The 902824-nt window shown below is 42.4% G+C and overlaps 4 protein-coding genes across 10 annotated transcripts; 1 reads left to right on the top strand and 3 right to left on the bottom strand.

The window, feature by feature from the left end:
* Positions 1 to 80331: 80331 nt before the first annotated feature.
* On the bottom strand, positions 80332 to 83458 carry LOC122939054. The gene is made up of 3 exons (XM_044294998.1): positions 82992 to 83458; positions 82373 to 82526; positions 80332 to 81115 (listed from the first exon to the last, which is right to left on the bottom strand). The coding sequence occupies exons 1-3, from the start codon at positions 83260 to 83262 to the stop codon at positions 80437 to 80439; spliced, it is 1104 nt and encodes a 367-aa protein (XP_044150933.1). The 5' UTR covers positions 83263 to 83458; the 3' UTR covers positions 80332 to 80436.
* Positions 83459 to 86127: 2669 nt separating this feature from the next.
* Positions 86128 to 592631, top strand: CREB5 (cAMP responsive element binding protein 5). 3 transcript variants are annotated; one of them, XM_044293078.1, is made up of 12 exons: positions 86128 to 86207; positions 210488 to 210559; positions 218063 to 218156; positions 225976 to 226091; positions 256573 to 256742; positions 462009 to 462135; positions 474498 to 474608; positions 535367 to 535693; positions 549989 to 550216; positions 570374 to 570482; positions 583304 to 583339; positions 587476 to 587577. In XM_044293078.1, exons 2-11 carry the CDS (start codon positions 210506 to 210508, stop codon positions 583306 to 583308), a joined length of 1341 nt encoding a protein of 446 aa, XP_044149013.1. In that variant the 5' UTR covers positions 86128 to 86207; positions 210488 to 210505; the 3' UTR covers positions 583309 to 583339; positions 587476 to 587577. The 3 variants fall into 3 exon arrangements, with proteins under 3 accessions (XP_044149013.1, XP_044149012.1, XP_044149014.1); XM_044293077.1 differs by lacking the exon at positions 583304 to 583339 and having other exon boundaries at positions 587476 to 592631; XM_044293079.1 differs by lacking the exons at positions 86128 to 86207; positions 210488 to 210559; positions 218063 to 218156; ... (1 more) ...; positions 256573 to 256742; positions 583304 to 583339 and adding an exon at positions 416412 to 416479 and having other exon boundaries at positions 587476 to 592631.
* Positions 592632 to 745405: 152774 nt separating this feature from the next.
* On the bottom strand, positions 745406 to 749608 carry TRIL (TLR4 interactor with leucine rich repeats). The gene has a single exon (XM_044295279.1). The coding sequence runs from the start codon at positions 749059 to 749061 to the stop codon at positions 746419 to 746421; it is 2643 nt and encodes an 880-aa protein (XP_044151214.1). The 5' UTR covers positions 749062 to 749608; the 3' UTR covers positions 745406 to 746418.
* Positions 749609 to 763217: 13609 nt separating this feature from the next.
* Positions 763218 to 876033, bottom strand: CPVL (carboxypeptidase vitellogenic like). Of its 5 annotated transcripts, XM_044294678.1 has the most exons (14): positions 875915 to 876033; positions 873120 to 873161; positions 847704 to 847890; positions 846423 to 846541; positions 842824 to 842938; positions 840891 to 840949; positions 838710 to 838789; positions 837572 to 837638; positions 830815 to 830937; positions 830408 to 830539; positions 819036 to 819134; positions 814836 to 815009; positions 791324 to 791506; positions 763218 to 763425 (listed from the first exon to the last, which is right to left on the bottom strand). In XM_044294678.1, exons 3-14 carry the CDS (start codon positions 847879 to 847881, stop codon positions 763309 to 763311), a joined length of 1446 nt encoding a protein of 481 aa, XP_044150613.1. In that variant the 5' UTR covers positions 847882 to 847890; positions 873120 to 873161; positions 875915 to 876033; the 3' UTR covers positions 763218 to 763308. The 5 variants fall into 5 exon arrangements, with proteins under 5 accessions (XP_044150613.1, XP_044150614.1, XP_044150615.1 ...); XM_044294679.1 differs by lacking the exon at positions 873120 to 873161; XM_044294680.1 differs by lacking the exons at positions 873120 to 873161; positions 875915 to 876033 and adding an exon at positions 871564 to 871594.
* Between the last annotated feature and the right edge of the window lie 26791 nt (positions 876034 to 902824).

Below are 902824 nucleotides of genomic sequence, written 5' to 3'. Positions count from 1 at the left end.
TTATCTGAATGCCCTATGTGCACCTTGAATATTATATACCCTTTTAGGGATACAGATTTCAAATAGCTCTGATATAGCAGAAACCACTAAATTATGAAATTGCTAAATTGGGAATTGTATTTCAACCCAGAACAAAAATGTGCTTTGGACGGACACTAATAACTTGCCCAGCCACAACAGGACAGCGGTAACGACAGATTTAGCGGGATATAAATTTGAGGCCTACTATTTAGGCGCTGGGTGACCGGTATGGATTTAGTGACAGAATTAGACTTGGAAATGCACAGTAGCGTGTGTGTGAAGTTATTCTGAATGACCCTATGTGCACCTTGAATATTATATACCCTTTTAGGGATAGATTTCAAATAGCTCTGATATAGCAGAAACCACTAAATTATGAAATTGCTAAATTGGGAATTGTATTTCAACCCAGAACAAAAAATGTGCTTTGACGGACACTAAATAACTTGCCCATCCACAACAGGACAGCGGTAACGACAGATTTAGCGGGATATAAATTTGAGGCCTAGCTATTTAGGCGCTGGGTGACCGGTATGGATTTAGTGACAGAATTAGACTTGGAAATGCACAGTAGCGTGTGTGTGAAGTTATTCTGAATGACCCTATGTGCACCTTGAATATTATATACCCTTTTAGGGATAGATTTCAAATAGCTCTGATATAGCAGAAACCACTAAATTATGAAATTGCTAAATTGGGAATTGTATTTCAACCCAGAACAAAAAATGTGCTTTGACGGACACTAAATAACTTGCCCAGCCACAACAGGACAGCGGTAACGACAGATTTAGCGGGATATAAATTTGAGGCCTAGCTATTTAGGCGCTGGGTGACCGGTATGGATTTAGTGACAGAATTAGACTTGGAAATGCACAGTAGCGTGTGTGTGAAGTTATTCTGAATGACCCTATGTGCACCTTGAATATTATATACCCTTTTAGGGATAGATTTCAAATAGCTCTGATATAGCAGAAACCACTAAATTATGAAATTGCTAAATTGGGAATTGTATTTCAACCCAGAACAAAAAATGTGCTTTGACGGACACTAAATAACTTGCCCATCCACAACAGGACAGCGGTAACGACAGATTTAGCGGGATATAAATTTGAGGCCTACTATTTAGGCGCTGGGTGACCGGTATGGATTTAGTGACAGAATTAGACTTGGAAATGCACAGTAGCGTGTGTGTGAAGTTATTCTGAATGACCCTATGTGCACCTTGAATATTATATACCCTTTTAGGGATAGATTTCAAATAGCTCTGATATAGCAGAAACCACTAAATTATGAAATTGCTAAATTGGGAATTGTATTTCAACCCAGAACAAAAAATGTGCTTTGACGGACACTAAATAACTTGCCCATCCACAACAGGACAGCGGTAACGACAGATTTAGCGGGATATAAATTTGAGGCCTAGTATTTAGGCGCTGGGTGACCGGTATGGATTTAGTGACAGAATTAGACTTGGAAATGCACAGTAGCGTGTGTGTGAAGTTATTCTGAATGACCCTATGTGCACCTTGAATATTATATACCCTTTTAGGGATAGATTTCAAATAGCTCTGATATAGCAGAAACCACTAAATTATGAAATTGCTAAATTGGGAATTGTATTTCAACCCAGAACAAAAAATGTGCTTTGACGGACACTAAATAACTTGCCCAGCCACAACAGGACAGCGGTAACGACAGATTTAGCGGGATATAAATTTGAGGCCTACTATTTAGGCGCTGGGTGACCGGTATGGATTTAGTGACAGAATTAGACTTGGAAATGCACAGTAGCGTGTGTGTGAAGTTATTCTGAATGACCCTATGTGCACCTTGAATATTATATACCCTTTTAGGGATAGATTTCAAATAGCTCTGATATAGCAGAAACCACTAAATTATGAAATTGCTAAATTGGGAATTGTATTTCAACCCAGAACAAAAAATGTGCTTTGACGGACACTAAATAACTTGCCCAGCCACAACAGGACAGCGGTAACGACAGATTTAGCGGGATATAAATTTGAGGCCTAGTATTTAGGCGCTGGGTGACCGGTATGGATTTAGTGACAGAATTAGACTTGGAAATGCACAGTAGCGTGTGTGTGAAGTTATTCTGAATGACCCTATGTGCACCTTGAATATTATATACCCTTTTAGGGATAGATTTCAAATAGCTCTGATATAGCAGAAACCACTAAATTATGAAATTGCTAAATTGGGAATTGTATTTCAACCCAGAACAAAAAATGTGCTTTGGACGGACACTAAATAACTTGCCCATCCACAACAGGACAGCGGTAACGACAGATGTAGCGGGATATAAATTTGAGGCCTAGTATTTAGGCGCTGGGTGACCGGTATGGATTTAGTGACAGAATTAGACTTGGAAATGCACAGTAGCGTGTGTGTGAAGTTATTCTGAATGACCCTATGTGCACCTTGAATATTATATACCCTTTTAGGGATAGATTTCAAATAGCTCTGATATAGCAGAAACCACTAAATTATGAAATTGCTAAATTGGGAATTGTATTTCAACCCAGAACAAAAAATGTGCTTTGACGGACACTAAATAACTTGCCCATCCACAACAGGACAGCGGTAACGACAGATTTAGCGGGATATAAATTTGAGGCCTACTATTTAGGCGCTGGGTGACCGGTATGGATTTAGTGACAGAATTAGACTTGGAAATGCACAGTAGCGTGTGTGTGAAGTTATTCTGAATGACCCTATGTGCACCTTGAATATTATATACCCTTTTAGGGATAGATTTCAAATAGCTCTGATATAGCAGAAACCACTAAATTATGAAATTGCTAAATTGGGAATTGTATTTCAACCCAGAACAAAAAATGTGCTTTGACGGACACTAAATAACTTGCCCATCCACAACAGGACAGCGGTAACGACAGATGTAGCGGGATATAAATTTGAGGCCTAGTATTTAGGCGCTGGGTGACCGGTATGGATTTAGTGACAGAATTAGACTTGGAAATGCACAGTAGCGTGTGTGTGAAGTTATTCTGAATGACCCTATGTGCACCTTGAATATTATATACCCTTTTAGGGATAGATTTCAAATAGCTCTGATATAGCAGAAACCACTAAATTATGAAATTGCTAAATTGGGAATTGTATTTCAACCCAGAACAAAAAATGTGCTTTGACGGACACTAAATAACTTGCCCAGCCACAACAGGACAGCGGTAACGACAGATTTAGCGGGATATAAATTTGAGGCCTAGTATTTAGGCGCTGGGTGACCGGTATGGATTTAGTGACAGAATTAGACTTGGAAATGCACAGTAGCGTGTGTGTGAAGTTATTCTGAATGACCCTATGTGCACCTTGAATATTATATACCCTTTTAGGGATAGATTTCAAATAGCTCTGATATAGCAGAAACCACTAAATTATGAAATTGCTAAATTGGGAATTGTATTTCAACCCAGAACAAAAAATGTGCTTTGACGGACACTAAATAACTTGCCCATCCACAACAGGACAGCGGTAACGACAGATTTAGCGGGATATAAATTTGAGGCCTACTATTTAGGCGCTGGGTGACCGGTATGGATTTAGTGACAGAATTAGACTTGGAAATGCACAGTAGCGTGTGTGTGAAGTTATTCTGAATGACCCTATGTGCACCTTGAATATTATATACCCTTTTAGGGATAGATTTCAAATAGCTCTGATATAGCAGAAACCACTAAATTATGAAATTGCTAAATTGGGAATTGTATTTCAACCCAGAACAAAAAATGTGCTTTGACGGACACTAAATAACTTGCCCAGCCACAACAGTACAGCGGTAACGACAGATGTAGCGGGATATAAATTTGAGGCCTAGTATTTAGGCGCTGGGTGACCGGTATGGATTTAGTGACAGAATTAGACTTGGAAATGCACAGTAGCGTGTGTGTGAAGTTATTCTGAATGACCCTATGTGCACCTTGAATATTATATACCCTTTTAGGGATAGATTTCAAATAGCTCTGATATAGCAGAAACCACTAAATTATGAAATTGCTAAATTGGGAATTGTATTTCAACCCAGAACAAAAAATGTGCTTTGACGGACACTAAATAACTTGCCCATCCACAACAGGACAGCGGTAACGACAGATGTAGCGGGATATAAATTTGAGGCCTAGTATTTAGGCGCTGGGTGACCGGTATGGATTTAGTGACAGAATTAGACTTGGAAATGCACAGTAGCGTGTGTGTGAAGTTATTCTGAATGACCCTATGTGCACCTTGAATATTATATACCCTTTTAGGGATAGATTTCAAATAGCTCTGATATAGCAGAAACCACTAAATTATGAAATTGCTAAATTGGGAATTGTATTTCAACCCAGAACAAAAAATGTGCTTTGACGGACACTAAATAACTTGCCCATCCACAACAGGACAGCGGTAACGACAGATTTAGCGGGATATAAATTTGAGGCCTACTATTTAGGCGCTGGGTGACCGGTATGGATTTAGTGACAGAATTAGACTTGGAAATGCACAGTAGCGTGTGTGTGAAGTTATTCTGAATGACCCTATGTGCACCTTGAATATTATATACCCTTTTAGGGATAGATTTCAAATAGCTCTGATATAGCAGAAACCACTAAATTATGAAATTGCTAAATTGGGAATTGTATTTCAACCCAGAACAAAAAATGTGCTTTGACGGACACTAAATAACTTGCCCAGCCACAACAGGACAGCGGTAACGACAGATGTAGCGGGATATAAATTTGAGGCCTAGTATTTAGGCGCTGGGTGACCGGTATGGATTTACTGACAGAATTAGACCTGGAAATGCACAGTAGCGTGTGTGTGAAGTTATTCTGAATGACCCTATGTGCACCTTGAATATTATATACCCTTTTAGGGATAGATTTCAAATAGCTCTGATATAGCAGAAACCACTAAATTATGAAATTGCTAAATTGGGAATTGTATTTCAACCCAGAACAAAAAATGTGCTTTGACGGACACTAAATAACTTGCCCATCCACAACAGGACAGCGGTAACGACAGATTTAGCGGGATATAAATTTGAGGCCTAGTATTTAGGCGCTGGGTGACCGGTATGGATTTAGTGACAGAATTAGACTTGGAAATGCACAGTAGCGTGTGTGTGAAGTTATTCTGAATGACCCTATGTGCACCTTGAATATTATATACCCTTTTAGGGATAGATTTCAAATAGCTCTGATATAGCAGAAACCACTAAATTATGAAATTGCTAAATTGGGAATTGTATTTCAACCCAGAACAAAAAATGTGCTTTGACGGACACTAAATAACTTGCCCATCCACAACAGGACAGCGGTAACGACAGATTTAGCGGGATATAAATTTGAGGCCTAGTATTTAGGCGCTGGGTGACCGGTATGGATTTAGTGACAGAATTAGACTTGGAAATGCACAGTAGCGTGTGTGTGAAGTTATTCTGAATGACCCTATGTGCACCTTGAATATTATATACCCTTTTAGGGATAGATTTCAAATAGCTCTGATATAGCAGAAACCACTAAATTATGAAATTGCTAAATTGGGAATTGTATTTCAACCCAGAACAAAAAATGTGCTTTGACGGACACTAAATAACTTGCCCAGCCACAACAGGACAGCGGTAACGACAGATTTAGCGGGATATAAATTTGAGGCCTAGTATTTAGGCGCTGGGTGACCGGTATGGATTTAGTGACAGAATTAGACTTGGAAATGCACAGTAGCGTGTGTGTGAAGTTATTCTGAATGACCCTATGTGCACCTTGAATATTATATACCCTTTTAGGGATAGATTTCAAATAGCTCTGATATAGCAGAAACCACTAAATTATGAAATTGCTAAATTGGGAATTGTATTTCAACCCAGAACAAAAAATGTGCTTTGACGGACACTAAATAACTTGCCCATCCACAACAGGACAGCGGTAACGACAGATTTAGCGGGATATAAATTTGAGGCCTAGTATTTAGGCGCTGGGTGACCGGTATGGATTTAGTGACAGAATTAGACTTGGAAATGCACAGTAGCGTGTGTGTGAAGTTATTCTGAATGACCCTATGTGCACCTTGAATATTATATACCCTTTTAGGGATAGATTTCAAATAGCTCTGATATAGCAGAAACCACTAAATTATGAAATTGCTAAATTGGGAATTGTATTTCAACCCAGAACAAAAAATGTGCTTTGACGGACACTAAATAACTTGCCCATCCACAACAGGACAGCGGTAACGACAGATTTAGCGGGATATAAATTTGAGGCCTAGTATTTAGGCGCTGGGTGACCGGTATGGATTTAGTGACAGAATTAGACTTGGAAATGCACAGTAGCGTGTGTGTGAAGTTATTCTGAATGACCCTATGTGCACCTTGAATATTATATACCCTTTTAGGGATAGATTTCAAATAGCTCTGATATAGCAGAAACCACTAAATTATGAAATTGCTAAATTGGGAATTGTATTTCAACCCAGAACAAAAAATGTGCTTTGACGGACACTAAATAACTTGCCCATCCACAACAGGACAGCGGTAACGACAGATTTAGCGGGATATAAATTTGAGGCCTAGTATTTAGGCGCTGGGTGACCGGTATGGATTTAGTGACAGAATTAGACTTGGAAATGCACAGTAGCGTGTGTGTGAAGTTATTCTGAATGACCCTATGTGCACCTTGAATATTATATACCCTTTTAGGGATAGATTTCAAATAGCTCTGATATAGCAGAAACCACTAAATTATGAAATTGCTAAATTGGGAATTGTATTTCAACCCAGAACAAAAAATGTGCTTTGACGGACACTAAATAACTTGCCCATCCACAACAGGACAGCGGTAACGACAGATTTAGCGGGATATAAATTTGAGGCCTAGTATTTAGGCGCTGGGTGACCGGTATGGATTTAGTGACAGAATTAGACTTGGAAATGCACAGTAGCGTGTGTGTGAAGTTATTCTGAATGACCCTATGTGCACCTTGAATATTATATACCCTTTTAGGGATAGATTTCAAATAGCTCTGATATAGCAGAAACCACTAAATTATGAAATTGCTAAATTGGGAATTGTATTTCAACCCAGAACAAAAAATGTGCTTTGACGGACACTAAATAACTTGCCCATCCACAACAGGACAGCGGTAACGACAGATTTAGCGGGATATAAATTTGAGGCCTAGTATTTAGGCGCTGGGTGACCGGTATGGATTTACTGACAGAATTAGACTTGGAAATGCACAGTAGCGTGTGTGTGAAGTTATTCTGAATGACCCTATGTGCACCTTGAATATTATATACCCTTTTAGGGATAGATTTCAAATAGCTCTGATATAGCAGAAACCACTAAATTATGAAATTGCTAAATTGGGAATTGTATTTCAACCCAGAACAAAAAATGTGCTTTGACGGACACTAAATAACTTGCCCATCCACAACAGGACAGCGGTAACGACAGATTTAGCGGGATATAAATTTGAGGCCTAGTATTTAGGCGCTGGGTGACCGGTATGGATTTAGTGACAGAATTAGACTTGGAAATGCACAGTAGCGTGTGTGTGAAGTTATTCTGAATGACCCTATGTGCACCTTGAATATTATATACCCTTTTAGGGATAGATTTCAAATAGCTCTGATATAGCAGAAACCACTAAATTATGAAATTGCTAAATTGGGAATTGTATTTCAACCCAGAACAAAAAATGTGCTTTGACGGACACTAAATAACTTGCCCAGCCACAACAGGACAGCGGTAACGACAGATTTAGCGGGATATAAATTTGAGGCCTAGTATTTAGGCGCTGGGTGACCGGTATGGATTTAGTGACAGAATTAGACTTGGAAATGCACAGTAGCGTGTGTGTGAAGTTATTCTGAATGACCCTATGTGCACCTTGAATATTATATACCCTTTTAGGGATAGATTTCAAATAGCTCTGATATAGCAGAAACCACTAAATTATGAAATTGCTAAATTGGGAATTGTATTTCAACCCAGAACAAAAAATGTGCTTTGACGGACACTAAATAACTTGCCCATCCACAACAGTACAGCGGTAACGACAGATTTAGCGGGATATAAATTTGAGGCCTAGTATTTAGGCGCTGGGTGACCGGTATGGATTTACTGACAGAATTAGACTTGGAAATGCACAGTAGCGTGTGTGTGAAGTTATTCTGAATGACCCTATGTGCACCTTGAATATTATATACCCTTTTAGGGATAGATTTCAAATAGCTCTGATATAGCAGAAACCACTAAATTATGAAATTGCTAAATTGGGAATTGTATTTCAACCCAGAACAAAAAATGTGCTTTGACGGACACTAAATAACTTGCCCAGCCACAACAGTACAGCGGTAACGACAGATGTAGCGGGATATAAATTTGAGGCCTAGTATTTAGGCGCTGGGTGACCGGTATGGATTTAGTGACAGAATTAGACTTGGAAATGCACAGTAGCGTGTGTGTGAAGTTATTCTGAATGACCCTATGTGCACCTTGAATATTATATACCCTTTTAGGGATAGATTTCAAATAGCTCTGATATAGCAGAAACCACTAAATTATGAAATTGCTAAATTGGGAATTGTATTTCAACCCAGAACAAAAAATGTGCTTTGACGGACACTAAATAACTTGCCCATCCACAACAGGACAGCGGTAACGACAGATGTAGCGGGATATAAATTTGAGGCCTAGTATTTAGGCGCTGGGTGACCGGTATGGATTTAGTGACAGAATTAGACTTGGAAATGCACAGTAGCGTGTGTGTGAAGTTATTCTGAATGACCCTATGTGCACCTTGAATATTATATACCCTTTTAGGGATAGATTTCAAATAGCTCTGATATAGCAGAAACCACTAAATTATGAAATTGCTAAATTGGGAATTGTATTTCAACCCAGAACAAAAAATGTGCTTTGACGGACACTAAATAACTTGCCCAGCCACAACAGTACAGCGGTAACGACAGATGTAGCGGGATATAAATTTGAGGCCTAGTATTTAGGCGCTGGGTGACCGGTATGGATTTACTGACAGAATTAGACTTGGAAATGCACAGTAGCGTGTGTGTGAAGTTATTCTGAATGACCCTATGTGCACCTTGAATATTATATACCCTTTTAGGGATAGATTTCAAATAGCTCTGATATAGCAGAAACCACTAAATTATGAAATTGCTAAATTGGGAATTGTATTTCAACCCAGAACAAAAAATGTGCTTTGACGGACACTAAATAACTTGCCCATCCACAACAGGACAGCGGTAACGACAGATTTAGCGGGATATAAATTTGAGGCCTAGTATTTAGGCGCTGGGTGACCGGTATGGATTTAGTGACAGAATTAGACTTGGAAATGCACAGTAGCGTGTGTGTGAAGTTATTCTGAATGACCCTATGTGCACCTTGAATATTATATACCCTTTTAGGGATAGATTTCAAATAGCTCTGATATAGCAGAAACCACTAAATTATGAAATTGCTAAATTGGGAATTGTATTTCAACCCAGAACAAAAAATGTGCTTTGACGGACACTAAATAACTTGCCCATCCACAACAGGACAGCGGTAACGACAGATTTAGCGGGATATAAATTTGAGGCCTAGTATTTAGGCGCTGGGTGACCGGTATGGATTTACTGACAGAATTAGACTTGGAAATGCACAGTAGCGTGTGTGTGAAGTTATTCTGAATGACCCTATGTGCACCTTGAATATTATATACCCTTTTAGGGATAGATTTCAAATAGCTCTGATATAGCAGAAACCACTAAATTATGAAATTGCTAAATTGGGAATTGTATTTCAACCCAGAACAAAAAATGTGCTTTGACGGACACTAAATAACTTGCCCATCCACAACAGGACAGCGGTAACGACAGATTTAGCGGGATATAAATTTGAGGCCTAGTATTTAGGCGCTGGGTGACCGGTATGGATTTAGTGACAGAATTAGACTTGGAAATGCACAGTAGCGTGTGTGTGAAGTTATTCTGAATGACCCTATGTGCACCTTGAATATTATATACCCTTTTAGGGATAGATTTCAAATAGCTCTGATATAGCAGAAACCACTAAATTATGAAATTGCTAAATTGGGAATTGTATTTCAACCCAGAACAAAAAATGTGCTTTGACGGACACTAAATAACTTGCCCATCCACAACAGGACAGCGGTAACGACAGATTTAGCGGGATATAAATTTGAGGCCTAGTATTTAGGCGCTGGGTGACCGGTATGGATTTAGTGACAGAATTAGACTTGGAAATGCACAGTAGCGTGTGTGTGAAGTTATTCTGAATGACCCTATGTGCACCTTGAATATTATATACCCTTTTAGGGATAGATTTCAAATAGCTCTGATATAGCAGAAACCACTAAATTATGAAATTGCTAAATTGGGAATTGTATTTCAACCCAGAACAAAAAATGTGCTTTGACGGACACTAAATAACTTGCCCAGCCACAACAGGACAGCGGTAACGACAGATGTAGCGGGATATAAATTTGAGGCCTAGTATTTAGGCGCTGGGTGACCGGTATGGATTTAGTGACAGAATTAGACTTGGAAATGCACAGTAGCGTGTGTGTGAAGTTATTCTGAATGACCCTATGTGCACCTTGAATATTATATACCCTTTTAGGGATAGATTTCAAATAGCTCTGATATAGCAGAAACCACTAAATTATGAAATTGCTAAATTGGGAATTGTATTTCAACCCAGAACAAAAAATGTGCTTTGACGGACACTAAATAACTTGCCCATCCACAACAGGACAGCGGTAACGACAGATTTAGCGGGATATAAATTTGAGGCCTAGTATTTAGGCGCTGGGTGACCGGTATGGATTTAGTGACAGAATTAGACTTGGAAATGCACAGTAGCGTGTGTGTGAAGTTATTCTGAATGACCCTATGTGCACCTTGAATATTATATACCCTTTTAGGGATAGATTTCAAATAGCTCTGATATAGCAGAAACCACTAAATTATGAAATTGCTAAATTGGGAATTGTATTTCAACCCAGAACAAAAAATGTGCTTTGACGGACACTAAATAACTTGCCCAGCCACAACAGTACAGCGGTAACGACAGATGTAGCGGGATATAAATTTGAGGCCTAGTATTTAGGCGCTGGGTGACCGGTATGGATTTAGTGACAGAATTAGACTTGGAAATGCACAGTAGCGTGTGTGTGAAGTTATTCTGAATGACCCTATGTGCACCTTGAATATTATATACCCTTTTAGGGATAGATTTCAAATAGCTCTGATATAGCAGAAACCACTAAATTATGAAATTGCTAAATTGGGAATTGTATTTCAACCCAGAACAAAAAATGTGCTTTGGCGGACACTAAATAACTTGCCCATCCACAACAGGACAGCGGTAACGACAGATTTAGCGGGATATAAATTTGAGGCCTACTATTTAGGCGCTGGGTGACCGGTATGGATTTAGTGACAGAATTAGACTTGGAAATGCACAGTAGCGTGTGTGTGAAGTTATTCTGAATGACCCTATGTGCACCTTGAATATTATATACCCTTTTAGGGATAGATTTCAAATAGCTCTGATATAGCAGAAACCACTAAATTATGAAATTGCTAAATTGGGAATTGTATTTCAACCCTGAACAAAAAATGTGCTTTGGCGGACACTAAATAACTTGCCCATCCACAACAGGACAGCGGTAACGACAGATTTAGCGGGATATAAATTTGAGGCCTACTATTTAGGCGCTGGGTGACCGGTATGGATTTAGTGACAGAATTAGACAGGGATATGGCCAAAAAATAACCACACTATTGCTGGTTAAATGCACTTGGTGTGACAGCTTGACCAACCACACTACTGAGGGTTAAATGCACTTGGTGACGGGCGCAGCTTGCCCCTGATGTAGTATATATATGGCCAAAAAATGAACAGACTATTGCTGGTTAAATGCACTTGGTGTGACAGCTTCACCCTGATGTAGGCTTTAGCCAAAAAACAACCACACCATTGAGGGTTAAATGCACTTGGTGACAGGCGCAGCTTGCCCCTGATGTAGTATATGGCCAAAAAATGAACAGACTATTGCTGGTTAAATGCACTTGGTGTGACAGCTTGACCAACCACACTACTGAGGGTTAAATGCACTTGGTGACGGGCGCAGCTTGCCCCTGATGTAGTATATGGCCAAAAAATGAACAGACTATTGCTGGTTAAATGCACTTGGTGTCACAGCTTGACCAACCACACTACTGAGGGTTAAATGCACTTGGTGACGGGCGCAGCTTGCCCCTGATGTAGTATATGGCCAAAAAATGAACAGACTATTGCTGGTTAAATGCACTTGGTGACGGGCGCAGCTTGCCCCTGATTTAGTATATGGCCAAAAAATGAACAGACTATTGCTGGTTAAATGCACTTGGTGTGACAGCTTCACCCTGATGTAGGCTTTAGCCAAAAAATAACCACACCATTGAGGGTTAAATGCACTTGGTGACAGGCGCAGCTTGCCCCTGATGTAGTATATGGCCAAAAAATAAACAGACTATTGCTGGTTAAATGCACTTGGTGTGACAGCTTCACCCTGATGTAGGCTTTAGCCAAAAAACAACCACACCATTGAGGGTTAAATGCACTTGGTCGCAGCTTGGATGCACTTGGTCGCAGCACCGCACAAGACACAAAATGGCCGCCGATCACCCCAGAAAAAAGTGACTGACAAACGATCTGGGCAGCCTAAAAACAGTGAGCATTTGAATTTCAGCAGCTCAATGATGCACAGCTGCAGATCGATCGATTAATCAAGTCCTTTGGAGGAGTTAATCTGCCTAATCTCACCCTACTGTCGCAGCCGCAACCTCTCCCTACGCTAATCAGAGCAGAGTGACGGGCGGCGCTATGTGACTCCAGCTTAAATAGAGGCTGGGTCACATGGTGCTCTGGCCAATCACAGCCATGCCAATAGTAGGCATGGCTGTGACGGCCTCTTGGGGCAAGTAGTATGACGCTTGTTGATTGGCTGCTTTGCAGCCTTTCAAAAAGCGCCAAGAAAGCGTCACAAAAGCGCCAAGAAAGCGACGAACACCGAACCCGGACTTTTACGAAAATGTCCGGGTTCGGGTCCGTGTCATGGACACCCCAAAATTCGGTACGAACCCGAACTATACAGTTCGAGTTCGCTCATCCCTAGTCAGCAGCAATGAAATACCACCAAATGAAAGCTCTATTAGTGAGAAGAAAAGGAGGTAAAATTCATTTGGGTGGTAAGTTGCATGACCGAGCAATAAACTGTGAAAGTAGTGTAGTGCAGAAGTGTAAAAAGTGGCCTGGTCATTAAGGGGGTTTCAGCTAGCGGGGTTGAAGTGGTTAACATATCCCAACATGGCACTGAATTAGACCAGGGGTTCCAAAGCTAGTGTAAGTCTTTTTGGCCTGGCTGTACTCATGGCTTTTCTGCCCAAAACCAGTCCTACACAGTCTTTTGTCCTGGAGACAATTGAGAAGTGTTCCACTTATCTCCCAGGGACAGAGGCCAGACTACATTAGCCACATGGTAGCAAAAGACAGCAAAATACCTGAACTTATATAACTATGCAGCTATTACATAAAACAGGTACATTCAACATAGGACCGTAATCACATGGTAAGAGGCATGCAAGTAGTCCTCTCCAAGTACTCGTGGCAAACTCAAAAGAGGGGAATTTGTCACATATCTTCCCTTTGGGGGTAAGACTAAACAGGTATCTGACCTCCTGTCGGTCAGTACCTAGATTAGTCGGGAAGCCCACCCATAAGGGACAGTGCTGGTCTGTAGGTCCCAGGTTGTGGTGAAACAGTTCAGCATCCTCAGTCTCCCTGGTGCAGCTAGGCAAACCGCTGGGGCTACTTGGGGGAAAGCGGTCAGCGGCGTTCTGCACTGATGCCAGCACTTCTGCTGGGGTGAGGGGGGTGCAAGCCAGCCCTGTAACAAGGGGGTCGGTGGAGCAGAGGCTAGTGGCTCTGCCCTGATGCCAGCTCTTCCGCTGGGAAGGGATCAGTGGGTATCGCAGGCTCATCCCCTGCCCCCAGAACTCGGTTGGGAAGTAGCTGGGAAGGGGAGAGCTCGCTTACCTCCTCCTCCTGGTATCCCTGCGGAGATGGTTGCGGATCTGGACCGACCGTCCAGCATCCCTGTAGGACTGGCACAGAGCCCGCGGTCTCATCTGCGCCCGTGTAGTGCGGTTTGTGTTCCCCTTTTCCCGGTATCTCCGGCTGCTGTTGGAAGGTGAAGCCGGTTGCCTCTCCTCCCCAGGACTCTGGTTGCTGTAGGGCAGAGGGACCCAGCATCTCCTCCCCCTGGAACTTAGGTTGCCGCTGGGGAGAGAGACCGGTTGTCTCCTCTCCCTGTGATATGCACTGCCGCTGGAGATCTGGGCAGGCGGCCCAGCATCCCTGTAGGGCCGGTAGAGAGACCTCGGTCCCATCTCCACCTGCCATCTGTGGGTCCTCCCAGGACAAGTCTATGAGGTTGCTCACCGCTGAGGTTGGGGAGGGATCAGTGGGTATCGCAGGCTCATCCCCTGGCCCCAGAACTCGGTTGGGAAGTAGCTGGGAACGGGAGGGCTCGCTTACCTCCCCCTCCTGGTATCCCTGCGGAGATGGTTGGGGATCTTGACCGACCGTCCAGCATCCCTATAGGACTGGCACAGAGCCTGCGGTCTCATCTGTGCCCGTGTAGTGGGGTTTGTGTTCTCCTTTTCCCGGTATCTCCGGCTGCTGTTGGAAGGTGAGGCCATTTGCCTCTCCTCCCCAGGACTCTGGTTTCTGTAGGGCAGAGGGACCCAGCATCTCCTCCCCCTGGAACTCAGGTTGCTGCTGGAGAGAGAGACCGGTTGTCTCCTCTCCCTGTGATCTGCACTGCCGCTGGAGATCTGGGCAGGCGGCCCAGCATCCGTGTAGGGCCAGTAGAGAGAGCTCAGTCCTATCTCCACCTGCCATCTGGGGGTCCTCCCAGGACCAGTCTATGAGGTTGCTCACCTCTGAGGTTGGTTGGGCAAAAGAGGGTATAATTTCCAGGCAATCCTCTGGGCTGAGGGATGGTGGTTGAGCTAGGTTGAACAGTTGACGGTAGCTCTGCTCCAGCTCCCACTCCACGGTGACTAGATGCATCAGGTCTGGCCCAAGGTCGTCTGCTTGGGGAAGGTTCTGCATGGTTTCCCTGATGTCGTGGATGTCCCAGAACCGACATTCTGTGGGGCATCCAAAGTCATCGCCCTCCTCAAAGGCTTCCCACAGTAAGCCCGGACCATTATAATCCTCTCCCTCCAGCAGATAGTGGTTAGTCATCCATGGGTTGCGCTGGGTGGAATACCACTTTAGTGCCCGGTACGCTTTGTCCAGCCACAACTCCTACCGAATCAAGTTCCATGGTTCCGTCACCCACTCAGCCAAGGGTTGTTTTCCTGCGGTCAGCAGGGCCACGAGTACCTGGAACCTCTGTTCCTCACTGGGAAGGCTCTCTCTCTGCCGCCGCTGTACCTCCTCTAAGGCCCCATACCACAGCCCCTTTCGAGTGGCATCTCTGTAGTCCAGTATGCCCTCCTCTGATAGAGGCCCATCCAGTTGGGCCAAGTTCTGCTGCAACCTCCAGTGAAGCTCCTCTACCATGTTGTTGTGGATAGGAACGCTGCCCGGTAGCTAGCTCTGTCCCTTGAGCTCCTTCAAAGCCAGGGTCGCTGCACGAGTGCCAGCGTTGCCCTCCATGCACCATACACTAGTGCCTTCCTTGAATCCTCTGAGCAGGGAACAAGAAGGGAAAATCCAGCTGCTTGACACCAGTTGTGACGGTATCATCCGTGTCACCGTCTAGTATTCCCTTCTTCCCTTGAAATAGCACAGCCAAATAATCCACAGAGCAATAAAACGCTATAATCGCTAGTATCGCTGGTATCGCCGGTATCGCTGGTATCGCCAAATAAGTCCATACATGAGCCAAAGCTGAATGCTGGAACAAGACTTTACTGGAAGCAACACAGGCATTCAGAACTACACTTTCTTTTATGCCCTGCTCCCATGCAAGGGAGACACCCACAACAAATATACATTAAGCAATAACACAGAGGTACAACCCACATAGAATCCTCCCCTCTGCCTGTGATATAATCATGGCACACAATGGTTAACATAATCATCACAGGCAGGAACATACACAATGTCCTCTGTCCTGGAGACAACCAAGGTGTAATTCAATTATCTCTCAGGACAGAGGGCAATCGCCAATACACACAGGGGGACAATAGGACAGACCTCACTACTCAACTTATACAATGCCCCACCCTTTACAATACACATAGACATTTAACATATCCCAACATGGCATGAATTAGACCAGGGGTTCCAAAGTTAGTGAAAGTCTTTTTGGCCTGCCTGTACTCATGAATTTTCTGCCGAAAACCAGTCCTACACAGTCTTTTGTCCTGGAGACAATTGAGAAGTGATCCACTTATCTCCCAGGGACAGAGGCCAGACTCCATTAGCTATATGGTAGCAAAAGACAGTAAAATACCTGAACTTATATAACTATGCAGCTATTACATAAAACAGGTACATTCAACATGGGACCGTAATCACATTGTAAGAGGCTGGCAAGTAGTCCTCTCCAAGTACTCGTGGCAAACTCAAAAGAGGGGAATTTGTCACAATGTCCTATTATTGTCTGCATTACAGACAAGGATAGTACTGTTCTATTAGGGGCCAGCTGTTCCGTTCTGCAAAATTCGGAATGCATATGGACGTCATCCGTATTTTTTGCGGACCTCAAAATACATACGGTCGTGTGAACAAGCTCTAAATGGGTTTTCCCATCAGAGAAACCTATGGCATATCATAGGAAAAGTCAATAAATTTCTCATCAGTGGAGGTCGACTGCTTAGAATCGATCTCGAGATTGAAACACTTCTTCCCCTTCACAGTTTTTGGTGCATATCTTAGACTACTTTCACACTTGCGTTGTTAATTCCGGTATTGAGATCCGGCAGAGGATCTCAATACCGGAATTAAACAGATCGATTTTGCACATAAGGATGCATCCACTCTGTTAGGATGCGGTTGTGTGAAAACAAAACAGAAAAAAAACGGATCCGTCACTAAATACAGTGGGATACGAAAGTTTGGGCAACCTTGTTAATCGTCATGATTTTCCTGTATAAATCGTTGGTTGTTACGATAAAAAATGTCAGTTAAATATATCATATAGGAGACACACAGCGATATTTGAGAAGTGAAATGAAGTTTATTGGATTTACAGAAAGTGTGCTATAATTGTTTAAACAAAATTAGGCAGGTGCATACATTTGGGCACTGTTGTCATGTTATTCCAAAACCTTTAGAACTAATTATTGGAACTCAAATTGGCTTGGTAAGCTCAGTGACCCCTGACCTACATACACAGGTGAATCCAATTATGAGAGAGTATTTAAGGGGGTCAATTGTAAGTTTCCCTCCTCTTCTAATTTTCTCTGAAGAGTAGCAACATGGGGGTCTCAAAACAACTCTCAAATGACCTGAAGACAAAGATTGTTCACCATCATGGTTTAGGGAAAGGATACAGAAAGCTGTCTCAGAGGATCTACTAAATATTGATTTCATTTCTTTTTTGTGGTGCCCAAATTTATGCCCCTGCCTAATTTTGTTTAAACAATTAAGCACACTTTCTGTAAATCCAATAAACTTCATTTCACTTCTCAAATATCACTGTGTGTGTCTCCTATGTGATATATTTAACTGACATTTTTTATCGTAACAACCAACGATTTATACAGGAAAATCATGACGATTAAGAAGGTTGCCCAAACTTTCGCATCCCACTGTAAATATGCTTTTTGTTGTAATCTCCGGATTGCCATTCCGATCTCCCTCTTTCCCCATTCATTCGCATCCTATCACATCCCCCCCTTTCCTTTCCTTTTCTCTTTTCTGTTTATCCCCTGCCTTTCTGTCATGGTCTTACCTTCGTTTGACATGTGCTGGCGGCCATCTTGGTTTCTGGGTTTCTTGTAGCCTCCCACCCTGCGGCTTCTCCTTCCCACTGGGAGGAGCTGGATGCCCAGCTCATATATATAGAAGGTCTGTGGCTTCAGTTCCTTGCTTGGTCCTCCTGTGTTCACATGGTTCTAAGACTGCTGCTGCTTCTGGTTCCTGATCCTGGCCTCGTCTGACTACCCCGTTGGTTCCTGATCCTGGCTTCGTCTGACTACCCCGTTGGTTCCTGATCCTGGCTTCGTCTGACTACCCCGTTGGTTCCTGATCCTGGCTTCGTCTGACCACCCTCCTGGTTCCTGACCTCTGTCTACGCAAGACCCTGCTTCGGTTTAGCCATCCGTTTGGACTTTTGCTACGGCTTGATTTCCAATAAAGCCTTCTTATTTCCACTCATCTCTGTTGTACGTCTGGTTCATGGTTCCTTGACATTAGGACCAAGCCATGAATTCTGACGGTACAGGGCCACCCTCGCTACCTACGCTGGTTGCCAGACTTGATCAGCAGGATCACCTGTTGGGTCGGTTCGCTGTGGCGTTGCAAACCCTGCTTGAACGCACGGCTCATTTCGCTTCCGTTGCCGATGGGTCGGTTGTCGCTCCTGGGCCCGCTCCTACTGCCGCTCCGGTTGTTGCGCCAGAGTCTACCCCGACACCTGTTGCTGCGCCTGCGGTGTCTCGGGGTATGACCGGTTCTGCCCCCCTTCCACAGCGCTTTGGGGGAGAGCCAACTCAGTGCCGAGGTTTCCTTAACCAGGTGGGCATTTATTTCGAGTTGCTGCCACATGCCTTTCCTACTGAGAGATCAAAGGTGGGCTTCTTGATCTCGCTGCTCTCAGGACAAGGCCTTGGCCTGGGCCAGCCCTTTATGGGAGAACAACAATCCGGTGGTTGCCGAGTTTTCCGGTTTTGTTGCTTCTCTTCGGAAGGTATTCGATGTGCCGGCTCGTGCTGCCTCTGCTGCGAAGCTCCTTATGTCCATCAGACAGGGTTCACGATCCGTAGCTGAATACGCCATTGAGTTTCGTACCCTGGCAGCAGAGGTGGGCTGGAATAATGAGGCTCTGGTCGCTGCTTTCTCTCATGGTCTCTCGGATGCCTTGAAGGATGAGGTTGCAGCTAAGGACCTACCAGTGGAGCTCGAGTCTCTTATTTCTTTCCTGATTTTGATTGACACCAGACTCAGGGAGAGACCTTCCTTTAAGGAGAGCCTGCGGAGGTCTCCTAACAGATTGGCGCCTACGTTTGCTGTCCCACCCGTGCCTCCCTCTCCTCCCACGCCTCCTGGGGATGACTTGTCTGGGGGTGAACCCATGCAGCGGGGGTTTGCTCGCCTGTCCGAGGGGGAGAGGGTACTCCGGAGACGCGAGGGCCGATGCATGTACTGTGGTCTCGGTGGGCATTTTCGGTTGGCATGTCCGAACCGTCCGGGAGAACGCTCGCACCTGAGGTCCTGTCGGGGGCAGATCTTGGGTGGAGTCTCCTCGTCCCCGGTTTCCCGTGTTGACAAACCACTGATCACGGTTGTCCTCTCCTGGGTCGGGGGCTCGGTGACGACCCAGGCGTTGGTGGACTCTGGTGCTGGTGGTTTGTTCATTGATAGAGTGTTCGTTGCCGCCAATTCCATTCCTCTGCAGCCTCGAGGTTCCCCACTGGCTCTTGAGGCGATAGACGGCAGACCCCTTCTGCCGCCACACGTGACGCATGAGACCCTTCCAGTGGGGATAGCCATTGGTGCCGTTCACAGGGAGTCGGTCTGTCTCCAGGTTATTTCGTCTCCACACTACTCGGTGGTCTTGGGGTACCCCTGGCTCCAGAAGCATAATCCGACTTTCGATTGGAGATCGGTCGAGATCCTCTCGTGGTCACCGCAGTGTGGGGCTAGTTGCATCCATGGGCCTGTCAAGTTGCTGTGTACTTCCTCGGACTCTCTGTTGCCTCCTGAATACGAGGAGTACCGGGATGTATTCGATAAGGTGCGCGCGGTTGCCCTACCTCCGCACCGCCCATACGATTGTGCCATAGAGTTACAATCTGGTGCCGTTCCTCCTCGTGGCAAAGTCTATCCACTGTCGGTAGCGGAGAATGAGGCCATGGAGGAGTACGTGAGGGAGGCGCTTTCACGCGGACACATTCGCAAATCCTCGTCCCCGGCAGGGGCTGGATTTTTCTTTGTGAAAAAGAAGGGCGGTGAGTTGAGGCCTTGCATCGATTACAGGGGTCTCAATCGCATCACGATCAAGAACGCTTACCCGATACCCTTGATTTCCGAGCTGTTCGATCGCCTCAAAGGGGCCACGGTCTTTACCAAACTCGACCTGAGGGCGGCATATAACCTGGTAAGGATCAAGGCGGGCGATGAGTGGAAGACCGCGTTTAACACCAGGACCGGTCATTATGAATCCTTGGTTATGCCCTTTGGGTTTTGCAATGCGCCCGCAGTCTTCCAGGAATTCATCAACGATGTTTTCCGTGACCTGTTGCAGCAGTGTGTGGTGGTCTATTTGGATGACATCTTGGTATATTCTGAATCCATGGAGGCCCACATTATGGATGTCAGACGAGTGTTGCAACGGTTACGAGAGAACAGGCTGTTCGGTAAGCTTGGGAAATGCGAATTTCACCGATCCCAGGTAACCTTCTTAGGTTACATCATTTCCGCTGAGGGGTTCTCCATGGATCCTGAGAAGGTTTCGGCTGTCTTACAGTGGCCCCAGCCCAGTGGTCTCCGTGCCCTGCAGCGCTTTTTGGGCTTCGCCAATTATTATCGGAAGTTCATCAGGGACTTTTCCATGCTAGCCAAGCCTCTCACGGATCTGACCAGGAAGGGCAGTAATTTCCAGGTCTGGCCGCTCGAGGCCATCCGAGCTTTTGAGGCTCTAAAGTCCGCCTTTGTGTCGGCTCCGATTCTGTCGCATCCCAACCCTGGGTTGCCCTTTGTCCTCGAGGTGGACGCGTCTGAGACGGGAGTAGGCGCCCTTCTGTCTCAGCGTAGAACACCAGAGGGTCCTCTGCTTCCCTGTGGGTTTTACTCCCGGAAACTGTCTTCCGCGGAGTGCAACTATCAGATTGGTGACAGGGAGTTATTGGCCATCGTGCAGGCCCTTAAAGAATGGAGGCACTTGCTCGAGGGTTCGGTGGTTCCGGTTCTCATCCTAACGGACCACAAGAATCTGACCTACCTTTCTGAGGCCAAGAGAGTGACACCACGTCAGGCCAGATGGGCTCTCTTCTTGTCACGTTTTAATTACGTGGTCTCCTACCTACCCGGTTCCAAGAACATCAGAGCGGATGCCTTATCACGGCAGTACTCCGAGCTGTCCGGGGAGGAGTCGATTCCGACTTCGGTCATACCTCCGAATCAGATCCTGGCCGCCATTCGCACCAGCCTGACCTCTCCCCTGGGTGAGCAGATTTTGGCGGCTCAATCTGGTGCTCCCTCTGGGAGACCCAACGGCAGGTGTTTTGTGCCTGAGGAGTTGCGCACTCGGTTGTTGCGAACCTACCATAACTCCAAGGCCGCGGGGCATCCTGGAAAGAATCAGCTGTCCTGGGCTGTTTCACGTCTGTTCTGGTGGCCCTCTCTACATTCCGACATCGCCGCATATGTAGCGGCATGCTCCGTTTGTGCCCAGAGTAAGTCCCCTCGGCACCTTCCGTTGGGCCTTTTGCAACCCATAGCCACCGGGGAGCGCCCATGGTCACACCTGGGGATAGATTTCATTGTGGACCTCCCTGCATCCCGAGGCCATACGGTCATTCTCATGATTGTGGACCGGTTTTCCAAAATGTGCCACTGTGTTCCTCTCAAGAGGTTACCCTCTGCACAAGAGTTGGCCACGATTTTCGCCAGGGAGGTCTTCCGGTTGCACGGTTTGCCCAAGGAGATTGTGTCGGATCGGGGGAGTCAGTTTGTGTCCAGGTTCTGGCGCGCCTTTTGCTCCCAGTTGGGGATTCATCTCTCTTTCTCCTCGGCCTACCACCCTCAGTCCAATGGGGCCGCAGAACGATCTAATCAGGCCTTGGAGCAATTCCTTCGTTGCTATGTCTCCGATCACCAAGACAATTGGGTTGACCTCCTGCCTTAGGCTGAGTTTGCCAGGAACACGGCGGTGAACTCTTCCTCTGGGACGTCTCCCTTCATGGCCAATTATGGGTTCCAACCTGCCGTGTTACCGGAGGTATTCTCTCCCCAGGATACTCCGGCTGTGGAGGATCACCTTTCCGTCCTACGTGCTTCTTGGGTACAGATCCAGAGGTCCCTTGAGGTCTCTGCGCAGCGCCAGAGACTCCAGGCTGATCGCAGACGAGCGCCCGCTCCTTCCTACCAGGTCGGAGACCGTGTATGGTTGTCCACCCGCAACCTCAACCTTCGAGTGCCCACTCCCAAGCTGGCGCCTCGCTTTGTTGGTCCCTTCCGAGTGCTTCGCAGGGTAAACCCGGTAGCCTATGCCCTTGCGCTTCCTCCTGGCATGCGGATCTCCAACGTGTTTCATGTCTCCCTGTTGAAGCCGTTGGTGTGTAATCATTTCACTTCCTCGGTTCCTCGGCCCCGTCCGGTCCAAGTGGGCAATCGTGAGGAATATGAGGTGAGCAATATCCTGGACTCACGCCTGGTCCGCGGTCGGTTGCAGTTTTTGGTCCATTGGCGTGGTTATGGTCCAGAGGAGCGTTCCTGGGTTCCCTCCGCAGATGTCCATGCTCCTGCTTTGCTCCGAGCCTTCCACGCACGCTTCCCTCAGAAACCGTTCCTTACTCCGCGGAGGAGGGGCCCTTGAGGGGGAGGTACTGTCATGGTCTTACCTTCGTTTGACATGTGCTGGCGGCCATCTTGGTTTCTGGGTTTCTTGTAGCCTCCCACCCTGCGGCTTCTCCTTCCCACTGGGAGGAGCTGGATGCCCAGCTCATATATATAGAAGGTCTGTGGCTTCAGTTCCTTGCTTGGTCCTCCTGTGTTCACATGGTTCTAAGACTGCTGCTGCTTCTGGTTCCTGATCCTGGCCTCGTCTGACTACCCCGTTGGTTCCTGATCCTGGCTTCGTCTGACTACCCCGTTGGTTCCTGATCCTGGCTTCGTCTGACTACCCCGTTGGTTCCTGATCCTGGCTTCGTCTGACCACCCTCCTGGTTCCTGACCTCTGTCTACGCAAGACCCTGCTTCGGTTTAGCCATCCGTTTGGACTTTTGCTACGGCTTGATTTCCAATAAAGCCTTCTTATTTCCACTCATCTCTGTTGTACGTCTGGTTCATGGTTCCTTGACACTTTCCCCCCTCCCTGTCCTTACACTCTTCTTTTAAAAAAAATGTATGATATAGTGTTCTTTGTCAGTATTTTAATTGACGTCACCTCCTGACGAAGCCGTAAGGTGAAACGCGCGTCGAGGTTGTGCGCCCAGGGTCCGACTGTCCACTCACCACCATGTCCTCAGGTACGTTCTGAATCAGTATCGCTTCACACCATTGATTGGGTCTCCTGCATATGTCCATAGTGAGTCCCTCACACATCCATGGTGCATATTGTTAATACCTTCTTTTTTGACTGAGATTCTTACTTTTATACTGAGTACTCGTCATGACTATGGTCTGTTTAATTGCTTAAGCACTGTGTTCGGTGTGAGAAAGCCCACTGTTTACCGGGTATGGTCATTTGCACGAATTGTGCATAGTCTTACTATGGTGACATTACAGCTTGGCCATCCTCGTTATCTCTGAGCTTTCATTATTATTAATAGATTGTACCTTTCTGTGTGTTATAACCCACAGTTGCATTGGTGTTTTGTGGCGTTAGTGACCCTGCGCTTCTCCATATCTTTGCATCATCTGTAGTTGTTCCATTCTTTATACTTTATAATAAATTTATATTTTTATACATTATTTCCACTTGTTCGTTTTGGTTTACCTTAGATGTTTTATGAGTGGTAATCATAGCTGTCTAGTTGACAGTTGGCCTTTTGTAGGTTAATAAGTTTAATTGATATTGGTCTTCACAACAATAAGTCAGTGAAAGTGATACACGTTCAGGTTGTGGACTTCACTGCATTTAGTTGGGTTAGTAGTTTTCAGCACCCTTCCATACGCAAGAGACAGACTGGCCAACTGTTAAAAGACTATACCCCACAGCTGGGCATTGTAGTGCTACTGAGATAGAGAGAGAGAATTTGCACTCCTTTGGCCAAATTGGGATGATTATATTGCTATCAGAAAAGGGACTTAGAGAAGACCTTAATATCACTTCATCTACCCTATACACATCTTTGGAAGAACTGTTTTATGCAATTCGAAGAGATTATGCCTACTCTTTGCAAGTGCATGTACCTAAGAACTGCTGAAATCTACAGTAAAACTGTTCAGTCCAGCTCCATCATTGTACTGTAATGCTGCAGCATTGCTTTGTGCTGTACTGGCAGGGATCCCTGCCTTGCACCCCATGATGCATCAACCCCAAAGCACCAAACCACCACCAGGAAGGAGCCTTTCACCAGAGTGTGCCCCAAAGGGAAAAAAGATTGCATCTCTCCCTTCACTGCTTGGCTGAGCAGAGCTCCGAAGTGAGGACCAACAACTACAACTACCAACTACAACTGAGAACAACAACTACCAACCTCCATATCTCCACCTCCTCTCCTGTCCTCTCGCTCTCCCCTCCAGGGCCTGCACTGTTCAGGAAAGCAAAATAAAATACTGTAATTTATTATGCTACAGTGACATTTTATACATTTTGATCGGTGGGGGTCTCAGCTGAGCAATGTGCTCCTTCATTCCTGATCAGCTCTGCTCTGGTCGAGATAAGTGAGCAATGTACAGACTTGTAGATTTTCTATGAGCCATACTTTCTATAAGTCTGTGCACTGCTTGCTCCGCTCTCCATGGGGAACTGAGCAGAGCTGATCAAAATAATACACGCGGAGATCAGCATTTTCTCCATATTTATGCATTTACTATTAATGTTCCCCTGGTTGAATTCCAAAACCAAGACCCCGGTGCTAACCACAGAGCCACTGTGAAGAACTCCCTATAAATGTGATTGTGGTTTTAACATACGTTTTCTCATGATTTTTTTTTCAATTGAACTCAATGGGGCATAACTGTAATATGAAAAACCTGAGCATGGGTCAGGCTGTGGATTAACAAAACGCAGCATGAGCTAATATCCAGCCATTTGTTTTTGTGGAATTGTGTGAACTAAAGTTTTGAAAATCCTGTTTACTACAACTACTACACAGACTGACCAAAAGCCACAAAAGATGTGAACAGACCTTTAACCCTTTAAGGACCATAAGATTACAGTCATCAATATAAAAATAATTATATATATTTTTTTCCCTTTAAGAATGTATTTGAACAATAAATAAAGCTAGATCCATTTGTTGATAAGAACTAATATTTTGACTCAAACCAAAAAAAAAAAAATTTGAAGTTCTACAGGCAATTAAAAACATACGACAAATACGTCTCTTCCTTGGTCCTCAAAGTGTTAACCCCTTAGTGACCAGCCTGTTTTACTGCGTTTACTGCTTGTGACCAAGCGTTTTTCTTCCTTTTTTTATTGTCGCATTCCAAGAGCTATAACTTTATTTTTTTCCGTCTATATAGCTTTATGAGGTTTTTGCGGGACAAGTTGTAGTTTTTAATGGAGCCATTTATGATAACTTTCTGATTAACTTTTATTCACATTCATTTTATGGGATTTTTTATTAAATAAATTAGGGTTTTTTAACTTTTTTTTTTTTACCACTTAATAGTCCCACAAGGGGACAGCTTTTTGATTGCTTTTAAAATGCAATGCACTATCCCTATAGCACATTGCATTTTAATGGCAATGCTATTCTGACATTGACCAGCAGGCTGTGCCAGAGAGGCGCAGCCTGCTGGAAATTACTCAAGGCTGGTCTGGGGCCTACATCAGACCCCAGGCAGCTTCACACACATCAGCATCCCACAATCGCATTCACGGGGTGCCGATGGGGGACAGAGGGAGTCCACTCCCTATGTCAGCACTTTACATGCGGCGGGCGCCATTCCCCTCAGCATGTAAAGTGTTAAAAAGCCCAGATTGGCACTTCGGCTGGTCCGGGCTGTTGGAGCAGGGCCGCGGCTCTCATGTGAGAGCCGGGTCCCCACTCCCCGCTGCACGGGGGACCCGTGCAGTGCTTAGATTGGGCCACCGTAAAAAAGCGGCGGCCAAGCCTAAGGCCCATTAGTGACCGCCGTAAAAACACATATGGGTGGTCACTAAGGGGTTAATACCTGACAACTCTGAGGGCATTAAACAACATTATTCCCCCTACAATTTATTTTTAGTACAGCTAGAACGTTAGTCCTTTTGTGACCAATGTCTCAATGCCATTTATATTGTAAGCTCTTATGGGCAAGGACCTCTCTCCTCTGTATCATCGTTTGTTAATTTGTAAAGTGCTGTGAAATATGTTGAAGCTATAAAAATAAAAAAAATTACATATGGAAAATGTTTACAAAGGGCAATGATCAGGAATAAGTAGTGGTATACTTACCCTGGAGACAGACCCAGGGTAAGATGGAACCTGGTGCTGAACTTCTGTCATTCTCAACCTATATCCATGACATTTTCCAGCAGCCACCACTAGAGGGAAGTCAGTGCAATGATATTTTTACAACTTCTATTTAGTTCAATGGTAACTGTATAAACGACTATGCACTGAACTCCACCTAGTGGTGGATGCAGGCTATCATTCTTATCGTGTCATGTTCTCAAGGGAAGCAGGAGATTTACAGTTGTAAAAGGGAGCTTTATGTATTTCTGGTAGTTGTCAGGTCAAAATATATGAATGAATATAGTGAGCAGACCCCCACCGATCAAAACCTTTGATATGTCTCTATGACATATCAAAAGTTTTATGAAAACTCAGTGATCCTTTCAGTACATTGCCCCATCTAAATGGACACACAACACTTCTTAAAATACTGTAGTTCGACAAGTCATGTATAATAACCCAGAAAATATATCTGCAATTGTTTATTATATATTGAAATGTCATATTATATTTATTGTAGCTGCCATATGCTTCAGAATGATTATCTGTTATGGTTGGCATTAGGAATGGAACTTACCATTCAATTCCTTCCCTCTTGGTGGGAGTGGGCTGGTCCTGCTTCCTGCCAGGAGGAGGAGCTCTAGTGCTAGGGAGAGTTAGCTTAGCAAGCCCAGAGTGAGGGAGCACATCCATTTGCTCTTGCTCCAGGGGCCTAGGGACTAAAGATACAGTTCTACTGTGAGGACCACTACTCCAGGGAGGCTGCCAAGTCCCAGGCCCGTGAAGATCTGAAACCTACACCATTTACAGACAGCAGAGTGATCATCCCTACAGCTATAAAGACTCCGCTGCAGGTGAAGGGATAAAAAGTTAAGACACCCAGTTCAGGACAGGCACATGCAAAAGCCTGCATTTCACAAGTGGACACCTATAGCCACAAGTGAAAGCTTATTGCTATTAGCAAAGGGAAATCAGGACAGAGAGAAGGACTACTCTAGAATTCTATTGACTGCCATCAAACCTACTACCATACCTCATCATCTGAGAATAAAGACATTGCACCTTGTACTGGATGTACTGTAACTCATCCTTTGCACTCATTGCAAAACATTTTTCTTTCACGTCTGCCTGATTCCTTCATATCACATTTTCACTACACTGAACCCCAGCGCCGGCCTTAGGAAGTACACCATGACACATCTCATCAAGGCCACTACCACTCCCATGCTCTGCATCGGTTTCTTAGGGGCTTAGCGCATATACATTCTATATTATACAGATAAAAAGAAACATCACTCCATAGGACAACTCCTTTGTATAGAGAACTAAAAAAGAGTGGCCCCAGGAGTTATACCCCCCTCAGTAGGGCTGCTCACCTTGCAGGGTTATGCTCAAGGTACAACACCTTTATGGGATTTAAGAATAATCCAGCTGCTGCCTGCCTTCATCTAGTATGCAGATTTAAGAAATAAAGAAAACAATGAATCTTTCTTGGTAGGGCTGGTTTCAGCAGAATTTCAGTGGACACACATACAGTCAGGTCCATAAATATTGGGACACCGACACAATGCAAACAGTTGTAATTCCTAAACCGTTCACCTGATTTGGATGTAAATACCCTGAAATTAAAGCTGACAGTCTGCAGTTAAAGCACATCTTGTTCATTTAATTTCAAATCCATTGTGGTGGTGTATAGAGCCAAAAATGTTAGAATTGTGTAGGTGTCCCAATATTTATGGACCTGGCTGTAAGTGGTGTATTACACGGATTATGCAGTTTTATAACCTACACAGTAATGTATTTTCACAGATTTGAGCAATATTCCAGATCCACTAGAATTCTTCTAAAAGCAGCATGACTGTAAAAAAAACTCTTCTTTTTCTTTAAGTCTTAAATGCACAGTTCATGTCAGCCACTTGAATTATATATACTGTATATATTAGCAGAAGGACCCGGCTTCGCTCGGGTATATTTAATCTATTTCCATTTAATGTTTCTGTATGTTGTTAAAATATATCGACACTATCCACTATAACAGTGACATCTACAGCACCCACCCCCTTAACAGTGATCTCCACAGATCCCACCCCTTAACACTGACCCCCCACAGTGCCCCATCCCTTAAAATGGGACCTCCACAGCAGCCTATCCCCTTAACTTTGACCTTTATAGCAACTTTCCCCTTTAACAGTGAGTTTCACACCCCCTTGATAGTGACCTCCACAGGGGCCTGTCTCCTTAACAGTGGCCTTTACAGCAATCTGCCCCTTAACACTGACCTCCATAGCAGACCATCCTCTTAACTGTGACCACCACAGCAGCCTGCCCCTAGGGTGGCCAGTGGTCCAGTTTTAGGGCGGGTTTTTTGCCTGGATGGACACAGGGATGTCCTTTGGAACAGCTCACTCAAAGACAGCAGCAGTGTGCTGTATGAGCGTGAGCTGCAGGGAGAAAATCACCCTCAGTCCCACCCCTGCAGCTGACAGAAGATGATTTGTAACTTCATTTTTTCAATCCCTGTCGGCTGAGGAGTGGGAGGGGGCATGGCCTAACCGGATCAGGGGTGTGTTCTTTTGAACAGTTCACTCTAAGACAGCAGCACTGTGCTGTCTGAGTGTGAGTTGCAGGGAGAAAGCCACCGTCACTTCCACTTCTGCAGCTGATGGAAGTTAATTTTTAACTTCATTTTTTCAATCCCTGTCGGCTGAGGAGTGGGAAGGAGCGTGGCCTAACCTGAACGGAGGCGTGGCTTACCGGGACCTAGAAGTTGATTTTTAACTTCATTTTTTCAATCCCTGTCGGCTGAGTGGGAGGGGGCTTGGCCTAACTGGATCGGGGGCATGTCCTTTTGAACAGTTCACTCTAAGACAGCAGCACTGTCTGAGTGTGAGCTGCAGGGAGAAAGACATTGTTTCATCCCATCTCTGCAGCTGACAGAAGTTGATTTTTAACTTAATTTTTTCAATTTCTGTCAGCTTAGTGGGGGCATGGCCTAACCGGATCATAGGCGTGGCTTAGCAGACCTGGGGTGGGGTTTTAAGTCCCTCTTTCGAGGGTGGCCTGAATGGACACCCTACCTGACCCCTGAACTGTAACCTCAACAGCACTGTGCTCCCTTAACAGTGTCATCCACAGTGACCTGTCTCTTTAAAGCTGACCTATAGAAGTGAATAAAAATGGCAGGGTTGTTATGGAAACCTGGTGTAAAACTGTGTCTATATGGAGATGAAAGACCTGTGAGCTTCAAAGGACCTGCAAGCTTCTATTGGCTGATAAGGGACATGTGACCGTGTGTATGGCAGTTAAAGACTTGCAGGCTTGTATTGGCTAATGTAGGTAATTTTGGGGGAATATCTCAGGAATGGTATGTCTTAGAGAGCTGAGACCTGGTCTAAAACCTTCCTGGACACCTGATGTACCTGTGTGCCAAATTTGGTGAATATCGGTCCAGACGTTTGGTCGCACATAAAGAACAGACAGACAGACCTCCAGACAGAGAAAAGCACATTTTTATATATATAAGATATATATATATATATATATATATAATCAAAGAATGAACCAGCAACTCCGGGTGGATAGCAGATGCAAGCTACCATGGCAATTATATCTTTAGAACTAAAAGTAGCAGCCCCCCACTATATGCACTAAGACACAAGTAAACTGTGAATATGTGAAAAAAGTTAAATGCATGACTGCTGTACTTACTATTCGACAAAGTAGAAGCTCTTAGCGCATATTATTGATAAAAAATCGGGCCAATCTACCAATCGACAAGGTGGTTTCTAACAGACGGGAACTACTCTAACACATGCTTGTATCCAGTGGCGTACCTATCATTTAGGCAGACCACGCAGCTGCTATGGGGCCCATGGCATAGGGGGGTCCTGGAGCGCATGGAAGGCCCCGCCCCCTACATCTGCAGTTTATCGGGCATTGAGGAGGCACGCCCACTTGTCCTCCGTTCAGTCCTGGCCGGGCCCTGCTTGCCCCCTCCGAACCTCCCCCGTCCCCCCCATTCTGTACTGTACACAATAGAGCACACTCTGCAGATGTCCCGACCCTCCATATCAGGCTCATGCAGACAGAACTTCACCTGCCACGCCCCCAACGCCAGTCGCAAAAAAATACTGAAGCAGTAAAGAATCTGAGGTAGGACACTAGCTGTCTGCCACCTCCCTCTATCCTGCTGTTACCTATTATCTCCCTCCTGGCCCCCACAGAACCTCTCTTGTATGCCCCTCTACTACTCCCCCCACAGGCCACAGAATAGCTGCAAGCCTGCATCCATCTGATTCTGTGGCCTTCCAGCCACTATCATCTGCTATGTTCCCTGAAGTCCCCAGAGACTCCTTGCCACCTTCTGTGACCAAAAGAACCTGTCCCAGTTTCTGTGCCCCCTTCTCATAACAGAGCCCCTGCCACTTTTTGTATTCATTGTCACCACCACCCACTCACAAAGCCCATGGAACCCTCTGGCCTTCTCCAATCTGTGTCTGTCCATCCATCAGTAACTGTGCCCCTATCACCTACTGGACTTGATGTGCCCAATCCCTAAGCACAAAGCCCTTGTCAACTTCTGCCCCATGATCTATCAGAGTCCATGCCACCTGCTTCTTTCCCCTTTCACATAAAAGAGCCCATGCCAGCTGCTGCTACCCTCCCTCTAATAACAGATCTACATCACCTTTTGTCTTTTATGTTCACTCTGTTCTGTCAGAATACTATTCCTTATTAAAATTCTATACCCTCGTCACTTCCGTTGACGTGGCCGCACCAGAAGTGACAAGAATCAACTGGAGGAGGTGGTGTGTGGCGCTGCGCAATCGCAGATCCACGGGTAAGTTAAAAGAAGAAGAGCCGCGGGAGAAGTGCCCACTTAATGCGCATGCGCGAAACCAGCCGGGACACACTGCGCCTGGAGCCACGGCTGGGTAGGAGATGGTGCGCACGTGCGGCTATATACTCCGGTCCAAATTTACCTACCCCTGAGTGCTATTTTTTTGTATATAACGTATGATGTTTACGCTTTTATTTCTTGTTATGACAGCAATATCAACTTATACTCAAGTCAATATTCATGATAAATGGCTATTTTTTTCTCATGGTAAACTAAGCATCAGCAGCAAGGAATTAAAGGGATTATCCAATCCCTATAATGCCCCCCAAAATGCCAGGGCACCTCATACAAGTAATACTTTGCCCGCTCCCGGCACCCACATCACTGATGCCCACATGACCACCACTGCATCCCCCTGTCACATGAATGAAAACATCCAGAGACGTGGGGGGCAGTCAATAGCAGGCCACAATGGGAACGAGCCTTCTTAGCATCATGGGTGACGCTAGGGAGGCTCATTTCCTTCACGGCCTGCTATTGGCTGCACCCCCCTGAGCATAAGTATTACCTGTATGCAGTGGCCAAGCATTTTGGGGGGCATAATAGGGGTTGGATAACCCCTTTAAGAGGATACCAGAGTTTTTTTTTTTCATTTTTCTTCCCTATCTTCCTTGAGCCATAACTTTTTTATTTTTCCGGTCACATATCCATATTAGGGCTTTTTTTTTCGGGACAAGTTGTACTTTCTAATGCCACTATTTAGTATGGCATACAATGTAGTGGGAAGCGGGCAAAAAATTCCAAATGGGGTAGAATTGAAAAAAAAAACCTAAATTCCTCCACCATTTTACGGGTTTTGTTCCTACAGCGTTCCCTTTGCAGCGAAACTGACCTGTGCCTTTTATTCTCTGGGTCAGTAGGAATACAATGGGGGTGTGGCAGGGAAGGAGCCAGGGTAGGTCATGGGATGGGCCAGGGGTGGGTAGTGGGCGAAGTTAGGGGGCCCAATTCAGATTCTTGCTATGGGGCCCAATGATTCCTATGTATGCCCCTGCTTGTATCCTACAAGAATTCAGGAATATCACAATAGCTGGGTGCTCCTTTGACCTTGAATCTTGTAGGATACAAGCATGTGTTAGAGTAGGTCCCGTCTGTTAGAAGCCACCTTGTCGATTGGTAGATTGCCTTACATATTTTTTATCAATAATATGCGCTTCAAGAGCTTCTACTGATAAATTCCAGAGAGACTTGGTAGATTTCCAGAATAATAAGGTTTATCGTTGGCATATGACAAGAAGCTGTACACGCAATATATCTCTCTCTCTCTCTGTCCACGTCTTCCACTAATAGCCAAGGATGTGGAGAGTCTTTTTTAGATGAGCGCAGGGGATCCGGCGAGGGGGGCGGCGAGGAAAACTGGACCTCCCGCCTAAGAACCCCATCCACCAAGCGAAAGACAAGGCAGAACTATTCCGTGGGGAAACGAGTAAAGAAATATTAAAGGTAATTAACCTGTCAGATATTACTCTTACACAGCCCCAATTATCAGTCTTGCGGAGGTGTCTGACTTTTTCACTGACAGGCAAATTTGATTTTTTTCCTGTCGGTGAAGGACTTGGAACTCTTCGCAAGAAAATTATGTTTTAAAAAATATTTTTGCAGGGGTGGAGATAATTCTGATCTCTCTCCTTTGGAGATACAGACCCTGAATGACCTCCAATCACTGCTAGATGAACAAGAACCAGATAAGTCTAGATTTCCCATACATTTGCACCGCCGGTCACAACATTGGCCCCCCACTTCATCTTGTCCAGCAGTTGATATTTTTGTAAAATTAGTCAAACAAGATCTGGAAAAATTATGCGACGCTAGATCTAACAACAATCTAAGTAAAGAGCTACGGCTTGCATTAAAATAAGAATATGAAGAATGTCGTTATTAAACCTGCAGATAAGGGGGGCAATGTAGTAATCTGGCCGGTGCGCATGTATGAGAAGGAGGAGTTCCGCCAATTGGGGGATGTGTCCTGTTACTGGAAATTGGACTCCAATCCCATGATACAATATAAAAGTGAATTGGATTGGATCCTTAAGAATGCATACGAGAGCGGTATCATTGGTAGTAAAATGTGGGAGGGCCTGTTCACTGAGTTCCTGGTACTTCCCACATTTTATTTACTCCCCAAAATACATAAAAATGCTAAAACACCACCAGGGAGACCCATAGTATCTGGGATTGGGGGTCTGTGCGAGACCATCTGCCGTTTTGTAGACTTTTATCTGCAGAAATGTGTAGAGACTTTGCCCTCGTTTGTATGCGACACCACCGATGTCCTTAAGAGACTTGGTGAGATGCATTTGGACAGTGAGATGCTTCTGGTCACGTGCGACGTCGAGTCCCTGTACACGTCTATCTGTCACGACCACGGGCTACGGGAGTCGCAATTCTTTTTGAATACTATCAATCTGGATAGTGACTTGGTCGAATTGGTCATGACACTGCTAGAATTTGCATTGAAACACAATGCATTCACATTCAAGGACCGCTATTTCCTACAGCTCCGGGGAACGGCGATGGGGGCGACTTGTGCGCCCTCGTATGCCAATTTGTTCCTGGGGCTGTGGGAGAGGGAGATTGTTATGAATGTGGAGGGTCTCGTGGTCGAGATATATAGATGACGTGTTGTTCATCTGGCAGGGCTCGACGTCGCACTTGGAGACGTTTTTGCAGGATCTCAACTCGAATGATCAAAACAATAAATGAACATGGACCTACAGTAGGGAACGTGTTGAGTTCCTGGACCTAGCTATTACTGTGGAGAAAGATGGCCTTTTGGGCTTTGACATACACAGGAAGCCCACAGCCACCAATTCCTTACTATTCTCCTCGTCCTCACATCACCCACAGGTCTCTAGGGCGATACCCATTGGCCAATTCTGTAGGGCCAGACGGATATGCTCTAGTGAAGCTAGCTTTGAACGAGACGCAGAAGATCTATCTAGGAGATTCCGGGAGGGGGGTTATAGTAGGAAAGTGATCAAGAAAGGTTATATTAGGGCTAAAAATTCCCCTAGGGTTAACCTATTAAACCCCCCTCCCCGAAAGAAAGAAAGTAACTATGGCTTCCCTAGATTTATTACGAACTTTAATGCCCAATGGAGACAATTACAGGATATTCTCCAGAGGCATTGGCAAGTTCTTCGAACAGATAGGGATCTCAAGAAGGTCATCTCTGAGAGACCACTGGTCACTTGGAAAAGAGCACAAAATCTGAGAGATATTGTGACTAGGAGCCACTATGTAGCCCCCAATAAAGGTGGAATATTTGGGGATAAAGGTCCACAGTGGGGATTTTTTCCATGTGGGGACTGCACTGCATGTAAATATATGATAAGAACAGACAAATTTACCAACACAGGTAGGGAGAAGGAGTACAAAATTGTACATCATATCTCTTGTAAAACAGAGGCAGTGAGGCCTTGATTTTCAAATCCTTTATTTAGGCTAGCGCATGTACTGAATTTTTTCAGTGATTTTAACTGCTTTTTATTTATTTAGTTTTCTGTGTGGTCATGTAAAGCGATATCTGAAGTGCTCTAAGGAGAGGGATGGTATTTATACAAGCTGTGGATGAGGAGTTGGATGCGAGACATACCACAAGTATGGAAGATGGACCACTTCGCTAATATTGGGATGGACCCCTGCACGTGGGACTTGTATCATATATACTGAATGACACTTATGTATTTTTGGTGTAATGCTATGATGGTGAATTGGATGTTTATGGCATTGCAGTCACTTGACAGCTGGTTTGACCTACTATATGGAGGCCTAGGTGCCTTGGTCATATTAGCTGATAATTATTCACGGTTTGTCAATGATTATAATGAATTTTTTTCTTTTATTATTTTATTGTATTTATTGAGCACTTTAAGAGCGGTGGTGTTCCTGATTATGTTTGGTGGACATAAACATATGTTGTGTCACCCTTGATAATGCAGGTATACTTACTGCTAATAATTATGGTTTATGGTTTCTGTCACCCTTGATAATGCAGGTATACGTACTACTTTGATAGTATTATTAAGTTTATTTATATCTGTGGGACACTATTAGGGATCATGATTACTATATGATTATATAATATAAATTGTGCACTTTGTTGATTCTTTTAATGTGTTGGTAATCATGTTTTGTATTCAGCATATATGATATTAAGTGTGTAGGGTAATTTATGTGATCATGTCTGATATCTATCTTATATGCATGGTGTTCCTATTGCGAGATATTTCCATGTTATGGTGTGTTATAATAGGGCACCAGTCTTGTAATATATGATGTCTATTTGTGATGCGTATCCTGATTGTGTTGTCATGTGGTGGGGCACGCAAATGTGACATTCACCATTGTGTGATCTCCATATTATTGATATTTTCATGACTATATATGATATTTTATGTGTTATAAACATGTTTTTTATCAATCTGTAGTATGTGTAATGGTGCTGTTGTGGTGATGTTGCAGATTGTGGTGTATTGTATGATGTGCGATATGCGCTTTGCCCCACCATGTGACAATATGATGTATGGGGTCGATATATATATCTCTTTGAAATGGTGTCCATTTGGGATGTGCCTTAATATATCCAGCCCCATATTCATTGTTAAATTATTCATTTTCCTCTCTTTCCTGCTAATGAAATATATACTGTATGTATTCAGATGTATTCAGCCTTTTTCCATTGCCCTTTTTTTTTACAATATCCCCTATGCGGACTCCATATACTGTGCTTTCTTATGTGAGTAATAGTGTTTAGCATGGTGGATGCGGCTCCGATACTGTTTTAGTTCCGACCTCCTCCTGCTCCGATTGGCTGATACAGAGCTGTGCTATGATGCGCTGTGTGCCGGGTCACGTGGGGACGCCGCTACATTTCCTTGGGAGGCGGGCTGGAACGCATGGCTTGCGTTCCACCCCTCCTCCTGATGAATGCGGCGCCGCCATGGTTGACTCGGTGTGCATCATCAAGCAGGAGCGCTCGATAGTAAGTACCAGCTGTTGTATTTAATTACATTATGCCCTGAAGCCACATGGGGGATATAAATGGGAGTCTATGGCCACAATTACATTACCTCCTGACGAAGCTGAGGCGAAACGCGCGCCAGGGTCTTTTGCCTGTCCCGTGCTTGCTGTCTCTGCCCTCCATCAATTTTCATGGTATGTTGTGACTTTCCATCAAGATATCCACGGATGACTTTTTGCTTACAGCTCTCATGAGGGTCTGATGTATGGGGTCTCATTTACTTATTTGTTTTGTATCCCATAGGGGCATTATCTTTTGCCTATGCTCTTATTTGCATATTAGGACCCAGCGCTTGAGTCTCATCTTGTGGATATGCACTTAGGTGATGATCAAAGTTAGAATAATTTTTCAGGGGTTTGTGTATGATATAACCCTCTTTTTTCTGTAAATCACCATATTGCATACTTTCTACACACCTGACATGTGTTCCATCTTTTGGTGGGTTGCAGAGACAGCGGCCGGGGGACTGCGGCATCCGGGGTTTTTCTGCTAACTCTTCAAATCTCTTTTTTGTTATCCTTAAAATTCCAAGAATTACGTTTTGTCTATTATTATTATTAAATAAAAAATATATATTTTTAATACATTGGGCATCCATTTGTTGTTTGTCGGACAACACTTTAGGTCTTTATAGTTGTTTTTCTTGTTTGCCCCCAATTATGGCATTATAAGTGAGGCCTTTGTCTTGTTTGGTTCTATAATAGTAAGTATAGCAGTCATGCATTTTACTTTTTTCACATATTCACCGTTTACTTGTGTCTTAGTGCATATTAGTGCATATAGTGGTATGCTGCTATATATATATATATTATAGTTATTGATGGCACATACTTTTCTCTCAGAATCCTGTCCTATATGGCTTAGGCTCCTGGGAGTACCCAGTTTGTAGTGGAAAACTCTCCTGAGGTGACTTTGTGGAAAAGCCGGTATAGGGCCTGGAATTTTGGATTGGGGAAGAGTTGGGCCGGTTCCCCAATCCGTAGTCCACAACAGGGAGAGGTCTAACCTGCTGCCTGGTTAGCTGTACCTGCAGCAGTTGCATGTAGAGAACCCAGGCAGAGATCTGGCTGATGTCTGGAAGTGCCAATACAATGCCTGTTAGTTCCTTGCTGTGGATCTTCAGTGCCGGCAGTATGGCACCTAGTACAGTTAGAGAACTACTGTCTAGTTAGAGCTCAGACGAGCAGGGTTTATTTTGTTATGTTTTGCCTGAAATGCAAAGACTATTTATTTATTGATGTTGAAACTTATGACTCTCAGACTATGGAAACACTAAAACATGATTTTTTTTGCTTAAAAAATGAAATCATTGTGTAAAACTTACATAAATAAATAAAAAAGTATACATATTAGGTATGGCAGCGTCTGTGAAAACCTGCTCTATAAAAATATCACATGATCTAACCTGTCAGACGAATGTTGTAAATAACAAAAAATAAAAACTGTGCCAAAACAGCTATTTCTTGTTACCTTGCCTCACAAAAAGTGTAATATAAAGCAACCAAAAATCATATGTACCCTAAACTAGTATCAGCAATACTGACACCCTATCACGTAGTTTCTAAAATGGGGTCACTTTTTGGGAGTTTCTACTCTAGGGGTGCATCAGGGGGGCTTTAAATGGGACATGGTGTAAAAAAAAAACAGTCCAGCAAAACCTGCCTTCCAAAAACCGTATGGCATTCAGTTCCTTCTGCGCCCTGCCGTGTGCCCGTACAGCGGTTTACGACCACATATGGGGTGTTGTTGTAAACTACAGAATCAGGGCCATAAATATTGAGTTTGGTTTGGCTGTTAACCCTTGCACTGTAACTGGAAAAAAATTATTAAAATAAAAAATCTGCCCAAAAAGTGAAATCTTTAAATTGTATCTCTATTTTCCATTAATTCTTGTGGAACACCTAAAGGGTTAACGACGTTTGTAAAATCAGTTTTCAATACCTTGAGAGGTGCAGTTTCTTAGATAGGGTCACTTTTATGGAATTTCTACTCTAGGGGTGCATCAGGGAGGCTTCAAATGGGACATGGTGTCAAAAAAAACAGTCCAGCAAAACCTGCCTTCCAAAAACCGTATGGCATTCTTTTCCTTCTGCGCCCTGCCATGTGCACATACAGCGGTTTACGACCACATATGGGGTGTTTCTGTAAACTACAGAATCACGGCCATAAATATTGAGTTTAGTTTTGCTGTTAACCCTTGCTTTGTAACAGGAAAAAAAATATTAAAATGGAAAATCTGCCAAAAAAGTAAAATTTTTAAATTGTATCTCTATTTTCCATTAATTCTTGTGGAACACCTAAAGGGTTAACAGCATTTGTAAAATCAGTTTTGAATACGTTGAGGGGTGTAGTTTCTTAGATGGGGTCACTTTTATGGAGTTTCTACTCTAGGGGTGCATCAGGGGGGCTTCAAATGGGACATGGTGTCAAAATAAACAGTCCAGCAAAACCTGCCTTCCAAAAACCGTATGGCATTCTTTTCCTTCTGCGCCCTGCCGTGTGCCCGTACAGCAGTTTACGGCCACATATGGGGTGTTTCTGTAAACTACAGAATCAGGGCCATAAATATTGAATTTGGTTTGGCTGTTAACCCTTGCTTTGTAACTGGAAAAAAAAAATTTAAATGGAAAATCTGCCAAATATGTGAAATTTTGAAATTGTATCTCGATTTTCCATTAATTCTTGTGGAACACCTAAAGGGTTAAAAAAGTTTGTAAAATAAGTTTTGAATACCTTGAGGGGTGTAGTTTATAGAATGGAGTCATTTTCGGGTGGTTTCTATTATGTAAGCCTCGCAAAGTGACTTCAGACCTGAACTGGTCCCTAAAAGTTGGGTTTTTGAAAATTTCTGAAAAATTTCAAGATTTGCTTCTAAACTTCTAAGCCTTGTAACATCCCCCAAAAATAAAATATCATTCTCAAAATGATCCAAACATGAAGTAGACATATGGGGAATGTAAAGTAATAACTATTTTTGGCGGTATTACTATGTATTATAGAAGTAGAAAAATTGAAACTTGGAAATTTGCAATTTTTTACAAATTTTTGGTACATTTGGTATTTTTTTATAAATAAAAATTATAATTTTTTTACTTCATTTTACCAGTGTCATGAAGTACAATATGTGACGAAAAAACTCTCTCAGAATGGCCTGGATACGTCAAAGCGTTTTAAAGTTATCAGCACTTAAAGTGACACTGGTCAGATTTGCAAAAAATGGCCAAGTCCTTAAGGTGAAACAGGGCTGAGTCCTTAAGGGGTTAAATACATTGTGGTGGTGTATAGAGCCAAAAATTTTAGAATTGTGTCGATGTCCCAATATTTATGGACCTGACTGTAATTTATAAAGTGTAAGTGATAATATGTAGAATAGTTCCTGTATTCTCTTCGCTCCTTGGATCCCCGGAGGCTTTAGGGGGGAGTGATGACAACGACAGGCTGTGATCTTTATTTCTAATGTCACTTGCAGTTTAATCACCTCCTACCCCTCTTTTACATACACGGAACCAGTAAGAAATACTTTTCATGCTGCTCCCTAACAACAAATGAGTGCGGTGGTTGAATATTGCACCTAGAGCTTTGATCCTGTACCATCTGAAAGCTAATATCTAGCCTTTATATTGTGGTCACGGAAAGTGTTTAAAGTCATGGCATATTACACGTGTCTATGGCAGTAAAATGGTTCAGTTTAAAAAAAACACCCTTTAAAAATTGTGTGTTTGCCCCTGCTGTTCCAGCTTTTTCTCTAAGTGAGACACCTCTAGTTTAGAGATGAAACAGGATACTTACACTATATGGACAAAAGTACACATTACACCTGTAAGAGCTTTTATGCCATTTCATTGTGAATACAAAGGCATTGATATGAAGTTGACAACCCCCTCCTCCCCTTAGCAGCTAAAACATCTTCTACTCTTCTGGGAAAGCTTTCTACAAGATTTTGGACTGTGTCTGTGGGAAGTTTTGCCCATTCATCCAGAAGAGCATTTATGAGGTCAGACACTGATGTTGGGTGTCAGAGCCTGGCTCCCAATCTCCATTCTAGTTCATCCCAAAGGTGTTGGATGGGGTTGAGGTCAGGACTCTCTGCAGGCCAGTCAAGTTCTTCCACACCAAACCCACCCACAACTATGCCTTTATGGACCTTGCTTTGTGCACTGTTGCACAGTTATGTTGGAACAGGAAAGTTACTTCCCCAAACTGTTCCCACAAAGTTGGAAGCATACAATTGTCTAAAATGGCTTGGTATGTTGAATAGCATGGCTGTGATTGGCCAGAGCAGCATGTGACCCAGCCTCTATATAATCTGGAGTCACGTAGCGCTGCACGTCACTCTGCTGTTACTAGTGCAGGGAGAGGATGCTGATGCTGTGAGGGAGAGAATAGGAAAGAAACTTTAATCAGAACTGCAATTGAACTTAGCAATCAACATAGACTCTGTTGTGTGGGTGCAGTGCACAATCTTTTTATGACTTAGGAAAGGAAGGTCTCGGAAGCAATGGAGATCCTCTAAAAGCTCTTCTTTATTGTTCATAAATAGACAGCGGACGCAGCCACTTGGTACACAGCATAAACGTTGACGCGTTTCGGGTTGGTACCCTTAGTCGTAACAAGTTACCCTGTGTGACCCCACTATTTAAAGGAGTTAGGTGCTCCTCCCTCCTAAATTCCCCCCGGAATTTAGGAGGGAGGAGCACCTAACTCCTTTAAATAGTGGGGTCACACAGGGTAACTTGTTACGACTAAGGGTACCAACCCGAAACGCGTCAACGTTTATGCTGTGTACCAAGTGGCTGCGTCCGCTGTCTATTTATGAACAATAAAGAAGAGCTTTTAAAGGATCTCCATTGCTTCCGAGACCTTCCTTTCCTAAGTCATTTGCAGTTGCAACGGGGACACACCCCTTGGGCCTCTGAAGCCGGGATTACATACCCAACCAGGAAGGTGAGCTGGATCAAAGTTTTTCTACACAATCTTTTTACCCTGCCCTGAGCCCAGTGACAGAGAAAAATAACTTTTATCCGTCTGTTAGTTAGGTGGGCGGCGGCGGCCATTTTATGCAAGCTCAGTGCACCAAGCTTGAAATACTGCAATAATAATCTGGGTTTAAAAAAAAACACCTATTTTTGGCAATATCCTACATTTGGTGCCTTTACAGCAATTGTCAGTGTGCAATTTAATCTAGAAATACAGCAATAATTTTCTGGGTTTTAAAAAACACCCTTTTTGGGCAAAATACTCCATTTTACAGCCCTTGCTGCATCTGCACGTGTGAAATTCAAGTGTTATATACTGCTGTCATATTCTGTTAGTAAGAAAAAAAACATTTTGAGCAAAGTACTTAATATTGCAGCCTTTGCTGCATCTGTGATTGTTAAAAACAAGCTTGAAATACTTCAATAATTTTCTGGCTTAAAAAAAAACACCCATTTTTGGCAATACCCTCCATCTGGGGCCTCTGCCGCATTAGTCAGTGTGCAATTTAAGCTAGAAATACAGCTATAATTTTTGGGCAAAATACTCAATTTTACAGCCCTTGCTGCATCTGTCAGTGTGAGATACACGCTTTAGATACTGCTGTCATATTCTGTTAGTAAAGAAAACACGCATTTTGGGCAAAGTACTTAACCACTTCCCTTCTGGGCCATTTGCCCCCGTCCTGACTAGGCCTAATTTAGCAAATCTGACATATCTCACTTTATGTGGTAATAACTTTGGAATAACTTTATTCCTTACGTGGGGAATTTTTTTTTTACGTGTGAAACTTTTTTTTATTTTTTAACACTTTTTTTTATTTTTTATTTTACACTTTTCGTTCCCCATAAGGTAGTACAAGACCTCTGGGGGACATTTAATTCACTTATTTATTTTTTTCACAGTTGATTTCTCCTGTAACTGGGGCTGACATAGTAGCCCCAGTTACAGGAGAAATAAACACCTCCCCAGAGAGGCTGTACAGCGCAATACAGCACTGAAAATACCTCACACAGCTCCTGCACTCTCCAGTCCCGGCAATCACATGACCGCCGGGCCGGAACAGGAAGCGCATAGCGCTTCCTGCTCTGCATACACAGCGCTCTGTGATTAGCGTGCAGCTGCAGTTTCTGAATGGACGTTCTGGAACGTCCATTCAGAAATAGAGAACCACCTCCTGGACGATTTTAGTCTATGGGCGGACCAGATGTGGTTAATATTGCAGCCTTTGCTGCATATGTGATTGTTAAAAACAAGCTTGAAATACTTCAATAATTTTCTGGGTTTTAAAAAACACCTATTTTTGGCAATACCCTCCATCTTGGGCCTCTGCCGCATTAGTCAGTGTGCAATTTAAGCTATAAATACAGCTTTAATTTTCTGGGTTTTAAAAAACACCCTTTTTGGGCAAAATACAAAATTTTACAGTCCTCGCTGCATCTGTACGTGTGAAATTCAAGCGTTGTATACTGCTGTCATATTCTGGTATTAAAAAAACACCCATTTTGGGCAAAATACTTAATTTGCAGCATTGTCTGCATCTGTCAGTGTGAAATTCAAGCGTTATGTACTGCTGTCATATTCTGTTATAAAAAAAACACCCTTTTAGGCCAAAGTACTTAATATTGCACTATTTGCTGCATCTGTTATTGTTAAAACAAGCTTGAAATACTTCAATAATTTTCTGGGTTTTAAAAAAACACCCAATTTTTTGCAATACCCTCCATCTGGGGCCTCTGCCGCATTAGTCAGTGTGCAATTTAAGCTAAAAATACAGCTATAATTTTCTGGGTTTTAAAAAACACCTATTTAGGGCAAAATACTTAATTTGCGGCCTTGTCTGCATCTGTCAGTGTGAGATACACGCTTTAGATACTGCTGTGCTATTCTGGTATTAAAAAAACACCCATTTTGGGCAAAAATCTTATTTTGCGGCCTTGTCTGCCTCTGTATGTGTGAGATACACATTTTAGATACTGCTGTGCTATTCTGGTATTAAAAAAACTGCCATTTAGGGCAAAAATCATAATTTTGCAGCCTTTGCTGCATATGTCATTGTGAGATACACCCTATAGATACAGTTGTTCTATTCTGCTATTAAAAAAACACCCATTTAGGGCACAAATCTTAATTTTGCAGCCTTTGCTGCATCTGTCATTGTGAGATACACGCGTCAGATACTGTTGTTCTATTCTGTTATTAAAAAAACACCCATTTTGGGCAAGATCCTAAATTTGAGAAATATGAGGAGAGCGCCAAATAAGGGACGTGACCCCGGTCGTGGTGCTGCTGGTGGAGCTCCTGTTGCAGGGAGAGGACGTGGTCGATCTGTGCCAGCTACACGCACAAGTGAAACACCTTCCTCAGGTGCGAGTAGGCGACAGAACCTTCAGCAGTATTTGGTCGGGCCTAATGCGGCTCTACGAATGGTGAGGCCAGAACAAGTACAGGTGATAGTAGATGGGGTTGCTGACAGTGCCTCCAATTCATTTACATTGTCTCCCACCCAGTCTCCTGCTCAAAGATCAGAGTTGGCACCTGCAGCCGATGTTAGGGATGAGCGAACTCGAACTGTATAGTTCGGGTTCGTACCGAATTTTGGGGTGTCCGTGACACGGACCCGAACCCGGACATTTTCGTAAAAGTCCGGGTTCGGGTTCGGTGTTCGTCGCTTTCTTGGCGCTTTTGTGACGCTTTCTTGGCGCTTTTTGAAAGGCTGCAAAGCAGCCAATCAACAAGCGTCATACTACTTGCCCCAAGAGGCCATCACAGCCATGCCTACTATTGGCATGGCTGTGATTGGCCAGAGCACCATGTGACCCAGCCTCTATTTAAGCTGGAGTCACATAGCGCCGCCCGTCACTCTGCTCTGATTAGCGTAGGGAGAGGTTGCGGCTGCGACAGTAGGGCGAGATTAGGCAGATTAACTCCTCCAAAGGACTTGATTAACTGATCGATCTGCAGCTGTGGATCATTGAGCTGCTGATCCTCAATTGCTCACTGTTTTTAGGCTGCACAGACCGTTTGTCAGTCTCATTTTTCTGGGGTGATCGGCGGCCATTTTGTGTCTTGTGGTGCGCCAGCACAAGCTGCGACCAAGTGCATTTAACCCTCAATGGTGTGGTTGTTTTTTGGCTAAAGCCTACATCAGGGTGAAGCTGTCACACCAAGTGCATTTAACCAGCAATAGTCTGTTCATTTTTTGGCCATATACAAAATCAGGGGCAAGCTGCGCCTGTCACCAAGTGCATTTAACCCTCAATGGTGTGGTTGTTTTTTGGCTAAAGCCTACATCAGGGTGAAGCTGTCACACCAAGTACATTTAACCAGCAATAGTCTGTTCATTTTTTGGCCATATACTAAATCAGGGGCAAGCTGCGCCTGTCACCAAGTGCATTTAACCCTCAATGGTGTGGTTGTTTTTTGGCTAAAGCCTACATCAGGGTGAAGCTGTCACACCAAGTGCATTTAACCAGCAATAGTCTGTTCATTTTTTGGCCATATACAAAATCAGGGGCAAGCTGCGCCTGTCACCAAGTGCATTTAACCCTCAATGGTGTGGTTGTTTTTTGGCTAAAGCCTACATCAGGGTGAAGCTGTCACACCAAGTGCATTTAACCAGCAATAGTCTGTTTATTTTTTGGCCATATCCCAGTCTAATTCTGTCACTAAATCCATACCGGTCACCCAGCGCCTAAATACTAGGCCTCAAATTTATATCCAGCTAAATCTGTCCCTAGTGCTGTAGCTGGGCGAGTTATTTAGTGTCCGTTCAAGCACATTTCTTGTTCTGGGTTGAAATACAATTCCCAATTTAGCAATTTCATAATTTAGTGGTTCCTGCTATATCAGAGCTATTTGAAATCTATCCCAAAAAGGGTATATAATATTGAAGGTGCACATTGGGTCATTCAGAATAACTTCACACACACCCGCTACTGTGTATTTCCAAGTCTAATTCTGTCACTAAACCCATACCTGTCACCCAGCGCCTAAATACTAGGCCTCAAATTTAAATCCCTCTAAATCTCTCGTTACCGCTGTACTGTTGTTGCTGGGCAAGATATTTAGTGTCCGTCAAAGCACATTTTTTGTTCTGGGTTGAAGTACAATTCCCAATTTAGCAATTTCATAATTTAGTGGTTCCTGCTATATCAGAGCTATTTGGAATCTATCCCTAAAAGGGTATATAATATTGAAGGTGCACATTGGGTCATTCAGAATAACTTCACACACACCCGCTACTGTGTATTTCCAAGTCTAATTCTGTCACTAAACCCATACCTGTCACCCAGCGCCTAAATACTAGGCCTCAAATTTAAATCCCTCTAAATCTCTCGTTACCGCTGTACTGTTGTTGCTGGGCAAGATATTTAGTGTCCGTCAAAGCACATTTTTTGTTCTGGGTTGAAGTACAATTCCCAATTTAGCAATTTCATAATTTAGTGGTTCCTGCTATATCAGAGCTATTTGGAATCTATCCCTAAAAGGGTATATAATATTGAAGGTGCACATTGGGTCATTCAGAATAACTTCACACACACCCGCTACTGTGTATTTCCAAGTCTAATTCTGTCACTAAACCCATACCTGTCACCCAGCGCCTAAATACTAGGCCTCAAATTTAAATCCCTCTAAATCTCTCGTTACCGCTGTACTGTTGTTGCTGGGCAAGATATTTAGTGTCCGTCAAAGCACATTTTTTGTTCTGGGTTGAAGTACAATTCCCAATTTAGCAATTTCATAATTTAGTGGTTTCTGCTATATCAGAGCTATTTGAAATCTATCCCTAAAAGGGTATATAATATTGAAGGTGCACATAGGGTCATTCAGAATAACTTCACACACACGCTTCTGTGCATTTCCAAGTCTAATTCTGTCACTAAATCCATACCGGTGACCCAGCGCCTAAATACTAGGCCTCAAATTTAAATCCCTCTAAATCTCTCGTTACCCACCGCTGTACTGTTGTTGCTGGGCAAGATATTTAGTGTCCGTCAAAGCACATTTTTTGTTCTGGGTTGAAGTACAATTCCCAATTTAGCAATTTCATAATTTAGTGGTTTCTGCTATATCAGAGCTATTTGAAATCTATCCCTAAAAGGGTATATAATATTGAAGGTGCACATAGGGTCATTCAGAATAACTTCACACACACGCTTCTGTGCATTTCCAAGTCTAATTCTGTCACTAAATCCATACCGGTGACCCAGCGCCTAAATACTAGGCCTCAAATTTAAATCCCTCTAAATCTCTCGTTACCCACCGCTGTACTGTTGTTGCTGGGCAAGATATTTAGTGTCCGTCAAAGCACATTTTTTGTTCTGGGTTGAAGTACAATTCCCAATTTAGCAATTTCATAATTTAGTGGTTTCTGCTATATCAGAGCTATTTGAAATCTATCCCTAAAAGGGTATATAATATTGAAGGTGCACATAGGGTCATTCAGAATAACTTCACACACACGCTTCTGTGCATTTCCAAGTCTAATTCTGTCACTAAATCCATACCGGTGACCCAGCGCCTAAATACTAGGCCTCAAATTTAAATCCCTCTAAATCTCTCGTTACCCACCGCTGTACTGTTGTTGCTGGGCAAGATATTTAGTGTCCGTCAAAGCACATTTTTTGTTCTGGGTTGAAGTACAATTCCCAATTTAGCAATTTCATAATTTAGTGGTTTCTGCTATATCAGAGCTATTTGAAATCTATCCCTAAAAGGGTATATAATATTGAAGGTGCACATAGGGTCATTCAGAATAACTTCACACACACGCTTCTGTGCATTTCCAAGTCTAATTCTGTCACTAAATCCATACCGGTGACCCAGCGCCTAAATACTAGGCCTCAAATTTAAATCCCTCTAAATCTCTCGTTACCCACCGCTGTACTGTTGTTGCTGGGCAAGATATTTAGTGTCCGTCAAAGCACATTTTTTGTTCTGGGTTGAAGTACAATTCCCAATTTAGCAATTTCATAATTTAGTGGTTTCTGCTATATCAGAGCTATTTGAAATCTATCCCTAAAAGGGTATATAATATTGAAGGTGCACATAGGGTCATTCAGAATAACTTCACACACACGCTTCTGTGCATTTCCAAGTCTAATTCTGTCACTAAATCCATACCGGTGACCCAGCGCCTAAATACTAGGCCTCAAATTTAAATCCCTCTAAATCTCTCGTTACCCACCGCTGTACTGTTGTTGCTGGGCAAGATATTTAGTGTCCGTCAAAGCACATTTTTTGTTCTGGGTTGAAGTACAATTCCCAATTTAGCAATTTCATAATTTAGTGGTTTCTGCTATATCAGAGCTATTTGAAATCTATCCCTAAAAGGGTATATAATATTGAAGGTGCACATAGGGTCATTCAGAATAACTTCACACACACGCTTCTGTGCATTTCCAAGTCTAATTCTGTCACTAAATCCATACCGGTGACCCAGCGCCTAAATACTAGGCCTCAAATTTAAATCCCTCTAAATCTCTCGTTACCCACCGCTGTACTGTTGTTGCTGGGCAAGATATTTAGTGTCCGTCAAAGCACATTTTTTGTTCTGGGTTGAAGTACAATTCCCAATTTAGCAATTTCATAATTTAGTGGTTTCTGCTATATCAGAGCTATTTGAAATCTATCCCTAAAAGGGTATATAATATTGAAGGTGCACATAGGGTCATTCAGAATAACTTCACACACACGCTTCTGTGCATTTCCAAGTCTAATTCTGTCACTAAATCCATACCGGTGACCCAGCGCCTAAATACTAGGCCTCAAATTTAAATCCCTCTAAATCTCTCGTTACCCACCGCTGTACTGTTGTTGCTGGGCAAGATATTTAGTGTCCGTCAAAGCACATTTTTTGTTCTGGGTTGAAGTACAATTCCCAATTTAGCAATTTCATAATTTAGTGGTTTCTGCTATATCAGAGCTATTTGAAATCTATCCCTAAAAGGGTATATAATATTGAAGGTGCACATAGGGTCATTCAGAATAACTTCACACACACGCTTCTGTGCATTTCCAAGTCTAATTCTGTCACTAAATCCATACCGGTGACCCAGCGCCTAAATACTAGGCCTCAAATTTAAATCCCTCTAAATCTCTCGTTACCCACCGCTGTACTGTTGTTGCTGGGCAAGATATTTAGTGTCCGTCAAAGCACATTTTTTGTTCTGGGTTGAAGTACAATTCCCAATTTAGCAATTTCATAATTTAGTGGTTTCTGCTATATCAGAGCTATTTGAAATCTATCCCTAAAAGGGTATATAATATTGAAGGTGCACATAGGGTCATTCAGAATAACTTCACACACACGCTTCTGTGCATTTCCAAGTCTAATTCTGTCACTAAATCCATACCGGTGACCCAGCGCCTAAATACTAGGCCTCAAATTTAAATCCCTCTAAATCTCTCGTTACCCACCGCTGTACTGTTGTTGCTGGGCAAGATATTTAGTGTCCGTCAAAGCACATTTTTTGTTCTGGGTTGAAGTACAATTCCCAATTTAGCAATTTCATAATTTAGTGGTTTCTGCTATATCAGAGCTATTTGAAATCTATCCCTAAAAGGGTATATAATATTGAAGGTGCACATAGGGTCATTCAGAATAACTTCACACACACGCTTCTGTGCATTTCCAAGTCTAATTCTGTCACTAAATCCATACCGGTGCACCCAGCGCCTAAATACTAGGCCTCAAATTTAAATCCCTCTAAATCTCTCGTTACCGCTGTCCTGTTGTAGCTGGGCAAGATTATTTAGTGTCCGTCAAAGCACATTTTTTGTTCTGGGTTGAAGTACAATTCCCAATTTAGCAATTTCATAATTTAGTGGTTCCTGCTATATCAGAGCTATTTGAAATCTATCCCAAAAAGGGTATATAATATTGAAGGTGCACATTGGGTCATTCAGAATAACTTCACACACACCCGCTACTGTGTATTTCCAAGTCTAATTCTGTCACTAAACCCATACCTGTCACCCAGCGCCTAAATACTAGGCCTCAAATTTAAATCCCTCTAAATCTCTCGTTACCGCTGTCCTGTTGTAGCTGGGAAAGTTATTTAGTGCCCGTCAAAGCACATTTTTTGTTCTGGGTTGAAGTACAATTCCCAATTTAGCAATTTCATAATTTAGTGGTTCCTGCTATATCAGAGCTATTTGAAATCTATCCCAAAAAGGGTATATAATATTCAAGGTGCACATTGGGTCATTCAGAATAACTTCACACACACGCTTCTGTGCATTTCCAAGTCTAATTCTGTCACTAAATCCATACCGGTCACCCAGCGCCTAAATACTAGGCCTCAAATTTATATCCCGCTGAATTTGAATACAATACATTGGGCCAAATAATATATTTGTTGTTGTGGTGAACCATAACAATGAGAAAAACATCTAGTAAGGGACGCGGACGTGGACATGGTCGTGGTGGTGTTAGTGGACCCTCTGGTGCTGGGAGAGGACGTGGCCGTTCTGCCACATCCACACGTCCTAGTGTACCAACTACCTCAGGTCCCAGTAGCCGCCAGAATTTACAGCGATATATGGTGGGGCCCAATGCCGTTCTAAGGATGGTAAGGCCTGAGCAGGTACAGGCATTAGTCAATTGGGTGGCCGACAGTGGATCCAGCACGTTCACATTATCTCCCACCCAGTCTTCTGCAGAAAGCGCACAGATGGCGCCTGAAAACCAACCCCATCAGTCTGTCACATCACCCCCATGCATACCAGGGAAACTGTCTCAGCCTCAAGTTATGCAGCAGTCTCTTATGCTGTTTGAAGACTCCGCTGGCAGGGTTTCCCAAGGGCATCCACCTAGCCCTTCCCCAGCGGTGAAAGACATAGAATGCACTGACGCACAACCACTTATGTTTCCTGATGATGAGGACATGGGAATACCACCTCAGCATGTCTCTGATGATGACGAAACACAGGTGCCAACTGCTGCGTCTTTCTGCAGTGTGCAGACTGAACAGGAGGTCAGGGATCAAGACTGGGTGGAAGACGATGCAGGGGACGATGAGGTCCTAGACCCCACATGGAATGAAGGTCGTGCCACTGACTTTCACAGTTCGGAGGAAGAGGCAGTGGTGAGACCGAGCCAACAGCGTAGCAAAAGAGGGAGCAGTGGGCAAAAGCAGAACACCCGCCGCCAAGAGACTCCGCCTGCTACTGACCGCCGCCATCTGGGACCGAGCACCCCAAAGGCAGCTTCAAGGAGTTCCCTGGCATGGCACTTCTTCAAACAATGTGCTGACGACAAGACCCGAGTGGTTTGCACGCTGTGCCATCAGAGCCTGAAGCGAGGCATTAACGTTCTGAACCTGAGCACAACCTGCATGACCAGGCACCTGCATGCAAAGCATGAACTGCAGTGGAGTAAACACCTTAAAACCAAGGAAGTCACTCAGGCTCCCCCTGCTACCTCTTCTGCTGCTGCCGCCTCGGCCTATTCTGCTGCTGCCGCCTCGGCCTCTTCCTCCGCCTCTGGAGGAACGTTGGCACCTGCCGCCCAGCAAACAGGGGATGTACCACCAACACCACCACCACCACCTCCGTCACCAAGCGTCTCAACCATGTCACACGCCAGCGTTCAGCTCTCCATCTCACAAACATTTGATAGAAAGCGTAAATTCCCACCTAGCCACCCTCGATCCCTGGCCCTGAATGCCAGCATTTCTAAACTACTGGCCTATGAAATGCTGTCATTTAGGCTGGTGGACACAGACAGCTTCAAACAGCTCATGTCGCTTGCTGTCCCACAGTATGTTGTTCCCAGCCGGCACTACTTCTCCAAGAGAGCCGTGCCTTCCCTGCACAACCAAGTATCCGATAAAATCAAGTGTGCACTGCGCAACGCCATCTGTAGCAAGGTCCACCTAACCACAGATACGTGGACCAGTAAGCACGGCCAGGGACGCTATATCTCCCTAACTGCACACTGGGTAAATGTAGTGGCAGCTGGGCCCCAGGCGGAGAGCTGTTTGGCGCACGTCCTGCCGCCGCCAAGGATCGCAGGGCAACATTCTTTGCCTCCTGTTGCCACCTCCTCCTTCTCGGCTTCCTCCTCCTCTTCTTCCACCTGCTCATCCAGTCAGCCACACACCTTCACCACCAACTTCAGCACAGCCCGGGGTAAACGTCAGCAGGCCATTCTGAAACTCATATGTTTGGGGGACAGGCCCCACACCGCACAGGAGTTGTGGCGGGGTATTGAACAACAGACCGACGAGTGGTTGCTGCCGGTGAGCCTCAAGCCCGGCCTGGTGGTGTGTGATAATGGGCGAAATCTCGTTGCAGCTCTGGGACTAGCCAATTTGACGCACATCCCTTGCTTGGCGCATGTGCTGAATTTGGTGGTGCAGAAGTTCATTCACAACTACCCCGACATGTCAGAGCTGCTGCATAAAGTGCGGGCCGTCTGTTCGCGCTTCCGGCGTTCACATCCTGCCGCTGCTCGCCTGTCTGCGCTACAGCGTAACTTCGGCCTTCCCGCTCACCGCCTCATATGCGACGTGCCCACCAGGTGGAACTCCACCTTGCACATGCTGGACAGACTGTGCGAGCAGCAGCAGGCCATAGTGGAGTTTCAGCTGCAGCACGCACGGGTCAGTCGCACTACAGAACAGCACCACTTCACCACCAATGACTGGGCCTCCATGCGAGACCTGTGTGCCCTGTTGCGCTGTTTCGAGTACTCCACCAACATGGCCAGTGGCGATGACACCGTTATCAGCGTTACAATACCACTTCTATGTCTCCTTGAGAAAACACTTAGGGCGATGATGGAACAGGAGGTGGCCCAGGAGGAGGAGGAGGAGGATGAGGAAGAGGGGTCATTTTTAGCACTTTCAGGCCAGTCTCTTCGAAGTGACTCAGAGGGAGGTTTTTTGCAACAGCAGAGGCCAGGTACAAATGTGGCCAGCCAGGGCCCACTACTGGAGGACGAGGAGGACGAGGATGAGGAGGAGGTGGAGGAGGATGAGGATGAAGCATGGTCACAGCGGGGTGGCACCCAACGCAGCTCGGGTCCATCACTGGTGCGTGGCTGGGGGGAAAGGCAGGACGATGACGATACGCCTCCCACAGAGGACAGCTTGTCCTTACCCCTGGGCAGCCTGGCACACATGAGCGACTACATGCTGCAGTGCCTGCGCAACGACAGCAGAGTTGCCCACATTTTAACCTGTGCGGACTACTGGGTTGCCACCCTGCTGGATCCACGCTACAAAGACAATGTGCCCACCTTACTTCCTGCACTGGAGCGTGATAGGAAGATGCGCGAGTACAAGCGCACGTTGGTAGACGCGCTACTGAGAGCATTCCCAAATGTCACAGGGGAACAAGTGGAAGCCCAAGGCCAAGGCAGAGGAGGAGCAAGAGGTCGCCAAGGCAGCTGTGTCACGGCCAGCTCCTCTGAGGGCAGGGTTAGCATGGCAGAGATGTGGAAAACTTTTGTCAACACGCCACAGCTAACTGCACCACCACCTGATACGCAACGTGTTAGCAGGAGGCAACATTTCACTAACATGGTGGAACAGTACGTGTGCACACCCCTCCACGTACTGACTGATGGTTCGGCCCCATTCAACTTCTGGGTCTCTAAATTGTCCACGTGGCCAGAGCTAGCCTTTTATGCCTTGGAGGTGCTGGCCTGCCCGGCAGCCAGCGTTTTGTCTGAACGTGTATTCAGCACGGCAGGGGGCGTCATTACAGACAAACGCAGCCGCCTGTCTACAGCCAATGTGGACAAGCTGACGTTCATAAAAATGAACCAGGCATGGATCCCACAGGACCTGTCCGTCCCTTGTCCAGATTAGACATTAACTACCTCCCCATAACCATATATTATTGGACTCCAGGGCACTTCCTCATTCAATCCTATTTTTATTTTCATTTTACCATTATATTGCGATGCTACCCAAAGTTGAATGAACCTCTCCTCTGCCTGTGTGCTAGGCCTAAATATATGCCAATGGACTGTTGCAGTGGTGGCTGACATGAAGCCTGATTCTCTGCTATGACATGCAGACTAATTCTCTGCTGACATGAAGCCAGATTGTCTGTTACGGGACCTCTCTCCTCTGCCTGGGTGCTGGGCCTAAATTTATGACAATGGACTGTTGCAGTGGTGGCTGACGTGAAGCCTGATTCTCTGCTATGACATGCAGACTGATTCTCTGCTGACATGAAGCCAGATCCTCTGTTACGGGACCTCTCTCCTCTGCCTGGGTGCTGGGCCTAAATTTATGACAATGGACTGTTGCAGTGGTGGCTGACGTGAAGCCTGATTCTCTGCTATGACATGCAGACTGATTCTCTGCTGACATGAAGCCAGATCCTCTGTTACGGGACCTCTCTCCTCTGCCTGGGTGCTGGGCCTGAATATATGCCAATGGACTGTTGCAGTGGTGGGTGACGTGAAGCCTCATTCTCTGCTATGACATGCAGACTAATTCTCTGCTGACATGAAGCCAGATTGTCTGTTACGGGACCTCTCTCCTCTGCCTGTGTGTGTGCTGGGCCTAAATATATGCCAATGGACTGTTGCAGTGGTGGCTGACGTGAAGCCTCATTCTCTGCTATGACATGCAGACTGATTCTCTGCTGACATGAAGCCAGATCCTCTGTTACGGGACCTCTCTCCTCTGCCTGGGTGCTGGGCCTAAATTTATGACAATGGACTGTTGCAGTGGTGGCTGACGTGAAGCCTGATTCTCTGCTATGACATGCAGACTGATTCTCTGCTGTCATGAAGCCAGATTGTCTGTTACGGGACCTTTCTCCTCTACCTGGGTTCTGGGCCTAAATTTATGAAAATTGACTCTTACAGTGGTGGGTGACGTGAAGCCTGATTCTCTGCTATGATATGAAGACTGATTCTCTGCTGACATGAAGCCAGATTGTCTGTTACGGGACCTTTCTCCTCTGCCTGGGTTCTGGGCCTAAATTTATGAAAATTGACTCTTACAGTGGTGGGTGACGTGAAGCCTGATTCTCTGCTATGATATGAAGACTGATTCTCTGCTGACATGAAGCCAGATTGTCTGTTACGGGACCTTTCTCCTCTGCCTGGGTTCTGGGCCTAAATTTATGAAAATTGACTCTTACAGTGGTGGGTGACGTGAAGCCTGATTCTCTGCTATGATATGAAGACTGATTCTCTGCTGACATGAAGCCAGATTGTCTGTTACGGGACCTTTCTCCTCTGCCTGGGTTCTGGGCCTAAATTTATGAAAATTGACTCTTACAGTGGTGGGTGACGTGAAGCCTGATTCTCTGCTATGATATGAAGACTGATTCTCTGCTGACATGAAGCCAGATTGTCTGTTACGGGACCTTTCTCCTCTGCCTGGGTTCTGGGCCTAAATTTATGAAAATTGACTCTTACAGTGGTGGGTGACGTGAAGCCTGATTCTCTGCTATGATATGAAGACTGATTCTCTGCTGACATGAAGCCAGATTCTCTGTTACGGGACCTCTCTCCTCTGCCTGGGTGCTGGGCCTAAATTTATGACAATGGACTGTTGCAGTGGTGGCTGACGTGAAGCCTGATTCTCTGCTATGACATGCAGACTGATTCTCTGCTGACATGAAGCCAGATTCTCTGTTACGGGACCTCTCTCCTCTGCCTGTGTGTGTGCTGGGCCTAAATATATGCCAATGGACTGTTGCAGTGGTGGCTGACGTGAAGCCTCATTCTCTGCTATGACATGCAGACTAATTCTCTGCTGACATGAAGACAGATTCTCTGTTACGGGACCTCTCTCCTCTGCCTGGGTGCCGGGGCCTAAATATCTGAGAATGGACTGTTCCAGTGGTGGGTGACGGGAAGCCAGATTCTCTGCTATGGAACCTCTCTCCAATTGATTTTGGTTAATTTTTATTTATTTAATTTTTATTTTAATTCATTTCCCTATCCACATTTGTTTGCAGGGGATTTACCTACATGTTGCTGCCTTTTGCAGCCCTCTAGCTCTTTCCTGGGCTGTTTTACAGCCTTTTTAGTGCCGAAAAGTTCGGGTCCCCATTGACTTCAATGGGGTTCGGGTTCGGGACGAAGTTCGGATCGGGTTCGGATCCCGAACCCGAACATTTCCGGGATGTTCGGCCGAACTTCTCGAACCCGAACATCCAGGTGTTCGCTCAACTCTAGCCGATGTCCATCAGTCCTCACCCCCTTACAAATCAGCCAAGCAGTCTGAGCCCCAAGTCATGCAGCAGTCTCTTCTGCTTTTTGATGACTCTGCTAGAAGGGTTTCCCAGGGCCATCCAGATAGCCCTGCCCCAGAAGTGGAAGAGATTGAGTGCACCGATGCCCAACAACTTATGTTTCAAGATGAGTACATGGGAGGACCATCACAGCACGTCTTGGATGATGATGAAACACAGGTGCCAACTGCTTTGGCTTTCGAAAGTGTGCAGACCGACAAGGAGGGCAGGGGTGAAGACTGGGTGGAAGATGATGTGGAGGACGATGAGGTCCTCGACCCCACATGGAATCAAGGTCATGCGAGTGACCTGTGTAGTTCAGAGGAATAGGCAATGGTCGCACAGAGCCACCAGCACAGCAGAAGAGGGAGCAGGGTGCTAAAGCGGAGCGGCCGTCCCCTAGACAGTACGCCTGCTACTGCCCACCGCAGCAAGGGACTGAGCACACCAAAGCCAGCTCCAAGGAGTTCCCTGGTGTGGCAGTTCTTCAGACAATGTGCTGACGACAAGACACGAGTGGTTTGCACGGTGTGCAATCAGAGCCTGAAGCGATGCATACACGTTCTCAACCTGAGCACAACCTGCATGACCAGGCATCTAAGTGCACAGCACGAGCTGCAGTGGAGTAGACACCTCAAAAACAAAGAAAGGTCTCTGGCTCCTCCTGCTTCCTCTTCTGCTGCAGTCTCGGCCCATTCATATACCTCTGGAGTGACAGTGCCACCTGCCACTGTGCAAACAGAAGATCTGCCAGTAACACCACCACCTGGGTCACCAAGAATCTCCACAATGTCCTACGGAGGCGTTCAGCTCTCCATCTCCCAAACACTGGAGAGGAAGAGGTAGTACCCCCCTACCCACCCGCGATCCCTGGCCCTGAATGCCAGCATTTCAAAATTACTGTCTTTTGAAATACTGTTATTCTGTCTGGTGGAGACGGAGAGTTTTAAAAGCCTTATGGCGGTGGCTGTCCCACAGTACGTCGTGCCCAGCCGCCACTACTTTTCCAGGTGTGCGATCCCTTCCCTGCACAACCAAGTGGGAGACAAAATCAGGTGTACACTGCGCAACGCCATCTGTGGCAAGGTCCACCTAACTACGGATATGTGGACCAGTAAGCACGGTCAGGGACGTTATATCTCCATAACAGCACACTGGGTAAATGCAGTGGCGGCTGGGCCTGAGGCAGATAGTAGTTTGGCGCATGTCCTTCCACCACCGAGGATTGCAGGGCACTTCAGTTTGCCTTCTGTTGCTTCCTCCTCCTACTCCACTTCCTTATCCTCTACCGCCTCCTCATCCGGTCAGCGTAACACCTTCACCACCAACTTCAGCACAGCCAGGGGTGAACGACAGCAGGCAGTTTTAAAACTTATCTGTTTGGGGGACAAACCCCACACCGCACAGGAGCTGTGGACGGGCCTTGAACAACAGACCAATGAGTGTTTGGTGCCAGTGAGCCTCAAGCCCGGCCTGGTGGTGTGCGATAATGGGCGAAATCTCACAGCAGCTCTGGGACTAGCCGGTTACACGCACAACTAGCCGGTTTCTCTTGCCTGGCACATGTGCTGAATTTGGTGGTGCAGAGGTTCCTTAAAAATTACCCTGATATGTCAGGGCTGCAGCCTAAAGTGCAGGCCATTTGTGCGTGCTTTCAGCGTTCTCACCCTGCTGCTGCTCACCTGTCAGTGCTGCAACGTAACTTCGGCCTTCCTGCTCACCGCCTCATATGCGACGTGCCCACCAGGTGGAACTCCACCTTGCACATGCTAGCCAGACTGTGTGAGCAGCAGCAGGCGATAGTGGAGTTTCAGCTGCAGCACGCACAGGTGAGTCGCCCTGCGGAACAGCACCACTTCACCACCAATGACTGGGCCTCCATGTCAGACCTGTGTTTTTTGTTGCTCTGTTTCGAGTACTCCACCAACATGGCCAGTGCCGATAACGCCGTTCTCAGCGTTACTATCCCACTTCTATGCCTCCTTGAAAAAACACTGCTGGCGATCATGGAAGAGGATGTGGCACAGGAGGAGGAGGAGGAAGAGGGATCATTTCATAGGGTATAAGGCCAGTCATTCACAAGTGGCTCAGAGAGTGGGTTTCTGCACCCACAAACCCAAGGTACACAATTGTCCAGCCAGGGCACAGTTCTGGAGGATGACGAGGTGGAGGATGAGGAGGAGGAACCATGTTCACAGCAGGGTGGCACCCAGACCAGCTCATGGCCATCACTGATGCATGGCTGGGGGGATACAGAGGACACAGACGATACACCTCCCACAGAGGACAGCTTTTCGTTGCCTCTGGGCAGCCTGGCACACATGAGCGATTACATGCTGCATTGTCTCTGCAATGACCGCCGAGTTGCCCACATTCTAACTTGTGCTGATTACTGGGTGGCCACGCTGCTGGATCCATGTTACAAGGACAACGTACCGTCCTTAATTCCCTCACTGGAGCGTGATCGTAAGATGCGCGAGTACAAGCATACGTTAGTAGACATGCTGCTGGTGGCATTCCCATCTGATAGCGGGGGCACAGTGGAAGCACAAGGCAAAGGCAGAAGAGGAGGAAGAGGTCGCCAACGCAGCTGGGGCACCGCCAGCACCTCAGAAGGCAGGGTTAGCATGGCCGAAATGTGGAAAAGCTTTGTCAGCATGCCACAACAACCAGCACCACCAGCTGATATGGAACGTCTTAGCAGGAGGCAGCATTTCACCAACATGATGGAGCAGTATGTGTGCACACTCCTACACGAACTGAATGATGGGTCTGCCCCCTTCAACTTCTGAGTCTCCAAATTGGACACATGGCCTGAGCTTGCCCTTTACGCCTTGGAGGTGCTGGCCTGTCCTGCAGCCAGTGTATTATCTGAACGTGTGTTTAGCATGGCTTCCACAGCTAAGCTGGACAAGCTCACGTTCATTAAAATAAACCAGGCATGGATCCCACAGGACTTGTCCGTACCTTGTGCAGAATATACATGTATAACGGCCTTAAGCATCCATTGTTATACTACAGCGCAATTGCTCATTCTTGTATTTTGGATATTTCACACTCTTTTGGAGTGTACCCTAATTAAAAAAAATTTTTATAAAAAACTAAAACCAAAAGCCACTGTTGGCTACCTCGTCCTCCTCCACCGCCACTTCCATCTACACCGCTACATCCACCGCCTCCTCAAACTCTTACTCCACCTCATAAATCTATTTTTTCTTCTTTTGTACGTATTTTATTTTATGTAATTTCAGTAATTTGTCTTTTTCATTTTCGGGTGAAACTTTTTTGGGGTGATATACCCATGCTCTACCTAGTATCAGGTAAAAAAAAAATCACTAATTTGTCTAATAAATTTTTGGGTGAAATTCACCAATTTTTGGGTGAAATTCACCAATTTTTGGGTGTGATATACCACTGCTCTATCTAGTAGACAGGTAAAAAAAAATCACTAATTTGTCTGTTACATTTTTGGGTGAAATTTACAAATTTTTATATCACTGCTCTACCTATAACCAAAGAAATTGCATAAAAATCTTTGCAAAGTAAATATAAATAAACTTTATTGACAATGTAAAATACATACCGTACATAAAGATAAAAAAAAGTCAGCACAAAGGTGGAACACAAGGGAGAGGAATAGGACCCAAGGAGGGGCTGGGAGGTCAGCACACCAGAAGTTAGGGAAAAATATATTAAGATAATGAGATGCTGGTTACCAAGACACATCAAGACAATAAGCCCCAAGCAATGGCAAATGGAGACAAATGTGAGGATAAACAGACTTGGTGATTAAGTGAAAAGGATAAGCATACCCTGAGTGGTGTGTCGATCTCTCAGCCACCTCCTGACCCAACGCCGTTTCGCCAGTCAATCTGGCTTCTTTTGGGGATATCACTGCTCTACCTAGTAGACAGGTAAAAAAAAATCACTAATTTGTCTGTTACATTTTCGGATGAAATTCACCAATTTTTGGGTGTGATATACCACTGCTATACCTATTAGACAGGTAAAAAAAATCACTAATTTGTCCGTTACATTTTCAGGTGAAATTCACCAATTTTTGGGTGTGATATACCACTGCTATACCTAGTAGACAGGTAAAAAAAATTCACTAATTTGGCCGTTACATTTTCGGGTGAAATTTACCAATTTTTGGCTGTGATATACCCGTGCTCTACATAGTTGACAGCTTAATAAATTTCACTAATTTTTCTGTTACATTTTCGGGAGACATTCAACAATTTGGGGCTGTGATATACCCCTGCTCTACCTAGTAGACAGGTTAATACATTTCACTAATTTTTCTGTTACATTCTTGGGAGACATTTTTAAATTTTTAGCCGTGAATAAATCCCTGCTCTGCATAGGTGACAGGAACCAACATTTTCAAAAATAATCTGTTCCATTGGTGGGTGACATTAACACATTTTTGGCGATGAAAAAACCCTGCTCTGCATAGGTGACAGTGACTTAAATTTGTAAAATTCGTCTTTAATTGGCCCTTTCATTCGATCCTTCTGCTTTAACAACTTGTCCCACATTTCCGCTCCATCCCATTGCAGCCATTGACCTCCCTTGGATGTGGTATCTCTTTCTCACACTCCCTCTCCAGCGTGGAACCCTGATTCGCCGATAACCGTGATCAACATGGTAGGCTCAGAAAAGAACATCATGAACTTCGGCCGCACCCATCGAACCCGAACATTCAGGTGTCTGCTCAACTCTAATGTTGAAGCATTAAGATTTCTCTTCACTGGAGCTAAGGGGTCTAGGCCAACCCCTGAAGTACTACCATAGATATAAACCTCCTCCACCAAACTTTACAATTGGCACATTGCAGTCAGGCAGGTGATATTCTCTTGGCATTTGCCAAACCCAGACTTGTCCCCCAGACTACTAGATAGAGAAATGTGATCCAACACACTTGGAATTGTCCTTGGTGATGTAAGGTTTGCATGCAGCTGCTCCACCGTGGAAACCCATGCCATGAAGCTCCTGGTGCATGGTTTTTATGCTAATAATAATGCCAGAGAAAGTTTGAAGCTCTGCAGTTATTCAGTCAGCAGAGCATTGGCAACTTTTGGGTACTATCCTCTCAGAACTTGATGACCCCCCTTTGTAACTTTAAGTGGTCTCCATTTTGAGTTGCTGTGGTTCTTAAACGCTTCCACTTTGCAATAATACCACTCATATCTGATTGTGGAATATCTAGGAGGAAGAAATTTGATGACCTGACTTGTTGCAATGGTGGCATCCAATTACAGTACCATGATGGAATACAGTGAGATCTTTAGAATGACCCATTCTTTCACAAATGTTTGTAAAGGCAGACTGCATGGCTGGGGGTTGGATTTTATACACCTGTGGCAATGAGGCTTAATGGAAAGAAGGGATGAAAATGAGCTCTTAGCAAGCTGCCTTACATCTGGTGGCATTAGAGGCAGAGCTTGCTAAGAACCCTTCTTCCTGGAATTCTAGAAGAGCATGTATGTATGGCCTATAAGCCTCCTCACACTGATTAAAGTGCTCTCCGTAAGGAGAGATAGTACCCCCCAAAACGAGACTGAATGAAACACCTGACATCAGTGATTATCAGGTGTGCCCCAATAACATACTCCATATAGTGTATCTGGTACCAGAACAGAGCTTTGCCTCCCTTGGGGGAAAATTTGTGTCTGTAAGACATCCAATGGAACATACTATAATAATTTTTTGTATGTCAGCATGCAGAATTCCATTTAAAAGTAACTGCACAAAATGTGGCATCACATATGGTAGGAAACCACCATAGGCTAACACATATAAACCAAATCAGATATCACAGAGTTACAAACTAATACACAATTCAAATGCTAGGATTGAGGGCCCTTCTCGCAAGAAGGATGACACAAAATGTAAAATTAATTTTTATATATTGGTCCGCCCATCTTTGTAGTACTGAATAGAGGTGTATGTGTTTGAGGATTACTGTTGGCTGAAGGCATCTGATTTTGAAGAATGAAGGGGAGGTGGGGGAGTTAACAATAAGGAGTTAGATTAGGGAATATGGTAATGGTGGGTTTACACAGCCGTTTGTTAGGCAGATTATTGGGGACGAATGTTCTTATGGAGTTGCAGGCGATCACCTAATGAACAAGCAAAATGCTCGTTCGTTGGGTGAAACTGTAATTCATGCAGGCAAGTAAATTATCATTTCTGGGCAGTAGATCGTGCCAACTAAACAGCACTCTGCTGCTCAGAAACAATGCAGCTGTATGAGGACAAGCGATAGCAGTAGCCATTGCTTGTTCTCATACTGTGGAGTTGATCGCTGCATGTAAATACACAGCTTCACCTCTGCTGAACGAGCATCGAGTGGTCAGGAAGGAATGCTTCCTGATAGACAATTTTTCCTCTGGCCATGTAAATCCACCATAAGTCTCTGCCTAAAAATATGTGTTTTCAAAGAACAATTAAAACTTGGGATTTAACCTGATTGTCTAGAATAGTAAGTCAGAGACAGGATAAGAAAAAAGAGAGGGTTAGTCACTGGGCCTTCAATACGATGGTCCAGGGATAACTGCGCAAGGCGCCAAAGGTTGGACAAAAATGAATATCCTTTAATTTCCCCTGAAATATTTGGGGGAAGAAAAAAATAATAAAATTGTGAAGTGAAAGTGATGGGACAGGTAAGGGCAGGCTGCCAAATGGTCTCAACCCACCTTGAGGGACTCACAGGTGGATGATTGGAAAGTAAGGAGCGGGGTAGCGTGGAGACGCTAAAAAAAAGGACCACGGAAGAGGCGCCAAAAACCCAAGTATCTAAAATTGTGGGGATATATAACCCATAAAAAAATAGCAATTTATGCCGCTAATAAAAATAAAAGCAATTGGTTAAAACAATATTAAATTGACATGTATAATATAAAATCAAAAATTTAAGTGACTCACTTCACCCAGGAGGGTAATGTGGGATAAAGCTCAAGACACCCACACTACACCTCCTGCGCCTGGATCGCCAGTAGAGTCTTAGAAATGGACAAAGATCACTCTCGAGTCCTTGTTCTTTTCTTTTAATCTTTTTATTCCAAAAGCCAGGGTAGGGGGAGTGAGCAGCTCAACGCGTTTCGGGGCCTCTTAATGGGTCCCCTTCATCAGGAGCATGTACATTCAATATACAATAAAATGGGGTTTAAATAGCATGTGGATTAGTCAAAAAGACCGCCAAAAAACGGCATTAAATTGTGTCACTTCCGGTTTTTTCATGCGTTCCACCGTGGAACGCACCGGAAATGACTACCTCAGTGCCTAAAAAGCATTGGTTCGATAGAGAAAACCGATCTCTAGTACATGGTGTCAATTATTAAGCAAGTGGGGTTAAAGGGGGTGACCTACATCCACCTTTGAATGTGAAAGAGGGTGTTCGTCTCCCTTTCTTCATTTCTTCATTGCGCCCACGGTGGAACGCAAACCGGACTTCCGGCATACTCCACCGTGGAACGCACCGGAAACGGAAGTACCGGGTGTTCCTATGAGTCTATGCAGAGTTCGAGGTGGACCGCATGCCCGACTTCCGGTGCGTCCCAGCGTGGAACGCACCAGAGCCGGAGACGCGCCTCCAAAGGGAGGTGTATATGTTGTAAGATCTAGAGGTTTGGAAACTAGGGGGGAGGTCCTTAATAATAATAATAATAGGTTTATGCTGTGCCTCAAGATGTTGATAAAAATCAGTTTTGCACAATGGTATCAATTGGTGTCAATGGGGTCGTTTTGATCCCTTGTTATGTGATAGGGATTTTTTAAGGGAATGGTTCCAGTTGGAGGGAAACTGTTAATACAAGAGACAATATTTTGGAAAATACAGCAGGTATCCATATTAGTGATAGTGGAAGGATCATGATTAAGTAGTAAATAGTCAGGGGTGACATTGATAATAAATATATACATAGATCTCCAGATCACATCTAGAAACAATTCATAATATATATGCCTCATAAAAACTCATAGAAAAAAAAAAAAAAAAAAAAGCTAAATAAAAAAGTCCTTTTCATAACATATAGATATGTTTGATATAAAACTATATAGAAATAAGACGTGCTGGATAAAAGTTGGGGTGGATAATTACATATATCAGTAAATAAATATTTTAAATCCGTATATGAATCAAGACGTATGGATGATGCTGTGATTGTAGGTGGCACATACAGGGTTTAGGTGGTGGTACTTTTTTAATAGTTGGAGTATTCTAGACATTCATTCAAACCGAAAGGGGATAGGGTGTTTAATGTAAATATCCAGAACATTTCCTTTCGGCATAGTTGTTGGTATGATGAGGTGATGGTTTCTAGGGGTGTGACTGTGAGACCGATTATGGAGCCCTCATGCTTTTCAGAGAAATGTTGTGATACGGTATGTGTCGGGACTTTACGTTTGATGTTGGACCTGTGTTCACACATTCTTTCTCTGAGGGTTTGTGTGGTCCTACCGATGTATTTTAAACCGCAGGGACATTTAAGGAGATATATGACGTTTCTGGTTCCGCAGTTTAGATCTTGTTTTATGATCCAGGGACCCGAGGGACCCCCTGTTTCAATGGTCTTGATGCCATGTGTAATCATTGCACAGCATTTGCACTTTTTGATGCCACATTTAAAACATCCTTTTTTTATTGGTAGTGGAACAATTGTATTTGGAGATGCTTTGAGTTTGGGACAGGATGGGGCAATGATGTTTTTAATGGTTTGTGCCCTTCTAAAAGTTATGGACGGCAATTGGGGTAGTATTTTTTTAAGGATGGGATCTTTCAGCAGGATATTCCAGTGCTTTGTGACTACCTTTCTAATGTTTTGGTGGTCTCTATTGTATCTGGTGATAAGATTGTATTGGTATACTTTCTCGTCCGTAGTTTTTGGGAGTGATGGTTTCAACGCTTCTTTTTGATCTATTTTAAGGATTCTCTGGGTCGACGCTTTGATTAGACTTTTGGGGTATCCTTTTTCCAGAAAACGATCTTTAAGGATTCCTAGTTGTATTTTTAGGGTCTTTTCGTTGGAACAGTTTCTCCGTACTCTTTTCATTTGCCGTAAGGTATATTTTTCTTCCACTTGGTGTGGTGGCAGCTGGAATATTCTAAGTAGCTGTTGGCGTCTACTTTTTTTAAAATGGGTACTGGTGGTGATCTTGTTATTGATAATTTCAATCTGTAAATCTAGAAATGTTGAGCTCTTGGAGTTGGATTCATGTGTAAATTGAAGACCCCAGTCGTTCTGATTGAACATTGATATAAATGGGGTTAGGTCTTCGGCGCTACCCCCCCAGATGAAGATGATGTCATCGATATATTGGCGGTAAAAAATGCACATCCTTATGGGATTGGAGACCTAGAGACTCTTCAAAGAGGCCTACGAACAAATTTGCGTATGAGGGTGCGAACTTCGTACCCATAGCGGTACCTCTTGTTTGTATGTAGAAGGAATCGTTAAAGGTGAAGAAATTATGTTCTAAAATGAATTGTATTGCCTTTAGAATGAATTCTTTCTGTGGGGAGGACATTTCTTGGTCCCGTTCCAGAAAATATCTGACTGCAAGAAACTGTTCCAACGAAAAGACCCTAAAAATACAACTAGGAATCCTTAAAGATCGTTTTCTGGAAAAAGGATACCCCAAAAGTCTAATCAAAGCGTCGACCCAGAGAATCCTTAAAATAGATCAAAAAGAAGCGTTGAAACCATCACTCCCAAAAACTACGGACGAGAAAGTATACCAATACAATCTTATCACCAGATACAATAGAGACCACCAAAACATTAGAAAGGTAGTCACAAAGCACTGGAATATCCTGCTGAAAGATCCCATCCTTAAAAAAATACTACCCCAATTGCCGTCCATAACTTTTAGAAGGGCACAAACCATTAAAAACATCATTGCCCCATCCTGTCCCAAACTCAAAGCATCTCCAAATACAATTGTTCCACTACCAATAAAAAAAGGATGTTTTAAATGTGGCATCAAAAAGTGCAAATGCTGCGCAATGATTACACATGGCATCAAGACCATTGAAACAGGGGGTCCCTCGGGTCCCTGGATCATAAAACAAGATCTAAACTGCGGAACCAGAAACGTCATATATCTCCTTAAATGTCCCTGCGGTTTAAAATACGTCGGTAGGACCACACAAACCCTCAGAGAAAGAATGTGTGAACACAGGTCCAACATCAAACGTAAAGTCCCGACACATACCGTATCACGACATTTCTCTGAAAAGCATGAGGGCTCCATAATCGGTCTCACAGTCACACCCCTAGAAACCATCACCTCATCATACCAACAACTATGCCGAAAGGAAATGTTCTGGATATTTACATTAAACACCCTATCCCCTTTCGGTTTGAATGAATGTCTAGAATACTCCAACTATTAAAAAAGTACCACCACCTAAACCCTGTATGTGCCACCTACAATCACAGCATCATCCATACGTCTTGATTCATATACGGATTTAAAATATTTATTTACTGATATATGTAATTATCCACCCCAACTTTTATCCAGCACGTCTTATTTCTATATAGTTTTATATCAATCATATCTATATGTTATGAAAAGGACTTTTTTATTTAGCTTTTTTTTTTTTTTTTTTTCTATGAGTTTTTATGAGGCATATATATTGTTTCTAGATGTGATCTGGAGATCTATGTATATATTAAATAAATATATGTATATATTTATTATCAATGTCACCCCTGACTATTTACTACTTAATCATGATCCTTCCACTATCACTAATATGGATACCTGCTGTATTTTCCAAAATATTGTCTCTTTCACATTCAAAGGTGGATGTAGGTCACCCCCTTTAACCCCACTTGCTTAATAATTGACACCATGTACTAGAGATCGGTTTTCTCTATCGAACCAATGCTTTTTAGGCACTGAGGTAGTCACTTCCGGTGCGTTCCACGGTGGAACGCATGAAAAAACCGGAAGTGACACAATTTAATGCCGTTTTTTGGCGGTCTTTTTGACTAATCCACATGCTATTTAAACCCCATTTTATTGTATATTGAATGTACATGCTCCTGATGAAGGGGACCCATTAAGAGGCCCCGAAACGCGTTGAGCTGCTCACTCCCCCTACCCTGGCTTTTGGAATAAAAAGATTAAAAGAAAAGAACAAGGACTCGAGAGTGATCTTTGTCCATTTCTAAGACTCTACTGGCGATCCAGGCGCAGGAGGTGTAGTGTGGGTGTCTTGAGCTTTATCCCACATTACCCTCCTGGGTGAAGTGAGTCACTTAAATTTTTGATTTTATATTATACATGTCAATTTAATATTGTTTTAACCAATTGCTTTTATTTTTATTAGCGGCATAAATTGCTATTTTTTTATGGGTTATATATCCCCACAATTTTAGATACTTGGGTTTTTGGCGCCTCTTCCGTGGTCCTTTTTTTTAGCGTCTCCACGCTACCCCACTCCTTACTGTCTAGAATAGGGCATTTCAGAGTGCCGATGCAGCTCCAGACAAGTCTTAAAGACGGGAATGGGAGGTTTTGAATTACAGATGATACCAATCTTAGATCATTGACAGAACATAGAGCATGTTTAGGGTGGTAGAAGAAATGTGGGGGATATGATGCTTTCAGAAAGCTTTCATGTCCTTTCACATTTTGTTAAGTTGAGGCCTTATGCTATAAGAAAGAAAAAAAACAAGTTTTCCCCTATCAATCTGCACTCAATACCCCATACTGAGAAAGAGAAAACAGAATTTTAGAATTGTTTGAAAACTTATTAAAAGGGAAAAACTAAAAAACTACTTGCATGGACAGTATTTAAACCCTTTGCTATGACACTTGATATTTAGCTCTGGGGGCCTCCCATTTCTCTTGATCATCTTTGAGATGAGCTCCAAAGATCTTGTGATGGGAGAAACTTCCAGAAGGTCAACCATCAATGCAGCACTCCAACAATTCTGGGCTTTATGGCAGAGTTGCTAGTACGAAGCTTCTTCTCAGTAAAATACACGAAAACTCACCTAGCATTTGCAAAAAAGCACCTAAAGGACACTCAGACTATGAGAAACAAGATTCTTTTGACGATACACCAGACAGTGTCATGTCTGAAGGAAACCATGCACTGCTCATCACCTGCCCAATATCATCCCTATATGAACCATGGTGGTGGTATGTGGTCTTTTTCAGTGGCTGGGAGAGGGAGACTGGTCAGGGTTGAGAGAAAGTTGAATGGAGAAAAGTACTGATATTTTAAAGAAAACCTCATCCAAAGTGATCAGGACTGGATCAAAAGTTCACATTCCAACAAGAAACAACTCTGTGAATGTCCATGAGTGGCTCAGCCAGTGTCCTGACTGGAAGCTGTAACAATGCCAAATGTGCTTCAAGTAAGTCCTGAGTAAAGGGTCTGAATACTTATGTCAATGCATGATTTTAGACTTTCCTTTACAATAAATTAGCCAAGGATTTCAAACAATCTGTTTTCACTTTGTCATTATGGGGGGCTGAGTTCATAATAATCAGGACAAAACATGATTTATTATTTTAGTACAGGGCCACAACATAATAAAATGTGAAATAAAGTGAAAGGGTCTGCATTTTATGTAGGGAGGTTCAGCATTGTGGAGAGCTCTGTGGGTGAGAATGAGAAGTTTGCATTGTATTCTGTGGGGAATGGGCAAACATTGGAGTGACTGGCACAGGAGGCATCGGTGTAGTGGTTAGCCAGATAGATGAGTACAGTGGGGGGCTTTTATATTCTCTCCCCTTCAGCTTTTCACCTCCATTATATTTTGTGTAATTATGTTTCAATAAAATATGTTGATATATTTTATATAGTATTTTCAGTTTATTTGAGTTTGGGCTATTAGTTTCTATGGTTCTATAGTTTTTTGTTTTTTTTAGCTATATTGCTAGGCCCTCTATTTGCTATTATTTGGCTGAGGTACTGGTTGGTTTAATAGCCAGATAGATGAGCCTGGATGCTGCATTTAGTATATATTGAAGGGGGGGGGGGTATAGTTATGGGAAGACAGCAGACATGCTGCATAGTAGATATGGTAGCACCACAGACTAAAATTGAAACAATCAAGTTTAGGTAGGTTAGTAGATGGCAGAAAGACAAAAAGTTCAGTTTTGAGAGATTAATTTACAGATAGGAGAGTGATGTTAGAGACAGCAATCACTGATGTTTTGTAGTAGCGCTGGGGTGATGTCACAGGATGAGGTATATAATTGGGTGTCACTAGAATAGAGTTTGTACTGAAAACTTTAATCTGCTGACAGTCTGTCCAATAGGGGTTGTGTAGAGAAAAGAGGAGAGGGCCTAGGACTGAAGCCTAAGGAACACCAACAATGAGAAGAACCAGCAAATGATACATTGAAGGAGCGGCCAAAGAGATAGGAAGAAAACCAAGAGAGAGAAATGTATTTTGGGCAAGTAGAGTGAAGCATTCTGAGTAGGAGTTGGTGGTATACAGTGTCAAATGATTCAGAGATCCAGAAGAATCAGTTATGAGTAGTTGCCGCTACTTTTTGCTGTCAGACCATAAGACACTTTAGTAAATACAAAAGCCCAGATTTACTAATGTTTCTGTACCAAAAATCTGTCAGAACTTGGTGTATCTTGGGTTTCTACACTTTTTTCCACCATGTCAGACAGAGGTGGGGCTTAACTGAAAGGTGTGCGGCTTTTCCAAAAGGGGCGTCATACAATATGCCATCTTGCCAAAATTTGGTGTAAAAATTTGTCTCAATGTAAACAAATAGTTGGCATTGAGTCAGAGAAAAGTGTTGATCAACATATTTATTATCCAGCCTGAGTCCCTGTGATAAATCTGGTGCAGGTCTAGATAGCCAGCCTAAGCTTATGCTATCTGTAGGATTAATAAATCTGGGCAGGTGTCTGAAACCAGATTGTAAAGCTGGATTTAGATGGCCCAATATTCAGGACAATTAAAGGGAACGACCGTTACTACGAACGCTTGTTCCCGATAATCTATTTATCTAAAGGTACTACAGAACACCCGATGATCGAGTGAAACGCTCGTTCATTGGGGTAAGTGATCACAGGTGCGAACAACTCAATCATTGTTCTCGAGCATCAGATTGTGCTGTCTAAACAGCACTCTGCTGCCCAGGAGCAATGATTTTGAATGGGGATGAGCGATAGCAGCAGTGATTGCTTGTCCTCATACTGTGGAGGTGTATCAATGCATGTAAATGCAGAGATTCACCTCCACTTAAAGAGCACCCGACTGTTGGGAACACTTCCTTCCCGACAATCTGCTGCTCATCTAATAGTCTAAGTGTGCCTCAAGGGATCGAGTCAGCAGAGAGGTAGCTTATTAGGCAATGCCCCAAGAGATAAAACTGACCTGTTCTGTTAATTCTCTGGTTCAGTGCGATTACAGTGATACCACATTGATAGAGTTTTATGGGTTTTGTCTTTACGGCATTCCCCATGAGATAAAACTGATCTGTTCTTTTGGGAAGGTGAAACGACAAAAAGCGATTTTGATGTTTTTTTCCATTATGCCATTCACCGACTGGGAAAAATATTTTAATTGTATGAGCGTTTTTGCATGACAGGTATGATGTTTATTTTAATTTTGGGAAAATAGTGTGATTTGAATTTATATAAAACATTTTTGGTGTTTTTTTTTTTTACTTTTTAGCCCCTTCAAGACGAAGCCAGCTTTCATCATAAGGACCAGGCCACATTTTGCAAATCTGACATATTTCACTTTATGTGGTAATAACTCTGGAACACTTTTACTTATCCAAGTGATTCTGAGATTGTTTTCTCATGCTAGGTGTAAATTTTTTATTTATAAAAAGAAAAAATACCCAATTTACGGAAATTTTTTAAAAAATTCACTATTTTCTAAATGTGAATTTCTTTGCTTTTAAGACGGATAGCAATAACTCATAAAGTAGTTATTACATAATATTTCCTGCAAATTTCAGATCTGCAAAAAACGGATACCGCCCGTGTAACTTCTGCAATTTGCGGAACAGAACATGCGGCCTATTATAGAAATGCCTATTCTTGTTTGTGGACAAGAATAGAACATGCTCTATATTTTTTGCAGGGCAGCGGAACGGAAAAACAGATGTGGATAGCACACGGTGGGCTGTCCGCATCTTTCGCAGCCCCATTAAAATAAATGGGTCCCCACCCATTCCGCAAAATTGCAGAATGGATGCGGACCCATTCAAACTTTCGTGTGAATGAGCCCTTAGGCCATTGTAGATGTCTGTGTCCATCACCATGCACAGCTACAAGCTCCTAGCAAACAGAAAAATGCCAGCATAGTTATTTAAAAAAACCAGCTAATTTAACCTCTTCAGGACACATGACGTACCGGTACGTCATGTTTTCCTGGCACTTAAGGACACATGACGTACCGGTACGTCATGTGTTGTTCCGATCACTGCCGCCCGGCCGGCAGTGATCGGAACAAGGTGCCTGCTCAAATCATTGAGCAGGCACCTCGGCTAAATGCGGTTTGATGCGCTTTCTGCAGTTTCTGATCCCCGCGGTCCCTGACCGCGGGGATCAGAAACATTAATATGCCTAAAAAATAGATTTTTCACCCCCCCCCCCTGCAGGCGGTGCGGGAGGCGGGATAGCGATCCCCCGCCCGCCTCCTCTTGAATAATCATTGGTGGCCAGTGGTTGTACCAGAGTGTCAGCACATTGGTATAAACGGCTGACATCTGTGATGCGATGTCAGACGTTTAACCCTTTCCATACCGCGGTAAGGTATGGAAGAGCAGAGGTTAACAGTCGGGAGCTCCCTCCCTCTCCCATCAGGGGGCTGCTGTGCCTTTGCAGCCCCCAGACAGGATGGTGTCACAGAGGGAGGGAGCCCCCCTCCGTACCCTTCCCCGTCTGCGCAGTTGTGACCACAACTGAGCAGACGGGGAAGGTTCCCATGGCAACAGGACGCCTTCTCAGGCATCCTGCTGTCCATGGTGCTGAACAGATCTGTGCTAAAGGCATAGATCTGTTCAGACAAAGTGTAAGTAAGATCTATAAAAACGGTTATATTACTTTACCCGAACGGTGAACGCCATAAAAATAAAAAACTATGATGAAATATAAATTTTGCCCACCTTACTTCCCAAAAAAGGTAAAAGTGATAAAAAAAAGTAGCATGTACGCCAAAATAGTACAAATCCAACCGTCATCTCATCCTGCAAAAATCATACCCTACCCAAGATAATCGCCCACAAACTGAAAAAACTATGGCTCTTAGACTATGGAAACACTAAAACATGATTTTTTTTGCTTCAAAAATGAAATCAGTGTGTAAAACTTACATAAATAACAAAAAAAAGTATACATATTAGGTATCTCCGCGTCCGTATTGACCGGCTCTATAAAAATATCACATGACCTAACCCCTCAGATGACCACCGTAAAAAAATAAAAATAAAAACGGTGTAAAAAAAGCCATCTTACGTCACAAAAAGTGTAATAGCAAGCGATCAAAAAGTCATATGCACCCCAAAATAGTGCCAATCAAACCGTCATCTCATCCCACAAAAAATTATACCCTACTTAAGATAATCGCCCAAAAACTGAAAAAACTATGGCTCTTAGACTATGGAGACACTAAAACATTTGTATAAATATGTATAAATAAAAAAATTGTGTACATATTAGATATCGCCGCATCCGTGACAACCTGCTCTATAAACTTACCACATGATCTAACCTGTCAGATGAATGTTGTAAATAACAAAAAAAAAAATGGGCCAAAAAATCTATTTCTTGTTACCTTGCCGCACAAAAAGTGTAATATAGAGCCAAAAATCATATGTACCCTAAACTAGTACCAACAAAACTGCCACCCTATCCCGTAGTTTCTAAAATGGGGTCACTTTTATGGAGTTTCTACTCTAGGGGTGCATCAGGGGGGCCTCAAATGGGACATGGTGTCAAAAAAAACAGTCCAGCAAAATCTGCCTTCCAAAAACCGTATAGCAGTAAACTACAGAATCAGGGCCATAAATAATGAATTTTGTTTGGCTGTTAACCCTTGCTTTGTAACTGGAAAAAAAAAAATTAAAATGGAAAATCTGCTAAAAAAGTTAAATTTTTAAATTGTATCACTATTTTCCATTAAATCTTGTGCAACACCTAAAGTTGACAAACAAAGTTTGTTTAACAAAGTTTGTAAAATCGGTTTTGAATAGCTTGAGGGGTGTAGTTACTTAGATGGGGTCACTTTATGGAGTTTCTACTCTAGGGGTGCATCAGGGGGGCTGCAAATGGGACATGGTGTCAAAAAAACAGTCCAGCAAAATCTGGCTTCCAAAAACCATACGGCACACCTTTCACTCTACGCCCTACTGTGTGCCCGTACAGTAGTTTACGGCCACATATGGGGTGTTTCTGCAAACTACAGAATCGGGGCAATAAATATAGCATTTTGTTTGGCTGCTAACCATTGCTTTGTTACTGGAAAAAATTGAAAATTTGCCAAAATTTTTTATCACCATTTGCAATTAACTCTGGTGGAACACCTAAAGGGTTAACGACATTTGTAAAATCAGTTTTGAATACCTTGAGGGGTGTAGTTTCTAGAATGGGGTTATTTTTGGGTGGTTTCTATTATGTGAGCCTCACAAAGTGACTTCAGACCTGAACTGGTCCCTAAAAAGTTTTTTTATTTTTTTTTATTTTTTTTATTTCTAAAAAATTTCAAGATTTGCTTCTAAACTTCTAAGCCTTGTAACATCCCCCAAAAATAAAATATCATTCCCAAATTGATCCAAACATGAAGTACACATATGGGGAATGTAAAGTAATAACTATTTCTGTAGGTATTACTATGTATTATAGAAGTAGAGAAATTGAAACTTGGAAATTTGCAATTTTTTTACAAATTTTTTTATAAATAAAAATTATTTTTTTTAACTTAATTTTACCATGTAGTACAATATGTGTCAAAAAAAAAAAAACAATCTCAGAATGGCCTGGATAAGTCAAAGCGTTTTAAAGTTATCACCACTTAAAGTGACACTGGTCAGATTTGCAAAAAATGGCCTGGTCCTTAAAGGGGTATTCCCATCTTGCTTTTTCAATCTTACCAGCAGTAGATGTCCTGTTAACTTCCTGGTTTGGCTCAGGCAGTTGAGTGAAGGCCGGCCACGCCTCCTCATGACTCACCCTGAGAGCTCAGTCCTTGCGTGCTCGTTCATGTGGATGCGTCATCAGTCTGGCAGCCTGCAGAGTATGTAAAGCCCATCCCCCTGCTGGGGAATCACTCAGTGACCACTGACCAATGCTAGTGAACTAATGTAGTAACTTGTGGCTGTCCTGCATTCTAATACACTTTTACACATAAAACCGGTGTTACAAACCCATTCTGTGCAGCAAAAACAATAAATCACTACAGCCCAAATGCATGTTAGCTAGTAGCCATATGATCTGTGCTAGATATAGATAGATATATTCACTGACTTATTACCCAGCTTTCCCGATGTCCAATACAATCGCAGACTTATTACCCAGCTTTCCCGATGTACAATATTATTACAGACTTATTACCCAGCTTTCCCGGTTTCTGATATTATCACAGACTTATTACCCAGCTTTCCTGGTGTCTGATATTATCACTGACTTATTACCCAGCTTTCCTGGTGTCTGATATTATCACAGACTTATTACCCAGCTTTCCCGGTCTCAGATATTATCACAGACTTATTACCCATCTTATGGGGGGATCTGTGGATGGCACTTATGGGGGGGGGCATCTGTGAATGGTACTTATGGGGTGGGGGGGCATCTGTGGATGGCACTTATGGGGGGGGCCCATTTGTGGATGGCACTTATGGGGTGGGGGGGCATCTGTGGATGGCACTTATGGGGGGGCATCTGTGAATGGCACTTATGGGGGGCATCTGTGAATGGCACTTATGGGGGGGCATCTGTGGATGGCACTTATGGGGGGGCATCTGTGAATGGCACTTATGGGGGGGCATCTGTGAATGGCACTTATGGGGTTGGGGGGCATCTGTGGGTGGTACTTATGGGGCGGGGGGCATCTGTGGATGGCACTTATGGGGGGGGCCCATTTGTGGATGGCACTTATGGGGTGGGGGGGCATCTGTGAATGGTACTTATGGGGTGGGGGGGCATCTGTGGATGGCACTTATGGGGTGGGGGGGCATCTGTGGATGGCACTTATGGGGTGGGGGGGCATCTGTGGATGGCACTTATGGGGTGGGGGGGCATCTGTGGATTGCCGCCTGGACTCCTTCTGGGCACCAGAGAGCACGGCGTCCTCGGTTGCTATGATGCCGTGCGCTCCCTCCTGCTGCCGGAAAACAGTAATACACTGCTATGATCTATAAGAGTGTATCACTGTATTCCGGCGGCAGGAGGGAGCGCACGGCGTCATAGCAACCGAGGACGCTGTGTGCTCCGGCGCCCAGAAGGAGTCGGCCCGGGACTAATAGGGGAGCATCTGCAGGATCTCTTTGGGCATGCACGGCCTCAGCTAGCGTGCGCGTTCTTGAGCGGCCGGCTGGGGAGAAGGTAGGACATTGTGCGCAGGCGCGGCCCATACAAGCCCCGCAAGTATGTGGCCGTATCCATGGGATACCAGCATAAACACAGGGGAGTGAAAGGAGCATTTTTATGCCAAATGGTATGTTGTTTTTTTAATTACATGTATAATAAGAAATGTTCAGTGGGGGGGCAATGATTTAATGTAACCCTATTTAATGAAGTGGGAATACCCTTTAAGGACAAATAAGGCTGTGTCCCTAAGGGGTTAAAAAAAATATATATAAATATATAAAAATAAACAGAAATATATAGAAAACATTTTTCAGTAGAAAATATATAAATAAATATCAGACACAGAGACATGATAATATTTTATTCAGTAAAACCATATAACAAAGTGTGGTCGCCCCATACAGATAGCAGCCTCTATGTTACATACAATGTGGTCGCCACGTACAGATAGCGGCCTGTATGTTACATATGATGTGGTCTCCCCATATAGATAGCAGCAGGTATGTCACATACAATGTAGTCGCCTCATACAGATAGCAGCTTGTATGTCACATACAATGTAGTCGCCTCATACAGATAGCAGCTTGTATGTTACATACAATGTGCTCGCCCCGTACAGATAGCAGCCTGTATGTTACATACTATGTGGTCGCCCCGTACAGCTAGCAGCCTCTATGTTACATACTATGTGGTCACCCCGTACAGATAGCAGCCTGTATGTTACATACGATGTGGTCGCCCCGTACAGCTAGCAGCCTCTATGTTACATACGATGTAGTCGCCTCATACAGATAGCAGCCGGTATGTCACATACAATGTGGTCGCCCCGTACAGATAGCAGCCTGTATGTTACATATGATGTGGTCGCCCCGTACAGATAGCAGCCTGTATGTTACATATGATGTGGTCGCCCCGTACAGATAGCAGCCGGTATGTCACATACAATGTGGTCGCCCCATACAGATAGCAGCATGTATGTTACATATGATGTGGTCGCCCCGTACAGATAGCAGCCTCTGTTACATACAATGTGGTCGCCCCATATAGATAGCAGCCTGTATGTCACATACAATGTGGTTGCCCCGTACAGATAGCAGCCGGTATGTTACATACAATGTGGTCGCCCCGTACAGACAGCAGCCTGTTACATACAATGTGGTCGCCCCGTACAGACAGCAGCCTCTGTTACATATGATGTGGTCGCCCCGTACAGATATCAGCCTGTATGTTACATATGATGTGGTCGCCCCGTACAGATAGCAGCCTGTATGTTACATATGATGTGGTCGCCCCGTACAGATAGCAGCCGGTATGTCACATACAATGTGGTCGCCCCGTACAGATAGCAGCCTGTATGTTACATACAATGTGGTCGCCCCGTACAGACAGCAGCCTCTGTTACATACAATGTGGTCGCCCCGTACAGATAGCAGCCGGTATGTTACATACAATGTGGTCGCCCCGTACAGATAGCAGCCTGTATGTTACATACAATGTGGTCGCCCCGTACAGACAGCAGCCTCTGTTACATACAATGTGGTCGCCCCGTACAGATAGCAGCCGGTATGTTACATACAATGTGGTCGCCCCGTACAGATAGCAGCCGGTATGTTACATACAATGTGGTCGCCCCGTACAGACAGCAGCCTCTGTTACATACAATGTGGTCGCCCCGTACAGACAGCAGCCTCTGTTACATACAATGTGGTCGCCCCGTACAGACAGCAGCCTCTGTTACATATGATGTGGTCGCCCCGTACAGATAGCAGCCTGTATGTTACATATGATGTGGTCGCCCCGTACAGATAGCAGCCTGTATGTTACATATGATGTGGTCGCCCCGTACAGATAGCAGCCGGTATGTCACATACAATGTGGTCGCCCCATACAGATAGCAGCCGGTATGTTACATACAATGTAACATACCGTCCGCATCAGGTGGCAGCACAGAAGTGGGAATGTAGCCTCACCCATAGTAAACTCACTACAGCACTGCAGGCACTTCACACTGATGCAGAGTACATCCAAAGTCACTTCATACAAAACTTTGGAATAATACTGTAGGGAGATCTGCCTCTGTACAGTATTAGAATGTATGGGCTCCGCTGAGCCGAAGTCAGTTATTCACGAAGTTGCACGAGACTTCATTGAATAACTTTAGTAATTGATTTTTAAAGCGGAAAAACACTTTAAAGCTTGAAACCAAACTCGGGCTCGGTTCTGACTGGTACCTCGGAGCCAAAGCAGAGTTCGATTTCAAGTTTTAAAGTGGTTATCCGCTGTAAAAATCAATTACCAACTTCACGAATAACTGACTTTGGCTCAGCGGAGCCCATACATTCTAATACTGTACAGAGAAATATCTGTACAGTATTAGGCCTCATGCACACGGACGTTTTTTTTCACGGTCCGCAAAACGGGGTTCCGTTGGTCCGTGACCGTTTTTGCTTCCGTTGTGCTTCCGTGTGTCCGTGTTCCCGTTTTTTTTGCGGACCGTCAGAAATCTAGGAATGGTAAAAAAAATGTAATTTTAATAACTCCACCCAGGATACTGGTATAAATCAGGGGCACCTGAGTATGGATTTGTGGCCATTTTCTGTAGTCTTTCCAGAGTACAGAGGTTATTTTGGCTGCTCTCTTTGCTGTATCACCATGTCTGATTCTGAGGACGAGGTCTTGCTGCATTGGCTGGTTTCTCGGCGTTGGGGACAGCGCACTCCTTTGGTGAATGAGGAACCGAGGAGAAGGCGACGATTTTGGGTCCATCCGATTGTTTACCAACGGCACCGGAAAGGACACTTCCATACGCTATACCAAGATCTTCGCCGCCATCCGGAGAAGTTCTATTCCTTCTGTCGGATGTCAGTGGGTACCTTTGACCGATTGCTGTCGTCTCTACGTACTGTCCTTACCTTTATGGACACCAATATGAGGCGCAGCATTACTCCTGAGGAAAGGCTCATCGTCACGTTGAGGTAAGCAGTATAGTACTTGTTAAGTTTCACCAGAAATGTGCACTGCTTGTGTTAGGAGTAACATGTGCTCCAAAATGGCTGCTGTGAGACATGTGCTACTGTTTGCTGAAGTAGCATTTCTTTGCCCTTTTTTTCTTTTGGGGGGGGGGGGGGGGGGAGTTTAATGGTTTGTTTCTTTACACATTAATCACAGTTACATGACCTAACATTTTTGGTGTTTTTTTTACCATTTGGATACTGTGCAAAACTTGTGTTCAGCTATCGTCCTCCAGACACTCCAAAAATACACTGCACTCGCCAGGCGTTTGCTAAAAATGGTGTTTAATACACTCAGTCCGGCGTGATTCAGCAGCTGTAACCTTCCTTTCAGAGTTATTAATCTGTCAACAATTTTCATCCTATACTGTCGAGTGCCGTGGTTTTTGATAGTGTCTGAATGAAATTGGTCCCTCTGTCAGGATCTCTCTCTGCGTGCACCACCTTGGTCCAAGTCGATGTACCGGTCTGGACCCTATTTGGGATGATTGTGCTGCTGGCAACCCACGAGATTTCCAGCTATCGTCCTCATCATGCATAATGTTCACATAATTGTGCACTTGCTCAGCATTTACTGCATTAAAAAGGGTCTAAACATAGTTGTTGTCACTTAGTTGTGGTAGTACTGCCCACACACAGGGCCTTGAGTGCCGACTATGGCACCCGTCCCATAGGTTCCCCACCACTAGACATATGGTGTTTTCAATCGTGGAGTGTATACAGCATTATACTAGAATCCTGAATCTGTTCTTACCTGCAATTTGTTGATGACTGGTTTTTTTTTTCCCCCTTTTTCCTACAGATTCCTTGCCACTGGGAACTCTTTTGCATCCCTGCATTTTGAGTTTCTTTTAGGGACCTCAACGATCTCGAGAATTGTACGACACACTTGCCATGTCATCTGGCAGCAAATCCGAGAGACGGTGATGCCACAGCCCAAGGTGGACGATTGGCTTCGGATCGCTGAGGGCTTCCAAAATTCTGCGCAGTTCTCAAACTGCATCGGGGCAATGGATGGCAAGCACATCCGTGTGAAGATGCCGCCACACTCAGGGAGCCGTTTCTTCAATTATAAACAGTTTTTCTCGGTAGTGCTGATGGCTGTTGCTGACAGTCATTACCGGTTTATAATGGTAGATATCGGGTCCTATGGAAGCACTGCGGATGCTCGCATCTTTAGTGCTTCTAGAATGGGTGAGCGGCTTCGTGCCAACCAGCTTGCCCTGCCCGAGTCCAGAAGACTGCCCGGATATGCAGGTCCGCCGGCTCCGTTTGTCATCGTGGCGGATGAAGGGTTTGCATTGACTCCACATGTTATGCGGCCCTTCCCAAAGCGTGGTTTGGATGTCAGGAGGCGTATCTTCAACTACCGGTTGACTCGTGCCCGTCGGTATGTGGAGTGCGCTTTCGGGATACTCTCTAGCAAGTGGAGGGTGTTTCTGTCATCCATACAGATGGATCCGGAGAATGCTACCCTGGTGATTCAAGCTTGTGTTGTTCTACACAACTTCACCAGGATTCACGAGGCTTCCTCTTCTCTTGACATGGAAGATCTTCCTACGTCATCAGATTTGGGTTTGGAAAGGACCCTGCATAGACGACCTGGGACTGCAGGCATTGCAGTTCGGGAACTCTTTGCAGACTACTTTATCAGCCCAGAGGGGTCTTTGCCATGGCAGAGGGACGCTATTCGTGGCAGTTTTTGAAATCTTCTGGGCTCTTTAGTTTTTTTTTTTTTCTAGCTAAATTACTAAAAATGATTGTGTTAGTTGAGTGTAGGGACTCGCAAGATAATGAGGACCCTTGACGTGGGCTTGCGGGCTGAGATTTTTTGGACATCACATATTTCAAAACAAAATATTAATGATGTTTCTGTCTAAATGGAATTTTTCAGAAACATCTTGATATTTTGCTCTTATGGTCCAAAAAGTTTTCTAATACCTCATCTGCACAGGAACCCTAAATAAAGATCTTTATCGTCCAAATAAAGTGTGGCTTTCTGAGATACAGTGTGTGTAGCTTTTGTTTTAGAATGCATTTTAAAATGTACATGTTGTGTGTAGTGTGCAAATAAAACAATAGTCAAATTTTTTGGGACCCAAACCAAACTTTAGTCAAAATAAGGGGTCACCCAAAACACTGGCAATGAAAAAAATCTTACAACACACAAATAACATAAAAATAAAGTGCTTAATATAAAACAACCCTCCCAAATTACAAATCTAGAAGGTCCCGCGTGAATGAGCCCGGTGCAAATGTGGACCGTGGCCTAACCTGGGCCTGTGTTGGGGCACCAGTTGGTAATTGGGGCTGGTAAAGGGGCTGGCCCCCAGGATGAATAGGCCCCTGAGGTGGAAGGTACTGGGGAAGGGGGGGGGCATAAGAAGGGCCTTGGGTGGGTTGGGGTGGGAATGAATATGGGGCAGGATTTGGCTGCTGGCCTGCATTTTCAACCTGGAGTTTCAATGCATGCAATGGCCCAATGAGGTCTCCATGGTTGGGGCAAGTAAACATTTTTATGACCATATTTAAGCAAGCCATGCAGTCTGGCTGCTCATTCGCAGGGACCTGCTGCAGTAGCGGCCCCAGTCCCCTCAACAGTTTCTCCTCCTTGCCATCACTCCTCCTCTGGGCCAGAAAATCGATGACTCGGGCATCAATTACTTCCCGACTCTCTGGCACAGAGGAAGAGGGAGGGACACGGCGGCGATGTCTGGGCTGGGGTTGAACTATCCGCGGTGGACTGGATAGTGGTTGGGGGCCTTGGCTCTGGGTGGAGTCCTCGGGGTCCTCAGCCGGCGTGGGAGCAGGACTTGTGGCGGGGGAGAAAACCGCAGGGGTCTCACTCCCAGACGTCTCGGAATCAGCCGAGGGATCCAGACTGTCCACAGTTCTGAAATGGAATTTCCAAAAAAAGTACATTACATTTTGGCCTGGATTACATTTATAAATACACAGACTATATATTAGTTAGAATCTGGCGTGTGTCTCCAAATTAGATACAGAGTGGTAGCATAGATCAGACATTTGATTTTAATTACTCACTACTAGCTTAGAGGTGAACAGTGCAAAATCGAGAAAAATAGTCATTTGACATGTAACGCCAGCAGAAGTCTTGGAAAGGCATAATGTTACTGAAAATGGCAAACATTGTTTGCCGTTTGGAGCTGTCCAACAACTGAAGAGGTTTCAACATTCAAGGGCCGAAACCAGTGCCAACGGCATCTCGTCAGGATGTGACCCGCTACCACCATCCAAAGTATCAAGCGGAAAATAGATTTGAGTATACGATCATTTACTAAGAATGTACATGTACCAGCCCTCTATTGACCATGGTGAGAGTATTACTTTTAATCCTGCTGGTCAACCGTAGTTGGAACATCATTATAATCCTTTTTCTATGGATCCGGTTTTTTGACATTTTCATAGTTTTCAGAAAGGAATCAATGTTGGCTTTGGTTCAGTACCATTTAAGCAATATAAATGACAATACCAATACCTAAGGAGTTTCATTTTCAAATACATACCAAAGTAAGGGAATCGGTCTATATTAAACCAAAGTGGCATTGTCCCAAAACTAAAATATGAAATACATATTCGGCCCTCCTATTCGGCCCTTCCAATTCTTGCAGGCAAACTAGATGATCTACTGTATGAGGAAATAAAGCGTGCAGTGTGCACGTGTCATCTGCCTTCTCCTATTTCTTGTTCATATTGCAAACATCTTAGTCCCTAGACGGACAATAAATGTATTGTACACCAAAAAAACAGAGAGGGGAGGCGCAATCTGCACACTACACGTGTCGTTTCAGCAAACAGATCATAAGCGGTGGGCCCCGGATTAACCACACCCCAAAAATAATGTAGACTAACAACACCAGGCATGTACAAACTGTTGCCCACCAGCTGATGCACAACTACAACTCCCAACCGGACAGGTAAGTTTACAGCTAGTCAGCTATGCTGCGAGTTTGCGTTGTTATACAGCTGGATGGAGTCAGTTATGACATGCCTGCACTAGAGAAAGTATAGATTAACAATACAAGAACACAACTGGATCCTTTAAATTCTGGTTCTGTTTTACCCGTCTACATACTACCGAAAGTGTGCCCTTTCAATACATTCATAGTAAAAACAGAAAACTACTTACGGCCTCAAATCCATTACTGGCCTTAAGAACTGCAGCTGGGCAGTGTATATGTAGGCCCGTTTTTTTGAGGTTCCTTCCCCACTCCGGCCTTTGTTGCTAACCTCTCGCCGGAATTGGTCGCGGCAACTCGCCCATCTTGTTTTGGTTTGCTTGACTGTTTAAAAATGAAATGAAAGACAATTGTGAGATCTACTTTTTTTTGGAAAAACTACATTTTTTCAAAAAAAAACAAAATAAAAAGGGAAAAGGAAAATGCGCAAAATAAGCAATAATGGAAAAAGCACATGATACAGTCCAGCAGGTGTGTGGATGCAAGCCATTAGGACTAATAAACGTTACAATATGTGAAGGAGACAACTGTAAGATGCTCAATTTCAAGGTAAAAAGTAGCCAGACGTTATTATACATGAGTACTGAATGCTGTCGCAAAGGGCAGGACAGCCATTTAAATATGGAAATGGAATTTAATACACGTCTCTATAATAAGCCAGGTACAGGGCTTTCGGAAAAATGAGGCGGTACAACAAAGAAAACACTATGGTGCCCTCTGGAAATTACAAACTACATATTTGGCCCACACAGAGGAAAATGACAGCACATCTACATTGCTATCACTTACCTAATTCAGCACGACCTCGGCTATCCGCTTTGGCCCATTCATGCTTGCGTAGGCTCCGGGCCACTTGTTCCCATGAGGCCTCCTTTTTAACCCGGTCGCAATACGAGTTGGCCCGGATGTCCCAAAGTTCGGGCCTCTCCTGGACCAGGGTTATCAACTTTTCTACATTAAACCTTGACATGGTGGCTGCTGAAAACTGGAAAAATGGCTGCCTCACCACACACCAGCTTGTCTGCACAGGAGGCTCGAAATTACCATATCCTGTGACCATATACTTCCTGTATCTATTTTTTTAAGAATTTATTGGCACAAGTTTTGGCAGACAATTTGACCATGTCAGAAGTATGAAATAAAACGGGCGCGGACACGGGCGCGGCCACGGATGACAAACGGGTGTGCAAACGCGTTTTTCACGGCCCCATTGACTTGAATGGGGCCGTGAACCGTTGGCCGTGAAAAAAATAGGACAGGTTATATTTTTTTCACGGCCTCGAAACACGGGTCACGGGCGCGGTGTAAAAACGGTGCACAAGCCGAGTTTTCAACGGCCCCATTGAAAGTCAATGGAGCCGCAGAAAAAAACGTCTAACGGCACAACGGCCACGGATGCACACAACGGTCGTGTGCATGAGGCCTTAATCTGAAGTTTTGAACAAAGCGACTTCTGATGTAACATCCAAAGCTCGCTTCACTCATCTGTAGTCCATGCCCCCACCTCCTGCATACAATATTACACGCCCCCCTCCTGCATACAATATTACATGCCCCCCCTCCTGCATACAATATTACATGCCCCCCCTCCTGCATACAATATTACATGCCCCCCCCTCCTGCATACAATATTACATGCCCCCCCCTCCTGCATACAATATTACATGCCCCCCTCCTGCATACAATATTACATGCCCCCTCCTCCTGCATACAATATTACATGCCCCCCCCTGCATACAATATTACATGCCCCCCCTGCATACAATATTACATGCCCCCCCCCACTGCATACAATATTACAGCCCCCCCTGCATACATATTACAGCCCCCCCTGCATACATTATTACACGCCCCCCCTGCATACATTATTACACGCCCCCCCCCTGCATACATTATTACACGCCCCCCCCCTGCATACAATATTACACGGCCCCCCCCCTGCATACTATATTACACGGCCCCCCCCTGCATACATATTACACGGCCCCCCCCTGCATACAATATTACACGGCCCCCCCCTGCATACAATATTACACGGCCCCCCCCCCCGCATACAATATTACACGCCCCCCCCCCCGCATACAATATTACACGCCCCCCCCTGCATACAATATTACACGGCCCCCCCTGCATACAATATTACACTGCCCCCCCCCTCCTGCATACAATATTACACTGCCCCCCCTCCTGCATACAATATTATACTGCCCCCTCCTGCATACAATATTACACTGCCCCCCTCCTGCATACAATATTACACTGCCCCCCTCCTGCATACAATATTACACGGCACCCCCATGCACATAATACATTACACAGCCCCTCCTCTGCATACAATACTACACAAGCCCGGGCATACAATATTACACGGCACCCCCCCCCCCCCCCCCCGCACATATTACACAGCCCCCCCTCTACATACACTATTACACGGCCCCCCCTCTGCATACAATATTACACAGCCCCCGCCTCTGCACACAATATTACATGGCACACCCCCTTCCATACAATATTACACAGCATCCCCCTCTATACAATATTACACGCCCCCCCCTTGCATACAATATTAGAACCCCCACTCCATACACTATTACACCCCTGCATACAATATTACACGCCCCCCTGCACACAATATTAGGATCCCCCTGCTCCATACAATATTACCCCCTCTTGCATACATTAGGACCCCCCTCCATACAATATTACACAGCCTCTGAATACAATGACATGCCCCCGCCTCTATATACACAGCCCCCGCCTCTGCACACAATATTACATTACACCCCCCCCTTGCATACAATATTAGGACCCCCCTCTCCATACAATTTTACACGCCCCTCCCCTTTGCATACAATATTAGGACCCCCTCCCCTTTGCATACAATATTACTCCCCCTTGCATACAATATTAGGACCCCCCTCCATACATTACACCCCCCCCTTGCCTACAATATTAGGACCCCCCTCTCCATACAATATTACACGCCCCCCCTTGCACACAATATTAGGACCCCCCCTCCATACAATATTAGGACCCCCCCATACAATATTACACGCCCCCCCTTGCACACAATATTAGGACCCCCCCTCCATACAATATTAGGACCCCCCCATACAATATTACACGCCCGCCCCCCCTGCATACAATATTACACGCCCCCGCACACAATATTACATGGCACCCCCCTTCCATACATTACACCCCCCCTTGCCTACAATATTAGGACCCCCCCATACAATATTACACGCCCGCCCCCCCTGCATACAATATTACACGCCCTCCCCAGTACACACTCGCACGTCTCCTGCGCTGACACTTTCTATCTCCCGCCGTCCCTCAGACCGACCCTTCTGCTCGGCACACAGCATATCTGTGCAGCACACCGGCTTCAGACCCAGGAATGTCACGTGCTGTTGTGACGTCAGCAGGTCCGTACCGTGCACGGACACTACCGTACAAAGCTCCGGAGCAGTACCAGCGGCTCCCTGGCTCAGCCCTGGTGTTACAGGCGGCCTCCCCTATCCCCGGTCCCACATGAGTCAGCCCCCAGCAGCTGAGCTACAGCTGAGCGGGCTCCACCAGCCTCCAGGGGGGCGTGCCGGCCAGCCCCCGGCCACACCCCCTCCGCTCCATGCTATGATTTAGAAGTTCAGGAATCCCACGTGACGTCACCAGGGGATGATGTAATGCTGCTCTAAATAGAACGTATTGTAATCTTCCCCCAGTCCAACGTGGTTCTTTTGTAGTACATGGCACTGTGTCTTTAAATGTGTGTGTGTGTATGTGTGATGCAGGGGGAAAGTCACTCCCCACTCCAGAAAGAAGCCCAGAGTCTTTAAGCAGCCTGTGAAGAGTTAGCTGCTGCTCCAAGTCTTTGCACTGTACATGCTGCAGCCAAATAAACTTCTAGCGCTATTTACCTGCTTCAGCCGCGGAGCCAAGTTCCTTCCATCTTACAGGACCCCACAGTCTCCTCACATAGCTGCTGATTTCTACACTTGCTGGGTAAGTGGACCCCACTGGATACATTGAAAAGTTGTCAATGAATTAGATGGTCATTCCATTTAAAGGGACAGTAGATCTAGACTTGAAACTTTGCATTCTAGATGCTAGTAATGTGTAGGATGTCAGATCTGTCACCTGCTGTCTGCAAAGTGTGCCGACAGTCCTCTGCCTGAAGGGGTTAAATCCACTTCCTAGCAGTTTCATTCAGGATGACAGTGACAGATTTTGGTGTTGTCAGTAGATCAGGTGAATGGAGGGGTGTGCTGCTTATCTCGCCCCAATACTTTACAACCTGCCCAGCCATCAGGACAGGGTGACCGCTGAAGCACCACTCACTTTTTAGCACTTTTCACCAACTTTAGTGGGAGTTGGAAAACTTTTATTTTTTTTTGTCTCAGCTGATCTGGGCAAACGGAGTCCAGTTAGGTCATCAGCAAGTCGTTAATATGCTGGTGCCATCCGCCACGTAGAAGACAATACATTTCACGGCCATCCCCATCGACTACAATACATAAGACACAGATAACTCCTGCATTGTTCAAGGGTTGTCAAGCCAACCGTGGACGAGGGGGGGGGGGGCGCTTATATTGGGATTGGACGCTGAGTCGTGTCGTGGCATACTTCGCTGGGAACTGGGGGACACTGTTCTCTCAGATACACAAATTGCATGAGAGTTATGTAATAATCTATAAAAATCCTAATCTGATTTTAGTATATCATTAGTCTATCAGCGATTCATTGAGTAATACTAAATATCGAGATGTAGCAGAGCTGAATTAGCTTTTTTGCCATACTGGGCGCACATGGGGATATGTACAGATTACGTAGGATGAGGACCAGTAGCCTCCGGCAGCGGCACTACTCCAGCTGTTCTGAAACTACAACTCCGAGAATCCTCCTTTCACTTCTACGGGAGTTGCAAGAACGGCCGAGTTAGTGCGCACGCTGGGAGTTGTAGTTTCCCAACAGCTGGAGTGTAGTCGATATACATGACAAACTCGGCTCTGCTACTTCTGTCCAACACCTGTTTTATTAATAAGGAGTTATTACCATGTATATGGGCTCATTCTTTTATTCTGCTCTTGACCGCCCCTGCTTCCTACGCTTTATGTGATGACGAGCTCTGCTGCCTGCGTTGGAGGGTGCTTTGTGCGTATTTGGTTGTTAGGTGTCAGTATTTGTATGTTTTCCTCGCAGACATCCCTGGGAATAATGCTGGACACGGGGTCATTACATCATTCCGCAGCCTAGGAAGAGGGTATGATTACCAGCTTCAGATAGCGAAGGGCTCAGGAGTTAGATCTGCTGACCGTGCAGTCTGCCTCCCAGATAAACACTGCTACACACACTGACATCTTTCTTTTGTGCAGTACCAGTTGTTTTAATGCGCTGTGCGTTGGTGGGAATCTGGACTCAGACATCTAGTCGGTGCTGTCACCAGACAAGCGCTGGTCCAACTGAACAGTCCCATTAGAAATGCCAGTACGTAATACATTTCACTCCATGATTGAATCTCTGAAGTTCCTGCCGGCTCCTTAAGGCCGTCCCTGCCAGGACAGCGTTCATTAAGACCCGTCATTCGGACGTTAAAATCACACCTTTTTATGTGTTCGTAAACTTTATGCGAAGTTCTTCTGTGTCTCCCCTTAACCGTGTAACCCCAAAAGTTAAAAGACAAGAGGTGCTTCATTAGGATAAAAAACTAACAAACCTGATTTCCCCCAAACCATTGATCTTCCCTTTTCCCTCTCCACCCACCTAATGTATGAATGGAGCAGAAAGCGTGAGAAGAAAAGGGGGGTACGTAAAGGTCTGGAGGGTCACTAGGATAGAAGGGAGATCAACCGAGACGGGCATTAATAACAGTAATGAGAACGAGCTAGCGGGAATAGTAGAGGAATTGTACGACTTGCAGGGAAGGCCCAAAAATGTTTAAAGTTTTTAAAACGTATCGTCAAGGCAATAGATGATTTGGAGTGTGTGTGTGTGTGTGTGTGTGTGTGTGTGTGGGTGGGGGGGGGGGTGATAAAATGGTAAAAATACAACTTATAAATGTACATGAATTTCTACTGAGTCTATATGAACAGTACAGTTTATCTATCTATCTACAGAGTATCTACTATGCATCTATCTACTGTTCTATCTATCTATCATCTAATCTATATCTAATTATCTATCATCTGTTTATCTATCGTCATCTAATATCTATCTAATTATCTATTTATCTGTCCGTCTGTCTATCTATCTATCCTTATTTCTCTAATACATAATATATTGCCGTCTTATAGCTATATAATACTACTGTACTGTAATGTTACTCTATGGCACGTGCAGCGTTGTGAGACCGTCATGTAAGCCATTTAGGTAGTAATCAGAGGTAATAAAGAGTTAAAGATGGATTCTACAAAACTGGAACTCCACACACTTGAAGCTCTTCTGGCTGGCTGCCGTGTGCTGAGTATTAGTATTATCTAAATATTAATTTGTCCTCATGCTCCCTGTTTGACGTGCGTCTGGAGTTTCCTAATTATTTAGATTTTATAGAATAAGAACTTTAAATTTGTCTTTGTTGTTTTTTTTAAATTAATTTGCAGATAATGTGAACTGAAAATGTCTGCATTTTAAGCAAAGTGATATGTATCCTGTGAAACCATAACTACAGGAGTATATTGTGGTGGAAATGTAAATGTGCTTTGAAAGACAACGGTAAAGTATAATAGTTTATTAAACAATGGTGCAAGTGCATCTTCATCCTCAGTCTGCAGTGGTTGTAGAAACCTTACATGTGCACACGGATAGATGTAGCTAGATCTGTGATGGATAGATAGACAGATAGACATATGATAGATGTAGCTAGATCTGTGATAGATAGATATTAGATGATAGATACATAGACATATGATAGATAGATGATAGATATTAGATAGATAAACAGTATAATTTATTCACTCGTGTTCAGTGCGACGTTTCACTCTCACATTGGGACTTGTTTCAGTCTTGAAAAAAGTCCCAATGTGGGACTGAAACGTCGCACTGAACACGAGTGAATAAATTGCTGAATTCTTAATGATATCCTGGAGTGATGCAATATTGTCTGGATATTGGCCATTTTACTCTGGATCAAGGCACAGATTATTGGCACCCACCATTGAATTTTCCAGAGTCATGCTGTGGCTCTTTTGCTTGGATAGATAGATAGATAGATAGATAGTCACTGCTTGAGAAAGGTCCCATTGAGAGGACTGAGACGTCGCTATCTGGGGAAATTACGCACATATTTCATTTGGAAGTGGCGTGGAATTCGTGTTTATTTTTTTGTAAAGTTGGTGGATCGCTTCTTCAGCCACTGGCACTCCACATTTATACGATTACTGCAGTGCTGCCCATTACATTTTCTATTTCTAGATAGATAGAGAGATAGATAGATGAGATATCTGGATAGAGAGATAGATATGAGATAGACGGATGGCTGTATATATATATATATATATATATATATACCGTAGATATAAGATAGATAGAGATAGATAGATATAGATATACAATAGATAGATAGATAGATAGATAGATAGAGAGATAGATATGAGATGGATTGATGGATATATACCGTATATATATATTTATATATGTATATAGATATAAGATAGCTAGAGATAGATAGATATAGATATACGATAGATGAATAGATAGATGGATAGAGAGATAGATATGAGATAGACGGATGGATGGATATAAGATAGATAGATATAAGATAGCTAGAGATAGATAGATATAGATATACGATAGATAAATAGAGAGATAGATGGATGGATATATAGATATATAATAAATGAATAGATAGATATGAGATAGCTGAATAGAGATCGATAGTTATTTATTTTATGTTATTTATTTTATGCACTTATATAGCGCTGACATATTCCGCAGCGCTTTACAGACATTAGCATCCGGCTGTCCCCAATAGGGCTCACAGTCTAAGGTCCCTATCAGTGTGTCTTTGGAGTGTGGGAGGAAACCTGAGTACCCGGAGGAAACCCACACAAACATGGGGAGAACATACAGACTCCATGCAGATGTTGTCCTTGGGCAGATTTGAACCTAGGACCCTGGTGCTGCTAGGCACCAGTGCTAACCACCGAGCCAATGTGCTCATGCGATAGATAGAGAGATAATGAGACAGATCTATAGATAGATGATATGAGACAGATAAGACGTCTATACTTGTGTGAGTCTTTGTGCTTTTCAGTCACTGCTCAATAACTATGATATATCTGCAGTCTGTGATGCAGAACGGTAGCTGTGTATTACATATAAAGCCTCAATGGAGCGTTTGATTAATGGCAAGTGATTAACCATATTATTTGAAGCCGTCCAGGGTAATGCTTCAGAGAATTTGCTCGCCCTCGTTACACTACAGGTCCTTAACCTTTTTTGGCCCAATCCTCTGACCGGACAGCTGATTCCAGGGCTGACGGTTTCACGCTAAAATGGACATTTGCTTCTCCCTAAATGATATACATAGGCTTATACAGGAGAACCAATGGCAGATATTCCAATTAACCCTTAAGAAATCACACATTCATTGACGCAAAAAAATATAAATAAAATGTAAATAAAACTAATAGCCTTTCATTCAAATAAATGCTTTTAATGCGAACAGGCCCAATACGTTTGCTATGAAATAATTCTAATCAACAGGAAAATTATACATAAGTTACTTTAGATTTGCTTATACGGCGAAAGTAAAAGTTATCATTTTAGGTGTATTGGGCTGATGCAGCAGTGCATTTGAGAAATGAGTATTTGAGAAAAATACTGCAGTTATAGTAAAAAAAAAAATATTAAAAAACCATGTAGGATATTTCACTATAGTAACAACCTCTTTGTAGTCTCTATCATGGAAGTCATAGGGGGGAGAGTTCCATTGAAAAACTGTGTTTGGACCAGATGTTCATAAATTCCCTTTCACTTACATTGTGTATTTAAATGAAATGTGGGGGGGGGGATAAATAATATATATATATTTATTTATTTTTATCTTGCGTTGTCTCTATTCCATAGTGAGTTATTATTCTTCTACCAGAAAATACAGTAATAAATAAGTGAATTTTCGGCAGGAGCACAGCTGTGTTCCTAGGTGGCGCAGTCTCATGGCTGGTGAAAGCTGCAGGGCTTTCGAGCCGCTCATATGAATGCTTGTTTGATATCCTTCACCTTCAGCACTCACAACAGAGCTGATTCTGTAGTAGGCCAAACTGTAAAAGGGGTTTTTAGCCGAATTTTCCATGTCTCTCCAACCTACCTGCTTATTGGTTAGTGGAAAATCTCGTATCATAACTTAACGTAAAACTGCAGTTACCTTCATATTTCCAGGTGGTTTCATGAGCGTACAGAACTGTCCAGTATAAGGGGCTGGAAACACACAAACCTATTGTGTATTGAATATGACTGCAGCTCATGGAGAACATGACTTTGTCAGATACTGAAGATTGGAATATGAAACATACACCTTAATTGGTTGCTGAATTACGTATTGTTTTCATCGTGCGTATCGTCTTTAGGCTGTAAGATTTATGGCTAAGACTCAATGGACGTATTAATAGGTGAATGCAGATTATTCGCACCTGTTTAATACGTCCCACGTATTACTGTTCAGATCCAAGTTGTTTTTTCATTTGAAGAAAACCGCTCGGAACGTATCACATGCATTTTACTTTTTAAAAAGTTTAATTTAATTTTATTTATTTATTTATTTTATTTTTGTCAATTATGAAAGCAACGCTTGTGTTCAGGACTGGTATGTATGAACACGGCGATGTAGTATATGTGGATTTTTGTGCGGTTTTCACTGTGATTCCGCATCAAATCAGCACCATAAGGCCTCTTGCACACAAAGGTTGTGTGCCCGTGGCCAAATTGCGGCCCGCATAGGGCGCGTCTGCAATACACGGCACCGGCCCGTGTGCATTCCGCATTACGGATGCGGACCCATTCACTTGAATGGGTCCGCAATCATGGAGATGCGGACGGAAGCATGGATCGGAACCCCATCCGTGCCTCCGCATCGCAAAAGAAAAATATAGAACTTGTTCTATTTTTTTGCAGTGCGGACGGATCACAGATCCATTCAAGTTGAATGGGTCTCGATCTGTTCCGGTCGGACGTTGCCCGTGCATTGGGGACCGCAAACTGCAGTCCCCAATGCACAGAACGGATGCACAACATTCGTGTGCAAGAGGCCTAATACGCATGGATTATTTGCTGATTTCGTGGCAGATTTGCCCCAGATCTCACCTGTTGCATTGCAAGGAGTGCACTGAAGCTTTGCACAAACAGCATATTGTGGATTGCAAAATCTGCGCTGCAACTCAATTCCTGTGTGGAAAATCTCATCTACTTACAGCAGGTACTGTATTCGCTGCGTATGCGCCACCTGTAAAATCCGGCTTCTAATAGGCACCTTGTGCATGCACCCGTAGGGTGCTGGCGTATAAAGAGAAAGACTGGGACTTTTTGGATCTGTTTATTCTGCTGATTAAGAACCTAGCTCTTTCTTGATAGAACAGGACTCCTCTGAAGCTCCGATTTGCGCCACATTTTTTGGCTACTTCATTTCTTCTGCGATGAGACTATTCTTGCTTTCACATGGCTTTTAACATGTTGTGAAAAAGGCCTTACTGTATTTACTGTATTGCATACCTCTTGATAGATTAGATATGTATATATATAATTTTTTGAAGAATTTGCACTTTTTTCAACACTTTTGAAGTGTGTACGTATATATATATATATATATGTGTGTGTGTGTATATATATACAAATATAAAGTATATACATATGTAGAATGAGATAGTATATACTGTGTGTGTGTGTATATATATATATATAAACACGGTATATATTTATAGATATAGTATATACATATATAGAATGAGATAGTATATACTGTATATATAGATAGTGTGTATATATATATATATATATATATATACCGTATATATATATATTATAGTTCTATTATACAGGAGGTAAAAACTGAGGACATACTTTTATACTGTAGTTTTATAGTGTCCTGAAATCCCAGGTTGCTCCGAAGTGTTTGGAGCTAGGGACTCTTGCTGATTCAGGCACATGCTGTAAGTGATACTGTGTCAGGCGATCATATGTCTCACCCAAGTACCGTTCTAGTGTATCCCAATAAATAATTCCTGTTGGTTAATGTTCAGGGGAGCGGTACATTTTATAAGAGCAGTCATTTGTATATGTCTTTCTTGGAAAAAGAATATACAAACAGGCCGGATAAGATAAAAGGTGTATATATTTACTATTGGAACCGATCACTGATTTTCTTCATGAATTGATTGCTCTACAAGGAGAAATGGCCCATGTAGTCTGGGCAGGGACGAGCACGTATTCACATGTGGTCTGTCTTTTCACTTTTAGAATGATTGCCCTATATGCTGGTTATTTATCCAGGGATCTCAGGTAAAAGGGTCTCATCAAATGTTTATATCATATATATTAGGCTTTGTGCACACGGCCGTTGCCGTCTTGTGGTCCACAAACCGCGGGTCGGCCAAATATGGACACTGGTTGTGTGCATCCCGGACTTTCCTCGGTCTCTTTTATAGAAACGCCTATTAGGACATGTTCTATAATTTGTGGAATGGGAACATGGATGCAGACAGCACTCACATCAGGATTAGGGCTTGTTCACACGATCGTGGCGTGTTTTGCGGTCTTGCAAATTGCAGATCCGCGAAACACAGATGCCGCCTGTGTGCCTTCCACAATTTGCGGAACAGAACAGGAGGCCCATGATAGAAATGCCTATTCTTGTCCGCAAAACGGACAATAATAGGACATGCCTCATAATAATTTTTGCGGGGCCACGGAACGCAGCAACGGATGGAGTGAATGGGTCCGCACGCGAGCCGCAAAAAATGCGGCTCGGATGCGGACCAAAACCACGTTCGTGTGAACGAGTCTTTAGGCTGATAACATCTGTGTGCTGTCTGCATTTTCTGAGGCCCCATAGAAATGAATGGGTGCGTACAATGTGCAAAAAATGCAGATCGGACGCGGGCCCAAAATCAGGGAAAATAAGCTGCCACCAGAGGTGCCTGGCAGTGGCTTTCTTCCTTCTACTTAGGGTCCATTCACACATCCGTGTGCGTTTTGCGGATCTGCAAAACACGGACACCGGCAATGTGCGTACCACATTTTGCCGGCACTAATAGAATATGCCTTTAATTGTTCGTTATCTATTTTTGGGGGGAACGGAAATGTGGACCCGAAAGTGCGGGTCCGCATTTCCGGATCGGGACCGCACATCGTGCGGCCTCATAGAAATGAATGGGTCTGCAATTCCGTTTCACAAAATGCGGGACGGAATTGCGGATGTGTGAATGGAGCCTTATTCAGAACACGTGCACACTCGCCCAAGCTGAGCTTTCACGTGTATACGGGGGTGTCAGGAGGGATATATATGGCCTAGCAAGCGATTGGCCAAGAGCTATCTATAGGTGTACTGTACAGATATGTGAGGCCTGACAGTCAGGCGGGATTTTTCAACAGTGTCCACCTGCACACATAAAAAAAAATGAAAAAGAAGGTCCCTTGGGCACAGCTGGAACATTGTGCACACGGGTGAATAAAGTTTCCATCTTCTCTCTATGTGGAGTGCTGCTAAATTTTGGCTTTTGTAATGTATGGCCACATGGTCAGCTCCCATGCTGTAGCTGTGCAGCACAGACGAGCCCTGGATTATTATGCATCCCTTTAAAGAATTTACAAGTTCTACGCAACTCGTGCAAACACGACCCCAAAACCGCTTTCCCAAGTCAATTGCAAGAATGTTTCCTATTAATTTGGTAAAATCTGATTGGGCCACATGGCAATATCGTTAATGCCTGTTCATGTTTTGAAATCTTTAACCCTATAATTAGCTCTTAACCCGTGCTGATTAAATTTATGTCTTCATGTGGTTTTTGGCTGTTTGTGTCTGGTTTGAGTTTTCTCTATGGCACTGATATAAAAGAAAGCTATAAAACTGCTCTCTCCTTTGCAAACGCTGATTCAATCTATCGTCCTTAGAATTAGGTCTGCTGTCTACGTGTCTTCGAAAGCCGCGCATTTGCCTATACCTTGACCATAGGGAGGATGAATCACCGAATGTAAGATACTTTTGTCGCTATTTCTCTGCAAAGAACGTCGCCTTTCGACGGTACACGGAAGTGGGTGGGTTAATGTGTGGCCTCGGTTGCTGTCACAACCAACATAATTTGGCTGTTTGTGGTATAATTTGTTACTGGGGCTCAGCACTGCATCGGTTGCAGTCTTTTAGGCTATAAATTAAGCAGCTTATTAGGTAAAGTCAGCCTCGTAAATCTGCCAGTTAACCTCTTCGCGGTCATAGAGGGTCGCACTCTGGAACTGAGAAAGTTTTACGTTTATGCAAAGCATAAGGAATAGCAGAAGAAATGAATCGCGTTGGAATGCATCACTTTAAATTGGGCTTAGCCTCATGGTAATGATCTTGCTCAATGGGATATTTTGTGCATTAGGGTATAAACAGCGCCATTCTACCTTCATCAATAATCTAATTGCCGTACATACTATTGAGATCAGGCTAACGTTTACCAGATGTAGAGGTTCTGATGGAGAGGTTTGAAAAAAAAAAAATAGCATTTTTTTTTATATATTTTTTTTTTTAACATTTTCCAACCAAGTGTACAAATATGGAGGGTGGGGTATTTAGGAACTCACTTTTTGGAAACCCCTTCCTATCTTTTGGTCCAACCAGGCAGAGTATTAGGACTGGGCCTACTTTTCTGTATGCATCGTTATTGGTGTTGCACAGTGGTCCCTGCACAGTGGGGGGTGTCCCTGCACAGTGGGGGGAGGGGGTGTGTGCTTGCACAGTAGGGGGTGTCCCTGCACAGTGGGGGGGTGGGGGGGGGGGTCCCTGCACAGTGTGACACTATCCAATCAGTGCTTCTGCAGCGGGCACCTCCCCCCAGGGCCCTTAAAGAGGAAAAGTACTTGTTTTCGTGACGCCTGTTGCAATGAAGTAACAAGGGCACAGGGCCTCTTTCAGTGATACTGTGGTTGATACCCAGGTGTAGGAATGCCAGAGTGATGTAGGGTGGCCTAAATATCTCTTAATGTTGGTGCACGTGTTGACTTGCTGTGCGGATCTGCAGCATGTCAATTGTTGTAGCATTTTTTTTGTATTGCTTATTTCACACTTTTCAATGGAAGGATGAGATCTGTGGAAAATCTGCATCAAATCTGCACCAAAACAGCAATAAATAGCAAGGATTTATGTGCGGTTTTTAGGCCCCTTTCACGTGAGCGAGTTTTCCGTGCGGGTGCAATGTGTGAGTTGAATGCATTGCACCCGCACTGAATCCAGACCCATTCATTTCTATGGGGCTGTGCAGCATGCTCTATTTTGTGCATTTTTCACGCAACGCAGGCCCCATAGAAGTAAATGGGGCTGCGTGAAAATCGCAAGCATCTGCAAGCAAGTGCGAATGCGGTGCGATTTTCACGCACAGTTGCTAGGAGACGATCGGGATGGGGACCTGATCTTTATTATTTCCCCTTATGACATGGTTATAAGGGAAAATAATAGCATTCTGAATACAGAATGCATAGTACAATAGGGCTGGAGGAGTTAAAAAAAATAAAAATTTATTTAACTCACCTTAATCCACTTGTTTGCGCAGCCGGCATCTCTAATGTCTTCTTCTTTGAGGCATAGGACCTTTGATAACGTCACTACGCTCATCACATGGTCCGTCACATGATCCATCACCATGGTAATGGATCATGTGACGGACCATGTGATAAGCGTAGTGACGTCATCAAAGGTCCTATTCCTGATGCGGGCTGCGCGAACAAGTGGATTAGGGTGAGTTTATTTTTTATTTTATTTTATTTTTTTAACCCCTCCAGCCCTATTGTACTATGCATTCTGTATTCAGAATGCTATTATTTTCCCTTATAACCAGGTTATAAGTGGAAATAATACAGTCTACACAACACCTAAACATGCCGTACCAAACATGCCGATTTTTCTCACGCGCGTGCAAAACGCATTATACAATGTTTTGCACTCGCGCGTAAAAATCGTGCATGTTTTTCGCAATGCACCCCCATCTTTTCCTGCAACGCCCTTGTGAAACTAGCCTAAAACCCACAAAAAATGCATCAAAACCACTATAAATAATATAATATATAATAAATAGTGGGGCTTTTTTTGTGTGTGGCGTTGGTGCAGATTTCATGCACATTTTCTGCACACAAATCTGCACCATGTGCAGGAACCCCTACAATACTGTACGTCTACACAGTGATTTTGGACCAACATCCATCGTACTACCAAAGATTGCAGTGTAGCTGGGCTGCCATAGGAATGAATGTGTCACAGCTCAACTCGCATGTTTGCTGTGACAAGTGACAGGCGAAACTCAAAAAAATCACATCTCGCGACTCACACAGCGGCCCATTCCTATAGCAGCCTGACTACACTGCAATCTTCAGTCGCGTGGCCAAAATCCTAGTCGTGTGGCCAAAATCAAAAGGAATGGCACAGCATAGAATCATAAGAACAGATGCTCCAGAATTGTTATTCCATGGGGAATGCAAGTAGTTACTAAGGTCCTTTCACACTATTTTTTTTTGCGGATCCGTCATGGATCTGCAAAAACGCTTCCGTTACAATAATACAACCGCATGCATCCGTCATGAACGGATCCGGTTGTATTATGTCTTATATAGCCATGACGGATCCATCATAAACACCATTGAAAGTTAATGGGGGACGGATCCGTTTTCTATTGCGTCTTGCTCCGCACCACATCACGGACAGAAAAACGCTGCTTGGCGATGGGGACGCAACCAAACAGAACGGAATGCATTCTCAGTTTTGTCCCCATTGACAATGAATGGGGACAACATGGAAGTGTTTTCCTCCGGTATTGAGATCCTATGATGAATTGAAAACACTAGTGTGAAAGTAGCCTAACACAGACATGTCAGGGGCAGTGACAGCAAGTCTTTACTGTGGGAGAGGAATTGATATCATTATGGCATAGCATTTTTTCACGCTGCGGCACACGGACTGCGTATACAGAAGACCCGATGGACGTATACAGTATGGAACTGCTCAGGATCCCTACTGCTCTCCTATGAATGGGGCCTACGGCCAGGTTTACTCACAGAGCAAACTTCAGCTGTGGAAATGGCTCTAAATCCACAACAAATCGACTTGTGTTACTCATTTGCGTACATTTTTCCACAGCTTGTAAATGAGGTTTTGTAAATCTTCACCTAAACAGATTTTACTGTACTTTATTGTGGGATTTTGGTGCCGTAACAAATACCCCGCTTGTAAACACAGCCTTATTAAATGCCCAGCTGACTAAAAACTTTCTATTGGGCCTTGTTCACACATAGGTTGGGTCAGGTGATAGTGCTGAGCCACTACACTACTCAAAGAAAAGCCCCTAAAGAGATTATAGGGTTGTCGTTTGTCATTGAACCCTTTAATAACCACCAAGGGTCCTTTTTTATGATTTCTAGAGCAGGTGCCCAGCTGTCCCTCTGAGCCCAGCTGTTTAACCGATTCATTGCCGCAGTCAAGTAGTGACCTGGTGACCCAATCAGGGACTGGGAAGCACGGGAAGCACGGAGTGCTATCCGCATCTTTTGCAGCCCCATTGAAGTGAATGGGTCCGGCTCGGATTGCGGACCAAAACAACGGCCGTGTGTATGAGGCCTAAGAGTAATAAATATTGAGTTTTGTTTGGCTGTTAACCCTTGCTTTTGTTACTGGAAAAAAAGAAATAAAAATGGAAAATATGCCAAAAAAGTGAAATTTCGTCTACATTTTTCTTTAATTCTTGTGGAACACCTAAAGGGTTAACAAAGGATTTGCTTCTAAACTTCTGAGCCTTCTAACGTCCCAAAAAAGAAAATTTGCAAAATGATCCAAACATGAAGTAGACATATGGGAAATGTAAAGTAATAACTATTTTTAGGATGTATCACTATCTGTTCTAAAAGCAGAGAAATGTAAATTACGAAAATTGTGAATTTTTCAAATTTTTGGGTAAATTTGGTATTTTTTTATGAATAAAAATGAAATATTTTGACTCAAATTTACCACTGTCATGAAGTACAATATGTGACGAGAAAACACTCTCAGAATGGCTTGGATAAGTAAAAGCGTTTTAAAGTTATTACCACATAAAGTGACACATGTCAGATTTGCAAAAAATGGCCTGGTCCTTAAGGTGAAAAATGGCAGGGTCCTGAAGGGGTTAAAGTACAGACAGATGCTACTTACACTTTCTTCACTTCAGTAACATATGTGAGGAATAATTGGCTAAAGCACAAAAAGAGTACGTTCCTTCTTGGTACGACACCATTATACAATCTCCCTCACCCAGACGAAAACTGCTCTCCCTATTCTACAAGTTACTAGTAGCTAAGAGGGTAGCGAAGCCCTCTTTCATCAGACAGTGGGAAACTGATCTCGGACTAAGCTTCACCGAATCGGAGGTAGATAGGATTCTCAGTCACTCACATGGCTTCTCCCGTTGTATAACAACTGAGGAAAATGCTTTTAAACTGTTTACTAAGTGGTACCGTACCCCAGACGTGTTGAGCAAAATGTTTCCCTCAGAATCTGAGAATTGTTGGAGGTGCCATACAAACAGGGGCAAGGCTCTGCACGTATGGTGGTCATGCCCTGGGATTCGTCTGTTTTGGAACGATGTGGCTAACGAGATTAAAAAGTTATGCCCAGCTGGCACAACTCTAACGCCCAGAGCTGTCCTCTTAAACCTACCAGATTCACACTGTCCCCTTAGCAAGCACTCATTACTCTCCCACCTGCGGCTAAACTGCTCATCCCTCTTAACTGGCTTTCTGAACGGGCTCCTACTTTTGCAGATGGGGAAAGATAAAGATAAAGTTCAGGAAATTTGTAGATTTGAGGAGTTAACCAGTTGGGAATCCTTGTCACACGACAAATATTCAGTCACTTAGGAGCCGTGGATGCAGAAGAACCAGAGGTGATCCCAAATCCCTAATCAATAATGATCTATACAACTCACCCATTCGACCGTTGTAGTAGCGATCATATTATGTTCATCTTGATGTAACAGGACCACTGTCCTATATATAATGCTGTTTATACCTTTATACATAAGTCTACTGCTCTAATGATCCTGGGGCATGTTGCCTCATTCTCTTATGTTTATTGTTTACCAATTAGGCCTCATGCACACAAAAGTGTTTTTTCACTGTCAGTGATTTGGCTTCAGTGGTCCGTGTCCGATTTTACTTCAGTTGTGTTTCCTTGTGTCTTCCTTTTTTTGTGTCTGATGGGAAAAAAAAGGAAGATTAATGAAAAGTGTAATTTTATTGCACCAAGGTCTTGTAGAAAAAAAACGGACACGGACACGGTTGACATACCAGTTGTGCATCAGTTTTTTTTTTCACAGCTCCATAGAAATGAATGGGACCTCCGCTAAGCTGTGAAAAATGACGGAACGGACGCGGATGCACACAACGGTCGTGTGTATGAGGTCTAACGCTGTAACCTCAATAAAAAGAAATTTGAAAGAAAGTACAGACAGATGCTAAAACATAATAGGGCAGCTTTCCTAATCCTGCAGAGCAGGGATCATTTTTTTCAGTTCTGTCAGAGATCTGTTACTTTTGAAGAGAGAAAAATTCTTCTTCACAGGACTTTTTCTCTAGTCAAAAATAACGGATCTTTGGCGAAACTGACAAAAACGGATGCAAAATAAGCACAATAAATGCTCAAAATAAAAGATTCATTTAGAAGAATGGAAAATTAAGTGGCCTTTTTACTTCTAATCCACACCCCATTTCCATTGAGTCTCACCCCTTTGTGAGCTATCCTCAAAGGATTTTGCCAAAACTAGATGCACCAAATTGCACCAAAAATGTGCCAAATTGCTCCAATTTTCATAAACCTTTGGTGCAGTTTATGACAATGTTTAAGTGCACTGACATTAGTAAATGTGGGCCTACATTTAAAATATACTTAATAAACAGTAATCCCTTAATGTGATAAAAAATGTATTAAAAAAATAAATAAGAAAACATCCCTAAAAAATTGATAACTTAGTATAAAAATAGTAAAGGCAAAAAAAACTACAATTGATTGGCTGCAGTGGTAACATGGCTTTACGTCACATCATCGCTGGCTGCTTGTAAACAATGACCAGCGGACAAACTTTCGGAAAGGGGCATGTCCTAATAAACAACATTTTGTGCCACAAATCCGTCTTAAACTCTGCCAAGTGATAGTTGGTATAGAGTTCAACAAAAGTGTCTCTCCCTGCACCACATTTATCCTCCAGCCTGAGCCGCTGTGATAAATCTGCTGCAAGTCTAGACGACCTGTCTAAGTTTATGCCATCTATAAGATTAGGAAATCTTCCCCTATCCAGTACTACTTCTCCTAGTAGGCAAATGGGGGTCATGTATTAGGCAGAAATATGCCTAAATTAGATGTATTTCTTGCGCCACAATCTGCGACGTTTCCCCCTGCTCACGCCAGGTCTAAAAAAGTGGGCGTAGAAAATGGTCTAAATGTAAGACAGCAAGGAAGCTGTCTTAGGGCTCATGCACACATGAGTATTATCTTTCTGTGTCCATTCCGTTTTTTTTGCAGACCATGTGCGAAACCATTTATTTCAATGGGTCTGCAAAAAAAACAGAAGTTACTCAGTGTGCATTCCGTTCCTGTATATCCGTTCCGCAAAAAAATAGAACATTTCCTATTATTGTCCTCATTACGGACAAGGATTAGGACTGTTCTATTAGGGGCCAGCTGTTCCGTAAAATACGGAAGTCACACCTACGTCATACGTTTGTGGATCCGTGTTTTGCAGACCGCAAAATATATATGGTCGTGTGAATGAGCCCTTACATTTAGAAGGGGTGGAGGATCCACGAAAGTTTTATAGAGGCCTATTCATAACTTCGTCGGATCGTGCTAGTGCAGGGCTTTATTAAGACCGGCGTCTAAAACACCGGTCTTAATAAATGTGCCCCAAGGAGTCTAATAGGCCATGCAATGCTTCTCTGGGAAAAAAAAGGTTTGTAAATTAGCTCTTTTCAAAAAGAAAATAAAGCGGAGTGCCTACATCTATACAAAATAGTACTTTATATACATTTTTACACAGTGGTTTATGTAGTTTTTATGCACTGTAAAATTAAAATCGCTGCACAATTGCCTAAATAATACACTGCTAAGAAAGCTCTGTGCACCCGACTTCTGCCCCAACGCTGGGTTCACACCTAGGCGTTTCTCAAACGCGCGTTTCTATGCGCGTTTTTGTCGCAGCGTTTTATGCGCGTTTTTTTTAATAGTGAACGCGCGTTTGACGCGCGTTTGGGTGACTGACAGCAGTGTTGTCCAAAGAGTCTATGGCCCAAACGCGCGTCAAACGCGCCAAAAAAAGCTCCTGTACTTGTTTGAGCGTCGGGCGTTTTACAGCGCGATCGTACGCGCTGTAAAACGCCCAGGTGTGAACCCTTCCCATAGGGAATCATTGGTTCTTGCCTGTTGTGCGTTTTACAGCGCGTAGGAACGCGCTGTAAAACGCTCAGGTGTGAACCCAGCGCAAAAGTGCTTCATGTGAACCTGGCCTTAGGCCATGTTCTCATCTGATCCTGCTGCCTCATCCAGCACAAATGAATGCAACAGTTTTTGACCAGTTGAAAACTGGCATTTATGCCGGAAAGCGGCAGGATCTGTAGAATGTGGCAGAAAAGCCTGTCAGAAACGTTCGCAGGGGATGTGATTGTGGCCTTAGATTTCATTTGTGTATGTTTTTTTCTATTGTACACTTAGCCACCATAGTGAACTAAAGCAGTAAACACCTGACAATGGCCTGTGTGAATCCATCCTTAGGCCCCTTTCACACGGGCGAGAATTCCGCGCGGGTGCAATGCGTCAGATGAACTCTTTGCACCCACACTGAATCCGGACCCATTCACTTTAATGAGGCTGTTCAGATAAGCGGTGATTTTCATGCATCACTTGTGCGTTGTGTGAAAATCGCAGTATGCTCTATATTGTGCGTTTTTGTACGCAACGCAGGCCCAATAGAAGTGAATGGGGCTGCGTGAAAATCGCAAGCATCCGCAAGCAAGTGCGGATGTGGTGCGATTTTCACGCATGGTTGCTAGGAGACGATCAGGATGGGGACCCGATCTTTATTATTTTCCCTTATAACATGGTTATAAAGGGAAATAATAGCATTCTTAATACAAAATGCTTAGTAAAATAGTGATGGAGGGGTTAAAAAATAAAAAACTATTAATAACCTCACCTTAATCCACTTAAACGCTCAGCCTGGCATATCTTCTTTCTTTTTTGATGAAAAGGACCTATGGTGAAATCACTGCGCTCATTACATGGTCCATCACATGATACATCACCATGGTGATAGACAATGTGATGGACCATGTGATGAGCACAGTGACGTCATCAAAGGTCCTTTAGCCAGTTCCTGAAGAAAGTAGAAAGAAGAGGAGATCCGCTACGCGATCAAGTGGATGGGGTGAGTTAAATTTGTTTATTATTTTTAACCCCTCAATGGACATTTTACTAAGCATTCTGTTTTAAAAATGCAATTATTTTCCCGTATAACCATGTTATAAGGAAAAATTATAAAATCTACACAACACAGATCCTAAACCTGAACTTCTGTGAAAAAAATCCAGGTTCGGGTCTGGGTACCAAAGATGCCGATTTTTCTCACACGGGTGCAAAACGCATTAAAATGCTTTGCACTCGCGCTGAAAAATCGTGCATTTTCCCGCAACGCACCCGCATCTTGTCCAGCCCTCACATGCGACACCCGTGTGAAAGAGGCCTTAAAGTCTTCTTGAAGAACAAAACACTGACATTCCTGTCCCACAGATTTAATGTGTTCATTAGCCAATTATGTTAACGCATATTTTATCCTGCAAAGTTTAATAAAACCTCCATCCAAGGCCTTACAATTTATTTTCAAAGCCATTGGATGTAAATTGATTAGATCTTCATCACAGTGTCAGCAGCCAGACACACATAAACCACCAATATTCATCTTTTTTATTATATGCTTTCAAGATGAAAATAATCTGGATGTTATTGTTATTATTGTAATAAATATTTCAAGATCAAATCTGAAAAGCAAATAAAATGCTGTATCTCCAAGGTAAAAGGTGGTGGCTGGGGCGCTCTAACTTCATCAGCACCAATGATTCTTTTCACCCATCCTTATGTCCATCTACGTTGTATAGTATACGATTGGTATATCATCGAGTACACAGGTAAGAGGACTAGTAAGTCAACTAAAACATTTGTGATCACCCTCAGGAGCTTTTAATCTACCCATTGTTAGTAACAGATGGGTGTGTTTTTGCATGGGTGTGTTATAGGTGGGGACCGCATAATGAACCTGGGCACACTTTCCCTTTGGATCCTCCTGCCATCTTGTGAGCTGACCTTCATATGCAGGTTCTGATACTATTATCTTATCTTATTACTGACTAATAGTTCCTCACGGAAACACTTTATCACTACTAGAGTGTTTTTTGTAAAATGTTATATTTTACTGTTATAAAATATGTGACTTGCTATACTGCATGCGCTGAACCCTGAAAGGGAGTCTTTCACCTAATCTGAGCGTTTTAGACCGCTCAGATCAGGTTATAGACTCTTTAACCCTCATTACGATCATACCTTTGTCTTATGTGTCCCTCGCCCAGATAATGAAAATAACACTTTTTAAACTTATGCAAATTACCTTCTGAAGGTGCCCAGGGGCGGCGTTACTGGGCGATGTGCCCAGAAAAACACACCTCCAGCCGGCGGACGTCACGAGCGGCACCAGAGGACAGAGGACGGCGGGCTGGGAACTGGCCCGCACCTGCGCACTGCTCTGCCCATTATTGGCAGATGAACAGCTTTTCATATTGCGCATGCGCCGGCCAACTAAAGACAGCCGTCCGGCGCATGCGCAATATGAAAGGATGTTCCTCTGCCCATAATGGGCAGAGCAGTGCGCAGGTGCGGGCCAGTTCCCAGCCTGCCGTCCTCTGGTGCCGCTCGTGACGTCCGCCGGCTGGAGGTGTGTTTTTCTGGGCACATCGCCCAGTAACGCTGCCCCTGGGCACCTTCAGAAGGTAATTTGCATAAGTTTAAAAAGTGTTATTTTCATTATCTGGGCGAGGGACACATAAGACAAAGGTATGATCGTAATGAGGGTTAAAGAGTCTATAACCTGATCTGAGCGGTCTAAAACGCTCAGATTAGGTGAAAGACTTCCTTGAAGTTGTTTGCATTTAACTGTTTACCTGTAGTGAATAATATAAGTTGTATTGTAAGCTTCTTGAAACTCTCATGAAACCTTCAATAAAGTTTTGCACTGGCCTAAGGCTGGGTTCACACCTGAGCGTTTTACAGCGCGTTCCTACGCGCTGTAAAACGCTCAACAAGGAGAAACCAATGATTCCCTATGGGAATGGTTCACACTTGGGCGTTTTACAGCGCGTACGATCGCGCTGTAAAACGCCCGACGCTCCAAAAAGTACATGAGCGACTTTTGGGGCGTTTGTGGCCATAGGACACTGTAGTGAATCACACAAACGCGCGTCAAACGCGCGTTTACTATTACAAAAACGCGCATAAAAATGCGCGTCAAAAACGCGCGTAAAACGCGCGTTTGCGCAACGCTCAAGTGTGAACCCAGCCTTAAAGAGTTGTCCTCCCAGTAATATTTAAAAAACAAAATAAGTGATACCTCTCCGATCCCTACTGCTCCCGTTCTGATGCTCCCCATGTCTTGCCAGTCTCTATATCTAATCACCAGCTGAGAAGAGTCAACACTATAGACGCAATTCACCGAGCATTCATTTCCTGTGTGTGTTGAGAAGGGTTAGGAAGTAGAGACCAGTAGGGACCCAGGTAACATCAGCACGGGAGAGACATGATATTGGTGAATTTTGTATGCCATTCTGACCCTTTAAATTTTGTTTGCGTTTTATGCAAATAAGGCTTCAGTGCACTGAGAGGCAGGGCCTAGCCCCTTGGTGCTCATTGAGGCATTTACATAAATAATATGTTTTTTTGGGTAGGGAGGGTCTGTAACACATTTTTCACAAGACATGCATTGTTTTAACCAGTAGAAACAACAATACCGGGCACTATACTTGGTTTAATAGAGTTGATCCTGCTGCCAAGTGCTGTTTAAAGGGGTTGTCCAGGATTAGAAAAACATGGCTGCTTGTTTTCAAAAACAGCCCCACACCTGCCCAGGGGTTGTGTCTGGTATTGCAGCTTAGCTCCATTGAAGTGAACGGGGCTGAGCTGTAAGGGTACATGCACACGTTCAGGATTCATGTGCGGAGAATACACACTGAAATCCTCAGGTGTTCGCAGGCAAATATGTGCGGTCAATCCGCATCAATTGGTGCGGATTTTCCGCATGCGGATTTTACTAAGTGAATGGAGAAAATCCGGTAAGGAAAAATCAGCATCGTGTGCATTGAAAAATTCAAATTCTCATAGAATACAATGTACATGACCTACGGTGCAGATTTTCCGCACGCAAATCTGCGTGGAAAATCCGCACACAGTCCTGATCGTGTGCATTTAGCCTAAGGGTACGACCATGTTGTGTTGCAGTCGTGGTCATGATGCGGTTAAGGAATGCATACCTTTGACTACATGTGGTTACCGTATCCATAATCATGCATTTAGGAAGCGTTTTTGTCTGCCACTGTTGTTTGAACTGTGAATTTTCCTGGTTCTTTAGATTTCTGATTAACTTCAAATAATAAACATATTCCGCCAGCGGCTACTCCACTGTACATCTCATGCAGGTGCAGTCATCACAATGTTGAAAGTGCCAGGTCTGTCTCAGAAACCTATTTTCCCGTTGACTTCTATTGGGAAATGAGATGCTGCTGTTCCAACCGTATCATGACCGCATCACCACCACGCCATGTGGTCGTACCGTAAGACATCTTTTTCTAGTCCTGGACAACCCCTTTAAGAGACTTTTGAACTATTAGAATGCAAAATAAAGTGTCCTGTACTGGCATTGTGCTAAGCTGTGGTCTAACCATATCTTGGATGTGGCTTAGTAACTACGCAGATTGAAGGATTTCACACAGTTTTCTCGCAAGGGCAGGTAGCTATTTCTTCAGAGTAGAAGATGTCTGCCAGTTATTGGCTTGTTTGACAAAGGACCAGGTAAGTGGTTACAATACGCTTGTCAACTTTCATGAACTGGTTGGAATTTTGTAACCTATAAATATTGTGAACACCAGGGAAACAAAAGACCCCCATTAATAGTGCCAGGGTACTCAGTAAGCGATGCTATTCAGAGAGTTCCTCCATAAATCATACCAGGGCCATGAATAGAGGCCAATATGTTCAGGTTGGTTCATTGTCCAGGAAGTGACATGTACGCAGCCAGTTAGTGGTCGTCTGCTTCTGCCGAGCAGACTCCTTGCTTTCATTGGGACTTTCGGACAAACAGGAAGGGTTGGCAAGTGTTATGTTACAGGCTGGAGACTGCCGGAGTTCCTTTTTAAGCAATTATTCTGACTTGAATATTCTACTAGACACATGTCACTTTCTGCTAGTAATGGACGATGCGGTCAGCACCCTGAAAAAGAGAGCACAGTATGAAGTCTCCCAAATTCTGTGAAAACACAGGAAATCCTACATCCATTTCTGCTAATATGGTATTTACTGAGACTTGTGTTCTAGAATTACTAATCCTTTAAGATGTGTCCCCTGTACAGTATCATGTTTTTGTCTTGGCCTTGTAAGACCGAGGAACGTTTTACCTCTGGACTTCTCCCCAAGCCGTGATTCATCTTATCAGCAAGTCTAGTTTGTCTCATTTTAATGTCCTTCTTTGTATACAGCGTAATGGGAAAAATAGAAAAGCTAGTTCAAAATTCTTGGAAGCATTTTATCCCAACAGACTCATAACGACATCACTCTGATATATAATATAGCAGCTAAATAACTACAGATACGTCGCAGGCCTTTTTACTCAGATCGTTGTGTTTCTCTGAGGGTTAGCTTCCAGGGATGATGATTCTGGTCAATGGTCTTAAACATGACTTGTCCATATGCCCGAAAACTCTATCCATCAGTAGATTATAAGCTCCAAAGTTTATTTGATTTCCAAAAGTTGATCATGTGGCCAGGGGCGTAGCTAAAAGCTCATGGGCCCTTGTGCAAGAGTTCAGCTTGGGCCCCCGTCCCTCAGTGTTGGCAAGGGGCAGGGGAGCACACAGCCTTCCTGCTGCCTGAGGCAAACATTGAAAGGGCACCCCCTCATCAGCTTTACAACCAAATGTATTTCTTGTATAAAATGAAAAAAAAAAAAAAAAATTACAGAAGTCTGCAATTGTCCCCAAGATAAAAATCACTTAATGCGATTAGAAGAAAGAATGAAAAAATAGTTGTAATGTGCATTACAAAAAAGCTAATTATATATTCATACATACAATAAAAACACAAAATACATTTAAAGGGGCTGTCCAGGTTTTTTTATTTTATTTTACGAAACTGATCTGGGTGCCTGGAATAATGATAAAAACCATACGTTTCCTTCCTGCGCCAGCATCGGGGAAAAGTACAAGAGTCTCCTCTTTTTTTGGATCCATTCCTAATTTGTACTGCACAAATTCTCATGCAAAGTTTTCAAAATGCAAAGCGTCACCTAGGCTTTGGGTAGGATCACACATGGTGGTTTTGCCTTGTTTTTCCTACAGATTTTTGCCATTTTTAATCATAAATCCTATTTACACTTTGAGAAAAAGTGTTTTACCTGTAGGACATATATACGTTAAGATTTTTCAAATTGACCTAATCTCAGTTTATTTTGCATGTAAATCTGCTTGCAAAAATGCCTGAGGGATGCACAATGCTTAGAAACACATAGATTTCTTGGAGATTTGTATCGCTAACTCTCTAAGGCCTCTTTCACACGACCATATGGCTTTTTCAGTGTTTTGTGGGCATTTTTTTCCGGATGCGTTCTTTCAGTTTTTTGTTTCCGTTGTGTTTCCATTTTGGTTCCGTTTTTCCGTTGTGTTTTTCCGTATTGCATATACAGTATACAGTAATTACATAGAAAAAATTGGGCTGGGCATAACATTTTCAATAGATGGTTCCGCAAAAACGGAACGGATACGGAAGACATACGGATGCATTTCGGTATGTGTTCCTTTTTTTTTTTGCGGACCTATTGACTTGAATGGAGCCACGAAACGTGATTTGCGGGCATTAATAGGACATGTTCTATCTTTTAACGGAAATACGGAAACAGAATGCATACGGAACACATTCAGTTTTTTTTGCGTAACCATTGAAATGAATGGTTTCGTATACGGACCGAATACGGACCGGAAAAAACGGGCTGTAAACAGAAAATAAAAACGGTTGTGTGAAAGAGGCCTAAGGCATAGGTCGCACAGTGAAAAACCTACAGACGAGAGGTCAGATGGAAATAACATAAATGCAGGCTCCAACTACAGGTTTTTTTTTGTCGTCAATAAAATTTTAGATATGTAGATCTACATAAAAGCGGTAGACTTAAAACTATAGGGGCCAGTTCATACTTAAAAAAATCAGCATGCAATTAGGGTTGCACCGGGTATCGAATTATTGATACCCAATCAATACTTTTGTACCGGTATCGATTCAATACCGGGATTTGCCTTTTACCGATTCTAGGCTGCGCTGCTCTCAGAGCACTCCATGTTCCCTCAGCAGCATGGGGAGAAGGAAGCAGTCTCTCCCTCCCCCTGTGCCGCTGCTGCCGCTGCCACCAATAAGAAGAGAAAGGCGGAGGAGGAGAGGGGCTGTGGCCACTGCGCCAACAATGAAGATAACTCACCCATTAATACAAATACAGGAGGCGGTGCCGGCGGCAGAATCACATAGCTGGCACCCTACCTCTATGACAGGCAGCTGCGATCAGCGGCAGTTAACCCCTCAGGTGCGCCACCTGTGGGGTTAACTGCCACTGATTGCAGCTCCCTGTCATAGAGGTCGGGTGCCGGCTATGTGATTCTGCCGCTGGCACCCGCCTCCTGTATTTGTATTAAACGTTAGTTATCTTCATTGATGGTGCAGTGCGCCTCCGCCTTCCCCCAGTATTAAAAACATTAGTGGCACGCCCCCCAACCCTCCAGTATTAAATCATTGGTGACAGTGGCCACAGGGTCCCCTTCCCTCCTCCTCATTGGTGGCAGTGGCAGTTCCGATCGGAGCCCCAGCAGTGTAATCGCGGGGCTCTGATCGGTTACCATGGCAGCCAGGACGCTACTGAAGCCCTGGCTGCCATAGTCAGCTCCCTGCTGCTGTGTGCACAAAGCCCAGGGCAGCAGGGATTGTGTGAGGTCCTATTCACTATAACAGAAATTAAGGTGAATAAGACAAGGAATTAAAAGATCCCAGTTTCTAGCCCCTAAGGGCGGAAATAGTTATTAAATAAAAAGTAAAAAAACACACCAAAATATTAAGTAGAAATAATCCCTTTCCCAATTTTACATATAAAAAATATAAACAATAAATAAACATATTACATATCTCCACGTTAGAAAAGTCCAAACTATTAAAATATTTAAAAAAAAATCTCCTATGCGGTGAACGCCTTAGCAGAAAAATAAATAAATATAAACTGTGCAATTCGCCATTTTTTTGTCACCTTGTCCCCGCAAAGCATAGGATAGGACTGTTCTATTATGGGCCGGACGTTCGATAAAATAAGGAATGCACGCGGCTTTTTTGGTATTTTTTTTTCCGCGTGGTATCGAGTATCACAATACATTTTTATAGTTGAATCAAAATTTTGGTATCGTGACAACCCTACAAGTGTGTTTTTTCAGCCAAAAAAAAGGTTCACTTCCATACAAAGCTGAATTTTCAGCTTAAGGTTTTTGAAGCAGATTTGAAGCAGATCTGCGCCAAAATCTCCCCACGGAAAAAGCAGAAAAAACGTATGACCTTTCACTGAGCTGTTTTTTCTTTTTTTTTACTTCCTATTTATTCCAATGGGAGATTCAGTGCTACATGTGTAAAAAAGAAGCAAGTGCTGCTTCCCATTGAAATGAATAGAGGCTGTTTTGAGAAGTTTTTGGATCTGATTTGAAGCTGATTTTGAGGCAGAAACTGTCCAAAATCAGCACCAAAAAACTTTGCATGACTTGGCCCTAAGATACAAAAAATAAAATAAGTGAAATGTTACTGCCTGAGACACCACCTAGCAGAAAGTATCTCAAAGAAATACAAGTGCCTCTCGGTGAAATTATGTTTCATCCTACTGTGTAGTTCATTTAATTTAAGTAAAATGCAAAGACTAGATCTTTTGTGCCATTCTAATGAATTGCACTACCCTTTCTTCCCTCCAGATGGCACCGTACATTTTGCTGTTTGCAGAAATAATTTAATTGATGGTTCTATACTTTTGTATGCATCAGTACCTGACAGTCCTTACAGTAATCTAAGAAACACATACTGAACCCAGTTGCTGAAAACAAAGCTAACAATCTAAACTAATATTCCTCTTCACATTTAATTATGTAAAATTTAGCTAGTAACTGGAAATGTGTAAACTATTCTTTGGGGAAAAACACCTTTTGCTACAAAAGAACACAGATTTGAGACTGTTGTTTTTTTTCTCACTTTTTAGGATTCAAAGGAAAGATAAGAAAAAACATAATTCACGGTATTTCTAATTTTGATGTGTCTGGAATAAAAATATAGATTAACATTCCTAAATGAAGATATTGTTGTGCCTTGTCCATGTGCAGGTCTCTAAGGTTTAATCTTAAAAGTAGATGCTTAAAGGGGTTATCCAGTGATTAATATAAAAAAAATGAAAACCAGACATAGAAACATAGAATGTGTCGGCAGATAAGAACCATTTGGCCCATCTAGTCTGCCCAATATACTGAATACTATGGATAGCCCCTGCCCTATCTTATATGAAGGATGGCCTTATGCCTATCCCATGCATGCTTAAACTCCTCCACTGTATTTGCAGCTACCACTTCTGCAGGAAGGCTATTCCATGCATCCACTACTCTCTCAGTAAAGTTATACTTCCTGATATTACTTTTAAACCTTTGCCCCTCTCATTTAAAACTATGTCCTCTTGTAGCAGTTTTTCTTCTTTTAAATATTCTCTCCTCTTTTACCTTGTTGATTCCCTTTATGTATTTAAGTTTCTTTCATATCCCCTCTGTCTCGTCTTTCTTCCACCTAGGCTGCAAAAAAGTGTCACACATGTGGTATCGCCGTACTCAGAAGAAGTAGGGCAATGTGTTTTGGGGTGTCTTTTTACATATACCCATGTTGTAAAATGACAACTTTGTATAAAAAAATTGGAAATGTTGTCTTTTACAGAGATATTTATCTCAGCCAGCATGGGTATATGTAAAAATACACCCCAAAACACATTGCCCTACTTCTTCTGAGTACGGCGATACCACATGTGTGACACTTTTTTGCAGCCTAGGTGAGCAAAGGGGCCCAAATTCCAATGAGTACTTTTAGGATTTCACAGGGCATTTTTACGCATTTGGATTCCAAACTACTTCTCACGCTTTAGGGCCCCTAAAATGCAAGGGCAGTATAAATACCCCACAAGTGACCCCATTTTGGAAAGAAGACACCCCAAGGTATTCCGTGAGGGGTATAGTGAGTTCATGTAAAATTTTATTTTTGGTCACAAGTTAGTGGAATATGAGACTTTGTAAGAAAAAAAATATATATATCATTTTCCGCTAACTTGTGACAAAAATTAAAAACTTCCATGAACTCACTATGCCCATCAGCGAATACCTTAGGGTGTCTACTTTCCGAAATGGGGTCATTTGTTGGGTGTTTCTACTGTCTGGGCATTGTAGAACCTCAGGAAACATGACAGGTGCTCAGAAAGTCAAAGTGCGTAAATTAATTTTTTTGCACCATAGTTTGTACATAGTTTTACACGCTATAACTTTTACCCAAACCAATAAATATACACTTATTGCATTTTTTTTTTATCACAGACATGTAGAACAATAAATTTAGAGAAAAAATTATATAGAAATGTAGTTTCATTTGAAATATTTTACAACAGAAAGTGAAAAATGTCATTTGTTTGCAAAAATTTGGGTCAATTTCGATTAATATAAAAAAATGTAAAAATGTCAGCAGCAATGAAATACCACCAAATGAAATCTCTATTAGTGAGAAGAAAAGGAGGTAAAATTCATTTGGGTGGTAAGTTGTATGACCGAGCAATAAACCGTGAAAGTAGTGTAGTGCAGAATTGTAAAAAGTGGTCTGGTCATTAAGGGGGTTTAAGCTAGAGGGGCTGAGGTGGTTAAGGAGAGCCTGTCAACAAATTTTCACCCATTAAACTATCAGCAATGGCCTGTAGAATGTTGCCCAAGCTTGTTAGATGTACCATTATGTTGTTTCTATCTGTAGTGTATGTCCTGGAAAAGCAGTTTTAAAGAGGTTCTGCAGTTTGTTTAAACTGATGATCTATCCTCTGGATAGATCATCAGCATCTAATCGGCGAGGGTCCGACACCCGGGACCGCAGCCGATCAGCTGTCTGAGAAGGCAGTGGCGCTCCAGTCTAAAGGGGCTAAGCTCCATTCAAGTGAACAGAGCTTAGCCCCGCCCAGGCCAGTTGATACTAGTCGTGACGTCACTGCACCTGGTGTCGGACCCCCACTGGTCAGATGCTGATGATCTATCCAGAGGATAGATCATCAGTTTAAACAAAGTGCAGAGCCCCTTTAATCTAAATCAAATCCAAAATACCCAGAGGGGCAGGCTTTGGTTTTCAAAGTTCCAAAGCCTGACACCCTTCCCCGCGCTGTGTACCTCCGTTAATCTAGAAAGGGTTCCTCCCAACATCATGTTGATGCAGTGCTTCCCTGCTGCTTGCTCCTTCCTTACACTGTGCCTAGCATCCTCGCCCTCTCCCTTGACATAGCGCATGCAGGCACATGCGCCTGCGTGAGATATGGCGGGGCATCTCCCAGATGTCAGGGGAAGAGAGGGAGGATGCCAGGCACAGCTTACAGGTGTTGCGGCAGGCCAAAGGTCAGCCACGTGATGATCGTTGCCTCGTGTTCAGGTGAATGACGTCGACGGAGGAAAATGACAGAAGTCTGAGTATAGTTCAAAACCTTGTCAGGACCCTAAAGTGAAAGTGTCCTGCACCCTTTATTTATACACAGTTCACAGGGTGTAACCCCTCAAAGTAAAACATGATTGGTTTACAGACATTTCAATAATGGCTTTTGAATCCATCTATTGATTGGTTAGTTATTTTTCAAGTTTCACTTTACAAAAAATGTGTTAACTAATGGGTTTAGAATTTTAAGCAAAAGAGGCAAAATTACAAGGAGTAGTACAAATGTTATCTTATCTTAACACACACAGTTCACTTCTTCTATAGTTTTCTTTTCAAATGTCAGCAAATTATATCATGTATACAGATAAAATGAAAATCACTTTTATATCCATAGTAGAAGCTGGATAATTTCCTTAACATTTCCCTCCTTTTTTTCATTTTTCTGTTCACGTGGTAGACGTTTTCTTCCTTCTGAAGGCTTCATTGTATCATGTGTGTCTTGCTAACTACTAACCTGCCTAAACAAACAAATGACCCCTTAGACAGCCCGTACTTCACAGAGTATACAGATAAGCTGCATAGACCATGCGATGCAAGCATCGATTCCAGCCTGTCTAGTAGTTGTCATTTGATTAAGCATACATTTTATTAAAACCACATACTACACACAAACACACTATCTAAGTGGATGACAACAGCAACTAGGGATACATCGCAGCACAGGAGCTTCAGACTGTCATCTCCAGGGCTGTTGTGTCATCTATTTTCAAGGGAGGGAATTTCCCCTACTGCAATGAGAAATACACAACATTAGTAATTTCCAAGCAATTAGCAGTATCAAAACCAGGCCTATCACTACCACTATGGGCTTCAGTAAATCAGAGATCATATTGTTGAACCAGACACCTATAGACCCCATCCAAGAGAAGGGGTTCCATCCTTCTTTAGCTATGTCTCTAGCTTTTTGTTGCAATTCCTTTACCTTATTCATGTGGGCCTCTATGGGATCATGTGAATCTTCAACCCAGGTGCAGCATTCTTCTCCTATGATAGCACAAGTCCCACCCTCTATAGCTAGGAGGTAGTCTAAGGCCATCCTATTTTGGAGAGCCACTTTCCTGACTTGTGCCAGTTCCTCATTAAGGGCATGGATTGAACTTGTGGTCTCATTAATAATTCCATCCATGATATTTGCATATTTGTTTAATTTATTTGCTAACTCAATTCCCCAACCTGTCCAAGAAGGGAACCACATCCAGGCTTTATCTGCTGATGTGAATAACTCTCGTTTGTTTCTAGTCATCCCAAGAAGAGTTTCAGGGGCATCAGTAAGTGAAATGTTTGTGCGTCGTCTGATGGCTGGGACAACTCTTCCTATGGTACAGTTGCCCCATGCCCCCATAGGGAGCCATGAGTAGGCTCTGTTACCACAAATGTAATATAGTCCTTGTTTCAGGACTTTGGGAATCATCCTGCCGTGATGTCCCAGCCATCCCTGAAACCATATCATATTATCATACAATTTCGTCTTACAAGTCCATTTGTCCTTGTCCTTCTTTTCTGGACAGGCACACCTTGGGGCACAAGAAACTTTCATAGTTGGACAGAAACACAAACTATTACAGTTAGTATTAACTATGTCACATGAAGTCTTCCTAAATTCCATATTGAATATCAGAGTAGCATTTCTACAATCTGTTTCCCCCACATATATCTGTGGTAAACTGACAAAACGGCCCTTTATCTTAGCTATATGGTTCACAAACATAGGCCCCAAACATATAGTGGGCGGAGAGATTATACCAGTAATCTCTAAGTATATCCCTTGATCAGAAACAGCATTATGTGAGGTGTGATCTACATCTATTTGAACATCATAGCTATAGTCTGTGAGATTCAAATCATTCATAGAGATTGGAACACCTATCAGAGGGATTCCCTTGTAGTTGGCAGGGATATGAGAGCATATCCAACAGTCAGTAGTATTCAGCTGCTTGGCAGTCTGTTGATGTAGTTGCCAAATGGAATTTGTATGTTTTCCTCCTTTCACCTGCGCACAAAAACATAGAATATAAAGAAACAGGCAAGGCATTGCATGCATTGTGATGGTCTACTGATCCACGTTATTCTCACAACTGGTTGGATTTACAACTGTAGGGCTGCTTTCCTGTTCGTGACTGTCTGTCTTCAGAACCTTTTTGCAGTGACTTGCATGGACCCAGACTGGTCTCCCGTTCAGCTTGACGGCGGTGGGTGTGGTCAGTTGCACCTGATATGGACCGTCAAACCTTGGCTCCAGGGTCTTTCTTACATGCCTCTTCAGGACTACCCAATCTCCAGGAACTAGAGAATGTGTACCTTCAAGAGAATTAGGATCTGGTATAGAAGAGAAAACACGTGAATGCACCTTTGACAGATGTTCATGCAATTCCACCAAATATGAAGTCAGGGTAGAGTAGTCTGCTTGCAGCTGCTGTGGAAAATATAACCCTGTCCTTGGTGCAGAACCAAACAAAATTTCAAACGGACTAAGCTTTTCTTGTCCAGTAGGAGTAGTGCGGATGGCATATAATACTACTGGCAAAGCTTCTACCCAGTTCATAGAACTGTGTGAGTCTAAATACTTTTGCAATTTTAATTTAATTGTCCCATTAAGTCTTTCCACCTTTCCGCTGCTTTCCGGGTGATAGGGAGTGTGCAGGGCTTGTGTGATCCCTAGGGTCTTCAGTATGTGTCCCATTATCTCCCCAGTGAAGTGGGTACCTCTGTCTGACTCTATTACCTCTGGAATCCCATATCTGCAGACTACCTCTGACAATATTTTCTTAGCAGTATTTTTGGCTGTAGCTGTAGTTACTGGCCAAGCTTCTGGCCAGCCTGAGAATACATCAATGGCTACAAGGACATACTCATATGTGCTCACCTTGGGTAGCTGGATGTAATCCACCTGCACTCTTTGAAACGGGTACAAGGGTTTGGGAGTGTGTTTCTTGGGGGTCTTTACAAACCTCCCAGGGTTATGTCTGGCACATGTAAGACAACCCTGAACAAACTTTTCAAAGAGGGTCTGAATTCCAGGTGCAAACCAATGTTCTAACACTAGTGCGCTCATAGCTCCTTTCGACAAATGAGTAGGGCCATGTGCTAAATTGGCCATCATCGGATACAAACTCCGAGGCAAACATGTTCTGCCATTTACCTGCCAGAGCTCTTCTGTCTTCGTAGCCCCCGCCTCCATCCATACCTTTTTGTCTTGAGGCGTTATCTGGGCCTGTAATTCCTGCAAGAGCGACAAATCTGGCATAGTTGGAAAAAACAATGTCAGGAGCGGCAGACCGGCTGCTTGTTTGGCTGCTTGGTCTGCTTGAGCATTTCCCACAGCCAGCGGATCATCTTGCTTCACATGGGCTGGCACTTTAACAATGGCTACCTCTGTGGGCAGCTCTAGAGCCTCTATGAGGCTCTGTACTGCTTCTGAATTTTTAATTGGTTTGCCCGAGGAAGTCAGAAATCCCCTAGTTTTCCAGATAACACCAAAATCATGTGCTACCCCGAAAGCATACCTGGAATCAGTGTAACAATTTATTCTCAGTCCCTTACCCATTGTACATGCGTCAGTGAGTGCCTTCAACTCCGCCTCCTGTGCAGACGCACAAGATGGGAGTGGTTTTTGTATGATTACCTTACCATCCTGGATTACCGCATACCCGGTGACAAAGTGTCCTTGTTCGTCATTCCACCATCTGGAGCCATCTACAAAATACTCAGCATCAGGATTAGTTAATGGTGTTTCAGTAACATTTGGTAACCCTTTTGTTTCTGCAATCATCAATTCATGACAGTTATGATTTGCAACTGGATCAGACATGTCTACTACTCCCACTCCCCCCTCCTCTTCTAAATCCACTGGCATCAAAGTAGCTGGATTTAGAACAGTACATCGCTGTAAGGTAATGTGGGGACTGAGGAGCGTCATCTCATATTTTGTGATCCTGGCTTGAGACAAATGTTTCAGTTTGGTGGAGTGTAGTAATTCAGCAACTGAATGTGGTGCTTGTAAGGTAAGAGGGTGTTGCAGTACCAAGTCTTCCGTCTTTAGCACCAATTCAGAGGCAGCAGCGACAGCTCTGAAACATGTGGGTAGTGCTCTGGCAATACAATCCAAACTGGTAGAATAGTATGCTATAGGCCGCATACGATCCCCATGTTTCTGCGTCAGTACACCTGAGGCAAATCCCCCTTGCTCATGACAATACAACGTGAAAGTTTGTTTGTAATTGGGGATGCCCAATGCTGGTGTCGTGGTGAGAGTGAGTTTTAATGTATGAAATGCACTCACAGCTCCTGGTGTGAGTTCAAAGGTCTCTCCTCTGAGGCAATCATATAGTGGCTGCATCATCTGAGAGCAATCCTTAATCCAGGGGCGACAGTAACTGACAAGTCCAATAAAGGCACGCAGAGCCCTTGGAGTACTTGGCAGGGGGTGCTGCCGGATAGCAGTAACCCTCTCAGTTGTGAGGTGTTTGGTACCTGGAGAAATACAGTGACCTAGGAAAATCACAGTAGATTTACAAAGTTGCAGCTTCTCCTTGGAGGCTTTACAACCATTTTCAGCAAGGAAAATAAGCAAAGATAAAGATTCTTCTTTACACTGTTCAGAGCTGTGGCAACAAAGCAACAGATCATCAATATATTGTAAAAGAACAGTGTCCGGATAGGCCGGCTGCCAGGACTGCAACACAGAGTGTAAAGCAGTGGAGAAAATATCAGGGGAATTGGCAGCCCCTTGTGGTAAAACGACCCATGCATACTGCTTGTGACGAAAAGTGAAAGCAAAGTAGGGCCAGCATTCTTCATCTAAAGGGACAGAGAAGAAAGCATTTGCAAGATCAATGACAGAAAAAGATGTGGCATCTATGGGCACTTGGTTTAACAGTGTGTGTGGATTGGGCACTTGTGGTGTATTTATGACAGTTACAGCATTCACTGCCCTTAAATCATGTACCATACGATAGACTGGAGGCTGACCCTTCACAGTCTGTTTCTTCTTTACAGGAAATAGGGGTGTATTAAAGGGGCTTTTTATAGGGATTATTAACCCTTTCCCCAACAGCTCTTCCAGATCATTTGCAATGGCATCTTCCTGTGAAGAATTTAATGGGTACTGACGCACACATGGCGGCTTAATGCCAGGTTTCAGCTGCACAACCACCGGAGTTACTGGTAGTCTGCCCACATCTGTCTTGGAAGTTGCCCACAAATGTGATGGCACTTCAGACAGCCAATCTGGGGGTGTATTCTGAGAGGCAGAGGGGGCACTAAATGTCATTAAGTACATAAGTGCACACAAAGTCTCTTCAGACACAGGGGCTGTAATTTGGGGTTTTCCTGAAGAGAAATCCACAGATGCCCTCATGGCACTGAGTACGTCAGTCCCCAGCAAATTGTATGGACTATCTGAGCTTACCAACACACGCGTGACAATAGATGCAGCATCATGAATATTAAGTTTTACAGGCTTTGTTAGTGGGAGTTTAACAGTTGTCCCCTCAACCCCTTGACAGTAGATGTAATCTGAAGAGATAAGCTCCTCAGGCACATATTTTTCTTGTATTAGGGTATGGGCTGCTCCTGTGTCTACCAAAAAGTCAATTGAATTCCCTGTGTCCTCACATGTGGATGTGATGATTAGTTGTGGACCTGGGATTGCGTCAAGGGGGTAGTTAACGTTGAGGGAACTCACAGGATTGCCGTCACTTCATTGAGAGGTCCGGGCAGTAGCCTGACCTCTCCGGGGACATTTGACTGAAAAATGCCCTTTTTTCCCACAATTCCAGCATGTTACTTGGTCCCAGTTACGTGGAGACTGATCCCCACCTGGTATTCTTTCGTGAAACCTGCCCTTAGGTTTAAAAGGTTGGTTAGCCATTATTGGCTTCTTTTTATTTTGTAAGTCTAGCTCAGCTCCCTTTGCTATGGCCACTAGGTCAGGGAACTGGCAGGTCCGCCAATCAGGGCGAGCCTTCTTCACCGCATCCTGTATGGGTGCTTTTAATCCAGACATGAATGTATGTTTTAGTAGTCTCATGTCCTTACTGTCTCCTGTCTCATACCCATAGTCAAGCCAGAGCTGTTCTAAAGCTGTGGCATAGTCAGCTACAGTCTGCTTAGCGTCTTGTGTTTGCATCATAAAAGTGTCAGTCTGATTGTCCTGTTGCTCTTTTACCCAGGGTTTAAGGGCCATGATAAATTCCTGGCCTGACTGGTCTGTGGCCTTATCCACTGGGACAGTACCAGGGGCTTTTGCCATCATTTGATTCTTAAGTACTTCCCCTCCTTTAGTCTCTAGAAGACTCTCCAGATCCGCCCAAGTGGCTTTATATGCGGTCTGGATACTTTCCAATTTACGAAGGAAAGTACTGGGGACAGTACGGGGGTCTGGCAAAGTATTACACATAGCCAGTAACTCACTAGGAGTCCATGGCCTATAGACCTCATAATCATGTGTTTCCAGTTGCCCAGCTTTCACTGTGGGGAGGGTCTTATTGACTAATGGGTATAAGCCCACACGAGAGTGTGGCTTGGACCCCCCACAGGCTGAGCATCTCACTCTTGTGTCTGGGTTCTGTTGTCCACAATTAGGACAAGTCCACCCCTCCGGGCTTTTATATGGAGGTGGTGCTGTGGGAGGGAGAGATTTTTGTGGGTTATGGGGGATAATACACCGTACTTCAGAAGGGATGTTTAATTCTTTTGTAGGCAATTTAATTTCATCCCATATTTCATACATAGTCCCTTTGTCAGTGTCTTTTGCCTTATGGGCAGTCAAAGTCATTCCCTGGGCTACATCATACCACATTGTGGCCTGGTCATATTTGTTATGGTCTTCCAACCACCCCTTAAAATTTGTAAGAAATTTCTGCCATACTGGTTCATCCAATGTTCCATTCACACCTGCTCCTAATTTCTTTAGCATTTGTCTACAGTCTTTGGTTGCTTCAGTGCCCTTTGCGCATTGCATAATATCAATTGCAGAGACCCATTTCTCTGCTCCCTTCTCAGAGGAACGCTTACTCTGTGTAGCCCCCATCCCGTGGGTGGCTCCTTGTAATTCACTATCCAGGTACTCACACACCTGGTGAATTACAACAGTGCTGTGGACACACTTCCGAGGCAGCACTATCAGTAGTGCCGTGGACACACTTCCGAGGCGGCACTACTATTGGTGCCGTGGACACACTTCCGAGGCGGCACCAATTTTCCTACCAGTGGTGCTGTGGGCACACTTCCGAGGCAGCACTATCCACTGGTCTGGCAATACTACAATATAGTCTTGCCCTCACACAGAGTAACTCATACGTCCTCTCTGGGGTTACTCGCTGGAAACCCCTTAAACCCCTCTTCGTTCTTTCTATGGCACAGGAAGCAAACAAATACTGCAATCCAAATGATTATAACTGCAACCACCCAATCCAAACTGGAATCATAATACCCACGCATGTATACACTGTACAGCACAGGAATTGGCAGCAATGCAGTAATTCTTCCTCACACAATATCAGCAGGCACTCAGTACATGTGAAACCACACAGTATGACATAACATTGGAACAACCCCTGACCTCAGGCGCCTTTTCAGGTACCAACAAGGAACTGCAGGGCCCCTATCCAAACTTACTGGACAGCTTTATACACTGCCACTTCTCACAGCCTCCTCCAGTATAGGTCTGTCAACCCTGTCTCCACCAGAACCAGAGGCCTCCAGAGACAGGGACCGGACAAGCCAGTCAGCGAGCTCTAGACTTTCAGCTTGGCTCAGGAGGAGCAGGGACAGACCCCTCCAAGATTCAGCTTATCTCAGCCACTCACACATTCGTGCATTCATACGCCTAAAGACAGTTTAGCACATATAGGGGAAATATTACATTCACCAGAACACGGTACAGGCACCACGTTCACACACCACACTGCAGAACAGCGAGCAGAGCTCAGGAGACAGGTAGTAACACAATGGGTTACTTACCGCGGTCTTCCTGGGTCCTGGTCTCCGTGTCGCGATCTGCAGCTAGGAGTGTTGTTATGGTGCCCGCAGTCTCCACCAGAAAATGTTGCGGCAGGCCAAAGGTCAGCCACGTGATGATCGTTGCCTCGTGTTCAGGTGAATGACGTCGACGGAGGAAAATGACAGAAGTCTGAGTATAGTTCAAAACCTTGTCAGGACCCTAAAGTGAAAGTGTCCTGCACCCTTTATTTATACACAGTTCACAGGGTGTAACCCCTCAAAGTAAAACATGATTGGTTTACAGACATTTCAATAATGGCTTTTGAATCCATCTATTGATTGGTTAGTTATTTTTCAAGTTTCACTTTACAAAAAATGTGTTAACTAATGGGTTTAGAATTTTAAGCAAAAGAGGCAAAATTACAAGGAGTAGTACAAATGTTATCTTATCTTAACACACACAGTTCACTTCTTCTATAGTTTTCTTTTCAAATGTCAGCAAATTATATCATGTATACAGATAAAATGAAAATCACTTTTATATCCATAGTAGAAGCTGGATAATTTCCTTAACACAGGAAAAGCAAGCAAAGGAGAAGCACTGCATCAGTGTGATGCTAGTGGAGGGGGAAGAAACCTTTGCTGCTTAGGGGCGGAAGGGAGATGGGCTTGGGTACTTTCACAACTATAGCCCACCCCCTTGGCACTTTGGAGCCATTTTCAATATGATTAAAACTACTTTTCCAGGACTTTCACTACAGACAGAAACAACATGTCTGGCAGGATTCAGCAACGTTCTACTGGCCATTGCTGATAATTTAATAAGTGAAAATTTGGTGACAGGTCCCCTATAACAGTGAAATGAAAAATGTAATTCTATCTATCTATCTATCTATCTATCTATCTATTTGTCTGTCTATCAATCTATCTATCTATCTATCTTGCTCTTAGAGGCAGGAATGGGTGGAGGCATAATTATTCTGGACCCACATTATTTTTGCCTGGTCATTTCTCTATCCACCACTCTATGAGCAATGGGTCAATTCTCCACCCCACTGCCAACTGTTTGCTAACTATGTTGTCCTTCTGCAGAGAGGAGTCTGGACTCTGTCCCCAAGGGCCCCCTATCAGCCACATAGGAAACCTACATGGTACATTCACTCTTGATTGCTTTGAATTTCATATTTTTCGCACAGTCATTCGTTGGCTCACTTGGAAAACAACAAGTTAGTTATTGTTTTAAAGTAATTTATTTTATGCACTTATATAGCGCTACTATATTCCACAGCACTTTACAGATATTAGCATCAAGGCGTCCCCAATGGGGCTCACATTCTAAGTTTTCACTAATTCAGACATAATCATAGCCCAGACTAAGATCACTTAATATTATTCTAAGTGCTTCCCATTTACAGGCTTAAGTATCTTGTGTGACCTTGGAGATAAACTGACTTTGCTTTATCTACCATCTACAGGGAAATAAACAATAGATCTGATCACCAAGCCAGCAGTAATATATAGGTTCAAATAGCCCTCATGCTTTATAGTCCTCTCCAGTGACCATTCATCACTGAAGGTATTGAATCACTAGTCGGGTTCTGTTGATTATGAATTAACATAGGATGGCTATTGGTTGGTGAAAATGGTTTAAGTGGAAATCTCAGAAAAAAAGGCTTTTAGCTGATTAAACGTATACAAAAAAAAAACACTAAATGCACTCAATAAATAACAGGAAAAATCTGCAGACCCTGAAGCTTCTGAAACCTCGAAGCAAATGCACAGTTTTCCTTCTGTGGCAGCAGTCAAGGTCCATAAAATCCTGAATCACTTAGAGATGAATGCCGTATTGTTTTACCGAAACAAACACAGCTATCAGGCTTAATAGACTAATTAGCACTTAGATCCCCTGACAAACCACTGCTGATGGTTAATATAAAATGCTTCACCGTAGGGGGGCTGCGTACTTTCCCATATTATACATTATACACTTATTTCTCACCATTAGAAGAGTGCTCCATCAGAATGAACAATTTCATTCAGCAAGAACCTTGTGTTAGGCTACTGTCACACTGGCGTTTTGGCTTTCCGTTTGTGAGATCCGTTCAGGGCTCTCACAAGCGGTCCAAAACGGATCAGTTTTGCCCTAATGCATTCTGAATGGAAAAGGATTCGCTCAGAATGCATCAGTTTGCCTCCGATCAGTCTCCATTCAACTTTGGAGGCAGAAGTTTTGGTGTCCGTCTGACGAAACTGAGCCAATGTAAGTCACACAATGTAAGTCAATGGGGACAGATCCGTTTTCACTGACACAATCTGGCACAATAGAAAACGGATCCGTACTCCATTGACTTTCAATGGTGTTCAAGACGGATCCGTTTGGCTATGTTAAAGATAATACAAACGGATCCGTTCTGAACGGATGCAGACGGTTGTATTATCTGAACGGAGCTGTCTGTACAGATCCATGACGGATCCGCACCAAACGCGAGTGTGAAAGTAGCCTTAGACTGGTACTATTATTGATATTTCAAATTTGACATTCTAAAATACTATTTGAAATGCTAATTAATAGAATTTCAAATATATCATTCTATTAAAAAATCTAATTAATAATATTTCAAATATATAATATTATTTAAAATGCTAGATTCTAAAAACCTTAAAATAATATTCCAATAGTTTACTGTGTACAAAGAGTGGAATTAAAGAAGCTTCTGGGGGATTTTTATTTATTTATTTTTGGGGTTGAATGGGTTAAAAATAGCAGGTAATCACTACTGCTCTCTCAGACAGTCACTAGCAGTGATTGGATGAGAGATTAGTCCAAGCTATTTCCTGTGTTTTGAACTGAAGGACAGGAAGTGGAGAGCAGCAGGGACCGGAGCAGAGTGCAATTGAGGGTAACGGAAAGTAATCATAATTTTTTTTTTAATCGAAAATCTCTCTAACAGAGACCTAACATGGTTTGAAATGACAAAATGTTATACAAATGACCACCCTTTGAGAAGACATCCCTTGACCCTGACCTGAACAAAAACAAATCAGTGACCAATATAGCCACCTTTCTTTGCAAGGACACTCAAAAGCCTGCCATCCATGGATTCTGTCAGTGTTTTGATCTGTTCACCATCAACATTGCGTGCAGCAGCAACCACAGCCTCCCAGACACTGTTCAGAGAGGTGTACTGTTTTCCCTCCTTGTAAATCTCACGTTTGATGATGGACCACAGGTTCTCAATGGGGTTCAGATCAGGTGAACAAGGAGGCCATGTCATTAGATTTTCTTCTTTTATACCCTTTCTTGCCAGCCACGCTGTGGAGTACTTGGACGCGTGTGATGGAGCATTGTCCTGCATGAAAATCATGTTTTTCTTGAAGGATGCAGACTTCTTCCTGTACCACTGCTTGAAGAAGGTGTCTTCCAGAAACTGGCAGTAGGACTGGGAGTTGAGCTTGACTCCATCCTCAACCCGAAAAGGCCCCACAAGCTCATCTTTGATGATACCAGCCCAAACCAGTACTCCACCTCCACCTTGCTGGCGTCTGAGTCGGACTGGAGCTCTCTGCCCTTTACCAATCCAGCCACGGGCCCATCCATCTGGCCCATCAAGACTCATTCTCATTTCATCAGCCCATAAAAACTGATATATTTCTTGGCCCAGTCTTGACGTTTCAGCTTGTGTGTCTTGTTCAGTGGTGGTCGTCTTTTAGCCTTTCTTACCTTGGCCATGTCTCTGAGTATTGCACACCTTCTGCTTTTGGGCACTCCAGTGATGTTGCAGCTCTGAAATATGGCCAAACTGGTGGCAAGTGGCATCTTGGCAGCTGCACGCTTGACTTTTCTCAGTTCATGGGCAGTTATTTTGCGCCTTGGTTTTTCCACACGCTTCTTGCGACCCTGTTGACTATTTTGAATGAAACGCTTGATTGTTCGATGATCACGCTTCAGAAGCTTTGCAATTTTAAGAGTGCTGCATCCCTCTGCAAGATATCTCACTATTTTTGACTTTTCTGAGCCTGTCAAGTCCTTCTTTTGACCCATTTTGCCAAAGGAAAGGAAGTTGCCTAATAATTATGCACACCTGATATAGGGTGTTGATGTCATTAGACCACACCCCTTCTCATTACAGAGATGCACATCACCTAATATGCTTAATTGGTAGTAGGCTTTCGAGCCTATACAGCTTGGAGTAAGACAACATGCATAAAGAGGATGATGTAGTCAAAATACTAATTTGCCTAATAATTCTGCACTCCCTGTAGTGATGCCTATGTAGTAACAAATAATTCTAATTAATGAAACAGTTTTGGGAATTTTAACTTGCAATATTGTTATGACTGCTGAGGAATTTACAAATTGTAACGAGAACTTTATCACGTACGAGGGCCTCGTTAGTATTCAGATGTTTCAAAAACTAACTTTACATGGAGAAAATAAATGACAGTTGTTAAGTAATTAATTTAATTTATTGCGTGTTAGAATATAAATGGTTTAAATAACCTTTACATGTTTAACAGTTTATAGTATACTTTTACATATATGAATACTGTGTAAGTGTAATACAAGTAAAGATACATAGATATGTCCAAAAGCAATTACTGGCATAGTGTAATCCGAATCAAATAAAATAAACAATATCATCATGGAGATAGCGGAATGTTAATCAGATGAGTATAAGTTATTCTAGTTTATTTGTGTAACTTTTTTGACTTCCATGAGCAATGCCGAAGCCATCTTCAGCCATACCGTTATAATTATCAAGTGTCCTGGGAGTTAATCAGGCTTCGTACCTTCTATTTCTCCTAGTTAATGGACAGAATGCCTGCACATCTGGTAACATTTATGAGCTAATGAATGCTAATAGGTTAATGATTAATAACTCTTCTCTTATTCAACTCTGGGCAGCTTCAGAAAGTCACACACACCATTGTAAAGATCATTGGAAATACATATATTCTCTAAACTTACATTTTTTTGAATTTTCTAAATGTACCCTGCATGATTATTGTGAACAATGCCGTGAGATGACTTGGTTGGAGCGAGGGGAGTTGGTTAAAGGGGTTGTCGTGTGATGAAGCTGGCAAAGCAATCATTTGATCACCAGGATCTCACTTCTCTAATCCACAGCCATTATTATGGCCGGTTATTGCAGGGGGGAATCGGATCTTTTCAAACATCCTGGCTGTAGGTCTTAAATGGCCTTCCATGCATTGCGTGAATACACTCGGTCCGGCCAGAGCAGGATCCATTTGGACTCATGGCTCTTCATTCTGATGCTTATAATTTTCCAAATAGAAAGATTAGCAGATGGAATTCCAATTATTATGGAAGTCATATTTCCAGCCCCTTTCCTCAGTGTGGCATTAGTAGCATACAGGTTCTATTAAAGGCCATTTTGCTTGTTCATCGGGTGATTAGCATCGGGCAGATTAACTGGAATGAACGTTTGTAGGAACATTCATCCCTAATAATCTGCCCAAATATCGGTCTGTGCGAACCTGCCATTAATATCCTATTGAATTGTGTTAATGAACCTTTGAATGTAGCAATGTGCTGATAAAGACTCTATCGTCTGGAATCTAGACCTATTTTAGCCATGTACAGTATCTCTATGTGATCTGAAGTTATTTTGGTGGCTGTGACGTGCCAAGAAAGTCCAAAACATATGAAATTAAAGGAGAAAACAAACAAATGTACAATTATTTTGTGATTTACTAAGTTTCCTTTTCCGTGGCTTCCCATTTAGAAAGTAGACCTGGTAAAGTTTTACAGTTTGGCATGGATCACAGTTGGTAACAAAGACAGTTAGTGTTGGTTCTGGCTGGTTTCATTTCAACGGTCTTTCAAAGGCTCTAATCTATTAATACATTGGAAATTTGCTGATCCACAAGTGAAAGCTTCTTTCATGGAGCCTTGGAATTAGAAATGCTGAAGATTTTTACAAGAGCAATATCCACTAGGAAGCGGAGAAATTCAAAAGCCCTTCCATATTTGACGATGGTGAGACACGCTTGAGTGTAGCTCATACCCATAAAAGTGGTTTACAAAAAAGATTTTAGGCATAAATCCCTATTAAAGTCAAATACATTTGCCTTATGGTGTCTCTTTCATCCGTTACACACTTAACTTAGCCTCACTTTACACTGCTTCGTTCAGAGCTTCTAACAGTAGTCTTGACAGATTGGGTGGGAACCATGACAAAAACCCGATCCCATTAAAGGTGAATGGGTCTGTCAGGCACCAGTGGTGTCCATTGTACAACAGATCGAGCAGAGCGCTGCAATGTATTTTATAAATGGAAAACACAATGATAGTGTGAACCTAGAATTACAATACAAGTGGGCCCTCAAGTTACACTATTAAAGGGGTTGTCAGGGTTCAGAGCTGAACCCGGACATACCTCCATTTTCACTCAGGCAGCCCCCCTGACTTGAGCATCGAGGCAGTTCATGCGCCGATGCTCTGCTTTGCCCTGCACTAAATCACGCTGGGCAAAGGCATTTTCAGGAGTTCCGGTGACGAACCAGGCTCTCCATGGGGCTGCCAGGAAGCCCGCTGACGTCACCGGCACTGATGGGCGATCTTTAGCGCTGCCCTAGCCATTAAACCGGCTAAAGCAGCGCTAAAGCACACCCATCAAAGGCCGGTGATGTCACCGAACACACTGCTGGGAGGAAGCAATGTGTTATTGTAAACAAAAGAGCCCTTGCCCTGTGCAATCTAGCGCAGGACAAGGGAGCGGATCGGAGCATGAGATGCTCCGATGCTAACATCAGGGGGGCTGCCTGGGTGAAAATATGGGTATGTCCGGGTTCAGCTCTGAACCCGGACAACCCCTTTAATTGGTTCCTGGATGACCATAAGCAGATAACTAAGACAGATAAAGCAAGTCCTTAAATAGGATTTCACTTTCTTTGATGAGGACAGGAGCTTCTTCAGGGTCTTGTAGAGCACCTGACATACAAATGAGCAGCTCATACTGGTACAGACAGAGGAAAGTACAGGGCATTTAATTATCCCTATTTCCCTAGATTAAAGGGGTTATCCAAGACTAAAAAAGACCTCTCAGGGTGGCCGACCTGTGGTGATGATCATACTTATCTGATCCCCACCACTGGGTTCGATGTCTGTCGCTCCTGGGTCGGCTCTTACTCTCCCGGCAGTACTGAAAACAAAATCCGTCGACAGGGGGACATGTGACTGCTGCAGTCAAACACAGTCCGCAGCGATGACCTGCTTACCTTGCATCATGACAACTGGTCACGTGACGCAAGGGGTGCTGGTCACCGCTGCAGTACGTGATTGGCTGTAGCAATCACATGTCACCTCATCAATAGATGTTGAGATATACCTCTCAACGTCTTATTGATGGTTAAGATGGCTATGCCAATGTATAAGTATACATCACTCATAGGGTTCCGTTTAAAAAACATACCGTGCGGTATATGCTTCTTTATTTGATGCCTCTGCATGGAATAGCATAGTGGACTAGGCTATATCTCGCACAGTAAAGAAAAGGTATGCCAGAGCAAACCTCTTGATATATGGCAAATACTTTTTTGGCATACACTGGTATAGCAAGCCCAGGAGGAACAGGAGCGATGGATGGGAGTAGTAGTGGCTGTGGCTGTTACAGTCAGTTACAGTGGCTGTCCTCACACTGTTGCTTCCTAGGGCCGTGCAGTGAAAAGATTGTATGGGTGCAAGGCAGGGCGTGTATAGCTCAATACTTGTTGTATGGCGCAGGAGTCAGTAACAAGGCCAGATTTAGCAAATTACTCTCTTTACTGAAGTGAAAAATAGGAGTTGCAGTAATCCAACAAAAGCAAAACATAGTTCCAACTGTACACAGTGCAATTCTTCCCAGATAACGATGTGTGGATTTAGGCAAGGATGGGAGTTATGACCTTCTTCCCTCTCTTATCTGTCTCAAGTCTCTTTCTGCAGAATCAATGGCGGGAAATTGTACTCTTGCAAAGGTGGCTGTCCACTGAGGGATACATAGTTTTAGAGATAAGACTGGCCAGGTTGTGTCCAGGTGTGAAGGGTGTCTTAAGAGTGTCTTTCAATGCAGTAAAGTCTTAACAGCTTTTGGTAGCAAGTTACCTTACTGACCCCAATACTTGGCCATGCAGACTCTAGGTTCCCTAGTGCTCTCCTGTATCTTACTCCTTCTCTACTTCTGTAGATCATGCAGAGATCAGGGAGTCTCTGTAGCTATTTGGGCCTAAGAAGAGGGAACACAAGTCACAACTTTATCTCTCTTCCAAACCTCAGTCTAGACTAAGCAGAGCTAGGGGTGGAGCCAGTCCACACCCAACCTCCTACAAGGGCTGAGCCAGGATTGTTAACCCCGACTGTGCCATCCATACATGGTTATACTGGGTGCTATACATAGCATGACATAATATAACATTATATATCATAAGGAAATTAATAATTTGCAGACACCCCCTTGCTCTGGGGTACTGCACTGGGACAATAGGATACAATTGCCATGTGAGCTGGGAGCTTTCCTGGCAAATACACCGAACATAGTGTTCAAACATGATTGTAGCTTAATTTTTTATAATGATTTTTAATCACTGGCTCATCCTAGATATGTTATTAACAGGCGGGGTGCCCATTTAACCGTTGCTGCCACTTTGGTGTATGCAATAATTATGTGAATAGCAAATGGCCAAGCACTGCATCTTTTTGGTTTGGTCAAAGATTTTCATTCAGTCACTGTTCTACAGCAAATGTCGCTCTTTTATACTGTAAATATACAAGGAAAATGGCAAAATATATTCCTGTTTTTAGTTGCCATATTCTTTTTAATGTCCTTCCTCAAATATTTAAAAAATCCTACATGTGTATTTAAAGCTCCCGGAGGAAAGCTTGAAAGAGGTTGTAAATATATTTCGTTCTTTTTACCAGACCAGACAGTAAACGCCTATGTTGTGGGAGGATGGCATAAAATTGCTTCTCTGTCCCTGCATTTAGTGAAAGGTTAAGTGACAGCCAACTTTGGCTGCAATCTCCAGACCACAGTCTGCTGGAAGTCACACACTAACCACTGGACTATCCAATTAAAGGAGGGGACTGTGATGTCAAAAGCGGAGGAATGCACAGAGAGAACTGCATTAGAGGACAATGCCGTCCTCTAGATCGCTCTCAGCTATTGGACAGCTCGCTTTATTCCTTGTATGTTTCCTATTGCATTGAAATGTAGACTTCAGGAAATTACTAAAGTTAATCGGGCAGAGTAGAGAACTTGTCCGCTGCCTGTCACCAGCATCTGGTATTCATCTCTCACATAGTAAAAGCTGCTTTGTGGGTTTCATTAAAATTTAGTTTACACTCTTACTTGAATAAGGATGGCTTTTCTGATACCGACATTTATGTCTTATCCGAATTGATAATTTTTATCCGCAAAACTGGGAAATGTCAAAAACCACTTTCAGTGCCCTTAAGTCCACACATCAGATGGATATTATGCACAGTCAAGGCTTCCACAAGCATGTTCTTTGTTTCCTGTGTAACTTCACCCAGCAAAATATCAGCCTTCACATATATTAATAATCCGATATCTAGTATCCAAAACAAATGACTATGATAAATTATGATTAGCTGCAATATGCATAGGTTTTAGTAGGTAGCTAAGCTTCAGAAACGTTTTCATAAATGGAAAGTTTCAGAAACATACATTATAATATATTATATATATCTATAGAAAATATATGTATTACATTTTATTGTATGTGTAGGTCTGTTTTTGTAATTAAATGATTTCTCTAACATACTGCGTTTATTGTATGCATTGTCACTTAGTACATAAGTCTAGCCATGGCTTGCCCAAATGTGTGGATTGATTTGGCTTCATCTGCCATGGTCCTATGGAAATAACCTCTGCTGATAGGTATCTGATGAGTGGATAAAACAGCAAAAACATACTATTGAAAGTACTTTGCGCCAGTGCTGTACCCAAGTGATGACAGCGCAATACAGCCTTGGGAAACACCAGAAAAGGTGGATTACTAGAGTTCATCTCATAGGGTCACATTGATACTACCACACATGCTATGAATGCTTTTATTTTCTCAAATGAGTGTCCCATATGCATTGGTTGTCCAGTGAGAACAGATGTCTCGGCATCTGTCAGTGGGAATTATTATGCCATCTATGCAGGGTGCAAAACTGCAGAGTGCAGAAATTTGGCCATATGTGCGTTGATCATTGTGAATGAATTATAACTGACCTTTTCAAAAGTGTTTGGATCATTTGTCAGTAATGTATTTTCTTGGTTGGTGGTTGCTGGAATATTGGGTATAGCCGAAGTGGCAGTTACCCTGGGGCTCTGCAACTTCCTTTTGTCCAGCACTTCCAGATATGTCAGCAGCTAGACAGGGGTAGTTTCAGCAATTTACGCAGCCAGACGTGGGACTTTCAGCAAGTTATCCCACCAATTAGCCTTAAAATGATAGGAAGAGCCGACACTGAACGATCAAAAAGTGGCGCCGCTTATGAACACAAGCCTCTTATCCCTGTGGTAACTTTTTTGACACCTCCTGCTTAAAACCCAAAAGGTCAGAAGGATTGTGAGCAGGGGCGGTCTGGCCATAGACCCTACAACAACCCAGTGGGCCAATGCCCAGGGGGCTGCCTGAGTCCTCCTCATAGCGGCCATTCAGGTAAATAATGATTTGACGATCCAAGAGTTTGGAGATTGGAGCCTCAAGTACTTATGTACCTCGCTGGCCATCCTGAGGCAACTGGAGTAGGAGGACAAATTAAAGCAGCTAGGGCGACTTCTGGGGAGGAATTTTTTGCTGCTGCAGTATTATTTTCTGCTGCACTGTGGTATTTAGCTCTGCTGGGTGGTATTTTGTGCTTCAATATGGTATTGCTGGCCCTTTACTTGAGTTTGCCCTGCCTTCTGTCAATTTTGAGCTGCCCAAAACATGGGACCACTTTTCCTTTTCTTTCCAAGGCCACTTTAAGGTTTGAGTCCATTCCTTTTTTTTAATTTTTTTTTATTAAGTTTTTATTTTCAGATAAGAAACATCCAACTTTTACAATAGTTCTGACACGCAGGTCAGATAAATAACATAAAGAAAAACAAGGAAAATAACATACGGTCTTGGTACATCTTGATGCCAGTCAGCGAATAATACTTCAAAAGGGACAGTCCACAACAGTGCACTAATTATTAACTTTGTGGACAAGTTAATTTGAAAAAACAATGGCAAAGTATAGGAGAGGTATACATATATGTCAATTGCCATCCTGATCAGTAGTGCCAGAAGAGGCGTCTCTATACCTCGTCCAGGGAAGCCACCTCTCAGACACAACAGTGAGATGTTTGGCAGATTTTGCCATAATACCCTCGTATGTCCTGTGCAAGTCCACACTATTGATAACTTCTCCCAACGTGGGGGGTTCAGAGGACTTCCACTTTGTAGCTATACACATTCTTGTGGCAGTGAGTATGTGAGATACTGTCAATCTAACATGGTGGGGAAGCTCAGATAACCCTTTGTGTAACAGAGCCACCGCTGGGTCCGGAAGCAGTTGGCTATGAGTATGTCACGGCCATGGTCATGGTCGTGACTCTTGAACCGCATGCTGTTGCCTGCGGTTTGTATGTAGGTGTTTAACCACAGGTGAGGGCCGCTAGTGTGCTGCCTCACTTGTGGTTGCCGCGGCAACAAGTTATGTTGTACTGTTGCAGCATAGCAGCCTGAGCTGTTGTTAGGCAGCTTGCTGTAAGTGCATGCGGCTGTACTATGCAACTTGGTTTGTATGTGTGCACTTTCCTTGTTTGGTGTGCACGGGGTCTGAGTGTGGGTGTGGCCGCTTGGGTTATTTAGCTTCCTGCTGGATGGCAGAAGCTTGGGGGGAGTTCTCCAGGCATGTTCCTGGAGTCGTCCTCCTGGTATCCTCTTACCATCCTTCCAGTAAGGGCCACCCTTCCCGTCATAAAATCCATATCCCTGATGTTTAGTTTATGTCCGTTACCTTTGGTTTTTATTGCAGCTATGGACGTCCTGGTTCCTGTGTGTTTTTATGTGTGTGCTGTTTGTCTATGTTTGTGCGGACAGCGTTTTCTGAGCACGGGTTCCAGTCAGCAAGGCTGTGGCAGGTTTGTGTGGAACTGTTTGGGTTCACCTGTCATGTTCATAGTTCTGTTCATGTTCTCCTTCTTTCATGCTGCTTGGCCAGTTAGACTTCTGCTCCTCCGTGCCTAGGAGGAGTAGGTTGTCTTACTCTGCTCCTTAGTTCAGGGCCATCCTGAGGGCTTGTAGGGACTATTTGGTTCCAGAGTATGAGCCCTCCTACCACCAGGGTCGGCTCATATGGACAGGAGACAGGGTCAGTGTTAGGGACGCAATAGGAGGTGACCTGCTCCCTAATTCTGTTGCCCTGGCCGGACATTTCTGAGCATCGCACGGCTGAGGGTTTTCCCCATCCTCAGCCGTGACAGAGTAATGTGAGAGATTAGTTGGAAGATTTCCCTCCAGAAAGGGAAAATAATGGGGCACATCCACCAAGTATGGAGTAAGGTGCCAAGACCAGAGCAGCTCTTCCAACATAAGTTTGAGTTGCAAGCTATACAATTGGCTAACCTATCTGGGGTAAGGTACCAACGCAAATGCACCTTCTTAATTTGCTCTATGTGATTAACACAAAGAGAAGTGCAAACGGACCACTTGCAGGCCTGTCTCCATTGCTCTGAAGGGAAGGTAGCTTGTAGATCTTGCTCCCATTTTTGCATAAAGGGGAGTTTCTCATCATCATAAAGCGACACAACAGAGAGAGGCCTCGGTAAGCCCGTTCTGATGTGTAAAAGGCTCTATACAGTGTCTGACCTGAGGCGGCCAGGTTTTTAACAGAGTTGGTAGTCAGAAAGTGCCTAATCTTTAGGTATTGGTAAAATAATAAGTGAGGAAAGTTAAATAAGGATCTAAGTTTTTCAAAGGTCAAAAGGGTTTCCTTTTCATATATTAAGTGTAGCATTTTTAATCCTCTGCTTTCCCATCCTATCAAGGATAGACCCGGTATATGCGGTTCTAGACATCTGGTAGAAAGTGATTCAAATGGTATAATCATCTTTTTTGAAGAAACAAGAAAACCTTTCCAGATGTTAAAGGAGTGAGACACAGTGACCAAAGGGCATGGAACCCACACAAGACCGAGATATGAAGCTTCAGCATATAATCTAAGAGGGGCCTCCTCAGTCAGGGCATTTTCAATTTGAACCCATTTATGCCATAAAGATAAGTTGAACCACTCTCTTACGGCATCGAGGGGGGCTGCCCTATAGTATGAGCTAATATTTGGTACACCCATCCCACTTTCTAAAAAGGGGTAGTATAACACCTTTCGGGCCACCCTAGGGTGTTTGTCCCCCTATATGAATTTCAACAGAAGATTATGCATTTCAATGAGGGAAGACCTACTCACAGGTAAGGGGATGCACTTGAGCAAGTACAGTATCCTTGGCAAGAACATCATCTTACATATATGTATGCGAGCAACCCAGGAAAGTTCCAGGCGCGATATCCTACTGATTTCAGGTTTAAGAGTATTAAGTAATAGTCGGATGTTATGAGACACCACCAATGTAACCGGAAAACACAATGTAATGCCTAGATATGGAAAACCATCTGGAGACCACACAAAGGGATATTTATCAGACAGGCGCTGAACAGAGGGGGGGTGAAGCATCAGGGACCTGGAGAAGTTGAGTTTGTAGTAGGACAATAGTGTGACTAGTGTTACCCACTGGGACTCCCATTATGTTAGGATGTAATCTTATAGCCTCCGCAAGGGGTTCCATCACAAGAGCAAAAATGACCGGCGATAGTAGGCAACCTTGCCTCGTACCATTGCTAATTCGAAAATGGGAGGACATAAAGCCTGAGGCAAGTACTCTAGCTGAGGGATTAGAGTATAAAGCCAAAATAGACTTCAATATGGGGCCTATGAAACCAAATTTATTAAGAACAGCCTCCAGGAACCCCCAGTGTACTCTGTCAAAGGCTTTTTCAGCATCTAGGGAAAGAAATACAGCAGGGCTCCTGGAGAGCTGCATAACCCGTAGGAGATTTAACATCCGTCTTGTGCCATCTCTAGTCTGCCTGCCCGCTACAAAGCCTACTTGATCTGCATTCACCAAGTCAGGTACAACTTGTTGAAGGCGAGAGGCTAGCATCTTAGCATATAGCTTAAGATTACAGTTTAACAGAGCTATAGGCCTAACATTTTTGGGTTTAGTGGGATGCTTACCTGTTTTGGGCAAAGTGGTTATTGTCGTGGAGAGATAGTTTGAGTCAATAGTACCAGCCATCTGCCATGCCTGAAACAAACGTAGCAGACATGGGGTTAGCTGACAAGAAAATAATTTAGAATAGTCACTAGAGAGACCATCCGGTCCAGGGGCCTTATGTTGGGGAGATGTTTTAATATTCTGACTAATTTCTTGGCTGTGAATGGGGCATTTAACGCGGACAGTTTCTCCTTCGACAGTTTAGGGAGGTTTATTGCAGCCAGAAAGAGTCAATAGAATCCCTTGTGGGGTGGGATACCGTGTCATCATTCTTTAAGTTGTATAATTTAGAGTAATAAGTCGCAAAGGCTTCAGCAATATCTCTAGGATCCGAGATCCGCTCACCTGGGCTCCTTTCTAAGTATGCAATTTTAGTCTTGGCCGCCATTTGTTTAACTCTACAGGACAGTAATGTGCTAGCTCTATCACCCATAGCATAATATTTCGCTCTACAACAAGTTAGGTTGTGCTCATATTTATATAGTAGAAGAGTGCGGAGCTGGTTCCTTGCCAGGAGGAGTTGGGATGAGAGTATGTGGGTTGGATGTAGTTTGTTCACAACCTCCAAATCCCTGATGCGGTCCATCGCCTCCTTAATCTCCTTCTCCCTTTTATGCTTAGCTACCGAAGCAGCTTGTAAAAACAGACCTCTAACAAACGCCTTGTGTGCTTCCCATAGGGCAACATCTGAGACTTCCAAGTTCTCATTGATTGAAAAATACCCCTGTAAAGCAGCAGAGATCTTATTAAGTACCTCCGGGGATTTCAACAGAAAAGGGCTGAGGCGCCAGGGGGGGCATGGGGGCCGGGGGTTCCGATTATCCAATACAATAGTGACCGGGGCATTGTCTGACCATGTTATAAGGCCAATGGAGGATTGTTTACAGGAAGGGAGAATAAGGCTATCAGCCAAGAAATAATCAATGCGAGAATACGAATTGAATCTAGGGGAGAAATCTTTCTCATTCGCATGTTGATATCTCCAAATATCATTGAAATCCTCCTCCTGTAGCAATGTATGTAGGTCATCCCTCTGTATAGCAGCCTCTAGTTGTTTAGAGACAGGGGCATTAAAGGCCCTGCATACCAACACCCCCCACCCCCCTTTGCCACCAGCATCACAGAGCGGACAAACGCACATGGCGAACGATTTGGTACATAAATGTTGACCAAAGTAAACAAAAAATCGTTAACAGTGCAAACCAAAATAATAAATCTCCCTCCTGGATCCACCTGCTCAGATATGACAGACAGAGCTAGTGAATTCTTGACAAGGATACAAATAGTCGCCGTGGCATGCTTCGTGTATGGAAAGTCTCTGTGTGATAATCGTGAGCAGTCCAGCGAAAGTAAATGAGTCTCCTGGATACAGGCAATATCATACTGAGACTTAACCAGATCCCTCCACAGCATGGACCTCTTATATGGCGCGTTCAAGCCCCTAACATTCAGGGACACAATCTTCACTACCATTTTAAAGTATATATGACATAGTAGTACATGGATAATGACCCAGTAAGGGCAAGACATGACTATAAGTGTACCAAGTGGCAAAATGCAATGACAAAAAGGGAACAGAAAGAAAAACTAGGGTTTAACAACAAAAAACAAAGCCAGTGAAATCACTAGCGATATCTGGGGGAACGTGTGCAGCAAAAAACATTAGAAGAGCTTGGGCTATCGTCCTGTTGGAACAATATGAGGAACCTGAAAAGCCGACTGCAGTCAGGCCGCAGACCAATCTTGCGTGATCTTCCCTGGCGGTCGAGTTAGCTGTAGGAGATCCGGGACCTCAGATACGAGATGCCATTTCCGCAGTAAGGCTTCTGCTTGGGTAGGAGTGAAGCAGGTCAAGGTGAACCCGTCTTTAGTAATCACAAGCTTCAGCTGGAATCCCCATCTATAAGGAATGGCTTTATTTCTTAGGACTTGGGTGACAGGTGCGAACTCGCTCCCCTTAGCCAGGGTAGCTGCTGACAGATCCGGGTATACCGCTAGCTCCTTATATGCATCTGAGAGAGCCGGTTTATGGCGTAGCTGAGAAAGGAAGGCCTCTTTGGTTCTGTAGAAATTAAGTCTGGCTAGGGTGTCACGTGATAAAGCAGGGCTGAGCTGCTTGGGCTTTGGCACCTGGTGGATTCTGTCCACTAAAAAGTCAATTTCAGGAAGAGCAGGCAAAACTTCCCTGAGGAATCCGGTGAGAAAGTCCCGTAGTTGAGAATCCTGAATGTTCTCCGGGATCCCCCTAATACGTATATTATTTCTCCTAGACCCGTCTTCAAGGTCATATAGCTTATTCTTCATACGGGAGACGTCTTCCTCTAGCTCATAATGAGCATCTATCAAGGCATTATGGGAGGTAGCATACTCCGCCATCTTGGTTTCAATGTGCGCAGTACGTTCACCCAGGTCTGATATTTCCCGTTTCAGATCGCTTAACATGGATTTAAAGTCCCCTAACAGAGAAGTGCGAAGGGGATTTAGCATAGATTGAATATTCTGCCTAGTAAGTAAGCACTCTGATATCTCACCCTCCGGCGTCTCAGAGAAGTGTTCTGCAAGGTCTCCACACGAGCAGAGGGAAGAGAAGGTATTTACTCACATGGTGATCGGCTTCCCGGGTCCATAGCGGGAGAAGAGCTTTTAACAAAAAACTCTGTGAGTTTAGCGGGGGGACCACGCATAACCACTTTACCGCGTGGCATCGTGATTGGGCTGTGAGTTAGCGATGACTCCAGCCCAGGTTATCGCTTTGAGCTGCTTAGGTATCTTTCCTCAGACGGAGCTCTCTCTTTACACAGCCGACACCATCAGCGGTCAGGCCATGCCCCAGGTTTCAGGCCGTTCCTGATCTTGAAGCCCAACTTTCACATTCATACTGAAGATTAAGCTAAAGCGAACTTTTGCCCTTCTACTCCACAGGAGATTTTCATCATCCCTAAGGCCTTTTAGCCTCAAGATAAGCCATTAATATTTGATGGGCGCAACTCTTGGCATTCCTGCTGATCAGCTGTATGTGAGGATTTTAATATTCATGTCCTTTCTTCAAGACACGCCATCAATATCTGCATGGCGGGGCACCGGCAGCCCACACATCTTCTTATCAGCTGTTTCAGAGTAGCTCTAGCCCTGGAAGTCAGTGCTCCCTCCTACATGTAGTATGGGATGTAGAACCTCTGTCAGTCAGATACAAGTCCTATTCTTCAGCAAAAAAAAAAGGATGCAACACAATCGTCATCTTAATTTTCCGGAACACAAAACGGATACAGTCGTGTGCATGAGGCCTAAAGAAGATGCAGTGTGTACCACCTGTTACGTCTCTATGGCTGTCTTTAGCATTTAGCTGAGACATGAGCCAGAGCTGCTTGTGTATTCTTTATCTTTCAGGCTACGTACATAACATTCTGGTATGCGCAGAGGCCCGTGCCACAAGCAGGAGCCTGTTTTACATATTTTCATGAATCATTGCTTCAGATTAACAGCATTAAGCAGCATTATCTCCTGCGAGATAACACAACCCGGTTTGATGAATATGCCCTTAAGTGGGTTAAGTGCTTTTTATCTACATCAAAAAGTTGTGTGTATGACACAAAGCCTTCCATAATTCACAATTTGCATGCAATCATGAGAACATGTTTAGATGCCTCTTCTAAGTCTCTTTCATCTGCCAGAAACACAAAGGAAGAATGCAGCTGAAGGGAAGTTTACAACTTAGGCACGTGGCAGGGAGCATTAAAAAATGTACCCTTGTGTTTAAAAGTAGTAGCTGTTTCATAAATCTTACAATAGAGAAGAGCCGAGACCGTCTACCTGTACGCATAATTGTATAGTTTAATCTGTATAGTTTAAAAGACCAAATCAGATATCTGGAAGGCTGAGAAAACATTGACGTTTAACTCTTTAAAGGGGTTGTCCCACAAACAAATATTTAACATTTTTTAAACCAGCACCTGGATCTGAATACTTTTGTAATTGCATGGAATTAAAAATGTATTATAGCTGCTGAGTTATTCTCTGGAATCTATCTGTATAGCGCCACCTGCTGTTTGCCCTTTTTCTAAATTCTCTGTCCAGCTCACTGAGGTGGACGCACATGCTCAGTTTCATCCTTCAACTGCCACCAGCTGCAGCAAAAAGGACATACCCCCTGACAAAGTGCATGCCCCCTGAGCTTAAAATAAATCTAGCAGAGCGATTGGAATAATAAATGGGGAGATTTCTGGATCCGTGGCTGGTTTTAAGTTTGTTAGAAAGAGATTTTCATGTACTCTATATGTGATTTTTATCTTTTTACAATACTTACGGGGGTAACCCTTTAATGACCAGACACTTTTTTGTGCACATGGTGGTCGGTTGTAAATGTTTTATTTGTTGGAATACCAAATTTTTGTGACATGATCTTTTTATTAATGTTTATAGCAATCTTAGTTCAGTTTTATTTGGGGAAAACTGTAAAAAATGTTTTTAAAATATTTTTTAGGCTATAGTTATGCATTCTTTAAAGGGGTTTTGTCACTTCAGCAGGCGGCATTTATCATTTAGGGAAAGTTAATACAGGGTGGTCATAACCATGGAAACGAACAGTGTATAATGTGATGAAATAACTAATCTAGCCAGCAAAGGAAAAAATATGGATAATGACAATACATTAGTAAGTGTCTTGTATTAACTTTCTCTACATGATATATCCCATTTGCTGAAGTCCCACATACAGACGTGGACAAAATTGTTGGTACCCTTTGGTCAATGAAAGAAAAAGTCACAATGGTCACAGAAATAACTTTAATCTGACAAAAGTAATAATAAATTAAAATTCTATAAATGTTAACCAATGAAAGTCAGACATTGTTTTTCAACCATGCTTCAACAGAATTATGTAAAAAAATAAACTCATGAAACAGGCATGGACAAAAATGATGGTACCCCTAGAAAACACAGAACATAATGTGACCAAAGGGACATGTTAATTCAAGGTGTGTCCACTAATTAGCATCACAGGTGTCTACAACCTTGTAATCAGCCATTGGGCCTATATATATGGCTCCAGGTAATCACTGTGTTGTTTGGTGATATGGTGTGTACCACACTCGACATGGACCAGAGGAAGCAAAGGAAAGAGCTGTCTCAAGAGATCAGAAAGAAAATTATAGACAAGCATGTTAAAGGTAAAGGCTATAAGACCATCTCCAAGCAACTAGATGTTCCTGTGAGTACAGTTGCACATATTATTCATAAGTTTAAGATCCATGGGACTGTAGCCAACCTCCCTGGACGTGGCCGCAGGAGGAAAATTGATGACAAATCTAAGAGACGGATAATCCGAATGGTAACAAAAGAGCCTAGAAAGACTTCTAAAGAGATTCAAGGTGAACTTCATGCTCAAGGAACATCAGTGTCAGATCGCACCATCCGTCGTTGTTTGAGCCAAAGTGGACTACATGGGAGACGACCAAGGAGGACACCATTGTTGAAAACGAATCATAAAAAAGCAAGACTGGAATATGCCAAACTACATGTTGACAAGCCACAAAGCTTCTGGGAGAATGTCCTGTGGACAGATGAGACAAAAATCGAAGTTTTTGCCAAGGCACATCAGCTGTATGTTCACAGACGAAAAAATGAAGCATATCAAGAAAAGAACACTGTCCCTACTGTGAAACATGGAGGAGGCTCTGTTATGTTCTGGGGCTGCTTTGCTGCGTCTGGCACAGGGTGTCTTGAATCTGTGCAGGGTACAATGAAATCTCAAGACTATCAAGGAATTCTAGAGAGAAATGTACTAGCCAGTGTCAGAAAGCTTGGTCTCAGTCGCAGGTCATGGGTCTTGCAACAGGACAATGACCCAAAACACACCGCTAAAAACACCCAAGAATGGCTAAGAGGAAAAAATTGGACTATTCTAAAGTGGCCTTCTATGAGCCCTGACCTCAATCCTATTGAGCATCTTTGGAAGGAGCTGAAACATGCAGTCTGGAAAAGGCACCCTTCAAACCGGACACAACTGGAGCAGTTTGCTCATGAGGAGTGGGCCAAAATACCTGCTGAGAGGTGCAGATGTCTCATTGACAGTTACAGGAAGCGTTTGATTGCAGTGATTGCCTCAAAAGGTTGCGCAACAAAATATTAAGTTAGGGGTACCATCATTTTTGTCCATGCCTGTTTCATGAGTTTATTTTTTTACATAATTCTGTTGAAGCATGGTTGAAAAACAATGTCTGACTTTCATTGGTTAACATTTATAGAATTTTAATTTATTATTACTTTTGTCAGATTAAAGTTATTTCTGTGACCATTGTGACTTTTTCTTTCATTGACCAAAGGGTACCAACAATTTTGTCCACGTCTGTAAATCTGCCAACTGACACCAAAATAAATTATTAAAATGGATTCCCTATTTTGTGTTAGTTGTTTTGATATTTAACATGTATAGTTTCACGTGAATCGGGAGCTAATGGCGCCGATTTAGGTTGGCGTGGGCGTTTTTATATTTTATTTGTATTTTATTGTAATTGAACTTTTTATTTTATTTATTTTTGATACATATTATGTCCTCCAATAGGTCATTAAAAGACCTCTTTGGGACAATGAGACCTTTGTTTTGCATTATCTCCACTGTAATTGGGGCACCCATTATACTAATCTTCTATGCCCAAGACACCCAGTGATCACTGGGTCCAATAGAGGAAGTGGCATAGCCAAGTGGATGATTTGTGATCATATATTCTGCTGCAGGGGAAATGGGGATGGGCTGGCAACTACCCTTGACAATACCTGCTGATAACAGCATGCTTTTTATGCATTGAATTCAATAAGAATACAGTATGCAGCAATCTATTAAACGGGTTGGCCACTTTCTGATTACTATTGACAAATTTGTTTATACGATGACTATGTGGTACTTACTAATATAGCCTTTTTCTATACTTTATAAGATATGCCCTCTTGTTTGCCAAGTATATTGTGTTGTCCACAGGGAGTTTTTTTTCCATAAAATGGCTGCAATCCAGCAGCGGTGGTGCTTGCACACTATAGGAAAAAGCACCAGCCTATGTGTACTCCCATGGTCTCAGCCACCAGAGAGGCTGGCACGAAAAACAAACAAGCATGACCAGACAATTTACATTTGCGTGTAATTGTAAAATATTATCCCATAATATTTCTTATTTATTTGCATTGTTACATTGGTAAATAATGTCATCAAGGGCACAGTTATCGCTGTGGCAGACGTTCAGCTGTCCAGGAAAGAACTCCAGTAATGTGCTGCCAAGGATCTTGTTTAGTCAGGACCTATTTACAATTTTGCTTTGGGACCTTATAGTTACTTGTTTGTGTCAGTCTGTAATTTCCCTCTTTAAAGGGAACCTGTCATCTGGATTTTGTGTATAGAGCTGAGGACATGGGTTGCTAGATGGCCACTAGCACATCCGCAATACCCAGTCCCCATAGCCCTGTGTGCTTTTATTGTGTATAAACACTGATTTGATACATATGCAAATTATCCTGAGATGAGTCAGAGCTTGAAAATATGACTCTTCTCTGGTCACACAAGTAAGATATGACTTTTTTTTGTTAATTTGCATATGTATCAAATCTTTTTTTTTTTACACAATAAAAGCACACAGAGCTATGGGGACTGGATATTGCAGATGTGCTAGCGGCCATCTAGCAACCCATGTCCTCGGCTCTATACCCAAAATCCAGGTTCCCTTTAAGGAATGCTTTAGATGTAACATTTTGTTGCAGAAGTTTGGCAGGCCATTATTTATCACTATGGTATATACACATGTATACATTTTATTAGATCTGGAGGGGGTACTGTTTCTCCTTGTGGAGAGTGCCAGAACTGGTGTAAGGAGACTTATAGGTCAGGCAGTACTTCCTGGGAACAGGATATGCAGATTAGTTCCCTGCCAGGAGAATGTCTCCTAAGTGCCACCTAGTGGAGGTAGTTACCTTATAATCAGTGTTCAGTCCCATTTCCCAATAAAGATGACCCGTCCTATTGGTGGGAGTCTGACTCGCGGCCACCATGCGAGTGCTGCGTCTTCTCCATTGTTTGTCTGCACAGGTCTACATTGTAGTGGCAGTGCAGGGTAATTACAGCTTTGTCCTGTTTATTTGAATGAGAGAGAAATCTGTAATTACGCTGTACCGCCACTGCAATGTAAACGGCATGCAGGTAAACACTGAAGAGGACACAGCACTCACACGACTAGCTTATTGGCATAGGTGCCTTGGCCAGACCACACCGATCTGATATTGACGACCTATCCTACGATAGATCATCAGCACTGTGAAACAAGAACAGACGTTGCAGCATGGCTAAGGATAATAGCCAAACCAAGAGACCTTAAGCCTTAAAAGTGATGTCCCATAAACACTACTCATTCCCTATGTACAAGATTGGAGATAAATGTCTGATCGGTGTGTGGTCCTACTGCTGGAGCCACCACCAACCATGAGAACTAATGCCCATGCTCTCTTTTTGAATGTTGTGGCAGATGTCCTCCGCTCCATTCAACTATATGGCACCGTTGGGGACAGATCACTACAAGTGCTCCGCTATCTCCAGCAGCTCCATAGAGTTGAATCGAGTGCAGCTCACATACTGCCCACATGACTGCCTCTCCATTCAAATGGGGGAGCACGGGCCCCCATTATTGTGATCAGTGGAGCACTAGTGGTTGGATCCCCATCGATCAGGTTCTACAGATCCGGTTGTTAACATTACAGTATGTGTTACCCGCTGAATCCCGATCCGGTGCTCTGTGTCACGGCCATGGTCATGGCCGTGACTCCTGAACCGCATGCGGTTGCCTGCGGTTTGGTTTGGTTGTTCAACCACAGGTGAGGGCCGCTAGTGTGTTGCCTCACTTGTGGTTGCCGCGGGCAACAAGTCGTTTGGTATTGTCGCAGTATAGCAGCCTGAGCTGGTGCTAGGCAGCTTGCGGCAATGTTCATGCGGTTGCACCTAGAACCTCTCTGTTAGGTGTGTGTGTGTGTATGTTATGCATTTTGTATGTGGTGGCAGTGTCTCGGCCTTCTGGCTGACTCCCAGGACATGGTTGCCACGCATGTCGTTGCCTGCGGTAACAGCTGCAGTGTGATCTTCGTTTGGACACTTCCCCTTTTAGTGGTTTCACCTCCCTGGTTAGTGTTGGCAGGGTTAATTCCCTCTCCTGTGTGTGTCTGTGTGGGTGTGGCCACTTTGGGCTATAAAGCCTCTTTGGAGATCTGAAGCTGAGGGGGTCTTCAGCCATGCTTTGCTCGAGACATCCTCCTGGTAATTCCATCTGCCAGTGGGAGCCACCCTTGTGGTCATAAACAAATTGTTATGTATTGTTATACACAATGTTTTGAGGATGTGTTTGTGTGTCATGTCTATTTATTGCAGTGTATGGTTTCCTGGCGTCCTGTGTGGTGTGTGTGCTCTGTCTATTGTGTTTGTGGACAGCAGCACTCATACTTGGGTCCCAGGCTCTGTGTCTGTGGCAGGTAGGTGTTAGTACTAGTTGCACTTACCTGCCATTGCCTTATGACTGTTTCTGTTTCCCCTGTCTTTATAGTTTGGCCATCTTTAGACTCCTATTTCTCTGTGTCCAGGAGGAACAGGTAGTCTACCCAGCTCCTAGCTTAGGGACCTGCGGAGGGTTAGCAGGGACCCGGGGTTCCAGAGCATGAGTCCTCCTACCTTCAAGGTCGGCTCATGTCGCTAGGAGTTAGGGTCAGATTAGGGAAGCAATAGGAGGTGACCTGCTCCCTAATTCTGTCTTCCTGGCCGAGTCGTGACTACCATCCTCTGTCATCGCACGGCTGAGGGTTTTCCCCATCCTCAGCCGTGACACTCTGGTGGCGGCAGCTGGAGATGAGCGCGTCCATTCCATAGTTTAGATAAAACAAGAGAGAAAAAAAGAGAGAAAAAACAGGAGGCAGCGCCTCGTGTGTAAAACCGTGTGGTATTTTTATAAAAACCACCAAAGCACTGATTGCGCTTACCGTGTATGGTTGTGAGAAGGCACAACTCCTCTGGATTGCTTTAGCTGGTAGTAGGCCCGTCCAGCTTGCGGGGGTGACTGCTGCTGCTGCCTAGGTCCTTGCCGGTAGCCGTGGGGTACGGTGTCCGGAATTGGATAGTGGTGGAAGGTGATAAAAAAATATATATATGTGCATATATATTGAACCTTAACGGCGCTGCTGCAGAAGACAGGACTCAGGTGCATAAAATAAAGTTGGTTCTTTATTTGATAAAAGTCTACGCGTTTCTGGGGCGGACTGCCCCCTTCATCAGGACAATGGGTCTGTTCTATGGGGGTTTACTGTGCTTTTTATTAGGGTTTTTTTGGCGCAAAAAACGGGATTCTGTGGGCGTTAGAGCGCCGGCGGGGGGCGTGTCTGCACGTGCTTTTGTTGTCAAACGTTGCTATGGCGCTTGCTGGCATATTATTGGCTATGTATGTATTACCAGTCGGTTGTTGTAGGACCTGGCGTGGGCGGGGTGGTGACGTCACACTCCTGGTTATCTGGGCTGGCTTAGTTATGCTGACGTTTTAAAGGAGGCGGTCGGACTGTAGTGCTTCTGCTTCTCTTATTGGTGTGTGGGCCGACTGTCCATGCGTCATCTGGGAGGGCTTAGATGACGTATTTTGTGGGCGGTGCGCTGGTTCTCGTGATGCTGTGTTAACGTCCTCGCTTGCTTGGTATGTCCGTCCTTGTGGTAGGCGTGGCTCGGGTAGCGCTGGTCTGCTGCGTTCTGTCTTATACAGAAGTGAGTGGTGTGGCTCAGGTGCTGTTTTAGGTTCTCCAGTGGTTTCATCTGTTAGACTTAAAAGTAGTTATTAGTATTCCCCCAGTATATGTGTGGTTTTTTGTTGAGATAATTAATGTGTGAGGGGTATACAAGATTGTTCAACGTTTCCGGCTTAGATTCATATGGATATATTACATGCCGCAGCATGTGTAGGCATATATAGGGGGGTTATTAGTGTAGCAGGGGTATGGGTTGGTCTTTCTGTATATACACCGCGTGTGGGCGGGGCGAGAGGTTTATAAAACAAATGGTCATAACAAGGGGAGATGAAATAAATCTCAAATGTGGGTACGCATGGGGGTAGTGTGAGTAGAGAAAAAAGATAGAAATAGTAGAAATAATAAAAATAAAGAAAAAATAAAACTAGTAAAAATTAAATTTAAAAAAAAAAAAAAAAAAATAAGATAAAAAATAGAATAAAAAATAATATATAATATAATAAAATAAAAATGAATATAAATAGATAAAAATAGATAAAAATACGTAAAGATACGAATAAATATGGAAGTGGGAATAAACATAATTATCTGTATATTGTGGGGGTAAATTGTAGGACTGTGTTTTCCCTATTGGCGGGGGCAAGAAAGAGGGTAGGGTGGTGAAGGTAACGGGTAAGTGTGGAATCTTGGAGTGGTCAATATTAATATATACCCATAAATGCGCTTGATATAAAATAAGCTACGTGGTTGGTGCGCGTGGGCGTACTGATGTGTGTCTGTAGGTATTGTAGGACAAGAGTGTAGTTTGGAATTACAAGATGGTTTCACTAATCTCATTTAATCCAAAGACCCTACACCAACAATAAAAATCTTTAATCTATCAACACACAAGCTCTCAGACTCAGAACATAGCCTCCTACAAAAGGGCCTCTCCTTTTGCCCATACAACAAGGTGAATCCCTTTGAACTATATCTGGACATACAAAAATTCCGCAAAAACCTCACAATAAAAAGACATTTTGAATATGAACAAAAAAAGAGCCAAATCACACAACCAACACAAAATACCAACCAGGAGGTGACACAAACATACAAGCACCAAGAAGTCCGCCCAAAATCAAATTTCTTCCCACTCCAAAGCCAAGGACACCTAATACCAGCCTTTTTCGAGCTAGTGGCAACAGATATAAAAAAGATCACAACAGGAAAAAACTCCACCACCAGTCGCCAAAATAAAACTAATCTAACCTACCCAGAAAAAACTGCACTTAAAAAACTCGGGAATAATAAAAATATTAAAATAAGCCCAGCAGATAAGGGAGGCGCAATAGTCCTACAAAACATAGAAGACTATGAAAAAGAAGCACTAAACATTTTAAACGATAAAAATTACTACCAGAAAATAACGGAAAATCCCTTCCCCAGTATAATAAAGAAATTAACCACCTTTATCAAAAATGCGCACGAGAACCAATACATTAACAAAAAAGAAAAAAATTTCCTGATCCCAAAATCACCGTCTAACCCTTACTTCTACCATCTCCCAAAAATACATAAAAACATCACAAATCCTCCAGGGAGACCCATAGTATCCAACACCAATTCAGCAACAAGCAACCTATCACATTACCTCGATCTATTCTTACAGCCCTATGTACGAACCCAAAACAGTTACCTACATGATTCCAGACAACTAATTCAGGAACTAGCAGACATCCCATGGAAGGATACATATGCCTTACTAACAATGGATGTAACCGCACTCTACTCCAACATACAACATGATTTAGGTATCAAATGTGTAGAACACACACTGAGAGAAGACCATACACTCAAACCACAACAGATCCAATTCTTGCTAGAAAGCCTCAGTTTTATTTTAGAAAACAATTTTTTCATCTACAATGATCAGACATACCATCAATGCCGGGGGACCGCGATGGGCACGAAAGTGGCACCGGCCTTTGCTAATATTTTTATGGGCCATTTTGAAAAAATACACGTCTATGAAAGCAATAGGAGAGAAATCATATATTACAAAAGATACATAGACGATATCTTCATTATCTGGGACGGAAACGAAGCTGCATCAATAGATTTTTGTCAAAACCTAAACAGAACCAACTGGGGGATTACCCTAACCCCAAATTTTAACAGAAGCCACATAGATTTTTTAGACATCTCAATCACCATCACTAACAACACCATCATCACAAAAACTTTCTTCAAACAGGTAGACACAAACAGCTACATACATTACAAAAGCTTCCACCACAAAAAATGGTTACAGAACGTTCCATATAGTCAATACAAACGAGTCAGACGCAACTGCACAGAGGACACAGATTTCAAAAAACAAGCTAAGATCCTACAAAAACGCTTCATTGAAAAAGGGTACCCAAAAAGTCTCGTTACAGACGCATATAAAAGAAGTATTGAAAATACGCAAAAAGATTGCCTGACCAAAAAAATGACAGAGGAAAACGTAACACAAACAGAACGACATCTCAACCTCATCACACAATACAATACATCCAATAATGACATACGCATAATATTAACAAAACATTGGCACATTCTGAAACAAGACCCTTATCTCAAAAAATACTTACCTAACAAACCAATTATTACATACAGAAGAGCCCCCACAATCAAAAGTACCGTGGCCCCAAACAAATTAAAACGAGACACGGGAGATAAAAAACATACAACACAGAAAATAACAGGCAGCTATAGATGTAACGAAAGACGCTGCCTCTGTTGTAATACCATCACACATAAAAGTACAACCTTCACATCAACAAAAAACGGTGCCACTTTCAAAATCAAACATAACCTCACCTGCAAAAGCAGCTATGTCATCTACCTGATCGAATGTCAATGCGGCCTCCAATATGTGGGCCGCACCACACAGCCATTACATTGTAGATTAAACCAACACAGATATAACATACGGAAACAGAGCATGAAACATAGCATCTCCAGACATTGCATGACCACAATAGAAAAAGACAAACACGCGATAAAAATCACACCCATTGACTACGTACCAGCAAACCCCTACAACAGATTCACCAGCCTACAGAGACGAGAAGTATTTTGGATATTTCAATTGGACACCCTAACCCCCTTTGGATTAAATGAGATTAGTGAAACCATCTTGTAATTCCAAACTACACTCTTGTCCTACAATACCTACAGACACACATCAGTACGCCCACGCGCACCAACCACGTAGCTTATTTTATATCAAGCGCATTTATGGGTATATATTAATATTGACCACTCCAAGATTCCACACTTACCCGTTACCTTCACCACCCTACCCTCTTTCTTGCCCCCGCCAATAGGGAAAACACAGTCCTACAATTTACCCCCACAATATACAGATAATTATGTTTATTCCCACTTCCATATTTATTCGTATCTTTACGTATTTTTATCTATTTTTATCTATTTATATTCATTTTTATTTTATTATATAATATATTATTTTTTATTCTATTTTTTATCTTATTTATTTATTTATTTTTTTTATTTTTATTTTTATTTATTTTTTTAATTTAATTTTTACTAGTTTTATTTTTTCTTTATTTTTATTATTTCTACTATTTCTATCTTTTTTCTCTACTCACACTACCCCCATGCGTACCCACATTTGAGATTTATTTCATCTCCCCTTGTTATGACCATTTGTTTTATAAACCTCTCGCCCCGCCCACACGCGGTGTATATACAGAAAGACCAACCCATACCCCTGCTACACTAATAACCCCCCTATATATGCCTACACATGCTGCGGCATGTAATATATCCATATGAATCTAAGCCGGAAACGTTGAACAATCTTGTATACCCCTCACACATTAATTATCTCAACAAAAAACCACACATATACTGGGGGAATACTAATAACTACTTTTAAGTCTAACAGATGAAACCACTGGAGAACCTAAAACAGCACCTGAGCCACACCACTCACTTCTGTATAAGACAGAACGCAGCAGACCAGCGCTACCCGAGCCACGCCTACCACAAGGACGGACATACCAAGCAAGCGAGGACGTTAACACAGCATCACGAGAACCAGCGCACCGCCCACAAAATACGTCATCTAAGCCCTCCCAGATGACGCATGGACAGTCGGCCCACACACCAATAAGAGAAGCAGAAGCACTACAGTCCGACCGCCTCCTTTAAAACGTCAGCATAACTAAGCCAGCCCAGATAACCAGGAGTGTGACGTCACCACCCCGCCCACGCCAGGTCCTACAACAACCGACTGGTAATACATACATAGCCAATAATATGCCAGCAAGCGCCATAGCAACGTTTGACAACAAAAGCACGTGCAGACACGCCCCCCGCCGGCGCTCTAACGCCCACAGAATCCCGTTTTTTGCGCCAAAAAAACCCTAATAAAAAGCACAGTAAACCCCCATAGAACAGACCCATTGTCCTGATGAAGGGGGCAGTCCGCCCCAGAAACGCGTAGACTTTTATCAAATAAAGAACCAACTTTATTTTATGCACCTGAGTCCTGTCTTCTGCAGCAGCGCCGTTAAGGTTCAATATATATGCACATATATATATTTTTTTATCACCTTCCACCACATTCCATAGTTTAGCTCCTTAGGCTTTTTAAAAGTTGGGTGGTATGTGTGTGTAGTGTATATATGGTGTATTTATGTACAGTACAGACCAAAAGTTTGGACACACCTTCTCATTCAAAGAGTTTTCTTTATTTTCATGACTATGAAAATTGTAGATTCACACTGAAGGCATCAAAACTATGAATTAACACATGTGGAATTATATACATAACAAAAAAGTGTGAAACAACTGAAAATATGTCATATTCTAGGTTCTTCAAAGTAGCCACCTTTTGCTTTGATTACTGCTTTGCACACTCTTGGCATTCTCTTGATGAGCTTCAAGAGGTAGTCACCTGAAATGGTCTTCCAACAGTCTTGAAGGAGTTCCCAGAGATGCTTAGCACTTGTTGGCCCTTTTGCCTTCACTCTGCGGTCCAGCTCACCCCAAACCATCTCGATTGGGTTCAGGTCCGGTGACTGTGGAGGCCAGGTCATCTGGCGCAGCACCCCATCACTCTCCTTCATGGTCAAATAGCCCTTACACAGCCTGGAGGTGTGTTTGGGGTCATTATCCTGTTGAAAAATAAATGATGGTCCAACTAAACGCAAACCGGATGGAATAGCATGCCGCTGCAAGATGCTGTGGTAGCCATGCTGGTTCAGTATGCCTTCAATTTTGAATAAATCCCCAACAGTGTCACCAGAAAAGCACCCCCACACCATCACACCTCCTCCTCCATGCTTCACGGTGGGAACCAGGCATGTAGAGCCCATTTGTTCACCTTTTCTGCATCGCACAAAGACACGGTGGTTGGAACCAAAGATCTAAAATTTGGACTCATCAGACCAAAGCACAGATTTCCACTGGTCTATTGTCCATTCCTTGTGTTCTTTAGCCCAAACAAGTCTCTTCTGCTTGTTGCCTGTCCTTAGCAGTGGTTTCCTAGCAGATATTCTACCATGAAGGCCTGATTCACACAGTCTCCTCTTAACAGTTGTTCTAGAGATGTGTCTGCTGCTAGAACTCTGTGTGGCATTGACCTGGTCTCTAATCTGAGCTGCTGTTAACCTGCGATTTCTGAGGCTGGTGACTCGGATGAACGTATCCTCCGCAGCAGAGGTGACTCTTGGTCTACCTTTCCTGGGGAGGTCCGCATGTGAGCCAGTTTCTTTGTAGCGCTTAATGGTTTTTGTGACTGCACTTGGGGACACTTTCAAAGTTTTCCCAATTTTTTGGACTGACTGACCTTCATTTCTTAAAGTAATGATGGCCACTCGTTTTTCTTTACTAAGCTGCTTTCTTCTTGCCATAATACAAATTCTAACAGTCTATTCAGTAGGACTATCAGTCGTGTATCCACCTGACTTCTCCCCAACGCAACTGATGGTCCCAACCCCAAGGCAAGAAATCCCACTTATTAAACCTGACAGGGCACACCTGTGAAGTGAAGACCATTTCAGGTGACTACCTCTCGAAGCTCATCAAGAGAATGCCAAGAGTGTGCAAAGCAGTAATCAAAGCAAAAGGTGGCTACTTTGAAGAACCTAGAATATGACATATTTTCAGTTGTTTCACACTTTTTTGTTATGTATATAATTCCACATGTGTTAATTCATAGTTTTGATGCCTTCAGTGTGAATCTACAATTTTCATAGTCATGAAAATAAAGAAAACTCTTTGAATGAGAAGGTGTGTCCAAACTTTTGGTCTGTACTGTATGTGTACAATGTATATGGTGTATTTATGTGTGTTGTATATATATGGTGTACATGTGTCGTGACGCCGCGTGTCCGCCGTTGAGTAGGGAACCTTTTGTTAAAAATTTAAATTCCACCCCTGGACAATCCTTTAAAGAGTTTTGTCATTGACTATAGGGTAGGTACCTCCACTAGGTGACTTTGGAAATAGCCTAATCTACGTAACATTTTATAATATAATTTATACAAAACAAAAAATGTTCCCGCTATGGGTGAAACAAAAATGAATTCTAATACAGCTATGGAACTAAAGGTGACCTGGTGAAGGGAATGGTCATAAACATGTAAAACCCCCTGTCTAAGCATTTTCCTTCATTCACCTAATGTATGTGCTAGAAGGTAAGTTTCTAACCTGTGGGTGACATTTATGACATATTCTGAGTAATCTGGGTATTGTGTATATGAGCTGCCGTGGTGGGTCAGTAAAAATCTGGCATCGGTGTCTTTCCCAGTCACATCGTTGAAGGCATTCACAGGTAATTAATTACGGGAGATCAGTCTGTAAAGCTCGTTCAGCTGTTGATGAAGGAAGTGGAAAACCGATAGGCTGTAGATGGAGTAACGCAGTCCTGACATCTAGTCACCGTGTACCCTGACCAGGGACACAGCTTCTCACTGCCAAACATCGAAGAGTGCCGTGATCATGACAGCATTGCTAATAATACTTCTATAAACTTGGCAGCCGCTCCGCTTGCATGCAGCGTCAGCACATTGATAGAGAGGATAGATAGCTTGCTTGTTTCAGGCAATAATAATGATAATTTGGCGGTATGTTCTTAATTGCAACCCTAAAAGATATTGTTGCCAGCCTGTAAATAGGATATTTGCACATTTTAAGGGCCTTTCAAGAGTTAAACATCCTATAGCCATAGTTCTTGTTTGGATGTAGGTTTATTCACAGGTCAAGATGAGGACAGTGGAAGCTTCTGAGATAAATGGCGTTTGCATGTTGTACTTACCATGATAAAGTTATAACATACGGATTCAATACTGGAGGTTAAAGGTACACAATTGACATTTTTATGACATAATTCTGTCTTCAAAGAGAATCTATAGCTTATAGGACACCGGTTCTTGGAAACAGACATTAATGGCACGGGACTGACTCCAGATGAAGATTTGCAGGCTGTTGTGTAAGCCCTACCACCATTTTGGATAAAGGTTTTGACCGTAGAGTAGAATGGGATGGCATGAATACACATGACTATGCAACATGTGGTTATTATATAACTGGTATTCCCCTATAGACCTTTCAGCCTTGAACATAATCAATGTTAAGCCGTCTTGAAATATTATGGGAATGAAGTATTGTTGGGTGGCAACCATGTGCTATTCTCTGAATTTACTTAGAAAACTTTAGACATTTACTAGTGACATGCCAAAAGTTGTCATTGATGGGGGTCTGTGAGCTGTGACTCCCACCAATAGATAAAATGAGTGGGCTCTTGTGGTCTCCTCCTTTTGCTTTGGTTGAATTCTCTCTGACATGGACGCAACCGTATGTGGTGTACAAACCGTGGAACTGCAAAATCTGGATACCAGGTGGCCAAGAACTGCGCTGCCAATTAGGCCACAGCTACCTGATATACAAATATAAGAATAAGCAGACCATTCGACATGTTCTATAATTTGAGCAACGACCACAAGGATCAGTGCTGTTTTATGGACCCATAGAAATGAATGGGTTTGTGTGCGATCCGCAGAAAATTATGTTTTGCCTGATCTAACAGACAAATGTTTTGATCTAATCCAGGGACTGCCCCTTTAAAGGAGTTCTCTGGGAATTAAGAAAATTCCTGTGTGATTAGGACAGGTTCTGTGTGTACTAATAGGACGGCAGCCATTTTATTTCTCCTAATGATTGCTCCGTAGACAAAACTAGCCATTATAACTAATGAAAGGTATTTGGGAATATATTTTTTAGAAAGTAATATTTAAGCGTTTTCATTTTCTTAATTCCCGGAGAACCCCTTTAAAGTAGGAGGCTTGAAATGGGTCTATCATGTGTATACATATGTAAAGTTCATGCATACATTTTTTATACAGTACTAAACACATGTACAACAATAAAACACCCGTATAATGGTAATTTAGTAGTAACTACTGTGCTAAATTTGACAGTGAATTCCGAGAGCCCCTCCGCTACATCGTCTATATCCAAGAAGTACTGAATCCTTATTCTTACTTAGAAAATTCTCCCTCGGAATAGTTCCTGACTGGCAATACAATAGCAAACTGCCTAGTAGACGACTCAGTGTCAGCAATGGGATATTATGACATTCTAATGATATGGTGATGTAAAGATGCTCGTGTATTTGGCCACAGATGGGCCAGGTTAAGGTGTGAGAACTTCACCCAAAACTAACTAGATATCAGCTAATTTCTTGAAAGTTGTTTTGGGTCCGATTCGCACAAATCAGTTGTCAGATTTAATTTATGTCAGAATAAATTTGCACTGAATCAAAAGTGCCCCAATAGCCCTGAAAAGTCATGTATGATCCTGTGAGGTCTTCTTGGACTGTATCCAACCCCTTTTAGCATAAGTAATGTCAAAATGACAGAAACCTATATGAGAACGGCACCTGGTGGTAAGAAACAGCCTGTTTAAGGGTACTTTCACACTAGCGTTATTCTTTTCCGGTATTGAAATGCGGTAAAGGGTCCCAATACCAGAAAAAAACACGCATCAGTTTTGTCCTAATGCATTCTGAATGGAAAGCAATCCGTTCAGTATGCATCAGGATGTCTTCCGTTCCATCCCTTGTACAGTATTTGACCGGACAAAATCCCGGAACAATACCGCACTTGCCAGATCCGGCATTAATTTCCATAGGGATGTATTAATGCCCGATCTGGTACCAAGTGTTCTGGAAATTGACGCATCGCCGGATCTGGTTTTCCGGTCTGCACATGCGCCAGGATATAGGAGGAGCTTTTGATCTTCCGTGTGAAACCGGATGAGACGGATCTGGTATATCACCGGATCCGTCTAATGGATCCATAAAAAAAAGATATCCGTTTGCATACAGTTTGCCGGATCCGGCAACGGAACTGCCTGCCGAATTCTAATAACGCTAGTGTTAAAGTACCCTAATAACATAATGCACTGTCAGATTATATTTGTTTAATTATAAAATGGTCCAAAAATGATCCATTTCTGGCTTCTGACCAGTGAAATGTTGGCTGCCATTTTGAGTGATTCATCCAAATGGATTGCAGAAGTTTCAGATTTGCTAAAATGCATTTTTTTTTTTTTTCAATTCAATTAGATTCAATCATCTTGTCTCTAGAACAAAGGATAGTTTTACGAGACTGTTTTGGATCCTTTATTCGGGCATCCATTGTATTTTTTGGATCTGTTTTATTCGGTTCTATCTGAGATCCATTATTCTTGACAGGAGAAAAAGTCCTTTTAGGAATCCTTTTTTCCCCCCATCTGAACTAATGGATCTTAGATGGAACTGACTAAAATGGATGAAAAAACCCACAATGGGTGCCCAAAATAAAGGATCCGTTTTTTAACAAATAATTCTGTTCTTCTGCCGGATCAGAGGAATGGAAAGCAAAACGGTGATGTTAACCTGTCCTTACAGATACTTTAGGCCTCATGCACACGACCGTTGTTGTGTCCCGTGTCCGTTGTTCCGTTTTCCGTGATTTTCTGCAGATCCATTGACTTTCAATGGGTCCGTGGAAAACTCGGCTAATGCACCGTTCATTATCCGCGTCCGTGATCCGTGTTTCCAGTCCGTGAAAAAAATATGACCTGTCCTATTTTTTTCACGGACAACGGTTTGCGGACCCATTCAAGTCAATGGGTCCGTGAAAAAACACGGATGCACACAAGATTGTCATCCGCGTCCGTGTCCGTTTTTTTCCTATCATTTGCATTGCAAACTAAACTTAGATTTTTTTTTACTTTCCTTCATGTTTGGAGATCATCCAAAAATAAAGGAAGACACACGGAAACAAAAACGGACACGGATCGCGGAACAACGGAACCCCTTTTTGCGGACCGCAGGCCTTACACAAATCCTTTCACTAGTACAATTCCTTAGAAATGATCCTCACTGAACTCTCCCTCTTATTTTTGTTGTATAAGGGGCATGAAATGCATTGTTTAGGTCTTGCTGTAAGGTGTACGGTGAAAGAGGATCCGTAATTTATCCCTGAAGTCAGAGTAAAGTGATCCTGCTGTATTATAATCAGACCTTGAAGGAGGAGAAGCAGCCAGCTTTTATTTCTTACCACAGCATATAATTTTGGCATTTAATTACCTTCTGCATAACTTTTCTATGGGAGTTTACAACAGTATTTCTATATCACAATGAATTATACCCTAATAGAAATAAGGACGGGCGCACTTTATATTTTATATACAAGAAAAGCAGATCACACTGAGTATTCTGTGGCAGTTTATTTGTAACTTTAATTTCATGTGTTTCTTTTGAGTGGCGTCTATTTGATTTTATTTTTTACATTTTGACATGTTTTTATATGTATTTTTCTGTCCTATAGAAAAGCTTGTGGAAAATGCCTGAAAAAGGTCACACTTTGACCCCAAAAATGCACCAAAACTATTTTTTTATTGACCTTCAACGCCAGTCTGGATATCCTATGTGCTGCTGGCGGATGCACGTAAAGGGGTGATGCAAGTTATAAAAAAAACTTCCCAGAGTGGTCGACCCATGGTGCCTTGTCATAAATTAAAGGGGTTGGCCACCCTAAGTATCAAAAATCCAAAGTGCCCTAGACAATAGCCCAAATCATGAAGTATTTCTATCATGTGACATGCACTGGTTATATACCATTTTTCTAACCTGTTCACCATGACGCGCTTCCCTGGAGGAGCTCCTCAGACCGGCTGTGTGGGCGGAGCAGCTGTAAAGTGAAAGTAAAAATACCAGCATGCATTGCAGCAAGCATGTTCAGAGGAGCAGTCACATGACATCCCCGCCTGGTGTTTCCATAGAGACAAGAGCCCCTCAGAAAATATCAATAACCCAGTCATCAGAGAATAACTGCTGTACAGACCTAGCAATAGGAAGTAGGCCCCAGTCCCAGCAGCACACAGGAATATGATGCTGATGTATCACACATATGTTACTGGGGGGGTGGGAGCGGGCCCTGTTCATAAACCTGCTGTAGGGCCTAGTCATTTCCAGTTGCACCATTGGTAGAGGGGGAAATTTGTCATTTGCCTTGTTTCTTAAAAGTGGCGCTAAAAAGTTGCAAACTATGTGTTTGCAACTTTTTAACTGTGCCTTAAAAAAAAAAAAAAAAAGTGGGGCATGACAATAACCGGGAGGGGGCGTTACCAGTCGCCCCAACAAATTTATGTTAATTTTCGCCAGTTTTCTGACTCAAATGAAGCCAGAAATGCACGGCAGCTCTGAGCTGTCATAGATTTCTGTTTAGGTGCATGCACTGCCATAGGCCATAGGAGGGGCCTCCTGTCTATCATCACACGACTAAGGCTACTTTCACACTAGCGTTAGCAGGGTCTGGAAGGCTGTTCCCCTGCCGGATCCGTGCTGACGCTAGCCCACGAGTGCCGGCAGAAGTCCACTTCAGCCCCCTTCACATTCACTGATGCCCAGCACGCTGCGTTTTCTGTCCAGCCGCCTTTCAGCATGTTTGCCGTGCTGTGGCCGCATCTCTGACCTGTTCCCATTAAAGTGAATGGGGCCGGAGCGGACTTCCGGCGGCACCAGTGGGCTACCGTTAGCACGGATCACTGTATACAGTGTACAGGGGGTCACGGATCTCTGTATGCAGTGGTGGGGGTCACATATCACCATATACAGTGTGCAGGAAGGAGAGGGCACACAATTATAGATGGTGAGACCAGTGACTGCTGCTGATATCACTGACCTCAGCCATACTGACAGCTCACAAGGGGTTAAAGCTCCTGAACTGTTGGTCTGCCTGTAATATCATGTCTGTGATAAGAACACAGAGCAGAGGGGCCGTAAACAGGACAGACGCTGGGATTGCTCAGTTTGTGGTCCACAGCACTTCCCTGGCTCTGCTACATCCTCACATGTTGGCAGGATCCTCTCAGTACAGGAGATGCAGAGGGGACAGAGCCTACAGTCAGATCAGCTTTTAACAAGTGTCCCTGCTAAGCCCCTGCCAGCCCTGCACAGAAGGAAAGCACCTCTGATACACGCAAGGTGCTTTAGGACCCAGACAGCAGCACACTCCTTCAGGCATGGACCAGGTTGCTCCTCCATGGCAGGTGCAGGGATGGACTAGACAGGCAGCTGTGAGAGCAGGACAGGAGGGGGCATGGCAGCCAATACAAGGAAACCCGGCAGATCTGCTTCAGAAGATATATTAGTAGCCTGTAGCTGGCGTAGACTTCAGTTTCTGGCGTGGCAGGGCAGAGGCCTAAGCCTCTTAACAAATCAGGCGCCTCTAACGCCATTGCCAGTAGATCAAGATTGGCAGATGGATCCGCCAGTCTTGATATATCTTACCCCCTGTGTTAAAACTTTTTCAAGATGTGGTATCATTGTAATTGTGCTTACCCATAGAATAAAGGGTACAGGTCAGTTTTACCTCATTGGGAATGTCATCAAAGCGAAACCCATAAAACTATGGTGGAATTGCGTTTATTTCCAATTCCACCCCATTTGGAATTTTCTCATCTTCCCACTACATCGTATGCGATATTCAATGGTGCCATTAGAAATCCCAACTTGTCCTGCAAAATACAAGCCTATGTGAATGAGAAAATGTAAAAGTTATGTTTCTAGGAAGGGTGGGTGTAAAAAATGGAAAAGGCAAAAATGTATATTTTTCCAGTCCTGATGGGGTTAAGACAAAAAAATTAGTAAAAAAAATAGTTTGCAATTGGCTTCATTTTATGTTTAGGGCAAAAGTTGCCTAAGTGTCAGGAGTTTTAAACTGTATTCATACAGACGTGCCCGTTTTGAGGGCCGCATCCTGCATCACAGTTTTGACTCATTGACTTCATGTCCTTCCTGTCTTTTGCTGCGTGGCTGCGTGGACCTGGAAGCACACAGAAGGGATTCTGTGTGATTCTAGGTCCATGCGGCTATGCTAAAAAAAGTTGGACATATGCTATCTCTTTAACCCGCAATATGCAAATTCGGACCCATTGAAGTCATACACCCTTATTGCACCTCTCCTTCCTTCATAGTCATCTTTCCTGGTCCTGTCAATCAGGAAGGAGGGGGACAGGCTGTCAGAGGAGGCAAGAGGAGCAGAAGTGCACAGAGCGTCTTGGGCCCGCCCTCGGTGCACTTAACTGCTCATTTGCATATGGATTAAAATTACTTTTTTCTCCAGAATGAAGCAAAGGATCCCTAAGTGAAAGGTGTGCTAGTCCTACAAGGCGTTGTGCCTGGGTTACAGGGGTTATCCTTTTAAAACTCTTTTACTCATTTATCTGGAGGACTTTACTTTCTGTGGGTGGGCAGCAGCTCATCAAGCACTTGCATCTAGCAGCATGCATTGCAGTTAGGTCTTTTTAACCCCTTCCTACCCTGCATGGAAATAGCCCCAGATATACGTATGGTATATAATGGCCCCACCATCTCCTTCTCCACTGTCTAGAGAGAGATATAGCGACAGTATATATTTCTACTTCACCTGTGAGATCACTACACCCGCACTGTGGGGAGAGCAAGGAAGGAAGCTACAGAACATGTTAGTCCACCACTGAATGCAGGAGAAGATGGACCAGAAGGAGAAACAGCAGGGGGCGCTACCAGAGAGGTACATTTAATGTATTTAAAAAAGTACAATATTTTAATTGCATGTATATTGCAATAATACTTCATTTGAAATAAATGCCCTATTCATTGCATAGTAATACTTTTCTTGGGATAAAACCTGGTGACAGATTCCCTTTAAAATTTCTGTTCCTGCCATAACTACAGAAAGAGTGATTTTCCTTTCAAAATACTGCAGGACCGTATTTATACACGGTAAGCTTCCAATACCAAGTAGCAGTCATGTCAGATTCTACATCAGATACCGTCCTGTGCCGTACACTTCATGGCAGGGTTTGGCCTCTTCTAGGGTGGTTGGAATAACATTTTATGCCTTTTCGTCTCTATTCTATTTTTCCACTCTTGTAAAAAATCGTTTTATTGTCCTCGTGATCATTGCTCTCAGTTATGCAGTGATCACAGACAGTAATTTGTGGCTAGTCAGTAACTGGGAACTGCTTTATTTTGATGAACTGCCTCCTTAATGGAGTCTGTATTCTTTTTTTAGGCCACAAAGGCAGCTTTTAAAAATCCATTTGACAATTTAGTTATCTTCTTTCTGGGCACGTTCTGAACTGTATTTTAGCCCTTAGGCATCATTTTTGTCCATCTGAGAGCTGAAATGCTGAACTGCCCCTTTAAATGCAGAGACGGTAGAAGACATTACCGCGACCATATGTCATGTTGGCACAGCAGATGTATGTTTGGCCAGTTTACAACATATTTATGTTGCAGCCTTATTTTTTACCAGTTTGTCGCTCTGTAAATACAAGCAGTATTTCTGAATAGCAGCCTGCCTGTATGGAAAGGGAAGAGCTGTACTATTTTAATATTTGTTAATAAAATGCTTAGCAATTAAGCAGAAATTACATTTTATTGAACTATAATTATATTTTATATAACTATTAAAGTATATCAGTAACATGGGCATTTGTTACATTCTCGTAGCAGCCATAAAGCCTTAAATCCTGCTCGTTGTGCAATAATCCATTGTGTGGTTTTCAGTGGGCACTAAAAATGTCGCTGTGTACAGGTGTGTTCACACATGGTGAAATTTTTGCAGATCAAGGCCTCCTGCACACGACCGCGGGGCCGCTGTGACCGTGTCGCAGCCTGCAAACCGCGGGGGAGGTCACAAAACTGGGGAACGGACTTCAATGCGTCCGCGATCCACAAGATGCGGCGAAAGTTAGGACACGTCTTATCTTATGCAGTGAGGAGGCACAGACATGGAATCCTACAGAAACACATGGACACCCTTCCATGGGCTTCCATGTCCATGCCTCTGCACCACAAAAGATAGGATATGTAAAGTGGATTCGCCACAGATTACATTGTAAATTGACATGTTGTGGACATAAAATCTGCACTGTAGGATGATATTTTTTTTTTAAATCTCCACTTGCTAATACTGTAAAACACTTTGGATAATGTAAAATGCAGATTCATGGTGGCAAAATTCTGCCTGTGTTGACATACCCTAAAAGGGCTCATGCACTCGACCGTGTGCCTGCCGGGCCCGTATTGTGGCCCACAAACAGCGGGTCCGCAATATACGGGCCCCAGCTGTTTGTGCACAGCATCACAGATGCGAACTCATTCACTTGAATGGGATCGCAATCCAGAAGGTGCGGTGAACAACGGAGGCGCGGAACCCCACGGAAGCACTACATGTTCAAATTTTTTTTTTTGCGCTGCGGACACATCAACTTGAATGGGTCTGCATCCGTCTACGGAAACCGCACGGTGTTGCCCGTGCATTAGGGACTGCAAATTGCGGTCTCCAATGCACGGAACGGCCAGGCAACGGCCGTGTGCATGAGCCCAAACATTGTAGTTGACTCCAGGGTTCCACATATAACTAGATAGTTTGCTGTAACAGTAAATTATATACTTCTTTATGCATAGACAATTAATGTATTAACTGAGAATTCACAACTAAGCACATTAATGATAATGGTATGATAATGATCCCTCTAGCTGTTGCTAAAGGGTGCAGCTGCTGATTTTAATGGAAGCCTGCTCTGACTTTATGATTTGAAGATTACTTTGAATGAGGCCAACAAGTTTAATTAAATTAACCCTAGATTCCATCGACTTCTTATGGCTCATATACACAGCCCAGCTGTCGTGCAGATTATCGGGAACAAATGTTCATACAAATGATCATTCCTATTAATCTACCTGTGTAAAGGTGCCACAGATCAACCAATGAATGAGCAAAACAGGGGTAGTGGGCTCCACATATCCTTTGGTAGGTGAAATTGCAGGGTTCAGATTGGTTGATACAACAGCCTGGGGCTCCCAGCACTGTCATAGTGAGCTGCCTGCAGAGCAATGCCTGAAGCACAGCCTGACAGGCAGCCTGTCAGAATTCCAAAGACTGCAATGTATTCTTGTAAAATTATTTTTATTAAAATTTTTAAAACAAATAAAACAAAACGTGCTTTTCCATGATACAAAGAAGATAACAAATATAGGAGTTCAGACTTGTTTACAGTCATATAGTGAACTTATATAAAAAAAATAATGATATATGAGTTAAATAGTAACACAGAAAAGTCTAACAAAAGTGTAAAAACAAATCAAACACATCAAAACAATGCAGGAACAGCCCTCAAGACTGAGAGCAATAATAGCTACTGTTCAACCACTCGTCCCATCTATAGTGAAATGTGTGAATTTTGTCCTGGACCCTTGCAATAGTTTGTTCGAACGAACAGGTGTTGTTCACAGCCTGCCAGACTTCTTTTATATGGGGAGTGTCTACTGATTTCCAGTGTCTCGTTATCACTAGTTTCGTAGCCATAACAATATGTGCCACTATTGACCTGAAGTTGTTTGCAAGATCGTCAAGTCCCAACAATAACAAAGCCAATTGTGGTGTTAGAGTAATATGTAGTTTCAATACAGAGCAGTCGATGTTACAAGAGTTCAGGAGATCCTATGTACAAGATTACTAAAAAGTACAGTAAAAAAAGGTAAACAAGTTTTTTTTGTAAATGTAAAAAAAAAAAAAAACACCACAAAAATAAGAAAAATTTTAATCACCTCCTTTTCCTGCTGCACCTGAAAATGTCCAAACTATTAAAATATAACAAACGTTTTCCTGCACGGTTAATGCCCTAATGGAAACAAAAAAAAAAAAAGGGCAGTTCGCTATTGTTTTGGTCACTTCCCACAGAAAATGTAATGTGGTCAAAAAGTCATATGTACCCCAAGTAGGCACCGATAAAGACTACAGCTCAGCCCTCAGAAAACAAGCTCTGTAGATACAAATATAACAGAAGGACCATGGGAGGGTCTGATGTCAGACGTTAAGCCCCGCCTCTCTCCCTCGCGGTCAGATATGGAGGCGGCAGGCCACGTGAGAATCTGAGCCTGCTGGAGACGCTGGAAATGCTGGGTGCATGGTATCCTGTTGCAGGGAGGAAGTTCAGTCCCGCCCAACCGCTTTGAAATTTGCTGCGCCGCTGCTGTGATAGCTCTGGATACGGGGTGAGCGACAAGATGAGATGGTCTGACTCAGCTGATGACGGTGAGCGGGTTAGTGTGGGTTGTTGGAGCTAGAGATGCTTGTTTTTGAAGAAGAAGAGGGTGTGAGTTGGAGAGAGCACATTCCTTTGGACCTGACTGGGAGAGAAGGGGTCGTGAACTGTTTTGTGGACGTTTTCCTCCCTTCCCCCCCTTTTCAACCATATCGCTCTCAGTGAGATTTTTCCCCCCCATGAAAGAATGAAGAAGCGGGGGTGTGAACTCCAGTTGTTGATATTATTAATTTACTCCCTTCTATATGAAACAAGCTAAACCGAAGGGTTTTTTCCTATAGAACTGAAGTGATAAAGGGGGTTTGGTTGCCCCATTAACTGTGCGTTTGCCTATAGGAACGAACCCGCTAACCTCGCTCCATCCTACTTTTCTCTGCTGAATGAGCTTTGATTCATTTCTGTAGTCACTAAAGTGTGATAAAAAACCTGACCTGGATTGAGACCCAACACTGTCCTTGTTTTTTAAAAATAATCTGATGGACTGTTTTGTTTTCTCTTATTAGTATACTAATCAACTATGTGGTCACTTAAGTATGGTGAAAAGCAGACCGGGATTGAGACCCATAACCACTAATCCTGTTCGTGTCTCTAAAAATGATCCGCTGGACTGTTTTGCCTTCTCTCATTAATATACAAAATTATCCTTGTGGTTATTAAAGTGTGGAAAAAAGTGGACTTGTATTGAGATTTATAACCATTAACTCTGCCCTTCTAAAAATTATCCGCTGGACTGTTTTACCTTCTCTTATTGATATACTAACTATCCTTGTGACTTTTGAAGAGTGGGGAAAAGTGGATCTGGATTTGTGGTTGTATTGATTAATAAGATGCCTCAGAAAAAAAGGGAAGAGCAGCAAGGGCCTAGCAATAGAAGATCGGGGAATGGATTGGAAACTAGGCAGAGGCAAAATGCCCTAAACAAGTATCTGGTCCCTACAACCCCCACATTGAGATCTATAGATTCAGAGAAGGAAGCAATGGAGGGATTAAACCCTAGGTCAAACGAAAGCATGCCTGTAAATGGTGTAGAGGGGCAAGAAATAAGTGACATAACAACTGAAATGAATGATAAAATGGTTAAAGATATTTTTCACACTGTTACTAGATTGGAAAATGTGTTGGGGAAATTAGTTACTCAGATTGGCTCGGTACAAACAGATGGGAGTTTGATCCGGGAGGATTTGGTAAAGGTGAGAGGCCGCTTGAATGAGATGGAGTGTAGAACAGTGGCGATGGAAGATGTAATAGCTAAATTAGAGAAGGATATAACATCTCTAAAACAACTAAAGTTGACTTTGGAGCATAAATTAATAGATATAGGACAAGAAGAACAAACCTTAGATGTATAGGAATACCAGACGGGGTTGAAGGCTCTAATTGCGTGGAGTATATGGAAAAATGGTTCAGTGAGAATTGTGCACATAGGGTTCCCAGTAAAAAAAAGAATACCAGGGGAATACCCAAGACCAATTATGGTAAAGTTTCTTCTCTCTAAAGATTGGGATGCCATTTTGTTGGTATCCAGATCTTCAGAGAAATTTCAGATTGAAGGGGCAAAAATAAGAATTTTTCCAGATTATTCAGATGCCACTTATGAAAGAAGGAAGAAATATGCAGATATAAAGTAGAGATTTAGGGTGGCTGGTTTGAAGTATAGTTTGCTTTTCCCAGCAAATCTAAGTGTGGAGTATCAGGATAGGACTGTTTTTTCAGTCTCCTGAACAAGCTAAGGATTGGGCAGATTCACAGGGCCTGTAAAAAATTATTTAGTATCAGTAAATGCGAGAAAGGGATATAGGGAGTGAAATGCTTAGGCCCCTTTCACACGAGCGAGTATTCCGCGCGGATGCGATGCGAGAGGTGAACGCATTGCACCCGCACTGAATACCGACCCATTCATTTCTATGGGGCTGTTCACATGAGCGGTGATTTTCACGCATCACTTATTCGTTGTGTGAAAATCGCAGCATGCTCCTCTTTGTGCATTGTGGTGCGATAATCCACACAACGCAGGCCCCATAGAAGTGAATGGGGTTGCGTGAAAATCGCAAGCATCCGCAAGCAAGTGCGGATGCGGTGCGATTTTCACACACGGTTGCTAGGAGATGATCGGGATGGAGACCCGATCATTATTATTTTCCCTTATAACATGGTTATAAGGGAAAATAATAGCATTCTGAATACAGAACGCATAGTCATAATTTTTTTTTAACTCACCTTAGTCCACTTGTTCGCGTAGCCCGGCATCTCCTTCTGTCTCCTTTGCTGAACAGGACCTGGGGTGAGCATTAATTACATGAACAGGACCTGTGATGATGTCACTCCGGTCATCACATGTTCCATCACATGATCCATCACCATGGTAAAAGATCATGTGACGGACCATGTGATGACCGGAGTGACGTCATCACAGGTCCTGTTCATGTAATGAATGCTCACCCCAGGTCCTGTTCAGCAAAGGAGACAGAAGGAGATGCCGGGCTACGCGAACAAGTGGACTAAGGTGAGTTAAAATATATATATATTTTTTTAACCCCTCCAGCGCTATTTGACTATGTATTCTGTATTCAGAAAGCTATTATTTTCCCTTATAACCATGTTATAAGGGGAAATAATACAATCTACAGAAAGTAGAAGAAGTTCGGGTTTGGGTACCAAACATGCGCAATTTTTTTCACGTGAGTGCAAAACGCATTATTATGTTTTGCACTCGCACAGAAAAATCGCGGGTGTTCCCGTAACGCACCGCACATTTTCACGCAACGCCCGTGTGAAAAGGGCCTTAGTGTTGGAGCTATCTCTCCTTTTCTTTGGAGGGGAGCTGTTTGGGGGTGGGATGGGGGAGAAAGCCTTTTGGAGAGAGAGATTGGGGAAGGAAATGTTTTTGTTTTTTATAATTTGAATGTTGAGAATAATTGAATTTAATGCATGGGAGTTGAGAGAAAAAATGAAGAGATTTGCTATTTTTGATTGGTTGAGGAGGTACTTGCCAGCCGTCATCTGCCTGCAGGAAACGCATTTGGATAGAGATTCTGTGAAATGGGTGGAGAAAAGATGGATTGAAGGGGGTTACCATTCTATATATACATCATATTCTAGAGGAGTGTCTATTTTAGTTCATAAAAAAATACATTTTGAATATGTGACATGCAAGGCAGATGACCGTGCCAGGTACCTCTTCCTATAGCTGATACAAAAATGGTTATAGCAAATATTTATATTCCTCCTTCATATAAACCTGATGTGTTATATGACTTACAAAAGTATATGTTAGATAAGCAAGAATGTATTTTGATAGTGGTAGGAGATTATAATGCGATATTGGATCCAATTAAAGATAGGATATCTGATGGTAAATCTAAATGTTACAATATGAACTTGGCTAATCTAATGGCTGAGTTTGATTGGGTAGATATCTAGTGATTATTGAACCCGGAGTAAAGAACTTATTCCTGCTATTTAAAAACACACCAAACTTGGTCAAGGATTGATATGACTAATGAAAATAAAAAATTATTTGAACAAAAAAAATAAAGAATAAAGTATGTTCCCATGGCCCTATCAGACCATTGTGCACTTATAATGGAGATTGAACTTTCTCCTAGGAAGGGCCCTTTATTGTTTACATTTTATCCCCATTGGTTAACTATATTAAAAGATAAGGTGGATATTAATGCAGAATTAAAGTTTTTTTTCAAGTAAATAAAGATTCAAGTAATAAGCAAGTAGTTTGGAATGCTGCAAAAGCGTTTTTAGGACGCATATTAATCAATAAGGTTAATTTTTGGAAGAAAAAATTAAAATTTAAAAAGATCAGAGGTTGGAAGAGGCAAGAAGAAGCTATATAACAGATCCCTCAGAAGATAATTTGAATAAATGGGAAGAGGAACAGGAGAACGTGAGAGATATTTATATGGAAAAATCACAAACAACTTTGTACTTTCAAGGGGTTACGTTTTTTTTCAGAGGGGGAGAAAGTAGGGAAGATCCTATCTACTATAGTGAAAAAACAATAGAAAAAATCATTGGTAGGAGCTATAAGAAATAATAGGGGCCATATTGTAAAAACCCCGGAAAAGATAAGTGACGTTTTTAGGACCTATTACCAGGAGTTACAGTATATAGCTCTAAAATATTCTATGAAAAGGATATTCTATGTCAATATTTGAATCATTTAAAAAACTGATGATGAACCAGAGAGATGATCTGGAAAGAGAGATTCAATTGTAAGAATTAGAAAGGGCATTGATATCTGTTAAGGATAAGAAAGCGCCAGAAGGAGATGGAATACCCTTTGAAATCTGTAAGGAATTTAGTCAGATAATATTACCAAAATTAAGGGAGACCCTGTGTGAGGCTCAGAATAAAGGAAAATTGCCAGACTCTATGGAAGAGGCCATCATTGTTTTGTTTCCCAAAGAGGGTAAAGACTTATTAATGCCAGAATTATACAGACCTATATCTCTGTTGAACACCGATATAAAACTGTTAACGAAGGTGTTAGCGGATGGATTTTCAAGAATAATTAAAATGTTAATTCATGAAGATCAAACAGATTTTATCCCCGGAAGATTGATTAACTTTAATATTAGGAGGGTGTTCTCTAATTTAGAGGCCAATAGACAAAATGCCCATGAAGAAGGTATACTGTCTTTGGATGCGATTAAAGCATTCGACTATGTTGAATGGGAGTATTTATGGGAGGTTCTTAAGTGTTTTGGTATAGGGGATCGGTTTATAAATTGGATTAAATTAATATACTCCCACCCTAGGGCAAGGGTAGTTGCAGATGGAGCTATGTCCCGGCCTTTTGCCTTTTCAAGGGGCACCAGGCAGGGATGTCCCCTGCTCCCACTGCTCTTTGAAATGGCAATAGAACCACTGGCTATTATAATTTGTGAGAGTATTGAGTTGAAGGGCCTCCAATATAGAAATAGTAATGAGAAAATAACACTATATGCTGATGATGTTTTGCTCTTTTTGAGTAATATTCAGGAAGATTTAAATAAAATTACTAGTATAATAGATTTTTTTTTTCGGGTTTAAGGATAATTGGGATAAATCATATTTAATGCAATTGGGGGATGTATACCTGAACAAGAATTTAAAGCTAAGAATAATTGATAAAGGAGGGAGTTTTAAATATTTGGAATTAAACATCTAAAGACATTTGGGGGATTATGTAGAATTAAATATAGTTCCATTGTTAAAGGGCTTAAGAAAAAAAATCATATTTGGAAAAGGTTAACATTGTTAATGATGGGACAAATTAATTTGCTAAAGATGTTTTTTCTCCCTAAGATTTTATATGTTATGCAAAATGCCTCAATTTGGATTCAAAATAAGTTATTTAAGGTATTAGATGGATTAATGGGGTATTTTTTTGGAATGGAGGAATATCTAGGATAAAAAAAATAAAAAAAAGCTTCAATTTCCTACTAGAGAAGGGGGTCTCTCTTTCCCAAATTGGTATTTATACTTTTTGGTAGCACAATTTGAACACATAAAAGCTGGTGAAGTAAGTCCTTTTTGGAGAGAGGAGATAATGATTAAAGGCCTTAACCACTTCACATCCGGGCCATTTCCCCCTTCCTGACCAGGCTTAATTTTGCAAATCTGACATGTGTCACGTTATGTGGTAATAACTTTGGAACGCTTTTACTCATCCAAGCCATTCTGAGTTTGTTTTTTCATGACACATTGTACTTCATGACAGTGGTAAATTTGAGTCGATATATTTTACCTTTATTTATAAAATAATCCCAAATTTACCCAACATTTTGAAAAATTTGCAATTTTCTTTGCTTTTCAAACAGAAAGTGATACCTCATAAAATGTTTATTACTTAACATTCCCCGTATGTCCACTTTATGTTGGCATCATTTTAGAAATGTCATTTTATTTTTTTAGGACTTTAGAAGGCTTAGAATTTTAGAAGCAAGAAAAGGAGCGCCGTATGGTTTTTGACAGATTTACCTGAACTGGTTTTTAGATGCCATGTCCCATTTGAAGCCCCCCTGATGCACCCTTACAGTAGAAACTCCCAAAAAGTGACCCCATTTTGGAAACTAGGGGATAAGGTGCTGTAATAAGGGAAGGAAAGATGGTCTTGAACATATATGGAACCAATGGTATTCTGGTATATAAGGTTTTTTGTTTTTCTCCCCCTCTCTCTCCTTATAGGTTGTGGGTGGGGTAGGGTGTTGGTTTGATAAAAATATGTATTGAAGCATTGTATTGCTTTTTTTCTGGATTTTTTATAATATATATGAAAATGAATAAAAACTTAAAAAAAAAATGCAAATATAAGAACATTATGGTTGTTGAAATATTGCAAAGAAAGAATGTTTTTTTCAAAGACTTTTTTTTTTACGATAGTAAAACATAATAAAAACTATATAAATTTGAGTGTAGTTGTACTGACCTGCAGAATAAAGTTGTCATGTCATTGTTGGCACACAGTGAACACTGTAAAAACAAAACTCAAAAACCTTTGTCGGAATTGCCATTTTGTTACAATTTCACAAACAGTTTTTTTTCCCACTTTCTAATTTAAGCTATGGTAAATTAAGTAGTGCCATTAAAAAATATGTGTCCCCCAAAATGCAAGTCCTCATATGGGTATGTGAACAGAAAACTAAAAAAATATGGCTCTTGGAAGGCGGGAAAGAAAAAACTAAAACATGTGACTTAAAAATGTGACTTGTGGCCGGGCTTAGTAGGCAGACTGCAGGATCCACATAGACAATAGTAAGTCTATAGTACATCAGTCTATAGTGTAAGTGATAGAACGATCACATTTTAAAGTCAAAAGGAAGAAAAGTGGCGCACTGGATTGGTGCTGAAACGGGAGGTGCTCTCAGTAAAAAGGAAATCACCCTTCCTTTAAACAAATGAAACAATAGTAGAAAGATACTGGGCACTCTCTGACTAATGGAACCTAATAGTTTAATTAAAATACATCATATACACTTCAATAAATTAAGATAAGCATAATATTACATACAATTACAATAAAAATAGATTCCTCAACCTATTGGTACCAATTTAGGTCAAATTGATTAAAATGAATAGCCTCTGGGTATTCAGGGTATGAAAAGTCCTTGAAAAAAAAAAAAAAATGTCCTTTAGGGAAGAAAAACCTTATAAAAAGATCTCCGCAGAACAAGTTGTTTCAATCGGATAGTGGTGCAGTGGTTTTATAGAGCGGCGTCCCGCTATTACTCACTGTTTCGCTGCAGCACTGAGCTCCGCTGCTGTATTGGTCCTTTGGTTTTCAGGGATTTCTCCGGCTGTCCGCGGTTCCCTGGCTGTCTTTCCGGCGCCGCTCCGTAGTTAAAAGAGCCGGCGCTTGGATAATTTTGCAGCCTCCTTTTCTCGCGCTGAGCTCGCTGTACAAATGAGCGTGTTCAGCTCTTACAGTCCGTTCTCAGAGAGTGCGCGTCGGGTCTGTTGAGACAGAAAAGGTTCCAATGCCAGCGGTATTTTAGTGCATAGCGTCCAAGTGTATCAGGGGGTCCTGGCACCAAACGCGTTTCGGGGTCTATTGTTACCCCTTCCTCAGTGGTAATGCCTCCCCCTTCTGAATCTCCTTATATAGTCTTTGGTGATTAGGTTACAATCATCAGCTGGGTGAAAAAAGAAACCAACCCACCCAGGACTTTTCATACCCTGAATACCCAGAGGCTATTCATTTTAATCAATTTGACCTAAATTGGTACCAATAGGTTGAGGAATCTATTTTTATTGTAATTGTATGTAATATTATGCTTATCTTAATTTATTGAAGTGTATATGATACATTTTAAAGTCCTCTAGGTGGACTAAAAAAAACTAAAAGCAATATTTAATTAAATTCACTGCATTTACCAATTTTACATATAAAAATAAACGTTACTGGTAGTTCACATCAAAATGGCTCGACTGTGAATTTATTTTTTGTCACCCCGCCTCCATGAAAAAAATTGGATAAAAAGTGATCAAAACATTGTATGTGCCCCAAAATAGTACAAATAAAACTACAGCTTGCCCTGGAAACAGACAGACGTATAATAAAGTTATGACAATGTAAATACATTTAGATTTGTTTTCTCATTTTTTTAAGTAGTAAAGCATGACAAATATGATATAAATTCAGTATCTTTGTAATCTTATTGATCCACAGAACAAGGTTGTCAGGTTGTCATGTCATTTTTAGTGTACACTGTACGCTGGAAAAACAAATCTCAAAAAGCAATGGTTAAATTCTGTTTTGTTTTTTTCAATTTTCCAATTTTCATCCCACAAAGAATTCTATTTCTTGTTTTCAGTGCAAGATACGATAGAATAAATGGCACCATTAAAAAATACAGCTTATCACACAAAAAATAAGCTATGTGAATAAAAATGAAAATAAAAAATAAAAATAGAATTGGCCTTGTCCTGAAGAGGTTAATGATCTTTCACGTTACAAGATTAGGCAAAAAGATACCAGTATAGTTCATGGTTTCTGGTTTTGGCTTTTTGTCCACTTTAAATAAAAGCCTTTTCTGGTATCCATTAGTGTGAATAAAACATTTTAATATTAGCTTAGTCCCATCTGATCATGGTCTGGAGCTCGCACAGTTGTTTATAGACACATACAGTTGCGGAATACAAATCCACGCTTCTGTCAACAAAGCCGGGCTCTGGGAGGAAGTAATAGGCTGTGAAAATGTTGTATTTTTAAGTGAACCACATATTTCTTTCCTTGGATAAACAGTTATTAATAGTTTGAGTCTGATTATGTTGGAAACCTCCATTAATGTTTGCAAATATGATTAAAAACACAGCCACAAGCAGGTTTTTATGACATTGGTTTTGGCTACAGGTCCAAAAAGTGCAATGTGACCTTTATTATACATCCTAGATATTCTGTTAGATTTCCTTCAGAATTTCGAACCCATTAATTAAAGGGGCTGGCCCACAAAAAATATTCTACATTTTTCAGACCAGCACCTGGATCTGAATAGTTTTGTAATAAAAAATGTAGTATAGTTATTGAATTACTCAATACAAATCTATCTGTATACCGCCACCTGCTGCTTGTTCTTTTCCTTATTTCTCTGTCCCCCACCTTAGTAATATCGCTGAGGTGGTCGCACATGCTCAGTTCCATCCTTCAACTGCCTCTAGCCATATCTACTGTTAGAAGCTATGACAGTTACAGGGAGAGAGCTTCAGCAGAAAGGTCATACCCCCTGCACTGTGATATGGAGAGAGCTGCAGTAGAAAGGAAATGCCCCCCATCCTAAGCTGCCAGCTTGAAATAAATCTAGCAGAGCACCTGGAGAAATGAATGGGGAGATGGATCCATGTAAGTTACAGAGCTGGTTCTACCTTTTTTACAAAGAGATTGTCATGCGCTATATAATGTCTGATTTTCATATTTTATATTAGTTTTCACAAAGTTTGTTGCTAAACTGCTTTTGGATTTTTGTTTGAGTTGTTTCTGTGATGTAGTGAAATATAATTACACGCACTTCATACGTTTCAAAGGCTTTTATCGACAATTACATGACATTTATGCAAAGAGTCAGTATTTGCAGTGTTGGCCCTTCTTTTTCAGGACCTCTGCAATTCGACTGGGCATGCTCTCAATCAAGTTCTAGGCCAATTCCTGACTGATAGCAACCCATTCTTTCATAATCACTTCTTGGAGTTTGTCAGAATTAGTGGGTTTTTGTTTGTCCACCCGCCTCTTGAGGATTGACCACAAGTTCTCAATGGGATTAAGATCTGGGGAGTTTCCAGGCCATGGACCCAAAATGTCAACGTTTTGGTCCCCGAGCCACTTAGTTATCACTTTTGCCTTATGGCACGGTGCTCCATCGTGCTGGAAAATGCATTGTTCTTCACCAAACTGTTGTTGGATTGTTGGAAGAAGTTGCTGTTGGAGGGTGTTTTGGTACCATTCTTTATTCATGGCTGTGTTTTTAGGCAAAATTGTGAGTGAGCCCACTCCCTTGGATGAGAAGCAGCTCCACATATGAATGGTCTCAGGATGCTTTACTGTTGGCATGACACAGGACTGATGGTAGCGCTCATCTTTTCTTCTCCGGACAAGCCTTTTTCCTGATGCCCCAAACAATCGGAAAGAGGCTTCATCGGAGAATATGACTTTGCCCCAGTCCTCAGCAATCCATTCACCATATTTTCTGAAGAAGATCAATCTGTCCCTGATGTTTTTTTTGGAGATAAATACACCTATACCGAAAATGAACTGAGACTAAACGGGTATATCATCAAAATATACATTCTTTATTAAATACAAATTACATATATAAAAAGAGAACATGATACATCAGATAAAAAATGGACTACACCTGAGGAGGTATAACAGCACGTACATATAGAGAAAAAAGAATCATCTAGTTCAATGCTGTGCATACATCTGTGTCCACAGTTGATGTGTATATATATAATTGGGGGTCTGGAAGTCTAATGGGGGTCAGATATGGGGATCTGGAGGTCTAATGGGGGTCTAGAGGTCTGATATGTGGGTCTGAAGGTCTAATGGGGGTCTTATATGAGGGTCTTATCTGGGGTCTGATATTGGGTCAGGGTCTTACATGGAGGTCTAATGGGGCTCTGATCTGAGGTTTAAAACTGGGGTCTTATATGGGGTCTGACATAGAGGTCTAAAGAGGGTTTGGTCTGAGATTGGGGGATCTCATTTAGGGTTTTATATGTGGGTCTGATCTGAAAGGAAGGTGTGTTTTTTTTTTTTTCTACACTGAGCCAAAAGGCATTATTACAATAAAGGGGGCACAATGGGCATTATTACTGTGAAGGGGCACAATGGGCATTATTACTGTGAAGGAGGCACAATGCAGATTTCTATTATGGAGGGGGCACAGAGAGCATTACTAGCACAGTGGGCATTATTACTGTGAATGGGGCACAATGGGCATTATTACTTTGAAGATGGCACAATGGGCATTATTACTGTGAAGGGGGCACAATGGGTATTTCTACTATGGAGGGGGCACAGAGGGCATTACTAGCACAGTGGGCATTAATACTGTGAAGGGGCACAATGGGCATTATTACTGTGAAGGGGCAAAATAGGGATTATTACTGTGAAAGGGGCACAGGAAGGGCATAACTACTGTGAGGGGGGCACAATGTGGGCATAACTACTGTGAGAGGGCACATTGTGGGCATAACTACTGTGAGGGGTCACACATCTGTACAAAACTGAGGGGTACAATTTTTTTTAAGTATTTGGAGGGCGGGTGCCAAAGAAAGGACCCCCCTGGGTGCCAAACACCCTAGGCATGCCACTGTCCACTTGGGGGACTTAACAAAAAGTAAAAAATCTAATAAAGTTTTGAAAATATAAAAAAATAACTAAAATCACCCACATTCCCCAAAATAAAAAGAAACAAAAAATAGCATTATGGGCATCACCGCATACAAAAACACCCATACTATTAAAATATTTTAAAAAGTTAGCCCATATGGTAAATGGCGTAACAATTCGCGTTGTTTCATCACTTTATCTCCCAAGAAAATTGAATAAAAAGTGGTCATACACCCTCCAGAATGGTATTGTCAAAAACGACAGATTGTGCCACAAAAAAATTAGCTACCACACATCTCCATAGACATAACTATAAAAAAGTGGAAGAAGGGGAACAATATCGCGATGAAAAGAATTTTCTTTTTTTTTTTTACGAAGTGAGTCCTGAGGCTTAGCTTGCAGCAGTGAGCAGGCCTATAAACGCCCTGAGCAGGGGTGCTGTTAGGGTTGCCACCTTTCCCAACAATAAATACTGGTTACACAAGTTAAAAAAGTTGGTGTCGGTTAATAAATATTTCATCATTATTTTATGATTTGCTCCATTTTTTCTTAATAAAATCAAACTTTTTACTGTTGGGGACACCCTGTGTATTTAAGTTTTATTTAGCCTCTATTTTTAAAATGTTTCTGTGGGGATTCAAACTCACAGCCTTCTACATTAAAGGCAAGAACCTTAACCACTGGGCTATAGAGCTAAATGCTAAGTCATTTCTGAAAAACCTCATAGAAGTTTCTCTTGTATTAAAAACATCATAGAAGTTTCTCTTGTATTATACAAGAGAAACGTCCTATGAGGTTTTTCAGCAATGACTTAGCATTGTGCTCTGTAACCAAGTGGTTAAGGTTCTTGCCTTTAATATAGATGGTTGTGAGTTTGAAAAATAGAGTGTAATATAGACTTATATACACAGGGTGTCCCCAAGCATAGTGACCATGCTTGGGAATACCCCTTTCATGTTCATAACACTGACTCCATATATGGACACATCTATATTAGTGATGAGCGGCAGAGGCAATACTGGCGTGGGTCACTTTTGCTACATTTTTTAAGCTGCTAGAAGTTTCCTGAGACTGGAGAAAATGGTTGGCACGGCAGAACATTACAATAGCTTTATATGCAGATAGAGTGCTCATATATATTTGTGATTGCGCAAATCAGTAATTAATTATGCGCATATTTTTGCGCAATACGTGCAACTTCACATTTTAGCAGGTCTGACTACATATTACTGATTGGTGCATTAAGTATTGTTGTGAACTTGTGATATCACAGCACTATGTATGTAGCATGTATGTATGGACAGCAGAATCAGCTACACTATATCAGGATATAACCTACACTGACTATCTCCCACTAACTATCTGTATTATATATATGAGCTAACTAACTATTTAATGTAATTGGATGAGGAATAGGATCCAGATGGAAGCACAGAGCACAGCAACGTCACTGCTGTCTCTCTCAGAACTGCAAAAAAAACTGCAGAAAATGTCTGCTGGGGCGGTTCCTATATAGTAAGGGGTAGGCAACTTTCCTATTGGTTGCTAGGGATGTTGCTAAGCTCAGACAAAGACATTGCAGCCTTCTCATTGGCCCAGAAGCAAGAAGCAGGGAGGGATCATGGTTTCTAGATATCGAGAATATTCGCGAATATGAATATATAGCACTATATTCTACATCTTCGCAAATTCTCAAAATGGCGATATTCGCGATTAAAATTAGCGATTCGAATATTCGCGATCAACACTAATCCATATATGAGTCTCGACTGTTCAATGTACAACGATCTGATCTGCCATCTGCCCGGACTGAAGCAGGGAGCCCATTACAGGACCGGGGCCCTGGGCAATTGTCCAGTTTGCCCCCCCCCCCCAATGCCGACCCTGCATAGGATAACCCCTTTATGGACAATAATTATGTAAGGTGGAATATGTCAGCGACAATATATGTTTTATATGCTTGCTCTTAAATAAACCTATGACGCTGAATAATTTTAATAGATTTATATTTTGAGTCTTGTGGACTGTTGTAATTATTGGATGTTTGTAATAGAAGAAGATAAAATGAACCCCAATACGTTGAAGAAAACACCATAACTTTTTTTCTAAATGCAGAGCTTTTCCGTCATGCTACCTTGTTTACCTGTTTAATTATTATTATTATTTTTTTAATTTTAGACATTTATGGCTTTTCCACAGGATATGCCATAAATGTCTGATATGATGTGAATCTCGCCTCTGGGACCCACCTGTACCATATCTGAAGAATGGGGTTCCCCAACACCTGTCCCACCTGGTGAGGCACTCGCTCCAGAGGTGGGAGCTGCATCTATCAGACATTTATGGCATATGCTGTGGGTATGTTTATAAAAGGCTAATTTGTTGCATAAATGTATGTCATTTTCTCATTCATCTAATCATAGTTGGCAGAAATCCATGCATAGGCGACACAATCAACCCTTTTTAAATGTATGGCAACAGAAGAAAAATCCTGCATATAGTGCTGTCTTCAGAAGGGTTTTTTCCCTGAAATGCGTTGTTGGACTACTTTTAATTGCCTAAAAGCCTTCGATTGTAGACAGTGCTGTTTCCAGGATTCTTCTTTTTTCATCCAATGCCTTACCCATGTCTGGTTACTTCATTGGAAAACTCATAGACGGCGATCCCTGTCCAGCAGCAGAAGGCTACGGAAGGCCCATTACGTTCTACACACTAGTACTGTTGATAGGGGGCACATTGCGGCTAACCACTGCAATGCAACGGCCACATGCCCACCTGTCAACAGGATGTTGACTTCAGCGCAGTAAGGAGATGAAGAGACCTGGGTCAGATAACCCAAACATATAGCATCACAGGGAACTGTGGCATCATAGCGATTTGCATCTGCAATACAGATGCTAAAATGTAACCCCTCTCTCATTATGGTCATTAGAGATGAGTGAAGTGTTGGAAAATTTCGATTTGGACTGCTTCACTGAATAAAATAAATAAATAGCTTTGTTACAAATTACTTCATCACGAAGCACATTTTTTTTAAGTAGCGTAAGAAGTGCCGCTCCCCATCATTGTATCCCTCAGATGCCGCATTCATACATAATCACGGCATCTGAGAGTAATAATTTGCATTAAAAATTAAATTATATTTACCGCCTCCATTTGCTTGCGATGGGCCGGCCACCACCATATTGCTTGAAGATCTCGGTTGAAATCTCGAGCGTCACCACGCTCAGGATTTTGGCCAAGATCTTCCATCAAGATTGCGCTAGCTGGTGCGTCGTGAGCGAATAGAGGAGGTAAATATGATTTTTTTGTTTTTTTTTACACTATTTCAAGTTAAATCGATACGCTGCCACGAAGCACGAGGATATTCGGCTTCGCTGCAAATTGAATTTATCCTGAAATTCAGATTGAATTAACTTCGTTGGAATCAATTTGCTTGTCTCTAATGGTTATGTAAATGAGGCCTTCAAGAAATTTGCCAAACCTGGATTTGCTCATCAAAATTTCAAACTCTCCTTACCTGTACTGGATTTCAAATTGGTTGCTAATGTTTGTGAACTGCTGTTTATCTGCAAACCCACGGCTCCACCACCCCTGGGCTTTGGCCATTTCACGTGTCTGTACCCTAAGGGTGGATTCTCACTTGGCAGAATTCTAGGACTGAATGGGGCTTGCAGAAATCCATGCACGTGCTGTAGAAAGAACCCCTTGCAGAATTGTGAAATGGATTTTCAGTCCCAGAAATTGAAACAAATCTTTCACTTTGCCCAGAGACATAGAAGACCAAACTAGAGAGGACTTGATTCTATGGCATCTATTTTGAAAAAAAATGTTCTGTAGTCATGTGAAAGAGACACTTAGCCTAAGAGGGACCTTTTAGAACCATCTTCAGGAGACCTTCAGTAACATAACCCTGTACACTTTATAACAGGATCAGGAATGGTATTTTTTGTAATATTCACTGTCTGGTTTTCTGCCAGGGAAATAATATGGGCTTTAAGTGTATATGATCAATGTTAGTGACAGCAGGAAACTATAAGGATGTTGCTTGGGAATTGAAGTCTGTGTTTGTTACCTTTTGTGTTTCATTCGTGAGACATCTGCTTTCCCACCCTTAATCTTGGCAGCAGTCTTTCCTCATTTGGGGAAATGTAATACATTTTAAACTTCACTCAAAGGTGTGTTTATTTTTCACTATTAATAAGGACTTTCTCTTCTGACACTGCTATAAATCTTACTGAAATTCACAATGTCATCAGACGTATTAATGGAGGTTTCCAAAGTTGATCTAGGTCTAAGACAGAGGTGTAGTTAAGGGTCCAGCAAAGTAAGAGGGTGAGACACATTTGAGGCCAAGTAATGCATGGATTGGCATTACTGTGGCCAAAACATGGCTGAGAATCACACTTCTAATTGATTGTGGTGACTATGGTTTTGCCAGAAAACAGCTGTTTCACATGCAAAACCACGCGGTCATTAACAATCAGTACTTCCATTATTCTCATGATTGTATGTGAGGTACATCGGGCGTTAATGTGAGGTACATGACGGAGTTACTTACAATGCATTCGGAAAGTCTTCAGACCCTTTCAATTTTTTCAGATTTTGTTATCTTGTGGCCTTGTGCTAGAATACAAAAATCAAGTTTTCCCCCATCAATCTTCACTCAGTACCCCATGCCACTTGACATTTAGTTATGGGGGTCCCCCATTTCTCTTTATCATTTTTAAGATGTTTCTACACTTTGATTGGAATCCACCTGTGGTTAATTCAGTTGACTGGACATGATTTAGCAAAAACACACCCTTGTCTATATAAGGTCTCAACTGACAATGCATATCAGAGCAAAAACCAAGCCACAAGAAGGAAGGAGCTGCCTCTAGAGCTCAGAGACAGGATTGTGTAAAGGGACCGATCTAGAGAAGTGAAAACATTTCTGCTGCTGTAAAAGTTTCCAAGAGCATAGTGACCTTGATAATTCTTAAATGGAAGATGTTTGAAACAACCAGGACTTTTCCTAGAGCTGGCCACCCTACCAAACTAAGTAATTGGGGAAGAGGTGACCAAGAGCCCAATGGCGACTCTGGCAAAGCTCCAAAGATCCTGTGTGCAGGTATGTGTGAGCTTCCAAAAGGTCATCCATCACTGCAGCTCTCCACCAACCTGAGCTTTATGGCATAGTGAAGCCGAAAGGTGGCCTTTCCTCAGTAAAAGACACATGAAAGCGCACATGGAGTTTGAAATAAAACACCTAAATGACCCTCAGACTGTGAGAAACAAGATTCTCTGATCTGATGAAACCAAGTTTGAACTTTTTGGCCTCAATTCCAAGCATCATATCTGAAGGAAACCACATACTGTTTATCACTTGTCCAATACCATCCCTACAGTGAAGCATGGTGGCAGCAGCAGTATACTTTGTTGGTGTTTTACAGTGGCTGAGACAGGGAGGCTGGTCAGGGTTGAGGGAAAGCTGTATGGAGCAAAGTACAGAGATATTCTTAATGAAAATCCAATCCATAGTGCTCTGAACCTCTGATTGGGCTGAAGGTTCACCTTCTAACAAGACAATGACCTCCTTGCTGACAGAGCGATTTTCTGTTTTTGCATTTAAATTTTTTACTCCCTGCCTTCTTGGAGCCATAGCTTTTTTATTTTTCCATTCACATAGCCGTATGAAGACTTTGTTTTTTAGTGGGACCAACTGTACTTTCTAATGGCACCATTTAATATTGGTTAAAATTTTATGGAAAACTGGAAAAAATGCTATCGGCGGCACATTTACACTGGCAGATTATCAATAACAAGCATTCGTACGAATTCCTGTCTGCGATAATCTGCCCGAACATCGGGCAGTGTAAATGGGCCTTTAATGAGCCCCCTTCCAGTCTACTGTGTCTATAACTCATGTGGCTGCTATAAATCTTCTCTCTAAATCCTATAAACAACAGCTCCGGCAAGACGGCTATACTCATATCATGTACAGAAAATTGAATTTAAAAAATCTGCAATCAGAAAATAAAACAGATTAAAAAAATATTTGTACTAACTGTGTTTAATTGGCAGAATTTTTTTTAGATGACACATTCCTTTTAAAGAGTTATCATAATGTCTTCAACGAGACAGCGCTGTAGTAGTGAGCTACCTCTGCTACAAAGTTGGCTAGACCAAATCTGTTGATCAGTGGCGGGGTGGTGAACCTCTTACCAATCAACAAGTGATGGTCTACCCCAGGGATGCTCAACCTGCAGCCCTCCAGCTGTTCTTAATCTACAACTCCCAGCATGCTCGAACAACCTACAGATATCATCCTACAGAAGGGCATGGTGGGAGTTGAAGTTTTACAACAGCTTGAGGGCCGCAGGTTGAGCATCCCTGGTCTATCCTGACCTGATTAAAGGCTGGGCTACCCCCTTAAAGGGCTGTCAAAAGTGAAGTCAAGAGTTAAATCATACAGATACTATATCTATATGTGTCTCTTTGTCTTATTACTCAGTAGAATATGGCACTAATAAATACGCACATACATCAAAGCACTGTTTTGCCCATGGCTGGACTTATTCAATGATATATGATAATGCAAACCTTTTGCATTACCTTAGGACAGAGCAGTCATTTTCATTTCAAGGATATTGACAGAGGGCACTCAAGGCCAATGACTTTTCTGACTGTGGCTATAAAGAACTTACTGAACTACAACTCCTAGTATGCTCTGGTATGTGGTAAATGGATAATGTAGGAGTTGTAGTTCAACAATGGTAGGACAGGTGGTGTGACCTGTGATGAGGTACTGACTGCTCGCCATACCGTACCCTGGGACTTCCTGGTCTTTGTGCTTCATATTGAGCTATTGGACCTCATCCAGTATTTCCACCTGGGTTCTAGCAAAAGCAGCATTCACGTTGGAAAGCGCAGGCTGCAGAAAGTTTTGTTGTTTTCTCCCTGCCTTCTCCATGGTGATCTTGGGTGTTGACTGAAAATTTATGCTGCTGTATTAAAACCAGATTCCCCAGAGAAATAAAAAAGAACTGGCCGGCACGTTTGTTTACTAATAGGTATAGCTGTCTGAGAATTGTGATGAATTGGTAGCTGATATTAACCAGGAAGATAAAGGCAACAATGGCCCATTACTATTTATTATTACTTAGCCCTCCGATGGTTGCTTTTACTTTGTAGCTGACGTTGCGCATATGGCTTTTTCAGCATTAGTTAGCTAAACCGTTCCTCAAGGCCTAGAAATCAGGGGTTTACATTTTGTACATCCGCTCTGTTAATCATGTGTTATTCATAAAATCTATTTAGCAATGAGTGTCATAACTTCCCATTTCAACGTTATTATGTCTGAAGTCTCACAAGAAAGACTTTGTACCAAGTTATGTCCTATTGATGGATGATCCCAGAACTGAATTTAGAATTTTTGCTGTTTTAGGGCATCGTAATTTATCATAATTCAGTTATTGTATACAGTACACTATGGGGTATGAAGTTGCTAGAAACTTAAAGGGAGCGTTTACCGTGACACAACCACCTTCTCCTTGACGCAGAGCAACACCTGTCCATTTGCTGTTCTTTAAAATGATTTAGAACTTTTTTTGGATGGAAGCAGCCATGTGTTTCTAAACCTGGATAATCCCTTCAAGGTCAAACTAGTAGGCATTATTACATCCAATAAATGCCTCTGCAAAGTGATGATTAGAAGGAGGAGGGGAGGAAAAACCTTTACAACTCACTACATATATCCATTAGTTTGCCATAGTAGTACCTTGGTAGTGTCCAGTAGTGTGCCTTAGCGTTGCTACGTTTCTGAGAGGATCACAACTTATGCTCTTTGTCATCATACAGTACATGTGTCAATTACCAGATCACACCTTCAAGGTGCCAATTATTGTGTTTAGCTGTACCTGCTAGTTTAAAAATATTAAAAGGGTTTTCTGGAATCAGCTAAATAAATAAATAAATAATTAATTGCCAAGGAGGAGAAATGTGTTAAAATAATAAAATAACCATTATGTACCAGTTAAATCCAGTGCTGTTTCATGCCCAGCTGCACTTTTGCAGCAAATTCAATTGTGCGTTGTCCGGTTTTGGGGTGACCCCAGCTGGTTCTCCCGAACACTGCCGAGATGTCACCACGTGTTGCTTCTCTCCGGAAGAGATGGTAAGGGGTGTTACACCCCAATTGAAAATAAGTCCAGAAAGTCAGAGTCTACAGTAAACCAGGGTGCTTCTTTACTGGAAGAACTCAAGTGCAAAGCAATACAGGACGAGGCACTGAGCTGGCTTCTCCAGTCTCCTCCCTGACAGAAGGAGGTTTTATGTTGGGAAAGGTGTGAACTAGCTGTGCCTCTCTCTCCGAAAGCTGGTACACTGGACAAAGGCTGGTGGCCCAGAGTCTGTGGCTCAGTCGTCCGGGTGGCTTCCTGGTCAAAGGTTGGTAACCCAAGGGTCTGTGGCTCAGCATCCCCATCTCACCGTCTTCTTCTGATCAGTCATGCAGTCTAGCAAAGACTCTCCTGCTAAGCACTGGTCCTTATCTGTAGACAACTAAGGGTTCTAACTGTACTGCACTAGCTTTCTAGTGGGAGGGGTGGAGTGGAAAAGCATCCCCTAAACAGAAACATTGTTACAATTTCTGTCTATCATAGACTTGTATAGAGCTTCAATGTAAGTCTATGGGAATGAAGCACACACAACAGCATAAATCATAATGCAAGTTAACCCTTAGAAATGCAATAAAGTAGTGAGTTGATGGCTTTGCCTAGTAGCAATGGGGGGGGGGGGGGAATGTCCATAAACATCCATTGTCCAAAGTATCCTTGCTCCGGGGCACTACAACAGCCTCCAGACCAGATGTGGCTGAAGTAGTATAAGGGCCACTACACACAATTTAGTCTGGCATTTTTTTCTCACTAAAAAAATATGTTGCTACTATAAGTAAAGTGAATAGCACCCATCCATGTCAATATATCACCTTGTGCCATATGTAAGCACCAGTTGTGTCCTTATAGAGCGAAATTTCTCACTTTATTTTGCTTTACCAGAAGATAATAAAACAGGTCAGTGCATTGCAATCTGACTGCTGTGTCACATACCGTTTGGGGACACCTAAATGTCAAGGCCAGTCATTAACTACAGTGTTGTACGTGACCCCATCCGTACCCCCTGGGTCAGCGGACCAGAAGATCACAAGGAGTGGCAGGGTGAATATGTGTAACAATGGTGGTTCATGGCCGCTGCTCTCCTGTGCACCTGGGAGTCGGCTGCCTGTGTGTTAATTGCTCATTGTAACTCACCTCTGCAGTACTGCAGAGATTAATCTTCTTTGGCTCTGCGTGTGCAACTGCTTGACTAATGAGCTTTTCTGCCCTCCTATGCTGGTCTCTGGTTCCATCCCTTGCTTGAGCTTTAGGTTCCTAGTTTGCTAGTTTAATCAGTGAAGGTGTGCTATTCTGATTGTCTGCCTATGTACTGAACTGCCTGTTAACCAACTCTATTACTCCACTGCCTGCCCTGACTTTAGTCTGTCTCTCATTCTGATCCTTTAATGACTGACCTGAGCTTGGACTAGTTTCACATAATTGTATGAACTCTGCCTGCCCTGACCTTTGCCTGCTTACCTCAGGCTTGGTGCATCTCACCGATGTCTCTGACTCCCGTAGGTCAGCTACCAACTACACTAAGACTATTACAAGAGGTAGTGGCCTTGTAGGTCCCCTATAGTGTATGCCAAATCCCTGTATAAATATCAAATGGTGAAAACCAGGCAATCCCAAGGTTAACGCTCTTTGGACTAACCCAAAGTCAAACCTATTAGGCAAGTTTCACACTAGCTCTAAACTGTCGGAGTCCATCGCATCAAGCATAGCTAGAAACTGCCAGAGCACTGCCATGCGCTCCAGCGGGGTTCCAGCCTGTGTTGAGATTCGGCTGGAAAATTACTGCTGCAAGCACTAATACTGGAAGCGGGCCAGTTCCCCACCAGGTCCCAATAAAGCACTCCAGCTGCGAAAGGCAGTATCTGGCTATGCCAGATACAATGAACTCCAGCAGGCTTTTCCTCAACCGTCACAGCCTGCTGGAACAATAATATGAAACTAGCCTTAGTTGGTACATGGTCTACAACCGCTACAACAGTACCACATGCCAGAGGGCATACTTAAAAAGGGATCAAATCTTAGAACACCCCTTTAATGTATTGATGCTCAGAAGAAAATCCTAAAATATATCATTTATATAAAAGACTATTTAAAAGTAATTATTTTACAATACAATCCAAAAAATTTTTTTTAAACAAACGGTCAAGCAGTCAGCCGACACACCTCAAACCTATTACAGTTATAGCAATCAATCTGATTTGCCGTCTAGGACCTGTTTTCTTTCTCGGCTGTCCACAAGAATGCTCTTCAGCCTGTGCTTTAATTTTTTATGTGAGCTTTGATTTGTTTCTTTATGCACTAAGTAAGCCGACCCACCCAGACACATCTCTAATTTATTACAACAAAGACTTGAATTTCTCCTGACATCATACTTTGCTGTGGATACGTAAATAATACTGCCAAACAATAAACAGCATTGCCTGGCGTTCCTCCACTGCATTTGGCCAATCAGTCTTTGGAAAATATGATAGATCAATGATAGGCTTAAAAAGAAATATTATCGAGCCATATCTTCATTTATTCTTCTTAAATAACAGCCAGAAATTCTATCTTAACACATATCTAGGAGACGTGACAGCTTTTCTATCCCTCTTCTGATATGTAACATGAGATGCGTGTTCAGAAAAAAAATATGTTATATTTCTTTGTATTAATAATTCAAAGCCTGAAAGTGCAGAACAAACAGACCTATATTCAACGGCTGCCTCAAAGTCTTTTTTAACCCTTCCTTTCTTCGTGTTGACATGTTTGAGGCATCACAAATGATATAACTTGGCTCGCTCACCTGCCCCAAAATTGGAACAGAGCAGTATAGTGTTACTATCACATTCTATGAGTATTATTCACACGTGGCAGAACATTTTCAGTTCATGCATCTGAGGCTAAGGGCTTGTTCACATCAGTGCTAAACATTTCTATTGTTCTGCTCCATTATGGTTGCAGAACAATAAAAATCACGGACGTGGCTGCACATAATTGAAACAAATGGAGCCGAACAGACGCATTTCACTAAAATGGGGTCTGTTCCATTCTCCGTTCAGGTGTCTGACGTTTTTTTAGCAGAAAAAGTCCTGCATGCAGGACTTTTTTGTCCGCTCCTCTTGGTGGAATCGGTTATAAAAGCCTTGAACGGCACCTCTAACGTATATATGTGAACAAGCCCTAATTTCACATCAGCATTATGGGAGAGATTTATCAAACTGGTGTAAAGTAGAACTAGGCTTAGTTGCCCATAGCTAACCAATCAGATTCCATCTTTTATTTTAGACAGCTCCCTTAGAAAATAGCTTAGTTGCTATGGGCAACTAAGCCAGTTCTACTTTACACCAGTTTGATAAATCTTTGCCTATGTTTTTCATATTTCTGTTACATCGAGGAACAGAAGAAAAAAATCATCCCTTTCATTTGAGCCTGAGTTTATGCCAGTTCCATGAGGTTTCGGAAATTTTTGACAGGAGAAAAAGTACAGCAAGCAGGACTTTTTCTCCCATCAAAAATAACCGAAGCCTGATGGGACTTACTCAAAGTGATGCAAAGTATGCAGAACCCATGCTCAAAATAACCCATTCAAACAAATGGGGATTGAAACAGATCTGATTTATCAGTTTTTCTGTTCCTCTGATGGGACAAAAAACACAACGCTGATGTGAACTTAGCCTTAAAGGGTTGTCTGACTTCTGCAAATTGTATTTATCATGTAGACATTAGTAAGTGCCTTGTATTAAACTTTTCTACATGATAAATGCCATTTGCTAAAGTGAGACAACCCTTTAATGGAATCGGTTCTACAGTAGGTACATTCATTTCTGCAAGACCCATTCATATCTGTGGAACAGTTGCTTACATTTTTCCAACAAATCTGCTGTGTATGGGACCATCCAAATCAGTGGAAGCTTAAGTGTAATTTATTAAACACTATATAAAATATGAACTTAACATATATGGTGTTTATGGAGGGGGGGAATCCAGAGGATAACTTGAAGCTTCTGGGCCCCAATGGAAAATCTATGCCCAGGCCCCCACCTATGATTTTCCCTGTGTAACATCTGTTGTCTTTCAGTGTTGCAGAGGAGGATTTGGGCCTCTCGGGTGCATTCGCAAACCTTAGAGCTCTACCCTACGGGGATTCTAATAGGAGAAATTCAACAGACCTTAACTAAGGTTCTGCCAATCCTAAAAAAAAGTTAACTGATTGTGAATCCCACAAAGATGGCAATTCTTTTACTACTTAAAAGGGTTGTGCGGTTTCAAGAGGAAATTGGACACCTCATGAGACCCACCTTTAATATAGAATAGATGAGTTGTCAGTTTTTAGAGGAAACAAGACAACTCGGGGATAACCCCTTTAACGCCTCTCGACCATTGAGAACACATAAATCCTGGCTGAACTAAGCATGCATGTGTATGGGGGGTTTGGGAGGAATAGCTGTCTGTTATTGAGGAGGTATGGCCACCTTAAGATAATTGGTAAATTGTTTATAAGACCTCATAGACTGATAGTTGACTCTTCTGTACATAAAGTACCAATGTCCACTGGAGTATAATGGCTTTTTCGCTGCAGGAGCATTTACTGGGGCAGTATCCCTATGTAAAGAAAATCTATTTCTGCTCCGGATCTTGTTTATTGGGATTATGGCAGCAAAACCATATTTGCTTTGTAGCACTTGTGCTCATTATTAAACCTTGTAATGTATTCCTTACCTGTTATGCATATACAGTATATCTTTATATCGTGCACTATGGTGAGGAGATTGTGTCCCTTAGGCTGGTCCTTCTATTATCTACTGTCATCACAATCTGCTTTTGCAAATGCAAAAACTTGCTAAGTATGGCTTTGATATATAGGAGGAAGCTTGAGTACCCAGCGAAAAGCCACATGTACACATAGAGATCATAATGTATGTACCCTGTGCAGTCATTGCCCTAGTCAGATCGAAGTTTTGTTGCAAGTTACTATACAGCCCATCAGATTATAGCATCATGAGCTGAAGCATGTCATTTTGATAAATGTCTTGGAAGACATGACTTCTACACATTTTGTGTAGGGCCCATAGCAAAAATCAAATGGGGCTTCTCATCATGGAAAGAAAGGCCTGGTTGGTGCCACCTGTAAATCCCTTCACCTCATTGCCACGACCCTTGAGCCATTTCCTCCCTAATTTGCTAACAATTCAGTTTCTCTGGGAGGTTGTCCTGCCCATGTTCTCACCAAATAAAGACCAACCAAGACTGGGTGGGCCTCATATAATCTGCAAGAGTTGCCTACAGAGCATACACCTTCTTTTAGGAGACCATCCGTCATTCTCTTAAAGACAAACAATTCTCTTTATCTACTGGACTTCAGGTAGAGTGCATGAGCATGGTAGATACTAGCATGATGTTCCTAGAGCCAGTGCCCACAATGATATCATACGTAGCGAGAGACTGCTGCTGTACTTGCATTTCAACTTGGGTTTCCCCCGGACTTTGAAATTTGGCTTGAATTTCAGAAATGCATCTGACACTGGTTTCTTGGCCAAACGTACAGATTTACCCTTCATCACCTCTACTTTACCCCATTCTGCAAGTGATCTAATCAAACATATACGTGCCTTGGCATCCCTTCTGGCAGCTTTGAAAATCTCTTCTGCAGACTAAGTAATGTTTTTTATTGACCTACGCTTGCAAGTGTAGTCAAAATAAGCAATTCAGATGGGCTTTAAAACCCACGGATTATTGTGAGTTGGGCACACGCTGTAAAAGAGTCGGATATTTCAAGATGAGTTTTCCTCTCAAAAAAACGGAGACATGAATCACCAGTCACAAATCACATTGTTCTCCTGCAGAAAATAAGCCACACGCCTGTCTGTTTTATTAGTTAAAGATCTATTCTTCCAGTATGTAAGAAAGATCACAAGGTATTCTTTTCTTATGTTACTCAAATAGTTGGAGAGTTGGTTCTAATTGTGGAGGAAATATTATCCCAGGATTCAAAGGATTCGTTCTCATGACTAGGTGGTCGTTTGGTGGAACCATAATGAGTATTGCCTTCCTCTGATGTGTAGAATGCACTCCACCCTCATTAAAGGGAATTTGTCATCAGAAAATTACGTATTGTCTAAGTCAGGTTTTTCTGCTAAATATATATTTTTTTAAAATCTTCCATGTGTTATTATCTATATTTAAAAAAATTCTGAAATCTTACAGATTTTACCCTCACCCCCGAGTCTGATGTGAGGCTGACATGTCCTGTTCTATTAAGATCACGTCTTAGTAATCGTCACATTAAAGCCCCTCTAATATAAAGCTGGAGGCAACACAAGATCCACCATTCACAATAGATCAGGGATCAGCAACCTCCGGCACTCCAGCTGTTGTGAAACTACGACTCCAGGCATGCTCCACTCACTTCTATGGGAGTTCTGAGAACAGCCAACAGCAAGTGTGCATGCTGGGAGTTGCAGTTTCACCACACCTGGAGTGCCGAAGGTTGCTGACCCCTGCAATAGATGATGGTCACAGCTAATCTCCTCCCCCTCCCTGCACAGTGACTTCTGCACATTTTCAGTTAACAATTGCCTGGGAAATAGAAACAAAGGGCTTGGCATATTGATTTATAATACACCTTTGAAAAGATATAATGCCCTTTCTCGTGGACAACAATTTGGATGTCTCTGAGCTGAAGAACAATGCTATAATAGGAATAAATGTGCCAGCTCTACTGACATAGTAGCGTTTTGGTGTCCGCATCCAGAGCGGAATGGAGGCTGAACGGAGCCAAACTGATGCATTCTGAGCGGATCCTTATCCATTCAGAATGCATTGGGGCTGAACTGATCCGTTTTGAACAGTTTGTGAGATCCCTGAAACGGATCTCACAAACGGAATTCCAAACGCCAGTGTGAAAGTAGCCTTAGAACTCTGTAGTATACCATTCCTCTATTATTCCTACTAGCAATTGGTGTAAGTCTGTACACAGTCTGACAATGGGTAATTGGTGAACAGTGTAAGCGAGCACTCTTACTATGGCATCAATTAAATGTATTTATTCGTTACGGATAAAATCCAATATCTCATAAAAATCAATCCCACATATAAAATTAATATAGCATAAAATACATATAACACATAAAAACCCTTAAAATTGGTCGGCCGACCCTAAATGACGGCAAGTATACAAAAACCACAGTATGGGTGTGTAGCAATACCAGCAATGGTGGTAGTAGGTAACAATAGCAGCAAACAGTAATCCTTAAAGTGCCTTCAAGTGGTGATCTACAAACTAGTCACATATAATAGTGCACAGTGCAATCAATAGTTAAAAATCTCTTTAAGATTAGTTTTAGCAAATGTCCAACAAAGCTTTGTGTACAGGTGTGTGACCTCTTGGTCATTTGGTGAAAATAACACTTTAAAAAATATAGTGCTTCAAAAAATAGTGATAGGACACCTGGTAGTTAGCTGCACATTGATAAATGCTGGAATCATTTTGTTTCCTTCAGTGTCTATTGGAATAAACCGCTTATGGAAAATCGTCCCGATCAATGTCAAATCCAAATGATCGATCTTACAGTGTATCCAGTGTAATTGACATTCGAATTTGCCACTGGTAGATATACAAATGGTCTATGACCTCGTGTTTGATGACGCACTTACATGAAAGATTTATGTCATCGGCATAGCATTTTCCTTTAGGTGTTTCAAGTAGATGATTAGAAAAGATCGCTCTTACCTCCTGTCGATCTTTATTCGGAAATACTTTCCTTATAGTAATCCAGGTGGTGAGCTGGAGACGCCACAACGCCCCCCCCGCCTCACTCCTCATGTGCTCTGATGATCGCACAAGGTATCGCAATATGATGAGTGAGACTTTCGTTCACTAAGTGCAATAACTTTAGCAGTAAGTCGATTCAATTTTCGAATGGATCCTATATTCGGATCATACGAATTTTCTGGTTTGCATGGCCATGCATATAAAATTCATTCCAGCGGAGGCATTTGTCGAAGTGTCCAATACACAAGACGCGTTTCGGGATGATTCCACACCCCTCTATAAACTATGGTGGTACGATCCAGAATTGGATTTCGATTTTCAACTTTCGCTTTAATGCGATTTTGATGCGATGTTTTTTTTCTATAGATGCGTTTTTTCGTCTAATCGATCCTTCACACTGCGCTATGTAGCTGTATGTCATAAAAACTTGATCCGATCTTTTAAATGTCATAAAATCGATATATTAAAAATGTATAGAACAAATTTAAGATACATGTGGGTCTTGGACAATACAAAATCATTTACATTCACATTCAGTCTCCTCGATATATATGGATACCTCTTGGATTGTGGAGTTCGCCGGGATAGGAGGAGGTCCCGAACCAGAGAGCGAGTCACAGTGCCGATAGACGGCCAGACATGCGACTCGCCATCGGGGACGGGACCTGATGGCGGAACGCATACGGACGCCATCTGTGTTTTGCGGATCCGCAATTTGCGGAACGCAAAACACACAACGGTTGTGTGCACGATGGAAACCACTGATCCGTCACTGTGTGAAAACAGCCTTAGGGCTCATGCACACCACCGTATGTATTTTACAGGTCTGCAAAACACAGATCCGCATAAAATACCGATGACGTCCGTATGACATCTGTATTGTACCTGTATTATTTTTTTTGCGGATTCATTGTAACAATGCCTATCCTTGTCCGCAAAATGGACAAGAATAGGACATCTATCTATTTCGCGGAACGGCCATGCGGCCATATGGAAACGGAATGCACACAGAGTCATTTCAGTTTTTTGCAGACCAATTGAAGTGAATGGTTCTGCATACGGGCTGCAAAAAAAAACCTAAAAACTAAATGGACAATGAAAATAGATTCATGTGCATGAGCCCTCATAGAGGAATCACCCAATCCAGAGTTCTAAGGCCTTATTCACACAGTGTTTGGTCAGTGTTTGATCAGTGATGGTGAGCGAGTCAAGGACACAGAACAGATGCAAATCTTCCCTCTGTAACCACTCAGCACTTCCCTGTAGAGAGAAGCAGCTGATGTAAAAGAGCCAGGGATTGTGAGTTTCAAAATAAATACATGGTGAGAGATGGATCCGGAGAGGAACAGTGGTGGACCCAACTTCCGATATATGGTATGGTAGAGGAGGTGTGAGTTTGTATAACCCTAAGTTCACACCTGAGCGTTTTACAGCGCTTTCAAACGCGCTGTAAAACGCTCAACACGTGAAAACCAATGCTTCTCTATGGCCCTGGTTCACACTTGAGCGTTTTACAGCGCGTTTGAACGCGCTGTAAAACGCCCGACGCATAAACAAGTTCTTGAGCTTTTTTTTGGGCATTTGTCGCGCGTTTTGGCCATAGACTCATTGGACAACACTGCAGTCAATCACACAAACGCGCGTCAAACGTGCAACAAATACGTGCGTAAAACGCGCGTTTCAGAAACGCTCAGGTGTGAACCCAGGGTAATAGTTCAGAGACTGATGGGATTCGGATACCCTGTCCTGGGCACCAAGAGGGCTATCTTTGCCTCTGGCTATGATCGTATGACTACTTTCACATTAGCATTAGCAGGGACCCTTGCCGGAACAGCTTGCTGGATCCGTACTAATGCTAGCCCATGTGTGCCGCCGGAAGTCCGCTCCAGCTCCATTCACTATAATTGTGGACGGGCCGGAGGTTCAGCCGCAGCACGGCAAACATGCCGAGAGGCGGCCGGACAAAAACTGCAAGCAACGGGGCCGGAGCAGCATGCAATTCCTGGACAGTAATTTTCTCTTAGAACTTATAGCTGTCATTGATTAAGTTGTGATTAATTGACTTAGGCCTTGTTCGCATTTCCATGTCCGTTGTACCCCCTATGAAGAAATCAGTCCGTGTGACATCCCGTGTTTGGTCTGTGTGTCCGTTTTTAATCCTTCGCGTGTCATCCATATTTCACTGATGCAGCTCAGCTTCAGTGGTCAGCGAAAAACGGATGCAACATGGATGATATTCGTGTTATGTCTGTGATTTTCCGTCAGCGTATTTTGTCCGCATCACAAACTAAAGTAGTACCCACAGTCAATAAAAAATACTGATACATTAAAATAAATGGGTACGTCTGCTGTCCGTGGAAAACGCGGACAGCACACGTCAGTGAAAAGCAGAAATGTGAACAACACAGACAGAACAGACAAACAGACAAACACATGCGGACAATACATGGCGTGCTGTCCTCATCTTTTCCGGCCCCATTGAAATGCATGGTTCTGCATCCGATCGTGTGCATGAGGCTTAATAGGTAAGACAGTCCTGCTACCTGTCCTGCTCCACTACACAGGGTACGGTGCCGCCACCCGTTCACCCCTGCGAGACTCTGAATGACAAATGATTTGTACAACTCATCGCTGTCTAGCACTGCCGCATGTCTGTAGCTGTTGCTGGCACTGGAACACTGGCTGTTTATCCAGCCTGTAGTCATAATAAATATGCCATAGCGTATGCAGGACGATTCATACAAATATTTTTCAAATCACTTAAAGTGAGTGGTACGCCGGGCCATCTGCTGCTCTGGTTATGATCCAAACCATGTGTGTTTCCCTTTTTTTTTTTTTTTATTCATATCAAAGTATACATGATTCAGATGCATTTGAAATGTGCTTGCAAGGTAAAGCGCTGTTTAGTTTAATATGTTACACATAGCAGGCCGAGGCAGTATGTAATTGACACAATATATATTCCTTCCAAGGTTAAAGGGGTTCTTTAGTTCTGTGTAAGCAATGCTTGATTAATAGCCTTACAATATACTTTGATTTTCACCCGCTAATGACTTTTTATATATCTGCTCCCTGCCAGTGACTGGAAGCATTCTTGCTTCCATCTTCGTTCTGCCCTGGTTATGTCCATTCAGCCTAGGTCTAGATACTTTTCTGTGAGATGAACACAACAGCAGCACAACTTGTGTGTTCTGTTCACTGAAAGGAGGCAGAGATCTTGAAAATGATTAAGAATTGACATGTTTGCAAGTTTTGCAAGTTTTTTGGGGGGACTACTGTGGTTTTTAACAGATATGCTCATGTGGTTGCTTATCTCAAGTACATTTTCCCATTTTATTTTTATTTATTTTTTATTTGGTCCCTCCTGACCTATTTTCACAATATAAACCAATCCCTCTGGTTTGTCTCCATCCTGTATGTAGAACTTCCTGTTGTTGTATCCAACCAAACCCATGGTGCACTTCTTCTTTCTCTGCCACACCTCCAGCACCGCCCCTAACAATGTCCATGTACTTTATAACTTTATAGCTCCTCCCACCTAGCTTGTTACATAGACACTCCCCTATCACTGCCCTATTATGTCGCCCATGGACATATCACAGTAGGAATGAGCAAATTGATTCTAATAAATCCATTCTCTCAATAGCAGGAGCTCTTCACCTGTGAGGGGCTGTCCCTGCAGGTGAAGAAGGGCCCACCTGCTTGTTGATTAACTGGGCCAGACATCTAGCCTGGCCTTGACAATCTGGGCCCCACGCCAAAGCTCAAAATTGGCTTCAGGAGCAGCAATCGAGCATGAACAGCTACACTTCCGTTTTAATAAGAAAAAAGGTACATGGTCATGTGACCACAGCCCAGAATGGAAGATAAGATCAATAAAGGTAAAAGAAGTGCATTGCAAAATTACAGCTACCTTCATGAATGATTATTTTAACACCAAGCTTCCTTTGAGAAAAAAAACTGTTTAGTCCAAGCAGAGATCAGGCAGCAGGGTGAGTGGAGGAGAGCTGCATTAATCTTTGATATCTCGGGCTCTGTAGGAGCTAGAGATATGGACCTGCTGATACATTTGGAATTTCTACTCTGGACACCTTGATTAAAAAATAAAACAGGTCACATCTCTGGTTGCGCTCAGAAAACTAGAAAACAACACACAGTGTAGGTAATAGCGTCTAGTGGGCACCAAATTTACCATACAGCCAGGGCTGCGATAAATCCAGGGCATTTCTAGACAGCCTCTGCATTTATAGGATTTGTAAATCTGTCCTATCCTGCTTGTATTACATATTGCGAGGGCCAGTGTTCAAAATAGGGGCCACTCAATTCTAGATATTTTTCTGGTAATATCAGTTCACATAATAATGCTATACCATCATATAGTGCCAAAAAAATACTGCCAGTATAACATACAGAATACCGCCATGTAATACCCAAATAAAACACAATATCTACCAGTAAATAATACTTCCACAATAATACCATTATGCATCAATAAATACGGTAAACACTGGGTGGTTTTAGTTTGTCCCCAGTGCCCCCTAGTAAATGGGTGCCCTGGGCAAATGGGCCCTGCCTTTTACTATACATGTATAAATGCTTTATACTGGCACAGTTAGGCTTCTCTCACACTTCCGTTCGTAGTTCACTGGCTCTGGCATTGCCGGATGTTACTGGAATGTCCGCCAGCCCCATTGACTATAATTGGATTGTGTATAGATCTGGCTGCTACCTAGCATTCAGTATTCAGCCAGTCAAAAACAGCTGCGTGCCATGCCAGATCCTGAGAGCTCTGGCAGACTGTTCTCTGCGGAACGGAAGTGTGGAACTAGCCTGAATCATATACCTGCTTAAAGGGAACCTGTCATCAACCTTATGCTGACCGTACTGAGGACAGTATAAAGTAGTGACAGAAATGCTGATGTCAGCGGTGTGTCACTCATCAGCTAATAGTAAGTGGTTGCCGAGAACCAGCATCATAATCATTGCAGCCCAGGCCTTGAAAAGAGTCAGATCTACCTGAGAAGAGTCCTGGTTATTCATGAATTCCTGCTCTCTCACCCATCTGCTGATGACTGACCGTCTTCTACCTAGTTTTCTCCCTTTCTCTCTAGGAGAGAACTGCCAATCATCAGCAGATGGGTGAGACAGCAGGAGACTATGAATAACCAGGACTCTTCTCAGGTAGATCTGACTCTTTTCAAGGCCTGGGCTGCAATGATTAAGATGATGGTTCTCGGCAACCACTTACTTTTAGCTGATGAGTGACACACCGCTGACATCAGCATTTCTGTCACTAATTTATATTGCCCTCAGTACAGTCAGCATAAAGTTGATGACAGGTTCCCTTTAACATTGAAAGTATCACTAATTAACCAGTGACATCACTGGATCATGCGTCACCCGGGTCACCAGTGGTACAGGAATAAATACATGCGATATTCTTCATGAACATGGCTGACTACAGGATATGCAGAGCATTGAAACCGTTCCATTTTGAGCTTCCTGTTAACTCCTCTCGCTAAGACAAGAGAAGCAAATTGTCATTTGAATGCAATGCTTGGCAGCATTTTTGATCTGAGGATGTAATACACGATGACAAATAGTTTTCCTCTAAATTCCAGGAGTTTGCTGGGCTGGAATCCTCTAGCGTTGATGTAATCACTCAACAATTACTCTCTGTGATGTAATCTCTGAATGGTTAATAAGCCTGTAATCGGTGGCTGCTCATAAAAAGCTGGCGTTCCTCCACTGGTGGAATTCAAATGAGTTTACCATTTGGAATTTGTGAAAACAAACATTGTTGCGAGGAGAAGGAAATACCAGCTATGGACGGGGAGAAATTGCTGTTCTAACTGCATTATCACAGTCGTAAAACCGAAGAACTTCATTTCTGCCACAGGCCAAAGTGTTTCGCAATGAAGAGAGAAAGAGTCGGAGACTTAGAACGATGATTCTTGTGCTGCTCCGGCACTCTGGTCTTGTAAGAGCCAAGGAAATTTAGACAGCAGTGTTTATATGACATCACGATGTCTCATCACAATAATCTCAGTCTGAGCCAGAAATGCTGAACCATTAACAAAAAATCATTAGCCGAGGGATCGCTCCCGATCATTGCCCCGTGTCAACATGCCCAGCGATCGAACAACATAAAGTATGATAAAACCCTCATTTGTCACTGCATCTTTTATGCACTAGCAAAAATTATCATTTGCTGGTAGCGGATCCGCTCTTGTAAATGGAATGTGCAGCTGACACTAGTGTGAACTTTGTGCGAGGAGGGGTAGTACAAATGAGCACACAAAGGATCATTTGTGCAAACCGTTCACGATAATGGCAACATGGACGTCTAACTCCCTATATCACCCATTGGCACTAATTATGGTTAGTTATTCTGACCAAGTAAAAGGACTTGAACTCTATTAGTGGACAGCTTCAGGTTTTGTGTGAGCAGTCTGTCTACACTGTAGGTGGTCCACTGAAGACCTACATTTTGTATATAGACTGCAAACATATAACCTGGAGCAGAAGACCTATAGGACCTCTCCAACAGAGGCTTAAAGGCGTTTTCCACCTACTACATATTGATGACCTATCCTCCAGGTAGGCCATCAATATCAGATCGGTCAGAGGGTACTAAATCCAGATACTGTAGAACTGCTTTAATTGCCCCTTGACCGTAAAACTGGCAGAATGGAAAAATTATACAGTAGTCACCACAGTCCGTCTGTCATTGACTCAGGCTAGTTTCACACTAGTGCATTGGCGGAAGCTTGAAAGTCTCCATCCGGCACAGAGGTTTTCTTCCGGACGATTCTCAGCATGTTTGCCGGATTGTGGCCAGATCTCCGCAGGTCCCCCATTATAGTTAATGGGACCAGACGGAGACTTTCAACAGCCTTCCGGATCCCAAGCACTAGTGTGAAACTAGACTGACAAATAATGGATCTTCAGAAGAAGAAACCAGAAATAGATGTTATTTGTTTCGACCTTGCAGGGCAAATATTGTATTTATTTAACCAGACATAGAAATACATTTTTGCCGCCATCTTCCCTCCATGTTCCTTATCTCCTCTGACATGGATAAAAAGTACATCCTCTCACATATAACATGCATGCATGCTCCAGCACATGCCCCTTTACCGTGTAAATCTAGACAGCTTAAAACTAGACCAGGCAGAAGATACACCTATTTTATCACAGTGCCTCATGCTGTGTGGTGCAACTTGACACATTTTGAACCATAACCCTTTTTCTAGATAATTTAAAAAAAAATCTATAACAAAGAATGGACACCAATTTATTTGGTGTAAATTTAGCCAGATTTCCTGCATATTTACTACATTTTCATCAGTATTTCAATAAATACCAGTCACAATGCCTCTAAGGCCCCTTTCACACGAGCAAGTTTGCCATCAGGGTGCGATGCGTGAAGTGAACGCATAGGACCTGCACTGAATCCTGACAAATTCATGTTAATGCGTCTGTGCACGAGTGTTGTTTTTTACGCATCATTTCTGCATTCAGGAAAAATTGCAGCATGTTCTATATTCTGCATTTTTCACACAGACCTGGCCCCATAGAAGTGAATGGGGCTTCAGTGAAACACATTGCATCCGGAAGGAATCTGGATGCAGTCCTGATGCAATGCATTTTCATCTAATGGTTGCTAGGAGATGTTGCTTGTAAATCTTCCGTTTTTTTTCACGCAAGTGAAAAATGCAACAAAACGGATTTCACCCACGTGGAGAAACCTTAAACACTGAACTCAATTGCAGACAAAACCGACTGAACTTGCTTGCAAAATGGTGCGAGTTTCACTGAACGCATCCTGACACAATCCGTATCGTTCATGTGAAAAGGCCTAAAGTAGTTATTTTTAGAGAAAACCTAACACACTATGCTCTGGCACTTTCAGGCTGCTCAGCCGTGATGGCATATTGTAGGCAGGATCGCATCATTACTACCTATTGTACAGCAGAATTCTTAGTAGTAAAGCAAGGCCCCAACCTCTCATCCTTAACCCCCCAGGCAATTCTGCAAGCGATGGCAACCAGTGCTGCTCACATTCTGGGACAGTTTGCTGGTGGCCATTTTCAAATCATTCCTAGAGAACCCCTTAAAAGTGGTTTTCCGAGAGTTCAATATTCATGGCCTATACTCAGGATAAGTTATCAATATCTGATCGATGGGGGTTTAAATCCCAGCCCTCTCGTCAATCAACTATTTGAAGAGGCAGTTCAGTCCCTTTCAAATGAATGTGCCTGGTCTGCAATACCAAGCACAGCTTCTATACAATGTATGGCGCTATACCTGAGCGCTGTGGCCTTTTCAAACAGCTGATAGGTGGGGGTGCTGGGAGATGGACCCCCACCGATTTAATTTTGATGACCTATCCCAAGGATAGGTCATCAATATGGAACTCCTGGAAAACTCTTTCATGAAGAATGAGAGCACTGCTTAGTTAGATTGTGGGGAAAAAAAACACCTGCTCCTCTCCCTATAGCACCCATTGAGCACCCTATGATCTCTCTTGTGGCCTTCTCTCTCCCTCACAGTTTTGGGCACCTATACATAGAGAGGGTGTCCTTACTGTGGCCATGTCTTATTCTGGGCACGTCCTGTGAAGGCTGACTTAGGGCACGTGGTGACATCACATAAAGTGACATCACTAGACCTGCTTGGATGGGAGAGATGCTGCTTCTTACACATCGGTCATGGAGTCTTTTAATCAGCATCTACTAGTATTTCATGCCGTATTTATATCCACTTAAGAGGACACCAGTCTTCTTGAATACTGGGCACAGGTGCACCTTTTAGTCATAGCTTGAGGTACAAATATAGCAGACCCGAGTTTTACATTTGGCCAGGTTTAGCTAGATATGTAGGCTATTTTGTGCATAGTTTATGAGAAAGATCAACATCTGAAACCGAATTACAATACTCGATGTTTTATTATTTGGACCTTGGGCCCATTAGAAATATTTTGAAGACTAACCCTGCACAAAGCTCATACGTCATATGTAGGAACCTAAAAATCACACAACACTGGTAAAAATCGTCTTTAAACATGAATAGGATTATGCACAATTTAGATAATAGACGCTTTTAAAGATTTTGGCCCGTAAAGGTTGAAATCATTGGGATTAGGGGATAAAGAATGATTTTAGTGGAAATCTGCTCATTGGCATTAGTGAGCTAAATGCGTCAAACCAGTGAGAGTTTTTGGCAAATCATTTTCACTTGTCATGAGGAATACAATCAGATAGCTGTCTCTCAGTCTATCAAAGTATTAGCTGCTACAATCCAAACCCTTAAAACCGAGCTTCTATTTCAATATTAGGGAGTGGACATAAATGCTAAAGGCAATCATATTTCTGCTCCTCCATTCCTTTCTTTATGATGTCTTACAGTAGTATATCTTGTTTAATCCTCCATTCGGATTCACGCTCTTTGAAGGAACAATGTGTTCTATTATTCATGTGTTTCTTAATGTAAGTTCAAGGAGGCACATTGGTAGAGGTTTCAGTATTTGAAGCAAGATTTAGCAATGCTCATAATTATACAGCCACACAGTGCCTCATGTACCTTCTTACGTCTTCACTCTGCTCGGCACATGAAGCTTTCTTAACAGGTCCATAGTTTGAGTTTAATGCGAAGTGAAGGACACAGCTTGATGTTTCCTTTTGACCAGGAGGGTAGATAGTGGTGGACATTTGGATACATTTCTAGATGTTGCACTGTGGACTTGATCTCAAGATACCGTGGACAATACATTGTGTATATGATTGGTGCTGTTTTATTTGTGTGAAAACTGGCACACATACCCAGAGGAATGGGCAAGACAACCATGTTGACCATGTTTGTGATGTAAAGGGATTATGCTAAGATTAATGTGAGAAACAAAAATTAGACATCATGTAGTACAGGGATGGCCAACCTGAGGCTCTCCAGCTGTTGCAAAACTACAACTCCCAGCATGCTCAGACTGCCTACAGCTATCAGTCTACAGCAGGGCATGGTGGGAGTTGTAGTTTTACAACAGCTTGGGAGCCGCAGGTTGGCCATGCCTGATATAGTATATAACAACCTCTTTCTTGCAAAGCTAGAACCAGCCCTGTACCTCACATGGATTTACAGATCTCCCTATTCATTGCTCCAATTGTTCTGCTACATTTCTTTTAGACTGGCAGCTCAGGGGAGGTGCCCTTCCTCAGGGGCTTTTTCTTTCTCCTCAAGTTCTCTCCCTGTAACTGCCACAGCTTCTAACAGAAGATATGGCTGGTGACAGTTCAAGTTAAAAAAATAAATACATGCGACCACCTCAGTGAGGTGGACAGAGAAATAAGGAAAATAACAAACAGCAGGTGGCGCTATACAGATACATTTTATTGAATAACTCACTGGCTGTACTACATTTTTAATTACATGCAATTACAAAAGTATTCAGATCCAGTGTCTGGTTTGAAAAATATAGAATATTTTTTGTGTCACAGCCCCTTTAACTGGATATTCCCACACTTACCTGCCTTTGGGTTTGGTACTATTATTCCTGTTGGGTAATTATTTAATTATATGTGGTTCTGGGAGATGCAATACTGAATTTTAATTAAGTGGAATAAAATGTCCAGTGCACAGAAAAATGGAAAATTCAATTGGTGGAACATCACCAAATTATGGACATTTTTGAAACATGTAGAAGTATAGTGCAACTTGAACTATTGGAGAATGTGGGGTATACTAATATAAGAGGACAATATTGTACTCTGATGTATAATAAAATGTTGCATAATGTAATATAATATATGCTGCTGTAAATTTTGAGCTTTGGTTAATTTTCTATTTTTAGGAAAATTCTATTGTGAACCATAACATTTTTTGCAAATAGATCCATGAAAAATAAAACTATGTCATTATAGGAGTCAGGGTTATCTGTAGAGAAGAGCAAATCAATTCTGAACTAATTGGATTCCACCAAAATTTGGTAAAAATTTGAAGGGAATCCAGTTTAATTCAGGTGAATTTTGGTGAGAGAGAGAGAGACAGGGAGGGATGGAGGGAGAGAGAGGGATTGGAGGTTGAGAGAAAAGGAGGGATGGGGCGAGAGAGGGAAGGAGGGGGGAGGGAGGAGGAGGAGAGAGAGGAAGGGAGGGACAGATAGAAAGGGAGGAAGGGGAAGAGTAGGTTTGTTATGATACCATTTTGATTAGATTTTGATACCAATAAAAAGTATTGCGATACTTGATACCATTTGATTCCACACGAAAAAAATGAAACACAAAAAAAGCCGCCTGCATTCCGCATTTTATGGAACGTCTGGCCCATGATAGAACAGTCCTATCCTATTTTTTGGGGGACAAGGTGACAAAAAAAATCTCAAATGGCGTGTTTTTTTTGTCCGTTCACTGCATAGGAGATATTTTTTAATATTTTAATAGTTCCGACTTTTTCAGATGTTGCGATACCTAATCTATTTAATTTTTTATTTTGTTTGTATTTTTATATGTAAAATTGGTAAAGGGGGTGATTTAAACTTAAATATATATATATATATACAGTACAGACCAAAAGTTTGGACACACCTTCTCATTCAAAGAGTTTTCTTTATTTTCATGACTATGAAAATTGTAGATTCACACTGAAGGCATCAAAACTATGAATTAACACATGTGGAATTATATACATAACAAAAAAGTGTGAAACAACTGAAAATATGTCATATTCTAGGTTCTTCAAAGTAGCCACCTTTTGCTTTGATTACTGCTTTGCACACTCTTGGCATTCTCTTGATGAGCTTCAAGAGGTAGACACCTGAAATGGTCTTCCAACAGTCTTGAAGGAGTTCCCAGAGATGCTTAGCACTTGTTGGCCCTTTTGCCTTCACTGTCCAGCTCAACCCAAACCATCTCGATTGGGTTCAGGTCCGGTGACTGTGGAGGCCAGGTCATCTGGCGCAGCACCCCATCACTCTCCTTCATGGTCAAATAGCCCTTACACAGCCTAGAGGTGTGTTTGGGGTCATTGTCCTGTTGAAAAATAAATGATGGTCCAACTAAATGCAAACTGGATGGAATAGCATGCCGCTGCAAGATGCTGTGGTAGCCATGCTGGTTCAGTATGCCTTCAATTTTGAATAAATCCCCAGCAGTGTCACTAGCAAAGCACCCCCACACCATCACACCTCCTCCTCCATGCTTCACGGTGGGAACCAGGCATGTAGAGTCCATCCGTTCACCTTTTCTGCATCGCACAAAGACACGGTGGTTGGAACCAAAGATCTCAAATTTGGACTCATCAGACCAAAGCACAGATTTCCACTGGTCTAATGTCCATTCCTTGTGTTCTTTAGCCCAAACAAGTCTCTTCTGCTTGTTGCCTGTCCTTAGCAGTGGTTTCCTAGCAGATATTCTACCATGAAGGCCTGATTCACACAGTCTCCTCTTAACAGTTGTTCTAGAGATGTGTCTGCTGCTAGAACTCTGTGTGGCATTCACCTGGTCTCTAATCTGAGCTGCTGTTAACCTGCGATTTCTGAGGCTGGTGACTCGGATGAACTTATTCTCCGCAGCAGAGGTGACTCTTGGTCTTCCTTTCCTGGGGCGGTCTGCATGTGAGCCAGTTTCTTTGTAGCGCTTGATGGTTTTTGTGACTGCACTTGGGGACACTTTCAAAGTTTTCCCAATTTTTTGGACTGACTGACCTTCATTTCTTAAAGTAATGATGGCCACTTGTTTTTCTTTACTTAGCTGCTTTTTTTTTTGCCATAATACAAATTCTAACAGTCTATTCAGTAGGACTATCAGCTGTGTATCCACCTGACTTCTCCACAACGCAACTGATGGTCCCAACCCCATTTATAAGGCAAGAAATCCCACTTATTAAACCTGACAGGGCACACCTGTGAAGTGAAACCCATTTCAGGTGACTACCTCTTGAAGCTCATCAAGAGAATGCCAAGAGAGTGAAAAGCAGTAATCAAAGCAAAAGGTGGCTACTTTGAAGAACCTAGAATATGACATATTTTCAGTTGTTTCATACTTTTTTGATAAGTATATAATTCCACATGTGTTAATTCATAGCTTTGATGCCTTCAGTGTGAATATACAATTTTCATAGTCATGAAAATAAAAAAAACTCTTTGAATGAGAAGGTGTGTCCAAACTTTTGGTCTGTACTGTATATATATATATATATATATATATTTATTTTTTTAAACTTTATCCACCTTATGAGGCTAGAACACTTGTCCTATTCACCCTAATAGAGATCTATTAGGGTGAATGGGACTTTACACTGTCCCTGCTGCCGTGTGCTTTGTGCACACAGCATCAGGGAGATTACCATGTCAGCCAGGGCTTCAGTAATATCCTTCCTGCCATGGTAACCGATTGAAGCCCCGCCATTTCACTGCTGCAGGTCTGCTCGGAAGCTGCCACTGCCACCAATGAACATACTGAGGAGGAGGGGAGGGAACCCTGTGACCACTGCCACCAATGAATATAATACTGGGGGGTGCCGCACCTGAGGGGTAAATTGCCACAGTTTGCGGGATCGCTGTGCCCCGTCATTGAGACCCGGTGCTGGGTATGTGATACGGCTGGCACCCACAGTCTACATTTGTATTTAGGGGTAAATTGTATTCATTGGTGGTGCAGTGGCCACAGCCCCTCCTCCTCAGTACTATCTCCTCATTGTTGGCAGTGGTGGCCGCATCACAGTGGGGAGGGAGAGACTCCCTCCTTCTCCGCTGTGCTGCTGATGAGAACATGGTTTGCGCTGAGAGCGGCGCGTGCCATGTTCTCTAACTTATACTAGGCTGCGCAGCAAATCCCGGTATCGGATCAATCCAGGTACAAAAGTATCGATTGAGTATCGAAAATCCAATACCCGATTCAACCCTATGTGTAGGTCTTTCTAACAAGAAATCTTGCAAATGGTTAGGAGTCAAAACACAAAGTCCCAGACAAAAATCTGTGAAAAATCTCTAAAAAAGTGGTGCAAATTGGCGCAATTTAGGGTTTCTGTTTTTTACACTTTTTTCTGACATGCTCGACAGGGACCGGAGCGGGCAGATTTAGTGCGAAAGGGGGAAGTTCCTAAGATGCGCCATTCTGGCTTAAAAATCTATCCCTGCACCAGAGAAAAGTGTCTATCCCTGCACCAGAGAAAAGTGTCTATCCCTGCACCAGAGAAAAGCGGCTATCCCTGCACCAGAGAAAAGCATCTATCCCTGCACCAGAAAAAAAGCGTCTATCCCTGCACCAGAGAAAAGCGTCTATCCCTGCACCAGAGAAAAGCGTCTATCCCTGCACCAGAGAAAAGCGTTTATCCCTGCACCAGAGAAAAGCGTCTATCCCTGCACCAGAGAAAAGCGTCTATCCCTGCACCAGAGAAAAGCGTTTATCCCTGCACCAGAGAAAAGCATCTATCCCTGCACCAGAGAAAAGTGTCTATCCCTGCACCAGATTTATCCTCCAATCTGACCCCCTGTGATAACTCTGGTGCAGGTTTAGACAGCCGGTCTAAGTTCATACCATCTATAGGATTAGTAAATCTGGGCCAAAGTTACAGAACTCATTATTATACAATTCTTAAACTTTATTTACTTGAAAAAAACCTTTCCCTCAAAGCTCTATAGTCAAAAGCTGTAGGTCAAACTGACAAGCTACCTGATATAAATCACTTGTACTAAACCTGCAAAAGAGCGTTGTGCTGTTCTATATGGTGTAGGTTTCAGGATTGTCCCACTTAACGCACAATTAGGTATTTAACTTGACTTACTTTATTGTTTACTTGCTTGCCGAGGTCCCTGAATATGTGGCTTCCAGTCACTCTTGAAAGTTTACTGTTTTCAGCTTTCCCATCCCTTCTAGCATGACCCATTTTATTCTGTACTCATCTGCAAGGTTTTCTCACATGTTATCTGTATAGAATGACTTACCTCTAAAGAAGTATAATTCTAGATAGGTTACAGTAGTAAAAATAAAGCCATCAATGGTATTGCATTGTACTAAACCCCAGAAGACTTAAAGGCAGGACTGGAGGGTGACTCTGGTAGCATAACCTAAGGAGTACCTGCCGTCTCTCTTGCAACGTCTGTTTTAGGAACTACACGCATTATGCATGCAATAAGAATTCTGGGGCATCTTCTCTTATAACTATATGTTGTGCCATCACTCTATTATTCCTGCTATAGGTTTATGAATAAAGTTACAACTGGGTGTTACCAGTTGGAGGTGGGTTCCTGCCCAATCTGATATTGGGAAAAAGTGATTGGATAGTGTGACACCACAAACTGGTACTCATAAACATATAGTAGGAATAATAGAGGAACGGCACAACACGAGCTCATAAGAATAAATGTTCAAAAATTTTCATTTTTTGTTGAATACAAATATTTAGTGGAGACCAATCTCCTTTAAGAGTTAAGAAAACACCCATTGGATATTGCATCTTCTGGGCACCAGTATTCAGGACGTCAGGAGTCACGTGCTAGATGAAAGACTTTTGGAATCAATGAGGGTTGCTTGCATCTGACCTTGGGATGTCACTTCCTGCGGAGAGGAAAAAAAAAAAAGTTGTGCGAGTAAACTTGCATGAAAGTCGCATAATAGTTGAACATTGAACACAAGTGCTATTTGTATGGAGGTGGACTAAGATTAAGAGCGGCCAGCCCGTTCAATTAATTTATCCCCTGGCCGCAGTCCGACAGTGACATAGACATGAGGTTGAATTCCTCTTACACTTGCCAATAAAGCCCATGTGCAGCACTGAAGACATTTCCAGACTGTGCAGACTTCACTGAGTCCTCTCTAGTTGATTCCATTTAACCATTTCAGACATTTAACACTTTCCTTTTGGGATGGATTGCTTAATTTTTGTAGAGCCCATTCTTCTGCCAAAAAGATTCTGGCAGCGTGTGACATTCAAAAAAATGTTTCTTTTTCAAATCGCTCATAGTTCGAAAGAACATATTCTATGTCAGTATTCCTGCCAGGATAATGCATTCCGTGTTTGGGAATTATCATTTTTTTTTTTTTAAACCATCATCCAAAAACCAGGAAAAACAAAGCCTCAGCTAGGGACTTTTTGGAACAGAACTCATTCATAATATCTACATATATTATAATAATTATATTATTATTATTATTATTGTTAATTTTGCACATCGCCTTCCTAGTTCATTTTCCTGGTTTATTCCTTGTGAACCCTTTGGCCATGATTTTATTAGGCCTTCACTCCAGAATGCTGACTTTAAGTTGCAAAATAGGGATTTTATGACTTTTTCATTCACTTGTGCAAAAATGTTGCAACTTTTTGCATTTTTACACCACTTGCTCCACTTTTGAAATGTTGGTGGAAAGTGGTTGTGGTTAGCTTTGTTAAAGGGGTATTCCCATCTATGTTAAAGAGGTATCTCCCATCTCTGATAGGTGCAGGTCCCACCTCTGAGACCCACACCTATACTTAGAACAGAGCCTGCAAAGTGCCAGAGGGCGCACCGCACATGTGCAGCCGCCCTCCATTTCTGAGGGAGCGCTAAAAAATTTCTGGTGCACTTCCCGATTGAAATGAATGTGAAGTGCACCACGCAAGCGCAGCCACCGCTTCATTCACTTCTATGAAGCTGGCGGAAATGGCTCTTGGCTATTTTCGGCTTTCCTATATGAATGAATGGAGGGTGGCCATGCATGTGCCAGGCTCCGTTCTAAGTATAAGTGTGGGACCTTCACCTATCAGACATGCCCCCAATGTCCAAGATGGGAACTTTCCTTTAATGAGTTTCACTCCAGATTTATCATTGAGACTTTTTTAAACAGTTGCAAGAAAGTCACAGTCTCACTCCAGTAGAAAGGTGGAGTAGATAAACTTTCTAGACTGAAGTGTTCAGACAAATTTATCAAACAATATGCGACCTTTGATAAATGTGGCATAAAGTATGATAACACAGACTCAAACAAAACTGACTTTACATATTCCCCTAGTGATAAATTCCCCCCTTTATGTTTAATTTCAAAAAGGTATTTATTGAGTTGATCCACTCGGTGGTGCCAGTGTCAACCCTGAGGCCGAGTTCACACGAACGTGTGTGACCCGTGACCGTGCTGCGGCCCGCAAATTGCGGCCTGCAATACACAGCCACAGTTCCGTGTGCATTCCGCATCACGGATGCGGACCCATTCACTTTAATGGGTCCGCAAAACTGGAATTGCGGAACGGCCGCACGGAACGGGACCCCTCGGAAGCACTACGAAGTGCTTCCGTGGGGTTGCGTCCCGTATTTCCGTTCCGCAAAAAAATAGAACATGTCCTATCTTTTTGCAGAACGGGCGGATCGCGGACCCATTAAAGTGAATGGGTCCGCGATCCGATGCGGCTGACCTACGGCCGGCGATCGTGCATTGCACGGTCACGGGTCACACACGTTCGTGTGAACTAGGCCTGACAGTGACCGTGCGGCCCAGATTTCTGCAAATCTCTTTGGTGCAAATTAGCCTGTGAGCTTTGTCTTGAACCTAATATGATGGCGCTTGTGGACTTGTTCTCTAAGGGCTTTGACCAATTAACTTGAATAAGAGGTCACCTTTCAGCATATACAGTGGGTGCCCAACTGAGTCTGGTCCGCGGACCATGTTGTTAGATTGCATGAGGCTGTCTGAACATGCTGGGGGTTGTAATTTTGGAGAGTCACAAGTTGAGGATTACTGATGTAAAGAAAATAATTACTTAAAAATCCAGATGAAATTCAGTAGGGTGGCAATGTAAGGTCGGTAAAGATTCCTCACAAAGATTTCTCACTCAACATTGGTACAAAATATCAGTCTATGCCAGGCATCCTCAAACTGCGGCCCTCCAGCTGTTGTAAAACTACAACTCCCACAATGCCCTGCTGTAGGCTGATACCTGTAGGCTGTTCGGGCATGCTGGGAGTTGTAGTTTTGCAACAGCTGGAGGGCCGCAGTTTGAGGATGTCTGGTCTACACCATGTGATAGATATTCCTGTTCTCTTCACTTTTATCTAACTGCTTATGATACCGTTATAATGTTTATTAAATAAAAAAATACGGATAAGACGCTAATGCTTGAGAAGTGAGAAGATTCCTCAGAAGCTCATTATCACCATTTCTCATTCTAGATATATGAAGAATAAGAGATGAATTTGGAGCAGGACCGGTCCTTTGTGTGCAATGCTCCTGGCTGCTCACAGGTAAGTGCCTGCGATTGTATCAGCAGCTAATGAAATCTGCAGTGGGCTTTGGGAAATATATATATATCTTTCTTGTAAAGCTAACTGCACCTGTAATCAAAGGCAAATTATATTGTTGAAAGGGGTTTCCACAAGAAATATTACTAATACTATACAATGATCGGGGCATGTAAAATGAAGTATTATTACAATATACATGCAACAACAATATTTTATGTTTTTTATGCACATTACGCTGAAATATTGGTCCAACTTCTCTTGCATTCAGCAGTAGACTCCTATGCTCAGTAGCTTCGCTCTACTCTTCCTCCTCTCAGTGCCAGGGCAGAGATCTCATAGAGAAGCAGGTGAAGCGGTCCAGATAACTTTCATTAATGAATTCCTTCTCCTAAATTCATAGAAATATCTAGCCCGGGGTGTAGGGCCCCATAATAAATATGGGCCCCATCCAGTTTTCTAGTACATATGCATTATACCCTCGCAGGCAATGTGGAACACAAAGTGTGACTCTCCAGCTTTCTGACAAATTTACATTTTGTTCTGTAAAATAGAAGACATTTAATTAAAGAAATGCAATAAAAAAGTAGAGTCCACTTTATCCAACTATATTGAAAAAAGGTACCGGTGCTTCATAAATATGGCACTCAATCTGAACAGCATATTTCTCAATGTATTGACATCAGACAACTGCCATAAATACATTGATCTTTCCATACAGCTCTAGCTCTGCGACTTCCCTTATACAGTGTTTTATAAAACTGTCAGCCTAAAGCCACCACTAAGGGGAGCTCAGTGCAATAGAATTTATAGTGCTAAAAATGTAAACATGTAAAAACCTCTTCAATGAGCTCCGCGGCCGCATGATGCAGTGTTTTTTTTGTCAGGAAAAGATGAAGGTGTTCAGTGGCGGCCTGCTTCCATGGAAGGTAGGACACTGTATATAGCTAGACAGTGAAGATGGAAATTGTAGGGCCATTCCATACTATACTGGTATTTTATTAGTATAATTGCTGGGCCTGTGTGTGAGGAGCTATTTTCTGTGCAGGGGAGAAAGACAGGGGAAAGGAGCTTCAGCAACTGTAGGAGCGGGGTTAACAAGAGCTGATTGCAGTGCGCTCCTGGGAGATGCAGGTTACTGATCGTCACATTTGATGAGCTGCTACCTGCCCACAGAAAGGGGCCTGACTAAAGCTGCAAAGGGATGTTGAGTAGCTAAAAAGGGAGAAAATTATACTGGAGAGCAGCATTTTTTTTGCATTGATATAGTTAAAATAACGGTGTTACTCCAGATATTTTTAATAATTTTAAATTTGTGGGACAACCCTTACATGTACAGGGTCTTTAAATATGGCGCCAGCTCAGGAGCGCAACAGGTGCCATAGCTGGCGGCTAATGTCTGCGACCGGCAATAATGCGGATCACAGACATTCAAGCATGTCCATGGCATAAATGCCGAAAACCTAGAAGAGTTTGCGTCCAGATTAATACCGGCTCCCCCGTGCGACAATCGGGGAAGCCAGTCCTTCATTCTAATACACTGAGTCTCGCTGAAGAGACCCAGTGTATTAGAGCTGCAGTTCCTATTGTGGCCTGCAGGTGGCAGGCTAATATAGGATAACAGCAAATTCAGCTTATACCGAAGTGCTGTGGAACTACAGTATATGCTATAAGAAATCTAATTATTAAATAGTGTAGCCTCTTAGAGGGGCTAAAAAAGTAAATATATAATTTAATTTATACTTTATATAAATTAAAAATTAAGTTTGTAAATATAAAAATACATATAACAATTTAAATCACCCCTCTTTCCCTAGAATAAAAGTACATAAACAATAAAAAAATAAACATCATGGGCACCACCGCTGTGGCCAGTGATTGGCTGCAGCGATCATGTGCCTCACATCAAACCAGATGTTGATGCAGGGCGACTTGGGATGTGCAGGGCCAATGGGGCAGCAATGGAGGCAGTACCCAGAGGCGGGGATCAGGTAACTATGATCACCACCATGGGTCCAGCCACTCTGTGGGGTCTGTAAAAAACATCACAATGGTGAACAAACCCTTTAAGGTCTATAGTCAGTTCTTGCACAGGGGCCCTTTGCTCTCAGTGTCTGCTGTTGCTGCTGCTGAAATTGATATATTCTTCCAACAAAACTGTCTGAGGGCAGTTTAAGTTGAAGAGCTGAAAAGATCTCATCTTCCTCCCGAGCACTGCCCTGTTGAGTGACTGTTCTTGCCTATTGTTTTCCAATCAATAGTGACCTCAGAGAACTGCCAAGTATGTGTATGGCCTCTTCTCTCCGTGATTTGTTGTGGTCATCAGGAGAAGGGATTAGCATTGCATAAACACTATTCAAAACAATTACTTTAAGCAGATGTGGCAGATTTATGCACAGAAACTCATTCTCGATGCCAAAAGTGTTCATTTATATTTTATGAGTCAGTGTTGATTGTTAGTGGTTGGTAATGTTCTAGGGATCATTGCTTTTGGCTTTCTAATGGTATATTTGTATGGATATATAGTGTATTACAAGGTACTTAAGTATATTGAAGGGATTAACCAGATTGCCGATCCCTCTGAGTACCGATATTACTGGGGGTTGGCGTTATTTTTGGGGAGACAGCAATGAATAGAGGAAATGCAATGTAAATGCTTTCTTCTCACGGGACGTCTATTGTAGTCAAGGAGTCTCCGTCCTTTTCAATGAGCACCCACCTATCCCTCAATTAGTGTTAGCTCTCAGAAAGAATCCCAACTGAGAGGTTAGTCCTTTGTTAGCTGAACATACTGTCAAGGGCATTGCCATTATCTGGCACCATAGACATGGCCCCTTGGTTCCTAGGCACAGTCACCACCGCATTCGATTAGACCTGTCGTCTCCCCTTCTTCTAGTATCTTCATAGTCTACCAGTACCCTGCATGCCCTAATATAGTGTATAATAAGGGGTTGCTTCTTGCAGAAACCCCTTTTAACTCCCACATCTAGATATAAAAAAACTGTTTTTGACAGCTTCATCCCGATTACAACAAACGGCCACCATTAGCCATTAAGCACTTTAAATGCCCTCACATCTAATAGTAAACTACTGAGCTGCAGTCTCTGGGGCTGACCTCAAAATGGTAGGTACTAAATAAGGCTCCCCATGGCTGTCCTTTGATTTTTCTGTTCCTGTTACAGCTTTCCTTACCTCTGAACCTCCAGAGCTGTTCTGTTTTACTCTGATCCTTGCAGGTGTATGGCAAGAAGGTGCCCACATCTCCTTGAAATGGTGCAGTATTGTTTTTGTCCACACCTTTGCTTGTCTCCTGACTGCACAGATTGCCTGACCCCTCTGTGCTTCATACTAGGTGTCTATGACTCTGCGGGTCAGCTAACAACCACACCAGGACTATGTCAAGAGGTAGCGGCCTGGTGGCTCCTCTGCAGCAAAGTCCAGATCCCTGTTTAGGGGTTAAAGGGTAAATACCAGAGGACTGCCAGGATAACGCCCTTAGAGTAAGCCCTAAGTCAAACTGTTGGTCGGTACAGTGGGTCCATACCCTGTCTGTAACAAATATAATCCTTTCTGGCGTAAATTTAAGCCATTTTCTACACCAAAAACTGGCGTAGAAAATGATAAATGCGACAGGCCTGCCGGCGCACCCGCTTGCACACCCACACCACGCCCACTTTTCTCAGTACTGCGGCGTAAAACGGGGAAAAGTTGCAGATTTTTCAGGAAAACACCTTTGCAACGAAATCTGCGCCTAATATACCCAAAAGTGTCTGTTAGAGTAGCTTCCTCTAATAAAAATGTCGAAGTTACATTAACATGGAGTATATTGGTTGATAAATGACCATTCATTTTATCCGTTTTAATGTTAAGTATATTTTTCATTTTCCATGTCACAAGAACAATGATAAAATCTTGCAGTTTTCACACTGACCACTAGCCCTAAAACATGTTAAAGGAAATGTGTCACCAAAAATGTTGTCTGCCAGTTAAAACCAGATAATAGCACACATCATTTTTTTTTATTAATATCTATTTTTATTTTCTGATTGTAGATTTTTTCATTCTATTTGCTGAACATGATTATGGGGGCGGCCATCTTGTCTGTGCTGTTCTTAGCAGCATTTAGAAAGCATTAATTAAATAGCTTTATGGCAGCCCTATGGTCCATAGACACATTGGTCAGGAGGGGACCGCAGTGACTTCTATGGAAGAGTTTTCTAGGCATGCTCTGTGACCTGTGCAGAGATCACTGTACAAGGGAAGAATAGATGAGCTCTGACAATCACCTATTGTGAATGGTGGATCCTGTCTTATCTGTCATTCTAATCCTGCCTGTAATGATATCACCTCTGTGTACAGATAAGGAGATAACTGCAGTAAAGTGATCTGTACAGACCAAGAAGTGGCGCCTATTATTAGGCTTAGTGGCCAGTGAAAAAACTGAAGGATTTTATGGGTTTTGTTTAATTATAGAAGTGACATGGAAGATTAAAAATAACATCATCAAAAATATGTTAAACATAAAAACATGATTTAAACAGTAGGTCATTTACTGATGACACATTTTTCTTTACTTGATTCATAAAACATTTTTGTAGGGGTTATCCCAATGATTAAAATACAAAAAATAAAAATTTGACATAGGGGTGATTTATAAAACTGGTATAAAGTAGAACTGGAGTAAATCAAAAATAGGGTCCGCTCACCTTTGTCCCCTCAGGGCAGGTGCTCTAGTCCAAAAATTGAGACACCCCTCAAAGCAAATTATTAATAGAAAAATAGGTTGGACTGGCACTCATATAAGGAATAACACGGTTTATTACGTATGAATAAAATGTGAAATGTAATTTTCTTCACCTGTCACAAATAAAATACGAATAAAATACAATGAATACACTATTCAAACCTAAAAGCTTATTAAATCACAAGAAAAAATAAAAATTATAAAAATTGCAGGAACCGCAGGCACCAACCGTTCACAGAATTCAATGGTTCTGGTTGTATATCCAATGATCAATGGTGCCACCGGTTACCGCAAACCCATATGGTATTAAAACAACAGTTTTGTTTCCATGTATTATTCCAACTTCAAAATTCCACAAGTTAGGAGATCTCAGATGCGCAAAGTTCAGAGCTTTCAATATATTGGTACTAGTATTTGAAAGGTATAGCAACTTTTCAATATAATAATGTGTCTTTATCCTCAATGTTGCAAGACAACGTTTAATAGTCAGTGTTTAAGATGAATCGATAGTTCCTGCACAGCAAATTTTCAGGAAGACAGTGTAGCAATTTCCACAGCTGGCACTGTTCAAACAAATTGTCCGCTGTTTATAGTTACCCGCAGAGATATTTTCTTTAGGTGGGAAGCTGTTATTTAATCCACTATATAATGCGGTTCTATTATTTTCTTGTATGGTAGCAGCGATGATCGCTGTGGTAAGTGTCACTTCAGTGAAAAGGTTGTAAGTTTTCCCACAGGTGTGGGCTTACCTCCGCCTGCGCTCTGCTTAAGGCCGCTCGGTGTGCCGGCGTCCCGGCTGCGGTATTCGCGTCCCTCGTGTCTCTTCACTGCTGCTTCTCACGTGGTGTACTTACGTGAGGTATGCAGTCGCTTGTTTCTGAGCGCTAGCGGGATGACGTAATCACTCTTTTACGATGCGTGTCCAGGAAATCTTTCTCTTTGTATAAGTGCACTTATTCTCCAAGATAGGATTCGGGGTCTTTTAGTCTGGGGTATTACCCAGATGCTCACCAAACGCGTTTCGGGGAGACGCTGTCCCCTTCCTCAGTAGAACTGGCTTAGAACTGGCTTAGTTGCCCATAGCAACCAATCAGATTCCTCCTGTAAAAAAAAAAAAAAAAAAAAAAGTGGAATCTGATTGGTTGCTAAGGGCAACACTAAGCCAGTTCTACTTCACACTAGTTTGATAAATCTCCCCCAAAGTATTTACCAAGTAACTGAAATGTTGTTAAAAGTAGAATTAGGCTTATTTCACCCTGCCGGCAGTAGTTCCGACAGGCTGCCAGAGCTATCTGGATCCGGCATTGCCAGATGTTACCGGAATGCCCATCGTCCCCTCTGACTATAATCGGTTGGAGATCCAGCCGCTACCCAGCAAATACAGTATACTGGGATTTGGCCGGACAAAAAACAATGCACGCCTCCGGAACTACTGCCAGCAGTGTGAAACAGGCTTTGTTTTATGAATTTATGGACGATTACAACATGGGGTTTGCTAAGATTTTGATACTCATGACCTATCCTCAGGACAGGGTAAAATGGTGCCTGAAAGCAGCAGCAATGACCTTGAAGATGTCAGCTCACCCTTGACCTCAGATCCATTCGGTCATTAGAATAGCATACAAAATCCAGATTGACGGCAGCACCTCCATACAAAAAGGTTCTTTATTCACAGTGGGTCCATGAAAAGCATGTGTACAAACGCACCAGTAAAAAATGCAACGTTTCGGCTTCATGGCAGCCTTTCTCAAGCATAACATGAAGTGAAATACAGAGGTTTAAATAGTGCTGGATTTTGTATGCTATCCTCAGGATAGGTCATCAGTATCTGATCGGTGGGGGCCCGACGCCCGGGACCCCCGCCTCCTGTGAGAACCACCGCCTTCTTGCAGATCGCCAAGCGCAGCACCGTATATTGTATAGCAGCTGTGCTTAGAATCGCACTCAACTCAGATACCAAGCACAGCCGCTATACAATGTACGCTGTTGGGCTTAGTGAGCATGGAGCTGGATCCATTCTTATTCAGCAGCTCTCCATTTTGGCTCACAAAGGGTTGTCCAAGCTGGACAGGGGTTATCTTTATGAAACCGCCTCTTTAATGCTGAACAGGTACTGGATGATTCCTACATTTTTCCCCAGACTGGCAGGTCAACTTCTTTACTGTTAGTATCCAACAAATAGGTGATCAGTTAGAGAACCTGCAATTTATCCTGTTTTGCAAACTATTTCTATCCTCCTTGTAATAACAATTCTGGAGCATCTATTCCTTTACTGTGTCGTAGCTCTATTATTCCTGCAAGAAGTTATGATTTGCTAGCAGTTTGGAATGAAGGTCCATCCGGGTGTTAGCAGTTGGGGTAACAGTCTGACCCTATACAATCAATGCTGCCAGGGGCAGACTGTGCAGGGAGACACCCACCAACTAGTAACACCCATCTGGACCTTCATTGCAAACTGCTAGTAATCTGTTCACTAAATAATGGAATGGCACAACATACAGTTATAAGAATAGATGCTCCAGAATTGTTATTACATGGGGAATGCAAGTAGTTACTAAAACAGACAAGTCAGGAGAGGGGACGGGTCCTCTTTAAGTAGGCATGTCATGTGAGCGAGCAGAGCCCCCATTGTAAGTAACGTCTAGTTACTTATTCATGCCCTAGATGTCTTAATGGATCCTGTTACCTTTACCGCTCGGTTTGTGTTGTATTGCTACTCTTTGCCAGGGATTTATTACACATTTATGTTTTGTGTGTTCCAGCGATTCCCCACAGAGGATCACCTGATGATTCACAGGCACAAGCACGAGATGACCTTGAAGTTTCCTTCAATAAAGAATGATAACCTGTTGTCAGGTAACATACAATCTTCTAGTCTCACATGTTCCAAAAATATCTTATGAAAAGTTCAAAAACCGAACCTTAAATAAAATAGAAACTTTGATGGTTAAGGCTGGGTTCACACATTACTGATTAGCTGCCGATTTTCTGCAGCATTTCTGCTTCTAAGGCTGGATTCACACGTCCGTGAAACACGGTCCGTGTGATACCGGCCTGGATTTCTTCTGAGTGCAGGAGCGCACGGCGTCATTGGTTGCTATGACGCCATGCGCTTCCTGCTGCCGCCGCAGTACAGTAGTACACTCGTATGATCTAATGACGCCGTGCGCTCCTGCACTCAGAAGAAATCCAGGCCGGTATCACATGGACCGTGTTTCACGGACGTGTGAATCCAGCCTAATTTGCCTCCGAAAAAAAAACACACCAAAGGGTGTGTGCACACTCTGCAGATTTAGCTGCAATAAAGCTTCAGATTGTACTCAGTGTCATTCTTTACATTGAAATCTGCTGTATAAATTGACATGCTGCAGATTTCAAATCTGCAATACCACAGCTTTTCTGCTGCTTTTTTTTTAACGCAGCATGTAGATGAGAGTTCTGAAATTTGGTCGTGTGCATGAGGCCTGAAAGAAAGTGCAATGTAATGTTGCCCAAGGACAGTGGCGGTCTTTACCACCATGCAAATGCCCACAGGCAGGTCAGACACAACTTTCAACTCCTAAGGACACAGATACAGTTGTGAACAGATAGGGAAGGCATAGGAAGAAGGCATGATAGGATTCAGGAGCCAGGCAGTAGTCATGTCAGGCCCCCTCCCGTATTCACTGAGGCCCCTATCACCTATGAAGCTGCAACCTGTAAAGCAGCTCAAACTCCGTCCCCTGTCCCAAGAGGCTCCACAGTGAGGAATCTTCATCTGGGCAGGTAACATCTACATCAACAGAGAGATCACTGTGTTATCAGTACTCAGAAACCTATCACTGTGATATCTGTAGTGCTACATGGGACTGCAGGTGATATGTACTACATTATCTGTACTCAGGAAGTTATCACTGTGTTATCCATGGTCTTACATAGGACTGCAGGTAACATCTACTACAATATCAGTACTTGTATATCTATTTTTATGTAGAGGCAGAATCTAAGTGTTTCCTGAATAGTGTCCCCAAAATGACTTTGATTACAGACATAACTTTGCTTGGGGCTTCAGAAATCCCAAGTCCGCCCCTGCTGGGGGGCAGCGCTATAGGGGATTCAGGGGTAAAATTCACACTAAGATCCTGGTGCTTGAAGGTGCCTAAAGTTCCCTCTGCCACATAAGCAGACACCAGTATTATAACATGACACATGGTAGGTCGGGTCTTTGTAGAGCCGGGTTCACATCAGCGTTATAGGTTCCATTATAACAGAGTTATAACGAAATATAAGAGAATTCTAGGATGGAATGCAAAATGGTAGCCTTTAAGAGGCATTTCGTTTTGCTCCGTCCTAATACATGTCTATGGGGTTGTTGACAGGACAATTTTCTCCGGCATGTATAACAGAAACAAACGGAATCGTTATGTGCCCCCATAGACATGTATTAGGACAGAGCTTTGTAGTCCATCCTAGAATTCTGTTATATTCCGTTCTACAGATGTAGCAGGGTTAACACACAAACTTTTAACTCAAATGTCTTAACTCATCGTGTTATCTTGAAACAAAAGCCATTGGAAAGCAATTGAAGGTGTTTGCTTAACGCATTTAGTTTAGATAACACGTCTCATAAAGCATGAGTGTTAACTCTACTACATCCATAACTCTGTTATAACTGGACCTATAACGGAAATCAATAACGCCAATGTGAACCCGCCCTTACAGATTTTGTTTTGGGGCTCAAGAGCTTCTAGTTAAACTTCTGATGATGCTCATGCACAGATAAATGTAATGCTAAAATTAGCGGAATTCACTGACAGTTCTATGTTTATGGCAGCATTCTGACTGTTCCCTCATGGCAGATATCACAGACATGCTAAATTTCAACATGCCACTCCATTAGTTCTGCTAGAAGATAAGTCAATTCCAGAGGTGTCTGACAGATACTTGTCTCCCCCTCCCTATTCTCCTCTGAGCAGAGCACACATTTAGGCTACATGCACACGAACATTGTTTGTTTGGTCGTCCATTCCGTTTTTTTTTGCAGATAGGATTAATTTCCCATTCATTTCAATGGGTCCGCCAAAAATGCGGACAGCACACAGTGTGCTGTCCGCATCAGTATGTCCGTTCTTTAGCCCCACAAAAAAAAAAAATAGAACATGTCCTATTCTTGTCCGTTTTAGGCTACATGCACACGACCGTTGTGTGTTTTGCGGTCCGCAAATCGCAGACCCGCAAAACACGGATGGCGTTCGTGTGCGTTCCGCAATTTGCGGAACGGCACGGGCAGCCTTTAATATAACTGCCTATTCTTGTCCGCAAAGCGCAGACAAGAATAGGACATGTTATATTTTTGTTGGGCGGATCCACGGAACGGAGCAACAGATGCGGACGCGCTGACCGCATCTTTTGTGGTCCCATTGAAGTGAATGTGTCCGCATCTGAGCCGCCAAAACTGCGGCTTGGATGCGGACCAAAACAACGGTCGTTTGCATGAGGCTTTAGGCATTGTTACAATGGATCTCCCCAATAAAAAAGGATGTCATCCGTTTTTTTTTGCGGATATGCAATTTTCGGACCGCAAAACACATAGGGTCGTGTGCATGTAGCCTGCCTTACATTCATGGAGCAGTCTGGGGAGGGCATGTTTTGTAAATGGCTTTCTATGCTTGTCAGTTGTATTACTGTGGTCACAGCATGCACCCTATGCACCCATTTCTAGACATTCCCTTCAGTGTACTTTCCTTATCCCTCTGTAATCAGCAGGTGAATCCACAGTGAAAAGTGAGTAACATGTAAGTATTTTATTTAATAGTCATGCCTTTTGTCCTACATAGGGGGCAGTATACGCAGTAGAATCAAAGTAGTTAACTCTCCAACCAGTATTATTTTAATTAAAATACTTGGAAAAACGCTCTTCTAACAACAGCATCGAGAAGATACTGTGCCACGCTGAGCCACTTTTCAATATTGTTATGAACAAGACACATATTTTAGTGCAAAATTCTTCTTATGTATGAGAGCCATGAGTTGATCGAAGGAAGAGAAGTGCGTCCAGCATGTTGTGACTTCAGCTAAATATATTAGGTAGCCTTTGTCATGCTGATAAATGTGGTGAGGCGTGAAGTACCAGCTGGGGTGCAAGAAAAAATGCAACATCTAATAATACACAGCTACATATCTAAATATGATATTATAGGGGCGCTTCAGCCCCTTAGGGACCTGCCTGTTTTGGGCCTTAGTGACCAAAATATTTATTTCTTTACATTTATTTATTTTTGCATTCCAAGAGCTATAACTTATTTACTTTTCCATAGATGTAGCTGTATGAGGGGCTGTTTTTTTGTAAGACAAGTTGTAGTTTTTAATGGAATCATTTTGGGGAACGCATAGCTTACTGATAAACTTGTATTGTCTCTTTTTGGGAGGATGGTAAAAAAAAGCAGTACCAGCAATGAGTTTTTTTGTTAAAAACTTTGCAGCATTCAGTTTCTTGGAGATGTTTTTTTTATCTAATACAACATTATGTAATTTTTTAACCATTTATAAGTCCCACAAGGGGACTTTGACAGATGATCTTGTGATCGCTTCTATAATACAATGTACTGCTTATGCAGTACAGTGTGTTATACTGTCACTGCTATACTAACAGGCACCATCAGACAGCATCAGAAAGGCCTAGCCTGATATGAATATACTGCAGGCAGGTGTGGGGCCTTCATTAGGCTCCAGGCTGGCATCTGTTGGGAGACAGAGGGTACCCTCTCTCTCTAAACCACTTAGATGCAACAGTTGCTATTGACCACTGCATTTAAGGGGTTAAATATCTCACATTGTTGCTTCTGTTGATCCAGTGTATTGGCGGTCACTAGCAGGTTAAAGGGATATTCCCATCATGATGAATGTAGGATAAGTGAAGTTCTCACCTCTTGTGATCCAGAAAGTGACTTAACATTAGTTTTTCCTTTACCTACATTTATTTTCCAGTGAAATGGTTCCATGATATTGTCCACAATTCCATGATTCCTTTTTAAGAACAGCACCTTTTATTTTGTCACTTTTTGCGTTTATTTTGCATATTTTGTTATCATTTATTTTCAGAGTAAAAAGCAACCTCACAGTCTTAGGCCTAGTTCACACAAACGGATGGCTTTTATAGTTTTTTTGCGGTCCATTTTTCACAGTTCCGTTGTGTTTCCGTTTCCTTTCCGTTTTTCTGTTCCGTTTTTCCGTATGCCATGTACAGTATACAGTAATTACATAGAAAAAATTGGGCTGGGCATAACGGATACGGAAGACATACGGATGCATTTCCGTATGTGTTCCGTTTTTTTTTGCGGACCCATTGACTTGAATGGAGCCACGGAACGTGATTTGCGGCCAAATATAGGACATGTTCTATCTTTCAACGGAACGGAAAAACGGAAATACGGAAACGGAATGCATACGGAGTATATTCCGTTTTTTTTTGCGGAACCATTGAAATGAATGGTTCCGTATACCGACCGTATACGGAACACAAAAAAACGGCCCGTACACTCGCAAAAAAAACTTTGATTTTAACCCTTTCGTTCAGGCAAAGTTAAGATGCTTAGCAATTTTTTTTATTCAAGGCTCTCTTAATAAGCAGACTCCATATCACAGTAGTGTCATGTTGCTGATTTCAATGCTCCAAGCTGCTTCATTACTTCAGGGTTTATGGTTGATCTGTATTGATTTGTATTGGTAAGACTGGGCAAATCAATCATGAATGCATAGTATCTACAGTATCTCCAAATTAAGTAAAAAAATAAAAAAAAACTAATTGAGTGATGGGCAAAATACTTTGTTAAAGAGGACATGTCACCTCTCCTGGCATGAAATAATTCTGGAGTGTTGTGCCCCTCCTATGTTATTCCTACTTTACATTTATCAATAAATTGCTAAGCAGGTGATGCCTGACACTGGCAGCAATGATTGGACAGTGTCTGACTATGCAGTGACACACTCCCTGCTGGTAAATCCCAGTTGTCAATGTATTCATTAACTTCTAGTAGGAATAACAGAGGGACAATTATAAGAAAAGATGTTCTAGAATAGTCATTTTCTGTGAAATACAAATATTGAATATAAAAGACATGTCAGTAGAGGTGAGAGGTCCTCTAATGAGAGGACATTGGAGAATGTCCAGAATGATTTAAAGGGAACCTGTCACCGGGATTTTGTGTATAGAGCTGAGGACGTGGGCTGCTAGATGGCCGCTAGCACATCCGCAATACCCAGTCCCCATAGCTCTGTGTGCTTTTATTGTGTAAAAAGAACCGATTTGATACATATGCAATTTAACCTGAGATGAGTCCTGTACATGAGATGAGTCAGGGACAGGAATCCTCTCAGGGTAATTTGCATATGTATCAAATCTGTTTTTTTACACAATAAAAGCACACCGAGCTATGGGGACTGGGTATTGCGGATGTGCTAGTGGCCATCTAGCAACCCATGTCCTCAGCTCTATACACAAAATCCCGGTGACAGGTTCCCTTTAAGCTGGCAAAAACAAACCAGTAGCTTATATGGGTTTTCATGAACAAGTTACTAGGTAATGTAATAAAATAATAAAAATAAACATTACTCATCTGATAAATCTTCCCCCTCCCCCCCTTTCTATAGTCACAGCTCCAGCGCTCCCTGCTGGTCTTTGCTCACAGTGCTACAGAGCTCGTCCATGATGGATACAAGCTCATCACATTTTTTAAGCTATATAGAGACCAGGGGGCACACTGAAATAAATTGGAGTGCCGGTCAATACTCCATATAACCAATAGAGCATAGCAAAAAAACTGGCCGCGCATCAAAAGTATTTAAAAAAAAATCAAACATTATTAAACACCACAAAGTTAAAATACTGTATACAATAGAACCTTACGTAGGACCAATATTCATACTTACATAAAAATTTGCAAAATAGTCCAAGAAAAGGACAATAATGTATGCCCAGGCACACTAACGTAAGCTAAATGGCATCACAGACTCTAATCAGACAAGATATACAATGCAAAATGTAGAGCAATAATACCCACGATGAAGCATATAGCGTCCAGGCTTTACAATGCACACATGACCACCCCCAATGAATGAGAGAGGACGGTGTAGATCCACTGCACCGCTGCTACAAGTTAGAGGGCGCAGCATTTGCACGAGCACCGCGACACCATTAAACAGCTGATCAGTGAGGGTGCCAGGAGTGAGACCCCCACCAATCAGATACCAAAGGCCATCAATGTCAAAATCCTGGGAGCCCCCTTTAAAGAGCATGTCAAATTCCCTTCTCATGAGGCATCTACTCTACTGCAGGCAACATGTAGTATGACCTGATCCCCCTTTAGTCAATGGATGGTCCTGAGAGGTGAAACCCTCTTCTATGTCTTCTATATCCTTTAAGAGAGCAGCATAAATAAAACAGATCCCATTTAACAATATGGAAAAAATAATTTCATGTGAACAATGAACATGGTAAAGCATCCTAATCCTCAGACAGACCCAGTGATGTCTATATCTATCGGTCTGATTTCATCTAGGTATGAACGTAACTGACATCAATATTCTTCATAAAATGCTTTGAGTAGAACTAACAGATCTTTTCATTGTTTTAATTGAGATATGTGAGTTTTTTTTTAAGCAATGATTTTGAAGATGTGAAATTGAAAAATACATTTTTGGTCTAGCACTGGTTTACAGGTGCAAATAACCCAACTCTAAACAATATGATAGATAGCACCTATCTGGAACAGGTGTAAATTGAATTATAGTTTTGTTGAATTTCATAAAATTCCAGAATTCACTTCTGCCGTCTTCATTCCTATTTTTGCTAATTTATTGTGAATGGTAATAAGTAAAACATTGACTTAATGACATATTCAAAACACAGCATTATCTTTTTTTTATCTTTTCTTTATCTTTTTTATTTATTTATTTTACACATGTAAATGCCCAGTAGGCACCCTAACACTGGCCACTGGCACCAGTCTGGTCTGTTATACTAAGTGACAATTGGGGTTTAGCACTTGGTGTTGGCCAGACTCTGGAAAACCTGGGGTCCTCCATCCTTAACTCTCCCTAATCCGTTCTTCTTGTAGGTGCGGGTCCCAGAGGTGGTACCCGCACCTATCAGACAATGGGGGCATATCCTAGCGATATGCCCCCATTGTATGTGATGGGAATACCCCTTAAAGACCCGCGTCTAGAACGCTGGTCTTAATAAATGTAAACCCAAGTGTCTAAAGAGAGATGAAACTTTTCAGAGCTACATGGATGAATCCAGTGATGCTCTTTAATGTAGACCTGGTGTCACCATTGATCTGTTTATGCACAAATCCTTTTTGAAGCTTTATTGTGTGACCATTTGCTGGAGTGGTGACAAATATCTATTCTATCAGTGATGACATCAAGAATATTAAATATAGGATAGAAAAAATTATGAACATTATGAAAAGTGATAGGGATAATGCTACTTTCATTTACAATAGATCCTTACTGGCCTTACTCAGGATCCATTCACACTGTGTCCATTGTATGTACCAAGAAGAACTCTCGACGTATTCGCCAAATGTGTCACCTCAGATAGACCGCTAGAGATAATTAGATTAATTGATTGGTGTTATATATTCAATAATTCATAATGTTGCATACACCCCATAATAAAAATATTGTTCCACAGACCAGACGCCGACTCCAACTCGTTTCTTGAAAAACTGTGAGGAAGTGGGGCTCTTCAATGACATTGACTTGGAGCATGAATTTCGAAGTGCGCAAGAAGAAGAAAACAGCAAAAGGGTAAGAGCCTGAAAGGGAATCTGTCACCTATCATTTTTCTCCTAATTAAAACCAAATTAGTTTATAATCTGTTTTAAACTTTTACTTTATAATCAGTTTTTATTTTTTTATTTTTAGATTTTTTGAATTATTTTACTCAACATTATTACGGGGAAGCCGTCTTGACTAAAATTTTGTTAACAATATTTAAAGATATGATAGCCGCGTGGGTCATAGCCTAGAGAGCGCTCATTGATTTCTGTGACCCAGTTCTCTAGGCATTCTCTGTAGCCTGTGCAGAAATCACTGCACAGGGAGGGGGAGTAGATAAGCTGTGAACATTACCTATTGTGACAGGTGGAACTTACATTCTGTATATATGGGTGTATCTATTGTGACTGTTGCATCCTATCTTATTTATGTATAGGTATTAGCTTTCTTTGTTATCCTGCCTGTGATGATAATCAGATAACCGATGAAGCATGATCTATAATCTACACAGTACAAGTAGCCTCGCCGACATATTATTAGGCTTTAGTGGCCTGTGCAAAAACTGCAGGATTTTAGGATTAAAAAATTTATATATATGTAGAAAGTGACTTGGAAAACGTGTAAAGAAAAATCACCAAAAATTCAAAAGAATGATGTATAGCATAAAAATTTGATTAAAATAATTGATTATTTTCTGATGACTAATTCCCTTTACTTTATTCATCTTAAAGCCATCTAACATAAGATTTTTTATCTTCATGCACCTTAAAGGGGTTGTCTGAGATAATACAAAAATCTCGGAAACCCATCTAATGTGTTAAATTTAAAAAAAGTCACATACTCACCCCTTACTCCACCGCTGTTCTCTGTGGTGCTTCTCCGGTATACCCCCACAGACAGTTTTTTTTTCCGCCAGCAGTGGTCACATACCAGTACTAACTGCTGTGGTATATACAGTTAGGCGCCTGGATTCGGCAGATCACTGTCCTAATCTGTAGACTGTTGAGGACAGTGATTGGCGGTCACGCACTGTATCCAGACACATCACCTGGGAGTCTCGGAGGAGCGCGGCAGAGAACCGCACAGAGGTAAGGGGTAAGTATATGATGATTTCTTATTTTGGAATGCCCATTTTATAGTCTGCACGGGAAGGAGACAATATCCACAGGGGTCAGAAAGCCAGAGCCAGCAGGCGGTGGGAACAACAGGTCATACAGTAAGTGTTTCAAAGTGTCAGGAGTTTGGAAAGCTTGAAGGTGGGAAACCCCTTTAATGTGAATGAGGAATGGCAAGAAGGATGAGCCTTGGTGAGGTGTGAAGAAGAGTGATACATTATATCAGCTGCTGTAGTAGATCAGGTTGGTAAAATTCAGATAGCATTGTGAAAACGAAGAACCTGCGCCTCGCCTAAGCTCACTCTGTGTGGAAAATGCAAAACATTGAGGGCTGAATACTGTGTTCACTTTGCTACAGGTGGTTAATATATGGCTCTTGTATGACTGCTGGAGATGAACATGAACACATGGATTGGTTTTCATTCATCCAAACCTTTGCATGCTTAAAGTAAGCCTGCAACTGGAACAGGTTACATGCTCCGTAATAAGAACCACATTTGTGTAAATGAACGAATGCGAGCCCAGTTTTATTATAATGTCAGCTATTCTTTCCCCAGACTATTATGCTCATTTTTGCTCTCACAGAACCATGGACACTGTATGGATGATTGAGCCCTGTTATAAATCATCACATTACATACAGTTTTAGTTGAGGATCTTTATTTCAGGAAAAAAGTAGAACAGATATAACATTTGTACAATTTTGCATTACAGAACACATAAGAATGATTTTATTTGTATCATGAAAAGGCATGCAATTTTCCAACCTCAGATACTCACGACTTTTCAGAATCTTTGCTCGCAGTCATCCAGTAGGTCCATCTATGGTTTATTCTAGGGGATAAACATGTGTCCTGATCATGTAATGGTCATACAGGTTCTGAATGAATAACTGCAACGTGCTGCCCCACTGGGCCGATCGTGTCCCAGGTTTTTGGGAATGCCGAGGGTTAGGCTCTGTAGAAATAAAGGGGAGAGTGATAGTTGGTGGCGTAAGAGTCCAAACTTGGTAACAGTTCAACAGCTTTACTTGAATAAACTTGCATCCAGACAACACTTGATCTTTCTCTTGGCTCCAGCATGTTTTGGGGTAAACTGGCAGGCAAACTTGGAAACCTTGCTTTATCTTTTTCTGCCATGCTAGACTCTGGCTTCGGTATGGTATCTGGACTTTCTTGTACCTTTGAGCGGGGTGCCTTTGGCTGTTGACCCCCCTCGTAATACTCTAGTCTATGAACTGTAATGAGTCAGGGTGATCTATGAGCTGCTTTCCTTAAGGAGAACCCCTTACTGCGACATGTCTGTTCTCCTTCCAATTCTCAACTTCACTTTCGACTATCGACTGACCATAGCTTCCTGCAACCCCTCCCTTGGTAGGTAACAGGACAAGCCCACTTCTTCCCAAAGAGGGGTGGGGGGGGGGGATATAAAGGTAAGTTCCAATCTATCTTAAGATCTGTCTATGCCTGATGCAATTACACTGCCACCTGCTGGTGAACCAAGCACAGTACATGTAATAACAATACATAAGTTACATAGCCATGTTATTAAGGCACTATATCAAAGGACCTGGAATCAACTACACGGGTTACATTATTTGTTAGCCCTTAGAGACAGTAGCAGGTAGAAAGAATGGTAGTGCCCGCTCTGGGGTACTCCATGACCACATGTAGAAAACTATGACACTGAAAGTATATTGAATGTATTTGTTTTATATGAAACAGTAAAAGCCGTGAATTTCCATGCAGATTTTGGTGTATATTCCACACCACAGTGGATTTTTCCAACGGGTTAATCTGGTGTCAGCCGTAACATAAGCTTCCACCCTGCTACAATGATCGGACGTATTTTTTTTTTTTTGCAGGACAGCCATATGACTGCACAAATGTGAACAGCGCACTGATGACGTATGCTGTCCGCCTTTTTTTTCCGCGGCCCCATAGAAATTAATGGTTCAGTGTGCAATATGAAAAAATGCAAATCAAAGGCAGACTGAAAATACAGTAGTGTGCATGAAGCCTTAAGGTGGATTTAGACACTTGTTCCCGACAATCTGCCCTTGTAAAGGTGGCACCGATCACCCTATCAATGAGTGAACCGCTCGTTCATTGGATTAAACTGTCATTCGTACTGGCACCTAAATTATCATTTCTGGGCATCAGATCATGCTGTCTAAACATCAATCTCCTTCCCAGAAATAATGCAGCTATATGAGGACGAGCGATGCCAATAGCGATCTCTCGTCTTCATACTGTGGAAGTGATCGCTGCATGTAAATACAGTGCTTCACCTCCGCTGAACGAGCAGCCAGTTGTTGGGATGGAACGCTTTCTTCCTGGCAATCTGCTGCTCATCGGCCCATCTAAATGCACCTTGGTTGACAGCCCAGTGCTCTCAGCTATGCACGGTAGCTCTATATGTCCATGATTTCACAAATATAGTGATTTATTGAGTAGATGTAATGAATACAAAGGGCCAGGAGAACAGGGTTACATTTTTTCTCCAGAAGACAGCTTCATGCACTACTTTTTTGCCGTGCGGGGGCACAGAGAGAAAACCCACGGAAGCACTCCATAGTGCTTCCGTGGGCTTCCGATCCGTGCCTTTGTTTCGTGCCGCATCTCCCAGACTGCGGACCTATTCAAGTGAATGAGTCCGCATCCGTGGTGCGGGGTGCACACGGCCGACGCCCGTGTTTTGCAGACCCGCTGTATGAGGGCCGCAATACGGCCACGGCCGGGCAACAGTCGTGTGCGTGAGCCCTTAGGCTTGTTTCACACCTCCGCTGTGAATCCCGACAGCCTGTTCCCGCAGACAGTGACGGGAATCAGCCAGACACAACTTGCAGCATGCAGCGGTTTGTATCCAGCCGATTCTCATTATTGTCATTCCGGCAGACAATAATGAGAATCGGCCGGATACAAACCGCTGTATAATGGGGTCCGGATCTACGCCGGACCCCATTATACTTAATGGGACCAGTCCTGAAATTTGTATCTGGCAGTGCTCTGCTGGAGAAGCCTGCCGGATTTTACACTGCAGGTGTGAAACTAGCCTTAGAGGGTCCTGGTACAGATATTGCATCTAATTTCAGTAGCTTCAAGCTTCACATCTTCTGAGGTTTACACACGAAAGGTTCCTTTAGGGCATGTTCACATGCAGCAGATTTGTTGCAGAAATTTCATCAAGTGAAAATCAGTTCCATTTCTCTGAATGGGGTTGTTTCAGGAGCAAGGACATGGATTTCTGCAAACCCTATTGCGATGAATGGGACAGTCGCAGAAATGTCTGTGCCACAAATCTACAGCTTGTCAATTCATCCTTTATTCAGAATCTCCTAAAACACCTGGACAGCACTCCTCCATCCATCATTCAGGTTTTTGACAACTACAGTATGAATAGATTTAGGATATGGCTATACGGGGCGGCTGTGCAGCGGCTGAGAAGCAGCCACGGTGCATCAATAACCACACGGCCCTGCATGTAACTTAAAGGGGTTGTCCCATGAATACTATTCTACAGTTTTCAAACCGGCACCTGGATCTGAATACTTTTGTAATTGCATGTAATTAAAAATGTATTATAGCTACTGAGTTATTCAATGAAATCTGTCTGTATAGTGCCACCTGCTGTTTGCTGTTTTTATAATTTCTCAGTCCCGCTCACTGAGATGGAAGCACAAACATCAGTTCCATCCTTCAGTTACCACTAGCTGCAGCAGACAGGACACGCTTTCTAAGAGAGGACATATCCCCTAGACTTCCAGCTTGAAATAAATCTAGCAGAACAATTTAAGCAATGAATGGGGAGATCTCTGCATCCATGTGAGGTACAGGGCTGGTTCTAGCTTTGCTAGATGTACTAGATTATGTATAATTTTCATTTTTTTAGATTAATAATGGATTAACCCATTTAAGTACAAGCTGAGTGTTTTGTCACTGGGCCTTGTTAATAGGTGCACTGTTTTGTAGGTTACCGAGCAGCCATTCCTTGGTTTGTAATAAGTTACATCAATACCTGTCCACCTTTTGGGGACGCTCAGTTCTCACTACACAATGAGCGCTGCGTAGCTGTGCCATGTGACCGCGCCCTACCGGTTCTCTCACAGTTCCGAGCCATTGCCACAGTGACGCCAAAAGCCATGGCTTGACCCCTTGCTGTTAATGGTTGTACGTTTCTTAGGAAAACTGTATGGCCATTAATAATAATAATAATAATAATGATCTTTATTTATATAGTGCCAACATATTACGCAGCGGCTAATAATTCAGGGGTTCATGTACAAACAGTCATAAATAACAGCAATAGACAAGTCGATTATTACAAGAGGAATGAGGGCCCTGCTCACAAGAGCTTACAATCTATGAGGGGATAGGGGTGACACAAAAGGTAGAAGTGCTTGTTAGGTACGATAGTCCAGCCATCTTGGGAGATTAGGGGAGCAGATATAAAGCCACATGAGCCGGTCAGCGGCCAATATACGAAGTGCATCTAGGTGCAGTGGAGGCTCAGCTTCAGGGAATCCTAAATGGGCTATGGGGGGTCAGATCAAGGGAGGTGATAGGCCACCCTGAAAAGATGTGTTTTTAGCGAACGCTTAAAACTGTGCATGTTGTGATTGAGCCTGATTTCTTGGGGTAGGGCATTCCAGAGAACCGGTGCAGCTCGGGAGAAATCTTGGAGCCGGGAGAGAGAGGTTTGGATTTTTGTGGAGGTCAGTCGTACGTCATTGGCTGAACGGAGAGCACGGGTAGGGTGGTAGAAAGAGATGTAGGGTGGTGCAGCATTGTTCATAACTTCGGATTAATACTGTATGGAAATCCGTGCCATTACCAAAGAGCTACACGTTTTTTCTTAGGCCTGGACCATAGAGGTGCATCTCAGTGAAGGCTGGGTCATATGATGGCCGAGCAGCAGCCACTGAATGTGACAACGCCCTAACATTTACCGATTTTTTATTTTAAAAAAATGTAGTCAATGTAGATGATTTGAAGACATTTTTGTGGTCACTGTGGATGTACTCATTTTTCCCATTTATATATTTAAGCATGCAGATTGCTATCGCATAGTCCTGGGAGGCGGTTAATTGTGAACCATGCTTATACAAACATGAACACCTCGCTCCTTGTGTATTTTCTTTAGCTCTTTATGGTGCTGATAGATTAAAGTCTCTGAAGAATCCAACGCACTGTGATTATGGAGCAGTGATCTTCCTGAGGAAAAATATGCTTCACACAGTGAGGAAATAAGCCAAGGCCATAGAATAGCATTGAATTTCCTCTCCTATTCACATTAGGAAACCTTGACTGTCCAATGTACTTGCCAGTTTTAAATCGGAAATGTTGTGGAAGGACAGCATTATTTCTCAGCAGAAAATCTAAAAGTACATTGATGAATGTGAAACATTCGCTTTAAGTTTGACTTTGTACCAATGACATCAAGGGGATTTTTTTCTGCTGGGCCAACCTCAGAAGCCATATTAATTTGCTTGTTATCAAAGAACTGAAATAGTTAAAAAAAAATCACCTGGAAAGATAAATGGAGCTGCCGTTAAAGGGAAGCATCAACGGTCATTTTAACTTGTAAACTTTTCTGCGGTTGCATGTGGAAGCGTCATGGCGAAGATAGCAGCAGTTTACTTTGGTTCAGTCATTGGCCCACAATAACCTGTTTATACCAATTTTTGCATAAATTGTGTAATTCTGTTGCACATTCATATTCAACTTTTGAAAAGTGTGCAATGTACATCAAAAACTGCCATAAATAGGATAATATACAGTATGTAGGCCAATGTATGCAAATGATGGGAGGAGCCAAGATTTTACTAGTTATGATCCTGGTCAGTAGCGTTCCCACCCCATATGTAATAAATAAAGTAAACTCCAGCTCCAAAGGTAATGCAATTGTAGTTTATTTGCTTATTGCTGCGGCTGCGATAGATTTTCTCAAAAAATGTGCCAATATTTGGAGCAGTGTAGTGCATTTTTTGGTGTAATGTGGTGCATCTATGTTGAGAAAAATCCATGTGACTTTACTCGCCAAGGGAGCATGGTTTAGCATGAAAATGTGTGGCTTAGTGGGAAAAGGGTGCGGCCTTAGATGTAACATTTTGTGCGAAAATTGCTCCAAAATTTTGGCAAAAAATTCTGTTGCACAGTAAGTCAACCAATAGGTGGTATAAAGACAAAAGTGTCTAGTCATGCACCACATCTATCATCCAGCCTGAGAGAGTTTAGACTGTTTAAAGGCTGTTTACATGGGCCAATACAGCAAGCAATTATCAGGACCAAATTGTTTGTTCCTGATAATTGCCTGCTTGTTAGAGGAGGTGAAAGCTGCATTTACATGCCATTATCTCATCCTTATGGGGACCACAGATCGCTCATGCCTATAGAGAATCATTACTTTTGAGCAGCAGATGGCTAATGGGACTGGATGATCTGCTGCCCAGAAACGATGATTTAGATGACAACATCAACAATGCTTTTCCCCGATGAATGAATGTTTGCTAGTTCATTGGGTGATCGCGGTGGCACCTTTACATAGGAATGATCCTTCCTGATAATAGCTCCAATCATTGGCCTATGTAAAGGGGCCTTTAGTTTACACTGTCTGCTGCAGGGATCAGCAACCTTAGGCACTCCAGCTGTTGTGAAACTACAATTCCCAGCATGCTCCATTCATTTCTATGATAGTTCTTAGAAGAGCAGAGCCAGTATGCATGCTGGGAGTTGTAGTTTCACAACAGCTGGTGTGCTGGAGGTTGCCTACCTCTGGTTTACAGGATTAGTAAATCAGTTTTTTACTTTTTTGCTCGCTGCACCTTTTGAAAAGTGATAAGAAAAGTGAATGTGTTCACCTCTGCAATGTCTGCTCATAGTACAATAGTTGCAAAAAGACTTTCTGACATTCACAGATTTCAAAATGTGCTAACTTGATTAAAAACTGTCCTCTCCACTTTTTGTACGGCAAAAAATATGCCATTTTTAATAAATATGGTCAATTAAAGGAACACTAAAATCTATGCTAAAAGTGAACAGAAGATAATACTCCCACACTGTTTGTTAGTCTTAAGAATGGGGGGTGTCCTGCTGCAGCCACTTGTTGTAAGCAGGCCATTCGCATTCAACAGTTTTAGGCCAAATGATCGATCAGCTATCTCTCCCTCGTCTCCCCCCTGGCTTCCCCATACACATACATGTTCAATAGTAGAGCGGAGAAAGTCGCTGCCAGACAGTTCTGGTGGTGGCTTATCTCCCAAGAGAACAAAAGGATTGGTTGAAAATACTGTATTTGTTTAGCCCAGGCATGCTCAACCTGTGGCCCGCCAGCTGTTGTAAAACTACAACTCCCACAATGCCCTGCTGTAGGCTGATAGTTGTAGGCTGTTCGGGCATGCTGGGAGTTGTAGTTTTGCAACAGCTGGAGAGCCGCAGGTTGAGCTTGCCTGGTTTAGCCCAATCCTTGTCTCTCCTGACATCATCTGTCGGGGCACAGTCAGAAGCTCCTCACACACATTAGTGTGTCGTCTGAACCCACTGTTCGCGAAAAGTATAATGTGTATGGATAGCTTTGCAGCCGGATACAGGACAATGAAGAGGAGGTGGTAAACAGCTGACATCCTGAGACACTCAGAAAAGATTTCTTTATGTATTTTTTCTCTTGATTGCATTGGATCAAAGGAAATGAGAGAATTAAGATGAAATTTGCTAGGATTGCCTTTTTATCCTATTTTTAATGTCAATTTTTTAACTATTTTTATCTAGAATTTAAACAAATGATAGATAATATAGTATATGAATAGCAATCTCAGAACTGAGTGCAGTTCAGAAAACGAGAATTGTACAATAGGGGATGAAGGGAAAGAACAAAAAGAACAAGAGCAGAATGAATGGCGGAAGATCTAAATAAATGAAAGCCATATGGTCTTTTAGTAGGTTAGACATAGAAAATTGAAGAATGTGTTAAAATATAAAACTGTGTAATAAATATAATAGTGCAGTAATGGAAAGCCAGGTCACAGCACTATGGACTTATCAACTGACCTTTATTATACTAGTAATGTAATAGCTGCTGTGCTGAAAGGAATGGATGCATTTAAGGAACGCCTGGTCAATGCTGGATGTAAAGCGAATGCAATGAGTACATCTGAACCATGTTATGGTATAATAAAAAATAAGACTTTTATAATTAGTGGGCAAGCTAAAATACTTACCGGGTCACTAACTTTTCAAAAAACTTTTGATAAATCATAGAGACATCTAAAAAAAAAAGGATCTGTAGAACAAAGACAGAGAAGCTCGCACATATTGATCTCTATGTCCCTGCTGCACAAGACAGGCTACATAGAAGTCTATAGGCCTGTCTTGATTACATCTTCAGCAGCGAGGAGAGAGCGAGAGCTATGTGTGTGCATCTATCCCCTTGTTCTAGGGATCGGTGAGGGTCTGAGCGCTCAGACCCCCACGATCTAAACTTTTGATATGTCTCTATGACTATTTAAATGTCTTTAAACTGAGCAGAGGTCAATCCTAATGCCAGGTCAATTCACAAATTTGAAGGGGTTATCCATTAATATAAAGTGTCCCACCTGCGATGCTAGGGAGGCTTGTCCCCGTCCCTGCCTGCCATTGGCTGCTCCCCCCCTGACACCAGATGTTTTCATCCGTGCACGGGGAGAAGCAGTAGCGGTGGTGCGGGGACCAGGAGCTCCGCGGGGAGCATGGTAAGTACCATATTTTTGCTTTATAAGACGCGCCCGATGATAAGATGCACCCCAGCTTTAAGAGGAGGAAAATAAGAATTTTAATTTTTTTCATCAGACCTCATATCAGATTCTTAGATCAGACCCCCATAAATATCAGGACATCAGATTAGACCCCCATAAATATCAGGACATCAGATCAGGCCATCATAAATATCAGAACATCAGATCAGGCCATTATATGAAGACATCACATCTGACCCCCTTATCAGGACATCACATTTGACCCCCCTATCAGGACATCACATCAGCCCTCCATGTCAGAACCCTATTAGACCTCAGATCAGCCCACATTGTCAAACCCCCATTAGACCTTATATCAGCCCACATTGTCAGACCCCCTCACGCACAAGAGGAAGTCAGCGGTACTCTGCTGAAACATGTTGCATGGATTGTCCTTATAACTTTTATTGTTAATAAATTGCTCTTCGGTAGGACCCCTGGTCGTTTATATTCCTTAAAGGGGTTGTTTCATCTGAGACAATGGGGGCATATCGCTAGGATATGCCCCCATTGTCTGATAGGTGCAGGTCTCGGACTCGCACCTATATCAAGAACAGAGCGGGCCAAAGTGATGGCTGAAGGACTCTGGTCCAGCCACCACCAATCACTCTTTCCATAGAAGTGAATGTTAGTGCACCGTGCATGAGGAACTATCGCTCCCATTCACTTCTAGGGGTCCGACGGCAATAGCCTAGCCAGCACTCAACTATTTTCGGCGGCCCCTTAGAAATGAATGGAGGGCAGCTGCACATGCGCACTGCACCCTACACTACTTTCTGGGCCCTGTTTAGGAGCTAGGTCCCAACGGTGGGACCCTCACCTATCAGACAATGGGGGCATATCCTAGCAATATGCCCCCATTGTCTCTAGTGAGACAACCCCTTTAAATTAAAGGGCATCTGTCAGCAGATTTGTACCTACGAAACTGGCTGACCTGTTACATGTGCGCTTGGCAACTGAAGGCATTTGTGTTGGCCCCATGTTCATATGTGCCTGCATTGCTGAGAAATATGATGTTTTAATATATGCAAATAAATTCCTAGGAGCAACGGGGGCGTTGCCGTTACCCCTAGAGTCTCATCACGCTCTGCAACTGCTGTGCCCTCTACACTTTGATTGACAGAACCAGGCAGTGATAATGTCATCTTCAGCAGTGTGGACACATATGAATATGGGACAAACACAGATGCCTTCAGCTGCCACACATGCAACAGGTCAGCCAGTGTCATAGGTGCAGATCTACTGACAGATGCTCTTTAATTAATCTGCCAGTTTCTTTGTTATGATTACACAAATTGAATAAGATCATCTCTAAGGCATCAAGCAAACTTGATTTTTCAAGCCTCTCATTATAAGAGAGGTCTTTCATCCCATGTAATGATCTAGTAAACCCTCTCTAACACTTCCACTCACTCAAAAGCACAATAGAGGGCGCTATAGAGAAGTAGTGAGCCATACTGATGTGAATAAAGCATTTGTGGTGAGATATAACACTTGCCATTACCTGCTACAGCTTTTGAGTGTGTCTCCCTATCAGTGTGTCTTTCACTGCAGCTCAATGTTTCTCCCTCCTCCTTTCTCCATAGATTGCTATGGGCAGCTGTAATCTGATCCTTCAGTGAGTTGACAGTCTGTCTTAGTGTTAAAGAATATATTTAGAAGAGAATTCAGTTAGTTAGTTTATGAAGAGGAGGAGAAGTGGCTGATAGGTGGAGAAAATATTTTTTTTCTCTAATAAATATTACAAAGTATCTTATATTCGCTTTTACTAGCCAAGTCTATGCAAAGTTTGTTGAAAGGTTTTTGACCATTTCATGTACAAAAGTATGCAATAAGCTCCTTAGGTCCCTCTAGTGGTGACTGCAGACAGTGACCATGTTATCTTATAAATATATATCTACACAGGGGATTTAGAACCCTGTATCAGGGAAACAGATCTATGACATCTAAATATATTACAAAATTAATCAGCACAGAATTTTGAATCCATTTAGATTTAAAACCACAACATAGTATGGGTGTGCATTGACAACAAGGTTTTCATGTTTGTCTTGAAAACGACACAGTCCTAGTAAAGATTTTGCCCAAACATTTAAACATAAAAGGGCTAGGCAAAATAAAGAAAGGTAGTGTAGACTGAACCCTTGAAATGGTTGCCGCCTGACTTTTTAGTAACACATATTTTAGGGTACCTTCACACTAGCGTTATTCTTTTCCGGCATAGAGTTCAGTCACAGGGGCTCTATACCAGAAAAGAACTGATCAGGCATATCCCCATGCATTCTGAATGGAGAGTAATCCGTTCAGGATGCATCAGGATGTCTTCAGTTCAGTCATTTTGACTGATAAGGCAAAAGATAAAACCGTAGCATGCTAAGGTTTTATCTCCGGCCAAAAAAACTGAAGACAGATCCGGCATTTTTCCCCATAGAAATTATTGCATTCAAAATACCGGAATGCCGGATTTGAAATGTGAAAAAAGATACAAGACGGATCCATCTGACAAGCGGAGAGACGGATCTGTTCTTGCAATGCATTTGTGAGATGGATCCGCATCCGGATGCGTCTCACAAATGTTTTCAGTCACATCCAGATCGGCAGATCCGGCAGGCAGTTCCGACAACAGAACTGCGTGCCGGATCACACTGCTGCAAGTGTGAAAGTAGCCTAAGTACTATATTTTCATGTTGACCAAAGGTCCAGTTATGTCGATTTCTCTTGGTAAATAATTGATATTAATACTTAACAAAATAACATGTAGCAATAACACTGTTCATTTCGAGTCTTTTCAGGGTGCTGACTTTAAGCTATAACTGAAGTAATTGAGGAAATGGTAGTAGATGTATGGGAACAGGACTTTATGGCACACTACAGATTATTTCATTTAGCAGTTTTGACCATTTTGCAAGTCACTATAATTGCTGCCGAGAAGTATTCAATAGATTAAGGAAGAGCAACAGCTATGACATAAGCGCATATTTTACTATAAAGATTTATGACAGTAAGTATTGCATAGTTATTACAAGCTCAACATGTTCCATAAAGTCTCTTCTTCAGGCTCAAAGGAACAATGGATTCTGCATCTCTGTTCGGATATCATTAAAGCCAAAAGGCTTCTTATTGAGTTTCACAGGTGTGATCAGGCTCTTATTTTCTTTCATATTCTAGTAATTGGCATCTTTATCTCAACTAAGAAATTTTTTTTTATTTTAATCTGCAGTCTGGTTTTTGCAGTTTAGGAGCTTAAACAAGTTGGTACGGTGGAGCCAAGGTCTACATTTAGGTCAGAGAACAATATGAATGGTGGCTTTGTGCTTATTCTTCCAGATCCTTGATCTGCCTTTCCCCCCCAAAGAAGAACAAACTGCATATCAATAGATGGCATAATACGTCTATTATGGCTGACCTTATAAAGGTCAGCCATACCAGAGGGAATACCCATTTCCCCTTGATGTTTTCAACCCAGCGGCACAAAGAGGTCTGGAATGAAGACAACGACATTGCTGGTTTGCCATGAGCAATGAAGTAGGCACTGCCTATATGACCAATTGCTGCAATACCTGCAGACAGTGTTCAGTCCTCTCAGTCCTCCCACTAAGGCTATAGACACTTTTGCACTGCATTTTTTGTTTATTTGCAAAATTTAGCAACACTCTAATTAGTCATAATTAAAAATTAGGGATCGACCGATTATCGGAATTGCCGATATTATCGGCCGATATTCATAATTTTGTAAGTTATCGGTATCGGCATCTAACCTTGCCGATTTACTGATAATGCGTCCACCGCGCGTGCGCCCGCCCAAAGTCTCAGAGTCTGCCATGTCTGTCAGCTGCCAGTGCCAACTATCGCGGGAGTACAGGAGAGACTACGCGTGTGGGCGTGCCTGCCTGGAACGTCCCCGAATAGGACTACGTAGGCGACGCTAGTCGATAGGACTGACGTCACCGATCTAGAGGCGGTAAAGTTGTCAGTGTAGGCCAGGGTACCAGAGAAACAAAGAGTGCCGAGACCGTATACACAGTGTGTGATATAGTAATAAATACGTGCGTCATAGTATTATAGATATACAGTGTGTTATATATTACCTACTACATCATACACACCTCATATACCTCATACTATTATATATAGTATGCTTGAGAAAGGCTCAATAGCAGAGCCGAAACGTTGCACCTGGGTGAATAAAGGTTCACTATTTCTTTATCATTGGAGTGCCTCTCGTCTTTCCGGATTTACTTAACGGGGTAAGAAGCCTATTCCCCTTGGGACGTGCACCCTACCTTTTGTAATTTTAAGCACCAGTGCCGCCATTTTTTCTTCAACTATATATATATATATATATATACAGTGTGTTATGTATTATATACCTCATACTACATCATACAGAGTCAGACATTATATAGTATGTATTGTGTGTATGATGTAGTTAGTATGAGGTATATACACACTGTATATGTATAATAGTATGAGGTATATAATGTAATGTGTGTATGTGATCTGAGGTATATAATATATAACACACAGTATATGTTATGTATACTATTATCCGATATTTAAGGACTCTAAGGAGTGTATGTATGATGTAGTATGAGCGAGGTATATAATATATAACACACTGTATATGTATAATATTATGAGGTATATAAGGAGTGTATGATGTAGTATGAGGTTTAACACACTGTATATGTATAATATTATGAGGTATATATTTATCATATGACTGCTCTCAGCAATACATCAGTAACAGCCAGGTACATATTTACCAATGAAAAAGAAAGATTTTCAAAAATAAGCTAAACATTGACAATAAACATGTTAATTTATCAGCAGATTTGTGTAGGAATTATTTTTTTTCTAAAATGAAAATGCACAGAATATAAGTTATCACTATTGGCCTGAAAGTTCACAGGTTATCGGTATCGGCTCTAAAAAATTTGGATCAATTCTCGTTGATATGTCCTATATTTATAATACAAATGCAGTAAATGCATCTCTAGTCTATATTTTCCCTAAATCCTCTTTTACACAGGTCAAAGTTCGGGACAGTTATCAGGCATGAGCGTTCATATAACTGACCAATGCAAAACACGTTTCTAATGCAGCACGTAAACTACAAACCATCATGTACTCTAGGGATGTGCTGCTGACAAACAAAACATTATCATAGGAACGATGGTTACACCCCATACTGAAGCGGTGATTGCCTGCATGTAAATGCAGCTAACATGGTGGCAATTATCAGGAACAAATGTTCATATTATTAACAATGATTTCTCGCACTCTTGGTCCCTGTAAAAGAACCATTAGATGTCATCACAACAAAAAAGATGACCTAGTGATGTGCTTCATAGCACGGAGATTAGTATATAAGAATGGTTGCAAGTTCCTTCCTAATGTTGACTTGTAATATATAAATAATCCTGATATATGTGCCTATTGGCTTCCATCTCTTTATTATCAAATTAAGACAAAGCTTTTGGACTTTGACAGAACAATACATTTAAAGGCATCAAGCCTTGACATTACCCAATTATTTCTGCAGAGATAAACGTTATAGTCAAGGTCAGAAGACCACTGGGTTACAGAAGCCCCTTTTACTTGGCTGATGCATGAGGAAATTCAGGAGTAAAAATAGTAATTCAATAATGTCATGAAATGAGGATGGAGCTTTGCAGGGATGAAATAGTGCATTTAGCTTTTTAGACAATGGAGATAACTCAATCAGAGCTAGGACTACTCTTCTAAACTTGCTGGTAAATGAGATTGACAGGGAAGGAGTTTCAGCCTGCCTGGAACAAGAAGGCATTGTTGAGTTGCTCCTCCAGGCAAGAGATAAACATGCAATTATGTTATTAGACCATACTAATACACGGGGCAGGCAGGGAGGTCATTTATCAAACACTCTTGGGGTCGAGATTGTTAAAAAAAAAACTTCTTGCTACCAGAAATATTCACATTGTATTGAGATGGACTTGTTTAATCTTGGGGATAAAGATGGATGAACAAGTAGACAATTTAGTGATTTTGCCATAAGGCAATCCAACATGAATTTGTGCTTGTCCTTTGGCCAAGGAGGGTCTATAATAGCTTTACTCTGTGTAGTAGACATAGTAATTTAAGATATGGAACGCTCAAAGATGGCTGAAGCCTTCATGCCTAATAATTTCTAAGCTCATAATGTTCCTGAATTAGATACAATTAGTCAGCTACCATCTGAAAATGAATGTCTGATTGAAATGGAAGAAGACTAGATGAACACCGGCTTATGGAGCTTTCCAAAGTCATAACTTATCGGACTGTATTTCTTATCCAGAAGCATTTATAAAAGTACAGTATATTGTTTCATTTATGAATTCACCTTCCTATCACATCAAGTATAGTAGGCGGTAGTAGGTAGTCTAAAACAATAATACAGTATTTTGTACTTAGCACCATTATTTTGAGGTGATGTACAAATCAAAGTAATACCAATGGTGGCGTTTAATAGAACATTGATAAGCTAGTGGCTTTATTCTCATGCCACATTTTTCAGGTAGATCCAGATAGACCATCACAAATGTGCTTATTTACTTGATTGCATTGGTCCAGGTTGGAGTGCCACGACGTAGTAAACCAAAGATGGTAATAGCATTTGCCGCTTTTTGTACTGGTGTCAGCTTCATGGACATGGTACGTTATGTGTGTTATAATGTTATATGCAGCTTGCTTGTCTGCATACCCACCATGGCCAAAATGCGGCTTAGCAGCTGTGTGTGGCTCATGGGCCTCTCTTATACAGGCCCGAATCCATCTACACCATGCTTCCTTAGTATTGCCACTAGGGATGAGCGAATCGACTTTGGGTGAAACATCCGAAGTCGATTCGCATAAAACTTCGTTCTCATACTGTACGGAGCAGGAGCTCCGTACAGTATTAGAATGTATTGGCTCCAATAAGCCGAAGTTATTGCTTTGCGAAGTCTCGTGGTACCTTGGAACTGAACCCGAGTTCGGGAAATGGTTTTTTACAGTCCAAATTAATTTATGAAGTTATTACGCGAAGTCTCGCGAGACTTTGCGAATCAATAACTTCGACTCCTCAGAGCCAATACATTCTAATACTGTACGAAACTTCTGCTGCGTACAGTATGAGAACAAAGTTTTATGCGAATCGACTTCGGATGTTTCATCCGAAGTCGATTCACTCATCCCTAATTGCCACCACTGTCTACACCTTTGCCCTGATAGCAATGATCAACCATCACATTTATTATTCCAAAACAAAATAATGTTAGTTACCTGTAAGGCCTAGTTCACATGAACGTATGGCTTTTATAGTTTTTTGCGGTCCGTTTTTCACGGATCTGTTGTTCAGTTTTTGAGTTCCGTTGTGTTTCCGTTTCTGTTCTGTTTTTCCGTTCCGTTTTTCCGTATGGCATATACAGTATACAGTAATTACATAGAAAAAATTGGGCTGGGCATAACATTTTCAATAGATGGTTCAGCAAAAACGGAACAGATACGGAAGACATACGGATGCATTTCCGTATGCGTTCAGGTTTTTTTGCGGACCCTTTGACTTGAATCGAGCCACGGAACGTGATTTGCACCTAAATATAGGACATGTTCTATCTTTCAACAGAACGGAAAAACAGAAATACGGAAACGGAATGCATACGGAACACATTCCGTTTCTTTTGCGGAACCATTGAAATGAATGGTTCCGTATACGGACCGTATACGGAACACAAAAAAACGGCCTGTACACTCGCAAAAAAAACGTTTGTGTGAACTAGACCTAACTCTGTATTCACAGAGGACCAGGGCAGGACCATGGTGGACATAAATATGCTATAGTATAGGGCACTGTGCCTTGTACACCAGCAGGGAGATTAGTAGTGTCACTGAATATTGCCATCCAGCTGTCTACAGCTTGTTTCCAAGGCAAGTTTTTGAAGAGTGACCGGTTTAATATATGGATTGAAATATATGGATTTTTTCTCATTTATCTGCTTATATAGATGACTTTCTTCACTTGATGTGGGCAGGCAGGAGCTCAAATAAAATAATCTAGCACCTGCCTTTTTCCAGGATGCATTGGCAAAATTTGTAAAGGGCTTATTCTGATAAATCTGTCAGTTACATGCTTAAAGGGGCATTCTGTAAATTAAAAACTTTTCACCCACTTATCGGCATATCTAGAGGACTTTCTTCCCTTGCTGTGGGCAAGCAGGAACTCAATGGTGACAGTCAAGCACCTGCATCTTCCAGGATGCATTGCAGTTAGTTCTTGTTAACCGCTTCATCTACTGCATAGAAAAACAGTCCCTCACATATACCCCAGAGATAGATATGGACTGTAATACTCCCACAATCTCCAGCTCCACTGTCTAGAGAAATATATGGCTATATATTCCTATGAATTTAGAAGTAGGGATGAATGAAAAGAAGGCGTCTCTATGAGATCACTATGCCAGCAGTGGGGGGAAGAAGAGAGCAGGGAAGCTGCTGAGCATGTTAGTCTACCACAGAATGCATGAGATGGTGGACCAGAAAGATGAACAGCAGGGGGCGCTACCAGAGAGGAAAATGTAATGTATATAAAAAGAACAATATTTGTATTGCATCTGTATTGCAATAATAATTTAAAATGCCCTCTTCATCACATAGTAATACTTTTCATGGGATACTCCTTTTATGGTACAGCGACACGTTCAGGTTTTCTGATGCAATATCAGGAGTGCATTATAAAAGGAGAGACAGTGTAAAGGACAGTACCGCTGCCCTATTTTCTAAATTCACTTTTCGTTTTGGCTTCCAAAACTGCATCAGGACACCTGAGTTTGTGGCTGCATCCTTAAGGCTCTTGAAGACCATCTAGTAACCTTCTGGGGCCTCAAAAGGAGTGTGTGTTTATTTGCACATTAGTTGCAGCTCCACATACACAGATCATCGGCCAAGTTGCATCCATGAAGATAGATGTGCCGAATTTAGAGTCTGTCTACACTGGAACATTTGAGCAATTCGGTCTATTAGCACCTCATCGGTACATGTGCTGTAAAACTATTTACTGCATTTCCCTCTGCTTCTGTGATGCCAACATATTCTGCAGCACTGTACAGAGAATGCAGTCTCTACCCTCATAATCTAATTTCCCTGTCTCAGACAGAAACAGTAGAGCCAATTTCATAGAAAGCCAGATAACCTATCAGTATTCTCTTGGGGTGTGGGGGGAAACCCCAAAATACAAACTCAATGCAGAAGTTATCTATGGTCAGATTTAAATCCAGGACTTCAGTGGTCCAAGGCAACAGTGCTGATTACTGAGCCTCTATATTAAAGTACCTTTATAGTAGAAGGCAAGCATCATTAGGCTATTTCTTTTTATAGTGCACATTTAATTATATTTTTCATGGATTTTAAGGCCATAAACTTTAAATCACTATTTTTGGAGGCACTGAACCTATGCTTGGATAACTCTCATTAAGTCCACATTTCTGAATACGAGTATAACTGCCTTTATGCCTGAAATGGGCAACACTGACTTCATATTAAGCATTGTCTATTATAGGTATAAAGCCGGTTAATGACACTCAGAGATATTATATAGAAAAGTTTGCAGGTCTAACTCTTGAAATTAAATACGTGATTCAGTTTAGGAGAGAAGTCTATTACAGAGACAGGTTTTATGAAGTTAGCAATATCTGGGAATATATATTCTATATACCAAGGTGAATTCTCCACAGAAACTGCAGTAACTGTTCAGTTCATTGCTGAGATTTGGTTGAAATAAAACATATAAAGTGTTTGGAACAAGGCCAATCTCAATATGTTGGCTGGTTTTTATTACATGAACTGTTTGCATTTCTCATGTAAAGCTGGGGCTTTGCAAAGTCTGCCATGAGTTAGATCATAAGCTCAGACAAAAAGAGTAAGAATCTAGAAGCAAGTGGCCGTAGTTTATCTGTAAACTGAATAAATGGAGTAGATGGACAGTATATATACACTCACCTAAAGAATTATTAGGAACACCTGTTCTATTTCTCATTAATGCAATTATCTAGTCAACCAATCACATGGCAGTTGCTTCAATGCATGTAGGGTTGTGGTCCTGGTCAAGACAATCTCCTGAACTCCAAACTGAATGTCAGAATGGGAAAGAAAGGTGGGCTACAACAGCTACAAATAGGAAAAAGAGGCTACAATTTGCACGAGCTCACCAAAATTGGACTGTTGAAGACTGGAAAAATGTTGCCTGGTCTGATGAGTCTCGATTTCTGTTGAGACATTCAAATGGTAGAGTCCGAATTTGGCGTAAACAGAATGAGAACATGTATCCATCATGCCTTGTTACCACTGTGCAGGCTGGTGGTGGTGGTGTAATGGTGTGGGGGATGTTTTCTGGGCACACTTTAGGCCCCTTAGTACCAATTGGCCATCGTTTAAATGCCATGGGCTACCTGAGCATTGTTTCTGACCATGTCCATCCCTTCATGACCACCATGTACCCATCCTCTGATGGCTACTTCCAGCAGGATAATGCACCATGTCACAAAGCTCAAATCATTTCAAATTGGTTTCTTGAACATGACAATGAGTTCACGGTACTAAAATGGCCCCCACAGTCACCAGATCTCAAACCAATAGAGCATATTTGGGATGTGGTGGAACGGGAGCTTCGTGCCCTGGATGTGCATCCCTCAAATCTCCATCAACTGCAAGATGCTATCCTATCAATATGGGCCAACATTTCTAAAGAATGCTATCAGCACCTTGTTGAATCAATGCCACGTAGAATTAAGGCAGTTCTGAAGGCAAAAGGGGGTCCAACACCGTATTAGTATGGTGTTCCTAATAATTCTTTAGGTGAGTGTATATATATATACACACAGGTAAAACTTGAAAAATTAGAATATCGTGCAAAGTTCATTTATTTCAGTAATGCAACTTAAAAGGTGACACTAACATATGAGATAGACTCATTACATGCAAAGCGAGATATTTCAAGCCTTTAGTTGGTATAATTTGGATGATTATGGCTCACAGCTTATGAAAACCCAAAGTCACAATTTTGAGGTACCCTTTGCTCAGGGGGTATGGATTAATTAGCTGACTAGAGTGTGACACTTTGAGCCTAGAATATTGAACCTTTTCAGAATATTCAAATTTTAAGCTGCATTAATGCAATTCCTTGTAATTTGCATTACTGAAATAAATGAACTTTTGCACGATATTCAAATTTTTCGAGTTTCACCAGTATATTTTAAAAGTTTTCAACCCTTAAAATAGCCGAAAGATTTGTTTGAGTTGCCCATGCTTGCACATCCTTCCATTTTTTTTTTATTGCAAACCAGTATTTGTCATGAAGTTTTAAACGCAAAATTCAAAAATGCATTATTTTCAGCAGATTTGTTTTTAAATTAAATTCAAATTGAAATATGCTCGTTCATATGTATTTAGTCCTGTTCTGTGGAAGCCCAAGGTTACACCGATGAAAGCTACTGTCCTAACAACAATGTGATATATGTAACATGGTCTCAAGCATTTCACTAGACATGCAGTGCAGTCTAGTAGCACCTCTCTGGTTTACCGTATGTACAGTTCTCTACCGCTCTCTACCTATGCTGGGATGAGCTGCTCCTTTTGCCACCAGGTGAGCGGCTCCATGTTGTTTTACTGGTGTACATAATCCTGAAGAAGCTCCTGTCCTCAATAAAGTTCTCAATAAGTGATTTACAACTTTCAGCAGCTGTGTCTGAGTTTTATATGTAAAAACTTCTTTCTTTTCTCTTTCTTTCTTTCTTTTCTCTTTCTTTCTTTCTCTTACAAGTTTGGACCTTGTTTCTATCCATACAAATAAATACAATTTTAATTGGAAAGGGTGGGGGGGAGCTGACTAAGTACTTCTACTGCATTTAAGGAAATGATGGGGTGAAAGTCAGATGATTCAATTCACAAAATCAGGTCATTATTGCCAGTAAATGTAAATGACATACTCCTTGGGCACATCATCTCTCTAGTGTGACATGTTGATCTGATATTGTAGTGCTAAGAATAACCACGGTGTTGTATCAATTGTGACATTTGGACAGCATATTTGGTTTAATATTGATGACCATGAATCTGCAATAGACTTCTGAAAATGTCGTAGGACACTTCATTCATTCATTCATTTTTTGCAACTTGAAATAGAAGTAACATATGCTCTAATAGCCTATGTCCATAGTTTATTTATTTATTTTTTAAACAGATAAGCTGAAGAGAAGGGGTGGCTCACCTAATATTGCAATATGTGAGGTGCTCTGGGTCTGAGCTGACTCACCCAGTCAGAAGGAATGAAATGCAAATGAAAGTAAAGACCGGCACTCAAATATCTGGAAAAAAACTGGATTTTAATGAGTGTTTCTTTCTGTGCAGATTTCTCAAACGCGTTTCAAAGTCTTGAGCTGACTTTGCGTTTTATTCTGTTTTTACTCAGATTTTACCCTAATTTTACCTTATCATAATACCATTTTATATGTATACCATCATACCGTGCGACTTTTAGTTTTCATTTGCACATTGCACCTACCCCCACTTCATTAAAATCCTGCTTTTTTCCATATATTTGAGTGTTGGTCTATACTTTCATTTATTTTTTAAACAGTTGTATTGTGACATTACTTTATATGAAGGCGTGTACAGAAAGGATGAGTGACATCATCTCATTCACTACTTTATTATAACTTCATTAAATCAATATAAAATACTGTGCCCACCACCACATTGGAAACCAGAAACTTTTGAACTCTCAATCATGTTATAGTGTTAGATAGCAGATGTTATGGGCGTACTCCTAGGATCTGTGGGGATCCGACCACAGTGGCTGCAGACAATCGCTACAATTTATTGGCATCAACACGACATGCTACATCATCTTCTGTTTGCTCTGCTCCAATCTTTTCTACCGGCTGCATGGTCAACCATTGATTGCTCTGCTGATCATGGGGGTTACAGATATCAGACCCCCACCGATCACACGACTTTCTAGTGTTGCTGCCTATACATTTTTTCTATCAGCAGCGGTCAGTGTGGTAGGATGACCCGCGAACAGACGTTGGGGACATCTCCAGTGATAAGCCACCACTGTCTACCCCGCACTCTTAAATAGCTACAGGAATAGCATAGCTAAATGTTACATTTTACTCAATGAGGCAACTCTATGAGGCATTGGTTTTATATTGTCATGTCTCCTAAACCTGATCATTCAGAGACTTCTCATAAGATAGTGATACATGAAAAAACACAAGTTGTAGGGTGAGGTGAAGAGCATTTTAAGTTGCCGCTTACTTAGTGGGGCAGATACAATCACATTTATGGTATCTAGCACATATTCTTATTTAGGTGTGTCAGTATAAGTGCATCTTATAAAGGGAAAAGTAAAGCGCTACTGGCATGGGGGGCATCGGTCACAGGCAGTGACGATGACGCCCCTTCAAAGCCAGCAAAAGATGCCACCTGAGGCGAGATTTTAATCTCGCCTCATGGTAAAGCGGGCCTGTGTGTCATTATGATTTGACATAAGGTGCCGATACACCTTCAACAGCTGTCAACCAAATGCTTGTTCAGCCAATAGGAGTGAGGAGAAAGCCACTGCCAGACACCTCAAGTGGGAGAACAGTAGGATGGGGCCCAGCCCTTCTCTTCCCAGAGGTCATCTATCAGGGGAGAGTCAGGAGCTCTTCTTACTCATTAGATGGATGGATGGTCCTACCTTTACTGTGTTCTGTGTCATGTTCTCTACCTACTAATTGTTTATAACACATCTTTTTGTCATGTATATTTTATGGTGACCATCTATAGTTTGTAAATTAGTAAAGAGATCAGAGATATATATTTTTTCTAATTACTACAGAGTTCTGTCTTGGCTTTGATCATAAGTCCCATTAGAAACTGCTGGGCTTGAAAATTATATTCATTTTGGGTTCCTTTGCACCTGTTTAATGATAATTTTGTAACTTTACCATATATCATCACAATCAGACCTTTGAAATCCTCCAATCAGACCTCCAGACCCCCCATATCAGGCCTCCAGACGTCCCATATTAGGCCTCAGATCCCCAATATCAGGCCTCAGACCCCCCCCCCCCATATCAGGCCTCAGAAGACCCCCAATATCAGACCTCAGATCAGACTTAAAAATAATAAATTAACTTACCTTTCCTGCTCCGCCGGTCCTCTACTGGTCCAGCGGTCTCCCGTTCTCTTCTCTTGGCCCGCGCTGTAGTCACCTGACTTCCTGCAGCGTCAGGTCTGTATGTCCTGATGCTCAAGGCAGCCAGGACAAGTGGTTCGGGACCTGAGAAGAACAAGCAGGAGGAGGGGTAAGTACAGTGCTCACAGCACTTCACTCCCCCACCTCCTACAAACATAATGGAAGCGCTCCCTAGTATTCCCTTTATAAGATGAAGTGCATCTTATAAAGGGAAAAGTAAAGCGCTACTGGCAAGGGGGGCATCGGTCACAGGCAGCGACAATGACACCCCTTCAAAGATTTTAATCTCGCCTCATGGCAAAAGCGGGCCTGTGTGTCATTATGATTTGACATAAGGTGCCGATACACCTTCAACAGCTGTCAACCAAATGCTTGTTCGGCCAATTGGAGTGAGGAGAAAGCCACTGCCAGACACCTCAAGTGGGAGAACAGTAGGATGGGGCCCAATCCTTCTCTTTCCAGAGGTCATCTATCAGGGGAGAGTTAGGAGCTCTTCTTACTCATTAGATGGATGGATGGTCCTACCTTTTACTGTGTCCTGTGTCATGTTCTCTACCTACTAATTGTTTTTAACACATCTTTTTGTCATGTATATTTTATGGTGACCATCTATAGTGTGTAAATTAGTAAAGAGATCAGAGATATATATTTTTTTCTAATTACTACAGAGTTCTGTCTTGGCTTTGATCATACAGTCATGTGAAAAAATTAGGACACCCTTTGAAAGCATGTGGTTTTTTGTAACATTTTTAATAAAAGGTTATTTCATCTCCGTTTCAACAATACAGAGAGATTAAAGTAATCCAACTAAACAAAGAAAACTGAAGAAAAGTCTTTTCAAGATCTTCTGTAAATGTCATTCTACAAAAATGCCTATTCTAACTGAGGAAAAAGATAGGACACCCTCACATGTATTCCCTCTTAAATTGGCTCAGATCTCACACAGGTATATCACACCAGGTGCACATAATTAGTAGATCGTTACTCTGCATGTTGAATGAGGCTTGCCCTATTTAAACCTCAGACATTTAGTTTGGTGTGCTCCTGACTGTTGAAGTGAGAGTGAGCACCATGGTGAGAGCAAAAGAGCTGTCAGAGGACTTCAGAAAAAAGATTGTAGCAGCCTATGAGTCTGGGAAGGGATTTAAAAAGATCTCAAAAGATTTTGAAATCAGCCATTCCACTGTCCGGAAGATAGTCTACAAGTGGAGGGCTTTCAAAACAACTGCCAACATGCCCAGGACTGGTCGCCCCAGCAAGTTCACCCCAAGAGCAGACCGCAAGATGCTAAAAGAGGTCTCCAAAAACCCTAAAGTGTCATCTCGAGAACTACAGCAGGCTCTGGCTACTGTTGATGTAGAAGTACATGCCTCTACAATCAGAAAGAGACTGTACAAGTTTAACTTGCATGGGAGGTGTGCAAGGAGGAAACCTTTGCTTTCCAAGAGAAACATCGAGGCCAGACTGACATTTGCCAGAGATAAAGTTGACAAAGACCAGGACTTCTGGAATAATGTTCTTTGGACAGATGAGTCCAAAATTGAATTATTTGGACACAACAGCAGAGGACATGTTTGGCGTAAACCAAACACAGCATTCCAAGAAAAGAACCTCATACCAACTGTGAAGCATGGAGGTGGAAGTGTCATGGTTTGGGGCTGCTTTGCTGCAGCAGGACCTGGTCAGCTCACCATCATAGAATCCACGATGAATTCTACTGTGTATCAGAAGGTGCTTGAAGAACATGTGAGACCATCAGTTAGAAAATTAAAGCTGAAGCGGAACTGGACCATGCAACATGACAATGACCCAAAACATACTAGTAAATCAACCAAAGATTGGCTGAAAAAGAAGAAATGGAGAGTCCTGGAATGGCCAAGTCAAAGTCCAGATTTGAATCCCATTGAGATGCTGTGGGGTGACTTGAAAAGGGCTGTACGTGCAAGAAACCCCTCAAACATCTCACAGCTGAAAAAGTTCTGCATTGAGGAGTGGGGTAAAATTTCCTCAGACCGATGTCGAAGACTGGTAGATGGCTACAAGAACCGTCTCACTGCAGTTATTTCAGCCAAAGGAGGTAACACTCGCTATTAGGGGCAAGGGTGTCCTATCTTTTTCCTCAGTTAGAATAGGCATTTTTGTAGAATGACATTTACAGAAGATCTTGAAAAGACTTTTCTTCAGTTTTCTTTGTTTAGTTGGATTACTTTAATCTCTCTGTATTGTTGAAACGGAGATGAAATAACCTTTTATTAAAAATGTTACAAAAAACCACATGCTTTCAAAGGGTGTCCTAATTTTTTCACATGACTGTAAGTCCCATTAGAAACTGCTGGGCTTGAAAATTATATTCATTTTGGGTTCCTTTACACCTGTTTAATGATAATTTTGTAACTTTACCATATATCATCACAATAATTTGGGGCCGAGATCATATGTGCCACTATACTGAATTAAGGCATCTTTGGCCTCAGCACAGCTGCCTGAGGTGTTTGGCCAGCCTTACCTTCAGTCCTATGTAAAACCACAGGTTAAATTGTGATATCAGGGTGATGTGTGGCAAATAACAAGCTTAGTTTTTTCTACATCAGACAAACTCTGCTGTTCAACATCTGTACCTAAATTCAAATATAATGCCATTGGCATTGAATAAATAGTATTAGTAATTAATTTGGTTAATATTACTTATAGCACTTGGTTAGGTATTGGGTTTTGGTGCTCCAGTAGAGGAGGACTGTTTTGAGAACACCTATGGAAAAAAAGATTTCATGAGACTCATGCAGTGTTCTCCGTAATGAGGTGTGTGGAGCTACCACTACTGCGGTTTACCATAACCAGGCTATTTTTGGTTCCGGTACTACATACAAGCTGCTCTATGTAAAGAACCGTCTACTGATTTTTTTTCCTGAGCCTATTAATACAGCACTTATAATTTTGAGACCTGCCATTTCTCATATTGTCACTTTGAACTTTCATTCCAAATACTCTTGTTTGAATCCAGCTCTGACAAAGCCATAAGACGTCCACACTGAAAGGCGTATTTATTTTTCTTTGTGCAACTGGTTTTATGCCATTCAGTTATAGCTTTGAGTCTTACTCCTTCAGAGGTGTTAAATACATCTTAAATCGTAAAACAAATGTTTGAAACTGTGGGGCTGGATATACAGCAGGCCGGCTTTTAATGGTTCCTTTATATTTATCAGAAATCCAGAATTTATTCACGCCTCCTCATCATTCTGCATGCTTCTAAGTTCTGGTAGAGCTTGAACCCTTTCTTTATGTTTAGCTCATGTAGTTATTTCAGAGATACAGTCGTGATCAAAAGTTTAAGACCACTTAAAAAGTGGCAAAAAATCATATTTAACATGGCTGGATTTTAACAAAGTTCCAAGTAGAGCTTCAATATGCAACAAAAAGAAATGGGAGTGAGACAAAACATTTTTTGAGCATTCAATTTAATGAAAACAACGAATCAACTGAAACAGGCTGTTTTTAAGCTGATAAAAAGTTTAGGACCACACCTCCAAAAAAAAAACTAAACCCCCCTCCAAAACAGAAATCCAACTTCCAAACATGAACTCAGTAATGAGTAGCTCCGCCGTTATTGTTTATCACTTCCAAAATTGGTTTCGGCATGCTTGATGCAAGCGTTTCCATGAGGTGAACATTTCTCCCAGTGGTGAAGACGGCCGCACGAAGGCCATCTACTGTCTGGAACTGTTGTCCATTTTTGTAAACTTCCCTTGCCATCCATCCCCAAAGGTTCTCAATTGGATTTAGATCACGGGAACATACAGGATGGGCCAAAAGAGTGATGTTATTCTCCTGGAAGAAGTCCCTTGTCCTGCGGGCATTGTGTACTACAGTACACAATGCCCGCAGGACAAGGGACTTCTTCCAGGAGAATAACATCACTCTTTTGTAGCGTTGTCCTGTTGAAAAACCCAGTTGTTACCACACAGACGAGGGCCCTCAGTCATGAGGAATGCTCTCTACAACATCTGGACATAGCCAGCGGCCGTTTGACGCCCCTGCATTTCCTTAAGCTCCACTATTCCACTGAAGGAAAAAGCACCCCAGACCATTATGGCGCCCCCGCACTGTGGCGCGTAGAAAACATCTCAGGTGGGATCTGCTTGTCATGCCAGTAACGTTGGAAACCATCAGGACCATCAAGGTAAAAAAAATTCTCATCAGAGAATAAAACTTTCTTTGAATGTCCCATGTTTGGTGCTCTCTTGCAAAGTCCAAATGAGCAGTTCTGTGGCGTTCAAGGAGACGAGGTCTTTGAAGACGTTTTTTGTTTTTGAAGCCCTTCAGTCTCAGATGCTGTCTGATGGTTATGGGGCTGCAGTCAGCACCAGTAAGGGCCTTATTTGGGTTGAGGATCGTCCAGTGTCTTGACGGACAGCCAATTGGATCCTCCGGCTCAGTGCTGATGAAATTATTTTAGGTATTCCACTTGACTTTTTTGTTCCATAACCCCCAGGATCATTTAAGAAATTCCAAATGACTGTCTTACTGCGTCCCACCTCTGCAGCGATGGCGCGCTGTGAGAGACCCTGCTTATGCAGTTCAACAACCCGACCACGTTCAAAAAGGGAGAGTTTTTTCACCTTTGCCATCACAACGTGTGACTACCTGACAGAAAATGACAATGAATACACATCTTTGCACAGATTTGGCCTTTTAAAGGCATGTGGTCCTAAAATTTGGATCAGCTGAAAAACATCCTGTTTCAGTTTAATTGTTATTTTCAATTAATTGAATGCTCAAAAAATGTTTTGTCTCACTCTCATTTCTTCTTGTTGCATGTTGAAGCTCTACTTGGAACCTTGTTAAGATCCAACAATGTAAAATATGTTTTTTTGCCATTTTTCAAGTGGTCTTAAACTTTTGATCAGGACTGTATTTCTTGTTGATTTAGAACATTGTTTACAGGTATTTTTCATCAGGTAGTTTTGGAGACAAAAAATGCAGTCTGCAGTATTATTCGTGCCATCAAGTTTCACCAGAATGCATGTCAAAATGTCTTTTATGGGCAAAAGCTTAGTTAACATTAATATGTTTTCTCCAGATTTGACCCAATCCCTTTTTCTAAAAACTCGACTGGTTCTCTTTTGCTGGTCATCTTTAAATCATGATATTTTAGGAGCCACATGTGTTTATGACCCAAAAAGTTGCATAATGTTTCTGCATGATGGTTGATGATGGTTGTTTTGATGATGGTTGATAAATTGACCCCGTTACTTCTCAGACTTCACGTACAGTGCAGTACAGTACTTCCCTAACTTCATGTATAGTGCACAGTACCTTATAGTGCCTCATCTTCCTGACTCCACCGCAGCACAAACTCATTGGAAGTCTCCTCATGTAATCAACTTCCATTAGCCCACCGTGTTGCACACCAGTGAAGCAAGGTTTGTGTCATTAGTATCTGCTTTCTCAGGTCAGTATACTGAGTAATGCTGAAAGAAAGTGTTCTTTACAGTAAGGGTCCATTCACACGTCCGTTGTTTCTTTCCTGATCTGTTCCGTTTTTTGCGGAACAGATCTGGACCAGATCTGGACCCGTTCATTTTCAATGGGTCCTGAAAAAAAATCAGACATTGTGCTGTCCGATTTTTTTCAGGACCCATTGAAAATGAATGGGTTCAGATCTGGTCCAGATCTGTTCAGCAAAAAACGGAACAGATCAGGAAAGAAACAACGGATGTGTGAATGGACCCTTAGAGTAGTCAAACTTTGGGACACACCTCTCCAAGAGGCAGTATTGGCAGATACTAAGCCAACATTCAAAACATCTAGGAGGAGACCTATTATTGACCGGTCTTTGAAATCTCCTGTGTTGTTGGAGGATGTGCCTAATTTATGACGAAGCGCTGCCCTCATCATAACTTGGTGCATCTTGCGACAGTCCATGCGCCAAAATAAAATCTATGGCAGCTTGGAGCTGCCGTAGATTTCTGTCTTAATTTGAGCCAGAAAAATTCAGTAAATTAAGATAAATATGCCGGGCCCACTGGCCACACCGCTTTCGGGAAAGTGGCGAGGGAGGAGCAGGAATATGCCAATCATGACAAAATTTGAAGCAAGAGGCGTTTAAAAAATCACCAAGACAAATGTTTTGACTTTTTTACACCAGAAAAGTTGCTCAGGGAGATGATAAGTCTCCCCATAGACTTTTATCTTACAATGTATGACACCAAGAATTGATGTTCCAGGAAAATTGTGTTCTGCCTTAAAGGATCAAGAGGGAATTTATTTTTTTCTCCAAGATGCAAAACTTAAGTATGTAATAATGACCTAAAAGGAATGACAATCATTTTGGTCTAGTGAAGTGCATAAACAAACAAGTAACAATAGGCCATTTCCTGTTTCTTCTTCTTGCAGAACATCACACTACATAACTCGGTTGGAGGCATGGCAGGACCTGCATCACACCAGCTATCAAATCCAAGACTGCCAAACCATGACACCAGTGTTGTAATACAACAGGCAATGCCATCTCCCCAGTCCAGCTCAGTCATCACACAAGCACCTTCTACAAATCGCCAGATTGGGTAGGACGACGTGTTTTATGTTCTTTGATAAAAGTTTCCCTTATGGTTTATTAAAATATTAGATGAATGTATCTATGTTTAGATATTTATGCCAAGTATAAAGAATATTTATCACTGCCATGTACTAGGATTGACACTTATCGTCTGGAAAATTTCTACATAATGCTATATGTTTCTTTTTATGGATTGTCCTTGCATTGAACAAGGTTTGTGTTATCTTTTTGGCACATGCTTAAAGATCTTTGACCTTTATTGAATTTCCTTTTACCAAAAAGAGACAAAAGCGCAGAATGAAAAGAATGTTTTGAACCATCAATTTATTGTTTCAATGTCAAAATGTCAACTTTCGAATTGTTTCTAACCATGTGGCTTTTATATGAAGTGGATGTAGTATATTATTTGAATTACGTTGGAATCCTACATGTCATCTTTGTATCCGTTTTTTATTGTGCAGTTTTTTAACTAAAGCTGGAAGAGAATGCAAAAAAGAGGATAAAATTCAAGCTAGAACACACATGCAGTTTTGAAACAAAAGAAAGGAAACATAAGAGAGGGACATTTATCAAGAATGATGTTACCATACACCAGTCTTGATCCCCTCTGCGTCGGTGTGAGATACTCCTAATTTATTAAGAGACAGATGTCTCTTAATAAATTAGCTGCATCTCTGTTAGTCCATACACCAGAAACTGAAGCTAGGACCTGGCATAGACTTCAGCTATAACTTACACCAGCTCCTCATTCTAGCTCCTCATTCTAAGCCCTGTCCCTTTATACTCTATAGGGATATTTATCAATGTCTTTACACCACTATAGTGGTGTAAAAAAAGGCATACATTATGGCGCGTGCCTTACATGCTCTATAATTTGCATTTTTTTTAGAGGTTCTTGCCACTTTTGTAAAGTGGCGAGAACCTCTAAAAGTTCCAAATTATGGAGGAAATATTAGGTGTGCCATAATTTTTATGCTGTAAAGACATCGATAAATTTCCCCCATAGAGTATAAAGGAAAGACTCTTGCATCTCTCCTTTGCATCCACTCCTGTGTTTAGCTCAAAATACCGCCACTCTGCTGTGATTTCTGCCGTAGGTTCTTTATAAGGAATATTATGTAAAAGCATCTAGAAGTTTTTTAGGACTACAAAACAACAAAAATGACCTCACACCATTTGAGTAACCTTAGGCTTCATTCACACTACCGCAAGTGTTGTCCGCACCCGTTCTGCAATTGTGTGGAACGGGTGCGGACCTATTCATTCTCTATGGGGACTGAATGGATGCGGAGAGCGCACTATGTGCTCTCCGCATCCGCCTTTCCAGAGCGCGGCCCCGATCTTCCAGTCCGCAGCTTCGGGAAAAAAAAGAGCATGTCCTATTCTTGTCCGCAATTGCGGACAAGAATAGGCATTTCTATAGGGGTGCCGACTGGGTGTATTGCGGATCCGCAATTCACTTAGGATGTCTGAATGGAGCCTTAGGCTTTATGCACACGGCCGTGCCGTTTTTTGCGGTCCGCAAAATACGGAAGCCATCCGTGTTGATTTCCGCAAATTTGCGGAACGGAACGGGCGCCGGCAATATAAATGCCTATTCTTGTCCGCAAAGCACGGACAAGAATAGGACATGTCATATTTTTTTAACGGGGCCGCGGAATGGAGCCACGGATGCAGACAGCACACGGAGTGCTGTCCGCATCTTTTGCGGCCCCACTGAAGTGAATGGGTCTGCATCCAAAACGGCGGCTCGGATGCAGACCCAAACAACGGTCGTGTGCATGAGGCCTTAGAGTGCATTTAGTGTAAGGCTAGTTGCACACTAGCATTTACCGATCGGGAACAGCCTGCTGGATCCCGCATTGCTAGACGCTGCCGGAATGCCGTCCGGCCCCATTAGTTGTAATGAGGTGTGGTGGTGATCCGCCCAAATTTTGGCAAATATGCCGAGAAACGGCCAGACAAATACAGCTACCTCATTTGCATATTAAGAAAAATTATTATAAAATAAAAACAGCATTTTGATCAGGTGAACCACAGCTATGTGTCTGTACAAACAGATGGCTAGGGATGTGGCTGATGACAGATTCCCTTTAGGGCAGTAAGTCCAAAATATAGAATAAAAAAATAATATACTGAATGCCAACTTGTTGTAACATGAGTTTGAAAAGCAAAATAATTTGGACCCAATATCTAGTTGGCACTGGAAACCAGTCTCTGCTTCCAAGTATGTCCATGCCAAGTAGAAAGAGACTACACAGAAATGGGTTTATAATAGATGCTGCTGGTGGTCCCTGAAGGAAGATACTATGGAAAAAATAAATATTAAATTGACAAATACCATGGACAAAGATGGTATGACAGGCTCTGCTGATGGTCCCTGAAAGAAGAAGGTCATGTCAATTCAAAGAGGTTTTAATACAGGTATAGCATGTTTCAGCCCTGTACATGAAGATGTTTCTTGAAACGTTGTTCTTTCAGGACCTTCGGCAGACCCTGTCATTTTCTCCATTCTATCTGTCTCCTTGATATCTACTTTAATCACATTGCCTGTTATTTGGGACCCACTTATTGGTCATATCATCAACAGGAACTAGTATATTTTTCTGATATAATCCAAAACAGTGGAAAACCAGTCAATGTTCTTTCTTTTGAGAGCTTCAGACAAAGTTGTTTACCGCTGACCCTTGTAGGCTTTAAAGGTTTTTTTCTGGTTTGCATCAACACCCTTTAAAACAGGGATGCTCAACCTGTGGCCCTCCAGCCGTTGCAAAACTACAACTCACAGCATGCTCTAATAGCTGTAGGCTATTAATGCATGCTGGGAGTTGTAGTTTTGCAAGAGCTAGAGGGCCGCAGGTTGGGCATCCCTGCTTTAAAATGATCATTTATAAAGGTAGCTGTAACTTCTATCTCCCGTTCCAGGCTGTGGTCACATTACCATGTCCATGCAGCTTTTTCTTATTTCCTGGGATATGTCCATGGACGTGCCAAAGCAGCAACAGGGGCAGTGATAGAGTCTATGTAACTAGCTGGGGGAGGGGAGAAGCTATAAACTAGATGGGCATTGTAAGGGGTGGTGCTGGAACTGTGGTAGTGAAAAAAGAAGTGCATCATGGGTTTGGTTGGATACAGGAAGTGCCACCTACAGGGTGAAAACAAACCAGAATGATTTGCGTACATGGGGGAAAAGGGGTTAGGAGAGTCCTAATGGGGAAGATGTACATGAGGTAAGCAATTACATGAACATATCTCTAGTAATCCTGGAAAACCCCTTTAATGCTAGTACCACCAGAGGAGCCTCAGGTCTTTTGGTAGGCCAGGTTAGCACTGGGCCTACTAGGCCACCAATGTTTTTCTATGTGATTACTGTATATTAAATGACATTTATAGAAATATATTAGAATATAATTTACAATTGTAGACAGATTTTATACAGTTCATCTTTAAACATCTGATATATTATTTCCACATGAGGATACAGGTATACGGGGGAGAGGGTACTGATGGGTATCAAAGTGTTTCTTGATAGCATCTGAACATATGATGTCAAATTTCCTTTATTTTCCCTCACCCTGTCTGAGCTGTTACAAACAGGATTATGAATCTGTGAGACTTATGAGTTTTCCTATTTGCCATAGGAGGATAAGCAAAAATAAAAAATGTGAGCCTTTTGAAAATGTATGCCTCGAACAGTTGTAACATGAGCATGAAAGGCAAAAGAACTTGGACGGACTCGCTTTCATTTCCATTCCCTCCCAAAACACATTAAAACCAAAACATTTGGGAATAAGTAGTATACTAATTTCAAATGTGAATTTCTTAGTGGTCTCCAGAGAATGGATCTTTTAACATACATTTCATATTAAGGATTGCACATTACGCTTTGTATAGCGCTATATTGTAGTAATATTCTGATTTTATCACGGCCTCAAATATTTAAGTGTCAAAGTATGGCCAAGCCACCTGCAAATGTTTGAGATGGCTTATTTCCAATCCAAACAGCCAACAGTAATGAAAGTCTTCTTTCAGGCTACGCGCTGAGCTCTGCTCCAGCAGGAGGCTGGGATCCACCTGTGCCCACGCAGAGCTCCATTCGTTGGGGAGTGGTGAAGTGTTCACAGATGGGGCTCTCCTGGGAATATCTTCGTCTTTCTCCTCCACTTTCCTTTTAATGTTATCCACATTTGTCTTCCTGTCCACTCACGCACATTCACTATTCAAGCATCTTTTCATTGATGCTTTGCCTTAGTAACCATAGACTGTATTAAATCAAAGGATCCTGGAAAATACCATAATATTAAGGGAAATTATGGGTAGGATTAGCTGGAAGCAACGCCTCTCTAAAATAAAACCTTGGGGCATTATAAAGCCACATACAGAGAGTAAAAAAAAAAGTTAAACTTCAGCCTGAAAGCTATGAAAAAGTCATTGCTTAGTTTAATAAGGTGTTTTCTTGTCAAAATGTGAAAAGCCTACAACTAAATCAAATCTAAAACAAATGGAAGCAAAGTCACACTCTGCAAAATACAAGACTGGAATGATTAGCATGGTGCACAATCTTTTTTTTGCCTTTTTTTTATATTTATATATATGATTTTTGAGTATTTTTTCTCTTAGTTACATAGTTGTTAAGGATGGAAAAAGACAAAAGCCCATTAAGTCTGTGCTTAATAAAAATTATATAGTAATAAAACTGTCTTTGTTGTCCAACTCCATAGCAACTAATCACAGCACAGCTTTAATTTTTCCAGAGCATTTTAATAAATGAAAGCTGTGCTGTGATTGGTTTTTGCTGCCTATAGCAACCATTCTTCTTAGGGTCCATTCAGACGTCCGTTTAATGGGTTCGTATCTGTTCCGCAATTATGCTGAACAGGTGCGGACCCATTCATTTTCAGTAGGGCCAGAAAAGATGAGAACAGGACACAGTGTACTGTCCGCATCCGCATTTCCAGTCCGCGGCCCCAAACCTCTGGTCCGCGGCTCCGGAAAAAAATAGAACATGTCCTATTCTTGTCCGCAGCTGCGGACAAGAATAGGAATTATCTGTTAAGTGCCAGCAATGTGCGGCGTCAGTGTTTTGCGGTCCGCAATTTGCGGACTGCAAAACACTATGGACCCTTATAGACAGTTCTCATAAATCTGCCACTGTGTGTTAGTTACCTTGGGCTGCTTACTTTTAGGGCAAAACCAGAAATGGGTTTATGTAAAAAAAAATATATATTTCTTTCTGTATCAGAAATAATTAATTCTGATCTATTTGAAGGGGGTTTGCATTTATGAGTGTTATTGTTGTGATTTACTATTATATAACTATATGTTTGACTACTTTTAGATTCATTTAATGTGCAAAAGTTATGTCTTATTTGCAATTCCATTTCTTTTATTGTGTCACGTATAGTTTTCTCTAAATTAGAGCATTATCTTTAGTGTGTTTTTCTAAATAGGTTGCATAATATAATGTTCTCTAGTTCATTGGGATCACTTAAAAAGCAATCATCCTTTCTTTTTCTTTTTGTTAGTTTTTTTTTCTCAGTTGATCCAATATTCTGTGCTGATTAAATTTTAAATATATTTTTATATTGGTTAGAGTTCTGATATTCTGGTACTGGGCTTTCCCTGCATAGCCATAGAGCTAAATGATAACATTCTGGCCACCTATAGCTATTATGAGAAGTAGTTTAGAAGTGGAATGCATATTTTACATCGTAAAAAGGCCACTTTCATGGTAAAAAGGACACTTTTAGTGCCTCTAAAATCTTAAAACCTTTATAAAGACTTAAAGGCTTTGGACACTTTGGGGCAAATTTTAATGATTGTGTTTTACTTATTTTGGGCTAAAAGTCATTTTTTCATTTTGCCTTTATTAAAAATGTTTAGCCATTTCAGAGAAATGTGGGTTAAAATTAGCTGTCACTTTCTGTTTTCCATTAATCCTATCAAAGGCTCATGTGGAACTCTTATCTCTGATCTCCTGACCTCAATTCTTATCAAACTGATAAGAATATCGCTTAAAGTACTTTTACACGAGCCAATTATCGTGTAAACTGCACAATTATCAAGCAGTGTAAAACCAATAAATGATAGAGCGACAATCGGTAGATTTCTTGTTGGTTCAATTGTTTGTGTGGGCACAAAAAGTATCGTTGGATGTTAACGATTTCATACGTATAAACAGGAATCGTTCGCTGCATGCACGATTACAGAATATTTATTTGTCCACAACATTATGCAACACAATGCAACAGTCTGGTTTATGAACAGTGGACTATGCAATCGAAATTATGACTTTGTGAATGATAATTGGCGCAACCAAAGGATCATTGTTGAAACGTTCACTACATCAAGAAATGACTTGTTCGTAACTCAATCATACCGATAATTTCTCATGTAACGGTACCTTTAAAGGGGTTGTCCAAGTAATTTTTTTGCTCTTTGTGTGTTTCTAACTAAGCAAATGTAACGGATTTTCAATTCACTTACTTCAAAGACAGTGGCCCTGTTCTCCGAGATAGCTGATCGTCATATGTCCTGTGATGTCAGCTTTTCTCCCTGCTCTGATGACATCCCGTGCACTAAACTAAGGGAGAAGGTCTGCCTCTGTGCACAGAGCATCATTATGAAGGCTGTGCTGGATGGAGTGATAAGCCATGCCCCCTGCACTGCCCAATCTGCTGTCTGTGCTGTCTACCCTGTGTCCCCCCCCCCCTCCACTGGATTCTTCTACCATCAGCAGTACAGACTTAGGGCTGGAGGCTCTGCCTCAGGTACTGAGCAGGTGCAGAGTTTCCTCTTCTCCAGGCACTGAAGAGATAAATACTGTGCACAGGATCTTCCCTCCATCCTCACCCTGCAGACACAGAGCTGGAAAAGACTAGAGGAGTTCTCTCCTCTGTACTCTTCTGCTGGCTGTGAAGAAGTGTCTGTAGAGCACTGCGCAAGAACAGGTAGGAGGGAAGATCCTGTGTGTATCAGCAATGTTATTGTACTGTACAGCCGTGGCTTTTAGTCACACACGGACAACACCAGTATCCCAGCAGTCAGACTGCAGGTAGAACAGCAATTTTATTCACCCCCTTTGCAGAGCAGGGGAAGGGGAAAGGCATTTTGAGGAAAACCTAAGATATTGTTGTTACATGACCCCACAGTTCTGCAACTGCATGTTAACAAAGGGCCAGAACAGAACTAGGGAAATGAGTAAATATAATTATTATTTTTTTGCCTAATACTTGCTTAGCCTGTATATATTGCTGACCATCAGATTTACAGTGCTTTATATACTGTGCTTTATAGTGCTTTTTTTTTTATACAACTCAAAAACTCCTTTTAATAAATGTTTATGAGGCCAAGGAGATCAGAGATAAGAGCTACACATAATCCGTGTATCTCAGAAGCAGCTGATCATTTTTAACGAAAAATCTATTTTTAGCTCTAAATGAATAAAATGTAAAAATGAAAAATGCCCCCGAAGGTATGCATAGTTTTTAAAGAGGATATTTGGGAATGAGATATTATTGGTATATCCTCAGGAGGGGCACTAACTCCCAGAACTCCCACTGATCTGCTTTCAGAAGGGGGTGAAGCACTTGGGCAAGTGGTACAACCTCATTCTCAGCCTGTGATGTCACGTTCTTTGGTCACATGGACTTTCTCCAGCTCAGTCCTATTCAAATCAAATGGATTGAATTGCAATACCAAACACAGCCGCCATCTATTGTATGAAACTGTGCTTGGTACAATCTGAATAGGCAGCACAGTTTCCGAGTGCTGTGGCCCCTTTAAACAGCTGATCGGGGGCAGTGCCAGGGTTTGGACCCTCACCCATCAGATATTGATGATCTTTCCTGAGACTAGCTCATCAATATTAACTTCCTGGGAAACCCCTTTAAATATGTTCTACCATTTTGTGTCTGGAGATCCTATAGAGACCTATGTCCCATCATGGTTAAAGACTATAAACAAACCTTAAGTCATCCACTTAGTGCACAAGTAAAGTGCCACGTACTATGCCACATATGAAAATAGGTAAATATAGCAGCTTTCCTCCCTTCATTGATCTTTCTTGGCTAGTGACAAACACTAAAATGGATCGCTTAGCTGCCAGATGTGCTAGAAACTTCCTGCTTCTTGAGTAGAGTAACAGATTCTCTTTAATATGTTAATCACACATAGAATCTTTTATTTCCCAGGAAACCTTGCCTGAAAGTCTCAGTGACTGGACTTGTTGTTTCGTCGCAGTATGAAGCATTTTAATGGTAATTCCTGTAGATTTCACCTTTGCAGCGCAAGTCTAATAATGTGATAGGGATTCACTGCATCCCATTGTGTATGATGTGCTAAACCCTCCACCCCTCCTCATGGAAGGCAACTAAAAACTGTAGTCTTAAAATGTAAATTTACTAATATTAATAAATCGGAGAGAAATAGACGCAGATCGTAACCCCCAAACAGACAGACACTGAATAAAACTAATATACATAGTAATTACATAAAAAGGCCTGTTGAGCCACATTTCAGAAAGGAGTATAAATCCCCTCATTATATTCTAAGCCGCTGCTGTCTAGTCGGTGCAGCCAATTTATGTCTACACGTTTGTATTAGTAGAACATTTTTTTACACTTTCTTCGCTGGCTCGTGAGGTCTGCAGAGAGGAAAAACAGATGGGACTTCATTGATTTTATGAGAGGTTCGATCTGGAGTCAGTCATTTCTGTTGATTGAAATCTGTCTTTCGTATTAGAGGTTGTTGTTTTTTTAATACTTGTGTATCATCAGTGAAAAGCATGTCGATTCATCCTTCTACTGTCAAGATCGTTTAGGGACGGAACTTTCTTGAACGGAACAGTATATTTTATGATTGTTATTATTGTAGATAGTATACTATTAGTATGATTAGTGTTATTCATCATTGCAGTATCAACAATAATAGTATCCTTGGATATGCCATATTCTGCTTATTCACGTAAGTATTCACATTGTAAAGATCTACTTCTACTTAGATCTTTACAATGTGAGGGTAGCTAGCTCAGAGCTGAGTCTCATGCATAGTGTTTCTATGCCGTCTGTAAAGCTACAGCACAATCCAAAGGGGTTTATATACTGTAGGTGGGAGCAAAGCAGGAAAGATAGGATCATTGTTTTCCTGATAAATACAGGTCCTAGTAGTAAGGGTATGTTCATGTAATAGATTTTAAAAATCTGCCTACAAAATTCAGAGCAGAATCCACACATGGTTTTTTCCAGCAAGTTTTTTTGCTTGTTTTTTTAAATGTTTTTTTTTATGCTTTTTTTCCTTACCCAACGAGTGTTTACTTCAATGCAAAACTGCATTTTCAGCTCATGTTTTATGGCGTGGATCTATGTGAAAAACTGCACCAAAAAAACGCATGGACACATACGGAACTGTTTTTTGATGCTTCTCATTGATTTCAATGGGAGATTTAGTGCAGATAGAGCATGTTGCCTCTTTTCTCCACATGGAAAAAAGAACAAGTGCTGCTTCTTATTGAAATGAATGGGAGGCTGTTTTGAAGTGGAAATGCTGCAAAATCAGCGCCAAAACGAAATGAAGGGGGTAATTTACAAACAGATATAAGCCACTTTTGTGGCGTATATATATCTGATGCATATTCAGTCGCATGCCATGTTGCAGCAGAATTTGCGACTTCTTCCCCGCTTGCGCAAGGTCTAAAAAAGGGCACTTGGCGTGGGCAGGGAAGGGGGTGGGGGAAGATGGTCCGTCTCATTCATCATTTTCTACGCCTGTTGTAGGTGTAGATAATGCTCTGGGGGCTCCAAGATGGCGCTCGGTCCGGATGTCTAGAAGCTCAAGTTCTTGCGAATCTCGCAAGTCTGTAGTTGGAATAGGCCTTAAAGCGCCTCTTCATTGTGCGTGCCCTAAATATCAGCACCCCCATCTCTACTTATTGGACCCTTGTCAGCAGGTCTCGGGGAGAAAAGGGGGTATTGGGGTTATATAGGTATTCCAGGAAGAAAGGGTTAAAAAATAAATAAACATTACCAACCTAACTAATCATCCAGTGCTGCTGTTCCCACCCTACTCCAGTCCCTACTGCTCTCCATTTCCTGTGTGTCTAGCCACATCCAGGAAGTAGAGAGCTGCGTGGGAACAGTAAGGTGAATATTGGTAATTCTTATTTTTAACCCTTTTTGTTTAATTATATATATATATTATTGCCATAAAAAAGGCCTTTAAATCCTGTTTTTGGTGTTGTAATTCATTTTAATAAATATATTTAAGTTAAAGTAGTCCACTAATATTTTAGTAACTGCTCAGTAGACTAGCTCAATCATTCATGTGTGAAACGCTATAGTAGATAAACATGCATCTCATACGTTCTGAAGATCATGACATTTATTTGAAACGTGATATTATAGTTTTAATTTACAACAATTTGTTGCTTTTGCCTTGTTTTACATCTTTATTTAGTCATCGAGTATATGCCTTGTAATTAAGTGAGCTTTTTACAGGTTTCGAAGAGGCAAAGCTTACATTTTGTTATTGCATCAAACCATCAAATGCCATTTTCATGTGAGCATTAACAGCAGATACGGGGCATGGTGCAGGTCAGCAGCAAGATTATGCTTTTTAAATACCATGGAGATGTGAACGCTTTTCCTAAATGTTCTGAATAAGGCACAATTGTGCAGCCATATTGGCGCGGGTAGTTCTTGAATTGTTACAATTCTTCAAGTATGTTATTTTTTACGCTTGACTAATAAAACATCTGTATAACCACTGAATTAGTGACTGGCCTTTTAAATCATAGGCTCAGCTTTAACTTAACATCAGGTTACAGTTAATCTTTATACAAAAATTGCAAAAAATAGTCTATTCAAAGCCTATTTTTCTACGCTGCCAGCTGTCTGCTGTCCATTCTATTGAGATTTCTAAAGGAACACTCAGAAGGGTATTGCGCCAACTTTATTTGTTGGAGGGACCCAGCTCCTATATCTCCACTGATACATGGTGCACAAATAGTTTGGTAATGTACTGTAGTCTTCATACCAAGAGTAGCTTCTTGTCGAATTGCACATACACTTTGGCAGTATCAGGCAGGCCAGATACATTTTTTTAAAATTAGGGTGTCTCTCTGTCCTTCACCCTTTTCCTAGTCTCTTGATAACACAGAAGTGCTCTGGAGGAGGAGGTTTGCCTTACTGGCCCCAGTCATCAATATATACTGCCTGTTGAACCCCCTTTAAGAGTTTTGGCAGGCAGGGTGTGGATGAAGTGGCTTGCGGATGGTGCAGGAGTCAGTGACCAGGCCAGTTGATATAAATAAATAAGTCTCTCTTTACTATAGTGCAGAATAGGAGTAGTAGTATATCCAAAAGTATCAAGGCACAATAAATCACAGTGCAATTCTTCCCCAATAGCAGTGTATGAATAGAAGCAGTGATGGGGGTTGTAGTACTCTTTCTCTCTCTCCAATTAGATTCCACCTTTCATTTTGGACAGCTCCAAAAGGAGGAATCTGACTGGTTGCTATAGGCAACTAAGCCAGTTCTAATTTACACCAGTTTGATAAACGATCCCCATCGTCCATAATCATATCCTCTGAAGCTGCTACTAAAGACTATGGGGGGCATTTATTATGGTATTTATGCCACTATTGTGGTGTAAAAATGTTGAACATTTTGGTGCATGCAATATTTTCCCCCCTTTTCACCACTTTCGGAAGTGGCGAGAAAAGGGGGCATTGTGATGGTGGGACCAGCAGATCCACCACATTTATCAGAATTTATGCCAGTTTTTTGGTGTGAATTAAGACAGAAATCGACGGCAGCTATTACCTGTCGAACAGCCAGTGGGAGGATGCACCAAATCTATGAGAAGCCTGCACCTCTGAATAGATTTGGTGCATCCGCCGGCTGTGCAGGGGAAGTCAAGACCGGCATTGAAAATGCCAGTCTTGATAAATGTCCCCCTATGTGTTTCATCCGAAATGCATGTCTTCCTGAAGATATGCACTTTTTGCTTTATATGAACGTGAAATAAATAGATGTTTTTTATTGAAGATGTTCTGGAGAACTAATTTATTGCTACATTATCAAGAAGTATGATTTAGATATGTAAAAGTGCTCTTATTATACATTGCTTGAAGGCAATACAGTATGTCACAAAAGTAAGTACACCCCTCACATTTTTGTAAATATTTTATTATATCTTTTCATGGGACAACACTGAAGATCTGACGCTTTGATACAATGTAAAGTAGTCAGTGTACGGCTTCTATAACAGTGTAAGTTTGGTGTGCCCTCAAAGTAACTCAGCACACAGCCATTAATGTCTAAACCGCTGGCAGCAAAAGTGAATACACCCCTAAGTGAAAATGGCTAAATTGTGCCCAATTAACCATTTTCCCTCCTCTGTGTCATGTGACTCGTTTATGTTACAAGGTCTCAGGTGTGAATGCAGAGAAGCTGTGTGAAATTTTGTGTTATCGCTCTGAGACACTCTCTCATACTGGTGACTGGAAGTTCAACATGGCACCTCATGACAAAGAAGTCTCTGAGGACCTGAAAAAAAGAATTATTGCTCTACATAAAGATAGCCTAGCCTATAAGAACATTGCCAACACCCTGAAACTGAGACGCAGCATGGTGGCCAAGACCATACAGCGGTTTAACAAGACAGGTTCCACTCATAACAAGCCTCACTATGGCCAACTAAAGAAGGCAACCAAGTAAATAGTACAAAGACACGTGTGTCTTGCCTACAGTCATTCATGGTGGTGGGAATGTCATGGCTCGGGACTGCCGACTGTGCGAGCTATAATTCTTTGAGGGAACCATCAATGCCAACATGTACTGTGACATACTGAAGCAGAGCATGATCCAATCCCTTTAGAAACTGGGGTGCAGGGCAGTATTCCAACATGATAATGATGCCAAATACACCTCCACTGCATTGCTAAAGAAACTGAGGGTAAAAGTGCTGGACTGGCTAATCATGTCTCCAGACCTAAACCCTTCTGAGCATCTGTGGGGCCTCCTCAAATGGAAGGTGGAGGAGTGCAAGGTCTCCGACATCCACAAGCTCCATGATGTCATCATGGAGGAGTGGAAGAGTATTCCAGTGACAACCTGCGAAGCTCTAGTGAACTCCATGCTCACGAGAGTTAAGGCAGTGCTGGAAAATAATGGTGGCCATACAAAACATTGACACTTTGGGCACAATTTGGCCATTTTCACTAAGGGGTGTACTAACTTTTGTTGCCAGCGGTTTAGACATTAATGGCTGTGTGTTGAGGTATTTTGAGGGCACACCAATCTGTACACTGATTACTTTACATACATAGAGTCATATCTTCAGTGTTGTCCCATGAAAAGATGTTATAAAATATTTACAAAAATCTGAAGGGTGTACTCACTTTTGTGAGATACTGTATATCCCTATGTAATATTATAAAATGGAATGTTATTAGGACTTTCACCCAGTCCTTTACGTTATTCCCACTTACAAGCTATACACAGTAATGCCATATGTACATAGGACACTGAGCATAGGTTTGTGTATCCTGTTTAGATATACATTATATGTGCGCCTTACAAGAACATAATCCACTTAATTTTTTGTCATTTGAAAAGTAGAACCTCAAAACCTTTCCACATCCTGTTCACGGAAACATAAGATACATTAAATGTCTATCAATGGTCGTCTGCGGCTACCTAAAGAGAGATCATTAGAGCTCATTTTATCAGTATGAATAGTTAATGAATTCACACTGTGGCCTTTTATTGTTTGGGTTGCTAAATACACCAGTTTAGTCTGGTCTTGGAATTTGTAACTGGTTCATTTTAACCATTTCGAAACATAAATTGGTACATTGTTACATCTTTATGCCACAACCATAATTTTTTATACATTGCTACAATGATTTAATGGTAGACATTTATGTGTTAATTAAATGCTTTGAGTAGTTCAATAGAAATACAGTATCACATAAGCTTCATAGGCAGATTTCCCTACAACAATCCCCCCCCCATTTAACCAATTCTATATATTTTTTATATCTGGTTCATGCACATGTTGCTAATTTACTTAAAGGTGTCCAGGATCTTTATATTGATGGCCTACCCTCAGGATAGACCATCAATATCTGATTGGTGGTGTTCTGGAACCCTGCACTCCCACCAATCCAATTCTGAAGTAGCTTGAAGTCAACACTAAATCTACACAGCTCTGTCCATTGGGTAGACAATGGAGCTGGTTACAACAGCCATTTGCTTCATTTAAAGTATATATAGTGATATGATAAATAAAATAAAAAACACCCAAAATTCTAAAAATATATATTTGTAGCTTAAAATTTTGATTTAAGCAATAAATAATTTTCTGATGCTGTTCTTTTAACGTTCCTCCTACTTGCTCTGTAGAAATTACTTGTAAACGTGTTTAGACTGTATGTGATGTGTTATGTGTGTTGTTACAGTACATTGTACACCCCAACAAGTTTGCACGGTTGGCAGATGAGTGGGATGTCAGTTCAGGGAGAGCACTGCTGCAGCCAGACACTTCCTCTGCCAGTCAGGGGAACGTCAGCTCCAGTACGCAGGGGACCAGGAGAGCAGGGCAGGCCAGACATGTGCTGGTAGTGGGAGACTCAATTATTAGGGGTACAGATAGGGCAATCTATCACAAAGACCGGGATCGTCGAATGGTGTGTTGTCTTCCTGGCACTCGAATTCGACACATCGTGGATCGGGTTGACAGATTACTGGGAGGGAATGGAGAAGATCCAGCAGACATGGTCCATATCGGAACCATTCACAAAGTTAGAGGTAGGCGGAGCGTCCTTAAAATGATTTTAGGGATTTAAGTCAAAAGCTTAGGGCAAGGACCTCAAAGGTAGTATTTTCTGAAATACTACCGGTACTACGAGCCACACAAGAAAGGCAGCGGGAGATTAGAGAGGTTAAGAAGCGGGTCAAGAACTGGTGTAGGAAGAAGGGGTTTGCTTTCCTGGAGAACTGGGCTGAGTTCTCTGTTGGCTACAGGCCCTATGGTAGGGATCGGCTGCACCTCAATGGGGAAGGGGGAGAAAATGGCTAGAGGAGTGTTTAAACTAGGGACTGGGGGGAGGGTAATTACGTTATAGGATGGGAAGATAGAGTGCAGATAGAGACCGGGGCAAGGTAATGGGACTGGGGGAGAAATAGAAGGAGGGAATAGATCAGTTCAGAAGGAAAGGTGTAGGGTAAAAAAATATACATAAACCTCTTAATTGCATGTATACTAATGCCAGAAGCCTGACTAATAAAACTGGTGAACTGGAATTAGTGATGTGTGAGGAGGACTATAACATAGTGGGAATAACTGAGACATAGCTGGATGATAGCTATGACTGGGCGTGTAATGTACAGGGTTACAATCTGTTTAGAAAGGATTGCCAAAACCAGAGAGGGGGAGGCGTCTGCCTTTATGTAAAGTCCTGTCTAAAGCTTACACTCTGGGAAGATATAAGTGAGGGACATAAACATGTGGAGTCACTGTAGGTAGAAATACATGGAGGCAAAAACAATAATAAATTACTAATAGGAGTTTATTATAAACCACCTAATATACCAGATTCCACAGAAAATCTGCTACTAAATGAGATAGACGAGGCAGAAAATCATAATGATGGGGTTATTATGGGGGACTTAAACTACCCAGATATAGACTGGGAAACTGAAAATTGTATATCTCATAAAGGAAACAGGTTCTTGGCGATAACCAAAGACAATTACCTTTCCCAACTGGTTCAGGACCCGACTAGAGGGACGGCCATACTGCACTTAGTATTAACCAATAGATCTGACAGAACAACAGATGTGCAGGTCAGGGGACACCTGGGAAATAGTGACCATAAAGTAATAACCTTCCAATTATCATTCAAAAGAGCATTTCTACAGGGAGGAACAAAAATACCAAACTTAAAAAAAGCTAATAGGCCATAGGCCTAACTAACTGGGACAAAGTCCTCAAAAATAAAAATATAGCCACAAAATTGGATATATTTAAAAGCATCCTAAAATCTAATTGTGAGAGGTACATACCTTATGGGAATAAAAGGCTAAGGAACAAGAAAAAAAAACAATGTAGATAAATAGAACTGTAAAGAAAGCAATAAATGACAAAAAGAAAGCATTTAAATCACTAAAACTGGGGGGTAGCGAGTAATTACTGAAAAACTATGAGGAAAAAAATTAAATATGTAAAAAACTAATAAAAGCAGCCAAACTAGAGACCGAGAGATTAATTGCCAAAGAGAGCAAAACTAACCCTAAAATGGTAAAAAGTATAAATCTGAAGGTGTCGGTCCTCTACAAAGTAATAAGGGGGGAGTAGCAGAGAGCGATGAAGAGAAAGCAAAGCTATTAAATATTTTTTTCTCCACTGTATTCACTAAAGAAACAGTCAGATGAAATGCAGAATGTAAAAGTCAATTCCCCATTAAAAGTGCTCTGTCTGACCCAGGAAAAAGTACAGCGGTGTGTTAAAAAGATTAAAATAGGCAAATCGCCAGGACCAGATGGCATACATCCCTGTATCCTAAGAGAATTAAGTAATGTCATAGCCAGACCCTTATTTCTGATATTTAAAGGGAACCTGTCACCAGGATTTTAGGTATAGAGCTGAGGACATGGGTTGCTAGAGGGCACTAGCACATCCGCAATATCCAGTCCCCATAGCTCTCTGTGCTTTTATTGTTTTAAAAAAACAACGATTTGATACATATGCAAATAAACATAAAAGAGTCATATCTTACTTGTGTGACCAGAGAAGAGTCATATTTTCAATCTCTGACTCATCTCAGGTTAATTTGCATATGTATCAAATCAGTTTTTTTTTTTACATAATAAAAGCACACAGAGCTATGGGGACTGGGTATTGTGGATGTGCTAGTGGCCCTCTAGCAACCCATGTCCTCAGCTCTATACCCAAAATCCTGGTGACAGGTTCCCTTTAACCCCTTAGGGACACAGCCTTTTTACACCTTAGGACCAGGCCATTTTTTGCAAATCTGACCAGTGTCACTTTAAGTGCTCATAACTTTAAAACGCTTTGACTTATCCAGGCCGTTCTGAGATTGTTTTTTCGTCACATATTGTACTTCATGACACTGGTGAAATGAAGTCAAAAAAATATTTTTTTTTGCACCAAAAAATACCTAATTTAACAAATTTTTGGAAAAATTAGCAAATTTCAAAGTTTCAGTTTCTCTACTTCTGTAATACATAGTAATACCCCCAAAAATTGTGATGACTTTACATTCCCCATATGTCTACTTTATGTTTGAATTGTTTTGGGAATGATATTTATTTTTTGGGGATGTTATAAGGCTTAGAAGTTTAGAAGCAAATCTTGAAATTTTTCAGCAATTTACAAAAACGACATTTTTAGGGACCAGTTCAGGTCTGAAGTCACTTTGCGAGGCTTACATAATAGAAACCACCCAAAAATGACCCCATCTAAGAAACTACACCCCTCAAGGTATTCAAAACTGATTTTACATACGTTGTTAACCCTTTAGGTGTTGCACAAGAGTTATTGGCAAATGGGGATGAAATTTGAGAATTTCTTTTTTTTGTCAAATTTTTTATTTTAACCCATTTTTTCCACTAACAAAGCAAGGGTTAACAGCCAAACAAGACTGTATCTTTATTACCCTGACTCTGCCGTTTACAGAAACACCCAATATGTGGCCGTAAACTACTGTACGGCCACACAGCGGGGCATAGAGTGAAAGGTGCGCCGTTTGGTTTTTGGAGGGCTGATTTTTATGGACTGGTTTATTTACACCATGTCCCATTTGAAGGACCCCTGATGCACCCCTAGAGTAGAAACTCCCTAAAAGTGACCCCATCTAAGAAACTACACCCCTCAAGGTATTCAAAACTGATTTTACATTCGTCGTTAACCCTTTAGGTGTTGCGCAAGAGTTATTGGCAAATGGGGATGAAATTTGCAAATTTCATTTTTTTGTCTAATTTTCCATTTTAACCCATTTTTTCCACTAACAAATCAAGGGTTAACAGCCAAACAAGACTGTATCTTTATTACCCTGACTCTGCCGTTTACAGAAACACCCAATATGTGGCCGTAAACTACTGTACGGCCACACAGCGGGGCATAGAGTGAAAGGTGCGCCGTTTGGTTTTTGGAGGGCTGATTTTTATGGACTGGTTTATTTACACCATGTCCCATTTGAAGACCCCTGATGCACCCCTAGAGTAGAAACTCCCTAAAAGTGACCCCATCTAAGAAACTACACCCCTCAAGGTATTCAAAACTGATTTTACATTCGTCGTTAACCCTTTAGGTGTTGCGCAAGAGTTATTGGCAAATGGGGATGAAATTTGCAAATTTCATTTTTTTGTCTAATTTTCCATTTTAACCCATTTTTTCCACTAACAAATCAAGGGTTAACAGCCAAACAAGACTGTATCTTTATTACCCTGACTCTGCCGTTTACAGAAACACCCAATATGTGGCCGTAAACTACTGTACGGCCACACAGCGGGGCAGTAGAGTGAAAGGTGCGCCGTTTGGTTTTTGGAGGGCTGATTTTTATGGACTGGTTTATTTACACCATGTCCCATTTGAAGACCCCTGATGCACCCCTAGAGTAGAAACTCCCTAAAAGTGACCCCATCTAAGAAACTACACCCCTCAAGGTATTCAAAACTGATTTTACATTCGTCGTTAACCCTTTAGGTGTTGCGCAAGAGTTATTGGCAAATGGGGATGAAATTGGAAAATTTCATTTTTTTGCCTTATTTTCCATTTTAACCCATGTTTTCTACTAACAAAGCAAGGGTTAACAGCCAAACAAGACTGTATCTTTATTACCCTGACTCTGCCGTTTACAGAAATACCCAATATGTGGCCGTACACTACTGTACGGCCACACAGCGGGGCGTAGAGTGAAAGGTGCGCCGTTTGGTTTTTGGAGGGCTGATTTTTATGGACCGGTTTATTTACACCGTGTCCTGTTTCAACCCCCCTGATGCACCCCTGGAGTCGAAACTCCCTAAAAGTGACCCCATTTTGGAAACTACGGGATAAGGTGGCATTTTTTGGGGGAGTATTTTTAGGGTAAATATAATTTTTGGTTGCTCTATATTACATTTTTGTGAGGTAAGGTTACCAAAAATTGAAATTCTGATATTTCATCTCCATTTGCCATTAACTGTTGAGGAACACCTAAAGGGTTAATAAAGTTTGTATAATCATTTTTGAATACCTTGAGGGGTGTAGTTTCTTAGATGGGGTCAATTTTAGGGAGTTTTTACTCTAGGGGGGCATCAGGGGGGCTTCAAAAGGGATATGGTGTCAATAAAAAAGGCCATCAAAATCGGCCTTCCAGAAACCATGTCGGTCCTTTCCTTTTGCAGCCTCCCTTTTACGGATACAGCAGTTTACGACCACAAATGTGGCGTTTCTGTAAACTGCAGTATCAGGGTAATAAATTTTAACTTTTGTTTGGTTGTTAACCCTTGTTTTCTTACCGGAAAAAACGGACTGAAATGGAAAAGTGCCAAAAATAGCGGTTTTGGCACCGTTTTTTTGTTTTTTTTTTAACCGTGTTAATCTGGGTAGTTAGGTCATGGGATATTGTTATAGAGGAGATTCTTACGGACGCGGCAATATCTAATAAGTCTACTTTTTTTTACAATTATTTAGGTTTTTGACTATATTATCTTTTTTGATACAACTTTTTTTTTGGGTATCTCTAAAGTCTAAGTGTCATTTTTTTAATTTTCTTTTAGCCAATTATCTTATGTGGGGGCTCATTTTTTGCGGGATGAGCGGACGGTTTTATTGGCACTATTTTGGGGGCTATATGACTTTTTGATCGCTTGCTATGAAACTTTTTGTTATGTAAGGTGACAAAAAAAAAATTTTTTGCACCTATTTTTTTTTTTTTTTTTTACTGTGTTAATCTGGGGGGTTGGGTCATAAGGGTATTTTTATAGAGGAGATTCTTACGGACGTGGCGATACCTAATAAGTCAACTTTTTTTTTACAATATTTAGGTTTTAGACTATATTATCCTTTTTGATACCCTAAAAAAAATTTTGTATCTCTAAAGTCTAAGAGTCATTTTCTAATTTTTTTTTTATCTGATTATCTTATGTGGGGGCTCATTTTTTGCGGGATGAGATGACGGTTGTATTGGCACTAATTTGGGGGCTATATGACTTTTTGATCGCTTGCTATTAAACTTTTTATTATGTAAGGTGACAAAAAAAAACTTTTTTTGCACCTTTTTTTTTTTTCTGGACCGTGTTAATCTGGGGGGTTAGGTCATGGGGCATTTTTATAGAGGAGATTATTACAGACGCGGCAATACCTATGTCTACTTTTAATAAATTATTTTAGTTTTTTTGGGTGTCTCAAGTCTGAGAACCATTTTTTTTTTATCCGATGTCAGTGCCTAAATTGGGATATAAATTTAGTACTCCATGGAAGTGTGATACTCCCTGAAGCAACCGTCAATGCAGAGGCCCGGATGATCGGGGCATGTGTCGCACTGAGTAGTCGTGTCCTTCCGTATCCCCCTCCTGCGACACACTCTTCACTTTTTTTGGGTTCGTCCCTTCTTTCCAGTATGGGGGACCACACCTGGAAAGTGTTGGCCAGGGACGATCCGGGCGCCTACAGTTCCCGAGGTACTCCGGCCTGCTCTTTCCCGGTCCGAAAAGATCAGGGCCTTGAGGACTGCCTCATAGAACTGGAGGAATGTCCCTGTGCTGCCAGCGCTTCGGGATAGTACAAAAGAGTTGTACATGGCAACCTGCACCAAGTAGACCGCAACTTTTTTGTACCATGCCCGGGTTTTGCGCATGGCGTTATATGGCTTGAGGACTTGATCCGAGAGATCAACTCCTCCCATATACCGATTGTAGGCGACGATACAATCGGGCTTGAGGACCGTTGCCGCGGTACCTCGCACAGGGACAGGGGTGATGCCGTTACCATGAATTGTGGACAGCATAAGGACATCCCTCTTGTCCTTATACCTGACCAGCAACAGGTTTCCAGTGGTAAGGGCACGGGTCTCACCCCTGGGGATAGGGTACCTGGAGGGGGTGGGCAGGGAGGCCGCGTTGATTTTTCCGCACGGTCCCACAAGCGGACGTGGATCTGGCGGCAAGGGACTGGAACAAGGGGATACTGGTATAAAAGTTATCCACGTACAAGTGGTAACCCTTATCCAGCAGTGGGTACATAAGGTCCCACACAAGTTTCCCGGTAACACCCAGAGTGGGGGGACATTCTGGTGGTTGAATCCGGGAATCTCGCCCCTCGTATACACGAAATTTGTAAGTGTACCCTGAGGTACTCTCACAAATTTTGTATAGCTTCACGCCATACCTCGCCCGCTTGGAAGGCACATACTGGCGGAAAATGAGTCTCCCCTTGAACGCAATGAGAGACTCATCAACCACGACCTCCCTTCCAGGTACATAGGCCTCCATGAATTTGGCCCCAAAGTGATCGATGACCGGCCGTATCTTGTACAGACGGTCATGGGCAGGATCACCTCGGGGTGGACATGCTGCATTATCGGAATAATGCAGACATTTCCTGATGGCCTCAAACCGGGAGCGTGTCATAACCGTACTGTAAAGTGGGGTCTGATATAGGACGTCCCCACTCCAGTACAGCCTGGCACTGGGTTTCTTGACCAGGCCCATATGCAGCACGAGGCCCCAAAATGTCCTCATTTCGGCTGCACTGACCGGCGTCCAGCCACCGGGCCTGGCCAAAAAGGAGCCCGGGTGTTGAGCGACGAACTGTTGGGCGTACAGATTCGTCTGCTCCACCATCAGATTTACCAGTGAGTCACTGAAAAAATGACAAAAAAAGTCATATTCAGTGTAGCCCACTGTGGAAATCTGGATTCCTGATTGGCCTACAAAATCAGGAATCACGGGCTCGTATCGCTCTGGGCTACACCAGACAAGTTCACCGGCAGGGTGCTCCGGTGGATTTAACTGGTGGGCCGGGAAACCAGTACGAGCCCCAGAGCTGCTCGTACTAGTGTGGGCCACAGGGTCCCTAACATGGCGGTCCCCTTGCTCCGCCTGGCGGCGTCTCCGCCGCCTTGGGGGCTCATCATCATCGCTAGATGATGAGGAGGATGCGGATGACAACAGGAATGTGGGGTCATCCTCATCCTCACTGGGACTCTCGGACTCGGAGGCAAGCTGGGCGTATGCCTCCTCGGCCGAGAACGTCCGGCGGGCCATAGGGGAGTGTGTGTCTGCGTGTATATGTGCGTGTGTGTAACTCTTTATTTGGTGTGCGTGTGTGAGGGGGCACGGGTGTTCACGAACTCACCCTAAAACTAACAGAAAAAAATAAATAAAACTAACTAAAAAAAGGGCAAAAAAGTGAGGAAAAAAAATTCAAAACTGCTGATCAACCGTCCGAAGTTGATCAGCGGTGGGGTGTGCGATGCGCTACAGTGGCCGGACGCTAAGTGCCGGTCACAGTCAGCGAACTCAAAAAAAAAAAAAAAAAAAAAAAAAAAGCACCCCAAAAAAGGTGGGGGGGGGGGGGCAAGTGGCAGGGGGAGGGGGGCAAGTGGCAGCACCCCTGGGGGGTCTAGGGTCACACAGCTGTGCTGTGGACCCCAGACACCCTAACTAGGGTGATGCAATAAAAAGTAAAAAAAAACTAACTTTCCCTTTTTTTTCCCTGCCTATCCCAAACTTTCCCTAGCTGTCCCTATGTACCTGATGGGGTGCTGGGGCACAGATCGGGTCCTGGGGGCACAGATCAGGGGTGCTGGCAGCGATGGTGGACACAAGGCAGGCAGCTCCTCTCTCCTCCGGCGCTGGAACACAAAAGGAGGAGGAGAGGGGCGCCTGCCTCTTTTGAATCTGCCGCCGCACCGCCCCCTGACCAATCAGAAAGCGATCCTGAGTGGTGATGTCACCATCACCACTCAGGATCGCTGGATGGTGATTGGTGGAGTGAAATCACACCACCATCACCATCCTGTTCCGGGTTATCGGGTCTTCAGGGACCCGAATAACCCGGAAACGCAGAAAACCGCAGGTCTGAATTGACCTGCGGTTTTTTGCGATCGCATACATGGGGGGGTCACCGGACCCCCCGACGCATTTGCCCCAAGTGCCTGCTCAATGATTTGAGCAGGCACGGGGTTCCGATCGCCGCCGGCCGCTCGGCGGTGATTGAAAATGCACAGGGCGTACATGTACGCCCTGTGTCCTTAAGTACCAGGGCACAAGGGCGTACCTGTACGCCCTGTGTCCTTAAGGGGTTAAGGACTCTATACTGACAGAAAGTGTTCAACATGATTGGCGCATAGCAAATGTAGTGCCAGTATTCAAAAGAGATGATATCTTGGAGTACCTCAAGGAAAATAAGCAAATAACGCCATATCCGCATGGCTTTATGAGGGATCGGTCATGTCAAACTAATTGAATCAGTTTCTATGAAGAGTTAAATTCTAGACTGGACAGAAGCGAATCAATGGATGTCGTATATCTGGACTTATCCAAAGCATTTGACACTGTACCGCATAAAAGGTTAGTATATAAAATGAGAATGCTTGGACTGGGAGAAAATGTCTGTATGTGGGTAAGTAACTGGCTCAGTGATAGAAAACAGAGGGTGGTTATTAACGGTACACACTCAGATTGGGTCACTGTCACTAGTGGAGTACCTCAGGGTCAGTATTGGGCCCTATTCTCTTCAATATATTTATTAATGATCTTGTAAAAGGCTTGCACAGTAAAATACCAATCTTTGCAGATGACACAAAACTGTGTAAAGTTATTGACACGGAAGAGGACAGTATACTGTGTATATATAATACAGAGGACAGTATACTACTACAGAGGGATCTGGATAGATTGGAGGCTTGGGCAGATAAGTGGCAGATGAGGTTTAACACTGACAAATGGAAGGTTATGCACATGGTAAGGAATAACGCAACTGACCCATTCATACTAAATAGTAAAACACTGGGTAACACTGACATGGAAAAGGACTTAGGAGTTCTAGTGAACAGTAAACTAAGCTGTAGAAACCAGTGTCAGGCAGCTGCTGCCAAGGCCAATAAGATAGTGGGTTGCATCAAAAGGGGCATAGATGCCGGTGATGAGAACATAGTCCTACCACTTTACAAATCACTAGTCAGACCACACATGGAGTACTGTGTACAGTTCTGGGCTCCTGTGAAAAAGGCAGACACAGCAGAGCTGGAGAGGGTACAGAGGAGGGCAACTAAAGTAATGACTGGAATGGGGGGACTACATTATCCTGAAAGATTATCAACATTAGGTTTATTCACTTTAGAAAAAAGACGACTGAGGAGAGATCTAATAACTATGTATAAATATATCAGGGGACAGTACAGAGATCTATCCCATCATCTATTTATCCCCAGGACTGTGACGAGGGGACATCCTCTGCGTCTGGAGGAAAGAAGGTTTGTACACAAACATAGAAGAGGATTCTTTACGGTAAGAGCAGTGAGACTGTGGAACTCTCTGCCTGAGGAGGTGGTGATGGTGAGTACAATAAAGGAATTCAAGAGGGGCCTGGATGTATTTCTGGAGTGTAATAATATTACAGGCTATAGCTACTAGAGAGGGGTCGTTGATCCAGGGAGTTATTCTGATTGCCCGATTGGAGTCGGGAAGGAATTGTTTTCCTCTTAAGTGGGGAAAATTGGCTTCTACCTCACAGGTTTTTTTTTTTGCCTTCCTTTGGATCAACTTGCAGGATAAGTGCTCTTTCACACTTGCGTTGTCCGGATCCGTCGTGTACTCCATTTGCCGGAATTACACGCCAGATCCGGAAAAACGCATAAGAACGCATAATTTTTTCTTTCCGGATGCGTCTTTCTGGCTTTTTTGGTAAGATACTGATCCGGAAATCCTGAAGACAACATAAACAATTTTTTTTCGGATCCGTCGCACAGATCCGGTATGGGGCCGGATCCGTACGACGGATCCGGAAAAAAACCGTTGATGTTGGCTTCAGGATTTCCGGATCAGTCTCTTTTCGCGCCAGCCAAGCCCTTCCTGCTTCCTGGCGCAGGCGCAGACGCAACTTCCGGATCCGTCGTTGCGTTGTAACAACTGAAGATGTTAGGTTGGATCCGGAATAATAAATTTCAATGGGCTATTATTCCGGATCCGTCGATGCGGCAAGTGTTCAGGATTTTTGACCGGAGCAAAAAGCGCAGCCTGCTGCGGTATTTTCTCCGGCCAAAAAACGTTCCGGTCCTGAACTGAAGACATCCTGATGCATCCTGAACGGATTTCTCTCCATTCAGAATGCATGGGGATAATCCTGATCAGGATTTTTCCGGCACAGAGCCCCGACGACGGAACTCTATACCGGAACAGAACAACGCAAGTGTGAAAGAGCCCTAACAGGCTGAACTGGATGGACAAATGTATTTTTTCGGCCTTATGTACTATGTTACTATTGTACCTTTACAGTCCAGCTCTTTTAATTGACTGTTGATAAGTTTGTATATCTCCTTTACTGACATTGTACATTTGCTAGGAGTACAGATACCAGGACACGTCCATGTTTCCAGAAATATGCGAGCATTGGTCTTCGGAAAGCAATGCAGATAAAAAAGCTGTAGTATCTCTGCACCAGACACTGGTGGACACAAAAGTATCTGCTTAATGAGTAGGGAGGACGAGTTGCTTTGAATTGTTTTATGTTTCTCTCAGTTAGTATATCACTCAGCAGTGTGAGAAGTTGTGTGTTCTGTAGGTGCACTTCTGGGATTGCAGGTGTTTTCCAAGCTCACAGCATAATACCTCCTGGCAATGAAATAACATTGAGAGATTAGCTGGAAACTGCTCTTATAGGGAAGCCTTTATTTTGAATTCCATGCTGAGTACAATCAGCTCATGGCAGGTCCCCAAACTGAATATGCAGCAAGAAAAAATAATGTGGTGTTCTTCTGGTGTCATGTATTCCTGCAGTACGATGTGGTCTTGTAGAATGTTTGCAGATATCATGAGACCTTGTTTCCTGGGACATTTGTAAAACAGATGAGAATTTATAAGTAGACAATAGAGATGAGTGAAACAGTTCTAAATGAATCAGAATCATCCTCAATTTCACAATAATTCCTCTTCCAAACGAATCCAAAGTTTTGGCGATTCATGAGGACGAGGGAAACAAGGCAGGAAGTATGAAGATGAAAAATCTATGACCCATGACGTGGCACCTGGCAGATTTGCCCACAATGCTTTGCAGTCAGCCTGACAACAGGAGGAAAGATGTTTGGTCTATCAGGCTCTACACTAGCTCTGAAGAAGAGACGCCATTGTGAGCTCGGACACTGATGTCTGTCCTATCTACAATAGACACAAAAGAAGACTAATTTTTGGCCTTGCAGGGACAGTGTATGGCTTGTGAAGAGGATAGATTTAGTTAGGTAGATTGAATTACTAAGTAGAAAGTCAGGTTTTATCATTAGGGAGATAATAGGGGCAGTTAGTATACTGTGTGTCTTACAGTCAGGTCAACTGCATATGTTCATAACTTTATGTGTTGCGCTGCACAAGATAAGGCACACACTTTTAAAGAGATAGTACTCTTGGTTTTCTTTGCATGAGCCAGCCTTTTTCTCCAAAACCATATTTTAGTGCTTCTACAGTTAAAAAGTGTGCAAAAGATATATTTCCCAGCATCAACAGAAGCAAATATTTTGATGCATACACTGCACAATCGCACCTTTTTCTTTCCAAAAACCTGTTGCAATTTTTCTACTGTTAGGTGCGCAAATATTCTTATTTTAGTGCATTAATAGCAGTGTATGGTTTGGTCGCAGCCAGTGGACATCTAATTGGGCATGTATTCTTTATTAAAAAAATCTGTTGAGGTTTATCTACCATATATAAGTGCACAATATATAGTATAGTATTGTACAGTTTGTCACAGCCAGGGGCTGTCCTATTGAGCCTCTATTTTTGTTACTGTGTGTTTTTTTTAGCCATGTGTGTATAAACAGGGACAGCCACCTGCCCTTGTTAAATCATAATTTTTGGACCACTTGTTTGGCACCATCATGTTTAATCATGTTTACCCATAACTATTTATGTCAATATCACGATGACATTATTTACTATTGCTGTCTTTACATTAAAGAACTTGAAAGGGGAAAGAGAGAGAGAAAGTTATTAAAAAGATAAGACAAGAGAAAAAATTGTCCCAGAAGAACCCAGTATCATACACCAATTTTCAGGCCAATTGGAGCACTTTTGATTTGTTTACCATCGATTTGAATTGAATTTTAAGACTGATTTGTTAGAATTGGACCCAAAACAAATTTCGAGAAATTCACTTACCTCTAGTAGAAAGTCATACACGTGCAATGTTTACTTGGTAACTGGATGTTGATTAGCATTTAGTAGGAATATTCATTATGACAACTAGTTCAACATCCAAAAAAGCTCACAATTCCTAGACTGTAGATTGAAGAATGCAGCACCGAAAGTCCATTGAGCCCATACAAGTATAACAGTGGCCTAGCTATAGGGAATGCAGTGGTGGCAGTGACCATTCAGTCCCTAATCTTGGTGGGCCTATAGTCTCCTAGTGAAGGATAAGAGAACAGCAGCTCTCTATATGAGTGTGTGAATGCACTATAGCTATTCCTAGCCTGACTGTGGGTCTTATAAACTGAAATGACAGCCTCATAGGGATCTACAGTATGATGAGGTCACTGTGTATCATTAGAAAAATGCGCTCATATTAAGATCATGTGGAGTATATGCACACAATGCGTATTGCATGCAATGTAATACCATAGCAGCTAGGCATACGAGATTTTCAAAATCTCTTGCACACGGTGAGGAAATTGACCTGTGGTGTGGATTTTGAAATCCACAGCATGTCAATTGTTTGTGTGGATTTTCAGTGTAGATTTCATTCTTTGCAATGCAAAGGGAGAGATCTGAGGAAAATCTGCATAAAAATTAAAAAAAAAATCCACAAGTACACTGCCATCTGCATATACCTTTGAAACTGGCCTAAAAAAAATGGTAAAAAAAAACAAACAAAAACAAAACAAAGCAGTAAGACTAAATTGTGTATTTATATACAGTGCCTTGCAAAAGTATTCACCCCCCTTGACTTTTTTTTTTTTGTGTTTTGGTGCCTCACAACCTGGAATTAACATGGATTGTTTGAGGATTTGCATCATTCAATTTACAGAACATGCCCACAACTTTGAAGAAGTTTGTGCTTGTGAACAGCAATCTTTAAGTCTGACCACAGATTTTCTATTGGATTGAGATCTGGGCTTTGACTAGGTCATTCGAACACATTTACATGTTTCCCCTTAAACCACTCAAGTGTTGCTTTAGCAGTGTGTTTGGGGTCATTGTCCTGCTGGAAGGTGAACCTCCGTCCTAGCTTCAAATCATGGACAGGGTGGTACAGGTTTTGCTCAAGAATATCCTTGTATTGAGCACCATCCATCTTTCCCTCAACTCTGACCAGTTTCCCAGTCCCAGCTGCTAAAAAACATACCCACAGCATGTTTCACTGTGGGGATGGTGTTCTTTGGGTGATGCGATGTGATGTGTTGGGTTTGCGCCAGACATAGCGTTTTCTTTGATGGCGGAAAAGTTAAATTTTAGTCTCATCAGACCAGAAGACCTTCCTCCACATGCCTTTTTGTTTTTTTGCTGAAAGTAATGGCTTTCTTCTGGCCTCTCTGCCATAATGCCCAGCTCTATGGAGCATACGGCCTCATTGTCGTCCTATGTACAGATACTCCATTCTCTGCTGTGGAACTCTGCAGCTCCTCCAGGGTTACCCTAGGTCTATGTGCTGCCTCTCTGATTAATGCCCTCCTTTTCCGGTCCATGAGTTTTGGTGGGCGGCTGTCTCTTGGCAGGTTTGCTGTTGTGCCATGTTATTTCTATTTGGTTATGATAGATTTGATGGTGCTCCTGGGGATCTTCAAAGATTTGGATATTTTTTTATAACCTAACCCTGACTTGTACTTCTCAACAACATTGTCCCTTACTTGTTTGGATAGTTCCTTGGTCTTCATGGAAGTGTTTGGTTAGTGATGTCTCTTGCTTAGGTGTTGCCTCTTGCTTAGGCCTCTGGGGCCTTTCGAAAAAGGTGTATATATGTAATGACAGATCATGTGACACTTAGATTGCACACAGGTGGACATCATTTCACTAATAATGTAACTTCTGAAGGTAATTGGTTGCACCAGAGCTTTTCATGGGCTTCCTAACAAAGGGGGTGAATACATACGCACATGCCAATTTTCTGTTTTCTATTTCTAAACAATAGTTTTATTTATTGATATTTCTCATTTCACTTCACCAACTTACTATTGTGTTCTGATCCATCACATAAAATTCAGATTAACAAAACATTGAACTTAAGGCTGTAATGAATAAAAACACGAAAAAAGTCAAGGGGGGTGAATACTTTTGCAAGGCACTGTATATTTATATATATATATATGAACACAGTATATAAAATATATATAATGACTACATATATATATATATATATATATATATATAAAGACTAACACAGATTAGTTTGCTCATGGGTGTTTTCATTTTGGCCCCAAATAACTTTTGGTATTTAATGTAGCGATTCTGGCAGGAACTTTGGCTGGAAAATGGTTAGTAATTTTCTTGGCAAAATGACTGACAAGTTCCAGGATTATTCAATATATAATCTTATGTTTGCATAATACAATACTGCAGTTCTTTCCACTATAAATAATATGCCAGCATTGTGGAATAATAGGGTCCTTGTGACAGTATTAAGGGTGGAATGCAATTAACTGGTTATGTCATTTGCTCATCATGCTTTCTCACAGCCGTCGTCCAGCAAATGGACCCATATACTGTTGTCCTGTATTTTAATTTTTAAATATGTATTCAATTTCTTAAATGCTCAAGAGTGAAAAATATCTCAATAAACGGTTACTTTAAAGAACATCTGTTAGCAGATTTGTGCCTATGAAACTGTCTGACCTGTTGCATGTGCGCTTGGCAGCTGAAGGCATCTGTGTTGGTCGCATGTTCATATGTGCCAACATTGCTGAGAAAAATGATGTTTTAAAATATACAAATGAGCCTCTAAGAGCAACGGGGGCATTGCCATTACTCCTAGAGGCTCAGCTCTCTCTTCAACTGATGAGTCATCAATATCATATCAGTGGGGGTTCGACATGCCATCGATTAGCTGTTTCAGGCGGCCATAGAGTAGGTGAATAACAGTATCCAAAGCTGAAGCAGAAGGCTCCTTACACGGTGTAGCTTCTGGCACCTCATACCAAAACCTAGCTCCTATCCCCCACAGCAACTCCACAGTAAAGCTGTCTGCCTCTGCCTACTCTCAGTGCTGCAGCAACCTGAAACACCTGATCGCCGGAATAGATGACTATTCTGGAGAATATAATAGGCCATCAATGTCTGTAGCTCAGAAAACCTATTTAAACAGATCTCATCTACTTGCTTTGTAAAGAATCTGTGCTGAATCTGTGCAAAAATAGACATTTGTTGTGAATTTTAACCCTGTCCAGACACAACCAGATTTCACCTTCCTTACCCTGCCTATAATTGCTAATCTGACGTGTCACTTTATGTAGTTATAACAACACATTGTTAGTGGTAAATCTGGGTCAATATGTTTGACCTTTATTCATTAAAACATCCAAAATATACAGCAAATTCTTTTATAAATTACAAATTTTTTAAAAATGTACTTGTCTGCACTTTTAGGATAGATAGTGTTGCTATACCTAAAAAAAAATATTAGTAATTAAGATTGCCTGTATGTATACTTTATGTTGCCATCTTTTTGTAAATGTCATTTTATTTTTTAGGAAGTTAGAAGTCTTAGAATTTTAGAAGCAATTTTTCAAATTTTCATGAAAATTTCCAAAACTGACTTTGAACAACTCAGTTTTGAAGTGACTTTGAGGGGCTAATATAAACCTCAGTAAATGACCCATTTTAGAAACTACACATCTCAAATTATCCAAAACTGATTTTAGAAACTTTGTTAACCCTTTAGGTGTTCCACAGCAGTTAAAGCAAAATAGAGAAGAAATTTAGCAATAACAATATGCATTATTCAGTTTACAGAAACACCCCATATGTGGTCATAAACTGCTTCATGGGCACACAGCAGAATTCAGAAGAGAAGGAACACCATATGGCTTTTGGAGGGCAGATTTTGCTGGAGAGGTTTTTGGGCTCCATGTTGCATTTAAAGAGACCCTGAGGTACCCCTACGGTGGAAACATCCAAAAAGTGACCCCACTTTGGAAACTTTACCCTTTAAGGAATTTATTGAGGGGTGTACTGAGTGTTTTGACCCCATAGACGTTTCATAGATTTTAGAAACACTTGGCTGAGAAATTTTTCCAATAAAATGCTGCTTTTGTCCCCCAAAAATTATTTCCACAAGGGGTAACAGGGGAAAAAGCATCCAGACTCTTGCTCCTTGCCAACACCATAGTTACAAAACAGACCCAGACTCCTGCTATACAGTCCCTCTGATAATTTTAGAGTTTTGTGGCCATGCTCATATTAATATAAAGCTGTGTTCACACATTGCAGCAATGAAGCATGCTTTGCAGAAACTGCTTGATTTCAGAAAATCATGGAAAAATCAGTAATGTAACTGAAAATATGAACAGATGTAGCATTAAAACAACATCAAACCCACTTACAGTTTTTAGAGGTAAAACAAGTTTAAAAAAGGCACAACAACTGGGGCAAAAACATATGCATTTTTCCAATACGCTTTTGAGTTGGTGTTAATGGGACTTCAATCACCATGTGTGAAAAACCCCTTAGGCCTCATTCACACATCTGTGTCCGTGATTGTGTGTTATCTATGTTTCACAGTCACTGCTAGGCTGAAAATTAGTTTCCAGAGCCTCTTCTAGCAGTGATCTGTGAAAACCACGGACCAAACATGGATGACATGCTTGTTACATCTGTGGTTTTCTTGGACCCATAGACTAAAAATTTCATGAGGGATTCGTAATCACGGGCAAAATAGTGCATGAACAGTCCATGAACCAATGGTCGGGGTGTGAATACACACATTAAAGTGAATGGATACATAAACAGTCCATGGGGAGCCAACGGAGTGCACATGTACGTAATCACTGACGTATTAAAGAGGCTTTATTCTAGGGAGATGGCTTGACTTTAAAGGGGTATTCTGGTTGTTAGAAGTTATACTCTATCCCCAGGACAGGGAATAACTATTAGATCGGTGGGGGGTCCTACAGCTGGGACCCGCCACCAATCATAAGAGTAGGGGCCCTGTACCCCCTGCAGTACCCTTGAAATTGACAGAGCGACTAGTGGCACATGCGCATGGCTGGTCCATTCATCTCTATGTGAATTCTGGAGCTAGCCGAGCTCTGTACTGCGGCCGTCACCGGAACTCCCACAGAAATGAATGGAGCGGCCATGCACATGTGACACTGGTCGCTCTGTTCGTTTCAAGGGTGCTACCAGGCCCCTGTTCTCGTGATCAGTGGGGGTCCCACCTGTAGGGCATCCACCGATCTAATAATTGTCCCCTATGCTGTGGATAGAGGATAACTTCTAACAACCAGAATACCCCTTTAAGCTTGATTCCTGTGTCTGAACCCCCTAGTTAGGAGAGGTGTACACTTACTTTTAGGCATGCAGTGTATGTATTTTTCAGTTAATACTTTGAAATAACACACACTGATAAGTGCACTATTGTTTGTAAGTAGGGGGCAGTGAGTGTTATATATTGCATTCAGCAGGTGTTTTAGTCAGATTGCCTGGCGGATAAAGAGAGTCTGTGTTTGGCAGGCTTCATATTCCAGTGGGGCTGCATTGAAAGACTGAGTTTTTCTTGGCCATTTTAACACGTTTGGCTGAGGATATGTTTAGAAGTATATTGTGTAAATTCCCAGCTATGTAGCAAAAAATGACACAGCATTAAATGTAGAATAAGTATATTCTAGTCAGTCACATTTATGAATATTATAGTAAAGAAAGGTGTGTCCAAGGCAGATCAGGAGACATTAAAGTGGACCTAAAGGATCTGACAAAAAAAAGTGGCAGTAGTATAAAATACTGCATTTTTCTCAAATATGTCATTAGAACATTAGATAATTTCTCTCATTGTTGGGGGGAAACAGGTTTTACTTTTAATTTATCAGGGAGAGGTCAAAATCTGGTGAGAGCTTGTACTTCTCTGGGGGGCACCAACTGTGGGGTGTGAATATCAGTAGAGCTTTGGGCTCAGATCTGGCGAGAATTCAAGGTGAGCAAATCATTTCACCTGTTTACACGTTTTGTCGCGTCGCTGGTCTACAGAATACAGTGATAGAATGATAGGATCCCGAAATTATATAGGGGGATCCTCATGGGATTATAATCATCCCATTAGCTTTTACATAGTTTTGTGGCGGGAAAATTTCCCGCCTAAAGTGTGTATGGGTTAGCTAAAAATAGATGGTTGCTGGGGGTCTGGGGCAGAGGTCAATCATTGGGTCAGTAAGTGACCTATGGGGTAGTGTTGCTGGGCAGGGAAGCCAGAAATGCCCAGCAACAGTTAGGACATTGGTGGGACAGTTTCAAGGCCCCCCCAGCTTAGGGCTATATAGTAGCGGTAGCGGGCAGTGTTAGGCTTTCATCCCAACAGCATCTGGAGGAAGTGCTGCCCCCGCTCGCCCTTCCCTGTTGAAAGTTTGTGTTGATTGTCACGGCTGCTTTATTAGAAGGAGGGTGTAAAGTCGCTCACTGAAATGGTGAGCGCACGAGTTAAGTCTAAAGTTTAGGCCGAGCTTATGGCTGGTCTAATTATTGTTTATGAAGTAATTGGTATATATTGATACAGTTTAATTTTGGATTAAGTTAATCTTTACTAAAGCTGGCCGTGGCCTAATTTATTCCACCAAAATACTTGTGTCCACGTGTTTTAATTTTTTATTTATAGAGTTAAATATGTGTAAGTAATCTTATGGTACATTCATATGATTTATAATCCCATGGACTCAATTCATCCCAGTGTGTGGCAAATCAGCCAAACGGAGATCCGGTGAAAAGTTTCTTCACCACCCACCAGGAGCTTGACATTTTTACAGAATATTGTTATTTATCTCCGTGTGTATTATGCAGTGAGTACAGCTAAACACAAAGGATACGGCTGCACCTAAAAACTTTATTACAACTGCTTGTAAAGGGTTAATCTACTAGAGTAGGACACAGCTGCTTATAAATGGTTAAAAGGGTTGACTCATCTCGCCATTACTAAGGTTAGATTAGACACAGTGTGGCCCAACAGCCGTCCAGGGAAAAGTGGAGGACACCGGCGCTCGCAGTTTTTAGCACCTCCGATTATGGTGCATGGGAGCTTCAGAAGCTGCATAGCACAGAAACCTATGCTGTTTCCAAGTTAGGCATTAAAATAATACCTAGGACAGTGATGGCTAACCTCCGGCACTCCAGCTGTGGTGAAACTATGACTCCCAGCATGCTCTATTCATTTCTATGGAGTTCTGAGAACAGCCAAGCAAGTGTCCATCTTGGGAGTTGTAGTTTTACCACAGCTGGAGTGCCAGAGGTTAGCCATCACAGACCTAGGATGTCAGGAAATGGGAGGTAATCTCTTCAGGAAGGCAGTGTAATGGTTAATTCCCTGACTTTGTGCTGCTATTAACAAAAGGAATCGATAAGGAGACATCAGAGCAGTCAGATGAGGAGATAAGTGAAGCCAGTATATGACTAAGTCTACTTTCACACTCGTGTTTTGGCTTTCCGTTCAGGGCTCTCACAAGCGGTCCAAAATGGATCAGTTTGTATTCTAATGCATTCTGAATGGAAAACGATCCGCTCAAAATGCATCAGTTTGCCTCCGATCCGTCTCCATTCCGCTTTGGAGACGGACACCAAAACACTGCTTGCAGCGTTTTGGTGTCCGTCTGATGAAACTGAGCCAAACTGACACAATCTGGCATAATAGAAAACGGATCCGTCCTCCATTGACTTTCAATGGTGTTCAAGACGGATCCATCTTGGCTATGTTAAAGATAATACAAACGGATCCGTTCTGAACGGATGCAGACGGTTGTATTATCCATACATGACGGATCCGTACAAAACGCGAGTGTGAAAGTAGCCTTTAATGTACATTCCCAACTAGCAGAGAGGACTTCTCTGCCTGTCACACTGCAAAACATTCTATAATCCACACAATGACACCAAAGGATAAGTATGATTACCACTGTGTGTCCAGAAAAGCTATACATGGTTTTATGCTTGTCTTACAAGTACCGTGCAAAGCAAGCTAAGGGTCATGCCTCCATATCCTGAGATTCTGCTGATCAGCTTCTAAAATATATTATACCAGTGCTAACCATATAGTGCCATAATGAGCCTTGGATGCCCATGGCCCTGTTGCCAGTTCATTGGTTGTCTTTCTTTGGGTCTCTACATACCAACAATACTCCACAAAACCTGCCAGTTTGGAGATACTTTGATCCAGTCGTCTAGTCATCACAATTTGACCTTTGTTAAAGTCGCTCAGATACTTATGCTTTATCATTTTTCCTGCTTCCAACACATTACCTTCAATGACTAACTGTCCACTTACTGCACACTTACCAGTTTTTGGTAATTGGATCTAGTTTTTTGGATTGGATCATAAAAGGAGAGAAATTATTAGGAACAGGTACAACTTTTCCTCTTTTTAGTCCACTTCTGGTTTAGGCTTCATAATCTGCATAAAAAAACCTGCACATGTGGCCATACCACAATATATGCCATCACTTGACAGGTGCCAATGTAATGAGATAATGAATATTATGCACTTCACCACAGTTGTCAAAAGTGCCTAATTTGCTGGTTACTGTGAGTCATTTTTTGTCTGTCAGACTGTCCAGGGCAAAAGAAGGGTTGGGGTTACATGTTTGGAATTTACCATGTACAATGTTGGTAAGTATGACTTTGCCTGTCAGTAGTTTTAGGCTGAGTTTTTCAAGTTCAGGGCTTTTTATGAAGCTTTTAAAGCCAAAGGCAGGTATGGCTTATACATGGAGGACACCTATAAAGGAAAGACTGAGCCCTCGCTTTGATAACCCACATCTGGAATTGGCTTCAAAAACTATATAAAAAACCTGCAGAGTGTGGAATGTTATTATTGATTTTTGTATTTAAAGGAGTTGTCAAAGTTGTCAACAAGTGATGGCCTACCCTTAGGATAGACCATCATTATATGATCATCAACAGTCGGACATTCTTTACCCCTGCCAATCAGCTGTTCTGTAGTATCTCTGGCACCGTCCACTATACAGTGAACACTCTGCAGTAGACAGAGGTGGTTACTGCAGTGCTGCTCCCATACTGCAGAACAGATGATCGGCGGCGATGCAGAGTGTCAGACCTCCACTGATCAGATAGTGGTGGCCTATCCTGAAGAAAGACCATCACTTGTAAGAGAGTGGATAAACCCTTTATAGGCACCAGAACTACAGGTCTGTCCCTTGAACATAGTGGACAGAGCAGGTTACTGCAGTGCTGCTTCCTTTAAGCAAACAATAAACGCTGTTGTCCAGTATTGGAGCTATGGCAGATCAGGTGATCTGTACTAATGCAGAGTGTTGTACCTCCTCTGATCAGATAATGATGGCCTATTCTGAGGATAGACCATCAGTAAAAAATGACCAGAGAATCCCTTTAACTGGAATGACTGAAATAGAGTTCATGCACATGGTAAGGCCAGATTACACAGACCCTGAACATGCTTTTGCATTACACACCCATAGGTACTCTGTGTACTGCTGTATAGTCCCCTAGAAGAAATGCATTATACGTATAATATGGCAAACAATGGAGAATGCCACAATTTGTTTTCTTCAAGGACTTTGTAAATATACCGATGGGCCCTACATATAAAAGCAGAGGTACAGTATAGATCCATAAGAGGTTTTGGGTGCTCTATTGCAGAAACGTGTAAACCTGATCTTAAATATGGTCATGGACATGAGGCTTTAGGCTTAGATGAGGCTTTTTATTTACGTAGATGCATTGCATTGATTTCTTTGCAGGTTCTTTTTCTTCGGAAAAGCTTATCTTGGATGTGATGAGCATAAAATAGTTGTATGGATTAATCATCAGTAATGTGATGTGCTAGAACCTGGAGTACATGGGTACAGTTAGTGCAGATCACATACTGATAAAAAAAGCCCAGCAGGAACCTATAATTCTCAGGGTGCACAATGCTGCCAAAAATACCACAGGTGGCTTTATAAAATAATTGCCCATGAATATGTGTTCTAACCCAGCCACAGGCAAAAATGACATTATCCATTTAGAGAAAAGGTTTATTCCAATTAAATTTTTCCAGAGGATTTGGAAACACGTAAAATCATTATTCTGTTAAATTATTCCTTAAAATGGTATTTCCAGTCAATGTTACCATTATAATATCCACTGTGCCAGGCAGAAGTGGTACAAGACAAACATCAAGAATTTATGATTTTGCCACAAGTTAAATCCCCTTGCGAATGAAATTTTATGTTCACATTTGGTTGTTTATTGTAAATTGCGCTATAAAATAACTCTGTTATGTCCGTCTAAAATAAAGTCCACAGTGTCACAGCCTTAGTACTTCTACATCGAATATATGTTCACGGCACAGCTCTAGAAAATGAAATTCATAAAAACTAGAGCAAATTTGGATCAATTTCCGCTATAATCTCTTGGGCAATAGAGTCAATTTCTGCTTGTTTCATGTGGTTTGTTTTCCTAGGGTTCATGGTACGGCACAGGTTTGAAATCCGTCCTTGACTGCACACATGTGGCCAGAGGGTTATGAAAAGAGAATGAACTCGCAATCAACTCGGGTTAAGTTCCTCTGTTTTGAAACTGTTGGTGATTTCTCACAGCTTAGGTCTGCGGGACTCTTAACAAAGCAACCAGCTCCTTATGTATACACTATATATATATATATATATATATATATATGGAGAGAGAGAGAGAGGGGTAGGGTTGAAATGTATGCTAAAATATGTGTGAAATGCAGTTAATTGATATAAGTTTACGTATTTAAAAAAATAGACGGGGAGAAATCTGATGATTTTAAGTTCTTTTTTTCCTTCTGCTGTTATTGTTTAGTTTTTGGATGCACAATTGATGTGAAAAAAAAAATGATTTTAACTTCTTATTTTTTCCTTCTGCTGTTGTTAATGTGGAGTTTTTGGATGCACATAATTCACAAAATTTCAGAGTGATTTACAATTCTACAGGGACCTTTAAAAGAAAATATCTAAAACGCTGCCCTGTACTTGCAAGAAAAAAAGTTGTAGGGGGTCAAGATGTTAAACTTGGATTTGTTTGGATACATCCCCACACTCCTTTGAAATTAAATAGAATATTGTGCCAAAACCTACACTACCATATTCCAAATGTTGTCATTGTGCAATGTCTGCCTCTGTTTTCCTCTCAAGCTTTATAGTAGTCGACAGGAGATTCCTTCCACATAGCAGGGGTTTGCCTGGAGGAGAGAGGGTTGTGAGTGAAAGTCCTTCACTCTATCTTTATGACAAAGCTAAACTTAAAAACAAGATCTTGCATTGCTGTAAAGGAAACTTGAACATGTTACTCAGTGTTAGGTCTCATACAAAATAATTTAAAAAAAAAGTGGTAATCAGAGAATAAGGTCTTAAGGTAAAGTTATATAAAGTTTTTTTTTTTTTTTTTTTTTTTTTTTAACTTGTCTAATGTACTTCTATGCAAGGTTTTACCATCTTGTGTTTCATTGCTGTCGGTGGATAAAATCATGACAGCTTGACTAAACATATATTCTCTCCTCTGGATTTTGCCAACAGAAACAGTATTCCCTTACGTGATATAAACTTAGCGTAGCTTCTGATGGTAACTTGGTTGCACCAAAAGGAGAGTAACATAGTAACATGGTAACATAGTACATAAGGCCGAAAAAATACATTTGTCCATCCAGTTCGGCCTGTCATCCTGCAAGTTGATCCAGAGGAAGGCAAAAAAAAACCTGTGAGGTAGAAGCCAATTTTCCTCACTTTAGGGGAATAAAAATTCCTTCCCGACTCCAATCAGGCAATCAGAATAACTCCCTGGATCAACGATATCTCTCTAGTAGCTATAGCCTGTAATATTATTACGCTCCAGAAATACATCCAGGCCCCTTTTGAATTCCTTTTTTGTACTCACCATCACCACCTCCTCAGGCAGAGAGTTCCATAGTCTCACTGCTCTTACCGTAAAGAATCCTCTACATTGGATATCTCTGCATATTCTCTATGTAGTTCTAAGACCTTAAAGGTAAGGTGTCATGAGAATCACAGTATCCAGCATTCACAATAGGTGATGTCACAGCGTATCTACTCCCTCCTGACCTCTGGATAGGTCACAAAGCAAAGAAAGATTTCCCATTGAAGTCAATAGGGTCTGTGGTCCATGTGGCTACTCTGAAAAAGTCTTGACATATTTTAGGTCTACTAGCCAGTGTGAAAAGTGCATTATTTTAGATTTTTTTTTATATAGATAAGGACATCGAAGAAAAAAAATCACTAACTGCTAAAAATATGTTTTACATATACAATTGATTTAAGCCAGGCATGTCCAAACTGCGGCCCTCCAGCTGTTGCAAAACTACAACTCCCAGCATGCCCTAATAGCTGTAAGCTATCCAGGCATGCTGGGAGTTGTAGTTTTGCAACAGCTGGAGGGCCGCAGTTTGGACATGCCTGATTTAAGCAATACGTCATTTTCCAGAAGGACATGTTAGACAATGTCTTTGACCTTGCTGTTTATTTTGTCATAACCTCTGTGACCTCATCACTGCAGTTACATCATCATAGTTGCAAATCACCACTGTGCCTAGGTTGTCTGGCAAAGATGCAGATCCTAGGACTTGGGGTTGTGCACAATGGGGGGCCTTTTGACCTGACCTCTCCATGTCACCAGAGCTACAGAGGGAAGCATACTTACCTTCTCCACACCACTGGGTTCTAACTCTTTTGGGGTTTTCCTGGCTCTGCATGTCAACATCCAGTTTGACAGAGACATATGTGCCACTGCAGCCAATGACTGTCCAGAGCAGTGATGTATTGTCCATGCGTCACGTCAGTAGTTCATGTGATGCAATGGGGGGACAGATCACTATCTGGCATGGCATGCTCACACCTGTGATGTCATCACACTTGACGCCGCCACCCAGTCTGTGGCTTTAAAGGGAACACATACGAAAATGTCACTGACAGCATTATCAGGGGTGCCATCACATGCATAGATTGACATGACAGGCCCATGACATTGTTCTGGTGATGCCATCATCTTCTTAATGTGACTTATACAGTCACAAAGCCACTGGCATTTCCCATTATGATATCACCTTCTTCTGATGTCATAAACTGTCATGTAGCCATCCCTATTAAATAACTTCAGCTGTGGTTTTAGCACATGCCTTTGTACTGTACAGAGGACCCTCCAGGTCTAGTCCCTGATAACAAGGAATGAAGCTTTCATCTCTAGCAACATCACCACAGCTTTATATTGAGGGTGTTTGTTTTTGGAGTTCCCCAATGATTCAAGGTATGGATGTAGATTTTATTGCCACAGCAAATCTTCCACCTTCCAAATCTTCTGAATTGATTGCCTTGCACCCTGCCAAACCATTTACCATCAAGAACATCCTAACTGCCACCAGGCAGGAGCCCCAATACCAGGGTGTGCCTTGAGGGAAGAAAGGAAGTACCCTCTAGTCACTGCATGGCCCCAGAAAGTGTCAGAGAGGAGATTGCCACTGTGAACTGTGAGTACTACTGCCACTATTGTAGCCACAGCCACCAGTCCCATCCTCCCTGCACTTTTTCTGGGTTACTGCCAAAATACATTAACAAATTACAACTACCTTCATAATAATTATTTTAAACTGGAATCCCCCCCCCCCTTCCTTAAGGAGATTTGTATGTGATAAAATAGTTTAACCTTGGAAACATTACATTTAAATGGCAATAAAACAAATGCCGTGATGCCGATCCTGATCATCACTTAGGGGGACTTGAAAAAGTGAAAAAAGTGAAAGTTTAAAAAAACATAAAAATTCAAATCAAACCCTTTCCCTACTTTACATACAGTGCCTTGAAAAGGTATTCATGCTCCTTGAACTTTTCCACATTTTTTCACATTACACCCACAAACTTAAATGTATTGTATTGGTATTTTATGTGATAGACCAACACAAAGTAGCAAGTTTGTGTGAAGTGAAAAGAAAATGATGCATAGTTCTCAAAGTTTTTAATAAATAAAAATCTAAAAAGAGTGGCGTGTATTTGTATTCAGTTATTCTGATTATTCTGATACCTTAAAATCCAGTGTGAACAATTGCCTTAAGAAGTTACCTAATTAGTAAATCAAGTCCACTTTTGTGTAATTTATTCTCTGTATAACTACAGTTGTTCTGTGAAGGCCTCAGAGGTTGGTTAGTGAACATAAGTGATCAAGCAGCATCATAGGAACCAAGGAACACATCAGACAGGTCAGTGATAAAGCTGTGGAGAAGTATAAAGTAGGTTTAGGTTATAAAAAAATATCCCAAGCTCTAAACATCTCACGGAGCACTGTTCAATCCATCATCCTAAAATGAAAGGAGTATGGCACAACTACAAATCTATCAAGACATGGCTGTCCACCTAAACTGACAGCCAAGGCAAGAGGAGCACTAATTAGAGACGCAGCCAAGAGGCCTATGGTCACTATGGGGAAGTTGCAGAGATCCACAGCTCGAGTTGTATACTCCACAAATCTGGACTTTATGGAATAATGGCAGAAGGAAGCCATTTTTGAAAGCAAGCCATAAAAAGTTCAGTTTGTAGTTTGTCAAATCTCTTGTCAACCAAAGTTGAACTTTTTGGCCTAAATACAAAATGCTCTGTGTGGCAGAAAACTAAGACTGAAACAGGTGGTGGCAGCATCATGCCGTGGGGATGCTTTTCTTCAGCAGGGACAGGGAAGCTGGTCAAAGTTGATGGAAAGATTGATGGAGATAAATAAAGGACAATCCTGGAAGAAAACCTGTGAGAGACTTGAAAAGACTTGAGACTGTGGCAGAGGTTCATCTTCCAGCAGGACAATGATCCTAAACATACATCCACAGCTACAATGGAGTGATTTAGATCAAAGCATATTTATGTGTTAGAATGGCCTAGTCCTTAAAAACAGACCCAAATCCCATTGAGACTCTGTGGCAAGGCTTGAAAATTGCTGTTCACAGATGCTCTCCATCCAATCTGACTGAGCATGAGCTATTTTGTAAAGAACAATGGACACAAATTTAAACCTGTGCAAAGCTGGTAAAGTGATGACCCAAAAAACTTACAGCTGTGATTGCAGCGAAAGGTGGTCCTACAAAGTATTGATTTTTTTTATTAAAAACATTGAAAACCATGTATCATTTACTTTTCACTTCACACATACTGTACTTGCGCTATTTTGTGTTGGTCTATCACATAACATCCCAATAAAATAAAGTTTGTGTGTGTAACGTGGAAAAATGTGAAAAAGTTCAAGGGGTATTAATGCTTTTCCAAGGCAGTATAAAAAATAAACAGTAAAAAATAAACATAATAAACATCCGAAGATTAAAATATAAGAATATTTTTGTGCTATCAGCACAGCAGTGGAAAAAAAATAAAAACGTGTGAATCACCTATTTTTGTTTTTGTCACCTAGTACATAAGGCCGAATAGTAACATAGTACATAAGGCCGAAAAAAGACATTTGTCCATCCAGTTCGGCCTGTTATCCCGCAAGTTGATCCAGAGGAAGACTCCTCTCTAGTAGCTATAGCCTGTAATATTATTACACTCCAGAAATACGTCCAGGGCCCTCTTGAATTCCTTTATTGTACTCACCATCACCACCTCCTCAGGCAGAGAGTTCCATAGTCTCACTGCTCTTACCGTAAAGAATCCTTTTCTATGTTTGTGTACAAACCTTCTTTCCTCCAGACGCAGAGGATGTCCCCTCGTCACAGTCACAGTCCTTGGGATAAATAGCTGATGGGAGAGATCTCTGTACTGACCCCTGATATATTTATACATATTAATTAGATCTCCCCTCAGTCGTCTTTTTTCTAAAGTGAATAACCCTAATTTTGATAATCTTTCAGGGTACTGTAGTTGCCCCATTCCAGTTATTACTTTAGATGCCCTCCTCTGGACCTTCTCCAGCTCTGCTATGTCTGCCTTGTTTACAGGAGCCCAGAACTGTACACAGTACTCCATGTGCGGTCTGACTAGCGATTTGTAAAGTGGTAGGACTATGTTCTTATCATGGGAATCTATGCCCCTTCTGATGCAACCCATTATCTTGTTGGCCTTGGCAGCAGCTGCCTGACACTGGTTTTTGCAGCTTACTTTGCTGTTTATTAAAATTCCTAGATCCTTTTCCATGTCAGTGTTACCGAGTGTTTTACCATTTAGTATGTACGGTTGACTTGCATTTTTCCTTCCCATGTGCATAACTTTACATTTATCAGTGTTAAACCCCATCTGCCACTTATCTGCCCAAGCCTCCAGTCTATCCAGATCCCTCTGTAGTAGTATACTGTCCTCATCAGTGTAAATTACTTTACACAGTTTAGTGTCATCTGCGAAAATTGATACTTTACTATGCAAGCCTTCTACAAGATCATTAATAAATATATTGAAGAGAATAGGGCCCAATACTGACCCCTGAGGTACTCCACTAGTGACAGTGACCCAATCTGAGTGTGTACCGTTAATAACCACCCTCTGTTTTCTATCACTGAGCCAGTTACTTACCCTATCGCCCCCAAAAATTGAATAGACCTGATCAAAAAGTTGTAGGTACCACAAAAATTGTACCAATAAAAGCTACAGATCTTTCTGCCAAAAACAAGCCCACATACAGCTATATAGAATGAAATATTTAAAAAGTTACAAATATGAAATTTTGTATCACCATAATTGTACTGACCTGCTGAATAAGGACGTCATCTCATTTTTAACGCACAGAGAATTATGTAATGTCAAAACCCCCAAAACCTTGGCAGAATTGTTTTTCTTTCCAGTTCCACCTCACAAAGAATGTTTTTCCTGTTTTCCCATACAAGCTATGGTAAAATAAACGGTAACATTAAAAAGTACATCTCGTCCTGCAAAACTAAGCCATTATGCTGCTATGTGAACAGAAAACAAAAAATACGGGGAAGAAAAAATTAAAGCGAAAAATTAAACATAGGCAATGCCCCAAAAGGGTTAAGGATCAAAATAGACTGGGTAGAAAAGGGATTCAATCAGACCATTAAATATTACTGTCACCATTCACCTGTGTGATAGCATTGCTGGCATACTGAGGGGCCAAATAGAAATTATTTTGGTCACTGTCTCTTTAAAGTTCAAGGCACTTCATTTGGAGATGTTGCAGGGAAACAGAGCAAATTACTGTACAAAGGGAAAAAATTGGCAAATCCAGTATCAGTTCTAATTCATACTTTATTGTTGCAGTGTTTCTGTGTTATTTGAGCTTTGTTCACTGCTGAAAGTGTTTCTGTGGTTCACGTGTTATATATTACAGATTACCAAATAAAAGCAGCACAGTCAACCAAATGTAACTTTCCTAAATATAAAACACATGATATTCATTTCTACATGGAAATTTGTTTCTTATGTTCTGGGGGCCTATGGAATTACCTGTGTCACTGGGTTCTGCCAGCCTGATTTAAGAGGAACAGAACGGGTGGCAGAGCCTTTCTCCTGTCACTTAACCTTTAAATGAATCTAGACTGTGAGCTAAAAAAATTGGGCCATAAATGATGAAACTATATTCATCATTACATGGGGTGACCTCACATTTGTTATATGTAGTTAAAGGGATAAAAAGGAAAGAGGAATAACTTGAATTCCAATGAGCAAACCAAGTCTCTGTTCATAATACTGTTGTGGCTTTTGTTTTATAAAAGGGTATTCCAGTGGCATCAATCACTTGATGATCGATTAATATGGCTGATTGCAGTCCTCTGCGATCAGCAGTGATGGCAGGTGACGTTATCTACATTACAGTAGTGGGTGTGTTACCACTGTGCCAACCAACCAGTTTGACTTTGGGCTATATCTACGGGTTTTCATCCTTAAACCCTTTTGCAGAGATGTGGACAGCTCTGCAGGGGGGCCACCAGGCCGCTATCTCTGTCAAGACCCACAGGGATCAGAGACACAAGAGCGTGGCACAGATGGATCAGGCAATACACGTAGTCAGGAAACAGGCAAAGGTCAGGGCTGGCAGAGTTCACGGTAATCTGTGAAACAATCCAAAGGACAGGATAGGTGGCTCAGGATCAGTACGGTCAACAGGCACAGGTCAGGAATCAGGCAGACAAACAAATAATAGCTATGTTAAATGCTCTAGAGACACCTAGTAAGATTTTTAGAGACCAATTGCTCAGGCAAAGACTGAAGAAAACAGCCAGGCATATATAGGAGTAGCTAATTTGCTGATCAGAAGAAGCAGCCGTGCAGCTATATGCAGAGCAAAGAGAGTAGGGGAGTGATATTGAAAGTGAAAATGGGAGTAGTAGTTGTTCAATGAGTAATTTTCCTAATAGACCCAGCAAGGCAGCGATGAGTGCAAGCCGCCGGACGTGTCACCTAGTTCACACTATCAGCAGTGTCAAGCACCTTGATCGTGATCCTTTAGACCAGGGATGGCCAATCTGTGGCCCTGCACAGTCTACAGCTATTAGGGGCATGGGAGTTGTAGTTTTGCAACAGCTGGAGGGCCGCAGGTTGAGCATCACTGCTTTAGACAACAGTTGTAACTTAATGATTAAAGGGATTATCCCATGAAAAGTATTACTCTGCAATAAATATAGCATTTCAAATGAAATGTTAATGTAATATACACACAGTACAAATAATGTTAGATTTTATTCTATTGCTGAAATTCTGGTCTGTAGCTTCCCTACATTCTTCCTCCTCTCAGTGCAGGGTAGTGATCTGATTGTGAAGGCATCCAGACAGGTCGGCTTTATTTGTCTCTACTTCTACATTGCTCTCTACACAGTGGAGAAAAACAATGTGTGTGTTTGAGCTGGGGAGGGGGTATTACATACCATAGTGCTATAGTGGAATCTCTGGTGCTGTGTATCAGGGGTTATTTTTGGGCAGGGGTGGAAGGGTTTAGCAGTTTGCAGTTTATTGCTAGGATATGTAGGTTCTTGATTGTATCATGTGATGAGCTACTGCCACCCACGCAAAGAAAAGACTAAAGGCCTCCACATAATGTTTATACGAAATTACACTGGAGAACAGAGTTTTTTGCCTTGATATAGTTAAAAAAAAATTGTTGTCATTACTCTAGATATTTGTTATTAAATTTGTGGGATAACTATTATCCCACATTAAAATGGGAAAATATCACATCAAAATGTCTCTGGGTAGCCTCAGTCTTATAGGATGCTGTCACACATAGTTTTTAGTGTATGTTTAAAAAAAAAAAAAAAGTGCTTGATTTGTGCTGCATTTTTTAAGGTTTTTAGGTGTTTGTTCAGTATTTATGTGGCATTTTTGGCCTAAGACCTCATTCACACTTCTGTGAATCAGAGACATGCACATGGAGCCATTGATTTCAATACATTATTGGTTTCCCACTGACCCACTGAGTGACCCACTTAAAGGAGTTTTTTGTAGACTTTTTTTTAAGTATATACCACCCTGTAATGTCACTTTATCTGTACAGCAATCTGAAAAAAAAATACCTTGGTAAAAATATGCAGTGCAAAAAAAGCCATTTGGTGTGTGATTTTTCAGGCAATGCCAAAAAAGAACGTAATGGATGTTTACGGGAAAAAAACACCAGGAAATGAGTTAAAAAAAAACATGCACAGATAATGCTGCTATTTAAAAACAAAAACAAAGTACTTTATCCAAAAAAAATGCACAAATGTAAAAATAAACAAAAAAAACGGCTGTTTGTGCTGCATTTAATTTAATGGACTTCCATGAAACATCTGGAGCTGGCTTTTTTGGCTTTTTACAGAAAATCTGTAGAAAATGCAACAAACACAGAGACTCCCTAAAAAAAAGTCTAAAAAGATTATGTGTGACACCACCCTGACTTTCAGCATCTCAGCACTGAAGGTTCCTCAGGTTTAGCAGAAACTTGATCTTAATCACATTGACATAATTTAATTTACCGTGAAACAAGTTAATTAAGTAAATACATTAAACTGTCCCCAGAAGTCCCTATCATAACAGATCTACTGATGATTGTGCACGTACCTTTGCAGCACTGTGCCAATGTACTCCCAGCAGCCTATAGAAAACCCAGCCCCCCATGTAACTAATTAGTTGCCGAATGTGATTGACCACCTTACTATTCAGCAGGTCACAGTTCCATAGTGCTTGTTTGCATTGTGGTAATTTGTAAGTAAGTAAAAGAAAGAAAATGGTTTATAGATAAGTAGATATTATGTATGTAATGCCCATACAGATTCGATGAATATGGGACAACATGCCAACTGTCTAATGTGTATGGTGGTGTCTCGACTATTCTCTGATTGCCGATGTTGGGGAAAAGAAGGGTTGGGCATGTTAAATTCAGATTCTTTATTCTCAAGAACTATAAATTGCTGCCAGAGGTGTCTGGCAGTGTATTAATCCCCACTGCCTATTGAGAATACATGGACGATTGGCTGAGCTGAGCATGAAAATGTATGGGGTTCAAGAGGAATAGCTGTGGACCGAATGAGAGGCCAGCCATAGACATTGAACGTCAGATTTTCCAGAATGGAGGCCTTAAAATATTACTAACTCAGGTCATCTAAAGTGTATTTCATGTACACATTGTCCCGGTTCTCTTACTTCTCTTATGGCCAGCCTTTAGTAAGTGATGGCCTATCCTCAGGATATACCATCTCTAGCTGATCAGCGGGGGCCCGACACAACGCACTCCACTGTTCAGTGTAGCTCTGTTGACAGAAGTCAGCGCTAGAGCTACACAGCACCGTGAACATTGTAGTTAAGAGAGCTCACTACTTCTGTGCTGCTCCCATTGACTTCAGTGAGAACTGCACTTTAGTAGAAAGCTTCTAAGATGGATAGATATATAGTTAGATGGATACTCTGCAGAACTCCTACAGTATGTCAGCTCTGTGTCTGCAGGATGAGGAGTGAAGATTCTGTGCCTAGCGTTTGTCTCTTTACTGCCTGGAGTTGCTCAGCAAAGCCTCCAGTCCTGAGTCTGTGCTGCTGATGGTAGAACGGGTTAAACTTTCCTTAAGAATCCAGTGGGAAGGGAGACACAGGAAAGACAGCAGTAGACGGCGGTGCAGGGGGCGTGGTCAGCACAGTGACGTCTCGTGCACAGACACACGTCTGTTCTCCAGGCTTGTGCACGAAACATCATCAGAGCAGGGAGAGAAGCTGATATCACAGGTCATGTGACCCTCAGTGAAAGCTGAGAAAGAAGCCACTGCAGATAAAGTAAGTGAATTGTAAACCCCTTACATTTGATTAGTTAGAAGCATACAAAGAACAAAAAAACTCGGACAACCCCTTTAATTTGTATGGGATACCCATACAAATGAATGGAGAGCACTCTGCGCAAGTGCTGTGCAGTCTTTTCTGCGCCAGTTCTGTGTCCGTTCTTGGAGATAGGTTCACGTCCTAGTGATATGCCACCAATGTCTTAGATGAGACAACCCCTTTAAGTATACATTATGAGCTGGAGAGGTCAAATTCTAAGCCAAAGAAGTAAAGTGCATGGACAACTTGCCACGTAGATGTCACGTGATGTCTGTGTTACTTTGTACGTGTTTGTACGTGTTCTTAATAGTTCATATTCGACTTTTTCTGAGATTACCCCAAATTAAATTTCATTCATTAATAAATTCATTCAGATTTGATCAAAACCTAAGAAATGTGAATGGTAATCGTGGACAGATCCATTCACTCAACTCTAATTACCATTACCCTTGCTATAATGAATGGGCTGTTATAATCGTGTTGAGTTAGAGCTGGACTGAACTGCTATTCATGTTCCATGGTTGAGAATTATTCTGTATTTAGTTAAATGTTTAAGTATATTTAATGTCATGTACCCCCCCTCCCCCACCGAACATTTGTTTCCAAAATGTAGAGATTAGACATATGGTAACTATTAAATTAGATATAAATTACTGTACGTTTCTTTGCCTTGATTGACATTGGGGAAATGTAGAACTTACCGCAAATGCATTTGTGAAGTGCTTTCATTGCCATTCAGAAAGGGAACATTAACCCCTTAATGGGCCTGCTCACAGCTGCATCAGGGGCACAGGAGCCGTAATTGCAGAAGGAATATCAAACTGCAGGCAGCAGAATATGTTTGTAACACACCTTACCTATGTTTTCATGTAGATCCTTATATGCATAATTTTGGAAGATATATTGTGAATCACTTGGAAAGATCATAATAAATGTGAATGTCCATCTTGTTTCTTTTTATGTATATCCCAAATTTTGTGCTTCAAAAACCCTGCATTAACATAGGATTAAATTATAAAATTCTGGCTGCCTTTAGCCACCATTAGAGGGAGCTTAGGAGCTGACTGTGTAATGTGTCTGCATTAAAGAGGTTGTCCAGCTTCTATCACAACTTAACTACCGCATGCCCTGGACACAACATGAAAAAGCCAGGATCCAGCATGTAAACTTCTGGACTGGCTCATGTAAGCCGCTGTGCCCAGTCAAGTCACTGGCCTCAGCTGTGACATGTTCCCAAAGCATCATGGCACTCCTGGCTGACACGTCGATTAGGGACACGCCAGTGATTGGCCACAGTGGCACACATGAACTCATCCGAAAGGAGCAAGATCAGACCCTTGGTGCTGAAATGAAGCAGTGGGCAGTGATTTTTTTATGTTACATACAGCACTATCCAGGACCCACATAAAACTTTGTAGAAGCTGTGCAACCCCTTTAAACTCAATATTAACACAGTAAGTCCTAAGCTCCCCCTAGTGTTGATTCAAGGTTACAATTTTATCTTTTTATTTTTACTCCATTCCTATGCTGAGGAATTAGAGCAATGTTTAAGAAATGCCTTGACCACTAATGGATATTATAAGGGTATAGTGATATTGCAAGAAATTAATTTGCACCAAATATACTTAATTGGTGAAAATTCACTTTAAAGCCCCGTTTTAATTAAAAGTGTATTAAATGAAATATATAAAGGAGGATTTGTCACTGTGAGTCACCTTCATTTAGTAATAAAATATGCCTTATTATGACCTGAAAACTTGCACTGCCCATGCTTAAAGGGGTTGTCCACGATGAGAAAAATATGGCTTCTTTCTTCCAAAACCAGCACCACCCCTGTCCACAGGTAGCGTGCGGTATTGCAGCCCTGCCCCATTGATTTCAATGGAGCTGAGCTGCAATACCAGATGCCATGGACAGGGGTGGTGCTGTTTTTGGAAGAAAGCTGCCATGCTTTTCCTAACCAGAACAACCCTGTGTTTTGGGAGGTGTCATCGCAGTTCTCCTAATTTTCTTTTTCATTTCCCTTTTCTTAAATATAAACATAAAAAAATATTTTTTGTTCATTTGACATAAGGATAACGTAAAGTAGAAAGAACATGGCTAAGGGCGCAGTAAAGGGTTAATACGACTTAAAAGGTGTTGTTTTTGCAGCACACTTTATGGTTGTGCGCTGGAGTGCAGTGGTGCTCTTTCTCTGACACCTACCCCATAGCCTTTCATTGCTGCGGAGATCTGCTCAGTTTCAAACCCTTTACATCTTTAGCACATAGACTGCTTAATATTTTTTTTGTGGTAACTGATGGAAGATTAGAAGCATTTTTCTGTGCCTTTGTAATCTAGTCGGCCCCAGGTGACTGACAAACTCAATGAAGTATATTTGCAGTTGTAAGAGATAAATTAACTAGCAATAGTTAAAAATGATTCAGTTAACCCTTTGTGGCCTGTTACTGCCGCCTAGTCGAAGTATTATGTTATGAAGAACTTGGACTTGCTGCAGAGAACATTAGGTGGTATGCCTAGGAAATCAGGGATCCTTGGCTGCCACCGAAATGATTCATTTGAATGTTTTGAACTTATCTCCTTTTGTTTTAGATCCTTCATAGTATCGATTTGGCCTTTACTAGCCCCAAAATTTTCTAGGGCAGGAGCTAGAGTAGATCTATTCTATAGCATCAAAATTCAACCAGAATCTTTCTAAGAAATTCGATTCTACAGCATGAGAATTTCTTGTGATTCGGGAGAATATTTGCAGATAGAGAGCAAGAGAGAGAAAGAGACTGTCATTCAATAGGGGCGGACTGGGAATTTAAAGTGGCCCTGAAAAAAACCTAAATGTGGCCCCCCATGTTGTAGGCGGGTCTAAATTGATAGAAAACATGGCAACAGCAGTAGACAGTGTCAGGGGAGCACCCAGGAATTTGGCTTAGTGGGGCCGGAGGAGAATGCTCAGCACATATAAGAGGAACGGGGAAGGAAGACGCCGCTCCCGAGCCCCAACGGAGCAATCAACTGTATTGCCTTCCCGGGGAAGGCATTATGGATGAATGTAGAGAGATGAGTGATTTCATAATGGAAGCATTCATTTCCACTGGCTCTGCTGCCACCTACCCCCACTTAACTCAGACCGCTTCTAGCAGGAGTCCTGACCCATTAGACCCACCCTGTGGGTGCGCCCCTGGGTAGTGTCAACACAAGTAGATAGGGGCGACACAAGTGGGCAGGGTCAGAAATACCATAGTGCAGCACTAGATACTGCCCCAAAAGTTGTTCCTCTGTGGTGGCCATCAGTAACTGCACGTTCTGTCCTCCTATAGTTGTCTCTAAGTAACATATGTAGCCATTGCTTCCCATGCCCTGCTGCAGTATTTAACTGTATCACCACCATGAGAACACCCATATAATTAAATTCAGGAGGGTAGCTGCAGCTGCTGGCCAGGTATACGAGTAGGAAACAAAGGGTAAACCCAAGGTGTCCCTAAGAAAAGGGGAGGGGCAAGAACACAGTGTTCACCCAATACACCCCTAATGGGGACACTCAAAAATGAAACTCGGCAAAAAGCTCCCGAGCTATAGACAGAAACAAAGGAAACGGAGCTCATGATACCAAAAAATAGTGTATAATTTATTGAAGCATGATAAAATGACATGGGTAAAACACATAAATAAATGATGCCATAAACGAGATTAGAAGCGGAGGACAGAAAAAAGAAGAGACGCCACCCTGGGGGCACAAGCACACGGATCCAGAAGACACGGTACAAAAAAACATAAGGTACATGAACATCAAATAAGGAGTCAATGCTCAAAGTCATGTACAGTGTGCAGCTGATATACAGTACCTGGTGAGCCACCTGTCAAACGCTAGAACACCTCTGTATGTGTAATATAATCTAGTCATTGGTGTGCAGACAGCCTGTGCAATATAGAGTTGTACTGCAGACCAATGAAACAAAAAGAAGGATGACAGTAATAACAATGGCCAGAGGGAAACAGCAGGAGACAGGAACTCACCAAAAATAGGAGCCGTGTGCCAGAACGACCAGGGTGGCGCTACCCCAACGCGCGTTTCGGCGTACCTTCGTCAGGGGGTAGCGCCGTCACTGTGAATTGAGCATAAAAAGGTTCCCACAGCCAATTGGAGAGCCAGTACTCACTTGTCCCCAGGTGTGTATGGGTACCGGCGCGCGCAAACCCGATCAATACCGAGTCCAGCCACCCCACGGCCGGCGTCCCGTCGGCACGCCCACATCACGTGATGAAATCACATGATCGGGCGGTTCCGACGTCAGGACGCACGGGCGTGAGGCGCCGGAGGCGGCCCTGGGTGACGCGCGCACACATCACACTAGGGGAGAGGAGTCAGAAGATCACCATGGAGACATGAGCGCAACGAAGAACGAGTGTTACAGTACCAGAAGTACGTCCATATACATGAGTGTAATACACTTTGCAAAAAGACCACATAGTGCATAAAACAAATAACAGATGAAAACATACCCTTATATTATGAGAGCATATATGTATATATCATATCATGCATACCGTAAACCCAAAGTTGGGTAAAATGGATAAATAAAAGAAAAGAAAGGAAAGGAATCAGAGCGAGGGGAAATGTGTGTACATGATTGAAGCCACCAAAATACAATTTAAACACAGTATAGAGAATCACAATAATCAATAACATAATTACAACAAGATGAAAGAAATTTATAAAAAGCAGTAGTATGAGTATGAATGAATAAATAAATAAATAATTATATCAGATAAGTATACATACAATAAGCGTATTCATACATAGTCATAAGGAATGCTGGTAATAATACTAAAAAGTAAAAAATGAATAAATGAAAAAAATGAAAAAATTCGGAAATAAAGAAATGAAAAAATGAATGGAATAATGGTGGGAAAAGAATCCAGGACTAGACACACAATGAACGAAATATATATGTGCATAAAAGAATAGTGAAGTGAAGAAATGACAAAGGGATGACGAATCCCTCAATAAATACATAAAACGACAATTCATATGATGGTGAAAAAATTAATTAATTAATATATATATACATGCACATGGATATATATACACATATATATATATGTACATATACACATGTGCATGCGTGTACACTTGGTGAGTAATGCGTGCTATAATGTGTATATACGACATTTTTTATATGCGTGAAAAGTTAAATGCTGCAATATATATTTACAGCGTTGATACTTAGAAGACGTAAAGTGCAAAGTGCGGAACAATGGAAAAGGGTATAAGAAAAAGAACAGGGGGGGGGGGAGAGAACACAGGGGGAGGGGGGGGGGAAGAAGGGGAAAGGTAAATATATATATAGACAATTCATGTGCACTAAAGGTCATATACACTGTATATACAAAAAATGTGCACTAATAATGTACACAACAATTGCGCATCCGTTGAGTCGAAATATGTGGAAAGAAGTCCCTTCATGATGAATCAAGAGAAGGAAGAAGCATGGCTCAGAGTCCCAAAAAAATAATAATGAAGGCTGGGGGAAAAAATAAAATGAAGAAAAATAGAATTAGAATAAACTATATAAACAATCTGTTAAAAGAAATACGGATAGAGATCCACAGTTGTGGATCCAGTGACTACAGAAAGGAAGAAAAACCCAAATTCTCATTGAGACCCTTTGGACGAAGAGTCCCAAGGGTCCAAATCCAGCGGCTCTCTTTTTGAGCCAGCCGTTTGGATGTATTACCTGCACGTAGGTCAACTTGTATACAGTCGATACCCCTGACTTTTAGACCTCTAGGATTACAGGAGTGGAATTCCCTGAAGTGTCTTGGAATTGGTTTAAAAGTCTCAACCTCCTTTGTATCCTGCGCTTTAAGAATTCTTAAAGCGCAGGATACAAAGGAGGTTGAGACTCTTAAACCAATTCCAAGACACTTCAGGGAATTCCACTCCTGTAATCCTAGAGGTCTAAAAGTCAGGGGTATCGACTGTATACAAGTTGACCTACGTGCAGGTAATACATCCAAACGGCTGGCTCAAAAAGAGAGCCGCTGGATTTGGACCCTTGGGACTCTTCGTCCAAAGGGTCTCAATGAGAATTTGGGTTTTTCTTCCTTTCTGTAGTCACTGGATCCACAACTGTGGATCTCTATCCGTATTTCTTTTAACAGATTGTTTATATAGTTTATTCTAATTCTATTTTTCTTCATTTTATTTTTTCCCCCAGCCTTCATTATTATTTTTTTGGGACTCTGAGCCATGCTTCTTCCTTCTCTTGATTCATCATGAAGGGACTTCTTTCCACATATTTCGACTCAACGGATGCGCAATTGTTGTGTACATTATTAGTGCACATTTTTTGTATATACAGTGTATATGACCTTTAGTGCACATGAATTGTCTATATATATATTTACCTTTCCCCTTCTTCCCCCCCCCCTCCCCCTGTGTTCTCTCCCCCCCCCCCTGTTCTTTTTCTTATACCCTTTTCCATTGTTCCGCACTTTGCACTTTACGTCTTCTAAGTATCAACGCTGTAAATATATATTGCAGCATTTAACTTTTCACGCATATAAAAAATGTTGTATATACACATTATAGCACGCATTACTCACCAAGTGTACACGCATGCACATGTGTATATGTACATATATATACAGACGTGGACAAAATTGTTGGTACCCTTTGGTCAATGAAAGAAAAAGTCACAATGGTCACAGAAATAACTTTAATCTGACAAAAGTAATAATAAATTAAAATTCTATAAATGTTAACCAATGAAAGTCAGACATTGTTTTTCAACCATGCTTCAACAGAATTATGTAAAAAAATAAACTCATGAAACAGGCATGGACAAAAATGATGGTACCCCTAGAAAACACAGAACATAATGTGACCAAAGGGACATGTTAATTCAAGGTGTGTCCACTAATTAGCATCACAGGTGTCTACAACCTTGTAATCAGCCATTGGGCCTATATATATGGCTCCAGGTAATCACTGTGTTGTTTGGTGATATGGTGTGTACCACACTCGACATGGACCAGAGGAAGCAAAGGAAAGAGCTGTCTCAAGAGATCAGAAAGAAAATTATAGACAAGCATGTTAAAGGTAAAGGCTATAAGACCATCTCCAAGCAACTAGATGTTCCTGTGAGTACAGTTGCACATATTATTCATAAGTTTAAGATCCATGGGACTGTAGCCAACCTCCCTGGACGTGGCCGCAGGAGGAAAATTGATGACAAATCTAAGAGACGGATAATCCGAATGGTAACAAAAGAGCCTAGAAAGACTTCTAAAGAGATTCAAGGTGAACTTCATGCTCAAGGAACATCAGTGTCAGATCGCACCATCCGTCGTTGTTTGAGCCAAAGTGGACTACATGGGAGACGACCAAGGAGGACACCATTGTTGAAAACGAATCATAAAAAAGCAAGACTGGAATATGCCAAACTACATGTTGACAAGCCACAAAGCTTCTGGGAGAATGTCCTGTGGACAGATGAGACAAAAATCGAAGTTTTTGCCAAGGCACATCAGCTGTATGTTCACAGACGAAAAAATGAAGCATATCAAGAAAAGAACACTGTCCCTACTGTGAAACATGGAGGAGGCTCTGTTATGTTCTGGGGCTGCTTTGCTGCGTCTGGCACAGGGTGTCTTGAATCTGTGCAGGGTACAATGAAATCTCAAGACTATCAAGGAATTCTAGAGAGAAATGTACTAGCCAGTGTCAGAAAGCTTGGTCTCAGTCGCAGGTCATGGGTCTTGCAACAGGACAATGACCCAAAACACACCGCTAAAAACACCCAAGAATGGCTAAGAGGAAAAAATTGGACTATTCTAAAGTGGCCTTCTATGAGCCCTGACCTCAATCCTATTGAGCATCTTTGGAAGGAGCTGAAACATGCAGTCTGGAAAAGGCACCCTTCAAACCGGACACAACTGGAGCAGTTTGCTCATGAGGAGTGGGCCAAAATACCTGCTGAGAGGTGCAGATGTCTCATTGACAGTTACAGGAAGCGTTTGATTGCAGTGATTGCCTCAAAAGGTTGCGCAACAAAATATTAAGTTAGGGGTACCATCATTTTTGTCCATGCCTGTTTCATGAGTTTATTTTTTTACATAATTCTGTTGAAGCATGGTTGAAAAACAATGTCTGACTTTCATTGGTTAACATTTATAGAATTTTAATTTATTATTACTTTTGTCAGATTAAAGTTATTTCTGTGACCATTGTGACTTTTTCTTTCATTGACCAAAGGGTACCAACAATTTTGTCCACGTCTGTATGTGTATATATATCCATGTGCATGTATATATATATTAATTAATTAATTTTTTCACCATCATATGAATTGTCGTTTTATGTATTTATTGAGGGATTCGTCATCCCTTTGTCATTTCTTCACTTCACTATTCTTTTATGCACATATATATTTCGTTCATTGTGTGTCTAGTCCTGGATTCTTTTCCCACCATTATTCCATTCATTTTTTCATTTCTTTATTTCCGAATTTTTTCATTTTTTTCATTTATTCATTTTTTACTTTTTAGTATTATTACCAGCATTCCTTATGACTATGTATGAATACGCTTATTGTATGTATACTTATCTGATATAATTATTTATTTATTTATTTATTCATTCATACTCATACTACTGCTTTTTATAAATTTCTTTCATCTTGTTGTAATTATGTTATTGATTATTGTGATTCTCTATACTGTGTTTAAATTGTATTTTGGTGGCTTCAATCATGTACACACATTTCCCCTCGCTCTGATTCCTTTCCTTTCTTTTCTTTTATTTATCCATTTTACCCAACTTTGGGTTTACGGTATGCATGATATGATATATACATATATGCTCTCATAATATAAGGGTATGTTTTCATCTGTTATTTGTTTTATGCACTATGTGGTCTTTTTGCAAAGTGTATTACACTCATGTATATGGACGTACTTCTGGTACTGTAACACTCGTTCTTCGTTGCGCTCATGTCTCCATGGTGATCTTCTGACTCCTCTCCCCTAGTGTGATGTGTGCGCGCGTCACCCAGGGCCGCCTCCGGCGCCTCACGCCCGTGCGTCCTGACGTCGGAACCGCCCGATCATGTGATTTCATCACGTGATGTGGGCGTGCAGACGGGACGCCGGCCGTGGGGTGGCTGGACTCGGTATTGATCGGGTTTGCGCGCGCCGGTACCCATACACACCTGGGGACAAGTGAGTACTGGCTCTCCGATTGGCTGTGGGAACCTTTTTATGCTCAATTCACAGTGACGGCGCTACCCCCTGACGAAGGTACGCCGAAACGCGCGTTGGGGTAGCGCCACCCTGGTCGTTCTGGCACACGGCTCCTATTTTTGGTGAGTTCCTGTCTCCTGCTGTTTCCCTCTGGCCATTGTTATTACTGTCATCCTTCTTTTTGTTTCATTGGTCTGCAGTACAACTCTATATTGCACAGGCTGTCTGCACACCAATGACTAGATTATATTACACATACAGAGGTGTTCTAGCGTTTGACAGGTGGCTCACCAGGTACTGTATATCAGCTGCACACTGTACATGACTTTGAGCATTGACTCCTTATTTGATGTTCATGTACCTTATGTTTTTTTGTACCGTGTCTTCTGGATCCGTGTGCTTGTGCCCCCAGGGTGGCGTCTCTTCTTTTTTCTGTCCTCCGCTTCTAATCTCGTTTATGGCATCATTTATTTATGTGTTTTACCCATGTCATTTTATCATGCTTCAATAAATTATACACTATTTTTTGGTATCATGAGCTCCGTTTCCTTTGTTTCCGAGTACCTGATGCTCCCAGTGTTAATTACCGCTGAGAGCACCAGATCATTATGTACTTGGTAGTAAGGAAGGCTTGGGCGGCCCCCTGGGAAATTTCTGTGTGGGGTCTATGGCCAGTCTATCCCTGTCATTCACAGTCTCTCAGGGAGATTGAAACACTTTCAATTTGGGTTGAATCATTCAGGACCGAATCTGATGTCTGATTCAAGCAAATCAGACCCAAATCGAACTTCTAAAATATAAATAGAATATATAATAGCAGGAGCAGAACCAATGCCTGCGAATTTGGTTTGTATATGTTTGCAATGCATAAGCAGCAGCAATCGATTTTTACTCCAAATGTAAGCTAAACACTAGGCCGCTAGATACTGTACAGAACACAATGGGGGAAAAAACTACACATTTGAAAATTAACGATTATCTCATTTAGGCTGGTTTCCGACATCTGTATTAAGGCTTTCATTATAATTTCTGCCACAGGACGTGGACTACATGCAATTCTGCTGAGCCAAACTAAGATCAGTTCTCTTATACATTAATTGCCCTTACTTTCTGTAACGTTTATTATATTTTTTTAGACTATTAAAAGCACTCAATGTGGGTATGATTTTTCTATTATTTAATCAGAAATGACCAATCTTACCTATAATAAGTGAGTTAAAATTGGCATAAAGGTAATTTCCATCAAGGCTATCTGACGTACTTATTTCTTTTTTCCATAATGATCATTATTATCCATACAGCTGAAGCTTATTACATTCACATGAAGAAAACCCACACTGAACAACACTGCATTGTACAGTATTATACTACAGTGCAGATTATATTTCCTATATAATTTTTCCCAATTAAACAATCAAGAATTCAGCCAGATAGGAACCATAATGTGTAATAATGTAATATAGTTAAAGCAAAAGTGATATTGTGACGCTATAGAGATGATAAAAGGCAACTCCTGTACTGTTTAGATTTCCTTTACTTGATACATTTACTTGATGATTTTTATATTGACGTCCTTACTTAAGGATACTGTCACAACCAGACAGCTGAGAAGCTCTGACAGAGGCCTTTCAGAACCTCCTCCTTGAGTTTTCTTTGTTGTGCTGTTCAGTTCCTCATCTCGTTAGCCTCTCTCAGCTGTCATGGAGTTGGACTGATTGCATCCCTTTAAATTCCGCCCCATAATGCATTACTGGGCGGCTTATACTACTTCCTGGAGTGTGTGTGCATGCTGATCTTGTTTTCCAGTCTGCTACAAAGTTAAGTGCTGAACATTTATCTGTTATTTTCTGTTTGCTGGATCCCAGGTGACCCTGACTCCCTCCGTGTCTGGTGTAGGGAGCCGGTGGTCGTGTCCCCTCACTATTGTAGGGTGTTCAGGGGTTATATAGTCGAGGTACGTGGATATGCAACCTTCCACCTTTCGGATCTTTGCATAGGCTGAGCAGCCAGGGAAAGTGCTAGGTCTTGTGCAGGGGTCTCCCTTTTGGTTCCTTAGCTTTGGATCCTCTCAGTCATATATGCATGTTGCTTTGTCTTGTTTCCTGTACACCGTCCGTGACAGATACACCATCAATATACGATTGGCCTGGGTTTGACACCCCTCGCCGCCACTTATTTGCTGGAACTACACAGCTCTGTCCATTGTGTAGGCCTAAAGTGGTCTGCTCCCATTGAAGTGATTTGGTGCAGTTGCTGCAGTAACCAGCTCTGTCCATTACACAATGGATGGAGGTCTGTAGTTCCGGCATCTACTTCTGACACCAGAGCTACTGCAGAACTGCTAATCAGTGGGGGTGCGCGGTGACGGACTCCCAATGATCAGATATTGATGGCCTGTCCTGAAGTTAGGCGATCAATATAACAATTCTGGACACCTTTAAGGCTGGACATGCACAAGAGATGACTGTCGATGAACTTGCTGAAGGGAATGTTCCCCAATAGCAGAGGTCATTGGAAAAAAGGTTTGGTGATGTTCCTGTGAGGCTCTGTTCAGATCACAGTAGAGTTTTCTTAAAATGTATACATCAGGACTGGGAGTATTGCCCGATGTACCTGTATACATCCAATGGAAGGCTGCAATGTATGCCACTGTAGAGGCATATATCATGTTGCCCGGAGATGTTCATGCAAAAAATTATACTTTGTTTGTGAGAGATAAAGAAATGTATACTTTACTTGTTAAATGGAGCCCTATAGATTCCTATAGGTTTAGTGCATATATGTAGCTAGCATTTCCCAGTGGTTTTGATAAATGCTGGGCTTAAGGTGATGTAAATAGGGCCTAACAGAAAAGCTTCTGATGGAAAGTTCTGGCAGTGACTTTTTCCCCCTTCTACTCATTGAAATAGAACTGTCTCACTAGTGCCACCTTCTGGAGGTGGCTCCCTATTAGTTCACACATTTTTCAGTATGGAGCAGGATTCTGGCTGGCTACAGAGATGTCTTGGATGCAGCTTAAGGAGACCAGCTGTTTATGGAGACTTAGTGCCAATGGTCTATGGGAAAATAATATGCAAGGAGGCATATCCCAGAGAAGGAGAACCATCTCACTAGATTATTTTACCATGTCATGCTCCAAGACTCGTTAAAAGTCAGGCAAGTCATAGCGAGAAGATGGAACTGGACACATGGTTAATGTTAATTTCCAAAAATTGCTCCCATCCTAACTGAAGTTAATCTAGTGTTGGAAATTTGAGTTTGCTGCATGTAAAAAGGTCAGACAGTGATCAGTGATGTAAGGCCTTATGCACATGACACAGTGTGTAAAAAAAATGGGGTGTGGGGCTATACTATACCTCATTGTGCCTTTGATATTATATGGAGGCACACATGCTTTATTGCTGGATCATCCTTCACAGAGACTTTGCTTCTTTGAGAGAAAATATTATCTTATGGAGGCATCATTCAGTTGCCAATGAAGTGCCTAAGGATCCACTAGTGTGCATTAGCTCTAAAGACATATTTAAGCATCATATCAAAAAATCACTACTAGGGATGATAGTTCATACATGTAGCTAGACGTTCATTTACCTGGTGCACAGATTCTGTTTGGTGACCGAGTCAGAATATCATGTTGGTGTCCCCCTTGAGCTCCACACCTGGGGGACATGCTTAATTAGTGCTCCTCCCAGCTATGCTCTTAAATATATTGAAAGTCCTCATTCTTCTCGGTTTAAGCCCCAAGCAAAAGTCATGTCATAATTGTAAATTCTAAAAATATTCAATACAGTGTCAAAAGAAATCTTTAGCTGATTTTTGTCAGCTTTTATACATAACAACTTAGACGCAATTAAATAGAAAACGTAATTAATTCATATTTTTGGTTATAATAATGAATTATGTGTCCTGTGTTTTTTCTACTTTATTTGACTGTCAATATTTGTGGTTTAATAACATTTTTCATTTGCAGTAAAACTGACCTTAACTGAAGCTAAAACCTCAAAGCAGACCAAAGTCAATGAGAAAAATATCAGAATGGCAGTCGAAAAAGCCAACTCATAATTACCTTTTCCTATCTTTCAGCAGTTTGAGGTTCCCAGTTTTGGTCAGATGGCACTTATACTTAATCTATTTTTTTGTAAATCAACACTGTTTTGTGAGTTAAATACCAGTGAAGTCATCATAAACAGCTGAATAGCCATAAAATAGAATTCCACTGGATTTGTAGTCCACAAAATATGTCTCAGGAATGCATCTTCTAAGCAGCCAGCGACACTGGAGCTCCCTCGAAACTCAAATAACTGCATTCCCTATGAAAGTATATAAATCATGGGAAGAAGTAGGTCAAAGAAAGTTAGAGAATTGGACTTTGCTGTTGTCACTGGCCACTCATTGTCGTAAATAGGTTGCGTGCAATAGTAGAATGAAAAAGGCTTACATAGGTAACTGTAATAGCTGCATTTTTCCAACTTTGCAGTACCCCAGATTAGGGTTCTTTTAAAACTGTTCTTGTGTAATGTTATTTAATATTTTAATGTGTGATGAACCAGAATAGTTTTGTATAGATTAATCAGGGTTAATAATCCTGACTCTGCCTCTGTTAGATGTTGGACTTAGATCTGCCCCAAGTCAGTCATTAGTATGCTAGTGGAGGAAGTGATCGGGAAGTACATGTGGTCAGTTCTCAGAGAACTAGTCCTTCATACCAGAGAACCACTATCTCTAAGAGATCCACAGAAAGGAAGGAAAGAACTAAAAGGTCCTGAATCTGCGTGGCCAAGCATTGGAGTTAGTTAGTGAGGTACAGTATTTGCTGTTTAAGGTTCATAGAGCCTTTACTGCAGTGGCAGGGACATTGCTAATATACCCTTCCACACTTGGACACGGTCTGGTCAACCGTATCTTAATCCTGTACCCCTCAACTGGGAATTAAAGCCACCATTGCAAGAATAATATTGTCGGCCTTAGATTCTGCGAAGAGTGACTTTGGAGAGAGTACTACAACCTCATCATTACTAATATCCATGCATCGTTATCTGGAAGGATTCGCACTGTGAACTGATTAGAACTGTGTCGAAGTCCCATTCTGCACTTTAGTAAAGAGAGAAAGACATTTCTGCAATTTATAAAGCTGGCCTGGTTACTGAATCCAGCACAATACGTCAGCCACTGCGCTTACATATCCTGCCTTGCACCTGCACTAAACCCACACCACCAAGAGCACCCCAACTACCATCAGGAAGGAGCCCCAACATCATGGTGTTCCCCGAGGGAAGAAAAGGTGTGCTTTGGTCCTAGGAAGAATCAATTTAAGGATTGCCACTGTGAATAATTGTTGTAGCCAGAAGCCAGAACCACTACTACTCCAGTTCCCGCTCCTCTTGCGGCTTGCGGCATATTCATAAAATACAAACCGAAAAATATACTGAAGACAGTTGGTCATAAATTATACTATTGGGCCTGCCAAAATTGTGAAATGAAGAATGGCTGCCCCTATGCTGTTAAGAATGTTTTTCATTTTACATATCCACAGCTCTATAATTTCCTTCCTTGACCGGAGCTGTGTTTACCACTTCTGTTGGCTGCTATCAAGCTACAATTTTGTTGCTTAATATTTTTTTCCTGCCATGCCACAGGACTTCTCATTAGCTCAGTATGCAGCATCAGCCCCCGCCGTTTTTAATATGTACAGGATAGTGAAGTTATTCTCTAGTACAGTATGGCTGCTTTGAATGTCTACTGACTGGTAACATTTTAAATAGTACTGTATGGTGGCATGATTTAGGTATACGGTTAGTGGCTGAGTACATTTTGGATGTTTGAATTTATTTGACGGTGGTAGGGGTAGGGGGAATGGAATAGATTTAATGGGATGATGGAGAGATCAACTTAGTCAGGAGCTTTAGATATGTGAACTTAGCCTGACTGTGCAAGAGGGTATGAACCCTGCAGTTTTCTAAGGAAGCATAAACCCACAAAACAGGACTCACTAATACCCACCTACCCACGTTCCCCTTTTATATTGTCTACTTCAGTGTATCCTATAGGTATTGTGAGTATTGACTAGATTTAATGGCATACCAACATGGAAACTATGTCCGCAGGCCCTTGTAAATTTTGTATTTTAGATCTAACCTGGAATGATTATTTCAGTAAATTGGTTACATAGAATTAAAATGACAAAATGTATTTGGAATATAATTTTTTAAATAAAAATAGTAACATTTACTAATGGAAATGTGCCCTATTTTTTATGTACAGGGAGTGCCGAATTATTAGGCAAGTTGTATTTTTGAGGATTAATTTTATTATTGAACAACAACCATGTTCTCAATGAACCCAAAAAACCCATTAATATCAAAGCTGAATATTTTTGGAAGTAGTTTTTAGTTTGTTTTTAGTTTTAGCTATTTTAGGGGGATATCTGTGTGTGCAGGTGACTATTACTGTGCATAATTATTAGGCAACTTAACAAAAAAACAAATATATACCCATTTCAATTATTTATTTTTACCAGTGAAACCAATATAACATCTCAACATTCACAAATATACATTTCTGACATTCAAAAACAAAACAAAAACAAATCAGTGACCAATATAGCCACCTTTCTTTGCAAGGACACTCAAAAGCCTGCCATCCATGGATTCTGTCAGTGTTTTGATCTGTTCACCATCAACATTGCGTGCAGCAGCAACCACAGCCTCCCAGACACTGTTCAGAGAGGTGTACTGTTTGCCCTCCTTGTAAATCTCACATTTGATGATGGACCACAGGTTCTCAATGGGGTTCAGATCAGGTGAACAAGGAGGCCATATCATTAGTTTTTCTTCTTTTATACCCTTTCTTGCCAGCCACGCTGTGGAGTACTTGGACGCGTGTGATGGAGCATTGTCCTGCATGAAAATCATGTTTTTCTTGAAGGATGCAGACTTCTTCCTGTACCACTGCTTGAAGAAGGTGTCTTCCAGAAACTGGCTGTAGGACTGGGAGTTGAGCTTGACTCCATCCTCAACCCGAAAAGGCCCCACAAGCTCATCTTTGATGATACCAGCCCAAACCAGTACTCCACCTCCACCTTGCTGGCGTCTGAGTCGGACTGGAGCTCTCTGCCCTTTACCAATCCAGCCACGGGCCCATCCATCTGGCCCATCAAGACTCACTCTCATTTCATCAGTCCATAAAACCTTAGAAAAATCAGTCTTGAGATATTTCTTGGCCCAGCTTGTGTGTCTTGTTCAGTGGTGGTCGTCTTTCAGCCTTTCTTACCTTGGCCATGTCTCTGCGTATTGCACACCTTGTGCTTTTGGGCACTCCAGTGATGTTGCAGCTCTGAAATATGGCCAAACTGGTGGCAAGTGGCATCTTGGCAGCTGCACGCTTGACTTTTCTCAGTTCATGGGCAGTTATTTTGCGCCTTGGTTTTTCCACACGCTTCTTGCGACCCTGTTGACTATTTTGAATGAAACGCTTGATTGTTCGATGATCACGCTTCAGAAGCTTTGCAATTTTAAGAGTGCTGCATCCCTCTGCAAGATATCTCACTATTTTTGACTTTTCTGAGCCTGTCAAGTCCTTCTTTTGACCCATTTTGCCAAAGGAAAGGAAGTTGCCTAATAATTATGCACACCTGATATAGGGTGTTGATTTTATTAGACCACACCCCTTCTCATTACAGAGATGCACATCACCTAATATGCTTAATTGGTAGTAGGCTTTCGAGCCTATACAGCTTGGAGTAAGACAACATGCATAAAGAGGATGATGTGGTCAAAATACTCATTTGCCTAATAATTCTGCACTCCCTGTATTTCTGGAGCAGATTCCGGTTATTTGTGCTGCAATCTGCCACTTTTCCCCACTCACGCCAGATTTAAAAAAGTGGACGTGGTGCGGGTAGGGAAGAGGACGAACCGGCAGGCTGGTCTCATTTATATTTTTTACGCCTTTTTTAAAGGGGTTGTCTGGGTTCAGAGCTGAACCCGGACATACCTCCATTTTCACCCAGGCAGCCCCCCTGACTTGCTCCGATGCTCTCCTTTGCTAAATCGCGCAGGGCAAAGGCATTTTCAGGAGTTCTGGTGACGAACCGTGCTCTCCATGGGGCTGCCAGGAAGCCCGGTGACGTCACAGGAACTGATGGGTGGGCTTTAGCGCTGCCCTAGCCAGTAAAACGGCTACGGCAGCGCTAAAGCACGCCCATCAGAGCCCTTGCCCTGCATGATCTAGCGTAGGGCAAGGGAGCGCATCAGAACATGAGATGCTTCGATGCTAACATCAGGGGGGCTGCCTGGGTGAAAATATGGGTATGTCCCGGTTCAGCTCTGAACCTGGACAACCACTTTAAGCCTAGCAAATGGTCTAAATATAAGCCAGCAAGGAAGCTTGCGTAGATTTAAACCGTCAGCGGATGCACCAAAGTTATGTAGAGGCCAACACCTCTTCATAACTTCGGCAGATTCACCATCAGCACACGGGGTTATTATGACTGGTCTCTAAAACACTGGTCTTAATAAATTACCCCCATAGTGCTTGACTTGATGTTATAAAATTGGGGTTGAGAGGAAAAGCGTGTGTTACTGACATCATTTCAATCTAGAATACAGAATTCTTGGATATCTTGCACAAAGAATAATTGTTCCATTTCCAAAAAATGTCCATGGCCATCACCTTTCTAGAGTGACCTTCTCCATGTTGTGTGGCAGAGTGTACTAAGAAGATAGTATAGGATTGCAGGATAAAACTTACCAGGAAAGATTAAAGGACCTTAATATGTATAGCTTGGAAGAAAGACGAGACAGAGGGGATATGATAGAAACTTTTAAATAGATAAAGGGAATCAACAAGGTAAAAGAGGAGAGAATATTTAAAAGAAGAAAAACTGCTACAAGAGGACATAGTTTTAAATTAGAGGGGCAAAGGTTTAAAAGTAATATCAGGAAGTATTACTTTACTGAGAGAGTAGTGGATGCATGGAATAGCCTTCCTGCAGAAGTGGTAGCTGCAAATACAGTGAAGGAGTTTAAGCATGCATGGGATAGGCATAAGGCCATCCTTCATATAAGATAGGGCCAGGGGCTATCCATAGTACTTAGTACATTGGGCAGACTAGATGGGCCAAATGGTTCTTATCTGCCGACACATTCTATAGTAGGACTTGGTGAAAAGACAAAGCAAAGAGGATTTTGTCGCTGTGTCTATTTGAAATCTTATCCAGGTCATTTGTGCTGTGTCTATGGCCCCTTCTATGCTGACCAGTTGGGGCAAGTTCTGGCATTCAGCATGTCCAATAACCTGATATGTGCCAGAATGTGCTTGTGTAAAGGTCATAAAATATTAATACATTTAGATATAGCCTGTATTTAATTTAAGTAGCTTGTAAAATAGAATAACTAAAGAGGTTTTCTCGGACTACGGTATTGAATGCAGTATCTGATCAGCGGGATTTCGACACTCGGCACCGCCACGATCAGAGAAGGGGTTGTGACACTCTGGTGAGCGCCACGGCCTCCTCACAGCTTACCAAGCACTATGCTGTACATTGTATAGTGGCTGTGTTTGGTATTGCAGCACAGGCTGATTCATTTCAATGGGACTGATCTGCACAGAGGAAGAGGCTGCAGTGCTCACCGGATCAGATATTGATGAGCTTTCCTGAGTATAGGTCATCAATATTCTACTATTGGAAAACAAACAGAATGCAATAGAAAAATGTTTCTAATTGCTTTTGTTGTAGATCACATTAATCATCAGCATGGCAGCCATGTTTGATAGGCAATTACTTTTGTGCAGTCATATCTCTGTACTGTAGCCATGCTTCAGTCCATAACACATATTACAGGAGCTAGGTCTTTTATTACACTTTGTTGTTGATTTTATCCCACAAGGCCCGTTAAATTGTATTTCTTTTTAATCAGCAGTTTTGAACAAGAAGTAAAGCGATCTATAGAAATGAACTCTCAAGGCCAGATTTATGGAGACATGAACGCAACTGCTTATTTCAGTGCCTAATGGAATGGATTATTGTGCTTATTTTTCCTAGTCGGCCAAGTAAATAAAACATTTTATTGCACATATGTGCTTCATATGAGTATAACACCATTTTTTCTCACACCCTTCAAAAGATCAGTTCATGCTTTAGACACCATCCGGTGTATGAATGGCTTTACTGTGTTTCTGACACTGTTTGTCATTGAGGGTATTATTATGCAACAGTTTGGTTATGGCTGAAAAACTGCAAGAGTTTGGGTCTCCATAATTTCTTTATGGCTGTAATTTTCACTTTTTACCATCATATTAATAAGCCATCCTAGAAATAGAATTTATTTTCACTGGTCTCGCTAGGGTACAGTCAAAATACATAGGCACGCGCGTGCACACACACACTAGAGATGAGCGAATTTCTTAAAATTTGATTCAGGTCTGATAATATTAAATTGCCCTTGTGACTCAAATCAGATATAAATCGATTCTATCTGAATCAAAAGATTCTATCTTGCTCCATCCAGCCCTCCCCCTCCACTGCAATGTCACAAACCTCCTTCAGCTCCGGCTGGCTGGTGAGCATTGTCCTTCACCGAAATCAACGGTTGGAGCTTGCGTATTGAATGCCCTGTGCCGGAGCTGAAAGAGGATTGTGACGTTGCTGTGGGGAGGGCGGACTGGATGGAACAAGGAGAGGTACAGGGAACAAGTAAAGAGGAGGGCTTGAGCTCCGGCAGAAGGCGTGCCAGGGTTCCTGTACAGTTATGCATACCCCACTGGGCACCTTGAGACCACATTTGCATATGAATAAAAGTTACTTTTCTGCACTTCGAAAATACATATAGTACTAAGACAGACAGGTATGTTTTGCATTGTGTCAGGTATCCCTAGACTGGGTTACATATAGTTAGATTTGCTGACAAATTTCCTTTAAGAGCACACAGATATATACACACTCAGACACTTGCCAGTCACAGTCAGTTTCCTAAAAGAAAAGCCTCCAGAAGAGTGTCAGTAAGAGGGCCACTGCCAGCATCAGTGCCATCCACATAGCCCATGAGCACTCCATCCACAATGTTTCCAAATTGAGATATCCATATAAATGGTGTCAGACACATTTTCCCATATTTGTGCTAGTCAGATGTCCCATATGTGCCTTGAGCTTCCCTTTCACCTGGAAACACAATGGTGAGAATGTGCAATAGGCACAATCTGTTTTGAAGGACAGTGGGTATAAGTATTGGTCTCTGCTACTTCTTCTTTGTGAGCAACCAATTTTTTTAGAACAGAAATGAACAGAGCTTGGCCTCTGTCATGGTAAGGAGAGCAAAGCCACTCTCATGGGCAGGAGAGCAAGGCCACTCTCTTGGTCTGAAGAAGGTCGCATGGTCTCCTTTAGAGATGAGCAAAATTATGATTTTGTGATTAGATTCAGGAAATTTTTGCAGAGAAGAGTGAGAGAGAAGGAGGGAGTGGAGAGAGAAAGAGAAAGTCACCCAAAACACCCTGTTTGTATAAAAGAAAGTGCCCTTGAGTTGATGTGATTGTAGAGGAAGTAACCTTCTCATGGTCTTGGTGACTCACTGCTTGTTTTCGACTGTTATCTTAGCCTTATTTAACTTGCATTAATGAGGTAAGTTTAATTACTGTTGCCTGTGCTTTTAATAACTCTTGAAGACAACATATTAATTCTGACTGCATCAATACCCTGTGGCAATTTCATATTTCAGTAAACCTATAATGAAATGTGTTCTTGCACTTTAAGGGAAAAACATTGAAAATCAATTTATAGAAGCTGCAAACCACTGCCAACAAAAAGCCTATAAATGGTAGATATAGAGTGTAAATAGCTGTTGGATGATTATCCTCTCCTGCTTCAACCTGGGTTCATGGCCTAAAGCATTTACAGCTAATGTGGTGTGTAAAAGCTGAAACAACACAGGACAGGCTCCACCTTTCCATCTACTCCCATACAGGTGCGCTGAATTACCTTGGCTCCATCTTAATGGCTCTGAGAAGAATATTTATTCATACATTCTATTTTATGCCAACATCTACAGTAAATGTATAGATTGTATACGGTTGTATCCACCCGGTCATATTCCATCTGCTTTGTGTTTGTCTATTATTGCCATGTAGATAGGGAGGTAGACATTGTTTGCCCTTTGTTAGTCTAGTTACCCTAGGAGCCATGATTAATAGCTGTATTAAAATTATTGTTTAGGTGCCTATACAGCCACCCGAGGATCTGTATGTGGATTACCACCAATTGCATTAACACAATGGCAAGTACAGGTAGAGCCTGGCAATTAGTGGTTATGGGCAAGCAGGTCCTATGGCTGGGCTTCTGTATGAACAGCCTTTGTTTTCATGCTGGAGCAGTGGACTAAATGGGAATTAAAACGTGTGGCTATAACCATGGAGTATGTAGTACCGTATTTTTCACCCTATAAGACGCACGCCCCCCCCCCCCCCAAAAGTGGGGGAAAATAGCACTGTATCTTATGGGGCAAATGCTGCAATTTTACATTGATACATGGGACTGGGGGCCGGCATCTTGTTTTGTAATGGCAGCGGGGTCCGGTGCAGTAACTGTATTCTACTACATTTGGCCCCACTCACTGTAGTAATCATTTAGGCAATGTTAATTGATCTCCAATCCAGGCTGTAGTACGGTACTTACTACTAACTTCCATAGCAGGCAGGAGGCCACTTTATAAGTGAAGCAGGCGGCGCAGGCGAGTGACGTAGTGAGTTACGCTGCCGCCTCCCACCCGGCCTCCTGCCTGCTATGGAAGTTAGTAGTAAGTACAGTACTACAGCCTGGATTGGAGATGAATTTACAGTTTAACATTGCCTATATGATTACTACATTGAGCAAAGCCCGGTGTAGTAGAATACAGTGACTGCACCGGGCCCCGCTGCCATTACAAAACAAGATGCCGACCCCCGCCCCCTGTATTGGGGGTGATTCACTACACAGGGACACTGTTGTGGGGGGATCTGTGGATGACACATAGCATAAGATTCTATGTGTCATCCACAGATCATCCCCATAGCAGTGTCATGCCATTCCCAGATGCCCCATAACAGTGCCATCCCCAGATGCCCCCATGATAGTGTCATCCCCAGAAGCCCCCATAATAGTGCCATCCCCAGATGCCCCCATAACAGTACCATCCCCAGATGCCCGCATAACAGTGCCATCCCCAGATGCCTCCATAACAGCGTCATCAACAGATGCCCCCATAACAAGGTCATCCACAGATGCCCCCATAACACTGTGTCATCCACAGACCCCCATAACAGTGCGTCATCCACAGATCCCCCATAATAGTGTCATCCACAGACCACCATTAGTTTAAAACCCACCAAAAGCACACCTTTTGGTTCAAAATATATTTTTTTGTTATTTTCCTCCTCAAAAACCTAGGTGCGTCTTATGGGCCTGTGCGTCTTATAGGGTGAAAAATATGGTAATTAGCGATAAGTGAAGTATTCAAAAATAAGATTTGGCTGTTTCACCGAATTCTACAAAAAAATTCACTTTGTGACAAATTACTTTGTCACGAAGCGCATTTCTTTGTAGTGGGTGCAAAGTACAATGAGAGGCCCGCCATTGTACCCCTCAGATGCCACATTCATAGCTGAATAGTGTAAAGTAAAAAAAAAATTATAATAAAATAATACCCTCATCCATTTGATCGTGAAAAGCTGGCTGACACCATCTTGATTGAAGATGTAGTGTGAAATCTTGCGCAGCCCGGGATGATGTCATCAAGTCGGCCGGCGTGGTGACATCATAGGTCACCGCACATAGGATTTTGCGCGAGATCTTCAATCAAGATGGCAGCAGCCAGCTCCTCACTCTCAAATGGAGGAGGTAAGTAACATAGTTTAGAAGGCTGAAGACATCTGTCCGTCTAGTTCAGCCTGTTATCCTGCAAGTTGATCGAGAGGAAGGCAAAAAAAAACATACGGTAGAAGCTAATTTTCCCCACTTTAGGGGAAAATAAATTCCTTCCCGACTCCAATCAGGCAATCAGAATAACTCCCTGGATCAGTGACCCCTCTCTAGTATTTATAGCCTGTAATATTATTACACTCCAGAAATACATCCAGGCCCCTCTTGAACTCTTTTAGTGCTTTCACCATCACCACCTCCTCAGGCAGAGAGTACCACAGGCTCACTGCTCTTACCGTAAAGAATCCTCTTCTATTCTAAGTATGATTTATTTATTTTTTCTATCGCCATTCAGGGAAAATCCATTCGCTACCACGAAGCACGAGGAAATTTAGCTTTGCTGTGAATCGAATTTTCACTAAAATTTTGATCAAATTCCACTTTATCACATTCAGTTTGCTCAACACTAGTAGCAATAATATGGTGTTTCATGTGTTTAGGAGCAACACATATATGGAGTTTGTATTCCCTCCCTATTTTGGTGGGATATTCTCTAGGTGCTTTCCAAGCAATCCAAGAAGGTACTGATAGATCAGTAAGTTTCTTATGAAATTACCCCTAGAGCAGTGATCGCTAACCTTGGCACTCCAGCTGTGGTAAAACTACAACTCCCTAGATGCCCCCCTTGCTTGGCTGCTCTCAGAACTCTATAGAAATAAATGGAGCATGCTGGGAGTCGTAGTTTCACCACAGCTGAAGTGCCAAGGTTAGCCATCACTGCCCTAGAGTGTGTTAGTTGGGAATTACAGATAACATATAACAAAAAAACAAATATAATCGTTTAAGAACATGGGGTTGTCTACCCTTTAAGCTTATGTTCTTAAATAATCATAATTTGAGATATTAACAAAAAGTCCTCACTAACATTTTTTGTTTAGATATAAGAATAATATAGATACCTATGGCACTGTTAATCGAACCTTTATTATTGCAGGATACTACATCCATACATATTGCTCTCAGTCTATTATTGGTCATGTCTTTTTCATTATGATTTCTGGACATACTTTTACTACTGGTGGGAAATCAATATTTGGATATATTACAGGTCAGACTGAACCTGAGAATGATATGGGCCATAAGTCAGGTACTTGTCATATCACTAGGTAAATGGAGCAGAGCCTGCAATCCATAGTGCTATTACGTCATTTATTAATTTGTATATTATTATGAGGAATGTTATTTGGTTTTAAATATTTGATGTGCAGACACATATTGATAAAAGTACAGTAGTACTACTGGGTATTATACTAGGAATTATGCATAAAAGGGTTTTCCGGGCTACAATAAGTATAGGTTATTAATTTTAATCTGTATAAAACTATCAGTTTGTAATATACAGTACTTTACTTGTGGTTTGTATCTGTAAATCAGATCTCCAGTCATTTGACCCCCTCCACTAAACAAGATGGTCCTTCTGCTGCTGTCACATCCACTGCTCTTTTCTTGTCTTGCGTTCCAGAGAGTTTAATAGTGTATTACCAACCACCATGGGCGGTCCATAGGTTGTGCAAGCCCAGAAACCTTCTGCCAGCCATAGCTATAGACCCCCGTATAGAGCACAAATGCCATGACCGCAGGAAGGATTCCAGCACCATGTACTGACCACCCATGGTGAGGACGTGCTGTCTCCAGACAGGAAGACTGGCAGAGGGATGTGACATTAGAAGAACCCCAGAACCATGTTGTGACTGTGGTTCCGATGTAGAGATGCATAAGACAAAGGTAAGGTAAGTAAAGTGAAGCACAAACTGACAGTTCCAAACACATTAATTATTGTAGCCTGGAAAACTTGTTTTTATCACAGTTGTTAATTAAATAACAAAAGGGTAATAGATACCACAAGACTTTTTCTTAAAATGAGCACCGGCCTCCTGACCTTTGTCTATCATGGGTTATGTGGTAATTCTACTTCCAGATAAAGTCCTGAGTGACTGGTTAAATGGTCACTAACTTTTGACGCAGCTTCATACATTTCAGTAATTTAATCTAAACAGGCAAATGTAAGAAACTTTGTAATATATCGTATTAAAGAAAAGTGCCTTGTTCTACAGTTATTTTCTTCCCTTCACCTTTTCTAAACTAACTCTCTTTCTGAATTTTTAGAGAAATCCATCTTGGTTAACAGGATGGGGTGCCTGCTCACTGAAGGATAAGATTACATCAGCCCATAGACGTTTATAGATAAAAGAGTGAGAGGGGAGAATAAGTGCAGAGAGAAAGAATTAGACAGAACAAGACATACATGTTTCAGCAGATTGAGCAGCTAATAGTGAGTGTCTCAACTTAAGTGCTTTATTCACTTGTATCATGTTCAGTATTTCTCTAGTATGTCTCATATGGTGCTTCTGGGTGATTCTGACTGAATGGGAGTGAGTTAGGGAGCAGACTCTCCTTTCTCTATGTGTATTCTATAGTCAGATATTGTTACCACTAGTCTCGATTTACCAGCTCAGAGACAACTAACAAGAAGAGATGCAGTATGCAGAAGTGAAAACAGCTAAAAAATGCTGGACAGACAGGCTTAGATTGGCTCACAGGGGAACAGGTCAATCCCCCAGTAGGCCCCTGAGGTTCAGGTAATATTTGCATGCAGCTATACAGTGACCCCCAGAAAGTACTTTACTGGTGGGCCTCGGACACCCCAGTCGGACATTGCAAATAGAAGTCACATAATGGTCAGATATAGTACTATCACTCATGTACGGTATACACACATGGCAGCTTATTCTGAAAAGTCATCTGAAAGTTTAGGTACTGTATGCTCTAACAGCATTCACCAAAATCAGTAAATTTAGGATGTTATATAACAACTACTTTAAGACATGTATGATCGTAGCCATAGATACTGTATATTAACAGCAAATTCCTCTACACATTTGGTACAGATATCGTTAATAGTGATGAGCGGCATAGGCAATATTCTTTTTTTTTGCTATATTTCGCTTATTTTTTGCATAATATTTGCAATAAATTCGCGATTTGGAGAATTTGTGATCTCTAGTCATTATTTTTGTGATTGCGCAAATCAGCACTAATGATGCGCATATTTGTTGTGCAGTACATGCAACTTCACATTTTATCAGGTCTGAGTAGATATTACTGATTGGTGCACTAAGTATTGTTGTGACATCACAGCACTATGTCTGTAGCATGTATGTATGGACAGCAGAGAAACAGTAATTCCTATCACACTACCTAACACCCTGCACTGGAACCTATCAGCTACACTATATCACTATCTAACCTACACTGACTATCTCCCACTAACTATCTGTATTATATACTGTATATGAACTATCTATCTAATGTAATTGGATGAGGAATAGGATCCAGATGAAAGCACAGAGCACAGCAATGTACACTGCTCTCTCTCTCAGAACTGCAAAAAAACTGCAGAAAATGGCTGCTGGGGCGGTTCTCATATAGTAAGGGGTAGGCAACGTTCCTATTGGTTGATAGGGATGTTGCTAAGCTCTGACAAAGACATTTCAGCCTTCTCATTGGCCCACAAGCAAGAAGGGAGGTTACTGATGAAAAAAAAAATCTAGAATATTCGCGATTACGAATATATAGCACTATATATATTCTATATTTTCGCGAATTCTCAAAGTGCCAATATTTTCAATAAAAATTTGTGATTAGAATATTCGCGATCAACACTAGTGGTTAATACCATTTGGTTACGCAGAGGCAGAAATGGCATCACCCAACAGAACACTTTACGCAAAATGAGGGTATCTTTGATTTTTTACTGAAGAACAACTTTTTTTAACCTTTGCTATACTACTTAATCCTGAAAAAATGAGATTGAACAACTGACAAATATTTATAAAGTATATTTCTATAACGTGTAAAGACATACACTCTTCACCAACATTCTACACTTCATTTTTCTGTTTTCTTTAATTATTACAAGAACCTTCCATACTTTTAGTACCCGGCAGGCAGCTGTTAATGGTGAGCAGTAAACCCAATGTATTTGTTGGCACTATCATAGCCCTCAACCTGTTGGTATATTGTTAGGGATTATAAGGTGGTCATAGGGAGAAGTGTATTATTCTGGCTGCCAAATCCAAAGATCTGTCATACACTAGGGATCTTTGACCTGAGTGACAGACGTGGCTGCTTATAGGGGCTAAATGTCAGCCTTGTTCTGGGCTAGTAGCTGGAGGTCTGCCAAAAGCCTTTTAAACTGTAGACTTTGGTCCTTTTTTCTTCCTTTTCTGCTTCACTTTTCTGTTGTAACTCATGTTGCCAATTACCAAATGTTGTCCCCTTTGGACCTCTCACATAAATCTTAAGGACTCAAATTTTCAGACCTGCAGAAATGTCTGCCTTTGTGTGATTAATTTCCTTGATGCAACCCATCAGCTTGGTAAGTGCTGAGGAGCGGTTAGTTTCATGTGACATGTCCTCAGAAATTAGCAAATGTTCTCATATTGGCTGATAAATTATCTGAATAATAGTTTGTTTTTAACCTTCATTCTATTTGCTTTCATTTTTCTATTGTGTATTTCAGTTTTGGTGAAATTGGAAATTGACCTGGATTAAGGGATGTGTTCTCTTCTGTTTTTACATTATTACATTTTTTATTTTTTTTGCTTAAAGGGGTTATCCAAGACTATTAAATGCCCCCCATATGCCGGGCCCCGCACACTGAATATACTTACCTGGCTCCCTGTTCCCTGCACTGCTCCTGGTCCCCGCACCACCGCTTCTGCTTCTCCCCATGCGTATCCGGTGTCGGGGAGGAGCACCCAATGGCAGGCAGGGACGGGGATGAGCCTCCCTAGCATCACCCGCAATTATATGGAGGCTTGTCCCAGGGAGCGATGTAAGTATATTCATTGTGAGGGACCCAGGTATATGGGGGACATTTAATAGTCTTGGATAACCCATTTAAGTACTTTTGGATTACAATACAGATCTGTGAGTGATAATGTGCATTTAGATCTTTGGAAGACGTGTAGTTTCAGTCAGCAAAGAAAATTCTCATCCTGTATGTCGTGGAAAACACGGTCACTTACTGTCATTCAGCCTCACCTTTTGACCTTGGCATTTAAACTATGGGGATCGCTCTAGACATTAACTGGTGGGTAGTGGTAAGCAAGCACAAAATCTGGAATAGAGGTTCTATCAAGAGTGCTGAGAACCCAACCAGAATTTTCAGTAAGCTTGTGCCTTAAAACAACAGTAGCAAGACCTATCATCTTGACAGTAGGGAAGGCAATCTGATTTCAGCCTTCTCGAAGATGCTTGGCAAAGTAGTCAGCATCTCAGCCAAATTCTAACATTGACAGAAATGTTGGTTAACTAGCCTACCCTTTCTCAGAGCTTCCTTGAGGCTGCAGTGGGATTAGGGGTTCACCTATAGTGGAAGAATTTTTCATAAGTTCCTTTGCAGGAACAGGATGGATAATCACTGGTCTATCTAATTTGAGGAATTCCCTGCCCACTTTGCCAGTCTCTGACAGGTACAACTGTGTGATTTAGAGATAAGAGGTTGAATGTGGAAGACTTCATAGGCGTATATTTGAGATCCACTTTTTTTGCATAAGCAGAAACAGATTCAATATTTGTCTAGAGTGACTTGGTTTATTTCTAAACACTGGTGAGCACATGCAGCAGCTTTGTAATATATTTCTTAGAGCTTCATGGTCTTCTCAGGTTTTTAGGCCTGAGCATCTGCTTCTTGTTTATGAAAACGTCTCCACAACACAATGAACCACGGATTACCTTAGGAAAGGTCATATTTTGAGAACTGTAACAAACATGTCTAGCAGACCTTTTACAGATAATAGCATGGCCCAGATGTTTCTATGAATTTATCAAAACAGGTCTCTCTGATCAAAAGTAAAAGCTAAAATGAGAAAGTTTCCTCTAAGTGACCTCAAAGAACTCTTGGCTCTTATGGAGACACACACAGATTTTATAGCACAAATATATTGCATATAGTTGCATCCTTTATAGTGGTGGTCTGCAACATGTGGTTCACTAGCTGTTGTGAAATCCCAGCATGCCTAACAACATTAGGGAGTTAGCTTCATAGCAGTTGGAGAGGCACGAGTTGAAGGCCACCCCTTTATAGAGATATTGTATCTTCTAGATGTCATTTCATTTTTAATGGTATACAATGATACAAATATTCTACCTTTTATGTAGAATGATGAAAGACTTTGGGTGTCGAGATGGACATGCCCATGGGTAAATTAGTTTTCCATTCTCCATCCTAAAGTTTCAGAACCTTGGACAGTGGATAGATGTTCAGTATGGTAGTCTTAAATATTAACGGTAGCCAAATGGTGGCAGAGCAGAAAAAAACAAGCTATTGCAATATTGTCAGTGTACACAAACAAAGCAAAAAGCAAAGTACAAGTACTAGTTTTGGAAAGAAATCTATAGACTTTAAGAAAAAAAAATTGCATAAAAATAAAGTATATAATGGAAAATGTATGTAACAGGAGACAAATGATAAATAGTTAGGAACAAATAATGTTCTATATAGGTAGAAGGCTTTTATACAATATGTTAATTTAAAGTGGGTGTCCAAATTTTGAAAAAGGCTAGTTCCCCAGAAATTGATCCATGTCTGATATTGCAGCTTTTCCCCTATGAAGTCAATAGGGCTGAAGTGCAATACCTGATACGGCCCATGGAGAAGATATAGCACATGGACGGGGTAGTGCCATTTTTGGAAAAAAGCACATCCATTTACCTATTAGGATTTTACTTGGCTTGACCCAAGCAATTCAGTTATTGACCAGTATGTTTACAAGTATATATTATTAGTGACATTGACCTTTATGTTGTGTATTTATGTAGGTTAGCCCAACATTTATATAGAAAAAAATGTACTGATTTGCATCGGAGCAGAACAGGCAACCACGCTTTGTTATTTTCTAGCCAAACGTAAGGGTAAACTCACATAAACTAATGACCAAGTATATACCTTTAGCCTAAGGATTTAAAATACATTTTGCATGTGGTGGCATGCCTGGATTTCATTATGTATGTCTGTTGAAATGACAGTATGTATTTTAGCTCATGAAACCTTTTTTTGTGAAAAGTAAAATGAACCAAGAATGAATCTGAACCTACAAGAAGCAGAAAAGCTGATGTTTTGACTAGTGGTTTGCTTGTCCACTGCTGCCAGGTCTACAATTGGATTTAATTGTAGCAAGGCTCCTTTGTAAGACATTTTATTTCAATTTATATCTTATGGATGCCTAAGGGTAATAGGTAATCCCGTCGACAAAAAGTAAGAAAAATATTTTACAACGGATGGAAGGGTCTTTTCAGATGAAACATTGTACGTACCCAAGTGCCCAAGGTATTAAAAGAGTAGGGGGAGTGTGGAGGGATTTGTATAATATGAAATACCACAGAAAGTGGTTTTCCAAGGAAAACACAAGGAAACCTTCAACGAGAATTTAATGTATGCTTAAGTTTTTAGAAGGAAACATTAATGGTGATATAAAATCTCCGAGGATAACCAAGCCATAAATTGAATGTCAGAGAATGACCTGTCATTGGGGTTATATCAAGCAATGGAGCATTCGACAGAAAAGAAATAATTATATGTTTATGGAAGAAGTTCAAAGACCTGTAGGCGGCCTATATTCTAATCCTTGGATACAACTCTACTTCCAGCAGAATTTTGTTTCGGATGTAAAAAAAACAGAGCAGTATTGTTTAATGAGATAAATGATGTGCTTAATATTTACTATGTTACCTTCAATCTTCAAAAATGTGACTTTATATTCTTTTATGAAGCAAGAGTGCTTAACCACATGCTGGGGCATTCAAGGGAAAGTCATGCTATGCAAGTTCTTCAGCTCCTTGTTGACTAAGCATGTAGCTGATAGGCGCCTAGACAACATTTACAAGCCATCCAAATCCCTGCAATCGAAATATAGTCCAGCATAGATCTTTTTATTAGATGTTAGGAGTATTCCATTTATATTTTTTCTATATGCTCCACCAGTATTTATCATGTAACGTGCAGTTACATGTTCTTCTTCATTTAGTGTCACAGAGTGTAAGTGTGCTGAGCATTTTACATGGAAATGTAAATAGGAGTTTTCAAGAGTATGGAGAACATAAAAAGAAGAGGTTTGGCCCAAAAAGCATATATTGTAAGAAGGAACTTGGCAGATGTAGCGGTGCTGAACTTGATATTTAACTGTTTGAGGCGGCACTGTTAAAGCACAGATTTGGCTAAGTCCCCAATATATAATACAATATTCCACAACAAACATGCTACAGTATGCTACAGGCAATACTGATTTCTACTTAACCCCTGAAGTACCAGTATTATGAATCTTAATGAGCAGTTTTGTACTTTTTGTGGTTAAACTACTTTTTTCTACTAAACCTACATTATTGTGACTTGTAAAAAAATATTTTTTTTACCATTTATATAGTAATAACATTTTCCTTTGCAAAAAATGTGCTAGTTATATTTTGATTTTCCTTAAGTTGCTGTAGTATTGGATTATAGTTGAATGTTTGGGGTGCAATATGGGTGCAGTCTTTGTTTGTCTTAGAATGGCTCTACCTCCAAGTAAATGGTACCGGTGCTCGTATTGTGACTTGTTGCCCTCTCAGTCACTATTAACTTAAACAACAAAATTACTTCTTGGATAGGCACTTGGACATCTAGAGTACATGCAGCATACGCAATTTTATTCTCAATAATAAAACAACGATCTATAAGAACAATTAAAATGATGAAATGAGATATGAATAAATATATAAATTAAATAAATAATAGATTACTCCATAAAATCTTTGTATATAGAATTAACTCCACCCTGGTATGAAAAGTATTTAGTCCATTGATATCAATCCTCTTACTATTCAGTGCTTCTCATTATCTAGTCCATCCACTTTAAAATCGATGAGGTAGTGCAGGTGTCATGAAGCCAAAGTTCCTGTCGGAGGAACTTTGGCTTCATGACACCTGCACTTAGCATGCGTTAGAATAAATGATACAAAATCAGCTGATTTAGTAGTTAGAACGATCAGTACACAATTTGAAATCCCCGCTTAGCCGGCAAGCAGGGAAAAAGAGACTCTCAATTGGCCGATTCCCATCACGTGACCGACTGGAGGAGGAGTCGATAACACGAGGGACACTGAATTCTGACTGAAAATATTGCTCACACAAGCATAGAAGTGATACTCAACGAAATAAGGTTGGAAGCGGAGGTAAGCAAGAAAGACCCACACTGAAGATTAAGTGTGACAACGCTCTTTGTACACATACCTCGCAGAGACCAACTGAACAGTGAGTACCTCTGGAATATAATCGTGTGATATTGAATATATGTATATCGCTAGATCGATACAATCCCAAAGCGTCTAAAGATTTAATACTATAATTTCGAGAGAAAAAGCTAAATGTCCCAATAATCGAAATAATATAACTAAGGAGAACTGTTCTAAAGAACTATTTGTCTTGAACTACCTCATTGATTTTAAAGTGGATGGACTAGATAATGAGAAGCACTGAATAGTAAGAGGATTGATATCAATAGACTAAATACTTTTAATACCAGGGTGGAGTTAATTCTATATACGAGTTTATGGAGTAATCTATTATTTTATTAATTTATATATTTATTTCAGTCTTTGTTGGTGTTGGCAGTTTGTGGTTTTTTTTCACTTGAGTGTGTTTGCTTATTCCTAATTTTGTTGTTTTTTTAAATTATTTATTTTAGCCTTCATGTTCTCCAAGCGGTTTAAAAAAATGTTGATAATATACAAATACTATATTTTTTGTTATAGAACAGTTCTCCACTGTAGCTTGGCCACACATTTGTTACAGGAAGAGATCTGTATCTGCTAAAATGCAGCATCTCTGCCATGCCAAGGGCACCCAGCAATCATGTGCTTAGCACTGGCATAGCCTCTATTCAATACCCAGTGCCTGTTGACCACATTGCGGGTGAAAACATTGAAGTGATAATAATCCAGTTCCCTTTTCTCTGTAGTCTTCAGTTGTCTCTTAAAACACCCAACCTATCCCTGCTCATTTGGATTTAAAGTCTAGGACCATGTGCTGCACAGTACATTCATGGTGTATGGTCAGTAAGTGATTAATCATAATGAGGCAAATTACAGATGAGCAAATTTCTGGTCTGAATCCACTGAATCACCCATGCTAATAAATTCGACCCAAATTTAGGCCTCTTTCAAACGACCGTATGGCTTTTTCAGTGTTTTGCGGTCCGTTTTAAACGGATCCGTTGTTCCGTTTTTTGTTTCCGTTCCGTTTTTCCGTATGGCATATACAGTATACAGTAATTTCATAGAAAAAATAGGGCTGGGCATAACATTTTCAATAGATGGGTCCGCAAAAAACGGAACGGATACGGAAGACATACGGATGCATTTCCGTATGTGTTCCGTTTTTTTGCGGATCCATTGACTTGAATGGAGCCATGGAACGTGATTTGCGGTCAATAATAGGACATGTTATATCTTTAAACGGAACGGAAAAACGGAAATACGGAAACGGAATGCACACGGAGTACATTTCTTTTTTTTGCGGAACCATTGAAATTAATGATTCCGTATACGGACCGCCAAAAACGGCCCGTAAAACGGAAAAAAAAACCGGTCGTGTGAAAGAGGGCTTAAAGTGATCGGATTGTCTGGAAAACACTCTCTCTCTCCCTCCCTCTCTCTGTTTCTTTCTCTCTCTTCCTCACTCTCTGACTTTCTCCATGATTCTTTCAAATTAAATTACGTAAAATTAGAATAAAAAAAAAAATTGGGGTCGAATTGTAGAGTCTATTTGTTCATCTTTATTGGCAATGGGTGTAAAATAATCTGGATAAAACAGTTAAATATTCTTTATCGTATATAGCGATCCTATTGAAAGTTGACATAGGGCTACACCTTCATGTCTTGCCTTTTCTCTCTTCCATTTTATTTCTATGAATGCATTCTGTTTATAGCAATCTGCTGAATGAAGACAGCTTGCTTGAGGATTTTGTTAATTTTTTTTAACCTGTGATGTAATCTCGTATACAATAGCCGCAAGCCAGATTACACATAGATGACATCATGGGCAAGCAGCTACAAGCACTAAAGTGCCCACACAGTACACGAGCAAGTACTTTATTTGGTTCTTTTGCAAGGTAAAGTTTTTTTTTTTTTTTAGCTTTATCTCACATAATTACTATGCAAGATACAATTTACTCATCCGTTCTTCTGTGATCTTATTCTGACAGCGATGATGTTTAGGACTGATAACTACATGTAGAACATGTTCAGTCTTTATATTTTTATTTCATTGCCTTTAAAACACCAAATCCCAGTGTTCAAGTAAATCTTGAAAATGAAAACCTTATTTTGCCGAGATGGAACCTTTAAAAATGTTTGGTCATGTAGAGATAAGCCAAACAGTCTCCATTTATCTGTGTTTTTCTGACAAGTCAGGGAGAATAGAAATAACATCCATATATCATTTGACTCAGATAAACCATCCAATCCCATATGTATGTTATAAAATTGCTTTTATCTTTAAATAAAAACTGGGACATATAAAAATAATATTACTCAGCCAACAATATCTAACCTTCTAGAGAACATATACTGAAACTGAAGTCACAGCTTTAGTGGAAATTAAATGGTTGGTGTCATCCACATGGCAGCTCCATGTCATAGAGCTTTATGATATAGATCCTCTGTAGGGAATGGAGATATTCTCCCGTAGAAGAAGTTCTTCTAGAGAAGAAGAATACTTCCTTAATACAGCCTCAAATAGAGCCTAAAACTAGTATTTGGTTTTAAGAACTTATCTTCTATCCACAAGTTGGAGGATAACTATTAAATTGTTGGGGTCTGACCACAGGGACCCCACTGATCATAAGAACAGAGGGCTCTGTCCTTCAAAATGAATGGAGTGTCTGGTCAAGCATGAACCCTGCTGCTCGATTCTTTCTCTTTGGAACTGCTGTAGATAGCTGACTACAATGTCATGCTTGAGTAGCTGTTCCATTAATTACAGAGTATTGAGCCCATATTCTCATGAATGGTCAGACCCTCACCAATTTTATAGTTATCGTCTATCCTGTTAATAGGGGATAACCTCTCATAACATAATACACTATAATATAGCCCCATAGACTACTACTGATCCTTATAGCTTATACAGAACCTTAACATGGCGATGTGCATGAGCCTCTAAGTGAAATTATAAAAAAAATGTATATAAAAGGTATATTTCATTTTTATTCTTAGCTAAATTGGATAGGCTTCAGGATTTTCCTCAGTTCCAGCCTACTGTATTAAGATTAATAAGCAGCTAATCAGAGAAAGTCCAGTTGGCGTAATTACTGCTCATAAAGTCTGGTAAGGATCAGCAGCTTGACTGGGGTCTTGTTCACTAAGCAGCACATTTTATTCATGGAAACTTTCAGTATTTTGTCAAAATATGCTTACAACTTAAAGTTTTCTAGATGTGAAGATAGTTCTTTGTTCTTAAAGAATTTTTTGTTTCATTATTTCTTTGAAAAAATTTACACATTTGAAGGACTGAGCCATAATTCTGTGCCATAATTGCTGTACTTATATTCATAGATTTATATAAACTTATACAGTGAGAATTTAATGAATAATCTAATATATAAAGCTGAGTGTATGTGTGTGTGTGTGTGTATGTATGTCCGCTAAAGGAATTCGCACCGTCACACTTACAATCACAAAATTTGGCACACAGGTACATCAGGAGTCTGGGAAGGTTTCTCAGCTCTCTAGGGCGTACCGTTCCTGAGATATTCCTAAAAAATGCATTAGCCGATAGAAGCCTGGACACATGACACTTATCAGCCAATAGAAGCTTGCAGGCCCTTAGTCTCCACATACACACAGTTTTACACCAGGTTTCTATAACAACCCAACCATTTTTTTTCACTGCTGTAGGTAAGCTTTAAAGGGGCAGGGCGCTGTGGATGACACTGTTAAGGGAGTGGAGTGCTGTAGCAGTGGCGTCTCTAGCTTTCAAAATTTGGGGGGGCACACTGGGGCCAGGACAAAAGTAGGGGGGGCAGCTATAACAACGATACATTTACACAAGTACGCTTCAAAATGCTGCGATACCTAAAACCGCAACAGGGAAGAAAAGTCCAGCTGTCTGTGGATGACACTTTTATAGAGAGGGGGATCTGTGGATAACACTGCTATGGGGGGGGGGGATCTGTGGATGCCACATACCGGGTATAGCATCTTATGCTATATGTGTCATCCACAGATCCACCCCATGACAGTGTCATCCCCATTTCCCCCTCCATAACAGTGTCATCCCCATTTCCCCCTCCATAACAGTGTCATCCACAGATCCCCCTCCCCGCCTCTCACAGAAGTGTACATTTGACATTTCTAAACCGTAATCCATATCCTGCAGTAACTTTAACTTTAAATCAGGATTCAGCAGCCGCTCATCTCTACTAGTACCTTAACCTTACACCACTCGGCTAGCTTCAGTAACAGGGCCAGGCTACAGCCTACAGGTACTGCCTGTTAGTTGTTATCGAGCGAGCGCTCATTTCTGCAGGTCAGAGGATACGGATTACAGTTTAGAAGAAATGTACACTCCTGTGAGCGGTCCAGACCAGTGGCGGATCCAGAGCCTGGTCTCGGGAGAGGCACTTCCAGATTATTTTCTGTCCGCCGCCACAGAACAAGGGTGCTTATAGAACAGACTTCACAGTGTAGCGGTATACTGTATACTGTGTGGCACAGTGTAGCGGTATATTGTATATCGTGGGGCACAGTGTAGAGGTATACTGTATATTGTGTGGCACAGTGTAGAGGTATACTGTATATTGTGGGGCACAGTGTAGCTGTATACTGTGTGGCACAGTGTAGCGGTATACTGTATATCGTGGGGCACAGTGTAGAGGTATACTGTATATCGTGGGGCACAGTGTAGAGGTATACGGTATACTGTGTGGCACAGTGTAGAGGTATACTGTGTGGCACAGTGTAGAGGTATACTGTGTGGCACAGTGTAGAGGTATACTGTGTGGCACAGTGTAGAGGTATACTGTGTGGCACAGTGTAGAGGTATACTGTGTGGCACAGTGTAGAGGTATACTGTGTGGCACAGTGTAGAGGTATAATGTGTGGCACAGTGTAGAGGTATACTGTGTGGCACAGTGTAGAGGTATACTGTATAGTGTGTGGCACAGTGTAGAGGTATACTGTATATTGTGTGGCACAGTGTAGAGGTATACTGTATATTGTGTGGCACAGTGTAGAGGTATACTGTATATTGTGTGGCACAGTGTAGGCTATATGTGTATAACATAAACATATTTCACATGAACACTTACAGTTACTTGGCTTGGCCCTTGGGGATCTCGGACGCCACTTCCACACTTTGTCCGGGGGCTCGGCGGAGCTGATGTGTTTTATCCTAATAAGAAAGATTTCATAATAAGGATTTGGAGAAGGGGCAGAGGGACAGCAGAGCAGGGAGAGGCCGGTGCTGCTACTAGGGGGTCATACCATGGGGGAGTAATAAAGCCCACCATTATGCCCCCCAGTAGAAATAATTCTCCTTATAATGTGACAGTGCAAAAAATACCCCCTTATGCCCCCAGTTGAGCTAATGTCCCCCATAATGTGCCAGTATAAAATACCCCTATATAGTGCCCCCAGTAAATGCCCCCATAGTGCTCCTCTCCCCCTTCCTCCTAGTGCCCCCCATAATGTACCAGTATAAAATGCCCCAGTAGATGCCCTCAGTGTCCCCCATAATTTTGCAAGTATAAATTACCCCTTGTTAGTGCCCCCGTAGATGACTCCATAGTACTCCTCTCCCCCCTTCCCCATAGTACCCACCATAATGTGTCCCAGTATAAAATGCTACTGTACAGAGCCCCCCATATAAAACACCCCTTCTTTGTGTTGCCTCAGTAGATGCCCCTATAGTGCCCACCAATAATGTGCCAGTAATAAGCCCCCCATTACGTGCCAGTAATAAGCCCCCCATCATGTGCCAGTAATAAGCCCCCCCATCATGTGCCAGTAATAAGCCCCCCATTACGTGCCAGTAATAAGCCCCCCATCATGTGCCAGTAATAAGCCCCCCCATCATGTGCCAGTAATAAGCCCCCCATTACGTGTCAGTAATAAGCCCCCCATTACATGCCAGTAATCATGTGCCATTATTAAGTCGCCCCCCATCATGTGCCATTATTAAGTCCCCCCCCCATCATGTGCCATTATTAAGTCCCCCCTCATCATGTGCCATTATTAAGTCCCCCCCCATCATGTGCCATTATTAAGTCCCCCCCATCATGTGCCATTATTAAGTCCCCCCCCCATCATGTGGCATTATTAAGTCCCCCCATCATGTGGCATTATTAAGTACCCCCCATCATGTGGCATTATTAAGTCCCCCCCATCATGTGGCATTATTAAGTCCCCCCCCCATCATGTGGCATTATTAAGTCCCCCCCATCATGTGGCATTATTAAGTCCCCCCCATCATGTGGCATTATTAAGTCCCCCCCATCAAGTGGAATTATTAAGTCCCCCCCATCATGTGGCATTATTAAGTCCCCCACCCCTTCAGTATCACTATTGTAAGAAAAAAATAAAGAATAAAGAACACTTATACTTACCTCAGTGGCAGCGATGCGATGCAGGCCTCTTCTGGTCTGTGTCCCACGCTGTATGGCTCAGGCAGCGCGATGACGTCATCGCGCCACCTGCGCCGGCCTCTGATAGGCTGCCGGCCCAGTGCCGGCAGCCTATCAGGGCAAGGGGAAGGGGCACGCCTCTCCCTCCCCTGCACCGCCGCTGGCACAGGCAGTAGTAAGGAGATGAGCGCAATGGAAGCGCTCATCTCCCTGTGCCCGGCGGCGGCGGCTCACTTTGGGGGGGGGGGCGCATTTTAGTTGGGGGGGCACATGGGGGGGCTGAGCATGATGTAGGGGGGGCCGTGGCCCCCTCTGGCCCCCCCCTGGCGATGCCACTGTGCTGTAGAGGTCACAGTTAAGGGGGCAGGTAGGGTGGCCATTAAGACCACCCTCAAAAGACGGACTTAAAAACCCTGCCCCCAAGGCCCATTAAGTCACACCCCCAACTCGGTTAGGCCCCTCCCCTCCCACTCATGTCAGCTGCAGGGGTGAAAGGGAGGGTGACTTTCTCCCTGCAGCTCATGCTCAGACAGTACAGTGCTGCTGTCTGAGAGTGAACTGTTCAAAAGGACATCCCTATGTCCGTCCAGGCTCTGTGCCGAACGGAGGACAGGGAGTCTGAAAGCCGGACTGTCCAGCCTAAAACTGGACCTCTGGCCACCCTAGGAGCTGGCTGCTGTGGAGGTCACAGTTAAGGGGACAGTCCTCTATGGAGGACAATGTTAAGGGGCACATTGCTGTAGAGGCCACTGTTAAGGGAACGGGGTGTTGTGGAAATCACTGTTAAGGAGATAGGGTACTGTGGAGGTCATTAATAAAGGGGCGTCTGCTGTGGAGGTCACTGTTAAAGGAACGGGCTGCTGTGGAAGTCACTGTTATGTGGGCGGGATGCTGTGGAGGTCACTGTTAAAGGGGCAGGCTGCTGTGGAGGTCACTGTTAAAGGGGAAGGCGCTGTGGAGGTCTCTGTTAAGGGGGTATGGAATGGTGGAGGTCACAGTTAAGGGGGCTGGGTGTTGTGGAGGTCACATTTTAAGGGAACAGAGCTCTTTATTGTGGAAATCACTGTTAACGAGACGGGGTACTGTGGAGGTCACTAGTAAAGGGGCGGATGCTGTGGAGGTCACTGTTAATGGGGAGGGTGCTGTTGATGTTACTGTTAAGGGGACAGGCCACTGTGGAGGTCACTGTTAAAGGGGCGGAATACTGTAGATGTCACTGTTATAGTTGATACTGTTGATATCTTTTAACGACACACACAAACATTAAATGAAATAGATTAAATATACCCGTGCAAAGCCAGATTCTTCTGCTAGTACATTATAAAGTTCAAATTTTATAATAAAATCCAGGAGCATCTTAGTGGAGGGGTGCACAGTGCTGAGTGGTCTTTCAGTACAAAGGCACCCTAAAGCTATGCACTACAGAGTTGTACACATTCAGGTTGCCTCTCATTGTATCCTTGGTGGGGCTCAATATTACAAGTTCCACGGTTCATAGTTCATAGGTCCATAATTCATAGTGACCAGTGGAACATGTCTTGGGCTAGATTGAAGGCACAGTATTATGGCATTGTGTAATGTGGAGGTAGCAATAAGACAACCACTTGGATGTAGTAAGAAGATATTTGAGGAGCCTTAACTTTTTCTATATGGAGTATTAAAAACAGAAGTCTTTGTTATGCATTTGTTCTGCATTTTTTAGCCATCCTTGCCAACTCTTCTTGATTGTCTGAGAGGCTTCTAGAAAAAGTAAAGCCCTCCCGGACTCCCAGAACAGTTGGCAAATTTCCTGGGCACAGTATGAAGGGCTGTTTTCTATTGGAAAGCAGCCCTCCATGGACTTGGTTATCAGACTCAGCCCTGGTACTCAAATACAGTCAGGTCCATAAATATTGGGACACCAACACAATTCCAACATTTCTGGCTCTATACACCACCGCAATGGATTTGAAATTAAACGAACAAGATGTGCTTTAACTGCAGACTGTCAGCTTTAATTTAAGGCTATTTACATCCAAATCAGGTGAACGGTGTAGGAATTACAACTGTTTGCATATGTGCCTCCCACTTGTTAAGGGACCAAAAGTAATGGGACAATTGGCTTCTCAGCTGTTCCATGGTCAGGTGTGTGTTATTCCTCATTATCCTAATTACAATGAGCAGATAAAAGGTCCAGTGTTCATATTAAGTGTGCTATTTGCATTTGGAATCTGTTGCTGTCAACTCTCAAGATGAGATCCAAAGAGCTGTCACTATCAGTGAAGCAAGCCATCATTAGGCTGAAAAAACACAACAAACCCATCAGAGAGATAGCAAAAACATTAGGTGTGGCCAAAACAACTGTTTGGAACATTCTTAAAAAGAAGGAACGCAACGATGAGGTCAGCAACACCAAAAGACCCGGAAGACCACGGAAAACAACTGTGGTGGATGACCAAAGAATTCTTTCCCTGGTGAAGAAAACACTCTTCAGAACAGTTGGCCAGATCAAGAAAAATCTCCAGGAGGTAGGTGTATGTGTGTCAAAGGCAACAATCAAGAGAAGACTTCACCAGAGTGAATACAGAGGTTTCACCACAAGATGTAAACCATTGGTCAGCCTCAAACACAGGAAGGCCAGTTTAGAGTTTGCCAAACGACATCTAAAAAGCCTTCACAGTTCTGGAACAACATCCTATGGACAGATGAGACCAAGATCAACTTATACCAGAGTGATGGGAAGAGAAGAGTATGGAGAAGGAAAGGAACTGCTCATGATCCTAAGCATACCACCTCATCAGTGAAGCATGGTGGTGGTAGTGTCATGGCGTGGGCATGTATGGCTGCCAATGGAACTGGTTCTCTTGTATTTATTGTTTATTGATGATGTGACTGCTGACAAAAGCAGCAGGATGAATTCTGAAGTATTTCGGGTAATATTATCTGCTCATATTCAGCAAAATGCTTCAGAACTCATTGGACCGCGCTTCACAGTGCAGATGGAGAATGACCCAAAGCATACTGCAAAAGCAACCAAAGAGTTTTTTAAGGGAAAGAAGTGGAATGTTATGCAATGGCCAAGTCAATCACCTGACCTGATTCCAATTGAGCATGCATTTCACTTGCTGAAGACAAAACTAAAGGGAAAATGCCCCAAGAACAAGCAGGAACTGAAGACAGTTGCAGTATAGGCCTGGCAGAGCATCACCAGGGATGAAACCCAGCATCTGGTGATGTCTATGCATTCCAGACTTCAGGCTGTAATTGACTGCAAAGGATTTGCAACCAAGTATTAAAAAGTGAAAGTTTGATTTATGATTATTATTCTGTACCATTACTTTTGGTCCCTTAACAAGTGGGAGGCACATATGCAAACTGTTGTAATTCCTACACCGTTCACCTGATTTGGATGTAAATACCCTCATATTAAAGCTGACAGTCTGCAGTTAAAGCACATCTTGTTTGTTTCCTTTTAAATCCATTGTGCTGGTGTATAGAGCCAAAAATGTTATAATTGTGTCAACGTCCCAATATTTATGGACCTGACTGTATGCTGTAAAGCATGGAGAAGGTGGACCCAAGTATAAATAAGATGTGGAGGCAGAGCTGTGGGTCAGAAAGAGGGCACTGTCAGTTGTAAGTTGGCCATGGTATGCAAAAACGCACATTGGGTATGTGTCATATGGATAAACCTCCTACAGGGTAACTTTTCCAAGTTGGTAAGTATGATTTTACCTAACATCAGGTTCTGAATTGTGATATAGACATGTCAGATGATATATTGGGGGCAGTCAAAAATTTGGCACCCCAAACAAATCCGAAAAAAAAGACTGTCATCATTTCTGACTTTCCATTGGGCATGGTGTTCATGTAACAAGGATGGTTGGTTCAAGGGCTAGAATGATATCTACAGAATATATGTAATTTTCAAAATTCTGATTTTGTAGTAAAATAACACTTCAAATAAGCCAACCCACTGGTCTGTTCAGGCAGTACAAATGGCTTAATAAACCTTTTAGATCATTGTAATCATGGAAGCAGTGCGATGAGTGTTGCAGGGAATACAACACTAGTTTAACCCATTTTCTCAGTTAGAAACTATTTACGTACTTTTTATATGGGTTCGGATCATATCTCTCTTGTTAAATCAGTTCCCTGTAGAGAGTTCAGGGATGTGATGACAAGTACTACAGGTTTATGAGTAAATTGTGACTAGAGATGGGTGGGTTTTCTGTGGGACTCAATCCTGCTCATAAATCATTATCCTAAATGTCATGCAAGAGATGTCTTTGGCCATTGTTCAAACACATAACTGAACCAGGTGCAAAAGTGTGTCCTATGGATCTTTTATTTAAAACGCAGGCTTTAAAAGACACAAAAACAGTATGTCGTTTCAGTAAAGGTATGTACACACACTGTAATTCATTTCACTTCTATAGTATCCCCTAAATTTCCATGGCAATATATATTTTTTTAGTTAACGGGGCCCACAGGTATAGTTCTTGCGTACAGTTCCGTAATATCGGGTTTTGAACGCTATATTAGAAAGGCCTAATGCACGAGTTTCCCTGGTAACAAGCAAGTTTGTTTGCTCTGCAGAACCTCGTAAACATCAAGCATTGCATAATTGGGGGTTTAGGAAAACAATTTATAGGGAAAAATGTGAATAAACAGCAGCTTCTTTGTCCACACTGCAACTGTAAAACCTCAGCCTGGTGCTTACCCGCGCCACGTACACTGCCTAATGTAATTGAATCAGCATTTCAAAGTCTAGTGGTCCTCATGTCTCAAAAAGTCAGGCCTTGACCATACCAGAGTTCATTGTCTAATGTACACTGGAATATTGAGGTGTGGCTTCCAAATTGGTTGATATGGGCGACAGCAGTTATTATTCCATAATAATGAGGAGATTTATAAAAAAAACTGGTCTTGTTCCCCATAGCAACCAATCAAAGCACGGCTTTCGCTTGTCCAAGAAGTTTATGACGTCAAAGCTGAGCTTTGATAGGTTACTGTGGACAATGAGGTCAGTGTTTTCTGTTAGAATAAACTAAATGTAACATTCATATCCTGTTTCTATCCAATTTAAGGTAAATGGCATGTTATCAACAATTCTAAGCCCTCCATTAGGATGGGGCCACACATGGCTCTCGTTTTTTACTTTAAATCTATTGATTTTGCATCAATTTGGTGAACTTTGAAGAAAAAGACTTTTGTGGATTCAGTCTTGTAGGATCAAGTTTGTAGTTAAAGGGATTGTCCCATTAAGACAATGTACAGTAGCACTATTTGCCGAATAGGGGATGTATCTGATTGGTGGAGCCCCCAACAATCACGAGAACAGGACCCACGCTTCCCTGTTGGAATGAAACATCAGTCCCTTATATATGGTGCCGTATTATTCAGCTCTGCGGAACTGCCAGAGATAGCTGAGTGCGTGTACTTAGCTATCTCTGACAGGCCCATAGAGGCCCATTGTCTTAATAGGATAACCCCTTTAATTACTGTACTAATGGACAAAATGTCTGATAACAGGTCTATATCCCATTTGACTACACATGAGATATCTCATTAGCAGATTAGATGTTCTTCTTACAAGCTGAAACATTTATAAACAATTCAAAGATGCATAATATAAATATTTGTAAGCCAGCAATAACAAGGAAAGCCACCATGTTTACTCTTCGGCTGCCTTCACACGTGATTTTGTTGCAGATTTTGTTCTCCAAGTGAAAAATCTTTTCCATTCACCTGAATGGGGTGTGCCGAAATCCATGTGCCGTCTAAACAAACCCATTCTGACTTGACAAGGGTACATAGGGGGCGGGAAAGGGAGAAGGTAAGGGGGAAGCGGGAGAGTAGACATGGAGACTGGTCAGAGTTGAGGGAAAGCTTAATGGAACAAAGCTGATCCAGAGTGCTCTGGACCTCAGACTGGGCCGAAGTTTCACCTTCCAACAAGACAGTGACTCTAGGCACCCAGCCTAAATGACACTGGAGTGGCTTAGAGACAACTCTGTGAATGTCCTTGAGTAGCCCAGCCAGGTCCCCATCGAGAGACCGGAAAATGGCTGTCCACAGATGGTCCCATCCAACCTGAAAGAGCGTGAGAGGATTTGCACAGAAGAATGGCAGAAAATCCCCAAATCCAGGTGTGCAAACCTTGTGACAACATACCCAAGAAGACTGGAGGCTGTAATCGCTGCCAAAGGTGCTTCAACTAAGTCCTGAGTAAAGGGTACAAATACTTGAATATGTCAATGCAAGATTTTAGTTTTTCCTTTCCAATAAATAAATTCTAACATTCTGTTTTCACTTTCTCATTATGGGGTATTGAGAATGATTGGGAATTTTTTAATTTTTTTATTTTAGCACAAGGCCGCAAAATAAGTAAAAGAGTAAAGAAGTCTGAAGACTTCTGTGTATATATTTTAATGCCACTATCTAGATTTCAAAATCCTTGCATTTTTCCCTTTGACCACTCATTGTCACAATAAATTGACACTTCCTTCTCTGTATAGATCACTTTTCATCAGTCATCTCATTTTTATGACAGACAGGATTACAATGAAAGGTAGCACCTATATATAGGTAACACAGGACTCAGTATTCACAATAGGTGATAGTCCCAGCTCGCCTCCTCCCCCTCCCTGCACAGGTCACAGAGCATGCCCACAATACTCATAGAAGTCAATGAACATATCCAGACTTTAGGTTTATGTGGTCAATGTGGCTGAATGATATTAATAGCAGCACAGGGAAGATTTCTGCCACCATTTTTATCTACAGAATCACTGATTTTCTTATTATATATTTCGAAGCTATTACGGAATACCATGTGACAAGCATACAGGCTTGGAGTGGCTGATAAGAAATAACTTCATAAATGAATATGTTGTGTGATATAATAATTTTTTACTCTCGCTTTCCTTTAATTGGGGTTTGAGCCTGCAGGAAAAAGTCGAGCTTGCACATGCTGTGGAGATTGCTTGCTGCTCTGTATATGACCTCAGTTACTTTGCACTCATCGTCTGAATTCACTATGAATACTATTTATTTCTCTTCTGCTTACTTTAAAAGCAGTTCAAAGCAAATTGCAAGCACTCACTAGTGGCATGATCAATTGCATTTAATTGCAGTGTGTATGAGCAGAAACTCTTTTCATCTAAAAAAAAAATATTCAATCTAAAAAAAAAAAATGCATGTGTAAGGAATCGGTAGTGTGTTGTTATTAAACTTCAAGGACTCAGTCTGCTTACCACAAACTTGTGACTCTGGAAAAGCACAAGCAGGAGATGCTAGAGGGCAAGGACGAGGTTTCAGAATGAGAAGCACTTCAGGGAATATGGGATACATATTGTTTTAAAACTTCTTCCCATGCTTTTCCCAGTAGAGACCAATACGTTGAGTTACATGTGTATGTCCCTTTCCACTTCTTTATGTGCTGATGTTTTTTTTTTGTTTTGTTTTGTCTTGCATGGACTCATATTTTATTCCTATTATTCACTGGATAGGGAGGAAGGGACTTTTGGTATTTATGGAAGAGAGTATGACATAATAATGTCCTTCTTCAGGTAGTTGGGTCATGTCTTGGCGGCGTCACCCTCAAATTGTAGGCTCTCACAGATGAGATCACTGAGTTTTAAAGGGGATTTCCACAATTTGCATAGTCATGGCTTATCCTCAGGATAGGTTATGAGATATGAGATTAGTAGGGGGGCCACTCCAGTCAACCCTGACGAACAGCTGTTTGAGGAGGCAGCGGCACTCACCACAGTTCTGGTGAGCACCACAGCTTCCTCACAGTTTACCAGTGAGAGCTCCATCCTCTGGATATTGGCTGTGCCTGGTATCGCAGCTCAGCCCCATCCACTGGAATGGAACTGATTTGGGCCTAGACCATGTGACCAACGAACATGATGTCATATAGCCTAGGAAGAGGCCTAATCACTGACTGAGAGATGTGACCTCTTCATACAGCTGATCGGCAGGGGTGCTGGGAGTCATCATTGATGACATATCCTGAGGATAGGCCATCAATATGAAAATTCAAGAAAACACTTTTAATGGGAAATCACTATTCATTATACCTTCTAAATTTTTTATTCTTTATTTTTTGTAAAATTTTTTGTTATCTTTACCAGAATAAAGCCTCTCTGGGGTACTCTGAACAAAAATCAAGACATTTAATGGAGAATTTCTGCGCCCTGCACTCCAGAATTCGGGCTTCAATAAGGTCGCTAAATAGGGCTTGTGCTTACTTGTGACATTTTGCATTCTTAAACCACTCACTTTAAAAACTAGGTTAGCCTGTCAAGCTGATTTAACCTAGCCTTTTCAACTGCTTTTTTTTTTTATTGTCTCCAAAATTTTCATAATCATACTCCAGTGAAGGGATGGCGTAACACAACACGACAGAAGTGTTACCCTTAAATCAATATATGTTCAAATTTTGCTATGAAATCTACAACCCATCCTGTAGAAAGTAAGCCCTCATACAGTTATGTAGAAAGAAAAATGCAAAAATTTTGATTATTTGATTAATTGTCCAGGATTTTGATATTGATGGCCAGTTCTCAGTTTCACATTAGCGGGGGTCTGATACTCTGCACCCCTGCTGATCAGCTGTTATCTTGTAGCTCCGGGATCAAAAGTTGGCTCCAGAATTACACAGGTCCACCAATTGTGTAGTGGATGGAACTGGTAACCGCCGCACTTCTCCCATTAAAGTGAATACTGGAGTAACCAGCTCCATCCACTGCATGATGGATGTAGCTGTGTAACTCTGGCACTGACTACCGACTCATCAGCGTATGGGCCCTGGTGCAAGAGTTCAGCTTGGGCCCCCCTTCCCTCAGTGCTTCGTGGCCAGGGGCAGGGAAGCACATATCTTTTGTGTTGCCTGAAGAAAAAATTGAAATGGCACCCCCCATGCCAAATTCTTGACCTAACCCCTTTCCTCCAGCCAGAGGGGTAACTTGACCAGCATGCACTTTCTATAATACCGGTGTCTTCTCATGTGACACTAGGGTCTTTGGGCCCCCTCAGGCTCCTGGGCCTGGGAGCGACTGCTACCTCTGCACCCCTATAGCTACGCCCCTGGATCTAATATTGATGGCCTGTCCTAGGGATCAGGCCATAATTATCAAAATCCTTGATGCACTAAATTAATTAAACATCGTGCAACATTTCATTTGGCAAAAATTACTGTAATGCAGATTCCTGCAAAACTGACTTTAAAAACTCCCCTCTTAATAACTCTTGCCCTTAATTTCTTTACCAAGTGCTACATTGCAGAGATGAATTAACGGATGCACATTGTAAAAGACCATTGGATCAGGGAGGGCTTAGAACTGAAACAGTGTTATCATCCTGTGTATCTGTACCAAAAGTACACATACTAACCATATAGAACTCTAAAACTTGATCGGAGAGTTTCTACACTAAGAATTGAAAAACATATTTGTTAAAAACACCTATTCTGGTTTACATCACCTGCCAATCAGCAGATGTCAAAACTTTACGTTTCCCTCACTTCCTGTCTAGGCACAGTGGGACACTGATACAGCGTGTTTCCTTGAGCTGACTGACAGGACGACATCCATATCTCCAGCTTTACATGGATTATCTTTCTCTAGCCTAATTGAGGAAATAGACTTGAAAACTTTGTTTTATTTTCCATCAAGTTGTTGCATAAAAACTGCTCATTGTGCTCAAGCTTCGGAACAATGTAATAAACTAATAATGTATTAAAATAATTGTTTCTACCGAGTTTGCAGTTCTACCTCCATCTGAACAACTGAAAACCTTTCAGATGGACTTTCTGCTTTGGACAATCCATAAATGTCTGAGTTCACATCACCATTTAGCTTTCCGTTTTTCTGATCCGTCAGAAGAACAGAAAAATAAAATAATATAAATAGTGAAAGCAAAAACTGATATCTGACGAAACTGACAAAAACTGATTTAAAACTAAGCACAACTGGTGCTCAAAATATCAGATCCATTTATTTTTATTTTTAATTTTATGTTCTTCTGACAGATCAGAAGTACAGAAGGCCTAACGGTGATGTGAATTCGGCTTTAGAAGGATTTCTTTGTCAATAAACCATTTGCAAAGTGTCACCCTGCTGTGACCCCCGACAATCAGCACAAATTTGCTGCAAAACCTGACAGTAAGTGCTCAGTTTCCCTGCAGCGCCACCACAAGTGGAGCTAAGCATTACACAATGACCACTAAGTGTCTGTGTGATGCAAGGCAGCACAGGTCGCCCATCACCTGAGGAGCTGCTCGGCACACTGGTCAAGAGACAAGTAATAGGGACCCCCCCATTCATTAGATTTTTCTAGTAGAGTATGAGAATAGGTTTTCTAAACTGGCCAACCACTATAACAGCTTTTTCAGATCGTGGTCTGCACTTTCTTTACTCCTTCAACCTTCTTAGTATCATTTTGTTGTTATTAGTTGGTATTTGAACTAAGAGTAGAAAAAGACTGTGGGGGAGATTTATCAAACTGGTGTAAATTAGAACTGGCCTAGTTGCCCATAGCAACCAATCAGATTCCACCTGTCATTTACCAAAGGAGCTGTCCAAAATGAAAGGAGGAATCTGATTGGTTGTTATGGGCAACTAGGCCAGTTCTACTTTACACCATGTATTATGGACCCATAGGCACTCAATGTGCTACCACTTTGTACAATAAGGCACCATATTCTCCCCTTGAAGTACCTTGAAATACCAGTTTGGACTCATAGCAGTCTATGAGCACTGTATAAGGCAGGCATGTCCAAACTGCGTCCCTCCAGCTGTTGCAAAACTACAACTCCCAGCATGCCTGGATAGCTTACAGCTATTAGGGCATGCTGGGAGTTGTAGTTTTGCAACAGCTGGAGGGCCGCAGTTTGGACATGCCTGGTATAGGGGATCTGTGCAATACAGCTCCATTATATGGCCATGTGTGTTATTTATGTATTGATGTCAATGTTACCATTGAGAAAATAGTTATTTGGGGGACAATTTAAACATAAAAAAAACATATACAGAAATAACAAACATCAACATTATTTTCCCCTTTAGAGCCCCCCTCCTAATCCGAGAGGAGACAAAAAATGCCCTTCAGTACAATAATTTTCTGATGAGCAGATGTTCGAGTGTTAGAGGTACGGAGATGACAGTGATCTTGTGGAAGGGGTTTCATATGGCTCCATATTATTTCAGCTCTTTTCTGTCACATGGGCCATTTAATCCCACTATTGAGTTCAACTGGCGGAACATAAAAATTGCTGTAAGGGTTTTAAAAGCAGCACGTTATCCATATTGTTAACTGACTGGAACCACATATGAATACCGGGACACCGAAGAGTCAAATGAGTTGTAAAGTCTTCAGTGTTGGCCCCTGTGCCAGTATAGTAAAGCTGATCATATGCATTATATGTATATTGGCTGGACCTGTGAATTTTGCTGGGTTGGGCTAAGCATCGTAAGCTAATTTCACTGTAATGTTTACAGGTCCGGCAGGCTGTTCCGGCTGCCGGATCCAGCACTCCCAGACGCTGCCAGAATGCCGTCCAGCCCCATGAACTATAATCGGGTCCCGCGGAGATCTGGCCGCAACCCGGCAAATATATGGAAGATCAGATGAACAAATATTGCTGTGCAGTGGTTTTTGTCCAACCAATTCCCAACATCCGATGCTGGATCAACTTCCCGGAAGGCTGTGTGAAACAGCCTGCGGGATCCGGCACTGCCAGAATACCATCCAGCCCCAATAACTATAATGGAGTCCGGTGGAGATCTGGCCACAACAAATGTACTGAGAATCAGATACTGCTGCGCATTGGATTTGTCCGGCAGATTCCCAGCCAGAAGGCTGTGCTGTTAGTATGAAACTAGCCTAATGTGTATGCTGGCCTCCCGACTCTCCAGTGATGGCTGATGTCAGTCATTTTCTCTCCTTTCTCTATTCATAGGAGCATCGGGAGAGATAGATGTCACCCGAATTATCTCATGTCTATGGCCAGCTTTAATGTAATCTTACATGGTTTGTAGACCTCGAATTGATGTGTCTAGTCATCCTACAGTGAAAGCATGGCATGGGATGGACAACATTAGGCAATCCAGCCTGTGTTCCTTAGACAAACCAGCCTATTCCTTCTGTGGCTTGTGTCTGATAACTCATGTTTGTTCTAGCGTCATTATCTTCCTTAAAGTTTATCATGCAATGCAGAGACCCTTACAGAACGGCAGACATCCCATTCTATGGCGCAGGATACAACTGATAGGAGCTCTAGGATTTCCTAGTAGTTATCATGAATTGATAATTTAGTAATTATAGTGTAGAAATGGGTGATGTTCTTCTGTAACATTGTCCTTTTCTACTGATGTTTTCTGCATTGATAGATGCATTGTTCACAATCGGAAGCAATATTTTCCAAGCAGTCTAGGTAGCTTTTTTTCATTTTCATACTAGTACATGACACAACCGATCATCGGTTATACTTGTATACTGTCTGTCCTGTATGAAGGAAATGATTAGAGATGAGCGAAGCGACTATATAACATCGGAAGCTTGCTTCACTCATCTCTAGAAATGATGAATTTACCCCAGTAGTGGCTGCTATCGTCAAGGTTTTTAATAGGAAAGAGTTGAGAACTGTATTGTGCAATAAAAATTAAATATAGCGTGAACCCGATATATAGAGAATTATTCTGCTAGTGTCGGCTGATTACTTTTTTCAGTTATCTATTCTGCCACCATCATGATTTGCATGTGGAACCTACAGTTTTGGAGAGTGTTCAGTATATATGTGTATCCCTTGTCATCATCAAATATGTGTTTTTCATTGTCATTTTTGTAAAAATTAGCTTTATTGGAGTCTTTTTTTCAACCTAAGCATCAACTGCAGACATATTCATGAGGATTGCACTAGTGTTTCATGTAAATGCTGGAGTTGCTGAAATAAGGCTGCTGCCTAAGGGCCCTTAAAGGAACCTGTTACCGGGATTTTGTGTATAGAGCTGAGGACATGGGTTGCTAGAGGGCCGCTAGCACATCCGGAATACCCAGTCCCCACAGCTCTATGTGCTTTTATTGTGTAAAAAATCCAACGATTTGATACACATGCAAATTAACCTGAGATGAGTCCTGTACGTGAAATGAGTCAGGGACAGGACTCATCTCAGGTTAATTTGCATATGTATCAAATTGTGTTTTTTTTTACACAATAAAAGCACACAGAGCTATGGGACTGGGTATTGCGGATGTACTAGCGGCCATCTAGCAGCCCATGTCCTCAGCTCTATACGCAAAATCCAGGTGACAGGTTACCTTTAACATGGGTTAAGGTTCTGAACAATGATTGCAAATAGATATGGTTGCATAAATGCTCGTTGCAGATAACTGCTCCGTGTCAGCCGACAAACGAGTAAGCGCTCATTTGTTGGGTGGTTGCATCTTTTATTCTGGTCCTGTCACGGCTGAGGATGGGGAAAATCCTCAGCCGTGCGATGCCAGAAGATGTTAATGGCTGCTTGGCCAGGACAAGAGAATTAGGGAGCAGGTCACCTCCTAACACATCCCTAATCCGTCCCTAACTCCTAGCTGCATGGGTCGACCTTGAAGGTAGGAGGGCCCATGCTCAGGAAACTCGGATCCCTACTCACCCTCCGATCGGTCCCTGAACTAGGAGTAGGGTAAGACGACCTGTTCCTTCTGGACACGGAGGAACAGGAGTCTCACTGGCCAAGCTGCAAGGAATGGGGGAACAAATACAACATACAGATATGACAGGCGAACTAAAGTAGTTCCAAACGTACCTGTCACAGCCACGCTGACTGGAACCCATGCATGACTACTGACGTCCACAAAACACTAAGGGACACAGCACACATATAACATATCATACAGGTAACCAGGACATCCATAGTTGCAATAAACAGATAGCAAAGGAAAACATCAGGTGAACATCAACATAAAACCTATGACCACAAGGGTGGCCCCCACTGGCAGGTGATATAATACAGGAGGCTACTCCAGCTAGCCATGGCTGAAGTACCCCTCAGACTGGAGATTAACACTGAGGCTTTATGGGCCCAAGTAGTCACACCCACACAGACACACCCAGTGATCACACACACAGAAGGGAATTAACCCTTCCAACACCAGGAAGTGTAGTGAGACCACATAAAGGGAAATACACACAAATACTCACTGCAGCTGTTACCGTTGACAACGACATGTGTGGCAAACGTGTCCTGGGAGCCGGCCAAAAGGCCGAGACACTGCCACCACCAGAGTGCACACCAAACATAAAACAGAGTGCACACCTGACATTCAGAGTGCATACATACACACACACAAACCAAAGGCAACCGCACACATACCTGTTGTTTGCGGCAACTGCACTTGAGGCAGACAGCAAAGTGCCCCCAGCTGCGGTTGACACAACAAACCAAATTGCGGGCAACTGTATGCGGCTACCAAGGAGTCACGGCCATAAACATGGTCGTGACAGGTCCTTTTTTGGCAGCACTTTGCGCTGTGTAAATAGGTTTGTGCTGATGACAGTATGCAAAATGAATGGATGGTGAATGATCATAACAGTGATAATTTGTTCTCCACACACTTTGCATTGGGCCATGTAAAAGGCCTTCTAAACAAAGACTGATTGACTTGTATATGGGCCATCTCCCTTTGTTTGGGGCTTTAATTGCCCCCATGTAAAAGGACCCTAAAAATGTGTCTTCCACACATGGCTTAACTACAGTGCAGCAAGGGAAGAAGAAGCAGTGTCAGGCCATGACCATGTTTAGCTTTCTGTCACAGGCCATTGTCCAGTACTCAAGTCTGGAGAGGCAGGTTTCTTGGTTTGTTGGGTGGCACATATTAGTATCTTCTTTTGGGTGATCAAAGCATTTAGAAACTTAAATTTCTCACTGATTATGCATTTTTAAATTGGATCGTTAGGGTGCATTTACATGACCGTAATTCTGGGTCCGCATCCATTCCGCAATTTTGCGAAACGAGTGCAGACCCATTGATTTCATGCGGATAGCATACTGTGTTCTATCTACATCCGTACTTCCGGTCGTATGAATGCACCCTTAGTCTGATAAAGGATGAACACAAACATAGGGAGAATGAATAAATTCCATGCAGATGTTGTCCTTTGTCAGATTCAAACCCTGGCTCCAGTGCTAACCACTGAGCCACCCCATGCTGCCTTACAGCCCATTATCTTATTTAGTGTAAGCGGACTAGTAAAAGGAGTCTCCTCTATGATGTCCTTACATCCTAAAAGGGCCCATGGACAGGGCTTCTCCTGACGAGACACCCCCAATAGGGACAGTAAATACTTGTTATTAACATTATATAAGAGTAAACAAAGAAATCCCCTTACAGTATAAATCTAGAATAAACAATCAATGCTGCGAAAACTATTGAATAAATGGACCTTTATCTGAGCAGATGGTAAAATGAGGCCGGTCCTTTCACACAATCAGTATTTCTTTACAAAAACAAGTGTGAGATTGTACTGTTGCAGAAAAAAACGGTATAGCCTCCTGTTTATTATTAAAAACATTTGTTTCAAGTTGTACGCTGGTTTTATGCAGCAAAAATCTGAAAACAATAACTCCAGCTCATTGACATAAACCGGCTGTCAGGTCCTTGTAGGATTTAGGTTGATCAAGAAACACAGAAGGGAGGGAAAAATGGTTTTATTTGCAAATTTAGAATTTTAGCCTGTGGAGTTTTCAGGTTTACCAGCAGTAAAGGTAGGTACACTTGTATTATAAGCTGTTAGGGGCACAGCACTGCCTCCTTTTTGTAGTCCCTAAGGACACAATTAAGAATTATAGAATGTGGAAAGCTGTTATTAACATAACTATTCAGCTGGATAGAATTCAACATGTATGGGACTTTTTTCTTCTCGAATTCAGGCTCTGGGCTAGCAGGCAATAAAGACCCAGCACACTGGTTATAGGGGCCACATTTTAATGGACATTTGCGCAGCTTGTGTTTGTTACTGAAAATCTAAGCACAGATTTAAGCATGCTGCATAAACCAGCCACTAGCTATTGTGGGAATCATGCTTACTTCGTGCAGCCTTCATCTGTACATGAAGAAGGGATGAATTTTTTTCACTGTGAGTCTGCATTCATTGTTAGACATAGTGTCACGGCACAGTGTGGTAAATACACTCCACACTGAACACAGAAGGGAAAGGGAAAAGGTATTAGGCCTGGAAACTAGGGAAAGGGAAATGGTCACTCCTAGTAAGTTACTACGCCGAGCCCTGACTGCTATAAGTATGAACATACCTTGATGGTAGGATTGTTCATACGCAGGAACCTAAGCCCAGTCTCACCCTAACAGGGCCCTGCAGATAGTGTCAGGAAACGGATGGCCTATTCCTTCCCAGATGAAGGAATAGGAGACCCCCTCAGGCCTAATATCAGCAGGTAGGGGAAAGCAAAAAACAATAAAAAAGATAAACTTAACTTCTAGAAGTATGCGGATGAACAGGAACACAGAGAGAACCAACACCAGCACTTCCACAAACAAGGAGCTATCAACCGCATAGCATGATGGGTGAGGTCAGACTAAATAGAGAAGAAGTAATGATCACTTAAGCTACACCTGAGAAAAGAGGTGTGGTCATCCCCAGCAACAACACAGAAAGTGAAACCAAACAGGCTGTCAATCACGTGAAGCCAGTCTCCTCGATCTTCTAGTCCCTGTCATAGGTGGGACTGTGACACATAGACAGTTGAGGGTCCCCATCTGCAGCATGCCCAGGAAGACCCAGAGGTTGAGAATAGGAGTGGTGGTGGCTGTGGCTGCTACAGTCACAGTGGCTTTCCTCACACCAGGGCAGTGTTAGGAGGGTGCACTCTTTCTTCCCTTGGGGCATACCCTGTAGGATGGTAGTTGGGGTGTCCATGATGTTGAATGTTTGTATGGGTGCAAGGCAGGCTGGGTAGAGTGCTATGGCCGGCAGATGGTGCAGGAGTCAGTAACCAGGCCAGATGTGGCAGAAAAAACGCATCTTTTTACTCAAATGGGAGTTGTGGTACATCCAACAATAGCAAAAACACAGTTCTGACAATATACAGTGCGAATCTCCCCAGATGGTTTTGTATGGATTTCAGCAAGGATAGAAATAATTGTCCTCTTTCCTTTCTATCTTTCTCAAGTCTTTTCCTGCTGAATCTATGGCTGGCAATCTCACTTTTGCAGTTGTGCCCATATTTTGCAACTGAGACATACAGGTTTTAGAGGTATGATCGTCCAAGTCATGTGCAAGTGTAAAAGGGTGTCTTTCCCCTCACTGCAGTAAAGTCAAAATAGCTTAGGTAGCAGGATACTTTACTAACTCCAGTGCTCAGTCATGCAGATTTCTGTACCTTCTTTCCTCTTTCATCTGTTCTGTAGATCATCTAGAGATCGATTAATCTCTGTAGCTTTAGTCCAGTCTTGTGAGAAATAGACCACATGGAGTTGCTTCCCCACTCTTCCTCTAATAGCAAACTCCAGGCTAGAAGTCTCTAGCCTAGCCTCACAACCAAACAAAAACAGGTATTATTCCATAATAAAATCACCATCTTTATTGATAATTCATATTAAAAGATAAGTTAAGCAACATAGAACACATATAAAAGACAATGGAGGGTGGGCCTGCAACTGTAATACAGGCAAGTGCCACATATAAAGTGCAAGTCTAAAATTCAGAGATACTGCAGCGAGGATCACCCACCACTCCCGATTGGCGTTTTGCGAACAGCTTCATCTGTTGATGGCCAGGCATGTAAGTATTTAAACGATCAGCACCCAATAAGAAATGGAGAGAATACTAGTGCTCCTGAGATACTGCAATTATATGTATATGTTCTATAATAAATGCTTGGGAAGATGGCACCTGAGGGATACCACATTGGTTTGGCCTGCATGCCACTACACTTGTGCAGTGAGACAACACGTAAAAAAAGGAGGAGGGGGAAAGGGAGGGAGAGGAAAAAGCAAGGACAAAACGAATATAAAAGAGGGGTAAAAAAAAAACTCAATGCGAAGTTAATTCCATTTAATAGGTAGAAAAGGCACCTTTTTCTTAAGAATAGATAGTACCCCCCAAAGCAGCTCTGGAGTAATATATATCCAAAAACAGTATATGAACCACTTGCTCTTATAATAATAGAGCACTTCTTTTACGTCTCTCTAGTAATTCGCCAGTAACTGGAGCTGCTTGGTTGCTTGCACGCAATCTCCTAAGACATTAGGTAGATACTTTTATTTGGCCACCATACATACTGGGTCAAGTTTACTAAACTTATAGATGGCGTAAACTTAGGCTGCCCCAAATGTATCACAGGGGCTCAGGGTGAATGATAATTGTAGTGCATGGCTAGACAATTTTGTATAACTTTATGCCAATTTTGAGAAAGAATTTTGCATCTTAGGCCATGTTCTTTTCCATGAAGTCTAACCTCTTCTAATGAGGCACATCCCCTTTTCAAGAAAGTTGGGAAAAGTTATAGAAACCTTAGTTGTGCCAGTTTGCGCCACTATTTAGACAGATTTTAGGAACAGATACATTAGTAAATCTGGGTTACTGTTTGTTCGGGTTGTTCATACGGTATGTCTGCCCCTGGTTGTATTATTTAGGCAATAGCATAACTCAGTAGTTGTACCTGAAGTTTTGTGTAAGCCCTCAATAAGAAACAGGGGCTACAGAGCCTCCCATGCAAGAACAGTATATGGTCCCTTGGTTTCCAAATACTTATTTGATGAATGTTGTGAGTAACAGTAGCTATCCAGAATTTCTCTCTTTGTTATCCATAAAATCCCTCACTGGTCTACTGGTCCACCAGCTCTTGCAAGCCGTGGACAGTTTCTTATGTGGACTCTAACAATTTTTAGGAGGATCTATTATATTTTTTTTTCAAGTATTACTGGGCTTCTTTGCCTACAGCTGCACAGATTACCTAAATGGTATATCTGCCCTCGGGACAGCACATTAGGATATTAAAGGAAACCTGTCACCAGGATTTTGCGCATAGAGCTGGGGACATGGGCTGCTAGATGGCCGCTAGCACATCTGCAGTACCCAGGTCCCATAGCTCTCTGCGCTTTTATTGTGTTAAAAAACTGTTTTGATCCATATGCAAATTACCTGATATGAGTCCTGTAGCCGGAGATGAGTCAAGCGGAAAGGAGCCCAGCACCGCCCCGCGTCCTCCGAATCTCCTCCTTGCTGGCTGACGTCACAGAGCTGGAGCGCCGAAATCTCGCGATGCGCGAGCTAGCGCATGCGCAGTGTCAGCATCATGTTCATTCCCTGTACTGGCATCAGCACAGGGAATGAACTACGCATGCGCTAGCTCGCGCATCGCAAGATTTCGGCGCTCCAGCTCTGTGACGTCAGCCAGCAAGGAGGAGATTTGGAGGACGCGGGGCGGTGCTGGGCTCCTTTCTGCTTGACTCATCTCCGGATACAGGACTCATATCAGGTCATTTGCATATCAAGCAAAACTGTTTTTTAACACAATAAAAGCGCAGAGAGCTATGGGACCTGGGTACTGCAGATGTGCTAGTGGCCATCTAGCAGCCCATGTCCCCAGCTCTAATCATGGTGACAGGTTTCCATTAAATCAATTGTACCAAACTCATATTCATTCACCTCTGTTGCCTTTGATAAACTCAACTCTGCTTCATTTCCCATCTGTTAGCTGACTGCTTGCTTACAATACTGTAGGTTACTTCCTCTGGATCAACTTGCAGGATAACAGGCCGAACTGGATGGACAAATGTCTTTTTTCGGCCTTATGTACTATGTTACTACTATGTTACTATGTTAAAAAGGACAAGCAATACTAGAGTGGGGCTGATGAGTTTTGTCTACATTTTTGGATGGTGCTTTTCACAATGCCTTGTAGGACTAGCCCAGCCGAATGTAATGATACCTTTCATCTACTGTAGAGATCTGTTGCGTCATTCTGGAGGAAAAGTACTTTAATTTAAATGCAAATGAGCAGTTAAATGCACTGAGGGCAGGACCCAAGCTGCTTTGTGCACCCCTGCCTCTCCTGCTTCCTCTGCCAGCCCTCCTCTCCTTCTTGATTGACACTACCAATGCCTAGTCATCCAACCTGGCCTTGTCAATCAGGAAGGAGAGGAAAGGGCTGGCAGTGGAAGTAGGAGGAGCACAGTGGTTTGGGTCCGCCCTCGATGCACTTAACTGCTTATTTGCATATGGATTAAAAGTACCTTTTTTAACAGAATAAAGCAGAGTCGCTCAGTGAAAGTTATCATTACATTCAGCTGAGCTAGCCCTAAAAGGCATTGCATCTGGTTTAACAGGGAATTTCCTGGTGACAGGTTACCTTTAAAATCAATGGACTGTCCATATTGAGTCCTCCGCACTCACGGCTTATAGGTGAAGATTATGAAAAGGGGAGACTTCTTTGTTTACCCAAAATAGGGTGTATGAAAACTAGACATCCCCTTTAATTTAGGCTACTTTCACATTTGCGTTTTTGCTGAATCCATCATGGATCAGCAAAAACACTTCCATTATGATAATACAACCGTCTGCAGCCATCATGTACAGATCTGTTTTCTTTTGTGTCCTAAAAAAAAATTCCGCCACCATTTACTTACATTATGTGTTATGACGGGTCAGTTTTTCTCCGCATACCAGGACGCACTCAGAAACGCTGCTTGTAGCACTTTTGTGTGCATCATGGGAATGCAACCAAATGGAATGGACTTCATTCTGGTGCACTCCGTTCCATTCAGTTCAGTTCTATCCCCATTGACATTGGATGGGGCCAAAACTGATGTGTTTTCCTCCGGTATTGAGATGACGGATCTCAGTAGGGGAAAGCGCAGACGTGAAAGTAGTCTAACGCACATTGGACACTATTGCATTGCACAGAAAGATCCATTTTTGTCAGGACTGTGTCTGTACTGATGATGATGGCTAATTATACGTGGAATCCATTCTAAAGTGATCTCAGAAGAGCCAGGATGATAAGGTAGTGATCTCAGAAGAGCCGGGATGATAAGGGAGTGATCTCAGAAGAGCCGGGATGATAAGGGAGTGATCTCAGAAGAGCCGGGATGATAAGGGAGTGATCTCAGAAGAGCCGGGATGATAAGGGAGTGATCTGAAAGAGCCGGGATGATAAGGGAGTGATCTCAGAAGAGCTGGGATGATAAGGGAGTGATCTCAGAAGAGCCGGGATGATACGGGAGTGATTTCAGAAGAGCCGGGATGATAAGGGAGTGATCTCAGAAGAGTCGGGATGATAAGGTAGTGATCTCAGAAGAGCCGGGATGATAAGGGAGTGATCTCAGAAGAGTCGAGATGATAAGGGAGTGATCTCAGAAGAGCTGGGATGATAAAGGAGTCATCTCAGAAGAGCCGAGATGATAAGGGAGTAATCTCAGAAGAGCTGGGATGATAAGGGAGTGATCTCAGAAGATCCAGGATAATAAGGGAGTGATCTCAGAAAAGCCGGGATGATAAGGGAGTGATCTCAGAAGAGCCGGGATGATAAGGGAGTAATCTCAGAAGAGCCGGGATGATAAGGGAGTGATCTCAGAAGAGTCGGGATGATAAGGGAGTGATCTCAGAAAAGCCGGGATGATAAGGGAGTGATCTCAGAAGAGCCAGGATGATAAGGGAGTGATCTCAGAAAAGCCAGGATGATAAGGGAGTGATCTCAGAAGAGTCGGGATGATAAGGGAGTGATCTCAGAAAAGCCGGGATGATAAGGGAGTGATCTCAGAAGAGCCAGGATGATAAGGGAGTGATCTCAGAAGAGTCGGGATGATAAGGGAGTGATCTCAGAAAAGCCGGGATGATAAGGGAGTGATCTCAGAAGAGCTGGGATGATAAGGGAGTGATCTCAGAAGAGCCAGGATGATAAGGGAGTGATCTCAGAAGAGCCAGGATGATAAGGGAGTGATCTCAGAAGAGCTGGGATGCTTCAGAAATGCTTTGTTGGTATAAGCGATCACAGCCGTTACTCTGCAATTGTTTCAATCAATAAGTGCACATTTCATCTCACTGGGGACCCCGGGCATAGATAATATCTCTGTGATGCTTTTGACAAAGGTTCACTAAAGCTCCTTTAAAGTTTAATGTACATAAACACAGCCAGAGGGTCTCAGATTGACATTCTGGCATGGGTCCAGGCTGCTCAGACCTCGCTTTATAAATGGCAGCTGCCACCACAAGAAAAAAAAAAAAAAAGGAATTTAGTGTTTCATGAGCTGTAGGTATAATGTGTACTCTCTGTGCACTCCTGACACTTTCTTGCAGCTCCTAATTTAGTTTTCCATAATACAGAGGTATTTGGTGTACCAGGCTTTATTTGAATAATGATTTGATGGTTGTCACATGGCAAACATTGGGTTTGGATCCGGACACCACAGCCCACAGTTTCCAGTCTGTGCTCTTTACTGCACCACATTACAAGCCAGTCCTTTTTTTTATTTTTTTTCATGTGGCTTATTTGACAGCTCTTGCCGTTTCCAGCAGCATCCACCTTTCTTTTTCATTGCTTTTCTTGTATGCACAGATGTCCGAAGACATCTTCTTTTTTATGGTTGTTTCCTGTAAATGTCAACTGAAAATGTTAGCCGTGTGGTCTATAAGAAGTGTTGTATCTGTATGTATTAGTGCAATGAGCAGTTACAGTGCCTTGCAAAAGTACTTATACCCCTTGAACTAGTCCACATTTTTCTCGATACACCCACAGATGTGTAAATGTATTTTATTGGGATTTTATGTGATAGACCAACACAAAGTAACAAGTGTGCATGAAGTGAAAAGAAAATGATACTTGGTTTTCAAAAATGTTTATAAATAAAAATCTGAAAAGTGTGGCGTGCATTTGTATTCAGCCCCCTGTACTCCGATTGCCCTAAATAAAATCCAGTGTGACCAATTGCCTTCAGAAGTCACCTAGTTAGTGAATAGAGTCCACCTGTGTGTAATTTATTCTCTGTATAACTACAGCTGTCCTGTGAAGGTCTTAGATGTTTGTTCGAGAACATTAGTGATCAAATAGCATCAGCAAAACCAGACAGATCAGGGATAAAGTTGTGGAGAAGTCTAAAGCATGGTTAGGTTATGAAAAAAATATACAAAGCTCTGAACATCTCACGGAGTGATGTTCAATCCATCATCCTAAAATGAAAGGAGTATGGCACAGCGGCAAACCAACCGAGACATGGCCGTCCGTCTAAACTGACAGCCAGGGCAAAGAAAGCACTAATTAGAGAAGCAGCCAAGAGGCCAATGGCAGAGATCTACAGCTCAGGTGGGAGAATCTGTCCATGGGACAACTATTAGTCGTGTACCCCACAAATCTGCCCCTTATGGAAGAGTGGCAAGAAGAAAGCCATTTTTGAAAGCAAGCCATAGGAAGTCCAGTTTACAGTTTGCCACAAGCCATGTAGAGGACACAGCAAACATGTGGTAGAAGGTGCTCCGGTCAGATGAGGCCAAAGTTGAACTTTTTGGCCTAAATGCAAAAAGCTATGTGTGGCGGAAAACTACCACTGCACATCATCCTGAACACACCATCCCCACTTTGGAACATGATGGTAACAACATCATGTTGTGGGGATGCTTTTCTTCAGCAGGGACAGGGAAGCTGGCCAGAGTTGATGGGAAGATGGGTAGAACAAAATACAGGAAAACCTGGTAGAGATTGCAAAAGACTTGAGACTGGGGTGGAGGTTCACTTTCCAGCACAATGACCCGAAACATACATCCAGAGCTATAATGGAATGGTTTAGATCAAAGCATTTTCATGTGTTACTTTGTGTTGGTCTATCAACATAAAATCCCAATAAAATACATTTATGTTTGTGGGTGTAATGTGAAAAAATTTGCAAATGTTCAAGGGGTGTGAATACTATTTCAAGACAATGTACACAGGAATATGCAAGATCTAAAATGCAGCATGCTACCATTCACTCAATGCACAGTTATGTAACAACCAACATTATTTCCTATGGGTTACAATGAACAATGAAAGCCCAGAATGAGCAGGTATTTAAATGATACAAGTTTTACTGACTCTTTTCCCACAAAACTATATATCAATCTGCTCAGCTCCTCCTGATCTATAAAGTATCACCTGCAGCTCATATACCATGTTCCATTGTGTCAGGTTCACTTTAAAAGTGGACATAACAGCAGTCAGTATTAAATGGACATTGTGACATTTGTTTCATATTTTGATTTACATACAGTACAGACCAAAAGTTTGGACACACCTTCTCATTCAAAGAGTTTTCTTTATTTTCATGACTATGAAAATTGTAGATTCACACTGAAGGCATCAAAACTATGAATTAACACGTGGAATAATATACATAACAAAAAAGTGTGAAACAACTGGAAATGTCATATTCTAGGTTCTTCAAAGTAGCCACCTTTTGCTTTGATTACTGCTTTGCACACTCTTGGCATTCTCTTGATGAGCTTCAAGAGGTAGTCACCTGAAATGGTTTTCACTTCACAGGTGTGCCCTGTCAGGTTTAATAAGTGGGATTTCTTGCCTTATAAATGGGGTTGGGACCATCAGTTGCGTTGTGGAGAAGTCAGGTGGATACACAGCTGATAGTCCTACTGAATAGACTATTAGAATTTGTATTATGGCAAGAAAAAAGCAGCTAAGTAAAGAAAAACGAGTGGCCATCATTACTTTAAGAAATGAAGGTAAGTCAGTCCGAAAAATTGGGAAAACTTTTAAAGTGTCCCCAAGTGCAGTCACAAAAACCATCAAGCACTACAAAAAAAACTGTCTCACATGCGGACCGCCCCAGGAAAGGAAGACCAAGAGTCACCTCTGCTGCGGAGGATAAGTTCATCCGAGTCACCAGCCTCAGAAATCGCAGGTTAACAGCAGCTCAGATTAGAGACCAGGTCAATGCCACACAGAGTTCTAGCAGCAGACACATCTCTAGAACAACTGTTAAGAGGAGACTGTGTGAATCAGGCCTTCATGGTAGAATATCTGCTAGGAAACCACTGCTAAGGACAGGCAACAAGCAGAAGAGACTGGTTTGGGCTAAAGAACACAAGGAATGGACATTAGACCAGTGGAAATCTGTGCTTTGGTCTGATGAGTCCAAATTTGAGATCTTTGGTTCCAACCACCATGTCTTTGTGCGACGCAGAAAAGGTGAACGGATGGACTCTACATGCCTTGTTCCCACCGTGAAGCATGGAGGAGGAGGTGTGATGGTGTGGGGTGCTTTGCTGGTGACACTGTTGGGGATTTATTCAAAATTGAAGGCATACTGAACCAGCATGGCTACCACAGCATCTTGCAGCGGCATGCTATTCCATCCGGTTTGCGTTTAGTTGGACCATCATTTATTTTTCAACAGGACAATGACCCCAAACACACCTCCAGGCTGTGTAAGGGCTATTTGACCATGAAGGAGAGTGATGGGGTGCTGCGCCAGATGACCTGGCCTCCACAGTCACCGGACCTGAACCCAATCGAGATGATTTGGGGTGAGCTGGACCGCAGAGTGAAGGCAAAAGGGGCAACAAGTGCTAAGCATCTCTGGGAACTCCTTCAAGACTGTTGGAAGACCATTTCAGGTGATTATCTCTTGAAGCTTATCAAGAGAATGCCAAGAGTGTGCAAAGCAGTAATCAAAGCAAAAGGTGGCTACTTTGAAGAACCTAGAATATGACATATTTTCAGTTGTTTCACACTTTTTTGTTATGTATATAATTCCACATGTGTTAATTCATAGTTTTGATGCCTTCAGTGTGAATCTACAATTTTCATAGTCATGAAAATAAACAAAACTCTTTGAATGAGAAGGTGTGTCCAAACTTTTGGTCTGTACTGTATATATTTTAGTTTTTTTACAGCACAGTTGAAATATTAGGAATCGTATTATAATACAGAGATTTCATTTGGACACAGAGGCAATTGAATGCGACATTTGTTTCATATATTTCATATTCTTTTTTCCTTTTTTTCTCCTTGTATTGTTTTTTATTATATGTGTTCGCTAATTAGTCACGTTATGTGACGTCAGTAATCACCTGTTGGGCGGGCTATTTAAATGTGATTGTATTGGTGTATTTTTACTGTTTGACAAAGGCACGGTGTGGTGTCGAAACGCGTCACAGTCATGTGGCAATATAGAAATCTTTTTGCATGAACATCAACATTGAGTGCCGGTCCTTTGTATAGTGCTGAGTTATTCAACAGAATATGTCTGTATAGCACCACCTGCTGGATGTTCTTTTGCTTATTTCTCTGTCCACCTTAGTAACATTGCTGACGTAGATGCACATGCTCATTTCCATTAATGAACTACTACCAGCTAAAGGAGAGAGCTTCAGAAGAAAGGACACATCCCCTGAGCTGTGATAGAAAGAGAGAGAGATGCAGCAGAAAATACATGCCCCCTGAACGGCCAGTTTGAGATCAATCTAGCAGAACAATCCATGAGACAATCTTTGGATCTATATGAGATGCAGGGCTGTGAGATTCCAGAAAGAGATTGTCATGTACTAGATCAGGCATGGCCAACCTGCGGCTCTCCAGCTGTTGTAAAACTACAACTCCCACCATGCCCTGCTGTAGGCTGTTAGCTGTAGACTGTCCGGGAATGATGGGAATTGTAGTTTTTCAACAGCTGGAGAGCCTCAGCTTGGCCATCCCTGTACTAGATGATGTCTGATTTTCATCTTTTACATTAATCGTGGGATAACCCCTTTAAGTCCCGGAGCAACCCTTTAAAAGGGGTTGTCTCACTTCAGTAAATGACATTTATCATGTAGACAAAGTTAATACCAGGCACTTACTAATGTATTGTGATTGTCCATATTGTCTCCTTTGCTGGCTGGATTTATTGGCCTGGACCATGTGCATAGGTTGGCAGCACTTTTCCTACAGTGTACAAGCACCGCCACCACTGCTGGATTGCAGTGTGGACGGTCACAATACATTAATAAGTGGCTTGTCTTAACTTTCTCTACATGATAAATGCTATTTGCGGAAGTGAGACGACCTCTCCAAAGGGTTGCTCCGGGACTTAATAAATACAATTTAGGGACCGTGACTGTGATACATTTTTTGGCATTATTACGTATATTTTATATATTTTATGTTGATGCATAATTGAATAAATGATTGAATGTTATTTTTGCTGTAAGCCAGTCATTTTTTTATGTATATCTTGTATTAACGTTGTCTACATGATAAATGCCATTTGCTGAAGGGAGACAACCCCTTTAAGCCTCACCAGGTACGAACAATATGTAGTCTTCAGACAAAAGGTGCATATTTGCTTTATATAAACTGCTTTCTAATTGGGGTTTTACCGGCAAACTAGCAGACTCTATCACCCTGGCTTTGCTAGGCAGCTGAGAATAAGTTGGGTTTCAAATAACATTTCAGAGAAGGTGTTGACCACAAAACATTCTTTTGAAGCAGATTTTTCATCTGGGTTTCAGTGTTTAGTCAGTCCTCACTTTTTAGTTTTCATCATATTTTTCACTGAAACTTTCCAGTAACAAAAAAATAATAAAATATAAGCTTAGATGCATTAGACATGCATTATGTTATGCATCTTTAGCTTGGGCTGACTTTTTAACTGTGTTCTTTTATTAATATACTGTGATTGGCACTTGTAGTATTTTTAAGCTGCAGCTCCACACAGACCCCCTCGGCCTCAGGTAAAGCGTCCATGTGCTAGAAGGAAACCAGCAGGAAGGAACATAAAATACTGCAGGTTTTAGCTTTTCATATCCATTTAATTTAAACACATTTAATATTCGCCCATATATTAATTTCCCCACAGACAGCTAGTTTGAAGTTAAATGGGTAAGTAACTGTGGGATAATGTTAAAGTGTCAAGTGCTAAAACTCACGTGGCCCCCATAGGATATTATAAAAAAAGGAAACCTGATCCTTGTAGCCTACAAAATTTGAAGTGAAAAACGCTATTATATTTCCACTGGTCAACCACGAACACGTTATAAGAAAGTGAGATGGGGTCATTTGATGTAGACAAATGTAGTCTGTTTAGTGTTGGGTCAAAGGCTGCTAATTAAATTAAGTTGACGATTTTCTTCTGCATGTAAAGCTTAGCAGCTAGCTCCGTTGTGATATAAGGACATCTATTTCCAGGAGGTAATGTTTGGCGAAGGAGAGTTTTTACGACTCAATGCAAGAGGTGACAGACTGAGATATTTAGGAAACAAAACTCTCTTAAAAGAGCAAAGTGAGGGAAATGTTTTCTGATTATACTTATGTTCCATATAAAGTTCCTCCAAGGCGGCTGCTTTACCTTGGCAAGATGCTGCTGCTGCTACATAATGATTTATTGGACAGAACATGAAATAGAACCAGTTTTATTTGTGAAGGCCCTGGTTTTACTTTTCATCGGTGTCATCTGTCCGTGTGTGCTACATGGCTCAACCAAAGAGAACACCAGCACCTGAACATAGATTGGGTATCTGCAGCTATTGCCACAACCTGAAGAAGAAATACCATAGAACTTACCAGAACCTTGAAGCAACCTCAAGGGAAAAAGTCAACAAAGCGTAGGACTCATATCCTGAAAGTACACTGTGACGTATTACAGTATAGAGTATTACAAGAATTTTATTTTTTTACTAAACTTTAAAATCTCATTATTTTTGTTAAATCTAATATATTATGCAGGTTTAATGTTTTATTTAATGTCGCTATAAAAAAAAAGTGCATTTTTTTGTAGGTTGTCTGAAAGTGCCTTCCATGAGTGGCAACACAGATAAGATTTTTTGTGAATAATTAGTGTTCGAGTGTGAGTGAATCGAAGTATCTGAAGTAGACCTTGATCCAACTTTCAGGAAAGATTTGATCTGCCACAAAGCCAAATTTCCTTGCTCTTTGTGGTAACAATTTTTTTCCCCCTGAAAAGGTGGTAAAAAATAAATAAATACATACTCACCTCATCCATTTGTGCGCAAAGAGGTCACTGCAGCCATCTTGATTGAAGATACTGCACAAAATCTTACACGCAGTGACGCAGTGACTATTCCTCTTGCAGTGTACATGTGTATTAAGGGGTTGAGAGAAATAGCAGTCGGCCAAGCAAGCAGCCGACTGACAGGCATCTAATGTGCATGGCCAGCTTAAAGGTATTATCCCATGACTAATGTAAAAAATGAAAATCAGACATCATATAGGACATGGCAATCTCTTTAAAAAAAAAAAGCTAGAACCAGCCCTGTACATCACATGGCTCCAGAGATCTCCCCATTCATTCCTCTGCTAGATTTCTATCAAACTGGCAGCTCAAGGGGAGTGTCTTTTCTGTTGCAGCTAAGGGGGCGTGTCCATGTCTCCCTATCACAGCCCAGGAGACAGTTAAAGGATAAAACTGAGCATGTGCGGCCTTCTCAGTGAGCAGGACAAAGAAATAAGAAAGAAACACAAACAGCAGGTGGCGCTATACAAATACATTTTATTGAATAACTCAGTGGCTATGCTAAATTTTTAATTACATGCAATTACAAAAGTATTCAGATCCAGGTGCTGGTTTGGAAAACTGTAGAACATTTTTCGTAAGACAATCCTTCTAAGTCGTAGTTCCTTCATATAAAGCGATGAAGGCTGAAATGAAATATGAATCTGTTTTTCAGCATTTGTCTTGTAGGCTTGATATATGGCTCTGTTACATTTCAGTATAATGTTGACAAATTATATTTTCAGATTTGCTTATCTCTAATCCCAATGTGTTTCTCAAGAATTACATTGCTCTTTGCCAACTTGCTAGAAAGCTGTCACGCTGGCTGGCATTGGAGACAACTTATAGAAGGATTCTGTATATTTAAATAGTGTATATGCGCTCGTTATCTTATTATACACTATTTTCTTCCATCTTTGTACCATATTTCCATGGGAGAGTCAAGACTACTTTACTTTTCCCTAAACATACTAGTTTACTGTATATGAAAAACTGTAGCCAGACGTATCCTGATTGTTCTATATATACGTATATGGTCTTGGCACTTCTCATAGTTATGCAGAGACTCCTGGCTCAAGAGCAGTAGTAATGCATCTGGAAAATGTTAGCATTGAATCTGGGGCCCTAGCTATGGCCAGTAAAATATTACATTTAGCACTCATTTAAATGAACCTTAAATATGCCTCTGTGAATGTGAAAATGTTGTGAGCTGTCAAAGCACATCCCGTGAATGATGTGAAATATTTTTCAGTAAATAATCACAGTCAGTTGCAGCATTAGAATTTTTCCTCCATTGATCACCAACTCTGACAAATTTCTGGAAGAGCTTTGAAGAGTATAGAGAAAAATGTAACTCCAGATCTCATGCTCAAAGTTTAAAGGGTTTTCCAGGATTTTAATATTGATGACCTATTGTCAGGATAGATCATTAATATCAGATCGGCGGGGGTCTGACAGCCAGGACTCCTGCTGATCAGCTGTATTAAGAGAAGGCACATGCCATGCGTGTGTGCCATCTCCTGTCTCTCCTGCCATAGACATAGCAGCAGCGAGCAGGAAGAGAGACAGGAGATGGCACGCACGCATGGCGCCTGCTTTCTCCTCATACAGCTGATCGACAGGGAGTACTGGGTGTTGGACCCCCGCTGATCAGATATTGATGACCTATCCTTAAAACTGGTGGCAGGAGACTCTGCAGGATGGACTGGATGCAGAGGCAAGCATCGGGCACCAAAGTGTCGCCGTCATAAGAGTTTTGAAGTAGAAGAGCCATCAAAGTAATAGATGTCTTTAGCTCAATATACCAATAAGAACAAATTACCAGAATTTACAGTAAGCTGTAAAATGATAATAGTTACCTCCAAAATCAAGTACCACCAGACTCAAAAAAATCACAGACACATTTTTTTTTTTCGTCGACACAAATAAAGTCACCTTTTATATGAAGTGTTCAGAAATTTCTGGAAGGTTGACAACCCTGACTTAAACACAGGGCTTTGGCAGCATACTACATCTTTGCCCTGGGTTGAGGAATGTTTGTATTCTGCTACCGGAAATTTCAGATTCCCAATTTTGCCAGATAGCCTATCAGCAAGCACACAGTATTTTAGGCAAAGCAGTTTGCAGGAGGTTGTGTGGTTGGACATAATGTGTTGCCATATGGTGGTCTTTTAGAAGCAATAGTTCTAGGGTATAATTCCTTCATAATAAGGCGTTAGATGAAGAAATGAAGATGAAACTTCAAATGTCAGATAGAAACATACTCTGACATTTAAAAAAAAAACACATTACTTGGCATGAAAGCGGCAGTAGGGCAGGGTAATGGGTCCCTTAAAAGTCTATATTTGCAGTACCACTACTTTGTATAACTGGGAGGTCTTTATACAATCACGTGTATGAACCCCTAATTGACAGTCTACAGACAGCACAATGCATATTTTTTTGGTCATTTCTGTCTAAAAGTTTTTAATAAGAAAGAGTATTGGATAAATAAACCTATTTCTCCAAGGGAACTGTATTAGAAACACAACGAGCACCCAACGAAGGCCATCTCCTAATTTATTATGTAAATTACAGGTAATTACACATAGTGATTTACATCTCGTTCACATTTTATACGTATTGGCTTGGATAAATATTTATTCCTTAAATCACATAGGCAGCGGAAAAAGTAATTATTTTACCTAGAAAAATATTGGTAGCGTTCTTCAGGCTGCTGGAAGGTTTCGTCAGCTTGCGTTGGTCATCCTGAACAGACATAAATATTTTCTGAACAGCGTGACATTTGCTGAGAAGATATTTATTCAGATGTAGAGCCAAATTAGGTGAAACCCATGTATCAGAAACCCCAAAATGTCACCAATGTTCATATTTCTTCTTTCTCCTAAAGTTAATATCGGACTTTGGTCTTGAACTAAGTCTTCATGGAGTAGGCTCACACGTAGTTTTTTTGGAGGAGGTTTTGAGGCAGATTTTCTTGCAGACATTATAACCAAAGCCAGAAGTGGATCAAGCAGGAAGAAGTATAAGTCCATCCTTTATATTTCCAATTCCCTTCTAATCCACTTCAGCCTTTGGCTGAAAAACCTGCAGGAAATTCTACCTAAAACCTCCTCCAAAAAATTTAGTGTGAACCTACACATAGGAGCATCAATGCCTCATCACGTACGAAGTGCATTTCCAGTATTCAGAGCATCAAGGACTCCTTTATTATATTTGTAAGTCTAATATAGAGGACATTAAGCAAAATGATCCTGAATTAAATTGCAGGAAAAAGTGAAGTGCATCAAATTTATTATGTGTTTTAGACACTTTTTGGTTAAACTTATATTTGACATGGAAAACATGGATGTATTGACACGTTTCAAATTTTTTGCAAATTTGGAACGCTTAAAGTCAGTGCCACACATCTGTATGGATCTGTTTCTGTAGCAAGCACGTGGATATCTTCAACCCCCATTCAGATAAATGGAACAGTCAGAGAGATTGCTGCGAGAAATCTGCCACATGTATACTGTATGTAGAATACAGTGCATTGCTCAAGGTACATAATCCAAAAGCACAAACAGCAGTACAAAATAAATGGAAACAGGAAACCAGTACTAGAATAAGAAAAGAGAGGAAAGAAGAAGGCGGCAATATCTGATTTTATGTTCGTTAGGTCCCTGGAGGGAAGGTAATTTTGGGAAAACATGAAAAAAAAAAAAACTAAAAATACTTTTGCATCTACCTTGACAGTTTTGAAAAGTATTTTGTAAAATGCACCAGATCTATTAAAAATACATGCCTTTTTTAGTGCAAGTAAATCAGTCATAAGAAGGTGTAAGGAATTAAAACATCTAGCAAGATGGTCTAAATTTATCTTGCTGTATAGACCATTTTGAACAATTTGGCACAGCTTGCACATTTTTTACAAAGTCATAAATTTATGTACCCTTCAATATTATCACTACATTTCCCCCATGGTGATTAGAAGTAAATATTGTAAGAAGGTAGAAGGAATCATCATTGATGATAGGTACGTGTCACCAAGGTTCCTGGCCTCGGTGGCGTAAGAGCCAGTTTTTATGTGTCAGCAGCAGTTAGTGTTTGACACCTTGGTACTCAGCATGGCTGTAATAGCTGATCCAGGACGGCTCTTACTGGGAGTAGTCAAAGTGCTGGGTGGGTGGTTTCTCCCCAAGTTCCAGGCCGGGTTTTGCCAGGCATAAAAACCAGCCAGCACTGCCAGGTGGAGAGGATTACCTCAGTCTGACAGTGGAGCTCAGGAGGTCTGTGTGCTGGGATCTGAGGCCTGTGCTGGGCTGGAGAGTGGAGACCCGTGTGTCAGGGGAACAGGCCGCCTAAAGCCTGTATTTGAACTTTCTGAGGTAGAACTGCCACCAAGGTGACTTTTGTTTTATTAACTTGCCATTGGGTGTGAAGTAACACCAATACTGCCAAAGTTAAGTTTTGTTTTTGGTATTATGTGTGAATAAACACTGAAGTTTAAATTACAAACTTGAATTTTGCCTCTGTACTGCGCCCGCTTATCCTAACTACCAGAGCGAATCTCCACAATATACATATTTTATGTATTGAGTGTGCTTCTCCCAATTATACCAACAATGCAATTACAGTAAAATCTGTGTAATATGGAATATAAAGTCCTGCGGTCAATTATTTTTCTAAGAACAAACTTGTATCAATTTAAAATGTTCTCAATATATCATTGTAGAGGTTGGAGCACAGTTTTAGTGATACAAAGCACCACGTCCCCAGCACAAACAGCTGACTACAACTGCCACTAGAGGGAGTTTGGTGGCATAGCATTTTGTTATAAACTTCAGTGTTTAGGTCATATGTAGCCATGTCCCCCTAGTGGTGGCTGCAGGCAGCTTGAATTTACTCTTTTAGATCTATGCAGGGTATTTGTAGCTCTGTATCAGAAAAACAGAGCACTGAAAATGTTATCCATATCCAGAGTCTTATATAAAACTTTTTGCAGAGTAGTTCAAAGTTTATGAAATTGAAAAAAAGAAAAACTATCAGCATTTTATTAAGTAAAATGGTGAAATATTTGGAAAAATTATATTATCAACCTCCTGTGGTTATCTATTGGTTCCTTAATTTCACAATTTTTAGTTTAGGAGTTGTACTGTATAATAAAAACAAGTTTTTATTAGATTAAATTATCTTAAACTTTTCAGAATCAAATACTACAAGATTCCAGCATGGTTGTTTTAGGGTAGGTTCCCATCACCATTTACTTTTCCATTCTTCTGATCCATCAGAACAGAAAACAAAAAAAAAATGGATCTTTTATTTTGAGCTTCCGTTATGCTCAGTTATGACCATTTTGCATCTGTTTTAGTCATTTCTGTACTGAAAATAAAGGATCCATTTTAGTTTTTTTTGTTTTCTGTTCTTCTGATGGATCTGATGTGAACGTATTCTAAGCCATATAGCTTGTATTATACTTTTTAGGTCTTTTTAGTTAACGTTTTGATATATGAATACATAAACACAATATTGATACAGTTAGTATAATCTTATATTTAACATATTAGAATTTGTGAAGAAAGCCGTTTGACATTGGTTCTGCAAATGTTAGACAAATAAATGAAAATGCAAAAACACAAATGCAATCACACTCTGCAAACCAGCACTCTGCCCTGCCTTTATGCTGGATGTTGAATAAGGCCCATAACAGGTAGGAACTAGTGTTAGGGACCACTCATGAAGGCGACCTTGACGTGGTGAGTGGCTTATTACGCTTTGGCCAAAATGTACACCAATGCCTTATTCAACATCCAGCATAGAGGCAGGGCAGAGTGCTGGTTGCAGAGTGCGATTGCATTTGTGTTTTTGCGTTTGTATCTGTATTTTGCCATAGCAATGAGCACCTGCATACAAGGTTGTGCGGGCTGAACCCCCCACATTTTTTTCTTTGAAATAAATGAAAATACTATAAATAAGTAGTTACATGTTGTAACAGCGGCTGCTGTCCGTCGTTGTTCCCCTGCTTACCACTGTAGTCCCAAGCGCCGCGCTCAGCGGTGATCTGTGGCCAGAGCTTCCCATTCACCGCTGCAGCACGGGGCTCTGTTTATGTAGGTTCTGTGGTTCTGAGGATCCGCTCCACAGTTTCATCTCAGCCCTGGCCACAGCATGCTTGCTGCTGTTTTCTTTGCAGCACTTCCTTAAGGGCCGGCGCGCGTCACTTCCTGGGTTTTATGGGTCAGGTCATGTGACCCCGCTGACCAATCCTAGCCCTCATGCGCATAAATAAGTGGCTCAGCCCCATTCCCAGATGCCTGTGTCAAGATCCTTGGGCTCTGCTAAGTCTCCTGATAACCACTTGTTTTCCTGTGTTCCTGACTCGTATTTGTGTTATTGGATTCTGCTACCTGTCTGATCCCTGCCTGCTAGCCTTGACTCTCCTGTTGCCGATCCGGATTGCCTGACCTGTACCTGTGCCGCCTGCCCTGACCTTTCGCCTGTCTGACTACGCCTCTGCCTCACCCTTTGGTCCTGCACTGTTGCTCCTGGTAACGACTCCGCCTGCCTGACTACGCCTGTACTTCTGGTACCTTTCCCTGGTACCTCCTGGTCCGCCTGGACCAGCTGCCTCGTGTGCCTATCCTCCTCAAGAGGTAGCAACCTGGTGTTCCCCTTGGGTAAGTCTATCCCCACCATCAGGGGTACTGTGAAGAATCGAGGGGTTCACTTAGACAACGCCCTTAGAAGAGGTAGGACATGTGGCACAGTGGGTTCACACCCGCTGGTTCGTGACACATGTATTGTCAATGACGCTTAGAGTTGGCCCTCGTCTTAATAGGGCTGCGTGAAACAGTCCATGAGCTAGTCCATCAAATATGTTAAGTCCTATTGATTATCTAGCAGCATGTTTTCTGTCTAAGGATTAGCAGACACAGGCGGTCATAAAACAGCTCGCGAGCTGACAATTAGAATTTTAGTTTTCTGTTTCTTCTTTACATGGTTGTCAGATCCTTGCCTTATAACCTAAATTATATTAAAAATAAATATATATTGGGGAATTGTTGTTCGCTACCTTAACATTAGAGTATCTTTGTAGTGCAGCTGTTAGACCCTTTTGCTTCTGACTTTTGTAACATGGATTTTTAAATACTGCATGTGACATCTTGTTCTGGGCTAGATTTTTCCCCCGCCCTGTGTCTCAGAATTTCCTGGCAGCATAGTGGCACACACTAATCACTTCGTTCTTCTGTATGACACATGGAGATAATAAGGACTTGTACTATGTACGGCATGGTTAGTGCTACTCGAGGTGTACCATGTGCCGAGAACACCACACATGTAGAGTTTCATTTGCCCCCCCCCCCATCCCGTGGTCACTATTTTCCTTTTATATGATCTGAAGACATATCAACATTTCACCTTTGTGATCGTTTTATTCTTGTGCAAGAACATACAATGCTGGAAAATACCCAGAAATTTCTGTAAACTCAATATAACTTGCTTTACAGGTGAGGTGTCTTGCCCCAACTTGTGATGGGTATTTTGGGACTTATACCTACACACCACCTTGTTTATGCTCTGTCTATGTGTAGTGATCACTATTAGATTACATGAGCGCACTTAGTAGATTGATTTTAGCAATACTACCATTGTTCCTACAATTCCCTTATATTAATGTAACAATTTCAAATATTTATAGTGGTGAACAATAAAGGCTACACTGGTCTAAAGAATACAGTATAAATAGGGATAATTCACTTATTTATAGTGCACCTGACATGAGACAGATGCACTTCAAACATGGGTTTGTAGAAGATATATATAGTGCCCAAAAGCAAAGATTATTTCCCTATACAGTGCTACAGCCTTCAGCCGTACACATTATAGCTGTCAGCTTAACGCTATTCCTCCCGACTCCCGATGCCAAGCATGTTTAATTTCTAATTGGGGAGAGGGGAGAAGTCGCTGCTGGACATGCCTGGCAACAGATTCTCTTGAGAGTAAATGGATAATTATGTTGAAAACAGTTTTATCTTTTTTCCCCCAACATCTGTTCTCAGGGGAAAGTCAGGAAACCCCCATACACATTAGGTTGTCAACCGGTCCTGCCAATATTGACTGTTCGGCCAACATTAGTCTAATGTTTGGGGCAAACTAAGTTAAGGTCAAACACTATGGACACTTCTGATATAGATCAGAATGTTTTTTTACAAATGTTAGTGGTCACCTTGAGTAAAACAAAAGTACACTAAGCATCTATTTTCACTCTTTTATACATTTTTAGACCTGCAGTTTACAATCTACTCCTAGTTTTAGAATTTTCTCATGTGTTGTGTAACTCTGAATAATACTTGCTGCTTATGAGGCCTGTGTGTCCAGGATGTTGCTGTCTTCTTTAGCTCTCGTGTATGAGCACAGCTGTAGTTCTGAACTGATTTCCCTTCCTGCAGCTCATGAGGGATCTTCTCCCACTTGTACTGACAGTCATTGATGCTGAAGAGTGTCTTATTCCCCCTCCCCATGCCATCTTTGTCTAGGTTGCTTTGGTTTCTCTATACCTTTGTACACTGCTGATGTGATGCCCCACCCCTCCAAAGTTTCCTTGTGTGTGCGTTCCCCCCTATTAACAGCCTGTATCAGCTGTCTTCCTTAGATGCTTTCCCCCTTTCCATCCACACTTGCTATGTACAAATGCTTTCCTCCTCCCTGCTCTCGAACACTGATAGAAGGGATGGGGAGAGCAGAGAGAGCTGCCAGAAACAGGAGCAATGTTCCGATTTACAGTATGTCAGATTCAGCACCAACTGCAATTAGGTGAAGGACTTACACACACTGTGCAGAAGCTAAACTATTTAGAAAGGTGATTGATTTTGCTTTTGGGAAGGAAATAATAAATAAATGGATCAGTACAAAGGGTATCCATAGGCTTTAAGCCCTTTGTGCAGAGCAGGAGAGATGAACCCTGTATATGAGTAGATCTTGACCTGTCTGTATTGCCATCAGTTTTTATGAACAGTATCAAACAACAGTATATATCTCCTGTGGAGAGGCGATAGATGTCCACTGTGGGAGAAAACAGTGGGGAGAGTTTATTATCACTGGCATTTCATACGCCTGTCTTAATCTCATTTGCACTGGAGTAAGACACATCAAATTTATTAAGACGTGTACATATATGTCAAGTTATTGGCTTCCTGGACATTCCAAAGTGAAATCAATGCCAGCATTGAAGAGGAGTAGATTTGCACTATATTTTATGCCAATTTTTGTCATAGTAAAGCTTTTGCTGCTAAATCCTATCCACTTGTGAGTTTTAAAAGAGTCAAAGGTAAAAAATTGCATTTTTTTTTTGCACAAAAATATCTAAATTTCTTATGCCAGAAAACTGGAACACGACCCATGATTAATTTCTCCTACTTAGTATTCAAAGTGTGTGGCCCTCAGATTACAATGGTTTGCATTTTTGAGATACTGTAGTATTAATTTCCTTATATAGCACCAACATATTTCTACAGTGTTGTATAGAGATTATCATCACTTACCTGAGACCCTCACCATCCAATGTCATACAAGACACAGAGATATTTTAATCAGGGGCGTAACTGCCATAGCGGCAGACCATGCGACTGCTATGGGGGCCCAGGACAAGAGGGGGCCCAGTCTTAGTTGGGATTATCCCCTCTTCTACTGGAGGTGAAAACTTGGTCATTGAAAACTTAGGCAGAAACCCTTCTGTCCTGTGTGGGGGGCCTGGTTTGATCCTTGCTATGGGGCCTGTACTTCTCTATGCATGCCACTGATTATAATAGATATGTAAGTAGAATGAAGAAGAATTAATTATATTTGGAGTATTTCATGGTGTCCTGTCAAACAGGTATTGTAAATACTTCTTTTTTTGACACCTTAAATTACAACATCTTGTGGTCTGCCCAAGAACAAGTACCTAGTGTTTTTTGGATGTCTCCCATATATGTATTCTGTTTTCCTATCCTCCCGTGTCCTCGGAGAAAACAGGGAGATTCTGTGGCAGTGCTGGATTTATTGCTCCCACTATCATTTATTGCAGTCACAGTGGACACACTCGCTATGAGAGGATGCAGCTGTTTGGTTCACTTCAGGTTCCTGTCTGGAAAGTAAAAAACCAAGGACCCTAAATGACCAGTGCACTTTCATCAATCAAATGTGTCAGTACATATTTTCCCAATTTTTTTATGTATGGCAGAATTTTTCAAAAAGTTTTTCTTGCAGGGTGTATATGCAGTCTGCAGTCTCTCTTGGTCCAGCTTATGGACCTAGGATATTTTAAAAGCATGAAAACATAACTTGCTGCCATAACAAGAATGTGTCTTTGTGTATCCACTAATAATGTTTGGGTGAAAATGTCATGGGTTACCATTTTCGTAGACTACTTTTCAAAAAAGCACTGTTGTGATTGCTCTTTTAAGGTTCTTTTACACGGGATGATGATCTGGCATATTGTCGGGAAGGAATTGTTCCTTCCCAACAATCTGCTGATCGTTAGTGGAGGAGACCAGTGCATTTACATGCAGCAATCTCCTCCAGCTCCTTTCGCTCGTTCATCGGGTAATCGGCAGTGCATTTACACTGACAGATCATCGTTAATGAGCATTACTAGTCTAAACAGTAACAACTGCTGCCCAGTAACAATGCAGCTGTATGAGGACGAGGTCTCCTTAATGAGCGAGCAGCCGACTGTCGGGAAGGACAATCAGCTGTACATGGCAGCGTGAAAAGTCTGTAGAGATCACTTTACTGCAGTTACCTGCTTATCTATCATTCTAATCCTGTCTGTAATGATATCACCTCTGTGTACAGATAAGACAGGCTCCACTATTCACAATAGGCGATTGTCAGAGCTTATCTATTCTTTTCTTGTACAATGACCTCTGCACAGGCCACAGAGCATGACTAGAAAACTGTCCCATAGAAGTCGATGAGGCCCCCTCCTGACCATTGTGTCTATGGACCATGGGGCTGCCATAAAGCAATGCTTTCTACTGCTTTCTAAATGCAGTTAAGAACAGCTGAGGCAAGATGGAAGATGGCCACCCCCATAATCATGTTCAGAAAATAGAATAAATAAATCTGCAATCAGAAAATAAAAACAGACTAAATGCAGCTTTAACAAGTGGGCAATGATCAAGAAAGAACAATTTGTTCGCTATCATTGTTCTGCCTCATGTTAATGGGTCCTAAAATTACAGTATATGCCATTCAATGGTCTATGGAAGGCAGGGTGACAAGTCTTAATTTGAAGCCCTACTCCTATCATGAACCAGTTATAATACTGTTGTCTTCTGTTTTTGGCAGATTGGCCTTTAGTACCCTTTGGTAGAGACTTCTATATATCTCTGCACCCCTATATCTACCCCCCTGCTTCAGGACCAGCAGAAGTGTGAAAGTATCCATGGCTCTGGATGGAGAAAATAAAATAACTCAAGCTAGTATTAAACAAACGGTTGCTCAACTTCTTCTATAGATTTTAATGTTGTTAAAAGCAGAAATGCGCTTCAGAAGTGGCTTTTAACTTGATAAGCTATTTTATAGCATGGGATGTTATTGCTAGATGCAAATTTAGGGATTTATTATATCGCCATAACTAGTGTCAAGAATTTATAGCAACATAAAGCAAGATTAGACTTGACTGTTTAGGGTATGTTTTCCCTTAAAGTGAATAAAGGCACATAATGTGCAAATGAATCCAAGCCAGCACATCTCATGTACTCCCGGGAAGGCAATAAAGCAGGGGGCATTAATGTACAGACTGTCAGGAGGGGGATTTTCACCTGTCACTCATCTCTGCGCTTTGAACTGTACGGAATAAACCATAACTGTTTAAATATTTTTCTGACATGATAGATGGTTTTCTGTCTGACAGCAGAAATATCCCTCACTCGTCTACACATGGAGGCAGCTGCTTCTTTGTTGACCGAAAAGGTGATTTTCTCATGCGCTGATCTCAGCCAAAACTATGATTATTTTCAAAAGATTCTGTGGCTATATGTTAAGATACTGCAGATCTTGGGTAGGATTGGGCAATCTGAGTGATTACTGAACTGCAGGTATATGCTCAACGAAAGGTCTGCATAGTAGTCACTCACTTAATCTAGTACATGACTACCTCTTTCTAACAAAGCTAGAACCAGCCCTGAACCTCACATGGATCCAGAGATCTCCACATTCATTGCTTCAATTGTTCTGCTCTATTTCTTCCAAGCTGTCAGCTTAGAGGGCATGTCCTTTCTCAGGGTGTGTGTCCTTTCTGCTGCATCTGGTGGCAGTTGAGGGATGAAAATGAGCATGTGCTTCCGTCTCAGTGAGCAGGACTGAGAAATTAGAAAAAGAGCAAACAGCAGGTGGCACTATACAGATAGATTTCATTGAATAACTTAGTAGCTATAATAAATGTTTAAATAATGGCACACGATCGATGAAGGGCTCTAAAGATTTTCCATTGAAGCCTAGTTGGATGTCAGAACGGCCTGTTCACACATCGCAAAAATGCATCCCATACATCTGACTGGTATTCTCAAAATCAGAACCAAATGCATGTTCCAGAACCAGCTGTTTGTAACAGCAGACATTTCTGCAGCAAATCTAATGCGTTACGCGTATGAACATGGCCTGATATTTATTTTATAGTTATTTATTATTAATTTTATGCACTTATATAGCTCTGACATACTCCGCAGCGCTTTACAGACATTACCATCAAGCTATCCCCAATGGGGATCACAATCTAAGGTCCCTAACAGTATGTCTTTGGAGTTTGGGAGGAAACCAGAGAACCCAGAGGAAACACAAGGAGAACATACAAACTCCATGCAGATGGTGACCTTGTCAGATTCAAACCTAAGACCCTGGTAATGTAAGGCACCGGTGATAACCACTGAGCCACTGTTGTAGATATAGCTTATGTCTCTTAGCATAACCCACTGTATATGGTGGCTCAATGGTTAGCACTGTTGCCTTGCATTGCTGAGGTCCTAGGATTGAGGCCCACCAACTACAACATCTGCACAAAGTTAGTATGTTCTCCCCATGTCTGTGTGGGTTTCCTCTGGGTACTCTGGTTTCCTCCCACACTCCAAAGACATACTGATAGGGAACTTAGATTGTGAGCCCTATTAGGGACAGCAAGTGATGATAATGTCTGTAAAGCGCTGTGGAATATAGCAGTTTTATATAAGTGCAAAAAATAAATAAATAAACCTCACTTTTTTCAACCCCTTCAGGACCATGCCATTTTTCACCCTAAAGGGCTTCTGTCACCCCCCCTAAAGTCATTTTTCATTTTTGGGCAACTTAAAAACCTTATACTGCGATTTATCAATATATAGTGCTCATACCCTTTTTCGTTCAGGAGCAAGTACCTCTCTACCAGCAAGTAGGGCGGCTACTCCTCCTTTCAAATAAACGCCCCCTCCTCCTCTTGATTGACAGGGCCAGCGACCGCTCTCGTCCCCTGGCTGGCCCTGTCTGCGTTCTAAATATCGCGCCTGCGCCGTACCGATCTTCAGTCGGCGCAGGCGCACTGAGAGGAGGACGCTCGCTCGGCCGCTCCTTACTCAATGCGCCTGCGCCGATGACGTCACATCTACGCCCGGCGCAGGCACACTGAGGAAGGAGCGGCTGAGCGAGCATCCTCCTCTCAGTGCGCCTGCGCCAACTGAAGACCAGTACGGCGCAGGCGCGAGATTTACAAGGCAGACAGGGCCAGCCAGGGGACGAGAGCGGTCGCTGGCCCTGTCAATCAACAGGATGAGGGGGAGTTTATTTAAAAGGAGGATGCGGCTGCTACCAGCAAGTAGCCTCCCTACTTGCTGGTAGAGAGGTAATTTACATATTATAAAAGTGCATTTTTTTAAGAAACTACTAAATGAAAAAGGGTATGAGCACTGTATATTAATAAATCGCCCAAAAATGAAAAATGACTTTAGGGGGGTGACAGAAGCCCTTTAAGGACCAGGTCAATTTTTGCAAATCTGACATGTGTCACTTTATGTGGTGATAACTTTAAAATGCTTTTACTTATCCGGGCAATTCTGAGATTTTTTTATCGTCACATATTGTACTTCATGACAGTGGTAAAATTGAGTCCAAATTTTATTTATTTTTTCCAAATTTCAATTTCTTTGCTTTTATAATAGATAGTAATACCTCCAAAAATTGTTATTACTTTACATTCCCCATATGTCTACTTCATGTTTGGATAATTTTGTGAATGCCATTTTATTTGTTGGGGACGTTAGAAGACTTAGAAGCTAATCTTGAAATTTTTCAGAAAATTTCCAAAACCCACGTTTTAAGGACCAGTTCAGGTCTGAGGACACTTTGTGAGGCTTACATAATAGAAACTACCCAAAAAATACCCTATTTTAGAAACTACACCCGTCTACGTATTCAAAACTGATTTTACAAACTTTGTTAACCCTTTAGGTGTTCACAAGAATTAAAGGAAAATGGAGATGAAATTTCAGAATTTAAAGTTTTTGGGCAGATTTTCAATTTTAGTCCATTTATGTTCCACTAACAAAGCAAGGGTTAACAGCCAAATAAAACTCAATATTTATTGTCCTGATACTGTAGTTTACAGAAACCCCCCATATGTGGTCGTAAACTGCTGTACAGGCACACGGTATTGCGCAGAAGGAAAGAAACGCCATATGGTTTTTGGAAAGCAGATTTCCCTGGGATAATTGTAAGCTGCCATGTCACATTTGAAGACCCCCTAATGCACCCCTAGAGTAGAAACTTCAAGAAAGTGACACCATTTTAGAAACTACACCCCTCAAGGTATACAAAACTGATTTTACAAACTTTGTTAACCCTTTAGGTGTTCCACAAGAATTAATAGAAAATAGAGATGAAATTTCAGAATTTCACTTTTTTGGAAGATTTTCCATTTTAATCAATTTTTTTCCACTAACAAAGGAAGGGTTAACAGCCAAACAAAACTTAATATTTATTGCCCTGATTCTGTAGTTTACAGAAACACCCCATATGTGGTCGTAAACTGCTGTACGGGCACACGGCATTGCGCAGAAGGAAAGGAACGCCATATGGTTTTTGGAAGGCAGATTTTGCTGGACTGGTTCTTTGACCCCATGCCATGTCCCATTTAAAGCCCCCCTGGTGCACCCCTAGAGTAGAAACTCCCAAAAAGTGACCCCATTTTGGAAACTACAGGATAAGATGGCAGTTTTTTGGGTACTATTTTAGGGTACATACAGTACAGACCAAAAGTTTGGACACACCTTCTCATTCAAAGAGTTTTCTTTATTTTCATGACTATGAAAATTGTAGATTCACACTGAAGGCATCAAAACTGTGAATTAACACATGTGGAATTATATACATAACAAAAAAGTGTGACACAACTGAAAATATGTAATATTCTAGGTTCTTCAAAGTAGCCACCTTTTGCTTTGATTACTGCTTTGCACACTCTTGGCATTCTCTTGATGAGCTTCAAATGGTAGTCACCTGAAAGGAGTTCCCAGAGATGCTTAGCACTTGTTGGCCCTTTTACCTTCACTCTGCGGTCCAGCTCACTCCAAACCATCTCGATTGGGTTCAGGTCCGGTGACTGTGGAGGCCGGGTCATCTGGCGCAGCACCGCATCACTCTCCTTCATGGTCAAATAGCCCTTACACAGCCCGGAGGTGTGTTTGGGGTCATTGTCCTGTTGAAAAATAAATGATGGTCCAACTAAACGCAAACCGGATGGAATAGCATGCCGCTGCAAGATGCTGTGGTAGCCATGCTGGTTCAGTATGCCTTCAATTTTTAATAAATCCCCAACCGTGTCACCAGCAAAGCACCCCTACACCATCACACCTCCTCCTCCATGCTTCACGGTGGGAACCAGGCATGTAGAGTCCATCCGTTCAACTTTTCTGCGTCGCACAAAGACACGGTGGTTGGAACCAAAGATTTCAAATTTTGACTCATCAGACCAAAGCACAGATTTCCACTGGTCTAATGTCCATTCCTTGTGTTCTTTAGCCCAAACAAGTCTCTTCTGCTTGTTGCCTGTCCTTAGCAGTGGTTTCCTAGCAGATATTCTACCATGAAGGCCTGATTCACACAGTCTCCTCTTAACAGTTGTTCTAGAGATGTGTCTGCTGCTAGAACTCTGTGTGGCATTGACCTGGTCTCTAATCTGAGCTGCTGTTAACCTGCGATTTCTGAGGCTGGTGACTCGGATGAACTTATCCTCCGCAGCAGAGGAGACTCTTGGTCTTCCTTTCCTGGGGCAGTCCACATGTGAGCCAGTTTCTTTGTAGCGCTTGATGGTTTTTGTGACTGCACTTGGGGACACTTTCAAAGTTTTCCCAATTTTTCGGACTGACATTTCTTAAAGTAATGATGGCCACTTGTTTTTCTTTACTTAGCTGCTTTTTTCTTGCCATAATACAAATTCTAACAGTCTATTCAGTAGGACTATCAGCTGTGTATCCACCTGACTTCTCCACAATGCAAATGATGGTCCCAACCCCATTTATAAGGCAAGAAATCCCACTTATTAAACCTGACAGGGCACACCTGTGAAGTGAAAACCATTTCAGGTGACTACCTCTTGAAGCTCATCAAGAGAATGCCAAGAGTGTGCAAAGCAGTAATCAAAGCAAAAGGTGGCTACTTTGAAGAACCTAGAATATGACATATTTTCAGTTGTTTCACACTTTTTTGTTATGTATATAATTCCACATGTGTTATTTCATAGTTTTGATGCCTTCAGTGCGAATCTACAATTTTCATAGTCATGAAAATAAAGAATACTCTTTGAATGAGAAGGTGTGTCCAAACTTTTGGCCTGTACTGTATGATTTTTGGTTGCTCTATATTACACTTTTTGTGAGGCAAGGTAACAAAAAATAGCGGTTTTGGCACATTTTTTATTTTTTTTTACAACGTTCATCTGACAGGTTAGATCAGTGATAGGCAAACTGCGGCTCTCCAGCTGTTGCAGAACTACAACTCCCAGAATGCAAAGACTGCCTACAACTTTAAGCCTACAGCAGGGCATGGTGGGAGTTGTAGTTTTGCAACAGCTGGAGAGCCGCAGTTTGTCTATCACTGGGTTAGATCATGTGGTATTTTTATAGAGCAGGTGACTTTTTTTGTTGTTTTTTTTTCAGTTTTACATAATAAAGCATTTTTGAAAGAAAAAGATTTTTTAGTGTCTCCATAGTCTGAGAGTTTTTTCAATTTTTTGGCGATTGTCTTAGGTAGGGTTTCATTTTTGCTTTATAAGATGATGGTTTGAGTGGCACTATTTTGGGGTGCATATGACTTTTTGATCGCTTGCTATTACACTTTTTGTGATGTAAGGTTAAAAAAAATGGCTTTTTTGACACCGTTTTTTTTACAGTGTTTACCTGAGGGGTATTGTAAAAATGTGGTATTTTTATAGAGCAGTTTCTTACGGACGCGGTGATACCTAATATGTCTACGTTTTTTATTTATGTAAGTTTTACACAATGATATCATTTTTTTAACAGAGAAAATTATGTTTTAATGTCTCCATAGTCTGAGAGCCATAGTTTTTTCAGTTTTTGGGTGATTGTCTTGTTTTTGGGTGATATGATTTTTGAGGGATGAGATGACGGTTTGATTGGCACTATTTTGGGGTGCATATGACTTTTTGATCGCTTGCTGTTACCCTTTTTATGATGTAAGGCAGGGATGTCAAACTCGTGGCCCTCCAGCTGTTGAAAAACTACAACTCCCATCATGCCTGGGCATACTACAGCTATCAGGGAATGATGGGAGTTGTAGTTTTGCAACATCTGGAGGGCCATGAGTTTGACATCCATGATGTAAGGTGACAAAAAATGGCTTTTTTTACACGGCTTTGATTTTTTTTTTTTTACGGTGTTTACCTGAGGGGTTAGGTTCATGTGGTATTTTTATAGAGCAGGTTTTTACAGATGCGGCGATACCTAATATGTATGTATACTTTTTTTATATACTTACGTTTTAAACAATAACAGCTTTTTTAAAACCTAAAAAATCATGTTTTATTGTCTCCATAGCCATAGTTTTTTTTTTTTTTTTGGTGATTGTCTTAGTTAGGGTATCATTTTTTGTGGGATGAGGTGACGGTTAGATTGGTACTATTTTGAGGGGCATATGCCTATTTGATCGCTTAGTGTTGCACTTTTAGTGATGTAAGGTGACAAAAAAATGTTTTTATAGCATAGTTTTTATTTAATTTTTTTGACGGTGTTCATTTGCGGGGTTAGGTCATGTGATGTTTTTTATAGAGCCAGTCGATACGAACTCGGAGATATCTAATTTATCTACTTTTCTTTTTTTCCCTATTTTAAACTTTTTATTTATTTTTTTTACTTTATTTTGGGAAAAGGACGCTTTTTTTTACTTGAAACTTTAAATTTTCTTTGTTAAACTTTTTTTTAACTTTTTTTACACTTTATTTTTTTGTCCAACTCTGGGACTTCAACTTTTGGGGGGTCTCATCCCCTTTACAATGTATCACAATACTTCTGTATTGTGATGCATTGGCTCTAAGTGTATTAGACACTGTAATACACTTACAGCCTGTTTGCCTGTGAGATCCAGGGGGCTGCCTTCCCTGCCATGGGGTCCCCGTCACAGCAGCACGGGGACCCGATGGAAGTTCCGATACCCGCAAGGACATCGCAGGTGCCGCGGTCAGCGCTGACTGCGGCACATCAAGGGTTAATGCGCCAGCATCAGTGATTTTACTGATGCCGGCGCATACAGCAGGGGTCCGGCTTCACAAGAATATTTATAGTCTTGCATAAGATGCATTTATGTTCACTGTATGTATGTTTGTTTTATTTGTGGCCAGCTGTAAATTGATGAACTGGACAAATCTAATTTCCAGTGCTTTCTTTACGGCTGGCTTTATTAGTCTTTGTACATCTGTTACTTTGGTATTTGCCATCTTTGGTCTGCAGTCATGTCACTTGGGCTTCTTTACACATAATATTCTTTTTTATTTGTGCTTTAAGGTACTTCAGGAAAGTGCAAAAATCAGATATCCGAGGTTCTAATAGCAAAGTTTCCTGGAGGTAGAAAACTTACATAGAACATATGTATAACGTAAAAAAAAAAAAAAAAATGTAATGCCTAAGTACATTTTTGTTGGAGCTGGAGTTTTCATACAGAAGCGTTTTCTGACAGAAGCCTTAAATGTTCTGCTCCACGAGTTGATAGGGTTACAGTTGGGCATTCTGTCTAAATATTAACTATAGGACCCACGCCTTGCCACCCACACATGTAGGTCACAAAATAAATCATCTGCATTGACTGAGTGCGACCAGAATCTCGGATGTTAACTGACACCCAAGAGTGGAACTTGTGAAATAATTTCCTACGAAAGCCCCAGCAGACAGGGCTGACATCATGAATCATGATATCCAATGAGCTTACAAAGCATTTACTTTAACAGTATGATCCCTGGATTGCAAGTTCAGAGATGTTAGACTGTTAGAAGTGGAGCCAGACAAAGGGTCTTCCTGCAAAACAAAAGGATGTGGTGCTCAAGTGACACTTTTTTTGACAGCTGACACCTCCAGAGCCATAAGGCGAAGTCTGTTCTGTATGAAGAACTTTTTAGAGCGGAGTTTTACATAGTTTACGGAGAGGCTTATCTAGAATGGTTTCTTTTATCTTTAAGAAAACAAATATTCTCTTCCATTTTCATTATCCTATGGAAAAAAAAATGTAAACAAAATTCATTATAAGAAAATCCATCTGTTTGTGGATTAGCAAATTCTGGGGCCCCAATCAGAGTTATGTCTGGGGGGGGGGGGGTCACACCACTAAGCTCCATCCCATTACTCTACAAAGCTCAGCAGCCCACTAAGCCCCACTCTCAGCTTTTCAGTACAGATGGGGCACTTCTGCTACTGCCCTACAACTAGGAAGGGTCCCGCTTCCCCCACTAAACCCCTGTGCAGCTGAACTGGTCTGAAGGAACTGACCTGAGGACTGTATGCCCTTGCCTATATAGTTGCATAAAGCTGCTATTCACTGCCATTATTATAACTATAGCTTGTATAGTTTCGTTATGTTTCATTATGTTTTTGTATACCGTTATATATCAAATAGCAGCCAACTGTGCATTTAATTAGGGCTCATTCTGACAAGGGAGGTTTATATCCAAGTGTAGAATGGACAGCCCCCACTGTCAGACCGATCAGAGAAAATCACAGCGTGCACCATCCACATCTGATTGTATTGCAATTGATAGATAGTGCATGGATACAATCCATGGGTGGTCCATTTGAAAACTCATCCATGTTCACTATCGGCAACACAGACAAGTTTAACGTGGCTCATATGAAAGGGGCCTAAGAGTTGGGTCTGGGGGATCACTAATCATACTTACTGAGTGTACCTAAAAAACGTGAAGTCAGCTTTGCTGGAGGCAGCGTTGCCGTTATTTTCTACAAATGTCACACAATGAAAATACATTTCTTGCATATTTAAATATGTTTAAGGATGTTTTTTCAGTTTTTACACCATCTACTGGAGTGAGATTGTACAAATATTTTGCGCCATTTAAAAAGTTGCAATTCATGATTAAATCCTGGTCAAGCAGCAAACCACAAACACTCTTCACACCACAGGTTAGCAGATTAGACATTATTTTGGAGTAAAATGCACCATAAAAAGGCTCAAATACATTAATAAATGTAGGTCATTGTTTTTGGCCATGGAAGTCTGAGGTTCCTCAGGTGTATATCATACACCACGCTTGTTGTGTGAATTGAGCCAAAATCACTTGATTTATACGTTTTTAGATCCCCTTTAAAATAATTGTCATATTCTTCTTGTTTCGGAGCAGACATTCTTTACATGTATGGCAAGCTATTGCCTCGAAGGCCACTCTTCAAGAGATATGACTCAACTTTGTGCTGTTAATTGTCTAAGCTTTTCATAACGTACCCTAGCTCCTACCTTTGGGTGCATAGTAGCTCTCTTGTTAAATCAAATAGCAATCATCTGAAATTCAAGTAGTTTGTGCAGTTAATCTGGAATATATAATGATCACAGAAGATGATTTCTCTACAAAGAGTACAAAGAGATGAAAAGCTCCTGTATAGAATATTTACCAGGAGAACAATGATGAACAGGAATGACAGCAAAAGGTGCACAGAAGCAAACCTCTGCATGGATGGCTCATCTGATTAGAAGATTGGTGCGTAGTGTTCAATTCTGTACTGCAAATGAAATTGGCTGTCACTTCCAAAGTCTCAGATGGCAAGCATGTCTACACAAACCAAGCCAGACGTCCAGCTACAGGTGTTCCATTGACTTAACACCGCCTCTTTCAAAGGCTGTCATGTTTTACAGCAAGACGGCAATGCTGGCTGGAACGGAGGTCTATCTCCTACAGCAATGAGTGCCGCTTTTGTCTCAGATAGCCGGAGATTGGTCTGAAAACCATGTAGGCAATGACATGAAGAGGCCTTCACAAAAGAATGTTACACCAGTCCTACCCCTGGGAGTATGGCGTGGGGTGGCATAATGTACATTAGTTAGATCCCTCTAGTCTTCATTTCAGGTGCTCTAACAGCTTGGCATTATTGATTTAGTTGTGGAACCAGTATGGCCATTTTTCTAAAGTGTCCCAGGAGCTGTTTTTCAACAGGACGCCAGGTCGCATGTTGCTCGTGCTACTATGAGTAGCCTACATGGCCTAAACATTCTACCTGGGCCTACACCATCTTCAGACTTGTCTCAGGCACATCTGGGACGCCATTGTTTGGCAGTTGCAAAGGGAGCTACCAGCATCAGATCTTGATGATTTGGCAGCAAGGTGGTTCAAGGACAACACGGTGGCTCAGTGTTTAGCACTGTTACGTAGCAGCAATGGGGTTCTGGGTTCAAGTACAGCTAAGGACAAAATCTGCAGATTGCATATTCTCCTCGTATGTGCAGGTTTCTTCCCACACTTCAAAAAAGACATACTAATAGGGAATTTAGACTTACCAGAGGGTGGCACGCACAGACACAGCGGACTGGAACTCTCAGGGCTGGGCTACCAAAAATGAAGTTTTGTTGTATGACAATAATGACACCTTTAACTCTTTCTATCTCTATATTTGCATGCCCAGGTGCATTCCACATGGCAGGACATTCCTCAGAAAACCATTAATTGCATTTTTTAAGTAAAGGCAAGTAGAGATGTAGCCGAGCTAAACTTAATGGTTAACGCGTTAAGTAAAGAATGTCAACAAAAAGTTTACAAATTTTTCAATGGATTTCAATGGCTTTTGTCACAAGATAACCGAGATAACACTGTGCCATGAGTCAATTTTAGCTTGGCTACATCTGTATAAGTATGACGAGCGATGTTCTCACATCCAGTTCTGTACTACATTGCCATAATAGGGAGGAACATCTTCATAATTCAGAATCTGGTGTTTTTTTCTCCTGGGGTTAGGCAAATATCTGAAACAAATCTGCAACACGTAGTTCATGTTCCAGACTTAAATAGTGCATACTTTTACTGCAGTAAGTGAATTATTATTTTTTTATAGCCCTATTCACTTGCATTGTACTGTACCTGGTTGTGGATTTTTAGTACAATAAAAGGTTTCGCTAAATTGTGGTCCTCAATGTATACCGTATGTCTATCTTATTATTTTTGGTTTAGCTTTTTTTGCAACCGAGAATATTAGTATATGAACTTGGAAATTAAAAAGTTATCAGGACTTACGTGATCTTTATTGACAATTTCAGCTTTAAACCTAATCAGTCAGTTGGAGAATTGATAAATGTTCGCTACCGGAAAACGTGTCACATAGGTAGCGCTAAGATTTTCAATGGAGTATTGTGCATTCTTCCCAGATGGACACATGCTTCTATCCTCACACCCTCCCTCACATTAAATAAAATCACCTCCCTCATGCCTCCCATGTAAAATAAATTAGTTCCCTCCTGACCTCCATAAAAAATTAAGTGCTCAGCTGCCTGACATGATCCTACAGACTTGCTGCTGGCAGAATCGGAACAAAAGCTGTATGTGCACAGTCTTCTCTCTTCACAGCGCACACAATTTTTTGTAATTTCACCTCACCAACAACTATTTAAAAACCTAATAAATTAACATAAAATGAATACATTAATAAAGCAAACAAATTCCCAACTTATTATTTCTCTGTGGGACAGGCAGCATGGATGCCAGCATTGAGCACACTAATTCTGTTAGTTCTGGGCTCTAGGCAAATTCCTATGCTGCTTATTGATCAAAGAATTTATTGGTTCTAAACTGCCAAAACCATGTATAAACAATGTGGATGGCATATCGTATGTATATTAAAATGCACAGAATATTTTCACCCAAGGGCATTATTATACCTGTTACATAAAATATGACTATGAAAATAAATAACTTATTATATCTTGTCATAAAAGATGGGGCATAAAAAACTGCAATCTTGATGTTAAATACTTTGATGACAGCTTTCTTTTCTGCTAGAAAGCTCATTTCATAAGAGAGAATATTTTGGTAAGATTGGTCCGTTGGCATTATAAAAAAAAAGAAAAAACTTTGACATATACTTATTTCCAATGGGGGAGGGCCTAACAGTCATCTTTCTTCAACCAATTTTGGGTGGGGCATGTCAACAAACTGCATCACCACTGCTTAGGTTGACTAGCATATGGTCAAACTGGTGTGTCATTAGTAGGGTTGAGCGAAGCGAAGCATCCGAAGTGGAATTTAGTCCAAATTTTAGGCAAAATTCAATTCTAAACGAAGCCGAAGTTATTCATGCTTCATGGTAACAAATAATTTTTCTTAAAATGGCGGCTGGAGAATGAAATAGAAAATAAAAAAAAAAAAACTTGTGCAGAGCCTATCTGCTCCTCTCTTGATTGAAAAAGACCCACCAAAGGACCTGCGCTAAGCGTCAGGCTCAGACTGGACCACCGGGGAGGCGGGGGATTCCTCGGTAGGACCCCAGTCTCCTGTGCCCCGGATATAAGACGGAGAAGTAATTATTTCCCTTGTTTCAGGAGAGATAATTATTGTAGCCACTAGGTGGCAGGATTGCACAGTAATGCAGCCTCCTACTCGTGTAAATTGTACAGGTAGCCCCGCAGTATCTTCTAAGCTTCCCGGGCTGCTGGCAGTGAAGGAGGAGAGAACATGTCTGGCCATCCTCCTGCCCTTCCTGCTGTCAGAAAACTGTGGTTGCTGGACAGAAGGACTCCTCTGTGGTGCTGGGCTGATTTCTCAGGTGTGTGACAGTAGTGAGCTGTAAGAGACTGTAAGGGGGGAAATAGGGGATTTGTTTATAGTAAACTCAGACCTGTGTATGTGTGCTGCTCTCTGCAGAGTTCAGAGTGGCATTGGGGGGATTCTGCCCTAGGTCCCCCCAATGCCTCTGCTTTAGGTGCGCCCCATTAGTGCCATAGCTCCAGATGCCCCCCAATGCCCCACTCTAAATGCACCTCTAATATTGCCTTTTCTCCCGTTGCCCCCCTAATACCTCTGCTCCAGGATCACCACTATTACCCTGCCTCAGGCGACCCTAATGTCTCTGCTTTAGGTGCACCCCCATAAATACCCCAGCTCCAGATGCCCCCACTCTAAATGCACCGCTAATATTGCCTCTTCTCCAGTTACCCCTGCTCCAGGATCCCCACTATTACCCTGCCTCAGGTGACCCTAATGCCCCTGTTTCAGTTATGACCCTCTGTTTGTGCCCTTTTATCACGTTGCTCCTCTAGCACCTTTGCTTGGGCTTTGTTAAAGGTTGTGTCCTGCAAAGGGGGTTGGACTTATGACTGAAAAATTCTGCACAGTGCGTCACATTCTCCACTTTTGACACGTTTGGTTTACATGGCAGAACTGATGATATTCCGTATTTACAGGCATCACTGCTGCCATGTGAAGAGATACTGGTGATGGAGTGGTGGAGGATTTAAAGGGGTTGTCCAGGTTTTCAAGTTATCCTCTCCACACAATAGGGCATAACTATATGATTAGTGGGGTCCAATTCTGCGACCCCCACTGATCCCAGGAACGGGTCCTGTTCCCCCTTTTTGATGGTGTGGCAGGCCACACATATGCCCTGCTGCTCTATTTATTCTCTTTGGGGCCACTGGAAATAGCCAGCGCTGTACTCTGCCATCTCCAGCGACCCCATAGAAATTAGATGGAGAGGCAGGGCATATGCTCAATCTGCCACTCAATCAAGAAGGGGATTAGTGGGGGCTCCAGCGTTCAGACCCCCACGGATCACTTAGTTATCCCCAATCCTGTGGATAGAGGATAACTAGAAAAGTGGACACAGGACCTTTAACAGGCGAGCATTTCTATTTTAGTTTGACACATATTTTGGGCCAGATCTTAATTTTTTTTACACCCAAAGAAAACCTTTAACGATAGGGAATGTGAAAAGGTTCAACAGCTATGACACGACAGGTGATAAGTGTCTGATGGGGGTCTGACTGCTGGGACCCCCATGATCAAGGGAACGTGGTCTTAAGACCCTTGTGTACATAGATTGGTGGTAATGTAATTGAATGTCTCAGGACCCCTTTTTTCATGATCAGTGGGTGTTCCAGCAGTCAGACCCCAGCAATCTGATATTTAGCACCTGTAGATAGGCAATAGGTCTTTATGGCAGGACAACCCTTTCAATTATAATGTAGATTATGTACAATATGAGGAGGTTAAGATTTGGTAAATTTCATGACAGACATTTATGCTTAAAGGGATTAAAGGGTTTGTCTCACTTCAGTAAGTGGCATTTATCATGCAGTTAATACAAGGCACTTACTAATGTATTGTGATTGTCCATATTGCCTCCTTTCCATCACATTATACACAGCACGTATCCGTGGTTATTACCACCGTGTAATCCAGCAGTGGTGGCCGTGCTTACACACTATAGGGAAAGGCTGGAAGTGCTCATAGGCCAACACCTTTACCTATAGTGTGCAAGCACGGCCACCGCTGCTGGATTGCAGAGTGGTCAAAACCATGGACACGAGCTGTGTATAATGTGATGGAAAAGAGTCAATATGGACAATCACAATACATTAGTAAGTACCTTGTATTAGCTTTCTCTACGTGATGAATGCCAATTGCTGAAGTGAGACAACCCCTTTAAGTGTGCTACACTTAATAGGGTTCGGCATAAATGTCTTGGTGTGTGCATTGTGTGTTTCCTATGTGTGATTGGTGTGTGCTATACATGTTCTATGTATCAATGGTGTATGTGCAGCATGTGACATATGCATCAGTGGCATGTGAGCCACGTATAAGTGTCTTGTGTGCCACATGTGTCCGATGAGTGATTGGTGTGCGCTGCATGTGTCTTGTTTCTGACTGACTTAGGTGCAGGATATCCATATATGTGTAAATCCTGCCGCATGTATGTTTGTGCATTTTGCTGTGAATGTCTGCCATCATACTTCATCTGTAATATTTCTGTTATCACTGTAAATGCTCATGAACACGACTGTTGGATGTTTTGCAGTCTGCAAATTGCGGATCCGCAAAACATGGATACCGGTTGTGTGTATTCCACATTATGCGGAACAGCCGACCCCTGATAGAACAGTCCTATGCTTGTCTGTAATGCCGACAATAGGAGATGTTCTATCATTTTGCAGAATGGCCATGCGGACATACAGACACGGAATGCACACGGAGTAATTTTTTTTTTTTTCCGTCCCCATTGAAGTGAATTGAACGGTACAGACATGGAAGAAAATAAGTTAGTGTGCAGGAGCCCTAAGGTGGGCCCCCAGAATCAGTTACACTGGTGGGCCCTAAGTACCCCAGTCCGACACTACTGAGCGTTATGACAACCACGCATGATCACTGGCTGACATCCTTGCGCTTGGAGCGAACAGTGACGTCATCACACTCAGCACAGATCCTTTGGTATGTCTTCTGTCTATACAGTCGTTAAAAATGGTCCCATCGATTGATAGGCTGAAAGCTGCCGAATCGCATTTTTCAAAACTTCACTTGATTTAGTGTGATCAATTCTGCCTTCAGAACCTGTTGTAAAGCAATATTTTAAACATGTTTGTACTAAATATTCCGAAGCTATTCTTAAGGTGCATTACGTGTGGCTTAGTAGATAAACTTGAATCCAACCAAGAACAACATCTGCTTGGAGTTTATATGTTAGTCTTATATTTGCATAGATTTCTCCCCAGATTCTGAAAAAAATATGTAGAGGTTGAATGATGTTGATACCTGGGCATGGAAATATAGTTTTATATTTGTTAGTGATTACCTTGACTTAAAAAAGTTTCAGGTTGTAAACTCTGTCCCTTCATCCAGTTTCAACCCCTCCCAAAGTTTGCTTTGCAACCTGCTCCTACTTTCAGACTTTTTTCTGATGTGTACATGTCCTGTCTATTAATGCATACTGGATGTGAGGTTTGTGTCCAGGATGATGCTGCCTTCACTAGTTTTCATGTATCAACCCAGCTTCATTCCTAGATTTCACCTTCAGCAGCTTATGAGGTACCTCTTCTCCCTTGTGCTGACACTGAGGAGTTTGCGATTTGTCCTCCCCTGCAGGGTTTGCCTTGGGTAATCTGCTCTCTCTCTCTCTACAGCCTATATGGATATCCTTCCTCCTCCTGCAAATTGTCTTGTCTGCTTTTCCTGGTAACTTGTATTATTTTCTCCCTCCCTCCCTCTCCATACTCTAATCTACCATGTCTAACCTTCTCCCCCTCCCTTCTGCTAAGGGCTCATGCACACAACTGTATGGATTTTGCAGTCCGCAAAAAAAGGATCCACAAAAAATACACGTGCATTCCGTATTTTGAGAAATGAACAAACGGAATGCACACGGAGTAACTTCTGTTTATTTTGAAGTTACATTGAAATGAATGGTTCCGCATACGGTCCACTAGAAAAACGGAATGGACACAGAAAGAAAATATGTTTGTGTACATGATCCCTAATACTGAGAGGATGGAGGGGACAAAGAAAGCTGACAGAGCCAAGAGAAGTGCTCTGTAAGATATATGTCATAGCCAGCAGGACATCCAGCTAGGTAAAGTAGTTACACAGTTAAGGAGCAAAACTACGTAAGCTGCTTAATGTTGCATTTAGGAAGAAAATTAATAAGTTAAAAAATGCAGGACTTGAATTATTATGACCATTTTTTGGCTTTGGTGTTAATAAATCTGTGTAAACATTTTAGGCTGTGACCACTTCTGTAAGCCACACCAACTTTTTTACCACTTTGAAAACATAGAATAAAAAGTCAAATTTTTATGCAATTTGAGACAAACAATGACCACAACGCTGTTGATTGTAAAGTGGTCCATTGCCTTTAATTGGCTTCCTATGAAACTGCTCTTTGTGAGTTTGAGAAGGAAATTGGATTGTCAGCTTTGTTATGCTTGGGACTGATGTGACTAATAAGGATCTCTTCTTACAGAGAAATAAAAAAATAGAACTGAATATTGTGACTGATTATCAAGCTATTTTATTTGCTGATACAATATGTCATTGCGCTGAAGAACAGCATGACCCAGGAAAACTGTGAATACAGGACATTGCTGTTCCTTCGCATACTGGACTTTGATCTTGACCGCTAATGATAATACTTAATAATAAAAGTTGTTTTCTCCTGTGGCCTTTCCTACGCAGTGAAAACCACATGAATATTTAATGTTCTTCACATTTTTAGAGGCACACGTAATTCATTGTGTTGACCATGTTCTACTCTCATTGTGTGGTGCTGGTAGAAATTTTCAAGCTGATGTCAGTATGTAAGAAGAAATTGAATTGTCCATCCCATACACAAATTTTGACTACGGGACATCCCATCTACAAAAACTGTAAAGTCTTTCTGAGGTAAACTACAGTAAACACCTGAATTGAAATGCAGTTACATAATTACATAGTTAAACACAAGTTCAAAAATGACACAGGTCCATCAAGTCTAATCTACAATCCTACAGTGTAGATCCAGAAGGAAAATCAATAGCATGGTTAACGTGCCATCAAACCTCTTCTTGTTCTTACCTCCTACCTCCTCCTCTTACCTTTTTACCAGTGCTAATCTGGCATGGCTGAAAGGTGGAGGCTGGTCCGAGAGGGTGAAACTTAAAGGGGTTATCCAGTATCTACAACAGCTCCCCCATGTGCCGGGCCTCTCCATGGGAATATACTTACCCCGCTCCCTGCGGCACTCCTGGTCCCCGCGCCGCCTTTGCTGCTTCTCCCCATACATGGATGAAAACATCTGGTGGGGGAGGGAGCAGCCAATGGCAGGCAGGGATGGGGAGGAGCCTCCCTAGCACCGCGGGTGACACTAGAGAGGCTAGTCCCCATCACCGCCTGCCATTGGCTGATCCCCCCCCAGACACCGGATGTTTTCATCCGTGTACAGGGAGAAGCAGCAGCGGCGGCGGCGCAGGGACCAGGAGCACCGCAGGAAGTGGGGAGTGGGGTAAGCATATTCCCACGGAGGGGCCCTGCACATAGGGGGGCTGTTGTAGATACTGGATAACCCCTTTAATGTTATTTATCTCATACCCCAGACAGAACAGTATTGGAAGGCTGCTTCTATAGCCAGCTGTCTCACTGCCAGGCAGAATATTGTGAGAAGTTAAAGGGGGAAAGATATGATCACCTGGGACACAGAAAATGTATTTATTTTACATTATGACTAAAAATATGATTCAAAGAAAAGAAGAGATTAGAGGAAGGATTGCTAGGATATTTTGACTGTTTTCTTTGTCTTATGTCTCTTTAATATAAAGAAACACAAAAGTATTATCCGTTAATTATTGAATATTAGTCATTGATGAATGTAGCAGACTTGTGTCCGACAATTCAGAAATTAGCTATCCAGTTAATTTGAGATGTAGCCATAATTATTTTACTTCAGTAATCATTAGTAGATATATTTTGCAGCCTACCTAGTAATGCTTCTGCTACCCACAGACTATTGTAGACATTTTCTAGTTCTAACTATAGAACTACAGTTGCTGTCTAAAGGAATTAATTGAGGCAGATTTATTAGGATACACCTGAATTATGGAGGATGTGGTATGTGCCACATTTATTACGTGTTTTAGACACTTTTTGCGCCTCGCTTGTCAAAGTGGGTGTGGTAAAAAACATGGTTTAGCAGAAAAGGAAGTGGGGCTTAAAGGGGATGTCTCATCTGGGACATTTACGGCTTATCCATAGGATATGCCATAAATGTCCAATAGATGAAGGTCATGACTCTGGGAACCATTCCTATGTCCAAAATGGGGTAGGAGGTAGCATTTTCAGGTATTTTCATAGAACTCCCATAGAAATGAATGGTGAGAACCACAAATTTGTGGCCATGTCTCTGTTCACAGTATTCATGAAAGGGGCTCCCTTCTTCAGATGTGGTTATGCCATAGATGTCCAGATGGGAATGCCTTTTTAAATGACATATATTATTGTTTGCTTTTACATTTCCATAGACACATTGTAGGCAACTTCTAAAGTACATACCTAAATGACATACAGATGATGCACCCCATGCTCATTGTGACAACAACACCGTACCTACTGGCTAATCATTTAGCAGCAGTCTAACTGTAATGTGTAACAATCCTCATGGTAAGGTTTTAGGTAAGGGAGGATTGCTCTTCTCTTTATGCTCTGGAAATATGGGACACCCAAGTTGATTGAGAACTGAATAAAAACATATGGGGTTTCAGTGGTCTGTAACCAGAGGGTTCGATGGAAACAATTTACAGAAATGTTTTTAAGAAGCCACCTGGATGGTCAATTTGGTTGAGATGTTTCTTTTTTGAATAAAAATGTAATAGTGAGCTCTTATTTCTTTGCATGTGAGAGTGATTAGGGTTTATTTAAGCCTGAAATCATCTCCCTGGCGTATTGCTGTTAGATTTCTTTTTCCTTGTGTCCTGAAAGGGCATGTGTATGATGCAAGTGAGTGACTACAGAGCTTACTGCACCTGCTGGCAGAATATTGTTAATAGGCAACCTCAAGAGGCACAAATCTGGGGTGGCAAAAACACCAATAACGCCAAATTGGTAAATGCAATAATATGTAAAATTAGTTTGACTATAACTGCATCTCTCAAAATCAAGGTTTCCAATAAGAAACATGCATGTATTATGCATACTGGGAATTTCAGTTAATGTAAACTAATGACCACTGGTTCTTGTGCAGTTATTACCAGTCAAGTTCTGTGCAGCTGGCAACTGACGATCCAAGGAAGCCCATTTACATTAGAGAGAGCAGGTTCTGCTTGACCACCCCTTGGCAGGCATTTTCTTCACACTTGTAGACAAGCAGAAGTAATGTCCCCTAAGAGCAAGAAAATGTGTCCTTGACCAAAATGCAGGGGGTCTTCAGGCTTAAAAGGAAATCAAGCAGTCATTTTAAGCTTGCTTGATTCCAGGCAGATACTTGTCTTCCATGTATAGGAAGTACAAGTCTACCTGAAGTGAGCAGGAGACACTTCTCTACCCAGGAGAACAAGTTCCATTAGAACATACATTTTGTTGATTTTTTCTTGTGCAGTGCATAGTGTACTATATAGTAAACCCAATACAATCATCAACCTAATGACAGTCCTGCTGTAAAAGTGGTAACTGCAGGGGTTGTGGGTTAAGGGGTGCTTGTTGGACTCTACAGTCCTCTCCTAATCCTACCTTCTGGCACTGACAGCGTTCTGCTCACCCATTGACAATTGGTTAATTGGCTGTAATTTACTTCTCAATGACTATCAAAAAGTGGAGAGGGGTTTTACTCCAATGCGCCTTGAATGTTTTGTGCGGCTACAATGGGAATCTCCAACGAGACATAAATTTAAAATTTGCTACACGACACTCGATATCAGAAGTTCATCTTTTGCAGTAAATGATAGGTTTAGAATCTTCAAGGGATGCTCAAAAAGTTCATGTTCTGGACCATATCTACCTAACATAGAGAGCTGACATTTTGGAGAAATATGTTGTGTACCTTTATAACTAGTGGGCCAAATTTTTAGGTAAATCCATAGATATATAGACATGTATCTGATACTTCAGAATGTGATTTTTTTAAAGGAACCCTTGTACTTCTGACCAAATATTTGCAGCTTTGTTCTGCAACTAGAGCTGAGTATATGCAAGGTCATGTGCATATGGGGGCACTACAGGTCATTTCTACAAAGTACTTATGGTGCCTCTGAATTATGCTATTTTATAGTGATATTTTGCCTTTAAGGCAATTTCTCTATAAAAAAAAAAGTAATCAAATATAAAAATGTTCTTCATTTACTAGCGATATAAGACAATGGTATTAATAGTAGACTGCAGTTCTGCCTGACATGACTGTACCATCACAGTCATACAGTACCATGTAGACACAACAAGCCTTTTAATTGACTAAAAGTTCCTTAAATGCAGGATATTGCTTATCATTAGCTGGTGACAGGAAGTAGATGGGGAAAGTATGTCTTCCTGAGTTGACATTGAATGGGCTTTTTTATTGTCTTTTGTTTTCTTTAAAACATTGCCTTGATTTTGCACGGTCACGGTTATGTTAGATTCTCAGTGTAATACACTACCTTGATTCCCTTTAATAATACCAATGTTTTGATCATTACGGTAGTTTTTTTTCACCAAAATAAGCTGCAAGCAATGAGATGAACTCCGCAATCTGCAGATGTATGCGGACAATATAGTACACTTGGCAGCCTCCCAGAGTTTATTCATAGCTGAGCATTTTCAAAACTTTTTAGAATTTTACATTGCAATATGCAGCCAATTGATCGTTATGTAAATTAGAAAAGCAGTAGCTTGAAAAAGACCCAACATAAGATTTTCTTGTGGCATTTTGGAAGTCTGTTGTAGATTCCTACTTTACAACCCCAAAAGTTGCATTTATACATAGCACAGACATCAGGAAAATCATTGTACATGTTCCACCATTTAAAAAGGCAAGTTTGATTATGGCGACAGATATTTTATTTTATATATTGACATTGAAAGTTACCAGTATTGCTAACTGCTGTTGATTGTATAATTTATATATGTGTGATCAATTTTAATCCATTTTATTTTTTAAACTTATGTATATTTAGACTACACAATAATCTGTGATATTGCCTGTAAACAAGTGAATCTTAAAAAGGACCTCTTATAACAATATAAGTACATGGCCCTGTAGGGCATTATTAGTAGATGTTATAGCTGTCATTTTCTTTTAGATTTGCTGCTTTGTTGCCCCGCTGTGTCCCCATTCTGGTTTCATGCCCTGTGTGCTAATAGATAGCATTGGTACAGGGGGGAGGAGATGCCAGCTTTTCTCAAGGGGGCGTCTCCTTCTCCCTGTCTGTGCTGCTCTCCGCTGTAATTGGACAGCTCACAGCCAGGGAGAAGGAGATGCCCCCTGAGAGAAGCTGTACCAATGTTATCTATTAGAATACAGGGCGTGAAACAAGAATGGGGGGCACAGTGGCGCAACAAAGCAGCCGATCTGAAAAAATGACAGTGATGACATCTACTAATGATGCCCTACAGTGCCAGGTACTTATATTGTAATGTCAGGACCAGTGAAATGTCCTCTTTAACTATTATTGATGATAAATGTGCCCTTGGAGTCTACAACTTTTATATTTATAGAGAACCTGTCACCATAAAATGCAGGGCAATCTGAAGGCAGCATGTTCTAGAGCAGGAGGAGCTGAGCAGATTGATATATATACACAGGTGAAACGCGAAAAATTTGAATATCGTGCAAAATTCATTTATTTCAGTAATGCAACTTAAAAGGTGAAACTATTATATGAGATAGACTCATTACATGCAAAGCGAAATATCTCAAGCCTTTATTTGTTATAATTTGGATGATTATGGCTTACAGCTTATGAAAACCCCAAAGTCACAATCTCAGGTACCCTCGGGGAGTATGGATTAATTCGCTGACTAAAGTGTGACACTTTGAGCCTGGAATATTGAACCTTTTCACAAAATTCTAATTTTAATTTGCATTACTGAAATAAATGAACTTTTGCACAATATTCCAATTTTTCGAGTTTCACCTGTAGGTATACATACTAATTCAAGAAGCCTGTGAATCACTGATAAGACTGCCCACATGGCAACTGAGCTCAGAAAGAACAGAGATTTTAAGTAATAAATGATAGGTTTTCCTGATTCTTTTCCCATAAAACTAATATATATATATAATTCTGCTCAGCTCCTCCTGCTCTATAACCTCACCAGGCATGCATTCATCATGTCATCTGGATAAAATAGATGCCCAGTCAGAGGGCCCCTGCCCCATGTCCTAATGTCCATGATACACCTTGTCCTCATTATGTACTTTCTATCTGATTTTATACTTACATCACCCCCCCCCCCCCCCACATGGGTGTCAGCTATGGGGAAAAGGCTTAAAAGCCTTAATGGAGTTGTTAGTTTCAGGAAAATTAGAGGATCATTGCTAAATATATTTGCAGTTGTGTATTATGTTGTATTATTTTTAATCCCTTTTGTGACATTTATTATAATTATTATCATTATAATGATATAACTTTTTCCTAACACATACTACTACTATTAATAATAATAATTTTATAAAAGTAAAAAAGAATCCATGCCCTACATAAAAATAAAAAATGGACTCCAAAAACAAAACATGTGTCAGGAAGTTCTCTAGGCCTAATTATGCACATTAACAAATGTAACTTATACTGTACTTTTTCTACACTAAATACTGAATCTGAATGGAATCTCACACTAGGTTACACATACATTTTGCTGGTTTTAGTGACCTGACTAGCAATAAAAGCTGAAAGTGGCTCTTCGGTTGTACTTTACTGAGTTAAAGTGCTAAATCCTCAAGAAAGGGGCTTTCTTGGAGTGAAATATTGGCTTCATAAATTACATTTAATAACCACAATGAAGGCGCCAAGTTTTGTCTTTGTTGTATAATTCAGCAACGAGTCAATGTTGACTTATATTCCTGATAAATTAAAGAAGGTCAGCGGGCAAGAGAAGATACAAATTAACTATTCTGACAGTGAGAACACCTGTACTGGGTAGAACAGGGCCAGAATGAAGTAGATGTGGATATTAACTGTTAAACTGCCAATATTTATGGCGAAATAATAAGACGTGGTTGTCCAGCCTGCAAAAGCGTTCACACAAAGCTAGCAGTTTTTATTGGAAATTTTGTACATAGGATCTTACTTTACCCTAGAATCTGCAAACTGCGCTTATAGTCATTTTGCCATGCAGAGAGCTAGATCTTTCATTTATTTATTTTTTCTGTTTCTGTAACATTTTATCATTTCAATAAAAAAGGGGGGAGCTTGCGTTGATCCTGCTTTTTCGGGTTGAACACTTAATGAAACTTCTTTATGGGGAGAGTGCCCCTAAACAGCTGTTTCCACTTGTGAGCAGCAGGGTCTTTTTGCAGGTTTGGGAGCTGTAGAATAAGAGCAGCCTTCACATTTTCAGTAAAAACACAATTTTATTATTATGTCAGAAATAAAGCCAATGAAGATGAGTGTTATGGCTTGACTTATCATGGATATTGATTCCATATGGAAAGGAAATATTCACTGGATCTATACCTTAGAATACTTATTAACTCAGGAGGAGTTGTCTATACTTTGCAGCCAAGAGGACTGAGATGGTTATTGTCCCCAGGCTAGGATTAGTCCAACTTGACTTAATATGAGAAGAACCATCAGTCACCAGTTGACTGTCTAAAGTTGTCAGTGGACCTGGAGGGTAATCCACTCTTCTTCCAGGGTCCTCTGTCTGCATAATGTGAAATGGGGTTGTATTGGACAACCAACCAGTCTACTCCTGCTGCTGCATACTGTATTCTTTTAATTGTCTTTCCACATGGGACTGAAAATTTTCCCTTGAGGATTTCCATGCAGCAAATTGGAAAAGATCTTAAGAAATCTGCAGCATACATTGACCTGCTGCATGTGGACTGCCACCATGGATTTTTTTACACTTTTGCAATGCACATGGTGAAGTCTGCGACAAATCCACTGCAGATCTGTTGCAGATTTTTCCATGACAAATTACATTCTGTGTAAACGTACTCTAATACTTCAACTAAAGTATGTTAAACCAATCTTTAATGGGAACCAGAGGTTCCCAGTGTGGTTATTTGGTACTGAGTTTTTTTTAAACCCCGACAGCCAAGGGGAGAAAGATGGCGGCTGGGATAGAGAGCTTGATTCTTCCAGCTTGATCCCTTTTTGTTAGAGAGCTGATGGGAAAGGAATCCTTACACAATCTCCACGTAATATAAAGAGGCCGCCACGTAACACATGGACATGACAGTTCCTGCAGAGCATTGAGATGCACGTTGAGCATTTCTCTGCTTTGGTTAATGAGGGTGCCAAATGTTAGACTTCCCTATTTTAGAGGGGTTACCTGGAAATTTATATTGACCTATCCTTAAGATAAGTCATCAGTATCAGATCGGTGAAGTCTGACACCCAGGGCCAACGTTGATCAGATATTAGAAGAGGCTGGTGCTCCATGAGCACCATGGTCTATTCCTAGACCATGTGACATCAACGTATATCAACTGGTGCTCCATGAGCACCATGATCTATTCCTCGACCATGTGACATCAACGTATATATATGGCTTAGTTACAGCTTAACCCCATTCAAGTCAATGGGGCTGGGCTGCAATACCAAGCACAGCCACTATACTATGTATACTCCCTGAAACAGCTAATCGGCAAGGGTGCTGGGAATCAGACCCCCGCCGATGTAATATCGATGACCGGTCCTGAGGAAGGGTCATCATTATTAATTTCTGGATAACTTAGAATGATCTAATAAGCTAGTTGAAGTGAGGAGTTAAGAGTAGTGTTGATCACGAATATTCGAATTGCAAATTTTAATCGCGAATATCGGCACTTCGAGAATTCGCGAATATTTCGAATTTCGCAAAATATATTCGTAATTGCGAATATTCAATTTTTGTGAAAATACCAGTTTATGCGAATTTTTATGCGAATTTTCGCAATCAAGAAAATAATGCCTGGAGAGCATGAATTCGCGAATTCTCGAATATATGGAAAATATTCGCCCAAATATTCGCGAAATATCGCGAATTCGAATATTGCCCCTGCCGCTCATCACTAGTTAAGAGTCTGGGAAAGGGAGTCCATGTTCCCTTGCTCAAGTTCTTCAATGAAACATGCTCACCATAAAAGAATTGTCTTTTTCTATGCTCTATTGCACTCGATTTTTTCCTATTGGTACACAATACATTTATAAATGATCAAAATTGCAAAAAACAGGTGAGAGATCACAAGATAATGCATTCATCTATCCCTGTATCTTCTGGTCTGGGCATATAATGACGTTATTCTTTTCATTAGACTTATAGTCTTAGGAAGTACATATTGGAAGTTAATTATTACATTTAATACCGATCACTTGATGAAAAAGTGGTCTACCCCACAGTGTTTAAGTCATCCAAGATACAACATAGAGCAGCGCCAGCAATAATTATGGCTGCTCACCCCTGCATTAATATGTCTCCCAACTAAATCAACTTGTGTGACAATTGCATCTGCTACTTATACTCACAAAAGGGGCATCACCTGGCAATAAAACTCATTTCTATATAGTGGAGTTGACTTTAGCAGGTTCTTACAATTTTCTAATTCAATTAAATCTGCCCTCGTAGGAAGACAAACCCATATATATTTTACATGTCGGGCTAGAAGAAATTATCTCCAGCCATTCATTCTCTGTTTTTTATGGCCTTGTCACTGTGTTGGAGCCTTAGACCATAAACAGACCTCACTTAATCACATCAATAAACTAGCAGAAAATGGAGATTTATCATTGTCCTGCAAGACAGCTGAAGAGCGTGATGACACATACTGTATGGTTAAATGCTTTTCTTGCCTGCCTTGCTAACCTATGTCCCTAAATATAATTATGATATTAAACCACTGTGTCTGCTACCATTGACCATCTTACTGTTATGCTACTGATACGGGTTATTTATTAATATATGGTTTGGGGATTTTTTTCAATATTGTGTGCCCTTACTGAATCTTATTTCTGTTTCATTAAGTTAGATTTTTTTATTTTTACTCTATTTTGCAATTTTGTTCCATTTTTCCTGTTAGCACAAGTGGTTCCCCCAGGTACTGCCCTCGATAAGCCAGAATTACTAAGAAGTAGTAATTCATCCTCTGGACGATGCAGGCAGTCCATGGATTATGGACAGCGAGTCTGCAATATACGGGCACCAGCCGTTTGTGCACTGCATCACAGATGTGGACCCATTCACTTGACATGTTTAGTGTTGGGCGCGAATATTCCAATAACGAATATTAATCGTGAATATCGGCACTTCGAAAATTCACGAATATTTAGAATATAGTGATATATATTTGTAATTTTGAATATTCTACTTTTTTTTTCATCAGTAACCACCCTTCTTGCTTCTGGGCCAATGAGAAGGCTGCAATGTCTTTGTCTGAGCTTAGCAACATCCCTAGCAACCAATAGGAAAGTTGCCTACCCCTTACTATATAAGAACCGCCCCAGCAGCCCTTGTATGCAGTATTTTGCAGATCTGAGAGAGACAGCAGTGTCATTACTGTGCTCTGTGCTTTCCTGTGTCATTACATTAGATAGTTAGTTAGCTTATATATATAATACAGATAGTTAGTGGGGGATAGTGAGTGTAGGTTAGATCCTGATATAGTGCAAGGTGTTAGGTAGTGTGATAGGTTCTGCTGTCTATACATACATGCTACATACATAGAGCTGTGATGTCACAAGTTGTCAACAATACTTAGTGCACCAATCACTAGTAAGTAGTCAGACCTGTTAAAATGTGAAGTTGCACATACTGCGCCAAAATATTTGTATCATTAGTGCCGATTTCGCAATCGCAAAAATATTTGAGCACTCTATCTGCATATAAAGCTATAGTAATGTTCTGCTGTGCCAACCATTTTCGCCAGTCTCAGGAAACTTCTAGCAGCTTGAAAAATGTAGCTATAGTGACCCCTCGCCTGTATTTTGCGTGCATTACGCAAATATTACATTGCTGATTTTTTCGCTAACAAGAAAATTATCTCGAATTTGCAAATATATGACGAATAATCTACCAAATATTCACGAAATATCGTGAATTCGAAAATCGCCCGTGATGCTCATCACTAGACATGTTCTATTTTTTGGCGGTGCGGAGGCTTGGACAGAAAACCATTGAAGCACTCCTTAGCGTTCCCGTGGGGTTCCATGCCTCTGTTCCGCACCGCAAAAAAAATAGAACATGTTCTATTGTTTTGAGATGCGGATGTATCATGGACCCATTCAAGTTGAAAGAGTCTGCATCTGTCTGCACGCAGCCACATGGATGATGCCTGTGCATTGCGGTGCATGAGCCCTCAGAAAGCTGTCTGTATAATGTGACCGGCAACAAAAATATGCACATTTCAGTGGGTGGGAGGAGAAAAGCCGCTGCCAGAACTGGTGGTAATGGACTCTGCTCTTCTTGAGTCTTGTGCATCTTTCTTAAAAGGGTTGGCCACCTTCTGGTTACTGCTAATTAATGTATATATAAGATGACTACAGGTGAAACTTGAAAAATTTGAATATCCTGCAAAAGTCCATTTATTTCAGTAATGCAAATTAAAAAGAATTGCATTAATGCAGCTTAAAATTAGAGTTTTGTGAAAAGGTTCAATGTTCTAGGCTGAAAGTGTCACACTCTAGTCAGCTAATTACTCCATAGGGTACCTCAAAATTGAGACTTTGGGGTTTCATAAGCTGTAAGCCATAATCATCCAAATTATACCAAATAAAGGCTTGAAATATCTCGCTTTGCATGTAATGAGTCTATCTCATATGTTAGTTTCACCTTTTAAGTTGCATTACTGAAATAAATGAACTTTGCACGATATTCTGATTTTTCGAGTTTCACCTGTATATGGGACTTACTAATGCAGCCTCTGATGCCATGTGCTATATTCTCTAAGTCATGTATATTAAATATTAGTCCTGTTGTTTAGGTTTTTTTGTGGCGTTTACCGTACAGGATAAATTACATGATAATTGTATTGGGCAGGTGGTTATGGATGCAGTGATGCCAAATATGTGGGGGGGATTTCATTCTAAGGTTTTTATAAGGGTGTATTTTTTTTTTTTACTTGGAGACACTTTTATTTTACTTTTTGGCACCATTTATTAGTCCCATAAGGCGATGGTAACAGACAATTTGCACAGCTTATCCAATGAATTCTCTGGATATTACATACAAGTCTTATCTGCCGTCCTGTGTAACACTACAAATAGCACAGGGATAACTCTCTAAGTACAGATAGTGTAGTAGATGTTACCTGCAGTCCTATGTAAAACCACAGATAACACTAGTGCTAATAATGTGGTAGTGTTACCTACGTCCTTCGGGTGTCTCTCTGTGCCTCTCCCATGGGACCCCATCCTGGCGGCGCTGCCTCCTCTTACTTCTTGTTCTTCTTGCCCCGCACAGAACGTCCTGATGCAGCTGCGTCAGGACCTAGGAACACTGTGGGCATGGTGATGGAGACACACACAAACAGGCAGACATAGGGACACACATACTCACAGGGACACATACACAGGGACACACCTGTTCTGAGTCCTGGGGCCACCCACCCCAGCAGTGCACACAGCTAAAATGTCATTGCTGGGGTAAGCTGCCCTAGAATCCAGAACAGGCAGTTAGTTGAAATCCAGGTCACGGGCTGCAGCCGTGAGCCTACAGAGGCCATGAACAGGGCACTATGGAATCTGCACGCCTGCGCAGCTTAATGGAAACACTGGTGAGCAGGTGTAGTTGCAACTAAGCAGTCCCAGTAAAGTGAATGGGACTGCTTCTTGTAGTTACACCTGCCCACCGCTGCTGTTGCGACTGTGAGCTGGTAAACAATGAAGAGAAGGCAGCGCTGGCACAGTGCGCAACTTCTCTTCAACCAGCTGATCGGAGGGGGTGTCGGGTGTCGGACTCCTGCTGATCTGATATTGATGACCTATCCTAAGGATAGTTTATCAATAACTTGGACAACCCCTTTAAAGGGAACCTGTCCCCGGGATTTTGTGTATAGAGCTGAGGACATGTGTTTCTAGATCACCGCTAGCACATCCGCAATATCCCTGAGATGAGTCCAGTGTGAAGGAGCCCAGCACCGCCCCGCATCCTCAGAATCTCCTCCTTGCTCCCCGACGTCAGAAAGCCAGAGCTCCGTAATCTCGTGATGCGCGAGCTAGTGCATGGGCTCCTTCACGCTGGACTTTCGGTTTTGCTCCCATTTTGCATGAACTGAACATTTTATACATACACAAAAGACCCATTACTCTCAAATATTGTTCACAAATCCGTCTAAATCTGTGTTAGTGAGCACTTCTCCTTTGCCGAGATAATCCATCCCACCTCACAGGTGTGGCCTATCAAGGTGCTGATTAGACAGCATGAATATTGCACAGGTGTGCCTTAGACTGCCCACAATAAAAGGACACTCGGAAATGTGCACAGTTTTGCCTTACAGGGGGTGGGTCAGAAAACCAGTCAGTATCTGGTGTGGCCACCATTTGCCTCACGCAGTGCAACACATCTCCGTCGCATAGCTTTATATATATAGTAAATAATGCAACTTGCACTACATCTTACTATATTTACTATACTATAAATTTTTTAACTCTTCACCCTTTTTAGCAAGCAGAGATCTTAAAAATTGTGAATCATTTATAAAAAAAAGTACATTATAGAAAGTCAGAGAAAAAAAGAAACTGCAGCGCCTCTGATGTATTATCGTTACTTATTTTCAGTCGACATGATGAAAAAAAGGTGCTGATCTTTTAGAGTTGTGATGAAGTCACAACACCTTATGCAGCTTGTATATATGCTTTCCTGCAGCCACGTCCTTATCCCGGGTGTACTCCAAGTGATGTCAGGGAGTCACAGTATTATGAAGAAGATAGATAATGAAAAAACAAAAAAGGGACTTGCTGCGCGGCTCTGGACAAACTCAAGGGATGATCAGGATGACTTGGAAGATCCTTGAACTCCTTTGTCAGGTCATATTAGAGATGGGCGGATTTGTTTTGTTTCTGATTTGCCAAATTAAAAATAAAAAACATTGAATCAAATATGCTCTAATTTACCTGAAAATTGGTACATAACACTCTAAGGTCTCCCAGGACTCTTTTCTCTCCCAAAAATCAGAGTAAAAAACATAAATTCTGAGAGGGAAAGAGAGAAACTTATAATCCAAATTTCTGGGGAAATTTGGAACGAATTCCGAATCTGTGGAATCAATTTGCCTATCTCTAATACATATTGATTGCCTACAACTTGGCGAACCCCTTTAGGCTACATGCACACGACCGTATGTGCTTTGCAGTCCGCAAATTGCGAACCCGCAAAAAAAAAAACTGATGACGTTCCGTATGGCATCTATTGTTTTTGCGTATCCGTTTTTTTTGCGGATCCATTGTAATAATGCCTATCCTTGTCCGCAAACTAGAAAAAAATAGGACATGCACTATTTTTATGTGCAGGGCAACGGAACGGACATACTGATGCGGACATCACACAGTGTGATTGAAATGAATGGGTCCGCATCCTATCCGCAAAAAAAAAACCGGAACGGAAACTAACATCGTTCGTGTGCATGTAGCCTTAAGCTTATTCACTACTACATTTTAAACTTATACACAGGTGTCTACAGACCTGGAGTCTCTTCAGCCATCATTTATATCATTCATTATGCTAAGTTTGTAGTAGAAATGAATTATATACCCAAAGACTTCACTGAAAAGTAAGCAAGCCCATGACATTGACTACAGTAGTCTCCATCAGGTGCCTGCTAGACGTTCTCCTTCTCGACCAGTGATCATTGTGAAGACCTTTTCAGTGTGATGCGTTTGACAACTGCTTGGCTTTTGTGGCACTGTTTCCCCTAATGTTTATCCTGTTGTCAATGGCAATTGCACCACCAAGTTTGGAACTTCGCCTTGGGCTGTTTTGGTTACGTTAAAGTTTTTTTCGTTGCAGCTCTGCCAGAATTAAATGGTGACTTCACCAGCACTGAGCTAAAATGAGAAGGAGGGGTTGGTGTGTGCACGGAGAGAGAGAGAGTGAGCTGAGAGGGCCAGAGCATTACATCACCATCTGGAGGGGAATCAAATGGGAAGGATATGACTCACACAGGCTAGTTAAGCTTTGGCTCTGGTTCTACATACACTCATTCCAGGGCTCTCGTGTTCTGCTCCTCAGCAGGGAATACAGAATCAGTGATGTCCATGAGGTTAGTTGCTCTTTTTTCCCAAAAATTTTTCAAGTTATGAATATTTCTTGTCTGTTTGAGAATATGCCTAGGTGTGCGCTGTATGACTCAAGTGACATTTCTGTGGGCACTTTGCTAGGAGTTTCTTTATTGTTGTTGAGGATGAGGAGCAGCAGGAGGAGGAGGTAGAGCCCTGACTGAGCAGCAGTGGAGACCTTGTGCATTCCAACCAAGAGATGAGTAGTCATTAGTGGGTTAATGAGAAGGGACCAATGCTACGTAAGTGATGTAATGTTGGCTCCGTAGCCCAGTTAAGTAATGTGAGAGTGAAAAGGGTCAGAGCTACAAAGTAGTTACCTGTCCTCCTGGGGGCCATAGTTTATTATCAGGATCATGAACATGAACTGGCTTTAGGCTGCCATCGCTAATTATTTGCAGACGCCTTCTTTTTATCTGTTATTAGGAAAAGCCATGTTATATTGTTGGTTTTGGGGTGAAAAAACAGCAAAAGATTGGGGATGTTATCACAGCTGCAAATTATTTACTGCAACCAATATGGAATAGTTAAGAAAGCCGTTCACCTTATCGGAACATCACGGAGGGGAGAAGGCGAAAGTTTAACTAGTTAATTAGAAAATGACCTTCCTGCAAAAGATTTAGCCATCATTTGTAGTTATTGGAAGGAGCCTCGATCCACCGGAGACATCCTGATCTCACAATGACAATGTGGTCTCGGGTTTCCACTCTCAGGCTGCTTTTAGTTCCCTGTTCTAATCCTGGAATTCAGTTTTTCACCGAGGAGAAACTTTTCTTCAGCTAAACAATGACTCACCTGAGTCGTAAGCGGCAGCCAGCATTACGCTCTGCACACCTCATTGACTGTGGTACGTGTGCGCAGTCTTGGTGCTAATTTGGTGGCTGGTGCTTAATGTATGCAGACGTAATTTGTCGTAATCCCAATCTGACGATGGAATCCATTATCGCTGCTAACGCCGTCCATCCCGTGATTGGAAATGATAGAAATGATTCGCTGTGTATCGAGAATGGGGAAGTTGTTTGGCGTTCTTAGTTGAGTTTGTCAGTAGGAACAACTCGTTGGGACGTTACCCGCTAGATGATCTGAATGTAGATGTTATCATCTGTAATGAAGCTCCAAAAATAATTTAGAAGTTTAGCCCTGGTAGATGTATGGAACTCGGTGCTACATAAAACCTGTTGTAACTGGCAGGAGGACAACCCTGCGTCTTGCTTCTTTCCCGTCGATCAGGTTCTTGATTTTTTTTACTTTGCTTCTTTTTTTTTTTCTGTACTTTTCAGCAGTTTGGTAGAAGGAAATCAGTGTAAAAATGTCACTCACATTGGCTCGCAGCAAATCAGGATAAAGCTGGGCTGTGTTGTGAATGCAATGAAGTGGTTTCTGCAGACAGTGGCTGAATTCCTCGAAGCTCATCTGCGAGATGTCTTGCTGGCCTGACAAGAGCACAGCTTGTAGAGAAGGAAGTGTATTGACAGATAGGCAAGAAACCCATTCATTGCTCATGATTCTGCAGCCAGGGTCCGTGTCATGACACCGTCTCCTGCAAGAAACTTGTTCAGACCCATCGGAAACAGCAGAGGTGTAAAGTGTAAAGTCGAAAGTCCTTGGACCAGTACACTTAAGTAAATCACAGTACTTGAATAGATATGCCTTAGGGGCTGGAAATTGTAAGTGCATATGATTATAAAGATCAGAACCAAGACTTGTTAAATCAAACTTTTCATTCTCGTGCTGCTCGTCTCCGCTCACAGTAATTCTGGAATAAATGTACTTTTTGTGAATATTCCGTTTTTGTAATACAGCTGTTCGTTCTAAACTGGCCTCTCTTAATGCAAGAAATGTGCAGGTATAAAAGTGGTATTCTTTACAAAAAGTATCGTGCCACATAAAAACATTTAAAAAGACATACATCAATGCAAACTTGCACTTATAACCTATGGAACATAAAGGGTAGAAGGACTATAGATTGTTTAGTTTATTGCATCTAATACTGATAAAAATTGATTGTATCTAAAAAAAAGATCAAGAAATGAATATAAGAATATAATACATTTTACTAAAAACAATAAAAAAATATGTAGGTTTAGCATATTAAATTCCCTTGGCAAACGCACCAAGGAAAAAAATTACGTATATTCTATTTGTTATAATGACGCTATGATTGTTTGCATGTTCTTATAGATGGGAGATTTGTTGCAGAAATTTCTGTGATTGTCCCCCTCATCTGAATGGTCTTCTCAAAAATCCATTCACAGGCGACAGAAACCACCTCACTGAGGTCCTGAATGTGTTCTCCATCACTGAAGCACTTCTGCCACTTGTGACTATACCCCTACATGTGTGATAGATGTAGTCTATATAGAGTTATATTTTATATTATTATAATAATAATAATAATAATAATTATTATTATTATTATATAGTAAAGAGTATTCCTGGCATATAACCGACAATCTGTTTTGCATTGAATATCTTCTACACACCGGAAAAATGTCTCTATAATATTCCTACGAGACCACACGCTGCATGTTGAATTTAAAAATTGTGCTGTATTGGCATATTACAATACAAATCTGCATTTGTATGTATGTTACACTGTAGGAAAACATAATATTTGGGACTTCCCTCAGATTTTCAAACTTTTTCATCCATCTAATAAAACCAATTAGTAAAAGTGGTGAATTACAGGATTACAGAATATTGTCCATGCAGTAGTTGCTAATGGACGTGTAATGTGCTAACATACACCGGTAAACGCTAAACACCTTCTATTGGTTCAACTTCTTATGTTAATAAAAATGGTGTATTGTGGGAGCAGAAGAGACCCCCTTTACCTTTCCCTTTGTATTCTATGCTGCAGTAAAGCCTGATCCTTCATGTCCGTACTGTACTTAAAATATTGCAGTCACTCGAAAATGTAAATTAATAATACAGTTCTGCTAAAATATTAACTTCTGGAAACTTTTCCAAGTTATCAGTGTAAGGCCATGTGCACACAGTACGTATTACAAGCACTGATTTATGTGTGGAAAATCCACAGTGTGAGGGCTCAAGCACACAAACGTATTTTCCTTTCCATGTCCGTTCCGGAATTTTTTTTGCGGTCCGCAAAAACTCAGAAGTTACTCCATGTGCATTCCTTTTCCGTATGTCCGTAGTTCCGTTTCGCAAAAAATTGAACATGTCCTATTATTGTCCGCATTACGGACAAGGATAGGACTGTTCTATTAGGGGCCAGCTGTTCCGTTCTGCAAAATACGGAATGCACAAGGACGTCTTCCGTATTTTTTGCGGATCCGTCTTTGCCCTAATACAGCACCAGCACGATCTGTTTAAGCGCATACATTGAACTGGTTTTAAAATCCGCAGCATATACATTTTTGTGCAGATTTTCAGTGCAAATTTTGCCATTTGCAACACAAAGAGTGAAATCTGGGCCAAATCTATGTCAAAATGGAGTAGTTTGGTGCAGACATTCGAAATGCTCACCAAAATCCACATAGAAAAATCCAGGTAAACTTAACTGCTGAGTGCATATAACCCTAAGGCTTGTTTCACATGGTTTGCTCCGTAAACGTCGCGTGTGCATTGCGGGAAAACTGCGCGAGTAGGCACGCAATTGCAGCGATGTTCAGTTTTTTCTGCGCAACTGCAATGCTTTTGCACGCGCTTGAGAAAAAACTACATGTGGTACCCAGGCCAGAACCCAGACTTTTTATAACATGGTTATAAGGGACAATAATAGCATTCTTAATACAGAATGCTTAGTAAAATGTTGCTTGAGGGGTTAAAAAAGAATAGTCTTCTTTCTTCTTCTTTCTGGACCTGCAAAAGGACCTTTTATGACGTAATCGCGCTCACCACGTGGTGAGCGTGGTGACATCATCAAAGGTCCTTTTGCAGGTCCTGAAAGAAGAAGAAAGAAGACGATGCCGGCTGCGCAATCAAGTGCATGAAAATCTACTGCATCTGCACTTGTTTGCGGATGCGATGCGATTTTCACGCAGAACCATTCTTTTCTATGGGGCCTGCGTTGCGTGAAAAACGCAGAATATAGAACATGCAGCGATTTTCACGCAATGCACAAGTGATGCGTGAAAATCACCGCTCATCTGCACAGCCCCATTGAAGTGAATGAGTCCGGATTCAGTGCGGGTGCAATGCGTTCACCTCACGCATTGCACCCGCGCGGAATTCTCGCCCGTGTGAAAGGGGCCTAAAGGTGCCTTCCCGCGCTACGGATTTTGTTGTAGAAATTTCCACAACTGTAAATCAGTTCCATTCACCTGAATGTGGTTTGCAGAAATCCATGGATCTGCCGCCCATTCCAATGAATGGAACTGATTTTCAGTAGCGGAGATTTCTGCAACAAAATACTAATGTAACTAAGGTAAGCCTGCCAGCACACAGCTGGATTTCTGTCCGTTTCCACCCCAAATCCGCATCCCCGTGTGACTTGCGTTTTTTGGTGCGGATTTGATTACGGTTTGCCTCAGATCTCACCCTTGCATTGGAAAGGGTTAAATCTGCTCAAAGAATTGACATGCTGCAGATATCAAAATCCACATGGCAGCTCAATTTCTGCACAGAAGGAAAAGATAGCGTGTACACGTGATTTGTCTAGTCTCACACACTTTGCTGGAACAATATTACGCCGTGAGAATCCGCAACATGTGCAGGTAGCCTAAAGGTGCATTCACACAGTGCGGGCAGATCATGCTTTTTTTCTGCTGTGATTACCATTATAGGAAAATGTCGCCGCCTCAAGCAGAAATGCGGCAGCATTTTCTTTGACCGCATGGTGTGATTATACCCACTTCCAATACTGTAAACTCTGTGTATCTATTGCAGTAAAAGTAGTGTGTAACTAGATGCTAGTTTATTGCATGTATGACATAGCCACAGGATAACCTCTGGTACCTCCAAAATCGCAGTCTCCTGACCCCCTCTTGCTGCAGCTTTGAATAGAGAGATGGTCCTGCATGTGTGGCTCTCTCCATTCACTTCTATGGAAGTTTCAAAAGTAGTCAAGCATACGGACCTGCTGCACCTATCAGACATACTGTATATGGCTGATTGGGACAAAAACTTCTTCTCAAAAAGTTACAAAACCGTTACAAAGTCGCGTATACAGTACTGATGTAGCAGAGTATAATTAGTCATATGTCCTGGAGCCAAGTTTGTCAAACCCCTAATGCTAGAGTATCACATCATCTTACTGTAAAAGTGCAGGCCTAATGAGTAAAAGGATAAACTCAGCTCTGCTACATCTGTTTTTATTTCATTTAGACTTTATTGTTTGTATGTAATTATATTGTTAAACTTCAACTTTTAATTGTGCATTTGTTTTTATTTACTTTGGTTTAACATAATATACATTTGCAAACTTTCCATATACCCTACATAAATTAGTTTTAATTAGTACTTTGTATTTAGTATACTGGAAATGTTCTTATATAAAACATGTTATTGCTCAATCACTGTATGATCAGCTCTTTCCAATTCACTATACAGAAGATGTGGATTATGTTTATTAATACTGAAACGACACCGACGTTATTTCAAGTGTTACTGTAAAACAAAGCTTTTGTTTGGATACCTTATCCGGGATTTCCAGTAGTAAAATACTTGGTTGCATTCAAGCAATACATAAAAACATTGAAGGTATGCGTGTGATGTGCACTGTACACACTATACATAGTAGGCCAGTCAGCTGAGGACACAAGCCGCTCTGAACACAATCATGTATGCACGCTTGTCTTTCTTTTTCTTACATTTCTTTATGTTTTTCCTTTTTTATTTTATAAAAGTTGATACAATGCCTTTTGTATCTCTGTTATGACATGACCTGTGATTGGTTGCTAGATAGCGTTAGATAGTTTGATCAATTTCCCCCTAAGTCCTCTCTAAATTCAATCCTCAATTAGGCTACTTTCACACTCGTGTTTTGGGCGGATCCGTCATGGATCTGCAAAAACGGATCCGTTACAATAATACAACTGCATGCATCCGTCATGAATGGATCCGGTTGTATTATCTGTAACATAGCCAAGACGGATCCGTCATGAACTCCATTGAAAGTCAATGGGAGACGGATCAGTTTTCTATTGTGACAGATTGTGTCTGAGAAAACGCATGCAGGCAGCGTCTGGTGTCCGCCTCCAGAGCAGAATAAAGACTGATCGGAGGCAAACTGATGCATTCTGAGCGGATCCTTTACCATTCAGAATGCATTAGGGCCAAACGTATCCGTTTTGGACCGCTTGTGAGATCCCTGAACGGATCTCACAAACGGAAAGCCAAAGCGCGAGTGTGAAAGTAGCCTTATCCTGACATATTTATCTGTTGCTTAAAAGCTGAGAGAACACCAATATGGCTGCCAATCATTCTTCTTGTCCCGTACAACATTTCCAGACTCCTGAATCAACTTTAAACGTCACTGTATATTATTAGTGGGTTACATTGTCATGTATACACGTACTCAAAATGTACCATGGCATCAGCCTTAGCAATTCCCCGGTCTCTAATTCATACATATTGTAGATGAAGCAACATACAGTCACGTTACACCAGTCTTAGGGCTCATCCACAAGACTGTATATATTTTGCAGTTCGTAAAAAACTGATCCGCTAAAAATATGTGGAACGGAACAGATGGCCCCAATTAAACATTCCTATCCTTGTCCGTAATGCAGACAATAATAGGACATGTTCTATTTTTTGGCAGAACGGACATACGGAAACGGAATGCACACGGAGTAGCTTTGCTCCTCTGACCAGAACTCACAGCATAAATATGACTTATAATGCTGTGAGTTCCTGCTTGACTATGGATCTACTGTACTGTGCTCCGGGCAGGTCAGGCACCTACCACACAGGACATGTTCTATTTTTTTGGCAGAACGGACATACGGAAACGGAATGCACACAGAGTAGCTTTGCTCCTCTGACCAGAACTCACAGCATAAATATGACTTACAATGCTGTGAGTTCCTGCTTGACCATGGATCTACTGTACTGTGCTCCGTTCAGGTCAGGCACCTACCACACAGGACATGTTTCCCAGACTGAACACACTTGTGTGATATTAGCCTTGCTCATGTGGCCAAGATGTGTTCAAGATGCATTGGAAAGCCATCAACAACAAGCAATCAATTTTTACCAATCTTTAAAAAAAACAGCTATAACCCCCATGACCGCCATATCACATCTGGTCCTAAGATACATGTCCTTGTGTGCTTTGAACAATCGCTTCTAGTTAGACGTATCCCCTAAAACTAGCTGATAACAGGTTTTCCTGCTCTGCTGTAACACCGCAGGGCAAATATAATATTACAATTTGGCCACTACAATGAAAAGGCCGCTTTTGTCGTGACCTTGGAGATATTTGGTCCTTCAGAGAGAGAGGGAGAGATTATTTGTTGCTGGCTACCTTTACCATTGAGTGAGGAAATGTGATCCCTACATTTATCTCTATGTCCTTTTGATCTTTTGACTTTTTCTTGTCTTTTTCACAGTCTTTACACTTCCTCTTCTTTAGCCACAGAAACATCTCCATGCCTCAAAGGCTCTTTTCACGGTGTAATTGGGTAACCCTTCACCATGTAAGAGTGAAGACGGGCCCATTTAGATAATGGGTGCCATAGTAATATTAGTTCTTGCTTCACTGGCTGGTAATTACACCCTTTCCAGCAGCCATCTTCTTCAGCAAACTGCTGAGGGCCTTAGATGATGGAGAGACATCTGTAATTACGCAATACCGTCACTTCTGTAGTATCAGAGGGGACCATGATAGTTTCAGTGGTCCAAGGGGGTCCCATAGTTTCCGACTGAATATATGCCATTGCATTATCCCAGGTCTGTGATGAGCTTGGTATGATCGGGCACCTCACCAGTCTATTTATACCAGTCAGAGTACCGTAGTGGTATGCTGCCCTCAAGTCAAAAGTTGTTGTTGCACCAGTGGAAACAATGGTAGTAATGTCTATTACTGCTCCATTAGATCATTAACAAGTATTCGTCACAGAAGTTGTGTAATCCAAAGCCTTTCAACATCCACTCACAGGCAGCTGAAAACAGAGGAAATAAACTGCTGATGTGCGCAGGTTCTAGCTGTGCATCAAATGATTTACGGCCTATTGTTTTTTTGCCAGGTTATGGATGTGCCTTTGAGACAGCTATGTAAAATTCACTTATGTGGATCTACACTGAAGGCCAATAATATGCACATGATATATTAAGAACATGTTGAACACATTATGTTTTTTACTAGAGGTGTAATTCTTCATTGTGTTCACCTTTTCTGTATGATGTCCATGATATAAAGCTGAAGCCTCATCTGTCGGGTTGAGTCTTAAACATTCTTCTTGGTCTCACATATACATACTGTATGCCTGGAATGTAAAATGCTGGTAATGCGTACATCTAGCCAATAGTTAGGAAATGCAAATATCTTTAAAGGATTTGTCCACTATTGATACCCTATACTCAGGATGGGCCATCAATATCTGATCGGCATGGAAGGGGCACCACTGCTGGAAGTCAGCACCAGAAATAAACAGATCCATCCATTGTGGAAAGTGGAAAGAGCTGGTTATTGCAGTGCTGCTCCCAGGGGTCCTGGAAAAAGCCTAAAAGCAGCACCATGTTGTAGGTTAGTCCAAACTGACAGTAGGTGGGGCAACACAAGTGCGTAAGTAGGGCCAACACATGTAGGCAGGGACAACAGAAGTAGGCAGGGCCAGCAAAACTGTAGTGGAAAACAAAATACCACCCCAGCAGAACCAAATACCACAGTACAGCACAAAATACAGACACCTGCTCCACAGTATGAAACCGTATCATCGTCCTGAGGACGGCAATACAGTTGAATTCAAGAGGGCCCCTGCAGCTGCTGGCCAGGTGCATAAGTACCTGGTGCTCCTACATTAATTAATGCTGAGGACATCAGATCTTTATATACCTGGCTGCTGGCCAAGAGGAGGGATTTGGTGGCCCTAGGGAAATTTTCCAGTAGGGTCTATGGCTAGTCCTCCCCTGGCTGCTCCCATTGAATGGAATGTGAGCAGCACTGCAGTAACCAGCTTGATCCACTATAAAGTGGATGGAGCTGTACAGTTCTAGGAGGGACCCACAAGCCACCCCACAACCGGTGATAGGCGGTTGTGTCATGTGCTAGACCCTTACTGATTATATATTAATGATTGATGACCTATCCTGAACATAGGCCATTAATAATACATTCTTGGGCAACCCCTTCAATGACACATATAAACAGGGCCTTTTTATAGGTAGACTAAACCTAATCATACACTTTAGATAGCTCTTGTGCCCCCCCCCCCCCCCCTCCCCTCCCCATTTACGTGCACGGTTAAAACATGTATATGTTGTCTATAAGCAGAGGGGAAAAAATCTAGACACTTTTGGAGGCAACTCCCTTGAGAGCTGCAAGATAGTTTAGTTGAAATCCAACTGCCCGATCCTTCTTTCCCTCAACGTCTGCTGTTGAAGGAGAGTTGGGACAGCACCATACACATTGATACAGTCAGTTGAAATGGTTGGCTGGTCGCTCATTGAGATGTTTGGCTGGTTGCACCCAAATATATATCTAGTATAAAACATGAGCATCATACTCAAAATCATATGTGGATATGACCATACAGACCAATACAGTTGTGCTAGTTAGCCTACAGAAGACTATGGCTGCCACTGTGGAGTGGGTACTATGTTAATATGGTATGGGCACTAGAGATTGGGATTAAGGAGATATATAAAATAGTACAGATTTTTTCGAAACATCAATTCAACTTTGATAAATCTACGTGTATATTTCTGGAATCACTTAAATGTGGAATTTCTACATTTGCTTCCCTGTAAGCCTACTTGATGCCTCAGTCTCCTGACGTACAAGTCTAATAATAAGTACAGTATAAAGAAAGGAGTTTTTGATTATACAGTTGGCTAGTTTAGATCCCATAAACATGACCCCAACAAAATGCAATGGATTTAATCTGCCAAATTATTTCTGTCTTCAGTACTTATAGAAACCTCACTTCTTTGGCCACATATAGACGTAATACCAAGGAAAGTCCAAATCTTGGAGCTTTATTTGACTTCCTCACGGTGTTGCATGACACACCTAGATATTCCACATCACGATTAACCCAGAAGATGTGAGTGTTCCTACCATGCACTGGACATTTGTCTGAAGCAGAGGTGGAATTCTATCCCCTGATAGCTACTGGAGATCAAATGAGTCAATGACATCCTTGCCCTGCCAGGCACGTAGCTCCTGGAACTGTGCTTCTGTGTGGAACAAGTTCCCTTTATATCCTCTCTTAAATATTTAGTGATTAGTTTAATGGTTTACTAACTGGTCTATCTATAGTCTAAAGGTCAACTCCGGAAGGGAAGGATTTTTTCCTTAAATGATGATTCTGGTTCAAAAATGTTGAAAGTTTGTGGATAAAGTAAGTGCAGTATTGAAGGGTGAGGTGTGGGTGTCTATATACAACTTTTACTGCCAGTTCCAGACTCAAAGGTGGCAAAGTACAACGGTAAGTGAAGAAGGTGCAGATTGTGACATAGAGGAAGGATGCCCTCTGCTCTATACACCCTCATTGCCCCTAGGAATTCACCCAGAGACTAGGTCATTGAAGTGGCTATGACTAGATATTATCATTTGCACCATGATAAGCTGTAAGGCTACTTTCATACTAGCGTTAAAGTTTTCCGGTATTGAGTTCCGTCACAGGGACTCAATACCAGAAAAAAAACGCTTCAGTTTTATCCTAATGCATTCTGAATGGAGAGTATTCCGTTCAGGATGCGTCAGTTCAGTCCCTCTTAAGTTTTTTGGCCGTAGAAAATACTGCAGCATGCTGCAGTTTTCTCTCCGGCCAAGAATCCTGAACACTTGCCACTGAAATCTATTAATGCGAGATCCGGTACCAAGTGTTCCGGAAAACTGGATCCGGCTTCCCGGTCTGCGCATGCGCAGACCTTTAAAAATGTGAAAATAAATAAATACTGGATCTGTTTTTCTGGATGACACTGGAGAGACAGATCCAGTATTGCAATGCATTTGTCAGCCGGATCCGCATCTGGATCCGGAAACAAATGCTATCCGTTTGCATACGGATTTTTGGATCTGGCAGGCAGTTCCGGTACCTGCCGGAATCCTCTAATGCAAGTCTCAGTCTATCCATTATGTGTCTAGCTATCTTTCTAACTATTTGTATCTATCTATCTATCTATCTATCTATCTATAGTATCTACAGATGTAGCAGAGGTAACAGTCACACTTGGTGAGTTATCACATCTAGTTAACATATTCTGACTGTTACTGTTAACCCTGCTACATCTGTATCTATCTCTATCCACATTCAGGCCTTCATCCCTTACTCACTTCTGTGTGCTCCTCTATGCCGTCCACCGTCATTGAACCCCTCAGATGCCGTATTCAACGCTGATCGCAGCATCTGACAGTCACATTGAGGCCTTTCAGGGGTTAATCAGGAGTTAGAAAAAATACATTCTCATCTCATCCATTTGCTCTTGGAGAAGCCATTGCAGCCATCTTTATTGAAGAAAACGCGCCAAATCTCTTGCGCTGACGTGATGACATCATCATGCCGGGCGTATGTGGTGACATCATCACTGATGACATCACCGTGCCTGGCCAGCATGATGACGTGGTGACTAGGGATGTCTTGCAAGACTTTCGTGAAAAACGTTGGTATTATATTTTGTAACTGAAAAACCATTTTAAACTTGGATCTGAACTTGGCCTTGGTTCCGACTGGTACCTCGGAGCTAAAGCCGAGTTTGGATCCAAGTTTTAAAATTATTTTTCAATATAAAAATCAAATACCTGACTTTGCCTCGTCGTACAGCATTAAACCGAAGTTTCGAGCGTAGCGACTTCGGATGTAGGATCCGAAGCTCACTTCGCCCATCCCCAGTGGTGACTTCACTCGTCAGCACGCGCACGATTTAGCTTGTTTTCTTAATATTTTAGAGGGAGCTCACCGTTTGTTCTGGAGCCCAGCCTACTGACCACCTCTCAGTATAACCCAAAATGATAATAATAATAAACAATAATGGCCGGCTCACAGTAATTTGCATATAATTACACCATGTAATAATCCATTAAAATACACCTATAGAAACTAAAACTCATAATTTCATAAAACATATAATTCAAAAGCACATGATTTAAAAATCACAATTCATCTAATCTAATTCATGAACCAAGTCCCTTTAAATGCGGAGCTCACGCATATAGTTAAAGGGGTATTCCCATATTAGACAATGGGGGCATATCGCTAGGCTATGCCCCTATTGTCTGATAGGTGCTGCTCCCACCTCTGGGACCTGCACCTACGAGAACAGGGCGGAGAAAATTGAGGAGGGCGCACTGCTCATGCGCAGCCGCCCTCCATTCATTTCTATGGAGCCGCCGAAAATAGCCGAGCGCTGGCATGTGCGGTGCACTCCCATTCACTTCAATGGGAGAGGCGCGGAGCTGTGCCTGGTGGTGGACGGACCCCGGGAAACCAGAGGTCCTCCAGCCACAACTCTCCCCGGCTCCGTCCTCCTTGTAGGTGTGGGTCCTAGAGGTGGGGCCCACACCTATCACACAATGGGGGCATATCCTAGCGATGGGATGACCCCTTTAAATGTGTACATAAAAAAATTATATAAAGCACAGTTTCCTTGTTGATTTCTTAACTCCAGACGTGTGTTTATTCTTTTTAGTCTTTTTAGTCGTTATTTATAACCAAATAAGGACTAAAAAGAAAAAAAAAACACAAGTCCGGAGTTAAGAAATCAACAAGAAAACTGTGCTTTATATCAATTATTTTTTACGTGCATATTTTTATCGAACTATATGCGTGAGCTCCGCATTCAAAGGGACTTGGTTCATGAATTAGATGAGATGAATTGTGCTTTTTAAATCATGCGCTTTGGAATTATATGTTTTATGAAATTATGTGTTTTAGTTTCTATAGGTGTATTTTAATAGATTATGAAATGGTGTAATTATATGCAAATTACTGTGAGCCGGCCATTATTGTTTATTATTATGTTTTTTGTTTTTTTTTTAACTGCAATTTCATGAAAAATGTATTTGTTACCACGGAGCGCGAGGAAGTTTGGATGAAAGTCAATTTGTTTAACTTCGATTCGCCCAACGCTACTGCTGACAGACACCTTTTAGCAATTGGAAATATCTGAATTCACTAAATGTTATCAGTCTAGCCTCATCAGTAATAAAAAAATGTAAGGAGATACACATAGAGACCGAATTCCCAACGCATCAACCTGCGTCTTTACATCATCCCCCTTGTTTATTTACCCGGCTTATGAAATGCATTATCATATTTCTTCCTAGCGCCAAGCCAAGTATGTAAAGTATGTTTCAAATAAAAGAGATAGGTGTAACTTAATAAAAATGTGGTGTTCATTTCCAGACAAAAAAAATAATACTCTGGCTCCAGACCAAAAGAAACCTAAACATTTTGCCAGCAGTTTGCAGTTTACGGTAATCCCAGCATATTTCCCTTATTTCTTCTATCTCTTCCTAAAACATATGCCGGTATCCTTAAACATAAGTCAGCAGAGAGCTGGCAGACAGCGAGATAAAGCATGGGGGTGAGAGGTTTATTGTTTCAGCAGAGCTGAGGTTTAGTCCTTCAAGATGCTGATAACTCTTGTTTGACTTACGCCAAGTGACACAGGCTGGAGTCCCGCATATTCCCAAAGCATTTTATTAATATTTCATACACATGGGTACAAATATAAAGAGATCTACATGTAAAATAAATCCATTCAAAAATGGCTGTATAGGTTTTATTGCCATAATAAAACGATGAAATCGGTAAAGAACTCCTGTCTGCAGGATCAACCCCATTAACCAGCCATATTGCACGGTAGGGCTGATCCAGGTGGTTAAAATGATACCTGTCTTGCTGTCTTGTGAAAATTGTTTACAGTGATCCTGAGAATAAAGACTTATTTCTTAACCCTTTTTTGACTGAAAGATGTTCCTGTTTTTTGTTTTTTTACTCCCAGCTCTCCCAAAGCCATAACTTTTTGATTTTTCTGTTCACATAGCTGTATGATGGCTTTTTTTATTTTTATTTTTTGGCGGCGCGAGATGCCCTTTCTAATGGTACTATTTACGGTTGCATAAAATGTGGTGGGAAGCGGAAATTTTATAAATAGGGTGAAATTGGAAGAAAAAAGGATTTCCACACAATTTTTAGTTTTTTTGTTTTTACTGCGTTCCCTATACCATAAAACGGACCCGAGTTTCCGGGTTTTCAGGATTCAGATGCTATGTTCAGGATTGACCACGGCGTCTGAATTTTTAAATGTCGGCATTGCCACCAGTTAATGAGCAGGATCAGCCCTATCAGGCAGTGTTAGTAGGGTTGATCCTGCTGACAGAGCCTCTTTAAAGGTTTCATTACTACTTGTGGAATACTCAATGCCTGTGTGCAGCTTATATGCTTCAAGTTAATCACTTTGTGATATTTTACTGACCCATAGTCTACTGATGACGACTAATTTTGGAATACTTGGGCCAGCCATTCACATGCGATACCGGTCACCACTTTTGTTTGGCCAACAGCTACCACTTCTGATCCTCCCATAGATATTTAGGATCATCATGTGTTCTTAGTAGGAAGAGGGGGAGAACGACGCTTATCTTCCTGAGAACAAGAAGGGGCACTTAGTTGAAATCCTGATCTCCCCAAATATCTGCCATCACGGGAAGAGTCGCACTTATTTCCATCAGTTATTGTGAGCCAAAACTCGGTGCGGGGCAAAAACACAGAATAGGAGGAAATCTTTACATTATACCTGATTTTATTACTGGTTTAGGCTCACAATAAGGGCTCATTCACACGAACATGTGCTGCCCATTACCGTATTGCGGACCGGGCACGGACACCACCGGTCGTGTGTATGAGCCCTAACTGATGGAAATAACTGACCAAGTAACTGAATTATGAAGTTAGCCTAATGTGGATGGCCAGCTTTAGACTCTATGTTCAGATGTGGTGAATGTGCAGCCGACAATGGGGGCTATTTACTAAGACCTGCGTTTCACACAACAGTCTTTAGTTAAAAGCCTGAAAGAGGACGAGTCAGCTCTTTTATTAGGAGGTGCACGCCTCTTAATAAAGTTGTCACATGTTCTGCTGTCTAGAGTAGATTTCTGATGTAATGTTAAGTGAGTTAGGCCATGGAGGTTCCCCCCCCCCCAAAGACCTACATCCTTTCACCAAAACCAAGCTCACTTTTTGGAAAAGAGGCAAGTACTGTATGTCAGAAAAAGCCCAAAAAATCTAATATGTTGCTGCAGACCAGTGCTTGAAACTAAATTAGTGAATTTTCTGTTGGCGTAGCCCTACATTAAATATCCCCCATTCTGTGCTGTGCTTTTTATAAGTAGACTTGCCACTGATATGCTATGGTTTCTCTAACATTTTTACCATAAGCTTTAGGGTACTTTCACACTGGCATTGTGAGGATCCGGCAGGCAGTTCCGTTGGATCTGGAAATCCGTATGCAAATGGATATCTTTTTTTCCCGGATCCGTTAGACTTATTCATTGAAATACCATATCCGTCTTTCCGGTATCATCGGGAATAACGGATCCAGTATTTATACTTATTAAAGCTAGAAAGAACTGCGCATGCGCAGACCGGAAAACCGATCCGGCATTAATACATATCAATGGAAATTAATGCCGTATCCGGCAAGTGCGGTAGTGTTCCCGGGATTTTAGCCGGAAAAAAATGTCAGGTACCGTACAGGTGACGGAACGCAAGACATCCTGATGCATACTGAACAGATTGCTTTCCATTCAGAATGCATTGGGACAAAACGGATGCGTTTTTTTTTTTTTCCGGTATTGAGAACCTTTACCGGATTTCAATACCGGAAAAGAATAACGCTAGTGTGAAAGTACCCTAAGAGTAGCATCTGTGACGTCACAGGACAGATGGACAAAATAATATTAAAGCAATAATGTCACAGTACAGGAATAAAATATGCACTGATGTCACAGAACAGGGATTATACATACAATTATGTCAGTACACGGATAATACACATAGTGATGTCACAGAACAGGGATTATACATACAATGATGTCAGTACACGGATAATACACATAGTGATGTCACAGAAAAGGGATTATACATACAATGATGTCAGTACATGGATAATACACATAGTGATGTCACAGAACAGGGATTATACATACAATGATGTCAGTACACGGATAATACACATAGTGATGTCACAGAACAGGGATTATACATACAATGATGTCAGTACATGGATAATACACATAGTGATGTCACAGAACAGGGATTATACATACAATGATGTCAGTACACGGATAATAAACATAGTGATGTCACAGAACAGGGATTATACATACAATGATGTCAGTACACGGATAATACACATAGTGATGTCACAGAACAGGGATTATACATACAGTGATGTCAGTACACGGATAATACACATAGTGATGTCACAGAACAGGGATTATACATACAGTGATGTCAGTACACGGATAATGCACATAGTGATGTCACAGAACAGGGATTATAAATACAATGATATCAGTACACGGATAACACACATAGTGATGTCACAGAACAGGGATTATACATACAATGATGTCACTGTACAGGGATAACAATACATCATGATTTAACAACACAGCCTAAATGCACACAGCCATGTCACAGGAGAGAGATGATGCTACAGATACTATACACACTGTCATGTCACAGTACAGTGATAATATACAAAATGATGTCATACTACAAGCACAATGCACAAAGTGATGTCACAATACAGAGAAGTACATAATGATTTTACACACAGTGATGTCTAACACTATAAAATCAGTCTGTACATAGTGAACAGAGCAATATCTCAATACAGGTGGGATACCAGACGGTGGGCAGTAGTCCTTGCCTTGCCCCATATGATTTTAACATTATTTTTTATATTTTTTTTGAGAAAACTTTCCTATATATTTTCTTCATAATTTCCAATAGAAAAAATACAAGTTAGAAAGCAGAATGCACTGCTATATGTGGACGAAGCTTAATAGTTTATTATTGTGTTTCTTTTTAACGTCAGATACGTTGGGAATGGCTTGCTGTGGTCATTAACACATTCACTATAGTTACTTGCAAGAAGCGGAGTCACTTTAAATAGAGTAACTCTTTTTTCATTACATGCTGGGACATTTTAAGCACTCACACAATGTCTTATGGATTTTCCCAGGTGACTGATATAATTTTAAGAGAAGTATTAACCTTTACATTAATCCTTCTCGGGTCTCATTTTAAGAGATTCAACAAAATTCACATCGTTTTAGTTAAAAAAGCTATTACGATTCCACTGTATGGTCACATTGTGCTATGCAGATGGAAGCAAGAGGTACTGTCATACTGGATTAATGTGCAGATGGTTTAAGGCCAGCACTTATATTTTATTGTATGATTATGCAACTTTATAAATCACTTCTGTTTTTGGCTTCGCTGAGTTGAGTCATAATTAAGTTTTTTGCTTTTAAATACTTTAATCTTACCCCCTTGTTGTCTTATGCTCTTCAGTATACTTAGTTATCCATATAACTCAATAAATATAAAGGGAATGCTTACAAATTTTACAATTTATTCTACTAAAGAGGACCTGTCACCATGAAATGCAGTGCAATCTGCAGGCAGCGTGTTATCGAGCAGGAGGAGCTGAGCAGAATGATATATACTGTAGTTTTGTGGGAAAATATTCAGTTAAACTTGTAATTTATACATTTAAATCTCAGCTTTTTCTGACTTCATCTGTACACGGGGCGGTGTTATCAGTGATTGCATTATCTGTGTAAGGGTCCTTTAAACGGGCCAAAATCCTAAAGATAACAGCTAATGAGCGTTCATAGGTCTCCTCAACCAGCGAGCAGCAGATTGTCAGGAAGGGACGCTTCCTTCCCGACAATCTGCTGCTCTGTCGTCCCAGGGGAGGTGTTATAAGTAGTTTACACTGCTAGATAATCGCTAACGAGAATGCCTATGAGTGCCTGTTAGCTATTATCGTTGGTATTCTCAGCCTGCGTAAAGGCCCCTTTCACACGAGCAAGTATTCCGCGTGGGTGCAATGAGTGATGCGAACGCATTGCGCCCGCACGGAATCCGGACCCATTCATTTCAATGGGTCTGTGTACATGAGCGTTGGTTTTCACGCATCACTTGTGCGTTGTGTGAAAATCGCAGCATGCTCTATAGGCCTCATGCACACGGCCGTTGTTTCGGTCGCATCCGAGCCGCCGTTTTGGGGGCTCGGATGCAGACCCATTCACTTCAATGGGGCCGCAAATGATGCTGACAGCACTCCGTGTGCTGTCCTGCATTCCGTTGCTCTATTCCGCGGCACCGCAAAAAAAAATATAACATGTCCTATTATTGTCCGCGAAACGGGCAAGAATAGGCAGTTATATCAATGGCCACCAGTTCCAGTTCTGCAAAAAACTGCACGGTCGTGTGCATGTAGCCATATTTTGTGATTTTCACGCAACGCAGGACCAAATAGAAATGAATGGGGATGCGTGAGAGTTTTTCACGGATGGTTGCTAAGAGATGTTGTTTGTATACCTTTAGTTTTTTATCAAGCGCGTGCAAAACGCATTAAATCATATTGCACCCGCGCGATAACAACTGAGCGCGATCGCATACTAAACTGAATGGACTTGCTTGCGAAATGGTGAGAGTTTTCCTGAACGCACCCTGAACGCATGCGGACCTAATCCGCTCACGCTCGTCTGCAAGGGGCCTTAGTGTGTATCGTCACTGATAGAAGTGAACGGGGGCGGACTTAAGTTCAGAAAAAAATTACATATAAATGTATATTTGATTTGCTGAATCTTTTCCCATAAAACTATATATGAATCTGCTCAGCTCCTCCTGCTCTATAACAAGCTGCCTGCAGATTGCACTGCAGTTTGTGGTGATAGGTTCCCTTTAAGAAATGATAGAGTTGATTTAGTTCTAGCCCATAACATGTAGACTACATGGGTTAGTGTAGGTGGGAGACCAGTTTGTTGGTTTGGTTATTTCTTTCACCCCAGATATGTAAAATCAAGCTTGCAGGAGAATAGCTTACCCTATAGGTGAGCCAATAGTGTAACACGAGCCAATGGTGAGGGCCGTGTGAAGGCAAGAACACACCACCTTGGGTCATATCTAGGGATGAGCGAACTCGAACTGTATAGTTCGGGTTCGTACCGAATTTTGGGGTGTCCGTGACACGGACCCGAACCCGGACATTTTCGTAAAAGTCCGGGTTCGGGTTCGGTGTTCGTCGCTTTCTTCGCGCTTTTGTGACGCTTTCTTGGCCCTTTTTGAAAGGCTGCAAAGCAGCCAATCAACAAGCGTCATACTACTTGCCCCAAGAGGCCATCACAGCCATGCCTTCTATTGGCATGGCTGTGATTGGCCAGAGCACCATGTGACCCAGCCTCTATTTAAGCTGGAGTCACATAGCGCCGCCCGTCACTCTGCTCTGATTAGCGTAGGGAGAGGTTGCGGCTGCGACAGTAGGGCGAGATTAGGCAGATTAACTCCTCCAAAGGACTTGATTAACTGATCGATCTGCAGCTGTGGATCATTGAGCTGCTGATCCTCAATTGCTCACTGTTTTTAGGCTGCCCAGACCGTTTGTCAGTCACATTTTTCTGGGGTGATCGGCGGCCATTTTGTGTCTTGTGGTGCGCCAGCACAAGCTGCGACCAAGTGCATTTAACCCTCAATGGTGTGGTTGTTTTTTGGCTAAAGCCTACATCAGGGTGAAGCTGTCACACCAAGTGCATTTAACCAGCAATAGTCTGTTTATTTTTTGGCCATATACTACATCAGGGGCAAGCTGCGCCTGTCACCAAGTGCATTTAACCCTCAATGGTGCGTTTGTTTTTTGGCTAAAGCCTACATCAGGGTGAAGCTGTCACACCAAGTGCATTTAACCAGCAATAGTCTGTTTATTTTTTGGCCATATACTACATCAGGGGCAAGCTGCGCCCGTCACCAAGTGCATTTAACCCTCAGTAGTGTGGTTGGTCAAGCTATCACACCAAGTGCATTTAACCAGCAATAGTCTGTTCATTTTTTGGCCATATACTAAATCAGGGGCAAGCTGCGCCCGTCACCAAGTGCATTTAACCAGCAATAGTCTGTTCATTTTTTGGCCATATACTACATCAGGGGCAAGCTGCGCCCGTCACCAAGTGCATTTAACCCTCAGTAGTGTGGTTGGTCAAGCTGTGACACCAAGTGCATTTAACCAGCAATAGTCTGTTCATTTTTTGGCCATATACTACATCAGGGGCAAGCTGCGCCCATCACCAAGTGCATTTAACCAGCAATAGTGTGGTTATTTTTTGGCCATATCCCAGTCTAATTCTGTCACTAAATCCATACCGGTCACCCAGCGCCTAAATACTAGGCCTCAAATTTATATCCCGCTAAATCTCTCGTTACCGCTGTCCTGTTGTGGCTGGGAAAGTTATTTAGTGTCCGTCAAAGCACATTTTTTGTTCTGGGTTGAAATACAATTCCCAATTTAGCAATTTAAAAATTTAGTGGTTTCTGCTGTATCAGAGCTATTTGAAATCTATCCCTAAAAGGGTATATAATATTCAAGGTGCACATAGGGTCATTCAGAATAACTTCACACACCCGCTACTGTGCATTTCCAAGTCTAATTCTGTCACTAAACCCATACCTGTCACCCAGCGCCTAAATACTAGGCCTCAAATTCATATCCAGCTAAATCTGTCGTTAGTGCTGTAGCTGGGCGAGTTATTTAGTGTCCGTTCAAGCACATTTCTTGTTCTGGGTTGAAATACAATTCCCAATTTAGCAATTTCATAATTTAGTGGTTTCTGCTATATCAGAGCTATTTGAAATCTATCCCTAAAAGGGTAGATCATATTGAAGGTGCACATAGGGACATTCAGAATAACTTCACACACCCGCTACTGTGCATTTCCAAGTCTAATTCTGTCACTAAACCCATACCTGTCACCCAGCGCCTAAATACTAGGCCTCAAATTTATATCCAGCTAAATCTGTCCTTAGTGCTGTAGCTGGGCGAGTTATTTAGTGTCCGTTCAAGCACATTTCTTGTTCTGGGTTGAAATACAATTCCCAATTTAGCAATTTCATAATTTAGTGGTTTCTGCTAAATCAGAGCTATTTGAAATCTATCCCTAAAAGGGTAGATCATATTGAAGGTGCACATAGGGACATTCAGAATAACTTCACACACCCGCTACTGTGCATTTCCAAGTCTAATTCTGTCACTAAACCCATACCTGTCACCCAGCGCCTAAATACTAGGCCTCAAATTTATATCCAGCTAAATCTGTCCTTAGTGCTGTAGCTGGGCGAGTTATTTAGTGTCCGTTCAAGCACATTTCTTGTTCTGGGTTGAAATACAATTCCCAATTTAGCAATTTCATAATTTAGTGGTTTCTGCTATATCAGAGCTATTTGAAATCTATCCCTAAAAGGGTATATAATATTCAAGGTGCACATTGGGTCATTCAGAATAACTTCACACACACCCGCTACTGTGTATTTCCAAGTCTAATTCTGTCACTAAACCCATACCTGTCACCCAGCGCCTAAATACTAGGCCTCAAATTCATATCCAGCTAAATCTGTCGTTAGTGCTGTAGCTGGGCGAGTTATTTAGTGTCCGTTCAAGCACATTTCTTGTTCTGGGTTGAAATACAATTCCCAATTTAGCAATTTCATAATTTAGTGGTTTCTGCTATATCAGAGCTATTTGAAATCTATCCCTAAAAGGGTATATAATATTCAAGGTGCACATTGGGTCATTCAGAATAACTTCACACACACCCGCTACTGTGTATTTCCAAGTCTAATTCTGTCACTAAACCCATACCTGTCACCCAGCGCCTAAATACTAGGCCTCAAATTTATATCCAGCTAAATCTGTCCTTAGTGCTGTAGCTGGGCGAGTTATTTAGTGTCCGTTCAAGCACATTTCTTGTTCTGGGTTGAAATACAATTCCCAATTTAGCAATTTCATAATTTAGTGGTTTCTGCTATATCAGAGCTATTTGAAATCTATCCCTAAAAGGGTAGATCATATTGAAGGTGCACATAGGGACATTCAGAATAACTTCACACACCCGCTACTGTGCATTTCCAAGTCTAATTCTGTCACTAAACCCATACCTGTCACCCAGCGCCTAAATACTAGGCCTCAAATTTATATCCAGCTAAATCTGTCCTTAGTGCTGTAGCTGGGCGAGTTATTTAGTGTCCGTTCAAGCACATTTCTTGTTCTGGGTTGAAATACAATTCCCAATTTAGCAATTTCATAATTTAGTGGTTTCTGCTATATCAGAGCTATTTGAAATCTATCCCTAAAAGGGTATATAATATTCAAGGTGCACATTGGGTCATTCAGAATAACTTCACACACACCCGCTACTGTGTATTTCCAAGTCTAATTCTGTCACTAAACCCATACCTGTCACCCAGCGCCTAAATACTAGGCCTCAAATTTATATCCTGCTAAATCTCTCGTTAACGCTGTCCTGTTGTGGCTGGGAAAGTTATTTAGTGTCCGTCAAAGCACATTTTTTGTTCTGGGTTGAAATACAATTCCCAATTTAGCAATTTCATAATTTAGTGGTTTCTGCTATATCAGAGCTATTTGAAATCTATCCCTAAAAGGGTATATAATATTCAAGGTGCACATTGGGTCATTCAGAATAACTTCACACACACCCGCTACTGTGTATTTCTAAGTCTAATTCTGTCACTAAACCCATACCTGTCACCCAGCGCCTAAATACTAGGCCTCAAATTTATATCCTGCTAAATCTCTCGTTAACGCTGTCCTGTTGTGGCTGGGAAAGTTATTTAGTGTCCGTCAAAGCACATTTTTTGTTCTGCGTTGAAATACAATTCCCAATTTAGCAATTTCATAATTTAGTGGTTTCTGCTATATCAGAGCTATTTGAAATCTATCCCTAAAAGGGTATATAATATTCAAGGTGCACATTGGGTCATTCAGAATAACTTCACACACACCCGCTACTGTGTATTTCTAAGTCTAATTCTGTCACTAAACCCATACCTGTCACCCAGCGCCTAAATACTAGGCCTCAAATTTATATCCTGCTAAATCTCTCGTTAGCGCTGTCCTGTTGTGGCTGGGAAAGTTATTTAGTGTCCGTCAAAGCACATTTTTTGTTCTGGGTTGAAATACAATTCCCAATTTAGCAATTTCATAATTTAGTGGTTTCTGCTATATCAGAGCTATTTGAAATCTATCCCTAAAAGGGTATATAATATTCAAGGTGCACATTGGGTCATTCAGAATAACTTCACACACACCCGCTACTGTGTATTTCCAAGTCTAATTCTGTCACTAAACCCATACCTGTCACCCAGCGCCTAAATACTAGGCCTCAAATTTATATCCTGCTAAATCTCTCGTTAACGCTGTCCTGTTGTGGCTGGGAAAGTTATTTAGTGTCCGTCAAAGCACATTTTTTGTTCTGGGTTGAAATACAATTCCCAATTTAGCAATTTCATAATTTAGTGGTTTCTGCTATATCAGAGCTATTTGAAATCTATCCCTAAAAGGGTATATAATATTCAAGGTGCACATTGGGTCATTCAGAATAACTTCACACACACCCGCTACTGTGTATTTCTAAGTCTAATTCTGTCACTAAACCCATACCTGTCACCCAGCGCCTAAATACTAGGCCTCAAATTTATATCCTGCTAAATCTCTCGTTAACGCTGTCCTGTTGTGGCTGGGAAAGTTATTTAGTGTCCGTCAAAGCACATTTTTTGTTCTGCGTTGAAATACAATTCCCAATTTAGCAATTTCATAATTTAGTGGTTTCTGCTATATCAGAGCTATTTGAAATCTATCCCTAAAAGGGTATATAATATTCAAGGTGCACATTGGGTCATTCAGAATAACTTCACACACACACGCTTCTGTGCATTTCCAAGTCTAATTCTGTCACTAAATCCATACCGGTCACCCAGCGCCTAAATACTAGGCCTCAAATTTATATCCTGCTAAATCTCTCGTTAACGCTGTCCTGTTGTGGCTGGGAAAGTTATTTAGTGTCCGTCAAAGCACATTTTTTGTTCTGGGTTGAAATACAATTCCCAATTTAGCAATTTCATAATTTAGTGGTTTCTGCTATATCAGAGCTATTTGAAATCTATCCCTAAAAGGGTATATAATATTCAAGGTGCACATTGGGTCATTCAGAATAACTTCACACACACACGCTTCTGTGCATTTCCAAGTCTAATTCTGTCACTAAATCCATACCGGTCACCCAGCGCCTAAATACTAGGCCTCAAATTTATATCCCGCTGAATTTGAATACAATACATTGGGCCAAATAATATATTTGTTGTTGTGGTGAACCATAACAATGAGAAAAACATCTAGTAAGGGACGCGGACGTGGACATGGTCGTGGTGGTGTTAGTGGACCCTCTGGTGCTGGGAGAGGACGTGGCCGTTCTGCCACATCCACACGTCCTAGTGTACCAACTACCTCAGGTCCCAGTAGCCGCCAGAATTTACAGCGATATATGGTGGGGCCCAATGCCGTTCTAAGGATGGTAAGGCCTGAGCAGGTACAGGCATTAGTCAATTGGGTGGCCGACAGTGGATCCAGCACGTTCACATTATCTCCCACCCAGTCTTCTGCAGAAAGCGCACAGATGGAGCCTGAAAACCAACCCCATCAGTCTGTCACATCACCCCCATGCATACCAGGGAAACTGTCTCAGCCTCAAGTTATGCAGCAGTCTCTTATGCTGTTTGAAGACTCCGCTGGCAGGGTTTCCCAAGGGCATCCACCTAGCCCTTCCCCAGCGGTGAAAGACATAGAATGCACTGACGCACAACCACTTATGTTTCCTGATGATGAGGACATGGGAATACCACCTCAGCATGTCTCTGATGATGACGAAACACAGGTGCCAACTGCTGCGTCTTTCTGCAGTGTGCAGACTGAACAGGAGGTCAGGGATCAAGACTGGGTGGAAGACGATGCAGGGGACGATGAGGTCCTAGACCCCACATGGAATGAAGGTCGTGCCACTGACTTTCACAGTTCGGAGGAAGAGGCAGTGGTGAGACCGAGCCAACAGCGTAGCAAAAGAGGGAGCAGTGGGCAAAAGCAGAACACCCGCCGCCAAGAGACTCCGCCTGCTACTGACCGCCGCCATCTGGGACCGAGCACCCCAAAGGCAGCTTCAAGGAGTTCCCTGGCATGGCACTTCTTCAAACAATGTGCTGACGACAAGACCCGAGTGGTTTGCACGCTGTGCCATCAGAGCCTGAAGCGAGGCATTAACGTTCTGAACCTGAGCACAACCTGCATGACCAGGCACCTGCATGCAAAGCATGAACTGCAGTGGAGTAAACACCTTAAAACCAAGGAAGTCACTCAGGCTCCCCCTGCTACCTCTTCTGCTGCTGCCGCCTCGGCCTATTCTGCTGCTGCCGCCTCGGCCTCTTCCTCCGCCTCTGGAGGAACGTTGGCACCTGCCGCCCAGCAAACAGGGGATGTACCACCAACACCACCACCACCACCTCCGTCACCAAGCGTCTCAACCATGTCACACGCCAGCGTTCAGCTCTCCATCTCACAAACATTTGATAGAAAGCGTAAATTCCCACCTAGCCACCCTCGATCCCTGGCCCTGAATGCCAGCATTTCTAAACTACTGGCCTATGAAATGCTGTCATTTAGGCTGGTGGACACAGACAGCTTCAAACAGCTCATGTCGCTTGCTGTCCCACAGTATGTTGTTCCCAGCCGGCACTACTTCTCCAAGAGAGCCGTGCCTTCCCTGCACAACCAAGTATCCGATAAAATCAAGTGTGCACTGCGCAACGCCATCTGTAGCAAGGTCCACCTAACCACAGATACGTGGACCAGTAAGCACGGCCAGGGACGCTATATCTCCCTAACTGCACACTGGGTAAATGTAGTGGCAGCTGGGCCCCAGGCGGAGAGCTGTTTGGCGCACGTCCTTCCGCCGCCAAGGATCGCAGGGCAACATTCTTTGCCTCCTGTTGCCACCTCCTCCTTCTCGGCTTCCTCCTCCTCTTCTTCCACCTGCTCATCCAGTCAGCCACACACCTTCACCACCAACTTCAGCACAGCCCGGGGTAAACGTCAGCAGGCCATTCTGAAACTCATATGTTTGGGGGACAGGCCCCACACCGCACAGGAGTTGTGGCGGGGTATTGAACAACAGACCGACGAGTGGTTGCTGCCGGTGAGCCTCAAGCCCGGCCTGGTGGTGTGTGATAATGGGCGAAATCTCGTTGCAGCTCTGGGACTAGCCAATTTGACGCACATCCCTTGCTTGGCGCATGTGCTGAATTTGGTGGTGCAGAAGTTCATTCACAACTACCCCGACATGTCAGAGCTGCTGCATAAAGTGCGGGCCGTCTGTTCGCGCTTCCGGCGTTCACATCCTGCTGCTGCTCGCCTGTCTGCGCTACAGCGTAACTTCGGCCTTCCCGCTCACCGCCTCATATGCGACGTGCCCACCAGGTGGAACTCCACCTTGCACATGCTGGACAGACTGTGCGAGCAGCAGCAGGCCATAGTGGAGTTTCAGCTGCAGCACGCACGGGTCAGTCGCACTACAGAACAGCACCACTTCACCACCAATGACTGGGCCTCCATGCGAGACCTGTGTGCCCTGTTGCGCTGTTTCGAGTACTCCACCAACATGGCCAGTGGCGATGACACCGTTATCAGCGTTACAATACCACTTCTATGTCTCCTTGAGAAAACACTTAGGGCGATGATGGAAGAGGAGGTGGCCCAGGAGGAGGAGGAGGAGGAGGAAGAGGGGTCATTTTTAGCACTTTCAGGCCAGTCTCTTCGAAGTGACTCAGAGGGAGGTTTTTGGCAACAGCAGAGGCCAGGTACAAATGTGGCCAGCCAGGGCCCACTACTGGAGGACGAGGAGGACGAGGATGAGGAGGAGGTGGAGGAGGATGAGGATGAAGCATGGTCACAGCGGGGTGGCACCCAACGCAGCTCGGGTCCATCACTGGTGCGTGGCTGGGGGGAAAGGCAGGACGATGACGATACGCCTCCCACAGAGGACAGCTTGTCCTTACCCCTGGGCAGCCTGGCACACATGAGCGACTACATGCTGCAGTGCCTGCGCAACGACAGCAGAGTTGCCCACATTTTAACCTGTGCGGACTACTGGGTTGCCACCCTGCTGGATCCACGCTACAAAGACAATGTGCCCACCTTACTTCCTGCACTGGAGCGTGATAGGAAGATGCGCGAGTACAAGCGCACGTTGGTAGACGCGCTACTGAGAGCATTCCCAAATGTCACAGGGGAACAAGTGGAAGCCCAAGGCCAAGGCAGAGGAGGAGCAAGAGGTCGCCAAGGCAGCTGTGTCACGGCCAGCTCCTCTGAGGGCAGGGTTAGCATGGCAGAGATGTGGAAAACTTTTGTCAACACGCCACAGCTAACTGCACCACCACCTGATACGCAACGTGTTAGCAGGAGGCAACATTTCACTAACATGGTGGAACAGTACGTGTGCACACCCCTCCACGTACTGACTGATGGTTCGGCCCCATTCAACTTCTGGGTCTCTAAATTGTCCACGTGGCCAGAGCTAGCCTTTTATGCCTTGGAGGTGCTGGCCTGCCCGGCAGCCAGCGTTTTGTCTGAACGTGTATTCAGCACGGCAGGGGGCGTCATTACAGACAAACGCAGCCGCCTGTCTACAGCCAATGTGGACAAGCTGACGTTCATAAAAATGAACCAGGCATGGATCCCACAGGACCTGTCCGTCCCTTGTCCAGATTAGACATTAACTACCTCCCCATAACCATATATTATTGGACTCCAGGGCACTTCCTCATTCAATCCTATTTTTATTTTCATTTTACCATTATATTGCGAGGCTACCCAAAGTTGAATGAACCTCTCCTCTGCCTGTGTGCTAGGCCTAAATATATGCCAATGGACTGTTGCAGTGGTGGCTGACATGAAGCCTGATTCTCTGCTATGACATGCAGACTAATTCTCTGCTGACATGAAGCCAGATTGTCTGTTACGGGACCTCTCTCCTCTGCCTGGGTGCTGGGCCTAAATTTATGACAATGGACTGTTGCAGTGGTGGCTGACGTGAAGCCTGATTCTCTGCTATGACATGCAGACTGATTCTCTGCTGACATGAAGCCAGATTGTCTGTTACGGGACCTCTCTGCTCTGCCTGTGTGCTAGGCCTAAATATATGCCAATGGACTGTTGCAGTGGTGGGTGACGTGAAGCCTCATTCTCTGCTATGACATGCAGACTGATTCTCTGCTGACATGAAGCCAGATCGTCTGTTACGGGACCTCTCTGCTCTGCCTGTGTGCTAGGCCTAAATATATGCCAATGGACTGTTGCAGTGGTGGGTGACGTGAAGCCTCATTCTCTGCTATGACATGCAGACTGATTCTCTGCTGACATGAAGCCAGATTGTCTGTTACGGGACCTCTCTCCTCTGCCTGTGTGCTAGGCCTAAATATATGCCAATGGACTGTTGCAGTGGTGGCTGACGTGAAGCCTCATTCTCTGCTATGACATGCAGACTGATTCTCTGCTGACATGAAGCCAGATCGTCTGTTACGGGACCTCTCTGCTCTGCCTGTGTGCTAGGCCTAAATATATGCCAATGGACTGTTGCAGTGGTGGGTGACGTGAAGCCTCATTCTCTGCTATGACATGCAGACTGATTCTCTGCTGTCATGAAGCCAGATTGTCTGTTACGGGACCTCTCTGCTCTGCCTGTGTGCTAGGCCTAAATATATGCCAATGGACTGTTGCAGTGGTGGGTGACGTGAAGCCTCATTCTCTGCTATGACATGCAGACTGATTCTCTGCTGACATGAAGCCAGATTGTCTGTTACGGGACCTCTCTCCTCTGCCTGTGTGCTAGGCCTAAATATATGCCAATGGACTGTTGCAGTGGTGGCTGACGTGAAGCCTCATTCTCTGCTATGACATGCAGACTAATTCTCTGCTGACATGAAGCCAGATTGTCTGTTACGGGACCTCTCTCCTCTGCCTGGGTGCTGGGCCTAAATTTATGACAATGGACTGTTGCAGTGGTGGCTGACGTGAAGCCTGATTCTCTGCTATGACATGCAGACTGATTCTCTGCTGACATGAAGCCAGATCCTCTGTTACGGGACCTCTCTCCTCTGCCTGGGTGCTGGGCCTAAATTTATGACAATGGACTGTTGCAGTGGTGGCTGACGTGAAGCCTGATTCTCTGCTATGACATGCAGACTGATTCTCTGCTGTCATGAAGCCAGATTGTCTGTTACGGGACCTCTCTGCTCTGCCTGTGTGCTAGGCCTAAATATATGCCAATGGACTGTTGCAGTGGTGGGTGACGTGAAGCCTCATTCTCTGCTATGACATGCAGACTGATTCTCTGCTGACATGAAGACAGATTCTCTGTTACGGGACCTCTCTCCTCTGCCTGTGTGTGTGCTGGGCCTAAATATATGCCAATGGACTGTTGCAGTGGTGGCTGACGTGAAGCCTCATTCTCTGCTATGACATGCAGACTGATTCTCTGCTGACATGAAGCCAGATTCTCTGTTACGGGACCTCTCTCCTCTGCCTGGGTGCCGGGGCCTAAATATCTGAGAATGGACTGTTCCAGTGGTGGGTGACGGGAAGCCAGATTCTCTGCTATGGAACCTCTCTCCAATTGATTTTGGTTAATTTTTATTTATTTAATTTTTATTTTAATTCATTTCCCTATCCACATTTGTTTGCAGGGGATTTACCTACATGTTGCTGCCTTTTGCAGCCCTCTAGCTCTTTCCTGGGCTGTTTTACAGCCTTTTTAGTGCCGAAAAGTTCGGGTCCCCATTGACTTCAATGGGGTTCGGGTTCGGGACGAAGTTCGGATCGGGTTCGGATCCCGAACCCGAACATTTCCGGGATGTTCGGCCGAACTTCTCGAACCCGAACATCCAGGTGTTCGCTCAACTCTAGTCATATCATGCTCTTTCTTCATCTTTCTTGTACTCTGATCTGAAAAATGTCTGACACCATTTTGAGAAATTCGATCGAATCAAATTGCCCAAAAAATTTGACTTACATTTTTTTTAAACTTTGTGTTGAATTTTATTCGTTTAGAATCGATTCGCTAGTGATAAACGTTTTTGTTCAATTGCCCCTTTTTCACAAGATATGTCAAATATATTGTTGCTATATATACAGAATGCAAAAGTGACTGTATAAAACTCTCAGAGTTGTTCTGAAAACCATGTCCAATTGAAGTTTCATAGCTGTCACTTCAAATGCTTGGAGAAGCTATTAGATGTACTTCTACTCTACTTTTTTATATGGTTGGTAATTTGATGTTGGTTTTTGGATAATCATTGAAGACAGAAAACTAAACTTTCACGTAAACATCTGCTTGTTCTGGCGGGACTCATGATAATTCCATCAACACACCCCTAGAGCGGTGAAGAGATGGTGATGTTATCTTCTAAAGCTCCTAGATTGTTTCATTAAGATTATCTGACACTGTGAAAAAAGCTTTATGGTTCCTTTGGCATGAACTTACGATGCCCCTAATGTATCTATCCTAAAATGTCTTTTACTGTTAAAGAGATTGTAATCTACAAAAAGTTTAGTATCCCGCTGCTGTCGGAAAACCACTCGACCTTTATTTTCCAAAGATGCTTAGTGTAGTTTATCAAAACACCAGGCATATGGGTAGCGGTGCATCTCAGTATGTTTGGAGATTCAATGCTAATATTGCTCAGCTGAATTTTTACTTATTTATACTGTACATTTCAGATAAAAATTGAGAAATGTACTCATTAATGTAATAACTGAGGACACCATTCAATCTGTACAATTTATTTCCTAGCATAAAATCTCAGCTATAACTTCCAAATGCTCAGTTAAAAAGTGACTATGGAAAGGAACTGTTATGGGATGTAGTGCAGAAGGCCTCCACTATCATGGGTGCTACTTACATGGACAAGGATGCCATATAGTGCAGAAATACGTTGATCTTGGTCCTGAAAGACATTTATGGCATTATGAAGATTCTAACAGTTTCAATTAAAGGGGTTGTCTAACCCTTTACAAGTGATGTCCTCTCCTGAGGACAGGCCATCACTATCTGATCAGTGTGGGTCTGACAGTCAGCATCCCAGCCGATCAGCTGTTCTGCTGTAGCTTCAGTGGTGGAACTTGGTGCCAGACCTACATAGCTCAGTTTGTTTTTGCAGTAGATGGAGCTGATTACTTCAGTGCTGCTCTCATTCACCTCCGTGGGAGCAGTGCTGCCTTAGCCATCTCCCTCCACTGCACAATAAACAGAGTTACTGAAGAACAGCTGAACATCGGGAAGGAAGGGGTTGTCAGACCTCCACCCATAAGATAGTATTGACCTATCTCAAGAATAGGCTATCATTTGTAAACCTGTCACCGGGATTTTGTGTATAGAGCTGAGGACATGGGTTGCTAGATGGCCACTAGCACATCTGCAATACCCAGTCCCTATAGCTCTGTGTGCTTTTATTGTAAAAAAAAACACGATTTGATACATATGCAAATTACCCTGAGATGAGTCCTGTATGTGAGATGAGTCAGGGACAGGACTCATCTCAGGGTAATTTGCATATGTATCAAATCGGGTTTTTTTACACAATAAAAGCACACAGAGCTATGGGGACTGGGTATTGCGGATGTGACCGCTTCCCTTTAAGGGTGCTTTCTTCAATGTCATTTATGCATGGCTTTAGTGGATAGGTCCTCTTTATATCAGAGATAGATGCTCTTTAACAGGCCTAAAGTACTTACCATATCTCCCCTGCTTATTTTTTTACCCCCCCCCCCCCCTTCCTTAGGCTTCACCATGACACCTCATTAAAAATTCTTAATTCCCCAATCTTCTTTACCGCTATCTTCAAGGGGTTGTCCGGGCTCAGAGCTAAACCCGGACATATCCCCTTCTACCCCCACTCAGCCCCTCTGACATAAGCATCGGAGAATTTCATTTTTTGTTTACATTTTTATACTGCTAGGCGGAGGCTTCCTCCTAGCAGTGTTTTTAGTGATGTCACCGGCTCTGATGGGTGAGCTTTAGCGCTGCCCTAGCCGGTCTCCCTGCTAGGCAGAAGCCTCCGCCTAGCTTACCCATGGAGAGCCCTGCACGTCACCAGATATCCAGAAAAAGCTCTTGCTCTGGACGATACAGCACAGGGAAAAGGAGAGCATCAGAGCATGAAATGCTCCGATGCTCATGTCAGAGGGGCTGAGTGGGGGAAGAAGGGGATATCGGCCAGGTTAACCTCTGAACCCGGACAACCCCTTTAAGAATCTATAACTTTTCCAATCTTCCAATATTAGCCATGTAGTATGTTTCCCATGAGATTGTATGGGTGGACGGAAGGTGGGATTGACTATGTATGTGTTTGGCCATATTTTGTGATCTTTACTACATATTTGTTATTATTGGTATGTCGTAAAATAAACCATATATGTTGAATGATATATAGAAAAGGAACAATCTATGTACTTGGCAGTCATTCACGTTTTACAGTGATTTCTGCCTCACTTTGTAACCTTGTTAAATTCTTGGCTTCGTGAGGCATCATTGTTGGAGAAAATACTGCTAAACAGCACTGGTCTAGGGCGCATGAGCGTTTCTTTCCTAGCAATACCTCAAAAAGCCAAGTCCATAATTTATCCTGGACACTTCATTATGATCATCTGATGTGACAGCAGCAAGCCATAGTCCAGGGCATGGCAGTATTTATCACTGTAGGCAGGAGCCTGAAATTTCTGCCTTTCACTGCTGACATGTTAATTGAAAGAAAGGCTTATCTAGTCTGTGACTTCATGAATGCTGTTTATACAAGTACACAGGTAAAAGTAATCTGTCTGCAGGAACTAGATTAGTGATAGAACAATGCATCGATACATATCCCATAGTTTTCTCAAGATTTTTTTTTCGTTTCTTTTTGTAATAAAATACTTTCCCTTAGGGAAATTGTAATAAAAATGAGAATTATTGTGTTTTAAAATCTGAAGCTCCTGCAAACAAGTCTGAGCGTGATTGAGCTTTGTTTTCATTTTCAGAAAGAATTGCAATTTGACAACATGGATATGAGGCCCTCAGTCAAAATGTAATAATAGAAACTTAGTCCGACATCTAGAATTACTAACCCAGCAAAGTGTCCTGCTCCCTCTGCTCACTTATCAGCATAGGCAACTCACACCATGTGCCATGGAGGATCGTATCAGGTGCTCACCACGGGATAGACCTGCAATAGTCTTTTTACTTCTGAAAAAAATGTGGGAAGAAAACTGCAACCTAAACATATCATTATTTGAAAAGTAAGACCATATTCACACGTTTTAGACTTAAAGGGAGTCGGTCACCTCCATATGGCCATATACAGCGCTGACATTGTCCTATCGCAGACCTCTACATGAATGTAATGGTACCTTTGTTATTTTCTTTACACTTGCAGAAGCTGGAAAAACGACGCTTAATTTGTATGCAAATGAGCACTCGCAAGTGCCCAGGGGCGGCGTTCACTGTGTTGGTGCCCAGGCTGCTCTGCCTCATTTCATTGTTCCCCCGCCCCAGCCTCTGCTTATGCCCGCCCTCCTATTCCCTTGCGTCATCCTTCGGTCCAGCCGAGATCCCGTGCCTGTGCACTGCCTCGCCGGCGCGTGCGTATGGGAGGTAAAACCTGCCAAAATTAAAATGAAATTGAAAAAACTAAAATTATAATTAAAATAATGTTTTAACATTTTATTTTCATTTAGTGTCTGCAAAATGCATGCCGAAATGAAAAAGAAAATTCAGTTTGTCCATTTGAATTCTCTTTTCCAACTCCAGTGTGGGTCAAAAATAAATGTAAAAGTAAATAGCCTTTTTCATTTTCAATTTCCACTTAGTCAATTAATTCTCTTCTTCCTATAGTGGGTTTTTCATGTCAAAATCATAAATCAAATGAAAACACCATGTAGAAGCTCAAAATGGTAGACTGAGATTTCAATTTCATCTCTTGCAGGCATTTTCCCTGCCAAAAGTCAAATGAAAAAGAAAGCCCATTAGAATTTTCATTTTAATGGATTCATTTAAATGATCAGTAGTGGGCGTGGTGCAGCGTGCAAAATGTTTAATTCCTGACTGAAAGAGGTATTTTGGTTGTTACAGGTTATCCTCTCTTCACAGGTTAGGGAATAACTATTCGTTTGGTGGGGGTCCTACCGCTAGGTCCCCCCCTGATCACAAAAACAGGCAGCCCATACCACTCTGAGCCCCCATGATTTGAACATTGAACATGTAGAATTTATGTTAGGCTACTTTCACACTCGGGTTTTGTGCGGATGCGTCATGGACGGATCCGTTCAGATAATACAACCGTCTGCATCCGTTCAGAAAGGATCCCTTTGTATTATATTTAACATAGCCAAGACGGATCCGTCTTGAACACCATTGAAAGTCAGTGGGGGACAGGATCCGTTTTCTATTGTGCCAGATTGTGTCAGTGAAAACGGATCAGTCCCCATTGACTTACATTGTGTGCCAGGACGGATCTCCAAAGCAGAATGGAGACTGAACTGATGCAAACTGATGCATTCTGAGCGGATCCTTATCCATTCAGAATGCATTACAATGCAAACTGATCCGTTTTGGACCGCTTGTGAGAGCCCTGAATGGATTTCACAAAACGCGAGTGTGAAAGTAGACTTACGGTATTATTACACTTTTCGATAAAAATGTGCATGGGTCAGGGACCGAGTTTAAGCAGGACTGATAATTGTCCCTTTCTTAACACTGAGGTCATTCCAGCTCCAAAAAACACCGATAATTGCGCTAAGGCTCCCATACTGATTGGTTCCTTCAGCCAATAAATGCATACCTCTTATTACAGTAATCAGGGTGTCAATGGTTCCAAGGCTGCTGGCAAATGTAGAACTTTGTAGCATTAACCGGTTCCTTATCTTAAGTAAATGTTATTCCCTTAAATACTTATATTGTTATTAGAAAGTTAAATGCCTCCTTTAATTTTTTTCCCTAAGATTAAATGGATGTTAAATATATTTAAGAATTCCCTATATGCTGTAGAACCAGGTGATGTCTTCTGATTCTGTATAGACCGCAGCTAAATCACTGGCATTGTGAAAAGCTGGCTTTGTTTTGTTACTGACATGGCTGCAGGGTGACCTCTGGGTGAGCGTGTTTATTTGGAAAGTACTAGGATCATGACAAGTTAATCTGGTCTGGTGGTGAACTGCATCATTTATTTATATGTACGTGAACGTTGAATTTTAATGCATACCCTGCTTTATTAGTTTACTAAACTTGATCCTATGAGAACCAGGTACAAATAAAATCCAGCCCTGTACCTTTACAATTCAGCATTACAAATTGTACTGCAACTATATGTGTCTATGATCAGTTGGGCTGATATCAAATATCTGACTGCTCATTTATAAAATATATATTTATATTCCTACACTGCGCTGTAGCATTGTCTGATTCTGCGGGAGAGGGAGGGGGCTACAGTAATGTTTCTTATTGAGGGACGGCATTGGCTTCAGTTACCACAGTCCTAAGTGGTTTGTCTTGATTAGTTATGAACACCTTACCTTTTTATGAGATAAAAAATGACCACTATGGGGCAGCATTGTTGTCCTGCAGTATTCAAATGCGACCAAGGGCAACCTCTGTATAGAGTTTGTATGTTCTTCTGGGTACTACCGTTTCCTCCCATACCCCAAAAACATAGGTTAATAGGTTAATTAAAATATACCCCTGTCCCCAGAGAATGTCTGTGTCTGACGTTGGAAGTTATATTGTGAACCTCGTTGGGGACAGGACTGACATGAATGGTGACAATCTTTTTGAGGATGCAGGATATATGGATGCCACGAAAGGTAAAAAAGTGCTTGCTTTGAACAATGGTATCAACAAATTAGTACTCCTATAGCTGCATGAGACAGTCAGTATCTATGTATGCACAAATACTTTATGAAATGCTCATGAAATTGCATAATATTTATTTAGAAAGTTGTGATATATAGTCATTATGATGGATGTTATTGTTACAAAGCAAACGTGGATCAGCTGTGCTACTTGAACAGATTTGGCTTGGGGCTACTCCTAAGGGTATAATCTAAGTAGCCCCCTGGTAGTCACACTTTAATCACTATACAAGTATCTGGACTTCGCTGCAGGAGAACCACCAGTGAATGCTGATTCATGGGAGGTCAAAAGACACCCGTGCGGAGCAACAAGGGATCAGGCAAAACCATAGTCCATGCAGAAAGTAAAGCACTCCAGCACTGGATAATCTTGCGTAGTCCTTCTTTATTAAACAGCCATAAATCAGCAACCCCAACGTGGAAATCACCTCCCCACACCTCCGAACTGGTTTACATGTTTCGAACCCTCTTGGTTCTTAATCATAACCTCAAAACCATAGTCAGTGACAGGCCAAGGTCAGGGCAGGCAGATCATGTGCAATCCGATAAACAGTCCGAGGTCAGGGCAGGCAGCTCAGGGTCAGAACAGAGATCAGGCAGAAGTCTGAGCAGGCAGTAAAGTTAAAATCCAGAATACAGGCTAGGCAGAAGTTGTTACACAGGCAAACAAACAAAGAACATCACACCTTTGCGAGATACTAGTGGACTAAAAGCTATTGCTTAAGTATCTTAGGCTGTCTTCACAGGCCCTTTAAGAGTGGAGGGAGTGCATGTGCTCCCTACAGGTAGGGCAAGAGAGGCCTAGCCAGCAGGAAAGCCACATTCTTCATGTTGGGACAGAGCTACCCTGGCAGCCGTGCCCACCCTAGAGGAGTGAAAGGCGGGAGGCAAGTCCGCGCTGCCAGGGACAAGAGTGCTGGAGCGGGTGAATATGTTTAGTCAGATTAAATTACAATCTAATTGATCAGAATAATTAGTTGTGAACCTTGTTAGGGAAAGGAGTGACATGAATGGTAAAAATTTCTGTATATAGTTATTGAATATATTGGTTCTATATATGCAACAGGAAATAAATCCACCTTACGTAATGAAATAGCTTACATTACTGTACCACACACTGTAGGGCAGTATATTTACAAGGCTAGGACTTCTAGAGGAAAGTGGTTAAATATTAACTAAAAGTGAGTTTCGCCTTCGCTAATGCTGAATTGTTAATGGATCGTAAATGTATTTCTTGCTTGCATCTAGTATAAAATGGAATTTTAGTATTGATTTATGTATTTCACATGAAATTAGATGCAGTCATGGGGGATTAATATTAGTTCAGAATAATAAAATAAAACTAGCAAGTAAGAGCGTATTAATAAACAAGTGTAAGAGAGAACCCGGAACCCTTTGTGTAGGCTAGACAATTTAACGATAAATGGGGCAAGGGTAGATTGGGAACTTAAAGTGGCCCTGGAAAAATAAAAAATAAAAGTGACCCCCATGTTGTAGGCAGTTCCAAATTGACTGAAGGCTGTGCAACAAGTAGGCGGGGTCAACCATACCATAGCACAAAATACAATCTCCCCAGAACCATATACCATAGTGTAGCTCAATATATTGCACCAAAAGCAAGGGTTTAGTGGCCCTCTGAGCATCGGCCCACCGGGAAATTTCCCTGTAAGTTTTATAACCAATCTGTCCATGAAAGGGGGCCATTTATGAAATCTGTTATGCCAGTTTTGTGGCATGAAAATGTCGCAACTATGCAACATTTTGTGCACTTTTGGTGATATTTTGCGATATTTGATGAGCTTTGCTGCTTCAAAACAGGGAATGAAACATTGGTTGGGATTACAGCTTAGAATAGGGTTATGTCTCATTTACGATGTGCAACTTTTTAAAAAATATCACAAAAAGGTTGTATCTCCAAGCCAGGCAACCCCCTGGTGTACTTTCATTGACAGTGCCGAAACCACATATTTGCGCCTTTCCTAATACAACCGAGCAACACTTCAAGAACAGACCTAAAACTAACACCAAAAACACCATAAATAATTAATTCCTTTACCCCAAAAAATTCTTATTGGAGTGAACCTGAGAATGATGCCTGCGGGGAATCAAGTTCCTGGGGAATAGAGGGGATTTCACAGAATTACTATAGGAAACTTGAGTTGTAATGACAGAAGGATAAAGGAAAGCTAATAATAATAATCAGCACCAACTTATCCCACAGCACTTAACAAATCTGCGGGAACATGTACAGTCAAAATCAGACATTACATAGTAATAAACTAATTAACAATTCAAACAATAGGAAAGAAGACCCTGCTCACAAGAGCTTACAATCTGTGAGAAAATAGAGGTGACACAGGAGGTAAAAAGTGCTTGTTTTTGTACAATGATCCCTAATCAATGGTATACCTGTTTAATCAGATATTCAGGTTGTAGTTGTCTTCTGCTGGATCTTTGACCCCATAACCGTGTGAATGTTGTAGGATTTTTTGCTGCTAATGTGTCACTCCAACCCTGAAACTGCTGGATTTTAGCGGCATACAGTATTCTGTTGTGTAGCCACTTGATTTACGTATTCTGCTACGGCTACAATTAGGCATTGGGGTGTGATCTAAGTAATGGAGCAAGGCTATTTGCTCTAAATAATCTTTTTATCAGCAAAAGTTGAGAGTTACCTCTCGTTCGAGTCTCTGTAGGACTGTAGATTACTGACTATAATTTGTGAACATGATTTACACCGATCGAGGGGATTTTATGAATATGAAAATCCGGCTTTAATTCAAAGTGCGTTGGAGTGAGATGCAACAAATGTATCAAGAGGCAAAGGCTGCTGAATATATTTGTCAAATTTTTGCCTATCCGTGTGCCAGAAATACAATCTTCTGGCGTATGATTTGTGCTATTATTTAACCAGTTATCTGGTGTAATTTATAGTACATCTGCAGGCCCACAAGAGGTTATGTCTCTTCAACTAAACACCACTCATCTTTTTAAAAAAAAGTGACAAGTATGGCATAAAAATAAAAGCATTTTTGCGTAAGCCAGACGTGCCAAAATTTGCGGTTTATTCCTACTGCAATTCTGGCACCCAGCCAATAATAAATTCCCCCATTGGCTTCAATCATTGATCTGTAATAGGTCAAACACACCCCATCACATGTCTTAAGCAGGCATAGAGACTAGAGAAAGGCAAAGTTATGAAAAATTTGATTCGGCTGCTTCGCCGAAATTCTATTTGTGACTAATTACTTCGTTATGAAGCGCATTTCTTTGTATAAAGCGGGTGCAATGATGAGGGACGGTGATTGTGCCACCCCCTTCAGGATTGAACCCCTCAAACGCCGCGTTCATCGCTGATCAGGGGCTAATCCGGTTAAAAAAAAATATAATACATACTCACCTTATCCACTTGATTGCGGAGAAGCCGTCAAGGAATCTTGATTGAAGACACCGCACAAAATGTTGCACGGTGATGTGATGACGTCATCACTACGAGCCAGCGCGGTGATGCACACGTCACATGAGATTTCATGCAGTTTCTGCAATTAAGATGGCCGTGACGGCTTCTTTGCACACAAAGAGATAAGGTATGGTGTTTTTTTTTTACCGCCATTTCAGGAAAAATAGATTCCATACCACAAAGCGCGAGGAAATTTGGCTTCGCAGCAAATCAAATTTTTCCTGTAATTTGGATCGAAGTCCACTTTGGATACTTCTATTCCCTCAACACTAATAGGGGCGGCTAAAGCTGCTTTCCAGTGTGAGGATCCTAGCGAATAATTGACATTATCTCACTATCATAGATTCTTTGAAGGGAATCTGCCACCACAATCTTGGATTATTATCTGCAGTAAAAAAATGACTACTACGGCAGAGAATAAGTACAGATCTCTGGTTTTTATGTTCCTATTTCCCCTCTTTCTCCTACTGTCAGGGTTTAAAGCTGCACTGAAATACATTGTCAGGACTGCTTGTTTGCGCAGCTCAGCAGTCTAGACTGTGTGTTTCAGTGCAGCTTTAAAGGGGTCCTCTCACTTCAGCAAGTGGCATTTATCATGTAGAGAAAGTTAATACAAGGCCCTTACTACTGTATTGTGATTGTCCATATTGCCTCCTTTGCTGGCTGGATTCATTTTTGCATCACATTATACACTGCTTGTTTCCATGGTTATGACCACCATGCAATCCATCAGTGGTGGTCGTGCTTGAACACTATAGGAAAAAGAGCCAGCCTCTCTGGGGGCCAGGATCATGAGAACACTCATAGGCTGGTGCTTTTTTTGCTGCTGGATTGCAGGGTGGTCGTAACCATAGAAATGAGCAGTGTGTAATGTGATGGAAAAATGAATCCAGCTTGCAAAGGAAGCAATATAGATAATAACAATGCATTAGTAAGTAGCATTTATTAACTTTCTCTACATAATAAATGCTATTTGCTGAAGTGAGACAACCCCTTTAAACGAGGACAACAGGGGAATAGGAAGCAGTAGGAAAATGTTAAAAAAGAGAATATGAACTTCTTACTACATGTGCAGCCCTAATCATGTATTCCTGCATATTGGTCCAGAATCATGGAGACAGGACTGAGTTTTCAAAAAAGGTTTGCATAATAAATGTTTTTTTGGGGTTCCCTAATACCTTTTTCAGCCTAATTTCTCCTCTTCAGCTGCACATTTAGATGCATTTCTCTCAGAAACAGGGTGCATCTTCCATCTGTGGAATCTGCCAGCATTGTACTGCTGTGACGTCCTTTCCCTTATTTCCCACTATTTTTGTTTTCAGCTACAGGGCTCACAATACAGTAAGTAGATCAGACTTACAGACACACTGTAGAAGCAGTTCATTTATCAGGCTCAGGAGCTCAGCTAGCTCTGACACCCCCCCACTTCCTCTCAACTATCTTTTGCGTCTCTGTTACTAGGGACGGATCTCGCCGGACGAATTGGGTGGTACCCCTAGTGGCCATGACTTTACAGCTTTTCTACAGGTGGATGCAGGCAGATTTTATAAATGAAGTGATGTAGAAATTTGCTATTTACACCATTTTCTATTAAATGAAATGACATTTTCTGAAAGTACAGTGACTTTTTGAACTGGTATAACACATTAGATCTATGTTGCCTGAGCTGAGCCCACCAATTTCAAAGGGTTTGGCCCACCATCTAATATGTATGCTGAGCTGACCCTCCCCAACAGCTGATGTCAGTGGAGATAAGGATTGGGCCTATTCAGTTTAAATTGCTGTACCCTTTGGGCAGAGGCTTTCTCCCCTCTCCCTTTCAATACATATGCCGAGCTGAGCGTGCATTGTATGAGAGGATCAGGAGAGATTGCTGTCGGCCAAATCATCATTCAGCCAACAGTTATCTTGTGTGTATTCCCAGCTTTGAAGTGTAACTTTTGGAATGAGATATTAGGATTATCACCAGTCAGATTTTAGGTATTGATTGGAATTGGATTCTAAAGCAACACTAATTTGTAAGCAGTGTATTCTATTTTCTAGAGAACAGACGGCTATTTATATAGTGCAGACGTATTTGTATGTACACATTCAGGTCTATGTAGTGCTTGAAGGGTTAATGTACCATATAATGTTCTTCTATGTGTGGGCAAAAATAAGAAGGTCATATTGAAATAATTTGAACTTCCTTTAAAACTATTACATGCATTTATTTTATTATACAGGCTGTACCCTCGGGCCCCTAATCTGCTCCTCATCTTATTCATCAATACTTGCTATTTTAAATATCCACAGATCATTATATGCCTTTGTGCCATCACACATAATGGTTTTATTAAGAGATTAAGAATATCCTTCATGGAAATGGCTCATGCTGTCTATAGTTGGCTTCAGGACTTATTATTCTTTGCTCTGTAATATCTGCATGTTAGCTATGAATGCTTGGAAATTCTACTTGTATTCTTCATTGTGTTCTGTGTTCATTGTATGGAAACACATGTGAGCCATCAGTACAGTCCGCAAATCCCCTTGGTGACCAGGCTTTGCTAGCCGGTTATAGTACAGGGCAAATTTTGATGTCCTCTGACGCAGGTTCTTTTGGTGATAGGTTGAAGATTTTGATAAATATGCTTTAGGCTACATGCACATGAACATGTCCATTTTGCTGTCCCCAGACCATGGATCCAGAAAATAGAAATACATTTTGTGTGGATTCCACATTTTTTTCACAACTATCAGTAGAAATGACTATTTTTGTACGCAGTACAAACAAGAATAGGACATGTACTATAGTTGGTGGAATGGACATATGGATGTGGACATCCATTTGCTGTGCATTTTTTTGCAGACCCATAGAAATTAATGGGTTTGTGTCCTAATATGCATAGGACATGGATGGAAAAACACGGTCATCAAGCCATAGATGGAGGTGTAAATTGAAAAGATTTGGTGATTTGTGTATCATAATTCCACTTTTAGGCTACTTCCACACGTGTATATAGCCTACACATAGTGCACCCCAAAAGGAACAAAGGCAACAGCCATTTAATATCCAATAATTTATCGATGGATAAAAAAGTTACACAAAATGCAGAATGTAATGGGGCAAAGACATTAGACAATGGAAATCGTATCCATAAATTGCTGTACCAAGTAACTAGCCCCCTCTTTACAACATTTCCTTAAAAATATGTAGACACCTGTCCTGAAGGATTAGTGGGAACAATCCAATAATGAATTATATTTATTTATTATACTCACTTCTATAGCACTACAATATTCTGCAGACATTAGCATCCAACTGTCTCCCAATGGAGCTCACAATCTAAGTTCCCAATCAGTATGTCTTTGGAGTGTGGGAGGAAACTGGAGTACCCGGAGGAAACCCAGCAAACACGGGGAGAACCTATAAACTTCATGTAGATGTTGTCCTTGGTCGAATTCGAACCAGTGCTAACCACTGAGCCACCGTGGTGCCAACATATAAATAACTATTGATCTAAATGACTAGCCCAATAGAGAAGGATGTCCTCACATCATAATCCCTTTGGAAAAATCATGATAATAAACCAAGACCCAAAATATACATCATATCAAGACATGATGAGGGAGAGTGCATCCGAGGGGACCAGAAAACACCTCGACACACATTTTGCTAGATGAGCTTCTTCCCACTAATACTTCAGGACATGTGTCTACATCTTTTTGGGGGAATGTTGTGAAGTAGGGGCCAGTTACTTGTTACTTGGTACAACATTTTATAGATACAATTTCCATTGATTAGGCATGCCTGGGTTATGATGTTGTTTAGGTTTTTTGTTGTTGGTTCTTGGTATTTCCATACATGGCATTTTTCATACACACCACAAATCTGCACCAATTTCACTATGTCGGAAGGTGGCCTTAAAGTCATTGGTATAGTCAATTACACATGGTTCTCCATGTAGGTTAACAGTTGCTGCCAAGATATGGAAATGTTGCTAAGAGATTAAAGTGTCAATAATTTATTTTATAGAAATCTCAGAAACCAAATTGTGAATAAGTCATATTGTCCTGTGCATCTAATATAGCATTGAATGGGAACTGTGTACTATGGTATGCTAGGCCCCTGTGATCACATGTATCAAATGTTTACAGATGGATGAAACTCTAAGGCTTGTATCTATTTCTCCTTTTATTAGTTTGGTTAAGAGATTCTGTATACTTGCAGAAGGATTACAATGTAATTCTTTTTTTTAGAAAAGGAAATGATATTTTGATATATAAATTGAATAGGATATTCCATGTTCTGTCCATTGCATCTAAGGCTGGGTTCACACCTGAGCGTTTTACAGCGCGTTCCTACGCGCTGTAAAACGCTCAACAAGGAGAAACCAATGCTTCCCTATGGGAATGGTTCACACCTGGGCGTTTTACAGCGCGTACGATCGCGCTGTAAAACGCCCGACGCCCTAAGAAGTACATGAGCTTCTTTGGGGCGTCTTGTCGCACGTTCCCGTACATGGACTTTCGGGAACGCGCGACAATGGGCATTCGCTTGTATGCGCGATTGCAAACGCCGGTACAATCGAGCATACAGAGCGCTCCTTTCAGAACGCTCAGGTGTGAACCCAGCGTCAGGCTACTTTCACATTTATGGTGGAGCTCTCCTGCAGGCTGTTCTGGCAGAGAACAGCCTGCCAGAGTTCTTCAGAACCAGCATTGCCAGATGATAGAGAAATGGCCACCATTCCCATTGACTATAATGTGGTCCGGCAAAGACCCAGTCGCTATGTGGCTAAAATTGCGTTTTTTCTCCGGTTCATACTATGCTAGAAAAGCCTGCCAGAGAGCTGTGCCGCAAATGTGAAAGTAGCCTAACATGTTCCAGGCTTCTATCTAGTGTTGTACTTTTTCAATAGACCGCATTACAAATTAGTTTCCGATCATGGCTGCAGAGGGAGGGCAATTGCTCTGTATGTAACTTCTGTGATACATATGTATTCTAAAACAGAAAAGTTAAAGGGGTTTTCCTCAGAATAGGCCATCAATATCTGATCAGTGAGGGTTCGACTCCAGACACCCCCACTAATCAGGTTAGCTCTGCGGCCTCCTCACACCATATCAAGCACCATACATTGCATACATTGCGCCTGGGACAAGTGACCAATAAATGTGATATCACCATGGTCTAGGAAGAGTCAGCAGTGCTCCCAGAGGTGCAGCAGCCGCTTCAAACAGCTGATTGCCAGGGGTGCCAGGAGTCTGATCTCCACCAATCAGATATTGATGACCAATCATCAATATTTTACTCCTCTTTAAAGCATGGAATCAGCTATCACATGGCTTTCCATTCAGCCAATAGAGGTTGCGTTAACCCATTGCAGTGCATTGCCATAAGCAGAATGTAGAATACTGTAAACAGAGTATGGAGTCATTCTGAAAACTAGTAGAATTTCTGTAATTGTAATTCCGAAGAATTGAAATTCGTCTTTTTTTTTTTTTTTGGGTAAATTCGATTTATTTTCTTTTACTATTTGACTATATGATATGATGTTAGATGGTTTCACTCTTGCAGAATAAATATATTTAACCATATTGTTCAACTGAAGAAAATTCAATGTTACCGAACAGGAGAGATGGATACAAATCAGATGTTACAGCTTTTTGGCTTGTGTTCTCCGCAGTCTGGAAAATGTAACACGTGTAAGTCATTGGCCACTGACTGCCTTAGAAGAACTGTTCTCTATTATTATAACCCACAGTCCTGTGATAATACGAGTGCAATGAATGGAGTGTGTATAGGGAGCGCTATGGCATGAAACCTAGGTCAAAATATCAGGTATCTCAAGAGGGACGTTGACATGTGATACAATACACAGCACTTGCATACATTGTCGGTGATACTTAGCCTGTTTTCTTTCTGTTCTGTCTAGGCCTGTCCCGGGCTCTCTTTCCTCACTACTGCATCTCCACAACAGACAACGACAACCCATGCCTGCCTCTATGCCTGGCACGCTGCCCAACCCCACCATGCCTGGATCCTCTGCTGTGTTGATGCCTGTGAGTTATTAGTTTATTTGTAACGATTATAAATGATGTTGCTGTGGTGAGTTATAATGTCATGTCAATCTTGTTTTATCATTGTTTTACCTTTTTTTTATATTTTGCCTGTTTAACCTGATTACTTAATGGAATTCCGTGCAGTTTGTGATAATTGCTGTGGTACGGGTCAGTTGTCAGTTGTCGTCTATAGCCTTAGTATGACTGTGTTGTCAGAAGAGATTTTTGTTAAAGGATTTGGACCATGTAGGTGGATAGTGGATGACTACTAGTATACTCTGTGTGTGTGATCATCTTTCATACACATTTGACCATCAGTTACATGTGGGCATACTGTATTGTAACCACTTGTCTAGATAAGATCCTAATATCTTTCCAGGACATTATTATTATTCACACATTAATAAAACTACTACCATGTATAGACATAAAGTTATATTACTTCATATTGTCTACACATTGGCCTCAAAAATAATGTTCAATAATCTCTTGAGCGCTCTCTAGTGGTGACTGAAGGCAGACAGAATTTTGTCATTTAACTTTTCTAACAGCTCACTGCGGTCGTGCAGTGAGGAGGAATGGGAACTTGGTACTCTAGTAATCAGTAGGGGTGGGTCACTGCAGTGAGACCAACAATCATACATTTATAAAGTACCCTATGGGTGGGTGATAAATGTCTATTCTGCGAAAACCTGTTTCAAACTGAAGCTTTACCACAAAGAGAATTCGTTTTTATATACCAATGGTACTCAAGTACTTTTTGTATATAGCCATATACCTGGGCCTGCTGTTGGGTGAAGGTCTTAGTCGGAAATATGAGGGACAACACCAGTGGCACATTTCACACCGCAACAATTTATTTTGTTTTTCTTTTTACAATACGCCTTGACCCCTTGGTGTCTCCACACAAAACAGTTTGAAATTCCTTTAATGCCCCTGAGACAATATGATGCCCCCTTAGTGCCCACCTACACATTATAAAGCCCCTAAGTGCCCTCCACAATGTGATTTCCCCTTAAGTGCCCCTTCACAGATTGATGTTCTTCAAGTGCACCCACACAGTATGATGCTCCCTTAAGTGCCTTCCACACAGAGTGATGCCTTGTAAGTGCCCCCACATAGAATGATGTTTCCTTAAGTGGCCCCTGTACAGAATGATGCCCTTTAAGTGCCCCCCACACAGTATAATGTCCCCTTAAGTGGCCTCCCACACAGAGTAATGCTGCCTTGGCTGTCCCCCGTACAGTATGAGGTCCTCTTAAGCCCCCCCAAAAGACCAGTGCTCTTTAATAGCCCCACACACAGTATGATCCATGCAGGGTGATGCCCCCATAAGTGCCCCCCACAGAGTGATGCCCTTTATTGCATACAATTTGAATACTCACCAGGTCTACTCCAGCCTGTGCGTTGACATCACTGCATTTCACCTGCCAATGATGAACCACGAATGGCAGGGAAATGGTGAGGCAGGGAGCTAACAACTTCCTGATTCACCATTATTTTCAACTGTATCTGTGTCCTGAGGACACAAATACAGTTGAACTCAGGACATGCCAGGGTCTGGACGGCTGGCATTCTCCATTTGAGTATCCATATTCTATAGGGATGACCACACACTTCAGATTCATTGCAGAGCCCAATCTTTACGTCTGAATGTTTTTTTATTTTCTCTGTAGTATGCAAATTTTTGCAAATTTCTAATTTCTGCAAACCCCAATCAGATGAATGGGTCAGTTTCTGAAATTCTGCCACAAATTTGCACCACATGAGTATACCCTAAAGGTTGATTTAGTAGGCTATTTGTATTATAATGTTATACACCGAAAAATCCAAAAGAGAAAATCATCCCTTATCTAGACCAAGTTTCCTATGACAGGTTTTCAGTTTCACCTTATATTATGCACACTGGGCTCCTTCTCTAAGATTTTGGGTGATCACCTCAAAGAGGTTCACATATGATTCATAGATAGAGTGATAGATACAGAAAGACAGATAGATAGATAGATAGATAGATAGATAGATAGATAATTTTCTGGAAGGAAACATATCTAGCAAAGTATTTCGAGGAACAACCCTAAGTCACTTCCAGTGTGATATGGATGTTAACCTGTGGAATGTAAAATACTTTGAGGATAATGGAAGAGTGCTGTTTAGTACATGTATAGTATCAATAGGCTCCCTTCGGGGTATATGGCCACCAGTGCTCTCCAGTGGTCCATTGTTCCCTTCATCTTCCTAAGCGCTCACTCACTTTGTACACATCTGTGTAAGGAAAGAATTCAAAACACAGGGGCTCGTGTCTAAACTTGTGTGATTTCTACATACACGTCAAGGTTCAGGTTTGGGACACGCACAATGTAATTCCTGTATTAGCAGACACAGTTTATATGTACGTACATTATATGCTAATAGGGGGTATCAAACATGAGCCATAATCCTCTGTGCTGGTAACAAACAAGCACACAATAGTAATAATAGTCATTTAATCATGTAGCATTGGTGCTTGGCCATTATTCCACCCCAAAAAATTGCCTCTCTGAGCAAAGCTGTTTATAAAGACCTTTTGCTAGCTTAAACAGGAATACATCATAGCCCAATGATTATGAACATTTAGGGGGTCATATATTATTCGTAGTACGCCATTTTTGGCGTAATTTTGTTGCAGATTTGGTCGCTAAGGGGTTTTGTAGCCGAATCTGCAACTTTTCCCCACTCATGCCACTTTTCCGAGGTGGCAGAAAATGGGGGCGTGGTGTGGGCGGGGAAGAAGACCGGCCAGCCCATTTCATTCATCATTTTTCACACCAGTTTATGGCGTGTTAAATGGTCTTAAACGACGCCAGCTGCCATTGTTTAAATCATGTTGCACGCCCGACTGCACCTCATACCAAAGTTATGTAGACGCCAGTGCATCTACATAACTTTGCCACATCCGGCACCAACGCAGGGGGATTAAAACCGGCATCTAAATCGTTGGCCCTAATAAATGAACCCCTTTGTTTTTTCATTAATTTTCTGTAATGTATAAAATGTCAACACATTCTGGACCACTATACGACAGATTGGGGGAGATTTATTAAACTGGTGTAAAGTAGAACTGGCTTAGTTGCCCATAGCAACCAATCAGATTCCACCTTTTATTTCATAAAGGAGCTATGAAATGTGGAATCTGATTGGTTACTATGGGCAACTAAGCCAGTTCTACTTTACACCAGTTTGATAAATATCCCCCATTGTCTTTATTTACATCCTGTGGGGATTTCTTATCGCCTTTATTTTGTTTACTTGGGGTTTGATCACTCCGCGTCCAATGATATACCCCAGGTATTTTGTCTCCTCTAACCCTATCGCACATTTTTTTGGGTTAGCGGTTAGTCCAGCTTTTCAAAGGGAGTCTACTACAGCCTGCACTTTGGGCAGGTGACTTTCCCAGTCGGTACTGTGGATGACAATATCGTCCAGGTAAGCTGAAGCATACCGACGATGTGGTCACAGCACAATGTCCATTAGCCTTTGGAAAGTGGCAGGGGTGCCATGCAGACCAAAGGGTACCACCTTATACTGGTACAGACCCTCTGGTGTGATGAAGGCCGTTTTCTCTTTGGCAGCCTCCATCTGCCAGTACCACGTGGATGTCTGCCATATAGTAGTTCAAAGGGCGAGAACCAAGTAGAGGCCTGGGGCACTTCTCCATCCAGTCCTTTCCATCCTTAGCTACTACTCGTTTTAACATAGTTTTTAAAGTTTGATTAAACATTTCTACCTCCGTTTGCGGGTGATAGACGGATGTCTGTATCTGTTTGATATTCAGCAACTTACAGAGCTCCCGCATGACTTTGGACATAAAAGGAGTCCCCTGGTCAGTCAGAACCTCTTTGGGTATCCCCACTTGGGAAAACATCTCCATTAACTCTTTTGCTATGAGTTTGGCCAGTGCATGTCGCAGTGGCACCGCCTCCAGGTGCCGGGTGGCATAGTCCAGGACGACCAAGATGTGTTTGTGCCCCCTGGCGGACTTCGGTACTGGGCCTACGAAATCCATAGTGATTCTTTCAAATGGTACCTCAATAATCGGGAGGGGCACTAAGGGACTGCGGAACAGGTGCTGGGGGCTAGTGGTTTGGCAGGTCGGGCAAGACTTACAAAAGTCATCCACCTCTCTAAAGACACTGGTCCAGTAAAACCGTTGTAGTATCCGGTTCTGTGTCTTCTGCAGTCCCAGATGACCCCTGAGAACATGTTGGTGGGCTAACTCTAACACGAGTTTTCAATAGGCCCCGGGCACCAGCAACTGTTCAACAGGTTCACCCCGCAGCTGGTTTACAAGATATAGCATATTCTGGTGGACCACAAAATGGGGAAACAGAAACTCGGCCCCAGGTTGTTGGGGTACACCATCAAGTATTAGCACAATCTCCTAGGCCCGGGATAGGGTTGGGTCTCGGCGTTGGGCTGTACTGAAATTCTCCCCGGAGACGTTGAGGTCTGTCAACCCAGGACCCGGTGGCAACTCCTCCACGTCTACCACCAATATCCTACTCGGGGTTGTCTCCCCCTCTTCCACCGAAGTGGCGGTCGCCCCTACCGCTGACCCTTCGGCCTCAGGTTCCCAGGGTTCTGTCCGTCCCCCTGAACAAGGCTGATCTCCTGGGCTTATTCCTGTCTCAGGGGTATCCGTAATTCTCACAACCAGCCATAGCCAGGGAAACCTGGAAAGTCTCTCCCTATCATGAGTTCATAGTGGAGATTTGTGGCGACTGCCACTTTATGGGTCCACCTGCCAGCCACCGTGGTTAGAGACACCAGCGCGGTGGGGTAATCTTTGAAGTCTCCATGAATGCACATCACCCCAACTTTCTGGCCAGTATACTCAGCGAACCGTACCTGGGTAGCCCTTACCAGGGTTACCAATTTCCGCTTGAGTGTCTCCCACTTCCACCTGACACAAGTGGTCTAGAGCCTCCGAGCTACCTGTGACACACAGTTAGTGTCCATGGACTCAACCCGATGAGGACACTCAGCCCTGGTGTGGCCAGGTTCCTGACACCGCCAGCAGATTAACTGGGTCCGGCCCATAGGGGAACCTCCCGGGGGGGTTTCATTGACTCATACTGGTGGGCCTGGGGTGGGGAGTTCTGGAGTTTGCCTGCCCTCCTCCCAAAAGAACCCCCCTTTAGATTCTTGGTGGCCTCATAGCGTTCGACCAGGTCTACCATTTCCAGGGCATTTCCAGGAGAACCAATGGCCGATCCAGTGCTGGAGAGGGGGTGGCAGCGCCCTCCAGAATATGTCAGCCAATATTCTATCCAGCATAGCCGTGGGACTCAGCACATCAGGCTGCAGCCACTTTTGCAAAAGGTGGAATAAGTCATAATACTGGGGCCTCGCGGGCTCAGTCGGCTTAAACCCTCACTGATGGTACATCACAATCATCCCCAGTCTTGCCAAAATCTAACCCTTTACCTTCGGGTAGTCGGCTGCTTGATCATCCGGCAAGTCGAAATACACCCGCTGGGACTCTGATGTCAGTAAAGGAGCGACGACCTCAGCCCACTGGTCTCGGGGCAGTTTTTCCCTGGTTGCCACTGTCTCGTTCATCGCCAGGTAGGTTTTGATGTTGTCTGCGGGCGTCGTCTTAGGGATTGCTGCACGGACTGCTTTCCGGGCATCGTGGATGCTTGGGATTGCTCCTGTTGTCTGCAAAGCCATCACGTGTTGTAGCAGCAACTGGTTGGTCTCTTGCTGCTTATTAGCCTCCTGTTGATGCAGGTTGGTCTCTCGCTGCTGCAAATTAGCCTCCATGAGGGCCTTCACAACAGCCTCCATTTTGTCGTGGGGCACGGGTTGAAATACAGTGGGTTTGATGTACGACATACAACTGTGCCCAAAAATATATCAGTGTTCACTCCAGCCTCACTGCGCTTGCACGCATCCTCCACCAATTGTGGGGATTTGCTCTGGTAATTAGGACTAGCGGATGCAGTATAGAGGCAAAGTACACAGTTCTTTAATCAAACAGTGGTGTTTATTCACACATTGCTGTATAACAAAATGCAGATAAGCTTGGTGTTTGTTCACACACACAATAAAAGTCACCTTTTCTCCTGGGTGTTAATTCACACCCTGTTGGCAGTTGAGCCTCATCAAGTCCATAGGCGGCCTGTTCGCCTTTAGAGGGGCCTGAGACCTCCAGCCCGGCTCAAACCTCAAATCTCAGCACAGTCCTCAGTTCACAGCACACAGACTCCTGAGTTCCACTGTCAGAGGGAGGTAAATCCATACACCTGGCAGTGCTGGCTGGTTTTTATCCCTGGCAAAACCCGGCCTGGAACATGGGGAGCAGCACTTTGACTACTCCCAGTAAGAGCCGTCCCGGATCAGATATGACAGCCATGCTAACTCTCAAGGTGACAATTAGCAATAGCTGCTGCTGACACATAAAATACCGGGTCTTACTTCACCGAGGCCAGGAACCTCAGTGACACATACCTTCCATCCACAATGATTCCAGGTACCTTCTTACAGTTCATAGAATACTTTGGCTAAAATCATTTCCGTGCCTCACAGAACAAAGCCTTGTGCCGCTGTAAGGTGCAGGTGGACAGGCAGCAAATGGACGCAGGGGTTAAAGGGGTTCTCAGGATTAATCATCAATATTAGATTGGGGGTCCAACTTCCAAGACTTCCATTGATTAGCTGTACCAAGTGCTATACTGAGAATATTCTTGATAGTAGCTGATAACACCTTCTGACCTATTGGGTACCTCTGGCACATACCAGCTGTAAAGGCAGACCATGCAGTTTGCACGGGGCTCTTTAAAAGTAGGAACTAAGCCCTGACTTTGATACCATGTTCCTCCAGACAAGGTTGGATAGATATTAGTTAGAGGGAGTGGAAATTGTAGCAAACATCAGTCCTTTGTGCTCTGGGTGGCAATAATAGGGTCCTCTCTAAAATTTACTATGGGCCCCTCTATTCTATGTAGATTGGAAAACATTTAGTTTATCCATGGTACATTGATCTCATTAAATATGCACCTTCCGAAGGTTCAATGATTCTTGAGACAACCATCTCTTCCTTCTGGTTTAAGCCATTCACAGTATATTCTCGGTTTAGTTTTCTATGTTGTAGACAGGTCGGACCACCCTCATAATTGTTCTGACTGCCTAGAGGTGACCATAAACATAAAGGTTTTTGCACTTAAAGAGGCTGTGCAGTGCTACAAAACTGATCACCTATTCTCTGGATAAGTCATCAATATTCAATAGGTTGGGGTCCGACTCCCAGCACTCCTGCCGATCAGCTGCTTGAAGAGGTAGCAATGTGTTGGGAGCACTGCTTCCGTTTCATAATTACCTGTGCTTCGTCTCCTTTGTAGAGGTGGTGCAGTGTAATTATAACTGCTCGTCCCATTGAAGTGAATGGAACGAACAGTTGTAACTAGACTATACTGTAGCTGCAAAGGAGATAGAGCACAGGTAATTGTGAAATGGAAGGAGCACTCGTATAAGTACCGCTACCTCTTCAAACAACCGATCATGAGAGTGACGGGAGTCGGACCCTCTCCAATCTGATATTACCTATTCTGAGGATAGGTCATCAGTATCTTAGCACTACACAATCTTTTTACAGTTTTATAGTAGAATGTACCCCTTCTGACTAGCTTTGTAATTCTACTTTGTCCAATTTTAAAGGGGTTATCTGAGACTAACAAATGCCTCCCCATATGCTGGGCCCCTCACACTGAATCTACTTACCTGGCTCCCTGCGCCGCTCCTGGTCGCCGCACCGCCGCAGCTCCTTCTTCCTGTGCGCGGATGAAAACAACCGGTGTCGGGGGGAGCAGACAATGGCAGGTGGTGACTTGGGAGGCTCATCCCTGTCACTGCATGCCATTGGCTGCCCCTCCCCCGACACGGATGTTTTCATCCACGCACAGGGAGAAGCAGCTGCGGCGGTGCGGGGACCAGGATCGGCGCAGGGAGCTAGGTAAGTAGATTCAGTGTGAGGGGCCCGACCTATGGGGGAGCATTTGTTAGTCTCAAATAACCCCTTTAAGCTTCTATTCTAATATTGAGTTGCTTGCATTATTCGACTTGCATTCTCTCCTGTTCCTGATTACAACCTCAGAATATCCATTTTTTTCTTGCCTGATATATATTCTTGTTCCAATATTGGAAACATCTTCATAATGAAAACCAATTATTTATATTAGACTTCACCGAGGGGTCAGGAGTTTTTTTCATATAGCAGCAGCTTGTCTTTGTTCTTCTCTTAACACACACGCATATTATGTCCTGCGTTCATTTTGCTGATTAACATGGAACCATCCTTTGTCTGGTCAATTTTAAGTAATAGCAATAGGGTCTTTGTGGTATAGAACTCATTTTTGGAATTCTTACTGGAAATGGGAAACATATCATGCCGTGTTGGGAGAGAACTAATTTTCCCTTTTTCTTCAACATGTTCCTCCCCCCTCCTTCTTTTTGCACTTAGAAAAAAATGTCAGTTGTTTTTTTTTTTTTTATGCAAACCACAAAAAGAGATCAGCACTAAGTTGACCTCTGTTGGGGCTATCAAATTCCACTGTGCAGATGTATCTCTCGGTAAAGCTAGCTGACACGCCTGATTCGCAAGGCATGACAGTTTATCAACTCGCAGATTATGGAGCCATGCACCATGACTGCAATAAAAACCTGTAAAATAAAAACATCTCTAAGAAATATAAAAGGCAGGGAAATAACTGGTGAAGACCTTTTCCGTAACAGCTTAGAGCATGTGATAAAAAGGATTATGCATTTAAAAGCTTTTAGCACTAAAGTTGTCCACTGATAAGAATGAGTTTGTTTCGCTGCCATGTTGATGGCTATTTGTGATAAATACTGTAAAGCTAAACCAGTCCGCTTGTCACATCAGCAGGCCAAGGAGACCAGAAATATGATCTCCTCTGCTTTCCCCTAGAGCCTTCCTTCTAGTAACATTCTGGCAGCACTTACCCTTTTGTAATGATCAAATGTATCACAAACCTTCACGTTCTGATTACTTTGCAAAGAATATACCATTTTCATCCTTGGGAAAATGCCATAAATTTTTATTCCGTTTCAACACATGCTTTTAAAGCTGCAATTTCTTCTACAATAAATATATATTGTTTATACAATGTACTGGATGCTCCTACTCTAGTTTTTTTTTCTGATAAGATTTATTGCCTTATCTTGGTATGAGTACTGCTTTTCACTATCTTTATTTACCTTTACTTTTCTGATTTCTGGAAAGGAGCCAATGAAATTGTTTATTCATGCTCTGTGCCGAAACACATAAAGGTGGCCATACAGCTGAAGTCTAAAGTTGATCAAAATGGATGATTTCAACCAAAACTATCATTGGTTGGGTGAAATCAAACAACGATTGATTATTTTAGTCGACCGATGACAGACCGCCTAGAAAGAAGTTGGCCATGTTTAAAATTTTCATCCTATAGTTGAATGAAAGATCTTTTGTTAGAAGATTGTTCTTCTTTCACCCTATGACATTGAACATGCGTGGCCAGTTTCAATGACTGTAACAGGCTATATAGACTAAAATGTGTATGGCTGCTCCTGCTCAACGATCATTCACCAGACAATCATTTGTTAAATAGTTGATTAGCATATATCTTTTTAATGTTCTGGGCCACCTTAAGATGAGGGTGATCATTCAAAGTGCAATAGTACTGTAAAAAATAAAGGTTATTGGGCCTGTCTCAATAACCTTAAATTCAACACTAGTCATAGACTTGTTTTATGGCCGGCATTTCCCATCTTGGTTGAGATCCAATTTCTTTACTCGTTCTCTTAACGCCTTGGATAGGAAAATACATTATCCTATGTGATATTGTTGTCTGACAGCTTTGCTTTATACATTCATTAAATGAACATACCCAAAGAGTCACCAGTAAGATAATCTAAGTTGGCCATACACATTAGCTATAAGTAGGTTGATGGTTGAACAACCACTGAACAAACAGTCTTTGCATGTAGCCATATGTTTCTTCTTTATACAATTGAGGGCTTCTGTGCGCTGAAGGTTGAGCCTAGCCCCTAGGTGGACCTCATCTCCTCAGATTGCCATTCCTGGCCATGCCTCTCAGTGCACGGAAGTGCTTATTTGCATAAAGAATAAAAGTCTTAATTGTTTTGATAAGCAGGATTAACCCCACAGTTTACCTGGTTTGATCAAATTGATCCAGCTGGCAGTTATTCTTTCAAAAAAAAGTTTGTATTCTCAAACATGTGGGCAAAATTTGTGCCTAGTACAGTATAATTTTTTATATACTTCATTGGAAGTAATGGGTGATCTGAGGACATTTATTGCTTGCTATCAGCAATGTCTTGGCCCTAATAATTTCATTTTCCCTCAACCCCTTTGAGGCCAATAATTGCTCTTTCCAGTTGATATTTTATTGAGGCAATATTTGCACCCCAACAAAATTGACAGCATAAGTGACAGAAGTTGAATAAGGAAAGCATTAATGTTCTTGACCTTAATGTTGCTTAGTTGTAGCTCTACAATTGTACTAATATATTACAGTATTATTAATCATTTACAGTACTATATAATACAGTCCTGAAATATTGTTTTCAGAGATTACACCTTATGCTTATATGGATTTCAATACTAGGACCACAAAACTGTGACCTCCCACATTTCAACTGATCCAAACTTATATCATTATAAAAGACTACAGAAATCCAACTTTGCTTCAGCTGAACCATGGGATGTCCAGGTGTTGCTGCTGTAATGCAGATATTATCATTAGGCTGCCTTTCGGATGTCTGAAAGTGCCCCTACTTACATAATTCTCTTGAGCCCTATGATGTAAAAGAAAAAGCTGTAATATCAGGATATATGGACTTTAAAGAGGTTTTCCGGTTTGCATCAACGTCCTTTACAATAATCATTTATGAAGGTAGCTGTAATTGTGTAATATATTTATTTCACCTTTATTGCTCCTATTTCCTGTTCTAGGTTGTGGTCACATGACCATGTCCATGGAGCTATTTCTTATTTCCTGTGATGTCATGTCCATGGGTGTGTCAAAACAGCAACAGAAGCAGTGATAGGTGGTGTCCATGTAACTAGCTGGGTGGGAGGAGCTATAGACTACAGGACGTTGTATTGGGGCTGTGCTGGAGCTATGGCAGAGAAAGGAGAAGTGCATCATGGGTTTGGTTGGATGTAGCAACAGAAGGTGATGTATACAGAGTATCTAGAAACTAAAGTGATGTGTTTACATGAGAAAAACTGGTCAGGAGAGTTCAAATTGGGGAAAAAAAAGAAAATCATGGTAGAGATGTACATGAGGTAAGCAACTACAGGAGCATGTATGTTAAAAACTAAAGTAATACTGAAAAAAAACCTCAAGTAATATCTTGTCAAGTCAGATCTCTGTCTAACTCTAATCAATAAGTACCAATGTATTCATAACCATCATAAGCACTTGCACATGGTCCTTAAATGCTTTTCTTTAGGATTCCTAATGGGACCAATTACACAATTAAGCAAATTGCATTGTTCAAGCTATGGAAAAACAAAGTGACAACTGTGCTGGGTGCCACAAGCCTGTGTACAAATGTCCCACAACCACAACTGGTGCACAGACCTCTCCCACTCTTGAAATATATTCACTAGCGTAGGCTAAGACCCAAAAGTCGGTCAAAATGGATCCATCTTATCAATGGATGTGTGACCAGACATCATGGACTTTCTTTTCTCAATATTCACTCTACTCATTAGTTCAAGGGGTTTTCTGGGTTAAAGATCTTGATAACTTAGTCTTAGGATAGATCATCAATATCAGATCGGTGGGGGTCCGACACCCATCACCTCCACTGGGCAGCTGTTTGCATCAACTGCTGGAGCCAGAACTAACATATAGAACAGAGTCAAAAGCACAGCTCGGTTCTCTGTGTAGTGGCTGTACTGGGTAACCTCAGCTCCCATTCACATGCCGGGTGTGTCCCCACATGATCCAGTTTTGATGACCCATCCTAAGGATAGATCATCAATATCTAAAGCTCCTTTAATAGTACAATGTATCCTGAATAACGTATTGTTTTACACCACCTAGCATACTGTGCAATATCAGATACATCAAAGGAAATAAAGTACTATATAACTAGCGAGTGACATCTGCTTTTCCTTGCAATGCTAAATTGGCACACTATACACTAGCTAAGACCTTTGTAAGGATGCTGCTTGGATAAAATGCATTATGCATTTTCATATGTTTTTAAAACGTAAATAGGGGTCTATGTACCCCACGCTTTCTTATTTTGGATTCAGTGGGTGTATGTTACAGTTTTTCTCATATCCCACACAGATGGAAAGACAGATGTCAATGAACTCCAATATCATGGGGATGCAGGGGCCCAATCTAAGCAACTCTTGTGCTTCACCTCAAGTCCCTCCAATGCACTCAGATGCCAAAATGGTAAGAAAATGTAAAGCTGTTTTCATTACTACAGATTGGAGTATGTGAGTTATAGACCTGATCATGTATACTGTGCTGGAGTAGAAACCTAGCCCCATCTACAGAAAAAGTTTACACTGACGTGGCTTTTAATGTCCAGTCCTATTGGGCTCCGTTCACACTTTTATTACAATCAATTATATAATTGTCATCTTTATGCAATTCATCCTGTTTAATTGATGAAATAATGGGAATATGAACCTGTAAGTCTGAATAATATTTTACCGCGAAGAGCCTACACAGCGTAGCGATTAGCTCTGTGGGCTTTCTACACGGTGTGTGGTTGAATCTAATTAAGTGGCTGCGTCTCAGAACATAGAGAAAAATGTACTATAGTAAAGGTACAAGTAGCATTGGCATGGCAAGGAGGTCTTGCTGGAAACTGATTCTACTTAAGGAGGAATTGGCAGGAAGGTAAGGAGACTTCAGACAGTGCTCCCTAGAAAAGCAATGGTTACATAGCTATCATCAAAGGAAGAAAATGACAGAGTCATATTGCTACCAATGATGAGGTTCAAGTGATGGAATCAAATCTGTCTACAAAGTGTTAGGGTACTTTCACACTAGCGTTTTTCTTTTCCGGTATTGAGTTCCATCCTAGGGGCTCAATACCGGAAAAGAACTGATCAGTTTTATCCTAATGCATTCTGAATGGAGAGCAATTCGTTCAGAATGCAATAAGGATGTCTTTAGTTCAGTCTTTTTGACTTTTCAGGACGGAGAAAATACCGCAGCATGCTGCGGTTTTATCTCTGGCCATAAAAACTGAAAACTTGCCTGAATGCCGAATCTGGCATTTTTTTCCCATAGGAATGTATTAGTGCCGGATTTGGCATTCAAATTGCCACATTGACAGATCCGGTATACCGGTTCTGCGCATGCGCAAACCTTTAAAAATGTGAAAAAAATTTATACCGGATCCGTTTTGCCTGATGACACCGGAAAAACAGATCTGGTATTGCAATGCATTTTTCTGACTGATCAGTCAGAAAAAATTACATGTGGTTGCATACAGTTTGCCTGCCAACGGAACTGCCTGCCAGCATCAAACAACGCAAGTGTAAAAGTACCCTATTCTGGAAGGCATATAACCAAGTAATGGTCTACTCGATGCATGCAAAGAAAACAGGGACATACACAAATTCTTAGGAACTTATAGTGACCCTCAGAATGAACCCCCAATAACTTTGCCAAAGGTTTGATGTCTTTATTAATGTTAATGGGTTCTCCAGAAATGAAAATTTTGTTTAAAAAACGCTTCGAATTCTACAATAATAAAATAAGCAATACTCCTCTTTACTGATCCATCGCTGCTCTGGTTCCCACGCTTCCCAGTTCCCGACCATTTCTGTACTCGCTGGTCTCTTTCCTTATTGATATGTACCGTCTCGCCCAATAATTGGTCTCATCAGTGAATCTCTATAGCCAGTGATTGTGTCAAAAGGGACCAAAAAGTATAAAAAATAGCTGGGGATGTAGGAAGTGTTGACCGGGAACATTGAGGGACTGGTAGGAGGAGTATTACATTTTTTATTATTTTAAATTATTTTGAGCTTTTTAAAATTAAAATCGTTGGACACAATTCCGTTTTTAGTTCCAAAATTCTATTCCAATTAATGTCATAATATATCTGTATAAGGGACTTCTTTTTTGTGTTTTCATAAATGGATAATTCTGGCTTCATGCAACCACCACTAAGTGGAGCTAACTGTGTATAGATTTATTCAGCTGGGTTTGACTACAAAAGGAGCAGAGGAAACCTGTTTGAAGTGAGCTCCCCCTAGTGGCAGCTGCAGTTAGCTGTATTGAGGGAAAGTAGTTCAGTGCCAGCAGTTGCAAGACTTGTCATTGTAGTAGGTATGCCACTTCATGAAAATATTTCTACCCAGACTGTAGGCTAGCTATACAGTTTTTTAAATAAGCATTTTTAATTAGAAAAACACAAATATAGAAAATATACATGCACCTTGAACCTTGAATTAAATTTGTAAGGGATCGTCTCTTTTCAGGGGGTCACAATCACAGATATCTCACCAGTCAACGGATTTTCATGTCCAAACTGTGCATTTATTTTGGCACTCTTCTCATAAAGGATAGTCCGGTTATACATCACTGGGTGGGGTGAGGTTCCCGCACCTCCAACACTTAAAACACAAATAAACTCCTGCCCGTCTAGGCACTACCTAAACAAAATACGTCCCTACCTCACTTGTAGAGCACACTTTATACATGGACATCATATACGGCTTTCCTCAGCCAACAACAATACAGCAGCCTCCAGGCTGTGGCAATTCCAGTACCTTTTGGGGGAGTGTGGCCCAGTAGTCCTCCCAACTCTGGCCGTGCAACCCTCGTTCTCTAGGCATCACTAGGTCCTCCAAACTTCAGGCTATTCAAAGCCTTGTGGCCCCTCAGTCCTCCTGACTGAGACCACACACGTTGCCTCTGCTTCACAAAACAGTCTGACAAACTGGGAGGCGCTTTATGCCATACTGAGCACCTCCAGCTGGTCTCACCTGTGGTGGACTAGGGGTGTGGACCGCACTATCCACCCCTTCCCTGCCTCTCACCTCTGTGAGATCTGTCACTATCTTACAAATTGTACATGAAAATTCTAAAATGGAACTGAATGAACTTGTGTAACTATGTATATAGCCCTAATGGATTTACTAACCATCGCTGCATTTCATTCATTTTAATTATTATTTCATGGAACGCAGACCTCTATAGTTATACTTGGGAAGGAAATCAGCTTTTTCCCACATGATATTAAATTCTAAAAAAAGACCTTTGAAATGATACTACAAAAATTCTGAAACATGGCGAAATATGAACATTTGGAAAATGATCCCATCACATTTGATTTTAATTTGATGAATTGAAATTGTTTTGTTTTTTGAGACGTGGAGAGCAGAGTAAGTAGTTTGTTACCATGGCTGTATTTGTATACTAGGAATTGTTGAAAGGTTGTCAGCAGCAATCAGCGAGCGGCAAATAGCTTGGAACGTTATAGTACGGGGCCTTTTGTGTAGAGCGCACAAGTGTAGCTACTCAGGAAAAATGTCATAAACAGATGTGCAGAATATTTTCAGAATTCTATTCAGAACGGGCCAGGAGAAATATTTTTTGTATTGTCATAGAAATCAAACACTGTCTCCAGCACATGTGGAAGTCTAATTGATATTTTATTGCCATTGTTACTAATTACAGTAATTGCAGAAATTGCACTTTAAGACGTTATTTAAGGTCATACAGTACAATTAAAACGGGCTTTCCTCCTTAAATGAATAGAGTGCTGAGTGCATACATGTACCCCTGCATGCGTTATTTCCATTGCTTAGCTTTCCATTTAGCTTTTAGCACCATTTTTATATCATACGTTGAAATTGCCTATTGTTGTTATCCAGTCATATGATTTTGTGGAGTGAATAAGGGAAGGGGTTGTGTCATTTCGGACTTTGATGGTATATGGCTAGGACAGGGGTGCACAAACTGCTGCCCCAAAAGCCATGGTTTGTGGCCCCCGTCCTGCTGGGCAGAAACACAGCTGATCCTGCGGTCACCTGTGTTTCTGCCCTTAGCGCCATGCAGCAAATGGATCACAGGTTTTGTTCCTGCACTGTAGCAAGAGCGAAAAGGGTCCCGGCTATTGGTGAGAGCGGGGAAGCCAAGGAGAACACAGAAGCTCTTTATCAGCGCTTCTGCCTTGCTCTGCAGTGTGGACCCGGCAATAACGTATTCGCTGGGTGTCTCGGGGGCAGAGGAGCGCAGAGCTGTCTTGGTACAATACAACCCCCCCCCCACACACACACCCCCCACACACACCCTCAGCAGGCTGGTTTCCCTGTAACTGGGGCTCCTTTAGATGTTACAGTTACAGTGGAAATAGTACAAAAAAGTCACTTATTGTCTCCCAAAGGTCTTTCAGTGACCTATTGGGGACAAATTATGTTGTAAAAAAATATATAAAAAAAAATAAGTTAAAGAATAAAAAAAAAAAAATAATGGAAAACTAAATAAAAAAAATAATAAAATATAAAGAAAAGAAAACAGAAATAAAATATGTGGCACAAATTTTTTTTGAAAATTATTACAAAATTAAAGAAATAAAATACAATAAAAAGGAAAAAGTGCTAAATAAAAGAGTGTTCACTGTCCTGCAACAGTCTTTTTATGACCCCTTGGGGGACATATTATGTGGCAAAAATATATTTAAAAAATATATATATATATTAAAAAATTATAAAATACAAATAAAATAAAAAAATAAAATAAAATACTTGTAAAATAAAAAGGAAAAGTGTTCATTGTCATCCTACATTTTTTTATGACCTCTTGTGGGACATATTATGTAGCAAAAATATATTAAAAAAATAAGTAATAAATAATTATATATATACAAATATTGGAAAGAAGGGTCTGAGATTGGAACTCTACACTCATAAGGCAGCGCGATCAACATTTTCTGGAACTTTGACTGTGAAGCGAACTTTACCCACAACGCTTGGTGGATCTGCAGTGCCGAAAAGTAACCACAAAGACTAGAGACTGCTTATTTCTTATATCTCGCTTTATAAGACACACTTTTTGGTGGGGGTGCGTCTTATAAAACAAAAAATATGGTAAATATTCAGGGCGTAGGTAGAAGCATTAATAAAATGCAAGAAGCTATCAATGTACAGAAAAAAAAAATGCTTTCTTTTGTAAGTGGGCTCATGCTAGACTATAAATGTATATGTTAAAGACATACACTCTATGGACAAAAGTTTTGGGACACATCACCCACATATCACACTTACAGGGGCCTTTAAAGGAAGGCTTTCTACAAATTTTGGAGTGTGTCTGTGGGAATCTTTTTACAGGTATCCAGAAAAGCATTTATGAGGTCAGACCTTGCTGTTGGATGAGAAGGCCTGGCTTCCAATCTGTATTCTAGATCACCACAAAGGTTTTCCATGGGTTGAGGGCAGGGTTCTGTGCGGGCCAGTCAAGTTCTTCCAAACCAAACTCACCCACCTATGCCTTTATAAACCTTGTTTTGTGCACTAGGGCACAGCCATGTTGGAACAGAAAAAGACGTTCCCCAAAATGTCCCCACAAGGTTAAAAGTATACCATTGTCCAAAATGTCTTGGTAGCATTAAGATTTTGCTTCACTGGAACTAATGGGCTTAGGCCGACCCCTAAAAAAACAACCCCAGAGCATTATCTCTCCTCCTCCACGAAACAATACAGTTAGCACATTGCAGACAGGCAGGTAATGTTCTCCTGGCATTCACCAAACCAGGACTCTTCCATCATACAGCCATATAGAGAAGAATGATTTGGTCAGTCAACATGTTTCCACTGCTACAGAGTTCAGTGGTTGCGTTCTTTATACCTCTCTCATCCAACACCTGACATTGTGTTTAGTGATGTGAGGTTTGTATGCAGCTGCTTAGCCATGGAAACCCATTGAATGAAGCTCCCTGTACAGAGTTTTGGTGATAATGTTAGTGACAGAAGAGGTCTGGAGTTTTGCAGCTACTGATCCTGCATAGTGTTGGCAACTTTTATGCACTATGTGCCTCAGCACTCTTTGGCCCCTCTCTGTAACTTTATGTGATCTGCCACTTTATGGCTGAATTCATGAGGTTCCTAAACACAACTACTTTACAATAATACCACTCACAGTTGATCCTGGAATATCTAGGGGGAAAGAAGCTTAATGAACTGAGTGGATAAAACCATGGCACCCTATTACAGTAGCGCGCTCGTCATCAAAAATCAATTTGTTTAATTTTGCAGGGCTGAGGTCAATCATGTACAGCTGAAAAATCGGAATTAAAGGGAACCTGTCATCAACTTTATGCTGACCTCACTGAGGGCAGCATAAATTAGTGACAGAAATGCTGATTTCAGTAAAGTGTTACTCATGAGCTAAAAGTAAGTGGTTGCCGAGAACCAGCATCATAATCATTGCAGCCCAGGCCTTGAAAAGAGTCAAATCTACCTGAGAAGAGTCCTGGTTATCCATAGTCTCCTGCTCTCTCACCCATCTGCTGAGGATTGGCAGTTCTCTCCTAGAGAGAAAGGGAGAAAACTAGGTAGAAGACTGTCAGTCATCAGCAGGTGGGCAGGAGAGCAGGAGACTATGTATAACCAGGACTCTTCTCAGGTGGCTGGACTCTTTTCCAGGCCCAGTCTGCAATGATTGTGATGCTGGTTCTCGGCAACCACTTACTTTTAACTAATAAATTACATCAACTCACCTTTCTCTACTATATACTGCTGTTAGTATGGACAGTATAAGGGTCCATTCACACGTCCGTAAGTGTTTTGCGGATCCGCAAAACACGGACACCTGCAATGTAATAGAAAATGCCTTTTCTGGTCCGCAATTGCGGACAAGAATAGGACATGTTCTATTTTTTTCAGGAAGGAAATTGCATATCCCAAAAAAACGGATCCCGAAAAAACGGATGCGGATCCTGAAAATGCAGATGCAGATCCAGGAAATGTGGATTTGCATCCGTTCCAGCCCCATTGAAAGTGAATGGGTCCGCAAACGAATGCGGACCCAAATTACGGACGTGTGAATGGACCCTAAAGTTGATGACAAGTTCCCTTTAAAAGTTAGGAAGTTAAAACTGCAATATTTAACATTTTCCAAGATCAAATATTAGTTAAGCAAAAATCAGAATAAAAGAAAATCAAACTTAAGTAGTCTGGAATTTCCCTTTGGAAACATTAAGTAACCCATGTTATTAAACCAGCAATAAAATCTGTTAAAATATCAGTTTTACGCCATATAAATACATAGTACAGCATGTCCAAGCACTATAACGATAACATTTACATTAAAATGGTACAAAGTATCTGAGCAGCACTACAATAATAAGAATCAAGTGTTAAGATAGACTTTTTAAAGGGAACCTGTCACCGGGATTTGATGTATAGAGCTAAGGACATGGGTTGCTAGATCGCCGCTAGCACATCCGCAATACCCAGTCCCCATAGCTCTGTGTGCTTTTATTGTGTAAAAAACCCGATTTGATACATATGTCGCTGACTCATCTCACGTACAGGACTCATCTTATGTTAATTTGCATATTTATCAAATCGTTTTTTTACACAATAAAAGCACACAGAGCTATGGGGACTGGATTTTGCAGATGTGCTAGCGGCCATCTAGCAGCCCATGTCCTCAGCTCTATACCCAAAATCCCGGTGACAGGTTCCCTTTAAAGATGTTATTGTTGGTTACGGCATTCATGATTTTTATCCTTACACTGGGCTTTTATTCTTGATCACATTGCAACGAGAAGTATTTTTATAGGGTTTCCAGAGAAATATTTTTAAAAGAGGTGAAATGGGTTTAAAAAAATAATAATTTAATAATCATCTCTCATCCTACCAATCTTTATCCATTTCAATTCCGATGCTTTTCCAGCCCCCACTCCTCTCCATTTCCTGATCCTGGGTTAACACACAGGACTTGGCTTGGACTGCCTGCTCAGCCTTATTGGTGAATTGCCTCAGTCAGTGATTGGGAGCAGCATCAGAATTGCAGAGGCGGGGGATCAGTGAGATAAGTAACGATGGGGAAGGAGGGTTATCAAATTTTTTATCCAAATTGGCCCCTTTTTTAAATAAAACCTACTTTCCTAAAAAAAATAAACTTTTAAAGTGCTCTTTGATGAAGTTTAGCATGAATGTTTTTATACAGGCAGATAATCTGGGTGTAGACAAGCAATATAGCAACAATATGGGATGTCAATGGAGCAATCATCATTCTGCATGGGGACCAACAATCATGACTACAAATGTTCGTTTGGCCAATCATCGAACGAGAGCCTAAACCAATGTCTGAATGAAAAATAGGTTAATGTAGTTTAAGGTAAAATCTTTTCTTTGGCAGTATGGCACCATACATACAAATTTGTAGATTTTAACCCTTCCTACCCCAAGCAATTTTCAGTTTTTGTGTTTCCGTTTTTTGCGTTTCCTTGCCTTCCAGATCACTTAACTTTTTTATTTTTTCGTTCCGATAGCCATTAGAGAGCTTTTTTTTTTTTTTTGTGGGACAATTTGTACTTTCTAATTTTGCTATGTACTGTTGTATACAATGTAGTGGGAAGCTGGAAAACAATTCCAAATGGGGTGAAATTGTAAAAAAAAAAAACGTATATACAGTTCTACCAGGCGAACATGTTTTATATTTTTCTGGGTTCACTTAAAGTGGTTTCTGATGAGTGGGGGTCCAACACTCAGGACCCCCACTGATCAGCTGTTTGAGAAGACAGAGGTGCATGCACCACGGCCTTCTTACAGCTTAGTCTGGGCAAGTAATGTCACATTCATTGGCCACGTGGCTTAGGCACAGCTCGGTCCCATTCAAATGAGTGGGGCTGAGCTGCAATACCAAGAACAGCCTCTATACAATGTACAGCTCTGTGCTTGGTAAGTTGTAAGGAGGCCACAGTGCTCACCAGGTCTCCGGTGAGCACCACTGCATCCTCAAACAGCAGATTGGTGGTGGTCCTCGGGCTCAGACCCCCACTGATCAGATACTGATGAGCTATTCTGAAGGAAAGGTCATCAGTTAAAAGAAATCAGAAAACCCCTTTAAGATTTGGATCTTTAGCACATGCCTCCATGCCGCAGCCAGGGCTGTTCACCATCTTCCCTGCTTGTGGATACATAATAGATTAAAGGATCATTAAAATAAATGGATTTAGATAAACACAGAGGCTGATTAACATTGCGATCAGCAATATCTTGCCCTGTAAGCCATGCTTTGTGCTTTTTTCTACCTTTTTTTTTTTTATTTATAACCCCTACACATTACTGCTTGGCCTTTCTAGGTCTTATAATGAACATTAATTGATTAGCTGGATACGAGAGCAGCTTTAGCACTAGAAAGTACTATCCCAGTGGGTACACAGCTAAATACTTTATGAGGTAATTAGTATGGCAATGCCTTTTGAAATGAGTCCTTTCAGTAAAGAATTCTCTGGTGGGCATGTTTATTGGTTTATGGCTATACTTTTTTTCAGACACAACAGAAAAAGGGTGGCAATAAGAAATTATACAGCTGTATTGTAGACAATCATAAGGGCTTCCCGAAATTCTTTCCTGAAACCATTTGTTTCTAGGTAAGGGAGTAATGAATGAACGTGTTTTTCAGATTTCACTGACAATCACTGAGAAAATGGAGCTAATTATGAAAATTACAGAAAAATAGATGTGGTGATGTTTTCAACTAAATGTCTCTACCTACTACCAACTTCATTGTTACATTGGGGCATAAAATATCATCATGGCATTATTTATGCTTCATATTTAATTACATCCTGAGGTTATATTTGCTCAAGCTGCCTCGGCAATTCATCGGATTTATGACCAATGTCACATTCAGTTGGACCAGCCTCTTAAATGACCTTTACCGTCAACTCCAGGTTCTCAATCCAAAGCCACATGGAACAACCATAACTGGAAAATTCTCTCCAATGGCCAGACCAACATCCTCCTTTTACACGCTGCACCTATTAAATTGCATTGCGTTTCCATTTCAGCATGACACTGTGCTTTCATAGCCGTCAATGTAAATTGAAGACCTTCTAGTGAGGAAAAACAGAAGCGTGCTTGGTGTAGTTTGGTGTTTGTGTCTGGTTAACGAATCAGCTACATGCTAAGACCACGCAATGAATGAGACTCACTTCACACATCATCACTCAGCTCTGTAGCTGTTCATTAATTATACTGTGCAAAATGATGACTTTTGACTCAAGCATATCGAATAAAAACACATTAGGAACGTAGCTTAGCAATTTTAGCTGGTTTTGTGGGAGTGGAGCTTACATATACAGTATGGTTATTACAGAGTGTAGCTTGTTTTCCATATGATAAGCACACAGAGCATTGCTTTCATTCTATCACAAAACCACCTTTCCCTTATCAGTATATATATATATATATATATATATATATATACAGTACAGACAAAAAGTTTGGACACACTTTCTCATTCAAAGAGTTTTCTTCATTTTCATGACTATGAAAATTGTAGATTCACACTAAAGGCATCAAAACTATGAATTAACACATGTGGAATTACAGGTCCTTCTAAAAAAATTAGCATATTGTGATAAAGTTCATTATTTTCTGTAATGTACTGATAAACATTAGACTTTCATATATTTTAGATTCATTACACACCAACTGAAGTAGTTCAAGCCTTTTATTGTTTTAATATTGATGATTTTGGCATACAGCTCATGAAAACCCAAAATTCCTATCTCAAAAAATTAGCATATCGTGAAAAGGTTCTCTAAACGAGCTATTAACCTAATCATCTGAATCAACTAATTAACTCTAAACACCTGCAAAAGATTCCTGAGGCTTTTAAAAACTCCCAGCCTGGTTCATTACTCAAAACCGCAATCATGGGTAAGACTGCCGACCTGACTGCTGTCCAGAAGGCCATCATTGACACCCTCAAGCAAGAGGGTAAGACACAGAAAGAAATTTCTGAACGAATAGGCTGTTCCCAGAGTGCTGTATCAAGGCACCTCAGTGGGAAGTCTGTGGGAAGGAAAAAGTGTGGCAGAAAACGCTGCACAACGAGAAGAGGTGACCGGACCCTGAGGAAGATTGTGGAGAAGGACCGATTCTAGACCTTGGGGGACCTGCGGAAGCAGTGGACTGAGTCTGGAGTAGAAACATCCAGAGCCACCGTGTACAGGCGTGTGCAGGAAATGGGCTACAGGTGCCGCATTCCCCAGGTCAAGCCACTTTTGAACCAGAAACAGCGGCAGAAGCGCCTGACCTGGGCTACAGAGAAGCAGCACTGGACTGTTGCTCAGTGGTCCAAAGTACTTTTTTCGGATGAAAGCAAATTTTGCATGTCATTCGGAAATCAAGGTGCCAGAGTCTGGAGGAAGACTGGGGAGAGGGAAATGCCAAAATGCCTGAAGTCCAGTGTCAAGTACCCACAGACTGGGGTGCCATGTCAGCTGCTGGTGTTGGTCCACTGTGTTTTATCAAGGGCAGGGTCAATGCAGCTAGCTATCAGGAGATTTTGGAGCACTTCATGCTTCCATCTGCTGAAAAGCTTTATGGAGATGAAGATTTCATTTTTCAGCACGACCTGGCACCTGCTCACAGTGCCAAAACCACTGGTAAATGGTTTACTGACCATGGTATTACTGTGCTCAATTGGCCTGCCAACTCTCCTGACCTGAACCCCAAGGAAATTGGGAAGAGAAAGTTGAGAGACGCAAGACCCAACACTCTGGATGAGCTTAAGGCCGCTATCGAAGCATCCTGGGCCTCCATAACACCTCAGCAGTGCCACAGGCTGATTGCCTCCATGCCACGCCGCATTGAAGCAGTCATTTCTGCAAAAGGATTCCCGACCAAGTATTGAGTGCATAACTGAACATAATTATTTGAAGGTTGACTTTTTTTGTATTAAAAACACTTTTCTTTTATTGGTCGGATGAAATATGCTAATTTTTTGAGATAGGAAATTTGGGTTTTCATGAGCTGTATGCCAAAATCATCAATATTAAAACAATAAAAGGCTTGAACTACTTCAGTTGGTGTGTAATGAATCTAAAATATATGAAAGTCTAATGTTTATCAGTACATTACAGAAAATAATGAACTTTATCACAATATGCTAATTTTTTTAGAAGGACCTGTATATACATAACAAAAAAGTGTGAAACAACTGAAAATATGTCATATTCTAGGTTCTTTAAAGTAGCCACCTTTTGCTTTGATTACTGCTTTGCACACTCTTGGCATTCTCTTGATGAGCTTCAAGAGGTAGTCACCTGAAATGGTCTTCCAACAGTCTGGAAGGAGTTCCCAGAGATGCTTAGCACTTGTTGGCCCTTTTGCCTTCACTCTGCGGTCCAGCTCACCCCAAACCATCTCAATTGGGTTCAGGTCCGGTGACTGTGGAGGCCAGGTTATCTGGCGCAGCACCCCATCACTCTCCTTCATGGTCAAATAGCCCTTACACAGCCTGGAGGTGTGTTTGGGGTCATTGTCCTGATGAATAATAAATGATGGCCCAACTAAACGCAAACCGGATGGAATAGCATGCCGCTGCAAGATGCTGTGGTAGCCATGCTGGTTCAGTATTCCTTCAATTTTGAATAAATTCCCAACAGTTTCACCAGCAAAGCACCCCCACACCATCACACCTCCTCCATGCTTCATGGTGGGAACCAGGCATGTAGAGTCCATCCGTTCACCTTTTCTGCGTCGCACAAAAACACGGTGGTTGGAACCAAAGATCTCAAATTTGGACTCATTAGACCAAAGCACAGATTTCCAATGGTCTAATGTCCATTCCTTGTGTTCTTTAGCCCACACAAGTCTCTTCTGCTTGTTGCCTGTCCTTAGCAGTGGTTTCCTAGCAGATATTCTACCATGAAGGCCTGATTCACACAGTCTCCTCTTAACATTTGTTCTAGAGATGTGTCTGCTGCTAGAACTCTGTGTGGCATTGACCTGGTCTCTAATCTGAGCTGCTGTTAACCTGCGATTTCTGAGGCTGGTGACTCGGATGAACTTATCCTCCGCAGCAGAGGTGACTCTCGGTCTTCCTTTCCTGGGGCAGTCCGCATGTGAGCCAGTTTCTTTGTAGCGCTTGATGGTTTTTGTGACTGCACTTGGGGACACTTTCAAAGTTTTCCCAATTTTTCGGACTGAATGACCTTCATTTCTTAAATTAATGATGGCCACTCAGTTTTCTTTACTTAGCTGCTTTTTTCTTGCCATAATACAAATTCTAACAGTCTGTTCAGTAGGTCTATCAGCTGTGTATCCACCTGACTTCTCCACAACGCAACTGATGGTCCCAACCCCATTTATAAGGCAAGAAATCCCACTTATTAAACCTGACAGGGCACACCTGTGAAGTGAAAACCATTTCAGGTGACTACCTCTTGAAGCTCATCAAGACAATGCCAAGAGTGTGCAAAGCAGTAATCAAAGCAAAAGGTGGCTACTTTGAAGAACCTAGAATATGACAGATTTTCAGTTGTTTCACACTTCTTTGTTATGTATATAATTCCACATGTGTTAATTCATAGTTTTGATGCCTTCAGTGTGAATCTACAATTTTCATAGTCATGAAAATAAAGAAAACTCTTTGAATGAGAAGGTGTGTCCAAACTTTTGGTCTGTACTGTATATATATATATATATATATATATATATGTATATTTAGTGTGTTCCCCTAGGACATACCCCTATTTTCCTTTTTTTATATTTAGTTTTATTTTATGAACTTCTGTTGTTCACTGTTTGAAACCATCTGAAACTGTCTGTGTTTTGGCACATGGACCCCAGAAGGAGTTATGAGCTGGGTGAAATATAGGGTGGGACCTGCTCATGGTTTTTGGTCTTGGTTTTGTAGTGATGGGAAGAATCCTGTCTGCCATTCCACAGGAGTTATCCGTAGGAGTTAAGGGCTTCCATTGTGGGAATGCACTGGCACTAGAGTGATGTGCCATGGTTTTACCAGTCAGGAGCTATAGACCTTAGAAATTGGTCTGATTTTTAGCACCGGTCATTTCGGTGTTTGCCTGATGTGGAAGCTCAATCATAGAGACCCTGAGGGAAAGGAAGAAATCACATGGCTGAAATAGCCAAAGGGTTAGATAGAGAAGGCTAGATATGCAGAGCTGATTGAGACAGTGTGTGTGGAGTGGATATTCCCAGTGAAAACTAGACAAGAGATTAAGAGTATCTAGCTAAGTAGTGATGGGGTCTCAGCCAGGCCTTTTCTGATTGTGGTTGGCAGCAAGAGAGCACCAAAGACTACATACCTGCTTGCAGCCTTGCACCATCGCTGTGTCCTTGACATTAAGTTGGGGTTCCACCCAGCTGTCCAAACACACATCAGACATGCCCACTTTATTGATGTACTGCCCACACAGAAGTGACAACATCTTAAAACAGATACTAAGAACCCCTCAGGGCCACCCATGCCAAGATGAAGCCAGTACATACATCCAAATCAATTCAATTTCCTGTCATTAACTGATGCATAAAATGTGAAATGACATGAGATCAGAAAGAAAGGTAATTATATCCTTATGTCAGTGTCTTCCAATTGGAACTACATATGTCCCAGGACATTTATGTCCCATATCTTCATCTTCAGGGAGATGTTATATGTATATGTAGAATCTCCATATACTGTACTATCCCTTTGTGTGCATATGGGGATAGCACTGAGACAACATGGATAATACATTATTTACCTGTATCCTGTTTAGTGAGGAAAACGGCACTGACATACCAAAGCCATCACTGGGCAATCATGTTGTATGGTGTAAAGGTCAAATCACTAGTGTCCTACATGCCCTGAACCAATGTTATAGAGGTCGCTACATGGCATCAGAGCAAAGTTACAAGACTCATGTGTCCTTATAGCCAAAAAATAAAAGTGGATAGGTAAATCTGAGCGCATGTTCCCTAGGTCCATGATGTCATCACCCAGTGTCCAGGATACCATAGGCTGGTGACCAAATTCATAAATACAATGTCTTGCAATCAACAGATTAGCCGAATATATGTGCACATGTGCCCACTAATGCGTAATGTACACACTTATTTTATAATTAACAGAAATTGTTATTAGATTTAGTAATAGTTATACGATAATATATAATAGTAATTGATATTGCATTGTAGAGAACAGGTCATTATAGATCCTATCTTTTGTCAGTCTTATCAAACTATAAGGACACAGTGAATAACAAGCCATCAAATAACTGAAAATACACAAAATTAAATTATGGTCTGAGTTCACAATAGAAAGGCCTGTAGAGATATTAAGTAGATGGGACTTTGGTCCAGTTTAGCAGCTGTGCATAAGAATAACTTTATCTATGACCTTATGTTGTGTGTCCTAATGTCAAAGTAAGTTTGATATTCTTTCCCCTAAATCCAGAGTATTAATGCTGATCCGGTCCCTGCTTAAATTCTTGGCATTTTTGGCTCAGATCCTGGATTTGGTGTGAAAAATCAGATCATGAACAATGTACATTCTTTGACCATGTCTGGAAATATAAAGGAAATTAATATATCCAGTATATTTGCTGGTATATGCATAGTTCAGAATAAGTAAATGTTTTGGTTTATTCTTTCTGTAGTGCCTCCCAGTTGGTTCCTTACTTGATTTACAAGTAGAAGTTACTCAGCTTCCAACTGTTGACTTAGATCATACTGAGATGTCCTGCTGTAACCGAGACAGGTAGAGCAGCTTCATTCATTGGCTGGACACCGTAAAGTTAAGGTGGCTGTTAAGAGTGAAGAATTGGGAAAAGTAAACCCTGGTTAGTTTACATGGAGCTTAGATTGCTTTCACTGCATATTATGTGCAACAAGTATTTTACCAGGAAGGGGATTTTTTGTGCCTATGTGTTGCTCAGACTGGTAATACTGATCAGCATTCACTCAGCAGTTTATTTCTTTGCTGATCTGACTTGAGACTAGAGCAGCACCGGAAATAATCAAAATTGTTCATCCAAGTGATCCCAACTTTTCATTCCAACTAAAGGCCCCTTTACATGGGCCAATGATTGGAGAATTTATTGGGAAGGAATATTCTTAGGAAGTAGATGAGCGACTTTCCAAGAATTTTTTTGGTCTGATTCGTCCTAATCATCTAAGAAATTCAATTTCTGAAATTCTGATTTTACTGAACCGAATCTCAATTTCGCTCGAATTTCGATTTGTTCATCTCTAGGAAAACTCGCTCCCAATAACTGCTCTGTGTAAAAGTGGACGAGCAAACACTGATTCATTGGGTGGAAGCATTGCTGATTCGGTCACCTAAATCTTCATTTCTGGGTGGAAGACTGTCCTGTCTAAACAGCAGTCTGCTGCCCAGAAGCAGCAAATCTCTATGGAGACAAGGTCATTGCTAGTCCCTGTACAGAGGTGATGATTGCTACATGTAAATGCCGCTATCACCTCCTCTGCTGAGCAGACAGTCGAGAACAAACGGTTTATTCCCTGCTGTGTCGACTGTGTAAAGGGCCTTTAGATGGTAGCAAATGTATTCAAAAGGTGCAGATTCATGTGATGCAAAACTATTATGAAAAGAGTAGAAGAAAATATATGACCGGTTTGAGGGCTATCACACGCATGGTCTTTTTTGGAAAGACTGGATGGACCTGCATTGCCTGCATTATAATCCATCTTGATGTTTGAAAGACGACTACATACAAAGCCCAATGAAGATGTTTAGATGTTATCTTCTATAAACCACATGTCCACATGTGACAACAGCAAGGGTGATATTATTCTGAGTATCTTATTAAATATATACATTGTAAATGGCCAGTAATACAATATTGGTTGTACTACTGCAGATTGCATGGCTACCCTAAGCCCGGCAATACACATGAGATAAATAAGCATTGTCCGAATCTCTCCTGAGTCTCTCATACATATGCATACTCTGCCCAGCCATGCGTACATACATAATGTATGGGGAGAGGGGCAAAAGCCGCTGGCAGATCATCTGGCAGCAGTTTATCTGCCTGAGAATAAAAGTATCAGATGGTTGAAATTCGAATCCCCTAACATCAGCCACTGCAGAAGAGCCAGGAGGCCACCATGTCTTAATTGTCCAATCCCTATTGTTAGATATCATATTTAAAGCTATTTCTATTGGTTGCTCTGCTGTGAAGGATCACTAAGCAGAGACCTGGCTGTGGGGACTTTGACCATGCGTGGCCAGCAGCACTCAGATCAGTAGATGGACATGCACATCACTATATACTTTGAACACCAGGTAGTGTCATGGTATATGAGTAAAAATCATAACTCCTTACTGGATTGTTTTTGTAGCAGCCTGCAAATGACATATGTTTCATTTGTTATGCTCTATAAAATGAATATGACATGTAATGGTGGGACGACCCTTTTGACACTGTTCCATCATAGTGGTTTCCACCCAGAAAACAACATACTAGCTGAGTAACTGATTGCTTCTACAAGCCCTTCCTGTGAACCAGGACATGGGTGTAATCATCACTTCAGTAAGCTTGCAGCATTGTCACTATTATGACAACCAAACATGTATTACATAAGCAAGATGTTAGCGATAACAACTATAACATTAAGGTCAGCCATGAGGCGCTCGGGGTTATAGTGTTTATCAGGTTGCTAAGGGTACCATATTCCCCGCCATTAGCTGAAGAGGTGCTCACTGCATCTGCCAGAGTTTTCACAAGAGAAACACTTCTACATGTTTCTGAAGAACATTCCACTTGGCCAAGACTCGGGCTTGAAAATCACACATGACATAATTTTTTGGCAGAATTGGGAGATAGCTATTTATCTAACATTGGTAAAGCAAATATTCATTCAACATCAACTACCTATAGAAAATTGTATCTTAGAAGAAGGGGAAAAAAATGAACACAGTGAAATTTAAAATTCAACATGAGCTCATGTACCCTCACTCAGCACTTTTGAAAAAATGTAGCCCCATAGAACTGATGCAGCACCAGTCTTTTATATCTGTTCATTTACCACTCTTGTTAAAATGGCGAACTCTAGGTATTCGTACCAACAAAAGTGAGAAAGATTACGTTCACGAGAATCTGAAATTTCTCTTCCTAAAAGATATCCTTTGTAGTAGACTGACTCAAGATGAATCCCTTTTACAAGGACTGTCTACTTCAAATAAACCTTTTGTGAAGGCACTGCTACCAAAAATTGTATCTTCTGGCCCATAAGGAACATGGAAGTAGCAGTGGATAACATTTTTGGTGGGAGTGCCTCTTTAGAAGGCAGGACATCGTTAGTTAATATATAGACACTATGAAATTAGATATGTCAGTTTGGTGGCTTCAAAAAGGCACCAGTCATGGCAACTTGGTTGATATTTGTGACATTTAGTGTTCCTCGACATTTTTCAAGGTGGTCTGTGTTTAAGGGCTTAAATTGAAATTCGACCTGGATTTTGGCTCATTTATTATGTGTGACTATTACACATAGAGGTAAAATCCACATTACATTCAGCCACATATATTATTAAGGTGCATCAGTTCATAAATTCGGTGCTTAAAGACAAAGATATTGGGGTAGATTTGCTATTGCTAATGCGACCGAATTTCTAATTTATGAAGTATTGCAGGTTTTTTTTGCCTCCACCAAGAGAAGTAAAAGGGTGCCAAAATGATGCCAAAATTGTGTCCGAATTCAGTCACAATTCTAGCACTAGGTAAGGCAATGGTAAATCTTGAGCATCAGATTTATCTTCCAGAATACGTCATTATGATAAATCTGGCACATTTCCATAGTGTCAAGTCTCGGTTTGCAGAGTTAAATCCAAAATCTTGTCCTGCTTGATGCTCAAATGGACTATCTTTAAGGACAAAACACTGCCCATGGTAATGTGATCTTCATACTAATGGGTACTTTTGATTGGCACCCTCTTGGGTTTGCTATTTGTTCTGCAAAATTGGCAGTAGTTAATGATCCCCATAAAATGTCCATTGCTAGCCAATCTTATCCTATATGGATAGGCACAGTTAGGTAAATCAAAGCCTTTATACGTAGATGTAGACTTTTACAATTTGCTCATTAAGAATAATTGAATATAGCACCAAATTATCCATTTAATCCAGACAAAGCCATGAAAACCATATTGCTTTCTATGATGTAAGTTAACATTGGACATACTCCCCCACACCTTTGCGAGAGTTATATAGCTTTTATTTCATCCAAGCGTCTCAACGTTCATGTTTATATGATTAAATGAAAGCACTGTAGGCTGTCGTCTAGCACATCTGCATGAATGGTATCTTTGTAAGAGGATGAGGTCACTAGTGAGGGGAGAGTGGTGTTAGAACACAGCTGAATCTACAGCTTTCCCTTGTACATGGGCTGCTGTCTGCTTGTTGTAGAAAACACATAAGGAGGCATTCATCAAAGTCCCCCGGCTGGTGCAACATTCCTTAAAGACACCTCTCATGTGTAGAATGCCTAATAATCAACCTGTTTAAGTAGCATTTGCGTTTTGGAATTAATTGTATGTAAACGACTTTGCTATTACAGTAATGTGTCAGAGGAAAGTCATGTTAGAAATGGAATTCCACCGTTTAGGAATTGCCCAAGCCCAAAAAAAAAAGCTAACAATGATGTAAAGTAACAAAAAAAAGTAATACTTATCTTGCCAGTCTTCTTCCCGTTTTGTGCTAATGTTTCCCCGATCCCCGACATGTGACTGCTGCAGTCGATTATGACCCATCATCACTAAAGCAGGAAGGACAGAAACTAGTGGGGAACCAGGTAAGCATCGGCAGGGGAACATCGGCACTGGGGCGGCTGGGGATTGATAAGATGTGTGTTATGTTTTTAATTTTTAAAAATGGTATGCAGTAAAAAAAAAATCATGGGCTTGGACAACCCCTTTAAATCCAGTATATGTAGTTGATAACACTAAACTCAGACCACATTCCTAGTTCTCTTTCTGATATATCTTTGTTAAAGGGTTGTTTCTATCTAGGGTATGCCATCAGTGTCACATAGGTGTGGGTTCCACCTCTGTGACACACTCCAAAGTGAAGGGGAGCCCACCGCGCATGCATGGCTTGCTTTCCCTTCACAGCTGTGAGACTTCTAAAGCCAATAAATGCTTGGCTATCTTCAGAAGTCCCTAGCAGTAAATGGAGAGCAAACCACACACATGCGGCCACCTCTTCATTCACCGCTGTGGGAATGTTGGAAATAACCAAGCCAGTGCTTGGCTATTGTTTGAACTCTTATATTGGTGAATGAAGGGTGGCCACACCATGCGCAACTACTCTCCCACAACCATAGTTAGCCCTCAAGTTAATTTACAACGTATACCCGGCAAATGGAAGGTCCTGGACCTCCATGAAAAATTGGTAATAGAACCCCCACCTACCATGTCTCATATGTAATACTTGTGTATACTGATATGGTAGAGTGGCCATTGGGCCTGCTCAGGTACCATGGCCTGGAAGTAACTGCCTGATACCAATCATGTTCTGAAACTACAATTGGTAGTCATTTAAGTGTTATTTTTGTAGTAATACATATTCTTAGAGAATCATTTTTTGCATAAAGTGCTCAATCAAAAAGCATTAAAGGGGTTGTGTCATCTGGGATTTTGATGACATATCGCTAGGATATGCCATCAAAGTCAGATAGGTGTGGGTCCCACCTCTGAGACCCATGCGCGGCGTGCTCATCATTCATATCCATGGGAGTTCCGAAAATAGCTGAGCAAGCGCACTTGGCTATTTTCAGCAGTCCCATAGAAATTCATGCTGCTTTTCATTCACTTTCATGGTCCCTTTCTGGAAATAGATGCAGGTCCCAAAGGTGGCATATCCTAACGTTCACTCTGCTCGCCCTGTCTTCATAGGTTTCATATTTATGGGGGCTATGATAAATTCTTTTTGATCCTATTGACTTATATTGGGTCAGCTCTCTGCTTCAGTTTATTGTGCAGAATAGGGCAGCAGACTACGTCAACGTGGACAATACAATTGTCTCTAGTCCTGATATTTATGGTTAATGATGTTCTTACAACTATAAGGCATGTTTCTTTATTATTCATTAATTTTATATTGCCATTATAATGTTACAGATGTATTAGTCACTAATCCTTATATTGGTCCCTAACCCCAGTGGACATTACAGTCCATTTTCTCTACATTGTCAGCACTTACAAACTAAGAAGAATTTTATAGAAAGGAAAATGGCCTAAAACCCCAGGGGAAAACAACCATGGTAGTCCAGCAGCTGCTATACACTCAGTCTACTTCAATACCAACATTATTATTATGTGATTGAAAATAGAGATCTATCTGAGGCATTTTCCCAAAATATGCTTTCTAGCTTAAAAATTACTTGTGAATCTTGGGAAATGTCTTATTTTTTTGGGTATCAAACTTTCTGAGAACATAGTAATTGAAAAACCACTGCAGATGTAAGGATAATATGTCTGAGAAAAACAAAGAAACTTCAAAGTGATGTTTTTCAAGTGAGCGACCCCTCACAAATCCCTGTAAAAAAATTCTAAGCGCAGCATAAAAATCACAACGACACTGCAGAGATCTAAGAATGAAGAATTTCCATGAATTACAGCTTTAGAGCATATTAAGGGTAAACAAGCATGCTATAAAACATGCTAACACTTTTTAACTTTGATTTATAATTATGCAGCTAATACAATTATGGCCATTATTCCGTCCCATTACAGTTCCCCATAATGGACCATTGTAACATCTTTACAAAAAAAATACATTACAAAAATAATCCATAAAAGCTTAGAATGCGTCATAAAAGTATTTACCTGATGTGTTAGAATGAAGGCTATCTGCTGGCTTTCATAGTAAAAATCACTAATTGGGGGGAAAATGCTAAATTATTACAACAAAAATGTATTTTTCTTTTACCTGATACACTCATAAAACGTAGATATTGTGTATCTGGGAGAAAAGCCAAAAATCATCTTCTTTACAAGCTTCTTTGAACTTCATGCTTCCCTTTGTTTTAATTCCCGTGTACCAGGCAAAGGTTTTAATTAGTGCTTGGATACAAGTTGGCATTCAATCCAAGGGCTCTGTTCTGCTTACATATTTCCAGAGGTGTGCACTCACCCATACAGATACTTTTCTCTGTTCCTTTGTGACTGACACACTTGGCTTATCTTTAGCCAACCTATGTACTGTACACCTCATTTATCTTCAGCCAAGCAAGACATTAGACAAAAAACAGGCTCAATTGGAAGAACAGGCAAAATCGTTGAGCACTGCTGGCAGAAGGTATTTCATGACGATCCAAAAGGTATTGATTGAATTAAGGCTTTATCAGTTATGCGTTTCGGGTCTGAACTAGTGCCTTCATCAGGCCAAAAATTTACAACTGTATTATGTCCTGATGAAGGCAGTGCTGAAACTCATAGCCAGTAAAGCCTTAGCTCAATCGGGACCCTCGGGATTGGCTTGAAGTACCTTCTGCCAGCAGCATTCAAAGAGTTTGCCTGTTTTTTTTTCACTTTGAACCTGTTTCCATATACAAGTGGTGGCTCTTCTGCTGTCAACCCATGCTAAGGTGCATTAACTGGATTTGCGATTCTACGTTCCCTAATCAGAGTTGTGGCTGGGATATGAACGACTTTTAAAGGTGAGCACAATACCTACAGTATTCTCCTACCCCTCTACTGGTGTACTAGGGTTTTTGCGATATGAGGCGCTGTGTTTTTTTCTTGCTTATACAGAGATTAGACAAAAAAGCAAACATACCCAAAGCACTTGGTCAGATATATCTGTATTTGTACTAAAACAGCAGCAAAACTAAATCAGTTGTCATGGGTCATACTTTGTTGTCATTTGGGGCACTGAGATTAAAAGAAAATACATAGATTCTATGGGAACATAAAGTCCTTTAATGCTTCTCCCTGCCATCTTTAAAAGGTTGTCTAATGAAGATGACCCATGTCCATATGCCATTAGGGTATGTATATTAATTTAAGAAAAGAATGACATGGCGCCGCATGGTGTAGTATCTTCAGTAGATGTTTGGAGGAGATGGTTTGTAACATCAGCCGCCTAATCATAAGTGGTGGATCAACAGCTGCTCTCCTTAGTAACTGACCAGCAAACTTCAAGCTACTACTGTCATTCGATGTAGTGGAAAAATGTTAAAAGGGAAAGAAAATTTGAGAACTATATATGGGTGTCATAGAGAGGCCTTGCCTGCTTGAAACCACCATCTAGGAGCCAGAGTGGAAAGCCTTTTTTTGGAAGAAAGGTTTCTGCTCTAACATATATTACATGAATGGCCAACATATAATACTACATGGCAGCTGTAGAGTAAACGTCTGGCTGTTTGCAGTGTTCCACAGCTATTTACTGGGAAGGGGAGGGGGCCCAAGTCTGAAAGCTATTGCAATTTAGATAACTAAGCCTACCTGTACATGTGACTGTATGTGATACAGATTTGCGTGTAAGTACTAGAAATCATGACTCCAGCTTGGGGTCAACATTCCATCTCAGGCACTAGACCTGCTGTTGTTGCTGATGTGCTGTGGCATATTTGGCCGCAGACTTTTTTTGCAGGTCTGGTAATTGAACTGAACCGCAGAGGAGTGAGGTTTATGCCCATTTTTCATTTATAGAAATGTTTATGCCAGTTTGAGGGTGTTTCTTGGCAGAATAGGGGCAGGGTTCACACATGTCCTACAATTGTGCATTCATGTATTGGTAAGTACTGTATGCTGTGGCTTCTGCTGCTAAGAAATAACTCAAATACATTTAACCCATTTATATTAAAAAATGATTTTAATTTCAATACTTTTAATCATGCTAAACTGCTGACAGCACTATGTAGAGACTGTGGGACAGCAGGACAAAAATACCTTTTGTGGAGCTTTTGTCATCAATAGTAATGTGAATATGAATCTTATTCTGCCCTTTAAGTGCAATGGAGGTGGAGCTTCAATGTGAAGTTCTCTTTGCATTGAGATGCTGCACAACTTCTCCCCTGGTTTGAGTGACAGCTGTAGTATCCAACTAGGAGACCAGTAGAGCTGTCACTCAGAGCACAGTGAAGCTCCCCCTCCATTGCTCTTAAGGAACAGAATCTGGCAGAATAAAAGTTCATTTTCTCATTACTCCTGATAATAAAAGTTCCACAAAAATATGTTTGTTTTGCTCTCCCCAGCCCCAACATATATAGCATTGTCAAAACCGCTGACAGATTGCCTTTAAATATTTACTATTGCAATTTTATTGATGGTTTATTTTACCACTGTAATATATTGCACTGGGCTCTGTAACAATTCAGATATTGCACATGTAGCATAGATACCCCCCTCTTTATTAACAGGGCAAATATCACTGGACATTTCAAAATTTTCAGTGTGATATTTTTTGTGATTTGGCGAATCCTTGGCATACATTTCTGTACACTGCAGAGTACGGAATGAATACGCTCACACAGTTGGAGAGTGTACTGTGACTTGAGTTGAACTCTGTGACAACGTTGTGGTTTTGCTTTGTTATGTTAATAAAGCCTGTGTGACTTCACTTAGCTAAGAATTCCTACTCAGATCCATTTTTAGTCAACTGCGTGGTCATCTAGCAGTTATTTCAACTTGGCAAACACAGTGGTGTGTTTCCAGTGACCTTTAAAGGCATACTGCTGGACATGAATGGACAGAAAACACATTTCATGTATATCTCTTCAACGCTTTTGCCAGCAACTGAGATTGTTAGTGTGATCTCACTGTACAAATGTAGTGAATGCAACTCCTGCATATCCGGATCATAACCATTCTATTCCACTGAAAAGTAAACTAAACCAATACATTAAAAAATAGATGTTTTATAAGAAAGAACAATAGAGCTCCAGTTTGGGCGTTACGGCACTGCACTTGGCAGTGTCCACTTGCCAAATGGCTACAAAAGCTCTTGGTGCACTGGCCTTCATCAGGCTGGCATATGTTGGCATACTTTTTTTTCCTTTTCCAATCTTGCTAGTGCCCTGTTTTGGAAAATGTTCCCTGTGAGTCAATGTTCGAGTTTTTAACAAACCTTGAAACATGACAAGGGAATTAGCCAAGTCATATATCCATCCACAGACAGCTGTTTTGAGTTGCTTTCTCCTCATTAGTATGGAGTAGGATTCTAGCTGGCTGAGTGAGATGCCTTGGATGGAGCTCAGGAGGCGTACTGGCTCCACTTAAGGAGACCAGCTGTGTATAGAGACTTAATGGCAATGCTCCATGGGAAAGCAATATGCAAAGAGGTATCTCCCTGACAAAAACATTCAAAAGAATAACTGACAGAAGAGACCAATACAAAAATCTATGTAGAGAGGTTGTATCCCCACCCTCACTAGGTGCACTCTTTAGGCATACCACTTCTGTGAGTATTATCTTTTCTCATATTGTGCCGGTTCCTCATGTTGTGTCCATTTTAAAACAGAGATATATATATATATATATATATATATATACAGTACAGACCAAAAGTTTGGACACACCTTCTCATTCAAAGAGTTTTCTTTATTTTCATGACTATGAAAATTGTAGATTCATACTGAAGGCATCAAAACTATGAATTAACACATGTGGAATTATATACATAACAAAAACGTGTGAAACAACTGAAAATATGTCATATTCTAGGTTCTTCAAAGTAGCCACCTTTTGCTTTGATTACTGCTTTGCACACTCTTGGCATTCTCTTGATGAGCTTCAAGAGGTAGTCACCTGAAATGGTCTTCCAACAGTCTGGAAGGAGTTCCCAGAGATGCTTAGCACTTGTTGGACCTTTTGTATTCACTCTGCGGTCCAGCTCACCCAAAACCATCTCGATTGGGTTCGGGTCCAGTGACTGTGGAGGCCAGGTCATCTGGCGCCTCACCCCATCACTCTCCTTCATGGTCAAATAGCCCTTACACAGCCTGGAGGTGTGTTTGGGGTCATTGTCCTGTTAAAAAATAAATGATGGTCCAACTAAACGCAAACCGGATGGAATAGCATGCGACTGCTAGATGCTGTGGTAGCCATGCTGGTTCAGTATGCCTTCAGTTTTGAATAAATCCCCAACAGTGTCACCAGCAAAGCACCCCCACACCATCACACCTCCTTCTCCATGCTTCACGGTGGGAACCAGGCATGTAGAGTCCATCTATTCACCTTTTCTGCGTCGCACAAAGACACGGTGGTTGGAACCAAAGATCTCAAATTTGGACTCATCAGACCAAAGCACAGATTTCCACTGGTCTAATGTCCATTCCTTGTGTTCTTAACCCAAACAAGTCTCTTCTGCTTGTTGCCTGTCCTTAGCAGTGGTTTCCTAGCAGATATTCTACCATAAAGGCCTGATTCACACAGTCTCCTCTTAACAGTTGTTCTAGAGATGTGTCTGCTGCTACAACTCTGTGTGGCATTGACCTGATCTCTAATCTGAGCTGCTGTTAATCTGCGATTTCTGAGGCTGGTGACTCGGATGAACTTATCCTCCGCAGCAGAGGTGACTCTTGGTCTTCCTTTCCTGGGGCGGTCCGCATGTGAGCCAGTTTCTTTGTAGCGCTTGATGGTTTTTGTGATGCACTTGGGGACACTTTCAAAGTTTTCCCAATTTTTCGGACTGACTGACCTTAATTTCTTAAAGTAATGATGGCCACTCGTTTTTCTTTACTTAGCTGCTTTTTTCTTCCCATAATACAAATTATAACAGTCTATTCAGTAGGACTATCAGCTGTGTATCCACCTGACTTCTCCACAACGCAACTGATGGTCCCAACCCCATTTATAAGGCAAGAAATCCCACTTATTAAACCTGACAGGGCACACCTGTGAAGTGAAAACCATTTCAGGTGACTTCCTCTTGAAGCTCATCAAGAGAATGCCAAGAGTGTGCAAAGCAGTAATCAAAGCAAAAGGTGGCTACTTTGAAGAACCTAGAATATGACATATTTTCAGTTGTTTCACACTTTTTAGTTATGTATATAATTCCACATGTGTTAATTCATAGTTTTGATGCCTTCAGTGTGAATCTACAATTTTCATAGTCATGAAAATAAAGAAAACCCTTTGAATGAGAAGGTGTGTCCAAACTTTTGGTCTGTACTGTATATATTGTAAGGGATCTCTCTCTCTCTCAGGGGGTCGCAATCACAGACTTCGAAAATAAACACCTGCCCGTAATACATGTGTTGTCTCTACCTCACCTATAGAGCGCCTTTCACACACGGGATTAGATCCTGCTTCCTCAGCCATATATGGTCCTGCAGCCTCCAGACTGTGACCACTCCAGCACCATTGGGGGGGGGGAGATGGTCCAGAAGTCCTCCCCACTCTGACCATGCGACCCTCTTTCTGTAGGCGTCGCTGGGCCCCCCAAGCTTCAGGCTTTACAAAGCCTCATGGCCCCTCAGCTCTCCTGGCTGAGACCACACAAAGCCTCTCAGGCTTCATCAGCCTTTCTCCTCTCCAAGTCATACACAGAGGGTTGTTTTATCCCTCCTTGATTACAGCAGCAGGCCTCACCTGCGATCACCTCCGGCAAAAGGCATTACATGTAGTGGAAGGGTGTGGATTGGCAGATCCCACTACCAAACCTATCCCCCAGTCTACATGAAATCTAGCCCAGAACAACATCTAGACAAAACTGTCTCAGCAAACTACACTTAACTGAAATCCAGAAAGCTGCAGTGGTTTTAGCAAACTTGCCCAGCTGAGGTATCTGGGTGCGATATTCACACCTCCCAGCACTTATACTGTACACATCACCACACCACTATATATATATATATATATATATATATGCAGCACGGTGGCTCTGTGGTTAGCTCTGGTGCGTTGCAGTGCTGGGGTCCTAGGTTTGAATCTGACCAAGGACAACATCTGTATGAAGTTTATAGGTTCTCCCCGTGTTTGCGTGAGTTTCCCCCGGATACTCGGATTTCCTGCCACACTCAGGGACATACTGATAGGGAACTTATATTGTGAGCCCCATTGGGGACAGAAAGATGCAAATTTTTATGTAAAGCGCTGTGGAATATGTCAGCTCTATATAAGTGCGTAAAATAAATCTAAATCAAATCAGTATTTGGTGTGACTGCCTCTTGCCTTTAGAACAGCATCAATTCTTCTTGGTACACTTGCACACTGTTTTTGAAGGAACTTGGCAGGGAGACTGTTCTTGGAGAACTAACCACAGATCCTCTGTAGACTGTAGGCTTTCCCTGTATCCTTCAGTTTTTTTATGTAATCCCAGACACACTCAATGAGATCAGGGCTCTGTGGGCACCATATCATCACTTCCAGGATTCCTTGTACTTCTTTACGCTGAAGTTAGTTCTTAATGACATTGGATTGGATGTTTGGGATCATTGTATTGCTGCAAAATAAATTTGGACCCAATCAGACACCTCGCTGATGGTACTGCATTATGGATAAGTGTCTGTCTGTATTTCTCAGCATTGAGGACACCATCCCTGACCAAATCCCCAAGTCCATTTGCTGAATTGTAGCCCAGAACTTTCAAGAATCCTCCGCCATACTTCACTGCTGCCTGCAGACACCCAGTATTGTACCACTCTTCAGCCCTTAGGTATACAAACTTCCTTTTGTTACAGCCACATATTTCAAATTTTGACTCATCTGTCACTTTTCTGCACCCCAGTTCTTATGTTTTCATGCAAAATTGGGTCCCTTGGCTTTGTTTGGCTTTGCTGTAAATCTTCCCTGAAGACCACTTCTCCAAACAGTAGATGATGTAACTTGGTCCCACTGATTTCTGCCAGTTCTGAGCTGATGGTGCAAGACATTTTCTGATTTTGAAGAAAAGTAAGTATAATGTGTCTTTCATCTGCTGCACTGATTTTTCTTGGCTGACCACTGCATCTACGGTCCACAATGTTGCCCTGATTCTTTGTGCTTCTTCCAAAGACCTTGAACAGCATATCTTAAAACCCAAGTCTACTTAGAAATTTTTAGCTTCAAATTTATTCTGCAGCAGGACAACAACCAAAAAACATACATCCAACGTCATTAAGAACTATCTTCATTGTAAAGAAGAACAAGGAGTCCTGGAAGTGATGATCTCAACATCATCAAGTCTGTCTGGGATTACATGAAGAGACAGAAGGATTTGAGTAAGCCTCCATCACCAGATCTGTGGTTAGTTCTCCAAGATGTCTGGAACAATCTCCTTGTTGTGTTCCTTCAAAAACAGTATGCAAGTGTACCTAGAAGAACTGATGCTGTTTTGAAGGCAAAGGGTGGTCACCCCAAATATTTATTTGATTTAGCTTTCTCTTTTATTCATTCACTTAGCATTTTGTTAATTGATAAAAATAAACTATTAACACTTCTATTTTTGAAAGCATTCTTTGCAGGATTTTTTTCCACACTAAAACTTTTGCACAGTAATATATATATCATTTTTCTGTCCGCTATACTGTAGCATTTTTTTTTTTCATTTTTTACACATATCTACTGTATAATTAGGTAAAAGGATTTAGAAACAAACTACTTCTCCCCGTAGCTGACACATGCTGATGTTGTTTCACATTTGATGTCAGATAAAAATTTATCTATGTACTTAGTGTAATCAAATGTATCAGACCATTTCTGTACTGCTCATGTGTATGCATGCTATATAGCCTCTCTTTCCTCTGACATTGTAAAGGATATGATAATTGGGCGTATGACCTTATGAAAGTAAAAAATGTGCTGAGGCACCATCTGTTAACACTGATATTATTCATTTATGAATGGAGGACGTAGCACATATATGTACAGTACATCTTCTGGGTATTTTATAAGTGCCAAAACCCTTATCGACTTGGTCAGTTTGGATGTGTTTGGTTTACCAAGCAGCATTCATTTTCCTTAAATAGATAGATATACATCTATAAAGCTCCAATTTTACTCCTGCATATTAGTTCATTAAACAAAACAAAAAAATAACATAAAAACATCAATGGATGTCTGACTTGGGACTCTCATCAATCACCAAGACAAAGTGGTTGTGGCATTCAATGGAGCTATCAATGTTTGAGTTGCCAAAGATACTTCCTTTTACCTTTATTTTTTTTTGCCATTCAGACTTTTGCCAAGACACACACACACACATACACAATACACTTGGCCGGACCTGTAAAGGAAAGATTACTCAACTGCTTCTCGGTGCAGACTCCCCGCATCTTCTCGTCCAGGCCTACAGAGGCTCAGCTCCCTCAATATCAACATCCAGTTTGGCATTGCCGCAGCCAATCACTAGCCACAGCAGTGACTGGCTCCTCTTACGTCATGAGAAATGGTCACATGACACAAGGGGATCCAATCTCCGCAATCAGTCATTGGCTGCGGCGATGTCAACCAAGTGTTGACATTGAGGGAGCCCAGCAGATCATCCCAGGCCTGGAGGAGATGGAGTAGGGAGCTGACACCGGAAAGCAGATAAGTAATCTTTCCTTTACAGGTGTAGCCAAGTGGTGGTGGGGGGTTGCTCATCTCCTTTAAAGTAAAAATTGTGCTTTTCTCAATATATTTTCTTTCTTTGGTAAGAGATGAGACTGTATCACAATATTGTCAATATCATGTGTAATAATGGAGTCTTCTTTTGACCGTGCCATTTATCCCCTTCCTGCTTAGGTGCATTTCCCATTTTATGGAAGAGGTGGCTTTGAAAGCCTTACCCTTTTTCCCTATTCAGTTATATGAGCAATTTCTGCACCTTTTTTGGTGATACATGGGGCTTTATTTTTCCGTAATTTTTATTTCTAGTATATTTTTTTTGTCTCACATTTTTAATAGCACAAAGTTCAACAAAAATACTTATTTACATGATGCCCCGCTTCCATAACAGTCATATGGATATAGAGGACATATTGTTTTATGGTCATCTGGGGCAGGGCTAGAAGCTGCAGTGTGGTGTATAGTGGCATTTTTTATTTATTTATTTTTTGTCATTATTTTTTTCCCACTCCATAATGACATACAAGACTGGTGTGGGGGGGGGGGGGGGTTACAGGTTAGCACCTAGAGCTATTTTGCATATGGTAAAGAATTGCTGTATTTTAAACTGATAATAAAGGGACCTTCTTCCTCTCAATTGACAATACTCTAATTCTGGCATATAGTTAAAGGGAGTCTGTCACCTGTTTTATGGTGCCCAAACTAAAGGGTGCTTTACACTGCTGGATGGTCTGACAGATTATGGCTAACGAGCAGCAAACAATGATTCTGTAGAAGAGGTGCAATGACATTAGCAATCGCTCCTACCCATACTGTGGAGGAGAGCACTGCATGTAAAAGTAGCAGTATTCTCCACTGACAACCAGGCGATTAAAGCGTTCCTTCCTGATAATCGTCTGCTCAGTTGAGTAGTTTAAAGGGGCCGTAATGGCAACAACAATTAGTGATAGATCCCCTTAGGAATAGGTAAATTCTCCCAACGTATAAGCTTAAAATGTCCATAGAGTTTATTAACCTAAAATATGCTAAAAAAAAAAAGTCATTTGGACATATATTTGGCATCAGTATACCTTTGATTCAATCATCATAACAGACTTTTATGGTCAAAAAATAAATTAAAGGGAGTCTGTCACTAGTCTGTGACCTCTCCTTCAGGATTGAAGGCAGGGTTGTCTACCAGAATTTTCTTTTTTTTTCTGGACAACTTATCCCCAAATCGCAGACAAATGAAGCAGGAGGAGCGAGGGTGCACAGAGTGGTTTAGGCCTTCTCTCGTGCACTTATCGGCTTATTTGCATATGGATTGAAACTACTTTTTCTCCAGAATGAAGCAACAGATCATTAGGTGAAATGTATCATTACATTCAGCTTAGCTAGTCCTACAAGACATTGTGTCTGGTATAACGGTGAATTTCCTGGTGACAGATTCCCTTTAAATCTCAATGTAATTCAGTACTTCTTCCCAATGATGTCATTATTCATATGGTGACATTTCTAGGGTGTTGCCAGAAAACATCTCTGGCATTCTCTCACACTTATTTGATCCCTGCAATGTGCGTCACAGACCTGCCCACGGTAAATCAATGCAACTTTGGTCCAGCTTACACATGAGAAAGTCAAGATGCATTAGACATGTAGTTGAGTGACAGTCAATAATTTGAGGCCTAGAAACGGCCGCCCTTTTATAGCGGGGGCACAGCGACAGGCTGACTTGTTTTTGTTAATAGATGAAATTATGGGTGTAACTTTGGCTAAGTCCAAAGCAGAACTTCAGCAAACTGTTTACTCAGCTGTCCACGAACAGCCACTTCATGTCTTATGGATAAATGTGAAATCCTACTATGGCAGACTCTTTATGCTATTCATCCCACTTAAATGTCACTTAACAATTGGAAACCATGTGCTAGCCAATCACTCTGCATAATTTGGGACGATTCCAAATATATTTGGCAGGGGCCAAGACTTGTATGCTCATTTGAATATTTTTTAAAATATGGAATCCTGGCAGAGGCATTTTACATTAATGGTTTTATCTAAAATAATTAAAATGTAAGTCACACCATAAAAAACTTAGTTGAGGGCATTAGATATATATATTAAAAAAATAAAAATAATATTAAACACTGAAAAAGCTTGACTCTTTTAATCATATAATAAGAAGCTTGAGTATTATTATAAATTGTATAGTTGGTAGCTTTCCATAATAAAAAAAATTATAATACTAATTATTATTATTGTTATTATATTCTTATTTCTTTTATATAATTTTTTTAATTTAGTAATAATGATAATTCTTAAAAAAATTTGTGATTATTACTATTATTAATATTACAATGACAATAATACACATACATTTTTTAAAATTTTTGGGAAAGAAAGATTAATGAAAAAGACTATCTGTCTGTCTGTCCGCCTGTCTGTCAGTGTGGATATATATATATATATATATATATATATATATATATATATATATATTACAAAAGTATGTTTGTTCCTTCTTCCATAAGTTGTGATCCATTTAAAATGCATTTTTATAGAATTATTTAAAATGTAAAAATTTGGTTCAAAATCAACAGATCCAAGAATTATATTTTCTTGTCTCATGATAGGACCAGTCCATCTGTAAGAAGTTAAATCATACATGAGATGTTCTGCAACATTTATGGATTTATTTATACGCTTATGGCTTTAACAGATTAAGGTTTCCGCCTAGTGGATACAAGCCCACAGAGAATCTGGGTGCAGTAATTAATGAATCCATTTGGTAAGGCCATGCCCTTCAATTAGATCCCACACAAGAGAACAGCTGTGATTCCATCCCCTTGGGGCTGCCAGGGAGAGTGTAGAAAGAAATCCTCTGAGTACTTCACGAGGCTGATTTATACGAGTAATTATATTCTCCATTTGCACACAATTGTCTAATCTAGACATAGTGCAAAAATTCAGAATTTATAAACCATCATTATGGACTTCCCTTAATATAAAGGTCTGGGAGATGTATTTCAGTTCACAACACATAATTTCCATCATTTTCATGCAGTCTATAAATAATAAGGTTGTTAATTATTGGTAGAGATAATAAGTTGCCTCCTGGAGAAGACTTCTTTTCATGGTGCATTAATAATCGTATTGACAATACATTAGTGAAAAGGGATTTTATGTCTGGAATTCTGAATTATACATTGTTCATTGGCTTAAAATAATAATAATAGAATTATTTTTATTCTCTCTTGTTATATATATATATTGTAAGGGATCGGTCTCTCACAGGGGGGTCGCAATCACAGATTTCTCCTATGACAACGGGGTTCAAGTCCAAATGGTGCTTTATTCTGGCACTTCAGCACCATCACAAACATAAACCAAAATAAACACCTGACCGTCTGGGCTCTAGCTAATACAGAGGTCTTCTCCCTGGCTCACCTCAAAAATCACAGTTTACACACAGGGTCTCCTGCTCCAACCCTCTCTGTAGGTCATTTCCTCTCCCCACAGAGGGTCATACACAGAGGGTTGTCTTATCCCGCCTTGATTATAGCCCAGCTGACCTCACCTGTGATCTCCTCAGCTAAAGGTAATATCTGTAGTGGGCTAGGGATGTGGACTGAGAGACTTCCACTACCAACCTGTTTCCCAGTCCAAAGAAATACAGCCCATCCAACTTTAAACAAAGCAATTTCCTGCAAGCTGTGCCTTGCTGAAGCAGCACTATTTCTGGATTGGATTTCAGTTATCTCACCCAGCTAAACTGAACCACCGAGTGAGATACACACCCCCACCATACCTCTACCGTGCACTTTATCACAATATGTATATATACTTGTATGGGTGGAAATGATGGATTTAACTTATATAAAAGTTATTATTTTGTAAACAGGCCCTGCAAAGAGTCTCTTTTTGGAGGACCCAATACATTCATTCATTTCAATGGACACTGTGTAATACTTCCTTTCCCCTGTGGTGGAGCTGCATAAGAAATTAACAATTGATTCTGGAAACTACAGAGATAACAGATGATTAGCTACAGGTCCCAGCAGATGGGCACCATGTGATCAGTTTACAATCATTTGAATCATCTAAGAATAAGGGAGTTTTCAAAGCTACCAAACCCTGTAGGACCAACACAACTATTAGAATTATCTAAAATAGGGATGCTCAACCTGTGGCCCTCCAGCTGTTGTAAAATTACAACTCTCACCATGCCTTGCTGTAGGCTGTTAGCTGTAGGCTGTCTGGGCATGCTAGGAGTTGTAGCTTTACAACAGCTGGAGGGTTGCAGATTGGGCATCCCTGATTTAAAAGAACCGTTAGAATGATATCAAAGAACCTAATTATAGTATAGTACCTTGAAAAAACAGGTTTCTTCTGGTAGCCTGATACTTTGCATTCTGCCGTAAAGAATTATTGATGCAGACACCTAACTCATTGTTTCTGGACAGCAGATCATGGGATCGGCTTCCCAGAAACAACGATGCTCTAGGGCAGTGATGGCGAACCTTTTACAGACCGAGTGCCCAAACTGCAACCCAAAACCCACCTATTTATCACAGAGTGCCAACATGGCAATTTACCCTGAATACCAATATAGTATATCTTCCATGTACTTTATCATTTAGCTATAATAGCCTGCCTACAGTCAGTGCGCTGCCTGTGCCGTTCATAACGCCCTGATCTGATGAATGGCAGGGAAAGTCTAAGGGATATTCGTACACCATAGACTTTTTCCAGGGTGCAGATGTCCACAGAGAGGGCTCTGAGTGCCGCCTCTGACACCTGTGCTATAGGGGGATAAGGGATCATAACAGCAATTGTTCATTCCCCCTACAGAGAAAACAATTGCTGCACAAAAATGCAACTCTCACTTCCTCTGACAACCAAGCAATCATCAGGAACAAACAGACTGCTTATGTAAAAAGGCCTTAAGATTGTCAGTGATCTGATCAAAATGGGCCACTCATGTAGCCGACTGTGCAACAGGGTTTTGAACAATATTTTTTTATATAAATTTTTATTGAATACTTAGGAAAGCAATAAAACCAATAATAATACCAGTATATTGGTATACCGATCTCAGAGCAGAGGGCTCTTCACAGTGAAGCTCAACCTCCTGGACACTTGCAAGAGCATTGCCTGGCTGAATAAACTTTATAGTCACACTACTCCTGATAATAAAAAGCATCTATAAAGGTACCTTTGTCCTGATCTCCATGGCCCCTTTCTAATGGTGTCAGCTGGTCATAACTGACGACAGACTCACTTTAAGTAATAATTGTCATATATATAAAATCAATAAAATATAGCATAACCAGCATGATGCTATTTTATGTTACCTAGAAAGAAGGCTTTTGCTTGCAAGCAATGTGTGTTAAATGTATGCATTTCAATAACTTATTAAAGAGGTTTTCCCAAGACTTTAATCTGATCGGTGGGGGTCCAACACCCGGGTTTTCAAGAAGGCACCAACTCCCTCAGTAGTCTTCTCTCAGCTCACCAAGAACAGCGCCATACATTATACAGTGGCTGTGCTTGGTATTGCAGCTCAGCCCTATTCACTTCAATGGCCATGTGACCAATGAATGTGATGTCACATGGCCTAGGCTAAGTCCAGAAAATATATATATGGAAGAAATGAACTCCCCCCTCCTTTAGAGGAACAAACAAATGAAAACAGTATTGGTAGTATATTTGGTAGTATCAACATGGTGCTGTAGTGAGTGTTTGACTTGTCAATAGCCCAAGCATACAGTTGTAGACGCATTCTTGGAAAATACTAATATTAGCAATGCTATTCCAATTGTACACTTGGACTACTCTCGGTCAAACACTCACTACAGCGCCACTACTTAAAGCATTTGTGAATGTGAATACTACCAGATATACTATTAATACTACTGTACATCAGCAGTTTTAATAGTTTGTTCCTCTGGGAAGGGGGGGATCTTTTCTTCTAAATTTTCTTATTTTTTGGACTGTTAACTTTTAAGAAAAATAATAAAAATGAATGCTTTAAGTCTAATGGTGTGAACAAACAGGATATATGACCCTAGGGTAAATTGTATGAGTAAATGTTCAATATTCATTTGTCCATTACTGGGTTTTAGTAAGTTTGTTAGCAAAATCCTCACAAGGATCCTACACAATACAGTGCCAATAGATCTTGAAACTATAAACGCTTGAAATAATGAATTTCTGCCTTAGGTTTAAAATAATAACAACCTCTCACATACAATACAAACTATCTCCTGAACAAAGACATTTGTTATGCTCTCTCATGTTCAGGGCTAGGCCCAAACTTATTTTGGCCCAATTTATCATGAGTTTGTTTGCTGCTTGCCTGAAGGCAAAATTTGTGATCAATGAATTCCATTGTACATGAAGTTTTCCCACAAAAGTCAATCTGAAAAAAAAAGTCCTGGTTGATACTTCACTATCCCTTTTGATCAATAGGTGTAATTGTGTGTTTAATTACCACTGTGGAAAACGTAGGTAAATGGATTTGAAGATTTTGAAGAAATTTTCCAGGTGTAAGCATAAAAATGCTTGTTAATCGTCAGCACATTTCCCCCATGTAAACAGGGAATATGCCACCAGAATAATGTAAAGTGCATGTAGGATGAATGATCATAATTACAGTTATTCTTCTCACATATTTTCGATTGGCCCATGTAAAGCCTGTTTAACCCCTTAACGACCGGGAAATTTTCGTTCATTTTCGTTTTTTACTCCCAGCCTTCCCAAAAGTATTTTCTAATAGAACCATTTATGGTTGCATACAATGGGAAGCAGGAAAAAAATTTCTAAATGGGATGGAATTATAAAAAACAACACAATTCTGGGTTTTGTTTTTACAGTGTTTCCTATGTAGTAAAACGGACCTTTACTTTCATTCTCTGTGTCAGGACAATTATAACAGTATCTCACATGTATAGGTTTTCTTGCGTTTTAGTGCTGAAAAAAAATGTACTTTGGAAAAAACAAATAACTAACCATATTCCTACCCCCATAACTTTTTTATTTTTATGCGTGCAGAGCTGTGTAGGGGTCATTTTTTTCCGGGGTGATCTGTACTTTCTATGGATAGTGTGTATGACTTTTTGATCACTTTTTATAAAAAAAATTGTGGGAGCTGAAGCCCACTAATGCTGAATGCATTAGCTTTGAAGTTTATGAGAATTACACTAAGTTCCTACGGAGCCCTGCCACAAGCAGGCTCTCCATAGGAACTAATGTGCAGCAGCCTCCTGTCACACAGGAGGACAGGGGCGGCTGCACATACACTCTGGCTCCGCCGATCTCTGCTGGAGGGAGCCAGAACACACCTGTAAGCGCATTTGAGCCTTCATATGCTATGGTCACATTTGACCATGGAATCTGAAGGATTATAAGTCCACGATCGGTGTTACCACTGTTGGTGGACATGAGCCCCAGGTGCCTACTGCCTACCTTTTCAAACAGCAGGCACTCAGCGGCTACAGTGCCCACTGCACGCGCAAGCAGGCGCTATATATTTATAGTCCCGACCGCTAAAGCATATATACGTAAGGCAGTCGGGAGCGGCTTAAATTGCTGACATTTTTGATTGACTCATTATGGCCTTACACCAGGCTGTTTGAAACAATGACCATATGTCATTAAATATGTACAAGTTTTTCACCTCCCGCCGATTATATCTATTTAGAGTCTCTTGTTGATCAATTTAAACAGATTCCTCTTTCTCCTACGAGCTTATTTGAGAGAGATGAAGGACGTTTGGTAGTCAAATGCCTGTGGAGAGTCTTCCGACCATTGGTTCTTCTCAGATATCCAATGCTTCTTCTAGTACTACCAGTGGTTCTTCTGGTTCTTAGTCTGGATCAAGAAAATGAGACACATATTTGGCACTATCAGTGGCACATATTTTTAAAGATATGTTCCTAGAATTGTTTGCACCTCAATCTTTAAGTTTAGATGATTAGCTTTCCTTAGCATTATAGAATTACCATTTGCTTTACATATGTCACTCTATGAGAACCCCCTGTACTGAACATACTCACCATAACAAGTATACAAAAAAGGCTGCAATAATGCAATGTAACCACAGCACCTATTCATTTTCCTTAGAAACATTACTTATGCCTAATCCTGATGTTCATGATGCAGATTACATGCGTTTTGTTCTATTCCTCTACCAAACCCATTTTCTTTTTCAAAGTATTTGGCAATGGTCTTAATACCTGCCCACTCTTAAAGTTCTGTTCTGCTCCATTGGTTGTAAACCTCATGGTTCTGGGATACAAATATTTTCCACTATTTCTCTTAGCATACTTCCCCCTCCCCCCGTGGCCCCTTGTAAAATATAAATTGTTGGGGCACAGGATAGAGTGAAATGACAGATTTTGGATTTGCTCCACTGAATAGAGATGTACTCTATCGTGATAACTAACTATACACCAGTTTTGCATGTTGCCATGCCCACACACGTTATGGACCATTGTCCAGATGTGCAGTTTTTCCACTGTGTTGTCCTTCTCCATTTTTATTGTATATTTTGTAAAATGCTTTTTCTTGTGTCCTCGGTTATTCTTTTGATGGAATAAATTGTAAAATTCTTTCTTTGCCAGTGTAATGTTATGGAACATTTAGAAGTTAATTCTCACTTCTTTCTTGAAAGTTTCTGCCGCTTGCAAATGTTAGTAGGACTGCTACTCTCCTGCTGTTTTGGCTTGATCTCACAGAGAAATACTTGCAATTGAGAAAGACATGACTTAGCCTCATAATGGGATATTAAGTCTCTAGTCTGTAGTGGAATACTATGGCATATGTTGAAACCAAGGTGTCACATAATTTCGTGCCAGTGTCTTTCTGATCCCAGTCTGTGGTGAAAACGCAGCAAATACTTGTTAAAAAATTCTTAAGATGTGGTTCATTACTTGAGTTCTACACTGTCTACTTTCTCATAGTCTACCTCGCTTTATGCCAAGCAGCTGTCAGCCTCCACTTGCTAAGATAATAAGCTTAACTTGCACATTAGTGATCCCTATGTCGTTATAGCTATCTATATTTATATCGTAGCTGACTATAATTTCTAACTCTGTATACCTGCAAGGTATTGTAGTTGTAGCAAACTAAATGGCCTGCTATGTTTAACCCAGGCTATTCATTTTCAACATCTGTTTCATTCTGCAGGGCGGCCAAGAAGGTTTTACTGTAAACAGTTCCTCAAATTATATTAGGAAAGAAGCAATGCAGAGGCGGAGGACTTAATGGAAACAATAGCCATCCCCTAAATCCCTTGGGTTTATTTTGCAAGAGGCTCCTAATTAAAAGATAAGAAATATGTTTGGGTCTTGTTATGTAGAACAGCAGATTGAATAGTAGGACTTAGAAACAAGACATTGGCCTGTCCTTGCTATGGTATTACTGTCCCCAGTAATGTTCCAGGCTACTATTGCTAGCTTTGTTCTTCTTATCAAGGTGCAGCTAGAAGTTGCACAACCTGTAGCTGTGCATTGCAGGTGATGCACGTCCCCCCAAGTGTCCACCATCACAGATCACTAGTAGAGCAGCTAAATCCAGGAACAGTACTCAACAGTGACCAAGATGCAATTAGGTTTATAGAAGATCCAATGTCACCAGAAGAGAAAACTGTGAGCAGTATTTCGGGCTCACACACCCTTTATCAAGCTGAATGTGGAGGTGGATTGGAAGCAGTTGGCACCAAAGACAAAAGGGGCTAGTTTTGGTGCCTAATTTTACTATCCAGTACAGAAAGGGCTGGTGTTTGTTTCCCCTTTGTCTTTCACCTCTTACACTTGAGCCATATGTTGCTTTATTGTTTTTGCATCAGTTTGAAGTTACATATTTAATGCTATGTTCTTGATTCATAGGGATAATGTCTTAAAGGGAACGTGCCATCATGACCTATTATTTAATCTTGAAACATATTTTTAGACTTTTTTGGTGATTTAAAGAAAAATATATAAAATTGTTCACTGCCCAGTAAGCCTAATAATTAGTTGATCACTTTTCAGCAGTAATCGCATTATCACCACATGGGGCATTCCAATGACAGATAACACCTATATGCAGATAACACAGGATCCACCATCACAGTAGATGATTGTAACAGCTAATCTACCCCTTCCATGCACAATGATCCAATGAGTCTCCTCCACACTGTTATGTTTGTGGCCCCTGTGGCTGCTGTAAAGCATATCTCTAAATGCTGTTAACAACAGCTCAGGCAAGATGGCTGCCCCCATAAACGTGCATAGAAAAAAAGAATAAAACATATCAATAAGGATACTTTCACACTAGCGGCAGGGGACTCCGGGCAGGCTGTTCTGGTGGGTGAACAGCCTGTCAGATCCGTCCTGCTGCTATTTCACGTGTGCCCCCGGACTGCCGCTATTGACTATAATGGGGGCGGAGGCGGAGTTCCGGCGGCAGCACGGCAGCGCACGCCGAGAGGCACCCAGACTAGTACTTATAGTCCGGCTGCCTTTCGGCGTGTGCTGCCGCCAGAACTCCGCCCCCGCTCCCATTATAGTCAATGCGGGGGCACACGTGAACTAGCAGCAGGAGTAGATGAGCTCTGTACTTATGTCAGATGTGTGACTTAACAGCAGAAGCCATTCATAGCCATTGTCAGCAATTTAATCACATATAATGGGAAGAATAGTAGAGGAGGCTGAGCTCAGCTCTACTGAAGGGGATGACAGTAAGATGCAATATTCAGAACAAGACAAATGTGGCGTGACAGAGGCCAACCTAAAATAAATACAAAAAAAATACATGGATACAAAATATCAAAAGACACAGTGCAGTGTCTACACATAAGTCATGATAAACATCTCTCACCCAATCTCTCCCTAAAATACAGAATACTTGTGGCTAATGATGTGAACGGGACAAAGAAAGCCCCAAAATAGACATTTGATAAACAGCAAAAAATGTCCCGCATGGAGCTACACCAGACATATTTACTTTCTTACTTCACAAAAATTTACTCTACAATAGTTGGTAATTAATTTAGATTCATACCGTAATTGAAAAGGGTTTTCCAGGATTACTGTGGTTTTTAACAGATATGCTCACACAGTTGCTTTCCTCATGTACATTTTCCCCATGTTTTTTTTTATCGATTTGGACTCTCCTGACCCGTTTTCACCATGTAAACAAATCACTCTGGCTTGTTTCCATCTTGTATGCACTTCCTGTTGCTGTATCCAACCAAACCCATGATGCTTTTCTCCTTTCTCTGTCGTAGCTCAAGCACCGCCCCTAACCACGCCCACCTAGTTTACAGCGCCTTTCACCCAGCTAGTCACATAGACTCCCCTATCACTGCCCCGCCCATGGACATAACATCACAGTAAATAAGAAAGAGCTGCATGGACACAGTCATGTGACCACAGCCCAGAACGGAAAATAGGAGCACAAAGTGTAAAAGAAATAAACTACAAAATTACAGCTACCTTCATAAATGATTATTTTACAGGATGTTCATACAAACAGGAAAATCCCTTTAAGATGCACAGGGAGCAACTATTGTTACCCTTGAAGAAGCTTCTGTTCAGTGACAATACACATGGGGATAGCATCTCTCCTCCTACACTTAGGGGCATATTTATTAAGACCAGCGTTTTAGACAGCAGTGTTAATAAAGCCCTATAATTGGCGGTGGATCAGACAGAGTTATGAAGAGGCACCGGCCTCTTCATACCTTTGGCGTATCCTCCACAAGTTGTAAATGTAAGCCAGCTTCCTAGCTGTCTTACATTTTGACTTTTTTCTACACCTGAGATAGAAAATGGTGAATGAGATGGGCCTACCGACCCCTCCCCACCCACGCCACACCCACAATTTTAGACCTGAGAATGAGCGGGAAAAGTCACAGATGGCGGCGCAACTAACTGTTGTTCCGCCATCTGGTCCTGAAATACGCCTAATAAAGGCGTATTTCAGTATAATAAATAACCCCCTTATTTTTTTTTATTGACAAATTTTAGATTTTTTTCATTTTATTATTTTGCATGCATTTCTTTGGTATTTATTTGAGGTTGCCATAGCCTTTGCACGCCACCTTTGTTTTTTTTCTGATTGTCTTCTGTTTTCGATAGTTGACTTTGCAAGGATAATATTTCAGCTTGCAATTTGTTTACTGGTAAAAGCAGAATTGCGCTATGGATTCCGTTACAACGGACCACAACGCAATTCTATGATGGAATGCATAACGGAATGTCTTTAGAGGCATTCCATTATTCATTCCGTCATAATAGAAGTCTATGGGCTGCATAATGGATCCGTCCCGTTTCCGTTATGCAGGAGAGGACTCTAAAGGCATTCCGTTATGCATTCCATCATAGAATTGCGTTACGGTCCGTGGTAACGGAATCCATAACGCAATTCTTCTTTTACCAGTAAACAAATCGCAAACGAATTTCATAAGTGGAAATTTGCTGATCTCTAGTGGCGTTGCCTTTGAAAGAAAGCAGATCCCTTTTTCTAATTCTGGACATGCCCTTTATACTGAATCATTCTTTTTTTTATGACATTTATTTTAGTTTTTTACAAATTAAATAATCTTTATAATAAAACAAATAATAGTGCAAATATTGGTATAACTCCTCTGCAGCTTTCTTAGTCCAGGTCAGATTTTTATCATTTCTGCTTGCAAGCATCCTTTCCAAAACTATTCCCCAGTGAGTATGACTACTAATGGAAGCATATTGTACTCATGTGCAGGGCTGAAGAAATAAAGGCTGCAAAACACTTCCATCCAGTTGATTATTGAAAGCGTGTGTGGCTCCATTTAGATGCACACTCCTTGCCTAGATTTGGGAATCGCTCTGTTCTCATCCTGGACCATTGCCTGCATAGGGATTTCACTTGTGGCAGTGTTTTGATATGTTTTGTGTTGCTAACTAAAGTGTTGTGTTCAGAAACCATCAGCTTCCCCACCGATCCAAAATGATCTGGCCCCATCGCCAATTCCAGGAGGTGAAATTAGCTATTCACAGGAATGTACCATTTGACAAGGGACATTATTTTTCTCTTCTTTTCTAATGTTATCGATGCATGGAACACATTACATTTCATTCTTGCCAATTCGGTGCAATACAAGTAAGTCTTAACATCTTTTTTTTTCAAGATTTTATTGCATTTTTTTTTTTCAAATCAGACCTACAAATTACACACATTACGGGCCAAGAAAGCAGACATAAAAAATGTAATCTATCACTTTTTCATATAGTCCCAGTGTGAGTTGAAATAAACCAAAGCACATTCACTCTCGGCATCACAGCGTAATTTTTTTCCCCTCACTTAAATAGAACAGATTTTTACAATTAAAACAAATAAAGTCAATTCCCTTGCTGCTGCACTAAATGCTAACAATTTACTTTATCCTTGATGGGTTTGGTGAGTTATAAACAGAGAAAGCAATTGATCTCACACAAAAAAGAAAGCAATAACGATTATGTAAATGTATTAAATTTGCAGACGCTCTACCATAGTAAGACCTTGATGACTTTATATAGAGATATATAATAATGGGTATCCTGCTTGTAAAGGCATGCACATGCTCAAACTTACCGTACATCTTTGTGGAACTTTTTGTCTTTACAAAGGACTTGAACATGGACTACAAAATTCAAAAAATTTTGAAAATATGTTTTTTGTTGTTTTAGAGGAAACTCACTTATTCTAGTGGAACCAGGAATGAATAGCTTTAAAGCATAACTTTTAATAGTAACTCTAAAATATTCAAAAATATGAATGGTGAGCCGATTGGTTGTCCCCTAATTGTGTGCCTTGCACTCAGTGAAGGAAGTCTATATGCACACCTTCTGATAAATTCCAAAACAGGGTACACGGTAAAGAACCAGATAGTCCAACCTCATCCAGGGTTTTGCGGGGCTTTCGGTGTGGTGTCCACTGGAACCAGAACGAGGTCCCTGTGATGGTAAAACAAAGGGAAAACCATATAAACTGGGGATGGTAACTGTAACCTACCAGGGAGCGCTACTTTGAAGACCTAACCACAGAGGACTTGCCATGAGAAGGGCAACCCCGTCCGGAACCTGACCCTATATAAACAATACCCTATATTGTCTTAGTGGACCTTCCCAATCTCTCTGATTCACTGAATCTCACTGACACTTACTGATTCCTAAATTCATTACAACCTATGTCACATACTTGTTTGTTAAAAAAAAAATGTAAAAAAAGAAATGAGATATATATATATGACACTGCCATAGTGAAAGTGGCCAGACATTGCCATGTGCACAAAGCCTGTTTGGAGGCTTTATACTAGGTACTGCCATATGGTGCCTCTGTAAAATGCTGTATTACGGAGATATTCTCCCCTTTGTAATATTAGACTGCTATGCGAGCTGGATTTCAACTCGGAGGTTGTACAGGGTCGTAATATGGTCATGAGTGTAAACCATGATTGTATATCAAACTCCTAAACTACTGTTTTCTTGTATTGCATTTCTTGTTTAGTATATTAAAAATAAAATTCCAAACAAATTATATTTCAAATTTTAGGCGTTCAATTACTAATGCACACCCAAATGCATTGTATATATTCAATAGCTACATTTGTATACATTCATTGCATTGCATAATTATTATTGTTTTTGTTTTGTTTAAAACTGATGTTTTTCCAAAGATTACAAAATTGCTCTTCATATGAAACTTTTTTTGACAAAAATATTTACTTATTTCCATGACTAAACGTTACATAAAAATACAAATCCTAATGCCCTAAACTTTGTCGCTACAGTATTTCTGTGCTTTTCGCCTAGCTTAGATTGCAGCTGAGTGAATGTAGCACTATGGGGACTGGGAGAGGTAAATAGAATTTTTTTTTAACGCAATTTATTTCCAAGGCAGCTGGACCACCCTTCCACTAGGGATAGAGAGCGGAGAGTTTCTGAGCTACACAGACCTAATTCAAATCCCCCACCCACCCCCCTTTGACTTAAACCAGCTGCATGTCAGGATTTTTTATATTGTTCTTGGTATTCTTTGTAATACATACTGATGGGAATGTTTATTGCATAAGTTCTGCCATTGTCATTACTTCAGTGTCCCCCAAATAATTCTGATAGATACAATTTAACAGTTCATTTATCTGGTTTTAATATAGAAAAAGCGACTTTAGTACCACTGGTACTAAATCCTATTTATCTGGTTTAGTTTTTTTGGAATGTTTCATAAAAACATGTTGGATTCTATTACAATTTGCACAAGGCGGGTATACATTTTCAGCCCAGGAAATTGATTACAGTTTTGTGGTGCAGAAACGATATCGTTTTAAAGGAAATAATCAGTAAAAAAGGAAAAGACATTCCTATCTTATTACATCTTGGCATTTTAGGTGATTATTGATGAGGTTTTCTGTACTCCATATTGAAGGCAAGAATTAGAAGTACTGTATAATTTTTTATTCTCTTTTTTTCCAATTTCTGAAATATTTGTCATATTCCAATAGATTATTCTCAAAAAATAAATAAGAAATTATTATTTTTTTTATTTATTTCTGAAGTTAATCAGACAAGAAACCCTTGACGCTCATACTTTAGTTTCTTGCTAATACATTAGCCATAGGTCATCAGCTGTTTTTCCAAGTTCAGAGTATTCAGATTGAGCGTTATTGCACCAATTGTTGCTTATAGAAACCTTTGATTCATTAGTAAATCAAGCTTTCCCTAGCTAAAAATAGGGAAAGCACCATGGAAATCATGTGTATCTTACAAGTGTTTTATTGAGCGGCGTTTATTTAGTCACTCCTCCATGTGTCCATGTGTCATCTGTATTGAATCAGTATGCCAACCATTTTTCAAAATGGATGTCTGTTGTATTTCAGTTTCTTCCCTAGAAGACAGACCATCAGTATTAAGCCTCATCCAAATGTCCGTGCTCAAATCCGTGAGAAGGTGGTCAGTGATGCATCCGTGAAGCTGTCCGTGAAGGATCCATGTTGGGTCCGTGTGTCTGTTTTTTGCTGTCCGTGTGCCATCCGTGTTTCATTGACACTGAACAGCTGAAAAATAATTTTCAAAGCATCTCTTCCTAATGATCCGTGAAACACAGATGGCATCCGTGTTGCATCCGTGGTTTTCATGGACCCATAGACTATAATGGGCATGATGGATCCGTGAACACGGACAAAATAGAGCATGCATCCGTGCTAAAAACATGGACCCACGGACCGTGCTAAAACACTGATGTCTGAATACACACATTACAATGAATGGGGACTGTGAATGAATGAGGCTTTACTGTAGTGTCTGTAATACTGAAGCAATGCTGATGATATACTTACATACTGATGCAACATAATCCGTAATTTATCACTATTATAGACGTTTACCAGTTTGCTCAGGTAAATCAGCCTCAGAGATGGAATGATGCCCCGCCATACATGCAGAAGAATTCTTTTAATCTGGTAAAGTGATTTCATAACATTTTAAATAGCCCCTGTGTAAATTAAATTAAACATAAAAACTTTATTTTCTGCGGTTTTTGTGGTATGCTCCGCTGCGGAGCCTGTTTACTCCCAGGCTGCCGGAGTTTTGAGCGTTCTAAAAGTTCTCTAGTTGTCAATGGTGCATAGTTTTTCAACATGTTAATATTCATTAAATCAGAAAAATACTGATCGAAAGAGAAATATGTTATAAGTTATATTTTATGGGCCAGCGCATATTCTATAAACTGTAGAATGAGGAAAACTGGTCTTGCAGTTAACATCTATTACATTCGACTCAGTGTTTAAAATGATTCAAGGTGAAATTTGAGACATGTCATAAAATCAGTTTTAATTGCTTTTGCGAGTACTGCAGTTGGCATGCATGCATGATATTTTTTTATCCAAAATGATTATATTTCTGTAAAAACAATTATAATGCTGGAATAATTGCTATTTCTACAACCCTAAGCACTGCAACAACTGGCAATTACTCCAAACTATACAAGAACATGCAACATGATCAAACGAAATTATTTTGTGCCGCTCTCAGTTTTAGAACAAAAAAATCAAATGCAATTTTTTATATAAAAAAATGTCATGGAGTCACTGTAATATATTAGGACTTACTGTATCTACTCTAGAGGTGGGCCATTTCAAGCTTTTTTTAAGAAAGAGGTTCAGCTCAGGGTCTGCTCACATTTGCATTGTGACAGGTTTCAGATTTTTTCATGGCAAGTGTAGTGCAGTCTGCAGCGTTGCTCTTACCATCAAAAATACCTTTTTGAAAGGGAATGTGTCATTAGAAAAGTACCTATTACTTAAATCATTTTTTTATGTTAATTTTTTTTCATTTCTGGAAAATATCCATGTCTCTGTATATTTATAAAAAAAAAATCCTAAATTCATGCAGTTTTTGCACTGGCCAATAGACTTAAAATATATAAAGTTCACTGAGAGCAGATACATGGGTCATAGACACAATGGACGGGAGCTGACCCCATTGACTAATATGGGGGAGTTTTCTAGGCATGTTCTGTGACCTGTGCAGAAGTCAGGTGGGAGCTTATAATCTGTGCTATTACCTATTGTGAGGGTGATTCTGTGTTATCTATACAAAGGTGATATCTGTCATTTTAATTCTGCCTGTGGTTATAATTAGAGATGAGCGAATTCCATGTTATGAAATTCGTTCATGCTTCGTTTGGTGGTAAAAGCAGAATTGCGTTATAGATTCCGTTACCACGTTCCATAACGCAATTCTATGACAGAATGCATAACGGAATGTCTTTAGAGGCATTCCGTTATTCATTATATCATAACAGAAGTCTATGGCCTGCATAACAGATCCGTCTCGGTTCCGTTATGCAGGAGAGGACTCCCCTGCATAACGGAAACAGGATGGATCAGTTTTGCAGCCCAAAGACTTCTATTATGACGGAATGCCTCTAAAGACATTCCGTTATGCATTCCGTCATAGAATTGCGTTATGGTCCGTGGTAACGGAATCTATAACGCAATTCTGCTTTTACCACCAAACGAAGCGTGAACGAATCTCTGGCTCAGATTTTCCGGGCGGCTACCTGGACCCCCCCTATACTTTTTATAGACATTACTGACTGCAGATGCGGACTCAGATGCTGCTTTTGGGATAAAGGTGCTACAGGCCCCCCTAATTTCTTCAGCTTATATTTTATTCTCGCATGGGTGCCGTCATGGGTGAGGGGAAAACAATAATTGCTCTTACCGGTAATTGTTTTTCTTGAAACCCATGACGGCACCCCAAAAAATTTCCCTCCCAAAAAAAAAAAAATATATATATATATATATAGTATATAAGAATGGCGGCACTGACAAAAAATGGTTAGAAAGGTTGGGTGCACGTTCACTGGGATATGAGCTGCTTACCCCTTGGTATATAAATAGAAAAATGAAAAGCACTCCTAGAATCCACAGAAAAGGGTTTTCTTTATTCACCCATGTGATGCAACGTTTTGGCTCTGAACTAGAGCCTTTCTCAAGCAAAGAACAAGTGCATACTGTGAGATATACATATATACTCAACAGGAAGTGAAGTCAATTCAATTACAAGATCATGTGACAATCATGTGATACAAACATTCGTAGATACAAAAACAAACACAAAAGTGTTCCAATATACAGTAATCAGTGCATAAATTCATACAGATGACATCATAATGTATTGAAGTACACCCATAGAGAGCAATGTAGTGTCATCATATCAATACATAAAGTGCAAGTGCAGTATAAACTCCAACCTGTTCCAAAGTTCCTAGATCAGGTGTAGCACATCATGTGTAATAAGGGAGAAGAGATCGGGGGGGGGGGGGGTGGACAAAACAATACCGATCGGGTATATACATACAAATCCACATGGATTCTTCTTAGCGTTATCCAAACCGTATTGCGCCTGCTCCGTGGTTGCAAAACCCATTGCACGCGCGCTAAATATCCGGCGCATGCGCACTGGGACTCCGCACCTTGATAGCCATTTTTAAACAGGTAATAGACCGGACAGGCGGTTTGCGCATGCCCGTAATTATCGTCGGGAGAGAGGCGCCATCTACATTCATGGCAATCTTGCCCTCTTTTCAGACACAAACCCCAAAGACACAGCCATTATACTAAACCGGGGCAAAGTGTGTACGGTGGGAGGAGATCGTCCTTTGCACAGGATTATCCACATCCCCCACAGGAAAATGACTTGTGGAATACCGCATATCAATACGGACAGTCATCAGGTCTAACCAGTAGTCCGTTATCACACCACACAACCCAAGAGGGATCTCCTCTCTATCTGGCTTATGGGGTATATAGGAAAAATCCAGCAAACAGAGGCATGTGCAGAGAAAATTATACATAGTGCAATCTGGATAGGGATAGAGTGGTGGTTCGATGGGTATATCAAAGTGTCACTTATTCCCGACGGTTATGTTGGACCAAAGTCTTTGATCTCCTCTCATTCAATAGTGTACTATAGAGAAATAGAAAATAAACATTAGTATAATATAGCACAAATAGTTCTATAACTTCTGCCTACAAACAAGTGGAGAAAGAAAAGCACACACCACTGGGAAGGGGGCAAGCCCAAACCCTCCTTGCACTACCCCAAGAGATTAAATTCAACATTGAGACCTTTAGGTTTCAAACAGTCTAATGTATATATCCACTGTAGCTCTCTCCGTTTTAATAATTTTAGTCTATCTCCCCCTCTCCTAGGAGGAGGTACAGTCAGGTCCATAAATATTGGGATATCAACACAATTTTAAAATTTTTGGCTCTATACACCACCACAATGGATTTGAAATAAAACGAACAAGATGTGCTTTAACTGCAGACTGTCAGCTTTAATTTGAGGGTATTTACATCCAAATCAGGTGAACGGTGTAGGAATTACAACAGTTTACATATGTGCCTCCCACTTGTTAAGGAACCAAAAGTAATGGGACAGATTAATAATCATAAATCAAACTTTCACTTTTTAATACTTGGTTGCAAGTCCTTTGTAGTCAATTGCAGCCTGAAGTCTGGAATGCATAGTCATCACCAGACGCTGGGTTTCATCCCTGGTGATGCTCTGCCAGGCCTCTACTGCAACTGTCTTCAGTTCCAGCTTGTTCTTAGCGCATTTTCCCTTCCGTATTGTCTTTAGCAAGTGAAATGCATGCTCAATCGGATTCAGGTCAGGTGATTGACTTGGCCACTGCATAACATTCCACTTCTTTCCCTTAACCCCTTAAGGACACAGCCCTATTTCACCTTAAGGACCAGGCCATTTTTTGCAAATCTGACCAGAGTCACTTTAAGTGCTGATAACTTTAAAACGCTTTGACTTATCCAGGCCATTCTGAGATTGTTTTTTCGTCACATATTGTACTTCATGACACTGGTAAAATGAAGTCAAAAAAATTATTTTTTTTGCACCAAAAAATACCAAATTTAACAAAAATTTGGAAAAATTAGCAAATTTCAAAGTTCCAGTTTCTTTACTTCTGTAATACATAGTAATACCCCAAAAAATTTGGATGACTTTACATTCCCCATATGTCTACTTCATGTTTGAATTATTTTGGGAATGATATTTTATTTTTTGGGGATGTTATAAGGCTTAGAAGTTTAGAAGCAAATCTTGAAATTTTTCAGAAATTTACAAAAACTCAATTTTTAGGGACCAGTTCAGGTCTCAAGTCACTTTGCGAGGCTTACATAATAGAAACCACCCAAAAAGGACCCCATCTAAGAAACTACACCCCTCAAGGTATTCAAAACTGATTTTGAATACGTTGTTAACCCTTTAGGTGTTGCACAAGAGTCATTGGCAAATGGGGAGGAAATTTGAGAATTTCATTTTTTTGCCTAATTTTCCATTTTAACCCATTTTTTCCACTAACAAAGCAAGGATTAACAGCCAAACAAGACTGTATCTTTATTGCCCTGACTCTGCTGTTTACAGAAACACCCCATATGTGGCCGTAAACTACTGTACGGCCACACAGCGGGGCGTAGAGGGAAAGGTGCGCCGTTTGTTTTTTGGAGGGCTGATTTTTATGGACCGGTTTTTTGACACCAAGTTCCATTTGAAGCCCCCCTGATGCACCCCCAGATTATAAACTCCATAAAAGTGACCCCATCTAAGAAACTACACCCATCAAGGTATTCAAAACAGATTTTACAAACTTTGTTAACCCTTTAGGTGTTGCACAAGATTCAATGGAAAATAGAGATACAATTTCAAAATTTCACTTTTTTGGCAGATTTTCCATTTTAATTTTTTTTTTCCAGTTACAAAGCAAGGGTTAACAGCCAAACAAAACTCATTATTTATGGCCCTGATTCTGTAGTTTACAGAAACACCCCATATGTGGTCGTAAACCGCTGTACGGGCACACGGCAGGGCGCAGAAGGAAAGGAATGCCATACGGTTTTTGGAAGGCAGGTTTTGCTGGACTGTTTTTTTTTACACCATGTCCCATTTGAAGCCCCCCTGATGCACCCCTAGAGTAGAAACTCCAAAAAAGTGACCCCATTTTAGAAACTACGGGATAGGGTGGCAGTTTTGTTGGTACTAGTTTAGGGTACATATGATTTTTGGTTGCTCTATATTACACTTTTTGTGCGGCAAGGTAACAAGAAATAGCTTTTTTGGCAGCGTTTTTTATTTTTTTATTTACAACATTCATCTGACAGGTTAGATCATGTGGTAATTTTATAGAGCAGGTTGTCACGGACGCGGCGATACCTAATATGTATACAATTTTTTTTATTTATGTACGTTTTACACAATGATTTCATTTTTAAAACAAAAAAAATGTTTTAGTGTCTCCATAGTCTAAGAGCCATTGTTTTTTCAGTTTTTGGGTGATTATCTTAAGTAGGGTCTCATTTTTTGCGGGATGAGATGACGGTTTGATTGGCACTATTTTGGGGTGCATATGACTTTTTGATCGCTTGCTATTACACTTTTTGTGACGTAAGATGACAAAAAATGGCTTTTTTTACACCGTTTTTATTTTTATTTTTTTACGGTGGTCACCTGAGGGGTTAGGTCATGTGATATTTTTATAGAGCCGGTCGATACGGACGCGGCGATACCTAATATGTATACTTTTTTTTTATTTATGTAAGTTTTACACAATGATTTCATTTTTGAAACAAAAAAAATGATGTTTTAGTGTTTCCATAGTCTAAGAGCCATAGTTTTTTCAGTTTTTGGGCGATTATCTTAAGTAGGGTCTCATTTTTTGCGGGATGAGATGACGGTTTGATTGTTACAATTTTGGCGTACATGCGACTTTTTTGATCACTTTTATTACCTTTTTTTGGGAAGTAAGGTGGACAAAATTTCAATTTCATCATAGTTTTTTATTTTTTATTTTTATGGCGTTCACCGTTCGGGTAAAGTAACATGACCGTTTTATAGATCAGGTCGTTACGGACGCGGCGATACCAAACATGTGTAGGGAATTTTATTTTTTTAATTTTTAATCAGTGATAAATGTGTTTTTTGATTTTTACCTTTTTTTCACTTTTTTTTTTGACCCAGACCCACTTGGTTCTTGAAGATCCAGTGGGTCTGATGTCTGTATAATACAGTACAGTACAATATATATTGCACTGTACTATATTTTACTTACACTGAACAGATCTATGCTTTCAGCACAGATCTGTTCAGCACCATGGACAGCAGGACGCCTGAGAGGCGTCCTGTTGCCATGGGAACCTTCCCCTCAGTTATGGTCAGAACTGCGCAGACGGGGAAGGGTAAGGACGGGGCTCTGGGGGGGCTGTCTGGGGGCTCTCTCCCTCTCCATCGGGGGGCTGCAAAGGCACTGCAGCCCCCCGATCGGAGAGGGAGGGAGCTCCCTCTTACTGTTAACTTTTTCCATACAACGGTCCGTACGGACCGCTGTATGGAAAGGGTTAAACGGCTGACATCGCATCACCGATGTCAGCCGTTTATACCAGGGTGCCAGCAATGTGCTGGCACCCTGGTATACCCACTGTACACCAACGATTACGCAATAGGAGGCGGGCGGGGGATCGCGATCCCGCCTGCCGCACCGCCCGCCTCCCGCACCGCCCCCACCGCCCGCAACACCCCCCCTGCACCTCCCACCGGGCTAAAATCATTCAGAGGTGCAGGGGGGGTGACAAATATATATTTTCGCCACACTAAAGTTTCTGATCGCCGCGGTCAGGGACCGCAGCGATCAGAAACTGCAGAAAGCGCAACAAACCGCAGGTCTGAATTGACCTGCGGTTTGTTGCGATCGCGGACATGGGGGGGTCACGGGACCCCCCCGCGCATTTAGCCGAGGTGCCTGCTCAATGATTTGAGCAGGCACCTTGTTCCGATCACAGCCGGCCGCACGGCAGTGATCGGAACAACACATGACGTACCGGTACGTCATGTGTCCTTAAGGACTCGGGAAACATGCCGTACCGATACGTCATGTGTCCTTAAGGGGTTAAAAAACTCTCTGGTTGCTTTTGCAGTATGCTTTGGGTCATTGACTATCTGCACTGTGAAGCGCCGTCCAATGAGTTCTGAAGCATTTGGCTGAATATGAGCAGATAATATTGCCCGAAACACTTCAGATTTCATCCTGCTGCTTTTGTCAGCAGTCACATCATCAATAAATACAAGAGAACCAGTTCCATTGGCAGCCATACATGCCCACGCCATGACACTACCATTACCATGCTTTACTGATGAGGTGGTATGCTTTGGATCATGAACAGTTCTTTTCCTTCTCTATACTCTTTTCTTCCATCACTCTGGTACAAGTTGATCTTGGTCTCATCTGTCCATAGGATGTTGTTCCAGAACTGTGAAGGCTTTTTTAGATGTCATTTGGCAAACTCTAATCTGGCCTTCCTGTTTTTGAGGCTCACCAATGGTTTACATCTTGTGGTGAACCCTCTGTATTCACTCTGATGAAGTCTTCTCTTGATTGTTGACTTTGACACACATACACCTACAGTCATGTGAAAAAATTAGGACACCCTTTGAAAGCATGTGGTTTTTTGTAACATTTTTAATAAAAGGTTATTTCATCTCCGTTTCAACAATACAGAGAGATTAAAGTAATCCGACTAAACAAAGAAAACTGAAGAAAAGTCTTTTCAAGATCTTCTGTAAATGTCATTCTACAAAAATGCCTATTCTAACTGAGGAAAAAGATAGGACACCCTTGCCCCTAATAGCGAGTGTTACCTCCTTTGGCTGAAATAACTGCAGTGAGACGGTTCTTGTAGCCATCTACCAGTCTTCGACATCGGTCTGAGGAAATTTTACCCCACTCCTCAATGCAGAACTTTTTCAGCTGTGAGATGTTTGAGGGGTTTCTTGCACGTACAGCCCTTTTCAAGTCACCCCACAGCATCTCAATGGGATTCAAATCTGGACTTTGACTTGGCCATTCCAGGACTCTCCATTTCTTCTTTTTCAGCCAATCTTTGGTTGATTTACTAGTATGTTTTGGGTCATTGTCATGTTGCATGGTCCAGTTCCGCTTCAGCTTTAATTTTCTAACTGATGGTCTCACATGTTCTTCAAGCACCTTCTGATACACAGTAGAATTCATCGTGGATTCTATGATGGTGAGCTGACCAGGTCCTGCTGCAGCAAAGCAGCCCCAAACCATGACACTTCCACCTCCATGCTTCACAGTTGGTATGAGGTTCTTTTCTTGGAATGCTGTGTTTGGTTTACGCCAAACATGTCCTCTGCTGTTGTGTCCAAATAATTCAATTTTGGACTCATCTGTCCAAAGAACATTATTCCAGAAGTCCTGGTCTTTGTCAACTTTATCTCTGGCAAATGTCAGTCTGGCCTCGATGTTTCTCTTGGAAAGCAAAGGTTTCCTCCTTGCACACCTCCCATGCAAGTTAAACTTGTACAGTCTCTTTCTGATTGTAGAGGCATGTACTTCTACATCAACAGTAGCCAGAGCCTGCTGTAGTTCTCGAGATGACACTTTAGGGTTTTTGGAGACCTCTTTTAGCATCTTGCGGTCTGCTTTTGGGGTGAACTTGCTGGGGCGACCAGTCCTGGGCATGTTGGCAGTTGTTTTGAAAGCCCTCCACTTGTAGACTATCTTCCGGACAGTGGAATGGCTGATTTCAAAATCTTTTGAGATCATTTTAAATCCCTTCCCAGACTCATAGGCTGCTACAATCTTTTTTCTGAAGTCCTCTGACAGCTCTTTTGCTCTCATCATGGTGCTCACTCTCACTTCAACAGTCAGGAGCACACCAAACTAAATGTCTGAGGTTTAAATAGGGCAAGCCTCATTCAACATGCAGAGTAACGATCTACTAATTATGTGCACCTGGTGTGATATACCTGTGTGAGATCTGAGCCAATTTAAGAGGGAATACATGTGAGGGTGTCCTATCTTTTTCCTCAGTTAGAATAGGCATTTTTGTAGAATGACATTTACAGAAGATCTTGAAAAGACTTTTCTTCAGTTTTCTTTGTTTAGTTGGATTACTTTAATCTCTCTGTATTGTTGAAACGGAGATGAAATAACCTTTTATTAAAAATGTTACAAAAAAACACATGCTTTCAAAGGGTGTCCTAATTTTTTCACATGACTGTACCTCCTGGAGAGTGTTCTTGATCTGGCCAACTGATGTGAAGGGTGTTTTCTTCACCAGGGAAAGAATTCTTCGGTCATCCACCACAGTTGTTTTCTGTGGTCTTCCAAGTCTTTTGGTGTTGCTGTGCCTACCGGTGCGTTCCTTCTTCTTGAGAATGTACCAAACAGTTGTTTTGGCAACGCCTAATATTTTTGCAATCTCTCTGATGGGTTTGTTTTGTTTTTTTCAGCCTAATGATGGCTTGCTTCACTGATAGTGACAGCTCTTTGGATCTCATCTTGAGAGTTGACAGCAACAGATTCCAAATACATATAGCAGACTTAAAATGAACTCTGGACCTTTTATCTGCTCATTGTAATTGGGATAATGAGGGAATCACACACACCTTGCCATGGAACAGCTGAGAAGCCAATTGTCCTATTACTTTTGGTTCCTTAACAAGTGGGAGGCACATATGCAAACTGTTGTAATTCCTACACCGTTCACCTGATTTGGATGTAAATACCATCAAATTAAAGCTGACAGTCTGCAGTTAAAGCACATCTTGTTTGTTTCATTTTAAATCCATTGTGGTGGTGTATAGAGCCAAAATTTTTAAAATTGTGTCGATGACCCAATATTTATGGACCTGGATGTATATGGTCGATAACCCAGCATTTTAAATCCCGTTCCGTGTGTCCAATTTCCATAAAGTGTCTGGACACAGGTAGATCTGCAAGTTTTTTCCTTATAGTATATTTATGATTATTAAGTATATACCCGATCGGTATTGTTTTGTCCATCCCCCCCCCTTCCCGATCTCTTCTCCCTTATTACACATGATGGGCTACACCTGATCTAGAAACTTTGGAACAGGTTGTAGTTTATACTGCACTTGCACTTTATGTATTGATATGATGACACTACATTGCTCTCTATGGGCGTACTTCAATACATTATGATGTCATCTGTATGAATTTATGCACTGATTACTGTATATTTAAACACTTGTGTGTTTGTTTTTGTATCTACGAATGTTTGGTATCACATGATTTGTATCACATGATCTGTATCACATGACTGGTATCACATGATTGTCACATGATCTTGTAATTGAATTGACCTCACTTCCTGTTGGTTATATATCTCACAGTATGCACTTTTTCTTTGCTTGAGAAAGGCTCTAGTTCAGAGCCGAAACGTTGCATCACATGGGTGAATAAAGAAAAACCTTTTCTGTGGATTCCAGGAGTGCTGTTCATTTTTCTATTTATATATATATATATAGAGAGAGAGAGAGAGAGAGAGAGAGAGAGAGAGAGATAGATAGATAGATAGATAGATAGATAGATATTGAAAAATATAATTAGTTTTTCTTTTTCATACATGGTAACATTTTATTTGCCTTTGGGGTAGGTTTGGAAGGCACATAATTTACCGAATTGGTTCCCTTCTTTACCTCTTTTGATGTTTTTCTTCTGGTTTTCTACCTTCTTTTTTCTTGGTGGTTGTCACGCCTCCGGAGGTCTGTTTATTAGAATCACTGAGGTGTGGAGGGGGTGGAAATCCATTTTATCTTCTCAGGTTTTTTGTCCTAGATGGGAGGTCCTGGTCGCATGGGTGCCGTCATGGGTTTCAAGAAAAACAATTACCGCTAAGAGCAATTATTGTTTTCTTGAATACAGTCCTGTAGGTGTAAACCAAATCACAAATGCACTATGTGAACGAGTCCTAACCAAATGCCAGGATGTTTTTTTTTCCTATTCTCATTATATACCAGGGTATTGGTTGTGCCCATTTTTCTTATGTCCCTATATATTTTACTGGGCCAGTCACTTTTTTCAGTTTTCTACACAGGTTGATAACTAGTCCATATGCTTCTCCGAACATCTGTCTAGCAATCTCAGTACATAATCTCATCTTTGTCTTACAGTAACATGTTATGCACCTTTAAAGTAAACTATATACTAAGTTAATTTATGTATATAAAATCTGATACAATTTTATGTACACAAATATCAACTGGTTTACATTTTAGCCTTTTCAAGTCATGTCAGGTATGGTGGTCTTTAACATTGGTAGGTAATGTAATGTAATATCAGAGAAGAGAATATGTACTACTCGCTATAATTATCCTACGAGAAGCAATGCAGGGCTCTAATGTTTTGGCAGAGTGTATCAATGTAATTTGAGGTCATTATTTTAACATAATATTGAACATATGGAGCACGTTGAGAGATCAGCAATCAGTCACTTTACAGATTAGGATTTTCCAGGCCCGGTTCACATTTAGGTTACTTTCTATAAACACAGACTGTTTAGAATGCAAGTACAGTAGTCATCTCATTAAGGGGCTCTACAGTTTATCGTGGATAGATTGCTTTGACTCCTCCACTAGATTTTAGCATTGAGTAATAAATCTCTTGATTGAATTGGTTGAGCTGCCATTACATAAAAGAAATTGCAGGCACTGCAAACTGCAGAAAATGGATTTGGTAATAGGTAAATATAGTGTAAATATGGACTTTATACTTCATCAGGTCACGTCAGCACCTTTTGCCTATATTTACAAGTATTGTACAGTCTACTGTAATTATGTTGGCTTGAAAGTCCAACATATTGGTATTCGATTATTTCAGCTTATTATTATTACGTTTTATTATGTTGGCTTGAAAGGCCAACATATTGTTCTTCGATTTTTTTTTGTTTATTTTTCAGCTTATTATTACGTTTTATTATTCTTAGCGCCCCCTCTCTTTCTATACTCTACTCCTCCTACAGTTTTGGGGGTGCATACGCCAAACTTTCCACACTTCGACCTATAGCGAAGTAATTTGCTTGCGCTTTAATAAGCGATCCCACCCTCCGCGCCCCTGCGGCGGACCACCGAAGACCCCTTTTTCTCCATTGACTTTAACAGGGAAAATTTTCAAATAGCTCCCACTCGCACAGTTTTGAAGCTACGCTCCCCAAACTCGGAATACATATTGTTGATGTCAACCCGAATAAAAAGTTTTTTTGTTTTTTTTTGGGGGGGACACCCCAAAGTGGGCGGAGCTAGCAACAGCCAATGAAAATGTACTATTTTATATACGCTACTCCTCCCACAGTTTTAGGAGTGCAATTACGAAACTTTGCACACTTGTTCAGCACATACCTGAAAGGGTTGCTTGTGATTTGTTAATCGATCCCACCCTCCCTGCCCATGGGGCCATAGACTTTCATTGGAAAATTGTAAACTTTTGCCACTCGTACAACTTTAAAGTTAAACTCACCAAACTTGGGTCACTTAGTCATGGCGTCAACCTGAAAATTTCTGTCACATTTTGTGGACTCTAAAAAGTGGTTGGTGCTACAAACAACCAATCAGATTTTCCCTATTGACTTCAATGAGAAAATTTTAAAAGCTGTCATTCTCACAGTATTTAAGCCAGAGTACCCAAACTTGGCACCGTGGGTCACTGGGTGACTGGGGTTAAAATTTATAAAGAGTGGGTGGAGTCTACAATGGCCAAACAAATTTGAGCCATTTGTTTAAATGGAAAAATTTAAAACTGACGCTGCTCTTAGACTGTTAATGGCAGGGTCCAATCAGATTTATTTTATTGATTTAAATGGGAAAAATTTTAAATGCTGCCATTCTTACATTATTGATGTCATGGACCTTTAAATATCACAAATGTGGTCATTGGGTCTTTCCACTTCAAGTTTAGAAAAAATGGGCGGAGCCACCAGCAACCAATCAAATTTCACTCATTGATTTTCAATAGAAAAAAATAAAACTGCTGCCATTTTTACACGTTAAATGCCATAATTTCCAAACCTTAAAGTGTTAGTCACTGGGTGACTGTGGTTCACAATTAGGAAAAAAAGGGGTGGGATAACAACAGCCAATCAGATTTCAGCCATTGACCTTAATGAAAAAAAGATAAACTGCTGCTAGTATCACAGTTTAAATGCCAAGTGTCCCAAACTTAGCACAATTACTCACTGGGTGACTTTAGGTCAAAATTTAGGAAAAGTGGGTGGGGCCAACATCCTGTGGTTTATTCAGAAACGACACCATCTAGTTTAGTATTATTTTTATTCATTTACTACTTCATTTATTTTCTTTTGGTAATTTTTTTTATTATTGACAAAATGACAAAAATATTTTCATAAATAGTCATTAATCTGTCTTTTTTAAGATATGTTTATTTGATTGTAAATCTGATTACTCTGTACTATATCTCTTATAGACAGAGTTGTAGCTACTTGCTCTTTAATTCGAAGCAGATTCCACTCTGACCCCTCCTGTAGTATTTTCTCCTTGCTCTACCAGTATCTCAATGGTGCCCCTAAAATCATCCAGCACCAGGGGTACATGCTATGTCAGGCCTTGTTTTTGCTGCATCCCCAATCATAGGACACTTAATGGGGTATTCCAGCTTTTATTATTTTTTACCCTTCACATCATATGACCCTGGGCAATCAGTAACTAACTGAGTTCAATGAAGTATATGTATTGGTGAACACATGGGACACATCCATGGGATAAAAAAAATTAAAATAGTAGTGGAATAGTGTTTTTTTTGTGATTCTAACAATAGCTACATTTGTATTCACATGGCTACCTGTCTCTAGGTGATGTTGTCATGTTGTTAATAACATTGTGTAAAAAAAAAAAAAACATGCAGATATGCTTCTACTCTGGCAAACATGATGAGATGCTACAGGTAGTAATACTATAACATACTGCATATGTTCTGCTCCTCAATACACTATTATTCACCTGTTAGATACCTGGATAGTTAATTGAATTCCAGAGGTCATATGGCATGTGTGAGGGTCATATGACTGATGCCATCTTCAGTCTCTTATGAATGCATTACACAGGACTAAAATGAGCTTTTTTTTACATCGGCTACTGCATGGAGGTAATGAAGGTCTGCATGCAAAATTTTAGATACATGTATATTAGACAATTGAATAATGTTCTATTCTCTAAACAAATAACTGTAATAATTAAACCAGAATACATCTTTACAAATATTGTTGTACCTTGAACCATAGGAGAGTTTCTATGACAGGTTCAGTCAGCTGGATATATACTTATATATGTAAGTGTATATTTATGTTCATGTTATAAATATTTATCATTATCTTCTTCTCTCTGTAGAGATTAAAAGCAGCTTTATCCCATCACCCTGGAACTATATCTAATGGAAATATGAATTCAATGGGACACATGATGGAAATGATGAACAGGAACAGTCAGGAACAGTCTCCACATCATCATATGCACTCTCATCCTCATCAGCATCAAAATCTCCCGCAACATCACCCATACTCTCATCAGCAGCACCAGCAGCCGGCACATCATCCCCATTCTCAGCCTCATCACCAAGGACATGCTCATCATCACTCCCATTCACATCTGCACCCGCATCAGTCACACCACCAGACGTCACCACATCATCCCCTGCACAGTGGCGGACAAGCACAGGTCAGTGTCCATGTAGTTCACTGTTATGTTGATAATTGCAAGCACACCTTGTCATATGAGGATGGACATTACTAGAGATGTTGACTAGTATAACTTCATATGCTGCTTCATACGATTCTAGTGTTCACAATGTCCTATGTATAAAAGCAGAATTTGCACTTTAAAGTTAAAAGTTTGTCCAGGAATTTGCATTTTCAGATTCTTTCCAAGTGGTAATTTATTCAGAAATATATTGGTAAAGTTATAGGATTGTGTAGACAAACATGTCAAGGGACCTCCTTCAATAAACCACATAGTTTGGTATATTTTTTTTTGCGCCGATTTTAAAGTAAATGTCCATCTATTAGCATCATGTCATGTGTAGGTACAAATTACTGTGATGATCGATTTCCTAATATGGCCCTGATATATCCAGACCGACATGTGCTACGCTGGTCTTTGTGGACCCTGCGCTGCCTGAGCAGGCATTTCATTTATGACCAGTCGCAAGCCTCATCCGGCAGTCCATGCACCAGACGGAAATTTACTCCAGCTCATAGCTAGGGTAGATTTCAGTCATCATTTATGCCATTTATGATAAATGTACCGGTACCCCACCCTTGCTATGCCCTTCTTCAAAAAAATGGAAAGGAAAAGGTGACGCAAAAATGACAGTTGCGACTAAAATATTCAAAATGGCATTTAGAAAGTCATAAAAATGACTTTTTAATGCCAAATCCATGGTATGAAAGGATGATAAATGTCCCCCACTATCTTTACATTGGTGACTGCTCAGTTTTTCTGAAAGAGTGTACCTGTCATGTTCCTTGACTTATGGTTTATTTGCTGTCATACTGTATTGTATGCAGTTTTGTTTTTATTGAAGTTTGTCCCTGCTGTCTCCCTGAAGCCTGGCTCTTATGTAATCAGCCCCTTCCTGTGTCTGGAAGCCATTTTATGTTAGGCTATGGTACCAGACCAGTCACATCTTCTGTTTAACCCTGGCAAAAAAAAAAAATTCTTTCACCTACTGCGTAATTAAAAAAATTTAGCCTGGAAATAAACCTCATCTGGATACGTCATATACGTCTTTCAATGGAGTTAAAGCTATCTTATATCTATTAAGGTGAAGTACTGGCCAATGCACACTACCATAGCCATACTGTCTCATGAGCCTCATACTTGCAATGAACTGAGTTAGAACAACTCAAAATCCTCTGCATAGATATAACGTTCATATATTAAAGTCTAGCAGCTTGCAGCCACCATCAATGGTAGCTTAAAAGTTTACTGTATACTGTGTTATTATTTAGTTCAATGTATACACAGTATGCAGTTAGTGGCTAGCTCCCCCTAGTGGAGACTCTAGGTAGCCAGAAATGTATTCTTTAACCCTTATTTTTAATTTAAATATTTTTAAGATTTTTTAACACTTGAAAAAAATTCCATGAATTTTAAATGGTTTTCATAGCACTTTTTACAAGCCTTTTGGGTGGTGTTTTTCATTTTTTAACATTTAAAACATGCATTTTTTTTGTGTTTTTCAAATCATATAAAGAGGCCTGTAGGAAATGGCCAATAAATGACATACCCAGAGTATGATGTGTTTTGAACAAAACTCCCACAAACCACAAATATGCCACATGGCAATAAAAACAACATTATGTAGATTTTTCAGTAATTTGCTACAGACTGTAAAGTAACATCTGGTTGCAGCATTTTTCTTAAACACTGTTAAAAATGCCAAAAAGTTGTGAAAAATTCTAAAATACTGTGTATGAATCCAACCTTCTTTTTCTTTCAGTTTTTTTTTTAAATACATTAAATCTAGGAAAAAATGGTCACCAAATATACGTTTTTGCTGCAGTTCATAATGCAGGTATTCCAGGTATTAATTTAAAATGAAGGAAAACTATAAGTGAAAGACTGATGTTTCTCCTATCTTTCTATCCAATCCTGATTTTGACTCAAAAACATGAATCTAAAACTGCCCTAAAAGCAGCATATGTAAATCCAGCAATACATAGGCACAGCTCTCAACACATCACTATCACTCTAATTCTCCTAGTTGTTAACATTGCCATAGTGTTTTTTTCTTAATAATGCACATACAGTACATAATACTAATATTAGGAGATACAGAGGTTTATGCCGTCATAGCAGGTGAGTCCTATCATCATGCTAAACTGCTGACAGCACTAGGTAGGAACTTTTGCAAAGTTTATAGTAACAGTAGTAATGTGAATATGATATTTTATTCTTCTAGATTCTGCTCCTACAAGTGCCCTGCAGGCAGAACTTCACTGTGAACAGCACTTTGCTCTGTGCAGTGAGCTGCCTTAGATCCCTTCTGCTCTAAGTGACAGCTTCAGTGGTCTCCTGGTTGACAGCTGTAGCTGTCAATCAGAGCAGAAAGGAGGGCTATAAGAGCACTTCACAGTAAAACACCACCTCCTGAGCACTTGCAGCAGCAGTGCCTAGCAGATTAAAAGTACATATTCACAATACTCTGGATAATAAAAGCTCCACAAAAGGTATGCTCTCTCCACCCAATACCCAGTGCTGTTAGCAGTTTATTATGGAAGAATAGAACTTCATATTCACAATACTCCTGATAATAAAGGCTCCACAAAAGGTATGTTTGTACTGCTTTCCCCAGCCCCTACCTACTGTAGTCAGCATTTTATCATGGAAGACTATAACTTCATATTCACAATACTCCTCATAATAAACACTCCACTAAAGTTATGTTTGTACTGCTTTCCCCAGCCAATACCTAGTGATGTCAGCAGTTTATCATAGAAGAACCAAAGTACATATTCCTAATAATAATAAAAGCTCCACAAACGATATGTTTTTACTGCTCTCCCCAGCCCCTACCTACTGCAGTCAGCAGTTTATCATAGAAGAATATAACTTCATATTCACAATACTCCTGATAATAAAAGATCCACAAAAGGTATATTTGTACTGCACTCCCCAGACCCTACTTACTGCTGTCAACAGTTTATCATGGAAGAATAAAACTTCATATTCACAATACCCCTGATAATAAAAGCTCCACAAAAGGTATATTTGTACTGCATTCCCCAGACCCTTCTTACTGCTGTCAGCAGTTTATCATGGTCAGAACTGTTAACAGACGCCCTTCAATACTATTATAGATAGATCATTGACAAGTTAGTGAATTGCCTCATCTTTGCAGATGTTAAACTGAAGGCTGCACTAAACAGATAGCTCTGAAATACATGTGCCATCTTACTACAGGGAAAAAACAATTGTCCCAAACCAAAAACATACTTGATGAATAATTACCCTTTTTTACGTCAGGAGACAGCAATTATGCTTAAAATTGCTGTATTTTCCTTTAAGTAACCACTGAAGGAAAACACAAGACTGCTTTCAGATGCTGCTAGCAACTGCTGTCTAGTGCACACGTGTTGTCTGGTGGTGCAGCATGCTATATATGTACGAAGAAGAGGTGTTTAACTCAACCTCATAAGTGCTCATCTGTGTAGTAAATACATTAAGAAGGAAAAAAAATTTGGCTGGAATTCTAGTCAGACAGCAGATGTGTTACAAACAAGGCTGCAGACACATAAATTACTGAGCTCCCAAGTCTCAAAATTGTTGCGCTATACACTGTGTACAAATTAACAGACTGTCTTTTATGTGACAGCTATGCTGAAAAGTTAAAATTTGCTCTTTGAGCCTATTCATTTGCGGAGCTCATTACGAAAAAGATAAAAATCAGAGCAGCCGTTACAGGTGCAGTTTTGAAATAAACAGGCTGTCCTACAGACATGTACTTAAGAGAAAGAAAAGAAAACAGCAGTCTAAGGTGATGAGAGGCGGCATTAACTGTGCCCAATTTATTGCAACTACACCTTTTTACTATGCAGAATTTCCATTTAAATAACTGTCTAATTTATAGATAATTTGTGATGTCACCAAATTTAAAAATATCCTATTAAAGAAGTCCTTTCCATTCAAGATCCTCATTTATTAAGCAGGTTGGAGAACATCTATGAAGAGTAAATACTCATTTTGAGGATCTCGCACATCCATGCATTACATGGACAGCCCATGTATTTTGATGCAAACGGTGTAATGCTCAATTTGTTCAGGTTTCCCTTCTACTGTAGATATTGACTGATCACTGGGTGATCTCAGTAGCCGGACACTCTATTATCAGCTTGTTGCCAGTGTATCTTCTAGCAAAATCGATTGTCCATTGTGGACATCTCCTTTAGTTAAAACAAAAATGGTCTAGATATTTTTATCTGTCTAATTCGCTTTTATATTGTTTTTGCAGTTCTGAGGGGTATTGGCTCTTATTGCAGAGATCTAGCAGTGTATGGAGTTTTACTTCAGGCAATGCTCCATTGACAAAACTTATGTAGATTTGCTCTCCTCTAAAAGGAAGAAAACTACCTCATAACAGCAAAACCAGAGACTCCTACTAAAGGAAGAGACACCTAACTGTAGACATCTGTTTTGGGGTTCTTGCACCTAATTGGTACACAGCAGGGCGCAGTTCAGCTAGATGAGATGCCTTTAAGAGGTAATGTACATACTTTTTTACCAAAAAGCATTGCCTGACATAAGTCTCCATAACCAATAAATCTTTTTAGTGAGAACCAGAACCACCCAAGCTGCATCTAATGCTTCTCACCCAGCCAACCAGTGTCCTGTTTTTGTCCATGGAACACTGCCTAAGGTAAGTCTCATAAACTCCTAAATCTCTTCAATGAGAACCAATATCCCTCAGAACTGTAAAAGTAATAGAAAAGTCGTGGGGCACGGGTTAAAATACAGCTGGTTTGATGTATAACATACAACTGTGCCCAAAAATGCAAACCGAAAAATATATTGGCGTTCACGCCAGCCTCACTGCACTTACCCGCATCCTCCACCAATTGTGGGGATTCGCTCTGGTAGTTAGGACTAGCGGATGCGGTATAGAGGCAAAGTACACAGTTGTTGAATCAAACAACATTGATGTATAACAAAATGCAGATAAGGTATATCACAAAACGCAGGTGGCTTGGTGTTTGTTCACACACAAGGAAAGTCCATAAACAATAAAAGTCACCTTTTCTCCTGGGTGTTAATTCACACACTGTTAGCAGTTCAGCCTCATCAAGTCCATAGGTGGCTTGTTCGCCTTTAGAGGGGCCTGAGTCCTCCAGCCCGGCTCAAACCTCAAATCCCAGCACAGCCCTCAGTTCACAGCACACAGACTCCTGAGCTCCACTGTCAGAGGCAGGTAAATTCTCCCACCTGGCAGTGCTGGCTGTTTTTTTATGCCTGGCAAAACCCAACCTGGAACATGGGGAGTAGTCACCCACCCAGCACTTTGACTACTCCCAGTAAGAACCATCCCGGATCAGCTATAACAGCCATGCTAACTCTCACGGTGTCAATTAGCAAAAGTTGCTGCTGACACATAAAATACCGGCTCTTACTTCACCGAGGCCAGGAACCTCAGTGACACATACCTTCCATCCACGATGATTCCTGGTACCTTCTTACAATATATATACAGATGTGTTCAAAATAATAGCAGTCACTGTTTTTGGTAGAAATTATATTTCTACATGGCAAATAATTTACTAGCAGGTGTAGTACAGTAATAGAAATCCAACAGACCCAACAGTCATGACATGAATGCTGCTTATTCTCTTCTATAATTCAATCCCTTATTGAAAGGGGCATGTTCAAAATAATAGCAGTGTGAAGTTCAATTAGTGAGGTCATTCATTCTTTGAAAAACAGGTGACAATTATTGACATTGTTCAGAAGAACAGCGTACCTTGATTAAAAAGTTGATTGGAGAGGGGAAACATATAAAGAAGTGCAGAAAATGATAGGCTGCTTAGCTAAAATGATCGCAAATGCTTTAAAATTCCAACCAAAACCTGAAAGACATGGATGAAAGTGAAAAACTACCATTCAAATGGATAGAAGAATAGCCCAAATGGCAAGGACTAAGCCAACAATCAGCTCCAGGATGATCAAAAAGACATGTACTGAAGAGGTTACAATTTGCCAAAGAGCACATTGACTGGCCTAAAGAGAAATGGAGCAACATTTTGTGGACTGATGAAAGTAAGGTTGTTCTAAACACTAAATTTAAGCCACAGTACACTGTGAAGACTGTGAAGCATGGTGGTGCAAACATCATGAAATGGGGATGTTTCTGATACTACAGTGTTGGGTCTATTTATCGCATACCAGGGATCATGGATCAGTTTGAATACATCAGAATACTTGAAGAGGTCATGCTGCCTTATGCTGAAGAGGAAATGCCCTTGAAATGGGTGTTCCAACAAGACAACGACCCTAAACACACCAGTAAACGTGCAACATCTTAGTTTCAGACCAACAAGATTGACGTTATGGAGTGGCAAGCCCAATCCCCGAATCTTAATCCAATAGAAAACTTGTGGGGTGACATCAAAAATGCAGTTTTTGAGTCAAAACCAAGAAATAGAGAAGTACTGTGGAATGTAGTCCAATCATCCTGGGCTGGAATACCTGTTCACAGTTGCTAGAAGTTGGTTGACTCCATGCAACACAGATGTACAGCAGTTCTCAGAAACAGTGGTTATACAACTGAAAATTAGTTAAGTGATTCAAAGGAAAGCAAAATCTTCAAACATTTTTCAGTTTATATAGTGAATGTTTGAGTTTGTAAAGAAGAATACAAACACTGCTATTTTTTTGAACAGTCTAAAATTCACTTTTCTTCAATTTTATTTAGAGGAACAACACACATTTTATATATTTTTCTTCATGTTTTGATTTGGAATAGAATGTATAGTGTTTCCAATGCATTTGTGTGTATGGAAATAAAAGCTATTAGAAGGATTTTGAGCTTTATTCACTCTTTTAAAAACACTGCTATTATTTGGAACAGAACTGTATATATATATATATATATATATATATATATATATATATATAAAAATATGCAGGAAAAAAATACTGGCAGCACCACCTTTGAAGCAATTGCAGGCGGGTGCAAAGTCCAAGTACGGTAACTGGATCTTACCCACTTGAAAATAATAGAAAAAATTGGACTGCACTCCAGACGGTTCCTTTAGTAAAACAAGTGGTTTTTTTTATTCACACATGTGGTAGCAGCAAAGGAGAGACGTTTCGGCTCAACATGAGCCTTTCTCAAGCATGTTTCTCATGCTTGAGAAAGGCTCATGTTGAGCCGAAACGTCGCTCCTTTGCTGCTACCACATGTGTGAATAAAACACCACTTGTTTTACTAAAGGAACCGTCTGGAGTGCAGTCCAATTTTTTCTATTATATATAAAAATATATACAGTACAGACCAAAAGTTTGGACACACCTTCTCATTCAAAGAGTTTTCTTTATTTTCATGACTATGAAAATTGTAGATTCACACTGAAGGCATCAAAACTATGAATTAACACATGTGGAATTATATACATAACAAAAAAGTGTGAAACAACTGAAAATATGTAATATTCTAGGTTCTTCAAAGTAGCCACCTTTTGCTTTGATTACTGCTTTGCACACTCTTGGCATTCACTTGATGAGCTTCAAGAGGTAGTCACCTGAAATGGTCTTCCAACAGTCTTGAAGTAGTTCCCAGAGATGCTTAGCACTTGTTGGCCCTTTTGCCTTCACTCTGCGGTCCAACTCACCCCAAACCATCTCGATTGGGTTCAGGTCCGGTGACTGTGGAGGCCAGGTCATCTGGAGCAGCACCCCATCACTCTCCTTCATGGTCAAATAGCCCTTACACAGCCTGGAGGTGTGTTTGGGGTCATTGTCCTGTTGAAAAATAAATGATGGTCCAACTAAAGGCAAACCGGATGGAATAGCATGCCGCTGCAAGATGCTGTGGTAGCCATGCTGGTTCAGTATGCCTTCAATTTTGAATAAATCCCCAACAGTGTCACCAGCAAAGCACCCCCACACCATCACACCTCCTCCTCCATGCTTCACGGTGGGAACCAGGCATGTAGAGTCCATCCGTTCACCTTTTCTGCGTCGCACAAAGACACGGTGGTTGGAACCAAAGATCTCAAATTTGGACTCATCAGACCAAAGCACAGATTTCCACTGGTCTAATGTCCATTCTTTGTGTTCTTTAGTCCAAACAAGTCTCTTCTGCTTGTTGCCTGTCCTTAGCAGTGGTTTCCTAGCAGATATTCTACCATGAAGGCCTTATTCACACAGTCTCCTCTTAACAGTTGTTCTAGAGATGTGTCTGCTGCTAGAACTCTGTGTGGCATTGACCTGGTCTCTAATCTGAGCTGCTGCTAACCTGCGATTTCTGAGGCTGGTGACTCGGATGAACTTATCCTCCGCAGCAGAGGTGACTCTTGGTCTTCCTTTCCTGGGGCGGTCCGCATGTGAGACAGTTTCTTTGTAGCGCTTGATGGTTTTTGTGACTGCACTTGGGGACACTTTCAAAGTTTTCCCAATTTTCCAACTGACTGACCTTCATTTCTTAAAGTAATGATGGCCACTTGTTTTTCTTTACTAAGCTGCTTTTTCCTTGCCATAATACAAATTCTAACAGTCTATTCAGTAGGACTATCAGCTGTGTATCCACCTGACTTCTCCACCACGCAACTGATGGTCCCAACCCCATTTATAAGGCAAGAAATCCCACTTATTAAACCTGACAGGGCACACCTGTGAAGTGAAAACCATTTCAGGTGACTACCTCTTGAAGCTCATCAAGAGAATGCCAAGAGTGTGCAAAGCAGTAATCAAAGCAAAAGGTGGCTACTTTGAAGAACCTAGAATATGACATATTTTCAGTTGTTTCACACATATTTTCAGTTGTTTCACACTTTTTTGTAATGTAAATAATTCCACATGTGTTAATTCATAGTTTTGATGCCTTCAGTGTGAATCTACAATTTTCATAGTCATGAAAATAAAGAAAACTCTTTGAATGAGAAGGTGTGTCCAAACTTTTGGTCTGTACTGTATATAAAATTTCTCAGTGTATATGCCAAACGCTGCCCCCCACACACACATACACTTAATGTACTATTATTTCATCCTAATCCTATCCGTCTGAACAACACAATTATATACAATCATCAAGTAACTCATAGAATTCTTCTACTATATAAATACACAGATCTTATATTGTAATATATTTTTAATTTGAGTGATTATTACTAGAGCCTTGCATGCACCAGCACGATCACGTGATCTCTAGTGACTGTAAATCTGCACGCCACTCATGTGCCTTCTAAGTAGTACGCACCTTGTCAGTCTCCCAAGGACAGCACTTAGTTTTACAGGTTTAGGCTCTCCTTAAAATGATGAGCCCTGTGAATATTGTGTAATGGCACTTTAATCAGTGGGAATCTAGTCAATGTAGAAGCCCCTTTAGAAATCTTTTCCTTACCAGGCTGCATGTCAGAAATAATTTAGAAGGCAGTGGCTACGCCTTTGAACTCTTGCCAGAACTGAGGATGTGTGATAAGAGGTTAACACTACAATGTTATTAGTGATTTAGTATCTATAGTAGACATGTTATATTGTATCTGCAGGCTGGTAGACAGAACATAATGCGCTTCCAGGCAGGATAATGCATTGTAAGCATACCTTTGGTAAACATACACCAATTTATCAGGAGACTGCATAAACAACAATTTTCTAATTTACTCTTATTTTGTTACTGCCCCTTTCATAGGCAAAAGCATTGTGTAATCTTTCCACAATCAGACCACTATATTTGTCATATTGTCCTTTACTAGTTATACACAATTTTAGCTGTGTGGTATTTTTAATAGTTTGTGGCACATGTTACTATATTTTGGGTACTGTACCTCTGTGTGTACCTTATTATTATTACTATTATTATTATTATTATTAATATTATTATTTTGTCTTTGCTATATACTGTATTTTGGTGCTGTACCCAACTGACTTATCTTGAAAGGACTTCCATTCCTACTGGTATCTACACATTCTAGTACACTTTTCTGCCATAATTCCATCTATCAAATAAATTAATTGCTAGATAACCAACATGCACTAGAGTCTAGACACTGCAAAGTTTTAATACCCTACCTAAAAGAAAGGAGAAATTTGTGTTCTAGTCTAATTATTTCACAGAAAATTATGGAACCTGGCCTTTTACACATTGTAAACAAACTGTTTTAACATGGATATATATACACACACACTGAACAAAAATATAAACGCAACACTTTCGGTTTTGCTCCCATTTTGCATGAGCTGAACTCAAAGATCTTAAACATTTTCTACATACACAAAAGACCCATTACTCTATTGTTCACAAATCTGTCTAAATCTGTGTTAGTGAGCACTTCTCCTTTGCCGAGATAATCCATCCCACCTCACAGGTGTGGCATATCAAGGTGCTTAGACTGCCCACAATAAAAGACCACTCTGAAATGTGCATATTTTTGCCTTACTGGGGGGGGAAGGGGGTCAGAAAACCAGTCAGTATCTGGGTGTGGCCACCATTTGCCTCACGCAGTGCAACACATCTTCGTTGCATAGAGTTGATCAGGTTGTTGATTGTGGCCTGTGGAATGTTGGTCCATTCCTCTTCAATAGCTGTGCAAAGTTGCAGAATATTGGCAGGAATTGGAACACGCTATATCCGCCGATCCAGAGCATCCCAAACATGCTTATGGTAGAGAAAAGAGCATTCATTGCACGGGCAACAGCTCTGGTAGACATTCCTGCAGTCAGCATGTCAATTGCACGCTTCCTCAAACGTTCCGACATCTGTGGCATTGTGCTATGTGATCAAACTGCACATTTCAGAGTGGTCTTTTATTGTGGGCAGTCTAAGGCACACCTGTGCAATATTCATGCTGTCTAATCAGCACCTTGATATGCCACACCTGTGAGGTGGGATGGATTATCTCGGCAAAGGAGACATGCTCACTAACACAGATTTAGACAGATTTGTGAACAATATTTGAGAGTAATGGGTCTTTTGTGTATGTAGAAAATGTTTGAGTTCAGCTCATGCAAAATTGGAGAAAAGCCGAAAGTGTTGCGTTTATATTTGTGTTCAGTGTATATATATAATTCAAGTAGTGGAACATCTCACTTTAGGCACGTCCAATCAATAGAGATGCACCACAACCACACTCCACAAAAAGTTGTCTCTATGCCACACATTTAGTTTGTTTGCAGCATGTACACCAAACACCATAGTACTATACCATACAAGTAAAAATAAATACCATTCATAAACAGAGTAAAAATCTGCAACGAATTTTAATTATTTTGTGGGTCTTCATGTCCACAGTTTGTATCTGTTACAGATTTTTATGGCAGGTAAAATTAGAGAGCCTAGCTGCCTCAGTTTTGGCAACAAAATCTACATATAAGGATGGAGAAGGTTTAGGCAGATGCCACCCTATATTTTTAGGTCCTGTTCAAGTCTCTGTTGTGCCTTCCATTTATAATAAATCCCTCACACAACTGACACCAAAGTCACCTGATGGACACCATTGACTGGTGTTTTTTACCAGAAAAAAATTGTCTGTATGATGTGCTGTTTTTTTTCAATTATCTAAATTCCCAAAAAAATCTAAAATAATATTGTGAACTGGAAAAAAAAAGACTAAAGGAACACCCAAAATGGCTGTGTCCTCAAAAAATGCTAATAAAATGTATATAGATCAGTGGGACTACAGACATAAAAAAAATGCTTAAAATTGGTCAATTGGTAGCTTTCACTTCCTCAAATTCCTAATATTACCATATAGCTGATGAAGACACACATTTAATTGTTTTCAGTCATATAACCAGCAAGAGAGTACATCAAGCTGTAAGGACTCATGCATGGTTTGCTTGAAAATACATGTATCCACTGGACATTTATAAAGCAGGGAAGTGTCCTGGGCTCTTGGCTGTAAACCGTCCAAACACCCCTCTGCTTTTGATTGCCATCTCCATTGGTGTCCACCTTCAATCTACATCCTAATCAATCAGTGGGAAATCGCATGAGCTATCCATCAACATTTAGAAACACAAATTCTTACAATAGGAGTGCAGTACTGTTAAGCAACTTTCTAATTGGTGCATTAACAGTCATTACAAGGCTGGGCTGGCCATAAGCCTGAGGACCAAGTTTTCTGCATGACTTCCCAAAAACATGGGCCTCTTGAATGGAAAGTCAGTGTTTGGCTACAGTACAGACTTACTAGATACATTATAAAAAGTCATGTATGGACCCCCACATCATCAGTTTTATCTGATATCAGTCTTTCGTGTTATGAATGAGTTTTGAAAAGGACAAAGACAATGGATCCATTTTACCTGAGGTCAAAAATGTTGATTCAAGGCATAAATATAAGCACACCTTATCTGTTCAACACAACAGAACTATTTCCAGCAACTGCAAATTGGAACAGGATTATCCAGACTAGAAGACTAGAGAGTTAAAATTATGTGATCCTGCTAATTTGCCATCATGGCTGAGCAGCCTGACAGGAAAATGCACCAATATGTAGTATATGCAAGTACTAGAGCGTAGTGTGTAGTGAGACACCCCCAGGCATCTCTGCAAGTGGAGGCAACCAGTAATGCTCACATTTTAGGGCAGGTTGCTGGAGAACCCTTTTAAGGCCCCTTTACACTAGACTTACTAGGCAATTATAAGGAACAGATCACTACTAAGATCAGTCATCACTAAAAACATTGTTTCTGGACAGCGGTTCCCTGTTTACACAGGATACTGTGCTACCTAGAAACAATGATTTTGGGTGCCGCATCGATGATACTTTTCTCTTGTTGAACAAGCTGATCATCTGTGGCCCATTTACACAGGACAGTTATCGGGAACTGGCGTTCGTGTGAACATTCAGTCCCAATAATTGTCCCTATGGAAAAAAGGGCCTTAACTTAGGAAACCATAAGGAGTTGTCATCTATTTAAGATGTTTAACATATAGCGAACAGTGAAAATGATCAGCACAGTAATGAAGTCCTCTTGAACGAATGGGTGCAGACAGAGCCTCAAATGACCAGACTCAAAATGTATTAGTCCAACCACAAATGGCTCCACTGAAGAGCTGAATTGTTGCACTGTGTACTATGGGTGAATACATCCTATACGTGGCTGGAAGCAATTGGAGTGTGGCTTAATTGCTTTTATAATTATTTTTAAGCCTTATACTTTTGCCATCTGACAATGACCATTGGTCTTGACTATGAAAAGATGAATGTTGTTAGGTGTGATAAATACTGAGATGAGCAAATTTTCCCGAAGTTTGTTTCATATCTGATCAATGGTCATATTTTTTTTTTTAATTCAAAGCAAATTTAAATTGTGCACAAATCACATCCAACATGTAACATCCATCTGAGAAACATCCATTTGATATGCATATCAGCTCTCACTTAAAAGGGAAAGAAAACTTCTCTTTCTAATTTGCCTAAACAAGAAATTCAGACCTCAGATCAGCCCTCAATGTTAGACCCCATCAGACTTCAGATCAGATTAAAATAAAAGCCTCCTCTTACCTATCCTGCGCCACGGCTCCTCTTCACCTCCGGCAGAAGTTGCGCTCCCCTGTCTTCCTGGCCTGCGCTCCCCTGTCACCTGACTGCGTGCACTAGTATTCACTTTATAAGACGCACTTCCACCCCCCCTTCCCCCCCCCCCCCCCCCCACTATTGGGTGAAAAAAGTGCATCTTATAAAGCGAAAAATACGGGTAACTAGATATTGATGGCCTATCCTGAGGAGAGGTTATCAATGTTAAAATCCTGGACGACGGCTTTAAAGTGGATTAACATGGCAATTTGTGCAACATTTATCTTTTTTCAGGCGCTGCTGTTAAGCTTGAATAAGTGGTTCATTTTTTGAGAGTCTATGGACTCCCTCTTGCCACTGACTCCTGCCCAAGTGACAAATGGTCAAGTCACCCTTGTTTTTAGGGGTGTAGCTCTAGGGGGTGCAGATATAGAATTTGCACAGGGGCCCTGGCGCCTGAGGAGGCCAGAAGGCTCCTTTGTCACATAACAAGACCAGTATTATAAATGACATGTGGTAGGTGAGTGCGCTCTTACAGATTTTGGATCGAGGTCCAGGAGCTTCAAGTTGCACCTCTTCATGCTCCTGTGTAAAACATACATACAAACATTTTTGTCTTAATATTTTTGACAGATAATTTATTTATCCATATGAATTTATGTAAATAAAAGAAATACAGAGCTGTCATTTGAATGATGTTTTGGCTGACATTTCTAGCACCACATTTTACATGTCTGTTTTTAGTAGCATGAGAGTCAATTAGCTTTTCTTCTTTGTCCAGCTCTCACCAGCAGCACAGCAAATGCAGCCCACTCAGACAATACAACCCCCTCAGCCCACGGGAGGCCGACGCAGGAGGGTGGTGGATGAGGATCCAGACGAGAGGCGGCGAAAGTTTCTGGAAAGGAACCGAGCAGCTGCCACCCGGTGCAGACAGAAAAGGAAGGTCTGGGTGATGTCACTGGAAAAGAAAGCAGAGGAACTCACCCAGACAAACATGCAGCTTCAGGTGTGTACTGTACAGCCTCAGAGAGCCACTGTTTAGAGCCCGAGCATTTTCTGTACCACTCCATCATACACAACCTGCCTGTAAAGCAAGACATATTAGATTAATAATAAAAACACAGACATAATCTGCCCTCAAAAATGATTGAGGTTCTCTTATGAAAACAAGCCATGTCCAAGGATGCCAAAGTGAACTTTCTGCAGAAGTAAAAGCTTCATTAAGATTTATTGATATAAGCCCACGGGTCTAGTCTATACATAACATAACTTTATTTTTCCTTTTTAATATAACATTTATCCAGTACAAGTTATTAAGGATATTGAGGTATTAAACTTTATGTCCTTTTCCTTTAAATTAATTCCTGAAAAAAACATAAGCTTTCAGAGTAATGTGTAAGGAATTAATCCGCCTTATTTCAAAATGTAGGATAAGAGGACTTTATGGTACTCTATTCACGTTATTTCCAAATACAACAATTAAAATGCCCAAACGATTTAACATTTTTAATTTTCCTTTTTAAATAACAACGTTTTATTACTATGAAATATTTATTTTAGAAATGTATTTTTGTGAATTGGGGTCTTTTGGTCCTTGTGAACCAGGGGACTGAGAGCACAGCATAGGGAGAGAGGAGCAAACAAACATTGGACTGATCGTGCATTATACATTCACACATTATAGCAGAAGCTTTGAAATGTCAGGAGGTCAAACCGTGTACTAAGGGGTTGTTCAGGATTTTGCTTTTGATGGCCTATCCTCAGGAATGGCCATCAATATTTGATTGGCACCCTACACACCCTGCACCCTGATCAGCAGTTCTCTAGTAGCTCTAATACCACAGTTCCGTCCATTGTGTAGTGGACATAGCTAGTAAATGCAGTATTGCTCCCAGTGCTGCAGCAACCAGCTCTACCCACTACACTATAAACAGAGCAGTGTAATTACACAGCTGACTTCTGTTGCAGTAACTACCCCGAAACCACTGATCAGCAGTGGTGATTGAGTGTTGGAACCCCACCAAACAGATATTGATGGCCTATCCTAAGGTACAGTATCCTAATAGTAAATTCCTGGATGACCCTTTTAATTGGCTTGTGCTAAGTCATGTACACAGTTTTGTTGTTCTTAACCCCTTCCCGACACATGACATAATAGTACGTCATAGCGGCAAGTGACTTCCCACATTTAGACATACGTCATGGTGATCGGGCGGGCACCTGAGCGGTGTGCGTCCGATCACTGCAGGGGCCCAACAGTCACTGATAGCCGGGCCCATGCTGTATTCACTGGCATCGCTGTAAAAGCTGATGCCGGTGGATTAACCCCTTTTATGCCGCGGTCTGCCCTGACCGCATAGAAGGGGTTTGCAGCGGATGAGGGAGCCTATCGGGTCCCCGCACTGCTGTGGTAGGGACCAGATGGGTAAATTGGCAGCCTGATGCCGTGCATAGGCTGCCCAATGCCTTGTACTGATCAGATGGCCAAGAGAGGAGAGAAGGCGCTCATAGGTGAGGGTAAACAGATAGATGTCCCTTCCCCCTAACCAAGATGAGTGAAGTTACTCACCTGGTTTGGTTTGCACTGATTGTGGTGCAACCTTGGTGGAGGGAAGTTTGAAGAGTTGAGGTTGTCTGGGTTGGTGCTGCCGGATGGTGTCCGAAGTAACCCTGGGCGGGGGCCAGACCCCAACAGCGCCGCAACAGCAGGACACTCTCCAGCAATCCCCATCAGCATTCCTTCTGAAAGGGACCTCCAGGAGAGGGCACCAGCGGACTCACGTTGCCAAGGATACAGACTTGATAAAGGGGTCCTGAGTACCCCGAAACGCGTCGTCTTTTCAAAATAAAAAATTCTCGTATCCAAGCTCGGGTTGTGATTTGCACCTTAAGTCCATTGGCTCGCCGCACGTATCCAGTGCAGACGAGATTTTTTATATTCCAATGCCTTGCACGGCATGGGGACCTCCCTTCTATGGGTTCCGAGGAGATTCAGCCCCAGGTTCAGTCTCCTAGGCAACCTGTTAGTGTATTACTCAGATGTATTGTAATGCATTGCAGAGGGGATCGGACCCCCAAAAGTTGAAGTCCCAGAGTGGGACAGAAATAAAGTTTTAAAAAAAAAGTTAAAAAAGTGTTTTTAATAAAAAAAAATAAAGTTTCAAGTAAAAAAAAGAAAATAAATGCCCCTTTCCCCAGCTTTATAATAAAAAAATAAAAAATAAAATAAAAACACACATATTATGTATCGCTGCATCCATAACAACTGGCTCTATAAATATTTCACATGATCCACCCCGTCCGATAAACACCGTAAAAAATAAATAAAATAAAAAATGTGTCAAAAAAAGCAATTTTTGTCATCTTACATCACAAAAAGTGCAACACCAAGCGATAAAAAAGGAGTATGCCCCCCCAAAATGTTACCAATAAAACCTCATTCCACAAAAAATGAGCCCCTACATAAGACAATCACCCTAAAAATAAACTATAGCTCTCAGAATATGGAGACACTAAAACATAATTTTTTTTGTTTCAAAAATGCTATTATTGTATTAAAGTGAAATAAATAAAAAAAATAGACATAGTAGGTATCACCGCATCCATAACAATCATCTCTATAAAAATATCACATGACCTAACCCCTCAGGTGAACACCATAAAAAAAAGAAATTTTTTGTCACCTAACATCACATAAAGCGATCAAAAAGGTTTATGCCCCCAAAATAGTATCAATCAAACCTTCACCTCATCCTGCAAAAAATGAGCCCCTACCTAAGACAAAAAATTAAATTCTAAGCCTTCTAACGTCCTAAAAAAATAAAATGACATTTACAAAATGATGCCAACATAAAGTAGACATATGGGGAATGTTAAGTAATAAATATTTTATGAGGTATCACTTTCTGTTTTAAAAGCAGAGAAATAAACATTTTGACAATTGTGAATTTTTCTAAATTTTTGATAAATTTGGGATTTTTTCATATATAAAGGGGAAATATATTGACTCAAATTTTTGACTGTCATGAAGTACAATGTGTCACGAGAAAACAGTCTCAGAATGGCTTAGATAAATAAAAGTGTTTCAAAGTTATTACCACATAACGTGACACATGTCAGATTTGCAAAAAATGGCCTGGGCAGGAGGGTGAAAACTGTCTCGGGGTAGAAGGGGTTAATGAAAACAGTCAACCATTTTGGAAACATCTTACATCTCACTAATTTGATTTATACCAGGGATTTAGGATTTTTTTTACAGCAAAAATAGAGCATTCCACAGCACTGTTCCTCTCACTGGAAGCCTGATAGACCATTTATAAATCAAGAGGATCCATCAGGGTTTGTCAAAATCTTTTTGAAAATAACTTTGACATAACTCATATTGCTTTGTTATATGAACAGAGCCTTCAGAGAACTTCTTTGAGGCACTGGAACATTTAGTTTTTTCCTAGATTTACTGTACAACCCATGGTGGGATAAGTTCTAAGAGATTTTGTACAGGTTTTGAACATTTAGCAACAGTTATATATGTTTTGTTAATTTTACAAACTCTGAACAAGATGATGCATCAATTTAGTGATCACAAGGTTCAGACTTGGACTTTGTGCTACCATTAGAAGTAAAACCAGAATGCAATGATTTGTATATCTCATAGACCCATATTTTATTCACAATAGAATAGATCATAGAAAGCATATCAGATGTTTTACTATTTCATAAAAAAAATTACCGTAACTCATTTAGAACTTGATGGCAGCAACTCTTCTCAAACATAAAAGTTTGGTTCTAATAAAAAAACTGCTGGATGATCAATTTGCTAGTGAGTCACGTGACTGTTAGAGAGACAGAGTCTCTCAGAAGCAAAGATGGACTGAGGTTCATCAATCTGGAAAAACTGCATCTAAAAATTGTGGAACAATTTCAGAAAAATGTTCCTCAATGTAAAACCGTGAACACTCTGAACATTCCACCAGGAGGGGGTGGCCACCGGCCACGCCAAATTTATTATCATACTATTATTCTATGGGCACATGTTCTGCCAGAGGATGTGCCTAATATATGAGGCGCGCGTCTTATCATAAATTAGGCGTGTGCTCTGGCTGCACAAGGGATATCAAGAGTTGATAAATCTCCCAATATATGTATTTGGCTCTACGGCAGAAAAGAAGAAAGTCATCAACTACAACTCCGTCACCTCAAGATCATAGGAGGGCCCCATTTGTTACAGAAACGGGGAAGGCTAAGGCTCCATGTCGATGCATAGAGAAGGAAAAGTAAAGGACAGTGGAGAACAGAGCCACAGTAGAGTTTAACTGTACATGGGTAATGAAGACTTTGTGAGATTATGCAGTCATATTTTAGTATAACGTTTGTGCAGCTGTCAATGTACACATGTGTCCTATTACAAGGGTGTTCATTTCAGTTCACAAGTTGGCACGTTTATAGATGTTTAGCTTTTGTTACAAAGGTTGCAGAGTCACAGTTTACCTGAAGGTTAAAAACACATACCCAGCATGGAGTAATATCAATCGTGAGCTTCGGGCAGAGATAGTATCTTCACATCTTTTGATTCTGAGTAGGTAAGGGGGAAAGGTTAAAAGCATTAACCATTGCCATATGCACCTGCAAAATGTCTTCAGCAAACCACGTGAAGCCACTTACTAATATAGGAACAGTCCGGCAAAGGGATGACAATAGATTGGAAATACTTTTGTACTTGTAGGACTGGCCCAACCATGATTCTACTGCAAGGTGTAATATGGTGGTGACCTCCACAGGTAGTTCAAGCAAATTGTAGCCTAAATGTTGATTGCAAGTGTATTCACAGACATTTATTATATGTCTATTGACAACGTATGACATATTGTATTCCTAATTTATACTGTTTTCATTTCAAAACATTATTAGCTCACAAGCTTGCTAATATGTGTTCCTTTAAAGGGAACCTGACATCTACAATAAACAGTTGATATTGTAACTTAATATAATTGCTGCATTAAAATTAATAGACATGTTACATATAGAACTGGCCCCTGAGCCACTTTTTTGGCATACCGATGACTATCTCAGAAAAAGTGAGTGGGACTTTTTTACTAATACATTGTAACAAAAGTACTCAAAAAGTATGACAATACTTAACCCCTTCTTGCCCGCTTCACGTAAATATACAGCAGCTTGCAGCAGACCATTTTGCATAACTGCATGATATCTTCATTGCTCCCTCTTCTCCTAATGATGAAAGGGTTCCTGCCTTGGGCGAGAGCAGGGAAGACTGTAACTAACAGCCACTGGCTCAGGTCACGACACTGGACATCCAAAGTAGTGGCCAATTAACCCCTCCCTGTAAATAACATGTGAATAAACGGTCTAAAGCTAAAATAGGCTTAAAGAACATTATTGTTCTTTGGTGCTGTAGTGTCATCATACATTACACAATGTACACATATTTGATATGCACAGGAGAATTAGGGGATTCATTTTTGGGGTCAATATTATTTAGTCAAACTGTGTCAAAAACAGCATGTAAAATGAGGAAAACTGTATTTTTTTCCTGTTTTTGAATAAAACCCAAACAATTAAATAGTATCCAATTTAATTTTGAATAATAAGAAAGCCCCATATCTCTTGCAAAAAAAGAAACAAACCATTCTGGGGTACACTGAGAAACCAGTTAAATCCCCCTCCCTTCATGAAAGAGTTTTAAAAAAAAAAAATAACGGTAGGGTATATAATGCTCACCTTAACATACAACAAAGGAAGCAACCTGAAGCACTCTCTGTTACTGAACAAAGATCTGGTGACCCATGCTGGGAGTATGAAAGGCTGGAGGCGAATTTTCACTATATATACTATACAATATCCCCTACAATCCCAGAAGCAACCCACCTGTCTAGTGTATTCATTAAACAAATATCTGTGAAGGTTGTCATTCATCCTTGGCATGGTATATCAGTATTACTAAGTCAGAACAACTGGACTTGCATGTTTTTTGTTTTTTTTTTGCCACTTGCAGTGCTGTTCTAACAAATCTTTTGAGGCAGGTTAACCACACCTAATAGCTTTAGTCACTCAAACGCAATCAACATCTTACTTCCACGGCTGAAGCATGAGTCACTAGAGTTGAGCGAACACCTGGATGTTCGGGTTCGAGAAGTTCGGCCGAACATCCCGGAAATGTTCGGGTTCGGGATCCGAACCCGATCCGAACTTCGTCCCGAACCCGAACCCCATTGAAGTCAATGGGGACCCGAACTTTTCGGCACTAAAAAGGCTGTAAAACAGCCCAGGAAAGAGCTAGAGGGCTGCAAAAGGCAGCAACATGTAGGTAAATCCCCTGCAAACAAATGTGGATAGGGAAATGAATTAAAATAAAAATTAAATAAATAAAAATTAACCAAAATCAATTGGAGAGAGGTTCCATAGCAGAGAATCTGGCTTCCCGTCACCCACCACTGGAACAGTCCATTCTCAGATATTTAGGCCCCGGCACCCAGGCAGAGGAGAGAGGTCCCGTAACAGAGAATCTGTCTTCATGTCAGCAGAGAATTAGTCTGCATGTCATAGCAGAGAATGAGGCTTCACGTCAGCCACCACTGCAACAGTCCATTGGCATATATTTAGGCCCAGCACCCAGGCAGAGGAGGGAGGTCCCGTAACAGAGAATCTGTCTTCATGTCAGCAGAGAATTAGTCTGCATGTCATAGCAGAGAATGAGGCTTCACGTCAGCCACCACTGCAACAGTCCATTGGCATATATTTAGGCCCAGCACACACACAGGCAGAGGAGAGAGGTCCCGTAACAGAGAATCTGGCTTCATGTCAGCAGAGAATCAGTCTGCATGTCATAGCAGAGAATGAGGCTTCACGTCAGCCACCACTGCAACAGTCCATTGGCATATATTTAGGCCCAGCACACACACAGGCAGAGGAGAGAGGTCCCGTAACAGAGAATCTGGCTTCATGTCAGCAGAGAATCAGTCTGCATGTCATAGCAGAGAATGAGGCTTCACGTCAGCCACCACTGCAACAGTCCATTGGCATATATTTAGGCCCAGCACCCAGGCAGAGGAGGGAGGTCCCGTAACAGAGAATCTGTCTTCATGTCAGCAGAGAATTAGTCTGCATGTCATAGCAGAGAATGAGGCTTCACGTCAGCCACCACTGCAACAGTCCATTGGCATATATTTAGGCCCAGCACACACACAGGCAGAGGAGAGAGGTCCCGTAACAGAGAATCTGGCTTCATGTCAGCAGAGAATCAGTCTGCATGTCATAGCAGAGAATGAGGCTTCACGTCAGCCACCACTGCAACAGTCCATTGGCATATATTTAGGCCCAGCACACACACAGGCAGAGGAGAGAGGTCCCGTAACAGAGAATCTGGCTTCATGTCAGCAGAGAATCAGTCTGCATGTCATAGCAGAGAATGAGGCTTCACGTCAGCCACCACTGCAACAGTCCATTGGCATATATTTAGGCCCAGCACCCAGGCAGAGGAGGGAGGTCCCGTAACAGAGAATCTGTCTTCATGTCAGCAGAGAATTAGTCTGCATGTCATAGCAGAGAATGAGGCTTCACGTCAGCCACCACTGCAACAGTCCATTGGCATATATTTAGGCCCAGCACCCAGGCAGAGGAGGGAGGTCCCGTAACAGAGAATCTGTCTTCATGTCAGCAGAGAATTAGTCTGCATGTCATAGCAGAGAATGAGGCTTCACGTCAGCCACCACTGGAACAGTCCATTCTCAGATATTTAGGCCCCGGCACCCAGGCAGAGGAGAGAGGTCCCGTAACAGAGAATCTGTCTTCATGTCAGCAGAGAATTAGTCTGCATGTCATAGCAGAGAATGAGGCTTCACGTCAGCCACCACTGCAACAGTCCATTGGCATATATTTAGGCCCAGCACCCAGGCAGAGGAGAGAGGTCCCGTAACAGACAATCTGGCTTCATGTCAGCAGAGAATCAGTCTTCATATCATAGCAGAGAATCAGGCTTCACGTCACCCACCACTGTAAGAGTCAATTTTCATAAATTTAGGCCCAGAACCCAGGCAGAGGAGAAAGGTCCCGTAACAGACAATCTGGCTTCATGTCAGCAGAGAATCAGTCTTCATATCATAGCAGAGAATCAGGCTTCACGTCACCCACCACTGTAAGAGTCAATTTTCATAAATTTAGGCCCAGAACCCAGGCAGAGGAGAAAGGTCCCGTAACAGACAATCTGGCTTCATGTCAGCAGAGAATCAGTCTTCATATCATAGCAGAGAATCAGGCTTCACGTCACCCACCACTGTAAGAGTCAATTTTCATAAATTTAGGCCCAGAACCCAGGCAGAGGAGAAAGGTCCCGTAACAGACAATCTGGCTTCATGTCAGCAGAGAATCAGTCTTCATATCATAGCAGAGAATCAGGCTTCACGTCACCCACCACTGTAAGAGTCAATTTTCATAAATTTAGGCCCAGAACCCAGGCAGAGGAGAAAGGTCCCGTAACAGACAATCTGGCTTCATGTCAGCAGAGAATCAGTCTTCATATCATAGCAGAGAATCAGGCTTCACGTCACCCACCACTGTAAGAGTCAATTTTCATAAATTTAGGCCCAGAACCCAGGCAGAGGAGAAAGGTCCCGTAACAGACAATCTGGCTTCATGTCAGCAGAGAATCAGTCTTCATATCATAGCAGAGAATCAGGCTTCACGTCACCCACCACTGTAAGAGTCAATTTTCATAAATTTAGGCCCAGAACCCAGGTAGAGGAGAAAGGTCCCGTAACAGACAATCTGGCTTCATGACAGCAGAGAATCAGTCTGCATGTCATAGCAGAGAATCAGGCTTCACGTCAGCCACCACTGCAACAGTCCATTGTCATAAATTTAGGCCCAGCACCCAGGCAGAGGAGAGAGGTCCCGTAACAGACAATCTGGCTTCATGTCAGCAGAGAATCAGTCTTCATATCATAGCAGAGAATCAGGCTTCACGTCACCCACCACTGTAAGAGTCAATTTTCATAAATTTAGGCCCAGAACCCAGGCAGAGGAGAAAGGTCCCGTAACAGACAATCTGGCTTCATGTCAGCAGAGAATCAGTCTTCATATCATAGCAGAGAATCAGGCTTCACGTCACCCACCACTGTAAGAGTCAATTTTCATAAATTTAGGCCCAGAACCCAGGCAGAGGAGAAAGGTCCCGTAACAGACAATCTGGCTTCATGTCAGCAGAGAATCAGTCTTCATATCATAGCAGAGAATCAGGCTTCACGTCACCCACCACTGTAAGAGTCAATTTTCATAAATTTAGGCCCAGAACCCAGGTAGAGGAGAAAGGTCCCGTAACAGACAATCTGGCTTCATGACAGCAGAGAATCAGTCTGCATGTCATAGCAGAGAATCAGGCTTCACGTCAGCCACCACTGCAACAGTCCATTGTCATAAATTTAGGCCCAGCACCCAGGCAGAGGAGAGAGGTCCCGTAACAGACAATCTGGCTTCATGTCAGCAGAGAATTAGTCTGCATGTCATAGCAGAGAATCAGGCTTCATGTCAGCCACCACTGCAACAGTCCATTGGCATATATTTAGGCCTAGCACACAGGCAGAGGAGAGGTTCATTCAACTTTGGGTAGCATCGCAATATAATGGTAAAATGAAAATAAAAATAGGATTGAATGAGGAAGTGCCCTGGAGTCCAATAATATATGGTTATGGGGAGGTAGTTAATGTCTAATCTGGACAAGGGACGGACAGGTCCTGTGGGATCCATGCCTGGTTCATTTTTATGAACGTCAGCTTGTCCACATTGGCTGTAGACAGGCGGCTGCGTTTGTCTGTAATGACGCCCCCTGCCGTGCTGAATACACGTTCAGACAAAACGCTGGCTGCCGGGCAGGCCAGCACCTCCAAGGCATAAAAGGCTAGCTCTGGCCACGTGGACAATTTAGAGACCCAGAAGTTGAATGGGGCCGAACCATCAGTCAGTACGTGGAGGGGTGTGCACACGTACTGTTCCACCATGTTAGTAAAATGTTGCCTCCTGCTAACACGTTGCGTATCAGGTGGTGGTGCAGTTAGCTGTGGCGTGTTGACAAAAGTTTTCCACATCTCTGCCATGCTAACCCTGCCCTCAGAGGAGCTGGCCGTGACACAGCTGCCTTGGCGACCTCTTGCTCCTCCTCTGCCTTGGCCTTGGGCTTCCACTTGTTCCCCTGTGACATTTGGGAATGCTCTCAGTAGCGCGTCTACCAACGTGCGCTTGTACTCGCGCATCTTCCTATCACGCTCCAGTGCAGGAAGTAAGGTGGGCACATTGTCTTTGTAGCGTGGATCCAGCAGGGTGGCAACCCAGTAGTCCGCACAGGTTAAAATGTGGGCAACTCTGCTGTCGTTGCGCAGGCACTGCAGCATGTAGTCGCTCATGTGTGCCAGGCTGCCCAGGGGTAAGGACAAGCTGTCCTCTGTGGGAGGCGTATCGTCATCGTCCTGCCTTTCCCCCCAGCCACGCACCAGTGATGGACCCGAGCTGCGTTGGGTGCCACCCCGCTGTGACCATGCTTCATCCTCATCCTCCTCCACCTCCTCCTCATCCTCGTCCTCCTCGTCCTCCAGTAGTGGGCCCTGGCTGGCCACATTTGTACCTGGCCTCTGCTGTTGCAAAAAACCTCCCTCTGAGTCACTTCGAAGAGACTGGCCTGAAAGTGCTAAAAATGACCCCTCTTCCTCATCCTCCTCCTCCTCCTCCTGGGCCACCTCCTGTTCCATCATCGCCCTAAGTGTTTTCTCAAGGAGACATAGAAGTGGTATTGTAACGCTGATAACGGTGTCATCGCCACTGGCCATGTTGGTGGAGTACTCGAAACAGCGCAACAGGGCACACAGGTCTCGCATGGAGGCCCAGTCATTGGTGGTGAAGTGGTGCTGTTCTGTAGTGCGACTGACCCGTGCGTGCTGCAGCTGAAACTCCACTATGGCCTGCTGCTGCTCGCACAGTCTGTCCAGCATGTGCAAGGTGGAGTTCCACCTGGTGGGCACGTCGCATATGAGGCGGTGAGCGGGAAGGCCGAAGTTACGCTGTAGCGCAGACAGGCGAGCAGCAGCAGGATGTGAACGCCGGAAGCGCGAACAGACGGCCCGCACTTTATGCAGCAGCTCTGACATGTCGGGGTAGTTGTGAATGAACTTCTGCACCACCAAATTCAGCACATGCGCCAAGCAAGGGATGTGCGTCAAATTGGCTAGTCCCAGAGCTGCAACGAGATTTCGCCCATTATCACACACCACCAGGCCGGGCTTGAGGCTCACCGGCAGCAACCACTCGTCGGTCTGTTGTTCTATACCCCGCCACAACTCCTGTGCGGTGTGGGGCCTGTCCCCCAAACATATGAGTTTCAGAATGGCCTGCTGACGTTTACCCCGGGCTGTGCTGAAGTTGGTGGTGAAGGTGTGTGGCTGACTGGATGAGCAGGTGGAAGAAGAGGAGGAGGAAGCCGAGAAGGAGGAGGTGGCAACAGGAGGCAAAGAATGTTGCCCTGCGATCCTTGGCGGCGGAAGGACGTGCGCCAAACAGCTCTCCGCCTGGGGCCCAGCTGCCACTACATTTACCCAGTGTGCAGTTAGGGAGATATAGCGTCCCTGGCCGTGCTTACTGGTCCACGTATCTGTGGTTAGGTGGACCTTGCTACAGATGGCGTTGCGCAGTGCACACTTGATTTTATCGGATACTTGGTTGTGCAGGGAAGGCACGGCTCTCTTGGAGAAGTAGTGCCGGCTGGGAACAACATACTGTGGGACAGCAAGCGACATGAGCTGTTTGAAGCTGTCTGTGTCCACCAGCCTAAATGACAGCATTTCATAGGCCAGTAGTTTAGAAATGCTGGCATTCAGGGCCAGGGATCGAGGGTGGCTAGGTGGGAATTTACGCTTTCTATCAAATGTTTGTGAGATGGAGAGCTGAACGCTGGCGTGTGACATGGTTGAGACGCTTGGTGACGGAGGTGGTGGTGGTGGTGTTGGTGGTACATCCCCTGTTTGCTGGGCGGCAGGTGCCAACGTTCCTCCAGAGGCGGAGGAAGAGGCCGAGGCGGCAGCAGCAGAATAGGCCGAGGCGGCAGCAGCAGAAGAGGTAGCAGGGGGAGCCTGAGTGACTTCCTTGGTTTTAAGGTGTTTACTCCACTGCAGTTCATGCTTTGCATGCAGGTGCCTGGTCATGCAGGTTGTGCTCAGGTTCAGAACGTTAATGCCTCGCTTCAGGCTCTGATGGCACAGCGTGCAAACCACTCGGGTCTTGTCGTCAGCACATTGTTTGAAGAAGTGCCATGCCAGGGAACTCCTTGAAGCTGCCTTTGGGGTGCTCGGTCCCAGATGGCGGCGGTCAGTAGCAGGCGGAGTCTCTTGGCGGCGGGTGTTCTGCTTTTGCCCACTGCTCCCTCTTTTGCTACGCTGTTGGCTCGGTCTCACCACTGCCTCTTCCTCCGAACTGTGAAAGTCAGTGGCACGACCTTCATTCCATGTGGGGTCTAGGACCTCATCGTCCCCTGCATCGTCTTCCACCCAGTCTTGATCCCTGACCTCCTGTTCAGTCTGCACACTGCAGAAAGACGCAGCAGTTGGCACCTGTGTTTCGTCATCATCAGAGACATGCTGAGGTGGTATTCCCATGTCCTCATCATCAGGAAACATAAGTGGTTGTGCGTCAGTGCATTCTATGTCTTTCACCGCTGGGGAAGGGCTAGGTGGATGCCCTTGGGAAACCCTGCCAGCGGAGTCTTCAAACAGCATAAGAGACTGCTGCATAACTTGAGGCTGAGACAGTTTCCCTGGTATGCATGGGGGTGATGTGACAGACTGATGGGGTTGGTTTTCAGGCGCCATCTGTGCGCTTTCTGCAGAAGACTGGGTGGGAGATAATGTGAACGTGCTGGATCCACTGTCGGCCACCCAATTGACTAATGCCTGTACCTGCTCAGGCCTTACCATCCTTAGAACGGCATTGGGCCCCACCATATATCGCTGTAAATTCTGGCGGCTACTGGGACCTGAAGTAGTTGGTACACTAGGACGTGTGGATGTGGCAGAACGGCCACGTCCTCTCCCAGCACCAGAGGGTCCACTAACACCACCACGACCATGTCCACGTCCGCGTCCCTTACTAGATGTTTTTCTCATTGTTATGGTTCACCACAACAACAAATATATTATTTGGCCCAATGTATTGTATTCAAATTCAGCGGGATATAAATTTGAGGCCTAGTATTTAGGCGCTGGGTGACCGGTATGGATTTAGTGACAGAATTAGACTTGGAAATGCACAGAAGCGTGTGTGTGTGAAGTTATTCTGAATGACCCAATGTGCACCTTGAATATTATATACCCTTTTAGGGATAGATTTCAAATAGCTCTGATATAGCAGAAACCACTAAATTATGAAATTGCTAAATTGGGAATTGTACTTCAACCCAGAACAAAAAATGTGCTTTGACGGACACTAAATATCTTGCCCAGCAACAACAGTACAACGGTGGGTAACGAGAGATTTAGAGGGAATTAAATTTGAGGCCTAGTATTTAGGCGCTGGGTCACCGGTATGGATTTAGTGACAGAATTAGACTTGGAAATACACAGTAGCGGGTGTGTGTGAAGTTATTCTGAATGACCCTATGTGCACCTTCAATATTATATACCCTTTTAGGGATAGATTTCAAATAGCTCTGATATAGCAGAAACCACTAAATTATGAAATTGCTAAATTGGGAATTGTACTTCAACCCAGAACAAAAAATGTGCTTTGACGGACACTAAATATCTTGCCCAGCAACAACAGTACAGCGGTGGGTAACGAGAGATTTAGAGGGAATTAAATTTGAGGCCTAGTATTTAGGCGCTGGGTCACCGGTATGGATTTAGTGACAGAATTAGACTTGGAAATGCACAGAAGCGTGTGTGTGAAGTTATTCTGAATGACCCAATGTGCACCTTCAATATTATATACCCTTTTTGGGATAGATTTCAAATAGCTCTGATATAGCAGGAACCACTAAATTATGAAATTGCTAAATTGGGAATTGTACTTCAACCCAGAACAAAAAATGTGCTTTGACGGGCACTAAATAACTTTCCCAGCTACAACAGGACAACGGTAACGAGAGATTTAGAGGGATTTAAATTTGAGGCCTAGTATTTAGGCGCTGGGTGACAGGTATGGGTTTAGTGACAGAATTAGACTTGGAAATACACAGTAGCGGGTGTGTGTGAAGTTATTCTGAATGACCCTATGTGCACCTTCAATATTATATACCCTTTTAGGGATAGATTTCAAATAGCTCTGATATAGCAGAAACCACTAAATTATGAAATTGCTAAATTGGGAATTGTACTTCAACCCAGAACAAAAAATGTGCTTTGACGGACACTAAATATCTTGCCCAGCAACAACAGTACACCGGTGGGTAACGAGAGATTTAGAGGGAATTAAATTTGAGGCCTAGTATTTAGGCGCTGGGTCACCGGTATGGATTTAGTGACAGAATTAGACTTGGAAATACACAGTAGCGGGTGTGTGTGAAGTTATTCTGAATGACCCTATGTGCACCTTCAATATTATATACCCTTTTTGGGATAGATTTCAAATAGCTCTGATATAGCAGGAACCACTAAATTATGAAATTGCTAAATTGGGAATTGTACTTCAACCCAGAACAAAAAATGTGCTTTGACGGGCACTAAATAACTTTCCCAGCTACAACAGGACAACGGTAACGAGAGATTTAGAGGGATTTAAATTTGAGGCCTAGTATTTAGGCGCTGGGTGACAGGTATGGGTTTAGTGACAGAATTAGACTTGGAAATACACAGTAGCGGGTGTGTGTGAAGTTATTCTGAATGACCCTATGTGCACCTTCAATATTATATACCCTTTTTGGGATAGATTTCAAATAGCTCTGATATAGCAGAAACCACTAAATTATGAAATTGCTAAATTGGGAATTGTACTTCAACCCAGAACAAAAAATGTGCTTTGACGGACACTAAATATCTTGCCCAGCAACAACAGTACAGCGGTGGGTAACGAGAGATTTAGAGGGAATTAAATTTGAGGCCTAGTATTTAGGCGCTGGGTCACCGGTATGGATTTAGTGACAGAATTAGACTTGGAAATACACAGTAGCGGGTGTGTGTGAAGTTACTCTGAATGACCCTATGTGCACCTTCAATATTATATACCCTTTTTGGGATAGATTTCAAAGAGCTCTGATATAGCAGGAACCACTAAATTATGAAATTGCTAAATTGGGAATTGTATTTCAACCCAGAACAAGAAATGTGCTTGAACGGACACTAAATAACTCGCCCAGCTACAGCACTAGGGACAGATTTAGCTGGATATAAATTTGAGGCCTAGTATTTAGGCGCTGGGTGACAGGTATGGGTTTAGTGACAGAATTAGACTTGGAAATACACAGTAGCGGGTGTGTGTGAAGTTATTCTGAATGACCCTATGTGCACCTTCAATATTATATACCCTTTTAGGGATAGATTTCAAATAGCTCTGATATAGCAGAAACCACTAAATTATGAAATTGCTAAATTGGGAATTGTACTTCAACCCAGAACAAAAAATGTGCTTTGACGGACACTAAATATCTTGCCCAGCAACAACAGTACAGCGGTGGGTAACGAGAGATTTAGAGGGAATTAAATTTGAGGCCTAGTATTTAGGCGCTGGGTCACCGGTATGGATTTAGTGACAGAATTAGACTTGGAAATACACAGTAGCGGGTGTGTGTGAAGTTATTCTGAATGACCCTATGTGCACCTTCAATATTATATACCCTTTTTGGGATAGATTTCAAATAGCTCTGATATAGCAGGAACCACTAAATTATGAAATTGCTAAATTGGGAATTGTACTTCAACCCAGAACAAAAAATGTGCTTTGACGGGCACTAAATAACTTTCCCAGCTACAACAGGACAACGGTAACGAGAGATTTAGAGGGATTTAAATTTGAGGCCTAGTATTTAGGCGCTGGGTGACAGGTATGGGTTTAGTGACAGAATTAGACTTGGAAATACACAGTAGCGGGTGTGTGTGAAGTTATTCTGAATGACCCTATGTGCACCTTCAATATTATATACCCTTTTTGGGATAGATTTCAAATAGCTCTGATATAGCAGAAACCACTAAATTATGAAATTGCTAAATTGGGAATTGTACTTCAACCCAGAACAAAAAATGTGCTTTGACGGACACTAAATATCTTGCCCAGCAACAACAGTACACCGGTGGGTAACGAGAGATTTAGAGGGAATTAAATTTGAGGCCTAGTATTTAGGCGCTGGGTCACCGGTATGGATTTAGTGACAGAATTAGACTTGGAAATACACAGTAGCGGGTGTGTGTGAAGTTATTCTGAATGACCCTATGTGCACCTTCAATATTATATACCCTTTTTGGGATAGATTTCAAATAGCTCTGATATAGCAGGAACCACTAAATTATGAAATTGCTAAATTGGGAATTGTACTTCAACCCAGAACAAAAAATGTGCTTTGACGGGCACTAAATAACTTTCCCAGCTACAACAGGACAACGGTAACGAGAGATTTAGAGGGATTTAAATTTGAGGCCTAGTATTTAGGCGCTGGGTGACAGGTATGGGTTTAGTGACAGAATTAGACTTGGAAATACACAGTAGCGGGTGTGTGTGAAGTTATTCTGAATGACCCTATGTGCACCTTCAATATTATATACCCTTTTAGGGATAGATTTCAAATAGCTCTGATATAGCAGAAACCACTAAATTATGAAATTGCTAAATTGGGAATTGTACTTCAACCCAGAACAAAAAATGTGCTTTGACGGACACTAAATATCTTGCCCAGCAACAACAGTACAGCGGTGGGTAACGAGAGATTTAGAGGGAATTAAATTTGAGGCCTAGTATTTAGGCGCTGGGTCACCGGTATGGATTTAGTGACAGAATTAGACTTGGAAATACACAGTAGCGGGTGTGTGTGAAGTTATTCTGAATGACCCTATGTGCACCTTCAATATTATATACCCTTTTTGGGATAGATTTCAAATAGCTCTGATATAGCAGGAACCACTAAATTATGAAATTGCTAAATTGGGAATTGTACTTCAACCCAGAACAAAAAATGTGCTTTGACGGGCACTAAATAACTTTCCCAGCTACAACAGGACAACGGTAACGAGAGATTTAGAGGGATTTAAATTTGAGGCCTAGTATTTAGGCGCTGGGTGACAGGTATGGGTTTAGTGACAGAATTAGACTTGGAAATACACAGTAGCGGGTGTGTGTGAAGTTATTCTGAATGACCCTATGTGCACCTTCAATATTATATACCCTTTTTGGGATAGATTTCAAATAGCTCTGATATAGCAGAAACCACTAAATTATGAAATTGCTAAATTGGGAATTGTACTTCAACCCAGAACAAAAAATGTGCTTTGACGGACACTAAATATCTTGCCCAGCAACAACAGTACACCGGTGGGTAACGAGAGATTTAGAGGGAATTAAATTTGAGGCCTAGTATTTAGGCGCTGGGTCACCGGTATGGATTTAGTGACAGAATTAGACTTGGAAATACACAGTAGCGGGTGTGTGTGAAGTTATTCTGAATGACCCTATGTGCACCTTCAATATTATATACCCTTTTTGGGATAGATTTCAAATAGCTCTGATATAGCAGGAACCACTAAATTATGAAATTGCTAAATTGGGAATTGTACTTCAACCCAGAACAAAAAATGTGCTTTGACGGGCACTAAATAACTTTCCCAGCTACAACAGGACAACGGTAACGAGAGATTTAGAGGGATTTAAATTTGAGGCCTAGTATTTAGGCGCTGGGTGACAGGTATGGGTTTAGTGACAGAATTAGACTTGGAAATACACAGTAGCGGGTGTGTGTGAAGTTATTCTGAATGACCCTATGTGCACCTTCAATATTATATACCCTTTTTGGGATAGATTTCAAATAGCTCTGATATAGCAGAAACCACTAAATTATGAAATTGCTAAATTGGGAATTGTACTTCAACCCAGAACAAAAAATGTGCTTTGACGGACACTAAATATCTTGCCCAGCAACAACAGTACAGCGGTGGGTAACGAGAGATTTAGAGGGAATTAAATTTGAGGCCTAGTATTTAGGCGCTGGGTCACCGGTATGGATTTAGTGACAGAATTAGACTTGGAAATACACAGTAGCGGGTGTGTGTGAAGTTACTCTGAATGACCCTATGTGCACCTTCAATATTATATACCCTTTTTGGGATAGATTTCAAAGAGCTCTGATATAGCAGGAACCACTAAATTATGAAATTGCTAAATTGGGAATTGTATTTCAACCCAGAACAAGAAATGTGCTTGAACGGACACTAAATAACTCGCCCAGCTACAGCACTAGGGACAGATTTAGCTGGATATAAATTTGAGGCCTAGTATTTAGGCGCTGGGTGACCGGTATGGATTTAGTGACAGAATTAGACTGGGATATGGCCAAAAAATGAACAGACTATTGCTGGTTAAATGCACTTGGTGTGACAGCTTCACCCTGATGTAGGCTTTAGCCAAAAAACAACCACACCATTGAGGGTTAAATGCACTTGGTGACAGGCGCAGCTTGCCCCTGATTTTGTATATGGCCAAAAAATGAACAGACTATTGCTGGTTAAATGCACTTGGTGTGACAGCTTCACCCTGATGTAGGCTTTAGCCAAAAAACAACCACACCATTGAGGGTTAAATGCACTTGGTGACAGGCGCAGCTTGCCCCTGATTTTGTATATGGCCAAAAAATGAACAGACTATTGCTGGTTAAATGCACTTGGTGTGACAGCTTCACCCTGATGTAGGCTTTAGCCAAAAAACAACCACACCATTGAGGGTTAAATGCACTTGGTGACAGGCGCAGCTTGCCCCTGATTTTGTATATGGCCAAAAAATGAACAGACTATTGCTGGTTAAATGCACTTGGTGTCACAGCTTCACCCTGATGTAGGCTTTAGCCAAAAAACAACCACACCATTGAGGGTTAAATGCACTTGGTCGCAGCTTGTGCTGGCGCACCACAAGACACAAAATGGCCGCCGATCACCCCAGAAAAATGAGACTGACAAACGGTCTGTGCAGCCTAAAAACAGTGAGCAATTGAGGATCAGCAGCTCAATGATCCACAGCTGCAGATCGATCAGTTAATCAAGTCCTTTGGAGGAGTTAATCTGCCTAATCTCGCCCTACTGTCGCAGCCGCAACCTCTCCCTACGCTAATCAGAGCAGAGTGACGGGCGGCGCTATGTGACTCCAGCTTAAATAGAGGCTGGGTCACATGGTGCTCTGGCCAATCACAGCCATGCCAATAGTAGGCATGGCTGTGATGGCCTCTTGGGGCAAGTAGTATGACGCTTGTTGATTGGCTGCTTTGCAGCCTTTCAAAAAGCGCCAAGAAAGCGTCACAAAAGCGCGAAGAAAGCGACGAACACCGAACCCGAACCCGGACTTTTACGAAAATGTCCGGGTTCGGGTCCGTGTCACGGACACCCCAAAATTCGGTACGAACCCGAACTATACAGTTCGAGTTCGCTCATCCCTATGAGTCACCAGTTTTTTATGCTGGAGATTTCTCATACAAGCCATTCTAACTGAGAAAGGCAGTCTATGACTAGCAAAAGGATGACAAGTGAAACATCTTCAAGAAAAAATATATACAAAAAGACCAGTTGCTTTAATGATATATATTCATTAAAGGCTTTTTTTCTGGGATCAGGGCTCTTCTTTATTTTTTTGCTATATATGAGTGGAGCATTGGAGTATTTCCTTGCTCTGATCCCCCCCCCCCTTGCCTTGCACTGTATCACGCAGAGCAAGGTCTGTTTTTTTTACTGTGATATACCAGGCTTCACGTCAGTATGCTAGGCTGAGACTTTTGCCTAGCAGTCAGCCCGGTGACGGGACTGGCACAAATGGGTGGGTGGGGTGTTTTTCTCAATCAGTTGTGTGGGGTGTTTTTGTTTATTTTTCTCAAAAACAGCGCTACTGTTTTCCATGGATTCTATTTCTGTCTGGCATTACTGTTTCAATTGTCCTGAACAAATCAAACAAGGGATTTCAATTGTTTTGATTTAATTCATTTATTCTCTTCCAGAATGAGGTGTCCTTGTTGAAAAATGAGGTAGCACAACTCAAACAGCTATTGCTAACACATAAAGACTGTCCGATTACTGCCATGCAGAAAGAATCACAGGGATACTTGAGTAAGTACTTGATTATAATTTCACCTCTGTCAGGTATTTTATGTTTCTTGCCTGTACCAGTTAGAAAAATGGCACCCTCCATCATATTACAGAGGTATCTCAGACATGTATCTGACAGAGCACCGTAAGACGGCACACACAATCCTGTACTACATACTGCAGAGAACTGCAGAATAAGCATTGCTAGAATAAGAAGTACGCACATATCACTCCTTGCTGCAGGAGGCAGAATCCAGATGGACTTGTAGACTTTCTTTTGAGCCCATCTCCTGCACATGCTATGTGAGCACTTCTCTCTCCTTCTTTTGGCAATTGCTGGGGGTGTCAGCACTCCCACCAATCAGAACTTTGAATATGTTGCTGTGACATATCAAATGTTCCCCCCCCCCCCCCTAAATACAGTGACAATTTAAATATGGAATTAACTACAAGCTTTAACCCAAACCCAATACAACATCTATGTGAAGTGTTGAGTACCCTTTTAGTAACTTTGGTGCAGGCAGATGCATATGGTGTTATAGGAAGTGGTCTATATGGGTATGTGCAGTGTATTGCATGTGGTGGACAAGGTGATGGGATAAAACTGCAGCGCTTCCTCTAAAAATACAGGTTATTGCAATGACACTTCAACTCTACCTAAAAAAAACTGCATGCTATTGCTTTCCCCAATTCTAACAGTGTAAGAGGTGATACATTTCACAAAGTGGAGGGGTCTTTAATTGTTACCTTCATTGGGATCCTTCTAATACAGAATACAGACCTGGGACCATGGCACTCTTTACAGACTTTAAAATGTAAAGTACTCTAGCTTATATTAATAGCTTATATTAATACGAATCAGCTCTTAACGTTTGAAGTTGAACACGGAGACAATATTATCCCCATAGAATGCTAATACAGCTGGTAATGTGGTCATGAGTCATCAGTAAGGGCTAGTTTAAAGGGGGTCTACAGGAATAATTTAAAATGGCCTCCAGCAACCTGTCCTAGAATGTGAGCAGGACTGGTTGCCTTCACTTTCAGAGCTGTCTAGGTGGTGAGATGGCGGGGCCTCACTACACACAACACTCTAGCACTTACATATACTACACATTGGTGAGCAGTCCTGTCAGGCTACTCAGCCATGATAGCATATCATAGGCAGGATCATTATCATCTATTGTAGAGCAGTGCAGTATGTAGTGAGGCCCCGTCACCTCACTCTCTAGACAGCTCTGCAAGTGGTGGCAACCATTCCTGCTCCCATTCTAGGACAAATTGCTGACGGCCATTTTAAATCATTCCTGAGAACCCATTTAATGTGTATGTATCACTATGATCAACATTTTACAGTTTACATATAAAAAAAATCTACTTAAAAACTTTGGGTAACTTTGTAAAAATATTGTATATTAAAAAGGAACCTGTCAGCAGTTTTATGCTGCCCTGATAATGGCCAGCATTAAATCCCACCAGGCTCCATTATTGCAGAAAATTGTCCACTGGGAAGCTGCTCCTCTTTGGCGTATTCCTACCCACCTAGGGAGACACCTGTCAATCAATCCAACATAGGTTGGAAGAAGCTAGGAAGAACCTTCTCGGATAAATCTTCTCCCCATGCTCAGCCGTTTGGGAGGTCTATGTCCCAGAAAATGAAATCTATACCAGATCCAGATTTCTAAAATTACCTATCTGGTTTATAACACAGACTATTTGTCAGGATCACTGATACATAATATAATGTATTGACAAAGTTACCGAACATTTTATGTGGATCAAACCTATAGATAAACTGTGAAGCGGTGTTCAATGGTGGACATACCCTTTAAATAATAACCTGTTAGAAAGGCAATTCTTGTCCTTTGCTGTCTCTGCCATTGAAAAATACTCCTACAGCTTGTACCGGGAAACATACTGGGAGTCATGTATCAAAATGGAACCTGCATGACACTTTTCAAATATTGCTGAGCTGAAAACTGTTGGTACTTGATTTAATAAATGACGCCATATACCACAAATGTATGGAGCACATTTCATATACTACATTATTTGACACAATTCCACCATGTCTATAGCTTAACCAGATTGATACATGAGCCCCATTGAATCTGCAGTTCAAAGTGTTTCTCCAGGGGATATTGGCTGCATTTCTTTTTAGAAGAGCCAAACTCCTTGACAGCAACAGACAAGAAAGGGGCTCTGCTGTAAGACATTACACTAAGAACGGTTTCATATGACCGTAATGGGCCTGTATTTTAGGTGATGTACTGAACCAGACTTGGATCACCGTAGTGTTATATGGTGATATAAGCTTGGCTCAGGAGCACTGCACAAGATCCAAATAGTGGGGCTATAATATATGTTAAAATGTGGCCCCATTATGCCCGTATGAAACCAAGATTTTAATTTGACATGATTTTTTCTAATTCTTTAATCTGCTTTCCTGCTTCCTGTGCAAGAATGTCAAAGCATGACATCACAGACAGGTGTCTAACCGCTTCCTCAGTGCTCTCTCTACTCCCTAGGCCTCGTATTGTATGGAATTCATCATCATACACATGAATACAAATCTTACTTCTCTGAATTACTACTATTAGTCATTGAGTCAGCCTCATATTCTTTTTAATTTCAGATAGGACCATTATTTACTTCTCCTTATAACAATAGTGAAGCGCTATTTGATAATTATAACATGCATCTTAGTAAAATTTTGGCATCAAATTTTTGAATGTCTTGAGGTTTGGATTGGTGACACATTGTAATGGACAGGAAGGGCTTCATTTTAAATACTGTAAGTTAAAGTGTAACTGTAATAAAAAAAAAAAAATTAAATGTGTAAGTGCAGTGATACTGACCATTTTTTTAAATATACATTAATTGCCTGAAATTATACATTTCTATTAGAAAAATAGCTCTAAAGTGGGCCATTTTGTTCCTTAGCAATGCTCCCTCTGCCTCTCTCTCTCTCTGTATATATATATACCGTATATATATATATATATATATACAGAAAAATGGCGGCACTGGCTAAAAAGAGGAAAAGGTGCGGGTGCACGTCCCAGGGGGAACAGACTAATTGCCCCAATAAATGGATCCAGAAAAAAGAGCGGCACTCCAGCGGATAAAAGCAAGTGAACCCTTTATTCACCCAGGTGGTGCAACGTTTCGGCTCCAAACACGAGCCTTCTTCAAGGCATATCTAGTATATGCAGGCTCGGACTGGCCCACAGGGGTACAGGGGAATTCCCCGGTGGGCCCCTGGACAAAGTGGGCCCCTAGTCTCCCACCCCCTGCACTAGTGGCACATAACACATTAGATTTAGTACACTACATACATATATTCAATGTGCAGCACCTCCGCCAGCTTATGTTCATATAAAAAACTAGTTAGATTATTTATTATATTTGAATGTATCCGTACGGTGGGCCCCCAAAATACATTTTACTGGTGGGCCCTAGGTACCCCAGTCCGACACTGAGTATATGATTTTCGTATTCTTGAAGTTTTGGATCGCATTATCAGCCGCTGGCACCTGCTATTGGATTACACTGCTGTGCTGTTCACACTTGCTGGAATTGATATATATATATATATATATATATATAGGAACGAGGCAGTGAGGGCAGCAGCAGTCAGTGTGGATATTTTTGTATATTACAAAAATACTGTGTATCACTGTTACAACAAAAATGACAATTACACTTTAAAGAGGATCTGTCACCACAAAGTGCAGGGCAATCTGAAAGCAGCAAGTTATAGAGCAGGAGGAGCTGAGCAGATTGAGATATAGTTTTTTGGAAAAGATTCAATAAAACGTGTAACTTATACATTTATATTTTTCCTCTTTTCTCTTCTTGGTGCTATCAGTGACTGGCAGCTATCTCTTATGCACACTGTACACACAATGCTGTCAATCACTGATAACGCCTCCCCCCGGTACCGATAGCTCTTCACAGGAGGTAGACAAAGCAAATATATAACTGTATAAATTACAGGTTTTACTGAATATTCTTCCCACAAAAATACAGTATATGTATCAATCTACTCAGCTTCTCATGCTCTATAATATGGTGCTTTCAGGTTGCACTGCATTTTGTGGTCTTTTTAAGCAGTTTTAATGGTGTTCTACAGCTTTCTGTGGATAACATCTGTAGAAACAAGGACTTGATTGGCCACAATTACAAGAACTGTCAAACTGGAAAAAGATGTCCATGTTGTCCACAGCAACCAATCACAGAGCAGCTTTCTTTTCTTAACCCCTTAAGGACCGGGCTCATTTTCACCTTAAGGACCAGGCCATTTTTTGCAAATCTGACCAGTGTCACTTTAAGTGGTGATAACTTTAAAACGCTTTGACTTATCCAGGCCATTCTGAGATTGTTTTTTCGTCACATATTGTACTTCATGATACTAGTCAAAAAAAGTCAAAAAAATTAATTTTTTTGCATAATAAAATACCTAATTTACCAAAAATTTGGAAAAATTAGCAAATTTCAAAGTTTCAGTTTCTCTACTTCTGTAATACATAGTAATACCCCAAAAAATTGTGATGACTTAACATTCCCCATATGTCTACTTCATGTTTGAATTATTTTGGGAATGATATTTTATTTTTTGAGGATGTTACAAGGCTTAGAAGTTTAGAAGCAAATCTTGAAATATTTCAGAAATTTACAAAAACCCAATTTTTAGGGACCACTACAGCTCTGAAGTCACTTTGCGAGGCTTACATAATAGAAACCGCCCAAAAATGACCCCATTCTATAAACTACACCCCTCAAGGTATTCAAAACTGATTTTACAAACTCCGTTAACCCTTTAGGTGTTGCACAAGAGTTATTGGCAAATGGGGATGAAATTTGAGAATTTCATTTTTTTGCCTAATTTTCCATTTTAACCCATTTTTTCCACTAACAAAGCAAGGGTTAACAGCCAAACAAGACTGTATCTTTATTGCCCTGACTCTGCTGTTTACAGAAACACCCCATATGTGGCCATAAACTACTGTACGGCCACACAGCGGGGCGTAGAGTGAAAGGTGCGCCGTATGGTTTTTGGAAGCCAGATTTTGCTGGACAGTTTTTTTGACACCATGTCCCATTTGAAGCCCCCTGATGCACCCCTAGAGTAGAAACTCCATAAAAGTGACCCCATCTAAGAAACTACACCCCTCAAGGTATTCAAAACTGATTTTACAAACTCCGTTAACCCTTTAGGTGTTGCACAAGAGTTATTGGCAAATGGGGATGAAATTTGAGAATTTCATTTTTTTGCCTAATTTTCCATTTTAACCCATTTTTTCCACTAACAAAGCAAGGGTTAACAGCCAAACAAGACTGTATCTTTATTGCCCTGACTCTACTGTTTACAGAAACACCCCATATGTGGCCATAAACTACTGTACGGCCACACAGCGGGGCGTAGAGTGAAAGGTGCGCCGTATGGTTTTTGGAAGCCAGATTGTGCTGGACAGTTTTTTTGACACCATGTCCCATTTGAAGCCCCCCTGATGCACCCCTAGAGTAGAAACTCCATAAAAGTGACCCCATCTAAGAAACTACACCCCTCAAGGTATTCAAAACTGATTTTACAAACTTTGTTAACCCTTTAGGTGTTGCACAAGATTCAATGGAAAATAGAGATATAATTTCAAAATTTCACTTTTTTGGCAGATTTTCCATTTTAATATTTTTTTTCCAGTAACAAAGCAAGGGTTAACAGCCAAACAAAACTCATTATTTATGGCCCTGATTCTGTAGTTTACAGAAACACCCCATATGTGGTCGTAAACTACTGTACGGGCACACGGCAGGGCGCAGAAGGAAAGGAATGCCATACGGTTTTTGGAAGGCAGATTTTGCTGGACTGGTTTTTTGACACCATGTCCCATTTGGAGCCCCCCTGATGCCCCCCTAGAGTAGAAACTCCATAAAAGTGACCCCATCTAAGAAACTACACCCCTCAAGGTATTCAAAACTGATTTTACAAACTTTGTTAACCCTTTAGGTGTTGCACAAGATTCAATGGAAAATAGAGATACAATTTCAAAATTTCACTTTTTTGGCAGATTTTCCATTTTAATATTTTTTTTCCTGTAACAAAGCAAGGGTTAACAGCCAAACAAAACTCATTATTTATGGCCCTGATTCTGTAGTTTACAGAAACACCCCATATGTGGTCCTAAACTACTGTACGGGCACACGGCAGGGTGCAGAAGAAAAGGAATGCCATACGGTTTTTGGAAGGCAGATTTTGCTGGACTGGTTTTTTGACACCATGTCCCATTTGAAGCCCCCCTGATGCACCCCTAGAGTAGAAACTCCAAAAAAAGTGACCCCATTTTAGAAAGTACGGAATAGGGTGGCAGTATTGTTGGTACTAGTTTAGGGTACATATGATTTTTGGTTGCTCTATATTACACTTTTTGTGCGGCAAGGTAACAAGAAATAGCTTTTTTGGCATGTTTTTTTTTTTTGTTATTTACAACATTCATCTGACAGGTTAGATCACGTGGTAATTTTATAGAGCAGGTTGTCACGGACGCGGCGATACCTAATATGTATACAATTTTTTTTATTTATGTAAGTTTTATACAATAACTTCATTTTGAAAACCAAAAAATTGTTTAGTGTCTCCATAGTCTAAGAGCCATAGTTTTTTCAGTTTTTGGGTGATTATCTTGAGTAGGGTCTAATTTTTTGCGGGGTGAGATGACAGTTTGATTGGCACTATTTTGGGGTGCATATGACTTTTTGATCGCTTGCTATTACACTTTTTGTGACGTAAGATGGCAAAAAATTGCTTTTTTTACACAGTTTTTTTTTTTTTTTTTTTTACGGTGGTCACCTGAGGGGTTAGGTCATGTGATATTTATATAGAGCCGGTCGATACGGACGCGGCGATACCTAATATGTATACTTTATTTTTATTTATGTACATTTTACACAATGATTTTATTTTTGAAACCAAAAAAAATCATGTTTTAGTGTTTCCATAGTCTAAGAGCCATAGTTTTTTCAGTTTTTGGGCGATTATCTTGAGTAGGGTCTCATTTTTTGCGGGATGAGATGACGGTTTGATTGGTACTATTTTGGCGTACATGCGACTTTTTTGATCACTTTTATTACCTTTTGTGGGAAGTAAGGTGGGCAAAATTTCAATTTTCTCATAGTTTTTATTTTTTTATTTTTATGGCGTTCACTGTGCGGGGAAAGTAACATGACCATTTTATAGATCAGGTCGTTACGGACGCGGCGATACCTAATATGTGTAGTGTATTTTATTTTTTTAATTTTTATTCAGTGATAAATGTTTTTTTTTTTTATCTTAACTTTTTTCACTTTTTATTTGATTTTTTTGACCCAGACCCACTTGGTTCTTGAAGATCCAGTGGGTCTGATGTCTGTAAAATACAGAACAGAACCTATATAGGTTTCTGCACTGTATTTTACTTACACTGAACAGGTCTATGCTTTCAGCACAGATCTGTTCAGCACCATGGACAGCAGGACGCCTGATCAGGCGTCCTGTTGCCATGGGAACCTTCCCCGTCTGCTCAGTTATGGTCAGAACTTCGCAGACGGGGAAGGGTAAGGACGGGGTTCTGGGGGGGCTGTCTGGGGGCTCTCTCCTTCTCCCATCGGGGGGCTGCAAAGGCACAGCAGCCCCCCGATCGGAGAGGGAGGGAGCTCCCTCTTACTGTTAACCTTTTCCATACAGCGGTCCGTACGGACCGCTGTATGGAAAGGGTTAAACGGCTGACATCGCATCAACGATGTCAGCCGTTTATACCAGGGTGCCAGCAATGTGCTGGCACCCTGGTATACCCACTGTACACCAACGATTACGCAATGGGAGGCGGGCGGGGGATCGCGATCCCGCCTGCCGCACCGCCCGCCTCCCGCAACGCCCCCACTGCATGCGACACCCCCCCTGCACCACCCGCCGCCATCAAATCGTGCAGGGGTGCAGGGGGGGGTTAACAATATTGATTTCGGGCACTCTGAAGTTTCTGATCCCCGCGGTCAGGGACCGCGGGGATCAGAAACGGCAAAAAGCGCAGCAAACCGCAGGTCTGAATTGACCTGCGGTTTTCTGCGATCGCCGATACGGGGGGGTCAAATGACCCCCCCCGTGCGTTGTTACGGGATGCCGGCTGAATGATTTCAGCCGAAATCCCGTTCCGATTAACCCCAGCGGCGCCGGAATTAAGATTTTAAGTTAGGACGTACCGGTACGCCCTTGGTCCTTAAGGACTCGGGAAATAGGGCGTACCGGTACGCCCTATGTCCTTAAGGGGTTAAACTGCTTTAGAAAAATGAAAGCTGATCAATGATTGGTTGCTGTGGGCAACCATTGCTTTTTTCTACTAGTGTTTGGCTAAATGAGGCCCACTGTGCTTTCTGTATTCATTCATTTCCCAAAGACAGGTATTTGGCTCCTCTCACACTTCATGTGATGTAGATATGTGCTGGGAAAACCTTCCAGAGAACACCTCCAACAGATGGCTCAAATGAAGGAAGGCAGTGTATCGCACACGTGAATTTAACTCTGGTGTTTTTTACCTGTGGGAAAAAAAAACCTGAATAAACACTGGCCTTTTTTGGCCACCCGTGGTTTTGTGGGCGGTTTTTCTTAAATTTTTTGCACACAGTGGAGATTTATGAAAACCGGTGCAAAGGAGATATGGTTTAGTTGCCCATAGCAACCAATCAGATTCCTTCTTTCATTTTCCAAAGGAGCTCTGAGAAATGAAAGGTGGAATCTGATTGGTTGCTATTGCACCAGCTGTGATAAGTCTACCCCAGTGTGTCTTACCACTAGCATTTTCTTCATGGCGTTTTCCCCTATAGAGAAAGTGTCAAAATGCAAAAACCTCCAGCATGCTGATTTTTTTTGAGACAAAAAGGTCACAGTAGCACTAAAACGCTGTGTTTCATATTTCTCATAGACCTTCAGCTAACATCTGGAGTTTGCGTTTTACCACAAAAAATGCTGGTGCAAAAAAAGCATTTAAGAAAGGCAGAAAAAAAATCTGTGTGAATGCACCCTGAAGACATTCAGTGGCATATACTGCCCATAGCGGTATGCCTAGTCTACCAGGCTAAACCATAATGGTATACCAACTCATATTGGCATTCCATTGGTGCACCCTATGTATATGTTCACTGGATGCACCAGGAGCTTTCCCGGCACATGCTCCACAAGAAATGTGAACAGAGCCATACCTAGACCAGGTCTGCTTACATACAGTATTACTTTACAGACCTAGTTCATACAAAGGCAAAACCTGTATCCATATATTTGCTTAGATCTAGTCCCTGTATCAATGCCATTACCACAGACCCGATATTACCAAATGAGAGGTCCGGGATCTAGAAATGACAAGTGATTCCGTTTCCATAGATTTTGCAGATAGTAATACAACTTTTGCACATTATATTATCTTTTAATTAAAGGGGTTGCCCGGGTTCAGAGCTAAACCCGGACATACTCTTATTTTCACCCAGGCAGCCCCCCTGAGGCTAGCATCGGAGCATCTCATGCTCCGATGCGCTCCCTTGCCCTGCGCTAAATCGTGCAGGGCAAGGGCTCTTTTGTTTATCATAACACACTGTTGGGCGGACGCTTCCGCCCAGCAGTGTGTCCTGTGAACTCACCGGCTCTGATGGACGAGCTTTAGCGCTGCCCTAGCCGTTTTACTAGCTGGGGCAGTGCTACATCCCGCCCATCAGTGCTGGTGACGTCACTGGGCTTCCTGGCATCCCCATGGAGATCCCCGTACGTCACCGGATCTCCAGAAAAAATGCTTTTGCCCTACGCGATTTACCGCAGGGCAAAGGAGAGCATCGGAGCATGAACTGCTCCGATGCTCTAGTCAGGAGGGCTGCCTGGGTGAAAATGGAGATATGTCCGGGTTCAGCTCTGAACCTGGACAACCCCTTTAATTAATGATATATTAATTTCCCCTTAAAGGGGTTGTCTCATCTCAGACAATATGCCCCCATTGTCTTATAGGTGCAGGTCGGCTTGGACCTGCACCTATATAGAGAACAGAGCACCACAAAATGGTGGCTGGAAAACTCCGGTCCGACCACCACCAAGTGCTCTTGCCATAGTAGTGAATGGGAGCGCACCGCGCATGACCAGCCTCCGTTCCCATTCATTTCTATGGGCCTGACAGAAATAGCCGAGCCAGCGCTTGGCTATTTTCGGCAGCCCCATAAAAAAATGAATGGAGGGTGGCTGCGCATGGTCAGTGCACCCTCCACCACTTTTGGGGCTACATTCTTGATATAGGTGCTGGTCCCAGAGGTGGGACATGCACCTATCAGACAATGGAGGCATATCCTGGCGATATGCCCCCATTGTCTGAGATGAGAGAACACCTTTAAGTATCATCCGAATATCCCGTCCTGGTAAAAATGTATTGAGCTACAGCTTAATTATGTCTGTCTCTATAAAAGCTGAGTGACAACCAATATAACTAATATGACAGATACTACAATGGTTGTCAGACTTTCCCTGGCCCTGTATACATACACCCCTCTCACGCACAGCAGCGTATATCTTCATGAACATGGAAAAATCATGTGCACAGAGCCTGTATGGAGTCTCTCTGTCTAATCTGTATAGAGAACTTGGGCTTATGATAGTGTTTCTTAGCCGAAAATAGGACAAATGGTAAAATTAGGTGACAGCTCTGATGGAAGGTATATGGCAGCCATGCTTGTTGACATATATATTGTTCATTTTACTATGTGGCATACTAGGATGTACCAGCCACCAGCATACAATACCGAACATACTGAGACGTTTAGTTCCATATTTATTTAGCATCATTTATTAAAGGGGTATTCCAGTCTCCAGCCATTGAAGCTAATACGTTTTACAGAAACCGCTTAGCACATTGAGCTGTGTTGTTTCCATAACTTGGGTCAGTGGTATACCTTCAAAAGCAAACCTTCAATTTTCCTGCAGCTGCCACGAGGGGGGGGGGGTGCTCAGTGCAAACAGATTACCCTAAGGTCCCTTTCACACGGGCAAGTATTCCGCGCGGATGCGATGCGTGAGTTGAACGCATTGCACCCGCACTGAATCCTGACCCATTCATTTCTATGGGGCTGTGCACATGAGCGGTGATTTTCACGCATCACTTATGCGTTGCGTGAAAATTGCAGCATGCTCTATATTGTGCATTTATCACGCCCCATAGGAGTGAATGGGGCTGCGTGAAAATCGCAAGCATCCGCAAGCAAGTGCGGATGCGGTGCAACTTTCACACATGGTTGCTAGGAGATGATTGGGATGGAGACCCGATCATTATTATTTTCCCTTATAACATGGTTATAAGGAAAAATAATAGCATTCTGTATACAGAATGCATAGTACAATAGCGCTGGAGGGGTTAAAAAAATATAAATAATTTAACTCACCTTAATCCACTTGCTCGCCCAGCCCGGCTTCTCTTCTGTCTTCTTTTTTGCTGTGTGCAGGAAAAGTACCTGTGGTGATGTCACTCTGGTCATCACATGGTCCGTCACATGATCTTTTACCATGGTGATGGATCATGTGATGGACCATGTGATGACCGGAGTGACGTCACCACAGGTGCTTTTCCAGCACACAGCAAAAAAGAAGACAGAAGCCGGGCTGCGCGAGCAAGTGGATTAAGGTGAGTTTAATTTTTATTTTATTTTTTAACCCCTCCAGCGCTATTGTACTATGCATTCTGTATTAAGAATGCTATTATTTTCTCTTATAACCATGTTATAAGGGAAAATAATACAATCTACCCAGCACCTAACCCAAACCCGAACTTCTGTGAAGAAGTTCGGGTTTGGGTACCAAACATGCCGATTTTACTCACGCGAGTGCAAAACGCATTACAATGTTTTGCACTCGCGCTGAAAAATCGCGCATGTTCCGCAATGCCCGTGTGAAAGAGGCCTAACTGTATAAATTCCTATCCACTGAGCTCCCCCTAGTGGTGGCTGCAGGCATCCAGTTTAGTAATATATTACCTGAAGGGAAGCAGTGATTTTGAGCTGTATGGGAGAGATTTATGCCAGTTGTCACATGTAAATACATTGAGAAATATGCTGTCGAGAAGGAGCGCCATATTTTTGAAGCACCTGTTGCACTTTTTCTGACATGGAAGTGGGAGAAAGCGGGGGTGGCCAAGAGTGACTTCTTTTTATTACACTTTAAAAAAAAATTACGCTCGATACATATTTTTTTTTATTCATCAGAAATCTGGGGTGTCACGCTTTGCGTTCTGCATGACCCGGGAGTGCTTTATGCTCGCGCACTGGCAAACTAGGTCGGGCAGGTGGCCCATACTAGATTTTTCTGTAGGTGCCTAATGATATTTGCGTATGACCCTGACTTGGGTGCTATAGAAACTGCGCAGCTTGCTGTGCTACACTGCTTCCAGAAACAGTGGAGTGTGTGCCGGGTATTCTGATGGGATGGGAAGACCCCTTTAATAGAACTGAATACAGCAAAGCCTGCTTGGCTATTTCCATAGCTCTACCACCTCAGTCCAAGAACATCTAAGATGAGACTACCCCCATAACAGCAAAGGGTTCTGTCTTTCTTTAACCCATTTCTACAATACCTCTTTTTGTACGTATATAGCTTATGATTACATAGTGGCAGCCTGTAGAAAAAGAGACATGGTTCATAATGCTTTTCTCACATATTAGCACAATCTTTTCTGCTCTAAACCTGGATTTTATGATGTCATCTTTGGCCTTCTTGCAAGCTTTATTTAAGGTAACAAGCAAAGGTGCAGGAGAGCTGCTTAAAGCATTTAAAATGAATTTTCCATTTTATGCAGGATGAGTACTGCTACTCAAAAGCTGTCCAGTGCATGGTAAGTTCAGTTTCTTTTAAAGATACAGAACATGTCCTTTATAAAGCCTTGGTCTGATTGCTCTCATGCCCATTATAGGCAATGTTTGGCCTTCAAAGAAATGACAACTATAACAAATACATTAACCCTTAAATGGGATTGCATTTTCAGTAATATTGAGATAATGATTGACAATACTACTCCATATGATGCTACATTGTGTCTCTAATAAAAAGCCACATTCAAGCTTATAAAGGACCTCTCCTAGCATGACTGCTTTAGTGACTACTTGCATTCCCCATGTAATAACAATTCTTGAGCCTCTTTTCATATAACTCTATATTGTGCCACTTTCAGAAATCTGCAATAGAGATCCACTTGGGTGCTACCAGCTGGAGGGGTGTCCCTGCACAGTCTGACACTGTCCAATAGGTGCTGCCAGTGTCAGACTGTGCAAGGACACCCACTCAACTGGTAACACCCAGTTGGATCTTTATCACAGACTACTGGAAATTCATTCCTAAACTTGTGGTAGGAATAATCAAGAAATGGCACAGCGTAGAGCCATAAGAATAGATGCTCCAGAATTGTTATTACATAGGGAATGCATGAAGTTACTAAAACGGACGACATGTCAGGAGAGGCGACCGATCCTCTTTAAAATTAAACTCAATTTGAGCAATCTTTTCATTTCATAAAGCCTTTAAAATCAAATTCTCATTTTGGGCACCTGTTTAGTTGACATTTACATGAAAAGTCGTGTAACTTAGAAATGACCTTGTATCGTACTGACAGACGTGTGGCATAACAGGGACTGTCTGCTTTGGAGGACCCATTGTCAAGTACCCTATTGGTTCATTCGGAGTTAATAAGGAGAAGTCTCTGGTTTGGGATCTCCATGGATTAGCTGCAGTCTCTCTAAGGAGAGCCAACATGTTCTTGCATTACACAGGAAGCCCAGTGATTTCACGTAGCACCATGTAATGCTTTATTTCCAGCAGAAGAACTGAACGCTTGTCATCAAGTACCCCCACAGACTACAGCTGATTACTGGGGGTCCCTGCAGAGCAATACTCTCTGTTTTCCAAACCAGAGAACTTTAATAGCTGCGCTCTAACTGTATAACCGTCATCTGAAATCACACAATGTGTTGCCCCCTGGTAACAGCGTTAAATCCATATAATCCATATTAAATCTGATGGAAACTCCACAACAAAATCTGAATGTAATAAACAAAGAGAGAGCCTAGGTTAATTACATTTCTGTGAACGTAGCCATATGTATGAATATATTGTTGTTAAAGTGCGGATTTCTATCTAGGTGTAATTCATTGCATTATGATAATATTGATTTTTTTAATTTTACTTTAAATTATTTTATTTATATTATCTGTTATACAATTAAATTGAAATAATACATGCACTTTATACTGTATGTGTATACACTATAGGGTTCATGTGCATTAACATATAGTATAGTTCTGCAATGTTTTAATATATAGTCCTGTTTGTCTGACCTGAATGTAACAGCCCACATGGTAGGGACTGAGCATTAGTTTGATCTCCATGTCTTTACTGGAGATACCAGACTAAAAATACTGTTACTATATAGACATAATAAATTGTATTTTGCAAGCGAGAACTTCTGTGCTTTGTACTATTTTATTCGCGCCCTGGCAGGGATAATGTCTATCATTATAGAGATTAGCAATAGTCAAGTAATTGAGTACTTGCCGTCTTCTCCCCGTGCAGGTGTACTCTAAATAGAATAAGCAGGCTGAGCAGCTGTTATTGTAGGTGTCTATAATGCACCTTGTGGATTATTATATATTTTATAACACCTTCCATGATTAAGTGTGTTTCTGAGAAATCCTGACACAGCTTTTATGAGTTACAGCTTACGGTCAAAATTCCTGAATACCTATGCATAAGTATTTTTGCAGTATAGATAGTAATACACCATAGACACTGCAAACATACAACGTGGTTACCAACAATCATCCAGAAGTTCACTGTGGTAACAGTAAAAAAACAGTAGATTAAAAGACATTTATTCCAATCAAACTAGAGTCAAAGGGGTTGTCCACTTTAATAAAATAATGATAACCTATCTTCAGGAGAGGTCATCAATATCAGATCAGCAGGGGTCCACTTAGCTGTTTGAAGATAAAGCAGTGCTCATATGAGTGCGGCCTTATCTTCATGTTTACCTGCTCGCCATTGCATGAGCAGGAGTACCGTAATTACAACTAAGCCGTCCCATTCTCTTCAATGGGACAGCTCTCTCCTGTTCAAGTGAATAGGAAGGAGCCCTTCCATCGAAGTGAAATGGAATAGTGTAGATGTAATTAAATCTGCTCACCGCTGAAGTTTTGACGGCAAACAGGTAAACAGTGAAGAGAAGCTGATCAGTGGGGGTGCCGGGAGTCGGCCCCCCACCAATCTGATATTGAGGACCTATCCTGAGGACTATGTTATTAAATAAAAAGATCAGGCAGATGATTGTTGGGAGGGAAGCGTGAAGCGTTCCTTCCCGGCAATCGCCTGCTCGTTAGTGGAGAAGACCGCTGTTTTTACCTGCAGCGATCTCCTCCACAGTATGGGGAGGAGTGATCATTGTGCCATCACTCGTCCCCATACTGACTTGTTGTTTGCCGGCAGCAGATCGTGATTAGACAGCACAATCTGCCGCAGGCAAACAATGATTTTTAAGCATGCTTAAAAATCCCGATAAACAAGCATTTGCTCATTAATCAGGTAATTGGCGGCAGTATTACACTGCCCGCGATTATCTGAACGACTATCGGCCAGTGTAATACAGGCTTGAGGATAGGTCATCAATATAAAAAAAAAGCAGACACCCCCTTTAACAGTCCCCATACAATACTTTGAACCTGAGCTCCAGACGAGTTTCTCTGGGAGTTCTCTCTGGCTAGGAGCTCCAATCTGTAAAGATGGGAAATGGAATGATAACTTAGGGTGCCAAGTTTTATACTCTCGTAGGGGTTATCACATTTTAGTCTCTGTTGAGATTAGTATTGTAGTTAAAGCTACATGTGATGGCAATTACCACATTGTAATATGTGATGGCACTTACTAATATAAGCTGGTTTGCAGTATAGTCCTTTAGGGGACAGTGCCCCCCATTCTGTCATAATCCACATCAGAACCCCTTTCTGTATAGCTAAAAATTTGCAAAAGACACCCTCAGCCCTTCTAAACTTCATACCTACTGGAAGCCTCAGTCCCTGTTAGGAGTTTAGCTAGCTGGCAAGGTTTCTAACTGGATACAGTTGCCTTACAGAGATAGACCCTGGCCACTGAGCATTGCTTTTAGGGATGGAGCCTTTACTGCAGTGGACAGAGGCCATACTTCTACGAAATAAAGGCATTGTCCAGTACTTTTATATTGATGGCCTGTCCTCAGGACAGGCAGGGCTAATTCTAGGCTCCCGTGCCCCACTGTAAACTGACACTCCTCTCAGAGGTAAGTCGGCCTCTGCCTAAGGCGAGATACACATCTCAGCTCATGGCAGAAGCGGGCCTGAGGATAGGCCATCAATATCTGATCAGCAGGGCTCCAGCACCCCCACTGATCAGCAGTTCCAGAATAGCTCTAGTACCGTGCAGTGAATAGAGCTGGTTAAAGCCCTCTGCTCCCATTCATTTTAGAGAGAGCAGTGTTGTGGTAACCAACTTCATCCACTACACAATGGATGGAGCTGTGTAGTAGCTTCCAGAGCTGCTCCAGAATAGCTGATCATCAGGAGTCCGGTGTGTTGGACCCCTGCTGATCAGATAGGATTGTCCATCAATATGAAAGTACTGGGCAACCCCTTTAAGATCTTCAGTTTCAGTGTACAAGACTTTGCTGCATGTATGAGCTTTAACTATAAGGGCGTGCAGAGGCATTGCACAACATTAAGACATCAGTCACCATCTGGTTGTGTATACCTCTAGTCCCAATCTCCATTGAATATCCAGTAATTTTTTAGTTTGGCATATTGTTGTTAATTTGGCCAACAGGTTATAATCAACTATGCTACTCGTAGGACTACCCTCAGACTGGTGCATCCCAATGTTATCTATAGGTAAACAGTTTTTTTCATGTATTAAATTATAATATAATAAAATGTTGTGCCAATGTCTTTTACCCAGGTCCCGAGAACAGTCCACCCGAGAGCCCAGTTCCTGCATGCTCCCAGCAGCAAGTGATCCAGCATAACACCATTACAACTTCCTCTTCAGTCAGTGATATGGTTGGAAGTTCCTCTCTAAACCCTCTTGCCAACCACAGAACAGACATAAATCCCATTCTCTGAAACAATGGGTTCAAGAACTGCCTTCGGGAGTTTGGTATTAAATCAGATCTTCCATTTTTATGAACTTTTTTCAACTTTATTTGAAACCTGGAAGTCTCTTCAGTCATTGAAAGACCTTACCTACCCTTTTTTATAGTATTCATTGTTTTGTCTTTTTTTGTCAAAGAAAAGGGATTTTATGACCTTATCATGCAGTTTGGGGAAATGCGTGATGCTTTCTCAGTGTTCTGGTACAGTGTATTTGTGTATGAACTGCCGCATTATGTACATAGCTCCATTTTTGGCTTTTTTTTCTTATTGATATAGAGCCATTTGTTCTTTTTAAAATGTATGAATATAAAAAAGGTTAACAGCCATTTCTGCTCAAAGACCAAATTCAGGGGGCTGCATCAAGGTAATTAAGTGTACCATTTAATTTTTTTAGAGCCAGCCATTTTCTAGGGCAGACCCAACCTTTGAGAAACTACATCCGATGAACCTGGAAGCAATTCCTCAAGCTATGTCAGATGAAATATTTGCACCACAAAAGAGTTGCTTCCTTTTTTCGTGGGTAATGTACATGTAGCATTGTAAAAGCAACTACAGTATGATCTGTTACATTTCCAGTACTAATCTATACATTTCAGAATCCTTATATTCACAATTTAGCTAAAGAAAGAAGTGTAGATAACCTTAAACTATATAACTTAATGGGCTTCATGTATCCCGACTGTCCTTGCTGTTCATGGCAACCAGTCCATACTCTCTTGCTGGCATTTGAATTGCAAAAATTGTGACATTTGAACTCTGTGTCCTGGCAAAATCAGGACTTTTGGGATGTATATCCATGATTCCAGGGAAATTTAAAAAATTAAAACTAAATTTGATTGGTTGTTGTGAACAGTAGGACATCTCTTCTACTGAGGTTTCATAGATGAGGCCATCTGGGGCAGACTTATCAAGTAAAAACCTGGTCTGAGGCTTATGACAAAGGTTTCAGGTGGTGTGTGTCTTATTAATGTAAGATTTAAGCCTATTTAGAGACTCCAAACGACACTTTTGATGGAAATAACAGGGTGTGGCTTGTTACAGTTTATTTCAAAACGTTGATAATTTTGGGGTGCATTCACATGGACGTATCTCGGTCTACGTTTGGGCCAAAGCAAGAACGGATTGTAGAAAAGGAAAAATTTGCACAAAGTTTTTCTATTTTCCTTGGAAGTTATTCTCATGATAAAACATAGACATGTAAATGCATCCCTCAGGCCTTGTTAAGGCAACTGTATTACAACTAAATTAAGGAAACTGTATATTTAGCTTAAAAATGCAATCCGATCACTTTTAGGGACCCTTTGGAGAATTTTTTTTTCTCCGTAATTCCTCTTTAGGGGTTCATTCGTGTCTTGTAGCTAAATATACATGTCCCCCGTAGAGCTGTAATACAGTGGCCTGAATTAGACACATTAATTATCATCCATGATTTTTTTAACTATGTAACAGAAACATGAATATGTTTTTGGACAAAAACAACACATTTCCCTATAGCAGTATTTATGAAGCTGTCCCGCCACGTTATAAAGAATAATGTGCCTCCTACTATATTTTACTATAGCAATCCTGAATGTTCAGGCCTACATCAAGTTCTGACCTTGTAGTCTACTGTCATTATATGTTCGCAAAACTTCTGTGTGAGGTCTGATACCTTATATCATACAATAATGGAGATTCTTTAAAACAGTAGGGTTGCCTATAGCACTTAACCAGCAATGATTTTATAGAGCAAATTAACAAAGCTAACATCTGATCGGTTCCAATGTGCAAACATGGCGCACCACTAATTCATTTTTTCCACTAAAGTTTAGAAACTAAAAGCAGAACCCTGATTCGTTGCTATGGGTAGAGAGGACATGAGGCCCAATGATGCATACATGAAGCCGATTGATTTACTATTGGCTTAAGTTTATTATATTGCCAATATTGGAGCTCTGTACAACATCCTAATGGCACACATCCATAATACAATGCTGCAGACTGTTGTAGGGCCCTACTGAACCTCTGTATACTTCTGATTTTGTATGGATACATACAGATTTCTCAGTATTGAATGGCTTAGTATTATTGAGCTATTCTGAGCAGAGCACCATACCCTGGTGCATAGAGTTCCTCAGGTTCCATAATATGGAGCCCAAAGGACCCTGTCTGCTCAATATAGCCTCCACACATGAGACAATTGCCTGTAAACGTATCAACTTTCTGCATTACATAATGTGGAGTGTAGGAGATAATAAAGCAGTCTACAAAATGTTTTTTCATATTTCCCAACAGACCTAAAGTCCAAAAAATAAGCCATAAATAACTGATAGATGCGAGCCCCACCTCTTCATTCATTCTACACCAAGGGAGCTGGGGGACCCCCTGTTCTATGCATGTGTGGGACCTGCATCTATTAGAAATGTATGTCATATCTTGTGGATATGTCATATATATGTCCAAGTTGGGAATACCCCTTTAAAGGGAAATGCACTTGACTTACCTTCATTTTTGCCCTCAAACATTTAGCCTCTGGATATGTTAGCACTGCCTAGTACCATAAGTCGGAAACAAGCTACCACAGAAATCCTGTCTATAAAAAAGAACTTTTATTTAAAAATACTACTTTCCAAAATTCTTTGTATTGTGTGTGGAACCCCCCGTCCAGGTTTAGTGTGCACTGTACTTTCTTTAATTTAACCCAGTCAACCAAAACAATGTACAGGCCTTTTTATACATTATATATAAATATATATATATATGCATATATATTTTTTAAGCAAGCATTTACTTTTAAATTGTTTAGTCCAATGCTTTCTTTTTTATTGCTTTTCTACATTTTATGGGAAATCAGATAGCCTTTTATAAAAATGGAACATATATATTAGTACACCATGTGTAAAAAAATATTCTATACCTTTAAAATGCCCCAGGGTGCTAATTTAGTAGAGTTTTTCTTTTTTTAATCTTTTTTTTATTTTTATGGAGAGAACATAAGTGAAATTATATGAACATAAGCACTAATGGTAACACAAGAATCGCATTTTATGTTACCTTTGATTGGAATCAAGCTTTATGGATTGGTTCTGTTTCCTCAGTTAAAATGCAGTTGTATTTTTTTCATTTTTTTTTATCAAAAGGAAAAATAAGGTTCAGCTGTTCTATATATGTCTGAGTTTTCTCAATGTTGTAACTTGACAGTTTGACATATGTATACCTTGTGGCTCAGGCATGTCTGTTTTTTATGCTAAACCAACAAGCTGACTCGTGTCAGTCTGTACTGCTCTACAGTTTGCCATTGCATAGCATTTACAATTAACAGTGCTTTTGAGACTGTTGTTGACCTTCACATGCAGTCACAGGCAGTGATGAGTGTTAATTATGTTTGTTGAAACACCAAACCAAAAGGCCATAGCAATTATATATATCCCCATACTTGCCGCCATATGGACCAAGCACCTTTAATTGCAGTTCATATGATTTGCACAATATGTATATACTTTCTTGATGTCTTGATCTTCAGCTCAGAAGCCCACTTCACCTCAGAAAGTCAGACGTGTGGCTGTGTTATACAGACCTGTATTAGGGAAATAGCTTAGTTGTCACTTGGCACTTCTCATCGTGATATTGTGATGTCTTATCTGTGATTTTACATGGAACTGCAGGTAAACCTACTGAGTTATTTTATCATGATGCACTAAGAAAGCAGCCCCAAAGAGTTCACAGACAAATTGCAACTGTACAAACTACAAATTTAGCACTGCTTTATCTATATATGCAAGTGCTCGACATATTATGTTGGTGCTTTTGTCTAATATATTACTGTACACTATGGGAGTGATTTATGAAAGGTTAAAACTGTAAGCTGACCTAGATTCCAAGTGCTTTATAGAGAATATAGATAATATTTGATTAATTTCCTCCTTAAAGACTCTGGACACCTTTAACATGGGATATATGATTTTTGCATATGTTAGTGGTTACCTTGAGTATAAAAAGTTGTGCTAAGTTTCAGGCTGCCATCTTCATTCCTTTCTTCATTTTTCAGTTTGCAACCCGCAAGTTTCAGACTAGTGGGCGTGTTCCTCCCAGTAATAGATTCTGTGATCTGTGTGCACAGGATGCTGCTGTCTTCCCCCAGCAAACACAGCGTATTTGAGCTGTGCTCCTTGGATTCTTTCCCCCTTTTCCATACATCTGTCCTGTACAACCTATTGCTGTCTGACATTATTGGAAGAGCATAGAGAGCCTTCAAAAACAGGAGCAGTGCTTTGATGGGTTATGTCAGATTCAGCAACACCGCCAGCTAAGTGAAAGGCTTACACACACACTGCAGAAGCAAAATGGTATGATTTGTATTTTATTTTTTAATGATGACTATTTAGAAAGTTGCTTAAATCTGCATTTAGGAAGCAAATGGATAATGTAAAATTCAGTGCAAAGTTGTCCATAGTCTTTAATCTGTAGAAAATGGTAAAATTAAAAAGATATGCTTACCTGATCTGGTGTTCTGATCTGGTGAAAATATGCAATTTAAAGCCACCTGAAACCTGTCTGTGGTCTAGCACTCTGTGCAACTCTATTGAAATGAGTAGAGTGTCTCCAGTCATGTGCAGAGCACAGCAGAAGCCTAAACCTTAGGGCAGTGTTCCTCAACTCCAGTCCTCAAGCACCACCAGCCAGTCATGTTTTCAGGATTTCCTCCGCATTGAGCAGGCGATATAATTAGTGTCCATTCATGAGGACTTACTATAAGTATTCATTCTGTGGGATATTCTCAAATCATCAATGGCTGGTGGTCCGTGAGGAATTGGAGTTTCTGCCTTAGGGCTCTTTCACACAATCGGATGTCGTGCAGGTAATCTGCTGTGTAATAGAGTGCCAAGCCCCGCTCCGGACAGAGCATTAATATGATTGATAATGCTCTTTGCCTCTCTGTGATCTTTTTACTACAAAATCACAGTGAGATAAAGTTTTCACCATGATTTTGTAGTAAAGAGGTTACAGAGAGGCAAAGAGCATTATCAATCATGTTAATGCTCCGGGTCTCTGCTGTCTGGAACGGGGCTTGGCACTTTTTTACACAGCAGATTCCACGCACGGGATCCGGCTTCTGTGAAAGAGCCCTTATGGTATGGCCGCACAGTCAGGTTTCTGCATGCAGTTTTGGAAGCCAAAGCCAGGAGTGAATAAAGAAAAAGAGGAGACAGCATATGCATCCTTTATATTTTCTCTCCTTTTAAGATCCCCTCCGGATTCTGGCATTCAAAACTGCATGCATAAACAGACCATGTGCTCGTACCCTTAGAGCCATAATAAATCACCCCCATTTGTTTCAAAGCACCAGCAACTTAGCTCAGGTTTCCACTGACAATTTTTCATTTGATAAGATAACGCCCATTTGAGAAAAAATGACAATGGACAGTACAGTAATTTTTGCATCTACTGAATTTGTATGCCCAAGACTTGCCAATTTTGAGCTGCTTAGTGACTAGACTCGAGGTTCGGAAATTATTCTTATTTCTGTAAACGTCTGTATTTATATCAGAATTCTTGTCATTAACCAGCTATTTAATCTGATTGCATACTATTTTCTGTACTTTATGGTTTATGAAGAATCAACAAGAGTATGGGTCACTTATTCTTGTACAGAACAAACTGGGTATCCTGGGAAATGTTTGGACTACAGAGAGCAGAGTGTGATAAGAAAAGGCAGAATTATTAAGCACTTTGTGTGCCTATTGCAATATCATTTTGTGCTTTTGTTCATTTTGAAGAGATGCAAAACTACCCATGTGCAGTCTAATTCCACCATTATAAGGGCTTACTAAGGCAAATAGGGCAACCAATACTTGTAGGAAATAGTCATTTGCTATCAAGTATTTGGTGATAACGTAGTGCAAACTACATCTGTAGACTTTGCCTTAAATGGGGTTTTCCAGATTTTTGCACATTTTTTAATTTGAAGCCCAGCCTTCGGTACCTGTTAAAAAAAAAGTGTATACTCCCTGTCCCTGTTCTGAATCCCTAGCTCCCTTCACCGGTCTTCTGGTCCTTGTCTGTAAACTCTCCAAAAGATGGGGTCACTTGTGCTGCTGCAGCCAATGACTGTCTGGCCTCAGAAGTGACTTGTTCCCAAGCGGCATGTCACTGCTGGGTCACGTACTGCTTGGGGACACATTGCCATTGAGGCCAGTCATTGGCTGCAGAGGCGAACATGACCTCTTCCATCCTGAAGTTTACAGATGGGGATTAGAAAACCACAGACTAGATCCAGGGAGCCAGTACGGACTGCTAGCTCTTTGGCTCTGTGCTTCAACAGATACCGCAGGCTTGGTTTCAAATTGAAAAATGTGCAAAAACCTGAAAAAAATAAACTTTATGGCTTTGCTCTGAAAACCTGCACTATATTGAATAGAATATTGAGCTATTTGACTGCCGTATTGTGATCTGCATTTGTTTTGCACTAAAGAATATTTCACATGTGTATAACGGCCAGGAGAGGCATTACATTGTATATGGGAAGAAAAAGCCATTTTGTATGTTTGCCGCCTGTTATAAATCTGATTAGTTTGAACTGATATTATTTTGCGTCATGTTAGGGGTACCGCCACATTATATGAGTGATGAAACTGTATACTAGTGATGGCTGAATAAATGATACATACATACATACTCAATTTAGACTGTTCCATTGAGGTTGTATTACAGGTTTTCAGTGTACGCCATGTTTTAGAGGGTCGCATTATGATCATATGTCCTTTAAGATACGCTAAATTGTTCATAACATGTAGCATTCCAGTCAGCTGGTTGCTTTTATTTCATAATGTGCATTTCAATTGGATCTGAGCACCAATTATTATCCATGTAATAACCAGAAAACAGGTTATATTGGGATGTAGGAGTGCTAACATTTTTACTTCAGTGCAAGCTACATATCACTGCCTAAGGACCCTTGCACATGACTGTATGCCCTCCGAGACATACAGTCTGTGAGCGGGCCATATGTCCTGTAACCTATGATGCTGTGCGCTCCCGTGCGCACCATCAATGCCGCTCCGGGACATATGGCCCACTCACGGACCGTATGTCTTGGAGGGCATACGGTCATGTGCAAGGGCCCTAAGACTGTTAATTCATCATCATCTTTGGGTGAATACACACAACCTGAAAAAAAAAAACTCCAGTTTGACAATGTAAACTATGTTAGGGCTTATTTATATAAGAAATGTTGAAAATAAAACTGGAGAGTATAGATGTTGTCAAGGAAACAAGTCACACTGTCATGAAAACAAATGCTATCCAATAGGTTGCTACAGGCAACGCCTCTGTGTTCCTTTTCTCAAGTTGCTATACATGCATGCGCTAATATAGTGAAAAGGTTGATCATAACAGCCAATCAGGGCACAGCTCTCATTTTACCTGCACTTATGGAGAGCAGCTGGGATCCGATTGGTTGTTATGGGCAACACCAGCACTTATTGTCTGCGCTCGTTTTTGTACATAAGGCCCACAGTTATCTTTTCATTTCAGGACAGGAGTGTTGTAGGTCTCATGGTGACAAAGATACATACATTTTTGCATCTGTAACAAATAAAAATATGTTTATGGATTTTACTGTGATGAAAATATCTTTTATTAACCAAAGAAACAAAATAAATGGGTGTTTTGTCTTATGCGGCGTGTAAGGAACTGGAGTGATTGTTTCACGTCTGAATGATTTTCAACATCGTCCTTCGTCTTGCTTGGCTGTAACAATGGAAATGATACGGAAATGTATAACCCCTCCCCCCACCCATTTATAGGGTAAATCACTGAGGTGACCAAAATGGAAATTAACTGTACTTCATGTCTCCAAATTCAGTTTCTAATGATATATTATGTGAAGTTCATGCTGGACTAGTCTGGGATCCTGTGATCTGCCATTGCCCATCAGACCTGAAATGACCTAGGAACAGGTCTGTCTTTACATTTTCTGGGTAATTTAGTTTTACCATATGTTCAGATTGACATTGGTCTCATTGGTTTAGGCTATGATCACATCTGCATCAGGGGGTTGGATCCTCTGGTGCAGATTCTGTCAAATTTATTGGGAAAAGGGCACTGTAAACGGTCCTATTTAGCCATAAAACCTGCCGACATCTCAGCGGGACCTGATGGACCCCTTTGTAAATCAATGTGATCAGGCAACGGTGCTGCTTGTCGAGCAATGAAGCCAGCTCTGTAGTTTCCATTTATAATGAAAATTACAATGCAGATGTGACCAGAGCCTTATTCTCCTATCTACAATGCAGATGTGACCAGAGCCTTATTCTCCTATCTACAATGCAGATGTGACCAGAGCCTTATTCTTCTATCTACAATGCAGATGTGACCAGAGCCTTATTCTCCTATCTACAATGCAGATGTGACCAGAGCCTTATTCTCCTATCTACAATGCAGATGTGACCAGAGCCTTATTCTCCTATCTACAATGCAGATGTGACCAGAGCCTTATTCTCCTATCTACAATGCAGATGTGACCAGAGCCTTATTCTCCTATCTCCAATGCAGATGTGACCAGAGCCTTATTCTCCTATCTCCAATGCAGATGTGACCAGAGCCTTATTCTCCTATCTCCAATGCAGATGTGACCAGAGCCTTATTCTGCTTTGGTGATCACAGTATAGACCGGTGACTGGTGGAATAGTCTATCTACACAATGTCAGACCAGGCATTAAACATGTGCGTCCCCTAAGGACCCAAAATGTATTGATGCTCATTTGGCTTAGTATGAGTATGCTAATTAGATAATCATCTTCTAATTATTAACTGCATTTGGTAATTTATACGGGCCATAGACTTCTATTATGACGAAATGAATAACGGAATGCCTCTAAAGGCATTTCGTTATGCATTCCCTCATGGAATTGCGTTATGGTCCGTGGTAACGGAATCCCTAACGCAATTCAGATTATACCGCAACCCAAACCCAAACTTTATAATCCTTTTATCCTTACTGAAATAGATATCCGCGCTCCATACATTGACTTCCGTTGCGCTTATGCGTATCATAGCCAATCTGAGCAAGCAGAACTGTGATTGCAAAGCCAAATGGAGAAATAAAGAGACAACCTGAGCCACTGATAAGATATAGGAAGTACGTTTCAGATTACTGGAGTCTTCCTTCAGGCAAGGCAGCTGAGCTAGAGTCATTGATAATAATAGATCCACGCACCAGATCCATCAGAGCAGCCACATATACCCCCACACACACATAGACACCGATATAACAGCATACAGATAATGGTTATTCAACCTGGAAAACTCCATGGAACAAGCATATTAATCGGCTAAAACTAAAAGAGCAGAAAAAGCTAAAGAAAATGCCATAACAAACTAAATACGGTATAAACTCACCTTATGTTCTTACATAGGAGCTTGAATATCTCCAGTGATTGAAGTGATGCAATAAATATTAGCTTTCACTTTGCGCCAATGAAAAATATTAGGATATGCAGAAGACAAGAATCTGGTGAAGAGTTATTAAATTAACAGATCAATATAATTGCTGTTCAGCCGAGATTAATGACGACTACTTCTACAGATAGGAAATGGAATGTGTCTGGAGCTCTGAGTAATGGCCGTTCACTTTCCTAACCTTTATGTAGCTGCTTGACTAAACAGGATTAGTAAACTGATACCTTCACCTGAGTTATGAAACACATTGTAACCCTGGGTAAACTTGACTTTAAGGACACAGAGATTAATAGTTCTCCTGAAACAAATCACCCATCTGGTTGTAGTCCTGGATTTTACCCTTTTCTACATACTTCACATTTTATATATAAAAAAAATAAAAAGGATCAACATAGAATATTAAATTAAAATGTCGCGCGACACATGTTGCAGTGTAGTTGTGCTCTATGTGTCGCGCGACATATGTCGTCGTGTAGCCCTAGCCTTACAGATGACAGCATTGGGACAGTTATCTTAAAGGAGTTGTGTAAGATTAGACAGTAGCACAGTGTCAAGTGAATGGGCCTGAACTGCAATACCAGACATAGCCTACAGTATGTACAAGTGTGGCTTCTGACTATTTATTAGCTACTGATATAGTTTTCCCGTTAAAATGTAACATCCCTGGCGCCATTAGTGCTGTGACGGCTAACCTCCGGCACTCCAGCTGTGGTAAAACTACAAATCCCAAGATGCACACTTGCTTGGCTGTTTTCAGAACTCCACAGAAACGAATAGAGGATGCTGGGAGTCGTAGTTTCACCCCAACTGGAGTGCTGGAGGTTAGCCATTACTGCACTAGTGCATAGTAGTATGTAAGGCTTCCAACAGCTGGAAAGAAATATTTATGGGGTTCAAGAACATGTGGCTCAGAACCAGGGCTAAAAGACCCTTGACCCTTAAAGGGGTTGTCCAGTGAAAAAAATATCTTTCAAATGGCTCAGCATTGTGTATATAAATAAAAGAAAAGGCATACACAGCTTACTGATCTCCCTCTGCTCCCATTCTGGCCATACCGGGTTCCTCGTCGTTCTCTACTTCCTACTGCAGTGATAAAGTCCCAACAAAAGGACCTGTGACTGTTGCAGCCAATCACTGGTTGTCTGCAGCAATTCTGGAGGACTGGAGAGCATTGGAACAGGAATGGATCAGTATGCCTTTCTTATTTATAGACATAATGCTAAGGTATTTTTTCTACTGAACATCCCCTTTAATGATGTTGTCTGTCAAAGTTGTTACTTTTGTGTTCATATTTGTTAATGATATGTTGGCTGAAGCACCGTTGAGAGTAGTTAACATCTAGAAAGCACTGAATGAGTTAAGAATGACGGCTTGTATATAGTATAACTTGTGGAAGAGGACATGAGTTACTCAGTCTGTGTGGGCAGGAGGGGGTGCAGATTATTCCCCTTATCCCTCCAGCCTAAGTGTTCTGCTAGATGTGAGTGCTGGATCTGCTATGTTTTGGCATACATTAGAATTGTAGCCGGTATAAAGCTGTATGCCTTAGACGAGACCATATCATTAAGACGGTATAATGCTATGCAGGAATTCTGGTTTACAGACAGCACATAAAGTACCGGTCACTCCCCAAAGCTCTTGTTAAATGCCAGGCATACAATGAGAAGGTCCTTATCCTTATGGTGCCAGCCTTGACAGTAAACTTTCTAAATCAGTATTTGTGAATGGATTACACTACATGGCATATTTACTTGCCAAGTAGAAAGAATGAAGATACGTGTAGGTATTTTGTGTCTGTGGGAAGTTCTGAATATATAGAAATGAACTTGGAAGCAATGTTTTGCGTTGAATGTGCATATTAATTACTGCTAACATTTATTTCTTAACATAAAAATTTAAAACAGTGGAACAATATAAAATACTTATAGATATTGTTGTCTATGATGCCATTGATTATAAAGGGCCAGGACATCCAAATAAAGATGTGGCAAAGTGGCGCAGTGCCTTCCTAGAAGCACTTCCGCTTCTTACCAGCAATTGGCTCATAATGGTTGACCCCCTGAATTAGGCAAAACTTAGGTATATGGCATTAACGTCCGTCCTGAGATAACCTTCTTTAAAACTTTTCCTGTTTAACATTGCATTGCTGTCCTTAGAATAAGTTATATTCAGTGGAAAGTGACAAATATATTATGATCTGGTAACTTTGTCCAATTTTTATAAGATTAACCACAGAATAAAATAAAAAAAAAGTCAACAATATTATCTGGAATGTTGGGGTATTTTTAGGATACCAGCCATAATTCTATGCTATGAATGTTGACCTTTACATGGATCATAAATCTGAATTTTTGGCTTTAACAGAAAATCTTTTCTTGAATGCCATTCTTGCCGGTTATATAAAATATAGTTATCTGGAATTGGTTTGATATGAAAGACTGGTAAACCATAGAGCACTACAAACACTTCAACGAACACTTGTTCCCGATAATTGCCCTGCCGCTGATCCCCCAATGAACAAGCAACTGCTCCTTCATGGGGTGAAATGATTAATTGTGCAGACACCAAATTCATCATTTCTGGGAAGCAGATCGTGCTGTGTATAAAGCGATCTGCTGCCCAGAAACAATGAATCTCTATGAGGATGAGCGATTGCCGTAGCCCTCACTTGTCCCCATGCAGTAGAGGCGATTGCTGCATGTAAATGAAGCTCTCACCTCCTCTGACAAGCAGGCGGATATCGGGGAGAAACGGTTCCTTCCTGCTCATAAATGTGCCATTAATCTGCAGATCGGATCTCATGACAATTTTGCTGTGAAACGGAAACACTGTACAAATAATCGTCAGGGAGCTATCGCCAGTGACACTGTACCTTATTTATAAAGTGATTATTGCAAATAAGATAGCTTCTTATAGTCATTTCTATGTCCTTACATTGTGGCCAAAGCAACATGGACAATGGTTTCCGGTAAAGAGGAGACATAATAAAGGCAATTCTGCCAAAAAGTATAGTAAAACTGTGCATGGAGTTGACAGGGTCTAATCTGAAGTGTCTGGTGACTGACATGAACTGGTGAAATATATCAATATCAAATTGCTACTAATACAACTGTAAAAACAGTGATGGAAATGGTATTTTCTTTAAAGCAAACATTTGGCCTTAAGAAAAATTCAGAAACTTGCATTGCTGTATTCATCTTCTGCTGATCTTGAGGTACAGCCAGTGTCCTAGGAGCGCAGCTAAGCTGTGTCTGACAACAAGCTGGTCGAATTCCAGTGACAACCAGCAGAACTATAACATAGAATGGAACTCAGGATAGGTGCAAGGTGCATTTATAGTGTGGATTAATTTTATATATAAACTGTAAAATGGTGTCATGAGGTTATCATACCTTATCATGGAAAAATAAAACATAGGAAGTGACGGGTATGCTGTGATACCATATCTTGATAAATGTGTCCAGCATATAGAGCGCTTAAAGCAGAAACCCCTTCCCCCACACAGACTCACACTCACAGACTGGGGCTGGCAAAATAGTTTTTAACATACTGGAAAACGTATATGATGTAAATAACAGATTGTAACAAATGGTGAATGAGCATTTTGTGCGCATTGTGACCAAGATGAGACAAAGAAGTCATCTGTTCTGCTGCAAATGTCCTAGCTTCACGAGATTTCAGTCCTCTTTATTTCCTTGTCCTGACCTTATGTGCCTCTTAAATTCTCTCCAAAAACAAGAATGTAAAATATTGCTTATGACATTATGCAATAAATTTAAAGATAGTACATAGCCCAAGGTCTGTCTTAGAGCCAGGGATCATTGGAATTGCATGCCTTCTGAGCTGCCTGTTGCTTTACATCACACATTACATTGTATTTATTTTTAGTCTAGTAAAGTGGAACTTTAACATTTTGGAATGTATACTTGTTTATAGTGAGATTTTAGCACTCATTTAGTACCATTAGTATTTGAGCTGTAGAAACATAACTTTTATCCTACGGGGGTTGTCCTGCCTTTTAAATTGAACCTAAAAAGGTGGTGTAAAATAATAAAACAAGCCATATTCACCTTACAGATCCTCCACCATTCCCATTCCGACACTTCACAGTGCCTCTCAACTTTGCAACAGGCCAGTTATCCTCAAACCTGCTGGTTTATAGTGAGATTTTAGCACTCATTTAGTACCATTAGTATTTGGTAGAAACCAAACCTGTAGCCTAAAGGGGTTGTCCAACCTTTTAAATGGAAACAAAAAAGCTCCACATGGTGTAAAATAATAAAACAAACCATATTCACCTTACAGATCCTTCATCGTTCCCATTCTGAAACTTCTCAGTGCCTCTTAACTTTGCAACAGGTCAGTCATCTTCAGGCCTGCTTTGTTAAAGAGCTTATGAACATCATAATGAGCGACCATGTATTTGGGATTTTTACCAAAGTCTGAAACCTATGGTTTCGAGGCAAGCCATCACTTCCGACTCCTAAATTTAGATTTTATGGACAAATATACTGTTTCAGCACTTTATTTTTTTTACATTTCATATCCAATAAAGCTATGAAACAATGCTTTTCTATCACTGCACTTAGTCTCTTGGTCCTCCAACAGGCAATTATTCTGTAATTTTCCTAACTCATTAAAGGTTGACCTCTTCTAGTAGGCCTATTTAGCTTTACAGATATAGTCTTACCAGTTTTAATTTATAAGTACTCTTCAATATCCCACATGGGAAACAGATCTTTAAACTTATGATGGTCTAATGTTACTTGACATCTTGTCTAAATGAATGAATGAATGAATTTCTATAGTGGTTTACCTTCACAACAAGCCTTTTTTCATATCTTGGCCCGCACTCATACAGGGATGGCGGTGAATGATGTCAGTAATTTTAAAAATATTATTACTAATTACAGGGATTTCATGCTTTGCTGGAATTGCACAATGTCTCCTGAAGTTAAAGTTAGGTCCTAGGACCATAAGTAACATCAGTTTTGTTGGTGTAGACAAGATCGGGTTTAATTTTAAATGCTTCGGTAAAGCCAGGTTTATATTAAAAATATATATTTATTAAATGATTAACCAAACATTGACTATGGAAATAAATGTTAGGAGCTAATTCTGTTAGGTGTTGACTTTAGTATTTAGTCCATTTTCCATGGGAACAAGAGTGGCACTTACTAGTCATTTCACTCACTGGAGGAAACCATTCAAATTCAGTGCATAAAATGGCTGTCCCCACTGTGTGCGGGTGAAAAGTCTGAACAAAAATTGTGATTTCTCTAGCAGTATGTTAAGTAACTGCAAAAGGTGCTGTATAAACATTGTATTTTATTTTTCTTTTGCTTTGTATACAAGCGCTTTTTTTGTATAGTAACCACCTTCCTCACCGGAAGCGGAAACATTTGGTACCATATGTGTAAATAATTTCTGATGCATTTCTTATGGTATGTTATGCTTTGTATGTTTTTTTTTTTTCTTAGATTTTTTTTTTCAGTTTGAAGATTTATTGTTACAGAAATTATTAAAAATCTTCAGTTTTTACATCTCTTTGTAGATTTAAACATTTGTACAAATGTTAATATCCACTGCAATTGCAATATAATAAAGCACTCAAAGTACAGATGTTTTCTGTTATTTTAAATGTCTTTGAATTTATTGATCTAACACTATAGTTATTCAATTATATCATAAAGTTAAATGATCAATCATTTTTAGTTTTATTATAAATTAGGATATTTATTATTAGTTATTATAGTTATTATAAGTACTATTATCTAAATTATTAAAAGTCTATTAGCCATGGCATACAATAGCAAAAGGGCCCATATCAAAGGTTAAACTGAGCCTCCATTATGGTGCGGAGTTTTGCTACATAAGAAGTGTTTGTTTCCTTTTTAACAACTTTCGATGACCCTTGGCACAATTCCTCATTACTATGTTTGATAACAATGCAGTTCCTCTGACAAGGTAAGCAGAGGTATTGGTCTCCCAAGTGTGCAACTCAGATACTGTCTCTTCTTAAGGAAAGTTTGTTCCCAAACAGACTCCCTGAGCTTTCCCATTAATGATCTGGCAAAATGCTCCTGAATCACTTTTCCTAATCATAAAGAGAACTATGCAGCCATATATCTACAGCTGCACAGTGCTCGCTATCCACGCCTGGATCTGCAATGTGTCCTACAGCGCAGATTCCCGGTGGGCCAGTCACATAATGTGCTGCCTGTCCACCTCTGCTAAAAAGAAGTTTTTTGCATTACTATGTTATTTGTAATGTAGTTTTATATAGAGGTCACCAGAACAATAGGGAACATTCTGTATATCTTTTTAAGAAAGAAAAGGAGTCTCCATAGCGAGCCATATCTAAGAAAGGAAGGGGGACTGTAAACAAAAATATTTGAGGAAGGTGGGGGAGAACATAAAGGTGGGGGTGAACATGGAGAGCAGTATGCGAGGATGGGGGGGACCATGTTTAGCACTATGTAAGAAAGGGGGGAAACCATGTGGATCAATGTATGAGAAAGTGAAGGGAACCAAGTGGAGCAGTACGTAGGAAAGGAAGGGGGTCACCAACACTTTTCTCATGCTGTACCAGTTCTCTGGAATACAATACCCCAGGCAATCAACTTAATTCCCAACATCCACAACTTAAGGGTGCATTCACATGACCGTATTTCTGGGTCCGCATCCGTTCCACAATTTTGCAGACCCATTAATTTCCATGGGGCCGAAAAAGATGCGGACAGCACACTGTGTACTGTCCACATCAGTAGGTCCGATCCGCGAAAAAGATAGAGCATGTCCTATTCTTGTCCGCAATCGCGGACAAGAATAGGCATTTCTGTCATAGCACCAGCTACATTCAAACGACCGGTATCCGTGTTTTGCGGATCCGCAATTTACGGACCGCGAAACATATATGTGTTAATTTAAATGTACCTTAGAGGTATCCAAAATATATATTTTTTAATCTTTTCAATATAACTCTTCTATGTTTACCCCCCACCAATGTAACTCTTCTCTGTTCATCACATTCTTCAGAGTCTGATCCGTTCATTCACTTTTACCCCAACATTCCATGCATTCTATTTCTATGTTACGGCAGCAGCTGTGAAACCACTGTGTCAACCAACAGATTTGGCTTAGGGTTAATCCTAAGGGTGCTATCTTGGCAGTCCCCTGGTATTCACCCTTTAGCCTCTATAAGGCTGGTTTCACACGGGCGTTGCGGATTTGGTCCAGATGCGTTCAGGGTGCGTTCAGTGAAACTCGCACCATTTTGCAAGCAAGTTCAGTCAGTTTTGTCTGCGATTGCGTTTAGTTGTTCAGTTTTTTCCGCGCGGGTGCAATGCGTTTTAATGCGTTTTTCACGCGCGTGATAAAAAACTGAATGTTTACAAACAATGTTTACAAACAACACTGAGAACATCTTAGCAACCATCAGTGAAAAACGCATCGCACCCGCACTTGCTTGCGGATGCAATGCGTTATTCACACAGCCCCATTCACTTCTATGGAGCCAGGGCTGCGTGAAAAACGCAGAATATAGAACATGCTGCGATTTTCACGCAACGCAGAACTGATGCGTGAAAAACAACGCTCATGTACACAGCCCCATTGAAATGAATGGGTCAGGATTCAGTGCGGGTGCAATGCGTTCACGTCACGCATTGCACCCGCGCAGAAATCACGCTCGTGTGAAAGGGACCTAACAGGAATCTAGACTTTGGGGCAGAACCACAGGGCTGCTACCTCCAGGAGTAGTCTCTGTGCAATTGACAGCTGATCCATGGAGTTGAGAGGCAATGGTGCTGGAACCGAGCGTTCAGGTAAAATCAAAGTTAGGGTCAGGCTGAAGACTAGGCTGGCAGAGTGCGTGCAATATGGGAATCAGTACAAGGTCAGGTCAGGCATCAGAGGTTCAGAGTACAGTAAACATGTAGAGGTGAGTACATGGCAGACAACAGGATACAAAATGCCTAGCAATAACTTAATAAATTAGGAAACCTAAATTCTCAGGCACCTTTCCATAGTGGAAGGTGCCTGAAGTACTGCAGGGTTGCCAGCCATCGGCTGGTGGAGACTAGGATATACGCACTCTGTAATTTAAGTGTCAGAAAGAGCATGCACCCTATGGGCAGCAATAGAGAGAACTTGCTGGCAAGCAGGCCACAGCCGATGTGGAGTGCCAGAGTAGACCCGGTGAAGGAGACAATGGGAGGATGGTCCACACGGCCGAGAGGGGTGAGAGGAGCAGGAAAGGTTTGCAGCATCTGATGTAACAGCACTCAAATGCCCTTTATATCTGTGTGTACACAGATACTGGATGGGTGACTCATGTAGCTCTATGTGCTACTATCTTGTTTTTATAAAAGATGGCTGGAAAATTGTACAAAACAAACACTTTTACTTGTACATCTATTGACATGAGCTGGGAGAGAACACCACATATACTCAATTACTGGGTAATACATAAATGATTACAGCAGCAGGAGTTGGTTGTGTTGGCATCTCTGTGTACATAGGACGACATGTATGGTTAAAGGGGTTGTGCAGCTTGTTTATATTGATGACCTATTCTCAGGATAGGTCACCAATGTCTGACACCTTTGACCCCTGCCAATCAGCTGTCCATTAGAGCGCCGCTTCCTCTTCATTACACTATGCGTTACAAGTACATTCAAGTGGATGGACTGAGTTTTTGTAATTACAATGCACTTCCAAGATGACGGGCAGTGTAATGAAGAGGAAGACGTGCTAGTAGGTCAAGTATCCCCCCACCAGTCAGATATTGCTGACCTATTCTGAGCATAGGTAGTCAATACAAACAGGCTGCATAACCCCTTTAAGGACTGTTTCTCTTGGAGAATGTCCATCAGAGGCGATTGTTCTTCCTATAGGCATTGCATATTTCACAACAGCGTGACAGATTAGGTCCGGATGTGTTCAGGGTGCGTTTAGTGAAAATCGCACCATTTTGCAAGCAAGTTCAGTCAGCTTTGTCTGCGATTGCGTTCAGTTGTTCGTTTTTTTCCGCGCGAGTGCAATCTAATTTGATGTGTTTTTCACACGTGATAAAAAATTGGAGGTTTACAAACAACATCTCCTAGCAATCATCAGTGAAAAAAGCATTGTACCCGCACTTGCTTCCGGATGCAATGCATTTTTCTCTAAAACCCCATTCACTTCTATGGGGCCAGAGCTGCATGAAAAACGCAGAATATAGAACATGCTGCGATTTTCACTCAACGCAGAACTGAATGGGTCAGGATTCAGTGCAGTTGCTGTGCATTCATGTCACACATTGCACCCGCGCGAAAAACTCGCTCATGTGAAAGAGGCCTTACCATTTTATATAATATATTCAAATATATACAGTGCATTTTAAACAGTAAGATAAGGTCATTCATAGCCAAGTTTGGTGGTAACTATGATCTTGCCACTAAGATTTAGACATGGTACATTTTCATCCGGCAGTTGTGTGGGGCTATCACCTCTGGCTTCACTGTGGATAACACCTATGGGGTCAATATTACTAGGATTTCTTGGGGAACTATGGCTGCCAGTTACGGAGACAGCAGATCTAATTTATGGGGGCATTGGTTTGAACTCAAATGGCGTTGTCACTCACTATTTCTATTGGGGACACTGTGGATAGCACAAGGGGCCCACAATTCTGAGATCTGTAGGAGTGGTGTGGCTGGCACTAACTACGGTCGTCAGTTATGAGGGCAATCCTGGACACTTGACTAAATGTATGAGGGCTCAGTCTGGCACTTATGGTAAAGGGGCACAATGAGGGCACTGGGACTGCGACCTTTGGTGTTATGGGTGTACTGTGATGATACTGACATGTGAAAAATCTGTTCCAATGTACATCTTAGGCCTCATTTGCCAAGGACTGTCCTTGTTGACCAATCAGAACTTAGCTTTCATTTCTTTAACTGTTCTGGAAAAATGAAAGCTGCTCTCTGATTTGTTGCTATGAGCAATGAAGACAGTCTTACTGGTGGATACGTGTTGATGAATAAGAACCCATTCCTCAAGGAGGTGCGCCTCTGTTATTATTTATTGTATGTATTTCCCTAATATTATATATGATACACATTTATATATTTAGGCCAGGTTGGGTTCCAAATGTAATGACCCAGAGTGCCATTACCACTCCTTTTGGCACCTTGCTACTCTTCTCCTATGTGCTAATACCTATCATTTAATGTATTTTATGTCATCTCAGAATAATGTGCATATTTATTCCATGTAACTGTTATGTTTCATGTAATGTGCCTGGTTAACACAAGGTGGCAGCAACACTTGGCAGTGCTAACTGCAGGGAATGGACTGGATTGTCCATTCTCTCTCTCCCTCTAGAGGGAGAAGGAGAGGAGCAGTTTAGTGTTAGTGAGTAGTCTAGCCTACTCCCTCCTGGGGAGAGGTTGTGAGTTGGAGTTCTAGTCTAACCTCCTAAGGGAGAGGTTGTGTGTAGGCCAGCAGAGCACTGCCTGCTCTGCTGGGCCTGCAGGTTCTGCCTGCAAAGGACTACATCGTTGCTTGTCCCCTCCTGGGCTTGCATTGCCTTCACCAAAGCTGAGCTGAAGCTTGAGGTACTAAATGCCAGGACAAGAAGTTCCTAGAAATACCTACAGTAAAGAGACAGACTACTATTGCTGACATAGCAGAGCTGGGAGAGCTACACTAAGGATACAGCAGAGAGGAGTTTGTTTGAAGGGAAAGTATTTACCTGCCATTTGCGAACCTATTGGGAACCAAGATAAAGTCTGGAAACTGTATGGATTACTGTATATGCCAAGTAAAAGCAACTGTTCAACCGTTGCCGCTGTCCGTGTTTTGCGGATCCGCGGATCTGCAAAACACGTTGCAGACATGTGAATGGAGCCTAATTAGGGGGTTAATGGCCGAATAGGTTATTTAAAATATAAAAAAAGGGCAAACTGCCGACTCTCGGAGAGTCACCCTCCAGCACTCAGGAGAGGAAAAAACCCTGTGGAGGAAACCTCTAGGGAACCATGTCTAGAGGGCTGCCCTTCCCTTGGGCCTAAAGGGTAATGCCACTACAGTTAGGTCCATATATATTTGGACAGAGACAACGTTTTTCTAATTTTTGTTCTGTACATTACCACAGTGGATATTGAACAAAACAATTCAGATGCAGTTGAAGTTCAGACTTTCAGCTTTAATTCAGTGGGTTAAGCAAAATAATTGCATAAAAATGTGAGGCGCTAAAGCATTTTTAAACTCAATCCCTTCATTTCAGGGGCTTAAAAGTAATTGGACAAATTAAATATTTGTAAATAAAGTGTTAATTTCTAATATTTGGTTGAAAACCCTTTGTTGGCAATGACTGCCTGAAGTCTTTAACTCATGGACATCACCAGTCGCTGTGTTTCCTCCTTTATAATGCTCTGCCAGGTCTTTACTGCAGCGGTTTACAGTTGCTGTTTGTTTGTGGGCCTTTCTGTCTGAAGTTTAGTCTTTAACAAGTGAAATGCATTTTCTATTGGGTTCAGATCAGGTGACTGACTTGGCCATTCAAGAATATTCCACTTCTTTGCTTTAATAAACTCCTGGGTTGCTTTGGCTTGTTTTGGGTCATTGTCCATCTGTATTATAAAACGCCGACCAATCAGTTTGGCTGCATTTGGCTGGATTTGAGCGCACAGTATGTCTCTGAAAACCCCAGAATTCATCCGGCTGCTTCTGTCTTGCGTCACATCATCAATAAGCACTGGGGACCCAATGCCACTGGCAGCCATGCAGGCCCAAGCCATCACACTGCCTCTGCCGTGTTTTACAGATGTGGTATGCTTTGGATCATGAGCTGTACCATGCCTTTGCCATACTTTTTTCTTTCCATTATTCTGGTAGAGGTTGCTCTTAGTTTCATGTGTTCAAAGAATGTTCTTCCAGAAGTGTGCTGGTTTTGTGAGATGTTTTTTTTAGCAAAGTCCAATCTAACCTTCTTATTATTGAGGCTTATGAGTGGCTTGCACCGTGCAGTGAACCCTCTGTATTTACTTCCATGCAGTCTTCTCTTTATGGTAGATTTGGATATTGATACACCTATATCCTGGAGAGTGTTGTTCACTTGGTTGGCTGTTGTGAAGGGGTTTCTCTTCACCATGGTAATTATTCTGCTCTCATCCTCCACTGTTGTCTTCTGTGGGCATCCAGGTCTTTTTGCATTGTTGGGGTCACTAGTGCTTTCTTTCTTTCTCAGGATGCACCAAACTGTAGATTGTGCCACTCCTAATAGTGTAGAAATTTCTCGGATGTTTTTTTTCTGTTTTTGCAGATGAAGGATGGCTTGTTTCACCTGCATGGAGAGCTCCTTTGACCGCATGTTTACTTCTCAGCAAAATCTTTAAAATGTAATCACCACACCTCAAATCAACTCCAGGCTTTTTATACGCTTAATTGAGAATGAAATAATGAAGGAGTTGCCCACACCTGCCCATGAAACAGCCTTTGAGTCAATTGTCCAATTACTTTTGGTCCCTTTAAAAAACTGAGTGCCACATGTAACGGAGCTGAAACTCCTAAACCATTCATCCAATTTTAATGTGGATACCCTCAAATGAAAGTTAAACGTCTGGACTTTATGTCCATGTCCAATATATAACTATAACTTGAATATGTTTTAGTAAACAGGTAATAAAAACAAAATTTGTGTAACTGTCCAAATATATATGGACCAAACTGTATGTGGCTGCCACATAAATAGTAAGGGGGAAGGGTGCAGCAGCTGGGCTGATCTGGTGGGCTAGGCGGATGTCCCTTTTCTCCCATTGGGCCGACACCGATCTCATGGACCAGTGGCTCTTATTTGCCCCCTTCCAAACTGCACCATGTAAATGAACAGACTAATGGCATGGTGCGGTCAGTTTTTTATGTGACCCTCGATCCTATCCTAGGACCGCACCTGAGTATGGCGCAGGGCTGTCTTATCAGGGCCACGCTATGGAGACCATTAGACACTCTCTTCCCTCCTCCCAACTTCCCCTCAACTGCCTCTTGCTGTCTTCTCTCCTTGACTGAGCCTAGACAACTGAAGATTAGCCACATCCCCGATTGGTGCTGGGCCCCTTTACACATCAGACACAAGAAGACAGGCTGGGGGGCACCATCTCTTACACTCAAAGCATGGATAAAATAATTTAAAGGGGCAGCACCACCCCCTTACAAGCTGCAGTATGGTGGCAACTTCAAGGCTACTGCTCTGTGGACGGAGCCTTTTGCCTCCGGCTCCATCCACTGTTTTGATTACAGACTGACGAAAACAGCTAATCGATGGGGCAACGGGTCTCCACTAGGGTTGCGACCTGCCTGGTAAACCACTTGCCTAGCCGGTATTTCCGGTAATCTGCTGGAAAAAGTGGCAAACCTACATGTAGTGTGTAAATTATATAATAGGTTCGGGTAACTACTTTCATAAACCCCAAAAGGAGGACACAAAACCCAGGCCAGTGAGTGACGATACAACACAGAATGGAAAGCATAATCTATATAGCAGATATTAGAAGAGAGGACTAGAATTCCCAGAATGCCTAGGTCATTATTATAGGATAACAGAGAACGTTTCAGAGAAAAGGTCTCTGATCAGAGGACTACAACTCTAAGCATGTCTAGGCTGATATTATGTGATAACAGAGCACATTACAGGGAGGAGGTATAATATTCGAGGACTACAACTCCCAGCATGTCCAGGCTGATATCATGTGATAACAAAGTACATTACAGGTAGGAGGTATAATATTAGAGGACTACAACTCCCAGCATGTCCAGGCTGATATTATAGGATATCAGAGGACATTACAGGGAGGGAGGTACAAGAGGAGAGGACTACAACTCCCAGCATGTCCAGGCTGTTATATGATATCAGAGAACATTACAGGGGTGAGGTAGTGGAAGAGAGAACTACAAATCACAGCATGTCCAGGTCTTTATTATAGGATATCAGAGGACATTTCAGCGACTGGTATAAGAAGAGAGGACTACAACTTCCAGCATGTCCATGCAAATATTATGGGAAATCTGAAGATATTTCAGGGAGGGAGTATAAGCGGAAAGGAGTACATCTCCCAGCATGTCCAGGCTGTTAGTATGTGATATCAGAGGGCATACTGTATATGATGTCTGTCCTCTTTACTTACCTGTCTTCTTGTGTCTGATGTGTAAAGGGGTTTGAATAGAGCTCAGCACCAATCAGATGTCTGGGCTCAGACAAGGAGAGAAGACAGCAAGAGGCAGTTGAGGGGACGATGACAGTTGGAAGGAGGGAAGAGAGTGTCTAATGGCTTCCATAGCATGGCCCTGACAAGACAGCCATGATCAACGGGCTGAATGGTGACTGTAACCACTAAGCGCTGCGCCTCCTGCTTGAATAAAGTTAAGATGTAAGTGCCTGTTTCGTGGGTGCGCCATAATCAAGTGGGGTCCCAGGATAGGATCAAGGGTCACATATAAAACTGAATGGACCATGCTGTTAGTCTGTTCTTTTACATGGTGCGGTCTGGAAGGGGTTTAATAAGAGCCACTGGTCCGGGCGCTCAGTGTCGGCACCTGGATCATTTGCTGTCAGTAACAGAACAAACCTGCTTATGGGAGACCATAAATATACGGCAGTTATCCAAACTGAAGTATATTGACAAAGTGCGGTCAGGAAGGGATTAATGGCCTCTGCTGTAATACACATTGACAGTCACTAAAGGGTTAACCCTTTAGAACACTGCCAAGAACATAAGTCATAGACACCTGTGACATCACAAGCTCATGTGTCATAAGGGAAGGACCCTTGTAAAAAGCGGGTGAGCGGCCATATTTGGTGCCGTACTTGATGACCAGAAGACCTTGAGCTTGACTACCCCCGCCCCACACCTTGATGAAATTTGGAGGTTCTAGCAGGAGGCCTATCGCCCAATGGGAGGAAAAAGACATTCGCCTAGCCCACCAGATCAGCCCGGCTGCTGCACCCTTCCCCCTTAATATTTATGTGGCAGCCACATAGTGGCATTACCCTCTAGGCCCAAGGGAAGGGCAGCCCTCCAGCCATGGTTTCCTAGAGGTTTCCTCCACAGGGGGTTTTCCTCTCCTGAGTGCTGGAGGGTGACTCTCCGTGAGTCGGGGGTTTGCCATTTTTTTATATTTTAAATAAACTATTTGGCTATTTATCCCCCAATTAATGTGTTCTGTGTTCTTTGGTTTAAGGGGTGTATGCATGGTTTTCTCAGAGAGGAGGTTAAAGGGGTATTTCCATCTGGGACATACAGTCAGGTCCATAAATATTGGGACATTAACACAATTCTAAAATGTTTGGCTCTATACACCACCACAATGGATTTTAAATGAAACGAACAAGATGTGCTTTAACTACAGACTGTCAGCTTTAATGTGAGGGCATTTACATCCAAATCAGGTGAACGGTGTAGGAATTACAACAGTTTGCTTATGTGCCTACCACTTTTTAAGGGACCAAAAGTAATAGGACAATTGGCTTCTCAGCTGTTCCATGGCCAGGTGTGTGTTATTCCCTCATTATCTCAATTACAATGAGCAGATAAAAGGTCCAGAGTTCCTTTCAAGTGTGCTATTTGCATTTGGAATCTGTTGCTGTCAACTCTCAAGATGAGATCCCAAGAGCTGATCCCTCTGGGATCTGGTCATATGTTCAGAACAGGTGTCCGAAGTAAACGGAGAGCACATTGTGCATCCATGGCGTCCTTTCCATTCATTGGTATGGGAGTTCCCAAAAAAGCGAGTATGCTCGGCTGTTTTTGAAAATTCTACAGCAGTGAATGGAGAACAAGCAGCAGAAGCGCGGCCACCTCTCCATTCACCACTATGGGACTCCGGAAAATTGTCAAACCGACGCTCAGCTATTTTCTGAAGTTCCATATGGGTGAATAAAGGGTGGCGTGACTTGCTGTCTGTACACTTCGGGGGCCCCATCCCATGGATATGCCATAAATTACCCAGATTGGAATATCTCTTGGAATTAAACTCATTATGAAATATCCAAGTTAGGGCTCTTTCACACTTGCGTTCTTTTCTTCCGGCATAGAGTTCCGTCGTCGGGGCTCTATGCCGGAAGAATCCTGATCAGGATTATCCTAATGCATTCTGAATGGAGAGAAATCCGTTCAGGATGCATCAGGATGTCTTCAGTTCCGGACCGGAACGTTTTTTGGCCAGAGAAAATACCGCAGCATGCTGCGCTTTTTGCTCCGGCCAAAAATCCTGAAGACTTGCCGCAATGCCGGATCCGGAATTAATGCCCATTGAAAGGCATTGATCCGGATTCGGATCCGGCCTTAAGCTAAACGTCGTTTCGGCGCATTGCCGGATCCAACGTTTAGCTTTTTCTGAATGGTTACCATGGCTGCCGGGACGCTAAAGTCCTGGCAGCCATGGTAAAGTGTAGCGGGGAGCGGGGGAGCAGCATACTTACCGTCCGTGCGGCTCCCGGGGCGCTCCAGAGTGACGTCAGGGCGCCCCAAGCGCATGGATCACGTGATCGCATGGCACGTCATCCATGCGCATGGGGCGCTCTGACGTTATTCTGGAGCGCCCGGGGAGCCGCGCGGACTGTAAGTATACCGCTCCCCCGCTCCCCGCTCCCCGCTCCTACTATGGCAACCAGGACTTTAATAGCGTCCTGGCTGCCATAGTAACACTGAAAGCATTTTGAAGACGGATCCGTCTTCAAATGCTTTCAGTTCACTCGCGTTTTTCCAGATCCAGCGTGTAATTCCGGCAAGTGGAGTACACGCCGGATCCTGACAACGCAAGTGTGAAAGAGGCCTTAGCAGAGCATTGCTAGGACTCTTACAGTGTTAGGAGTCCTGCCACTGTTGCGCTGAATAAGAACAGTCGCTGGTTCCGCCGAGGGTCAATTACTGTTCAGGTGAACGCTGTGGGGTGAATGGATCAATCTTTTAGACCAGTTTTATGGTGTCAGAAAGTTGAAAAGAACATAGGCGCACCTCCCCCTTGAGGAATGGCTTCTTATTCATCAACACGTATCCACCAGTAAGACTGTCTTTATTGCTCATAGCAACCAAACACAGAGCAGCTTTCATTTTTCTACAGCAGTTAAAAAAATAAACGCTGACCTCTGATTGGTTGCTAGGAGCAACACAGACAGTCATTGGTAAATGAGCCCTAAGATATACATTGGAACAGATTTTTAGCATGTAAGTATCATCACAGTACACCCATAACACCAAAGGTCGCAGTCCCAGTGCCCTCATTGTGCCTCTTTACCATAAGTGCCAGACTGAGCCCTCATACATTTACTCAAGAGTCAGGGATTGCCCTCATAACTGACGACTGTAGTTAGTGCCAGCCACATCACTCCTACAGATCTAAGAATTGTGGGCCCCTTGTGCTATCCACAGTGACTTCAATATAAATACTGAGTGACAACGCCATATGAGTTCCAACCAATGCCCAAATAAATTTAATTTGCGGTTTCCATAACTCAGGTAGCAAGTGAAAAAGACTTTAGGGAAATAAATCCATCTATAGATAGGTCACCAGAAAGGAAAAGGAAAAAAAGGTGAATAAGAAACCGTTATAAGGAAAGATAACGAGCGCCAATACCGTTTAACAGGTGAGGGTGATATTGAATATATAGGTGAAGGAGACGTGAATTACGTCCTATAATTATCTGTTTATAAATACATAGATTAGTGATCAGAATATGTTATTCCCACCAAAAGAGAACATGGATATAGGACTAGAGTTAAAATGTTCCATTGTAAAAATGATCAAAAAGATCTTAAAAATAAAGTTGTATTAGTTGTCGACTCACTTCACTGGAGAGAGGGCCTGAAGGATAAATTCAAGACACCAACAGGTCTCACCTCCCCCGCCGAGATTGGTTGTAGAATGTTAGAGATCGTTGTCAGCTTCAGGAGACATAGTCTTATCAATGACCTTTAATAATTATCTCAACGCGTTTCGGGGGTTACAGGCAAATCCCCCTTCTTCAGGAGCAATATAACAATGACATAAAAGTATACAGGACAAATATAATAAGGACATGCAACTTTACCCCTTTAAGTATTGGTTAGTTCCCACCAATAATAGAATGTAGGTTCGGATATGAGCAGATGCGTTCCAGCTTGGAAAGCATGGGACTTCCGGTGGGGTATCTTCAATAAAATCTATGTATATTCCATAAATAATGTATAATGAATAAATAAATAAATATTATTGGTGGCAGTGGAGAGCGCTTTACAGAGGAGCGCCAAGGTTTTGGATATTGGGGGAGAATCGTCCTGATAAGAAAAGGTGGCCCAGATGCCGGAGCCAGCTGTGGAATGCATATGTGTTCCGCACCGTATATCACTAGGCCGGAAGGCCTAACTCGATGATTGGTAATGGAACGCACATGCGCTCCGCCTCATCCAGAAGGCCCGGATTGATGATTAGTAGTGGAAAGCACGTGCGTTCCATATCGGGATTTTGTGGGCCGGAACTTGCAGTTTACTTGTAGAACGCATAATGCGTTTCACAATGTATTTTTACCTCTCATGTAAAGGACTAAAATGGGGAAAAAAAGGGAAATAAAATAGAAAGTCTCTGTATATTGTTAGTTTTTCGTTGAATGGCTGAAATGTGTTATTCTAAATAATTAAAATGGGTTGATCTCTACATAATATTAGTTACTTGTTATATAGGAAAAATGTACTTAAGATAAATCAATAAAATGAAAATCAACAAAACAATTTTTTTTATTAAAAATTAATAAAAAATAAAAAAAGGAGGAGGAGAGAGGAAAATTAAGTAAAAATAAAGTCTACTAGATCCCTATTTAGTCCCAAATTCAATTAAAAGTGGAGTCCCAAATGCATGTCATGGCTGTAAATAAAAACATATATAATACCATAAAAACTGTCATATATATATATATATATATATATATATATATATAACAGTTTTCCGGCCTAGTGATATACGGTGCGGAACACATATGCATTCCACAGCTGGCTCCGGCATCTGGGCCACCTTTTCTTATCAGGACGATTCTCCCCCAATATCCAAAACCTTGGCGCTCCTCTGTAAAGCGCTCTCCACTGCCACCAATAATATTTATTTATTTATTCATTATACCGTTATGTATATAATTCACATGTGTTAATTCATAGTTTTGATGCCTTCAGTGTGAATGTACAATTTCCATAGTCATGAAAATAAAGAAAACTCTTTGAATGAGAAGGTGTGTCCAAACTGTTGGTCTGTATTGTACCTGTGTGCCAAATTTGGTGAAGATCGGTCCAGTCGTTTGGTCGCGCATATTTAACAGTGAACTCCAAGTATCTGCTTCTTTTACAGTGACCTCCACAGTGCCCGCCCCTTTAACAGTGACCTCCACAGTGCCCGCCCCTTTAACATTGACCACCCCTTTAACAGTGACCTTCATAGTGGCGCCCCTTTAACAGTGCCCGCCCATTTAACAGTATATTCCACAGTGCCCGCCCCTTTAACAAAAACCTCCACAGTGCCCGCCCCTTTAACAGTGACCGTCCTTTAACAGTGACTTTCACACTGACCGCCCCTTTAACAGTGATCGCCCCTTTAACAGTGACTTTCACAGTGACCACCCCTTTAACAGTGACTTTCATAGTGACCGCCCCTTTAACAGTGACTTTCACAGTGGCCGTCCCTTTAACAGTGACCGCTCCTATAAAACAGTGACTTTCACAGTGGCCGACCCTTTAACAGTGACCGCCCCTTCGACAGTGACTTTCACAGTGACCGCCCCTTTAACAGTGACTTTCACAGTGACCGCCCCTTTAACAGTGACCACCCCTTTAACAGTGACTTTCAGTGACCGTCCCTTTAAAAGTGACCGCCCCTTTAACAGTGACTTTCACAGTGACCACCCTTTTAACAGTGACTTTCACAGTGGCCGCCCCTTTAACAGTGACTGCCCCTTTAACACTGACTTTCACAGTGACCACCCTTTTAACAGTGACTTTCACAGTGGCCGACCCTTTAACAGTGACCGGCCTTTTAACAGTTACTTTCACAGTGGTGCCCCTTTAACAGTGACTGACTTTTTAACAGTGACCTCCACAGTGTCCGCCCCTTTAACAAAAACCTCCACAGTGCCCGCCCCTTTAACAGTGACCGTCCTTTAACAGTGACTTTCACACTGACCGCCCCTTTAACAGTGATCGCCCCTTTAACAGTGACTTTCACAGTGACCACCCCTTTAACAGTGACTTTCATAGTGACCGCCCCTTTAACAGTGACTTTCACAGTGGCCGTCCCTTTAACAGTGACCGCTCCTAAATAACAGTGACTTTCACAGTGGCCGACCCTTTAACAGTGACCGCCCCTTCGACAGTGACTTTCACAGTGACCGCCCCTTTAACAGTGACTTTCACAGTGACCGCCCCTTTAACAGTGACCACCCCTTTAACAGTGACTTTCAGTGACCGCCCCTTTAACAGTGACTTTCACAGTGACCACCCTTTTAACAGTGACTTTCACAGTGGCCGACCCTTTAACAGTGACCGGCCTTTTAACAGTGCCCCTTTAACAGTGACCGACTTTTTAACAGTGACCTCCACAGTGTCCGCCCATTTAACAGTGAACTCCACAGCGCCCCTCTGTTTAATAGTGGCCCCTGCCCCCATGCATATATATATACCCCGCCCCTTTAACAGTGAACTCCAAAGCCGCCTGCCCTCTTAACATTAACATACATAGCACCCTCCCTTTTAACAGTGACCTCCACAGCGGCCGCCCCTTTATTAGTGACCTCCACAGTACCCCGTCTCGTTAACAGTGATTTCCACAATAACCTGACCCCTTAACAGTGACCTCCACAGAGCTCCATTCCCTTAAAATGTGACCTCCACAACACCCTGCCCCTTAACAGTGACCTCTACAGCACCCCGCCCCTTAATACTGACCTCCATAGCGGACTGTCCACTTAGCTGTGACCTCCACCATTCCCTGCCACCTTAACAGAGACCTCCACAGCACCCTTTCCTTTAACAGTGACCTCCACAGCATCCTGGCCCCTTAACAGTGACCTCCACAGCGGCCGCCCCTTTATTAGTGGCCTCCACAGTACTCCATCTCCTTAACAGTGGCCTCTACAGCAATCTGCCCCTTAACACTGACCTCCATAGCGGACTATCCCCTTAACTTTGACCCCCACAGAAGCCTGCCACTAGAGTGGCCAGAGGTCCGGTTTTAGGCCAGACAGTCTGGCTTTCAGACTCCCTGTCCTCCGTCCGGCACAGGGCCTGGATGGACACAGGGTGTCCTTTTGAACAGCTCACTCTCAGACAGCAGCACTGTGCTATCTAAGTGTGAGCCGCAGGGAGAAAGTCACCCTCCCTCCCACCCACCCCTGCAGCTGACAGAAGTAGATTTTTACCTTCAGTTTTTTCAATTTCCGTCGGCTGCAGAGTTGGAGGGGGCGTGGCCTAACTGGGTCATGGCGTGGCTTAGCGGGACTTGGGGGCAGGGTTTTTTTAAGTCTGTCTTTTGAGGGTAGCCTGAAAAGCCACCCTACCTGCCCCTGAACTGTAACCTTCACAGCACTCCGCTCCCTTAACAGTTTCATCCATAGCACCCTGCCCCTTTAAAGCTGACCTACAGCAGTGAAGAAAAATGGTTGGGTTATTATGGAAACCTGGTGTAGAACTGTGTGTATGTGGAGACTAAGGGCCTGGGAGCTTCTATTGGCTGAGAAGGGTCATGTGACCAGGCTTCTATTGGGTAATGCATTTTTTGGGACAATCTCAGGAACAATATGTGCTAGAGAGCTGAGACCTGGTCTAAAACCTTCCCAGACACCTGATGCATCTGTGTGCCAAATTTCGTGATTGCAAATGCGACGGTGCGGATTCATTTAGCGGACATACACTCAGCTTTATATAATATATATATATATACATATATAATAGGCATTATACATTTCATTATTAAAATCATTAGTGTCCAATTCAATCAATTCAATGAAATCGCTTCGCTAGATCCAATAGATCAATCCAATACAAATAACTCCACAAACAGGGAATGGGCTTAAGAGGCTCTTGTTCTTGTCATTCAATAGTAATGAGCGCCATAGGTAATATTTGAATTCGCGATATTTCGCCCAAAATTCGCTAATTCGAGATCTCCAGTCATTGTTTACTTGATTGCAAAAATCGGCAATATAATATATTTGCGATAAATTTGCGATTAGCATATTTAACACTATTCGCAAATACGAATATATAGCACTTAATTTGCTAATTCTCAAAGTGGCGATATTCGTGATTAAAATTCGTTATTCGAATATTCGCGTACAACATTATCATTCAGTAGTTTGTATATTTAAGGGCTTTTTTGAGTCCAAATGATGTTAATGTGTTTGGCGGAAGATCCAAAACATCTCTATATGGCTAAGTTGTTGAAATTAGTGTGGGACCCATTCAAGTGGTGTCACCTTCAGGCGTGATGGGTTCCCCTCATGGATTCTTGCACTTCCACTGTGAGTCCACTATTTGGCATCTCTATTTAATGTTGGAACAATGTTCGTTCATCCTGTCTCTCAGTGTCTGTGTGGTGCGGCCTACATATCTCAGGTTACATGGGCACTCTAACATATAAATTACATTGGATGTACCGCAGTTTATATGTATGCCGTACGGGGACCGAATCTCTGGTAGTTGGGATATTTATTCATTTAGCACCATGATGAATAATATTGCAACATTTACACCGTTTGGTGCCACATTTATAAGCTTCTTTTGGGAGCCCTTCTGTATATTTAAAGCTCATTGTCTGAATATTTTGTTGATGGGACAGTTTTGGACATGAGGGGGCTAGAGTACTTTTAAGTGTTCTGGTCATGCAGAAGGTCAAAATAGGGTTGTTGTTTTTTGCATGATTCCGCCCAGAATAGATGGTCTTTCTGTAGGATCTGCCAATGTTTGGAAAAAATCTGTCTAATGATTATGTGTTTGGAATTGTAGTTGGTAATCATACTAAACCTAAATGATCATTTGCCCTTGTGGTAGTAACTGCAGATTTCTTATTAGATGTTTGAAGGCTGACTTAGAGTGGAGACTCTTTTTAGTGAGTCCTCCACTAATTTCTTGGGATAGCCCTTCTCTCTAAATCTGGTACTCAGAATCTTAACTTGTTCTTTAATGCCTTGAGCTTTAGAGCAGTTCCTTCTAACCCTCTTCATTTGGCTATAGGGAATATTCTTTTTCCATTTCTGATAATGGCAACTTTTATAGTCCAGATAACTATTTGCATCAACGTTTTTAAAGTGCGTTTTAGTGCATATTCGGTTGTGTTTGATGCTAAGGTGCAGATCGAGAAAAATGGCTTCTTTGGGGCTCTGTTCAAGAGAGAAGCTAAGATTCCATGTATTACTATTTAAGTTGCCCACAAATTGGCATAGCTCTTCTGGTTCCTCTTTCCAAATTAAAATCAAATCGTCTATGTACCTCCGATAAGAAAGAATGTTTGGATGACATAATAGGCTCATCTGTTCTTCAAAGGCCCACATAAATAATTTTGCATAGGATGGTGCGAATTTAGTCCTCATTGCTGTGCCCTTTCTTTGTAGATAAAAGGTATTATTAAAAATAAAATAGTTATGATGTAATATAAAACTAATGGTATTCAAAATAAATTATTTTTGTGCAGGGGGAATGTCTGAATCATTTGTAAGAAACTCCACTATCACTTTTATCCCTGCGTTCCACAGCCAGCTCCAGCCTCCGGGCCACCTTTTCTTATCAGAACGTTTCTCCACCGATATCCAAAACCTTGGCGCTCCTCTGTAAAGGGCTCTCCACTGCCACCAATAATATTTATTTATTCATTATACATTACTTATAGAATATACATAGATTTTATTGAAGATACCCCACCGGAAGTCCCATGCGTTCCAAGCTGCTCATATCCGAACCTACATTCTTTTATTGGCGGGAACTAACCACTACTTAAAGGGGTAAAGTTGCATGTCCTTATTATGTTTGTCTTGTGTACTTTTATGTCATTGTTATATTGCTCCTGAAGAAGGGGGATTTGCCTGTAACCACCAAAACGTGTTGAGATAATTATTAAAGGTCATTGATATAGATGGTGTCTCCTGAAGCGGACATCAATCTCTAACATTCCACAACAGATCTCAGCGGGGAGGTGAGACCTGTTGGTGTCTTGAGGTTATCCTTCAGGCCCCCTCCCCAGTAAAGTGAGTCGTCAACTAATATTACTTTATTTTTAAGATCTTTTTTACAATGGAACATTTTAACTCTAGTCCTATATCCATGTTCTCTTTTGCTGGGAATAACATATTCTGATCACTAATCTATGTATTTATAAACAGATAATTATAGGACGTAATTCACGTCTCCTTCACCTATATATTCAATATCACCCTCACCCGTTAAACGGTATTGGCGCTCGTTATCTTTCATTATTCCGGTTTCTTATCCACCTTTTTTTCCTTTTCCTTTCTGGTGACCTATCTACAGAGGGATTTATTCCCCTAAAGTCTTTTACACTTGCTACCTGAGATCACTCATGGACGATTGTTCCATGTAACTGAGCAGCGCACACCAATTCTAGTTACTTACTTGCATATATGCTACATCAATATGAAGAACCACTTAGATTGCTCTTCCTATTCTAATGACTTTTTTTTTTAACGCATCCCCCCAGTGGCGCCTATCTACGTATTTCACAAACTTTGGTAGAAAGTCTTTCCCAAAGCTTAGAAATATAACCCTCTATCTATTTTTTTTCCTTTCCCTAGTTTCCATAACTGGCAGCCATAGTTCCCCAAGAAATCCCAGCAATATTGACCCCATAGGTGTTATCCACAGTGATGCCAGGGGTGATAGCCCCACACAACTGCCGGCCACTGTGCCCCAAACTGCCAGCCACGGAGTCTCCATAAGTGAAATCCATGCTACCACTACAACACCCAGCAATATTGGTAACATAGGAGCTATTTACACTGATGCCAAAAGTGGCAACCTTGGTGCTCCTACAAATGTCATCCACAGTGCCCCCATAAGTGCTAGCCACAATGCCCGTATAGACAGCAACCACAATGCTACCATAAGAGACAGCCATTGACAGTGCCATATTAGTGCCAGTCAAAGCCCCAAAACATTTCATCCACTGCCACCATAACCTGCCAGGGGGTGCCAGCCACCTCTCCTTACAGATGCCAGTCACAGTTCCCCCATAACATATAAATGTCCTATAAAGCTCAGCCAAGGCCCTCTATAAGTTTCCACTATATTCATAGTTGTTCCATAAATGAAAGCCACAGTGCCCCACAAGTGCCATAGCCTCCTCCAGAGCAGTCTTTAGGGTGACCATATGATGTCTTTTTTTTCCAGATATGTCCTCTTTGTGGGACCTAAAAATATTGTCCAGCCAAAATGTACCCAAAATATCTGCGATTTTTAAGGGACAGGGGGTGTGGGCGCCTCTGGGGAGGGCACTATAATGTGCAGGGGATGGGGGACTAAGGGCCCATCTTGCTTGGGGCCCACTGGGGGATTCACCTGTACCCCTGTGGGCCAGTCTGAGTCCAAGATTTGTAGTGCTTTTTTAAATAAAATAAAAACTTCCAAAAATTGTCCCTTATTGGGGGTAGATGCTTGCCAGTGTTTAAACACACATGCTAGTATTGGGAGAAGCAGAAGCTTGTTCGGAATGGGAGGTCCCAAAATTATGGCTTTTCAAAAATGGTCCCTTTCTTTGGACAACAGCAGTAGTATAGTATGGAACCTTATAGACAGGAGATGTGCAGCTGTGTAGGGGTCTTAGTAGCAGCAGTAGCAGCACAGTATTGAACCTGACATACAAGGCAGGAGATATGTGGCTATGAAGGGGTAGTAGTAGTGGCAGAAACAGCCATGGTAGCAGCAGCACTATAGTATGGAACCTGAGAGATAGGAGATGTACAGCTATGTGGAGTAGTAGTAGTAGTGGCAGTAGGGTGAGTAACAGCTGCAGCAGCAATACATTATGGAACATAATGGACAGGCAGACAGTGACAGTCTGACCTGGCGATACATAGGTACCGTCAGCAATGACAGATCTATTCACTGGTCTCAGCCGAAGGTGAAAATCTGCACCAACCCATGCCTCATTCCTTTTTTACATACATGTATGTGATGTTTTCTACAGTATAAAGGACAAATTTGTCCGCATGGGTGTGATAATGTCACCTGCCAAACTGAATGCCCTCTCTGACAGTGCACTGAAGGCTGGACAAGACAGCGCAGTGATAGCACATTTGGCCAGTTCCAGCCACTGTTTTAATCTCTCTGCTCAGAAGTCTAAGGGCTGTTTCACACGAGCGGATGCCGTGCGTGACATCCGCTCCGTGAATGATAGCCAAGACCCGATGCGGACAGCAGAAGCACGGAGCATTAACATGACTGATAATGCTCCGTACCTCTCTGTGACCTCTTTACTATACGAAATCACAGACAACTTTATCTCACTGTGATTTCGTAGTAAAGAGATCACAGAGAGGCACGGAGCACTATCAGTCATGTTAATGCTCCGTGCTTCTGCAGTCCGCATAGAATGGGCCAGAGAATGGGCATTGTCCAGGTAGGACTGAACCTGGTTGTTCAGGCAGTGCGTATCCATTTGGTGATGTGCGTCAGCTTAGCTTGGCACCTGAAAAAAATTGCTCCATCATGTTCATCGAACTGAATTAGCTGCTGGTGGTGCAGCTGTAGTACTTGTCATAGCAGTGACAGTGCCAGGTCAGTGACTCAGCGGGGGAGAGAAGAGAGTCCTTCTGGTCAGACACATGGGCAGCAGGCCTCTGCTCAGTTAAAGCTATGGCAAGCTGTGTACAGAGCGTACCCTGGCAATAAAAAAAAATTGCCTCCCTTTCTGTCTTAGCCACACAAGAATGCAAATGACTGAAATGCGAGGACAGTCTCCTGGACACACAAGCCACAATACTTAATAAAATAAAAAAGGGTTGCATCAATAAACATACAATTCAATAAAAAATATATATACATTACACTGTTGTTGTTGCACTAAAATATGATTATTCCAATTATTTCCAATGCTCATCATAAATAGTAGCAAAATTGCAACAGGTTTTTGGGGAGAAAACACAGGTGCAATTGCATGTCCCCTATCATGTCTCTAATGATATCTTCACAAGTCCTACATGTATTGTAGATACGACAGACGCTAAGGCTCCATTCACATGTCCGTGGTGTGTTGCGGACCCGCAAATTGTGGATCCGCAACACACCCGGCCAGCACCCCCTATAGAAATGCCTATTCTTGTCCGCAGCTGCGGACAATAATAGGACATGTTCTATCTTTTGTGGAGTTGCGAACCGGAAGATCGGGGCCGCGCTCCGCAAATGCGGATGCGGACAGCACACTGTGTGCTGTCCGCATCCATTCCGTCCCCATAGAGAATGAATGGGTCCGCACCCGATCCGCAAAATTGCGGAACAGATGCGGACCCATTTGCGGACGTGTGAATGGAGCCTTACTGTCACATCAGTGGCTGAGCTCACAATGGCATCTGTGCTTCAGAGCTAGAATAGAGCCTAATATACTAGCCAGCATCCTCCCTCCTGATTGGCTGTCAGACAAGCAGACTGTAAAGCATTGTGGGCAAGCCTAGTGGTCGGGGGCCCGCCAGGGGTCATGTGATCCTCTATCTTCATACTCCCTGTCCTGTTTCTTTCACTAGTTTGCTGAATTTTAAATGTAAAGTGGCAGGAGCAATTTTGCACGATTCAACTGAAACAAATCAGTGTTAGGGCTCATGCTGGCCTGGCCCGTGCTGCGGACCGCAAAGTGCGGTCCGCAATGCACGGGCACCGATCGTGGGGCCGCCGCATGAGGATCGCTGACTTATTCACTTAAATGGGATCCGCAATCCACATCCGACAGTCCGCAAGGCAAAAAAGTAGTGCATGCACTACTTTTTTGCGGTGCAAAGGCACAGACAGAAAACCCAATGAAGCACTCCGTAGTGCTTCTGTGGGCTTCCGATCCGTGCCTCCGCTCCGCACCACACCGCATCTCCAGGCCGTGTACACCCCACATCATGGATGCGGACCCATTCACTTGAATAGTTCCGCATCCGTGAAACGGGTGCACATGGCCAGTGCCCATGTATTGCCGTGTGCATGAGCACTTAGAGTAGGATTAATTAAACATCATTAAATCTTGGTTATCTATTTTATTTAGACACTGAATCATATATTCTACAGGATATACAAGGATATACCTGGGCTGCAATATTTGGTATAGAAGCTAGATGGCTAAAAAGGGGATGTTATGTATCTAGACAAGGGAAATTCTTTGCTTTGGTTTTCCCGCGTTACAGTATCTGTAAGGCCCCTTTCACACGAGCGAGTATTCCGCGTGGGTGGGATGCGTGAGTTGAACGCATTACACCCGCACTGAATCCTGACCCATTCATTTCTATGGGGCTGTTCACATGAGCGGTGATTTTCACGCATCACTTATGCGTTGCGTGAAAATCGCAGCATGTTCTATATTCAGCGTTTTTCACGTAACGCAGGCCCTATAGAAATGCAAGCAAGCAAGTACGGATGCGGTGCGATTTTCACGCATGGGTTTTAGGTGACAGTCTATTCACTGTATTATTTTCCCTTATAACATGGTTATAAGGGAAAATAATAGCATTCTGAATACAGAATGCAGAGTATAATAGTACTGGAGGGGTTAAAAAAAATAAAAAAGTTAACTCACCTTATCCTCTTGATCGCGTAGTTCCCGGTCCCTTCTTTATTAGCTGTGGGATAAAGGACCTGTGGTGATGTCAGATCACATGCTCCATCACCACGGTGATGGACCATGTGATTGGAGCATGTGATCTGACGTCACCACAGGTCATTTAGCCCACAGCTAGTAAAGAAGGGACCGGGAACTACGCGATCAAGAGGATAAGGTGAGTGCATTTTTTTTATTTTTTTTAACCCCTCCAGTACTATTATACTCTGCATTCTGTATTCAGAATGCTATTATTTTCCCTTATAACCATGTTATAAGGGAAAATAATACAATCTTCAGAACATCAATCCCAAGTCCGAACTTCTGTGAAGAAGTTCGGGTTTGGGTACCAAACATGCGCGATTTTTTTTACGCGAGTGCAAAACGCATTACAATGTTTTGCACTCGCGCGGAAAAATCGTGCATTTTCCCGCAAAGCACCCGCCTCTTATCCGGGCAAAAATACTGACGCCCGTGTGAAAGAGGCCTAATTCTATCCAGATGCATACTATGAGGATATATACATTACTCTTTGTTAAAGCCCATGTCACAATCCTATTGGCTCATTTGTATTTTCAGGTTGTAAGGGAACGCTCAGGCTTTTGCTTAATAAAAGGAGTCTTCTGCCGTTTGGGGTCAGAAGAGGAAAACTCAAATGCCACAAATTATGTATTTTCTTTCTTTTGCCCCTAGACTGAATTTTAAGATTTGTATAAGTGCAGTCAACAAGGTTAGTTGCCATGTTTATGGATCATAAAATAATTCGTTCATGACAAAACTACAGATTCCTTAGGAAGAAGAATTTTTGTGAAATTTGTTTGCATCACATTTTTGTCTTACGTTTAACGTCTCTAAAAAACATATATGTTAAACGGATGCCTCAGATGGATGCTATATAGTGGTATCCATCACCATAGAGTTCCATTGTATACTTTTTTTTTGCCAGACTTCCCCCCCCCCCAAATGTATACATTAAACGTAGGACAAAAAAGTGATGTCAACCCAGCCTCAGAATCGATTTGCTAATCTCTAATTGTAACACATGCCTCAGCCATATTGCACTAGATTAATGTCTCCACATTCAGATGGCAAGATATTTAGAATATAAGAAAGTCGAGCAATCGGAAAAAGAGCTTCGGCACAATCCTAGGACACCAGCGCTGTCACAGCATGCTGAAGATGTCATTAGTATAAAAATAACACAGACTACTATGAAGCACTCAGCTATATTTTACAGACAAGACACAGGCCCTCTTCATGTTCTGAAAACCCACTGAAAAGCATTGAGGACTCTGATTATTGCTTCACATAAATAATCAGAAATGTGCAAATGATCCAGTGTAAATTAACTGCTGCTGGGGCAGGTAATGGGTAGTCTGTGCAGCCGAGATAAAAAAATAAGCATGAAAAACAAGTGGGTTATTTAAATTTGTAGCTCAGGACCAAGCGCAGCAAGAGGGCCCAGATCTGTCTTATTTAGTATCAGTGGCACATTATGACATTTACGGCCAAAAAGAGAGCTCTGCTAGATGGGTTCTCTATATAGGAAATTATTATTTCTATAGCTCCGAAATCTGCAATGGCTCTATGTATATTCTGCGGCATTTATGGGAAATATATTTATAACAAGCACATAATACATAAAACTAATACAGCATACAATGCCACATACAATGTAATATAAACTAGATTAGTCAGACGAAGCAGTAAAAGATAGACAGAATATTAAATAAGGATAGGGATATAGTATTCATGTTTAATATAAATGTACAGGTTCACATTTGGGGATAAAGGTGAAACTAAGCTTATATGTTAGGGAGAGAGGCAGCCATAAGCTTATCAAGCGGAAAGTCATATATGCAATATCTTAACATGCAAACATAGATTTACCTTTGAGGACCTGTCACCTCTTCTGACATGTCTGTGTTATCAATTACTTTCATTCCTGTTGAAATAGTAATTCTCATGCATATTAGTGCCTTGAAAACTAGAACTTTTGCAAATTTTTTTCATGTTACACCCACAAACTTATATGTATTTTATTGGGATTTTATGTGATAGACCAACACAAAGTAGCAAGTATGTGTGAAGTGAAAGGCAAATGATACATGGTTTTCAAAATTTTTAATACAATTTTTAATAAATTAGTAAAGTCTGGCATGCATTTGTATTCAGCCCCCTGTGCTCTGATACCCCTAATACAATCCAGTGTGACCAAATGTCTTCAGAAGTTACCTAATTAATAAATAGAGTCCACCTGTGTGTAATTTATTCTTAGTATAACTACAGCTGTTCTGTGAAGGCCTCAGAGGTTTGTTAGAGAACATTAGTGATCAAGCAGCATCATGAAAACCAAGGAACACACCAGACAGGTCAGGGATAAAGTTGTGGAAAAGTATAAAGCAGGGTTAGGTTATGAAAAATATCCCAAGCTCTGAACATCTCACAGAGCACTCTTCTATCCATCATCTGAAAATGGGTGGAGTATGGCACAACTGCAAACCTACCATGACATTGCCCTCCACCTAAACTGACAGCCCAGGCAAGGAGAGCACTATTTAGAGAAGCAGCTAAGAGGTTTATGGTCACTCTGGAGTTGCTGCAGAAATCCACAGCTCAGGTGGGAGAATCTGTCCACAGTACAACTATTAGTTGTGTACTCCACAAATCTGGCCTTTATAGAAGAGAATTTTTGAAAGCAAGCCATAAGAAGTATCGTTTTCAGTTTGCCACAAGCCATAAAGGGGACACAGCAAACATGTGGAAGAAGGTGCTGTGGTCAGATGAGACCAAAGTTGAACTTTTTGGCCTAAATGCAAAACGCTATGGGGCACATTTATTAAGGCCGGCCTCTACATAACTTCGGGGGATCCACTTCTGCTTTTTAATGTAAGACAGCTTCCTGCCATTCTTCTCTGCAGCTCCGTCAGGTTAGATGGAGACCGTCAGTGGACAGGCATTTACAGGTGGACAGGCATTGATTGGGTTCAAGTCAGGGCTCTGGCTGGGCCACTGAATTGACATTAACAGAGTTGTCCCTAAGCCACTCCTGTGTTCTTAGCTGTGTACTTAGGATCATTGTCTTGTTGGAAGGTGAACCTTTGGCCCAGAGCACTCTGGATCAGGTTTTCATAAGAATATATCTGTTTGTTCCTCCATTCAGATTTCCTTCCAGTCTCTCTATCCTAGCCTCTGAAAAATATCCCCACATGATGCTGCTACCACCATCTTTCACTGTAGAGATGGTATTGGGCAGGTGATAATCAGTGCTTGGTTTCCTCCAGACATGATGCTCAAAATTGAGACCAAAAAGTTCAGTCTTGTTTTCACAAAACCAGAGAATCATATTTCCCACAGTCTGAGAGTTTTCTTAATTTAAAAAAATGGTCATATTGTCATATTGTGTGTTAGCATTATATCGTCATCCCAAAATCCAGAAGGTCTGATCATTTAGTAATATCTTTAATGGCAGATTATAACAATTTTAGAGGAGAATGCCTTTAACTTGGAAATGTTGATCACTGATGTTAATATAATTTGTGACTGGCTTTGCCCTTTGAGTGAAACAGCACCTGGCGCTCTGAATATAAGAAGCCATACAGCGTGCAGAATGCTGATGAAACTGAAATAAATGATTTCTGTCTTCAGACTGTTCTTTACCTCCATAAAGTGAAAAAAAAAAAAATTTGTTGTGCTTGGCACAAGTACCAAGTGATAGTTAAGTCTGGTGTATTCCACATTCCACATTCTGGCCTGGGAAAAATACTCCCTTTTAAATGAATGAATACACATGTTTCCTTGAAACAGGAGCAGCATTTTATATTACCTCTGACATTTTAATGCAGATGCACCTTTTTATGATGGAAAATGAAGACATTAATTCTTCCATTAGCATTTACAGAAGTCGGGATTGAGTGGAAAGTGCAGTCATACGCTGGAAATCCTCATGTGGAACTGAAGACGCTTCTTTGAGAACTCATATTTGAAACTGTTTTCAGACTTAAATCAGATCTATAATGTCAGCATTTAGCAGAGGAGAGAGAGCATCTTGGGTGAATCTGAATGGCGGAGAACATTGTGGTGCGATTATCAAGTGGATGATATTAGGGTCAAAACTGTCTTCAGAAAAGTCATGGCTGTGTTAAAGATTAACTGACCTCAAACTTGAACATCACAATTGTTATTTCCCACCATATCACTCTCATATGGACCCAAGAAGCTGAGGTATGGGATGTTGTTTGGTAGGGCTAGCACACTAGCAAATTGATGGTCACTGATGGCCAGGAGTAATTTTCTCACAAAGTGTTCAGATGTAAATGAATATGGGCTTATCAACAATAATTGTCTTGTATTTACTGTACATATGAGCACAATAATTACGAGTGAAAATATTGTTAATTTCTGATAAAATTAATTGTTTTTACCAGCTTAAAAACTTATATATAGACCCTGAATCCCAGCTATGTCTCCAGTATAAGCACACTACCAAACCAATCTACACATTTCCACAGCATGCTGATTCCCTAGTAATAAAGGGACAGAAAATGCAATACAAAACATTGTCCTACCATAGCAGCCAGCATAGAGAGATAAAACTCCTATATAGATAGGTAATCCATTGTCAGGTTACTGCTGCTGCTTGAGGGGAAAATGTTATCTGCCAGTATAATAGTAGGTGTAGAATTTGAATAACAGTATTAAAGTTCTATTGTTTTCATGGTATGTCTAGATACAAATACCCAAAAAAGAGTATTGCACCTATTTTAGTGTAACGTGTGATGCTCGAATGGACTGAGAGAGAAAGTCAAATGAGGCTGTTGGCTGTGCTAAACCTCAAAACAATGAAGGAAAATTAAAGAACCTGGACAGGAAGTAGAATACATGGAGTCACTTCAACAAATTATATCCAGAAAACCATCCACCTGTTTTTTATAAATAAATAAAAAAAACATAGAATATTCACATATAGGCTTTTACTATTTGCTAAAAAAAATTGTGTGAAAACATTATTGGAATCATTCACACACAGCTGTAAACTCAATTTCACAGATTTTATGGCCCACAAATAAGTAAAACTCTAAATATTGTGTGGTCTGGATCATTATACTTGAAGAATATAGTCTGGAGACCAAAATTTAACTCTTTTGATGTCATAATACACACCATGTTTGAAGGCCAAAAGGCACTGCAAATTGCCCCAAAAACCCCATACCAACAGTGAAGGTTGGAGGTGGGAACATCGTGGTGCAGGACTGTTTTTCAGCATACGGCACTGGCAAACTTTGTCTAATTGAAGAAAGGATGAATGGACAAATGTACCGAGACATTCTTGATAAAAATCTGCTGCCATCCACCAGGATGCTGAAGATGATCCCAAACACACAGCAAAGGAAACTTTCAATTGGTTTCAGAGAAATAAAATAAAGCTGTTAGAATGGCCCCGCCAATCACCTAACCTGAATCCAATATAACTTCTATGGAAGGAGCTAAAGCTCAGAGCTCACAGAAGGAGCCCACTGAACCTTCAGGATATAAGTAGAGTGTTAGTGTGGGTGAATGGGCCAAAATGGGCCAAAACCACACCTGAGCAATGTATGCGACTAGTTTACCCATATAAGAGGCATCTTGAAGCTGTCATCACCAACAAAGGCTTTTGTACGAAGTATTAAATACATTTCAGCAAACGTGTTCAATACTTTTTTCCTGCGTCATTTCTCATTATTCAACATATAACTATATTTTATAATTCATGGACATCTATGGTTTGATTTCTTTACCTGCGTGGATTGGATGGTTGTTGTGTGGTGAGAATTTCATGTCAATAATAGCACCTTTAGAAATATATTTACTTCGAAAATTGGTGACGTGGTCAATACTTATTTCACTCGCTGTGTATATACAGTATATATACTTTACTTTTCTCAGCAATGCGGGCACATATGAACATGGGACCAACACAGATGCCTTCAGCTGCCAAGTGCACAGGCAACAGGCCAGTCAGTTTCATAGGTACAAATCCGCTGACAGATGCCCTCTAAAGAGCATTTCTACACCAAATCCAAACCAAAATCCACGTGTTACTTGCAGATTTTGAGGTGGATTTACCAGAGATCTCAGTTTTTGCATTGAAAAAGCTGAAATCTGCACTAACAATTTATATGCTACAGATTTCAAAATCTGCACTGCAGGTCAATTTCCATAAGGAATATATCTGCACCAAAGAAATTCACATGTAATATGCACCATTTGTACAGTATGTGGCCTAAAGGTGCAAGACACCAGTTAAATTGCAATTCAACAAGCCAAACAAGATGTTCTGAAACAACACATTTCTTTTTCAACATCTTTGCTAGAGTTTCAAAAAGACATAGTAAAGTCTGACCACATGCTTCAGTAACAAAAGTTATATGCCAAAATATACAATTATGCCCCACTTGAAGTATTTAGTAAGGGTGTCTAACAAAATATCAGCATGAGTCATTCTATAGTTTTTTGCCACTTCAAAGCAATAGCCAAAGACTAACACATAAAAAACAGCCTTCCAGTAAGGTCAAATTTAAGAACATTCGTTACAAAGCCTTCTCCATGACCTTTATAAGTTTGTTAATTAAAGGGATTTTCCATGTTCTTTAACCCCTTCCTGATTTCCTTTTTTTTTTGCGTTTTCATTTTTTACTCCCTGCCTTCTTGGAACTATAGCTTTTTTTCCTTTTCCGTTCACATAGCCAGATGAGGACTTTTTGTGTTTTTTGCAGGAGAAGTTGTACTTTATAATGTCATCATTTAATATTGCATAGGATGTAGTTGGAAGCTGGAAACAAAATTCAAATGTGGTGGAATTGGGAAAAAAATGGGTTTTGTTTTTACAGTCTACTATATGGTGAAACTGCCATGTGCTCTTCCTTCTGTGGATCAGTACGATTACGGCGATACCACATTTGTATAGTTTTTCTTGTGTTTTCTTGTAGTTTTAATATTGAAAAAAAATTATAACTTTAGGAAAAATTATGTTTTCTTTTCAGCGCCGTATTCTGACCCCCATAACTTTTTATAGATACATCTACGGAGCTGTGTGAGGGCTTATTGGTCATATAAATTTTTTTCCACAATACCATTCACCATAATTCACCATACTGGATAAGTTTGGACGCTTTGAGATCCAGCGATGCCTATGATGTTTATTTTTTTTAATATTTATTGATTTTGATTTTGGTGAGAGGGGGGTGATTTAAATTTTTAGATTCTTTTTTAAAAAAAATTTTTTGTTTTTGTTAGGCCCCCAAGTAGACCCCAACATGCAATCACTAGACTGCAATTTGTATAAAGTAATGGAATTTTTATCCATTACCAAATACAAAGATTAGTATATTACAATTCAGTGCTGCCATCTGCAGGTCTCATTTTCATTATACAAATAATAAGCCTAGAAGCCTATTACAGGCTCTGGTTTATTACTTCAATGGAACGCCTTCCCCAATCTTAGCCCGAGTAAGGTGTTCCTGCCCCGGAAAGCCCGCTTCCAGGTTTCAGCTTTTTCATATTTGACCGCAGCATCTGAAGGGTTAAATTTCTGCAATCGGCATTACTGCAGACATTAGCCTCGGGTGTCTGCTGTGTGAAACAGCAGGCACCTGGTTGCTATGGCGCTTGCTCTGTTCCGGAGCGGGCACCAACTTTAAAGACCTAACATGTGACGTATTGTTATGTCAGGAAGGGGTTAAATAAAGATTATTTATGGTATAATTAGAGGCTTTCTCATTTTCTAATATGCTTTGTGGAGAATTATTCATGAGGGTAATACATGAACCAGTTTTCTCTGTTCAAGTCTTTTAGTGACTTTTTAAAAAATTAATCTGCTGTAAATCTGGAGGGAAATTAAAAGAGATAACCACTTTCCCACTCATTTTTCAAAATGGGAGTGAGTAGTGTAAAAATGCAAAAAATTGCAAATCTTCATACAAATAAGTGCAAAAAGTTGCGTAAGCCCTGTTTGAGACTTTTTGAAGCCAGAATTCTGGAGTGCAGGGAGTGATATATATATATATATATATGCTTTCAGTGGAAATGTCTTGATTCGTGGCTCATGCACACAAACATATTTTCTTTCTGTTTCCATTCCGTTTTTTGTGACCCGTATGCAGAACCATTAACTTCAATGAGTCCGCAAAAAAACCCATAAATTACTCTCTGTGCATACCATTTCCATATGTCCACTTGTCCGTTCTGCAAAAAATAACACATCCTATTCTTGTCTGTTTTGCGGGATAAGCATTATTACAATGGATCTGGAAAAAAAATGCATTCAATCAGGATGTCACGCAACCGTCATCCATATTTTCAGTAGATCCATATTTGCAAGATATAGGCACAATCCTATTGTAGACTTGTAGAGATTCCGTTATCCAGAGGCCAGTTATGCTGCTAAAGGAAAAGATCCTTGATGAAGAGAATGCCCAATCCCTCAATGTAACAACATAAGGAAACAATGGATCCTATTTAAGGCACAAGAGAACCAAAGCCGTTGGAATCTTGAGGTTTATCAATGAATCTTCTTTATTTTGGATGTAGCAGATAAAATACATTGCGTTTTAGGGGTACTAAAGCCCCCTTCATCAGATATACAGATTAAGATACACATGTTGGTATATAAATACACAAAAAAAACACCAGAAAAATGCATGGTGTGGTGGTTCCTAGACAGTGGGAACGCCCCCACAAGCTCAAAGCTAGCTCCAATACATACAAGTTGAATAAAAACTATATACAGAAGTACTCAGCAGTGTATTGTAAATCAGTAATGGTGAATAAATTATTTATTAAATAGCAGGATTTATCATTAGTGGCAATACTGCGATCTCGGAGAGGAACAACAGTCATGTAATCGCATGCGTGCGGTCAAATGACCGGCGTCAGGGAGACAGGATGCTGGAGGCATCGGACCGTAAGAAGACACGTGACAGTGTGCTATCATGTGTTGGTTACTATGGAGCTATGTGAAGCCTACAGGGTGGCGCCAAGTCACATGGTCCACACAGAGAAGGCACCGAAAACCATGTGTTTAGCGGTGGAGCGCTGTATCACTAGTCTCATTTTGGAGGAGGAGGTGCCAGCGGGGCAAAATGCTGACTACTGGAACTGCAGCACTCTTACAGAAGAAAGGGGCAAAAACAAAAATGTTTTACTTCCAAGGGGGATACTAATGCTGAATAAATAAAAAGACAAAAATGTGAAAAAATACATGGAAGGATGTTGGAGGACAATAAAAAAATATATATATATATAATATAATAATGAATATAAATAAATTGAGGAATCTATACAAAGGTGCATGTGGGGTACAAAATGTGTTATATAGAGAGTTGTGTGAATATGTACTAGCCCAGATGTTAATGGGTGATGCATGTAATGATCGTATGGTTATGTGGACATCTAATATTTTGTATACATGTTATGACTTAGGACTATGTAATAAAAAGGAAAATGAGCTAAGGTATGTGTGTATGAAACTATTAGATAAACTGGGAGAGAGAAAAAATAACAACAATTAAAAGGGGACCAAGTTAATTCCATAACTATTTATAGGATAAAATTGTGTAGTAAAATTAATATATATATATATATATATATATATATATATATTAAAAAATTTATATATAAAAACTCCCATCTCTAGTAGAGATAGCCTGTAATATTATTACACTCCAGAAATACATCCAGGCCCCTCTTAGACTATTTTAGTGAACTCACCATCAGCACCTCCTCAGGAAGAGAGTTCCATAGTCTCACTGCTCTTACCGTAAAGAATCCTCTTCTATGTTTGTGTACAAACCTCCTTTCCTCCAGATGCAGAGGATGTCCCCTCGTCACAGTCCTGGGGATAAATAGATGATGGGAGAGATTATTGTACTGACCCCCGATATATTTATACATAGTAATTAGATCTCCCCTCAGTCGTCTTTTTTCTAAAGTAAATAACCCTAATGTTGATAATCTTTCAGGATACTGTAGTCCCACCATTCCAGTTATTACTTTAGTTGACCTCCTCTGTACTCTCTCCAGCTTTGCTATGTCTGCCTTGTTCACAGGAGCCCAGAACTGTACACAGTACTCCATGTGTGGTCTGACTAATGATTTGCAAAGTGGTATGACTATGTTCTCATCACGGGCATCTATGCCCCTTTTGATGCAACCCATTATCTTATTGGCCTTGGCAGCAGCTGCCTGACACTGGTTTTTAAAGCTTAGTTTGCTGTTCACTAATTGGCCTTGGCAGCAGCTGCTTGACACTGGTTTTTAAAGCTAAGTTTGCTGTTCACTAAAATCCCTAAGTCCTTTTCCATGTCAGTGTTACCCAGTGTTGTACCATTTAGTATGTATGGATGACTTGCACTATTCCTTCCCATGTGCATAACCTTTTGTCAGTGTTAAACCTCATCTGCCACTTATCTGCCCAAGCCCCCAATCTATCCAGATCCATCTGTAGCAGTATACTGTCCTCTTCCATGTCAATTACTTTACAGAGTTTAGTGTCATCTGCAAAAATTTCTATTTTACTGTGCAAGCCTTCTACAAGATCATTAATAAATATATTGAAGAGATATGACCCCTGAGGTACTCCACTAGTGACAGCGACCCAATCTGAGTGTGTAACGTTAATAACCACTCTCTGTTTTCTATCACTGAGCCAGTTACTTACCCACATACAGACATTTTCTCCCAGTCCAAGTATTATAATTTTATATACTAACCTTTTATGTGGTACAGTGTCAAATGCTTTATAGATGTCCAGATATACGACATCCATTGATTCGCCGCTGTCAAGTCTAGAACTTACCTCCTCATAGAAACGGATTAAATTAGTTTGACATGACCGATCCCTCATAAAGCCATGCTGATATGGCGTTATTTGCTTATTTTCCTTGAAGTACTCCAAGATAGCATCTCCTAGAAAACCTTCAAACTGTTTACCCACGACAGATGTTAAACTTACCGGCTTATAGTTTCAGGACTCTGTTTTTGGACCCTTTTTGAATATTGGCACTACATTTGCTATGCACCAATCCTGTGGAACACTCCCTGTCAGTATAGAGTCCTTAAATATCATAAATAAGGGTCTGGCTATGACATTACTTAATTATCTTAGGATACGGGGGTGTATGCCATCTGGTCCTGGCGATTTGTCTATTTTATTCTTTTGAAGATGCTGCTGTACTTCTTCCTGGGTCAGACAGGGCACTTTTAATGGGGAATGAACTTTTACCTTCTGCATTTCATCTGACGGTTTATTTTCTTTAGTGAATACAGTGGAGAAAAAATATTTAATAACTTTGCTTTCTCCTCATCGCTCTCTGCAACTCCCCCCTCATTACTCTGTAGAGGGCCGACACCTTCAGGTTTATACTTTTTACCATTTATATAATTGAAAAACATTTTAGGGCTAGTTTTGCTCTCTTTGGCAATTAATCTCTCGGTCTCTAGTTTGGCTGCTTTTATTTGCTTTTTGCATGTTCTTATTTTTTCCTTATAGTTTTTCAGTGCTTCCTCACTAGCCTCCTGTTATAGTGATTTAAATGCTTTATTTTTGTCATTTATTGCTTTCTCTACAGTTCTATTTATCCACATTGGTTTTTTCTTGTTCCTTAACCTTTTATTCCCATAAGGTATGTACCTCTCACAATTAGATTTTAGGATGCTTTTAAAAATATCCCATTTTGTGACAGAATTTTTATTTTTTAGGACTTTGTCCCAGCTAGTTAGCCTACAACCTCTCTTAGTCTCTTAGTTGGCTAAATTTAGCTTTTTTTGAAGTTTGGTATTTTTGTTCCTTCCTGAAGAAACACTCTTTTGAATGATAATAGGAAGGTTATTACTTTATGGTCACTGTTTCCCAGGTGTCCCCCGACCTGCACATCTGTTGTTCTGTCAGGTCTATTGGTTAATACTGTCCAGTATGGCCGTCCCTCTAGTCGGGTCCTAAACCAGTTGGGAAAGGTAATTGTCTTTGGTTATTGCCAAGAACTTGTTTCCTTTATGAGATATACAAGTTTTAGTTTCCCAGTCTATAGCTGGGTAGTTAAAGTCCCCCATAATAACCACATCATTATGATTTGCCACCTCGTCTATCTCGTTTAGTAGCAGATTTTCTGTGAACTCTGGTATATTAGGTGGTTTATAATAAACTCCTATTAGTAATTTATTATTGTTTTTGCCTCCATGTATTTCTACCCACAGTGACTCCACATGTTCATAGAAATGAATAGAGCGGCTGTGAACATGTGTGACCGGCCTCTCTGGTCATTTCAGGGGAACAGCAAGGGGCCTGCAGGGGGTACGGGGCCCCCGTTTCTCGTGATCGGTGGGGGTTCTAGTGGTAGGACCTCCACCGATCTAAAAGTTATCTCCTATCCTGGGGATAAGTAATAACTTGTACTTACTGGAATACCCCTTTAATCCAGTTTTTTCTTCTCATAATACATACCACCATAATACAGGTATATATACGGTTGCCTGGTATACATAGTTGGGTGGAATAACAATAGAAAACGTCCAATCATTTCATAAAATTACTTGATAAATCTGTGTGTCAGCCAAGTCAAAAATTTCAATTCATAATAACCAGTAGGTGAACAAACCTCTTAATTTTTGTGGCAGGGCGGTAGGGCTGCAGGTCATTGCACTCTACATTGTCCTAATGACTGGTGCAGGTATATGTAGTGAATGGGGGGAAAGCAGCTGCCAGACATCTCTGCAAGGCTGGCAGCAGCTTCTGCCCTGAGAACAAAAGGATTGGGCAATTAAAATTCAACCTGCCTGATCCTCCAGCCTCTGCCATCAGGAGAGAGAGTCGGGAGACCTCATACACATTAGATGGTCAGCCAAAACCACCTAGATCGTCACTTAAGCTGTGGACAGGACCAGACCTATTCCTCTCCCAGGCACATAGACATAATCCTGAATTTGCCTCATCTGTGTATGCACCAGGGAGTTATGAACTTGTGCACAATAGAAGTGACATCTTGTCCATAGCCCAGGCCTGCTAAAGGAAAATCTTCTGGATTTTCAGAAAATAAGTATCATGTGACCAGGTTTTCAAGAGCATGATCCACATAACTTTAGAATGGTAAGCATATTACAAACAGGGGTATTGTCATGAAAAGATAGGGATAGGAGCAGCCCTGAACTCCACCCACACCTCTATTACTACCTACTTGCACGGTCCATCCTAACTGGCGGGGTACAACTGGGCGGCAGTCCCTAGCTTACGTATGTGCAGGAGCCCTGCAACAAAGGGAACAACAAAAGACAAAGACAGAAAACACAGAAGCAAAAGCTTCCCAGGCCGGGAAGAACCGTAACCAGTGGAAACCAAGGCCAAGAGCCAGGAGGTAACATAGGCACTAAGGAGTAATACAAGATCGAAGTCAATACAACCCGAGGTCAGGAGACAATAGATCGCATCAGTACAAGGGGTATCACAAGGTCAAAGTCAAATTCAAGCAGAGGTCAAACAAACAGAAGTCACACATGCAGAGAACGCTAGTGAGGTAACAAGACCAATCACAGACAACCTGTGGCCAGAAGGTCATCTGTTTAAATAGGTCTAATTGATGGGTCATGTGACGTGGCCAGCGTCACCTGACCCATGTCCAGCCGACTCATTGACATTGGCGCTCAGTTCCCCCCCTGCTTGTTGTCTAGGGGATGAAGGACGCTGGCCATGCTGCGGAGGTGTGTGTGCAGCCGGGTCTTCCCTGCCCCCTTGTTACTATGGAGATAAGGATACCGACCGCGTCCTTGCTCCTCCTCATGAATAGGATGCCAGCGGTGCTGCAGGGAGAGAAAACGTCGCCGGCTCCCTATTACAGGTATTATGTGCAATTAAGGTGGGTTTTTTAGGAATTGCTAAGTCTAAGAAAACCCTTTAAGAATAGGTGCTTAAGAAATGTTGAGATCCCGAGAATCCCATTTGGAGGGATCAACATGGGAATATGATTATCCCATAGGTTGCTTAGGGCATTTTGGTGAGAGTTTTTCCCCGCTAAAATCAGGGTAAAGAAGGCAAATTTTAGTATGGTTGCTGGGTTGGGGGCAGATTACAGGGATTGGCTGGCTGGGATGTCCTATAGTGGGATTGTTGCTAAGGCTGGTAAGTTTATGGTACCCAGCAACAGTTAGGGCATTGGTGGATAGGTTTGGGATGGTGTTGGAAATGTGTATATAATGCGGTGGTCGCCAGCATTAGGCCAAGCAGCATGTTTGGTTCAGCGGCTGCCCTCCTGCCGCCTGTGAAGTTTGCCCACCTGCCGCCAGTGAGGACTGCTTCCCTGCCTGTGTCCAGTCTCCTACTCACCATGAAGGTTTTCGTTGTGGATCGTCTACCTGGTTGGAGTCTTGCCTTGCGGAGCTTGCAGATGCGGTGCCGGATGTGTTGGAGCCATGTGTGGTCCCAGCTGGAGGATCGTCAGCGATGCCTACTGTGGATGCGGGAGTTCCTGATGCCTTACCTGTGCTGCACTCCTCTCAGCATGAGAAGAGGCAGCGCACAGTTTTCTCTCCCTCCCCCTGCAGGTCCTCATCTGAGGAGCGCACAACAGAGAAGCGGCCGGCATCTGATGCCAGGACCAGAAGTGGCATCGGGCTGAGGACGTCACTTCCGGCGGTGCATGAAGATTTGGTGTCCCCCGGAAACTTTGACCAGAAGATTTGTTACTGTCTGCCTTCCAAGAAGAGGAGTTCCCTGCCTCCACTACAAAGGGATGAGCGGTCCAGAAAAGCATCAGCGGCACCTCGTCATGCATAGAACCGGCAGCACAGAAATAGGGCTTTGCATGTGCAGTGTCCGTTCCGGCAGCTCCGCTCTGGCGTTGATCAGCTGGAGGATGTGTGCCAAGAAGATCCTCCCCTGCCCCCTGAGAACCCATCTCATTCTACGGATCAGCCTGAGGCTGCATCTGGTGGTGAGTGTACTGCTGGCTTAGCCTCTGTGCTGGCGTCCCTGTCCAGGGTGTTGTCCTGATTACAGAGTTTGATACCCCATTTGCCTTCTCCTGTTAGAACGGCCGCTTTGGCGGAGGCGATGTCACTGACGCTTGGTGGCCGGGCGATCAGAAGGAGGGACGGGACTCTGATAGTGAGGACTCCACCAATTTTTACCAAGGGTAGAGGGGTTGCTGAGACATGTTATAAAGAACCACTGCCTGTGATATTTCCCCTCTAGATATCCTTGCTGCCTGCATCTAAAGAGTTTGTAGCTAAATTAGAGAAGCGGGAGGATAAGTCAGAGGAGGATAGGAGACGTCCGATCCCTCGGACTTTTAATAATTGGTTGTAAGTGTACTGTATATTTTGTAGTGAGATGGGCGAGAAGTTCCCCCAAAGATGTTCAGGTTTATTTCAGCATTTAGACAACGTTCTAGAAGCCTATAAAAATTTTGAGGGAATTGGTTGGTTTACTTATGATGAGAGAGTTAGGCAAAGGCTAGCAGTTTACCATAATATGTGTTGGGGAACAAAGGATGTGGGTTTGTGGATCAATTTATTAGTGCCGCAGCATACATCTTTTTCTGCCCCTAAGCAGCAGCCACCTTTCGCAGTGCAGCAATCTTCTGGGCTGAGGAGGGGCACGTGCTTTGCGTTTAATGAAACGCAGGGTCGATGGCCTTCCTCCTGTAAATATAGACATGAATGTACATTTTACATTTGGCAGCCACCCCATGGTGCGATGTTTAAAGAGAGCAAATTTACCCAGTCAGCCTTCTACAAAGGAATTTATTGCAAAGAGCTTGGACGCCAGTAAAGCTGGAGATCATGCATCCTTGGCTAGAGCAGTACTTGGCTAGTTAATCCCTTAAAAGGGATATTTCACTGTAGCGGTGTATAGCATGCGACTCCATAAAATGTGGATCCACATTCTGCAGTACGATTACGACAAAATCATATACCATCCGTACCTTCATCAATTGCACATCTTCGGGACTGATTTATCTGATTACATATACTTGCGCCATTCAATATGTGGGGAAGACGATTCGTGTGTTCCGACGCCGTATAGGAGAACACCTTAATGACATTCATAAAAATGCTGACACCCCGGTTGCCCATCATGTTAATACCCACCATCTAGGTGACATACAGGCAATATGCTTTTAGGGGATTGAGGTGGTACGACCCTACCCTCGTGGGGGCAATTTGGATAAACAAGTCTTACATAAGGAGGCCCAATGGAATTTCCTGTCCTATATCGGAGTTTATTCCTGTCGATATTTTACCTCTATTACTTTTTCCAATACCTGACAGTGGGCATCCCTCACTGGATGCGCACGATTGTGGGGCCGGGAGCTGACAGGCGGTGTGTGCCGCTTGACGGCCGAACTAGCGCCGAAGCTGTCACCACGCTGGTGGGACAGCCGATGTTCTCTATATTTCCAAGCAGCTTATGTAGCTCCTGATGAATCTTGATTAGAGGAAACGTGTTGAGCTAGGACGCGTCGCTGTAGTTATAAGCCTTATTACTATAGCGGAGTATTCCTTTCATCTGTCATACAAATCAGATACCGTACAGATGAATTAGGGTCTTCTCCGTAATTTCCATATATGAGGTCTGTACGAATTCCCTAGTGGATACCCTTGTGGATCTATACTATCAGGCTTGTGTCTCTCTTTTCACTGAAACCATAGGTGTGTGTTTATACTGACACACAGCTGTTTGCCTCTCTTCCCCTGTATCGAAAGGGCTGTAATTGGCCTGGGTTTCAGCAAAGTGTGGCATTTGGCCGTCTATCATTTCATTCACTGGACCCGTATGTGGAGTGTTTTAAGCTCATGATACACTCCAGGCTCAGTGTTGGGAAACGTTAATAGCCTAAAATATATATTCCCCCTGTGGTAATAACAGGAGGGTGGTGATGTAATAGGTACACATAGTTCACCTGATACACTTAAGACCTATGTATTAAAGTCCTCTAAATGCGGTTTCTGTGTGTTCACCACACATGAGAATTTTTAAAGGATTAAAAAATTCCCTTCTCTCCTTTTTTAGTGCATGCCAATTAACGTTTTAATTTTAGCATTTGTCAATCCGTAATTTTTTCCTTGTCTAGAGCAGTACCCAAATCGCAGGATGGCAGATCTGCTCCTTGAGAGTTTTGGAGAAGGGTTTCGTTTGCCGTCTTTTTCGGGGAGGTTGTATGTGGGTGAATAATTTATCTTCTGTGGTGCAGCTACCGTTAATAGTCCAATCGAAATTGGGAAAGGAGTTGGCAGAGGATTGGATTGCTGGTCCTTTCCTACTCTCTCCTTTTGCTAAGTTTCGTATTTCTCTGTTTTTTCGTATTTTGTACCTAAAAAGGAGCCGGGTACTTATCGTTTAGTTCATCATTTGTCGTTTCCTTAGGGGGCATCGCTGAATGATGAAATTGATAAGACACTGTGCTCTGTTAAGTACGCTACATTTGATTCAGCGGTGAATCTAGTGTGTAGCTACGGCAACTGGGCTTTAATGGCTAAAGCTGACATTCAGTCTGCTTTTCGCATATTGCCGGTACATCCTGCTGCTTTTAGTTCCCTTGGTTTTCATTTTCAGAGTTCTTTTTATTTTGACAAGTGTTTACCGATGGGGTGTTCGTTATCATGTTTTTATTTTGATGTTTTTTCTTCTTTCCTGGAGTGGGTCGGTAGCAGTTAGGAGCATGTGGGGAGCGGTAACGCATTATTTAGATAATTTTTTGTTCATTGGTCCAGCTAACTCTTCAGTTTGTTCAGATTTGTTACAATCGTTTGCTAGTATTTGTTCTGAGTTTGGTGTTCCTTTAGCATCTGACAAGACGATTTTTCCTGTTAATTGTTTAGAGTATTTGGCATTGTCATTGACTCTGTGAAAGGGGAGTTTCGTCTACCTGTGCAGAAGGTAAATAGAATATGCTCTGCTATCACTGTTCTAAGGGGTAAACGGAAAGCAACAGTGAAGGAAATTCAGTCATCATTAGGTCTTTTAGCATTTGCCCCTAGGGTTATGCCGATGGGTTGGCACCTGGCAGCTAAAGTCGCTGGTGTGCGTAACCTGGTTTTTCATGTGCGTTTATGAAGTTTATGAAGTTAATGAAGACTTATCAATTTGGTTAGAATTTTTTCAGCAGTATAATGGTCGTTCATATTGGGAGTAAGATTTTGTCTCGGCTCCTGCTTTAAATTTGTTTACAGATGCAGCAGAGTCTTGTTGATTTGAAGCTTATTGGAAGGGCCATTGGTGTGCGTCTAAGTGGCATCCATCATGGGTTGCGAATGGGGTGACAAAAAACATTGTTTTATTGGAGTTGTTTCCTGTTGTGGTGGCTTTGGTTTTATGGGGAAGGTTTTTCTCGAATAAGCGCATTTTTCTGTACACGGATAATAAAGGGGTTTTGTTCGCGGTTAACTGTTTGTCCTCCAAGTGTCCATTAGTTGTTAAATTGTTGTGTCATTTCTTTTTGCTTTGTTTGAAATTGAATATTTGGGTTAAAGCTAGGCATATTCTGGGTGTTGATAATTCTATTGCTGACTCTCTCTCTCGTTTTCAGTTTCAGGTTTTTCGCAAGTTGGCGAGGGAGGCCGACCTAGAAGGGGAGTTGTGTCCTATGTATCTTTGGAATCTGATTTGGTCTTAGGTATGTCTTATCTACAGTCGTCATTGGCCCCAACTCCTTGGTCCGATTATGTGCGGTCGTGGGGTAAGTGGTGTCGTTTTGCAACTTTTATGGGTTGGTCCCCCTTTGTAAGTAAGGAGATTGCAGCCTTATCTTTTTGTTTGTCTCTTATTAAGGAGCATTTGGAGCATGCGACGGTGGTGCGGGTTTTGTCCGGTGTTTCCTTTTTTCCTAGAGTTTTGGGTGTTCCTGTGTTTTTAGATTATTTCATGGTTAAACAAGTTTTGAAAGGCTATAAGATAGGTAATTGTTCTCCTGATAATAGGTCCTATTTCCCCAGTTTATTGTCATCTTTATGTCAGGTAACATCTTTGGTATGTACTTATGCATATGAGGCTTTGCTTTTTTTCATCTGTTTTTACATGCATGTTTTTTGGTGCTTTCAGGAGAAGCAAAATCTTACCTAAAAGTAGAGAGCCTGGTTTGGGTTTGGCCTGGGTGAATGTGTGGGTACATCGTAATTATATTTTGTTTTTTCTTCCTCATTCTAAGACGGATCGGGCAGGTAGGGGTTCGTGGATCCGGGTAGGCAGAATCGAGTCAGTAGACTATATGTTCTGTACGTATGCTTTCACGCTACTGGCACTGTAGACCAGCTAGCGGCATTTTGTTTTTTGTTCATGCTGATTCCTCCCTGCTAACGCAATACTAATTTTGAGCAGTTTTGTCCAAATGCTTGAAGGAGTTGGGTTTGGAAGGTTTTAACTTCACATCGCAATCATTCAGGATTGTGGCTGCAACTAAGGCCGCTAGATTTGGTGTGAGTACAGCCCTGATCAAAAGGATGGGAAGGTGGTCTTCTATCTGATTCAAGCTTTATATTCGCCCATTGCTTCATGTTATTTAATGCTGTATGTTCTCTTGATAGGTTTTACAGGAATCACTGTATGGACCATTGGCCATTCCTTTGTGCACTGGGCACATAGAAGAGCGTTAGGAAGATCATACAGTGATAACCTTCATGCTCAACAGATGATGTTTGAATTTTTGGGAACGGAATTAGAGGACTTAGTTGGGAAGGTGTGCTGGATGTGATTCTTGAGATGCGTTCTTTGTATCCGGATCCAGATGTTATTATTTTTCATGCAGGTGGCAATGATGTGGGTAAGGTAGGCCCTATTGATCTGGCATTTAGTATGAAACGGACCTTAGTTACTATCAGGCAGTTATTTCCTGAAGCCCGTCTGTTTTTTTCCTAGATGGTTCCGAGGTTATTATGGCTGTCCTATGCAAATTTTAAGTATTTAGACAAAATTAGAATTCGCATAAACAGGATTATGGCTCATTTTATGCCACTAATCTGGGGATTTTTTTTGAGACACATGGACTTGGAAGGTGGTTTGCCCGATCTTTATTTTTCAGACAAAATTCATCTTTCAGGCATTGGTTTGGACATTTTTAATTTAGATTTGCAGGCTATGATTGAATTAGCTGTATGTGGGGTGGGGCCCATGCTGCCTGTTTAGATGACATAGTCCATTGGGTAAAGTTGCTCGTCAATAAGTGGCGAGCGGACAAGTTGATTCAGGTATTTAGGCCGTTCTTATGGCTGGTCTAATTTAGTGGTTGTTATTAATCTTAAATTTATATGGTTATCTATTGTTTGAGCTGTTCTTTAATAAAGTTGGCCGTGGCCTAATTTATCCATTTATTTGTGTCCATGTGTCTTATTTGAAGCATTATTGGTTTAAATTAAGAATATGGGTTTTAATATAATCTATAATCCCATGTTAAGATCCTGAGAATCCCATTTGGATTATGATTATCCCATAGGTTGCTTAGGGCATTTTGGCAAGAGTTTTTCCCCGCCAAAATCAGGGTAAAGAAGGCTAATTTGACTGGGTTGAGAGGCAGATTACAGGGATTGGCTGGTTGGGATGTCCTATAGTGGGATTGTTGCTGAGGCTGGGAAGTTTATGGTACCCAGCAACAGTTAGGGCATTGGTGGATAGGTTTGGGGTGGTGTTGGAAATGTGTATATAATGCGGTGGCCTCCAGCATTAGGCTGTCTGCCAGGCTGCATCTTTGGTTCAGCTGCCCCTCCTGCCCTACCCAATGTTTTGTCCTGTCACAGCTGCTTTATTAGAAAAAGGGGTAAAGTCACTCATCAATAAGTGGCGAGCGGACAAGTTGATTCAGGTACTTAAGCCGAGCTTATGGCTGGTCTAATTCAGTGGTTGTTATTAATCTTAAATTGATATGGTTGTCTATTGTTAGAGCTGTTCTTTAATAAAATTGGCCGTGGCTTAATTTATCCATTTATAATTGTGTCTATGTGTTTTATTTGAAACATTATTGGTTTAAATTAAGAATATAGGTTGTAGTTTAATCTATAATCCCATGGTATTTCATGGGAGACACAACTACATATTTACTACAACACATATGGTTTTTAAATGCTTCAAAATTCAACTAAGCCTTATAATGAAGACACAACCCAAGCACTGTCCATCTGCTGGATGATTAATATTATGTACATTAGTTCTTGCTGAGTGATACTTAAAGGGGTGCCATGATTGATGTAAAAAAAATATGAAAAACTTGTTCTAATAAACCAGCACGATACCTCACATGGATTCAAAGATCTCATTCAATGTTCCAATTTCTCTGCTAGAATCTCTTCAGGCTGGCAGCACAGGAGGTGTGTCCTTTTTGCTGGAACTTTATCCCTATCATATCTCAGGGGTGTGTCCTTTATGCTGTAGCTCTTTCCTTATCATAGCTCAGGGGTGTATCCTTTCTGCTGTAGCTCTCTCTCTATCATATCTGAGTGTGTTTCATTTCTGCTGCAGCTCCCTCCCTGTAACTGTCACTGCTTCTAATAGTAGATATGGCTGGTGGTAGTTGAAGGATAGAACTGAGCATGTGCGACCAATTTAGTTGGTGGGCAAGCACATTACTGTACAGATAAACACCAGGAGGCGCTATTATAATGACGTAAAGAGAATATCTCACAAGCAGAGAATTTATGTAACAGAAAGTAAATTACAAAAGAAAAGTTTTTTTCACACGGAATTACAAACCGGATTCCAAAAAAGTTGGGACACTATACAAATCGTGAATAAAAACTGAATGCAATGATGTGGAGGTGCCAACTTCTAATATTTTATTCAGAATAGAACATAAATCACGGAACAAAAGTTTAAACTAAGAAAATGTACAATTTTAAGGGAAAAATATGTTGAATCAGAATTTCATGGTGTCAACAAATCCCCAAAAAGTTGGGACAAGGCCATTTTCACCACTGTGTGGCATCTCCCCTTCTTCTTACAACACTGAACAGACGTCTGGGGACTGAGGAGACCAGTTTCTCAAGTTTAGAAATAGGAATGCTCTCCCATTCTTGTCTAATACAGGCCTCTAACTGTTCAATCGTCTTGGGCCTTCTTTGTTGCACCTTCCTCTTTATGATGCGCCAAATGTTCTCTATAGGTGAAAGATCTGGACTGCAGACTGGCCATTTCAGTACCCGGATCCTTCTCCTACGCAGCCATGATGTTGTGATTGATGCAGAATGTGGTTTGGCATTATCTTGTTGAAAAATGCAGGGTCTTCCCTGAAAGAGATGACGTCTGGATGGGAGCATATGTTGTTCTAGAACCTGAATATGTTTTTCTGCATTGATGGTGCCTTTCCACATATGCAAGCTGCCCATGCCACACGCACTCATGCAACCCCATACCATCAGAGATGCAGGTTTCTGAACTGAGCGTTGATAACATTTTGGGTTGTCCTTGTCCTTTTTGGTCCGGATGACATGGCGTCCCAGATTTCCAAAAAGAACTTTGAATCGTGACTCGTCTGACCACAGAACAGTCTTCCATTTTGCCACACTCCATTTCAAATGATCCCTGGCACAGTGAAAACGCCTGAGCTTGTGGATCTTGCTTAGAAATGGCTTCTTCTTCGCACTGTAGAGTTTCAGCTGGCAACGGCGGATGGCACGGTGGATTGTGTTCACTGACAATGGTTTCTGGAAGTATTCCTGAGCCCATTCTGTGATTTCCTTTACAGTAGCATTCCTGTTTGTGGTGCAGTGTCGTTTAAGGGCCCGGAGATCACGGGCATCCAGTATGGTTTTACGGCCTTGACCCTTACGCACAGAGATTGTTCCAGATTCTCTGAATCTTCAGATGATGTTATGCACAGTTGATGATGATAGATGCAAAGTCTTTGCAATTTTTCGCTGGGTAACACCTTTCTGATATTGCTCCACTATCTTTCTGCGCAACATTGTGGGAATTGGTGATCCTCTACCCATCGTGGCTTCTGAGAGACACTGCCACTCTGAGAAGCTCTTTTTATACCCAATCATGTTACCAATTGACCTAATTAGTGTTAATTGGTCTTCCAGCTCTTCGTTATGCTCAAATTTACTTTTTCCAGCCTCTTATTGCTACTTGTCCCAACTTTTTTGGGATTTGTTGACACCGTGAAAATTTGAATCAACGTATTTTCCTTTAAAATGATACATTAACTCAAATTAAACGTTTGATCTGTCATCTACGTTCTATTACAAATAAAATATTGGCATTTGCCATCTCCGCATCATTGCATTCAGTTTTTATTCATAATTTGTTTAGTGTCCCAACTTTTTTGGAATCCGGTTTGTATATTAAATAACATTAATGGGGGAAGGACCCCTTTAAAGAACTTCAAAGTACGAATGTCACAGATTGTATGAAATTGAAAATACAGAGCAGGACATAAGGTGAGCGCCCAATTAAGAAAAGAAAAATGATGACATGAAAATAAGGTTTTATTTAATATCCTGTAAATACGTCTTGATTTGTTACGTTTTATATTCCGAGGGTCAGCAGTGGCCTTTCTTTCGCTTTGCTCTCCGTCAGAGTGATGAGGTGGTGAAGTATTTATCATGGCCTCCCAGCAGCTGGGTTAAAATAAATTACATCTGTCACTTTGGCCGCAGTTTTACTTCACGCCCAGCCGTGCGCAAGCATTGAGCGTTGCTGTTTTAATATGTTTTAATATGTCAGTGGAAAAGTAAACTCTTTAGGGACACATAATAATTAATATCCCTCCACACTAAAGCATTGATCAGACACAGTAATGTTTTTGCTTCACTTTAAAATCTATACAGAGTAAAGAGCTTTTTATGCGATGCTTCCATGTTGTAAAAAAAATTGTGATGCGTATTAAACAATCAGACTGGGGGCCTTAAAACGATCAGATAGACATGACGTGTAGAGTTGAGCGAACACCTGGATGTTCGGGTTCGAGAAGTTCGGCCGAACATCCCGGAAATGTTCGGGTTCGGGATCCGAACCCGATCCGAACTTCGTCCCGAACCCGAACCCCATTGAAGTCAATGGGGACCCGAACTTTTCGGCACTAAAAAGGCTGTAAAACAGCCCAGGAAAGAGCTAGAGGGCTGCAAAAGGCAGCAACATGTAGGTAAATCCCCTGCAAACAAATGTGGATAGGGAAATGAATTAAAATAAAAATTAAATAAATAAAAATTAACCAAAATCAATTGGAGAGAGGTTCCATAGCAGAGAATCTGGCTTCCCGTCACCCACCACTGGAACAGTCCATTCTCAGATATTTAGGCCCCGGCACCCAGGCAGAGGAGAGAGGTCCCGTAACAGAGAATCTGTCTTCATGTCAGCAGAGAATTAGTCTGCATGTCATAGCAGAGAATGAGGCTTCACGTCAGCCACCACTGCAACAGTCCATTGGCATATATTTAGGCCCAGCACACACACAGGCAGAGGAGAGAGGTCCCGTAACAGACAATCTGGCTTCATGTCAGCAGAGAATCAGTCTGCATGTCATAGCAGAGAATCAGGCTTCACGTCAGCCACCACTGCAACAGTCCATTGGCATATATTTAGGCCCAGCACACACACAGGCAGAGGAGAGAGGTCCCGTAACAGAGAATCTGGCTTCATGTCAGCAGAGAATCAGTCTGCATGTCATAGCAGAGAATGAGGCTTCACGTCACCCACCACTGCAACAGTCCATTGGCATATATTTAGGCCTAGCACACAGGCAGAGCAGAGAGGTCCCGTAACAGACAATCTGGCTTCATGTCAGCAGAGAATCAGTCTGCATGTCATAGCAGAGAATGAGGCTTCACGTCAGCCACCACTGCAACAGTCCATTGGCATATATTTAGGCCTAGCACACAGGCAGAGCAGAGAGGTCCCGTAACAGACAATCTGGCTTCATGTCAGCAGAGAATCAGTCTGCATGTCATAGCAGAGAATCAGGCTTCACGTCAGCCACCACTGCAACAGTCCATTGTCATAAATTTAGGCCCAGCACCCAGGCAGAGGAGAGAGGTCCCGTAACAGACAATCTGGCTTCATGTCAGCAGAGAATTAGTCTGCATGTCATAGCAGAGAATCAGGCTTCATGTCAGCCACCACTGCAACAGTCCATTGGCATATATTTAGGCCCAGCACCCAGGCAGAGGAGGGAGGTCCCGTAACAGAGAATCTGTCTTCATGTCAGCAGAGAATCAGTCTGCATGTCATAGCAGAGAATGAGGCTTCACGTCACCCACCACTGCAACAGTCCATTGGCATATATTTAGGCCTAGCACACAGGCAGAGCAGAGAGGTCCCGTAACAGACAATCTGGCTTCATGTCAGCAGAGAATCAGTCTGCATGTCATAGCAGAGAATCAGGCTTCACGTCAGCCACCACTGCAACAGTCCATTGGCATATATTTAGGCCTAGCACACAGGCAGAGCAGAGAGGTCCCGTAACAGACAATCTGGCTTCATGTCAGCAGAGAATCAGTCTGCATGTCATAGCAGAGAATGAGGCTTCACGTCAGCCACCACTGCAACAGTCCATTGGCATATATTTAGGCCTAGCACACAGGCAGAGCAGAGAGGTCCCGTAACAGAGAATCTGTCTTCATGTCAGCAGAGAATCAGTCTGCATGTCATAGCAGAGAATGAGGCTTCACGTCAGCCACCACTGCAACAGTCCATTGGCATATATTTAGGCCTAGCACACAGGCAGAGGAGAGGTTCATTCAACTTTGGGTAGCCTCGCAATATAATGGTAAAATGAAAATAAAAATAGGATTGAATGAGGAAGTGCCCTGGAGTCCAATAATATATGGTTATGGGGAGGTAGTTAATGTCTAATCTGGACAAGGGACGGACAGGTCCTGTGGGATCCATGCCTGGTTCATTTTTATGAACGTCAGCTTGTCCACATTGGCTGTAGACAGGCGGCTGCGTTTGTCTGTAATGACGCCCCCTGCCGTGCTGAATACACGTTCAGACAAAACGTTGGCTGCCGGGCAGGCCAGCACCTCCAAGGCATAAAAGGCTAGCTCTGGCCACGTGGACAATTTAGAGACCCAGAAGTTGAATGGGGCCGAACCATCAGTCAGTACGTGGAGGGGTGTGCACACGTACTGTTCCACCATGTTAGTGAAATGTTGCCTCCTGCTAACACGTTGCGTATCAGGTGGTGGTGCAGTTAGCTGTGGCGTGTTGACAAAAGTTTTCCACATCTCTGCCATGCTAACCCTGCCCTCAGAGGAGCTGGCCGTGACACAGCTGCCTTGGCGACCTCTTGCTCCTCCTCTGCCTTGGCCTTGGGCTTCCACTTGTTCCCCTGTGACATTTGGGAATGCTCTCAGTAGCGCGTCTACCAACGTGCGCTTGTACTCGCGCATCTTCCTATCACGCTCCAGTGCAGGAAGTAAGGTGGGCACATTGTCTTTGTAGCGTGGATCCAGCAGGGTGGCAACCCAGTAGTCCGCACAGGTTAAAATGTGGGCAACTCTGCTGTCGTTGCGCAGGCACTGCAGCATGTAGTCGCTCATGTGTGCCAGGCTGCCCAGGGGTAAGGACAAGCTGTCCTCTGTGGGAGGCGTATCGTCATCGTCCTGCCTTTCCCCCCAGCCACGCACCAGTGATGGACCCGAGCTGCGTTGGGTGCCACCCCGCTGTGACCATGCTTCATCCTCATCCTCCTCCACCTCCTCCTCATCCTCGTCCTCCTCGTCCTCCAGTAGTGGGCCCTGGCTGGCCACATTTGTACCTGGCCTCTGCTGTTGCCAAAAACCTCCCTCTGAGTCACTTCGAAGAGACTGGCCTGAAAGTGCTAAAAATGACCCCTCTTCCTCCTCCTCCTCCTCCTCCTCCTGGGCCACCTCCTCTTCCATCATCGCCCTAAGTGTTTTCTCAAGGAGACATAGAAGTGGTATTGTAACGCTGATAACGGTGTCATCGCCACTGGCCATGTTGGTGGAGTACTCGAAACAGCGCAACAGGGCACACAGGTCTCGCATGGAGGCCCAGTCATTGGTGGTGAAGTGGTGCTGTTCTGTAGTGCGACTGACCCGTGCGTGCTGCAGCTGAAACTCCACTATGGCCTGCTGCTGCTCGCACAGTCTGTCCAGCATGTGCAAGGTGGAGTTCCACCTGGTGGGCACGTCGCATATGAGGCGGTGAGCGGGAAGGCCGAAGTTACGCTGTAGCGCAGACAGGCGAGCAGCAGCAGGATGTGAACGCCGGAAGCGCGAACAGACGGCCCGCACTTTATGCAGCAGCTCTGACATGTCGGGGTAGTTGTGAATGAACTTCTGCACCACCAAATTCAGCACATGCGCCAAGCAAGGGATGTGCGTCAAATTGGCTAGTCCCAGAGCTGCAACGAGATTTCGCCCATTATCACACACCACCAGGCCGGGCTTGAGGCTCACCGGCAGCAACCACTCGTCGGTCTGTTGTTCTATACCCCGCCACAACTCCTGTGCGGTGTGGGGCCTGTCCCCCAAACATATGAGTTTCAGAATGGCCTGCTGACGTTTACCCCGGGCTGTGCTGAAGTTGGTGGTGAAGGTGTGTGGCTGACTGGATGAGCAGGTGGAAGAAGAGGAGGAGGAAGCCGAGAAGGAGGAGGTGGCAACAGGAGGCAAAGAATGTTGCCCTGCGATCCTTGGCGGCGGAAGGACGTGCGCCAAACAGCTCTCCGCCTGGGGCCCAGCTGCCACTACATTTACCCAGTGTGCAGTTAGGGAGATATAGCGTCCCTGGCCGTGCTTACTGGTCCACGTATCTGTGGTTAGGTGGACCTTGCCACAGATGGCGTTGCGCAGTGCACACTTGATTTTATCGGATACTTGGTTGTGCAGGGAAGGCACGGCTCTCTTGGAGAAGTAGTGCCGGCTGGGAACAACATACTGTGGGACAGCAAGCGACATGAGCTGTTTGAAGCTGTCTGTGTCCACCAGCCTAAATGACAGCATTTCATAGGCCAGTAGTTTAGAAATGCTGGCATTCAGGGCCAGGGATCGAGGGTGGCTAGGTGGGAATTTACGCTTTCTATCAAATGTTTGTGAGATGGAGAGCTGAACGCTGGCGTGTGACATGGTTGAGACGCTTGGTGACGGAGGTGGTGGTGGTGGTGTTGGTGGTACATCCCCTGTTTGCTGGGCGGCAGGTGCCAACGTTCCTCCAGAGGCGGAGGAAGAGGCCGAGGCGGCAGCAGCAGAATAGGCCGAGGCGGCAGCAGCAGAAGAGGTAGCAGGGGGAGCCTGAGTGACTTCCTTGGTTTTAAGGTGTTTACTCCACTGCAGTTCATGCTTTGCATGCAGGTGCCTGGTCATGCAGGTTGTGCTCAGGTTCAGAACGTTAATGCCTCGCTTCAGGCTCTGATGGCACAGCGTGCAAACCACTCGGGTCTTGTCGTCAGCACATTGTTTGAAGAAGTGCCATGCCAGGGAACTCCTTGAAGCTGCCTTTGGGGTGCTCGGTCCCAGATGGCGGCGGTCAGTAGCAGGCGGAGTCTCTTGGCGGCGGGTGTTCTGCTTTTGCCCACTGCTCCCTCTTTTGCTACGCTGTTGGCTCGGTCTCACCACTGCCTCTTCCTCCGAACTGTGAAAGTCAGTGGCACGACCTTCATTCCATGTGGGGTCTAGGACCTCATCGTCCCCTGCATCGTCTTCCACCCAGTCTTGATCCCTGACCTCCTGTTCAGTCTGCACACTGCAGAAAGACGCAGCAGTTGGCACCTGTGTTTCGTCATCATCAGAGACATGCTGAGGTGGTATTCCCATGTCCTCATCATCAGGAAACATAAGTGGTTGTGCGTCAGTGCATTCTATGTCTTTCACCGCTGGGGAAGGGCTAGGTGGATGCCCTTGGGAAACCCTGCCAGCGGAGTCTTCAAACAGCATAAGAGACTGCTGCATAACTTGAGGCTGAGACAGTTTCCCTGGTATGCATGGGGGTGATGTGACAGACTGATGGGGTTGGTTTTCAGGCGCCATCTGTGCGCTTTCTGCAGAAGACTGGGTGGGAGATAATGTGAACGTGCTGGATCCACTGTCGGCCACCCAATTGACTAATGCCTGTACCTGCTCAGGCCTTACCATCCTTAGAACGGCATTGGGCCCCACCATATATCGCTGTAAATTCTGGCGGCTACTGGGACCTGAGGTAGTTGGTACACTAGGACGTGTGGATGTGGCAGAACGGCCACGTCCTCTCCCAGCACCAGAGGGTCCACTAACACCACCACGACCATGTCCACGTCCGCGTCCCTTACTAGATGTTTTTCTCATTGTTATGGTTCACCACAACAACAAATATATTATTTGGCCCAATGTATTGTATTCAAATTCAGCGGGATATAAATTTGAGGCCTAGTATTTAGGCGCTGGGTGACCGGTATGGATTTAGTGACAGAATTAGACTTGGAAATGCACAGAAGCGTGTGTGTGAAGTTATTCTGAATGACCCTATGTGCACCTTCAATATGATCTACCCTTTTAGGGATAGATTTCAAATAGCTCTGATATAGCAGAAACGACTAAATTATGAAATTGCTAAATTGGGAATTGTATTTCAACCCAGAACAAAAAATGTGCTTTGACGGACACTAAATAACTTTCCCAGCCACAACAGGACAGCGGTAACGAGAGATTTAGCGGGATATAAATTTGAGGCCTAGTATTTAGGCGCTGGGTGACAGGTATGGGTTTAGTGACAGAATTAGATTTGGAAATGCACAGTAGCGGGTGTGTGAAGTTATTCTGAATGACCCTATGTGCACCTTGAATATTATATACCCTTTTAGGGATAGATTTCAAATAGCTCTGATATAGCAGAAACCACTAAATTATGAAATTGCTAAATTGGGAATTGTATTTCAACCCAGAACAAGAAATGTGCTTGAACGGACACTAAATAACTCGCCCAGCTACAGCACTAGGGACAGATTTAGCGGGATATAAATTTGAGGCCTAGTATTTAGGCGCTGGGTGACAGGTATGGGTTTAGTGCCAGAATTAGACTTGGAAATACACAGTAGCGGGTGTGTGTGAAGTTATTCTGAATGACCCAATGTGCACCTTGAATATTATATACCCTTTTAGGGATAGATTTCAAATAGCTCTGATATAGCAGAAACCACTAAATTATGAAATTGCTAAATTGGGAATTGTATTTCAACCCAGAACAAGAAATGTGCTTGAACGGACACTAAATAACTCGCCCAGCTACAGCACTAAGGACAGATTTAGCGGGATATAAATTTGAGGCCTAGTATTTAGGCGCTGGGTGACAGGTATGGGTTTAGTGCCAGAATTAGACTTGGAAATACACAGTAGCGGGTGTGTGTGAAGTTATTCTGAATGACCCAATGTGCACCTTGAATATTATATACCCTTTTAGGGATAGATTTCAAATAGCTCTGATATAGCAGAAACCACTAAATTATGAAATTGCTAAATTGGGAATTGTATTTCAACCCAGAACAAGAAATGTGCTTGAACGGACACTAAATAACTCGCCCAGCTACAGCACTAGGGACAGATTTAGCGGGATATAAATTTGAGGCCTAGTATTTAGGCGCTGGGTGACAGGTATGGGTTTAGTGCCAGAATTAGACTTGGAAATACACAGTAGCGGGTGTGTGTGAAGTTATTCTGAATGACCCAATGTGCACCTTGAATATTATATACCCTTTTAGGGATAGATTTCAAATAGCTCTGATATAGCAGAAACCACTAAATTATGAAATTGCTAAATTGGGAATTGTATTTCAACCCAGAACAAGAAATGTGCTTGAACGGACACTAAATAACTCGCCCAGCTACAGCACTAAGGACAGATTTAGCGGGATATAAATTTGAGGCCTAGTATTTAGGCGCTGGGTGACAGGTATGGGTTTAGTGCCAGAATTAGACTTGGAAATACACAGTAGCGGGTGTGTGTGAAGTTATTCTGAATGACCCAATGTGCACCTTGAATATTATATACCCTTTTAGGGATAGATTTCAAATAGCTCTGATATAGCAGAAACCACTAAATTATGAAATTGCTAAATTGGGAATTGTATTTCAACCCAGAACAAGAAATGTGCTTGAACGGACACAAAATAACTCGCCCAGCTACAGCACTAAGGACAGATTTAGCGGGATATAAATTTGAGGCCTAGTATTTAGGCGCTGGGTGACAGGTATGGGTTTAGTGCCAGAATTAGACTTGGAAATACACAGTAGCGGGTGTGTGTGAAGTTATTCTGAATGACCCAATGTGCACCTTGAATATTATATACCCTTTTAGGGATAGATTTCAAATAGCTCTGATATAGCAGAAACCACTAAATTATGAAATTGCTAAATTGGGAATTGTATTTCAACCCAGAACAAGAAATGTGCTTGAACGGACACTAAATAACTCGCCCAGCTACAGCACTAGGGACAGATTTAGCTGGATATAAATTTGAGGCCTAGTATTTAGGCGCTGGGTGACAGGTATGGGTTTAGTGCCAGAATTAGACTTGGAAATACACAGTAGCGGGTGTGTGTGAAGTTATTCTGAATGACCCAATGTGCACCTTCAATATTATATACCCTTTTAGGGATAGATTTCAAATAGCTCTGATATAGCAGAAACCACTAAATTATGAAATTGCTAAATTGGGAATTGTATTTCAACCCAGAACAAGAAATGTGCTTGAACGGACACTAAATAACTCGCCCAGCTACAGCACTAAGGACAGATTTAGCGGGATATAAATTTGAGGCCTAGTATTTAGGCGCTGGGTGACAGGTATGGGTTTAGTGCCAGAATTAGACTTGGAAATACACAGTAGCGGGTGTGTGTGAAGTTATTCTGAATGACCCAATGTGCACCTTGAATATTATATACCCTTTTAGGGATAGATTTCAAATAGCTCTGATATAGCAGAAACCACTAAATTATGAAATTGCTAAATTGGGAATTGTATTTCAACCCAGAACAAGAAATGTGCTTGAACGGACACTAAATAACTCGCCCAGCTACAGCACTAAGGACAGATTTAGCGGGATATAAATTTGAGGCCTAGTATTTAGGCGCTGGGTGACAGGTATGGGTTTAGTGCCAGAATTAGACTTGGAAATACACAGTAGCGGGTGTGTGTGAAGTTATTCTGAATGACCCAATGTGCACCTTGAATATTATATACCCTTTTAGGGATAGATTTCAAATAGCTCTGATATAGCAGAAACCACTAAATTATGAAATTGCTAAATTGGGAATTGTATTTCAACCCAGAACAAGAAATGTGCTTGAACGGACACTAAATAACTCGCCCAGCTACAGCACTAGGGACAGATTTAGCTGGATATAAATTTGAGGCCTAGTATTTAGGCGCTGGGTGACAGGTATGGGTTTAGTGCCAGAATTAGACTTGGAAATACACAGTAGCGGGTGTGTGTGAAGTTATTCTGAATGACCCAATGTGCACCTTGAATATTATATACCCTTTTAGGGATAGATTTCAAATAGCTCTGATATAGCAGAAACCACTAAATTATGAAATTGCTAAATTGGGAATTGTATTTCAACCCAGAACAAGAAATGTGCTTGAACGGACACTAAATAACTCGCCCAGCTACAGCACTAAGGACAGATTTAGCGGGATATAAATTTGAGGCCTAGTATTTAGGCGCTGGGTGACAGGTATGGGTTTAGTGCCAGAATTAGACTTGGAAATACACAGTAGCGGGTGTGTGTGAAGTTATTCTGAATGACCCAATGTGCACCTTGAATATTATATACCCTTTTAGGGATAGATTTCAAATAGCTCTGATATAGCAGAAACCACTAAATTATGAAATTGCTAAATTGGGAATTGTATTTCAACCCAGAACAAGAAATGTGCTTGAACGGACACTAAATAACTCGCCCAGCTACAGCACTAAGGACAGATTTAGCGGGATATAAATTTGAGGCCTAGTATTTAGGCGCTGGGTGACAGGTATGGGTTTAGTGCCAGAATTAGACTTGGAAATACACAGTAGCGGGTGTGTGTGAAGTTATTCTGAATGACCCAATGTGCACCTTGAATATTATATACCCTTTTAGGGATAGATTTCAAATAGCTCTGATATAGCAGAAACCACTAAATTATGAAATTGCTAAATTGGGAATTGTATTTCAACCCAGAACAAGAAATGTGCTTGAACGGACACTAAATAACTCGCCCAGCTACAGCACTAGGGACAGATTTAGCTGGATATAAATTTGAGGCCTAGTATTTAGGCGCTGGGTGACAGGTATGGGTTTAGTGCCAGAATTAGACTTGGAAATACACAGTAGCGGGTGTGTGTGAAGTTATTCTGAATGACCCAATGTGCACCTTGAATATTATATACCCTTTTAGGGATAGATTTCAAATAGCTCTGATATAGCAGAAACCACTAAATTATGAAATTGCTAAATTGGGAATTGTATTTCAACCCAGAACAAGAAATGTGCTTGAACGGACACTAAATAACTCGCCCAGCTACAGCACTAAGGACAGATTTAGCGGGATATAAATTTGAGGCCTAGTATTTAGGCGCTGGGTGACAGGTATGGGTTTAGTGCCAGAATTAGACTTGGAAATACACAGTAGCGGGTGTGTGTGAAGTTATTCTGAATGACCCAATGTGCACCTTGAATATTATATACCCTTTTAGGGATAGATTTCAAATAGCTCTGATATAGCAGAAACCACTAAATTATGAAATTGCTAAATTGGGAATTGTATTTCAACCCAGAACAAGAAATGTGCTTGAACGGACACTAAATAACTCGCCCAGCTACAGCACTAGGGACAGATTTAGCTGGATATAAATTTGAGGCCTAGTATTTAGGCGCTGGGTGACAGGTATGGGTTTAGTGCCAGAATTAGACTTGGAAATACACAGTAGCGGGTGTGTGTGAAGTTATTCTGAATGACCCAATGTGCACCTTGAATATTATATACCCTTTTAGGGATAGATTTCAAATAGCTCTGATATAGCAGAAACCACTAAATTATGAAATTGCTAAATTGGGAATTGTATTTCAACCCAGAACAAGAAATGTGCTTGAACGGACACTAAATAACTCGCCCAGCTACAGCACTAAGGACAGATTTAGCGGGATATAAATTTGAGGCCTAGTATTTAGGCGCTGGGTGACAGGTATGGGTTTAGTGCCAGAATTAGACTTGGAAATACACAGTAGCGGGTGTGTGTGAAGTTATTCTGAATGACCCAATGTGCACCTTGAATATTATATACCCTTTTAGGGATAGATTTCAAATAGCTCTGATATAGCAGAAACCACTAAATTATGAAATTGCTAAATTGGGAATTGTATTTCAACCCAGAACAAGAAATGTGCTTGAACGGACACTAAATAACTCGCCCAGCTACAGCACTAAGGACAGATTTAGCGGGATATAAATTTGAGGCCTAGTATTTAGGCGCTGGGTGACAGGTATGGGTTTAGTGCCAGAATTAGACTTGGAAATACACAGTAGCGGGTGTGTGTGAAGTTATTCTGAATGACCCAATGTGCACCTTGAATATTATATACCCTTTTAGGGATAGATTTCAAATAGCTCTGATATAGCAGAAACCACTAAATTATGAAATTGCTAAATTGGGAATTGTATTTCAACCCAGAACAAGAAATGTGCTTGAACGGACACTAAATAACTCGCCCAGCTACAGCACTAAGGACAGATTTAGCGGGATATAAATTTGAGGCCTAGTATTTAGGCGCTGGGTGACAGGTATGGGTTTAGTGCCAGAATTAGACTTGGAAATACACAGTAGCGGGTGTGTGTGAAGTTATTCTGAATGACCCAATGTGCACCTTGAATATTATATACCCTTTTAGGGATAGATTTCAAATAGCTCTGATATAGCAGAAACCACTAAATTATGAAATTGCTAAATTGGGAATTGTATTTCAACCCAGAACAAGAAATGTGCTTGAACGGACACTAAATAACTCGCCCAGCTACAGCACTAAGGACAGATTTAGCGGGATATAAATTTGAGGCCTAGTATTTAGGCGCTGGGTGACCGGTATGGATTTAGTGACAGAATTAGACTGGGATATGGCCAAAAAATAAACAGACTATTGCTGGTTAAATGCACTTGGTGTGACAGCTTCACCCTGATGTAGGCTTTAGCCAAAAAACAACCACACCATTGAGGGTTAAATGCACTTGGTCGCAGCTTGTGCTGGCGCACCACAAGACACAAAATGGCCGCCGATCACCCCAGAAAAATGTGACTGACAAACGGTCTGGGCAGCCTAAAAACAGTGAGCAATTGAGGATCAGCAGCTCAATGATCCACAGCTGCAGATCGATCAGTTAATCAAGTCCTTTGGAGGAGTTAATCTGCCTAATCTCGCCCTACTGTCGCAGCCGCAACCTCTCCCTACGCTAATCAGAGCAGAGTGACGGGCGGCGCTATGTGACTCCAGCTTAAATAGAGGCTGGGTCACATGGTGCTCTGGCCAATCACAGCCATGCCAATAGTAGGCATGGCTGTGATGGCCTCTTGGGGCAAGTAGTATGACGCTTGTTGATTGGCTGCTTTGCAGCCTTTCAAAAAGCGCCAAGAAAGCGTCACAAAAGCGCGAAGAAAGCGACGAACACCGAACCCGAACCCGGACTTTTACGAAAATGTCCGGGTTCGGGTCCGTGTCACGGACACCCCAAAATTCGGTACGAACCCGAACTATACAGTTCGAGTTCGCTCATCCCTAATGACGTGCCATGCAATTTATTGGGCAACTGAGAGCAAATGCATCAATGAATGGTCGAGACTAATCCTAGAGTCATCCTGTCTCACACACCCTTTCCATTCCCTTATGGACACATTTTATTTCTCAGACAGTTGCCAAAACCTCAAGAGTTGGATTTCTATCTATTGCTGTACTAAATGAAAGAAATAGAAAAACAGGAGAAGTCCATCAAGTTCCATTATGTCCCAAAGTATATTGGTGAACGCTGTGCTTGTTATTACAGAGTGGATAGAAATGAGGAATGGGGATAGTGGTGGAAGTTACGATAAGGACAGCTCTAGTAGAAAATACCCAGATAAATATGAATTGAAAGCAGTGAAATAAAACATTAGTTGTTTGAAGCAGGTTTATTAGGAAGGTACCTTGGCCAGTGCCACCATTAGGGCAGTACCGGTGGTACTGCAGTCAGGAGCAGAGGCAAATAAGGAACCCAATCTCTTGGTTTGCTTTCCACCTGCTATCCACAAGTGAAGCCATGGGGATTACTACATTTTCTTTATAAAACAAAATGTTCCTATTTCATTTTGGAACAATCACATTCCCAAATTCCCATTTTGGCCCATTAAAAACATGACATTGACTTGATAGGCTGCTTATAGCTCATTCAAAATCAATAGGTAGCTGTGCTTAAGAAGTATAAAAGCCTTCCTCAGGTGCCCACAGCTGGACACGTCACGGCCAGGAAAAAGATGAGCTGTTTTTTCTCCCTGGCTGTGATGTGGTCCGCTGCGATTGGACTGTGCCACTGCCAAGGAGAAGGAGAAGCCCACTGAGAAGCGCTGGCGTATCCTCCTTCCTGTACTGATGCTATCAGCATACAGGGCGCGAAAACAGAACGGGGGCACAGCGGGGCAGCCGAGGGGCGTTGAAAAAAAGAAAAGTTATAGCAGCATGGTACTTAGTTCAACGTAAAAAGCAAAAAAAACTGTGCAAGGTCAGTTCATTCAGGTGAATGTAGATATTATATAGAATTTATCCACCTACACAGCATATTGTAATATATATTAAGAAACCTGAAATTTTAATGTTTAGGTTCCAAATCAGATAAGGGGCAATATCTGCATGTTTGCTTGACATTCCTTTGGTTCCTTCAATGTCCTCCCAAACTCTGAAAACCTAGGTTAACTGGCTTTATATGAATTGGCTCTAGGGGATAACTAACTGATTGGCAGGGGTCCGACCACTGGGATCTTTCATACTCTGTGGGACTGTTGGAGTTAGGCTACTTTCATACTGGCGTTTTTAGTGGATCCGGCAAGATTCAGCAAAAACGCCTCCGTTACTGATAATTAGTGATGGACGAACATCGGCCGGGACGTTTCGTGAACGCGAACGGGCGTTCGCAATCAAATGTTTGCGAACCGTGCGTTTGCAGCGGGCCCCATTGAGTTTAATGGCAGGCGAACCTGAAAAACCTTCAGGTCATATTTGCAGCCACCAAATACTTACTAGAAGTGCACAAATAGTCCCACAACATGGGCAGTGACATACCAGAGGGGGTTTATTGGCAAAAATTCCCACAAAAAATATGTATTTTAATAAGGGGCCATTTTTATGCGTCTTAAAGGGAAAGTCTCAAAAATGTGCCCTGCTGGAGCCTAGAAAAATGTTATTTTGGGCCATGGGAGTACAGGCCCCAAAAATTGGTCATTCACCTGACAGAAAAGAACTTGTGATGATGTGGCTGGAGGTACATTAGGCGGTCACTGGATACAAATTTTACTGTCGGCCATTACAGGCCCCAAAAATTAGGCATTCTCCTGACAGAAAAGAACTTGTGATGATGTGGCTGGAGGTACATTAGGCGGTCACTGGCTAAAAATGTTACTGTAGGCCAGTACAGGCCGCAAAAATTAGGCATTCACCTGACAGAAAAGAGCTTGTGTTGATGTGGCTGGAGGTATATTAGGCGGTCACTGGATACAAATTTTACTGTAGGCCAGAAAAAAATTATTTTAGGCCATGGGAGTACAGGCCCCAAAAATTAGGCATTCACCTGACAGAAAAGAACTTGTGATGATGTGGCTGGAGGTACATTAGGCGGTCACTGGATACAAATTTTACTGTCGGCCAGTACAGGCCCCAAAAATTAGGCATTCACCTGACGGAAAAGAACTTGTGATGATGTGGCTAGAGGTACATTAGGTGGTCACTGGATACAAATTTTACAGTAGGCCATTACAGGCCCCAAAAATTAGGCATTCACCTGACAGAAAATAACTTGTGATGATGTGGCTGGAGGTACATTAGGTGGTCACTGGATAAAAAGTTTACTGTAGGCCACTGGAGTACAGGCCCCAAAAATTAAGCATTCATCTGACAGAAAAAAACTTGTGATGATGTGGCTGGAGGTACATTAAGCGGTCACTGGCTAAAAATTATATTGTTGGCCAGTACAGGCCCCAAATATTAGGCATTCACTTGATAGAAAAGAACTTGTGATAATGTGGCTGGAGGTACATTAGGCGGTCACTGGATACAAATTTTACTGTAGGTCAGTACAGGCCCCAAAAAGTAGGCATTCACCTGACGGAAAAGATGATGCGGCTAGAGGTACATTAGGCGGTCACTGGATACAAATTTTACTGTCGGCCAGTACAGGCCCCAAAAATTAGGCATTCATCTGACAGAAAGGAACTTGTGATGATGTGGCTGGAGGTACATTAGGCAGTCACTGGATACAAATTTTACTGTCGGCCAGTAGAGGCCCCAAAAATTAGGCATTCATCTAACAGAAAATAACTTGTGACAACCAACCAGGTCTTGCGCTTAGGGCTATTACATCCATCTGGGCTTGGTCGTGTCTTCAGGTACGTCCCAAGAAGTGTCTATTGAGACACCATTATAGACACTGCCATATACAGCATCCATATTAGGCCTATGTTATTGATTAGGTCAAAAATATATACTATTGTGTGCTGTGTTTAGATTAGGCTGTGGATATTTTGGTACCAGGCACCATACATCTATGATGCTTGTGGTTGCCATGGACGTAGGCTGTGGATCGCACTAACATCCATAAATTTTTCTTGAGATAATTGTATTATACAGTCGTGGCCAAAAGTTTTGAGAATGACACAAATATTAGTTTTCACAAAGTTTGCTGCTAAACTGCTTTTAGATCTTTGTTTCAGTTGTTTCTGTGATGTAGTGAAATATAATTACACGCACTTCATACGTTTCAAAGGCTTTTATCGACAATTACATGACATTTATGCAAAGAGTCAGTATTTGCAGTGTTGGCCCTTCTTATTCAGGACCTCTGCAATGCTCTCAATCAACTTCTGGGCCAATTCCTGACTGATAGCAACCCATTCTTTCATAATCACTTCTTGGAGTTTGTCAGAATTAGTGGGTTTTTGTTTGTCCACCCGCCTCTTGAGGATTGACCACAAGTTCTCAATGGGATTAAGATCTGGGGAGTTTCCAGGCCATGGACCCAAAATGTCAACGTTTTGGTCCCCGAGCCACTTAGTTATCACTTTTGCCTTATGGCACGGTGCTCCATCGTGCTGGAAAATGCATTGTTCCTCACCAAACTGTTGTTGGATTGTTGGAAGAAGTTGCTGTTTGAGGGTGTTTTGGTACCATTCTTTATTCATGGCTGTGTTTTGGGGCAAAATTGTGAGTGAGCCCACTCCCTTGGATGAGAAGCAACCCCACACATGAATGGTCTAAGGATCCTTTACTGTTGGCATGACACAGGACTGATGGTAGCGCTCACCTTTTCTTCTCTGGACAAGCATTTTTTCTGATGCCCCAAACAATCGGAAAGAGGCTTCATCGGAGAATATGACTTTGCCCCAGTCCTCAGCAGTCCATTCACCATATTTTCTGCAGAAGATCAATCTGTCCCTGATTTTTTTTTGGAGAGAAGTGGCTTCTTTGCTGCCCTTCTTGACACCAAGCCATCTTCCAAAAGTCTTCTCCTCACTGTGCGTGCAGATGCGCTCACACCTGCCTGCTGCCATTCCTGAGCAAGCTCTGCTCAGATCCCGCAGCTGAATCCTCTTCAGGAGACGATCCTGACGCTTGCTGGACTTTCTTGGACGCCCTGAAGCCTTCTTCACAAGAATTGAACCTCTTTCCTTGAAGTTCTTGATGATCCTATAAATTGTTGATTGAGGTGCAATCTTAGTAGCCACAATATCCTTGCCTGTGAAGCCATTTTTATGCAACGCAATGATGACTGCATGCGTTTCTTTGCAGGTCACCATGGTTAATAATGGAAGAACAATGATTTCAAGCATCACCCTCCTTTTAACAGGTCAAGTCTGCCATTTTAACCCAATCAGCCTGACATAATGATCTCAAGCCTTGTGCTCGTCAAAATTCTCACCTGAGTTAACAAGACGATTACTGAAATGATCTCAGCAGGTCCTTTAATGACAGCAATGAAATGCAGTGGAAAGTTTTTTTTTAAGTTTTTTTTTATGGCAAAGAAGGATTATGCAATTCATCTGATCACTCTTCATAACATTCTGGAGTATATGCAAATTGCTATTATAAAAACTTAAGCAGCAACTTTTCAAATTTCCAATATTTATGTAATTCTCTAAACTTTTGGCCAAGACTGTATTATGCAATTCTCTATTGGGGTGTGTATATCATATACTATACACCTCTTTGGCGCACATTGGATGTTTGTGAGTCACAGCACGGACCTGGTAACCGATAAGTGCTTATTAGCCTTATGCCCTTTGCTTTTCTGTATACTTTTTCCATCTTGCTCTTTCTCTCTATATTTTATACATAATAAAGTGATATTAATTTGGATATATTATCTCCACTGGCTTTTTTGTTAGAAAATAACTTGTGATGATGTGGCTGGAGGTTAGGCGGTCACTGGATACAAATTTTACTGTAGGCCAGTACAGGCCCCAAAAATTAGGCATTCACCTGACAGAAAAGAACTTGTGATGATGTGCAGTGATGGCCAGTTCTCAGTGTTCGTCGACGAACACATGCGATCTGCCATCTTCGCTCCCAAGTCCGGCACTGCAGAGGTAAGTCCTTATCTGTGATGGCGCCGCGAGCCGCTCTGAAACACATACGGTCACCGGGAGCAGACAGTTCCGAGAACAGCCTTCATCAGGCTGTTCTCGGAACTGCCTGCTCCCGGTGACCGCATGTGTTTCAGAGCGGCTCACGGCGCAGGCACAGATAAGGACTAACCTCTGTAGCGCCGGACTTGGGAGTGAAGATGGCAGATCGCATGTGTTTGTCGGCGAACACTGCGAACTGGCCAAGGTGGAGTTCCAGCATGTCGGGCAGTCACAAATCAGACGCTTGACAGGCAGGTGGTTTTGCCGCTGGACGTCAGCAAGGCGAGCAATGGCTGTGTAAGATCTTCTAAAATGGCCAGAGATTTTCCTGGCCTACCGTAAGACGTCCTGGAGCCCAGGGTATTTGGCAACGAATCGCTGCACGACTAAGTTTAGGATGTGTGCTATGCACGGCACATGTGTCATTTTGCCCTGTTTCAGCGAGCTCAGCAGATTGGCACCATTGTCGCACACCACTTTACCAACTGTCAAATTGAGCGGGGTTAGCCACTGATCGACCTGTGATCACAGAGCTGATAGCAGTGCAGGACCGGTGTGGCTCTTGGCTTGCAGGCACAACAGCCACAGCACAGCATTGCAACGTTTTACCTGGCACGTCGAATAGGTTCTGTGGAGCATGGGCGCGCAGCGGAAGAGGCGGTAGCAGGGAAAAAGGAGGAGTCAGCTGAGGAGGAGACAGAGGATGGAGTAGGAGGAGAAGAAGAAGAGGCAGGCCAGCATGCAATCCATGGTGGTAACACCAAATCCACACGGGAGCCACGGGTTACATGCTTGACGGCCGCCAGAAGGTTCACCTAGTGGGCAGTAAAAGTTATGTACCTTCTCTGCCCGTGTTTGCTAGACCACGTGTCTGTGGTCAGATGTTTCTTGGCACCGACACTGTGTGCCAGAGATATTCACTTGCCGCTGAACGTGGCCATATAGCTCTGGGATGTCCTTCTGGGAGAAATATTTCCTTCCGGGGACCTTCCATCCCGGTGTACCAATGGCCACAAATTTTCTAAAGACCTAGCAGGCCACCAGTTTATATGGCAGTAGTTGGCGGGCTAGCAGTTCCGAAAAGCCAGTGGTCAGCCATTGGGCAAGAGGGTTATCCGACATCATCAACTTTTTAAGTCGAACATTTGGGCCACGGAAGCCTGCCTTCTGCCAGATGAACGTGACGACGGCACGGTGGAAGGTGGAGTGGGAGCACCAGAAGTGACCATGCATGGTTGATGGCTCGCTCCAGATACATTTGCAGTCTGCTTTTTGCCTCCTGTGACCTGAAAGCTCTGCCTGCTTCTCCTCCTTCTCCTCCCTCTCTGCTGCTCCAACTCTCCCTCTGAACTCCCCTCCTCTTCCTCTCTTTTGGAAACCCACGTGACGTCCATCGACACGTCATCATCGTCACCTTCACCACCACTGACATTTGAGATCTCGGAGTAGGCAGCAACAGCGGGGACCTCCCTCCTTGGGCTGATCTGGGTACTGTCGTCAGACTGCTGGGTGGAGGCCATTGCTACCTCCTCTTCCTCATCCAATTTAAAGAATGGCTGCGCATCGGTAAGGTCTGGGAATGGATGGGAAAATAATTCCTCTGACTCGAGTGGAGGGGCTAAGGTGGTGGTGGTGGTGGTGTCTTTGGGGGTGCACACAGCAAAGAGTGATAAGGGGGCAGATACAGAGGATGATGACGGTGCAGAGTTCTCAAAGTGCAGCATTTCGAAGCGCACTAGAGATATTCAGGAGATACTCAGTAGGTAATCTGGAGGTTGTTGATAGAAGACATTTCCCACAGTCTGTGGCTCTCCATAATTCATTTGCAGCACTTTCAGAGTGCAAGAGCAACATGGAGGATGGCTCAGGCAAAGTGGGTGAGGAACAATCATCTCCTATGCCTAAGGTATGCAACACTGCAGCCAAAGACAAAAAGGATAAGGGGAGGACTGATAGAAAGCAGCTGTTGGTGGGCAAATCTATCATAAGAGGAAAATGGTTTTGTGAGATGTCTCCCTTGTGCTACCGCTAGCAGGGACAGAAGATGTATCCTTAATATTGTTATGCAAAGCAGGAAATGGAGGTGGATGTACTTGTCCATCTTGGGACAAATGATCTGGCTTGCAATGAGGTTTCAAAGGTGAGAGAAGCTTTTCACACATTGATAATGATATACGGGAGGTTGTATCGACTGTTTTATTCTCTGCAGTTTTGCCTGTGCATAACCTTCAGCATGACAGGCAGATACGCATTAAGGAATTCAATGTATGGCTTGGTGAATGGTGTCTGAACCAAGGGTTTGGTTTCGTGTCTCATGTTAGCTCTAGTTGGAATGGAAAAGAACTGTACAAGAAAGATGGTTTGCATCTTTCTCCAAGGGAATGAATGTCCTCAGTGAACAGTTCAAAGCATTTGCTCAGGAGCATTTAAACAAGGAAAGGGGGGGGGGAGTGATAATCCATCAGTCTGATTGTCCCCGGAACAATGCCAGAAGATGCCAGTAGCACATAGGTTAAGAAATGACAAGCTCAGAGTCTTGTCTACAAATGCTTGCAGTTTAGGGAATAAGATCAATGAACTTGAGTCTATAATGGCATCTGAGAATATAGATTTAGTGGCTGTTACTGAGACATGGTTCAATGAGACTAATGACTGGGATAAAACAATACCAGGGTTCTTTCTATATAGGAAAGACAGAGAAAGCAAGAAAGGGGGAGGGGTGTCCCTGCATGTGAAAGATAGCATAAAATCTAATCTAATACAACTTAGCGAGACCAATTTAGAGTCTGTTTGGGTTACGTTGCAACTTAATAATCGAAAGGTAACTCGTATAGGTGTGATATATGGGCCATCTGGCCAAGTCAAATAATTAGATGATCTACTACTTGAGGAAATGGCTAAAATTACACTGAAAGGGGAAGTTATCATTATGGGAGACTTTAATCTTCCTGATGTAAACTGGAAAACCAAAATAGCTAGTTCTGCCAGGAGTACAGATATTCTAAATTCCCTACTGGGATTATCTCTACAGAAAGTAGTTGAGAAGCCAAGCCGGAAGGAGGCCATTTTAGATTAAGTATTCACAAATGGGAATTTGATATCTGATATTACTGTGGGGGAAAGCTTGGGATCTGGTGATCAAGAGTCAGTGTGGTTTACTATAAGTACAGTGACTGAGTCACACCACAGAAAAACTAAAGTTTTAGATTTGAGAAAAACCTACTTTTCTAAAATTAGGTTACTGATATGCGAGTCCCTATCAGACTGGAACAGTTTCAATGGAGTCCAGGAGAAATGGGACTACTTAAAAGTGGCACTATTGAAGGCAATAGATAATTGCATTAGGCTTGTCAGTAAAAGCAAAAAAAAAGAAGAGACCACTGTAGTACTCAGCAGAAGTGGCCAAAATGATTAAAAACAAAAAGATAGCATTTAGTAATTATAAAAAAAAAAAATTTTCAACGAGGATGACAGGGAAATTTATAAGATTAGGCAGAGAGAGGCCAAGCAAGTTATAAGAGCTTCTAAAGCACAGGCAGAAGAGAAATTAGCTCAGTCAGTGAAAAAAGGTGATAAGAAATTCTTCAGATACATAAATGAAAAAAAGTTAATTAAAACAAGGAATTGCCAAATTTAAAACAAAAGAAGGAAGGTATATAGAAGAAGATAAAGAACTAGCTGACTGCATCAATGAATAGTTCTGTTCAGTTTTTACAAAGGAAATGAAGGAAAAGGACCTGTTAGGGAGGAAGACTAATGAATCTTTCGATGCATGTGTCTTTACAGAGGAAGAGGTTCCAAGTCAGCTGTCTAAAATTAATACAAATAAGTCACAGGGGTCTGATGGGATACACCCAAAGCTATTAAAAGAGCTTAGTGGTTTACTAGCAAAACCATTAACAGATTTATTTAACCAATCACTGGTAACAGGAGTTGTCCCAAAAGATTGGAAATTAGCAAATTTTGTGCGCATTCACAAGAAAGGCAGTAGGGAGGAATCAGGCAACAATAGGGCAGTAAGCCTGACATCATTTAATGGAAACCATACTTAAGGAAAAGATTGTGGAACATCTAAAATCCCATGGATTGAAAGATGAAAAACAGCATAGGTTTACTTCAGGGAGATCATGTTAAACTAATCTTATTGATTTTTTTGATTGGGTGACTAAAATAATAGATGGTGGAGGTGCAGTAGACATCGCTTATCTAGACTTTAGTAAGGCTTTTGATACTGTCCCACACAGAAGGCTTTGAGCTTGGACTCCCATTTTGTTGAATGGATTAGGCAGTGGCTGAGGGACAGGCAACAGAGGGTTGTAGTCAATGGAGTATATTCAGACCATGGTCTTTTTACCAGTGGGGTACCTCAGGGATCTGTTCTGAGACCCATATTGTTTAATATCTTTATCAGCGAAATTGCAGAAGGCCTCAATGGTAAGGTGTGTCTTTTTGCTGATGACACAAAGATTTGTAACAGGGTTGATGTTCCTGGAGGGATACATCAAATGAAAAAGGATTTAAGAAAACTAGAGGAATTGTCAGAAATCTGGCAACTAAAATGTAATGTTGATAAGTGCAAGATAATGCACCTGGGGCGTAAAAACCCAAGAGCAGAATATAAAATCAGTGATACAGTCCTAACCTCAATATCTGAGGAAAGGGATTTAGGGGTCATTATTTCAGAAGATTTAAAGGTAGGCAGACAATGTCATAGAGCAGCAGGAAATGCTAGCAGAATGCTTGGGTGTATAGGGAGAGGCATTACCAGTAGAAAGAGGGAGGTGCTCATGCCGCTCTACAGAGCACTAGTGAGACCTCATTTGGAGTATTTGTGCTCAGTACTGGAGACCATATCTCCAGAAGGATATTGATACGTTGGAGAGAGTTCAGAGAAAAGCTACTAAACTGGTACATGGATTGCAGGATAAAACTTACCAGGAAAGATTAAAGGACCTTAACATGTGTAGCTTGGAAGAAAGACGACACAAAGGGCATATGATAGAAACTTTTAAATACATAAAAGGGAATCAACAAGGTAAAAGAGGAGAGAATATTTAAAAGAGGAAAAACTGCTACAAGAGGACATAGTTTTAAAGGTTTAAAAGTACTATCAGGAAGTATTCCTTTACTGAGAGAGTAGTGGATGCATGGAATAGCCTTCCTGCAGAAGTGGTAGCTGCCAATACAGTGAAGGAGTTTAAGCATGCATGGGATAGGCATAAGGCCATCCTTCATATAAGATAGGGCCATGGGCTATCCATAGTATTCAGTATATTGGGCAGACTAGATGGGCCAAATGGTTCTTATCTGCCGACACATTCTATGTTTCTATGTTTCAAAAGCGGAAGGCTGAATGAGCCACTCAATCAACTCTGGTGCATCCTTTGAAATAATCGCACGCGCCTTCTCCATCTTCCCACTTAGGCTCTGGCCTGGTGCACCTGCCCGACCCCTACCACCCCTGCGGAACGGCCTGCCTCTTCCTCTGCCTGTCATTTTCTAAAACACACCTATTGCAAATAGTTGCTCCAATAGCGCTTGTCCCTCTATATACCTGCGGTATCGCAGCAGAACCGCACACAACTGATGCACAATACAAAATGCACTATATACTTTCTATGTTAGAAAGTATATTATAGGTATAACACACCCCTCTATCAGTTTCTAGAGGGGCAACAGGTATATCACACCAGTTGCAATTAGTTGTTTCAATACCGTTTGGCACTCTGTGTAGCTGCGGTATCACAGAAGAACCGCACACGACTGCTGCACAATACAAATCCACTATAATATGCTTTCTATGTTAGAAAGTATATTATAAGTATATCACACCCCTCAGTAAGTCACATCTTTCGTTAGCACACCTATACCAGTCCTTAAAAGGACTTTTGTGGCCCTATTAGCTAGTGTTTGGTGTCCCTAACAGCCTGTCCCTGCTCCACACAGCAACCTCTCCCTACACTGGCAAAACACAGAATGTAAAATGGCTGCCAGATCGGGTTCTGTGATAGGGTGGGGTGTGTCCATGTGCTGAAACGTCTCAATTGGCTGTCCTGTCCCACCTAATGGATGTGTCATGGGTCAAAGTTCAATGCAATTCAAAAGAATATGGCGCTGGCGGACATCATCATATGTTCACATGTTCGGCAAATCGCGAATGAGCAAAGTTCAGAGAAAACAGATCCATCCCCATTGAATTGCATTGGGGGTCATGCTGGATCCGTCTTGCTCCGCATCCCAGGATGGAAAGCAAAATACAACAGGCTGCAGTTTGCTCTCCGGTATGGGAACGCAACTAAAGGGAACAGAATGCATTTTGGAGCATTCCTTTATGTTCAGTTCAGTTTTGTCCCCATTGACAGAGAATGGGGACAAAACTGAAGCGTTTTTTTCTGGTGTTGAGCCCCTATGACGGATCTCAATACTGGAAAACTAAAATGCTAGTGTGAAAGTAGCCATAGCCGCTAACAGCACTCAGCATCTCCAGCACCCCCTGAGAGAATGATCGGATCGGTATGACACATGTTCAACCTGCCGCTGAATTATAATTAGGACAGATGAACAGGACCCTATTCTATTGATAGCTGAGTGTCCCAGCAGTCAGACCCCCACCAATCAGTTAATTACCGCTAGGGATGAGTGAATCTTCTTTGGATGCTTCATGGCCGTGAACCTAATGCTGAGGTTCCTCAAGATAACGACCACAATATTACCTATTTGTAATCATCTTTTCAGAAGAAATAGAACCATAATTGAGGAAAGAAATCAATTTATAATGTTCCTCAATGAGATATATGCAGGGGTCGTGTAACAGCCAAAATGTAGTATGATGTTAACCTTCATTGGTAGCCCTCAGTGGATTACTGTACGCAGATATTAGGAATAACCGATGCGTAAATAGTGTTCAAACAAAGAGGGGGAGCTACAAAGATAAAGTAAAAAAAAAAACATATATACATCTTGTAACTCAAAGTGAACCCTGTATATAAAACCAGTATGGCTGAAATGGTGAGAAAGACAGATTGGGAACCAATAATTTATTCCTACATTTATTGATGGCTCCCATAAATAAATATTGTGTGGATGTGTACAGCCAAACCTAGCTACATATTCTTTTGGGCTAGGTACCTATAACCAACTAGGTAGTCGCCTATTATGATAGTAACATAGTACATAGTAACATAGAACATAAGGCCGAAAAAAGACATTTGTCCATCCAGTTCAGCCTGTTATCCCGCAAGTTGATCCAGAGGAAGACTCCTCTCTAGTAGCTATAGCCTGTAATATTATTAAGCTCCAGAAATACATCCAGGCCCCTCTTGAATTCCTTTATTGTACTCACCATCACCACCTCCTCAGGCAGAGAGTTCCATAGTCTCACTGCTCTTACCGTAAAGAATCCTCTTCTATGTTTGTGTACAAACCTTCTTTCCTCCAGACGCAGAGGATGTCCCCTCGTCACAGTCACAGTCCTGGGGATAAATAGCTGATGGGATAGATCTCTGTACTGACCCCTGATATATTTATACATATTAATTAGATCTCCCCTCAGTCGTCTTTTTTCTAAAGTGAATAACCCTAATTTTGATAATCTTTCAGGGTACTGTAGTTGCCCCATTCCAGTTATTACTTTAGTTGCCCTCCTCTGGACCTTCTCCAGCTCTGCTATGTCTGCCTTGTTTACAGGAGCCCAGAACTGTACACAGTACTCCATGTGCGGTCTGACTAGCGATTTGTAAAGTGGTAGGACTATGTTCTTATCACGGGAATCTATGCCCCTTCTGATGCAACCCATTATCTTGTTGGCCTTGGCAGCAGCTGCCTGACACTGGTTTTTGCAGCTTAGTTTGCTGTTTAAGTAATCTCAGTAAAATCATATTGATGCCCCTATTAGTTATTTGTTCACTATTCCGATGACAGAAAGTAAGGGGCTACTATAGATAGAGGTCTTGTCCTGTCAAATGAAGCAAACATATGAGATACAGTCATTGAGTCCAAGAGGTTTCACCGTCTGCAATGTAAAGGTCCATTGTGCCTCCTTACGGAGCAATAAGTTGTCAGCATCTCCCCCTCTTGGGGGTTTTCTGACATGTTCGACACCTTGGAATCTGATGCAGTTGCTATTGCCAGGATGATGTTGCAAGACATGCTGCGCGATCGGGGCGTCGGCTTGTTTTGTGATGTCCAACAGATGTTCCCCTATTCAACGCCTAAGCTCCCGCTTTGTCTTGCCGACGTACTGCTTCTTGCATATAGAGGTGGCTAGGTACACTAGGGCCGGCTCTAGGTGAAATGGGGCCCTGGGGCGAAAAACAATAAGGGGCCCCCCCATGACACTTGATGACTTTTACAGAAGAAACTGTATATTTTGGGGCACAGTGTAGAGGTATACTGTATATTGTGTGGCACAGTGTAGCGGTATACTGTATATTGTGTGACACAGTGTAGAGGTATACTGTATATTGAGTGACACAGTGTAGAGGTATACTGTATATTGTGTGGCACAGTGTAGAGGTATACTGTACATTGTGTGGCACAGTGTAGAGGTATACTGTATATTGTGTGGCACAGTGTAGCGGTATACTGTATATTGTGTGGCACAGTGTAGAGGTATACTGTACATTGTGTGGTACAGTGTAGAAGTATACTGTATATTGTGGGGCACAGTGTAGAGGTATACTGTATATTGTGGGGCACAGTGTAGTGGTATACTGTATATTGTGTGGCACAGTGTAGAGGTATACTGTATATTGTGTGGTACAGTGTAGAAGTATACTGTATATTGTGGGGCACAGTGTAGGCTATATGTGTATAACATATTTCATATGAAAACTTACAGTTACTTGGCTTGGCCCTTGGGGATCTCAGACGCCACTTCAACACTTTGGCCGGGGGATCGGTGGAGCTGATGATGTGCTTTATCCTAATGAGAAAGATTTTATAATAAGGATTTGGAGAAGGGGCAGAGGGATAGCAGAGAGGCTGGTGCTGCTACTAGGTGGTCATACCATGGGGGAGTAATAAAGCCCACCATAATGCCCCCCCAGTAGAAATAATTCTCCTTATAATGTGTCAGTGCAAAAAATACCCCCCTGTAATGCCCCCAGTTGAGCTAATGTCCCCATAGTGCCTCCATAATGTGCCAGTATAAAATGCCCCTGTATAGTGACCCCAGTAAATGCCCCCATAGTGCTCCTCTCCCCCCTAGTGCCCCCCATAATGTACCAGTATAAAATGCCCGATATATAGTGCGCCAGTAGATGGCCTTAGTGTCCCCCATAATTTGTAAGCATAAAATACCCCTTCTCAGTGCCCCCGTAGTAGTCCTCTCCCCCCTTCCCCCTTCCCCATAGTACCCACCACAATGTGTCCCAGTATAAAATGCCCCTATACAGAGCCCCCATATAAAATAACCGTTCTTTGTGGCCTCAGTAGATGCCCTAATAATGTGCCAGTAAGAAGTGCCCCAATAGATGTCCCCCAATAATGTGCCAGTAAAATATGCCTTCATAGATGCCCCTTAATCATGTGCCAGTAGCCTGAGCCCCTATCAACATGTGCCAGTAGCCATAGGCGGCCCCCCTATCATGTGCCAGTAGCCATAGGGCCCCCCTATCATGTGCCAGTAGCCATAGGGCCCCCTATCATGTGCCAGTAGCCATAGGGCCCCCCTATCATGTGCCAGTAGCCATAGGGCCCCCTATCATCTGCCAGTAGCCATAGGGCCCCCCTATTATGTGCCAGTAGCCATATGGCCCCCCTATCATGTGCCAGTAGCCTGAGCCCCCCATCAACATGTGCCAGTAGCCATAGGTGCCCCCCTATCATGTGCCAGTAGCCATAGGGCCCCCCTATCATGTGCCAGTAGCCATAGGGCCCCCCTATCATGTGCCCTATGGAAGCGCTCATCTCCGGGTGACAACTGTTAGTTGCGGGCCAGCGCGGGGGGGCCCCTAAGGACTCGGGGCCCGGGGGCAATTGCCCCCCTTGCCTCTATGGAAGCGCCGGCCCTGAGGTACACTACACCAACAGTCCTGCAGTTGATAAAGAATCTGATGGCATAGCTACATCCGGTGCTGGAGCTCACTATTTTGCTACCCTTCTAAAAGTACAGGACGTTTTTTTTTCGAAGGCCAGGTCTGTTGTTTGGGGGCATCGAAAGAGCTGTGCACCAATTTGTGCCTAAGGTTACAACCTTGTCAATTTGCTGGAGACTGAGGGAAGAGCGAGCATCGGACGTCACTGGGCTCGGCGCATGCCCAGTGACGACGATGAAGCTCCTGCCCTCAGTCTCCAGCAAATCGCACTGGCGCAGCCCTCAGTGGGTACTGCGTCTGCGCGAGACTTCGCTCGGCCGTCAGGGAGGGGGAGGAGAGGGATGAGACGCTGTGGGCGGTTAGGGATTCAGGAGGAAGGCGTTTTGGGCACTGCAGGGGGGCGTTACTGGGCACACAAAGTGGAACATAACGTCCCTCTGGGCACCTTCAGGATTAATTAGCATAATTAAAAAAGTCGTTTTTCAGCAAAACTACTGGACGGATTACAGTATAGAACAGCAAAGCCGATTCAAGGTAATCTGTGGAGCATGACTGGTTTAAAATCTGAATTTGTGTTGTGAGAGGTGACAGAATCCCTTTAAGTGCACTCGGATGACTACTGTCCCACCTAAGCAGGGTGCTGGTTGCTGGTGGCTTTCTAAACATCCTAGTCGTGATTTTCCTGGATTAATCTAAAATAGAAATGTGCTGATTGTGTACAACATACATGGGTCATTAGTGGCATTGTGATATTTGCTTGTTCTGGTGCTACCACGTAATCAATGCTTAGCCTGATTTACAATCAGCACGAACTATCACACTTTTCAATAAAGTATTTTTTAGCTGCTACCTTTTAGGCAAGTTAACTAATATAGAAAATGGCACAGAAATGTAACAAAGGTTATATTAGTAAGAGCCATATAGTCATCTTACAAACACATTGGTCAGCAGCAGCCAGAAAATAGTCAACCCCTTTAACATTAAAACCTGGTCGTAGTTTGCAGCAGTTGTTCCCCTTTACATTCTCTCATAGTTGGGCGGTATGCTATAAAAATAGAATATGGATTATTCTGATTGATAACAATGCTGCGGAATGAGATTTTGACACGAGAATGTAATCTATTCACTCATTACTGCATTAAAATTAATCCAAGCTGGATAACAAGCCAAAAACTATTCATATTATATTTTCCACAATGCTGGGGAACGAAAAAAGTTCTACTGACGTCCTTAAATATATTCTTATTTGTTGGGCTGCACAAATACAGTGCTTCCATGGGAGCTCTGAAGTGATGAAAAGGAACCATAAAATAACAGGCTCCTCTTATTACATTCCTTTACTATTATTTAAAGCAAAACTGATATATCACCCCGACTCATAGAGCTGTCAATGTGAAGCTGCACAGTATACAGTATAACAGCCTCTCAAACTTCATTAAAGCGCTAACAGCATGTACTGTATATGGTTATGGCTCATGCAACAGTGCCCCCTGGTGGCCTTTTTTTTTTATTAACACCATTTCATAGTAAAGCATTTCCCAGATTGTGATCACACTGCCTGTTTATCTTAGCAGAAAGATTGAATATGTGATTCTCATAGTTTACACCAGTTTTCCAATCTGCAGTTTATGGAAATGAATGTATAATGAAAAAAAAAAAAAGAAAACAGAAAAATAACTTCACTAGTATTATTAAAATAGCTGAAATCTCACCAGAATGCAACAGACCCTATTATAGGCCAGTGGGGTCAGTCAGGCACCCAAGGATCTCCTGACACTTTATGTGGTCATTCACATCAGCATTGTTTGCATGTCTTTCTAACCACTTTGGTGGCAATTTGTCTCATTTAGATTTCACCTCATAGTCAACTGCTTTATGTAAAAAATACTGCACAAAATTAGAATGCTTACATCCTTATGCAACTAGTATTGAGTTGAGAACAAGGTAGCAAAGCTGCTGTAAGTACAGAGTAGTAGAGCTGCTGTGAGTACAGAGTAGTAGAGCTGCTGTGAGTACAGAGTAGTAGAGCTGCTGTGAGTACAGAGTAGTAGAGCTGCTGTGAGTACAGAGTAGTAGAGCTGCTGTGAGTACAGAGTAGTAGAGCTGCTGTGAGTACAGAGTAGTAGAGCTGCTGTGCATGCAGGGTAGCAGAGCTTCTGTTAGTACAGAGTAGTAGAGCTGTTGTGAGTTCAGGGTAGTAGAGATGCTGTTAGTGCAGGGTAGTACAGCTGCTGTGCATACAGGGTAGCAGAGCTGCTGTGCATACAGGGTAGCAGAGCTGCTGTTAGTACAGAGTAGAGCTGTTGTGCATACAGAGTAGCAGAGCTGCTGTTAGTAAAGGGTAGTACAGCTGCTGTGAGAGCAGGGTAGCAGAGCTGCTGTTAGTACAGAGTACAGGGAGTGCAGAATTATTAGGCAAGTTGTATTTTTGAGGATTCATTTTATTATTGAACAACAACCATGTTCTCAATGAACCCAAAAAACTCATTAATATCAAAGCTGAATATTTTTGGAAGTAGTTTTTAGTTTGTTTTTAGTTTTAGCTATTTTAGGGGGATATCTGTGTGTGCAGGTGACTATTACTGTACATAATTATTAGGCAACTTAACAAAAAACAAATATATACCCATTTCAATTATTTATTTTTACCAGTGAAACCAATATAACATCTCAACATTCACAAATATACATTTCTGACATTCAAAAACAAAACAAAAACAAATCAGTGACCAATATAGCCACCTTTCTTTGCAAGGACACTCAAAAGCCTGCCATCCATGGATTCTGTCAGTGTTTTGATCTGTTCACCATCAACATTGCGTGCAGCAGCAACCACAGCCTCCCAGACACTGTTCAGAGAGGTGTACTGTTTTCCCTCCTTGTAAATCTCACATTTGATGATGGACCACAGGTTCTCAATGGGGTTCAGATCAGGTGAACAAGGAGGCCATGTCATTAGATTTTCTTCTTTTATACCCTTTCTTGCCAGCCACGTTGTGAAGTACTTGGACGCGTGTGATGGTGCATTGTCCTGCATGAAAATCATGTTTTTCTTACCTTGCAGACTTCTTCCTGTACCACTGCTTGAAGAAGGTGTCTTCCAGAAACTGGCAGTAGGACTGGGAGTTGAGCTTGACTCCATCCTCAACCCAAAAAGGCCCCACAAGCTCATCTTTGATGATACCAGCCCAAACCAGTACTCCACCTCCACCTTGCTGGCGTCTGAGTCGGACTGGAGCTCTCTGCCCTTTACCAATCCAGCCATCTGGCCCAACAAGACTCACTCTAATTTCATCAGTCCATAAAACCTTTGAAAAATCAGTCTTGAGATATTTCTTGGCCCAGTCTTGATGTTTCAGCTTGTGTGTCTTGTTCAGTGGTGGTCGTCTTTCAGCCTTTCTTACCTTGGCCATGTCTCTGAGTATTGCACACCTTGTGCTTTTGGGCACTCCAGTGATGTTGCAGCTCTTAAATATGGCCAAACTGGTGGCAAGTGGCATCTTGGCAGCTGCACGCTTGACTTTTCTCAGTTCATGGGCAGTTATTTTGCGCCTTGGTTTTTCCACATGCTTCTTGCGACCCTGTTGACTATTTTGAATGAAACGCTTGATTGTTCGATGATCATGCTTCAGAAGCTTTGCAATTTTAAGAGTGCTGCATCCCTCTGCAAGATATCTCACTATTTTTGACTTTTCTGAGCCTGTCAAGTCCTTCTTTTGACCCATTTTGCCAAAGGAAAGGAAGTTGCCTAATAATTATGCACACCTGATATAGGGTGTTGATGTCATTAGACCACACCCCTTCTCATTACAGAGATGCACATCACCTAATATGCTTAATTGGTAGTAGGCTTTTGAGCCTATACAGCTTGGAGTAAGACAACATGCATAAAGAGGATGATGTGGTCAAAATACTCATTTGCCTAATAATTCTGCACGTAGTGTAGAGCTGTTGTGCATACAGGGTAGCAGAGCTGCTGTTAGTACAGAGTAGAGCTGTTGTGCATACAGAGTAGCAGAGCTGCTGTTAGTACAGGGTAGCACAGCTGCTGTGAGAGCAGGGTAGTAGAGCTGCTGTTAGTACAGGGTAGCACAGCTGCTGTGAGAGCAGGGTAGTAGAGCTGCTGTTAGTACAGGGTAGTAGAGCTGCTGTTAGTACAGGGTAGTAGAGCTGCTGTTAGTACAGGGTAGCAGAGCTGCCGTGAGTGCAGGGTAGCAGAGCTGCTGTGAGTGCAGGGTAGCGGAGCTGTTGTGAGTACAGGGTAGTAAAGTTGCTGTGAGTGCAGGGTAGCAGAGCTGCTGTGAGCACAGGGTAGTAGACCTGCTGTTAGTGCTGGGTAGCAGAGCTGTTGTGAGTACAGGGTAGTAGAGCTGCTGTGAGTGAAGAGTAGCTGAGCTGCTGTGAGTACAGGGTAGCTGAGCTGCTGTGAGTATTTTATGACTTGGATCATATGCCTTACCCATTTATTGTTTCTGAGGTTGCTGCAGGTTCAGGTGTGAGTAGACTTGTCGGCGCACAGAGGAGGGTGCACTTAAGGTGTACCTGTACTAGAAAAAACTTTTGATATGTCATAGTGACATATCAAACATTTTGATCTGTGGGGGGTTGAGTGCTGAGAGCAAGGAGATAAAAGTGTTTATACAGATCATTGTGTCACTTCACTGCAGGAGACGGACTCCAGAAAAGCTCATAGACTTTCTATTGAGCACATTGAACGCTCTACTATCTTTCTTCTCATTCTGGATCCCCACCAGTCAAAACCTTTGATATGCCACCATGACATATCAAACTTTTTTTTTTTAAGTACAGAGACATATTTAAGCAGGTGACCCACAGGGGGAGAGCTGGGAGGAAGGTAGTGGTAGTTGAGACACTGATAGGAGTTGTAGTGGTTTATGGTGGCTGTCCTCAGTCCAACGCTTCGTGGGGCCATGCAGTGAATTGAAAGTGCACTTTTCGGGGTACACCCTGAACCTTCTGGGGCTCCTGTCTGGCGTTAGGTGGAGTACCCTTAATGTTAGGTAGATGGGTGCAAGTCAGGAGGACAGATGTAGGGACCAGCAGATGGATGGTGAAGTCATTAACCAGGTCTGTGGTTGCAATAAAGTCTCTCTTTATTGAGTTGATGATGGGATAGTTGTGGTACAAATAGCAGCAATAGACACAGTTCCAAAGTATATTAAAGTGTAGTCTTTTCCCAATATTTGTGTATGGACAGCAACAATGATGGTAGTAATCTTCCCTGAGTCTAACTACATGTGTGGAATTCCATCCTTGTTAACTCTTTCTGCAGTTTTCAGTTGCAGGATGCAGATCTTTGATCTGAATGGCCAGACTGTCTCAGAGTGTGGTGGGCACTGAAGCAATATACCATTTCTACAGCAGTAAAATGCCTTGAAAGAGCGGTACCTTACTGTTTGAATCCAGCACAGCCTTCTAGACCTTCTTTTCTGAAATACTACCTGTACCACGGGCCACACCAGAAAGGCAGCGGGACATTAGGGAGATTAAGAAAGGGCTCAAGAACTGGTGTAGGAAGGACGGGTTTAGGTTCCTGGAGAACTGGGCCGACTTCTCTGTCAGCTACAGGCTCTATAGTAGGGATGGGCTGCACCTCAATGGGAAAACTGTTTTGTGGGACATGATGGCTAGAAGGTTGGAGGAGTGTTTAAACTAGGGAATGGGGAGAGGGTAATTACATTATAGGAATGAAAGATAGTGCAGATAGAGACCTGGGACTAGATAATGTAACTGGTGGAGGAATGAAGGAAGGGACTAGAGCAGTTAACAAGGTATGGTGTAGGGTAAAAAATACAAAAACTTCTTAATTGTAGGTATACTAATGCCAGAAGCCTGACTAATAAAACTGGAGAAACTGGAATAACTGAGACCTGGCTGGATGATAGTTATGTCTGGGTGGTTAATGTACAGGGTTAAGGTCTGTTTAGAAAAGATTGTAAAAAAACATAGAGGGGGAGGGGTTTGCCTTTATGTAAAGTCCTGTCTAAAGCAAAAACTCCGGAAAGATATAAGTGAGGGACATAAACACGTGGAGTCCCTGTGGGTAGAAATACATGGAGGCAAAAACAATAATAAAATACTGATAGGAGTTTGCTATAAGCCACCTAATATACCAGAGTCCACAGAAAATCTACTACTAAGGGAAATAAATGAGGCGGCAAATCAAAGATGAGGTTGTTATTATGGGGGACTTTAACTTCCTGGATATAGACTGGGAAAGTGAAACCTGTAGATCTTGTAAATCACCAGGACCAGATGGCAAACACCCCTGTATCCTAAGAGAATTAAGTAATGTAATAGCCAGACCCTTATTTCTGATAATTACGGACTCTATACTGACAGGGTTTGTTCCACAGGATTGGCACTTAGGAAATGTGGTGCCAATATTCAAAAAGGGGTCAAAAGTTGACATCTGTCATGGGTAAACTGAAGGTTTTCTAAAATGCTATCTTGGAGTACCTCAATGAAAATAAGTGTATAACACTGTATCAGCATGGCTCCGTGAGGAATCCTCAAGTCAAACAAATGTATTCAGTTTCTATGAGGAGGTAAATTCTAGACTTGACCAGGGTGAGTCAATGGATGTCATATATCTTGACTTCATAAAGCATTTGACACTATACCACATAAAAGGTTAGTATATAAAATGAGAATGCTTGGACTGGGAGAAAATGTCTGTATGTGGGTTAGTAACTGGCTTAGTGATAGAAAACAGAGAGTGGTTATTAACGGTACATACTCAGATTGGGTCACTGTCACTAGTGGAGTACCTCAGGGGTCAGTATTGGGCCCTATTCTCTTTAATATATTTATTAATGATCTTGTAGAAGGCTTGCACAATAAAATAAAAAAAATTGCAAGTGACACAAAACAATGTAAAGTAATTAACACAAAAGAGAACAGTATACTGCAGAAGTGGAAGAGGTTTAAAACTGACAAATGTAAGGTTATGCACATGGGGAGGAATAATGCAAGTCACCCGTACATATTAAATGGCAAAGCACTGGGTAACACTGACATGGAAAAGGAATTTTAGTGAACAGCAAACTAAGCTTCAGAAACCAGTGTCAGGCAGCTGCTGCTAAGGCCAATAAGATCAAGGGGTGCATCAAAAAGGGCATATATGCCCGTGATGAGAACATGGAGTACTGTGTACAGTTGTGGGCTCCTGTGAACAAGGAAGACATAGCAGAGCTTGAGAGGGTTCAGAGAAGGGCAACTAAAGTAATAACTGGAATGGGGGGATTACAGTACCCAGAAAGATTATCAGAATTGAGGTTATTCACTTTAGAAAAAAGACGACTGAGGGGAGATCTAATAACTATGTGTGAATATATCAGGGGTCTTTACAGAGATCTCTCCCATCATCTATTTATCCCCAGGACTGTGACTGTGCCAAGGGGAGATCCTCTGCATCTGGAGGAAAGAAGGTTTGTACACACACCTAGAAGAGGATTCTTTACGGTAAGAGCAGTGAGACTATGGAACTTTCTGCCTGAGGAGGTGGTGATGGTGAGATCACTAAAAGAGTTGAAGAGGGGCCTGGATGTATTTCTAGAGTGCAATAATATTAAACGTTATAGTTATTAGATCTCTGGATAGGTAATTGATCCAGGGAGTTATTTTGATTTAAATAATTTTTTCCTCTTAAATGAGGAATATTTAATTCTGCCTCATAAGGTTTTTTTGCCTTCCTCTGGATTAACTTGCAGGATAACAGGCCGAACTGGATGGATGTCTTTTTTCTATGATTTGTGTTCCGTCATTTAGAGAAAGTCTTACAGTTAAGTTGCTCACTAGCAGCTTTTATGTCTCAGGAATGGTGTTTCCTGGAAGAGACTTTTCTGCGGCAGGAGCTCACACATATAGGTCTTGCCTCTAGCTCTGCTCTGCGAGGACTCCCCAACAGCCAAGGGAGGGGACCACAACAAGTGCTTTCAACATTAAATCACAACATTTGATTCTTGAAAACCAATCAACTTTTAGCAGTGATCCACTTGGCCACTGCAGTAGCATTGGATTGCTGTACAGGCTGAGCTAATTATTTTGGTGCAGGACTGGGAGACTCCAGTTTTTAGCACTCATTCCTATAACTGTACCCATGTCATCAATGTAATAGTTACTAAAGATTTTTAAACCATTTTTTTTTATTTGCATCTCAACATTTTTTTATTTGAGTTAGACCAGAACTTCCAAACTATATATAAAAAAGAGCGCTCAGGTGTAAGCTATAATGGCTGCAATGCAAAAGCAAACAAGGACTACAAGTAGAAGCAGAAAGACACATGCAAACATTGAAAACATGAATAAATGTAAACTGCATTACTGCTAAACTTTTACTACTGTATATGAAAATTAGAAGCTCTTTGCGCATATTTTTTTATCAAAAGTATGTTAGACCCATGTACCTTGAGATGCGGTATTAACCTGATAGCCTGAGTGTGTGCATGCAGCCAAAATATACTGGCCGCAAATGTGTGGATTGAGCCAAAATATACTGGCTGCAGGTGTGTGGATTGAGCCAAAATATACTGGCTACAAGTGACTGTATACAGCCAAAACATACTGACTGCAAGCGAATGAATATAGCTTTATATACTGGCCGCAGGCTATCTGAGAGGCTGGTCTGAACACTGTACTACATGAGAGCGTATATATGTCCACAGAGACTTTATTAACGCAGCACGCTGTAAAATCATCTGGAGTAGTGAGGCTATCAAATAGTCGCTCCAGACATAGTGGTCTAGCGTATATGTACTGGATACACTGATCTCAATCGCAGACCAAGGGTGCAGCACTCAGTATAGTCAGTGCGATCAGCTAAACATAGCCTCACACGGCCAGGAATTAGCTGGATTTACCACACTTGAGCAAATACCCTATAGGGTCACTTGCAACAAAGATACTAGTGTTGATTCATAGTGTGAACCGTGTCCTAACATCCGGCTTGCAATTGATTAGCAACTACTTGCTAGCAAGTCAGGTCTCTAGTCCAGACCTATAATTGTACAGAGGATTTATTTATACTCCTCTGCACAATTTTTGGGTTTGGTTGCCTGATGGTCACAGACTGTGACATATAGGCTTTTGGCCCTCCTTTTAAACGGACTTTAATAAAGTTTTTGGTTTTTTCTTTTAAACGTTCATCAGGCTGTGAATCTATTGGTATTAAGGAACGTCTACCTACGTATCTGTATAAAGTGTGTGAAGGCCCATGTACCAGCCATATGGTGGTTTCTAACAGATGGAACCTACACTAAAAGACTTGCCTCTCTTGGGCTTTTGACCTACAAGATTCTGGGCAAAGTAAACTCCAGCTATGTGGGACTATGATGCTATGTAATCCTTGTCTAGACTTGGCCTTCTTCTTCTAATCTTTTGGCATTCCAGGTTTTCTTGCAGAATTATCAGAAATTCACAATGATATTGAGGCATGCATAGCAAGCATCAAACTACATTCCCCATTATGTGGATGGGTTTTGCCAGAACAGAAAAGTCTGGTGTTTGTTTCTCTCTCCATTCACTTTCCATGTTCCTTGGACCAATTCCCAACCCCTTTCTTATAATGCACAGATATCTACCACTCAACAGCAAAGGGGATTGGACCAGGGGCTGGACACCTTTCTCCAGGGGCCCCATAGCAGACACATAGGCTACTCTTGTTAGATTATTGTATAGTGTTTTAGATCGATTTTTTTTATTCTACCATGGGAAGCAAATACAGGTCATTCTCAAAAAATTAGCATATTGTGATAAAGTTCATTATTTTCTGTAAAGTACTGATAAACATTAGACTTTCATATATTTTAGATTCATTACACACCAACTGAAGTAGTTCAAGCCTTTTATTGTTTTAATATTGATGATTTTGGCATACAGCTCATGAAAACCCAAATTTCCTATCTAAAAAAATTAGCATATTTCATCCGACCAATAAAAGAAAAGTGTTTTTAATACAAAAAAAGTCAACCTTCAAATAATTATGTTCAGTTATGCACTCAATACTTGGTCGGGAATCCTTTTGCAGAAATGACTGCTTCAATGCGGCGTGGCATGGAGGCAATCAGCCTGTGGCACTGCTGAGGTGTTATGGAGGCCCAGGATACTTCGATAGCGGCCTTAAGCTCATCCAGAGTGTTGGGTCTTGCGTCTCTCAACTTTCTCTTCCCAATTTCCTTGGGGTTCAGGTCAGGAGAGTTGGCAGGCCAATTGAGCACAGTAATACCATGGTCAGTAAACCATTTACCAGTGGTTTTGGCACTGTGAGCAGGTGCCAGGTCGTGCTGAAAAATGAAATCTTCATCTCCATAAAGCTTTTCAGCAGATGGAAGCATGAAGTGCTCCAAAATCTCCTGATATCTAGCTGCATTGACCCTGCCCTTGATAAAACACAGTGGACCAACACCAGCAGCTGACATGGCACCCCAGACCATCACTGACTGTGGGTACTTGACACTGGACTTCAGGCATTTTGGCATTTCCCTCTCCCCAGTCTTCCTCCAGACTCTGGCACCTTGATTTCCGAATGACATGCAAAATTTGCTTTCATCCGAAAAAAGTACTTTGGACCACTGAGCAACAGTCCAGTGCTGCTTCTCTGTAGCCCAGGTCAGGCGCTTCTGCCGCTGTTTCTGGTTCAAAAGTGGCTTGACCTGGGGAATGCGGCACCTGTAGCCCATTTCCTGCACACGCCTGTACACGGTGGCTCTGGATGTTTCTACTCCAGACTCAGTCCACTGCTTCCGCAGGTCCCCCAAGGTCTGGAATCGGTCCTTCTCCACAATCTTCCTCAGGGTCCGGTCACCTCTTCTCGTTGTGCAGCGTTTTCTGCCACACTTTTTCCTTCCCACAGACTTCCCACTGAGGTGCCTTGATACAGCACTCTGGGAACAGCCTATTCGTTCAGAAATTTCTTTCTGTGTCTTACCCTCTTGCTTGAGGGTGTCAATGATGGCCTTCTGGACAGCAGTCAGGTCGGCAGTCTTACCCATGATTGCGGTTTTGAGTAATGAACCAGGCTGGGAGTTTTTAAAAGCCTCAGGAATCTTTTGCAGGTGTTTAGAGTTAATTAGTTGATTCAGATGATTAGATTAATAGCTCGTTTAGAGAACCTTTTCATGATATGCTAATTTTTGGAGATAGGAATTTGGGGTTTTCATGAGCTGTATGCCAAAATCATCAATATTAAAACAATAAAAGGCTTGAACTACTTCAGTTGGTGTGTAATGAATCTAAAATATATGAAAGTCTAATGTTTATCAGTACATTACAGAAAATAATAAACTTTATCACAATATGCTAATTTTTTTAGAAGGACCTGTAATAGAAATAGTCTTACAGTATGACAGTATTTTCAATGCAATAAATCTGCTGCCAGGCCAGTCTATGTGGCAGGATGAGATGGTTTACTCATGTCACCTCTGTATGGTCCCAGTTATATGCTCAGTCTTCCTCACCTTCATAATTTCCATTCTTTCTTATGAAACAAAGGTTACAGATTATTTTTTCTTAAACGTCCAAATGGGCCAATAAAATGGTGTCTGATTAATGTCTCCTTCCATTACACAGCACAGACAATGTCACCAGTCTGCTCTTTTCGCTTTATATTTCTCCGTGTCCCCAGAATCTTTCACTCCAGTAATAAGGTCCTGGCCTTTAAAGGCGCCAGAAGATTTCTATCATTTCTTTCTGTCTTGTCTTTTATTGATTAAAAACCTGCTGGTGTCAATGCAAACATAATTGGGTTCTTTATAGTTTATGGTGTGACTGTGTATATCTTCACACTAATTAACCCTTAATTATCAAGTCATTCGGCTCTGACAACATACAATTTATATACTGTAGAAACTTCATAAGAGTAGAAAAAAATACATAGACTGCACATCCATTGTCTACAGTGATCTATTGCTGATAAGCAAAATCCTTAAAGGGAGTGTGTCACCATGAAATTTCTCAGGTACAATGACATGTAGAACTAGCTCAGCTGATATCTTTCACCTAGAGGTCCATTGCTTCATTTTGGAGAAAAAGTACTCTTAATCCATATGCAAATGTGCAGTTAAGTGCACCGAGGGCGGGCCCAAGCCAGTCTGTGCACCGTCGCTCCTCCTGTATTATCTGCTCGCTTTAGTCTCTCATTCTAGATGAACAGAGTCATCTCGCCTGGCCTTGTCTATCAAGAAGGAGAGGGAAGGCCTGGCAGAGGAAGGAGGAGGAAGGAGCAAGGTGCACAGAGCGTCTTGGGCCTGCCCTTAGTAAACAACAACTCATTTGCCTATGGATTAAAAGTACTTTTTCTCCAGAATTCATCCTCCACAGGCAAATCTGCAGTGGTTATGTTCTAGTGCAGATTACGTCCCTTGTGCAAGTACTCTAAGGAATGTACATGAGGTTCTTAGGAGGCTTGCCAGTTTATGGTTATGGTTAGGAGGGGGAATATTGTCTGGGGGTGCTGGGCTTAGGCTGTCATGCTGTCCAGCTGCTGGGTTGCTTCCTCTGTAGGTGCTGTGCAGGGGCTTGACGGGAGCAGGGGCACATGCCATTAAATAAGGTGCATTTTATAAACTAGAAGGCTGCATTACCAAATAATGTGTTTTCCAGGACTCAAATGTCGATGACCTACCCTTCGTATAGGTAATCAATATTAGATCGGTGGAGGTCCATCTCCTGACAACCCCACCGATCAGCTGACAGAAGTAGCTATGGTGCGCCAAAACTAGCACAGCTTCAAGTGAATGGGACTCAGCTTGCAATACATTTCCTGGCCATTACATGGTGTACAGAGTTGTAATATGTCCAGTTCACTACGGCTCTTTATGTCAGCTGACTGGCAAGGGGTGCCGGGAGATGGACACACCAGTCAAATATGGATGCCCTATCCTAAGGATAAGACATCAATATGGGAGTCCTGGAGAATTTTGAATTTATTTCACTACATTTCTTAATACCTGACAATATTTTTTGTGAAAATTAATTTAATGATTGATGTACATAGTTTATTTCTTGTTTTACATTTTATTAAGACATTTTGTGAGATAAAATAAAATAAATAATCCAGGGAACATAATCTTCACTTGATCTAACTCCTCACTCACAGTTCGTAAAACCCTTTTAAGAACACCAAACAACCACTGTGCAGTGAAACATCTGAGACCTTTTCTATATGAAGAGGCTGTGGTGCTTTGTGAGCGCCACAGTTTCTTCCTAGGCCATATGACATTACATTCATCGTTACATGGCCTAAGTGCAGCTCAGTTCCATCTGAGTGATTGGGGCTGAGCTGCAATACTAAGCACAGTGCTGACGAATGACAGCGCTGAGCAACACAGTGCTATCAACTAAAAGGGGGGCTAAAACATATGCAGTACATGGGTGCATACCTATGGATGAAGGGGGTTATAGTCATGTAATATAAACACTGTCCAGTGTACCGTAATTCACCTGTGTTATAACCCCCCTCATCCATAGGAATGCACCCGTGTACTGCAGTACATGGGTGTGTTCCTATAGATGAGGGGGCTTATGGTCACATTTAATATACACAGGTCAATTATGGTACAATCCCTGGACAGTGTTTATATTAAATGTGACTATAACCCCCCTCATCCATAGAAATTCACCCATGCACTGCTGCACATGGGTGTATTCCTATGAATGAGGGGGGTTATAGTCACATTTAATGCAAACACTTAGGCCAATAATAGTACAGCTCCTGGACAGTGTTTATATTAAATGTGTCTGTGACTATAACCCCCCTCATCCTAAAGAGTGCACTCATGTATTGCAGTACATGGGTGTATTTCTATAGATGAGGAGAGGTTACAGCCATATGTAATAGGTCGGCCCTTGAGCTCCCCTTCTTTATATCCAGGCTGTCACTCACCAAGTCTCAGGTAGAGACAGACCAGTAGTCCCAGGGGAAAGCAGTGCTGACTTGGGGTGCTGGAGGTTCAGTAGTGGCAAGCAGTCAGGCAACTGACTAAACTGATTGGTGGCAGGGCCGGTGCAAGGATTTTTGCCAACACAAGCGAAGCTACATTTTTGGCGCTCCCGTCTGCAGCAGCTCCCCTTTTCCTCTGTGTGGTCCTGGTATCTTCTCTCTTGGCTCCCGACAAGTTTGAGGACCTTTCCCACCCAGCCAATCAGTGGCCGCAGCTGTGTCACGTGTCAGGCCAGTGATTGGCTCAGCAGGAAATCACTGGTCTGACACGTGACACAGCTGCGGCCACTGATTGTCTGTGTGGGAAAGGTCCTCAAACTTCTCGGGAGCCCAGATAGAAGATACAGGACCACACGGAGGAGAACAGCCGCGGATGGGCGGACAGGCGGCCAGCAGCGCGCAAGTTATTAAAAAAAAAAAAAGTTTAATCTGCCCCCCCTTGGCTCTGCGTCTCTGCGCCCTAAGGCAGCCGCTTGGTCTGCCTTATTATAGCGCCGGGTCTGATTGGTGGAGGCGACAGAGCAGCAGTTCCCGCCGTGCTCACCACCAATCAGCATAACATACAGGGCAGCAGTGCCGGAGCGCGTCACAGTAGGGGAGGGAGGTGTGGTTCGGAGGACAGCACAGCATCAGTGCTGCTAAGCAACAGCAGACTGAGCGCTCACACGTCCTATTAAACATGCGTGCTGGTGTCATTTAGCTTCAATGACTGCTGCCCGTCCCACACTTCCCACTAGAGGGCGCCGCCTCACATTATTAACACTGGAGGTGCATCTCTAGATAACAGCCTGCAATGTGACGGCCATATTTCTGGGCACGTTGGCTTTATAAGACGTATTGACTTCTTCCCCCCATTTTCGGTGGGGGGGGGGGGGGAGTGCGTCTTATAAAGCGAAAAATACGGTTAATTATAATTTAAAAAGTCTTGGAGGAGAAGATGAGATGCAGGTCACAGTAGTGAGCCAGCTCTACATATAATAGAATACAGCACCTCATACCTCTTACTTCCAGTGACATCTCCTGTCATGTACAGTCGTGGCCAAAAGTTTTGAGAATTACATAAATATTGGAAATTGGAAAAGTTGCTGCTTAAGTTTTTATAATAGCAATTTGCATATACTCCAGAATGTTATGAAGAGTGATCAGATGAATTGCATAGTCCTTCTTTGCCATGAAAATTAACTCAAAGGGCTTCTGTCACCCCACTAAACTCATTATATATTTTTTTGGGTACTTATAATCCCTATACTGCGATATATCTATACATTATGTTATTAATCATTTTCGCTTTGTAGATAAGGCAAAAACATACTTTTATAATATGCTAATTACCTGTCTACCAGCAAGTAGGGCGTCTACTTGCTGGTAGCAGCCACACAAAAAAAAAAAAAACGCCCCCTCCCCCTACTTGCTGGTAGACAGGTAATTAGCATATTATAAAAGTAAGTTTTTTGCCTTATCTACAGTGGGGTGGGGTGACAGAAGCCCTTTAATCCCAAAAAAACCTTTCCACTGCATTTCATTGCTGTCATTAAAGGACCTGCTGAGATCATTTCAGTAATCGTCTTGTTAACTCAGGTGAGAATGTTGACGAGTACAAGGCTGGAGATCATTATGTCAGGCTGATTGGGTTAAAATGGCAGACTTGACCTGTTAAAAGGAGGGTGATGCTTGAAATCATTGTTCTTCCATTGTTAACCATGGTGACCTACAAAGAAACGCGTGCAGCCATCATTGCGTTGCATAAAAATGGCTTCACAGGCAAGGATATTGTGGCTACTAAGATTGCACCTCAATCAACAATTTATAGGATCATCAAGAACTTCAAGGAAAGAGGTTCAATTCTTGTTAAGAAGGCTTCAGGGCGTCCAAGAAAGTCCAGCAAGCGCCAGGATCGTCTCCTAAAGAGGATTCAGCTGCGGGATCGGAGTGCCACCAGTGCAGAGCTTGCTCAGGAATGGCAGCAGGCAGGTGTGAGCGCATCTGCACGCACAGTGAGGCGAAGACTTTTGGAAGATGGCCTGGTGTTAAGAAGGGCAGCAAAGAAGCCACTTCTCTCCAAAAAAAACATCAGGGACAGATTGATCTTCTGCAGAAAATATGGTGAATGGACCGGGGCAAAGTCATATTCTCCGATGAAGCCTCTTTCCGATTGTTTAGGGCATCAGGAGAAAGGCCTGTCGACAGAACTTTGTTTTCCATCCAGCATATTGAGGTATATATCTGCAATATCTGCAGCCACATATTATGGAAAAGTTTTCTGAAATAAACACTAAAAGTTTAATTAACATATTGAACACATTTGTCAACAATAACATTTGAAAATTTCCACGTTTTATGATCTCATGAGTTCTGGAAAATGATTATTTGTATCTTGCAGTGTAATATAATATAATGCCACTAGATGGCACTGCTGGAGTGGTTAAAAAGTGATCTGTCAACTAAACCTAGATTCTAGCATCTTTTTATTGTGAATTCTTTCAAGAGAAGAGCTTGGGTTTTGCTAGATCTCCACAGGCAGCCGACTGGATCCCTCTTCTTTACTGTAACAGTCTTTTAGATGAGAGTCTCTGATCAAGCTGCAATGTGTTTTACATGGTAAGATACTGACTTACAGCAGAGCTGGCCAACCTGCGGCTCTCCAGCTGTTGTAAAACTACAACTCCCACCATGCCCTGCTGTAGACTGATAGCTGTAGGCCGACTGGGCATACTGGGAGTTGTAGTTCTGCAACAGCTGGAAAGCCACAGGTTGGCTATCCCTGACTTACAGGATACCCTCTAAAGATGGTATTAACCTTTCCCACCATGTTTGCATAATGTACCTTACCAAAAACATCAGTCTAGGGTATATAAGCATGAACCGCATGAAGCCAAATTGTAATTGCAATGTAGCATGTCCTTAATTGGTTTTCTGCTGCAATGTAATAATAATGTAACATGAAATAATGTAACACTTAGCTGTACATTCACAGGGGTTGAACATTGACCAGGGTCAGGCTTGGACTGGCCCAGAGAGGAACGGGTCAATCCCTTGGTGGGGAAGGTGGGCCCCTAATTCCCTACCCCGTGAACAAGTGGCACATAGCACAATACACTCACTGCACTACATATAGAAAGGCAGTATATAGCATCTCAACCAGCCTATGTGATTAGGGTTGAGTGAACCCGTGGAAGTTTTGGTTCGCCGGGTTCAGCCGAACTTCAGGTCCCCCCGGACCCCATTTAAGTCAATGGGTACCCGAACCTCACTTTATTATTTTCCATTTTAACATTCAGAAGGACCTGCGGTGACATCACCGCAGGTCCTGAAGAAAAGAAGATATCGGCTGCACGATCAGGTGGATGAGGTGAGTTTTTTTTTCTTGTTTTTTTTTAACCCCTCAGTAAACATTTTATTTTGCATTCTGTTTTAAAAATGCTATTATTTTCCGTTATAACCTGCCGGGTCTTCCCATCCAAGGAAACTGATCGAAGGTATCCCTACGGGTCAATATTTGCGACTCAGGCGAATATGCTCTAATGACGATCTTTTTGAAAAGCGAGTGCAAGAATTGACCAAGAGATTTAGGGAGAGGGGCTACGCTGAATCCTCACTGAAGAAGGGTTATTTTAGAGCTAAGCGAGCTGGGAGGGATGATCTCCTACAACAACGGTCGAAGGTGATAAAGAATTTCCAGAGGAGTATGGTACGTTTTATTACCACCTTTAATTCGGGTCATAATGCTGTGTTAAAATCATTGAAGAAACATTGGAATATTCTGTACATGGACCTGATTTTGAAACAATATTTATACTCCAGGCCTTCCCTCACCTTCTGACTTCTTTTACAGATTCCACAGGCCACAAGACTTATCAAATTACCCATACGATCACCTGTAACACCATTGGGGTAGTCTATGCTGCGAGTTGTCCGTGTGGTCTTCAATATGTGGGTCTCATCTCACGCGAATTGAAGCGCCGGACCAGAGAACATGTGTTGGGGATACAGTCTGCTGCGAATGAGGAGGATGACACCTGTCTCAAGACGATTCCACGTCATTTCAAGGCCCACCATGCCTGTGATGGTTCCCTTTTGAAGGTAAGAGGTATAGATAGGGTTTTCGTAGGGAGTAGGGGTGGCAATTGGAAACGTATGTTGGCCCAACGTGAGGCCAAATGGATTTTTAAACTCAATACGGTTACTCCCTATGGTTTGAACGAGGGTCTTAGTTTTGCCCCCTTTCTATAATTTGCCCGATCAATACTCTAAGACTGTCCGCGGATTAGGGATTTTTGATTCTTATTTATTTTTGGTGTTCCTTTGTTAAATATATATGTGTGGGTTCATGTACATGTGTGCGTGTATGTCCGGCCGGTATACACTCACACATGGTCTCTTTTAGGTCTTATCTATTCGGAGGTATGACCACTCGGCAGGTCTTTACCTGTATGTATTTATATATTTGTTTTATCTCTGTGTATTTTGATTATGTTTTTTCTGTTAGTTATTCAGATGTGGCTGCTCTTTGTGTGATCGATTCCTGACTTGACAAAATCCCTTTTTGGAGAAGATTTTACGGCAGAATTTATATCCAGTGGTTTTGATTGTATTTTTAATTCATTCCCAACTTCTATATAAATATAAAATTTTATTTGTATGGTTATCCTAATCTTTGTATGTACTTGTACAGTACGTACCTGTTCATTATATTTATTGGGTGTAGTTTTACACCGTTTTATTACACGTCGATCTGATAATAATTTTCCATGGATATGGATTTTTCACAGTCATTCTTCACATTCCCACTGCCTTGCACTTTTCATTTATGCACTTTTTGCACTTCCCTTATGTGTGTCACACACACACATCATCTTTTTTGTTTGATCACATGCACTCCTGTCCCATTAGTGCTCAGGTGTATATTACATATTTATTCAAACTTTGGGTTAATGTCCTATTACTCACGCTTTTATATACACACATGTATTATGTACTTTCTACAGGGCCGGACTGGGACAAAAAATAGGCCCGGGCATTTTTGACTGAGCAGCCCAATCACATGACCCCCAACAGGCCCCACCCCCTTGCAGTCTAGGGGCGGAGCCAAACCCGGAAGCACAATTGAGGGGCAGGGCCAGCCACCAGTAAGAGAGGAAGGCTTCAGCCAACACACAAGCTTTGCAACAATATAGGAAGCTACAGAAAAGTCTTATAATATCCTCAGTGGATCTCAACCTCCCCATCCTCCACACCCTGTACAGGTCAGTGCCCCCGAAATTGCACTCACAGTTCTCCAGCAACTCTGGCAAATACCACCTATTCCGTACAGGGTGGGTTTACATCTGCGTTATGCCATTCCGTTATAGGTTCCGTTTCAAACGGAATATAACGGAATGGCCAGATGGAATGCAAAACAGAAACCTTTAAGGGTCCATTCACACGTCCGTTGTTTCTTTCCTGATCTGTTCCGTTTTTTGCTGAACAGATCTGGACCAGTTCTGTACCCATTCATTTTCAATGGGTCCTGAAAAAAAGTCCGGCCCTGACTTTCTATATTGGTTCTTTATAATATTGTTGTTGTTGCGCTTCACTAGCTTTACTTATGGCACTGTGTTCGGGTATATGCGTTCCAATAGTCATGTGATCGTTTTTTGTGTTCCATGCCCGTTGTAGGTACTTCCGGTATGGCCGATTTTATTATTTTGCATTATCATGTACACTTTGTTTATATTTTCCTTATGATGTTGGGAGTCTCAGTGCAATCATTTCTGTTGCTTCATATATATTATATACATATTCCCAAGTGTCTCTATGCCTCCGTCTTACTCTTCTCCCCAACCGGAAGTGACACATTGCGTCTCACGACGCGGTGCGTTCCTCCTGGTTACCGGAAGTGACGCGATGTGTTCCACGGTGGAAAGCACGCGCTTCCCTTCCGTGTGTGGCCACACATGTGTTATTCCTTTTCCCAGCTGCTTATAGTTTTATTCTGGTATCTATCTATAAAAGGCACCCTATCAGCATCACCTGCATATACACCCCTTGAGGAAGCTTACGCGAAACGTGCGTCGGTGCTCTCTGGATCACCACTTAGGTATTCATGCTATTGTTTTTTCAGTAACCGTTCATTATATTATCCATGTACCATGTACTTTGCACTTTATATTGATGTACTGTATCTGGTTTTAGTATTGTGTTTACGGCTCTGACTGGGTCCATATATTACATGCCCCTTTTGGGTTATTTACTCATTACGTAGTATCTCCGTGACCTCGTCAGTATTGGTTTATACATTGCCTAGTGGTGTTCCGTTTTATATCCTGTGTGTTCTTCATTCACCATTGTATTGTCTCTTATTGTATTTTATTGGATTTTCCGTCTCTTTTTTTGAGATTTATAAAGTTTATATTCATTGCTATTTGTGCTAGTCTCTCTCTCCTTTGGTGTTATAATGGAGGCTATTACTGTAGCAGAGGTCTGCAATGAGATACAAACCGCATTATATACAGATGTAAATAGACGGTGCGCTCTAACTTCTGCAGCTGCTGATTTTTATTTTGTAGAACACCATTCTTCTAACAAACTGAAGATCTGCAGAACACTGCACCATCCATTTACATCTCTGAATATGTGTCTCATCTCTGCTGCAGCAGGCTGCCTTATATACAGTTGAGCTGCACAGTAAATGGATGGGGTGTTCTTACTTCTGCTGATCTTCATTTTGGATGCATGGGGTGTTCTGCAGCCTGAAACCGGTCCACCAGATTTAGGCTTCCCTAAGTGAAATGAAGCCATTATAAACATAGGTAATCTACAGTATGTATACAATACCAGTATAAGGTCACTAGATGGCAGAACATGGCTATATTAAACGACATTCCAACCAAAAAAGCTGGAAAATATGACGGATAAATCCGATGATGCATAATCAGTAAGATGTAATCTACCGCTGCTTGCAACTTTCTTAAAATCCTCTCTTCTCCCTCTGTATTTACCACTTTTGCTTGTTTTCACAGTAATTGTTAAGCTAATTCTACCTATTGTATAGGGATTGTACACTTGGGGTTATATATGAAGAGTCTTGCAAACCATTCATATGCTGTATATAGGTCAAGGCTGTCACTATTTGCAGTATAAAATGCATGCATATAGATTGACCGCCATGTTTTCTGAACCTTTTTCGCTAGTGATGTGATTGTAACTGCATGCAGTACATAAAGCTACAATAGTCCTCTAGCCTGTTTCCCAGTCCTGTACTGTAGATGTCCTTTCGGCTGGCCACCTGGAGGAGAGGACCCTTTGTGCTCACAACCAGATTTCTACAAGAATAACTGCTTCCGAATTTTACAGCATACTTGTCTGTGCGCTCACAACAGCCAAATTGCCACCATTAACAGCTCCATGAAAGGGGTTGTCCCACCAATACATTTTAAGCAGTAATGTATGAATCTTTCATTAAGCGAAAGATAATGATAACTGTTGGCAGAATTCTGAGTGCCACCTCTCCCAGTTCCCCCATGCACATGCACCCAGCGTGGAGGCGAGGATGGGAGGAGTGGTAGTGGCTATAATGGTGGTACTCACCGTTCATGCTGGCAATCTTCACCCTGGCACGGTAAATGGAGGGCGCACCCTTTCATAGCTCTGGTCACTCCTTGACTTTCTGAGGCTCCTGTCTGATGGCTGGGGTGCCGTTGATGTTAGGTGATTGGCAGAGCCGGCCAGTAGATGATGGAGTCAATAACCAGGCCAGTGATTGAATGTGGGGATGTCAAACCAGATATTTACAGTGAGGGAACCCAGGGAACTGGAGGAGAGGGAGAAGGAAACCAGCACCAGGAAGCAGGTAAGTAATCTTCCCTTTTACAGGTCTGTTCAATTGGAGGTAAGGGGTTGCTAAACCCCCTACCCCATTCTTGCACAACCCTTTAACTCTTATCTTCAAATGAGCTCTTAGCAGTGATCATATGGGATACTGCATGGGTCAGTTCGACCGAGCATGCATATGCTGTAAATAGGATAGGGGAGAAAGCTGCTGCCAGACATCTCTGATGGACAGCTTACCTTCCAAGACACAAAGGATCGAGCATGTTGTAAACCACCCTTATCTCCCAAACCTGCTGTCAGAAGGTCTCCATACACAAGATGGCCAGCTGATCCTTCCAAGATCGGCAGGTTCCTCTATGGCTACTTTCACATCTGCGTTTTTCCTTTGCGCTATTGAGATCCATCACAGGATCTCAATACCGGAGGAAAACGCTTCAGTTTGGCCCCATTAATTGTCAATGGGGACAAAACTGAACTAAACAAAACGGAATGTACCAGAATGCATTCTGTACCGTTTGGTTGCGTCCCCACCGCGGACAGGATAACGCTTGCGGAGAAAGAGGCACAATATAAGTCAATGGTGCCGGATCCATTTTCTCTGACAAAAAAGAAAATGGCACCCATTGACTTACAGTGGTTTTAATGTCGGATCGATCCGTCATGGCTATTTTAAAGATAATATAACCAGATCCATTCATAATGGATTCTGCCGGTTGTATTATCTAGACGGAAGCGTTTCTGATCCCAAGACAGAGACCTTGATTCTGAGCCCAGCTGCCTATTTAAAGGACAGCCAGGTTCTGCCAAAACCCGGACCGGCACTTAAACTCCGGTCCGGTATTTGATCTCACCTGGCTGCCCATGTTGGGAGCAAAATACCAGCCTTCCCAAACAAAACCCCTTGCTATGTCACATACTGGCACAAGGGGGGAAAACACACGCCAGACAGTGTACCCGGGACAGGACATCCGCGTTTCCCTGTAACCGGCCTGCCCTGTGTTCTACTGTAAACTTAAAGTTTTGCAAGGACAAGAACCATCTGGTGACCCGAGCATTCCTCTCTTTGGCCTGGCTCATCCACTTCAGAGGGGAGTAGTCTGTAACCCGACGGAACTTTCTCCCCAACAGATAATAGCGGAGAGACTCGAGTGCCCACCTGAATGGCCAGGCACTCTCTCTCCACTATACTGTACCGGGTCTCGTCTGGAGTGAGCTTACGGCTGAGGAAGACAACGGGATGGTCCTCCCCGTGGACTTCCTGAGACAGTACAGCACCGAGGCCCACTTCAGAGGCATCGGTTTGTACTATAAACTCCATTTTTAAAGTCGGGTGTCACCAAAACCGGGGACCCACACAGGGCCGACTTCAAGCAGAGAAAGCCTCTTCCGCCTGGTCATTCCAGCGGACCATCATGGACTTCCGTCCCTTCAAGAGTCCTGTCAATGGAGCTGCTAAAGTGGCAAAATGGGAAACAAACCTTATATAATAGCCTACCATTACCAGGAATAACTTTACTTTCCTAGAGATGACAGGTCGGGGCCAATTCCTTATCGCCTCTATATTGTTCACTTGGGGTTTGATGACTCCGCGCCCAATGACATACTCTAGGTATTTGGTCTCCTCTAACCCTATCGCACATTTTTTGGGGTTAGCTGTTAGACCAGCCTTTCAAAGGGAGTCAACTACGGCCTGTACTTTGGGCAGGTGACTTTCCCAGTCGGTACTGTGAATGACAATATCATCCAGGTAAGCCGAGTTGCACCGCCGATGTGGACAAAGCACAATGTCCATTAAGACGTTGAAAAGTGGCGGGGGCGCCATGCAGACCGAAGGGTAACACCTTAAATTGGTACAGCCCCTCTGGTGTAATGAAGGCAGTTTTCTCCTTGGCAGCCTCCATCAAGGATACTTGCCAGTACCCTTTGGTGAGGTCCAAAACAGAAAAATACCGGGCTCGGCCTAACCTTTCAATAAGCTCATCCACCCGAGGCATGGGATATGCATCAAATTTAGATATTACGTTCAGCTTACAAAAATCGTTACAAAACCGCAACGTCCCATCCAGCTTGAGTATTAAGACTATAGGACTGGCCCACTCACTTCTAGACTCCTCGATGACGTCTAGCCGAAGCATAAGCTGCACTTTCTCCGAGATGGCTTGTCGCCGAGCCTCGGGTACCCGGTATGGCTTTAACCGGACTTTTGCCTGAGGCTCAGTGACAATGTCATGCTGGATTGCGGAAGTGCGTCCAGGGAGGTCTGAGAACACATCCGTATTCCGACTAATGAACTCCCTGGTCTCCTGAGCCTGTTTAGAGTATAGGCTGTGTAAAGGGAGAATATTAATCACTGATATTTATGCAAATATTGATCATTAATATTCATAAATAGGAGTGATGACTCCGCCTATTTATACCTTTATATTAATAACACTATACTTTCACCTTGCCTTACGCTAATCACTAAACTAGCTGCAAGCGCCTTACTAACTACCGCTAGTAACTACACGTTACACAGTAGGTACAAATAACACACAATATTTATTAACACCTACAGTACATAACACATGCAATGCACTAACCATACAGTACTAAAAAATACAGTACTAAACTACACTACACAATCCCAAATTCCACCCAAGGATCTAACTACAATTACAATAATACACTTACATACACACAAATATCAGTGACCCACCCACCTGGCTACTCACTGTCCTTACGGGGTACAAGGGGTAAAAACACACAATTGTGGCACTGCAGGTGTTAATGCATGCAGGCAAGGAACACAGGGTATGGTGCAGCAGTGAAGGGGTTACTGCTGCAGGGGTAACAGGGAGGGCTGCTGGGAATGCAAGGGTTGTAGGCATTGAAGGGGTTACTGCTGAGTTCAGCAGCAAGGGTTAGGGGATGGTAGGTAGTGGCAATGCAGGGTTTAACCCAGGGACAGGGCATCTGGTAGTGAAGGGGTTAATGGTCAGATACCAGGGGTACAGGGCAATGCAATGGATCAGGGGAAGGAGGCAGGGATACTTAGCCAATCCATTACTCGGTCAGCGATGAGCACTGTCTGCTCTATTGAAGAGGGGATTTTTGCTTCTTGGAAATAGGAGATTTATGTATATCTCCGTTTTCCATCTATTCTATTCTATTCCTAGCCTGTTGCCCTTGTTTCCCATACAACCCGATTATTCTGTGTATAATTACCCTCTTCCAGTCCTTCATATACCCCAGGAGCAACACACAACCCTCGCAGATACTTATACAGTATATATAAATAGTTTACTGATAACATAAAGATGACAAAGCAATGGACATTATACATAAAGATACAGATAACACAATACATAGAGGACACCGCCACACACGGCCACCTCAGTTCCTGTCCACCCTGGATGCTAAGCAAATGTGGCTGATAATGTGTATGTATATACAGTATATCCAGAGTCCACCAATATACAGTCTACTGGATCTACTCTTCTAACCAACTCGCATCGAGTACCTGACCATTAGTACATGTACATATAGAGACTCCTGCATAAACAACATATATAATCTAACTGGTAATACAATTGCAGACTGCGAAAACCTATATATACACATATACAGTCTACTGGGATATTGTACTTATATACATACCCACATATATAACTTAGCTTGCTGCTAGCTAGCTTCCGCCGCCCTGGCTGGTGTACCTTGTAATTTACCTCTCCAACTTTCTCTGTACCTCGTAGGGCCCCTGCCATCTAGCCAGGAACCTACTGTCCACGGTCGGTACCAGAACCAAAATCCGGTCACCAGGGTTAAAGATCCGGACCCGAGCCTGCCGATTATAGATCCGACTCTGGGCTCGATGAGCGGCCTCCATATGCTCCCTGACAAGAGGTAAAGCGGTCTCTATCCGCTGTTGCATCTTGACAACATACTCCAGGACACTTTTATGCGGAGTGGGTTGCTGTTCCCACGCCTCTTTGGCCACGTCCCACAGACCACGAGGATGTCTGCCACAAAGCAATTCGAAGGGCAAGAACCCAGTACAAGCCTGGGGTACCTCTCGCACTGCGAACATGAGATAGGGCAGAAGAAGGTCCCAATACTTCCCATCTTTAGACACCACCCATTTTTAACATAGTTTTTAGAGTTTTGTTAAACCTTTCCACCAGATCGTCCGTTTGCGGATGATACACGGACGTCCGTAACTGTCTGATATGCAGCAACTTACAGAGTTCCCTCATGAACTTGGACGTAAAAGGGGTCCCCTGGTCAGTCAGAACCTCTTTAGGTAGCCCCATTAGGGAGAACATCTCCATTACCTACTTAGCTATAAGCTTCGCCGATGTATGTCGCAGTGGCACCGCCTCCGGGTACCGAGTGGCGTAGTCCAGGGCGACCAAGATGTGTTGGTGTCCTCTAGCGAACTTCGGTACTGGGCCTACGAGGTCCATAGCAATTCGCTCAAACAGCACCTCGATGATCGGGAGAGGTACCAAGGGACTGCGAAAAAGGTGTTGGGGGCTAGTTGCCTGGCAGGTCGGGCAAGATTTACAGAATTCTTCCACCTCCCTAAACACACTGGGCCAGTAAAACCGTTGTAGTATCCGGTCCTGTGTCTTCTGCATTCCCAGATGACCTCCGAGAACATGTTGGTGGGCTAACTCCAACACGAGTTTGCGATAAGCCTGGGGCACCACCAACTGTTCAATGGATTCACCTCGCAGCTTGTTTACCTGGTACAAAATCTCCTGATGAACCACAAAATGGGGGAACACCGACTCTGCCCCTGATTGTTGTGGTTCACCATCTACTATTAATACATTTTCCCAGGCTCGGGATAGGGTTGGGTCCCAGTGTTGGGCGGTACCAAAATTATCACCAGAGACATTGAGGTCTGCCAGCTCAGGACCCGGCAGCAAGTCCTCCATGTCTCCCACCATCACACTTAGCGGGGTTGTCTCCCCCTCTTCCACCGAAGTGGCGGTCACCCCTGGCCCTTCGGACTCAGGTTCCCAGGGTTAGGCCCCTTTCACACGGGCGAGTTTTCCGTGCGGGTGCGATGCGTGCGGTGAACGCATTGCACCCGCACTGAATCCTGACCCATTCATTTCTATGAGACTGTGCACACGAGCGGTGATTTTCACGCATCACTTGTGCGTTGCGTGAAAATCGCAGCATGCTCCTCTTTGTGCGTTTTTCACGTAACGCAGGCCCTATAGAAATGAATGGGGTTGCGTGAAAATCGCATGCATCCGCAAGCAAGTGCGGATGCGGTGCGATTTTCACGCATGGGTTCTAGGTGACAGTCTATTCACTGTATTATTTTCCCTTATAACATGGTTATAAGGGAAAATAATAGCATTCTGAATACAGAATGCTTTGTATAATAGTGCTGGAGGGGTTAAAAATAATAAAAAAGTTAACTCACCTTCTCCTCTTGTTAGCGCAGATGCCGGTCTGTTCTTTATCTGTGGGCTAAAGGACCTTTGATGACGTCAGATCACATGCTCCATCACCATGGTGATGGACCATGTGATTGGAGCATGTGATCTGACGTCACCTCAGGTCATTCAGTCCACAGCTAAAGAACAGAGTGGCATCTGCGCGAACAAGAGGAGAAGGTGAGTTAACTTTTTTATTATTTTTAACCCTTCCAGCACTATTATACAAAGCATTCTGTAGTCAGAATGCTATTATTTTCCCTTATAACCATGTTATAAGGGAAAATAATACAATCTTCAGAACATCAATCCCAAGCCCGAACTTCTGTGAAGAAGTTCGGGTCTGGGTACCAAACATGCGCGATTTTTCTCACGCAAGTGCAAAACGCATGACAATGTTTTGCACTCGCGCAGAAAAATCGCGCATTTTCCCGCAACGCACCCGCCTCTTATCCGGGCAAAAAACATGACGCCCGTGTGAAAGAGGCCTTATGGTCTCCCCCGTGAGCCGGGCCACTCTGCTAGGGTTACCACTGTCTCATGGGTATCAGTTACTCTCGTAGCAGGCCACAGTGCTTGGAAGCCCGGGAAGTCTCTCCCTATTATAAGTTCGTAGTGTAGATTGATGGCGACAGCCACCTCGTGGGTCCACCTGCTGGCAACCGTGGATAGAGACACCATAGCAGTGGGGTAGTCTTTTAAGTCTCCATAAATACACATGACCCCAACTTTCCGGCCAGTATACTCAGTAGACCGTACCAGGGGAGCCCTTACCAGGATCACCATACTCCCACTATCATACTTACCGGGGTTGTCTCCCCCTCTTCCACCGAAGTGGCGGTCACCCCTACCGCTGGCCCTTTGGACTCAGGTTCCCAGGGTTCTGGTCTCCCCCGTGAGCCGGGCCACTCTGCTAGGTTTACCACTGTCTCATGGATATCAGTTACTCTCGTAGCAGGCTACAGTGCTTGGAAGCCGAGGAAGTCTCTCCCTAATATAAGTTTGTAGTATACTCAGTAGATCGTAACAGGGGAGCCCTTACCAGGGTCACCACCCTGGAGTGTCTCCCACCTCCACCTGGCACAGGTGATTCAGAGTCTCCAGGGCCCCCGCTGCACACAGCTTCCTAGCATATAATGACTGACGGAAGCCATAGTTCGTGTCCATGGGTTCCACCTAATGTGGACAGTCAGCTCATACATGGCCAGGCTGGGTAAACAGGGGGTAAATCCCGGGAGGGTTTGGTGGGCACAAACCGCTGGGTCTGGTGGAGAGTTACAGGATTTGACTACGCCCCTCCCAAAAAAAAAAAAACTGTAGATTCCAGGTAGCCTTATAGCGCTCCACCAGGTCGACCATCTCGAGAGCATTACCTGGAGAGACCTGGCCGATCCATTGCTGGAGAGGGGTGGCAAAGCCCTCCAGAACATTTCAGCCAACAGACGGTCCAGCATAGCAGTGGGCCTCAGCACGTCAGGCTGTAGCCACTTTTGGAAGAGGTTAAGCAGGTTATAATACTGGAGTCTCATGGGCTCAGCCGGCTTAAACCCCCCACGATGCACCCGCTGGGCCCAGACCAACAGATTTACCCCCAGTCTTGCCAGAATCTCACCCTTGACTTTCTGGTAGTCAGCCGCTTGATCGTCCAGCAAGTCGAAATACACCCGCTGGGAATCGGATGTCAGGAATGGAGCGACGACCTCAGCCCACTGATCTCGGAGTAGATTCTCCCTTGTGGCCACCTTCTCATACATTGCCAGGTAGGTATCGACGTCATCTGCTGGTGTCATCTTGGGGATCGCCGCACGGACCGTTTTCCGGACATCATGGACACTCTGGGACGCTCCTGCCGCCAGTAAAGCCATTATGTGTTGTAACAGCAGCTGGTTTGTTTCTTGCTGGTGTTAATTAGCCTCCACAAGAGCTTTCATTACAGCCTCCATTTTGTCATGTGACACAGGTTTAAACTTAGCTGGTTTAATCCGGGACATCCAGCTGTACCCGAAAAAAATATTTTGCTGTTTACACCAGCCTCACTGCGTGTGCCCGCATCCTCCACCAATTGTGAGGATTTTCTCTGGTAGGCAGGGTAAGCGGACGCAGAACAGAGGCAAAATAAATGGTTTGTAAAACAAAACTTAAGTGTTTATTCATACAGGAGAAAAAACAAAGCAACAATTTTTGGTCTTAGTGTTTGTTTACACAAAGGAAAGTCCAAACCACAAAAATGTCACCTTATTAGCAGGTTTTTCCAGCGTCCGCAACAGGCTTTAGGGAGATGAAATTTCAGAAATTCCCTTTTTTGGCAGATTTTACTTTTTAATCCATTTTTTCCAGTAGCAAAGCAAGGGTTAACAGCCAAATAAAACTCAATATTTATTACCCTGATTCTGCAGTTTACAGAAACACCCCACATGTGATCGTAAACTGCTGTACGGACACACGGCAGGGCACAGTAGGAAAGGAACGCCATATGGTTTTTGGAAGCCAAATTTAGCTGGTTTTTAGATGCCATGTCCTATTTGAAGCCCCCCTGATGCACCCCTGCAGTAGAAACTCCAAAAAGTGACCACATTTTGAAAACTACGGGATAAGGTGCCAGTTTTATTGGTACTATTTTGGGGTACATATGATTTTTAATTGCTCTATATTACTTTTTTGTGAGGCAAGGTATTTTTACAGCGTTTACCTGAGGGATTAAATTATGTGACTTTTTATAGAGCAGATCGTTATGCACTTGGCAATACCTAATATGTCTACGTTATCTTATTTATTTAAGTTTCAAACAATAATAGCATTTTTGAAACTGAAATAATGATATTTTAGTGTCTCTATAGTCTGAGAGCCAAGGCTTTTTTATTTTTTGACAGATTATCTTAGGTAGGGTCTAATTTTTTGCAGGATGAGGTGACAGTCTGATTTTTTTTATTTTTTTCACTTCAGCACAATAATAGCAGTTTTGAAACCAAAAAATAAAATAAAAATAATTTTTTTCTTTTTTACTTTATTATTTTATTACTTTATTAATTTTATTTAAAACACTTTTTTAACATTTCTTTTTTTTTTTACTTCATTTATGACATTCACTTTTGGGGGTCTGATCCCCTCTGAAATGCATTACAATACATCTGTAACAGGTAGAAGGCAGTTTCCGATGCTGTGCAAGGCATTGGGCAGCCTCTGCACGGCATCTGGCTGCCTTGTGTCGCATCGGATCCCCGCCACAGCAGCGCGGGGACTCGATGCCATCACTCACCCGACACAAACCTCTTCTATGTCGCGGTCAGTGCGGACCGCGGCATAGAAGGGGTTAATCCGCCGGCATCCGCTTTTACAGCGATGCCGGCGGATACAGCAGGAGCCCGGCTACAATGGACTGCCTGGCCCCTGCAGTGATTGCGCGCGCACCGCTCTGGTGCCCGCTCGTTCACTATGACATACTATTAAGTCATATTGCGGGAACACAGTGGTTCACATGACGTAGTAGTACGTCATAGGTCGGGAAGGGGTTAAACTCCGGTCCGGTATTTGATCTCACCTGGCTGGAAATCAGCCCAGCCGCCCATGTTGGGAGGAAAATACCTGCCTTTCCAAACAAAACCTCTTGCTATGTCACACCACATATTTATACAGATTCCATTGAGGTCAATGAAGTCAGTATAAATACATATGCGGTGAGATCCCCCTGGTGATGCTGGCAGCAGACATTGCAGGAATCGTACTTTAATTTTACAGATAGCATTATGGTAATCATTGGTCTCTGTAGGCATCCTCACTTTGTATAACTACTGAACATTTATATCGTCTGCATGCTCAGTGTGTCATTTTTCTTCTGGAATTCCTAGAGTTTATCTATAGAAGTGATACCTGTGAGAATATTAGTGCTGGCTAACAGCTGTGCAGATTTTTGATATATCGTATGTGTGTGCAGATCGGAGAGATTTGTGAGCCTTTACTTAAGATTTGAGCGGATGCAGCTGACTATTCCACCATCTGCAGCAGATAATCATTCATCATGAAGGCCCGGTCCCTTCACTGTAGTAGTTGCTTCCAAGTTCCCACTAAACCTACAGAAATCCATCCTTTCCACCTTTGCTTTAAAAAGATCATTTTTATCTCAGCTTCTAGACATCAATCTGCAGAGTTAAACTTCCTTCAATAACATCTGAACGTCTCCATCTATTTCATTCTGGCAACGGCCGTCCCCGAAAACAGGAAGAAAACATCTGGTTTGAGTTGAACATTAATTTTCAGTTGTTTTAAAAGCCAGACCTCAGAAATCTGTCTTTTTAGGCAAAGACAGGAGATTTATGCGTTTAAAAAATAAAAATACATTTTTGGCAAAGTTTTCTTCCTGAAAATCATAGAGTGGAAGATTTATATTTCTATAGTGTCTAAGATTACATATAGGGGGTCATTTATCAAACTGGTCTAAAGTAGAACTGGCTTAGTTTCCCATAGCAACCAAAGTTCTCCATTAATTTTCCAAAAGAGCTCTGAAAAATGAAAGGAAGAATCTGGTTGCTGTGGGCAACTAAGCCAGTTCTACTTTACACCAGCTTGATTAATGACCCCCATAGTGTATACAGATGATCCGAACCAGTGAGAAATGGAGACCATGGGTGGAGATGTAACACTGTACCTTCTGGCTGCAGGTTGCTCTATTATATTTATATTTTACGCATAAAAAGCACAGCACATTGCGCCAATTTGGTTGACTACTCTACCTAAACCTGCTTAACTACTCTACCTAAATACAGAGCCATCACCTAAAGGGGTTTTACTGTGGTTTTGAACAGATATGCTCTCCTGACCCGTTGCTGTATCCAACCAAACCCATGATGCACTTCTCTCCATATATAATGATAAAAATACCACATGATCTAACCTGTCAGATGAATGTTGTAAATAACAACAACAAAAAAGAAAACGATGCCAAAACAGCTATTTCTTGTTACCTTGCCTCACAAAAAGTGTAAAATAGTGCAACCAAAAATCATACAGTTGCAAGAAAAAGTATGTGAACCCTTTGGAATTATATGGATTTCTGCACAAATTGGTCATAAAATGTGATCTGATCTTGATCTAAGTCACAACAATAGACAATCACAGTCTGCTTAAACTAATAACACAAATAATTAAATATTACCATGTTTTTATTGAACACACCATGTAAACATTCACAGTGCAGGTGGAAAAAGTATGTAAACCCCTAGACTAATGACATCTCCATGAGCTAATTGGAGTGAGGTGTCAGCCAACTGGAGTCCAATCAATGAGATGAGATTGGAGGTGTTAGTTACAGCTGCCCTTCCCTATAAGAAACGCACACCAGTTCTGGGTTTGCTTTTCACAAGAAGCATTGCCTGATGTGAATGATGCCTCGCACAAAAGAGCTCTCAGAAGACCTACGATTAAGAATTGTTGACTTGCATAAAGCTGGAAAGGGTTATAAAAGTATCTCCAAAAGCCTTGGTGTTCATCAGTCCATGGTAAGACAAATTGTCTATAAATGGAGAAATCTCAGCACTGCTGCTACTCTCCCTAGGAGTGGCCGTCCTGTAAAGATGACTGCAAGAGCACAGCGCAGACTGCTCAATGAGGTGAAGAAGAATCCTAGAGTGTCAGCTAAAGACTTACAAAAGTCTCTGGCATATGCTAACATCCCTGTTAGCGAATCTACGATACGTAAAACACTAAACAAGAATGAATTTCATGGGAAGATACCACAGAGGAAGCCACTGCTGTCCAAAAATATTGCTGTACGTTTACAGTTTGCACAAGAGCACCTGGATGATCCACAGCAGTACTGGCAAAATATTCTGTGGACAGATGAAACCAAAGTTGAGTTGTTTGGAAGAAACACACAACACTATGTGTGGAGAAAAAGAGGCACAGCACACTAACCTCAAAACCTCATCCCAACTGTGAAGTATGGTGGTGCATCATGGTTTGGGGCTGCTTTGCTGCGTCAGGGCCTGGACGGATGGCTATCATCGAAGGAAAAATGAATTCCCAAGTTTATCAAGACATTTTGCAGGAGAACTTAAGGCCATCTGTCCACCAGCTGAAGCTCAACAAAAGATGGGTGTTGCAACAGGACAACAACCCAAAGCATAGAATTAAATCAACAACAGAATGGCTTAAACAGAAGAAAATATGCCTTCTGGAGTGGCCCAGTCAGAGTCCTGACCTCAACCCGATTGAGATGCTGTGGCATGACCTCAAGAAAGTGATTCACACCAGACATCCCAAGAATATTGCTGAACTGAAACAGTTCTGTAAAGAGGAACGGTCAGGAATTACTCCTGACCGTTGTGCACGTCTGATCTGCAACTACAGGAAACGTTATTGCTGCCAAAGGAGGTACAACCAGTTATTAAATCCAAGGGTTCACATACTTTTTCCTCCTGCACTGTGAATGGTGTATTCAATATCCACATAGTAACATTTAATTATTTTGTGTTATTAGTTTAAGAAGACTGTGATTGTCTATTGTTGTGACTTAGATGAAGATCGGATCACATTTTTGACCAATTTGTGCAGAAATCCATATCATTCTAAAGGGTTCACATACTTTTTCTTGCAACTGTATGTACCCTAAACTAGTACCAACAAAACTTCTGCCCTATCCTGTAGCTTCTAAAATGGGGTAACTTTTTGGGAGTTTCTACTCTAGGGGTGCATCAGGGGGGCTTCAAATGGGACATGGTGTCAAAAAAACAGTCCAGCAAAGTCTGCCTTCCAAAAACCGTAAGGAATTCCTTTCCTTCTGTGCCCTGCCGTGTGCCCGTACAGCAGTTTACGACCACATATGGGGTGTTTCTGTTAACTACAGAATCAGGGCAATAAATATTGAGTTTTGATTGGCTGTTAACCATTGCTTTCTAACTGGAAAAAATAGATTTAAATGGAAAATTTGACAAAAATGTGAAATTCTGAAATTTCATCTCTATTTGCCAATAACTCTTGTGGAACACCTAAAGGGTTAACAACGTTTGTAAAAATCAGTTTTGAATACCTTGAGGGGTGTAGTTTCTATAATAGGGTCATTTTTGGGTGGTTTCTATTATGTAAGTCTCACAAAGTGACTTCAGATCTGAACTGGTCCTTAAAATGTTGGTTTTTGAAAATTTCTGAGAAATTTCAAGATTTACTTCTAAACCTTGTAACCCCCCGGTCCAAAAAAAAGTCATTCCCAAAATGATCCTAACATGAAGTAGACATTTGGGGAAGGTAAAGTACTAACTATTTTTGTAGGTATTACTGTGTATTATAGAAGTAGAGAAATTGAAACTTGGAAATTTGCAAATTCTTCCAAATTTTTGGCAAATTTGGTATTTTTTATAAATAAAAATGAATTTATTTTACTCAATTTTAGCAGTGTCATGAAGTACAATATGTGACGAAAAAACAATCTCAGAATGGCCTGGATAAGTCAAAGCGTTTAAAAGTTATCACCACTTAAAGTGACACTGGTCAGATTTGCAAAAAATGGCCTGGTCCTTAAGGTGAAGTAAGGCTGTGTCCTTAAGGAGTTAAAGTGGTAACCATCTGCAGAAGCCACCTTGATGAGACAACCTCTTTAAAAACAAGACGCTAATAATCTACGCAAAAGATTTAGTAAAACTGAACCTTTATTATATGCCTATTATTAATGGAGCAAGAATCATGATTTTCTGCCTACACGCATTGAAAGACTCCTTGTGCGCAAGGAGTCATTCTAGCCCTAAGGTGTCTTAAGAACATTGGCCCACACTCTGTAATGTTATTATGGTCTTGTACAATGGGGCTAATGTATGAGAAAAGAGGAAATGATGTATTATTGTAGAGAGAAGACTTTTCATTCTTAACACGTGGCCTCTATTATTATTACTACAAGAAAATTTAGACTAGCACATCCATAGTCACAGATGCACATCCATAAAGCTAACATGCAGACAGCAAACAAAAAAAACGTATGGCAGCACAACATCTCACATACAAACAATAAAACTGGGGATTAGGGATTATTCTGGATTAAAGTGGTATATGGGTCCGATACACGTTTGATCAGAAATGTGTGCAAAGAGCTTCTATTTTTCATGTATAGTAGGTATAATACCACTTTAATCCATAATAACATTACAGAGTGTGGGCCAATGTTCTTGAGACACCTTAGGGCTAGAATGACTCCTTGCGCACAAGTCCACGTTTTATTTGTCCATGGCATTTTAGAAAATGAAAACTGAAGCTAGGCGGCTGCCATGGGAATTAAGGACACTTTTTTTTTCTTGAAGATCTTTATATTTGGGTTCTAATTATATCATACTGTACATGACACATTAAACGGGTGGTCTGAGTTATATAAGAACTCGGGCAACCTCTGTAAATAACAAATAAATGGATACTCATCCGTTTCCTCCTCTGCTTCTTCCTGCGCTGCGCCAGTCCTCACTGCTGCTTTTTGTTTAACTGGCTGCAGCTGTGACGTGCGCACAGGTCACCACTGCAGCCAATCATTGACCTCAGCAGAGATGCTCCATGTACTGCTATGGCCAGAGATGCAGTGGTGACCTGTGTGCATGGAACATCACTGCTGGAGCCAGGAAGATGACATCGGTAGTGGGAGGACCAGAGCTCAGCACTCAAAGGAAGAGGGGAGTGAGTATACATTCATTTGTTATTTTAGGCCATTTGCTTCCAGCTTTTCTTACATATTTTTAGGTGACTTTTAAAACAATTCTGCACCAGTAGTTACCAGTAAAACAGCACCCATTGCCATTCAATGGCTCCCTAGCTGGCTGATTTTGGCAGGATGAGGTGATGCACTAGGCCAGGCATGGCCAACCTGAGGCTCTCCAGCTGTTGTAAAACTACAACTCCCACCATGCCCTTCTGCAGGCTCTAAGCATGGTGGGAGTTGTAGTTTTGCAACAGCTGGAGAGCCTCAGGTTGGCCATGCCTGCACTAGGCCATAATAAACAACAAAGATTGATCTTTGGAAAATTATGATTAACCATGTTGGATTTAGTTATGTCCTGAATAAGCCAGTGCTGGGGCTCCAATATATACTACCCCCAGCAACTATCTGCACAGATGCTGCAATCTGTCATCAGATTTTGAAGTCTATCCAATGATTTTCAGTGCCATCCTCTGTTTATGGGCTTCATAACACATATGGCATGGAGCATTGTGGTGTGCGGTCAGAAAAGTTTATGTAGTGATGTATTTGTGCAATGAGGATGTAGGTTTTATGCACTATAAACAGGATTGTAGAGAGGAAAAAAAAATTGAGGCCTCTACTTCCACATCTCAAGTGCCACAAGCCTCCCAGATAACACCAGCCTCAAGACATTGGAGTTTTTAAAAGATTTCACCTCTAGCAAAAAAGAGATGATTATGTAGCTAATTAGGATTTAGGAACAGAGCTCCTTTCTTTTTTTGGACCTTCACTGACCCATCTGCATCATAGCTCTCTAGTGTAGGCTGAGAGTTTGTGTAAATCACCCAAGAGGGGGATGCACAGATTTCAGAAATGTTTGGTCCTGCTTATCTCAGCAGGAAAGTACCTATTAGAGCAATTATCGTTTGAATTCTCGTGTAATCGTTTGAGTTTAGGAAATTATCGTCATGTAACAGTGTACAGTGATCAAACAAAGAGCAATAAATTGTTAGTTTTCCGTGGATTAGAGAAATCTGCCTGACTGGCATGTCTAGTCATAAATCTGACTATCGTTAGAAGTATAAATGGTCTAGGAGCAAACGAGCAACGCAGGGGTGGACTGGACAAAGACCCTACAGGGAAATTTCCCGTGGAGGCCAATGACCAGGGGGCCGCTGAGCTCCCCTCATGGCCGGGTACATAACGATATGACGCTCTCAGCATTATTCAATGTAAGAGCATCAGATACTTGTGCTCCTAGACGGCATTTACAGGTGTCCTCCCTAACTCAACTGTGTCACTGTCCTCAGGACAGTGATACAGTTGATTACGATGAAGTGGGCGCCAATAATTTATGCTGCACTGTAGTATTTGGTTCTGCTTGGGCGGTATCTTGTTCTGCACCATGGTATTGCTGGCACCACCTACTTATATTGTCCCTGCCCACTTGTGTTGTGCTGCCTTCTGACAGTCTGCATCCATCTATTACATGGGGCCACTTTTAAGTTTTTTTTCCAGGGCCACATTAAGTTCCCAGAACACACTGAAGCAACGATTGGGATAACAGGCAAGCAGAGAAAAATACTTTTTTGTTTCATATAATGTTTTTGAACACAAATGACTCAATAAATTACCGCTTGCCGCTTATTAATGAAAACATATTTGCCCATCTAATAGGACTCTTACAATCAGAGTAAAAAGCTACTGCAAAAAGCAATTCCTGCTCTAATGGGCTTAACAGCACCTTATTACGGCAGATCTACAGAAATATTTGTAAAATGAATAACGCACATGTGAGCAACAGCATGATCAGTGCCCCAAAAGTGTAGGAGACGACTGGTTATCAACAAGGGCCTACAACATTGTATGTTTCATAAAGTCAAATTACCATTTGGACACATCTACACGTCACATTTTAACCAAAACTGACCAAACTCCAAGTGATTCACTCAAAATAAAAGGAAATTACATGGTTTATGAGACAGGGAGGAAAACACTTTGGTTTCATCCTGACAATAAGGCCCGCAAACGGCGGGTCGGCAATTCACGGCTGCCGGCCGTGTGCACCCCGCATCACGGATGCGGACCCATTCACTTGAATGGGTCCGCAATTCCGGTGATGCGGAACAGAGTCACGGAAAGGAACACCGGAAGCACTACGGAGTGCTTCTTTCCGTGGTTCTGCACCGCAAAAAATATGACATGTCATATTTTTTCGCTGTGCCAAAATACATGACATGTCATATTTTTTCGCTGTGCCAAAATACAACGGACCCATTCAAGTTGAATGGGTCCGTCCCCCTGCACGGATGTTGCCAGTGCATTGGGGACCGCAATTGCACGGAACGGCCGTGTGCATGAGGCCTAACCTCAATGTTCATGTTTCATTGCAACTTAGGGCTCATGCACACAGTGACGTATGGAGTCATACAACCTCCTGCTGTACAGGTTCCACCAGACTCCTAAGGGTAACTGCTCATGTGGATTCTCGTGCAGAATAAACACAGTGTAATATATTACAATCAAAATGAGATCTGCAAATCCTCATGTACACTTTGCAGTTTTTTTCCATACAGAAATTGACCTGTCATGCAGATTAAGAAATACGAAATACACAACAAGCTAATTGTTTGTGTGGATTTCAAAGGGTGCATTTTGCATTGCAAAGGGTGAGATCTATGGCAAATCCCCAATGAAAACCGCAAGATTAAAGAAATCCACACATAAATCTGTGCAGAATTTGTTTCCAAACCCACACCCATGTACAGGTACCCTTACAATTGGAGTCTGATGAAGAACTCCACATAAATTACTATTTGAATCCAGAAAGATATTGAGGTATAGTAGAGACCCTATGGAAATCTATGGTAGCCCTATTATGGCTCAATACAAAACTGGGTGCATGAGCCCTTTAAAGTAGCACTCCTCCGAGATCCTGTGTTGATTTTAGATTTATTTTCCCTTAAATATTGGCTATCCTCTCCAGTGCTTGTAATGCTTGTACTGCCAAAGGAGTAACAGTGCTTCTTAGTGTTTCTGACCAATGTGTAAATTCCTCTAATACTATTGGGGATAACGTGATTCATTCCATTTGGAAATAAGACTAAGTATTAATGGTATGCAGGAAAAGTTCACAGCTTTTATTGACAAACATATGTTGAAGTGAAGTATTATTCCACAGTATGACAGGTTGGATCATTGCTCCACAGGTCTAGCAGATGCAATGTCATTCATACCATGACACATGTTCCACAAGCCTCTTCTGGGACAATACAATATGTTTGGGACAAATGATGTAATAAAAGTTAAATCCCAAAATTTCTGTACATATTGTTTATTTAATCTCTGACATAAGGAGTTTGTTCCAGACTAGCAGGGATTACATTAACCCTTAGGATACTGGAGGTTTTTTTGCTTGCCTATTTTTCTGGAGCCATAACTTTTTTATATTTCTGGTCACATAGCTGTAGGACAGCTTATTTTTTTGGGGGACAGGTTGTACTTTCTAATGCCATCATTAATGATGGCATAAAGTGTAGTGGGAAGCGGTAAAAAAATACCAAATTGGGTGGAATTTATGGCAAAACTGGCCCATCCCCTTCATTTTCTGGGTCAGTACGATTACAACGATACCCCATATGTATAGATTCTTTATGTCTAAATAGTGTTACACTTTTAACTTTGATTTAAAAAAAAAATTACATCACCATATTCTGACCCCCATAACTTTTTTATACTTATGTCTACTGAGCTGTTTAGGGGCTCATTTTTTTTAGTGTGCGTGAATTTTTTTATCACATTTTATGACATTTTTGGGGGTAAGAGACGCAATGAAAAAAGTACAAATGAGCCATTTTGACCCTTTTTTCTGTGCCATTTTGACCCTTTTTTCTGTTGCGCCATTCGCCATATTGGAATAGTTTTTTCTTCTATTTTAATAGTATGGGTGTTTTCGGTCACAGTGATACCCATGATGTTTATATTTATTGTTATTTAGGTATTTATTTTTTAATTATACGGAAAGGGGAAGATTTAAACTTTTATATTTTTTTATTTTTTATATATTTTTTAATATTTTTTTATTTTTTGCAATGATTTTGTGGCTCATATATGAGCTTATGAATTATGTTTTTTCATTTTTCAGGGATTTTTTAAATGCCACCTAAAGGGATTCTGTCACCAGGATGGACGCTATAGCGATATTTATATGTGCCCATTAGTCTCCATGCAGTGTTTAAAATGAGCCCACTGAAACTACATTGCCTCTTTTAATTTCATCATCTGATCTTCCATTGTAATTGTTGTAATGACTTTATGTTCTTGTTTGAATTGTACAACACTTATACACCTCTGCATACACTGAACCGCATCTAAGATGCTTTTTTCCATTAAATAAATCTTTGAAACATAAAATGATCCCTCTGTTTATGCTCTGTGTGTGTTAGATTCTTATAAAAACCGATCTTACTGATATGTAAATCACCTCTGTCAGGAGCCCAAGGGGTTGTCCCACGATATGTTGGAGCCCAGCCGCACCCATCGATCCGGAGCCCAGCACCGCCTACCACTTAATTTATTCACTCCACTATCTCTGATGTCAGTTCTTCTCAGTGCCGTAATCTCGCGCTGGCGCAGTGGACACTGTAGTCTGCGCCCGTGTGGACTACTGGCACTGGCTTTGACGAGTCAACTGCGCATGCGCCGACTCCCTCTGCGCTGAAAAAAATGTACGTCAGGGATAGTGGAGTAAACAAATTAAGTGGTAGGCGGTGCTGGGCTCTGGATCGATGGGCGCGGCTGGGCTCCAACATATCGTGGGACAACCCCTTGGGCTCCTGACAGAGGTGATTTACATATCAATAAGATTGTTTTTTTTATAAGAATCTAACACACAATAAACAGTGGGATCATTTTAAACACTGCATGGAGACTAATGGGCACATATAAATATCGCTATAGCGTTAATCCTGGTGACAGAATCGCTTTAAACTGAATATTGCTCATTTCTTATCCTGGCCTGCCATCTGGTGGCCAAAATAAGAATTTCCGCATGACCACTTTCAGCCTCGTCAGTGAGGCTGAAAGTGTTCAGCGCAACTACCGATGGCCCAATTGGCCATACGGGGCATCGGTAGGGTTTTTGCACATTTAGATGCAGTGATCTCACTTGGTCACAACATCTAAAGCATTTAATTGCCAGTCACGGTAATTAGCCGCAGGTCTCCACTGTTTGAAACAGCAGAGATCTGTCGGCCATGGCGCCCGCTGCACGTGCCAGTGGGCGCTATGTTTGCACATCGCTCCAGCACCGTACATGTACAGAGCTGGTAGCGAATGGGTTAATCACAGGGAACTCCATGTGAGGACATGATGTTTCTTATGTCAATCAGTGGCATAGCTATAGGGGTTGCAGCGGTTGCAATTGCAACTGGGCCCCTTGCAAGTTGCACATTGCCAATTACTGTATTTTTCCCTTTATAAGACACAGTGCATCTTATAAAGTGAATACTAGTGAGCGCTTACATTATGGAATTATTCACTAGACTGCAGGATGCAGGGGGAACGGTGAGTGAAGCTCTGTATTCACCATTACTCCCTGGTCTTCTCTGAGCCGCGCTGCACTGTCCTGACTGCGTAGAGCATCAGAATGTAGTGCCTGCACTATGACCACCTGATGCTGCACACAGTGAGGTGACAGTGCAGCGCAGGCCCAGAGAGCGCATCTGCAGGAGAGGACGCTGGACCTGTAGAGTGGTGGCACAGCAGGAAAGTACGTTAATTTATTTATTTATTTATTTTAAGTTCTGATATGGGGGTTTCTGTTATAGAGGTCTAATGGGGATCTGATCTGAGGTCTGATATCAGAGGTCTGACATAAAGGTCTAATGGGGGTGTGATCTGAGGTCTAATGCGTGCGTCTGACATGGAAGTCTAAAGAGGGTCTGATCTGAGGTCTGACATGGAGGTCTAATGGTGGTTTGATCTGAGGTCTTGATATGGGAGTCTAACATGAATGTCTGATGGGGGTTTCATCTGAGGTTTAATATGGGTGTCTAATATGAGGATCAGATATGGGGGTCTGATCTGAGCATCTGATATGGGGGTCTGATTTAGACCTCATGCACACGACCGTTTTTTTTTAAGGTCCGCAAAAACGGGGTCCGTAGGTCCGTGATCCGTGACCGTTTTTTCGTCCGTGGGTCTTCCTTGATTTTTGGAGGATCCACGGACATGAAAAAAAAGTCGTTTTGGTGTCCGCCTGGCCGTGCGGAGCCAAACGGATCCGTCCTGAATTACAATGCAAGTCAATAGGGACGGATCCGTTTGAAGTTGACACAATATGGTGCCATTTCAAACGGATCCGTCCCCATTGACTTTCAATGTAAAGTCTGGAGTTCTTTTATACCATCGGATTGGAGTTTTCTCCAATCCGATGGTATATTTTAACTTGAAGCGTCCCCATCACCATGGGAACGCCTCTATGTTAGAATATACTGTCGGATATGAGCTACATCGTGAAAATCAGATCCGACAGTATATTCTAAAACAGAGGCGTTCCCATGGTGATGGGGACGCTTCAGGTTAGAATATACTGAAAAACTGTGTACATGACTGCCCCCTGCTGCCTGGCAGGTGCTGCCAGGCAGCAGGGGGCAGACCCCCCCCCCCTGTTTTTAACTCATTGGTGGCCAGTGCGGCCGCCCCCCCTCCCTCCCCTGTAGTTAACTCATTGGTGGCCAGTGCGGCCGCCCCCCCCCAATGCGGCGCATTGCTTATAGCACAGACCTGTCACTTACCAGTAGGAGGAGCTCCCGGCCGGTCACAGACATCGCAGCTCTTCAGGTAAGTATGAAGCTTCTACAAATTGCTAAGCTACCATGGCAACCGGGACTGCAGTAGCGTCCCGGTTGCCATGGTTACCGATCGGAGCCCCAGCGATTACACTGGGACTCCGATCGGTACTCACCACTGCCACCAATGATAGGGGGCGATTTTAATTAGGAGGGGGAGGGAGGGGAGAGGGCCCACTGGCCACCAATGAGTTATCTATAGCGGACAGAGGGGGGGCCCACTGGACACCAATTAGTTAACTACAGGGGAGGGAGGGGGGGCTGGCTACCAAGAAGTTAACTACAGGGGAGGGAGGGAGGGGGGGGGGGCGGCCGCACTGGCCACAAATGAGTTAAAAACAGGGGGGGGGGGGGTCTGCCCCCTGCTGCCTGGCAGCACCTGCCAGGCAGCAGGGGGCAGTCATGTACACAGTTTTTCAGTATATTCTAACCTGAAGCGTCCCCATCACCATGAAAAAGCTTTTATGCAGACGGATCTTCGGATCCGTCTGTATGAAAGCAACCTACGGCCACGGATCACGGACACGGATGCCAATCTTGTGTGCATCCGTGTTCTTTCACGGACCCATTGACTTGAATGGGTCCGTGAACCGTTGTCCGTCAAAAAAATAGGACAGGTCATATTTTTTTGACGGACAGGATACACGGATCACGGCCTCGGCTGCAAAACGGTGCATTTTCCGATTTTTCCACGGACCCATTGAAAGTCAATGGGTCCGCGAAAAAAAACGGAAAACGGCACAACGGCCACGGATGCACACAACGGTCGTGTGCATGAGGCCTTAAAGTCTGATATGAAGTTCTGATTTGAGGTCTGATATGGGGCCCTGATCTGAAGATCTGATATGGGGGTCTGATATGAAGTCTGATATGGGGGTCTTGTTTGAGATCTGATATGGGGGTCTGATCTGATATGGGGGGTCTAATATGGGGGTCTGATCTGAAAATCTGATATGGGATATTTTTTGCACTGTTGCACAATACAAGGGTGTATTTTTGTACTGGTGCACTATATAAAGGCGGTAATTTTTGTACTGGCACACATGCTATGAGGATATTTTCAGTACTGACACACATTATAAGGCTTCATTTTTGTACTGGCACATATTAGGGACCATTTTTGTATTGGCATGTTTACTAGTATGCAGGGGCGTAGCTAGAAATGACTGGGCCCCATAGCAAAAAAAAATTATGGGCCCCCCCTCCCGGATCTCCCACCCCCACATTACCTCTCGGATCCCGCCGCCACATCCGCAGCTCCTCATGCACTTGCGACGGTTACGCGTAGGACTGAGCATAGACAGTTGGTTACTGGCAACGCATTTGTGCCAGTGTAGGAAATGTATGAATCTAAATGTCTGTGTATTAAAGTAGGACTAGTCAGAACTGCCGCCCAGACTGCGGGACCACTCCAGGGGTCAAGTCCTGGGGAAAAAAGTGTGGGAACTCACCCAAGATCCACTGCCACCCCGACCCCCCCCCCCCCCCCCCAAAAAAAATAATAATATATATATATGTTTTGCAGAAAATGCAGTGCAACATAAACAAAAACTGGAATGTGCGCTATATGTCTGTTCAGACATAATTCGTCTATTTCATATTATATGCTTCCCTTATATATAATTTACTTACAGTTCTGAAGACTCAGGGGTGCTGGCAGGCTTGGCCTCAGGGGTGCTGGCTGGCATGGCCTCGGGGGTGCTGGGTGCCTTGGCAGAAGGAGTGTGGGAGACTGTGAGGCCTTTTTTCTACAAGCTGCTCCGGAAAAAAAGTATTTTTCATTACACCTCAGGTCAGACCACCAATCAGACCCTCAATGTTAATCAGACCTCAGATCACACCTCAGCTCAGACCCCAATATGAATGACCCCCAATCAGACCTCAGATAAGAGCCCCATGCCTATCGTCCACCAGCAAGGCAGCTGGCACTGAGATCTCCATGTTATTGGTCAGTTAATACATCAGGGACCCCCTGGCATGGGGCCCGGTCGCAATTGCGACCGCTGCGACCCCTATAGCTACGCCACTGCTAGTATGGGAACAAAGGGGTCATTATTACTATTGAGGGCACTGTTAATACTATGCACTCTCGGAGATAATTATTTCTATTGGTGGGACTTTGGGGAGCATTATTACTGTGGGGGACACTCTGGCACAGTATCAGCTTAGCACAATTATTTTTGTCGGATATTATGCTTACACTATTAGGCCTCATGCACACGACAGTATTTTTTTACGGTCCGCGTAACGGGGTTCCGTTGTTCCGTGATCCGTTTCCGTTTTTGTTTCCGTGTGTCTTCCTTGATTTTTGGAGGATCACCAGACATGAAGGAAAGTGAAAAAAAATCTAAGTCAAGTTTGCCTTGCAAATGATAGGAAAAAAACGGACACGGATCACGTTGTCCGTGAAAAAAATAGGACAGGTCCTATTTTTTTGACGGACTGAAAACACGGATCACGGACGCAGATGAAAAACGGTGCATTATCCGATTTTTTTACGGACCCATTGAAAGTCAATAGGTCCGCAGAAAATCACGGAAAACGGAACAATGGACACGGAACACAACAACGGTCGTGTGCATGAGGCCTTAGTGTCAGGGGCACTATTTGCTGTGTGCCAATAATTATTAAAGGGGACACTGTCTGTGTGGTACTAGTATTTTCAGGGGGACCATTTCTGTAGCATAGTGTTGGGGAAGGCAAGATAACGTATTCAGGAGGAAGTAGGGAACTAAGATTATTGGCAAATTCTACAGAGACAAGAGCCGGCTGAAAGAAATCGTCATGGCGGTCTGGTCTGAAAGGAAAGGATGAGGAAAGAGAACGTCTACGTCAGAGGAGACGTCACTGGATGTAAGAGATTTGTGTCAATGTATCATCCTGTATGTAATGTTTTCCATGTATGTCTTTAAAAGTAGGGCTGGAGGGAAGGGCTTAGTTTGAGAATTTGCTATAGGGGGTTTTGTTTAAATGTTTACCTCGGGCAGCAGAAAGGCTAGGTGTTCCCCTGCCCTTTGCCACAAAGCACTGAGGGAGGGGTGAGGATCAAGCTGAAAAATTGCACCAGGGCCATGAGCCGTTAGCTACGTCCCTGATGTCAACCGATCACTAGATTAAGAAAGTGTATTAAATCTGAAAGCATATTAATACCCTGCTCCGCTACATATGCTGTGTTCTTTAAACTGAAGCACGTGGGTCATAAAATCGTTAGTTAGTTTACATAGTTTGCATAATGTATAGTAATGAGAAGTAAAGGTTGGGCTTACAGATTAAAGGAACACTCTAGATGAAACTGCTAAACTTCTCATCGGGTCCAACCATTGGAGTCCTCACAGATCACAACAGGTATCCTGTGTCCCCCATTCCCCATTTTAGGCTACTTTCACACTAGCGTTCGATCGGATCCGTTCTGAACGGATCCGATCACAATAATGCAGACGGAGGCTCCGTTCAGAACGGATCTGTCTGCATTATATTGGCATATAAAAGCTAAGTGTGAAAATAGCCTCGGACGGATCCGTCCAGACTTTCAATGTAAAGTCAATGGGGGACGGATCCGCTTGAAGATTGAGCCATATTGTGGCATCTTCAAACGGATCCGTCCCCATTGACTTACATTGTAAGTCTGGACGGATCCGCACGCCTCCGCACGGCCAGGCGGACACCCGAACGCTGCAAGCAGCGTTCAGCTGTCCGCCTGTCCGTGCGGAGGCGAGCGGAGCGGAGGCTGAACGCCGCCAGACTGATGCAGTCTGAGCGGATCCGCATCCATTCAGAATGCATCAGGGCTGGACGGAGGCGTTCGGGTCCGCTCGTGAGCCCCTTCAAACGGAGCTCACGAGCGGACAGCCGAACGCTAGTGTGAAAGTAGCCTAAATGGTGTGGTGGTTGATCTTGCGTACTGACACTCCATTTAAAGTCTCCAGAAATGCTAAAGATAGCGAGTACAGCACTTTGCTGTCTCCAGCAATCCACATGCTCAACTCCATGGGCAAACTGGACCCTATGTGGAAAGGTGATAAGTTGTCATTCTGGGACAACCCCTTTAACACAACTTATCCACATCTGAAACATATTCTGGGAACTGTGACCTGTGAATTGTTATGCAGCAATGTACTGCAAGCCCCTGAGGAGCCGAAGTGGAGGATGGGAGTGGTAGTGGTTCTAGCTGCAAAGGTCTATCACAGTGGTTCTCCTCACAACATCACTTCCTAGGACCAGGGCAGTGAAAGGAGGGCACACTCTTTGTTCCTTCAGGCACACCCTGATGTTGGGGCTCCTGCTTGATTGTAGTTTGGTTTCTCCTGGTGTTGTGGTTTTTGGTGTGGGCGCAAGGTAGGAGTTGGTCCTGTGGCCAGCAAATGGTATTGGGGTCATCAACCAGGCCAGAAGTAACAGAATAAATGACTCTCTTTACTGAAGTTCAGAATGAGAGTTGTAGTACAATCCAAAAGTACCAAAACAAAGTTCCTACAATATACAGTACAAAACTCCCAAAATGGTTTTGTACGGTATGAAAGACCAAGTGGAAAGGTTGTAGATGGAGTCTATATTTCGTCTAAACTTGTAACCACATCAAAGGCAACCTGGTAGTAGGGCCTGGATTGCTGGAGTTGGGGAAAAGAATGGCAAGGTCCCACTCCACTGGCTCCACTCATCATTTTAGACTACCTCATTAGGAGCACCTGGGTGAGGTCTATAAGAAAGGTCTGAGCCTCTCAGCCTGGGGAAAGGAAAAGGTGCTGTGAATCTGTGAGAACACAGACCTAAGAATATCTGGTTGTATGGACTACATTGTTGATGATTTTTTTCCATGCGGTGCCAGGTACTAGGCCTGCACTGTGTTAGTCAGGAGCTATTGAGGTTTAGTCAGTGCTGGACAGGCAAAGGTTTTCTCTTCTGTTCGTTTTGTTTTATTTTAACCCCATAATAAAACTGACTGCGGTCAGTTTCAACAAAGCTGCTGTGTGGACTGCAACTTTATTGTGTGCCTGTTAAAGAGAGAGAGAGAAAAGTCGACCTCAGGAGACAACCATCCCGCTACCTAATCCTTTACAATGGATTTAAGCAAGGATGAGAATTATGGTACTCTTTCCTCTCTATCCTCTCAAAGTCTCTTTCTACAGAATCTACGGCTTGCAACATTACTTTTCAGCTAGTAGGTCTAATTCGCAACTGAGGCGTACAGGTTTGAGATACGACTGGCCAGATTGTGTCCAAGTGTGAAGGGTGTCTTAGTTTTCCCTCACTGCAGTAAAGTCTAATAGTTGTGATCAGCAAATATCTTTCTGTTTTACTCCTATGCTCAGCCATGCAGATTTCTGGACTTTCTTCTCATTTTCTCTCTTTGTTTCTTTGGTACCTTAGAAATAGTAAGATCTCTCTCTCAGTAGAAAATCTTCAGGTGATTCTCTTCAACTTTAGTCCAGTTCAGTGAAGACTAGAGTACATGGAGTTGCTTCCTCGCTCTTCCACTACTAGCTAGAACTCTCTAGACCGAGCAAGGGGACATTTCGGGATCCACACCCAAATTTCCTGTAGGGGCTGTGTCAGAGTTTGTTAATTTGGTCACTTCTATTCATAACCTTACTGGGTGTACATGATATTAAATCATAATAAAATAGCATTAAATAACATGACAAACACTAGAGAGAAAAACAATTTGCAAGTACCCCTAGCTCTACTGCAAATGCATATGTCCATGTAACAATAAAAGGGGTTCTCCTACAAAGAACATGTATCACCTATACTGTACACTCCTACCAATAACTACAACATGTATTACAAGAAGCCCCACATTGGAGTGGATTGGTGGTCACACATGCGCAGTGCTGTTTTGTCAGTCCCAAAGAAGAAAAGATTCTTTCAGAATGGAAAATCCACTGTGATCTAGACAGGATCTTAAACCAAAAAGAGGCACATGGGATTCACCATTTTCATACAGTCTAGCCACATAGATAATAAATGAATTATCAGGAAACATACATGACCGCCAATCCTTTTTTCCACCTCCGCACTGTGGTCGTATAGTGAGGAAGAATGGGGGGTGTCAACACAGATGATTTGGAGCTATGTATTTGGGAAAACAAATCAATAGTCTCTATAATGATAGATGAAGAAATTAATCAGTACAGAATTATAGACCTTATCTTCTTCCCGCCATAGTTTTTTTTTTCCATTTTCACATTTTTGTTATTTTACTCCCTGCCTTCCAAAAGCCATCATTTTTATTATTCCTTTCACATAGCTGTATGATGGCTTGTTTTATAGGACAAATCGGGCCAATAGCACCATTTAATAATCCATAGAAAAAGCCAAATGTGCCATTGTTTTATGGGTTTTGTTTTCACGGTGTTCACTATTCAACAAAAATGAAAAGCTACCTTTATTCTGTGGGTCAGGACGATTACAGCCAGGGGCCCATCCCGTGCTGACAGGCAAGTAGTGTTTATTCTGGGCCAGCATTGTGTTCAGTGACCGGAGCCGGAGCTGTTCTTCAGTCCAGGGAGTGGCTGATTAAGCAGGTGGCGGGCAGCGTGTGAGCGCAGTGAACGACTTCTGCGCTGGGCGCTCCCTGCTGCCATAGATACATTGGCCAATCAGCAGCAGGATCTTTGCGCTGCTAAAAGCTGATTGGCCAGTGTGCAGTGCACAACAGACGCAGTGCCTGGGAGCCTAGATCATGGACAAACTGATCCATGATGGATCCAGCAAAAACACTGGTGTGAAAGTAGCCTAATTTGCCATGTATATTTTTTCTCGGCTTGCAAAAAAATAAGTGACGTGATCAAATCCACATCCAAACTCCTTGCTGAAATGGGCAGAATCAAAACCCATGTTGAAATAAAAACCACTGCATGAATGTGTGAAAAGAAATCTGAGCGGGTAAAGAGTAGGGTCAGGCGATTGTGCCCATTTAATATAGCGTAAAAGATGATCACTGCTGGTGCTGTATGGAAATGTACTATTATTCCCACTGCCATCACTAAGAATTGCTATTCTGGTGGGATCAGGACAGGACATGTTGTATGATTTACAGAACGGCCACACAGATCTGCAAAAAAAAAAAATACAGAGGTGTGAGTGGCCCCATAGTCAGTGTGCTGTCTGCAATAAATGCAGATAGCAGATGGGTGAAAGCATGGTCCTGTGCATGAGGGAAGGGGGGAGGGGGTCACCTCTATAATGATATAGCCTACAGGGATGGGAGTTGTTACCAGGCATCAGAGGGCAGGTGGACCAATAAGAATCAGGGGACCCAGCAGTTGCCCCATTTATCTATTGGTTTACCATAAATGTCTGGGAGGGTGAAGCCTCCTAATGTCATGGGCTTACATAAAGTCGTAAGGGAACAGAATATCACTGGTGACAACTTACAAATTCAGCTTTGCTACATATGTATGCCTATTCAGAACATTGTGCGAAATCAAATGACCTGTAAGCAGTGGCGTACATAGAAAAGTAAGGGCCCCATAGCAAGGATCAAACCAGGCCCCCACACAGGACAGCAGGGTTTCTGCCTAAACCTTTTTCAATGACCCTTGGGCCATTTTTTGCACTGCCTCATTTACTAAAAGTTGTTCCTTTAGAGGGTAGAGTCCTGACCAAGTTTTCGACTCCAGTAGAAGAGGAGATGATCCCAACTAAGACTAGGCCCCCTCTTGCCCTGGGCCCCATTGCAGTTGCATAGTCTTCAACTATGGAAGTTACGCCCTTGATTACAGCGATACAAAATTTATAGAATTTTTTATTTTCCTTATTTTTTTTATTTCTTTACAGAACCATATTTTGACACCCATAACTTTTTTATGTTTCGGTCTACGAAGCTGTGCAAAGGCTCTTCTTTGTGGGGTGAGTGATTAACTCATTTTGATTTACATGGCACTCACTGAACAGGATACAAACTTCTGGATTGTAATAGTTCTGGCATTTTGGAATGCAGCAATACCAGTGATGTTATTTTTATTAGCAAAGGGGATGTCCCATATGTACCGCCCTAGCACATGACGCCCTGCAAGGGGTTAATTTAGTCCACTCAATCTTGCGCTCCTTTCACTCAGGCTGCAAATTGAGGATAAATCATACCCCAAAACTGTCCATTCACAGACAGATACACGCTCTGCAGCAATCAGAGGCAAGACACCCTTTACAAGGCAATAGAGCCGTAGAGATTACAGGGACGAACGTTAAAGCAAACACTTTAATACCAAAAGGGTTCAGTGCTTAAAAAAGAAAAATACAAAAAGAGACAAAATAAAACTGGAGAAAAAGATAGAAAAAACAAATTTACAAGCTATAGTCCTTCTGAATCCTTGGGGGTAGGAGGAAATATGGAAACCTACTCAGATCTTGGCTGAACCCCACATGTGTAACACTGTTCATATGGTCAGTCTTATATTTTATAATTGTCCCTTGGCTCAGGTTTCAGAGCCGCCCCTTCTGAATCAGTATTCAAATCCCTTGTTGGTACATACTACACTGAACAAAAATATAAACGCAACACTTTCAGTTTTGCTCCTATTTTGCATGAGCTGAACTCAAAGATCTGAAACATTTTTTACATACACAAAAGACCCATTACTCTCAAATATTGTTCACAAATCTGTCTAAATCTGTGTTAGTGAGCACTTCTCCTTTGCTGAGATAATCCATCCCACCTCACAGGTGTGGCATATCAAGGTGCTGATTAGACAGCATGAACATTGCACAGGTGTGCCTTAGACTGCCCACAATAAAAGGTCACTCTGAAATGTGCAGTTTGATCATACAGCACAATGCCACAGATGTTGCAACGTTTGAGGGAGTGTGCAATTGGCATCCTGACTGCAGGAATGTCTACCAGAGCTGTTGCCTGTGCAGTGAATGTTCATTTCTCTACCATAAGCCATCTTCTAAGGCGTTTCAGAGAATTTGACAGTACATCCAACCAACCTCACAACAGCAGACCACGTGTAACCACCCCAGCCCAGGACATCCACATCCAGCATGTTCACCTCCACGATCGTCTGACCAGCCACCCGGACAGCTGCAGCAACAATCGGTTTGCATAACCAAAGAATTTCTGCACAAACTGTCAGAAACCGTCTCAGGGAAGCTCATCTGCATGCTCATAGTCCTCATCGGGGTCTTGACCTGACTGCAGTTCGTCGTCGTAACCGGCTTGAGTGGGCAAATGCTCACATTCGATGGCGTCTTACACGTTGGAGAGACGTTCTGTTCACGGATGAGTCCCGGTTTTCACTGTTCAGGGCAGATGGCAGACAGCGTGTGTGGCATCGTGTGGGTGAGCGGTTTTCTGACATCAACGTTGTGGATCGAGTGGCCCATGGAGGCGGTGGGGTTATGGTATGGGCAGGCGTATGTTATGGACAACAAACACAGGTGAATTTTATTGATGGCATTTTGAATGCACAGAGATACCGTGACGAGATCCTGAGGCCCATTGTTGTGCCATTCATCCACGACCATCACCTCATGTTGCAGCATGATAACGCACGGCCCCATATTGCAAGGATCTGTACACAATTCCTGGAAGCTGAAAACATCCCAGTTCTTGCATGGTCAGCATACTCACCGGACATGTCACCTATTGAGCATGTTTGGGATGCTCTGGATCGGCGTATACCACAGCGTGTTCCAGTTCCTGCCAATATTCTGCAACTTTGCACAGCTATTGAAGAGGAGCGGACCAACATTCCACAGGCCACAATCAACAACCTGATCAACTCTATGCGACGGAGATGTGTTGAACTGCGTGAGGCAAATAGTGGCCACACCAAATACTGACTGGCAGCACCTTGATATGCCACACCTGTGAGGTGGGATGGATTATCTCGGCAAAGGAGAAGTGCTCACTAACACAGATTTAGACAGATTTGTGAACAATATTTGGGAAAAACCGGGTCCTGCGATGAGGCAATTTACACAACACTTGGTACCAGATCCGGCATTAATACATCTCTATGGAAATTAATGCCGGATCCAGCAAATGCAGTATTGTTTCGGAACGGAAGACATCCTGATGCAAACTGAACGGATTGCTTTCCATGAGGACAAAACTAATGTGTTTTTCCCGGTATTGAGACCCTTTACCGGATTTCAATACCGGAAAAGAATAGCGCTAGTGTGAAAGTACCCTAAGCAGATGAGATTTTCACAAGCTTATGCATGTTTCATTGTGCAGATATCCTTAAGCCTCTTTCACACGAGCAAGTTTTCCATCCGGTTGCAATTGTTTTTTATGCATCATTGCAACATGTTCTATATTGCGCGTTTTGTATGCAGCCCTGGCTCCATAGAAGGGAATGAGGCTTGCGTGAAAAACAGAAGAGATCCGGGTGCAATGTATTTTAATTGATAGTTGATAGGAGGTGTATATTGTTATTCTTCAGGTGCATGAAAAACGCAAATCACAGAAAAAATTTTTAATAAAACATCCTGCACGATATGATAATGAATGTTGCGGATGTACATGGCTACATTTATACAGTCACAGAAAATAATGCACTATAATAATAGATGCGAGCATAACATATGGACTAAGCCCTCCCTCTATTGATAAAATCGGAGACACTTGGTCAATACATTTTGATCAAAACACTAAGCCCACCTACCAAGCGACAAGGTGGTCTCAGTTCAGGCGGGTCCTACGCTAAACCTGCCTATGCCGTTATGCATTTATGTTCAGGAGCGCAGACCCTGCACATAGAGTGTGTTGCTCCTAGTTACCTCCATGTGCAACAGCAACCGGTGGGAGGAGGAGCAGACACACCTATATGTACCACCCTAATCAAGGTCGCCTATTAGATAGGCGGGCAAAGGTTCACATGAATACTACTCCCAAAATAGGAGCGTATTCACAAATGAAGGTGCCACTCCTTCAAGACAAGTTAAACAAATCACGGAAAAAATATATATAATACATCCTGCACGATATGATAATGAATGTTGCTGATGTACATGGCTACATTTATACAGTCACAGAAAATAATGCACTATAATAATAGGTGCAAGCATAACATATGGACCAGAAAAAATGCAAACACTGAATACAATCGCAGACAAAATTAATTTAACTAGCATGCAAAACCATCAGTTGTTTCGTGAAACAGATCTTGACATATACCCTATCCTTGGAGGAGGACTTACACCTATCCCCGACGAAAGAATACGAGTATTCTGAAACGCTTAAGAAGGTTTTTGGTCTTCAGAGGCATCCGTAGAATAGTATGACGTCACACCTGAAGTCTTTTCACAGTAACTACCTGCCAGCTTCCCCTCGCGTGCGTCAGCTACCGGCCGGAGCTGTGCACGACTTCATACGATTTACAGTGCTGCAAGTAGGACCGAGTTTTCCACTCAACTATATCATCAATGACAAGTACATTCTTTTGATTAAACAACCAGTGAACATTTTTTAAGAGTAAAGTGCCCTACCAGCACGGGTATCATTCAGTATTCCTTGGTATACATGTGCATGTTGTTTGACGGGGTATGGGCACAGACCCCTCATATAAATTACCCATCAGCAGTATTCTTTTTGAAAAAGTGGCACAAGAACTAAAGCGGTTACGCAGGTGGACACTTATTTAGATTCTGACATAATCCGTATCGCTCGTGTGAAAGAGGCCTTAAAGGGCTTCTGTCACCCCACTAAAGTGATTTTTTTTTTTTGGGCTAGTGAAATTAGTTATATTGCGATATATGACAATATAATTGTGTATTACTTTGATCCAGCAGTTTCTGCAAAAAACGAAGTTTTATAATATGTAAATTCGGTCTCTACCAGCAAGTAGGGCGGCTACTTGCTGGTAGCTGCTGCAGAAATCCGCCCCCTCGTCGTGTTGATTGACAGGGCCAGCCGGGATCTCCTCCTCCGGCCAGCCCTGTCGGCATTTCAAAAATCGCGCGCCTGTGTTGATTCGGCGCAGGCGCTCCGAGATGAGGAGGCTTGTCTCCTCAGAACTCCCTCAGTGCGCCTGCGCCGATGACATCACCGAAATAGAAGACGTCATCGGCGCAGGCGCACTGAGGGAGTGCTGAGGAGACGAGCCTCCTCATCTCAGAGCGCCTGCGCCGAATCAACACAGGCGCACGATTTTTGAAATGCCGACAGGGCTGGCCGGAGGAGGAGATCCCGGCTGGCCCTGTCAATCAACACGACGAGGGGGCGGATTTCTGCAGCAGCTACCAGCAAGTAGCCGCCCTACTTGCTGGTAGAGACCGAATTTACATATTATAAAACTTCGTTTTTTGCAGAAACTGCTGGATCAAAGTAAGTAACACAATTATATTGTCATATATCGCAATATAACTAATTTCACTAGCCCAAAAAAAAAATATCACTTTAGTGGGGTGACAGAAGCCCTTTAACATGTAGGTTCAGGTTCACATGTGTGTTTGTATGGATGTGCATGGTCCTGCAGGCAGTCATGGCCCCCAGCATCTCAGATAGATAAGTGCGAAATTACAGAGCAACATACGTTTTAAATAATACTTATTTGTGGCCGCGGCCACGGTCAGTAAGGTGACGGGAGGGGGCTAGACAGTGGCTGGTGTGTGCCTGGAGCCACGGGACGTGGGCCTGCCTAAAAGAGGGCCAACCCTAGGGAGAGTGGAAGAAAAGGGGGGGAAAGGGTGGGTGAAGTGCTGGTCGGCGGACGCGGTGAAGGTGAGCTGTACGGGGGGGTTTAAGTAAGGGGACCTGGCCCCTCCCACAATAACAGGCTGCATGCAGCCTTAACTATTTGTGGCCGCGGCCACGGTCAGTAAGGTGACGGGAGGGGGCTAGACAGTGGCTGGTGTGTGCCTGGAGCCACGGGACGTGGGCCTGCCTAAAAGAGGGCCAAAAAGACACCAGGTAGGAGAAGTGCTGCTGTTTAATGCGTGTGGAACAGGGTTACAAAGCCAAGGAACGGAATACCTGTCGGGTTTCAGTCAGCGGATCCGGGATGTACCGAGAAAAACAGGCAGATCTCCACCTACCCATGTGACGGATGACGGTGCGGAGGCGTCCCGTGCTTGGAAGCCGCTGAAGCCGCTCCGATGCGGAACGAATGTCCTGATATGGTTTTGGGGTCCACCCCCAACCCTGCGACCAGGGATCTGATGTGGGAGACAAACTGTGGCGTGGATAGGGGTTTCCCTTGGAATGGCAGCAACGGAGACTCTGGATCTGGAGATGGTGTGGAACCCAGGAGATGTTGGAGTACCACCACCGGACACCAGGCGTTCCCGGACTTGAAGAAACGGATCAGTACGGGAGGACCGGTTTGGGACGTCTTGGTGGAAGGCAGGCTTAATACCAGATGATCCTGGCTTCCAGGATAGCTGCTTCTTTTTCAGGAAGACCGTCTTCAGGGAAGAAACTGAAAATTCTCCTGGACGAAGGAAGCCGTAGAAGCTTAGGTACATCGCGGCTTTGATGACCAGACTAGTGAAATGGCCAAAAGGATTGCCATCTAGGGATGCAGACAGCTGCCTAAACAGCTCACCGGAGACCGGCCGACGGGACGGGTTGGAGTCTTTACTGTTTTTCTCAATGCCTCTGAGCGTGGCCTTGACGGCTTGGGATGTGAACGCTGCGCGTACTTCTGGGTTCTGAAGGGCTAAGAAATGCTGCGCCCCGGCCAGGTACAAACGGATGGTGCTGGGTGCCAGCTTGAGGTTGACATGGCAATGGGCCATGAAAGCCATGATGTACGCAATGAAGGACATATCCTGTTGGGGATGGTCCCTGGAAAACGCCTGGAAGTGGGTCCAACCTGTGCCGTAGTTGCGAGCCGTGTTGACCGAAAGGGATCGGTGCCTGAGGTCCTCGGCGGTTGCCAGCAGAGACCTCAGTCCAACATCAGGTCGCTGAAACCGGGAATCCGGGCCCCGGTCCGGTCTGCTTCTGGACATACCTGAAAGAAGGTGTGAAAATTGAACCTCGATAAGGCATCGGCCGCCGTGTTGCTGGCACCTGGGATATGGGAACATGAAAAATGAAAGTTATGGGTCATGGCCAGCCAGACCAGTTTGCGCAACAGGGACATGACCCTGGCCGACTTAGCTCGGCCTTTGGAGATGATGTCCACAAGGTCCTGACTGTCAGATATAAACATGACGCTGGAATTCGCCCAGAGGTGACCCCAGACAGAAGCGGCCGCCACGATGGGGTAACATTCGAGGAACGGTGATGAGCTGAGGGACTGAGGGTCGGAACTGACCTGAGGAGGCCATGGGCCAGCCAGCCACTGGGACCCGAAGATGGCCGCGAAACCCCGGGATGCTGCGGCATCGGCAAACACCCTGGTAGATGACTGGGACCATGGGGGGACAAACAGGCTGACCCCGTTCCAAGATAACAGAAAGCTGTCCCACATGCGTAAGTCTGCCATGGCAGCCCTGTCCAAGTGGACAATGCTGCTGGGTTCGGAGGCTGAGGGAAGGAGCGAGAGCAGCCGGGAAATGAACGCCCTGCCCTGGGGCATGACCCTTAAGGCAAAGTTCAGCCGACCCAGGATGGACTGTAGCTCGACCTTGGTCACCTGGGAAGAGGTGATGGCCCTGGCCACGACTTCCCGTATCTGGGACAGCTTTGCCTCTGGAAGCCTGGCTTCCATTCTGTCTGAGTCCAGGACAATACCCAGGAAGGTGATGGAAGTGACCGGCCCCGCGGTCTTCCCCTGCGAAATTGGGATGGAAAGGGCGGCAAAGATCTCCAGGAGGGAGAGCAGCCCTGATGGCCGACATAGCGGAGGTTCTATGAGGAGGAAGTCGTCCAGGTAATGGATGACCGCTGGGGCGCTGCCGTGGTGGATCAGGATCCATTGCAGGGCCTGCGCCAATTGGTCGAATAACCACGGGCTGCTTTTTGAGCCGAAGGTCAACCTGTTGGCAAAATAGAACCTGCCCTCCCACCTGATGCCATAGAACTGCCAAAGGTGAGGGGCAATGGGCAGCAGTTTGAAGGCGTCCGCTATGTCAGTTTTAGACAACCAGGCGCCTTGCCCGGCGCTAAGGATGAGGGCAATGGCTTCGTCTATGGACGCATAGGTCATGGAAAATTCTTCAGAAGGGATGAGCGATTTGATGCTGGGGATGACGGAATCATGGGGGGCGGAGAGATCGTAAATCAAACGTTTTTTATTCAAATCTTTTTTGGCTACGATGCCTATGGGACTGATCCGCCAGCGAGAGAAAGGAACCTGGTTGAAGGGGCCCAGGAGGAACCCTTTCTTCACCTCAGAATTCAGGAGTTCCTGTACAGCGGTGGGATCTGACCTGGCTGACTGCAGATTGCCGCACTCCCAGTTGGAATGGGGTAGTGCCACCAACCCTGTGTCAAACCCGGAGCAGAGGCCAGTGATCAGGAAGTCCACGAACCCTGGCACCGGATGGTCCCGTAACAGGAGAGCCAGGAGGTCGATGTCGCAGTCGGCTAGTCATAGGCGCTTGTAAGCCTTCTTGGGACATGTGGACCTGGGGTGAGCCCTGAAGCAGATGGAGCAGATGTGCAGGGCCCTGCAACCGCTAAATAGACAGGCACCAAAGTTGAAGTTATTGCAAACTTGGCTGTTGCCAAGGTAGACAATGGGTCTACCCAACTTATCGGTGGTGGAGGGACTGCGGGGGACCCCAGAGGGGCCTGGAATAGCCTTGTCTGGTTGGGCCATGGCCGTTTGAGGACACCACTCAGTAGAGTGGAAAATCGACTGGCAGGTCGAACAAGCGGGGGCCCGGAGGCCGGCGAAATGCTGGCAGAACAACTCCATGTCCAGCATGGCCCAGTTGACGGAGAACTGGAACTGGGCAAGCGCGGCGGCGGCCTTGGCTGAGAAGGAGCGGTGGTAGTCATAAAAAGCCGTGCCGCCGTACTTGTGCCCAAGTCCAGTGACCCTGTGTAGATACGTGTCCAGCTCCTCCCGGCGGGCCGGGAAAGCGGAGCAGAGCACGTCTCTAAACAGGCCGAAGGCCAAAACAAACTCGACGACAGAGAGCTTGCGGTTGAGACGTCCATCCTTGGCCCGAAGGACCACCGAGACCTCCCCGCAGTCAAAAGTCTTCTTGTCTGCGGCATCGTGGGACGCAATCAGGATGGACGCGAGATTCACGTCCTTGCCCGCCAAGATGTCCCTCCTGATGTGGTCCGGTACCAAGTGCGCAGGAGCCACCACCGGAGCAGCCGGGGACGTACCTGGAGCCGGAAGCTGCAACAGAGGGGGATCGGAGACGGGGACCACCGCCTGGGAAGACGCCGGTGTTCTGGACTCCAAGTCCACCACCCTGGTCCTGATGTCGGCAACGGACGAGATGAGCGAATCCAAGGAGGCCTGCAACAGCACCAGGGACTGCTGGATGGCTGGAGGTGGATCTTCCCTTTCAGGAGCGCTGGGCTCGGTCATCAATAGGCGGTATAACTCGGCCTTCCTGGCTGACGCTGGGTGTCTGATGCCTCTCTTGGCCAATTCCGCAACGAGCCTCGGCACAGTCCATCTTCGGAGGGCAACTGGGCCGCCTTGGCTGGAGACTGACGTACCCGGGAGGGACAACGTGTCGTCGACGTCAGAGACCTGTGACATGGCTTCAACAATAGCAGAGACCTTGCAACACCTGGAATTAGAGACAACAAAACGGCCGCTGGAGAGGTCGTGGGGACGTGCACCCCGACTAAAAAGGTCGTAGATGAACGTAAAAGATGACGTACCTGGGAGCGTTGGGTCAACACCCTTGTCTTACCGTCAGAGGATGGACGGGAACGAACCGGCTGGACCTGAGGACTGGAAAGTTGGGAGTGACATGAGAAAAAAAGCCGCGCGAGACTGGAACCATCAAGGGTGCGCGTGGACACCGTGACAGAGAAGACACCTGAGCCTCAGGGTGCCTGGACAGAGAAGACACCTGAACGCCTCAGGCAAGGATGGACAGAGAAGACACCTGAACGCTTCAGGGTACCTGGACGGAGAAGACACCTGAACGCTTCAGGGTACCTGGACAGAGAAGACACCTGAACGCCTCAGGCAAGGGAGGACAGAGAAGATACCAGAACGCTTGAGGGTACCTGGACGGAGAAGACACCTGAACGCTTCAGGGTGCCTGGACAGAGAAGACACCTGAACGCCTCAGGCAAGGATGGACAGAGAAGACACCTGAACGCTTCAGGGTACCTGGACAGAGAAGACACCTGAACGCCTCAGGCAAGGAAGGACAGAGAAGATACCAGAACGCTTCAGGGTACCTGGACGGAGAAGACACCTGGACGCCTTGGGGAAAGATGGACAGAGAAGACCCATGAACGCTTCAGGGTACCTGCACAGAGAAGCCACCTGCACGCCTCAGGCAAAGATGGACAGAGAGGACCCCTGAACGCTTCAGGGAACCTGGAGAGAGAAGACACCTGAACGCCTCAGGCCAAGATGGACAGAAAGAACACCTGAACGCTTCAGGGTACCTGGGAAGAGAAGACACCTGAACGCCTCAGGCTAAGCAGGACAGAGGAGACACCTGAACGTCTCGGGTTGAGAGCGAGAACACATCCCCGTGTGCCTCCTGGGAGGCAACCCGGGATGTCGGGAGGAGGAACTGCCAGAAGCAGCCCCCGATTACCTACCTGAACCCTCAAGTATGAGTTTTCCCGCGAGCGGCCGACAGCGATTTCCTGCAGGACCTAACCTGACGTCGGGACAGTCGGAATAAGGTACGACGGGAACCACGAACGCTACTGGCACCTGGGAAAGGAACACACATGTGAACATAGGGAGCAACAAGGCCGGAGCCCCCAGGGGCCCCGCTGGGAGGCCGTGGGTAGGCCGGGGCGTGAAACGACCTGGAGCGCCGCTGATCTGACCTGAATGTGTGTGACGGAACCCGTGGCGTAAGCCGGCCTGGCAGGAGCGGGCCTGGGGGTGGACATGCCGGGCCCGGCACGGCGACCTGAATGGGGCAATGTGGGACGTGGAGGGGGTGTGGCCCGTGAATTGCCCATCTGGCCACCTGTGATGGGCAATTTACCGCGTGCCAGGGCTCAGACCACCCAGATGTTGGTCATGACCAGAGAGCCGTCCCAGGCTGGGCCTGGAGCGGGACGTGGCCTGCCTGCGACTGCAGGCTGGCCAGCATGGATCCATGGCTGCCAGAGCCACGGCTTGGGAGGAAGCTACCCGGCTAACTAGTGGGGGGGTAAAGCGCCTGGTCCAGGCAACATGAGTGACAGAAATGTGGCCGCGGGACAGCGCGGGTGGCGGCTGCCTGAGCACCCCGGCTGAGCAGACAGCAGCGGCAGCCCCACCGGGGCGGGAGGACAGGGTGCCCGCATGTCTCAGCCCCCACCGGGGGCATGGCAGCCGCCAGCCGAGGCAGCCCCGGCCGGAGTGTGGGAGGCAGGCAGCGGGTGGGAAGCCCGGGCGTGGCGTGGGATTGGGCTCCCCTCTGTGCGGGCCCCCCCCCCCAGACGGCCAGCGTGCGGCCGTGAGCAAGTTCCGAGGCGCCGTGCATGCGTCCTGCCTCTCGCGAGAGGACGGGCGCCCCCGGACGGCGGAGAGGGGAGCCTGCGGCGGCCGAAGGCGAATGGAGGAGTGAGCCAGCGGTCGGCCACGGCCCAGCAGGCGGGAGACCGGAGCCCACCACGGGAGCGCGTGGTGATACTTACCTGGGGCGCGTGCTTGCCGGAAGTGGCGTGCTTACCGGAAGTGACGTTCACATGAAGTGCTGGTCGGCGGACGCGGTGAAGGTGAGCTGTACGGGGGGGGTTTAAGTAAGGGGACCTGGCCCCTCCCACAATAACAGGCTGCATGCAGCCTTAACTATTTGTCACCTCTACACACACACAAAAAATAAATAAATAAAAAATCAGTAACACACATTTTTTTATTAACAAAAAGGTATTTAATTTCATTAAAAACAAACTAATTATAATTAACTAATCGTCAAGCACCATCGTATTCAATACTACAACCGTCGTGTAAGAAATACAAGTAGAAATAACATCTCAGCATCTCCCATTGGAAGAATATCCAGTGATATGATGACATCAAATTACATACATTTCTAGTGGTTTCTCTATGGTATTATTCTTTAACATCAATAAGCGATTTCTCCCACTAAGGCACAGTCATTATTATGTACAAATGTGGAAGACAAACACCATGAACTATAGCATAGAAAGTAAAAGCACCAATCTGCAGTAAACATACAAACTATATTGCTGAATTCATAGATCTTTAGTGAAACCATTGCTTAGCGAATTCAGACATTACAGCTTTCCCCAATTGACTGTGCTTAGGTTTGAGAGCATTTTAGATGCAGTACTATATAATGTACACCAGAAGAACAGGATATATTATGGCGCAATATATAGTATAGCATACGCTATAATAAAAATAATAATAAAAAAAAAAGCTAAAATGTACATTGTATTTTTTGAACATCATCCTCTATGGAGGACAGCATGAATACCATATGTAAAAAGTAGATCAAGTACCCAATTCCACCTCTGGTAGCATGGCGGAAGCTAAACTTGATGAGGCTTAAAGGGAACCTGTCACCAGGATTTTGTGTATAGAGCTGAGGACATGGGATGCTAGATGGCCACTAGCACATCCGCAATACCCAGTCCCCATAGCTCTGTGTGCTTTTGTTGTGTAAATAAACAACGATTTTATACATATGCAAATGAACCTGACATGAGTCCTGTCCCTGACTCATCTCACACACAGGACTCATCTCAGGTTAATTTGCATATGTATCAAATCGGTATTTTTACACAATAAAAGCACACAGAGCTATGGGGACTGAGTATTGCGGATGTGCTAGCGGCCATCTAGCAACACATGTCCTCAGCTCTATACACAATATCCCGGTGACAGGTTCCCTTTAAAGGGGTTTTCCAGTATTTTGGTATGAATGGACTATAGAGTGTCAGATCCCAGCCAATCAGCTGTTCGGGAGTAGCTATGGTTCAGGATGTAAGCATCAGAACTGCACATCTCCATCCATTGTGTAGTGGACAGAACTGGTTATTGCAGTATAGTTCCAGCACCCCAAACATCAGACATTGAGGGTTCAGGGTGCCGCATATTGATCTGATATTGATCACCTATCCTAAAGTATAGGCCATTCATAATTTAAAAAAACTGGAAAACCACCTTTAAAAGATTTTCACTTTCTATGACTCATGGTCATAAAATAAGCATGTCGATGACACATATTGGGACAACACCTCTGGCCATTGAAATCCAACATGGCCTATCTAATGCCCTCTTCATCACACCCCAGCCGCAGGTGATGCCGACAGGTGTTTGGCAACGTAGGAGACTTTGCTCATGTTTATTTATTATGTGTAAACAGGACCACATCCGCCATGAGGCGAGATGAGCATCCTGCCTCAGAAGGTGGCCAGTCTGCTTCTGAGTGTGGGGGGCCAATTTACAGCGGTTTCCTAAAGTATTTCACTAGATTTTGCCTTCATAGAAACATGGAAACCAACATATTACTATATACAGAATACTCTAACATACAATGCCACACAGATATCCACTGGAAACTGCAATCATATGTTCTAACAATCTAGAGTGATCCTTCCTGGCATCATAAGGGACTCATACATACTGTACATAAAACAATAACCATCTACAAAACACAACTAAATTCATAATATTAGACAGGAATAAGGTCCACAAATGGGAATCTGTCACTATGGAAATTCACAGTCTGGTATGTGTTTTCCTTACTTTCAATAAGGACGTCTGCTCCCATATAATAACCATATTATGGTGCATGTGATGTGATTCATGAAAATCAGTGTCCAAATGTTGCTGTCATTTATAGTAATGTACTGTCATATTATTTGACAAACAGACTCTCCAGATTTCCACTGGAGATATATTAAAGACGATCTTTCACAGCTCCATTTAGTTAAGTAAACTTAATGAATATCCCAGAAGCGCTATATCTTCCTCTTCACTACAAAGCAGCAGTATCGCGGCAGAACCGCAACACAACTGCCGCACTGTAATACAAAGAAAATGATAAAATCAATGATACTGCGCTCTAACTAGTATAAATCGCAAGCCCTAGTATCCCCACCTCCTAGTACAAAAGCACTCCACAAACTCCGTAAACTCTGCGTTACCTGGTGGATGGGCTTCATACAACACGGGGTGCGGTGGGTGATTCCTGGATCCTGCAGACACAGGTCGCGTGCTAATCGAACACAGAATCGCGGTGGCGCGGCTCTTAAAACCCTACAGTGGTTCGCGCTCGCACGGAGAGAGAGTGACGTCACTACTATGACTACGGAGATTCACAGGTAACGATAGCGAATCTATCCGAAACGCGTAGAGAGGTCTTGTGGTGCGAGCGCGAACCACTGTAGGGTTTCAAGAGAGGGTTATTGAGACCTGTCAGGTCCTCTTTAAGTAAGATGATCACACCTCAGGTTTACTGATGCACAGATGGATCTGGAATGTCGCACGTATGAAATATGGCTGCAGATGGGTGCAAACAAAGGAGTCATATACTCTTCAGTGGGGAGAACATGGCTTCTAACATGACAATTCAAAATACAGGCAGATTAACCTTTCCATGTACACACTGCTCTACAGATTGACTCTGTACTGATCTATTCAACTGACCCAGGTAAATATGGCCTTGAAGGGGTTATCCCATCTTAGACAATGGGGGCATATCGCTAGGATATGCCCCCATTGTATGATAGGTGCGGGTCCCACCTCTGGGACCCGCACCTACAAGAAGAACGGAGCCGAGGACAGTTGTAGCTGAAGGACCCCGAGTTTCCCGGGGGTCCGTCCACCACCAGGCGCAGCTCCCCGCCTCTCCCATTGAAGTGAATGGGAGCACACCGCGCATGTGCGGCCACCGCTCCAATTCATTTCTATGGGGCCGACCGAAATAGCAGAGCCAGAGCTCGGCTATTTTCGGCCCCTCCATAACTTTCTCTGCTCCGTTCTCCTTGTAGGTGCGGGTTCCAGAGGTGAGATCCGCACCTATCAGACAATGGGGGCATATCCTAGCGATATGCTCCTACTGTCTAAGATCGGATAACCCCTTTAAGCTGAGATTACATTTTACTTGCTGTTAAAGGGCACCGGCTGCTTTACACTCGGGCAGGGACCAGCAATCTCCACCACTCCAGCTGTTCTGAAACTACAACTCCCAAAATCCTCCTTAGAAGAACAAGCGTGCTTGCTGGCAATTGTAATTTCACAGCAGCTGGAGGGCTAAAGGTTGTTGATCCCTACGCTAGGCATCCCACTCATAACTAGAGGGCGCAATTGAGCCTTCTAAAGTGGCTTTCAATCAGGGGGCTGGAAAGTAGCTTGCACATGTGCAGTCCGGCATAGGTATTTCCCATAACCTGCCAATTATTTCCATATTCCATTTGCTAAAATAGTGAGCGATTGCACTTTCACAACTATCTACACCAGGAACAGGGGCACAGTACCATAATTCTATGGGCTTGGGGGGGGTCTTGTCAATCTGACCCCACCAATCAGACATTTATGGCATATCCTTTCCATCTACAGTAAACTAAGATGGAAAAGACCCTTAAAATGAGTGGCCTACAAGACCCATACTTCAGCCACAGCAGACAGGGCTTGAGGCTTGGCTGCATTGCATACAGTAAATAGATGTGGATTGTAGGAGATATCTGAGAATTTCAACCGCACACAATAAACTGGTGTACCCTGTGTATCCCTCAGGGGTGTATATAATAGAGGCAGTCAGGATGGCTGCTCTAGATCCCATGAAGGAAAGGAGCCCATATCAGGTTGTCCTATCTCCACCAGGGGTTGAGTGACCCCAAACAAAGCCCCCTTCCACAATGACCCCTTGAGACCAGTAGGAGGATCAAAAAAGCACCATAACTTTCCAATTACTGGGCATATGTACCACCACCTGGAGTTGGCACCAATTTTCAGGGTTTTTTTTGCACTGGGGCCCACTCTCCACCGTATATGCTTGTATGCAATAGAGCCCTCAACACAACACCTGTTCACAGGAACCAAGGAATTTTGTTAAGATATGAGAAAGTCTAATTGGACAATGATGTAAGCTGCAATTAATATGAATAAATTAAAGTAACATTAACGTAACCGGTACCATTTATGTAAAGTGAAAAACAGCAACCAAGTTATAAATGGCTTCCATTTAGTGCAAGTCAAACATCTACAGCAGGGATCAGCAACCTCCGGCACCCCATCTGTACTGAAACTACAACTCCCAGAATGCTCCATTATTTCTATGGGAGTTACAAGGGCAGCAGCTGGAGTGCCAGAGGTTGCTGACCCCTGATCTAAAGAAGTAGTGGAAACAAATGGTTGGTATGAATAATGTGTGGCCCTAGAATACATTCTGCAATGAACCATTACACAATGCACCCGTCACACAGCACAAGGCACTACGTAAACTTCCCATGTGTTGTACATGTAGTCAGCTCGGTGCACGGCAGATGTGACTAAAAGCAGAATTCAGAGCAATGCAATACAACTGGCAGTGAAACTGTTACCATGATTGCATTGTAGAAGAATCTGGTGATGTATGCATTGGCTGGATCCTTGAAGGAACCAGAGCGCTGAGAAGCATGTAAACACTTGAGGGTGTTAACCCCCAGATTGATTAAATGAATAGGCACGCCTGGATGAAATATAATGCTGGAAACAGCAATATTTTTCCACATATCAAAAGAGATATATGTAAGTACAACGCTAAAACACTGTAATGGTCTAACCTAGAGATCTCCAGTGGGTGCAAAACTGCAACTCCCATCTTGCCCTGACAGCCACAGACTGTCGGGGCATGATGAGAGTTGTAGTTTTGCAACTGCTGGAGAACCACAGGAAAGCCAACTATAGTCACCGATCACATTAATGAATAATGTAATCTGAGCAAGATTGGAAAAAGTTAGCATAGACATAAAGGGGTTGTACCAGATTAGCAAAATATGAGTGTTTTCTTCAAATACCACGGGTTGTGCGGCCAATCAATTCAGTAGGTTTGAGTTGCAATGCTAGTCTCAAAACATGGTGGTAGAAAACAGCTGTTTCTGACCTGTACAACCCCTTGAATTGCTATAGGCAAGAATCCAAACACACTCTTTCCCAAGTAACGTTCCAATTGATTCTGGATAAGATCTGAAAACCACATATCTCTCACAGACACTTGTGCAGCTGGTCCCTAAAGCTGGCCATACACCTTCAATAGCTGTCGGCTGACTGCTAGTCCTCCTGACTTCTCCACTGATGGTGTTCTCTAAGGGAAGAGGGGAGTAAGCTGCTGCCGGATACCTTTGTGGTATACCTCCCATGAGAATAAAGTTGGGCATCTGGAGATTCAAGCCACCACACCACCATACACATAAGATAGCTGTCCAGTGCCACGAAAATCAGCAGGTTCAGCTGACTTTGCTCCTATGTGTATAGGTACCTTTAGATAATTCTAGGATCTGTTCTGGGATTCATTGTGGGATACAAAATACTGTCCTCAGCCATGAGGATGATTTGGCAGCCATTAGCTGATATATGTGAACCTCCTGCCAAAGGAGTGTGCATCATAGAAGAAGACCCAGTGGTTGCCATCAGGCCTGTAAATATGAAGGCCAAAGCTCAGGTTGGCCGTATCCCCCTTTTCCAATTGGATTGTAAACCTGCACAAATATCACTGGCTCCAACTGCATGCAATATTTTCTTTTTTTTAAAAAGGGGGGCAAGGAGGAGGCAAACAAGCTGAGCTGCCCTAATAAGATATGGGTAATGAGAACCAGCGCCAGCTTTAGCATGTACTGTTATCTTTATGGCTCATATTGCTCCTATTTTTTATTTTTTTTGTAAATTCAGTTTTAAGCAGCACAGTAGTTGTTGGTCTGATTTTAACACCCATCTTTGCTAAAATTTTAGTGCCTGTAGATGGAGCCCCTTAACTGAGCGCTCCATAGCACCAGCAATGGCTGCCCCTATATTATACACACCCTTGATTATAAATTGTGAGCAGATAACATGCTCAAACTTTGTAATACTCTGTTAATGACTTTACTGAGAGCAGGTACAGACTTTTGGGTGGTAGACGGAAGCATTAGGGTATAAGTTCACCTATACAAGAGGCTGCAAAGATACTGTATATAGATTACTATACCAGAAGGCCTATCGTTGCATAGACAGGCCTGTGCCAGATTTCTCTCCTCACATTCACTTTCTAAATACATGGTTAAAGCCTACAAGTGAGAGCGCCAGAATTCCCTCCATAGATAGAGGACCTCACATCCATGGTCATCAGAAAATGTACCAGTTTATTTAGGGAATTAGTAAGGTTCCTTGCTGTGAATATCTCACCCTTGTGTTGCATCTTATGCACATGTCATTACCAGAAAACACCCATGTGCAACAGGTCCTAAATGTTTCCACCAAGTCACCATAAGTCCCCATCACACAATATTTAGGCTGGGTCTACACAGCGATCTTGGCCAATGCCACTCCCTGCGTGACCACAGATTACTGTGTAGCAGTGCAGCCATTGAACTGAATGGGGTTGTAAGTAGCCGCAACCACAACCCCAGAATCCCAAAAATTCCAACTATGTAATTCTGGAATCGAGGATATCACAATTTGCAAATCACGCTTAGCCCCCATTCAGTTCATCGGCTGCACTGCTACACAGTGATCTATGGTAGTGCAACAGGTGTCAATGCCAAGACCGCCGTGTAGCCCCATCCTAGAGTAACATATGGAAATAAGAATCTACAGTAACATTTGACACTGAATTAAAAATAAAGTACAGTGAAATCTCCCTGACATGTCACCACCCTTTATCCAGATAGAATTTTCAGTTTCACCATATATTATGCATACTGGCCATCTTCTTGGAGAAGACCATTCCGCTAGAATCAGTGATAAGCAAACTGCGGCTCTCCAGCTGTTGCAGAACTACAACTCCCAGCATGCAAAGACTGCCTACAGCTTTCAGCCTACAGCAGGGCATGGTGGGAGTTGTAGTTTTGCAACAGCTGGAGAGCTGCAGTTTGCCTATGTGCTCTAGATGAATACGTTTCAATGCAATTTTGTTCAAAGTGGTTTCACGGTACATCAAAGATTGGGAATGACAAATTGTACCATGAAAGTGTACTTCAAGTCACTCATTTGACAACTAACACCTGTTAGCAGAATGCCTGACATTTCCTGGTAAGGGAGATGACTGCCACTAGTTGACACTATGTAGAAACCATACTGTAACAGTGACTACACAAAGAAAGCTACAATTCAGAGAAGACATATAAACACCATGTAAAGCCACTTAGTACCAGAGATTCTTCTAACATTGTAATTAGAGTTGAGCGAAGCGAGCTTTGGAATAATACCGTAAGGAGATCCGTCTCCGTACAGTATTAGAATGTGTGGGCTTTAGTTTCAAGTTTTAAAGTGGCTTTCCACTTTAAAAATAAACTACCGAAGTTATTGAATGAAGTCACACGCGACCGTGAATAGTTGACTTCGGCTCTTCGGAGCCCATACATTCTAATACTGTACAGAGACGGATCTCCGTACAGTATTATTCCGAAGTTTTGAACAAAGTGACTTCGGATGAAGCATCCAAAGCTCGCTTCACTCAACACTAATTGTAATACTGTAAAAGACAATAAATGTGGCAGCACGTCAACCAATACGAGGACACAAAACAGATTGTGAACTTTATACATATATTTCAACTTATTTAGAGTTATCAAGAAAACCCCATCAATGTGTACCATATTGCGTCATATGATTTGTAATGATGCACCATAAGCAAATGGTGTAACCCAAAGTCACGCTTAGGCTGGACATATTACATTTATCATCCATTGCTTTTGGTAGTTGTGATTACATCATCATGAACACCCTTTCATTAAGTTGGACACTGCTTCCTCCCAGGTACTGTACACATGACCTATTAGTAGAATATTATTGCTCTCATGTACGTGTTGCAGCCTAGTGCAGAAACCATATTTGTGACTCAGTCATGGCTGCTCAGTCTGTGAACCTCTGCAGGAGATCATCTCTGTGCAGATTCCCTCCCTCTCTGAAACGGTCACAGCCAGGAAACTCCATAAGGTCTGCGTCTCCTAGAGCACACACTGCAGTGCGAGGTCGATGGGACTGAAAACCTGAGAAATCAGTGGAAACTCCAGTACCCACAGACCTGTAGGGCCGACGTGTTGAGTACATTTGACGTACATGAACGGGGGCTCTTCTACGGCACCATTTCTTGCGCGCTTTCCTAGAAATCCAGACAACCAAACCTAGCAAAAGCAGCAAAGCATTGAGGGCTAGTAGCCCCAAGGCTAACATTTGGTAATTAAGTATAGGGCGCTCATCTTCTGAAGGTGAAGTCACAAGCCCTACACAATGTTCCCTAGGGGCCACAGGACAAGCTCGACCATTAATTATACTCTCAACACACACTAAATATGGGGTATCACCTGTGAGCTCCAGTAAAGTTAAAGATTCTGCATGGCCCCTGGGATAGACAAAGCGCTGAAAACGACCACTCTGTCCAAAACGCTCATACAGCACCCTGAATAAGACATGCCCATGGGTATGAGAGACTGAAGTCTGCCAACGTACACGAGCGGTGTTACTTCCTACAGATTCCACCGAGAGATTCAATAGATGTAGCTTGTTAAATTCACATGGGTCAGAGAGGCCTAAAGGAGCAACTTGGTGCAATGTTTCACTGTGGCTATTAAGAGCAGAATCAAATGATGGCTGCAAGGTGTCATGGTGACTTTGATGCAAGGTCTCTGATACTAGAATGGCCTGTCTCAATTTAGGGCCCAAATCATCATTTTGTGACATTCCAGATGGTGATTGCAAGGTACTAGTGACCTGTGATTGCTCAGCTTCAGCAGTAGGCTGTTCTCTTTCATGGGTAGACTCGTAAAATGGTTCAGCTGTGGGGATACTATGAGGCAACTTGTGAGATGTTGGGATTTGAGCCTCAGCTTGCTTGAGATGTAGCTGTGTTAATGGCTCAGTTGCAGTCTGGAATGAATCGAGGTTTTGCCTTTCAGTCTCCGGATGCTGTTGACTGAGGTTCATCAAGTTCTGTTTAATTCCATAAGGATTCCTGGATTCAATTGAAGTCTTTTTATCAGTCTGCAGTGATTTCCGACGTCCAGTACCACTTTGCCTTTTCGTGTTAAGAGGTCCCTTTGTGCCTGACACCTTTTGCACTGATGCCAGGGTTTGAAGTAAAGTGAAGCCTCCATATGAAAGTGTTGACTTAGGAGCTGATAAATGAAGCTTGGAAATAGTTTTTATTGTCTGGTATAATGGTTCTATACTTGTATCATCATTTATCCTCTGGTTTACCTGGTGCAAATCTAAAACCTGGTGGTGCGTGGTAGTAGCCAGTCCTGGAGGTATGGTGCTGAGTGTGCAACCTCCGACTCCCTGTAAATAGGCATCATCAAGGTAGTCTAAATATTTCCCTGCAACTTCCTGAGGTTCCCTGCACTGCACAAACACAGTTAGCATGCGGCTACGAGAATGCAGGGTCCCCAGAATCCAGTGCTTAAGCCCCAATAAGTGGCAGTTACAGTTCCACTGGTTTCCATCCAACTGTAACCGGTAAAGAGTTGGATTTCCAGAAAAAACATCCCCAGGCAGAAAGTTCAACATATTGTGCTGCAAGTCTAAAACCCTTAGCCGGTTTAGTCCATTAAAAGTTCCAGAGTGCACTGTTGACAGGGCATTGCGGCTCAGGTTCAGCACTTCTAAACTTTGCAGTGATGTCAGGAGGCCCACAGGGAGCTGGGCCAGGGAGTTGCCATCCAGTTGCAGCTCTTGCAGCATCCCAAGCCCCTGAAGTGCCTTGCTATGTAGCGTAGAAATCCTGTTTGAACTTAGAATGAGCTTGGAAAGCCTTTGTAATCCATTGAAAACACCTGGTCCCAGTTGTTGTAGATTATTTCCAGCTATGGTTAGTGTGCTTAGAGAGCGCAATGGCAAAAATATAGGATGTCTCAAAGAATTCAAGGGGTTTCCTGACAGGCTCAATAAACGCAATTTTACAAGTCCTACAAAAGCATTTTTACTGATATTCTTAATTTTGTTGTTTTCCAGATGCAAATAAAGCAAATTAGAAAGACCTAAGAAAGGGGAGCCATGCAGTATCTGGATACTATTACTGTCCAGTCTCAACTTAACAAGTGACACCAAGTTAGCAAGGCTGGAATGACTGACATTGTGAAGCTGGTTGCTATTCACATTGAGGACCTTAAGTTTCTTAAGTGGCAAGAAAGCATTAGTAGTAAGTGTAGAAAGACCGTTGTTGCCAAGGTACAGTTCTTCCAGGTGAGTGAGCTGCTCAAATGCCTTGGGGTGAATGAACTGTATCTGATTGTACTGCAAGTCAAGCCTCTGTAAATTATAATAATTTGAAAAGTCTTCGGCACTTACGTTGTCGATAAAATTCCCTCCCAAGCTGTAGGTTTTTGTTGCAGTTGGGCTCACAAAGTGGCTGGATTTTGGAACAGAAAATAGCCCCCTGTTGGAGCACAGTATATGTTGTGGATGCTGACAGTCACATGGTTCTGGACATTTCTCCACACTCCAACAAACCGTGAAAGTCACCAATATCAACACCACCAAAAATGTAGACTTCTCCATCTCACCTGGGTCTTTGTATAGGTTAACCCAGTGCTGAGCATCCCCTCCCCTTGTTCAGGCTTATAAAATCCCTTCCAGGACTGGACACAATCAGCAGGTTTGTGCAGGAGCTCCGGTTTCTTAACATCTTTTTAACTCCTACATTACTGATTAGCAGATCAAAAATGACTGTAGATAACACGCATAGCCATTGCGAACATCAACACTCACTGTGCAAGGCAGAATTCTTCTTCTGTGCTTCAGAGATCCAACTACTGATGTCCACCCTCTTGTGGGGTGACCAGATGTGGCTGTACAGTAGAGAAGATCTGCCCACATTAGCAGGCACTCATAGGTCCATGGTAACCACAAGTTTTACAGTTGGTCTAGAAGTCATCCCAAGTTTGCACAGCTTGCAGTTAAACTTCAGTGATGGTGCCAGATGTCCATGCCACAACTTAATCTCTTCTCTTCGTTTCAGATTGAAGATACCCAAGGTGCAGCAACTCTTGTGTAGTGTGAATCTGAGAAGTTTTGTGCATTGTAGGAAGAGGAGGAAATACGTGCTTCCCACACTGGCTCCCTGGAGATTGTTAGCAAGGAAAGAGGATCCTAGTGAGGCAGCTCAGAGCTGCTGGTGGGAGGAGGAAAAATCCAGCACATGTTAGATAGAAAGAGAGAGCACTTACTGACTGAAATAAGGAAACAAAGGGGGAGCCTGAGCCAAAGCCAAATGATCTACACAGTCTGAATAGTTTTCTTCCCAAAAAATCCTTACAGCTATTGTACTGCTACATATTGGTTTCATTAAAATATTTTCATTCAGATCTGAATACTACCTTAAAAGACACAAAAGAACGTGAACTGGAAAGCTCCTGTCCTTCATTTGCTTACTGCCAGTTTAGTCTGGTAGAGTATTAGCTTGGACTTTGCTATGTTCTATTGTATTACTGCAGTTTTGTTAGTCTAATGTGTATGGTAGCACTAAAGTGCTCATTTGCATTAGAAAAAAAGGGCAATTTAAACATATAATACCATGGTCAAACACTTCCATTTTTGGAGACATTTTTCCAGACCCATTGTCCGACTGTAAAAGACAATTTGAATTGACACATAAGGTCTGGTTGGTAATCCCTATGCCATTCACCTTCTATCTAATGAGTATGGGCATCTTTAAGGCCCACTTACATACCACAATTAGCGTTGAGCGAAGCGAGCTTCGGATGCTTCATTTGAAGTCGCTTCGGAATAATACTGTATGGAGATTCGTCTCCGTACAGTATTATGGGCTTCGATGAGTTAGTTATTTGTGAAGTCGCACGTGACTTCACGGAATAACTTCGGTAGTTTATTTTTAGGGCTACTTTCACACTTGCGTTTTGTGCGGATTCGTCATAGATGGATCCGTTCAGATGATACAACCGTCTGCATCCGTTCAGAACGGATCCGTTTGTATTATTTGTAACATAGCCAAGACGGATCCATTTTAAACACCATTGAAAGTCAATAGAGGACGGATCCGTTTTCTATTGTGCCAGATTGTGTCAGTGAAAATGGATCCGTTCCCATTGACTTACATTGTGTGTCAGGGCGGATCTGTTTGGCTCAGTTTCATCAGACAGACGGACACCAAAACGCTGATTGCAAAGCGGAATGGAGACTGAACTGATACATTCTGAGCGGATCCTTTTCTATTCAGAATGCATTAGAATGCAAACTGATCCGTTTTGGACCGCTTGTGAGAGCCCTGAGCGGATCTCACTAACGGAAAGCCAAAACGCCAGTGTGAAAGTGGACTAAAGTGGAAAACCACTTTGAAACTTGAAACCAAACTCTGCTTCGGTTCCAACTAGTACCTCGGAACCGAAGCCGAGTTCGGTTTCTAGCCAGGATAACTGACTAGTTAATGGGCATCTGTCAGCATCTTTGTGCCTATGAAACTGGCTGACCTGTTACATGTGCGCTTGGCAGCTGAAGGCATCTGTGTTGGTCCCATGTTCATATGTGCCCACATTGCTGAGAAAAATGATGTTTTAATATATGCAAATGAGCCTCTAGGAACAACGGGGGCGCTGCCATTACACAGAAAGTTACTCATACCAAAGACAGAACTGCATGCCACTGAAAAAAGCCCAGACCGCGCCACAGAATGGGGATTGAGCATTGATTTGTCTTTTTAAGTTATGGCATTGATGTCCAAGAGAAGAACCTTCACAGACCAACCATGAATAACAATTAATTCTGAAAACGGCCATCTAAAATCAATAATTTACGGGCAGTTTCAGAAAAAGTGAAACAAAGCATGAAAGGGGCATTTGCCCAGCACCTAGTGAATCATTTAGCATGAAAAATCACTTATCACTTCTTAGTTAATGAAATGCAAATTATATTTCCTCAGAAGTGTTTGATAAGGTAAGGACAGCTAGGGACAAACAGGAGAGCTGTCAATTAACAATACACTAATAGAGATAAGAAAGCTAAACATTCAGCAGCAAATGGTCAGAATCAGACAAGGGAACAGCAGGAGAAAACATGTAACATGAGCAGCAATAATGTGCATTAAAGTGCAGCTTCAGAGAAAAATCAGCTTTTGCCCAGGCATCTAGATCTACTTAACCCTCCTATGTTATCTGTACTGGCAATGACAACATGACAACCAAAGAGCACTCTGGGGTCAGCATAGAAAAGATACCAAGTGCAAACTCCAGTGGCCATGGCCAGCATAGCTAGAAGAAGACAACACAGTCCTCCTGGTCTCATACACATTCGCTTATTGTCTTCTGAACCTGCTGAGAATGGCCGGGTTCAGCCAAGTTTAATGTGTGTGGGAACTCCAGAATCTCCCCTGACAAATTATGACGGGAGAGAAGGATCAGGCAAAATTTATATTTTTGCCGAATCCTTTTGTCCTCCTGGGTGATAAGCCGACACCAGAGGTGTCTGGCATCGTCTTTCTCCCCTCTCCCGCTGGAATTGATAGCAGTCAGCTGAAAGATCGTTCGGCCAATAGCTATTGAATGTGTATGGCTGCCTTAAATGAGTCTCTGAGGTCATGTAGAGCATCAAAACTCTGGCCAAGCACTGGATGTAAAGGAGTCCTGAATTAAATTACTTTAGCAGATGTGACACACAGATGGACATCTAGCATTTTTCATGCACTCGACCAGCACATCTTGTCATGTGTTAGAAAAGGGTGGCTAGGAACCAGAGATGGATTGCTTTGGCACGTTTGCACTCATGGCAATGCAGTTACATTTTCAAGCTTGATACCACAGAGTGACTGAAAATGTGAGGAATTCATCTGTTTTGTGATCAATCACCAGAACTTGATAGCAAAATCTTGAAGAAAAAACAAATTGTGAATAACACAAGGAAGAATTCATGCATATAATTAGGCTGCGATTTTATTTACTCACTCAGGCCTCATGCACATGACTGCATGTATTTTGCAATTCGCAAACTGTGGAACCGCAAAATACGAATAACGGATATGTACATCCTGAACTTTCCTATTGTAGAAATGCCTATTCTTGTTTGCAAAACGGGAAAAAATTAGACAATTTTCTATAATTTGCAGAACGGCCACGCGGATAGGGACAGCACACGGATGACATCTGTGTGCTGTCCACATTTTTGGCGGCCACATAGAAATTAATAGGTCCGCATTCAAACCGCAAAAAAATGTACAAAAATATGGTCGCTCCACGAGGGCTTGTGCATCACTGACATGCTCTACAGTGCTTTACAGACATCATCATCACATGCTCTCCCTATTCACCTCAATGGGGCTGAGTGCGATACCAAGTGCAGCCGCTATACAATGTACTGCGCTGTGCTTGGTAAGCTGTGAGAAGGCAGCGGTGCTCACAGGAGTGCAGGAGCCTTCTCAATCAGCTGATCGGTATCATAGATGGATCATAGAGGGTACTATCATAGTGGAGTAATCAGACAAATTCTAACATTGGTTGGTCCTACAAAGAGACCCTATTTTAGCGAAAGACATACCTGAACAACTGAAACTAACTTTCCGTCGAGCCTAAACTCTGAAAAACATATTGGCCCTATCATGCCCTAGACCAGTGATATGCTAACCTTGGCACTCCAGCTGTGGCAAAACTACAACTCCCAAGATGCCCCGCTTGCTTGTTTGCTCTCAGAACTCTATAGAAATAAATAGAGCATGCTGGGAGTCGTAGTTTCACCACAGCTGGAGTGCCAAGGTTAGCCATCACTGCCCTAGACTATCTCAAATAACTCTGAACCACAGTCTCCCAAAGAAATCGGAAAAAAGGGTTCTTATAGATGTGGAGCAAACAGATGTAAATGCTGTAAAATGATTAGCCATGATATCGGGGAAATCCAAATACCGCATATAAAAAAATCCCATCACCTTACAACATTACGTGAACTGTGGCACCACCAATGTGGCATACTTGTTACAATGTCCCTGTAGCTTATACTATGTGGGACGCACCACACAAACACTTAGAGAACGAATGAACAGACACCGGTCAAATATAAGAAGGAAAGTGGTCACCCACAGACAGTGTCTCACGCCATTTTGCAGCATCACACGATGGTAACCCGGATCTTTTACAGCTAACCCCCATTGAATATGATCCATTTTCTTTTTAACAACTCTGTAAAAAAGAAGTGTTCTGAATATATCAAATCCATACTCTCAAATTATATACAAATGATAATATAGAGTCCAGGATTGGGTGGCACTACGGCAAACTTTCGCTTCACCCCCAATCACATGGAGAAGACAGGGGTCACAGTCTCTTGCAATCTGGTGGTGCACAGCTTGTCTAGTACAAATATGATTCCACAAATAGAAATAAATAAGCGGCACTCACCATTCAATGCGAATATTTCTTTTATGCTGGGTACAGAGAGGGGGATGACAAACATGGCGACGGCCGTGTATCACCGCTTCATCTAGCCAATACTGACAACCCCTTGACGCAAATTACATCATCTTTTATGCGCCACGCGCGCTAACTTAGGCGCGTAATACTGGCGTGGGCTGTCGGACATCATTGCAAGTGCAGGCCACGTCAGCAACTAGGGGGTGTGTATCAATGTTTCAAGTCTAATATCAGTGAAACAATAAAAGCAATAAAAAAACATACATATAATATTGAATCATCACAGAAAGACACTCGTCAAGTTTTTCATTCAGTCCCAGAGGACCGGTCGCATTTGAGCGCAAAATCCATCTGCCTTCTTTTCTTAATAATTCCCGTCCTCTATTGCCCCCTCTCGGTGGATTCTGAACAACCTCTAAGCCTGCAAATCTGAGGACTGAGCTATCCACGTTATGTACGGACTGTATGTGTTCTATGAGGCGCGGGACACCCTTACTGGTGGTAATTGAGTGTATATGTTCACGGATACGTTCGAAGAGGCAGCGGACCGTCTTGCCAATATAGAATCTACCACATTTGCACAGGATTAGGTAAACTACATATTTACTCCTGCATGTAATTAGTGTGTTCATTTTATGGTTAATACCTGTAATGACCGGCAACACGCACAGGGAGGAAAAAGGGAAAGTCCTGCCCAAGGGAGAGGGAAAGGTGGTGACCCCTAACTCTCCTTGCGGCTGGCACCTGACTGCCCTGACGTCCCTAGACGGGTTCCTCACCTGTGCGGCGATCACGTGCCTAAACCCTGGCTTTCCCTGAAATGAACCCTAGATAATGAACGGGCCGGTGGGATCGCTAGTCCTCACCACTGCACTAAGAGGGAAACACCAGGAAGAGGACAGACAAACACAAACACCCAGGTGGACGACAACAACTGTCCACAAAGGTCCAACAGGGATCCGGAGGGTAGCGTTCTAAAGCAACAATCAGAGAACGCAGCAACACAGCTCCAGTGGGTCAGAATAGATGTCCAGGCAGGAAGCTCTATATCTGGCAACCAGAGAAGTGTGAGAGGGGAATATAAGGAGGATTGGGAGTGCTGGACAAGGAACAGCTGAGAGAAGGAGCTACGGATCCCTGAGTGAGCCAAAAGGGTTTGCAAAGCAAACCCAGAAAGCTACAATAAGGAAACATCCCTATCTTACATAGAGCGTGCAGCCAACCGCTGCGACCTCCTGACCCCGGGTACAACTGATTCAGGCGTGGCTCTTGACACCCTCGTGACAATACCTCCGAAAGATAAAATTATAAAATTCTCTCTAGGTCAGATGTTCCCCACAGTCTCGGACCAATGCTGGAGTCTCATTTGCATCGCAAGTTAAAGAGAAAAATTATAAATTTCTCTCTAGGTCAGATGTTCCCCACAGTCTCGGATCAATGTTGGAGGTGCAAGAATGATAGGGAGTCCCTAATACACACATGGTGGAGTTGCCCAACAGTTCACTCGTTCTGGGATCACATCCTAAAGATATATGCCAAATACTCTGGCAAGATGATTCCCAACACTCCTCAATTGACTCTACTGTCCCTTATTCCTGGCTCCCTTGCTCAAGTCAAGAAAGGAGTTTTGAGGTATTTCCTGGCTGCTGTGTGGATGGTAATCCCTAGACACTGGAAATCCAGTTCCCCTCCTACAATGCTTGAATGGGCCAGGGAGTTACAATTCATTTTGAGAATGGAACAATTGATAGCAGACCAGCAAGAAAGGTCCGAGACGTTCATTAAAAGAATTTGGGAACATGTTGTGTTCTTTGTAAGCACAAAGAATTAACAGCTATTCTGGTTTTCCTTGACAACAACGTATCTACCGGGTCCCCCCCTTCCCCCCTTTTTTTTCTCCTTCTCCCTTCCCTCTTTCCTTCTGTTTTTCCCTTAGTTTTATCTTTTATTTTATTATCCATTTTATTTTATCTTATTTATCGCATATGCTTTATATTATATGTTATCCGAGATTGTAGATCTTGTTAACAGCAAGCAGAATCAGAACACTGAAGACAGTTTGTAATACTCCTTACACCTTTATTGTACGTAGTAGATTGTACTGACAGAAGGAGTAATGGAATTTGTTTGTATATGGATCAATGTGGATTTGCATTGCAATGTAACATACTGTACTTGTTTTGCTATTAGAAGTAACTTTGCATTTGGAGTTCTGCGTGACTCTGCTTTTTTTGAATTGTTTATGCCACTGCTGATCATTGTTTACTGTACTGATATACCGGAAAACCTTAAATATAATAATAAAAAGAGAGTAAACACAAATCCACTCTCACACCCTTCAGTCGGAACAAATCACTAGAATATATAAATTAGAAAATAAATTATCAATAAGGATAAGATATTATGTGTTTCTCCGATACCTTACCCCCACGTATGGTCTTTTTCCCCCACCTAAGATATTTGTATTTTAGTATTTATTATTCTTAATATTTTTTATACATCTATCATTTTTATATACCGGTATATAAATTATTTTTATATACAGTACAGACCAAAAGTTTGGACACGCCTACTCATTCAAAGAGTTTTCTTTATTTGCATGACTATGAAAATTGTAGATTCACACTGAAGGCATCAAAACTATGAATTAACACATGTGGAATTATATACATAAAAAAGTGTGAAACAACTGAAAACATGTCATATTCTAGGTTCTTCAAAGTAGCCACCTTTTACTTTGATTACTGCTGTGCACACTCTTGATGAGCTTCAAGAGGTAGTCATCTGAAATGGTCTTCCAACAGTCTTGAAGGAGTTCCCAGAGATGCTTAGCACTTGTTGGCCCTTTTGCCTTCACTCTGCGGTCCAGCTCACCCCAACCATCTTGATTGGGTTCAGGTCCGGTGACTGTGGAGGCCAGGTCATCTGGCGCAGCACCAAATCACTCTCCTTCATGGTCAAATAGCCCTTACACAGACTGGAGGTGTGTTTGGGGTCATTGTCCTGTTGAAAAATAAATGATGGTCCAACTAAACGCAAACCGGATGGAATAGCATGCCGCTGCAAGATGCTGTGGTAGCCATGCTGGTTCAGTATGCCTTCAATTTTGAATATATCCCCAACAGTGTCACCAGCAAAGCACCCCCACACCATCACACCGCCTCCTCCATGCTTCACGGTGGAAACCAGGCATGTAGAGTCCATCCGTTCACCTTTTCTGCGTCACACAAAGACACGGTGGTTGGAACCAAAGATCTCAAATTTGGACTCATCAGACCAAAGCACAGATTTCCACTGGTCTAATGTCCATTCCTTGTGTTCTTTAGCCCAAACAAGTCTCTTCTGCTTGTTGCCTGTCCTTAGCAGTGGTTTCCTAGCAGATATTCTACCATGAAGGCCTGATTCACACAGTCTCCTCTTAACAGTTGTTCTAGAGATGTGTCTGCTGCTAGAACTCTGTGTGGCATTGACCTGGTCTCTAATCTGAGCTACTGTTAACCTGCGATTTCCGAGACTGGTGACTCGGATGAACTTATCCTCCGCAGCAGAGGTGACTCTTGTTCTTCCTTTCCTGGTGCGGTCCGCATGTGAGCCAGTTTCTTTGTAGCGCTTGATTGTTTTTGTGACTGCACTTGGGGACACTTTCAAAGTTTTCCCAATTTTTCGGACTGACGGACCTTCATTTCTTAAAGTAATGATGGCCACTCGTTTTTCTTTACTTAGCTGCTTTTTTCTTGCCATAATACAAATTCTAACAGTCTATTCAGTAGGACTATCAGCTGTGTATCCACCTGACTTCTCCACAAGGCAACTGATGGTCCCAACCCCATTTATAAGGCAAGAAATCCCACTTATTAAACCTGACAGGGCACACCTGTGAAGTGAAAACCATTTCAGGTGACTACCTCTTGAAGCTCATCAAGAGAATGCCAAGAGTGTGCAAAGCAGTAATCAAAGCAAAAGGTGGCTACTTTGAAGAACCTAGAATACGACATATTTTCTGTTGTTTCACACTTTTTTGTTATGTATATAATTCCACATGTGTTAATTCATAGTTTTGATGCCTTCAGTGTGAATCTACAATTTTCATAGTCATGAAAATAAAGAAAACTCTTTGAATGAGAAGGTGTGTCCAAACTTTTGGTCTGTACTGTATATCATATATATATATATATATATATATATATATATATATATATATATATATTCATATATAAATTAGATATTTATATATAATCATGTGAATGTTCTATATTTCTTTATATATGTATATTTTAATTTAAACTTATGTTTAAGGTATTTATAGAATGACACATTGGTTTTAATATTCTATTGATCTTTTGTGCTGAAAACATTGAAAAAAATACCACAACTTACAGACCAGTATCTAATAAATATGAATACCTTTATTCTTTATTTATTTTTTATCTTTTTGAGTCATCATTTCTAGCCACCAACTTCCTACCAGAGACGTATATGTATATTTATGATGCATTCTCATATAGCCAAATTAAGAAATTACCCCTAGATCATTGATATTTTTTTTTTACTCCAATAGAAAGATTTATGGTACTCCATCTGTTCATATAATACAACTGGGTGGAGCACATATGCGTTCCACCTACTATTTCCGCTTCTGCCCATTGGGCCCGCCGGCCTATTTCTCTATTTGTTTGGCCCCCGAATTATATTTATTTTATATCCGGAATCCCCACCCCCAGTAATGTACTTTTACAATATTTCACAATATTTGGGGATGCTCATAAGAGTTATTATACAATCCCCCTACTCTAATGTACTTGCGTGCCAAGGTGGAATGCAAGTACCTAATTTCCACCCATACACTCAATATTTGGCGGTAGAATATGAGTATTTAAAGGGACCTGGTAGCACCGTACTTCTATGTCTGTTTGTACTTTGTTTTTATTACTACTTTATTGCTCCTGATGAAGGGGGATCTCTGTGTTCAACCCCAGAAACGCGTTGGGGAGAATCTTTAAATAAAGGAATTGATCTGAAGCCACCACGGATTGTGCCTACATCAATATCTACCATTCTACAGGCGATTCTGGCTAGGGGGGTATTGTATTATATGTTTTCTCTGACAGCATATTACTTGAAACCTACCCTTTATATAAGGAGGTCGATATAATATATATTTATATAAAATTACTATAAACTACATTACTTGTCGACGTCAAGACCTGCCTATTTTCCATACCCACTGAATACTTCATCACCTCAATAGGCTTTTCACCCTATTTTTTATCAAATATAACTAATCCTTTGTTGAAAAAAGGTTTGGCGCTCTTTTCTTGGGGATAAAAAAAAAATATGCGAAAACATGTGGGTACAGTATATGAACCCATCATGTAACGCCGCCGTTTACTTCTATCTTTCTTCTGCTATATAAGACACCAGTATTAATAAATGGCACATGGTAGATGCCCAAAATTAATAAAGCTCTCCAGACCGCCAAAATGAATACAGATCCCCAAACCCCAAATGAATACAGACTTCAAAATGAATACATAGACCCCAAAATTAATACAGACCTCCAGACAAACCCCAAAGTAGACTAGACTCCAAAAATGAATACAAACCCCAAGACCAGACCTCAAAATTAATACAGATTCCTAGACAAACCCCAAACCAAATGTAGACCCCAACCCCAAAGTAATACAAACCTCCAGACAGACTCCAAAATTAATACAGACTCCTAGACCCCAATTTATAAATTCCCAGACCAGACTCTAAAATTCATAGACCTCCAGACTGACCCCAAAATTAATACAGACTTCCAGCCAGACAAATTAACAGATTACAAAATTAATAAAGAACTACCGATGGAATCCCAAAATGAATACAGACCACAGATCAGCCCACAAATTCATGCAGATCAGGTGATGTTTTTTTTCAGATGCATTCTGTTGTATCCAAAAATGTTTAATTTTGCTAAGAATGCTTAATTTAGATTTGCAACAGACATTTCTACATGGAAAATATAGGACGTAGAGCATTTACTTCCATTTTGTTCTTTGGGAAAAGAAGAACATAAGCCGCTCTCAAAAGCGGATCAGTTTTGCACTAATGCGTTTTGGTGTCCGTCTGACGAAACTGAGCCAAACGGATCCGTTCTGACACACAATGTAAGTCAATGGGAACGGATCCGTTTTCTACGACACAATCTGGCACAATAGAAAACGGATCCGTCCTCTATTGACTTTTATTAGTGTTCAAGACAAACGGATCAGACGGTTGTATTATCTGAACGGATCCATGACGGATCAGCACCAAACGCGAAAAATTTGAAAGTAGCCTAAGCTGCAATATGAGTCCTAGCCCACATTGTTTCTTCAACACAAATGTTCTCTTTGGAATCAATTGGAAAAAAAAATAAAAAAAATATTTAAAAAAATTATTAAAAATAACATTAGTATTATAAAACTAGTCACAGACATCTGAAGGGACATCTCTTCTCAGTGTTAGAGGATGATGTCTTTGTGGGACTATGAAGGGGGCTGGCCAACATGGCTCGCTCACACGCTGTTTTTCCACCGAATTTCGAATTTATGTCTGAAGGAAGAATGCAACCTTAGTATGTAGAGTTCAGGAGGACAAGTAAACAGACAGCATCAGGGAAAAGGGAGCTCTGCAGTCACTAATAGTAAAAGCTCCATGAACAGAGACTGAAGAAGAAGACGTGTTCAGCAGAATAATATACTGAACTACATATTGCCTTTATAAACATAAGAGAAATGATATACTGTAGAACATAGAACTAAAACAACTGAGAAACATTGTGGGAAACCCTAAAATACAAAGCTGGTCTGCTTTCAATTTGTACTGCACATCTATACACCCACGGTTTACATGTACCATGGTCTGAACCAGGGGCGGACTGAGAACTTAAGTGACCCTGGAAAGAACCTAAAAGAGCCCCAATGTTTTATGTGGGTCCAAAATGACAGATGGTGGGGCAACACAAGTAGATGGGACCAATACAAGTTGACAGGATCAGTAATACCATAGTGCAGCACTGAATACCTCCCCAGCAGCTCTCACTGTGTGGCGGCCATTAATAGCCGCCACGTTCTGTCTTCCTCCTCTGATATATTGTGTATCCTGTGCATAGTTAGCAATGATTTCTTGTACTCCTGCTTTTACGGATTGCACTTGTAGGTTTGCAAATTCTCTATGCAATTCAGCTGTTCTTTTGAGTCCATGCGTTTTGGGCAGGGTGCTGAATCTCCTTAATGAGACCAGTCCTGTATGGAGACTTACTGGAAATGCTCAATGGGAAACAAATATGCAAAAGGGGTATCTCCCAAGGAAGAGAAACATCTCGCCAACACCACCTATTGGAAATGGCTCCCTACGAGTCAAGATTCGACTTCCCAACAAGCCTTGGGATTTGACAAGAAAATATAGCCAGGCCAGATATCCATCCATTGGAGTCCAAGAAAATACTTGCAGGTATCAGGTTTAACTTACAATACAGCTGCATGGGTGAGAATAAACCCCCTTGTACAGCTCTGAAGAACACACCAGCAGGCTCACGCACAAGTGGTCAAAGTACCCAAAGCCCGGTTCAGAAAGTGGTTATTTTGTATAAAAGTGCATACACCATAGGTTAAATTATTTTTACCTCTGGACAACCTCTTCTAAGATTTAGGCCTCATGCACACGACCGTTGTGTGCATCCGTGTCCGCTGTTCCATTTTCTGTGATTTTCTGCAGACCCATTGACTTTCAATGGGTCAGTTAAAAACTCGAAAAAATGCACCGTTGGTCATCCGCGTCCGTGATTCGTGTTTCCTGTCCGTCAAAAAAATAGGACCTGTCCTATTTTTTTTTACGGACAACGGTTCGCGGACCCATTCAAGTCAATGGGTCCGTGAAAAAACACGGAGGCACACAAGATTGTCATCCGCGTCCGTGATCCGTGTCTGTTCTTTCCTATAATTTTCAAGGCAAACTTGACTTCGATTTTTTTTTTACTTTTCTGGTCTAGTGATCCTCCAAAAATCAAGGAAGACACATGGAAGAAAAAACGGACACGGATCACGGAACAACGGAACCCCGTTTTGCGGACCGTGAAAAAATACTGTTGTGTGCATGAGGTCTTACTGTACATATCTTGTATTCTCCTATAATTAGGGATGAGCTAATAGACTTCGGATAAATCATCCGAAGTCGATTTGTATAAAACTTTGTTCCAATATTGTACGGAGCAGGAGCTCTGTACAGTATTAGAATGTATCGTCTCCGATGAGCTGAAGGTATTTCTTCACTTGGAACCGAACCCGTGTTCGGGAAATGGTTTTTTACAGTATAAATTAAATTTATGAAGTTATTACGTGAAGTCTCGAGAAACTTCACAAAGCAATAACTTCGGCTCATCGGAGCCAATACATTTTAATACTGTGCAAAGCTCCTGTTCCGTACAGTATTGGAACAAAGTTTTATGCAAATGCTTCATCTGAAGTCGATTCGCTCATCCCTACTGTGGGGGTTTAGCTCTATTTCCAGGGTCTCAGTCACAGAATTCTCGCTGACAACCGTGTTGATTGTCCAAACAGTGCATTTATTTTTCACACTAGCACCAACAAACACGGTACAAAATGAAAATCTGCCTGTCTGGGCTCTACCTAAACATATAAACATAAATCCCTGACTCACCTAAAGGACCGTTCACACACGGTCATAACACGTGGCTTTCCCAGCCCAATGTCCATCAGCCTCCTGGCTGTACAGAGCACCGTTCACACACGGTCTGAAGTCCAGTGCCTTTATGGCGGAGTGTGGTCCAGTAGTCCTCCCGACTCCGGCCTTGTGAGCACTTGCGCCCAAGCTTCCCCCAACAATCCGGCTAGCACCTAGCCCCGTGGCCCCTCAGACAGCCCAGCTGAGACAACTCTTCCAGAGCCTCCAACAGGACTGTGTTTCCCAAAGACTCTGTCTCCTTCCCAAGACTGGGAGCCACACCCAAGTCCAGCAACAGGATTAAATACCATCCCTGGACATGGGCATATTCCAAAATCCCGGACTGGAGCATGGGGAACAGGCACCCACCCAACACATTGCCTGTTCCCAGTAAAAGTCCGCCCCGGACTAGCTGGAGCCAGCTAAGCCAAGTAGCTTGGTGTCCATCTATATCTAGGGCCTTTACTCCACCAAGGCCGGGCCCCTTGGTGACACGCTCCTGGTGCAAACACCCCTTTTTCATGCTTCCCCGGGAATTTACTGCACCCATCACTATTCACATTGCCACACTACCTACAATAAAACAAAAAAGACACTTTGTTCTTACAAAAGGATTTTATTAATATTGACCAAGAGCAAATCCTTTTCTTTTTGCCATTAACATAAGTTGACCTACGGTATTGTTATCGCATCAGAAAACGTTCTCACAATTCAAGGCCTTACAGTTACTTATAAACCTGTCAATCAACACAAATGATCTTTCAGGCTGGTCATATGGTAGGATGTGTCCACCTCCTCTGACTATTACCTAGAAGAGGAAAGAAAAAAAAATAAGATGAAATAACTCAGCAGTATTATAAATGGCCAATAAGGATTAACCTACACCGGTGTAACATGTAACCATTAGGCCCCACAGAAAAACTGGGCCTCAGCAACATGCGCAGAACAGCTTGATTTGTCTCCCCAATGCACAGCGGCAGGCACACAATGTCACAGAACAGGGATAATGTACATGGTGATGTAATAGTGGAATAATGTGCACAGTAAAGTCACAGTATAGAGATAGTCACATGCAAGTATAATGCACATATTATGCCACAGTACAGGTATAATGTAGCAATGTCCCAGCACAAGAAAAAATGCAAAAGGTAATGCCACACAGAAGGGACAATGCAAACAGCAGAAGTAAAACTTATGATGGGGTAGCTTTACATTTTCCATGGCACCTTATAGTAGGGAGAGATCTATACAGGATGTAGTAGACAGGTGGCTTGTACAGCAAATTAAAATGGATCCAGCGAGTAATAAAAATTCATGCTTTATTCCAAATGCATTAAAATACACACAGCCTTATGCCATCTGACACGTTTCAATCGATACCTCGATCTTAATCATAGACAACATGAGATCGCACTATCGATCGAAACGCGTCAGAGGGCATAAGGCTGTACGTCTTTTAATGCATTTGGAATAAAGCATGAATTTTCCCTACTTGCTGGATCCATTTTTGATTGTTGTAGAAGATTCCACATGGGTTTGAACATACCCTGGATCCATAATGAGTCTTGGATTACACTTCAATTGGTGCTGGAGCTCCACTTTATACATTCAAAGTAGACAGGTGGCACACTGTGACTTGTCATCCAAAGGCCCATATAACATACACCTCCATCTACCATTTACTTACAGTATATGCACTACTGGTGACAAATATTAACACCCCTATTTTAGGATTATATTACACTGTAAGGGCTCTGCTGAACTCATCCATCTACATTAAATTTTTTGGTAGAAGGTGTAAACAATTTGTATGGCCTTTACTTGTGAATTTAATATCGATCCTGGCTACACCTAAGCAGCTGGGAACGTTCTTGATATTGGACGAAAACGCTACTACATGGGGGGGGCCTCACTAAAAGTACCATTATTTTTACCTTCTAAAACTGGCCATACAAATTCAGTAGCTGTCGGGTGATCGACTGTTCAGATAACGGTAGGTTCACACCTCTGTTTAACTGTCCCACCCCATTGACTAATAGGATTCAGAAGGTTCCCTGCATAAGTGCTGGTTTTCGGACAGTCAAAAACCGGTGCATGCAGCGTTTATATGTCCGGACGAAACCCAGACAGCGGCCAAATACCATTATAGTCAATGTGGTTCAGCAGATCTGGTGGACTCTGGCAGGTTTTTCTCTGCCGGATCAATTAAAAGGAGGTGTGAACCTACCCTTACAGCTTCAGTATCTCTCCAGAGTCCCCATACACGGCAGCTTATCTCGCCGTTTTGTAATGTCACGTGGTGGACAACATGGGCTCGGTTCACACGACGGTGGACACTTGGAGCAACTCTTACGGTCAGGAATAGTACAGGTCTTTCACATGTACTGTCCCCTGCCTGTAAGTTGATAAATCCCTCATAGATGTAATAAACATAGCTAACCAGGCCCTCTTTTACACAAAAAGTTGCACATAGTTGCACAACACTGCCATGCCATTTTTGTTCTGCTAGAGTTCTGCCACAAAAGGTATGATAAATTACTCCTCTATAATTATCACTGATCCATTATGCTCCACGGGTCGCTCTACATTCCTAATTTACAACCAGACAACTTGAGAGGATTACTTTACAAAACCTGTGCAAACATAGCTATTTGTCACAACTTCACGCAGGGCAGCAGTTTGTCATTTGGCACAATGAACTATACTGGGTATGGTTTTCCATGGTTCATTATAGTTATAAAAAAAATTAACCCTTCTCTCATCCTTTCTCATAGGATGCATACTGAAGGTCCACTTGATTGATCCATATGGCAGTAAGCTGACATTTTTGGATGAACCATCTCTTTACAAACTTTTCAGAAGAGAAGACCTTTGAACTACAGAAAATAGTCTCACCTGCTTTTTTGGAAGTTTTTTTTTTAACACCTAAACTCAGAAGTTTTCAGAAGTGTCGGCACTGATGGTAATCAGCCACTTGTGGTTACACAATGCTATCTGCACAGTCAACTCGTAAAAAACAAAGGTTGGCATGGCTGGAGGAAGCAGATGTGGGACCAGTGGCCTTTTTATTAACCCAGGAGAACTGTACAGGAGGAGCAAACAACATCTGCTGGCAAAATGGCCTGATAGCACACTAACATCCAGTGTTCAGCAAACAAAGGTGAAGCGGACTGTGGAGCCAGGGCCAATTAATCTGTGACCCATATTTCCTGTCTGACCTGAGGACAAGGAGGTTAGTGAAGAACAATGAATAGTCACTACACGAACCACACACTTATGTGAAAATCACTTAATGTATATTTGATAGATACAGACAGAGAAACACAGTTTGGGAGCCATGGTTTTTAGACCAGGTTTAGTGTATTTAAAGGTTCACACAGTGCTTTTTGAGCACACCTCTATTTTTTAGGCTTTCTGGCTAGGCTTTTTTTATATATGGAATTTTTTTTAAATTATGTCTGGAGGGTTTATTTAATTTTCAGTGATCATTTTGCACTCTCTCCAGAACTCAGTCCAGAACCCCAGCAGATGAAGGGCTGGCAGTTTAGGCAGAAACCTGGACATGAATTGCTTCCTCGAATATCAGGAAAGGCTGTATAACCTGAAGGATAGAGAATGTTCTTCTGGGGTGGACTTAAACAAGTCTTTTGTGCTTTGGTGAAGGGCTTTTTATGTTTTAGGGGGTTCCTGATGTGACTAAGCTATGTAGATGCATAGGCCCACATTTAATATTGTTACTGTACGTGCACACTGTCAGAAACTGTACCAAAATTTTCATCTAGTGCTTGAAAAATTAACTGCACCTAGTTTGACAAGGGGCATAGCTTACCAGAAAAGGTGTGTGGCTTCTTCAAAAAGGGGGCATGGGCTGATATGTAACATTTAGCGCCACCACTGTGCCGCAATTCTATCATACAATTCTCAAAGTAAGCTATAGTTGAATTAGATAAACACGTCTATCCCTGCACCACATTTATGATCCAGCCTGAGCCTCTGTGATAAATCTAGTGCAGGTCTACATGTCTTGTCTAAGCTTACACCATCTATTAGGATTAGTAAATCTGCCCCACTGTGCTTATGAAAAGTTCTGTAAAAATGTCCACATCAAAACGCACGTTATACATACACCTGACAAATTTAGGGCTACTGAATGCAACATACATATAGACAATCAGGCAAAAAGCTCCACAGTTAGTGGGCACATTTACAATAAAAAGGCAAAATGTGAATTTGCTCCAGGATGATTTCTAAGAAAATCCTAAGTAAAATGACATACACATTTCTAGGGACAGGAGGAAGTAAAATTACTCCCACCATAGGAAAAAGTATATCAATCTTGTACTCTTCAAGTTATTTATTTAAAAGGAATGATTTAACGTATATAGCGCTGACATATTCCACAGCGCTTTACAGAAATCATCATCATTTGCTGTCTCCAGTGGAGCTCACAATCCAAGTTCCCTATCAGTATGTCTTTGGAGTGTGGGAGGAAGTTGTCCTGTGCTGCAGGGCACCAGTGCTAACACCTGAACCATCTTTGGGTGGACTACTTTCAGATAGATTCCAGTATCATTAATGACAAACATGCAATTGACCACTCAGAATCTGTGGTTAACTGACATCCGCATCTGTGGGGTTAAAAGTCTGTGATCAGTGTCATCGCCGATCATTTTAGCTTTAAAAATGCCCTTGGCTGCAACACATGTTAGATGAATGTTGAGTAAACCTGGCAATTTTGGTGGGACTAGTCAACCATTTTAGGTCTCTCCTCAGCAGCATAAGTCCGGGAAGATAAGGACTGAACAGCACATGCATGTGTATGGGGGGGGGGGGGGGGGGGGGGAAGAGACCGCTGTCGGCTACCTAATATGTGGGCAGTATTAGGCTTTCTTACATTAGACTACTGTACAATACGTAGTATACAGACTACACTTTCAACAATGCTAATCACCGGGCCAAGTACTGTGCAGCCACCAGCGGTGTCAGGCAGCAGTTTATACCCCTCTCCACACTGAAAACAGATGCATATGGGTGGGTTTCCTATGGGTACTCAGGTTTCCTCCCACACTCCAAAGACATACTGATGGGGAACTTAGATTGTGAGCCCCATTAGTGACAGTGTGATGGTAATGTCTGTAAAAGCGCTGCAGAGCACTATATAAGGTAGTAAAATTGGCTCTGCTGCAGCCAGTGACTGGCTTCAGCGATGACATGTCCACAAGAGACACTTCACCTTCACAGCTGAAGCCAGTGGTTGGCTGTAGCAGAGCAGGTGACCATGCTCGGGAGGAATTATATATGCTACGGGCTGGAAGTTGGACATGTGGGAGCCATGGACAAGACTGGAGAAACGAGGAGCAGGCAAGTATGAATTTTTCAGTAGCAGCTGCAGGCATCAGTTAAAAGTTAGGTATTCCCGGACAAGCCCTTTAATGCATTTTGCTCCATAATAAATACAGAGATCTAATCTCCATTACACCTACATTTACAAGACCATCAAGACAACATTTCCTGGCTGTAAAAATCCTTCAAATCAAATGGATTCTCAATTATCACAAGAATTTCTTCTACTCTTAAGATCAAAAGTTTAGCAATAATTCAAACAAACACATTGTACTTCAGACGCACATGTTCAAGGAGCCGCCACTAATTTCTGAACAGTTTTGCTACAGAAAACAAATTCCCAGTTGGAGTCCAATTTACTAAAAGTATTTCCATGTGTTGTTCATTACAACAGAAAATACCTGGTTTATCTCCGTGGTTCCTTTGGTTAATATTACCCCAAGTTCTGATAGTCTGCATGTTTTAAGTTGTCGCTGCAAATATTTACTCAAATTGTTTGTACCATATATGGTCAATGTAATTGTACAAGATCCAGGATAGAACCCAAAATCCCCATAATCCACAGGAATCCAGACTTTTAAACATTCCCCTGGACCACACCACAGTACTCATTGTTAATTAAAACGAAAATTAGAATGGTTAGGCATTCTTAAAGGAAGTCTGTCAGCTACTTAAAGGGGTTCTCTGGAAATTAAGAAAATGAAAATATGTAAATATTACTTCATTATAAAATATATTCCTGAATACCTTTCATTAGTTATAATGGCTTGTTTTGTCTAGGGAGCAATGATTAGGAGAAACAAAATGTCCGCTGTCCTATTAGTCCACACAGAACCTGTCCTAATCACACAGGAGGACAAGTTACTTCACACTGAGGTAAAGAGCTGCCTCATCCTCCTCTCCTACTTGTCATGGATTATGATCCTGAATACAGATGAGATCTTCAACTGAATCTCTGTAGGAATGGAGTTCATGAGGAGACATGAAGTACAGAGAGGATGGACAGGACAGACTGTGATAATAGAGACTGCATACAAGTGCTGCTGCTCATTAGCCACATCTGCTCATAAACTCCATTCCTACAAAGAATCAGCTGATGACTATATTAAACTGTATTGAGGATGATAATTCCTGACAAGCAGAGCAGAGAGGAGGATGAGGCAGCTCTTTACCTCAGTGTAAAGTAACTTGTCCTCCTGTGTGATTAGGACAGGTTTTGTGTGTACTAATAGGACAGCGGCCATTTTGTTTTTCCTAATGATCGCTCCCTAGACAAAAAACGAGCCATTATAACTAATGTAAGGTATTTGGGAATTTATTTATAATAAAGTAATATTTAAGTATTTTCATTTTGTTAATTCCCAGAGAACCCCCTTTAAAAGGGGTTATCCAAACTATATAACATGCCCCCCCCCCCCCCCCCCCCAATGCCCGGGCCCCTCACACAGATTGTACTTATCCCGCTCTCCGGCACCTGCATTGCTCCTGACCTCCGCATGGCCCCAGCTGCATCTCCCCATTGCGTGGATCAAAACATGCAGCAATGGGGGGAGCAGCCAATAGCAGGCCGCAACGGGGACGAGTTTCCCTAGTGTCACCCACACAGAGATGCAGCGCCAGCCGTGCGGGGATTAGCAGCTACGCGTGTGCCGGGGTAAAAATAATCTATATGGATAACCCCTTTAACTCATAAAACTGTCGCACTGTAGGACACATATACAGTTCACATGCCAGCGTTACTTAACGATAACTCTTCCCATGTCTTGCTGTAAGCCATCCCAGTATCCTCCTGATGTCACTGTCCTCATCTCTTAAAATCTCGTTCCTGCGCCCATCAGTCGGGCATGTGCCCTACAATACCTACCATGGCCAACTGCTCTTGCTCCGCTTCTTCTGGTTCTCCTCTTTCACGACAGCAAGCAGAGCATGTGCAATCCGTTCATTGATGCCACTGCCCACAGTAGCTATTGCAGGGGGAATGGGGGAAAAAGGTACCATTTGTGAACTGTATGTGACCTACAGTGTGACTTGAGCAGGTTTAGATGAGTTAAGGAGCTGACACACTCCCCTTTAAATATATTTTTTATTTTATTTAAATTTTTTCCCAATTTCCTCCATTATTCTTTACATGTGAATATTCTGCTCTGAAAAAAATTGTTCTGGCAGGAGCCTCCACTGCAGGTTACAAATACAGCTGCATGCAGCAGCAATTTGTCCAGAAAAACGGCAGACACTCATCAGGCTCCATTATAGTGAATAGGATTCCGAAGTTCTGATATTGTTTTCAGTTTTTTTTATTGTAAGCCTATGTTGTGACATTTGGCCATTCATGTAATAGAAACATACAGAATGAGGTCAGAAGAGTCAAGGTCCATCAAGTCCGCCTTTATCTTGATATTCTTTTCTTAGTATACATGAGTTTATCTGGTGGTTGATTTCACTTACTGTTGATTTCACAACCACATCTGTTAATAGTTTGTTCCAACCATCTATTAGTCTTTCAGTAAAATAATATTCTCTGACATTGCTTCTGATCCTTCCCCCAATTAATTCAGATTGTGCATAAACATTTGTCTGAGGCCTCATGCCTGCATAAGCATGTGCATTTGGTATTAGGAACCATCTTGTGTCCAGCTGGGTTGGGCTTCTAAGGCTACTTTCACACTAGCGTTCAGAGCGGAGCCGTTCTGAACGGATCCGCTCATATAATGCAGACGGTGGCTCCGTTCAGAACGGATCCGTCTGCATTATATTGTATAAAATTTTCTAAGTGTGAAAGTAGCCTGAGCGGATCCGTCCAGACTTTTACATTGAAAGTCAATGGTGGACGGATCCGTTTGAAGATTGAGCCATAGTGTGGCATCTTCAAACGGATTCGTCCCCATTGACTTACATTGTAAGTCTGGACGGATCCGCACGCCTCCGCACGGCCAGGCGGACACCTGAACGCTGCAAGCAGCGTTCAGGTGTCTGCCTGCTGAGCGGAGGCTGAACGCCGCCAGACTGATGCATTCTGAGCGGATCCGCGTCCATTCAGACTGCATCAGGGCTGGACGGAAGCGTTCGGGTCCGCTTGTGAGCCCCTTCAAACGGAGCTCACAAGCGGACAGCCGAACGCTAGTGTGAAAGTAGCCTTAGGCAGAACTCCATCTGAAATACAGCATCAGCGTTCGGAGAGTGCTGCAATAGTTTTTACAAGCAGATTCATATGAAAAAATTAAAGGCGCAAACTGCTATAAAAATACCACCCGATTGGGAATCCATGCGATAAAGATCCCAAATATAGTTCTATGCATGCCCTAAGAATGCCTTCACACATGGCAGATTTTGTTGCAGAAGTTTCTGAGACTGAAAATCAGTTCCATTCATCTGATCTCGGCAGCACGTACATGATTTCTGCAAGCCTCATCCAAATGAATGAGACCGATTTTCAGTCGCAAAAATTCCTGCCACAAAATCTGCAGAGTTAAGGTTTTTACAAGGATTTAGTAACCCCTTCAGGACCCTAAGATTTTCCATTTTGGCGTTTTCGTTTTTCACTCCCCGCCTTCCCATAGTCCCAACTTTTTATTTTTCCATTCACATAGCCTTAAGAGGGCTTATTTTTGTGGGACAAGTTGTACTTTCTAATGGCACCATTTATGGTTGCATACAATGTAGTAGGAAGTGGAAAAGAAATTCCAAACTGGGTAGAATTGGGAAAAAAAAACCACAATTCTCATTCTACAGGTCAGTACGGTTACAACGATACCACCCATGTATAATTTTTCTTGCGTTTTAATACAGAATATTTTTTTTAAACCTTTGAGGAAAAATATTTATGTGTACGGAGCTGTGTGACAGCTCTTTTTTGCGGGACAATCTGTTCTTTTCAGCGATACCAATTTGAAGTGTGTGCGACTTTTTGATTATTTTTTATAAAAAAAAATTATTGGGTAGTTGAAGGGACAAAAAATGGCAAATTGGCAGTTTTTAATTTTTTTACCCCGTTACGCCATTATTATGGTTATATTCTAATTGCATGGGCATTTGATGTTTATATTTTTTTTTGTTAAGTATTTTTATTTTAAAAGGAAAGGGGGTTGATTTGAACTTATTTTTTTTTATATTTGTAAAAACTTTTTTCCCCCTTTTTTTAAGTCACCTTGGATGACTAATTGTCAATCATTAGATTGCCAATTGTGTTCATTGAAGGCTACATAGCCAACATTGAACACATTATTTGGAATAGAACAATACAATGCTGCCACCTAGTGGCCTGTATTGGTATATTCCTGAAATAGTCACCGAAGCCTGTTTGAGGCTTTGGTCTATTTCAGCGATGCAACAGGTTCCCCCATCTCAGCCGGGAAACGCTGTTACCGGAGCGGAAGCGCAAGACTTCCGCTTCCAGGCTGATCAGATGCCGTAGGAACATTTGACCATGGCATCTAAAGGGTAAAATATATGCAGTCTTATGGCTTATCGCATACATGTGCCGCGGGTCTCTGCTATTTAAAAAAGCTGAAAACCTGCAGCTATGGCCCCCGCTGTACGTGCGAGCGGGCGCCGTGTTTAGGGGACGGACTTATGACGTACATATACGTCATAGGTCCTAAAGAGGGTAATAATGCTATTTTTACAACTCCCCCTAACAGACCAGATCTGTCTTAAAGGGAAGCTTACGTACCTGCTTTCCGACGCTAACTCCCTGCTCCTTTCTCCTCCTGGCCTGCCTCTGTATTTCCCCATCACGCAGATAAAAACATCTGGTGATGGGGGGGGGGGGGAAGCCAATAGCAGGCAGCGACGAGAACGAGCCTCCCTAGCATTGCGGGTGACACTACGGAGGCTCGTTCCACTCCCGGCCTGCTATTGAAAGCGCCCAATCAGGTGTTAGCCTAGTGTTGGGGTTTGCCAAAAAACATTCATTCCTGCACAACACCTTTATGGACCCATGAGCTAGAAAAGCTGAAGTAATTATGCTTAAAACCCAGCTTCCCTGACTTCAACCACAAACAAAGTTGCGGCCTGGGTGGAACTAACCTTAAAGGGGTTGTCAGGGACCACATGTTTTTTTTTAAAAAAAAAACATGTTTACTCACAATGTACATCTAAGTAAAGGCCTCCATACATTTTCAGCTATTTTGCCACTTCTATGTGGCTCCAATGGTCCCCCACTCATTGTTTATATATCTGTTTATCTTTACCTGACTTCCGGCTGCACTGCCCTTTGGGTCCTGGGGCAGCACAGCATCAGGTGGTTACAGCCGTCTCTCTGCTCCGCTGTAACTCCGCCCCTCATCAATATTCACCTCAATTCATTCTGAAGCTCACTGGACTGGAGGGGCGGGGCGTCGGCCAGCCGCTGTAACTCCGCCCCCTCATCAATATTCACCTCAATTCATTCTGAAGCTCACTGGACTGGAGGGGCGGGGCTGAGCGGGTTGACGGCCAGCCGCTGTAACTCCGCCCCTCATCAATATTTACCTCGATTCATTTGCTGCCAGTGACGTCACCGGGCTCCCTGAGCAGCGGAAGGGGAAGCTTTGCTTGCCTGCAAGGGACCCGGTACGTCACTGAGGAGAAGAAACCAGTAACTTCCGGCCATGAATTTCAAAGATGAAAACGGGGCTGCAGAAATCTGTGCCAAAGGTACTACCTGCTTGTATGTAATGTGTATGCCACACTTGTACTATTAGAGTATTGCACATGGTGGATACGCAACAGATTTGCTGCTGCAAATCTGTAGCATTTGTGACACAGTGAGAGGTTTGGTCTGGGAAAACAGGTATTTTCCTCCCAGCATGTGCTGCTGGGCTGATTTCCAGCCAGGTGAGGTCAAATACCGGATTTTAAGTGCCGTTTTGGCAGCACCTGGCTGTTCTTAAATAAGCAGCTGGGCTCAGAAGCCATGTCTGTATGCTGGGATCTGAGACCTGTGCTGGGCTGGACAGAGGAGACCTGTGTGTCAGGGGAACAGGCCGCCTAAAGCCTGTATTTGGACTTTGAAGCAGAACTGCCACCAAGGTGACTTTTGTAATATTAACTTTCCATTGGGTGTGAAGTAACACCTACAATTCAAAAGTGATGTTTTCTTTTTGGCATCATGTGTGAATAAACACTGAAGTTTGAATTACAAACTTGTATTTTGCCTCTGTACTGCACCCGCTTATCCTAACTACCAGAGCAAATCCCCACAATTGGTGGAGGATGCGGGCAAGAGCAGTGAGGCTGCCGTGACCGCCAATATTTTTGGGTTCTGCCTTTTTCCCGGTTGTGTCGTACATTTAACCAGCTGTATTACAACCAGTGCCCCACGACAAAATGGAGGCTGTTGTGAAGGCACTCATGGAGGCTAATCTGCAGTATTTTTATGTTTTGGAACTCATGAAAGGGTACTGACAGGTGCCCTTAAAGGAGGCTGCCAAAGAGAAAACTGCCTTCATCATATCTGAAGGGCTGGATCAGTACAATGTGCTATCCTATGGTCTGCATAGTGCCCACGCCACTTTTCAGCGGCTTATGGACATTGTGCGGCATCCACATCATTGGTACGCTTTGGCTTACCTGGACGATATTGTCATCCACAGTACAGACTAGGAAAATCACCTACCCAAAGTGCAGGCTGTAGTGGACTCCCTTCGGAAGCGGGACTAACCGCTAACCCAAAAAAATGTGCAATAGGGTTAGAGAAGACTAAGTACTTTGGGTGTGTCATTGGGCGCAGAGTCATCAAACCCGCAAGTGAACAAAATAGAGGCAATACTAAATTGGCCCGACCTGTCACCACTAGGCAAGTAAAGTCATTCCTGGGAATGGTGGGCTATTACATGAGGTTTGTTCCCCACTTTGCTATGGTGGCCGCGCCATTGACAGGGCTCTTAAAAGGCACACAAGTCAGTGATGGTTTACTGGGATGATCGGGCGAAAGAGGCCATCTCCGCTTTGAAGTCAGCCCTGTGCGATTCCCCGGTTTTGGTGACGCCCGACTTCAAAAGGGAGTTTATAGTACAGATCGATGCCTCCGAAGTAGGCCTCGGTGCTGTACTGTTTCAGGATGTCAAAGGGGAGGAGCATCCCATTTAGTATAGTGGAGGGAGAGTGCCTGGCTATCAAGGGGGCACTTGAGTCTCTCCACTATTATTTTTTGGGGAGAAAATTCCACCTGGTGACTGACCACACCCCTCTCAAGTGGATGAGCCAGACAAAAGGACAGAAATGCCCGGGTCACCCGATGGTTTCTCTTCCTACAAAACTTTAAGTTTTTGGTGGAACACAGGGCAGGCCGAATACAGGGAAACGCGGATGTTCTGTCCCGGGTACACTGTCTGGCGTGTGAGGCCTCAGGATTGAATAAAGGGGGGTAAGTGACACAGCGAGAGGTTTGGTCTGGGAAAACAGGTATTTTCCTCCCAGCATGTGCTGCTGGGCTGATTTTCTAGCCAGGTGAAGTCAAATACCGGACTTTAAGTGCCAGTCCAGGTTTTGTCAGCACCTGGCTGTTCTTAAAAAGGCAGCTGGGCTCAGCCATGTGGGATCTGAGGCCTGTGCTGGGCTGGAGAGCAGAGACCAGTGTGTCAGGGAAACAGGCCACCTAAAGCCTGTATTTGGACTTTGAGGCAGAACGGCCACCAAGGTGACTTTTGTTATATTAAAGGGGTTATCCGATTTATGGAGGAAAAAAAACGAAAAAAAACTAAGAAAACACCTTATAAAACTCATCAGGACATACATATACATTGATTTCTTAACCCATAATTACACCTTTGCATTGTGTTGTTATTATTGCTTTGTTTACATGCTGCAGCAAAGCTGTGGGGGTGTGTAACAACAATGACTGAGCTCTCTCACATGAATATTTGTGGGCGTGAATAATCTGCCCTTCCCCTCACCCTGCTCTGCACATCCTAACTTTGACAAAAAAAACACAAAACAAACAAACACATGATTATCTCCTAACTCACACAGACAGAAGATCTTCCTGACCCATTGCTATATGACAGCTATATGTATCTAAGCTACATAACAGCTATATGTATCTAAGCTATATGACAGACAATTATTTACTTTGTGATGTTCCTGGGGGTGGTTTCGTTTCTGATGGCCGGTGGAGTATGGAAATGGTAACTTGCTGAGGCTGTCGGCACTGGTAAAGATCGCCAGATGCAGAGGCAGGGGAACGGGCAGACCATTGAATCTTTCTGCATGGCTGCTGGCACTGGTAAGAAGCCGAGGCAGCCAAAGGAGAGAGAGAGGGGGGGCGAGCACACAAGGCTCTGACGTTTTGTGTACAGAGCCCGGCCACTCCCTAAGGCAGAGAGAAGCCTGTACACGAGACGTCACCACCGGAGCGTGGTGGATGACGTCAAGGGTCACGTGACCCACATCGGCCGTGGTGAAACACGGCAGAATAAATAGTGAGTAAATTACAAATGTGTTTTTAATACTGTTATAAGCCACCTTAACATATATTGATATAACTCGGACAACCCCTTTAACTTGCCATTGGGTGTGAAGTAACACGTTTTGTTTTTGGCATCATGTGTAAATAAACACTGAAGTTTGAATTACGAATTTGTATTTTGCCTCTGTACTGCGCCCACTTATTCTAACCACCAGAGCGAATCCCCACAATTGGTGGAGGATGCGGGCAAGAGTAGTGAGGCTGGAGTGAATGCTGATTTTTTGGGTTCTGCATAAAAAATCCACAGCGTAAACTGCCCTGCAGTGCGGATTTGAATTCTGCATCACATTCATTTATGGCTCAGATCTCCACTGCCGATTTCAGCTGTCACGACCCTTGGTCATGGTCGTGACTCCTTGGGAGCCGCATGCAGTTGCCCGCGGTTTGGTGTTGTGTCAACCGCAGCTGGGGGCACTTAGTGGTTTGCCTCAGGTGCGGTTGCCGCGGACAACAGGCATGTGTGCGGTTGCCCTTGGCAACGTGTGTTTGTGTGCACTTCCTTTGTCTGTTTGTTGTGCACAAGGTCATGTTTGTATGCACTTAGACACCTCCCTTCACTTGCGGTTGTCCGCGGCAACGTCTGGTGTTGTGTGCATGTGGTGGCAGTGTCTCGGCCTGCTGGCTGTTCTTCAGGACACGGTTGCCACGCATGCCGTTGCCAGCGGTAACAGGTGAGTGTGTTTGTGTGCTTTTCCCTTTGTGTGGCTTCACTACCCTGCCTGGTGTAGGAAGGGTTAACTCCCTTCTTTCTGTGTGAACCCTGGGTGTGTCTGACTGTGGGTGTGGCTACTTGGCCCTATATAGCCTTAGTGTTAGGCAGTAGTCAGAGAGGGTGCTTCAGCCATGCTTGCTGGAGACATCCTCCTGGTTATTTTACCATCTGCCAGTGGGGGCCACCCTTCTGGTCATAAAACTATGTTACACGGTGTTATGTAGGTGTGTGTGGGGTTTCCTTATTATTGCAACTTATGGTCCTGGGTTCCTGTGTGATGTCTGGTGTGTGCTGTGTTCGTTTGTGTTCTGAACAGCAGCACTTGCACATGGGTTCCAGGTTTTGTTGTCTGTGGCAGGTGAGTGTTGTGTTGGTTGCATTTGCCTGTCACTGCCATAAGTTGTTTCTGTTTCCCCTTGTAGCTTGGCCAAGTTAGACTCCTGTTTCTCCATGTCCAGGAGGAACGGGCTGTCTACCCAGCTCCTAGCTCAGGGAACGACGGAGGGTCAGTAGGGATCCGAGGTTCCTGAGTATCTGCAGCAAAAACAATTTTTGAACAAAATATATATGCTCCAGATTTGAACTTGCCCTAATACTGTCTTATGTACGTAGACGGCCACAAGCAAATATATCACTGTTGGGGGGTTTTATCTCCAAAGCAACAGAATAAATTTTATTTATTGCTGTAAAAAATAAATACGGTAATTATGTCCAGATACAATTTATTTCAGTCGCAGTGAAAATTTGCCACTACTGCAACACAGATCTGTTTGCATAGGCAAGCTAAAAGAGTCCACAGGTTCTGCAGAGAAATAAAAGATCTGGATGCATATACATTTAATCTGATTTCTATTGGAACCATTAGACAATGTTAGAGCTTTCTGTGCTTTACATTTGTTACAACAAGGGCCCATTTAAAATGGACAGGTTATCAGGAACTTAAGATGATACGAACGCAACTTCTCAATATGCGACTAAGGCTCCATTCACACGTCCGCAACATGTTTTGCGGATCCACAGAGCCGCGAAACACGGAAAGCACATTGCCGGCACTAATAGAATATGCCTGTTCTTGTCCGCAATTGCAGACAAGAATAGGACATGTTCTATTTTTTGGCGGAACGGAAGTGCGGACCTGGAAGGATACAAAAACGAAGCCACTGTATGGCATCAGTCTAAGGAATCTGTTTAACGTATACTTTTTTGTAGAAGTTAAGCGAATGGGAAAAACGTGATGTGAACCCAGTCTTAAAAGGTTTTTTTTCAGGAGTACAATCAGTGGCGTAACTAGAAATGACTGGGCCCCACAGCACATTTTTTAACCCCCTCATCCTCCCAGCAACTTCTTCACAACCCCATCCTCTCATGCAACCTTCACCCCTGCAGCCACTCCGTCCGCTTCCTACACGTATATACTATATGTCATGTCACATAGTGTTATTGTAGAATACTATTGAAGGGGCTCTGACAATAAAATCTTTTAGTCTTCCTCCTGGGTGGGCTGCTTCTTCTGAGTTCGAGCCCCTTAGCAGCCGGTTCTCCTGCTTCCACTACAGCTTCACCCCTGAGTATAATCTTGATGACCCTTCCTCAGGGTAGATCATCAATATCAGATCTGTGGGTGTACGACACCTGGCATCCCATCAATCAGCTGAAAGGACCACAGCGCTCTGCCATCTCTCAGTAAACTGAGCACAGTGCTGTACATTGTATAAAGGGGCTGTGACTGGTATTGCAGTCCAGGTCTATTCATCTGAATGGGACTGAGCATCACATAGGCCATGTGTCTGACGAACGTGACGTCACATGGCCTAGGAAGAGGCTGCAGCGCCCAAAGGAGTACCATAGCTTCTTCCAAAAGATGATCTGTGGGGTGTCAGGAGTCATAGCCCCACTGATCTGATATTGATGACCTAGCATGAGGATAGACCATCAATATTGTATTCTAGGAAAACCCCAGACCAATAGATTAGAGACTGGTGGAGGTCCTACTGCTGGGATTCCCACCGATCCAACAGTTATCCATTATGCTGCAGATAGGGAATAACTTGCTATAACCAGAATACCCCTTTAATACTTACTGCCTATCCAAATCAACGTTTGATAAATAAATGAATATTTAACAATGCATGTGCAAAGCTATAAAAGATGTAGTAACCAGTCAGTATAAGAGAGGTGAACAGAACACGAAGAGAAAACCCACATGATCAGGGGAGAAACTTCCTTCCTCTCAGACGGTATAGGTTTTCATACAACAATAGAATAAATAATCTGCCATTATTAAGACTGCCGTTGTCCAAACTTTCTTGGCTCTTTTAATTTCCCCTGCACCTCTTGCAGTTTATATTACGCCTACCCCGACTAAGGAAATACAATCCTGAAATGCATATAAACACTGCAAACAGAGCACAAAAGTGAATGAATGCTACAGCTGGGCTACACTCCATTGGAACAAATTGAGATATTTTCCACTACTCCACGGCTTCGTCTAACCACAGTGATTTGTTTCTACTGATTATCATCTGTATCAGCGAGGTGGAAACAAAAGCGTATTCTTCCTACAAATTATTTTTCCATCCAGGTTATAAAATAAGTGTACAGGACAACACAGTAAAATGAGAAAAGGAGACTTGTAATCTGCTGGGGGCACTCAAAGAGAGGAAGGAAGAACTGGATTTATTTCATGCGATTACAGAATTACAGTAACGCATTTGGCATACAAATTACAGAGGATCCATCAGTACTCCAGACATTTCTTTTCTGAAAATTCTGCGTTGAACCAGTCCTCCGTTATTCCCGCTAGAAATGTAAGAATAAACTGACTAGGTGTCACCATGCTCTTTGTCAAATGGGTTTGTCCCTATACAGTTTGACACATTCAGTATTGATTGAACATTGCCATAATAAGTTAGTAGGGACCCCCCCCCCCCCCCCCCAAACTGGAAACACTCAGTTGTCAATTTATTCAAAAGCTTATAACAGGAATGATAAAGGAATGGCACAGAGATAAGGAAAACAGAACTCAGAATTGTTGTCTCATGGAGAACATAAGTATGGTTACTGTATACGGCAATGAAAATGGCGCAAAGTTTGGCCATGTTCATATTACATTTCCCAAATTGTAGCATCCATCTATAAACCATGTATTTGCACAGAGTATTAAGCAATATTATTTGCTAAAGGGAACCTGTCGCCACCGTCTCGAGTCCATTAATTTTTTTATTTTCCTGCTGCCCTCCATTTCCCCCTGCTGTCAGTGCTCTAAGCTGTGCTGAAATACACTGACAGTACTGCTGTGCATGCCTACTGGAGTCCTCTTCATTACGTTAATGCGGCACAGCAGTGTAGACTGTGTTTCAACACCGCTATGAGCGCTGACAGAGGAGGAACAAGGTTCAGTAGGAAATTCACAATCTGGACACTTTGGGGCATATTTATTAAGACCGACGTTTTAAGCCCATAGCCGGTGGTGGATCCACCGAAGTTATGAAGAGGCACAGGCAGCGACAGCTTCCTTGCTGGCTTACATTTAGACCTTTTTCTACGCCTCCTGGCCCGTCCCCTTCAGTCCCACGCCCACAATTTTAGACCTGGGGTGAGCAGGGCAAAGTCGCAGATAGTGGAGCAACTAACCGTTGCTCCGCCATCTCCGCCTGATATACTGCTAATATAAGCATATTTCAGTATAATAAATAACTCCTACTCAAGTAGTACTGCAGATAATAGTCCAAAATCAAGGTGACCGAATCCCTTTAAGGGGGCTGTCCCACAAAAAGTATTCTACATTTTATAAAGCAGCACTTCGATCCTTTTGCAAATTTACACCTGGCAAAGAACTGAACAGTGGGGCTCAGCATAGAGTGCGGGGATTAAAGGAGTTTTCCAAGGTTCATAATATCGATGGCCTAGATTCCGGCTCTCTGCCGTCTGACCAGAGCCATGCCTGTTCACAAGAAACACCAGGATATGATGCCGCACTCCTATGGTCTAGGTATATAGACGATGTGTTTTTTCTGTGGCAGGACACTATTCCGGCCTTAGAAAACTTCCTGGCTCGTCTCAACCAGAATACACGAAACATCAGACTTACCTGGAAATATAGTCTCAGCAATGTCGAATTTCTGGATATAATGATCATTAAGGGATCTGATGGTTACCTGTCCACCGATCTTTTCAGAAAGTCCACTGCCGTCAATGCCCTTCTCCACGCCTCCTCTGCTCACCATCCCAATACGATCCGGGCAATACCGACAGGGCAGTTTCTCAGAACTCGCAGGATCTGCTCAAATGATAAGCAGTTCAAACAACAAGCTGATGTGCTGACACAACGATTCCTCGAAAGAGGGTACCAGCATGACACCATACAACGGGGCTATGAAAGAGCTAAAAAAACATCCAGAGACTCCCTGTTGGTAAGTAGAGTTGATAAAAGGAATAATCGGGATACATGTGTAAGATTTATTACCCCCTTTAACTCGAAATGGAGGTACATTCAGAATGTCCTGAGGAGACATTGGCCGGTCCTCCACACTGATGGTGATCTGGCGGTATGTCTCCCCACATATCCTCAGATCACGTGGAGGCGGTCACGTAACTTACGTGACATTCTTACTAAGAGCCATTATGTCCCCTCACCCAAGGGGAGTATCTTCGGCAGTAAAGGTCCCAAATGGGGGTCGTTTTCTTGTGGAGCATGTGCCGCCTGTAGGTTTATGATCCGTTCCACCGCCTTCAGTGACTCCTCTGGTCGTAAAGACTTTAAGATCGTACATTATATCAATTGTAATACTGTGGCTGTGATATACCTCCTCACATGCCCATGCAACCTCTCTTATGTCGGTATGACAAAGAGAGCTCTGAAGATACGGATCTTGGAACACGCTTGTAAGATCCGAGCAGCGGCAGAAATCCCAGAGAAGGAATGGGAGTCACTGCAGGCGGTTCCACGACACTTTCGCAGGTTCCACGGGTCCGATCCAGGGGGGTTGACGGTGAGAGGTATTGACAGAATTCACCTAGGGTCTAGAGGTGGCAATATTAAAATGGCTCTACTTCGTAGAGAGACCCGGTGGATTGTCAACCTCGACACCGTCACCCCATATGGCCTCAATGAAGCCATCAGTTTTTCTTCCTTTCTATGAATATTGCGCAAATTTTATTGCAGGGTATATATTATTATTTTTGTCTTTTTTATTACACTGTATTGTTTATAATATTGGTATTATTATTTTTCTTTTCGAGATCACGTTATTCATTCCTGTGGGGCACTGAGGACGATGGATAGAATTACCTATTAGGATGACAGGACCACCACAGGAGAGGACGTCTGCCAAGACCTTCTAGCAACATAATCATATGACATCGATTACCTAATATTAGGTCCTTATTTTGATACGATGTCACCTTTGGGGAGTCCCTGTCCGACAATCGAATTGTCGTTGACATATGGGCAGGATTCCGTCCATTGTGGCCCTGTTCTCATCTTGTGGATCTGTGTGGGCTCCGCTTGGCCTCGTATACGGTTCCTAACGACGCCTGCGGTGCCGTTTTGATCGCCTTGTGTCCTTACTGTCACTGTTTATATTGCCCTGGTCACTGTCTTTTACCTTGGCAGATGGGGGGAGGGGGGGTGTCTCGGCTGTCCCCGCCGGCGGCCTCTTCCGCCGGTGGTGCCACCCGATCACCCCTTCTCAACCTAGGACTTTGTTTATGCACTTTTTGTTTTCTGCTGGATGGTTGGTTGGGTGCGCCCGTGTCGACCCCGCGGGCTACCTTCTGTTGCCCGGGGGACCGCCCCGCGCGCCCCCACCACCATCACAGTGGGTTTACACCATACAATTTTATCCTAAGGAATACCAGCAAATGACTGTTTTTTATTGAAATAATTGTCTTATTGCACGTACTGTGCAGTTTCACATGGTTATTCTATTAATGGAGAGATTGCATCATTATGTACATGGGGTACACTATGGCTCCATTGGTACTGATAGCACATATTTCTGCAAAAAACTCTTTCATCTATGTGCATTGATGATTGTATATACCCCATTAACTACAATAACCTTATCTGACAAGATCCTTCACTCTTTTTCTTTTCTTTTTCTTCTTTTCTTGATACATAGTATTATATATTTATTGTATGGCCACGATAGTGGTCATTTATGTGGTTTTATTGCCACGCATTTGTTCACAATATGCTTATAAACATCATTACGATGTATGAATGATAGCGGCACCTCTTCAGCCCGCACTATTATGGTCCTATTTATATGGATCCGCATGTTTCTTAAATTTACACTACTACTGGTGAATATGAATATACACGTAGAGTCACATTGAGTTACCAGCTACTTTTATTGCTGTCAGGTATTATGTCTTGTAATCTTTTTCCATTTATATATTAGTCCTTTTGTGCATGGGGCCCGGTGACAACGTGACAGGTGGACTTTCAACCATATTTTGGCAATTATGCGATCCAGCTTTATCCCTTTACCTCTGTGGGAGACACAGATTGCGGTCCATCTGCGTTCCACGGGGGTCGCGGGGCGCGCATGCGCTGGGCGGCCTCATCACGATGCGCTCCGACACGTCTGCTACTTTCGCCGCGCATGCGCGGTGTGCGGATGTGGACGCGCAGAGTGATGACGCCGCCTATCATGGAGCCTCCTGCGCCCGTTTGTGTGGTTCTCAGATGCGCCGAATGTAGGTAATTGCAGTCCATTGCCCCTTCCCCCTACATTCCCTATATATACCCTGCCCACACATTAGTTAGTACCTCCTGACGAAGCCGTGAGGTGAAACGCGCGTCGAGGTCCAGCGCCAGGGTCTGTCATTTCCATCTTCACCATGACCTCAGGTACGGTCTGCATTTAGCTTGACTATTGTGTATGGTTCCCCTGCACGGTCTTTGCCGGGTCCCATGCACTTAGGCGTACACCTATGGTACCACCTATGTATAAAATTGCATTATTTACATCTAATTTTTCACCCCAGGTTTGTCATTAATATGACTATATGGGGTTGATGGTGCTGTTTACATCGAGTGTATGTAGCTACGACTCTGGGTTATAAATTGTTTGTGGTACTGGTTGTGCCATACCTGTAATTAGGTTAACAGCACATTTAGTGTTTCATTGGCTGCCCAGAGCCCTAGCTTTGCCTCACAATTGACCGTACCCGAATGCGCATTATTTTGCGCTATTTCATGGTGTCTTTTTGAATTGACTCACTCTGTGCTTCTCCGTGTACTGTATTACAACATTCCGTTGTTCCCCATTTTTTATATTCTATAATAAATAATATATCTTTTGATACAATATTCCACTTGTTTTGTTTTTGGTTTACTCTGGACGTGGTACAAGTGGTTACTATAGCTGTCTTAAGTGACAGAGCTGCCTTGTTGTAGGTTAATACCATGCCTGTTCACCGTTCTGACCCAGTGCTGCCTGCCCTTACCTCTGTCTGTTTCCTGACTATAAGGATTGCCTGATCCCTTGGGGCTTGGCAACGGTGTCTCTGACCCCAAGGGTCAGCAGCTAACCACACCACAACTTTTCCAAGAGGTAGTGGCCCCCCTGCAGTGAAGGCCCGATCCCCGTTTAGGGGTTAAAGGGTGATGAGATGTTTGAAGGGGTTGCAGCACTCTGGTAAGCGCTGTGGCCTCCTTGCAGCATATTAAGCACAGTGCCGTATAGTGGCTGTGCTTGGTACTGCAGCCCAGGCTCATTCACTTGAATGAGACTAAGCTGCATATAGGTCAAGTGATTGATGAACGGGATGTCACCAGCCTAGTAAAAGGCTGCAGCGCTCACTCGAGTCGGACCCCCACTGATCTAATATTGTTAACCTATCCTGAGGATAGGTCATCAATACTGTACACCCTAAAAATCAATTTAGTGGGTAAAAAAGAAGTTAAAAATTGCATAACATTTCATAAACATTAGTGGGGGTGCCAACTGCTGGACCAAGGTATTTGTCAGGAGATTGTACAAAAGTATTGGGTACATTTAAGACAAAAAATGCGGATGCAATCAGCGGCAGTATTTGTGTTTGCTCTTGTCATCACAGTCACACAGCGGACTCTTAATGTCACCCTGTGAGCCAGCAGCATCACCCCTGTGTTAAACTGTGCAGCAGATGGAAGCTGTAAATATGGTTTCTATTTTGTGAGCTTCTTACGTTCTTGTGCTTCTAAATTAACCCTATAGTCATATGGCTGGAAAAAAATAAAAAATATATCCTCATAACTCAAGTCTTTAAAAAAAATGGCCCAAGATCCCAGCTGTGACTTTATTTGGAGGCATGTCGACTGTTACTGTGTAGGAGAATAAATCAATTAATTAATTGGGACTGAAACGTATCACTCATGACCGCAGCTGTATTCACACAGGGGACTCAGGAACCCCACTCTCATGACTGGCAGGGGATCCCATCAGTTGGACCCCCACCGATCAGAAACGTATTATCCTGTGGATTCCAGAGAAGTTAAAAATCTTGGGCCAACTCCTTCAAAGCTTCTGCACAACACATTTCTGCTCTATGTTGAAAAGGGGTCACTAGTGCGAGTAGGTGGTGGACTCTTCAGACTTCCTATAGTATGGTGCCCTAGAGAGGATTTCCCTTTGCAACACTTTCAGTTTATAATAAGAAACAGATTGGTCGGCATGGGTTGTTTATACAGTCATGCTGCCTCACACACAAGTTTGGCGATACCCGGTATTGCAGGCCAGTCCCACTAAACTTGAATAGTATTAAGCAACATACTAGACACATACTGACATGTTGGTTGGCAGAGTCCAACCATGTTGGACTATTCTGAGGATACAACCTCAATATTTAGGAACCGCAAAACCCCTATAAAGGCTACAGTTATTGTTGACCTATCCTCAGGATAGGTCATCAATACCAGACAGGTGCAGGTCAGACATCCTATACACCCATAATCAGCTTTTTTACCTCTGTGGCTACCAGTGGTTGTGTAGTGGCCAGGGAGCTTCTGCTCTGTACACAATGTCTGTAGCCCAGGGAACCCTTTTAACTCACAATGTTATATTGGCTTCTGGATCTTAAAGAGCATCTTTCACCATGGTCAACTCTATTATACCAGGTATTCTGCCTTGTAGGGTTGATCATGGCAAATTAAAATGAGCCCTCTATTGCTGTAAACAGACGTGCAATTGCAGCATAATCTTTACTTATATAATTAAGCAAATGAGGTGCTTGGAGCACCAAGGGGCTGGACTAGCTTCTCCTCCACTTCTCCCTGTTACCAATCCCTCTCATGGCCTTATTAACCTCCCTGGCGGAACAGGTGTGGACCATTCATACTGACATCTGAACCGCATAAGGCAGAACTGAGGGGGGAAATTCAAATCAATAAACTGACATACAGTACACACAGTGATACAGTGTATTCTGTGAGGATTACACTGTATCAAACCAAATCACCCAAGATTTGTCCCTAGGGATCATTTTCCAGTGCCCTGCCTGCCCATTTTCTGTAATTTCTGTCTTGAAATTTTTCATCCATGGCTTCAAAAAAGCGTCAATTGAGTGCAAAAGAAGTTGTAGACCAGATAAATGACAGCGACAGTGACTTAGAAGTACTCGCTGAATTGAGCGATAGCGATTCATGGGGAAATTCCTCTTCGGCGCTGATCAGACAAGTGGCAGTGACGAATCTGCACCTGAGCTCAGCGATGTGCGAACCTGGTGCCCTAATGACGGTGGTACGGGTCAGGCAGCACCCCCAAGATTCCCGTTTACTGGAACACCTGGTATCAAAGTAGATGTTGAGCACAACAACACTTTGGCATACCTACAATTATTTCTGACCGATGAGGTAATTGAAAAAATTGTTACGGAGACAAACCGGTACAAAGAGCAACAATCCGCTACTCTGTGACACAAGTTTTCAAGAAGCAGAAACTGGGAACCAGTGACCAAAGATGACATTTGGAAATAATACTTCAGGAAAAGGTGGGAAAATAGTTGCAGAAACGGTATTGGACCACTAATAAATGACTTGCAACTCCATTTTTTGGCACCATCATGTCAGAGTACAGATTTTCCCTGATTATGAAATGTTTTCACTTCACAAAACAATGAAGAATTTGAGGAAACTACTCATCCTGCACCAAAACTAAAGAAAATTTGGCAAATATATCAAATGATTGCAAAGAATTTCCAACAGACCCACGCATGTGTCAGAAAGAGACAACAGCATAGATGAAAGTCTAATGGCCTACAAGGGACGGCTCAGTTGGATGCAGTACATTGCATCAAAGAGGGCACGATTTGGCATAAAATCCTATATGCTCTGCGAATAGTCAACTGGCTACATTTGGAATTCAGTTTTATACACTGGAAAAGGCACAAAATTCAATCCAAAGTACAGCGACTATGGAATGTCAACATCTTCCGTCCTCACACTCATTGAACCATTGCTAAATCAGGGCTATTGTGTAACTGACAACTTTTATACATCTCCTGAACTTTATGAGTTTCTTCTAAAAAAAAAAAAAAAAAAAAAAAAAAAAAAAAAAATCGGTGCCTATGGAACAGTTAGGGCTAACAGCTGTGACATGCCATCAATGTTTGGCAAGAAGAAGCTGAAAACTGGAGAAATGGTTGCCTGGCAGAAAGGCAAGATGATGGCACTGCGTTGGCATGACAAAAAAGATGTGTTCCTAATGAGTACTGTTCATAATACCTTGACTGTTATGGTACACGCGAAAGGTGGGAAAGAAGTCATGGAGCCACAAGTAGTGATAGACTACAATAAAACCACGGGAGGTGTCGACAGACCCAACCAAGCAATTACATTCTACCCAGCAATGCGGAAACAGCAAAATAAGTACTACAAGAAGATCTTCAGGGATCTTCTTGAGCAATGCTTGTGGAATGCCCACATTCTGCACAGAGAAAAGAGTGACAAGCCTCTGGTTCATTCTGACTTCATTTGGAAAGTTGCTGAACGGATCTTTGTGAACCACCAAACACCATCAATGGCTGTGAATAGACCTGGACGTCGTGCTGTTGATGTTGTCAACCTGGAACGCCTAAATGGTCGTCACTTCATGGACTACATCACACCAACCGCAAAAAAGTCAGCACCTACAAGGATGTGCTTGGTTTGTTGCTCAAAGTGAGATGATAATAGAAAGAGAATCCAAAAGGAAACCAGGTTCCATTGTCTCGATTGCGACGTCGAACTTTGTGCAGTCCCATGTTTCAAAAATTTTCACACCCTGGGGGTTTATTGAACCAATATGCAGTGTCTATCACTACCGGGACTAGTGATGTTGCACCCTTGTTTGACAAATTGCAGTTTTTTTATTTGATTACATTATTGAATAAAATTATATTATTTTTTAAAATTATTTATTGTATTATAAATTTATGATTTTGTGTTTCAAACTTTATCATAACTGGAATGTCTAGTAGACTTTTGTTTAGACATATTTAAGTGAGTTATTCCTAAGAATTACAGGCCTATAATATAAAACAACAAATTTCCATGCAAAACAATGTACTGCTTTTTCATCACATTATACACTGCTTGTTTCCATGGTTACGACCAACCTACAATCCATCGGTGGTGGCTGTGCATGCACAACATAGGAAAAAGCACCAGCCTGTGAGTGCTCCCATGGTCCTGGCCACCACAGAGGCCAGTGCTTTCTCCTTTATAGTGTGCAAGGACGACCACCACTAATTGATTGCAGGCTGGTCGTAACCCCTGAATACAAGTAGTGTATAATGTGATGGAAAAATGAAGCCAGCCAGCAAAGGAAGCAATACGAATAATATCAATACATTAGTATGTGGCTGGTAGGAACTATATCTACATGATAAATGCCATGATAAACTGAAGTGAGACATCCCCTTTAACTGATGGTAAAGCCTAAAGAAGCGACTTGTATAAGCAACACTTCATTGGCACATGTATGCTTGATCTCAGGAGGCTCTCCCCACTAAGGTATGTACTGCTCCAGTATTGAGCATGTCAGTCTCCTCCAGGAAGAGAAGCTTCTGAAATCAACCTTGCATGTGCAGATAAAGCTTCGCTGGCCCAAATGCGAGATTACAGGGCCAGGGGTCCTAAGAGTGAGAATGCCTGGCCCTGTCAATTAAGCCATAATAGGCAGTGGTGTAGCGCAGGTGGGCCGTGGGGGCCGTTGCCCCGGACGCCAAATTGTAGGGCTTGCCAGGCAGCAGGAATTTTAATGAGGGCCACGGGAGCCTATGGATCCCGTCCCCTCCGTTATGCCCCTCCGTACCTCTACAATTTGGGTAGGGTACAAAAAAAAAAAAAAACTTGCCTCTCTCCATCACAGCTTGTGGCGTCCCGGCGCAGGCGGTCACGAACGCAGGAGGTCACAGTGAGGTAATCGTGACAGAGTCCTGCATCGCTCTACTGCCTTCTAGGCTTCAGGCCACGAACGCAGGAGGTCACAGTGAGGTAATCGTGACCGAGTCCTGCATCGCTCTACTGCCTTCTAGGCTTCAGGCCTAGTAGGCCACTAGGCCTGAAGCCTAGAAGGCAGTAGAGCGATGCAGGACTCGGTCACGATTACCTCACTGTGACCTCCTGCGTTCGTGACCGCCTGCGCCGGGACGCCACAAGCTGTGATAGAGAGAGGCAAGTATTTTTTTTTAATTTACCCTACCCAAATTGTAGAGGTACTGGGGACACTATGGGGGTGGGGGAGGAGCAGAAAGAGGAGGACCACCGAGGACATCATACAAATGAGAGTGGAGTGGCCATTACATTATTAACAAAGAGGGGGCCAATACATTAAAAATGAAGAGGGGCCATTATATTAAAAATGAAGAGGGGCCATTATATTAATAATAAAGAGGGGCCATTATATTAATAATAAAGAGGGGCCATTATATTAATAATAAAGAGGGGCCATTATATTAATAATAAAGAGGGGCCATTATATTAATAATAAAGAGGGGCCATTATAATATTATTATTATTATTATTATTATTAATAATAAAAAAAGAGGGGCCCATTATATTAATAATACTACTAATACAGAGGGGGCCATTATAATATAAAGGGGGAATAATATTATGGGGAATGGTGGACAATCTGTATGGCTCTAGCACAGTATGGGGGGGGAGTTGCAACAGGATGACAGTGTTGAGACACCAGGAGGGAGAGGATGATAGCAAAGTGAGGAACCTAAAAAAATATTCTATGAAACTCTGCAGAGATGAGAAGCAGCTGAAAAAAGGTGTCATGGTGGTCTTATCTCTGAATGAAGACACTGAGGAAAGACTACACTCAAGGGGACGTCACTGGATGTAACAGGTATGGTGCTGTATTCTACTGTATATAATAATGTTCATCCACATATCTGTTTCACGGTAGGGTTGGGGGAGGAGATTGAGAATTTGGCCCACCCTGCCGCATCCTGGCCCCAGACTTCAGGTCACACTGTGCGTGTTCTGAATTCTGGGGGCTCACACCCATCTACTACGTTATCTGTACACGGAGAGTTATCACGGTTATCTGTGGTGTTACATAGGACTGCAAGTGATCTACTACATTATCTGTTAAATGGGGCGTGCCCACAGGCTGGGGGGAGGGGGTGCAATTTTTGGCCGATAATAGGGAGTGGAGATGGGAGAAAGGAGGAGGTAGGTGCTTTGAGGAGCTAGGCAAGTCCCTTGGTGCTCTAAGCACCTCATTTGCATACGATAAGAATAAAAGTAAATTTTTTTGCTGCAACTGTAGATCAGCTTTCAGCAATTCATATAATTCACCATGATGAACCCTACCTGGCCGTATGCTTGATCATGGTCATAGAGGCACTTGATGCAATTGATGGCTTTTTTGTCTGAGGTGACTGATTGCAGATTATTGACTAGAGTTTAGGCTTTGACATTTGCCAATATACTCCACCAACAGCTCCACAGCATTTAGGTGGCTTCCCTAGAACTCTCTCTTTAGCATATGTGCCAGTGACATAAAGAGATATTGATCCGCTGTAGTCATGACCATTCTGCTGGACCTTCATCATTACTTACAGAGCACCTTTCTTTTGTCTCTTACACAAGATTTTGATATAAGGGACAGGGCTACTGACCAAGTATTGAGAAACAAGTTGACCATGCTTCATAAACCGCTATTTCACCTATGAAAAACACAGCTTCCATTTATGCCATATCCATCTCTTATCATATCTTACCTGAGCAAACTCTCCAGCCACGCGGACATAACCGGCCACCTCAGTATCCGTTGACCTGATCTTCCATACTGATCGCTCGGCTTTCTTATACTCTTCTAGCCTTGACCAAGGTACAGTTTGCAGAAACCGTTCAGTAAGAGGAGCAGCCACTATAACGTCGAGCTGACCACTGTACATGAGGACCTGATGACAAAGCAGAGAATAAATACAAGATATATTTTCTGGTGTAGGAAAGCATAGTTTGTCATAAAGAGCTCATCTGAATTGTTAGGGGTGTATCTGAGGACATATTGTTTTCTATTATAGTCAGAATTGTGAATGCAGCTCTGGAGGATAAGAAAGGCTGTAACTTAGAATCAGTACAAGATCATACAACACGTTGTCAGAAAATGACAGCTTTTATGCAATTAATTTATTATTTTATTCCTTTATATAGCGCTTACACATTCAGATACTGTCATCGGTCCCTGTCCCCATTGTATATGATTGTTCTCAACAGAACATCATTTTACAGATTATCTAAGGCAAAGGAGCAAACACTTTAGCTCTTTAAAGTAAAGCTCCAAGCGTTGAGACTTTTAGAAGCTGCCTGAACCTAAAGCACCATAACACAATGGGGGGAATTTATCAGGAGGGTAAAACTTTTAAGACAGTTTTGCATGAGTCTGTCTTGGTGTACTTTATGTCACATGTTTAATAAATTTGTCCCATCCTTAAACCTAACACTTTTGTCTAGACAACCTACTCCAGTTTCCCTACTCTAGCCTCCTAATGGAGTGAGATTGCGACTCAGTGGTAAATTTGGAGTGAAACTCATTAAAACATTAAACTTTACGACACATATTTCAAAAATGGAGTGGTGTACAAAATGCAAAAAGTCAAAATTTTTGCGCTAGCAAGACAAAAAAAGGCTTTACATGACGTTTTGATTTCAGAACTCTGGTGTGAAGGCAGGATAAATCAGGGCCTATGAATATATGTCCCCTACTATTTTTCCTATTGAGCTTTAGCAACACTTTGGATATGTTTGGAAATTTGGCCACTCCATATGAAAAATGACCATAATTTATCTTTGGTTGAACAAGGTTCTGTCATGAAAAAATAAAATAAAAATCCTTTTCTATAACCACCCTATTAGGACGACAGGGGTGCCACACCCAAAACCTCTCTCTCTCAATCTAAGCCAAAATGGAAAGCAACTCGGAAAGAGTGGCTTTTAGACTCCCTTTATATCTCGTTTTGTTTTGAGATGTTGGGAGAACCACATAATATCTCTGACAGAAGGCTACGACATAGCTCACTGTATAGACATACAAAGGATACCTAGGTACTCCTTTTTTATTTTTTATTTTTTTAAAGCAATATAATTATTATTATTTTTTTAACCGTGTTCCTCACCTTAGGAAATCATAGTAAACCACACAAACAAAGTTATGCCAACAAATACCGATCCACCGTATGTCAAAAGGACAATCTTGTATACTATGAGTGCATGGAGCCTACGGATGTATCAAGGAATACTCACATCAGCATGTATAAAATAGATAGTGCCCTTTTACACAGTCCTACAAAGCAGGAACTGATTGTGAATGAGACAGTTCATCATTTACATGCAGCACTGATTGCAAATGTAAGTTACAATAATAATTTATTCATATAAAGTTTCCTTGTTTGTCAAGGGCACATCCCTGTTCACACAGGACAAGGATATTGGTGGAACATGAAAGACAAAATCATCTGAAAGGTGAGCATTTGGTCATCAGTCACTGGTCAGTGGCACCTTAACACCTCAGGCCAAATATCGGGAAGGAGCATTTGTAGGAACGTTAGTTTCCCGATAATGGGCTAGACCCCTGGCTGGTGTAAAAGGACCTTTACTCCAGTGGAAGAGCGACAGTCAAAGTTTGGTAATCATGTTTTTACATAGAGGTGACAACTAATATATGGAGCCATAATATGGCCATGTGCATGAAGCTGGGTTCAACAAGACCAGTAACCCCTTTTTATATATGCAGGCAGGTTGCAGGGGTTAAAAAATTATAATTATAAATCTCACCTGTCACCAATACTCCGGTTCTCACGCCAAGCTCCCTCTTCCTCCTCCTTGCACTTGACTAGAAGTGTGACCGCTACCACCACCAAGGCCATTGAGTGGCCGGCAGCAGTGATGTACATGTAGACAGTACATCACACTTCTGGTCCAGCAGGGCATGGAAGTGGAGAAGGGAGCTGGAACTGGAAGTTATGTTTATGTATGCGCTGGATGGAGCAGTACAGGGTGGGGCAAGGAGCACAGCACAGATTAACAGCTGGGGTATACAACATTTTTGGGAGAGCTTGCTCACACCAGCATTGTGTTTTCTGCTGTCAGAGGAACAGAAAAGGGGAAAAACGAATCTGTTAAATAGAAGATTCTTTCCATCATGTTTCCGTTATTTTTTTTTTGCAGAAAAAAACAAAAAAACTGGACTTTTTCTCCCATTAAAAAATAACAAAAACCTGACAGAATGGACACAAACTGAGAACAACTGATGCTCCAACTAAACCATCCAACCCATTTCCCCCATTTTTCTGCTCCTCTGATGAAACAAAAATACTGAAAACACAATGCTGGAGGTAAAATAGGCCCCAGATCTAGCAAAACCAATTGTTGTATGCAACTTTAGAATTCATGTCCCCATAAAGATACCAGTTTCTACAGAGAATGCAGTTGCTCCTTAGCAATAGTTTGGCTTCATGAGAACCTGAATTCTTCAGGAATGTTAACAATAAGCTTTTTGTTGCTCGTCATCTGTGCTTCTCACAACACGGATAGTCATGTCCCACAATCACACACGCTACAGATGGGAAACTGCTTAGGACAATGGGGCATAATAACAGTAATGACTTCCATACTGCTCTGCGGCATGTAGTAATGCTTGTATCCACAGTGCTGACTAGTTTTGAAGAGTTGCATCACGTACAGTATTTGTACTCCAAAATGCAATCAACAGCAGGAGTGGAAAGTATTCAGCGGAAAACGAGACATTTCATTAGTAGTTATTGTGTATAGATAGTGTAAAGATTACAATATCAAGCTTTTCTCTTTGTTGTACAGATGTAGTAGAGTTAGCACGGTTTTTAGAAAGGTTTTTCTACATTCTATATGGCTCACATCCAGGCACTGGAGTGCCAGAATTTATGGGGCAATTTGTGGCAAAAATGGCATAAGCTTGGCACCACATTAAGTTTTTTTTAGATACTTTTTTTGCCTTGCAGTAATGGATGTGGCGCACAGTATTCACTAGAACCAAAATGAGGTGCTCTCAGAGAAGAGGACTCACCCTATCCTCAAGAGGTCAGATACGTATAACAAAGGGGAACCTGGGCACTCAAGATATTCAGACCATAAAGAATTTATTACTACACAAATAGATTAAAATACAATTTAGTGAAACACAAATACATGAAATATCTGCTACCCATACACGTCCTATAAATGCTAAACGCGTTTCGGGGTATCTGGTCACCCCTTTCTCAGTAGAGTAGCAGAGCTACTGAGGAAGGGGTAACCAGATGCCCCGAAACACGTTTAGCCAGGACCCCAGTTATCGTCACCAGCCTGCTGTAGATTGTTAAACAGTCTGCCGCGCGAATGGGAGGTTGAATTAGACAGCGCAAGACTAACCATATAAACCGGAGTCTAGCTTTACGTGGCAAACAAACCACCATCGCGGGAAAACAGGGACAAAAGACGCTCGTGAGTACTGGCCTAACAAACACAGGACCACCTAGCCGAGCATTTGTGGGACATTTACTTACACGGTAAGACCGTCCTTATTCTTCTGGCAGACTGTCAGAAGGAGGACAAGAAAGTTCTCCTCAGTGGGACGCCACTGGTGATATCATATAGAGGGACGCCGCCATCTCTGTGTGTATGTACACACTGTTCTTATTTGGCTTACAGGATAAATGTTCCTGGTAAAATGTCACAAAATGTATTGATTTTTTTCCAGGATATTTTTGAAAGTATCAGTTACGTTTGGGATTTTATATCAAATGTAACCCATTTACCTCATTGACAGTATTATCATTTGTAGCTCGATTTTACATTTATCCCCATATTTTAAGGATATTTTAGGATTTGTCTTGTTGGTATTAATATTCCTGTCTTGTAGGAGCATTTATAGGACGTGTATGTGTAGCGGATATTTCATGTATTTGCATTTCACTAAATTGTATTTTAATCTATTTGTGTAGTAATAAATTCTTTATGGTCTGATTATCTTAAGAGTGCCCAGGTTCTCCGTTGTTATACTTTTTATGCCTTGCCTGACAAGTGGTCTGGTTAAGGAGTAAAAAGCCTGGCATGGCCTACCATGAAGGAGCGTGGTTTCAGATGCAACAATGTGTGCCCAAAAAATGCTTCAAACTTTTGGCGGTGGAAACTAAAAGTGGATTTACATTTGCAGATGAGTAGCCAATTATCGGGAACGAAGCGTTCCTTCCCAACAACTGGCTGCTCGTTCAGTCACCTCCACAGTAAGAGGATGAGGAATCGCTACTGCGATTGCTCATCCTCATACAGCTGCATTGTTTCTGGGAAGCAGAGTGCTTTTTAGATGGTACGATCTACAGCCCATAAACGATAAGTTACTTGCCTGCATGAACGACAGCTTCACCTAATGAACAAGCAATTCGTGTGCATGAGCCCTAAGGGAGTGAGGAGGGAGTCGGGAGAGATAGAAGTCAGTTGAACGACAGCTAGCGAATGTGTATGCCGAGCTTGAAGGCTATGTACACATGTGGGGGCTTTTATTTTTTTATTTTTGCATTGTACTCCTTTTGAGCTAAAAATATATTTTTTTTTATTGGTCTCCATTAAAAATATGGCATCCTTTTTTGGTACAGAGCTGACATGCTCTAGAACAGGCATGCTCAACCTGCGGCCCTCCAGCTGTTGTAAAACTACAACTCCCACAATGCCCAGCTGTAGGCTGTTCAGGCATGCTGGGAGTTGTAGTTTTGCAACAGCTGGAGGGCCGCAGGTTGAGCATGCCTACTCTAGAAGCACCCTTTGGATTTTCTTCTCTTTTCCGTCAGACCAGGAGCAGACAGACAGACTCCTTATCTCTGCTGTATGACCTTATATTCACTCATTATAGCTCACTTCTTGTCTTACCGATAAGAATGTGGCTTAAATACATGTTTATGACCCATTAGTAGTACCAGTCACACAGCTAGAAAAACGGTTAATCCTTTGAGATAGAACAGCTCAATATTTTTTAATAAAGACCAATTTAAAAAAATGAGTACCATGCAATAAAAAAAATGGCCTCCAAAAAGGTGTACATAGCCTTCTAAAAATTAGGATTAGTCAGTCTCCTCCACTGCCCTGATGTTCCTAAGTTATGGAAAGTGAAGTTACTCAAAAGTCTTCAACCAAGACTCAATTCAAAGAAAACCTAAAAAATAAAAAATAAATTATGGTCAATGGCCAATATCCTCCAAATACAAAGCTGCATGATTGCGCCCACTCACTAGCCCTGATGAAGGCCTACCTATAGCCCAAAACGTTGCCTTAATGTATCGCACATCATCATGTCCGGCTGAATAAAAGTCACAGATTTTCACCTTCAATTTTGGAGTGCCGTCAATTTGTATATTTATGGATGAAAGTGTTCCTGAGGTGGAGCTGGGAACAAATCTAGACGAGCACCCAGAGAAAGCCAGTTATTAGAGGAGTGCTGTGATCATTCGGTTTGCATTATCGCAATTCTCTAGAAAACTCAGAGACTGCATAGGAGACATTTTCCTTCAGCAAACAAAGAGTTTGGGGCCTCCCTTATCTTTTTACAGATCTCAGTCCACATCTGTTAGCCAGACCTGTAGCTTTGAGAGGATCTCTGTGTGTGGGACAAAGAGACTATAGGCCATAAGGAGTACATTTCCTATTGCTTTATAGATCTGGGCTTTTGGTAAACATGTAAATATCTAAACTATATAAGATGCATGGCTAGTGACATAGGATGCTAGTGGCTTAGCACATAAAGGAGGCTTTTCACCAGTCTAGTGTATTTCAGGGAATATTAAAGTGTTTATTCCTTGTCCCATTTGGACATTTTCATGTTTGGTTGCTTAAAGAGTAACTAAACTTTTATTCAAGTTTTTTTTTTAATGTCCCAAATGTGCTAAATAAAATTTTCTAATATACTTTATTTATCGATTTTGCCCGCAGGACTTTTAGCTTAGCGAAGCAGGCAGGAGACCGCTATGCTCAGCAAATGCTCAGGGTACCCATGTGCTATGCCAGCATTTAGCCAACCAGCACAGACAGGATCAGCAATGTGTGCTCCTGACGAACTCCATACTCTGATGCCCCATTGATACAGTGCAGAGTCTGTACTCTGACAAGTCAGCGATGTGCCAGTAGAGCAAATTTAAAGGCAAAAATCAATAAATAAAGTATATTAGAAAAAATATATATATTTTTAGGGCATTTGAAAAAAACCTCCCCCATGGATCAGCCGTTTAACCACTTCAGCCCCGCTAGGTGAAACCCCCTTCATGACCAGAGCACTTTTTACACTTCGGCACTACACTACTTTCACCGTTTATCGCTCGGTCATGCAACTTACCACCCAAATGAATTTTACCTCCTTTTCTTCTCACTAATGGAGCTTTCATTTGGTGGTATTTTATTGCTGCTGACATTTTAACTTTTTTTGTTATTAATCAAAATGTAATGATTTTTTTGCAAAAAAATGACATTTTTCACTTTCAGCTGTAAAATTTTGCAAAAAAAACGACATCCATATATAAATTTTTCGCCAAATTTATTGTTCTACATGTCTTTGATAAAAAAAAAATGTTTGGGCAAAAAAAAAAAATGGTTTGGGTAAAAGTTATAGCATTTACAAACTATGGTACAAAAATGTGAATTTCCGCTTTTTGAAACAGCTCTGACTTTCTGAGCACCTGTCATGATTCCTGAGGTTCTACAATGCCCAAACAGTAGAAAAAACCCACAAATGACCCCATTTCGGAAAGTAGACACCCTAAGGTATTCGCTGATGGGCATAGTGAGTTCATAGAACTTTTTATTTTTTGTCACAAGTTAGCGGAAAATGATGATGATTTTTTTATTTATTTTTTTTCTTACAAAGTCTCATATTCCAGTAACTTGCGACAAAAAATAAAAAAATTCTAGGAACTCGCCATGCCCCTCACGGAATACCTTGGGGTGTCTTCTTTCCAAAATGGGGTCACTTGTGGGGTAGTTATACTGCCCTGGCAATTTAGGGGCCCAAATGTGTGAGAAGAACTTTGCAATCAAAATGTGTAAAAAATGACCGGTGAAATCCAAAAGGTGCACTTTGGAATATGTGCCCCTTTGCCCACCTTGGCAGCAAAAAAGTGTGACACATCTGGTATCGCCGTACTCAGGAGAAGTTGGGGAATGTGTTTTGGGGTGTCATTTTACATATACCCATGCTGGATGAGAGAAATATCTTGGCAAAAGACAACTTTTCCCATTTTTTTATACAAAGTTGGCATTTGACCAAGATATTTTTCTCACCTAGCATGGGTATATGTAAAATGACACCCCAAAACACATTCCCCAACTTCTCCTGAGTACGGCGATACCAGATGTGTGACACTTTTTTGCAGCCTAGATGCGCAAAGGGGCCCAAATTCCTTTTAGGAGGGCATTTTTAGACATTTGGATCCCAGACTTCTTCTCACACTTTCGGGCCCCTAAAAAGCCAGGGCAGTATAAATACCCCACATGTGACCCCACTTTGGAAAGAAGACACCCCAAGGTATTCAATGAGGGGCCTGGCGAGTTCCTAGAAATTTTTTATTTTTTGCATAAGTTAGCGGAAATCGATTTTTTTGGTTTTTTTCTCACAAAGTCTCACTTTCCGCTAACTTAGGACAAACATTTCAATCTTTCATGGACTCAATATGCCCCTCAGCGAATACCTTGGGGTGTCTTCTTTCCGAAATGGGGTCACATGTGGGGTATTTATACTGCCCTGGCTTTTTAGGGGCCCTAAAGCATGAGAAGAAGTCTGGAATATAAATGTCTAAAAATGTTTACGCATTTGGATTCCGTGAGGGGTATGGTGAGTTCATGGGAGATTTTATTTTTTGACACAAGTTAGTAGAATATGAGACTTAGTAAGAAAAAACAAAAACAAAAACGAACAAAAAATTTCCGCTAACTTGTGCCAAAAAAAATGTCTGAATTGAGCCTTACAGGGGGGGTGATCAATGACAGGGGGGTGATCACCCATATAGACTCCCGGATCACCCCCCTGTCATTGATCACCCCCCTGGTAAGGCTCCATTCAGACGTCCGTATAATTTTTACGGATCCATGGATCGGATCCGCAAAACACATGCGGACGTCTGAATGGAGCCTTACAGGGGGGTTATCAATGACAGGGGGTGATCAGGGTGATCACCCCCCCTGTAAGGCTCCATTCAGACATCCGCATGATTTTTTACGGATCCATGGATCGGATCCACAAAACACATGCGGACGTCTGAATGGAGCCTTACAGGGGGGGTTATCAATGACAGGGGGTGATCAGGGTGATCACCCCCCTGTCACTGATCACCCCCCCTGTAAGGCTCCATTCAGACATCCGCATGATTTTTTACGGATCCATGGATACATGGATCGGATCCACAAAACACATGCGGACGTCTGAATGGAGCCTTACAGGGGGGTTATCAATGACAGGGGGTGATCAGGGTGATCACCCCCCTGTCACTGATCACCCCCCCTGTAAGGCTCCATTCAGACATCCGCATGATTTTTTACGGATCCATGGATACATGGATCGGATCCACAAAACACATGCGGACGTCTGAATGGAGCCTTACAGGGGGGTGATCAATGACAGGGGGGTGATCAGGGAATGTATATGGGTGATCACCCGCCTGTCATTGATCACCCCCCTGTAAGGCTCCATTCAGACGTCCGCATGCGTTTTGCGGATCCGATCCATGTATCCATGTATCCGTAAAAATCATGCGGACGTCTGAATGGAGCCTTACAGGGGGGTGATCAATGACAGGGGGTGATCAGGGAGTGTATATGGGTGATCACCCGCCTGTCATTGATCACCCCCCTGTAAGGCTCCATTTAGACGTCCGTATGCGTTTTGCGGATCCGATCCATGTATCCGTGGATCCGTAAAAATCATACGGACGTCTGAACGGAGCCTGACAGGGGGGTGATCAATGACAGGGCGGTGATCAATGACAGGGGGGTGATCAGGGAGTTTATATGGGGTGATCATGGGTGATCAGGGGTTTATAAGGGGTTAATAAGTGACGGGGGGGGGTGTAGTGTAGTGTAGTGTAGTGTGGTGTGTTTGGTGCGACTGTACTGACCTACCTGAGTCCTCTGGTGGTCGATCCTAACAAAAGGGACCACCAGAGGACCAGGTAGGAGGTATATTAGACGCTGTTATGAAAACAGCGTCTAATATACCTGTTAGGGGTTAAAAAATTCAGATCTCCAGCCTGCCAGCGAGCGATCGCCGCTGGCAGGCTGGAGATCCACTCGCTTACCTTCCGTTCCTGTGAGCGCGCGCGCCTGTGTGCGCGCGTTCACAGGAAATCTCGCGTCTCGCGAGATGACGCATATATATGTGACTGTGCGCAGGGCTGCCACCTCCGGACCGCACATCTGCGTTAGGCGGTCCGGAGGTGGTTAAGGCACCTGGGGGCGATAAAAACTATACAGTGTATGGAGCGGATTTAGAAGGCTCTGTACACTGTGGGCCAGATTTATCATTAGCTCAGGTCAGAATAATGGAGTCAAAAAGTCCCAAACGCTAAAACTGCGCACAAATTTGCGACTTTTTTCTGCTCTGCACTATGCTCGCCAGTTTTCTGAAAGTGGGCGTGTTTTCTTATGTAAATGAATCTCTAGACAGATTTACTATTGGGACTATTTAAAAAGTTGCAAAAAAGTCGCAATTTCACTCCAGTGAGGACCATGCTTATCTTATGAGACTTTTTAATAGAACATGCGACTTTCATAAAAACGTGCAACTTTTTCGTAAAGATGTGCGACTTTTGTAAAGCTGCTTACTGACGGATAAACTGCTACCGTCAAACCACATTTATTACAGTCTTAAAGGGCCGATCATAAATCTGACTTGGCTAAAACTGACTTCAGCCATATGTGAAAGTGGAGTGAGCTGTCAGAGTCATGATAAATCTGGCCCTGTGTAGTTACCTGCCACGAAATACTGCACGTCAGTGTCCATTCATGTGAATGAGAGATGAACTGCAGTACCCCAGCACATTCCCCCTAGGAGTTTAAGGGCTAGTTCACACAGATATTCCATGGTAAAAATCCCTCTTAAGCACCTGACATGCTCATGGTTTAGCCCCACTGAATAGAATTAAACAGTAAGCAGACGTCTGCTGGGGTTTGCAGCGACATCCATGTGAACAGTGCAGGTTTAGGGCAGCACTTCAGGAAATAGACCGGGAGCAGCTATGGTCACAGATAAAAAAAATCTAACTCTCTCCTAAGATTCAAACCTATAATCCCCAAGAGCTGTCCACTTAACGCCAGGCTATAGTCTTTTCACATTAAGAACTTTGGTTTTTACTATATTAAGGGTCCTATTACACCTGACGATGAAGCAGGCGATTGTCGGGAAGGAAGCATTCCTTCCCGACAACCGCCTGCTCGCTAGTGGAGGAGATCTCTGCTATTACAGGCAGCAATCTCCTCCTCAGTATGGGGAGGAGCGATCGCTTATGTCACCGCTCTTCCCTATACTGAATCACTGTTGGCCGACAGCAGACCGTGATTACATGGCAAGATCTGCTGTGGACAAACAAGGATTTTTAAACCTGCTAAAAGATTCAGATTACCCAATGAATGAGCCTTTGCTCGTTCATCAGGTAATCTGTGGCAGTATTACACTGCCAAATCATCGCTAAAGAACGTTCATATGAACGCTCGTTAGTGATAATCTGAATGATTATCTTCAGAGTGTAATAGGGCCTTTAGAAAGCTAATATTATTGGGTTCTTTATACAGTTATACACTAACCTAAAGAATTATTAGGAACACCATACTAATACGGTGTTGGACCCCCTTTTGCCTTCAGAACTGCCTTAATTCTACGTGGCATTGATTCAACAAGGTGCTGATAGCATTCTTTAGAAATGTTGGCCCATATTGATAGGATAGCATCTTGCAGTTGATGGAGATTTGAGGGATGCACATCCAGGGCACGAAGCTCCTGTTCCACCACATCCCAAAGATGCTCTATTGGGTTGAGATCTGGTGACTGTGGGGGCCATTTTAGTACAGTGAACTCATTGTCATGTTCAAGAAACCAATTTGAAATGATTCGAGCTTTGTGACATGGTGCATTATCCTGCTGGAAGTAGCCATCAGAGGATGGGTACATGGTGGTCATGAAGGGATGGACATGGTCAGAAACAATGCTCAGGTAGCCTGTGGCATTTAAACGATGGCCAATTGGCACTAAGGGGCCTAAAGTGTGCCCAGAAAACATCCCACACACCATTACACCACCACCACCAGCCTGCACAGTGGTAACAAGGCATTATGGATACATGTTCTCATTCTGTTTACGCCAAATTCGGACTCTACCATTTAAAGGTCTCAACAGAAATCGAGACTCATCAGACCAGGCAACATTTTTCCAGTCTTCAACAGTCCAATTTTGGTGAGCTCGTGCAAATTGTAGCCTCTTTTTCCTATTTGTAGTGCAGATTAGTGGTACCCGGTGGGGTCTTCTGCTGTTGTAGCCCACCTTTCTTTCCCATTCTGACATTCAGTTTGGAGTTCAGGAGATTGTCTTGACCAGGACCACAACCCTACATGCATTGAAGCAACTGCCATGTGATTGGTTGACTAGATAATCACATTAATGATAAATAGAACAGGTGTTCCTAATAATTCTTTAGGTGAGTGTATATTGTACTTATGATTACGGCTACATGCACACAAATGTGCGGATCTGCAAAACACGGATGGCGTCCGTGTGCGTCCGCAATTTGCGGAACAGCATGGACAGTATTATATACACAACTGCCTATTCTTATCCCCAAAATGGACAGGTTATATTTTTTGGGAGGACCACAGAATAGAGCAACGGATGCGAACAGCACACAGGAGTTCTGTCCACATCTTTTGCGGCCCCATTGAAGTGAATGGGTCCGCATCCAAGCTGCAAAAAACTGCGGCTCGGATGCGGACCAAAACAACAGTTGTCTGCTTGAGGCCTAAAGCAGTAATATGTATCAGCTTTTAAAGAAATCCACTATTCTCAATGTGGTCAGGCTATAGTAAGTCGTGTACACGATATGTAATGTACATGCTAGGACACAGCTCTGGCCTCACCATACTGATGTCTAGCCCTGTCAATCAAGGGGAGGGAGGAGTGTGTAGAGCACAGAGGCGTTACAATTGAAGTGCTACAAGGATTAAGCTCTGCCCCTGGTGCTCCAACGTGCTAATTTGCTATGAATAAAAACACAGATATCTCTTCAGCTTTTAACATACAGACAAAAGAAAGGTATTGTTTTAGGGCTCATTCACACGACCGTGGTTTGGTTCCGCAATCCGAGGCGCACTCACTTCACATTCACTTCAATGGGGCTGCAAAAGATGCGGACAGCACTCCGTGTGCTGTCCACATCCGTTGCTCCGTTCCGTGGCCCCGCAAAAATTATAAGTCATGTCCTATTCTTGTCCGTTTGGCGGACAAGAATAGGTATTTCTATAATGGGCCGTCCCTTCCGTTCCGCAAATTGTGGAAGGCACACGGGCGGCATCAGTGTTTTGCGGATCCGCAAAACATGGCACGGTCGTATGAACAAGCCCTTAAATCAGCATGATCAGCCCTACCAGTATGCCTGGTTAAATAGCTTTGTTCATGCTGACAGAGGCTCTTTAAATCTACGTTGTGTGATTATATTTACTTATACCAAGTTTTTTCCTGTAGGTAACAAGTAGAACAGTTAAAATTATAACCTCACATGGCTTACAGATTCTTTAAAAATGCAATAAGATAACAAAAAGCCATAAAATAAAAAAAAAATACAAATCTGAGGGGTCAGCTTTGAAGTTTACAGAGGACTTAATACAATCTGTAAAAAAAAAAAAAAAAAAAAAAAGCTATAAAATCAGCAAAAAATACAAAATGAGCGGCAGGTGACCAAAGAGACCTAAATAATTGTAACGGGGAGATGGTCACAGAGGATCACGAAGAGACAGAGCTAATAATTCGCTATTTTTTAACCCTGTATATACATAAGAGCGATGAGCTGATATCAGTTGTGCTAGGACTGTTAATACACCTGGTAATATACTAAATTTGCTGAATGTAGATATGGTCCACGCTAAGATAAGATAAATGTGAACAAGGATCCGGGTCCAGATGGATTACACTCAAGAGTTCTTAAAGAGCTCTGTTCAGTCATTGCTGTGCCTCTGTTTATAATTTTTAAGGATTCTCTAGGGCAGGGATACTCAACTAGTTTTATTAAAAGGTCCACATACCTGGGTCTGCAGTCTTGCAAACTTTGTAGAACTATTTACATTCAGATTTATAATTGTTTTTAGTGTGAAAAATTTGCATTTTTTCTCTTTCACCAGCCCTTTGAAATTCGGTACAAAGGGGGTGACTGCCATTCGAACACACTGGTGCAAATGCTCATCTGTGATCTGAGTGCGGTATCTGTTCTTCACCAGATTCATAGTGGAGAATGCAGATTCACAAAAAAAAATAGTAAGGACATGGATTGCTATTTTTTGTATAAATGGATATTTAGCTGGAATGACCAGTTTTGTCCAGAAGAAAACGGGGTCACAATCATTCAACTGAACTTTTAAAACAGCATCTTCTTGCAGATCAATTAGCTCCATCTGTAGGGTAGCAGAATTTGCCCAGGTAAAAGCATGATGGGCCTCAGTAGCAAAACGCCCAATGTTTTTTTTTTACCAGATATGGATTTTTAATACATAGCAAAACTTCTTGGCCAATTGTGAAGTCTTGGAAGCGACTTTTAAAATTGTCAATTAGCACACTGTGTGCTGTCTGCATCTTTTTCCGCTCCATTGAAACTAAGGGGTCCGCATCCAATACCCCAATAATGGGAATTGGATGCGGAACAAAACCATCATGGTTTGATTGGGCTTTATCACTTTATTTAATCAGGTTACCTTTAATTTTAAAGAAGATGGCCCAAGAGAGATGGGAACACGACACTGACTGGAGTCCTTTCCTGCACTCAGTGACGTGTTCCTGCCTCTCTGTAGCCCTCTCCACGCCCCCTTCCTTCCCAAATGTGACATTTATTTCATTGGTGGCAGTGGTGATGTCCCTCCCCTCTCCAGCAGCACGTAAGTGTCCTTTGGAGCTTGAAGCTCCCTTACGTGCTGCCGCTGCTGCAGGGGAGGAGGGACCTGTGAGCGCACTGAGGGAAAAAGCTCCCTCCACGTGCAGGTGCCGGATGAAAGCGCTGGTGCCTGCATGTGGAGGAAGCCGTATCTCACTGTGCCCCTGGGACAGGAGGATGTGCACTGGTAAGCTCCTCCTCCTGCACGGTATAGTGTGCAGGAGAGGAGGAGTACTCTGAAGGATGGCCGGTTTCGGACAACTGGCGGCCGCGGTCCGTATTTGGACCGCGGTCCGCCAGTTGAGTACCCCTGCTCTAGGGACTGGTACAGTGCCAAATGATTGGCGCAAGGCAATTGTGGTGCCCATATTAAAAAAGGATCTAGGTCTTACCCAGGTAATTATAGACCAGTAAGCTTAACTTTTGTCGTGGGAAACATGTTTGAAGGACTCTTAAGGGACTATATACAGGAGTATGTGACTAAATAATATCATAAGTGATAACCAACATGGGTTTACCAAGGACAGAAGTTGTCAGACTAACCTGATTTGTTTTTATGAGGAGGTGAGTAGTAGCCTGGACAGAGGGGCGGCTGTGGATGTAGGGTTTCTGGATTGTGCAAAGGCTTTTGATACTGTCCCTCAGACGTTTAATAGGTAAAGAAAGGTCTTTTGGCTTGCAAAGTATAGTTTGTAACTGGATTGAAAACTGGTCCAGAGAGTTGTGGTCAATGATTCCTATTCAGAATGGTCCTAAGTTATAAGTGGTGTACCCCAAGGTTCCATATTGACCCCCTGTTATTTAACTCATTTATCAATGATACAGAAGATGGGATTATTAGTACAGTTTCTATTTTTGCAGATGACACTAAGCTGTGTAGAACTGTACGGTCAATGGAAGATGGCCATAACATACAAGCTGACTTAAACACTCTAAATGATTGGGCATCAACTTGGCAAATGAGGTTCAATGTGGATAAATGTAAAGTTATAAATCTGGGTACAAATAATTTAACATACGTCATATGTCTTAGGCTACATTCACGCGACCGCATGAATGGGTACGCATTCATTCTGCTATTTTTCGAAATTGGTGCGGACCAATTTATTTCAACGGGGCCACAAAAGATGCGGACAGCACACCGTGTGCTGTCTGCATTCGCTGTTCCGTGGCTTAGGTCTTATTCTTGTCCGTAATCGCAGACAAGAATAAGCACTTTCTATACAGCGCCGGCCATGTGCGGTCTGCAAAATGAGGAAAGCACACGGCCGGCATTTGTGTTTTGCAGACAGTGAATGTAGCCTAAATGTTTTGTGGTCCACAAAACACGGATACCGGCCTTTTGCAGACCGCACATGGCCGGCGCATTATAGAAAATACTCAAAACTGCAGAACGGATGCGAACCAATTCATACGGTTGTGTGAATGTAGCCTAAATAATAGCATGCATAGTGTCCACAAAAGAGTCCTGAGTTTTATCTCCACAATTTTTGACAAACTCTGGGAGCCTCCAATGCAGATGTGAATGAGCCCTAAGGGGCATTAGTTAAGGGGTCTTAGTCATGAGGAAAGATTAAAGGATTTCAAATTTATTTGGTCTTAAGAGGCGTCTAAGGGGGGGGGGGACATGATTAACCTATACAAATATATAAATGGCCCGTACAATATAGTGAAAAGATGTTCTATGTAAAATTTCTTCAAAAGAAGAAAAAGTTCAGTCTCCAGATGCGTCAAAGCTTCTTTACTGTAAGAACGGTCAATCTGTGGAATAGTCTTACCTCAGGACGTGGTCACAGCAGGAACAGTAGACATTTAAAAAAAAAAAAAAAAAAAGGCTTAGATGCATTCTTAGAACTAAATAACGTTAATGCTTCTGAAAGTGTATAGACATCTGGGTCTCACACCCCTTTCCTAAAATTCACATCCACATCCATCCTTTGGTTGTACTTAAATATGTTTTTTTTCAACTATACTATGAATATTTATTAGCAACCATGTCGTTCACATAAGTACGGTATGTAAATTCAGGAGAGCTGTAGTGTGCGTCATTGGAAGAAAAATCAGTCACAGACCGGAATATACTACCGATCATAAGGTTCTATAATAATTGATGTATAAAAACTGCATTTTTGCGGATAGCATACGGCCATCTGAATGAGCCCTAAATGTACAGTGAATTTATAAAACTTAATCTACAGTTATTGGGTCTCCCCCCATACAAAACATCAAACCTGTTTTTCTAATTTCTTTTAATCAAGGTAACAAATGGTACCTTAATTTCACTTTTCTGAATGAAGTGTGGCAAACAGGGGCCCATTTTACTTTAAGGCTGACCAGGGGCAATAGTTCACACAAAGGTAAACTGACGCCTCTGCTGACAAGTGGCAGCAAATCATCTGCCACATAACACATTTAACTTAAAAGGGTTACTCATTGTAGTGATCAAACAGGACATTGCAGGACGGTGCCGTAACTTATGTCAGACATCAGGTTCAGCATTAGGCTATGTTCACACCATAATTCGGCTACACAGTAGGCTTTAGGCATACATTTACTTTTCTTTATTATGCATGAAATGCGCAGAAAATACATACAGCCAAAACATGTTTAAGACTGAAATATGAAGCGCTATGAAAAATATCTTGGAATAAGCGGCACAAAATGTATTGGGGGGTGCAGACTTCTTAATAAATTTGCTACATTTTTGGTTGTCTATGTGGCAGAAATTGAAATCTATGACTGCTATGATCAGGTGTAGATTCGCGTCATATTTTTTGCCAAATTCTAGAGCAAGTGAGGATAAATGTGTCAATCCACAGAAGCCCTGCCTCCTTTATTAAAGCTCATATTTTTGGAAAACGTCAACAGGCTCAAAGGGATTCTGTCACCTGGATTTTAGTGACAGAGCTTTTATCATCATCACATTAGTCTGCTCATTTTGTATTAAAATACACTAGTATTACTACCCCAAGTGTTGTCCTTTTGTCTAGAAAATCGCTTTTATTAATATGGTAGTTACCTGAGTAACTGTCCCTCCGGCCGTTGGAGCCCAGACGCGCCCCTTCTCCTGGAGCCGATCACCGCCCCACTGCTAATTTATTCACTCCTCATTGCCGGCTGGCGCATGTGCAGTGCGTCCGATTCCAGGCGCTGCCATGTGTATCCACTGCGCATGCGCGAGCTTATGGCTCAGCGAATGCATTCCTTGGATACACATGTCAGCGCCTGGAATCGGCCTCACAGGACGCACTGCACATGCGCCAGCCGGCAATGAGGAGTGAATAAATTAGCAGTGGGGCGGTGCTGGGCTCCAGGAGAAGGAGCGCGTCTGGGCTCCAACGGCCGGAGGGACAGACCCTTGGGCTCCTTACTGAGGTAACTACCATATTAATAAAAGCGATTTTCTAGACAAAAGGACAACACTTAGGGTAGTAATACTAGTGTATTTTAATACAAAACGAGCAGACTGATGTGATGATGTTAAAAGCTCTGTCACTAAAATCCAGGTGATAGAATCCCTTTAAAGAGTTTGTCCACGATTTTGATACTGATGGCCTATCCTCAGGACTGGTCATCAATATTTGAAGGGGCTGTGGCTCTCCAGCGAGTGCTGCAGCCTCCTCAGAACAAACACAAGGCGATTGTGCTTGATATTGCAGCTCAGGTCCACCTAGGCCATGTGACCAATAAATGTAACATGATTGGTCTAGAAAGAGACCAGAGCACCGTGGCCTCTTCAAAACAGAAGAACCGTGGGGTTGCCAGGAGTTGGACCCACACCACTCTCATATTGATGACCTATTGCAAGCCATCAATCTCAAAATCTTAGACAATCCCTTTAAAATAACAAATTTTAGCACAGAAATGGCATGAGCCAAAATGTGTGTTTTTTTTTATGCCACAAAATTGGTGCAAATGTATTCAGCTTTCCATACCTTCTGCTAGATAGATGACTTGGCAAGGAAATGGGCCCATAACGTATTTGAACTTTCAGTTTTCAATAATTCAAATTTCAACCCTCATAAAGATTAAATACATCAGAATACATATTTTGCCACATGCCTAGATAACCTGTGCAACTGAGTAACGTCCATGCTCAGGCAACATTGACGCCTTTATCTAAAATAAAGGAAGAAGAAGGCTGGAAAGCCATTTTATTTATCAAGCATTTCCATTTATACAATTTTAACAAAAAATGACCATTTGTAAGTTGCTTCTGAACCAAAGCTGGAATACAACCCCCTTTCATGGGAGAAGACTAACAAATAAAAATAAGAAAGGAACGATCCTAAAGGTTTGTTTTTGTTTTTTATTCTGGAACCTTAATTAAATTTTTTTATAAAACGGCCAAAAACTTCAAAACCACTAAGCAGCATAACAAGGATGCAATTAGTTGGGACTTAATGAGCTGCAGATGAGAAAATGACAGTTTCTACAGTTTTATAACCATCATTTCCTGGCTAGGTAATCTCTGAACAGGCTGCTCCTGTCCCGAGGCGCATTAACCATCACAATGCAGCTCGCATGTCATCAACTAATCTCAGTAATTTTCATTAACAGGGGAAGGTTGGAGAAGCACATATTTCAAGAACAATTTAGCTTTCTATTGTATATTAACTGTAGGTATTACTAAGGGCAGCCATATTCAATAGCTGACGGCCGACTCCCTCTATATACCGTATTTTTCGCCCTATAAGACGCACCGGCCCATAAGACGCACCTAGGTTTTTGGGGAGGAAAATAAGAAAAATAATATTTTTAACCAAAAGGTGTGCTGTGTGTTTGGAACTAATGGTGGTCTCTGGATGACGGACACTGTTATGGGGGGCATCTGTGGATGACGGACACTGTTATGGGGGGCATCTGTGGATGACGGACACTGTTATGGGGGGCATCTGTGGATGACGGACACTGTTATGGGGGGCATCTGTGGATGACGGACACTGTTATGGGGGGCATCTGTGGATGACGGACACTGTTATGGGGGGCATCTGTGGATGACGGACACTGTTATGGGGGGCATCTGTGGATGACGGACACTGTTATGGGGGGCATCTGTGGATGACGGACACTGTTATGGGGGGCATCTGTGGATGACGGACACTGTTATGGGGGGCATCTGTGGATGACGGACACTGTTATGGGGGGCATCTGTGGATGACGGACACTGTTATGGGGGCATCTGTGGATGACGGACACTGTTATGGGGGCATCTGTGGATGACGGACACTGTTATGGGGGCATCTGTGGATGACGGACACTGTTAGGGGGGCATCTGTGGATGCGGACACTGTTATAGGGGGGGGATCTGTGGCTGGCACTGTTACGGGGGGGGATCTGTGGCTGGCACTGTTACAGGGGGGGGATCTGTGGCTGGCACTGTTACAGGGGGGGGGGGATCTGTGGCTGGCACTGTTACAGGGGGGGGGGATCTGTGGCTGGCACTGTTACAGGGGGGGGGATCTGTGGCTGGCACTGTTACGGGGGGGATCTATGGCTGGCACTGTTACAGGGGGGGATCTGTGGCTGGCACTGTTACAGGGGGGGGGGATCTGTGGCTGGCACTGTTACAGGGGGGGGGATCTGTGGCTGGCACTGTTACAGGGGGGGGATCTGTGGCTGGCACTGTTACAGGGGGGGGGATCTGTGGCTGGCACTGTTACAGGGGGGGGATCTGTGCCTGGCACTGTTACAGGAGGGGGATCTGTGGCTGGCACTGTTACAGGGGGGGGGGGGGTCTGTGGCTGGCACTGTTACAGGGGGGGGGGGATCTGTGGCTGGCACTGTTACAGGGGGGGGGGGATCTGTGGCTGGCACTGTTACAGGGGGGGGTCTGTGGCTGGCACTGTTACAGGGGGGGGTCTGTGGCTGGCACTGTTACAGGGGGGGGTCTGTGGCTGGCACTGTTACAGGGGGGGGTCTGTGGCTGGCACTGTTACAGGGGGGGGGTCTGTGGCTGGCACTGTTACAGGGGGGGGGTCTGTGGCTGGCACTGTTACAGGGGGGGGGGTCTGTGGCTGGCACTGTTACAGGGGGGGGGATCTGTGGATGACACTGTTACAGGGGGGGGAATCTGTGGATGGCACTGTTACAGGGGGGGGGGATCTGTGGGTGGCACTGTTATATATGTGCCATCCACAGACCCCCCAGCCCATAGCAGTGCCATCCACAGACCCCCCAGCCCATAACTGTGCCATCCACAGACCCCCCAGCCCATAGCAGTGCCATCCACAGACCCCCCAGCCCATAACTGTGCCATCCACAGACCCCCCAGCCCATAACTGTGCCATCCACAGACCCCCCAGCCCATAACTGTGCCATCCACAGACCCCCCCAGCCATAACTGTGCCATCCACAGACCCCCCAGCCCATAACTGTGCCATCCACAGATCTCCCCCCCCCCCCCCCCCTGCTGCCGCCGTTGCTGCAGTATTCAAATATAAGATGTCATATTCAATTAATAGTTATTAAACATGCCCCCTCACTCCTATTATTACCTTACATCCTAATCGCTTCTGTAGAATTCAGGCAGGCAGGCCGGGCGGCCGGCGCGTCTCTCACTGAAGTCACTTGCCTGCGCCGCCTGATTCATTCATAAAGTAGGCGGCGCAGGCACGTGACACGAGTTACGCTGCCGCCCGCCCGGCCTGCCTGAATTCTATAGAAGCGATTAGGATGTAAGGTAGTAATAGGAGTGAGGGGGCATGTTTAAATAACTATTAATTGAATATGACTTCTTATATTAGTATACCGGAGCGGCGGGGCGATACTACACTGACTGCACCGCCCCGCCGCTATTGCCGGCCCCCAGATCCTCCTCCCAGTCCCTCCCCGAGTCCCCGCTCGCTCCTACATCGCAGCTTGCGATGTAAAACGGCAAGCATTCGCCCCATAAGACGCAGGGGCATTTCTCCCCCATTTTGGGGGAAGAAAAAGTGAGTCTTATGGGGCGAAAAATACGGTACATATCCACAAGGTGATGGTTACAGCACGAAGGCACACTAGAACTAGTCTAAAAAAAAATAAAAAAAATACATAAAATCACAAGGGGAGCGTTAATAGCACTAACTATTGCAATCAGGATCAATGGAACAAGACAGAGGTTTTCTTTTGACAGCTGAAGGTCACCAGCATGGAAGCGTGGCTGGAAACCCACACACATAAATCACTAGGGCAGTGATGGCAAACCTTTTAGAGACAAAGTGCTCAAACTGAACCCCAAAACCCACTTATTTATCGCAAAGTGCCAACACAGCAATTTAACCTGAATACTACAGTCCAATATAGTCTCTCTTCCATGTACTTTATCATTTAGCTATAATGTGTGGCCTATGCCGTTCATAGTGCGCTGCTTGTGCCTCTCATAATGCGCCCTGCGCTTATGAAAGACAGGGAAGTCTAAGACATATTGGTACACCATAGACTTTTTCCAGGGTGCGGGTGCCCACAGAGAGGGCTACGAGTGCCTTAGGATTTCCGCCACTGGTCTAGGGGATCAAACACCCTCAATATAAGACCTATTGACTTTAAAGGTTTCTTTCAGTAATACGGGACAGAACAACAGTGGAAAAATTCTAATGAGATGACCATATGCTCACCCCAACTTAAACTTTGTCTTGACTCATTGCACTAGTCCCCGGTTTCACTTACAATGGGCTCATAAATAAACATTCCTTAATGTAACAGGAGAAGACAATTTTCACTGCAAACACGTGAAACGATCTATTTTGTTAAGGTCTTTAACAAGTGCGGACTTAAGGGTAACGGGGTTGTCGGACCCATAACCACTTTAGATAGTACAAGGAACATATTTATCATAAAGGGAAAAAAAAGTGCTCATCTATTCTCTGCCAGAGCGCCGAGGTTCATGATCCCACTTCTTGTCTCCAGTGGACGTATGACATTATATCTGTGGTCATGTGCACCACTGCAGCCATTCACTGGCCTCAGAAGTAACACGTCCCCAAATAATACATGTGCACATACCACTGCTGGTGCCAGTGAATGGCTGCTGCGGTGGCTGTGACCCCACATGGAATGTCCCACTTCCAGTTTGCTAGGAGTGGGGGCGATTAGGAGAGCGCCTTTTTTCTTTATGTTAAACACTTTCCCTGCCCCAACTAAAATTGGTTTTGGGGTCTGACAACCCCTATAAGTTACTGTCGTGTTTGTTCAACATACTGGGACAAGTGTATACAAAGCAACTGTACAATGAAGCCAGCAGTTGTGTCCTTGTTTCTTTTGGTCTAGTGGACATGTAACACTATGTCCATGGTCATGTGCACTGTTGCAAATTGCCTTAGCGGTGACGTGTCTCCATGTGGCACAGAAGAAGCGCAACACATTGCGCGAAACGGCCGTAGCCGCCATTCATCTGCAGGAGCGTGTCCGCCTCATAACCCCACCTGTTCGTCCAATGTCTAGGACTGAATAAAAAGATACAGATTCATATGCCTCGGTGAGTGCCGCATACTTCTTTTACCTTCGCTACATTGTTACTAGTGGACATGTAACACTATGTCCATGGTCATGTGCACTGTTGCCAATTGCCTCAGCGGTGACGTGTCTCCATGTGGCACATGTTCGCATTTCACCACTGAGGCCGTGGCATGTGACCATAGCTGGGACATCACACTTTTAGTCGTCCGTAGACCAGAAGGAGTGGGTAAAGGGAACCTCTGCACTCGGATGATGCGGGGATGAATAGGCAAGTGTGTTTTTTAAGTTTAACCCTCATCCAGCCCTAAATAAAATTGGTTTACTTTGCTGCCTTGCTTGTCCAACATACTGGAACCAGCAGAATTTCCAGCTACAGACTTACAATTCTGACTGCCGAATTGGGACACATAGTTCAATATGCATTTAATGAGATACACTAATGACCACCCTTCTCAATACTAGCCAGTCCAAGAGCATTTTACCACCTCAAGCAGTCAGCTATAAGGCTGTGAGCTTCCAATATTTCTGAACCATTTTCCTGTTGTGGTGCATAGGGAGAAGTAAAGCTTTCTGCTTTCATCTTATTTTAAAGGCTGTTAAACCCACTGACCTTACAGAAACAGTGGCATCTCCTGATGGTTAGTGTGAGTAATGAGATTTGAAGCTGCACGACACTTACCCTGTAATTATCCATTAGCACCACCAACCATGGCTTTATGGTCTTCATCACATCAGAAAGCAAATGTTTCTCAACTTCAGATCCATCATGAAAGGTCAGGTTACCAACGTGGATTGCCTTCCTCACTACTGGGAGAGCCAAAAAAGGTCTAAAGTACCCCTGGTCCACTGGTTCCTGCACACAAATACATTATGGAAAGAGGCAGCGTTTTAATAGGAGATACATGCTACAAAAGAGTAAAATACAATTTGTATCACAAAGTAAAAAAAAAACAAACTAATGATAACATTAGAAAGTAGAACTACATAATACAAAGTAATGGTCCCTTCACACTTTATTACCTGTACTCACCTGTCATCACAGGTGACATGTTTAAAAAATATATTGACCCAAAGTTAAAAGGTTATGCGGTGAAAAAATGTATGAAATGCATCACTTGTCATTACAGGCAGCAACCACAATGTCATTTTAAAGTTGTTGTCCGGGTTCAGAGCTGAACCCAGACATACCTCCATTTTCACCCAGGCAGCCCCCCTGACTTAAGCATCGGAGCAGTTCATGCTCCGATGCTCTCCTTTGCCCTGCGCTAAATCGAGCAAGGCAAAGGCATTTTTAGGATTTCAGGTGACGTCACTGGCACTGATGGGCGGGCTTTAGCGCTGCCCTAGCCAGTAAAATGGCTAGGGCAGCGCTAAAGCACGCCCATCAGACACGGTGACGTCACCGAACACACAGCGGGGCAGAAGCTTCCGCCCGGCAGTGTGTTATTGTAAACAAGGGAGCGCATTACAGCATGAGATGCTCCGATGCTAACATCAGGGGGGCTGCCTGGGTGAAAATATGGGTATGTCTGGGTTCAGCTCTGAACTCTGACAACCCCTTTAATGATCCCGAGTTGAATAAATTCAAACTTCTCCTAGTGGAGGTCTTTTAGATCTTCTCTTTCTGCCACATGTTTATGGCAGGAGGGACAGTTATTAAAAGGGGTCAGCCACCTTTTGGGCGGGATTTTTTAACAAATGGCCAGACCTGCAAAAGGGAAGCATACTTATACTGTTGAGTCCAAGCATCTTCGCTACCCATCCTCAGATGCCTCGTTCAGGTCCCCCACTTGTCAATATCAGCTTTTAAACCCCTGCAGCCAATCGATGGAAGCAGTGGTGACCTGCTCCCCTGTGTCAGGTCAACTGGTCTTGTGATGCAAAAAGATCAGGTCACCACTGCAGCCAGTGATGGGCTGCATCGGTGTTAAGGCAGATGTTGACAGCAGGAGGCCCGAGTGAAGCATCTGAAGACAGGGAGCAAAGGAGCTAGGACACAGTGGTGGGGAGAAGGTAAGTAAGCTTCTTCTTTGCAAGGCTGGCCAGGAGGGGGAGGGGATTTGCAAAAAGGCAGCCAACCCCTTTAATGCCTTCAACACAAATTGGTATTAAGAATATTTGTTCTATTTAGACTCCCACATTGGGTCACTGTCACTACTGGAGTACCTCAGGGGTCAGTATTGGGCCCTATTCTCTTTAATATATTCATTCATGATCTTGTAGAAGGCTTGCATAGTAAAAATAAATTTTTTTGCAGATGACACAAAACTGTGTAAAGTAATTAACACGGAAGAGGACAGTATACTGCTACAGAGGGATCTGGATAGATTGGAGGCTTGGGTAGATAAGTGGCAGATGAGGTTTAACACTGACAAATGTAAGGTTATGCACATGGGAAGGAATAATGCAAGTCACCCGTACATACTAAATGGCAAAACATTGGGTAACACTGACATGGAAAAGGACCTAGGAATTTTTGTGAACAGCAAACTAAGCTGCAAAAACCAGTGTGAGGCAGCTGCTGCCAAGGCCAATAAGATAATGGGTTGCATCAAAAGGGGTATAGATGCCCGTGATGAGAACATAGTCCTGCCACTTTACAAATCACTAGTCAGACCACACATGGAGTACTGTGTACAGTTCTGGTCTCCTGTGAACAAGGCAGACATAGCCGAGCTGGAGAGGGTCCAGGGGAGGGCAACTAAAGTAATAACTGGAATGGGGCAACTACAGTACCCTGAAAGATTATCAACATTAGGTTTATTCACTTTAGAAAAAAGACGACTGAGAGGAGATCTAATAGTAATAACTATGTATAAATATATCAGGGGACAGTACAGAGATCTCTCCCATCATCTATTTATCCCCAGGACTGTGACGACGGGACATCCTCTGCGTCTGGAGGAAAGAAGGTTTGTACACAAACATAGAAGAGGATTCTTTACGGTAAGAGCAGTGAGACTATGGAACTCTCTGCCTGAGGAGGTGGTGATGGTGAGTTCACTAAAAAAAAGTTCAAGAGGGGCCTAGATTTATTTCTGGAGTGTAATAATATTACAGGCTATAGCTACTAGAGAGAGGTCGTTGATCCAGGGAGTTATTCTGATTGCCTGATTGGAGTCGGGAAGGAATTTTTTTCCCCTTTAGTGGAGAAAATTGGCTTCTACATCACAGTTTTTTTTCCCCCTTCCTTTGGATCAACTTGCAGGAGAACAGGCCGAACTGGATGGACAAATGTCTTTTTTCGGCCTTATAAACTATGTTACTGTGTTACACACCCTACTGCTCCTGTTAAAGTGGTCTTTAATGAACAAATTCCATTCTGGCCAGAAGTCCTTTCAGCAATGTCTAAAGCTTCCCTTTTAAAAATCACACTGAAAAATATTTATTTTTGTACTGTCTGGCTACAAAAAATGCCCCAACATTGGAGCTACAAATTTTCAGCAAATTAACAGGGTTGTCCAGATTTTATTAAGTGATGGGCTATCCTCGGGTATTACTAGCTGATCCTTGGGGGTCCAACATCCCGCACATCCACCGATCAGCTGGCCATCACTTCGTAAAAGCTGAAAACTCACAACAGTGCAGATTTACTAATCCTGTTGAATATTAAGAGTAACAATACATCAGGAAGTCTAAAGATGCACAAAATGTATCACAGTGGCTCACACTGTATGATACATATTTGGTGCATCTTGCAAGACATATTAGACACCTTTGTCTAACTGTACTGCGCCTCCTGGCTGTCTCTATTGAAGCTCCACAATTTTGCTTTAACATCTTGGTGCATATTTTAAGCCATGTGCCTTCCTGGAAAGCCACATCCACATGTCTAAGGTATAAACAGTGTCTAAAGCACATAATAAATGTGGTACAAGGCATGTACATGACATTGGCAAAACTTTTGTCCCATGGATTCTATTTTTTTCTCTCCTTGATATTAGTAGTAATCCTACAATGAATCTCAAGCAGGCAACAGTGCAAACATGAGCATCTGTCAGCATGATCAACCCTATGAAACTAGGCATGTTGTCTGGTAGAGTTGATCATGCTGAGTTAAACAATATATTTCTTTTCACTACTTCCCCCTCCCCTTTGAATGACAGGGCTAAACATCTTATTCAGCCCTGTGTACTTGCAGCAGCGCCAGGGCTCAGTATCTCAGCGCTTGCGTAGTGATGCAAATGCTGCTTCCTGAGCTTGGGAAGCAGCAAAGGATACATTGAGCAAGCACCAAGTTGGCTTATTGACTCAGTGCCTGCTCAGTGGATCTAAAGAGTGCTGCTTTCTGAGCACATCAGATCCACTGCCCAGGCACCAAAATACTGGGCCAGTGCTGCCACGAACACAGGGCTCGCCCTAGCACTCAAAAGGGGAGGGGGAAGTACAGCAAGAAAAGGGAACCTTGCACTATTGGTGCTCCTCGTGTTATGGCCAGCCCCTTGGTGCTCCAGATATATTAATTCTTATATGTATATAAATTACTTATCTCAGCACCAATAAACTCTATAGAAAAAATAAAAATGTTGTCATTATTAGTCCTACAAGGTAATATGCCTGGTTTAACAAGGTTGATCATGCTGACAGATGTTCTTCAAAGAGGTATTTCAGTTTCATTATATTGATAACCTATCATCAGGAGAGGTCATCAATTCAGACTGGTGGAGATCTGACACTGCGCCCATGTAAGTTGTGTCCACTTCAGTGTTTACCTGCAGGTTGTCTAGATTGTAGTGATGTTCAGGGTAATTACAACTTTCTGCTATATTTACTTCTAATTACACTGAGGATGGGTCATCAATTTCATGAAACTGGAATACCTCTTAAAGGAATCAACAGAATTTCTCTGCCGACTGCATCAAGAACATTACGGGCTTACCTGACATTGGAGAAAGTTGAAGTAATTACTGCAACCTGTAACATTCTGATAGAAGGAAGGATATGAACTCCTGTCACCATTCAGTAATGAATCAAAGACCTATGAAATAAAAGAAAGGTCAATTTTTATACATATATTTTTTTTTTTTACACGCATCAAAAGTCATGCAAATCTTATCCCCCCCCCCCATCCTCTAAGGGTATGGAAAAAAAATGTGGTGGAATCAAAAGGCACCAGTCCGAGGCTGACCCTCAGGCTTCTGCTGCAGTTCTGCCTTTTGACCACAGCAGATCCATCCGTGGCTTTAGCACCATTCAGTGAGGCTAATCCGTGAAAGGGCATCCACTGGAAACCAGGAACCGCACCCAGAAGGGATATGTCCCTTCTAGACATCGTCTGGAAATCCACAACGATATGAATGGCAGCAAGGACCTCCATAGACAACAGTGGGAGTGTTTTTTTGGCATGGGACTCCATGCACAGATGACACCGTGTGAACAAGCCCTTACTTTCCTCATCAGCAAAAAAACATTTAAAGAAAACACTAGGCAGGCAATCATTTTTAGGTTCATCATCAGGTTCTTCAATAGTGTAGTGTGCTGCACCACAAAGAAAACAACATCCAGTACACCGCACGTTGTCATGGATCTGTGGCAAAGGAACCGGTCACATTGATCCTGCTGTCTATTCTGCAGCAACATGTCATAGAGCAAGAGGAGCTGAGCAGATCGATATATAGTTTTACAGATGGTAAGTCCAAAGGCTTGACGACCATCTCTGTATGTACACTCACCGAGTATTACCACCCACTAGACTCAAACCAAGACAGAACATGGATTCATATCAATTGACGCTAGTTATGTAGTTTTGTGGCGTCTACTCAGTACACCAGTCCTGCTTTATTACATGCTTTCTACACATCTGACCATATATTTAATGGGGCGGCAGGTTAACGGCAAATGGCCAACAGGCTAGTTGTCCAACAAAACTTTTGCCTACTAACAGTACAAATATATATGACCATGCACAGACAAAATCACATACTGCTAAGGCTGGTTTTCACACCTTACTGGCCATATTAATACCTCGATATATCTGTTAAATTAACCTATAGTTAATCTACTGAAAAAAACTGATTGCCATAGAGTTCTTTAGTAATCTAATCTTGGTTCACTAGAACTGTGGGAGGTCCAGGCATTGTGGCCACATTAGGGCCATCTGGCATTGAAATCAGGGTGCTCTTTCATAAAATGTAATTAACTGCAAATATGTACTATAAACTTCAGATTAGAGCTACTGGCCAAATAAATCCAATATAGCAGATCATTTTTTAGACAAATTATTAGATATTCCACAATCAACTGTGAGTGGTCTTACGGCAAGGTAGAAGCTTTTAGGAACCACAGCAACTCAGCCATAAGGTTGCAGACCACATACAGTTATAAAGAGGGCTCCCTGGGTTCTGAGGCACATAGGGAGAGATTTGTCAAACTGGTGTAAAGTAGAACTGGCTTAGTTGCCCCTAGCAACCAGATTCCACCTTTCATTTTCCAAATGAGCTCTGAAAAATGAAATGTGAAATCTGATTGGTTGCTATGGGCCAGTGTCTGTTTTCCTTTAGACAAGTTTTGATAAATTTAGTGCATAAAAGTCAGTAACGCTCTGCTGACTCTGCAGACCCAAACCTTCTTTGGAATTCACATCAGCACAACAACTGTGTGCCTGGAGCTTCGTGGCAGGGGTTTCCATGGCTGAGAAGCTGCATGCAAGCCTTACATCACCAAGCACAATGCCAAGCGTTAGAGGAAGTGGTGTACAGCACACCCCCACTGGGCTCTGGAGACATGTTCTATGGAGCGATGAATTAGGGTGGATTTATCAGGAACAAACATTCCTGCGAACGCTCGTCCCCGCAATCTTCCCATCTGAAGGTGCAGCAGATCACCCGATAAATGAGCATGCATGCAACTAAATTATCATTTCTGGGCAGCAGATCAGAAACCATGCAGCTGTATGAAGATGAGCAATCGTAATAGCGATCCTTCGTCCTCATACTGTGAGGTGATCGCTGCATGTAAATGCACAGATTCACCTCTATAACGAGCAGCTGACCGTTGAGAAGGAAGGCTTCTTTCCCGACAATAAGCTTCTCCTCGGCGCATGTAAATGCACCTTTATACTTCTTTATCTGGCAGGGTTGGACTGTCCATAGACACTAAAAGGGAAATTTACCAGTGAGCCGATGTCCAGGGGGCCACCAGAACCCCCCTCAGGCCACTGGCAGGGTACATAATGATCTGATGCTCTGAGCATTAATTAATGCTAGCAGCTTCAGGCACCCATGCACCTAGCCAGCGGACGCAGGAGCCGTCCTGAACTCCACTGTATCACCATCCTCAGGACAGTTGAATACTGTGGTGAAGGCAGCAGTATTTTGCCATTTGGTTCTGCTGGGGTGGCATTTAGTGCTGCACTGCAGTATTGCAAGCCCCACGTACTTGTGTTACCCTGCCTTCTGTCAATTTGGACAACATGGGGCCACTTTCAGGTTATTTTTTTTTCCAGGGCCACTTTACCAGTCTGCCCATGGCCTGATGAATGAGCTTTGATTTGGCAAATGCCAGGAGAACATAACCTGCCTGACTGTATTCTGCCAATTTCAGCGAGATTGGTGATGAAGGGATAATACTATGGGGTTGTATGTCAGGGGTTGGCCTAGACCCCTTAGCTCTAGTGAAGAGGAATCTTAATGATTCAGCATATCAAGACATCTTAGACAACTGTATGCTTCCAACTTTGAGGGAACAGTTTGGGCAAGTCCTTTTTCTGTTCCAGCAGGACTGTGCCCCAGTGCTCAGAGCAAGGTCCATAAAGGCAGCATTGGGTGAATTTTGCATGGAAGAACTTGACTGTCCGGCAAAGAGCTCTGACCACAGACTCCTGAATTATGATACTTTCCGAGTCTTTGATGGACACTTTCCATGGCTTTCCTGAGAGCAGTGACTCAGGAATAGTTAAATAGCATTCATAGAAACCATTACTTTAACCGATACCATCACGAACAATGGCTTCCATTGGGCTTCAGAGGAAGCAATTTCTAATTTTCAGCAAAAGTCTAAGGCCTCATGCACACGACCGTGTGCGGAACGGAACGGGTGGCCCATTGTAGACATGCCTATTCTTGTCCGCATCACGGACAAGAATAGGACATGCTATATTTTTTTTTTTTTTGCGGGGCCACGGAACGGAGCAAATGTGCGGAAACGGAATGCTGTCCGCATCTTTTGCAGCCCCATTGAAGTGAATGGGTCCGCATCAGAGCCGCAAAAACTGCGGCTCAGATGCGGACCACAACTACGGTCTAGTGCATGAGGCCTAAGACAAATGTTGTTTGAGGGGCATTGTATATTAGCAGCATTTAACATCGCTGTGGACAGTATGGCCATATCATTTTTTCAATTTTACCAATCAATATAGGATAGGGTTGGGCAATAAACCGGTATGAACGATATACCGCGGTATTAAGAAACGGCGATATCGCCATTTCTTAATTACCGCAGTATTTTAGTAACGTCATAGGGGAAGACACACGTCACAGTGCTGAAGGCCATAAAACATCCGGCACAGTGGAGAAGGAGAGAGTCCCTCCCCACTGTGATCTCAGGTTCTAGCCCCATAAGGGGGCTAATAGTTATTAAATAAAAAGTAAAAACATTTTATAAAAAAAAGTTACAAAACATTTAAGTTTTAATTCACCCCCTTTCCCAATTTACATAAAAAAAATATATATATATATAAAACAATAAAAAAAACTAATTGGGTAAATCGCCACGTCCGAAAAAGTCCAAAACTATTAAAAGTAATGAAAAATCTCTCTTGGTGAGCGCCGTAACATAATATATATATTTTTTAAAACACAATTCTCCATTATTTTTGTCTCCTTCCCTAAAAAATAGGGTAGGACTCTTCTATTATGGGCCGCATGTTCCATAAATTGTGGAATGCACACTTTTTTTTGTGGGGGGGGGGGGCTGCTGCACAGAGAGGCCGGGGCTGAGAACAGTGGCTGTAAACCAGAGAGACATCACAGAGAAAAATTACTTTTCATATAAAACATAACTTTTACTGTTGTTGGTTAAAATAATACCCCTTCTTAGTATATATATTAGGCTACGTCAAATAATTAGACAAGGCCTTACTTGGACATATCAGGAAAAGGAAGTCCGATGTATAGAAAAATTTGCGGCAACTTACAGTTAGATGACTGTGGACCTGGCCAAACGGTAGAAAGAGAGGTGGTGGATAAGGGGAAGGGAACAATATCCCTAATTCCCTAATACAACCCTCAATGTACCCCTGCCTACAGGCGGAGCACCCGCCCCGAAAATGGCGACCCCACCTCTCGGTGGCTAAACCCTCACTGTCGCCTATTGATACCCTGCCTAAACGGATCAATGATGTTCGTCCTTTCTTTGGCAATATGTCCCGACGCGTTTCCCCAGACGTAATCAAGGCTGGTTCATCAGGGGACTCGGGATAGTTGGTAAATTCTTGCAGGTTTCAATAGATAGATGCCCAACTGATAATAGTGGGCAAAGCTCTGATAATTGCATAGCAGACCTCCTGGTGTAGTAAGGTGCATAGGTATTGCTCGATAGGTGATTCAAATACCTGGTTTTGGCGCCTAGATTTAAGCCCCGCCTCCTGGATAACCCTATTAGTGCCTGGGATCGAAAAAAACTACACTTCCTGTCTTTGGAACGCACGCGGCACCAGGTGGAACGCACATGTGCCTCCGAAACCGGAAGTGAGCCGGCATTCACTCACAACATCATATCCTGCCTGTGAACCGCATGCAGGGAGGAGATAGGAATGGCAGCTAGATGCTGTCACTATGATTGAAAAAGGGGGGAGGGGAGTAATAGTAGATATATAGTTCTTGGGCCACATGTTGATGAATTGTGCATCTTATAACAATCATCCCATATGTATATATAAAAAGGGAGTGTATAGAGAGGCTGGATATAAACTGTAATAACATAAAATTATGTCAAAGGAACAGGCCCCCCATAATGATAGAATATATATATATATATATATATATATATATATATACACACACAGACGTGGACAAAATTGTTGGTACCCTTTGGTCAATGAAAGAAAAAGTCACAATGGTCACAGAAATAACTTTAATCTGACAAAAGTAATAATAAATTAAAATTCTATAAATGTTAACCAATGAAAGTCAGACATTGTTTTTCAACCATGCTTCAACAGAATTATGTAAAAAAATAAACTCATGAAACAGGCATGGACAAAAATGATGGTACCCCTAGAAAACACAGAACATAATGTGACCAAAGGGACATGTTAATTCAAGGTGTGTCCACTAATTAGCATCACAGGTGTCTACAACCTTGTAATCAGCCATTGGGCCTATATATATGGCTCCAGGTAATCACTGTGTTGTTTGGTGATATGGTGTGTACCACACTCGACATGGACCAGAGGAAGCAAAGGAAAGAGCTGTCTCAAGAGATCAGAAAGAAAATTATAGACAAGCATGTTAAAGGTAAAGGCTATAAGACCATCTCCAAGCAACTAGATGTTCCTGTGAGTACAGTTGCACATATTATTCATAAGTTTAAGATCCATGGGACTGTAGCCAACCTCCCTGGACGTGGCCGCAGGAGGAAAATTGATGACAAATCTAAGAGACGGATAATCCGAATGGTAACAAAAGAGCCTAGAAAGACTTCTAAAGAGATTCAAGGTGAACTTCATGCTCAAGGAACATCAGTGTCAGATCGCACCATCCGTCGTTGTTTGAGCCAAAGTGGACTACATGGGAGACGACCAAGGAGGACACCATTGTTGAAAACGAATCATAAAAAAGCAAGACTGGAATATGCCAAACTACATGTTGACAAGCCACAAAGCTTCTGGGAGAATGTCCTGTGGACAGATGAGACAAAAATCGAAGTTTTTGCCAAGGCACATCAGCTGTATGTTCACAGACGAAAAAATGAAGCATATCAAGAAAAGAACACTGTCCCTACTGTGAAACATGGAGGAGGCTCTGTTATGTTCTGGGGCTGCTTTGCTGCGTCTGGCACAGGGTGTCTTGAATCTGTGCAGGGTACAATGAAATCTCAAGACTATCAAGGAATTCTAGAGAGAAATGTACTAGCCAGTGTCAGAAAGCTTGGTCTCAGTCGCAGGTCATGGGTCTTGCAACAGGACAATGACCCAAAACACACCGCTAAAAACACCCAAGAATGGCTAAGAGGAAAAAATTGGACTATTCTAAAGTGGCCTTCTATGAGCCCTGACCTCAATCCTATTGAGCATCTTTGGAAGGAGCTGAAACATGCAGTCTGGAAAAGGCACCCTTCAAACCGGACACAACTGGAGCAGTTTGCTCATGAGGAGTGGGCCAAAATACCTGCTGAGAGGTGCAGATGTCTCATTGACAGTTACAGGAAGCGTTTGATTGCAGTGATTGCCTCAAAAGGTTGCGCAACAAAATATTAAGTTAGGGGTACCATCATTTTTGTCCATGCCTGTTTCATGAGTTTATTTTTTTACATAATTCTGTTGAAGCATGGTTGAAAAACAATGTCTGACTTTCATTGGTTAACATTTATAGAATTTTAATTTATTATTACTTTTGTCAGATTAAAGTTATTTCTGTGACCATTGTGACTTTTTCTTTCATTGACCAAAGGGTACCAACAATTTTGTCCACGTCTGTATATATATATATATATCTGGACCAATTGCGGTCCGATATAAGGCTGATTTACATTTATAAAGGATAACCATAGCGCTGGCTACTGCATGAATAAAGTAAAGGAGACTAAATAAAACACCCAAAGGAAATCTGCTCATTTAGTCCCATTGGAAACACTGTTTTAAGGCGGTATATCCACTGGGCTTCCTTACGGAGAATCCTATTATCCCAGTCCCCACCCCTTGGTGACTGCCGTATAACTTCAATGACCTGGAATTTGAGTGTACTCACATCGCCATCATGTACCTCAAGCACATGACGTGCGATCGGTTTGTCTCTACGGTTCCTGACGTCACCTAGGTGTTCCCCAACTCGTCTCCTAAGTTCACGTTTGGTTTTTCCCCACGTAACTCAGAGGGCAACTACAAGTACACAGGTAGACCACCCCTTGGGTGCGACAGTTAGCGAAGTCCCGTATAGTATATGTTATTCCGGTGGTAACACTAGTGAACACCTTTGATTTTAAAATAAATGGGCAGCAAACACAGTTTCCGCCACACTTAAAAGTACCCGTTGGTTTGGGATTAAGCCATGTGGTGGTTCCTGTTGGTCTTTGGTAGTGACTGTGCACCAATCTGTCCTTTAGGGAGCGTCCACGTCTATGTGATCGCTGGTCTGGGGGGGGAGCACATCCTTAATATCCGGATCGGTCAGGAGAACATCCCAAAATCTACTTAAGATACCCCTAACTTTCTGATTTTGGTGATCAAAAGTACCGATAATTCTGATGGTGTTATCTCCTTTTTTAACATTCTGGGTCTTGTTCACTAATAGGGCTTGGCGGTCCGTTTTACTGGAATGTAAAAACGCATCCCTCAAAACTAGATTGGGATATCCCCGTTGTTGGAATCTCTTGCACATGTCTGCTGCTTGGTGATGGAACGATTCATATGTGGAACAATTTTGTCTGACTCTGAGGTACTGTCCTTTTGGGATACCGCGTCTAAGGCTCTCAGGGTGATAACTGTCCCACCGCAAAAGGCTATTGGTGGCCGGGGCTGAGAACAGTCGCTGCTGCACAGAGAGGCCGGGGCTGAGAACAGTCGCTGCTGCACAGAGAGGTCGGGGCTGAGAACAGTCGCTGCTGCACAGAGAGGCCGGGGCCGAGAACAGTCGCTGCTGCACAGAGAGGCCGGGGCCGAGAACAGTCGCTGCTGCACAGAGAGGCCGGGGCAGAGAACAGTCGCTGCTGCACAGAGAGGCCGGGGCCGAGAACAGTCGCTGCTGCGGTAATATGGCTGTAGTGTGTAGGGACTAAGACCCATATGGGAAGCGCCAGTCTTTAGTAAATGGCCCCTGATGTTTTATGTGACTGAAAGGCATCTTTATGATGCCAAGGTGCCCTTCCTGACAATGTGCACCTATGATGGGCACACTCTGAACAACCCACTTATCAGGGTTTTCTGCTAGCATGTCCCATTTTCTGTGGGAGCGGTGAAGATGGCTGATCGCTGCTGTTACGACCGCTCCATCAGATTTGGGGGGGAAGGGGGGGGCAGGACGGTGATCCCGTTCTTGGTGGGCAACTAAAAAATTACTGCATGGGGGCATCAAGGAGAAATTATAATGTATGGGGGCAACAAGGAAACACGAGTACATGTTTTGTGTGTGTTTTTTTCGAAATGGTCATTTAATGCGATACATATTGTTATTGCGATATATTTCTTAATATTGTTATCGTGGGAATATTTTTGATATCGCCCAACCCTAGTATAGGATCCAAGCGGAAAAAGACAACTCTAAATAGCAATAGGCATGTATAAAATATCTACATGGACGTTAAATGTTAAAACTAGGAGGAGAACATGGTATGTCATCTATTTTTTCAGGGCCATGGAGAAACAGGGCTATAGTTAAAATAAAGCTTTGTGCATGAAAGGCAGAACATGCATAAGAGACTAATGAAAAGCAGTCTGAGACGAGGCCTGCATGCCCATATGACATCACTTTGGCTCTGGATTCCTAACACATCCATGACAACAGCGAAGTAATACATATGCTCTTAATTATAGTCATACAAACAAATAAGCCTCAGCAACTCAGTGTCCACATTCAAAATAATGGCAAATTCCATGAGATATTGCATAATCACCGCAAAACTTAGGCAGCAGGGCTTCTACATCATGTACTCTTATGTATCTCTATTACAAAGCTGTGGGATATGTTGACAAGTGGATAAATACAAGATGCATGAGGTCAAGACCAAATCTAGCAACAGAGACTTAAAGGGGTTGTCCAGGTTCAGAGCTGAACCTGGACATACCTCCATTTTCACCCCAGCAGCCCCCCTGACATGAGCATCGGAGCAGTTCATGCTCCGATGCTCTCCTTTGCCCTGCGCTAAATCGCGCAGGGCAAAGGCATTTTTCAGAGTACCGGTGACGTACCGGGCTCTCCATGGGGCTGACAGGAACCCCGGTGACGTCACCGGCACTGATGGGCGGGATTTGGCTCTGCCCTAGCCAGTAAAACGGCTAGGGCAGAGCTAAAGCCCGCCCCTCAGAACCGGTGACGTCACCGAACACACTGCTGGGCGGAAGTTACCGCCCGGCAGTGTGTTATTAAAAACAAAAGAGCCTGTGCCCTGCGCGATCTAGCGCAGGGCACTGGAGCGCATCGGAGCATGATATGCTCCGATGCTAGGCTCAGGGGGGCTGCCGGGGTGAAAATAAGGGTATGTCCGGGTTCAGCTCTGAACCCGGACAACCCCTTTAAGGCAAAATAGATTTCCTTAATTCATTCCCAGTTTTGAATACCCCAAAAAAATAAAAAATATTGTAGACTTGGTCCAGGGGCCTAACGTGGCCGTACACTTTAGACCAGGCATCCTCAAACTGCGGCCCTCCAGCTGTTGCAAAACTACAACTCCCAGCATGCCCGGACAGCCTACAGGTATCAGCCTACAGCAGGGCATTGTGGGAGTTGTAGTTTTACAACAGCTGGAGGGCCGCAGTTTGAGGATGCCTGGCATAGACCATGTTTGCATCTGCAGAAGCAGATTCGGCTGCCTGACAGAGCACAAATGCCAGCTGTCAGCCGGACCAAAACCCGGCATTTATGTCGGAAAACGGCTGGATCTCATTATAGTCAATAGTGATCTGGCGGTGATCTGTAGACTCCTAAAAAATGCCGGATCTGGTGAACGTGGCCTTCAATAGTTGTTGGCCAAACAGTCACTTGACAACTATTCCTCAAGACCCCCTCGTGAAGATGTACACTTGGGTCTGGTAAGCATGCATGAGATGTGATACCTCTGGCAGCAGCTTGCCTCATGTGAGAAAAGGGAATCAGGTATACTGAAATCCAACATGTCCAACCCCTTTTCCACCTTGATATCTACACACACCCACATACGATGGCTGACCAGTTCCTCCAAATTTGAGTCAACCGTCATTCTCATGTGTATGGCTAACTTTATAGACAGAGCCCTGTGCAGAGCTGTAGCTCTCCTTCATACGGACTCACAGCTCCTTCGACTTCTTCATGCCCAGCCAAAGTCATATTCGGCATCTATGTCAAATTCCCAACACAGACCCACAGACATAAAAAAATGATTTATACACTCAACACCAAAAAGGAAAAAAAGTAATGGAATTATGGAAATCACAGGATCCAGACATGTTAATGATATGCAAATGCCAAAAATGGAAACAAAATATTAAAAACAAAAAACACTTACATGGCATTTTGCCAGTGAGGTTATTAAAGGGGTTGTCCAAGTTATATTTATTGATGACCTATCCACGGCAGCACCTCGGACATGTCGTAGGTTTTATTCCGGCAGCCTCTCGCAGTGCCTCTGCCGGAACTCCGCTGCCGCCCCCATTATAGTCAATGGGGACAGAGCGGTAGTCCAGGGGCACACAGTCACTAGCGGCAGGACGGATCAGACAGGCTGTTCACTGACAGGACAGCCTGCCGGAGGTCTGTGCCGCTAGTGTGAAAGTAGCCTAAGGGTACTCTCACACTAGCGTTATTCTTTTCCGGCATTGAGTTCCGTCCTATGGGCTCTATACCGGAAAAGGACTGATCAGTTTTATCCCCATGCATTCTAAAGGGAGAGTAATCCGTTCCGGATGCATCAGGATGTCTTCAGTTCAGTCTTTTTGACTTTTCAGGACAGAGATAATACCGCAGCATGCTGCGGTTTTATCTCCGGTCAAAAATCCATAGGAATGTATGACACCGGAAAGACGGATTCAGCATTTCAATGCATTTGTGAGACTGACCAGGATCCTGATTAGTCTTACAAATGCCATCAGTTGGCATACGCTTTGACAGATCCGGCAGGCAGTTCTGGCGACCGAACTGCCTGCCGGATTCCTCTGCCGCAAGTGTGAAAGTAGCCTTAATTGCTCCTAGTTTATGTGAAGCGTTTGAAGTCGAGCAATTAAAAAGTGTAATAAATAAATCTAAGATCAAAACTGGAATATTTTCAAAAATAATATTCTGTACATTAACCCTGAAATTGCTGGCAAAACTGAAACCAGTACAAAAAAAAACAAAAAAAAAAAACAAACAACAATGTGAAGATACATTTACTGTACATTGCCCACATAATAGTACCAATACATACATCAAAAGCATCAATCCACTTCTGTTGCTGGATATATTTTATCGCCAGGTCACACTGCCGCTGGACAAAGCCTTTCTGGTTTTCGTCCACTATGCCGGTTTGGTACATGAAGTCGGCATAGCCACCCATCATCTGTTCAGCAAATACAACAGTCATTAGAACCATCGATTCCCCTCGCCTTGTGCTTTTTTTCAATCCTAATCAGTTAAAGCAATAAGAAATGTTAAATCCTTGCTAACCTAAACGTGATACAGCAACTTACTTAGTCATGCATTGTTAACAAATGTTTCAGATCAGACGTCTTAAGGGAACGTGCATGCTTTATCAAAACAGTGTGCAAGGGAAGAAAGGAATTCCACCTTCTTTTGTAGATCAAAAGAAGAGAAAATTGAATTAAAATGCCCTACCACTTCAGGATCACAGAGCCCGTCTCCAATGGCAATCCCCTTGAAGTTGATTTTAACCTTAGCAGTTGGATTGTGTGTGTGGATATAATAACCGATAGCAGGAACATACTTCCCAGCGTAGGACTGGAGAAAAAAAACAAATTCACTTAGTGAGAATAAGAAAATACAGTAGACATAAAGGAACAAAGAAACAAAAAAAAAACAACTTCTGCTTAATACAAACTGAGAAGACAAAGGCAGCAAAGACATCACTAATGGGGGTTGTTTCATGAAGACAACCCATGTCCATATGTCCTATTAGGGCATACAAGCATCACAGGGGGGAATCCCTGCTTGAGAGCGACCTGAAGACGCTTGTTTAGACTGGATCCCATTCTGCCAGTCAGCCTTGTATTACATGGCAGCAATTTAGATGAATGGCCCTCCATCTAATGGTAGGGCATACAGACATCATAGAGGGGACTCCCAGCTTGAGACACCCCTAAATCCGCTAGCATCGAGCAGCTCCCATTCTGGCAGCCATCCTTTTATTACATGGTGGCTATTTAGATGAATGGCCTTCTAGGTAATAGTACATTCACACAATTCAAATACAGGCTGACCTCCAGATTCCTTCCATGGATTTGCAATTTGTCATGTCATGGGTGTGCCCCATTTCAACGGCACTCATCTGCATGCAGTGAATTCGGCATCAAGAAGTAAAAAGCCACTTTTATTTTACCGCAACACACAATTTCAGACCATCAATTTTTAAATCAATGGGACGTCGAGTACCTACAGACTTTGGCATGGAATAGACATGCCAAATGAACCCCAATACTACATTTTGTCTGGCAACTTCCCAAATCAGCATTTTCAAAGGGGTGGTGATTGATGAGAAGATCCGTGGTTTCATGTGGTCATAACATGGCGGTTTCTGTATTACAAAAGTAACGACCATAAAGCATAAGGTGCCAATGTGGATTGCTTTTCTCCAGGCCTATTCATGTGTATAGACTTTCACACCACTTGCTGTCAGGCCATAAACTTCGCACTCCAATGTGAATGGACATTGACATTGAAATTGAACTTAAATAACACTGGTCTGACTAGGTTACCAAGCCATCATTCTTCTTTTAATTGAAGCCACTTAACAATGAAGATCTCCTGCTGTGCAGTTAAAGCTTCCTTTTCAATGCAATAAACTAGGAAGACAACCCTGGGGATACGGAAAATACAAGAATGCCGGTAATATTAAATGCCTCTACACATAGTGTACCTAGAAGTAATAAACTGCATGGAAACATTTGTCCATTTATCCCAGCAACAATTTCTTTCCTTACTGGAGACATTTTACGTTTTGCTGGTAGACCTCACCAGGCTTGTTTTAGGTTTTCTGAAGAGAAAATCTTAATGCAACATATTAGCATTTGACTCATCAACCCCATATCCATGGTCCCAGTGGACAGACCCCCTATCCATGGTCAGGACCCACTACAGTCCCAGTGGTTGAACCCCCAGGCAATTATAAGAACATAGGTCCAGAACGTTGGTCGTTGATGGTACAGTGGTGGTGCATATGCATGACCACGGCTCTATTCACTTCTATGGGACTGCTGGAGATAGCACAAGCTATGTGCTTGGCAGTCCCACAGAAGTGAACAGAGCTGTGGTCATGTGAGCCGAACTCACTGCATCATAGTTATCTATGATGTCGTGAGTTCCAATGGGTCTACTATCCCTTATTCCTAGCATCATTTGAGTAGAAGACAATAGAGCTCACCGCATCACAAATCAATATGATGTGGCGAGTTTGGCGCACATGACCCATGGTCATCCCGGGAAATGTGGCAACCAGACGGGCCACATTTCACAGGCTGCACATGGCCATGTAAATGCAGGCTTAGTCTAAGTATAGGGATTTGCCCATCACTGCACTCCCGTCCCTTAGATAGGGTGGAAAAGATGGAGGAGTCTAAATACTGAAAGGAGCGATTTGATGTAATCCTGTAGATAACATGAAATAGCCACACATGGAAAGCCTGACATTCTGTCCAGACAAAAGAGCAACCTTTGGACTAGTCAGACTGGGGATCACGTAACACATTATGAAAGAATACAAAATGTATGGATGCAATTTAACTGGGATGAATATTGTGGATGAGTTAATGCCCTAGGTCCAAAAAATCCCTAGAGTGCTGCTTTTAAGGAACATAATTAGTGCAGGGTCTGAGGAGGCCCTGAAAGTCTATTCATGCGCTGCCTCCTCAGGCCCTGAACTAGGGCACATCTATTGTTCCTGGAGCTTATCTTTAAATTATGGTACAAAACTAAACTCTTCCCCTGGGGGGGTGGACAAAAATGGAGGTACAAAGCTCTCAGAGGCCACTGTTAACAAAAGGGTTAAAAGCATTAACTGTATTTTAGCAAAATTAAAGGCCGATCATTTACATCAGCAATTCTCATCATGCATGTAGAAAAGCTGCCCATCATTCAATTGCTTCCTAGTCACAAGAGCTCGGGGCATCCAGAGATAAAAAAAAAAAAAAAAAAAAAAAAAAAAAAAAAACATTCCTTTCCTCCGTTTGCCTCCTTTCAGCAAAATGCAACAACTGGTTTTCATTTTGGCAAGAAGCGTAAAACATGCCGGGCAAAGTCAATCAATGAGGGTTAGAAAAACAGTAAAACAAAGCATGAAGAAGAGGAATATATATATATATATATATATATATATATATATATATATATATATATATATATATATATATATATATAGAGCCCCTTGTCTGAATTAGGGGCAACTTCATGTAAGGCTACATGCACACGACCGTTGTGTGTTTTGCGGTCCACAAATCGCAGATACACAAAACACGGATGGCATCCATGCGCGTTCCGCAATTTGCGGAACGGCATGGACAGCCTTTAATATAACTGTCTATTCTTGTCCGCAAAGCACGGACAAGAATAGGACATGTTATTTTTTTTTTTTGCGGGGCCACGGAACGGAGCAATGGATGCAGACAGCACACGGAGTGGTGTCCGCATCTGTTGCGGCCCTATTGAAGTGACTGGGTCCGCATCCGAGCCTCCAAAACTGCGGCTCGGATGCGGACCAAAACAACGGCCGTGTGCATGAGGCCTAATTCTCTACATAAGAACACGGTGAAGAACTGCAATCTAGAAGAGATGATGCGGCATCTGTAGTGACAAGCTACATTATAATCTTCCCAGGAAATCATAAGGAATCCTGTGGACGCTTACAGTAGATTCACTCCTGGCACTGACAGACACAACAAATCCACGTGTGTTACATGCAGAATTGGATTCAGATATGCTATGGATTTCACCCATCGCAAATAAAAGGTTGAAATCTGCGGCAAGTCTCTGGCACATCCACATATAAAACAAACAAAATACATATGGCAGCACATACTTCATGCAAACAATAGAACTAGGGATTATTATAGATTAAAGTGGTACTATACCAGGGCTTGTAAGTAGAATATAAATATAGCTGGTTCCTACACCACCCTCAACACTGTAGGTTTAGGCTAGGCCCAGGAGAGGCAGTTCTGTTAGTGTTAGGTACCCATCTGAAGAAGCCACCTTGACGTTGGTAGATGGCCCCGACACGTTTGATCAAAAATGTGCGCAAGGAGCTTCCATTTTTCATGTAGGTAGGTTAATCCCTAGTTGTATTGTTTGCATGTATAACAGTGCGCTGCCATATTTTGCTGTTTGTATGTTAGATTTATGGATGTGCACCTGTGACTTTGGATGTGCTAGTCTAAATTTTCTCTCAGTGATCATGAGTATACAAGTACTAGGTCATCACAGGCGGCTTTTTCTGGAACACCAACCTGCAATAAATGGTTAACTCCAGGGAAACTACTCAATAAAAATCAATATGCACATATGCACTAAATGTATGCCAGTGGTCCTCTGAAGTCAGACATTCTGCAGCAGCTTTCTACTCGGATTAATAGAGGGAGGTACCAAATGGCGCCCCCTATATCATTATTTCTATATACTCCAACAATAAAGGGACTGTTAAAACAGAGAAACACATCGTCCATTGCATCCAAAATCCTGCAGCAAATTCACATGTAAAAAGAAGAAAACATCCACATAAACCATCAGAGACAGAGCTGCCAGAACAACATGTATTTTTCAGGAAACTGTCAGCAATGCATGGATCGATACATTGAGGCAGTTAATGCAAAATCCATCTGCTGCAGAACTTCATTTACGACAGCAAGGAGGAGATGCACTCCTATTATGCTTATAATACATGTAAGGTAGACGATAACCTGTGCAATGTTTTATTGTTTTCATCATTAGAGGAATCTGACGGACTGAGTACATGGGATCACACTGCCCCACAGTGCACAAATGTAACACAGCAGCACTACAGGGTCACACAGGGACAGATTTGTTCTAAAAAGACCAGTGCACACTATGGAGATTATAGTGGTGCATGAATGTTTATGAAGCCTTCAGAAATTTCGATCTTTCTGCATACATTTGACCTTGAAGTAGATAAAGACAATGAAATCAAACAAATGAATATGAAATAAATGAATAAAAAATATGAGACTTGGTCATTTATTTATTGAGGATAATGATCCAAAATCCCACGTCTGTGATTGGTAAAAACATGTGAACCTTTGCTTTCAGTATCTGGTGTGACACCGTGTGCAGCAATAACTTCAAGCAAACGTTTCCAGTTATTATTTATTAGGGTCCATTCACACGTCAGCAAAAGGGTCCGCACCTGTTCCGCAATTTTGCGGAACGGGTGCGGACCCATCTATGGGCCCGGACGTGAAGCGGAGAGCACGCTATGTGCTCTCTGCTTCCGCATTTGCGGAGCGTGGCCCCGAACTTCCGGGTTTCGGCCCCAAACTTCTGGCCAGCAGCTCCGCAAAAGATAGAACATGTCCTATTCTTGTCCGCAGCTGCGGACAAGAATAGGCATTTCTATAGCGGGTGACGGCCGGGTGTGTTGCAGATCCGCAATTTGTGGGTCGGCAACACACCACGGACGTGTGAATGGACCCTTAGTCCTGCACATCGACTCTGAGGCATTTTAGCTGATTCCTCTGTACAAAACAGCTTCAACTCGGCTACATTGGTGGGTTCCTTCCCATGAACTGGTTGCCTTAGGTCCTTCCACAACATCTCTATCGGATTCAAGTCAGGACTTTGACTTGGTCATTCCAAAACTTTAACGTTATTCTTCTTTAATTATTCTTTGGCAGAACGGCTCAAGGTCGTTGTCTTGCCGCATGACCCACGTTCTCAGATATCCTGACATTTTCTTTTAAATTTGTTGGCATCATTCAGAATTCATTGTTCCATCAATGATGGCAAGTTGTTTGGCCCAGATGCAGCAAAAGAGGCCCAAACTATTGGTGGATAGTACCACCACCGTGTGTCAGAGATGGAATGAGGTTTTTATACTGGAATGAAGGGTTTTCCTTTCTCAACACAATGCTTTTCATATAACCCAAAAAGATCTATTTTGGACTCATCTGTCCACAAAACATTTAGGGAGAGTTATCAAACTGGGGTAAAGTAGAACTGGCTTAGTTGCCCATAGCAACCAAATCAGATTCCACCTTTCATTTTCCAAAGGAGCTGTGAAATATGAAAGATGGAATCTGGTTGCTATCGGCAACTAAGCAAAGTTCTACTTTTGACCAGTTTGATAAATCTCCCCCAGTGTTCCAATAACCTTCTGGCGTGTCCAGGTGATCGTTAGCAAACAGCAGATGGGTAGTAATGTTATTTTTGGAGAGTAGTGGCTTTCTTCTTGGAATCCTGCCATGCACACCATTGTTGTTAAAGGGAACTTGTCACTTTGAACATTGTATTTGAGCTACAGAAAACATGTTATATAGAGCAGAAAGAGCTGAGCAGATTGATATACAGATTTGTGGGAAAAGAAACCTTCAGGGAAGTCGCAGCACTCTTAATCTTGAGTCAAATCCTTGTGTTTATTCACACCGAAAAAAACAGCAACGTTTCGACACGCACGTCTTTCTCAAGCTACTTATGTACACAAACTGTCTGACTGTGGATTGGTGTAGTCAAAACTCTTTAGAGAAATTTTTGTTCACGCCATGATACACTTCTACAAACATAAGTTGTGAAAATCAGACTTTGACAGATCCCGGTTCTTTAACTAAAAAATGGTCACCCACTCACACCCGATTGTCATCCCACTGATAGAAAACACCGGACTCTAACTTCACCTTCACATTATCTGCTAATTCTAACGGTTGACATACTTTTCCCACTCACAGACATGTGATATTGGATCTTTTTCCTCAATAAATAAGTTACCAAGTCTAATATTTTTGACTCATTTGTTAGATTTTGCTTATCTTTATTTACTATTGTCCAAGGGGTACTCCTTCTCATTAAGGAGACCCCCTGCTATGCAGAGTATGTGTGCGCAGTACTGTAGGCGATGCCCATATGGGTTTCTAGGAAAGATATTCAAATTAGCTTTCCTAAACCTGATGCCAGCAGATAATAGACATGATAATTTGCATATATTTTCCCCAGGCCGAGTTCACACTTCAGTTATTTCGATCAGTTAGGCCTCATGCACACGGCCGAGAGCGGACCGTGGAAACCCGGCCGGGATTCCTCCTGACAGCATGAGCACAGGGGTGCCCAAAAGAGAAATTAACTGAGTAGGACACAATATTGCTTGCTGCTACATCAATCAGCAGGTCTCCAAAGACAATGTATTAAAATACATACTCACTTCTCCTGTGGCATAAAACTCATTCTTCTGATATTCTGAAAATATCTGGAAAAACTGAGTAAGTGCACTAAAAAGAAGATCAAGAGAGATGTTGGAAATAAGATTTTGAGAACATGATGATAATAATCCCGTTGCCCCATTGAATTAGTCAGCATCCCAGAAATGGTCCAGGTCAGATGACGAGGACAATTGGGAAACATTTCCCAAAGTTTGCTTAGGAAATGTTTCCCCAACAGGTCTTTTCAGGATCCAATCCCATTCCTGACACTGAATATACAGCTGGAGCCATATTGCAGCCATCAGACTGTGACCCAGTGGCTCTAGCCGTCCAATGTAGTATTGTGGCGGAAAAGAAAGGTTTATTCTTCTGAATTTAAAGAGGACCTGTTACCACAAAATACAAGGCAATCTGCAGGTTATAGAGCAGGAGGAGCTGAGTAGATTGATGTATAGTTTTATGAGAAAAGATTCATTTTATAATTTATACATTTTTATCTCTCCTCTTTCTGACTTTAGTTGTACACAGGGGAGGTGTTATCAGTGTTTGATAGCATTCACTATGTGTGTATACAGAGATGTCAGTCACTAGTAACACCTCCTCTGTACCCAGTATTCTCCTGCGCATTCCCTCATTAATGATTGACGGCCATTCATGCAGATATCTGTACAGTTCGGAGGGAGTCAGTTGGTAAGAAGATAGGGGGGATCCATAACCGCTGTTTTTGTTATTCTTGGCACAGAATTCTGGTCCACAAGAAGCGTGCCATAGTTGCCGAGTGTCTTCCATGCTTTTTGCACCTCACCTGCCAAGTGGTTGTGGCACAGCAAGGATGGGACATGGCTTACGTTGAGACATGGGGTGTTAAAATTGCATCAAAATTGGCCCAAAATTCTGCAGCAAAATAAACCAACTAGTCGGTGGTATAGAGGTACATTAGATTTATCATAAAGCTGTAGCCACTGTGATTGATCTGGCACAACTATACGGTCTAGTCTAAGTTTACATTTTTTTTGTGCCATGTGGTACACCTGCTATTCAGACACTCTTGACCATATGCACCTTTTATAAGAGTTAAACCTTTTAGAAGAATAGATTTACACATTCTTAGAGCTGGTGCTTTGATTACTAAAGCCATACCTGTACAAATCTCTGCCAACATCATCCTGATTTACCGCATATCCCCGGTCGTCTCTTGTGAAACTGAAACCAGTTCCAACCTAAAAAGGTCAAAAGAACACAATTTATTATGGTAGTAAATCTATATAGAGTGTGTTCAAAAACAGCTGACATATACCATATTATCATGGTGGGGGAAAAAAAAAAAATTCCATTCCCAGGAAGACTGCTATTCCCAGTTTCATCAGGTAGGCAAAGCACACTATAATCATATAGAGAAGAAGGCGGCAAGCATGAGGTTACCACTCACAAACTGAACTACTGTCTGTCAAGCCCAGTTTTTGGTGGGGCCAGCTGACATCCTAATGTGTAAGGGGAGCTCCCTGAATTTAAACGCCTAATCCTTTTGCTCACTTAAGGGATACGCTGTCAGAAATGTCCGATTCTCTCTCCTCAATGAGTACACACATGGCCAAACCAAGCTGTATGTGAATGGAGTCAGGAGAGATGGCTGATGGCCGAATGAGTGTTTGATAGAGAGCTACTGAAAGTGACAGCTTTGCTGCGGCTGTCTTCTGGGTAATCTGTGACTAAAGAAATGCTGATTGGGAAACAGTACCCTAGTGATATGTGAAAGAGATCATCAGTAAGGGTAGGCTCAAATATTAGACATTAGAAATGTATTCTATTCTATTCTTTGGTGGCATGGAACACAATAGATGACATGATTGTTCACTTTATGAAATCAAAATGGGTTAAAAGGGCCATCTAAACAGGCAACTACAGTATATTGCATCAGTTTTGGTACCTTTTTTTTATTTTATCATTGGCTTTATATCAGAAAACTGGCCTCAAATCTTTGCAACTTTTGGTCCTTTTCCACAGCTCACGCCACTTTCCTGAAAAGGCTTACCAAGGCTAAGTGGAAGGGACCACAGCTTCATGGGGACACAACAAATTTACTATAATTTATGCCAATTTTTTTTGAAAATTTCATATTATATGAAAAATCTACCCCAGCTTGGAGCCCACTGATTGGACTTTCTGATGTAGAGTGCAAGAGATATGCCTAATTTATTAAAAGGCAGCTGTCTAAATTAGGCACGTCTCAGTCCAGTGTATGGGGGATGAAAGTTGGCGAAGGAAAAACAAGTCTTGATAAATCTATAAATCTCCCCTAATATTTTATGTAATGCTTATGGTGAGTTTTAAAGAGGAGCTGTCATCTCTCCTAACATATCTGTTTTGATAACCATTTGCATTCTGCAGCATTATTCTTATAACTGTGTTGCTCGATTAGTGAACTATTCCTTTTAGATGCTATGAATGAATTGCCAGCAGTCTGCAACAAAGGTCTATCTGGGTGTTGCTCTGGGGTGTCCCTGCACAGATAACACCCATCTGGACCTTTACTGGAGGGCGTGGGCAATTGATTCATAACTCACAGCAGTAATAATAAATGAACAGTACAACATAGAGCCATAAGAATAGATGCTCCGGAATTATTACATGGGGACTGCAAGTAGTTGCATATGTATCAAATCAGTTTTTTTACACAATAAAAGCACACAGAGCTATGGGGACTGGATATTGCAGATGTGCTAGTGGCCATCTAGCAACCCATGTTCTCAGCTCTATACACAAAATCCAGGTGACAGGTTCCCTTTAAAGATGTATAAATGGGGCAGCACTGTTTTAACAAATACATTAAGAAGTTGCTGTATTTTTTAAGTCATTCAGCAAAGCCACAAAGCTCCGTTAAAAAAGGTGGCCAGACACATTGGTCTAAAGTTGATCAAAACTGACAATTTCAACCGAAACAAACATTTGTCGGTTAAAATTAAACAATGATCATTTGCGAAGACCCATCATTATCGCCTGAAAAGAAGTCGGACGCATTTAATATTTTTCGGCCGATAGTTAGACAAAAAAAATATATATATATCTTTCGTCCAAAGAATTTCCCCAGAAAGATCTTTCATCCGTCGCCTGGTTTTATTGTACGTGTATGGTCAGTTTGATCAACTGTAACGGCCAATATGGACTGATAGGTGTATGGTTGTGTCAGGGAAACGAACGTTCACCAGATGTTTGTTTCTTCAACTGCTGATCAACCATATCCAACTTCTATCTAATGTTTATGGCCTTCTTGAAAGCTGACTTTATCTCCTTAAGTAGAATTACAAGTAAAATGAGACTTACGGGATTATCAATATACAACATTGAATATTTGTTTGTCCAAGAAAATTCCCGATGAGCCACTGTAATAACAAAGAAGAACAGGAACATGCAGCGATTACCAAACAGCAAGGCAAAATATCCCCATAGCAGATGTTTCTATACACATATCCCCTTTATTTGGATGAAGCCGTGAACTCCCATAACTACTCAAAAAGAAAATATCTGCATTGGATATTTACACAAGAAGAGGCCGTCTGACCCCGGCATATTTTACATTTTAAGAGTTACAAAAAACAAAGTTCATCTCGGCATGTTAACAATTTAACCATGACAGTGTTTATTAAAAGAACGCAGAAGCCAAAAAAGTTGCCTTACCACCACACAGATTAATGGCAATTTTGACACTACCACCACCTCATTGTATCCCTATGAGAATTGCAAAGTTGTAAGTAACTATTGAGGTTAATTAGGAGTTGAAACTGACATCATCCTACAGCGACGGGCCAGCGGCCTAGTCTTACTGTGGACTATACATGAAGACAAACTCACTTTTAGGGCTTGTTCACACGACCGTGCCGGGTTTTGCAGTCCGCAAAACACAGATGCGGCCAGTGTGCCTTCTGCAATTTGTGGAATAGAACAGGAGGCCCATTATAGAAATGCCTATTCTTGACTGCAAAACGGACAAGAATAGGACATGCCTCATAATTTTAGCGGGGCTACAGAACGGAGCAACAGATGCGGACAGCACACGGAGTGCTGTTCACATCTTTTGCAGCCCCATTGAAGTAAAGGGGGTCCGCACCCGAGCCACGAAAAATGCGGCTCAGATGCGGACCAAAACCACGGTCGTGTGAATGACCCCTTAAACTCACCTTTACATCAGCAGATTATTGCTAACAAACATTCGTATGAATGCTCGTTAGCGATATGCTGCCCAAATCACAGACCGTGTAAAGTTTGAGAAATTTTACATATTCTTCACCCTATAAGACACATTTTCACCCACCAAAAGTAGGGGGGAAATGGCAGTGCGTCTTATGGGGTGAATACCAATGATCGCTTTATTAGTACATTAGGAACGGGGAGCAGTGAATACAGAGATCCCTGTGCTAGCTCTGTACTCACTTCTCCCTGATTCTTATTTTACTCCTTAAAACCTAGGTGCATCTTATGGGCTCTTAAAAATGAAAGGACCAATCTGATTGGTTTCTATGGGCAACTAAGCCAGTTTTCCTTTATACCAGTTTTGATATATCTCCCCCATTGCGTTTGAAAAATGATTGCCTCAATTTCAGTAAGTGACCCAGCATTTAGCTGTCACTGTCTGAAGAGGCTACAGCAATCCAGTGAGCACTTAAGGCCTCTTCATAGGCTTGTGATGTCACGTTCATGGGTCACGTGACCTAGCCGCTGCTCAGTCCCATTCAAGTGAATGAGGCTGAGCTGCAGTACCAATCGCTATACAACGCACTTCACTGTGCCTGGTACGCGTGAGGTGGACACAGTGCTCACTGCAGCACCGCTGTCTCTTCAAACAGTTCGGGTGCTGGGAGTTGGACCCCCACGATCAGATATGGATATATCCTACTCTCCTCCCTTGGAGTGATATTTCAATTTTGGTGTGAAATTCTGAGCAAATTTAGATGTGACTTGTAAACCCATTGCCAATAAACCTGTAGAAATCCCTTTGAGAACTTTTGTAACTTAAGCATTTGTGCTGCTCCTGTGTCCAGTGCATCTACAATAAAATAAAGCAACTTTAGAAACCCCCCCCCCAAAAAAAATAAAAAATTTAAAAACGATCCTAGTTTTGTGTATTTAGCTCCTGTGCAAACCTATGTGTCTTCATGACTACGACTACTCTGTTACTCCGCTCCCTCTGACTCTTTTCACTAAAATGCACAATAACATTTTTATGCAGTAAAATAGGCATAAAAGGGTGTTTGCTTACACGTCAGGTTCTCATTCACGACGTAAGGTCCATGCTCCACAAAGAGGCCAAACATGGATGTACCTCCTGGTCCCCCCTGCAGCCACAGTAAAACTGGGGCAGTCTCTGGACTGAGCTATAAAGGAAAAAAAGTCAGTTTACAGTTAACCCCTTAATAACACTACCCATTCCAAAATCTCTTTTAGTCAATTTTTATATTGTTACTACTACTACAGCCATTCTCACAGAAATGAAGCACCAGCCATACTAAATAACCAGCAAGCTCATAATGTGGTGTGGTGACAAGAGTTAAAAACCACTGTGGTTTACTGTATATTGGTTCCCGTTACACATTAGGGACACACACGTGAACTCCTATTCTTCATGGTGGGGATTAGGGACATCTACTACCTACAGGCATCATCATAGTATTTGCAGTATTTTCACCCTATGTGCCCCATCGTGTCACTTGTCCCTATTTAGGCACAATGGACATGCTCATAATGGACAGCAGCCATCTGATATTATCTATTTGACATCCAAGATATATAATGGCCTTATGCGATTTCCTCACATGGTGATATAACTGTATTTTCGCCTCTGCAAAGTTTCCTCTTCTGATCCCCACACTGTAGCTAATGTAGATTATTGCTGGGAGTTCTCTATAGCCGCCTATGATGTTCCCCCGTTACCTTCCAGTGCCGTGAGTGTTTCCCCTGTGGCTGTTATCTGACATCACGGCTGGCCCCTAGGGTAGGTCGGCAGCCACTGGCGCACATCCAGGGCGCGGGGCATGTTGTATTTAGACCCGCATTCGGAGCGGCTGCCTACGGCCATGCTAGGGCCGGGTAGATGCTGTCCGCACACCATCAGTGGCGGACGGCGTTTTTCTCCTCTAGAGCCAATCTTTTTTCTGCTCCTGATGACATGGGGGGAAAATTACCCCCTGCGTAGAAACGAGTTGAGCAGTTTATCTTTTCACAGGCTGATCTTGCTCTGAATTCTAGATAGGAAGCACTTAATCCACTTGCAGGCAGTAAGTGCTTTAGGCACACAACAGAACCTTGGGCAATTGGTAGCTAGCGCTTCTTTAACCAGTATTATATAGCGCTAGTATACGGTTATATAGAGCCTCACCTGCATGTACCTGGCCGCCTACTGATAAGAGACTTTTTCCAGGTTGCCGGTGCCCACAGAGAGGACTCAGAGTGCCACCTCTGGCACCTGTGCTATAGGTTCGCCAACAGTGACCTAGAGGCTTTCCAGATATGGCGTCTTTAGTAAATACTTCTAATTCTGCAGAGAAAAACAATTCTGAAAAATGTTCCCTCATAACTCTCTCTTGTGCCCAAGCTGAGTGTTACCAGTTTGAAGGGGGGATGGGGGTGTCCCTGGGTATGCGCAACCTGTCACATTACATGGGGACACTCTTTGACAATGGAAATGGTAATGGCTTCATTTAAAAATGCTCAGCAGGAATAACAGAAGAATGGCCCAGAGGAAAGTCCGGGGTTTAAACATGGAGCCCACTAAGAAGCCGAGTGGCTGCTGTTTGGTATCGCCAATCACAGACATTTAATTGCCTTGGTCAATTGCAACCACTGCTTCTGAGGGGTGAAATCCCAGAAGTGCATCACCGTGATCGAGGGAGCAATGTTCCCTAGCCATGCCTGACAGTTTACCTTAAACATTTTTAATACTTGTAAAACTGCTGCTTTTTAGCATGAAAGTATACTTTTTCTAACAGCCTTCATTTCAACCTACAAAAAACCCGAACATTTAAAGGGGTTGGTTCATCTGGGATATTGATGGCATATCACTAAGACCCGCTCCTATCTAGAGAACAGGGCCCCCAAGAGAAAGGGAGCACACTGGACATCTATGGGAGTTCCGAAAATAGCCAAGCAAGCGTGCTCATCTGTTTTAGAAAGGGCACCATATAAAGGCGGTCACCTCATTATTCATCACTATGGGGCTGATAGAAAAAGCAGAGTCGATGCTTCGCTATTTTGAGAACTCCCACAGCAGTGAACGGAGGGTGGCAAGGCTGCTCTTTGTTCACTTCAGGGAGATAGGAGTGGGTCCCAGACATGGGACCCGCGCCCATGTGACACTAACGTCATATCCCAGTGATATGCCATCAGTGTCATAGATGGGAATACCCCTTTTAAAGAAGAATCAGAAAAAAACTGGTGGAAAGAATACCCATTTCATATTACAATAAAAAAGTGAAACAGCGCCATCTGCTGCAGATACTCAGAATAACTAAAGACAAAGCCATTCACTTTACATCTACATTTGTCTATACAGAGTCCTTAAAACATGGAGTGTTGATAATATAACCATGTATTCACAATTACTGAGTCTTTGGGGTACGTCCACACATGGAGTAATGGTGCAGATTCTCAGCAGCAGAATATTGTGCAGAAAATCTGCGGCACTGATTGAGATTTCATCCACACCCTGTGGAGAAAACCCAGTGTAAACTGACTTCCCCTGTCGGTTTTCAATTAGCTGTATATCAATTTATGCTTCGGGTTTTACCCAAAGCTTTCAATGTTTGCAACGCAAAGCAGAAGACCCCTGTGAATTTGGGAGCGATTCCGCTGAGAAAGGTAGCCTATTTTCGGCAGTTTTTTTGTGGTGGTGGATTTCAGCCAGATCAGCTGCAGATCTTACCCTTATGGGTACTGGTATGCGTGGCATATAAGCCGCAGATTTTCCACCACAGAATTGCAGGTGGAAAATCCGCAACGTTGCAGAGACAGCCAAGTCAACTGCATGATGTGTAAAAGATACACATAGTAAATTGATCCTCAGTATGGAAATAAATCTGTAACCTATCATAAATTGTGCTGTGGATTTCATCTTTTTCAATGCAGAGGATAAAGTCTGTGGTATATCCACAGCAAAATCCAAGACAAACCCGCATGCAACGCATGGAGACTTTGTCATTCTGCGCTGTGTGGCTGTACTCTAGAACAGAGCTTCCAAACCTCGCGCCATATGGCTCCCTGTGGGTCAAAGGATATTCCAAGGGGCCACAGGTGAAAATTCCATAAATGGGGGTCTACGGCACAAGATTAGGTGGCTACAGAGTGAAGAAAACCGAACTGACTGAGAAAAGTAAACAGAAATAAAAAAAATATAAATAAATTAAAGTGAAGAAAAACAGGAATCAATGAAGTAGAGTGAAAAGAGAAGTGACCGAAAAAAAGAACACAGAAGTGAAGAAAATAGAAAAGTAGAGTGAACAGAGACGGATCCCCAAGCGCACTCTAAAGAATGTCGCTTCCTTCTTCCTCTCAGTTCGGAACTCCACCCCTGGGTACCCGCTAGGACAGGGGGGCCAAAGGAAGGAAACAAGGTTGGAAGGCGGCCAGGGTTGGAAAAAGATTGAGAATTAATTCTGTCTAGACTGAAATATTATAGGTAAAAAAGTTGAATAATCCAATTCCTGAAAATATTAGACCAGAATGGGATTCTACACTACACTGGCTCGTGTAGAAGGTTTCACTGTAGCACAAGATCCAGAGTCTTAGGACCTCCTGTGCTCCACAGGCATTAAAGCTTCTGGATGCGACAAGATACTAGATATAGAAGGCAGTTAGTGCACGTACCTGTGCAGGAAAAAACCAGAAGAAAAGGTTGCTGTCGTAGGTCTTGTTCACAGTGAGGTATCCCGAATAACTCTTGACATTTGACCCTGGCAGTTTTCCTACAAGGCTTAACTCACGTGCTGAAATAAAAGAGTAATTAATTCTAATTATATTAATAATTAATATTATAATTTAAAAAATCCTGCCGATCTGAAAGTATCTCTTTATGACCCATAGGTGTGTTAAAGATTTATCTACAGACATATTTTCTCTCTAGCTCATTTGAATGGGACAAAGCAAGCACAGCTAACAGAGCAAACACTAGCTCCTCCAAACAGCTGAAAGGTGGGGTGCAGAGATCGAGACACCCTCCCATCTAAAATAGAGGGACAATCCTAAGAACCAGTCATTCATTTAAAAAAGGTGCTTTCCTGGACTAGAAAAAAATGACTGCCTTGTTCCTACAACAGCTCCACCCTGTCCACAGGTTGTGTGGGGTATAACAGCTCAGCCATATTCCTTTCAATGTAGCCGAGATGCATTACCAGACAACCCCTGGATAGGTGCGGCGCTATTTCTGGAATAAAACTGTCGTATTTTTCTGATCCTTGATAAACGGCCTTTTATATAAATCCAACAATATTGTCTTGTGTCACCATTTGTTGGTTGTGCCATTTGGTGCCTGTAATCCCATGTGCTTTGTGCTCAGATTGTGAAGTGTCGTCTAGTGGCTCTCCGGTTTTGCAATACAGATGTAATAGCATGCTGAGACTTGTAGTGTTTACACCAAATAAAGAACAGCTGGGTGGAGACTGCTGGAGCAGAACAATGAGGTCAAGAGATTCCAACACCATGTAAAGTCCCCTCCTATTTTGCCCGGCCCAATACCTCTTTGGGATCTGTCTACACAGGACATAAAATGAGCGAAAGAGAGTCTGCAGCAATTTTGGGTTACATGTGGATTTGTCATAGATCCGCTGAAGATCAGCAGCTGATTTTACTCTGTGCAATGCAAGGGATAAGTCTACAGTGAAAATGTGCAAGGTCAATTGTCAAGCTGTAGGTTTCACAAGCCACGTTGACCACAAGTCAACTTCCAAGCATTTTTTTTCCACATGTGGACGAGATTTGGTACAGAAATATGCTGCAGACCGTCCATCCGTAAAAATCCAGATGGAAGGACACAAAGTATAAACCCTGTGCGAAAATACTGTAAAACCTAAACTTTTAGTGGAAGAGATTATATCTAAATGACTCATTCACCGTAATATAGAAAACCAGGTGAATTTTTCCTTTCTTTACCTTCATCAATCTTCCCGCTGTCCAGATAGGGTGTGAGAAAGAGAGGCTGCCCGGGATCCCCTTTAGTTGCTGGAGGAACCTTCACTCCTTTAAACAGGTGACTTAAAGAACTCCTTGCAGATCCTAGCTTCAGGCTCCCAGCCATGACCAAGAGCGTCAAAATCCTGAGACTGTGCATTCTGCTTACCTGCAACAAGACAAAGATTTACTAGAATTATTCTTAGGGCTCGTTCACACAAACTTTTTTTGTGTTCCGTATACAGGCTGTTTTTTGAGTTCCGTATACGGAACGATTAATTTCAATGGTTCCACAAAAAAAACTGAATGTACTCTGTATGCCTTCCGTTTCCGTTCAAAGATAGAACATGTCGGGGGGCGTGGCCTGCACGTTGATGGCGCCGGCCGCATAGCGCTTCTGCTCCGGGCTTGACCGCTTTCCAGCAGCTCACAGCTATTACTACTGCGTTCTAAAGTGACCTACAGTGGCTGCAGTCATGGGGAGAGTTCGGAGGCGTCCTGCTCCAGTGAAACTGACCGAGTTCTTCGGCAAACTGACGCCAGCAGAGCCCAACCGGAGTGGGACCCCACCTCAGGCGGGCGCGCCGGCCTCTCCGGCGGGAACGCCATCGCCACCTACGCATGGTACTGCAGACAGGCAAGGGCCTGTGCGAGATTCCCTAGATGGCACCCAACTTAACGCAGATATTATGCGCTCCATGCTGGAGAACCTGCGCTCCTCAATGAAAGAGGACATGATGGGAATGATGAAAGATCTCCGAAAGGACATTCAGAGTATTGGGGAACGTACGTCCCACCTGGAGGTCAAAATGGCCGAATTCGCGGCTTCTCATAACACCCTCATCGATGCCCATGAGGCTATGGAGGAAGACATCGCTAAACTCACCGCTAAGCTGCAGGACCTGGAGGATCGTCACAGACGAAACAACGTTAGAATCCGTGGGGTTCCTGAGTCTGTGGAGGCGAATGAGCTGGAACACCTCCTACAGCAACTGATTAAAGCAGCGCTGCCTGAATCCACTGAAAGGGATTTGATAATCGACCGCATACATAGAGTGCCTAAGCCCAAGGGGCTCGACCCGTCTCTACCACGCGATGTCATCGCTAGGATCCATTTTTATACCATTAAAGAAGCATTCCTGAGGGTACTACGACAGAACCCAACCCCATCGGAAGAATTTACCGGTATTGCGGTTTTCACTGATCTATCGGCAGCTACCCTTGCGAAGAGGAGAGAATTTGCGCAGGTTACTGCAGTGTTGAGGCAAAAGCAAGTAAAATACCGGTGGGGATTCCCGGTAAAGTTGCTGGTCACCTATAATGGCGGCTTGCAGGTTTTCAACTCGCCGCAGATGGCCAACCGACGAATGATTGAGTGGGGCCTTATCACTGAGGACTCTCATCGGGCAAAAGAATCTGCCGCACGACCAGATAAGATCCCTCCGGACTGGGACGTTGCCTGATGAGTGAGTTTAACCCGATCGGGAGTAACCATTCCACTGTTTGTATTTGTTGGCGGTAGCCTGCAGCAGGGAGCTTATTTCTCTGCCCTATCTGGACTCTACTGTTCGGTCTTTGGACCGTGTTCTTATTGGTCGGGCTAGTTAAGCATGGCTGACCATGTTGTATTTCCATTTTCTTTTTTTTTCTTTTCCCTATGTACTGTTTTTCTTTTCTTTTACTTGGTTGGTTCCTATGAGTATGATATGCTTACTGTACGCCATGTATGTGCTCGTCATGAGGGTCGGGTATGGAAGAATGGTGCAACGTATGTTAAGGGTGCTTGTATGTATAACTAATGGGGGTTAAAGTCTTTTCTCTTAATGTGCGGGGTTTGAACACTCCGTTTAAGCGCACGCAACTTTGGTCTGATGCCCTGAAGGCTAAATGCGATGTGCTTTTTGTTCAGGAGTCGCACTTGCTAGAGAAAGATGCTTTTAGATGCAAACATAAAACTTTCCCTGTGATTTATCACTCACACGCTAAGAGGAAGAGGAAAGCAGGGGTGTTTATCGGTGTGAGATCGTCAATTGCTTTCTCCCTGAAGAAATGTGTGAAAGACACTGCAGGGAGGTACCTTATTCTGATATGCACACTGGATGGGAATCCATTTACATTGGTTTCAGTTTACGCCCCCAATGTCGGGCAGGTGGCCTTCTGCAGGAGGTTGTTCAACAAGGTGGAAAAGATGGCGGCTGGGGAGGTGGTAATGGGCGGAGATTTTAATGTCCCGATTAACGCTGAATTAGACTGCAGGTCAGTGCAGGGGCGTAGGCGCATGGAGCTACAAACGACGCTATATGAATCTGCTTTCCATGATGTATGGAGGTACCAGCATAGCGATGAGAGAGACTATACTTTAATTTCCACCTCACATCTATCTCAGTCTCGTATTGATTATATTTTAGTGTCCAAAGGCCTCCTGCATAGGGTCATAAGCGCCGACATTGGGGGAGCGACGTGGTCTGACCACGCCCCTGTGAGTATTGTTATTGAGGACGGTCTCCCTAACCCTCCCAACCCTCAGTGGAAATTGAATACCTTCCTTCTTAAATGCCCTGAGAGAGTTAAAAAGATTACAGACACATTGAAAGAGTTTATGCAGTTCAACGATATTCCTGAGACTAGCACGAACCTCTTATGGTTATCTCATAAGGCGTTTATAAGGGGGATTCTGTTGCAGCTTGCGGCTAGACTGAATAAGAGCAGGCGCAAAGCACTCCAAGATGCCCTAAATAAACTGCAGTCTGCAGAAAAGGATCATAAACTTAGCAATAACCCCTCAACATTAGCTTCCCTGCAGGAGTGTAGGAAGGCGCTCAGAGTCATTCTTCTATACCGGCAGGAAATGGGCATGAAGCGTATGCACTCTAATTTTTATCACTCGGGTGACAGAGCAGGGGCACTACTGGCACGTAGGTTAAAGAGCAGAGCAGCTGCGGCCAGGATAACCACATTAAAATACAGAAGTAGTGTATACACGCATCCCCAGGAAATTGCAGACGCCTTTGCGTCGTATTATTCTTCCCTATATAATCTAAAGTCAGATGATAGCACAATACAGCCGTCGTCTGAATTGATAGCACAATTTTTAGACTCTATTAAACTCCCCACAGTATCTGCGGATGCATTGGCTACATTGAACAGTCCAATCTCAGATACGGAAATTCTTGCGGCAATTAAGGCCTCACCGTCCAATAAAGCCCCGGGGCCAGATGGGCTCCCAGTGGAGTACTATAAGACTTTCCAAAGTACGCTGCTCCCTCATCTGGTCAAGCTGTTTAATATATTCATGTCCACAGGGAATGTCCCGCCAGAGATGTTATCAGCCACGGTAGTTACCTTACCTAAACCAGGGAAGACTCCAGATGCCCCCGAGAACTTTAGACCAATCTCCCTGCTGAACGCAGACCTTAAATTGTTTGCCAAAATAATAGCCTCTCGTCTCAATGTAGTTTTGCCTGCTCTGATTAAACATGATCAAGTGGGCTTTGTGTCAGGAAGGCAATGTAGAGATGGCACAAGACGGATGATTGACTTAATTCAGATTGCAGGGTGGTCCAGGGCCCCTACGATTTTTGTTTCTCTGGATTCTGAAAAAGCGTTCGATAGAGTGCACTGGGGGTTCCTGGACCATACCCTCCGGAAATTCGGATTTGGAGGGCATATACTTCAGGCAATTCTGGGGTTGTATACATCACCTGCAGCAAAGGTGTTAGCATCGGGATTCCTGTCAGCGCCATTTCGGATTACTAATGGGACTAGACAGGGGTGTCCATTATCACCCCTGATATTCGCACTAGTGATGGAACCCCTGGCGGAAAAAATTCGTACCTGTGCTCGGATCTCGGGAATTAAGGTGGGGAAACAAATGCATTCTATAGGGTTATATGCGGATGACGTTATTTTGACGCTCTCTGATCCTTTAACATCGCTTCAGGCGGTTAATGAAATCTTGGACCAGTATTCCTCGATATCGTATTACAAGCTGAACGTTGGCAAAACTAATGTCTTGCCCATCAATGTGCCTGTAGAATTACAGCAGGAATTATGTGGGAAGTTCCCCTACAATTGGAACGCTGAGTCAATACGATATCTGGGGATTGAACTGACAAGCTCATTGGCAGAACTGTTACCCCTCAACCTTAAGTCCTTGAGATCCGATATTCAGAAGGATTACTCCAATTACAGCAAGGCTACTCTTTCATGGATGGCAAAAATTAATACAGTTAAAATGATGGTACTGCCAAAGATATTATACATCTTCAGATGCATTCCCCTAAAAATTCCTAAATCCTGTATTAAGGAATTACAATCAGATATGCTCCACTTTATTTGGGGAGGCACCCGCCCAAGGATTAACAAAAAAGTGCTCTACCCAGCCCTCCACACGGGTGGTTTGGGAGTCCCGGACCTATACAGCTACTATCTGGCTAACCTATTGGATCAGGCCATGGAATGGTGGGCCCCTAAAGCATCTCACGGATGGCTTAACATTGAGGAGAACTATGTTAGAAGGAGATCCCTAAAGTCAATTTTGGCGGCTCACTTGTTAAAACCCCTCGTATTCTCTATGCCCTTAAGTACGATGCAAGTGACCATATTTGCATGGACCCATGTTTTCAAACCTAAAACATCCTTTCCCTTGGAGAAAAAGCATCTTCCCATCTCGGCTATTGAATATCATATCCCTACACTTCAAGTCACTAGCTGGCTTAATTGTGGAATTAATTCATTGGGGAACCTATTTGACCGCTCCACTCTGAAAACGTTTGAGACACTACACTCCACTTATTTGATCCCTAATTCCCTCTTTTACCAATATTTACAATTGCGGCATTTCCTCTCCTCCCTCACAATTGGTGGGGAGGGAGATGAGTGCAGGACACTAGCTAAATTGTTGGAGGGGGGGAACTACCTCTCACTCTAGTCTTTCATTCTGGTACGTGTTTTTGCTGTCCTCAGGCAAAAAGTGCAAACAACCTTTTATGGTTAAATGGGAGGCTGAAATGGGGAAGGAATTCTCGCTGAGAGAATGGTCGGATGCTATGAATTGGTCCATGAAGTGCTCGAAGTGCATCAATCATACTGAGCAGAACAGGAAAGTCCAATTACGCTGGTACCTCACACCAGATAGGTTGGCCCATTCCACCCCTGGCTACTCTCCGATGTGCTGGCGGGGTTGTGGTCAAATAGGTTCCCCATTCCACATGTGGTGGACGTGCCCCAATCTTATTGAACTTTGGGGCTCAGTCTCTAAGGTTTTGGCAGAGGCATCCGGGATTAAAGAAATATTAACTCCTGAGTTGGCAGTTCTGGGTATAGGGCTAGGGAGCATACCTATTGAATTTAGAGGAGTAGTAGCACATGTCTTGTTTGCTGCGAAGAAAGTAATCGCTCGCCAGTGGAAAGATGCTAGGTCTCCATTAATTAATGATGTTATCAAAGCGGTGAACTTCCATATGCTCTGTGAGTTCACATTTGCCGCGTCGGTGAAGGAAAGAATAGCGTTACACAATAGGTGGCTGTGTTGGTTGTCCAGTCCATTTGCAGATACTCTGCCTCACTGCCTTCTTTGACTATGTTCTATGTATGTATTCATGCTCATGCTCCCTGGGGAGTGGACACTTGAGATATGTCCCTTCCTTTCAATGCACGAATTTAACTATCTGATAATGTACGTTATTGAGGTGTTCTTTGTGCAGAGTGTCATATGCAGCACCACTAATGTGAGGGGTGGTTATTGTCTCTGCTATTGTTATTGTACATGGCTAGTGCAGTTTCATACTGTCTGATTGTCATATTCTTAGTACTCATGTGTGGAACCCTTTTTGTCTATTATTTGTCCCTGTTTCTGTCTGGATATTATTATTTATGTACATTTTTTCTTTCTGTAACTTGTCACTGTGTCTATTGAAAAATTATCTTCAATAAAAATCTTATTGATTAAAAAAAAAAAAGATAGAACATGTCCTATTATTGCCTGCAAATCACATTCCGTGGCTCCACTCAAGTCAATGGGTCCGCCCAAAAAAATGGAACACATACAGAATGTACTCCGTATGTCTTCTGTATCCGTTCTTGCAGAACCATCTATTGAAAATGTTATGCCCAGCCCAATTTTTTCTATGTAATTACTGTATATGCCATACGGAAAATCAGAATGGAACCAAAAACACTACTAAAACAAAAAACTGAAAAACGGATCCGTTAAAAACGGCCCACAAATCACTGACAAAGCCATACGGTGCTGTGAACAAGCCCTTCATTTGATGAAAACCTACTCAGAACTAAGCGGCTGCAATACTGTTCCATTCTGTGTACAATATTAGGGCTAAAGGCACGCACTGGTGTCTATTTGGCCCAGGACCACCATCAGGGCAGTGCTGAAAGTACTGCAGTCAGGGGCCCAGAGTAGTTAGGGTGCTCATCAGCAACCTCATTAATATTCACTTCAGTGCAGTGAATATTAATGAAGTTGTGGTTTGGGAGAGGAGCCCACAGCCTTTTACTAAAGAAACAAAATTTACAGGACTGTGTGAGGATTTTCTATACTTAGGGCTCATTCAGATGATAGTGTTTTGCGGTACTCAAATTGTGGATCCACAAAACACGTATACTGGCCGTGTGCGTTCCACATTTTGCGGACCGCACAAGGCCGGCACTATGATAGAAATGACTATTATTGTCTGCAATTGAATAGGACTTGCATAAACCAGGATCAAAAATAATTAGCTTATCAATGAAAGGTCAGGCACCTGATCTTTCATTGATAAGCTAATTATTTTTGATCCTGGTTTATGTACAATAAAAAAAAAAAAAAGAATTACCCTCTCTCTTTCTTACGGGCCGCGGAATGGAACTATGGATGCGGACAGCACACGGTATGCTGTCCGCATTTTCTGCGACCCCATTGAAAAGAATGGGTCCGCATCCGTTCTGCAATTTTGCGGAATGGGTGCAGACCCATTCATACGGTCGTCTGAATAAGCCCTTAAAGGGGTTCTCCTGGATTTACATATTAATAACATATGATAGGTCTTCAATATGAGATCGGCGGGGGGGGGGGGGGGGGGGGGGGGGGTCTCATATTGATGGCTAAGTCTTTAATATGTAAATCCCAGAGAACCCCTTTAATGAGCCGTTTTCATCACAGGCAGGATCTTAAATAAATTTCATATTACTGAAATGAAGCGAAAAACATTTGCACCATTTTTATTGTACTATAATTAATATTCAATATATTGTATGAGTTCTGATTAGAGGGATAACAAATACTGTTTTATGATATTTAATAGTATGAATGAATGAATATATATATATATATATATATATATATATATATATATACACACACACACACACACATTTTTCTGATTTCAAGGGTTTTTCCAAGACTTAAATACTGATCGTGGGGGTCTGAAACCCGGGACCCCCGCTGATCAGCAGTTCCAGAAGGCTGCGGCACTCTCAGTAGCGCCGCAGCCTTCTCTTAGGCCAAGTAACGACACTTTCATCAGTCGAGTTGCGATACCAAGCACAGCCACTATACAATGTACAGCGCGGTGCTTGGTGAGCTGCGAGATGGCTGCGGCGCTCGCAGGAGTGCTGGTGCCTTCTCAAACAGCTGATCAGCGGGGGTCCCATTGTTGGACCCCCACGATCACAAACTGACATTGTTCCACAGTTATGTTGTGCAAATTGAACCAAGTAGTAGGCAGCAGCCTTACTTACTAGGACTAGTGTATAGGGAGGGCTCTATAGTAAACATAGGATTTTCTGTGCCCAAGTACTCTTTTCTTCACAGGTATAATAAAAAAAAAAAAAAAATTATTAATAATAATATTATTTACCAAGTACAGAAAATCCTCCTAAAACATTAGAATACTTCTATACAGTAATGGGTAAGGCTGCTGCATGCTGTACAAAAGGTTTTAGGTTCAATTCCCAGTATATACCTATGATACATATTTTTATAAAAATTTACAGCAGAAGAATAGAACTTATTTTCCGTCTTTTCTTACATTTTGTTTAATGTTATTAAGTAAGTATATAACATTTAGAAAGCTGCAAGAAGCAGGCACGCCAAGTCTCAGAGGCAAATGCTGTAAGGGTATGTTCACATTTTCAACATGAATACCAGTGCTAACATGACAATGACATGACAATTCTTGAAGACGTTTTCAAGTGGAGAAGCAGTGGCTAGCCACATGCTGATTCACCCCAGCATGCAGATTGGCAGCAGTATATACCTCAAATACACAGCAGAAAGTTTAGGCTTCTTCTAGATTTCTGCAGTTAATTTTCAGAGAAAGCGGCCGCCTTTTCACCATGGTAAATCATCAGCCTGAACATGACAACCTAATAGGCCAGAGACATGGAATAAGGGGGACATTTATCAAGACCAGTGTTTTCATCTCCAGTTTTGATTCCCCTTGCACAGCTGGAGGATGTGCTAAAGTCATGCTATGGTGCAGGCCTCGGCATAGAGACAGAGTAATAGTGGAGTGAATGAAGATAATGTGCTAGCCCCGCTGGTCACAGCCCCTCTCACCACTTCAGAAAAATGGCGAGTCACAAGTTATTCCACAAAAATAACGTGTAAATAGCAACATAAATATCCCCCTTGGGCCTCATGCACATGGCCGTTGTGCGGCCGTTCCGTGCATTGGGGACCGCAATTTGCAATTTGCTAAGTTTTGGGTCCGCATCCGTAATGCGAGTTTATTTACAAATGCCTATCCAGGCAATAGAACCTGTCTTGACCCAGGGAGGGGGGGGGGGGGCCCACCAATGAATTTAATACAGGGGAAGGAGGGAGGGGGGGGGGCCGCACTGGCCACCAATGAATTTAATACTGGGGAGGGAGGGGGGTCTGCCCCCTGCTGCCTGGCAGCACCTGATCTCTTACAGGGGGCTATGATATGCACAATTAATAGTGCGGATCACAGCCTCCTGTAAGAGATCGGGTGCTGCCAGGCAGCAGTCATGTCCACAGTTCCTAGTATAGTCTAACTTGAAGCGTCCCCATCACCATGGGAAACGCCTCTGTGATAGAATATACTGTCGGATCTGAGTTTTCACGATGTAACTCAAATCCGATGGTATATTCTAACATAGAGGCGTTCCCATGGTGATGGGGACGCTTCAAGTTAAAATATACCATCTGATTGGAGAAAACTCCGATAGGGACTCCTGACTTTACATTGAAAGTCAATGGGGGACGGATCCGTTTGCAATTGCACCATATTGTGTCAACGTCAAACGGATCCGTTCCGATTGACTTGCATTGTAAGTCAGGACGGATCCGTTTGGCTCCGCACGGCCAGACGGACACCAAAACGACTTTTTTTTTTTTTTTTTTAACTTTCCTTCATGTCTGGTGATCCTTCAGAAATCACGGAAGACACACGGAAGAAAAAACGGACACGGATCACAAAACAACGGAACCCTGTTTTGCGGACCGTAAAAAAATTACTGTCATGTGTATGAGGCCTAAGACTGTAATGAATGTGGTTTGACGGTTGCAGTTTATCAGTCAGTAATCAGCTTTACAAAAGTCGCACATCTTTACGAAAAAGTTGCATGTTCTATTAAAAAGTCTCAGAAGATAAGCATGGTCCTCACTGGAGTGAAATTGCGCCTTTTTTTGCGACTTTTTAACCACCTCAGCTCCCCTAGCTTAAACACCCTTAATGACCAGACCACTTTTTACAATTCTGCACTACACTAATTTCACGGTTTATTGCTCGGTCATGCAACTTACCACCCAAATTAATTTTACCTCCTTTTCTTCTCACTAATAGAGCTTTCATTTGGTGGCATTTCATTGCTGCTGACATTTTTACTTTTTTTGTTATTAATCGAATTTTTTGCAAAAAAATGAAATTTTTCACTTTCAGTTGTAAAATTTTTCAAATGAAACTACATTTCTATATACATTTTTCTCTAAATTTATCGTTCTACATGTCTTTGATAAAAAAAAAAAAAGGTATATTTATTGGTTTGGGTAAAAGTTAGCGTTTACAAACTATAGTACAAAAATTTGAATTTCCGCTTTTTGAAGCAGCTCTGACTTTCTGAGCACCTGTCATGTTTCCTGAGGTTCTACAATGCCCAGACAGTAGAAAAACCACAGAAATGACCCCATTTCGGAAAGTAGACACCCTAAAGGTATTCGCTGATGGGCATAGTGAGTTTTATTTTTTGTCACAAGTTAGTGGAAAATGAAGGTTTTTTTTTTGTTGTTTTTGTTTTTTCCCTTACAAAGTCTCATATTCCACTAACTTGTGACAAAAAAATAAAAAACTTCCATGAACTCACTATGTCCATCACGAAAAACCTTGGGGTGTCTTCTTTCCAAAATGGGGTCACTTGTGGGGTAGTTATACTGCCCTGGCATTTTAGGGGCCCTAATGCGTGAGAAGTAGTTTGAAATCAAAATGTGTAAAAAATGCCCTGTGAAATCCTAAAGGTGCTCTTTGGAATGTGGGCCTCTTTGCCCACCTAGGCTGCAAAAAAGTGTCACATATGTGGTATCGCCGTACTCAGGAGAAGTCGGGCAATGTGTTTTGGGGTGTCTTTTTACACATGCCCATGCTGGGTGAGATAAATATCTGTCAAATGACAACTTTGTATAAAAAAAAAAAAAAAAAAAAAGGGAGAAGTTGTCTTTTAGAGAGATATTTCTCTCACCCAGCATGGGTATATGTAAAAAGACACCCCAAAACACATTGCCCAACTTCTCCTGAGTACGGCGATACCACATGTGTGACACATTTCTGCAGCCTAGATGCACAAAAGGGCCCAAATTCCTTTTAGGAGGGCATTTTTAGACATTTGGATCCCAGACTTCTTCTCACGCTTTAGGGCCCCTAAAATGCGAAGGCAGTATAAATACCCCACATGTGACCCCATTTTGGAAAGAAGACACCCCAAGGTATTCAATGAGGGGCATGGCGAGTTCATAGAAGATTTTTTTTTTTTGGCACAAGATAGCGGAAATGGATTCTTTTGTTTTTTCTCACAAAGTCTCCCTTTCTGCTAACTTGGGACAAAACGTTCAATCTTTCATGGACTCAATATGCCCCTCAGCGAATACCTTGGGGTGTCTTATTTCCGAAATGGGGTCACATGTGGGGTATTTATACTGCCCTGGCATTTTAGGGGCCCTAAAGCGTGAGAAGAAGTCTGGAATATAAATGTCAAAACTTTTTTACGCATTTGGATTCCGTGAGGGGTATGGTGAGTTCATGTGAGATTTTTTTTTTGTCACAAGTTAATGGAATATGAGACTTTGTAAGAAAAAATAAATAAAAAAATAAATAAATTTCCGCTAACTTGTGCCAAAACAAAATGTCTGAATGGAGCCTTACAGGGGGGTGATCAATGACAGGGGGGTGATCAGGGAGTCTATATAGGGTGATCACCACCCTGTCATTGATCACCCCCCTGTAAGGCTCCATTCAGACGTCCGTATGCGTTTTGCGGATCCGCGGTGTCCGTGTTTTGCGGATCCACAAAACACATACGGATGTCTGAATGGAGCCTTACAGAGGGGTGATCACCCCATATAGACTCCCTGATCACCCCCCTGTCAGGCTCCATTCAGACGTCCGTATGTGTTTTACGGATCATCGGATCCATGGATCGGATCCGCAAAACACATACGGACCTCTGAATGGAGCTTTACAGCATTGGTGCTACTTTACAGAGCTGCCTGTGTCCTCTGGTGGTCGACCAGGTAGCAGGTATATTAGATGCGGTTATCAAAACAGCATCTAATATACCTTTTAGGGGGTATAAAAAATAAAATAAAAAATAAATAAATATAAAAAACAAAAAAAACAAATCGCCTCTACAGCCTGCCAGCGAACAATCGCCGCTGGCAGGCTGTAGATCCATCCTGTGCGCGCGTTCACAGGAAATCTCGCGACTCGCGAGATGATGCGCCGGCGCGTCCAGGAGGAATTACAGGGCCGCCGCAAAGACGCATCCCTGCGTGCGGCGGTCCTGTAGAGGTTAAATAGTCGCAATAGTAAATCTGTCTAGAGATTCATTTACATAAGAAAACACGCCCACTTTCAGAAAACTGGCAAGCATAGTGCAGTGCAGTTTTAGTGATTGCGCAAAAATTTGCGACTTTTTCACTCCATTATTCTGCCTTGAGCTAATGATAAATCTGCCCCTATATGTATCTCTGGGGCTATATGTGAGACTAGATGCATGGGAGGAAGGGGTTAACCTGAGCTAATTGCAGTGCTTCCTGGAAGATGAAGGTGCTTGAGCTGCTGCCCACCCACAGACAGGGAAGAAAGTCCTCCAAATAAGCTGATAAGTGAGTGGAAATTTAATTTTTTTATACTTGTGGGTTAACACCTATAACGATTCAGCAATGAGAGATAATAGAGAAAGGAAAAAAAAACTTAGAACTCTGATCATGACCATTTAATATTATATTCATAAACATCGAACCTGTATAGGTGTAAAAAAAAAAAAAAAAAAAAAAAAGCACCACAAAACCTTATTTTCAGCAACTTTCGTTCTTTGAGCTTGGTTTTCACAAGTTATCTACATGTACCGCTTCCTGGGCATTTCAAAGTTTCAGCTTTTATTTTTCACACATCAGAGAACGGATCTATTCAAAAAATACCTGCTAAACTCTTATTTACAGGAAAAAGGTTCATCCTGCAAACAAATACAGCTTCCTGCAAAAATAAAAAAATTATACATTTCACACACACATGCTTAAAGTGCACCTGATCTTTACAAAGATATATATTTTTTTAAGCTATGGGGCACATTTATTAAGACTGGCATTTTAGACGTCGGTCTTAATAAAGCCCCATAGCTGGTTGTGGTTCGGCCAAAGTCGCAGATAGCGGTGCAACTCACCGTTGTGCCGCTACCTGCGCCTGAAATATTTCAGCATGATAAATGACCCCCTATTTTTGTAATTCACTTTATAATTTTTCACTGGCGTCTATCGTCATTTGGAGTCTGCACACTTGTACACTGCTGATGAATTGCACTGGGTGAGCAGTGACTGATGTACAGGCAGAAACACACATCACTGCTCCTACCTGTGCTGGCTCTGCTCAAGACTGGCATAACACATCCGATATGCTATGCCAGGTGTCACCAGAATGGGCACAGGCAGGAGCAGCGATGTGCTATGCAGAGCTCCTAACTGCGCCAGCTCAGCTCTGCTAAAAGCCTTGCAGACTACATCGGTGCAGAGTCTAGTGTCCTTGTTGGGAGTTGTAGTTTCATAGAAGCCGGGGGGGGGGGGGGGGGGGGGGGGGCGAGAGATCTGAAAATTGCTGACTCGGGACTAAGTTCTTTCTGTAGAATGAGCCCAGCCCATTATTAGCCAAAAATATGTCAAAAGAGCCCATACATGTGCCTGAGCTGCACATAAACTATACAGGGCTAACTAAAAAAAAAAAAATTAGAATATTGTGCAAAGTTCATTTATTTCAGTAATGCAACTTAAAAGGTGAAACTAACATATGAGATAGACTCATTACATGCAAAGCGAGATATTTCATGCCTTTATTTGTTATAATTTGGACGATTATGGCTTACAGCTTATGAAACCCCAAAGTCACAATCTCAGGTACACTTTTCTCAGGGGATATGGATTAATTAGCTGACTAGAGTGTGACACTTTGAGCCAAGAATATTGAACCTTTTCACAAAATTCAAAATTTTAAGTTGCATTAATGCAATTCCTTTTAATTTGCATTACTGAAATAAATGGACTTTTGCACGATATTCTAATTTTGAGTTTCACCTGTAGATGTCTACACAAAAAAGCATATACACGCTTTTCCTGGGAGACTACAATACATGCACCAGCTTAGGCTACTTTCACACTAGCGTTCGAGGCTCCGCTTGTGAGCTCCGTTTGAAGGCTCTCACAAGCGGCCCCGAACACATCCATACGGCCCTAATGCATTCTGAGTGGATGTGGATACGCTCAGAATGCATCAGTCTGGCACAGTTTGTCCTCCGCTCAGCAGGCGGACACCCGAACGCTGCTTGCAGCGTTCGGATGTCCGCCTGGCCGTGCAGAGGCAAACGGATCCGTCCAGACTTACAATGTAAGTCAATGGGGACGGATCAGTTTGAAGTTGACACAATATGGCTCAATTTTCAAACGGATCCGTCCCCCATTGACTTTCAATGTAAAGTCTGGACGGATCCGTCTGAGCAACTTTCACACTTAGAATTTTTTCTAAACTATAATGCAGACGGATCCGTTCTGAACGGATCCCATCGTCTGCATTATAGGAGCGGATCCGTCTGTGCAGACACCAGACGGATCCGCTCTGAATGCAAGTGTGAAAGTAGCTTTATACTACATTACATGGCATCTTACAATACAGCCACAGGTCCTGGATTACTTACAATACATTACAGACTGAAGAATCCTTCCGCTGAGCTTGTGTATAGGGTGTGCTTTACCAATATTGGAATGTAGAGGCATAAGGTCAGAGGAACGCTTCAAACTCACCTTACTGTGACAGCTAATTGCCCCTTTGATACGTCACATTAACAGGCACCCAGATGCCTAACCTATAATCAAAGGAACATAGGAAGCCTCACCCATGGCACAGGTCCCGGAGTAAAGAGCAATTGTGCAGGAATCCGCAGCAACAACCTACCATGTCTCTGCATTTAGAAGGTACTCCGCTTCACAGGCTGAGGACCCACAAAGTGTTGTAATGGTTACACTGCACCAGTACATATTAACCACAGGACCAGGAGTGCGCGCGTAAGCAAGTTCTGCAACAGCTGAAGTCAGGGAGATCCGCCAGCTAGAAATCCTCTTATAACATGTGATTCCTCAGGATATGGAAATTGCAGCACATACTGTATAGAGAAAACCTCACAGAGCATTGCCTAGAGACTGTCCGCCGCTGCTCGGCAGCTTTCTCCCTATGCATCGTATCGAGTGGATGTGTAAACTTCCATATCATTTTAGGGTCTGCCCCCTCGGGGGCGTGGCCTGACCGTTATGGCGTGAGGAAGCTCGCGCTTCAGCTCCTCCGAAATCCTCTGGTTATCCTGGCCATCAGGCGTTTCCAGTCTGTCAGCGGTGCTGAGCCAGATCCAGAGTTGTGGCGGCCCCTGAACAGACCGCCTGGGCTTCGCTCTCCCCCTGTCTTGGTCCCCCTGAGTCAGTGCAACCTCCTGCCTACATCCTGCGCCATGAGTGCATGGCGCTCTGCCTGTGACCTGCCGCTTAACCCGGTGGATCAACGAGCTGCGGCGATACAGAGGAGAGCTGTGAGGAGGCTTCCGAGCGTTTGCTGCCTCCCGAACTTTCAGTATTTGGGGCTGCTCTGGGCACGCGGCCCCGCCATCTTGAACCCACTATTGGAGGAGAAGGGAGAGGAGAAAGGCGATGCTGCCTTGCTAAGCCCTGTGAATGCCTGGAGCTTTTACTGGAAGGGAGGTGAGAGATATCCCTCAAGAATCCCTGCAAATTAGTGTGGTGAAACCTGGGGCACGACCCCCTATTAAATCACTATCCAAGATCTGAAATTCATGGCCCGCAAAACTGGTCCTTCCACTACTTCCCCTACCCTTAAGTCACTGGTGGATGTCATGAGCCAAAGGGAGGAGATGGGGGGGAAGGTAGTTCTCGCGGAGGTGGACCTGAGTAAAATATAATGTCTGCTGTTACGAACTGCCAGTCCGCACTTACAGCTAAAATAGAACAGATCTAACCTGCCTCCGCCATGATATTGATAAGATAAAACACAGAACTGCAGAGGTGGAGAGGCGTTTGGGAGAGGTGGAAGATGTGGCGCACTTGGGGGAAAATCATGTGCGAGCCCTCCAGCAGTAGGTGAAAATATTGCAGGCAAAAAGGTTGAGGATGCAGAAAACCGCAATAGACGCCAAAACATGCATTTTGGGCCTCCCGGAAAGAGCCGAGGGCCAAACAACTGAGGACTTTGCGGAACAACTCATCAAACAGTGTCTGGCACCTATCACTCTGTCCTCCAATTTTGTTGTGGAGCGGGCACACAGAATAACCACCAGACCCTTGCCACCCGGAGCTCCTGCACGCCCGTTTATTTTGAAAGTTCTGAACTATAGTGACAGAGATACTATTCTAGCAGCAGCTCGCCAGCTAAAAGAGGTAAAGTCTGAAAATATTAGACTCTCATTCTACCCGGATTTCTCATCAGAAGTTCAGAAGCAGAGGCGACAGTTCACAGCGGTGAGATCACGACTGCGGGAGAAGGGCATCAATTACGCTATTCTGTATCCTTCGCGTCTCAGAGTTCAAGATGGGGATTCTGCAAGATTCCTCTCTACTCCTGAGGAGGCGTCTGACTGGTTGGATAGGAGGGGCTGACCACCTGCGGGCCTCTGTACTCTCCCCCCCCCCCCCCCCAGTACAACAATACTGAGGACTTGGTGACTTTCCATGATCTATGCGTCTCCCTGTGTTTTAAGGGAAGGTCAGTGTATCGACGGTTTGGGATGCTAGGCTCAGATAAGTTGAGGGGGGGGCTGGGCGTTTTTCCCCCCCCTAGTACAGGAACGGGGTAATGTTATATTTGTCGTGTGTGTGCGTGTGCGCAATGTGGTGATTTTGCAGGAGACCCACCTAAGGGGGCAGAAAATGTTAGCTCTAAAAAGGCCATGGGTGGGGTCTGCCTATCACACAGCAACTATGCTAGGGGAGTCTTAGTGCTTTTAGCTGAAGTGCTCTCTTTTCAGTTACACTCAGTGCAGCTAGATAACTCTGTCCGATACATCATTGTTTCCGCTGCAGTGTGGGGAATGGACTATGTAATAGTTGGACTATGTCCCTCCCCCATTTCAGCGAGGTATAATAGACAAAATAATGGGTAAAGTGGCGACCCTACCGATCACCCCACATATCATGTTGGGAGACTATAACGCTGCCTTAGATCCGATTGCTGATAGACTCAGTCTACTCATAGTAGATTGCGCAGTACCTGGGCAGAGGCCCATGATCTAACGGAGGGATGGAGACACTTACATCACAGTGATCGCAGATACTCCTGCCACACTATCTCATATAGACCTTGTGTTTGTTAGCTGGGACCTGCTGCCAATGTTAATGAAAGCAGAGTATGTGCCAAGGGGTAGCTCAGACTATGCCCCTTTGCTTATGATTCTGGCCCAACTGATTGCACCCCCAGACAGTGGTGCCTTAACTGTAAGTGGTTGGAAGTCTTGCCTGTGGTTAGTGCATCACAGCAGTGTGTGACCGACTATTGGGTTTGTAACGAGGGATCTTCAGACCCCGTTGTAGAGTCAAAGGCATTTAAGGCAGTACTGCAGGGCATGCTTATACAAGCTATAGCGTCACATAGGAAAGGACTTGGGGCTACCCGCGCTAGACTGGAGGCAGAATTGCTGCTATGGAAGAGGTATACATTCAAGACCTGAGTGATGATACATGCAGGGATTGGGTAGAGGTGCGATGACGCCTAAACCTCCATTTAGTGGAATATACTCAGAAGAAGCTCTCATTGCAAAAAGCAGGTGTTTTTCTTTTGAAGGTGACAAGAATGGGAGGGCACTAGCCTTTTTAACAAAAGCCGAATCGCCGAAAATGGTAGTTTCGTAAATTACTAGTGCAGAGCGAACTCAGATAAGTGAGCCTGGGGAAATATGTGACCAGTTTGCCCATTACTACTCTGATCTATATGAATCCAAGACATCCTGTACGAACCGTGACTTGCAGAATTTCCTGAGGGCCATTCCGCTTACACCATTATCCCCATCAGACAGGAGTTACTTGGCCTCCCCAATTACCATGGGGAGATCAAGATGGCAATTTTGAGCATGGCAGTCGGAAAGTCCCCTGGTCCAGATGGCTTCCCCCTGGAGTGGTACAAGTTAGATGTGGATACGCAAAGTGCGCCACTCTTTAAACAGTTTGAATATGCTTTTGAGCACAATAGGCTGACCCCATTCTTCATGAAGGCCACTATTGTGGCAATCCATAAGCCTGGGAAGCCCCTGGACCAGTGCAGTTCATATAGACCAATTTCTCTTCTGAACATCCATGCTATAATTTTAGCGAAGGTTTTGGCAAGACGTCTGATGTTATACTCTCGGTGATAGACCCTGATCAATCGGGCTTTTTGCCGGGTAAGACTACAGATATAAATCTCAGAAGTTTATTCACAAATTTGCAGGTTAGACATGAGAACACAGGATCCCGGGCGATCGCCTGTCTTGATAACAAGAAAGCCTTTGACTCTGTTAAGTAGCAGTTCATGTGGGAGACACTAAGTTGCTTAAAGTTTCCCCTGTCTTTCATACGGTGGGTGCAGAGTAAAGAATGAGAGTAAATGGCTATCTATCACATCCCTTTAGGTTGCATAGGGGTATCAGGCAGGGGTTCCCTTTGTCACCTATGTTGTTTGCCCTTATCATGGAAACTCTTACCCAGTTGATTAAATACCCGTATGCTGATAGAGGGGTGGACAATAGCAGGGATACAGGAGAAGCTATTGTTGTATACAGACGATATGTTAGTATATTTGGCAGAGACGCTGCTGGCCATGGTAGACAGTTTCGGAACCTACTCAGGGCTTTGAGTTAATTAGGCGAAGTCTAGCCTGTGCCTTGTTGAAGAGGTGGACAGGGCGTAGGTGTCTCAACTTTCACGATTGGAGGTGGCTGAGTGCTCGGTCTACTTGGGGATTCTGGTACACAGAGACCCGTCAGTTTTATCAACTGAATGTGGTACCTATGATGGAATATATTACACGTAAAATTGTGGCCTGGGAAAACCTGCCTTTAACACTGGTGGGCCGCATAAATATTGTTAAGATGGTATTATTACCTAAACTGCTAAATGTCTACAGAGCGACTGCAACAAAAAAATTCCCAAAACTCACTTAGAGTCCTTAGATAGGTAGTTGTCACCATTCTTGTGGAGACACCAGGCTCCCAGGTTGGCTAGGAAATCCCTAAATGATTTATATTCGCAGGGGGGAATTGGGCTAGTGGGCTCGTACGAGGCACTGGCAAACCTGGTATACCAGGGAAGGGTACACACGGTGAAGCACTACACGGAAGGTATGGCGAATGTGGTGGTGGCGTGGACATTTGTAGAGGTGCATGTAGTGGGTGCGGATGGCAAGACCTGGTCCCCATATATCCTGCTGTGGCGGAACAAGCAGCTTAAAGAACTCCTCCATTTGCCCGACTAAGGGCTGTTTCACACGAGCGGAGGCAGTGTGTGACATCCGCTCCGTGAATGACAGCAAAGACCCGATGCGGACAGCAGAAGCATGGAGCATTAACATGACTGATCCTGCTCTTTGCCTCTCTACTACGAAATCACAGTGAGATAAAGTTGTCACTGTGATTTCGTAGTAAAGAGATCACAGAGAGGCACTGGAGCATTATCATTTATGTTAATGCTCCGTGCTTCTGCTGTCCGCATCGGGTCTTGGCCGTCATTCACGGAGCAGATGTCACGCATGGCATCCGCTCGTGTGAAACAGCCCTAAGAGTTCTGGCCCCAGATAGGGGTGAGATACCTTACCCAATTGTATCAAGATGGATTTTTACATCTTTTTGAAAGTCTCCAATGAGACTACAACCTATACCCCTTACAAGCTTCTATGGATACCTCCAGTTAAGACATGCCTGTGAGACGCAGTTTAACACTCTACCCCTACAGTTAAAATGTGGCCCCCTCGAGTCTATCGCTAGGTGGGCAGGGCCATGTAAGCCAGTTTCTTCTTTCTATAGGGAGATATTAGGTATTCAGGATTCACCACTCGTGGATATTCCTGACCTAGAAGTGTCTCATCTGAGGGAGCTGAGCTCCGTATGGAGATCTATGGTAATTAGTGCTCGAGACCAGCTCATTCAGATCAAGTGGGTACACAGAGGGCATCTGACCACAGTGCAGCTGTTCCACATGCGTAGACTACTGGATCCTTTATGTTCGAGATGCGGGGAGTCATTGTACCATATGATATGGGATTGTCCTGCTATGCAGCGGTACTGGGGCCAGATCTGCACTTTTATTAACATGAGGCTGGGGCTCTGCTCTCCTATGGTATGCTTGCTGGGCCTCGTGGTGGACTTAGTCCACACTAGGTATGACAGACGACTGCTCCGTCTGCTAACGTTTTATGGGAGGAAGACTATTCTCCTAAACTGGAAACCACGTAAGGTCCCTACTCTTGAACAGTGGGTATAACTGATAAATTCTGACCTTCAAATGTATAATTTAACATATGCCGCTAGAGGAACTCTGGACCTATTCGAGAAGATCTGAGGCTCCGCGTGCAAAACACTGTTTAGGTATTGACTTGGGTGGGGCTACGGGGTGCTCAGGTGTGTGAGTGAGTGCAAGTGGAGTCTGGCGATCACTCAATACTACTCAGGAGAAAATGGCGAAAATCCATATCAAGGCCCAAATTCATATCGCATATCGCCTATACCACCCACCCCTAACACATACCCATTGATTTTAATGTGTCTGTTCACAAATCAGTATTTTTTTTTACTGACCGTGGAACAGTGAAAAAAAAAAAAAAAAAAAATCACGGAGAGATGCACTACTTTGGTCCGTGATACAGACTAAACACGTCCATTATAGTCTATGGGTCCGTGAAAAAACACGGACAACACGGATGACCTGTTTTTCTCTGACCACTGATAGGAAACGCTTTTGAAATAAATTTTCAGCTGAACAGTGTCTTAGGGTGCCTTTACAACAAAATCCGCACCATAAAGACATACCCCATGGTAGAGTGTGCGTTTCCTCAGCGGAAGAGAACACAAATAAAGTTTTGTTGCGGATTTCCTGTAGCTGAAACAGGTCATTAGGCACATTTCTGTGTCCGTTTGACGTCCGTAAAAAAATGACTACGTGTTTCATCCATGAAGGATCAGTGTTTGGTCCATGCGTCTGTTTTTTGCCCTCCGTGTGTCATCTGTATTCCACAGACACTGCTAGGCTGAAAATTAATTTCAAAAGCATCTCCTATCAGTGATCAGAGAAAAATGGATCAAACACGGATAAAAATCCAGTTCCCCAGTAGTCAAAGCAGCTTCTTCCTAGTAGTCACTGCAGGAGATATACACTTTGGGGCAGATTTATCAAAACTGGCTTATTTGCCCATAACAACCAATCAGATTCCACCTTTCATTTTTCAGAGCTCCTTTGGAAAATGAAAAGAGGATTCTGATTGGTTGCTATGGGCAACTAAGCCAGTTTTCCTTTACACCAGTTTGATCATTCTCCACCTTTTATCTTCTCTTCCCTGTATGCCGGTGTGTGTGTGTGTGTGTGTGTGTGTGTGTGTGTGTGTGTGTGTGTGTGTGTGTGTGTGTGTGTGTGTGTGTGTGTGTGTGTGTGTGTAAAATATATATATATATATATATATATATATATATATATATATATATATATATATATATAATAAAGTATTATAGTCACCTGAGACAACTGCGGTGGAAAAAGGAAGACCACGTCTCTGGCACAAATAGCTTAATACACACAACCAACACAGGAACTGCTGTGTGGGCGCAAAGCACGGAAGTTGGTCAGTCCATCAGTAGCCGACAAGCCCAGCTACGTATAACAAAGGTCATCTGTCCCAGCACATTCCACCACACATCGGCTTATATGTGGATTGGAGAAGTGAAACTCAAATATTTTAGGCTGTCGAAATATACAAAAATGTGAAGTAAAATGACAAAGGAAGAAATGGCCTACAGAAATCTGCACACACACTATTGTAGTAAAAGGGCCATATGCACAGGCTTCTTTCTACTGCATAACTCGCAAAATCATGCACGTCAATATGTAGATAGGTCACCAATATCAGATCAGTGGGGGTCAAACACACTGCACCCCCACCAATCAGCTGTTTCAGAGTAGCTTTGGCAGGGACACTACACAGCTCTGCCTATTATGTAGTGAACAAAGCTGGTTACCGCAGCACTGCTCCCGCTAAATAAAAATGGGAGCAGTGCTGCTGTTACAAGCACCACCCAGTGTAGTACCAGTGATGAACCTACTCAGTGGAGTGCAGTGCGTTGGACTTCCCCCACTGATCTGATATTGATGGTCTATTCCGAGTATAGGCCATCAATCTTAATATCCTGGAAACGAGTGCAGATTTCAAAATAAAAAAAATTCTGCACATTTTTTAACACATTGCTTGCGTTTTTTTGTGCGGATTTGATGCCGTTTTGCCACTGATCCTACCCTTACATTGTAAAAGGATGAAATCCACCCAGAAATTTATTTTTTTTATAAAAAATGAAAACCACACACACATACTAACATGCTACAGATTTTCGAACCAAAAATAAAAAAAAATAAGCAAAGTGTGCATGAGATTTGTCTAATCTCATACACTTTCCTGGTGTTGTATTATCTTGCACACAAAGTTCCCACCCCGGTGTCCCTTCATGTTTTTTTTTTTTGCGGCCCGTACGTGGAACCATTAACTTCAGAGGGGCCGCGAAAAAAGAAAAAAAAAAGAAAAAAAATATGGAAATGACTCTGGGAACACATAGCCGTTCCACAAAAGAATAGAACGTGTCCTATTATGGTCTGCATTACAGACGATAGGACTGTTCTATTAGGGGCCAGCTGTTCCGTTCCACAAAATGCACAATGTACACAGCCGATATCTGTGCTTTGCAGACCGCAAAAAATTCAACGGTCATGTGCATGAGCCCTAACACAAAAAAAAAAACTGTGCTGCGTAATCCACACCATGTGCCTTAGGCCTCATGCACACAGACGTTATTTTTTGCGGTCCGCAAAAACAGTTTCCGTTGTTCCGTGATCCGTGTCCGTTTTTTCTTCCGTGGGTCTTCCTTGATTTTTGGAGGATCCACGGACATGAAAAATGAAAAAAAAAGCTAAGTCAAGTTTGCCTTTGAAATGATAGGAAAAAACGGACACGGATCACCGACGCGGATGACAATCTTGTGTGCAGCCGTGATTTTTCACGGACCCATTGACTTGAATGGGTCCGTGAAAAAAATAGGACAGGTCATATTTTTTTCACGGACTGGAAACACGGATCACGGACGCGGATGCCAAACAGTGCATTTTCCGATTTTTCCACGGACCCATTGAAAGTCAATGGGTCAGCGAAAAAAAAAAAAAAAAACGGAAAACGGAACAGCCGCTGATGCACACAACGGTCGTGTGCATGAGGCCTTAGGCCTCCTGCCCATGACCGTATGGTTTTGCGGTCCGTTTTAAACTGATCAGTTTTTCCGTTTCAGTAATATTTCTGTTCCACTTCCGTCCCGTTTTACCATTCCGTTTGTGATCCATTTTTTGTGGATCGCAAACGGAAGCATACAATAATGTTTAAACAGTAAGTGCATAAAAAAAATTGGCCTAGTCATAAAATTTTCAATAGATGGTTCCACAAAAACGGAACGGATACGAAAGACATACAGATGCGTTCTGTTTTTTTTGCAGAACCATCGACTTGAATGGAGCCATGGAACGCGATTTGCGGGCAATAATAGGACATGTTCTATCTTTGAACGGAAATACTTAAATGGAATGCATACGGAGTAACTTCCGTTGTTTTGCGGACCCATTGAAGTGAATGGTCCCGCATACGGCCACAAAAAACAAAAAAAAACAAACATACGGTCATAAGGATGTGGCCTAGTTTCAGCTGGGTACAGTTTTTTTTTTTTCCCATTAATCCTTGCATTACAAAATTCGTAACTTTTAATTTTTCCGTTGACATGGGTCAGCAGTATACTGGTGAGATTTCATTCTAAAGGGAACCTGTCACCTCCAAAAACCATCTGAAGCCGCCAGCAGTACCTGAGAGTAGCCAGCAGAGCGTTTCTGATGATTGTTTTGTTCCTGAATGCAGATGCGGCAAAAGCTCTGAAAACGTTCTCTAGACATGCTTGAAGTCAAGGGGGAAGGGGCCTTGGCTTTGCGGAACTCTCTGCATAAGCGCTGTCAGTCACAGTGAAGGGCTGCCCCCTTGACGTCAAGCATGTCTAGAGAAGCGCGTCGGCAGGGGATAAAGGAACGTTTTCAGAGCTTTTGCCGCATCTGCCTTCAAGAACAAAACAATCATCAGAAACCCACTGCTGGCTACTCTCAGGTACTGCTGGCGGCTTCAGATGTTTTTTGGAGGTGACAGGTTCCCTTTAAGGAGTCTTCGGCACTGCTATAACATGAGGAAGTGTAACCCAGCAGAACCACAACACCCACATCATGCAAATGAGGAGAAGGGAAGAAGGAAAAGCTCTTAACATTGCAGAGGTAAATTCTGGGGGTTGAGGAGACACGCAGCACTAGAACAAACTAAACCATCAGCAGATTTATGCTGTCCTAACTGCAGGCAACATGAAATACTGACAGGCTCCCTCATTACACTGACTGCTGTGTCATTTCAAAGAAAACGTTTAAAAAGAGACCCGGGGAAGGTGTCCGCTGGGTGCTCTCTAATCAGCCTAGCCTGAACGACAGGTCTCTCCCCATGCGCAGCTTGGCAGACTCCCACAGAAGTAAAGGCAGATAGACGCTTGGCCACCTCTCTACTCCCTCTCAACCAGGACGCGGCAGCCAGCCGCCACCTCCAAGGTGGGACAGGGTCTAGTGACCTTATCGCTACTGAAGGGGGTGTTAGCAAGAAACCCTGATGACCTGGGCACCCACAGCAGACGCATACTTACCATGGGTGCCCAGTAGTGAATTTCTTCTGCTTCCATATACAAATCCATAGCATTTTCCTGCAGCTGCCACTAGGTAAGGCTCAGTGCAAAAAATTGTACAGCTTCTGTTGAGTTCAATGGTAACTGTATAAACACTTATGCATGGAGCTCCCCCTAGCAGTGGCTACAGGCTGCCAGTTTTATTATGTACCATATGGAAACATGAGCCCCAGAGCCGTAGGCGGCGGGGGGGGGGGGAAATACATCAATGTATTTATGCCATCTGTCAGGTGTAAATACATTGAGAAATAAGGGAGGAAGGGAATTTATCTGGCTTCAAAAAGTTGCAAAATAGGGTGAAAGCATGACCTTTAAAAAAATTTGTAAATTCAGCAAAAATCCCACTCGGTGGCCCATACTAAGATTTTCTACGGGGCCAGACCCAGAACTTGCATTTCTGATCCCACACTTAGTGCACAACAACCAAGTAAAGGCAGTAGCACACCCCAATCAATAAAACTGCAACTGTAGCTGCCACTCTCTGGCAGTGTTCACATCAAGTTTGAAGGCTACACATACATCTTTGGGGCCCAATTATTTTTTCACATGACTGCATTTTACTCATTTTTGGTTAAAAATAATTTTTTCAATTGATCTTTATTTAAAGGGAACCTGTCACCTCCAAAAACCATCCCAAACCGCCAGCAGTACCTGAGAGTAGCCAGCAGCGTGTTTCCGACGATCGTTTTCTTCCTGAAGGCAGATGAAGCAAAAGCTCAGAAAACGTTCTTTTATCCCCTGCCCGTGTGATTTTCTAGTCAGGCTTCAAGTCACGATAACCGCGCCCCCTTCCCTGCCCCTTCGCTGTGACTGCCAGCGCTTATGCACGAGAGTCCGGCTGCCTTTGCCGAACTGCCGGCTGTCAGTCACAGCGAAGGGGGAAAGGGGTTCCAATTTTTTTTCCAAATTAAACGGTAATACAATGCAATAATAAAATAAAAAAATCATGTATTGTATGTTTCTCAAAGGTGTCACAATGTGATACGCGACATACTGCGACGCAACAGTCGCTATAAAGCAAGACATTTCGGATTTTGTGCCACATATCGCAGGTCGAGCGCATCAACTCCATTGACTTTCATGTAAGTTGCAAGTGACACACCACTCACCGTGATCTGGCTGTGTTTTTGCAGCAAAGTCACAGCTCTAAATTATTCGCGCGACAGCAAATTGAAGACATTTTTGTGTCAACTTTACCGCATCTTGCTATTGCGCCATATATGTTGCCCTGCACCCAGGCATGGGATTCAGCCAGTTCCGTCCAGTTTTCCAGAACCGATTGTTAAAATTACAACTGGATCGGAGAACCGTGTTACGGGCGGCAGCCGGCAGGGCAGCTGGAGATGTTTGCTTCCATTGCTTCGCTCACTGCTGATAGTTTAGCTCCTTAGTTGGGTGGTATGTGTGTGTAGGGTGTATGTATGAGTACCATGTATATGGTGCATTTATGTGTGTGTAGGGTGTATGTATGAGTACCATGTATATGGTGCATTTATGTTATCGGGGGAGTCCTCTCCTGCATAACAGAAACAGAACGGATCCGTTTTGCAGCCCATAGACTTCTATTATGACGAAATGAATAACGGAATGCCTCTAAAGGCATTTCGTTATGCATTCCGTCATAGAATTGCGTTATGGTCTGTGGTAATGGAATCCATAAGGCAATTCTGCTTTTACCAGTAAACGAATCGCAAATGAATTGCAAAATATAAGATTCACTCATCTCTAGTCGTGATGCTGTGTGTCTACTGTTGAGTAGGGAACCTGTTAAAAATTTGAATCCCACTCCTGCCTGTACCTGAACCCTAAGGCCAACTGCATATATTGCGGATTAGAGCAGGTTCGCATTGGCGTTAGTGAATTCCATTATAACGGAATTTTAGTATGGAAAGCGAAATGAAAGCCTTTAAAGGGGTTGTCTGGGTTCAGAGTTGAACCCGGACATATCCCCATTTTCACCCCGGCAGCCCCCATGACTTGAGCATTGGCAAAGGCATTTTTCGGAGTTCCGGTGACATACCGGGCTCTCCATGGGGCTGCCAGGTAGCCCAGTGACGTCACCGGCACTGATGGGCGGGCTTTAGTGCTGCCCTAGCCAGTAAAACGGCTAGGGCAGCGCTGAAGCACGCCCATCAGAGCCGATGACGTCACTAAACACACTGCCAGAAGCTTCCGCCCGGCAGTGTGCTATTGTAAACAAGAGAGCCCGTGCCATGCGCGATCTAGCGCAGGGGCGAAAGAGAGTGGATCGGAGCACGAGATGCTCCAATGATAACTTCAGCGGGGCTGCCTGGGTGAAGTTATGGGTATGTCCGGGTTCAGCTCTGAACCCGGACAACCCCTTTAAGAGGCATTCCGTTTTACTCCGTCCTAATACATGTTTATGGGGCCCAAGTTCTGTTTGTTTCCATGATAAATTACGGTAAAAATAGTCTTGTCATTTTGCTTTCTGTCCTAAAATTCTGTTATAACGCCAATGTAAACCCACCCTCGCGTGTGGTTTTTCCACGCGGATTCCCTTGTGGAAAAAAACGCTGCGTATTTACAGTACCAGCAAAGTGTATGAAATTACTGAAATCTCATCTACCCTTTGCCGATATTTTCTGCATGTAAATTGACCTGCATTGCAGATTTCCCAATCCGCAGCATGTCAATTACGTTTGCGGTTTTAGCTGCGGATTTCACCCTTTTCCAATGAAGGGTGAGATTGCATATCTGAGCCAAAAACCGCTGTTCTGCGGTTTTTACGATTCATGCGTCATTCGTAATTCACGGAAGTTGCTCAGCTGAAAATACATTTTCAAAGAATCTCCTATCAGTCTTCAGTAAAAAAAAATGGACACAACACGGATGCCATCCGTGTTGCCTCAGCGATTTTCACAGACCCATAGACTTCAATAGGCGTGCTTGGTCCGCATCACGGATCAAAGTAGTGTGAACAGGTACATGTCAATCTATAGGTATGTGAACGAGGCCTTTCTCTGGACTACTCCACTCAGCAGTCAGCTCAGCATAGGTAAGGGAGGGGGCATTAGGGGGTTGTTCTAAGTCGGGGGTCTGCAACCTTCCATACTCCAGCTGGTGCAAAACTACAATTCCCAGCATGCTCCATTCATTTCTATGGGAGTTCTGAGAAGTGCAGAGCAAATATGCATTATAGGAGTTGTAGTATCACAACAGCTGCAGTGCCAGGGGTTGCTAACCCTGTTCTAGGTGGACCCCCCTAATATGCTTATCACCCTCATCATCCCCTGTCCACTCACAGCCCCTGCAATGTCAGCAGCAGTGGCATGTCACTGTATATACAGGGGGTAGACTGCTTCACTGCCGACCTACAGCTCACCCCGTGACCCAGGCAGGAAACAACACAGCGGCCGGGGACAAACAGGAAGCCCAATGCCCTCACACACACTGCCACCCACCGCCTGATGCGCCTCATTACTTACAGCCGGCCATACAGAGTAGATGTAGCAGAGCGCAGGAGCACGACCCTGGCTCCCGGAGGTAGTGGCTGACAGGGTCCTGTCTCGTGACTCACGTGTCAGTGCACAGCTCTGTTTTATAATTGGCGGTACTTCCAGACCTTGTCCAGCAGGTGGCGCTGTAGACTGCCAGGATTGCTGCAGTGAGGCATTATGTGGAGTAGTACAATCAGCAGGGGCTGCAGAGAAAGGAGAAGCATCATCATCCTGAGGCCTCCTTCACACGACCGTACGGCTTTTTCAGCATTTTACGGTCTGCAAAAAACAGATGCACTAAAAATATTTTTTTGCGGAACGGAACAGCTGGCACCTGATAGAACAGTACTATCCTTGTCCGTTATGCGGACAAAAATAGGACATGTTATATCTTTGAACGGAAATACGGAAACAGAAGGCATACAGAGTACCTTCCGTTTTTTTTGCTGATCTATTGAAATGAATTGCGGACCGTATTCAGAACGCAAACAACAGAAGGTAAACGGAAAAAAAAGAGCGGTCCGTGGTGTGCCGGGCTGGATTCCTGTTCAGAGCAGGAGCGCACAGCGTCATTGGTTGCTATGACGCCGTGCGCTTCATGCTGCCGCTGCTGTACAGTAATACACTATACGAGTGGATTACTGTACAGCAGCGGTGTCATAGCAACCAATGACGCCGTGCGCTCCTGCTCTGAACAGGAATCCAGCCCGGCACACCACGGACCGCTCTCGGCCGCGAAACACGGCCGTGTGCATTCGGCCTTAGATAGATGGATGAATCTGGTCTTTAGAAGTCCTCTAATATAGAGTTCATGTTTGCAAGGTCGACAGCTGTATGTTTCCTTAGGCACTGAGACTTAGGGCTCATGCCCACGAGCATAAGCGATCCAACTAGCGGTACGCAATTCACGGGCATCGGCCGCGTGCACTCCGTTTGTGGATGCGTACCCATTGACTTGAATGGGCACGTATGGGAAGCCCAGGGAAATGCTTTGTAGTGCTTTCGTGGACTTCTGATCTGTGCCTCCGCTCTACAAAGGACAGGTGAAGTCCTGTCTTCGGTCGTATGTTTAGGATTGTGGACCCATTAAAAATGCAACATGCATTCCAATCAGAGCAGCACTTACTAGGCCATTGTCTGCGTGGACCAGGTCAGCACACTCCCTATGGGACTGAATGACACAAGGATCCCGGACCAGAGCCCCAATGTAAATAAGCCCCCCCATTCAGACTTTAAATCACATTCCTAATGTGAATGACCCCCATTCAGAACTCAGATCAGACCCCCAATGTGAATGACCCCCAGTTCAGACCTTCATGCTCAGAGCACACACACATGAAAAAAATAAATAAAATCAACTTACCTCTCCTGCTTCAGACGCCACCGCCATTGCTCCTAACATCCAGTGGTCTTCCTACCGCTGTATTGTGACCCGACATCGCACAATGTGAGGTCATAGAGCGCCAACATCCTCACATTGTGCGCAGGTCACAGCACAGCGAGCGGCCGAGGACGTGGTGAGTACAGAGCCCGGGAGCCCTCATTAGTATTCACCCCATAAGACGAACTGACATTTTCACCCCACTTTGGGGTAAAAAGATGCGTCTTATAGGGCGAAAAATATGGTAACTTATGAAGTTAATGTTTGTTAAACCGTACAGATTAACTAATAAAGGCCGTGGCCAAATCATTTCCATTCCAAAAAATGTTTGATGTCTTATTGATTTATTAATTGAATGTTTAGGTTGGTTTAAGTGTTTTAAAAGGTCATAATATGATCTATAATCCCAGTACCAGCTTGTTAAAGGGGGACTCTCCATACGCGCGCATGGCCGACGCTGCTTCTCCCTGTTGCCCCGCTGAAAACATTTGAGGGGGGGGCAATAGCAGGACACGATGGGAACGAGCCTCCCTAGCATCGCAGGTGACACTAAGGAGGCTCGTTCCCGTCGCGACCGGCTATTGGCTGTAGATCCCCCCTCTGATGCCGGATGTTTTCATCTGCGTGATGGGGAGATGCATCGGCGAGGTAAGCACCTGAGATAATGAATTTTAAACCTGGATTGACATAATGACAAACATAATTGACAAACATGAGGGGGTGCTCTATGATGAGCTATTGGGGGAGCATAGGCCCATATAATGTCCTTGTACAGGGCCTCTCCTGTCTATGTCCGCCCCTAGTCAACACTTAAAGGCTATGTTCACCTTCGGAGGCAATTTTTGTTTATTATTTCCTTTTTACTTACTTTTGGCTAAAAATTATATTTTCAATTGGCCTTTATTAAAAAAATATTGAGCCGTTCTGTCACAAAGGATTAATTGGTTTTCTAACTGTGTGACTGGTACTTTCACTTTGTGCCGGTCATCTAATAAACCTTATCTCTAAACTACTAAGAGGTCATAAACAGTTATTTAAGCCACATTCTTATCAGTAAGATAATGATTCCGCTATAATGAGTGTTTATTACGTCAGATAGCAGAGATAAGGAGCCCGTCAGCTCCTGCTCTGACGGAAAAGGCAGAAAATCCACAGGCTGCTACTACAGCATCTCGGCTCTTTACACAAAAATGGACGGCATACTTTAAATAAAGACCAATTGAAAAAAATATTTTTAGCTCAAAATAAGTACAATGCACTAATAAATAGATAAAATTGTCCCCAAAGGTGTGCATAGCCTTTAAGCATTATTCCTGTGCAGTCATATCTATCATTGCATTGTACCTGTACTATGACATCACTATTTGCATGTCACTGCACTTTGACATCCCTGTAATAGGTTTTGTTTAGGTGTGAGACATTTCATTATTATTATTTATTTGAAGGCACCATTAAAGGGGTTTTCTCATCTCAGACAATAGGGGCATATTACTAGGATATGCCCCCACTGTCTTATAGGTGCGTGTCTCACCGCTGGGACCCACACCTATATCAAGAACGAAGCCCCAAAAGTGAAGGAGAGCGCACTGCGCATGCGCAACCGCCCTCCATTCATTTCTATGGGGCCGCCAAAAATAGCTGAGTGCTGGCTCGGCTATTGCTGTCTGTCCCATAGAAATGAATGGGAGCATGGGCCACAGCGCTCCCCGCTCCGTTCTCGATATAGACCCTCCTGGGACCCGCACCTATCAGACAATGGGGGCATATCCTAGCGATATGCCCCCATTGTCTAAGATGGGAATACCCCTTTAATTCCATGGCGCTGTACATCAGGAGGGGGTTACACATACATAATATAAAAATACAGTAAACGAGAAACTATTAACAGACTGGTACAGAGGGGAGAGGACGCTGCCACCATTATGTTATAACTGTTCTGTCACTGCACTGTGTGCATTACTCCTGCACTGTGACATTTCTGTATCATGACATTGCTGTGTGCATTATCTGTATAGTGGCTGCATACTGTGTTACAACTATTTGTATTATCTCTACAATTATAAAACATTTTTCTTTCACAGTTTACTTACTAGGGAGGAGATGATCAGGAACATTTTAACTTTACTGAATTGCAATTACAAATATCAATATTAACTTCATTTTCACTGCGTCTGTGTATTTTTAATCACTATATTGTATAGCCGAGCTTGTGCTCTTTTTCTACAGCATAATTGCGTGCAAAAAAATCTTCAGCATTTACGAAAGCAGCAAACTGGCTGACATTTTATCCCCTTTAAGAACACTGCCTATTTTGGACTTTGGGACACTGCTTTTTTGTGGGACAGGTTGAATTTATTATGGTACATCTAACATATTACATAACTTTTATACATTTTTTGAGGGGTACCTTTCTCCAGATCTACGCCTCTACACAATCCTGTCTCTGAGCTCTATAGGCAGTTCTTTCCTGCTCATGGCTTTGTGTTGCCTGATATGCATTGTCAGCTGTGAGGCCTTATATAGACAGGAGTGTGTCTTTCCAAGTCATGTCCAATCAGCTGACTTTACCACAAATGGACTCCAATCAAGGTGTAGAAACCTGTCAAAGATGGTCAAGAGAAATAGGACCCCCCCAGAGCTAGATTTCAAGTGTCAGAGCAAAGGGTCTGAATACTTACAGTTGCAAGAAAAAGTATGTGAACCCTTTGGAATTATATGGATTTCTACACAATTTCGTCATAAAATGTGATCTGATCTTTATCTAAGTCACAACAATAGACAATCACAGTCTGCTTAAACTAATAACACACAAAGAATTAAATGTTACCATGTTTTTATTGAACACACCATGTAAACATTCACAGTATAGGTGGAAAAAGTATGTGAACCCTTGGATTTAATAACTGGTTGAACCTCCTTTGGCAGCAATAACTTCAACCAAACGTTTCCTGTAGTTGCAGATCAGACTGTGCACAACGGTCAGGAGTAATTCTTGACCATTACTCTTTACAGAACTGTTTCAGTTCAGCAATATTCTTGGGATGTCAGGTGTGAATCGCTTTCTTGAGGTCATGCCACAGCATCTCAATCGGGTTGAGGTCAGGACTCTGACTGGGTCACTCCAGAAGGTGTATTTTCTTCTGTTTTAGGCTACTTTCACACTAGCGTTCGATCGGATCCGTTCTGAACGGATCCGATCATATTAATGCAGATGGAGGCTCCGTTCAGAACGGATCCGTCTGCATTAAAATGGCAAAAAAAAGCTAAGCGTGAAAATAGCCTCGGACGGATCCGTCCAGACTTTCAATGTAAAGTCAATGGGGGACGGATCCGCTTGAAGATTGAGCCATATTGTGACATCTTCAAACGGATCCGTCCCCATTGACTTACATTGTAAGTCTGGACGGATCCGCACGCCTCCGCACGGCCAGGCGGACACCCGAACGCTGCAAGCAGTGTTCAGCTGTCCGCCTGTCCGTGCGGAGGCGAGCGGAGCGGAGGCTGAACGCCGCCAGACTGATGCAGTCTGAGCGGATCCGCATCCATTCAGACTGCATCAGGGCTGGACGGAGGCGTTCGGGTCCACTCGTGAGCCCCTTCAAACGGAGCTCACGAGCGGACCAACGAACGCTAGTGTGAAAGCAGCCTAAGCCATTCTGTTGTTGATTTACTTCTATGCTTTGGGTCGTTGTCCTGTTGCAACACCCATCTCATGTTGAGCTTCAGCTGGTGGACAGATGGCCTTAAGTTCTCCTGCTAAATATCTTGATAGACCTGGGAATTCATTTTTCCTTCGATGATAGCAATCCGTCCAGGCCCTGACGCAGCAAAGCAGCCCCAAACCATGATGCCCCCCACCACCATACTTCACAGTTGGGATGAGGTTTTGATGTTGGTGTGCTGTGCCTCTTTTTCTCCACACATAGTGTTGTGTGTTTCTTCCCAACAACTCAACTTTGTTTTCATCTGTCCACAGAATATTTTGCCAGTACTACTGTAGAACATCCAGGTGCTCTTGTGCAAACTGTAAACGTGCAGCAATGTTTTTTGGACTGCAGTGGCTTCCTCTGTGGTATCCTCCCATGAAATCCATTCTTGTTTAGTGTTTTACGTATTGTAGATTCGCTAACAGGGATGTTAGCATATGCCAGAGACTTTTGTAAGTCTTTAGCTAACACTCTAGGATTTTTCTTCACCTCATTGAGCAGTCTGCGCTGTGCTCTTGCAGTCATCTTTTACAGGACGGCCACTCCTAGGGAGAGTAGCAGCAGCGCTGAACTTTCTCCATTTATAGAAAATTTGTCTTACCGTGGACTGATGAACAGCAAGGCTTTTGGAGATACTTTTATAATCCTTTCCAGCTTTATACAAGTCAGCAATTCTTAATCGTAGGTCTTCTGAGATCTCTTTTGTGCGAGACATCATTCACATCAGGCAATGCTTCTTGTGAAAAGCAAACCCAGAACTGGTGTGTGTTTTTTATAGGGCAGGGCAGCTGTAACCAACACCTCCAATCTCATCTCATTGATTGGACTCCAGTTGGCTGACACCTCTCTCCAATTAGCTCTTGGAGATGTAATTAGTCTAAGGGGTTCACATACTTTTTCCACCTGCACTGTGAATGTTTACATGGTGTGTTAAATAAAAACAAGGTAACATTTAATTATTTGTGTGTTATTAGTTTAAGCAGACTGATTGTCTATTGCTGTGACTTAGATGAAGATCAGATCACATTTTATGACCAATTTGTGCAGAAATCCATATCATTCCAAAGGGATCACATACTTTTTCTTGCAACTGTATGTCCATGTAAAATGTTATTTTTTTTTCCTTTTTAATAAATTTGCAAACATTTCTAAAAATCCTTTTTCCGCTTTCTCATTATGGGTTATTGAGTGCAGAAATGATAGGGGAAAACTTATATATTTTTTAAAAATTTCATCACAAGGCTGCAACATACCAAAATATGGAAAAAAAAGTGAAAGGGTCTGAAGACTTTCTGAATACATTGTATTTACTAGTTACTTGCAGCAACGTAATAGTACAGTTCTGAGTGGGAAAGGCTTGAAAAATCTCATCCACACCCTGCAGAAACATTTGCACATAATTTGGTGCAGATTTCAAAGGGGTTATCTAACCCCTAAAATGCCTCCCCTCACACAGGTTGTACTTACTGCGATGCTAGGGAGGCTTGTTTCCGTTGCGGCCTGCTATTGGCTGCTCCCCCTGTCACCATATGTTTTCATCCGCGCGATGGGGAGATGTAGCGGCGGTCGTCAAAAGCGACGTGGGAGCCAGGTAAGTACAACCTGTGTGATAGGCCCAGGCGTTCGGGAAGGATAACCCCTTTAAATCCATAGCATGTCAATTTACGTTGTTGATTTCCGCAACATTTCCCTGATGAATTTGCAGGCATGCAGCGAGCGGCCGTATTCTGATAGGTTGTACGTTAGTCTGTCTGTTAAGCTTATAGACATGTATGTTTCTAAAATCCAAGGAAGGGGCTTAACCCAAAATGTTTTAATTGTTGAGATTTATTTTTTTACTCAGTGTATTCCTGAGGACTGGTTTCCTTCTTTTCCTGGATTTGTAGTGTGAACATCTATTTTTCTTCTACACGATTTGACGCTTCTGAAGAGTCCTTGTGAACTAGATAGATATATCCATTTGCCACTGCACGTCACACATCCACATACCCATAAATTATTTTGTCTGTTTGCACAACCACCAGTTTCGCTATTACTACTTGTTATCCTCTGTTTGTGCTCCTTTGTCTTCTGACATGATATGAATGTTTTCCTAGCACTGCTTTACGGTGACTTTTATGATTGTAATATGACATCACTGTTTGCATGACCTCTTTAGTGTGACATTACTGTGCACATTCTCCCTGGGCTATGATGTCTTATGATTTGTGTATTTTAGCTTTATCATCTTAAATTTAGCAAAAAAGACAATTCAGTCAGATGGAGGAAAAAAATCATTCCTTCTCCCTGCTGCTTGGAACTGTTCCCTTTTTGGTTAAAAAATAAATAAATACAAATAAAATATATATATATATAGAGTGATAATATGCTAAGAGAAAGCTATAGAGGGGAAACAAACATGGATTCAAAGTAATGTTACACTAGTAGTTTTAGCCTTTAATTAGAATGAATTTTTGTACAGATTAGGCTACATGCACACGACCGTATGTGTATGGGTCTGCAAAAAATAAAAAACGGATGACATCAGTATACCATCCTTTTTTTGTGTGGATCCATTGTAACAATGTCTAAAATGGACAAGAATAGGACATGGTTTTGTCCGCCTAGTGTGGTTCTGTCCCTGGGTAGAAATGTCAGAATTCCCCTTCTTCCATGAAAGTTTCAAAGCGGTGCCCCTCAGCTGCCTTTGGGCTCGTAGAGGTACCTTCCCTCCCGGAATGGCAGAGGGTCAAAGTCGCGTGGTCTTGTCCTACGCTATGTGCTGTCCGCATTTTTTGCCGACCCATTGAAATGAATGGGTCCGCATCCTATCCGCAAAAAAACAACTGAATGGACACGGAAACAAACAACGTTCGTGTGCATGTAGCCTTAGACAGTATAAATGTCACCTCCAAAAGTCTGAGTTGGAAGCTAGACACCTGTACTCTACACGCTTGCCCAGAGAGGGCAGGGGAATGCAGTGGCATAGCACGGATCAGGTACTAGGGGCACATGGTCTTTTACCTGGTGCTCCAGGTATCCCAGGCCCTGATTCCCATAGTAAATTGTAATATCATTAATTAACCAACTAACATGGAGGCCGCGGCATCTATTTTGGGTGTCCACATGGAGGGGACAAAGGATATCAAAGGGCATAAACAGGCTGACAGTGGAAGGACAATGGCTGTCGGTGTGCATCTGGTACAGAAGAGTATATGGCTGACATATAAGATGCAATGGCACAGAGGGGTTTATGACAGAAAAGAAAATGGCTGACATGGGGACACCTGGCACAGATGGGGACATGGCTTTCAGAGGGCCTACATAGCAGCCAGGGACACATGTCAGAGGGAGAAATAGCTGACAGGGGGCACATGGCACAGAGGAGGAAACTTCTGGATGACAAACTCTGCAGGACAAACATTGACAAGGAGAAGTCATCATGATGGTCTGGGAGAAGAAAGGGAAAAGACAATGACATCACTTGTGAGTGACAGAATGTAATTGGTTAACTAGTGTTTGTATTCACTTTTATCAGGGTTATAAGTATGGGTGTAAAAATACATCACAGTATGGGGATTTTAATCACTCAATATTTGGTCATGGTATGGAGGTATGAGTAATTGTTCACACTGGGGTTTATTTACTCTATGCTTTTTTGTACACGGTCTTGTATTTCTGCATGTAAGTAACATAGAAATTAATTTAATCTGTTTATTGATCCATTATGATCTGCTCTGCTTTACAAGAGAATGGGCACTAAAACGGTCGTACACAGATCTCATAGGGCCCCATAGCAAGACTAAGTAAGAGCCATAAATCACTCCCAGGCAACACAGAACATGCGCAATGCCCCAGATTTCTGACATTGTTTTTCATCATGTGGAAGAAATTCTAATTAAATACAAAGTGTAATAAAAAAGTTGCCTTTGGCCTCACCCACTTTAGCCGACTTATGTCAGAAAAAATGGAACAGGTGCTTCAAAAATATGGCACTCATACTGAACACCGTATTTCTCAATGTATATACACCAAAATACTGGTATGAATGCATTGATAAATCTCCTGCTTCTTTTGTTACAAAGCTAGCAGACTGCCTGCAGCCACCACTAGGGGGAGCTCAGTGCATAGGAATTTATACATCTACCTTAGAAGCTGTAATAATCTCTGTGTATTGAGCTCCCCCTAGTGGTGGCTACATGAAAATGCTGTGTTTTCACATGGGAAAGAGAAGAATAAGTTCCTGCCAGTTCCTGGTTTATCTATGTACAATTTCAGGACAGTGGTCTTATCTAGCTGACCTTCCATTTTCGGATATTATTACGAATTCTGCAGGAGCTGTCTGAAGAAACTGTAATAGTCACAATGAGGATTATGACACATTTTATAAATCAGTCCTGCATCTATGAAGCTGCTGTTGTTATGAGGAACATTTATCATGATGGACATGGCAACCCTGAGGTCTGACTTCTGTCTCCTGGCAGATAGGAGATTTCACGTCTCTGACATACACTTTATAATCTGCCGTTCACTATTCCTGATTTATTTTTTTCCGACGGAGGGAAGAACTGTGTAAAATGTTGCTTTCTTCTCTGGGGGCTTACAATACATTCAATTGCTATAGGAGTACCCTGGAAGGGCAGTCACTCAAATTACTACCAGTTAATCTTTGACCCAAAAGAGCATTTGAGTGATAGGCAGCTGCAGGACTAAGGAAGGTTTCCATGGTTTGTCCATTCTGTGCACTTTCTACCTCCGTCCTCCTTCTCCTAATCACCAGTTCCACTCTTTAGCTGAATGTCCCTCAAAGAAAAAGCACTTAATTAACAGCTCCGAACCGAATAAAGCATGGCAGATAGAGGCGCAAGCTGTAATCACAATGAGCTTGATAATAGTAATTAAAAGTGAAGAAAGGGGTAGAAGTTCAGGATGTGTTCAGCTTCAGAATGAGCAAATTAAAATATGCTTCTCTTCAATAACTTGTACAACTAGTGATGGCGGTCAGGGGTGCACCACCAACGAGGCCAGGTGAGGCGATCGCCTCAGGTAGCACCAGAAAGGGGCAAGAGGGGGGGGGGGCAGCAGAAGGGCCATGGGCAATGAGCGCTTATTGTGGCAAAGGGGTTGGGTTAAGAAATTGGCAAGGGGGGGGGGGCGCCGTTTCAGTTTTCACCTCAGGCAGCAAGGCTAGGTGCACCCCTGATGGCAGTACTGAAATAAAACACAGGGTTAAAGCCTAAATGAATGTACTCCTGTTCCAAAGGTGACATTTTCATGAGATACCTTCAACTTTAAAGGGTTTTTCCGAGACTTTAATACTGATGACCTATCCTCTGGATAGGTCATCAATATTTGATCGGTGGTGGTCCAACACACGGGACCCCCGCCGATCAGCTGCTTGAGAAGACAGTAGCATCGCAGCCTTCTCTTAATTGGGCAGACTAGATGGGCCAAATGGTTCTTATCTGACGACACATTCTATGTTTCTCTCAGCTTTCCCCAGCCAAGTGTCGTCACGTTCATAAGTTACATGGTCAAGGCGCAGCTCAGCCCCATAGAAGTGAACGAGGCCGAGCACGATACTAAGCACAGCCGATATACAATGTACGGCGCTAAGCTTGGTGAGCACAGACAAGGTCATGGCGCTCACAGGAGCACCTGTGCCTGTGTCGGACCCCCAGCGATCAGATATAGACCAGAGGATAGGTCATCAGTAGTTAAGTCTTGGAAAACCCTTTTAATTACTTGGAACAATACAAATAGGGTTGACTAAACCTGATGATTTAAGCAGGACCAGAAGACTATTTAATGTGTAATAGTCCATGTTCTTTGGGGTCAAAAAGAATCGCCATGTTGAATTTCACCATTTGTTCTAAGCTGCCACTAGTGGATTCTGGCAATGCTTTATTCCATGCATATATGTGGAAAAGTTAGAATATCGCTTCAGCTGACAGCTATGAGAGGTATGTAACCACCTTAAATGGGGTTGTCCCATTATGACAACTTATCCCCTATTCACAGGATAGAGCATGTGAATACAAGCACTCAGCTGTCTCCAGCAGCCCCATAGAGCTGAATAGAGTGGCAGTGTTCATGCGTGACTACTGCTCCATTTGGGCGCCCATAGAGATTGTCGGGGGAGCCAGCGATTAGACCCCCAACGATCAGACACTTATTCCCTATCTTGTGGGATAAGTTGTCGTAATGGAACAACCCCTTTATAACTACTGGAAATCCAAAACAATAGTGGCTTATCCTGATGCTTCTGTAACTTTGTAGGCTGCCAGATTAAGCATCCTTTAAAGAGGTTCTCCGGACTAAAGATATTAATGATCAATATCAGATCGTGCAGGTCCAATACCCCCACCGATCAGCTGCTTTGGGCTGTCACAGCGCCAGCAGATAACAGTGTATGGAGCAGAAATTATGGAGCTGTCTGCCTTCGGCACTGTCCACTGTATAGTTTCCAGCGCCGAGCTGGCCAGTGCGGGTGCCAGGTTTCTGTAGCCCAGAGAACCTCTTTAAAAAACCTTAGCGACAACAAATACACCTTTTTACTGCCTCAATTAAAGGGCTGCTCTTTTTTCAAGCGCCTTATTTGGCAATTCTAAAATTAGAAGGAGGTTCACCCAAATCTAATAGCCAGACTGAAGAGCAGCTACAGTACAAAGATCATATCAGTCTGGAGGAACCATCACACCTTTTCTTTGCATGGACATCCCAACAATTTCCCTTGTGTTGAGATGCAGGGATATTAGACTTGTCCCACAGATTACAGCTGATCGCTTAGCATCCCGGCAGGTCAGACATCCCATTCAAGGCTAGTGCTATATTACTTTCACTCCAGTAACCCAAGAGAGATTAGCCTTGAATGAAACTTAGGTTTAATGGTCTCCATCTTCTGTAGCTAACAGAACAGGTGCCAAGAGTCTTATCAGAAAGAAGGCTTTGTTCACTTCCCCTCTGAATTTCTGAGCCCCTTCTTGTGAATTTGGAGATCACTAACTACCCCAAGCTATTTTCAACAGTTATGTGTAAAAACAGAGGAAGATGGTGTTCTCCTGCCACTCCAGGTCATCAGTATTTGGTCAGCAGTAGCTGACAGGACCTAGATAACCAAGGGGATGAGATGAAAGTGAGTATGATATACAGGGAGTGCAGAATTATTAGGCAAATGAGTATTTTGACCACATCATCCTCTTTATGCATGTTGTCTTACTCCAAGCTGTATAGGCTCGAAAGCCTACTACCAATTAAGCATATTAGGTGATGTGCATCTCTGTAATGAGAAGGGGTGTGGTCTAATGACATCAACACCCTATATCAGGTGTGCATAATTATTAGGCAACTTCCTTTCCTTTGGCAAAATGGGTCAAAAGAAAGTCTTGACAGGCTCAGAAAAGGCAAAAATAGTGAGATATCTTGTAGAGGGATGCAGCACTCTTAAAATTGCAAAGCTTCTGAAGCGTGATCATCGAACAATCAAGCGTTTCATTCAAAATAGTCAACAGGGTCGCAAGAAGCGTGTGGAAAAACCAAGGCGCAAAATAACTGCCCATGAACTGAGAAAAGTCAAGCGTGCAGCTGCCAAGATGCCACTTGCCACCAGTTTGGCCATATTTCAGAGCTGCAACATCACTGGAGTGCCCAAAAGCACAAGGTGTGCAATACTCAGAGACATGGCCAAGGTAGCAAAGGCTGAAAGACGACCACCACTGAACAAGACACACAAGCTGAAACGTCAAGACTGGGCCAAGAAATATCTCAAGACTGATTTTTCAAAGGTTTTATGGACTGATGAAATGAGAGTGAGTCTTGATGGGCCAGATGGATGGGCCCGTGGCTAGATTGGTAAAGGGCAGAGAGCTCCAGTCCGACTCTGACGCCAGCAAGGTGGAGGTGGAGTACTGGTTTGGGCTGGTATCATCAAAGATGAGCTTGTGGGGCCTTTTCGGGTTGAGGATGGAGTCAAGCTCAACTCCCAGTCCTACTGCCAGTTTCTGGAAGACACCTTCTTCAAGCAGTGGTACAGGAAGAAGTCTGCATCCTTCAAGAAAAACATGATTTTCATGCAGGACAATGCTCCATCACACGCGTCCAAGTACTCCACAGCGTGGCTGGTAAGAAAGGGTATAAAATAAGAAAATCTAATGACATGGCCTCCTTGTTCACCTGATCTGAACCCCATTGAGAACCTGTGGTCCATCATCAAATGTGAGATTTACAAGGAGGGAAAACAGTACACCTCTCTGAACAGTGTCTGGGAGGCTGTGGTTGCTGCTGCACGCAATGTTGATGGTGAACAGATCAAAACACTGACAGAATCCATGGATGGCAGGCTTTTTAGTGTCCTTGCAAAGAAAGGTGGCTATATTGGTCACTGATTTGTTTTTGTTTTCTTTTTGAATGTCAGAAATGTATATTTGTGAATGTTGAGATGTTATATTGGTTTCACTGGTAAAAATAAATAATTGAAATGGGTATATATTTGTTTTTTGTTAAGTTGCCTAATAATTATGCACAGTAATAGTCACCTGCACACACAGATATCCCCCTAAAATAGCTATAACTAAAAACAAACTAAAAACTACTTCCAAAAATATTCAGCTTTGATATTAATGAGTTTTTTGGGTTCATTGAGTACATGGTTGTTGTTCAATAATAAAATTAATCCTCAAAAATACAACTTGCCTAATAATTCTGCACTCCCTGTATAAAGAGGGTTGCATAATAATGTGAAACATCCCAAACATCAGCACCTGACTTTCACACTAGTGTTTTTGCTGGATCCGGCAGGGTTCAGCAAAAACGCTTCCGTTACTGATAATACAACCATCTGCATCCGTTATGAACGGATACGGTTGTATTAACTTTAACATACCCAAGACAGATCCGTCATGAACTCCATTGAAAGTCAATAGGGGACGGATCCGTTTTCTATTGTGTCAGATTGTGTCTGAGAAAACGGATCTGTCCCAATTGACTTGCATTGTGGGTCATGATGGATCCATCTTGCTCTGCATCCCAGGACGGAAATAAAAACGGCAGCTTGCTGCGGTTTGCTCTCTGCTATGAGAATGGACTGTAATGCATTTTGGAGCACTCTGTTCTGTTCAGTTACGTTTTGTACCAATTGACAATAAAAGGGGACAAAATGGAAGCGTTTTTTTTTCTGGTATTGAGACACTATGACGGATCTCAATACCGGAAAATATTAACGCTAGTGTGAAAGTAGCCTAAAGTCCATTGGACCTACCAGAGGAAATACTTCTGAGGGCCCACCCTCCGCTCAGGGTCCTGTTTTATTAGAACGTTTATTGGCCAGTCCAACCCTGCCAAACATTGTACTCTCTGCTAGGTCACGACTTAGAAACAGGAAACTTGTGTTTTCACATCCAAATAAAGTGGTTTATGAAGCTTTAATTAGTTTGAAAAAGAGAAGAAGCATAAAGGGATGTCGAGACTTCACGAAGTAAAGCAAAACCTTCCCCCGTCACATAAAATGAAATAGGAAATTATTAGTTTCAGGGTTTATACAGGAACAAATCGCTATAAAACACCACATACTGTAGACCTGTGTTTCTGAACTCTGGCCCTAAAGTACCGCCAACAGGTCATGTTTGCAGCATTTTCTTGGTTTCTACCAGGACATAGACCCTGGTAGCTAGAGGAGGGGTGCAATCATTGGCATCAGGGTCGTCCATCTGGATTATTATGAAATATCCACAGGCAAGCGTGGTCACCTCTCCATTCCTAGCGTTGCAAGACAAGGCCCCGTCCTCGAGATAGGAACAGGTCCCAGAGATGGGACCTGCACCTATCTGTAATTTATGGTCAATACAGGTGAATACCCTCAGAATTGCCTTAAACATAAAGATAATATATTCACAAAAATATTAATAACATAAGTATAGGTTCTGGAATAAGAACTGAAACTTTGATATATGAACACAGTGACTGGATCAAAGATCATGTACTGCAATATTTAGGACACCACAGCTGGGCATACATTGTAAAGCTGCCTATACACATTATAAGAACGCTGAAGGTCGGCCAAGCTGCTTTTCCTGATGCTGTATTCATATCTAGCAGTAACAGTGAGATGTTACCCTCAGTATAACAATCTAGGAGAACAGGCCACCTGAGTCCTGTGGGGTATCTGCTACAGAATCTTATTGAACTAAGTGCACGTCTCGCTCAGGGAGTGTGAGCTGTAGGACTTCACTGTTTCTGAGTCCGTAATACTTTCTTCTATGCTAAAGAAAAAGGTAACTTTAAGAGCAGGACTCCCCTCTGACAATGCACGGATATCTTCTGGGAGTTGGCTATAGAAGACAAAAAGTGCTTCATGACATCTCTTAAAACCAGCCGCTGATTGTAACTATACACTGGGAATCATCCCCTGTGCGTTGTGAGCCTTAATTATGGGTTTTGCCTCCTGGATTCAATAGAAATAAAATATCTATAAAGATTTGCGTATAATTCAAGTCAATGGTGGATCCTTCAGCATCATCTTAGAGATCCTAACTAAAAGTTGAAGGGTCGTGACTAGTGTTGAGCGAACTTGTGTTTTAAGTTCGGTGTCTAAAGTTCGGGTTTGGGCTATCGAAGAATCGCGTTATGGATTCCGCTACCATGGACCATAACGGAATTTAGAATCCATAACGCGATTCTTCAATAACCCAAACCTGAACTTTAGACGCCGAACTTAAAACACAAGTTCGCTCAACACTAGTCATGACATTTGAAAACGGCGGTGAGTGTGCAGGTTAATGGGATTTTACGGGAGGTGACTGTACATCACTATTAAATGTTTTAAGTGTACTTATTGTTTATTTTTTACATTTACATACTGCATATTGTGGTCATTCAGTAGGAGCATGTGTATCTGTCATTGACCCAAGTACAAACCGGATTCCAAAAAAGTTGGTACACTATACAAATCGTGAATAAAAACTGAATGCAATGATGTGGAGGTGCCAACTTCTAATATTTTATTCAGAATAGAACATAATTCACGGAACAAAAGTTTAAACTGAGAAAATGTACAATTTTAAGGGAAAAATATGTTGAATCAGAATTTCATGGTGTCAACAAATCCCCAAAAAGTTGGGACAAGGCCATTTTCACCACTGTGTGGCATCTCCCCTTCTTCTTACAACACTCAACAGACGTCTGGGGACCGAGGAGACCAGTTTCTCAAGTTTAGAAATAGGAATGCTCTCCCATTCTTGTCTAATACAGGCCTCTAACTGTTCAATCGTCTTGGGCCTTCTTTGTTGCACCTTCCTCTTTATGATGCGCCAAATGTTCTCTATAGGTGAAAGATCTGGACTGCAGACTGGCCATTTCAGTACCCGGATCCTTCTCCTACGCAGCCATGATGTTGTGATTGATGCAGAATGTGGTCTGGCATTATCTTGTTGAAAAATGCATCCCTGAAAGAGATGACGTCTGGATGGGAGCATATGTTGTTCTAGAACCTGAATATATTTTTCTGCATTGATGGTGCCTTTCCAGACATGCAAGCTGCCCATGCCACACGCACTCATGCAACCCCATACCATCAGAGATGCAGGCTTCTGAACTGAGCGTTGATAACAACTTGGGTTGTCCTTGTCCTCTTTGGTCCGGATGACATGGCGTCCCAGATTTCCAAAAAGAACTTTGAATCGTGACTCGTCTGACCACAGAACAGTCTTCCATTTTGCCACACTCCATTTTAAATGATCCCTGGCCCAGTGAAAACGCCTGAGCTTGTGGATCTTGCTTAGAAATGGCTTCTTCTTTGACTGTAGAGTTTCAGCTGGCAACGGCGGATGGCACGGTGGATTGTGTTCACTGACAATGGTTTCTGGAAGTATTCCTGAGCCCATTCTGTGATTTCCTTTACAGTAGCATTCCTGATTGTGGTGCAGTGTCGTTTAAAGGGAGTCTGTCACCACATTTTAGCATGTTAGACCGTTAAAATAGGGTTATGTGATCCAGCCAGAACATAAAAACAGTACCTTTGTGGTAGAAAACGGACTTTTCAATTTGCAGAAAACGAACTTATAAGATTATCTTCTGAGCCCTCTCAAGTGCCCAGGGCGGTCTCTCAATCCTCGGAGCCCCAGGCAGGCACCTCCTAAACGGCTGATAACTCCGCCCTCCGTGCGCCTCTGCCCGCCCGTTTACTCCCCTCCCCTGTCCCTTTCCACTGCGGCAGTGCGGTACAAATCGTAGCGGGCGCATGCGCAATGCGATGCCCGCTCCTGGCAGGGCATCGCAATACCTATTGCGCATGCGCCCGCTACGATTTGTACCGCACAGCCGCAGTGGAAAGGGACAGGGGAGGGGAGTAAACGGGCGGGCAGAGGCGCACGGAGGGCGGAGTTATCAGCCGTTTAGGAGGTGCCTGCCTGGGGCTCCGAGGATTGAGACCGCCCTGGGCACTTGAGAGGGCTCAGAAGATAATCTTATAAGTTCGTTTTCTGCAAATTGAAAAGTCCGTTTTCTACCACAAAGGTACAGTTTTTATGTTCTGGCTGGATCACATAACCCTATTTTAACGGTCTAACATGCTAAAATGTGGTGACAGACTCCCTTTAAGGGCCCGGAGATCACGGGCATCCAGTATTCTATTCCAGTAGCTCTTTTTATGCCCAATCATGTTGCCAATTGACCTAATTAGTGTTAATTGGTCTTCTAGCTCTTCGTTATGCTCAAATTTACTTTTTCCAGCCTCTTATTGCTACTTGTCCTAACTTTTGGGGGATTTGTTGACACTGTGAAAATTTGAATCAACGTATTTTTCCTTTAAAATGATACATTTACTCGGATTAAATGTTTGATCTGTCATCTACGTTCTATTACAAATAAAATATTGACATTTGCCATCTCCACATCATTGCATTCAGTTTTTATTCACAATTTGTTTAGTGTCCCAATTTTTTTGGAATCCGGTTTGTAGATAAGGAATGTGAACCCTACAGTATGTGCCACAAACACATTGGTGCTAGCATAGGGATGAGCAAATAAATTTTAATGAATCGTTTCATCTCATTAGCCAGAGTTCTTCACCTGTGAGGGGCGCTGTCCCACAGGTGAAGAGGCACCCACCTGCCTGTTGATTGACATTTTGCACAGCCCTGACAATTTGGCGTCTGCGCTGCTGCTCCAAGTAGTGTCGTAAGTGCAAAGGCTCTGCTTCTGCTTCAGGAGCAGCCCCTGTTCATGCGCCACTACCTGGAAGTGTAACAATGCATGGGCAGTCAATGCTTCAGTCAGAGGCAAATTGGCCATAGACCTTACAGAGAAATTTCCCGGTGGGCCGATGCCCATGGGGCTACCCAAACCCTCTTCTCTGTCGCTGGCCGGGTACATAATGAGCTCTCCATGGTAATTAACACTTTGAGAATCAGAAACTAATTTATCCCACAAGCAACTGCACATGCACTCTGAATTAAACTGCCTCCTAAGCCCCCTGCTCCATATCTCAATAAAAGAAAACTGTAGGAGGACAGAAAATGGCATCTACTGATGACCACAACAGAAGGACAACTTGAACTGCTACTCAGGACAGCAGCACAGATGCCAGGTTGTTGGAGGCAGGCGAGATGTCCGGCCCTGTCAATCAACAACCAGGTGAAGAACTCTGGCTAATGAGACGATATGCTCATCCTTATGCTAGCAATTCTGAACAGAGGTGCAGAGTACAGCTACATTTGTCGCGCAATAAAAAAGTTGCACAACATTTCCTGTAATGTACTTAAAGGGGTTTTGCCATCACATACAATGGGGGCATATCGCTAGGATATGCCCCCATTGTCTGATAGGTGCGGGTCGCACCTCTAGGACCCGCACCTACAACGAGAACGGAGCGGGGAAATTAATAGAGGGTGCACTGCGCAGCCGCCCTTCTTTCATTTCAATAGGACCACCGAAAATGAATGGGAGCAGGGGCTGCGTGTGCGCAGTGTGCTCCTATTCAATTGTATGGGAGCAGCGCTTGGTGGTGGACAGATCCTGGGAAACCCGGGGTCCTCCAGTCACAGCACTCCCCGCTCTGTTCTCCTTAGCGATATGCCACCATTGTATTTCTCTCACCCAGCATGGGTATATGTAAAATGACACCCCAAAACACATTCCCCAACTTCTCCTGAGTACGGCGATACCAGATGTGTGACACTTTTTTGCAGCCTAGGTGGGCAAAGAGGCACACATTCCAAAGAGCACCTTTCGGATTTCACCGGTCATTTTTTACAGATTTTGATTTCAAACTACTTTGCACGCATTTGGGCCCCTAAAATGCCAGGGCAGTATAACTACCCCACAAGTGACCCCATTTTGGAAAGAAGACACCCAAGGTATTTTGTGATGGGCATAGTGAGTTCATGGAAGTTTTTATTTTTTGTCACAAGTTAGTGGAATATGAGACTTTGTAAGAAAAAAAAAATCATCATTTTCCGCTAACTTGTGACAAAAAAATAAAAAATTCTAGGAACTCGACCATGCCCCTCACGGAATACCTTGGGGTGTCTTCTTTCCAAAATGGGGTAACTTGTGGGGTAGTTATACTGCCCTGGCATTCTAGGAGCCCTAATGTGTGGTAAGTAGTTTGAAATCAAAATGTGTAAAAAATGACCTGTGAAATCCTAAAGGTGCTCTTTGGAATGTGGGCCCCTTTGCCTACCTAGTCTGCAAAAAAGTGTCACACATCTGGTATCGCCGTACTCAGGAGAAGTTGGGGAATGTGTTTTGGGGTGTCATTTTACATATACCCATGCTGGGTGAGAGAAATATCTCGGCAAAAGACAACTTTTCCCATTTTTTTATATAAAGTTGGCATTTGACCAAGATATTTATCTCACCCAGCATGGGTATATGTAAAATGACACCTCAAAACACATTCCCCAACTTCTCCTGAGTACGGCAATACCACATGTGTGACACTTTTTTGCAGCCTAGGTGGGCAAAGGGGCCCAAAGTCCTTTTATGAGGGCATTTTTAGACATTTGGATCCCAGACTTCTTCTCACGCTTTCGTGCCCCTAAAATGCCTGGGCAGTATAAATTCCCCACATGTGACCCCATTTTGGAAAGAAGACACCCGAAGGTATTCAATCAGGGGCATGGCGAGTTCATAGAATTTTTTATTTTTTGGCACAAGTTAGCGGAAATTGATTTTTTTTTGTATTTTCTCACAAAGTCTCCCTTTCCGCTAACTTGGGACAAAAATGTAAATCTTTCATGGACTGAATATGCCCCTCACGGAATACCTTGGGGTGTCTTCTTCCCTACAGGAGGAGAGAGAGCAGTTAGGGCTCGTTCATACGACCGTATGTCTTTTTCAGTGTTTTACGGGCCGTTTTTTTCCGGATCCGTTTTTCAGGTTTTTTTTCAGTAGTGTTTCCGGTTCCGTTTTCCATTCCGTTTTTCCGTATGGCATATACAGTATACATACAGTAATTACATAGAAAAAATTGGGCTGGGCATAACATTTTTAATAGATGGTTCTACAAAAACGAAATGGATATGGAAGACATACGGAGTACATTCCATATGTGTTCAGTTTTTTTTGCGGACCCGTTGACTTGAATGGAGCCATGGAACGTGATTTTGCGGGCAATAATAGGACATGTTCTATCTTTCAACGGAAAGGAAAAACGAAAATACGGAAATGTAATGCATACAGAGTACATTATTATTATTTTTTTGCGAAACCATTGAAATGAATGGTTCCGTAAACGGACCGTGTACGTAACTCAAAATTGACCCGTATACGGAACGCAAAAAACGTTAGTGTGAACGAGCCCTTACACAGCTGACAGGCTGCAAGAGGAGAGAAAAAAACTGTAAAAACATATAGAAATGCGGTATTATCATCAGTGTACGGACCCACATAATAAAATGTAATTATTTTTATCACACAGTGAACGCCGTAAATAAATTCCACAAAATAATGTAAAAATTGCTGTTTTTTAATCTTTTCCCCTAAAAATAAAATAATAAAAGTTATTTAATACACAATATATACCCCAAAATGGTTCCTAACATACAATCAATCCTGCAAATTAAAAATACAATTTTGAAGAAATTTTTTAAAGTTATGACTGCTAGAACACAAAGGGGAAGGGGGGCATATTGTTGGTCCTTAAAGGGGTTCTGCACTTTCAATTAACTGATGATCTATCCTCAAGTGAAAAGAGCTTAGCCGCGCCCACTCTAGTTGATACAAGTCGTGACGTCAGTGGGCGGGCGGCCCAGCAGTAAACAGTGAGAAGGCAGCGTCGCTGCTGGAGCGCCGCTGCCTTCTCAAACAGCTGATCGGCGGGGGTCCCGGGTGTCGGACCCCGGCCGATCAGAAGCTGATGATCTATCCAGAGGATAGATCATCAGTTAATTGAAAGTGCAGAACCCCTTTAAGGCTTAAATTAATATCACTAAGGGGTTAAAAATGCAATAGTGTCCCCTGAGTTGTGTGCCAACAAGATTTACTGCAGACACACATTAAAGGGCTTCTGTCACCCCCCAAAAGTAATTTTTCATTTTTGGGCTAAATTAAATCCTTATAGTGCGATTATTCAATATATAGTGCTGTTACTTTTTTCTGTGGCTTTTCTTGTGACTTTTATAATATGTTAATTACCTTGCTACCAGCAAGTAGGGCGGTTACTTGCTGGTAGCCGCCGCATCCTCCTTTAAAAATAAAAGTTTTTTTTAAAGGAGGATGCGGCGGCTACCAGCAAATAACCGCCCTACTTGCTGGTAGCAAGGTAATTAACATATTATAAAAGTCACAAGAAAAGCCACAGAAAAAAGTAACAGCACTATATATTGAATAATCGCACTATAAGGATTTTAATTAGCCCAAAAATGAAAAATTACTTTTGGGGGGTGACAGAAGCCCTTTAAAAATCTACAAAAAAAGGTGAAATTTTTGTGAGAGTGTTTCCAACTTTAACATGACTGTTAGGCCTCTTGCACAAGAACTTTTTTTTTCCCGTTCCCGTTCGGTTTTTGCGGGTTCCATTTACAGTCCATATGCGGAACCATTCATTTCAACGGTTCCGGAAAAAAAAAAAAAATGTACTCTGTGTGCAGCCAGGCCGGGCATTTACGTATATCCGTTCAGCATTAGCAATGCGCCGCACAGACAGAAGAAGGAGCGCCCGGCGGCCACGGCGCACGTGAGTATAATGCTGCTCACTGACATACCATGGCAGCTAGGATTTCAGTAGCGTCCTGCTGCTATGGTAACCGATCGGAGCTGATGATGTGGGGGGGAAGGGGGCCCCTGCCAATAATGATCAATACAGGGGAGGGGGGGGGCCCACTGCCACCAATGATGGGGGGGAGGGGGACCCTGTGGCAATTGCCACCAATGATTAATACTGAGAGGGGGGGTGGGTTTGAGTTAGCAGAGGGGGTTGATAAGAGGGAGAGGCTGGGGGGCACATGAGACTGGGGGGCTACATGAGAGGCTGGGTGGGATACATCAGAGGCTGGGGGGCTACATCAGAGGCTGGAGGGCGGATCAGAGGCTGGAGGGCGGATCAGAGGCTGGGGGGCTGATCAGAGACTGGCTGCCATGGTCAGCTCCCTGCTGTTGTGTGCACAAAGAGCTCTATTAGGGTGAATATAACAAGGGTTCTAGCCCTTAAGGAGGCTAATAGTTATTTAAAAAAAAGTTTAAAACCCCCCAAATATAGAAAACAATATATTGCGATATATATCGCATATCGCACATGCTTACAATTATATTGCAAAATAGATTTTAGGCCATATCGCCCACCCCTAATAGAAGGTTCCATTCTATGCAAAGTAGCTCTGCCATTACTGCCACCATCTGCTGGTGAACCAAGTACCTTACATGTTAACAGTCAGTGAATTACGGTAACCATGGAAGATAGTGGGGAGGTGTAAAAGGTGGTAATGCACCTCTGTGTCATGGAACCATGAACCAGACGTACAACAAGAGATAAGTGGAAATAAGAAGGCTTTATTGAAAATCAAGCTGTCAGGCAAAAGTCCAAACGGATGGCTAAACCGAAGCAGGGTCTTGCGAAGCCAGAGGTCAGGAACCAGAAGGGTAGTCAGACGAAGCCTGGATCAGGAACCAGCAGGGTAGTCAGACGAAGCCAGGATCAGGAACCAGAAGCAGCAGCAGTCTTAGAAGCATGTGAACACAGGAGGACCAAGCAAGGAACTGAAGCCACAGACCTCCTATATATATGAGCTAGGCATCCAGCTCCTCCCAGTGGGAAGGAGAGCAGCAGGGTGGGAGGCTACAAGAAACCCAGAAACCAAGATGGCCGCCAGCACATGTCAAACGAAGGAGAACAGCAAGAAGGTAAGACCATGACAGTACCTCCCCCTCAAGGACCCCTCCTCCGCGGAGTAAAGAACGGTTTCTGAGGGAAGCGTGCGTGGAAGGCTCGGAGCAAGGCAGGAGCATGGACATCTGCAGAGGGAACCCAGGAACGCTCCTCTGGACCATAACCACGCCAATGGACCAAAAACTGCACCCGACCGCGGACCAGGCGTGAGTCCAGGATATTGCTCACCTCATACTCCTCACGATTGCCCACTTGGACCGGACGAGGCCGAGGAACCGAGGAAGTGAAACGATTACACACCAGTGGCTTCAACAGGGAGACATGAAACACGTTGGAGATCCGCATGCCAGGAGGAAGCGCAAGGGCATAGGCTACCGGGTTTACCCTGCGAAGCACTCGGAAGGGACCAACAAAGCGAGGCGCCAGCTTGGGAGTGGGCACTCGAAGGTTGAGGTTGCGGGTGGACAACCATACGCGGTCTCCGACCTGGTAGGAAGGAGCGGGCGCTCGTCTGCGATCAGCCTGGAGTCTCTGGCGCCGCGCAGAGACCTCAAGGGACCTCTGGATCTGTACTCAAGAAGCACGTAGGACGGAAAGGTGATCCTCCACAGCCGGAATATCCTGGGGAGAGAATACCTCCGGTAACACGGCAGGTTGGAACCCATAATTGGCCATGAAGGGAGACGTCCCAGAGGAAGAGTTCACCGCCGTGTTCCTGGCAAACTCAGCCCAAGGCAGGAGGTCAACCCAATTGTCTTGGTGATCGGAGACATAGCAACGAAGGAATTGCTCCAAGGCCTGATTGGATCGTTCTGCGGCCCCATTGGACTGAGGGTGGTAGGCCGAGGAGAAAGAGAGATGAATCCCCAACTGGGAGCAAAAGGCGCGCCAGAACCTGGACACAAACTGACTCCCCCGATCCGACACAATCTCCTTGGGCAAACCGGAAGACCTCCCTGGCAAAAATCGTGGCCAACTCTTGTGCAGAGGGTAACTTCTTGAGAGGAACACAGTGGCACATTTTGGAAAACCGATCCACAATCATGAGAATGACCGTATGGCCTCGGGATGCAGGGAGGTCCACAATGAAATCCATCCCCAGGTGTGACCATGGACGCTCCCCGGTGGCTATGGGTTGCAAAAGACCCAACGGAAGGTGCCGAGGGGACTTACTCTGGGCACAAACGGAGCATGCCGCTACATATGCGGCGATGTCGGAACGTAGAGAAGGCCACCAGAACAGACGTGAAACAGCCCAGGACAGCTGATTCTTTCCAGGATGCCCCGCGGCCTTGGAGTTATGGTAGGTTCGCAACAACCGAGTGCGCAACTCCTCAGGCACAAAACATCTGCCGTTGGGTCTCCCAGAGGGAGCACCAGATTGAGCCGCCAAAATCTGCTCACCCAGGGGAGAGGTCAGGCTGGTGCGAATGGCGGCCAGGATCTGATTCGGAGGTATGACCGAAGTCGGAATCGACTCCTCCCCGGACAGCTCGGAGTACTGCCGTGATAAGGCATCCGCTCTGATGTTCTTGGAACCGGGTAGGTAGGAGACCACGTAATTAAAACGTGACAAGAACAGAGCCCATCTGGCCTGACGTGGTGTCAATCTCTTGGCCTCAGAGAGGTAGGTCAGATTCTTGTGGTCCGTCAGGATGAGAACCGGAACCACCGAGCCCTCGAGCAAGTGCCTCCATTCTTTAAGGGCCTGCACGATGGCCAATAACTCCCTGTCACCAATCTGATAGTTGCACTCCGCGGAAGACAGTTTCCGGGAGTAAAACCCACAAGGAAGCAGAGGACCCTCTGGTGTTCTACGCTGAGACAGAAGGGCGCCTACTCCCGTCTCAGACGCGTCCACCTCGAGGACAAAAGGCAACCCAGGGTTGGGATGCGACAGAATCGGAGCCGACACAAAGGCGGACTTTAGAGCCTCAAAAGCTCGGATGGCCTCGAGCGGCCAGACCTGGGGATTACTGCCCTTCCTGGTCAGATCCGTGAGAGGCTTGGCTAGCATGGAAAAGTCCCTGATGAACTTCCGATAATAATTGGCGAAGCCCAAAAAGCGCTGCAGGGCACGAAGACCACTGGGCTGGGGCCACTGTAAGACAGCCGAAACCTTCTCAGGATCCATGGAGAACCCCTCAGCGGAAATGATGTAACCTAAGAAGGTTACCTGGGATCGGTGAAATTCGCATTTCTCAAGCTTACCGAACAGCTTGTTCTCTCGTAACCGTTGCAACACTCGTCTGACATCCAGAATGTGGGCCTCCATGGATTCAGAATATACCAAGATGTCATCCAAATAGACCACCACACACTGCTGCAACAGGTCACGGAAAACATTGTTGATGAATTCCTGGAAGACTGCGGGCGCATTGCACAACCCAAAGGGCATAACCAAGGATTCATAATGACCGGTCCTGGTGTTAAACGCGGTCTTCCACTCATCGCCCGCCTTGATCCTTACCAGGTTATATGCCGCCCTCAGGTCGAGTTTGGTAAAGACCGTGGCCCCTTTGAGGCGATCGAACAGCTCGGAAATCAAGGGTATCGGGTAAGCGTTCTTGATCGTGATGCGATTGAGACCCCTGTAATCGATGCAAGGCCTCAACTCACCGCCCTTCTTTTTCACAAAGAAAAATCCAGCCCCTGCCGGGGACGAGGATTTGCGAATGTGTCCGCGTGAAAGCGCCTCCCTCACGTACTCCTCCATGGCCTCATTCTCCGCTACCGACAGTGGATAGACCTTGCCACGAGGAGGAACGGCACCAGATTGTAACTCTATGGCACAATCGTATGGGCGGTGCGGAGGTAGGGCAACCGCACGCACCTTATCGAATACATCCTGGTACTCCTCGTATTCAGGAGGCAACAGAGAGTCCGAGGAAGTACACAGTAACTTGACAGACCCATGGATGCAACTAGCCCCACACTGCGGTGACCACGAGAGGATCTCGGCCGATCTCCAATCGAAAGTCGGATTATGCTTCTGGAGCCAGGGGTACCCCAAGACCACCGAATAGTGTGGAGACGAAATAACCTGGAGACAGACCGACTCTCTGTGAACGGCACCAATGGCCATCCCCACTGGAAGGGTCTCATGAGTCACGTGTGGCGGCAGAAGGGGTCTGCCGTCTATCGCCTCAAGAGCCAGTGGGGAACCTCGAGGCTGCAGAGGAATGGAATTGGCGGCAGCGAACACACTATCAATGAACAAACCACCAGCACCAGAGTCCACCATTGCCTGGGTCGTCACCGAGCCCCCGACCCAGGAGAGGACAACAGTAATCAGTGGTTTGTCAACACGGGAAACCGGGGACGAGAAGACTCCACCCAAGATCTGCCCCCGACAGGATCTCAGGTGCGAGCGTTTCCCGGACGGTTCGGGCATGCCAACCGAAAATGCCCACCGAGACCACAGTACATGCATCGGCCCTCGCGTCTCCGGAGTACCCTCTCCCCCTCGGACAGGCGAGCAAACCCCAGCTGCATGGGTTCACCCCCAGACA

This window comes from Bufo gargarizans, chromosome 5 (genome assembly GCF_014858855.1).
Source record: "Bufo gargarizans isolate SCDJY-AF-19 chromosome 5, ASM1485885v1, whole genome shotgun sequence".
NCBI lineage: Eukaryota > Metazoa > Chordata > Amphibia > Anura > Bufonidae > Bufo > Bufo gargarizans.
Note: the sequence above shows the minus strand (reverse complement) of the source record. Positions and strands in the feature narration are given on the sequence as shown.

Bases quoted from the DNA above. Each gene is read 5' to 3' on its own strand.
- LOC122939054 (XM_044294998.1), bottom strand. From the start codon at position 83,262: ATGGTCACAGGATATGGTAATTTCGAGCCTCCTGTGCAGACAAGCTGG. The intron at 82,527-82,991 runs GTAAGTGATAGC...ATTTTTAAACAG, and splicing joins CCGAGGTCGTGCTGAATTAG to TCAAGCAAACCAAAACAAGA. The intron at 81,116-82,372 runs GTAAGTAGTTTT...ATTCCATTTCAG, and splicing joins CCAGTAATGGATTTGAGGCC to AACTGTGGACAGTCTGGATC.
- CREB5 (XM_044293077.1), top strand. From the start codon at position 210,506: ATGAATTTGGAGCAGGACCGGTCCTTTGTGTGCAATGCTCCTGGCTGC. The intron at 218,157-225,975 runs GTAACATACAAT...ATTGTTCCACAG, and splicing joins GAATGATAACCTGTTGTCAG to ACCAGACGCCGACTCCAACT. The intron at 256,743-462,008 runs GTAGGACGACGT...TGTTCTGTCTAG, and splicing joins TCTACAAATCGCCAGATTGG to GCCTGTCCCGGGCTCTCTTT.
- TRIL (XM_044295279.1), bottom strand. From the start codon at position 749,061: ATGGAGAAGTCTACATTTTTGGTGGTGTTGATATTGGTGACTTTCACG.
- CPVL (XM_044294677.1), bottom strand. The intron at 840,950-842,823 runs GTAAGCAAACAC...TTGTTATTACAG, and splicing joins CGTGAATGAGAACCTGACGT to TGGCTCATCGGGAATTTTCT. The intron at 819,135-830,407 runs GTATGTATTGGT...TTTATTTCATAG, and splicing joins AGTGGATTGATGCTTTTGAT to GTCTTTGATTCATTACTGAA.